A 1,153,433-nucleotide genomic window follows, 5' to 3' on the forward strand; every position below is an offset into this window, starting at 1 on the left:
ATCACTGAACTATTGTTTTTCGACTGCTTTTCCTTTGTTCCTGCATTTCTTTTCCTTTAAGATCATAATTACTGAGACCTGTTCAAGGGCAAGCATGGTGGCCAGGCTTAGCTCACAAAATGGCTTAGGCCAAAAATGGCTTCTCTTATGTCAAGAAAGCCATCTCTGGTTTTCTTTCTCCAGGGAACTCCTATCCTATCTTCTTACAGTGGTTTGGGGGAAAGAGCTTTTAAAGGAAAACTTTGGGGTGAGGGCTGCAGGGTGTGTGGCTTTATTCCAATTGGTTGGTGGTGAGATAACAAGGTGGGGGCTCCAGGAATCCTGTGGTGAGCTGGAAGTTCCCACCTTCCACATGGGTGGGGGCCTCAGTTCCCCAGAACTCCTATATACTCTTTTTTTTTTTTCATTTTTTTTTATTACTCAAATGAATTTATCACTTCTGTAGTTGTATAATGATCATAACAATCTGATTTCACAGGATTTCCATCCCACAGCCCATATACTCTTATGTATATATACATATACAAGCCTATATACTCTTATGTATATTCCTTGAGGAGGAACTAAGACCCTGCCCCCAGACCGCACCATTGTTTCTTGACCCCTCCTCCCTGGTTTCTGCATCGGCTCCCTTCCTTCCTTGATGAGCAACTGTTAGAGCCTGCCCTTTGCTACTCAGGCAAAGCCTAGGAGGCTGAAGCCTTTTTCCTACACACAAGAAAGAGGGGGCGTGGGAATCCTTTTATGCCCAGGGGCCCCACAGGATCCTGCTCGATGATTTCACTCGATTGGATGCTGCCTGATTCAAACTGATTTTTTGCTCAGATAAACTCAAGAAAAATGGAGTTCCCGTCATGGCTCAGTGGTTGGCGAACCCGACTAGCATCCATGAAGATGCAGGTTTGATACCTGGCCTTGCTCAGTGCTTTGCCGTGAGCGGTGGTGTAGGTCGCAGACACGGCTCGGATCTGGCATTGCTGTGGCTGTGGTGTAGGCAAGTGGCTATAGCTCCAATTCGACCCCTAGCCTGGGAACCTGCACATGCCGCGGGTGTGGCCCTAGAAAGACAAAAAGACAAAAAAACCCAAAAACCAAAAAACCCTCTTAAAATGTTTAATATGCCTCAGCTTATCTTTTAACAATTCTTTTATTGATCCTTTCAAACAAACATTTATTGAAGGCTGTCTGAGTGCAGTCTTCATGTTTCAGTGTGGCTGGGAAGAGTTTTCCTGAAGCTTGGATGGTATTCTCTAACTAAATTTCCTCCCGTAGATGACCAACTGTGCATGTTCCACACTGTAATTATCAAACGTGAATCTCTTCAGGCAACATATGATAAAAGGCACAACACTGAAAAAGGCTATTTAATTGCAGCTTGTAAGGCTAGCTGGCCTAAGTTAAAACACTTCCTTTGTTCACCATTTGATAACTATGAAAATGCCTGGCCTTCCTCTCTCTTAACTTGTACAACTTTAGAAAGGGAAACCTTTGGCTCCTTTTTTTCTCATCTGCTTGCTGTGGTGCTGAACTCCCTGAGCTCCTCCTGGCTTTACTGCTCTGTGACTTGGCTTTGATTTAAAGTCCTCAGAGCTTCTTCATTCACAACAGGGCTGCAGCTTTCTGCTCAGCCTCTCGGTCTCCACCAGCTGCCAAGGAAGATTCCTGGGGGTGGGGCGGGGGATGACACAGCATCTTTCCTCCTCTCCTCTCCCTGCACCTATTTCTCCTGCCTCCCCCTCTCCCCTCCCAGTCTCCTCCTCATCTCTCTTCCTCCCTCCCTTCCCCCTTCCCCCTCTCTTTCTTCTTTCTGGTTTATTTCTCCGCTAGGCAGAAGATGAAAAGAAGAGGAAAAAAAAAACAAAAAACCTACACAAGGAGTTTTAGATGGATGGAGTAATTTTCTCATTTCCTCCCACACCTTTTCTCTTCCCCTCTCTAAAGGAATAAGGGACTCTATTCCTTTTCACTTGCCCACCTCAATCTCTTTTCATCCTGATTTCTTGGTTGCATAGAAGCAGTGGCCCTGGATGTGATTTCGCCTTCAGAGAGTACTTTGCTTGGTAGTCCTAGCAAGAGGTTCCCTCCACCAAAATGTATCAACAGCCTCAATAACGAGTTATTCAGAAACAGGTTTTTTTTCTTTTTTTCTTTTGTCTTTTTAGGGCCACACCCGTGGCATATGGAGGTTCCCAGGCTAGGGGTCTAATCAGAGCTATAGCCACCGGCCTACACCACAGCCACAGCAACGCCAGATCCGAGCCTAGTCTATGACCTACACCACAGCCCACGGCAGCGCCGGATCCGTAACCCACTGAACAAGGCCAGGGATCGAACTTGTGTCCTTATGGATACTGGTCGGGTTCGTTAAGCACTGAGCCACGACGGAACTCCTTTTTTTTTTTTTTTTTTTTTTTTTTTTTAATAAACTATCATCCATGTTGCTGAACCAACCTCTGGCTCACCCGTGCAGTAAAGCTAATCTACTGACATTGAGTTATGGTGAAGGAAAATGCAGGTTTATTGTAAGATGCCAATAATATAAGGAGAATGGGTGACTCAGGCTCTAAAACACCAAACTCCCCAATGGTTTGCGGGGGAGAAAGTTTTAAAGGAAAATTTGGGGTGAGCAGTGTGTGTGTGTGGCTTTCTTCTGATTGGTTGGTGGTGAGGTAACAGGGTGGGGCTACAGGAATCCTGCGAGGTGAGCCTGAAGTTCCCACCCATCACGTGGGTGGAGGCCTCAGTTCCTTTAGAATAACTCAGATATATTATTATGTGTATCCCTTGAGGGGGAACCAGGGCCCTGCCCCCAGGCTGCACTGTTGTTTCTTGACTGCTCATTCCTGGTCTCTGCATCCCCTCCCTTCCCTGATGAGCAACTGTTAGAACCTGCACTTTGGAATTTAGGGAAAGTCATGAAGGCTGAATGAAACCTGTTTCCTTCAAACAAGAAACAGGAGACACAGAAAGGACTTATACCCAGGAGACCCCCACAGGGTCCTGCTCCATTTCATTCACACAGGGCAAAACACCTTACTGACTTTTCAACACTATTTTAAAGTGAGATGAGATGTCAACTGTTTTCCTTACACTCATTACCAATGTTAGGATGTTTTCCCGGTAGTATTGCTGAATTTGCGCTGCTCTATCCACACCATACAACTCAGGTGCCCTTGAGACCAAGGCAAGGATACATCCTGACAAGGTGGTGAAAAAGTAAGCTGAGAGGACAGCTTAAAAATTGCTAGTGAGGAGTTTTAACTCAGTCACTAGACCAGCTATCTTGATAGCATTTGTCATTTGCTCATCATGCAAGTATCTGTGAATAATCTGGATTTACAATGCATGGTTGAATAAATTGGTACTTGAAATAAAATAATTCAGGGTTGTAAACAGTGTTTTCACTCTTAGCTAAATTTTCACATACCTGAAACGGAAGTCTTATTTGGTGGTTTAAATCACAGATATATTTTTAAAATGTGAAATTTCCATCATGGGCAAATGTAAAAATCCTTGTAAAGTTTAAAACACGTTTGTAGTTCCCGTCATGGCTCAGGGGAAATGAATCTGACTAGCATCCGCGAGTTCGCAGGTTCAATTCCTGGCCTCGCTCGGTGGCTTAAGGATCTGGTGCTGCTGTGAGCTGTGGCATAGGTCACAGATGCAACCTGGATCTGACGTTGCTGTGGCTGTGGTGTAGGCCAGCAGCTACCGCTCCAATTCGACCCCTAGCCTTGGAACCTCCATATGCCATGGGTGCGGTCTTAAAAAGACCGAAAAAAAAAAAAAAAAAAAAACCCACACAAAAAACCCAAAACAAACAAAACATGTTTTTCCCCTCCTCTTTCTACAGCTGCCCCTCCAACATATGGAAGTTCCTGGGCCAGGGGTTGAATTGGAGCTGCAGCTGGCGGCCTACACCACAGCCACAGCAATGCAGGATCCCAGCCACATCTTCAACCTATGCTGCAAGCTTGTGGCAGTGCTGGATCCTTAACCCAATGATCTAGGCCAGGGATTGAACCTGCATCCTCACGGACACTATGTTGGGTTCTTAACACACTGAGCCACAATGTGAACTCCTAAAACATTGCAATTGAATCTGAATAGTCATCTTAAACTTTTGAGCCATTTGATTTGCCCTGAGAGAATTAAAAATGTGTTTTAATAACTCACAGTGTTATAATTAAAGTACTGTATTCCTTTGGGTCACAATTCTTGACACAGTGTGGGTATTCATTAACATTATTTTCATTAGAAAAAAATCTCAGTGAAATTATTCATCTGTTTTGGGGAAAAATATAGCCAAGACATCTGTAGCTTTTTCTTCAACTTGATAACTATGAAAATAGAGGAGAATGTCTTTCCACACCAGGAGTCCCCAATTCCCCTGAATCTGCAGTATTCTAGCACAAAGGATGGAATACAAAGGGAGAATTTGAAACTGTCAAAATGTAAATGACACATTTAAGGTACATTCATCTGGCACAGTAACACCTAAAAAATTTTTTTTTATCACCCTGCACTTATTCGGTTTCCATCATTATCAAAATGTGACATTTTAATATAGGATTTTATGATTCAGAGTTTTTGCCCATTTATAGACATCTATCTTGATACTGTACAATAAAACTCTCTCATCTTTTCATGGACTAGATTTGAAGCTTAGGTTAAGTTCCTATTAAGATCACCCTTCCCCTGGCTGCAAGGGGCTGATGGCAGGACCAGGATGGAAGAGCAGCCGAGTGTACCGAGGATTCTCCCTCCACTTGCCATCCTGCTGGTGACTTTCCAAAGAAGGCGGCTGTGAGTAGGACTGATCGATCTTCCATCTCCTCCTCAGGACCAAGCCCATGATGTCCTACATCCCCCAGTCACCACCAGTAGCTAGTCTTCCAGTCCCTCTGACAGTCCAGACCTTCACCCCCAGGGCCTTGTTAGTTTCCTACACAGCTCAGCTTCCTGCAGCCTCTTGCCTCCTCAAGCCCTTTCACTCTGCCCCTTGAGGAGGCAAAAATCACACCTGGCTGAGAGAGAACCACTGGGTAACTGATCTCAAGACCCGGCTCTTCCCGCAGCTCTCCTCCCTCACCCATCTTACTTCTGGGCCGGCTGAGATGCTATCTTTTTGCATCCCCTCCACCTCAAACAGTAAGCTCCTTTGAAGCACATGCCACCGAGTACTAGCCTTGCATTCTATTGCTGTCCTTTTGTGGCATCTGCTGACATCCTGGTCGACTCCTGGCTTTTGCTGGGGGTTTTAGCCTATGGCCCTCTCCTCCCCTCCCTGTCCACTACTACTCCAGGGATTAGTCTCCCACAGCTTTGACATTCAGGGAGATCTTCTACTCAAACATCTGGCCTTTAAGTTAATTTGATCCTCCAAACACAGGTTAAACCCAAATCTCTGCCCATTTTACTTCTGAGGAGCTGAATGTTGCAGGAGAAAAAAAACATACAACGCTCCTCCTGCTGGCCTCCCCTGACAATCAGTGACTCTAAATTTAACATTTATTCCCTTCTCCCTTTGCTCTCCCTTTCTCTAAGACAACTATGTCATTCCTTCGCCTCTCCTCAAAACCTTTTTCTACTGCCTGCTGTCACATCGCACTGTTCTTGGAGTTCCCACTGTTTTGCAGTGGATTAAGGATCCTGTGTTGTCTCTGCAGCAGCTCAGGTCACTGCTGAGGTGCGGGTTCCACCCCCAGCCCAGCGCAGTGGATTAATGACCCAGCATTGCTGCAGCTGTGGCGTAGATTGCAGCTGTTTCTGGGATTCAGTTTCTGGCCTGGGAACTTCCATATGCTGTGGGTGCAGCGCAAAAAAAAAAAAAAAACAAAAAAAAACAAACCCAAAACCAAACAACAACAACAATAAAAACTCACTCTTCTTAATGATCTTGTTTCTTAATTCAGCAATCAAATGGAAGCACTGCCTCATCCTACTACCACTAACTGGACTCACTTACTTGCATGTACCTAGGACCCTGTATTTCCGCCCGCCCAGCCCCTGCCCCCCCCCCGCCCCGCTCTCCTGTCACAATTAGTCTGTTACTGCTCAACTTGTCCCCTGTGCAACCCCTCCATCCCTTTTCAACTCCCTGAGGACTTTGGTCCGTCACTTATTTCCCTCTTTCTTGTGCACCATAATTTCTCCCCTCTCTGCCATTGATATACGAACATGCTCATATTTTCCATCTAAACAAACAACCACAGCATGACCTCTAAGTATTGTCATGGCCCAGTCCTCTGCTATCTCCTCTCTTCTCCCCCACTCCCACTTCTCTCTCTCCCCCCTTCCTCTCTTTGCCTTCTCTTTCAGTATTTATTCTCTAAATGGCCTCAACCAGTACCATGACTTTATATGCCACCTCTGTACTCATGATTCTGATTTATACCTCTACCTCTCACTTAGCCTCAGATGAATTCATCCTGCTGCTTATGTATATATTTACTTGCATGTCTCACCTGCATCTCCAACTTACCTTGTCCAAAGATGAACTTCTAGTGATCCTCTAAAGCCTTTACTTTTCCAGTGTTCACCCTTCCTATAAATCTTAAAAGTACTCTGGCGGTATATCCAGAAATCATGTTAATTTCCTTCTCCCCCTGCCCCCAACTTCCTCATCCAGTCTCATCAGCTCTACTTTCAAAATAGATCACAAATCTTGTTACCGAACGCAGGTCCCACTGCTTGCCTCTCAAAAATCAATACAGAGAGAGAGAGAGAGAGAGAGAGAGAGAGAGAGAGAGAGAGAGAGAGAGAGAGAAATGTTGGTACAAAGGAAAGTTGCTTTTGATCAGAATGGTAGCAGTCTGGGGGAACACTGCACTCAGCCCCCCGCCCCCCCCCATGCAAACCTTTTCTAAAAGTTCTGTTTGGCCATGGAAGATTTTAAAGGGAAAAAGGGAAGTCATCTCAGTGAATCATTGAGATGGGGGATCAGAGTCGTCAATGTTTCCCACTGTGTGCAGGCTTGTGTGGAGGCTTGTCGACTTTTTGTGATCTTTCTTTAGAAGCTATCTTGTTCACACTCTTTGTTCGAGAGATTATTGAAGGGGAAGCTGGGGAAGAGAACTGGTCATCTGTTAATTACTTATTCTTCATTTCTACTTTTTTTGATCTATGGAAAGAACCAACAGATTAGGCAAGGGATCGTGTGATCAAAAAATGTGAAAGGCGTGCTAGGGCAGGCGATGAGTAGAGCGGCAGGGTGCCTGGTTTAAAGTTGGTGACAAGTCTAAAGTGTGCCTCCTACAGAGAGTGCTTTCCTGCTGAAAGTGGCTCACAACCTTCCCCTCTCCTTTATTCCACATGATCCCCCACCCAGTCTAAGCCACCATCAACTTCTAGGCTCTCAATCACAGTAAGTCTCCAAGCTAGGGTCTCTGCTTCTACTTTTACTTGCCCAGAGAATCTTCTTCACACATCGGACAGGGTCAACTTATAAATCAGATTTTGACACTTCCCTGTTTGCAATCCTTCAATGGATTTCCACCACATGTGGAATAAAAGTCCATGTCCTACCATGTCCTGAGGAAATCTGGACCCTACTTAATTTATTTCTTATCAGGTTCCTCCTCCCTCACTTTGATCTGGTCACCCTGGCCTCCCTGCTGTTTAGCAAATACACTGGGTTCATGTCCGCTTCTGGGTTGCTGCCCTTGCTGTTTCCTCCTCATCTGAGATCTTTGCATGCTTGTTTTCCTCACTGGGCAGTGTGGCCATATCACAGATGGAAGCGAGCATGGCATTAATTGCTATGCAAGTCAAAAAAATGTGTGTGTTTATTAGACTTGCCTTCCTGACACCCTATGTTAAATCATCAGGGTAACTTGCAAAACAACTGGGAAACTGCTATAGCCATTGCTTGGATTTTATTATTCAGGTGGCTGCCACCTGATCCTGAATCCGAAAGAACCCTAAAGCATCTGATCTTGGACCACTTTGAGAATTTTGCCTGTGCCCATGTGACCTAGATCAAGAAATGATCAGTCCTCAAAGAGACTTGATAGTCCTTTTGGTAACCAGTCACATCGTGCCTTTTAGAATCCTGCCTTATTTGACCAAAACCTCCTCTTTTGACCCTATTCAGCCCTTCTGCTTAGGGAGACTCAGTGAACTCACTTTGGGATGACACCATTTCCCCTTGCCTGGTGAGTAATAAACTCGGCTTTGATCTTTCAGCTCTGCTGGTCTGGTAATTTCAATGTGACAGTCCTTTAATGATTTAATTTTCTTCCCCTGCACTGTTTTAGGCCTTTTTTTCTCTAACATTTCTGAAGCTCTGGTACTTAACATTCGTCTCTTTGTTTTCCAGAACCCCTTGTGGGAACAGAGTGTATTCCTTTCCAGGAGACGAAGGATTCTGCTGCCCTGGATTAGGGACAACCACGTGACTAATTTAGGTCGCTTTTTCTTCTGAGAAATTATTATGCAAAAATCCATTCCTAAAACTCCATTGTATCTGAATCCTTTTCAGGCACAACCCGAACTAACCCCCCCAAAACCAAACCGAACCCCTAAACTTTAATTACTCTAGGTATTTATTTTGGTTCCTCTCTGTGGGTGAGATTTACCTTAATTAGAGTATAATGAAGCCTCCCCTTTCAAACAAATCTATTCCTTTGTTTGCGCTCGTTTGAGTAAACCGAATGCACCATATGTGAGTAGCAAAAGGGAGGCATTGAAAATGGCTTCTACAAACCAGACCCCCAGACCTCACCTTCCCAGCCCTTCCTAAGACGCTTGCAGCTTTACCCACTGGAGATGTGTGAAGGGAGGCCTGTGGGTTTTTTATTTTATTTTTTTGTCTTGTTGTTTTCCTACCTGCAGAAGAAACACATTTTCTCAGAAAACATTTCCCACTCTGCGGCTTTCTGGTTAGTATTCAGGCCACCACCTCTGTTATCAGACGGTGGCAACAAAGCTTTTCCGCCTGAATCTTCTGCGAGGTGGCGGGGGAATGGATTGCACAGTAATGAGCTGTTTTTGCAGGCTTCCTTCGGGAGCCTTTTCTTCTATCCCTTGGCAAGAGGAACTAATTCAAAACAGCAACCCAACCCTTGGGCATCGAAAATTCACTGAAATTCAGCTGACTTGACAGTAAGAGGGTCTCCCTGAAAATCCGTGCTGTAAATCAGAGCTTCGTTCTTCAAGGGGAGGGGTGGCTAGAGGTTTTCTGGAACCGTATAGAAGTCTTTTATCCCTATCGCTGTTTTTGAGCCAACTGAAGATGGTAGGGAGCCTAATGGGAGCGGCTTTTCCTTCCTGATGTTGCTGTTTCATCCTCTAAACAATGTGAACCCAGAGTCTCAGAGCGTTTTTCCCCCAGGGGCCATCCTGGGCTGCTGGGCTCCGAAGGAGCTTGTCCGAGGAGACTTCAGCTTCCCGAGGGCAGGGTCAAGGGACTTCTCTCTTTATACCTTCAGCGGCTAACACAGCGCCTGACACTCCGAGGCCCCTCAGTGTGTGTTCGGTGGCTGCCCAGGGAACAGCGGCCAGGCTCGCAGTGGCTGCCTGCTTCCCCATCCTGAGCCATCGTCACCTGTCTCCTTTCAGCGGGTGTCCTGGGTTCCTGCGGTCCTTATCCTGCATGTGCTTGCATTTCTTCTGACTCCAGCCTCTGAATTTTGTCTCCTGTGTTCAGCTATTAGTTCTCCTTTCCACCCGGTCTCTTTCTCCTCAGAGCACAGTGATTCTGCATCTCTAGAGACTTCTCCTCCTCCACCCTGAGACACTTGCTGAAGACAAGGACACACACAGACACACATAGATACACACATTCACACAGACACACAGAGACACAGACACACAGACACACATAGACATACACAGACACACTGATACACACATTCACACAGACACACAGAGATACACACAGACACAGAGACATGCATAGACAGACACACACAGACATACTCACAGACACACAGAGACACCAATAGGCAGATACACACTTTCACACATAGATATACACAAAAACATAGAGACAAGCACATAGACACACACAGACACCCATAGACACAGATACTCGTAGACAGATATACACTTTCACACAGACACAAAAGAGACACACACAGAGAAACACAGAGAGACACAGTCACAGACGCACCCCCTACGGCTGTCTCCCCAGATGCCCTGTCTTTAGTAGCTTCCCATGTCTCCCTTCACTCTCGAGGGTCTCATTTTTTCAGTGCAGACTGACCCTCAGTAATCCCAGCTTCTGCCCTGACTTCTGAATTTTCTTATCCTCCATTTCTGCTTCTTTGGTGGGTTTCACCCCTTTACCCTCTGGCACTCCCTGTTATTTAATCTTGATTTAATTAACTTCCCCTATATCTTCATTTGCTGCCGGTTGGAATTGGAAAGGAGTGGTCTTTATGTTTCTGCCTGACATTGTTAACAAGTGACACAGCCCAGCAGAGGTAGTTTCAGGGTATTATGGTAGCTGTTATATATATTCCTTGTGAGTGTGTGGGATAATTATGAAGAGGAGAAAGCTGGATAAAGCCATAATGTTTTGTTTCATTTAAAGCAGTGATTCTCCACCAGGGGCAATTTTGTTGCCAAGGGGACATTTGGCAATGTCTGGAGACATTTTTAGTTGTCACAACTGGAGGTGGGGGAGGAAAGGTGCTACTGGCATCTGGTGGGTAGCAGAAAGAGAGGTGACAGATCTGCTTGCCCAGAGTTGTCATTCCTAACACCCTGCCTTGAATGGCACAGAACCCAGTCAAGTCGGGGTGTCCCCTCTACAAGGACAGGAAGGTGCATTGGCCATGCTGTGTGGCTGGTAGGGACCCTTGACAGAGCATTTGAGCCCCGTTGATCTGATTCCTGTCCTAGGTCAGGCAGTTCACGTGTATTTCTTTTTGACCAAAAGCAGTGAGCGAGTGGAAAGAGAAGACCGCAGGGCGGGGGTGGGGGGGGAAACCCCCTGCTTCAGCTCCCAAGGGATCAGCCCCTGAAGAGCTGTGTGACCTTTGCAAAGTCACTTCTCTTCTAGCCTTTTGCTCTGAAGAATCAGAAGGTGGATTAAAAAAAAAAAAATTGGAAGGCCATTCCTGCTCCAACCAAACCAGGATTCCATGAACCAAGGGGTGTTCAGTTGACACCATGGAGATTAAAACCAAGTGTGGGGTACTCTCCAGCCAGTGGGGATACCTAGTGATAAGGGGCCATGGGACACAAGTGACAAGATTAGGTCGTAAGGACCCAGGGTGTCAGGAGACAGGGTAGAGGAGGCCCTGGGAAAGAAGGGAGACGAATGTGTAAGCCAGGCTTTCTCAACCTCGGCACTAGGGATATCTTGGCTCCCACAATCCTTTGCTGTGGGGACTGGGTGCCATGCCATGCAGGGCAGGGCGTTAGGAATGACAGGTTTAGGTAAGCAGATCCATCACCCCTCTTCCTGCTACTCTGTGTAGCCAACGGGTCAAGAAGTGCCTGAATCTGGAGATGGACAAGAGCACAAACACAAACTTTCTGCCACCAGGAGCCCCAATGTGAGACAATTACAAGGCAGTTTGGGCAACTTCCACATCTTACTTCCCTCCCTCCCCTCTCCCCAAACAACCATATTATATCAGTGAGGGAAAGGACTTTGGGGTGGGAGGGAGAACAATGGGCCAATGTTTTTCCAAGTGAGGTTCTTTGACCTACAAGCCTCAGAATGGCTTGGGCGTGGATGTGGGCAGTTGGGGTGGGGTGTAAAAATGCATATTCCTCCACCTACCTTTACCACCTCGGAAGGGTGGGGCCTAACACTGAATTTTTTAACAAGTTCCCAGGGGATCCTTCTGCAGTTGGAAGTTTAAGAACCACTGGCCCAGACATTTGAAAACTTAGGCTCCCCTGCCCCCGCCACCAAACAATCTCAAAAAGTCAGAAACTTATAGGCAATGTACGAATCTCAGAGAGAAAATCTACTACTAAAAAAATGACGATGAAAAACAAATACCTCTCTTCTTGATGACATCTCATGGCCATAAGGCGACTGTGTTTTCTTGGGGCTTTGAAGATGTAAGGGCCACATCTGGGCATGCATACAACCCACCAGGGAGGGATCAGGCTTTGCTCCTGTTCAGAGCTTTGAAATGGCTGGCCCTGACCTGCTTCTGCTCTCCTGGCACCTCTTGGATCCCCTCTTAGGTGGCCTCTTCAAGAGCCCTTTCTTTGAGGGTTACTTTTTACCCAGCTCTCCAAGGGTGCTCAAGGTGCTGGCTCATTGATCCACCTTGAACAATTACCAATACGTTTTAATTAAGAGGATGTACAGGTCATGGACACAGCCCTCATTTTCACAGTGATGCTATTTTTTGGCTCTCGCCCAAGCATGAATGGTTTTCCAGGGGTGGTGATACTTCATCTACACAACTAGCACAGGTACTGGGTTGGTGTCTCTGATTATCATTTGTATTTTTCAGGACCAAGCTTGGATGCAGCTCTCCTTTCTGTCTTCCCCAAACCCTTAGTACTTTGCAGAGCGAAGCTGCTTGCTATCTCACTGCTCTGCTGTCCATGAAGCACAGTGGTTCCCTGAGCGTGGACCCTATTCTGTTTTCCTTCTGAAAGAGTTGAAGGGATCATTCTAAGTGAAGTAAGTCAGAGAAAGACAAATAACCATGTGATCTCACTGATATGTGGAATATAAAATATGACACAAATGAACTTATCTATGAAATAGAAACAGACTCACAGGCATAGAAAACAGACTTTTGCTCGCCAAGGGGGAGGGAGGGTGGCAGTTTGGGATTAGCAGATGCAAACCGTTATATATAGAATGGGTAAAGTGCAATGCCCTACTGTATAGCACGGGGAACTGTATTCCATATCCTGTGATAAAATTATCCATCCTGTAATGGAAAAGAATATACATATACATATATAATGGAATTGTTTTGCTCTACAGCAGAAATGAACACAACATTGTAAATCATCTATACTTCAATAAAACAAAAAAATTTAAAGAGAGGAAGGAAAAACCCAGAAAAAAAGAGAAAAAGAACACATATTCCTCTCTTTTGTGTCAACAAACTGCATAATTATCTGACCTTAGTTGAGTGTCACCTTAGTTTTTTATTTTCAAGTGAGGAGAAAAGGAGGGGTCACAGTACCCAAGTTAGTTTTATGAACTCCCCAGCAGCCCCCAAAACAAATGTCAACATTTTGAGACCCATCAGACCCATTAGATACCCACTTATTCACTGCTTCTCACATACCCCAGGGCCTTTGCATTTGCTGTTCTTTCTACCATATATATGATATTCATCTGGATAACCACCTGGCTAGCCAGGTTCCCTTGCTTCCTTCGGCTCTCTGCCTAAAGTTCTCCTTTTCAAGGAAGCCTTCCCTGACTATCCACTCTAAAATGGATGCTCACTTCCACCCCTCTTCTCTGCTCCCTCTTCTCCTGTTCTTGCTTCAGTTCTTCCCACACCACTCATCTCTCTCTGATGAGTTCTGTACAGAGTAGCTGTTTGGTTTTTGTGCATGCATCTGCCTCCAGCAAAATGTAAACTCCATGAGGGCAGGACCTTGTTTTTTTGGTTCACTGCTGTAGCCTCAGCATGTACAATAGTGCCTGAGATAGCAGGCTCTCAACCAAAACTGGATGTGTGAATGAGTGAATGGATATAGAAATAAGGCCCTAAACACTATCTTCTTTTTATATAAACTTTCTCCAGAATGGACATGCATATAAGGAGAGATGCCACGACTTAAAGTGGTCTGAAAAAAGATGGACCTCTGACCTACGTCTATGTCTGTGAAGGTGGTTTTACTTCATTAGCAACTGCTGTTTCCAGAAACCGTAGGAAATGTTTGCAAAAAAAAAAAAACCAATTAATAATCTCTTCACTTTCATTAGTAGAAACATTTGTATCTAGTATGCATAACAGAAACTCTCTATTTCTGCCTACTGAATTAATATTTGAATCTTGGTATTCACCTTAAAACTCCAGACTTTCACAAAGAATATTGGGCAAGGGATACAACTAAATGCAGGTGTCCCTTGGAGTTTCCACTGTGGCGCAGTGGTAACGAATTCAACTATTATCCATGAGGATGTGGATTCAATCCCTGGCCTTGCTCAGTGGATTAAGGATCCGGCTCAGTGGATTAAGGTCACAGATGCTGCTTAGATCCTGTGTTTCTGTGGCTGTGGTGTAGGCTGGCAGCTGTAGCTCTGATTATACCCCTAGCCTGGGAACCTCCATCTGCTGTGGGTGTGACCCTAAAAAAGCAAAAAAAAAAAAAAAAAAAAAAAAGATTGCATATGTAATATCTATCTATCTATCATCTATCTATCATCTATCTATATCTGTCTGTCTATCTATATCTATCTATCTATCTATCTATCTATCTATCTATCTATCTATCTATCCATCTATCTAATCTCCTCACCATCGCTACCACATGCACACACTAATGTAAGAAAGAGGAGGGGAAAAATTTGTACCATGTTTTTTTTTGTTATGCTCAACCCATTGTCTCTCTTAAGACTTTGGATAACTGAAATGTATGATAATAGTAGTAACTATTCTTGCCAGTACGCTATAATGACCCATTTATAATATTTCCCAGTCTTGCCATCTTCTTGGATTGTCTAAAGCCAGTAGTTCTGAAAGCTATCAGATCATTAGAACTGCCTGAGGAGTTAAGCCTGAGTCTCTCCACCTTGGTACTGATTATAGCTGAGGCCAGATCATTCTCTGTTGGGGAGGCCATCCTGTGTGCTGTAGGATGTTGAGCAGCCTCCCTGGCCTTGAGCCACTAATCCACTAGTTACTAGTAGCACCCTACCATCCCTAGTTATGACAGCCAAAATCGTCTCCAGATGTTGCCACATGTGCCCTGGGGGCAAAATCATTCTCTGCACACACCCCACCCCCCGCCATTGAGAGCCACTGAGTTAAAGCAACAAGACAGATGCCAGGGATTCTGATTCAGCAGGAGCCTGGGTAGGTGTTCTTTGAAGAAGTTACCCCAGGTAAGTCTGCCAGAGTTTCCAAGTTGAGTTTCCAGAGTTGAGAAGTACCACCCAATTTATTCTCCCTGGTGATGACTACTTGTTTCTCATTCTGAGTCCTGGCGAGGATCCAGTGTTCAACTAGCTGAAAGTGGAGTGTCAGAAAAATATATGATATGCTTGGGGAAAAATAGAGGGAAAGACATTATCGCCATTTCTTTTCCTCTTTCTCCTCTCTCTGAGGTGAGAGACATTGACTCTGATGAAAGCCAATTGTCAAAATTGGAAGCAGTCTCAGCCTCACCCAGGAGATGAAGAGAGAAATGGGAAGAACATGCTTTTATCAGTCCATGGGCACCTGGGCACTCTGACCGATGCCAGGGGAAGCCCAGACCTTTTGCAGAGAAGGTGACACCAAGAACAAATGCTCTGGGTCGCAGCGATGGGTTTTCGTGTGGTCTCTGAGGAGGTGGACAGTCCACAGTGAGGACTCAAGGAGAGTGGCAACTCTGAAGATATGGTCTAGCATGAGGCCCTTTAGCCATTCATTTTGATATGGTTCTTTTTAAGCCTCCATCCCTTTCTTGTGAGTCTCTAAATCCTGACCCACCACATAATGGCCACTGGGTTTTCATCTCCGAAACTGGATGATCAGAGCCAGCATCATGGAGATGTAGGGCCCACATACATCCACATCATCCTTAGGTATAAGGCTTGTCATTACTTTCTCTCTCCCTCTCTTTTTTCTTATAAAAATGTGGGATGGTACTTAGTTATGTTGAAGTTGAACTCTATGAAATCTCTATTTTCATACATTAAAGATTTGTAGCGTATTTCCTACAGCTAGTCCCAATTTTTTCTGTAGATCTCCTCCTTCTTCCTACACCCTTCTCTGTCTGTCTCACTGTCTTTGCATGGCTCCCTTCTCTATTTTCTTGCCTTTGCAAGCACATGTGTATTATCCTGAATGCCAGCTGTGAAAGGCCATAGATATTACTGGGAAAAAATTAAGAAAAAGAGGTTTCAAATTTCATTAAGTGTTCATTTGAAAACTCACTGATGCACTTCATATATCTGGAGGAGGGGGAGGGTCCTGTGATCCAGCTGAAGCCATGGCTTGTGAAATTCTTCATCCTGCAGAATGGACCAGTTCTGAGGAGAATGTGAATTTGTTTGGGTTACCTTTCCTGCATGTGAATGGTGTTGCTTTTTTCTTTATTTGGGCTTTTAGATTCAAGGGTACTTTTCTGGATGTGGGGATGTCATTTTAGAGAAATAAGAGTCGTGACCTTAAGAGCAGAAATCTCCACATTTGTACTGACCAATAAAGCAGACCTGGATGGATGATCTTTGTCATTTCGTTCCACTGATGATCCATGTGCTTGGCATCTAGTTTCCCGTCAAAGTTTGCCTTCTGAATGATCACTCTGGCCCTTGCAGCATCTTTGCAAGCTTCTAATAAGGGGATCTTGTTGACTGTCCTTACCCTGCTTGCCAACCTCACTTTTGTTTCCCGGATCGCAAATGGAATCTGTCACCTCCTCATGGATAATACACCCCAAAGTCATAACACCTTTGTTCCTCTGTGCATACCATGCTTTCTTTCTCTTTAATTTTTAAAGATGCAACAGTTTTGAGCATATAAAAAGGCTCTAGGAAAGGAGCCATTTGAAAAGAGAGGTCAAACAGAAGTATGGGAGTTAAGATGGTTCTTAAGACGGTGAAAGGAAATATGGTCCAGTTTTGATACCTTTAGATATGATGTGTGACAAGCACAAAGAAGAGCAGAGATATTACAGTTGCATTTTCTTCTTGTCAGAATCTTTTGGGATTATGAGGATTATAGTCAGAATAGCAGTTTTGAGAAGGCTGCAATGTTTTGGAGTCATCTTTCCTTCTTGAATGTCATACTATGGAATCATGTCAGTCTTTTACTCAAATCTTATTAGGGTCAATACATTCAAACCAGTAGTTATTTATTTAGCACATTCTTCATGTTCAGTATGTAGCAGGTGGTGTGGGGTTTGCTATACTTATATATGGTGAAGTGCTAAAGACAGGTCACCAGTTCCTTGTACAAGACATTTAGAGCTAGAGCTTCAGGTTTCAGACATTTCTCCTCATTCTAGAAAGGTAGTATGGTTTGTAGCCTGTATAATACCAAATGATTCTTATGGGTAGGGCCACAGCACCCAATAACCAAACTATATGTATACTAAAATAGATATAAAATAAGAACAAGATGTAATAAATGAACTGTTATTAGACCAAGTTTGTTGCCAAATGAATTTAAACCAAGCCTAAGGGAAAAGGAAAAGTTCTTTTCTGAAATGTTTGGGTTTCAGAATTGTGGAAACAGACCCTGACCCTCTTTCAAGAGTATTGACTAATACAGGGAAAAGAAATGAATATTTATGGGATAGGTAGAAACTTTCCAAGTTTTTCAGCCATGGAATCAGAGATTCAAACTAAGGAGTAATGTGTTCAAATGCGGACAACTCAGCACTGTCCGCAAACTTGTAAGACATTGATTTCTTGTCCCCTCCCACACCTGCTGAATCAAAAACCTTTGGGTTGGGCCCCAAGTAATCTGTTTTAACAAGCCCTCCAAGTGATTTGGATTCATGTTCAAATTTTCAGAACAACTGACCCAGCAAGTACGTGACAAAGAGCCCGGATTCAAACTCAGGTGTTTCTGATTTCAAACTCCATGGTTCTTTGATGCTGTTATCCTCTCCCTCAAAGTAGAAAAAAACAAGAGATTGATGTGAGCTCAGATGGAAACAGCGACTTCAAAGAAGGTATGTTGAAACAGGCTTCACTTTAATCTAATAGATAAGAGCAAAATAATTTTGTAATGTACATCCCTAGCATATTAGTCTGTTCCTTAATTATGTCAGGAAGAAAAATAAACATTGGTAATCCCTGGTTTCATTTTTGCAATGTTAATATCTTGAAGATGGTACAATTTATTTCATAATTTCTTTAAGATCAAGGTAATAATTTAGCTTAATTATGAAAATTAAGAGTTAGGAGCTTTGTAAGGAAAAGAGGTTCTCAAATATTCCTTAGATGGTTACTGACCTCTTATTTGGTATCTCGGAAAAAAGCATGTTTTACTAAGTCGATACATCTTGCTTTTCTGCTTTCAGCATCATTCTTAATGTGCAAGCTGACAAACAATAAAAAAAATCCAGTTGAATACCATTAAAAGATCCCTTTGCAAGTAAATGAGTGTTATTTGTGTGGTCCCAGCTCTATTTAGAAGGCTCTACTTAAGAAGTTTGAATTTATAGGGTCAGTGTAGGGCACAGAGGAAAGGGAGAAATTGAAGACATGGGTCACATTTCTCCGGATTCACTGACAGATGGGATGACTAATTTCTGAAAGTGAACAGGTAGACGTTAATATGGATGTGCTTAGAATGAGACCTAGCAAAACACCAGTCTAATACGTCCTGAGGCTATGTCTTAATAACGCTGTGTCATATCGATCGCCTTCGGAAAGGGATACCATATTGGAAAAAAAATCATGATAGAAACAAAATGGCAAAAAAAATGCTACCAAACTCACACCACCTAAGAGTTCTCTTTTTACTGTTGTGAGTAAAGCTTTGATTTAAGGGATGAAATGGATATAATCCTGTATCTCCTAATGGCAATTAATCGTATCAATTTAGGATAGCTGTTCCAGTTACCTTTTGCTGCATAACAAATCACCCCAGGCCCGGGTAGCTTAATACAGTAACATCAATAATCACGCTCACAAATGTGCAATTTGGGAGTTCGCCTTGTGGCTCAGTGGTTAACGAATCTGACTAGGAACCATGAGGCTGCATGTTTGATCCCTGGCCTTGCTCAGTGGGTTAAGGATCCGGCGTTGCCGTGAGCTGTGTTGTAGGTTGCAGACGCGGCTCAGATCCTGCATTGCTGTGGCTGTGGTGTAGGCCGGCGGCTACAGCTCCGATTAGACCCCTAGCCTGGGAATCTCCATATGCCATGGGAGCAGCCCAAGAAATGGCAAAAAAAAAGACAAAAAAAAAATGCGCAATTTGGGAAGGGCTCAGTGGGGACAGCATATCTCTGTTCTACTCGGTGACTTGTGAGATAGCTTGAAGGCACTGGGCTAGAATTATCTGAAGGCATACTCACAGGTCATGCTGTTGGCTTAGCCATTAGCTGGGGCTCTCAGCTGAAACGTTTATACATGACTTCTTCATGGTGCCTGGGCTTCCTCACCAAATGGTGACTGAGTGCTCAGGCTGGGTATCTAGAGAGAGAGCCATGAAGAATCCGCACCACCTTTTATAACCCAGATACAGAAGTCATGCATTGTCTATTCTAGACATTGAAGTTGTAATAAAGTCCTGCCCAAGCTGGAGGGGAGGGTAAATGGACTGCACCTCTTTTTTTTTTTTAGCCATGCCCAGGCCAGGGATGAACTCTAGCTATAGCAGTGACAGTGCTGAATTCTTAACTGGTTGGCCACCAGGGAACTCCTGCACTGCACCTATTGATAAGGAAGTGGCTAGGTTCTGGAAGAGTAGGTGGGGCATTGTTGGAAAAGACAGTCACAGGAGCTAGAGAATTACACATCTGATTTTTTTTTTCTATTGTTGTTGTTGTTTTTTTCCCTTTTGGGCCCTCCCACAACATGTGGAAATACACTTGGCCAGGGATGCAATCCTAGCCACTGCAGTGATAATGCTGGATCTTTAACCTCCTGTGCCACAAGAGAACTCCTCTATTGTTTTTTAACTTATTACTGTGAAATAATTTCAGGCTTGCAGACAAATTACAAAAATAGTACAGAGTTCCCATGTACCCTTCACCCAATTTCCCCTCACATTACATCTTACAAAACTATAGAACAATTACGAAAATGAGAAATTAACATTGCTATAATACTATTATCTAAAGGATTTATTTGGGGGACTTCTTTGGTGGCCTAGTGGTTAAGGATCTGGTGGATTTTTTTTTTTTTTTTTTTTTTTTTTTTGCTTTTTAAGGCCGCACCCTTGGCATATGGAGGTTCCTAGACTAGGAGTCAAACTGGAGCTATAGCTGCTGGCCTGCACCACAGCCACAGCAATGCAGAACCCGAGCTGCATCTGCAGCCTACACCATAGGTCATGGCAACACCTGAAGGGATCTGGTGTTACCACTGCTGTGGCGTGGCTTCAATCTCTGGCCTGGGAACTTCCATATGCTGAGGGCATGGCTAACAAAAAAGAATTTATTTGAATTTCACCAATTTTTCCCCCAACAGCCTTTTTCTGTTACAGGATATGACACATAGTTCCACACTGCATTTAGTTGTTTCCTTGGTTGGCTGCAGTGTGACCTTTCCACAGTATTTTCTTGTCTTTTATGCCTTGACACTTTTGAAGAGTACTGGTTGGCCTTTTAAAAAAATTATTTTCTTGAAGTATAGTTGATTTATAATGCTGTATTAACTTTTGCTGTACAGCAAAGTGATTCAGTTATACATATATATTCTTTTTCATATTATTTTCCATTATGGTTTATTACGGGATACTTAATATAGCTTCCTGTGTCCTATATAGTAGGACCTTGTTGTTTATCCATTCTATATGTAATAATTTGCATCTGCTAACCCCAAGCTCACACTACATCCCTCCCACACCTCCTCTCCCCCTTGGTAACCACAAGTCTGTTCTCTATATCTGTGAGTCTGTTTCTGTTTCATAGATAGGTTCACTTGTGCCGTATTTTATATTCTACATATAGGTGATATCATATGACAGTGGTCTTTCTCTGATTTATTTCACTTAGAATGATAATTTCTAGTTGCATCCATGTTGCTACAAATGGCATTATTTCATTCTTTTTGTGGTTGCATAGTATTCTGTTGTATATATGTAGCACATCTTTATCTGTTCATCTGTTGAAAGACATGTAGGTTGTTGTTTCTATGTGTTGGCCGTTGTAAATATTGCTGCTATATGAGCACAGGCGTGCATGTATCTTATTGAATTATAGTTTTCTCTAGATATATGCCCCAGAGTGGGATTGCTAGATCATATGTTAATTCTATTTTTAGTTTTTTAAGGAACCTCTATACTGTTTTCCCATAGTGGCTGCACCAACTTACATTACTACCAACAGCGTAGGAGGGTTCTCTTTTCTCCACACCCTCTTCAGCATGTATTGTTTGTAGACTTTTTAATGATGGCCATTCTGACTGGTGTGAGGTGGTACCTCACTGTGATTTTGATTTGCATTTCTCTAATAATTAGTGATGTTGAGCATCTTTTCACATGCCTGTTGGCCATCTATATGTTTTCTTTGGATAAATGCCTGTTTAGATCTTCTGCTCAGTTTTTGATTGGGTTGGCTTCTTTTAGTTATTGAGTTCTATGAGCTGTTTGTATATTTTGTAAATTAAGCTCTTGCCAGTCACCTTGTTTGCAAATATTTATTCCAGTATAGAGATTGTCTTTTCATGTTATTTATGATTTTCTTTGCTGTGCAGAAGACCATTGTTTTTTAAATTTTATTTGTATTGCTTTGATAGATTAACCAATTTGTAGATTGTCCCTCAGTTTGGGTTTGTTTGATGTTTTCTCATGATTAGATTGAAGTTATGAATTCTTAGGACAGATGACACAAAGGCAATGTGCCCTTTCAGTAAAACATATGGGAGGGTTCCTGATGTTCACACGTATTACTGGTGATACTAATCTTGATCACTTGGCTAATCTGCCAAGTGGTATCTACTAGCATTCTTGATTATAAACTTACTATTGTTCTCTTTGTAACTACTAAATATTTTGGAGAAAATATTTACCAACTAGAAAAAATTTACCAACTAGAGTATAGGGCTTGTGTACTGCTCTTTTAGGACTTTAGTCTTACTGTTTTCCAGTGATTTAGGTCAGCTCTTTTTTCCTCACTACCTTCAGGGTGGTTATGTGATTCACCTGTAATACAGTTTAATTTATCATAGTCTTCCTTACATTTTCTCCCCCACATCTTATTTGAGTTTTTTTTTTTTAATTTACATGCAGTAAAATTCACTCTTTGTAGCATATAGTTCCATTGATTTTTAACAAACCTATACAGTCATGTAACCACAACCAAAGTCCCTTACAAAGCACTTCCGTTACTCCCCAAATCCCGTGTTGCTCACCCTTTAACCCCCCACAACCATGGCTCTGTTTACTATTCCTATAGTTTTTTCCCCCTAGGATATCATATAAATGGAACCATTCCATAAGTAGCCTTTCAGTTCTGGCTGCTATGAATCAGCAAAATGCATTTAAAATTAATACATGTTGTTGTATGGACCAATAATTCATTCCTTTTGATTGTTGAGTGGTATTCCATTTTATGAATGTACCATAGTTTGTTTATATGTTCATCAGTTGAAGGACATCTAGGCTTTCAAATTTTGGTAATTATGCATAAAGCTGCTATAAACATTCATGTATAGGTTTTCGTGTGGACACACATTTTCATTTCTTTCAGGTAGATATCTAGGAGTGTGTTGGCTGGTATATAGCATTGATGCATGTTTAATTTTATCAGAAACTGTCAAACTACCATCCAAACTGGCTCTACAAGTTTGCATTCCTACCAGCAATGTCTGAGAGTTCTGGTTGCTCTGCATCCTTGCCACTGCCTGGTTGGTTGGTGACTCCAACTCTTTGATGAGCTCAGAAAAAAGTCATAAATTTAAAGTTGTTTTGGCTATTTTTTTATTATCAGCATAAGAGCAACATTCCTTTTCACTCCCTACAACTAAGTGGGAGTCAGAAGTAGAAGAGCTTTGATTGTAAAGTTTAAAGAGGTAACATGAGTTTAACTGGGGAATTAACGTCAAAACAATATACTCGTTTTGGAATAAATAGAGCTTCACTGAATAGAAATATGATGTACTGAGAGGTAATGGAGATAAACACATCAATTTCTTGGAGTGGTCTCCTTCATATTTTCATGTCAAGTGACTGACTCCCTATTGGATGTTCCCAGGGAGCTCTCTGCCCTTACCTCTTTTACGCTGGTATCACAGTACTTCGCCTTTATTAAGTAATCACAGGTTGTATATCTGCATCTTATAGGGTCAGAGAGATTATGTAAATAGGCTAATCTTCCTGGATATGATACAGTAGAAAGAGTAGGTCAGGGACTAAACTAGGGAGTGCATACTCTGCTTTAACTTAATTCAAGTGAAAATACACATGTGCTTCTGTGTGTGTGTGCATGTGCGTGTGTGTGTATCTATCTCCCAACAAGTAAAATTGCTCAGAGCACCACTAGGGACAACAGTCAGGAGCTTATGATCCCTGATTCATTCTATATGGTTTGGCTGTTAATTCTTCAAGAAGTGGTCAGCACAGTGCCAGCAGCACTATGTAGTAGGGGTTCAACAGATCCTGAATGAATGACTTGAGTGTCGTAAATCTGGCAGTAAATCTAAAGCATCATTGATTATATTAAAATGGATTTTTCTTTCTAATACTTTGAGAATGTCAATAGCTTTTATAGATCTCATGGAACTTCTTCCCCATCATGGGTTTTGTGAAGATTTCTATGTCCCTGTGTCATAAGGAACTAAAATTAAAATATTGAAAGGAATAGGTTCAATTTCCTATAGCAACACATGGGATATTTCTACTTCAGTTCTAGAATTCAGTGACGACATAGGATGGATTGATTGATTTTTGCCACATAAAAGAGCTAATGTGGTTTATGAATGGCAGCAAGAAATTTCTTTTTTTTTTTTTAATTTTATTTTCCCACTGTACAGCAAGGGGGTTAGGTTATCCTTACATGTATACATTACAATTACAGTTTTTCCCCCACCATTTCTTCTGTTGCAACATGAGTATCTAGACATAGTTCTCAATGCTATTCAGCGGGATCTCCTTGTAAATCTATTCTAGGTTGTGACTGATAAGCCCAAGCTCCCGATCCCTCCCACTCCCTCCCCCTCCCATCAGGCAACCACAAGTCTCTTCTCCAAGTCCATGATTTTCTTTTCTGAGGAGATGTTCATTTGTGCTGGATATTAGATTCCAGTTATAAGTGATATCATATGGTATTTGCCTTTGTCTTTCTGGCTCATTTCACTCAGTATGAGATTCTCTAGTTCCATCCATGTTGCTGCAAATGGCATGATGTCATCCTTTTTTATGGCTGAGTAGTATTCCATCGTGTATATATACCACATCTTCCGAATCCAATCCTCTGTCAATGGACATTTGGATTGTTTCCATGTCCTGGCTATTGTGAATAGTGCTGCAATGAACATGCGGGTGCATGTGTCTCTTTTAAGTAGAGCTTTGTCCGGATAGATGCCCAAGAGTGGGATTGCAGGGTCATATGGAAGGTCTATGTATAGATTTCTAAGGTATCTCCAAACTGTTCTCCATAGTGGCTGTACCAGTTTACATTCCCACCAACAGTGCAGGAGGGTTCCCTTTTCTCCACAGCCCCTCCAGCACTTGTTATTTGTGGATTTATTAATGATGGCCATTCTGACTGGTGTGAGGTGGTATCTCATGGTAGTTTTGATTTGCATTTCTCTTATAATCAACAGTGTTGAGCATTTTTTCATGTGTTTGTTGGCCATCTGTATATCTTCTTTGGAGAAATGTCTATTCAGGTCTTTTGCCCATTTTTCCATTGATTGATTGGTTTTTTTGCTGTTGAGTTGTATAAGTTGCTTATATATTCTAGAGATTAAGCCCTTGTCAGTTGCATCATTTGAAACTATTTTCTCCCATTCTGTAAGTTGTCTTTTTGTTTTCTTTTGGGTTTCCTTTGCTGTGCAAAAGTTTTTCAGTTTGATGAGGTCCCATGGGTTTATTTTTGCTCTAATTTCTATTGCTTTGGGAGACTGACCTGAGAAAATATTCATGATGTTGATGTCAGAGAGTGTTTTGCCTATGTTTTCTTCTAGGAGTTTGATGGTGTCCTGTCATATATTTAAGTCTTTCAGCCATTTGGAGTTTATTTTTGTGCATGGTGTGAGGGTGTGTTCTAGTTTCATTGCTTTGCATGCAGCTGTCCGGGTTTCCCAGCAATGCTTGCTGAATAGACTTTCCTTTTCCCATTTTATGTTCTTGCCTCCCTTGTCAAAGATTAATTGACCATAGATGTCAGGGTTAATTTCCGGATTCTCTATTCTGTTCCATTGGTCTGTCTGTCTGTTTTGATACCAGTACCACACTGTTTTGATGACTGTGGCTTTGTAGTATTTCTTGAAGTCTGGGAGAGTTATGCCTCCTGCTTGGTTTTTGTTTCTCAGGATTGCTTTGGTGATTCTGGGTCTTTTGTTGTTCCATATAAATGTTTGGATTGTTTGTTCTAGTTCTGTGAAAAAGTCAAAAATCATATGATCATCTCAATAGATGCAGAAAAAGCATTTGACAAAGTTCAACATCCATTCATGATCAAGACCCTCGCCAAAGTGGGTATAGAGGGAACATTCCTGAATATAATCAAAGCCATTTATGATAAACCCACAGCAAATATAATCCTCAATGGGGAAAAACTGAAAGCCTTCTCACTCAAATCTGGAACAAGACAGGGATGCCCACTCTCACCACTGCTCTTCAACATTGTTTTGGAAGTCTTAGCCACAGCAATTAGACAAACAAAAGAAATCAAAGGCATCCATATAGGAAGAGAAGAGATCAAACTGTCACTGTATGCAGATGACATGATTCTATACCTAGAAAACCCTAAGGACTCAACCCCAAAACTCCTTGAACTGATTAATAAATTCAGCAAAGTGGCAGGATATAAGATTAACATTCAGAAGTCAGTTGCATTTCTGTATACCAGCAATGAAACATTAGAAAAGGAATACAAAAATACGATACCTTTTAAAATTGTACCACACAAAATCAAATACCTCGGAATACACCTGACCAAAGAGGTAAAGGACCTATATGCCGAGAACTATAAAACCTTAATCAAAGAAATCAAAGAAGATGTAAAGAAATGGAAAGATATTCCATGTTCCTGGATTGGAAAAATCAATATTGTGAAAATGGCTATCCTACCCAAAGCAATCTACAGATTCAATGCAATCCCTATCAAAGAAATTTCTTTAAGATTAAAATTTCCCTAAGCACCACTCGTCTCCACTGGCTATGCAACTATTCAGTGGGATATTTTAGAGACTCAAAAGCAATAGGATGGGTGTTTTAACCTGCCATTCATTCCAAAGGGGGCCATCTGGGATTTTAGATTAAGATCAGTACTTTGAGGAACACATGGAAGTGACAAGGCAGAGTCCAAGAACTGCCTGGGAGTCTAAACTGATTATTTTTAAGAAAAACTGAAGGGACAGTGAGGTTTTTTTTTTGTTTTGTTTTTGTCTTTTTGCTATTTCTTTGGGCCGCTTCCGCGGCGTATGGAGGTTCCCAGGCTAGGGGTCCAATTGAAGCTGTAGCCACCGGCCTACGCCAGAGCCACAGCAACGCAGGATCCGCGCCGCGTCTGCAACCTACACCACAGCTCACGGCAACGCCGGATCGTGAACCCACTGAGCAAGGGCAGGGACCGAACCCGCAACCTCATGGTTCCTAGTCGGATTCGTTAACCACTGCGCCACGACGGGAACTCCTGTTTTTGTTTTTTGACTTTACGTTTGTTATTTTATGTCCGAAGGATTGAGGAACTTTTCTTGAGGTAAAGTGAGAGCAAAATGAAGATTGTAGGTTAGGAGATAAAATGCCTTTTGGGCAGAAGAAAGATCATGGTAATAGAGATGGCAGATCTCAAGGTAAGAAGGATATATTTATACAGAAGAAACAACTCAGCTCTAATATAGAGTTCCCTGGAACAGGTAGGACACAAGAATAAATTAGATACAAAGCACAAGATTCTCTCAAAAATTGTAATGTGAGTGTAACCAGCCATTTTATCTGAGCTAGACATTTCATATCCACTTAGCTCATGGTCACCTACAACCAACATGACATTGGCTAAGTTTACATTAGTCAATCAGAGCCATGTATTTTCTATCTCTGTTGCTGCTACTTAAAAAGATAAAGACATCTTATTCATGCTTATGATTACCCTACTATCTGTACTCTGTCAGGCTCCTTTTTTGACATACAAAAAAACTGGTCTACAGTAAAAATGATCAGAGTCTCTTTGAACCTGCATTTCAAATGCTGCACATCCACACTACCAAAGCATTTTCTATTCATTGATGTAATTAATATATCTTTATGCCAAGTTAATTTGAAATCTTGCTTCAGTTTTCCCTTCATGTGATTAAGTACTTACGAATTAGGTCTCAAAGGCCAATTTACATAAATAATGAAGGACCCGATTCATACTCTTTACGTTGGCCCTTCCTTCTATTGTGGAAGTAAATGTTGTAATATACATGCATCCCGCATTTCAAGTTCTTTTACCTTTTCTATCCCTTAGAAATATCAATACTGAAATGCTAAAGAGTTTTGGCTTTCATGGGTACACTCCTGCCACATTTTATCAGTTCACAGAGAAAGAAATATGAATTTCACATGAAAAGGAAGCATTTGGGAGGATGGTATTTATAAATGACAATGGCTAAAAGGCTAATGTGTTGATCAGACTTCTGTGGCTTTGAAAAATAATGGAGTGCTCCCTCTGCATGGCTGTCACTGTGTAGTCCAGGGCATAAATCCATAGCATTTAAGGTGACAGGACCTTGTATTTACATAGAGACTTTCTCCAAGGAATTCACATCACTCCTTAGGAATGGCTCCATTAATTCTTATAGCTTTGGGAACTAGTGCGGGAAGATATATCTTTATGGCCAATTGTCACAAATGAAGGAACCATGCCCAAAGTAGGTTCGTAACTTTCTCAAGGTCATTCTAGCCAAACTGAATTGCCAGAAGTATGGAAACCCAGAGTAATATAAATTTCCCATGTCGAAGAAGGACTGTATGGGAGACTTGGGGTATGGGAGGAACATGGCTTTCCAGAAACTACCTGTCATCATTTTTACTCCCATATGTAATCTATGACTGAGAGACATTATTTATAATGTTTAGTGTTTCCCAGACCATGGTCCTCCGAACACTAGGCTATGGAAGACATCAATAGGTCTTCATTGAAAAAACAGGAGTTCTGTTGTGGTGCAGTGGTTAATGAATCCAACTAAGAACCATGAGGTTGGGGGTTCGATCTTTGGCCTTGCTCAGTGGGTTAACAATCCGGCATTGCCATGAGCTGTGGTGTAGGTTGCAGACGTGGCTCGGATCCCCCGTTGCTGTGGCTGTGGTGTAGGTTGGCAGCTACAGCTCCGATTGGACCCCTAGCCTGGGAACCTCCATATGCCACTGGAGCGGCCCAAGAAATGGCAAAAAGAAAAAAAAAAAAGAAAACATGTCTTCCATGGCCAAATAAGTTTGAGAACTGCTTCATCTTGCATTTACCTTTTTCTGATTCATAATTCCTGTTAGGGCAGTAAAAGCTCTGAGAAGTTCTTGTAGTGAGAACTATTATTAACTTTGCTTAAGCCACAGTTTCCCAGACTTATTTGAGCATGGAAATGAAATTTATTTTATAACAGCACCTCTCAGTGACTTATAGAACTGTTTTTCAATGGATTGCATTTTGAGGAAATAGATTTCTTAGATATAGGCTCTGGTGAAGAAATACTTTTCTAAAATCTCTTTTTAGTCTCTATTCTTTCCAAGGCCACACTCTATGTGGAGGCCTCATTTACAGATGATTTACAAATGACCTGGGTGCTGTTCGAGCCTTAGAGATGCAGGAGATGTTCATAGAGTTGCTAGATCAGTTTCCATGGAAGGAATGGGATGGTGCTGAAAAATGATCTGGGAAAAATACCTTAGCCTTTGCCCTAAACTGCTTCCAATCCCTTCCTAGTTCTACCTATTCCTCACCCTGATATGGAGCCATTGCCTGGAATGGTGCCACAGTGTCCAGAGGGGATTAACAGTCAGAGATTAAGTAGCAAATATAGCACAGACAAAGACCCAAGGAAGAATCAAGAACCAATTGGACAAGAGCTAGGAGGAGTCTATCGCTGGGGTGCAGAATGGAATATGGCTTCTCAGGGTAGAGACAGTGAAGAGTGGTAACATCAGGAAATGGGAAACATGGAATGTGACATTCTAACAGAGCAGTAAGAGTCTTCAATAGACCAAATCTTGATAGGTAGATAGGTGGCATCCAAGACAAGGTTTCATGGCCAGGTCAGGGTCCAAGATGAGATCCCACCAAGAGTTTTCCCTCAGGGAGCTCCAGCACAATGATTAGGCAAATTGGTATTTGCTTATTTTAGTTCCTCTCCTACAGACTGCGATAAAAATATTGCCTTATGAGTTGCTTCCTCAGAATCATTTGGAAAACAGGTATTTGTCAATATGGGGATTGATAGCCAGGAGAGACTGTTATTTTTGTAAGAGAAAAAACCCCTATGTCAAAATGACCAGCTGCCTTAATTAAAAAGATAAGGTGAAAATGCTTAGATGTTGGGCCATATTTAGATGCTAATTCTCCTTCCCTTATTTTTCTAGCCAACCAGTGTCATTCCTCCTCCCTCCACATATTTTTTGACACTATTGGAATCATAGGGTAGGAGCTCTTGTTCTTCAAATGTCATTTTATATAGTAAGAATGAGGTGCCTGGAGGATAGCATTGGAAAAGGACAGGAGGCCTGGGGACTGGGAAGGTAAATTGGGACCAGTCATAAAGGACTTTGGCTATCATAAAAGAATTATATATCCTGTCAAGGAGTTGTCTGGAAATGAGAATGCAGAATTTTCAAGTGGGGTTGTGACATGATCGAATGTTACCAACCTGCTCAGGTATTTACCAGCCCTTGTATTGTTCTCATGGTCTCATTCCCACCAATTGAAGGACTTTCTCCCATGGGAAACAGTCTACGCCATAGAGACATTAAAGTAAATGAGGTAAGTAATCATATTTAGTGAATCTTAGCTCATGTTTATACATGGTAAGTAAATGGGATTACTCTATGTAACTTCCTTGATTATTACAATAACAACAACCAAGAGATAGGTTTTTTTATTATTGTAATCAGTGATAAATAACAATTATAATAAGCAAATGCAGAGCATTTAATATTAGGCCATCCAGAAAGTTCATCGAGTTTATGTAAGAGTAGGTTTTCTTTCTTTCTTTTCTTTTTCTTTTTTCGGCCTTGACTGGGGCATGCAGAAGTTCCTGGGCCAGGGATCAAACCCACACCACAGTAGCAACCCAAGCTGCTATAGTGACAATGCCGGATCCTTAACCTACAGAGCCACAGGAGAACTCCAAGAATAGGTTTTCTTAAGAGCAGTGAGACCATTCTCTTCTGACCATTCGGCCCAAATGATAGGATGGGCGTATGTTACATGGTGGTCCCAGTCCTCTAAGAATCCGATGTTAAAACAGGATTAAATGTGCAGGGTTTTTATTAAGAGAAATGCATGTGAGAAAAAAATGGAGGAATTACCACTGTGGTGCAGTGAATTAAGAATCTGACTGCTGCAGCTGGGGTGGCTGCAGAGGCACATGCGTTTGATCACCAGCCAGGGGTAGTGGGTTAAAGGATTTGGCGTTGGAGTTCCCATTGTGGTGCAATGGGATCGACGACATCTTGGGAGCACCCCGTCCTGCCAGTGGATCAAGGATCCGGGGTTGCTGCAGATGTGGCATAAGTTCCAGCTGCAGCTCAGAGGCAGTCCCTGGCCTGGGAACTTAGGGTGTGGGCATTAAAAGAAAAGAAAAGAAAAGAAATGGAGAGGGTGCTGGGCAAGGGTAGGGAGACATCAGACCACAACCAAGGGTGACCCGGAGTGAAGCGGGGAGGGAGAAGCTGGATGGAAGCATCCTAGACTGTTGTGTTCTCCAGCCATCAGAGATATCCCCACCTCCTAGGAGTGGGCTTCACTTACTCAGTATCCCTGTGGTGCTCAGTCATTGGTTCAGAGATGTGGCCCCACAAAAATGCACCAATGGCTTTCGGAGCGCACCGGGAGAGCCCCAGGCTCCCAGTAAGTCTGGGAAGTGCATCCTGTCAGCTGCAATATGTACATGAGAGTCTCTTACTTCATTCTGTGGTTCAGAGGGAGCATGTCACAAGGTGACGGTGGTTTTGCAAAGAGAGAGGCACTTGTGTTGTTGGTGAGGGCAGTCCAGAGATGGTCACGACGTTGAGTACCTCTAAACCTGCCCCCTGCCTTTTGAAAAAGCTCAGGCTGATTTGCAGCTAGTTTTTCTCTATACTCAATTCTTCTGAGAATTCCATGGCATCTAATGTCTTCCTGCTTAGAAAGAAAAATGATATTACAGAGGGGGGAAAAGGTAAAATGTTATTTTAAATTTCTGGGTAAAACTGTCAGACTCAGGAAGTTTTTGACACTTCATTATAGGTAGAAGCACTTTGTGTAGTCTCTTTACATTTTACACTCAAGATAACTTTGGGATTGATACAATTGTTCTAAAATAATGCTCCCGTCAGATTAAAGGCAAAAACAATTAGACAGAAGATACCTTTGTTTGAAATCAGTATGACTGCATAAAATGTATTAATAAAACACAGCGAATGATCTTGATCTCCTGATAAATTGCCTGCTCTAGAGAGCATGGGCAGCTCATGTAGCATCTATTGAGAAAACAAAGAAATGCTGTCAAGATGACATCTGCTTCTTCTGTGGAACGTGTTAGGAGTTATGAGGTTTTGAATATGATGCAGTTAGCAGCCTTGTGTACTTAATCAGCTGGCAAGGAGGAGTGTTTGTCTCCTTTCTTGAGCATCCGTGGATTCTAGAACATGGCTCACATTTGGCTTTACCTGAAAATCAGCAGGACACTTAGCTTGGAGAAGCTGACTGCTGTCTTCATCCCAGAATATCTGAGCCTACCACTGGCTCTGTGACAATTAACTGTGGCGAGATGGGGCTGGGATGGTGTTCCAGTTAACTATGACCACAGTAATGGTGCATAACCAACAACTGCAAAATCTTACCAAACAAGTGGGTATTTGGTTCACAGATCTGGGGGTTGACTACAGATTGACTAATCAAGGCTGAGCTTAGCTGGGGCAATTTGTTTTTGCTCTGTGTGTCTCTCATCTTTCTATTGGGATCAGTGAGCCACCTGAAGCACATGGTTCTCATCATGATGGTAAAAAGACAAAAGAGAAAGTGTCAAGGCTTAAGCTTAAAACTGGCACAACTATCACTTCTTCTTTTTTTTTTTTTTTTTTGCTAAAGCAAGTCACATGGCTAAAGTGACAGGAAAGGTACAGAGAAGTATATTCTGCCCATGATGATGCTATGGCAAGGGTGTGCATGCAGAAAGCCATGGTGAAATGGGGCCAAAATAGGCAACCAACCACAGTGAGAAACTAGCCCTATCTTGTATCTGTTTAATCTAGGCTTCCCAGGAAAACTCTCAGGAACTCAGCCCAAACAAGGCACAGGCCTTAACTCTCCTTCTGTTGCAGGGACTGTTATCTATTCACTAAAATCCATTGCTTCTTCATCTTGGGTTGTTTGTCTTTTTGCTGTTGAGGTGTAAAATGTCTATGTATTCTGGAGACTAGACTCTTATCAGATACATAATGTGCAAATATTTTGTACCATTTTGTGGGCTATCTTTTCACTTTCTTTATGGTTTCCTTTGATGCACAAAAATTTCTAATTTTGAAGTCCAACTTACCTACTTTTTCTTTTGTTACTTGTGCTTTCCATGTCAGACCTAAGAATCCTTTGCTGGGTCTATGGTCATGAAGATTTACCCCTAAGTTCTCTTCTAAGAGTTTTATAGTTTTAGTTGTTAGATTGAGGTCTTTGGTCCATTTTGAGTTCGTTGTTATATATGATATGAAATAGGGGCCTAACTTCATTCTTTTGCATGTGGATACCTAGTTTTCCGAGCATCATTTGCTGAAGAGACTATTCTTTGAGAATCACAGGTTCAGATAAGAAATTTTGACAGTGGTTTCTCATTAAGGCAGGCTCAGGTGTAAGGCTTTATGGCTTGCTTGGTACCAGAGTGCCTTCAAGGCAAGGAGGAGAGATTCTGTGAAAATTAGAAGGCAGAAGGTAAGGACAGAATCGGGGTGGGGAGGATGGAACTGAAATTGCCCTGGAGGCTGGCCTCTTGGAGACATTTTATTAGTTTAGCAACAGTTCCAAAGGAATGTTACAATCTCAGTCCAACTTCTAGAAGTTTTGATATCACTGAATTCATGGACATGTATAGACTTAGTGGTTAGAAATTCAGATGGCTGTTGAAAACTTGGCACATGGGTATATATTACCCTATTTATTAGATTTCTATCCAGACATAGTGGAACCTTACTCAGTGGGCTCAGGTTTTGAAAATAGAGCATCCTGGAGAAGAGGCCTCCAAGGGTGAAGCTAGGCAAGGTATGGTAAATTGATGACTAAAATAGCTATGATTCGTCACCCGTCCTTGTATCCAGGTTTTTTACATTGTGACTGTGGCTTATTCCATTGGCAGGTAGAGGAAATTTCCCACACTTTAATCTGGGCTGGCATTATGATGCTTAATGGCTAGCAGAACTTGGCAGACATGACTGAGTGTCATCTCTGAGCTTAGGCATCAGTATGTTTTGTGCACTTCTTCTGTTTGCTCTGTCTGGGAGCCTTACCTACCTTCCTTGAGAACAAGCCCTGATTGGAGGATAAGAGACCTTATAGCGGTGATCTGAGGCAATCCAGTCAACATGCAGTCAACCCTCAGAAGGAGAGTCACCCAGCCCATCCACAGCTGAGGAAGGTTGCATGAAGGAGCCTGGCTGAGACCAGAGGAATTATTCAATTTAGCCCCGCCGAAGTTGCCAATTTCCAGAATCTTGTTATAAATCCATGGTTGTTACTTTAAGCCAGTGAATTGGGGGAATGGTTTGTTATACAAAAACAACTAACAATACACAGGGATCATTGAGGACCAGCTGAATGGTCTGCCAATCAGGATGGGCTTTCTCAGGGCTAGGACTAAAGTAAAGCAAGGGAGGTATCCAGGGTGCAAAATTCAAGGGGGCACTCACTCTTAGATGCAGACCCTGTATTTTTTTCCGGTCTAGGGGGTCTTCTTTTCTTGAGTGGGAGTTATTGAGAGTGAGAGCTAAGGGAGGCAGTTAAAACAGACTGTGTCACCAGGAAAATAAGAGTGATGGCAGGGAAGCCATGGACCATATTACAGGTGTGCTCAGAGATGGTCCTAGGCTTGGGTTGGTGAGGAAGATATAAGGTAGCAGGTATGGTTGGTGGTCATGGAAATCTCAGTTGGAGCACAGAAACTCAGCTATTGTGTCTGAACCTGTAGACCCTAAACCTTATTATGTGTCAGAAACTAGAAGACGCTTTGATCTGGGCTCTTAGCTTAGTTGCTAAGTTCTAGAGGGCAAGGAAGGACAAGGAAAGAGGTCTGGATTGTCATCAGCTGTGTGCACACTCCTTTGACTTGCTAGAACAAAATGGTTAAAATTCAAGAAATAGTGGGGCACTTTTAGTAAAGAGCTGCCTTGCAGAACATGCTTCAGAACAAGTAATTTTCATGATAAGAAGTAAGATTCTTTGCTCCAACTGCAGCTGCCACTATTTACACATTGCATTGAGTAGTGATAAGCAATTTTAGAAGTGACAGGGACAGGCCACAGCCATGTTTGCAAAAACCTGGGTCAGACCAACAATGATAATTCCTAAGCTCCCACATCATCACCATCTCTATGGTAATAAATGACAATGATGATGGCTCTTTAGATTTGGGGAGGGGAGTTGCCCAAATGGTGAAGTTGCAGAGTAATAAGGGTCTGTGTTTCTTGGGCTAAGGTGTGAACAGTTTTGAAGTTAGGGTCTACACTGTAAAACACCTAAGCCTCTAGGATAATAAAGACATATTTGAGACAAGTTTTCAGTTCTTAGCTTGTCAGTCTTTGTGGTATAGTCTCATCTTTCTATAAATTGGGAACCCAGCCTTCTCAGGCTTGAGTAGTTAATGAGAACAGAGGAAGGGTCATTTGGTTGCCTCATGGTTACACCTCTAGAAACTTGGCTTCTTACTCCCCAAACATGCAACCCCTACTTCTCTATTCTCCAGTGTTACTTTTATTCAGGCTGGGACTGTCCTGGCCCTCCATTTTCTTTGCCCCTGATAGTTGACCATATAATAGTTCTTGATCTTTCCTTTTGCCCTTGCTGCTTCATTGTAAATGGATGCCCTTAATATAGATCCACAACCACCCCTTCTCCTCCTACTTGAAACTGCAGCCGTGTGGGCAGTCTTAACTATAACTACTCCTGCAGGACCCAGCGCCTAGATGTAGACTGGCCACTGTCGTTTTACTTTTATTGGGAAACCACTTTCTAGAAGGCTCACACCAGCCAGTTGCCAAGACCCCTTTCTTTGCACTGTCATCTGCAGGCTACTTGGAGAATCACTGAGGACCTGACCCTTGGCTCCTTCTCACTTTCTTCCTCTCTAACCATGTGTGATCTTTATATCTGATGGCTAACAATGACTGGGCATGGCAGAGCCTATTTCAAGGTCGTCTCTTGTAGCTCATGTATCACCACTGATATTTGGGGTCTTTTGCCTAATATATCAAATCCCCACAACTTTTAACTGAATCAAGTGTGAACCATAAAACTTAAAGAAACTTGGGTAGCCATCTTGTGTGTAACTAATTCCCTACCTACTGAAAATGCTTTTCAAACTCCAGAGAGAGGAACTCCACTGCTCCCCTCCATGTATTACTCTTGTGTTTAATTTGGTTGCTTTTGATGGTAGCCTCCTGAATTTAGGGACCATGTCTCATTATTCTCTGTCCTTCATAGTGCTCAGGACACAATAAATGCCCGTTGGTGTATTGGCATAGTCATGTTTAAACTTGGACACAGTGGGAAATGGGCAGGTAGTCAACTTTTCCCTTAAATTTTTTTAAAAATTCTGAATGCCAAAGTTACTGTCATTGGCTTGACCTTCTTTCTCCATGCAGGAATAGGCAAGATTGAAAATAGAGTTGATTTTGTCTTACTCAATTTTGAGTTCAAAAGAATCTGATGACTGGTAAGGAAGAAAACCTACGGGGAACTAATGTATAATTTATTTGGTACCTGGTACCCACAGGAAACATCTGTTGTGATTTTATAAGCCTGTACAAATTCAAAACAAGATAAGTGAAGAAAATGCGCCTATTTAAAAGACAGCAGAGCAGTCTTCTCTAAGAACATTAAGGAGAGTGATGTCTGCAGCTTTATTTGGCAATTGTATATAATCTCACAGGCAACACAGCTATTTTGTTCATTTAATTAAAAATTGAAAATGTATTATAATGAAAAAAGTAAGCTGTGGAAAATGATGAACCACCCTCCCTGAGTTCCTCTTTTTCTTTCTTTTTTTTTTTTTCATTTTGTGTGGTTAAGCTTTCCCGGCAATTAAGATGTTTAAAATAATGGAACGAAAGTATAGAGTTATGGGATGGCTGGCTAATTTCCCCACAAAGTTATTTTTTAAATCCATTACCAATTACTCGATAAGCAAAAAACTTAAATATTGATGTTAATTACTTTCATTAGTGCTGACAATAGTGGTTTGTGCTAATGATCAAGTTTGTTCTCTGCCCCGTTGGCTGAGCTGAGTTGTGAATCATTAATGGGTATGAGGGCTACTTTACCACAGATGGAAATACTTTGTAAGCTCTTTTTTAAAAGGCGTGTCACCAAAATCCTCAATGTTCAGACCCACTTCCTTTAGCACATCCGTAAATTTGTGTAAAAAGAATCTTTTTCTCTCTTCATTTCTCCTAATCATTGGGCTTCTGATCAGTGTAGTTTAGCTTCAGATAGTATGATTCTGCATATCAAGCTTCATCAGGGCTGAGTTCCTGTGTCATTGTGAAACATTGGGCAAGTCAATTTTCTGGATTTCCTTGACCCGTGTATACATTATGAGAGTTGAATTAAGCCCTTCTCCTTGCACCTTGAAATTTGGTTGTGAGGCCAGCTAGGTTCATTTTTTTGTTTGTTTGTTTTAGGGCCAAACATATGGAAGTTCTCAGGCTAGGGGTGGAATCAGAGGTATAGCTGCTGGCCTCCACCACAGCCATGGCAATGTCAGATCTGAGCCTCGTCTGCAACCTATACCACAGCTCACGGCAACTCTGGATCCTTAACCCACTGAGTTAAGCCAGGGATTGACCCTGCATCTTCATGGATACTAGTCGGATTCATTTCCGGGGCACTATAACAGGAACTCCCTAGGTTTGGGTTTTAAATAAAAAGTGCCTTTAGCCCAGCCCAGGAGAATATAAGGTCAACATAACAAGACCCAATTCTGGTTTGATGCTCTAAAGATCATGAAACAGTACTTAGTATTGTCTTTAAGTGACTCACTCTCCCCCACCCCCGCCCCTATCCTGCCCAACCCCAGGCAGTCCCAGAGTGAGGGCCAGAGACATGACTAATTACTACTCTTGGACCAGTTGTAAGAGGAGTTATCAACCATTGAGTCATCAGAGAAGAGGATCACATGCCTGAGAAGCAGTCTGTGTCTGGGAATAATAATAACCAACCCTTATATTTGTACAGTGTTGTGAGCTCTTTCAAGTATTTCACACCTGTTTTCTCATTTTACCCAGAATAGAATGATGATCAAGATGGTTGGAAACACATTTTCAAGGAACACGAGTTAAGGTTTTCAATCTTAGGCAAAATGAAGGATTGCATTTTCCCTCAGGGATGAGGTTACATTTATGTCGTTCTTCCTGAATTTCATTACATTCTCACTCCCAACTTGAAAGAAGACTGTGAAAGGCAATGAAGACATTGAGAATATAGCAGCAAATGCTGAATATAAAGTAGAAAAAAATGGAACTCTTCCCTTTGAATTTCAGGGAAAGAATGGTATTGGCACTCTAATCATTGAGTTTGATATGGAAACAGCCTGCAGATTTTCAAAACTGGGGGAATTGCATGCATCTGGAACTGGAGACCAGATCTGCTTGCAAAGATAGATTGGCCCAAGGATGTGGCCAGGTTGCTGAGACTGCACAAATTTAGCAGGAGTAACTTAATTTTTTTGGTTCCCAATGTTCTTCTGCAACAAAACCTCCAAAACACTAAAAGACTATCAAGGCTTGAAACACATGGGAAAAGCAGATGCACCTTGGGTTTTCCTTCAGACAGAGTTCCCAAATACCCGGGGAGATGGGCGCAGAAGGATATGCCCCTGGAGCATTGTGGATCTGTCCGTCTCAAACTGCAGGGACCTACTAGCCTTGCCAAACAATGGCCACATTAACTGCACTTAAAAAACTTGATTTCATGATTTTTTCATAAATATTATTATGAAAAAGTGAACATATACGTATGTATGTATATATATACACACACATATATGTGTATGCATATTTTGTGTTTTTTTTCTCCTTCTTAAAGAGGTGGTGATGTGGGCTTTGGATTATGAGTTGTTTTGGCTTTGGTGAGCAGCAGCATGATGTGGGATCTCAGTTCTCAGACCAGGGATTGAATCCAGGCCACAGGGGTAAAAGAGCCAAATCCTAACCACTAGGTAGCGGGGAACTTCCTGATTCGAGGATTTTTCAGCCCGTTTCTATCAGTGCTGGTGGAACTTTGGGAAGCTTGCTTGGCATCCTTTGGCTATAAAAATACTGGTTAAAACCCTTAAAATTGAGCTCTAGGCTTAATTGTGTGAAGAAGCACAAACCCTACTTTAAAGTAGATGGAGAAAACTGGAGGGAGGGAACCACTTTTTTTTTTTCTTCCTTTTTTGCTGCCCTGCGGTACCGGATCAGGGAGCCAGATCCAAGCCACAGTTGCAAAGTACGCTGCAGCTGTTGCAACACCGGATCCTTTAACCCCCCTCTGCCAGGCCAGGGATTGAACCTACATCCTAGTGCTGCAGAGACACTGCCAATCCCATTGCACCATGGCAGGAACTCCAAGGAACTACTTTTTTTTTTTTTTTTTTTTTTTTTTTTTTTTTTATCTTTTTGCCATTTCTTGGGCCGCTCTTGTGGCGTATGGAGTTTCCAGGCTAGGGGTCGAATCGGAGCTGTAGCTACCGGCCTACACCAGAGCCACAGCAACGCCGGATTCTTAACCCACTGAGCAAGGCCAGGGATCGAACCCTCAACTTCATGGTTCCTAGTCGGATTGTTAACCACTGCGGCACGACGGGAACACCAAGGAACCACTTCTTAATGATGTGTGTGTGTGTGTTTTGGGGGCGTCCACCTTGCCGTGGAAACCTCACCAACCAGTTTTTAATCCTAAAGCCTCCCTATCTGAGAACCAGATGAGCTACTGTCCACACATTTTGCAGTGTGGTCAGCAGAATCACCTGGAAACTTGGTAGAGATGCAAATTCTAAGCCCTACTGTAGACATCCTGAATCAGAAAGCCAGCAGGGTGCAGCCCAGAAGCCTGGTTGCATCAGCGCTCCAGGGGATTCTGATGCAGTCTCGTTTGGGAATTTCTGGTGTTTGCTAAAACAGTGGGTCTCAATATTGCCCACACAGTGGAATCAGAAGACCTTGAAAAGAAACACCACAGGTCTGGGCCCCACCTCTGGAGATTCTAATTTAATTGGTCTGGGGTATGGTGTGATCATTGGCTGTTACAAAACCTCTCCAGGTGATTCTGATACTCAGATGAGCAGCGGACCCACCCACCCACTCTCTTATAAGGGTCAGTTTTCAAAATAGGAAAGGAGGATGCAGCATTGGCAGAAAAACAAAGCGAGCTGGGAGTTTGAAAAAGACAGATAAAGCATTCATACAGAATGCTTTCTGCTCTCTCTAAAGGCATCTGAGTCCGTCTCCACAACCTTTTCAAGGGATGATTAATTCTCCAGGTAAGAACATTCTTCTCTGTGTGAGAAATAGTCTTGCTTTTGTGGTTGATACAGTTCAAATTTTTGTTAGAAAATAAGATTCCTGTGGTATTCCAATGACAAAAAATATAGGGAAATAGCATACAAGTTTTGAAAAAGTTACTTTGCAACTAAAGAATATTGGTCAAATAGAGAACAGACTTGTGGTTGCCAAGGGGGTGGGGAGTGGGATGGACTGGGAGTTTGGGGTTAGTAGATGCAAACTATTACATTTAGAATGGGTAAGTAATGAGGTCCTATTATATAGCATAGGGAACTATATCCAGTCCCTTGGGCTAGACTATGATGGAAATAATATAAGGAAGGGAATGTGTATATATATATATATATATATATATATATATATATATATCACTGGATCAGTTTGGTCTGTGGCAGAAATTGGTACAGCATTGTAAATCAACTGTACTTTAATAAAAAATAAAAAAAATTGGTCCAAAACTATTTTCATTGCTCTTGTTTTTTAGGATCTTAAATGACTCAACTTACATTTTAAGCCTGTGTTTATTTCCTTGAATCCTACAGTTGGAAGGGACATTAGAGGCCATGGATACTATAGGAACACCCCCTCCTGTTTCTGTGGGTTGGTGGCTTCCAACAGAAATTTGCTGGTGTCGCCTTAAAAAAATCACAACAGGAGAGTTGTGAGCTAAGTTTTATTTGAGGCAAAATGAGGATGATAGTCTGGGAGACAGCTTCTCAAGTAACCCTGAGAAAACTATGGGGAGGTGGGTGGGTGGGGAGCTAGGGTATATTGGAGTTTGGTAACAAAGGGCAGGTAGTAGGGAAAAAAGATTATTGTTAACAACATAAGGCTAGATTTCTCAAATTAAAAAATTTAGCACTTTTTTATGTATGGAAAGATGCAAGGATCAGGGCACAAAGAAGTCATTACTTTGTTACATTCTTCAGCTGTATGGGGCCATTATCCTATGTTTTTCACATCCTGAGGGCTCACCATTGATGGTGGCTGAAATGGATGATAGAAGGCAGGTGTTCGTTGTTTCCCAAGTTTCCTCAAGTCTCACAGGGGTCATAGGTAGCTGCAATCTCTGATGACCATGACATCCTTTGTTTACTGATACGGCAGGCAGGATTTTATTTCTCACTGGAAACTCAACGGAACCAGCCAATTGTTAGGAAGTTCTTTGATACTAACAAGTTCAAATTGAAATATTTCTTTTTACTAAGTTATATCCATTTATCTCGTGCTTGGGAGAACCACTCCTGAGAGGGGGGTTATTGAAAATACTTTGCAGGTCAAGGAAGGATATATCAACATAACTGAAAAGTCTGGTGGGGGTTTTGAAGGTTGGGGTCAGGTGGATAACTTTTCATAACATTTTCCCTTGTTGGTTTTGAGTCAACTGGAAATAGAAGTCAGATATCACTGGGAGGTCCACATGATTGTGGCTAAAATTGTGACTTTGACCTGAAAACATGATTTAGCTTCCACCACTTCCCTGCAAATTTGATTGGCTTTGTTGCAGGGCAGAAAAGCCATCTCTGTAAATATCTCTACCATGTCCTATAGGTACGGTAGAGAACTGCCCACGAATTTCAAAAGAAGAAGCCGGCAAGGTCAGGGGCGACATATGCCTGAGCCTCTTTTTTGTCATGTCCGCTACCGTAGAGGAGTAGTTAGAGGAAAGAAATCTAAAAAATTCCTTCCATACTGGTCCTTCCCAGGAGAAGAGAGAAAACTGGAGATGTGGTTATGAGCTCTGTTGCCAAAACTTGGCCTCTGTCCATCAGTGCCGAACAGAATTGCAGAGACAGTTTTGGGTGAAGGAGAAAAAAATAGCTTTTGTTGGTTTGCCAGGCAAAGGAGGCCATGCAGGCTAATGCCTTAAAAACTGTGCCCTCTTAGGGAGAGACTAGGATGTGGTTTCATAGTTTGGGAATAGAAGATAGGGCCACAGATAAGCATCAAGGCAGATGCAAGCTTGCATTGTTTTTCAAAGCTGGTACTTAGTGGCCCTGGGACTGGTTCTGGTGGTCCTTCTTTCCAGAATGAAGAATGCTTCGTCAGGTAGTTAATATCTTCTACTTGTTGGGGGTTTTAGTTGTGCAGAAGAGCTCAAAGATTGTGTTATATTCTTTGAGGAGGAACCAGGAACCTTCCCCAAGGCTGTACTATTGTTTGACTGCTCTTCCCTGGTCTCTGCATCGCCTTCCTTCACAGATTAGCAGCTGATTGAACCTGCCCTTTGGAACTCAGGGAAGGTCAAGGAAGCTGAATGAAGCCTATTTCCTAAAAAGAAATGGGGCACACAGAAAGGGTCCTGTGCCCAGGAGCCCCACAGGGCCCTGCTCGGTTATAGTTCTTATCCTCCAACATACATCAAGTCTTCTGAACGCTTCTGTACTTTAAATAGTTGAAGGTAGCTAGTTGTTGCCATGTAAAAATTTTCACTTTCTCACTTTTTAAAAAATTAAATAGAGTTTTGTCCAGATAGATGCCCAAGAGTGGGATTGCAGGGTCATATGGAAGTTCTATGTATAGATTTCTAAGGTATCTCCAAACTGTTCTCCATAGTGGCTGTACCAGTTTACATTCCCACCAACAGTGCAGGAGGGTTCCCTTTTCTCCACGGCCCCTCCAGCACTTGTTATTTGTGGATTTATTAATGATGGCCATTCTGACTGGTGTGAGGTGATACCTCATGGTAGTTTTGATTTGCATAACTGGAATCTAATATCCAGCACAAATGAACATCTCAGAAAAGAAAATCATGGACTTGGAGAATAGACTTGTGGCTGCCTGATGGGAGGGGGAGGGAGCGGGAGGGATCGGGAGCTTGGGCTTATCAGACACAACTTAGAATAGATTTACAAGGAGATCCTGCTGAATAGCATTGAGAACTTTGTCTAGATACTCATGTTGCAACAGAAGAAAGGGTGGGGGAAAAATGTAATTGTAATGTATATATGTAAGGATAACCTGACCCCCTTGCTGTACAGTGGGAAAATAAAAAAAAAAATTAAATAGCCCAAGTTAATGCAATCACTCAATATGCAAGATCTCCAGGCCCCTCACCATGCATTATGCTAGTTATCGTCACCTGGACGTGACTCTTCTTGATAATTTTCCTCTTAAGATGTGATCTTCAGAAGTAGGGGGAGGCAGGAGGTAGATGGGCTCCAGAATAGACATTTGGAACTAGCCTCTAATATAACACTTCTTGAAGCAGGAGATAGGTACAACTAGCCTCTTACTTACACTTCCTGAGGCAGGAGATAGGTGGGCTCCAGGACAAACAATTACAACCAGCCACCTATCTATACTTGAGGATAGAAATAACAACAGGCACAAGGCAAGTAACTAACTGGTACTTGTCTTCTGTGAACTTGATAAACATGGGTAATGACAGGATCAAAAGAGGTCCTGAGCCCTGCTTGGATGGAAGGAAGAACAAAGAAGTCACGTACATACTCCCCATGCTCGGGGTCAGGGAGACCCCAACTACACATGCACAGAGAGATGCCTCCGGGTCAGAAAGGGAGGGGTGCCAGGCCATAGTAAGTCTAGATAACCTTTCCCCCATGCTTTGCTTTGGAATCCATCCTGGCCAAAATATGAGCATGTAGATCAGGGGAGGGCCCTGGGTCTGGTCAGGTGTACAAGATAAAACAAGATAATGGGCCAAAGGAAGACAAAGAGCCAGAAGGACTGTCCTATATATGTGGTTTAAGTTAGCTCTCTGGTGTGCTCCTCATTCAGGGGGACGCCCAAACCCACACTTCTTTGGGTGTGTATTAGTGCTCTGCTTCTGCCTTAGATAAATAGACTAGTCTCTGTGTGCTTTCCCACATGTCGTACTGTGTTTCTAACAATAAACTTTGTACCTCTTTTCACAGTCTTTGCCTCCTTGAAACATTCTTGCTTTCAACAGGGGGCAAGAATCAGGGCAGTTCTGCTTTTAGCCTCTAGCCAGTCTAGTGGCTAGGATTCCTGGTTTTCATCCAGGCTGCCCAGGTTCAATTCCTGAGCAGAGAATTAAGATCTTGCTTCAAGTCATCACTCACTGCTGTCTCTCCAGAATTAGTGGTGGTGGTGGTGAGGTTGTTTTGTTTTTAATTTTTATTTTTTAGACAGATTTGAGCGGCTGGTATTTGGTGATGTTGTTTAGTAAATCTTTCCTTAGCCCAGTGACATAAAGATAGTCTCTTATATCTTGGAAATATTTTAAGGTTGTTGCCTTTCACATACAAGTCCTTATCTTATGGAGAGTTTATTTATTTATTTATTAAAGAAGAAATCCAAATTTACTTTCCTCTATATGTGTAACTAATTGTTTCAGCATATTTGTTCAAGAGTCCAACCTTTCCCCCAAATTCTTAGGACCCTTTGGTCAGGTACCAAGTTTCCATATAGGCATGAGTCTGTTTCTAGGTTCTCCATTTTATTACTGGGGTCAGTTTGCCTATTCTTAAGTCAAAACTACAATATTTGGGTTGCTATAATTTCTAAAAATTTTCATGTCTGATGTGAGATCCCACACCCTGTTTTTCTTCAGAAATGTCTAGTCTCTTGTTCTTCAGAATAAATCTTAGAATCAGCTTGTTGAATATGTTAAAAAAATTGTTAGGATGTTTATTAAAATATTGAATCTGTAGATGAGCTTGGTGAGGAGAGAGCCTTATTAAATCATGTTATTCTTATCCATGAATGTATTTCCCCATTTAACTCTTCATTAATGTCTTCTAATAGTTATATTTTATAATTTTCTTAAGGCTCTATCACAGTTTTTGTTTGATTTGTTCTTAAGTGCCTCATATTCTTTTGTTGCTATTTTAAATAGTTACCTTTTGAAAATGTATATTTGCTATTGGTTATTAGTCCCTCACAATGTGGTTGTTCTCTTGCTAAACTCTGTAAGACTAATTCTTTGTAGATAATTTTTTTTTTTTTACATGGACCACCATAGCATCTCTCAGGTATATTTTTTCCTTTTGAGTTCTTAAAACTTTTATTTATTTTTCTTGTCTAATTACCTGACTATAGCATCCAGGACAGCACTTAATGGAAGTGGTGACACAGAGCAGTCTTTTTTCTACTTCCAAAGAGGATTCTTTTAACTTTCCCAGTGTGGTGTTTGCTGTAGGATTTCTTTTACTTTTAGGGCTCTTAGGCTCTCTTTTACTTTTAGGGCTCTTAGGCTCTCTTTTACTTTTAGGGCTCTTAGCACTTGATACCAGCTTCTTGCTGTGGGAATCTCTAGGTGGCCATTTCCATCACAGGTTGCTTTAAGCTTTTCAGGCATGAGACACTCAGAAGTCTTCCATGTCTTCCAATTACATGAAATACACTTAAGTATGCTGCATGGAACCATGGAAACTCGTCAAATTAGACTCAAAGTGGGAAGGTAGCACCCCCTTAATCCCCTCCCACAAGGGAAGTGGAAACCACGTCTTGGTAATAGCTTTCTCAAACGAGAAACCCTCATCATATCTTGTCCCACTTTTGTGTCCCAACTCTCCTTTATATCCCTTTTTCTGGGGGTATAAAGGTCTTGGCACTAGTTCTTAAATATTCCTTTGTGAACTCCATACCTGAGAGCTTCAGTTGCATACTCATCTTGGTGTCTGAGATTACCTTATTGTCTCAATTAGAAGTGAGTCAGGAAGAATCCAGCTGATCATCCAGTGATAACATGTGTATTTAGATTAGTGAGGTCTGAAGCTCAGAGGTAGTTATCCTGCTATTGAGGAATATGAGGACCTCAGAAAGCTTTGACTTGCCTTACCCAATCTTGAGTATCCTTTTATTGTCCACAATTTTAATTACATCTTATTTGTAATATCATGGGTTAGAAAGTAGGTTTGCTTTATATAGCTAGTATCTGTTTACATTTGCCCACAGTTCATCATCATTTTGGCTCACTATTCCTTCTTATATCTCAGACCTGCCTTCTGTGGTCATCTTCCTTCATCATGAAGTTCATCCTTTAGAATTTCTTTATTGAAGGTCTCTTGCTAGTGTTCTCTCTCCTGAGTGTCCTGTTTCCCCTGAACCAAATCACCTGCAACTCAGGATGGCCATTGCTGGGAATGAAGGAGAAGAGTTCATCCGCCAGCTTCTAGCTCCCAATGGGGACAGTTTGACCCACAAAGAGTTAGCTTTCTCTCACGACCAGGCTGTGTCCAGGTGATACGTGCATGGAGCTTCAGGAGGGAAGCAAGAGGTGCAACGTCCAGGTGAAAAATGAGGCACTGTTTGCTTGTTCCTATCTTTGGGAGTGTCGATGGAAAAAATACAAGCTGAAAGTCGAGAGTTAAGATTTAGTTGGGGTGAAATTAGGACTTAAACTCTGGGGACAGCATCTCAGCCCTGAGAAACTGTTCCATGGTGGTGAGGGGGAAGCTAGGGTAAGTGAGTTTTTAGCAACAAAGGGGAGGTAGTAGGAACAAAAGATTTACAGAGAACCAGATTTATAGAAAGTATACAGACAGCGATTTCTAGGGGAAGACATGGGGTTACTGGAATCACTCCTTTGATAGGCTTTTCTGAGTTCCCTCAGGGCTCACTGGCCCACCCTTGGGAGTGGCTGTTCTCAAAGGTGAAGATGACATCTTTTGTTTTGCAGTATTTCAGAGCTATTTTTTTATGTTCTAGGCTTGGATATCATAAGTCTGTTGCATTGTATTTGTTACAAGAGAGCTCCCTGAAATACTGCCCCCAAAAGGAAAGGTAATATCCAGATACAAGTCATAAAGGTGAAGGGGGAGGTGCATGCAGCCTGGCACACTTTTTACAGAAGTTTGCTGCTGGTCTCCTGAAGGTGACTGACTGCTAGTCACACACATGAGTCATCCTTGATGGATTTTAGTGTTTTTTTAGATGTGAGGAGATGCAAGAATTGGGCTCATAAAATCTTGTCCTGAAAATATCTACCTATCTGAAGGCCCATTCTACCAGTTTTCGCAGAGCACAGAGGGCCTCACTCCTGGTCTCCCCCCTGAGCTCCACTCAAGGGGTGCTGCAGGTTGGCAGCTGCAGTGGCTCATGTTCTAATCCATGTAGAGGCTGATGGCAAGTGCCAAACTTCAGTTCACAGGAGCATAGATTGCAGTTGGCTGGAACCTGTGCAGAGTTGGTTGTCACAGTGGCAACTTGCATAAGAGTCAGGTAAAGCCAAGAGGATATGAAGTGGTATCAAATAAGTGGCTTCATTGTGTGTTTTGTGACTGATACTCTTCCTTCCTCTCTTCCTCCTTTGCTCCCGTTCTTTTGTAGTGAGTATTATTTGTAGAAACTGTTAGCTATGAGAATTGTTTGAAACCTGGATTTAATGTGCTTTCTTCCAGAAAGCAATTGTGTTTATTTCTGTGAGATTTCTGGACATCTAGAGTAAATCTCTGATGGTGTTTTTTCAGTTCCTAGAAAGTGGGTGATTTCTAGGTCCAATTTTGCATGATTATTGGCTTATAGTCATAGATTATTATTGCCACTTCCACCACCAAAGAAAGGACTAAGAAAAACAAATGACTTTATTATCTGTCAGCTGGAATTTTCCCCCTTTTCACAGTTAGTACAGCTCTCAAGGGACCAGGCATTACAAAGGAAACTATTCAAGTTTTCTTTTTTGCTTGGGCACAATCATTTTTCCTTTAAAATCCAAACTCTAGGCAGCCAAGGCCCTGCTAATAACCTCAGGGCTGCTGTTGACTTTAGTATTTGGTTCTCTTTGGATTCTTGCTTTTGCTTTTTGGCTGCTATAGACTGTTTTCTTGCTAGTTCACCAACCCATCCAGTGAGTCTAAATATCTAGTTACCCAACTAGCTACCATCTGTGGAGGAGGGGTATGTGTGTATATATGTATAACATATGTTTATATACCAATGTTTTTAGGTATTTGTACCAGGAGTATTTTCTACAATATGATCTGTTATGTTAAACCAAGATCAAATTGCTACTGAATTCTAAGTTAACCATTGAGGAGTTGGTTATCCCTACTTCCTTGGCATTATGTGAAATTTGATAAGCATGTTCTTTGTGTCTTGCTATTGTTAAGGTATTAGCATATCTAGTGTTAAGATATCTTGCAAGCCCTCATTGACTCTATATTCCTTAGAGCTTATTTCTCATTAAGCCTGAAGTTCAGTACTGCCCAGTTTCCTACATTCTGTCCTATTCTTGAAGACATCTACAAAGGCTCTTGTCATTTTAAAAGAAACAGATGAGGGGTATGTCCTGGTTATCTTTTTCTGCAGAACAAATCAACCCCCAAATTATTTTATGTTTTATTATATTTTAGCATTTCACTATGTTTTATTTTGTATAATTTACTCTCTTTCACAATTTGAGAAGTGTTTGAGGAGTTGACCGAGTTTAGCTGGGCAGTTCTCGTTTGGGGCCTGTCACGCACTTACAGTGGATAAAGTTATCATGTCAGAAGGGGATGACTCTTAACTCTATGGGGTTAGAGTTGACTGAAAGGTTTCTTCACTCACAGGCTTTAAGGTTGGGGCTGGCTGTATACTGGGACCTCAGCTGAGCTATAGTTGGAGCACAGGGCTGAAGAAGTGGTGTCTCCATGTAGCCTGGGCTTGCTCACAGCATGGTGGCTGGATCTTGAGGGAAAGAGTAAGTTAGAAGCTGTATTGACTTTTTTTAAAGAGCTCAGCTTTTTATTATTGAATATGTTACAGAAGTTTAGTCAAAAAGACCAAAGTCCGTATCATCATTAGATTCCTCAGATTCTTCTTTCTTTGCTTCTACTTTCTTCTCCTCAGCTGGGGTAGCAGTAGTGGCTGGAGGGAGGGCCTCTTGGTGGTGCAGCACCAGCTGCTGGGGCAGGTCCACAAGCCCCCACATTGCAGATGAGGCTCCCAGTGTTGACCTTGGACAGAGCCTTTGCAAACAGCCTTGCCAGAAAGGGTCAACATTTATACCTGCTGCTTTAATGAGGGCATTGATCTTATCTTCCGTGACTGTCACCTCTTGTTGTGCAGGATGAGGGCATGGTGTGGATGAATGCTAAGAGGGCACTGCTGGGCAAGGTGTTAGTCACCGGATGAAGTGAGGGCCTCACCCCAATGTGGTCTTAGCTCCTTTGGGAGGACCGAGCACCTTAGCAGCAGCTGAGGAAAGGACTGTATTGCCGTTTTTATGTTCTAGGCGTGGATAGAGCATAAGTCTGTTGTATTTTATTTGTTACAAGAGGGTTGCCATGACTGGGCAAATTAATGAGGTGTGAAACTATCCTCTGTCGTTTGGAAAGAGGATCAAAGAACTTGTGGACATATAATGATAACAGATTTAAGTAGACAAACAGAATTTGAAAACATGAAACGTTCCTAACATGTTTTTTTATTGCCATGGTCATGGCTCTTCAATTCTTGATCCTTCTTGGTGGAAAAGCAAATGTGCATTTTCCCTTGATTTTAATTACTCACTAAATTTTCTCCTGAACCTACCTTTGGGTATATTCAAGCCCTGAAGATACATGCAACCTACAATAATTGTTAGGTCTTTCAAGGACTAATCAAACAACTTTGATCTGGTTTCTCTGCCTCCAGTTTTATGCTTCTCTTCTACACTCACATGCTTTTAAGCATCATATCTGATCATGTTTCTCTCATGACTGAAAAATGACTGGTGGGTCTTTATCTCCAGTCCTTCAACATGGTGCAAAAGACTTTGCATGATTGACTCCTTACCTATGCCTCATTTCTTCTTTGTTGGAGTTTCTTACACTCCAGCAAAACTATGCACTGTGTCTTTTCATATCTTTGTGCCATTGAATATGTTGATTTCCCCCTCCCTAGATTGTCCATCTCTGTCTGACTTACCTGGAGTTCTCATTTTGGCTTAGTGGGTTAAGGACCTGACATAGTGTCCATAAGGATGGTGGGTTCCATCCCTGGCCTTGCTCAGTGGGTTAAGGATCTGGCATTGCTGCAAACTGCGATGCAGGTCATAGATGTGGCTCGGATCAGGTGGTGTTGTGGCGTAGGCCTCAGCTTCAGCTCCTATTCAACCTCTAGCCTGGGAAATTCCATATGCTGTGGGTGCATCTGTAAAAAGCAAAAACAAACAAAAAACTCCAAATATATCAGATTCTTGAATTTATAGTATGCAGTTCTTCAGTCTTCTGGCTAGACCTAAATAGCCACTAAGTTCAAATCTGCTCTAATTCTCTCCTGTTCCTTTTTTGGTAGGATGTAATAAATACATGAGAAGCATAACTTGTCAGCCTGGTTAAGAGCTCAGCAATCTATGAGACCCTCTGGTCTTCAAAGGACACTGGTCAGTTTTTTTTTTTTTTTTCAAGTATAGTCTTGCCTCACTTTCCTTTGGGGACAATATCTAGTCATAACCCCATTGTTGTCTCCAACTGTGAGACTATAGCTTTGCAGAATTTTCTTAAATATCAACTAGAACCAAGACTTACTCCCTGTAGAGAGACAATTTAAAAGGAAAAGTAATTCAGCAATAAAAAAGAAATGCAGTGGTACAAAACAGAAATAGCCTTATGGATATAACCTATATAAAAATTTTAAAGCATTAAAGACTAGGGAGAAGAAAATTATTAAAATGACAATGATTGATATACCATCATTTCAACTCCTCTCTTACTGGACATAGCAATATTTATAATTTTCCTAAATAAATAACTTGGAAACAAGCATCTTGATGTCCCCTAAGTTGTTTTCTCTTGATCTGATTCTTTTTGTGTTGACTTCCAGAGATGGAACTACTAAGTGAAATAATATGAGTTCTTTTAAATTTGTTGGCATAAGACCAAATTATTCTCAGCACTGCATAAGAATTCAACTTCATTGCACCCTCCCAAGCTTAGGCATCATTATGATTTTTTAAAAGTTTTGGTAACTTGAAAGTTAAAATCTTGCTTTAGTTTAGAGAAAATGCTCAACTTTATTGAATTCTATTTTTTATGGCTAGCAGATGGATTGGAACTTGAAGCACAAGAGAGATTTAGGTGGGCTTAGAAGAGCCAATTGAACGTTACAGATGAGAAGTACATTTAAAAAATTCTTAAAATGACTCTTAGTATCCAGATTAATTATTTTCTTCCAGATTATTTTCTTCATTAACTATTTTCTCTTCCATGGGTTTTTCAAAGATGGAAGAATTGTTATATGCTGTCTCATTTAGATGTCAAATATACCTTAAACAAGACTTTATTAACAGTTAAATTTTCCTCCTCCTCCCTCAGATTTCTATTAAAATATTTCTGTTCAGTTTTATCCCTTGTGTTCTGGAAAAGGTTGCCCATATTTATGGCCTCTTACAGGTTCTACACAGCTGGATTATGAAAGAGGATGAAATTTAAATGTTGATAAGTTGGTGCCAATTAAACCACATAGATGAATGTTTCTTGCAGCTTCTGTTTTTGACTTTATTTCTTTTATTTTTTTCTAACTAGCTCTATGTCTACTTATGGTAAAGGTGTCACAGGGGTGTGTTGACACAATAAGAATTTGGTTCTTTTGAGACACCTGGGAAATACACTCTTGTTGAAGAAATTAAATGAACACATCAACTGAGCCACTTGTCATATTATCCCCTTGTCCTGAGTCTTGCCAACTCTAATTTTTAAGATCTTTGGGGAAGTGATTCATTTAGTCTGTATCTTAGCCACCAATATCAGCGAGCTGGGTTCCCCCCTGCCCAAGGTGTATTATTCTTCCCTTATTTAAGTTTAATAAGCTTGATTTGAAGTAGAAAACAGATTCTTTGATAGGAGGTATTCATGTCAGGAGATTTTCTAGGACCTACATGTAATACCTTGCTTTACTGTGTTGTAGGAAGATAGATGTTTTTGTTGCTTCTCTTGGTCATTGAACCAATTTACTAAGGAAAGTACTCTGACATTGGAAGGTTTAAAATTTATAGATCAGGGAAATGATTTTACAGTGTGTCCCTCTGTTGTACTGAATGTTCACATCCTTATAAAACATCTTTTTCATTTTTTATTACTCATGAATTTATCACATCTGTAGTTGTATAATGGTCATAAAAATCTGATTTCACAGGATATCCATCCCACAGCCCAAGCACATCCCCCCACCCCCAAAACTGTCTCCTCCGGACACCATAAGTTTTTCAATGTCTGTGAGTCAGCGTCTGTTCTGCAAAGAAGTTCCGTCTGTCCTTTTTTCAGATTCCACATGTCAGTGAAAGCATTTGATGTTGGTGTCTCATTGTATGGCTGACTTCACTTAGCATGATAGTTTCTAGGTCCATCCATGTTGCTAAAAATGCTGGTATTTCGTTCTTTTTGATGGCTGAGTAATATTCCATTGTGTATATGTACCACCTCTTCTTGATCCACTCCTCTGTTGATGGACATTTAGGTTGTTTCCATGTCTTGGCTATTGTAAATAGTGCTGCAATGAACATTGGAGTACATGTGTCTTTGCGAGTCGTTGTTTTCTCTGGATAGATGCCCAGGAGTGGGATTGATGGATCAAATGGTAGTTCTATGTTTAGTTTTCTGAGGCATCTCCATGCTGCTTTCCACAGTGGTTGCACGAATTTACAATCCCACCAACAGTGTGCTAGGGTTCCTTTTTCTCCACCCCCTCTCTGGCACTTATTGTTTGTAGACTTGTGGATGATGGCCATTCTGGCTGGTGTAAGGTGGTACCTCAGAGTGGTTTTGATTTGCATTTCTCTAATAATGAGTGATGTTGAACATCTCTTCATGTGTTTTTTGGCCATCTGTATGTCGTCTTTGGAGAATTGTCTGTTTATATCTTCTGCTATTTTTGGATGGGGTTGTTTGTTTTTTTGGTATGGAGCTGCAGAATTTGTTTATAAATTTTGGAGATTAATCCCTTGTCAGTCAATTCACTTGCAAAGATTTTCTCCCATTCTGTGGGTTGTCTTACTGTGTTGTTGAGGGTTTCCTTTGCTGTGCAGAAACTTTTAAGTTTGAGTAGGTCCCATTTGTTTATTTTTCTTTTTATTGTCAATACTCTGAGAGGTGGATCTGAGAAGATGTTGCTGTCGTTTATGTCAGAGATTGTTTGGCCTATGTTTTCCTCTGAGAGTTTGATAGTGTCTGGTCTTATATCTAGGCCTTTAATCCATTTGGAGTTTATTTTTGTGTATGGTGTTAGGGAGTGTTCTAATTTCCTTCTTTTCCATGTGGCTGTCCAGTTTTCCCAGCACCACTTATTGAACAAGCTGTCCTTTTTCCATTGTATATTCTTGCCTCCTTTGTCATAGATTAGTTGTCTGTAAGTGCATGGGTTTAATTCTGGGCTTTCTATCCTGTTCCACTGATCTATATGTCTGTCTTTGTGCCAGTACCATGCCGTTTTGACGACTGTTGCTTTGTAGTATAGTCTGAAGTTCACGAGCCTGATTCCTCCAGCTCCATTTTTCTTTTTCAGGATGTCTTTGGCTATTCTGGGTCTTCTGTACTTCCAAACAAACTTTAAAATATTTTGTTTCAGTTCTGTGAAAAATGTCCTTGGTAATTTGATAGCGATTGCACTGAATCTGTAGATTGCCTTGGGTAGTATAGTCATTTTGATAATATTAACTCTTCCAATCCACGAGCATGGTATATCTTTCCATCTATTTGTGTCATCTTTGATTTCTTTCATCAGTGGCTTGTTTTCTGAGTACAGGTCCTTTGTTTCTTTAGGTAGGTTTACTCCTAGGTATTTTATTCTTTTGGATGCGATGGTAAACGGGATTGCTTCCCTAATTTCCTTTTCTGCTGTTTCACTGTTAGTATATAGAAACGCTGTTGATTTCTGTGTATTGATTTTGTATCCTGCAACTTTGCCAAATTCGTGGATAAGCCCTAACAGTTTTCTGGTAGAGTCTTTAGGATTCTCTAGGTATAGTATCATGTCATCTGCAAATAGCGATAGTTTTACTTCTTCCTTCCCAATTTGGATTCCTTTTATTTCTTTTACTTCTCTGATTGCTGTGGTAGGACTTCCAGAACTATGTTGAAGAGTAATGGCGAGATCGGACATCCTTGTCTTGTTCCTGATCTCAGCGGGAATTCTTTCAGCTTTTCACCATTGAGAATGATGTTTGCTGTGGGTTTGTCGTATGTGGCCTTTATCGTGTTGAGGTAGGTTCCTGTTATGCCCACTTTCTGAAGGGTTTTTATCAGAAATGGGTGTTGGATTTTGTCAAAGGCTTTTTCCGCATCTATTGAGAGGATCATATGGTTTTTATTCTTCAGTTTGTTAACATCTTTTAAAATACATATGTAGCTAAGCATCCCAGTTTGTTCATTTAGTGTTATTTTCTGTCTATGTACTAATGCATACATTTGGAATTACTATCCTAGCTAAATAGTCCTGTCTTCTTTCCTCCCTTGATACAAAAGAGTCTGTTCTGTTCCAAAGGCCAACGGCATCCACATAATGTTGTGGCTCAGCAGTTAATGAACCCGACTAGTATCCATGAGGCTTTGATGTGAACCATGATACGTCTTGGATACCTGGGGGAAGATACCCAAGTTGGAATATCAGGTTATCAATAGGATGTATTGGGGTGGTGGCTAGAAAGAAGATTTTGATGGGAGATAGAAATTTGGACATTGTCTGCAAGTAGATAGGTAAAATAAATTATAGGCAAATGCTTAGCAGAACCTAGGCCTTAGGAAATTGGTCTTTAGTGCAGGTAGAAAGGAAGGGCTAGCAAAAAAGCTGGAAGAGCAGTGCCCAATGAATGAGGAGGCAAAATCCAGAAAGCAAGACATTATGGAAATAAACAAGAGTATTTGAGAAAGGAAGAGAAGGGGTTAACAGTGTAGAATTCTCTAGAGAGGACTAAATGATAAGGTTCAGTGTAAGCTAGGAGTCTCCATATTAGATTGAATCGTGTGAAATTGCCAGTTTTGTAGTTTAAAAAAATAGTCAAATACTGATGCTTTTGTATGGTTTAACATAATGCAGAGTGGGCTCGAAAGGTATTTATTTCAGGGGAACATCTCTTCCATGAGGTCAGGAACATCTGTAACCACAATTGTTGTACCCACCCCCCCAAATATCCTTTGTCTTTCTGTTTACCTAACTTCTCTCAGAAAATTTCCATTTACCTGGGTTTTATTCTAAAGCTTAGAAAAGCCATTGAAGGATTGGCTTCAATGAAAGATCTGATTAGGTTTAGGTTTTTTGGGTTTTTTTTTTTTTTTTGTAACTGTAAACCAGTATACCCCTGTCTCTTTTCACCCACAGTTCTTTGCCCAGCAAGTAGTTTATAGCAGGAGTTGGATACTTTATGTCCCAGAGAGGTTCTTGCTTGAATATGCAGCACCAATCCCAATCTAAGAGTATTTTCCCTAGTGTCTGACAATATTAGGGGCGTTTATGTCTCACCATACAGATTATATGACCTTTTCACCTTAACCTGTTATTACCTTAGATGCCCAAATGGTGGCATTTGCCATTTCAGTGTAGAGATGTCCTGAGTTACAGAGTCAAGGCTGGTTCACTTTGATGGCAACACAGACCCTGGATGAGGAGTTGGGTATCCTGGCATCTGGTGCAGCATCATGAGCTAGTTTTTAAATTTTTTTCCTCCAATTTTTTAAATAACTAGATTGAACAGAATGATTTCTTTTAGTTTTATTTTAGCTCTAATAGTTTGTTTATATTAATAATTTTATATTCAGACAGATGGAGTTCCCTGGTGGCCCAGTGGTTAAGGATCCTGTGTTGTCACTGCTGTGGCTCGAGTTTGAGCCCTGGCCCAGGAACTTCTGCATGCTGTGGCAGCATCCAAAAAAAAAAATTAAAACAGAATATAAGACTTCTCTTCATTTACTTATGTTTTGTCTCAGGAAGTAAGTGAGTAAGTGTCTCAGTGAGTAAGTAAGTTTCTCACAGGCCAGGACCTGAGGCTGATGCTGATATGCTTGTTTATCCTCCCCACCCCCCTGAATATATGTGTTTTTCTTTCTTGGCTGCACCCATGGCAATGTGAAAGTTCTGGGGCTGGGAATCCAACCCATGCTGCCGCAGAGACAATGCCGGATCCTTAACCCACCGCACCAGAGTGGGAACTACCCCCTCCCCCTGCCAAGTATTATTTAATGTGAGCCAGTTTTTTCAAATGCAAAATCTCACTTAAGAATTTAGATTTCTGGTCTCACTGTTAAAAAAAAAAATCGCAATCTGTGGTTGCATGGGGCTGGCATTCCTACAGGGCAACGATCAGCTGGGTCTGAGCAGCACCTGCCCCCCTATTAGACTGGCACTTTATGTTCTAGTTCATGACCCTCAGCATTCTGTGCTCTTTCTCATACGCTGCACACTTCCTGCATGATTTTCCCATTTCTTGTAGCTATTTGAGTTTGAACGACCCAGCCTGACCCAAGCTGGAAAACATCTCGGTGATGAAACCTGAGTGTGATGTGAACCCTGTACAGGTGTGCAGCTCAGCTTCTCATTACTTTCTGTTGAGATTTCTGAGAGTCCTGTACACTTGGTCAAAGTATTGGCTAAAAATAGATATGTAAATTAAGGGAGCAGGACTTGGCTGTGTTGAGTCATGATTTTAACCAGTGCCCCTGAGCAGTATTGCTCAACCCTGGATACCCATTAGAGCCATCTGGGGAGCATTAAAAAAAATACTTTTAGGTGGAAAGTGAAACAAGGCCTAAAAGGACAAAAAAAAAAAAAAAAAAAAATCAGCATGACCCAGCCGAATCCAGACTTGCAGACTCCTTCTTATCGAACAGGCCCTTGTAATGAATGAGTTCCCAATGACAAAGATAGCCCCAAGGCCACGAACTACATGGCTCAACAAAATGACCCCTGTCTATAAAAGACCAAGCACTCCCTGAGGCAGGGCCTGAGTCTTGCTTGCTCAGAGCTCCCAATCACTCTGTTGGTAAATAAACCCTGCTTGCAATCTCATTGCTCCAGCTTCTGCCTTCTTATTCCCCACAGTTCTAAAACATACCTATGCCTAAATTTCACCCCGGAGCAGTTAGAACAGAATCTCTGGAGGAGAGGCCCAGCTATCAGTATTTTTTAAAAAAATCAATTGTTCTAATATGCATCCAGAGTTGAGAAATACTGCCGTAGGAGCTATGAACACAGCAGCAAATCCTGACATCATCAGCCTTGAGAAATCCTCAGAAGGTCTGGGGAGTTAATTGTGGCTGGTTTACAGTTTCTCTGGAGTCACTAAAAATGATGCCAAATAACCTCCCTCCTCAGAAGTTGGGATGCCCATCTGTCTGAAATTCCCATCCTACCTGGTGGTATTCATGAGATGCACCCCCAGCACGGGTAATCCAGTCATTGATCTCTCCATCTATGCAAGTATGCAGGGTAGGGTGAGGGTGAGAAGAGACCTAAATGGACCGAGGAAAAGAAGCGAGAAATGGGACGTTGGTGTTTTACTGATCTCAGTGGCCATTTGCCTGTTAGGGAAAAATGTGATTTCCATCTTAGCTTTTCAGATGATTGATGAAAGAGCCCAAGCAACCTGGTGGTAAAACAAAGATAGAAACCTCACAAGTTGTTTTCCATTTAATGTTTTTCCTTTCCAATGTCCCCATTCGGGCTACTTTGATCTGGAAAGTCTGGGAGATGAATTCGTTCTGAGTACTGTTGAAGAATTCAGAGACTAGGGAAAAATCCAAAAGTCGTGGCAGTCCCATTGATTGTTGCCCAAGTTTTCGTCGATAAACAATTTTTCTGAACAACCCCGAATGACAGGGTGAGGAGAAGAGCTTGAAACTGTTGAGGAACTCAGTGACATTCTCCTTGTCTGCCTCCCCAGGAACATCAGAACAATAGGCTTTGATTCTGAGTCTAATATGGAATTGAAAAATTGCAGACTTAGGGTTGATGATGACTACAACCCAGCTGGAGCATTCACTGAACAATGGCAGGAAGGTTTGGTGGAGCCACAAGGGAACGATGAGCTTTAAAGGACACAGCCTAATTTCTCTCTGCAGCTGGGTGTCATTGACTAATGAAAATATATTGGCACGCTGCTCATGGGTTATTGTTCCCTGTAACTGCACCTCTTAGCTGGGGATTTGTAAGCAGGCCATGATTGAAAGCAATATGAGTGTGCTCAGTTATTAAAGTATTCCACATACAGCCTGCCCTATTTATTGGAAACAAAGTTTGACAAGATTATGTTGAAACGAAGAGCAGATAATGAAACATCACCGTGCAGAGGCACTGCCAATGTCAACTGGGCAGAATTACAGTCCTTAAATATTTATACAGGAAAATGAAATGCAACTCTTAATACTTCCAGGAAGTGATCCAGTGTGAGAGGAGAAATAGACATGAGGAATAGGACCCAGGGCCACTTGTAACAGGCCAATTTATCATTTTTATAAAATGGCTGCATGTCTCATTTGCAGGAAGTCTTCAAAGAATGGGGAAAAGCATAACTACCTCTAAACCTCTGAAAATGAGACATGTTTAAACAAGTGTCCAATAGCCTGATGACTAAATTTAGGTTTGAGAAGGACTTCATGTTTATGAGGGTTATGTCTTTCAGACTGACTTAAGATCTAGCCTATTTATTTAGTCATTTAAAAAGAACACTTAATGAACTTGGGTAATGTTATTTTGTTTTACTTTGGTATTTTTGGGGAGGAGAAATTGCTAGGAGCCAATGAAAGCAAAAGTTCCAACAGGCATATTCATCTTAAAAAGCTATAAAAAGCAACAGGAAAGGAATTACTAGTCTAGGGATCAAATCTGATTTTAATCCAAGGTTTGCCTCTGGTTGGACTTCAGAGAAGGTTGCTTTCTCATTCTGGTAGTGTATACTTTGTGTGTGTGCATGTGTGTGTAGGAGGGTTTGATAATTTTTGCCCAAGTAAAAATACTTACATGTCTTATAGTCAGCAATTTTTTTTAAGAAGTTTACATTTATTCATGCTCGAGGAACTAGCAAGGAAGGCCATGAAGAGCCTGAACTTTTCTGGATTCTGGGGTCTTAGGATTCAGCCCACCCCAGCCCTCACCCTTCAGTTCTCCCCATCTCTCCTTTTAGCAATTCCCTCACTCTGTCACATAAGCCTCATGTCCTTCAGGCTCTCCACTCCACATCTTTTCTCCACTTGCCCCCTAGTCTACTCATTCTTTGCCCTTTAGTAATCCTCTTCTAGGTGGGCAGCCCAGGAGTGACTTTTGCAGGCTGGAGATCCCCCTCCCTGCTGTTGAGTTGTAGGTTGATGGAGCAAAGTCAATTCGACGTTGCTTAAAATGCTGCTCTGAAAGCAAAATGACAACCACTCAACTGAAATTTAGCAGAAGCCTTCAAAAGGCTGTTAAAAGCATGACATTCAATATAGAATGCCCTGAACTACATAGTCATAAGAAATACATTTTGTATAAATCGATACATTTGATTAATCAGTCATTTGGCAAACTGCTCATTTGCTGAATTTATTTTCAATGGATTGCACTAGAGTGAAAACCGAACTCTTCTTTTGCTTCTCCCTTTCCTTCTTTCCATCCTCCAACAGGCTTTTTTATTTTTAATTGTCCTCAGTCAACACCAAGTCTGTTGATGACTTTTTTGATATTAAACTGAATAAAGTAATTGTCAGGGAAATGTAAAAGATGGAAAAAGAACATAGTTTAATTGCAGCTGTTTCCAAACTATGTTCCAGGAATAGTTTTCCAAAGCCTTTGTTTTTAAGAGTTTAACAGCAAAGTTTGATTCAAAAGCATTGTGAGGTTGCAAGGGGTATTAAAAACTGTTACTCTTGCAATTACTTTTCTGAGTCCAGATTTTCTCACTGCCATGTAATAAAATAAATTTGAATGCTGACACTGATTTGTTGGCATCCATAATCCCCAATTTCAAAAATTTTCAAAAATCTCATTTTTCTCTTTGATGGATGTTAAAGTAAATGCTGCACTTAAGACCTATAAATAATTTTATACTCATAAAATGCAGCCTTTATCAGTTATATATATTGAGTTACATAAAGGTTTGGTTCTGAGGAAAAATGGTTTAAAAATGCTTGAGTTTGCTTTGTGGCTCAGTGGTAACGAACCTGACTAGTATCCATGAGGATGCAGGTTCCATCCCTGGCCTTGCTCAGTGGGTTTAAGAATCTGGTTCTGAGCTGTGATGTAGGCTGGCAGCTGCAGCTCCAATTTGACCACTTAGCCTGGCAACTTCCATATGCCATGGGTATAGCCCTTAAAAAAAAATAAATACATAATGCAAACTATTGCTTTTACAATGGATTAGCAACGAGACATTGCTGTGTAGCATTGCGAACTATGTCTAGTCACTTATGACGGAGCATGGTAATGGGAGAAAAAAGAATGCGTGCATGTATGTGTAAATGGGTCACCATGCTGTACAGTAGAAAAAAAATTGGGGAAATAATAATACAAAAAATTAGGGGGCCTTAAGAGTTCTCATTGTGGATCAGCAGGTTAAGACTAGTATCCATGAGTATGCTGGTTCAATCCTTGGCCTTGCTCAGTGGGTTAAAGGATCTGGCATTGTCACAAGGCATGTGTAGGTTGCTGATGTGGCTCGGATCTGGCGTTGCTGTGGTGTAGGCCAGCGGCTACTTCTCCGATTTGACCCCTAGCCTGGGAAGCTCAACCTGCTGTGGTGTAGCCCTAAAAAAGAAGACAAAAAAATTGGGAGGCTTTAGTTTAAATCTGTGTAATAAGAGAGAACTGAACTAGTACCTTTTGAGGGGATATAATTTGGAAATGAATCCTTTGTTGGTTGCATAATTTTGCAAATATTTTCTCCCAGTCGGTAAGGTTTTTCATATTGTTTATGGTTTTGAATTAGTATCTTTTTTTGAAGAGCAAGAAAACAAAAACCTATGTGAGGATTAAGAATCCCAGGAGATATTTGAATGTTTAAAATGCTTGGTGCCAAGAAATGTCTAGTATGTGATAAATGGGGAGGAATAATCTTTGTCTCAGATTCATGTCATGCAGCTCTACACGGTACTCAACTCCTCTGGACCTTGGCTAATGGCCCTGCTTATTGTATTGCTCTGAAAAATAAAGAGGCCAGTGTGGAAAATTCATGAATACCCAAGGCTGATTGTGTAAGGTACAGTCTGTTTCTATCTGTGAGGACCTTGAAGTTGACGTTCAGTAAATGCTGAACATACTTGGTAAGGTTTTCACACACCCCAGATTGGTGAATACCTCTCATCTTTAACATGTACCTTGGCTTGTAAACTTGAGATGCTTGATGAGAGTGACTGCTTGAACAATTTTGAGCAGAAAATAATGGCCCCATAAGTATTCAGATATTTCTGCAGCCTACTATACTTGGTCATTAAGCATTCTTTTTTTTTTTTTTTTTTAAAAAAAAGGCTGCACTCATGGCATGTGGAAGTTCCTAGTCTAGGGGTCGAAATTGGAATTGCAGCTGTTGACCTATACCATAGGCCCAACCAGGCCAAATCCAAGCTGTGTCTGCGGCCTACCACAGCTCACAGCAACGCCGGATCCTTAACGCACTGGGTGAGGCCAGGGATCAAACCTGCATTCTCATGGATACTAGTCCAGTTCACTACTGCTGAGCCACAATAGGAACTCCAATCATTAAGCATTGTTGATTTAAATTCCTGCTTTATACAAATGACAAGTGACTATATATCTTGGTCCTGTGAAAGCATTCTAGAAGTGTCAAAATCTCAGATATTAAATACTAGACTTCTGAGGGTCTTCTGAATGGGCGAGTACTACTTGATGTTGAAGGCTCAGACTCCAGATTTTGAAAGAATCTGAAGGTCAGCTTTGCTGCTTAACTGCCTGAGTTTCTGTGGGCATGCTAGTGGACTTCAGGTTCATTCATTGTAAGGTAAGAATAATAAATTTCTAGGTCCAAAATAAGATTCTAGCATTTAGATAAAACCAGGAGTCTGAATAGTTGATTTTGTTAGTTAATATTTTTAAGTGACCAATTAGCCTAACTTACCAAAATCATCAATTTACCTAAAACTTAGGTCCTTGTATTAAATGTTTATAAAGCTCATTGCATTTAATATTGAATGGATGGTCCTAATAGCTTTGGGAGATTTCTGTAAAGTTACTTTTTTTAAACTTGACTGGTTTTCATTTCATTTTTGTAGCATTATTTTAAAGAATAGTCAATTGGTTGCAAGCTAGGATTGTCATGGTGGTTTGATAATTGTATAAATAGATGTAATAATCAAAATATTTTTTCATTATACTACATTTCAGACTCTCAAATGGGATTTTTTTTCAGTTTATTTCTAATTTCTTCGGATCCTTTGGTGTGCCATTTCCTATTTTATTCCTCTTCTATCATTTTTAGGTTTTTTTCTCCATCAAATTATCAAGTAGCAAATCAACTTCTTTTTGGACTTGTGAAGTGTAGATATTTGGCCAATTGATTTTCAGCACATTGGGCTGCTTCTGTTAAGTTCAGCAAATATTTCTTGTGCCTATGATATGCCGACCTTGGCTCTGGTTATCCTGTGAGAACAAGACAGACAAGGTCCTGCTCTTGAATTTTCCATTCCAGTGGAGGAGAGCAACAATAAACAAAAGGTGGTAACTGCTATGAAGAAAACACAATAGGTTGTCAAAATAGTGCTCCCACACTGGGGCAGGGGGTTGCTATTTTAAATAAAGGTGGTTGGAGAAGGCTTCTAGAAGGTGAGGATGCTGAGATCAGGAGATTGTTGGGAGGGGCAGTTGTAAACCTTGGGGCAGGAAAAGATTGATGGGGTAGTGAGAGAACAAAAAGCAGTGGCCGAAGACAATATTCACTTGCTTTGCTATTGTGGTTGAGGTGCGTGCGGCCTAAATGCATCTCTCTCTCTCTTTCTTTTTTTTTTTTTTTTTGTGGGATGCTTGGTTTACCAAATGACCATTCATCTAAAGATTGGGTATTTGTGGCTATGTTATTTTTTCCCTCTTCTGCCCTATAAACATTAAATATTGCCTATACTCAGGAACCCAGCAGCACTATGGGAACAAAAGATATGCATATATACAAAACAATCAATCAAGCTGGACAGTTTGGGCAAAAGGTTTCCAGAATACACTTTCATTGATAGAGTTTTAAACTGCTGTAGCAGCGTTTTAGTGCCTGATTAATGGGTTCATTTACTTCAAAGCCTGCTTCAAACCATAACCTCTTTGGGAAAAAAAGAGTATATTAAAAAGAAGTTTCAGGAAAACTCGTCAGCATTATTTCATTTATAAAACTTTCTTGTACTAATCTTCACTCTAACAAAAACTTCACTGGATGCTGATGTGATATAAGGACTTAAGTAGGAAAAAGCCTTTTATTTCAGAGCAATATATGGAGAGCCTACAGAAGAAAATGAAAAATGAGATAGGAAAAACATACTCGAGTCACTTTGAAAATAAAGGTGGGGGATGCCCTGGAATCATGTCTGCTCCTTAGTGTAAAACTTGGCTTCCAAATGAATCACAGTAAGAAGGCTGAAGAGTCACTTGGGAGTTGATCAGATAAAGCATTAAGTCAACATCTCCAGAGAAGGTCAATGAATCTTTGGTGCCATTGGAGATTCTTTGAGGGATTTTAATAGCACCACCTGTCTGAGCGGATTGGAATCCTGCTTGAGTGTCTGTGTCACCTGGGAAGCTTGTTAAAAAGATTTCTGGGCCCTAGCTCAGATCTCTGGGTAACAGTCTCCAGAGAAGGGACAATAGAGACATAAACAAATACTTTCCAGGTGATTCTGAGGCAGTGGGAATACAGCCTTATACTTCGAAGTCATGATTGAGTGTTAAGAGAGAAAACCAAATCCTCACCAGAAAATTCTAGAGAAATAGTTTCCAAACTGTGTTTTCATAGAAAAATAACTGAGCTGGCAGTGGGGGTGGGAGTGGTGAGTGGCCAAACAGCAAGGTTCTGAAATCCATGGCCCTAATTCAACATAACAACTCCATTTTTATACATCTTAAACTGTATTTTTAAAAATATGAAATAATCTGATCTTGAACTTAGTTGTATTAAGGTAATATACCCTCATGCCAGTTGTGTGTAAGATAGATAGTAGCAGTAAAGCTGTGGGATACTTAAAGCAAGGCCTGACAAAGAGCTCTGGCTGGATTTAATTCCAGGCAAACTTAAGTGTTGTGGTCTCTAGTTTTCACATTACCATTTGTCCTCTGGTTGTCCAAAGCCGCACTACCTGCTGGGAAGATCTGGTAATTAAACTAAGCTCCTGGTAGGGCAATTGTCCGAGCTGTGACCTACGCTGCAGCTGCAGTAATGCCAGATCCTTTAACCCACTGCACCTCACTGGGGATCAAACCCATGCCTCTGACATGACCTGAGCTGCTGCAGTCAGATTCTTAACCCACTGTACCACAGTGGGAACTCCCAGGCTGCTGTTAATGGGAGGTCCTTGCTGCTTGCTGATAAGCAGGATAATAATTATAGCCCCTTTGTACAGGGATGAAGTGGGGGATTCCCCTGACCTTGTTGGATAGCTTTGGGGGGCTGCCTTAGCTTCCTTCTGGCTCTAGGGGTCTAGGTGGCTCTTACTTGAGCAGAGGCTATGATAGTTCTCAAGTACTGGCTCACTTCCTTTCTTTGCAATGATTTGAAATCTGGTCATCTTACCTCTTTTCCAATCAACTTAACTCCTGAGTAATGCTTCTCTTTTTCTCTCCTTTGCATGGGCAGCCCTTGTCCTCAGAGTGAATAATCTGGCCTTTTTTCCATTCTCTCTGGATTAAGGCATAAACTTTGTGTCTTGTTTCTTCAAGGTTTGCATTTTGAATTCCAAAATTCCTAGCTCTTGCTTCTCAAACACTTTGAATTTCAAGATGATGCCTCTGTCATGAGTTTCAAAACTAAAAATTTGACCAAATTCTCTGCACTTGACTGTGTCACTTGTCCCTGAAGCCTCAGTGGTTATGGTATCTTTTTACTGGGTTGGGGGTGGGGAATGATAATTAAGTTTTTTTTAAAAAAAGTAATTTCTTAGAATGTTACATTGTTTTTTTTTTTCTTTTTGGTTGACACCCAGGCATGTGGAAGTTCCCAGGCCAAGGATCAAACTTACATATAGCTGTGGCAGTGCTGGATCCCTAATCTGCTGTGCCACAGGAGAACTTGGTTTATTCATTAAAATATTACCCTATTGTGATATGGACCCCATGCTGAAGATGGAAGACATGTTTTGATAATATAGTAAATAACATTTTTAAAGCCAGTAATAAAAAAAAAAACTCCTGAAACAAGTGAGTACCTGGATACTGAGGAGCTTGACATAAGAAGACATTTTATGAATGAAACTTCGAATGGGTTGAAGGATAAGACTAGAGTCATTATACTTCGTGTCTGTGTTAAACTAATGAAGAAAGAAAGCCATGTATAAAAAAAACTAGTTCCAGTTTTATCCAAGCATTAGAAAGAATTAGTACTCACCCATGAACTGAGTGTGCATCTGCAATAATACGTACAATAGGTACATAGCACAGATAGAGACAACATGATGGCTATTGTCAGTCATTGATTTGTGGCTTGAGGAGGAGGAAAGATAAATCTGTTTTATTATCTTGCCTCTTTATGGATAAATTTTCATCCATAGGAAAATTGTCTAATTGGCTTGCTTTGTGGCTTAAGTAAGGCTTTATGCCATGGTCAGAGGTAATAGTCTAAAAAATGCTTTAAGTACTTGCCAGGGAGTATAATTTGAGTTCAGTGCCATGTAATACCTTATAATAGCTTCTCCAAGAGAAGCAGTATCTGTGGAAGGATTATTTGAAAGATAGGGAATTCATTCATTTGTCTTAATAATTCTCAATGAGGCTGCAATTGTCATTTGAGAACATTAGAATTCTGCATTGTGTGTAACTTTTTTATGCGCTGTGGTATGTTAAAATCCCCAGATGTTGTTCACCACATGTCACTGATGTCTACCACTCATCAACATAACAACTAACGATGGCCCTCTCATGGTTCCAAAGCCATACCACCCCTCGCTAGGTACAACTGCTGGCAAGTCTAAAATATACTAAATGACAACCCAGAGAACTGTGTACCTGAATAGATTATATAGGCAGCCCAATAGAATCCTAGCTAGTATAATTAAAAAAAATACATCATAGCTTTGTGATGAGCTCATATACATCATAGCTCCTTTTTTACCACACAGATTTTTTGGTCAGTAGAATTAAACTCTGATTTTTCTGAGATGGTATTGGGAGATACTTTGTTCTCTGGTATCAGCAGTGGTGCTTTTTGTGAATAAAATGGTTTTTTTTTTCTCCCCATACATTCTATGAAACCTGAGATTTCATTAAAAAAGAAAGAAATCGCATCCATAGTCGTATTGGCAGTTGGCAAAGCTTAGAGCCAAAAGTGTTGGTCTACCTCTGACATGAATGCCATTGTGTTCTGACCTCATTAGTGGCTTCCCATTAGTTTCCTGTAATTAGTTACCTTTTGGCTCATATATTTTTTAATTGTTAATGGGATTTTATTTTGCTTTGTTAGAGGAATGTTTATAAATGGCTTGAAATCCCTTTTAGATCAAGGTAAGAGAAAAATGTGTACTTAAATTTATATAATATAGCTTGTGGTGTGTGAAACTTGCGGATGTAAATTTGAGTGTATTTGTGATAGCCAGATAATTTTAGTTTCTAATCACCAGTAACAGTTGGAAATTAAAGTAAAACTTAATAGAACAGCTAAATTATGGAATTTAATTCCTATAACGGCACGATTGTTGAATTTCCTAATTGTCATTTCTTGGTACATAATCTTCATACATTAAAAATAGTGTAACTCCATGCTTCCTAGCAATCTTGTCCATTCTATTGCCTCCTCTAATTTTCTAAATTTGAGCAGAGTCACAAAATTAAAGGATAATTTATACTGACATGTGTTTGTTAATAATGCCAGTTTATGATTTTTGCAAAGTGCTATTTATATTTGAAATGAAGTGTTGGACTAACTATTTTTAGTCCCTTGTACCTCTAGAATTTCAACAGTTGGAAAGATACACTTACTTTCCCTTGGAGGTGTTTGTAAACAGTATCTCTAAGAGTTGGGAATGTTTTGGGGAAGAAGTAACTGATTTGAGATATGTAAAAAATTCTTCCTCATATTAAGTAAGTTTTACTACTTAATCACCTTTGTTTTGGCATGGAAACACAGAACACATGAATAAAGTTGAAAATATAAAGCCTTAAAACACTAATAAAAGATGCTTGTGTGCATAAATGAAATATTCTTGAAGGTAAGCATGCTTTTATTTGCAAAGATTTCTGTATCTTTGGTAGGAGAACGTTCAGTATTGATTTGAGAATGTAATGGTTTGAACTCTATTTAAGGTCACTGAAAAATTAAAACAAAACACCGAAACCTCAAACTTGCTTGACAGCTCAGGAAGCTAGATGCTCAGAAACAGAGGAAAGAGAAAAATAGAACATATTTGAACTAGAATTCAGGCAAGACTCTAACCCGAAAGTGTACATGGGCATGCATGCGTGTGTGCGTGAATATGCCGACACGCCCATGTGCCTGCATGGGTTTTCTCTCATTGTCCCTCTGTCTGACATTGAAATAGTGCCTTTTATTTGGACAGAAAGAACATGCCTGAAAAATACAGCTTTGAAAATCGAAATTACAAGTTATAGGCTGTTATTAGGATGTTAGACTAGACTGTGGCAGAGGGACAAGGCAAACAAGTCACAATGAAATTCAGAAATAAAAAGATATGCTGCCAAAGGAGAACTCACTGAGCTGCTAGCCCTGTTTTTTTTCCCCTAATAAAATGATTTTTGAGAGACTTCTCAGCCAGAAAGGTAAACCATTCTCAAAATTTAAAAGTGCCAGTCATCTATAAAGACGGAAGCCAGAACAGAAGGAAATTTGTGATGAAGGAAATTTGTGATGAAGGACAGAAGGAAATTTGTCACTTAAAAGTCAGAAGATGAGAGACAATAGAGCTTCTGTAGCCAAGTTAATTATTTAGGGGCTTGGACTCAGCTTCAGGATTTTCCCTCTCTTGAAGCTTCTGTTTTCTCTTCCTTGCTTTGGCCTGTCTTTTCACCATTAAACAGCAGTGAAAGGCAAGGAAAGAAGAAAAAAAAAAAACTACTAACCAAGCCTGTGTTGCAGCAATGGTTGGTCCAAAGCAATACAATTCAAGGGTAGAACAAAATAGTCAAGTTTTGCCTTTGACTTTTTAGTTCAACTCTTCATAACCAGATAATGATGACTTAATCATCTGTCAATTTGGTGAGTACAAATGGTGAAGGAATAGGTATGGAGCCTGACTGGGATGTGTACAAGCTGAATTGACTTCTTTTCTTAGAAGTAGAGACAGCTGGTGAAACCGAATCTCTCATTGTGGGGCCGATACACAAATTGCTCAGTTGGATAAATGTATATGCGTACATGGACATTAGAATAAATCATTCTGCCTGTGTTGCTCACACTGAGAAATCCTTTGGCACCCTGTGGTAATTTTAAAACAAAAATGATCATTCTTAAAGGAAACTTTTGATTTTGGAACAGTTTCTGATGTATAGAATTATTGCAAAGATAGAGAGTTCTCATGTACCCCATATCCAGTTTCATCTATTAACATCTTACGTTAATAGCAAACATTTGTCTGTGAATAAACCAGTATTGGTACATGATTATTAACTAAATTCCATACTTTAGTTTTTCTCAGTTTTTCTCTAATATCCATCCTCTGTTTCAAGATTACTTCCGGGATACTACACTCCTGACTCCTTGATCTCCTTTAGGTTGTCATGGTTTTTCAGACTTTCCATATTTGGGGTGACTGCCATTTTTTAGGGTTACCGGTCAGATATCTTGTAGAATGTCTTTCAATTTGGGTTTGTTTGATGTTTTCTTCTCATGATTATGGGGGTAATGTGTTTTTGGAAGCAAGATCACAGAGGTAAAGTGCTGTTGTCATCAAATTATAAGTACATACTGTGAGTATCACTTACATCACTGCTGATGTTGACCTTAATCACCTGGCTGAGGTTGTATTTGTCAGTTATCTCCATTGTAAAGTTACTCTTTTTTCCTCCCTTTTCCATTCTGTGCTCTTGAGAAGAAAGTCACTATGAGTAACACACACTTGAGCAAAGAGTTACGATGCTCCACTTCCTTAAGGCTGTTTATCTACATAAACTATTTGGAATTCTTCTCCTTGGGTAGATTTATTATCCCTTATTTATTTATTCAATCATCAGTATTAATTCCTAGCTATTTGTATTACAACTTGGGTTATAATCTGGTGCTATATATTTTGCTGTTTGGATTGTTGCAGTTCATTGTGACTGTGGGTTTTGTTGTTGTGGTTTTTGTTTTGTTTTGTTTTGTTTTTGAGCATTTTGAAACATTTAGACATTTTGAAATGCTCCAGGCTTATGCAGTGGATTAGAGTGATTTTTCTGAATATTGAACCAACCTTGCACACCTGGAATAACTCCCACTTGAATGTAGTACGTAGTTATTTTTGGATTTGATTGGTTAATACTTTGTTGAGGATTTTTGGATGTATATTAAGGAGAGATAATGGCTCATAGTTTTCCTTTCCTTATAATGTTATCTGGACCCTAGTTTTCCTTTCTTGTAATGTCACCTTGTTTTGTTATTAAAGTAATGCTGGCCTCATAGACTGAGTTAGGAAGTCTTCTCTTCGTCTGGGAAATACTGGTATAATGTCTTCATTACATGTTTGGTAGAATTTACCAGTGAAACCATCTGGATCTGGTGATTTCTTTTTTGGAAGGTTGTTTTACTCACTCACTTGCTTTAATGGCTAATCTAAATAGCCCTATATCTATTTCTTCTTGTGTGAATTTTGGTAGTTATGTGTTTCAAGAAATTGGTCCATTTCATTTAAATCATTAAATTTGTAGAGAGATGTTCAAAGTATTCCTCTATTAATCCTCTTATGTCCATGAATAGTAGCGATGACTCCTCCTTCATGTCTAACATTGGTAACTTGTGAGTTCTCTATTTTTTCTTGGTTAGCTTGGCTAAAGGTTTATCAATTAAAAAACATTTTTTTCCCCTCAAGAACCAGCTTTTGGTTTTGTTGATTTTAATCTATTTTCCTGTTTTTAATTTGACTGATTTCTGCTCTCATTTTTATTACTTGTTTTCTTCTGCTTGCTATAGGCATAAATTGTTTTTATCTCTAGCTTCCTAGGGTATAAGCTTAAGTTATTGATTTTTCATCTTTTTTTCTAATATGTGCATGTAACGGTATAAATTTCCTTTTAAACCCTGTTTTTGCTGCATCCCAGAAATTTTGCTAAGTTGTATTTTCATGTTAATTTAATTGAAAATATTTTAAAGCCTCTCATGAGAGTCTTGTGTGACCCATGTGATGCTTAGAAGTATATTGTTTAATTTCCAAATATTTGAAGATTTTTCCAGCTGTCTTTCTGTTAGTGACTTCTAGTTTAATTTCACTGTCGTTTGAGAATATACTTTCTATGACTTTTAATCTTTTAAATTTGTTAATGTATGTTTTGTGGCCCAGAATGTGGTCTATCATGGTGAATGTTCCTTGCAAGCTTGAGAAGAATGTTTTTTGTCATTGTTAGATAGAGTCTTGTACATAGGTCAATTAGATTATGTTGAATGGCAGTACCTTTCAAGTCAACTGTATCTTTACTGATTTTTTTTGCCTACTTGATCTGGCAGTTACCAATGGAGGTGGCGAGGGCTGAAGTAGTGAATTTTTCCTTTTATTCTTTCATTTCTATTGGGTTTGTGCCTCATGTATCTTGATGTTTTATTGTTAGGTGCACACATGTTTAGGAATGTTAGAGAATTGATTCCTTTATTATTCTGTAGTGGCTGTTTTTAATCTCTGATGTTTCTCTGTTGTGAAATCTGCTTGGTCTGAAATTAATAAAGCTACACCGACCTATTTTCTTTTGATTAGTGGTAGCATGGTACAACTTTCTCTATCCCTTTACTTTTATCCTATCATTCTATGTTTAAAAAGTTGTTTTCTTATATACAATATAATGATTGGGTCTTGTTTTGTATCTAGTATGGCAGTCACTGTTTTTTAATTGTTGAGATCATTCACATTAATTTTTGATATATTTGGGTTAATATGACCCATGTTTGTAACTTTTTTGCTTATTACCAGAGGTTTTATTTTCCTGCCTTTTCTGGTTTTTCAATGAGCATTTTATAGAATTCAATTTAGTGGTTACCTTACAGTTTAACATACACATTTTTAACTAATATAAGTCCACCTTCAGATAACATTACTGCATTTCATGTGTAGTTCAGTTACCTTATAGCATTGTTTTCTCAGTTCCTCCCTTCCATTCCTTGGGACATTGTATTTGCTTATGCTATAATCAAGCAATGCATCGTTGTTATTATTACTTTAAACAGACACTTGTATGTTAGAACAATTCAGAAAAAATATTTCAGCCTCATTTATTCCTTCTATGATTCTCTCCTTTTTGATGTAGAGCTAAGCTTCTGACTTAAAAGATTTTCTTCAGGCAGAAGGAAAATTATTTAGCATTTCTTGCAGGACAGATCTCCTGGTAATGAATTATCTTGCTTGTCTGAGAAAGCCTTTATTTCTTCCTAATTTGTGAAGGATAATTTCACTGGATATATAATATCAGATTGGTGTTTTTTTTTCTTTCATTAAGTTAAACATTTCACTGTATTCTTTTTTTTTCTTTCCCATGGGTTCCAATGAGAAGTCAGATGTAAATTATATTGTTATTTCTGTACAGGTGTTTTTATTTTCTAGTTTTTAGATATTCTCTTTGTCTTTGGTTTTCTGAAGTTTGAATATGATATGCCTGGATGTGTGTGTATATTTTTATTTCTCCTGCTTGGTGTTTTTTTAAGCTTCCTTGGTGTGGTTTTCTATATTTTATTAATTTTGGAAGGTTCTTAGCCATTATTAACTTTAAAATTTTATTCTGGTGTTCTTTTTTGTTTTTTTTTTTGTTTTTTTTTTTTTTGCATCCCTGGCATATGGAAGTTCCTAGACCAGGGATTGAGTCTGAGCCACAGCTGCAGCAACACTGGATCCTTAACCCACTGAGCCAGGAAGGGGGTCAAACTCACCCCCCCAGCAGCAACCAGAGCCCCTGCAGAGACAACACCAGATTCTTAACCTGCTGTGCCACAAGGGAACTCCTCTTCTCCTTTTTGTATTCCAAGTATACATGTTACATCTTTTCAAATCTCCCTCAATTCTTGGATGTTTTGTTATCTTTTTTAAAATTATTTTTTTCTTTTTGCATTTCAGTTTAGGAAGTTCTGTTGACTTACCTTCAAGCTCACTGATTCCTCTGCTGTATTGAGTCTACTAATAAGTCTGTTGACGGCATTACTCATTTCTGTTGGAGTGGTTTTGATTTCCAGCCTTTCCTGTTGATGCTTTCCATATCTTTTTACATTACTCATCTATTGCATGTTGTCCATTCTTTCCATTAGAGTCCTTATCCTACTGGTTACAGTTTTATTTTATTTATTTTTAATGTAATTTTATTTTTTTAAATTTATTTTTTAATTGTTATTTCCCCAAATACAATTTTTTTTCTACTGTTCATCATGGTGACAGTTACAGTTATATTTTAAATTCCACATCAGGTAACTCCATCTATGTCACATCTGAATCTGTTCTTATCCTTTCTTTGTCTCTTCAGACAGGTTTTATCATGGCTTGTAATTTTGTAAATAAAATGTTGAGTATGTTGTATTGGGTAATAGCAACTGAAGTAAAAGGGCCTCTGGTGTGATGATTTATGTTAATCTGGCTAGAAGCTGGGCTTTGTTTTCTCTTTGCTGTGGCTCTAGGTGCCAGAGGCTTCAAATTCCTTTAGCGTTATTGCTTTTGTCTTCTCTGTTGACTTTGGACTTCCCTAAGTACTGCTCAGTACCTCAGAGAAGATCTGTGTCTTTCAGCTCATTTAGCTGCAGTCTACTATTTTATACTGCAGCTTCATTGGTATGGTGATAGGTGTGGAGGAGGTGAAGCATTATATAATGTTCCATTGAAATCTGTCTTTTAGTAAACTTGACTCTGACCTGTGATCATCACAAATGTGTCGTCTTGTATAGCTTTTCCCCTCCCAATGATGTGAGATAGGAATGCCAGAGGGAGTCTAGTGAGAAGATCTGGAACAAGGATTTGGTAAAGTCTTTTCCCTTGAAGGCTAGGCCTTTGTTGCACAGAAGGCTCTGAACATAGTTTATTTAAGATCACTCTATTGCCCACTCTTTCTGAGCCATGAAGGGATCTGTCTTTCTTGGCTCTTCATCTTGAGAACCTCATGGGGATCCTGGAGATACAGCCCATGAAAGTGTGAAGCCCCTCCTAACCGTAGCCCTCAGGAGTTTCTCATTTTCAGGCTCGTCCCCACACTCAGTTTCCAGCAATCCACCGAAATTACTATCTAAGTGTTCCAACCAGTTAATGGCTCCATTGGCTTCTATTTCAGGTAAATAAGTCATGGCTATGACTCCCCTGATTTGCCTGTCTCTCCATATTTCATCGTGATGGTTTAGCTTGGAAACTCAGTTCTCTAACAGGTCCCAGACAAGTCATTAACTTTTAGTTTTTCCAGCTTTTTTTTTTTTGTTGTTGTTGTTAGGATGAAAGTTCTAAGCTCTTCATATGTCAGACCTGAAACTGGGAATCATAATGATTATTTTTCAGAATATTATCTCAAATCTTAATAATATTTTCCTTATTTTAAATAAACAAATGGGGCTTTAATTAGGTTAAGTTTTATGTCCAAGTTCATATGCCTGCAGGTCTAAATTGCTCCAAAATCTATATACCTTAGTTTCTTTGAAAAGAGGTAATAAACTATAATTTTTTATACCTATGCTTATATATTGAAATGTTTCTTGTGCTTAAATTTGTGTCTACATTTTTGGGACCTCAAGTATAGGAGTTTGAGTAATAGTACAGGGAAATTTATTAGTATTGATTCAATTAATTACTTTATCAATATATTCTTTTTTCCTCACTTCATCCTCTCATTCCCTCTCCCTCAGCCCCCATGAGGAGCACTCTTTGAAAAATGGTTAATATGTATCTTTTTATTCAAGTATGCTGTTGTAAATGTGTATTGGATTATGTGTATTTTTTCCTCTTTTAAAAAACTCAAGTTTAGTTGATTATGTGTATTTTAATTTGCACAATTGCTGTTTTCTTAACATATATTCAGTTTATTTCTTTTGTTTTCAGCACTGTATTTTTAAGATATATCTATGTCCATATTGCTCTGGATATACACAGTTGGTTGGTTTGAACTACACTATAGTACTCCAGTTTTCTTATTTTTATAAAAATCTTATGTATTCATTATATGAAAACTTGATACCAAAAAGTGAAAATAAGGGAATAATGATCACAGGAAACTGCATCCTAACGTAACCAAAGTTACCATTTTCGGTTCCTGTAAGATATCTCTGCACATACATAAAAATTCATTCTGTGTATTCAATTTTACTTATTTGGGACCACTCTGCGCATGTTGTTTTATCATTGGCCCCTTTCATTCATCCCATTTTCATAGACCTCATCCCATGTAACAAATAGAGATCCATAGTGTGACTTGTAATGACCACACAGTACACCATTATATGATTGTACCATACACAAACTGTTCCTTCATTTATGAGTATTTTGCTTTCATTTATTTATTATTATAAATAGTGCCTCAGTAAACAGTTTTCTGTAGACATCTTTTCCTCCTTGCACAATAATCTCTTCAAAGTAAATATTTTCTGTCCTTGCCTGGTTTGGGCCAGGTCTCACTCTACCCACAAAATCCGTGCCTTGTCTACTGCTTTATGCTGCCGAAAGACTAGAGAGCTAAAGCGACCTCCGCTGTTTAATTCTGTGAGTTTATGAACATTGGCAGTAGAGGAAGAAGTCACAAAAAAACAAGAGGCCATTTTATCAACTCTGCTCCAATAAGTGGTATTATGGGGAAAGATTTATGTGTGGAAATAAATCTGTGGTCTTTGGTGGCGCCATCTAGTGGTGCCCTTGGTTTCTATTGTTTGTTATCTCCTTGGTAATTAATGGCTGTGCACCAGGGTCTCTGGGGAACTTGCCTGCTTACCTGGCTTTCTACTATTCTGGTGCTGACAAGACAGACATCATCACCCCATCTCTCTCTCTTGCTTTGTGGCAGAAGAAATGCAGATAAATAAGCTGTCAGAAATTAGTAGTTTACATAATTTCATTAAAATTAGAGTTCAGCAGTAACTTTGACTAGAACAGAGTCAGATTCTGTTCTGAATGTTTTTCTTGACACTCGATGGTGCCAAAATTATTTAGAGAAAAATTGCTCTCCTAGTATTTACAACTCAGAAAGATGTATGCCAGGAAAACTCTTTGGTGTATCTGCTTTCTCAAGATCTTTTGGGCCAAGATTTGAAAACGCAGGAAATTTAGACACATGTGTTTGGGCACTTATTCTTAAATAAACCAAATATTTCCTCATTTCAATTTTTAACATGTTTGTTTCTTTATAGTTAATGAGATTCTAATTTGGAGTTCTGACAAATAAAATTTTCTGGGTACCAGTTTGCTATTTTGGGCGAATGGGGAACAAAATTTTTGTTCAGTTGGAAAAGAAAAGCACTTTTTTTCCCCTCATGGTGAAGGTAAGCATGGGATATTAAAATGTTTAAAGATAAACTGATTTTAGCATCGCGAGTCATTTAAAAACCCCTAATTACCTGTCACTGGGATGCTGGTGAAAACATTTTGTTAGAGCAGTTTAACTTATTCCATGGAAATAATTAAGCTTCAATTAAAAAAAATATTGAAAGAAATACTTGAATGTTTTTCTATTTTAGAGTAAACTAACAGTTTGAAGACTGCTGATTTTGCTATTTACTCTAATGGTTTATTTTTCTCCTGGGTCTCTGTGATGAAGTTATGTTTAGATATTATTTTGGGGGATCACACTAGACTAGTTTTAATGAGCTATAACTGAACTATAATATTTTATAAATTTTTAGTGTACAGTGTAATGATTTGATAATGTATAGATTGCAAAATGGTTACAGCTCTAAGTTTAGTTAATATCCATACTAACTAAACTATTTTTTTTTTCCTTGTGATGAGAACTCACAATCTCTTCTAGCAACATCTTTTCCCCACCTCTTTGGTGATTGTTCCATTTTCCTATTGTGATCTGACCCATGTGGGAGTCTGCTGTTCCCACCATGACCTGTACTTCTGTTCAGGTCTTAGATAACCTGAGCCAGTTTGGCCCCAAGTGGAAGGAGATTTTACCTTCTAGTGGGAAGCTTCTTCGCCCAGAGATACATAATCTAACTCCGAAATGACCCTTCTTTTTGGTCACCAACAGAGGCCTTGCTCTTTCAGTTTGGTAATTTTCTTTTATTGAGGGCCTTACACCGATTTCCTCTGGGACTGGGCTGCCATGGGTGTGGGTATGTCAGAATCTTGTCCCACTTTGTCGTCCCTAGAGCAGGCTACATGACCCCTGCCCCCCTATATCAGGGCTAGTCCCTTGCTCCCTGATGGAGAGTTTCTTTGGTCTCCTGGGATTTGTCCAACAGTCCCCCCCAGCCCCCTTTGTGCTATTTGCCATGGGGCTAAAGTTTTTGAGGAACTTGGCAAGTGAATTGGGCAAGCAACTTGGCCACTCTGTGCCTCAGTTTCCCAGTTTCTAAAATAGGGATAATAAGTATTCACATCAAAAGATTACTGTGAAGGTTAAACAAGCTAATATTTATAAAGCACTTGGAGCAGTGCCTTGGCCATAGGAAGGGGCATGTGAAGGACTAGGGATTAGTAATACCATCAGAATTCTGAGAGCTCACAATGATCAAAGCTGGAATTATGCTCTGTGGTTCACAGCCCACTGTGACCCTGATTACTTGAGCAATTATAAATGTTACTCTAAAATAACCTTTCAGGGACAAACATTTGCTCATAAATGAGGGCCTTTCAAATGGTGATTTAAAAGGGACCATGTGTTAAAATTAGGAATATGTGAAATAAGTATTTTCTGTTCTTTTTAAACCTGAGCCATTTGCTTTTTAAAGTAAAATTATTTATAAATTATTGATCGATATGAGTCTTGATGCTCTCATGGGCTAGAGAATGGTTTAATTCATGCCCACACATCCCCTCCACTACACACGTAATTGTTCCTATCTCTTAGAGAATATTTTCTGTAGCACTCCAGGAAGTATTTTGTATTGTCCTATGTTTTACAATCATTAGCACAACAAATAGTCTGATGTAAGAAGCATGCTGAGCCCATAAAATATTCTCAAATTCTCAAGAGATGGTTGTGATAGTCTTATTTAGAAAAGAGAAGCAGAGGGTGAAAACATAAACTTCTTTGCAGATATCATGACTCTAAGCAAATAACTGGGGTGGCAAATTAGCATACTTGAATTAAAGGGTTACCCCACCTCTTCCTGTGTCTGTCTGCAATACACTTGTGCAGGTGAGCTGTCACTGCTATAACCAATGAGCAACAGTCTTTTTTTTAATGATTTTAATTTTTTCCATTATAATTGATTTACAATGAGCAACAATCTTAGTGGCTTACAACAACACAAATTTATTATTTCACAGTTCTGGAGGTCTAAAATGGGTCTGTAGAGCTGTCTTCCTACACAGATGGGGCTCTTAAGGAGAACGTGTTTCTTGCCTTTTTCAGCTTCCAGAGACTGCCTCCATTCCCTGCCTCATGGCTCCTTCCTCCACTTTGAAAGCCAGCAACGTAGCATCTTTAGTCTTCTTCCCTTTGACTCTGACTCTCCTGCCTCCTGTCCTTATGATGACATTGGCCCACCCAGATGATCCAGGACAATCTCCACATCTCAAGATTCTTGACTTAATCCCACCCACAAAGTCCCTCTTGCCATGTAATCATTACACGGTAAAGTCGCAAATTCACAGGTTCTGGGAATTTGCACATGGACATCTTTGGTGGGGGGGACAATGTTGTGCTTTGCACCTACCACAGATGCTCTTCCAAATAAGACCTTCAATGCCATCTGTGCACTTGGCTCTGCCTACCTTACTTAGGAGTTTACACATCAGAACTGTGAGAAATTCCTACCAGTTGTTTTCCTTGCTCTTCTTCCCTTTCCCCACAAGTCATTCCACCCATGGAAACAAGTCGGATAACATTTAGTTTTTTTCTTAAATGATGCAAACACTCTGGAGTTTTGTGGGAAAGAATTAATGAGAAAGACACCCCCACACTCTGCGGCTTGCTTTGACAGACACATGGAAGAAAGTAAAACTCAGAAGATGAAAGTCTGTCAGCAAAGGCTTACATGACACTAGATGATGACGCGGGTCTTTGAAGCCACTTGGGAAGAGAGACAGGATTTGGTCCTTAGGATTCTTCCTGGGAGGGAAGTTAAGACTGTGGGTATCTGAATTAGCACACTAAAAGAGTTGCCACAGGGGTCTCGAGGGCAAAGACAGAGCCTTCCCGGCCTCTGCATTTCCAGCCCTGAGCACAGTGCTTGGCATGTTGGAGGTGGTTATTAAATGATTAGTTGAATAAATGGCTTGTTGCAAGTATCCAAGGAACAGCTTAGACTTTGGGAAGGATCTGGCCTTTGAAATACGACCTGTGGGAAAAAATGATGGGTTTAATATCCTCTGGAAGGAGTGAACCACCACATTCAGTTCTAACTGCTGACTCACATAGCCATTCTTCATTGATGCCTGCTCCCTTGATGCCAAAGAACCTAGCCTTCTAGTATCGCCCTCCTCTGTCCTTCTTTGAAAAAAAAAAAAAAAAAAAGAGCAGAACTGCTTCTTTGTTTATCTTGCTCATATATTACTGTTGTTTTAAGCATGATTTTCAAATTCATTTCTAGCTAAGTGGATTGATTTTTTTAAATACTCATGCTGAGCAGTTGACAGTAAGGATTTATTGCATCTCTGGGATTTCAGTAGCTCTCTATAACCCATGGTTTAATTCACAGGTTCCCTGATGGCTTTAGGGGTTTGCTCCAAGAGCTCTTGTGAAGTGATAGGCAGCTGGAAGCTCTGGCCTTAGTTCTCTTCCCCAAGCCCTGTGACTGCGGTGACTGTAATAGGAGAAAACCCTCAGAAACACAGGAGACTGGCCACCTTCTCCTTTCTTAGGAACCGCTGCTACTGTGGTGCTGTGCTCCAAGCTGAACCTTGGTTGCCTTAAAACAAGGCCTCGCTGGAGCTGAGAGAGAGGAGTAAATGTGTACATCTTAGGGAGATGGTTTACCTTCCAAACTTCCTAACAAAAATAGCAACCTACTGTACCAACCATGTAGCATGTGTTAGTTCAGGCCTTGGCAAACTACAGCCTGTGGGCTAAACTTAGGCTACTACTAGTTGTTGTAAATTAAGTTAAATTAGCATGCATTGATGCCCATTCATTGACCCAATGCTTAGGGCTTCTTTTGACCCTGCAGTGGCCAAGTAGAGTAGTGACACTGAATCAGTATGGCTTATAAAGCCAACATGAGAGGCCCTTTTCACAAAGTGTTTGCCAGTCCTGTCTTAGTCCACTTCATCTTCATGATATGAAGTAGATTTTGGTAATACCAACACCCTTTCACAGCAGAGGACCGGAGGATCTGAGGTGATACGTAATGTGCACAAGGTCTTAGTGCTGGTAAGAGGTGGAGAGGAAGCATTACAATCAGGGAGTCAAGCAGATTGGGCCCTGGGAAGTTAGTCAGAGACTGTGGTAATACATAAGGCTCTCACGTTAAGAAGTTCTACTTTCCATACTCCCAAGGTTTGGCTTGGTGAAATCTTTCCAGGTTATATAATTGTTATGTGTCTAATGGCTTTAGGGAACTTAGATTTTTAACTGACCAAACCATTTGTTGGTGGGAACTATTGGTTCTCACCCTTGGCTACCCAGGAGAGTCACTTTAGGAGCTCTAAAGTAATGATACCAGGTCCCAGAGCTCCTGGGGGGTTCTGACCTAATTGGCCTAGAGAACAGCCTGGGCACAGGGATTTTAGAAGATTCTCCAGGTGATTCTAGTGTGCAACTAAGGTTGAGAGCCACTAGCATAGACACTTGTAAGTCCAGCCCTAAAAGATGTTGGTCATGGTAAAAGGTCTTCCATAATAAGTAAATTTTCAATATAATAGGAAGGAAGAAAAGAAGGACAAGTAATTCATATTGGAATCACCAGCCCAATCTGAAAATGTTGCACCTTGGTGAGACCAAGTACAAGAACTATTCTATACACTGTCTCTTTTGTGAGGATGAAGACAGTGTTACATTCTGGAATTAATTTTATGTATAATTATTCTGAGTGTGTGTGTATACCTTTTTTACTTTTTTGGTCTCGGGGAGAGGAGACACTCATAATTGGGGAGAAATAGTGGGAAAAACTGAACATCTTCCTTTAAAAAAAGTACAGTGGCTTGGGCATTCATTTGTAAGCTGCAGTACATTTCTTCTACAAAACAGGTATTTTGAGTTTCTCCATATTTTAACCTTTCCTGAAGGGCGAATTAAATCAGGGCTGATTTAGCCTCGCGGGGTTTGCTAACTGACGGCTGCCTTGTGGAATTACATCATAATCATTACCAGCAAATACTGAGCAAGCCCTCGTGGGGCCCTCAGTGGTACTGTGGGTGCCTCATCTCCCCGAAAGTGCACCTTCATTGCAGTGCCTTGGAAAACATAATCACGGCTGCAACTCCAAATAAATATCTCCTCAGATTCTTTCCACTGTTTCTATTTGCACTGATGATGGAGCCAATGTTGTTAAAACAGCGTGAGACTGAACATTTACTCATGAGCCGAGTTCCACAAGCTGTCTGCACCGGCTGGTATATCATTCCAGTAAGAATAATGAAATTATTAAACATCAGAAAGGTTTACAAGAGTTTTCTGCCCTATCAGAGGTCACATGTATTTTCTGGGAGGCTGCAAGAAAGAAGTGGGGTATGTACATAAAATAGCAGAGACATCAAGCAGGTTCCTGTCTACGCAGAAATGCCTCTCCTTTTCCTTTCTTAGGCATGACTGTCAAAGGAGCACAAGCATTTCTCTGTGCTCTGGCTGGTGGAAAGGAAATGTATGTATTGGAACACTGGAGACTTATGGGAGGTTACTATGTCAAGTCTTAGTAACCTCTCAAAAAGGCCATTTGTGAAGTCAGACTATTATCAGTCACTTAAACCAAGGCATCTGTCTTCTGAGAAATCCCTCAGAAACATCTTCCAGAAAGATTATAAAAGATGAAAAATCTCAATACAGTAAAAAGGTATTCTATATGTGTGAATTTTTGCTGCTTCTGGCAACTTCTGAGCACTCCCTCAGTTGAGAAATGACAGAATGATACATGCATAGAATCTATGGAAGAAAATATTTAAATTGATTAAAGGCAGCGGTCTAAGGATCAATTATTGGTTTTTTTTTCTTTTTTGTCTTTTTTTGTTGTTGTTGTTGTTGCTATCTCTTGGGCCGCTCCCGCGGCATATGGAGGTTCCCAGGCTAGGGGTCGAATCGGAGCTGTAGCCACCGGCCTACGCCAGAGCCACAGCAACGCAGGATCCGAGCCGAGTCTGCAACCTACACCACAGCTCACGGCAACGCCGGATCGTGAACCCACTGAGCAAGGGCAGGGACCGAACCCGCCACCTCATGGTTCCTAGTCGGATTCGTTAACCACTGCGCCACGACGGGAACTCCCAATTATTGTTTATTTGTGAAACTGACCCATCAAAATGGGGCTGTATTAAGTACATGTGTTAAAACACACATGTCCTACCACAGCACAAAGCAAACTTGGGCTCAGTTAGCTAAAATTAAATAACACTTCCTAGAGGCCCCAAACAAACCAACCTGACTCTAGTAGTGGATAAAAGTAGTTTAATAATGACATCAAAGGCAAGTCTATACAATGTAGAAAGAAGTGGATGGAAAAGGATTTAATCAAATGTTAAGTCTAATGAACTGGTGTTTTGGTTATTGGCACCTTTTGCATGTCAGACATAATCAGTATTCGAAGTTGGGATATGTTTTGTGGTTGTACAGACAAAGTAAATGAAATTGTGATCTCTGCTGTTATGGGCTGCTTTGACTGAATCAAACAACTTAGGACCAATTGCATCAATTTTATAAGTACCAGAGTAAGAATCCAGACAAAGTGGAGAATGAATCCTCTTTTGACCATGTGTTATTCATTGGATTCCCTCAAATTCAACTGAGTTGTCATTTTGAAGGTTCCTAACATTTTCCCATTCAGCCCAACATGGGCCCAAACAATAAATATCTTCATGTCACAGCAAAAGACAATTTATGAAAAGAGAGTCATGCTTAAGAATGGGTTAAAAAGGAGATAAAAATTGGAACAAGTTTCACAATTTTGTGGCCTTTTATCTTTTGGGTCTGTACAGCAGCATGGGGACTAGTCACTATCTGAGCTCTAGTGGATAAAGCCCATTACTTCTCTCTGACTCTTGTACTTAAAGAGTTAGTGCACACAGCATATCATCACATTGTAGAAAAATTTTAGCATACGGATGAACTAAAAGGGCTATAATGGTCATATTTAATTTCCTTTGTCATTCAGTCTACAGAAATGTTTTGAGCACCTAGGTGTCAGTAGGGCTCATTGCTCAATACACAGTGGTGAACAAAGCACTACTCTTCAGGAGCTGATAGTGTAGTGATGAAGACAGCTGTGAAAGGCAGGGTCCCCCATAAAAGATTGTAATGAATATTATATAGGAAAAGAATGGGATCCAATGTGTCAGATCCATAAGAGGCCATCAGTTAAACTTTGAGGTCTGGGAAGATCTCTTTGAGGAAAATGTAATGAGACCTGAAGGGCAATTAAAGAGTCTGTGGTGGGGGGGACGATTTATAGGAACTCTGCTGAGGCTTGCCCACCTCTACCACAGCTCACCCTTGTGTGATGGGCTCTGCTCTTTCCTTGGGTGAGGTCTACCACTGCAACATCAAGTTGTGATGACAGCACATTCTCCTGGTCCCCCTCCTTTTTTTTTTCTTTCACTTATTGGAGCCTCCGTTGGTTGAATCACATGCTGGATGCTAAGATGTTTTCTTGGCTTAGAGCAGTGGCTTTCACATCTGTTAGCAGAAAGATGATATTGTGGTATGTATTTTATATTTATTTTTATTCTAAAAGGTAAGAAACAAATCTTTATTAGGATTTACTTTAAGATTGGCATAGTATGAGTATATAGCATATAAATATCATCTAAAGATATGTGTTAACAATAATTTTACAGATAGGTGTGTGCAATCAAAATGTTAGATCACTTAAAACATCGAATAACCAGGAATCATTGCACAGAGTAAGCAGAGCTCAAACTTTGCAATCCCCCCTTTCACCTTTTTCTTTAGAGGCAGCTATTCCTCACACAGCCTGCTTAAACTCCTCTCTGATAATCAAGAAAGCTTCATTCTCTGATAACTTTGACCCATACTTAAATTGTTCATATCCCTGATAGCTCATAGCATTCCCTGTCTGATTCACTCTTCTGCTGTTTTAGTAATACTGCCCTTTATTGCTTTCTGATGTTTTCATCTGCAAATGTCTTGTCTTTCCAAGTAGACATGGGATGTTCTGCGGCTAGATTGGATCTAGTACATTTTTATCTGACATTGTGCTGGGCAAAGAGAAAGTACTCAGTGGATATTTCTGGACTAAATCCTCTTTGCTATTTAAAGGACCAGCAGCATCAGCATCACCTGGGAGCTTGTTAGAGCACTTATTACAATTTGCACTATACTAGTGCCTTTCTGTGTTTTTCTCATTTCCTCAGTGGTTCTCAGATTTTACTGGGCTGAATTACCTGTGGGAGGATCCTATTAAAATGCCGATTCTGACTCAGTACATCTGGATGAGACTCAAGATTGTGATTGTGATTTTAACAAGTTTCCAAGTTATTCTGGTGCTTCTGGTCTGGGAACCACACAGTTAGATTTAAGGTTCTAGGACTACACTCTCCAGTATGGTAGTCCTAGCCACATGGAGCTAGTGAGCACTGGATACATGGGATTTTGGAGCTTAATAGGGTAGAAAGAATATAAAACACCTCATCGATAATTTAAAAATAGTGATTATAAGTTAGATTGATAATAGTTTGGATATACTGGGTTAAATATAATATCACCTTTAATTTATCTATTTTTGCTGTTTTTTTTTTTTTTTTTTTTTTTTTGCCTTCAGGGCTGCACCCATGGCAAATGGAGTTTCCCAGGGTAGGGGTCGAATCAGAGCTGTAGCTGCAGGCCTCTGCCACAGCAACACAGGATCCAAGCCTCGTCTGTGACCTACACCACAGCTCACAGCAACACTGGATCCTTAACCCAGTGAGTGAGGCCAGGGATTGAACCCACATCCTCTTGGTTACTAGTCAGATTCGTTTCCTCTGAGCCACAATGGGAACTTCTCTTTTTACATTTTTAATGAAGCTACTAGAAAATTTGAAAGTACATAAGCAACTCGTGTTATATTTCTATTGGACAGTACCGCTCTAGAAGATTCCCCCAGTTCTCTTAAACATGTTACCAGTATAACGGTAGCTGAAAGAAAATTTATAATTATGAATTACAAGACCATCTTCATAAAAGTATTCTTCCTTAGAAAAGTATATATCCTAGAAATGCTATTTTTTTCTTACTCAAAATACTGAGATTTTGTCAACATTTAGGATTCTTATGTATGTGTGATTCATAATATAGGCCTCCTTCTGCATGAATGAATATGCATATAAATATTGGATTAATCATTTGTGATTAGCTTCTCGACAAATACAGATGATGGATGAGAATGTTGTTACATGCAAGGTGTAATGTAATTGTCCTCAAGTTCTTGATATTCTCCATTTTTCTCATTTTTTTTCCCTCTGCATTTCAGTTTTGGAAGTTTCTATTGACGTATCTTCAGGCCCACTGATTCTTTCCTCAGCTGTGTCTACCCTACTAATGAATCCATTAAAGGCCTTTTTCATTTCTCTTACAGGGATTTGATTTCTAGCACTGTGGGTTCTTTCTTCAGATTTCCATTTCTGTGCTTATATTGCCTATGTGGTCTTGAATGTTGCCTACTTTTTCTATTAGAGCCCTTAGCATGTTAATCATCATAATTTTAAACTCCTAGTGTGACAGTTTGAATATCCCTCCCATATCTGAATCTGAATCTGACATTTGTTCTTTGTCTTCAAATGATTTTTGTTTTTTTTGCCTTTTATTAGGCTTCAGAATTTTTTTGAAAGCTGGACATGATGTATTGGGTAAAAGAAAGTGGGGCAAACAGACCTTAAATGATGCAGTGGTGAGGTGTAAGGGGAGGGGAAGAAGTCTATAGTCCTATGATTAGGTCTCAGGCTCTTAGTAAGCCTGCCCCCTGGACTGTGGACTTTACTAGCTCATCTCAGTTACCTACTCCCACCCCCTTAGGTGAAATAGGAAGGTCAGAGAGGCCTAGAGTTGGATGTTTCTCTCCCTCCAGGCCAGTTAGACTCTGGTAAAAATGACTTCTGGTGAAACTGTTTCCTTTGAGGGCAAGCCCTAAGAGCAGAGTGATCTGGTGTATTTCACAGTGGCTACTTTCCCCCTTCTTCTTTCTGGAAGCACCAGGAGATGTTTCTCATCCTCACCATGAGAACTGGTAGGGCTCCTCCTCCAAGTAAAACTCACAAAACTGTGAGAACCCCCTAAGACTGGGCTCCTTGGAGTTTTTCACTCTCAAACTTGTCCACACTGAGATTCCAGTAATTCATCGTTTACAGTGGAGGTTTTCCTCCTCCAGACTGGTTCCCTCAGGGGTTCTGCTCTTGAGTTTATGCTCTGATGAGTTGTAATTTTCTGTATTTGCCTGTCTGCCTGTTCAAATTTAGGAGGCAACAGTTTTCCCTCCGGTTGCAGTTCTTTGATGGCTATAGGAAAAATTGTCTTAAGTTAATTAAACTTTTTTTTCTTGTTGTGTGGATGGGAATGATGACTTCCAAATGCCTTACATGCCAGACTGGAAACCAGAAGTTCCGAAAGTATAATGATGTACAGCTAGGAAGGACCCAGCTATAGTTGACAGAAAAAAGCAAAAGTTTGTCATCAAACTGAAATGTCACGTGGGGTGATGATCAAGATGCAATTAGTAACCTTGATTCAGGGCTGATTTTTTTCATTTGTTAGTCATTATTTTAAAATTGATGGGGAGTTCCCATTGTGACTCAGTGGTAACAAGTCCACCTAGGATCCATGAGGACTTGGGTTTCATCCCTGGCCTCACTCAGTGGGTCAAGGATCCAGCATTGCCATGAGCTGTGGTGTAGGTCACAGATGCAGATTGGATCTGCCATTGCTCTGGCTGGCAGCTGAAGCTCCAATTTGACCCTTGGCCTGGGAACTTCCATATGTTGTGGGGGAGGCCCTAAATAAAGACAAAAAAATTCGATGGACACATCATTTTTCATATTCTTTACAGTTAAAATCCATGTTAGAATTATGAACAGCTAGTGTTTTTTTTTTTTTTTTTTTTTTTTGTAACCCATGCTTCTTGATTTTGCTTTTTATGTTTTCTTGAAAATCTTCTGCTCTTTGGGGATCTTGTGTTCATCTTAAGTGGTAGGCTTTAATATGATATTTCAAAGTATTTTGTATATTCTTTTCTAAGGCTTTGTAGTCTTTTTTTGGTGTATCATGTTGATGGGGAGGAATATGGAAGGGTAGTGGATAGCCATAAGTTAGGGGTTCTTTTCAGGTGGCCATACATCTAGAATTTTGGTTGGTTCTAGTGCTGGAAGCCAAATTGATTTTCTGATCTTCAGGGGAGTCAATCTCCTGGTATGATGTTGGGCAAGTCATTCAATCTATTTTTGTCTCTCTTTTTTCATTTATAAAGTGGAATTAATAGCTGCCTGCCTTACAGAGTTGTGAACATTGAATAGGTAAATTTGGGTACAACACTTAGAACTATCTGCAAAGCATTGTTCTATCTGCAAGGTATTATTTTTGTTCTTGTGTTTTGAAAATTCCTAAAGTCCTCTGAAGTATGGAGGGAAGGATCAGGCTTAAGGACACTGAATTTTTGCAGGTTCACTTAGGTCAACTGTCCTTCTGCTATATGCCCTGTCTTAGTGTGCTGTTTGTAGGGCCAGTGCCATGTGGAGATCAATTCATTCCTTCATTCACTCAGTAAATACATATAGAGTAGCCATTCTCTATCATATGGCTACACTAGACTTTGGGAAGATGATAGTAAACAAAATACTATTCAACCCTCAGAGAACACCAGTGTGTTGGGAGAGGCCAACTGATGGACAGATAATTAAGATACAGTGTGATATGTCCTCTATATGGGTAGATGTGCGAATGGTAGTGGTTCCAGAATTTCTATATAAATGGCAATCTTCTTAGAAAGGGAAGGGGGTAGAGACTTGTTTTAAAATTGTACTAGCCTTTGTAAGCCCACTGTTTTTACCTGCGTCAGTAGCTGAGAGTGGCTGATATATGTGTCCTAGAGAAAATAGTGGGTAAAATGAGACATGAAAATGAAAGTAGGGGGTAGCTAGGTGGGGAAGAGGGAAGAGAGTATTTGTCAAGTCCATGTAGTTTGGTTATCTGTGTCATATAACAAACCACCCCCAACACTTAGTGGTGTAAAATAACAATCTATTTTTTTTAATGGTCATGGGTGCTTTGGGTCAGGAACTGGGATAGGGTGTGATGAGAAGGGATTATTTTTGTTCTACAGTTTCTGGTTCCTCATCTGGGAAGACCTAGTTGGATGAAGTGGCTGGAGAACTGGTGGCTGTAATCATCTGGAGACTTCATCACTTACATGGTCTGTGATGACACAATGGCCAGGCTCAGAAGGATTGCTGACCAGAGGACCTACATACACATGGCTTCTCCATGGGGTTTGGCCTTCTTGCAGAATGGTGACTGGGTTCTAAGAGAGCATCCAAAAAAGGGAGTATCCGGAGCATTGAGTGTTCAAAAGCCCGAGGAAGAAACGGCAAGTCTTCTTCTCATCAGCCCTTGGAGGTCACAGAGATATTGCTGGGGACATGTTTGGAAAATTGAGTCCATCATGCCACACTAACAAAGTGTGGTTTATTTGGGATAACAGTCAGTTCTCTCTGTCTGGAGCATAACGTTTGCCTGGAAGACTTTTACTTGTCCTTTTCTAGGAGCTGTATTCTAGGGAAGGACGTTCTTTTGATTTTATAATAGGCCACCTGGTATATCAGAGAATCTAAGGACAATAGAATCAGCAAGACATGGTTCACTTAGTTTCTTTATTTTCTGTATTCATTGCACAGATTCAAGAGAGACATAATTTTATTATAAATACAAGAAATATAAAATTTTATATGTTGGATAGTATTTTTACACTCCCTTTTGTTAATTTTAAAAGCAGAGAACATTTAATCTTTTTCTCATTCTAAAACACCATAAAAATAAAGTAGCTGTTTCCTATGTGAGCTTTGATATATATTATCCATGGCTCACACAGGAACATTCTCTATCATTTGTCTGGTACTTCAGAATGGACGAATGTATGGATAGTTTTTTTCTGGTGCATATAGTCCCCCCCCTGCCTTTTTTTTTTTTTTTAGTTTTCACTTTTATATTTTTCAGTTCTTGAAAAATTGTATTAATATACTATTTTTATGGTGTTTCTTAAAAATACTTTGCCTGAATCTTCCCTTCCAATCCCTATAAACTAAAAAACCTGCCCTTTAGACAGTAAATGAAAGAAATCTTTTCTTTCAGTGGCTCTTGAATTAAATGAGTTCTCCTAGCCCTGGTATAAAACCGCACAGGGCTTGTAGTAAGGCAGTTCTCTCTGACCTGACATCTGGAGGGCTGAGTTAGAAATATTTTGAGTCCTTTTTATGGGCCATATTTTGGAATTTCTTCTTTTCCTAGGTCTTATACATACCATCATCACTTCTATAAAACACTGTCCAAATGTAAACCCCCAAATATCATCATATTCATCTTATTCATTTATATGTAGAATGAATTACTTTTAACCTTATTCTTCACTTTTCTGGGGGGCAGGGGTGCTGTTGTGTGCAGTGGCCTGATGTGGAATCTCAGTTCCCAGAGCAGGGATTGAACCTGCGCCACAGTGGTGAAAGTGCTGAGTCCCAACCACTAGACCACCAGGGAATCCCCAACCATGCACATTTTATAATAACTTATATGATAACTTATACACTTGAGGTAGAAGCCAATATCATTGCTGAATGCTGTCCATGAGCAAGATGCAACGCAGTCATTTACCGTATTTATGAATTCTACCTCCTGAATATGTCTCAAATTACATTTCCTACTGCATACGTGCCCTCCCTCTCTCTCTTGCTCACTCTCTTGCTGCTCTCTCTCACTCCCTCTTGCTCTCTTTATGTCTCCCTCTCCCTCTTTGCATCATGGTGTAGACATGAAAAGAACAAGAGTTCTTTTGGAACTACAGAGTCCCAGGCTTAGTCTCAGCTCTAACATTGTGACCTGGGGTGAGCTTGGCAAACTCTGATTCTCAATTCTGTGTGCATAAATTGTGGATAATTGTGCCCACCTCATAGTGTTTGTGATAATTAAATGAGATAAGACAGAGTATCTGGAACATAGCACACCCTTAATGATAAATATTGGCCCCTCCTCTGAGATCCTCATCCTCTCTTTCCAAAACTGTTTCATTGAATTCCAATCAGGAGTGTTGCTTTGGTAATTTCTTTTGTCTCCAATTAAGTGCAGACCCTTCACGTTTTAGCAGCTGTTTTGCTTCTCTATTGCTGTGTAAAGAACCAACCTGAAACAGTTGCTGAAAACAACCTTTTAATTTTATTTCTCACATTTCTCTGAGTTGGATGGTTCTTCTGCAGGCTTTTGTTGGGATCTCTCAAGTCAGATAGCAACTGGGGCTGGCAGATCCAAAGTGACACAACTCATATATCTGGCACTTTGGCTTGGACAGCTGTGTTCAGCAGGGGCCCCATAAACTTATGGTCTCTGCCTCCTCACTTGACCTTTCTTTTTCACATCTCCACCATGGTGACCAGAGTTCTTATGTGATGGTTCAGGGCTCCATAAATGATAAAACAGAAGCAGTCAGGTGTTCTTAAAGCTGAGACCCAGAACCACACAGGTCACATCTATTGCATTTGATTGGCTACAAAGGAGTCCTAGGGCTAGTCTGGGTTCAGTGTGGGAGAAGACTACACAAAAGCCTGGTTATGGGGAGGCAAGGTGCACTGGGGCACCAGCTAACAAGCAACAAATTTATTTTATACTTTGCTCTTCTGCATTTCTTACCAGAGTACTCTGTACTCCAAGTGTACAATCTCTCAAAGATTTCATTAATGTATGTGTAAGAGGTATCAGGGTACAACTTTGCAGACGGCTACTCTCCTTGTCTGAAATGCCCTCTTTTTACATAGATGTGAAGCTTCTCTGCCTACCTTCTGACAACTAAAATGTTCACCTCATCTGGGAGGCCTTCCTTCCTTTGCATGGAGAGTCATCCCTACCATGCTATCTGGCAACATTTTATATTGTTATAGAGTACTTGTCAGCTTGTTGGAGTCTGTCACTCAAACTGTATTTGAGCCTCTCAAGGGAATGGCTCAGTCTTTTCACTGTCTTATACCCAGTGTTGTAGCCTGGCTTCTTCCAGAAATAGACCTGAGACAAGGCTTTGAATACAAGCCGATTATTTGGGAAGGTGATTCCAAGATGCTCTAAAAGAGAGTGAGGTGTGAAGCAGGGAAGGGAAGGAAGGCAGTGTAGAATGTGTTGATGAGCATATTCCTATTGTGGGCAGCAGGGGTTGATGTCACTGGGGACCTCTGGGAAGCTGTAGAGAACTCCTGTCAGACTTGTCCCATTCAAGGGTGAGGGTATTGGGATGTTTTTTCACTGACTCCCATCCTGCATTCATTGAAGGGTATTAGCTCCTGGCATTTGGACCTGTGCTGTACTTTAGCTTAGCCCAAGAACATCGTGAGCTGGAAAATCAGGGTGGTTGCCGAACAAAGCCAATAGTGTGTCAGGGCATGGTGAGAGCTATGGAGAGGGTGGACAGAGGCATCTGGAACATCTGCAACAGCCAGTCATAGAACATAATATAGAAGCAGTAAACATTGACTGAATGGCATCAATGAATGAGTGAGTAAAGCTTGTAGGGATTTTTTTTTGGGGGGGGTGGTGAAGCCCAAATCAAGAAAATTGAAAAGACCTTTGAAAATATGTATTCAAAGAACATATCTTTGAAAAATCAGAACTTCTGATGTCCACTAATGTATTCACTATTCTTTTATTATTTTCCTCTCTTGAGTACTTTAAGCTTTCCTGGTTAAACTATCCCGTGGGACATTAGCAGAGTACAGGGCAGTACCTGTTTTGCTTTGGAATGTGTTGCATGTGAGATGGGAGGCAGACAGTCTAGAGGAGGGGTCTGAGAGATTTGGACAAGTTACGTTGGATGGGGATCTGTGTAAAGGATTTGGCACAGGCTGCATTAATACATTTACTGATGCATCATTTATTCATGCTAGTTGTAAATTATTCTTACATTTATATATGTAGTTCTGCTGTGGACAGACTTTGGCAAATATTCTACTACATTTTATTCTTACTTTATTTATAATAGTTGTCTTCAGGCCGCTTGCATTCAAGACTGGCAAAATTGCTTTAGGAAAAAAAAAAAAGAAATTAAAAGAACAAAAATTGCCAAAGTTAATTCACATAGAGTGGAACCTCCAGAAAACATAGATGTTGAGAAATGACATATTTATTAGTGTTCAGACAAGCATGTCTCCCTGGACTTTTTAACAGAGTTGGGAGGATGTGACTTGATTTATAAATGAACCTGTGCAGTAATGAGGCATCTTTTAAAGAAGCTAGGCTCTCCAACTTGAGTGAATGTCAGAATTACCTAGGTGCTTGTCACACATAAGGAACCCATCCTTCTGTAATACATATTTAATATGCAAGCCAGATTAGTCTGAAGATCTTGCAGGTTTGAGAATTGCTATCTCAAAGGCATGAGAACGACTTTGCCTGTCTGAATGAAGTTTAGTCTGCTTGGATTACTAATTCCTTGTGGGCTGTGGCCGTGTTTCCTACTGATTTGGCTTCCCTTATAGCACCAGCTCGGGGTTGAGTATATAGTGAACCATTAGTACATATTTATTGATGACAGCTATTTTAAGGCCAGCCTATTTGTACTTGACTTAATCAGTGGTGGAAAGGTATTCCAAGAAATGGCAGATCTTGGGTAATATTGAAAGTTTCTGCTTTCATTGTGCTGGATCTGCAATTTGGCATTTCATTGGAATATGGAAACAATTAGTTACCTTGCTATTGAACACAATTCTTTGAATCATTCACTTAAGGGTATGGGAGGGAGCTACCATGTATTGTGTTCCATTGACAGATGGGTTGTCTCATTCAATTCTCACAATAATCCTGTGAGGAAGGGCTATTATCCTCATGCTATAGATGGGAAAATAGTTGCCAAAGGATAAATAACTTGTGCAAATTCCTTACAGCAAGTAAGTGTCAGAGCAGGGGTTAGAGTCTAAGTTCATCTCTCCCCAGTGTTCATGCTTTTATCAAGACATAGATTCTTTTCAAGGCACCTTCCAAATAAAAGTCCATTGTGAAATAGCACTTGATAGAGAGTGGGGGAAGTGAAGGTGGGGCAAAATTTGGTTCTTTTTTAGCCTGACTGTATTTTGAGTGTCTTCTCACTTAACCTTTTTCTTACCCTGATCTTTTCCTTGGTCTTCATTCATTTTCCCTTCCAGTTCACAGCAAGAAATAGATAGATGGTGGGAGAGTAGCCAATAATGGTGGTAAAAGCCTTTTAGTTTCTTATTTTTATCTTTAAGGTCTTCCCTGGATTATCCAGCATTGCCTCAATTCCCCAGTTAAATTTTACAGTGGAAACCTGGCATAAGTGGGATGAAGCCCTTGACTATAAACTGAGTTACAAGAAGCAACACATGTTGAATTTTCAAAAACTGGTTAAACAAAATGATTAGAATTTACTAAAGTTGAGGATGAGCGAGAGTTTGGGACAGCTATAATAAAGAGAATTCTTATGTTCAAGAGGGATTTAGAAGGATATTAGGAAGCAGTATTGCAAGGGTTGACATAAGAAGAGGTCAGGATATATATGGGGATTTCAGTTTTATTGGTGGTCAAGGTGAGAATATTTTTTGAGTAGCATCAAAGGGAACTTGAAAAGCAGTCTCAGAGATAAGAGAAATGTGAGAATTGCAAGGCACGGATCATTCCAAGATTGCTGGCTTGGGAATCTTTGTGGATAAAGGGAATTAGGACTGGTTACACTTAAACTCTATCCTGCAAATTGTCCTGAAGCAGAGAGGGGTGTCAAAATCAGGTAGGTCATCTGATAAGAGACCAAAGTAGGTGTCAAAGGGTGTGTTTGAGTCATACGTTATCATAGCCAGAGTCACATCCTTAGTTGCTGTTCGTAGTGAGAAATCTAAGTGTAAAGTTAGCAAGGAACCAAAAGAATTCTTGCTCAGAAGGGTGGGCAGAGTGTCCAGAAGATTTACAGAATGTCAAAGGCATTTTTCACTTGATAGTTCTCTTGCTATATATATAAAGCTTATCACTTGGATTTTACTGCATGAGTGGTCCCTGCTTTCCCCTCTCACCTTCTTCCCCCCTCATGATTTTTGTTTTGTTTTCTTTCCCTTATATAACAAAAAAACCCATGTCTAATGGCAAATTTGCCTCAAAAATACTGAAAAGAGGATGTGATCTGAGGGTGATACCAGAGAAGCCAGGTTAGGTGGGTTCCCTTAATTTCTTTTGGTGTTTACTGGCTTGATTGTTCGTCAGACCTCTTTGCTTAACCCCATCCCTTCAATGTATAGAATATTCCATACTTATTCCACTCTCTGCCTAAATATGTTCCCTCTCAATGTGCCTTCTCTTTATTTTGATGCCTGGGTGTTCTTTGGCTCTAGCTGGTGAATTTTACTGTGAAAAGAATGACCTTTACTCTTTCTTTTATAAACACACCGTTGGAACCCTCCTTGACCCGATGCGGGAGCAGTAAGGGCGTGAAGTCCAGAAAATCAGGTAGGACGGATGTATGAGGAGTTAAAAAGAATCAGCCCCTGGAAGGTAGGGGATTTAAGGGACCTGCCAGAGGCAGGACAGTCATTAATTCCCCAATTAAACTGGAAACCACGTGAAGGCAGGATCTGTATCTGTCTTCTTCAGTGGAAAAATTTTCCTCTTTGCAGCAAAATTCCTGGCACATAATAGGTGCTCAATTATTTGGTGAATGAATGAATGAATGAAGACCTTCAGTCTTTACCACCAGACACCATTACAATAATTTAGATTCTCAGGGGTAGCCAATTCTATATTCATCTTATAGCTAGAGCCTAGGTCTCTACGTGTCATTCACTTTCCTGTATTACTGTCATGTACCCCTGTCACCTTGTACATTTTAAACATCATAAAGGGAAGGAACATCGATAGATGTCACTATCCTCAGATCTCAATTCCTAGCATAGTGGGCTTTATGTAGTGGGAAACTAGCACATCTTTTTAAATAAAAAAGAATTAAGTAACTTTCAGCATACTGATATGACTTCTCAGGGAAATTTTCAGACATTTGAAAGTGCTATGCTAAGAAATTTTTGGACCAGACTTTGAGATGATAAAATCTGGCCTCTAATGATTACCTTCTGCTGATATATACTAGTACTCTCCAGTGGAAACTGGAAATTCTAGCCTGATATTGATGATGACTAGTTTATTGGAATCTTACTTGAACAAATGTAGGTTAAATTTTGAAAGGATAAATTCTATTAATAAAGCTGGCAGAAGATAGCTTTTGATGGTCTAAAGCTTCCATGGTTGGTGAAATATTTGCAAGGGTATTGGAAAGATATGACAGTTCATTTTCTTAAGGAAAGGATTTAAATCATAACCCTTCCTGGTGCAGACATGGATTGCCATCTCCAGAGGGGGGATACATTAGGACCTACTAGGTACATGATGTTTTCTGCTTTTTGCTAGCTTCTATAAATACGTCATGTAAGTGATGCCACACGAGGAATGGCACAAGTTGGCTTATGTCAAACAACAGAAGTCAAAACATATGGCAAATGACTATACCACTTTCCTGCCTGATTTTATCAGAGGTCAAAGATTATAAATCGCTAGTAAGGAGGGGCGGGGTTTAGAGATGATTACATTAGGAGGAAGCCAGGTGGTTGTTGAGGGTCTTGATTTTGGAGCCAGTATGGGGTCCAGTCCTGATTCTAGCCCTTCCTACTGATGTGACCTCATTCAAGTTACCTAACCACCATGTGCTTCAGTTTTCTTCTTTAAAAAATGACGATAATAATAATAGTCATCATCTCATGCAGTGTCAGGAGGGTTATGTGAATTAACATCTGTAAAGCCCTCAGAATGGTGCCTGGCACATAGTAAGCCCATATCTGTGTTTTCTATTACCATTAGCTTAAGACCTCAATTGACATAGAAGAAACTGAGGTCCAGAGTTATGAATCCCTGTAGGTAAGGCCACAGAGTCTAGGCCAGAACCTAGCTCTTCTCATCCCCAGTTCAGGGCTCTTTTTACTGTGCCATGATGATGCCTTGCTATGTATGAAATGATATCATTAACCCCCGAGAAATAGGTATCTCTTGACTGCAATGCTTTTTGTTTTTTTAAGGTAACAGCCAGTGATACCTAGGAATAATATCAAGAAGCATCTTTTGGCCTTAGGTGTTGTTGCAAATATGCTGGTGCCCTGTCCATACCTTGTCCACTCACTGGATCAGTGTGTGTTCTTAGCATCCTTCTGTGGGCATCTGTAACTCTCTGCTTGTGGACTTTTTCTTGACCTTTGTATGGAAAGGCCAGAAATATCCAAGAGTTAATAACCCCTTGGGAATAGCCTCCCCCACAATGATGGAAATGATTTGAAGAATAAACACTCCGGCTACTTGCCCTTTGGAGGAGATAATACTGGGCTTATGCTTCACTCTCTCTCTCTCTCAGGAGTCCCCAGCAGGATGAAACCTCCAAAGCACACAGTAGACACCTGCTCAAACACCTGTTCACTGACAGCACATCCTGAATTGGTTGCTTGCTTTTTTCCCATCTCACTTCCCTTCTCTCCTGGTATTTTCTGGGATTACCTTGCAAGTAAACCACTTGCACCCAAGTCCTTGTCTCGTGGTCTGCTTCACCTCAGGCATGATGGTTCTAAAGAAGTGAGAAGTCTAAGAACTCTATGATTTTGAGACAGATAAACTCAAATGACTGTTAGGCATTCTAGAAGATGCTTGGGGAAAAAATGCGGGCTGTGAGGCCCCTCAGAAAAATATGGCCATGTTTTTAGAGTACCTTTTCCCCATACATAATAAGCTGGGCCTACTTAGAAATATAATGTTCTCAGAAACTTTTAAGCCCTGAAGGAAACTGGAAATGTTTGAACAAATAAAAATACTTACATAGCTTATATAATTTTTAACACCCTTCACAGATCTAAAGTCATTTTGTTAAATTAGGAACATAAAAATGCATTATGTATAACTTGGTTGGCTCCTAAAAGTATCATGTTTGATATCTTGAGAGATGTGAAGGCCTAGAAAATTTGAGGAGCAAAAAGACTATTTTGAAAAGGAATCTTGAAATGCCATGGTTAAATAAAATTCCAAGATTATTCTATAAGCTAGTTAGGGATAGGCTGCTGGTACACTTGGGGTCATTTCCTCTGTCCTGGAATTGCCATAAGAGATTGATTTCTAGGGAAATTTAGGAGCTAGAACTGTGGGCATGAGGCCCCAGGAATTGTGGGGTTTGTGGAATGTCTTGATGTTTCAATGTGGAAAACTTGGGAGTAGCTTTGAGTTATTCCATTGTGATACATTACCAAACCCCAAACAGTGGGCCCTAGACAGTTCTTATGCACCTCAGAAGACCTTCAGGCACCCCTATATTTACTTATAAATCCATCTCTAGTTATGAACACTGTAGAGAAAAGACAGCTATGATGAGATGCAGATGCTGCATAGTTTGTATGGCCCAGATACTGGCTGAGAGACCTGGTTCCTCACACCAGCATCACCTTTCCTTGCAAAATCATAGAAGTAAATCAATTATCAAATGATACTCCCCTGCCACAGGGATTGGTTTGAATGTGGCTTCTTTGGCTCAGTGGTCAGGGTTGTTGTCGAATGGTTAAAGGAACCCTCTCCTCTTGGATGTAAATTGCCACTCAAAGTCAGTGTTGGAAATCAGCCTTTAAAAGAGTGTATGCAGGGCAGAGAAAATTGCCTAGAGTTTAGGAGGGAAGTGGAACCAGAGGCATGATCCAACTGTACCTAAAACCACTATCTATGGACTTTGCAGTTACTTTAGCCTCTATCCTCTTGAGCGTTTTAGCCTATTTATATGAGGACTTCTATTTCTCATGCCAGAAGGCGTTCTTATGGACAGACTTAGGCATGATAGGAATGTGACTACTGGAACTTCCTCTTTGAAAATAATACAAATTTTGCTTAAAGTATCATCTATCACAAAAAGCTCTATACGCAAGCCCCATTTTATGGACTTTTCTGCAGTCGATGTTAAACATGGCTGAGAAATCTGAGCACCATTAGGAATTTGGCAGAGGTCAGAGTTCAGGGGTATTCTTGAAGTGGAGTTTTAGTATAAACATGGGGGTGGAAATTTTCTAGCAATCAAAAACAGTTTATTATTTTGCAAGCACATTTTACAAAACTAACTGGCTACATTCCAACTTGAATAAGCAAATTAGAATAAACAATTCCACCTGGCTTAGATACCTATTTTATTTGGGCAATTGGCCGTTCACTTGGCATGTAGTAGTAAGCATTCAACAGCTGGTGCTCTTCCACCCAGGGGGCCTTTCTTTTCAGAAGATAATTACTTCAGAGATTGACAAAGAGCTGGGATCTGAGCTGGGTTCATTCAAGACCAAGGATATACTAAAACCTTAGGAATCACGAATTTAAATAGTAGTCATAAAATGGAAATCTTTTTTCTTTGAGACACATTGTAAGAATTTTCCTCTAAGAGTGAGGAACATATTTTAAAAGGTTTTTCCTTTAGACACCAATTTAAGAAAGTATTTAAACTAATCAAGTGTGACCTTGTGCCGGTGATGGAGAATTTTCTCCTGGTAAGATGCTAGCAGTTTGCAGAATACAAAACAAAATGAAACATGATTGGCCACATGCATTATTTTTAATGTATGTAGTGTTTTTCATTGTATCAAGCTCTCTGTCTAGGAACACTCATCATGCTCCAATACATGCATGGCAAACTTGTACACATCTTCATTTCAGCTTATGGCTCTTCCTTCAGGAAGCCTTGAAATATCAGCAGCAGCACCACCAGTGAAAGATAGGTGTGCAGTGTTCTGTAACTGACCGTCATGACATTTCTCATACTCCGTTGGAAATTCCTCTTGACTTGTCTTTATCCCTAATTGTGGCAAATGGACTTTAAGGTGGCCCCCAATGATCCCAATTTCTTGGTGTTTACACTCTTGTATTATTTCCCCCCTGCCCCTTGATTTTTGGATGTATGATTTGTTTTAGTCAATGGAATATGGCAAACGTGATGGAATGGCATTCCCTTGATTAGCTCACATTATATAAACTCTGCCTTGCTAGCAGCTCATTCTAGAGACTCTCCTTGGTAGCTGTGAAGAAGCCAGGTGCCAGATATCCTAAAGCTGTAAGGAAATGAATTCTGCTAATGATCCAAGTGAGCTTAGAAGTCCTATTGTGGTTTCCCATTTTACAGATAGGAATTGGAGGTTAGATATGCTCAGTTTCTTTCCTTAAGGCACAGCGTGAGTAACGGGTAGAATCAGGATCTTTGGGTCCCCTGCATGCAGTGCAGTGACTAGCATATACTAGGTATCCAAGAGATGCCTCTCACATTAGTGTGTGAGGGCCAGGCTGCGACCGCCTACAGAGAACTTCTCAACCTGAGCACTTCCAAATCACCCATTCTTTCTAAAGCAAGCCCCTTCAGGTGGAGAATTAGAAGAGGAAGCCTAACTGACTATGAAGCTTTAAGACCTTTACTCTGAGGCTTGATGACCAGATTCATCAATAGTTAACTTGTTGAAAACTTGAGAGAGGACAGTCTTAATGTTATCACCATCATCTTAATATTTTAATATTATCACTAATTACAGGAATTAGTTCTGTGTTCTGCCTCTGGTTAAACGTTTTCTTGTTAATGCTCATTTTTCTCTGGGAGATGATCAGCTCCTCTTGGTGGTCACTGTTCTCTGGTTGAGGGACTGCACTGTGCTCTTCATGGTGAGTTTGGCATTGCACATGGAAACATGAGCAGTGGAAAGATGAGTGGGCAACACACTTAGCAGTTAAGCCTCTTGAGCTGTAATAATGATTGTTCATCCTTCATCATCTTTTATGAATGTCTTTTCCTCAAGATCAGAGTGTGATACTTTTTTTTTAAAGTTACTGGGTGCTGTGAATAATTTCATCCTCTGGAAATATCTATTGAGATACTGCTTGAAATCATTTTAAAATATTTTACAGCTTTTTTAATATAATGTTTTTTATTTTTTTCCATTATATTGATGATTGGATTAGGAAGAAGTTTTATATATACACAATGGAATACTACTCAGGCATAAAAAAGAACAAAATGATGCCATTTGTAGCAACATGGATGGAACTAGGGACTCTCATACTGAGTGAAGTAAAGAAAGAGTCCTGAGTCAGAAAGAGAAAGACAAATAACATATGATATCACTTATATCTGGAATCTAATATATGGCACAAATGAACCTTTCCATAGAAAAGAAAATCATAGACTTGCTTGAAATCATTTTTTGACAGATTTTTAAACGGAGTGCTTGGAAATGTTACACTCCTTTCTTTGACTCTTTCCTCTTCCCTCCTCTCCTCCCTTTCTTCCTCTCTCTCTCCCTCTTCCCCCCCCCCCCACTCTCTCTTACTCCCTCCTTTGTTCTCCAAATGTTTATTGTGCATCTAATAGGTGCCAAAGTTAAAAGGTTATACAGGTCTGACAACATCTCCCATCTCCTAGAGTGTGTACATGTGTGTGTGTGTTCACAGAAATAAATAGGCAAATAAAGAATAAACAAAATATCCATAGTAAATACTATGAAGAGAAAATTGGGTGATATGATAGGGATTCAGGGTGAATTCCTTAGATTAGGTGAATAGTAAAGGTCTTTTCATAAGGTTTTAAGCTGGGACAAGAAAGCATAAGATCTGCAAAGATCTGGTGGAAGAGAACTTTAGGCAGAGGGAGTAGTAAATGCAACACTTCTGAGGTGAGAGTGAGTATGGGAAGTTTGAAGAACACCACTATCACAATGACTGTGCTGGGAGAGGGGAAGTGGGGGAGGGGATGAGGTTATAGACACAGGCAAGGACTAGATCAGATAGGGCCTTGTAAACTTTGGTAAAGAGTTGTTAATTCTAAACAAAATGGAGAGCAGTTAGATTGTTTTAGGTAGAGAAATTAAATGATCTGATTGATTATTACAAAATAGGTTTCTGGGAATTCCCGTCGTGGTGCAGTGAAAACGAATCTGACTAGGAACCATGAGGTCGTGGGTCCAATCTCTGGCCTTGCTCAGTGGGTTAAGGATCCAGTGTTGCCATGAGCTGTGGTGTAGGTCACAGACGTGGCTCAAATCTGGCGTTGCTGTGGCCATGGAGTAGGCCGGCAGCAACAGCTCTGATTAGACCCATAGCCTGGGAACCTCCATATGCAGTAGGTATGGCCCTAAAAAGACAAAAAACAAAACAAAACAAAAAACAAACAAAAAAACAAAAACAAAATAGGTTTTTGGGTAATAGGTATAAATGTCTTAATTTTTTATTTTCTGTTTGCATTTCTGAAATATTTCATATTTTTAAGATTATTTTTTATTACTTCACCCAAAGGAGAAGGGAAAGAATGGAGGGGGCAGGAGGCCATTGTATAATTTTAGGTGATAAAGGTAGCTGGGACTAGGGTGGGAGCAGATGTGATGGAGAGAAGCAGATGAACTCAGGCTGTGTTTTGAAAGTTGAGTTGTTAAGACTTGCTGACGACAGATTGAATGTGGATCATGAAAGAAAAAAACAGGAATCAAAGATAGCTTTTGCTTTGAGCACTTGGTTTAGAAGATGGTTCCATTTACTGAGATGAGGAAACTGGGGAAAGCAAAGGTTTTGGTAGAGGTTGGGTGGTTAAAAGTTCTCTTCTGGCCATATTAAGCAGGACATTCCTAGCAGATCTTCAAGTGGAAATGTCAGGGTTGGATACAATAGGCTGTGGATGGAGATCTAGGACCACCACCTTATCTATGATCTTTAAGGCCCCATAAGGGATGAGATCTCTGAGCTAGAGTTCAGATGATAGAAAAAAGAAAGGGACTTGGGAATAAGCTGTAGAACACGCCAGTATAGAAGTCACAGGGAAAAGGAGAAACCAGCAGAGGAGATGGCCAGTGAGATACAGGGACAATCAGAGTGTGATGCTGAGAAAACCACAAGCAGAAAATATTTCAAGTAGAAGGCAACAGTCAACTTTGTCTAAAGCAGCAGATTTTACACATTTTTATGCCATAACATCTTTTGTAAGATGGTGAGGCCTATGGAACACCTCTCAGAAAAGCATTTTTTTTGGTCTTTTTGCCATTTTTTGGGCTGCTCCCGAGGCATGTGGAGATTCCCAGGCTAGGGGTCGAATCAGAGCTGTAGCCGCTGGCCTACACCAGAGCCACAGCAACGTGGGATCCGAGCTGCGTCTGCGACCTACACCACAGCTCACAGCAATGCCAGATCCTTAACCCACTGAGCAAGGCCAGGGATCGAACCCGCAACCTCAAAGTTCCTAGTTGGATTCGTTAACCACTGAGCCACGACAGGAACTCCAGAAAAGCATTTTTGAATGGAGAAAAATAAAATACATGGGCTTACAAAGGAAACCAATTATGTTGAAGTAGAGTTATAAATGTAAAAATTTGATGGCCATATATGTTTTTATTAACATACCCTTTTTTTTTTTTGGTCTTTTTAGGGCCACACCCACAGCACATGGAGGTTCCCAGGCTAGGGGTCAAATCGGAGCACAGCAATGTGAGATCCGAGCTGTGTCTGTAACCTACACCCCAGCTCATGGCAATGCCGGATCCTTAACCCACTGAGTGAGGCCAGGGATCATACCTGCGTCCTCATGGATACCCTAACCCTAAACCTAACCCTCATTAACTTATAACTAGTCAGATTCATTTCTGCTGAGCCACGAAGGGAACTCCTCTTTTTTCATTTTTAAAGTTTTATCAAAGTATAGTTGATTTATATTGTGATAATTGCTGCTGTACAACAAAGCAAGTTAGTCATATGCACATCCATTGTTTTTCAGTCTTTCCCCATATAGATTATTACAGAATGTTGGGTAGAGTTTCCTGTGCTATACAGCAGGTGCCTGTTGGCCACTCATTCTACATACCACAGTGTGCTCTGTAATTAGATCTAGTGGCAAGTTAATAATTATTGTAGTCTCTAAGTAGTGGTGAGTAGAAATGATATTTTTAGATATGCAACATCTTTAACATACTATGTAAGAAGTAATATGAAAATATATTGTGTAGAAGTTGTAATATGAAACTACCTGTGATGCCGTGACAAAGGGACATGTGCTGCTAATACCACTATGGTTTTTTGACTATTTGAAATGCTAAATTTCAGTTAGTGATTAGTGAAAAGAAACACAAAATTTTTTTTTCCCATGTAAGCTCCTAGACTCTCTGATTTCAAAACCACTGGTCTAATGTTAAACAGTAAATTTTCATAAATGGCACTCAGTATTGTGGAGTCTTGTAAGTAGTGACCTATTTTGCTATATTTGTTAAATTTTGAGTGATACCCATAGCTTGTCAGTGTTCTATCTCACTGCTAGAAAATGACATTAAAAGGGCATAGGAGCAATGATAGAGGAAGTGGGTGGAGTAGGGAATGCAGAATATTCTTTTCTCTAGTTTCTTATGTTGAAGATTAATATTCATAAAGACGTCTAATATTAAAATAGATTTTGAATTGAATTCATTAGGGCAGAAAACTTAAATTTGCCTCTACTCCCATTATTTGATATTCAGAATCCTTTACAAGGAAGAAGGATAGACATTTGTATAAAGGTTTCCCTTTGTTCTTTTGTTCTTTCTATTGCCTCCATTAAAGTTCTAGAATATCTATGCTATTCCTCTCTCCATCTAAGTACATACTGATACACAAAATAATAGGTAACTTGGGGTCTTTAAAATACAATGCACAATTTATTAGAGTGCCGAGAATTCTGGAATTTCAATGGTATGTGCTCAAAAGATGTTCCTTTGTTGACTCCTGGATAGAGATTATTTCCTCCCCACCCCTCCGCTATATTTCCTCACTAGTGTAATATTCCGAATGTCTAAACCTGTAGACCTTTATAAATATATCCAACATAGCACGAATTCCATAATGAAAAGTCCTGCATATTCATGCTGCTTGTGCTATACTCTAGTGCAGTGGTTGGCAAACTGGCTTGTGGTTTGTTTTTGTATAGCCAGCAAGCTAAGAACACTTTTTGTGTTGTTTTAACAACTGTTAAAAAATACAAACAAAAACCAAAGAAGAATATGAGACTGGGACCTTATGGAGACTGCAAAACCTAAACTGGTTATAATTTGGCCCTTTACAGAAAATGATTGCTGACCCCTGCATAGTGGCTTACGAGTGTGTGTGTATGCACATGCACATGTGTATGCTCAGGAAACTTTCTCAGCACCCTTCTTTAAATAATAGATTTTGTCCCCTTGGGCACCAGAGCAGACAGGTGATCCTGAGGCAGGAGATAGGTGGGCTCCAGGACAAACAATTACAACCAGCCACCTATCTATACTTGAGGATAGAAATAACAACAGGCACAAGGCAAGTAACTAACTGGTACTTGTCTTCTGTGAACTTGATAAACATGGGTAATGACAGGATCAAAAGAGGTCCTGAGCCCTGCTTGGATGGAAGGAAGAACAAAGAAGTCACGTACATACTCCCCATGCTCGGGGTCAGGGAGACCCCAACTACACATGCACAGAGAGATGCCTCCGGGTCAGAAAGGGAGGGGTGCCAGGCCATAGTAAGTCTAGATAACCTTTCCCCCATGCTTTGCTTTGGAATCCATCCTGGCCAAAATATGAGCATGTAGATCAGGGGAGGGCCCTGGGTCTGGTCAGGTGTACAAGATAAAACAAGATAATGGGCCAAAGGAAGACAAAGAGCCAGAAGGACTGTCCTATATATGTGGTTTAAGTTAGCTCTCTGGTGTGCTCCTCATTCAGGGGGACGCCCAAACCCACACTTCTTTGGGTGTGTATTAGTGCTCTGCTTCTGCCTTAGATAAATAGACTAGTCTCTGTGTGCTTTCCCACATGTCGTACTGTGTTTCTAACAATAAACTTTGTACCTCTTTTCACAGTCTTTGCCTCCTTGAAACATTCTTGCTTTCAACAGGGGGCAAGAATCAGGGCAGTTCTGCTTTTAGCCTCTAGCCAGTCTAGTGGCTAGGATTCCTGGTTTTCATCCAGGCTGCCCAGGTTCAATTCCTGAGCAGAGAATTAAGATCTTGCTTCAAGCCATCACCCGCTGCCATCTTTCCGAAATCAATCAGACTTGGCCATTTCTAATATGTCATCACCCTGTTAACTATGATTGGTCCAAGTAGTGAGCATAGAGTTGATATGCAGATGTTGGAGAAAAGCTCTCTTTTTTTCACTAGGGTTGCTAAGCTAAGAAGGGATAAGCCTGGTCATGGTGGGGGGACACCATGGAAGAGCATCTGTAAGGACAGAATGGAGCTGTTGTGCACAGGGAAGTGGGCCTGATAAATCAAGCGTAGGAGGGCATAGACCACAGCATTTGAGCTCTGACGCTTGAGGCTCTATCCATTCTCTTCTCCATGTATTATCTGAGTCAACAGTTTCCCTTTGTTGTTTAAGCTTATCTGAGTTGCAGTTCTACCACTTGTACACAAAATACCTCTTTACAATTCAGAGACATCACTGCTCTTCTAAATGTACAATAAGAAACCTGAGTTTTTCTTTCTTGCTTAATTGGACAGCTTCAATAATCATGTATACAGCTACCAATTACTGGGCACTCTCAATGTCCTAAGCACAGGGCTGGTTGTTTTACAACAGTGAGGAGTACGTATTATTAGTGCCACAGGGTAGAGGTAGAGGAGGGAGTAAAAACTGAGAGTTTAAGTAATTGGATTTAGATCTCACAGCTAAATAGGTGGCAAAGCTGAGGTACCATCCACATTCTTTGTGACCCCAGAGTTCTTAGAAATTTTATAGTGGTCATGGCACTTGAGGGATAATAAAACCTTATCATGTTCTTCCCTCTGAACAAAGCATAATGACAAGTCAGTATCTATTTCCTCATTGATGTTTCAGAGTTTAAATGGAGTGACATTATTTTCTCATTACATATAAATATAAAAATTTCAAATATATGTTAATAACTTGACTGTGATTGCTTTGGGGACTTGAAACATCATAACGGTATACGAAATGTACTTTGCCCTATTATTTGGCTGAGAAATGCATGCATTTGAAAATGTAGGGATGATTTCTAACCAGCTGTCTTAGCTCACATGCCCTAGAGCCTGTGGCCAGGACTAAGTGCCAATACTTCAAACCCAGGGCAGTGAGAGTGCGAATACAGGCGGTAAAGCAGTGGGGAAGGCAAGCAAGCAACGCAAGGTGATGTGAGGCTCTGTTTTGCAATGAGCCACAAAGAGACAAAGATCATTGGGCAGATGCGTCCACTTAGAATGCCTATGCATTTTGTGCACGAGGTGTGTGGATCAACTGTGACTCCAAATAGTTCATGGAAGTGAGGATAGAGAATGGACATGCCAGGCTCTCTTCCATCTCCTGTTTTCCACTGGTTAGCACTTGCCCAAAGGGACTGAACTCTCCCATACTTCTGGGCTATATCATCCTGATCCTTTGGTATCTAAGATCAGGCTCCATCCATGCCCTGTGGAGTGGCATTCCATATTAATGCAGCGTATGAGGAGTTGGAAACATCAGGCAAGTGACTGGTCATGGGGCTGCATTGACAGAAGCCAAGGCCAAGCATCCACCTTTCCTAAGGCAAGTAACTGATAGATCCCAGATGGCAGAACCACACAGGCCTGAGAGGAGTTGATGGGCCATGGAAGTGGCTGAGATACAGCAAGCAGTTGTGGACCCGGGTGGCTATGGTACTGAGAAGTTCTGAGTATGCACAAAACTGTGGTATCGTATATCTGTTAATAAACACTGTAAATCATATATTTTCAAGTTTTAATATATTAGGTCAAAAGACCATGAGCTCCTTAAGGAAATGAGTGCTAGCTCACTTTGCATATGCAATAAGATAAGCAACTTAAATTTGATCTTGACCAGATATTAAAGAATTTCTCTTCAGTTCCAAGAGAGATGATTTATCTATGTCTGAACATTTACTAAAACTTAATTTCGGTTGATGCACTAAACTGGTATTTTTTCATTTTTAATGTGGTGAAGTGATATTATGAATTAGATCTTTCATCATGGAAACAGTAGCTTCCAGTTCTTGAAGACAGCCAGTGAATGATTATTTAAATAGTGGTTCATCTATCAGCGTAGATTGGATTCAGGGTGTGTGTGTGTGTGTGTGTGTGTGTGTATTTTTCTATCTCTCCAATGCTAACATAGTTGACAAGCATAGAACTTTGTATAGTTTCTATCTCTGGCTTCTCATGGGGACATCCATAAGACATCCACGGTGTCACATTGGTTTGGCTCTTTATATCTGGAAAGTTGAGAAAGTCATTGATTGCTTCAAATAAGAAAAGTATATTATCCCTCATGGTCTCAGAAGTGAAATCTGAAAAGCGAAACATTTACAAAGGCACAATTTGATCTTTCACATGAAGGAGTCTAAAGATGATAATACAGTCGGGAATGTACTCCTATTGTTTTTATTTTCCCCTTCCTGAGCATTCTTCCAGCTCAGCTGTTGTGGGCATCCTTGATGCTCCCTGAGCAGGGATTTTAAATGATTGCACAACAGATTGTTCTCAGGCTGAATTGTGTGCCACAAATCTTGGGCATTTTAGTTCACAGCAAATAAACGATACTCCTTTAGGATCAAGGAAAAAAAATCCCCGTATTCACTTTTTAGAATATGTTCATTTCTCTTATAAATCAAGTTGGACCAAAATGGTTTAGGGTTGTTTTCTGAGAAAATATGTTTTTGCGGATTGTTGCTCTGTAGTCTTAATGATCCCTGCAGAGTCTTGACATTTATAGCAGTATTTTGCCCAGTGAAAAAGCAGCTACTGTTTAGTGCTTTGATGACTGAAAATTTACAGCTATTTGTCCTTAAAGACTATTGGGGTGTGGCAAGGTGGGCAGAAGGCACTGAGATATAGTACATGTCCCTATCTTAAAAATCTCTGTCTCCCTTCAAAAATTTCTTTTTGATTTTTTAAAAGGTTGAACCCTAAAGTAATACTAACAGTCTTCATCACAAAGCAGTGCCATTGGCTTCTCCTACATAAACCCTGACTCAGTGAATGCAAATTCTGGGTATGGCTTTGGCTAAGACTAAGAAACCAATTGACATCAGGGATTTCATTAATAAAACAACTTCCAGGGAATGGTTCTGGGGCAGATCCATTAAGGCTGATTGTTTGCATGCTTTTTAGCCTCTCCATCTCCATCTGAAGTATGGTCAATTTTGCAATGAGGACCTTAGGACACCATACAGCCTTCAGTTGATAATAGTAACTCAGATTTACCAAGGTTTAAAAAAAAAGTTTGAAAAGTTTGGATTGCAGATGGTGAATAAAAGAGGTTTTCAGGTAAATTTTAATTGTTTTCTGCAAACACTCCACTCCCAGAGCATTTTAATCAAAGTCATGTTATTAGTATTAGTAACCATATGCTTTATTTGCAATATTCTATTTGTTATACTCTTTCACTGTGACAGATGAGCTCAACCCTCTGGTGGGCAAAACATTACCACTATTCCTTCATAGAAGAGTGTTGATGTTCAGTCTCCCAGAAGCTCTATTCAATACACTTCACCCTGCTTTTCAGCCTCAAATTAGGGCCATTACTGCCATCAGTGCAGGAATGATGATGTTACTACTTACTTTCTAAAGGGAAAAATATATGGAAAATGGAAAAAGGCAAAGGGCATTGCTTATTTTTTTTTAAACACCAAATAAAGGAAGAATGAATGACCAGATAGTTCTGGCCTCTGCTGTGGCAAAATTGCCCTACCATTTGATATTAACATTCATAAAAAGATACCTGTAATCCTCTAGAGCCCAGAAGCAATATCCCTTTCCATTCAGGTAATCCATCACTCTGAAGGGTGGGCAGATAATAGGAATGTATGTTTCATTTATCGCTCCCTGCCAGCAGAGGAAATGACAGTCATATTGAAACTCTTTCATATCTTGCTTGACGTGCAGGAGTGGGTTATTTGCCCAGGCTCCCATCCTGCCTGGGTTGCAGTCAGCATTCATCCTTTCTTAGACGGAGAGCATAAGAAAGGGGGTGTCCGTTTTAGCTGTCTTGGGTTGGAGCCAAAACAAATCTGTCTAGATCAGGTGATATACGTGCCTGTAGTGGAAGGAGAGTTGAATGGAGACCTAGGCTGTATATAAGTATCTCTGACATGAGAAATGCTGTATATTTAGCAAAATAACCACCACCACTGAAGTTGACAAATATGGATCAAGTTTGAGCAGGTATTGTTATCAGAAAAAATTGTTTTCTCCATTGAAGTTCAAGCAGTAATGAAAAATGAGATATTTGGGAGTGCCTTCCTTCTTCTCCCCCAAACAACTGACATGTTATATGCAGTTGATTGTATTTTCATTCAACTACATGCCCTGAGTCCAGCATTTCTTACGTTGTAGGAGTTTGAAAGACACCCTGAATGATTAGAGTTAGGCATATAATTATAGGGTCCCTGGATTATTGTACTTATCACATAATGAAATGAGAGAAAGTGGTCTCTTTCTACCACTTCTTTTCATTTGCTTCTCTTTTCGTTGCCACTCATTTTTGGATACTCTCTTACTAGAGTGTCATCACTCTGTTGGAAACCAGCCCTAACCATGTGGTGGTGGAAGAAATCCTTGGCTGCTAAGGGAGCGGAGGCTCAATGAGGCTCAGGGGCCTATCCAAGTTGACTCAGTGAATTAGGGTCAGAACTGGGATTCAACCTGAGTTCTGTTTACCTTCTAGGCACCTGGTTTTTCAGCTACCATATCCTGTGGCCAGGGGACATTTAAATGATTTGTATTTAAAATGTAATCATCCTTGAATTAATGAAGGCACCTACTAAACATGTGTAGATCTCTTTGTCTTAGGCTGAGTGCTAAGAATAAGTGAACAAGACATGGTTTTCCCAAGGCCTGGAAAACTACCTTCTAGCTAGGGCATCATCACCGATGGCTAAAACACACATCGTATCATAAAGATTATAGGAGCACTAAGATTAGAGTCTCTATCTCTGCCTGTGGAGTCTGGGAGGCTTCGCAAAGGGGGTGACATTTAAAATTGGGCTTGAAGAAAATAAAGAGGGATTTGTGGCGAAAGGAGTCTTGGCACTTAACTGTCTGGTATGACACTGGCCAAGCCAATTAAAATGTCTCATTCTTAGTACCCTCTCTCTCGGAATTGTTAGGAAGAGGAATAAGATTTGGAAGCACTTTGAAAACTTTCAGATGCTATTCCAAGAAGTATTTTCAAAAATTATGGCTCCCATGGACAAAAGGTGAGGTCTGATCCATGGAAAAAATAGAATGCATATATCATTTCTAGAAAAACACTAGGCTTTTATGTTATTGTTTGGAAAATTCGTAGTCTCCAGTGCAGCTGATATGGGTAATTGTCAATTTCATGTAACATATAGATAGGCCTATAAGCCACACTCAGAAAATTTCTAAGAAAATTGCCTCACAATCAGGAATGGACATTTGTACCAGCACTGAGAGGTTAAGGATGTGCCTTGTGAATGATTTTTGGCATCAGCTATAGGGGAAGGATGTTGCTTTGGCGCCTAATTCATAAAATGTCCATTTTTTAGGATAAACTCAGATCTGCCACTTTTCCATTCTTTTTATCTCCTAGAATAATTGATAGGTAGTAAAAAGGAGCAGAAAAATGTCCTTGGGTCACATGCGTTAAGGGTGTCATGGATGAAAGAATGGTTTAATCATTGTAAAATGCAAAGATGGTAGGAGCTGACGTAGGCTCTTTTGCAATCTCCATAAAACAGAAAGTAATGTAAAAGGTAACTTTTCATAAATCACGGGCAGTGTCCAAACTTAGGCTTTTTATGTTTGATAAATAATAGAGGGAGAGACTATACCAGATTGTGTGTGTGTGTGTGTGTGTGTGTGTGGTTCACTTAGTTATGAGTACAGGAATATGTCTTTGTGTCTTTCTTCCAGGGGACTTCTTTTCTTCACATAAGTTTTGCATAGTGTTAGTTTATTTATGATGAAGAACAAGCCCCGTTATTATTTAGCTATTGTTGTGTAACAAATTACTCCAAACTTAGTGGCTTAGAACAATATCTATTTGTTGCTGCTCATGAATCTACAGGTTGGTGGCAAGATCTTTCTTAACTGAGCTAGGCTCTATGGGACTTACTTATGCTTCTCTGGTCAGCTGTGGGCCAGCTAGGTTATTTTGATGTCTACCATGGCAATTAAAAGAGATATATGTGCCAGGGTTGTTACTTTTTTCATTTTGGGGAGGAGCAAATTTCACTTTATATGAATCAGATGCTACGTGAGTGTGGTTAAGTTTCTTATTAAACATTGATTATGAGAGCAGTCATTTTCTTTGTTGACACACCCCGTCAGGGAAGTCGATTACAGCCTACATGCACCACTTTGAGATGCTTCGTCTTAACAAATGTCCTCATGCGATTGCCACACTGTCTAATCTCCTTTTAGGTTAAGCACTGTGGCGGTTTTGGGTCTGTTTTGTTGCTGCTGCTGCTGCTGTTTGGTCTCCTGTAAAAAGTATGTTTTTGACAGAGCTTCAAAACTTAAGTGACTATCAATCATCAATGCTGTAGGGTGTGAGCACTCTGGGGAACTTGGTGGAGAAATGGGAGGACACTGAAAAGTTGGGCTACAAGAAAGGAAAGTTAAAATGAAATTCAACCAGCTTTCATTATGTTGCCCTAGGTAGACCCTTAATAGACCCAGTCCACCCCTGTCAGCCTTAGACAAGTCTTGTTATAGAATTAAATTTAAGAAGGTAGTTAGGATGTCTCATGAGAAAAACTGGATGAATGTGATGGAGACTGGTGGAGAAAACATCATAGACAGAAGGATCTCGGAAGAAAGTAGAAGCTAGTTAATGCCAAAACTAGAGCACTAAGCTCTGGGAACATTTACAATTCTATTTTCTTTTGAAAGGGAATTGAATGTTTAATCGGATAGGCTTGAGTATTATACAGAAAAAAGGAAATGGCTGCTTCTTATAACCTGCTACCAAACCCCTCTGATTGTAATTTAGTTTCATAATTATATTAAATCAAGTTGTAATCCCTTAAAAACTCAGCACTCTTTACCTACTAATAGTGCAATCAGTCTAAATGCCATTTAGAGTTAGTTTAAGGCAGAAAACAATATTTAAAACCAATTTTCAGTCTCAATTCATGAAAAAAATCCCATCACTCTATCTTATTTATAATAAACTCATTCGAGTAGATCCAGGCACAATATAAACAAGTGATGGAAAATCCCTAGGAGGTTTTGGCTCATACATTCCGAGCAGACATGCTCTGGAAAACACAGACATTCTCAGAAAACTGCAGTCTGCTGAAAATGCCAGGAGATTTCAGGAGCCTGGACTCTTCATTAGGGCTTGGCATCTTTCATTGTTTTTGCATAGGGAATAGGTTAACACTTTCTATCTGATCGGCTGTATGCCCAACTTTTTTTTTTTTTTTTCTGATCCTGTTTGAAATGGACAAGATCTAAGGGCAGAAGAGAAGAAATGTTCTTGGGCCTGAGGAATGTGGATGCTGCAGTGATCCAAATTGTGACCTATGAGAGCTCAGCTCATTCTTGGCGAGTTGAAAATGGGGCCCAGGCAGCATGGGAATGACAGCTCAATGAGACGGAGTAGAGTCGTGGGAAGTGCAGAGGCTATAAAGCTTGATGGACCTGTCTGACTTTTTGCTGTACTATTATAAGTTGTATAACCTTAGGCAAACAGTTTAACCATTCTGAGCTTCAGTTCCCTTATCAGTAAAATGGAAAAAAAGCATAACTATGTGCAAAGGTTGACAGGATGGTTGGCTTAGATTATATTAGTAAACACATGGAACCCAGAATTCTGCCCTTCCTTCCTCCTACCTTTTCTTTCTCTCTTTCTTTCATTCAAGAAGTCCTGACTGAATGCTATGCCAGATGCTGTCAGTGGCCTGTCCTTGTTCCCATGGATCCCTATGTAATTTTGGTGCACATGACTCCTGGTGTGTTTTTACTCCCAAGAGCCAGCATCTGTGTCTCTTTGTTAAAGGGTTGCCCTCAAGCTGCTCAAACCCATTTTGCCTGAAGAACCAAAAGGACTTTGGAATTTACATCCACTTGTGGGCATCAGTCACCAATCATTGAACTGGCAAGAAGGAATAAATATTCATCATTCCCTCCTAACAGAGACAATGCTGAAGTCAGGCTATCTCTAGAGGTCACTTGCCAGACCAAGCCTCTTAGCATCCTTGGGAGTTAATGTTCTATCCTTGCTTGGTCTCTTTCCCTTCTTCATTCCATTTCTCTCGTCCCCAATGAAGTTATTGGGACTACCTCCTGATAATCCATTTTCACATGAATCCTTAGCCAAGGGTTTGCCCTTGGGAAGCCCCATCTAAGTCATGGACCTTTCCTGTACTTCATTAGGTGCTAGGTGCTAGGGAGGCTGCCGGCCATGAAGGAGTCAGACATGGTCTTCCTCTCCTGCAGTATGCACATTTTACTACCTGGAAACACTGTAGTGAGAACACATGTAAAATACAGTAAAAGCTGTATTTTGGATGCTCTGTACAATTCTACACTTCCTCTATGGGGGGAAAGAATATAAGCTTTAGAGTTGGAACTTCTGAATCTGTGTCCTGACTTGTTTATGTAGTAGCTGTAAAACCCTGGGTAACTGCCATTTGATTCACTGAGCCTCATTTTTTCCATTTACAATAAATTTACTAATGGCTGCCCTGTTAAACTCACAGGGTTACCATAGGGTGACGGACCAAAGTAAAGTATAATATGTGAGAGGCTCCATAGCATGTAACCCCACGCTTAGTCATTACCCGGAGATATTACGTGAACAGTTGACAAGCAAGGGCTTTGAAAAATCAAAGTACATCATGCCATTTTATAGAACATGTTACATATTTTATAAGGCACTGCTTTAAAAATTAATTTTAATGTTTTTATCCTTGCTGAATTAAACAAGCATGATTTGATAGGGTCAGTATGTCATAAGCTTGATGTGGTTAAAATGAAGATCAGGCTGATGCATAAAGCAGGTAACACTATAGGTGACAGCAAAATGTAAACACAGCTCTTGGTGGTGTTCTGCTTAGTGTGAAATGTTGACAAAGAACAGAGTAAAATGAAATAAGTCCCATGAAGAAGCACTGCCCCTGATACTTACCTTCCCAAACCCCCTACTTCTGGGGGGGGGGGCATTAATAGGTGCCCAATGTAATTCCATCTTCTGCTGAACAACTGACACTCCTCTTGTCTCCTCTGCTGGTGTAGATAGCATCCCTTTGATGATATAATCCATTTTGGTATTCGAGAACCAGGTTCAACAGTTTTGTAGGAATCTCTGTGCCTTCATGGTATTGCTTCTGGAAGCTAAAGCCCTGAGATGGCTGATTCAGATTGTCCAGAGTTAATTACATCCATGGATGGTTTTGATGGGAGAATTCAAAGTGGGTTAAGTTAAAAGGGGACATTCTCTGGAGGAATACAAGAGTGTGTCTAAGATGCTAAGGGCAAGACATGCATTCACGCCTCACACAGGACCCAGAAAGTCAACATATAATTGAAGGCAGGCCCCCTCCTATCTGTACACATTTCTCTCTTGGAGATCACACAGTCTTTTATATCTGCTAATCTCTGTTACTGGCTTCATACTTCTCTCACTCTTCAGGCTGATTCTTCTGCTATGTTTATATTTGGCACATTTTAGCTGCCCTTAAATGGTGGCCTTCAGTTGAGTTTACATCAGCTTACAAAATGACTGTCTACAGCTAGTTGTCCTGACCTTTCTCTGTCCCAATACCAAATGGTGAAAGGTATTTTTCTTGCCAATCTAGATTCTGAATTGGTTTGCCTGGGTCAAGTGTCCATTCCTGGTCCAATCAGCTGGAGTCAATGAGTAGTGTGAGCATAGCAGTGGCATGGCTTCAGAGTCTCACCTCTGAAGGGGAGGAGTACTGTTACAGAGGTGGAGCTCAGGGTGGGCACACATCCTAAAACATATTTACTACAGTGATTTAGATGGCTTCCCAGGCTTGCTTGCTCTGTTTCTATCACCCACATCTATTTAGCTCTCAGGAAAAAAAAATCGCCACAAACCAAGCAGTCGAAGACAAGTCTGACAGGACCATCTGGACTCATGTAATCTGACATCACTCTGGCTTGTCTTAAACCCATCCTTCTTTTGAAACTTAGTCTTTTGACAGTTTGCTCCCAAGCAAGAAGGACTATATAAAGGAAAGGATACTATTTTACTTTTTCTAATACAGAATCTGTCATTATTCTGATATATTTTTTTCAAAGGGATTAAAATTTTTTTAACTCATTAGCTTCTTGGAAATGGTTATTTTCCCAGGAATTCTAGTGGAGCATTCATTTCAGTGACGAGTAAACAAGCCAACATTGCTGTCAAGTATTTCATCAGCACTAAAATTATACTTGATTAAGGCCAAGATGGGACTTTAATTTCTACAATCTGATTCATGTTTCATGGCCAAAGTAAAATAAGACAAAAAGGAGAAAAGAGGCAGGGAATCTGCTTTTGTGGCTCCAACAGATCTTTCTAGTTGGTGTTCCCTCATAAAGCCCTCTGGGGTGAGATACTCTTTCTTTCAGTCAAGAGGCACTTGCTAGAAGCTACAGGAAGTTATTGTTCTCTACCAGAATGCTTTCTCTTCAAATGATGAATCTGCTCTGAGAAGATACCCAAGTTCTTTTGTCTTCACAGAAGGAAGCCTATAGATCTGAAACCCTGCAGACTTGTCATTGTCAAGAGTTTGGAAACTTTGGGGTGGCCTGAGTTGTGACTGGGCTGTGGGCAAGACCACTGAGTTAGACACCTATGTAGCAGCTCAGTTCTCGAGTGCAGAGACTTCCTTAACGCCAAACATATACCAAGGCTTTAAAGTACAGTAGCTCCCACTTCAGGCCAAGCTCACAGGCCTCAAACTCTGATTTTGCCCTAGGCATGAGGACTCTTGCTTTTACTCTCAAGGAGGTGGAGTTGCAGAGACCAGCGATGAACACAAGATTTTGTGAATCAGGGGTCAGCTCTGAGCTTCTCCTGTTAAGAGGTGCGTGGAAGTTGCCACACTCATCAGTGAGCTATTTGAGTTGTGGGTTGGATCTTTGCCATTTGTCTCTGCAGATTCTTTCTGCTCTTTTCCCAAGCTGTTCTGTCCCAGTAGACTGATTTCTTATAGATCGTCTCTGTGAGCTCCCTTGCCCTTTGGCTTTTAGTTGGTTTTGGCCAATGTGAGTTCACAGTAGGAGCTAGGTGGGTAGGAGGAGAATGAGAATCTGGGCTTTCATTCCCCTTGGCTCCCCCCAACCCCCGCCCAGTCATCATGGGTTGGCTTCCTCTGCCAAAGGCAACAATTTGTCAGGTGGCTAGTGCCCTTGCCTTTTCAGGCTTGAGTAGTAACAGCTCCCTGCTATGCTGTCCTCTGAGTACTAGATGACCCACTGTTGGATTTCCTGAAATGGACCTTTGTAAAACTCAACCCCATTTGAGTGTGCCTTTATCTTTCCTGCCAGAAACCTGATACAAGAAGGATAGCCCTTACATCCTCCCATGGCTTTCTCTCCCTAGATATACTTCTAGTTATCTAACTTGCTTTACGGCTAGAGCAAAACAAACAAAAAAAAAAGTGAACCAATTTTAAAGGATACTGAAAGGATGCTGTGTGAAAAAATAACCTCCATTCCCTATTACTCTAATAATTTCTTTATTAGGAGATGGAATCTTTCATTCTATTTAGAGATAAGGTTTTAATTTAAAAGATGCCTGGAAGAGGCATCACATTCAGTACTTTAAGAATAATTGAGAGGATTAGAGCCAGGGCCTAGACATTGAGAATACAAAGATTACCTCTGCTCTCAGAGTTTATAGTGTGAGCCAATAACTGACAATACATTCCTTCTCCATAGTAGGTTTTGCTAGAGAAATTGGAAGGCTCTGGGCTTTTGGTGACAGAGACAAGCTTAGGGAAAGTGGAAAATGGGAGCAGCTTATATAAGCTCCAAAGACAGATAAACTACCTCTCTTATTCCCTCCTTTATTCTAGCATCTTTGGGTTCTTTTCAGAACTTGAAGGAATCTGAATGATCATTTATACTGTGTCTCTCCTGCACAGATGGGAAAACTGAGCTTCACAGATTATGTGGCTTACCCAAGTCAGGCAACTGAACCCTTGACCCCTCCTAGTTTATTCAGAAGGCCTTGATGACATTTCAAAGCACAACTTTTGAAGGGCTGGTCTGTAGCTGGGCTCAGAGAGGCCTGTTAGGATGCATCAAGAATGTCTGATAATGAAGAAGGGACTGAGTTAGAAAGAAAGGCATGCTTGGGTACTTCTCTGGGTGAGTGGTATAAAGAGAGGCTTTTATGTGAATCTTATGATAAATGATAAGGAGTAAAACGAAGCACTCATACTTAGTGTCTTGAAGAGTATGCACTATGTGTTTCTGGAACTGGAAAAAATTTAACACAGCACTCTAAGAATTCGGTTGGTCCAGTTTTCCAGAGCAGTCTGGGGACAGGTAAGTTACAGAATCGATTTTTCAGATCCTTGCCAGGTAGCCCAGTTATGAAGATGTATACAAACTGAATTCTGGTATCTGGCTCCCTTTGGCCACATTGATATGGGCCTTAGCAATTAAATATCCTTGTAGCAGGCACTCATCTTCAATAATCCCTTCACTGTCTATCTAACCTCAATATTCATGTCAGTGGAGAAGGCTTCAGAGAGATGAGTGAGAAGCCAGCAGCCTTGTGATAGAACTCTCAGTGAAGGCTAAAAGGACTCAAAAGGAGCATTCCTAGAGTGATGAAACCTCACAGTGGGTGGACATGAGGCTGGGAGACAGGCCAGATGAAATCTTTTGAATTAAGGCCAGAGCGATAAGGGAAGGATGAGGAATGACTTCCAGGTAGTGTGTTTATTGCTTTTAATTTTGTTTAGAGAGGATGTATTACCAAGAGAGGTGAATTGAGGGAGAAGCAGCCCCATATTATGTATTTTAGTTGGTATTTTACCATGTTGAGATCACAAAAATCTAATTGATGGATTTATAACCACATGCATGTGTAGACATAAACATAGATAGGTCAATGCTATAGAGTTTAGCCAGACAATTAAAAGATACATAGTTTCTCTGAAATTATTGAGGTTATAGTTGTTACAGGGGATGATAACCACTGTGTGAGCTTTTTCTCTCTCTTTGGGAGGCTGCTCTGCTGATGAAAAGAAGTAAAATCTCACTTTATACTCCGACACCTCAGGAGATGAACTGGGATTGGTGACCATGAAGGATGACCTGCAAAAAGATCAAGCATTTGGGCACTAATTTGACTAGGACATTAGAGGACACTCACCCTGCAACATATCAAGGGTTTAGAATCCTTCGTATTGAACTGTGTACCTAGTGGCAGATAGGACCTCTGGGATTTCCATGATCTATATGAAAAACTACTAATACTTCTAGGCTCTGACCTCACCCAGCACTTAGCCTACTCCACAAAGACTCCAGGGTTGGAGACAGACCTACACATCTTACCCCTACCCTAATCTCCTAACTTAGATTCCAATTTAAGACCAATGACACATAACAATTTTGTACATTACCAGGTGCTGTGACAGCCTTAGAAATGCATGATTTTCAACTTTTATGGCTGTCTCCTTAAGTGGGCTCTTAATCTCCATAGTCTTTGAATTGTGACAAGCTTTCAAAGGAAGAGATCCCCAAACCAATGGCTTGAGCACTTTGACGTTTTGAAAGGAGCGCTTAGTTGGAGCCATTAGTTCCCTGGTGGGAAAATGGCAGGCAGCCATCACACCCAGCCCCACATTCACAGCAAATGTAGGCTGTCAGGGGGGAAACTAGGGAAACACTGTTCTTTGTGGGGCCTGGGATTTCTTTCTGTGGCGAAGCCCGAAAGAACCTATAAAATGGATGATAAGTGGGTCTGAGATTCTGGTTTTAAAATCTTGAGAAACAGATGCTAATGGAGGCATTCTGAGTCAAAATTCACAGTCACTGCCTTAGTTTTCTTCTCTTCCATTATCATTTCATGGTTGTTCTAAGTTCCTACCTTTGGTCAAGTGATTCAGCAGTTCCCTGCAACTTGCTGAAAACAAAACAACAGAACCCTTCCAAATCTGGAGGCAGTGTCCCTTTGCCTTGATTGACTGAAGGCATCTTTTTCATTGGGTTGGATTTTCAAACTTTTCTTTGGCCCCTTGTGTCACCCCATCTCTGTTGACCTTGTCTTCTCAATTAAGCCCTTTGCCCATGTGACTTAGTGTCTTGTCTCTTTTGCTAACTCCTCTCCCTACACAACCTTATCTGTTTGGATTTCCTAGTGTCTCTCATTGCTTAAGGAACAGAGGAAATGACTTCTTATCTCTATCTCATTCACTTCTGCAAGATTATGCTACTAAGGGGGCCTTTTGAGAAGGGGCTTTGGCCTATTCAAAGGCACATAGCATTCACAGACATGTACAAACTTTGCCCCTAATATTTAATCTTTGAAATTATTCTTTGCCTTCAATGCTAGCCAGTGATCTAGAGATTTCTCAGGCCTCTTAAATGAAGCCAGCTCATCCTTGGGATCTGATCTTACCAAATGCTCAGAGTTGCCACTCCTATTCAGTTGATTCAGTTTCTTCCATTGAAGCCTCAGCAGGAGCTTGATGTTGCCTTTCCAAGCCTTCTCATGACTCATTGCCACCTAGGGCAAGTCACTACTGGAACATTCCCAAAGGCTGGAACACTAGAATCTGCAAAGCAGCCACCCACCTTCACACTAAACTTCCATGTTATCAGATCTATTATTTTGTTGTAAGGTCACATAGCAATGTGTAGCCTAACTGTTGTTCTCATCTATACAAAGGAGGGGGAGGCCTGCGGAGGCTTGGATTATATTTTCTACATTACTTCTGAGCAGCTGGGTGAGCTTGAATAAATGGCTTCTCTCTGTCCTCAGTTTCTTCATCTGTAAAATGAAGTGGTTGCATGCATGATAAAATTCTTTATTCTGGAATCACTCTTCCTCATAAATTTCTATGTGGATTTTCTTTAGTTATAAAACAGATCATATTTCTAAACTTTGATCCTCACTTTACTGGCTACTCTTTTTCCTATTGTCTTAATTTTCTTACTTTTTAATGAGGTATCTTCCCAGTAAAATAAAAAATTGCCTGGTATTAATATATTTTTGAATATAACAACATTCAAATTATCTTGAGTATTGATAAAATTTTTTCAAATTTCCTTTTTAGTTTTATGTTAGTAAATTTTTATTGCAGTGTTACATGTAGAAGAGTATTGAGCTAAATGAATTGTCACCAAGTAATCAGAACCCAGATCAAGAAACATAAGCTACTCAGATGTTCCCTTTACTTCCCATTCAATTCACTCCATTTCCTCCTCTACAAGGGTAACCACTGTGCAGATTTCTATCACTATATACTTTTATTACCTGTATTTAAATAAATGGAATCCTACTATATGTACTTTTTGGGATCAGGCTTCTTTCAGTCATTGAGATTGATGGATGTTATGTGGGAAACTATAATAACTGAGAATAAACATTAGCATTGCTGTACAGCAGTTTCACTTTTCAATGATTTTCTTAAACTAGCATAAAAATTTCAGCTCTGTGTTCTTATACCATATAAATGCTGGTGATGTGTCTCTATGGGGAAAAAAGTGTACACACACACACGCATATGCTAGAAATCATAACACTGGAATGGTAGAAGGTTTTCTAACTTTCTTCCACTTATGGCATGGCAATCATTGGTAATGCTGGAGAGCTTGGTGCTTAAAAGGGGCTACCAGACTTTTTTCTAGATATTTCAGAGGATCCTTAGTCTCCTCATATGTTAAGGAAACCTTACCCTAGTTCACTGAACAAAGTACCTGCAACAGATAAACGCTACTGAATACTGTGTTAGCAACACTGTTTTGAAAATTCAGATGGGTAAGCACATAATCAATAGACAATGATCAAGAGATCAAATACTCCGGGGTCGGGACAGGAACTGAAGAAGGAAGCAGCAGTGTAGTAGTTGGCTCCTCTGGAAGGCAAAGCAAAGAGAAAGCCCAGGTTCACTCAAGTTTGGCCATGCCTTTGATAGCTGGTTGATACTTCTTTGAAAAGCTAGTTGGTTGATAGATCCTTCTAGGAAAAGAGATTTCAGTAAAATTAAACACTTCATAATTGTCAGGATTATGTATTCTGGTGAGAGATTCGATGCCAATCTGAGATGGGCATTAAAAATACTCATTTTGGGAATTATTAATGAGAAAATGTGGGAGTCCCAAGTAGGAGTATTATCTCCAACTCTTCCTTCCACAAGCCCAATTTCTCCCATACTTAGGGACAAATAGACACCCTAGAATTTTTTAATGCTTCTTCACCTTTCTGCTAAGGGTGAGTTGTAACCTTCTTCCTTTAGTATTTTCAGCAATCTCTAAAGTGAATCCAAAAGGCAGATGCACTCCATTTAGATGGAAAGTACCTGGATATTTTCTTATTCTTTCCTGCTTATGAACAAAGAGTTCTTTTATTCATTTCCTTCCTACCCGTCAGGATTTATGGCGGAGGCAGCATATTTATCCAATGTGGAATAAGTGGATAACCCAGAATCCTTTTAAAATGTCATATGCTTAAAGAAATGTCAGCAGTTCCATGTCCTTCAGGGTTCATCTAACATTTGAGGGGGACATTTAATGACTCTGTTGAGGTTAATGTGAGTTGGGGCCATCTGTGCCATAGATAAGTGAATGCCACAGGCTTTGAAGGGTTTCAACAAGCTGATCTTAAAATTTGTTTTTAACTAGTGGACATCGAAAACATGATGATGGCTTTGGCATTCTACAGTGGGACATGACCGGGGAGTTATGAAGCAGGATATGGGGATATTAGGATTTTGAAAGTTAGTGTTTAGTTCAGTTTAAGGTCTAGGTTGCAGCAAATCCTGTGTTTGTGACTATTATAGTCATCTATTCCTCCCTTTTCCTGGTTTAACATTCATTTATTCTTTAATCTTATTTACAGTTTTTGAGATTTGTTTTTAGGCAATACGTACTATTTTCTACTACTATTCTTACTAACAAATAATGAATGCTTAGTATACATCAGGCATTGTTTTAAGTACTTTACATATATTATTCTACACTGTACTCAAAATAACCTGATAAGATAGGTATTATTATGCCCAGTTTACAAATGAGGAAACTGAAACTTGGAGATGTTAAATAACTCATCCAATATCACCAGCTAGTAAGTTAGAGAGACAGTATTTGAACCACAGGCAATTTTATGGCAAAACTAATAGTCTTAACTACTATTTTTTTCATGAGTGTGACTTTTGAAGATTGTTTTCAAGTGAATGCATCTTTAATCTTAATCTGTAACCTCAAATTCACCCTCAAATATAATCTTATGGACTTATTTATTCATTGTCTTACATGTCACTGAAAAACTGCTTCCCAGTTTGTCCCTCACCAAACCAAGAATCTAAGAAGTATCATTACGTGTAAAGCATCTTATGAGCTCCAGGTGATATTAAAAAGAAGAAATAGGTTTGTCCTTGGTTGATTCAGGAGTTAACGACACGTACAATAAATAACCTGAAGTCAAATATGTGTTAAGGTCAACAAGATGTAGAAATAAAATTATACAAATTGAGAAAGAAGTAGCGTTTACATTGAACATTAAGAGTGGCTAGGAATTTGACATGAAAAGAAATGGGGCTCACTTCATTATATACAGAGGCACAGTTCATTACAGAAAATGGTGAGGCATATTCATAGAGTTTCAATAAATTCATCTGATTGGAATATGGAGTGAATCAGCAGTGTGCTTGAGCTGGATAAACTCCTATAAGGTAGATAGAGCCAGTTGTTAAATATTCAGGACATTTTTTCAGGCCAATTTTCAATCTTTGGTAGCTTGAAATTGGTCATGGTCTGTGAAAACTGGCAGATACTACAAATCACAAATTTGTTTCTTAAACTCATGAGAGGTAGTTTTCCACATCACCTGAAAGGGTTTGAAGGATGAGATTGAAATGGTTGGAAATTATCGTTGAGAGTAGTGTCTGAATGGCCCTGAATTCCAGCCCAAGGTATATAGGAATTATTCAATAAGTACGGGTAGTTTTGGAAGGTCATTCAGCAAAACATCAAAGTAACTAGTAAGGAGAATAGTGATACTTAGATGTAATTCACTGACACTTAGGATCTCAGGTATGCAAGAGGCCAATGGTACAAATATTCATCTAATGGTAGAATTGTGACTCTCCTTCCATTTTCCCTGGATCTTCCAAGTTCTCCATTAAGGGGGTGACTGGGTTTTCAAAAAGTCAGTATTTGAATGTCTATGCATTTTCTTTGCATCTAGTTATTTTATTTAGGCTAGATGATGAAAACTAAGTTTCAGCACTAATTTTAAACATAAGGTACAGCTGTCTTGCCATTTTTGGTGCCAACCTTCACAATGGATAATTAGATTATGCACATTTTAAAATAATTTGTTACAGGTGTCCCGATGTGATTTAAAATGTGTATTTATTTAAAATGTGTTACTTATAATGTGTGCAGAGGTTGTTGAAACATTATGATGTTTTGAGGTATACATGCACTGGAAACCCAGCACCCTTTTTCTGTTCGATGGTTCCTTGCAATTAATATCGTTTCTAAAATTCACCTACTGTATAACCATAACATCTATTTTTCAGGTCATGATCCAATCAGGCTTTTTTTTTTGTATCTATATTATTAAAATGATTTACTATGTTTAGCACATCTTGCTTCCTGAGTCAAGAGTATAAATATGCTTTAACAATTTTTAACAGGATTTTTTAAAAAGTTGTCTAAATTTTTGGCTAATCATAGTATACTGAAAAGGCTATGGAATTTTCAGTTAGGAGATCTGAAAAATCAATTCCTGATTGTGTACTTAGACAAAAAACTGAGTCTAGGCCTTAGTTTTGTCATCTGTGATACTGGGATACTAGTTAATACTTGGCTTGCCTTTCTGAGTAGTTGTGAGGAACAAATAAATAACAGGAATTATTTTTTAAAATCTTCAAACTGAATTACTATTAACCAGTAAATTAATGGGTAGATCCCATTCCATAATCATTCTGATTAATTGGTATTTGATTCTACACATCTCCCTGTCCCTGCTTTCTGTTACAGTCTTCCTAGGTCATATCTCTGAACAAACCTAACCATTAGTTTTGGAATCATACATAATTTCTTACTCATATAGAATTCATATTTCCATATCCTATATTCTACTCTGCTCCTCTGTTTATGGTTATAGTCAGAGAGTTAGATCTTTTGTGTAGTATCTAGATTTGTATGTGTGGGTGAAGAGAACATAAAGTTATGGAAGCAAAGGACAAAAGGAAAAACCCTTAGTAAGGAAACAATAGTAGCATTCATCTCCTAAGTATTTCTCCATGCAGTGTAATAAATGTATTCAATATACCTGTATATCTCAAGCACTAGATTAGTCACAAATAAAATGAAAGATTCTACGTTTAGCTTGAGAGGCCACTAGTCTGTTCTATGAGATTTCTAAATTTTTTTCTATTTACAGCTTGAGGTTTGAGATGATGCAATCATTTTAAAGGCTGTGTTAAGAGTTGATATATTGAAGCTGCTGATTGAGATTGTCCAACGTTTGTGAGCTGTTAAAACACCAGGTTGGTAAGTCCAATGATGGTTAAAATTCTCTGAGGATTTATTTCAAGTATCACCATAGACTTTGGTCTCAATCTTGGGAAGCACGCTTGCAAGTATGTTTCATTGTTAGGGAAAAGAGACTAAGGTAAGGGCAGAAAAGGCAACAAACAGTGTGCAGCTAACTTGAGGTTTGTGTTGTAACCTAGTTAGGATGTGTCAATAGTCTCAATAGGATGTGAAGGACAGTTCAAAGAGAGAACACAGAAGTGATCGTCAGAAAAGCCAGTTAGTAATGATCCTAGGAGGGGAAACTGACAAACCACTCTGTTGTCTCAAAGTTTTGGTCTACAGGGAAGGCTGAGAGGTTTAAAAGAAACTCAGAACATTTTAGACTTAGAACATCCTCATTTTTTCAAGAGAGGGAACTAAAAAAGTTAAATAATTTACCCACAGCTGATGCCATTGGTGGTACTTTTCCAGTTTCAGGTGACCACTTGCCTATAGAATGTTAGAATTGGTTTCCTTTGTGATTCTCACTCTTACTTTGTGTCAATGCAGTTCTGATTACTACCATTTTGGTGTCTTCAGGCTAACTTCTCAATCCAAGGCAACTAGAGTTTGTATACTTCACAAGTATTTATTGAAGGCCTTCTTCATGCCAGGTCCTCTGCAAGGCACAGGTGACAGAATGGTGAGCAAGACATTGTGATGCAAACAAAGCGCAGTTACAACCAGTCATCACAGAGACTATTTTTCATGTAATTTATTCAATTTGTGTAAATTCAATAGGAAACTAAAATTGGGGATTACAAAGTGATCCAGTGATCTGCAATGTACCATTCCTCCAATTCAAACCATCCAAAGAGAAAAGGCATATTATATTGCTTAGTCGTGGAGAAGGACCATTGTTTACCTTTTAAATTTCTTACTGAGGTTTCCTAAGGGGCCAAAGGCAATACTGTTTTCAATTTCATGCATTTATGTCCTTGAGATTTGGATGCAAAACAAATTCATTTTTTGTAGGCCTTCCCTAGAGACCTGACTGGTTCAAGCTTATGTTCCAAATAGATTTAAGAATCCAAAGCATAATGAGACTGTCCTATTCATAGCTATGCCAGCTGACTCCCCCATTCATACCTGCCTGGGGCAAAAGTAGAACAAAATAATACAAATGCATTTCCTACCCCTAAGTAGCATATTGATGCCCACTGTTGAGTCTGAATATCTAAAGTGAAAACATAATTTGCATATTTAGCCAAGGCCAGCCCTGAAATGCTTTTGAAAGAGTGTTGCAAACCTAAACACAGCTTGAAATTTGAAACCTTTTGAAAATGTAAGGGTGATAGTTTGAAAATTCTGTTATCTTGAAAGAAGTAAAGAAAATGATGAAAATATCTTTAAAAAATCAACTTTCACTTGGTTTTCAACTAGAAAGACTGTTGCTTGAAATATTTTGGAAAGCATTTTCCCCCCAGAATTTGTGATAACATAATTATCAATGGGATATATGGTCTCAGATTTCCAATAAGGGGCTCAGGGCATTAGAGAACATTAAATACACCACTGCTGCATACACCTGGTAATGTGAGGTACAAGGCTACTAAAAAGATGCTCTTCTAACTCAGGGTTAGGATCAAATTTTCCCTAGGAATATAGTGACACTAGAGACTGCTCAGTGAATGGCACTGAAAGATTTTGGAGCAACATTATTTGCCTTTTGCAGTAAGTCAATAGTCATTTTTCAGAGTTCTGTCGTGGCTCAGTGGTTAAGGATCCGTTGTTGCTGTGAGCAGAGGTATAGGTCACAGACGTGGCTCAGATCCCATGTTGCTGTGGTGTAGGCTGGTGGCTACAGCTCTGATTAGACCCCCTAGCCTGGGAACCTCCATATGCTGTAGGTGCGGCCCTAGAAAGGACAAAAAAAGAAATAGTCACTTTTCATTAAAAAAATGATTTTCATATTAATTTGGGTCAGGTGCTTTCAAATGAGTATAGTTGATGGGATCCCATTGGACTGTTCAGTAATGACATTGGCCAGAATATTGAAGTACTGTTGAAGTATTGCTAACCAGTTGGGCAGCCTAAATAGAAATGAACCTCTTTGAACTATTCTTATGTCATAATAACTGCATTTTGTCACAAGGGTCAGAATCAAGGGTCAGATCAAAATGAAATGTTTCACATTCTCATACTGTATAAGAGAAGGAAAGGTGTGGATGCTCATGGTTTAAAAAATAGTTTACTAGGTATTTTCTGATCATACAATAAATTGATATACAATGTAGTAACTGTAAAAAATTAGTACAAAAAAACCAAAAATACCCATAATCCTACCACATGGGTAGGTAGGGAAACATGGTTAACATTTTGTTATAGGTCTACCTATCCTTTTCTCTAAGCTTATTTTTGCCTTAATTGAAATCATCTCCTAGATCTAATTTTGGTGTCTGAATTTTTGCCATTGTTATGCAGAATTAAGTTGCTGCCTGTCTCCAACGATTAGAGATTTAGTCATCTTTCTTTTCTTGGTACAGAGGAGACACCCTTACAAATGAAGATTTTCCCTGTAAATATGTTTCTTTTACACAAGGGTAACTTTTACTTGGTTTTCAGCTTTTCCTATGTTTGCTGTTTCTTCAAAATAGCCCAAAACAATCCTGCTGCCAAAGAAGCATATTTTAGGGTGATCAATTCTATTCTCCTTTAGCCTCATCTTTGAAATGTCCCTAAGAAGTTTCACAGTCCAGAACCTAAGTTGATATATTTGCTCCAGATCTCACTGAACCAATCTCTTAATCTTGAGAAAAAGTCAGTTCAGTTAAACAATGTCTCATTTCAGGAGGTGGTGATGTAGGTGGGCTTCTAAAGTTAGGCCTACATAGTATAAGCAATCAAGTATTTAATAAGGCATTTCTATGAAAACATAAGGAAAAAAAATTAGTGGTTGGAGGAAACTGAAAACCCAGACTGAGTCCTAAGGGCAGCCAGTAGAAAAGAGAAGATATGCAGATGCTGGGGTTGAAGCACCTTTTCCAGTTTGAATATTTCTGATAATGACAGTGGGCATTCAGGTAAGCTTTGAGAGTGGCCCACACAGCATCAGGCACAGATGTTTTTAAAGGAGCTGTTATGGTGATTTCTCTGAAGTTTACATCGAGTTGATCATACTCAGTTCATGGGGTTTGGGGGAAAGGGTAGCTTTTGTTTTTTGTGATGTGGAGCAAATCAAAAGGGTGGGAGAAAATGGGAAATGTTAATTTGTACAGTTGTAGTCAGATACTGGAGGAAACTAGAATAATTTAGGATCCAGTACAGATGTATATAACAAAATCTCAAGTCATAGAACCAGAATCTGATAACCACAAGTCTGTATTAGTTTCTACTGAAACAATTTCTCCTCCTTTCAGTCACCCCCATTTCTATCAGAGATAGATTAATTTGTTTGCAAAATATGTCTTGTCTCCATAAATTTGGCCTTATTATTTACATAATTAGAGCAAGAATAGTGATTGATCATATAGGCTCTGTTAAATCAGCTTTGCTGGACCTGTTCATGAGAAATCTCAGATTGGACTTTTATGTATTTTTTTACTCATTACTTTTTAGGGCCACACCTGTGGTATATGGAAGTTCCCAGGCTAGGGTCAAATTGGAGCTACAGCTGCCAGCCCATGCCACAGCCACAGTGACAACACCACATCCTTAACCCACTGAGTGATGCCAAGGAATGAACCTGAGTCATGAATACTAGTCAGGTTTGTTTCTGCTGAATCACAATGGGAACTCCTCAGATGGGACTTTTAAAAGCAGCTTGAGTCCAGGAAACCAAACCAAGGACTCATCATCAGATTTTGCCTGTGAGACCTATAGATTTGAATGAATTCCTCTTCTTGAGGTCCCTCAAATATCCTGAGGTTTCTGCATCTGCCAGGAGGTTTCCTTCCTTACTCACCTGGTTAGGCTGATAGGAACCCTGTTTGTTTTACAAGGGGCTATACTGGCTCCATAAAGTCAACCTTAGATCCTTAAAGCTGTTGGGTCATACCTGAGTCTATGAATATCATTCACATATATGATATGTCAGTCAAAACCTTGGTAATAAAACCATATTGAACTTATTCAAATAATATTGCCATGAAAATAAGAATATTGACTAATGGTTTCTGAGGTTTGGTGGGATCAAGGTAGGGAGGAAAATGTAATTGTTTCATCTTTGTTCACAAAGGTATACTTTATCAAGTTGCTGTACGTCCTACATGGCTTGAGAAAAGGTTTCCTTAATCTAGAAAAATAAACAGTATTTTAAAGTAAAAGGCATAAAATTTTATAATCTTCCTCATAAGTCTATTCAGTCCGATGTAATTGATTCCTGATTTGTCATTGTCATGAATCTCTCTGAAAATGAAACATGTTTATAAAATCATCAGAGTAAAGCAATAGCTGTTTGTAAATGACAAAAGACTTTAAAATGGCAATGGTTAAAGATATTATGAGAGACTGTTACTGACAAGGAAATTTGGTTAAATCTGTGACATAGAATTCTAGTTATTGTCTTAGAATCTAAGTTATAACATTATATCATGACATATCAGATTTCAGGAATCTCATACAAATTCTGGAACACTTAAAACATATACAGGTGCAACAGGAAGAAAGCTTAATATGAATCACTTCTTATTTGACAATGCTTCCTATCTAATTTAACACCTCAATTAAGCCTAATTAGTTTGGTATCTTTCTTTTATAAGGAGAGAACAGAAATCTTTTGAAATATTCCAAGTGCCCTTTGGAAAATCCCAAAGTTACTTCCAGCTCAAAAAGACTTAATTTAGTATATAATTTTTGAAAGTTCGGCAAACATATCAAATGTTCTGGATACCTGACTAAATAGGATCACAGATCATTATGAAAAATAATAATATATTTAAAATGACAAAATATTTTAAAGGCAAATATAGAGGGTTACATAGTTACGGGCAAAACTTTGCTCATTTAATACTAAGAAGATGGGGTTTTCTTAAGTAATCAAAGATCTGATTAAGACAACATGAAGCACAGGAAATTATTTTGACAAAACAAAATCTTTGTTTTTCTAGGCAGAGGAAATCCTTCACAATCTCTTTATCAAGAGCAGACTAAGCCGGTCTCCTGAAGATGGCGGAAGAGTAGGGGGACACGCTTGCCCTCTCCCACAAACACAACAACAACAACAAAAGCACATCTACAGGTGAATCAACTGGCACAGAACAGCAATAATCGCTGGCAAAAGAACCTAAACTCCAATAACCGCAAGAATCTCGTGACATAACTGGGTAAAACAAGAGAAAAGAGGAGAGTGAGACAAGGGGAATCGGGGCTAGACGGGCTCTCCTGAAAGGGAACTGTGGAGGAGAAAGGGATCCCACACCCTGGAAAGTCACCTATGATGGAAAGATCAACCAAATCAGAGAGATCTCCAGATGCAGAGAAGAGTGCAGCAGTAAGTCTGAGATCTGAAGAGTAGAGTGAGCACCAAACAGATCATCTGAAATACTGGCGCATTCACCAAAAACGGAGACTCTTGGGTGGTGGCTGGGCACCAAGACCTCGGCTCTGGAGGTTAGTCCCTGGAACGGGCTGGGGTGGGCGGTGCAGAAACTGCTTGGGGAACTAGAAACCGGTCAGTTGGGTTTGCAGGGAAGAGACTGCCCTGGGGGGTCTAGGAAGAGATCTGTCGGATTGGCTGGGCAGAGACTGCCTGGGAGTCTAGCAAGTGGAGCCTTGAGGGAGCAATATACTAAGGGCTGGGGAGTGGAAAGCCACATCAGAGGGTACTTGGGAGAAGAGCTGGATCTGCAGGAGAGACAAGGCACCAGTGTTGGGGAGGGTAGAGGAGAAGGGGTGGGCCACTATAGAATACTCCCCACACCACAATGAGCTCACTTGCCCACGAGCTATCAGAAAGCTGTGCTTCCCAGTGCATCTCCCCTCCCCCTACACCATGCTTGCATGCCAGACCTGGGGCTGGCCTCACCATTTGCAGGGAGCTGACCACCGCAGGGGCTTTCCCTGCCCTGGCCTGCCTGCCTCCTGGAGGGGCTACACCCCTGCAGAGCAGCACCCACCACCGCCAGCCCCTGGAAAAGGACTGTAGCCCAGAAAAGCTAGAACAAGCTCGGCCTGGCTGTGCAACATCTGCCTCCATCCCAAGGCGGTCCTCCCAATCCTTGGGTTATCAGTGGCCCAGCTAGCTGCTCCCACACTCAGGGGGTGCTGCACTCCTGTGGAATAGCTACTCAGCACTGCCAGCCCCCTGCAAGAGTCCCCACAGCCCAGAAAAAGTAGAACAAGCTTGGACTGGTCGTGCAACATCTGCCTTAATTCCAAGGCAGTCCTCCAAATTCAGCTGCCCTGGGGAAGAGCCCCTTGGGTTCTCAGCAGCCCAGCTAGCTTCTCCCACCCTCAGGGGCGGGTACTGCATTCCTGTGGAACAGCTGCCCAGCACTGCCTGCCAGCCACCTGGAAGAGCCCCACAGCCCAAAAACACCAGAGCAAGCTCTGTCCGGCTGTGTGAAATCTGCTTCCATCTCGGTGTGGACCTCCCAGTCCTGTCTGCCTCCTTTGCTTCAGAGAGACCCTTTCAGCCCCGCCCACCCTCATAAAAAGCCATGCTGCCTCCAAAGAAGACTGACCAACAATGCCAGCCCTCAGGAAACATTCCATAGCAGTGCCAAAGCAAGCCCTGCCTGGCCACGGGGAGTACAGCTCCACCAAGAAAAACAACAAGCAAGATGAAGAAGCTGAGAAACCACCCCCAGTTAAAACAACAGAAGAACTCACCTAAAGCAATCAACAATGAAACAGACCTCTGCAGTCTGACAGACCTGGAGTTCAAAAGGGAAATAGTGAAAATACTGAAGGAAGGAAGAGAAGATATGAACAGTAATGCAGACGCCCTCAGAAAGGAACTAGAAAACATAGGGAGGAACCAAGAAAAATTAGAAAATTCATTTGCAGAGATACAAGCTAAGGGCACTAACCAGAATGAATAATGCAAAAGAATGAATTAGTGATATGGAAGAAAGAATAATGGAAATCACCCCATCAGGTCAGCAGACAGAAAACCAAATCAAAAAACATGAAAGCAATATAAGAGACCTATGGGATAATATAAAGCAGGCCAATCTACGCATAATAGGAATTCCAGAAGGAGTCGAAAAAGATAAGGGAATGGAAAATATATTTGAAGAAATTATCACTCGAAACTTCCCAAATCTAAAGGATACTGAGTTCAAGATACAGGAAGCACAGAGGGCCCCAAAGAAGTTGAACAACCCCAATAGACCCACACCAAAACACATTATAATAAAAATGGCAAAGGTTAATGATAAAGAGAGGATCCTAAAGGCAGCAAGAGAAAAGCAGAATGTTACCTACAAGGGAACCCCCATAAGCTTATCAGCTGATTTCTCTACAGAAGCTCTACAGGCCAGGAGGGAATGGCAAGAGATATTTAAAGTGCTAAGAGGAAAAAATATGCAACCTAGAATACTCTATCCAGCAAGAATATCATTTAAAATAGAAGGGGAAATAAAAGTTTTTTCCAAGAAACAAAAGCTAAAAGAATACAGCAATACAAAACCCAGGGTAAAAAAAAATATTGAAAGGGCTTCTCTAAACCAAAAAGAAAGGATATTGAGGAACCCACAATCAGCAGTCACTCAAATAAGCCAGCATACAGATTTAATCATGAACATGTTTAAAACAAAATAACATTAAAAAGAAAAAAGAGTCATCAAAATCATTAAATGTGGGAAAGGGAAGTAAGGAAATAGACTCTGTTAAAAATTTTTTTTAATTTCTCTTCTTAATGTTAGTATAGTAATGAAGTGTTTGAACCTATAGGACCATCAGGGTAAAACACACGATTATAGGAAGGGGTTACCATACTTTAAAAACAGGGTACCCACAAACCAAAACCAAACATTGCATTCACAAAAAATGAAAAAAAAAACCACTCAAGCAGAAAATAATCAGAGACCATCCAACCAAAAAAAGAAAGGAAGAATGGAGAACCATAGAATCAACTGGAACACGAGGTTTAAAATGGCAATAAATAATCACCTATCAATTATCACCTTAAATGTCAATGGACTGAATGCTCCAATCAAAAGACACAGAGTGGCTGAGTGGATAAAAAAGCAAAAACCTTCAATCTGCTGCCTACAAGAAACTCACCTTAGGAAAAAGGATACATATAGAATGAAAGTGAAAGGGTGGGGAAAAATATTTCATGTCAATAGACATGACAGGAAAGCAGGAGTTGCAATACTCATATCAGACAAAATAGACTTTAAAACAAAAGCCATAAAGAAAGACAAAGAAGGACACTATTTAATGATTAAGGGATCCATCCAAGGAGAGGATGTTACTATCGTCAACATATATGCCCCAAATACAGGAGCACCCAGATACATACAACAAATATTAACAGACATAAAGGGAGATATTGATGAGAATACAATCATAGTAGGAGACCTTAATACCCCCCTCACATCAATGGACAGATCCTCTAGACAGAAAACAAATAAAGCAACAGAGATCCTAAAGGAAACAGTAGAAAAGTTAGACTTAATTGACATCTTCAGGATACTACATCCAAAAAAATCAGAATACACCTTCTTCTCAAGTGCACATGGAACATTCTCAAGAATCGACCACATATTGGGACATAAAGCTAACCTCAACAAATTTAAAAGTACAGAAATTATTTCAAGTATCTTCTCTGACCACAATGGTATGAAACTAGAAATCAACACAGGAAAAGAACTGAGAAAAAACTAACTACATGGAGACTAAACAACATGCTACTAAAAAATCAGTGGGTCAATGAGGAAATCAGGAAGGAAATTAAAAAATACCTTGAGACAAATGATAATGAAGACACAACCTCTCAAAATCTATGGGAGGCCACAAAAGCAGTGCTCAGAGGGAAATTCATAGTGATACAGGCCTTCCTCAAAAAAGAAGAAAGATCTCAAATTGACAACTTAATCTTCCACCTTAGCGAATTAGAAAAAGAAGAACAAAAAAACCTAAAGTCAGCAGAAGGAAGGAAATTATAAAGATCAAAGAGGAAATCAATAAAATAGAGATTCAAAAAACAATAGAGGGAGTTCCCGTCGTGGCGCAGTGGTTAACGAATCCGACTAGGAACCATGAGGTTGCGGGTTCGGTCCCTGCCCTTGCTCAGTGGGTTAATGATCCGGCGTTGCCGTGAGCTGTGGTGTAGGTTGCAGACATGGCTTGGATCCCGCGTTGCTGTGGCTCTGGCGTAGGCTGGCGGCTACAGGTCCGATTAGACCCCTAGCCTGGGAACCTCCATATGCCGCGGAGGCGGCCCGAGAAATAGCAAAAAAAACCAAAACAACAACAACAACAACAACAAAAAAGAATCTGACTAGTATCCATGAAGACACAGGTTCAATCCCTGGCCTTGCTCAGTGGGCTAAGGATCTGGTGTTGCTGCAAGCTGCAGTGTAGGTTACAGATGTGGCTCAGATCCCGCGATGCTGTGGCTGTGGGGTAGGCCAGCAGCTGTAGCTCCAATTCGACCCCTGGCCTGGGAACTTCCACATGCCACACCTGCGGCCCTAAAAAAAAAGCAAAAAAAAAAAAAAAAAAAAAAAAGAAAATTAATAAAACCAAGAGCTGGTTCTTTGAAAATGTAAACAAAATTGACAAACCCCTGGCTAGACTAAGAAGAGGAGAGAAAGAACCCAAATAACCAAAATTAGAAATGAAAAAGAAGTCACAATGGATACTACAGAAATACGAAAAACCATAAGAGAATACTATGAACAACTATACGCCAACAAATTTGACAATCTGGAAGAAGTGGACAATTTTCTAGAATCTTAACAGCCTGCCAAAACTGAATCAAGAAGAAACAGACCAACTGAAAAGACCAATCACTAGAAATGAAATTGAGTATGTCATAAAAACACTCCCTACAAATAAAAGTCCAGGACCAGATGGCTTCACAGGCAAATTCTACCAAACATATAAAGAGGATCTGGTGCCCATCCTCCATAAACTTTTTCAAAAGGTTGAAGAAGAAGAACACTCCCAAAGACATTCTATGATGCCACCATCACCCTAATTCCAAAACCAGACAAAGATACCACCAAAAAAGAAAACTATCAGCCAATATCTTTGATGATATAGATGCAAAAATTCTCAACAAAATCTTAGCCAACCGAATCCACCAACATATCAAAAAGATCATACACCATGACCAGGTAGGGTTCATCCCAGGTTCACGAGGATGGTTCAACATACACAAATCAATGAACGTCATACACCACCTTAACAAAAGAAAAGTCAAAAACCATATGACCATCTCAATAGATACAGAAAAAGCATTTGACAAAGTCCAACATCCATTCATGATCAAAATTCTCACCAAAGCAGGTATATAGGGAACATTCCTGAACATAATCAAAGCCATTTAGGACAAACCCACAGCAAATAGAATACTCAATGGAGAGAAGCTGAAAGCCTTCCCACTAAAATCTGGAACAAGACAAGGATGTCCACTCTCACCACTGTTATTCAACATAGTACTGGAAGTCCTAGCCACAGCAATCAGACAAACAAAAGAAATAAAAGGGATCCGAATAGGAAGAGAGGAGGTAAAATTGTCACTGTATGCAGATGACATGATACTATACATAGAAAACCCTAGGAACTCAACCCAAAAACTACTTGAACTGATCAGCAAATTCAGCAAAGTAGCAGGATATAAGATGAACATTCATAAATCAGTTGCATTTCTGTATACTAATTAAACTAAATTAAATAATAAATAATAAAACAAGGGAAAAATTATAAAAAAGAGCAGACTAAAAGTGTAAGAAAACTTTTTCCTTTTCATAAATGAAAAAAAAATTTAGTTGTACACAAGTATAGTATTGATATTAAAACTTATTTTTTTTTTGTCTTTTGTCCTTTTAGGGCTGGACCTGAGGCATACGGAGGTTCCCAGGCTAGGGGTCTTATCGGGGCTGTTGCTGCTGGCCTACACTGTAGCAACACCAGATCCAAGCTGCGTCTGAGACCTATACCACAGCTCACGGCAACGCCAGATCCTTCACCCACTGAGCAAGGCCAGGGACCGTACCCGCAACCTTATGGTTCCTAGTTGGATTTGTATTCACTGCGCCATGATGGGAACTCCAACTTTTAAAACCCTTATAGTAACAATTCATTGTGATCCAGCTTGATGACACAAGGTAAAATTATTTCCTTTCAAGTGCCCACATGCATTTGGTTTGTTCTTTATTCTCCTCCTCTTTCCCATTCTGAAACAACTAGCTTGAGGATAAAAATTACTTTCATTTGCCTTAACAAATGCATCTCCATACCTTATACCTTTTCTTAGCCCAAATCAATACTACTTTCCTCGCATACAACATTGTTTCCCTTATTATTTCTAGTAATTTTAATTATGTATTAATTAGAATTCTTAGAAACCTTAATTTCCAGTGAAAAGCAAGAAGAACGCAATTGTGAACTGGTATACCAGCATTCTTTAGATTGGCAAATTTACGAATACATTTCATAATCTTTAGCAACATACTCTTTTTTAATAGTGCAATTTTTCAAGATGGCACAAGAACAGACCAATATCTTTAGTTCCTCTATTAAGAAGCCAAAATAGGTAAACCTATGTTCAGTGATGTTTAGTATTTTATTTTTTTTGGAAATGATGTAGATATTCAATGAGTTTCCACCATTTAACTTAAATCAGCAAAACTCTAAATGTGGAAGTTACCAAAAAGATTTGAGAAACTTTGAAAGTAGCTATACCATATTTATTGCTGAGAATCAAAAATCTCTTATCTCACTTAGATGTATCTAAATCACTTTGTTCCTAAAATGTTTACTCAAAAATTTCATAAGACATTAAATAGCTAGCCATCATCTTAAGTTATTTTTCTTCTGCTGACAGATTTTGTAGCAGAGATAACTTATGACTAGCAAAGTCAGGCGAAAAACTGTATGTCTGCATTATATTTAATGCTGGTAACTCTGAAGACATACCTATAATTAAAACAACAAACTTGAGCCTTGTTTATCAAAAAGCTTATCTCAGATTGCATTAACTTGAAAAAACATTTGGGTTAGTTTCTATATTCTGAGAGTTTAGGAATATTTAATTCAGATAAGCACTTTTTTTCTACTTTAACCAATTAACTAGATCTCTTATAAATTAATTTTTGCAATAGCATCAGAAGGCAGAAAAACATCACACATCTACAACATAAATAAAAACAAATACAGATGCAGAGACTTTACACTTACCATTCTAAAATTTTAGCCATGAGTCATGTACAATAATACGAAACTCACTTATTGTAAAAGAACAGTAGGTCTAAACTGTGTTTCTGGCAGCTGGAATAAGTTTACCCACTGAGATGGCTAAAAAGTTTTACTAATAGATGTGGATAAGACAGTTAAGATTTTTCATTTGCCAAATTTCAAAATACCTCCTCTGCATTTCAATGAATAGCTCTTAGGTCCTAGAGAGGATGGCCTGGAAAATTTATATCTCAAAAGCACAAAGTTGCCAAGTTGTCTCCTAGGAGTTTGGGGTTATATTTGCCCATTATTAGAGGTCTAGGGTAATTGCTATGTAAATATTTCCTTCTTAAGAGCAGGTTTCTTAAGTGGAGCTTCAGGGGTTTAATACATGTCTTTCTAAAATCTGTATAAAGCACTCAGCGAAGGACTTCAAATACTCATCTTTTTTTTTTTTTCTGAATAAACAATTCAACCTAGGACCAATTCAGCTTAGGGGAAAAGTCTCTACTATTTTCTTCTTCTGGACATTGGCCTCCATCTGAGCCATTCCTGATCATTTGTAGGATGGCCTGGGAAAAATTCAGGTTATCTGTTTCCTCTGTTGAGGGAGGGGGAATCTCCAGGGAGCCACCTGGCTTGTCTAGTAACTGTTTAATTATGGGTGGGAAGAACACTCCTTAAGCAGCCAATCAAGGTTCCTGTGAGTAGGGTTGTGAATGTCCACTGATTTTTCTCTTATCTAAATTTGGTAGTACGTTCTGAAAATGAAGGCAAAGAGGCTTTGTAATTTCATCTTGTTAAGGGAATTCCTAATAATGCTAAGTGTTACACTCCCTTGTGTCCTCTTCAATTTGCTCTTTCTGTAGGTACCAATAAGACAAGTGCTTAGGATGAGAACTCTTTAAAAATATTTCAAATAGACATTTTTCCAATTCAAAGGATCTATCATCTGGCCATTGTTGAGCAGGATATTCATCTCAATGGCACCTCAAACCAATAAGCCATTTTTTTTTGGCTGAATTGATGCAAGATGTATCTCAGAAGACAGTGCAAAAGATGCAACTCTCACAACATGCAGAAAGTTCATTCTCAGAGTTAGCCTAAGAAAGCAAAGACCTTTGTTGTCGTGTAAATATTGTCTGGTTTCCCATGAGAATGTGAGATACCTCCACTAATGTATGATAGTAGGCAGATGCCAATGGAATAGGACTTTTCCAGCACTGATGAGATAATGAAGGTTGAGACAACAAAAGGCTGGGACCCCTAATGAGAAATTCTCCTGAGAGCTGGCACAACCAAACAAAGAGAATGCTGCTTCTCCAACCCACAGCCTATTTGTCTGCCAGATGCATGCTGTCACAAGCATCTTTCATCTGGTAGAGACCAGTGAGACTATTTTCACCAGTCACAAAGCCAAGCTTTTAAGACACAGAACAAGACAAAGGAAAAGCTCATCAGACATCTGGTTCCTCATTTGACAAATGACACAAAAAACAGATACAACAGAAAACAATGGCCATCTCAGAGGAAGAGGATCAGAGGAAAACAAGAGTACTCATATCAAGTCTTTGCCAGAGTCACTATACCCAAGGAACAAATGCACACAAATATTTTATCCTGCTAATCTAAACTTGGAAAAGAAAGGACAAGGTGAAATTTTTTACCTTCCTCTATTCACCAGGCACTACAGGGAGATCTGGGAGGGGTGACTTTGGTAAGAAATCTTGCCCTTCTTCAGCTTCTGCCAGCTTTCCAGGATCCCATATGCAAGCTCCAGAGCAAGTGGGCTATCTGAGTTAGTCCCATTATAGGTCGCCAAACTGTGGGGGAGGAAAAATAATTATCCCTCTACCCTTCCAGGTTTTTGGCTGAGACGCTCATGTAATGAAAAAGACAGATTAACAGGAGAAACCAAATGGAGATGGTACATGGGAGACACCCAGGAAAACTGAGTAACTTTTCTGCATTTTCACATAAAATCATAAAAGAATTTCCCTCATTCTTTGTATATTTTATTTTAAATGGCTGCATAATCTTCTGTCTTTCAGGTGTACCACGATTTAAGATATTATTTTTATTATTAGATAAAATATGGTATTTTTGTTTACTCTTTTAAAAGTGAAGCTGTAAGTGAGTGAAGCAGTACACAGTGAAGCAGTACACAGTGAGATGATAGGTTGAGGGCATACCAATATTAAAAAATTAAATTTCTATGGCTATAATCATACTGTCATCCCATTCAATGATGTTATCTCACTGAATTGGTACATAAGACTAATAGCAAAAGCTACAACCAATCATTTGAATGAAACTGGAATACTGGATCAAACATTTGTTGAATTTTCATCTGTCTACTGGATAACTTTACAGCTTTATTTGTCTCCTATCTTTGAAGGTAACTGGCTCAGAGATGGAGAACTGCCAATACTGGTACATTAGTAGTTTGGGATTAACATATACACACTACTATGTATAATACAGATAATCAACAAAAACCTGCAGAGCATAGTGAACTCTACTCAATATTTATGATAACCTATATGGGAAAAGAATCTGCAAAAGAGTATATATATGTATATGTATAACTGAATTTCTTTGCTGTACACCTGAAACTACCACAACATTGTAAATCAACTATACTCCAAAATAAAAAATTAAGAATTTATTGTAGAAAAAATATTTGTATATGCCTTTCCAAAAAACTGGGGAAAAACAGGAAATAAAAAATAACATAGGGAAAATAGTCTGTCAATGAGATTTATTTATTGTAATTATGTCTATGCTCTAATATATGCTTATATTTAAGAATAGGCATTTTTTTTGTTTTACTAGTTAACTAGAAAAATCATTCTGCTATAAAGTACTTAGAAATGTTGGGGAAGGAGGATACTTTTAAATGGATAGTTGAGCTTTTAAAAAATTGGAAGAAGTTTTTAAGGGGAAAAATCGAAAAGAAAACTAAAAATAAGAATCTAAGTAACTGAAATGAGCCTGAAGATGCCCTGGATGTAGATGGAATGAATACTGGTCTTTGTAACTTAGCAAATACTGTTTTTTTTTATGCATTCCCGGGGACAGGAGACAAGGCTATAGGCTTGTATGACAGGACAATTGGAACTGAAATATATATACATACTTAGATACATAATGTTGGACTCTCAAAAGACTATTTCCTTAGTTAAAGAAAGGGGGAAAGGGAGACAAAACTAGTTTGCTGTTCTGGATTCTGATGTATATATAATCTCCCATAATATTTTATAAATTTTATAGTTATTTCCAAATCCCCCTCCATAGTGATCATTCTGTTTTGCATTCCTACCACCAATGTTAAATGTTAAATGTTAAATTTTGTTACTACATCGATTAAGAAACCACTACATTATAAAATCCCACATTTGCAGCAAGAGATAGGGCATAGAGGTAGGTATGCAAAAGACCCAAAATCGTGATTATAGTCAAGATTCTGGATGCCTAAATAAATATTTCATCAGCATCCCTTAAAATGATGGCTTAAAAAGGCTTATTAATTTCATGGAATGGAAGACTTGATATTGTTTATATGGCAATACTCCCCAAATTGGCCTATAGATTCAATACTTATCAAAATTCCAACTGCCATTTTTTTACCAGAAATTGACAAGTTGATCCTGAAATTCATAAGGAAATGTAAGAGATATAGATGAGCTAAAAACAATGTTAAAGAGAAGAACAGTGTTGGGGGACTTAGAATTCCCAATTTCACATCTTACTATAAATCAATAAAGACAATTGTGCTAACATAAAAATAGACATAGATCAATAAACCCAGAAATAAACCTGTACATCTATGGTCAATTGATTTTTACTTTTTGGGCCATGCCTGTGGCATGTGGAAGTTCCCAGTCCTGGGAATCAAACCTGAGCCACACAGTGACAACAGCAAATCCTTATCCACTAGGCCACTGAGGAACTCCTACGGTCAATTGATTTTTGACAATGGAACCAAGGCCATTCTGTGGGGGAAATAATAGACTTGTCATTAAGAATATGTAATTCATGTGGAATATCAAAATCTATAATGTAATAACTGGATATCCACAGGCAAAGAATGAATTTGGATCCTCACTTCACATTACATACAAATGGACTGGGAATTTGAGGTTAGTAGATGCACACTATTGCATTTAGAGTGGATAAGCAATGAGATCCTGCTATATAGCCCAGGAAACTATATCTAGTCACTTGTGATGGAACATGATAGAAGATAATGTGAGAAAAAGAATGTATAAATGTATGTGTGACTGGGTCACTTTTCTCTACAGTGTAAATTGACAGAACAATGTAAATCAACTATAGTAGAAAAAATAAAAACCTAAAAAAAGTAAAAATAAGACTCTTGAAAAATAAAAAAATTAACTCAAATAGATCAAAGACTTAAATATAAGAGCTAAAAGTATGAAAATTTTAAAAGAAAACAATCTTTGTAACCTTAGACCAGGCACCCATTTTTTAAATGTGACATCAAAACCCAAGGAATCAAAGGAAAAATATACAAATTGGACTTCATTAAAATTAAAAGCTTGGAGTTCCCACTGTGGCTTAGTGGTTAATGAATCTGACTAGGAAACATGAGGTTGTGGGTTCAATCCCTGGCCTCGCTCAGTGGGTTAAGGATCTGGCATTGCCATGAGCTGTGGTGTATGTTGCAGACATGGCTTGGATCCTGCATTGCTGTGGCTCTGGTATAGGCCAGCAGCTACAGCTCTGATTTGACCCCTGGCCTGGGAACCTCCATATGCCACGGGTGTGGCCCTAAAAAGACAAAAAAAAAAAAAAAAAAAGAAAAAAGAAAAAAAAAGCTTTTTTGTTTCAAAAGAGCATCAAAGTGAAGATACTGATAGCATCAAAAACAATAAAGTATTTGGGAATAAGCTTAACCAAGGAGCTGAAAGATCTGTACACTGAAAACTATAAGATATTGATAAAAGAAATTGAAGGTGCAAATAAATGGAAAGATAGCCTGTATTCATTGATCAGAAAATTAATATTGTTGACACTTCCATGCTACCCAAAGCCATCTTCAGATTCAATGCAATCCCTATCAAAATTCCAATGGCATATTTTACAGAAATAGAAAAAAAAATCCTTAAACTTTATGTGGAACCACAAAGACCCTGAATTGTCAAAGCAGTCCCTAGAAAGAACAACACAACAAGAAGCATCACATTTCCTGATTTCAAACTATACTACAAATCTATAGTAATCAAAACAGTATGGTACTGACATAAAATGGACACAAAGACAAGTGAAACAGAATTGAGAGCTCAAAAATAAACCCATGCATATATGGTCAACTAATATTTGACAAGGGAGCCAAGAATACTTGATGGAGAAAAGATAGCATCTTCAATAAATGGTATTGGGAATATTGGATATCTACATGCAAAAGAATGAAACTGGACCCCCATCTTGTACTATGCACAAAACTTAACTTGAAGTGGATTAAAGACTTAAATGTAAGGCTGAAACCATACAACTCCTAGAAGAAAACACAAGAGAAAAGCTCCTTCACATGGGTCTTAGCAGCCGTTCTTTGGCTATGATACCTAGAGCTTAGACAACAAAATGGAAAATAAGTAGGTCTACATCAAACTAAAAAGCTTCTGAATATCAAAAGAAACCATCAATAGTATAAAAAGGCAACCTCCAAAGTGGGAAAAAATTTGCAAACCAGCTTTCTAACAAGGAGTTAATATCCAAAATATATAAGAACTCATACAATTCAATGACAAAAATACAAATAATCCAATTAAAAATGGGCAAAGAACATGGATAGACATTTTTCCAAAGAAAATACTACCATATGATCCAGCAATCCCACTCCTGGGAATATATCTGGACAAAATTATAATTCAAAATGATACACACACCCTTATATTCATAGCAGCACTATTCACAATAGCCAAGACTCAGAAACAACCTACATGTCCATCAACAGATGAATGAATTAAGGAGTTGTGGTATGTATATACAATGGAATATTATTCAGCCATAAAAATGAAATAAGGTCATTTTCAGCAACATGGATGCAACTAGAGATTATCATAAGTGAAGTCAGAAAGAGAAAGACAAATACCATGTATCACTTGTATGTAGAATCTAAAATATGGCACAAATGAGCCTATCTACAAAACAGAAACAGACCCACACACATAGAAAGCAGACTTGTGGTTGCTGAGGGGGAGGGAGAGAGAGTAGGATAGACTGGGAATTTGGGGTTAGTAGATGCAAACTATTTTATATATATATATATATATATGCCGAGTCACTTTGCTATAGAGCAGAAATTGGCACAACCCAGTAAATCGACTATAATAAAAAATCACACTGAGCTATTGCCTCACATCTTTTATAATGATTATTATCAAAAAGACAAGAGATAATATATACTGATGAGGATGTGAAGAGAATTCTTGTGCACTACTGGTGGGATTGTAAATTGGTATGGCTACTATGGAAGACAATACATAGATTTCTCAAAAAATTAAAAATATAAGTACCCTATCATCCATCAGTTTTACTTCTAGATGTATATCAAAAGGAAATGAAATCACTATGTTGAAGAGATATGACCCCTATGTTCACTGTAGTATTATTTACCAGCCAAAATGTGAAAACAACCTAAAAGTCCATCAATAGATGGATGGGTAAAGGTGATCAAAGAGTCCAAACTTCCTATTATAAAATGAGTTCTGGGGATCTAATATACAGAATTATAATTATAGTTGACAATACTATATTGTATACTTGAAAGTTGCTAAAATAGTATATCTTAATTTTTACCACACATTCAAAATGGTAACTATGTGAGGTGACAGATAGGTTAACTTTACTGGGTTAATCATTTCACAATACATACATATATCAAATCATCACTCTCTGCACCATAAACTTACACAATGTTCTGTGTCAAATATATCTCAATAAAGTTGGAAAAATAAAGTTGAAAGACAACCCACAGAGTGAAATATTTGCAAATTATTTATCTAAGGGTCTAGTATCCACAATACATAAAGAACTCATAACAATTTAAAAAACCCAATTAAAAATGACAAAGGAGAACTTTTTTTTTTTCGTCTTTTCTAGGGCCGCACCCACCGCATACGGAGGTTCCCAGGTTAGGGGTGTAATTGGAGCTGTAGCCAACAGCCTACACCACAGCCACAGCAACGCGGGATCTTAGCCGTGTCTGTGACCTACACTACAGCTCAGGGCAATGTCCGGATCCTTAACCCACTGAGTGAGGCCAGGGATCAAACCCACAACCTCATGGTTCCTAGTTGGATTCCTTAACTGCTGAGCCACGACGTGATTGGAGAATAGATCTGTGGATTCCCCAGGGGAAGGGGGAGGGGGAGGGTGTGGGATGGATTGGGAGCTTGGAGTTAACGGATGCAAACTATTGCTTTTGGAATAGATTAACGATGAGATCCTGCTGTATAGCACTGAGAACTATGTCTAGATACTTACAACGGAACATGACAATGGGAGAAAAAAGTATGTGTACATGTATGTATAACTGGGTCCCCATGCTGTACAATGGAAAAAAAAATTGTGTTGCGGAAATAACAAAAATTTTTTTTAAATGACAAAGTACTTGAATAGACATTTTTCCAAAGGAGATACACAAATGGGAAGTTATCACATTAAATGATGCTCAACATCATTAATCATTAGGAAAATGAAAATCGAAACTACAGGGGGATAGGATTTCATACCTATGAGGATAGCAATAATAATAATAATAATGGTGATGATGATAGAAAAGAACCTGAAAAAGAATATATATGTATGTGTATGTATAACTGAATCACTTTGCTGTATATCTGAAACTAACACAACATTGTAAATTAACTGTACTTCAATAAAATAATAATAAAACTAAATAATAACAGAAAATACATGTGTTGGTGAGGATGTGTAGAAATTGCAACTCTCATGCATTGCTGGTGGGACCAGGAACAGAGGAACCAGCCATACATAGCTTTATATCTGACCTACAAAACTGTGAAATAATGATCTTGTGTTGTTTAAACCACTAAATTTATGGTAATTTAAAATGGTGGCAATTGAAAGTAAACACATTAATACTACAAGACTACTGAGGCGAGGTTATAAAAAGCAGAAAAGCAGGACAATTTCAACCTGGCATGCTCTTTCTCTGGACTTACCTTTGGAGCACTGAGCAACCATGTAAGAAGCATGGCTAACCTGAATTCACCATGCTGGAGAGACCCCACAGAGATAGAGATGTGCCAGCTGTTCCATTCCTAGGGTGTCTGAGTCTTCCAGTTTAGGTGACAGGCATGTCAGAGGATACTTATTTAATTTTTTAAAAGTATAGTTGATTTACAATGTGTCATTTTCTGCTGTAGAGCTAAGGATTTAGCACTAGCTACCACTTGACTAAGAGACTCCTAATAAGAACCACCTAGTTTAGCCCAATTAACCCCCAGAACTATGAGATGATGATGATAAAAAGCTTTATGAAGCTAAATTTCTAGCAATCATTACAAGGTCATAAAAAAAAAAATCCAAGCATGTCTTCAGCTTTCTGTCCTTCCACAAAGAGAGGAGATTAAAAACTTTCTCTGTATAAGGGAAGGAGGAGCTGACTCATAGAGAACTATACAGAAAATCAGAGAGTAAGGTACTGATATAGGCTTTCAATCCTTGTTTCTCTGGTAGGGCTGAGGGAAAAACATTTCTCTCTTGGTACTTGTGGCTCACTTTTAATCTAAAAAAGCAGTTTGCAAACTTTTACTTACAGGCCAAGGCAGTAAGTATTTCAGGTTTCTTATCTAAAAAGCAAAATCAAGGCTATGGTGTAGCAGCTTACATAACCATTTAAGATATTACCATTTATTTTTATTGGCTAAAAATATGTACTATGCTTAATATTTTGTTCAAAACAATGATGCTTCTTTGCTTCCAAGTATCCTGCTATAGGTAGGCTGCTATTCAATGGAGTCTGTGTTTCTAAGTTCTGAAATGTGAGTGCATTTGACTCTGTAAACGAGGATTGTGTGCTCTGTGATTTTAGCCATCCAGTGGGTGGCCTGCTTGTCTTTGGAGTTGCCTACTCTGACCTGAATGTTGCCAGATACCTTGACTCAATCTGAGCAGAAAAATGGTAAATTGAATTTGAAACAGAAATGGTGGATTTTTCAAGTGTTTTCTCAATACTTTTGCACATGATGTCATTTCTAGTTTAGCAGAAAGAAAATTGGGTTTCAAGTCATGAGATTTGAATATGAGGCACTTTCTAGCTGCAGTGCAATGAGCATGTCAGTTAACATCTCTGAGCCTCAGTTTCTGTAACCTGAGGAGATTAATATTTGTCTGCTTGCTTACTATGAGGTTCAAATGAGATAAAAAAATATGAAGCTGAATTACAGCTTCAAAGTATGACACTTGCTAATTGTCACTAATATACCTATTACAAAGCATTTGGTCTTACTTTCTCTCCATTTCTCCCTCCCTTCTTCTCTCTTATGTTTTTCAATCTTCACTCTTCTTTGTTCAGCACAGCTCTGTTCTACTATTTGCTTAACTGATACATTAATTTTGGTGACTGCTCATTCAATATGCTCTCCTACTTTAATGTCTCCCAGTAGTGATTTTCTGGAAATAAGATGCAAAAAATGATGACCTCCAGTGGTGGAGATTGTGGATATGGGGCACATGATTGTGGAAGGTACACTGTATTAAAAGGATCTTTTGGAGCTTATGTTAGCCTTTTATCCATAAAGTCATTATTTCTCAAATGATTAAGAATGCCTGATCTCTGAGAGGCACTATGCTTGGTTCTGTAGATGAAGTAGTGGATGAGACAGACATGGTTCCTCCCACATCGATCTTATACACTAATGGAGAGTATATTAGTTCCCTATTGCTGATGTAACAAATTACCACAAACTCACTGGCTTAAAACAACACAAGCTTATCTTTCAGTTATACAAGTTAGAAGTCTAAAATACATTCTATAGGGCTCTATTCCTTCTGGAAGGCTCCAGGGAAGCATCTATTTCCTTGCCCTTTGTAGCTTCTAGAGGTTGCCTTCATGCTATGGGTCATGTCCCCTCTCCTCTATCTTCTAAGCCAAGAATGTAGCATCTTCAAATCTCTATCATTCCCTCTCCTTCTATCACAACATCACCTTCTGTCTGATTCTGACCTTGCTGCCTCCCTTATACAGGAACCCCTGTGATTACACTGGGACCACCTAGATAATCTGTCCAACTCAAGATCATTAGATTAATCCCATCTGAAAAGTCTCCTTTTTTCATACAAAGTAACATTTACAAGTTCTGAGAATTAGGATGCACACATACCTGGGGGTCATTATTCAGTCTACCACAGAGGGAGGGAGAAAGTAAAGAAGTGGATAAATACATAAGATAATTTTAGAATGTGATTTGTTCATGAAGGCAATAAAGGGGGTATTATGATAGAGCTGCATTGTTCAATGTGGAGGCCACATGTGACTACTGGATTCTTTAAATGGGACTAGTGTAACTACTTTAAATTCATATAGGTACAAATGACTAGGGTCTACCATATTGTGCAGCACAGCTTGAGGCTTTTGAGAGACCAGAGAAGAAATGTTCTTTTTTTCACCTAGCTAAATTGTGTGAACATCTATGAAAGCAGTCCATCCCCACTGACCTGAATAGATATAATGAGGCTAGTCAGGTGAGCAACTAGATATTTTTTCTTGAGTGAGCAAAAGAGAAGCATTCCCTACTCCTATTGCAATCTTCCAGTTTCAACCAGAGAAAATCCCTTCCATTTTGAGGGTAAGGTAGGGCACTGCTCATGATACTTCATTTTATTCCTTATATATCCCCATATTTGCCCTGGCTTTATGGTAAAATAAGTCTATTTCCTCACCTCATACTCAGGGGACAGGTGACTTGCTTTAGCCAAGAACGTGTTAACAGCTGTGACATAAATAAGTTTATAAACTTACTTGCATGGGTAAGTTTGGCCTCTTGCATTCCTCTGATTGCCAGGAGAACAGCCTATCCTGTGTAGCAACTGGTCCAAGGAGAATGTGGAGATGTGGAAAAATAAGTGAATCCAATCTAGAGGTTGACACCTTGAGCCTGGAGTCCATCCTTGCCCAGCTGAAGTAGTAGCCAATGTGCAGGTCTGTTTTAAGACATAGAATTTTGAGTCAATTTGTTACTCACCATTATTGCAGCATAGCTGACTCATAGAAAGGGAAATATAGGATGGATTTCTCATTTCTTGTAGTCCTTTGTACACTAGCCTTGCAGTTCCTCCAGACTACCTCTAGATTTTATATTTAATGTGGGGGAGACCAACAGGGATTATTTGCTTTCAAGGTAGTTTCTGTTAGTAGTTTTAAGAATAGGGAGACCTTCGAAGTCTAAGGATTTGTCGAACAGAAATTGCACAGCTCAGTGAGCAAGGCAGCTGAGTGGAACCCTTCACTTTAACAGGGTCTATTTCTGGCTTCAGTGATGCAAATTTCTCCTTCCTGAACTCACCATCTTTTAAGCTTTGTTACTAGGAAACCAAGGACAATATCACTTTCTAGCCTTCCTTCCAAACTAAGTGTGATAAAAAACAAAGATGGCCAAGACTTTTAAAAGCCCACAGTACTTTAAGTATGTGGCTTTTCTTTCTGTACCTAGAGTGGCTAAAAGTGAACCTGGAAATGCCTTGCAACTGGGCATTCTTTTCTTAGTGACTGAGGGCAAGCTTAGCCATTTCTCCTGTTGTTTTTCTGTATGGCCAAAGGTGAGTGAATTTTTTTCTTTCTGTGATTTTTGTTGCTTCCCGAGCATTAATAATGCTGAAATAGTATTGTAGTCTGCCCCCAGGTGCATCGATTTTCCTGCTTGAATTGATGTAGTCCCACAAAGAGAACACCTCACTGTTATTATCTTTTTGGATGCTCTATTGGTTGGCTTGGCCATTCCACTCAGCTTAATCAAAAGTAGGCTATGTCTATGGAAGAAAAGACAGCTTTTTAAAAATGGGAAACTTCTTGAGCTTGATGCACGAGAACAGAATTAGAGGAACAGGATTTCAAAAATTTAAAGTAGTAATTGATGAAATTATCAATGGAACAGAAAACTACAGACTGAAAGATTTTTTTTATAATTTCCCCCCACATTTATTGAGGCATAATTGACAGATAAAGTTGTAATATATTTAAAGTGTACAATGTGCAGACTGCAAGATTTTGAACTCTAGTTACATTTGCAAAGAAAAAAAATCACCTCTTGTAGGTTTGAATCTGGCAACAGAAGCCAAAAATCATGATTACTGCCTATATTTTCTCTATTTTGGATGAGGATATTTATTCTTTGAGAATGCTATTAAACTGGGGCAGATAATAAGCAGTATTTGCACAGGGAAGTTTGGCTCATTCCTCTGTGCTCTTATTGTAGTTGTCAACTCAGCTGTATTGTGCCTATTTGTGGTGTATGCCCAGAAACCTCTCCCCAGGCCAGAGGTCAGCCAGGCTATCATAGTCCTTTGGGTCCAGGACTAATGGAGCAATTCTTTCCCCTGAAGCTTCAGCAGGGCTGAAAGCAAGGAGGATGCATAGCTGAGGTGAACAGGAAGTTGACTCTATAAGCCAGAGTGGTTGAATCAAAGCAAATGGCTATAGTCACAAGGGGCAGAAGCAGATAGTAGCAGGGATTTGGTGCCAGGGAGAAGAGAAATTCACTTCAAGAAAGCAGGGAATTATCACATCTTGGCATAGGCACTGTTGTCAGAGCTGGCACCTATGTGCCTGTAGAAGTGTATTAAGAAGAAGCCAGCTACATAGGATAGAGATGGGACTTAGCCTCCAAGTCTGCCTCTCCTACAAGGCTGTGAGCTCCCTTAGAAAGCTATTATTTAATTACTCCTTATTCCAGTAGTGCTTATCATATATGAACTAAATAAATTTTGGCAGTATGAAAAAATATCCAGATTAAGCAGATACACAATATTTTTGTTAGTGTAATTCTTCAAGTAAGTCAAGTTGAGACTACTGGGTTAGGTGAGTAAACTTTCATTTATATAATTAGTTGCAATTTTTGTAATGGAAGAGCAGATAAGACAAAAAGGTGAAATGCACAGTTTTTGAAGGTAAAAATGCTGGTTATAACCTGGGGGTTTCTGGTAGCAAAATAAGTCCATATTTTCAAAAAGGCAAAGAGATTCTCTGGTGTTAGTAAAAACTGTGGTTCCTACTACTGTGAAAAGAAGATGGGACTTAAAATGCACCTTTAGGTTCTTTTTAGAGAAAAGCACTTTGAATGGAGAAAATGCCATATAAGTGCCAAGTCTTATCATTATTATCACTGCAATGAACACCTCCAAGACAACCCCCCCCAAAAAAAAACCCAACCATGTTCATAAAATTAGTCTGCTTTGGAGATGTGCTGGTGGGGAAGTTCATTTGAGATACTCCACTCAAGCTGCTTGCATTTAATGCTATCTCCCTGAAATTCCAAATTACTGCTGTCACCCCTGTGTGCCATAAAAAATTCAGGTAAATAAAAAGCACTGAGGGAAGAAAATTTTAAATATTTATACAGTGGTCTAATGATAATAATCCCAGAGATTATTTACTTTCATGGTAAATCATTGTGTGAAAATAACAATATACATTCCCATTACTGACTGTTGTCACCAATCAACGTGGGACACTGGCTCTTTTTATCTTCCCCTACAACTGTCGAAAGCCTGAAATATATCTTCCACACATGAATGTCCAGTCTATTTGGCCTCCAGCTTTTCAGGAGCTGCTCAAGTTCTCATACCCACGTTTATCTATACACTCCTAATATTTTTACACATACACACATCTAGAGCAGGGATTGGAAAACTACTGCCTGTGGTTCAAATGTAGTCCCAAATGCCCACTGACTGTTTTTGTATGCCTCATGAGCTAAGATTTGTTTTTTCATTTGTAAATGGTTGAAAAAAGTATAAAGAAGACTAACATTTCATGACATAAATTAGATGAAATTCAAATGTTGATGTCCATAAATAAAATTTTATCATAACACAGTCATACTTGGGAGTTATGTGTCATCTATGGCTGCTTTCGCAACTATAACAGAGGGAGTGAGTTGTGACAAAGACTGCATGACACACAAAGCCAAAAATATTTGCTGTCTGGCTCCTTACAGAAGAATGTTGCCAACTTCCGATCTAGAGAATATCTGTTCCTCCTTTTTTTAAAAGTTACTTTATTGTTGGAGTTCCCTGGTGACCTAGTGGTTAAGGATCTGACATTGTCACTGCTGTCGCACAGGTTCCATCTCAGGCTTGGGAACTTCCACAGGCCATAGGGATGACTAAAAAAAAAATTACTTTTGTTGAAGCATAATGTAATACTTCAACTAAGGGTAAAGGGTACAAATTCTATGAACTTTTACATAGGTATTCACCTGTGTGACCACCACTCAGATGAAAATAAAAAAAGATTTCCAGCATCCTAGAAAGGTTCTCTCTCAGTCAACAGTACCTCCTGATGTGATCCATTTTTTTCCCTAAATGCCATTACAGGAATTAATTCAGCGTATTTTTGAAATTTATATAGATAGGGTAATACGTATGTTTTTTTGTCTGGTTAATGTTACTCCACATTGTGTCTGTGAAATTCACTCATGTTGCATGTGGCAGTAGTTTGTTCTGTTGTATGAATATACTATAATTTATTTATATAGTCTATTCTTGTTAGATATTGGGTGGTTTTTAATTTTTTGACTACTGTGAATATAGCTGCTATGAACATTTCTGTACATGCATTGTGGTGAGAGTATACATTCAATTCTCTTGAGTACAGGCCTAGAATGAAACTTCTGGGTGCTGATGGTTTTTTTAAAAGTAGAGCTCCAGTTTGATATAAGCAAGATACATTCAGTAGAATGTTTTAAAAGTATGAAGCAAAAGTACTTTTACTTTTAGAGACGCAAATTGAAGTATTTAGGGGGTATATTCTGCCAAGTCATTTATTTGTTTTTGGTTGGTTGTTTGTTTTTGGCTGCATCTACAGCATGTAAAAGTTCCTGGGCCAGGTTTGAATTTACGCCACAGCAGTGACTCAAGCAGCTGCAGTGACAATGCTGGATCCTTAACCCACTGCATCAAAAGAGAACTCCCAGAAGTTGTTTAAAAGACTACAGCAAAAGAGAAGATAAAGGGGAGTACATTTTTAAAATGACAGAATATTTATGCTGACTGAAACTATGTGATAAATCCATTAGGGTTCATTGTAGTCTCTATTCCTTAGTGCATCTGGAAACTTTTCCAATAAAAATTAGAAAAAAGAAGAAACAGGTTGAAGTAAATAATGAAGCAAGCCAACTATTACCAACTGTAATGTTAGGCACTGAGGAAAGTTTCAACTTCTATAACTGTGATTAGAAGTTACATTTTCCAGTATGGGAAGAAAATAAAAAAAACTTGTCTCATTTATTAATAATTCCAGATATCTAGCATAAGATGTGGGGTAAATATACAACTAAATGTATGAAATTCCATATCCGCAAAATGCTAGGTATACAGTCTTAGGCATTGTCTTTACCTTTGTCTGTAAAGTGGAAATTCTTAAACCCAGAATCACTAGGAAGATTATTAGATAAACAAGCATGAAACTTTTGTTAAGCATCTAGTACTTAGGAAGCACTCAATAAATGTTGTGTAAGCCTATGTCTATTGTGCACAGACTTAGAGGGAGTTCAACTTTTGGCAATGTAAACATGTCTCTGACTGAGAACAATATGAAAATCTGAAAAAAAAACTATTTAAAAACTTATTTGAAGGCACAGGAGAGCTATCAAGGTACAAGGATTAGGTTAGGGGCACTAAGATCCTATAGAGAGGAAAAGCCATACAAATGAGCCTGGAATTTGGCATTGCTTGTTACCTCAAGGTGTTTGACAATTCTAAAAGCAGGTGCTGACAGGCTAATAAGTGGAATAGAGCTTTCAATATACTCAGAAGCATCCTGGGGTGAGAATTCAAGTTAAAAGACCACCAACAGGGAGGAATCCTAACATATATTCCAGGATTACTGTTGGAACTCTAAAGGCATCTAAATATATAAAGCAAATATTAACAGAACTAAGGGGATAAATAGACAGCAACAAAATAATAGTAGGGGATTTTATTATCTCACTCATATCAATAGATAGGTCATTCAAACAGAAAGTCAATAAGGAAGTATCAGCTTTAAATGACATGTTATACCAGATGGTCTTAACAGATATATATACACAGAATATTCCATCCAAAGTGACAGAATATACATTCTTAAATGCATATGGAACATTCTTAAGAATAGATGATATGTTAGGTCACAAAATGAATCATAATAAATTTAAGAAGGCTGAAATCATATCCTGCATCCTTTCCAAACACAATGGTATGAAACTAGAAATCAGGTACAAGAAGAAAATTGGAAAATTCACAAATATTTGGAGATTAAAAAACATGATACTGAGCAATGAAAGGGTAAACAAAGAAATCAAGGGACATCCAAAAAGGCCTAAGACAAATGAAAATGGAAATACAACATAACAAAACTTAAGGGATGCAGCAAAAGCAGTTCTAAGAGAGATATTCATAGCAATAAATGCCTACCTGAAGAAACAAGAAATAGCTCAAATAAACAACCTAACTTTACACAAACTCTTCCAAAAAGTAGAAAAGTAAGGAGTGCTTTAAAATTCATTTTATAAGGCCAGCATTACACTAATACTCAAACCAAAGACACAAGAAAATTGCAGACCAAGATCCCTGATGAACATAGATATAAAATTCTCAATTGGAGTTCCCGTCATGGCGCAGTGGTTAACGAATCCGACTAGGAACCATGAGGTTGCGGGTTCGATCCCTGCCCTTGCTCATTGGGTCAAGGTTCCGGCATTGCCGTGAGCTGTGGTGTAGGTCACAGACGCGGCTCGGATCCTGCGTTGCTGTGGCTCTGGTGTAGGCTGGCAGCTACAGCTCCGATTCGACCCCTAGCCCGGGAACCTCCATATGCCACAGGAGCGGCCCAAGAAATGGCAAAAAGACAAAAAAAAAAAAAAAAAAAAAAAAAAAAAAACTCAATAAAATATTTGCAAGCTGAATTCAATAATATGTAAAACAGATCATATACCATGATCAAGTGAGATTTTTTCCAGTGATACAGGATGGTTCAATGCCTGCTAATCAATCAAAGTGATAAAACACATTAAACAATGAATAAAAATCATATTATCTTGACAGGTGTGAAAACCATTCAACAAAATTCAATATCCACTTATGATAAAAACTCACCATAAAGTATGTATACAGAGAATGTACCTCAACATAATAAAGGCTATATATCTCAAGCCCAGCTAACATCATATTCAATGGTAAAAAGCTGAAAGCTTTTGAAATCGGGAGCAAGAAAATGATGCCCACTCTCACCACTTGTATTTAACATAGTACTGGAAGTCCTAGACACAACAATTAGGCAAAGAAAAGAAATAAAAGGCAGAAGTAAAAATGTTACTATTTGTGGACAACTTGATTTTATATAGAGAAAACTCTAAAGACTCCACCAAAAACTTTTAGAATAAACAAATTCAGTAAAGTTGCAGGATACAAAATCAGTATACGAAAATCCACTATGTTTCTATACACTTATAATTACCTTTCAGAAAGAGAAATTAATAATGCTACTTGCAACTACATCAAAGGGAATGAAATGCCTAGAAATAAATTTATCCAAGTAGGTGAAAGACCTATACCCTGAAAACTTCAAGACACTGATGGAAGAAACTGAAGATGATACAAATAAATGGAGAGATATTCCATGCTCATGGATTGGAAGAATTAATATTGTTAAAATATCTATACCACCCAAATCAATCTACAGATTCAATGCAACCCCTATTAAAATTCTGACTGCATTTTTTTAGAACAAACAATCCTAAAGCATGTATGGAACCACAAAAGACTCTGAATAGCCAAAGCAGTCTTGGAAAATAAGAACAAAGCTAGACACATCATGGTCTCTGATTTCAAACTATCTCAAAGAGCTATAGTAATGAACAGTATGGTATGGGCATAAAAATAGACACAAAGATCATTGGAACAGAATAAACAGCCAATAAATAAACCCATGCACATACGGTCAATTAATTTATGAAAAGGGAGCCAAGAATATACAATGCGGCAACTTTACCAAATTCACTGATATGGTCTAGTAGTTTTCTGGTGGCATCCTTAGGATTTTATGTGTATATTATCATGTCATCTACGAACAGTGACAGTTTTACTTCTTTTCCAAATTGGATTCTTTTTATTTCTTTTTCTTCTCTGATTGTCATATATAAGACTTCTAAAACTATGTTGAATAAAAGTGGTGAGAGTAGACATCCTTGTTTTGTTCCTGACCTTAGCAGAACTGCTTTCAGCTTTTCACACTGAAAATGATGTTAGTTGTGGGTTTATCATATATGGCCTTTATTATGTTGAGGTAGGTTCCCTCTTTGCCCACTTTCTTGGGAATTTTTTATCATAAGCGGGTGTTGAATTTTGTCAAAAGCTTTTTATGCATCTATTGAGGTAACCATGTAGTTTTTAATTCTTTAGTTTGTTGAGGTGATGACACTGACTGATTTGCATATATTGAAAAATCCTTGCATCTCTGGAATAAATCCCACTTAATTAATACACAGAAACCTCTTGCATTCCTATACAGTAACAATGAAAGATCAAAAAGAAATTAAGCAAAAAATCCTGTTTACCATGGCATCAAAGAGAATAAAATACCTAGGAATAAACCTATTGAAAGAGACAAAAGACCTGTACTCTGAAAACTATAGGACAATGATGAAGGAAATTTAAGATGACACAAACAAATAGAAATATATACCATGTTCTTGTATTGGAAGAATCAATAACATAAAAATGAGTATACTACCCAAGGCAATCTACAGATTCAATGCAATCCCTATCAAGTTACCGATAGTATTTTTCACAGAACTAGAACAAAAAAATTTTTAATTTGTATGGAAACACAAAAGACCCTGAATAGCCAAGGCAATCTTGAGAAAGAAAAACAGAGCTGGCTCCTGACTTCAGACTTTACTACAAAGCTATAGTCATCAAAACAGTATAGTACTGGCACAAAAACAGAAATGTAGGTCAATTGCACAGGAAAGAAAGCCCAGAAATAAATCCACACACATATGGTCAATTAATTTATGACAAATGAGGCAAGAATATACAATGGAAAAAAAGACAGCCTCTTCAATGGGTGGTGCTGGGATAACTGGACAGTACATGTAAAAGAATGAAATTAGAACACTCTCTAGCATCATATACAAAAATAAACTCAAAATGGGTTAAAGGCCTAAACATGAGACCAAATACTTTAAAAGTCTTAGAGGACAACATAGGTAGAACACACTCTGACATAAATCACAGCAATATCTTTTTGGAGCCACTTCCTAGAGTAAAGAAAATAACAAAAATAAACAAGTGGGATAGAATTAAGCTTTTGCACAAAAACAAACAAAAAACAAACATAAACAAAATGAAAAGACTACCCATATTATGAGAGAAAAATCTTTGCAAATGAAGTGACTGACAAGGGATTAATCTCCAAAACATACAAACATCTTATACAGCTTTATATATAAAAAAACCCCAAACAACCTAAGTAAAAATGGTCAGAAGATCTAAACAGACATTTCTCCAAAGAAGACAGAAGGCAGAAAAGCACATGAAAAGATGCTCAACACCGCTAATTGTTACAGAAATGCAAATGAAAACTACAATGAAGTATCATCTCACGCCAGTCAGAATGGCCATCATCAAAAAGTCTACAAACAATAGATGCTGGAGAGGGTGTGAAGAAAGGGAACCCTCCTACATCATTGGTGGGAATGTAAGCTGGTGCAACGACTATGGATAATAGTATGGACATTCCTTAAAAAACTAAAAGTGGAACTACCATATGACCCAGTAATCCCACTCCTGGGCATATATCCAGAGAAAACCATAAATCAAAAAGATACACAAACCCCAATGTTCACTGTAGCACTATTTACAATAGCCAACACATGGTAGCAACTTAAATTTCCATCAACAAAGGATTGTATAGGGAAGTAGTACATATACACAATGAAATACTACTCATCCATAAAAAAGAATGAAATAATGCCATCTGCAGCATATGGATAGACATAGAAATTAATCACACTAAGTGAAGTAGTTCAGACAAAGACAACATATGAGATCACTAATATGTGGAATCTAATAAAAATGATACAAAAGAACTTACAAAACAAAGAGATTCAAAGATTTTGAAACCAAACTAATGGTTACCAAAGGGGAAAAGTGGAGGAGGGATAAATTTGGAGGTTGGGTTTGACATACACATAGTACCATATAAAAAATAGATAGGTAACAAGGACCTACCGTATATCTCCTCAGTGTTGTTAATAACCTATATGGGAAACAAATCTGAAAAGGAATGGATATACATATTTGTATAACTGATTTACTTTGCTGTACATCTGAAACTAACACAACTTTGTAAGTCAGCTATGCTCCAATAAAATTAAACAAAAACAAGAAAAATATACAACAGAGAAAGTACAGTTTCTTCAATAAATGGTATTAGGAAAACTGGATAGCCACATGCAAAAGAATAAAACTTGACCACTATCTTATCTTATACACAAAAATGAACTCAAAATGGATTAAAGACTTGAAATAAGTCCTGAAACCATACAACCCTTAGAAGAAAATATAGGCAGGAAGCTGCTTGACATTGGTCTTGTTAATGATTTTTTGGATCCGATGCCAAAAGCAAAAAAAAAAAAAAAAAAAAAAAAAAAAAAAAAAAATTGGTACTCACCAAACTAAAAAGCATCTGCACAGCAAAGGAAATCATCAACAAAATGAAAAGGCCACCTACTAAATAGAAAAAATATTTTCAAATCTCTATTTTTTTCAGTTTTTTTACTTTGAGAAAGACTGATAATTGGTAATAATGAGGGTGATGAATGAAATAAAAATGGATACCTAAAATTTCTGCTAATATATTATTGCTGGTATTCAAGAGGCATGCTTATTTTGCAGAAGAGGAAAGCTGTGATAAGAATGAAATGAAGTAACTGCTCTTCTGGCTAAAGTTTGAAAATCCATATAGACATTAATTTCCATTATTTTAAAGATACAGTTTTGAAAGTGAGGCATCACTTGTGATTTTTTTTCCATTTTTTTATTACTCAAATGAATTTATCACATCTGTAGTTGTATAATAATCATAACAATCTGATTTCACAGGATTTCCATCCCATAGCCCAAGCACATCCCCCTACCCTCCAAACTGTCTCCTCTGGACACCATAAATTTTTCAGTGTCAGTGAGACAGCATCTATTCTGCAAAGAAGTTCTGTCTGTCCTTTTTTCAGATTCCGCATGTCAGTGAAAGCATTTGATGTTGGTGTTTCATTGTATGGCTGACTTCATTTAGCATGGCAGTTTCTAGGTCCATCCATGTTGCTAAAAATGCTGGTATTTCATTCTTTTTGATGGCTGAGTAATATTCCATTGTGTATATGTACCACTTCTTCTCGATCCACTCCTCTGTTGATGGACATTTTGGCTATTGCAAAGAGTGCTGCAATGAACATTGGAGTACATGTGTCTTTGCGAGTCGTGGTTTTCTCTGGATAGATGCCCAGGAGTGGGATTGATGGATCAAATGGTAGTTCTATGTTTAGTTTTCTGAGGCATCTCCATGCTGCTTTCCACAGTGGTTGCACGAATTTACAATCCCACCAACAGTGTGCTAGGGTTCCTTTTTCTCCACCCCCTCTCTGGCACTTATTGTTTGTAGACTTGTGGATGATGGCCATTCTGGCTGGTGTAAGGTGGTACCTCAGAGTGGTTTTGATTTGCATTTCTCTAATAATGAGTGATGTTGAACATCTCTTCATGTGTTTTTTGGCCATCTGTATGTCTTCTTTGGAGAACTGACTGTTTAGATCTTCTGCCCATTTTTTGATAGGCTTGTTTTTTTTTGTTTTTTTTTGTATGGAGCTGCAGAATTTGTTTATAAATTTTGGAGATTAATCCCTTGTCAGTCAATTCACTTGCAAAGATTTTCTCCCATTCTGTGGGTTGTCTTACTGTGTTGTTGAGGGTTTCCTTTGCTGTGCAGAAACTTTTAAGTTTGAGTAGGTCCCATTTGTTTATTTTTCTTTTTATTGTCAATACTCTGAGAGGTGGATCTGAGAAGATGTTGCTGTCGTTTATGTCAGAGAATGGCCTATGTTTTCCTCTAGGAGTTTGATAGTGTCTGGTCTTATATCTACATCTTTAATCCATTTGGAGTTTATTTTTGTGTATGGTGTTAGGGAGTGTTCTAATTTCCTTCTTTTCCATGTGGCTGTCCAGTTTTCCCAGCACCACTTATTGAACAAGCTGTCCTTTCTCCATTGTATATTCTTGCCTCCTTTGTCATAGATTAGTTGGCTGTAGGTGTGTGGGTTTAATTCTGGGCTTTCTATCCTGTTCCACTGATCTATATGTCTGTCTTTGTGCCAGTACCATGCAGTTTTGATGACTGTTGCTTTTCACTTGTGATTTTTGAGGTTAATTTATTTACGAAAGTTTTTTTTCCTCTTTTATTTATTTTTTTTCCGCTGTACTTTTTGCCATTTCTTGGGTTGTTCTCATGGCATATGGAGGTTCCCAGGCTAGGGGTCTAATCGGAGCTGTAGCCGCTGGCCTTCGTCAGAGCCACAGCAATGCGGGATCCAAGCCGCGTCTGTGACCTACACCACAGCTCAGGGCAACACCGGATCCTTAACCCCCTGCAACCTCATGGTTAGTCACATTCGTTAACCACTGTGCCATGACGGGAACTCCTATTTACGAAATTTAAAAAAACCCAAGAAGGTAAACCAATTTAAAAAGCGATCGTGACAGTGACTTAAGGAAGGTATTTAAGTAAAATACAACAATGCCCAGTTACTTTCTTTTGCAGCTATGAACACATTAAAAATTCTAATATTTCTTTATTACTCTCATTATCATTTTTGCTTATTTTAAATTGAAGTATAATTTATAATGTTGTGTTAGGTTCAGATGTACAGCAAAGTGATTCAATTATATATAAAAGTATATACATATACTTTTTCAGATTCTTTTCCATTGTATAGGTTATTATAAAATACTCTGTAGCATTCCCTGTGCTATACAATAGGTTATAGTTGGTTATCTATATTTTATATGGTGGTGTGTATATGTTGTCTTAATTTGTCCTTTTCTTAGCTTCCCCTTTGTTTCCCCTAAGTTTATTTTCTATGTTTGTGAATCTATTTCTGTTTTGTAAATAAATTCATTTATATCAATTTTTAGATTCCACATATATAAGCAATGTAATATGATATTTGTCTTTCTCTGGCTTATTTCACTTAATATGATAATCTCCAGGTCCATCCATGTTGCTGCAAATGGCATTATTTCATTCTGTTTTATGGCTGTGTAGTATTCCATTGTGTATATGTACCACTTCTTTATTCCTTCATTTGTCATTGGACATTTAGGTTGTTTCCATATCTTGGCTATTGTAAATAGTTTAGCAGTGAATACTGAGGTGAATGTATCTTTCCATTATTTTCTCTGGATATATGCCCAGGAGTGAGATCAGTGGATCATATGGTAACTCTATTTTTAGTTTTTTAAAGGAACTTCCATACTATTTTCCATGATGGTTACACCAATTTTCATTCCCACCAATAGTATAGGAGGATTTTCTTTTCTTCATACCTTCCCCAGCATTTGCTATTTGAAGACTTTTTGATGACAGCCACATTCTGACTGGTGTGAGGTGATACCTCATTGTAGTTTTGATTTGCATTTATCTAATAATTAGCAGTGTTGAGCATCTTTTCATGTGCCTGTTGGCCTTCTGTATAACTTCTTTGGAGAAATGTCTATTTTTGATTGGGTTGTTTGTCTTTTGCAAATTTCATTTTTGACAGGAGGTTAATATCCAGAATACATAAAGAATTCACATAACAGCAAAAATGCAAACAATCTGATTAAAAATAACACAAGATGTGAACAGACATTTTTCCAAAGGAGACACATAGATATCCAAAAGACATTCAATATCACTAATCATCAGGGAAATGCAGATCAAAGCCACAATGAGATATCACCTCACACCTGTTAGGATGCTTATTATTCAAAAGACAAGACAATAACAAGTGTCTACTAGAACATGGAGAAAAGGGAACCTTAGTACACTGTTGGTGGGAATATAAATTGGTACAGCCATAACAGAAAATTCTATAGAGGTTCCTCCAAAAATTAAAAATAGAATCACTACATGATCTAGCATTTCCACTTCTGGGTATTTATTCGAAGAAAATGAAAATACTAGTTCAAAAAGATATCTGTATCCCCATGTTTATGTGTTCATGGCAGCAATATTTACCATAGTTAAGATATGGAAACAAGGTATTTGTTTCCATCGAAGTGATAAAGAAAAGTGATACACACACATATATACATACCTATAATGGAACAATATTCAACCATAAAAAAGAATGAAATTTTCCACTTGTGACATGGATGGACCTTGAAGGCATTATGCTATTCAAATATGTTAGACAAAAAGACAAGTACCATATATCTCACTCACATGTGGAATCTGAAAAAATAAAACAACAACAAAAACTGAACTCTAGATCATAAGTATATTTGCCAGAGGAGGTAGATGGGAGAAATGGGTGAATGGTTATTTTTTCAGTTTAAATAAATTGTTTAAATAAAAAGACAAATTAACAGAAAAAAACAAGCAAGAGACTTAAACAGGCATTCCATAAAATGTGATATCCAAATGGTAAACTAAATTTTAAAAGGCACACTAAATATCTAAAGACTTAACAGAATGACTGAAATTTTAAAAAACCCTAAAAATATCTAATGTAGGCAAGAAGAATATGACCAAGGAGAATATGTATATACCACTGGTGGAAAGTTTAACTGATTCAATGACTTTGGAAAACTTTGTCAGTGTTTACCGAAGTTGAAAACATGCACAGCCCATGAGCACGAAATTCTAAAGCAGAACCGATAGAGAAGTACACGTTTGTACCAGACATGTTCAGAAAAGTTTATAGCAGTTTTACTTGAAATGACTAAAAACTGTGGGAAAAAACACCACAAATTTGTATCAAGTATAGAATGGATAAATATGCCAGTCACTAAAGAATAGATACTACTTGATTACATTTTCATAAAATTCAAGAACAAGCAAAACTACTGTATGTACTTGCAATTCAAGATAGTGGTAACAATTTGGGGAATAAATGGGTCTGACAGAGAGGAGGCATGATGGAGGCTTTTTGGTGGGTGATAATTTGCTCTCTTGGTCTGAGTGGTAGTTACTTGGGTCTGTTTACTTTGTGATGAATCACTGAGCTGAATATTAATGATTTTGGATATATGTTATACTTCAATAAAAAGTTAAAAAATAATTATAAAAAAGAAGGCAAGTAATCACGTATATCCTATTACACTTTCTTTTTTTCATAATCTCTGTGATCATGTTTTCTATATTTATGTACCAGTAAACTGAAGTGTCCTATTGACAAAACATCTCAAAACAGGTTGAAATGATTAGATGTAAAAATATTTTTTTACTGTAGCAAAAAAAAAAAGGTAAGATTTACCCTGTTAACAAGTTTTTAAGTGTACAGCAATGTTAAATACAAGCACCATGTTGTATAGGAGATCTATAAAACGTATTCATCTTGCATAACTGAAACTTTATGCCCATTGAAGGGCAACTTTCCATTTCTCTTAGCTCCTGGCAACTACTGTTCTTGTTCTTCTATGAGCTTGACTATTTCAGATCTCATATAAGTGGAATCAAGCAGTATTTATCTTTCTGTGACTGGCTTATTTCATTTAGTATATGTATTCATGGTTTATCCATGTTGTTGCATATGATAGGATTTCCTTAATTTTTAACGCTGAATAATATTGCAGTGTGTGTGTGTGTGTGTGTGTGTACTATCCATTCATCTGTCGATGGACATTTAGGTTGCTTCTACATCTTGGCTATTGGGGGAATAATGCTGCAGTGAACATAGGAGTTCAGATGTTTCTTTGAGATCATGATTTCAAGTCTTTGAATGAGTATCCAAAAGTGGAACCGCTGGATCATATGGTAGTTTTATTTAAGATTTTTGAGGATCCTCCATACTATTTTTCTTATCAGCTTCACAATTTTATACTCCCACCAAAAGTGCATAATTTTGTACTCCCACAAAAAGTGCACAAGGTTTCCAATTTCTCCACATCCTTTCCAACACTTGTTAATTTTTGATAGTGGTAATCCTAACAGGTGTGAGGTTCTATCTAATTATGGTTTTATTTGCATTTCCCTAATGATTAGTGAGGTTGAACACCTTTTTATGTGTCTGCTTGCCATTCGTATGTTTATTCAGTTCCTTTACTCATCTTTAAATTAAACTATTTATTTAATTTTGCCGAGTTGGAGGAGCACCTTATATATTCTGAATAACCTCTTTTCAGATAGGATTTGCAAGTGTTTTTTCTATCCCATACTTTGCCTTTTCACTCTGTTGTTTCCTTAATATTTGTTTAATGTGTAAAAATGACATCACTAAATTAATTTGGATTTACTTTTCTTGGATTTAAACACAGAGCTAATTTTCATCTTATGATTCATAGCTGCTGAAGAGTTCCTTTCACAGAATGGATGTGTAATTTAGTTTTTCTATTTTCTATGGATGTATTTGACTGCTTTATCTTTAGAAGTTCTAGCTCAGATATGTTTGGACACTTCAATGCATTTCTGAGACACAACACAGCCTAATTTTACAAAGCATTCTGTAACTCAGAAAGGGGGAAAAAGGTTATCTATAATATCTACTTTCATCATAAACTCTTGTTTGTGATTTGGGTCAAATCACTGAACATTGTCTGAAATTCTGATTTCCAACTTCTAATTGAGGGTTTTATGATAATCCTTTGACTCTTTTATTTTCTCACTCTTTGTGGTCTATTCTAGGTGAAGCACTTTCTTCTGGTAGGCCTGGCATAGCTTTCCCTTTTTAATGCTTAAGACTTATATTGTTACAGTTTCCCTTTTAACTATAGAATTTAATAATAAATATTAAATATTTTCCATTCTGGGCTCACTAGAACAGTCACATGTTTCTGGGCCTGCCTGGTCAAATTTTTGCTTGAATATTTTATATATATCACTTTTTAGAAAAACAGGAGATATAATTAGTGACACTGTGAAAATGACTGTAATGAAAATAATACAAGAGGAGGAGTTCCTATAGTGGCTCAGTGGAAATGAATCTGGCTAGCATCCATGAGGATGCAGGTTCAATCCCTGGCCTGGCTCAGTGGGTTAAGGATCCGATGTTGCTATGAGCTATGGTGTGGGTCACAGATGCAGCTCAGATCTGGTGTTGCTGTGGCTTTGGTGTAGGCCAGCAGCTACAGCTCCGATTCAACCCCTACCCTGGGAACCTCTACATGCTACAGGTGTGGCCTTAAAAAGACAAAAAAAAGATAGTACATGAGAAAAGGATCCAATTTTGTGGATAGTTGTTTATTCTGCATTTTACCATTCACAACAATTAAGTTGTTATATGCTTATATACCCACAGGCTATGTGTATATATATTATATATAATATATATACACATACATACATACATACATATATGTGGCTTTTTAGGGTCACAGGTGTGGCATATAGATGTTCCCAGGCTAGGGGTCGAATTGGAGCTGCAGCTGTCAGCCTATACCACAGCCACAGCAACATCAGATCCGAGCCAAGTCTGCAACCTACACTACAGCTCACGGCAACACCGATCCTTAACCCACTGAGTGAGGCCAGGGATCGAACCTGCAATCTCATGGATACTAGTTGGATTCGTTTCTGCTGAGCCACAAGGAGAACTCCTACAATATAATTTTAAACTGTGGCAAATTAGTATTTTATATAATAAGCCTATTAGAGAAACAAGCAAAGAACCTAATCTCCCTCCATTAAGTGAGGCAAATGCTGGTCTCAGGAGATGGCTTTCCTTTTCTCTAATAACTAAGAAACTATGGGATAATTTCCCATCCTTATTCTGAGGCCTGTGAGGCTGCTAGGATTGGTAGTTAATGGGCCATACTTTGGCTAAAGTTTCTCTTACTTACTGAACTACCCACTCAATAAGTATAGTTTAAACCATATTGAAATCCTGCTCCAACCTTAGCTTATTCTCCACTCCTATCTGATTACAGGAAATTGCTTTGCCATGGTGGTATGTGTATTTGGGTGTCTGGATAGGCTTGATAGTTCTGCCACTTTTCAATTTAATGAAAATCCACAATGAAATTACATTCTAAATGTCTTTCCAAAAGTTTGGATAATTATTCATTACTCCATTTGAGCAGTTCAGTAGCCTTTAGTTTTCGTCTAATTGGTAATGACCTTCAGCCAGCTTCCTTCTCTCTCAAATTCCCTAATCACATTTCATAGCAGTACCATCAGACAATCCTGGAAAAGCCACATGCTGAGATGCCAAGGAAATCCATGCTGGCTTGAAACTCTTAAAGAGAACTGGAATGGACAAGACAAAGAAAAACCATTGAACCTCTTCAAGTTTTAAAAAATGCAATCTCTGGCAATGCACCTCATTAGATAGCATTAGATGGTCCAAGAGAATTCTTCAAATTATTTTTTGAAGATAACAGAGACTTTATATTTCCAGAAAACCCAAGTTTGACAGTACTTTCCATTGTTTAGTATCACTTCAGAACAGTCACAAAGCTCTGTTTCAATCATTTCTTCATCTTTAAATGAGCCTGGTATTGCTTTCCTTATGATCAATTAACATAGACATGTAACATAGTCAAGGTCTATGCCAGTCATTATGGAAATGTTGGAAAAGTGACTTAAATACAGCATTAGTCCCCAGAAATAAATGCAACATTTTCAGAGAATCAATGGGGTTCCAGGGCATTACTGCTACGAAGCCAAGTCAGCAGACCAAATGCGAAAACAATGTAATCAAGCACCTAAATGATTTATCGGTACACTGCATGCTTGGTTTAATGGAGCTCAAACAACTTGCCTCACCACCTGATTGTTTCATATGTCATGGGTTGTTACAGGATCATGTAGTCACTAACTATATGACTCTAAGATCTATTTTTATTCAATAAGAATCGTGCATAGTATTGCACATGCCTTGAATTTATATAATGCTCTCTATCATAGCATTTTATGAGATGATTTAAAATGTACCATCTGACTTGCAAGTAAAAAGAGCATCTCTAAAATGATACTAGTTGCTGAAAATACAGCAGCAGAGAACTTGTTTCTAGGAAACAAGAAAATTATTACAAAAAGCTCAGGTGAAAGCCCTGTCCTGCAAAAAAGGGCTCAGGTGGTAGAGCTCTGCTCTTCATCTAGCCCTTCCCCTTCCTATCTCCTCCTGGTATTGCCTCACCCAGGGAACAGGTGTTCAGGTGAAGAATGAGAATGTGCTGACATACAAGGAAGCATTTTCTTGGAGCATCTGAATCCATTCTAAGAGTTGGCCTAAGACTGCCTCAAAGAAAGTGAGAGAAAATTATCATTCTAAAAGAAACAAAATAAACAGAGTCTGATCAAAATGGAAACAGACCTACAAATGTCATTTAAAGTGAAAATATAGCAAAAGTGTACAGATGTGAGTGGATGTTTCCATCTTACTGTCTTGTGCTTTATGATTTCAGCATTGGTTCTGGTTTTGTTCATTTCAAAAGAGCTGCATATTTAAGGATTTCCTCAACTCTTGAGACAAGAAAGATTAAGGATAGTTATTAAGGATAGCTAAGAAGAGATAAGCTCTTCAGAGAGTAAAGAACATTCTTTTAAAAGTTTATCTTCTGGATGGATATAATTTTTTTTCTCCTGAAGTCTTTGCAGTTTCAGAGTAGACCAAATAGTGTTGACAACACCTTAAAAATGATTCTAGTAATCATGGGTCTTCCTTCACCTCTTAGCTGGACCATAATAAACAGTTTAAAAATTGGCCTGAGTATGAAATAGCTTAGTATTATTGCCTCTGCACATTTTGACCAGCTGCTAGTTGAGAAACCTTTGGGGCAAAACTTTATAAGTTTATCTATTGGTTTATTAGGGTTACTGGGGGCAGAAAGAAAAAACAGTCTTCAAGTTGCTGCTAATTAAAATGATTGCCAAGACTTCTCCAAGGATCACTCTTTCAGTTATAAAATGCATGTGTAAATGAAGCACCCCAGGCCATCAGCAAACTGACAAAAACAACACAGAATCAGGTTTTCTGTTGAAACTGAGCAAATATACAACAGTTATGGCTGGAAAATTGGTGAGGGGATCTATTTACAAGGGTTCTGTAGATTTTCCAGTATGAGCAGCAGTTTTGAGGAATATTAGAAAATACTGGTCCCCCCCCCCCTTTTTTTTCCCTTAGGGCAGTTATTGGAACTTGGATTTCACATTTCTGATCCAAACTGACCTATTTGAAAATTTCATTTACAGGACTTCAAGTTGGTATTTTGGGGAATAACAGTGCCATCATAGATAGTGTCCCATTCACACACCAAAGGCATCTTACTATAGGCTTCTGCATCCCCCTGCCAGAGAGTAGTCTCCAGCCATAGAAGCTTGCTCAAGCTGTGCATAGGGCAGACCACTCTGGGGACTTTTGCTCCAGGAGCAGCTGTTCATCAATAAATGGCAAGCAGAAGTGTAGACATATACCATGAGCCTCCTTGGCTCTTGGGTGGGTCAGCTCAGAGGAGTCTTCTCTGCTGTCTCCTGGAGGTTCTCAGTGTGATTGTACCTCAGTCGCTTTCAGTGGGAACTTGCTCATTACGCAGCCTGTGCTGGTTTCTTTCCCTTGTCTCCCCTATCTTCTCCTTTTCCTCTCAGTAATTGCTGGAACCACCTCCCAAAATAAACTATCTGTATTTAAATCCTTGCCTCAGAGTTTACTTTTGGGAGGATTCAACATAAGACAAATGCTATTTGCTAAAATAGAGGTACAGAGATAGTCCAATTTGTATTGATCTAAATAAGTCACCTCTGATTTCATTTATTTGCATATCCATTTAACTAATCATATCCTTACCCTCCTCAATCATAACCCCAAAAGGAGTCCCCATAGAATATGAGAATTTTGGCAACTGAACAATGCATAGTATTATGATGTCTCTGATGCCTAAATATTCATACATGTTTGTGAGAGATGTTAAACCAACCTCAATAAAAGAACTCACTTGCAAGCATCTCATCTCACTCGAGATATTCTGATACAGCCATGGGGATTTCTGAAAGTTATATGACATACCTACTAATTGGAAGCATGATTAGTTCATTGAATACTCAACAGAGATCTAGTCAATGTCTCCATGACATCTTGCAGTTGTAAATGTTCAAAAATTGAGCTTTAAACCAGAATATTAGTATTTAACCCTCAACTCTACATATATTTAACTATTGGGGAAAACACCATGTTTGTTTCTGTTTCAACCAGATGTTTGTCCTGGCATTTTTAATATTGGCCTTTGATATAATATTAAACAATGTTTACAAGGCTCTTTTCTTCAACCCTCCTGAGTCTTTTAAACAAAGCAAAGTAGTAAACAGAAACTTTTAAGGTATAAAGGCAACCTACCTCTCTCATTCCCCCAATTTTTTCCTATCTGGATGTCACAGAGAAATGTCATTTTAGCACACACCATTTATTTGTTCAACTTACTTTCAAGTGCCTACACATGCAAACTATGAAATAGACTGAATTCCATCAACACAAGGTTATTTACAAAATATCTGACCCAGTAATCCAGTTATTAAACAGTTGGCAGGTTGTCAGAGAAAAGAATTTATGAAACCTACGCCACAGACACAGACCACCAGTATTTGAATGAGCTTGGTTCCATATGAAAATTGTGGTTTCACACTCAAATTAGCCAAACATCTTACAAATTCATTATTTTGGTCACCCTTAAGAAAAACCTTATACTCCTAAAGCAATTCAGTAGATGCCTCTCAGTTCTTTATGGTCCACAGTTGTAGTTTTGCTCTTTGGCTTATTTGACATCTCCAAAACCTTTGACTCTCATTCCGTTACATGTGGAGTGTTGATCTCAAGACAAAGTGATTAGAGTCACCAGAGGGAAAAATGAGAGTGAGTCTAGGCTTAACTTTTTCTGTAGAGCCTGCAATGCTACATTTAAAGTGATAGCCTTCTTTTCCTCTGAAAGCTTCTGCTTAACACTTAACATCTAAGTGAGGTTTTTTTACTGCAACCACTAAGTGTAAACAATGATCACAAGCCTAAGTATAAACCATATACAGTTGACCCTTGAACAACACAAGTTTGAACTGTGTAGGTCTACATATATGTGCATATTTTTTCAATAAAATATTTTCATTTTACAGATCTTGAAATTAACTAAGTGTGGGGAAATTTTGTGTTGAATTAAAGATCACAATATGTGGAATCAAAAGAACTAGGATTTAAGTCCTAATCTTATCCAAACTGTTTTAACTTCTTGCCCTTGGATGAGTCATTTATCAATTCTTTTGTTTTTAAGGCAGAGATAGCAGTACAAAGATTTTTGGACTGTGTAGGGGGTTGGCACCCCAACCCTTGTATTGTTCAAGGTTAGCTGTATTTTGTATTTTTCACATAAATTGACTAAGATTGAGTTCAAACTGCGCTTTGTGGTGTTTTGATGCTTTTCCTAAGGCATATATGCCTCTAGGAGATGAAGGAATACAGATTCTTTATATGGCTACTCCTGCTACCATCACACCTCTTACCTGTTCATTATCCTTTTCCACTGCTTCTCAGCACCTGGTCCTACCTTTCCAGAAAATCGGAATGCTATGAATTAAATGGAACCAATGCATTGTTAATTGGCAAAAATCCAAATAGAAAGAAAGATATTTTATGAAGAGGCATATGATGGAGTATGTTATCTAAAATAGAAAATATTTTTTGATGTAATAGAGGAAATACAAATGAAATTTGTGGATTAGGAAGCTGAAAGGGATCCCAAATTCTTTAGAAATCAAGATTAAAACAAAATGAGATCTTGATAAATCAGATAAGTCATCCTGGCTTCAAAAAAGACAATGATAAACTACTGATGGATATTTTTTTTTTAATTTTTTTTGTCTTTTTGCTATTTCTTTGGGCCGCTCCCGCGGCATATGGAGGTTCCCAGGCTAGGGGTCTAATCGGACCTGTAGCCACTGGCCTACGCCAGAGCCACAGCAACGCAGGATCCGAGCCGCGTCTGCAACCTACACCACAGCTCACGGCAACGCCGGATCGTTAACCCACTGAGCAAGGGCAGGGACCGAACCCGCAACCTCATGGTTCCTAGTCGGATTCGTTAACCACTGCGCCACGACGGGAACTCCTACTGATGGATATTAATACAAAAAATAAATCCTCACACAGAAGTTGAGGGAGTTATTATCCCCTATAGAAGGAAATTTAAAAGTTCAGATGAAATAGAAAATAAATGTGAAGAAAAATAAATGTCACTCAAATGTAATAAAAATATTAAAGTGAAACTAATACTGTGAACATCTTATTAAAGTAAGTTTGTATTGACAGTAGGAAAACCATTAGCTTTGAAGTCAGAAGAGGGGTTCAAATCTTGGCTTCTCTATTTGCTGGCTGTGTGATTCTAGATAAATTATTCATCTTCCTTTAGCCTTATTTTCTTCAGCTGTGAAATTGTGATAATACCATTTGTTTTACAAGGATTTTGCAACAGTTAAATGAGATCATGTAAGTCACTGGTTCTCAGGGGCAATTTTGCTCCCTAGAAAACATTTGGATACATTTTTGGTTGTTACAACTTGGGGGTGCTACTGGAATCTAGTAGGTAGGGTCCAGGGATGCTGTTCAACATCTTATACTGGACAGTCCCCTACAATAAGGAATTATTCTACCCAAAATGTCAATAGTGCTGAGATTGAGAAACTCTGGTAAAGTACACAGCACATCACCTGATATGTAGTAAACATGGAGGAAATTACAGGTACTATTTTACATATTGCTACCTAAATAAGAGTATAGCACTAACTTAATTTGATGGGAAGGGACAAAGGAAGAAAGCTGTAGGATTAAGTTGGGAAAAGCATGCTAAAAATGATCCTGGTTATAACCACTGAAGGCCCTTGTTGGACAGACTAAAATGCTCATTCCAAACCTTTTATTTTAAACACAAAGAATAAAAGGCAAAAGTTTAAGCGATTTACAAAGTGATGAGATCATTGAAAAATTCCTATTGCTACGGTGATGACAGGCCCTTGGAAAATTTTAACGTACACAAACAAATAAGACTGGATTAAACACATTTCAGAGTGTTAAAGCTATTAAGATTATTAGACTGTGAAATATGCTGCCAAAGAAGTGCCAGATCCACCTCTTGAGACACTTAAAACTCAACTAACAAAACACTAAGAAGTATATTTCTGGGAAAAGGGAACTAGCACAGAAGGGGAACCAAGCTACTAATTCAAGAGGTCTTTTTATTTTCCTTCTGATATTTGTGTTTCAGCAGCTACTTTTAAAATGGTAGGAGGAGAAATGTCAAATTGAAATAAGCTCCATGGGATCAAACCATAAAATCAGTTACTTGATTAGTTTGGCAAAGATTGGAAATTGGCAAAAGCTTATCTATTGTTAAAAAAATTAAGGCTGTTAAAGAAGAGGAAATATCTATCAAATTAGCTTTGGCATCTACAAACTAGCTAGCCAACTTGACTTTGGGCAAAAAAAAAAAAAAATTCTTCAGACATTAACAAAACAACCTGGAAATGGTTACATAGAAGATAATGATAAAATTCACTATAATAATTTTTAAATTGAATGCCTATCCCATCCCAGTCACAGTTTCTTTCCCTCACAAATGAAGAGTTGATAAATCTGAATATTTAAGGATATAATGTTTGAGAACACTTTGTAAACTGTAAATATAGCAAGTACAGGTTATTATGCCTGTATTTAGTAAACTATGCTTCATTCTCTTTAATAGAAAGTCATTTGACAAGCATCATCTCAACTGATTAAAACAAAACAAAATATATGCAAATTGACCATGTATGTAGAACACAGAAAATGCAGTGGAATCGGGCTGAATGACTTGCAAAGTTCACTTGATATGTTTACAAGGGAGATCTGGATTGATAACATTAAATCTTGCCTCTTTGAAAACTGGACTGGTGCCCTGTCTGCTGCTGCTTCAACACCCCCCCCTCCCCTGGCGCAAAGCCTCTACCCCACCACTGTTTATGGCCCCACTTTCAAATGAGTACTCATGGAAGGGCCAAACTTAAGGTATTATAATAGGAATCTAAATGTTATTCTAGATCTTAAGCTTCTAACTCATGATTGTGTCCCTACATAGAGCAGTTGGAAATTTAATATATAAGCTGAATTAATGAATAAACTTTGAGCTTTCACCAAAGAGATTCAATAAATAGACCACTGAGGTTTAGATGAAATGGATATATTTTCTTAAGAATCTCCTTTAGTCAAGATAATTTCTATTACATGTTAAGTTAAGTCTCTTTGAATTAGCAGCTATGAATTGTCAACTCTTCATTGTCTAAATTAAGAAGTATAATGTGGGAAAGTGTTTTGAAGCAGAAGAAATTTATAATGATTTGTTCTATTTTCATCATCATTAGCTGAAAGCCAGAATATGTTAGCTAAAAGAAAATATTTCTAAATACACAATGGAGATGACAAGGGGGAATGCCCTAGTAATTTTCCACTCTTGGAAAAGTAGTTATGTAAAGAGATACTGGGTTTACTCCTTGTGGTCCAAGAGGGCAGAACTAGAGTCAAACTAGCGCTATCCTAGAGTGGGAAGGGCTTCCTTAAAAAGAAATGATCATTTCATTTTGGGAAGTGTTCCAATGGAAGATGGACAATAACTCACTTGGAAAGCTGCACAATGATTCAGACACTGGTTAGAAGGGGGGCTTAAACTAAAAAATTCTTCTTTGAGATTCTATTATAATGATGTTAAATGGATATAAATTCATGAAACTGGTACCCAGATCCTTACCTCAAAAACTAGTATCAGCCAATGAAGCTGTACTTAAAGAAAATTGCAGACTATGTTATCAGTGGGGTCACACTTTATCAGAACAGTGCGGTCAAAATGCACTCATGTTTAGCCAGACTTTTCCTATTTGGGCACATTGTTTCTAATTGAAAGTAAGATAGATGGGGTACTGAAATCTAAACAGCACCAGTAATGGCTTCTAATTATTTTGTTGTAAAAACATAGGCATTCTTTCTCTTTTAATGGCTGTGTTTTCCTGCTGTTTGCAATTGAAATAGCTTCTTTCAGAAACTGTGTGAAATATTTCCTAGGTAATCATTTGGCTAGCCCCAAATGGGCAATTTATGCAAGATATGCTAAATAAAATTACTGAAACACAATGGTACTGCCCAGTCATAGGAAAAGAAAGTGTGGAATACAGTGCAGTTTAACTCTCTGCAGGATCATGGGTGTAATCTCACTGCTGGAGAGACTGTTGACTATGCAAACAGGTTTGCAAATAACCTAAGGAGTGGTAAATTAAATCAGTCAAATGTAAACACAAAGTTGGGGATGCTAGGGAGAATTAGAAATAATACAGTGGGAAAATAAAAAAAATATTAAAAAAAAGAATTTTTACCCAAAAGGCCTTTTTTCAAATAGTATGCAAAATCATCATCAGTGGATTTGTTAAAATGTCCAGTCATGGGTTCTACTCCAAATATTTTGATTCAGTAACTCTGGGATGAAGCACAGAAATCTGTATTTTTAACAAACAATGGGGTGGTGGTGGGGAAATTCCAAACCAAGTGGTTCATAGAGTCTATTTTGAGAAACACTGGTAATCCTGTAAAATGCACCTTAGTTTCTCCCTAGGTTATGAGCTACACACAGTTGTTTTTCATATGTAGGTGTTTTTATTTAGAATTATACTTCTTAGGACACTTAAACAATTCTATAACCCTTATTTTGAGTCAATCATTCTTTTTACACCCATTTGTAAGATGAGAAAACTGAGACTCATAGAATTAATCTCTATCTTCTAAGGGTCCCAAAAGAACAGGAAATTACCTTTGGTTAGCAAGTAAGTTTAACTTTTCAACTGCTAAACTCTAGTGAAGCCCTGTCCAATAAATACTACTTTCTGTGATGATGGAAATATTCTTTGCTATCCAATATGGTAGCCAATACCCACATGTAATTATCAAGCATGTGAAATGTGGCTAGTGAGACAAAAGAACTAATTTTCAATTTTTATTTAATTTAAATTTAAATTTATATAGGCACATTTGTCCAGAAGTTACTGTTTGGGGCATCACAGTTCTAGACAGGATTGCTGAGAAGAGCAATTTCTGGGAGTAAACTCTTACGACTGCTCCTAAGACAATGAAAGAATAGCGAAGGCTTCGGGAAGATATTGGGGGTGAACGTAGTACATCTGGAAAAGATTCTTTTTTTTTGCCCACCAGATATTGGCCATTTGCTCAGTTTTTTGTTGGGCTAAGCTACCACACTCTTAACAACTTTATATAATAAAACAGATGCCTTTAGCCTCTCGGACTAAATTTAGTTTGTTTTCCTGTGTTCTCTTTTTTATTTTTTACAGATGCTGACATTTTTACAGTGGATTACCTTTAATACACACTCATGAAAAGCACACATTCTCACAGCTGCAAAAATTAAAATACATTCCATTACAGTTTCAGTGACATCTCTCTTAGCAGTAGGTCTGTAAGTTCTGTTTCCCAAGTAATACTGCTTTGATCACGTTCTCAATTCTTCAAATGAAATATCCACTGGATAATGAAATGTCTTAGTAAGGCAAGTTTAAAAGAGAAGAAGGAAAACAGATGCTGAACCATGATCTAAGACTATGCTAAAAATGAAAAAATCAAAAAGAGATGGAAAAGATGCTATGGGTTTTTAATTAACCAATAAAAGTGTTACTAATTTTTATCTCATTTTTTTCTTGAAAGACTTTACTTTTTTTTTTTTTTACATCCCACATAAAACTACACTTTAACAACTTCTTCAGGCCTAACTATTAGTAATGCTGGCTGAATATTAAAATCACCTGGGGAGCATTTAAAAGCTACTGACATCCAAACTACACTCCTGGAAGTTCTGATTTTTTTTTGGTCCCACCTATTGGCATGCAGAAGTTACTGGACCAGGGATCAAACATGAACCACAGTAATGACAACAATGAATGCTTAACCTAGGCTAAGTGATCAGGGAACTCCCCAGAAGTTCTGATTTAACTGGTTTACTGGTTTGGGGATGGGCCCTCCCATAGCATCCTGTAACTTTCTATATTTTAGAAATCACAGGATTTTAGAAGAGGAAGGGAATTAGAAATCAATGAAACAAGTCCCCTTATTTTGTAGATGAGGTAAATGAGGTTCAGAGAAGGGCAGTGATTGGCTCAAGCTTATGTAACTTTTTTCTGCTTGGGTTAAGGTCAGCGTCAAGGGTCTGAGTCCCTGTACAATTCTCCTTCTACAATAGCAAACTGCCTCCAATGGTGTGTTTCCAAGGCACGGGTTCAACCTACCTTTATTTTGATGTTTCCTACTAGTCCTACTCTTCATAATGCCCTTCTAGCTTTCTCTATGGTATCTATTTCAAATATTCTTAGGTTATATTGACACAATTGAAGGGACTGTTATAATTACCTTTGGGCAGATTCCTCTATTTAGCATATCACAAATGAGGGGGTATATATTTGTTTAGAACAGTGGTTCTCAAGCTCAGCAGCACATTGGAATCACCTGGGGGATTTTTAAAAATACTGATGCCAACATTCCATCCATGCATTAATTTAGTATCTCTGCAGATTGACCCTTGGCATTTTAAAAAGTTTCCCAGGAGATTCTAATGTGATGCCAAGCTTGAGAACCTCTAGATTAGAGGAAGATGTCAAGGATGGCTTCAGAGATTTATTAAATGCTAGATAGTCAAGGAACGTAAATAGTTATGTTGTTTACATCCCCTTGTCATTTCCTCCAGCTAATTTAATATGAATCTGCCATGTTGGCTTTACCAAGGCCTCACAACTTAGGGAGTTGCCATGGTTACCACAAATGCAAGGTCATGTTTGGGAATACAGAAAAATCAATATTTCCTTCACAGCAAAATGTAAGCTATGCTGAACTTAGAGACCCTGTGACTTTTATTTCAGCAGCTTTGAGAGAACTGCTTTATGTTTAGCTTTGTCTGAGATGTATTGTTCAGACTCAGGGACTAAACCTAGGAAATTATTTTTAGTTCTCTTTTGACAGGTGTCTTTTTAAGAAAAATACTTTAGAGAGTGACATCACCAAGATGGTGACAGGTCGTTCCTGACCACACTGCACCTCCCCAAGGCCAGTGCAGCACCATGTGGAGAGGTCTTCCCTGAGCCTCTGGTTCCTCCAGGACAAAAAGAGCCCAGGGATGATATGCAGGCTCCCAGAATTGTTGGTCACTTCATGGGAGTCCCTACTACAGTTTAGCCCTGCAGGGATCACAGGGGAATCTAAGAGGCTCATCTATTGGGAATCTCATCATGATGGAGAAGAGGGGAGCAATTTATAGAAACCAGCACTTGGACCTTGGTGGACTGAGTGTCTACCTGCAGAGCCCAAGCAGTAGTCCTAATCAGCAGCTCCACTCATCTTTAAATCCAAGTTGGTTTGACCATAGAAATTAGCAGGGTGCAGGTCTGCCTGATTTGGGTCCTCAAAGGAAGAGTTTTGTGAGCCCTGGAGCCTAGTCTGTCCATGCCCAGGCAAAAGAGCTAAATCATAGCCCAACCCACTATGGATCATGGCCCCCAACCCTATCTGACATTAAGGGCTGGTGAGAAGGGCTGGAAGCTGCATAACCCAGCAATGCTCAAGCCAAGAGGCAGGTGGACAAAGCCGATGGTTCTCTGAGCAATCCAGTAGCCCTATTTGACCATGGAACTTGGGGCTTAGGTGAGCTAGAGGCAAGAACACAAACAAAGAATCTTAATGACCTTGGGGCTACTTCTCTAAGCAGGTCCTATCCTGCTGCCTTGCCAGAAAAGGGAAGACAGTTCATAGTCCCATCTTGTGTTAAGTATAATGTCTAGTAAGCCTTATCAGAGAATCCAGGCAACAGTGGACCCCATCCTATAGCCTTTCTTAGGCAGGGAACCAAGCTATCAGTCCTATATAGCTATTCTCAGCCAAAGGCAACTCCTCACTGTACCTCAGAGCTTGAACAAGTGCCTCTCCCCAAAACAGAGCCTAATAGCAAGCTCCATCCTCCCAAAGGCATTACCAGAGGACACTTCCAGAAACTCAAACTGAGCTAACTGGTAAAGAATTGTCTCTGCCAAAATGAAACTGCAAAGCCTGAAAAAGGAGACTATTTAAAGGGGCAGATACCAACATAAGGAATGAGGATCATGAAAAAAAGAGGTAAATATGACACCACCAAAGGAAACTAATAAAGGTCTAATAACTGACCCTAAAGAAATGGAGATCTATGAACTGTCAGAAAAAAAATTAAGAATAATCATCTTAAAGTTTAGTTAACTATAAGAACACACATATAGGCAACTAAATGAAATTAGGAAAACAATATATAAACAAATAAGGAGTTCAACAAAGAAAAGGAAACCATAGCAAAAACCCAGAAATCCTAGGGCTGACAAATATGTAACTAAATAGAAGAATTCAATAGAGAGCTTCACAAATAGACTCAAGCATGCAGAATGAACCAGTGACCCAAAAGATAGAACATTTGAAATTATCTAGTCAGAGAAGCAAAAAGAATGAAAAAAAATGAAGAAAGCCTATGGGATTTATGGGAAACATACACACACAAAAACAGTATTTGCATTATTTTTACATTCCAGAAGGAGAAGAGAAAAAGAAAGCAATAGAAAGTTTATTTAAAGCAATAATGGCTGAAACCCTCCCAAATCTGGGGAGAAAAATAAATTTCCTTTCCAGGAGACCCAAAGAACTTTATATAAGCTGAATCTGAATAGGACTTCATTGAGACACATTATAATTAAACTAAGCAAAAGTGAAAGAAAAAGAATCTAAGAAGCAGCAAGAGAAAAGAGAGAAGTTATATACAAGCCCCTCCTCCCCCAATAGACTATCAATGGATATCTCAACAGAAACTGTTCAGGCCAGAAGAGAATAGGATGACATATTCAAAATATTGAAAGAACAAACTGTCAATCAAGAATACTATACTGGCAAAGCTAACCTTCAGAAATAAAAGGGGGATAAAGATTTTCCTGAACAAACAGAGACTGAGGAAATTCATCACCACTAGACCTGTCTTACTAGAAATGCTAAAGGGAGTTTTTTGAGTGGAAATTAGATAATGCTAATTAAAATCATAAAAACAAAGGAAGACAGTGTTAAACTCACTGATAATGGTAAATTTATAGCCAAAGTTAGATTCTGTAATATGGTAATGGTGGTGCATAATTCACTTATAACTCTAGTTTAAAAGCAAATGTACTAAAAAAAACCATAACTAAAATATTGTATAACTATTGTAACTGTTCATTACATAATATAAAAAGTAAGTAAATTGTAACATCATTAACCAAAAATGTGAGAGGGAGAAGTAAAAGTGTAAAGCTTAGAATTATACTGAAGTCAAGTTCTTATTAATTTAAAATAGAATGTTATAATTTTAAGATATTATGTAAGATTCATGGTAACCACAGGGGAAGATTCTGTAGTAATTACACAGAAAACATGATAAAGAATTCAAAGCATATTTATATCATGAGACATCAAAACACACAGTCAGTGGGATAAGAAATAAGTAACAATGGATCTACAAAACAATCAGAAAACAAGATGGCAAGAGTAAATTGTTACTCATCAATAATTACTTTAAACATAAATGGATCGCCAATCAAAAAACATAGAATGGCTAAATGGATAAAAAACAAGATACAAAGAAATGCTGCCTATAAGAGTCTCACTTTAGCCTTGAAGATGCACACAGACTGAGGGCGAAGAGATGAAAAAGGACTTTCAAGCAATTGGTATCTAAAAAAAAAAATACAGAGGTAGCTATACCTATATCAGACAAAATAAACTTTAAATTAAAAACAGTAAAAAGCGACAAAGAAAGTCATTATATAATGATAAAGGGGTCAATACATCAAGAAGATATATCACTTGTGTAAATATTCATGTGTCTAACACTGGAGTACCTAAATACATAAGCAAAAAGAAAAAAAGCTAAAAGGAGAAATAAACAGCAATACAATAATACTTGGGAACTTTATTTAATACCCGACTGTCAACAATGGATAGGTTATCCAGACAGTGAACCAATAAGGAAAAGGCAAACAACACTATATACATAGTGGCCTAACACACATACACAGAATATTCCAACAACAGGAGAATACACATTTTTCTCCAGTGCACATGAAATATTTTCTAAGATAGCTCATATATTAGGACCCAGAACATGCTTTGGAAAACTCACAAAGACTGAGATCACACCAAGTATCTTCTCCGACCAAAATGGTATAAAATGAGAAAACATTAACAGGAATAAAACTGGAAAGTTCATGAATCCATGGAAATTAAATGATATTTTCCTAAACAAACAATAGATTAAAGATGAAATTAAAGGAGGGCAAAATATATTGAGACAAATGAAAATGGAGACACAACATAACAAAACTTAAGGGATGTAGCAAAAAAAAGTCCTATGAGGAGTTCCCGTCGTGGCGCAGTGGTTAACGAATCCGACTAGGAACCATGAGGTTGCGGGTTCAGTCCCTGGCCTTGCTCAGTGGGTTAACGATCCGGCGTTGCCGTGAGCTGTGGTGTAGGTTGCAGACGCGGCTCGGATCCCGCGTTGCTGTGGCTCTGGCGTAGGCCGGTGGCTACAGCTCCGATTCAACCCCTAGCCTGGGAACCTCCATATGCCTCGGGAGCAGCCCAAGAAATAGCAACAACAACAACAACAACAAAAAGACAAAAAAAGACAAAAGACAAAAAAAAAAAAAAAAAAAAGTCCTATGAGGAAAGTTCAAAGCAATAAATACCTATATTAAGAAGCAAGAAAGAGCTCAAATAAATAATCTAAATGTATATCTTAAAGAACTAGAAGGAAGAACAAACTGAGCCCAAAGTTAGCAAATGGAAGGAAACAATAAGGAGTGTAAAGTAGAGCAAAGAAAAACAACAGAAGCAATTAATCAAACTAAGAGTTGGTTATTTGAAAAGATAAACAAAATTGAGAAAACTTTAGCTAGACTAACCAGAGAAATAAAAGAGAGATTCACATCAATAAAATTTTAAATGAAAAAGGAGACATTACAACTGAAGCCATAGAACTACAAAGGGAGAGGCTACTATAAACTAATATACATTAACAAAGAGGACAACAAGAAGAAATGGAAAAATTCTTAGAAACATACAACTTACTAAGACTGAATCAGGAAGAAATATAACGTCTGTATAGAGCAATTACTACTAAGGAGATTGGGAGATTTTTTGGATTATGATTCAGTGAAGAAAAGTCCAGGACCAGATGGCTTCACAAGTGTATTTTACCAAACATTTAAAGAAGAATTAATACCAATCCTTTTCAAACCCTTGTTAAAAATCACAGAGGAAGGAACACTCCCAAACTTATTTTACAAAGTCAGCATTAGCCTAAAACCAAAGCCAGAAAAAGGTGCTACCAGAAAAAGTTAACTCCACACCATATCCCTGATGAATACAGATGCAAAAGTTCTCAATAACATAATAGCAAATTGAATTCAGTAACATATTAAAAGGATATGATCACCATAATCAAGTGGGATGTTTCCATGGGATGCAAGGATGGTTCAACTTAGGTAAATCAATAAATATGATACATCAGATCAATAGATTGAAAGAAAAAAATGCTATGATTAGCTCAAAAGATGCATAAAAAACATTTGATAAAATTCAACATCCAGTCATGATAAAAACTTTTAACAAATCAGTTATGGAAAAAGTGTACCTCAACATAGTAAAGGCTATATATGAATGCCCACAACCAACATCATATTCAGTGGTAAAAGATTGAGAGCCTTTCTCCTAAGGTCAGGAATAACACAAGGGTTCCCATTCTCACCTATTCAACATAGCTCTGGAAGTCCTTCCCAGAGCAATCAGGCAAGAAAAAAGATATCAGAACTGGAAAGGAGGAAGTAAAACTGTCTTGACTTGCAGATAACATGATTTTGTATATAGAAAATCCTCAACACTACAACAAGAAACTGTTAATCTAGTCAACTGTTTCAGTAAAGTTGCAGAATATGTAATTAACATTCAAAAATCAGTATTATTTTTGGAAGTTCCCTTGCGGCACAGCAGGTCAAGGATCCAGCATGCTGTGGCTGTGGGACAGGCCACAACTGTGGTGTGGGTTCAACCCCTGGCCTGAAAACTTCTACATGCTGTGGGCATGGCCAAAAAATAAATAAATAAAAATAAAAAAGAAAAAAGCAGTAGCATTTTTACATACTAACAACAAATTTTATGAATAAGAAATAAAATAATCTCATTTATTGTGGCATCGAAAATAATAAAATACTTGGGAATAAACTTAGTCAAGGAGGTTAAAGATCTCTACTCTGAAAACTACAATTCATTAATGAAAGAAACTAAGGAAGACACAGATAAGAGGAAAGGTGTCCCATGTTCAAAGAATAGAAGGACTATTATTGTTAAAATGTTTATACTACCAAAAGCTATCTAGAAATTCAATGCAATTCCTGTCAAGATTCCAGTGGCATTTTTTATAGAAGTTGAAAAACAATCTTAAAATGTGGAATTACAAAAGACCTCCAATAGCCAAACTAATCCTGAAAAAGAAGAAATGAGTGGGAGACATCACCATTCCTGATTTAAAACTATACTACAAAGCTAGAGTAATTTAAAAAAAAGTATGGTACTGGTGTAAAACCAGATACATAGATCAGTAGTACAGGATAGAGAGCTCAGAAATAGATGTACACATACATGGTCAACTAATATTTGACAAGGGAGCCAAGAATACTCAATGAAGAAAAGAAAGTTTCTCTAATAAATGGTGCTATGAAAATTAGATATTCATATGTCAAGAATAAAACTAGATCTCTGTCTTCCACCACTCACAAAATTAACTAGAAATGGATTAAAGACTTAAATATAAGACCTGAAACCAAGAAAAGTCCTAGAAGAAATTTTAGGGAAAAAGCTTCTTGACAAGGGTATTGGCAATCATTTTTTAGATATGATACTGAATGCACAAGAAACAAAATAAAAAATAAATAAATGGGAGTACAGCAAACTAAAAACTTTCTGCTCAATAAGAGAAGCAAGAAACAAAATGAAAAGCCAATCTGTATAGTGGGAGAAAATTTGTAAGCTATCTGATAAGGGATTAACACTCAAAATATATGAAGAACTCACACAACCCAAAAGTAAAAAAGCACAGTCCAATTAATAACTGGGTAAATGACCCAAATAGACAGTTTTCCAAAGAAGATATATAAATGACAAACAGGTATGTGAACAGATACTCTATACCACTAGTCACTAGGGAAATGCAAATCATAAACCACAATGAGATGTTACCTCAGCCTGTGAAAATGACTATCATTTAAAAAGACAAGAGATAACAAGTGCTGGTGAGTATGTGGAGAAAAGGCAACTCTTATACACTGTTGGTGGGATTATAATCTGGTATAGCCATTAGGGAAAATATCATGGTGGTTTCTCAAAAAATTAAAAATAGAACTACCCCATGATCCAGAAATAATTCCTCTTTTGGGCACATATCCAAAGGAAATAATAACACTTATTTGAAAAGATATCTGCACTCCCATGTTCATAGCAGCATTATTTACAACAGCCAAGACACAGAAACAAGCTAAGTGTCTACTGACAGATGAATGGATAAAGGGGTTGTGGTGTGTATATGTATATACACAGACACACATACACATACATACAATAGAATATTATTCAGCTAAAATAATCAAGGAAATCTTGCTATTTGCAACAACATGGATGGACCTTAAGGGCATTATGTTAAGTAAAATAATTCAGACAGAGAAACAGAAACATCGTATGATCTTGCTTTTATGTCGAATAACAACAACAAAACCCTCAAAGAAAGAGATCAGATTTCTGGTAATCAGATGTTGAATGTGAGGTGAGGGGTAAATGGAGGAAGGTGGTCAAAAGGTACAAACTTCCAATTATAAAATAAATAAGTACTAGAGATATAATGTACAATGTGATGACTATAGTTAATACTGTTCTATGATATATAGGAAAGTTAAGAGAGTAAATCCTAAGAGTTCTCATTAAAAGGCAAAAAAAAAAGTTTCTTTTTTTCTTTTTGAGAATTGCAGTAATCATTTCACAATATATGTAAGTCAAACCATTATGCATACACCTTAAACTTATATAGTGATATATGTCAATTATATAGAAATAAAACTGGAAAAAAAGAAAAAGAAGAAACATGCAGCCCACAAAACTGAATCAAGAAGTAACAGATAATTTTAACAGACTGATCACTAGAAATGAAATTGAATAAGTAATTAAAAAAAAAAACCACTCTATAGGCAAAAGAACAGGACCAGGTAGCTTCATAGGCACATTCTTCCAAACATACAAAGAAGAACTTATATCCATCCTTCTTAAACTCTTCCAAAAGACTGAAGAAGGAATACTCCCAGAGAAATTCCAGGAAGCCACCATCACCTTAATACTAAAACCAGACAAATATACTACCAAAAAATAAAATTATAGGCCAATATCTTTGATGAATATAGACAGAAATTCTCAAAAAATTTTAGTCAACCGAATCCAACAACATATAAAAAAGATCATACACCATGACAAAGTGGGCTTCATCCCAAGTTCACAAGGATTGTTCAACATATGCAAATCAATCATCATACACCACGTTAACAAAAGAAAAGTCAAAACCCACATGATCATCTCAATAGATGCAGAAAAAGCATTTGACAAAATTCAACATCCATTCATGATAAATCTTACCAAAGTGGGTATAGAGGGAACATATCTCAACATGATAAAAGCTATTTATGACAAACCCACAGCCAATATAATACTTGACAGAGAACAGCTGAAAGTCTTCCTGCTAAAATCTGGAAAAAGACAAGGATGCCCAGTGTGACCACTTTGATTCATCATAGTATTGGAGGTCCTAGCCACAGCAATCAGACAATCAGAAGAAATAAAAGGTATCCAAATATGAAGAGAAGAGGTAGAATTGTCACTATATGCAGATGACATGATTTAGAAAACCCTGAGAACTCCACACTACTTTTTAACTGATATATGAATTTAGCAAAGTAGCAGGATACAAGATTAACATTCAGAAACTGGTTGCATTTCTGTATACTAACAATGAAATATTAGAAAAGGAATATAAAAAATACCTTTTAAAATCATACCAAAAATAAATAAATAAATAAAATACCTATGAATAAACTTGAGCAAGGAGGTGAAAGACTTATACACTGAGAACTATAAAACATAATAAAGGAAATTTAAAAAGGATTCAAATAAATCGAAAGATATCCCATGCTCCTGAATTAGAAGAATTAATAATTGTTAAAATATCCATACTACCAAAAGCAATCTACACAGTTAATGTGATGTCTATCAAATTACCCATGACATTTTTCACAGATCTAGAAAAAATAACCACAAAATTTATATGGAAACATAAAAGACCCAGAATTGCCAAAGCAATCCTGAGGGAAAAAAATGAAGCAGGAGGCATAACTCTCCCAGACTTCATACAATATCACAAAGCTATAGTAATCAAGACAGTGTGGTACTTGTACAAAAACAGATATATGGATCAATGGAACACAATAGAGAGCCCAGAAATAAATGCAGACAGCTATGGTCAATTAATCTTTGACAAAGGAGGCAAGAATATAAAGTGGGAAAAAGATAGTCTCTTCAGAAAATGGTGCCAGGAAAAATGGACAGCTGCATGTAAATCAATGAAACTAGAACACACTCTTACAACATGCACAAAAATAAACTCAAAATGGCTTAAAGTCTTAAACATAAGACATAACACCATAAAACCGGAAGAGGATGTAGGCAAAAACTTATCAATATTTTCTTAGGTCAGTCGCCAAGGCAATAGAAATAAAAGCAAATATAAACCAATGGGACCTAATCGAACTTACGAGCTTATACAGAGCAAAGGAAATCATAACAAAACAAAGAGACAACCTACATATTGGGAGAAAATATTCACAACTGATGCAACTGACAAAGGCTTAATCTCCAAGATATACAAACAACTCATACAACTCAACAACAAAAAATGAACAACCCAATTGAAAAATGGGAAGAAGACCTAAACAGACATTTCTCCAAAGTAGCCATATGGATGGCCAGTAAGCACAGGAAAAGATGTTCAACATCACGAATTATTACAGAAATGCCAATCAAAACTACTATGAGGCACCACCTCACGCCAGTCAGAATGGCCATCATTATAAGTCTACAAATAACGAATGCTGGAGAGGGTGTGGAGAAAAGGGAACCCTCCTACACTGCTGGTGGGAATGTAAATTAGTACATTTGAATACATGGAAAACCATATGGAGGTTCCTCAGAAAACTAAAAATAGAACCGCTATATGATCCAACAATCCCACTCCTGGACACATATCCAGACAAAACTATAACTTGAAAAGATACATGTACCACTATAATCATTGCAGCACTTTTCACAAAAGCTAAGACATGGAAACAACCCAAATGTCCATTGCCAGATGAATGGATTAAGAAGATGTAGTACATATATACACAATGGAATACTACTGAGCCATAAAAAGAACAAAATAATGCCATTTGCAGCAACATGGATGCAACTACAGACTCTCATACTAAGTGAAGTAAATCAGAAAGAGAAAGACAAATAGCATATGAAATCACTTATATGTGAATTCTAAAATATGGCACAAGTCAGTCTATGTACAGAATAGAAACAGACTCACAGACATGGAGAACAGACTTGTGGTTGCTGAGATGGAGGAGGGAAGGAGTGGGACTGACTGGGAGCTTGGGGTTAATAGATGCCAACTATTACATTTAGAACAGACATACAACAAGGTCCTACTTTATAGCACAGGGAACTATACCCAATCACCTGGGATATACCATGATGGAAGATAATATATTATATTATATATAATTATTATATATATTAATTATAATTATATAATAATTATATAAATATAATCAATATATATCATACATCATATATAATATATATGACTGAAAAAAAGAAAAATGCTTTAGTGAGATCTTAAATATATTTTATGTAAAATGAGCTGGTTAAAGAATGAGTATAATAATTGGAAATAAGGAGTTCCCATCATGGCTCAGTGGAAACAAATTTGACTAGTATCCATGAGGATACAGGTTTGATCCCTGGCCTTGCTCAGTGGATTAAGGATCCGGCATTGCCCTGAGCTGTGGTGCAGGTCGCAGATGCAGCTTGGATCCCTGAGTTGCTGTGGCTGTGGCTGTAGTGTAGGCTGGCAGCTACATCTCTGATTTGCCCTCTAGCCTGGGAACCTCCATTTGCCACAGGTACAGCCCTAAAAAGACAAAAAAAAAAAGAATTGGAAATAAATTCTAAAGAAGTTGAATTGAAAAGGGGGGAAAAATAAAGCAGGGAGAAGAAGAAAATGAGAAGGAAAGATGAATAAAGAGAGAAAAAATTATAGATATTAACCTCTGAATTCCTACCATGTGAATATAGTTGTGCTAAAAAACTTTCAAGCATTATCTCGTTTGATCCTTAAACAACTCCTGGAGTTGGGTGTTATTACATTCATCATTGTTTAGTTGGGAAGATTATTCCTCAGATAAATCAACTTGTTCAAAGTTACCTGATTAGTAGGTGGAAAGCATATATTCAATTCTTCTGGCTGCTAGTAAACCCAAGGATTTTTATCAGTTCAGTATCTTTCTTTTCTGATTGAGATCCTCACTCCTGAATCAGGACATAAATTAATACTTTAGGGTTTTTTTCCTGTGTATTACATGCTATGCTCAGAAAATCCAAGAGGTTTGTAGCAGATGTCATTTATTGTCCCAGTTCTTCACTGTCTCTTATTTCTCTATTCATGCTCTTCAGTATGACTTTGTACCTCCTCTCCCTAAAGAGGTGAATCATATCTCCTCACCCTTTAACTTTGGTCAGATGACTTGCTCTGGCCAAAAGACTGAGAAAGAAGTAATGGTCAGCCAATTCCAATCCTAGACCTTGGCCTTTTGTGCCTCTGCCATTGTCATAAAGGGGCCATACCCTGGTTAGTTCAGTGTACAAAGCTGGAAGATGAGAAACATTTGTAGCCAACTCACAGACCCACAGTGTGAAGTTGGACTACCACAGACACCATATTCTTAATCAGTCAAACTCTAGTTGACCTGTTGACCTTTAAACACATGAGAGTGTTCAGTTGAGTTCAGCAAGCTACCCAACCCAACAACAGATACGTGATATGTGAGTAAGACCAGGTGGGGTCAGAATATCAAAAATGAATCAAATCCTAATTGTGTATACACTACTGAGATATTATAATTGTTTCTATGTCCAATAACTCATATTACAGGACAAAATGGAGCTAATACCTCTGTAATATTGAATATATGGAGACATAAAAAAATCCACAAGGGGCAGTCTACATGTTCTGAAGACCAATACTTCTACAAAATGACTACGAGGAGGAAAAAGCACCCCATTACTTATTCCTTCTAGTTGCACCATTCTGAGTAGCATTCGGCTACAGGGATACTTCTTTCCTCCATGGTAACTGATCCATAGTGCAGTACCTATTAGAAAGGTCACTGAGTCATAGAGAGAAGCCAAAGAAACCTTAACAGTCTTTAGGTTGATCTGTGGCATCAGGTGTATGCTCTGAAATATCCTATGGCCTGAAGGTATAGAAATGGTCAATGGGCTTTCTCTTCTTTGTAAAAGTATCATATATTGCTAAGTCTTTGCTCCCATTGAGCAACATCTGTTCATTACCTTTAGAGACTAGAGGTCTAGATTCTCAAGTTTGGATAGGTAGGAAAGAAGATGAGGTGAGAAAGAGCAATACAGAGAGAAAGTTTTTGTAATACACATGCCTACCCTACCAGGATTGCTACTGGGGGAGTGATATGCACATTTTACGAAATAAAATCACCCAATATACTCTGGTATTTCTGAGTTTCCAGTTGAGGGCAATTTCACTAATTTTAAGCTTTTTTTTGGTCTACAATCCATCTTTATTACTTTTTCCTACTTTCTAAAGGAAAAATGATAATGATATAAAAAATGATAACCATGATAATCAAGAAAGGTAGGGAAACAAAACAAATAATCTGTAGCAAAATTATTGTTGACAACATATGAGTCACTTATTAACTTTCAAAAAATGAGTTTTAAACATGTTTTTTATAGTCTGTACATTTTTGAAGTTTAGGAATATAGCTGCTTCAAAAATGAGGGATTAATGAATTTATGCTTAGACTTCAATGCATACACATTTTAAAGATACCTAGTTATTGGAAAATTATGCATCAAAAATATTGTTGATGCAAATATGTATCCCTTACTGTAAGGTGAACAAACAACTATTCCCAGGCTAAATTAATAATGATGAATAAATAGACAGTATTTATAATTAAAATGCAAGGATTAGAGTAATTGAAAACCACAATCAAATGAAGACAACACTGATGACAAAACTCAGTGATTTCAAATTGCCCATTCTGAAATTTGGTGGAATTCCGATTGCATGTATACCTAGCATCATATGTAATAGATTTGTTAGTAGAGTATGAATGAAAATCTTTAGTCAACTCTGGTAATAGGTTAGAGAAAAATAAAGTGTGGTCTGAATTATTTTCTTGTAAGAAAGCAAGGATGCTTTCAAAAATTCTGGGGCAGTTAAAGAGAGCCAATCTAAACAGGTTCCCAGTGGTCAAACTGTGGCATAGAAGCATGAAAAGAAAATAATAATTATAGTCAGTAGTGCTTCTGAGCATGATATATAATCAACAGAGAAATTGATATTAATAAGTATGATCATAAGATTTTCTCCTGCAATGCAGCAGCCATCTACTTGGGACACATTCATAGAGTAGATGATATTTTGTGCATTATCACAAATATTAATGGCTTGTGACAAGGCACTCAATTCATGGCTACAAGAACAGATGCTATTGGGCTATGACTGGATACAATTCAAGTTTCAGCAGAAAGGATATAGCTTCAGTTGTCTGGATTGAACCATACTAAGTCCTTTGAACCACTGACTCAATAACAAAGACTTATACTCTCCATTCCTAAATCTTTGTTTCCCTTTTGAGATACATGCCACAATCACAAGAGCTCCTTACTCTTAGTTTCATTTATGTTCAGCTCTGTATCATGTATCATGATGTATCATGTATCCAACCAATAAATGCAATTTTATTTGTTTTCTACTAGCCCCAAATTTATCATTTAGAATGCCCACCTCATAGATAAAATTATTAAGATCATAAACAGAATTTATCTTGCCTTCCGAAAGCAACCAATCCATAGGACAATCATATTTCCTTGAACATACCCCAAAAATTAAACAAAAGCCCATATCCTATACCAGGTCCTTCTGATACCCTCTTACAGGGATGCCTTGTGGTTTCTGTCTTCTGTCATCATATCCTCATGATATACTATTTTCTTCATCACAGAGCCAATAAGCCCAACTTTGTTCAACTGTAAGTGTGTTCCTGATGGTCTCTGGCTGGAAGAAACTAACATTACAAACAGAATTTCACCTAGACCACCTCCAAACAAAATCTAGGGTTACAGTTTTAAAGTACATATTATAAGATATGAATCTTTTGTTGATATATATATATATATATATATGAAATAATAACCACTGACACAATTAAACCTTAAAACAATCACTCTGATAATTATAACTTTCTATATTGAGTTTCCATTTCAGGTTGTAGGTAAATGTCAAAGAAAATTTCACTAACATCAAAATGATATATCTTTTTCTACTTAGTATACATTATTAAAAAGACTCTAAATATTGGATTGTGCTCTTAATAATCAGGACTCTAAAAGAGAAATTTCTTTAATTGAAAGAAAATTTATGCATACATTTAAAATAATGTATAAGTTATCCATAGTTTGATATCTACAGATACAGTGTAAAGTTAAATTTAAAGAAAAATGGCACTTAAAAGCAATGGGTGTATATTTGTTTGGAAATTCTCCTTTTGAGAAAAAAATATGAAAATGGAAACAGGTCTCTATTTAATATCTCTTTAATGTTGCCTTTGGGATGGATTAGCAATGGAATCCTGCTGTGTAGTACTGGGAACTCCACCTAGTCACTTATGATGGAACATGTAATGTCAGAAAAAGGAATGTATACATATAAGTGTAACTGTGTCACCATGCTGTACAGTAGAAAAAAAATATACACATAAATAAAAGAAAAACAAAGAAAAACAAAACAAAACTACTCACTTTGATCTAAAATGCCAAACATAAATTATTGATATAGGATCTGCAGGTAACTGAGTGTGATGTTAAGAAAGGTGAATTTATAACCTGGTAAACTAAGAAAAAGCTTTGAATAGGTAACTAATCAGGATGAAGCAAATGTATCCAGTAAGATTAGACTGTACTAGAGTCTAACATCTGTTTTAATTGACAAACTTTTTTTTTTGCTTTTTAGGGCAGCTCCCATGGCATATGGAATTCCCCAGGCTAGGGGTTGAATTGGAGCTACAGCTGCCAGCCTACACCACAGCCACAGCCATGCAGGATCCAAGCTGCTTCTGTGAACTACGCCACAGCTCAGGGCAATCCTGGATCCCTGGCTCACTAAGCAAGGCTGGGGATTGAACCCACGTCCTCCCAGATATTAGTCAGATTCGTTTCCACTGTGCCACAGTGGGAACTCCTTAACTGACAAAATTCTTGTTGAACTTTCATTCTTTTGTATGTAAAGAGGTTCTTTTGTTGAACTGTTTGCCAATAAAAGGCAGTATCACCCCTTTGAACTTCAAACATGCAAGATACTGTGGACATCACATTTGGTGAAAAATTTTTTTAATTTATGATTTCACTAGTAAATTCTAACATTTTAAGAATTAATACCAATCCTGCTCAAACTCAAAATACTGAGGAGGAGGGAACACTTCCAAACTCATTCTATGAGGCTAGTATTACCTTCACACCAAAACCAAATAAAGACACTCTAAGAAAATAAAACTATAGACTAACATCCCTGATGAATACAGATGTAAAATTTCTTAACCAAGTATTATTAGACCAAATTCAAGAACACATTTAAGAGTTACATACCATGACAAAGTGAAACTTATCCCTGGGATGCAAGGATGATTCAGTTTATGCAATGCAATAAATGTAATACATCACATTAATAAAATGAAAGATAAAAATAACATGTACAGAGTGCCTGGTGTGGTGCAGTGGGTTAAGAACCCAACTGCAGTAGCTTGGGTCACTCCGGAGTTGTGGGTTCAGTCCCCAACCTGGCACAGTGGGTTAAAGGATCTGGCATTGCTGCAGCTGTTGTAGCTGCAGCTTAGATTCAGTCCCTGGTCTGAGAACTTCCATATGCCATGGATGTGGCCATTAAAAAAAAAATCACATGTTCATCTCAATAAACACAGGAAAAGAATTTGACAAGATCTGAAACCCATTTCTGATAAAAACTCAATAAAATGGTTATAGAAGGAATGTACCTCAACATGGTAAAAGCTTTATATGAAAAACCCACGGCTTGTAATTAATAGACAAAAATTGAAAGCTTTTCCTCTAAGATCAGGAACAAGGCATTGATGCCCACTCCCAGCATACCTATTCAATATAGTGCCAGAAGTCCTAACTATAACAATTGGGCAAGACAATGAAATAAAAGGCATCCAAATTGGAAAAGAAGTAAAATTATCACTATTTGCTGATATGATCCTATATATAGAAAATCTCAAAGAGCCAACCAAAAAACCACTGGAACTAATCAATGATTTCAGTTAAGTTGCAGAATATAAAATCAACATATAGAAATCAGTTGCTTGCTTTCTTTTACACTAATGATGAAACATCTGAAAAAGAAATAAAACTACCCCATGAACAGTAGCATCAAAACAATATAATATTAATGAATAAATTTAATTGAGGTAGTGAAAGATCTGTGCGATGAAAACTACAAGACTTTGATGAAAGAAATAGAACAAGACACAAATTGAAAGACAACCTGTGTTCATGGATTAGAAGAATTAATATTGCAAAAATGTCTATACCACTGAAAGCTATCTACAGATTCAATGCAATCCCTATCAAAATACAAAAAAATACTCTATGCATAAATAGAAAAACAATCCTAAAATTTGTGTGGAATCACAAAGGCCCCAAATAGCCAAAGCAATCTGGAGAAAAAATAACATACTTCCCGATTTCAAAGTATTCTACAAAGCCATAGTAATAAAAAAAAGTATGATACTGGCACAAAAGTAGACCTAAAGACCAATGGAACAGAATAAAGAGCCCAGAATTAAATCCTGGCAAGAGTCAACTAATACTCAACTAGGGAGCCCAGAATATCCAATGGGAAAAGGATAGTCTCTTTAACAAATCATGCTGCAATAGAGAAAAGACTTAAACGTAAGACCTGGAACCATAAAACTTCTAGAAGAAAATGTAGGGAAGAAGCTCCTTGACATTGGTTTTGGCAAGACTTTTTGGTTATCATGCCAAAAGCAAAAAAATCAACAAATAGGACTACATAAAAAGCTTCTGCACAGCAAAAGGGATAGTTAACAAAAGGATAGGAAAATCTACAGAATGGGAGAAGATTTTTCAAACCAGTATCAGATAAGGGGCTAATATCCAAAAAATATATATCTATAAAAATGTATACAACTGAAAAACAACAAAAAACCCAAACAATCCAATTTTTTAAAATGGGTAGAATGACTAAGTAGACATTTTTTCCCACAGGGTACATCAATGTGGTAAACAGGCACATAAAAAGATGCTCAACATTCCCAATCATTAGGGAAATAGAAATAAAAACCACAAAAGGACATCATCACACACTTTATAGAATGAACTAATGGGACAACATCAAGTGTACTGACATTCACATTATAGGGGTCCCAGAAGGAGAAGAGAGTGACAAAAGGGCAGAAAATTTATTTGAGGAAATATTGGCTAAAAACTTCCCTAACCTGGAAAAGTGAAAAGACATCCAGATCCACAAAATTCAAAGAATTCCAAATAAGATGAATTCAAAGAGATCTACATCAAGACATGATATAATTAAAATGTCAAAAGTTAAGGACATAAGGAGAGAAAATTAAAAGCAGCAAGAGAACTGTATCTTGTTATGTACAAGGGAACCCTTATAAGGGTATCAGCAGATTTTTTAGCAGAAACTCTGCAGGCAAGACAGGAGTGGCATCATATGTTTAAAAGGATGAAAGGAAAAAAAAACCTTTCCAACTGAGAATACTCTACATAGCAAAGTTTTCATTTATAATTGAAGAAGAGATAGTTTCCCTACAAACACTAAAGAGTTCATCACCACTAAACTAGCCTTTCAAGAAATGTTAAAGGGATGTCTTTAAGCTGGAAAGAAAGGGTGCTAACTAATAATAAGATAATATATGAAAGTATAAATCTCACTGGTGAAGATAAATATATAATAAAAGTAGTAGATCAAACACTTATAAAGCTAGTATGAAGGTTAAAAGACACAAGTAGTAAAAATAACTGTAACTCCAATAAATAGTTGACATACACAAAATAAAAAGACAACATCAAAAACATAAAACATAAGCAGCAGAGTTCCCACTGTGGCTTAGTGGGCTAAAGCCCTAACTAGTATCACTGAGGATGTGGGTTCAATCCCTGGCCTTGTTCAGTGTGTTAAGGATCCAGTGTTGCTGCAAGCTATGGCATAGGTTGTATATGGCTTGGATCTGGCATTGCTGTGGCTGTGGCTTAGGCAGGCAGCTACAGCTCCAATTCCACCCTGGCCTGAGAACTTTCATATTCTGCAGGTGTGACCCTAATTAGAAAAAAAAAAAACATAAAGGGGGGGAGTAAAATGTAGAACATATGAATACAAATTTAAGTTCTTTTCTTTAAATTTTTTTTGTCTTTTTGTCTTTTCGACAGCCGCATTTGCGGCATATGGAAGTCCCCAGGCTAGGGGTCTAATTGGAGCTGTAGCCACCAGCCTATGCCACAGCCACAGCAATGACAGATCAGAGCCGCATCTGTGACCTACACCACAGCTCACGGCAATGCCAGATCCTTAACCCACTTAGCGAGGCCAGGGATTGAACCTGCAACCTCATGGTTCCTAGTCAGATTCATTTCCACTGCACCATGATGGGAACTCCCAAATTAAGTTCTTATCAACTTAAAATAGACTGTTATAAATATAGGTTGTTATATATAAGTTTCATGGTAACCACAAAAAACAAAAACAAACAAACAAAAAACTGTGATAGATACACAGAAGAGCATGAGAAAGAAATCTAAGCATACCACTAAATGTAGTCATAAATGAAGTAAGGGAAGCAGAAAAGAACTACAAAACAACCAGAAAACAATTTTAAAAATAGTAATAACAACAAACCTATCAATAATTGCTTTAATGTAAATGGACTAAAATCTTTAATAAAAAGACATAGGGTGGCTATATGGATTAAAAAACAAGACCCACCTTTACGCTGCCTACAAAAGACTCACTGCATATATATGATACTATGGACTGAAAGTGAAGGGATGGAAAAAGATATTCCAAACAAATGGAAACCAAAAGAAAGCTCAGGTAGCTTTACTTCTATCAGACAAAATAGACTTTAAAACAAAGACTGTAATATGAGATAAAGAGGGGCACTACATAATGATAAAGATATCTCATGCTCATGGATTGGAAGAACTAATGTTATTAAAAGGTTCATAATATTCAAAGAAATCTATAGGTGAAATGCAATTTTGATCCAAATTCCAATGGCATTTTTCACAAGAGTAGAATAAACAATCCTAAAATTTGTATGGAACTACAAAAGACACTGAATAGCCAAAGCAGTCATGAGAAAGAAGAAAATTGGAGGCATCATGCTCCCTGATTTCAAACTATATTACTAAGCTATAGTTATCAAAACAGTATGGTGCTGGAATAAAAATAGACACGTGGAACAATGGAACAGAACTGAGAGCCCAGAAATAAACACAGGCTAATAAGGTAAAGTAATACATGATAATGAGTGAAGAATACTCAATGGAAGAAATACAGTCTCTTCTATAAATGGCACTGGGAAAATTAGATATTCACATGCAAAAAAAAATAGAAATGAAACTAGGCCCATATATTACACTACTTCCAAGAGTTAACTCAAATTTATTAAAGGCTTAAATGTAAGACCCAAAACCATGAAACTCATATAAGAAAATAATGGGAAAAAACTTCTTAACATGGGTTTTAATAATGATTTTTGGCTGATACCTAAAACTCAAGTAATATGAGTTCCTGTTGTGGCTCAGAGGGTTAAGAACCTGACATAATGTCTGTGAGGATGCAGGTTTGATCCCTGATCTCACTCAGTGGGCTAAAGATCCAGCATTGCCACAAGTTGTGGTGTAGGCTGGCAGATGCAGCTCTGATTCAGCCTCTAGCTTGGGAACTTCCATATGCCACAGGTGCAGCCAAAAAAAAAAAAAAAAAAAAAAAGCAAAAAGAAAGAGGGGGAAAAAAGAAAAAAATAAATAAAGCTCAAGTACTAAAATAAAAAAACAGAGAATTGAGATGCATGAAACTAAGAAGCTTCTTACCAAAATGAAAAGATAATTTCAGGATGGGAAAAACATTTGCAAACTATCTGATAAGGGTTAAATGTTCAAAATATATAAGGAATATATATGATTCAACATCAAAGAAAAACCCCCAAATAATCCAATTAAAAATGGACAAATGACCTGAATAAACTATTTTCCAGGGAAGATATACAAACGGCCAACAGGTATATGAAAATATGTTCAACGTAACTAGTCATTAGAGAAGTGCTATTCAAAACCACAAGGAGATATCACTTCATGCCTGTTAGAATGGCTATTACCAATAAGATGCTAGATAACAAACACTGGTGAAGGTGTGGAAAAAAAGGGAAATCTTGTGCATTTTTGATAGGATTGTTAACAGGTACAGCCACTATAGAAAAGAATATGGAAGATCCCCTCAAATTAAAAATAGAACTAAATAGGACTACCATATGATTTGGCAATTCCTCTTCCGGGAATATATACAAAGGAAATGAAAACACTAACTTGAAAAAACACCTGCACTTCCATGTTCATAGCAGTATCTTTTATAACAGCCAAGATATGGAAACAACAATTGATAGATGAATGGATAAAGAAGTTGTGATATATATATATAGAATATTATTCAGCCATTTAAAAATAAGGAGATCTTGCCATTTGCAACAACATGGATGGACCTTGAGGGCATTAATCTTAGTGAAATCAATCTGATAGAGAAAGACAACTACCATATGATCTAATTTATATGTGGAATCAGAACAAAAAAACGAGCTCATAGATAAAAAGAACAGATTATTGGCTGCTGGAGGTGCAGAGTGGGTATGGGTAAAATGGGTGAAGGTATTGAAAAGATACAAACATCCTGTTATAAAATAAACAAGATGTGAGGATATAATGTACAACATGGTCACAATGGTTAATAATACTGTATATAACACATTTGAAAGTTGCAAGTCTTTATCACAAAAAAGTTTTTTCCTAACTATATATGGTAAAGGATATTAACTAGACTTACTGTGATTAACATTTCACAACATATACAAATATTAAATCACATTGTACAGCTGAAACTTAAATAATGTTTTACATCATTTATACCACAATAAAAATTTCTGAATTCTTATTTTTGAAAGCTTTCAAAAAATAAGCACATGTAAAGCTATAAATACACCTAAGAATTGTTTTATTTGCCTTTCACAACTGTTATCATGAGGAATTTTCATTGTATTTGGTTGTACATTTACAGATTTTTTTCATTCTGATTATCTCTTAATTTAGAGGACCTAAGAGTACATATTTTAATTTCCAATTATGTCAGTGTTCTTTTTTTCACTATTTTTTATTGTTAATTATGTATACATGTATGTGACTGGATCACCTTGCTGTGCAATAGAAGATTGAAAGAACACTGTAAATCAGCTATAATGGAAAAAATAAAAATCATTATAATATAAAAAAATAGTGATTTATGGTCAGGTAATTTCTTGTTGTTTTATATAATTTGGGGTGAAATTCTCAAAACTTCTTTTGGCTTCAAATGTTCAATGTGTTTTGGAAATAATTCGCTTTTTTTTTCTTCAAAAATTTCACTTGAATATATAGTTGACTTATGAAGTTGTGTTTTTATTTTTTGTTTTTATTTATTTACTTATTTTTATTGTTATTTCCCCAATACAATTTTTTTCTACTGTACAGCATAGTGACCCAGTTATACATAAATGTATACATTTTTTTATCCCATTATCATGCTCCATCATAAGTGACCAGACATAGTTCCTAGTACCAAACAGCAGGATCTCTTTGCTAATCCATTCCAAAAGCAATCGTTTGCATCTATTAACCCCAAGCTCCCAATCCATCCCATTCCCTCCCCCTAGGCAACCACAAGGCTATTCTCCAAGTCCATGATTTTCTTTTCTGTGGAAAGGTTCATTTGTGCCTTATGTTAGATTCCAGATATAAGTGGTATCATATGGTATTTGTCTCTTTCTGACTTACTTCACTCAGTATGAGAGTCTCAAGTTCCATCCATGTTGCTGCAAATGGCATTATTTTGTTCTTCTTTATGGCTGAGTAGTATTCTATTGTGCATGTATACCACATCTTCCTAATCCAATGGTCTATTGATGAACATTTGGGTTGTTTCCATGTCTTGGCTATTGTGAATAGTGCTGCAATGAACATGCGGGTGTATCTGTCTTTTTTAAGGAAAGTTTTGTCTGTATATATGCCCAAGAGTGGGATTGCTGGGTCATATGGTAGTTCTATGTATAGTTTTCTAAGGTACCTCCATAGTGTTCTCCATAGTTGTTTTATCAGCTTACATTCCCACCAAGAGTGCAGGAGGGTTCCCTTTTCTCCACACCCCCTCCACCAATTGTTATTTGTGGACTTATTAATGATGGCCATTCTGACTGGGGTGAGGTGGTATCTCGTGGTAGTTTTGATTTGCATTTCTCTTATAACCAGCGATGTTGAGCGTTTTTTCATGTGTTTGTTGGCCATCTGTATATCTTCTTTGGAGAAATGTCTATTCAGGTCTTTTGCCCATTTTTCCACTGGGTGGTTGGCTTTTTTTTGATTTGCATTTTTATTTTATTTTATTTATTTTGCATTATTATTTCTCTAATAATCAGGGATATTGAGCATTTTTTCATGTGGTTGTTGGAAATAACTTGTAATAAAATTTAAAACTTGATCAAAATACTTATCTAGAGTTCATGTAAGGTTCTCAATGTATATTTTAGATCAAGTTTTATATTTTTATTCAGATATTTTATGTTTATTTATTTTTATTATCTTCAGCTAGCAGTTTCTTATAGTTGTGCTAAATATCCTGATATGAAGATAATTTTATTTTGATTCATATTCTTAATAGAATATGTGTTCTTATGGGCAGGGCTGCATTAATGTGTGTTTTTAGTCAGGGACAGGGCTACATTAGCTCAATGCCACGATAGTGAATCTGACCTGCATCATTTATTCTTTCAGGAGTTAACAGAAATGAAAACCTCATTAATTCAACAGAAATCATGAATTCTGTTAGGTAAAAAGATAGAGCTAGTATTTTATCCTGGACTTTAACTGCTACAGTTAGAAAGGATCTTAACAGATGATTAGGTTTATCTGTTATATGTTATGTGTTAACTGCTGTGAGTTGAATTACTGCTCCGTCAACTTTCAAATATGCTATACAGTATTATAGGGGGCTGTTTTACTTTTTTTATGTGGATATTGAGACGTAGAAATATTTTCTTTTGGAACTACAAATTGATGTTTTTATTAATTTAAAAGAATCTTAAAGAAACTTTCAAAATACTTTTTAATAATCCATTAATAGAAACCAGAGGGGAAGGCAAATAAAACAAGTTTATATCAGAGATTTAGTTAAGAGAGGAGAGGGAGGGGGGAAGAAAGGAAGGGTGGGGGGAGAGAGAGAGAGAGATACACCATGCCTAATTGTCCTAGGGTCAAAGTAAAATTTCTACTCAATTAAACCCTCCTTCTATCCCTATCTCTATTCTATTAGAACATGAGAATCGATTTTCTGGATGACCCTAGTGAAAATCCTAAATGATCTATGATTCAATTATATTCCCTATACTCAACTTACTAAGGTAAGAAAATATTTCATTTTATTTCAGAAGACATTTCAAAAATAGGAATTAGAAATAAGGGGGATTATACCTAAATTTTAATTTGTAGAAAAATTAACTAAATCCTCCATTTTTGAAGTACTTTAGTTAACTGAGATTTTACAATAGTAAATAAAATTCAGACTGCATTTTTACTGAGTAGGTGATTTCTCCTACACTCTAATTCAAAGCTATGAATAAATGCTATTTAATTTCCATTTAAATTTTTTGGACATATCTAATAAATAACAGCCATGAAGACTGCCTTTCTATCAAGTGACTTGGCCCAGGAAATTCCATTTATTCAGTGGTCTGCTAGGATATAAATATACACAAATATACATATATATATAGATTTTATCACCACATATATTCAATATTCCTAAACTGTGTCCCCAAGTCAAAACCTAAAAGATGTGGTTGAAGAGCGCATATCTTTACCATTTGTATATGTCACTTAAAAAATATTTTTCAAAAAAGTTTTTTGTTTCTGAAGGGAAAAAAATCAAAGAAATAATGACAAAAGAAACACAAAATAGTTTGTAGACTGACTTTAAAAATTTAAAAATATTCTTGTTTTATCATTTACCTTCAAAAAGTGTTTTACAAGTGTTTCCTTACCAGAGCTACAGATGGTCATTTCTATTTAGCATCCTCATCTCTATTAGAAAAAGCCAATTAATATCATATCCCTATACTTCTAATCAAGGCTGCCCTATTAGTGCTCTGTTGAATGAACTGTTGCTGATTAACTGAAAATTAGTTGGTGAAGCTAATGATTTTCTCTCCAGACCCTGTGGGCCCATAAAATGTTTGTCAGAATTAAGGACAGTTAATTATGGTGTATGATTTGCCAGCAGACTGAACTTACCAAGTCAGGTGAGGAGCCCAGGTTGGGAGTGTTGATTTGATGCAGGCTGGCAGGTCTCTCTTTCAACACTTGCTATTTTCCTCTTAGCTCATGTCTCTTCCAGGCATTTCTAGGAGATGGTGTCTGGCAGCCCTTTCACTCAGTTTACAAGATAATCTCCCCAGTGCATCACTCAAGGAAGAGCGAAGTAAGTCTTTCATCACCGGTAATGTATTCTTCAGCAAGAAGCAGAATTTCTGGGGGGTGACAAAGATCACTATAATTTTAATATGCTTTTAAGTTGCTGAAGTATGCTGCAGTCAAGATGGAGGTGACGTATATAAGTATATGCCATCCAGGTTATGCTGGTTAGGCTGCATCTGTGACAGTATAATGAACAGATGTGAAGTTGCCCTTCTAAACTGTTGCTCCTTGAACTCCCAAATGAAAAAAAAAAAAGAAAAAAAGAAGGCTGGGACAAATTTTTGAGTAAGGAACAAGAAGAAGAATGCCCAGCTTAATAACTTAATAAGACAAAACAGTCAATACACAGTGAAATGTCAAAGACAGAAAACTCAAACATACTGACTATAAGATATAGGAATTCGGGTTGTCTCCTCAGATCTCAAAATACATTTTTATATATGATATTGTTCTGAAGTTATGTCATTTTACTACTTTAGTTATTAAACTCACTGAATAGCATTTAAGTTGGGTGTGCCTTTTAATATAAGAACTAAGGACTGGCTGACAAAATATTTCTATTTAGATTTATCATATTTCAAAATAAAGACTGCCTAGCAGTTTTTCTCACACAGTCTACTAATGTATATGGTTAAACCAGAGGGAAATAGTAATTCATATAAGTCTAAGTAGCCTTTTGTTAAAAGAATCTTACTAGTATTCCATTAATATTTACTGAACCTGCCTTTTCTGGAGATAGATGATCCTAGGGCCCTAGTGAAGTTTTCTATAAGACCATCTCCTTTCATTTTATGTTTAGCATCTTGTACTAAAAGAGACTGTCTACTTATAGATGTAAGGGTGTAACATCAGAATTTTGTTTTGAGCTGAGGAATTAATATTAAATGAAATTTCTCCACATGTAAAAAATATCAGTGGTAAGATAAAAAACACAACCAAAAAAAATTCATTTTTTTCTTTATATTTCTTCAAATGACGAACTTGAAGAATTAGTTGCGGGTGTGAGTGAACCAGAAATTAGGTGAATCAAAAAAATAATTTCAAGACACCCTTAAATGTGATGCTTTATGATATGCTGAGATAAATCACTGAGATAGTGTAATGAACAAGAGGCACTCAGGATTTAAAAAAAAATAAAATTTGCTGAAATATTTCCTTCAGGCTTTGCCAAGGTAAATGTTGTGAGGCATGAATGAATGGATGAATTAATCAGGATTTCAGTCAACTTAGCTCGGTTAAAGCCCTGGCTTTAACCACCAATGTTCTATGTCATGTATCTTTTTGGCTGAGTCATGTATCTTTTTGGCTGAGTCATGTATCTTTTTAGTGTTCAATGAAAGCACTGGCCAAAACCTGTAGGGCTGATGTGGCCAAATATGTTTATCAAAAAGCAGAGTGGCAAAACATTTGGGTACCACTACTGTCTAGTTTACCCTCTTCCAATTTTATACCCCATCCTTGTTTGTCAACTAATTCTAGCATAGATATTAAATGATCAGGTATCATTTGTACCACCAGATCTTCATGCAACTTTCTTTTTTGGCAACCATGATGTACCAGACATTGACCTTTCTACAGCTAAAAAAATTAATTTTGGCTAATAAGCCTTAAAATGACAATTGATAAAGACAGGGAGGATACTTTATTTCATGCTCCTTCCCCTCTCTTGATTTCCTTCATGCAGAAACAGCTGTCTAGGTAGTAGCTTTAAGGTCATTCCATTTCTTCTCATTTTGCAAGAATGACTACAAATTGACTTTGGGTAACACCTATAAAAAACTTGAAATCCTTAAAATATCCTGGTATTTTGAAAGAAAGTCTTCATTATGTTTTAGTTCTCGTCATTGTTCCTGGAAGAAGATGTGAAAAAGATGGAAAAGTTCAAGAGAGTGGCAACTGAAATGATCAAGGGGTTTTCATAGTATATTGGGGTCAAGTAAAATTCTTAAAAAATAATTATCAGATCTATAGATTCCTCCACACTTTGAATTTTTAAAGTGAGACTGTAGCTGAAAATTACCTTAAAGAAGGTTTTCACATATACAATCCTTCAACAGCATTGAGGAACATATCAGGGTAGATATTATCTGCATTATATGGATGAAAAAAATGGAGGTCTGAGAGATAATATGACTTATTCAAACTCTGATGGCCACAGGTAATTCAAAGAACACAGCTTTGGAATCTGACCTCATACTTGTTCCACTTTTCCAAATTGACTAAACTAACATATCCCTCTTTAGTCTTGACAGGAAAGAGCCAGAATTATTTTTTCCAGTCTCTACTCAGTCTCTGAACATATTTTCTCTTTTACCTTCAACTGATGGTATATACTTCAATCTTCTTATGGTCTTGTTTTTAATCATTTCAAATGCAGTAGACATATTAGTATTAATTTACTGTATTTGACTTTGAGATTGGAAGCCCTCAGAGAAAGAGGGCTATTTTTAAGTGTTGTGCTCAACAAAATTGTATTAAAACAAACCAAATATGCTTGACACTTGTTTTTATAAATAAAGTTTTACTGAAATACAGACACAATCAGTCTTTTATGAGTTGTCTATGCTTTTGTATTATGGTAGAGTTGGGTAGTTTTAACAGAGATTCTACGGCCTTCAAAGCCTAAAGTATTTACTATAAGGTCTTTTACAGAAAATATTTGCCAACTCCAGGCTTAAATAATCACATATAGTGTCATTCCCTGAAAAGTTACTAAGGAACAAACAATGAAGAATGAGTTACCCTATGTTTCTTTCTAGGAATTTGATACTTCACAAGCTATTATTATTTCAGAGTATTTTTTGGTACTTATGGTACTAGGAAGTAGAAAGAGGAAATTACAGGAGAATCTGGCAAAATTATAGAGTACTTCAGAAGGGGAATTATACTTAGCAGAGTTAATCTTCCACAGTCAGTCAAGGGAATGAGAGGGAGAAATGCATGAAGTAAAGGTATTAACTAGGGTGGAGCATTGAAAAGTGTTTATGATAAACTGGTTGGTACCCTTTATAATACATAGTAAGTTTACCAGTGCCAATCAAAATACAAACTTGTTTAAGTTTAAACATCATTTAAATTACTAGACTATTTTTCTTCACTTTTAGCAAAGAAAAAACTTAGCAGGTTTCTTTATTACATGAGTAAATCCTGAGTCTTGGGACAGAGATTCAGGTTAAGCAGATGGGACCACAAACTACTGTCTATCAGCTACTATAAAAAACAAACTTTTAATATCCCATCTTTTGAGATTTATGGAGGTGACTTTCCTTTTCTTTGGAAATGATGAATGTGTGCCGACTGGCGCCACTTTTAATTATAGATGGCTAGCTGTGAGGAACGTGAAAATGATCTCAGCCATTTAAACCTCAAGGCAATATCCTGATGTGACCTAAAAGGTGGGCATGTTATTTATGTAGCTATTTTACCTACTCACCCAGGTTTCTACTGCACTCAGAAATTCTCAAGTGAAATATCTACAATTATTCTATAAAGGGTTTGAAATAATATTCACTTCCTTCTCATTCTCATTCCCAGGAATGTTTTGTTTAAAGCTGCATTTGGGAAATAGTGCCTGGGAGGCATGGTGGTATAGGGGAGCCCAGAACAGACTTGAGACTCAGGCATACTTGGAAGGCCCTCTGAAAGGTCACCATGTATTCAGGGAACTTCAAATGGCTCACCATGCCTGGACAGCAGAGTTAATGCTGAGTGTGGACAGCATCATATCTGCAGAGGTGGTTGTGAACCAGATAATGAAGAATGTCTTATTCCGTGCTAAGGAGGAGGGACAGTTCTTAAGGTAATATGGAACCCCTGAAGGGTTTTGAGACAAAAATGTAACAATCAAATGTATAATATTGAAAAATACTCTGGCAACAGGGCAGATGATGGATCAAAATGGAGAGAGTGAGGGTACATAGAAATTTGAAGGGGTGGAGTAGGCATTGAGGTTTTCAAGGAATGATGAAGTCTAAAGTTAGGAGTGTATCTATGAGGGCAGGGGACTGAACTGTTTAGGACATACCTGTGTGGCTTAACACTGTGCGATAGAACTTAATTTTAACAGAGACAAGGGAGAAGGAAGGGTCAGTTTAGGGGCTGAGTTGATTATAATAGGAAAAATAAGGAGGAGAACAAAGATTAATGCCTATCTGACTTACCACTGTATGCCCAGAATCTAGGCCTGCCAAGCAGGATGTTCTTGTGATTTTTCAAACAGTGATTTTTTTTTTAAAGTAAAGAAAACAAAGAAAAATTGGGGTGATAATAACAGATGATGGCAAGAGAGAGAGAGCATATATCAAGATGATGCACACAGTCATAAATAAAGGTGCCAAGTGCCAGCAAGAAAAATTAGACAGCATTATCTCCAAAGGAGCTGGTCTCTCTCGAGGTAACTTTGCCTTTATGAGTTTCCTTGTATAAAAAGAGTATCTGCCTGAATTCCCATAACTAAGACCCACAGACTAAGGTTTTAGCACATATTTAGGAGGTGATTACCAGCAGGGACTAGAGAGGTGAGAAAGAAAAGTTAAAGCAGCCAGTACAGAATGTGTTCATGAGTGATTACCACTGTGGGCAACTGGGTGTCAATACTACTGAGGACATCTGGAAGGCTACAGAACATGTCTCTGCATTGCCCCATTGGAGTGGCAAAGATGGTATTTATCTACCAATTCTAGGGTTTAATCAATGATAACTTCCTGGCCCTTCCAACCAGCCCTGTGCTTCAGCTAAGCATACTACCATGGGCAGAGAAATTTCTGAAACAAAGAGTTCTAGTTGTAGGGACTGTGAATGCAATGTCATATGAGCACGGTTCTGATAGGACCTACTGTGTGTACACACACCCCAACATGGGCAGTAGACCCACTATCCTTGTGCTTTGAGTTTGAAAGGGTAGAATCTTAAAACTAGACAAGTCACTTATTTCAATGAAGGAGTTTCTACCTCTTTTGGAATTTATCTCAGTATATAAATATATTGGGATTTAGAATATTCAAACTTCAAGACTGTCTCCAATGTATATTGATGATTTAAATCATTAGTAAATGGAGAGTTCCCAATGTGAATCAGCAGGTTAAGAACCCGATGTAGGCTCTGTGAGGATGCAGGTTAGATCCATGACCTTGCCCAGTGGGTTAAGGATCCAGCTTTACCACAAGCCACAGTGCAGGCTGCAGATGCTTTGGATCTGGCATTGCTATGGCTGTGGTGTAGGCTTGGGCTGCAGCTCTGGTTCTACTCCTAGCCTGGGAACTTCTATATGCTGCAGGTGTGGCCATAAAAAGTAAATAAATAAATAAATAAATAAATAAATAAATAAATAAATAAAACATTAGTAAATGGTGACCCATGATGATGTAATCTTTGGCATAAATGCTGAAACTGTTGAGATAGGTATGAAAACACAAATGTAACCATAAAAATTGATTCAGATATATCTGGAGAAAGAACACATCTTAGGCTCCAAAATGTTACCATTTCCTAAAATGAAACTACCAATACATATTTTTTTTGTATAATATAAACATTTAATAACTGATTTTGGAAAAAATGAAATAGGCTAATGTGCAAAATATCTAAAACACAGTAAAGCAGCAGCTCCAACTCTGTTATTCTGGAATTTGATATAAGAAATTCAACAAAAATATGAGTTGAAAGAGAACAAAGTTATGAAGTCATATATAAAATAGAACAATTGGATTAATTGCTGAATAATCTAGAAATGAGAAAGAAAACACTGATGTCAATTTCTGATAATGAATGGATCAATATTTCCAGTTTTAATGTTTTCCTTTCTTTACATCTCCTGGTTCCCTCTTTAAATGCAAAGATGCTGGAAACCAGTTAGTAAAGAGGTCATTCATGTTGGAGTTTGATTTCTTGAAGATCTGACTCTGCCTCTCACTGGCTGTGTAACTTTGGACAAGTTACTTAACCTCTTTGTATCTCACTTTCCTCACCTAAAAAAATTGATAATTATAATAGTAACTATCCCAAGAATTGCAAATCAAAACTACAGTAATGTACTGCCTCATACCAGTCAGAATTAAAAAGTCTACAAATAACAAATGCTAGCGAGGGTGTGGAGAAAATAGAACCCTCTTACACAGCTGGTGGCAGTGTAAATTGGTGTAGCCGCTATGGAAAACAGTATGGAGGTTTCTCAAAAAAACTAAAATATGCCATATGATCCAACAATCCCATTCCTGGGCATATACCCAGACAAAACTATAATTTGAAAAGATAAGGCACCCCTATGTTCAGAGCAGCACTATTTACAATAGTCAAGACATGGAAACAACCTAATGTCCATTAACAGACAAAAGGATAGAGAAGATGTGGTATACACACACAGTGGAGTATTACTCAGCCATCAGAAGAATGAAATAATGCCATTTGCAGCAATATGGATAGATCTTGAGGTTATCATACTAAGGAAATTAATTTAGAAAGAGAAAGACAAATATCACTTACATGTGTAATCTAAAATACAGCATAAATCAACAAATCTGTGAAACAGAAACAGATTCATAGATATGGAAAATAGACTTATGGTTGCCAAGTGGTGGTGGGGTAGCAGAGGGAAGGATTGGGAGTTTGGGATTAGCAGTTGCAAACTAGTATATACAGGATGGATTAACAACAAGGTCTTACTGCATAGCAGAGGGAACTATATTCAATATTCTGTAATACACCACAATGGAAAAGAATATGGAAAAGAATATACATGTAAAACTGAGTCACTTTGCTGTATACCAGAAGAAATTAACACAATGTTGAAAATCATCTATATATATCAATAAAAATTTTTAAAAATAGTACCTACCTCATAGGGAGGTTGTGAGGATTAATAAATTAGTATATGTAAGTTAGAGTACCTGACATAATAAGAAATATGTATGTGTTTGTTAGTGTTAATATTAAGCATATATACTTCTCTTCTGGGTAAAGAGCCAATCGTCATAGCTTATGGAATTTGAGTATCGTAAATCTCTCAAGAAGTGTACTAGAGTGTTCTTTTTAATGACTTTTAACCTTCAAAAGAATTGGCTTATAAAAAGGATTCTTTTGCATTCTAGAGGCAAAACTAAAACCAATGGCAAAAGTTTCAGTTCTGACACAAGGAGGAAGTTTTAGTCATTGAGAGTGTCAAACAATGAAGGCCTTGAAATCATGCATTTGCTGACATGGGAGGTATAACAGACAGGATGATTGCTTATTAGTGCTGCTGGAGAGGGAGTTTGTGCAGCAGAGAAAAGGTATAAATAAATGAACTTTCAGATTTTTCTAATTTTGAAAGTCGGTGATTTCAGTTTGCCTCTAAACTCTCCTACCAATCTTCCACTTTCCTATTTCTTCATGCAAATCCTCTGCCCTAGACACACAAGCACACTCACACAGTCAACAAGTTTTATGCTTTTTCACCATTTGTATTTTTGGTCATTCTCTCTACAATGAGTGCCATCTTCTTAACGGAAGAGGGCAAGCATTTTAAAAGCATAAATCTTATTAAAAGTTATAGAGCTTATGGTGTCTTAAAGCTTAATTTCTATGTATGATATAACTAGGACATCCTTTTTGTAATAGCCATGTTACTCTTGGTTCGGAAATATTTAAATGAGTGTATATGGAGGCAGAAGAGACAAATCATCTCCCCAACCCATACATGCTCGTCATTGAAAAAGGAGTAAATAAGCCTTTGTGAGCTAATTTATATCTGAAGTAATAAAAATATCTCTAGTCTTTTAGATTTTAAATTTATTTTGGGGGGATTTTTATAATTATTTTATTTTTTTCCACTATAATTGGTTTACAGTGTTCTGTCAATTTCTACTGTATGGCAAAGTGACTCAGTCACACACATATATATATACATTCTTTTCTTCACATTATCCTCCACCATGTTCCATTACAAATGACTAGATAAAATTACCTGTGCTATACAGCAGGATCTCATTGCTTATCCACTCAAAATCCAATAGTTTACATATATTAACCCCAAGCTCCCAGTCTATCCTACTCCCTCCCCCTCGCCCTTGGCAACCACAAATCTGTTCTCCAAGTCCATGGGTTTATTTTTGGTGGAAAGGTACATTTGTGCCACATATTATATTCCAGATACAAGTGATATCACATGGTATTTGTCTTTTTCTGATTTACTTCACTGAGCATGAGAGTCTCTAGTTCTATTCATGTTGCTGCAAATGGCATTATTTTGTTCTTTCTTGTGGCTGAATAGTTTTCCATTGTGTATATATATATATATATCACATCTTCTTAATCCATTCATCTGTCAGTGGACATTTAGGTTGTTTCCATGTCTTGGCTATTGTGAATAGTGCTGCAATGAACATAGGGGTGCATGTATCTTTTTCAAGGAAAGTTTTGTCTGGATATATGCCCAAGAGTGGGATTGCTAGGTCATATGGTAGTTTTATATTTAGTTTTCTGAGGTACCTCCATACTGTTTTCCATAGTGGTTGTACCAATTTCCATTCCCACCACGCCCTCTCCAGCACTTGTTATTTGTGGACTTGCTAATGATGGCCAGATTTTAAATTTATATTGCAATTTACCTCTGAAAATATTTATACTTCAACACTGAAATTAAATAAAGGTAAGTGAAAGAGTACCTTTATACATTGTTTCATCAAAATTTATTTGTTAGCACTTCCAAGGAAAGATTCTGGGGGAAAGAAAGCAAGAGAATGAGCTGCTAGCCATTAACCAGTCCAACACTCTTACAGAGTGTTGGTTAGAATGCTTTATTTAAACCAAAGTTTACTAGGAAGGATAGTGGGGAAATTTCAAGCTGGTTTAATTGAGGAAGTGGTGGGTAGGAAACTGCTTGGAAGACCAAAAGGGTAATGCGAGTGCTCTTTGATATTGTGCCAATGAAGGGGACAATTCTTCTTGCCCTGAGAATCAGCACCATTTTCCTGGCCCCAAGGTAGCATCAGCTTGCTCTTATAGATATATTCAGAAGGGCACATGTGAAATTTTGTGTGTTTATATGAGCTAAAAAAGCATTTGAAACAGGCTCGGTGGATTAATAATATCATTTCCTGACATGACTTGAGACTCTACATTGGCTTCTCCATGTGGGTTTTAAAACCCCCAAATTATGTCCTGCCATCTTGATTGCCAAGGCAATTATATAAAATTGTTTACTTTTTCCAATTTTTTATTACACAGAACTTTAGGTCTTCCTGGGAAAAGTATTAATGCTACAATATGTGCTTTCCTATTAGAAGTAATAAAATAAACCACAGATATTTCCCTATTTTCCATAAAATTCCAAGAGGAAAAACATTTAGAAAATATAGACTGTAACTGAAGGATTAGACTGAGCATACATGATTAAAACAATCAAAAAATATTTGGGCAGGAATATGTTGTTTAGAGATCACTGTTGGGTTACAATTTTTCTCTGGATTTAAGAGTGAAAAAGATGAGTTGTTATGCTTTCTTTCTCTGCTGAAACTGAGTTTCATTTGGCCACATTAATATTTGTACAGTTATTTTTCCATTACTCATGAAATACCATACTCAGCAATAATCACACCTGCTTTTTTATGAGCATACATTTCCCCTGACAAGTTTTATGAATTCACATATGTTCTCAGAAACTTTTTATGATGCATTAATAATATGTTTGACAAAGCACATGCTTTCAAGTATAATTATTTACCGAAATGATCCTTTTCTACAGCCCCCTCTCAAACTGCCTACCTAAATGATTCATTAAAAACAATTTAGATAAAATTGAAGTGAGAGGCAGAGCAAGATGGTGGAGGAGTAAGAGGTAATGCCCACCTTCTCCCACAAACACATCAAAAAACATATCAACTGAATGCTGGCAGAAGAACTTAAACCTCTAAAAAGGGCAAGAAACTCTTGACATAACTGGGTAGAACATAAGAAAAAAAGAGAGAGAAAAGGAATCAGGATGGGGCTAGCATTCCCAAGAGGGAGCCGTGAAGGAAAAAAGGAACCCACCTCCTGGTAAGCCACCTAACTGGCGAAAGATTGCCTGAGTCCACAGGACCTCAAAGTCACCAAGAAAAACGCAGCAGCTGGACTGAGAACAGCAAAGCAGAGTGAGAGCTGTGCAGACCATCTGAACCACCACCTGGACACCACAACCTGAGATGCTTGGGAGGGGGCTGGCCTCAGAGGTCAGTCCTGGGGAGAGAACTGGGGATGGCATGAGGGGCTAAGGAGCAGTGGACCATGGGCTAAAGAGGGGAACGCCACAGCAGAGGGAACCTGGGAGAAGATCGGGACCTGTAGGAGAGGCATGGCATCATTTTTGGGGAGGGGAGAGGAAGAGGGGCAGGCCGCCATAGGAAACTCCCTGTTCTGGAGCATATGCATGCCCGTGGGCTTAGAGGGCAGGGCAGCTCTGCAGAGACTACGGACAGCCAAGAAGCCTCTTGCTCCTTTAGGGGAGATTAGGCACTTCTTGTGCAGGCTACTGGTGGCCAAGTACCTATTATGTGGCATAAGGGCATAAGGGGGCTAAGTGTGATGTGGTGCCTCTTGTACAATCCACACGTGGCAGGGACAGACTGCGGCAGTCTGTCATAGAGGCCAGAGGGAGGCGTGGCTTGCCACCACTGGGGGCCTGTGAGTGGGCTCCATCAGCGACCCCAGTCACCTCAGGGGTTGGCAGAAAAGAAAAAAAGAGGGCATTGCAACCAAGCACCATATGCTGTTGCTCTCACTCCCCTGGGAACATACCCACCCTGCAGATGCCACTGCCAAATGATCTAGGTGATGCCTAGACACTTGGTTACTGTCCCTTCCCAAGACCCTACAACTAGGAGCAACTGATGTAGCACCTCCTGTGTGGGCTAAGTGGGACAGGGTGCTTCTTGCAGGGTCTGCAGGCAGCAGGGGCAAATTGCCACAGTTATCCCTGATTCGAGAAGTGGGGGTGGCCCACTGCCATTGGAGATACCTGAACAAAATCACTTGCAGCCCCATTCACCTAAAGGGCACCACAAAGAAGGGCATTGTGACTGAACACCACCTCTTGGTACTCTTGCACCCCTGGGAACACACTCGCCCTGCTGCTGCCACTGCCAAACATTCCAGGCAGTACCTACACGCCTGATCTCTGCCACTTCCCAGGATCCTGCAACTAGGAGCACCCTGTACAGCACCTCATATGTGGGCTAAGTGAGACGGGTTGCTTCATGCATGGTCTACAGGTGGCAGGGGCAAACCACTGCAGTTATCACTGACTCTAGAGATGATCATGGCCCACTCCCACTAGGGGTCCCTGAACAGGAACTACCTGTGGTTCCAATCATCTCAGATGAGGGCACTGCAATCCAACACAAGCTGTTGTTGCTCTCACTTCCCTGGGAACTCATGTACCCTGCTGTTGCTACTGCCAAATGCTCTGTTCACCTTGTAGATCTGCCTAGTGCTCATTACCACTTCTCAGCCTCCTCCAACTAGGAGTAGCCTGTGCCACTTTACTGCAGGTCATTGCTGCTATTGAGAGCCCAACAACCAGACACTGACTTCCGGCCCTACCCAATGCCTCTGTCTCCCTGAAAACACACTGAGAACCCTGGGAACAACAGCCTGCTCACACTGAAGAAAGAGACAGCAAAGATTCAAACTCCCACCAAAAATAAATAGTAACCCCCCAAAAAATTACAAAGGGCTATTCTTGCATAGAAATAGACTTACAAGATTATAGTTTGGCTTCCCCAAACTCACAGAAAAAGAAAAACATAAGCAAGATGAAGAAGCACAGAAACCATTCCCCATTAAAGGAACAGAAGAATTCACCTAAAGCAGTCAACAATGAAACAGACCTCTGCAGTCTGACAGACATTGAGTTCAAAAGGGAGGTATTGAAAATACTGAAGGAATTAAGAGAGGATATGAACAGTAATGCAGATTCCTTTAGAAAGGAACTAGAAAATATAAGGAGGAGCCAAGAAGAACTAGAAAATTCATTTGCAGAGATACAAACTGAGCTAAAGGCACTAAAGAGCATAATGAATAATACAGAGGAATGAATTAGTGATGTGGAAGATAAAATAATGGCAATCACCCAATCCAGACAGCAGACAGAAAAACCAAATGAAAAAAAACATGAAAGCAATATAAGAGACCTATGGGAAAATACAAAGCAGGCCAATCTATGCATAATAGGAATTCCAGAAGGAGAAGAAAAAGAAAAGGGGATTGAAAATATATTTGAAGAAATTATGGATGAAAACTTTCCAAATCTAAAGGATACTGATATCAAGATACAGGAAGCACAGAGGGCCCCAAACAAGCTGAACCCAAACAGGCCCACACTAAGATATATTAATAATAAAAATGGCAAATGGCAAAAGTAAAGATAAAGAGAGGATTCTAAAGGCAGCAAGGGAAAAGCAATGCATTAATTATAAGGGAACCCCCATAAGGCTATCAGCTGATTTCTCTACAGAAACACTGCAGGCCAGAAGGGAGTGGTAAGATATATTTAAAGTTCTGAAAGGAAAAAATTTGCAACCTAGAATACTCTATCCAGCAAGAATATCATTTAAAATAGAAGGGGAAATAAAGAATTTCTCCAACAAACAAAAGCTAAAAGAGTACAACAACACTAAACCCATTCCAAAAGAAATACTGAAAGGGCTTCTCTACATTAAAAAAAAAGAGAGAAAAAGAAGAATTAGGATGGAGGAAACCACAATTGGAAAGCAGTCATTTAAATAAGCCAGCATACAGATCTAAACATGAAGATATTTAAAAAAAGACATAAAAATCATAAAATGTGGGGAAGGAAAGTAAGAAAATATTGATTCTTTTTTTTATTTTAATAATGTGTCTGACCCTATATGACTATTAGGCAAAAGCAAGCAGATGTAGGAAGCACTTAACGTGCTTAAAAAACAGGTAAACCACAAATCAAAACCAAAAATTACATTCATAAAACTGAAAAGAAAAGGACTCAAGAATAAAGTAAATGGAAACCATCCAACCAAAAACAGAAAACAAAGAAAAGAGAAACATAGAATTAAATGGAAAACAAGGTTTAAAATGGCAATAAATACATCTTTATCAAGAATCACCTTAAATATTAATGGACTGAATGCTCCAATCAAAAGACACAGAGTGGTAGATTGGATAAAAAAGCAAAAACCTTCAATCTGCTGTCTACAAGAAATGTACCTTGGAGCAAAGGACACATATAGATTGAAAGCAAGGGGATGGGAAAAGGTATTTCATGCCAGGAGACGAGACTGGAAAGCAGGAGTTGCAATACTCATATCAGACAAAATAGACTTTAAAATGATGGCCATAAAAAAACACAAAGAAGGACGCTATTTAATGGTTAAAGGATCCATTCAAGAAGAGGATATTACAATCGTCAATATATATATGCCCCTAATATAGGAGCACCGAGATACTTCCAACAAATACTAACAGACATAAAAGGAGAAATCGATGGGAACACAATAATAGTCAGAGACTTTAACACCCCACTCACATCAATGGACAGATCCTCTAGAAAGAAAATCAATAAGGCAACAGAGATCCTAAAGGACACAATAGAAAAGTTAGACTTGACTGACATTTTCATCCAAAAAAAAAAAAGAAAAGTTAGACTTAACTGACATCACATCCAAAAAAAAAAAAAAAATCAGAATATACATTCTCAAGTGCACATGGAATATTCTCAAGAATTGATCACATAATGGGGCACAAAGCTAACCTTAACAAATTTAAGAGTATAGAAATTATTTCAAGTATCTTCTCTAACCACAGTGGCATGAAATTAGAAATCAACCACAGGAAAAGAAATAAGAAAAAACTTACAACATGAAGACTAAACAACATGCTACTAAAAAACCAATAGGTCAATGAAGAAATCAAGAAGGAAATTAAAATATACCTTGAGACAAATGATAATGAAGATACATCCACTCAAAATCTGGGGTGCCACAAAAGCAGTGCTCAGAGGGACATTCATGGCAATACAGGCCTTCTTCATAAAAGAAGAAAAATCTCAAATCAACAACCCAACACCTAAATGAATTAGAAAAACAAGAACAAACAAAACATAAAGTCAGCAGAAGGAGGGAAATCATAAAGATCAAAGAGGAAATCAATAAAATATAGATTCGAAAAACAACAGAAAAAAACAATAAAACCAAGAGCTGGTTCTTTGAAAAGGTAAACAAAATTGACAAACCTCTGGCTAGACTAAGAAGAGGAGAGAAAAAACCCAAATAAACAAAATTAGAAATGAAAAAGAGAAGTCACAATGGATATTACAGAAATACAAAAAAAAAAAAAAAATGAGAGAATACTATGAACAATTGTATGCCAACAATTTTGACAACCTAGAAGAAATGGACAACTTTCTAGAGACTTACAGCCTGCCAAAACTGAATCAAGAAGAAAGAGATCAACTGAACAGACCAATCACTAGAAATGAAATTGAAGATGTCCTAAAAACACTCCCTACAAATAAAAGTCCAGGGCCAGATGGCTTCACAGGCAAATTCTACCAAACATACATAGAGGAACTGGTGCCCATTCTCCTTAAACTTTTTGCAAAAGGGTGAAGAGGAAGGAACACTCCCAAAGATATTCTATGATGCCACCATCACCCTAATTCCAAAACCAGACAAAGATACCACCAAAAAAGAAAACTATAGGCCAATATCTTTGATGAATATTGACACAAAAATTCTCAACAAAATTTTAGCTAACCGAATCCAACAACATATCAAAAAGATAGTACACCATGACCAGATGGGATTCATCCCAGGTTCACGAGGATGGTTCAACATATGCAAATCAATGAACGTCATACACCACATTAAAAAAACGAAAGTCAAAAACCATATCATCATCTCAATAGATGCAGAGAAAGCATTTGAAAAAGTCCAACATCCATTCATGATCAAAACTCTCACCAAAGTGGGTACAGAGGGAACATTCCTGAACATAATCAAAGCCGTTTATGACAAACCCACAGCAAATAGAATACTCAATGGAGAGAAGCTGAAAGCCTTCCCACTAAAATCTGGAACAAGACAAGGATGTCCACTCTCACCACTGTTATTCAACATAGTACTGGAAGTCCCAGCCACAGCAATCAGACAAACAAAAGAAATAAAAGGGATCCAAATAGGAAGAGAGGAGGTAAAATTGTCACTGTATGCAGATGACATGATACTATACATAGTAAACCCTAGTAAACCCTAGGAACTCAACCAAAAAACTACTTGAACTGATCAATAAATTCAGCAAAGTAGCAGGTTATAAGATTAACATTCAGAAATCAGTTGTATTTCTGTATATTAACAATGAAATGTAAGAAAAGGAATACAAAAATACAATACCTTTTAAAATTGCACCTCAGAAAATCAAATACCTGGGAATACACCTGACCAAGAAGGTAAAGGACTTATATGCTGAGAACTATAAAACATTCATCAAGGAAATTAAAGAAGATGTAAAGAAACAGAAAGATATTCCATGCTCCTGGGTTGGAAAAATTAATATTGTAAAAATGGCCATACTACCCAAAGCAATCTACAGATTCAATGCAATCCCTATCAAATTACCCATGACATTTTTCACAGAACTTGAACAAACAATCCAGAAATTTATATGAAACCATAAAAGACCCAGAATTGCCTAAGCAATTCTGAGGAAGAAAAACCAAGCAGGAGGTATAACTCTCCCAGACTTCAGGCAATATTACAAAGCCACAGTCATCAAGACAGTGTGGTACTGGTACCAAAACAGACATATAGACCAATGGTACAGAATAGAGAATCCAGAAATAAACACTGACAGCTATGGTCAATTAATTTTTGACAAAGGAGGCAAGAACATAAAATGGGAAAAAGACAGTCTTTTCAGCAAGCATTGCTGGGAATCCTGGACAGCTGCATGCAAATCAATGAAACTAGAACACACCTGCATGCCATGCACAAAAATAAGCTCAAAATGGCCCAAAGACTTGAATATAAGACAAGACACCATCAAACTCCTGGAAGAGAACATAGGCAAACATTCTCTGACATCAACCCTATGAATATTTTCTCAGATCAGTCTCCCAAAGCAACAGAAATAAGAGCAAAAATAAACCACTGGGACCTAATCAAACTGACAAGCTTTTGCACAGCAAAGGAAACCAAAAAGAAACCAAAAAGACAACTTACAGAATGGGAGGAAATAGTTTCAAATGATGCACCTGACAAGAACTTAATTTCTAGAATATACAAGTAACTTATACAATGCAACATCGAAAAAGCCAACCACCCAATGGAAAAATGGGCCAAAGACCTGAATAGACATTTCTCCAAGGAAGATATACAGATGGCCAATAAGCACATGAAAAAAATGCTCAACATCACTGATTATTAGAGAAATGCAAATCAAAAGTACCATGAGATACCACCTCACCCAGTCAGAATAGCCATCATTAATAAGTCCACAAATAACAAATGCTGGAGGGGGTGTGGAGAAAAGGGAGCCCTCCTGCACTCTTGGTGGGAATGTAAGCTGGTACAACCACTATTTGGAGGTACCTTAGAAATCTATACACAGAACTACCATATGACCCAGGAATCCCACTCTTGGGCATATATCAGGACAAAACTTTCCTTGAAAAATATACATGCATCCGCATATTCATTGCAGCACTATTCACAATATCCAAGACATAGAAACAGCCCAAATGTCCACTGATAGATGATTGGATTAGGAAGATGTGGTAATATATACACAATAGAATACTACTCAGCCATAAAAAAGAACAAAATAATGCCATTTGCAGCAACATGGATGGAACTAGAGACTCTCATCCTTAGTGAAATAGGTCAGAAAGAGAAAGACAAATACCACATGATACCACTTATATCTGGAATCTAACATAAGGCACAAATGAACCTTTCCACAGAAAAGAAAATCATGGACTTGTAGATTAGATTTGAATTTGCCAAGTGGTGGGGGAGGGAGTATGGTGGTTTGGGAGCTTGGAGTTAGTAGATGCAAACTATTGCCTTTGTTATGGATTATCAATGAGATCCTGCTGTTTAGCATTGGGAACTATGTCTAGTCACTTAAGATGGAGCATGATATCTGTGAAAATAGAATGTGGTACATGTATGTGTAACTGGGTCACCATGCTGTACAATAGGAAAAAAATTGTAGGGGGATATAACTATTTATTTATTTATTTATGTTTATTTATTTATTTTTTGTCTTTTTGCCTTTTCTATGGTCACTTCCCACGGCATATGGAGGTTCCCAGGCTAGGGGTCTAATCAGAGCGGTAGCCACCGGCCTACACAATAGCCACAGCAATGCAGGATCCAAGCCACGTCTGCAACCTACACCACAGCTCACAGCAATGCTGGATCCTTAACCCACTGCGCAAGGCCAAGGATCTAACCCGCAACCTCATGGTTCCTAGTTGGATTCGTTAACCACTGTGCCACGACGGGAACTCTGGGGATATAACAACTAAAAAAAATTAAATTAAAAAAAGATTTAGATATGTAGATGACTATGCATGCATGCGAACTCACAGGAGGCAAGATCCTTCCTTACTCAACCTACCAATGATATATTTAGCCTGGGAACCTACATAACAGAATTCAACAGGAAAAATAATGTTTGGTTCCATATTAGAGAACAAACAAAAACCCCTACTGTTTTATCTAAATAATTAAGAAATTCAGTCCTTTTTTAAAAATTTTGGGAGTTCCCGTCGTGGCGCAGTGGTTAACGAATCCGACTAGGAACCATGAGGTTGCGGGTTCGGTCCCTGCCCTTGCTCAGTGGGTTAACGATCCGGCGTTGCCGTGAGCTGTGGTGTAGGTTGCAGACGCGGCTCGGATCCCGCGTTGCTGTGGCTCTGGTGTAGGCCGGTGGCTACAGCTCCGATTCAACCCCTAGCCTGGGAACCTCCATATGCCGCGGGAGCAGCCCAAGAAATAGCAACAACAACAACAACAACAAAAAAGACAAAAGACAAAAAAAAAAAAATTTGTTATATTTATACAGTAGTCATTTCCTGTCTGAATTAAGAACAAAACTGTTGATTCATTACATGAATTTATATGAATAAGCAAATAAATTACTACCAATACCCAAATTCATTTTAATTCCTGTAGAATATTAACAGAGTTGTAGAGGATGGGAATCAGAATGAAAAAATGTTTTACTCTGTTCTTTTTCCCTCCTCACAACACAATCTGTTTTAATGATGTTACTGAAGAAATAAGATATGCCGAATTTTTTGAGTATCAACTGATGTTTTAAAATACATAAAATATATATGGTAAATAATGCTTATTTTTAATGGATGAGTTTTAAAACACAGTTTAAAAGTATATTTTAAATTTTGCAATATATCCTCAAGTAAAATAATGCATATTGCAAAAATTTTGTCAAAACTCTAAACAATCAGTAATTATATTTTAATGTAACTCATAAATCTTGAGATTTAGATTTCATGATCAACTTAGAAAGAAAGACATTCAAAATAGAAAAGAACATCTACTCAATGCCTATATCTATTCAATATAACTGTGAATTTAAAAAAGGCTAGAAGGGAAACTGGTTCTTAGTCATTATCTCTAGTATGACAAGTTGGGATATTCAGATAATTTTAACAGGGCTCTTCCTTTGGAAACCAGACATTCACACTGTCCCAATGGCTCATAATGGGGTGTACAGTTGAGAAAATATACAAAAAAGTATTATTGTAAAGAATACAGTTCATCAATTCATAATCATACCCTAACCTACATAATCTAGCGCTATAGCCATGACCTCCCTCAGCTTTATCTTTGTCACTGCTGCCCTTAGTACTAATTTGAACAGATTTTATCTCTTTGGGATAGAGTGGTGAGCAGGGAGCACACTGAATCACTGTGATATGTTATATGTTTTCTAAGGAAGGGCCCCAAGGGTCTCCCATGTGAGTGTAACAAATCCTATATGAATGTATCTCACTTTGCATGTTTATGTGCATTGCACACACATGCACACAGCAACAATTTAGCATGAAGCAAATTTTTCAACCTGATATAAACTCCCTTGGTTATTTAGGCTGCCTCTACTGCATGACAAAGATTTTGAAAAGGTTTGAAGACTTTATGCAAAATATTATCTACTTATAAATGTCTTACATTTTAGTCTATATGAAAGGGAAGCAAGAGCAGTTTGTAAAACTCTCTGAATATAGGTTTTAACAATAAATATAAATAAATAGCTTCATTTGGGTAAGAGATACGTTCAAGACATGACCAACTGTGGTATTCTACAAAGTACATCACTGAGTAGTCAGATCAAAATTTACAGCAGGAGAAATCCTAGAATATTTGTGCCACTAGGTTTGCATTGACCTACAAATATAAAACCATGGTGTAGACTTCCACCTTTTTATAGCCCGGTAACTTTGGCTTTTGTCTCCACTGGATGAGAACCAGTACACTGGTAGAGCTCCATAAAGCCTACTACTGGAAATAATTTAAAATGTCTAAGTCAATGTGACTTTATTTCACTTGCCTAATGACTTCCTCTCGTCATACAACCCAAACAGGTATGTATTCACATTACTGAGAGGAAGAAACTATTTATTTACACAAAGGAGTAATTTTTGCCCTTCTAATTAATCAGCATGAGCCAAATGTTTAAAAGGTTTCTTTTGAAACCGTGCTTTTAATTAACATTCACATTTTCTAAATTAATCATTGCTGACCTTTACATTCAGGATGTCTTAAAGACATGTTTCAAATAGAAAAAAAGAATTATCCCATTCAGAAAAATCTATTATCTATGTTTCTTAAGTCTTTGATCACTGCTTTTCTCCTATCAATGCATAAAATGTCCTAGAATTTTGAGCACCAGATAAAAGTCCCTGAACATTATCCTCATATCTCTATAATATCAAAATTAATAGTGACTTACTAATATCATACAGTTTGCAAAATATGTGCCATTCCACATATCATATAACCTGGATTTTCCTTCAGGAAAACAGTAGCATACTCAATTTCAGAATATACTCATGACTTTCTTTTAAAAGATGGAAGCATTATAACTGTTAGGGGAATCTGAATGTGGGTGGTTTACATTGAAAATCAAAGCAGAAATTGGCAGAACATTGTAAATCAACTATAATAAAAAATTAAAAAAAAGAAAATCAAAGTAAGGAGTTACCAATGGGAAATACTTTGCAGTGTACTTCAAGGATTCCATGGAACTAATGTCATCTTTCTTTAAGAAATCATAACTCTGGGGAGACTCAAAGATAGAATATTGCCCAATTTTACAATGAGAAAGAAAAGCTTTTCTAACAGATAAAAAAGAACACTGTCTATGATATGTACAGACAGGGACTTAGAGCATCATTGATGAACTACCAATTTGTGAGGCACATAACTTTTATCATCTTACAAAGCTCTGTTATTCAACATCTTTTTGCCTGCGGTACTGAAGGTAAATGCTCTTCTAGGAGTAAGCCAGTGCTCCAGAATCAGACCAGTGATGTCCAGGCAGGCTGCCAGGGTGGGCCAAGTGTCTCATCTTGAAACTTTGGCCCTGTATGTCTGACTCTGCTTCTTGAACTCCCTTATTCTGAGACTTATACTTCTGTTCTCAATGGTAGAAGCCTAATTATGTTCCTTTTTTTCCTCCCTATGTCAACTTGGATCCTATGCTCCCTATATTTATCTTGCTCTTGATATGTATTTTATCTTAACCTGATCATAGAATTTAAAACATGTTACTGCTTCAGCTTGAAAGAAGCAACACTAAAGTTCTAAAGTTGATCTAGTCCTATCCTTTTTTTTTTTCCAAAAAACAGGGAAAAAACTATAACCCAGAGAATGTGTCTTTCTGAAGGTCATACAGCTAGTTTGAGAAAGAGATGTAATTCCTTACAGCAAAATTTCACATAGTGTCCCAACTCTATATTCAAATGTTTTCTTTTTGTTAATGAATTTTAATTGTCATTCAGATGAATTAACCCTATTACAGCTATTTAAGGGGAAGAGTGAGAACTTTGGTCTACATTCTTCTTACATACATACTCACTATGAACTATATGCTGGAGACTTATAAAGCACATGTCCCTGAAAACTGTAAGTGAGACAAGCTAAATATATGACATCACAGAGAGACATTCCCCCTATGTAACCATCCCTGGGTATGTAATTAAGACTGTATCAAGTGAAAATAAATTTCAGGGAGGACCAAGTTAGAGGGCCAGAGTGGTTGTGAGCAGCAAACAAATTTTAATCTGGGAGGAGTGCAGCTTAGAGGCTGGTTGAAACAATTAGCAAGGTCTTCTAAAGGAGGTGTTCATGAACAGCTTAAAATGTCAGCAAACATATACATAAAAATACCACTGAAAAACTACATAGATACTACTTTTATAATGGAAGAATAAGTTTTATTTTTCTAATATGTTCTGGTTTAGAGAGCTTACTGTATTTCCCCCTGTTTCATTTAAGATGAGAAAACTGTAACTTATCTTCTTGCTGAATGAGCCATGAAAAATTTTATAGACAGTTTATAGATAGGCCCTGAGTCTTAGATTATTACCGTAACTGCCACGAAGGCATCTGCAATTCCTAGATTTCTCAGAACTCCTGCTGTAACCCACATACCACATAGTCTTTGTTACTTCTGCACTGAAAAATCCATAGAGTTGTGAGAGATTAGAGTTATTTCTTCAGTAATTATTCACGCCCTCTTTTCCCTACTTTATAGGAGGAGTACATTCCCATGCCCCATTGATGGTGGACTGGGCCATATGATTTGCTTTAGCTAATGGTATGTTGGCACATCTGACTGTGCTACTTCAAGATTATGGCTTAAGAGACATTGCTGGCTTTGCTCTTTTCTCTGAGAGATTTTTGCCTCGATCACCTTCAGAATATGCACAGGGTGCCCTTTGGTACAAGACTGACACACAAGTGGACGAGGTCTGTATCAAACTCAAGGCCTGGAGCCAATCCCAGCTGAGCTCAGCCTACATGAGCCAAATTCTAGCTGAATAACAGAGAAATCAATTCTTACTGTAAGCCCCTGAGATTGTGTGGTGAGTAGTAGCACTAGCTCACTGATACAATGGTTATTACACGTTACTCTTTGTTGCTCCATAAATCTTTGCTGTTTTTCCATTTGTATATACTTTGCCTTCCCATCAGATTGGAAGACATTTTGTGCAATTTGATACATGCTTTTTCTTTTTTTTGGTATCCCCAAAGTGCACACCACTGTAACTACTCAATATATCCTAGTTTCAGAAGCAAGTGTTTCCCCAGTACTGCATACTGGAGTAAGGTTTTACTGTACCACTGATAGATCTCAACAAAAAATGTTACATTTCAGCAGCAATCTCAGAATGTTTTAGGAGTGCAAAGGCTAAGCAACTCAACAGGGACAGTCAGAAGTATTGAGCAAGTGGAGAATCCTTCAGATGGGGGCATTGCTGGCATTTTAAAGACATTTTTCCATTCATGGTAGACCAAATTTCACACATAAATGAAAAGGCCGTTTTTCTCAAGGCAAAATAGCTGATTTTAGTAGCAAAAGGCCTGAAAAACCCTTTATGGAGAGAGTACTTTTTCCCATTGGATTTCTCTATGAATCTGGTATTTAGAGCTACCTCAAGGCTAAGAGCTGATATATTTACCATTACTGTTCACAAAAGGGCATAGATCAAGCAGGGCAACCACAAGGTGACCTTTACTTGTGCTCAGTCCAGCCTTACCCACACATTTATAGTAAGACACACAGTCCTGGAATTTATTCTGTCTTCCCTGAGGTAGGAAGGTCAAGGATCTATGACAGAGCTAAAGGAAACTAAGAGTGTGATGAGAGGAAGAGAAACAAGGGCACAAGTGGGAAGAGATGGCATTTGCACACATGTGAGCTCTGTAGAATCCAGACAGAGCTAGAGACAGAGCACTGAGTCAATGTTGTGCTGTGCAAGTTCCCTGCCTGAAACAGTGTTCTCATCCCCAAATCGGAAATGAAGTTTCCATTTCCACTTACTTTTCAATGCCTGGGCAAAAAGTCAGAGGAAGACAACTTAAAGTTACTTTGACACGTGATCTAATCTTTGCCATTTCTACTGTCTATCAACCCAAAATGTAAGGCAATAATACATACCAATGTGTACATGTCATATATACCACACACTGTTAGTGTTAGAAAAAATTACCAGCTAGTTATGTGAGGTGAATTTTCTTTATTCATCTGAGAAATGGCTTAACATTTCCAAGTAACACCAATTCTACTATGGGCTGATAGGCTTTTAAAGTATTCAAGATCATTTTAAAAATCTATTAAGGGAGAGGGTAAAGAAATCACAGAAACTCCCAAATTGTATCTATCAGTGGCAGCAGATGTGTGCTTAGCCAGTCTATTTGAAAAGATTTAATTACATCTCTTTCTTACCTTGCATGTCTGAATCAATTTGACAGGCCGCTTAAAGCAATGGCTGTCTAAAGAACAAACTTCCTGAGGCTGGTGAAGTAAGTCCCCCTAACAGTAAGACTTATTAATAGCACATTAATGATTGTCAAACCTACGGCTCAACAATGACAAAACTCTGTGGGAACTTACCATATTATTTCTGTGTCACATTTTTAGCTTTAAATGTTTGCCTGTTCTCTTCCTCGTAACTTTGACATGTAAAATCTTAATATGTCATCTTGGGAGCACTCCTAGTTAAGAGCCCAACCAGCTTAAGGAGGGAATAAAGGCTGAGAAAATCAAATAAGTAATCTGTTTTGTTTTTGGGCTATTGCTAACTTACCCTATGTTAGCATGCTATTTTTCTTTGGAAAAGAGCTAAAATAAACAAACAAAAAAAAATGAGCACAGATTCTCCAGGGCTTGAAACAAAAATAAGAACAAATCCTAAGGAACTTAGATTACAGAGAGGTAAAGTTTTCATTTAAAAAAGAAATTTAAACTTTTGGGATTTGATAATATTTTAGCTCTTGGCTTTTCACAGTCATTTGTCATGCTTGCCTAGAGACACTATTAAGGGTAGGTAGAAATGTTTCAGGATATTGTGTAAGCTATGGAAAATATTTGCTTATTAACAGATTGTTGGAGTTCCCATTGTGGCTTGGTGGTTAACGAATCCGACTGGGAACCATGAGGTTGTGGGTTAGATCCCTGGCCTTGCTTTAGTGGGTTGAGGATCCAGGGTTGCCCTGAGCTGTGGTGTAGGTTGCACACGCAGCTCGGATCCTGCGTTGCTGTGGCTCTGGCGTAGGCTGGTGGCTACAGCTCCGATTCGACCCCTAGCCTGGGAACCTCCATATGCAGAGGGAGCGGCCCTAGAAAAGGCAAAAAGACAAAAAAATAAAATAAAATAAAAAAGAAAACAGATTGTTGCAAAGTTTGTACACGATTCTTTGAGAATATTTATACTTTTTCTAGTATCCTATTAGTTTTGAAACATGAACTGTGTTTCTTGTCATTGCTCCCATGGGTACTTGGAATCAGAATTTGTTGAAAAGAGGCATCACAGCTTCTTTTCTATTCAAGTTTTTCAAGTTCAGGAATGAGGGGAAGTCTGAAGAATGTGGCTAGGCTGGAAATCAATGGAAAACATGTTATGGTTTTACAACAAATCAAGTAGCAGAGATTTGCTTTGTGTTTGGGAGTTCATCTACACTCTCAAAAAATGTTCCAAAATCCAGTTAAAGCAATTGAAATAAAGTCTTTGCTGGAACCCTCTAGAAAGAACACATGGCTATGTCACACGGCTCTCACAAATGAGTAGGCGAGATCATCTTAAACCTTAAACCCTGTATTTTAAAACGCATGCCAATTGCTCTGATTCTTGCCATTAACAACTTCAGAATTAGCTTACAGATGTTAATCTCCAGAAAGCAGTGACTTGGCTTGTGTGTGGAAAACACAGGGAAGAAACGTAGCCTTTTACTTTTTTTTTTTTTTTTTTTTGCAGCTGAACACAAGTGAACTAGGAGCCCCAGCACCATGTAGGAAGTAATACCATATTCATGGAATTCAGAGAAAGGGTTTGAAAGAGGCTGGAAATAAACTTTGAAAGTATAAAAGCTGGAACCTAAAATGCTGAAAATTTCTTTGGCCACTTAAAAAATCATATAAACCAGTACACAGTTTCAAATCAACAACTTGGTGTCCAAATTCTAATATCTCCATTTTTTCTGCCCAATTCCAAATAATAATAGGCCTGGATATAAAACTGGAATAGGCCCCAAATATAAGAAATTGAGATAGAAAAATAGTGTAGCTGTTTATAGTAAAGTTAAGAAGTAGTCCCTAAAATATGAGTCATTTGTTTTATATTATTTAAAAAAATCCTCCAAACCTAGTAGCAAGGACTGCTGTATTTTTGCCTATAGTTTTAAGTGGTATAGTGTTTTACAACATGATGTAATTCTGCCCAGAAATAAGGGAGAAGGGAAGGATCATAAAAAAGGCTAAACTGGCCAGAAAGAAATGCCCTGCCACCCTTCCACAGTAGAAGACAGGTGAGGTAGATAATTCTAATCGTGACTGGTCCCCAAGTCATTTTTATTTGGCTTGGAATTACAAACAATGCAGCCTATTCACAGTTTTATAAAATGATCAAAAAGAAAATATCTGCTGTCATTAACTCCAGTGGCAGATAATCCACATAACAATATTTAGTGGTCAACTTGTTTATACCATATGCTCCTGTATCATTCACTGATCACCTCCTCACATCCCCACCTCCCCAAATGTATAGGAACGTGGCTTTCTAAGACTAATTCTAAGATGGCTTTTCATCATAATGGTTAGGAAGCAGGAACAAAGAACAAATGATGGGTTACATGTTATTTCAGAAAAATCCAGTGCTTTAAGTTATAGTGCTTGAAATTCAGGCACCTTCAGCTTAACATAAGAAATTTTCTTAGAGACAGTCCTTACTTGACTACTTTTGAAATGACATACTTCCATTTCACCCACCTTCTCAAATAATGGGGTGTCTCGGCTTATATTTAAATTCATTTTATTCCTCTTCAGTTCTAAGGCAGCCATACAACTCTTGTGATAACTCCGAAGGGCTCTATTTTCAAAATCTCTAAACCTGAAATCACTGCTCACTAGAGAGTTCTCTTTCTCCACTGCTTTCACTTCCTCACAGAAAGTTCTCTTCAAATATCTCCTCCCACTTCAATTAGATGGCTGACAATGAATATGTCCTTGATTAGAACTTCTCACTAATTTCCCATGACCAATGGGATAAAATATGAACCCCTTAACAAGGAAGGCAAGGCTCTCCATTGATCTAGTCCCATTAACCTCTCTAGTCTCACATCCTGCCTTCTACTGAGTTATATTACATCCAGTTTGTTTTTGTTTTTGTCTTTTTAGACATCCACGGCATATGGAGGTTCCCAGGGTAGGGGTCGAATTGGAACTGAAGTCGCTGGCCTACACCACGGCCACAGCAATGCAGGATCCAAGCCGTGATTGCGAACTACATCACAGCTCATGACAACGGCAGAACCTTAACCCACTAAGTGAGGCCAGGGATCGAACCTGGGTCCTCATGGATGCTAGTCAGATTCGTTTCGCTCAGGCATGACAGGAATTCCTACATTACATCTAGTTTATGGTGCAAGCTATTGCTAATCTTCTAAAAGAATATCTCACCCTTTACAGTAACACGCTAAAAGGCATTGTTTCCTTACTGCGTTGCCAATGGAAACTGACCTCTCAGCCTTGGGATTCCAGGTCCTCCATATCAATTCCAGGATTTCACAGCCCTACAATGGGAATTTTAGTTAATGCTAACTCTGAACTTTGGCATTAAGGGCAAGGATGAGATCAGAGGTAGGGATCATGTGACCCCAGCTACGAGAAGGAAAAGGCAGACTATAGGGTGGGGACCTGTTGGGACTGACACTGCAAATATTTTCACGCATATACCTCATGCATCCTTTGTGACATAGACATTTTTTTTTCATGAGCAAACTAAGACTGAGTAACTCCCCCAGAATTACAAAGCTTATAAATGTCAGAGGCAGGTTCCAATGCTAGGCATCTTTCAATCCAGAGCTCCCTCTTATTTCTGACAAACACAGCTGCCTTCTAGTATTTACTTCCACATTAAATGTTTCTTCCATCACAATCCTACTTACATTTCCAGGTCCAGACAATATTGATAAAGACTTCTTTGAATTGTCCAACAATATATGGTCATTTATTTCTTAGAGAACTATCTACATAAGATGGACATGGTTTGTATCTTTGCTGTCCAGGGTGGTAGCCACTAGCTACAAACAGCTACTAAGAACTTGAAATGTAGCTAGTAAGACTGAGGAACTACTTTTAAATTTAAATGCAATTATAATAACTAGCCACATGCTGCTAGTGGCTCAGTGGCCCTAGGTCTCTGCCATTCAAAAGTAGTAAATCAGCATTGGCATCACCTGATTATCATCTAATTAGCTATGCTAAATCTCAGGCTCCGCCTCAGAACTGCTAAAGGAGAATTTCAAACAAGCTCTCCAGGTGATTCGTCTGCACTTTAAAGTATGATAAACATTGCTCTAGAGCATTTGTTAGCAATCACATAGCTTTTTTAAAAAAATCATATTTCATATCATTTTATAATACAGGCTCCTGGAGGGAAGGAAACACCTTATTCAGATAGCTAAATAACAGTTAGTTGGATAGCACGTACTTTAGAAACAGAATCTATCTGGTCTTTCTTCTGTGGCCAGGCCCTGGGAGCCCTTTAGGTCACGTGCCCGTCTGCAAGCTTGGTTATAGGCTCTGCAAGCCATCAGATGGGAAACCAGAATCCTTTCGGCCACTATATGACCCTTGCAGTGTAGACCCATGGAATCTTTTGCACACATGCCATCTGTCCTTTCAAGGTCCAGGATGTCTTATGGCTGCCATCCTGCCTCAGCTCCAACTATAGGGTCTCATGTGGACTCTTTCTGTAGGCTCACCAGGGAAATGTAGCTTTTTGCGGGCATCAGCCTGATAGCTTGGGAAATCCTGGCTCTCTTCAGCCACTGTCAGCACCTTGCAGTAGTCTTGAGGGTACTTCTGGGTACCTTCTAGGAACCAGCCAACTGTAGCACCTGGATTCCAGATATCTTTGGGCTGCTAGCCTTCTGACTTGCAGGATAACTGAGTGGACATTTGGCTACCTTTACTGAACTGGCACTGGTGCTTGGAGAACCTACCAGTTACCAGACTGACCTCCCCTGGGATCCTGTAAGCCACAAACCTGTACATGTACTAGGGAATGTGGCTCCTTTTGCTTACTGTATTATCTCCCTGGTCCACCTAGAAAAACTACCCAGGCACCAGCCTGAACTTGTGTGCTATGGTCCTGATTGTTCTTCTGGCTTTCATGGGCCTTCCCTTCAGGCCATTTCGCATGCAGAGCACTGTCACACCAGGGACCTATCTGGTCCTTGTCCACCACTACCGTCCACCACTATCTTGTCCACTTTTCTGGGATTTTTCGGCCCACAAATGTGCCTTCTTGCAGGAATCAATGGCTCCTTTTGCTCATCATAGTTTTCTCAAGGTGGTGCACAGAACATACCTTCTGGCGCCAGTTCTGGTGGTCCTCCAAGACTTCACCTTCCCCCTTGCTGGGGAAATGGAGCATTTTTCACCCACTTTCCCTCCAGTACCTAACCACATGATAGGGTTTTGGGGATACTTGAGGCCATCGGCCTGATGGTGTTCTGGGAGAAATGTGGTCTTTTTGTCCACCATGACACCTTGATGATGATATATTTTGCAACTTTCCTGGCATTGGCTAGGCTTAGCACTAGGGTTCTGGTGTACTCAGGCCATCAGCCTCTGGTTTTGCTGGGGAAACTAGAGCACTTTCAGTCTCTTTCCCAGCAGTGTGATGACTCTTGGCAGGGCCTATATGGCCATTAGCCTACTCTCCTGCTGAGGTTTTGGTGACCCTTTTGGCCACAGTTTGGCTTGTGAACTGTAGAACTATGGCTGCTGTAGACTACCATGGTATCTTCTCAGGGGTGTTTTGGAAGAACTATCTGGGTGCCATCTTATCCCTGTGCCAATGTTCCAGTGATTTTTAAGCTCACTTTCCTTCTCCATGCTGTGGCAAAGGGTGAACTTTCAGCCCGCTTCCCTATACCACACTAATTCTCTGAGGACCTCTCTGGTTACTAACCTGCCAGTACCCTTGGATTTCTGAGACCTTTTGGGCTACAAGCCTGCCTGTTTATTAGGGAACTGTGGCTCCCTAAGGTTATACCCTTTACTCACTATGGTGCCCTGGGGCAACTGTCCAGGCACCAGTCTGTCTGCATGTTATGGTTCCTAATGTCCTTCAGGCCATCAGCTTTCCCTGTTGCTGAGGAATCAAGATTGCTTTGGGCTTCCTTCCCAGAAGTGCGTTGATTCTCCATAGAACTGGAGGGAGAGGGGACATCTGGTCATCTGCCTACCTACCACTTGATCCCTATGCTCTCAAGCTTCCCCACGTGCTGGGAAAACCTGAACCTTAGCAGCCACTGTCCTGTCCTCATACTGGTACCTCTGGAGAACAAGTGCTTGCAAGTGTGCTAGGGTTCCTTTTGTTCGCACACTTACCAGCCTTTTCCCTTGGAGAAGTGGGTAAACTTTTTGGTCACCTGCCCTCTGTGTGCAGATGCTTGATGGGGGTGTTTGGGGGGTAGGCTAGTTACTCCAGGGATTCCTTGGGTCATAGGCCTGCTTATGTGCTGCGGAACTATGGCTCCTTTCCTCCAGAGTCTTACGCTCGCCTTGATCTCCCTGGAGAACCTTTCAACCACCAGTCTGCCCCTGTGCTGTTTCCAGTTGTCTTTCTAGACATCAGCCTTCCCAGTCACTGGTAAACTGAGAACACTTTCAGCTGCCTTACCTGCAGCTCACAGTTTTCATGAATGCCTATCTAATCACTGGTCTGCCTGCCCTCTGGGTTTTCTGGGATACTTTTGGTCACAAGCATGCCTGTGCGATAAAAAATACTGTAGTCCATTCTTCCCATAGTTGTATCCTCCTTCTGGTGCCTTTGGGGGAAACTTTCCTGCATCATCCTGTGGACATGCTATGGTTCTGGCCTCCCTTATTGCTGCAGAACCAAGAGCACTTTAGGTCACCCTCCCTGCATAGCACTGATGCCCTGAGATCCCATCTGGTCATTAGCCCACCTGGCCCCTAAGATTCCTGGGATGGTTAGGGACACAAGATGGCCTATATGCTGGGAAATTGTGGCTCCTTTTGTTTACATAATTTCTTCCTGATGGTGCTATGGAGGGACCCTCTGAACACCTACCTACCCAATGCTATGGTTCTGGTGGTCCTCAGGCCACCTGTCTTCCTGCTTACTGGGGAAACAAAGGTACTGTGGGGCCATTTTCCTTTAGGTACAGTGGTATCCTGGTGACCCTTTGGCTTTCTTACCTGTTCTGTGCTAGGTACTGTGGTTCCTGTATTCCTTTTGGCCATCAGAAAATGGAGAAAACATTCAGCCATCTTTCCTGATGCCCTGGGAAAATATAAAATGGTACAGCCACAGCTGAAAATGGTTTGGCAATTCCTCAGAAAGTTAAGCAAAGAGTTACCATATGACTCAGTAATGTCATTCCTAGATATATGCCCAAGAGAACCAAAAACATGTCCAAACAAAAACTTGTACACAAATATTCATAATGACATTATAACTATAACTCATTATAGTGAAAAAATGGAAAAAAAATGAAAACTAATGGCTGGATGAAGAAAATATGGCATGTTCATACAATGAATATTATTCATCCATCAGAAGGAATGAAATATTGATACAGGCTACAGTATAGATAAGCCTTGAAAACAGTAGATGAAGCCAGGCACAAAAGGTCAGGTATTGTATGATTCCATTTACGGTAAAATCCAGAATAGGCAAATCTGTTCAGGAAGAAAGTGAAACAGTGATGAGGGGATGAGGGGAGGGGGCAATTATGAAGAGACATAATTTCTTTTAGAGGTGATGTCAATAGGCTGGAATTGGATAGTGGTGATGGTTGCCAACATTGTACTTATCAAAAAGCCCTACTGAGTTGTACAGTTTTAAATGGTTAAAATGGTGAATTTTATGTCAGGTAGATTTTTATCTTAAAAAACACATATAATGATATACAAACACACACACATATGTATGTTCATTCATTCGTTTATTCCAGGATCCCAGCTCAGAAATGCATTGTTTTAAATAGCTTTCTATGTGATTTTAATGGATATGTTCCATGGATTAGTGTTTAAGCAGCAGAGTGAGAAACCATGGATCCTAGGATAAGTGCTTCAAGCTTACTTTCTGAAAATAAAAGTTGCTGCTTACCAAGGGCAAACAAATCACTTTTTCAAAGATGTGGGTGAAACATAATGGTTTTCACAAGATCATTCTGGAATTTCTTTTTAAGAGGATATTATAGGACTGAAAGCCACACAGTGTCAGGGATCCCTGTGGAACAGTATAATCTACTGCTGCTCCCCCACTGGCCACTTGGAAAAGCAGTGTTAGTTGAGTGCTCTTTGCATATAAAAATAATATCAATCCCACTGTAGTTTCTGGCTTGGTAAGAAACTTAATGAAGCACCAATGGAATAGAGTAGGAGAAAGCCAAAAGAAAAAGAGCAGGGTTAACAAATACCTCTGCAAATCTTCTTCCACAATCCTGGACTTGGCCCGTGAGTAACAACTCTTCTAAAAGTGCTCATTCTGAGAGATTACTTCAAAGTCACAGCTGTAATCAGTTAATGAGATCATGCAACTGAAGTTCCCATGGTTTACGTCAACAAAAGAAACATTATCCGTGCAACTTCAATTGCCAAAAGGACTGTATTTGGATTCTAAAACAAAGCAAAACACTCCTGCATTATCAGTATAAGAAAATGGTCACAAACACTGGCTAAATCTAATATACTTGGTTAACATAATGTTACACCACACACAAGAAAATCTAATATTTTCCCCATTTTATTTCATTTTACAGGACACACAAAAAAATTGTTCTCCAGTTGCTTCATTTGCTGCCATACTGTGTTTCAAGCTCCATTTTGTTAATCTTCAGTAGCCACCTTTTACAGCCGCATTTTTGTCTTAATTTTTTCAAATAGTTATAAAATGCTTAATGTGTCCTCAGCTCTGGGGATATGAAGACAAAAACAAAACAAAACAACCAAAACACCCGATTCCTGTTTCCAATAAACTGCTACCAATTAACAGGAAAGCATAGAAGGCTGTAGTGAATTAAGAGATGAGATTGTTTAGTTTTTCACTTTTAGGGAAATTTCTCAATAAAGTCATTTTTATGAATCTTAGTTTTGAGATAGTAGTTTTAAAATGTATATTCTAAAGTTCAAAACGATTTCTTACTATTGCTTCCCACCCCACCCAGACTGCATGGACAGGCCAATGTTGGGATTGCAGAGGGGAGTCTGTTATGGTCCTAAAAGTGGATTTAATGCTTTTTGATTGTTGTTGTAGGGACAGCAAGAAGAAGGGAAGAAACCTATTTTCAATGATTTTTTACTTGTTTCCTATTTTTAAGCTAAACCTTTTATTTTCCAGCTGTAGTTATGTCAATAACTAAAATTTTAAGAACTCCAACCTCTTAGGTCTGTATAAGAAAAAATGTTGTCCCCAACTCCCTTGTCTTTTGCTGTTTAATAAGGCCACGATGCATTTTTTTTCCTTATGTATTTCCTCCCACTCAAGATTAGTTGTGGAGTAGCAGGATGGTCTCCGCTTCTTGGCCGAGAAGACCTAAAATCAATAATGCATCTTAACTGACACCTTAAAGAAGATACTAAATAGGGACTGTAACAATTTACTACAAGAATAACCCACTACAGTAAATCAGGGCTTATCTCAGGAATGCAGGAATGATAAAATTTAAGGGCATTCATTACTATAATTATGTTGACAATACAATAGCTGCAGGAAGGCATGTGCTAAAATTTAACATTTAAAGGTATTTTTAAATAAGGAATGGAAGGTTTTTCCCTTAATATATATATATAATTAATAGTCCTTATCATAAACCTGTCATCATTATAGTCAATAGAAGATATCTTAGAGAAAGTCCCTGTAAACTCAAGAACAACAGTAACAAATATCTGTGTTCATTGCATTTATATAGTAGCATTTTGGAACTTATTATTACTGTAGTAAGCCATGTCAAAGAAATAAGAATAAAAGTAAGTAATACATACAATTTTTTATTTTGAAGTGATTATACTCCTAAAAATGTAAGGCATTCAGCTAAAAATAACAATCTCTAGTGTTAATGAAAGCTTAATCAAGGTAACATGATATGATACATACTCAGAAGTCAATAGTACACACTGTAACTTTATAAAAAAGAGAAACAAAACATAATTTCAAGAAGGCCCATTGAACAGAAATATAATGCCCTTAAGAGCAGTAGGAACAAACCCAAGAAAAGATGTAGAGGAGCTCCCATTGTGGCACAGTGGAAATGAATATGACTAGTAACTATGAAGTTGTGGGTTCGATTCCTGGCCTCATTCAATGGGTTAAGGATCCAGCATTCCCATGAGCTGTGGTGTAGGTCACAGACATGGCTCAGATCCTGCATTGCTGTGGCTGTGGTGTACACCGATATCTGTAGGTCTGATTCAACCCCCTAGTCCGGGAACCTCCATATGCCACAGGTACTGCTCTAAAAGACAACAAGCCAAAAAAAAAAAAAAAAAAAAAGGAAATACGTAGAGGAGTTGAATAAATAAAACTGCCAAATTTTACTTGTTCATTGAAAAGAGGACTTGAATAAATGGCAAATTATGACATATTACCAGATGTAAAGACTGAGTATTTTTTTATTGTTCTCTCCAAGTTATATTTTAGATAACCTGCAACTCAATCTTTAATCTTAAATGATTTTTTTTCTGGGAGTTGACAATTTTATTCTACAGTTCAACTATGAAAACAAATAGTTAACATTTGTAAATACACATTTGTCAAAAGGGATCCTCACAAAGGGATGAAGAGTTCCAGAAATGTTAACTACATAGGTAAATATAGAGGATTTTAAAATTTAAATATTTTAAAATTTTATTTAGATCTTTTCAAAAGATAATTAACTGTTTTTAATAGAATTGTAATATAATCCAGCAACTCTACTTCTAGATATAAGCCCAAAGGTATTGAAAGCAGGAGCTCAAACACTGATGTTCATAGCAGCATTATTCACAATATCTTAAAGGTAGAAAACAACCCAATTGCCCATTATTAGATGAATGGGTAAACAATATATGAAATACACATAAAATGGAATATTATTCAGCCTTAAAAAGGAAGCCTGCTACATGCTACATGCTACAACATGAACCTTGAAAAGAGTATGGTAAGTGAAATAAATCCAGACACAAAAAGGACAAATATTGTATGATTCCATTTATATGAAGAATCTAGAGTAGCCAAATTTATAGAGACTGAAAACAGAAGAGTGGTTACCAGGAGCTGAGGAGTGGGGAAATAGGAAGTTATTGTTTAATGGGTACTGAGTTTCAGTTTGGGGTGATAAAATTTCTGGACATAGACAGTGGTGACTATCGCAGAGCAATGTGAATGTACTTAGTGCCGCTGAATTGTACACATAAAAATGGTTAAGACAGGAAATCTGATGTTATACATATTTCCTACAATGAAAAGAGTACTATTTTAAAAATAGTAACAATGTATTATGGAAACACACAGATACAAAGGTGAGAAATATAAGTATACTATGGTAAGGTTTGAATTCTTTATGTGAGGTTCTGCAGTTATACATGAGTGGTATACAGTTGAAAGTAAACAGAGTTAAAGATCTATGGTATAAACCCTAAAGTAATCACTAGAATAAGAAAACAGTGTTATAATAATCTAAAAAGGGTGATAAAATAGAATAAAATTATTCAATTAATCCAAAAGAAAGAGAAAATGAGAAAAAAGAGAGTAAGCAATAGTTGAGACAAATATAAAACAAGCAAGATAAAAGCCTTCAACCTAACTAAATCAATAATTATATTAAATATAAAAGTTATAATTGTCCCAATTAAAAGTTTGAGATTATTAGAGTGGATAAAAATTCAAAAGTCTGCAAGAAACATACTGTAAATATAAAGACATAAGTAGGTTACCAGTAAAAGAATGGAAATGTATACCATGCTAATATTACTCAAATAAAACTTGAGTAGCTATATTAATATCAAAGATTTCAGAGGAAATAATATTGCCAAGGAAAAAGATGATTATTTCATAATGAGGACAGGGTCAATTCATCAAAAGAAAATTATTATTCCAAACTTTTATACACAGATGGCAAATAAGCACATGAAAGGATGCTCAACATCATTAATTATTAGGGAAATGCAAATTAAAGCCACAATGAGATACCATTACACGCCCACTAAGAATGGCTAAAATTAAAAATATCGATCATACCACATGTTAGTGAGGGTGTGAAAGAACTGGAACTCTTATACAGTGCTGGTGGGAATATAATATGATACAACTGCTTTGGAAAACAGTTTGACAGTTTCTTAGAAAGTTACACACTTACTGACAATACAATTCAGTCATCTCACTCTTAGGTATTTACCTCAGAGAAATGAAAACATATATCCACACAAAAACTGGCACACAAATGATCATAACAGCTTTATGTGTAATAGCCAACAACATGAAATGAACCAAATGTCCATTGACAGAAGAATGGACAAACAATCTGTGTTATATCTATCTAATGGGATTCTACTCAGCAATAAAATGAATGAACTTGATACACACTACGACATGGATAAATCTAAAAATACTTACGGTAAGTGAAATAAACAGGCCCAAAGGGTTCATTCTGTATGGCATTATTTACACAGGATTCCAAAAAAATGAGATCTAATCCACAGTGTCTAGTGGTTGCCTGGGGTTGGTACGAAGAGGCCATGAAGGGCAGAAGGGGCAAGACAGAGGGAATACAAAAAGGGCAATAGAAAACTTCTAGGGAGTGATGGATATATTCATTATTTTGATTATGGTGGTGCTATATTTTAATTATGTGACATGTATCTAAGTATATCTCAATAAAGCTATTAAAATATATAGAACATACTGTATATACATTTAAAGTCATTTTGTATCTTTAATATAGGAAAAAAGGATAGATAATGATAGACAACATATAAAATTGGGATAGCTCATTAGCAAATGGACAACAGTAAAATGAACATAGACACTACACTAAATAGGAATGAAAAGTTATGTATAAATACACTTCTAATATAAATAAAGGGACAAAATCCAACAAACACAAAAAGGAAAGAAACTGAATTGCAATGATGAAAAACTGCAGAGGATACTGACTTTCTATGTATAGGGGAGAGAGAAATAGTCACAAAGAAAAAGATGGTCAAATAATTTTGTATATTTTATATGAAAAAAAGAGCCATCTGGGAGATCTATCTGCAGCAAAAATACCTGTGGGTGAACATCCTTAAAGGGTCCAAACAAATGGATCAATCCCAAGATCAGCAAATAAACAGGAAAAATATGTGAACAGATAATTCACAAAAGAGAAAATTCAACAAGTAAATGTTCAATAAAAAGGGGTAATATTTTTTACTGACTTAATTTGTAAAGCCTTAAAAATGAATGCTGGTAAATATGTGTTAAATCAGATACTGTTCTCTATTACTGTTACTTTGAACATCAGCCTACATTTTATATAATGTAAGAGTTTTAGATTTTAAGAACTACAAAACTATTCAAATCCTTTGATATAGTAATTTTCCTTCTGGGACTTTAGCCTAAGGAAATAATCCAAAGTCTGGAACAGTCTTATGCATTAAGACATTTTTCAAATAACGATGAAATTTAAGAACAGTCCAGATAGCTAAAATAGGAGACTTGCTAATTAAATTAGGGTATAACTGCTCAATGGAATATTTTATGTGTATTAAACAAAACAAAGACAATTTACAGCAATATGGATAAGGCGTATAGTAAAATGCTAGGTTTAAAAGTATGATATTAAATTTTATGCACTCCATGATTAAAATAATGTAAATTTGAATGTACTAAATGTGAAAGATAAATATAAAACCAATGGCAATATATTGGTGGCTGGTTTCCTCTTTTTTAACTTTAATGTTCTCATATTACTTTTTATATTAAAAAATTAAAAACAGTTTATGATAAACTATTTTACAGTAAGTGAGATATAAATGCCAAGAATCTTTGACAAATGTTTATGGGTTAGTAGCCATATAAACATGAGAGCTTTTGGTGTACAAGTTGAGCACTTGGGGGTTAATTTTCTGGAACTCATTTTTTTTTCTGAGTACACTGATTTCTAAAGGCCCTCTAAATCTCAGACTTTATGATTCTCAGTGCTCCATCAATATTAATCAAGTTAAGCTTGATTTCCACTGATTTTGTCTATTTGTAGACCAAAAAATGCTAAACCAATCAGTTTATACAAACTGATCTAACTGGTCAATTCAATGAAAAAAGTCAAGGTGCTAATTGTGCATCATATTGACTCAAAGAAAGCTATATGGATCTTGGTTCTTTAAGGGATTCTTTCACACTTTGGTTAAACCTTGAATATAGGCACTGATGAGGATTTGGCTATTATTAAATGTTAAAATGAGAATTGTAGAGCTCTTAGGGCCATCCTATATTGAAAATCACACTAATTTCTAATATAATTCTAGATGGTTCAGATGGAAAGAATTATTAGAGCTCTTCTTAGTGTACTTCTTATTAACCCTTAGAATGGATTTCTTTGGCCATCCTTTCCAAAATAGCCAATCCCCTGCTCTAATGCCACATCCCATAATCTTAAATAATTTTTTATCATCTTGTTCCCTTTTTTATTCACTTTAATCACATGATCTTAAATATTTCATTGACTAAAATATCCACTGGGTCTAGAACACTGTATAGTGCACAGAAGGTGTACAATTAATAAATGTTGAATGAATGAGTGATTGAATTTGACACCAGTAATGGTAAGGAATTAGCCATAATGGGAATGAAATCTATCACCCAGGAAAAGATGAAGATTAGGGAAAACTCATCCAAATCCAGAGTTGGAACCAAAAAGTATAGCCCAATGAAGATGAATCCCAATCTCATTGTGGAAAATGGTTGGCACCAGGGTATTCAACAAGATGGTCTTGTGCATGATGGGGAAATCTATACTATTCTGTGATTAAGGAGTAGAGTAAGGAAGTAAGGCAATTTGATCACAATTCTGAGGCTCATTTTCGAAAATCTCAGGAATTAACATCTTAGAGTTAGGTGAGGGTTAGCATGTCACCTCCAACTTGGTAATAAAATAAAGTCTCATACCAAATCTCACTACACACATAGGTATTCAGTAACAAGCAGGTAAGAAGAGCCATATAATTCTCAAACTAAAGGAATTCTAGATCCTGTCCTTTCTGGTGATCCATGAGTAACACACATAAAATGTTCACGTGAGAAAAATATGATATTATTGTAGCAGGGGGTTAACCATCCACTATAAAAGATGATCAGAGATATTCCAGAGCAACAACTGGGTTCTGGGTTTAGGATTAAACATGTTCCAAAACTAACGGTAACTGTAAAGGGCTTGCTAGATTCTCATACATTGTTTACTCAAAGATGGGTGGTGTCTTTAAAGTATTTTAGTCAATAGATACATCTTGAACACCATCAATTGCATCTATGATAGCCAATTTCCAAATTTATTAGCCTAATTAGAAAGCTATAAATTTCACTACTGAAAATCCATTTCTACCTTTGATGATGATAATTAGCAAAACTTCTAGTGTTGATTGAAGATAAAAGTAGTGAAGATATTTGTCATAGCCATCCCTGGAATGGGCTTTTCATTTTTTATTTTTTTAGGATTATTATTTTATATATTTATTTAGTTAGTTAGTTTTGGTCACTAAATTAATTTTATTTTTAATTTTTTAATTGAAGTATACTTGATTTACAATGTTGTGCTAATTTCTGCTAAACAGCATAGTAGTATAAAATATATTTATTTTAAAATATAAAATATATTTATTAAAAAAATTAAGTATAGTTGATTTACAATGTTCTTATTTCTGCTGCAACACAAAGTGACCCAGTCATATATACATACATACATACCCTTTCTTCAATTATCTTCCATCATTGTCTGTCCCAAGAGACTGGATATATTTCCTTGTGCTGTATAGCAGGACCTCATTGCTTATCCTGGAATGGCCTTTTAAATTCATTGTTACCTCACCATTCCTGGGATATGGATTTTTGATTAGGATCACTGATGGCTCCTAAGGGTAGATTAAAATGGACACATTTGAATCAAGAAGCCTGGGCTGAAGTATTTTAAAGAAAATTACAGTATTTCTTCAGCGATCCACTGGTTGTTTAGTAGCATGTTGTTTAGTCTCCACGTGTTTGTGTTTTTTGCAGTTTTTTTCTTGTTGATTTCCAGTCATATAACGTTGTGGTCGGAAAAGATGCTTGATATGATTTCAATTTTCTTAAAGTTACCAAGGCTTGATTTGTAGCCCAGGATGTGATCAATGTTAGAGAATGTTCCATGTGCACTTGAGAAGAATGTGTATTCTTGTTGCTTTTGGATGGAATGTCCTATAAATATCTATTAAGTCCATCTGGTTTGATGCGTCATTCAGGGCCTGTGTTTCCTTATTGATTTTCTGTCTGGTTGATCTGTCCATTGCTGTAAGTGGGGTGTTAAAGTCCCCCACTATGATTGTGTTATTGTCGATTTGTCCTTTCAATGTTGTTAGCAGTTGCCTTATATATTGTGGTGAACCTGTGTTGGGTGTGTAGATATTTAAAATTGCTATATCTTCTTCTTGGATTGATCCTTTGATAATTAGGTAGTTACCTTCCTTGTCTCTTAAAATATTCATTTTAAAGTCTATTTTGTCTGATATGAGTATTGTTATTCCAGCTTTCTTTTGATCCCGTTTGCATGGAATATTTTCTTCCATCCTCTCACTTTCAATTTGTGTGTGTCCATAGAAGTGAAGTGGGTCTCTTGAAGACAGCATATATATGGATCTTGTTTTTGTATCCATTCAGCCAGCCTGTGTCTTTTGGTTGGGGTGTTAAGTCCATGGACACTTAAGGTAATTATTGATATGTATGTTCTTACTGCCATTTTATTAATTGCTTTGGATTTGTTTTTGTTGCTTTTTTTCTTCTCTTCTCTTGTTCTCTCCTCTTCTGGCTTGATGACTATCTTTAGTGTTGTATTTGAGTTGATTTTTCTTTGTGTATCAACTGTAGATTTTTGGTTTGCAGTCATTCTGAAGTTTTGATATAAGAGTCTATATGTATATGAGATTATTTTAAGTTGTTGTTCTCTTAATTACAAGTTCATCTCCAGTGACCTGCATTTGCACCCACCTCTTCTCATGATTTCTGATTTTGGTGGCATAATTGTGCATGGATGATTTTGCATCTTTACTGTATATATACCTTTACTGGTAAGCTTTGTCATTTGTGGTATTTTTGTTTCATGTTGCTGTCTTTTATGCCTAGAGAAGTTTCTTTAGTATTTGTTGTAAGGCTGGTTTAGTTACTGAATTCTCTCAGCTTTTGCTTATCTGTAATGCTTTTGATTTCTCTTTCGAATCTGAATGAGAGCTTTGCTGGGTAAAATAATCTTGGTTGGAGGTTTTTTCCTTTTATCACATTAAGTATATCGTGTCACTCCCTTCTGGCCTGCAGAGTTTCTGCTGAAAAATCTGCCAATAACCTTATCAGGGTTCCCTTGTATGTTATTTGTTTCTTTTCCCTAGCTGCTTTCATGATTTTCTGTCTTAATTTTGGTCAGTTTGATTAATATGTGTCTCAGGGTGTTCCTCCTTGGGTTTATTTTATATGGTACTTCCTGGATTTGAGTGAGTGATTCCTTCCCCATGTTAGGGAAGTTTTCAGCTATTATCTCTTGGAATATTGTTTCTGTCCCCTTCTCTCTCTTTCTCCTTCTTGGAGCCCTATAATACAGATGTTGGTACATTTAACATTACCCCAGAGTTCTCTGAGACTCTCTTCATTTGTTTTCAATCTTTTTTTTCTTTTCTGTTCTGCATCCGTAATTTCTACTCATCTGTCCTCTACCTCGTTTATTCATTCTTCTGCCTCCTGTATTCTGCTGTTGGCTGCTTCTAGTGAGTTTTCAATTTCAGTTATTGTATTTTGCATCTCTTCTTGTTTCAGTTTTACATCTTGTATCTCTTTGCTCAGTGTTTCCTGTAAGTTATCCATCTTTGCCTCCAGTTTATTTCCAATGTCTTGCACCATCTTCTGCATCAACAGTCTAAAGTCTTTTTCCTGGAGGCTAAGAATCTCCTCATTGCTTAGCTTATTGTCTGGGGTTTTTTTCTTTCCCCCTTATTTGAGTTATAGTTTTCTGTCTTTTCATTTTTGTAGGTTTTTGGTGTGGTGACCTTTTTACAGATAATAGAGTTATAGCCTCTCTTACTTCTGGTGTCTGTCCCCCTTGTGGCTGAAGTTGGTATGGGGACTTGATGTAGGCTTCCTGATGGGAGGGGCTGATGCCTGCCCACTGGTAGGTGGAGCAGATTCTAATCCCTCTGGTGGGTGGGACTTTGTCTCTGGATGGGATTAGAGGCAGCTGTGTGCCTGAGGGCTCTTTAGGCAGCCTGTTTACTGAGGGGTGGGGCTGTGATCCCTCCTGGATTGTTGTTTGCCTTGGGGCTTGTCAGCACTGACTGATGGGTGGGGCCAGATTTTCCCAAAATGGCCACCTCCAGAGAAAGGCATGCTGCTGAATATTCCTGAGAGCTTTGCTTTCAATGACCTTCCCTCACAACAAGCCACATTCACTCCTGTTTTCTCAGGATGTCCTCCAAGAACTTTAGCCAGTTTTGACCCAGATTCCTATAGAGACTTTGCTTTGCCCTGGGACCCAGTGCACGTGAAAGTCTGTGTGCACCTTTTAAGAATGGGGTCTCTGTTTCACCTAGTCCCATGGAGCTCCTGCACACAAGCCCCACTGGCCTTCAATGCCAGATGCTCCAGGGGCTCTTTCTCCCAGTGCTGGATTCCCACACATGTGAGTTTGATGTGAGGCTCAGACATTCACGCCTGTAGGTGTTTCTCTGTTAACCAGTTACTTTCCAGTCCTTGGGGCTTCCCATCAGGGAGGTATGGGGTTGCTTATATCATGTAATCACCCCTCCTACCTCTTGATGTGGCCTCCTTTTGTCTTCTGGTGTAGTTTAAGGTTTCTGGTCCATTTGGTTGAAGACTGCTCAGCCTTTAGTTGTGAATTTTGTTGTTTTTAGGAGAGAAGTTGAGCTCCAGTCCTTCTATTCTGCCATCTTAATCCTATTGATTGTTTTCCAATATATTTAATTTTATGAATTTATAAACATTCTGAGATGTGTCCACAGGCTGCTTAAGGATTTCATAGCATAAAAAATGTTAAGAACTCATGAGTCTGTGTGTGTGTGTGTGTGTGTGTGTGTGTGTGTTGGAAGACCTCTGTGAGGACTAAGATGTTGAGTGAAGCTAAGCTGAGTTAAGTCATCAGAAGATTCATCAGCCTGCAACAGGGGGAGTTGGAGAAGATGCTAGGGTATGAGGCAGGAGCCAGCCCCACCATTTCTATCCAAATGAGATCAAGTGAAATTAAACCACAAGGGGAAAAGCTGCCACAAGTGGCTAATATCCTTGGTTGGGGTATATAAAAGCCCTTGGACTATACGGATATGAACCTCATCTAACAAAGCAGCTCATCCTTTTCTTTTAGAGTCCACATCTCAAAATTGTGTCTTAGAAGCCAACTCTCAGGCCTAGATTCAAGGGCAAGTAGTTTATTTAGGATGTGATCTCAGGAGACACAGTAGAGGAGCTGGGGAATGAAGCAAAGAATGGAATCCAGACAGTAAGGTTGTATTATTACTACTGCAGGCAATGGTAGTTAATCTCACTGGGGGATCTTGGGACACAGAGCAGGATAGCCCCTCAGAGATAAACCCACCTGAGGTACAAGGGTGCTGAGAAATTTAGGCATCAGTTTTAGTCAGTCACTGCTCAAAGGCTGTTCTTATAGGAGGCATTTATTTCTTTGCATTTCTGGCCTGATGTTTATTTGGGAGAGGAGAAATGCTGAGGAGTTGAAGTCCAGAGAAAGGCCAAGGGCAAAGAGAGGCAGATGCTAGCAGTTGGCAGGGCACTGAAATGGTGAGGGCTGAGGGGATATGGGTGTGGTGGGAGTGGTGGGGGGAGATCTACCATACTTGATAAATAAGAGTTCAACTAACTCTACCTAATAGATTGTCAGAAGTCAGATTAAGGAGGAATTCAGATTTTGTGCACCTCCCTTCTGGTTTCAGCTTTCTTATCCACTACTGTGGCCCTCCTCTGTGGCAAAGAGAAAGAAGTAGAAAGTCAAAAATTTCTTCTCCAAAATGGTTTTTTATAGTTCCCAGAGTCTGAGCAGTATATCCCTGGCTGAAACCAGAAGTAAACATTGAGGCTATTCCCAAAGACTGCAGTGCTATTTGTCTTCATTACCAGTGGGGGTATAGTGGAGGGGAATTAACTGAAGGTTGAACATAGAAGGTGCTTTCAGAACCACTTCTTACTAGGCAAAGGAGGGAGATTCCTCTGTTCAGCTCAGAGCTCACACTGTTGTCCATCCTCTTGGATGACTCAGGAGAATGGATCTCTTCAAAGGCATTAAAGGGGCCTGTGGAAGGAAAAATGGTTTTAAAAGCATGATGAAATTAAGAGGAAAACAAAACAAAACTCCTGGTGTCTGTGCTCTGAAACATCATCCAACTCCTGAAAGTGCGTCAAGCACAGCCTTTCGCTTGAGAGTGCTTATGGTCCTGGCATTCTTTCCTCCTTGAAAATTGAGAAAGCCATCCCTATACCCAGGTCACTGAATAAGAAAGTTTATTTTGCTACTACTGATATTGATTTTGCCCTGACCACAAAATGCGAGATTTCTTTGAGAATCCACAAAGACTTGAATTTTAGAAGGTGAAAGTTTTTTTTCTTTGAATAATACATCATTATTATTACCCAAACTGCTCTTTTCTGGATAAATGTATGAAGTCTAGAAAACATTTTAAAGCTGTCATCCTAGGGTACTAGTCCTTGCTAAATGGAATATGATAAGGCTCTTGCTGTAGGTGGGCCTCCAAAGTTTTAACGGGGTTAGAAAAGAAGGAATTAACCCTTTATAATCTGAAAATTGGGGTGTGAAGTTGGTTTTTGCCTTTAAAAAATAAAAAACATTATATAAATACATTTTAAAAAATAAAAAATAAAAAAATAAAAAATAAAATAAAAAAGGCAAGTCTTGTTTTCAAAGGCTTTAAATCTAAAACAAGACTTGCCTTTTTTTAAAAGGCAAAAATCGTCCTCAAAACACACTTTTCAGATTATAAAGGGTTAATTAATTCTCTTCTGACCTGATTAAAACTTTGGAGGCCTACCCGCAGCAAAAGGCTTATCATATTCCATTTAGCAAGGACTAGCCCCATAGGATTCCAAACTTATGGTAACCAAAGGGGAAACATTGGCGGAAGGACGAATTAGGAGGTTGGGATTAACATATACACACTACTATATGTAAAATAGACAAGTAACAAGGACCTACTATAGAGCACAGGGAAATATACTCAATATTGTGTAATAACCTATATGGCAAAAGAATCTGAAAAAGAATGGATATAACTGAATGGTATAAATGAATCACTTTGAAACTAACACGACACTGTAAATCAACTACACTTCAGTAAAATAAAATAATAAAAATAAAAGGCAAGTTTTTAAGACTATCCAGAAGTCTTTAGAACATATATGGGCTCAGAAGCAAGGTTTCTTGTGAATGCATGTTTCTAAATGCTTCTATTGACACTTTCCAATCAAGGATCACTAGCGAGAAGAACACATTAACCAGAAGTGGCAGTGAGGATTCACAAATACAAATGGAGAGGTTTTTTTTTTTCTCACTAAGTAATTGAAAATATCTTTATAGTCATCACTGAAACTCTTCTTTTAGTTCTAGAGGTCAGAGTTTACCTGCTATTATTGTCTAGGTATGTACCTAGTATTTTTAGTAGGTTCTTTGGTTTGAAATGATAATAAGAAGACCTGTCATTTTAAAGAAGAAAAGTCACTGATGATTTATTAGGAATTAGGTAGGCTTCATTTATCTGAATGCTGATGCCAAAATGAGGAAAGAATGTAACATATATTTCATCCAAATTGGCCTGTGATAATATTCAACAAAGTATCCACCTGTCTTTATGTCCGTCTAGCTGAGGATTTCACAATTTTTTTATTTTTAAATTTTTGTTGTGGCTTTGATTTAGGTCAGCTTTTAAGGACATGTGCATAAGGATGTGACTCAAGGGAAGTGGTTCAATCTGGCCTTGGAGAAGTCACTGAGAAAAAGGGTCACTTAACTGTAAAATGATGACTTCTCTGAGGTCCTTTCCTCAATTACAGCAAGTGTTCTGTTTATATTATTTACCTTTGTACTTATCTCCTGGTGAATAAGCTAGTCAGAGGGGAAAGGAAGGCTCTGAAAAGGAGGAAGAAAGAAAAATAGAAAGGAAGAATATTTTACCGCTTTCCTCTGGAAGTAGTTTTTTGTTTGTTTGTTTTTAGCTCAATTCTGATTTACAGTAAAAAAGGAGGCAGCTAACCTAGTTCATTATTTATTTTACACCTAAGATGGCTATATGAACACTGTTTCTCAGATTTCCCTCAACAGCTGCAACATTTTCTCTAGGACTTCAGTCTGGAATACAAATGGGAGGTTGAATGGAAGATATATTTGGAACAGGATGACAGCAATTTTACTACAGGACTAGACCTTCAGGAACATGCATCTCCTTTCCCTTATTTTCTCAAAATGTAGAGAGCCGGCATTGAAGACAAATTACCAGTATACTGCATCAGTGTAGTAATGATTCAGCTGACTAGGCCAATATATATTTCTTCTGATAGACTAGGAAGGTACTTTTGGTTTCAGGACTACTGGTTAAATGGTTTTCTTTTTTATTACCTCTAATCCAGAAGGTTCTATGTAACAGCCCTTAAGTTGGTTGCACATAAACTCACATGCCTCTTTAAAGTAGACTCTAACTTATAAGTAAAATTTTGGTGGGTATAAGCCTATAGATTGTTTTGGTCCTTAATGAAGACCAAGTTTTTCAGTATTAAAACTCAACACAGTTAAAAATAGTACCCCATTAAGGTTTTAAACTGTCAGTCTTGATCCTAGTTAATTAAACTTAAATACTTAACTTTAATTGAATTGTTTTTCTTTCAGTATATCATATAAAAATGTTATCATTAACATTCACTCAATCTGAGGTCTTCAGTGTAGCCAGTTGCTAGTGAGCAGCATGTCTGTAGAACCAAAGAGTCTCTGAATTAAGAATACTGTCCATAATCAGTCCTACTAAATTGCAGATAAAATGTCAGCCCATCTCACATGGACTTAGTATTTTCTGGAAAATTCATTAAATTATCTCCAGAAAGAAAGGCAAAAGGGCACATTTCTCTATACTGACGGAAATCAGATTTAAAAGAAGAAAAAAAAGACTCTAAGAGCCAGGGATGGAATGGATGGTATCCCACTTTCTAAATGTCTATACACTGAGGACAGGATTGATAGTCTTATTAGTCTGTTTTTTGTGTACTTAAAACATCCCAAGTCTCTGGTGCTAAAAGATTTATACATCATTTTATATTTATAACTCATTTCTATTCATTATTCTTCAGGGTAGATGCAAGCAGGTTGTTCTGGAACTGGCCCCAGGTTTCAGAGAAGATGACAGCCACTGAGAGATTATGTGATGGGATAGAAGCTTGCATGTGGCAGCAGTATGGTTATAATTAACTGGGTTTTTATTGTCTCAGAATATGTGGTCAGAAGAGAAAGAGAAATTTTAGAGATTCAGAAGATTATGCTCAGATTAGATAAATTCCTCCAAACTTTGGTGGCTAGAACCCTACTCATTATTGCCAGATCCTTAGAAGTCTACACCTCATTAGGAGCCATTAGAAGTCTCCTTGGGTCTATGTATTGTAGCTACTAAATTAGGGCATAGTTAGAGGAGATGGTTGCTGTTTATCAGCCCTGAACCCCCTCTCCATGTCATCACTCCCTGACATCATATATTTAAAGATAGAAAGAAGACACCAATATAACAATATAATAAAGACTTACCTATCAGGAAATGGAATGTAATTGTGATTTTTATACACTTTTAAGAAATAGGAGACAAGTGGGTGCTCTACTACAATGATCATCTTAAAACTTAGTGTGCTGGAAATTGCACAGAAAAGGAAAGTTAACAATCACAATTTCTTCCTGTAAGAATGGCTTTGCTCACATGTTATTGCTTTTGGTAGCAACATCCTATGAAATTGTCTTGCCATTGTTTCTAAAAATACTTTCTTTGAGGATACTGCTCTTTGAGGTTAAAAATTAATTGTGGTAAAATACACATAACTGTATAAAACTTACTATCTGAAGTATTTTTTTGGTGTGACTGGCTTATTTCACTTATAATGTCATCAAGGTTTATTCATGTTATAATACATTTCAGAATTTTCTTCCTTTTTAAGGTTGAGTAATAATCCGCTGTATGTTTATAAAACATTTTGTTTATCCATTCATCAAGAGGTGGATGGTTGGGTTGCTGTTCTACCTTTTGCTACTGTTAATAATACCACTATACATGGGTATACAAAGATCTCTTTGAGACTCTGCTTTCAATTATTTTGGGTATACACTCAGAAGTGAAATTTCTGGACAATATGGTAATTCTATTTTTAATTTTTTGAAAAATTGAACATCTGTTTTCCATAATGGTTGTACCATTTTACATTCCTACCAGTAGTGCACAAAGGTTCCAATTTATCCATGACCTCACCAATGTTTGTTATTTACTGCTTCTTTAGTACTAGCCATCCCAATGGGTGTGAGGTAGTATTTAACTGTGATTTTGATTTGCATTTAACTAATTATCAGTGGTGTTGAACATCTTCTTATGTGCTTGTTGGTTTTCTTTTTTTCTTTTTGTAATCTTCTTTGGAGAAATGTCTATTCTAGCCCTTTGCCTGTTTTTAAATCCAGGCTTTTGTTGTTGTTGAGATATGTGAAATTTTGTGGTAAAAGTTCCCATGGTCAAAGAGTATGGGAAACCCTGTTTTTTTTTTCACCTTCTTAAAGATCTGCAGTGTACCTGCATCATGTTAAAGGCTCTGGGAATTACTACAGTAAATAAAGTTGCTAATTCTGTGTTACACAGTATTTTCCATATATAACTACCGTAGAATCCTTCTACACTGAATGCTTATTCCCATCTTGAGCCGGTAGGTAGCTGCTGAATGCAATTCATGGTAAGCTCTTCTAAGGGTTTAAGAAAATAGTTCATGAAGAAACATTTCTATATGAGAAGGAATAGCTGCTGTAGCAGGCTTCATCACACTGTCTCCCACCCAGATGATCTTTTCTCTTTCATCACTTTGCAGATATTTATTGAGTGCTGACTCAGTATTGGGGCTATGGAAAAAATAAGTTTTAGCCACTTACTTCAAGAATCTCGATGGGGAGGTAAATAATCACTGTAGGTGCTGTGATAATGGCAAGGCCCATTATCTTAGGCTGTTTGGACACAAGTAACAGAAAGAAAATCAAACTAGCTTTAGCGAAAGAGAGGGATATGCTATCAGGATAGAGAGGTGTCTCATGAAACTCAAGGGCAGGAATGCAGCCAGTTTAAGGAAAGACATGGAAAGCAGCCAGGACTTTCTATTTGTCTTTTCTTCTCTCTGAGGATCTGTATAAATCTTCCACTATGCACTTTATATGACTGCCACAAAACTTTTTATTTTACATATTATTATAGTTGTATGCGCTTGCAGAGAATATTTTTTTAAGTACCAAGTTCTGAGTAAAATTTTTTAAAATTACTTTTCTTTCATTTATTCCTTCTTCACATGCTTCCTTTCTTTATTTTGATGGAAGTTTCTAATCTACATCATCTTCCTTCTCCCTGAAGAGCTTCTTTTAATATTTCTTGTAAGGCAAGTCTGCTGATAATGAATTATCTCAATTATTACTTGTATGGAAAAGTATTTTTCTTTCACTTTTGAAGGATAATTTTGCTGGATATAAAATTCTGAGCTGGTGTTTGATTCTTTCAGCCCTTTAAATATTTCATTCTGCTCTCTTCTTGCATAGTTTCTGACAAGATGTATACTATAATTCTTATCCTTGTTCCTCTAGATAAAATTTTCCCCTCTCTGGCTTTTTGCATATTTTCTTTGTTTTTGGATTTCTGCAGTTTGAATATAATATAAATAGGTATGATGTTTTTGATATTCAACTGTTTGATGTTTTCCAAACTTCCTGGATCAGATTGTGGTTATAAAACACACATTAACAAATTTAAAAGAAATGGTATACTCTGAGTTATATTACTCAGACTGCACTGGAATTGAATTAAAAATCATGAAGAAAAAATAGCTGGAAAATCTCCAAATATTACGAAATTAAACAACATACCACAAAGGTCAAAGTCTCAAGGGAAATGAAAACCTATTTAGAACTAAATGAAAATAAAAATATAACATCAAAATTTGTGAGATATGGCAAAAGGAATACGTAGAGGGAAATTTATAGCAGTAAAAGTACATATTGGAAAAGAAGAAAGTGCTAAAACCAATACTCTAAGTAAGCATTTACTTTAGGAAATTGAGAACGCCTAAAGCAAGAAGAAAAAATATAATACAAATTAGACCAGAAATCAATGAAATTAAAATCAGGAAAATAATAGAGATCAATGAAACCAAAGTTTGTTCTTTGAAGAGATATAAAATATTAATAAATCTCTCCAGGCTAACCAAGAAAAAATGAGAAGGCAATAAATTATTAGCATTAGAAATTAAATGGGAAACATTACTAATACCATGGACATTAAAAGTATAATAAAGGATGACAATAAAAATTCAGTGTCTCTCTAAATGCAATAACATAGAGGAAATAAACAAGTTCCTTGAAATCCACAGACTACTAAAATTCACAAGGAGAAATAGATTATCCGAATAGGGATATATATTTTAAAGAAATCGAAATCATAATTAATATCCTCCCTCAAAAAAAAAAAAAAAAAAAGGCCCAGGACCAGATGGTTTCACTTGTGAAATCTATCAAGTATTTAAGGATGAAGGGATACCAATTCTCCATAACCTCTTCCAGAAAATAGATGCAAAAGAAACACTTTCTAACTCATTCTATGAGGCCAGCATTACTCTAATATAAAAACCAGATAAACACATTATGAGAAACGAAAACTACAGATCATTATCTCTTATGAAAGTAGATACAAAATTCCTTAACACAATACTGCACACTGTATAAAAGAATTTTAACACTATGACTAAATGAAATTTATTCTTGCTTTGTAAATGTAATATATTTTAAAAAATCAATTCAATAATACACATCCAGAAGCTAAATAAGAAAAATCATATTATTATATAAATTGATACAGAAAAAATTGTATAAAATCCAATAACCATTCACAATAAAAATTCTCATCAAACTATAAATAGAAGGGAACTTCCTAAACTTGATAATAACAGCTACAAAATATCTACAGCTGATATTATACCTAATGGTGATAAACTGGACAATTCTACCTCTAAGACTGGGAACAAAGCAAGGATGTCCTATCTCATTTATCCTATTCAATATTATAGTGGAAGTTCTAATCAGTGCAAAAAGACAAGAAAATCAAGTAAATATTATATCTACTGGGAAGAAAATATAAAACTACCTTTGTTTGCAAATGACATAATTACCTGTGCAGAAAATTTCAAAGAATAAAAAATAAAAAAAACTCCTGGATCTACCTGCTGAACAGCATTGAGAACTATGTCTAGATACTCATGTTGCAACAGAACAAAGGGTGGGGGAAAAATGTAATTGTAATGTATACATGTAAGGATAACCTGACCCCCTTGCTGTACAGTGGGAAAAAAAAAAAAACTCCTGGATCTAAAAGTAAGTATACATCAAGGTTGTATGATGCAAGTTTAATATACAAAAGTCAATTGCTTTCCTACATGTGGGAAATCAACAATTAGAATTTGAAAATTTAAAAAATACCATTTACAATAGCACTAGGAAAAATGGAATAACTAGGGTTAAGTCTGAAAAAAGTTAAGTTGTATATGCCAAAACTACAAAAATCTAATGAAAGAAACAAAAAATGATCTAAATGGAGAGATATTCTATGTTCGTGGATTGGAAGACTTAGCATTATTAAAATGTCACTTCTGGAGTTCCCATCATGGTGCAGCAGAAATGAATCTGACTAGGAATCATGAGGTTGCGGGTTCCATCCCTGGCCTTGCTCAGTGGGTTGTTGTGAGCTGTGGTGTAGACTGCAAACACGACTCTGATCCTGCATTGCTATGGCTGTGGTGTAGGCTGGCAGATGTAGCTCCAATTTGACCCCTACCTGGGAAACTCCACATGCCATGGGTGCGGCCCTAAAAAGCAAACAATAAAAACAATAAACCAAAATCAAGCAAACAAAAAAGATGTCACTTCTTCTCAAATTGACCTATAGAGTCAATACAATCCCTATCAAAATCCCAAAAAGCCATTTTGTAATTAACAATTTGATTCGAAAGTTTATATAGAAATACAAAACCTAGAACAGTCAGTACAATAGTGAAGAACAAGAACAATGTGGAGGATTCACACTACCCAACTTTCAAGACTTACTATAAAGCTGTAGTAATCAAGAGAGCATAGCACTTGCAAAATAATAAATAGATAAATGGAACAGAATAGAGACCCCAGAATTACCCATACAAATACAGTTCACTGATCTTTGGCAAAAGATTAGAGACAATTCAATGAAGAAAGGATGGTCTTTTAAGCAAATGGTGATGAGATAAATGGGATAATAGGGTATCCATGTGTATAATAATAATATCGTCATTTAGCTATGGGCCCAACAGCTTTCACAAAATTAAATCAAAGTGGTTCATAGACTTGAAAATAAAAGTGAGTTCCTGTTGTATCCAGCAGTAACAAACCCACCTACTATCCATGAGGATGTGGGTTCGATCCCTGGCCTTACTCAGTGGGTTAAGGATCCAGCATTGCCATGAGCTGTGGTGTAGGTGGCAGATGTGGCACAGATCCTGCACTGCTGTGGTTGTGGTGTAGGCCAGCAGCTACAGCTCTGATTCGACCCCTAGCCTGGGAACTTCCATGTGCCATGGGTGAGACCCTAAAAAGACACAAACACACAAAAAAAGTGGATCATAGACTTGAATATAGAATAGACAACTATAAAACCTCTAGAAGGGAATATAGGAAAAAAAATCTAGGTGATCTTTGGTTTGGTGATATATTTTCAGATACAACATAAAAGAGAAAAAATTGGTAAGTTGGACTTAAATTAAAAACTTCTGCTGTACTAAAGATCCAAAGAGAGAGATGGACAAAGAAGATATACAGTTGGTAAATAAGCACATGAAATTATCACTTATCATTAGGGAACTGCAAATTAAAACAAAAATGTGATACCACTATATACTTATTAGAATGGCTAGATGTGGAAATTCTGGTGATCTAATGTATAGCATGGTTAAATTATTTAATACTGCATTGTATATTTGAAAGTTACTAAGGGAGTAGATCTAACTAACTAACTTCATTGTGGCAATCAGTTCACAATATAAATGTAGTCTATCAGATCATCACGATGTACACCTTAAATTTACACAATGTTATATGTTAAATATATCTCAATAAAGCTATAAAAATGGCTAGAATAAAAAAATGACAACACTAACAGTTGGTGAGGATGTGAAGTAACAGAAAGTCTCGGTCATTGCTGAATAATGTTATAGCCACTTGTGAAAACAGTGTCTTACAAAGGTAAGCATAATCTTGATTCAGCCATCATATTCATAGGTATTTACGAAATTAATTTGAAAACTTATGTCTGCAGAAAAATAGGCATGTGAAGGTTTAAAGTAGCTTTATTCATACTTGCCAAAAACTGGAAATAATCAGGAAGTTTTTCAATAAGTCAATGGATAAACAAACCTTGATACATCCATGTAATAAAATATTATCCAATGATAAAAAAATATGAGCTGTGAAACCATGAAAAGACAGAGGTGAATATTAAATGCATACTGGAAACTAAAAAGGAGCCAAGCTTATTCTAATCTTATATAATTCCTAATTGTATCACCTTTTGAAAAAGCAAAACTATAGAGATATTAAACTTTCTGAATGGTCTCTAAAGTTGAATAGATAAAACATAGGGAATTTTTTGTGAAACTATTCTGTATGATACTATAATAGTGGACATGGACACATGAATTTGTCAAATGAAATGAAATTTGCAGCACACATACACAGTGAACCTTAATGTATCCAAATTAAAAACAAAATCATTTAGGAGGTCAAGGAATCCCAGGGGCGATGTATAATATGACAAGATAATCTAACCACATCACAAATGTGTGAAACAACTTCACTAAAAGTGCATGGGAGGGACAGTAGTGACCTGAGTAATTTTGGAAATGAGTAGAAAGAAACTGTACATAACCACTCCATTTTACTATGGAAGTATAGGTTAAGAATTCTGGTACCACTACACATTGATACTGGAATTGAAAAATGAAGTAAATAGCAGATGGTGGAAGCCAGGTTTCTCAATGTTAGAGTCGGAGTTTATAGTTAAACAAGGGGAGGAGGTTAGAATGATTTTGCTGGTAATTGATTAGAGCTCAGGACATCAGTATGAACTTATGTTCAGGTTAATATAGAGACAGATGGTTACACATCAAAAAATTATAGATATGTGTATATGCCCAGAATAGGAATACACATATATTCCCTTACTCTACCAGTTGAGAGGACATAGGAGCAATGATACCTCAGTAGCAATAAGCACACCTAGCACCCAGGTATTGGTTTCTAATACCATGCTCTAATAAAAGGAACCAGGCCTCCTTAGAGAAATGGCTATTTCAGCATTTGGGCAGGCAAAACAGAAGACGAGGCTGGATCATCTTACAGTGCCAAAAACTAAGCAAGTACTCAACAAAGAAAAAAAAGAAATCCAAAAAGATTTGTATATTTGGATATGTCAAAGGAACATAGGAGCCAGAGAGTCCTTTTCAAAAAGACATTTTATATATATATAAATGGAGGAGAAACTAAGTGGAGGAGAAAAGACAATTCTCCCATGAAGAATTCCGAATAATTTATGCAGATATTCTGTGCTCAATTAATGTAGCATCACTCCCCACTCCTTAAGTGTGGAGTGTGCATGGTGACTCCCTTCCAAACATCATAGTACAGAAAATACAAAAGAGGGAAAGAAGAGTAACTTTATTTATTTATTTGGCCACACACATGCCTGTGGCACATGAAAGTTCCAGGGCCAGGAATCAAACCAACAACACAGCAGTGATGCTAGATCCTTAACCTACTGAGGCACTAGGGAACTCCAAGAAAACTAACTTTAGAGTGGAGACAAACACTACCTCAGTTAAATGATCAAGGTCAGCATCAACAGCAATGTCATACTGATAGTATACTGTAGTCATGATACTGTGTGATGAAAATACCGCTTTACTTCTGTGATCTTCCTTCCAAAAACCTGTAACACCAGACTAATCTTTTTTTTTTTTTTTTTTTTTTTTGTCTTTTTAGGGCTGTACCCACGGTATATGGAGGTTCCCAGGCTAGGGGTCTATGTTCCTAGACAGATTCATTCCCGCTGTGCCACAACGGGAACTCCAACACCAGACTAATCTTAAGAAAACATCAGAGAGATTTCAAATGAGGAACAGTAGTTCTCAAAATTCTCAAGGTCACCAAAAACAAGAGCATCTAAGGAACAACTTAGAGAAGCCCAAGGAGATATAATGACTAAATGTAACATGGTCTCCTGGATGGGGTCCTGGAATAGAAAAAGGACATTAGGGACAAGTTAAAGGAATCTGAGTGAAGTTTGGACATTAATAATAGTGTGTCAATACTGGTTCATTAATTGTAAGAAAGGTACAAATGTAATATATTCATAATGGGGGAAATGGGGGTTTAGTGTATATGGGAACTCTATACTCTCTTTATAATTTTTCTGTACATCTAAAATTGTTCTAAAATACAAAGTTAAAAAAACCTTTCCTGACCCTACTTTAAGTGAAAGAAAAAAGGAAGCAATTGGTTTGTGCACTATTTTATGGGAGGATAAAAAAAAAAAAAGTGAACTTGTTAAAGGAAGATAAGATGATTTGAGATTATCTCCAACTATTGAAGAGTCAGGTTTAAACCCTGATTCCCCTCCATGCAAAATTAACTATCTTTCGGCGTGGGAAGATAGCATATTGCTCAGCATAGGAAATTGGAAAGAAATATACAAAATATTGTGATATTCAATGCAAAACAGTTACTTGCAAATATGTGACAGGGATTCATTACATAAATCCTTTACTTTTAAAACTGCAATTTAATTTCCCAATTTTATTATATTTAAAGGAGAGAAGTATTTGTTTATAGAAATGGATTCTTATCAATAAATGGAATTAAATGTGAATAAGGGACCCTTCTGATACCAGGCAAAAATTGGGAAAAATTTATTGCATAAGGTAAATGCAATGGAAAATTCATTACTTTTTTTGAAGTAACCCCACAGAGTTAATTCCTTCACGGTCCTGAAGGCTTTTGCTTTGAAATTCATTTTATTGACCTAAAGCTTAAACTGCAGGGTGACGCAGAGATAATTGACAGGAGGGAAAGAACATCACGCTAGCATTGTCACGTATGTCCTCACTCATTCCCTTGTTAAAAGATGCATTATGTAAATGTATCCACCACAGAATTTTGCTAGCATTTTTAAAATATTTTTAGTCTCTGGTAAAGTATCACCCATGTTTGTCAAAGAGAACGGGTAAAATCCATCCTTTCAAATGGTTCAGTGATTATGTCCCTACACTTTAATTTCTGCCTGAAATTCAAGCCCTCATAAAAGGTTTTAAAACCTAGAGGTAGTTTTACTTTGTACCTGGCTCATGTATATAATGTGGGTTTAGAAAAAATAAAGAATATTTAGAAGCAGGAAATAGATGTAATTAGACTCTGAGACACGTTTCTTTAGAGAAGTGCTTTTCCAAAGTTACCTTGCAGCTGCAATCTCCATCACACCAGCCAAATAAATAATCAATTATCCATCCAGTTATGTATATGTCAATCAAAACATAAAAAACACAGAGAGGGACAGGTGAAGAGTTGAAAGTAGCAACAGCATGTTAGACTATTCATTAATCAGAATCCAGATTACTCTTCAATTAAACACTGTGGAAATTACAGGTGAAGGAGTGGTCATCTACCTCTGATGGAGTGGTTAAAGTATTTCTCAATGAAACAGATTATTCTTGTGAATGGTTCTTACAGAGCATGTAAGAAAGCATCTATGCTGGAAGGAATAAAAAGTATGGTGGGCTTTTATGAAAAATAGATGCAAATGATGAATAAATTAAAAATGACTTCAGTTTACCTTTGAGCTGATGTTATCCATACTTTAATATCAGCCTTTACTAATGGGATCCCCTGAGAATTGATTCTCTGTTTTAAGGCCATAGAGAGAACCCAATTAATACAGAGGACACATAAAAACTAATTTGAAAAAATGCGCTATGTCCTTGGGTTTTGGAGATTTAAAAAACTAGCTTTTGGTTCTTTATTTGTAGTGTTTTCCTAGCATTAAAGGAAAAATAGAATCTTGTTTTATAGTCTTAAAACTCTCTCATATTTGTTCTTTTTAATATTGATATATTCAAAGAGAAAGTAATTTGAACAAAATAAATTATGGACATGATCTCAATTGACTTTTACCTTGTGTTTCCCAGAACCCAGAGCTATTCTGCAAGCCTGTTTTCTTTTAAATCTGCGCATGTACCACATAAAACAGCTCATTATAAATGAATCAGAACTGGATCATTCCAGGATATACACATTTTGGAGAAGGACTTAAAAATTAAAATCCTGGATAAAACTTTGGTCAGTTTCATTTATATTTAAAGTGTAATTTGAAATGCTTTCTTACAGCAAAAGAGTAATTAAAGCTCTTTATTTTTATTTTTTTGTCTTTTTGCTCTTTATTTTTAAAAAGGGAGGGGGGATTGACTCAATGTAGGTACATGTTCAGAGTCAAAACTTAGTCATGCAAGGAGATGAGGGCTTATTAACCAGAGGTAATCAATACAGGCATTAGGTCAAATAGCTGTGGAGTCAAGAGATTGTGCCTTTCTTGAGCACGCTTCTTCCCTCATCAAGCAGCTCATTAGTATGCAGCTGAAAATACCAGCACAGAGCATGCCAAAGCAGACAAAGAAACAACTCAAGGGAGATTTAAACCCCATGACTATACATATTCCCATAAAGTTTAAAGAACATAACTACTCACAGCAGGACAAAACCTCACAGCTTTTTCTCAGTGAAACAATCCACATGACCCCTGTAGCTAGAATGATGAGAAAATGAATTTGAAAATATGTGCAGAACAGTGCTGATATCTTTGGTCAAGAAATGAGAGCGGGAATCCCTTTCATCTTCCCAGATCTATAGCTTGTTCCTGATACAAAGCAGCCTAGTGAGGTTGTGAACTGGAACATCAGACTGGAGAGGCTTGGGTTGTAGGCTTATATCCACATTTCTTAACCACGACTATTTCTCTGTATTGAAAGTAAAGCAGAAGATGGTGGCCATTATCAGAATATTGAAATTTACAGAAGCAATCTTGCTTTATGTGGATATCTTGAGAAAACGTATCATTTTTTTCTTCTTACCATTAACAGTTATCAAGTATTGTGTGCTAATATGCACCAGGCTGTGCACTATGGGCTTTAGGTACATTATTCATCAAATCCTTACAAAAATATAAGAGGAAGACATTATGATAGACATGTTACAGATGAGGAAGCAGAGGCTTACAGGGGTTAACATTCTTTGTCACATATTTTACAGTCAGAAGGGACAGAATCTTACCAAATCCCAGGGGTGTGTGTGCATGAGTGCACATGCAAACGCCCTTACATCCAACATTCTTCATTTTACAGACTTACTCCCCTGCCTCAATTCTTCACATTTTGCCAACTATATGCACACTGCGCAATAGTGGAACATGTGTTTGTTATAACTTGCTCAAATTAAAGCGTCCAGGTCTGAAAAATTAAATTACTGTAGCTTGATGGTGATAGAAACATAATTGATATATGGAAATACTTATTGAAATGATTGGAAATAACCTCTGTAAAGTCAATTAATTGATTTTTGTGACATCATGACCTCACTTTTTTTTTGGCTGCATTCACGAAACACAGAAGTTCCTAGGCCAGGGATCGAATTTGAGAGGGTGAGAGGCAGCTGAGACCTGCACGGCAGCTGTGGCAATGCAGGATCCTTAGCCCACTGTGCCACAGCAGGAACTCAGCCATGATCTCATTTTTGAAGATCATTTTGCATTAATCTTTCACGCACTGACTGCAAGCAGAATGTAGCTTACATTGCTTCGCCTAAAAAAACGAGCCCAACTCTGACTTGTTTTCTCCTATTTCATTTCCTCAGAATAACTCTAGATTTATTTATTTCCCTGGATTATAAAGAGAAAAGGACAAGGCATTTTTCTTGGAGGCCAAGACAATTACATTTTGAATAAGTGAATAATACAAATATGAATCAGTAAGGGCTAAGGGCTTTATTGGAGCAATAAGCAAATAATTCCCAATTCAACACGACAAAACACTTGGCTTTAGTCATCCAAGTTCGTGACTAGGTTATTTTAATCAAATTCACTACATAATGACTTGCTTGTCCTCTATTTTGCTGGCAGCATTATTAGAACAGCTATCAATAGAAATCTTGGGAAAGTTACAAAATTAGCACTGAGATATTAGAGGTTCATGTGGAGAACCTCATTTATTCATTATACAAATGTAACTGAGTGCTTTCTGTGTAGAGACACTGTTTTAGGTGTTGAGGATATACTAGTAAACAAAACAGAATAATCCACATCCTCATGGAGCTTGCATTCTGATGAGGTAATGCATATACATAAAATACTGTATAATATTAATGCTGTGTAAAAAATAAGGCAAACAGAGAGAAAGACAAGGAATATTGAAAGTAAGGGAGTAACTTAGATATAGTAATTTTAGACAGAGTAGTCTGGTTAAAACATGTTGGCAAATTCTTTGACACATTTTCCATGGAGAGAGGAACCATATATACGATCCCCTTGAATATGGGCTAGTCTCTATGACTTGCTTGTAACCAAAAGAGTTCAATGAAATTGAAGTTGCATGATTTTTGAGGTGAGGCCATAAAAAAGCAATGTGCAAAACATTCTCTGACATCAACATCATGAATATTTTCTCAGGTCATTCTCCCAAAGCAACAGAAATAAGAGCAAAAATAAACCAATGAGACCTAATCAAACTGAGAAGCTTTTGCACAGCAAAGGAAACCCAAAAGAAAACAAAAAGACAACTTACAGAATGGGAGGAAATAGTTTCAAATGATGCAATGGACAAGGGCTTCATCTCTAGAATATACAAGCAACTTATACAACTCAACAGCAAAAAAACCAACCAATCAATGGAAAAATGGGCAAAAGACCTGAATAGACATTTCTCCAAGGAAGCTATACAGATGGCCAACAAGCACATGAAAAAATGCTCAACATCCCTGATTATTAGAGAAATGCAAATCAAAACTACCATGAGATACCACCTCACCCCAGTCAGAATGGCCATTACTAATAAGTCCACAAATAACAAGTGCTGGAGGGGCTGTGGAGAAAAGGGAACCCTCCTGCACTCTTGGTGGGAATGTAAGCTGGTACAACCACTATGGAGAATAGTATGGAGGTACCTTAGAAATCTACACACAGAACTACCATATGACCCAGAAATCCCACTCTTGGGCATATATCAGGACAAAACTTTCCTTGAAAAAGACACATGCACCCGCATGTTCATTGCAGCACTATTCACAGTAGCCAAGACATGGAAACAACCCAAAAGTCCACTGATAGATGATTGGATTAGGAAGATGCGGTGTATATATACACAATGGAATACTACTCAGCCATAAAAAAAGAATGACATAATACCATTTGAAGCAACATGGATGGAACTAGACACTCTCATACTGAGTGAAATAAATCAGAAAGAGAAAGACAAATACCATATGATATCGCTTATAACTAGAATCTAATATACAGCACAAAAGAACATTTCCACAGAAAAGAAAATCATGGACTTGGAGAATAGACTTGTGGCTGCCTGGGGGGAGGGGGAGGGAGTGGGAGGGATTGGGAGCTTGGGGTTAACGGATGCAAACTATTGCTCTTGGAATGGATTTACAATGAGATCTTGCTGTGTAGCACTGAGAACTATGTCTAGATACTTACATTGCAACAGAACAATGGGAGAAAAAAGTATGTTTACATGTATATGTAACTTGGTCCCCTTGCTGTACAGTGGGAAAAAAATAAAAAAATTTAAAAAAAGCAATGTGGCTTACAGTAGAGGCACAAGTGTTTTCCCAAATGTACCCTAGGAGGTGCAGGAGCCTACCCCACCTTTGAGAACCACCTGTCAAGTACTTTGATTAGCTTAAGTACACTGTAGGTGATTTCTTCTTGACTTAAGTAAGGATGGTTGGTTTTTATCCACTTAGAGAAAGTATGATAAACATGTTCCTATACATTTTTATGTACCTTGCAATCCTAGTAGAGGAGGATAAGGAAAACTTTAAAGCTGGATGTTAGTTCTTGGGGGAAACTTGTGCTCTATATTCTCTTAATTATACTTTGTTACATATTCAGTGCTTTCTCTACCTGCCCAGTGGTCTTCTCCAATCCCATGGAGTTCAGTCTATGCTCCAGATATAGATGTGCATCTTGAAAGATGCCAAGTCCCAAGGGCACTTTCTTCTTCCTCTTACAACCAGGAAAACAGAAGTTGTTCTATGTATTTCAAGTTTGAAAGGTTTTAATACAGGAAATGAAAAACGTATATAAACTTGGGAAGATCTGAGGGAGCATAATTCAGGGAAGTGGCCAGCTAAAATCTTGGTATGAAGCACCCATATAGGTGGTTCTTCAGAACTAACTTGGAAACTTCTACAAATCAAAGCATCCCTGGAAGATGCCAACAACCACCTTAATCTGCATCAGTGAGGTGAGGAGTCCTCAAATGATCTCCCTTAGAAACTCTATAAACTTTATGTTTGTTCACACAGCTCCCAAATTTCCTCAATTTCCCCCCCTTTTTTTGAAGACTCAACCCTGGAACCCAGTACAAAGAGGGCATTCTAGAAAATGCAGTTTCTATTTTCTCTTATGCAATGTACTAGGAGAAGTTAGAAGGGGGTGATGATGGACAAGTTAACAACAGAAAATCCAGCCCACTTACTTTATAGAGTCTTTGTGGTGATTAAATGAAATGGTGCATATAAAGTGATGGAAGAGCATGTTGTCTATTATTAGTATTAGTATATTATTATTGGCATTTGTATGCCTGAGGAGAAAGATGATATGATCCTGTTATGTTCTGTTATCTTTAATTGGAAGTAGAAATTTTGGCCAAAAACTCAGATTCTTTCTCTCTTAGAATTATACAGATTGAGGTTCCTTTCCCTTTATCCCAGATTGAGGTTCCTTTCCAGAAGAGGATTATGAGGTACATATATACAGGAATTAAATGTAGGTCTCAGAGGAACTTAAAATACCCATCCAAAACTCTAAGCTGATATAGCTTAGGACTTTGCATACTAATTCAAAGATAAGAAAACTTTCAAGAGGCTACATAAAAGAGAAGCAGTTGGAAAATTATAATTGGAAAATTATAATGTCATTTTTACCTGACAGAGAAAATATTTCCTAGCCTCTCTTTCAAACTAACAAACACATACTTGATATAAAGTGTTTAAACTGTTCTAACATATTTAATTTTTAAGTTGGGTAAACAAAGAAACAAATGTTACTTTTCAGTTATAAAGGAGAAGATAATGAATGAGTAGGTCATTTATATGAAACAGGACACTTTTTATGCCTGAGAATATATTTTATATTTCTCCATTCACATGAGGTAAGCATTAACTGTGGATTTTTTTAAATTTTATTTTTTAGGGCCACACCCGCGGCATATGGAGGTTCCCAGGCTAGGGGCTCTAGTCGGAGCTGTAGCTGCCAGTCTACAAGACAGCCACAGCAAGGTGGGATCTGAGCCATGTCTGCGACCTACACCACAGCTCAGGGCAACGCTGGATCCTTAACCCACTGAGTGAGGCCAGGGATCAAACCCGCATCCTCATGGTTCCTAGTCAGATTCGTTAATCACTGAGCCACAACAGGAACTCCAACTGTGGATTTAATTGGAGCTTTCAGAATGCCTCAGTGAACACTTCATATATAATTTAAAAGTATTTACATAATCAAGCTTTGCACCAGAATTGTTCCCTCTTAGTGCTAACAAGAGCATGATCTGATATTTAGTTTGGAGAATATGACCAAAATGGTCAATATAGTTGTTGGTACTTCTGCTCTTTTGAATAACTTTGTTACTTTTTTAAAGTATTCAAAGCAACCATAAAATACAATAAATGAAGACAGTTTGGGAGTTACAGGAAATTCTTCTACTTTGCTAGCTGAAAGAAGAATGATGTTTTTCCTTAAGTCAGTCTCTTGTGGAACGTTCCATGTCTTTAATGGATGGAAAACATGGACTAGATTTCCTCAGTCTTCCAGGATTAATTTCATCAAGACAGTCTTAAAGATTATTCTGTAGGCTGGACAAAGAGTCACTTTGTTGTTACTTTTCAATCTTCATAAAATATCTATATTTGATATGTAAAATAAATGTGATGCAAAATGCTGCATTTATTTTTTAATTTTTTTGTCTTTTGTCTTTTTAGGGCCGCTCTTGCATCATATGGAGGTTCTCAGGCTAGGGGTCGAATCAGAGCTGTTGCTGCTGGCCTATGCCAGAGCCACAGCAACGCCAGATTTGAGTGCGTCTGTCACCTACACCACAGCTCACAGCAACACTGTATCCTTAACCCACTGAGCAAGGCCAGAGGTTCCTAGTCTGATTCGTTTCCACTGTGCTATGATGGGAACTCCTGCATTTAGTTTTAAAACTCTGAAAAATATAAGACTTTAATGTTCTTCATTCAAGTGCAGAAATATTGCTTTAAGGTAACTATATAATAAAACTGCTTATATTTAGTTCAACTGCTTTCGCAAATAATAACATTTTCAAGTTGCTGGTTACTTCTAGAGCTAAAAGAAGAGGATATTGGTGGAAAGGAATAAACATGCAGGGAGCTTTACTCATTTGGTAATATCTGTTTTATTAGGCTGGATCATGGGTGCATGGGTGTTTTTATTATTACATTTTTATTATATATATATGCATGTGATTTTATGTTTGAAATATTTTTTATGATAAAGCTTCTGGGCTATTGGTTGTAGAATCTCTTAATTTAATACTGTTTCCTAAAGCAGTTATACTAATTAATAATAATATTTACATATTAGTGCATATTAGTTTACAAAACTGTATTTATATTTATACTGATTTATACTTCCATGGGTAGTGTATAAATGTTCCATTTGTTTGACACTTTCACCAAAACTGGGCATAATCAAACTTTAATTTTTTTGGTACCAGTTTGGAGAGGGGGAAATTATATCTCCAGATGTCCATGTAAAATGGCACATTGAATAAATGCCTTTATGTCTACTTTCCCCTCAAGTCAATTTAAACAACAGTGTTCCTCCTGTATTGGACTCTGCTTCCTGGATTTGAGTGTTTAAATTTTTAGAGGCAAAAGGCAAAGAAAAAGGAAATTAAAGAGAATACAACAGGAACAAAATCTTGAAATGTGTGAATGATTTCCTACCTTTACTGTATGTTTGCTTTTACCTGTGAAATATTTTATTTCATAATTTTTTTTGTTTCTAGTTGCAGCATTTCCTTTTTCACTTAGAGAAGTTCCTTTAATACTATTTCCTAAAGCAGTTACACTAATAAAAGTTGTAAAGCTGGTTTGGTGGTGCTGAAGTCTTTTAGTTTTGCTTGTCTGTAAAGCTTTTGATTTCTCCATCACATCTGAATGACGACCTTGTTGGGTAGAGTATTCTTGGTTGCAGGTTTTTCCTTTGCAGAACTTTAAATATATCTGTGCCACTACCTTCTGGCTTGCTGATTTTCTGCTGAAAAGTTAGCTTATAGCCTTTTTGGAGGCCCACTGCATGTTATTTTTTACTTTTCCCTTGCTGCTTTTAATAATCTCTCTTTAATTTTTGTCATTTTAATTACTGTGTGTCTTGGAGTGTTCCTCCTGTATTGGACTCTGCTTCCTGGATTTGAGTGTTTTCTTTCCCATGTTAGGGTAGTGTTCAGCTATTATGTCTTCAAATATTTCTCAGGCCCTTCTTCCTCTCTTCTCCTTCTGGGACCTTCATAATGCAAATATTAGCACACTTGATGTTGTCCCAGAGGCCTCTTAAACTGTCCTCATTTTTTTAATTCTTTTTTTTTGTTGTTGTTCACCAGCAGTAACTTCCACTACTCTCTTCCAGGTCACTCTCCATTCCATTCCTCTGTATGATTTAGTTTCCTACTGATTCCTTCTAGTGTATTTTTCATTTTAGTTATTGTATTATTCATTTTTGTTTTGTTGTTCTTTATAATTTTAAGTAAAACCTTCTAGCTCCTTTCATATCACTGGGGAAAGGGGTCTAGTTCCTGACTCAGCTGGATATGGGGTCTAGGGGTCCTGAAGCTTGTGTTCCATCCTAAGCATTATCACCCAAGATTGCACTAATATAATTCTTTGGCTTAAGAATTTTTTTGACAACTAAGGAAATATAAACTAGTGTCCCAAGCACATATTACAGGATATTATCCCCCCATCCAGATATAATGTTCTAATGTTTAGAGATAGGAAAGTTTCTCTGCTTTATCCTTTTGTGAGATACAATTTAAGAATCTCTTTGCTGAGGGTATAACCTTTGAGGTTCTAGATATATTCAAAAACATATGATCTGATTTTACACATTTCACAGACCCTCAGCTTTCACTCCTGCTCCCCATATGGCTGAAGTTCTAGGCAAGCACTGGTTTGAAAGCTTGATGACATCTCTAGAGTCAATATTTTATTTTACTTTTGACCTCTGAACATCTCCCTTACTTTCTTGTTGACTCATTCACACATTTACAAATATCAAAAAGTATTATATCTTGCTTTGTTATTTTATTGCTAGAAATTTTTTTTTTCTGGGTATTTAGTGGCATCTTGCCCTATATTTTAGAAAAATAATTCCCAAGAGAGCATATGATCTGTATCAGTCCTTAAGACAGATTGAATAACATTAGTCCCTTCCTTTAAGCTTATAGTTCCTGTGGGAACAATTTCAGAAATCCACTGAAAATCTCCAAAGTCAGTTTTTCTAGTGACACAAATAAAACCACTCTGCTCTCAATAGATTTCTGCACTAGTACCTAGCCTTAATGAGGGTAGAAACTTCTTTGAGTGAAAAAGAAACCAAAACATGTTGGTACATATTAACTACCCAGCTTTGAACAATAACAACTGTAAAAATGATGTAATATGAGGGATTATGTTGAGTTTAAGACCTTGGACAATGGATTCTACAAACTATTTCTGAATGAAAAAAGTCAACTGTGCATGTAATAAAACAGAACTAGCTTCATTCTTAAATGCCTATTAAGAATATTGGAACACTCTCCAGATCTGAGTGAGAATGCCTGCTTCTCCACACCTTTGCAAATACAGGACTTGTACCCTATTACTGGATAAACTAATGTGCATTTGATGTAAAATAACCATCTATGAAATTTAAAGCTCTGGAAAAAAATCACCCTAGGGTTATATGAAGTTTTCCTTTACTAAGTGAATAATCTCACAAATATCTGGCCTATGTAGAGTGAGGAGACACCTTGTTATCATTGGTATTTGTATGTTCCCTGATGATTTCTGTTTTCTTTTTATTGAAGTAATATTTAGGTACTGTCAATATATGAAACAAAATAAGAGGGTGACTGAGAAGCTGTTTTAAAAACTTGAGTTCTAGAGTCCTCTAACTTGCGTCTGATCCTGAGATTTGTCACTAATATCTATATGAATAGGGGAAAATAACTCAAACTCTCTGAGGCTCAGAGATCTAAAATGCTTATAAATTTCTTATAGCAATTTAAAAATAAAATACAATTTAGGAATAAACCCTAATTTTTTTTAACCTGGTATATTGACATATTACTTTACCTTTGTATTTTTCTTCATACAGAGAAAATAAAATTAGCAGAAATATGGAGAATAATTTTTACCTTTGTTTCTAAAGATTATAAAAAATGCAAGATAGACAAGCATATCTATATTATTTCAAAGGATATTTGTACATTAATGACAAGAATAATAACTTTTTCCTGTTTGTCAAATCCCCCCAATATTTTCTATTTAGATATTTCCCACAAGAGTCATTCATGAGGTATTTGTGTATCTTCTAAAAATGATTCACAGCTCAAGTGGTATGATTTCCAACACCATATGCTTGGGAAAAAATGCTATACAAGTCTAAATAATGGGGTTCCCTTCCCAATGAGACTCTTTCACTAGTCTAACAGCCAGCATTTTCTAAGTTTGCAAACTTTTTCTAACTAAACACAGGTTGTGTGACAGCTTCTATTATTTGCCCAATAACAGTTCTTGTATGCCCCTCCTTCTTAGGAGCAGTGCCAATGTTTGATCACAGCTGTGAGCAATTTGAGTCAAAAAAGAAGATGATTAATTGGGGCAACCAAGTCATGGAGCATTGGGTGCCTGCCAGAGAACTGATGAAGGACTTGGATTAATACCTGTGAATCATAGCTGTATCTAATGCTTATAAAACCAAAAGCATAAAATATGCAAAATATGACATGTTCCATGATTTCAATGATCCCTTCCAGCCAAAAAATGGGTATTAATACCTGTTTAGGTAGGCTACACTCAGCATAGCTGGCTCTTAATGTAGCAGGTGTTATGTCCCTCTGTGAGTTAACGTCAGTGAAAACTGGATTTGGACCATACTTGATGATACATACTAATTAACTATTTTTTCATGAGATAAACTTTAAGAATCTTATTGAGACTACTCTTATCCAATATCAGAATGGAGTGAACATAATTAAAAATTCAGAAAATTGTTGAGTTATTTGGCAGGTGACGTCCTTGTTTTACAACTGTGGAGATTAGGCCAAATTTCATTTTGTTCTCCAATAGCAGTCCCATGTAACATAACCAAGCTAAAAATGGTGTCAGCACTTCTCAATTCCCCCAAATGAATTACACTCTTCACGTACTATATAAATTAACTGTAATCCAAATGCCAGCCTAGCCTAGAGAAGTTTACCTCTCAATTTCATGTCTTATAGAAAGTTCAATGTCATTTTCTAAATTTCTGCATATTCTCAGAGAGGTCATACTCATGATTACTTCTGGCTTTACTCTCTAGTTCATTTTGAATTAGTGCATTGTATAACATATTTTACTAGCCAGTGTATTCTGAAGAGTATCACTTATTCACTTACAATTTACCAGATATTTTTGAGGGTCAATTATTTGTTAGGCCATGTTATATGCCAGGCACTAGGCTGGTTTTAGGGAAAATAATTGGCTGGTGTGGAGAGGAGACATTTGTTAAATAATGATACAAATAACTAAAAAATTATGAATGATAAATACTGCAGTGGAGAAGAGAATGTTTACAAAAACTATTTCATCTAGTCTAGGAGGTTAGAGACAGCTTTCTTGAAAAAAAAAAAAGACAATTAATATGTGATCCAAAGAGCTGTAGGAGCTCACTAAGCTAAAAATTCCATATTTCATTTAATGACTTAATCACTTGAGCCCTAATGTATTCAGTTCCATGAGAGAGTTTTGGATATGATACTGATAAAGGAAAACAGAAAATGTACAATTCATCAGGTGGAAGGATTTACCTTACATAGGAGGAGAGGCAGCCGTCTCTTTTCTCAGACGGAAAAGAGGATATCCCAAAGTTAGAGGTTCCTTGATTTGGTGTGTTAGGTGGGCTGGGAAGGTAAGGAAGTTATCATTTGGTGCAAATGAAGAGTTTCATATTGTAGGAAGGAAATCACAAAGGAAGGTCATTGTGGCTGAAGTACATAAATCCGGAGGAATTGTGGTATGAAATGACATTGGAAAAATAGCAATGTCATGTAAAAAATTGTAGGTCATGTTATAGATGGTGGTCATTGTCCAAACAATAATGAAAAGCCAGTGATATAATGGAGATATGAGCTAAATCAGTTTGCATTTAAAATCAGCAACTTGATTATGACAATTTGGAGTATGAATGAGGGGAGAAGCCAAGAATTAAAGTAGGCTACTGTGGTAGTCCACTTGAATGTTGGAGATAGCTTTCTTGGGCTAGGGTGGTAACAGTAGATGTAGAATGACAAGGGAAACCTGACATATATTTAGGAGATAAGATCGATAGCTTTGTGATTATTTGGACATGAGGGTTAAAGTTTAACGAAGAGTCATGGATTACTCCTAAATTTCTTCCTTATATAAGTAGTTGGATGATGATGCCATTCACTCTTGAATAAGAGGACAAAGTAGGGAGATCATAAATTTTATTTTTGATATGGATTTGGAGCATATCGAAATAAATGTTAAATAGGCATTTGGAATTATGTTCCAAAGCTCCAAGGAGAGCTTCATTTGTAGAAATAAAATTTTGAGTTTCCAGGTTATGGTGCTAATTGAAATCCTGAATGACAGTAAGATCACTAAGAGAACACAGAGTAAGAACAAAAGAGAAGTTTTAGTTTGGAAGAACTTCAACACTGGATGTTCTGGGAACAGAAGAGTATGAAACCGCAAATAAGGCAGTCAGACTGTCAGTGAGAAGTTAGAGCAGAGGGGAAAAAACCCAAAACAAAAAACAAACAAACAAAAATCAACAAAAAAACAAAGGAAGGTAATGACTTCCAAGTCAAAGGATTAAAGTTTTGAAAGAACACAAGAACCAAGCAGTTAACAATGTCTAGAGCTGTGGAAATCTTGAAAAATGTAAGAATTTAAAATTTTCCATTGGATTTATGAGATTACAGTACTGGAAAAAGTCCATATTAGAGGGGTTTTAAAAGTTAGGTGGGGATTAGGGAAATAAGGACAATTGTGCCAACTACTCTTTCAAGAAGCTAAGTGGTAAAACAGAGAAGAGAGGGCAGTAGATATAGTGGAATGTGGAGCAGAAGAAGGTTTTTTTGTTTGTTTGTCTTGTTTTTAATGATCATGATTTAAGCATTGATGTAAAAGATTCATTTCCAGAGTTTTGAGAAAAGAATGATAAGGGATAACAAACAGTGTATAGTTTCATGAGGCAGAAATTTCCACCTTATACAGGAGGAGAGGCACTTCTCCCTCTCTTTTAACAGAAGGGAAGAAACATACTCCAAATTTAGAGGGGGAAGGATAAATTGGGAAGTTGGGATTGGCATATACACACTACTGTATATAAAATCAATAAGTAACAAAGACCTGCCGTATAGTACAGGGAAATCTACTCAATACTCTGTGGTACCCTATATGCCTATATAGGAAAAGAATCTGAAAAAGAATGGATATGTGCATAAATGATCCACTTTGCTGTACACCTGAAGCTAACACGACATTGGAGGTCAGCTATACTCCAATAAAATTAAAAACAAAAACAAAATTAGAGGTTCCTTGGTTAATACGTTAGGTGGTAGGAAGATAAAGGAGTTACCATCTGATGTTTTCTCTTTTCATCTAAAATTCCTGGTTATCATATAAGTGGAGAGGATGAGGTGAAGGCTGGATGCTTTGAATGGATAAGGTTTGAAATAGCTGTTGCAATGAGTCTGTGGGTACTACTGAGACCCCCTCTGAGGTTTGAGATTTTTAAATTTATAACTGGACTAATATGCCCTATTAACCAGACCTTCTCTGGTGTTGTTTAACTATTGGAATAGAGAAAACAGATGGATGAGCTATCAATAGTTGGGTTTAATTACACGCCACACACATAAGAATTGGCCCAGATAAAATTCAACTTCCTGACTTAATTCCTCCTACTCTTCCACAAACATCTTCAAAAGCCCATGCATAAAAGGCCTTTGAATTGTGCATTAGTTTTATTAATTTTTGAGGCCAATAGGGAGTATGCATTGTAGAAATACAGTCAATTAAAGACTAATTAGACATTTTTCATAAAATGCCTTCTTCTACCATGGTATTCTGTCAATTGGCTCTTCCCTCTTTCCCTTCTCTACCTTCCTTCTCTTTTCCTCTAATTATGGTTCCTTTCTAATACAGAGCCACTGAGCCATCCCTTTTACTTCACTGCTTCTTCTAAATTCAGCCCTCAGAACGTCACCTTCTCCCAGAAGTAGCTCGCCAAAAGACAGTCCTTTTCCTAAAATAAATTCAGGTGCCAGCATTTAAATGAATAATTTTTTTCACCCATGACATATTTATTTAACTCTTTCCTATATGCAACAATCAGCTCTAAAGATGTCTTTATTGTTTTCAAAGACAGAAGAAGCATGTTTGTCCTCTCTGCTGTCATCAACCACTGAAACTGTGACCCTGGGAAAGACACTTCATTCTTCTAGATAACGGATAGGCAAACTACAGACTTGAGGACAAATCTTACCTATTTCATGTTTTTGTAAATAAAAGTTTTATTGGAACATACCTGCACTCTTTGTTTGCTTACTATTTATGGTTGGTTTTGTGCTACAATAGTATAGTTGAGTAGTTATGACGCAGATTGTCTAGTGTATAAAATAAAAAGTTTACTATTGGCCTCTTTAAAGAAAAATTTTGCCAATCCCCATTTTAGATCCCAGTTTATCCTTCTGTAAAATGCTCTGTATATCCTTCAGTAATATGCTCTCTCATTATCTTTTCAGTATTAATGTTAGAAGATGTTAAATCTATAACTATTAGGTCTTTGCATAAAACTAACTTCATCTGACAGGATTTATTTAACTACTATTGAAAAGCAGCAATTCCGGGCCTCATAATCCTCTATACTTTTAATCTGTTTTATTTTTATTAATATATTATTCTGGCATGATATGATATATGGTATATACATATTATAAGTTTCATGAAGAAATGTGTTTTGTTCACTAGTGTACCTAAGTGGCATATAATAGATGCTCAATAAATATGTGTTAAATAAGAGAATAAATGAATGACTGCAATACTTCTCATTGGAATTTCTTTCCAGTCTCATACATAGAGACAGAAAACACTTGGAAATAAATGGAAGTGAGTACTTACTATTGAAGCTTTTGTAAATTTTTCAGGGCTTCTAGGAGATTGTTATGGATCAAGTATATCATTCCAAAATTCATATGCTGAAGCTCTAACCTCCAATGTGCCTGTATTTGGAGAGAGGACTCTTGAGGAGGTGATAAAGGCTAAATGAGGACATGAGTGTGGGGCCCTAATCTGAAAGGGTAAGTTATATTATAAGAAGAGAGGGAGACACATACTATCTCTCTCCCTGCTAGAGAGAGGAAACAATGAGAAGGCAACTGTCTACAAGCCACGAAGGGAGATTTCACCAGGAGCCAAATGGATTGGTACCATGAATCTGGACTTCCCAGGCTTCAGAATTGTGAGAAAATTTATTTCTGTTGTTTAGCAACTCAGTCTGTGGTATTTTGTTATGGCACCTTGACCTGGCTAACACAGGGGTGTTTGCAAATAATCCCTGGACATATGCCTTGATTACCTCTTCATACTCTTTTCTTCTGTGAGGACAAAAACATTCAGGCATGTCCTACTGGATTAATAAGCAGTGGGCTGTATGCATTTGAAAATGATTTGTCTTTTGTCTTTTTTGTTGTTGTTGTTGCTATTTCTTGGGCCGCTCCCGTGGCATATGGAGGTTCCCAGGCTAGGGGTTGAATCGGAGCTGTAGCCACCAGCCTACGCCAGAGCCGCAGCAACGCGGGATCCGAGCCGTGTCTGCAACCTACACCACAGCTCACGGCAACGCCGGATCGTTAACCCACTGAGCATAGGGCAGGGATCGAACCCGCAACCTCCTGGTTCCTAGTCGGATTCGTTAACCACTGCGCCACGACGGGAACTCCTGAAAATGATTTGTAAACACTAAAAATATGTCAAGGTTAAGTGAATCAAAAGTAATAATTACCTCTCTATGCTTAGAAATTAAGTACATGGCTCCACATGATGTTAGAGGACATTCCCTCTTCATAAGTGTATTACCCACAGTTCTATATAAAATGGTGGCTAAGTATGTGAACAATGGAGTCAGAATGCTTGGTTTAGCCCCAGTTAACTTCTATTTAACTTGTGGTGTCATCATGGATTAATCACTTACCCTTATTTTTCTCCTTTGTAAATTAAAAAAAATAGTAAAAATAATTACCTATACCAGTTAGAATGGACAAGGCTATGCTAAAGTAACAACCCTCAAAATCTCAGTAGCTTTATACAAAGTTTATCTCTCACTCCCTTTACATTTCCATTGTAAGGCAGCTAGGAACTCTGACCAAGTGGTTATCACTTTAAGATGTAGTCTAAGAGAGTATCACTCTTTGGAACATTATTAATTGTAATGGCAGAGGATAGATCCTGATGAATTGCATATTGGCTTTTAAAGCTTCCACACAGAAATGGCAAGCATCACTTCTGCTTACATTTCATTGACTAAAAGCAAGACATATGATCATCCTAACTCCAAGGAGAGAAGCGCAATCCTACCACAGCCCAGAAGAGTAAGAAATATTTGTGATGGTTCTAATGAATATATTATCTCATAGGGTTTTGTCAAAATCAATTAAGAAAAAGCATTCAAAGCATGAGATGAAGTTCCTGATACAAAAGCAAGAGAAGTGTACTAAATTCTAGCTATTGTTATTATCCAATACTGAATTATGCAGAAAATGCTCTTACTGGGAGAAATGCTTACCATTTTTAGCCTTGCAAGGAAACTTTGACCACAGCAAATATAAGAGATTACCGACAGCGTTAACAGAAAAATCTCCTTTCTTTTTCTAACTACCTTTACAATTCCCCAGAGGAGAACTCAATCACCTGGCTGCAACAAATATTTTCATTGTCCTCCCTTCAAACTGATTTTTTGGAGAACACAATATAAAAGGAATACAATGGAGAGGCATTATTCTATAATTTGATTTTGATAAGATGTCTTACCTTTTTCCCCTTAAGTACATAATTTTGTTTGTTTTTAGCTACATGGTTTACTCCTTCTATGTTGGGCTAATATTAATATGTATATGAAAGACCCTTAATCCCATATCTTCTATACATTAACATTATTTCAAACCTTGGCTTGCTCATAAGTTTTATTCCTGTCAGTTTTCTGAAGCACCAAGTAGCAAGTAAAATAGTGATGTGACCATTATTTTTAAAGAAAAAAAATTAAATTAGTGGACTGCATATTGACACAAGAATTAAGCCAATTTGGTCCCAGCCCTTGATTTACCTAACTAGTTATGCTATTTTGATCAAGTAACTTAATCTCTTATAAACTAAGATTATTTATCTGAAGAATTAAAGGAGTTAATTTAAACTTACTTCCACTGTATCATCTGAGATGACTGGAGATAATCTTTAAACTCTTCTCAAACTTCAAATATTAGTTAATGATGCTAAATTCTTGGCCCATAGTTATAACAGCACACAATATGTAGAAATTAAATCAGATTCCTCAATGTTATTTCAAGCCAATTTTCTAGAAGCTCAGTTGATTGGAATGAATTTAATTGCCCAATTGTTTGACTTTTCTTATTCAAGTGAAACCAAATTTCACAATCCTGTGCAATTCATTCATCAATAATTATTAGCAACATAATTTGAAATATATTCAGCCTGCAATTAAAAAAGAAAATGCTCTGTAACAAAGTCAAAGAATGGGAATGATTCATCCAAACTATTGAAGCTTGATTAATTGTTTGTTTGAGGCATCCTCATTAGAAATCTAATGATTATAGATTCCACTGACATCCATTTAATTTCTCAAATCTCTATTTAGCATATTATTTTTCAAAATTGAAATTTTTGGTCAGGAACTTATGCAGCTGAATTTTAAGTTAAAAAAGAACCAATTCCAATAATTTTCTTAAAATCTCTTTTTAGCATTTAAATTATATTTTATGTTTAATAGGATGACTGACATTTGTAATAAATCACTTTTAATTCATGATAATTTTTCCCTATTAATGAACCCAAGGATTTACATACAGAAAGAATAGTTTATCACAATAAAGCACTTCAAGAAGTTTTCTCCCACAATGCCAGTTTTCATGAATTTATCTGTTGGAGTAACAAAATGGTACATAAGACAAGGATTCACCAAACCCAATTAATTTAGTTTGGGTAGCAGATACTCTTGATTATCTACTCTAATAGCCACCCAAACCCTTCATCCCTTTCTCTTTTCTCACTATAAAGGATAAAAATACCAGAGAACCAGTTCATGAAGCTAGAAGTGACCATACAATCATCAAGAATTGAGTTGCAAGGGATTATATGGCAGTGTCCTTCTAGGGAAATCTCACTTTTCTGGTAAAAGGGACACGTGTGGCAGTATGAGCTATTTTCCATCTTCTTATATTGATCATAGACTTCATGATGGAGCTAAGGAAACTCCATTGACATCATGATGTCAAAGTATGCAGACCAAGGGCCAACACACCCGAGATTATGGAACACAAAAAGAAAGAATCTGTGTCCTTAATGACAATAAGGGGCAGCTGCACCAACAACACCTACCTACCATTATCACCTCTGAAAAACTTGGGTGAAATTTCTGTTTCTTTTTTCAGCCAAAAGCATCTCTTGCCAATACAATTGGCACGTTAGTGTGTTTTGATTTCCATGCTTAAAAAATTATGACCTATGACTCATTAAATGTATCATTCTTCCTATTGTAATTTAGTTTAAAATGTTTGTATAATCATTGGAACAAAAGGTCCTCTGAGACTACTAGATCTTTTTACCCTCACATAGAAGCTAAAAAGTCCCTCAGATATTATTTTTTTTCACTCTAAGTTTAAAAGGAAAAATATTCTACACCTTTATCATTAACCTCTTCCAATGACTTTTGGGAAGATTAAGAATATGGAAGAGGATGTAGAGAATAGCCTGGAAAAACCTCAGTTCGCTTCTGACAGTTGCTCTAAATCATAAGAGAATGTATAAAGTCAGGCAGTGTGAATTTAATAGCATCTCTGGGCATCCTGGGAATCTCCCACAGTGCCTCAATATGGCAAGCAGTTATTTGTTGCTAGTGACCGTTATGCTTCCACTTATTTTAACTCTGGACATACCCTTTATTTTTTTTTTCTCTAAAGTTGTTTCCCTGACTCTGTATGAGATATATTCTATTTTGGGTTATTAGAGCAATAAAATTTGATGTGTGAGATATGAAAAAAATCACAATAAATAAAAGAAGAAAGTAAAAGAGTAACACTCAATGTTATATCAGCCATACTTAACATTCACAGATAATCTAGTCAGATATGCATATATGGGATATGATCAATTGTATGGAGAAGCAGAATCTTCTGCTTCCAAATACATGGATGAAAAAAACCTATAGGAGAAACTTGAATTATCCTGATTTAACTTCTAGGATCTTCTGTAATTTTATCCCCCTTCAGAATCAATAGGTCAATCTGATAATGAAATATGGGACTATATTGAAAAGAGTAATTTGGGTTGTGGATAAGGTGGCAATTCTCAGAAAAGTAGACAGTCAGGTCCCTAGTTACATTTTTTTTGGTCTTTTTAGGGCTGCACCAATGGCATATGTAGGTTCCCAGGCTAGGGACTGAATCAGAGCCTTAGCTGCTGGCCTACACCACAACCACAGCAATGCAGGATCCGAGCCATGTCTGTGACCTACACCACAGCTCATAGCAACACCGGATCATTAACCCACTGAGAGAGGCCAGAGATAGAACCTGCATCCTCATGGATACTAGCCAGGTTTGTTTCCACTGAGCCAAGATGGGGAACTCCCCTAGTTACATTTTGTAAATGTGGAAAAGAATCATATATGTGTTTTCACATTTCACAGATGTAGTAGATTTTAAAAGAGCATAAATTATGGGTTTTTTTTGATAAATTTCTTCCCCAAATTTGTTATTTTGTGGAACAGTCCTACTTAAGCCATCAAGGAAATAATATTTTAATATTTTCCCTCAGAGTCAGCAATAGTGATTTTGTCCTATATTCTTTTTTTACTTTACCAAGACCTGCCACAATGAAGAAAATAGATTTATGTAATCTGAATATTCTATGCAAAGATAAGTTGATACGAAGAGAAAAACACATCAGATATACAGATGGGAGTGGATGAGGCTTAAGATTTCCCCTCCTCCTAGGAGTTCATCAGGTGTCATACTCCTTGAGTAAAGAGTAAAGAAAATAAAGTGGGAGAATTAAATGAAATATGAATTTATTTAGCTGATAAAAGATAAGGTTTTGTTCACCCTAGACAGCAATGTGAAAGAAGGGATGCTGTATGTGAGTTTGAGAAGAAGGTGTATTCTGCTGCCAGTGAGTGAAATTTTCTATAGATGTAAATTAAATACAGTTGATTGACAGTGCTATTATGTTCCACTATGTCCTTACAGATCTTCTGCTTGCCAGATCTGTACATTACTGACGAAGGGGTGTTGAAGCCTCCAGCTCTAATAAAGGATTCATCTATTTCTCCTTGCAGTTCAACCAGTCTTTGCCTTATGTATATTGATGTTATTTTGCTAGGTGAATGCAGATTAAAGGTTGTTATGTCCTCTTGGAGAAATGACTGCATTGTCACCAAGTAATGGCCCTCTTTATCTCTGATAATTTTCCTTGCATTAGAGTTTGAAATTAATAAAGCTACTCAAGCTTTCTTTTGGTTATTGTTAGCATGGTGTATCTTCCTCCATCCTTTTACCTCTAATCTAAATATGTCTTTATATTTAAAGTGGGTTTCCTATAGATAAGATATATAGTTGGGTCTTGTTTTTTGAAAATCCACTTTAAAAATCTCTTTTAATTGGTGTATTTAAACCACTGATGTTTAAAATGATATAGTCGGATTAATAATCTACCGTACTTTTTCCCCTGTTTTCTATTTCTTGTCCTTGTTCTTTGTTCTTATCTTTGTCTTCCACTTTTTTCCTGACTTTTGTGTTTTACTGAGCATTTTATATGATTCCATTTTATCTCCTTTCTTAACATATCCACCAACTTTTTTACTTATTTTGTGGTTACTCTAGAGTTTGCAATATACTTTTACAACTAATCTAAGTACACTTTCAGATTACACTATACCATTTCATGGTGCAACCACATTACAATAACAAAGTATACCTAATTCCTCCCTCCTGTCTCTTTTATCATTGCCACCATTCATTTTAATTATCCATAAAGTATAATCAATGAATATATTGTTGCTGTTATAATTTTGGACAAGCTATTATCTATTAGATCAATGAAGAATAAGGAAAAGAAAAAAATTTAACTTCATTGATTCCTTCTCTAATGCTTTTCCTTTCTTTATGTAAATCCAAGCTAGGGCCTGAATAATTTCTCTTTTCTCTGAAGAAGTTTTTAAAACATTTCCTGCAAGGCAGGTTCACTGGCAACATTTTCTCCAATTTTCGTTTGTCTGAGAAAGTCTTTACTTCTTCACTTTTGAAAAATAATTTCACAGGGTATACAATTCTAGGTTGGTGCGGTTTTTTTTTGTATCAACACAATAAATACTTCAGTCCACTTTTTTCTTTCTTGCATGGTTTCTGAAGATAAGTCGTATGTAATTCTTATCTTCATTCCTCTATAGGTAAATTTTTTTTTTTGTCCTAAATCTGTCTTCTTTCAGAATTTTTTAAATCTTTTTTTGGTATTTGAATATGATATGTCTAGGTGCTGAATTTTTGTGGAACTTCCATTCATGATTGTTTGAAATATTTCTTCTGTTCCTTTTCTCTCCTTCAAGTATTCCCATTATGGGTATATTACACCTTATAATTGTTCTACATTTCTTTAATTATTGTGTTCCATATTTTCAACGTTTTTTTTTTCCTCTTTCTTTTTCAGCTTTGGAAATTTCTATTCACATATCTTCAATCTCACTGATTCTTTTCTTAGCTGTGCTCATGCTACAAATGAGCCCATCAAAGGTATTTCTTCATTTTTGTTAGCATTTTTTATTTATATCATATGCTAAGCACTCTAATGGAAGTAGAGTGGTCCTCCTCTTATCTTTGGGGGATACATTTCAAGACTCCCAGTGGATGCCTGAAACTGCAGAGTGTACCACACTCTATATATACTATGTTTTTTCTGTAATACCTATTATAGAGTTTAATTTATAAATTAGGCAAGGTAAGGGATTAATAGCAATAATAGAATAATTATACTATTATAAAAGTTATGTGAATGTACTCTTTCTCAAAATATTTTATTGTATGCATTTAGTGCCTTTTCCATATTAACTAAGCACTTATCACACATTGTGACTGTAACTTTTGAAGTGTTGAGGTCCAACGGCAAAACTAGCATGAATTTCTTTTTCCTTCTTCACAATTTCATGGATAGGAGATTTGTCCTTACTGTAGATTCTAGCAACCTCAGCATGTGAATTTTTCTTTCCTAATTGAGAACTTCCACCTTTTCACTTACAGGAAGACTTTATGGTTTATCTCTGGTGTATCTGAATTGCCAGAATCATTATTCTTCTTTAGGGCTGTTAAGTAAGTGTCACTTGAACAGAGACACTTAAATGTGCCAACAGTTGATCTGTTAACCTGGATGGCTACTAAATGCCTATAGGTAGGATACACTGGACAAAGGCATGGCTCATGTCTTGATGGGATGGAGTGGGATGGCACAAGACTTCACCATACTGCTCAGAATATCATTCAATTTAAAACTTATGAATTGTTTATTTCTGGATCTTCCCATTTATTATTTTAAGACCATGGTTGACTGTGGGTAATGAAAGTGCATAAAGTAAAACACTGGCTAATGGGGTGGGTATACTATAGTAGGCAACATGCAAGAATAGTTGAGTAATGTATGAAGAGAGATGAAAATTCTAAGAATCAAAAAGTAATGTTAGAAATAGTTTCATATGGTAGCATTTTAAATTCTTTAAAAGCTAATATGTATTCAAAAGAATGTAAGTTAATAGAATTTTTCCAGTATGATAAAAACAATTCTAAATTTTACAGCAATAATTTGGGCTCTAGCATATGATTACTTGAGCTAGAAGATAGAAATCAGAAAATATTCCAAGACATAAAAGACAAATATAATCTTTCCTATATATAGGAAATATAATGACATCTTTGTCCTATTATAGATAACCACATGCTTTACATTTCCTAAATCAAGAGATGTATTTTAGATTCAGTACAAGGCCAAGGAGTATAATTCAAAGCATGTGTGCCATTTGAGTTTACAATATTGGAATGCAAATCAGGTATTCAATAGTCAATGAATTTTTAATGTTGTAGTCCACAGTAATGGTTATGTCACATATTGGTGCCAAGAGTCTACAATATTCAAACTAAAAACTTCCATTTAATTATCTAAACAATTAGTACCACTAGTGTTCAGTGTACTTATTGATGATGATTCTCTGCTTCCCTCACCTTCAACCTCATGATTCATCCTCTGGCCCCAGATATTGCCTTCATTTATCCCTATGTTCATCACATAGAAGTTAGATTTATTATTTTTCAATTATAGGCATACCTCTGATTAACTGTGAGTTCATTTCCAGATCACACATTAAAGCAAGTCACACAAATATTTTGGTTCCCCAGTGCATATGAAGGTACATTTACACTATACTGTAGTTTTTTAGTATGGATGTATCTAAAAAATGAAAAATATCTTAATTTAAAAATGCCAGTCATCCTCTGAGTCCTTAATGAGTTGTAATTTTTGCTGCTGGAAGGTTTAAAATATTGTGAGAATTACCAAATTGTGATATAGAGACACAAAATGAACAACTGCTGTGGAAAAAAATGGTGCCAAAGGGTTGCCACAAACATTTAATTTGTAAAAAAAAAAAAAAAAAAAAAAAAAACAGTATCTACAAAGTACCAAAAAGTAAGTACAATAAAATAAGGGGTATGCCTGTATTTCACTAAATGGGAAACTTTAATATGGTGATACTAAATAGCATTTGTTTTTCAATGACTTTGAAATTTTAAATTTTGTTTTCTTAAGTTACAAGTTATGGCTGACTGAGCTAGGGTTCATTTCTAGGTTTCTACAGATTTATCTTTTATATTTGTGCATTTTATCAATAAAGAAATGTTGGGCCTGGTGAAGATGAGCACTTTGTAGTCCATGGAGTGAATGAAGGTGCTGATGTAGATGTTCTATTTTATTCTAATTGAAATTATTCTTAAAATAAATAGAGGCATTTCAGAACAAAGGACAGATGGACAGAAATATAAGATATTATAGCAAGAAAAAAAATTAAAAAGATTAATCCAGGAAGTTCAATAGTCCAGTAATGAGTTTCAGATATTGATAATTAATGTAATGAATAGAGGAAATAAATGGAGAAATAATAAGAGAAAATTTTCCCTAATCTCAATACATATTCTCTACTCAAAGTATCCTCCAGTTGCAGATAGGAGTAATGCAAATAACTTACACTCAGACTTGTTCTTGTGATATGTTTAAACCATCATGAAAAATAAAACTCTAAATGTTTACGGACACAGAACAAAGAAGAGTCATACAGTGTGTGTGAGAGAGAGAGAGAGGGAGACAAAGACAAGGAGATAGAGTTTATATTCAGATGAGTTATAAAGGAATCAGGTTTTACATATGCATTAGTGCAAGATAGAACATTATGCAATTATGCAACAGGCCTTCAATATTCTGAAAGATAAACTTACAATTTTATATCTAGACCAATTATCCATCAAACAGTCAACTAATAAACTTGTAAGAACTCAGAAATTTTGATAACTCAGCACCCTAAATGGAAAAAGGAACTGTAATTTTTAGGAATAAGGAAGGCTATAACCCCTGACCAATCCCAACACTGTAAACAAACAAAATGCTGACTAAAATAAACAACCCCCCCACAAAACCTTTTAAAATGCATTTATGAGCTGGAAAGAAAAGAAATGCTCCCTAGTTTTTCGGAATTAAATGAAAGATAGAACTTGAAGAGGTAAGTAGGTCATTTGTCCTTGGACTATTTGACAAATCCATGTGATTTGGGGTACAACTTATAGCCTCTTGGTGAACAGGAAAGAGGATGTAAATGGAGAGGCTGTCTCTTAAGAATTAAAAGTTACAAGACATCCCTCACATTGCCTAAACTCATAGTGGTAGGTCAAAAAAAAAAAAAATCTCAAGCTCATATTTATTTTAAAGTGATGTTCTGTAGGTGGGTCTCCTAGTAGAAGCAAATACAATTCACTTCTAGTGTACTGAAACTTCAACACATGCCTCAAAGTTCTAAAGAATACTAACTCAGAGTAGAAGATAAACATAAAAAACCCACAAAGAAGAAACCATGAGCAATGGCTAGAAGAAACAACAAATAGTACAATAAGAATGACACTAACTTCAGATACTGGAATTTTTACACATGAATTATGAAATAATTCTATTTGATATGTTTAGAATAATAAAACAGGAGATTGAAAGTATGAATTAGGGTATAGGAACTATTAAAAATGATGACTAACTTTTCAAAAAGGACCAAAAACAATTTCTAGACATGAAAAAATGAAAATAAAAGCATCATTTTAATGTTAAAATTTGGTTTAATAGTTAATTTTTAAACATGGAGCTAGGCAACAAGATGATGAACCTGAAGAAATGATTCAAGGGGAGGAATGCAAGGACAAAAAGATGGAAAATATGTAAAAAAAAAAAAAAACCCTTGGAAAACAGATGACAAGATTTACTATATTTCTTTTTCTTTCTTTTTTTTTTTTTTTTTGTCTTTTTGCTATTTCTTTGGGCCGCTCCTGTGGCATATGGAGGTTCCCAGGCTAGGGGTCGAATCGGAGCTGTAGCCACTGGCCTATGCCAGAGCCACAGCAACGCGGGATCCGAGCCATGTCTACAACCTACACCACAGCTCACGGCAATGCCGGATCGTTAACCCACTGAGCAAGGCCAGGGACCGAACCTGCAACCTCATGGTTCCTAGTCGGATTCGTTAACCACTGCGCCACGAGGGGACCTCTGATTTACTATATTTCTACTTGGAGTTCCAGAAGGAGAGAAGAGAGAGGTTCATGTGAGAGAACATTTTAAAAGACACTTGATAATAATTTCCCAGAAATTAAAGACAGAGTTCTTAGACCTCAGAAGCCCAGTGAATCCCAAAAAACCGAACTTTATGGTGACAAGCTATGGGGGGTTGGAAGGGAGAGTGGATTTGATATTATGACCAATTTTGATTTATTCAAGGATTTCAAGGTTAATATAATACCAGAATATAAACTTATATAATTATAATATTAAATGAGAAAAACCATATAATTTTAATAGATATGGGAAATTAATAAAAATAAATTCCATGTCACCATAATAACTTCTAGCAAATCAGAATAGAAGAAAATTTCCTTTATCTGACAAGACCATTTATCAAAAACATACAAAAAACATAAGAGGGAGGAGAAGGTGGGCAATATAGTTAAAAGGTAATATAGTTAAAAAATATAAAATTGCTTATATTTTATGAGAAAAAGGGAGAGAAAAAAGGAGAGAGAAAGGGAGGAAAGAAAGAAGGGAAGAAGAGAGGGAGACTAAGACTGAGATTATCTAAAGTGGATAAATTGTGACAGGACTATTACCATAAAGCAATAAAATTCTTAAGAGGTAAAAGCAGGGTTTTTCATAATGGTTTTCTGTGGGGATGAGGGGCTAATAATGGAAAGAGGAGAAGGAGATACATTTCACTCTGCACTCTTTTGCATTATTAGGTATTTTCTTTTCATATACATGTCTTTTTTAAAAAAATAATTATTTTACTGAATGAGCTGGTCCCTATGTGGTTCTATCTCCCACTATCCTTTCAAACCTGCTCCATGAGCTTTCCTTGCCTCAGATGAAATTTCAGGAAGGTCCCAGAAGTTCTTCAGTCTCTCTGTCACTAGAAGACTCTTACCAGTCATTAAAATTTCAGGCCATCTAAAATTGGGGATCACAGGTGTTAGGCACTTTGTAATAGGCAATAAAGTCTACAAAACAAGCAGTTGTTCACCCAAAATGCCTAAAGCACTTCCACTGAGAAAAACAGGTTTAAGCTTAAGGGTGGATTTTGTTGGTTTCTCTGCTCACACCATTTCTTGTAACTGATGCCTTCCCCTTTTTAAATTTTTTTCTTTTTCTTTTTCTTTTTTTTTTTAGTTTTTCTGGACAATACCTTTTAGTCATATTCTTTTTTGGGAAAAGATAACATGGATCTAGTATATTTTCTAAATCCTTTTCATGTTTGAGAATCATTTTTGTGAAGAGAGAGAGAGAAATAAAAAATGTAAAAGGAGAAATAAAAACCTATACCACAGAAATACAAAAAAAAATACAAGAATACTACAAAAAACTATATGCCAACAAATTCAACAATCTAGAAGAAATGGACAAGTGTCTAGAGACATACAGCCCACCAAAACTGAATCAAGAAGAAATAGATAATTTGAACAGATCAATCACTAGAAGTGAAACAGAACCTGTAATAAAAAATATAAAAACTCCCTACAAACAAAAGTCCAGGATCAAATGGTTTCAAAGGTGAACTCTCTCAAATCTTTAAAGTACAACTTATACTGATCCTTTTCAAACTCTTCTAAAAGAGTGAAGAGGAAGGAACACTCCCAAAGATATTTTATGAAGCCACCATCATTCTGATACCAAAACTAGACAAATATACCACCAAAAGAAAACTACAGACCAACATCTTTGATGAATATAGATGCAAAAATTCTCAGAAAAATATTAGCAAACTGAATCCAACAACATATAAAAAAGGTCATACACCATGATGAAGTCAAATTCATCCCAAGTACACAAGAATGGTTCAACATGTGCAAATCACTATGATACACCACATAATCAAAGAACAAAGAAAAAGTCAAAAAACACATCATCATCTCAATAGAAGTAGAAAAAGCATGCATAAATTTCAACATCCATTCACGAGAAAAAAAATTTATCAAAGTAGTTATAGAGGGAACATATCTCAACATAATAAAAGCTACTTATGACAAATCCACAGCCAATATAATACTCAATAGAGAAAAGCTGAGTCTTCCCACTAAAATCTGACACAACATAAAGATGTCCACTCTCACCACTTTTGTTCTACATAGTAATGAAAGTCCTAGCCACAGAAATCAGACAAGAAAAATATATAAAATCTATCCAAATTAGAAGGGAAGAGGTAAAACAATCATTATATGCAGACATGATACTATATAGAGATAACGCTAAGGACTCCACAGAAGATCTACTAGAATTGATAAACAAATTTAGCAAGGTAGTAGGATATGAGATTAACATATAGGAATCAGACGCATTTCAGAAATAAATAAGAAAGAAATGTAAAAAAAAAAAAAAAAAGTTTAAAAATTGCACCAAAATGGAGCTGGAAGAATCAGGCTCCCTGAATTCAGACTATACTACAAATATACAGTAATAAAAATGGCATGGTACTGGCACAAAAACTGAAATACAGATCAGTAGAACAGGATGGAAAGCTCAGAGATAAACCCATGTACCTATGTGCAACTAATTTATGACAAAGGAAGCAAGAATATTCAATGGAGAAAAGACAGTCTCTTCAATAAGTGGTGCTGGGAAAACTGAACAGCTATATGTAAAGGAATGAAATGAGAACATTTTCTTATATCATACACAAAATTAAACTCAAAATGTATTAAAGACCTAAATATAAGGCAAGATACTATAAAACTCTTAGAGGAAAACAGGCAGAACACTCCTTGATATAAACTGCAAAAATATCTTTTTGGATCTACCTCCTAGAGTGAATGAAATTAAAAACAAAAATAAACATGGGACCTAGTTAAACTTTAAAGTTTTACACAACATGGGAAATCACAACAATAAAACCAAAAAGACAACATATGGAATGGGAGAAAATCACTGCAAATGAAGCAAACAACAAGGGATCAATCTCTAAAATACACAAACATCTCAGTTAAAAACAGTCAGAAGATCTAAATAGATATTCCTCCAAAGACAATAGACAGATGGCCAAAAAGCATATGAAGAAGTGCTCAACATCACTAATTGTTAGAGAAATGCAAATTAAAACTACAATGAGGTATGATGTCACACCAGTCAGAATGGCCATCATCAAAAAGTCTACAACAATAAATGCTAGAGAGGGTGTGGAGAAAAGGAAAACCTTCCACACTGTTGACTGGAATGTAAGCTGGTGCAACCAGTTATGGAGAATAGTATGGAGGTTCCTTAAAAAACTAAGTCTAGAACTACCACATGATCCATTAAGTCCAATCCTGGGCATATATCTGGAGAAAACCATAATTCAAAAAGATAACAAACCCACAATGTTCACTGCAGCACTATTTAAAATAGCTAAGACATAGAGGCAACCTAAATGTCCATTGACAGAGGAATGAATAAAGAAGATGTGGTACATACATACAATGGAATAATAGACATAAAAGAACAAAATAATGCCATTTGCAGCAACGTGGATGGACCTAGAGATTATCATACTAAGGGAAGTAAGTCAGACCGAGAAAGATAAATATATGACATCACTTATATGTGAAATCTAATAAAAATGATAAAAGTTAACTTATTTACAAAACAGAAGCAGTCTCACAAATCTGGAAATCAAACTGATGGTTACCAAACGGGAAACGTGGGTGGGAGGGACAAATTAGGAATTTGAGATTAAAATATACACACTAGTATACATAAAATCAACAACCAACATAGACCTACTGTTTAGCACAGGGAATTCTACACAATATTCTGTAATACCCTATATGGAAAGAGTCTGAAAAAGAATATATATAATTGAATCTCTTTGCTATACACTTGAAACCCATACAAAATTATAAATAAGCTATACTGCAATAAAGTTAATAAAATAAAATAAAAATGCACAAAATAAATAAAATACCTATGAGTAAACCTGACCAAGGAGGTGAAAAACTTATAAGCTGAGAACTATGAAACATTCATCAAAAAATTAAAGAAGATAAAAGAAATGGAAAGATACTCTATGCTCTTGAATTGAAAGAATATTGTCAAAATGGCAATACTACCCAAAGCAATCTACATATATAATTTAATCTCTATCAAAGTACCCATGATATTTTTCATAGAACTGGAACAAATAATCCTAAAATTGATATGGAACCATAAAAGACCCAGACTTTCCAAAGCAATCCTGAGGAAAAAGAATAAAGCAAGAGGGACAGCCCTCCCAGACTTCAGACAATACTACAAAGCTATAGTAATCAAAATGGCATGATATTTGTATAGAAACAGACATGTGGGTCAATGGAACAGAAGAGAGAGCCCAGAAATAAACCCACACACCAATGGCCAATTAATCTTCAACAAAGGAGGCAAGAATATTCAATGGGAAAATGTCTCTTTGGCAAGAGGTGTTGGGAAAGTTGGAAAGCTCCATGTAAATCAATTAAGTTAGAACACCATAAACAAAAATAAACTCAAAATGGCTTAAAGGCTTAAACATAGACATAACATCATAAAATTCCCAGAAGATAACATAGGCACAACATTCTCTGACATAAATTTTACCAATGTTTTCTTAGGTCAGTTTTCCAAGGCAAAAGAAATAAAAGCAAAAATAAACAAATGGGACCTGATCAAACTTAAAAGCTTTTGCATAGCAAAGGAAACTGTGAATGAAATGAAAAGGTAACATATACAATGGGAGAAAATATTTGTAAATGATGCAGCCAACAAGGGCTTTATTTCCAAAATATTCTAACAGCTCATACAATGCAACAATAGCAAAAACAACCCAATCAAAAAATGGGTAAATGAACTAAATAAACATTTCTCCAAAGAAGACATAGAGATGGCCAACAGGCACATGAAAAGATGTTCAACATCACTCATTTTTAGAGAAATGCAAATCAAAACTACAATAATGTTTCACACAGGTCAGAACAGCCATCATCAAAAAGTTTACAAATAATAAATGCTGGAGAGGGCATAGAGAAAAAGGAACACTTCCACACTGTTGTTAGGAATGTAAATTGGTGCAGCCACTATGGAAAACAATATGTAACTTCCTTAAAAAAAACCCTAAAAATACAGTTGCCATATGATCCAGCAATCCCACTCCTGGGCATATATTCAGACAAAAATATAATTCAAAAAGATTCACACACCCCTATGTTCATAACAATGCTATTCATAATAGCCAAGGCAAGGAAACAAGCTAAATGTCCATTGACTGATGAATGGATAAAAAAGATATGGTATTTGTATATAATGGAATACTACTCAGCCATAAAAAAGAATGAAATAATGCCATTTGCAGCAACATGAATGGAACTAGAGATTTTCATACTAAATAAGTCAGAAAGAGAAAGACAAATACCATATATCACTTACACATGGAATCTAAAATATGACAGAAATGAACTTTTATGAAACTGAAAGACTCACAGACATAGAGAACAGACTTGTGGTTGCCAAGGGGGAGGGGTATGGAGTGGGAGTTTGGGGTTAGCTGATGCAAACTATTATAATTAAAATGTATAAACAAGGTGCAACTGTATAGCACAGGGAACTATATACAATATACTATGATAAACCATAATGGAAGAAATTTTAAAAATATTTCTGGTATCCTACAGTGTATGGATATTATAGAAATAGGAAACAAGTAAACTCTAGACAGTAAAGTATTAATAACTGAAAAATTATGAGAGGTGAAGTAAAATAATGTTTATAATTTGGTTAAATGTCAAATGTTTTGAGTATCTAGGATAAATGCACAATATTTTATAAATAGCCGACATTTAAAAAAAAAAAAGAATCTCTTTTTTTTCCTCAAGATTAAATGAGTCTAAAATTAAAGGTTCAGAATCCTTTGCCCTTATACTTTTAAGACATTTAATCATTGTCAATTAGCATCCTCTGTTGGGAAAAAATAAAAATCAAAATATCCTTTATTTTATAACTACTTTTTCCTCTCTCTTTTTCTAAGTGGGCAAATATCCCTATCATGTGTCTAAATGTAGTTCCTGTTTTGTTACATCTTTTGTGTTTAGAATCCATATCCTTGAACTTCTATATTGCCATTGAATCAAATCACAGAAACATGAAAATGTCTTGATCTTACTAGTACTATAGAGCATTAGGGAAAGGATTGATCAAGAAACTAGATAGATAAGATTTAAGCATTTGTTTTTCAATTTTCGTTTTAACCAGTGATACCTAGTCTCTTAAGAGTACCAACTTCACTCCTTTAAGAATGGTAATTTCCAAAAGCAATGGACTATTTTTTGCAATTTATTTAATTGCCTGGAGATACAACTGAGTATCTGACAGAACCAGCATGCCTTGGCTCCGTATAGGAATGTGTAAATCTTCTGCAAATTAGTCTACTTGTGCAAAAGAATTAATGGGCATTTGAAGACTTCTGTAATAACACTTTTAATTCAGTTCAGCTATCTTTACCAAAGCAATTTGGAGATAATTTCAGAAATTTTATTCAAATAAATGAAGGTTCAACTGGTTATCATTTGTGTGATAAATCCCATCACCAGAATGCTGCCCATTTCCACTTGCTTCCTAATAAGTACATATCACTTTATTAATATTCATCCATTCATTTGTCATATTCTGGGGAGAATGAAATAAATCTTTTCCTCCTCATTTTATAGAAAATGGGATTGAAACCCAAAGGAAAATAAATAATAATCTGGTTTTCATTAATTTTCTATTCACTCAGACATTTCTTGAGTTTGTACTAAATCCAGGCACTACCACAGGTACTGGTGATACAAAGATGACCAAAGGATTTTCTTTTAGTGTATTTTGTAAGATGGGAATATAAAGAAATCATTACAATATGATGTCTACAGAGTATTTCCAAATTAAACAGAACTTTCTCTTGTATAAAAATCTTTGGCATCCTAGTCTATGAGTCTCTTTCTTTGGGTTCTAGGGTATCCACCTTTCTATATATCACCATGTTCTCCCTTCCTCCCAACCATCTTCCACAGTGACGTGCTAAAGCTCAAGGATAATAGTGTTCTTGACTGACAGAAACATGCAAATTACCCTTTCAACCCCAGGAAGGAGATATGTTTGATCACACACAAGGCCCAATCTCACTATACGTTCAATCATATCCCTTTAATATTGCCACTTCATTCAGTATATAAACCCAACCAAAAACCTACCAATTCCCTCCAACTCCCCAAATGTTAGCTTTCTGTGGCTTTGAATATACTTCTATTTGCCTAGAATTTGCCACCTGTACCTCCTCCAAAGGCTCCTTTTAACTGTTACCTTCACTTAATAAGCCTGATATTATCTATAAGGAAAGAAGGAACAACCTCCTCTTTGTCTTGTGAGTGTATCTTATTTTACCACTGTTATAGGCTTCATTATACCGTATTACATTTATTCCATTACATATGTGTCTCCTATCAAGCTGTGAATTCCTTGAAATCATGGATAAAGCCTTATCTTTTTATACATACTACGTATAAATGTGCTGAGATACGGTAGATGGTTTTAATAAACTGTCAACTGACTGAGTCCTCAACAAGTGTACTATGATATGGGAATATGGTATATTGATGTTCTTTTCTCCTCAGCCTAAGCCAATGGTTTTCTAAGTATAAACATCTGGACCTCTAGTGTAAACATCATCTGGGAATGTTTCAGAAGAGCAAAGTCTCAAGACTTGTCTACCTCTGTCCCAGGACCTATAAAATCAGAAATTCTGGGGGTAGGGCTCAACATCCTGTGCTTTTACCAGTCCTTCATGTGATTCTTATACAGGGTGAAGTTTGAGAACTGTACTAAGGAAATAGTCCTCCTGTGGGCTACGTCTGGTGGCTATTGTCTTTCTCTCCAAACGAAAGAGATAGGCCAGATTAAGATAAGTAAATCCTTCACTTTTTAGGAGATTAATAACAGATAAGCTCTAAGAATTGGCCCAAAGAAGGCAAATTTTCACGAATATCACAGGACAATTGCAACGAAATATGTCAAAAACAGTGATTGTGGCAATCACCAAATGACAGAAATGGAACATACTGTACCATGGAGCTACAACAGTAATGACCAGAAGACAAAGATAAGTCATCAAGATTGAGAAACTCAAGGATAGAAGGGCATGTGAACATGTGCTGGGAGCAAAGGGAGTTGGCAGCAAAGTCCAAATAAATGGAAACCAAATGACTAGAGACTAGGTTACTGATAAAAGAATGTTTAAGTCTTTGCCACATACAGAAGACCTAGAAAATAAAAGAGGGAAAATGGCAACACATAAAGATGAAAGATAACTGAAAGAGAGACCTAAGAATTTCTGCTTAGAAGTAATTTACTAACTTCCTATATGAAGAAGGCAGTCTTCTTCAAAGAGTCAATGGTAGGTACATCTACCACAATATTTACAACATTCTAATTGTGTAATAGAGCTAAGGTGTCAAGGAAATGAAGGGGCTTTAGCCCTCTAATCATGGGTTCCCTGATTATCAGCTGTGTGGTCAGAGCTTCAGTATTTTTATTTAAAAATTAGGAAAAAAATATCTACATCACAATGGATTGCTTTTGAAATAAATGATAGAATGGCAATAAAGCATCATGCATTCTAGTTGACACATGTAAGATATGCAATATGTGATTGTGATTATTATATTCAGTTTAATAATTTGGTTACAAATCTGCATTGATGGCCATACTATATGTATAAAATTTTCTGTAATATTATAAAGTGATTCTTATTTAAACTCCTTTGTGTCATAAGTGCCAATTAGTAACCTTAGTTTAGGGTGGTAATGATAGGTATACAGGCAAACTCTCCAAATCTGAAGTCCCTTCAGTTTTTTCCTACATACTGCTGGCTTTATATTTATCCTTATACACATGATAGAAGAGGTTACTTGATCACTACAGTGAAACAAATGATTACATATCAGAAGCAAAACAATTCTGTGGTATGATGTTATTAATTTGGTCTAAATATATTTCATGCATTATATTGTGGTCTACTCAAAAAGAACACAATTTTTTTTATTAGAACAAAAGAATAAAGGTCCCCAAGTTGCATCTTCCATCTTTTACTAAGAAACTTCAAGCAATAAAGTGGGAATGGATTTCCTTTACTTTGCCATCTGCTCACATTGATTTGATTAAGGCCAGAGAGATTCTAGCAAAAATCTAACTTGTAGGACTTTAATCATGGTATGGTATAAAGAGCACTAGGCAAGACTTGAGTATCAACTGCCAGTTTGATAGCTGTGATATCTTAGGCAAGTCACTTCTCTCTGAACCTCAATATTCCTCACCTGTAAAATGAAGATGAGGTGATACAATCTCTCTCCTTCATAGGATCATTTTGAGATGCAAATGCATGTGAATACACTGTTTAAAATGTGCACACATTAGCTATCCTGTATTCTTAGTTGCTCTATTTAGAAGTATTTCTTCATACTTCACCAAAGGTTTCACATAACCTTTCCTGCATCCTGACTGTTTTAACTTGCTAGAACATAGATGGACATGTATTTTGGTTTTGATCTGCAATCAATTCATGCACAGAATAAACACCATAACCATAACCTTGCTTTGCTATATAATCAGACATTTTAATTCTGCCCTGTTAGAGAAATAAAAATCCCCTATTGTCTCAAATGGTCTACTGCTGAGTGAACTGCATCCCTCCGCCCAAGTTTTATGGTCTTTACAAAAATAAACACATCAAGTATAGTGTTTATTACAAGGCATTAATAACAGCCTGCCAAATAAAGTCTGTCTGCTTTATGTCAAGTGGTTCTAGAGTACTGTGCTTCACAGTTCACAAAATAAAGCTAACCTAAAAAGTAGGTGGTGAATTCTAATTCAAGACAAGATGTTTGTTGTAACAGGTTATTCTTAGAGTTAGGGAAAGTCTTTATCATCTGTCTGAACATAAGGTGCTTTGGTATTTGGGAAATGGGTAAATAAAGAGCTACTATGTAAGTTGTAGAGGGATGGCCAATTACAAAAATAGAATATAGGATGTGAATTAGCATTAAAATTGTATAGAGGCAGCACTGGGTAGAGGAAGATTGGTTTAAAATGTGATCTAGATGGGTTCAATTCCTAGTTTTCTCTTTCTTGTGTAGGATGGAGCAAGTCAATGAAATCCCAAAAATCTATTTTCTTATCTATTAAGTGAGGATCATAATCTCTATCCTGAGAAATGGTTGCAGAGATATAATAAGTTATATGTGAAATGATCTCGGTGCCTGACACAGAAAAGGAACTAAAAAAATTCGTTTTTATGACTTTTCTGTTTTTCCCCCTTCTTTTCCTTTAACTGCTCTCCTTTTTATCATCTCTTATTTTCCTAGGGCCCAAGTCATCCTTTGGGGGGAATTTAAAAGGCATTTTAGGAAGTTACATAGTGAATTCAAGCTAGGTTGCGAATATGGCTGCTTAATAGAGTTTTCTGGACATTAAACTACCTTTATTAATCATACCTATATATACATAAAAATAAGACCTGTTAAATGGCCAAAAGAGAAGTTAAGAACAAGAGCCTACCTCAGAAAAAACGGATGATTCCACAGTTGGGGCAGGGAAAGTATCAGAGTGGACCCAGAATAGTTTGTGATGTCAGAAAGTAACATGTTCAAACAATGATGCACACCTGTTCATAAACACAGAAACAAGCATTGAAGGGATATCTGAGGCTAAATATGGGACAATTAAAGGGGCAAAGAAATTGTGGTAATAACAAATAACTCACTGATAAAATATAAATTCATGATTCCATGTTTTATAAATAATAAAATAAACATAAAAATGAATAGGGGATAAGGGAAAGTTCTTCATTACAGTAGAATGCCAACAAATGAATGTTGAAAAATGATGGAATTAGAAAATTACCATTTGGTATCATAACAGTAATAATTAACTCAGGTAAGGGTCATCATGCTAAAACTAATGGATTAATATTTGCTGAGGAACAAAACATATCTTTCCACAAAAATACTTATTAATTATAAAGGGAGAAATAGTAACTTAGTAACCTGGTGGACATTACCTTCACCAAGTAATCAAAGTTAACATCACTGGTAATAATACAATCTGACATTATGCGCTGAGAAGGAATCAACATTTGTTCTATGTGTTCCAGCCCCAAATGCACAACCTAAATCTGGGAGGTGGGGAGGGAGTGGGATGAACTGTGAGCTTGGGGTTAGTCAGTGCAAAGTATCACATTTAGAATGGATATACAACGTGGTCTTACTGTACAGCACAGGGAACTATATCCAATCTCTTAGGCTAGAACACGATGGAAGATAGTATGAGAAAAAGAATGTGTGTGTGTGTGTGTGTGTGTGTGTGTGTGTGTGTGTGTGTGTGTGACTAGTGCACTTTGCTGTACAGCAGAAATTGGCCCAACACTGTAAATCAACTATATTTTAGTTAAAATAATTAAATAATGGGGAAATAGCAGAAAAACCCAAACTGAAAGTCCTCAAAATAACTGGCCTATGCTTTTCAAAAGGGTCAATCATGAAAGATAAAGAAAAGCTGGGGAACTATTCCATATTAAAGGAAACCAAGGAGACATGACAGGTAAATGAAACACATGATTCTGGACTGACTCTTAGAACAGAAGGAAAAAATATTTTTTAGTTTAAAGCACATTATTGGGACAATTAGAATTTTCACAAGGTCTACTGATCAATGTAGTAGTGTATCAATGTGAGTTTCCTGATTTTAGTGGTTATAATGTGATTATATAGGAGAATGTCCTTGTTAATTTGGAAATAATCCCTAAAGTATTTCAAAATTGTAAATTGAAAAATTATAAATCAATAAATCTATCAAGAGATGGAACAGAATGATAAAGCAAATAATAAGACATTAACAATTAGGGAACCTAGATAAGGATATATAAAAATTATTTGTACTCCTCTTCCAATATTTATTTAATAGTAAAATTATTTCAAAGCAAATTTTAAAAGTTAAAAAAAATTAAGAAAAAAAACAACACCTTGCAATGGAAATATTTTTTGATCCAAAGGCTTGTCTTCACTGATTAGCTGTGTGACAATGAGAACCTTACCTAAATTCACTGTGCTCAAGTTTTCTCATATATAAATGGAGAAAATGATAATATCTATCTCTTGTATCATTAAAAGGGTTAGGTAAAATGAATCAAATTAAGTGCTTAGCATTGTATCTGAAATATAGTAAATACTCTGTAAATTGCACCCACTGTTGTTACTATTAATATTACAGATCTAAAACAAATTTACTACATTTCTCTTTTTAACCTTTCCTTGGAACTCTTCCATATGCTCATAGGGTCGTATATCTAATTTCATTTTACTACTAGTTAATACTTTGTTGTAATTACGTGTCTGCATGTCTGTTTTTCTCACTATACAGATAGCTTTCTGAGGGTGGCAAACCTATTTTCTCATTTTTGTAGCTCTAGGGCCTAGCATAGAACAAGGTGTATGTACTCTGAGGAATGTTACAAAAGACAACACATTACTATAGAGGTGCTCTATGACTATGGTTGACTAAATGATGTTAAAGGTGGGTGCAGAGGGGGCACTGGGAGAGCACAGAAGGAAGTTCTACAAACCAAAATGTAAGAAGTTGATTTATTTGCACCAAGCAAATGTTTCTTTTATACTGTAAGGCTACATACCTCACCTATAATTGGGACTGAATTTGAGACTCTCAGTTCATTAGGATAACCAACCATTGGCGATTAACTTTGGTTTGCAAAGGAAGAAAGAATGGAAGTAAATGAATGGATGCATTTCAAGTATTGTTCTTTGGAATTTGGCAGCCTGGACTTGGAAAATTTTTCACTAAGAATGTCCAAGCCATCATGATCAGTAATAATTCAAGACAAATGAGAACAAAGACTATTTACCTACTGCCCATGAGAAATTCCAATTCCTTAGGTTCTCTTTAACCCAAAATACAAAAATATGTATCAGGTTATAGGGGAGTTTTGGAAAATAGACAGATGGGGTTCATTATAAAATCAGTTATTCAGAATTCTGCCTTAATTCTGCCAAGATAGCCATTTTCACATTAATATTACTGGAATTCTTTAATTTGCATTTCTTTTTTTTTTAAATGTTGTACTTTCTTTTCTCCCAGATCCATTAAAGCACCACAGAGTGATGGAACTGAAAAGGATTTTTTTTCCTGAACAGACTTATGTTAAGAGATTATTTTCTTCCTAGATTATTTGAAAGATTCTCAATATTTGCTCAAGAGTTAAACTGCCCTTTAAGTACCCTTTTTCATTTTGAGACATGTCCTCTGAAAACATTGCCCATGATAATTATTCTGTGGTCTTTGGGAGAAATTTGTCATTCACTTTGAAGGCAGAGTAAAAATGGTCATATGTGTTTACATCCAAATATGGTAAATGCTCCTACAAATAAATATTAGCTTCATTTTTACTTGACATATTTATGAAGCTGTTCACAACTATTTTGCCTCTCTTTTCAAAATGTACAAAGGGCCTTTTAAAAGGGATAATTGTAAAGATAAGATATAATGCTAAATACCAAAGATCTTTGAGTATATTTGTGTTTGTTGTATGTTGCTTACTATAGGTGCAAAATATTGTACACATGTATAAGGATATAGCTAGAAAATAAGGTATAGTACATTTTATTTTAATAAAGTCAGAAGATGAAAATATGTTTGAAGAATATTAAAGAGAAAACTAAAATTCTTTAAAAAACTGGCAAAAGAATGATAGAAATACTTCATAAATCTTTAAGATACAAGAAATCTTGTAGTATTACCTTGGTTGGATATTAAAAAGACATAGACTTAGCCTGTTACTAGTTTGGGATTTTCAACTCAACTAATCAGCATTTCATCTGCAGGGATTAAAATAATCAATATTTTGGCTGTAACCTTGTGGGGTGTCTGAAATATATTCTGAGGAATATTGCAAAAGATAAGCAAATAACATCAAACACAAGTTTGTCTTGGGGCATTTTTAGCTATCATATGTGCCTGCTATCTTTCAAATGAACATTTTGAATAAAAGGCGAAAATAAAAAGCTTTAGTTAATTCCCCTGTTGGGTCTGAGTAACTACCCACATGCCTTCTGAGAAAAACCAGTAAATGGAGTGACCATTAAGAAATAGAGAGTAGAGAAATCAAAGTGTCTGAACAACATGGTTTCATTCACAATTCAGTTGTGTTTCCAAGATCACAGTATGATTTCAAAAGACATCACACTCCCTGAAGTATCTTACACAAAAATAAACTCAAAATGGATTAAAGACCTAAACATAACATTGGATACTATAAAACTCTTAGAGGAAACATAGGCAGAACATTCTTTGACATAAATTCCACCTCCTAGAGTAATGGAAATAAAAACCAACCAACCAACCAACCAATCAACAAACAAAAAAACAAATGGACCTAATTAAGCATTAAAATCTTTTGCACAGCAAAGGAAACCATAAGCAAAGTGAAAAGGTAACCTATGGGATTGGAGAAAATCTTTACAAAGCCACTGACAAGAGATTAATCTCCAAAATATACAAATATCTCATACAACTTTATACCAACAAAAACAAACAGCCTAATTAAAAAATGGTCAAAAGATTTTAACAGACATTTTTCCAAAGAAGACAGACAGATGGCCAAAAATCATATGCAAAGATGTTCAACATCACTAATTATTACACAATTGCAAATCAAAACTACAATGAGGTATCATCTCACACCAGTCAGAATGGCCATCATCAAAAATCTGTAAACAATAAATGCTAGAGAGTAGGTGTGCAGAAAAGGGAACCCTCTTACACTCTTGGTGGAAATGTAAGCTGATGCAACCACTATGGAGAACAGGATGGACATTCCACAGAAAACTGAAAATAAACTACCATATGATCCAACAATCCCACTCCTGGGCATCTATCCAGACAAAACATTCACTGAAAAAGATACATGCACCCTCTACACCTACTCTCCAGCATCTATTGTTTATAGATTTTTGATGATGGCCATTCAGACTGGTGTGAGCCAAGGGGGAGGCGGAGGGAATGTAACGGATTGGGAGCTTGGGGTTAATAGATGCGGACTATTGCCTTTAGAATGGATTAGCAATGAGATCCTGCTGTGTAGCACTGGGAACTATGTCTAGTCACTTATGATGGAGCATGATAATGGGAGAAAAAAGAATGTATACATGTATGTGTAACTGGGTCACCATGCTGTACAGGAGAAAATTGACAGAACACTGTAAACCAGCTATAATGGAAAAAAATAAAAATCATTATATATTAAAAAAAGCTAAATACAGAAACGCCATATAATCCAGCAATCCCACTCCTGGGCATTTATCTGGAGAAAACCATAATTTGAAAAGATACATGCACCCCAATGTTCTCTGCAGCACTATTTACAATAACTAAGACATGGAAGCAATCTAAATAGTCAGCAAGAGAGGGGTGGATAAAGAAGATATGATATATATATATATAATGGAATATTACTCAGCCATAAAAACGAATGAAATAATGCCATTTGCAGCAACACGATGGACCTAGAAATTGTCATACTAAGACAGAAAAAGACAAATATCATATGATATCACCAATATGTGGAATATAATAAAATGATACAAAAAACTTTATGAAGTAGAAACAGACTCAAAGATTTTGAAACCAAATTTATGGCTACCAAATGTGAAAATTTGGGGGAAGGATAAATTGATATATGCAAACTACTATATATAAAATAGATAGGTAACAAGAACCTACTCTATAGTACAGGGTAACATACTCAATATCATGTAATAATCTGTATGGGAAAAGAATCTGAAAAGGAATGGGTATGTGTATATGTATGGCTGATTCACTTTCATGTGCATCTGAAACTAACACAAATTTGTAAGTCAATTATATTCCAATTAAATTTATTAAAACAATTAGACATAAGTTGAAAGCATAGATCCTCCATCAGAGAATGGACTTAAGGGTTTGGCGGAACCTCCAGGTTGCTTTCTACCCCTCGAGTATTTCATCATGTAGTTGGTTAAGATCTGGTGGGGGAAGCAAAACGACATTCTTCTGTAAAGAAATTACTACTATCATATACTTACATTATATGGTCTTTTTAGGTTGGACAGAAATCAAAATTTCTTGCTAGCTGAATGCAGACTTTAGTATATTTGAAAGTTGAAAGGTAATTTGGAGAAGTAACACAGACCATCCTGTAATCCTTGGAAGCCCAAGGATATCCAAGACCATTTTTTTAACACCACTGCTGAGAAATTTATGGGAACTGAAGAAGGACTGCTGTAAAGGGTCAGCTTATTAAGATTAAAAATATATAAATAAACCCAAAGAGCTTCTGAGAATCGAGATATCCTCCCTGTGTGGTCTTTCCTTCATTTTGCATAGTAGGTAATTTTCCTGGGCCATAATGCCTACTAGATTTTCTATTATGTTTCCCCTCCACATGTGAATTTCTTAGTTCAGAATTCAGCTTTACCATCGTATACAAAAATACACACAGGATTAGAATAGAGGAAAGAAAAGCCACTTTAAGGCACTGAGTACAGTTTCTTGATCAGAAAAAAAAAAGACTGTTTCAGTTGAAAGAAGAAATATATTAAAAAAGAAGGTACCAATTGAAGATGTCATTCATTAATTCATTTTCTCTTTAAGCATTACAGAAATTATCTTTGAGCTTCAGAGTATGCTAGTCAGGCACTGGGAATACAAGGAGAAAAATGAGTATGTGAGAAGCCAGCACTATTCAGCCTTTTCCAAATGCTAAACAACAGAGAGTGTCCGGGCAAGCAAATGCTACAGTCTTGCCCATCTGGCAGGTACATTCTTGTGATAGACCATCTGAGACTGATATAGGAAATTTCTGAATCACTTCTTCTCTCCTTGCTCTGATTCCTTACCTACAAAGAAGCCTGATAACAGAAATTTGCTTTCCTATGTAATATGGCGATAAGAAGAAAATGCATTGACCACAGCCAAGTACCTACTGGGAAGTGATATTTCATATTATGGTCTAATCGATTGGTACTTCAGTTTATATACTCCTGCCTTTATGTAGCATCTTTGTGAGCAAGTCTTACCAAATGTTCTACTTTGAGGTCTTTAATATACTTTCTTCATCTTCAAGACTGAGGACCACAACCTAAAAGCTGGCCCCATCTTATTGACATCTTGCTTCATGCCTTACATTTACTTTTCTATGCACCACACTAGCTCTTGTCTAGGTTTCTTGACCACCTTTACTCCTTGGTGAAACATAATGGAAGACCATGGGTTTTCCACCATCTTTTTTTCTGTCTGATATTCTAACTAAACAAGCTTATTTCTGCCTTGGAGTCATAGTATTTATTACTTTTCCCAGAATGTTCTTGGTGCCTTCTCATTCAGAAATGAACACAAGCAGCTAACATTCTATATGCTAAGTATGTAATAGAGTACATCCAATTCCCATAACAGGGCATGAATAAGTTTGTATATGAAAGCTTTGGCAAAGTTTTAAAGAGTAGTAGGAGCTTTCACACAGAAAATGGATGAGGGGAGGGGAGATTTCAAAATCACTGGAACACTGTGGACAGAGCTTGGAGGTATGGAAGAGAGCAGAATGTGCTGAGAAAAGCCTGAGGTTCTACGAAACTGAAACATGGCATGAATTTGTAGGGTTTGGGGAAGGAAGTGTGGCAAAATGCAGAGAAAGAAAGATGGAACTGACAATCAAATTTTGAAGTATATTGTCAAGGAGTTTGGACATTAGCCAACTTCAATGAGAAATATCAGCATATTTCAGAAAGATCATTCTAATTCTGACCCCTCTCATATTTTATTTGAGTGGTAAGAGCAAAAGCTTTATTTGTAATGTCATCGCTACTTGAAATGCAAATCCAGCCCCTTTCCAAAAGTATGTTTCATCATTGTTTTCAGACTCTACTGACCCAAACCAACCCATTTTCCTCCTTTTCTTCCTCTGGAATCCCCTAAAAATGGATGGTTATTCATCAGGAAAGAAAAAAAAAATCTCTAACATTCAAAAACTAGGAGTGTTTCTTTGAACAACTGTTCCATTTAATTTTCAATTGCACCTACATATATATATCTGGGATTTTCACTCCTTTATCCCTATGCCCTCTTAACTTAGCTACCTGTAGACAGGTGTTGAGATTTTGGATTTCTTTAACAATAACTTCAGAAAAGACTCTTTTCTTATTTAACAAGAAATACCCCCTCCTCATCCCCCTATATTTATGCCAAATAATTACTTAAAATTTTTTTCTTAACCTGGTACGTACAATAGATTGAAAATATTATGGGCTTAATGCTTGTTGTTTTGGGGAATGACATGTATATAGACCTGGCAGGCACTCCGTGTCTTTGATTAGATGGCTGCTAATCAGGAAAGGAGGACATTCTAATTGTGCTACCTGGTAGCACTGAGATTTGTGCTCAGAAAGAAGCTTATATTTTTTCCTCTTCTGTCCCTTCCGTGACCACATCCAAGTTATTTTCCAATTCTGGTTGCTGTCTCCTACCTATACCAAATGAATACTAATAGTGTTTATAAAAACCTTTATACCCATCTAAGCTGTTAGCCTCTTAAGATCATTTTCTTTGGAAACATTTTCTTCTTTCAGGCTTATGCCCTCATTATTTTGCCTTTGTCTGTTTTCAAAATGTAGCATCTTTGTAGCATGTTCAAAGGCAATGAAGTCTTTTTATTGGTTAGTTGTAGCCATTGTAGGTATGGATGGATCTGTTGGCATTAAGGTCATCACCAAGGATCCTGAGAAACATCTTAAAAATGAATACTTCACTTTTGGAAAGGGGCTGGATTTGCCTTGGAACAAAAACAAAGCAACACAAAACCCACCAGCTTAAAAGTACTGAGAAAAGGCTAGACTTGTTTTCCATTGAGAAAACTCTTGACTAGTCCCCAAGACATCCAAGATGATTAACTTAAATGATTATCTAGGTAAATTTTTATACTATGTCGGAGCATGACCTGAAATCAACCACCCAATATTCCTCACAAACTCAAACCAAGAATACTTTTTATATACACACTCCTGCAAAAGTACATATCTTACTGAAGGATGCATCCTTGGTAATTATTGACTCTGATGTAGAAGGGGAACTTGTTACTATGCACAGTGTCATCATTGGGATTCAAGCCAAGTACATGCTAGAAATCCTCAACTGTTGATCGATGGCAAGTACATCAGCTTGTTTTAAATACCATGAGGTTCTCTAGGCATTTCATTTCCTAATTGTGAACAATTATTTGCATTTAATTTAGATCTCGTCTTGCTGCCTGGAAGTCAGATGGCAACACCACCAGAGCCAGAGGAAGTAATTACATAATCTCCAATATCTTTCCATCAATTAATTTGTTTGGATGAGTTTAAATGGTAACATAAGGAAGTGCATGATAGTGTTAGCTACAGGCAGGCAAGGGAGGTAGTGATTGTAAAATGAGTCATCTACACTCTCCATCTCAACTATATTATGGTTAGTTCATGCTTATTAAAGCGACACTGCAATCTTGAACTAGCTTTTCAGTAAAGATTAATGGAAGTTCTAGTAGGGTTTGGGAATGTATTAAACACTTTTTTCTGATAATTTACCAATGTTCTTATTCAGTTTATCTAATTATAATCTGAAACTCATGAGTTACGGATAATAATAACCCCTTTGAAAGTTGTTCTAAGTCTAAAATAAAATTACTTATGAAAAAGCACTTCAGTTACCAGCCAATGGGTGTAATTTCTCAGTGCATGAAAGCCATTGTTTTTGCTTTTGTTACTATTAACGTCAATTTATTTCAAGAAAGTACAAGGCAACAACTTTAAGAGATAAAATATCTCAGTAACAAAATCCTTTTACTAGAAATGAGTTAGAAAAGAAGAACGAGTTATTTCCTCTCCTTCTTTCAAATGATAAGAAAAAGAACAGAAGTTCAAATAACTAATCTTGGTTCTGATATGTTCTTGCAAATTTCATAGAATTGTGGTTCTCAAACTTTTGATGTCTGTAGCTTGCTTTGTTGAGACAGAAGACCACACAGACTTCTAGTCAACCTATTCCCAGATGCCAATCCCAAATAATCTAACCTGGAAAAGTGGAGATTAGAAAGATCAGGAGTGAAGAGAAAGAAAGAAAACCAGTACTTCATGTGCCAGAGATGTGCTTGGAGCTGAGCTAGTCATCTGATATAAATCCATGGGCAGAGGAGTGGGATGGATTGGGAGGTTGGGGTTAATAGATGTAAACTATTGCTTTTGGAATGGATTAGCAATGAGATCCATTCCAAAAGCACTGGGAACTATGTCTAGTCACTCATGATGGAGCATGATAATGTGAGAAAAAAGAATGTATACATGTATGTGTAACTGGGCACCATGCTGTACAGTAGAAAAAAATTGTATTGGGAAAATAACAATAAAAAATTTAAAAAATAAAAATAAAAAGCAGAAACAATGCTCAGATTTCAAAACTAATCTTATGGTTACCATAGGTGAAATCACTGGGGGAGGGAAGAACTGGGAAGGTGGGAATAACATATACACACTACTGTATAAAATAGATGATTAACGAGAACCTACTGTATAGCACAGGGAAATCTACTCAATAGGTTGTAATAACATATGGGAAAAAAGAATGGCTATATTTATATATATGATTGATTCACCTTACTGTACACCTGAAACTAATACAATATTGTAAATCAACTATACTCCAATACAATTTTTAAAAGAACCCCCACAAAAAATGGAATTTATCTTAATTGCTATTAAGTGTATCACTCCTTTTTCTCAGTCAGTTATACTACAAATTCTTGAACAAATATAGGTAAGTGAATAGGAGAATGGTGTTGGGAATAAGGACAGAGGTAATAAACTATTAGAGGCTTCCTGCTTCTCCTTCTCCTTTCATCTATGCCTGTAGGTGGCCTTCCTACAGTTATCCTGAGATGATGGAAATAAATGGCTGTGATTATCAGCACCATGTCTGCAGCAGTGCAGTAGCTGTTCAGACCTTCCAGGCCATACCTGTGAGTTTTTAGTCACAAATAATTCAGATTAAAGGGAATTCCTCTCTTATCTCTTCTTTATATTCTCCCTCTGCTGACAGAGAACATCATCCTGATACCATAGGCATATTATCTCATCTGCTTTTCAAAAATAAAACCCCAATAGCTTACTGAGGATTATGAGACAACCATATTAATTCCATCCTCCTTAAGTAGTTTATCTGTATCATTATGGAAAGTGAGTGGGTGGATTCCTTCATGTACATCCATTGGTTTACAGTGAGCAGGAACTGAGAAGGAGCACAAAATGACTCTATCTATGGGGATATGTATAAGAGGCAGTACATCTAAATTCATCCCCCAAATAAAAAAAAATGACTATTAGGATTATCTATTGTTTCAAATTATTTTAAAAATTTTTAATTGGAGCAAAGTTGATTTACAATGTTGTGATGTTTTTAATTATTAATCTTTATCTTTCCCTCTACTAAGAAAAAAATTTACAGATTGACTATTTTTCCTTAAGTCCTACTTAATACAGAAAGTTCTTAAGTCCACTGCTATTTCTTAATAGAAAAGGTAAATACAAGGAGATCCTGCTGAGTAGCATTGAGAACTTTGTCTAGATACTCATGTTGCAACAGAACAAAGGTATACATGTAAGGATAACTTGATCCCCTTGCTGTACAGTGGAAAATAAAAAAAAAGATGTTAAAAAATAAAAATAAAAAAAAGAAATGGTAAATAGTTGAGCATGTTTCTTTAAAAAAAAGTTTTTCCTCCTTTACTCCTTCCTCACATTCTAGATGTATTTTTTCCTTCTTACTCTATTTATGATTTTCTTATCCCTTTCTTATTCCATTTCATCTCTCTTCTTTTATGCTTCTTCTTTTCACTGTATTATATTGTCCATATAGACTATGTAGTCCTATCTTCCTCTAATTCATGAAAAGAAACTTTTGTAAACAAAAATTTCCACACTCAGAAGGCATCATGAAAGTAGTTTGTTTTTAAACTAAAATGGGAAACCCTTAAAATGTTTAGAAGCACAAATGATGAGCTTCGTAATCTTGGGATGCTTATCTGAACCTCTCCATATTTTGAGATCCAGCAACATCTAATAAATATGTGATTTGCAAATTCCATTAAGTGACAATCACACATCAAACCCTACATGTTATTTGGACCTAAACAGCCACAATGCCTTGACTTTTATTTTCAGCCATTTCAAATCCTCACCTGTAAAATGGTAGTAGGCTTTCAAATTCTCATAAACCCAAGCAACTCAACATATCTTTGGGGTGCTAAAACTCATTGATTCCAAGAGCTGTATGTTATGCATCACAGATCCTGTTCTCAGAGCTTTCTCCCTCTTTTCTCTTTGGAGTTTGCTTTTCTAGCAGTGAAAATAATGAAATATCTATAGGCAAATGGCCACAATGAGGGTATTTCCCATCTCACACTGCCTCAGTAAGCCCCCTCCCTGTGGCTGAGTTGGAGTCATAAAAATGTGGAGAATATGACTGGAGGACAAGATGGCGGAGGAGTAGGGGGACACACTCGCCCTCTCCCACAAACACAACAAAAAAAGCACATCTACAGAATAAATGACTCGCACAGAACAACAACCAATCGCTGGCAGAGGAACCTAAACTCCAATAACGGCAAGAAGTTCGTGACATTACTGGGCAGAACGGGAGAAAAGAGGAGAGTGAGAGAAGGTGAATCCGAGCGGGACGGGTGCTCCCGAAAGGGAACTGTGGAGGAGAAAGGGATCCCGCACCCTGGAAAGTCACCTACACGGGGGAAAGATCAAACGAACCAGAGGAATCTCCAGATGCAGAGAAGAGTGTAGCAGTAAGTTGGAGTACGGAAAAGCCGATCAAGAACCCAACAGACCATCTGAACTACGGGCACAGTCACCAAAAATTGAGACGCCTGGGTGGGGGATGGGCACCAAGTCCTCGCCTCCGAAGGTTAGTCCCCGGGAAAGGGCCGGGGGACGCCTGGGTGGGGGCTGGGCACTGAGATCTCGGCTCCAGAGGTTAGACCCTGAGAACGGGCTGGGGGGGCGGGGCAGAGCAGAAACTGCTTGGGAGGTCTAGAAACCTATTGATGGGGCAGCGACTGCCTGGGAGACTAGAAAACAAAGCTGTCACAGAGGAAGGGAACAATACTCTAGGGGCGGGGAAGTGGAAAGCCGCATCAGAGGGAACCGGGGAGAAGAGCCTGGTCTGGGGAGGGGAGGGAAGAAGGGGTGGGTCCCCATAGAATACCTCCCATGCCACAGCAAGCTTACAGGCCTGCTAGCTAGCTGAAAGCTGTGCTTCCCAGTGCATCCCCTCCCCCCACCCCCACCACCCCCTACGCTCTCACCGAACCTGGGGCTGCCTGTCATCCGGGAGGGCTGGCCTCAACAATTGCCTGAAGCCTACCACCGCAGGGGCTGTCCCTGCACAGGCCTGTTCGCCCTTTGGAGGGGCTACACTTCCGCAGAGCAGCACCAAACACCATCAGCCCCGGAGAAAAGGCCTGCAGCCCAGAAAAGCTAGAACAAGCCTAGCCAGGCCGTGAATAGATTGGCCTAATTCTCGGACGGTTTTTCTGAGTCAGGCTGCCCCGGGGAGGAGCCTCTTGGGTTTCCAACGGCCCTGCTACCCGCCCAAGCCCCCAGGGGGTGCCCTAGTGGATCAGCTGCATAGGACTGCCAGCTCCAGGCAGGACCCCCTGCAGCCCAGAAAAGCTGCAACAAGCTTGGCTGAGCCGGGAAAAGATCTCAGACGGTCTTTCTGAGTCGGGCTGCGCTGGGGAGGAGCCTTTTAGGTTTCTAATGGCCCTGCTACCCGCCCAAGCCCCCAGGGGGTGCCCCACTCCCACGGAATAGCTGATCAGCACCACCAGCCCCCTGGAAGAGCCCCTGCAGCCCAGAAAAGCTGCAACAAGCTCGGCCAGACTGTGAAAAGATCCGCCTACACTCTCAGGCCATCCCTCTAGGTTGGGCTGCCCTAGGGAAGAGCCTCTTAGGTTCTCAGTGACCCAGATAGCAGCTCCAGCCCCCAGGGGGTGCTGCACTCCTGAGGAACAGCTGCCCAACACCGTCAACCCCCTGCAAGAACCCCACAGCCTAAAAATACCAGAGCAGGCTCTGCATGACCAAGTGAAATCTGCTACCATCGTGGTGTGGACCTCCCAGTCCTGTCTCCCCTCAGGAAGTCCTCCTTTGCTTCCAAGAAACACTGGTAGCCCCATCAACACTCCAGAAAAGCCACACTGCCTCAAAAAAGATTGACCAACAACGCCAGCCCTCAGGAAATATTCCACGGCAGTGACAAGGCAAACACTGCCCGATCACGAAGAGTACAACTCCCCCAGGAGAAAGAAAACAACGAGCAAGATGAAGAAGCTGAGAAACCACCCCCAGTCAAACCAACAGGAGAACTCACCTAAAACAGTCAGCAATGAAACAGATCTCTGCAGTCTGACAGACCTGGAGTTCAAAAGAGAAATAGTGAAAATACTGAAGGAATTAAGAGAAGATATGAACAGTAATGCAGATACCCTCAGAAAGGAACTAGAAAATATAAGGAGGAGCCAAGAAAAACTAGAACATTCATTTGCAGAGATGCAAACTGAACTAAGGGCAGTAAAAACCAGAATGAATAATGCAGAAGAACGAATCAGTGATATGGAAGATAGAGTAATGGAAATCACTCAATCCGGTCAACAGACAGAAAACTGAATCAAGAAACTGGAAGGCAATATAAGAGACCTATGGGATAATATAAAGCGGGCCAATCTACGCATAATAGGAATTCCAGAAGGAGTAGAAAAAGATAAGGGGATGGAAAATATATTTGAAGAAATTATCGATGGAAACTTCCCAAATCTAAAGGATACTGGGTTCAAGATACAAGAAGCACAGAGGGCCCCAAACAAACTGAACCCAAATAGACCCACACCAAGACACATCATAATAGAAATGGCAAAAGTTAGTGATAAAGAGAGGATCCTAAAGGCAGCAAGAGAAAAACAGAATGTTACCTACAAGAGAACCCCCATAAGAATATCAGCTGATCTCTCTACAGAAACACTACAGGCCAGGAGGGAATGGCAAGAGATATTTAAAGTGCTCAAAGGAAAAAATATGCAACCTAGAATACTCTATCCAGCAAGAATATCATTTAAAATAGAAGGGGAAATAAAAATTTTTTCCAACAAACAAAAACTTAAAGAATACAGCAACACAAAACCCAGGTTAAAGGAAATATTGAAAGGGCTTCTCTAAACCAAAAAGGAAGGAAGGAAAGGGAAGAAAAAAGAAAAGAAAAAAAAAGAAGTAGAAGAGGAAGAACTAGGACTGAGGAAACTGCAATCAGAGAGCAGTCACTCAAATAAGCCAGCATACAGATTTAATCATGAGCATGCTTCAAACAAAATAAAATTAAAAAGAAAAAAACAAAAAAGAGTCATCAAAACCATAAAATGTGGGCAAGGGATGTTAGGAAGTAAATAACCCTTTTTATTTGTTTGTTTGTATGTTTCTCTTCTTAATTTTAATATAGTAATGAAGTGTTTGAACTTACAGGACCATCAGGCTAAAACACACAATTATGGGAAGGGGTTAGCATACTTAAAAAACAGGGCAACCACAAGCCAAAACCAAATATTGCATTTGCAAAAAATGAAAAAAAAATAAACTCAAGCAGATAATAACAGGAGACCATCCAACCAAAAAGAAAAAAAAAAAAAAAAAAAAGAAAGGAAGAATGGAGAACCATAGAATCAACTGGAACACGAGGTTCAAATGGCAATAAATAATCATCTATCAATTATCACCTTAAATGTCAATGGGCTGAATGCCCCAATCAAAAGACACAGAGTGGCTGAGTGGATAAAAAGGCAAAAACCTTCAATATGCTGCCTACAAGAAACTCACCTTAGGACAAAAAATACATATAGATTGAAAGTGAAAGGGTGGGGAAAAATATTTCACTCCAATAGACATGACAGAAAAGCAGGAGTCGCAACGCTCATATCAGACAAAATAGACTTTAAAACAAAAGACATAAAGAAAGACAAAGAAGGACACTATTTAATGATTAAGGGATCCATCCAAGGAGTGGATGTTACTATCGTCAACATATATGCCCCAAATATAGGAGCACCCAGATACATACAACAAATATTAACAGACATAAAGGGAGATATTGATGAGAATACAATCATAGTAGGAGACCTAAATACCCCCCTCACATCAATGGACAGATCCTCTAGACAGAAAACCAATAAAGCAACAGAGATCTAGAAGGAAACAATAGAAAAGTTAGACTTAATTGATATCTTCAGGACACTACATCCAAAAAAATCAGAATACACATTATTCTCAAATGCTCATGGAACATCCTCAAGAATCGACCACATATTGGGACACAAAGCTAATCTCAGTAAATTTAGGAGCATAGAAATTATCTCACGTATCTTCTCTAATCACAATGCCATGAAATTAGAAATCAACCATGGGAAAAGGAAAGAGAAAAAACCTACTCCATGGAGACTAAACAACATGCTACTAAAAAACCAATGGGTCAATGAGGAAATCAAGAAGAAAATTAAAAACTACCTTGAAACAAATGATAATGAAGACACAACCTCTCAAAATCTATGGGATGCTGCGAAAGCAGTGCTCAGAGGGAAATTTATAGCAATACAGGCCTTTCTCAAAAAAGAAGAAAGATCCCAAATTGACAATTTAACCCTCCACCTAAATGAATTAGAAAAAGAAGAACAAAAAAGTCCTAAAGTCAGCAGAAGGAAGGAAATTATAAAGATCAAAGAAGAAATCAATAAAATAGAGACTCAAAAAACAATAGAGAAAATTAATAAAACCAAGAGCTGGTTCTTTGAAAAGGTCAACAAAATGGACAAACCCCTGGCCAGACTCACTAAAAAGAGGAGAGAAAGAACCCAAATAACCAAAATTATAAATGAAAAAGGAGAAATCACAACGGATACAGCAGAAATACAATAAACCATAAGAGAATACTATGAACAACTATATGGCAACAAGTTTGACAATCTGGAAGAAATGGACAATTTTCTAGAATCTTACAGCCTGCCAAAACTGAATCAAGTAGAAACAGACCAACTGAACAGACCAATCACTAGAAATGAAATTGAAGAGGTCATAAAATCACTCCCTACAAATAAAAGTCCAGGACCAGATGGCTTCACAGGTGAATTTTATCAAACATATAAAGAGGAATTGGTGCCCATCCTCCTTAAACTCTTTCAAAAGGTTGAAGAAGAAGGAATACTCCCAAAGACATTCTATGATGCCACCATCACCCTAATTCCAAAACCAGACAGAGATACCACCAAAAAAGAAAACTATCGCCCAATATCATTGATGAATATAGATGCCGAAATTCTTAACAAAATCTTAGCCAACCGAATCCAACAGCATACCAAAAAAATTATACACCATGACCAGGTTGGGTTCATCCTAGGTTCACAAGGATGGTTCAACATACGCAAATCAATCAGCATCATACAACACATTAACAAAAAAAAAAGTCAAAAATCATATGATCATCTCAATAGATGGAGAAAAAGCATTTGACAAAGTCCAACATCCATTCATGATCAAGACCCTCGCCAAAGTGGGTATAGAGGGAACATTCCTGAATATAATCAAAGCCATTTATGATAAACCCACAGCAAATATAATCCTCAATGGGGAAAAACTGAAAGCCTTCTCACTCAAATCTGGAACAAAACAGGGATGCCCACTCTCATCACTGCTATTCAACGTAGTTTTGGAAGTCCTAGTCACAGCAATTAGACAAACAAAAGAAATAAAAGGCATCCATATAGGAAGAGAAGAGATCAAACTGTCACTGTATGCAGATGACATGATTCTATACCTAGAAAACCCTAAGGACTCAACCCCAAAACTACTTGAACTGATTAACAAATTCAGCAAAGTGGCAGGATATAAGATTAACATTCAGAAGTCAGTTGCATTTCTGTATACCAACAATAAAATATTAGAAAAGGAATACAAAAATACGATACCTTTTAAAATTGTACCTCACAAAATCAAATACCTCGGAATACACCTGACCAAGGAGGTAAAGGACTTATATGCCAAGAACTATAAAACTTTAATCAAAGAAATCAAAGAAGATGTAAAGAAATGGAAAGATATTCCATGTTCCTGGATTGGAAAAATCAATATTGTAAAAATGGCCATTCTACCCAAAGCAATCTACAGATTCAATGCAATCCCTATCAAATTACCCATGACATTTTTCACAGAACTACAACAAACAATCCAAACATTTATATGGAACCACAAAACACCCAGAATCTCCAAAGCAATCCTGAGAAACAAAAACCAAGCAGGAGGCATAACTCTCCCAGACTTCAAGAAATACTACAAAGCCACAGTCATCAAGACAGTGTGGTACTGGTATCAAAACAGACAGACAGACCAATGGAACAGAAGAGAGAATGCAAAAATAAACCCTGACACCTATGGTCAATTAATCTTTGACAAGGGAGGCAAGAACATAAAATGGGAAAAAGAAAGTCTATTCAGCAAGCATTGCTGGGAAACCTGGACAGCTGCATGCAAAGCAATGAAGCTAGAACACACCCTCACACCATGCACAAAAATAAACTCCAAAAGGCTAAAAGACTTAAATATAAGATAAGACACCATCAAACTCCTAGAAGAGAACATAGGCAAAACACTCTCTGACATCAACATCATAATATTTTCTCAGGTCAGTCTCCCAAAGCAATAGAAATTAGAGCGAAAATAAACCCATGGGACCTCATCAAACTGAAAAGCTTTTGCACAGCAAAGGAAACCCAAAAGAAAACAAAAGACAACTTACAGAATGGGAGAAAACAGTTTCAAATGATGCAACCGACAAGGGCTTAATCTCTAGAATATATAAACAACTTATACAACCCAACAGCAAAAAAACCAACCAATCAATGGAAAAATGGGCAAAAGACCTGAATAGACATTTCTCCAAAGAAGATATACAGGTGGCCAACAAACACATGAAAAAATGCTCAACATCGCTGATTATAAGAGAAATGCAAATCAAAGCTAGCATGAGATATCACCTCACACCAGTCAGAATGGCCATCATTAATAAGTCCACAAATAACAAGTGCTGGAGGGGGTGTGGATTAAAGGGAACCCTCCTGCACTGTTGGTGGGAATGTAAACTGGTACAGCCACTATGGAGAACAGTTTGGAGATACCTTAGAAATCTATACATAGAACTTCCATATGACCCCGCAATCCCACTCTTGGGCATCTATCCGGACAAAACTCTACTTAAAAGAGACACATGCACCCGCATGTTCATTGCAGCACTATTCACAATAGCCAGGACATGGAAACAACCCAAATGTCCATCGACAGATGATTGGATTCGGAAGAAGTGGTATATATACACAATGGAATACTACTCAGCCATAAAAAAGAATGACATCATGCCATTTGCAGCAACATGGATGGAACTAGAGAATCTCATCCTGAGTGAAATGAGCCAGAAAGACAAAGGCAAATACCATATGATATCCCTTATAACTGGAATCTAATATCCAGCACAAATGAACATCTCCTCAGAAAAGAAAATCATGGACTTGGAGAAGAGACTTGTGGCTGCCTGATGGGAGGGGGAGGGAGTGGGAGGGATCGGGAGCTTGGGCTTATCAGACACAACTTAGAATAGATTTACAAGGAGATCCTGCTGAATAGCATTGAGAACTATGTCTAGATACTCATGTTGCAACAGAAGAAAGGGTGGGGGAAAAACTGTAATTGTAATGTATACATGTAAGGATAACCTGACCCCCTTGCTGTACAGTGGGAAAAGAAAAAAAAAAGAAAAAAAAATGAAAAATAAAAATATATCACCTTTGGGATGTACCTTATCAGAATTCAGAGCCTTTATCTCACAGAGACAATTTTGTGAGATAAAGGCACAGACATCAGAAGATTTTTTAAAAAAGAATAATAATCAATGGGAAAATGCTTTGTAATTGCTCTGTGTTCTCTCTCTCATTTTATCATGGCTAGGTCACCCTTCCCTCCTACAGAGAGTCAAATATTTAAAATTGCAAGTTGAGAATATTATCAGTGACACACACAACAGAAATTTCAGTGTCTCTAACATCAGGCATTTTAAGCCCTATGCGGATATTCTTCTTTTATTAGTAATCCTTCTCTTGCTGGGGTTTTAACCCAGTGTTTCCCATACTGTGTCCCATGGAACATCACTATAGCTAGGTAGCTGACAGAAAATCTTTTCCATGGTAAAAGCAGTTTGAAGTCCCTGAAAATTATACCCCTCCTCTTGGGATTCACAATTCATAGCATTAAAGTTTCTAAGAAGTTCTACAGTCAGAAACTTGTTAAACTGTTCTTGGTCTAATTGAGCATTTCCAGAATTCATTTGACCATGCAAACAGTTTTTTTCCTCTGAACACCACCAATTAACACTTGTAGAATTAGTATTCTGTGAAATGCACTTTGGGGAACACTGCTTTAACCTAAGCCAGAACATGAGTCTTTTCAACATTTATCAAGAAACTTGGAATGATCGAATACAATTAAACCAACCATTTTGAATATAGAAGAAATGAGAAGGAGGTATTTGAACTCTTCTACTAACAGATTGATTAAATGTTTTAAAAAGTTTGTTGCTTCCAAGTATAAGGGCTTATATTAATAAATTTGCCCTGGGCTAATTTTTAATGAACATGTTCATCAAATATAATTTACTGTCCTAAAAAAGGGTACTTATTTGCACCAAGTACTGATGAGGACATAGATTAATGTTACCCACATTATATATTGCCATATGGAAAATGGAGCACAGTTTAAGGCCAACTGCAGGTTCTTCATTTTTCTGAACATTTTAAGATGTGCTAAATACAGGTAGCTTTCTAGTGTTAGTTTAAGATGTATAAATTGAGCAGGATACTGGAAGGTTAAAGAAAAAACCACTATATGGAAGAGCACTAAGAGAGTAGCGTTTTGTTTTGTTTTGTTTATTTTTTTGGTGTTTTGTTTTGTTGCTTTTTACAGCTACACCTGTGGCATATGGAAGTTCTCAGGCTAGGGGTTGAATCAGAGCTGCAGTTGCCAGCCTAGGCCATAGCCATAGCAACACGAGATCTGAGCTACATCTAAGACCTGCACTGCACTCATGGCAATGCCAGAGCCCCAACCCACTGAGCAAGGCCAGGGATAGAACCCAAGTACTCATGGATACTAGTCATGTTCATTACCTCTGAGCCACAATGATAATTCCAAGGGAGTAGCATTTTTAACACACATAGAAAAATCCTAGAAAATTTAATGAGATAGGGTGTGTTAAAATTTTAGATTCCTTAAGAATAGATTTTTTTTCAAAGATAGGAATTGAACAAAATGTTCTTCTATATTTATAAGTACATTTGTGCCAAAACTATGATAGAAAGATCAAATTAACTTCAACCAGTCTTTCTTTAAATACAAAATGATGCTAACAGGGAATTAATGAGAAACCCTATGGAACACTCAGTATCAAAGACGATACATCATAAAATAAATACAAAGTGAATTGTATATTCTACATGATGAAAAAAGTGAATTGTAAGTTCTCATTAAAATACCATATGCTTACCTCACGCATTATGTTTATATTCCATAGAAGTGTATTTACTGCATATAGAGAAATAGAAATGTCTTGAGAAATTTACAATTATATTATTGTAAGACAGACAAAATAATGACACATTTATTAATAACTCAAAGGGGAAATTTTACTACCAAACAAAAAGTACACCACATCAGAGATGATGTAGCTTTTTTGCATTGAATATTTAACATTATCTAGAAATAGCCGAACCCTCATTAGACTTGACCAAAAATTAACATTGGGCAAATGTATTCAAAGTGTATCTGTTCAAGAAACATTCTTGAACTTCTGAAAAGCAGTTCAACATAAGGACTAAGAGTGTTGTCTCTGGGATCAAATTGCCTGGGGTTTTATTCATTTATCTGGTGAATCAATCTTTGTCATGGGCCTAAAATGTCTGAGGCTCTGTTCTGGGTATTGTGCATGTAGTAGTGAACAAAAGAGGCCAGAAAATCTCTTCCCTCATGGAGCTTACATTCCAGGATGGAGACAGATAATAAACACATAAGAAAGTAAACTGCATAACATGTTGATGAACAGTGTCGGCTAAGGAGAAAAAAAAGTGGCAGTAAGGAGTAGGAAAGGTCAGTAGGTAGGGGCTGTTGTAATTTCAGATAAGTGATCTTGGAAGATCTCCTTGAGAAAGGGATGTTTAAGGAAGGGTCTGAAGGGAACTGAAGAGTGAGCCCTGTGTGCATATTGGGAAAGAGCATCCCAGGTAGAGGAAAAATAAATGTAAAGACTTAAAGGCAGGAATATAACTGAAATATCTGGGGAATAAGTTATCTCATGTAACTGGAGGTAAGTAAGAAAAGATAAGGAGGAGATAAAGTCATATGGTTGTGGGATGGGTGAGGCAGAATGTGTAAAGCTTATAGGCTTTGATTTTTACTCTGAGATGGGAAGCCACTGGAGGGTTTTGAGCAGAGGAGTTATTTCATCCATTTATGTTTTAATAGGATGACTCCAGCTTTTAGTTGGAGAGTAGACTGCAGGAAGGCAAGGGAAGACTAAGGGAGTCCAGTTAGGAGGCAGCTGCTTGAGTTACGAAAGGTAGTGGCTCAGACAGGAGGTGATGAGAAGTGATCAGATTCAGCCTATGTTTTCAAAGAACACAGGATGGGATGTGTTGATGGCTCACTTATGGGGTGTAAGCAAAAGTAAATCCACTGCTTTATCTGTGAATCCTTTCTAATATACAGCAAAGTGACTATGACAAGGACTTAGACACGTATATCTTTGACTCTAGCACCATAGTAACATCTTGACTAACTTATAGAATCTCTTTTAGTGCCATTTACTCCTCTTTAGAATGAGCATCACAATATCCACCAGCCAGAGTTGTCATAAGTCCAAAATATAATACTATAAAATAACATTTAAAAATCACTTAGCACAATGCCTGACATGTGATATACAATCAACCTCTCTTGGGGCCAGTTTGTAACCGGCCTTTGCTCTCTCTATTCTCCAAACACATATCTTCCTCCCCAGCCAGACCAATTTACTTCCCTGGGTCCTATGCACTCCGTGCTCATTCTCTACTTTCAGACTTTGCTCATACTCTATCCACTGTTTGGAATTCAGTCCTACTGCCTTTCCTCTCCTCCTACTTTCAGGTTAAAATCTATCTCCTATGGCCTTCATGAAATTCTCCCCTTCTTCCCTTGAACACCAATATTAACTTCTCCCTTCTCTAAAATTTCAAGTTTCTCCCTGTTTGCATTACCCATTTCATACACGTTTGCTACCTTTTCAGGAAGGGGATGGGCTATAGAGGAAATTGGAATGTCAACCATTAGACCAGGCTATGAATATAGACCCTACCTATTTGGGCTGGATTGCATTTCCTTAGTCACGTTATTTCATTTCTTCTCCTGTAAGATGATGAGAGTAACAATTCTGTGACAGATTATCATGAGAACTAGATGGGATAACCCATGCACCTTGGTTTTGCTGAGTGATAAATAAAACAAATAGTTGCTTCCTTTTCCTTCATATACCTTATTTCTAACTAGATTGTAAGAATCTGAAGGGCAGGGATTACTTGTGGTTCATATTTATTTTTATCTTTCTTAGGATCTAGCACAATGGCTTTCAAACTATTTTGATAATCTATAATAAGAAGAATGCATGCATATCATATCTTAGTCTATTCATCCAGCTCATGCATATAAAAAATTTACATATACATCTACCTATAAATGGATATATGCATATAAACATATATTCACATATGTATGAATAGACACACACAAGTAAAACATATTTCATGAAATAATATCCTTACTACATGAGATGTAATCTGCTATATTTTATTTTCTTTTACTGTATTCTATACTTTTTTATTTTTAAGTCATTAAAAATCCAGTTGCTACTCATAAAATTGATTCTAAGATCCACTAATAGGTTTGACTGTGAGTTTTAAACAGTGTGAAACACTGGAATAGTAGGCCCCATACTTTGTTGAATGAGTACTTGTGATGTGGAAATTTTCTTTGTAGTCCCTCTGCCAGTCTCTCTAGCAATCTCCTTGCCAAAAAGGATGAGAGAAATGAGATAGGTGTTTGCCACTTGGTAACTCAGAATCCAGGTCATTCTGTATTTGGGATATGTCCTTTCCAATAAGCTGCACTGAAAAAAATATGCTATGCACCCTGACATCTCACTTACAATTTGACCGGGTATCATTACACACCGGCCTTCTGCTGGCATATGACATTGTGTCTATGCAGCCAACTACATAAAGCCCTTACGGATTCTGGGCCAGTTCTGGGCACTTTGTCCATTGTAATTGCATTTGGCTTTTTTTCCCCTCAGGACCATTACTGACTCCCCGCTTCTCCCTTCATCTGTATTAGAGGTTCTCAATGATATGGAATCAACTTGCTCTTTTCATTTTTAACCCCAACTCAAATTGAGAATCAATATGCCATTTAAAAAAAAAAAAAGAAAAGGAAGCACAGAAGAGAGAAGTGCTTCCACGTGGGGCCTGTACACACTTCAGAACTTCGTCTCAGGAACATGGTACCCTTTTCCAATTCTAATGACTAAACTCCAAGGAAAAGCTGAGCTTTTCTCCAGAGTTCATCCAAAAATCAACCACTTCCTCCCAATGCTTCCGCCTGAGGCTTTTTGCACAGTACAAAGTGAGAAAGAAAGCATTTCAGGCATGCCCACTAATCTCTCCTACACATTTTCAAGAGTTCTACTCTTATAAAATTATAGCCCCTGGCAGGAGGACCCTGGTACTGTACTGAAAAATGATTGGACAAACTGAAATTAAAGCAATATGTGCCTGGAAATTAACTGATTCTTGCTGTGCAGTGAAAATATGTAGAAAATTACTGCCCACCTGGCCTGTACACAATGAGGTATATCAGCAGCTGAAGGAAGCATTGGCAACAAACTGTAAATAAAATTTTCATGTATATTTGAAATAGGTTCATTTTGACATCAGAAATAAATAGTGTTACAAAATGTAGAATCTTAGAACCAAGTATTCATATGCAGCCCTGGCTTGTAGAAAACAAATTAAACAGATTTCATCATTTATGTGTTTCTTGGTGTTTATCACACATGAGTAAAAATGAGATTAAAAGAAAGACTGCTGTTGCTCAACATCCTTAAGTTATAAAAATTTAATCAAACCTGAGTTGACTGAATAGAATATTTGGAAAAGAGATCAACAAGCTTACATATATAACAGTGCCTTCAAGCAGCATTTATTTTCCTACTTTCATTTCTGTATCTGCTTCTGGCTTAGCACATAGTAGGAACTCCAATACTGGCTATCTCGAATGGGTAAATTACTGTCACTTTAAGCCACAAACCCAGGTGTCAGCATTTTGTCAATACTAACTGAGGGTCTTCTATGTGTCAATTCTTTGCTGGGGGGAGAGAATACAAAAATGAAGTGACCAATTTCTCTATAACCCAAGAAACTCTCATTTAGTAAGAGGAGATAATACAATTACAGTAAGGTGTGATAACTGTTCCTACATAGCTATAAAGAAAGGTCTACGGCAACACACAGAAAAAGTGATGACAGAATCAGGGAGTATGTTACAGAAGGAAGGGCATTTAGCTCAAATCTCGCCATACATGACACACCCCCCCCTTCCTGTAGCACCATGCAGAAGTGTGGTGTTTAATAATATGGTCTACTTTGTCATAGTCACTTGATTTTTATCTCAACTCTGCCCCCTACAAGACACTTACAGTCTCTGATGTTCAGTTTTCGCATCTGTAAAAGAGAAACAATATCCACCTCAAAGGACTGTAAGGATTTATTGAGATGATTCTTGTGTAGTAATGTTGTTACCCTTCCTAGATCCTCTCACCCTCCTTTACCCCTTCAGTTTGGGCTGGCCTAACTTTTAACCCACATTTTTCACTGGAGGGCTTTGATTTCTCTGGCCATCAGGGTTTAGGATAGGAGTGCTGAGGAAGTAACACCTCACAGGAGTGCCTACAGTCAATGACTGATGGGAATTGTGCCATAAGTATCCTAGCTCCCTTGATCCCTAGGAGGGATAAATCTGAGGCATGTGTTTTATACAGTTGCTTAGCATGTCTTTGTACAATTAAGCTCCAGGTGCCCACAGTGATGGCTATCTGTATAATGCACGTTTATTGTTTACCTACTGTCCGTGGTACCATGTCCCTATTTATCTACCAACATTCTCTGAGCCTTTCAAAAAAAAATTCCTAGTACTTGAATCCTTGTTTCAGTCTGTGTCTGGGAAAATCCAAGCAATGATCACAGCACCTTGCACACTGAAAGACCAGAAGTGGAGAGGGAATGCTAAGTGCTAGAAGAACCATGTCTTCTCTTCTTCTGGTGAGGTATTTCATACAGTCCTTCAGCTGCCTCCAGGTAGAACAGATGAGAAATCAGGCACTGTACACTGGATACACTCTTTCAGCTCTCTGAACCTCGATACATTGCTTTGAGTCCATTATAAGCATGAGTACAAGAGAGCTTGTGAATGATGCAAACTGATAGCTCTCCAGTCGGTCTGTCCTCATTTCTCATTTTGAAGATTCTATTGTGGATTACGTGCTCCAACACAAAATCTCATCACCATTTTGTGGTTTCCTAGCTAATACTCAGGAAAACAGAAACCAACTGGTATTTTATCATTCACCTTTGTTACCATGTTCATGGGGGTATGTAATAAAAGAATCAATGAATAATAGGATCTTAGAACAGAAAAGAACTTGGAGACCATGTAGTCCTAATCCATCATTTTATAAATAGGAAAATTTTGATTAAGAAAACTCAATGACTGCCCATAACAACAAGAACAGTGAATTTATTCCATAATTCTTTGTCTAGTACTCAGGCAGACAGTGGAGTCAGATGTACCAAGACAGTGTTCCACACTCTTCCATCTCTATCAGTGTCCTGATTATTCCTGTACCTTTTTTTTTCCATTTAAGATGATCAATGTGTGGATGCTTCCCTTTACTCTATTAGATCTGCTTTAAGAAAAGGGCCTAAAATCATCCATAGTGAAAATGACTGGAAACAGCTTCCACTGTGACACATATCAAGGATATTTTTATTTTAGCAAGAATCCAACTGCTAAGCTGAAGGGATGAACCATTTCAGAAATCCAGTAGTGGGCAGGGGAGGTAAGGGAAGTAAACAGTATTCTTTTCTGAAAGCCTGAAATCTCTCCATTTATTACATTCTCTGAGTATGTTGCCCAATATTAGGCATACTATGCTTAAATAGTAATGCTATGAGATAATGCAGATAGGAAAACATTTAACATAATGATCCATGAAGTGCAAAACAAATCTGTCACAGATAACCCATTTCCAGCCTACCTCCCAAGTGGGAAGTGACCTTCCCCACAAAACAGAGTTTCAATGTTCTTATTGCCACAGTCCAGAAAACAGGACTCCTGAAAAAAAAAAACCTCCACCAAAGACAATATAGACACTTATATAATAGAACTGTACATAACAGGAAGAAATTAATGTGGCATAAAATGCACAGCTTCCAGACATGAAAATCTTGAGTTCCTGAATGATGACCTAACATATTTAAGCTTCAGCTTTCTCAACTGGCAATTTTAACTACTTATCTTTGCCTTCTCTACCTCACAGGCATATCACAATTATGACATTGATTAAATGATGAGAATGTAAGGTATACATATTGTCTATATATGAGTAGCCATACAGGGTATATATTTGTCATATTTTTCAAAAATGGGTTTTTAAGGGCTTTTCAAGGTGTATGTGGAATAATGCATTGTTTTTGTTATGGTCAAACTTTGCTATCAAACAACACAGAAACTCAAAACTGGAACTGTATGCTGGGAAAGAATGTAACAGGTGACTTCCCATAAGTACTGATTTCAAGCATTTTCATTGTCAAAGTTTATACAGTTTGGAAAGGTGTTAAGAAAACTACAAATCAGTCAGTAGAACCACTTATAAATTTCAGAATTATCTCTCCAAGCTCAAATGAAAAGCATGGGAAAAATCAAAAGAATATAATTTTTTTGGAAATTCCATTGGAAACTTGGTCAAATTCTTTTTTTTTTTTATTTTCCCACTGTACAGCAAGGGGGTCAGGTTATCCTTACATGTATACATTACAATTACAGTTTTTCCCCCACCCTTTCTTCTGTTGCAACATGAGTGTCTGGACATAGTTCTCAATGCTATTCAGCAGGATCTCCTTGTAAATCTATTCTAAGTTGTGTCTGATAAGCCCAAGCTCCCGATCCCTCCCACTCCCTCCCCCTCCCATCAGGCAGCCACAAGTCTCATCTCCAAGTCTATGATTTTCTTTTCTGAGGAGATGTTCATTTGTGCTGGATATTAGATTCCAGTTATAAGGGATATCATATGGTATTTGTCTTTGTCTTTCTGGCTCATTTATTAATTACTGAATAGTTGGCTGACTTTCCCAAGGCCAAAAACTATGTGTTATTTTGGGTTCTCCCAGAAGGCAAAGATAAAGTAGGGAAATGCGACATGGAAGTGGGGGAATGCAATGCAAGGTACATTATCAAGTCAGCTACCACTGTGGGAGAATGGAGCTTACTTCTGCTGGGGAAACTGTGTGAGTCAGTGTAGACCCTATGTCTCAGAGTTACCCAACTTAGGGTGAAAGAGCTGAAGTTTTTATATTCTCACTGTTTAAGGGTTACTCCCAGGAGGTAATAATACCTCATTCAACATGTCTAGCCTGCTTCTGTGGCAGCAAGGTGAGCTCCAGAAGGTGAGAACATTCTGAAACAAAGAGGTGCGGGTGCTGGTAGACAGAAGGCAGGGCTCAGACATGTATACACCCTATATGGATATTCACACAAAGACAACATGTGTACCTTACATTATCATCCTTGTCATCCCTGAAACATGCCTGTGAGATAGAAAGGGCAAAGCTGAGCATCCCCCAACTGACAGAACAAGGAGACACAAGCAGGGCCCTGAGAATATATGCTACACACCATGAAGTGGCTAAGTCAGAACTTGAACCCAGGTCTTTAGATGCCTAGACCAGGCTCACCCAACTCAAGCATGCTGCCTTCGACTATACCTTATCCTTGCTGCCTACCAACCATGTTAGTTTCTGTATTAAATTCTTAGAAGAAAGCAGGAAATATGTAAACAATTTCACAAAACAGTGAAAATATGGAGTGATAGTTACATATTGAATTAGCATGATGTTGTAAAGCATTTATTTTTGAATGTGACATTAATTGAGTCACACTGTTTGGGAATTTATAACTGAATTGCAATAAACAAGTCTATGGTTGCTCTATTGACTAAAGAATATATTTTTGTTTCTTTACAAGAATATTGTGCTTATATAAAAATAAGCTTTAGAAATTTGGTAAAGCTTCAACTGTATTTCAGGACACGCACAATTTGAAATATATATATATATTTTTGCCAATGCCAGTGTGCTTACTGCTGGGACTAGCAAGCCCCAGGCTGCATCAACAATCTCAACTTCACTGCTGTTTATAAGGGAATTTTTCAACTATATTCTGTAAATAAATAGTATGAATCTGTGGATTTATACTACTTAATTCATCACATAGCTCTAAGTTCCAAGTCATTTTGCTACAGGGAATGTAGATGACATGGCAACCCAAAGCTCACACGGAAATGGGTCATATAGCAACTTAATAGTGGGGCTGAAAAAAATATATATATAAATAAATAATAAAAAAATAGTGGGGCTGAAATAATAACAACAATAAAAGGCTATCATTTGAACTACCATATTATTTCCTCCTTGATGAGCAACATGAGGTTTTTTGGTTGTTTTTTTTTGTTTGTTTTATTTTCAATTATTAGCTGCCTCATTGTTACCCAGGAAGAAAGAATCTTTATGGGTATGAATCCTTTGCCTCTAAGCTGACTCTCTAAGTTAGAACAAACGTCTGGTTTTAAGATATAACTAATGTGGTAAAAGGGCATCTCCTCTGGCTCCTCTCCAAGCCATGCAAACTGTTCCATGGGTTGAAGAAGCCCTGCTCATGAGGGGTGCTTGCTGGTGGCCCAAGCACATCCTGGTTTCACCTCCTTTTTGGTTAAGTCCAAGAAGCTGCCAAGAAACAACTGGTGAGAGCAAAGTGACTGCTTCTCCAACTTTCCCAGAAGTTCAGGCAGATACTTATTTTCTCAGGAGAGCAAGGTATCAATTCTTCCTCCCTTCTCATGGAATGTAGGATATTGAGGGTTACTTGGCCAAGAAAATAATGTCCTTTTGAAGTGCTGAACGATAATGATGAAAAATCCTGAAGTAGACAGTGCAAGGGATGATTACATTATTTTGAATATAAAACTAATCCAATCTCATAAATATTATTGAGAATTATTATGTTCTTTCTAAACATCTTTTTTTTTTAAATTTGAAGTACAGTTGATTCACAGTATTGTGTTAGTTTCTGTTATACAGCATACTGATTTGGTTATTTTTCCAGATTATATTCCATTACAGGTTATTACAAGATATTACATAGAAACCCCTGTGCTGTATAGTAAATCCTTGTTGCTTAGCTATTTTACGTATAAGTAGTTTGTATCTGCTAATCCCATTCTCCTAATCTGTCTCTCCCTCCCTCTCTCCTTTGTAACCATAAATTTATTTTCTATGTTTGTGAGTCTGTTTCTGTTTTATATATGACTTATTTTGGAGTTCCCCTCATGGCTCAGCAGAAACGAATCTAACTAGCATCGAGGACGCAGGTCCGATCCCTGGCTTTGCTCAGTGGGTTAAGGATCCGGCATGGCCGTGAGCTGTGGTGTAGGTTGCAGACGTGGCTCGGATCCCGCATTGCTGTGGCTGTGGTGTAGGCCAGCACCTACAGCTGCAATTTGACCCCTATCCTGATAACCTTCAAATGCTGTGGGTGTGGCCCTAAAAAGACAAAAAAAAAAAAAGATTTATTTGTATCCTTTCTTAATGTTGCTATAAATTTAATTATCACTTACTGACTTTTAAAAAGCAGGTAACATCTCTGTCAATTAGGAACCCTATTTTCCTAAGCTTGCACCTTTTATTTTGAACTGTTGATTCTATTTAGAATGATACTGTGGAATCTCTCTGAAAGATGGGAGAGTTCAAAAAAGAAAGTTCTGTCACACAAGTTCAAGTGACTTTCTCTTTAGTTTTTGACAGCACCACTAGTGAAGAGTGTTCATTCCATAAAAGAAGAGAGAAAGCAATGACCTTAAACCCTGTTGCCCTGGGGAATGCTTTCTGCTAAACAAGATGCTTTGGAATTGGCAATGAGTAAATAACGCATTCTTCAGTTCTGGCTGTTTTAAAGGGGGCAAAGTGAAGGCGTGAAGTGGCATAATTGCATGGATAATTCAGACCAACTGGATAACTTTATCAGAATTAGCTGCTAACTACTGGGCATTAGTTAACTGAATAATTGGATCTATTTCCAGCAAAGCCCTCAAATCTAATGTATCTATAATTTTTCTCCCCAGTTCAGATTTATCAAAATCAGTCATATTAGCATCCTTTCACATTAAAAAAAAACCCAACCTATTCTCTCCTCTTCATATATTCTCCTACCAAGGGCAATTAAGTCTGCCATCAAAAGGTTTATGAGGAGGTTTATCATTTGCTCTCCACTCCCTTGGTTACCCCCACTCCCTGTCGTTCCTCTTACTTTGCCTCATTACTATTGTATTAAAGTCCTAGCTACATGTCTTTTTCAATTCCTACCCCTACATTGTAGTATCCTAAGACCAAATTTCTTAATGTTTTCTTTCCCACTAAAGTCATCCTTTTATCTAAGAACTTATTTCCTACCCCATCAAACCCAAATTTCTTTGTTTAATTTTAAATGTTATTTAAAACATTTCCCCTCTCAAATCAAAACCACAATGTCATATCACCTCACACAGGCCAGAATGGTGGTCATTAAAATGTCTATAAACAACAAATGATGGAGAGGGTGTGGAGAAAAGGGAACCCTCCTACACTGTTGGTGGGAATGTAAGTTGGTGCAGCCACTTTGGAAAACAGTATGGAGGAAATCTTCTCAGAAAACTAAAAATAGAATTACCATATGATCCAGCAATCCCACTCCTGGGCAGAAGAAGTATAATACAAAAAGATATATGGACCCCCACATTCATAATGACACTATTCACAATATCCAAGACATGGAAACAACCTAAATGTCCATTAACAGATGAATGGACTAAGAAGATATCTATCTATATATCGATATATCTATATATCGATATATAGATATAAAATGGAATACTATTCAGCCATAAAAAAGAATGAAACAATGCCATTTGTAGCAATATGGATGCAACTAGAGATTATCATACTAAATGAAGTGGGTCAGAGAAAGACAAATACCATGTAATATCACTTATATGTGGAATATACAATATGACACAAATGAACCTATCTAAGAAACAAAAAGACCCATGGACATAGAGAATAGTGCTGTGGTTGCCAAGGGGGAGGGGTTTGGGGAAGGGGTGGAGTGGGAAATTGGGGATTGCATATATAAGTTATTATGTAGGATGAATTAACAACAAAGTTCTACTGTATAGCACAGGAAAGTATATTCAATATCCAATGATAAATCATAATGGTAAAGAATAATTTTAAAAGAATATATATCTGAATCACTTTGCTTTACATCAGAAATTAACACAACATTTTAAATCAACTATATACCAAAAAAAAATTGTCCCTCTCTGGCAAAACTTGACCTCCTCTACAAAGAACATAGTAACTTTTTTTACTTAGGATTTCCCATTCAAATGTTAATTCAAAACTAAATTATTAGGTTTTAAAGGTAGCTAAGATATAGAAATGAGAGAAATAAGCTGGGGCAAGCTCATATAAAGGTCTTATGAACAATATTAAGACATTTCTTTTTAATTCTAAAAGGAATGAGAAACTATTGAGTTTTTTTTTCTTTTTTATAATTTTTTTTTTCTGCTGTATAGCATGGGTACCAAGTTACACTTACATGTATATATTTTTTTCCCACCCTTTGTTCTGTTGCAATATAAGTATCTAGACATAATTCTCAGTGCTACTCAGCATGATCTCCTTGTAAAAACATTCCAAGTTGTATCCGATAAGCCCAAGCTCCCGATCCCTCCCACTCCCTCCCCCTCCCATCAGGCAGCCACAAGTCTCTTCTCCAAGTCCATTATTTTCGTTTCTGTGGAAATGTTCATTTGTGATGTATATTAGATTCTAGTTATAAGTGATATCATATGGTATTTGTCTTTCTCTTTCTGACCTATTTCACTCAGGATAAGAGTCTCAAGTTCCATCCATGTTGCTACAAATGGTATTATGTCATTCTTTTTTTATGGCTGAGTAGTATTCCATTGTGTATATATACACTGCATCGTCCTAATCCAATCATCTATCAGTGGACATTTGGGTTGTTTCCATGTCTTGGCTATTGTGAATAGTGCTGCAATGAATATGTGGTGCATGTGTCTTTTTCAAGGAAACTTTTGGCCAGGTATATGCCCAAGAGTGGGATTGCGGGGTCATATGGAAGTTCTATGTATAGATATCTAAGGTATCTCCAAACTGTTCTCCAATTTATATTCCCACCAGCAGTGCAGGAGGGTTCCCTTTTCTCCACAGCCCCTCCAGCACTTGTTATTTGTGGATTTATTAATGATGGCCATTCTGACTGGTATGAGGTGGAATCTCATGGAAGTTTTGATTTGTATTTCTCTTATAATCAGCGATGTTGAGCATTTTTTCATGTTCTTGTTGGCCATCTGTATATCTTCTTTGGAGAAATGTCTATACAGGTCTTCTGCCCATTTTTCCATTGGGTGATTGGCTTTTTTGCTGTTGAGTTGTGTAAGTTGCTTATATATTCTAGAGATTAAGCCCTTGTCCATTGCATCATTTGAAACTATTTCCTCCCATTCTGTAAGTTGTCTTTTTGTTTTCTTTTGGGTTTCCTTTGCTGTGCAAAAGCTTTTCAGTTTGATTAGGTCCCATGGGTTTATTTTCGCTCTTATTTCTGTTGCTTTCGGAGACTGACCTGAGAAAATACTCATGAGGTTGATGTCAGAGAGTGTTTTGCCTATGTTCTCTTCTAGGAGTTTGATGGTGTCTTATCTTATATTTAAGTCTTTCAGCCATTTTGAGTTTATTTTTGTGCATGGTGTGAGGGTGTGTTCTAACTTCATTGCTTTGCATGCAGCTGTCCAGGTTTCCCAGCAATGCTTGCTGAATAGACTTTCTTTTTCCCATTTTATGTTCTTGCCTCCCTTGTCAAAGATTAACTGACCATAGGTGTCAGGGTTTATTTTTGCATTCTCTCTTCTGTTCCATTGGTCTGTCTGTCTGTTTTGATACCAGTACCACACTGTCTTGATGACTGTGGCTTTGTAGTATTTCTTGAAGTCTGGGAGAGTTATGTCCCCTGCTTGGTTTTTGTTTCTCAGGATTGCTTTTGCATTTCTGGGTGTTTTGTGGTTCCATATAAATGTTTGGATTGTTTGTTGTAGTTCTGTGAAAAATGTCATGGGTCATTTGATAGGGATTGCATTGAATCTGTAGATTGCTTTGGGTAGGATGGCCATTTTTACAATACTGATTTTTCCAATCCAGGAGCAATGAATATCTTTCCATTTCTTTACATCTTCTTTGATTTCTTTGATTAAAGTTTTATAGTTCTTGGCATATAAGTCCTTTACCTCCTTGGTCGGGTGTATTCAGAGGTATTTGATTTTGTGAGGTGCAATTTTAAAAGGCATTTTCTTTCTGTATCCCTTTTCTAATATTTTATTGTTGGTATACAGAAATGCGACTGATTTCTGAATGTTAATCTTATATCCTGCTACTTTGCTGAATTTATTAATCAGTTCAAGTAGTTTTTGGGTTGAGTCTTTAGGGTTTTCTATGTATAGTATCATGTCATTTGCATACAGTGACAGTTTTATCTCTTCTCTTCCTATTTGGATGCCTTTTATTTCTTTTGTTTGTCTAATTGCTGTGGCTAAGACTTCCAAAACTACGTTGAATAGCAGTGATGAGAGTGGGCATCCCTGTTTTGTTCCAGATTTGAGTGAGAAGGCTTTCAGTTTTTCCCCATTGAGTATTATATTTGCTGTGGCTTTGTCATAAATGGCTTTGTTTATGTTCAGGAATGTTCCTTCTACACCCATTTTGGCGAGGGTCTTGATCATGAATGGATGTTGGGCTTTGTCAAATGCTTTTTCTCCATCTATTGAGATGATCACATGGTTTTTGACTTTTCTTTTGTTAAGGTGGTGTATGACATTGATTTATTTGCATATGTTGAACCATCCTTGTGGACCTGGGATGAACCCTACCTGGTCATGGTGTATGATCTTTTTGATATGTTGTTGGATTCAGTCGGCTAATATTTTGTTGAGAATTTTTGCGTCTATATTCATCAAAGATATTGGCCAATAGTTTTCTTTTTTGGTGCTATCTTTGTCTGGTTTTGGAATTAGGGTGATGGTGGCATCATAGAATGTCTTTGGGAGTGTTCCTTTTTCTTCAACCTTTTGAAAAAGTTTAAGGAGGATGGGTACAGATCCTCTTTTTATGTTTGGTAGAATTCACCTGTGAAGCCATTTGATCCTGGACTTGTATTTGTAGGGAGTGTTTTTATGACATACTCAATTTCATCCATCAGTCTGTTCAGTTGGTCTGTTTCTTCGATTCAGTTTTGGCAGGGTGTAAGATTCTAGAAAATTGTCCATTTCCTCTAGATTGTCAAATTTGTTGGTGTATAGGTGTTCCTAGTATTCTCTTATGGTACTTTGTATTTCTGCAGTATCTGTTGTGATTTTTCCTTTTTCACTTCTAATTTTGTTTATTTGGGTTTTTTCTCTCCTCTTCTTAGTGAGTCTAGCCATTGGTTTGTCAATTTTGTTTACCTTTTCAACGAACCACCTCTTGGTTTTATTAATTTTCTCTATTGTTTTTTGAATCTCTATTGATTTCCTGTTTGATCTTTATAATTTCATCCTTCTTCTGACTTTAGGTCTTTTTTGTTCTTCTTTTTCTAATTCCTTTAGGTGGAGGGTTAAGTTGTCAATTTGGGATCTTTCTTCTTTTTTGAGAAAGGCCTGTATTGCTATGAATTTCCCTCTGAGCACTGCTTTTGTGGCCTCCCATAGATTTTGAGTGGTTGTGTCTTCATTATCATTGTCTCAAGGTATTTTTTAATTTCCTTCTTGATTTCCTCATTGACCCATTGGTTTTTTAGTAGCATGTTGTTTATTGTCCATGTAGTAGGCTTTTTCTCTTTCCTTTTCCCATGGTTGATTTCTTCTTTCATGCCATTGTGGTCAGAGGAGATACTTGAAATAATTTCTATGCTCCTAAATTTGTTGAGGTTAGCTTTGTGTCCCAATATGTGATTGATTCTTGAGAATGTTCCATGTGCACTTGAGAAGATTGTGTAATCTGATTTTTTTGGATGTAGTGTCCTGAAGATGTCAATTACGTCTAACTTTTCTATTGTTTCCTTTAGGATCTCTGTTGCTTTTTTGGTTTTCTGTCTAGAGGATCTGTCCATTGATGTGAGGGGGGTATTAAGGTCTCCTACTATGATTGTATTCTCATCAATATCTCCCTTTATGTCTGTTAGTATTTGTTGTATGTGTCTGGGTGCTGCTGTATTTGGGGCATATATGTTGATGATAGTAATATCCTCTTCTTGGATGGATCCCTTAATCATTAAATAGTGTCCTTCTTTGTCTTTCTTTATGTCTTTTGTTTTAAAGTCTATTTTGTCTGATATGAGTATTGCAACTCCTGCTTTCCTGTCACGTCTATTGGCTTGAAATATTTTTTCCCACCCTTTCACTTTCAATCTATATGTGTCCTGTTTTTTTTTAAGTATGCTAAACCCATCCTATAATAGTATGTTTTAGCCTGATGGTCCTGTAGGTTCAAACACTTCATTACTATACTAAAATTAAGAGAAACAAAAAAAAGAAAAATTTAAAAAAAGAGTATTTATTTCCTTACTTCCCTTGCCCACATTTTATGATTTTGATGCCTCTTTTTTTCTTTTTAATTTTACTTTGTTTTAACATGTTCATGATTAAATCTGTATGCTGGCTTATTTGAGTGACTGCTCTCTGATTGTGGTTTCCTCAATCCTAGTTCTTCCTTTTTTTCTTTTTCTTTTTCTTCCCTTTCTTTCCTTCCTTTCTTTTTGGTTTAGAGAAGCCCTTTCAGTATTTCTTCTATCCTGGGATTTGTATTGCTGTATTCTTTTAGCTTTTGTTTGTGGGAAAAAAATTTTATTTCCCCTTCTATTTTAAATGATATTCTTGCTGGATAGAGTATTTTAGGTTGCATATTTTTTCCTTTTAGCACTTTAAATATCTCTTGCCCTCCCTCCTGGCCTGTAGAGTTTCTGCAGAGAAATCAGCTGATAACCTTTTGTGGGCTCCCTTATAGGTAACATTTTTCTTTTCTCTTGCTACCTTTAGGATCCTCTCTTCTTTTGCCATTTTTATTATAATGTGTCTTGGTGTGGTTCTATTTGGGTTCAACTTGTTTGGGGCCCTCTGAGCTTCTTGTGTCTTGAAATCAGTATCCTTTAGATTTGGGAAGTTTCCAGTGATAATTTTTCTTCAAATATATTTTCCATCCCAATATCTTTTTCTACTCCTTCTGGAATTCCTATTATGCATAGATTGGCCCGCTTTATATTATCCCATAGGTCTCTTATATTGCTTTCATGTTTTTTGATTTGGTTTTCTGTCTGCTGTCCTGTTTGGGTGATTTCCTTTACTCTGTCTTCCACATCACTAATTCATTCCTCTGTATTATTCATTCTGGTTTTACTGCCCTTAGCTCAGTTTGTATCTCTGTAATCAAATTTTCTAGTTTTTCTTGGCTCCTCCTTATATTTTCTAGTTCCTTTCTGAGGGCGTCTGCATTACTGTTCATATCTTCTCTTAATTCCTTCAGTATTTTCACTATTTCCCTTTTGAATTCCAAGTCTGTCAGACTGCAGCGGTCTGTGTCATTGTTGACTGCTTTAGGTGAGTTCTCCTATTGGTTACACTGGGGTGGTTTCTCAGTTTATTCATCTTGCTTGTTGTTTTTTCTTGGTGGAGTTGTACTCCCCGTGGCTGGACAGGGTTTGCCTTGGAACTGCTGTAGAATGTTTCCTGAGGGCTGGCGTTGTTGGTCGGTCTTCTTTGAGGCAGCGTGGCTTTTCCTGAGGGTGGGCAGGGCTGACGGGGTCTCTCTGAAGCAAGGGAGGACAAGACTGGGAAGTCCACACCACGATGGAAGCAGATTTCACATGGCTGTGCAGAGCTTCTTCTGGTGTTTCTGGGCTGAGGGGCTCTTCCAGGGGGCTGGCAGTGCTGGAGAGCTGTTCTATGGGAGTGCTGCACCCCCCGAAAGCTGGAGAAGCTAGCTGGGCTGCAGAGAACCCAAGGGGCTCTTCCCCAGGGCAGCCGGAATCGGCAGGACCACCACACAATGGAGGCAGATTTTGCACGACCAGGTCAAGCTTTATCTAGCTTTTCTCAGCTGTGGGCCTTTTCCAAGGGGCTGGCGGTGCTGGGTGCTGCTCCGTGGGGGTGTAGCCCCTCCAGAGGGTAGCCAGGCCAGGGAAGGGAAAACCCCTGAGGTGGTCAGCTTCCCACAAATGGTGAGGCCAGCCCTCCGGGATGGCAGGCAGCCTCAGGTCTGGCATGCACACACGTGTGGGGTAGTGGTAGGGGGGATGCACTGGGAAGCACAGCTTTCTGATAGCTGGTGGGCAAGTGAGCTCGCTGTGGTGTGGGGATTATTCTATGGCAGCGCACCCCTCTCCCTCTCCCCTCCCCAACACTGGTGCCTTGTCTCTCCTGCAGATCCAGCTCTTCTCCCAAGTACCCTCTGATGTGGCTTTCCACTCCCCAGCCCTTAGCATATTGCTCTTTCCACCCTCAACCCTCCGCTTTCTAGTCTCCCAATCTCTGCCCTGCCAACCCAACAGACCACTTCCTAGTCCCCCGGGGCAGTCCTGCCCTACCAACCCAACTGACCGGTTCCTAGTCCCCCAAGTAGTCTCTGTACCGCCCATCCCAGCCTGCTCCTGGCGACTAACCTCCAGAGCAGAGGTCTTGGTACCCAGCCCCGACCCAAGCATCTTCGTTTTTGGTGACTGTGCCAGTAGTTTGGATGATCTGTTCGGTTCTCGCTCTGCTCTTCAGATCTCAGACTTACTGCTGCGCTCTTGTCTGCATCTGGAGATCCCTCTGATTCAGTTGATATTTCTGTCTGAGTAGGTGACTTTCCAGGGTGTGGGATCACTTTCTCCTCCACAGTTCCCTTTCGGGAGCACCTGTCCAGCCCCAACTCCCCTTCTCTCACTCTCTTCTTTTCTCTTGTTTTACCCAGTTATGTCACGAGATTCTTGCGGTTATTGGAGTTTAGGTTCTTCTGCCAGCTATTAATTGCTGTTTTGTGTGAGTCATTTAACCTGTAGATGTGTTTTTTTGTGTGTGTGTATGTGTGTTTGTGGGAGAGGGCGAGCATGTCCCCCTACTCTCCTGCCATCTTGCCTTCCTCCTGTTTTTTAATTAATTTTTTTCCACTGTACAGCATGGGGGCCAAGTTACACATACATGTATACATACTTTTTCCTCCCATTGTTATGTTGCGATGTAAGTATCTAGACATAGTTCTCAATGCTACACAGCAGGATCTCATTGTAAATCCATTCCAAGAGCAATATTTTGCATCCATTAACCCCAAGTTCCCAATCCCTCCCACTCCCTCCCTCTCCCCTCGGGCAGCCACAAGTCTATTTTCCAAGACTATGATCTTCTTTCCTGTGGAAACGTTCATTTGTGCTGTATATCAGATTCCAGTTATAAGTGCTATCATATGGTATTTGTCTTTCTCTTTCTGACTTATTTCACTGAGGATGAGAGTCTCTAGAATGACATAATGCCATTTGCGGCAACATGGATGGAACTTGAGTTTTAATCAGGAGTGATATGATCACATATTTTAATAGAAGCATCTGACTGCCTTTTAGAGAGCATAATTGAAGCATAAGATGGATTATCTGTTGACAACTCAGTATCACTACAACCTCTTTTTATCTTCTTTTCTCCATTACTGCATTTCCCAGAATACTCTTCTACTTAGTGTTTTACATTACAGTTCGTTAATGAGAGGCAGTTGTGCAAGATTTTGAAAGCAGAAAGGAAGGCAAAGCAATTACTTTCTTAAAGGAGTTACAATAAAACCAAAGAGAAAAAGTGACATTTACAGCATCTTCCTGGTAAGCTTATGTGCTTCATGATAAGTCCTTAGGTATCAGCTTCTCTGATCTTCAATATCAGCTTCTTTATCCTTTGCTTTCCCAGTTCTTCCAGTAGTTATGCAGCACCACTTCCTATATGAAGCACTTTATACTTGGTATAAATAGAGCAAATTCTGTTTCCCTAATCTCCCCCTGACTGATAAAGAGAAGGTCAAAAAACAAGGTTGAGAGTTCTATTAGGAGTTTAGGGCTGTGATCCAGGTGAGATGAAATGGAAGTTTGAATTAGTTTAATGGCAATGGGTGTGTTGGCGGCAGTCAGAGGTGTTTGGGAAGTTTAATGGACTGAGGCAGCTGTTTGGATGGAAGGGTAAGGACAAAATATCAGATGAATTCTAGGTTTCTGACTTAGCCATTAGAGGGACTGTAGTGCCATTCACTGGAAATAGAGAGCCAAGGAAGAAAAAGAGATTCTGAAGAGACCCAATGATAATTTCATTAGACTTATTTCATTGCCTGTGGATCATCCAAGTGCAGATGTCTGGTATGTAGTAGGTGACATAAGTGTGAAAGCAATAAAAAGAATTGGAGCTAAGGAGTTAACAGCATGAAACGATAAAGCTGTGTTTAGGGGAGAAATTTCCCATGGGAAATAAGAAGAGAACAAAAGAAGAGATCTAGGGAGAGCCTTGAAAAGATAAACCATCAGAAATGTACTAAACAAGAGTGATCCATAAAGGAAAATGAGGAAGAGCAGCCATGGAAATAATTTCCCAGAAACCCCACAGGAAAGGATGGTATCAGAACTCTTAACCATGTGGGACACACATCTTCCACTGCAAAGGGAAAGGATGAGGAAAGGACTAGAAGAAATATAGGATTGATGGCCAGAAGGTAAGGTAATTCCTGTCTGCTATGTTTTCTATCAAATAGGGGTTAGATCAGCTACAGAGGGCGATAGGAGCAGGTGATGTGGTTAAAAATCCAAGGAAAGTGGAGAAGGTTTGGAAAAAACCTTCATGGAGAATGCCACAAAGAATTTGTTGGGAAGGAAGAAAGCACACAGATCGCTATTCCAGTTGTGCCAGGAACCATCTGGGAGATATTGCAAGTTCTTTTATTCCCTTCTAAATCTGCCTTCATAGACAGGTAGGTGATGAAGCTGGGCTACACGATCGATTTCCTAAGTCATTTGGGATCCCATGGTGACATTCTTCATTTATTTTCCATCTATCCAAGTGGTAGCCACCTTTCAAAGCCCAGTGAAAGTTCTCTATGCTCTGAGAAGAATTCCCACAAGCCCCAGGTTTGGGGATCATTTGTAACTTAAACTGCTATAGCACATGTTCTGCCACTCTGTGGTCTGCACGTAATTCAGTACAGTGGAAAAATCATTTCTATTTTTAATCAGAGACATATAAAAACATAACTCTAGTGCTGAGGGGCTTATAACAAAAATTCTCTCTTTCCCATCTAATTATTTTGTTCCCTAGATGCAACCATATTCAAAACTCTTAGTAGTTTCTTTTGTTATTTACCTTAATATTTCTACATCACACAGGGCCCCTTAATTCTCTGACCTCAATATTATCTCTCCTGTTTACTCATTCCTCTACAGTGCAGTGGCTTCCTTGCTGTTCCTCAAACACATGAGGCATGGTATTCATCAAACACATCAGGCAGGCTGCATTCCTGAACACACAGGATGTCCCCACCTAAGAACTGTTGCGCTAACTGTTCCCTGTGCCTGGGATGAATACTCTTCTAAGTACTTCATGCAAGACTTACTACCTTACTTCCTTGTCTTCACCTAGAATTCACTATCTCAATGAAGACTTCCTTTTCCACCTAATACTGCAACTTACCGAAGCAATGCTTCTTGTCTTTATTTCCTGCACTTATAACTGCCTAAGATACGCTGTATTTTACTTATTTCTCTTGATTAATATCTTTACTATACCCATGAGTAAGTTTCATGAGGGCAGGAATTTTTGTCTGTGTCATTCACTGGTAGCTCCAGTGCCTGGAATAGTGGCAGGTGCATAATAAGTACTTAATAAATCTTTATTAAATTAATTCATGAAGGCTGAAATTTATCACCGATATATGAAAATTAAACTTCATCTACTGACTTTTTTACATAGTAGATGACGCTTCAACTCTCTTACACCCCTCTTCTTCCCCTAATTTTTCCACTATTCTCTCTTTTTATCTATCTATCTATCTATCTATCTATGATTTATTGCAATTTACCTTATTATGAGTATATAAGTAGTGGTCAAAATCGAGCCAGTGGAGGACATCTTGATTTAGGCTCTGAGAAGATAGAAAAAGGGGCAAAGGGATTTATGGTAGTGGACTGGTTTTCTGGAACTTTCCCTCTCAAAAATATCTCCAACCATCTGACTGTGATGCCAGAATTCCTTGCACTGACTACTTACTGCTTGGTGTCATGCATTACCTTTTCTCCCGATCTTCTTTGGAAAAAATCAATGCACATGGGGAGGGTGACTCATTTATCCAGCAGTTCCTCAGTATGAATTATCCTCCCAGTAAACACAACGCAGTTGTGCCAGAGTGGGAGGACAGTTACTAACATGGAGGAAATGGGTGCAGAATTGAGAAGAGGAAAGGTAAGAAAGTAAATATTTTAATGTTTTTCTCATGTCGGGGGCATTATAAGCACCCCAGAATGAGCACCAATTACTAAATAGGATGCACATGCATGTCACAGGTCTCCAGAACAACAAGCTCTCAGAGGTGGGAGGATTTTATGGAGCATAGGGATCAAGCACCTCCCTTTACAGAAGGGGAAAGTGAGACATAGCCCAACACCACAAAGCTGGTTAATGACAGCCTTGGTTCCAGAACTTGGGTTTTTAGTTTCCTAGTCTGCTCCTGAATATTCCATGCTATCTTATGTGCCCTTTCCTTAATGAAAGCTATTAATTAATTCTTCATGGGAAAATCTTTCCTTCCTTACAGATCCCAGGAAAGCATACCATGGGGGAGAGTCCATACTTCCTTCTAGTTTTCATTCTAAAGATACTAAAAACAGGATGTCAACTTTCAAATGTTACTCTTACCAACTGTCTGAGCACAAACCTCCTCTCCCCTCGCCCCTAACAACTGTAAATATTTAGCTACTTGGAGAGTCACGTATTTTGTAGTTATCCAGCCAGTAGATGAATAAGTGCCAACAAATAGTGGTCTTTTCAGCATCCAGTTCCTCAGCTTGCATCATCTGACAGGGATTTTTGACCATCATTCTTGGTTTTAAACACTGTAATTGCTCTCAAGTCATTTATTTAATGCCATGTAAATGTGTACATGATTGTCATCACATATTAATCTTTTGGGTGGAATGGCATTAAGCTTTTAGGGGAAATAAATGAGGTCCCTTAATTTGCTTTTATCTTGCTTCTTGCATTGTACTTATTAAAATAACACATGCTTATCAAGTTGGGACTTCTTTTTATAAATCAGTAATAATTTGTTAGCCATTATGCATTTCTAATGCTGTATAATCATTTCCCTGAACACTCTTCTACATCTTTTAATGGTTTAAGATGAATCTTATGATATCTAAACTTTCTGAATTTGCTTTTGACCTTTCATTAACGTGATAAATTCTAGTCCTTTCTCATAGTGTATTGTTCTATCATGCACTGTTTGGTGTTGTACTGTGGTCCCAGTTTTACATCCCACACACCACATCTGACGTTCTGGAGGCCAGAAAGAGATCAGGCAGCATAGGGAAGGGCTGCACAGGAAGTAACCAAGACCTTCCTTCCTTCCCTCCCTCCTCCCCTCCCCTCCCCTCCCTCCTTCCTTCCCTCCTTCCTTTCTCCCTTTCTTTCTTCCTTCTTTCCCTCCTTCCTTCCTCTCTCTCTCCTCATGCCTTCCATTTCCTTTCAGTAATTCTATAGCAAAACTTCCCAATGGTACAGCCTCTCTGTGCTAGAAATTCTTTGGATTTTTATGATCTCTCAGTTGCCACGAGATCATTGATGTGAAGGCTTCTAAAAGGACATCTAGATTATTAACAATGGTCATTGCAGCCATGAGCCACTTTTGTATAAGTTATATTTTCTAGAAAGAGTTATTAAGATTTTATTATCTCATTTATACCTCTATTGGCTTAATATCTAGTGAAATAGCTAGATTGTTAGAGGTGAACGAGATTAAGGAGTCTTCAGAGATTTTAGCTTTTTGTGGGTCAAGGGACACTTTCAGAACCTGGTCCTTTATTATCTAAAAATGCAAATTTATAGATATTTACAGATGCTTCAAAATATCTCTGATCTCTGCCTGGGAAAAACATGTCAAATGAAGGTAATGAAGCTGGAAACCACAAAGATGAAATGATTTGAAAACCTTGAACTCCACAGGTGGTGAGCTGCTCCCCTTTTGGTGTCCCATGTTATATGTACATAGCCTTGTCTTTATCCTACCACATGATAATGACCCACTTCCTCACTGGACTGTAAGCATCTTGAGGCCAAAATCCACATGTAAATTATTTTCATAGCTCTAGTACATACAAGTCCTGGCACACAGAAAGTTCAATAAGTGTTTAATAAACAAGTCCAGATTCAATGATCCATAAGTGATGACTCAAAGTGCTGGACTCTGGCCATGGGGATTATCACTTTCTTATGTTGCCACCATCTCTAGGCAGGTTCTGAGGTCACCTCTAGCTCCCTCATTTTCTCAAGAACTTTGCACATGTTACTTATCATTGCGATGTTCAGTCTATTCATCTTAGAAATAGAGATAGTAGCATGTACTTGCACTGTTGCCATGAATACAAAATGAATAATGCATATAAAGCCATATATATATATATATACATATATATATATATATGTATACAAACACACATACGCACATATATACATATATATACACTATCTTTTTATGATCTAGCAAACATTTGGGATGCAGTCTATGCATGAGAGACCATACTTTGTGGTGTGAGAGCTCAAGCCTTCAGTACCTGTCAAAATAGGTAGCACTGAGATTAGAAAGAATGAGAGTATCTGTCTTGTAGATGACTCTTGCAGGTTTCTGAGACAAGCATCAAAACAAGGCTAAGATTAGAATTGTGTCCCAGAAGCTATAGCTCTTATTCCCCCAGCCTTTCTGTTGGCCAAGGTTTGAACCTTTTCAAAAAAAGCTCCTCGAGCTTTTTATCATGACTCTTTCTGTGTTTATCATGCAGCTTATAACCCTCACCTCATTGATATAAGCAGAAAGAAAAAAACAATAAAAACAGTTAGTGCTTACATAGCAATCAAAAGTTTCCTATTCACTGAACTACTTTTTAAAAGGAATCATCTAACAAGCAGTGAGGAAATGAAACAGCAGGAATGGCTATTAGGTTAGGTATGTGGGAGAAGGTAGCTCCCCTCACCCTGTCTCACCACATTAATTGATCCAAATGATAGCTTTTGCTCCTTCTGTACCATTCATCACAGACTTGGTGGCTCTGAATGCTGAAACAGGGTGACAGCCAATCAGATATGTCTGCCTGTGTACTTCAGCATCTGTGACTCATCAGCAACCAATTAGATGCCTTCAGTCATGGAAAACTCTCCTCACCAGGATAGAAACAAGCTCTGCGCACTGCTGACCTTTACATCAGCAACTCTTGTTTCTGATCACGATGGTGAAAGGCCAGTGGGGGCCTGTAAACCCCACCCTGCCACATGAAAAGAATGCCTTTGCTTTGCTTTTAGATAAATGGGCTATGGTATTTTGTGCTGTTTGTACTTAGCTCTCTTTGCCTCAGAAGCAGCTCTGAGCTCTGTCTCAGAAATCCTAATTACTCTTGGCAGGGTAGATTTGTTGGCTGCCTTTTTCCCTGGGGAGTCCACGCCTATGCCACAGTGTTTAAAGCTGGGACTCGTTGTGTCTTTCATAAGAGGTTTCTCTGCTCACCCCATTAGGGACTGTACAACCCCCATCTATTGTATGGCCTTGGGTTGAATGAAGTAACTGAGACTTCTGTATAAAGGATCTGAGCTGAACGCCAACATACTCCGATATACTCACTCTGATATATTTTTCTTTTCTCTGTCGTGTGTGTGTGTGTGTGTGTGTGTGTGTGTGTGTGAATGAGAGAGAGACAGGCACACCAACTCTAAACCATCTGCATTGCTCCTGGTCAGAGAATAAAAACCAGAGCTTTTACTATAAAATTTAATTCCTTCCAGAGTTTTCTTTTTACTATTTCTAGACCTTATGACATTTTTTCAATAGCCATACATTTTGTAGTCCTAGGAAATATAGACTATTCGAAGACAAGTTTGGTTCACAGAATCCTAGTAAGTTTTACTGATGTCATGCAACCTCCCTCACCCGAACTTTTCTGATTCAAAGGTATCAAACTCATATAGCCTATAGGAAAATGCCTTCAGTTGAAGTATTTTACTATGTTTTACAATTTAGACTTTTCTCACCATATAATTAGTGACAGAAAAAGAATGGGACTGTATTATACCTTATGTACCTTTTGATATCATCCAAAGCACAAGTAGGCCCTCAAGCAATGCTTATTTATTACTGATTCATATAATGTATAGTTAATAAACTTTTCTCCACAAGGCAACTGCATTAGGGTTCTTCAGAGAAAGAGAACCAGTAAGATGTATGTGTGTAATTTGAAAAAAGGAATTGGTTCATGTAAATGTGTAAGTTTGGCAAGAACAAAATTTGATGGCAGAAGCTAGGAGGCTGAAGATATACAAGGAGCCAATGTTGCAGTTTAAGACTTAAGGTCGTCTGCTGCAGAATTTTCTTTTGCCTGGGGGAGCTCAGTCTTTTGTTCTATTAAGGCTTTTATCAGATTGGATGAGGCCTACCCACGCAAAGGAGAGCAATTTGCTTTACTCAAAGTCCAATGTTTTAAATGTTAATCTATCAAGACTACCCTCACAGAAACACCCAGAATAAGTTTGACCTCATATCTGGGCACTGTGGCCCAGCCAAGTTGACACATGAAATTAACCAACACAGTCAACAATTCAAAGTTTATCATAAATGAAGGATTAGCATGGTCCATCCCATGTATCTAGATATTCTACACCGTTTCCCTTATTAGGTTTATATCCTTGTGAACTGCAAAAAATAGGGAAAGATGAAATGAACCAAAAAAATGGTATGAAATAGAGGTAAGCATTATTTTTCCATCTGAAAACACCCTAAATTAAAACTTGTGCCATAATTTTATATTTCCCAATGTGTGATAATTCAAGCTAGTGCATAGGCAAACATGTTTAATTGCTGGGTATTTATTTTAAGGGATAGTGGAAAAATATATATAGCATGTCAAAACCATGACAACAGATATTATTTCTTAAAATGAAGCAATATATTAAAAAGTATCCATTAAAGTATATACATACAGGACTAACAAAAACCCCCAATCGTTCTACCAAACATTCAAGGAAGAATGAATAACAGTCCTTCTCAAACTGTTTAAAAAATAGTTGAGGAAGTAATTCTTCTGAACTCATTTTTATGAGGCCAGAATTACTCTTATGACAAAACCAGACAAGGATGCCACAAGAAAAGAAAATTAAGGCCAATATCCTTAATGAATGTAGGTGCAAAAATCCTCAACAAAACATATGCAAACCAAATTCAGCACTGCATTAGAGGATCTCACCCCATGACCAAGTGAGTTACTCCAGGGATGCAAGGATGGTTCAACATCTGCAAATCAACTAATGTGATACACCACATTAACAAAAAAAGTATAAAAATTATATGATCATATGATCATCTCAACAGATGCAGAAAAATCATTAAAAAAATTCAACATCCATTTATTATTAAAACTCCTGACAAAGTGGACATAGAGGGAACGTATCTCAATAAAGGCCAATTATGACAAGCCAACAACTAACATCATATTCAACAGTGAAAAGCTGAAAGAATTTCCTCTAAGATCAGGAGAAAGACAAGGATGCCACTATTCTTCGAACATTTTTATTCAACATAGTAGCAGAAGTCCTAGCCAGAGCAAACTGCCACTTTTATTTAACACAGTAAGGCAAGTCCTCGCCAGAGCAATTAGGCAAGAAAAAGAAATAAAAGGTATTCAAATAGGCAAGGAAGAAGTAAAACTGTTACTATTTGCAGAGGAAATGATACAGTCTATAGAAAACCCTAAAGACTACACCAAAAACTTAGAAGTAATAAATTCAGTTAAGTTGCAGGATACAGAATCAATATGTAGAAATATATTCATTTATTTATACTAATAATGAACCATTGGAAAGAGAAATTAAGAAAACAATACCATTTACAACTGAATCAAAAAGAATAAAATACCTAGGAATAAATTTTAACCAAGTAGGTCAAAGATCTGTACATTGAATACTCTAAGACATTAATGAAAGAAATAGAAGATGATGCAATAAATGGAAATATATCTCATGCTCATGGATTGAAAGAATTAATATTATTAAATTGCCCATAATCCTCACAACAGTCTCTGGATTCAGTGCAATCCTGATAAAAATTCCAACGGCAGTTTTCACAGAACTAGGATAAACAATCCTGATATGTGTATAGAACCACAAAAGACTGAATAACCAAAGAAATCTTGAAAAAGAAGAACAAAGCTGGAAGCATCATGCGCCCTCATTTCAAACTATATCACAAAGCTATAGTAATAAAATGGTATGGTATTGTCATAAAAATAAACACATTGATCCATGGAACAGAATATAGAGGCCACATACATGTTAATTAATTTATGATGAAGGAGCCAAGAATACAGGATAAGCAAAGGATAGTCTCTTCAATAAATGGTACTGAGGAAACTGGACAGCCTTATGAAAAAGAATAAAACTCAACCACTATCTTAATACCATTCACAAAACCAACTTAAAATAGGTTAAAGACTTAAATGCAATATCCAAAACCATAAAACTAGAAGTAAACATAGACAGTAAGCTCCTCATTGGTCTTGGAAATGATTTTTTTTTTTTTTTTGGATCTGACACTAAAAGCAAAGGTGGGGAAAGCAAAAATAAACAGATGGGATTACAAAAAAAAAAAAAAATCCCTAAAAGCTTCTGCACAGCAAAGGAAACCATCAACAAAATGAAAAGGCAACCTTCAGAATGAGAGAAAATATTTGCAAATCCTCTGTGTAGATAAGGTGTTAATACCCAAAATGTATAAATAACTCATACAAATCTGGAAAAGACCAAACAATCCAATTTTAAATGGGTAGAGAATTTTAATAGACATTTTTCCAAAGAAGGCATATAGAATGCCAACAGGTACATGAAAAGGTGCTCAACATCACTAATCATTACGGAAATGCAAATCAAAACCACAGTGAAATATCATCTCACACCTGTTAAAATGGCTATAAAAAAGTCAAGAAATAACAAGTTTTGGTGAGACTGTGGAGAAAAGGAAACACTTAGATGCTTCTGGTTGGAATACAAATTGATGTAAACCAATTTATAGATTCCTAAAAAAACTAAAATTAGAACTACCATATAATCCAGCAATTCTACTTTTGAGTATTTATTTGAAGAATAACACTAATTGGAAAAGCTATATGTACCATATTCGTCAAAGCATTATTTACAGTGGCCAGTACATGGAAACAACCTAAGTGTCCATCAACAAATGAATGGATAAAGAAATTATGGTCTCTCTCTATATATACAGTAGAATATTATTCAGTCATAGACATGATGAAACTTTGCTAAAGTAAACAAATCAGACAAAGAAAGATAAACACCATATGACTTAGATTCCACATATGGAATCTAACAAACATATGAACTCATAGATACAGTAAACAGTTTGATGGTTTCCAGAAGTTGGAGTGGAAGGTGGGTGAAATGGGAAATGGGTGAAGAGAGTCAAAAGGGACAAATTTTGTACCAGAATAACATGAATAATCAATGGAGAAAGAATACACAACATGGTGACTAGTTCATAATACTGTATTTCTTATTTGAAAGTAGCTAGGAGAGCAGATCTTGAAAGTTCTCATCACAAGAAAAAAAATTATAACCATGCATGATGACAGACACTAACTGCAATTATTGTGGTGATCATCTTACAATCTATCTAAATATTAAATCATTAATTGTACACCTGACAAAAACCCCCAAAACTCTTGTTCAAAAGAAAGTCAAGACTCTAGACGCCAAGAGTGAGTCCTATGTGAAAGTTTTCTGGCCTAACAGGGACTCTTATCCAGCACAGGGTTTATGTTCTGGGGAATGAGGTTTGCAGGAGGAAATTTGGGGTAGTTTTTTTTCTTTTAACTGAAAACTTAAAAGTCTCTCTGGTCTACGTTGAGAAAACAAAGTAGTCTCTGATGTTCTCTGATTGGCTGGCATCATCTGGGCTAATCTGATTAGTCACGTGTAACTGGTGAGCTGAGTATTAGTGGGTTTTCCAAGGAGTGGTCTTTGTTGTGGGAACCATTTAAAAGTATGGTGCCCTAGATATTTTCATGATACACTTGTGACTCCTAACATAGGTTTAGGGTGATCTAGAGTCCCTTCAGCACAACCAGGCCTACGCCACTGTCAGCAGGTAAGGCAGCATTACTGGGATTCAATACTACCTTAAGGATATTCCTTTCCAATACACCTCTTTTCAGCTGTGAACACCACTCTTTGCCTGTGTTTATAACTCTTTCTAAATTTATTGGGTGAGGAAGTCTGTACTAAAGATTTCTTCTGGACATGAGATAAACCAAGAACTCCTGGAAAGGATGAGGGAAGAAAAGTAGAGAGTGGTCATGTTCAAGCCAGGATCACCATACTGGGCCATACACATATCAGTTTTCTTTTTCATTTTTTTTAAATTTATTTTTTATTGTTATTTCCCCTAGTTTTATTTTGAATGATGATCCTTCCATTTTTCTCAGGTATAGTTAGCAGGAACAAATTTTTTAGTTATAGACATTAAGTGTGCAAATTGTGACATCCTCATATAATTTAATAAAATTAAAGTTTTTTTTTTATCTTGAACCTCTATTACAGCTAGTGGCAAAAACTATCCAAAGTAACTGAGTCATTTCAACACTTTTAAAGCCAATTTAGATTATTTCCCCTTCTGTCCTCTCTCCCTTAAATGGCAGCTAAGTTCTGGAAACAGAGGGGGGAATGTTTACATGGCTTTTGGGCATTAAGCGGAGTGGGCATTTTGCTGGCAGCCATCTTTTGTCATTGTCTTTTGCTGGTGTAGAAGTCATTTCCTCTGACTTTAGGCAATGGCCTCTAAAACTGCTTCATCTACAGAGATATCTGTTATATTCTTGGGCTCTGATTCTTTTTTTTTCATTAAATTTTTTTTATTCTTATTTTTATGGCTGCACCTGAAGCATATGAAAGTTCCTGGGCTAGGGGTCTAATCGGAGCTGCAGCTGAGGCCTATGCCACTGCCACAGCAACACTGGATCCAAGCTGCATCTTCAACCTATGTTGTGGCTTGCAGTAACACTGGATCCTTAACCCACTGAGTGAGGCCAGACAGCAAACCTGCATCCTCACAGAGACTACAAATGGTTCTTAACCCACTAAGCCACAACATAAACTCCATTTTTTTTTTCTGTTTCTTTTCCTTTCTTTCTGGCTTTCTTGCTTTTTAGGACTATACCTGTGACATGGAAGTTCCCAGCCTAGGAGTCAAATGGGAGCTGTAGCCTACGCCACAGCCACAGCAGTTTGGGATCTGAGCTGTGTCTTTGACCTACACCACAGCTCATGGCAACGCCAGATCCTTAACCCACTGAATGAGGCCAGGGATCAAACCTGAACCCTCATAGATACTACTTGGGTTTGTAACCCGCTGAGCAACAATAAGAACTCCCTCATTTTTTCAAGTTTTATTGAAGTATAGTTGATTTACAGTGTTGTGATAATTTCTGCTGTACAACAAAGTGATTCAGTTATACATATATACACATCCATTCTCTTTCAGATTTTTTCCCAATAGATTATCAAAGAACATATCTAGCCAAGTTCTCTGCACTATACAGCAGATCTCTGTTGGCCAATTATTCCATAGACCTCAGTGTGCATATCCCAATCCCAAACCCCCAGTCCATTCTGAGTATTCCACATCTGATGGTCAGGTCCCATGGCTGGTTCTCTCTCACTCCCTTGCTCTTTCACTTTCCCTCTTGCTTTCTATTACACCATGCCTTTTAGAAGGAAGGACATAGCAAGCATTCACATGTTTTTTTGTTTGTTTGTTTGTTTTTTCCATGTCTGCTGCTCCAGGAAACCAGGAAGAGGAGCTACTCTTTCAGTCTCTTTTCCATCAGACCTGCCCTGGCATCATGTCTACTCTCTGGCTGATAGACTACTTTGGCAGCAGTTCTTCCCCAAACTGCCACTCATTCACCTCCTTGATCTCCATTCAACCAATTAAATACACATCATATACAGGGGCTCCTCTGATTAAACTTGCCCAGGATTTCTTTAATCTATCCCCTTCCCTTGCAGTGATAATAAGTTTAGGGTGGTGAGGACCCTGGGTTTCTACTCAGGGAGGTTATAAAGTTAGGTTCCAGGGAAATATCAGCTGGAAAAGGGGTTATAGGGTTTTTATGCAAGCTCATGGTTCCACAATGCAATATTTTTCCTTCCTGATGCCTTTCTTACCAAAGGGCAGGAAAAATAAATGGAAGTCAAAGAAAGTGCTTCAAAAGCTACTGGGAACAATAAGGAAATGTAATATCTTGTCTGTGATAACTGTAAGCAGGCAGTTCAAGTCAGGAAAACAAACAAACAAAAAAGGACAGGGCAAAAATTCTAAAGCCTCAAACGGTAAGAATTGAAAATCATTGCTGCCTGTATCTTTATAGCAAATAGGCTGCTGGCTCTTCAAATGTTCTTGGGTAACTGAGAAATGTGACTTCTACTTTAACATAGTAAGGGGCTAGAGACTAAATTAAGTAGCAACGAAAGTGGTTAAAAGTTAATGAGAAAAGTTTCTCCTAAAGTTTCATACTGCCTTAATGCTGTTCTATATCTTGTCATGATATTTAAGCCTCCTCTGTTATATTTTGATAGAGTTACACTTTTTAATAGAAAAAAGATTAATGTGTGAATTTAGCACTCCAAAAAAAAAATTTACCTATTTATACTAGGGGCTGGCAAACTAGGGTCAATAGGGCAAATGTGGCCTTTGTAAACAGAGTGTTATTGGAACAGTTGCCTGGATTTGTTCACATATTGTCTATGGCTGCAGTGGCAGAGTTGAGTAGTTGCAACACTGCATGGCTCAAAAAGCCTAAAATATTTACTGTCTGGCCCTATACAAGAATAATTTTTTGCCTCTGCTTTATATGATGAGGCCATAATCCAGATATCATCATCTACTTGATGGCAAATTATACGAATTACTAGCATAACGCTTGTCAGAATTTAAGAAGTCCTGCAGGTCTGGCCTAATAACATTACACTTCAAATTGATAGGAAATAATCTACAGAACAGAGACAAGCTCACAGATACAGAGAACAGACTTGCCGAGGGGGAGGGGAGAAGGAGTGGGATGGACTCAGAATTTGGGGTTAGTAGGTGCAAATTATTACATATAGAATAGATAGGCAATGGGGTCCTGCTGTATAGAAAAAAAAATTGTGTCCAATCTCTTGGGATATAACATGATGGGGGATGATAGGAGAAAAAGAATGTATATATATGTATGACTAGGTCACTTTGCTGTACAGCAGAAATTGGCACAATATTATAAATCACCTATACTGTAACTTCAAAAATGAAAAAACATAAAAATTTATAGGAAATACAATTTGTTAGACAGGAAGCAATTATTCATCTCCCCCCGCGCTTATGAAATATGCTAGACAATAAAAGAATATCTTACTTTCCTTCTCCTTAGTCAACTGGCAATACTGTAGAGATGAATCTTTAAAAGTTATCAAAATGACACCTATGAAAAGTAGTTAAATCCTTGTTTCTCTTAATGAGCATTCACTCTGAGCACCAGCCCTTCTTGTGATGATTACAAGTTCCTCTGAAGTTTTCCATTGCTGTCACTAGTATCACCATTGTAGGGCATGAAGAATTTATATCTAAATTTCAATCTTTTCCTTCTTTGCAAATATTATATTATGCTGTTATTTGATATTGTGCCCATCATACCTAAACCACTGATTTTCAACCCGTGCTGCACATTAACATAATCAGCAGAGTTTTCCAAAAGAGCCAAAGCTCCAGCACCGCCCCAAAGTAATAACGTGAAATTGATCAGTGAGGCGACCAAGACATCAATTGAATGCTCCCCAGGTGATTCTAAGGAATAGCCTGGAATGAGAACCAGAGACCAAAACCTAACTGATCTGTATTCATGAAGTGCATTTCAGGAGTTAGAATATCATCTTTGGTCTTTGCCAGAGAAAGCAAATCACATCAAATCTAGGAACACCCAGAATCATTTTCCCAGTGGCAAACTAGGTAGATATTCAGACACACTAATAGGAAAATATAAGTACTGAAGAAAAGAGTCTACGATATTATCAATTAGAAATGAAAATGAGAAAAAAAAAACATTTCCGTGAATAAATAACTTTCCTGGAAAAGAGAGACAAATGTGGTTGCATGATTTCCTCCCCTATTTCTGAGCATTCAGAAGAAACAAAAAGCCCAACTTTGAGGAGTGGCTCTTTTGGTTTGTTTGTTTGTTCCTACTTGCAGACATGACTTGGGCCCAGCCTAGTCGTAGGTCCTTCTTCTCCAAGTGCTTCTCTCAATCTCCTTGGGCACTTGAGACAGTTTTCAGATAACCCTCCAGCCTGTCTGTAAGCTGTGGTTGTAGAAACAGAGGGACTTATCTGGCCTGATTTAAGAGTTCTTGAAATCACTTGTGCCATGGGTACCTGAAGCTTTCCTTTACAAATTTTCCTTTCCTATTTTTGCACTTCAGTGTTTCTGTTCCACCGCTTCTCAAAGTCTCTCTTTACCCAGGCCTCATTCAAATTCACTTGGAGGTTCATGCTGTCAGCCTCCTGGCTTGCCTGCCTATTTCTCTGGATCCTTTCTCTCCTAATTCACTCTGACATGCTTTGCCTTGTCTCAAAGTGGTAAATAGTTTTCTTCAGACCTTTCAGACAGATGAGAGTTTAGGTTTCATTTTTTTTCCCATTCTCCAACTAGTACTTTTCTATCATCTGTACACTTGATTATAATTTTTAACTTCCCTCTGAGTAAGCCCTATGCTCATCTTCAATTTATTGGAAAATGTCTTGTAATTGATAGAGACATCTGGGCAAGAAACACCTTAATTGCTTTCTATTATTTGCATAAATCTTCCATAAAATACAAAATGGGTTTTTAACCTTACTAATGAATAAACATGTTAGCCCATACAGGAGAAGTGTTAATTATTTTTCTTAGTTAACATTTTTGAATGACAACCCAATACAGGTGAGCTGTCAAATTTGGGCGTGTCTCTGAAATTTGGCATCTTTACCCATTTGATCCCTCATTTTCCAAATGATATAACTTGTCACAACAGCAGCTTTGAAAATTTTCATTCTTAAGGACAGAATATTTTCCCACAGAAATGAGTTAACTTTATTCAATAATTTTAATAAATCAAATATATATCTTTGTTCATTCAACCCAACATAGAAAGACTTTATAGGGCTTGATTAATGGTTGAGAATTGAAAAAAAAGTCATAGCATTACATATCTGTATTTTTTCCAGCAGAAATTATACACACACCCCCATACCATAACCATATCCCATATATAAATTCCAAGTAACTGCTAATTAAATAATTATATAATTTGACTTTGAGGTATTCTTTACTGTGTTTCTTTAAGATGATACAAATCAATGATCTCAGGACCCACATTAAATGAGAGTGGAGGAAAGCAACCCAAAACATAATGAAGGATAAATGAGTTTCTAGAGGATCATCCACAAAGTAGATTAGTTATGTACAGATAATGGAAAGTTGATTATGAGATGGTAAGGTTTCCTGTTTAGAACATGTTAAAAACATGATGCCTGCCATAACTGCTATAATTTTAGACATTTAGCTGAAGATGGGACATTTATGCTTATGTGTTTATCAGCCTGAAATGAATATACTACTCTGGGTGCAATATGCCCACATCTCTCATCTCACATATCTGAGTGGTGATGCTGCATCCCACTCTACCGGAAACAAACCAAAATACATTCAATGTTTCTTCACTTGCACTTCCCCCAAACTAATTTTCTTCTATCCTATTTTTGTGCAGTTGATTATGGTCCCTGGTGCAATCTTCTTCCTAACAAGCATTATTATTGGCCTCTGGGGGGGGGAGATCTTCTCCCCTATGTCATTGCTACTCAACATGTGGTATGGAGAACTACATCATCAGCATCAAACGGACACTCGTTAGAAGTGCAGAACATCTGGTCCCACCCCAGTCAACAGAATCAGGATTTGCATTTTAGTTAAGATCCCCAGTTGACTCATTTTCAGATTAAAGTTGGAGAAACACTGCTGTCTCCATCAACATTTTCCCCCCCCTCAAGAGAAGACAACTTAAGAGCCACTAGTATTGGATTGGCTACTTTGTTAATAAAAATTTTAATGAAAAGAGTAAAATAACTGAAGAGTAATATCTCACATGTTATTACTCTCTTTTTTAGATGAACTTCTTTTAATGGTACAGGAGGTAGGAGAGCTTAGCTATGTGACAATTAGATTCTGTTTCAGTCATACTCCTGCCATATCTTACTGCATAATTTTAGGCAAGGGCACCTTGCTGGGTTACTGTGATACACCAAGAATGGAATGAAGAGATGTAGTTTATGAGGTAAGTTGATGTTGAGATATAGCATAGCACAGTAGTTAAGAGTGTGATCTCTTAAGAAAGACTTCTGAACTCCAATCCTGACTCCATCATTCATTTATTAGCTGGGTGACTTGACTTTCTACACATAATGGTGGTGATATTGATGGTACTTACTTTGAGAGTCTGCTGTAAGAACAAAGGAGTTGATGTATAAAATATACAGAACCAGTGCTTAGGACATGATAATTACTTACATTAAAAAAAACTATTACTATTCATGGGCAATAGGTAATCTCTATTTCCAAGAGGGCAAATGAAAAACTATAAATCCTCTTAAGAAAACCCTATGTTCACCTGGAAGTCAAATGCCCCCAGGAATTGGAATACTGATTGTCAACTATTTTAAAAATTGAGATTTTTAGGGCAATTCCCAAGACTTAAGCGAAGAGATCCTATAGGTGATATCATAAATTAGTTACAATGCCAAGTGATTACAAAAAAGATATCAAATCAAGGGTGTGGAAACTAAGGTTTAAGTCATATCGCAATGCATTAATGTCAACTGCCTGTACCATAGGGCTAAGCTTAAGTTTACAATGTATTTACTTCCATATAGAATGGGTTAGATTTGTTCTGCCCCAAGATCACTAACCATAGCCTAAACCCCAAGCAATCATCTTGAGAGTGTTCACTGAATCTCACAACTGCAACACCAGAGAATATCCACTCCTATTAATGAAAATGCTAACACAGAGTGCATGCCTTAGTGGTTGTGTGTCGATCACATCCATTTCAGTGTTGGTATTTCCATACTCTTCTAAGACCCTGCCAACAATATACAGCTTAAAAAAAAAAGGAAAAAAAAACTACAAAGCAAGGGGTAAAGCATTTGGAAGAGAAAATACATTTGCCCTGCTGCCCCGAGCTCTTCATCATCCAAACTTTAAACCTTGTATTTATCCTCCAGAGGGGTAGCAGCAACACATTATTGAGGAAAGACAACCTGTCCACCAATGTTTCAAGATCTGGACCATTTGCAGTGCTGAGTGTCTCTCTTTTCATAAAGAATTATGACCTGGATTTCCTATTGTGGCTCAGTGGTAATGAACCTGACTAGTAAACATGAGGACACCAGTTCAATCCCTGGCCTCACTCAGGTTGCAAACGCGATTCAGTTCCTCCTGTGTTGCTGTGGCTGTGGTGTAGGCCAGCAGCTACAGCTCCGATTTGACCCTGGCCTGGGAACTTCCATAAGCCACGCGTGCTCCCCCCCCAAAAGACCCAATTTTCTCAATTTACATTTCAGTTTTAACCTGATCAATTCAGTTCTATGAGTTCGATGCTGGGCTATTTTGTGAATTCATCCCCATACTCAAATTGCTTAAAGCCACAAGAAGAAATTAACAGCAACAAAAATCTAAATTTAAACTAGGTAATTAAATTTTTTCAGTGGTTTTCTAGCAAAAAATAGTTCTTTAGTGACATAATTTCCAAAAACCTAAAGGCATAATCCAGATCCTCTCAAAGTCCCTAAAGGAGGTTAACTATTTCCTTTGCTCATAACTGAGCTCAGTGTTGATTTCACCACACTCAGTCATCTATTCCCTGTTCAGATTGCAAGACATTTAATTTAAATGAGTCAAAGACTCTTTAAACTCTTTGTTTCAATAGAAAACCAACAGAATCAAGGTTATGGTGGACACTGTAGCCCCAGCTATTTAAAGTGCTGTCAGAATACGGCCTTCTACTCACAACTTCTTCAGAATTGCCTCGGGTTCAGGGAGATGCCTCACTCCAGACCAAAACCCTTCTTGTAGCAGCAGTGGTTTTGTGGTAAATGTTTAAGAACTGTCTCTCCAAAGAAATAAACAAACTCTGATTTACAAGCTTCACTGATTGAGTTTTTTTTTTTTAATTTTCATGATGTAAATACTCCCTACAGTGTGGATTTTCATCCACTGAATTCTGCTTCCTTCCCCCAGCCCCTTCCTTCCACAAGGATTGGTCTAAAGACACTCCTTAATAAACATCCTGCATCCTAAATTCTGTCTACTTCCTAGAGAACCCGATTTGTGGCAATATTCTTTTTTAATCTGTGTGTGCTGCCATAGATTCCCTTCTGTTCTAGAGAAAAAAAAACTTTGTATGCTTTTATACCTTTTGTAAAACAGAAGAATCCAATTTAAACATTAATGGCAAGGCATTAGATTTGTAAAGAAGATAATTGAAATTACAACTATAATTTTTTATAAGCTCATAAAAACTTTTATAGGACACAGCAACATTCTCTCAAGTCTGAGTGTCTTTTTTGAGACTCCTGAGTCACAAATAACACTTCCAGGATACTTTTATAATGCAAAATGCCTTCTGAATTTCTGCAACTGCAGGGAAGAAGGAACATTTTTTTTTCCTACTTGATGTGATAAAATTTATTTCATAAGCAGTTAAAAGTACAGAGTTAGAAGTGCATTCTATGTCAAGGCAAACAGCCGGAAGTATATGAACTAACATCATGGAGAAAGGTATCAGGCTGGAGTAGCCTAAAACTTTTAATACAAAAAGAACAGGTAGAAAAAGAATTTTAACAAATGTTCTGTGATGCACATAATGATATGCACCTTTGATCCAGTTCACAACACTCTTTTGGACCTAGTGCTGATTGCTGCTATGTCTGTGTTACCTTCAAGGGCACAGATCAATTAATCCCAGGAGATATCTTGAGATTGTTTAAGGTTCTACCTTGTCTTACCCTGTAGCCACTTGTACCTTCATGTCACTTTTGAGCACACCAGTGTCATTCTGGAAACTCGATAGTTGTGGCCTCCTAACACTAAACATACTCCAAATCTCTATACACAACTGACAGTGACTTCTGTTTTGGTTGTTTGCTTCCTTGCTAGGACCCATGAGGCACAAGTCCAGGTTCATGGATTCCCTTAGCTTTGTTCATCATCACACCCACACTCTAGTCCACTCAATAAAAATGCTACAGATGGGGCTGTCTGAGGACATAAAATGTCATGAACATGAGATGGGGCAAAACATGAAAGGTAAAATCGCATAAGAGAAAGTTGGAGGACTAGCTGAGCTCAGATGGTAAAACTTATTCTTTCTTTGCCCTAGTAACCAAAAGTAATTTTAGTTACCCCCTAAAATTTTGTTCTTAATGACAGTTGATATTTGTAGGTGACCTAGTAGGTATCAGAATATCTCCTAGGAGACTGTTCTGCAGGAACTAATGTCCTTAAGGAACATATCAGATATATGGAGATACTGAGGCACACATAGTAATGTTGTTACTCTGCCAGCATATACATGTAAAAGGAATGTTGTACCCAACATTAAGGTTAAAACTATCCGGGGTGAAGACAGCAGGGGACATACATGATGATAAATCAGATTGTTGGACTAAATGCTATACCTTTCCCATCAGCTCCAAGCTTTTTTTTTTTTAAAGGGGCCGCAGGTGTGGCATATGGAAGTTCCCAGACTAGTGGTCGAATTGGAGCTGCAGCTGTCTGCCCACACCACAGCCACAGCAAGGCTGGATCCAAGCCACATCTACAACCTATACAGCTTACAGCAATGCCGGATCCCTAACCCACTGAGTGGGGCCAGGGATTGAACCCACATTCTCATGGATAGTAGTCCAGTTCATTTCCACGGAGCCATGATGAGAACTCTCCCCTCAGCTCCAAGCTGGGTGGCCACCTACTCCATCATTCCCCAGTTAGCAGTTAGCCATTTCCCTTGTGAAAACAAACTCCACTCTTTTTGTACTTCTCTTCAGACAGGCAAGTTCCTATTGTACACAATATTTACAAGAGTACATGGTTTTGCCCTTACTCAATGATAAGTTTTCCAAGGGCAAGATTTACATCTGATTCTGTACGTCTCAGTCCCCTCATGCAGTATATGACCCCTAAATGTAATCAGTGTATATCTCTGAAAAATAAAACAATGGTAGTGGTGATTTGGGTCTCATCGCAATTCAGTTTTGGGGAGGAACAGGGAGAAGAGATCTTGTAACTAGGGTCCATAGCACTTTTCTGCTGAGATTTAAGTATGGGAGCACAATGCCTTAATGTGGAGTTGTCCACTGCAAATGAACCATGCAAATGTTGAAGTTCTGGGTCAGTTTGATGTCTAGAGTTTTGGCATGGATTAATTTATTGGTCTAGTTACCAACGATGGAAAACTAAAAGAAGGCCTTGCACACTATATAAACTGATCAAGGCTGCATTTAATTTCATGACTATCCATTTTAAAAAAGGAAAAGTGAAGGATCATCATCATAATAATGGCAATAGCAACCATATGACTATCTGTTTTAAATGCCTGCAGTATGCTAGATGATTTACATTATTAACTATCCATAAAGAGTTATTACCATTTATCTATTAATATAAACATTATATCATCATAGATGGGTTAGATTTATAAGAGAAATGTTTACAAAGATAAAGGGCATTTGGATTACTAATGAAATACCCTCTTTCTGCCCTCCCTCTAGACAGGTGTTTTTTTTAACAAGTCTGGATCATGGGGAAAATGGACTACATTGAACTTGGGAGCAGCAATGTAATTCCTACAGAAACTTCAGTTCCTGCAAGTTCTACAATTTCACTTCAAGTAAGTCGCATCAGTCAATTCTACACAAAGAAATTGACACAGCATGACTGTGCATGGATAACTGAGAGGGAGACATGACACTTAATACTTATTCTTATACTTTGTTTAGATCAAAACTAATAAATGAATTTGCATTCAGTTTATATGCCTTAGTATACCCATAGTAATATAACTGCTAATAGAATACTTCTAGGTACAATTAATATACCTTGTTAGTAAAGGTTTTATTATCACTTTTCTGGTTATCTTTTATGTTTATTCCATGCATGATTTGCTGCCAGTTTGTTTCTGTTCAGCCTGGGCCCCACTGCTCCTGCTATATTATACTGTGCTGCTTTTTGAAATATTAGCTATTATCATCAATTTCATACATGTCTACTATTTATTTCCTTGATATTAAGGCAGATCTTCAGTTTTTTTTTTTTTACCTTGGCCAATTCTGTTTCCTAGTATCAAAATGATTCTCAAAGTACCCTGATTTTCTGTCTCTTCCTGCAATAGCCACTGGAAGGTGATCATGATGAAATAGAGTTTTAACTAAAGAACAACTCCCTTTGGCTAAGAAGGCAGCTGCAGGCCTTTCCAGCTATGCTCATCACTATGCCACCCTTCTTGTAATAACGTAACAACTATGTGCTCTCTGTCCAAGCCAGCAGCCCTGCTAATCAGGTACCCAGCATTGCTTATCAGTTGCGCTTCTGTAACCTTGCCCGCTCAGTTTCTTAGGGAGGAACACTGTCTGCTTGGGGATGGGGGAGGTCCGGGATGCTTACATGGGAAAATCAAGACCTTGTAGTGTATAAAAGTTACTGAGAACGAAGACCTGGTGCTCAGACTCTGGAGGTGACTCCTCTGAGCCCGCACCGGTGCTAAATAAACCTTGCTTTTCCCTATCTCCGAGTGCTGTTTGTCCCCTTCCGTTGCCACGGTTTTTGCGGTTTCCGCAACAATGACACAAATAATGTGTTGAGTCATTGTGAAGGCTCAGTGAGGTACAGGGCATGTGACTGACACTGAGGCATTTAACAAATGTTAATCTCCCCTCCCACACCCTCATTTTCCCGTTATGTAAGTTATAGTTATTATTACAGTATCTGGCACTGGCGAAGCTCTTTCAGAACAAAATTCTTGAGGTGAATAAATTATTCCTGCTGGATTGGTTATACCAGTCAAACAGAGAAAGACCTAAAACAAACAGGTTTGCATTTACATAATTTCCACAATGCTCAACAGTCCATACCTCATTTTCTTACGCAGTCATTTGCACCTTACCACAACCCTCTGATCCAGGTAACAGTCTAAGGAAAACTGAGGCACAACGACCTTAATGGCTTGTTGAGGTCACTCACTTAATTAGTTGAAGGGTTACAATATACTGTTTTTCTGTTTCTCACTCTTCCGCCCACTAGACTGATGTTTCCTGAGGAAATGCTTGCAAACAACCCCTTGAAAATTAGAAGACACATAATATATACAAAATCTCCTAACTTATCAAGTCTGTGTGGGACTTAGGAATCTTTGTTGTCAGCATGAAAGACTCCATCTTGCAAAAGACCTGCATGGCATTTAGTGTAAACGTAATTAAAAAAAAAAAAACATACATCTAAAAAGTTCTCGATCAGTAACAGGCAAGCAACAGTCCATTTCATCCAAACCCAATTTCAAGAGCCAATTTTTCCCAAACCACAGCAAGGCAGAGTAGAGCAGCCATAATTATTTCTATGAGATAATCCTACCACCTCAGCTCTGCTAAGGTGCAAGTGAATGCACTTAATTGCTCAGCTGTGTATTTGCTTGAATGTAATCAACCACTTACTGGGAGTTGCTGTCTAACTATTAGGATATTGGCACAAGAAAAGCTAAATAAATTAGAGTTCACTCTTTATAAAGCTGCTTTGGAAAGAAAGTGTCTTCCATGTTCAGAGCCAGGGGGAATTGGAAGCGAATGAGGTTGAAAGTCAGGCTACAGTTATAACCAAATGCTTTCTCCTCATGGGCACTGACTTTGCTGTGAACACAGGCGATGGCCCAAAGTTGCTGACCTCTGGAGACTGCTCATCTGTCATGCTGGGGGAATGGCCAGTTGATCCAATGCACCTATTACCCAAGGAGCCAGCACCAGCCTGAAATGAGTTGTGCTTGATGAGCAAGGAGGGCAAAAGGCTAGCTTTTTATAGCAACGTATAGCACAAATAACATCTGTTCCTTCAAGCATGAATTCAACAACAAGGGGAGGAGATGGCTAGACAAGGCAGAAAAACAAACATCATGATGTTTGGCCTCCAGAGTAATTATGTTGCTATCTGGGTATTTATCTTTTGTCCACAGGGCCTCTTGCACTGCAGCTTGACCATGCTCTGCCCAAGGGTTGTAGCTCTGAGAAAAGCTTCTAGCTGATGAGTTGCTGCAGTGAAGGGTCCATGAGCTCCTTTAAAGAATAATAAGAGGATAACTATGCCTTTTCTCCCCCAAAGAGACCTTTCTGAGAAAAGATTGGGAGGAGATCACCTCTGGTAATAGCTGCATTTAAAAGACTAAATGTGAAATGATGGGTTTTCTAAGATTAAAAGGCCCACTGCTGAGGTTTTTTTTTTTTTTTTTTTTTGTCTTTTTGCCATTTCTTGGGCCACTCCCATGGCATATGGAGATCCTCAGGCTAGGGGTCAAATCGGAGCTGTAGCTGCAGGCCTACGCCAGAGACACAGCAACGCACGATCCAAGCTGCGTCTGCAACCTACACTACAGCTCACAGCAACGCCAGATCCTTAACCCACTGAGCAAGGGCAGGGATCGAACCCACCACCTCATGGTTCCTAGTCGGATTCGTTAACCACTGAGCCACGATGGGAACTCCTGAGGTTTTATTCTTAGATATTAAGTGACTCTTTAACTTTTTGAAGACCCTATCAGATGCAACCATCTTTCACCTATTGTCCCAGCCTTCAGTTCCTCTCTATTTTTTATATCTTGTCCACTGCTGCAGAACTTAAGGTGCTGTTTTGTCAGCTCTTTGCTTGCTTATTTGCTTGCATGTACATTTGCATTTGGAATTATATCAGTATTTAAAACTGTATCATTTGTATATACCATGATACATAGTAGGAATTCATCTTTTGTTCAACAAGGTGCTGGTCCCCTTGGCTTTTGTAATAAACTATGTTCTTTCAAGTTTGGCCTTCAAAGATCACGTGCTCACATCCTCTTCTCTTCAATCCAATCATTTGTTGTTTCCTGATCTGTTTTAGCCAAAAAAACTCACCTCTATATTCTTTGCTGTTTTCTACCTTCAAGTAGCACCACCTACAATTTGTGGGGCTAAGACAAAAATGAAAGTGTGGGAGAGCTTGTTTGAAAAGTAGGAAAAAAATGCCATGGTAGGTATTAAAACATAAAGTCTTTCCTTTCTTCTATGGGTTCTTACTCTCTCTCAATTTGGCACAGTGTTTTTAATTTGCTATTCAATGTTATTTGAAGTAGGGAAAATTAAAAATTTTAATCATTAGCATGCACTTTACTGTTCATCATTATATTGTGTAATGCCAGGTTTAAATGCAAATATAGGAGCATTTAACTTGTTTACAGAATCACAGAAATTACATAATTCATTTTCATAGCTTCCACAAGCTTTTAGCAGAAGAGTGGAAATGCTGCACAAAACTAACCAAATTGTTTTTGCTTCACTTTTTTTTTTGTCTTTTTGCCATTTCTTGGGCCACTCCTGCGGCATATGGAGGTTCCCAGGTTAGGGGTCTAATCGGAGCTGTAGCCACCAGCCTATGCCAGAGCCACAGCAACAAGGGATCCGAGCCGCGTCTGCAACCTACACCACCGCTGACAGCAACGCCGGATCCTTAACCCACTGAGCAAGGCCAGGGACCGAACCCGCAACCTCATGGTTCCTAGTCGGATTCGTTAACCACTGAGCCACGACGGGAACTCCTGCTTCACTTTTGATAGGAGCACATTTACCAACATTGTCTATCTTCCGCTTACTGATGAGTAATGAAGGAGGACTAAAAGGAAAAGGGACAGGAACTATGGGTCATCCTATCTTTCCCTTCCCTTCTGTGTTATCATTTTCCATTGTCAGTGGTTGGTTAGTACAGGACAATAAATGAATAAGAAAGGATATGATAAGGTTCTTTGATTTTGCATTTTCCTAGGATACCCTAACCTTCTTTCTGTGTTAGTTCTGTTGGAACAGAAAGCACTCTCTCTCTAGACAGTTAGCCCTTACTCCCCTGCTTATTCAGTCGTAGATTTAACACACTCATCTTAGGTTTATTTTGAGTCTCATGGAACTCCACGCATCATGGGTCCACTGGAATCCTGTGTCCATGGGGCATCTTCAATGCAATATGTGAATAGAGGACCAAGGCATAGCAGAGAAATGTATTGCCCATGTCTCCTTGGAGTTCACTTACTAAACACAAGTGCAAGAACAAAATTATTAAAAATTTCAAAACAGTGACAGCAGGGCATACACCAAGGGTGGGACCCTTCTAAGGGTGGGACTCTGTTTAACCACACAGGTTGCATGCCCATGAAGCCAGCCCTGACCTCAAGTCCAAGATAATATCTTCACATCGAGATACTTAATTTAGGTCATCAAAATATGTACTATCCAGTGAAGGAAAGGCAGTTGAGATCAATGATAGGATAAATTTTATTAGGTCAGGGACCTCAAATCTGACCCAGGTATAGTGCAAACATTCCATAAATGACTGTTGAATAGGTAAAAAGATGAATATAGCTTTATAGGAAAACAATGAAAGAAAGAAAGAAAAGGAAAAGGTACTAGAAAGGAAAAGGTACCAGAGCTACTATAACAAGGAGTAGAAGGATTAAGAGCACTGATTCCAAAGCCCTAACTCCTGGGTTCAAATCTTGGTTCTAACACATACCAGTTGTGTCACCTTGGGTAAATGACATGAGTTTGCTTGGTCTCAATTTACTTATCTGTAAAATGGGGACAGTGATAATAATAATCTGCCTTGTAGGGCTGTTGTATTAAATGAGTCAATGTATATCAAGCGTTTGGAAGAGTGCCTATCACACATTAAGCATTCTGAAAGTGTTAGGTACTATTATTATTTATCAGTGTCAAGTGTCTATATCACAATCTTTCTAGACGTTTCTCCTTTACTCCTCACAACAAGGCTGACAGTTATATATCAATATATTCCTGATACAGCTGAGGAAAAGGAGGCTCAGAAAAATGATACCATTTATCAAGTTTACAGAGGCAGTAAGAGGGATCAATACCATATCCTAATGTAACCTTACTATGTTCCTCTTGTTTACTAAAATGACCCCATTTTTTTTCATAAAATCTATAGTTTCTACAGCATGCCTCAGTTTATTTAACAGCCATGCTTCTGAGAAAAAAATGACAAATTTTGTTCTAACCACTTAAAATAGGAAGTAAACTACTTTTAAGAATCAAATAGTGAAGGATTTTATAGGTTAAATAATCATCTCACTAAAACTTTTAAATTGCAATTATTTACTAGGATTTGTTTAAAAGAGAAATCACCTCTATCAGTATATTGTTGAAGAATGACTGGAGTTCTTCTGTTCATATCAACCTCTGTTTCTCCAAAGAAACATAGTGAGAGAATCCCAGGAGTCCAACACCTCACCAGAAAACAACAACAACGAAAGCCTAATTCTTTCATTGAGGATGAACATGAATTTCAGGATAACAACTTTGCTGTAAGGGCTGCCTTAGATATCTGATCACTGAGCCCACTCCTCAGCCTGATCCAACTATGAGATCCAGCCAGAGTCATAGTTTTCCAAGCATGGGAAATGTTATCCTTAATATGCTAATTGTTTTATGGTGGTAATGTGACAATATTTTAAAAGCATTTCAAAAATTCACTCCCAGTGTTGATGGCCTGAATCCTACTTTTTCCAACAATGTTATTTATCTGGATAATTTCCTTTCATGGGGATGTGGGTGTCAAAGTCTAATTTAACAACAGGGGAGCAACTTATTGACATGTTAAGGCAGAGATTGTTAAAAGAAAAAGGCAAGATACCAAACATGTCCACTGTGATCTGATTATGGTAAAGAGTAGTTATAGCTATACACAGATATGAGTAGAATCTATTCTGCAAAGATAGGCAATAAAAGGTTAATAGTGATAATCTAGGTTATAAAAATAAAATGTCTTTGTTTCCTTATTTTTGCCTATTTCTATTCTCTAATTTTCTATGGTGTACATATACTGCTTTTATAATGATGAATATTATTTTTAAATAATTTTAGAAGGTATGCTATAATGGGAGGAGGATGTAAGAAAGTGTTTAATAATATTTCTTTGTCTGATGGTGTTTTTCTAGATCTCAGTGCATATACCCTGTATCCTTTTCTCTCATTTTCTCTTTCTCTCATTTCTCCTATAGGTCCTCTGCCCTTGCAGATGACCCAGTAGATACTGGGCTCCACTTCTGTTTCTACGTAAATTTCTCTTGTATTTAGCCTGCCTTGTCTCCCAGCCAGCTCTTACAGTTGGTTCTACATGAACTTAGTCCTTCAGCTTAACTGTCCTTGGGGCTTTGGGCTTCTCCTCTGTCGGTGCTGATGCTGCCTGTTCAGGATGGCACTGGCCTTGATAATGTCTCTTTTTGTTCTACAGCAGCTTTAGCTCAAGGCCTGGAGGGAAGTGTCTTTGTAAACATACACACACACACACACACTATTCAATTATCTGTGGCAGGATAGGCAAATGCACAGAGATAGAAAGAACATTAGTGGTTGCCGGCAGCTGAAGAAGCAAGGATGGGAAACAGCTCCTAATAGGGGTAGAGTTTCTTTGGAAGCAATGACAATTTTAAAATTAAATTGTGATGATTGCACAACTCTGAATATATAAAAAAACCCACTTAATTGCATACCTCAAATGGGTGAATTGTATGGTATATGAACTATCAATAAAACTATAAAAAATATCTGTGGCATTATTTTCTTAATGATGAATCAACTTTCCCTGAAATCAATATGCTTCTTGTTCACCTCTGCCTGCTGTTGAGACTTCAAGAATACACACTGAGGTTGTCCTAATGGTCCTTATGAACTCTTCTGTTTCTACAATTCTTAATATTAACCTAAAAGAAAGAATTCCTGGATAGTTCTAAAGTAAATCAGTATTTGTAAGTATATTTGGTGTTTCTAAGTATATCTGTTGTTGTGCTATGGAAAGAAAAAGGACAAGAAGACAGGGGTTCTGAGTTGCTTTACTTACCCTACCTAATCTCCAAATTGTGTGAACTTTAACAAGTTATTTCACCCCTTGGGCCTTGGTATTCCATCTGTAAAATGGATAGATTAGATCACATGAATGCCATGATTGCTTTCAACTTTAAAGTTCTGCAATTCTATATACATGGTCACGAATGTGACTATTTTTTACATTTTAGAAAATCTCTAAGTTCTTTCTAAATAAAACATTTCTGAAAAGTTTAGACCTTATTTTCAAGTCTTATTTCAAGTCTTAACCTCATACACCTCAGTAAATAAAATGCCTAAAACAAGATTAAACACAAATATGGGGAGGCGGGTGGAAAAAGTAAAGTATGTATGTGTTCCTGGTTTTAATTATGAAAGTTCTGGCATCTCTCCAGAAAGCATCCATCTGCATTTTACCAAATGGCAAGGACTTTTAAAACCAAGCTGCATTTTATATGCTTCCCCTCCAAAAAACAGGAAGCAGCAAAACAGCAGAGCTAACCCTGGACATCTAGTCCTATAGTTTGTGATCACGGGCAGCTGAAAGCCAAGGCTGCAGAAGCCGCAGGAGATGTCAGTTCTGACACATGGGCCCCCCTGATGTCCAGAGCTTGTATTGGCTGATGCAAGCCTTGCAGGTGCCCTTGGTTACCAAGGCAGAAGCTGAATTCTTGGAAGCAGCTTGTGTTTTCAAGCCCCCTTCGAGGACCCTGAGATAGTGGGGCTAGGTCAAGGCTGGAGATGAAAATTTTGTAGGGAACAAAGGGTAAGTGAGAGGCCTTTTGTGACATTTTAGCTTGAGGGCTGAATATGTTCAATGGTTTCAACACTTCCAAAATAAGATTCCCATGTTTTCCTTGCCAGAGCTTTTAAGCATTTGAAGCAAAAGTGCATTTGATTATGAGATGGAGCTCATCATGTTCAGAGGATTAAGTAATGTAGTCCTGTCAAAGAATGAAAAGTAATCCCTCAATGAGCCAAACTAAAATTGTAAGATGTTCTATCTCTTTCATAATTCCATCTCCCATCCTTTCCAATTGTGATGGAAGCCATTTCCAAATAAAACAAACAAACAAAAAAAACAGGTCTTGCCTGTTCATGTTGCCCCTGCAAACTGTCTTCAGTACTCTGCCTTGCCTGTGATTTTTCTAACATATTCTAGTAAATGCTTAGTATTACTCCTTTTCACTCCCCTAACAAGCTTTCCCTTTGTGAAAATAATTCCTAATTACAGCAGCTCTGGTAGGATGTTGGCAAGACTGCCGAATTCAATTTCTAGGACTGTGAGAGCAAGGCACAAAATATTCAGTTATATAGAGTTACAGATAAGAAAATCTAAACATTTTATAGTTCTAAAATATAGATTAAATATAATCACTATATTAATGTTCAAAGGTCACCTTAAACAATGGTCTGAATTTATTAAAATTACTTTGCTTGATTCTTTAAAAGGGAGGAAGAATGATTTCAAACTTCATTGAATTATTATCCCACTTTTGGTCAAATGTACCTGAAGACTTTTCACTTTGCATCTTTGTGTCTATTACCAGATACACAGCAACATCATTTGGTTCAGGACAATCTCATAGAGTGATGTTAGTGGGAAAAAAGAATTGGAAGGCAGACTTCTAGGTCAAGTAATGTCTCAAAAGAAAAATCTCCAAATTATTCCTTTACCAATTAGCTGTATTTTTTAACACTCTGGTGGCCAGTGTATGCAGAGAACTATTAAAAGTACTAAAACTACAAGAAAATATATAATAGAGACAAAAACACCATCTGGAATACATTGTATTATTGTTCAAAAATATTCAGAATCCTTACCTGTAGAACAATCAAACATTTCCACCCTGTTGAACTCAGGTATGGGTGTGTGTATCTTTGTCCAGTAAAATATCAGAAGTGACATGTGTCTCTTATGCAAAGAATCTTTAAATGCCAAAACATGGTTCTCCAGTTTGCTCCTCCTGCCATCCCCCACCCCCTGCTGACCTGCAATGGACATGCAATATGAGTGGTAAGTAAATACTGTTCCTTTGAGCTATTGCTATTTGGTGGTTGTTTGTTACTAGACCATAACCTTGTTTGTCATGACTTACACATCATCCCTGCTCTAGAGACTTTTAACTAATGTAGTAGGTAAGACAAATATACATACTTGTGCTTACATAAATAATACATACAGGAGTTCCTGTCGTGGCCCAGTGCTTAACGAATCCGACTAGGAACCATGAGATTGCGGGTTCGATCCCTGGCCTTGCTCAGTGGGTTAAGGACCAAGTGTTGCCGTGAGCTGTGGTGTAGGTTGCAGACATGGCTCGGATCCCATGCTGCTGTGTCTCTGGCGTAGACCAGTGGCTACAGCTCCGATTCGACCCCTAGCCTAGGAACCTCCATATGCCGCAGGAGCAGCCCAAGAAATGGCAAAAAGACAAAAAATAAAAATAAAAAACAAAATTAAAAAAATACATACAAAAATGCTTAAAGATACAAATGCAAATCTTACCATACAGGGGTGCAGATGAAATAATAAAGGATAAAGGATAAAGAAGGGAACATGCACATATGGAAAAAAAATTCTAGATGACCTAGAGCCAGGTGAAGGTGCCTCAGCAAAACCTAGACATGAACCTTGTAAAGTTCTGAAGATGAAGAGATAAGTGATTTATGAGGGAGGCCGCTTCAAGGAGGTGACACATTATAGGAATGACTAATAATTTCAAGAACGTCCTCACCAGGTCGCTGTGTTCCCATTCCTTCTTTTCCTAGACCCTTAGATCTATGGATTATTTCTGTTCTCTCTCACTACTGGCCATGTCAGTTCAAATTACACACCTTCATTAAATTTAATCCAGATTACAGTCCTATTTTTTAAAAAAGTCAATCTTTTGCATACTTAGGGAAATATGTTTATCTGATTAGCAAAACTGTGCCTCCCTTGGCACACCCAAAAGCACAGAGTGGAAAAACTAAAGGTAATTTTCATTAGCAAAGCGGCAACACTGCTCATCTACATTATGGCTTTACTTAGGGGGCTGGCTTTGTACTCTAATGGTAGAAGTTTCTCTCCCCTTGTCGCTCTACCATGTTTCCTCATCTACATTCCAGAAACTTTCATTTCAGTCTATTATTTCCTTCAGCCCTAATTTATTTTCTCACTTTTAAATTCACCATTAAAATGAAAAGCAAAGGCACGCGTATTTGCCAGGCAGTTTCTCTGAGGTTCTCAGAGCCCTAATTATGATATGAAAACATGATTTCCAACTTTGCAGATGATGCTAAATTGAGAGAGAATAAAAACAAATGAGGAATAATTAGGTGGTGCAGCCAGATATAAAAGGATTTACAGCATTTATGTTTCTGGACTAATAGATGGCAAATGCAGGGCTGCACAGATAAATGGAAGATAATTAGCCCCCACAAAGTATCAGAAATGGGGACCTCTGCTAAATAGGAAGGTGGTGACAAAAAGTAGCATGAGTGAGAAGAAACACAGTGGGATGCAAGGGTCAGCGAGGGTGATTACAGCCTGGGGATGATTGCATCATGGAAAAACTCCAGCAATCTGGCACATTCTCCAGCTACCCTTTTAGTCTGTATCCCTCCCTTACCCTGTCACACAGAGGCATTCTGTTGTTAACAATGTGTTTCTTTAGAGCCTTACATAGAGCCTGGCTCTCTGCAGTCTTGACATTGCAGGCAAGCTCTGTAAGAAGGAGGATTACTTCAGAGGAAGAACATTTTCTTTAATGAGGAAATTTTATCTGGCAGCCCATACACAGGACACAGTTTTAGTAGTAGTTTTCAAAGGCTTATTCTGGTGGATTTAAACTGAAATGCCATTCTGAACCCTTTGGAGATGCAAAGAGAACATATACACATTACTTGTTTAATTCTTGTGCCAGGAGTGCCTTTCCTCCAATGGTCGGTCTCTCATGCTCTCTGAGGGTGCCTCACACTTTAGGCTCAAGGTTCTATTCCTAGATCTAGAAGGAAATTCAACTCTTCATCTTATCCCTCTCTACTTCCAAGTACTCTAACTTTGGTCTTCCAATGAAAATTAACCCACACTGCCTGAGATTCTAGAATGCTAACAATAATTGACCAAATAACAGAAACATGAACCTGCACTTCCAAGGTCAAAGCCTGGCCATTCATTGAGAAGTCCTTCTCCTCAACGCTCTTGACCTTTTTGTGGCATAAGACATTATCTACCAACCATCCATGGGGTCACTAATTTTTTGGCTTCCATTATACTATATGATGTCTACTTATTCCACTCCTCTTTCACTCTTCTTTTCTTGCTTTTCTTGTCTCAAGGGACATTCATCAAAATACAGCCCTCTATCCACAGCCTTCTTTTTAGACACTCTCTACTTCATAGAAACTATCCATTCTCTTTGTTCCAGCTATCTCAGGACCACACTATGCTTTGAGATTCCATTTTAATTCTTTGTGATCCATGAATCCTTTCTGTTCTCTCCCCCAAGAAGTGATTTCTTGTTGCTTTAAACTCCTATGATGCTAAGCTATACTTCATAAGCCATTTTTATACTTATATTGTAAAACATATTGCAATAAAATGAAATCTTGGAGATAGGACAGCAGAAAAACTGGTCCTCCTTTCCTTCTGCTGATTTAATGTCTAAATAGGTCCCTATTCTAGGAAGAGAGCTGCTTCCCAGAGCTTAGCTCCCACAGCCCCATCTAAAAGTCCTTCACGGACAAAGAATCAAGCTCTCCTGACCTGTTTCTGCTCTCTTCCCATTGGTTTCTATATGCCACTAAAAAAGAGTGACTCACTTTGAGTGTCCCTGTGCCGATCTAGCCCAAGTCTCTGGTCAGGGTTTGGTTAATTTTTTCTCAGTGTGGTAATTTATTTTCATATTTTGGTACTTCTTCAATAGACCAACTGTCTGGTTTGATTCCTTTTGGACAGGTGTCTACTACAATCAAGTGAAGGGGCCCAACTTCCCCTCATCACTCCACCAATGTCCAGCTAACTATGAAGCTCCTCAAAGGTTTTTACCTTCTCCTGTCCAGTGCCACTGATGGTGTTCTCATCATTGGCACCATGACTGCTTCTGTTCTCTTCCAGAGATTAAAAAACCTCTTGTCTACTCAATTTGTTTTTCAGAATAGCAGAAAACACATGAACACATACACATCTCCTAACCATCAGTTTCACCAGCACCTCGACCCAAACCAACAGCCCTAAGACATACACTGGAGCACTGTCCCCCATCTCTGTGCTCAGCCGTTCAGGCTGTTGATCAAACAACGTATCCCTTATGTTGTAAAAGTTCTGCTGATAGTACCTATGGTGTAAGGGGACTAATATAACACAAGCAGGTCACCTTTCAGCACAGAAATACAAAACAAATGCTTCTCTCAAATTGGCAGCACAGTAGATGTGGGGACTGCATTAGGTCTAATGCAGAGAAGGACAACTATCTGGTAGATTCCTTTTATATACTAAAGTGTGACCTTATTTTTCTACTTACCCAAATTGCCCAGCATTTTAGCAAGAGGAGGAATGCCCTTGCCACCTACAATAATCCATGTCCTATTGTCCTGGGTCCCTAGGCATGCGCTGATAACCAGAGGACTTACATGATATAAATCTCTGGGTTCCTGGCATGGTACCTTGCATTAGAGTTACTTGAGGATGAGTCTTATCTTCCCAAGCCATTGGTAAAGTCCTGGAAGTCAGGATGTTTTATTATACATTTAGCAAGCCTGCTTGCTGTTAGTTCAAGTTCTTAAAGAGTTACTATGAAGAGCGTTAGGCTCAGAATGCAGGGTTGACATTCTACTAATAGGATGTGTCTTCATTTATTTATATTTTACTCACTTTTTCTATTTTTTTATCATAACAATTTCAAAGCATATGTGAAAATACCCATGATCCAGCTTCAATATTTAGAAACAATTTGCCAATCCGATCTCATCTATATACCTTATTTTCCCTTCTACTTGAATATTGTGAGGCAAGCCAAAAACATCAGAAGTACATTTCTCTAACAAACAACCATTTTTAAAATTGGGTTTTTAAAAATTATTTAGCTGTGATTTACATATAGGAAAATTCATCCATTTTAGTAAACATGATTTTTAAACACATTCTCCGAATTACAGCCCAACTAAAATTAACAATAACTTCTAAATGTCATGTGATACTTGATCCACATTCAAATGCCCCTAATTGGCTCCAAACTGTCTTTTTTACAGCTGATTTGCTCAAATGAGGATCTCAACATGGTCCATACATTGTATTTGATTTTTATGTCTCTTAAGGCTCTTTTATTTTATAAGTTTCCCCACTCCTTTTTTTTCTTCCATGAAATGAATTTGTATCAACCTGGTATCATTTAACATGTTCCTCCATCCTTTGTATTTACTGTGAACTAAAAGTTAGATGTACAGGCATGATTAAATTTAATCCCCCTCCCTCCATCTTCTTTTTGGTCAAGGATGTATTCCTTCCCACTGTATCCCTTCAGGCAGCATATGAAGACTGGTTGCCCTGCTTTTAGTCATGCTAAGATGGCTCAGTCAGTTCAGGTGTTTTCAGCATCATCCATTAGTTTTAAATTTCATCATCTACATTTCACTTAATTTTAGCAGCCTTAGATAACTGCTGCCTGGATCTAGCACTGTTATTACGAACGGCATGATTGTGATTTTTCTAATACAATAATTCCTTATCATTCATTAGTTGGAGTTCTAAAAAGAATGTTCCCTTACAAGCTATTCAATTACTCTAAATGACAGTGCAAACACAAACTGCAGGTTAAATATTGCACTCATTTGCTTTATTTACCAATTTTCAGAATAATAAGTTGATCCTTTAATAAACTCCAAATGAGCTAGATTGATTTTAGTACTATTATTTTCTTATGTTCAAATGTCCATTGCATTCATTAGTCCTTTGATGCTTAAGTTATTCCAGCTTTGAAATAATTTCCCTGATGCTGTATTATGTACTCCTTTAAAAGGACCTAAACAGACATTGCTTCCTAGATTTCTGGCACTGGATGGCTCAAAGTTTATCTTGTACATTTCCTACCTCAGACCTGAAATCACCCATTTCTCCAAGGAATTCTGGTTCATTAAATAGGACCTTATATTTAAGGATTACAGTTTAGTTGATGGGGTAATTTTTACTTCTATGTTTCTCTTCAGAGAATTGAGGTAGGAAATTTGTAAATTTTAGAACAAGAAAACGAAATGCTTAGTTCATAGGGATGTTTCAAATTCACATATAAGATTATAGGGATTGTATTTGACTCCTTTGATTATACAGTTTCATCTCGTGTCTTATAATCAAAACCTTGGTTCCTAATTCAGAAATCAGTCACATTTCTGTATACTAACAATGAAATATTAGAAAAGGAATACAAAAATATAATACCCTTTAAAATTGCACCCCCAAAAATCAAATACCTGGGAATACATCTGACCAAGGAGGTAAAGGACTTATATGCTGAGAACTATAAAACATTCATCAAGGAAATTAAAGAAGATGTAAAGAAATGGAAAGATATTCCATGCTCCCAGGTTGGAAAAACTAATATTGCAAAAATGGCCATCCTACCCAAAGCAATCTACAGATTCAATGCAATCCCTATCAAATTACCATTGACATTTTCCACTGAACTAGAACAAACAATCCAAAAATTTTATATGGAACCACAAAAGACCCAGAATTGCCAAAGTGATTCTGAGGAACAAAAACCAAGCAGGAGGCATAACTCTCCCAGATTTTGGGCAATATTACAAAGACACAGTCATCAAGACAGTGTGGGACTGGTACCAAAACTGACATACAGACCAATAGAACAGAATAGAGAACACAGAAATAAACTCAGACACCTACAGTCAATTAATCTTTGACAAAGGAGGCAAGAATATAAAATGGGAAAAAGACAGTCTTTTCAGCAAGTATTGCTGGGAAACCTGGACAGCTGCATGCAAATCAATGAAACTAGAACACACCCTCACACCATGCACAAAAATAAACTCAAAGTGGCTGAACGACTTAAATGTAAGACAAGACACCATCAAACTCCTGGAAGAGAACATAGGCAAAACATTCTCTGACGTCAACCGTATGAATATTTTCTCAGATCAGTCTCCCAAATCAACAGAAATAAGAGCAAAAACAAACCAATGGGACCTAATCAAATGACAAGCTTTTGCACAGCAAAGGAAACTACACTCAGTATGAGAGTCTCTACTTCAATCCACGTTGCTGCAAATGGCCATTATTTTGTTCTTTTTTATGGCTGAGTAGTATTCCATTGTGTATACATACCACATCTTCCTGATCCAATCATCTGTCAGTGGACATTTGGGTTGATTCCATGTCTTGGCTATTGTGAATAGTGCTGCAATGAACATGCGGGTGCATGTGTCTTTTTTAAGGAAAGTTTTGTCTGGATATATACCCAAGAGTGGGATTGCTGGGTCTTATGGTAGTTCTATATATAGATTTCTAAGATACCTCCACACTGTTCTCCATAGTGGTTGTACCAGCTTACATTCCCACCAAGAGTTCAGGAGGATTCCCTTTTTTCCACACCCCCTCCAGGATTTGTTATTTGTGAACTTATTAATGATGGCCATTCTGACTGGGGTGAGGTGGTATCTCATGGTAGTTTTGATTTGCATTTCTCTAATAATCAGGGATGTTGAACATTGTTTCATGTGCTTGTTGGCCATCTGTATATCTTCCTTGGAGCAATGTCTATTCAGGTCTTTGGCCCATTTTCCCATTGGCTTTTTTGCTGTTGAGCTGTATAAGTTGTTTGCACATTTTAGAGATTAATCCCTTGTGAGGTGCATCATTTGATTCTATTTTCTCCCATTCTGTAAGTTGTCTTTTTGGTTTCTTTTTGGTTTCCTTCACTGTGCAAAAGCTTGTCAGTTTGATTAGGTCCCTTTGGTTTACTTTTGCTTTTATTTCTGTTGCTTTGGGAGACTGACCTGAGAATACATTTGTAAGGTTGATGTCAGAGAATGTTTTGCCTATGTTCTCTTCCAGGAGTTTGATGGTGTCTTTTCTTATATTTAAGTTGTTCAGCCACTTTGAGTTTATTTTGGTGCATGGTGTGAAGTTATTTAGAAAGTATCACCAGAAGCAACACCAACTGCCGGCTTCATGCTCAGGAGAGAATGTGAAGCTGACAGTTGGTGTTGCTTCTGGTGATACTTTATAAACACAAGGATAATACAAAACCACATCCTCCTATCTTCTTTTTGTTATCTTGGAGAGTCCACAAACATGGGGTAGTTACCTACCAATTCTATTACCATTTACCAAGCTAAGCCATCTTACAGGTGAATCTTACAGGATTTCCAGAATATTAACTGGGAAGGATGGAAGAAACAGAGAGTACAGCCAGAAGCAGGATCTGTTTTCCCAAAGGCTCCAATCCATTCTTCCTTATGAGGCTCCACAGTTTGAGACAACCTATAGCCTGACTATGTGACTATGCAGAGAAATTAGTATGTGCTGGGAGCTGAGATCTTAGGGATGTATTTGTTTTTACAGTTTCATATAGTTTAGTTTTTTGAATGAAGTAAATCTTTAGTTCCAATGTCATGAATAAATATGCAGTACCAGAAATAGTTGTTTGTCTTAAGAAATTTGGATTCATGAATCTTACGACCCAAGTAATCAATTATTTCCTCTTTGCCTCAATTGCCAAGAAGCTTACACCCAAATTTATGGTCTTCTCTAAGCAACTGTACAGATTGTTTGTATTTGAGATTTGAACTTCCTCTCTTTTATATTCCAACTCTTTATTTTCCTGTTGCTTTGTTTTCTGCTATTGTTTCTTGGAATTCTATTTTCTTACATTCTCTTTGCAATGTTAATATAAGAGAATATATGTAACATATATGCAAATCATAATGATTAATATATTTAATATTTAAGAAATAGATCATTAGCCTTATTGCATCTGTGAGCTTTATCCCACCTCTCTGTAACTGCTATCTTTAATTTACCATTCTCTTGTTTTTGTGCAATAGTTTTATCATATATTTAAATATGCCTAAACAACACATTTCTTAGTTTTTCTTGTTTTGAAGTTTTTTTTTTTCTATCATAGTGTATATATCTACTTGGACTTGATGTTTCTGTTTATCTAATATTATATTTCTAAGATTAACTCCTGTTTCTGCATGTAGCTGTGCTCATTCTTTTTTCATTACTGGGTAATATTCCATTATGGGGAAAACTCATATATATTTGAGATTGTGTACAGTGTGTCTGTATGTCTGTCTTCCTCCATCCTCCAATCTTTAGACATTTGTATTGTTTCTGGTTTGGGGTTGCTACAAACAGTATGCCTATTAAAATTCCTATACAAGTCTCCTGGTGAAAATATCCAAGATTTTTTCTAAATCACATTCCTAGATATTAACGTGTTTGGTCATAATGTATATGACTGTCTTGCTTTGAGAAAGAAAATTTGTTTTCCAAAGTTGCTCTAATTTACACTCCCAGTAGTTGAGCACAACAGTGTTCCTGTTGATAGACCTCCTTTGTCAAGCCTCTTAATATTTTTCAGTCTGGTAGGTGTGTAGCGCTATATTATTTCACTCTTAATTTGCATTTACATTAGTAAAATATTTATGAATCTCTTCACCTGTTTATTGGCTATGGATATTTCATTTTTTTTGTAAAGTGCTTGTTGTCTACATTTATCACAATTTTCTTCTGGGTTGTCTTTCTCTCATTTAGTTGCATTTTTCACATACCCTGGACACTAATCTTTTGTTTGTTATATGCTTTACAAATAGCTTCACCCAGTTAGTAGCTTCATTTTCTCTCTTTCTAGTATGTTTTGATGAGTAATGGTACTTAACTATAAAGCAGTTAAATTTATGCATACCTGATTTTATGCTTAGATCTTATTAGACCTTAAAAAAAATCTCCTACACAGATGTCAGAAAGATTCTCCTATATTTTCTTCTAAAAGTTTTGAAGTTTTGCATTTCACATTTGAGTCCTCAAAGCTTCTGGGAATAAAGAATCTATCCATTTGCTTTAAATTTTCTACATGGAGAATCAATTGTTCCCAGTACCATTTACTTAAGAGTTCTCTTCTATTCCTCAGTGATAACCAAGACTACATCTGTCATATGATCAAAGTTCTATATATGTATACACATTTCTTGGATTTCTAATTTATTGATCAATTTGTTTTAATTTAATCCACTACCACACTGTCCTAATTATAAGTGCTTTCAAAAAGTCTTGATATCTGAAAGAGAAAGCTCACTCCAGAATGACAGATGTTTGATTATTAAATTTAAAAACTGATGTCTTTACTCTCATCTTTGTAATTGATATAATGGAATCATGTAGTACATATTATTTTATATATTTTTTGCTTTTGCTCTTCATTATGTTTGTGAGATTTATTTATTTATTTATTTGTCTTTTTAGGGCTGCACCTGTGGCATATGGAGGTTCCCAAGCTAGAGGTCCAATCAGAGCTGTAGTCTCTGGCCTACACCAGAGCCACAGTGGCATGGGATCCATGCTGCCTCTGAACCTACAACCTCATGGTTCCTAGTTGGATTCCTTTCCCCTACACCACAATGGGAACTCCCCTTTCACTATATTTGATGTTAAAAATCCTTGACTTTATCAAGAAAGGTGTGTTAAAATTTTCTACTAAGTACTTAATGGTGAATGTATTGATTTCCCCATGCAACTGTGTCAACTTTTTGCCTGACCAATTTCAACATACATATCAGCTTCACGCAAGTTTAGAATTATGTTATCTTGCTGGTGAAATGAATTTTTTTCAATTTTATGTAATGAGTTTATTTTAATAGTGTTTTTGGTCTTAAAGTAAAAACTTGGGTCAGATATTAATATAATGATCACAGAATTCTCTTCCTTTTAGTCAATATTTACCTAACCTATTTTTCTTTCATATTTTGATCTTCTACCTTCTGCATCAACATGCTTTTGGTTTGTCTATTATAAAGATTATAGAGCTGGTTGATTTTTCCTATTTTTACCCAATATGATCATCTGTTTTTCACTGGTAAATTTAGTTCATTTACATTTATCTAACATATATTTAGACCTTTACATTATCTTACTTTAAATTTTTTATTTATCATGCTTTCATAAATTCTTTGGATTTTTCTCTTTCAGTTTTGTGTTGAGTTTTTGTCCCCATTTTGCTTTTTATCTTTATAGTTTTTCTAATTATATTTCTATTCCTTTATGTTCATCCTTGAAATTTTATCATGTGTATTTAACTAAACAATGACTAAGTTAAACAATATGTGTTAACCCTGAACGAACAATAAAAAGACCTTGGAATACGTTAACTCTGAATACAACTTTCCAAAATTAAATGCTGTTTTTTTTTCCAGTCTTGTAATTCTATTGTTATTATTATTTTTATTGATTATTCTTGGGTTTTTATTTGTTTTTACCTTCTTATTTTCCCAGGTTGTCCTTCTGTAATAATATTACTTCTTCCCAAAGAACATCCATTAGAAATTCCTTTAGCAAAAGTCATTGGTGGTAAAGGTACTATAGTTTATATTGATCTTCAAATATCTTCATTTCATTTTATAGCTTTTTGAGTTCACATTTGTAGGTTGTGATTTATCTTCTCTAAGTATTATTTCTGGTTGGAATTTTGCTATTTAGCAGTCTCATACCAATCTAATTGTCTTTCCTTTGTGGGCAATCTTTCCCACTTTTAGGAGGATACATTTTAATATATTTTTATCTTTAATATTCTGTAGGGTCTTTATAATGTGCCTTAGCATGAGTCTGTTTTATTTATTGTGCTTGAGGTTCATTGTGTTTTCTCTATCTGTGGATTCACATTTTTCCTCACTCCTGGAAAATTCACAGCCTGGTCAGAATCTCAGAAGAAACAAATAGAATCAAGAAAGGCAAATTGGTGATATAGCTGTAGTTCAATGAATTTTCATAGCTTAATAGAATTCTACTTTATGAATATATTATCACATTTTTATTCTATTAGTTATAATTTTTATTTTTACAAGTTCTAATTTAATTTACAAAAACTTCCAGTCTATTTATAATGGCCTCTTATTGTTAGCAAATGTTTCCTTTTTTAAAAAAAAAATTCAAACATAATGGTTCTATATTAGGTGCTTTGCAATCTGTGTACCAGTAATTTTGGGAGTCAATGTGCAGTGGCTGTTTCTCCTTACTTTTATTCATGGCAGTTTTTCTTCTCTTTTTTTTTTTTTTGGTGCTATTTGATTGTGAAGTCATCACTTGATACTACTACATGATAGCGCTGCCTCAATTAAGAACATTTTTCCCTAAGATGATTTCCTTTTGTTGTTGCTAATGGCCAATGGCCACCACCAAGCTGAACCCACTTTTATACCCTCCCCCCTTTAAAGTTTCAGTTTAGTATGAAATCCTAACCTTTAGTTTCCCTATCTTGCTTCTGGACCAAGGCTCATGGCATCCATACAGAAAGTACTTTGAAAGTCATGCCTACTTAGGACCTCTACCTTTCCCAGCTTTCCTCTATTTCATACTTCCAGCCCACACTTCAAATCTCTTTTTGGGTTAGAGAACTTATTGGGATACTCTCCTACCTTCTTTAAGCCCACTCATATGTGTTCTATCACATATTTGAATAATTTCAGAACACTTAGTATGCTGTAACACCAGAAGCAATGAATATATTCTTTAAATAAAAAGGAGAGATACCCATGGTAAAACATCAAAGAAACAGGAAAGGCACAATGACAATAGTTTCTTACTCCTTACTCTCTATCTTAGTACCATTTCCAAAACAAGTTATTTTAAATATTTTTGCTCATGGAATTTATGATGGTGATTCCTTACCTCAAAATAATATTCATATATTTTATCAATGAAAGATGTGGATTTAGTTTACTAATCTTCCCTTTCTCTTTCCTCCTCCAATTTTTTTTATTGAGCTTAGCTTTCTAATTAATTACATTTGTAACATTAAACAAAATATTCAACTGCTTGTTCTACTAACTTCCACCAGTATCTCTTGATCTTTCCCTTACTTTGAGAATAATAGCATGCTGACCCTTTCTTCCATATAATCCCATGACCCTCCATTCATGTCCTAGCTAATTTTAATTACATACTCATTTTTATAATACTAAGTTCACATTTAAATTATTTGCAACTAATGCCAAAATTTCAGGTACTTTTAAACAGAGTGATTATAAAACTTCAAAATCAATAAAAATAATTTTCAGTTTTAGGACAATGTAAATACCTTTAATACAGGCCAACTTCTATTTTGAAAGAGCATTTCCTTCATCCTGAGCTCAATGTTATGAACCTTAAGCCACATGAAGAGGAATGGTTCAAGTGAAAATAGGTATTGTCTTATATACTTTTTAACTCCTGAGCATAATAGTACAATTAAATTTGTTTCATAGTTAGATCATTCATGACTTTTTATATAGTTTTAAAGGGTTTTATTTTCATTGGACTTTCAAATGGGCTTTCCATAGTTCTTGCATGCTTTAGCTTATCATCCCCTTCTCTTTTCCAAGTACTCAATCATACTTTCTAATTATCAATTTCTTCCACTCCCTATCCTGCTACCTGGAAACTTTCCTCCTAGAGTCTCTATCTATTGGATACAAACTGGATCAGTTGTTCTCCATGCCTGCCAAAATGCTGTCATGTTGAGATGTCGCTTCAGTACTCTCTTGAGTTGGATACATAGTTTCCCATACATTCCCTCTTCTTGGTTTACCCATTAATTTTTTTTTTTTTTTGGCAGAGAACATCCACAAGGTACTTCTTAGAAAAGGTATGAAGGAAATAAAATTTATGAATCTTTGCATGTTTTTATTCTTTCCTCACATTTGATTTAAGGTTTTTTTTCTCAGTGTAGGAACATGGGCTATAATTTTGAAGGAACTGCTCCATCATCATCATCTAATATGCATGCAGTGTTGCTCAAGAATTTCAATACTATTCTGATTATTCATATCTCATCTTAGGTAACCTTTACAAGTGCCCTTTTAAATTCTTGCCCATTGGCTGACCCTTATCAATAATTGTTTAAAATATCTCATTTTTTCATAATCTCCTCTCCCATTTTCCTTCACTCTTATACATTTATTACTTTTAGGTAACTTTTTCCCTATGTTTTTAGAAATAAATCTAGAGGGATGTGAGAAAAATGTTCATTCCATAGTCTACCATCTCAAATCTCTATAACTTATTTTCAATATATTATGTTGTCATACTGTGTTCACTTTGTTAGGTGCCTGGACTTCTTTTTGGAACAAACAAGGATAAAATATTTATGCAGTCATTCAATAAATTTCTAACAGTTGAGGGAAGATGAGATGTTCCCTAATTCAGACTAATACATTTTTAATTCCATAATCTTGGAAAATATTAGAGTATTGATTCCTTGGGCTAGCTAAGAATAGATGCAAACCCATGGGACTCACAATATAATAGCTCAAAATTTGGAGAGATGGATGGGATCAAACAGATGTAAGCAATGAAAAATCTTAAAAGCACAAAGGCAACTGTGATGGAGAGAGTGTTTTTGAAGAGATAACTGACAGAGTAATTTTTGGTAAATATAGTTGTGAATTATTTTGCCCAAGGCTGTTCTTGGACTGGCAGTCAGATTCTGTCTTGCCTGAGGCAAACAGCTAATTAGCAATGGCCAGAGATACTTGGGCAACAAACTGTAGTGGAAGGGAAGGAGGGGAACACCCAAAGGAAATAAAAAGGCCCATTAAAAGTTTCTGGTTTATGAAATACAAGTTACATGGCTTGGCATATCTAATTAGTTCCAATCGTGCTAGACCTCATTACATTCTACATACTGTCTAAGGTCACCATACTAGGCATTCAAAGAACTGTTAAAACTTTAAGGACAGCTTGTTTTACTTCCTTACCTTTGACCCTATGTTAGGTCTCCACAGAGAGCTGCCATTTTACATTCTCACTGGAAGGTGTACTACTGGAATACTTGCAGAGCAGAAGTAAATATCAAGGATGGACTTTCAACATGACCACCAACCACTCCCAATCTGCTTATTTCAGGTGAGGAAGACCTCTTGCCTAGGTGATGGGTAGGTCTGTGGGAATAGAAAGAATGAATAATCTTAGCCTTCTTTCTTTTACCAATTTTTTGAATACCTAGTAAGTTTCAGGCGTTATACAAGGCTTTGGGAATAAAACAGTGCAGACATGGATAGGTCATGAGAACCTGGCCTTTCTATACAAAGAGTGGCTTAGTGTCTCATGCACTCTCTACACCAAGAATGACAATACCTCAATTTAAGAAAACTCATAGCATCCATCTTTCTAAAACCAGATACTTACAAGGCTGGGATAGGCATCCTCTAGCATAATCAACAGAGTTGTCTTTCCGTTTGATTTATCTCTGAGAGATAAAACGTATAACCCTGGTGAAAGATAGGTCCTATTACTCTATAGCCCCACTTGGGAAGAAAGGAAAGGGGAAAGGAGGAGGAAAGGATGGAGGGAAGAAAAAGTTGGATACACCAAAACAGACACAGTAGATTCAAATGATCTAGCTTTCCATTCATTACCTGACTCCATCATCTGTTTCTCTCACCTTTTCTCATTCTAACAGAGTTAAACTGACTCAGTATCCCTTGAAAATGCTAGGCACACCCCTGCCTCTGAGCCTTTGCACTAGTTTTTTCCAGTTATCTAGAATGTTTTACTTCCAATCATGTATATGATCTACATAAACCGATTCCTTTCCTTATGTACATTACTCAAATATCATCTTTTCACTGACAGTTTTCTTGAACACATGGAGCAATTGCACCTCCCTCTCTTCAACACTTATTCTCTTTTTTTCCTCTTAAGCCCTTATCACTGTTTTACAGACTTTGTATTTTACCTATATGTCTTTATAGAAACTTCCTTTCCCTAAACAGAATGCAAGCTCCATGAAGACAGATATTTTTGTTTATTTAGTTAAGTTCTAAATCCTTAGGTCAAAATAGTGCCTGATGCAAAGTGAGATCTCAATAAATATTTGCCAAAGGAATAAATTTATTTGAATCTACTGCATGTGTTTTAGTGTCCAGAGAATGTTATCTGGATTAGTAAGAGATATAAAAATTAATGATGAATGAGCTCAAAAATGGCTGAATTTGGACCCTTGGATAGCCTTTTCAAAGAAGCCACATCATTTTGTACCTCAGATTTAATTTACTCCTTCAGCATATGATGAAGCACATCTTTAATAGGGTGTGACATCTGACAAGAGAATTAAACGGATGCAAATTAAAACTTTAACAATAACATTATATGGAGCTTAAAATCCTTTGCACTTTTGACCCTGAATTTATACCAGCTGCTAAAATTACTAGAATAAAGTGTCCTTACAGAACTACAAGCCAAGGACAATCCATCGTCGTTACAAGAGAAACAATACAGAAATTTTTGGTATCAGTTATAGACAGGGTTGATAAGCTAAGGACAGAAGCTTTATATCTCTTTAATCAAACACTGGATAAAGTTTAAAATTACAATTCATTACTCAGGAGGATAGGAATTCTGATTGAACTGGGAATAAAGCACAAATATGGCTTGTATATTATCTAAAGAGCATATGTAAGTGTGACGTGCCTGTCATCTTATCATTCATGAAGAATTTAGAGTTTAACTCCTTCAAAACAGAACAATAAATTAAACAATAACTTGTATTAGGGGCTGAAATGTTACATGTAAAGCAATGTTTCCTTTTACTTCCTATTTTAGTCCAATAGTAACAACCTTGCCAATTGTCATCCTGTTGCTGTATCTGAATCAATATTGTACATTTAAATTACTTTCTCATTTTGTGATTAACACTAAATTTACCACTGTGACTTTCATCGATCTACAGTAAAATGCAGGGCTAAGACAGAGCTATCAAGATACTAATAGGAGAGCTATTATTTTGGCTGAGTTCCACATTCATACTTTCAACTACTTAATGAACACTGCCATGTAGAACTCTCACAAGTACCTCAACTCAACAGCATATCCAAAAATCCCGTAGTTCCAGCTAATGGGATCACTGATCTCAAACATCAAAATTAGCATCACTCTTCTCACCCTCACAACCAATGAACCATTTATAATGTCAATTCCATCTCAAAAATATCTGTAAAATTTCTGCTGGCTCCATAATGACTCATCAAGACAACGGTAATAGCATATTTTTACTTCCTTGTCCATATTTCAGAACTTACTATTTTTACAACCACGCATTGGATTATGTTACTTTGCCTCTCAGAAACTTTTTGTGTTCAACGCCTTAATAATAGAATCTGTGTCCCTTAATCCTTTACCAAGGATACCCAGACACCCTTATTTCCCCCCAGAATAGTTATTCAATCTTCTTTCTGTTACTTAACCCTATAGCTTTTCTAAAAATTCATTTCAATAAAGGGCCATGGAGTTCCCGTCGTGGCGCAGTGGTTAACGAATCCGACTAGGAACCATGAGGTTGCGGGTTCGGTCCCTGCCCTTGCTCAGTGGGTTAATGATCCGGCGTTGCTGTGAGCTGTGGTGTAGGTTGCAGACGCGGCTCGGATCCTGCGTTGCTGTGGCTCTGGCGTAGGCCAGTGGCTACAGCTCCGATTAGACCCCTAGCCTGGGAACCTCCATATGCCACGGGAGCGGCCCAAAGAAATAGCAAAAAGACAAAAAAAAAAAAAAAAAAAAAAAAAAAAAAGGGCCAGATAGTAAATATTTTAGGCTCTGTGGGCCATGTGGTCTCCTTTTCAATTACTCAGCTCTGCCCTGTGCCATGAAAGCAGCCAAAGATAAACAAACAAATTTGACATAAACAAATTAGCATGGCTGTATCCCAATAAAACTTTAATTACAAAAATGGGTCTAGGCTAGATTAGTCCTATGGGCCCGGGATTTGCTGACCAATGACCTAGATCACAATACAAAGTGACAATTCATTTACCAAGCAAGCATCAAATTATCATTCTATTGCTCACATATCATGGGAAGTCACAAATATCTAGCAATTTGAAAATTTCAAACATTTTGGAATGTGTACGTTTACTTTCATTAAAAACAGAAACAAGAAGACAAGATAAGGAGGAAAGTATATCCAATATTGTTAGTAACTATGCATCTAAAAATTCCGTTTCCCCAAACTGCACAAAAACCTATTTCTCAGAAATATTTAACAAAATATAATGCAGGTTAAAGATTAACTTACCAGTAAACCTAATTCAATTTCATTTGGAATTCATGATAGCAGTTATGGTCCCTGAGGCTCTCTGTTACATTTTAATACATAATACATATTGTATATTTAATACATAATACATATATTCTTTTATTTATAGTTTCCCAAATGTTTTCTCCTATACCCTTTTATTTGGTTTACTGAGTTTAAAAGACTTTTAGTTTTTATACACAAATATATTTGCCAATGTTTGTCTTGCTCTTAATAATCTGTGAATTTCTATATCCTACATATTATTTGAATTTTACAATTTAAAAATGATATGTGGAGAAATTAAGGAATTGGGAAAGCACAAACAACTTTGCAAAAGAGGAAAAAAATTAGGGATGATTTATACAACCTGATTTCATGATTTACTCTAAAGTTACAGCAGTTAAGACTGTGGTATTATTGTAATGCTAGACATATATATCAACGCAAAGTCAAGAAAGAGACCTACACATATACGGCAAATTGATTTTTGACAAAGATACAAGGCGATTCAATGGATAAATGATAGTATTTTCTACAAATGGACAAATGGTGTAGAAACAATTGGATATCCATCACAGAAAGAAACAAAGTGAGGGAGGGAGGAAGAAGAAAGAGAAAAAGGAAACTCAGCCCCTCTCTCATACAATATACAGAAATTAACTTGAAATATATCATAGACCTAGATGTAATACTTCGAAGTATGAAACTTTAACATGAAAACAGAAGACATTTTTCCGCCCTTGAATTAGGCAAAAATTTGTTTTATAAAATATAAAAATCACAAACATAAAATAAGAATTGATCAGCTGAATTTCATAAAATTTTAAATGTCTCTTCTTTGAAAGACACTTCTTCAATCTCTAAAAGAATTAAGAATAAACAGATAGACTGGGAGCAAATATTTGCAAACAGTTATCCAATAAAAGACATCCAGAATATAGAAAGAACTCTCGTAACTCAATAATAAGAAAATAGTTTGATTTAAAACGCCCCAAAATTTGAATAAACATTTCATTGAAGAAGAGATATGGATAAGAAATAAGCACAGCAACATTAGTCATTAGGGAAATGCAAAACACAACCACATTGTGATACCATTACAGTCCTGTTAGGATGGCTAAAATCAAAACAAAACAAAATAAAGCAATACACCAAACAAAACTTTACAATGCCAAGTGCTGATGGAAATATGGAGCAACTAGAATTGTCCAGATATGGACAACTAGGAATTCTCACACTGTGTTAACAGGAATACAAAATGGATCAGCTACATTAGAAAACAGTTTGGCAGTTTCTTATAAACTTAAAGATACATTCTTTATACAACCCAGTGATCTCACTTCTAGGTATTTACTCTGAAAAGCGAAAATATGTGTATACACAAAGATTTGTACGCAAATGTCAATAACAGCTTTACTCATACCTGCAGTTCAAATGTTTATCAAACAGTGAATAGACGCATTCATGCAATGGGATAATAACAATAAAAAGGAAAGAGTTATTGATACACGCAACAACATGGGTGGATGTCAAAAGTATTCTACTAAGTGAAAATAAAAAAGGCGATGTAACTATCATTCCATTTATATGACATTTTGGTAAAGGTAAACCTGTAAGGACAGAAATCAGATCAGTGATTGCCTGGGTTTGTGGGTGGGAGGAGTGACTTGAGTACAAAAGAAGATAAGAGAATTTCTTGGCAGTGATGAAAACATTCCATTCTGGAATATGGTGGTGGTTACACAAGGAACACATTTGTCAAAACTCACTGAACTGTTTATCTAAAAAGGATGAGTATTACTGTATATAAATTATACCTCAATAAACCCAACTTTAAAAAGATGACATTACTCTGAGGAAAACTCTATCCCTAAACATTTATGAATTTCCTCTGAATTTTTGTACATTCATGAGTCTCTTTCTTAAGAACCAAATCTATGCATGGTTTTTTTCTATATCCATGCTTCAGTGATCAGACATAATTTTCCTCCACTAATTTCTCTTTCATGGTAGTATCCTGAATCATTTTTTGAAATTTCTTCCTACAAGTTAACTCAGGAATTTACGTATTTACTCTCTTTGTAAGTTTCACAGTCAGAGTTTGCTGAGAGTTTGCTTTCCCAGTCTAGACCTGAGCATTAAAGTAAATGGCTCATGTCTTAAAACTCCCTAACTCTCATACATCCTGAAGCCTTACTGCAGAATTACATTCTTTAAACTTGCCCCCAGAAAATAAAGTGCTTTTGGCACTTCAGTTATACTAAAATACATGGGTTTGAGGATGATTTAAAATAAACTTGGCTAATATTTTAAAAATTTCACTTTATAAGTCCAATTATATTGGGGCTAATGGAAAATTACAAGCAAACTGGAGGACCCCAAATCTGGCAACTCTTCCTTCACTGAGGAATCCTAAATGACTGTTATAGGCAGAAGGATTTACAATATGTCACATCTTCTTTAGAACAGAGCGCTGTTAACAAGGACATTACTTCAGAAATAAAGGAGACAAACCTTGTTATTGTGCATTGAAAATATTTGCATTCCATTCCTGTTACAGTTCAGGCTTGAAGAACTCTGGCACTGACATTACCCCTTGCAAACCTGAACCTAATTACCAAGCAGCGTGACAAAGAAAGAATAGGATTTGTAGTTCATTTGTTCTGTCAACAGATCTGGGTTTCTATGTAAAGTCTGCAAAATTAAAAGCACAATTAAAGTAGATGTTTAAAGAGTAATGGTGCATACTATATCTCTGAGACGCCACATAAAATCAAGGCCCTTGGGAAAGTTGAGTTGTTAAGTAAGGAGTATTGATTTAAATTACTTAACAATACCAAGAGTACACATACTTTTGACTCTAAGATTTTTCCTTCTTTTTTAAATTAAAAGTCACAGTGATTTGCCAACAGCTATGTTTCTTCTAAATATTTAAATATCAACAATATCAACAGCATCAACATAAATGTAATATATCTTTCAGAAAGAAAATCTTCCCCCAAACCTTGTGACATACACGTTTTGGAATAGTTATGATTTTGTCTGATACATACATACATACATATATATATATATAATTTTTAACTACTTCTGGGATGCCTGAAAAAGATTTACAGTAACTCTAAGACTTGTTTCCCCAAAACTAAATATGAAATAATGAATAATACACTTTTTTTTTCCTTTTTAGGGCTTCACCTAGGGCATATGGAAGTTCCCAGACTAGGGGTTAAATTGGAGCTGTAGCCACTGGTCTAAGGCACAGCCATAGCCAGATCCAAGCTGCATCTGGGAACTACGTCACAACTCAAGGCAACACCAGATCCCCGACACACTGAACAAGGCCAGGGATTGAACCCACATCCTTATGGATACTAGTTGGATTTGCTTCCGCTGCGCCATGTTCCGCTGCGCCACAAACTCTAATAGCACACTTTTGAGGAACTTTTACTCTAGATTAATATTAATCAACAGTATGTCATAATTAGAAAATAAGGAGAAACAAAAAAATGTAATTTAATTATTAGCTATAGCCATTTGTTTTTATTCTACAAATATCCACTGAATGTGTTCTATGTACTGGACAGTGTTTTAAGCACTGTGGGTTCAGTAGTAAACAAAATATACCCAAAATTTCTTGCATTCATGGAGTTTATAGCAATCTTTAGCATTTTGCTGTAAAGCCTTTAAGAATTTAAATAAATGTGTGTGTGTATATATATATATATATATTATACATATACATACATAGAGACAAAAGCATGGTGTTATTCTGTAGGTATTTTATTTGTAACTTTCTTTTTAAGACTACATAATATCAGATGAAATTAAGACAAAAAAAAGAGAAAGGTTAAAAGAAGAGTTACACAACCTCACAAATAAAATGGTGATTTTCAAATCATATTTAAAAATTTTAAATTTAAGAGAAAACACTAGAAATAGAGATATAGTTATATCTAAAAAGGTAACAAATATTTTAAAGGCAAAGAAATGAGAAATTAAGATTTTGGTTCCAAGGCAGTAAAAGATTTTAAGATAAGAGATATTACTACAAAAGGTAGAGTAATAAAATTTAATATATTAAAATACTAAAATAAAAATGAAGATAATTCTGAATAAATATGAGGAGCCCCAGCTGTGGGCTGGCTAGTGATCTGAGCCCTCAGCACGGTGCTCTGGCTGAGCATGGCTACCCTGGCAGTGGGATACCTTCTAGAAGGGAACCTAGTGAGAAGCAGCAAGCTGGAAGGAGATGTTCTTTGAGAAAACCCTTCAAAGGTGAGAATTCTAGAGTCTGTCCTGTTCTTCATAAGCTTCTGGATCCTGCAGGGCAGTCAAGCATTCATTTAGCTCACTTATTTTTGAAACTTTTTTTATCATATAAATTTCCCAAACTGCACAATAGTAGAGAGCAGAGTGTAATTAACTCTCATGCACCCTTTAGCCAGCTTCACAGAAGTGAACATATTAACATATTGTCGGTTTTGTTCAATCAATTCCAACCACATGCTATTGCTACTGCCGCTACTATTTCTCTCATTCTTTTTCCTCTTCATCTGCTTCCTCTCCTTCTCATTTCCTTCTTTTTGTGCATATTAGTGAAAATCTTTGATATTATTGTCTTTTTTCTGTAATACTTCACTATGAATTTTTAATAAATCATTTACGATATAATCATGGCATTACTACCACATCCAACAAAGTTAACAATAGTCTCATGATACCACCTAAAAAGCTAATTTATGCTCAAATTTCCCCAACTGTCTCAAAAATATTTTCTGGTAAATTTGTTCAAATTGAGATTTGAAAGAGGTCCACACATGACATGGTCCATAATTCTTTAATGTTTTTCATCTGTAACGGTTCCCTTCACCATTATTTCCCATATGTCATTTAAGAAACAGCACTATTTGTCCTGTACATTTTCTCAAATTCTGTGTTTTGTTGACTGTATCAGTTTATCATCATTTAACATGTTAATCTACCTCCATATCTCCTGAAAAATGGTAGATGTTTCTGCAGGCTGATTACATTAAGGTTTAACTTTGTGTTTGTGGCGGGGTGAGCATTCATAGGTGGTGTTGTACTGTTACTGAATCACCTTGGAGGCAATTTTAGAGATATTAAGTAAGTGGGTTAAGATTTTACAAGCTGAATTCATCTATTATAAGGTTTCCCATCATTTATCTAATAGTTTTAGCATTACCAGTAATTTTGACCTACATCCATTATTCCAAAGTGGTGCAAAGTGGTGACTTTTAAACTTTATCACTTTGTAAAAAGAATTTATTAGCGATGATTCTTCAGTAAAGGGAAATGTTCATCAGTTACTTTGTTATCTTGAAATAGATGTTTACATAATGAGCAATACAAACAACTTATTTTTTTTTTGTTAGCCATTTTGGAATTTTGAGTTGATGTAGTAACTACCAAAAGTGACCAATGAAGTTTACTTATTTTTAGCATCACCATGAAATTTTGGAATTTTTATATTTGATAATATGTTACAAACTATCACACTAATGATTTGGGTTTTGGTATCCAAATATTCCTATCTTAGTATGTGTTCTCTTGATCCAGCCCCTTAGTCTTCTTAAATTTTTTATTAAAGCATAGTTGATTTACAATGTTCCTTCAATTCCTGTTGTACAGCAAAGTGACCCAGTCATACATATATGTACACTCTTTTTCATACTATCTTCCATCATGTTCTAACTCAAGAGATTGAAAATAGTTCCCTATGTTGTACAGTAGGACCCCATAGCCTTAGTCTTTTTATTTATACTAGTATTTTAAATTTAAATTTAGGGTTGCAAGATTTTTTTATTAATAACTTCTTTGATTTTCTGAATCTTTTATGTTTAAAATCTTGTTTCCTATACAATATTAGCATAATTATTTATATGTTCTATCCCACTGTTTTTATATCTATATATCACAATTTCAAGATAACAATTCAAAAATTATTACTAATAATAAGACTTCTGAACATATTTACTTGTAATTTTTTTTTCCACCAAGAAATAGAGTCAAAATACTGTATTTTAGTCACTTGAAATAATTCTTCTAATGACAGTTATGCCACCAATTAGATGGACATTTGGGCTCATTAGTTTAGTTTTTCCTTTTAGATACTGATTATTTTCCTGACTTGACCTTATTTTATAATTATGAAAACCATTTATATGGTTTCATAGTCAAAATTATACAGTAAGGTACATTCAGAAAGATTCAGCTTCTAATTCTGTCTCCTCTGCCATTTTCCCTCCATCCTTCATACACAGGCATTTAAAAAATGTTTTTGCTTATTCTTCTATTGTTTCTTTAAAAATATAACCAAGTCCAGTCTATATATATGTATGACAGAACCCTGTAAATCAACTATAATTGAAAAATAAAAATCATTAAGTTAAAAAATAAAAAATATATATAACCAAATCCATTTTTTCCTATTACAGTCAGTGCTGCAATCAACTTGAGTATACATTATTCCATATTTTTGCCAGTATATCTTTGGGATAGAGTCCTATCTGGGAAGAAACCCTGGGTCAAAAGCTAAAAGAATAAATAGCGTTCAATATTGCCAACTTCTCTTCCATAGGAGAAGTATCCTTATCAACAACAATGTATGAGAGCCCCTGTTCCCACACAGTCTAGGTAACAGACTATATCGGATTTTGCCAAGTAGGGAGTGAGGAACGGTATTTGTGTAGTTTTCATTACACCTCCATTATTAGGATTGAAGGTGAGAACTTTTTACAAGGTAAGAGTTATTTGTGTTTCTTTTTATGTGAACTACTGTGCATATATGTTGCTCTTTTTAAAAAACTGATATTTTCCCACTCGATTTTGAGAAACTCTTTAAATGTTAGAGGTATCATCTGTGATATTATTTTCACATATTTTTCCAAGTTTGTACTTTGCTTGTGCTATTTTATTTTTGCTATTCAACAACAGCTTTATAAAATATTTATATCTATATCTCTATCTTCCTAATCAAACTTATCAGTCTCTTTCATTACTTCTGTATTTTTAATCATTGGAAATGTCACAGGTTAAGTTCCCCAGGAAGCTGACTCTGAGTTGGAAACTATAGTGCTGGACTTTATTAAGAAATCTGTCTTAGCTCTGGCTGCTAACAGAATGGGTGGCTTAAATAACAAATGCTTGTTTGTCACAGTTCTGGAAGCTGGGAAATCCAAGATCAAGGTGCCAACAGATTTGGTTTTTGGTGAGAGCCTTCTGCCTGGCATGCAGATGGCTGCCATATTTGTCCTCACATGGCCTCTTAGTTTGTGTGCAGAGAGAAAGTTCTGGTCTGTCTTCTTATAATCACATTAATAACATTATGTCATATATCATAAGAGATCACTCTTATGACCTCATCTAAACCTAATTACTTCCCAGAACCTCAATCTCCTAATCCCATAATCTTAAAGGTTAGGGATTCAACATATGAATCACAGAAAGGACACAAACATTCAGTCCATAACAGAATCCTTGGGATTAACAACTGTGGATCAAAAGATTCCCAATGCTAGGGTAATAAGCTCTTTCTTTCTGAAGAGAATCTAGGTGGCGCATCAAAGCATTACCATGGGAAATTCTCTCCACTGCAAGAAATGAAACAAAGGGATAAAACAACACAGATAATAAGGTATCCATCTAGGGCTTCTCACAATAGTTGAAGTTTCATTTAGTATATTAAATGTCTGATCCATTTGAAATGGTGTGAGAAACCAATGTTATATTTTTGTATTTTTCCAGTGGTCCTAATAAGGTATTAAAAAGATTATTTTTCCACTGCTTTGAAAAGTTATCATTATTCTAAGAGTCTAAATTTCCATATATGTTTAGGTCTGTTTCTAGATTTCTTTTTTGTTCTATTAGCATATCTGTTAATCTGCTAATATCACATTGTTTTAATTATTTAGGCTGTAATGTGTTTTAAAAACTTGTAGGGTCTACCTTTCACTATTCATTGCTCTCTTTTATTTTTAGGATTTTCCTAGATATTTTTCCTAGATAAACTTTATGATTAACTTGTCTAACTATAGAAAAATTGTATTTTTATTTGGAGTTTTTTAGATTCATGGATCAACTTAGGAAAAACAGACAAATCAACTTAGGAAAAACAAACATAAATCAACTTTGGAAATGCTGATATCTTTATCATGTTGTGTTCTCCTTTCAATGAATATGGTACATCCTTCTATATGTTCGGATGTAGTCTGTCTTTCAAGAATATTTTATAGTCTATATAGGTTTGTGCCCCTTTTTTGTCATGTTTATACTTAGGATTACAAATTTTTTTAACTTCCTGTTATGAATAGAATCTGCTCTTACACTATTTTCTAATTGGTTGTCATTTAGGTTCTTTGCTTTATTAAGTAATTTATCACTTAAATTTTCTTTATAATTATTTTAAATCTTTTAAAATTGTATACTATAAAAATTTCCAACATACGCAAAATTAAGAGAAGTGAATGATAAATTCCTATGTGCCCATTACCAGATTCAACAATTATCACTTCATTAGTAATCTTATTTCATCTGAAACCCAACCTATTACCTCTCTCCTAGGTTATACTGAAGCAAATCCAAGATATCATATCATTTAATCCCTATGTATTTCAGTACATATTTCCAAAATATAAATACTTTTTACAACATAGCTTCAATGGTATTATTCTAACAAAGAACTCAAACTATAATAATTCTGTATTATCATATTATTATCCAATAATCAGTGATTATACTTCTCCAATAGTCTCATCATTTTTTTAAGTTTGTTTATACCAATTCAATATACAAATAATGTCCATACACTACAATTGACTGATATATCTCTTTTAATCTATATGTTACCTCTCCATCTCCACTTTCTTCTCCTTGTACTTTATTTCTTGAAGAAACTGGATCATCTGTCTGGTATAATTTCCCATAGTTTTTCTGACTGCATCCCTGTAGTGTTGTTTAACATGTTCCTCGCTCCATTGAATTTACTGTAAATTAGTAGTGAGAACAGAGACTTCATCAGACTCAGATTTGATTCTGTTGTTTTTAAGAATACTTCCTCAGTACTCCAGGGAATTTCCATGAGGGGGGACGTAAAGTCTCATTGTGTCTGTTTTAAAATGAATAACTCATGAGGCTTTGCAAATTGATGATATTCTAATACCATTCTTTCGTTTATTTGCTAGAACTCTTCTATAAAGAGAAACTTTTATCATATATTTGATTGCCCTGAAATACAATTCATATAGGAAAGGCAGAAGGTTCTTCTTCTTTAGAGTAGATCTTAAAATCATGTGTTATATTTTTATTATGTCCCAAAGGTGACCTCTAAGCTTTTCTTATTATCACTATGGACTCATGTATTAAACATACGTGATGTATTTAAATCCCTTGTACATTTTCCCATTTTGGGTAGTCAGTGGGAAACTCTTCAAGCTCTTTTTGATATGACCCTAATAGTGATGATAGCTTCCTTGTTTTCTGCTTTGAAAGTAAGTTTCTTAATGTAATTTATATTTCCTGTCTCAATCCAGGGATTGAACACTTCTCCCAGAAGCCCTGGTTCCTTTAATAGGAAGTAGTATTTTGAGATCACAATCTGGATACTTAAAGTGTTCTTTGTCATTGTTTTCTCATTGTCCCTAGAGCTTTCCTTGTTTCAGAGCTGGAAAATATTTTTTGTTGTTAAGATAAAACAGTACTTGCATGCACACAGTTAATTCTCATTCATATTTAGCACTGAAGCCTTTTTATTTAACCTCATCAAACTTAAATGTGCTTCTTTTTAGCCTAACAGATAACTGGGTTCTCAATTACAATTATTAACTTACTTCTTCCCAGAACACATACAGGAGAGTTTCAGAATAATAGTAAAAACATTATCACCAACACCATTATATTTGTTGATGTTTATGTATTACCTTTTAAAACAGTTCTTTATAATCATGCAGAATATTTTATGGTTCCAAAGTCAAATCTACAAAATAAGAGGTCTAGCCAGCTTCTACCATATCTATTTTTTCCTTTTCCTCCTATAAAGATTTAGACACATAATTTGATAGAGAAGATAGAAGAGAATTAAGGGAAAAAACTTGGAATCAGACGTTACAGTTCAATCTTTGCATGAAAGTTGTGGATCAAGAGTTGGAAATACTCATATTAGGAAGTTAGAAGAGTTAGCAGTGAGAAAGAAAATACTGCCTGTCGTATCAGTAAACAAAGGATATCACAGTCATCAGCGATTGACTGCAGCCACCTCCAAGGGTGAGCTGGGAGCCCTGAGGGAACTCAGGAAGAAAACAAAGAATACCTGCCATCTAACAGCCATCAGACTGCAGCCACTCCCTGATGGGTAAGCCCTAAGGAAACTCAGGGATACTGGCCACAGAGAGCTGAGGTGCATATCAAAGGAATTATTTCAATAAGCCCCTACTTCTGCAACTTCCCATACACAGAAAAGCACTAAATTCCTTAACCTGAGCTAGCTAGTCTTCTGTTATTAACAGTAATCTTTTGTTTCTACTACCTGCCCTTTGTTGCAAAACTCCTACATATCCTACCATCCCCACTACCTCCTTGTGTTAGGGGACCATTGACTGAAACTATTCACCTTAGCCAGGCACAATAATAGCTGCTTGCCTCACAACAGGAGGCCCTGGTAAGGAACATAGTGCTGCCTTGAAGACTAACTGGGAGGATCTGGGAGGGGCCTATAGGAGGAAGGAGATGACCAACCTCCCAGGATCCTTGGCACTGGAATCTATCTTGGCTGAGAGGTATGCCCACCACCAGGAAGGACCCTGGGCCAGACCAAGTAGGGGCCAGGCAAGACGAGCGGCCAGAAACAACCCAGAAATTAACTCCATTCCCATAAAACCTGAAACTGCAAGCCACATGGCAGAGAGTTCTCCTGGGTTCAATTAATCTTCTGCTCTCTGCTCAGGCATCCCTTTCCAATAAAGTATTTTGCTTTGTCATTAAGTGTCTCCTCAGACAATTTATTCTTGAGTGTTAGACAAGAGCCCAGACTCAGGGCCTTGAAGGGGTCCCTCTCCCTGCAACACTTGGAGCAGTTTTCTCAGGGTTACCTGAGATGCTGTCTCCCGGGCTTTAAAGTCCTAAAAATGTCCACCAAATAAAACAGAACTCTAAAATTTTAGGTTGTACATTTTTGTCAATAGTGGAATAACTGTAAATATTTCATTGAAGTGAATAAAAGAGAATAATAAAGGAGCATTTTTTAAAAATATAAGTAATACATTGCAAGTGGAAATGGTCAACAATGACAAAGTTGGCAGAAAATCTTGGTAAAAGTTGATAGAAGTAAAGCTATTAGATTTCTCAAAGTAAGGCCTTTTAAAAAAATTTCAGAGAGATAAATTTCTTTGAAGGAGCAAAGAAGAGTTTAAAAGAGTAATAAGGGAATGAATGGAAAGAAAATGGATAAAGGCAGCCAAAACCTTACTTGTGATGCTGGATATTTGAAAGGTAAGAACAAGAAACACACAGGGCTAATGCTAGCTTGAGAAATACAATTAAATGCAGATTCTTTATTTACCCAATAATGAAAATCTTAAAGTCAAAGAAGGAGCTATAAGAAGGAGAAGCTAGAATGAGAACAGGTAAATGCTGGAACAAAGCCTGCAAGAGTAAGGAAGGAATGAATTTAAGGACAGAGAACAGCCAGCAATTGAGCCTCTGTGTACAGAGACCAGGGAGCTAAGTGAGAATTTGGGGACACTCAACTTATTCCAAGGAAGCATGTAATAAATCCATACTTAATCTTTCCATACCAAAGTTGAATTCCTTCACAGAGGCAGATTCTACTTCTTACTCAAATCCCTAGAAATAAAAAAAAAATCCCATGATAGGCTTATTCCCCCCAAGTTAGGACTCCTGTGAAACAAAATTAAGTTCACTACTAGTTTATTCGGAGTGCACAACCCACACTTTCTAGTCTACTCCAAATACACTGTACCCAATTCTTTTGGAAGCTTTGAAAACAGCTCAACTTGACATGTTCATATCTTTGATATCCTTGGTCACTGTCCAAGTTGGATAAGCCTTGGATCATACAAATTCTTTCAAACTCTTACTTCTGTATTGCTCCACATAGGCTTACCTTGACCATACTCCCACATTTCTTCTTCCTCTTAAAACTTCCTACTGTGTCCTATGGCAACTCCTATTTTGTGGTAAACTATCACATATCTCAACTTCTTCATCAGATGTTCCGCCTACTTCCTAACCCTAATCTGTATTCACCATTGCTATTTCTAAACCATTATTCATTTTCTTTTTGACAACTGTTCTTTTTGAGGCATACACTGTCTCACTGAATCTGTCATTCACTAATGTCTCATCTTGTGTCAATTTCTCAGCTTGGTTTGTCATTCACTTGACAGGGTCAAGAAGAAAAAAAAAATGCATGTACAGCAGTTAAACTGCTAAGGAAGAGCATGGAGTGTCTGGAGAGAAGAATTAGACCAGACTCTAGAAAGGCAGATGGGGGGGTAGGCAAAATATGTGAGCCACATAAAATCCTTAAATAATGGATAAGGTATGTGGTATGTTGGAGCTGGCTCATACCAGTTTGCAAGAGCAAGTTGTTAAATTTTCAGAAATTTTGCAAGCTATTACATTGGTAGCTTGAAATGGGACACTGAAAGTATTTATACCATGACAATCTGCAAATGCTACTAATCAGGACTTTTCTCCCCTCTGAGAACAAGTTCTTAAATTTTTACCAGCATATCACTGGGTGATAGGGAGGAAGAGAAAATGAAGTCCTGAGGGGATATAAGGTCAGGGCAGTCAAAGTCAAATTTACCTAATTCAAAAATTATGTCTAGGAACAGCATCACCAAGAAATAAAGAAATAGAAGACCAAGAAATAAAAAATAAGAAAGATTTAAATGGTAGATACAAGTATGGCAAAATTAAAGACAGATTCCAAAGGAAAATAACTGGAACATATCTTTCGTTTAGCTTAATAAATAGGGCTCATCTTTATTAATGAAGCTGAATCACAGCTGTAGGGACATGGCAGTTATACTGGCATGTCCTCCTGCACCACTAGATAACTCTTTTGTTGAACTCAGTACACAACACTTGCTTATTCTGTACTTAACTAGGCTACTGGAAGCTGCAGCGTTCAAAGACTTAAATGGGGCAAGAACCTAGAAATTGACAAGAATAATGAGAACATGGAGAAGGCAAGGCTCTTAGGAGCACCAATACAGTGAAAATAAAAAGTGTGGGGTTTATATCCTGCCTCCCCTTATCCATTGAATGATATTGTACAAGTCATATGACCTCTCTGAACTCATTTCCTAAGTGATGATATGGCAGTGGAGATACTCATTTCCTAGTGTAGCTGTGAAAATTACTCAGTTTATGCAGTTTCAAGTGTTGAGTCTAGTGTCTTGCTCATAGAAGATACTAAAATGTTTAGTTTTCATCTCTTTCCTACACCTTTCTTCTCCATGATGTAAGACTAAATACATATTCTTGAAAAGACAAAAATAAGAAGTTGAACTTAAGTATATGAGAGAGTTTTACAGTAGTCATTTTTTTTCACATCATTGGAAGGCTCTAATCCAGGGATTGGCAGATTTTCTGTAAAAAGCCAGAGAGTAAATATTTCAGGCTTTACAGTCCATAGAGTCTCTGTCCCAACTAGTCAACTCTGCCGATGGAGTGGAAAAACAGCCACAAACATATAAACAAATATGTGCATGTCTGTATTGTAATAACACATTATTGATGAATAATGGAGTTTAAATTTCAAATGATTTGTACATGCTATGAATATATATTGATTTTTTTCATCCAGTTAAAATATAACAATCATTTTTAGCTCACGGAACATACAAAAGCATGTGAAAGGCTGGATTTTGCCTGTAAGCTGTACTTTGCTGACACCCATGCTTATCTCATACTTCAGGAATAAATTAGGATAGGCCAGTGATTTTGAAACATTTTTAAATCTTGGAATCCTTTGTTCAAGGAAAATCTTACATGACAACCACTTGTTACCAGAGATTCTGTGAGGATGGGAATCTAACATTCCTCCCATTCCCTCAAGAACCTACCTTTCCACCAACATACTCATATACACACATACAGACAAACACACACAAATCTCCTGAAGGGATGTTATGGGACACTTACAATGAAACATCAAAAAGAAATACAGACAATTTTGCACTATTTGACACCCTTCAAGACAAATATGACCCAAACACAAAAAAGGCAGGGAAGAGTAATTAACAGAGCTCTCCAAAGGATATTCATCCTTAAAGTTTTTTTCTACAACAGACTTCTCATTTATGCTTTCAGACACCTGTCTCTCAACTGAATCTTTCTCTCATTTGACAAGAATCTGCATAAATTGAACACCGAAGTTTATCTCTCTTGCCTGAATGATGGTTTGATCCTCTCTCTTTTCTTGGCTGTACTAGTCTCTGTATTGGGACTTGGCCTCTGCTTTGGTCCTGAGCACATGGCACATGGAGTTCTCAGTCACCCTGCTATCCCAAATTCCTGATCACAGCAGCCAGATCTTAGTTATGAAAAATGTCCTCTAATCAATTCAGTAAGAAGAAAATCCATCAAAGCAAAATTTCTCTACAGATATCCATGGAGACCTGCCAAACGTCAGATGACATTAATAAAGGACGTAAAGAAGGAAACAAACATTTAGTTAAGTCTGCTTTGTGCCAAGTGCTGTGCTAATCATTCATTCTAAAATTAAAAAAAAGACAAGGATTTTTAAGAATGGTGTAAAGTACAATCCAATCTTGGGAAAGTTAAAATGAGTGGTTTTTCTGAGTCCTCCCCTTTAAGGTAAATTGAGTTCCTTCCTTCATGGAGCTCTGAAAAAACATTTCTAGCAAGGAGAGACACTGGAATGAAAAATAGGTTCAAGAAAAAACTCTTTTGAAAGAACATTAAAGGCTTCCACTGGCATCTGGGAAAATCAGAGTACTTTTGGTATATACACAAATAAAGATATTGAAAAGAAAAACACAAATATGTTAAAAAGCTCATCCTCTCTCACTAATGCTAGGTGATGAAGTCTTTCATATGCACATAATCCAAATGCATGATTGGGACTTACTGTGAAAGGGCAATTCAAGATGCTATCCTTTGGTTTAAAAATAAATCAACAATTTTTTTTTTTTTTTTTTTTTTTTTGCGTTTCTATGGCCGCACCCGTGGCATATGGAGGTTCCCAGGCTAGGGGTCTAATCAGAGCTGTGGCAGCCGGCCTATGCCACAGCCACAGCCATGCCAGATCCAACCTGCATCTGTGACTTATACCACAGCCCATGGTAATGCCAGATCCTAAACCCACTGAGCAAGGCCAGGGATCGAACCTGAAACCTCATGGTTCCTAGTCAGATTTGTTAACCGCTGCGCCACGATGGGAACTCCCAAAAATTTTATCAAAAGCAAACAAAACCTTTGGCTTGACTTTTACTTCTAGAGTGGTCATATTATAACACATAAAAATCTCAGATAATATAAGTCAAGTGAAACAAAACAACCGAGCATTTACATCAAGAGCTGGTTTTAGCTTCTATACAAATTCAAATAATTTTTTTCAAGGCAGTATTTGAAAGTCATTGCTTCTGATATCTTTCATTACCATCTTCAGTCCTGTACTAGGGAAAAAAACATATACCAATTGTGACTTGAGACCAATCAAATGACCTGCATATATTAATTAATCACCATGTGTTTACTTTCCTAGGACTTCTAGATCAACTCTCCACCTTTCCCTACACTGCTTTATGACCTGGAGAAAGACTTTTAGGGACTGCATCAAATGAGATTTCTGGCCCTCTACTTTCATTTGGGGGCAGTCAATGAAAGTACTGCCTGGAGATCAGCAAGGACTATGAGGTGAAGGTTTTTATTTCCCTGGCTTGCTCTTTGTTTGACAAAATAACAGGGGCTCCATTTCTCTCTTGAATGCTAATACTTTTGTGTGCTGGGACCATTTCCTGCCCCTGTATTTTCAGGCCAAGTGGTGGTAATGCCGTCCTTCTGTTTCTAGTCTTGGGGTACTTTATTGTGCCTTGTTAGTTTCCTTTAACCCTGCTCACACATTTGCAGGTAGTCTGCTCCTTAAGCTCTCCTCAGTTCTCTCCTTGGAGCTACCAACTATTAACTCATGCTGACCCAAAGTAACAATGCCCTCATTTTTCCACTTATGACTGAACAAAGAGAGTCATGTTCATTGTTTTCTAGCCAACATTGTATACTGATATCCTTTATTGTGCACCTGTTGCAGCACACACTAGGGAGTGAAAAGGGTCATACAGGGGGCATATAGAGAACTTCAAACGTTGCATTTCTTAAGCATACTGGTTCAGGGTTATTTACATTACCATCTTTGGATATCTTGCATGTGTATGATATCTTTTTTGTATATGAAATAATTCATCAAAATGCAAAAGCAAGATGTAAAATTATTTAAAATAAAGCTTCATTTTCATATGCACACATGCATAGGAAGGGTTCTGAAAGAAATTAGAAGAAAATAATATTAGTTTCATTAGATCATGAGACTAGGTGATTATTTTATTATATTTTTCAAATTTTCTAGATTAAATTAAAAATACAGGTAATAATAAGCAGTAAATACTTGGAAAATGGTAACAGCTGCAAACAAGCTCTAGACTAGTTACTGTACTGAATCATTTCACTGATAATTGGATCCACTCAAAAGAGGAACCCCCAAATAAAAGTTCAGACATGTGATTAAAAGGCAAAAAGAAGAAAATGCCCCATGAACCAGTAAGAGTGCCACCTTTTGCAACATTTGTGTCATGTCATATGAGAAGAATTTCAGAAGACCATTAGAATATTAACTTGTTTATAAAGCTGCCAAAGGTGACCTTAATCATCCAGTCATGTTCTGTTCAGAACCATTATTCAGCTTTCAGTTGCTATGAATAGTAGCTATGTGATATAGTCATGTTTAAAGGGATAGTGGCTGTTCAATTTCATCTACAGTCTATCCTTTAGGCTGTTATTAAGATTTCATGGAGTTTGCAAAATGTTAGTCTCCTGAGACCTTGCAAAATGAGTGGCAAGTACAGAGACTTTTTTTTTTTTTTTTGGTCTTTTTGCTATTTCTTTGGGCCGCTCCCGCAGCATATGGAGGTTCCCAGGCTAGGGGTCTAATCGGAGCTGTAGCTGCCGGCCTACGCCAGAGCCACAGCAACACGGGATCCGAGCCGCGTCTGCAACCTACACCACAGCTCACGGCAATGCCGGATCGTTAACCCACTGAGCAAGGGCAGGAATCGAACCCGCAACCTCATGGTTCCTAGTCGGATTCGTTAACCACTGTCTCACGACGGGAACTCCGAAACTTTTGATGCTCAATGTCAGAGAGGACGATTCACTTGGCTATGCTGCAGTCCAGCAATACCAAGACCTATTATTAAGATGATATTTAGTAACAAACATGCCAGTTTTTGCATTCATAGTAACTGTATAAATGAAGTACAGATATATCAAAAATGGTGTTTGATAACATAAGATTGGTTAAATAAGGTCTCACCAGCATTATTCATTATAACACAGTACCCAATTTTGAAATTTAGTTTTGAGTCAGGTAGCATTATTTTATAACCTATGGTCTTTGTATCTTAACCATTCCCTAGTGTCTCTCAAACAAGAGATTAGGTAGAAGTCCTTAGTTAGCTTGACTCCCTTCCTCTCTCAGCACACATGTCTGATCTTTCTCTAACTCTTTATATCACTTATTGTTTGTACTAAAGATACTAATAAGTAAAAATTCCAGTCATTAGTGTTTTTCTGATAGTTTTATGTTCAACGTATTTTTAAAAATCTGGTCCCTTAATTAAACTAACTTAAACCTTCCCTCTATATATCATGGCATGAGATAATGTGAAGCATGCTAGGATAATTATTTGTGTACTTAATGCAGTTAATTTTTAATAGGGAACCAAGAAGCATTTTATAAGATGCTGTATATATGGCTTCATAACTTCACAGAATATCTGGTTTAAATATGGTCTCAAAAAGCAGCTAGTTCAACCATTCACTCAGTGCTTGAATCCCTTCTAATACATCTCCATCAATTTGTCTCTGTCATCCTTGAAATGCTCCAGGCAAGATCTTTTTCAAGCAACTGATTTGAAACAGGAGTCTATCCCTCAGTTTGTACAAGGAGTTAGTTGGTTCCAGGACCCATGTGGGTACCAAAGTCCATGAGTGCTCAACTTCTTTATATAAAATGATATAGTACAGTCAGCCCTCCATATTCAAAGGTTCGCATCTACTGATATGAAGAGCAAATAGTACATATGTATATAAAAATATTAGTATAATATGTTTACTACTCATTTTAAATTTAGTATGGAATACGTAACTAGGAAAAAGAGAAGAAATAAATTACTCCCTGGTGTTCTTACATGGATTCCTTTTTAAAATAAATTTGAAAAATCCTGGAGGACTCAGAGCTTTCCTCTTCTTTGACCTCAAAAATGAAATCATTAAATAATGGCAAAGACCCTAGTTCCTAGGAGATGTTCAAATATCTAAAACAATACCTCAAATGAAGCATCATTTTCATCTTTTAAACTTCTTTTGACTACCTGTGTTTCATTCATGCAAGTCAACTCAAATAGGCGCAAAGCTTCTTGTCAGATTATGCTTGAAATAAGAGACATACAGAAAAACTCACATAGTCCTAAAAAAGCTGTATTGCATAGGAAAACAAAATAATTACCAGAAAAGTCACTGTCAGCTGTTAAAGAGTTAAAAGGATAATTCTAAGTTTGCTGGGTCCAAGAAAGTTTCAGGAAAAAATAATTTTATCAGTCTATTGACTTTGTCTATAAAATGTGTTTGGCAAATCTTGGGACAAATCTTAACCCTACCTTAAAAATCTGACCTGTTATAATACCTGAAATCCCTTCTTCCCTACCCTGCATTAGAGAAGCATGGCCTTGGGGTTTAAAGTCTTCTTCATTTTCAAGATCCTCTGGCATCATGCCACCAACACAGACTCATAATGTAAAGCCTTAGTGAAGAGGGGACTGGTCTGTAAGCAGATAATGAACAGGCTTTTGGCAGATAGCAAGGATCCCAGAAACTGAAAGATAAAAGAAAGAGAAACAGGGGGGCGAACTAAAGATAAACTTCACTCTCTCTTTGACTTTCTCAGGTCTGGACCTTCCAATATACAATACCTTATTTATTCCTACCTTTGGTTATTTTGAAAGTCTTCTTGTAGAACTACCTAAGGCCAGGGAAAAGGCTGTCAAGAACTTTTATGAAACCAAATTTAAAGAACAAGGAATTTTTTTTTCAGAAATCAAATTTGTGGAGTTCCCGTCGTGGCGCAGTGGTTAACGAATCCGACTAGGAACCATGAGGTTGCGGGTTCGGTCCCTGCCCTTGCTCAGTGGGTTAAGGATCCGGCGTTGCCGTGAGCTGTGGTGTAGGTTGCAGACGCGGCTCGGATCCCTTGTTGCTGTGGCTCTGGCGTAGGCCGGTGGCTACAGCTCCGATTCGACCCCTGGCCTGGGAACCTCCATATGCCGCGGGAGCGGCCCAAGAAATAGCAACAACAAAAGACAAAAAAGACAAAAAAAAAAAAAAATCTTGGGAGTTATCTTTGCAAAATCATGATCAGTCTTAAGGATAAAAGCTCTTTCTTGTTCAGCATTACGCTGGATACATATTAGTTGCATCATAAAAGTACATCACTGAGAATAGCTGAGGAGCATTTCTAATGATAAAGACAATTCTATCATGAATCATTTATCCAGCTACTTCCCAGTTTGAGGAATTAAGTGTCACTAAGCCTTATTTTATATTTTCACGTTCTAAATTGGCAAAAGAATCTCAGATAAAGATTTATTTTATTTTTATTATTTTTTTGCCTTTTCTAGGGCCACTCCCGTGGCATATGGAGGTTTCCAGGCTAGGGGTCTAATTAGAGCTGTCGCTTCTGGCCTGCTGGCCTATACCTACACCAAAGCTCATGGCAACGCCGGATCCTTAACCCACTGAGCAAGGCCAGGGATCAAACCTGCAACCTCATGGTCCCCAGTTGGATTCATTAACCACTGCGCCACGACGGGAACTCCAGATAAAGATTTTAAAATGAGTACATTAAAAGAAACAAATAAGCTGTTTATTTTATACTCAGTTATGACTCAGTAAATAAATTATTCAACTAAAAGTTGCAAGACTTATGTCACTGAAGATCTTGGAATAATCAAAAGTAAACTGGGTTCAATTACTAAAAATGGGAAAGCAGGGAAACGAAACCAGAAAAAAAAAACTTACTCAATGATAAAGCATTGTAAAATTATAATGAACATATGTATGATCTTTGCATAGATAAACAAAATTGATATAACTTTAGCTAGATTCATCGAGAAAAAAAGAACACTAAAGACTACCACTGCCAGAGAAAAGCCCTTCTTATTTTAGCATGTGGAAACTCCCCCTTGCCTACCTAAAAAAAATATGTAGGCTTTTCCAGAGTATAAAATCTTAAGTGAATTCAAACTTGCAAGCACACATAAATAAATATCAAGTAATCTCTTATTTCACTGACCAGAAAGGAAAGCATTAATATTCTATTAAAATGAGTCAGTTTTTGCCTTTCTTATGATCTTATTCTGGGGTTCCTCAATATTAAAGTCTGCAACAAAGACCATCTTGCCTCTGTATGTTAAGTATTGCTATTGGCCCTTGCATTCCAGAATTCTCCTCTTTTCCCTACTGGTATTAGAAAGTCTTATTCCACTGCAGTATACCTTTCTGTCAACCCTGGCCTTCAGAAGATTTCACTGAGCATCTCAAAGACATCACTGCTTATTGCCAGGGCATTTCTTATTGCCTTAATGAAGGGACTGTCCTATGACCCTTCTGAGGAATATGGTCAAGTGGTGGGTTCACTAAATCTCACAAAATCCATTCTAATGATCCACCTGCTTCATGCTCATGCCCAGATATTCCTGTATCACTACCTCATTTATTTCAGGCCATTATTGTGCCACAACTTCAAAGAGCCACCCCAGAGTATATTGGACCAAATTCAGTAATTCAGGCCTCCTTCTAATATTTTGAACCCCTAATCACAGATGAGTGAATGTAGGTCAAATGATTCCCTGTTCCAATATCCTTATTATTCACTCCCACATTAGATCCCCTGGTCCCTGACAATACTAATTACCAAGTCCCGCAATTCCCTCAGGGTATAAGCTATTTGCTTACACACCAGAGATTGTGTTTCTATGCTTGGGCTAGGCTATGACCTGACCTTTGTTCCCGGTCTTGAAGTATGGGCATGGCAGGGACAGTTTTTGAGAAAGACAAATACCCTATTCTGGTTACTTGCCTCAGATAAGGTCTTTCCAGTGTATCTAAGCAACAGAAAGTTCTCTCTTACAGTAAAAAGCAGGGTAATCCTACCATTTGGAAAGGTTTAGTGGAATCTGGGATTTGATATTCTCAGGCTGTTACATCCATATGTGCCCATTCAAGTATCACAATCACACTCATTTCCTCTCTGAGTACTGACTTTTATATAGGAGACCTGTCAAGGCTATGCTTTCAATTTTTGTTGCATCTCTGCCATCTTTAAAATTAGATCTTGGGTCTGATTTCTAGCATGGTTTTCTCAGAAGCTGCAAGAGATTCAGGCTTATTTGCTTCTATAGGGACCCCCTGGCTTTCGGTTTCTTAAGTTGTTATTTGGGTGAAATGACCTTGTCATTTTTTTTTACTTATTTTTGAAATAATAATATTTATTTACCTTCATTGTATCATTATAACTATCGTTTGCTGCCATACTTTTCCCGTTACATTGCTATCACATGCCCAATTTTCACATTCCACTTAAATGTGGTCCCAATCCACCACAGGTTAAAGCCTTAGTAATTGCTTCTAGAAGCAAGCTGGATATTATCACTACTCCACGTTGGCACCAACTCTTTTAGTCTGGTTCCCCTAAAACCAGAATGTGAAAGAAAAACCTTTGTGTAAATAGTTTACTTGGGAATGTAATCTCATGGAACAGTGGTTAAACCACAGGCGACTATGCCTCTCCTGGAAAGGAAGGAAAGCTGATATAGGAATGTATGATCAAGGTGGCCACAAGTAGGGTAACTGGAACTTGATCCCAACAGACCTTATGAAAAATCTTACCCCAGAACTTTTTTTTTTTTTTTTTTTTTTTTGGAGGATGAGAGGATGAGGAAATTATCCTTTGACTCCTGCTTCCCATGGTTTAATGTGGTTTGGTTGGTCAAGGCTTACTAAGTTGTGCATTCATGAAGGCTAAGCAGTTTCCTGTCAATGGTGTGGTGTCAGTGAAGCTCCAGGACATGAAGCGAGCCTGAGGCAAGGCACAGTCAGGTTACATCTATCAACCTGATTAAAGTCTCTGCTGAACTGGTCACTAAAGCAGTAGTATGTGGTACGCTGAGAGGATGTGAGGTAAATATAAGAGGTATCTGATATAATTGTCAGCCATGGTTAGCATTTATTGTGAGATCTCCATTGACATAGCACTGCAATAAGCACTGGGAGATGTAGTATTTTCTATGAACTTGAATGCGATTTACCATCTGGATGGAGGGGGTGTAGGATATATACACACGTGCATATGATAAATATGTATGTAAATGTATGTGTGTGAAGACTATAAATATCATTCCTTTTTTCTGGAGTGGCCAAATATTATTCTTAGATAAAACAGGATCGTTTCGTTGTTAAAAAGCTTGTATTGCATTATTTTAGCACTATGTAAAATTGGTTTTACTGAATATTCTTTTGGCATTATTGCCACAATTCATATTCTTGAAAAAACAATCATATGGTAAGATGCCCTCAAAATTACTGTCAACATGATACTGAGGACAATGTGTTTCCTATAAAAACTTTATTAGAACCCTCAAGAGAAATGTATCTGTTAATACTCACACTAGGAAAAGATGGGCTTTTCCTGGACCTAACTTTTAAAAATATTAACAAACTATAAACCCTGCAAATAATGCTGTCTTCTTTGCTTTAGTCACTGCGAAGCCTGGAGCCAAATCTCTACTATAATTTTAGTGATTTAACAAGATTTTATTTTATTTTCCTTTTGTCTTTTTTGCCTTTTCTAGGGCCGCTCCTGTGGCATATGGAGGTTCCCAGGCTAGGGGTCTAATCAGAGCTGTAGCCACCGGCCTATGCCAGAGCCACAGTGGATCCGAGCCGCGTCTGTGACCTATACCACAGCTCATGGCAACACCGGATCTTTAAGCCACTGAGCAAGGCCAGGGATTGAACCTGCAACCTCATGGTTCCTAGACAGATTCGTTAACCACTGTGCCAAGATGGGAACTCCTAATAAGACTTTATAATAGGCATTTCTGTAAACTAATTGTATCATCTAGTTTTTTTTTTTTGTAAGTCTATATAACCATTTAAAGTTTTAAATCAATACCCCTCTTGTGGTACTTGCATGTGAAGACATATTTATATCAAAGGCTTTAAAGTACAACTAAGCCACCTGACAAGTATTGTCAGAACAACCATTAAGAAATAAAGTTTAGTCAAAGATTATTTTATTCATTAAGCAATAAGCAAAATGATTTAAGTTTAAGTAGCTATAACACTGCTAAATGTAACAGTAATTTATAGATGATGCAAACACAGAAATGAGGATATAGTGAATCCAAGTCACTTAATTTGATACTAAGATCCTAATTCAGTACTAAAAAGTAGTTAAAACTCAGACAAAATGTTATTTATTTTCTTGAATTAATGAGTGAATCACTTATCAAATATTTACTGAGTACAACTATGTGCTAGGTACTATTTTAGGTACCAAGGATGTAGAAATAAATAAGGCAGATAGTTTCCTGGCCTCATGACACTCATATTATAAGAGAGAGGGACAGGAAATAAATGAATAGATAAATAAAATAATTTCCCCTTGTAATAAGTTCTATAAAAGAATATTCAAAATGACAATACTACCCAAGGCAATCCACAAAATCAATGCAATCCCCATTAAACTACAAGTGACATTCTTCACAGAACTACCACAAAGTATTTTTTTAATCACTCAATAAATTTATTACATTTATATTTGTACAATGATCATCACAATCCAGTTTTATAGTATTTCCATTCCACACCCCAAGCACATCTCTCTACCCCCCAAACTGTCTCCTTTGGAAAGTATAAGTTTTTCAAAGTCTGTGAGTCAGTATCTGTTCTGCAAAGAAGCTCATTGTGTCCTTTTTTTCAGATTCCACATGTAAGTGAAAGCATTTGATGTTGGTGTCATTGTGTGACTGATTTCACTTAGCATGATAATTCCTACATCCATCCATGTTGCTAAAAATGCTGGCATTTTGTTCCTTTTAATGGCTGAGTAATATTCCATTGTGTATATGTACCACATCTTCTTTATCCACTCCTCTGTCTATGGACATTCAGGTTGTTTCGATGTCTTGGCTATTGCAAATAGTGCTTCAATGAACATTGGAGTACATGTGTCTTTTTGAGTCATGGTTTTCTCTGGATAGATGCCAAGGAGTGGGATTGCTGGATCAAATGGTAGTTCTGTTTTTAGTTTTCTGAGGAATCTCCATACTGTTTTATTTTATCAGTTCACACTTATGTCACTCCCCCTTGATCTATTTATCAATTTATACTTTGTTTTTATTGATTACAATACAAGCCACTTCAAGTCTTTTTATTTATTGAGATGGGCATAAATTCATCTAATTAGAAAAATTTAAATAGACAGCTATTAAATATACATTTAAATTAATATTTTATATTAGACATTATATATATTATTTTAATGTCCACATTTTACTTTTATTACTTATATTTTATATTTCATGCTTATATTTATTACAAACAATGGTAAATGTAAAATCAAAAAAAGGGAAGTAAAAATTTTTTTGGATGTATTAAATTTTTCTTTTATTTCCCCAATACATTATTTTTTTCCTACTGTACAGCAAAGACAAATACCATATGATATCACTTATATCTGGAATCTAATATATGGCACAAATGAACCTTTCCACAGAAAAGAAAATCATGGATATGTTATATATTTTTAATTAAATGGAAGATAAGCTTATTAAAAGTGAATGATACACTAGAGGTGGTAGAGTATAAACATGTACTTGGAATGGAAACTTTGAAGAGCAGTTTCACACTGATGAAGAATAAGTGGCTCTAAAGTCATTATTAAACAAAGTATATACTTATTATTTAAAAATTATGTAGCTGGAAAAATTAGCACTATGCCATTACATTTGTATTTCTTTATGTTGTTTCAAGTCACAATAAAGTGTTAAAGAAACTAGAAACACTGATTCTACTCCACATGTCTCATTTACTGCCTATTTAAATCAGGGAGTTTAATGTATTTATTAAGAATAGTAGTACTGAGGATACAGCATGAGTTTATTTAATTTGCTAATTGAAACAGTTCAATTTAAAACTGTCAAATGCATAATCCTGCCACATAATAGAATTACTTCTATGTCTCAACAAAATTAAAGTTATAAAAAAACCCTATGAGACATAGAGAACAGACTTGTGGTTGCCAAGGGGGAGGGATGGATTGGGAGTTTGGGGTTAGCAGATGCAAACTATTACAGATGGAATGGATAAACAACAAAATCCTACTGTATAGCACACTATCCTGAGATAAACCATAATGGAAAAGGTATACGTATGTATAACTGAATCACTTTGCTGTACAGCAGAAAGTGATATTTACAGTGAAAATCAACTATACTTCAATTTTAAAAACCTGCAAAACAAATGTATAGCAATATATAATAGGCTACAGTACAAATGTGAAATAGTATTAGAGTGATTTGCTTAAAACAACAAGCTCTATTGAAATACCACCTTGCAACCTGTTAGAATATCTTCATGTTTAAGAAACTATGACTGAGGCAAGGAAGTATGATAAACAAAATCATGAATTAAGCGAATAGAGGATAGAAAATAAGCTGTACATTATTGTCTGAATATTAGATCACTCTCAACATTTAAAATCCTGAATCATCTTACAGGATGATGTAAGAATATTCCAATCTTAGAATGGAGGTATTTGACAAAATCTCACAGTGCTTATTCCACACTAGGGATTAACACCCAGAGGAAATGATCTCAGTGTGAGTGCAGCAATTAATGATTTTGATGAGTATAAAATTACAGTGATATGTCTTTGACCAATGCAGAAAGAGAAAGTGCCTTTGGCAGCTCTCTGGCCAGCCAATGCTATTAAATATTGGGGAAGCCAAATACAAAGCCACACTACAGTCTTGCGGTGAAACTACTTCCTAGTTATTCACAAAAACAGAGACTGGATGAGGCAAAAATACAGTAAAAGCTGAGGCACCGATGTCTATGCAAAGGGTATTAAAAGTAAATTGTCAATGTAGCTGATATGAAGAGCTATAATCAGCAACAAGTTAAGCACTAAATTTAGACCTTTCCTAGATAAATATGACTAATTTAAAAATATTAACCATTTGTACCAGTTTTGAGGAGGAGGAGGAATAAATTTCTAAAAATAAAGAATGCCTTTTCGAATGCATCTTTTATAGCATTCAACTGGTAGTCATGTGAGCAGCTAGTTCATACAAGGATTTTCCAGCCATTCTAGAAAAGTTGGGTTCAAGAAGGAGAGAATTCTGATAACCAAAGAACAATGTATTAAACTCATCTTTTCTTGATGGGTTTAGCTTGCTTATAGTAATCACATCAGAATTTATGAAGCACTTACCATGGACTAAGCCATGCCTTCATGTGTCATCTGTTCATTTAATTACCACAACAACACTGTGAAGTAGGTACAATTATTATTCCTATTTTAAGGGTGAGGAAATAATGGCTTCCACTGGTTAAGTGCATGTCCAATTTATAGGGTCAGTCAGAGAGTGGTGAGGTTGGAATTAAAGCATTGATTCGTCCCCAGAGCCTAAACACTTAACCACTTATATGGTGAATTATGTGGATACTACCTCTGAAAACATTCTTGAATTCCCCTCCAGGGAATCAATTCCTGCTCCTTGAAAAATCCTGGTTATATACTAGCTGTTCTATTTTACAACATAAGCGTCTGCACTCTTCCAAAGGAAAAAGGCATGGTTTATGATTTTGTATGTGGGAGATACCTTTTTACCTACTTCCTAAGATAACATCTATTTCCTGCTTCCCCTATTCTTCCTTGAAACCTTAAACTTGATTTTAGATTAGAAAGAGTCCTGGAGGCTATCTTATCTGGTCTTATTGTTTTGACATGAAAAAACCAGGGCCCAAAGCGGTTAAATGACTGATCGTTTGTTAGTAGGGCTCGCCAGCATCTGGAATCCCCACCCAGAGCTTAGTCTTATTATATTACAGTAACTTCCATCTCTGTCTCATGTTTTTCCAGCCACATGATACAGGAAAGGTATAATGAAATCATTTTTTCAGTCTCGGCAAAGAGAGATTTGCTACTGGTATTTGGACTGCTCTCATGTCATGATAGAAACAATGAAAGAGGCTTTACTGAGCTTCTCGACAGCAACCACAGGCTAATTGTGACACTGGACACAAACGGTCCTGAAAACCAATCTCAATTTTCTATTTGAACTAAAGGGAAAAGAGTAAACACATGAATGTGTCAGACTGGGGATTTAACTTGGAGAAGAAATAAAAATCCAGACAGAAATAGAAAATCAAGAAGGAACAGAGGAAACACAAAGGAAAATACCAGGTGAATAAATGAGATTAACACTAGGCCTCCCTGCTCAATTTTAGGTTTCACATTTCTGATACATCAGACAGTTTTCCTATCTCCATTTCCTATGCCTCCTGACAGCCCTTCTTTTTGGCACAAAATGGAACAATAATCAATAAACTAATTACTCACTGACACAAAGTTAACTAAAAAGCACAGTTATAGAAACACATACACACACATGGACACTACATACAATGTCATCCTAACAATTAAACACATTAGAGGCCTACTGTTGAAATACACTACCTTTCTTGCAGGGGTTTCCAGGGTTTTACTGACATTTTGAGTGAAACGATTATTCCTTTGTTAGACTATCCCACACATTGGATGATTCCTAACACCTCTGCCTCCTCTTGCCACCAAGTCCCAGTAGCTGCACTTAGTCATTGTGATAACCAGAATACACCCTTAAGCATTTCAAAATCCCCCCTTGGGTGGGGCAACACTTCCCTGACTGAGGAATAGTAGAACAAAGAACAAAGCTCCAGGTTCAACTCAGAGAAACTGTTAACGTTAGACGTTCATATATTTCACTCAAGATTTTTTATTGAGTATCGCCACATGCAAGGCCCTGTGCTAGTTCCTGGGAGGTGCTTTCATGAGTCCAAACAGATACAGATTTTGCTGTAATGGAGCATGTAGGATGGTGTGAGAGACAAATACAGAATAAATCTCCACACACACATGTACACACACCCAAATATGTACATTCAGAGCTCTGATAATAGCAACAAAGACACATGGTGTTATTAGAGCCTCTAACAGGAAGATTTGCTGAGATTAGTTAGTGAAGAGTACCCAAGAAAGATTTTAGCTTGAATTGAGATCTGAAATATAAGTAGGAATTTACTTGGTGATGATGAAAAGTTAAAAAAACACTCTTAGGGAGGCAACAGCATGTATAAAGTTGCACTGATGAGACAGAGTATGGCAGCTATGAGGGATGGACACCGGGCTAATGTGGCTAGACTTGAGAAAATAAGAGGGCATGGCCCATAATGCGAGACTGTAGAGATAAATAAGGGTAAATCCATTCACAGTCTTGTAGCCATGTCAGTAAGTATAGTTTTCAGGCATAACTAACTAAGCAAGTGAAATGTGGTAGAAGGCAGAAGAAAATGTATCACATGAGATGTAAATCTACCCATGAGTGTTGTCCCATGAGGCTTATAATCAAATCAACCCCCACCTGAACAGAGATCAAGCTAGCACAGATAAAAATACTTTCAGTGTGTTATACTTGCATGGAATTTACTTAGTCAGTAAATTTGGTGCCATGCAAGGGTCTGTAGAGGTTGTGTTATGTCAGAGTAGATGTCTGTCCAGGAATGTTGGGAGGAATCTGGAGAAACCTAGAGAGAACACGTGTTACAGGGGAATAAGCACTGAAATTGAAGCTCCAGGAATTGGGTCTTACTCCCAGACTTCCTTGCCTCATGGAAAATTTGCCAGTCCTTGATTAGGGCTTTTATCAGTCAAATAAAGATAATACCCCCAGGTTTATTAGTAGGATTGACTGAAATATCCCGAGGAGGAATGTCTAACGGAATATTTGCCACATCCCAAGTGCACAATTCATGCTTTTAATGAAACTAAGTTTCTTCAGTTGTAAAGTCAATAACAAATGCTTTGATATTCCAAGGGTGTCATAAGGGCAAATGAGATAAGTTACCAAAGAAGCAAAGGGTATTATTATCATCAATAAAGGAAAGTGGCATGAATGCCAATCTGAATTCATCATCTTTTTTTTGTTGTTGTTAGTGGGCTATATTCATAAAATAACACTGCTCTGTGGAATACCTCTCTTCCTTTAGTCCTTAGAAAAGTCAGGGATGGGGAAAGAAAAAAATGATAGTATGCAATTTTTTTGTCTTGATGAAATAACAATTATAGTGATAGGATATTTTAAGTGCTATAAACACATGAGCACACATATTTTTTCTTTGAATGTGTTGCAGAAAATATTGTTTATAGTGAATTTTGGACCAGCCCATGGACCAACATTCTGTGAAATGTTGACTGACCATGGTTTTTTTCCTCCAAGTTTACAGCAGTTGGTTCACAGCATAAACCCATGCTTTGCATGCTCTGCCTGCTCTGCCTCTTATCCCCTCTGCCCACCTTTTAATGGACCTGCAAGTTTGATGACCAGTTCCCAGTGCACTGACAATTTTCCACTTTAGCTGCCTGTTCTTACTGCTTCTCCACCCAAGGGCTTTCTTGCTCAGCCTGCTTGATGGGAGTAAGCCTAGGGTCTCTGAGGCTTAACTACCCCAGGGCCTATCCTCAACCAATGATAGTTGAGAGGTGGTGAGTAAATATTTCATCTTATTTTGTCCTTTGATAGATTAATTAAAAAACATATTCCATTGTTTCTCAGGGTGTCTCTCATAATTTGACCCCCAGTTGCCCACCGTGACAACTTTCTCATTCCCATTATGGCTCAGCAGGTTATAAACCCGACTATTATGCATGAGGTCACGGGTTCAATCCCTGGCCTTGCTCAGTGGGTTGGGCATCTAGCGTTGCCCTGAACTGTGGTGGTCTTAGATGTGGCTTGGATCCCAAATTGATATAGATGTGGTGCAGGCTGGCAGCTTCAGCTCCAATTCGACCCCTAGCATGGGAACTTCCATATGCTGCAGGTGCAGCCCTAAGAAGCAAACAAACAAACAACACCCCCCCAAAAAAAACCCTTTTAGTAGATTTTCTCCTTGCCTGTCTCACTTTCTCTAACTTCTTTCATATACTTAGAATCATCTCTTGAAGGAAAAAGACCAAAGTCAAAGATATATTCTCTAGGAAAGAAAGTATGATCTGTTTAGAATATCAATATTTTGCCTTTAAATTCCATTTGAACATCAGGCTACACCAATACCTACTAACTCCTGAGGGTCACTTACTTTAAAAGCAATGAGTTGAAAAGATGAAGTAATTTAACTTGACAGATGACTTTGTGCCTACATGCCCTTTATCATCTTTTGATACCTAGTTGCCTATATTGAAGGTATTAAGTTTAACTTGCTAAGTAAAGCCTAGAAGGAGTTATATTTCACTAGAGTGAGTTACCAGTGCCCTCCCCCCAGCCTCTTGGAGTGCTTCCAACAGATGCTAAACTATGCAAACCATGAAATTAGCTATTTTAGATACTGAATTAGTAAGGAACCTAAGCTCAGTGAAGAAAAATAGCTATACTTGTTTAACCTACATCAGCACCACTAGATTCTAACACAGTGCCTGTACTTAATAAGTGTTCAATAAAATATTCTTGAATGAACACATAAGCAATCTTCATTTAGATGACTTTTACTATACTTATATTATTAAGACAGGAAAAATTTGGTATCTAAATTGTTATAGATCAAAAAAGAAAATACTACTGTACATTTATGATTCACCTTCACTATAAAGTTATAAAGCTTCCTGGCTCTTTTCTGGTCCATTTATATATTCACTTGTGGGAAGTTAGGAGTAAAAGAAAGCTGAAAGAATACAAGATATAAGAGTGGCCCCTAAAATAAATATTTCTCCATATAAATACTTGTCTAAGCTTACTACTGTCTATTATTTTAGTAAAGTTGGTGTGAAGGAATAATGGAACTTCAGATCAGAATCAACTTTGTAGTATATTCTTTATGCTATTTTTGGAAAAAAATAGGGAGCTCAGAAGAATGTCTACTTCACAGCAACTAAGTAACAGCTAATCAAACCACTGTAGATTAACATCTTTTTTAAAGGAGGTGAATATATTAATTGTTCATTTATGAGTGATGTACCCTGGAGCATTTTGGGTTTGACATTAGCCCCAATGTAGGATGAACTAATAAAGGGGAAAGAAGAACTTAACAATGAAGGCACACTTTGCATAATAATTGAATTTCTATAGGACTCTTATTCCTAGAATGTAGGAAATCAGTCCTGACTCAATCTTTTACATCTCCCCTCAGAAAAAAGTCTCATCCCATCAAGCCTCAAAATTTTTTTTAAATTTTTTTTTATAATTTTTTTTATTTTCCCACTGTACAGCAAGGGGGTCAGGTTATCCTTACATGTACAGCCACTATGGAGAACAGTTTGGAGATACCTTAGAAATCTATACATAGAACTTCCATATGACCCCGCAATCCCACTCTTGGGTATCTATCCGGACAAAACTCTACTTAAAAGAGACACGTGCACCCGCATGTTCATTGCAGCACTATTCACAATAGCCAGGACATGGAAACAACCCAAATGTCCATCGACAGATGATTGGCCTCAAAATTTTTGAAATGCTATCTACTAATACCTATGTAGTCATGATTCTGTGTTACAATATACCTCTAGAATTTGTACTTTCGATGTGATGATTGCTTTTACCCAGTTCACAGAAACCTTAAGTGTTACCATCAACATTTAATATATGAACTTCAGAGTGTGTTTGTGAAAAGTCATTCAATGTGTGAGATAATGCAAAGGAGAAATAGGACTTTGACCAGGCAGGTTATAGAGAGCAGAGGAAAACTCCTCCCATAAATGGAATATCCAATGATTTTGGCATTTTACTTGAAGAGTAAATTGGGCCTCATTACACCTTTTCAAAGAGGAAAAGTTGGTAAATTCTAATGTCTTTTGCAACTCTATAGTTTGGTGATTTTTTATGATTATTATAAAGTGAGTAGTTTATAGAAGAACAGAGCCTAAGATACTGCTTCTACTCTATCTTAAGTCAGGTTTCCTAGAAGCAGAGCTTAAGATAAAGATTCTTTAGCAAGTGATTTCCTGAAGAAGTATTCTCAGGAGAAACTTGATAATGTAGTGAGAGAAGTAAGATGGCAGAGGAAAGAGCTATGCAAAGATAGTTTCAGGAGAAGTCTAGTCTCAACCTGATCCTACAGGAAGCTCTGGAGCAAAAATTTTAACTCCAAGTTTTCCCCACCTTGAAGCAAGGATCCTGAGCTTTTACATCTCCCTATCAGTAAGATGTTGGCCAAAAACCACTTTGGGAAATGGAGGCATGGCCTCCTAGGCTTTTTTGGATGGGATGAATCTCTGGAGAAGGGGTATGAACTGTAGCAGCCAATATCACAGCAGCAATAGGACGGGTTGACTGGCACAGTAAAGGGAATCTGATGGGTTCCAACAGCATCTGTTACATGCTATTTCTTCTTTACTCTATCTACCTTATATATTAAAGTGGCATTACTAGGTTAAAAACATTCACATCATTTATCTCACTGAAGCTTGATAATTTTTCACATAATAAGCATTTTATAAATACACATAAAATACTGGTTAGTATGATTTACAAAAAGGAAAAGCTCATATAGCCATAAAATATCTTTATGACTATTTCATTTATATAGTATGAAATGTTTATTTGGTTAAAAAGTACAAAATGGAACTCAACAATTAAAGCTTCTTGGACAAAAAGTAACCCTGAATTTTCAATCAAGTGACCTTGTTCAAGGAATTCATATTACATTTAGAACTGACTGAATACCTGATAAGGATAGTTTATTAGAACTTAATACAACACACAGCACATGTAAGGCTGATAATTTTTGTTTAAAAAAATAAAAGTTTGTTATCTGTGGTAGAGATAATAAATTTTTACCTATAAAATGTTTCCTTCAAATGAATTACTATTTCAAATATGATATAGGGGTTTAATTCTTTAACATTCAGATAACTTGTTAAAAATAGCACAATTAACTTTTTAAGATGTTATTAGTAGCACATGCCTTATAATGAAGCAGGACTAAAGAAAACATTTTTAAAAAGGAAATTTAGCAGAGATCACAAGAGAATTGCAGACTTGAAGAAAACCAAGGTCAGGGCAGATGGATGTAGTAAAGACAAAAGCATTTGATTTCACTAGGTTGTTGAGGAGAGTCTTAAAGGATACTCTGGACTAATGATCCTTAATCTTTTTTCAGGTCATGGACCCCTCTGAGAATTTGATGAAAGTTATGAACTTTCTTCCCGAATGAGAAAAACACAGGAACACAAAATTTTGACATCAATTGGGGGTAATCATAGAATATTGAAACCCTTCCATGAATCACTACTATAAAAAGAAATGGAAATACATTTGAGACTACGAGGAAGAAATGACAATAAGAGGCCAGAAGGAAATTTTGGTTCTGAAAATGTATCTCCTTTTTCTTTCACTTAGAGAAAGGGCATCTAAGATTTAATGATGTTAATGAAGCTTAAATGAATAAGAAATACAGTTAAAAATATCTAATACAATATTCACAAAGATTTTTTGTGAGGAAAAGAAAGAAATTGCAGTTGGAGTTTCATTAGGAAGACCAAGGAACTATTTTATGACCAACTAGGCTGAAGGTAGATTTCTGAACTAACAAGAACTATCACAGTTTTTTCATAGCAAATTTTAACATTTCCTGTTTTGATTTTATAATGTTTATCAAATGAAATTCTGTTTAATTACTTACTTTCTTGACATCATTACAGCTTCTCTGTTAATTCAGGATGCAGTCTGACAAGAAGCCCTTCACAAACCAAATACTTCTCTACCTCTCCCACTTTTGATAAATATGAGAGGTTAATTTGATTTAGATTGATGCTGACTTTTATATATTCCAGCTCCATTTCTTAAAAATATTTTGCGGGGGGACCTCCAAGGTCCATCCCTTGCTTCTTCCTAAAACCTGTCTATTGTTTTGGCTTCAGAGAATCTGGATGTCTTCCATGTGTTTATAATGCACCACCATCTACTTTGTGTGTGGGGTTTTACTGACCTCTGCTCTCCAGCGAGGTCTTTAAACAGGTTTCTAGAAAAAGAATAGGCCATCCTAACAGTTTCAGTTCAAAATTTAAAAAATCATAACCTACTGTTAAAGTGCAATGTCCACATTTAGAGAAAATTTAGTTGCCTCAGATTTTCATTTCTACTTGAATTGCATGTAAGAGGAGCACTTAATCATTATGAGATTCACTTATATGCTCCACAGTGCTCACACACTCCCTGTGCAGATTAGGAGCCAGACTAATTCTTCTTTCCTCACAAATTATTAAAACAGGTAATGCACTTTTATTAATGTTAGAACCAACTGAAATAATTCTGGAAAATTAATGCTCCAAATGAATGCAATTTCAGAGCTCGCTGAGTACATTATAGGCTTATTATTCTTACTCTGTATGAGATGTTAGATTCAGCAGTTTTGATTTCTACAGAAAACTAGGAATAATTTCCCTGTCTCTTCTGAATGATAACCTGATGACCTGGCACTTTTCCTGAAATAAAAGGTATCGTTGTAGCTTGGGGTGCCATAATCTTTTAAGAGCTGTTCAGTTAAAGTATCAGAGGGCAGTGGAAGAGGATTTTGATTATTCAATTTTTTGACATAAGCCTGGAGATATAGCATGCATGTACCCCTTTTTTCTGTCTTTCTCTCACAAGCACACACACAAATGTGATGATATACATAGATGTATATGATAACAAGCACTTCATAAGGTATGAAGCATATCAATGGTAAAAGCAAAATAGACAATATCTGCATCTGCCTTCATGAAGATTATTTGCTAATGGATGAATCAAAGAACACATGCAGAGGGACTGTCATACTATAAGAGGCAAGACTCTCCCTAGGACTTAAAAGGAGCAAAGACAGAAGATATAGTAGCTTCATAATTTGGTAGTGCTAAAAGGCAAGAATGCCAACATGATGCTTATTGTCTTCCTCCATAAAGTGTGAGATGAGATCATATGCTCAGAGTTACGGAGAAGAGATTCAACCAAAGAGATTTAAACAGAGAGGAGAAAAGTTGAACTAGTGATTTTGGAAACTAGGAAACTATAAAGTTACTGGGCAATGCTAAGGATCTATTTTTAGGTTTGTGCTAATGAAGTTAAGGTGAAAACACCATTTTGTGTTTTTTTGGTTTTTTTTTGGGGGGGGGGTTGCAAAATTAAGTGCCTGAGTGCAAGAATGAAAAAGGCAAATGGATGATTTAAACAGAATAGAGGCTTTTCAAGGAAAAATACAGTGAAGTCAGATGAAGCAATGAACTGGAGGGTGTTTTCAAAGGAATACATAAAAAGAAGGACCAATGGGGTGTGGATAATCATGAAGGAAATTGATAAAAAGAGGAAGGGTGGATAAAAAACTATTGATAGAAACAGTGGACTGGAAATAATTGTTCTAGTGTGAGTATTAGAAGAACTTCAAAGGAAAGAAGGCTATCTTGAAGGAGTAGAAAGTAGAATGTTTGCTTTTTTTTTTTTTTTTTGTCTTTTTGTCTTTTCTAGGGCTGCACCCATGGCATACAGAGATTCCCAGGCTGGGGCTAATCAGAGCTGTAGCTGCAGGCCTACACCAGAGCCACAGCAACGCAAGATCTGAGCCATGTCTTTGACCTACACCACAGCTCACGGAAACGCCGCATCCCCAACCCGTTGAGCAAGGCCAGGGATCGAACCCACAAACTCATGGCTTCTAGTCAGATTCATTAACCACTGAGCCATGACAGGAACTCCGAATGTTTGCATTTTTGATGTTGAAGTTAGCATAAGTTTTGAGGACTTAGTTTAGGCTGATATGAAATGGATGAACAGGTCAGTGGTGATGGGGACAAGTCAAAGAATTCAGAGAGTTTCTGACTGCATGGATGTTAAAATTGCCAAGAATAATAATAGCAGTTTGAATGGAGAAAGAATATAAACCAGATGATAAATTCTGCAGTGAATGAGAGTTACCAAGATATCTAAAGTAGTAGCACCAAGATGGCAGAGAAGACCTTACAGTGAGCGTCCCCTCAAAGAAACAACTTTTTTCTAAACAAAAGTGTAGGAGGAACAGAATAATCTGTAATTGCAAATCGAGAGAATGGGGAGATACCTGTCCTTAAATGCTGGAAGAGGGCAATATGGCTTTGTTTTAAAGGAATTTAGTGATCTACATGTCCTGAAGACAGCCAAGTTTCAGTAAAGGCAAATAGGTAACATAGGGAATCAACCTAAGGAGGATGTTTTAGCTGTACTAAAAGTGTGTGTGTGTACACATGTATATAAATATACGTGGCCTTTTCATCATGGCTAAATCCTTTTGGTTTTCAAGAATTTGTTAAATAATAATACTATTTCACTAATGAAAAATTTTACTTCTTGAATACATTAGCATAAGTTTCAATTAAGAATCATCAGGCATATTTAGAGACAGACCATGATTTTTAATCTTTTAGGGTCTGACAATAAAAACCAAAGCAAATAATAACCTAGGTCCCAAAAAAACTTTTTTAAAAATTGTGCTTATTTATCTCCAAAGTGGAATCCTTTGCATCTTCACTGATAGAGACCAGTGGATTTCAAACTGAGCACCAAGCACTTAGGGTCACTCTGGAAGGGTGAGATGAAATATCATACAAGTTGATCTTGGGATCTACTTCCCTATTTCTTTCATATATGAGTTTTAAAGTTTTAAGAATGGTTTACTCTTTAAAAAAAGAAATTTGGAAATCTTAGTTTAGAGTGATGAGTCTCAGAAGATGCTACTAATCTGTATAGAATGTGAAGTCCAGCCTTTATTGTCTTTTACCTGGGGCTGACACACTTCATGTCTCATCTCTGTAATTTCTTTTCTTTTTAATATTTATTTATTCATTTATTTAGGTCACACCCATGGCACATGGAAGTTTCTGGGCCACAGTTGCGGCAATGCTGGATCCTTAACCCAGTGTGCCAGGCTGGAAATTGAACCACCACTCAGCAGTGACCCAAGCTGCTGCAGAGACAATGCTGGATTCTTAACCTGTTGCACCACAGCAGGAAATCCTGTAATTTCTTTTAAAATAAACATAAAAATACAATACTTGCCCAGGGTTACTGAGATGTATAATGAGATAGTACATGGAAAAGTTCTTTGTTTGATATATATGCAATGAAATTTAGTCATAATTACTGTCGAGGAAAAAGGCTTTCATTCACTGATGAATAAGTTGGTGGTCTCTTAGAGATCTGGACATAATGAGGGCCAGGGATGAAGCACAATATTTGGTCCATTCTCTGAGACCTTTTTATTTATTGGATACAGGGTAGAAATAATTCTGAAATAAAATTTCTCCAAAAAAACCATAACTTTATAAAGTGTGATTTAATGCTGTGTCTGGCTTTAGTCAAATATCCATATATGCACAGGGAGCTATATTCAATATATTGTAATAACATATACGGGAAAAGAATCTGAAAAAGAATATATTCTGAATCACTTCACTGTACACCTGAAACTAATACAACACTGTAAATCAACTACACTTGAAAAAATTTTTTAAAAAACCCTCAGAGGAAAAACCCCAACCCCCAGAATCCCAAACATTCACATATGAAACAGTGAAATGAGGACCATGTACACTTTTTCTAGATCCATTACTGGAAATAATATCTATTATGTTGCTCAATATTCCTGGTATAAGAACTTATTATAGTTCTTTCAGTGTTAGGGAAAAATTTTGCTCCTTGCAAAAAAAGGGTATGTATCTTTGGATCAGATTATATATTCTACTGTGTTTTGCTTTTTGCTTTAGCTGCTTGCAAATTTAAAACACAATCTAATGCTCTATCACAATATTTATATTAGCCTAGGGATTTAATACTATAAATCTGTCTTCAACACATGCACATACTTTCAGGCACATGCACATCATAGGCACAAAAACATACAATTTCATTATTGCTTTCAAGGAATACAATAAAAATCTCACTTATTTTCAGTCATCTCCCATTATGTGAAAATAAAATTCATTTATATATTAATTAGACCTATTATACATTTTAATTTTTCTACAAGCAAGGATAACTACGTTAGGTGTGTATGTAATTTATAATTTATCAAGACACAATTTACTGAGCTATTTAATATAATTGTTGCATATTAACTTATTTGTCCATAAAAATATATATTGAATCTCAACTATATGTGTGGATATGCATGTAGATGTGTGTGTGTTAAGATTAAGACTTGGCACGTGAAGCCTCAAGCCTTTTCTTTTTATTGTTAGAAAAAGCCATTTAAGCCATAGTTTACTGACCCTTCTTTTTTTATTTTTTTCTATTTTTATTTATTTAATTTTCCCAATACATTTTTTTCTACTGTACAGCATGGTGGCCCAGTTATACATACATGTATACATTCTTTTTTCTCCTATTATCATGCTCCATCATAAGTGACTAGACATAGTTCCCAGTGCTACACAACAGGATTTCACTGCTAATCCATTCCAAAGGCAATAGTCTGCATCTATTAACCCCAAGCTCCCCATCCATCCCACTCCCTCCCCCTCCCCCTTGGCAACCACAAGTCTACTCTCCAAGTCCATGATTTTCTTTTCTGTGGAAAGGTTCCTTTGTGCCATATATTAGATTCCAGATATAAGTGATATCATATGGTATTTGTCTTTCTCTTTCTGACTTACTTCACTAAGGATGAGAGTCTATTTCCATCCATGTTGCTGCAAATGGCATTATTGTGTTCTTTTTTATGGCTGAGTAGTATTCCATTATGTATATATACCACATCTTCCTAATCCAATCATCTGTCGATGGACACTGACCCTTCTTAAAGAGCACATATGATGGATGTACTCTGATGTAGGCCAGCAGCTACCGTTCCGATTTGACCCGTAGCCTGGGAACCTCCATATGCCATGGGTGTAGCCCTAAAAAGACAAAAGATAAGAAGGAAAGAAAGAGAGAGAAAGAGAGAGGGAAGGAAGGAAGGAAGGAAGGAAGGAAGGAAGAAAGGAAGGAAGGAAGGAAGGAAGGAAGGAAAGAAAGAAAGAAAGAAAGAAAGAAAGAAAGAAAGAAAGAAAGAAAGAAAGGAAGGAAGGAAGGAGGGAAAGAAGGAGGGAAGGAAGGAAGAAAGAAAGAGAAAGAAAGATGGAAGGAAGGAAGGAAGGAAGGAAGGAGGGAAGGAAGGAAGAAAGAAAGAGAAAGAAAGATGGAAGGAAGGAAGGAAAGAAAGAAAGGAAGGATGGAAGGAAGGAAGGAAGGAAGGAAATAGCCAAACTCATTTATTTACATATAACTACTTTTTCAGTACAATAACAGATAGCTGTGACACAGACTTTATGGCCCACAAACCCTAAAATATGTACAATCATATTCTCTACAGAAGAGTTTTGCTAAGCCCTGGTCTATAGGCATTTGTTGGTGTAAATGTATTTTCATTCCTAGGAGCAATGAAAAACAACTCTTTGTACCTTGATTAGGCAATAACTGCTGGGCCTTAGTCTTTATCTCACATGTTCAGGACTGAATAAGTGTTTTTTATTGACCAAATGCCATGTTGGTGGAGTGTGGTCCTGCATCTAGTTTCCCCAGGGTTGCACTGGGAAGGGCACTTACTGAGGGATTAATTACAGAGGCACTGTCTGAAGTATGCAAGAGTGCTTTGATATAGCTGGTAAAAACAACAGCAATGAAAGTAGCTACTAATTTTGAGCACATACCATATGTTAGGTGCTGTTCTAAATGCTACCCAACCCGGATTTATTCAAGGCTCAGAATAGTCAGATGAGGTATCTAATAGTATTTGGAACTACTCAAAATAGTTGGATGGCATATTTAGTAGTATGTCTCATTTAGGAGATGAGACAAGGGAAGCTCAAGGAGATTCTGTACCTTGCCCATAGTTATGCAGCCAGTTTGTGGTAGAAGTAAGATTCAAACTTGAATATTTTTTAACTTCGAAACTCAAGCTCTCACCTACTAAGTTATACTGTGTGTCTGTGTGATCTCAGTGGGACCTCTCCCAGACTCTCTGAATAGTGTCTATCACGTTGTTACAATTATCATCATCATTTACTCCCTATAGCTGTAAATGAAGTACCTAGCACAGTGTTTCTCAACAAAATGGCTCAGAGGGAATGAATAAAGAACATTTTCTAGGGTACATGGGCTGGACCAGACTGAAGGAGGAGTACCTCCCTACCCACATCGCCTTGGAAAGGAAAGAAGGGACTGGTAAGAAAATGTCTACTCATAAATCATGCAGTTGGAAGCTATTCTCTGTATTAATTACCATAATGTTATTTATTCTTATGTCCACAATTCTTCTGCTGATTCAATAGAGTTCCAGAAGATGAAAATAAACTTGTCATAATAATGAATATTTTAGTCAGCTTTATATTGGAATTATAAACTATTCCCAACTGTATTTTATCTCAGAGTAATTTGCATATGCAACCAGAACACAGTAGCCTGATCAATTATATTCTTACACAAAGAAAATTTTCAGTTTAAAAACTTATTTCTAAATGTCATCATTATAAGATTACATACTCAATATGAGTTTCAGTATTTTCTCATGCATTGGTAAAAAATAAGAAACAATTGTACATATATATATTTAAGTAAATTCACAAATTTATATTGAATCATTAAGGAATATATAAGCCAATATGCCAAATCCTTTTAATTTTTTTTGGCTTTTTGTCTTTTAGGGCTGCACCTGTGGCACATGGAAGTTCCCAGGCTAGGGGTCCAATAGGAGCTGTAGCCGCCGACCTAGGCCAGAGCCACAGCAACTCAGGGTCAGAGCCGTGTCTGTGACCTACATCACAGCTCACGGCAACACCAGACCCTTAACCCATTGAGTGAGGCCAGGGATCAAACCTGCGTCCTCATGGATGCTAGTCAGGTTCATTAACCACTGAGCCACGATGGGAACTCCTGCCAAATCCTTTCAAACTCATTCTATAAATGATACACATCTGGTTCAATAAAACCTTATTTTCTATGAAAAGAATTTAAATCATATTTGAGCCATTCATTTTAGAGACAGCATACTTTTTTCATATGATTCCTAGCTATTACAAAATGGTTCTAATATGGTTGGAAAATAACCATCAGTGTCTTTTCTCCAGGAGCTCAGTCTAAGCTGGTAATTAGAAAAAATGTAGCAAATAAGAAATATTATGAAATAAACAGATTATAGTAAAAAAAAAAATAGACCTTGTAGTCATATCTATGGAAAATAGTTTTTTCCCCAAATCTGTCCCCTCCAGATGGATAGAATATGAACAAATACTTCTTGTTTGACTAGTACACACTTATGTCCCCAGAACAAATTCTGCAAACGTAATATATATATAACCTTAAAATGTTTATCATCTGAAGCATATGTTATATAAAAAATAATGTTTCCTACCTTTATTTTAAATGGTAAGGGAATCTCTCTTAATATTCTGAATTGCAAGTAATATTACATTTCCAAATACTAATGTTAATATGCTCTAATAATAGACATTAATCCTATTTTATACAGTAAAATATAAGCACCAATAAGAAAAATTAAGGACACTTACAAGCATTATAAATCCACTGTCTATAATTTTCGGAGTTATTAAGAATACCTTGCAGTTTATTTTTGTTTTAAGCAATATGAAAATTTGTGCAATGTTTCCATTAGCATTTTTGTGCTAGAATCACTGCATCTAATTTTGAGAATAATTTTTTAAAAAAAATACAAGCCAATCCCATACTCTCGTTGGTTTTTACAAATAGCCTTAATAAAAAAAAGTCACCTGAAGAGTGACTCGCCTATGGAAAATCAGCTAAAATACTGCAGAGAAAAAAGCAGCATGTAATGGGCAAAACAAAGCTAAATCGAGGACACTGGCTTCTGATTTCACATAAACAAATGGCTGAAGCTAGATCCAGCTGCACATGTTTTGTTAGGCAAAGCGAACACAAACATGGGGAATATTTTTTTGTCCTTGTGTAATTAATACATTCTAAATAAATTTGAACAAAGTGAAACAAACAAAACATTTTTGAGTCAAGAAGAGATTTTTTTTTTGTGGTGGTATGGAGGACTCAAGGCAGGTGGCTTCATGTCTGCCACAAGCTCTGAAACAAAAAAAAAAAGCACCTAGTGACTGGATACTGAAAAATGGTGGCACGCAGAACTGAGGCATAACGCAGACCACAAATTGACCATGCTCAATAAAATTCTTAGATTCTTTACAGAAACTGTATTCCAATCTGGATTACCATTTACCATCCCTACTCCTTTTCTCAGCCAAAACAATAAAAAGGCCACATCATGCTTATTGATGACCTCACGTTATAATATTTATTATTAGTACCAGCTAGTCCCCCAATTATCTGACCTTAAGACTTGCATCATGTTAGACTTCTCCTTTCCTTCATATCCTTTCAATCATTAAAATGTAACACTTTTCCTTAAAGGGGTTATGGCAGTAGAGATTAGAGTTTAACTGGAGAGTCTTTGGAGGGAGAAGTGTATCATCTGCATCTGGGTTGAATCTCTTAGTAACAGTATGACCTTGCTAGACATCATTAGTAAACATCAACATTCTCATATGTAGAGTTGGGATAGCAATACCTATGGCCCAGGACTGTTGCCAGTGTTAAATAAAATACTGTTTTGTCAATGGTGCAGACACTGGGAAAAAAAAATATGAAGTGATAAACATACTAAAGATATACTTACTCCTTCCCTCCCAATCTGCTCCTAGCTTCTACACCCTCCCCACACACATCTGGATAGCATTTTGTACTGCACTATTACTGTCTACAATGAGTTAAATAGTAAATTCCCCCAGTTCATGTCCACTCAGAACCTACAAATGTGACCTCGCTTGGAAATAGAGTTTTTTCAGATAGAATTAGTTTAAATTATGATGACATCATAATGGATTAGGATGGGTCCAATATGACTGGTGTCCTTATAAAAAGAAATTTTGGACATGGAGACATGGAGTGGAGAATGTCATTTTAAGATGGTGCCAGATGTGGGATGTTGCATCTACAAGCCAAGGAGCATCAGGGATTGCCAGCAACCACCAGATGCTAGGAGAAAAGCATGGGACACATCCTTCAGAAAGAATACTGCCTTACTGAAAAAAAAATTTAAGACTTCTAGCTTCCAGAACTGTGACATAAAATGTGCCACTACTGTGCCACACTACTGTATATTGCCAGACCTACTGTATATTGCCAGACCTACTACAAAGCAACAATCATCAAAACCATATGGTACTGGAACAAAGACAGAAATACAGATCAGTGGAACAGGATAGAAAGCCCAGAATTCAACCCATGCACCTACAGCCAACTAATCTATGACAAAGGAGGCAAGAATATACAATAGAGAAAGGACAGCTTGTTCAATAAGTGGTGCTGGGAAAACTGGACAGCCACAGGGAAAAGAAGGAAATTAGAATACTCCCTAACACCATACACAAAAATAAACTCCAAATGGCTTAAAGACCTAGATAGAAGACCAGACACTATAAAACTCTTAGAGGAAAACATAGGCCGAACACTCTCTGACATAAACGGCAGCAACATCTTCTCAGATCCACCTCTTAGAGTAACGATGGTAAAAGCAAAAATAAACAAATGGGACCTAATCAAACTTAAAAGTTTCTGCGCAGAAAAGGAAACCCTAAACAAAACGAAAAGACAACCCACAGAATGGGAGAAAATCTTTGCAAATGAATCGACTGACAAGGGATTCATCTCCAAAATTTATAAACACCTTCTGCAGCTCCATACCAAAAAAAACAAACAACCCCAACCAAAAATGGGCAGAAGGTCTAAACAGACAGTTCTCCAAAGAAGACATACAAATGGCCAAAAAACACATGAAAAGATGTTCAGCATCACTCATTAGTAGAGAAATGCAAATCAAAACCAATATGAGGTACCATCTTACACCAGCCAGAATGGCCATCATCCAAAAGTCTACAAACAATAAGTGCCAGAGAGGGGATGGAGAAAAAGGAACCCTAGCACACTGTTGGTGGGAGTGTCTATTGGTGCAACCCCTGTGGAAAACAGTATGGAGAGTCCTCAGAAAACTAAAAATAGAACTACCATTTGATCCAGCAATCCCACTCCTGGGCATCTACCCAGAGAAAACCACGACTCACAAAGACACATGTACTCCAGTGTTCATTGCAGCACTCTTTGCAATAGCCAAGACATCAAAACAACCTAAATGTCCATCGACAGAGGAGTGGATCACGAAGAAGTGGTACATATACACAATGGAATATTACTCAGCCATTAAAAGGAATGAAATACCAGCATTTTTAGCAACATGGATGGACCTAGAAATTATCATGCTAGGTGAAGTCAGCCATACAATGAGACACCAACATCAAATGCTTTCACTGACATGTGGCATCTGAAAAAAGGACAGACTGAACTTCTTTGTAGAACAGATACTGACTCACAGACATTGAAAAACATATGGTCTCTGGAGGAGACAGTTTTGGGGGTGGGGGGATGTGCTTGGGTTATGGGATGGAAATCCTGTGAATGATCATTATACAACTGCAGATGTGATAAATTCATTTGAGTAATAAAAATAAATTAAAAAATAAAATAAAATGAAATCACTAGAAGAAATAAAAAATAAAATATACTGTTGAATTTCATTTGCTAACATATGTTGAGGATTTTTAGATCTATGTTTGTCAGAAATGCTGGTCTTTGTTTTGGGTTTTTTTTTTTTTTTTGCTTTTGACTCTTTTTCTGTTATCAATGCAGTACTGGTGTCATAAAGTGAAATGGTAGTATTTCCTCCTCATATTTTCTCAAAGGGATTGTGTCAAAGTGGTATTAATTCTTCTTTAATTATTTGGTAGAATTCCTTGATAAAATAACTGAGGCTTAACATATCTTTTTCAGGAGGTTTTAAATTATGAAGTAATTTTCTTTATTGGTTTCTGGACTACTCAAACTTATTTCATCTGAAGTAAGTTTGGGTTGGGGTATATTTTAAAGTCAGAAATTTTACTACCTTTGTGCTTTCTTTTATAGCTTTGATCTATCACTGCTTCTACTTTTTCTCCTGTCAATTGGGGTAATTTATGCTTTCTTAGAAAATGTATTAATCCAATCCCATTTGTTTTCCATTTTCCAGCTTCCTCCAAATTTTTTTTTTGTCCAGTAGTGATCATTACTTAAACCCCTATAACTTTAAAGGCATGTGTGTATGAATATGAATATATGAAGAGATATACTATGCTCTTGGATTGGAAGATATACATACATATCACTAGTGGCATATGTTTTATATATTTTGTTTCAGTGTAGGATTTTTAATGAGTAAAAAGGTAGCTTAATTAGCCTAGTATGCTATTTGATAAAATACTCTCTATACTTATTGTTTTCTCAGTATGACCTATTCTTCTGAAACTATTTCAAAAATAGAGGAAGAAGGAATACTCCCAGGCTCATTCTATGAGGCCACCGTTACCCTGATACCAAAACTAGACAAGGATATCACAAAAAAAGAAAATTACAGACCAATATCACTGATGAACATAGACGCAAAAATCCTCAACAAAATACTAGCAAACTGAATCCAAATATATATTAAAAGGATCACACACCATGATCAAATGGGATCTATCTCAGGGATGCAAAGATTCTTCAATATTCACAAATTAATCAATGTGGTACACCATATCAACAAACTGAAGAATAAAAACCATATGATCATATCAATAGTTGCAGAAAAGGCTTTTAACAAAATTCAACAGCTGATTCTGATAAAAACTCTCCAGAGAATGAGCATAGAGGGAACCTAACTCAATATAATAAAAACCATGTATGAAAAACCCACAGCTAGCATCATTCTCAATGGTGAAAAATTAAAAACATTTCCACTAAGATCAGGAACCCACAGCTAACATCATCTCAATGGTGAAAAGCTAAAAGCATTTCTGCTAAGATCAGGAACAAGATGAGGATGTCTACTTTCACCACATTATTATATATTTTTATATTATTAATTATTATTAATTATAATTATATTATTCAACATAGTTTTGGAAGTCCTAGACACAGCAATCAGAGAAGAAAAAGAAATAAAAGGAATCCAAATTGGAAAAGAAATAAAACTATCACTGTTTGCAGATGACATGACACTATATCTAGAAAACCCTAAAGCTAGCACCAGTAAACTCCTCAAACTCATTAATGAATTTGGCAAAGTTGCAGGCTACAAAATTATTACACAGAAATCAACTGCATTTCTATATGCTATCAACAAAAGATCAGACAGAGAAATCAGAGGAACCATCCCATTTACAATCACATCTAAAAGAATAAAATACCTAGGAATAAACCTACTTAAAGAGACAAAAGACCTATACTGTAATAGGTTGATGAAAGAAATCAAAGACAACACAAAGAGATGGAAAGATATACCATGCTCTTGGATTGGAAGTATCAGTATTGTCAAAATGACTATACTACCCAAGCAAATCCACAGATTTAATGCAATCCCTATCAAATTACCAAGGACATTCTTCACAAAACCAGAACAGAATATTTTAAAATTGTATGGAAACATAAGAGACCCTGAATAGCCAAGGCAATATTGAAAAAGAAAAACAAAAATGGAGGAATCAAGCTTCCTGACTTTAGACAATACTACAAGTCTACAGTCATCAAGACAATAAGGCACTGGCACAAAAACAGAAATATGGATCAATAGAACAGGATAGAAAGCCCAGAAATTAATCCCAGCATCTATGGTCAACTAATCTATGACAAAGGATGCAAGAACATATAATGGAAGAAAGACAGTCCCTTCAATAAACAGTGCTAGGAAAATTGGAAAACTACATGTAAAAGAATGAAAGTAGAACACTATCTAACACCATACACAAAAATAAACTCAGAATGGATTAAAGACCTAAATATAAGGCCAGATACTATAAAACTCCTAGATGAAAACATAGATAGAATGCTCTTTGACATAAATCACAGCAACATCTTGTTTGATCCACCTGCTATAATGACAACAATAAAGACACAAATTAACCAGTGGGACCTAATTAAACTCAAAAGCTTTTTGCACACCAAGGGAAACCATTAAAAAATGAAAAGACAACCCAAAGTATGGGAGAAAATCTTTGCAAACCATGCAACAGATAAGAGTCTAATCTCCAAAATATACAAACAACTCATGCAACTCAACAACAAAAAAATTAACAACCCAAGTGAAAAATGGGCAGAAGACCTAAACAAACATTTCTCCAAAGAAGACAGACAGATGGCCAACAGGCATATGAAAAAATGCTCAACATCAATAATTATTAGAGAAATGCAAATCAAAACTACAGTGAGGTACCACCCCACACCAGTCAGAATGACCATCATTAACAAGTCAACAAATAACTGCTGAGGGTGTGTGAAGAAAAAGGTACCCTCTTTCAGTGTTGGTGGGCATGTGAATTGGTACAACCACTATGGAAAACAGTATGGAGATACCTCAGAAAACTAAATATAGAACTACCATATGATCCAACAATCCCACTCCTGGGCATCTATCCAGACAAAAGTTTCACTGAAAAAGATATATGCATCTCTATGTTCACTGCAGTCACAATAGCCAAGACACGGAAACAACCTAAACACACATCTACAGATGAATGGAATAAGAAGATGTGGTACATATATACAATGGAATATTACTCAGCCATAAAAAGACAAACTAATGCCATTTGCAGCAACATAGATGGAACTAGAGATTCTCTTTATAAGTAAGCCAGAAAGAAAAAGACAAATAGCATATGATATCACTTATTTGTGGAATCTAAAATATGGAACAGATGATCCTATCAAAAAGAAAAACTGAAACAGATCATGGCAAAGGAGAGCAGACTTGGGGTTCCTGGAGAGAAGGGGGAGGGAGTGGGATGGATGGGCATTTGGGGTTTTTTTTTTTTTTTTGGATGCAAAGTTTTAGGTTTGGAATGGGGGGCAGTGGGGCCCTACTGTACAGCAAAGGGAACTATGTGTGATTGAGTCACTTTGCTGTACAACAGAACTTGAAGAAACATTGTAAATCAACAATAATAAAATTTTTAAATGCTACTCTAGTTTTTTAATAGCATTTATTTATTAATACATTTTTATTATTAGAGAAAATTTCAACAGTCCAAGCAAGTCCTAATTTAAATTATCAAAAAGTATAACTTTGAGAAGTTAAAAAGATAAATATTAAGAAATAAACAGTGAAACACAACTATTAATAATTATAATAGTTTATCTCCACCTTTATCTGTTCTAAACATGTATAAGCTGTAGTAAACAAAGATAATGGAACCAACATCATAGGAATGCTTAGAGTAGCAGGTAAAACCAATACTTCCAATACATTTTAAATTAACAAGGCTCTAATGAAATAAAAACCTGCCTAGACTAAGAACGTGATAGAACAGTTTTTCAGAGCACACACATTAGGCTGCTATTAAAGTCCTTAATTCTTTTAATATTTACAGCTGTTGAAGCATTAAGCATCCCAGTGAATAAAACAGCATTATTTAGCTCCCCAAACAGTCACCTTCAACAAGAAAACAAATCAGTCCAACTTAATAGAAATTAGTAGTTCTGTTTCATAAACGTAACAGGGAAACCTTTTACTGGGTTTGTTCTAATTGACATTTATGATTATAATTCCGCCAGAGAAACTCTTTGGTTATAATATTATGAAATGCTTCAGGGTCTAGAGGTATGGTAGAATTAACAAATGCTCTAAAAACTAATTGGTTTTGAACATTTCTGGTTCAATAATTATTCAGTGGAGACCCATGGCCACATGAGTTGACCTCCCTGAAACTTGGGAAATGGGATTGTAAATGTGAAATGGGATTGTAAAAATACCTGACCTTATTGGATTATGGTGAGCATTTGGTGAGAAAACATTTCATTTGTGGTGAATACATTTCTCATCTAGTGCCTGTCTAACCTTGGTAAGGGGAGAAGGAGAAATAGAGGAGAGAAAAATTGAAATTGAGTCAGGTTGTTTATAGGACTTGTTTATCAGCTTGTTTATAAGACTCTCCCTCCTTCAGATGGTTTCTCTCATACATAGGAAAAAGAAGTGTTCAGATAATAACACACTACTTTGAATCTAAGGTGACAGCAATCATAAAATATTCCCCAGTTTTAGAGAAGCCAAAATGTGATAAAATATTCATCTTAGAATTGATGATTTTTGGTAATACAATAGTCCCTCCATTATCCACGTGGGAAACATTCCAAGTAGATGCCTGTAACCAGGGATAGTTGTAGCTCCATATATGTATGTTTTTTCCTATACATACATACTTATTATAAAGTTTAATTCAAATTTGGCACAGTAGGAGATTAAAAATAATAATAATGAGATTTACTAGCGATATACTATAATGTACTACAGTATAACAGTATAACTTAATACTGTAAGTGTTAGAGAGTGCTATAATAAGTTATGTGAACGTGGTCTCTCTCTGTCTACCTACCTACCTACCTACCTATCTTTTTACGGCCACAATTGCAGCATATGGAAATGCCTGGTTAGGGGTCAAAACGTAGCTGTAGCTGAGGCCTACACCTCGGTCATAGCAATGCTGGATCCAAGCCACACCTGTGACCTACAATGCAGCTTGTGGCAATGCTGGATCTTTAACTCACTGGGCAAGGCCGGGGATAGGACCTGCATCCTCACAAACACTATGTCAGGTTCTTAACGTGCTGAGCCACAATGGGAATTCCCAATAAGTATTTATTGAACAAATGAATACTCTATGCTTCAACTAGTGCTCAAAATGATAAAATATCCAACACATTTTTGTAAATAATGAAAGTTAATTACAACTTGTCTGTATAAGTACATATAAATATCTATAAATCCTTTTACACATTTTCATATATGCATCCTGTGTTATCACCCCTTCAAATGTATTTTAAGTCTTCTGTGCCCTTGCCTGCATCATTTGTTTATCTCTGTCTGGAACTTGCCAAATGCACCCTTCAATCTACTGCACACGTTACCTGTAGCCAGATTCTACTGGGTCCACTTTCACATTTGTCTACACTATTGCTTATCAAGCTTTAATATGTACCTGCAGATTTATTTCAAAACATAGAGCCTGACTGATAGCTCTGGAGTGAAGCCTATGATGTCCACCTTTCTACCAAATTCCCAGGGGGATGTTGGTGTTGCTGGTACATAACTCACTGTGTTAACAGTTGTTTTTCTCGGTTATCTTCACTAGACAAGGAAATCCTCCAATGTTATCTTTTATAGAAGTTATCATAAGCAATAACTTTATTTAGGACATTAATCTGGGGTATTAGAAGGGACACTACACTGGGAGTTAAGAAATCTGGGATCATTTTTGCCTGTTTTTTGGCCACTATGAAAATTTACTTGTGGAACTAAACATGAAATGGACTAATCAAAGTACATGATGTGTAAGTGGTATTGAAAAATACAGTTCAGATTTTATTTTCTTTTCTCTAGTTTCAAATGTATCATAGCTATCAGACATGTAATCATTAGAAAAATATACATATTGCATAATATAAATTCATCTCCTACAATTTCTAATGCAATATTATGATTATTTTATTCTTTTTGCATGTAAATCTTTTGTTTTCTGACAAATTCAGTTCTAGTCTAAGATTCTGTTCACATGTTATTACTTCCACACGCAAATGCTTCAGTGTATTCTTTTTTCTTATTTTTTGAAATGTAGTTGATGTAGGAATTCTCATTGTGGCTCAGTAGTAACAAACCCGACTAGTATCCATGAGGACATGGGTTTGATCCCTTGCTCAGCTCAGTGGGTTAAGGATCTGGCATTGCCATGAGCTGTGGCGTAGGTCACAGATGAGATTTGGATCTGGCTGCTGCTGTGGCAGTGGTATAGGCCGGGAGCTGCAACTCCGATTCAACCCCTAGCCTGGGAACTTCTACATGCTGCACATGCAGCTCTAAAAAGACAAAAAAAAAAAAAAAAGAAATATAGTTGATTTACAATGTTGTGTTAATTTTTACTGTGCAGTAAAGTGATATATATTCTTTTTCATATTTTTTCCCCTATAGTTTATCACAGGATATTGAATATAATTTCCTGCGTTATACAGGACATTTTTGTTTATCCATTTCATATATAATGGTTTGCATCTGCTAATCCCAACTCCCTATCCTCCCCTTCCCCACCCCCTTGGCAACCACAAGTCTGTTCTTTATATGTGTGAGTCTGTTCCTGTTTCATAGATAAAGTTCATTTGGGTTATATAAGATTCCACATATAAATTATATCATATGTTATTTGTCTTTTTCTGACTTCACTTAGTATGATAATCTCCAGGTCCATTCATGTTGCTGCAAATGGCATTATTTCGTACTTTCTTATGGCTGAGTAGTAGTCCACTGTGTATATGTTCCACATCTTCTTATTCATTCATCTGTCAACAGATATTAGGTTGTTTCCATGTCTTGGGTACTGTAAATAGTGCTGCTTTGAACATCAGGGTTCAAGGATCTTTTAAAAATAGAGTTTTAGTCTTTTCTGAATATATGAGGAGTGGGGTTGCTGGATCATATGGTAGCTCTATTTTTAGTTTTTGAAGGAACCTCCATTCTGTTCTCCATAGTAGCTATACCAATTTATGTTCCCATCAATAGTGTCAGAGGGTTCCTTTTTCTACACACCCTCTCCAGCATCTATTACTTCTAGACTTTTTGATGATGGCCATTCCGACTGGTTGGAGATGACACCTCACTGTAGTTTAATTTGCATTTCTCTAATAATTTGTAATGTCAAGCATCTTTTCATGTACCTGTTGGCCAATTTTGTATTTTCTTTCCAGAAATGTCTATTTAGGTCTTCTGCCCATTTTCTGATCGGTCTGTTTATTTTTTGGATATTGAGTTGTATGAAGTGTTTATATATTTCTGATACTAAGTCCCTGTCAGTCATATCATTTGCAAATATTTGCTCCCATTCCATAGGTTGTCTTCTCCTTTTGTTTATGGTTTTCTTTGCTGTGAAAAGTTTGTAAGTTTGATTAGGTCCCATTTGTTTATTTTGCTTTTATTTGCACTTAAACCAATGTTCTTAAACTCCACTGCTTCTTGTGGAAGGTAACAGAAATTGAAATAAAGAAAAATAAAATATGCAATAGATTTATAAAATATATTATTTCTTCCAGTTTATAAATATATTATAATTTTCCTATAATTAAATTATTACAGTATATTCCAAAGTTTTTTTCTAAAACTGTACGGAAAACACCATTTTCATTTATATTTTTAATATCTTGCTTAAAAGATTCTGGCATAGTGGTTTTGTTTATAATGGATTTTATTTTGTCAATATCAGCAGCATCATTAAATGACTGGAAATTTGGCAACAAATAGTAAAGATTATAGCAGGACTGGATACACATCATGTCTAGGGATTAAGTTGCGGAGGTCCTATAATAGAATTTGATGAGAATTAATTAAGGATAATAATAGAGAGAGGCAACAGACAAAACCAGCCAGCAAAATAGAAATTTGAGTACCCATCCTTCCTCACCAAATACACACACACAGAGCCTTTCTAGAAATACAAAAAGATTCTTCTAAAACACCACTGAAACTTTACTATAATTCATACATAGACTTGCTTTTCTGGCTTTGGAAAAAGATGGAGAAATCAGTTGAATTCTCTTTTCAGGATGATGATAACCTAGCATAGCATATGTAAGAAGTACAAAACAAAAAAAAAAGGAAGTAACTTTTAAAATTGGATTTTTAAGCCTTTTTTTTTTTTACTCATTAGTCACCAATTTACATGAGCCCTAACCTAATAGATAAGTCTTTCTAAAATGCTTGTTAATGAAGTTATTTCACACCACTGGGATGCCCCATCCCTCTTACGTTTTTGCAGGTTATGCCAAGTTATTTTGCGTTATCTCACCCAGCATTCCTACTTGCTAATGTTGACCACTTAGTTTGTATTCCTCCCTTGAAGGAGTTTCTAACTAGGACTAAGTCCATGTTAATTTACTAATTCATTTAACAGATATTTCGGGGCACCAAGAATACGTATAGGAGTGTGGTAGGTGCTGGAGATAAAACAGTGAATAAAATAAAGGCCCATTCACCTGAAACTTACATTGTAGTAACATCTGTAATAGGGCTTAAGTAGAGCACAAGTAATTTCACCTCCTTCTTAGGTATGGAAGAAATAGCATAATGATCACAGTTGTACGTGACCTCTCCACTCTAGTCTTGCAAAAAGAAGCCAACAATCATAGGGACTGGAGTTTATGTTTACAAAAATAGCCAAAAAGTTTGCACCAATTTTTTTTCCTGGTAGTAGGTAAAAGGGAGAAAACATGCCTGATTATAGATCCATGGATATTTCTTATACTTCCTTCCAAATTATTCAGTTTCTGCCATTAAAATAATTCTAGCTGCTTAATGTTTTCAATCAACTCAGTGTCATTCTAACATTACATGTCTTTTTTCCATCTCCTGGGTTTATTTGGTCAGAACACCCTCAACCATATAGTCAGTCAACTTCATAAAGTTGAAGTTACAGGAACTTCATGATATTTTAAAAAGAAACTTAATACAGGAGTTCCCGTTGTGGCACAGCAGTTAACGAATCCGACTAGGAACCATGAGGTTGCAGGTTTGATCCCTGGCCTTGCTCAGTGGGACGATGATCCAGTGTTGCCGTGAGCTGTGGTGTAGGTTGCAGATGTGGCTCGGATCCTGCGTTGCTGTGGCTCTGGTGTAGGCTGGAGGCTACAGCTCCAATCAGACCCCTAGCCTGGGAATCTCCATATGTCACGGGAGCGGCCCTAGAAAAGGCAAAAAGACAAAAAAAACAAAAAAAAACAAAAAAAAACAAAAAAAACTTTATACCTCATTTTAAGTCAACTCTACTCCAATGAAATTTTTTATAAAAAGGTTATAAGCAGTTTTTTTAACCTGTACATATTCAATGAAATCATCATAGACAATCCCGTTTTCAATCTGGTTCTGAATTCAGTTGAGAGGGTAAGTCAAAATATGCCATAGAATAATTAATCTACTACTTATAAGGACAGGTGATTCTCATGACTACCTCCTACTGTTTAATATATTTAAATTAATTAGGGTCATTTTAGGGAGTTAAACTATGACCATCCAAGGAGGGACCCATGGGATTCTATATATGTCTCATCATAATTTCTGTGTTTTCTGATCACCCTGATTATGTTCATATTTATATATTTATTGGACATGAAAAAGGCAATTAACCATTCTAAGCTTTAAAATTTCCTTGCCACTCAAATCATAAACTCTCTAGTTTTTTTAACTTGTAAAATACAGAAGATAATCTCATAATTCTGAATCTTATCAGCTGATATGTCTCCCTTTCATTTAACCACGACATGGGCTCTTCTTGGCCCTAATATTTATTTGAAACAACACGCTTACAGATGTTTTTTATTAAGAAATACAATTAAGAATTAGATTTTTTTATAAATTGAATGTTTTTACAAATATGTGAACTTAAGAAAGGCTGGTACCACTCAACCTTCCATAAACAATAAAATACATATTCAATTAATATAGATGGTAACATAAGGTAACATATTATTAAAGATTATTGTACTTAAATTCAGTATAAAAATGCAGACATGTGCCTATTTGTAACAGTTTCTTAAATGTACATTGAAGTTTATAGTAATTATTAATGCTACATTGCCTTTTCAACAATAATTTCATTAAGCTGCCCCACATTATCATATGGCTCCACTTAGTAGCTACACTTAGCTATGACCATTAGTGTATAACTGCAAAACAAATTACAGAAACATTTTTAGGCATAAAAGTCACCTTTCGGGTCTAATTTTGAGAAATGTCACTACCAAGTATGGTATATAATCCAAGACAGGAAGAAAGTTTGTTTCTAAAACATGTACCCCTATCTTTCAGAGGCCTGAAGTTCCAAAATTATGTTCTATTCTCACAGCTAAATCATTTTTTGCCTCCTACTAAATATCAAACATCTTTCAAATAAAATATATTAAACCTGGTTGGTCAATAATAACATTGTGGCTGGCTTTAGATTATTTCCTGTGGGAAGTTTTGACTACTACTAAAAGGCAACATTAAAATCGATCTTTCTTGATCCTTGTACATATTACATGCTTAATAAATATTGGTTCAATAAATTCAGTAAAATCTTATTGCCTGCCAGATTTTCAGTTTTCCCTTCATTCAAAGAGTTGTTACTGAGCACCTCCTATGTACCAGGCACTGTTTTAGTCTCTGGGAACAGAATAGGAAATAAAAAAGACAAAAACTCTCACTATTATGGAGCTCACCTTCATCATGAATTTTCCTTGCATTGCATTACTATTGATATGTTCCCCTCTTTCAATGCGTGTGAATTCCTATTTAAATGAATATAAATTGCAATTCTCCATTTGGGTTGCAAGAAATGAAGTTAAGTCTGGCTAGAGCAAATTACTACTCTACCCATAGACTTCTGCCACATGTTAAACCTGTATCTATAGCACTTTCGAAATAATGACATCCTTCAATGCCTCTCAGTATCATTCTTAACACTTCTTCCTCTAAAACCTACCATACTAAGCCTGATTCTCAAAATATACTGATTAATCTTCCAGCTTAATTGTGTATTTTTACATTATTCATCAATTATGGTAGGGTTCATTGTCTTCAGAGAAATAATTAGGCTTATATAAGCCAAGAATGACACATTCTATAACTTACCTTGATATAAAAAACTATTCCCAATATTTTTTAAAAATTAAAATGTATAAATAATCTAGAAAGTATAAATAAATGCCAAAAGTAACTCAAGAATAAATAGAAAATGTCCAAATACCAGTAACATTTGAAGAAAGTGAACAGTAGGGAGAAAAGTACAATGCCATTCCTATTTCATAAAAGAAAATAGGGCCGGATGATTTTGTAGGCAAATCTTTACTGAATATCCAGGAAACTTACAAGTCCAATGGGAAAGATAATTATATCATTTGATGGGGCTAATACAACCTTAACAGCAAAATTGAACAAGGGCAGTAAGAGAAAAAAATATATTTACTAACATTGTTACAAAGTATATTTATACACTTCTAGAAAAGAGAGTTTGGGCTAGTGTGCTTAACTTCTTGAGGTGGTAAAACATAGTTATTTGAGATTCCTTATGTAAATAGGCAGAATAAGTCTCTCCTCACTGTCTTCTGGGCATAAAAGCAGAGCTTTTTCTACTCTAGTGTTTTATAGAGTGATCAGGCTATTTGAAAATAGCCCCTTAGAAGTAAACTGTCAAATCTAGGAATTGCTACCCTCTTGCAGCTCCACAATTCATTTAACCCCATCCTTCCTTCTCCCCTAATTTTGGACTCACTCATTTTAACAGCTTGAGTCAACCCGTGGAACTCTAATAGCTTATCTTCCTTAATACGAACCCCAATTTCAAATCCTGATTCCCAACTCCTGACCCATACCACATACCTGGTCTCTCAACCTATCATCAATATCATATTTTCACACTGCAGCAACATACAATGTTAAAATGTCCACAATTCTAGGAGGTTTTTTTTATATAAAATGAAACAAAACATAAAGGAGAAAGGAATCCAGAGGCCCCTATTATGGTTTTTTGTTTGTTTGTTTTTTAGGGCTTGGTTTTTAAAAATCCTCTAGGCCAAGACTTAGTTTTCAATTTTTTAATATAACAAATGAACAAACTTATGTGAAAGATGCTTTTTTAATGAAAAAAGCAGGCTATTTTTCCCATTTTTGAAATTTTGAAATGAACCAAATTTTAAAGTAGCCTTTCAAAAGACTTTGATTTGAATGTTAAAACTTCCTGGTTTAAAGAAGAAATACAATGGTCTAAAGTTTTCTCTCCGGGACACCCTGCCAGTTATAGTAGACACTGTTAGTGGTTCCCTACATTAATTCTCATTCTTTTACTTTTTCTGAGTTTTGTTCAACAGTTTACTCTCCTCCACAGGATCAAGTGTTTTGGGAACCAGCCCCTAAAGATGGCTCTTGATTGGACTGATCCCATAGTGGTGGCACCATTTCCTTTGCTTTGGACTTGGATTTGTTGCATAATTCTGGTCAATTAAATGGTGAAGGGAAGTCTTCTGAGTGGCAAAGGAGAATGCAACGTTGGGGGAAGTGTTACACGCTTTTTTCAAGGAGAACAAATAAGGTCAAGGGATTTTTTTTTTTTTCTGGACAGTGTCATATTTGGATATGATGCTTGGAATTGTGGTGGCCATCTTACTATTCCAAGGGCATTAGCCTGAGGACCTCCTTAAAACAGGAAGGATGGCAAAACAGATATTGGAAAAATGCGATACTTAAAGGTGTCGTTGACTCTAAACAAACCAACTCTGGAGCTGTCTTTTTGGTCTTCTTGATCAGTGAAATAAACCGTGTGCTTACTTTTAAAATTTGAGTTTATTTCTGTTCTACCTGTCATCAAAGGCAGACAAACTGATACAGTAGTTTCAGAATGGCAATGTTATTCTGCTTCTTTCTCTTCATCTGTGCTTACAGATTAGTGAGTTAATGATACATGTTTAGTTTTCATGCAAGAATGTTTGATGTAAAATATATGAGTTTTCATTTAGGTGATTTTGTTTTTCTTCAACAATAGGACCAAAAATAAGAACTTGAGGTCCATAAAGAAAGGCATGATTAATAACCCTGCCTGATGTTGGGCTATCTCCACAAAGCAGGCCAGGGAAATTCCCTCTGGATAGTTCAGGTTTTATCTATTTCTTTCTCAGTAACTCACTATCAAAGACAGAATTCTTGATTAAAAAATAAAAATGGATTCTGCTGTTAACAAGATCAGAGGCACTAACTTAAAATGATGCCAGGAACATTCAAAGCAAATGAACACTATTTAGATGTATGGTTCATGAGAAACTTATGAATAAAGAAGAGTTCATGTGTTTATTCCCAACTTTAAAAAGTTATAATGGAAAATAAAACCATTAAAGTAAGATTAAATTTAGAGCCTACAGAACACCATCTTTTTTTCATCTTGGCTTTGAACACTAAATCAAAAATGACAATTACTTTGGTCTGTGCTTATCTCAAAGACAGCCAAGTAACGTGACTGGATGTAAGCTTATTCACCCTCATGAATGTAAATCCAATATTTAGAGATACCGTACTCTCTTGTGCATTTGAATCTTCTTAAGGTGGTCGTCTATTCAATTTAACAAAGTTATACCTATTATCTACTGTATTCAAGTATTTGTACTAAGTTTTTGAGGGACAAGGAGGAAGATAAAAACAAGGCAAAGACAAACAAGGTAAATGATGTGTGAGAAAGTCAGTTCAAAGTTGCCTGCCAAGTTAATCAGAATGTTAGTTTCTGATTCTCTTTAACACTGTATCTAACAAGACATCAAAGGGCAAAGAGACACAAGAGGCTGTCTTCAGCCAGGGAAGGAGGAAAGCACTCCAAGAAAAGATAACACTGGAGCCTGAAACAATATAAGGGTTCCAGTAAGTAAAAACTAGAGTGAAATCTTTTTCTGTTTGAGGAAACAGGTAAAAGATTATATTTGGGAAAAATATTCACTAAAGGGAAACTTGTTAAAATGTAATGCCTAATCTGCATCCCAAACCAGGATCTCTAAGGAGGGACCTAAGCAACAGGATTTTATAAAACCCTAAGGGATTCCAATGTGTGGCCAAGACCACAGTTCTTTTGACTATAAGCACCTCCTGATCTAGCCTCTATTCTCTCAATGGCTATCACCCACCAATCCTATCACTCACTTTGCTCACATACGTGTTCTCTTTTAACTCCAGAGTAAGCTTTTCTTTCCTTTCCTCAGAGCTTTGCATGTGCTTCTCCCTCTGCCTATAATGTTTTCCTTCCCCAACACTCCTACACTGGCTAATTCTACTAGTCTCTGAGACTCAAATATCAATTCCTCTGGAAAAAAAATATATATACCACAATGGAATATTATTCAGCCACAAAAAGAATGAAATAATGCCATTTGCAGCAACATGGATAGGCCTGGAGATTATCATACTATGTAAAGTAAGTCAGACAAAGACAAATATCATATGAGATCACTAATATGTAGAATCAAATAAAAATGATACAAAAGAACTTACAAAACAGAAACAGACTCAAAGATCGAAACCAAATGGTTACCAAAGGGGAAACACAGGGGGTAGGATAAATTAGGAGGTTGGGATTGACATATACACACTACTATATATAAAGTAGATAAGTAACAAGGACCTACTGCATAGCCCAGGGAAATCTACTCAAAACTGTGCAATACCTATCTGGGAAAAGAATCTGAAAAGGAATGGATATATATATATGTATAACTGATTCACTTTTCTATAACCTGAAACTAACACATCTTTGTAAGTCAACTATATACCAATAATTTCTTTAAAGTGATCAAGCAAAAAAAAAAATAAAATAAAAGTATTCATTCTTAACTCCTGAACCAAAATTAGATCCTGCTGCTAAATACCCATAGTTTCCCATTCAGTTCTTTAGTAGCACTTAGCACAATTTATCATTATAAAATTTTTTGTACCTAACTATAAGAAACATGACAGTTGGTAAGTAGGTGAATTTCACTTACTCTTTTGTCACCAATTTCTAAAACTATGTCTAGTAGATAGTAGTTTTGCGGTAAAACTTGTGTGAATACATTAATTAATGCATGAAAGAATGAACTGGATATTTTAGGGCACTTGAGATATGCAAGCTATTAATTGTAGAATATAGGAAGAAGTTTTATCAGAGAGAACCTACTTCTCCTCCTGTAAAAATATTACCTATCTACTCCCTAGTTCTTCACTTTCCTTTACGTTTCTTCACAGCAGATATTACCACTGACATAAATACATATATGTGTGTATATGGCAGGGAAGTAATAAACTTCCAGGTGGAATAAACTACTACCTTAAGAGGAGACAAATGCACAAGACTATTATCTATCTTTTGTCTAACACCTGTCTCTAGAATTTTGAAGCCTACAATAAAAAATTTTATCTTTTTGTATACTGCTGTATTTCCAGTACCTGGAAAAGTGTCTTGTCATATTATATGCTCAGTAAGTTTTCATTAAATAAATTATGTGTGTGTGTGTGGTTTACTTATGAGTCAGAGTGAGCAACCATCCAGATTTGCCTGGAACCGATACCGGACTTCGATTACTAAAACCTAGAAAGTCCAGGCAAACAGGTATAAACTGGTCAGTCTAGATTACGAATATGTTATTAGGGGTTGGAAGATTTAACTTGGGAAAAAAAGGAAGGATTCAGAATAAAGTCAGGCTATGCACAACCACAGAAGATCTTGACTTGCATGTGTATACGTGTTTGGGGGATGTTGATTAGACTTTGGGAATAGTATACAGGTTGGATTTGATTAGAAGAGGAGGGTGTAGGGAAAGGTTCTCTAGAGGAAATTTTTTCAATAGCCCGAGAAATAGTAATAAAGACCCAAGAAAGAAAAAGGAGCTGGAATGCAGAAGGGATGACTGAGATAATAGGTAAGCAATGACTGAAGGCCAAGGCTGAAGGGGAGAAAATAATTTGATGAGTAACTTCTGCCTTCTGTGACTGGTCTGGGAAGGGCAGTGAAATTTGGCAGTGCTGCAGAGCACTGTATGACACTCATAGTTCTGTGAGGCCTGGTGATTTATCTGAACTCTGAAAAATTGGAAGTGTCACACCAGCAATGTTAAAGAGTGACTCAGGTAACTGAGCAAGGCTGGGTAGAGATTTCCTTAGAGGCATTTACTTATCTATCTCTTAGCAATACATAGATTCTGAGAAAGATATGCCTACTGAGTGTGTGGGCTTTTTTTTCCTCTGCATTGCTGATTTATTCAAAGCAATTTTTCCAATGCTATCTTTAAAACAACTGAAATTCATTTAATCTTTTTCTTTGGTAAAAAGAAATGAAATTATGTGTATACCAGATATATTCAAATAAACTACTGAATAATATCTTATTCCAGAAGGTTATTTGGTTACTTGAATATTTTTAAATGTCCTATTCTTATGCACCACAACTTCAAATAAGGGTGTATGTATGTGTGTGAGAGAGACAGAAAGAGAGAAAGAGGGAGAGAGAAGGAGGAAAGAAAAGGGAAAGGAATTCCCTCTTCACAAGAAATGATTCAGTTTGTCTGGATAGTCTGTCTGCTGCTGTCTTCCTTCCTTACCAAATAATTGCATGTTCTAGTTGAGAAAAATGGCATTTTTGTATAAAGTATTGTTTATTTAAAGATATTGTATACATAAGTATATATCTTTATGTATACATATGGATGCACGAACATCTGAAAAGAGAAATGGAGACGATATGTCATATTTGAGTTTACAAGATATGATAGATTACATCAGCAGTGTCAATTCTTCCCTCTTTGATTACAGGCCATCTGCATGTGACTTTCCAGTCCCCCTGTTAAAGTATTTTTCCACACCCCTTTATTTTGCATTGGACCATATGACTTGATTTGACCAATGGGACGATAGCAGAATTTATGTGTGCAAAGTCTAGACAAGCTCTTTTATAACTAGGTTTACTCTCTTGCACTTCTGCTATTATAAGAAAGCCCAGGTTAGTCTGTTGATCTCAGCCTGTTGATGCCCAGGTTAGCCTGTTGATCTCAGGAGCGAGATGAAAGACATGTGGAACAGAGTTGCCCCAGTAAAATCACAACAGTCAGGCTTAGCCTAGATCAGCCAAGCTTTATCTATCCTCAGACATGTGGGAGAAAAAGTATTTATTATCATACGCCACCAAGATATTTGTGTTTGGTTGTTATGTTGCATATTGCTGTAATAGTTGACCACCCAAGAAAACTATAGTGGTTTTAAGAGTGAGTTAATAATTTGTACCAACCAAATAAAAATTACTAACGCTAAATGTTTAAAATACATATAAATGGATAGAATAAGATGCAGTAATCTAGATTTATTTTCACATATCAACTGTGTTTTACAGAATGCAGGTAACTTCCAAAATGTATTTCTTGACAGCTTAGAGCATTACGAGTTCAATTTAGTTGGAGGAAAAAATTTATAGAAAAGGTTTCTGTGAAGGATTTTAATTTTGGAACATGTAATGTCAGAAAAAGGAATGTATACATATAAGTGTAACTTGGTCACCATGCTGTACAGTAGAAAAAAATATACACATAAATAAAAGAGAAAAACAACAACAAAAAAAGCGAATCACATTTGATAGCAAAATGTCTAAGAGCCAGGTCCCTATACATAATTAAATTGCTTACCAGCTATATGTCAACAAAACCCCTATTTCCATGCCATCTAGGAATTTCCTTTTCTTCCTTCCCTTTTCTCAGCTGATCTCACTAGAGTATGGTTACCCCTAGGCCTGCCAATCCACATGTAAATCACCTAAGTCTAGCATGTATCAATAAGACCCTAAAGTGACTAAATTAAAAGCAGCAATTTCTCAAGGAAAAGACCAGGTGGTAAAAATAAAGACAAAACTCCTCTTGATGACCAGTCCTCATTTCCTTACATCAGTGCTCATAAATCTCTGTGCTCATTTCAGTTTTCCAATCCCTATCTTATCTCAATCTTCTCCCCTCAGCCCTGTTTGTTTCTAGATTTGCCCCTTGTTTTTCTACATCTTACTCTTTTAAAATCCGTATTTGAGACATGGAAACCATCCAATGAAGCTTTGAAATGGAAGAAGAGGATTACGCCCATCTATTGCAGCTGATGTTCAAACATTTTTGGAATGGAACTCAAATTTACGTTCTTATAAATAATCATAGGTTAAAGCAATTATCCATATACTATTTCACTATTTGTGCCTTAAGTCAGAAATCTATAATGTATAAAAATAACACATTGACACTCAGATATATTATTTCTGATATGCTATGAAAATGGCACTGAGAATACTGCAAAAACAAAGGTTAAAAAATAGAAAAGTAACAGCTCTCTGTGAAGATCCTACTTATATTCTAAAAATATAAACTGACAAGTATCTACAGGTTTAACGTGTGCCCCAGTTCCAAATGTGCACAACTTCTCTTTGAAAGACAATTACTTGAATGTTGAACAAAATTGAATGTTGAGATTTTACTTTTGTGAGTATGGCATCTTTATCCAAAATCTTAGCAGATACAATATTACAATTAATAGGGTGGTTATGGTTGCAAGCTATATAACATGAACAACAAGAAATATCTTATATTACAGATCCAGAACATATACTGGCTTCTATTTAAATACAAGTGCTACATGAGGATATCAATTCAAATCTAAAAAAGGAAAAAATATTCTTGTTTTATAAATTCTTATTTCCCTATACATTCTATTAGAGATCAGGCAACATACCAAGTCCAAAAAATTAGTCAGTTCTGATTAAATCTGCATTAGTGATATCCACATTTACCAAAGGGAATTTCTACAGCTATTATCATCTACTCTACTACCTCTCCTTACATTAAGACCTCTCCTTACATTAAGCTAATATCAGTATGCAGCTGATATATTCTGTTTTCTGTCAAATGTGCATTTCAATGAAAGTCCTAAAAAATCAGAGGAAAAGACAAAAAAAAAGCCCATTTTGTAGGTCCATGATATGCCTACTTTTTATAGCCCTGTTTTCAGACTCAACTGGGGTCTAAAATATGAATTAGAATTAAAGGTTACCAGGAGTTCCTGGAGTGGCTCAGCGGAAAATAATCTAACTAGTATTCATGAGGACACAGACTTGATCCTTGGCCTCACTCAGTGGGTCAAGGATCTGGCCTTGCCATGAGCTGGGTGCAGGTCACAGATACAGCTCAGTTCCTCCGTTGTTGTGGCTGTGGCATAGGCCAGCAGCTGCAGCTCTAATTCAACCCCTAGCCTGGGAGCCTCCACATGCCTTGGTTGGGGCCCTAAAAAGACAAAAAAAAAAAAAAAGAATTAAAAGTTACCATAATCGGTTAATCCACAAATGGAGTTTATGGAATTCCAATTCTAAATGGCTTTTGTTGTTTTAGTGAAAAGTCATTATTCTTTCTTATTGTGAATTCTACTGATATGCCAATATAAAATTAAATCTCCTTATGCATGAATAGGGGAAGCCTATATAATATGTATATATATGAAGATACATACATACAGAAATACAACAGATTTCTGCATATTAATCTTGTATCCTGCTACCTTTCTGAATTCATTTATTACTTCTAACAGTTTTTGTGTGGAGTCTTTAGAATTCTTTATATAGAGTATCATGTCAACTTAAATCAATCAACTGCTGATGGGAACTTCAGTTGCTTCCACGTCTTAGCTACTGTAAATAGTGTTGTTTTGAACACTGGGGTGCATAGCTCTTTTCAAATTAGAGTTTTCATCTTTTCTGAATATATACTCAGGAGTGGGATTGCTGGGTCATACAGTAGCTCTCTTTTTAGTTTTTGAAGCAACTTCCACACTGTTAATAGTGGTTGCACCAATCCCCATTCCCACCAACAGTGTAGGAGGATTCCCTTTTCTCCACACCCTCTCTCCAGCATTTATTATTTCTAGACTTTTTGATGATGTCCATTCTGACTGATGTGAAGTGATAGCTCACTGTGATTTTAATTTGCATTTCTCTAATAATTAGCAATGTTGAGCATCTTTTCATGGGCCTTTTGGCCAATTGTGTGTCTTCTTTAGAGAAATGTCTATTTGGGACTTCTGCCCATTTTTTGATTGGGTTGTTTGTTTTTTGGATATTGAGTTGTATAGGCTGTCTGTATATTCTGGGTACCAACCCCTTGTCAGTCACATTGTTTGCAAATATTTTCTCTACTCCCTGGGTTGTCTTTTTCTTTTCTTTATGGTTTCCATTGCTGTGCAGAAGCTTTTAAGTTTATGTCTCCTTTGTTTATTTTTTGCCTTGGAGAGGCTGATCTAAGAAAAAGTTGCTACAATTTATGTCTGAGAATGTTTCACCTCCTTTTCATAGAAGAGTTTTATGTATCACGTTTTATATTTAGCATTTTAAACCATTTTAGGTTTGTTTTTGTATATAGTGTGAGGGAATGTTCTAATTTCAATTATTTACATGCAGCTGTTCAGTGTTCCTGGAACCACTTGAAGAGACTGTCTTTTCTCCATTGTACATTCCTGCGTTCTTTGTTGTAGATTGACTGTAGGATTGTGGGTTTATTTCTGGATTTTTTACTCTATTCCATTGATCTGTATGTCTGCTTTTTGCCAATACTATGCTATTATGATTACTGGAGCTTTGTAGTATTATCTGAAGTCTGGGAGGATTAGGCCTCCAACTTTGTTCTTTGTCAATTCTTGGTCTTTGGGGGTTCCATGTAAATTTTAGATCGTTAATTATTGTTCTGTGAAAAATGCCATGGGTATTTGATAGAGATCATACTAAATCTATGGATTGCTTGTGTAATATGGCCATTTTAACAATACTGATTCTTCTAATATGACAGCATGGGGTATCTTTCAATTTACATAGATTGTTCCAATTTCCTTTATCATTGTTTCATAGTTTTCAGCATATAGGTCTTTCCTCTCCTTGGTTAAATTTATTCCTGGGAATTTTAATTTTCACGTTATTTTATTTATTTAATTTTAATTTTATTTTTGCTTTTTAGGACCACACCCACAGCATATGGAGGTTCTCAAGCTAGGGGCGAATTGGAGCTGCATCTGCCTGCCTAGACCACAGCCACAGCAACAAAGGATCTGAGCCATGTCTGTGACCTGCACCCAGCTCACTGCAAAGCCAGATTCTTAACCCACTGAGCAAGGCCGACGATTGAATCCACAACCTCATGGTTCCCAGTCGGATTCATTTCTGCTGTGCCCCAATGGGAACTTCATATTTTTCATGTGATTTTATTTTATTTATTACCCAATGAATTTATTACATTTATAGTCATACAATGATCGTCACAACCCAATTTTATAGGATTTCTATTCCACAACTCCAGCATATCACCCGACTCCCTGAACTCCCTCCTGTGGAAACTATAAGTTTTTCAAAGTCTGTGAGTCAGTATCTGTTCTACAAAGAAGTTCCGTCTGTCCTTTTTTCAGATGCCACATGTCAGTGAAAGCATTTGATGTTGGTGTCTCATTGTATGGCTGACTTCACCTAGCATGATAATTTCTAGGTCCATCCATGTTGCTAAAAATGCTGGTATTTCATTCCTTTTAATGGCTGAGTAATATTCCATTGTGTATATGTACCACTTCTTCGTGATCCACTCCTCTGTCGATGGACATTTAGGTTGTTTTGATGTCTTGGCTATTGCAAAGAGTGCTGCAATGAACACTGGAGTACATGTGTCTTTGTGAGTCGTGGTTTTCTCTGGGTAGATGCCCAGGAGTGGGATTGCTGGATCAAATGGTAGTTCTATTTTTAGTTTTCTGAGGACTCTCCATACTGTTTTCCACAGGGGTTGCACCAATAGACACTCCCACCAACAGTGTGCTAGGGTTCCTTTTTCTCCATCCCCTCTCTGGCACTTATTGTTTGTAGACTTTTGGATGATGGCCATTCTGGCTGGTGTAAGATGGTACCTCATATTGGTTTTGATTTGCATTTCTCTACTAATGAGTGATGCTGAACATCTTTTCATGTGTTTTTTGGCCATTTGTATGTCTTCTTTGGAGAACTGTCTGTTTAGACCTTCTGCCCATTTTTGGTTGGGGTTGTTTGTTTTTTTTGGTATGGAGCTGCAGAAGGTGTTTATAAATTTTGGAGATGAATCCCTTGTCAGTCGATTCATTTGCAAAGATTTTCTCCCATTCTGTGGGTTGTCTTTTCGTTTTGTTTAGGGTTTCCTTTTCTGCGCAGAAACTTTTAAGTTTGATTAGGTCCCATTTGTTTATTTTTGCTTTTACCATCGTTACTCTAAGAGGTGGATCTGAGAAGATGTTGCTGCCGTTTATGTCAGAGAGTGTTCGGCCTATGTTTTCCTCTAAGAGTTTTATAGTGTCTGGTCTTCTATCTAGGTCTTTAAGCCATTTGGAGTTTATTTTTGTGTATGGTGTTAGGGAGTATTCTAATTTCCTTCTTTTCCCTGTGGCTGTCCAGTTTTCCCAGCACCACTTATTGAACAAGCTGTCCTTTCTCTATTGTATATTCTTGCCTCCTTTGTCATAGATTAGTTGGCTGTAGGTGCATGGGTTGAATTCTGGGCTTTCTATCCTGTTCCACTGATCTGTATTTCTGTCTTTGTTCCAGTACCATATGGTTTTGATGACTGTTGCTTTGTAGTATAGTCTAAAGTCCAGGAGCCTGATTCCTCCAACTCCATTTTGCTTTTTCAGGATGCCTTTGGCTCTTCTGGGTCTGTTGTGCTTCCAAACAAACTTTAAAATATTTTGTTTCAGTTCTGTGAAAACTGTCCTTGGTAATTTGATAGGAATTACATTGAATCTGTAGATTGCCTTGGGTAGTATAGTCATTTTGATAATATTAACTCTTCTAATCCAAGATCCTGGTATGTCTTTCCATCTATTTGTTTCATCTTTGATTTCTTTCATGCTTGGCTTAGAGTTTTCAGAGTGTAGGTCTCTTGTCTCTTTAGGTAGGTTTACTCCTAGGTATTTTATTATTTTGGATGTGATGGTGAACAGGATTGCTTCCCTAATTTCTCCTTCTGCTCTTTCATTGTTAGTGTATAGAAATGCTGTTGATTTCTGTGTATCAATTTTGTATCCTGTGACTTTGCCAAATTTGTGGATGAGCTCTGTTTTCTGGTAGAGTCTTTAGGATTCTCTAGGTATAGTATTATGTTATCTGCAAATAGTGATAGTTTTACTTCTTCCTTTCTGATTTGGATTCCTTTTATTTCTTTTACTTCACTGATTGCCGTGGGTAGGACTTCCAAAACTATGTTGCATAGTAGTGGCCAGAGCGGACATCCTTGTCTTGTTCCTGATCTCAGTGGAAATTCTTTCAACTTTTCACCATTGAGAATGATGTTAGCTCTGGGTTTGTCATATATGGCCTTTATCATGTTGAGGTAGGTTCCCTCTATGCCCACCTTCTGAAGGGTTTTCATCAGAAATGGGTGTTGGATTTGGTCAAAGGCTTTGTCCGCATCTATTGAGAGGATCATGGTGTATCATACTGATGGATTTGTGGATATTGAAGAACCCTTGCATCCCTGGGATAAATCCCACTTGATCATGATGCACAATCCATTTAATGTATTGTTGGATTCGGTTTGCTAGGATTTTGTTGAATATTTTTGCATCTATGTTCATCGGTGAAATTGGCCTGTAGTTTTCTTTTTTGGTGGTATCTTTGTCTGGTTTTGGTATCAGGGTGATGGTGGCCTCATCGAATGAGTTTGGGAGTGTGCCTTCCTCTGCAATTTTCTGAATTAGTTTCAGAAGGAGAGGTGTTACTCTTCTCTAAATGTTTGTTAGAATTTGCTTGTGAAGCCATCTAGTCCTGGACTTTTGTTTGTTGGAAATTTGTTAATCACAGTGTCAATTTCAGTTCTTGTGACTGGTCCATTCATCTTTTCTATTTCATCTTGGTTTAGTCTTGGAAGATGGTACTTTTCTAAGCATTTGTCCATTTCTTCTAGGTTTTCTGTTTTATTGGCGTATAGTTGCATATAGTAGTCTCTTATGATCCTTTGTATTTCTGTGATGTCCTTTGTTACTTCTCCTTTTTCATTTCTAATTTTATTGATTTGAGTCCCTCTCTTTTTTGTTTGATAAGTCTGGCTAAGGGTTTATCAATTTTGTTGATCTTTTCAAAGAACCAGCTTTTCGTTTCATTGATCTTTTCTATGGTTTTCTTTGTTTCTATTTCATTGATTTCTCCTCTGATCTTTATGATTTCTTTCCTTCTATTAACTTTAGGTCTTGTCTGTTCTCTCTCAAGCTGCTTTAGATGTAACGTTAACTTGTTTATGTGAGCTTTTTCTTGTTTCCTGAGGTGGGCCTGTATTGCTATAAACTCTCCTCTTAGAAGGGCTTTTGCTGCATCCCATAGGTTCTGGAGTGTTGTATCTTCTTGTCATTTGCTTCCAGGTATTTTTTAATTTCCTCTTTGATTTCTTCAGTGATCCACTGGTTGTTTAGTAGCATGTCGTTGAGTCTCAACTTGTTTGTGTTTTTGCAGATTTTTTCTTGTTGTTGATTTCCAGTCATATAGCGTTGTGTTTGGAAAAGATGCTTGATGTGATTTCAATTTTCTTCATGTTACCGAGGTTGGATTTGTAGCCCAGGATGTGATCAATGTTAGAGAATGTTCCATGTGCACTTGAGAAGAATGTGTATTCTGTTGCTTTTGGATGGAATGTCCTATAAATATCTATTAAGTCCATCTGGTTTGATGCATCATTCAGGGCCTGTGTTACCTTATTGATTTTCTGTCTGATTGATCTGTCCATTGCTGTAAGTGGGGTGTTAAAGTCCCCCACTATGATTGTGTTATTGTTGATTTGTCCTTTGAAGGTTGTTAGCAGTTGCTTTATATATTGTGGTGAACCTATGTTGGGTGCATAGATATTTAAAATTTTTATATCATCTTCTTGGATTGATCCTTTGATCATTAGGTAGTGATTAGACCTACCTTGCCTCTTAAAATATTCTTCATTTTAAAGTCTATTTTGTCTGATATGAGTTTTGCTACTCCAGCTTTCTTTTGATTCCCATTTGCATCGAATATTTTCTTCCATGCTCTCACTTTCAATTTGTATGTGTCCCTAGAAGTGAAGTGAGTCTCTTGATGACAGCATATATATGGATCTTGTTTTTGTATCCATTCAGCCAGTCTATGTCTTTTGGTTGGGGCGTTTAGTTCATTAACATTTAAGGTAATTATTGATATGTATGTTCTTATACAACACCATTTTAATAATTGCGTTGGATTTGTTTTTGTTGCTCTTTTTTCTTCCCTTCTTCTCTTGTTCTCGCATCTTCTGGTTTGATGACTATCTTTAGTGTTGTATTTGAGTTGATTTTTCTTTGTGTATCAATTGCAGATTTTTGATTTGCAGTTTTCTGAAGTTTTCATATATGAGTCTATATATATATATGAGATTCTTTTAAGTTGTTGTTCTCTTAATTGCAAGTGCATCTCCAGTGTCTTGCATTTGTTCCCTCCTCTTCTTGCGATTCCTGGTTTGGGTGGTGTAATTGTGTGTGGATGATTTTGTATCTTTACTGTATATATACCTTTACTGGTGAGCCTTGTCATTTGTGGAATTTTTGTTTCTGGTTGCTGTCTTTTCTTTTCTGCCTAGAGAAGTTCCTTGAGTATTTGTTGTAAGGCTGGTTTAGTGTTGCTGAATTCTCTCAGTTTTTTCTGATCTGTGAAGGTTTTGATTTCTCTTTCAAATCTGAATGAGAGCCTTGCTGGGTAAAGTCATCTTGGTTGGAGGTTTTTTCCTTTCATCACGTTGATTATATCATGCCACTCCCTTCTGACATGCAGTTTCTGCTGAAAAATCTGCTGATAACCATATTGGGGTTCCTTTGTATGTTATTTTTTTCTTTTCCCTAGCTGCTTTCAAGATTTTCTCTTTGTATTTAATTTTGGTCAGTTTGATTAATATGTGTCTCAGGGTGTTCCTCCTTGGGTTTATTTTATATGGTCCTTGTTGTGCTTCCTGGATTTGAGTGAGTGGTTCCTTTCCCATGTTAGGGAAGTTTTTGGCTATTATCTCTGGGAATATTGTTTCTGTCCCCTTCTCTCTCTTGCCCTTCTGGCACCCCTATATTAATACAGATGTTGGTGCATTTAACACTGTCCCAGAGTTCTCTGAGACTCTCTTCATTTGTTTTCAATCTTTTTTCTCTTTTCTGTTCTGCATCTGTAATTTCTACTCATCTGTCCTCCACCTCACTTATTTATTCTTCTGCCTCCTGTATTCTGCTGTTGTTGCTTCTAGTGAATTTTTTGTTTCAGTTATTGTATTTTGCATCTTTTCTTGTTTAAGTCTTATAACTTGTATCTCTTTGCTCAGTGTTTCCTGTAAATTATCCATCTTTGCCTCCAGTTTCTTTCCAATGTCTCGCATCATCTTCTGCATCAACAGTCTAAAGTAAGTCTTTATCCTGGAGGCTGAGAATCTCATCACTTAGCTGATTTTCTGGGGTTTTTCCTTTCTCCCTCATCTGAGTTATCGTTCTCTGTCTTTTCATTTTTATAGGTTTTTGGTGTGATGACCTTTTTCCAGATAAAAGAGTTGTAGACTCTCTTACCTCTGATGTCTGCCCCCCTCGTGGATGAAGCTGGTATGGGGGCTTGCTCTTGGCTTCCTGATGGAGGGACTGACACCTGCTCACTGGTAGGTGGAGCTGATTCTAATCCCTCTGGTGGGTGTGGCTTTGTCTCTGGATGGGATTAGTGGTGGCTGTGTGCCTGGGGGGTCTTTAGGCAGTCTCTTTAGTGATGGGCAGATCTGTGATCCCACCTGGATTGTTGTTTGCCCTCGGGATTCTAGGGCTGATGTGTGGGGCCAGATTTTCACAAAATGGCCACCTCCAGGGAGTCAGGCTGCTGAATATTCCTGAGAGCTTTGCTTCCAGTGTCCTTCCCTCACAACAAGCCACATTCGCCCCTGTTTTCCCAGGAGGTCCTCCAAGTACTGCAGTCAGGTTTGATCCAGATTCCTATGGAGACTTTGCTTTGCTCTGGGACCCAGTGCATGAGAATGCCTGTGTGTGCCTTTTAAGAATGGGGTCTCCATTTCCCCCAGTCCCATGGAGCTCCTGCACACAAGCCCCACTGGCCTTCAATGCCACATGCTCCAGGGGCTCTTTCTCCCAGTGCCAGATCCCCACACGTGGGAGTTTGATATGTGGCTCATAACTCTCACCCCTGTAGGTGAGTCTCTGTGAACCAGTTAGTTTCCAGTCTGTGGGGATTCCCACCCAGGAGGTATGGGGTTGCTTATATCTTGTAATCACCACTCCCACCTCTTGATGTGGCCTCCTTTTTGTCTTCTGGAGTAGGCTATCTTTTTGAAAGTTTCTGTACCATTTAGGTGAAGATTGCTCAGCCTTTAGTTGTGAATTTTGTTGTTTTTAGGAAATAAGTTGAGCTCCAGTCCTTATATTCTGCCATCTTAATCCCATGTCTATGATTCTAAATGTAACAGTTTTCATCTATTAACCCCAACCTCCCAGTCCATCCCTCCCCCTCCCTTTCCCCCTCAGCAACCACACCTATGTTGTCCATGTCTGTGAGTCTATTTCTGTCCTGTAGTTAGTTTCATTGGTGCCATATTTTAGATTCCACATACAAGTGGTATCAATATCTGTCTTTTCTCTTTCTGACTTAGTATGAGAATCTCTAGCTGCATCCATGTTTATGCAAATGGCATTATTTTGTTCTTTTTATGGCTAATTATTATTCCACTGTATATATGTACCACATCTTCTTAATCCATTCATGTAGTGATGGACATTTAGGTTGTTTCCATGTCTTGGCTATTGTGAATAGTTCTGTAGTGAACATAGCAGTGCATGTATCTTTCTGAATGAAAGTTTTGCCCAGGAATGGGATTGCTGGATCACGTGGTAGTTCTATGTTTAGTTTTCTGAGTAACCTCCATACTGTTTCCCATAGTGGTTACACACACACACACATATATATGCACATATACATATATATTCCCACCAACAGTGCGGGAGGGTTCCCTTTTCTTCATACCCTCTCCAGCATTTGTTATTTGTAGACTTTTTGATGATGGCCATTCTGGCTGGTGTGAGGTGCTATCTAATAGTAGTTTTGATTTGCATTTCTCTAATAATTAGTGCTATTGAGCATCTTTTCATGTGCTTTTTGTCTATGTGTATGTCTTCTTTGGAAAAAAGTCTATTTAGGTCTTCTTGCCATTTTTTAATTGAGTTGTTTGGTTTTTTGGTATAAAGCTGTATGAGATGTTTGTATATTTTGAAAATTAATCACTTGTCACCAATTTGTATGCACCTAACAACAGAACTTCAAAATTGTCAGCCAACTTGAATTAAGTGGAATCTCTTAAACTCTCCACCTATTAATAGCAGAATATATATTTGATTTGTGGTGTTGTCAATATGCTATGTATTTAGGTCTTTTTTTTCCTACCAAGAACAGAAGAAATGTCAACCCAATGGCAGACTTTGCCCTGTGTGTTTTATTTGACTAATGAATATTTTATGAAACTAATTTAAGGGTAAAGATTACATGGGATTTCTATGTATTATTTCACACAAGTCCATGCATATCCACAGATATTCCAAAATTAAGATTTCAACTACAAAGTGGCTATAGCATTTCAAATTTCCATCATCAATGTATGAATTTCTCCACATCTTTGCCAGCATTTGGTGTTGTGATTTTTTTTTAATTTTGGCCATTTGATAGTCACATAGTGATATATTATTGTGGACTTAATTTGCTTTTCCCTAATGACTAAAGATATTGAACATCTTCCCACATGCTTATTTGCAATCTACATTACCTTCTTCACTGAAATGTCTCATCATGTCTTTTGGTCATATTCTGACAGGATGGTTTACTTTTTTACTATTGAGTTGTGGGTTTGTTATAGATTCTAGATACTACACCTGTGTCATACATGTGATTTAAAAAAGTTTCTGCCCCTCTGTAGCTTATCTTTTATTCCTATAAACAGGGTCTTTAACCAAGTTTAAGTTTTCAGTTTTGATAAAATACAATTTTTCAAGTTTTCCTTTTATGTATAATGTTCTGCCTAGTCTTACATACTAAAGATTTTCTATGATTTTTTCCCTATATGTTTTATAATTAAGACAATAGATTTTTAGTTAATTATTTAAGGTAATAAAATGTAGATGGAAGTTGTTGTTGTTCTTCTTCTTTATGCAAGGGATGTATATTTGTTGAGAAGCCTATCTTTCCTCCATTAAATTGCCTTCTTACCCTTGCCGAAAATTAATTGATGATTGATTGGGCATATTGGTGTTGGTTTATTTCTGGATTCCATATTATGTTCTATTGATCTATGTAATATAAACTACATAGTCTTGACTTCTCGAATTCTAGACTATATTTTTAAATAAGGTAGACTGATTTCTCTCACAATTCTTTTCTTTCCAAAGAAAACTGTGGGATTGTTATAGGAATTTCATTAAACCTGTTTATCAATTTTGGGAGAACTGACAGATTAGATATTCTCAGCCTATGGACATTGTATCTTTATCCTTTTATTTACATCTTCAATTTCTCTCATAAGCAATGTACAGGTGCAAGCACACACATATTCTATGTGCTTGTTAAATTTTCACTTGAATGTTTCTTTTTTTGAATACTTATAAAAGGACTGTATTCTTAATTTCAATGTTTAATGTTTATTGATACTATATAGAAATGGAATTTTTTAATGTTTATTTTGTATCCCATGACCTTTATGAACTCATTTATTAGTTCTATTAGTGACTTCCTCTATAGTCATGTCATGTGCACATACAGTTTTGTTTCTTCACTTCGTATCTCTATGCCTTTTATTTCCATTTCTTGCCTTGTTGCTTACACTAAAACTTCCATCACTCTGTTAAAAAACAGTGGTGAGAATGGACACATTTTCTCAGTTTTAAGGGGAAACAAATAGTATTTTGTAGTAAGTATGCTACCTGTAGGTTTTTGGTATATATTCTTTGTCAAGCTGACTAAGTTCTCCTTATTCCTAGTTTGCTGAGAGCTTTTCTCCTAAATGGGTATTGAGTTTTGCCAATTTTTTTTCTCCACTGATTTATATAATCATGTGATTTTTCTTTAGACTAAACCATATTGTTTGATTTTTAAATACTGAGCACACCTTGTGTTCCTAGAATAAATTCCACTTGATTTTAGGGTGAAATAATCATTTATTTTGAATTTTATGTGATAATATTTTGTTAAGGATTTTTTTGGTCTATATTTATAATGTATATTGGTCTATATTTTTATTTTTTTTTTGGACTGTGTCTTTTATTGTTTTCATGTAAGGGTATTACTGGTTTCATAAAATTAATTGCAAAGTGTTCCTTCCTCCTCTGTTTATAAAAGAGATTGTACAGAATTGCTGTTAATTGTTCTTTAAATGTTGGGTAGAATTCTCCATTGAAGTCATCTAGTCCTGAGAATTTCTTTGTGGTAAGATGTTTGAGAACTAATTCAGTTTTGTTGTGAGTTACAGAGCTATTCAAACTGCATATATATATATATATGTCATGTCATGTGCAAATTATATATATATACACAAAATATTGGGTGAGGAGTTCCCGTTGTGGCACAGTGGTTAACGAATCCGACTAGGAACCATGAGGTTGCGGGTTCGGTCCCTGCTCTTGCTCAGTGGGTTAAGGATCCGGCGTTGCCGTGAGCTGTGGTGCAGGTTGCAGATGCGGCTCAGATCCCGCGTTGCTGTGGCTCTGGTGTAGGCCAGGGGCTACAGCTCCGATTCGACCCCTAGCCTGGGAACCTCCATATGCCATGGGAGCAGCCCAAAGAAATACCAAAAGACAATAAATAAATAAATAAATAAAATATTGGGTGAGTTGTGGTAGTTTGTGTGTTTTGAGGTAGAGGTCAACTTCACATAATTTGTCAAATTCATGTGTATACTTATTTGTAGTATTCTCTTGTTACCTTTTACATCTATAGAATCTGTAATATATGCCCTGTCATTTCTGATATTGGTAATTTATGCCATCTCACTTTTTTCTTTGTTAATCTTGATAAAAGTCTATCAATTTTACTGATCTTTTCAAAAAACTAGCTTTTTGTTTCATTGATTATTGCTATTGTTTTTATGCATTCACATTCATTTTTTTACTTCTCTTTAATATTTACTTCTTTCTGCTTTTGGGGGGTACATCCTTCTCTTCCTGTATTATAGAAGTTGAAGCATATATTATTGATTTGAGATTTTTTTCTCTTTTCTGATGTATATACATTTAGCGGTATAAGATTCCCTCTCACATTGCTTTAGCTGTGTCCCACACATTTTAATGTACTTTATTTTCATTTTTAGTTAAGGTATTTTGTTACCCTTTACACTTTGACCTATGGATAATTGAAAATGTGTTGCTTAGTTTTAAAATAATTGGAGACTTTCCTGTTACCTTTCTGTCACTCATTTCTAGTTTTATTGTACTGTGGTCAGAGAACCATGTGATTTAAGTTCTTTTAAATTTGTTGATGTTTGTTTTATGGTCTAGGGTATAATCTATAGAGGTGTATACTCAATGGGGACTTGAAAAGAAATATTTTTCTGTTGTTGTGTTCAGTGTTTCATACATGTCAATTAGATACTGTTTCCATCTGATATTACTGAGCTCTTCTATTTCCTTGCTCATTTTCTGTCTAGTCATTCTATAAACTATTGAGAGAAGCATTGAAATCTCCAATTATAACTGTTCTCTATTTATCCTTTCAGTTCCATCATTTTTTTCTTCAAATAGGTATTAATTTCCTATTAAAAATACCCACAAACTTAATGGTTTAAAAACATACAAATTAATTTTCTCATAGTTCTGGATGTCAGAATTCCAAAATATGTCTTACTGGACTATAATCAAAATGTTAGCTATATATGTGTCACTGGGTCACTTTGCTGTACAGTAGAGATTGACAGAACACTATAAACCAACTACAATGGAAAAAAATAAAAATCATTAAAAAATAAAATAAAAGCAGAAGAGAAGAAAGAAGAAAAAAGATGTTAGAAGGATTTAGTTTCTTTGGGAGGCTCCAGAAAAAAAAATCCAGTTCCTTATCTTTTCCAGCTTCTAGAGGCTTCCCAGATCCCTCAGCTTGTGGTCCTCAGACAGCAATCCTAATACTTTAACTTCTGGTTCCATTATATCTCCATCTCTGACCTTAACTTTCCTCTTTCCCTTATACACATCCATTGTGATTACATTGGACCCATCTAGAAAGCCAGAATAATCTCCTCATTAAAAAGTTCTTAATTTAAGGAGTTCCCATCATGGCTCAGTGATTAACAAATCTGACTAGGAACCATGAGGTTGTGGGTTCGGTCCCTGCCCTTGCTCAGTGGGTTAAGGATCTGGCATTGCTGTGAGCTGTGGTGTAGGTTGCAGACGCAGCTCAGATCCCACGTTGCTGTGGCTCTGGCGTAGGCTGGCGGCTACAGCTCCGATTAGACCCCTACCCTGGGAACCTCCATATGCCGCAGGAGCAGCCATAGAAAAGGCAAAAAAAAGTTCTTAATTTAACTATTTCTGCATAGTTCCTTTTGCCATGTAAGGTAAGATGTTAACAGGCTAGAGGCATTAGAACTTGGACCTCTTGGGAGAGGTCAATTACTCTGTCTACATAGTCCACTTTCTAACCACCACACATACATTTCTCTACATACAAAATATATTCACCCTATCCTAGGGTTCCCCAAAGTCTCAATCCATTCAGCATTAACTCAAGTCCAAACTCTTATCTAAGTCTTGTTGGGTTAAAAGTCCAATTTCTTATTATCTTAAACAACTAAATTAGGTATGGATGAGGCAATGGGTATAATCCATCCTATGTTTTTTAAAAATCTGCACTCATTAGTGTTTCTGATTTGCCAGCTTCTATCAGCTCCAACTCTGGGATATATGAAGCAAAAAGAAAACCCCACCACCATACTATTCCTCAAGTTTTGAGATCCCTAGCAGATTTGCCTTTTTCTTTAATTCTTAATGAGTGTTATCATGTTTGTTTATATATAATATCCAGGGGTTTTAGATGAATTCAGTAGGAAAAATAGGAAAAGTGTATCTACTCTATATTCCAGAAATCATTAAGTCTAAAAAGTATGTATGTAAAAGCTATCCAAGGTACTTTACATATGAGTATCTATTAACTGTGATTTTACTGTCAAATTCTATGAGCTGTATTTTTCCCCAACAAGGAATTCCAATTTGTTCTCTTGGTCATCAGTATCTAAGTATACATTAAAATTGTGATCAACAGGATAAAAAACACTTTAATTGTCCTAAGTATACTTGAGAGCATTTTGAAAAGGCTTCTATAGATGGTAAGGAAATCATTTAATTCATCTAGGTCTTCAATTTAAAGCATCTTGGTTAAGAGAAATTAATTTTGAGAAACCTATGCTACCATTTGATATATCTTGGATTTACTCTGTAAATTAATTTTAAAATAATTATGGCCAATACCAACTAACAGCTCCTCTAATCGTTCATCATTAATTGAAAAAAATAAAAGTAGAATTGCTGATAAAGGTTTAAGTGTCCCAATTTAGAGAGAAATATACTTTTCTTTCCCCAAAGTTTGGCATGTTATGCATATAGGCTTGAGGAATAACCCTTATTTGGGCTCACATTCTAAGAATGGAAGCATGAGTCACAAAATTAAGCCAATTAGAGTATATGTGACTTAAGTTATTTTTCTAGTTCTTTAGAGATACTGAATGTGTGCCAATGATTACAGAATGTGTTAAGTCCCAGGCATAGTGCTTGGTTGTGTTTCAAAAAGCATTGAGTAATTTATTTAGAGAATGTAAACATTAAATTACAGATAAATGTTACTGACCATTTTAATTTTTAAGTTTTTATTTTGAAAAAAACTTCAAACAAATAAATATTATAGGAATAATACAGTGAATTCTCAAATACCCTAAAAATGGAATAATTAATAGTTCTCACTGTGTTATATATGCTTCCCTCTTCTATATAACAATTCATATTATAAATAATATAGTATATTTATATTATATTGTTATAGTATAATAGTAATTGTTAGTTTTGCTAAGTTATGGATTTAGTCATCTGTCAGCAACATGACTCTTTACCACTTTAAAATATACAAATACATCCTGTAACTCCGTATCAAAAAAAACAAACAACCCAATTGAAAAATTGGCAGAAGATCTAAATAGACTCCAAAAAAGACATATGAATGGCCATAAAACACATGAAAAGATGTTCAACATCACTAATTTTTAGAGAAACGCAAATCAAAACTATTTTCAGGTGCCACCTTAACACCAGCCAGAATGGCCATCCTCAAAAAGTCTACAAATAATAAATGCTGGAGAAGGTGTGGAGAAAAGGGAACCCTCTTACACTATTGTTAGGAATGTACATTGGTGCAACCACTATGGAAAACACTATGGAGCCTCCTCAAAAAACTAAAAATAGAACCACCATACAATTCAGTAATCCCACTCCTGGGCATCTATGCAGAGAAAACCATATTTCAAAAAGATATATGCACCCCAATGTTCACTGCAGCACTATTTACAAGTCAAGACATCAAAGCAACCTAAATGTCCATCAACAGAGAAATGGATAAATAAGAGATGGTACATATATAGACACAATGGAATATCACTCAGCCATAAAAAAGAATGAAAAAATGCCATTTGCAGCAACATGGATGGAAATAGAAACTATCATACAAAGTGAAGTTAGTCAGACAGTGAAAGAAAAACATCATATGCTATCACCTAAAAGTGGAATAAAAAAAAAGTATACAAATGAACTTATTTGCAGAACAGAAACATACAAACTATGAAATACTTATGGTTACCAAAGAGGACAGGTGGAGGGGTAGGAGGGATTGCCTGGGGTTTTTGGATTTGCATATGCACACTGAGCTATATGGAATGATTGGCCATTGGGGACCTGCTGTATATCACAGAGAACTCTACCCAGTATTCTGTGATAATCTATGTGGGAAGAGAATCTGAGAGAGAATGGATATGTGTATATGTATGAGAGGGTCATATACAGAAGAAATTATCACAACATTGTAAATTAACTAAACTTCAATAAAACTTTAAAAATAACTTTAAGACATAGAGCCTCAAGTCAAAGCACATTCTCTTAACAGTATTACCATCAGATTTGGGACTTTTCTACTATTATTATCTAAGATATTATGCACATGTCCATATTCAAACTTTGCCAATTGTACTAACAGTATTTTTATACTGTTTTGCCTCCATGGTCTAGGACCTGGTCCAGAATCACCACTGAATTTAGGTGTCATGTCTCTTTGGTGTATCTTATATGAAAGAGCTCCCCAGAGTATGGACCAGTTATTTTGTAGAATGACCCTCTCTTTATGTATATGTGATCTTTTCTCATGTATTGATTCAGGTTACACATTTTTGGTAGGGACACTGCATGTAGACTGTCCTATTTCTAGTTCTTCACATCAGGTGCTACATAATGTCTGTTTGTCTCATTACTAGTGATGTTAACTTTCATCACTTGGAAAGGGTTTATCTACCAAGCTTCTCCACAGTAAATTTATTTTGTAATTAATAAGAAATCATTGGGGAAATATTTTTGGACTCTGTAAATATACTATTACTAATCAGAATTTTAGCTAATAGCACTAATATCCACTGATAATTCTTGTCTGAACAAACGATTACAATAAGGATGCAAAATGTCCATTATCTAACTCTGTCCTTTCCTCTGTATTTATCAGTTCATATTCTCATGCAAGGGAGAGATTTCCCCTTTTATTTTTGTGTGTATGTTAGTATCCCTATAGACTCAAATTCCTGTCTTATACAATGGGTTAGTCTTAACTTCTGTCATCATTCATTTTGTTGCTCAGTTTCCCCAGATTTGGGTAGCATGACCCCCTTCTACATCATTTTGAAATATGCTTCTCTTTTTTTAAGTGTTTCCTTAATCCATGGCACAAAAAGATGGTCCATATGAATCTCATATTTTCCTTGCTCCAGCCCTAGAATCAACTATTTCCCTTTTTAATGTGAAATGGTATTTAGAAACCAAGATCTGAGCATTCATTGTTAAAGTGAAATTTCTAACTCAAATTCAATGCCATGAAATTTTTTTGTCTTGACTCTCCTAACTTGTGTTATATTTCTTTCATCTCAAAATGAGGTAATTCTGTCTTGCTAAAAATAGTTTCATTTTTTCATTTCTAAAATACATGTAAAATAGTTTGAGAATTGCTATACCCATGTCACTATAGAAGACAAACATATATTAAGGAGTACAAGATTTCTTTGAAGTTCTTTGTGTTTACACTGAAGACTTAAAGTCAAAGTACTTTATTCAGATTTGTTTATTTTTTTCCTATAGCACAGCCACAGCATATGAAAGTTCCTGTGCCAGGGATCAAATCTGAGCCACAGCTGCAATTTACATCGCAACTTCAGCAATACTGGCTCCTTTAACCCTCTGTGCTGGACCAGGGATAAAACCCATGCCTCCACAGCAACCTGAGCCACTGCAGTTGGATTCTTAACCCACTATGCCACAGCAGGAACAATTTTAACTAATTTTTTATTTTCTTTCTCTGTAAATTATGTTACTTGAAAAACAGTGATGGTTATTCTTGTTTAATTTTTTCAACTTAGCCTTGTTGATTCAACTTTATTTTCTAGCATGTAATACATTAACCAATTTCCAGCTCAGTAGTAAACGTAAACATAAAATACAAGTGGGAAATCATCCACAGACAAATATGGTATCAAATCAGCAATTGTGAGAAGAGACATGGATGAATGCACAACATTGAAAATGCATTTGAAATTAGGAGACTAGCAACTTGAAATAATTTTCCATATATATAGAATGTTATATCAAAACCTCGTGGGGACCACAAACCAAAAAACTATAATAGACACACACATAAAATAGAAAAAGTGAGCAATCAAATACAACACTAAATATAGTCAGCAAATCACAAGAGAGGAGAACAAAAAAGGAAGGGAATAAAAAAGTCCAACATTAACAAATCTAAAACAATTAAGAAAATGGCAGTAAGTACATACATATCAATAATTACCTGGAATGTAAATGAATTAAGTGCTCCAACCAAGACATAGACTGCCTAAATGGATACAAAAACAAGACCCATATATATGCTGTCTACAAGAGACCCACTTAAGATCTAGGCATGCATACAGACAAAGTGAGCGAATAGAAGAAGATATTCTGCGCAAATAGAAATCAAAAGAAATCTGGAGTAGCAATACTCATACCAGAAAAAATAGACTTTAGAGAATGTTACAAGAGACAAAGAAGGATACTACATAATGATCAAGGGATAAATATAAAAAGAAGATACAACATTTGTAAACATATATGCACCCAGCATAGGAGAACCACAACATATAAGGAAACTGCTAACAGCCATAAGAGAAGAAATCAACAGTAACACAATAATAGTTGGTGACTTTAACACCCCACCTAAATAAAAAACATAACATCCAAACAGAAAATCAGTAAAGAAACACAGGCTGTAAATGACACAATAGACCAGACAGACTTATTTATATATAGAACACTCCATCTCAAAACAGCATAATACATATTCCTTTCAAGTGTACATGGAACAGTCTCCAGGATAGATCACATTGTGGGCCACAAATCCAGCCTCAGTAAATTTAAGGAAATTGAAATCATACCAAGCATTTTTTTTCTGGCCCCAATGTTATGAGATGAGAAATCAATCACAAGAAAAAAAAAAACTTGGGAAAAAACACACAAATACATAGCAGTTAAACAACATGTTACCAAGCAACCAATGGATTACTGAATAAATCAAGGAGGAAACTAAAAATTACCTAGAGATAAATGACAATGAAAATATGATGATCCAAAACCTATGGGATGCAGCAAAAGCAGTTCCAAAGAGAGAAGTTTATACTAATATAATCTCATCTCCACAAACAAGAAAAATCCCCAATAAACAACCTAACCTTACACCTAAAACATTGAGAGAAAGAAAAGCAAAACTAAAAAGTTAGTACAATAAAAGAAGTCAAAGATCATAACAAAAATAAATGAGATATAGACAAAGAAAACAATAGAAAAGATCAATGAAACTAAAAGCCAGATTTTGCAAAGATCAATAAAGTTGATAAACCTTTAGCCAGACTCATCAGGAGAAAAAGGGAGAGGGCTCAAATCAATAAAATTAGAAATGACTATATGGAATACTACTCAGCCATAAAAAAGAATGACATCATGCCATTTGCAGCAACATGGATGGAACTAGAGAATCTCATACTGAGTGAAATGAGCCAGAAAGACAAAGACAAATACCATATGATATCACTTATAACTGGAATCTAATATCCAGCACAAATGAACATCTCCTCAGAAAAGAAAATCATGGACTTGGAAAACAGACTTTTGGCTGCCTGATGGGAGAGGGAAGGGGTGGGAGGGATCGGGAGCTTGGGCTTATCAGACACAACTTAGAATAGATTTACAAGGAGATCCTGCTGAGTAGCATTGAGAACTTTGTCTAGATACTCATGTTGCAACAGAACAAAGAGTGGGGAAAAAAAATGTAATTGTAATGTATACATGTAAGGATAACTTGATCCCCTTGCTGTACAGTGGGAAAATAAAATAAAATAAAAAATAAAAAAAAAGAAATGAGAAAGGAGATGTTACAACTAACACCACAGAAATACAAAGGTTAGTAAGAGATTACTATGAGCAACTGTATGCCAATAAAATGGGATAGCTTAGAAGAAATATTCAGATTCTTAAAAAGATACAACCTTCCAATACTAAACCAGGAAGAAATAGAAAATATGGATAGGCCAATCACAAGTACTAAAATTGAAAATGTAATTTAAAACTACTAAAAACAAAATCTGGGATCAGATGGCTTCACAGACAAATTCTGTTAAACATTTAGAGAAGAGTTAATACCCATCCTCCTGAAACTTTTCCAAGAAAATTGCAGAGGAAGGAAAATTCCCAAGCTCATTCTATGAAGCCACCATCCACCTGATATCAAAACCAGACAAAGATACCACAAAAAAGAAAAGAACAGACCAATATCTTGATGAACATAGATGCAAAAATCCTCAATAAAATGTTAGAAAACCAAATCCAACAACACATTGAAAGGATCATACACCATGATCAAGCGGGACTTATCCCAGAGATGTAAGGATTCATCAATATCCACAAACCAGTCAATGTCATACTCCACATTAACAATATGAAGGGAAAAAAAGATCATCTCAATAGATACAGAAAAAGCTTTTGACAAAATCCAATACCCATTTTTTTGATGAATAAAGTATCTCCAGAAAGTGAGCATAGATGGAACATACCTCAACATAATAAAGGCTATATATGACAAACTGACAGTTAACATCATTCTCTAGCAAAAAGCTGAAAGCATTTCCAGTAAGATCAGGAGTAAGACAAGGATGCCCACTCTCACCACTTTTATTCAACAAAGTTTTGGAAGTCTAAGCTACAGCAATCAGAGAAGAAAAAGAAATAAAGGGAATCCAAATTGGAAAAGAAGTAAAACTCACTGTCTTCAGATGACATGATACCATACATTGAAAATCCTAAAGATGCTATCAGAATACTATTAGACCTCACCAATGAATATGATACAGTTGCAGGATACAAAATTTAGACACAGATATCTCTTGCATTCCTATACACTAACAATGAAAAATCAGAAAGAAAAATTAAGGAAACAATTCCATTTACCATCACATCAATGAGAATGAAATACCTAGCAGTAAATCTACCTAAAAAGGCAAAAGTCGTGTACTCTTAAAACTCTAAGACACTGATGAAGGAAACCAAAGATGATACAAATGTATAGAAAGATACACCATGCTCTTGGATTGGAAAAATTAATACTGTCAAAATTATTATACTACCTAAGGCAATCTACAGATTCAGTGCAATCCCTATTAAATTAGTAGTAGCATTTTTCGCAGAACTCAAACAACATATTTTAAAATCTGTATGGAAATATGAAAGACCCTGAATAGCCAAAGAAATCCCAAAAAAAAGAAAAACAGGGCCGGAGGAATTAGGCTCCCTGACTTCAGACTATACTATAAAGCTACAGTCATCAAAATAGTATGGGGCTCGCATAAAAACAGAAATATACATCAGTGGAACAGGATAGAAAGCCCAGAAGTAAATCCACACACTTATGGTCAATTAATCTATGACAAAGGAGGCAAGAATATACACTGGAGAAAAGACAGTTTCTTCAATAAATGGTGCTGGTAAAACTGGACAGCTACATGTAAAGTAATGAAATTAGAATATTCTCTTACACCACACATAAAAATAACCTCAAAATGAATTAAAGACCTAAAAATAAGACCAGATACTGTAAAACTCTCAGAGGAAAACATGGACAGAATACTGTTTTACATAAATCACAAAAATATATTTTTTTGATCAACCACTTAGAGTAATGAAATTAAACCAAAAATAAACAAATGGGACCTAATCAAACTTAAAAGCTTCTTCATAGCAAAGGAAACCATAAAAAACACAAAAACCCCACAGAATGGGAGAAAATCTTTGTAAACAAAGTGATCAACAAGGGATTAATCTCCAAAATATACAAACGTTTCATATACTTTATGTCAAAAAGACAAACAACCCAACTAAAAAATGGTCACAAGATTTAAACAGATATTTTTCCAAAGAAGACAGATGGACAAAGAAAAAGCACATGAAAAGATGTTAAACATCACTACTAGAGAAATGCAATCACTAATTGTTAGAGAAATGCAAATCACAACTACAATGAAGTATCACCTCACTCCAGCTAGAATGGCCATCACCAAAAGTTCTACAAACAATAAATGCTGAAGAGGGGGTGGAAAAAAGGGAACTTTGCTACACTGTTGGTGAGAACATAAATTGGTGTAAGCACTATGGAGAACAGCAGGAGATGCCATTAAAAAAACTAAACATAGAACTACCATATGATCCAGAAATACCCCTCCTGCACATATATTTGGAGAAATCCTTAATTTGAAATGTTACATACAGTCCAATGTTCATGGCAGCACCATTTGGAACAGCCGAGACATGGAAGCAACCTAAATGTCCATCAACCGAAGAATGGATAAAGAAGTGCACATATACAAAGGAACATTACTCAGCCATAAAAAACAAGAATTCCATTTGCAGCAACATGGATGAACCTAGAGATTATCATACTAAGTGAGGTAAATCAGAGAAAGACAAATACCATATATCACTCATATGTGGAATGTGATAAAAAATGATACAAAGAACTTATTCATAAAACAGAAACAAATTCACAGGTTACAAAACCAATCTTAATGGTTACCATAGGGAAAATTGTGGGGGTGGGGCAAGAGGAATTAGGAGGATGGGAACAACATATATCCACTACTATATAAAATAGATAACTAACAAGAACCTACTGTATAGCACAGGAAAAATCTACTCAAAAGTTTGTAATAACCTATATGGGAAAAGAGGATGGTATATATACTCAGTACTCTGTAGGGACCTATATGGGAAAAGAATCAGAAATGGAATGGATATATTATCCATCTGATTCTCTCTGCTTTATACCTGAAACTAACACAACTTTGTAACTCAGCTATACTCCAATAAAATTTAGTAAAAAAATTTCCAAAAGTAAAAACTATACAAAAATATATTCAAAGAGATATCACTCCTCCCATCAGTTCCACCCTATTATCACTACCCTCATATACAACTAATTTCATTGGTTTGTGCTCACTCTTCCTGTGATTCGTCTTGCAAAAATAAGCAACTACATTCTTACCTCTGCTCTCTATTACATGAACTCTCATATAACATATGCTCTTTTGTACTTTTTGCTTTTAACTTAACAACATATTCCTAAAACCATGCCATGTCAATTCATAAAGATAATTTTTATTCTCTTCTATGGCTTCACAATACCCCATTGTGTGTAGGTACTATACACAGTTTATTCAGCCACCTCTTATGGATGAAAATTTTGTAAAAATTTTGCAATTGTAAATAATGCTGGAATAATGATCTTAGTATAGATTTATTTTTCATGTTACTGGAGGCATAAAATATTTTAAAAATCAGTTTAGTAACAAGGTCTGTAACAATTAGAAATAAATTCTGGGTTTCTACTGTTAGAAGTTTAAGACATTCAAATCACATAATAATACTCACCTACTTACAATCCTAAATCAACTAAAAATAGATAAAAAGTTAGGTAAATAGAGACCAAATTATCAGCTTTACTACTGATAAATCTGATACTGGAGAAGGTAATTAAAGCAGAGGATTTTGGTGCCCTAGACCCAATCCCTTTCAGTCTACTTCCAATTTCAGCTGTACCTGTTTCAAGTTCAGTTGAACAACCTGGGTTTGAACTGTGTTGTCAACTTATCCACAGATATTTTTCAATAGCAAATGCCACAATAATATGCTATCCACAGTTGGTTTAATCTGTGGACATATGGAGAACTGTGGAAAGAGAGGAACCATGTATGTGGAGAGCCAACTATAAGTTATATACAGATCTTAGAGTGAGTGTAAGGTTGGTCTCCCTAATCCTTGTGTTGTTTGAGGGGGTTCTTGTAATTTCTATGTCTTAACAACATCATGCCTCAATAAGTTACATTATCTGCAATGGCCCCAAGAGTTTACTCAGCAGTCCAATAGAGTAGCCAGGAAGAATGGGAGTTTCTAGGTGGTAAACCCTTGATCAACTAAGAAATGAAGTGGTGGATAAATGTTGCATCTCAGAGGGATAATTCTAAATATATTCTACATAGGTTTTTAAAGCACCCCCAAAGGGATTGAGCGGCAGTAGCCCAAATCAGCTGTCAATTAAATAACATATTATTTTGGAGTTCCCATTGTGGTTCAGCAGTAATGAATCCAACTAGTATCCACAAGAATTCAGGTTTGATCCTTGGCCTCGCTCAGTGGGTTAAGGATCTGGCATTGCCATGAGCTGTGGTACAGGTCACAAAGGTGGCTCGGATCTGGCATTGCTATGGCCATGGTGTAGACCAGCAGCTGTAGCTCTGATTCCACTCCAAGACCAGGAATTTCCACATGCTGTAGGTGCAGCCCTAAAAAAAAAAAATAATAAAAACACATTACTTTTATTTTTTCTAATTTTAATTTTTAAATTTTTAAAGAAATTTTTTAATTGTTATTTCCCAATACAATTTTTATTTTCTACTGTACAGCATGGTGACCCACTTACACATACATGTATACATTTTTTTTTCTCCCATTATCATGCTCCATCATAAGTGACTATACATAGTTTCCAGTGCTACACAACAGGATGTCAGTGTTAATCCATTCCAAAGGCAATAGTCTGCATCTATTAACCCCAAGCTCCCCATCCATCCCACTCCTTCCCCCTCCCCCTTGGCAACCACAAGTCTATTCTCCAAGTCCATGATTTTCTTTTCTGTGGAAAGTTTCCTTTGTGCCTTATGTTAGATTTCATATGATAAGTGATATCATATGGTATTTGTATTTTTCTTTCTGACTTACTTCACTCAGTATGAGAGTCTCTAGTTCCATCCAAGTTGCTGCAAATGGCATTCATTTGTTCTTTTTGATGGCTGAGTAATATTCCATTGTGTATATATACCACATCTTCCGAATCCAATAATCTGTCGATGGACATTTGGGTTGTTTCCATGTCTTGGCTATTGTGAATAGTGCTGCAATGAACATGCGGGTGCGTGTGTCTTTTTAAGGAAAGTTTTGTCCGGATATGTGCCCAAGAGAGGGATTGCTAGGTCATATGGTAATTCTATGTATAATTTTCTAAAGTACTTCCATACTGTTCTCCACAGTGGTTATACCAGCTTACATTCCCACCAACAGCGCAGGAGGGTTCCCTTTTCTCCACACCGCCTCCAGCATTTGTTATTTGTGGACTTATTAATGATGGCCATTCTGACTGGTGTGAGGTGCTCCTGGGTTGGAAAAATTAATATTGTAAAAATGGCCATACTACTGAAAGCTGTCTATAGATTCAATGCAATCCCTATCAAATTACCCATGACATTTTTCACAGAACTAGAACAAACAATCCAAAAATGTATATGGAACCAAAAAGACCCAGAATTGCCAAAGCAAATCTGAGGAACAAAAACCAAGCAGGAGGCATAACTCTCCCAGACTTCAGGCAATATTACAAAGCCACAGTCATCCAAACAGTGTGGTACTGGTACCAAAACAGACATACAGACCAATGGAACAGAACAGAGGACCCAGAAATAAACCTAGACACCTATTGTCAATTAATCTTTGACAAAGGAGGCAAGAACCTAAAATGAGAAAAAGACAGTCTTTTCAGCAAGAATTGCTGGGAAACCTGGACAGTTGCATGCAAATCAATGAAATTAGAACACACCCTCACACCATGCACGAAAATTAACTCAAAATGGTTGAAAGACCTAATACAAGACAAGACACCATTAATATCCTGGAAGAGAATATAGGCAAAAATGAGATCCTGCTGTGTAGCAGTGGGAACTATCTCTAGTCACATATGATGGAGCATGATAATGGGAGAAAAAAAAATGTATACATATATGTGTAAATGGGTCACCATGGTGTACAGTAGAAAAAAAATTGTACTGTGGAAATAACTATTAAAAAATAATAATAAAAGCTGAGACAATGATAAAAAAGTTAAAAAAAAGAGAACATAGGTAAAACATTTTTGACATCAACCTTACAAATGTTTTTCTCAGGTCAGTCTCCCAAAGCAACAGAAATTAAAGCAAAAATAAACAAATGGAACCTAATCGAACTGACAAGCTTTTGCACATCAAAGGAAACCAAAAAGAAAACAAAAAGCCAGCTTATAGAATGGGAGAATATAATTTGAAATGATGCAACTGACAAGGGCTTAATCTCTAAAATATACAAGCAACTTACACAATTTAACAGCAAAATAGCCAACAACGCAATTGAAAAATGGGCAAAAGAACTGAATAGACATTGCTCCAAGGAAGATATACACATGGCCAGTACATTAAACAATGCTCAATATCCCTGATTATTAGAGAAATTGCAAATAAAAGCTACCACGAGATACAACACATTATTTATTGATTTTTTTTCACTTCCACTGTCCCATTCAACTCATTTCTTCACTGCTGCTTCTTGGAGTTAACTCGCAAATAAACTATCTGCACCAAGTCCTTGTCTCAGACTGTTTTGGGAGATAAACTGAAGTAAAACTCTTGCTTAGATATTCAGCAACTAAATGGAATGCCAATATTAGAATGATTTCTCCACCCAAGCAAGAAGTGCTGAACAAATGAAATTCCAATGATGTGAGTTGCTGTCCCTGTAAAACATTTGGTATGGATGAAAAGAAAACAGTGTGCAGCAAATCAGTCAATTGAAAAGAGAGGATCCTGAATAGCTCCTACACTGTTTCTTTCCCAAACTCTGCAGTGCACGAGTCACCGCACCTCTTTGGGTAAGCCTGAGTGTTGAAGAGGAGGTCAGAAAGTTTCATGAATATCCTCACGATGAAAATTAGCAAACAGTGGAGATTTAACAGCCCACCCCAATAACATAATAAAAATGTTAGGGAGTGAAATATTTGCTATGTCCAAGATATTGATGAATATGACTAATATTACCTTTGAAAAGTATATTAATGATGTATAACTTAAGCTTTTAAAAATAAACTTTCCTACATGTCCAGATGATTTTTTCATAAGGAAAAGTAAACCCACAAAACAACCATCCAAATCAAGATACCGAAACTCAGAAGCACCTGTCATTGCTCTACCTTCCCAAGTACTATCCCTAAAATATACCTACTAATTGACTTTTCTCTCCATAAATTATTATTGCCTGCTTTGGAACTTTGTATGAATGGATTCATACAATATGAAGTATATACTCTTTGGTTTGGCTATTTTGTTTAACATTATGTTTGTGAGATCTATGAAGTTTGTGCTAGTAGCTGTGTTACATTTTTATTGCTGTATTTTGTACCATTGTATGAATATAATGCAATTTATTTTTTCATTCTGTTTATGGACACCTGAACTGTTTCCAAACCTGAATATCATAGCTAAGGCTGCTATGAACTTTTTGTACATATCTTTTAGTTCATGCATATATGCATGTATATTGGGGTTCCTAGGTATAGAACAGTTAGGTAATTATATATATACACACACACACATACATATATATACACGCACATATACATGTTCAACTGTAGTAAATATTCCAAACATTTTTTAAAGTTAATTTACCCTCCTAAAAGCAGTATATAAAGGTTCTAATTAATCCACATTCTTGAACATTCTTAGTATTGCAATATTTTATACTGTTTTTAATTTTAGCCTTTTTGGTGAAAGTATGGTAATACTCTTGGGGTCTTAAAGCATTTCTTTTATGACTCACAATGTTATGTACCTTTCCATCTGCTCTTTGTGCATTAGACACCGTATTTTGTGTAGGAGCTACTCAGATCTTCTGACAAATTTTTAGGTGGTCAATTTTTTTTTTAATTCTGGTGAATTCCATCAGTATATTTGTTTTTCCTTACACCAATAGTATACTTCCTTTATTATTGTAGCTTGATATCTTGATATCTGGGAGCATAAATATTCTGAATTAAGTTATTCAAAACTCAAAAGGCATTTTTTTTCTCAGTTTTCTTTATCCAAACAAGGCTGAGAAATTGTTGAATCGTTTAACTATTTTATTCCCAGGTTCTAAACTCAGAAAATTAACAAAGCTAGAAGGATACAAATATAAATATGAAGCTAGATTGTAATTGGCTTTGACAATCTTTAAAGCTCTGGGTAAAAAGGTTTGTATCAGAAATGGTCTTCAGTGTCACCATGTTGCAGGTTGGGTTCCCTGGAAAGCAGACTCTGAGACAGAGACTAGCATGCAAGAGGTTTATTAGAAAGTGCTTTTGGAAGGGAAGAGAGAGGAAGAAAGTGCCAATGCAGGAAGAGGAGGAAGAAGGAGAGGGAGGGAGGGAGGGAGAGAGGGAGAGAAGGGGAGAGAGAGAGAGAGGCTTAAGTAGAAGACAGTCTCAAGGGAAGACTAAGCTCAACCTACTGAGAATTCTGAAGTTAGAATAACTCTTAACAATTGTTACAAGTTGGGTAAAGGGGCCAGGCCCTTACATCTCCTCCTTAATCAGGCATTGGATATGGGCTAAGGTGGCTATCTTCAGCAAAGATATCCTTGCAGGAGGATGACGGCTGAGGACTTCCTACAGGCAGCACTTTCATTTGCTGAGAGTATTAACCTTTCATTTCTAAATCAGATCTCAGTAGTAAATCATAGTATCCACCACAGACCAGATATACTTGGATCAATGAGGTTTTAAAAATAATTATCATTTATTCCCATTTGCTTTAAATCTTTTTTAAGACTTTAAAGCTTTTTCTACATCTATATTCTAACAAAAACCATATCAATTTAATCTTGTTTCTTTACTTGCCTGTTTTCTCTGAGTCCTTCATCAAGGAAAATAAGTTTCCTTAGTTGTATCTCCCATACCTACCACAGTGCCTGGCTGAAAGACAGCATTCAATTATTACTGGATGAAAGAATTAACTCAATATGTACCTGTTTGAATGGTCTTACAAAATGATTAATGATTTTGTATAACTGTCTGTATGGAGATTTTAGTGTCTAGCTATAGGCTCTGTCTTCATGCCTATCAAAAATAATAATTTTATCAGTGGTAAAGAGGAAGTACAGGTAGCAAGTAAATATGCCATTTGTGAATGGCATGAGACTAAGGACAGTGGCTGCATTGGATGACAGAATCAGGATTCAAAAAGAATGAAAATAGGCTAAAAAATGGTCTAAATTTAATAAGATGAAATTTAAGAGGAAATGGTATGAGGCACTGTCAGCAAATTCAATAAACCACCTGGAGAGGTTTTCAATTGTCTTAGCAGAAGTTTGTAAGAAAGAAATCAGAGTTTTAGATGATTACAAGGCTAACAGAAGCCAACAATATTATGTGGCTATGAGAGAAAGCCAATATCATCTTAGACCTTATCAGTAGAAATATATAATCTAGAAGCTAGGAAGCAATGGGCCTGTTTTAGGTTAGATTGTTATTATCAACCCTATAGTTCTAAGCACTGACATTGGAGTTTAAGGACCAATCTTGAATGCATTTAGAGGAAAGCAAATAAGGTAGTGGAAACATTTGAGATTGGCAAGATAACCAATGGCTCAAGGGAGGTCAGGGGGAAATTTTACTAAATCTTTTAGGCACAAAAACTAGCTTAATAGAAAACTTGACGATTATGGGACTCCCACTGTGGCACAATGGGATCGGCAACAGCTTGGGAGCACTAGGATGTTGTTTTGATCCCCAGGCAGGCACAGTGGGTTAAGGATCCAGCACTGTCACAGCTGCGGCTTTGTTCACAGCTGTGGCTTGGATCTGATCCCTCACCCAGGAGCTCCATATGCCCTGGGATGGGATGGGAAGGAAGGAAGGAAGGAAGGAAGGAAGGAAGGAAGGAAGGAAGGAAGGAAGGAAAGAAAGAAAGAAAGAAAGAAAGAAAGAAAGAAAGAAAGAAAGAAAGAAAGAAAGAAAGAAAGAAAAGAAAAGAAAAGAAAAGAAAGAAAGAAAGAAAGAAAGAAAGAAAGGAAGAAAGGAAGGAAGGAAACAACAAATACGAAAAAAATTAAGAACCTCAATTAATATAGCTGAAGAAATGCTAAAAATGTATATATCATTGGCTTTTTATACTAATGTAATGTGTTTCAGTATTAGGACAACTATGGATCACATCACTAGATCATAGAAAAATTATGATTATTAAAAGGAGACTTAAATGGAAATTGGTGAGATGGAAATTGCATTCATGCTTTGAAAGCTAAAAAATCCAAAACCCATTAAATCAAAAATAGGTGGAAAAGTTATAAACATGATGGTTTATATATTTATCATTTATATTTATGTATTTATTTACATGTATTTATTACACATTATATATGTCCTATGTACTTCTTATGCTAAATTGTAAAGGAACACATGCTTTCCCACTAGAGTAAGGAATATGAGAAATATGATGAATCGCATTATCTTTATTTAATGTTACTCATGGTATAAAACCAGAAAAATAAATAGGCTATAAATACAGAAAATAGAGAAAAAGATTTAACTTCACAGTATTCACTTATGAGTTACAAAAAACACAAAGTTCTCAGTGCTACACAGCAGGATTTCATTGTTAGCCCATCCCAAAAGCAATAGTTTGCTTGCGTTAACCCCAAGCTACCAATCCCTCCCACTCCCTCCCCCACTCTAGATACTCAAAACAGAGCACAACAATGGGAGAAAAAATTATGTATACATGTATGTGTAACTGGGTCCCCATGCTGTATAGTGGGAAAAAAAGTGTGTTGGGGGAAATAACAATAATAAAAAATTATACTCTAATAAAAATTAAAAAAATAAGTTATAAAAAAGTCAGCAGAAATTAAAAACAAAATGGATGCCAAGGAAATATGTGAAAAGTAATGAAGGATGAATAGTTATACACATAATTCTTTTTGAATGAATTTTTATTTTTCCATTATAGTTTATTTACAGTGTTCTGTCAATTTCTACTCTACAGCAAAGTGACCCAGTCATACATATATATATATACATTCTTTTTCTCACATTATCCTCCATCGTGTTTCATCACAAGTGACTGGATATAGTTCACCATACTATACAGCAGGATCTCATTGTTATCCACTCCAAATGCAACAGTTTGCATCTATTAATCCCAGACTCCCAGTCCATTCTACTCCCTCCCCTTGGCAACCACAAGTCTGTTCTCCAAGTCCATGAGTTTCTTTTTTATGGAAAAGTTCATTTGTGCTGTATATTAGATTCCAGATTTAAGTGATATCATATGGTATTTTTCTTTCTATTTCTGACTTCACTTAGTATGGGAGTATCTAGTTCCACCCATGATGGTGAAAATGGCACTGTTTTGGTTTTTTATGGCTGAGTAGTATTCCATTGTATACATATACCACATCTTTTTTTTTTTTTGTCTTTTTGTCTTTTCAGGGCCACACCTGTGGCATATGGAGGTTCCCAGGTCACGTTCCAATCAGAGCTGTAGCCACCAGCCTACACCAGAGCCACTGCAATGCAGGATCCTAGCCACTCTGTGACCCACACCACAGCTCACAGCAACACCGGATCCATAACCCATGGAATAGGGCCAGGAGTCAAAACTGCATCCTCATGGATGCTAGTCAGGTTTGTTAACTGCTCAGCCATGAGGGGAAGTCCTATATACCCCATCTTAATCAACTCATCTGTTGATGGACGTTTAGGTTGTTTCCATGTCTTGGCTATTGTGAATACTGCTGCGATGAACATATGGGTACATGTATCTTTTTCAACGAAAGTTTTGTCTGGATATATGCCCAAGAGTGGGATTGCTGGGTCATATGGTATTTCTATATTTAGTTTTCTGAGGTACCTCCATACAGTTTTCCGTAGTGGTTGTACCAATTTACGTCCCTACCAACAGTGTAGGAGGGTTCCCTTTTCTCTATGCCCTCTCCAGCATTTGTTACACATAAATAATTCTTAAAATATAAAAGGTAAATACCCTTAAACAGAAAAAAAGGGCAAATAACATCAGTTGGTAATCAACAAAAGAAAACCTACAATGGCCAATAAAAAACATAAATTATTTCAATTCACTAACATTGGAATAAATTAAGATATTTTACCTACATTCACTTACTCATCATTCAAAATATATTTATTTATTACAAATCTTACTCCAGGTACTTCTGTGGGTCACTAAGAACAGAGAGATGAATGAGACGAACACACCTGCTCTTATAAAAGAAAAATAGAAAAGATTAACAGCATTGGAATTCCCATTGTGGCACAGTGGAAATGAATCTGACTAGGAATTATGAGGTTGCAGGTTCTATCCCTGGTCTCGCTCAGTGGGTTAAGGATCCGGTGTTGCCATGAGCTCTGGTGTGGGTCACAGCTGTGGCTCAGATCTGGCATTTCTGTGGATGTGGTGTAGGCCAGCAGCTGTAGCTCTAGACCCCTAGCCTGGGAACCTCCATATGCCACAAATGCGGCCCTGAAAAGCAAAAAAAAAAAAAAAAAAAAAAAAAAAAAAAAGAAAAAGAAAAAGAAAGAAAGAAAGAAAGAAAAAAGATTAACGGCATTATTTTAAACAGTGATAAATAGATGAGGAACATAAATGGATAGAGAGCCATTAGGGAACACTGCTAAATTGGGAGAAAATAATACCATCTTCTTAAAGGCTAATTTGGCAATGTGTATTAGTAATTTAGGAATGTAAAACTTTTTACCTTGAAATAATATGACCCACGAGAAATGGCAAATGTAGTAGAGCATTCCTATGATGGATTCACCTGCCTTTCTCCAATGATAACACCTTACATAATCATTGTAAAATACAAAAGCCTGGAAACTGACATTAGTACAATACTGTTAACTAAATAGCAGGCCATATTTCAATTTCTTCAGTTTTTACATGGACTCATCTGTGCTTTCAGTATGTAGTACTGCAAATTTTTTTCACATGTATAGATTTATGTAACTGCCTCCACAATCAGGATACAGAAGTTTTTCCTCACCACCAAAAAACTCTGTCATCATACCCCTTTATAGTTTTATCTCCTCCCACTCTAACCCTTGACAAACACTGATCCGTTTTTCATCACTATAATTTTGTCATTTTTGAGAGTGTTACATAAATGGAATCATAGAGTATGTAATCCTATTGAGATTGGCTTTTTTTTTTTTTCATTCAGCATAATGCCCTGGAGATCCATCCAAGTTTTTGTGGGCATCGATAATTGGTTTCTCTTCATGGCTGAGCAGTATTCCCATTACATGGATGAACAAGTTTCTTTATCCATTCACCCATCAAAGGGCATTCGAGTTGTTCCCAGTTTGGCGCTATTACAAATAAAGCTGCTGTGAACATTTGTGTACAGATATTTTTGAGGATGTATATTTTCAATTCAGTGGGATAAACATCCAAAATTGTGATTGCTGAGTCCTATGGAAAGTATAATGTATCACTTTATAAGAAATCACCAAACTGTTTCCAGTGGTTTATATTACTTTACACTTCCACCAGGAATGTATGACAAATCCAGTTTGTTCATATCCTGACAGTCTTTGCTGCTGTCACTATCTCATATTTTAGTCATTCCTATAGATGCGTACTGCTATCATGGCTTTAATTTGCATTTATCCAATGGCTAATGATGTTGAACAAACTTTTAATGCCCACTTTGTATATCCTCTTTGGTTATATATCTGGTCAAGTTTTTGACCTACTTAATAATGGGGATATCTGACTAATTTTCTGGATACAAGTCATATATTGAATATGTGACTTGTGAATATTTCTTATAGTTAGTAGCTTGTCTTCTCACCCTTTTAATAAATTCTCTCATAGAGCAAAAGTTTAAAACTTTTGAAAAAGACCAATTCATTATTTTTTATCTTATGAATTGTTCTTCTGGTCTCGTGTCTAAGAACTCTGTCTGACCCAAATCATAAAGATTTTCTCCTGTGTTTTCCTATAAGAATTTAATAGTTTTACAGTTTACATTTAGATTTATGATCCATTTTCAGTTAATTTTGATGTAAAGTATACAGTAGATCGTGGTTTATTTTTTGATCTATAGATGTTCAATTATCCCAGCATGATTTAATGAAAAGCTCATCCTTCTTCCATTAAATTTCTTTTTTGTCAATAACAAAAATCAGTTGCATGTACTTTTGTGAGTCAATTTCTGGACTCTGTTCTGTCCCATTAATGTATGTGCCTATTTGCTTTTCTATATGACACTGTCCTGTGGTCATTTTTGTGTGTGTATCTTTTAGGGCGAACCTGTGGCACATGGAGGTTCCCAGGCTAGGGGTCAAATTGGAGCTGCAGCTGCAGCTGCTAGCCTATGCCACAGCCACAGCAAAACCAGATCCAAGCCACATCTGTGACCTATACCATGGCTCATAGCAATGATGGATTCTTAACTCAGTGAGCAAGTCCAGGGATCAAACCTGTGTCCTCATGGATACTAGTCAGATTTGTTTCTGCTGAGCCATGAAAGGAAAGCCTGTGGTCATCTTTTTGACTCAATAATTTTACTTCCAGGAATTTATCCATAAGAAATAAAGAAAAGAACTCTCCCTTAGAGATAAGACATAGGAGGAAAACGCACAAATAAGGATGTTCATTGCAGCATTTTTAATATAAAGAATAACTAAAAACAATCTAATATTTTTGGCAGAAGGAAGGTTAAAGAAATTAAGGTAGATTTCATATTCCAGAAAAATGATTCAATTAGCTAGTGCAGAAACTCTATCCCTATAAAATCTAGTTATGTTAGCTAGGCATAATACCTTTTAATATATATAGTGATTGACTTTCAAAAAATGTGAACTCTCCAGGGACCAGAATTGAAGAAGTTCCTGAGAGCCAGAATTCAATGCTGATTTTGTTGTAGCTCTGGACATGTTACTAGCCCAATGATAGTAGGGTCTTTATTTTAATGAACACACAGGCACAGAAAAATAGAACTTTGCTAACTCAAGATAGGACACTGAAACTGAGAATGGGGAATAAGGATGAGACCTTCAAAAGGCTGTAATCCTAGGGAATAGAAAATAAAATTGTTCCATGCATCAACCTGGTACAATTGACAATGAATAATCAGAGAGAAATTATATCTTATGACAGGGCCCCACATAAGTAGAGTCTACTAGCCCTAAACTTACAGTCTAGGATTTCCTGGTCCAATAAGTTAACATAAACATTTGGACTGGGCTTTTGATATCTTAGAGTGCCTAGAAAGCCTAACAGGAACAAACACAAACTGTCTGGAGAAGCAACACAGGCCACAAGGAATTCCTCCTACGAAAACAAGCTCCACTTTTTAAACAAAAGTTAAAAAATATAGATGGAATCAACAACTACAGTAAGACCATCAGATACTATAAACAAAAGAATTAACACTCCAGTAATTTGGGAAAGAGCCTACAGACTTTTCAGTTATGAGTCCACAATCACATTGTCTATTATAAACGTAATACAAACCACAAGTGTGAATCACCTATATAATTTTAAGTGCAATGAAACTGTCATATTAAAAAGTAAAACAAGTGAAATTAATTTCAATAGTTTAACATTATGAGTTCTTGTTGTGGTTCAGCAGTTAAGAGCCTGACTAGTACCCCTGAGGATGTGGGTTCAATTCCTGGCCTTGCTGAGTGCCTTAAGGATTCAGCATTGCCATAGCTGTTGTGTAGGTCACAGACGTGGCTCAGATCCTGCCTTGCTGTGGCTGTGGTGTAGGCTGGCAGCTACATCTCTGATTTGATCCCTAGCCTGGGAACTTCCATATGCTGCAGGTGCAGCCCTAAAGAGCAAAAAGTTGAATATTACTGTATTTTTATTTTAATTAACTTTAACATTCTTTTTACAAATACTAAGTCTTTGAAATCTAGTGTATATTTTACACTAGAGTACATCTTAATTTGAGTTAGCCACATGTGGTTAGTGACTATCATATAGGATAGTACCTGCAGGTCATGACAGGTCACGAAATAACTATGTATAAAGTGAATGATGTGCCCCATTCATTCAACCATGAATCACTGAGCACCCACTATGTATGAGACACTAAGAAACTACAGATTCCCTGTATTCCAGTGGCTTAAGTAGTAATGTGCGTGGAAGAAAAGGGGGCATGATGGAGAAACAAATAATTAACAAGAAAACCTGTATTATGCTAGATGGTGATACATGCTGGCAGGAAAAAAAATAAATCAGGGAAACATAGATAAGGAGAGCTCCTCTATGATTATGTGGTGTAGGAATATTATTTTTTTTTTGGTCAGGTGATCAATGAAGTTCTCTCTAATAAGGTAATAATTGAGCAGAGACTGTAAACCAAGAACAAAGTGCTGTAGAATATCTGCAAACAAATATAGTCACTGAGATTTTAAAAACCATCAGACTAAGTCAATGCATGGATTAAACAGAGGATTAGACATAGCAGAAGGATTAGAATTCGATTTAGAAAATATTTATTCAGTGTCAAGAAGTAAAGTTCTGTGTGGTTTCATTTACCTGATATTTAGGATTTTTCCCCAATTGAATCCAGATTCTAAATAATTTTTAGAATATACATCTCTAACATGTCTAAATGCTGAAATCTTTACAAATGGACCCAATCTTAGAGAGAAAGCCAGGCTACTGTACTAACTGTGCTAGATTTCCTTGATAGATAAACTTCCATACTTTAAAGAAAGAGGTACCTTGAATCATTTGATCAATTAAAGGAAGAGGGTAAGACTACTTTTGCAGCCCATTACTGTATTTCAATACCCTGATAGGAACAATTACCTCTCTTTTTATTAGGAGTGTAGAAAATCTGATTACAGGTTGAAGAGAAGGAGGAAATAGGAAATCGGAAAGATAAATAGAGATAAGGGAGCCAATGGTCAATGGTTGAAATCTACGGCAGGAACTTAGTAATGAGAATTAGAAGCAGTAAGAGGACATAAATAGGGGCACCTACTTGTATGAGTAAGTAGAGATTCTTCAAGTACATCAAGGTTGAGAAGGATAAAGAAAACCAGCAAAATGACTACAGATTAAAGGAGACTAAAGACACAGGACAGCTAAGTGCTATATAGGATCCTGGACTGGATTCTGTACAGTAGGCAAAAAAATACTGTAAAAGATAGAGTTCCTGTTGTGGCACAGTGGGTTAAGAATATGACTGCAGTGGCTTGAGTTACTGCAGAGGCACAGGCTTGAACTTCGGCCCAGGGCATTGGGTTAAAGGATACAGTGTTGCCACAGTTGCAGTGTAGGTCAGCTTGGATTAAACTCCCGGCCTGGGAACTTCTATAACCCTTGGGTGCGGCCATAAAAAAAAATACTATAAAAGATACGATCGGGACAATTAAAAATTGGAATACTGATAGTAGGTTAGATAAAAGTTTGATGTTAATTTTCCTGAACTTGCTAACTGTATTATGGTTACATAAAATGTGTTCTTCTTACACATTGAAATAGTTAGGCTTAAAGAGGGATAATGCCTCCAACTTGCTTTCAAATAGTTTAGGAAATAAAGAGGGGTAGGTGTAAATAAATAAATAAAATTTTCTCTGTGAAAAAAAAAAGAAAAGAAAATATAGCATAATAAATATTTTGAAAAGTTTTCCAGTTACAAAGGAGCTATATTCTGCATAAATAACCACAAAGAGATTTTTAAATTTATGAGCCTATTGTAAGAAAATGTAGCTAAGCATTGTCTAATCTAAATATAAGAAACACAAATATTGGTATCACTTAACACATGCAATCTAAATAAAATGTAAACTAACAGAAACAGAGTAGAACACTGGTTTCCAGGGGCTGGTGGTGAGGGAAACAGAGAAAGATTGGTAAAAAGATACAAACTTTAAGCTGTTAAGATGAATAAGGCATGAGGATATAAGACCTAATGACTATATTTAATAACAATGTTTTTTAAAAATAAATGTTTCATAATTTTATCTTTTCTAGTAGACATTAAAAATTAAAAATAAACAAATTACTTTAATAAAATGCTTTATTAGTAACTGAATAATATTTTAATTCAATGCATCCAAAATAGTATGTCAATATGTGACATCAGTCACCTTTCACGTGCTTAGTAGCCACAAGTAACTGGCAGCTACTGTATTAGACAGCACAGCCCTAGCTATTGCATGTATTACTGTAGACAGCCTTTTATATGCTTAGCTAAGCTCTGGGTAGATTAAAGCCAAGAAAAAATCCTAGGAAATTTTGCTGTTCTCAGGAACTTCTACTCCTTGGGGTTTTCTAGACATGCAGGGATCAGATACTAAGATCTTGGGAAAATCAAAGAAATGAAATTATCATTTCTATCCTGAAGAGAGACTTCAGAAAGAGAGAGATGTAAAGGGAGACACAGTGAAACACTAACAGCAACAGAGACACAAAGAATGTAAGTGAGTGTGTGTGTGTGTGTGTGTGTGTGTGTGTGTATGCACGCGTGCGCAGGAGGAATAAGGGAGTTGAGATACAGAGAGAAGAGGCTCTTTTCTGAAGTTCAGATTAGAAACTGAACACAGAGCCTTCTTCCTCCTCTTAAAACAGTAGAGTCTTCCATTTCAACTTGTGCTTTCATGAGCATCTCTCCATGGTAGAGGACACCACTGGCTGCAGAGGCCAGGGCTAGGGCTTAAAACCTATGTATCAGAAATCATTCATTGTTCAAATGTGTCTTGGCTTTTTGTTTTGTTTTGTTTTGTTTTGTTTTGTTTTGTTTGTCTTTTTCTAGGGCCCCACCCATGGTATATGGAGGTTCCCAGGCTAGGGTTCTAGTCGGAGCTGTAGCCACCAGCCTACGCCACAGCCACAGAAATGCTAGATCCAAGCTGCGCCTGTGACCTACACCACAGCTCACGGCAATGCTGGATCCTTAACCCACTGAGCGAGGCCATGGATCGAATCTGCAACCTCATGGTTCCTAGTCGGATTCATTAACCACTGAGCCACGACGGGAACTTCACCTCACACCAGTCAGAATGGCCATCATTAATAAGTCCACAAATAACAAATGCTGGAGGGGGTGTGGAGAAAAGGGAACCCTCTTGCGCTGTTGGTGGGAATGTAAGCTGGTATAACCACTGTGGAGAACACTATGGAGGTACCTTAGAAAACTATACATAGAACTACCATATGATCCAGCAATCCCACTCTTGGGCATATATTCAGACAAAACTTGCCTTAATGAGTTCCTGTCATGGTGCAGTGGAAACGAATCTGACCAGAAATGAAAAGGTTGTGGGTTCGATCTCTGGCCTTGCTCAGTGGGTTAAGGATCCTGCATTGCCGTGAGCTGTGGTGTAGGGTGCAGAGGCGGCTTGGATTTAGCATTGCTGTGGCTGTGGCATAGGCCGGTAGCTACAGTTCCAATTAGAACCCTAGCCTGGGAACCTCTATAGGCTGTGGGTGTGGCCCTAAAAAGGCAAAAAAAAACCCTTTCCTTAAAAAGACACATTAACCCACATGTTCATTGCAGCACTATTCACAATAGCCAAGACATGGAAACAACCCAAATGTTCATTGACAAACAATTGGATAAGGAAGATGTGGTATATATACACAATGGAACACTACTCAGCCATCAAAAAGAACAAATGAATGCCATTTGCAGCAACATGGATGGAACTAGAGACTCTCATCCTGAGTGAAGTGAGTCAGAAAGACAAATACCATATGGTATCACTTATATCTGGAATCTAATGTATGGCACAAAGGAAGCTTTCCACAGAAAAGAAAATCCTAGACTTGGAGAATAGACTTGTGGTTGCCAAAGGGGGAGGGGGAGGGAGTGGAATGGATTGGGGTTAATAGGTGCAAACTGTTGCTTTTGGAATGGATTATCAATGAGATCCTGCTGTGTAGCACTGGAAACTATGTCTAGTCACTTATGATGGAGCATGATAATGGGAGAAAAAAAAATGTATACATGTATGTGTAAGTGGGTCACCATGCTGTACAGTAGAAAGTAAAAATTGTATTGGGAAATAATTTAAAAAGTTTTTAAAATGAAATATAAAAAATTAATTAACAGTTACATCCGTGTCAGATGTAACTCAAATATGTATCTTTCTTTGCATTTTTAGTAAACTATCTGTCACCAAAAAAAAACCTCATTCATATCAAACTTCTACCAATGCTCTACCTCTCCAGAGACAGCAGGCTTGAAATCAGCGACTCCAGAGAGTAAACAAAAAGCTGAATTCAGCAGAGATATGGAGATGGTAGCAAAGGTACTCGGTACCAGGCCTTAAAAATCATTGTGATGAACTGTTATGCTTGAGAACTCTTTAAGAAGAAGAGGCAGATATGATATCCTGAGTTTCTCGGCAAGGAAATGTACAGTATTTGTACACTAAAATCATTGTGTAAGCCTGTTTTTAATCTCAGTTATATTTTGACAACTAATGATTGAACCAATAAGTACATATTGTTTTGATATCATTCAAAAGTGTGATGTAGTTCTGTTTGGTATCCTAAAATACAAGAGCTTTGTTTGAAGATACAGTAAGAGTAAGAGCCCACAGACTGTGAATTTGAAGTTTCCTGTGTTTTATTCTACTGTTAAATAGAAACATGACCCTATCAGCCAATTATCTTTACATGTAAAACCTTCCTTGATTTCCCTACATGCAAAATTATTACACTGGATTATAAAGTCACTCTCATTGTACCACCTATTATTTAACTTTTAGAGGAAAAAAAGATGAAATAAAATGTCTTTATTTTATTTACACACAATGAAATGGAATTAGAATTGATTCTATGAACTTTTTAGATCTTTATAGGTCAGTCCATGGCAAAGCAACAAGGTAATTCCACAAGAACTTAATTCTCAAGAAATTAAATGAACTCCAATTCCCTCATTTCAACCTATCAATACCCTATTAGTACAGAAATTATGTGAGACTATGTATGGTCATGTTTAGAGGAGCGTGGTTCTTAAATAATATATCAATATAAAAATTCCTAATAATTTAGTTTTAAAACACCAGAGGTCAGGTAACTTCACAATGAATCTTGAGGAAATTAAAATATCTGTATGCATAGAATTGGGTTTCCTACTCAGTTTCTCAACATCATTCAGAGTAGCCATGCGCCTTCATTTCAAGTGTCACCTTTTCTGAGACCACTTTCTACGAGGTCATGCCTTCCAGATATGGCATTGTCAGCTTTTTCCTTACATCTGACAAATTTTGAACCGAAAATGTCACTAACACATACTGATAGATACTTGATCACAAAGTAGTTTCTTTTGCCACCTTCCTAGAGGACAAAAGCTGGGATACACATTTCATTTACGTAATTTTGTTTTTGCAGCTGCTCAATACCAGATACAATAACATAGACAATTTGGTGGCTTGTTTCAATTTGCAGACTTCATAGAAACCTCTGCCTAAAACCAGTAATCAGCAGGATTAGCACAATACTGACAAAGATTCAACAAAGACAATTCAAACAACCCTGTAATTTAACTTTCATTTTTATCTAATAAATGTTTGTGTACTATTTCAAAGTGAAATGTAATTAGTTTAGAGACTTATCACATAGATCTGGGGTAAGCAACACTGATTTTACAAAGACAGGCAAAGGGCACTTAATATTGTCCACTACAATTAGTTTTCTGACTGACAGTTAAATCTTCCCGTTTACTCAGGTTATTGACACTTCCACATGACAAACTGAAATACTGTTATTCTTTGAAACATGAAATACTGTTATTCTCTGAACCATGAACCACCAAGGTTGTTTGACTCTGCAACCAAATAACCATTTAGAGCAAAACACTTGAATACCACTTACTTTATTCCCAATACTTAACAAACTATTAAGTTTGGTTCAAATGAAATTTCTGATAATGGGTAACAATACTGTAAATATTTCATAACTCTACACTGTTGGAAAGCAGTATGATATCTATGGGTTTTTGCATTAAACAGCTGAAATTTGAGTCTTGGCTCCACGCCTACTCTGCATGAGGCTTCATATAAAGTATATGCTCAATAAATATTACTTTCCTCCCCTTGTTGTTTTTCCCTGAAGTCAACCAGGAGACTAAGTTTGAGATTCATTTCATGGGCAATGAAGAACTACTGAAAATATTGTTTTAAATTGGGAAAATTAATATATTATTTTAGATAATTGATAATGAAGAGGTAGAGGCAAGAAGACTGGATATGAAGCTGTTTCAATAGATAGAAACAGATTGATTAGATAGATACATCCTAATGGATTGGTTAATATCAGAACTATGATGGGATAGGAAGAAGAAATTAGCTACCTACCTACCCATTCATTTATCTATAATCATTTGTTAGTTAAAAAAGAACATTCACATAACAACAATAAGCTTATGAAATAGCTATTATTATTTAATTTCAGAGATGAGAAAAGTGATGCTCAAAGAGGCCATGTATTTTTGCCAGGGATAATATAACTACACCACTGGTTAGGGCTGGACCCAGAGCTTGAAGACAAATGAATTTTCTATGATCATATACTCCATCCCACAGAAACACCAAAAAGCATGAGACTGCTTATTATATAAGGACTAGAGGCTGAAGAAACAATCAAATAATAGTGAAAGTTTAACAATGGTACCATTAAGAGAAAGAGTGAAATCAGACAAGGAATTGATACAGTGTGGAGAATTTGTCAAGGAGATTGATGGAATATGTAGCTTGGGAAGTACTGGTTTTAGAGTGGGACTGGACATCCAAATGAAGCTTCCACTAGGTATTTGGAAATGTGGGGGTGGTGGAGTATCTGGCCTGGCTCTATTGAGGTATAGAGTGAGAAAGAGACAATAAGAATAGGTATAAATTCGGAGAGAGTCATTTTCAAGTAGAAGACCACTAACAGTACCCATGGAACTTCCCTACTTTGGCTATGAGATGGGGTTCATTAATCAACCAGAGGGATAGTGATGAAGCAAGGAGAGCTGTAACAAAACATATGCAGCTCAAAAACCAAGAGAAGAATGAGAAGATTGTCATTTTTGAGCATCAAATGCCAGATAATTTATGTGTTAGCATTCAATCCTAATAAAACTCATTGAATTCAGGTGGTATATTATTTCCATTTTTTTAGATGTAGAAACTAAGATCAAAGAGTAAATCTAACTTGTTCAAGAGCACACAAAAAGGAAATGACAAAATCAGAATTCTAAGTTAGTTCTGTTAGACTTCAAATCCCTGTTCTTTCCACTGTAAGGAAGAGGGAATAGTCACTAGTGATTAAGGACTATTGTATCATCAAGAAGCAATCTTAAAGGACATGAATATATGTATATGTATAACTACTTTACTTTGATATACACCTGAAAATAACAGAACTTTGTAACTCAACTATACTCCAATAATTTTTTTTAATGTTGGGAAACAAGTGTAGCTAGGTTTGAAGTTTACACTTGTGATACATATTTTATACCCAGTCTACATCAAAAGGAAAGTAAAAGGCTACTGACTTTTACCAAAAAAGCAAGAAAGAAATGTCACAGGATTTGGCAATTAGAAGGTATTGAGAGAGCATTTGGGATGGGGCTGAGATTTCAAGTAGAAAGGATAGAGTGGGAAATGAGAAAGTGGAAAATGTGTTCGAGACCACTCTCTGGAGAAGTTAGGCACTGATCACAAAGGGAAAGAAGAGATAGTACATGCAGGAGAAATATAATCTGAAGGTGCCTCCTCTTTACTTTCTATAGTGGGTATTCCAGTTCATTTGTAATTTTATGACTTAATGAAAGTATTGAAGTTGGAACATCCTTGCCAATCATCTGAACTTTTTAGGTAATAGATAAGGAAAAGAGGTCTAGAGAAGTTAAATGGCAGGTCCAGAGAGCCCAGGCCCCTGTAAAACAGTCAACAAATCCTTCTCTTGACTGCTGGTTTAATGGTCTTTTTGGAAGGCACTGACTTTAGCATGATAATTTATCCATTCTTCTTGCTATATCTAACTCATACCTCTGACATGTGCTTTGCTGAAAAGTCCTTTAACCTATACTTCCATCTACCAGTAAACCAGATAGAAACTGGATGATTTCCTAGAAGGAAGTAGCAGGGAAAAATGATTAAAAGTATATACCTTGGAACATCAATATTAATAGAATCCATTGTGTTATTTAGCATAGAACTTCTGTAATTTTTCTATTATCTGCCAATAATTTTACTTGTTTCTTCTTTACAACCTGAACTTCCTTGAAGGTAGATATGTTTTCATGTGTTTGTTTGTTCATTACAAGAGGTAGAATGGTATAGGTGGACAGCGAATACATAGTTGCTGAAAGACAAGTTTGTACCAATAAGCAAAATTTCCAAAGGCATGTTTTTAAGCAGTCATGATTCAATTGTCCCATGGCAAATGCTAGGTGAAATCCAATTACTTTCACATTTGGCTTCTTATTTGATGACTTAAATGGCCAATTCTGAATGGCTGAGACACGGTCAAGGAGGAATTCAGGTCAAATTCTTAGTATATTATCTATTTCTTTAGTTTATCATTTTCTACTAATAAAAGTAAAACATGTTCATTAGAGATAATGTGATCAATCTAAAACTAAAACAAAGAAAATAATCACTAATAGAACCATAATCCATGGATGATTATAGCTGGTATTTTATTTCCTGTTATTCTTCTTTTTATCCATAAACACACACATAATTCTACATAATAGGGGTGAAAATGCATGTGAATATTTTATATTTTGAAATTTAATAATATAGTATTTTATATATAACTAGTATCCTTTAACTTCATTTTAAAGTATGAACAATGTAGTACAAATGACATCATTTAAACAATTTTGCTATTGTTGGTTATTTAAATTGCTATCTAGTTTTCATTGTTACAAACACTTCTGGGAATAAAATTTTTGTGCCTAGGACTGATAAAATATCTGGCCATTTTCTTAGACCAGATTCTGAGAAGTTGAATTACGAGGTCATTGAAACTTAATTCTATTTTCTGTTTGTAGAACTATAAAAAATAGATTTTCATGATCAAACACTTCATACATAGAGGAGGAATCAAACACAATTTTTCTCCAATTGATATGGCAAACCTGATCATTCATTTTGTACCTACAACATAGGTAGTATTTTAAAATTCATTTTAATTATCATGCAATTATGATAATGAATGGCTGATTTATTCTTTTTTTAAGTTATTTTGCTATTAGCAATGGGAAGGGTGTGTTTAAGGTAGGAGCTTTGGATTGATTCACACTTCTCACAAATATATTATAGGACTATGATGTGAGAGAGGTAGGCTGTGGCTAAGAAACTGTCTCTCCATGTTTTGTGCCACATTCTACAACCCTCACCACTTAGCCTTCTCCAAAGTCATTTTTAATAATTTATCACTGTCTACAGTGTTGGCAGTACTAAGAAGATGATGTTACCATAAGAAATCGCATACGCTGCATATAAACAGGTCAATAACTAGCTCATTTTGATATATGTCAGAAGCCTATTTTATCCAGGGACACAGTTTATGTGCCTTCAAAAATCCATTTTCAGGGGAATTCTACAGGATAAATCACAACATCATTCCAGTTAGGCAGAGAAAATAACTTTAGCTGAAATCTGCTTTATTACATTCAAAGCACATTCATGTTGGGAATCAAGTTCCCCAAAGATTATACATATTTTCACTCTGAGAAAAAGAAATGTGGGATGTTTCTGTGTATAATCATATGATTTAGAATCTAACTTGCAATTATACATTGAAAAAAACTATTGAATCTCAGGTTTCAAAGTATCAATATTAAAATAGGTTAATTTTGCTTTAGAATCACACTTAATGATTTTTCTTATTATAAAATAATGTTTATTGCAGAAAATTTAGAAAATCATTAATAAGAGGATTTAAATTACCTCTAAACCTGTAACCAAGTGATAACTACTATTAATTATCTTGTGTAATATTTCATCCATTTTTTTTATTATCTATGCATATGTGTGTGTATATTGTGGTTACTATATTATCTTTTATAACCTATTTTATGCTTATTAATGCACCATGGACATTTTACACATATTACATATAATACACTTGTAATTATTCATAATTATGTTTTATACTGACGGTATACTATTCATTAAGAATATGTGGAATTTATTTAACCAGTACTCTTGTTTTGGAATTGTGTTGTTCTTTACAGTCTACAATTATAAATATTACATTTAGTATTTTGACTGACTCTGTTTCCTAAAAATAAATATCCAGAAACATAATTGTAAAGTTAAAAGAATATACCATATTTAAAGGATTTTGATGCATATTCCTATACTGTCATTTAAATATACACTAAGGTTGGCACTAAACCATGTATAGTAGTCAGCTGTATCATATGGTATTGGTATGCTGTTAATAACCCACTCCCTACACCAGAGACAGTTTTCATGCTCATGTTCTTGCATCTCTCTGCCTAGGACTTGCTCCTACCTCAGAATTCTGCTCAGTCCATTGGTCGGGTACACAGGAAGGGTGTAGAGGGTATCATCCTGAGAATGACTCTCAACCCTTAAGGGGCAGGAGTCTGTACGGAAGCATCCTAGATTTCTTACCTCTCTGTGAGGCAACTCTGAGTTGTGTTTCATATAATCTCTCTTTTTTATCATTTATTTATACATATATTTTTTCTACTGTACAGCACGGTGACCCAGTTACACATACATGTATACATTCTTTTTTCTCACATTATGTGTTCCATCATAACTGACTAGACAGAGTTCCCAGTGCTACACAGCAGGATCTCATTGCTAATCCATCCCAAAGGCAACATTCTGCATCTATTTACCCCAAGCTCCCAGTCCCTCCCATGCCCTCCCCTTCCCCCTTGGCAACCCCAAGTCTATTCTCCAAGTCCATGATTTTCTTTTCTGTGGAAAAGTTCATTTGTGCTGTATATTAGATTCCAGATATAAGTGACATCATATGGTATTTGTCTTTCTCTTTTTGACTTACTTCACTCAGGATGAATCTCTTAATGGTCTGTAGCAGGCTGAGCCCCAGTTGCGCAAAGACAACTACTTATTGCCTTTCCCTATATTGGCTTTATTCCTTTCCCTGTCTCACTTTCTCATACCCTCACAGTCCTTCCTGGAATCACCTCCCAAATAAATTACTTGTATTCAAGTCCCTGTCTCAGAGACTGCTTTTAAGGAAAACCAAACTAGAAAAAAACTTCCATTTTCTCTGTAGTTTCAGGATTATTTTTAGACTGGAGAAAGATTAAGATGGAACTAATAACACCTTTAAAACATATGTAAATACTTAACAGTAAAATTTCAGGGAACTATGTGAGAGTAGGGAAGAGTGAGGGACTTAAGACATTAGATAGAATAATTGCATAATAATTTTAATTAACCTGAACTTAAAATTGCCCTCTGTCAATGTAAAAATTCAATACAGATGTTTATATCATAATTCTCTATTGATTAGAAAATGCAAAAGTCTAACAACTTGAATATCTAGATAATATGATGAAAAATCTCAGCACACTTTCCTTGTTTCCCAGGGGAGGTTAAGAGTGTTAGTTCAAAGAGAAGGGTATATTTCTTATGTTCAGCAAATCTGCTTCTTTATAATGCAAATCCTAGACAACTAATACACTATGAAGGGGAGAAGAGATGCAGGAGAGGAAAGTGGGAAGGACTGAAGATACACCTTGACCAGGTAGATTTATACGACAATCTGGATAGAAATGAGTGGCACTGTTTGTTGCTGAGGAGCAAAGAACACACAGAGCATCAGATTTTCATTATAAGCACTATCCAAGAGCTTTCTGCAGTGATGTATGAAGTAGCTACTTAGTATATTTGGCTATTGAGCACTTGAAATATGGCTATTGTGATTAGTGCAACTAAGTAACTAAATTTTTAGTTTTAATTAAAGATCCATATTTGTCTAGCAGTTACTCTGTTGCATAGTGCAAAACTAGGCTCTATATTGATTGTGTTACACTATAGTATCTTTTCAAGGGTTTAATTTCAGTTGTTAATTACCACCAACTACTGGAAAGAAAATAGTCTACAAAGGGCTATCTTAAATTCTGATATTGTTTGGGGGGAGCTAAAATGGGTAAAGACATAAATAATCTCAAGTATTTAAATGGTGCTAACTATTTATTAGTCACTCTTCTAAGAACTTGATTTATTTTAACTGGTTTAAAACTCATCACAACAAAAATATTTAGGAATAAATATAACCAAGGAGGTAAAAGATATGGACACTGAAAAATGAAAGACATTGATGAATGAAATTGAAGAAGACACAAATAAATAGATATTCTGTGTTCATGTTCACGAATCAGAAGAATTGATAATGTTAATAAGTCCATACCACCCAAAGCCATCTATAGATTTAATTCCTATCAAAATCTATTTTCACAGAAATAGAAAAAAATCTAAAATTTGTATAGAGCTAGAAAAGACCCAGAATAACCAAAGCAATCCTGAGAAAGATGAATAAAGCCAGAGGCATCTCAATTCCCGATTTTGAAACTTATTACAAAAGTATAGTAATCAAAACAGTATGGTTCTAGCATAAAAACAGACACATACACCAATAGAAGAGAATTAAGAGCCCAGAAATAAACTATGCATATGTAGTCAACTAATACTTGACAAGGGAGCCAAGAATACTCAAATAGTATATGTCCTCACTTATTGGTAGAACCTAAAGAAGCGTAACTCACATAAATAGGCAATAGGGTGGTGGTTGCCAGGGGATGAGGGGTAGGTGAGATGGGGAGATGTTGATCAAAGGATACAAACTGCGAGCTATAAGATAAATAAGTTCTGGGGATCTAATAACATTATGTGATTATAATTAACACTACTACTTGAGAAGAGATCTTAAATATTATCACCATACTAAAAATGTCAATTATTTGAGGGGATAGAGGTGTTAACTAACCTTATGTGGTAATAATTTTGCAATATATAAGTGTATCAAGTCATTACATTGTACACCTTAAATTTACATGTGGTGTACATCATTAATAGGTAAATAAAGCTAAAACAAAACAAAATCTTATCACAACCCTATGAAGTATTTACATTATCTCCATTTTACAGTTAAAGAAACTGAGGCATAGAGATGGATTTTCCCACATAGCTAGGAAATTGCAGAGCTGGGAACAAAATCAGTATCTGTACTCTCAAACATTATACTACCATGTCTCTTGGGATTTCAGAGTTATTAGAGTAGACTATTTCTAGTCACACAACATATACTAAAAAAGCAATGCTAAGTCATATGTCTTGACAAAAGAAAAGGGAGTCCTTATACATCTTTTCTGGTGGAAAAAAATGGGAAATACTGGGTACCTTCATGTGCTAATTAGAACAGTTCAGCCTAAAAAATATTCTCTAGCATTAAATGTGAAAGAAGTTTTTCTTTTTGATCCTAAGTGATGTGTTCCTGGATGAATGATATCTATTTTTATTACTCTGGCTAGAAAAAAAAGATAACTTAGACACAAAGTCCTCTCTTTGATCTTTGTTCTGGTCCTCTATCACACACTTTTTTATTCAACTTTGATGGAACAAATGCAGAATTAGCAATGGAAATCCACAAAGAGATTCAGAAAGAAAATGTTATGTGCCTTTTGGGGGATCACAAGAAACAGTGAGGTAGTAAGAAAAGGAAATTCCAACTGAAAAGAAATTACAATGTCAAAGGTGGAATACCATCTGAGAAATTTTTGAATACATTAGTAAAATTTGAATATCTCACTGTTGAGTAAATTATGGATTTTAATATTTGAACTGTGGCAATATTTGGCTAACTCAGGTCAAAAAAAAAATCCTTTGACCTTAGTATAATGGACTACTTGGATATAAATACTCAAGTAATCTTATTAACTCATATTTTCAAGCTATAGGTAAGGTTACACAGTTATTACATATATAATGGTTCTATTTCAAAATATTAATTTTGTTAGAATTCACATTTTCCAAACATTGAAAACGTGCATAGCATGATGTGAAAGGTTTTCAAGCTGTCAATGAGCTTGACACTAGCAGCAGAAGATGGGCTCCATGCTAGATGTCAATCTTTAAACAAGAACGAGGTATCTACTCTTTAGAGTATATTAGACTTGCTTTCAATTGAGCATTTGCTGGCAATTGAAAGAAAAATCATAGAACTACTGAGACCAGAGGTTTTCTCAGATTTTGAGATTATTTACCAATGCATACCAATTTCATTACTGAAAGCAGTTATAGCAAATTTCCAGTTCCTTGATGAAGAACGATGCTTCACAAGATGACAGAGTAAGAGGAAAGGAAATAGCAGAATAATGTGGCTAGAGAGTGTGAGGGGGGTTGTGTTCCTAGAGTTTATACTGGACAGAGGCTATATTATGAAAATCTTTGTGGTCCATATTGAAAGGTTTCATCTTTTAGCCTGAAAATGGAGGAAATATATAAAAGGATTTAAATAGGATATAATTCACTTAGATTTGCAGTTTAGCAGAGTTTTGAGAGTTTGAATTTCTGATTCAGGGAAACAGATAAAGTTCTGTGTACAAGATTTATTTAAGCAGTGTTCAGCTATTATGCCACTAAAATTGAAAACCACTTTCTTAATTGACTATGTTTGGGTCCAGATGATATACTTGAGCATATCTAAATAATCTTTACTATCAACCTAGTTTCTGACATGTAAGAATCACTTCAAAGTCAATTCAATATACAGAATTTTGATCTGATATAATCGGTAAATTAGGTAACAGGTTCTAAACCTGAAAAGTACCCAATATAAGAAATACTTAAATCTAGATTATTTGTGTCTGCTGCACCTACTGTGAAGGCTAAAATGTCTCCCAAGTATATAGGACACTGAGAAAACCCCAGTATTGACAGGACCTTCCATTGTTCCCTCAGCCTCTTCATTTAGGGTTGCATAGACGTTTCCATGCAAATCTGCCATTCACTGTGTACAGGCACTAAGGAAGTGATTTACAGGGGTTAAAAGAAACAAACACTGTACTAGATGAGGATAATAGTAAAAATATTCTAGGAGCAACGTGTAGCTATTCAAAATGGATTCTAAAACAATTTCACAAAAACATCACAATATTCAGAGACAAGTTAATGTATCTCAATGTATGTCAGTTGGAAAGTAGGACAAGAGAAAAAGGACTTTGGTTAGTCACAGGAGGTGGTCTGGCTGGAAAGATTTGGTGCAAAGAGTGAGCAATAAATAGAAGAGGAAGACTTAAAAAACATATTATTAAACTTGCATATTGTTTTTGTCAAATTGAGGGGAGGCCATAACACTTCCCACCTTCTACAGTCCAGATAAGAATATATAAAGCACTGAAGCACAGAGAACAAGTATCAGATAGGAAACAGAGAAAAGGAAGAGCCCTTCCTGGGGTAACAAACAATACATGTTCTGTCAAGGACACAATGGAAGATCTAGCAGTGGACGAAAGATCTGTGGATTAGGAAATTCAGAGCAGCAGTAGCTAGAGCTACAGAAAATCAGTTGAAGACTATGTATTCAAGATCAAGCTTTGAGAAAAGCTGGACTTGGATAGTTAGAACATTTGCAGTTAGTACAGAAACCTAATAAAAGGAAGTGGCTATCTGTTGTAGACCAGTGCAGCCACTGAAATGGCAAAGAAAACCTGTGTAACACTAGATCAGAGACCTTTCCTTTTAACTATTTTAAAGGCATTCACTAAGAGTTCAGTGAGAATGATTTAAAGGGATTATCAGAACCAAAATGTATGCAATCTATATTTGTAATATATTTTAATGTAGTCCTAAAAATATGTTCATTATATATACATTCACACCCCCCATGCACCTACTACTTTATTTGAGTCAAATGTTTAAGTGAACCATCTCATTTTAATTCTATAATGTGGACAGTGTCACTTAAAAACTAATCCTCTCGGTTGTCTTTACCTGGTCCTCTATTTAAAGAATATAACTAAGGGCTGTAAATATTCAAACTAAATGGCTTCAGTGATCATTGCCTTCAAGATTCTGTTGGCCAGAAAAGACATACAAGTTGGGCAACAAATTTTCAATTTCTCCAGTGCCTGGAATAGCGCGTGTCACATGCTAAGTTCCCAAGATAACTTTGAATGAACGAATGAATATGCTAATGAATGGTACTTTAATAAATATTATTCTTGGCCAGTTGTGTCACATAAGCTATTTATGCATGGCACATTACAACCAGAGAGTCACACAGAATATTTTATTGGGGAGAGTCACATCAGAATATTTTATTCTTCCTTTGAATAAAAATTCATTATTTTGTATCTACTTAAAATAAGGGACATGCCAGCATTCAAATCCTAGAAGTCATGTGAACCTGATCTAAATGTCTGATCTGAACTTGTGCCATGATGCCCTTTAACCTGGAAAGTGGATTTTCTTCTACTAATCATGAGCTATCACAAGGGTCAAGACCCTTGAAATATCCTTCAGTATGAATTCCTCATCAGGGCTGTGGATCTTCTAATGATAGTATAATACGACGGTGAGAAATAGCTTCCAAAGGGAATAATGATGCTTTAACTTAATAAACACAGTGTGTTAAAAATAAGAGAGGCATCGTCCTACTGGACAATGTACAAATACTTATTCTACTTCTGAAAACAAACTTTCAGTGGGAAAATGACAAAATGGAATCTGTGGAGAAATTGTGGCCAGGATGCCAAGGAGACTTTAAATCTTTTTATATATGGAAAATTTATAACTCATGATTTGCTCCTGTACCCCAAATACCTCTTTATCAGTTTTCCATATTTCAGTAAATGATACCTTATTTATCAAAATACTAAAAACCTAAAAATAAATTAGGATCTTCTTCCTTTCAACTGAATTAAATATCAGCATTAATACCAATTATAATACTAATGCTAATGCAATTATTGCTGATAAGCTGAGCATCACTGAGTATTTGTGCTTTGTCAGGCACTATGCTAAGGGGTTTACATGTATTCTCTTGCTTAATTTTCATAACAATTATACCTTCCATTTTTCAGATGATGAATTTGAGACTTAGAGCTATTAACACAGTTGCACAGAGTCATAAACTGTAGAGTCAGGATTTAACCTTAAGTCTGTCACTTCCCAACCTGAATCAAGTCCTGTCACATCAATCTCCAAAAATATCTTAGCTCTGTCCACTTCTGCCCTTTTTCACTACCACTAACCTCATCAAAAGCAGCAGCATCTCTTATCTGTACTACACCAGTAGTATCTTAATCAAGGTGTTGTTAAATGTTTGCATATATTATTCAAACGAAAACTGTCTCTAAGCTGAGCATTATATCATCCAAAGGTGAAAAAATTCAAACCAAAGAGGTTAAGATTCCCAAAGTAACACAACTAGTAAACAAGAAAGAACCGAATCTTCCATATAACATTCACTTTAAATTCACTTTGGAGTGGGTCAACTGGATTACCAGAGTGGAATTAAAGTAAATTAATTTCCTTTTCCAATATTTAATAAAATTATAAAATAATAGTAAATATTAGAAAAAATTAGTAATTCTACTCAAAGAAAGAAAGGAACATGACTTAAAGCCTTAAGCTTCAAAAACTGATAATCAAGGGGATAAGGCAGAGTCTCTAAGAGCAGTACTGTAAGTTTCCTGACCAGAGACCTACTCCTGAGCCAGACAGATAAGTTGGCAAAGTCATAAAAACTCACAAATACCTCTGGTCTGAGAGAGCAGCAAACCTAGTAGACATTGTTATCTTCTTCCTTTTCTGAGGATGAATGATGAAATAGAGAAAGTACAAAATAGAATTAAAAACTCTTTTTAGGAGTTCTCATTGTGACTCATCAGGTTAAGAACCTGAAAATAGTGTCTGTGTGTATGTGGGTTCAATCCCTGGCCTGGCTCAGTGAATTAAGGGTCCAGCATTGTTGCAAGCTGTGGTGTAGGTCGGAGATGCAACTCGGTTTTGGTGTTGCTGTGGCAATGGCGTACGTAGGTCACAGCTACAGCTCCGAATCGACCCCTGGCCCAGGAATTTCCGTGTGCCACAGGTGTGGCCATGTAAAAAAGCAAAAAAACAACACCCCCCCCAAAAAAACAAAGAAAACCTCTTTTTAAAGGAAGCAGTTTCCAGGATTTTCACAATTGAGAAGTGATATGAACCTTAACTATATCTCTCCAAGGAAACAGGACACAACCCTGAGTAGAGAGAACTAACCCTGTCTTAAGAAGGTGAAGGAAATTTCAAGAGAGAGAAACCACAAAGGACATATTTTCTAAAAAAAAAAAAAAAAAAAAAAAAAAGATTTCAGACAGTCTCAACTGAATTTTCCTGTCTTTCAACATACCACATACCTTCAATATCTAGTCCTCAAATGGATGCTCAGATATTGTGAAAAGAGGCGAAAAAAAGTGGAAGTCTGAACTGCAGGCATAAACGTGGGCAAGATGAATAAAAAGAAAAAAAATTCCAGATATGTAAACCAAGTAACAAAAAAAAAATATTACTAACTGAAATAAAGCAATCTGAAAAGGTTGCATACTATATGATTGCAACTCTGGGACATTCTGAAAAAGGCAGAACAATGAAGACTAAAAATATCAGTGGTTGTTAGGGGTTGGGGGGAGGGAGAGATAAAAGAGGATTTTTAGGGCAGTTAAACAATCCTGTATACATGTTAATATACATTTCTAAAAACTCATAGAATGTACAACACCAAAAGTGAATTGCAATGTAAACTGAATTTGAGGTGATCATGCTGTGTCAATGTAGACTGACTGATTGTAACAAATGTGTGTGTGTGTGCATGTGTATGTGTGTAGGGAATATAGGAAATCTACTTTCTACTCAGTTTTGCTGTGAACCTAAAACTTCTCTTAAAAATAGTCTATTTAAAAATGAATGCTGTACAGAGGGAAAAAATAAATAATTTTAAAAAATGAATGAAATAAAACTAAACAAATGGAGTGTATATGGTTATTCATTAATATCAGAAACTTTCTCTGAATTATAGAAACAATTAAACCTACATTAAAGGTGCAGGAAACATTCTAGGAATATACAAAAGACCATACCCTGATAAAATGACTGAAATTCAACTATAAATAAAGAACCTCAAATATCCAGCAAAAGTACCTTATATACAGGGAGGAAAACATACTATTTTCATATTTCTCAACAATCTTTAATGCTAGAAGACAACGGGGCATGGACACACATTTTTAGGGAAAAAAATATGTGCCAAGAACATTATAATAATTTAAGAAGTTTTAAAAATATACAGGCATTAGGGAGTTCCCATCGTGGCGCAGTGGTTAACGAATCCGACTAGGAACCATGAGGTTGCGGGTTCGGTCCCTGCCCTTGCTCAGTGGGTTAACGATCCGGCATTGCCGTGAGCTGTGGTGTAGTTTGCAGACGCGGCTCGGATCCCGCGTTGCCGTGGCTCTGGTGTAGGCTGGTGGCTACAGCTCCGATTTGACCCCTAGCCTGGGAACCTCCATATGCCGTGGGAGCGGCCCAAGAAATAGCAACAACAACAACAACAAAAGACAAAAAAAAAAAAAAAAAGTTAAAAAAAATATATACAGGCATTAATTTCACATAGTAAAGATCTAGGAGAGACAGTACTCTAAGCCCTTCTTGAAAAAACTATTTGACAACAAAATCCAGACAATTAATAAATTACTCAGAACAAAGAATTCAGAACTAATCCTGGCAAAAGTCCAGGTGATGAACAGTGCATTCATGTAAGTATAGAATTTTATTAAGCAGACGTCAAAATTATGGTACTGAACAGAGTAAAATTATTATGAACTATAACATATTTTAAAAAAATAAAATGTAACTAAAAATAAATCAGAAAATGGGGATGGGATAGGAGGAAATGTGAGAAAGTAACTTTTTTCATGTTATAAATTTAATGAAAATCTGTCTAAAATTTAATCATATAGTTATACAAAAGACTATAGCTCAAATCTAAGGGGATCATTTAGAAAATGAACTATATTGCAATGAAGAAACATTCATTTAAATTCCTTCAATTTGTTTTTCTTCTATTCAAGAAAAATAAAATTGAACACTATTCTAAAATCACATTTGTAATATACTTCTGTTTTATAGATACTTTAGGCTGGTTTGTATTGTGTCAATATGGCTAAGCTGAACATATATTTCCCAGAATTCCCCACCCTGTATGGTCTGGGTTCTAGTCGTTCAAACACTAAATTTGCACAAGATTTAAAAGACAAAAGTGATACAGAAGCCACTATTCTGTGAAGGTCACTGTGATTAGGTATAGTGATAGAGACAAGTGTGCTGCTTGTCCTAGATCTCCTCTGCTGTGCATCCACTCTTCCTGGTGAACACAGCAACCCTGAATTCACCACCAGACAAATAGTGACAATTCACTGATGTAGAAGTCACACAGAGATACAGATTCCCACTTAATTGGACTGCTTGGCTTTTCAGACTGTTCAGTTATACCTTCACTTCCACAGTTGCTCCCACAGCTGTGCAAGGTCTAATTCCTGCAATAAAACCTTTACTCTGTAACTCATAGAGATTTTGATTCTGATTCTTTTATTGAACCTTGTCTGATACAGATATTCTCTTTTTTATGGGTGTATAAAAATAACCAGAATGATAGTTTCCTATCATAATTTCCTATATATATGAATTATGTTTATTTTTGAATAGTTTAATTTTTCCTATATGAATTATGGTTATTTTTGAATAGCTTAATTTTTGTGACTTTAAAGTATTTTTGTTCCTTTATATACTAGGGGAGCTTTGTTCTCAGCAACAGAACACGACTCAGCCTGGCTCTTTCTGAGAAGAGGGTTACTCAACAGAAAATGTGTGGAATCTTTTCTCTCTACTAAATGTTACTGGCCTCTAGTCTATCATCTCAGGAATTTTTTTTCAGGGATTAGGAAGCTAATTCCTACTAAGCTGTAATAATTATAGAGCCTAACATATTATTCCTGCTAGATACTATGTTTGCAGTTAGTGTAAACTAACTTCCAGCATCCTAATTCCCCCCCCGCCCCCGCCACACCCACACAAATATGAATGGGATTCCAGATAAGATAGTTGGCAGGTATTTTCACTTATGAAAGCCCTTGCTTATGAATTCAAAACAAGGTAAGTTCTCCATAAATTCTGAAGAGGATGCACAGTCATTGATAACCTACCATGGTGTATGTTTAGTTTAGAACTGAACTAAGTGTAATAAAGTAATCAGCTTTCAGAATTTGAGGATTTTAAAATTTTGCTATGATGATTTTGAAAGTCAGAGAAACGACACAGAGACCAGCTTTCTAAAAATGTGTTTGTCATAGTGGCGCTAAATAAGTATTGGTTGATTTCATAGATTAAACTAGTTAGAAGTCAAGCATTCAAAATTTGTTAACTCTGCATACCTCAGAGTTAGCATTCCCTAAACTATAAGCATGAAAGGGGTTCTTTGCTCAAATAAATCAAAGTGTCAAGTTAAAAAAATGTATGAAACATTCAATTAAACACAATTTAACAGGTAGTTTAAAACTGGAGAGATTTTCAGTATTTCCAAATCAGTTTTCTAAATTTGGTGACAACGAGAGATGTTTGTTTTTGCATTTCTTTGTGTTATTTTCATAAGGACCTATAAAATCTTAAAGTAGTTCACAGAGCAAAATTTGGCAGAGGAATTATACACACCTCTGTTTCTCTTTGTAGGTGGCTTTGTTTGTGGATATTTTAGTTGTGATGTAGACACTGCAAGTTGGAGCAACTGTTTTACAAATATTATAGAGTACACATAAATCCTCAGGGATAAAACTAACATTCAATTATTTATTGCTTTGCCCTTTTTCCTATCTTTATTACAAGTTTTAGTCTAAGTTTTAGACGTTAAAATTTTAGATGTTTGTTTAACAAACCTAACAATGGAATACAATACACGGAAGAATGACCAGAGGCATCTAGCTCACCCTTTTATAGAATGAAACTGCATTTTGTATTTTCTTTGTAAACTAACAATAATCGTAGGTATCATTTTTAGCAGAAGCTCAAAGTGTCTTCTGCCTGCACAGGAAGTATGAAAGCAAGAGAGTTATACATTATTCTTAGAAAAACTTAATATTTTAATAAAAACCTTCTCCTTACTCTTAGTTTCCAATAAAGTCTGTGCTGTGAGAGCAAAGATCATTTCACCAGAATACAAGCTGCACTCCTATTTGCTACATTCCTATTTGCTCTTGATACCCAAACAGCTAGGCTTCATTCCTTTCAATGCACAAAATTTATCAAGGAAATGGTAGCATCATTAAATTAAGCTATAAATGGAAAATGAAATGATCTATTTTTACAATCCATTTTATAGAATTATATGAAAGCACTTGTCCAGATCACACCCTTAAACCATTTGCTTCAGAAAATAGCTCTGGTTTTGACAATATTTGTGTCTAAAAATAGAGTTTTTCTCTTTGCATATAATCATTAATATTAGTTATATCACAGAGATATCATGCCCCTTAGGAAAAAATAAAATGGCATTATTCATCACTAACAGGTATAAATTCTGGATTCTTTTTTTATACTTTAAAAGTAAAAATAAAGTTGAAATATTACAAGAGATTTTATTCTGTAATCATTTCAAATGTCTAACTTAATTTTTATAACCTGGTAACAGAGATGGTCTCCAAAAATAAATCAACTGATTACCATATCTACATTCACCAAATTTAATCAAATATCTGTTTATTGACAAGTTTAGAGGTCAAAAAGTCAACTATTACAGTCTGAAAATTCCTGAGATGATGGGGTGATATGAAATTAACTCTTCATATTGTCTTTTACAGAGCGTGAGTTTTAACTTTTCATGAAGTCCAGCTTATCAATTTCATTCTTTAATGTATTATGCCTTCGATGTTGTGTATAAAATGTCATCGGTATACTCAAGATCATCTGTTACCTTCTAGGAGTTTTACAATTTACATGTAGCCTTGTGATCCATTTTGAATTAATTTTTGTAAAGGATAAAAGGTCTGTGTCTAAATATTTTTTTTTTACTTGCAGGTGTCCAGTTATTCTACCATCACTGTTGAAAAGACTATCTTTGCCCCCTTTGTATCGCCTTCACTCCTCTGTCAAACATCAGTTGACTCCATTAATGTGGATCTATTTCTAGGCTGTCTATTCTGTTCCTATTGATTTTTCTGTTATTTCACCAATACCACATCTTCATGATTTCTGTAGGATTATAATAAGCCTTGAATCAAGTAGTGTTAGTCCTTCTACTTTTGTTCACTTCTTTCAATATTGTGTTTGCTATTGTACATCTTTTGCTTTTCCATACAAACTTTAGAATCAGTTTGTCTATACCCACAAAATAACTTCCTGGAATTTTAACTGGAATTACATTAAATCAATCTATAGATAAATTTGGGAAAAACTGACATCTTAACAATATTCAATCTTCCTATACATGAATATGGAGTATCTCTCCAATTATTTAGTTTTATTATATCTTTCATAAGAATTTTGTAGTTTTCCTCATATAGATTTTGTACATATTTTGTTAGATTTATACCTTTCATTTTGGGGTTGCTAATCTAAATGATATTGTTATTTTAACTTCAAGTTCCACTTGTTCATTACTAGTATGCAGAAAATCAATTGACTATTATATATTAATGTTATATCTAGACATCTTACTACAATCACTACTTAGTTCTGCTTTTTGGAAGTTTTTACGTTGATTCTTTCAGATTTTCTACACAAATGATGACATTTGGGGACATTTTGTCCATTTAAAAATTGCATGTTTTATCTTTTTATTGAATGGTTTTAAGAAATGTTTACATTTTATGTTTACTAGACCTTTATTAGTTATAATTTGCAAATATGTTCTCCCATTCTATAGTCTGTCTCTTCACTATTTTGATAGTGTCCTTAAGTTTAATTTATACTTTTTCCTTTTATTGCTTGTGATTTTTTTCATCACATCTAAGAAATCATTGCCCAATTCAAGGTCACAACGTTTTACAGTTTTTTTTCTAAAATATATTTGATGGTTTGTCCATTTTGAGTTTATTTTTGTATATGCTGTGATGTAGGGATAAAATGTCATTTTTTTTTTTTGTCTTTTTAGGGCCGTGCCTACCGCATATGGAGGTTCCCAGGCTAGGGTTAAAATCAGAGCTATAGCTGCTGGCCTATGCCACAGCCACGTCAGATCTGAGCTGTGTCTGAGACCTACACCACAACTCACGGCAACACTGGATCCTTAACCCACTGAGCAAGGCCAGGGATAGAAATTGTGGCCTCATGGATGCTAGTCAGATTCGTTTCCACTGAGCCACGACAGGAATTTCTAAAATGTCATTCTTTTGCATGTCACTAAAGAGTTATACCATTATCATTTGTTGAAAAGATTTGTTCCTCATTGAATTGTTCTAGCACCCTTCAAACACCAATTGAACAGAAATGACATGATCATTTGTGTAGAGAAGTTTATTTAGTCTCAATTTTACTCCTCTGATTTCTATGTTTATACTTATTCTACTACTACACAGTACTGACTTTTATAGATTTGTAGTAAGTTTTGAAATTGGGAACTATGGGTCTTCCAACTACGTTATATTTTTATTTTTTAAAAAAACTTGTTTTTATTTTTTTTCCATTTAGCTGGTGTTCTGAAAATTTTATACTGTACAGCATGGTGACCCAGTTACACATACACGTATACATTCTTTTTTCTCCCATTATCATGCTCCCTCATAAGTGACTATATATACTTCCCAGTGCTACACAGCAGGATCTCATTGCTAATCCATTCCAAAGGCAATAGTCTGCATCTATTAACCCCAAGCTCCCAATCCATCCCACTCCCTCCCCTTCCCCTTGGCAACCACAAGTCTATTCTCCAAGTCCAGGATTTTCTTTTCTGTGGAAAGGTTTATTTGTGCCACATATTAGATTCCAGATATAAGTGATATCATAGGGTAATTATCTTTCTCTTTCTGACTTACTTCACTCAGGATGAGAGTCTCTAGTTCCATCCATGTTGCTGCAAATGGCATTATTTTGCTCTTTTTAATGGCTGAGTAGTATTCCATTGTGTATATATACCACATCTTCCTAATCCAGTCATCTATCAGTGAACATTTAGGTTGACTCCATGTCTTGGCTATTGTAAATAGTGCTGCAGTGAACATGCGGGTGCATGTGTCTTTTTCAAGGAAAGTTTTGTCTGAATATATGCTCAAGAGTGGGATTCCTGGGTCATATGGTAGTTCTGTGTATAGATTTCTAAGGTCCCTCCATACTGTTCTCCATAGTGGTTCTATCAGCTTACATTCCCACCAACAGTGCAGGAGGTTTCCCTTTTCTCCACACCCCCTCCAGCATTTGTTATTTGTGGACTTATTAATGATGGCCATTCTGACTGGTGTGAGTTGATATCTCATGATAGTTTTGATTTGTATTTCTCTAATAATCAGGGATGTTGAACATTTTTTCATGTGCTTGTTGGTCATCTGTGTATCTTCTTTGGAGCAATGTCTATTCAGGTCTTTGGCCCATTTTTCAGTTGGGTTGTTGGCTATTTTGCTATTGAGTTGTATAAGTTGTTTGTATATTATGCCCTTGTCAGTTACATCATTTGAAAATATTTTTTGTCCCATTCTAAGTTGTATTTTTGTTTTCTTTTTGGTTTCCTTTGATGTGCAAAAGCCTGTCAGTTTGATTAGGTCCCCTTGGTTTATTTTTGCTTTTATTTCTTTTGCTTTGGGAGACTGACCTGAGAAAACATTTGTAAGGTTGATGTCAGAGAATGTTTTGCCTATGTTGTCTTCCAGGAGTTTGATGGTGTCTTGTCTTACATTTAAATCTTTAAGGCATTTTAAGTTTATTTTCATGCATGGTGTGAGGGTGTGTCTAGTTTGATTCATTTGCATGCAGTTGTCCAGGTTTCCCAGCAATTCTTGCTGAAAAGACTGTCTTTTTCCCATTTTATGTTCTTGCCTCCTTTGTCAAAGATTAATTGACCCTAGGTGTCTGGGTTTATTTCCAAGTTCTCTATTTTGTCCCATTGGTCTATATATCTGTTTCAGTACCTGTACCATACTGTCTTGATGACTGTGGCTTTGTAATATTGCCTGAAGTCTGAGAGAGTTATTTTTAAAGATTGTTTTTGAGACTATTCTGGATCCCTTGCATTTACATAAGAATTGTAGGACTGGTTTATCAATTCCTGAAAATGCAGATGGTATTTTCGTAGGGATTGTGCTAAATCTGTAAGTAAATTTGTAGAGTATTGCCATTATAAAAAATATTGTATTCCAAAGCATTGAAGACCTTTTCATTTACTTAGGTCTTATTTCATCTTGGCTGGTAGTCCTCAGATGATGAATTTTGTAATTATTTTATTATTCTCCAGTGTTTTATTATTTTTAATACTGTTTAAAATAAAATTTTCATAAATTCATTTTAGATTTTTCACTATAAGTGTACAGAAATATAAATTATTTTTTTAATATTATTTTTTTCCACTGTACAGTATGGGGACTAAGTTACACATACACATATACATACTTTTTCCTCCCATTGTTGTGTTGTGACGTAAGTATCTAGATATAGTTCCAATGCTACACAGCAGGATCTCATTGTAAATCCATTCCAAGAGCAACAGTTTGCATCTGTTAACCCCAAGCTCCTGATCCCTCCCACTCCCTTCCTCTCCCCCCAGGCAGCCACAAGTCTATTCTCCAAAACTATGATTTTCTTTTCTGTGGAAATGTTCATTTGTGCTGTATATTACATTCCAGTTATAAGTGCTATCGTATGGTATTTGTCTTTCTCTTTCTGATTTATTTCACTCAGTATGAGTCTCTAGTTCTATCCATGTTGCTGCAAATAGCATGATTGTGTTCTTTTTTATGGCTGAGTAGTATTCCATTGTGTATATATACCACATCTTCCATGTTCGACCCACACTGAACTCGTTTTTTAACTCTAATAGTTTCTTGATTCTTTAGGATTTTTATATATAAGATAATGTTATCTTCAAATAGAGATTGTTTTAATCCTTTCCAATCTCAACATTTTTATTCATTTTTCTTCTTTAATTGCACTGATTAGAACAAACTTCAGCACAATGCTGAAGATAAGTAGCAAGAGCTAGCATTATTTTTGTTCCTGATCTTAGCTTTCTGTCTTTCGTCATTATGTATGGGTTTTTCATAAATGCCTTGTATGGAGTTCCCTTCTATTTTTACTTTATTGAATACTTTTATCAAGAAAGGGCATTAGATTACAGCAATGCTTTTTCTTCATCTATTGAGCTGATAATGTAGTTTTTTCCTTTATTGTATTACAATAGTTTATTGAATTAATTTTCATAGGTTGAACCAACCTTGCATTCTTGGAATAAATTTCACTTGATTGTGGTGAACTATTTTATATGTGTATATATATATATATATATGTGTGTGTGTGTGTGTGTGTACACATGTATATATATACATATACATGTTGTTGGATTCAGTTTGTTAGTATTTTCTTGTGAATTTTTATGTGTATAATTATAAGGGACATTTTCCCATGGTTTTCTGGTCACGTAATATCTTTGTTTGATTTTGGTATCAAAATAGTATTGGCTCCATAAAATGAGTTGTCAAGTGTTCTTTTTTTGGAAGTTTGCCAAAGGGTGGTGTTAACTCTTTAGATATTTGGTAGAATTCTAGTCCTGGGCATTTCTTTGTGGGATGTTTTTGATTACTAATTCAATCTCTTTGTTGTAGGTTAATTAGGATTTTCTATTTCTTTTTGAATCCAATTCAGAAGTTTGTGTCTTTCTCATAATTTTTCCATTTCTTCTAGGTTATCTAATATTTTTAGCATACAACTGTTCATAGGATCTCTTATTATGCCCTTTATAATTATAAAATCAGTGATAAGGCCTTCCCTTTCGTTCTTGATTTTAGAAATTGAGTTTCTCTTTTTCTTAGTCACTTAGTATAGGTTTGTCAACTTTGTTGATATTCAAAGAATCAGTGTGAGGTTTGCATGTTTTTCTCCACTGCTTTTCTATTCCGTATTTCATTTATTCATACTCTAATCTTTATTTCCTCCCTTATGCTTGCTATGGGTTAAGTTTATCTTTTTCCATTTTCTTAAGGTATAAGGTTAGGATATTGATTTGAAATCTTTACTTGTTTATAATATAGGCATTTCTAACTAGGTATTTCCTCCATTTTCCACCATATCAAAATATTTCCTAATTTCCCTTCTGATTACTTAGAACTGTTTTTAATTTCCACATATTTTTCAATTTCTCTAAAGATTATTCTTGATCACAATAAAACTGGTATTATGTTTGGCCTTATTATTTATGTAGGTGCAACAGGGTAGTAATTAACCATAGGTTTACTTGGACATACAGAATTTAGCAAATTAAGTCCAAAGAATTTCTGTCTAGAAATTTTGGATTGGACTTATACAATTTTTTGTCATTATATTCCAGAGCTAGAAAAGTACTTTCTTCCAAATTTCAAATGCATTGTCTATAAATTTTAGTTAGGTCCTTTCTTGAGGCCCCACTTCCCAAATTTTCTAAGCACTACTGCCTGACAGAAATTGGCCTTCTTCAACACCTAGGTGACCAAGACCCTATATAAGCCAAGTACAAAGCCAGTTTCTTTGGAGGGGACATTCTAATCATTGGCTCTGTATACAAAGTCAATTTTTAGTATTTAATAGTGACATTTACATACTTGATCAGATTAGTGTAATTTTAAAATGGGATGCTCAAGGTATGGTATGGCCTTGGTTGAAAAATTGATATATCCAATTACATCCTGATAAAATGGAGACACTTTCTATTTGAGCCTATTTAAATAATTATATTCCCATGCAAAGTAAGATGTCTGAGTAAAAATTTTTTTTAATTGGGAAAGGTATTCAATAAGATGCAAATACCATCACAGATAAGCTGAATTTATAAAATCATCATCTACTAAATTTATTTTTTTCCTTTTTATAGCTGCACTTGCAGCATATGGAAGTTCCCATGCTAGAGGTCAAATCAGAGCTGCAGCTGAGGCCTACACCAGTCAAAGCAATGCCAGATCTGAGTCACATCTGTGACCTATGATGCAGCATTCAGCAATGCCAGATCCTTAACCCACTGAGCGAGGCCAGTGATCAAGTCCACATCCTCCTGGTCACTATGTCAGATTCTTAACTGGCTGAGCCACATGGGAACTCCCCAATCTACTAAATTAAGAGTTAAGAACAGCTTAAGAAAAAAAGTTCATATATCAAAAAAAAAAAAAGAAAATTCAAAATGATATCAACATCATTCCAAACAAATAACTAGCTACATTTTTACCTCATAAGAATATTTAATTCTGTGTCATTAATTTTTCTTATTCTTATAAGCAATCTGCATTAATGTAATATGTCTGCTTACAAACTAAAAAGATTCCTGTAATTCCTAACAGTCCCTAGCACAGCTTGAAAGTTGTCTAAGCATTATCAGCTTGAAGTCTTACCCAAGAGTGTATCCCCTGAAGTATCAATAGTTCATGGTATATGGTAAAGTCCTTCCCAGAGGCTCCGAGCCTGTTTTGTTTTGCTTTTTTACAAATTTTAGCCTGAAGCATTATAGCAGAGCCTTCATGAAAGCATCATGGGAAGGATAAAACTGTTAGATAATAAGACTGGATGGCTGTGGTTAATTTATCAATGTAACCAATAATTTAAGAATGTGGAAGTGTAAAATACTCTTATTGGGATGCAGTAAGAAACTATTTCATAAAGGTTTGATTGAGGATTCCCTTGAAGGTAAGATTATATTGTGGACTATAAAGGCACTGACAAATCTCCAGGTCTTTGCCATAAAGCTTACAATCTCTAAAATATTTATATTAATAAAACTTTACTAATACAAACTTAACCTTGGGAAGGCTGAATATCACATCATTTGGAAACTCCTCTGATGAAATTTTTACAGTAATATTGAGCTAATTAAGTAATATGGAGCTATCAAATATATCTAATTATTTCTGGCATCTCTTTTTGGTAATGTAAAATAGCAAGTTTTTTCTGCTTTTTCAGGGGCCATCTGGAAAATCTCAAAGTCAGTTTTAGGTGTTAAAGCTATCCTAAAATTTTTATTTATTGTTTTCAGGTAGGTTTTGATCTTGGGAAGGCATATTTGAAAGTGTTTTCAAAGAAGATTTGGTCTCTTTATTAAGATAGAATCACGGGTTTCTCGGAAGTAATGTCTATGAATTAAAGAGGCAAAACATAAACATAGAAAGGATGCAAAATAAAATCAACATAGAAGAAGACAACATAATTGTAAGGAAACAGTTCTTTCACAACTGAGGAATCTTTCTAATTTTGTTCAAAGAAATAATGATCATCTCCATTGTCACAAACCCTACCTCTGAGCCAAGCAACCCACCCTGACTGTTTCTACAATTAACATGGGCAGGCAGAACACTCTTTGACATTAATTGAAGAAATATCTTTTGATCCATCTCCTAGAGTAATGAACATAAAAACAGAAATAAACAAATGGGACCAAATTAAACTTAAAAGCTTCTACATAGCAAAGGAAACCATAAAAAAAGAAAAGAGAGTCCAGAGAATGGGAGAACATACTTGTAAACAAAATAACTGATAACAGATTAATCTCCAAAATATACAAACATCACATTCAGCTTTATATATATAAAGAAAAAAAACCCAATCAAAAAATGGGCAGAAGTTCTAAATGGACATTTCCCCAAAGAAGACAAATAGATGGCTAAAAAGCCCATGAAAAAATGTTCAACATCACTAATTATTAGGGAAATGCAAATCAAAACTACAATGAGGTACCACCTCACACCAGTCAGAATAGCCATCATCAAAAAGTCTACAAACAATAAATGCTAGAAAGGATGTGGAGAAAAGGTGACCCTCCTACACTATTGGTGGAATGTAAATTGGTGCAACCACTATGGAGAAGAGTATGGAGGTGCCTTAAAAAACAAAATATACAACTACTATACAACACAGTAATTTCAATCCTAGTCATATATACAGAGAAAACTATAATTCAAAAAGATACATGCACCCCCAACGTTCATTGCAGCACTATTTATAAAAGCCAACACATGGAAGTAATCTAAATGACCACTGACAGATGAATGGAAAAATATGATGTGGTATAGGGAGCTATCGCCATAGCACAGAGGAAACAAATCTGACTAGGAACCATGAGGTTGCAGGTTTGATCCCTGGCCTCACTCAGTGGTGTGGCCCTAAAAAGCAAAAAAAAAAAAAAAAAAAAAAAAAAATGTGGTATATATATATATATATATACACACACACACATACAATGGAATATTACTCAGCCATAAAAAAGGAATGGAATGGAATAATGCCATTTGCTACAATATGGATGGACCTAGAGATTATCATACTAAGTGAAGGAAGACAGAAAAAGACAAACATCATGAGATATTACTTATACGTGATAGCAAATAAAAATGATACAAAATACCTTATTTATAAAATGAAAACAAACTCATAGATTTTGAATCAAACTTACAGTTACCAAAGGGGAAACTGTAGGGGGGAGGGATAAATTGGGAGGATGGCATTAACACATATACACTACTATATATAAAACAGATAGCTAAAAAGGACCTACTATATAGCACAGGGAGGTCTACTTGGTGTTCTATATGACACCTAAGAATGGATATATGTATATGTATAACTGATTCACTTTGATATACACCTGAAACTAATACAAGTTTGTAACTAAATGATGGACAAAGCCAGGTTTTATCGATGGGGGACAAATACTCTAAATCTGTATTTCCTTCTTCCCTCCCTGTTTTCTTTCTCTTTTTCTTTTCCTTTCTTTTTTTCATAAAAGTAATATTATACAAAGTAATAACAATAAAGAATATAATTAATTCAACAAAAATCAGATACTACTATTCTGGTGAGATTTGGGGATTGTGTTACATGGGCCAATTATAAAGGTAAAAAAAATCTAATAACATTCCTGTTAGGATTTCTAAGAAAAATGTATCACTTAAACAGAGAAAGACAAATTCTAACTTTCCATTAAGATGCTATTTGGAGGAGTTCCTGTCATGGCTCAGTGGTAATGAACCCGACCAGTATCTATGAGGATGTGGGTTCGATCCCTGTCCTTGCTCAGTGGGTTAAGGATCCAGCATCGCTGTTTCTGTGGTGTAGGCCAGCAGCTACAGCTCTGATTCGACCCCTAGTCTGGGAACTTCTATATGCCATGGGTGTGGCCCTAAAAAACAAACAAACAAACAAAGATGCTATTCGGCAGTAAAGGTTTCACAGGGTTTATTTTTTTTTATTTTTTTATTTTTTTGTCTTTTTGTCTTTTGTTGTTGTTGTTGTTGTTGTTGCTATTTCTTGGGCCGCTCCCGCGGCATATGGAGGTTCCCAGGCTAGGGGTTGAATCGGAGCTGTAGCCACCAGCCTACGCCAGAGCCACAGCAACGCGGGATCCGAGCCGCGTCTGCAACCTACACCACAGCTCACGGCAACGCCGGATCGTTAACCCACTGAGCAAGGGCAGGGACCGAACCCGCAACCTCATGGTTCCTAGTCGGATTCGTTAACCACTGCGCCACGACGGGAACTCCAGGGTTTATTTTTCTTATGATTAAGCACACCCAAACCAAGCTGTGTAAAAATTTAAATACATTTTGTTGCTTTTATTCGGATTTAGTATTTGTAGCTATTATAAACAAAGACAAATAAAAATTACCTTTTTGCAAACTTTTTCAACTTTCTATATACATTCTACAACAATTCAGGACATGATAAAACAATTCCCTTTTCCTCTTGCAGAAACCTCATTTAATTTACAACTGCCGAAAAACACTTGCATATCTCTATATCACTTATTATACAGTCTGAATGACATAACAATAACCAAAAAAACTTAACTTGTATTTCTGCAGAAAAATTTAAAATTTGGTAGGTATTTGAGGACTTTCTGTCCTATGTAAACATTTTAGTAGACTATCAAATCTCATAAATACAAATTGCACAACTCTCTACAGCCACTCACATCTTTTTCACATCTAGTTAAAATGGCAAAAAGGAACATCTTAACATGACTCATTATTCATTCACATCAACGTAACTCAAAGATATAGCCATTCTAGAGCAAAGTAAAAGAAAATGTTTCAAAAATGAAAGTATAAAAGCTTTAAATTTTTCAGCATTCGATCATTCTTGAAAATTGTCTTGAGGAATTCCCATTGTGGCTCAGCAGTAATGAACTCAACTAGGATTCATGAGGACATGGGTTTGATTCCCGACCCTGTTCAGTGCGTTAAGGATCTGGCGTTGCCGTGAGCTGTGGTGTTGCTTGCAGTCAGGGCTCAGATCTGGCATTACTGTGGCTGTAGTATAGCTCACAGATGCAGCTCCTATTTGACCCCAAGCCTGGGAACTTCCATATGCTGTGCGTGCAGTCCTAAAAAGACAAAAAAATATTGTCTTGATATTTAGTGATTACCCATAAATTAAATCAATTTAAGATTGTCCAATGTTTTAAATTAACTAAAGATATTTAAAATTATGTTTGAGCTTTCAAACTACAGAATATAATTACTATCAATATAAAAAGTTTTTCATAATAATAAAACAATTTAGTTGAATACAAATTTACATTTTTCATAATTTTAATTATTATGTAATATAATTTTATTTGATTATTAAAGCAATATTAGAAATTTCAAAAGTTCAAATAACTATTCTCTTTATGTAGGAAAACAAGTCAAAATCTTATTAATAATATAAAGCATACACTTGCATTATACCAGATTTTGATAAGCTCAAGGAAAATTTGCATGACGTCTTTTTATTGACAAAATCATTAACTTAGTCAAATGTGTCAAAATATTAATCTTCATTATGTGAATTTGAATTTTTAAAATGTTACAAAACTAGTCATTTCTGAAAATACTGGAAGTTCAATTTATTTCCTGTGTATCTGAGGGATTTCAACTTATATAAGTACTTCTTTCCAAAAGAAGACAGATACACATTTTTCATCCCACTGACATCACCAAATGGTCAGATGATAAACTACTGCTACTGCCAATGAGAATAATGTATTGGCCATACACTGATCAGAACAAGAATAATAATATTAGTAGCAAAAACTAAGGAAAACAAAAGTACATAAAAATAGAGAATAAACAAATATAAAGCTCTATTGCTGCTTGGGATTTATTTTGAGAGCCAAGAAAAGACCTAACAGGACTGAAACTGTATGAGGTATATTTATTTTTCTAGCAGTGCAGTTTACTTCGCTCCATGAGATGAGGTTTACTTGGGCATTTCAGTGGATGACCCACAAAACTGTTCAAGTGTAATTTTCCAAAAGACTAATCAGGACTCCTGTACATATATAAAATAAATATGTGTCAAATATGTCCTGTCACTCATTAATTAATTAGGGAACCAGTAAAATGATAAAACCATCCCAAAGAACATTTAAGAAGCTAGGTATTAATAGGCAATGTTACATTAAGACTGCTGAGTTAGATACAAATCTGACTAATAACCTACATGGCCATTCACAACATATCTGGGGATAGAGTCACCAGGTAAATTATAGAATGCAGAACTAAATGTGAATTTCAGATGAATAATGAATAAATTTTTTCAGTATAAATAATTCCTAAATATAGAATGCACTTTTATTTGCTAAATCTGGCAACCCTATAATGGAATTATCTGTTCCATTAGAAAGAGTAATAATCACATTTATTCTGGATAAAAATTTATAAATGAGTCTCTGCCTTCCCAGACACATAAGATGGCCCAGACAATATAAAGTCAAGCTCAGAATTGCACTAAGAGAATAAGAGTAATCTCTTTTATCAAAATTTAGTAAATTTGAGGTTTTCAAATTTAGAGAATTTTTCCAGTGAGGTACAAGTGAAAAACTTAAACTGGAAAATGCTATTTATCACAAAATAACATTGGGAATTAAGATATAAAATAACATGCAGACTATTTCCTTAAGTCTCTTTATTAAGAGTCTTTTAAGAGACTTTATAAGTCTCAATTTGAGAAAGCTTAATCATCTTTTTTTCCAGAGTACTATTTTATGCAGGAAGTGTTCTGATATTGTCCCAAACACAAGTTGGAAAGGTTATTTTTAGACTTATGGCTTTTTCAACTGCAGAGCAGTATTGAATACCAGAAAAGAAAGCAAAACAAACCTTACAATCAGATAGCAAGATAAAAATTGTTCACAAGTATTACCTGAATAAGGTCAGTGGCTGTAATCCCCTTCTGTGTTCACTTCTCTCTAAAGCAGACTAAACTATGCCATTCTACATTTCTGAAATATGAGTCTATCCCTTAAGGAATTAACCTAATGAACAGGAAACTATATAAGAACTATACAAATTTGATTTCAAAGGAAGAGTTAGTGAATAAATGATTTTAGTTGTAATTCTTCAGCAAAGAGGAAACTTTCCCAATAGATAGGCAGATAATAATATTCACTATATAAAATGATCCCTCCAATGCAATCTGGCTATTGTTATGTGTTCATTCATTTATTAAAGATTTGTTGAGCTCTACATGTGTTAGACTCAGATTATGTCAATACAAACAACAAAGTTGGATCCCTACCTTTGTGAGCTTATGTCTAGTTGGCATTTGTATGAAAAGAGAGAGAAAACCAAAAACTGGTAAACTGAAGCTAAGTAACCAAACTATAATAAGTTCTCTCTACAAAAGGATTTTAGAATTTAAAATTTCATTACATATTTTGAAATACTGACAGTTTAGTGAAAAGCCAATATTAGCTTGACAATGAAGTAATGATTTTTTGGTTTGTGGTTTAAACTTTTGGAATTCAGGAGGTAATGTGAAAAACAATAACATCAGACAAAGGGTTACTTGGGAGAGACAAAGAATAAAAATATGACTTTAAAGGAGAAATTTTAAATGTTAGAAAGGCAACAATGTTTGTATTTATAATTATAAAACTAATGATTAGTACTGAATGATCTTATAAGACAGTAATTCAGCAGTTAAGAATGAGTTTTGTTCAGATTCCATTATTCAAACAATGACGAATTTAAGTCAGGTGAACACTAACCAAGGAGTTGGGAAATTTTTTTCAAAATATATAGAAATACTACATACTTCAAATTCAAGTATCCTTTTGATGGTTTTAACAGCTAGCTAGCTGTACAAAAAAGATTCTCCCCTTATAAGAACAAGGATTTTATTGAGTGCTATGTCCGTTACTGCTTGTCTTACCATGCTTCTGTAGCTATACTTGACTCTGTGACTCAGTATTTTATGAGATAAAAATAGAAATTTGCTGGGTGGGGCATTTAGGAAATCTACAGGATTCCTGAAAAGAGAGATAAATCGAGCTGATATGTGTTTTTCTCTTTACCATTCTCTCTTCTTCTTGCATAACAACTTTTTTATTTTTGTTTTGTTGTTGTTTTTTAATTTTAGGGATAATAACCTTTAAAAGCAGTGCCAATGTCTTTCCATCATGAGGAACAAAGCTTTGCCCTAAGATCAGAGGATGAGGAAGTCTAAAGGAGCCTGAGTCACGAGGACTTCCTTGAGCTGCTGTACATGCCGTGGGGAGGTTATCTCTGGATTTCTTGGTTAGTGAGAAAAAAATAAGTAAACTCCTATTTAGGGAAGTCACATCATTTGGTTTCTCTTATATCCAACTGAATCCAACTCTAAAATAAGGATAGAAATATAGGGAGAAGGGGAACATGAAACATGAATAAGTATATTTTGAAATTACTCCCTGGCAAATTCTAATGTGGACTTTATTCTGCTCTATAAAGAGGGGCTGCTCCCATACGTGTCACTGACACACGTGCATATAAATCAACTGTATTTTAAAGGTTCCTTCTAACCAAGGGTATTTAAGTGAAACATTATAATGGAATTTATCTCATAGAAAGAATTATTCACAGTGTACTAAATAATGTGCATATTCTCTCTCTCCCTTTATCTCTTCTTCTTCTTTCTTGATCTTTATATCTACACACATATTACTAAAGTATAATTTTCAAAATTTAAAGTTATAGCTCTCATGTCAAAAATTTTATTTAAAATTAATTAATGATGGAACCAATAAAATGTTAAGACCGATTCAACAAGATAACAACCCAAGATAACAACATCACTAATTATTAGAGAAATGCATATCAAAACCACTATAAAGTACCACCTTACACAAGCCAGAATGGCCATCATCAAAATGTCTACAAACAATAAGTGCCAGAGAGGGGGTGGAGAAAAGGGAGCCCTATTACACTGTTGGTGGGAATGTAATTTGATGCAACCACGGTGGAAAACAGTATGGAGAGTCCTCAGAAACCTAAAAATAGAATTACCATTTGATCTGGTAATCCCACTCCTGGGCATCTACCCAGAGAAAACCATGACTCAAAAAGACACATGTACTCCAATGCTCACTGCAGCACTATTTGCAATAGCCAAGACATGGAGACAACCTAAATGTCCATTGACAGAGTGGATAAAGACGCTGTGGTAAATATACAAAATGGAATATTACTCAGCCATTAAAAGGAAGGATAATGGCATTTGCAGCAACATGAATGGGCCTAGAAATTATCATAGTACGTGAAGTCAGTCAGACAGTGAGACACCAACATCATATGCTATCACTTACATGGGGAATATAAAAAAAGGACACAATGAACTTCTTTGCAGAACAGATACTGACTCACAGACTTTGAAAAACTTATGGTTTCCAAAAGAGACAGGTTGGGGGTGGGGGGATGTGCTTGGGTTATGGGGGTTTGGGATGGAAATGCTATAAAACTGGGTTGTGATGATTGTTGTACAACTATAAATGTAATAAATTCATTGAGTAATTAAAAAAGTAACTTGGTGCCATGACAAATTTTAAAATTTCAATGAAACAGACAGATCACTTGACTGCAAAAACTACCAGAGATCCCTGAAGAAAAGACAACCTGAATAACCCTATGTTTATTAGAGAAATTAAAATTATAATTAAAATTCTTCCTACAAAGATAATTTAAGGATCAGTTGGATTACAGGATGAATAATCAGTTAAGGAAGTAATAATACCAATTCCATACACACTATTCCAGAAACTGATGAGGGGGGAATACTATCCAACACACTCACTAAGACCAACATTATGCTACTAACAAAACCAGTTAAAATGTTACAAGAAAAGAAAGCTAAGGACCAATATCCCTCATGGACATAACTGCAACTCTAAACAAATGGAGTAAACTACTAATACATGCTATAACATGGATAAATATCAAAGTTAATATTCTGAGTGAAATAAATCAGACCAAAAAGACATACAATGTATGGTTAAATTTATATAAAATTAAAGAAGTAATTGGAATTTCATCTATAGTGACAGAGAGAAGATCAATGTTTTCCAAGGGATCTGGGGTCGGGGAGGTGCAGACAGAATCATGAGGACAATTTAATTTTGGAGGTAATGTATATGTTTATTATTGTGGTGATAATTTATACATATGTCAAAAACATTAAATTATAGGATTTAAATATGTGTTATCTTATGTCAACTACTGCAATATAAAGCTTAAAATTTTTTTTTTGTTAATACTAAAAAGAAAAGGCCTGGTAAAAATGACTTCATTGGTGAATTATTTGATGAAAAAAAATCCCCTAATTTTGCAAGGTCTTTAAGTAGATAGAGGAGAAAGGAACATACTTTCTAATCCATTCTATGAGGCTTATATTAATCTGATACTAAAGCCAGAAAAAGACATCACAAAAAAGAAAAATAAATATCCATCATCAACATAGTCACACAAAAAAATTGCTTGACAAAAATTAATTCAAAATGGATAGTATACCTAAACGTAAAATGCAAAACTATAAAACTCCTAGAACACAGCATAGGTGAAAATCTAGGTGACCTTGGGTTTGACAATGGCTTTTCAAATGCAACACCCACAGCGTGATCTATGAAATAAAAATGGTAAAATGGACTTCATTAAAGTTAAAAACTTCACTTTTAAACTCAATGATAAGGGAATGATTAAGACAAGCCACAAACTGGGAAAGAAATGCTGCAAAATAGCTCATAAAAGACTAGTATCCAAAATCTACAAAGAACTCATAACATATGACAATAAGAAAACAAATTACATTTAATTACAACTGAGTAAAAGAATTGAACAGACACCTCACTAAAGAAGATAATGCAGATGGAAAATATGCGTATGACACATGCTCAACATCAAATGTCATTAGGGGTTTGCACATTACGAGAGCAATAAGATAACACCACACATCTATTAGAATGTCTAAAGTGCAAAGCACCGACAATACCAAAGGCTAGCAAAGATGTGGAGAAAAAAGAATTCTTTCATTGCTGGTGGGAATGAAAAAGGATACATACACTTTGGAAGACATTTTGGCAGTTTCTGACAAAACTAAACATATATTATCATAGGATCCATCAATCACATTCCTTGGTATTTCCCCAGATGAACTAAAAACAAAGATCCTCACAAAGGTCTGCACATAAATGTTTATAACACCTTTATTAATAATTGCCAAAACTTGGAAGCAACTAAGATGTCCTTCAACAGGTGAATGGATATACAAATTGTGGCATATCTATACAATGCAATATTATTCAGTGCTAAATTGAAATGAGATACAAAGCCACAAAAAGTCATGGAGGAAATTTAAATGTACATTACCAAGTGAAGAATTTCATCTAAGAAGTCCATATACTGTATTAATTCAGTTATATGGCATTCTGGAAAAGGCAAAACCATGAACGCAGTAAAAATATCAGTGGTTGCTAGCGGTTTGGGAAGGAAAGAGGTGGAGCATGGGGGAAATTTAGGGCAGCCAAACTATTCTGTATATTACTATAATGGTGGACAAATGCAATTAAATATTTGTCAAAACTTGTAATATGCACAACACAAAAAGTGAACCCTAACACAAACTATGGACTTTTGTTAATAATAATGTATTAATATTGGCTCATCAATTGTAACAAAAGTACCACACTAATGCAAGACACTGGGAAGAGGGAAAACTGTAGGCAGGGGATAAGTGGGTATATGTGAACTGTGTACTTTAAACTCAAGTCTCCTTTAAACCTGAAACTGCTCAAAAATAATTCTAAACACAAATAGACACATGTATCTCTCTTCAAACTACTTATGCAACCTTTGGAAAGTTGAACAGATGTGTTTCCCTACTTAATAACTGGCCAGGACTTTAAAAATCATTATATTAAAAAAAATCAAGTTGGAGAGATTGTCAAAATAAAATAGAGGTGAAGGTTAATGTTCTCTCCATCTTCAGGATCATTCTGCTATAACCACTTATTCACTTTGTTCTACTAAATTACACTGAACCTTTAAGACTTAATTGGTATCATATTTAATACCCTAATGGATCTCATCAGGTTTTTTTGTAATATACTGAGTCCATGCCTTATATTTTAGGCCTTGATCATGTTGTCTTATTTCTTGAAGCGTAACTATCTTCTCAACTAGTACTTGTTATCTTCAGAGAAGATGATGTGTTCTTCAGTGTTCAACAAAGACCTCAGTATTATATAGAATATAAACAATGTTTTAAAATATTGCTTTCCTTTCATACTTGGAACACATTTACTACAGTTTGAAAATTCTGAAGAGCACAAATTTATTACTGATGATTAGCTCAGCATCACTAATCATCAGGGAAATGTAAATCAAAACCACAGTGACATATCACCTCACATCAGTCAGAGGGCTACCAGTGAAAAGAACACAATGAATGTTGGCAAGGATGTGGAGAAAAGGATTCCCTCTTACACTACTGGTGGGAATGTAAAGTGAGGCAGTCACTATGGGAAAAGAATGGAGGTTTCTCAAAAAACAAAAAATAGAATTACCATTATGACCCAGCAATTTCACTCCTGAATATATGTTCTTAAAAAAAATCACTAATTTAAAAAGATGCATGCACCCCAATGTTTACAGCAGCATTATTTACAACTGCCAAGATATGGAAGCAACCTAAGTGTATGTCAACAGAAGAATGGATAAAGAAGATATGGTACAACACAAACACATACACAAGCATGCACACCACACGCAATGGAATACTACTGAGCTATAACGAAGAATGAAATTTTGCCATTCACAGCAACAAAGATGGACTTGGGGGGAGGGATTAAGATGGTGGAATAGAAGGACTTGAGCTCAACTTCTCTCCTAAAAACAACAAAATTCACAACTAAAGGCTGAGCAATCTTCAGTCAAAAGGACCAGAAACCTTAAAAAAGATATCCTACTCCAGAAGAAAAAGAGGAGGCCACATCAAGAGGTAGGAGGGGTGATTTCATAATATAAACAACACCATACCTCCTGGGTGGGAAGCCCGACAGACTAAAAACTAACAGGTTCACAGAGACTCACCTAGAGGAGTGAGAGCTCTGAGCCACATATCAAACTCTCATGTGTGGGAATCTCGCACTGGGAGAAAGAGCCCCTAGAGCATCTGGCATTGAAGTCCAGTGGGGCTTGTGTGCAGGAGCTCCATGGGACTGGGGGAAACGGAGACCCCATTCTTAAAAGGCACACACAGACTTTCACATGCACTGATCCCAGAGCAAAGCAAAGTCTCCATAGGAATCTGGATCAAACCTGACTGCAGTACTTGGAGGACCTCCTGGGAAAACAGGGGTGAATGTGGCTTGTTGTGAGGGAAGGACACTGGAAGCAAAGCTCTCAAGAATACACAGCAGCGAGCCTTTCTCTGGAGGTGGCCATTTTGGGAAAATCTGGCCTCACCAGTCAGTCAGCACTGAGAAGCCCCAGGGCAAACAACAATCCAGGTGGAATTACAGCTCTACCCCTCAGTAAAAAGGCTACCTAAAGATCCCTCAGGCACACAGCTGCCTCTAATCTCATCCAGAGACTAAGCCCCACCCACCAGAGGGATTAGAATCGGCTCCTCCTACCAGTGAGCAGGTATCAGTCCCTCCATCAGGAAGCCTACAGCATGCCCCTATACAAACTTCAGCCACAAAGGGGGCAGCCACCAGAAGTAAGAGAACTACAACTCTTTTATCTGGAAAAAGGTCACCACAAAATGGAGTTGGAGGAATCAGGCTCCCGGACTTTAGACTCTACTACAAAGCAACAGTCATCAAAACCCTATGGTACTAGCACAAAGACAGAAATATACATCAGTGGAACAGGATAGAAAGCCCAGAATTCAACCCATGCACCTACAGCCAACTAATCTATGACAAAGGAGGCAAGAATATACAATAGAGAAAGGACAGCTTGTTCAATAAGTGGTGCTGGGAAAACTGGACAGCCACAGGGAAAAGAAGGAAATTAGAATACTCCCTAACACCATACACAAAAATAAACTCCAAATGGCTTAAAGACCTAGATAGAAGACCAGACACTATAAAACTCTTAGAGGAAAACATAGGCCGAACACTCTCTGACATAAACGGCAGCAACATCTTCTCAGATCCACCTCTTAGAGTAACGATGGTAAAAGCAAAAATAAACAAATGGGACCTAATCAAACTTAAAAGTTTCTGCGCAGAAAAGGAAACCCTAAACAAAACGAAAAGACAACCCACAGAATGGGAGAAAATCTTTGCAAATGAATCGACTGACAAGGGATTCATCTCCAAAATTTATAAACACCTCCTACCACTCAATACCATAAAAAAAATACCCATCCAAAAATGGACAGAAGATCTAAACAGACAGTTCTCCAAAGAAGACATACAAATGGCCAAAAAACACATGAAAAGATGTTCAGCATCACTCATTAGTAGAGAAATGCAAATCAAAACCAATATGAGGTACCATCTTACACCAGCCAGAATGGCCATCATCCAAAAGTCTACAAACAATAAGTGCCAGAGAGGGGATGGAGAAAAAGGAACCCTAGCACATTGTTGGTGGGAGTGTCTATTGGTGCAACCCCTGTGGAAAACAGTATGGAGAGTCCTCAGAAAACTAAAAATAGAACTACCATTTGATCCAGCAATCCCACTCCTGGGCATCTACCCAGAGAAAACCACGACTCACAAAGACACATGTACTCCAGTGTTCATTGCAGCACTCTTTGCAATAGCCAAGACATCAAAACAACCTAAATGTCCATCGACAGAGGAGTGGATCACGAAGAAGTGGTACATATACACAATGGAATATTACTCAGCCATTAAAAGGAATGAAATACCAGCATTTTTAGCAACATGGATGGACCTAGAAATTATCATGCTAGGTGAAGTCAGCCATACAATGAGACACCAACATCAAATGCTTTCACTGACATGTGGCATCTGAAAAAAGGACAGACGGAACTTCTTTGTAGAACAGATGCTGACTCACAGACATTGGACAACTTATGGTCTCTGGAGGAGACAGTTTTGGGAGTGGGGGGATGTGCTTGGGTTATGGGATAGAAATCCTGTGAAATTGGATTGTTATGATCATTATACAACTATAGATGTAATAAATTCATTTGAATAATTAAGGAAATAGAAATAAATAAATAAATAAAGATGTTCTGGTACACAAGCCTTCAAAACAATAGAAAACAAAACAAAAAACCATGGATGGACTTGGGGAGCATTATACTAAATGAAATAAGCCAGAGGAAAACAAATATGGTATGAAATCACTTACATGTAGAATCTAAAAAATACAACCTAGTGAATATTAAAAAAAAATAAGTATACTTACAAATGTAGAGAACAAATTAGTGGTTACCAGTGGGAAGACAGAAGGGGAAGGGACAATATAGAGGTAGAGTATTAAGAGATGCAAACTATTACGTATACAATAAACCACAAGGATATATTATACAGCATGGGGAATAAAGCCAATATTTTATAAAAAGCACACTTAAAACTGTCAAAAAAAATAAAATGTAAACATTTTTTTTTTGCTTTTTAGGGCAGCACCCACATCATATTTAAGTTCCAAGGCTAGGGGTGGAATCAGAGCTGCAGCTGCTGGCCTATTCCACAGCCACAGCAACTTCGGATCCGAGCTGCATCTGCGACCTACACCACAGCTTGCGGCAATGCCAGATCCTTAACCCCACTGAGTGGGTCCTCATGGATATTAGTCAGGTTTGTTACCACTGAGCCACAATTTTAAATGCCTCTTTATAAAAATGTCCCTGGAAAACAGTGAATTGATACTTCATAATTTCCCAAAGTTATAAACCCCAAAGCATATATCATCTCAGGCTGAGGCCATGAAACTAATAATATTCCAACCAAAAGAGACAAAATTAAGACAGTTCTTCTTTCTTCTGCACTCTCTCCTTTATCTTCTAACCTCAAGAAGGTGTGGTAAAGAAATGGGGATGGAGATAAAGAGAAATGACAGAGGATTTCTTGGATTGGGCACATCATGGGACACCTCTGTGTGATGGGCATAAATAAAGGATGAACACTGTTATAGTGGAAGGCCTACAGTGAACGTAAACGAAGGGCCTTTTAAATTTTGATTTTTGTTTTGCTTGTGTAAAAACATATATGTAGTTTTAGGGTCAACTGCATAAACAAGAAATATTATGAAAAGTTTAGCTTCTATCTGTCCCTTTACCTTAGTCCCTATTTCCAACATAGTAAGGATTCTAGTTTAAAATATATAGAATATGCTTAGCAGCCTCTATTGAAACTTCTCTGAACTTAAAATAAATGTAACTTTGATGATACAAAAAAGAAAACTCAAAACAATGAAAAACAAGTCTTACTGTCAATCTGTTTGTAGAAGATGAGAGGAATTTCACCTAAGACAAGGCTGATGGAAAGAGATTGAAAACATCACTGCTGGTACACCATGCTAAGCTTCTGGAAAAGTTAGAGGGAAGACCTTTTCTTCCCCCGAATTCTTCATTCAGAAACAAAGCCTATACCAACTAGAGAGCTTGGCATCCATACTTCTACTAACTGGTTATCTTTCTGCCCCTACCCCTTCCACCAACTAGTATGTATCTTGCTATAATCAGTTGGAAACTAAAATTTCCAGAAGGCCACAGGACCAAAGTGGATAGTAAGCTTTCAGAAGCATATTGAATTCTAAAACATAGAGTATTTATGTATAAAACACCAAAGACAGGATTAAATAAGGATCCAAATGGAGTACACCAAGTGAATTATAGTATTTTTAAAATTATGTGTTAATTTCCCCAGATAGAGGAAAGAAGAATATTCTAAATCATTTCAATAATCCCTGATTAGAAAATAGTATGAGGAGTTCCCAATTTTGTCTCACTGGGTTAAGAACCTGACTAGTATTCCTGGCCTAGCTCAGTGAGTTAAGCAGCCAGCATTGCCACAAGGTGCAGCATAGGACACAGATACACCTCAGATCTGGCATTGCTGCGGCTGTTGCACAGGCTGGCAGCTACAGCTCTGATTCGACCCCTAGCCTGGGAACTTCCATTCACCACAGCTGCAGCTATAAAAAAAAAGGTATGACAATTGCTGAGAACTGGCCTACAGACATCAACCAAAGAGTTTAAACTACTTGATAATGTATAGAATACAGAATGAAGAGCCAATTTAATAATTAAAGTCTTTTTCAGAAAAATGGGAACCAGAAGAGAAACAATAATTAATTTTTTAAATGATTAAGAGAAAAAATGCATGAAACAAATTAAAAAGGTTCACCATAAACCAGGCAAGAGTAATTTAAAGAACTCCAATTTCAGAGACACACTGACAAAAATATTTAACTTTAAAGATATTGGGGGAAAAAAGCTCATAAGTATCTATGTTGTCTAGCATAGAAGAACTACAGAAGAGCAAGGCTGGGCTAATATTTTTTCTGCTGTACCTAAAACAATGTCTGGTACTTAGGCAAAAATCAATAAATATTTACTGAATGAATGAATAAAATGATGAATCAATTTGTGATGACAATAAAAAACAGGATTCAGAATATAAAATATCCATGGTTTTCATTTAAAAAAAACCTGATGACTTAGCTTCCTTTATTATAATTCACATAAACCTATCAGATATTGGGATGCTTTGGTAGAAGAACCCTGGTAGACCCCATTCTGGGACTATGTGATTATAAAAAGGTAACAAGTGCTAAGTATACAGAGGACACTGCAGGAGAGAAAGTTTACTTTGAATACTGTCAGTTTGAATTCCTAGCTATTAGAGAAGAGGGCACTTTAGGAGGGATTGGGTAACATGATTGATTCCAAACTAAAATAGAACTGTACTCAAGAGCAAAATATAAATCATTTGACAAGTTTAGAAAGAAGGGAACCACTAAAACTATATATGTATTTCCAAACTTCTGTCTTAGGCAATTTTTCCCATTCTCTTGGAGATATTAGATATTGAGCATGTTCTGCTAATAAGTATTGTGGGATAGAGTAGAGATTGGTTACAAGAGAGATTTTAGGAACATTTAGAATAGAATGGACTGAAAGACTGCTAAGTTGTTAAATAACTTGTAAGTATGTATACAGTCACTTCACTGACTGCTCACAAGTGGCAAGTAAAGACAGATTCCTTAAAATGTATTGATCACTGTGTTATTCCAGTAAACCTAGGAAGACTTAGTTTGGGGGCAGAGAGAGTACCCAGGAATGATACTATTATGGAATCACAACTACAAGTCTATATCAAGAAACCTGAGGAAAATCTTTGTCTCTACATCCAAACCTAAATAAGTATGGAATATATTATAAGAACTAGTCCCTCAATAATAATGGCATCTTATAACTAAACACTTACACTGATAGGCAGTTTGTATCAGTGATCTATCACCACATTAATGCTGTATAACAAACTATTTCAAAACTGAATGACTGTTTAAAAAAAAAACCCACATGTATTATTTCTCAGGAGTCTATGGGTTGGCTGGGTGGTTATAGTGCTCTGATCCAGACTCAGCTGATCCTGGTGGGTCTTGTCCATGTGTATTTGGTCATCTGGCAAGCTAAATCAGGTCTCACTAGTCTAAGATGGCCTTGGCTGGGATGACATAGCTTTCCTCCATGTATTTCTTCTAATCTTAAGCAGGCTGTCCCAGGCAGGTTCTCATGGTAGAGCGAGGGGAACATGAAATAAAGCCAAAGTGTGTAAATAATTTGTCAAGGCTGCTTGCATCAAGTTTGCTACTGGTTCATTAAACAAATTAAGTCATGTGCCAAGCCCAAAGTCACTATGGGTGGGTACTACCAAAAGGTGAGACTACAAAAATGTGTAAAATGGTGCAACAAAAATCCCACCACACTATAGAAATGGACAGAAGATATTAGTCTAGTAAAGCTATTAGTCTAGAAATGGACAGAAGATATTAGTCTAGTACAGTTTCCCCTAGACATAGCTCATCACCAGTAAGCTAAAAGCAACAAAACTTGACTATAGCCATTCTAATAAATATCCACTATGCTTAGAAATAAGACTAATAGGAAGTACAACAATATGTTATTGTAGTTTTGAGGGGATAACTTTAATTCTTTCAGTATTTTCTTGGTGCTTTCCCATCTTCCTTTCCAAATGCAATATATTTTGCAAACATTAATTTTCTTAAGTTTCTCCATCTTGACATAGAAAATACCACTTTACCTTTTTTTAAATGAAACATATTTTTTCTTCAAAACTTATTACTGTCAAATAGTCCAAGTACACATACATACCACCCATACACACACCCTTACCCACACATATACATGCACTTCCCTTTTACAACTGAGTCCTGAAAACAGCTGTATTTTTGTAAGGGTTAGCATGTACTATGGAGTACTAAGATGGATTCTCAACCTTCCCTGCTTAATTGGAATCACTTGAAAACTTGAAAAAGTACTGATGTTTTGGACCCACTCATCAAATTTGATTTAAGTGGTCTGAGATGCGGCTTGAACATTAGGATTTTATAAGACCTCTAAAAGATTCTAATGTGCAGACAGGTTGGAGAATCACTGACTTAGCATTTTTGTTACTGCTCCTTATTATTGTGCCATTGCTATAATCATCTGTTCTTAATTAGTGATTTGGTCACTTAACAAATCTGGAGACACAGGCTGAGAGACAGAAAGCAGATGACAAATTTTTTTTTCCAAGAGGAGTATGTTTTGATAAGACACATTAAAACAAGAGTAATTCAAACAAAATCTACCATAGGAATGACCCATAACAGAAAAACGATGACAATGGAATCAATGAAGTACATACAAATCTATTCTTGTAAGTTCCTTTCCAAGTAAAACAGAGCAAGCAGTCAGATAAAGAAAACATTCTACAAGAGACACATGAAAGCCCACCAATTAAATCTTATACATTTAAGTAGATCATACTAAGTCATGAAGACACAAAAGGGAAAATAGAGTACCAATATCTTTAAGTCAAGCAATATACTCATGATATAATAGAGGTCAGCAAATTAGTTTAAGCTAAGTAAGATTCAGTGGGATACCAATTGGATCTACGGTAAAGACCTCATCGTATAGCTTTTAAATATTTAGAATTCCATGAGCTCTGGAAGGGTTTTCAAATAACTGAAGGATAACTGTTTTGTCTCAAAGTTCCAAAAGTACTTTTTTTTTGTCTTTTTAGGGCTGCACCTGTGGCATATGGAAGTTCCCAAGCTAGGGGTCCAATTGGAGCTGTAGCAGCCAGCCTATGCCATAGCCACAGCAACACCAGATCTGGGCTGCATCTGGGACCTACACCACAGCTCACAGCTACATCGGATCCTTAACCCACTAAGCGAGGCCAGGAATCGAACCCGCAACCTCATGGTTCCTAGTTGGATTTGTTTCTGCTGTACCACAACGGGAACTCCACAAAATTATTTCAAAATTGAAGATCAGAGTTGACTATTTAGAAGAAATTATTCAGGGTCATTTGATGCTACTGTTATAGGACTCAGACCAGTTGATACGCCATCACTAAAAGTACTATAATAAGGGTAAACTATATGTCTGATTTTTCTAAGACTGTTCCTGTTTATATCCCTGTAGATCAATCAATGCCTGCTACTTATACATAGCTTTTATATATAGTTCTTCCTTTCATTCTCAAAAATGTCCCAGCACAATAAAAAAGAATTCATTTGCAATAATGTTAACATTCCTACAAATGTAATTTAATTTCACACAATTTGCTGGAGGATCTTAAATTTGGTCAATACATTCTTACAGTGCTCCCCACAAGCTAGACTTGAGGTATTATTTTAAGCCGATATATTATATTATAGACACAAGTTTATGTTTGAAATGTCTCTAGCTTTTCAAAGGGCTTTCATATTCAGCATGTAATTTTATCTCTGTTGACTGCACAAGAATTGTATCAGATTATAGAGTAGAAATATGTTTAATTTTCATAAGATTTGTTTTCACAGAACAGGGACATATCTGTAAGTCAAATTTTCTAAAAGTTGGTTATTTCCTTCCAGAAACTAGGAAGCAGAATTTTCTAGGTCAAATGTCAACCCATTCAACCCTAGACCTTATTACTCTGATATAGTTGGTACATCCTTCCTTCTTCTAGAGCCATCTGGAAGGCTACCAGATGGAAGAGTTCCTGTTAAGAGCTATTAAGATATTTTATGGTGTGACTATTTAAAAGGCAGAAGCTTTAAAACACATATGTCTGTCAATCATATTCTATAAAATGTCTTAAGGACTATTATAGAGAGAAAGGAAGCCCAGCAGCTCTATTTCTGAGCCTCCGGCTTGAGCTCCATCCTGAGACTCTGCAATTTTATCTGCTGACAGGTTTAGTTTCTTGTAGGTTTTTATTAAGAGAAATGTGTGAAAACTAGAGATTGTGTTCAAACTACTGATGTCACAGGTAAGAAAACTTAAGTTCAGAATGTTTACATGGCTTTCAAAGAACATTTAAATGTTGCTTTCAGTTTTCAGTCCACAGCCAATTCAGAAACAAGCAATCAACAACAAAAAATCCCTCTTCATTCTAAATGTTAAACATTGCCATTAAAGACCTTAATTTTTTAGCTTAAGCTTTAACTTAATATTTTTCTGGGCAGTACTTTCTCAGACTTTGGTTAGAAAATAATCATCTGTCCAACTGTACTGGGTCAAGTATATTACAAACGAGAGATGCCACTTTCACCTACCCAGATCAGCTAATTATGCAAAACAGCATTTCCTTAAAAGTCTATTTATCTTTGTAGGCAGAACAGAGTTCAACCAAATGCCAGATCATTCTTTTATATCCCTGTTTCTTACTTTCTTTACTTGGGAAAAGTCTCTAAGGAAACATGACTTTGTATACGCTCTTTGACTACTGTATCTTGACTTTCACTAGGGAAAACATGTCAGTTACCGCGACAACCTAATTTTCCCAGAGCTCCCTTCTGCACTTCATTTGCACTAAACACAAACAATCATTATTATTTGGTAAAGGCTCTGACAAAGCTCTTTTCTTTTTAATGGTTTGCTATGCTCCTTGAAGCCCTCCTTTCTATAGCAAAATGGCTAAGGGAAAGTACATTTAGTTTTACTAAGACAATATTACTTTTGCTATCTGTCTATCAAGCGCATAAGCTCAAGTAACTTATCTCTATCTTCTAGGCATTTTCAGGGATTTCCACTATGAGTAGAATTTGATTTAACCAAAATTTCAGATGAGATTTCTGATATTTGTTAACTAACCAGTTCTTTAAATTCTCTCACTACTCTATATGTGTTGAAAGATGACTAGTTCACCACTAATTTTCTATTCAAAAATAATATAAAACTTGTTTTTTTTAGGGCCATACCTGCGGCATATGGAGGTTCCCAGGCTAGGGGTTGCATCAAAGCTACAGCTGTCAGCCTACACCACAGCCACAGCAACTCAGGATCCAAGTCATCTCTTCAATGTACACCATAGCTCACAGCAACGCTGGATCCCTGACCCACTAGGTGAGGCCAGGGATCAAACCCACAACATCATGGTTATTAGTCAGATTCATTTCCACTGCACCACAATGGGAACTCTAAAAAATAATGTAAAATTTTTCAAATGAGCTTACACAATTATAACTTCTAAGCTTCATGGGGCCAATAAGACTAGAGATGGGACACATTTCAGCTGAGGCTTGATCTAGGAAACATTTATTTATTTACCATTTTCTTCTTTGTCTTCCCCAGATACCTGCTTTATTCTAAGGTTACTTCTCCTCATGACACACAAAGTCAGCCTGTGGCTTATACAAACTCCATGTTTCTTGTCTGAGTCTTGCATAAAACAAAAACATCTTATGTAACTTCTAGAAAAAAAAAAATCTACTCATATTTATTGTCCCGAACTGAGTCTTGTGCCTAAAACCTCAATTGAGCACTGTGACCAGAGGGATGGAATATGCTGACTGATTTATCAGAGTCTTTGAATCACCCTTGAAATGTGGGTGGAGGAATAAGTGAGAATATGTGTGTAGGGGGTTTTCCCATGAAGTAGTTGGAGGGCATGGGAGAAGCATAGGTAGCTGAATAAAAGTATCAATGTGAAGGTGCTGGCACTCAGTGTCTCAGAATAGCAAATATCCACTGCAAGCAGAGAGCAAAAGTTTACTTCTGGGCTCTTGGTTCTGTTCCATTAATATATATGCCTATTTTTAGGCCAGTACCACATTGTTTTGATTAATAGAGCTTTGTAGTATGGTTTGAAATCAGGAAGTATGATGCCTCCAGTTCTGTTCTTTCTGTGATGGTTTTGGCTCCTCAGGGTCTTTTGTGATTCCCTATGAATTTTAGGATTTTTTTCTACTATTTATGTGAAAAATGCCATTGGGGTTTTAATAGGTATTACATCGAATCTACAGATGGCTTTGGGTAGTAAGGGCATTTTAACAATATTTATCCCTCTGATCCATGAACATGTAATACCTTTCCATTTGTTTGTCTTCAATTTCTTTCATCAAAGTCTTATAGTTTTCAGTATACAATGCTTTCACTTACTTTGTTATATTTATTTGTAAATGTTTTATTATTTTGATGCTATTGTGAATTTAGTATTTTTTCTTCTTTAGATATTTCATTGTCAGTATGTAGAAATGCAATTGTTCTCTATATGTTGATATTGTATCTTGCAACTTTGCTGAATTCATTGATTAGTTCTAACAGGTTTTGGTTTTGGTTTTGGTCTCTTTGGAGGGGATTATGCTAAGAGAAATAAGTCAGACAGAGAAAGACAAGTATCATGTAATATCACTTACATGTGGAATCTAAAAATATGAAATCCTAGAAATGAAGAGAAATGGTCATGACTAGGGGCTGGGAGTGGGAAAATGGGCAGATGTTGGTCAAGGCATACAAACTTCCAGTTATAAAATGAGTAAGTTCTGGGTATCCAATACTCATAGTAATTATAATTAATAATATTGTATTGTGTATTTGAAAAATTTTTTAATATACAGATTGCAAATATTCTCACCACAAAAAGAGAAATGATAATTATGTAACATGAATGAGGTGTTAGCTCAGGCTATGGTGATAATCACTTTGCAATGTGTTAAGTCTATCAAATCAACATATGCATGTTTTTTTCTTTCAGGTAATTTTTTCATTGAAGTACAATTGATTTACAATGTCGTGTTAGTTTCCACTGTGCAGGAAAGTGAGTCAAATATATATATACACACACACACATATATATATTCTACATATATATATAAATTATTTTTCACACATTTTCGTCTCAAGATATATTTCCTTGTGCTCTATAGCAGAACCTTGTTGTTTATTTTATATATAGTAGTGTATATCTGCTAATCCCAAACTCCAAATGTATCCCTCCCCCCATTTCCCCTTTGGTAACCATAAGTTTGTTTTCTACATCTGTGAGTCTGTTTCTGTTTTGTAAATATGTTCACTTGCATCATTTTGTTAGATTCCACATATGAGGGATATCATGACATTTGTCTTTGTTTGACTTACTTCCCTTAGTATGACAATCTCTAAGCCCATCCATGTTGCTGCAAATGGCATTATTTCATTTCTTTTTAAGGCTGAGTAATATTCCATTGTATATATAGAGATATACCACATCATCTTTTTTTTAATTTTTTATTACTCAAATGAATTTATCACATCTGTAGTTGTATAATGATCATAACAATCTGATTTCACAGGATTTCCATACCACATCATCTTTATCCATTCATCTGTCAATGGACATTTAGGCTGCTTCCATGGCTTGGCTATTGTAAATTGTGCTGCAATGGACACTGAGGTGCATGTATCTTTTTGAATTATGTTTTTCTCCAGATATATACACAGGAGTGAAATTGTAGGATCATATGGCATCTCTGTTTTTAGTTTTTTAAGGAACCTCCATACTGTTCTCTACGGTGGCTGCACCAATTTAAATTCTCACCAACAGTGTAGGAGAGCTCCCTTTTCTCCACACCCTCTACAGCATTTATTATTTGTAGACTTTTTAATAATAGACATTCTGACTGGTATGTATGGCTACTAACTGTAACTTTGATTTGCATTACTTTAATAATTAGAGATATTGAGCATCTTTTCATGTTTCTTTTGGCAATCTGTATTGCTTCTTTGGAGAAATGTCTATTTAGGTTTTATGCCCATTTTTCGATTTTTTTTGTTATTGAGCTGTATGAGCTGTTTTCAACACATGTACTTTAAATTTATAAAATGTTATATGTCAATTTTATCTCAATAAATGTGAAGATGAAAAAATAATAGTTTTTCTCAGAACTAAGAACCAAGTAGGGCTCCACAACCATATTCATTACAAGAGCAAAGATCTAAAAGTATATTGGTCTTAAGTGCCTTCCCACCCTGCCATGACACCACATGCCTGCATGCACACATACATATCACACTTTCACAAAATTATGAACTAAATTGTTGTCTTGAATATTTATATAGTATTAATAAAATAAATCTCCTTCAATAAGTTTTAATAACTTCTTCAGCCATCATTTGGTAGAATGTGCATTATTTTATTCAGTGTTCCGTTTAGGAAGTTTTTTTTTTTTTTATCAGGAGGTGGCAAACTTTTATGTCAAGGGTCAGATATCAAATACTCTAGGCCTTGTAGGCCATGGAAGTCTCTGTACCAGATACTCAACTCTGCTACTGTAGCAAGGAACTGTCCACAGACAATAGGTAATCAAACATTTGTGACTGTATTCCAATAAAACTTATATGAGAAGAGGTGAAGGACTAGGACTCATGGGCTGTAGTTGGCTGACCTGTGCTTTATATGATAAATTATTTGTAAAAAGACATTTTGAAAAATTGGTCTCTTTACCTGAATGTATATACATCTTTTTATCTACCAGAGAAAACTATAACTCATACTGTTTTGCCCTTTTCTCTGCTACCAGGAAGCTCAGAGCTAAATTTAGTGTTCACTTTACCAAGTACTACTTTCCATTTTTGCTGGTATATGAATCTTTCTATGTGGTCTCATATTTCTGCTTTTAGATCATATAACTTTCTTATTCTGTGTGATTTTAATACTATGAACTCTTTAAATCATTTTTGGAAAGAGACAAAGCACAACTTATATTTAAATCTTTCAGCTTTCTTTATCACACAGATACAGACATGTGCATGCACATGCCAAAGTCTCAGTCTCATCCAAACCCATTTTACAAATGAGCAAACCTAGACCATATGACTGTAATTATAAAACAAAGAAGTAGTTCCTTCACTAGCATTTTGGTCTCCTGTGTCTGGACCCAGTTTATTCTAGAAATAGAATAATATAAATAGAAATACAAATGAATAAACGTGTACCAGAATTGTCCAATTACCACAAAGTCAGCTGTTCTTAGTTTTGCCTTGGGAAACACACCACCTCTCTCTTTTTCCTGCTCTCTTTTTCTTCCTTTCTCTTGCACCTGCTGTCTATTTTCCCTTGCCTTTTGGGACAGAGGTAGAGCATGCACTTTTTAAAATTTTTTTAAATTATAGTTGATTTACAATGTTTTACCACTTTCACCTGTACAGCATAGTGACCCAGTCTTACATATATATACACATGCTTTTTTTCATATTATCTTTCATAACAGTCTATCCCAAAAGATTGGATATAGTTCCCTGTGCTATACAGTAGGTCCTCACACCATGCACTCTTAAAGGTTCATCTCTAATATTGATATTGTTCTTTTATTATTATTATAATACTGGTATCATTTTTATTATTGGTATTATTATTGGTCACTTCTATAATTGGTATTATTCTAATATTGGTATTATTCTTATAGGCTCATTTCTTTTTGTTTTCTTCTTTTTAGGGCCCCACCCATGGCATATGGAGGTTCCCAGGCTAGGGGTCAAATCGGACCTGAAGCCACTGGCCTATGCCACAGTCACGGCCACGCCAGGTCCAAGGTGCATCTGTAACCTACACCACAGCTCATGGCAACACTGGATCCTTAACCCACTGAGCAAGGCAGAGAGAAAACAACTAAACAGAAACAGAAGAGTAAATCAAAGAAATGCAGTCATGTTGGTGAGCATTGAGTTTAGTCCATTAGCTTCCTATCACCACCATATCAGCTGCAAACTGTATAAACTTCCCAAAAGAGACAACTGCAAGTCTATAAGACACTAGGCATTAATGTGCAGTGAGAACAAATTTCATAGAGAAGTTCATAATATTCTCCCCTTACTACTCTATGAGCATATTCAAAAATAATAATATAAAAAAGCATTTTAATTTATCTTTGGGGATTATTACTGGAAAGTTCTTCAACTCTATAATCTGTACTTTTTCACTAGAGGTATTTTATTTTGGTTTTAAAAATAGCTGTAGTCAAACATCTCTTTTTAATGCTAAAATTTTCCAAAACACTAAGCCTTTTCGAGCACAAATTTCATTAGAGACCGAAGGAGAAACCGAGCACATATTTCACTGAAATTTTCTCCTTCCCACTGAGACTAAGAGGATAAATTAAGTTAAAGACAAACACTTACAAAATCAAGTATCTTGGAATCTCTGAAGCTTTGGTTAGAGTTGAGGCAGATATCTGTCAATATATGGTTAATTTTATTAAAATTGAGCAATCTTAATGTGGGTACCCACATTCACACAATGCTATGTGCTTACTGCATCAGTAAAGCAAGGCCCTGTGAAGATATTTGTTGAAAAAAAATAAAAGTTATATCTCAAAGGAAAGCCTTAGTTATCATTATCATAAGAAAAACAAGAATTTTCTATCATTTAATATTATTTTTAATTTGAATTATGTATAGGTGTGGCAGCCACACACCTGAGCTAAGTAACACTTAACCACCTTCAGTTTTTTTTTTCCCAACCTTCAGTTTTTGATTCACAAGAATGTTAAAAGAACCACATTTCAAATTCTTCTAGTCCAATTGCAATATAACACAGTTAAAAAATAAACACTGTTCTTTGGGAACACTTCTGTTACATGAGGAAAAAATATTGATATTACAGTTAGCTTTATTAATAACTTTAAGCCTACTGAGTATTTGAGATCACATTTTCAAATTGCTTCATTAGTTTTTCTTAAAACAATAAAGCCATTATATGAGCCAAGTTTATTATTGACTAGTTTAAGAAGAGAGATGGGAATTTCAAAGAGGTGAACAAATTAAAAGTCCCACATATAAGCCCATGTGATTATAAAGCACTTTCTCAGAACCTGAAACATTCAAAAATATTATCAATGCATAAGAATAATGAATCTCTGATATTAGAGGCGGAATCAAAAAAGAAAACCTCCCAAGAGACTGTGCTAAAAGAGTGACACGAAAATCCATGGAGCTTTATGGTATTATCATGACATTAACAACTTTCAGCCCTTAAAGTTTTATCACAAAAGCATAGAGAAACCAGTGCTCCAAGATTAGCTGCTGGCTTACCCAAAATAAGAAATCTGGCAAATTACTAAAAATAATTATGTTTGTACATCAAGATCATGAGTTGCATGTGACAGTTTTCTGTTTCATTACAGGGAAAGAGCTTCTAAATAGCCATCTGATTAAGTATGAAAACATAAAAGAGTGTTGTTTCCTTTTTCAGCTTGATACATGACAACAGAGCCAGAAAACAACATTCAATTTCACTAAGTATTTTAGTAAAATAATGGAGCCAAACTTGGAAAGGTCTTCTTACAAATTCCTGGATCATAGAATTCAGTATCTCATGACCATATGAAAAGTACTAATAATTTGAGATGCACTTGTATTTTTCATATATATACTAAAGCCATAAACAGTAGCTGACATTTTGAGAGAATAATATGAAAAATCTACGGTATATTCAATCCATTTCTTTCCCTCTGACAGCAGTACTAATCATGTTTATTCTTTTAAACATATACCTTAGATATTTACTTGCGAATACTCAAATGTGCCCATTTATTTGTATGCCTTACAATGGAATATAACATTCCTAGGTAACTGTTATATATTCCAAAGCCTGGTCTCCATTATTTTTTTAAAACCTCTTGAAACATTGATTCCTTTCATGAGGTTTAAAATGGAAATAACAGGAGTTTCCGTAGTGGCTGAGTGGTTAACTAATCCAACTAGAAACCATGAGGTTGTGGGTTTGATCCCTGGCCTTGCTCAGCGGGTTCAGGATCTGGCGCTGCTGTGAGCTGTGGTGTAGGTTGCAGAGGAGGCTCGGATCCCGTGTTGCTATAGCTCTGGAGTAGGCTGGCAGCTACAGCTCCGATTAGACCCTTAGCCCAGGAACCTCCATATGCTGCGGGAGCAGCCCAAGAAATGGCAAAAAGACAAAAAAATAAAATAAAAACAAAAGGGGCAGGCAAAAGTTACCTTGCATTTCTCTATTTCCTGACAGATCTGCCTTTTTCTCCATATGAAAAATATTTCCCTTCTTTTTTTCTCTCTCTCCCCAAAATTGCTCTCCCCATACCATCTCCTTGTTAATAGGATGTTCCTGTAATTGAAAAGAGGAATGACTAAGCCTAGTGATCCCCGAGCTGCCAGCTGGTTCTCAAAGGGTACAACTGTCAAGGGAAAGAAAAGAGCACCATCCTTTCTTTTCACATTCTCCTCTACAATTTAAGTGCTTCCTCTTTTTAATTTTCCTGCCCAGATGAGATACCAGATAGTACTTTTTACTCCATTTTTTACTTCTGTTGCTTGGTACTTATACTTCAGCTGAGGTCAAAGAGATGAAAGCCTAGGCTATTAATCTAGTATAGGAAGCAGCAAGTCCCCTCTCTAATGATGATGTATAATAACTATGAGTTAAGAGGAAATCTTCTGCTTTATGCTTTATTAACTACACTTCATTTTTTATACTTACCAAACTTAGTCCTACTAATAAATTTATCAGTATTTCTTTCCTTCCTATTATCTCCTCTTCCTCTTAACAAATAGAGTAACCACTTAAAATAACTAATTGTTGGAAATTGAATTTGAGTATGTCTAGTTGCTCTAAGCTTAGTTTCAGTTCAATTCTATCTTTAAATGCAGGATTCTTCTTAAGGCATAAGATGGTGGGCCTGACTGAAATTAATAGTAAGGAACATTATTCTAGAAATTCACCAGTCTATCAACTACATAAAGAGAGAGACCATCCATGTCATTCATTGTTATAGTCTCAGGGCCTAGTACTGTTCAGGCACTTGATATATTATCTTTTTTTTTTTTGTAATTCTATTTTATTTCATTTTATTTTATTTTTTTATTTTCCCACTGTACAGCAAGGGGGTCAGGTTATCCTTACATGTATACATTACAATTACAGTTTTTCCCCCACCCTTTCTTCTGTTGCAACATGAGTATCTAGTCATAGTTCTCAATGCTATTCAGCAGGATCTCCTTGTAAATCTATTCTAAGTTGTGTCTGATAAGCCCAAGCTCCCGATCCCTCCCACTCCCTCCCCCTCCCATCAGGCAACCACAAGTCTCTTCTCCAAGTCCATGATTTTCTTTTCTGAGGAGATGTTCATTTGTGCTGGATATTAGATTCCAGTTATAAGTGATATCATATGGTATTTGTCTTTGTCTTTCTGGCTCATTTCACTCAGGATGAGATTCTCTAGTTCCATCCATGTTGCTGCAAATGGCATGATGTCATCCTTTTTTATGGCTGAGTAGTATTCCATTGTGTATATATACCACTTCTTCCGAATCCAATCATCTGTCGATGGACATTTGGATTGTTTCCATGTCCTGGCTATTGTGAATAGTGCTGCAATGAACATGCGGGTGCATGTGTCTCTTTTAAGTAGAGCTTTGTCCGGATAGATGCTATATATATATCTTTTGAGTGAATAAATAAATGTCTTTTTTTCCAGCAAGCCATCAAAAGTTATTCAAAATAGTGTTTGTCTTTATAACCTTACTATATAGAACTAAGTAAATAACTGACTTAGATTTCAGTTATATTCAGTAGTAAACTGGAAAGAGTGACACAATCACAAGTGATTCTGTGTGATTATTATTATTATTACAAATGATGTTGCTGTGACAAGAAGGTATTATTCTCTCACCTAAATCATAACCTATATCAGGACAATAGAGCGGAATAATCTCTCAATTGAGCTATTGTTTGCTTATTATTACTGGTGTTCCACAATGAGCAATATCCAACCTCCACTTGGATGATAGAGTGGTGGTAGAGTACTATTAGTACTCTGACTTCAATAATGTTCAGTTCCTGGGAACATATTCCTAAGATGCTTACTAATCAGTCCTTGTAAAGCATAAATTATATCTGTTTACATAAGCATTTACTGACCACCATTTTTGCACATGATAATATACTAGGTCCCATTGAATTTATTCAATGAAATAAGTGAGTCATCAGAGTAAATAAAAAGAAAACCCATCTGTCCACAATAAAAACTCCACCTTCCTTAATACATTTTGAAAGATTTTTATTCAAATTCATTCTTGCAATACTTCAAAAATTTGTATGGAGGGAAAAAACGAAAAGTTTGGAAAAGCTTGCTTTTATTCATTTGGAGTATGCAAGCATGTTTGTGTTAAGGTAGCAGCTACCTGTAATTATAGAAAAGTTTAAAGTATTCATTCTCTTATTTTTTCATTGTCCAGGTTACCATCCTTAGGTCTTCCTAGTTTGAAATCCAGTTATCTATTGGCCATATTTGACTAAACTTCCTTCATACTTTATTGGATTACAGAGTCTAGCATGAAATTAGCTCTATCTCAACTATGTAAAAATTATTAGAGAAATGCAAATCAAAGCCACAATGAGGGAGTTGCTGCTATGGCACAATGAGATCACGGGATCAGCAGCATCTTGGGAGTGCTGGGATGCAGGTTCAATACCCAGCCCGGCACATTGTGTTAAGGATCCTGTGTTGCCTCAGCTGCAGCTTAAGTTGCAACTGCAGGTAAGATCTGATTCCTGTCCCAGGAACTCCATATGCCGTGGGGTGGCCCAAAGAAAAAAAGCACACACAATGAGATAGCACCTCACCTCAGAATGGCGATCATCAAAATGTCTACAAATAACAAATTATGGAGAGGATGTGAAGAAAAGAGAACACTCTTACACTGTTGGTGGGAATGTAAATTAATACAGTCATTGTGGTAAAAAGTACAGAGGTTCTTCAAAAAACTAAAAATAGAACTACCATATAATCCAGTAATTCTACTCCAAGAGATCTATCTGTAAAAAACAAAAACACTAATTTGAAAAGATATATGCACCTCAGTGTTCACAGCAGCTCTATTTACAATATCCAATACATGAAAATAACCCATGTGACCATCCAGAGATGACTGGATTAAGAATACTGCTATATATATATAATGTAATATCACTCAGCCATAGAAATGAAACATTGCCCTTAGCAGCAATGTAGATGGCCCTAGAGAATATTATGTGAAATAAGTCAGAGAAAGACAAATACAGTGTAACATCACTTACATGTGGAATCTAAAAAATAATACAAATGAATGTATATGCAAAACAGAAAATATTCCAAGACATAGAAAACAAACTTGTGGTTACCAAAGGGGAGAGGAAAGTGGGGAGAGACAAGATAGGGTATGGAATTAACAGATAGAAACTACTATATACAAAATGGATAAGTAACAAGGATATAATAACTGTATAGCACAGGGAATTATACCTATTACCTTGTAATAACATATAAGAGCGTATAATATGCAAAAATACTGAATCACCATGCTATACACCTGAAACTAACACAATATTGTAAATTAACTATACTTTGATAAAAAACAAAATGCTGAAGTAAAAATTAGTTTGCTTTCTACACTTCTGCTCTCTAAGGCATGGCTGACTTCATGGGAATGCAATCAATATGAACAGTCATACAGGCCCCCACACTCTGGCCTCTTGCTTTCACCATCTTGAAATTCTTAATTTTATCTTTCAACTTGTGTTTTATAAGTGAAGTTCAATGGGACAATGAAGCATGCATATGAGCAAAGAGAATATGTGTAAGAAGGGAATAAATGTTTATATTTTAGTACATTTATGGCGATTTCTTTGGTCTTTGTGAAAAAGAGGTTTACCACTTTCATTTTGAACTGAGTTCTCCAAATTATGTAGCCTTGCTCCAAGGATAAATATCTGAAAGTGGGATCCAAACTACAATTTCACAAAAAATTAAAAAAAAAAAAACACCAAAACCAAAACCAAACCAAAAAGCATCTCCACAGGACTCGATTTTCACAACTGCTCTTTGAGTACCCTCAAAAAAGTTTTTCTATAGTGAATCTTTATGATAAATACAGTACCTATCTAGTAGAGCAATTTAATTATCACAGGCTGTATTAATTACCATAGTAAACTCCACTCCAATTGGACTCCAGGTAGACAAGTCTTCTAGCTTCAGGCCTCTCCTCATTAAACTGCAATTAGCATGATAAATGGGGAGTGAGATCTTGCTGCAGCCAGTATTAGCCCTACTTACTCATGAGGTGATGGGAAAAGCCATCAGAAACAAGAATTAAATATATTTAAATAAAAAAGAAAATTGTAGGGTTTTCTGTCATATTGCCATTAGGCATACATCTGTATGCAGGTATATTTTACACATTTCAGCTGTAAATGATGAGGACCTCACATACTAATGTCAGTAACAGTTAATGCAATTTGATGACTCAATGCAGTCTGTCCTAGGAAAGCCCTAAGAGTGACAATTCAGGATGACTATAATCTTAAAAAGCATTAACGGGGCACCTTACTAAATAAGATGGTTGCTAAGGATGGCCTCTGAGAAAATGTACACTATTAATCATGCTTGCCAGTGATATAGCTTCAATAGCATTGCATTACAGCATGTATTAACATATATTTAATTTGAAAGTCATACCTTAAGAAGAAGGCTTTCATGCCTATGGTTTTATTAAAACCTAAAGCAAAAACAAATTACAATATCTGAGTTTAAACTGGGATGATATGCTATAACTCAGCAATCAGATTCCAGGAGAATCTCTTTACCCTTGTAGCATACTCACTTTTAACCTAGGATTCTTTAAATGAGTTTCAATTCCCTAACATCAAATATGCCCCAAGATAAGATGTTTTGAAAATTCCCATTTTAATAAATGAATTCTCAGGGGAAGCATACCTTACACAAAATACTGTGTCATGCTCTGCTAGCACTTAAAATTATTTAAAAAGAAGTATCATGTACCATATTTGATTTTACCTGGTCAACTCTACAAAGGATAGTTATTTTATTTTCACTTCTCTGTTTTATGTGCCTACTCAATCACCTTTAACCAAGGAGGAGAAACACCTATACACTGAAAAATCATAAGATACTAAGGAAAGAAAATGAAGACACAAATAAATGGAATATTCCATGTTCATGGACTAGAAAAGTCAATACTTTTAAATGTCCACACCACCCAAAGCCATTTATAGATTTGATACAATTTAATAAAATACCAATGGCAGGAGTTCCCATCACAGAGCAGCAGAAACGAACCTGACTAGGAAATGCGATGTTGCAGGTTCAATCCCTGGCCTTGTTCAGTGGGTCAAGGATTCAGTGTTGCCCTGAGCTGTGGTGTAGGTTGCAGACATGGCTTGGATCCTGCGTTGCTGCAGCTGTGGTATAGGCCGGAAGCTGGAGCTTCAATTAGACCCCTAGCCTGGAAACCTCCACATGCTGTGGGTACAGCTCTAAAAAGCAAAAAAAAAAAAAAAAAACAAACAAACAAACAAAAAAAAAAGAAACCACAAAAAAACAACCTTGAGATAAAAGAAAGCTGGTCATACCACACTATCTTATGTATCATATTACAAACCTTAATGATCAAAACAGTATGGTACTGGCATAAAAACAGACATATACACTAATAGAAGAGAATCAAGAACACAGAAATAAACAATGCACATATAATTAACTAATATTTTACAAAGGAGACAAGAATACTTAATTGAGAGATGATGGTCTCTTCAATAAATGGGGAAACTGGAGACACATATGGAGAAGAACAACATTAAATCACTATCTTAAACCACTCACAAAAATTAACTCAAAATAGATTAAGAAATTAAATATAAGACAAAAAGAAATAGGGATAGAGAGAACATTCCTGAATATAATCAAAGCCATTTATGATAAACCCACAGCAAATATAATCCTCAATGGGGAAAAACTGAAAGCCTTCTCACTCAAATCTGGAACAAGACAGGGATGCCCACTCTCACCACTGCTCTTCAACATCGTTTTGGAAGTCCTAGCCACAGCAATTAGACAAACAAAAGAAATAAAAGGCATCCATATAGGAAGAGAAGAGATCAAATTGTCACTGTATGCAGATGACATGATACTATACATAGAAAACCCTAAGGACTCAACCCCAAAACTCCTTGAACTGATTAATAAATTCAGCAAAGTAGCAGGATATAAGATTAACATTCAGAAGTCAGTTGCATTTCTGTATACCAGCAATGAAACATTAGAAAAGGAATACAAAAATACGATACCTTTTAAAATTGTACCTCACAAAATCAAATACCTCGGAATACACCTGACCAAGGAGGTAAAGGACCTATATGCCGAGAACTATAAAACTTTAATCAAAGAAATCAAAGAAGATGTAAAGAAATGGAAAGATATTCCATGTTCCTGGATTGGGAAAATCAATATTGTAAAAATGGCCATACTACCCAAAGCAATCTACAGATTCAATGCAATCCCTATCAAATTACCCATGGCATTTTTCACAGAACTAGAACAAACAATCCAAACATTTATATGGAACCACAAAAGACCCAGAATCGCCAAAGAAATCCTGAGAAACAGAAACAAAGCAGGAGGCATAACTCTCCCAGACTTCAAGAAATACTACAAAGCCACAGTCATCAAAACAGTGTGGTACTGGTATCAAAACAGACAGACAGACCAATGGAACAGAATAGAGAATCTGGAAATTAACCCTGACACCTATGGTCAATTAATCTTTGACAAGGGAGGCAAGAACATAAAATGGGAAAAAGAAAGTCTATTCAGCAAGCATTGCTGGGAAACCTGGACAGCTGCATGCAAAGCAATGAAGCTAGAACACACCCTCACACCATGCACAAAAATAAACTCAAAATGGCTGAAAGACTTAAATATAAGACAGGACACCATCAAACTCCTAGAAGAAAACATAGGCAAAACACTCTCTGACATCAACATCATGAGTATTTTCTCAGGTCAGTCTCCCAAAGCAATAGAAATTAGAGCAAAAATAAACCCATGGGACCTAATCAAACTGAAAAGCTTTTGCACAGCAAAGGAAACCCAAAAGAAAACAAAAAGACAACTTACAGAATGGGAGAAAATAGTTTCAAATGATGCAACTGACAAGGGCTTAATCTCTAGAATATACAAGCAACTTATACAACTCAACAGCAAAAAAACCAACCAATCAATGGAAAAATGGGCAAAAGACCTGAATAGACATTTCTCCAAAGAAGATATACAGATGGCCAACAAACACATGAAAAAATGCTCAACATCGCTGATTAGAAGAGAAATGCAAATCAAAACTACCATGAGATACCACCTCACACCAGTCAGAATGGCCATCATTCATAAATCCAAAAATAACAAGTGCTGGAGGGGTTGTGGAGAAAAGGGAACCCTCCTGCACTGTTGGTGGGAATGAAAATTGGTACAGCCACTATGGAGAACAGTTTGGAGATACCTTAGAAAACTAAATAGAGAACTACCATATGACCCTGCAATCCCACTCTTGGGCATCTATCCGGACAAAACTCTACTTAAAAGAGACACATGCACCCGCATGTTCATTGCAGCACTATTCACAATAGCCAGGACATGGAAACAACCCAAATGTCCATCGACAGATGATTGGATTCGGAAGAAGTGGTATATATACACAATGGAATACTACTCAGCCATAAAAAAGGATGACATCATGCCATTTGCAGCAACATGGATGGAACTAGAGAATCTCATCCTGAGTGAAATGAGCCAGAAAGACAAAGACAAATACCATATGATATCACTTATAACTGGAATCTAATATCCAGCACAAATGAACATCTCCTCAGAAAAGAAAATCATGGACTTGGAGAAGAGACTTGTGGTTGCCTGATGGGAGGGGGAGGGAGTGGGAGGGATCGGGAGCTTGGGCTTATCAGACACAACTTAGAATAGATTTACAAGGAGATCCTGCTGAATAGCATTGAGAACTATGACTAGATACTCATGTTGCAACAGAAGAAAGGGTGGGGGAAAAACTGTAATTGTAATGTATACATGTAAGGATAACCTGACCCCCTTGCTGTACAGTGGGAAAATAAAAAATAAAAAAAAAAAAAGAAATAGGGAGTTTCCATCATGGCACAATGGAAATGAATTCTACTAGGAACTGTGAGGTTGCAGGTTCGATGCCTGGCCTTGCTCAGTGGGTTAAGGATCCAGTGTTGCAGTGAGGTGTGGTGTAGGTCGCAGATGCAGCTTGGATCTGGCATTGCTATGGCTGTGGCATAGGCCTGCAGCTACAGCTCTGATTAGACCCCTAGCCTGGGAACCTCCATATTCCACAGGTGCAGCCCTAAAAAAGGACGAAAGACACACACACACACAAAAGAACTTAAATATAAGACCTGAAACCATAAAACTCCTAGCAGATAACACAGGGGAAAAGTTACTTGACAGTGATCTTGGTGATGACTTTTTATATACAACATCAAAAGTGCAAATACAAAAGCAAAGATAAAGTGGGACTGCATCAAACTTAAAAGTTTGTGCACCCTGTTGGTGGGAATGTAAGCTGGTACAATCTCTATGGAGAATAGTATGGAGGTACCTTAGAAAACTATACATAGAACTACCATGACCCAGCAATCCCACTCTTGGGCACATATTCAGACAAAACTTTCCTTGAAAAAGACACATGTGCCCGCATGTTCACTGCAGCACTATTCACAACAGCCGAGACATGCAAACAACCCAAATATCCATCGACAGATGACTGGATTAGGAAGATGTGGCATATATACATAATGGAATACTACTCAGCCATAAAAAAGAACATAATAATGCCATTTGCAGCAAAATGGATGAAACTAGAGACTCTCATACTGAGTGAGATAAGTCAGAAAGCGAAAGACAAATACCATATGATATCACTTATATCTGGAATCTAACATATGGCATGAAGGAACCTTTCCACAGAAAAGAAAATCATGGACTTGGAGAATAGACTTGCGGTTGCCAAGGGGGAGGGGGAGGGAGTGGGATGGATAGGGTGCTTGAGGTTAACAGATGCAGACTATTACCTTTGGAATGGGTTAGCAATGAGATCCTGCTCTGTGGCACTGGGAACTATGTCTGGTCACTAATGATGGAGCATGATAATGGGAGAAAAAAGAATGTATTATACATATATGTGTAACTGGGTCACCATGCTGTACAGTAGAAAATTGGCAGAACACTATAAATTAGCTATAATGGAAAAAATAAAAATCATTATTAAAAAAGAAAAAAATTAAATATTTGTGCACAGAAATAGAAACTATCAACAAAATGAAAAGACAACTATAGAATGCGAGAAAATATCTGCAAACCATCTGTCTTATAAGGGGTTAGTATCCAGGATGTGTAAGGAATTTATACCATTCAAGAGCAAAAAAAGCAAACCATCTGATTTTAAAATGGTCAGAAGACTTGAATATACTTTTCCAAGCAAACGGCCAAAGAGTACATGAAAATGTACTCAACATCTCTAATCATTAGGGAAATGTAAATCAAAATTACAATAAGATATAACCTCAAGCTTGTTAGGTTATCTCTTGGTAAAAAGATAAGACATAATAAATACTAGTAAGGATGTGGAGAAAAGAGAACCCTGATGCACCATTGGTGGAAAAGTAAAACACTATGGAAAATGGTATGAAAGTTTCTCAAAAAATTAAAAAAAAATAGAACTGCAATACGATTCTGAAATCCCACTTCTGGATACATATCTGAGAAGATGAAATCACTGTCTCAAAGAGACATTTGAACTCCCAAGTTCATTTCAGTATTATTCACAATAGCCAAGATAGGGAAGCAACCAAGTGATCATCGTTGGATGAATGGACAAAGAAAACATGATACACGAACACACACGAATATTATTCAGCCATAAAAAAAGAAGTCTTGCTGGTTATGACAATACGGATGGACCTTGAGAGCATTATCCTATGTGAAGTAAGCTGGACAGAGACAAGTGCTATATGATATCATTAAAGCTTATTCTAGATGTGATAAAAAGAATAAATATATTATTCATATTTTCATGTCCTTTAAAATAAAACAAAAAAATAGTAGGCCAGGCACTATCATATCTTGCAAATGACCCCCAAGTCTGGATGTCCAGCCCTGACATTTGTTTGAGATCTACACCCAGTTCCAAGCCCTCTATCAGTGTCTCCATTTGTGTATGCTAGAAGAAGCACTCACACAATTCTTTGTTCTCTCAGTTCATTAAAATATCACATGCTGAAATTCATCTTAATTGAAAAATATATTTTATTATAAATATTAAAAAATTTTTCATAAAAAATATATTTTATTATTAAATTTTGTCAATTCTGCCTCTGCAACATCTATCAAATCCCCCTCTTTTCCAACCCCACAGCAATAGTGAGAACTTATCAATAGGTTTTATTTTTATTTATTAATATTTGCCTCCCTCACAAAATTGCAATCCCTAGTATTATTTCTTAACCTTGATATTGCCCCCTACCACCATATCATTACTCTGTGTTTATGGGATTTTAAAATATTTTAATTAAATACAACTTCAAGGTTAATATAGAGATTGTTTAAATGCATTATTACTTGGGTTTTATAAATTAACATTATTACGGTATAAAAACGATTTATGAAATTAGAAAAACTTCTGTACATATTTCTTACTTTCAGCCTCAACTCAACATAAAAACAGCAAAAAATAATAGCACAATGATGAATATGATATCCATTAAGCACAAGGAACACTTGTTCTGTGCCAGGCACTGTGCTGACTTTATGTTATCTTTATAATCTCTATAAAAATTCAGTGAAGTATGTTATCAATCGTGTACACATCTTAACTATTCTTCTTCACATGAAGAGACACTAACTGATGTGAAACATCAGACCACGTTTTGAAAATCTGCCGCTTCTGGTGCCAAACGTCTCTAATCACATGCTTCCTGTAATTATTCTAGCTAGGGTCCTCAATCTTTATATCCTGCTGGCCTTAGTGAAGCGAAGTTCCTGCCAGAGGCGAACTGTCTTTGTAAGTCTTCATTCCATGAGTTCTCACATGCTATTCTTCCTCTGGTACCTGGCAGTGGAGTTTAAAAAAAAAAAAAAAAAAGAGGAGCTCATGGTTCCAAGCACATTATATAGCTCATCCTCTGAGAGCTGTGTTTTGTTAAGTGGACAGCTTGGTGCCATGGAAAATTTGCTACTGCCACTTGTTCCTCTATCTCCATAAGAGTGATGAATCTGCGTAGATGGATCTCTTGCTGTGGCAGGCCCAGAGCATATTTTCCCCCCTCCAATTTGCTTCTTCAATGATTTTTACTCTTTTTCTTTTTCAATATATTAGAAAATGGTTTGAACAGAATAGGTCCAAATATGTTTTACTGATGTTTACTTATGGTCTCAGATCCATCATGCCTACCCACTTAGTACTGACTCGTAAGCACAAATGCATTGGAAAAGCAAATGGGGTGCAAAGGGAAGAAAATACTGACTATGGTTGATTGGCTAGCCTTCCTTCTCAAGCCAAGCTTGAATAGACTTTCCAGGCTCCTGGCAAGAGGTTATACACTGTACTTAATTTTATGTTTATTGTCCCTCACACTTTACCCTCTCAGAACATTGAACTGCTTATAAGTGTTTCTAATATGCCAAGCTACTTTGCATTTTGGTGCATCTGCACATACTTTACTTCCCTTTTCTGAGATTTTTTTCATCCCATTGTCCATCTGACAAAATTAAAGACCCTTCAAAACCTAGTTCAGGTGACTTCCCTGTTACTCTACTTCATCCTGGAACATTAATCAGTTTTTCACTGTTTAATTACTATATATAGTACTCCTGTTACATTTATCACACTGGTTATAACTATCTCTTTTTTTGTATTTACATTTCTACTTCTCCTAGGGAGTAGAATCCATACCTGGCATAATTTCCTAGCAGTTAGCAGTTTCAAAGTTTGTGAAAACTTCGCAGTTGAATGTTAACTTAAAAAGTCTCAACTTGTATCAGTTTTAGATTATAGATGTTTCTTTTCCTGTGCTGGATAATATAACCTTTTTCAATGTAGAGACACTGTTTTCCCTCTCCAAGCTACACCTACTAGAACTAAAGTACATGCAATGTCCAAGAGGACTGGTGATGGGTAATTACTCTTGGCAGGTGCTTTCGACTAGCATCAAAATTGGGCCCTTTATAACACATATTCACATAAATGACAGCTCAAGTCAAACCTATCTATCTCCCTAAATAGATAGAACCATTTCCCACCCTTCAAACATTCTTTTCTCTCCTCTAAGGTTATGTCAAAAATCATCATGATTAATAGTCAACATGTCCACTCCACTCAATGCAACCCCTGAGGAATTTGTTATCTTTCTTTTAGAATTCTCTAGGTAATAAAATCCTTCCAAAGCTACAGCATAGCTCCAAAGAAATCTTAGAGGAAAATATAGCTGTCATTAGCAGATATATAATACTATTATCATCAACATTATCATCATTATCATCACATAATAGTCCTTTGTGATCAATTATATGAATACAAAAATCACTCATTGCATTAAAAAAATCTATCCTGTAAGATCTTTCAATGGGAGCAAAGGGACCTATGTCTCATTTAGGAGTATATATGAGTGAATATTGATATGCTTCATGGTATTTTTCCCCTCATTTTAGATTATTTATATAACAAGAAAAAAGTTAAATAATTTATATCATTTATATTTGCCTCATGCATATATTACATATATTCTAATACATATTATATATCACATATGCCTATTATATGTGTGCCTATGTGTGTCCAGTTAGGAGACAGAAAGCACAATAGCTATTTGAACAGAGTGAATATGAATATTATTTCATATAAAACTGTTAACTAGATATAAAATAGTTAAATAGGTAACTGAAAGGACAGAAAGAAAATTCTAAGGTATCACAGAGGTACAAAGTTCAGGAATTACCACCTATATGGCTGAAGGAACAAAAGGAAGAGACTGAAACTATACAAAGGCAGTTTGTTAGTGGAGGACCCTGACAGAGAACTCAGCCAGTGTTGATGTCTCTAATGGTGGTAGTATGAGGCTGGCTCTCCATGAATATTGGAAAAGCTGTGAACTGGTTTCAGCTGTTCCTACAGGTAGGAACTACTGCTGCTTGGGTAAAGAAGAGTGTTTCACTGATGTTGACAGTAAAAAAAGCAAATGGACAGAAGTCCCTTCTCCCTGATCCAGCTGCTTGAGCTCTCTTTCTCCTGATTGCTCTCTCTCTCTCTCTCTCTCCCCCTCCCTCCCTCTCTCCCTCTAGGGAGATCCTATCAGAGAGCAGCTGGGAACCAAAAATGTGTTTTTGCAGAATCCCAGCCTTGGATAGCAGAACAGAGCAGGGAATGGCTGGTTTGGAGCCCAGAGAGAATAACATGATAATGGGTATGCTTCCTCTTTCTTAGGAAGATGGTGACATACCAAAGATTATTTGGGTAAAACAACCAAAGTCTTTCCATGCTAAAGAATTTCAATAAATTTAATATTAATATAGGCTCTCCTTTTCCATATTTGACTTAGAATGTTCTTGCCCAAAAGGAATTATTATTATTATTTTTTGTCTTTTTTTTTTGGCATTTCTTGGGCCGCTCCCGCGGCATATGGAGGTTCCCAGGCAAGGGATCTAATCGGAGCTGTAGCCACCAGCCTATGCCAGAGGCACAGCAACGCAGGATCCGAGCCGTGTCTGCAACCTAAACCACAGCTCACGGCAACGCCGGATCCTTAACCCACTGAGCAAGGGCAGGGATCGAACCTGCAACCTCATCGTTCCTAGTTGGATTCGTTAACCACTGCGCCACGACGGGAACTCCCAAAAGGAATTATTATCCTTGGAAGATCACACATACATAAGATTTTTAATAGCCCATATTTAAAGTAAAGGATGCGATTTTCCTACATATTTAAATTTCCATTTTCTTCCTTCCTTCTCTTTCCTTCCTTTTGGTGTCTTTTCTCTGATTCATTGCAGGGAGGTCAACTACTTGCTACCCATCCCGAGTATAAACGTTATCTATATCTTAGGTCAGAATTAGGAGAAACTTGCAAAAAAAATGTGAAAATCAAGTTGATTACAGAGACAGGTAAGAAATGGATACCATGTTAAAATTTAGTTCTGGTGGAAAGCAAACCTTTTGACCACAAAATGCATTTTTGGAATTCTGTAAAGTCTGTGTAAGATGTAACAGTCAAGTAAGACTCAAGAACCATATAGAATATTTAGTTAAGTAAAAGGAAAATAAAAGATTTATCTTCAAATAAAGGTAAGACTGACATTTTATCTAATGATTAAAGAGTTCTTCCTATTTTAAGAGCAGGTGTATTCTAAGAGAAATAAATGAAAATTTGCATTCAACCTTTATTTATCATGAACAAACTAATATTTATAAGGAGGGAGAAAGATGTTCCCTCATGTTATCCTAATCAATTTCACACAGGAATGTTTCCACTACACAGAAAAATTTCATTTAAAAAGGCAATTTGAATAAAGTTGAAATCTGCCATGTTGTGGCTGCTGTGATTTCTCAAATCAGTAACCATGCGCAGAAGAGAGTGTTAAATGTGAATCATTCTCTCCTCTCCACCCTCATCTATTTCTCTAATATTTAGACACTGACAGATAGTAAATATCTACACAACAGAGCAACAGCAAATGGTAGATTGACCAGAGATGAGTTTCTCTCATTTGCCAGGAAATATTTAGAAAATTTACTATAATTCTGTGTAATGTTAGAACAGCAAGTGAGTCTAGAAAATAATTTTGTATTATTCCAGACATAATTCTACCCTATACTGACACACTACCTCTCTTCCAAAGATAAACCCCACTGAATTCCTTAAGGAATAATTTTACTTTTCCTCTGACTCTTTTTCTGTCTTGCTAAATTCTATAATGATTTCTCCTCAACATTCCACTTGAAGTATTGCCATCTTCGTAGGTCTACAAATCAACAAGAAAAAGACACACCACCCAATAGCAAATTAGGCAGGTATTTAAACAGGCATGAGAAGGGATATCTAAATACGTGATAAATATATGGAAAGATGTTCCATCTCATTATTCAAAGAAATACAAATTAAAACTGCCATTAAATATCACTATATAACCAAGAGAACTTAGAATTAAGGGAAATGTTTTAATAGAGAGATTTAACTTCTTTGAGCTTTCATGAAAGTTGACTCCTTTGAAAAAAACTTAACATACACCTATGACGTTGGGGTGGACCATGGATTTAGCAAGTCTAAGAACCTGTAAGCCTTGTTGGTCTCTGGAATCACTGTATTTTCAATTGTTTCATGATTGTCTTGGCTATGTTGTACCTATCAAGTTTTAAATGAAGGTCAGATACTGATATATTGGAGCTCTAAACTGATAGGGTTGGCTTTGGGGAAATAAAGCAAAGCATGAAATTGTTTTAAACATGAATTGAGCATGATAGGGGGTATGGTAGTAAAGAAAAACCCCTACTTGTTCAAGTGTCTCATTAGCAGTGGATATGGCTACTAAGAATTAATTACTTTAGTTTGTTTGCATGCCACATTTTGGCAAAAGGTATGGAGTTTGTTGTGGGGCAGGGTGCTTATCCTATGAGGCGGGGGTGTAGGAACTGAGATGATAAAGGCCAGATGGTATTTTGTATAAAATATTAATTTCCAAGCCAAAATGTATAGTGACACACCAGCTCTTATGTGAGTGGGATGGAGACACATAAAGTGATTTAACTTGTTTTTATGAGGGATTCTGAGTAACAATGGTTCCAAAAGAAACACTACTTTGGTGACTTATGACAAAATGTGGAACAGAAGGGGTAATAGTCATTCTGATATCAGTTCACAGAGACCTCTCAGGTACATGAAACCTTGATAACCTGAGGATTCCTCATTGTGAGTCCTAAGTGACAACAGTCTTGGTCCAAATATCAGTGTTCTTGTGAAAGGTACTGAAAACAATGGCAGTGGTGAGATGCCATCTTCAAGTAACTTCACAGACAACCCCTAATTCTAGGAAAGAAGGTAGCTCAGGAGAGATGAAGGGAATAAAAGACATACTCTCAAATCTATAGTTCCTGAGCTTCTGCAGAAATCCTGGGGAGTTATAGCAAATACATAGACAAGAAAATTAGACAGTGAGGCAAAAGTGATGACTTATGACTAAAGGTTCCGTATTATCATTGATAGAAGAAGCCATCAACAATTAATAGAGTAGATTACTGTTCACCTACAGTCACAGACTGGTGTGAATTAAGGGAGCTCAGATCTGAATACAGGGCAATGTTATGCGACGAATCTGGAAGCCAGCTGAAGACAAAGAAATATTTTTGTTGGCTTGCTTTCTTTACTTTGCAATGAAGCCCTATGACCTCAAGTAACAAAAATGAATACTGATTTTCCAAAAGAATTTGGTTACAAATGCCCCATGAAGAAAAAAATATCAAAAGCATTACCAGAGTTCCCGTCGTGGCTCAGTGGTTAATGAATCCAACTAGGAACCATCAGGTTGTGGCTTCATTCCCTGGCCTTGCTCAGTGGGTTAAGGATCCGGCATTGCCATGAGCTGTGGTGTAGGTTACAGATGCGGCTCAGATCCCACATTGCTGTGGCTCTGGCGTAGGCTGGTGGCTGCAGATCTGATTAGACCCCTAGCCTGGGAACCTCCATATGCCGCAAGAGTGGCCCTAGAAAGGCAAAAAGACAAAAAAATTTTTAAAAAAAGCATTACCAAGTGAAAATAAAACAACATTATATATTATCTAACATGAGACAAATTTAACCATATATAACAGCTTGTGAAGTTCAGAGGTATCAAACGCTCCTCAGAAAAGGATTTGAGACAGTAAAAAACAGGAAGAATGAATGGCTGATTAAATATCTCATCATAAATTTGTGATCGTTGGATAATATTTTACTGCTTGAAATTTACATATTGTTTTAATAATAAGCATCATGGCATTTCAGTAAATAAAACAAAAATAGACACCTAATAAATCTGAATTTTAATTAATAAACTTATGTTTTCAGTAAGTAAACCCAAAATAAATTATCTGGTGACACCATAATTCTGAATTTACAATTTGGGTATTTGGGCCCATCTTCATCAATTATTAATCCTTTAACTGTCTCTATTTCTAAGAAATCTATAGTTGTTTTAGATAAATATCCTATGGAATGGATTTCTTGAGCATTTGGAAAATACAGCGATTAAAAAGAATTTCTTTTAGGATTTAGTTTTTCTTGAAATTGAAAGCAGAATAACATAAAACTTCTCCATTTGTGTCTAAGGGTTTTTTCAGCCATGCATTACATTTAAATAGAAAATAAATGTGAAGCCAAGAAAGGAGTTCATTATTGAAAACTAACTTTAACATTGACTCATTTAGAAATTAAGTCAGTTAATTGGCAAAACTATTGAGTCTTGCCAAATTCCAATCTCCCTGTCAATTAAGGACAACTGATCCAAATAAATATCTTGTGGCTATGGCAACGCAATTTTCAAAATAATATATAGATGAATAGAAATGCATTTTTAAAAAGAGAATTTTCTTCATATCATCAGATATACAGTAATAGATATATTATGCTATTATTATTAACATACCTCTTTCACATACACACACACACCATAAAGAACAATGAATTAAACAGTAAAGCTTTATTGTGTGGCATTTTTCTTTATAATTTATTTTTAAAACAAGACTCTAAATAAAAGTTATAATATCCAATGCTTTTTAAAATTAATGTATAGTTGATTTACAATGTTTCTTCAGTTTCTGTTTTATAGCAAAGTGACTCACACCATTTCCTTAAAGAATCAAGCAAGGTCATCTCTCAATATCTGTGGGGAATTAGTTCCAGGACTCCTATGGATACCAAAATCCACAAATGCTCAAGTCTTTCATAGAAAATGGCATAGTACAGTCTTCCCTCACTATCTGCGGGTTCTGCATTTGTGGATGCGGAAGGCCGACCATGCTTACACTTTGCTTTACAGCATCAATCAGGCTTACAGTGAAATAATGATTTGGGTGATAAGGTTTTTTAATGGCCTTTCTTGCCAAATCTAAGATTCCATTAGAGAAGAGATGGTGTTTCTCATTTTTTGGTCATGACACTGTCCCTAGTGACTGGGATATTATAAGTCCTGAATAGGAAATTTGTTGGATGAGTAAGTTCCCATACATTCTATTGAAAACAATTTTGACAATGGTCATAAGTGCTATGTACTCAACTATTTACATTCAAATGTATTATGTCATAAATAAGTATTTAAAAGAATTGGGGCTTTTGGTCTATATTAAAAGTCCACTATAGCAAAGTAGAATAACTGTTTACTATCTACCCTCATTATGCCTCATATTCCATCATCTAAGGATTTGTTTTTTTGCATTCCTTTTCCCAGTGGTCTTATTTTAGAATGTAGATTCTCTAGGGAGGGGATGTTCAGAGTCTAGAATATACTAATGCAAATTAGTTTTGCCATTTCACTTTTCAGTTGAGTTTGCCTGACAAAAACTCTAGACTGAAGTGATCTTCGTGCAATTTTTAGTCTCTTAATTGGTACCATATATGTATGTGTATGTACTCAGGACACAGAGGATACAAGACTCAAACTCAAACTAAAGGGGAAGGTCATCAATGTTTTAGCCATTTTATATTTGATTGATAAATCTCTACCTTAATGGTTTTACTTAGTAACATTTTAAAACATTTAATCTTCTCTTAAACATCCTGGAAGTGACTGAAGTTGTAGCTTAAACTTTCCCATCTATTTTTTGGTAAAAATTTTATCAACATACAGCATAAATAAAGACAAGTGCTCAACTCACAAGTGCACAGCTCACTGAATTTTTGCAGTTAACACAGTCACGTAACCAGCATCCAAAACGCTAGCATCCCACAAAAGCTCCCTTCACGCCCCCATCTTGTCACTGACTTTTCACACCAATTATTAGTTTTCAGAAATGTTTTTAGCTAGCAACTCTTTATAGAATATGTGGGCACTTATAACCCATTTTTCCTGTTTTTGAGATTTGGCCAAAATTCTTAGTAACTAAAAACAAAGCTATTTTAAATCCTCTGACATATCTGTAACATAACAAGGGCAAACCTTTTAGAATAATTTTGATAGCCAATCACGGGAGATACAACTCTAACTAATGCATTTAATGTTTGCTCTCTTTCTTAAAAGTGTATCAAGGAGTCAATTTCATTTGTTCTTATTACATTTGCCTTTAAAACTGGGGAGATTAGCACTGAAATTTTTTCCTAGAAGTAATTATTTTTAGAGGCAGGCTCTTGTTGATTCTTCACTTCCATTGAGTTAAAGAAAAAAGAAATCCAAATTTTCAAAAAACTGCATATTCAGAAGATTCAATCTGTAAAAGATCTTATTGACCATTCCATACAGCCAACACAATTTACAGATGAGACAGTGGAGGTCCAAGAAAGCAAAGTGTTTCATCACTTTATTAGGTAAGAAAGACCTATACTAGGACCTAATTCTTCCATATCCAGTGTACAGCTCTTCCCAAACTATAAGCAGGGATGCTTCTGTTCAGTGAGATGAACAGAATATAAGCTCTGATTTCACCACTGACTAGCTAGGTGAGTTTTAGGCATATTGCTCATGTCTCTAAGCCTTAGTTTACTCATCTTCATAATGAGTTATTATGTGTCCTTGAAAAATAGTCAACAACATGTAGTCACAATAATGATGGCTATTGCTGCTGTTGTGGTTGCTGCTGATAGAGGGAAAGAAACCCAGGTGTGACTCCAGTGCATAAATTCTTATAAATATGGGACATTTGACATTTTCCAAAACTCTTAGGGATATTATATGGGGTATGGAACTCATCATCTGGCAGCCTTCTGTAACATCCTGTAGTCACCCCTAAAACTCATGAATAAGGAGTTTGACTGAAGGAAAGTAAAATGAGACCAGCAAATGTGTTACTGAGTCATTAGTCCTTCCAACAGTTAGATATTTAGCTATGACTGTCAAGATACCTCAGAACAGTACCTTTGGGAGGTACGATAAAAACTGGTTATAAATGGATTGATTGGAGTATTACAATCACTAGAAAGAGAGACAACCTTTCACCCATTGCCTCACATAAAAAGCTACAGGACCCTCTTCTTCCTTGATTTGGACACCAGCATAAGGTAGTCAAAGTAGAACTGACTTTACTGGCAGACACATTCCATCATTAAATCACTTTATTCTGGAAGTCAATAGTTTGCAAAAGTCCCACTGTTAAATCTAGTCTCCTACCTTTCATATTTTTCTTTTGTATTGATCCCACTAAAATTCATCTTAATTCTCATCATTCCAAACTATCAATTATTTTAGATACCGGTTTGACATCAAATGTTTGCCATTCATCCCAGGCCTTTAACATTTGAAAATTCATCATTGTATCTTTTATGCCTCCCTTTGAGTACTTTTGCATTTAGCAGACTAGAAGAGAAGGTAGAAATACTGTAGGATGCCTAAATCTACTCCCATCAAAAAAATAAGGATACAATCCATTACCCAATATGCTCTTCAAAACACCTGCAATCAACTTAAGTATAGAATTATCTGGTTTTTTCATCAAGACAAAGCAATAATTTGGTTTTTACCTTATAGAAATAACAGAAATTAACTCTCCAATTAATTACTCCAAATATATACACAGTTGCTAAAGTATCAACTAATTGATAATAGCCTCAGGTCAGGTTCCTTTTTCTAAAGCTTTTTTTTTCTTTTTTGTAATTTAATGATTTTTTCCCATTATAGTTGGTTTACAGTGTTCTGTCAATTTTCTACTGTACAGCAAGGTGACCCAGCCACACATTCACATTCCTTTTTCTCATATTATCATGTTCCATCATAAGTGACTAGATACAGTTCCCACTGCTATACAACAGGATCTCACTGCTTATCCATTCCAAAGGCAAAAGTTTGCATCTTTTACTCCAGATTCCCAGTTAATCCCATTCCCTCCCTCTTCCCCTCCCAAACCATGATCTGTTCTCCATGCCCATGATTTTCTTTTCTGTGGGAAGGCATGAGGGTGTGTTCCAATTTCATTGATTTACATGTGGCTGTCCAGTTTTCACAGAAACACTTATGGAAGACTTTTTCCCATTTTATACTCTTGCCTCCTTTGCCAGAGATTAATTGACCACAGGTGTCTGGGTTTATTTCTGGGTTCTCTATACTTCTCCATTGGTCTGCATGTCTGTTTTGATGCCATTGCCACACTGTCTTGATTACTATGGCTTTGTAATACTGTCTGAAGTCTGGGAGAGTTATGCCTCCTGCTTGGTTTTTGTTCCTCAGGAATGCTTTGGCAAATGTGGGGTAGGAAAGGAAGAAAATCTAGACTCTTTTTTTTAGAATGTGTTTTTAGGCTAGAGCAGGCAGATATAGGAAGGGGGTTAACATACTTGAAAAACAGGGCAACCACAAATCAAATCCAAACATAATATTCACAAAAACTAAAAGGAAAAGTACACAAGCATAAAATAAATAGAAATCATCCGACCAACAAAAAAAAAAAAAAAAAAAAAGGAAAAAAAAAGAGAAAGGCAAGATCGCAGAAGAGTACGGGGACACACTCACTCCCACAAATACACACACACGCAAAAAAAAAAAAAAAAAAAAAAAAACAAAAACAAAAAAAAAAACATCTACAGGTTAAACGACTCACACAGAACAGCAATTAATTGCTGACAGAAGAACTTAAACTCCAATAACGGCAAGGATCTCATGATATAACTTGGTAAACAAGAGAAAAGAGGAGAGTGAGAGACGGGGAATCAGGGCTGGACAGGTGCTCCCAAAAAGGAACTGTGGAGGAGAAAGGGATCCCAGACCCTGGAAAGTCACGTAATCGATGGAAAGATCAACCAAATTGGAGGGATCTCCAGAGGCTGAGAAGAGTGCAGCACTAAGTCTGAGATCTGAAAAGCAGAGTGAGAACCAAACAGATCATCTGAACTACTGGCACAGTCACCAAAAACCAAGACACTTGGGTGGGGGCTGGGCACCGAGACCTCAGCTCCAGAGGTTAGTCCCTGGGAGCGGGCTAGGGTGGGCAGTGCAAAGACTGCCTGGGGGACTAGGAAGCGGTCTGTCAGGTTGGTGGGGCAGAGACTGCCTGGGAGACTAGGAAGCAAGCGTCAAGGGTGGAGGGAGCAATACGCTAAGGGCTGGGGAGTGGAAAGCAACATCAGAGGGAACCTGGGAGAAGAGCTGGATTCACAGAAGATGCAAGACTCCAGTATTGGGAAGGGGTGAGGAGGAGGGGTGGGCCACCATAGAATACTCCTTGCACCACAGCGAGCTCACTTGTCTGCCAGCTAGCAGAAAGCAGTGCTTCCCAGTGCATCCCCCATCCTCCTACCCCACACGCATGCACCTGACCTGAGGCTGCCTGACATCCGGGAAGGCTGGCCTCACCATTTGAAGGAAGCCGACCACCTCAGGGACTTGCCCTGCCCTGGCCTGCCTGCCCTCTGGAGGGGTTACACCTCCGCAGAATAGCGCCTAGCACTGCCAGCCCCCTGGAAAAGGGCCACAGCCCAGAAATGATAGAGCAAGTTCTGCCAGGCCATGCAAAATCTATTTCCATTGCAGGGTGGTCCTGCCACTTCTGGCTGCCCTGAGGAAGAGCCCCTTGGGTTCTCAGCGGCCCAGCTAGGTGCTCTTGCCCTTGGGGGGTGCTTCACTCTTGCAGAATAGCTGTCCAGCACTGCCAGCCCCCTGGAAGAGCCCCGCAGCCCAGAAACACCAGAGCAAGCTCTGTACAGCTGCGTGAAATCTGCTTCCATCATGATTCAGACCTTCCAGTCCTGTCTGCCCTCAGGAAGTCCTCCTTTGCTTCAGAGAGACCCTTTCAGCCCTGCCCATCCTCAGGAAAAGCCACACTGCCTCAAAGAAGACCGACCAACACCGCCAGCCCTCGGGAAACATTCCACAGTAGTGCCAAGGGAAACCCTGCCTTGCCACAGGGAGTACAACTCCACCAAGAAAAAGAAAACAACAAGAAAGATGAAGAAGCTGAGAAACCACCCCAGTGTAACCAATAGGAGAACTCGTCTAAAGCAGTCAACAATGAAACAGACCTCTGCAGCCTGACAGACTTGGAATTCAAAAGGGAAATAGTGAAAATACTGAAGGAATTAAGAGAAGGTATGAACAGTAATGCAGACACCCTCAGAAAGGAACTAGAAAATATAAGGAGGAGCCAAGAAAACTACAAAATTCATTTGCAGAGATACAAACTAAGCTAAGGGCAGTAAAAACCAGAATGAATAATGCAGAGGAATGAATTAGTGATGTGAAAGACAGAATAATGGAAATCACCCAATCAGGACAGCAGACAGAAAACCAAATCAAAAAACATTAAAGCAATATAAGAGACCTATGGGATAATATAAATCAGGCCAATCTACACATAATAATAGGAATTCCAGAAGGAGAAGAAAAATATAAGGGGATGGAAAATATATTTGAAGAAATTATCACTCGAAACTTCCCAAATCTAAAGGATACTGATATCAAGATACAGGAAGCACAGAGGGCCCCAAACAAGTTGAACCCAAACATGCCCACACCAAGACATAGTATAATAAAAATGGCAAAAGTTAATGATAAAGAGAGGATCCTAAAGGCAGCAAGAGAAAAGCAAAGTGTCACTTATAAGGGAACCCCCATTAGGCTATCAGCTGATTTCTCTACAGAAACTCTACAGGCCAGGAGACAATGGCAAGACACATTTAAAGTGCTGAAAGGAAAAAATATGCAACCTAGAATACTCTATCCAGCAAGAATATTATTTAAAATAGAAGGGGAAATAAAAATTTTTTCCAACAAACAAAAGCTAAAAGAATATAGCAATACAAAACTCTGACTAAAAGAAATATTGAAAGGGCTTCTCTAAACCAAAAAGAAAGGAAGGGAAGAAAAAGAAAAAAAAAGAGGAAGAACCAGGATTGAGGAAACCACAATCAGAGAGCAGTCACTCAAATAACCCAGCATACAGATTTAATCATGAACATGTTTAAAACAAAATAAAATTAGAAATGAAAAAAAGAGAGACATCAAAATCATAAAATGTGAGCAAGGGAAGTAAGGAAATAAATAGACTCTTTTAAATTTTTTTTTCTTTTTTCTTCTCTCTTCTTAATTTTAATATAGTAATGAAGTGTTTGAACTTACAGGACCATCAGGCTAAAACACACAGTTATAGGAAGGGGTTAACATACTTAAAAAATAGGGCAACCACAAATCAAAACCAAACATTGCATTAGCAAAAAATGGAAATAAAAACACTCAAGCAGAAAATAATTGGAAACCATCCAACCAAAAAAAGAAAGGAAGAATGGAGAATCATAGAATCAACTGGAACACGAGGTTTAAAATGGCAATAAATAATCACCTATCAATTATCACCTTAAATGGCAATGGACTGAATACTCCAATCAGAAGTCAGAGAGTGGCTGAGTGGATAAAAAGGCAAAAACTTTCAATCTGCTGCCTACAAGAAACTCACCTTAGGACAAAGGATACATATAGACTGAAGGTTTGGGGGGGGGGATATTCTATGCCAATAGACATGACAGGAAAGCAGGAGTCGCAACGCTCATATCAGACAAAATAGACTTTAAAACAAAAGACATAAAGAAAGACAAAGAAGGACACGATTTAATGATTAAGGGATTCATCCAAGAAGAGGATAATACAATCGTCAACATATGTGTCCCAAGTACAGGAGCACCCAGATACATACATAAAATATTAACAGACATAAAGGGAGATATTGACGAGAATACAATCATAGTAGGAGACTTTAATACCCCCCTCACATCAATGGACAGATCCTCTAGACAGAAAACCAAAAAAGCAACAGAGATCCTAAAGGAAACAATAGAAAAGTTAGACTTAATTGACATCTTCAGGATACTACATCCAAAAAAATCAGAATACACATTCTTCTCAAGTGCACATGGAACATTCTCAAGAATCAATCACGTATTGGGGCACAAAGCTAACCTCAACAAATTTAGGAGCATAGAAATTATTTCAAGTTTCTTCTCTGACCACAATGGTATGAAACTAGAAATCAACACAGGAAAAGAACTGAGAAAAAACTAACTACATGGAGACCAAACAACATGCTACAAAAAAACCTGATGGGTCAATGAGGAAATCAAAAAGGAAATTAAAAAATAACTTGAGACAAACAATAATGAAGACACAACCTCTCAAAATCTATGGGACGATGCAAAAGCAGCACTCAGAGGGAGATTCATAGCGATACAGGCCTTCCTCAAAAAAGAAGAAAGATCTCAAATTTACAACTTAACCCAACACCTAAATAAATTAGAAAAAGAGGAACAAAAAGACCTAAAGTCAGCAGAAGGAAGGAAATTATAAAGATCAAAGAGGAAATCAATAAAATAGAGATTCAAAAAACAATAGAATAAAATTAATAAAACCGAGAGCTGGTTCTTTGAAAAGGTAAACAAAATTGACAAATCTCTGGCTAGTCTCACTAAGAAGAGGAGAGAAAAAAGCCCAAATAAACAAAATCTGAAATGAAAAAGGAGAAATCACAACGGATACTGCAGAAACACAAAAAACCATAAGAGAATACTATGAACAATAACATGCCAACAAATTTGACAATCTAGAAGAAATGGACAACTTTCTAGAGACTTATAGCCTGCCAAAACTAAATCAAGAAGAAACAGATCAACTGAACAGACCAATCAGCAGAAATGAAATTGAATATGTCCTAAAAACACTCCCTACAAATAAAAGTCCAGGGCCAGTTGGCTTCACAGGCAAATTCTACCATACATACAAAGAAGAATTTATACCCATCCTCCTTAAACTTTTTCAAAAGGTTGAAGAAGAAGGAACACTCCCAAAGACATTCTATGATGCCACCATCACCCTAATACTAAAACCAAAGATACTACCATAAAAGAAAACTATAGGCCGATATCTTTGATAAATTTAGATGAAAAAATTCTCAACGAAATTTTGCCAAATGAATCCAACAACATATAAAAAAGATCACACACCAGGACCAAGTGGGATTAATCCCAGGTTCACAAGTATGGTTCAACATACGCAAATCAATCAACATCATACACCACATTAACAAAAATCAAAAACCATATGATCATCTCCATAGATGCAGAAAAAGTATTTGACAAAGTCCAACATCCATTCATGATAAAAACTCTTACCAAAGTGGGTATATAGGGAACATACCTTAATATAATAAAAATAATTTATGACAAACCCAGAGCCAATATAATACTCAATGGAGAAGAGCTGAAAGCCTTCCCACTAAAATCTGGAATAAGACAAGGATGCCCAGTGTGACCGCTTTTATTCAACATAGTACTGGAAGTCCGAGCCACAGCAATCAAACAAAAGAAATAAAAGGGATCCAAATAGGAAGAGAGAAGGTAAAATTGTCACTGTATGCAGATGACATGATACTATATATAGAAAACCCTAAGGACTCAACCCAAAAACTACTTGAACTGATCAACAAATTCAGCAAAGTAGCAGGATATAAGATTAACATTCAGAAATCAGTTGCATTTCTGTATACTAACAATGAAATCTTAGAAATGGAATACAAAAATACAATACCCTCTCAAAGTGCACCCCCACAAATCAAATACCTGGGAATACACCTGACCAAGGAGGTAAAGGACTTATATGCTGAGAACTATAAAACATTAATCAAGTAAATTAAAGAAGATGTAAAGAAATGGAAAGGTATTCCATGCTCCTGTGTTGGAAAAATTAATATTGTAAAAATTGCCATACTACCCAAAGCAATCTACAGATTCAACGCAATCCCTATCAAATTACCCATGACATTTTTCACAGACTACAACAAACCATCCAAAAGTTTATATCGAACCACAAAAGACCCTGAATTGCCAAAGCAATCCAGAGGACCTAAAGCTCAATATTTGTTTTGCCAACTTAGAAAAACAGAAGTTGACTAAACTCTTTCAGGTCTAATTTTTACTAAAATCCAAATACATAATGCCTGGAATAAGCAAATCATTGAAAGTATTACTGGTCAGGTTTGAAGAGTGGAAATAATCTTATACTCCATTCAGTCTAGCTGCCCAAATAAATACTAGATTATTCAATGGAGTAGACATCAGCAAAACAGCATAAGATTCTATTACACACCTCTCAAAGGAAGTATTTGCATGCCTCAAAATCATTTCTGATTCAGTAAATAAATGAGAATTCTAGTAATCTGAGCAATTTCTTGCTCACAGGGATGATTTCTTGTTCAACAGTCTCCCTGGGAGTTTCGAGACACCCATCTGCAACTTTTCTACTTTTTACTGGGCGTTATGAAATACACGCACGCCTCACAAAGAAAAACCAACCTGCTCATTCAGATGCTGAATAATACTGGAACATAATTCATTCAGGAAGGGGAAGATAATGTGACCACTAGAAGTGGATGTGGTTTTATGGGGTTAGTGTCAGGATTATATAACAATCCATTTCCTGTAATTATTAAAAGCCTCCATTCATATAAATAATGAAACTTTGTAAATAAACATAATGATGGATTTGGATGGACTTCAGAAATGTTATCTGAAACCCCAAGGAATTTTTGTGTTTACTGTTATTATTTTCTTTTAGTTAGGTGTACCAGTTATTCATATTTTTACAGCTACAAATATATCCTTTTTTATTCTACAATGCAAGGGATGGAACTCTAAAAATTGTATTTACCAGACTCTCTTGCCAGTTGTCTTCTTGCTAGATTCAACTAAGAGAAGATGGTAGAGAGATTGGAAAGGAGGGGTAAAGACTGGTTTTGTTTCATGCCCAAGCATTGGCAATTCCTTTCAGTTTAATTTCTTTTCAGTTTATTTCACCAGACTCTTTGTGCCTACTCAAATGTATAAGAAGTATCCAGGTGTCCTTACCCCTTCAGAGGTCTGACCTCCAGCTATGTAGACTCCTTTTTCTGAGATCCTAGGTTACCAGATACGGCTAGATGGTAACCTAAGTTTGAGTTCCAATTCAGCCAGTCTCTTCCTTCTAGATACTAGGTTTTAGTTACCATAATTTCTTCTCTTTAATATTCTCAGATACAGAGGTGGTAGATGTCTCTTGCAGTTAATTATCTTTGGGTCACCTGTCTTCTTTTTGATCTTTTTAGCCCTCCAAAACCTGTGTACCCAACTCCTTACATTAAATTCCTTCTGTTGAATACCTAGTGTGTTTTCTATTTAACTGGATCATAATTGATACACTCTAAAATGACTTTTTTACAGAATGTCCTCTAAAAATATTTTAAAAAGCATTTCTTGATATAAAATATCTTAAAGTATTTCTTCTTGTAGCTTCTGTGCACAGTTATTTCTCCAAAAAGAAGGGACATTCAACATTTGCAAGTGACTGGAATGATTATTTGAATCATAAAAAGGAAAACAGACATACTTGTTCAATAACTATATGTATTTGCTTTGGGGAAATGATTTTGTTAAATAAGACTCTAATAAATTATGTTCTTACTGATTATGCAAATATTTTGCCAATGAATAAAATGTGCCAGCCACTCATCATGAGTAGTGAGTCCCAAACTGACAGTCTGGGTCTATATGAACAAGTATAAGATGAGACTGATGGAGACTGATGTTTGTTAATGGCCTATGTGGTAGCTGAGTACTTTCAATATATGTTTCTTTGGTTTATCATCATAGAAATGCATGAGGTATGGAGTTGCTGTAGTGTCGCAGCAGAAATGAATCTGACTAGGAACCATGAGGTTGGAGGTTTGATCCCTGGCCTTGCTCAGTGGTTAGGGATCTGGCATTGCCATGAGCTGTGGTGAGGTCAGAGACACAGCTTGGATCCAGCGTTGCTGTGGCTGCAGTGTAAGTCAGCAGCTGTAGTTCTGATTAGACCCATAGCCTAGGAACCTCCATATGCTATGGGTATGGCCCTAAAAAGACAAAAAAAAAAGAGAAATGCATGAAGTAAATATTATATCCATTTCATAGAAGAGGAATATGGGCTAAAGAGGATAAATTACTGCTAAAGGTCATGTAACTGATATGAAAAAGAGGCATAACTTTAATCCAAAGGTCTATTATCATTTGTATCATACTCCTTTGCTGAACAGAAGCCATGATCTCCAGCTTCAATAACTTTATAGACAAATCACACTAATATAAAAATTACTTAATATTTACCAAATGAAATATATATATATATATATATATATATATATATATATATATATATATGTAGAGAGTAAAGACTCAATCATTTAGCCTGTGGCCATCACATATTACATATTTTAAAATATTATTTTGCTAAGTGAAACCAAAGAGTGAGAGTTAGGTATAAAGAAATAATTTAATACATCCTTCTGATATGATACGTCTTCACCTAATGCTCATGATAAAGTTATGTAAACAAAAAATAAATAATTAGTATGGGAGAAGGAAGATAAAACACTGAACAATTTAATTGAATTCTACTGCAATAATAAATGACAGACTAAACAATAAATAGGGAAATGGTACAGTTATCTGGGCAGAACAGAAATAATAGCTGATCAGGGACATAGACCCTGGGATTCCAAATCCCATTTTGCCACTGACTCACTTGGTAACGTTTGACAAGTTATAAACTGCCTGCGTTTTACTTCTCCCAAAAGAAAACACAGGGAAGATGATATGAGAGTAATGCTCTATATCATAGGATCATTGTGAGAAATAACTATTCAAAGAAATTATCATAAAGCACTTAGACAATATCAAATACTACATAATAATGCAGTTTAATAGACAAAATGATTCAAATTCCCATGTTACTGTAGTGACTAAGCTGTAATGTGATCCTTTGAAAACAGGACAAAATGCTGTATATAAAAATTATGTGAGAAATTTCTTTCTATTTGCATCCAAGTCATTCCAATAGAAAAGACTGGCTTATATGGGTGTAAAGAAATAGGAATTGTGCAGACATTCAGTTGATCTAGTTCTTCAGAGTCAAATGAACTACGTTTTATTAAATCAGATCCCCTGAATGTTAAGGTTTATCCAAGTTAGCTACATTTCTCCAAACAAAGCCAAAAACTACATAGAGACACTAAAAATATAGTATCTACGAAAGCTTCACAGGAGAGCTCCTAGATACTGCAGCAGGCACAGAGCATGCGTGCAGAGGAAAAATCTTAAACTAGAGGGAATAAGTTAGTTGGCATGCAGGGAAATCCTTGACAAAAATAGTAGCCCCAAAGCAATGGGTAATTATAATCCAAACCAGAGCATAAACAAGTCTTAACTGAAATGTAAGTCTAAAGCAAAATGTAATATCCAACACCCAATACAACTTGCTGGATTAAGAATCAGTATACTTTTAGACAGACATTGAAATTGAACAACTTGTACAGCCTGGAAGAATGGGCTAATAGCATGAACTTGGATATAAGAGTAGTGTATCTTGAGAATTAGTGTTGCATTTAGGGAAATTTATCTGAGATAAGAGAGGAAGATGTGGAGCCAAGGGCTCATTCTAAGAAATAAAGGTAGTTTTGTAAAGATGGAAAATCAGGGTTTATGTTTTTAACCAATACATTATTCAGCCTATTCAAGAGATGGCTCAAGACTGACAATTTTAGTTGTAGGGCAAGTTTCTTTAATACCCAACTTCATACTGATTATTCTTGTACCATGGCAAGTTAAAACATATCTACCCAGACAATAATGAAAGTCATGCTTTTGTCAACACTTAAATTTAAATACCAGATGCTTCTGCTTTGTAAACAGAGTGAAGCTCTAGAATAATGTTAATATTTAGGACCACAGCTAGCATTCTAATAACAGGCAAACCTTATTCAAATGTGGCTTTTATGGATTTCACTAATAGAGGCTGTGAAGCAATCTTTTACCTGTCTTATAGTCAAATCCCTTGGAAGAGTAGAACTCAACTCTAGTATCTTAGAAGATCATTTTCAAGATATAAAATTGACTGAAAATAAATCAGTGTCAGTGCTCACAGGTGTTCGGAATTCACATCCCAACTTAACCAGTGACCACATTATTAGCGTCATGTGGGATTTTGTGCCTCATGCTATGAGATTATCAGTGTCCTCAATTTTCAGATGTATAAAGAACCTGAGAATGAGGAACTGACTCATCTGAGGTCATACAAGTGGTTAGAAGCTGAGCTGTAGACTTAAGTCACTTATCTGACCTCTATTCTTTAACTCTTAAGCCTGCTTCCCCACACACATCAGTTTAATGTGGGCAAAAGTGATGTCAAAAGATGGAAGGTAGGAGTTCCCTTTGTGGCTCAGTGGAAACCAATCTGACTAGCATCTGTGAGAACACAGGTTCGATCCCTGGCCTTGCTAAATGGGTTAAGGACCCCGCATTGCTGTGAGCTGTGGTGGTAGGTTGCCGATGCGGCTTGGATCTAGGGTTGCTGTGGCTGTGGTGTAGGCCAGCAGGTATAGCTCCAATTCTAAAGCCCTAGTGTGGGAACTTTCATATGCCACAGGTGTGGCCCTAAAAAGACAAAAAATTAAAAAATAAAAAAGAGGGAATGTAGATAAAGACATCAAAAGAATCTCAGAACAAACTTTAGCACTGAAAGCTAGATGGCAACAGCACTTTTTAGGTCATGATTTAAAGTAAGACTATTTAATACCATCTTTGGCAATACTAGCAATTTATAACTATGTGGTTGCAGTTATTCAGTGTAAATAATTCACTGGTCTAAGATTTACCCTCTAAACTTCAGGAACAACAGGGGGAAAACTGCTGCCATGAAATATTTATAATTTGTGTGTGTTTAAGTCAGGATTCCTAGCAGCAAACACAAATCATTCTAGTTATTTTAAGAAAGAAAAGATTTAAAGTCAGGGACCTAGGTGTTACAAAATCATTGGAAGCCCCAGAGAAGAAGAAATCAGGGGGGCTATCACTTAAATTATTGAGTTTAAATTATCACATCCCCAGAGATGTGATCCTGGGATTAGGAGGTGGCCTCTGGACAACTGACTCTGCATACCCACAAAGTTGGTTATACCATTCTGAAACCCTAATTTTGATTGTTACAGCTTTTTCTAGACACTCTTGGCTCCATAAACTCTTCAGTCCAGGATAAAGAGCATCTGGAGTTCGGCCTCTGCCTGAATTCTACATTCTAAGTCTATTAATGAGTGAAATCTAGCTTAAGGGAACTAATTCATATGTAGAATCCTAGCTGCAAAGGAGTCTGAGAAGTAAAGCCTTTACAGAATTGGATGGTACACAGAAAAAGGTGACAATTAATGGGAATTCCAATCATGTTCAGCACGGTGTCAGTATTTTATAGTTTAATTACAGTAAAAAACACATCTTAAGGTTTTGAAAAACTGAAGTGTTATGTAAGACATTTTTGTTCAACCTTTTCATATGAGAAGAGAGGGTAGAGGAAGTGTGAAGAAGGAAAATATAGTCTGAGTGTTATTTCCTGCATTTCACTGCTGTTTTCCAGCTGTGTAGCAAAGCAAAGAGCCAAGAACTAAAGGATGGTCTTTTTAAATTAGTCGTTTTTTAAAATGTTAACATCCCTGGATGGATTGATGTTTTAAGCACCTATCAGTCAATACCTTTAAAGTTATTAGCAGGGCTGATGGTAGGGTTTGGGGTAGATTTAAAAGACAAATGTCACCCATTTTGTATTTTTGCCCTAAAGAGAATTTAAAACTAATTATTACAGTAATGCAGACCCAGGTTCGAATACTAGCCCCTCTACCTTTGTGATTTTAAGCAGTTGCTTGGACTTTTACCTTCTTAATGATTCTGTATGATAAAGATGAAAACACTGGAGTTCCCATCATGGCGCAGTGGTTAACGAATCCGACTAGGAACCATGAGGTTGCAGGTTCGATTCCTGCCCTTGCTCAGTGGGTTAAGGATCCGGCATTGCCGTCAGCTGTGGTGTAGGTCACAGACGCGGCTCGGATCCTGCGTTGCTGTGGCTCTGGCGTAGGCTGGTGGCTACAGCTCTGATTAGACCCCTAGCCTGGGAACCTCCATAAGCCACGGAGTCAGCCCAAGAAATGGCAAAAAAAAAAAAAAAAAAAAAAAAATGAAAACACCATACTTATAGGGTTTCTTGATGATTAAATTAAATACTTTGGCAATTTCTCCAATATAAATGCTAAATTAAAGGATGAAGACAACAAATACAATAGTAAATCAAAGTTCAAAGAAATTACCAGAAGCTAGAATAAACTGGGGCCATCACAGAGCAACAGGGACAGGGGTTGGTGTTTCCTGGGTAGTAGAATTGGCAGAGAGAGTTTGTAGACAAGAGAAAATTTTATAAATGGTAAATATGAAGGAGATGGTAAAGATCTGGTCTAAAGACAACTCAGGAGAGAAAGGGAAATTTAAAAAGGGACCATCAACATCTCCTTGTAACATGTTAATCTAATCAGAACCACGATGATATTTAGTAGTGGAGAAACAATGCGGTGTTCTTTTCTGTGAGATGTTTATATCAGGATATACCTGGTCTAAGTCTCTCGTAGAAAACAAACTTGGAATTTTTTTATTTATGAGGTATAACATACTGAAAAATGTCAGTGTTAGCTATATACATATCATAGTACATAACATAGATGTTTATGAAAAAAATCATCCTGTGTAACTGAAGCCTCATATGTATTATGTAGACAACATATATGTAAAATCTGATTCAAGACAAACACTAATATAGAAAAGAACTTGGCAGTTGCATTGGAAAATCTCATGCTTCGCCTGTGTCTAGCAATTGCTCCTATCCTTAGAGTTATTAGTAAACTCTGATACAAGGTAACATCTCTGGTTCCAGAGAGTGTAATTTACCAATCTGACCCTTTAAGTTACCCCAGTAGCACACATAATTCATTTAGCGCACAGTGGGTGGAACACAACCATTGAAACAAGAACTTGTATTTGATGTAATGAAAGGCAGTCATTGGAAAAGGGAGTTGTAATTAAAGTTGAGAGTTTTAAATCGTAAGTGTTGGAATTTGGATTTCATGTAATAATAAGGGAGTTATCATGGCAGATTAACTAGAATGATATAAGTATGTAAATCCAGTAAAACAGTATATAGGGGAACAGGAAAGAAACAAAATTTTAGATAAAAGATCTTGTAGATGACTGTGGTAATTCAGGCAAAAGTGGTGAGAAGATTGTAAAGGCTTGAACAGATGCTTGACAAGTTATAATTAAAACAAAGAGTACTTAGAAATTTATTAGTTATAGAAAATAAGGAGTTAAAAGTAATGGATTTTAGGCTGATTGAAATGTGACTTCTGGGACAGAAACAGCTAAGTTTAGAGTTAGTTTGACATAGGATGAATTTTAAGGACTAAAGATTCAAAAGAGCTAGTGGAATACACAGGCACACGCCCACACTGTCTTGTCTCTCTGTCTCTCTCTCTCACACACACACACCCCATATTTCAAGATGTAGAGACATATAGACATACAGTTCACCTCATAACGAAAATCAGCTACCAAGATGATGACCAAGCCCTCTGAGAGTGAACAGGATACACAGTGAATTCATACTTGATTGAAAGGATAACCAAAAAAAAAAAAAAAAAATCACAGAAATGGTCCCAATGATTCCTCTCCTATTCTTCCTCCTTTGGTCACAAAGATTTTATATCTGACCCACTTTTAAACCATGTTTTTTTTTTTTTGTGGCAAGAACTCAGTATATTGGTTGCTTGGCTTGTTTCTAGGGATACATATTTGGGGTTTAAGCTGACACTTAAAACTTCATTTGAAGCAAGATAAACTTTGTAGTAGCTCCAAAACTCTGACTGGGGCACCTTTTTCTTCTTCATTTTGGTGACCATTCCTGTCCATCAAAAGCACATCTGTTTATAAATAGTTCATAATTTCAAAGCTGATTCATCGCAAGTGAGTCTTCTCCACTTGGTATATGAGGACAAGTCAGATGGGCTTTGATATCAGAGGGTTTGGATTCACAACCAAGGATTAGAAAATAGTTTCTTGCAAGCTGATAACTTTGTCGTTGTTGTTGTTTTTAAACAGGCTTAATGAAACCATCTACTTGATGTAATCTGGTAAGTTGAATAACAGTCCCCCAAAGACAGCCACATCCTAATTCCTGGAACCTATGAATATGTTACCTTACATGGACAAGGAAACTTTATAGGTGTGACTAAGTTAAGGATCTTGATATCTGGAGTGTAGCCTAGATTTTCCAGGTAAATCAAATGTAATCAGTAGGGTCCTTAAGACAGGGAGGCAATAAAGTTAGAGATAGAAAAGATTTGATGGCAAAAGCACATATTGGAACATTGCCATTTAGAGGAAGGAGCCATGAGCCAAGGAAAGCATGAAGCCTGTAGAAGCTGCAAAAGGCAAGGAAACAGCCTCCAGAAGGAACCAGCCCTGCTGACAACTTCTATTTAGACCAGTGAGACTGATTTTAGACTTCTGATGTCAAAATATAATAAATTTGTTGTTTTAAGTCAATAAATGTGTGGCAATTTTTATAAGAGTGACAGGAAACTAATACAAGCTTCTAATCACTTTTGGGTCATATCTGTCATCATGGTTAGGAAGACAGCATTTGGTTTACTTACAAAGAAAGAGATAAAACATTTTTATAGACAGATTGTTCTGGTTTATGAAGTTATCTCTGATCTAGGGTGCATTTTACATGCAAAATGCTCACATTTTAAGCCCTGAATAAATGTAATCCTTGCTACTTCCCTCCAGGAGAGGAAAACATAGCATAATTCTATAAGAAAGTTCCCAATCCACAGACTATCCCAAATTTATCTTTTACTCTCTCTCTCTCTCTCTCTCTCTCTCTTTTGTCTTTTTCCCATTTCTAGGGCTGCTCCTGTAGCATATGGAGGTTCCCAGGTTAGGGGGGTCTAATTGGAGCTGTAGCCGCTGGCCTACAACAGAGCCACATCAATGCAGGATCCAAGCCACGTCTGCAACCTACACCACAGCTCATGGCAACGCTGGATTGTTAACCCACTGAGCAAGGCCAGGGATCGAACCCGCAACCTCATGGTTCCTAGTTGGATTCATTAACCACTGAGCCACGACAGGAACTCCCCAAATTTATCCTTTAGAATCACAGTCCCCTAGGTGTTTATCACAAATAGGAACTTTTTAGAAATACCCTCAGGGATAAATCAGAGGTATTGGTATAAAAAAATAGGACCCAAAAAATATTATTAATAAGGCAACTGAAATTTTACTGACAACTTTGAAAAGGAGAGTTCCAGTTAATTTGAGGGTGAAAGATCACCTCGATCAAGGAAAAATGGTTCTCAGCTAGGGACAATCTGTCCCCCATGGGACCCTTAGCAATGCATGGAAACACTTTTGGTTGTCAGAAGTCTGAGAATGCTACCAGCATCTAGTGGCTAGAGGTCAGGCGTGCTACTTAACATCCTACAATGCACAGGACAGTCCCCTCCAGTCTAAAATATCAATTGTGCTGAGGTGGGAAATCCAGGCATAGAGTAAATGAGTAAGCCTATGTGACAGAAAAGGAAACAAGCAAGAACTAACTAGGAGGAAAGAAAAGATTAAATTAATGCCATCTGAGTCCTTATCAGATTACTGTTTGATAATATTCCTTCCCTAAAATACATCACTTTCAATAGAGAAGAATGCATATGTTCTTATCTTTACTGGGTGTATGTAATGTTGAGGCCCCTTCAAAGAGTTCTAATGGAATTTTGTAACTGATGGAAAGATTAAGCCTTTCTAAATAATTCAAATTATCTGATTCCTTAGTTTATACAAACAAATAGCTATTGTTTAAATATAAGCCTACCTTCAAAAGGAAATAATTAGCCTAACTTCAGAAAGAAATCACTTAATCACTTGCAATTTTATTCTGAAGGAAAAAAATTAACTTCTTTGTTCATATGGATTTTGAGATTTTATTCCTATGTGGATCATTTATTTTAATCTTGGATGAATAAATTCAATGTTACACAGTTAATTATATTTGAGGGAAAGCAGAATCACTGTGATATATTGTAGACACTGCTATAAAACTAATATCAGGCATAAGAAAATTTTGTGAGCTAATGATAGCATATGAGCTCATAGAAATGATAAAGACAAAAACAGACAAAATTTATTTTCTTAGTCAGAGTAAAAGAATATCCTTCCATTCATTTAGGAACTATTTATGCATCATCAACTGTATGTCAGGGCCTAAGCTAAATGTTTAGAAATCAAAATGCACACATAGTGCCATCCTAATGAAGTTCACAGTTAAGTGGAGAAAGCAAAGGGGAAAAATAAAAATTAAATTTAATGAGCTTTAAGAGTGGTATTGTAGGATAGTTTCTATGGGATGCTGATTCTTAGAAGCTTAATCATGCAGGGTTTTTATTAGGGAGTGCTCTATGGATCAACACCTATGGAGGAAGGGAAGGAAGAGAGATTTGACATAAGGAAAGGTTGATCCGCCATGTAGTCTCAACAATGTCTTCAGCTGGCCCCACGGGAAGCTCTGAAGATGATACAGCCCTTCAGAGTTGTCCTAAATTGGGACAAGATATCGGGCCTCCATAACCACAGTATAAAACAAATCATTAGATGCAGTTTATTTCCAAAAAGGGGGCAAGAATTTGGGCAGGAATAAATCATTCTGTCCTAAAGAAAAACTGAAGCAAAAAACAGTGCCTTCACAAGTGGTATGGACCAAGAGTGCTATGGGGCTTAGTTGAAGGGAATGAACTAACCTGTGATGTGGGTAGAAAGTATAAGTTGGGTATAAGGTTACTGAACCAGAATTTGAACTTAACCTTGGGCTATGATGAGGATTATTCCAAGTAAAAAGCTAGGGAATCACATTACAAGCAGAAGGAACATGTATGAAGTAATGGGGTCAAAAGAGCAATGCATAATCTGAGGAAGGCCAAAGTTTAACCTAAATGGAGCTTAGAATAAATGTTAGAGAAGGAGAATAAAGAGCTAAAGAGGGAACTTGAGAAATACTTTTAAAATAAATTAGAAGAAGAAACATACAATTTCTCCTATAGAGAAATCTAGATCTAACAAGGGCTGTTACAGAAAGAATAATAGGATTTTATTTAAAGATAAAAAATCCCGGAGTTCCCGCCGTGGTGCAGGGGAAACAAATCTGACTAGGAACCATGAGGTTGTGGGTTTAATCCCTGGCCTTGCTCAGTGGGTTAAGGATCCGGCATTGCCGTGAGCTGTGGTGTTGGCTGCAGGTGCGGCTCAGATCTAGAGTTGCTATGGCTGTGGCATAGGCCAGAGGAAACAGCTTCAATTCGACCTCCATACGCTGCAGGTGCTGCCCTAAAAGGACAAAAGAAAAAAAAAGATATAAATCTGCAAGTATTGAGGATGGGTGATTGAAACAGAGGGCAACAAAGCAGGACAATGCACTTATAATAACTTGAACACTAAATTGTGATAATGAGTCAAAATTGTTTTCTCTTCAGAGAGGAAAAAGTGTCTGAGGTAAATGATAAAGCATAGATTCCATGAAATTTTCAAGAAATCAATTTACATTCTTCTATCTACATACACCTCATTCGTTACTACCCAGGCAGCAGGGGCCCTCCCTAGTTTTAGTACAAACATGAAATAATAACTGTTAGTGTTGAAGAATTCAAGTAGAAGTTTTGAACATAAATATGCTTTCTAATTTAGACCAGAAAAGTAATTGTGAATGGCAACCAGGTGAACATGGAAGGCAACCAGCGATGATCAACCAACCCTATTAAATGGCAACTCATGGCATGAATCCAATGTCTCATTTAGTGATATGTAAAAAGTTAACAAAACCCCACAGCATCAGACATGAGAATATTCTAAATTAGAGCTTAATACTTGCAAAGCAGAAAAATATTTGCTTTTAAGTATGCTGCATAATGAATTATTTTGTGACTATAATAAAATCCAAAAAAGGCTTTAAAACAGATAAAATATGAGTTTGACAAGAAGAGTTTGATGACAGAGAGAAATTTATTGATTGATTCAATAAATATTTATTGAGCAGTCTTAGGTTGGCAGAGGCAGATGCTGAAATGAGGATTCCTAGGCAACTGAGTTTTAAAAGAAGAGCTCCCAGAAAAGACAAATGAGCAAGTGGTGGAAGCCAAAGATGGAAAGGGGAAAAATTTAAGCAAATTCTAAGCTTCTGCCTGAAGCGTTAATTTGCACTTCCATTATTCTCACAGTCTTTGGCTGACATCCATCCAGAGTGGCTATGTAAACTCCCAGGCTGTTCCAGCCTTCTGTGTGCTGCAAAGCAGTTCCAGTAGCCAAAGAGTTCAGACATTATGCAGGTGTTAGAATCAAAGCAAAGAGTAACTAAGGGAATAGGGACACAGAAATAGTAAAAGGGATTCTAGGGGATCTAAGCACTTACTGTGATGGGTACTATGACTACAAGGGCAAACAAGGCAGACAGGATCCCTTACATTCTAAACATGCTAAACATGTTAGAACTTGCATTCTAAACATGAAAACTATAAGCAAAGAAACAAAAACTATAAACAAGATAACGGTGGTTTATATTAAGTATGATAAAGAGAATTAATATGTAAAAGAAAGAATGGGGCAAGGGCATCCGATATTACGGAGTCAATAAAGGCCTCTCAGACATAGGAATATTTGTTCAAATATATTAAGCTTTAGTCTTAAGGAAAAGAAAACAGATAACAAGAAAATATTGCAAAAATAGAAACAAAATCTATATTAAAATCATAAAAAACAGCCATAGAAAACATAGGTTCTAAGTCCACCATAGCAAGATCTCCTAGACAGTGACTTAAAGCTGAGGAGTTTTAATGGCTACATATGTGGGAGCAGGAAATAAACTAAGCTTGGAATCAAAGAAAGATGGGATTCAGATCAAAGATCCCCCATATAAGGTACAGTTCCTTAAGGGGCACACCTTTGGTTGAACTGGTAAAAAAAACAGTAGCAATGCCTGTCTGTCTTAGTCACAACTGTGCATAGAGTAGGAGGGCCGAACAAAATCTCCAAATGCTTAACTACTTGTCTGTATTCAAGTGAATCTGGGGGTCTAAATTCAGACTATGTGTATGGCCCAAAAAGTCTAAGATGAAAAATTAGACTATATAATCCTAGGATGATAATGTCTCTGGATTCTAGCAGAAGCAAATACAAATTCTCATTGGAATAATGTACCATGAAGATGGGCACCAAATTTCAAAAAAACATGAGCTCACAATCAAAAGGAAATATATGAGTATGACAAATAAACCATGAGGAAGAACTAAGAAACAGTGAAGTGCAAAATAAGCAGACCCACTAAGTTTGGAGATATCAGATATAGAATATAATGCAAATTTGCTTATTGTGTTTATAGGACTGAAAGATTAACTTAAAAAAAGAAATATACAATGGAATACTACTCAGCCATAAAAAGATCAAAAGAATGCCATTTGCAGCAACATGGATGGAACTAGAGACTCTCATCTTAAGTAAGTCAGAAAGAGAAAGACAAATACCGTATGGTATCACTTATATCTGGAATCTAATATACAGCAAAAAGGAACCTTTCCACAGAAAAGAAAATTATGGACTTGGACAGTAGATTTGTGGTTGCCAAGGGGGAGAGGGAAGGAGTAGGGTGGATGGGGAACTTGGGGTTAATAGATGCAAACTATTTCCTTTGGAATGGATTAGCAATGAGATCCTGCTGTGTAGCACTGGGAACTGTCTAGTCACTTATGATGGAGCATGATAACGTAAGAAAAAAGAATATATACTTATATGTGTAACTGGGTCACCATTCTGTACAGTAGAAAATTGACCTAACAGTGTAAACCAGCTACAATGAAAAAACAATAAAAGTCAAAGTATTAAAAAAGTCACAAGTATTTCTGATGTTGTCCAGTTTGATAAACAAGGCTTAGTTTCTTCACAAATATATTTTCAATGATTGGGCAAAAACATTGTTGATATACGAGTAAATCCCATATTGTTTGTTGATTTTAGGAAACATTCTAACCCCTCTAACTCTCCTCTGTATGATGGGGGCATAAAGTCTGGAAACTACAGTCTCCAGACTCCACTGCCAACAGAGATTCATCTACACCCTGTCAGTGAAAGGTACCTACAGGAGATTTTGATGGCACAAGACAAGGAGAGTATTATTTTTTCTGGTAACTGTTTCTAGGCACATGGGCATCCAAAGATGGTAGATTTCCTGAAACCTACTCTTCTAACTTTTGTTCCACCAGGATTAAGTGACTCTGGGGGCCCCTAATTCCTAACATTAAACCTTTTCCTCCTGGAAATACCTAGAGTGGCTACTGTTTTCCAGAACAAGGTTTAGCCAGTGATCTATGAGGCATAGTTAAGGACAGGAAGTAAGGATAAATAACAGATTCCACGAGAGCTTTTAAAAGGAGTCCTGGCAACAGTGATTTATAGCCTGAGCTGAATTTTGACAAGTGGATTAAATATGGAGATTCAGAAACATGGGATCAATGATGGAACAGCTGAGCAAACTCTGATGAACATTCTCCTTGATGCCAAGACAAAATAGGGATGAATAGACAAATTCTGCAATATAATTAGTGGAATTTTTCAACTTATAAAAATGTATCATCATAAATATTGTAAAACCTGGACAAGATGTCAGACCCCCATTGAATTCATGTGATCACAAACAAGATGATAAATTAGGGAAATGTCAAGTTTAAGAGACTAAATCACCGCCAAAATAGGCTTATTCCTATAATGAAAGACTCTGACGGTCGTATTAACTGATGACTCCCTTGTGATTACTTCATTTCAAAGATTCAATTATTTGTGTCTTTCAGATTTCAGGAAATGTGGACTATTTTTGGATGCTGCAAATGTTGCTGAACATGGAACCTGAGATCTTAGGAAATATACTCAAATTTTCCTTAATATACTCACTCACGGAAACAAATCAACTCCATAATATTCAGGCCTTTGGATATTAGAGTTTTATTTTTTTCAGAGAAACAGTAAAACACTTTAAGCTTTCAGAGTATTCAGTTAAAAAGGACACAGGAAACCACTTAGAAATAGAGTAATTTTAACATCTAGGTAGGCTCTAACCCATTTTAATTTAGTTTCCATCCAACATGATACCAAATGTACTAAAATGTACTCATATCCCAGAGTCCATATAAATGTTTTTCTATACATTTATAGGATTTCTGTAATTTAGGTTTTGAAATTATTTGTCTTTACATTATTTATAATCAGACATGACATCTCAGCAATCATGCTGCACACTCAAGAACTCAAGCAAAATGAGTTTTTCTTTTTATGTTTTAGAACCAATAATTCTTTTTTTCATATCTCAGTTTCATAAGCCCTTGAGAAACTGTGCTTTGTATTAAACATGAGACCATCAATAAACAATTTGTAGCCTGTGCTCAGAGTATGAATTCACAGGGTCATCTAACTGTGGACAAGTTTTCTTCTCCCCAAAACAAGATACTAGAAAGGCATGAGGAGAAAAACCTTGATTTATCTGTCCACCCCGCTTTGAATTTAGACCCGAGTCTACCTAGATTCTGGTATTAGCAAGGAATAAATACCTCCACTCTGACATCCCCTAAGTCAGAAGTACCCTCTCTCCTACCTGACTACTCAACCTGACAACCAGGAAGCTTATGGATACTTCCTATTAGGCTTTAGAGATTCACTGAGCCCTGTTTGGCTATTAAGGAGTTAGAGTAGGCATCAACAAGGGTCTGGAGTTCACAACATTGTCACTACTCAGATGAAAGTGCCTACTTAAGCTGACAGCCCTCCTGGCTAACACCACTGGCCTTTTCTTCTATTTCAATACTTTTCATAGAGAGAAGGTGTTTTGAAAACTGTCTTCCAAGATGGGACAAACTGGTCTTCTCTACTAGTAATCATGACTGTTACAGGATTAATGCCATGGTGGAGGTGTATTTCAATATGAAATGTTATTCTTCTCCATCAATTTATTCATCTTTCTAGCACAACAGGGGCTAATAGTATTTCTTTTCCTTAACGAGAGAGAACTAACTTTTATCAAAAGTTTCCACCAATTTCACTGACAAACATAGATGCAAAAATCTTCAACAAAATACTAGCAAACCAAATCCAACAATACATTAAAAGGATTGTACATCATGATCTAGTGGGATTTATCCCAGGGATGCAAGCATTCTTCAATATCCACAAATCCATAGAGAATCTCATACTGAGTGAAATGAGCCAGAAAGACAAAGACAAATACCATATGATATCACTTATAACTGGAATCTAATATCCAGCACAAATGAACATCTCCTCAGAAAAGAAAATCATGGACTTGGAGAAGAGACTTGTGGCTGCCTGATGGGAGGGGGAGGGAGTGGGAGGGATCGGGAGCTTGGGCTTATCAGACACAACCTAGAACAGATTTACAAGGAGATCCCGCTGAATAGCATTGAGAACTATGTCTAGATACTCATGTTGCAACAGAAGAAAGGGTGGGGAAAAAACTGTAATTGTAATGTATACATGTAAGGATAACCTGACCCCCTTGCTATACAGTGGGAAAATAAAAAAAAAATCCACAAATCCATCAGTGTGATACACCACATTAACAAACTGAAGAATAAAAACCACATGATCCTCTCAATAGATGCAGAAAAAGCCTTTGACAAAATCCAACACCAATTTTGGATAAAAATCCTTCAGAAAGTGGGCATAGAGGCAACCTACCTCAACATAATAAAAGCTGAATATGACAAACCCAGAGCTAACATCCTTCTCATTGGTGAAAAGCTGAAAGAATTCCCGCTGAGATCAGGAAAAAGACAAGGATGTATGCTCTCACCACTACTATTCAACGTAGTTTTAGAAGTCCTAGGCATGGCAATCAGAAAAGAAAAATAAAATAAAAGGAATATAAATTCGAAAGGAAGAAGTAAAACTATCCCTATTTGTAGGTGACATGATACTATACCTAGAGAATCCTAAAGACACTACCAGAAAACTGTTAGAGCTCATCCACGAATTTGGCAAAGTTGCAGGATACAAAATTAATGCACAGAAATCAACAGCATTTCTATCCACTAACAATGAAAGAGCAGAAGGAAGAAATTAGGGAAGCAATCCCGTTTACCATTGCATCCAAAATAATAAAATATCTAGGAGTAAACCTACCTAAAGAGACAAAAGACCTGTACTCTGAAAACTATAAGACACTACGAAAGAAATCAAAGATGACACAACAAAAGAAATCAAAGATGACACAAATAGATGGAAAGACATACCAGGCTCTTGGATTAGAAGAGTCAACATTATCAAAATGATTATACTACCCAAGGCAATCTACAAATTCAATGTAATCCCTATCAAATTACCAAGGACCGTTTTCACAGAACTAGAACAAAATATTTTAAAGTTTGTTTGGAAGCACAAAAGACCCAGAATTGTCAAAGACATCCTGAGAAAGAAAAATGGAGCTGGAGGAATCAGGCTCCCAGACTTTAGACTATACTACAAAGCAACAGTCATCAAAACCATATGGTACTGGCACAAAGACAGAAATATAGATCAGTGGAACGGAACAGAAAGCCCAGAATTCAACCCATGCCCCTACAGCCAACTAATCTATGACAAAGGAGGCAAGAATATACAATGTAGAAAAGACAGCCCCTTCAATAAGTGGCACTGGTAAAACTGGACAGCCACTTGGAAAAGAATGAAATTAGAACACTTTCTAAATACCAAACACAAAAATAAACTCAAAATGGATCAAAGACCTAAATGTAAGACCAGACACTCTAAAACTCTTAGAGGAAAACATAGGCCAAACACTCTCTTATATAAACCACAGCAGTATCTTCTCAGATCCACCTCCTAGATTAATGACAATAAAAACAAAAATAAACAAAAGTGACTCAATTAAATTTAAAAGTTTCTGCACAGCAAAGGAAATCCTAAACAAAATGAAAAGACAACCCACAGAATGGGAGAAAATATTTGCAAATCAATCGATTGAAAAGAGATTAATCTCCAAAATTTATAAACACCTCCTACAGCTCAATATCAAAAAAAAAAAAAAAATCAAAAATGGGCAGAAGATCTAAACAGACAATGGTCCAAAGAAGATATACAGATGACCAAAAAAACCATGAAAAGATGTTCTATATCACTCATTATTAGAGAAATGAAAATCAAAACCACTATGAGGTACCACCTTACACCAACCAGATGGCCATCACCAAAAAGTCTACAAACAATAAATGCTGGGGAGGGTGTAGAGAAAAGGGAACCCTACTAAACTGTTGGTAGGAATGTAATTTGATGCAACCACTGTGGAAAACAATATGGAGATTCCTGAGAAAACTAAAAATAGAACTACCATTTGATCCAGCAATCCCTCCTGAGCATCTACCCAGAGAAAATCATGACTAGAAAAGATACATGTAGTCCAATGTTCATTGCAGCACTATATAGAATAGTCAAAACTTGGAAACAACCTAAATGTCCATCAACAGAGGAATGGATCATGAAGATGTGGAATATTACTCAGCCATTAAAATGAAAGAAATAACAGCATTTGCAGTAACATGGATGGACCTAGAAATTATCATGCTAAATGAAGTCAGTCAGTGATATGCCAACATCAAATGCTGTCACTTACATGTGGAGTCTAAAAAAAGGACAAAATGAACTTCTTTGCAGAGCACATACTGACTCACGAACTTTGAAAAACTTGTGGTTTCCCAGAGTTCCTGTCATGGCACAGCGGAAATGAATCCGACAAGGAACCATGAGGTTCAGTTTCAATCCCTGGCCTTGCTCAGTGGGTCAGGGATCTGGCATTACCATGAGCTGTGGTAAAGGTTGAAGATGTGGCTTGGATCCTGTATTGCTGTGGCTGTGGTGTAGGCCAGAAGTTGTAGCTCCAATGAGACCCCTAGCCTGGGAACCTCCATGTGCCGTGGGTGGGGCCCTAAAAAAACAACCAAAAAAAGTTTTTCATAACCTCCTAATTCTTGTAATAAAAAATTTTAGAGGTCCACTCTTCCTCTAAGTCTTCAAGAAGACACTGTCTTTCACTCATTTTGGCAGTGTGTTTTCCATAAGTGCTGCATGTTTTATTTATTTTGCCCATTCATTTAGGTACTTGCTATCTGGAGGCTCTGTGGGTTTTTTTTTTTTTTTGTATGAACTGTTTACTTTGGTGTTAGTCAGACTGTTATTTTATGTCTACAGAGGGAACCACAAGTTGGAATATCAATAGTCCATCTTGTGGTTTTCTAGTGCTGTGGTGTTTACTGAAGCAAAATCTCTATTTCTCCCCATTGTTGTCAGTCTCTTGTATCTTTAAGGAGAAAAAATGAAGTGTACTAATACATTAATAATATTTATAAATTATAATTTTAATATATACTGCCACCATGGATCCTCTATTTCAGACCTAGCTTTGCCTATGCAGTCTATATTTCTAAGGATGTGTTAGATTCTGCTATCTCCCCATCTGCTATTCAATGATTTTCTTGAAGTTGTAGAATTACAAAGAAATGTAGGAAGGTATGAATAGCAATGAGGAGCAGTGAAAGACATCAATCATACTAACCTATAAAAGTAGCAGCCTTCCCTCTGTAGAACACCACCCCCATTTCTCATCATATTAGCCTTGAGCTTCTGGGCAGCAAATGAGTAGGAGGGGAGATTCAGATTGTACCAAGAGTCAAGCAGTTTTTCTGTCCCTCTGTACTTGCTGACTTGGACCTTATCTACCTTTCTAACAGCACATTCTACCACCATTCCTGCTCAAATGTCCCATGGCCCAACTACCTGGAATTAAATGTCCTTCCTTGAATATTCTATTTCCTGCTATATAAGCTCCTTCAAAACTTCTGTCTTGTTTACCACTGTATCTCCAGCACCATAATGTGCCTGGTATATAGCAATAGCTCCACAAATATTCATTAAAGAAACAAATGAATGTCCCTATGTCTCTTGTATATTCTTCTTTCAATCCCTGTTTTCTCACTTTTCTATCAGATAGGAGCCTTGTCTTTCTTAATATTAGCTTATGTCATCTCCTGTGAAGAACATACTGAAAGTCCCTAATAACGTTATGTGTTTTCCCATCTATCACAATGCATATCTTAGTATTATAATTTCCCTAGGTGTTTTCTCATCTATTATAATGCCTATCTTAATATTGTAATATCTCATTTGCAAATCTAATTTCCCACTAAGCTATCAACTTCAGGGCAGTAACCATATTCTTTTCATGTTTATAAACCCAAGCATGATGATACCTAGTAAGTGTTTGAAAATTATTGTTGGATAAAAAGTCTTCTAACCCCAAATGTAGTAGTATTATTATTTATAATAATAAAAAATAATAAATGTTTAGTGTAGCATAGTGGTTAAGAGCCAATCAGCCAGACTGAATCTTAGCCCTAACCTTTTAAGTGCTATCCTTAGCTATCTTATTTACTCTCTGTGTTCTTCAGTTTCTCACCTATAACATGGAAGTAATAGCAATACCAGCCTGATAGGTTTAAATTACATAATATATGAGAAGTGATTAGAATAGTGCCAGATATGTATAAAACCTTCAGTATCTGTGAACAATACTGTTATACCCTTACAATGTAACAGACCTAATACAAGGCACTTTATAATTTATTTCTCACTACAATGTTAAGAGGCATTTTTTAAAGATCAGAAAACTGAGGCAAAGAGATATTAATCAATTTGATTAATACCGAGAGTATTTTTATGAAAGTATAACTTATAGTATTATTATTAGTGTCAGATGTACAACACAGAATATTAAGTGTTAAAGTCTGCCTAACTCTTAATTTGATAACACACAAATTTCTATAAGAGTTTGAAGATGTGATAATTGTGTTGGAGCTTATAGACTATGAAAACCTATGCCCTTGTGTCATGTCTATTGTACTTATCACACAGGAAACATATCATCATATTAAAGAGCTGACTGGGGGGTTACAGTCAGACTAACCTGGTTCCAATCCTAGCTTTAACATTTTACTAGCTAGTGATCCTGGAAAATTGCTTAACCTCTCTAAACCTTGGGTTCTCTCTGTATAATGAGCATAATAATATCAACCTCAGAGGGTTATTTATTCTGAGAATGAAATGAGATCAAATATGTGTAAAATGATTAGTAAAATGGCTACCACATTCAAAGCTCAATAAAAGTAAGCTGTCATCCACCAGTGGTTGTCAAGTTTATTTTATTAGTTTCTATTTTGCACTGTAACTTTTTTTTATCTTACTCAGGAATTCTAGGGGTTTACTCTATTTTCCAGACTATTCCTCCAAACATGTTGCCTACAAGAGACTCACCTTAGGGCAAAGGACACATATAAATTGAAAGTGAGAGGATGGAAAAAGGTATTTCACACAAATGAAAAAGATAGGAAAGCAGGAGTTCCAATACTTATATCAGACAAAACAGACTTTAAAATAAATGCCATAAAGACAAAGAAGGACACTGTTTAATGATAAAAGTATCCATTCAAGAAGAGGATATTATAATTGTCAATATATATGCCCCTAATATAGAAGCACACAAATACATACAACAAATACTAACAGGCATAAAAGAGAAATTGATGGGACTACAATAAGAGCAGGAGACTTTAACACCCCACTCACATCAATGGACAGATCCTCTAGATAGAAAATCAGTAAGGCAACAGAGATCCTAAATGACAAAATAGAAAAGTTAGAATTAATATATTCTGGACATCACATCCAAAAAAGTCAGAATATACATTCTTTTCAAGTGCCTATGGAACATCTTCAAGGGTTGACAACATATTGCGGCAAAAAACTAACCTCAACAAACTTAAGATTATAAAATTATTTTGGGAATTCCTGTTGTGGCTCAGTGGATATGAATCTATCATCAGTGAGGATGCAGGTTCAATTCCCAGCCTCGCTCAGTGGGTTAAGGTTCCGGCATTGCCATGAGCTGTGGTGTAGGTCACAGATATGACTTGGATCTGGCATTACTGTGGCTGTGGTGTAGCCAGCAACTACAGCTCCAATTCGACCCCTAGCCTGGGAACCTTCATATACCATGAGGGCAGCCCTAAAAAGCAAAAAAAAAAAAAAAAAAAATCAACCATCTTCTCTGACTATAATGGCATGCAACTGGAAATCAACCACAGGAAAAGAAATGAGAAAAAAACTGACTACTTGGACACTGAACAAAATGCTACTGAAAAAACAATGGGTCAATGAGGAAATCAAAGGAGTAATTAAAAAATACCTCAAGACAAATGATAATGAAAACACAACCATTCAAAATCTATGGGATGTTGCAAAAGCATTTCTTAGAGGGAAATTCATAGTGATACAGGCCTTCCTCAGAAAAAAAGAAAAATCTCAAATCAACAACTTAACCTACCACCTAAAGAATTAGAAAAAGAAGAACAAAACCTCAAGTCAGCAGAAGGAAGGAAATCATAAAGATCAGAGAGGAAAGCAATAAAATAGAGGTTCAAAAAAACAATATAAAAAAATAAAACCAAGAGCTGGTTCTCTGAAAGTAAACAAAATTGACAAACCTCTGGCCAGATTCACCAAGAATAAGAAAGAACCCAAATAAACAAAATAAGAAATGAAAAAGGAGAGGGAGTTCCCATTGTAGTTCACTGGAAATGACTCCAACTAGTATCTATGAGGATGGGGGTACAAACCCTGGCCTTGCTCAGTGGGTCAGGATCCAGCGTTGCCATGAGCTATGATGTAGGTCACATACACAGCTCAGATTACATATTGCTGTGGCTGTGGAATAGGCCAGCAGCTGCAGATCTGATGTGATCCCTAGCCTGGGAAATTCCATACTGGGTGTGGCCCTAAAAAGCCAAAAAAAAAAAAAAAAAGAAAAGAAAAGAAGGAAATCTCAATGGATCTGCAGAAATACCAAAAAAAAAAAAAAAAAAAAAACCCATAGGCGAATACTATGAACAATTATATGCCAACAAATTTGAAACATGGAAGAAATGGACAACTTTCTAGAGACATACAGCCCACTATAACTGAATCAAGAAGAAATAGAGCAATTGAACAAACCAATCACCAGAAATGAAATTGAATATGTAATAAAAACACTCCCTACAAACAAAAGTCCAGGACCATATGGATTTACAGGTGAATTTTACCAAACATACAAAGAAGAACTTACACCCATTCTTCTTAAATATTTCCAAAAGGTTGAAGGAATAATACCAAAGATATTCTATGTAGCCACCATCTTCCTAATACTAAAACCAGATGAAGATACTACCAAAAAAGTAAATTATAGGCCAATATCATTGATGAATTTAGATGCAAAAATTCTCAACAAAATTTTAGCCACCTAAATCCAACAACATATAAAAAAAAATCATACATCATGATCAACTGAGTTTCATCCCAAGTCCACAAGTATGATTCAACATACGTAAATCAATCAATATTATACACCACATTAACAAAGGAAAAGTCAAAAATTATACCATCATCTCAATAGATGCAGAAGAACATTTGACAAAGTCCAACATCCATTCATGATAAAAACTCTTACCAAAGTGGGTATAGAGGAAACATACCTTAACATAATAAAAGCTATTTATGACAAACCCACAGCCAATATAATACTCAATATAATACTCAACAGCTGAAAACCTTCCTGCTAAAATCTGGAACAAGACAAGGATGCCCACTCTCACCAATTTTATTCAACATAATATTGGAAGTACTATCCACAGCAATCAAATAAAAGAAATAAAAGGAATCCAGATTGGAAGAGAAGAGGTAAAATTGTTACTATATGCAGATGACATGATACTATATACAAAAAACCCTGAGGACTCTACAAAAAACTGCTCAAACTGATCAATAAATTCAGCAAAGTAGCAGGATACAAGATTAACATTCAGAAATCAATTGCATTTCATTATACTAACAATGAAATATTATAAACTGAATATAAAAACACAATACCTTTTATTTATTTTATTTATTTTTTTAATTGTTATTTCCCCAATACAATTTTTTTTCTACTGTACAGCATGGTGACCCAGTTACACATATATGTATACATTCTTTTTTCTATTATCATGCTCCATCATAAGTGACTAGACATAGTTCCCAGTGCTACACAACAGGATTTCACTGCTAATCCATTCCAAAGGAAATAGTTTGCATCTATTAACCCCAAGATCCCCATCCACCTCACTCCCTCCCCCTCCCACTTAGCAACCACAAATCTTTTCTCCAAGTCCATAATTTTCTTTTCTGTGGAAAGGTTCCTTTGTGCCGTATATTAGATTCCAGATATAAATGATATCATAGGGTATTTGTCTTTCTCTTTCTGACTCACTTCACTCAGGATGAGAGTCTCTAGTTTCATCCATGTTGCTGCAAATGGCATTACTGTGTTCTTTTTTATGGCTGAGTAGTATACTATAGTAGTATCTTTTGTCCTAAGGTGAGTTTCTTGTAGGCAGCATATTGAAGGTTTTTGCCTTTTTATCCACTCAGCCACTCTGTGTCTTTTGATTGGGGCATTCAGTCCATTGACATTTAAGGTGATAATTGATAGATGATTATTTATTGCCATTTGAACCTCGTGTTCCAGTTGATTCTATGGTTCTCCATTCTTCCTTTCTTTTTTTTTTTTTGGTTGGATGGTCTCCTGTTATTATCTGCTTGAGTGTATTTTTTTTTCATTTTTTGCAAATGCAATATTTGGTTTTGGCTTGTGGTTGCCCTGTTTTTTAAGTATGCTAACCCCTTCCCATAATTGTGTGTTTTAGCCTGATGGTCCTGTAAGTTCAAACACTTCATTACTATATTAAAATTAAGAAGAGAAACATACAAACAAACAAATAAAAAGGGTTATTTACTTCCTAACATCCCTTGCCCACATTTTATGGTTTTGATGACTCTTTTTTATTTTTTTCTTTTTAATTTTATTTTGTTTGAAGCATGCTCATGATTAAATCTGTATGCTGGCTTATTTGAGTGACTGCTCTCTGATTGCGGTTTCCTCAGTCCTAGTTCTTCCTCTTCTACTTCTTTTTTTTTCTTTTCTTTTTTCTTCCCTTTCCTTCCTTTCTTTTTGGTTTAGAGAAGCCCTTTCAATATTTCTTTTAGCCTGCGTTTTGTGTTGCTGTATTCTTTAAGTTTTTGTTTGTTGGAAAAAATTTTTATTTCCCCTTCTATTTTAAATGATATTCTTGCTGGATAGAGTATTCTAGGTTGCATATTTTTTCCTTTGAGCACTTTAAATATCTCTTGCCATTCCCTCCTGGCCTGTAGTGTTTCTGTAGAGAGATCAGCTGATATTCTTATGGGGGTTCTCTTGTAGGTAACATTCTGTTTTTCTCTTGCTGCCTTTAGGATCCTCTCTTTATCACTAACTTTTGCCATTTCTATTATGATGTGTCTTGGTGTGGGTCTATTTGGGTTCAGTTTGTTTGGGGCCCTCTGTGCTTCTTGTATCTTGAACCCAGTATCCTTTAGATTTGGGAAGTTTCCATCGATAATTTCTTCAAATATATTTTCCATCCCCTTATCTTTTTCTACTCCTTCTGGAATTCCTATTACGCATAGATTGGCCTGCTTTATATTATCCCATAGGTCTCTTATATTGCTTTCCAGTTTTTTGATTCGGTTTTCTGTCTGTTGACCGGATTGAGTGATTTCCATTACTCTATCTTCCATATCACTGATTCGTTCTTCTGCATTATTCATTCTGGTTTTTACTGCCCTTAGTTCACTTTGCATCTCTGTAAATGAATGTTCTAGTTTTTCTTGGCTCCTCCTTATATTTTCTAGTTCCTTTCTGAGGGTATCTGCATTACTGTTCATATCTTCTCTTAATTCCTTCAGTATTTTCACTATTTCTCTTTTGAACTCCAGGTCTGTCAGACTGCTGAGATCTGTTTCATTGCTGACTGTTTTAGGTGAGTTCTCCTGTTGGTTTGACTGGGGGTGGTTTCTCAGCTTCTTCATCTTGCTCGTTGTTTTCTTTCTCCTGGGGGAGTTGTACTCTTCGTGATCGGGCAGTGTTTGCCTTGTCACTGCCGTGGAATATTTCCTGAGGGCTGGCGTTGTTGGTCAATCTTTTTTGAGGCAGTGTGGCTTTTCTGGAGTGTTGATGGGGCTACCAGTGTTTCTTTGAAGCAAAGGAGGACTTCCTGAGGGGAGACAGGACTGGGAGGTCCACACCACGATGGTAGCAGATTTCACTTGGTCATGCAGAGCCTGATCTGGTATTTTTAGGCTATGGGGTTCTTGCAGGGGGTTGGCGGTGTTGGGCAGCTGTTCCTCAGGAGTGCAGCACCCCCTGGGGGCTGGAGCAGATATCTGGGTCTCTGAGAACCTAAGAGGCTCTTCCCTAGGGCAGCCCAACTCAGAAGGACGGCCTGCGAATGTAGGCGGATCTTCTCACAGTCTGGCCAAGCTTGTTGCAGCTTTTCTGGGCTGCAGGGGGCCCTCCAGGGGGCTGGTGGTGCTGAGCAGCTATTCCGCGGGAGTGGGGCATCCCCTGGGGGCTTGGGCGGGTAGCAGGACTGTTGGAAACCCAGGAGGCTCCTCCCCGGGGCAGCCTGACTCAGAAAAACCATCCGAGAATTAGGCACATCTATTCACAGCCTGGCTAGGCTTGTTCTAGCTGTTCTGGGCTGCAGGCCTTTTCTTGGGGGCTGGTGGTGTTTGGTGCTGCTCTGTGGAAGTGTAGCCCCTCCAAAGGGCAAGCAGGCCTGTGCAGGGACAGCCCCTGCGGTAGTAGGCTTCAGGCAATTGTTGAGGCCAGCCCTCCTGGATGGCAGGCAGCCCCAGGTTTGGGGAGAGCATAGGGGGTTGTGGGGGTGGGGGGAGGGGATGCACTGGGAAGCACAGCTTTCAGCTAGCTAGCAGGCCTGTAAGCTTGCTGTGGCATGGGGGGTATTCTATGGGGACCCACCCCTTCTTCTCTCCCCTCCCCAGCATGGGCACAGACCAGGCTCTTCTCCCAGGTTCCCTCTGATGCGGCTTTCCACTTCCCTGCCCCTAGAGTATTGTTCCCTTTCTCTGCGACAGCTTTGTTTTCTAGTCTCCCAGGCAGTCTCTGCCCTGTCAAATGGTTTCTAGACCTCCCAAGCAGTTTCCACTTCGCCCCGCCCCCCCACCCCCAGCCCATTCTCGCGGACTAACCTCTGGAGCCGAGGTCTCGGTGCCCAGCCCCCACCCAGGCATCTCAATTTTTGGTGACTGTGCCCGTAGTTTAGATGGTCCGTTGGGTTCTTGATCGGCTTTTCCGTACTCCAACTTACTGCTACACTCTTCTCTGCATCTGGAGATTCCTCCGGTTCGTTTGATCTTTCCCCCATGTAGGTGCCTTTCCAGGGTGCGGGATCCCTTTCTCCTCCACAGTCCCCTTTCGGGAGCGCCCGTCCCGCTCGGATTCACCTTCCCTTACTCTCCTCTTTTCTCCTGTTCTGCCCAGTAATGTCACGAACTTCTTGCCATTATTGGAGTTTAGGTTCCTCTGCCAGTGATTGGTTGCTGTTCTGTGTGAGTCATTTATTCTGTAGATATGCTTTTTTTGTTGTGTTTGTGGGAGAGTGCGAGCGTGTCCCCCTACTCCCCCGCCATCTTGTCGAGTCTCTGCATGTGTCTTTTTTTAAGGAAAGTTTTGTCCAGATATATACCCAAGAGTGTGATTGTTGGAAACCAATGGGACCTAATCAAACTGACAAGCTTTTGCACAGCAAAGGAAACCAAAAAGAAAACAAAAAGACAACTTACAGAATGGGAGAAAATAGTTTCAAATGATGCAACTGACAAGGGCTTAATCTCTAGAATATACAAGCAACTTATACAACTCAACAGCAAAAAAACCAATCAATCAATGGAAAAATGGGCAAAAGACCTGAATAGACATTTCTCCAAAGAAGATATACAGATGGCCAACAAACACATGAAAAAATGCTCAACATCGCTGATTAGAAGAGAAATGCAAATCAAAACTACCATGAGATACCACCTCACACCAGTCAGAATGGCCATCATTAATAAATCCACAAATAACAAGTGCTGGAGGGGTTGTAGAAAAAAGGGAACCCTCCTGCACTGCTGGTGGGAATGTAAACTGGTACAGCCACTATGGAGAACAGTTTGGAGATACCTTAGAAAACTAAATAGAGAACTTCCATATGACCCTGCAATCCCACTCTTGGGCATCTATCCGGACAAAGCTCTACTTAAAGAGACACATGCACCCGCATGTTCATTGCAGCCCTATTCACAATAGCCAGGACATGGAAACAACCCAAATGTCCATCGACAGATGATTGGATTTGGAAGAAGTGGTATATATACACAATGGAATACTACTCAGCCATAAAAAAGGATGACATCATGCCATTTGCAGCAACATGGATGGAACTAGAGAATCTCATCCTGAGTGAAATGAGCCAGAAAGACAAAGACAAATACCATATGATATCACTTATAACTGGAATCTAATATCCAGCACAAATGAACATCTCCTCAGAAAAGAAAATCATGGACTTGGAGAAGAGACTTGTGGCTGCCTGATGGGAGGGGGAGGGAGTGGGAGGGATCGGGAGCTTGGGCTTATCAGACACAACCTAGAATAGATTTATAAGGAGATCCTGCTGAATAGCATTGAGAACTATGTCTAGATACTCATGTTGCAACAGAAGAAAGGGTGGGGGAAAAACTGTAACTGCAATGTATACATCTAAGGATGACCTGACCCCCTTGCTGTACAGCGGGAAAATAATAAAATAAAATAAAAAAATATATATATACATGCACCCCTATGTTCATCACAGCACTATTTACAATAGCCAAGACATGGAAACAATCTAAATGTAAATCAACAAGATGAATGGATTAAGAAGATGTGGTATGTATACAAAATGGAATACTACTAAGCCGTAAAAAAGAGCAAAATAATGCCATTTGCAGTAACATGGATGGAACTAGAGAGTTTCATACTAAGTGAAGTAAGTCATAAAGACAAATGCCATGTGGTATCACTTATATCTGGAATCTAGTATATGGCACAAACGAATCTATCTAAAGAAAAGGAACAAACTCATGGACATGGAGAACAGACTTATGTTTGCCAAAAGGGAGGAGGAGGGAGTAGGACAGACTGGAAGTTGGGGGTTGGTAGATGCAAACTTTTGCATCTGGACTGGATAAGCAATGAGATCCTACCGCATAGCACAGGGAAATATATCAGTCACTTGTTATGGAAAATGATCAGGATAATGTGAGAAAAATAATGTCTGTACATGTGTAACTGGCTCACTTTGCTGTACAGCAGAAACTGACAGAATATTGTAAATCAACAATAATGAAAAAAAAAATTTTAAAGTAAAAGAACCAACAACAAAAAAAAACCAATCTCTTCACAAAATTCTTGATAATATAACATTAGCTCCTAGAAGCATACAAACTGACCCTAGCATACTACTGCCTTTAGAAATATAAATGAAGCATCTTAGGCAGAGGGAGATTGAAACATACCAATGTAGGGGCTCTCTTAAAAAAAAAAAGAATGCTAAAATGGATGCAAAATGAATATTTTAAATTTTAATTTTATTATTAAAATTATAGTTGATTTATAATGCTGTGCCAATTTCTGTTGTACAGCAAAGTGACACAGTCATATATATATGTATATATACATATACAATGTGTATATATTGTATACAATGTGTGTATGTGTGTGTGTATATATATATATATATATTCCCCTTTGTCTGTTATCTTCCATCATGGTCTATCCCAAGAGACTGTATATACTTCCCTGTGCTATACAGTAGAATCTCACTGCTTATCCATTCTAAATTTAACAGTCAAAATGAACATTAGAAAAGAATAATTATTTTGAATGCCCACAGTCACTCCAACACCCCTAATGTAAGGGAATGTGTATGAAAGGAATTCAGAATGGAAAGAGACAGCATTAGTCAAATGCAGTTCAAATAGGTGACTTTTCTAAAGTTTTTCAAAAACATACCATCATGTGAACACACTAATAGAACCCCTCCCAGAGACTTGGGGGTCACAAAAGTGATGAGCCCTAAAGCTTAATCATCGACAGCCCAAGGGTAAGGCTGTCTTGATTTTGAGTGATCAGGACTAAGCTACTTCAATTACCTAGGCATCAGTAAGGCTACTAAATACTCTGATAAATTCAAAACCCCTGGGGAACCTTGCACCCTTAGAAAAGGCAGGTTGCAAAACTGATATACCTACAGAAACCAGCAGGTCATGGTGAACAAATCAGGCATATCTGCCTGCATCCTGTAGTTAATAGAGGGATCCCTGCCCTTCTTAAAGCAGATACCAGCTGCTTAACTCAGTGAATTTTTTTCATGATCTATTAAGGGCACAGTATTATAAGATAGTCTAGTTTTTCATAAGAATCCTGATATCTGGAATATTATGAAAAATCTGATTTTTATATGCTAGCTTCTAATTCAACAGGAAAAAAATGAAGAGCAAACAAAACTAGAGCTGCCATTTTTTAAACTCTGCCTCAGGTAATACAGAGGATATCACTTGAGTGTATTGTTTATATCCTTCACCCTAACTATCCTCACTCATCTCCAGCATCTGGAGAAATAAAGCATATATTAGTAATTATTAGGTAGTACCATAACTGCTTGTTAGTGGATTTGTCTTTCAATTAGATCTTGTATTCTTGGAAGTCACAGTTCATATACTCTCCTCTTTGTTGTCCTGATGTATGGAATACCTAGAAGATAGCATTGGGCATGTTGAGCTGCACATGGCATCTAATATCACATAAGGAGGCAGTGTAGCACAGAGGTAATTAGTATTGGCTCTGGGAGCAAATTGTCTGGGTTACAATTCCAGCTACTATATTTATTAGCTGAGTCTTTAGAAAAGTTACTTTACTTTACAGTTGCTCAGTTTCTTCATGTAAAGTGGAATTAATTGAGACAGTCATCTCCTAGGACTGATGTTTGGATTAAATCAGCTAAGGCAAATAAAGAATTTAGCATAGAGCCGGGCATAGATGAAGTCCAGTAAATATTAGGCTGTTTATGTATTTGTTTCTAAAATGCAAATACTACTTTTACAATGTGGATCAAACATGAAGAGGCTATTTAAGTGTTTCTAAAATACAGATATTACTCAGGATGCTATTATTATTAATATAGAAGGTTCTCAATAAATATTGAGATCCATGCTTTTCACTTTCTACCTGGTATTAGTTATTTATACCTAACTACTTTTGCAAATGGAATTATGTATTCCCCCTATTTTGTTTTATGTGGAAGTGGTAGAAGTAGCTTTATTTGTATTGAACTGTGGCACCTATAAACTTGACCTGAATGAAGGGTTCAATGGCAATATAAAAATATTTCATTGGGCGTATCTATCTCTCCTCAAATCTCCTGCATGCCTGATTAATGTGGGACATGCTCAAAATCTTCCTCCAAAGATGCTAAATCAAAAAGTGGAGCTATTCTTTATCCTGTGAGAGAAGGTTAGGAATTGGAGAAGAAAAACATTATCTTCTTTTTTATAACACAACTTTCTATCCAACTAGGCTAAGTTTTAATAGCAAGTGCTAATTAATATCCCCTTCCTTAACTCTTAGCAAGCATGATATCTGCTACATGGTAGTTCTTATTAAGTTTTTGATATGAAATAAAGAGAAATACCAAATGGTTTCCAGTTCCTACTAAAGATAAAAGAGCCTCTGAAGGAGAAGAGAAAGAGTTAATATTTATTGAGCCCATACTGGGGGTGAGATCACTTGCTAGATATGTTACAAAAAGTCCTTCTAATCCTTACAAAAATCTTGATTTATTATCTGTTTTCCACAAGGGAAAATGAAACATAGAGAGGTCAAAGGAATTACTCAAGCCTTTGCTGTTAACAATTAAGGAGGTAGTATGCCTCCAAATCTATGCACTTTCCAATGAACTTGGCTATTCTTTCATATTAACACAGCACTGAACAATTCTACTTATCAGTGACTGTGTTTAAAAAAATTATTGAGGGTATCATCAAGTTAATTACAAAAATAATGAGAAGCACTAACTTTTTTCAATTTGCATGGATGGTTAGGAGCACATGCGATCTATGACAAAGTGTAAGAAAGTAAAAGTCATCCTTTCATGTTTAAGTCAGATACAAATGATCTTAGATTATGTCAAAAATGTGTGCTGGAGCTCAATAGCTGGAACATAAAACACAAAAGGACAGTTAAAATGTCTTTTTTAAATTTTTACTTCTTTATATATATATATAGTTTTTTTTCTACTGCACAGCATGGTGACCCAGTTACACATACATGTATACATTCTTTTTTCTCACATTACCTGTTCCATCATAATTGACTAGACAGTTTCCAGTGCTACACGGCAGGATTCCATTGCTAATCCAGCCCGAAGGCAACATTCTGAATCTATTCACCCCAAGCAGTCGCATTTCTGTATACTAACAATGAAATATTAGAAAAGGAATACAGAAATACCTTTTAAAATTGCACCTTAAAAAAATCAAATGCTTGGGAATATACCTGGCCAAGGAGATAAAGGATGTATATGCTGAGAAATATAAAACATTAATCAAGGAAAGTAAAGAAGATGTAAAGAAATGGAAAGATACTCCATGCTCCTGGGTTGGAAAAATTAATATTGTAAAAATGGCCATAATACCCAAAGCAATCTACAGATTCAAGGTAATCCCTATGAAATTACCCATGACGTTTTTCACAGAACTACAACAAAGAATCCAAAAATGTATACGGAACCACAAAAGACCCAGAATTGCCAAAGCAATCCTGAGAAACAAAAACCAAGCAGGAGGCATCTCTCTCCCAGACTTCAGGCAGTATTACAAAGCCACAGTAAACAAGACAGTGTGGTACTGGTACCAAAACAGACAGACAGACCAATGGAACAGAATAGAGAACCTAAAATGTTTTTTTTTTTTTAAATACAAATATGATTATGTCATCCCTCCTACCCTCTAGTGGCTTTCACACTCCTTAATGGAAGTTGTAACTTTCCTCAAAGTTCTCACTTTTGGCTCATCTCTGTATTTCATGTTGCACCTCAAAAATCTCACTCAAAATCTTAAAAATCTCACTCAAGATCTAACTGAAATTCCCTTGGAATTCATGTTCTCTCATATTTTGGCATCTTTCCATAGGTTGTCCTTCTGCTCCCCCACTTCAACTGGTTAACCCAACATATTCCATCAAGTCATCTTGGATCAAATATCATTAGCAAGCAAGACTTCTGGAAGTCCAAAAGACAGGATTGGGCACTCAGATATGTGCTCCCATAAGGATCCCCAGTCTCAGCATAGCCTTTATCTCACTTTGTGATTATTGCTTAATTATCCATTGTCCTTTATTCCTTGTTAATTATCTGTAGGCTTTAGGAAGGTGAGAACCATGTTGACATTGCTCACCAGTAACTCTGCAGCATCTCCTAAAATGCCTGGCCCATGGTATGTATATACTATGTATATGCTGAAATAGTTTTAGGGATGGCTGGATGAAGTAACTAATATGCTGGCTTCACAAGTAAGGAAACTATCATATATATGTGTAATATTAATATACAATTACAGATGCTGATAGTTTTTTTCATCTAGTAAGATGTAAGCTGAAATCTTAATTAAAGATCCTCAGGCCTGGAAAAGGCCTTATAAATCACCAACTTTAACTTTGTTATCCTCCAGAAAAGGAAACCAGGGTTAAAGAATAAAATAACTGAGCCTGGTTACATAGTTCCTTAGACCATCAATAAGTATGAATTCACAGGCTACTTAATAGTTACACAGTAAACATTCCACTGGGCTATGATAGATGAGGAGAGAGTATTCAAGACAAGAACAAAGTCCCTGCCCTTATGGAGAATACAGTCTGGTCGAAGAAGGAAGACTTTTATTCATCAAACAATTAGAGGAAAATGAGAAACTTTGTTATTAACTGCTAAATTAGGCAGAACATACAATAAATGCTATTAGCCACTCAAAGTGAAGGGAGAGATAAACTACCAAATGAGCTCAGATTGATCACTTATTCTTCCTTGTGTTTATGAATGACTGTCCCCCAGGTCATGGCCAGCTCCTTTAGGAAAGGGACATTTTTGTTGCCTCAATACTTCCTCTGCCATGGCTCAGTAATTATCTGTTGACAAAAACTAACTTATACCATCATTTGTAGTTGCTACAGGAACACTTTAGAAATCACAATACCCTTTCCCATTCAATGATGTTAAGAACTTACCAAAATAAATGAATACAGTATAGCATTAATATTGATACAAGTTTTCTTAATCTTCTTTCAAACCACCACCATAGAGATGATTTTATTCTGATTCCCTATGCACAGACACACACACAGATACATAAACTCCTCTTGCAAGTCTATGCATCTTTTAATAGAACACAGTGAATGGCTGCTATTGTCTATTTAACTAATAGCCGTCACCTCAAGTTCTGCAGATTTCTTCTACCCGATCTTTCCATAGGAATACCTCACTATCCTCAGTAAGCTTTAGATAATATCCCTGATCATCTTCCTAATTTCCCAGGGGTCCTTCAGGTGCTCCTATCACTTCCAGAAGCTAGGGCAGGTACCTCACTATCCTCAGTAAGCTTTAGATAATATCCCTGATCATCTTCCTAATTTCCCAGGGGTCCTTCAGGTGCTCCTATCACTTCCAGAAGCTAGGGCAGGTGAGGAGGGACCAGGAAGATAACACTGTATCTTTTTTCTGCATACGTGATTCCTCCATATCCTACAATGTCTCAAAGCCAAAGAAGAAAATGGCTTGATAATCCACTCTCTCTTAAATCCTGTTCTTGCTCATTTCAACCTTTCCTAAACTCCCCAGGTAGAATGAGTCATTTCCTGTGCTGTACATCTACAGCTCTCTATGGAAAAATCTAAAGACATTTCATATAGAACTGAAATGTAATGATTTGTCGAGTTTTTCCTTCACTGATCTATATAACTTCTTGAAAGAGGATCTCTTGAGTTTAAATTTTACTCCACATAGTAGTCCCTGACACATAGTAGTCCCCAAACATGTTTTGCCTGAAAGCAACTCAGGTCAATGGAACTTAATTCTCATTAAATGTGTTTATCTATTTTTTAAGCAAATATCTTAATAGTGGTCCAAGCCAATTGCTTTTCTGACATAGGCAATCTACTTGTGAATGGATCACACTCCTTTTCAGAAAAGTATTTTTAAAAGGGACTATAACATGGGTATTTAAACAAAGATAAAATGAGAGCTCTAAAATTATGAGCCCTAGGCCACCAGTAAATATGGTACAAGTTTATAGAGTGAACCAGATTTTATCAAAACTTTCCCTTGAAAAATATTGGCTTTCTTCCCTGCTGGAAACTCTGTTCAGTGTCCTGGTACCTTGAACGCTGGCTTGACCTGTTTTGAGTTGTTAGTCTGACCCTGAAGTATAACCTATAAAATATTCATAACCTTCTGTAAGGTACATAGATTTTTATTAGTTTTATATAGTATATATACAGCACGTAAGAAAAAATACAATGGCATGATTCAGATGGATTGGTACCTCATGGTGACTGGACCAATAAACCAAGAATGCAATTTAAGGCAGATAAATGTAAAATAATGAGTCTAGAGACAATGAACCAAAACAGAGAATCCATATTAAGTGGTAGCAATACAACGCAATGATCAGGAAAATGATTTAGGGATTCTTGAGTAATAATGCTAGAAGCTAGAAGCTCAGTACTGTTTGCTAGCTGAGCAAAAGGCTTATGTGATGCACAGAATACAAATCAAATTATATGGCTGAATATTGTGAAAATAATAGTGGTCACATAACGAAACCTCTGTGTGTGACTCTATCTCCATTTCACCAGAGGGAAATAAACACAACCAATTTCAAGATGGTTAGTTACAGAGAGCTGTGGCAAATGAATACATTTAAGTCAGATATTAGGAAGAATTTCTTGCCCCTATGGGCCATAAAACATCACAATTATTTAGAACAAAACAAATCTCTCACTTTTATGTGGCATATTCTCACAGTGTTTCATACTAAGCAACCTCATTTGCTCTTCAACATAAAGATATGGGGTGCATTAGAGAGACAGTATTTCCATTTTACAGAAAGTAAAACAGAGATTCAGGCACCAAAGATAGTGGTAAGGATATGATATAACCGCAGAGTTTATGAATATCAATCTAGTGCACTTTCTTTACTGTAAAATCTCTTCAAGGTATCATCAAGGAAAAATTTGGAGCCTAGCTTTCAACAGATTTTTAAAGAATCATATAGGAAGCTATGTTGCCTCTATAAAAGAGATGACTGATTTCTTTCTTAAAAACATCCTCTCACAAGAGATTTTTAATTCAGCATACTCACACACTTTGAGAAGAGTTGAAATTTCCTAACTATAGAGAGAAAGTATAGCAGTCTTATAGCAGTCTATAGATTCCAAAGATGGCCACGACAATATCTCCCATCCCATGTGCCTTTTTGCAGAAGCCATATGGGAAATCTGACCTCCACTTAATTTTGCTGTAAATTTAAAATTGCCCTAAAAGAATAAAGTCCAAATTTTTAAAAAGTGGGTCAATACCTAATCAGTCAACTTTAAACATCTCATACCACAAAAATAGGTGGTGTGATAGTGGTGTTCCCAATAGCCAAAGTGTGAGAGGCACTGAATTCAAAGGACATACTGGAATTTATAACAAATTATTTATCTGTATAATTGTTTTTGTTTTTTTATGATTTTTATTGTTTTCCATTATAGCTGATTTAAAGTTTTCAGTCAATTTTATACTCTACAGTCTGGTGACCCAATTACACATATATGTATACATTTTTTTTTCTCACATTATCATTGGATTAGGAAGACATGGTATACATACACAATGGAATACTACTCAGCCAAAAAAAAGAACAAAATAATGCCATTTGCAGCAACATGGGTGGAACTAGAGACTCTCATACTGAGTGAAGTAAGTCAGAAAGAGAGGAGCTCCTGTCCTTGTGCAGTGGTTAATGAATCTGACTAGGAACCATGAGGTTGTGGGTTCAATCCCTGGCCTTGATCAGTGGGTTAAGGATCCAGCACTGCCGTGAGCTTTGGTGTAGGTTGCAGACGCGGCTCGGATCCTGTGTTGCTGTGACTCTGGTGTAGGCCAGCGGCTACAGCTCTGATTCGACCCCTAGCCTGGGAACCTCCATATGCCGTGGGAGTGGGCCTGGAAAAGGCAAAAAGACAAAAAAAAAGTCAGAAAGAGAAAGACAAACACCATATGTATAATTGTGAAGACTAATTTAAAAATAAAATGTTCTTGTTCATTAAAAAATCGTAATCTATGTCAAAAAATTAATGCATTTTAAAAGTGATTGCTTCTTGGTAGTCAGTCTCTGAGTCATTTGTTTTCTTCCTTCTAGTTTTCTAGCATCATCCAAATGGTCTATAATGAGTACATATTAATATTACAGTGAAAAACTACTATATTAATTTATTCCCATTTAAAAAACATGGTGTTTATGTAGTTCTGTACAGCTATTAATTAATATTAATCCCACAAAAAAAGAATAGTGACTAAAACAGAATATCAAAGTCTTTGAGTGGTGGGCATTTGAACTTTATGGTCTTAAGCATTCCCTCTTCTTTCCTAATAACTTCTAATTTCCTTAAAAATTAACTATAACCTCTTCCCCAGCCAAGGGGAATACTCTTCTCTAGAATCTTACTCTTAAAACAGAGTAACAATGGTGGAAGTCCATTATCCTATTTCTCTAGCCTGAAAATGGTAGAATTTATTCAATGAGCAGAAGAGGCATCCTAATCAGATGCTGTCAGACATGAGGTACTTCCTTCTGTTTCCTGGGCCTTTGAAGTTGTCTTATGTCCTGCTCTATTCCGGGTCTGGCTCTTTCATTAATCCTAACAGTTCTGTAAGTTCCCTTTATCATTTCCCTGAATCCTTTAATTTAATATACACCAAATCACTTTCTGTGATTTACACCAATGAGCCAGGACTGATATATTCATTCTTAGCACAGCGGAAATGAATCCAACTAGGAGCCATGAGGTTGCAGGTACGATCCCTGGCTTTGCTCAGTGGGTTAAGGATCTGGCATTGCCATGATCTATGGTGCCATGAGCTATGGTCAAAGACTCAGCTCAGATCTGATGTTGCTGTGGCTTTGGCATAGGCTGGCAGCTGTAGGTCCAACTGGACCCCTAGCCTTGGAACCTCCATATGCCATGGGTGAAGCCCTAAAAAAAAAAGCAAAAAAAAAAAAAATAATATACACCAAATCACTGTAATTTACAACCAATGAGCCATGACTGATATATTCAGTCTCATCCAAGGAAGACTATTCTTTACAGCTTTTGCTAACTGTAAATGACATACAATAAACTGCACATATTTAAGGTGTACAACTGGACAAATTTTGGTGTATGCATGTATTTATGAAATTTTCACTACAAGGGAAGATATTAAACACATCCATCAACCTCAGGTTTCCTCCTATCTCCTTGTAATTCTTCCATCTTGCCCCTCTACAACCACTAACTCCTAGCACCACTATGTTTTTTCATTAGAGATTTATTTGCACTTTCTAGAATTTTATATAAATAAAATCACACAGTATGTACTTTCTCCTCTGGCTTCTTTCACTCACATAAATATTATGAAACTCATACAAATTGTTGTGTGTATGGCATTATATGAATATACCATAGTGGTATACATTGGATGCTTATATATCCCCCAAATTCTTATGGTGAGTACCTAATGCTCAAGGTGATGGCAAGAGAAGATAGGAACTGTGGGAGGTGATTAGGTCATGAGGGCAGAGCCTTCGTGAATGAGATTAATGCTCTTACAAAAGAGGCCTGAGAGAGCTCTCTAACCCCCTTTACCATGTGAAGAAATACAGCAAGTCTGTGACCCAGAAGAAGGCCCTCACCCGACCATGCCAGCACCCTTCCTGACTCCAAAAAATGGATGCAACTTAAGCTTAAACTACAACTTGGGTTATATATATATACATAAAACAACACATAGAAAAAGACCAAAAGAAAATATGCAAAAAAAAAAATAATAAATGATTACCTGTGGGTGCTAGGATTATAGGCAAGGGCTTTTTTTTTTCCTGCTTCTTTCGATTTTTCTGATTTTCCTGAATGTTTAGAGTGAGTGTGTATTGTTGAGCTCTTCAGAGAATCAAAGGAGGGGGGCAAATGTAGCTGTACTCTTTGGATATACAAATGTTCCAAGAGTGAGCATGTTCTTGTTGTTCCTCTTCTACCATGAGAAAACCAAGTAGAGAATGACCATGTGTTAGCCAGTGCTTACTTATTTCCATAGCTAGCCACCTGTAAAAAGTGCAACAATGGGCAGAACACACTTTTCTCCCAGATAGTTGGATCGTGGGTGTGGGGTTCAGTTTTTCCAGCACATAGCTCAACTTAGATGAAGTTCCAATGAGAGGCAGTAATTCTCATCAAATTTAAAAATTATAGAAGCAAGGAAATTTTCTGAAACCTCAAAGATGTGCATATCATATGTATGCTGCATGCGTATCTCAATAGAGAGGCAACATTCTTCTCTGTAAGTATTCAAAACAGTCGCCTAAGATCAGACTTCAGAAGATGGTGCTCTTAAAGATTATTTATGTTTCACACATGTTTAGCTAAATATTGAACAGAGTAACTCCCTAACGGATCTCAAATAATTTCAACCCAAAGTTTCATGTGGCTAGACAGACATTTGACTTTCTTGGTTTTGCAAGCACAACTTTCCACCTCCCTGGAGAGTGTATGATTTGACTGCCATCCCCCAAAGGGGAGATGGATCGCTGAAATTCAGATTGTTGCTAATGAGGCTAACGTATTCCAAAATGAATATAAAATTTTCTAAGAAAAAATTGTGACCTACCTTTCTGTTGGATGTCACTTGAATTATGAAGGGTAAAATAGTTGTCTGAGTCAAATCAAAATGCATTTTCATTCATTTAGAATCAATATACACAGAATTAGATTCATTGTAACACTTCCACCCTTCCTTCATGTTAAACTCACATGATTGGCCAGTTTATATTTAGTTTATCAGAATTTCAGCTATTTCCAACTATTTAATGAGCATGAAAATCCACAACCCACTTCCAAATAATTTTTTTCACATGAATTATAAATATACAAATGTGATAATATCCCAAGTATTATAGTAAAATGAGGACCACAACTGGTGAGTCAAGAACAGAAAATGGTGTTGAAGAATGGGCATTAAGTCAATCTCAGGGATTAGAACTTACTATATACATGAAGAAAACAGAAAGTAAATATAGTCTAAGAAAATGGGCATAGCTAGATCCATAAGCGGGTAGTTAACAAAAACCATATCAGCATACGGCTTATACTGGAAGCTCCTTCAGACCCTAGTAGTGGGGATATTTGGAGATAAGAAATAAGCATATGAGTATGAACCTAGAGATCTGTTGCTTTGGAGACCAAGTCTGAAACAAACACCACCATAGCCTATGCAGGGACCTAGATCACCAGATATATTACCCCATGGGAAACAATACTCACAGAATGTCACAGGACAATGTTTCATACAAAACTTTTTATATAAATGCAAAAAGTGGTAGCAAGAGTAGAGATACAATTTTTCCGTGCTTCTAACATGTAAGAAAGGACTGAATCCGTGCCTCTAAAAACTAGGTAAGCCCCCTTAGTTTTAGGATAATTCATAGATAAAGGGGAATAATTAAGAAGGAGGTATACTGATAGTGCTAATACTTGTGGACTCTTAGTACCTAGCTGGAAAAATTAATTAGGTATGAATTGATGGATGCTTTGAGTAGGTGTAAAAACCATAGCATTGTGGCAAACATAGGGAGAAATATCAGCACAATGTAATTCAGTACAGCTGCCTCAGCAGAGCCCTAAGGCTCCCAATAAAAATAGTACTATCTCCTTTCTGAGAAAAGGGACCAGCTCTCCTAGCACCTGGTCAAGCCATAATTGGCCAGTCTGCAGTCCCCATGTCACTGACCTCCAAGTTATTCTCAAGTATCACATTTCTCTACAACAAGTTCAACCATGAGCCATGTGGATAAAGCAGGATAATTGTAGAACTGGGTTTAGAGGAAGCCATCTAGCCATGTTGTGCATCCGTGTGCGTTATTGAATAGTGTTGACTAGCAGTGTCAAATGCAGTATCCAAAAGAGCTGTGTTGATGATCATAGGTAACATCGTATCCAGTTAGACTGAACTGACTCTGGTGGTTGGTTAAACCATAAGACAGAAAAAGAATGACATTTCTTTTTTTTTTTTTTTGTCTTTTTGTCTCTTTATATCTTTAGGGCTGCACCAGTGACATATGGAGGTTCCCAGGCTAGGGATCCAATCAGAGCTGTAGCCACCAGCCTATGCCAGAGCCACAGCAATGTGGGATCCGAGGTGCATCTGCCACCTATACCACAGCTCACAACAATGCCAGATCCTTAACCCCCTGAGCAAGGCCAGGGATCAAACCTGCATCCTCATGGATGTTAGTTGGTTTCGTTAACCATTGAACCACAATGGGAACTCCAAGAATGGCATTTCAAACAAAGCTTAAAGATGAATTTAATTTTACTTGCTGAGCACACACAGTGAGATTAGGAAGCAGTGGGAACAGGGACAAGGGAACATACTGGCAGGCATACAGTGCCCAGAGCCCACACCAGGCACATGTGGCACTGAGTTCATGTCAGCAATAATTCCAGACATAAATATATGGTAGGTGTGATGTTAATATAAGCTGTTTGCCTTGGTCAAGACTGAATAGGAAAATAAATAAAGGCTAAATTTGTCAGATGAAGGTATCAGCAACTTCTGCTGAAAAGGACAAGGGAAAGCAGATGTTGGCATCCTCTAATAAAAGTATATCATTTATGTATTCTACTTTTTGTTATTTAAATAGAAATTCTAATATCTGCAAAGTAAAGCTCTGGGTAGATATAGAAATGAATGAGGCATGGTTATTGCACTCAAGAGCTTTAAATTCAGTAGTTTCTCATGTAGCTGAGTCACTAAAAATAAAATGAAATTAGTGTTTTATGAGAGTAGCATGACAAACAGAGCATCAAAGCTGTGAAGAAGCAAAGTGCCCTTATATTCAGAGGTGGGAAAATCAGTAAAGATTCGAGGACGAAAACATTTGAACTAAGTCTTGAAGGATGAATCAAAAGAGAGCGGGGAGAGGAGTTCCCATTGTGGCTGAGTGGAAACTAATCTGACTAGTACCCATGAGTTTTCAGGTTTGATCCCTGGCCTCACTCAGTGGGCTAAGTATCTGGTGTTGCCATGAGCTGTGGTTTAAGTCTCAGACATGACTTGGATCCTACTGTGACTGAGGTGTGGGGGTGTAGGCCAGCAGCTATAGCTCAGATTCAACCCCTAGTAGCCTGAGAACTTCCATATACCATAAGTGCATCCCTAAAAATAAAAAAAAAATTAAAAAAAGAGAGACAGAGAGAGGAAGAGTTGACACGCATATAAAGATCAAGTCATGAGGAGGCTGGGAAGAGAACAAAGTCCTTAAAATTTAATGTGCCTATGAATCAACTAAAGAATATTATTAAAAGGCAGACTTGGATTCAGGTGGGCGCATGGGTGGAGCCTGAAATCATGCATCCTTAACAATCTCCCAGGGAATCCCAATGCTACAGATGTATGGTGGGCTACCTTTTTTTTTGTGTGTGTGGCAATGTAGTAGAGAAAATGTATAGTAACATGGCTATACTCTAGTGTACAGGGATTTCAAATGTGTGATAAGACTGGCAACAGAGGTTAAGACTGGATTACGAGTAACCTAGAGTACCATGCTAAAGAATGCAAAGGTTGTTACTATGAGTACTTGGAAAGTACTTAAATATTGAGTAGTTTTCCCTTACTTCATCAGTATCTCTTTCATGCTGTTTCCAGAAGTATTTTTGTATAATACAGATTTGAGTCAGCCATTTCTCTTCAAGAAATCCTTTGGATTTAAAGAGCGCTAGGTAAGAAAGAATCAAATGACTAAGGTAACTAGCTTTAGTGAATGGGAAAATAAAGTAATATAGGTGTCTGAGATGAGAGGAGGGGAAGCAGAGGGAGGAAGGAAAAGAATTAACCCATATCCTCAAGGTTCTGTGGTTCCTAAGCTTGGCTGTACACTGGAATCCACATGGGGGGGCAGTTGTTAAAAAGTGTTATTTCCCAGGTATCACCTACAGGGTTGCTGCTGTATTTAGTATAGCAGAGGGACTGCACATCAAGATGTCTTAAGGTTCTTCAGGTGAAGAATCCAAGGTTGATAAACACTCTAATAGCTATGTAGCATCCCCTAAGTATCATAATTTTGAAAATTATTTTCTCATTTTATTTTCATAATAACCTGGTACAGGAACCAATCTCAAAATGGCTCCCATCAACCAAAAAGAAGACATTTTGAGTCTGAGAATGATATTAAAATGAATTTAAACATATCAAATACATTCCAAAAATTCCATGTATTCATAAGGTTTCTTTTTGAGATGATGGAAATTAGATTGTAGTGCTGGTGGCACAACTTTGTAAATACACTAAAAACCACTGAATTGTACATTTAGAAAGAGTTAATTATAGGTATGTAAATTAAATTTCAATCAAGTTGTTAAAACAATTCAGGCACTCATATGATACTCAAAAAAATACGATGGTATTATCTTTGGAAGTATTAGTGAATCTACTCATTCTGAAAGTGGCAACTAAAGGGACAGAATCAATCATTTTTCTAGCCTTTCTTTCACCAAACTATATATCAAAGTAACCAAATTATTGACGAGGAAAAGTTCTCATTTATAAAAACATTCTAGCTAATAAATTAAAAGGAATGATAAAATGATAATTATTTTGTAATGTCTAATGAAATAATAAATCTACACAAAGATGATTAATAGCCCTAGGTGAAAACCTGATTATAAACTTGAAAACAGATGGATCTGACTGATAACACCTGAACCCACTAATCAACTCTTGCTGGAGTATTGGACCTTAATCTGCTCAGGCCTTCTGGTCTGTGTATTAGTTTACAAGAAATATAGGGGAAAGAGGAACATGATAAAATAACAATGGGGGATGCACTCAGCAAAATCTAGAATATGAGAAACACTGTAAGAAATATCACCTGGTTTCTTCAACAAATATATTTAAAGAAAAAATAGGAGGAGGAAGAAAACAGAGGAAAGAGCTTAGCAAATGTTTTCTGTAAAGGAAAAAAATAGTAAATATTTTAACTTTGTAGGCCCTATAGCCCACAACAAAACCATTCAACTCCACTGTTGTATTTGAAAAGCAGCCATAAACAATTGTAAATGAATGAGTATGGATGTATCCCAATAAAACTTTATTTACAAAAACAGACTATGGATCACAGTTTGCTGACCCCCTACAATGGAAGTAAAAAAGAATTTGGAGGCATATCAGTCAAACACAATGTGTAAAGCTTATTTGGACTGAATGACCAACTGTAAAAGTATTTATGAAACAATCAGGCAAATTTGAGCACTAACAAGGTATTTCATGATATTAGAATAAATAATATTTTGATGAGAAAATTACATTTTAAATATATTTTAAAAGTCCTCATATTTAGCGTATTTAAAGATAAAATAACTTACTTTTAAAATAATAATGTAGAAGTGAGAGAGTTAATGTAAAGGAAGATAATAGGTCAGTGGTCCTCAAAGTGTTTCCCCAGACCAGCAATAGCACCTGGGACTTTGTTACAGATGGAAATTCTCTGGACACCAATCCAAATTTACTCAATCAGAAACTCTAAGGTAAAATCCAGAAGTTATGTGGTCAACAAAGCTTCCAAGGGATACGGAAGCATGCTAGTATTTGAAACCACCCATACAGATAAAACAAGAATGAGCAAGATATAAGTGTTGAAGTTTGTGCTGAGTGGGTGGGGATTCACCATATTACTATGTATATTTTTATATGTTTGAAAATTTCCAAATCACCTACAGTGATTTTATTCCAAAGAATACAGTACTAAGGAAAAAGAGTAACTTTATAGTGGAGAAACCTGGCAAGCACTGCCTTAGCCAGGTAATTAAGGTCAACATCACCAGTAGTAACTCTTGTTGATAGCATGCATCCTTGACAGGATGTGATGAGAATGGCACTTGTCCCAGAGACCCATAACCACAATCTAATCATGAGAAAGACCCCAACTGAAGGACGTTCTACAAAAATTTTGGCCAGAACTCTTCAAAACTGTCAATGTCATCAAAAATGAGTAAAGTCTGAGAAATCATCACAGCTAAGAGGGGACCTAAGGAAATATGATGACTAAATGTAACAATATCCTGGAAGAGAAAAATGACTTTGAGGAAATCTGAAAAAGTCAAGACTTTGGTGAATAATAATGTACAAATATTCTTTCATTAATTGTGACAAATATGCCACACAAATATAAGGTGTTAATAGTGCAATTGGGGTATGAGGTATACAGAAATTATGTACTATGTCACATGTTTTGGCAAATCTAAAACCATTCTAAAATACTATGTGTATTTATGTGTAACTGGGTCACCTTGCTGTATAGCAGAAAATTGACAGAACACTGTAAACCAGCTATAATGGAAAAAATAAAAACTATAAATAAAGAAAAAAGAGTTAAATTTCAAAAAAATAAAAAAGAAATATGCCTGGATAGAATTAACTTGCATGTCCAAGGATCAAAACCATTTAGGTACTTGGAGCTTGAAAAAAGAGAAATGTTGAAGGTCAGAACAGACAAGACTGGACAATGAAGAAGACTGTGAATGTCAAGGAAAGCCATAGATAGGCCCAATATTCAGATAACCAAGCACCCACAGAAAACAGGTCCCACAAGAGAACTAAAACAGGAACCAGCACCAAAAATTGTAAAGAGGTGAAATGACCTGGTTTCTCCCCCCTACCCACCCTTGCACTCCTCTTTAACACCCACAGTGTTCCAGCCACACAACTAAGACAAATTAGCCACTTCCTTAAGGTCTTTGGATAAATCGGGATCTTAATAAAGGTTCAATCAAACAGCCCATATTTGGCACTGCAGCCTCAGGGAGAAACTGACTTAACTACCTCATCTCTATTGGAAAACTAATTGACAGTGTTTCCTCAAGGACCTCCCTCCATCAATTATCACCTCTCTCTGATTGTCTGTTTCCCTCTAGCCCAGTGATATTAACCCTGGTTGGGTATTAGAGGTGCCTTGGAAAACTTTTAAGTTACCGATGCCCAAAACACATCTAAATACATCACTCGTAACTTCTCGGGGTGAGGTGAGTATTTTTTTTTTTTTTGGTGATTTTATTTTATTTTTTTTAACTTCCTTCTTCCTAAATGTTTCCCTTTTTTGTCACAATACTCCTCTTCCTTGTTTTTAATCTTGCCTCTCATTGCCCTCTCTTCCTTATCAAATCTGTAAATATTCTTTTCTATAAGCCCTGTCCCAAAGATCCCTTATCATCTCATTGTATGCATTTACTTTGGTTCATCTCATCTTCTCCCTTGGCTTAAATACCAGCACACAGAAGATTCACAAATACATTATTTTCACCCCAAATCCATCTCTACGCTTCACACTCATGGGGCCAAATGCCTGGTAAACCTCTCCAGCCACATATCCTGTAGACACTCCATTTCACTCTGTCAAAAATTAAAATCATCTCCTTCTATTAAATCTGCTGGTGTGTCAGTATGAGCATGGACTCTGTGTCAGGTTGCCTGAATTTGAAATCCTGGTGCAGCCACATAATGAGACTGGGTAAATGAATTAACCTCTCTACATTTCCTCTCTACATTTCCTCATCTGTAAAAGAGGTATAATAATGATAACCTCAAGATTATTAGTCTGAAGACTAAAAAAATTATGTGTAAAGGGCTTAGGTAGTTCCTGGCACATGGGAAGCATTCTATTTGCTACTACTAGTACTACTATCATCAATATTTTCATTGTCATTATTCTAAATTCCCTATCTTGGTGAAGGATGCTATCACCTAATTAGATACAGAAGGCAAAAATATGAGTGTCATTCTTTTTGCCTCATTACATCCTATCCCCTCTAGTGGTTATTAGTCTACTCAATTTTTCTTCAGATACTTTCTTTATTCTTCATCTCACCACCACTGCTTCAGGTCCAGCCCATAGTATGGTGGGGTGAGAGCTGATTCAGTATTCAGTGACATCACATTAGTAGCTTAAAACTGGCTATTTTGGGAGTACTTAAACCATGGGAATCAACAAACTCTACAAATGAGGACTCTCTTTTTTGGAAGAGTCAGGCCCTCATGATTTCTCCTCCAAGTTTGAGCAAAACATCCTAAATGTCTATCCCTACCAGTGTTGTGCCATTCTTATTAGTGACACCTGAAAAAAAATTGTCTAAAATGCAAATCTCATTATATAACCAACCCTCAGATTAAAATAATTGAGTAGTTTCCCATTTTCCTAAGGCTAAAATCCTAAACCCTTAGCATGGCATACATGGCCAACTGTAGATGCAGACATGTCCCATTCTTAACCCCTTGAAATGCACCTTTCTTGTACATGCCCACAGTTTGTTACCACAAGCACCAGTAAGACTCTTCCTGAGGGCTTTCCTCACTCTCAGGGAAAAGCCCAAAGATCCAGGGAGGTAACACTCCTGGGAGCATCCGTCACCCAATAACAGATGAGAGATTCCTGGATATACACCCCAGCTCCCAGCCCTCAGATAAGACAACTCAGAGAGGGACAGTCACTCCAGAGATCCCCAGTGGATTCAGCCCTAATTGCCCATAGCAGTAGCCTGCTCTCATTTCCCTCTCCTCCACCAGTGCTTCCTGGGATCACCTCCTAAATTAACCACTGGCCCTCAAGTCCTTACTCATATCTGTTTCTCAGGGGAACCCAACCTAATGCATGGCTGTTCATGATCCACCTTTTCTCCACTTCAGCCTGGCCATTTCTCCCTTTAAGCTGGAGCTATATCAAACGATTTTACATAGAGTTCTCCAAAGGTAACATGGTGTCTCACATTTTGTTCCCTTGCAGATGCTGCTCACTTTATGGGGAACATTCCATATTAATTCCACCTTTCTTCACCTGGAAAACTCTAACCTGTTCTTCCAAATGCAACTCAGTATCCATCTTTTCCTTGATCACTGCCATTCCCCTCCCCCAAAGTAAGGGTCTCTCATGTGTTCTTATGTCATATAGTACTTAACAAAGCTGCTTGCTAATTGATTGTGGGTGGTCGTTCTACACCCATATATCCATCCCCCATCCTATCAACACCCCTGGAACAACATATTCTAGCAAGTTAATAAAGGTGTGTTGAATGGATATAGTTTCCATGACCTGTTATCCCTTATGTTCTCATCCCTGGGGAAAATGTTCAACAAGGAATTTACCATGTAGGTTGAGAGACAAAACTGTTTTCTTGTATTTCCCAATAATTATTGTATAATTACAAGTGTTATCAGAAATTAAGCTATTTGCATAAATATAGCCAAATACCAATTTTGGTTTATGCCCGGTTGATGTATTTCACCAAGATCTTTAGCTTTTGAGCCCTGATATTTTCTTACTATCTCTGCATTTCAGTGTTATCGTCTAGGCTCTGCAATTAAGCAGATTCTTAGGATTTTAAGTAAATAAGCTTGCACCGTTTTTAAACTGCCAAAACACCCAGGGGCACTACTTAATCCTCTGAGTCTGCCTTCCTTCGAAGGGGTTCCTCTCCTGCAACTGAAAGCTTTGTGACTGCAGAGCTTCCTGGCCCGGTGGGGCTGGGCTTTCTCTTAAACACACCACAGTACTCTGTGTCCTCTGCAGAATATATTTGCAGCTTTCAGCAAGGAGACCCTGGGAGGATGAGTCATCGCCCTTAGCCAGAGAGTTGCCCTTGAGGCCACAGTGAAAAAACTTTCTCCTTCTTAATGTATGGAACAGGCTCTGATCAGAAAGCAAGTGTTCTGTTTATAGAAAAATTTCCCACCTAGGCAGGAAATGACATGTCAGAAATGCGGAAAAATAAATGCAGGGGGGATATAATGTAATTCCTTGGATCCAAATGCATTGCAAGGGAGTAAATTCCATTAAAAATGCACTCACTATGTGTATGAATCTACAGTAAGTACAAGGGAAGCTAGAGCATACCAGACAAGATCCCTGCACTCAGCCTTCACCCCTGGGAAAAATATTAGTTTAGTACTTTAAGGATATTTTAGGATTTGCAGAGAGAAAGAGTTTACATCAAATGATGAGATGTAAAACCACAGCACTATCATGCCTGCTTGCAAATGGACAAATGTGTGAACACTTGAATGTATCTCTGTAGTCTATACTCCTATGACACAGGTTAGTGTTCTGGTCAGAATCTCTTTGGAGGCACTATTCTAAGAAGCTCACTGTTACCAGTCTTTCTTGATATCACTATCAGTATCTAGAACACTGAGAAAATAAATGAATTATACAGGGGAAGCAGAAGTCAGACACCAAAAGCCAAGATGAGGGTGAGGTAAGCTAATATGGGTTAGTTGCAAGAAGTGGGAGCAGGACAGGCCTGGGGCTTGACCCTGGATTTCAAGAGACTGGAGCATCAGAGAAATGAGCGCAGCACACAGGTATCAACGATATGAGGCGCAGAAAATCCAAGAAGTTATGCTAATCCAAGTAAGCAATAAAGCTTGGAGCAGCCAAATGTGCCAGAATCTAGTCAGCATGAGAAGCTAAGAGTAAGGGATATAGTCAGTAACGGAGCTTGTGGAGAAACTACAGCAGTATGGGGGCCTGGGTGTAAGCCAAAACTCTGGAGCCAGACCACCTGGTTTCAAAATTTTATGCTACCAACTAGTAGTTGTGAGTGATTTAATCTCTCTCTGCCTCAGATTTCTCATCCTATAAATGGCAACAAAACAATATATCATTTACTCAATTCTAACATCCCCTTGATTGTAAGATGCACTATCTTACATTTTATCTATTCTTTAAAATATTCTAAAACAGAATTTTTCAAGGATATATAAGCTCTTCCAAATGATAGAAAAAAAATAGAGAGCTACCCAACTCATTTTGTAAAGTTAACTCTCATACTTAAACCTGAAAAAGGCAACACAAAAGAAAATTTTTTCACAAGTCCAATCCTACTTGTGAAAACTATCATAAATATTCTACATTAACTACAAGCAAAAACTTTAATAACAACTTCAAACCTTATACAATATGACAAGTTGAGTTAGCACTAGAATGCACTATGACTTAAGACAAATATTAAATATATATCACATCAAGGAGTCAAAGAAAAAACACTCTACATGTCAAGAGACATTTAATAAAATTTAATATCTATTTCTGAGATATTTCCTATTAAATAAAAATGAGAAGAATGTGACCTCACTTTAGTTAAAAGGAAAAACATTAGGAAGTTCCCATCATGGCTCAGCAGTGACAAACCCAACTAGTATCCATGAAGAGGTGGGTTTGATTCCTGGCCTCGCTCAGTGGCTTAAGGATCTGATGTTGCTGTGAGCTGTGGTGTAGGTCACAGACACGGCTCAGATCCCAGGTTGCTGTGGCTGTGGTGTAGGCCAGCGGCTGCAGCTCCAATTCGACCCCTAGCCTAGGGACTTCCATATGCCACAGGTGCAGCCCAAAAAATACACACAAAAAAAAACAAGAAAAACATTAAACAACTTAACAATGAACACAAAGATAATCCCTTTAATTCCTAAATAAAAATATCTTTGAAAATCATATTCTTACTTCTGTCGGTGATCTGAAAGTGCTAGGCAGTGCAGTAAGACAGGAATAACTAATTATAATTATTTAGGGAAAAAGACAAAATTTTCCTTTTAAAACTCAGAATAATCCATTGAAAAGTTCTTTAAAATCAATCAGAATTTAGTAAAGTCACAAAATGCAGAAAAGTTATAGAAATCAAAAATGTTTTATTTATTAAAAATAATATCTATGTGGAGTTCCTGTCATGGCTCAGTGGTTAACAAATCCGACTAGGGACCATGAGGGTACAGGTTCGATCCCTGGCCTCACTCAGTGGGTTAAGGATCCAGGGTTGCAGTGAGTTGTGTTATAGGTCACAGACATGGCTCAGATCCCACATTGCTGTGGCTGTAGTGTAGACTGGTGGCTACAGCTCCAATTGGACCCCTAGCCTGGGAACCTCCATATGCCATTGGTGCAGCCCTAGAAAAGGCAAAATAATAATAATAATAATATCTATGTGATAATAGCAACAAAATACATATATACCTCAGATAATCTTGAGTATATATTGTCTAAACAGCCATATCTACCTATAATGGGTAAATCATCAAAATAAATCAATTGGCTGAAGTTAATTTATAAATTTGGGAAATCACAACATAGATTTTATTATTAACAAAATGAAACACAAATGTAAGAATATACTATTAAGTAACAGTGTGTGTAGCTCATAATATGCATTCTATAAATTTTTTAAAAATAAATAGAATATGAATCAATGTATGGATAAATATAAAGGAAGAATTTATTTAAAAGTGAATTTAAAATATATGAGAACTTTTTTAATAAAAAAACTTAAGCAGTGAGAAAGGGATATGTGCTGGGAAGATAGAAATAGATCAATATATATCTACACATATATAGTGGATATATAAAGCAAATACTAACAACTGAAAGGAGAAATAAACAGCAATATGATAATAGTTGGAGATTTTAAAACCTGACTCTCAACAATGGATAGATCATCCAGACTGTGAATCAGTAAGGAAACGGTGGAAATGAATGACACGATAGATGAAATAAATCTAAGAAACATATACAGAATATTCCATACAACAGCAGTAGTATACACATTCATCTCAAGTGCACATGAAATATTCTCATGGATCAATCATATGATAAAGCAAAAACAATGTCACAACAAATTGAAAAAGAAATTATATCAACTATCTTTTCCAACCATGAAGGTATGAAACTAAAAATCAGTAATAGACAGAAAACTGGAAAATTCATAAATAATTGTAAATTAAATAGCTTAACCTAAACAACAAGTGGCACAAAGGAGAAATCAAAAGGGAAATCAAAAAATACCCTGAGACAAACAAAAATGGAAATACAATATATCAAAACTTATGGGATACAGCACAAGCAATATAATTTATAGTTATAAATGTATACAATAAGAAAAGACAAAGATCTCAAATAAAGATATAAAGGAATTTTTACAAATAACCTAGAAGTTTGCAGAAAGAAGGAAATTATAAAGTTTAGAGCAGAAATAAATGAAATAGAGACTAGGACAACAATTTAACAAATTAACAAATCAAAGAACTGGTTCTTTGAAAAGATAAACAAAAATTGATAAATCTTTGGGTAGACTAATCAAGAAAAAAGAGAAAGGTCTCAAGTAAATAAAACCATAAATGAAAGAGGAGGTATTACAACTGATACCTCAAAAATACAAAGGATCCTAAGAGACTACTATGAATAGTTTTACAACAACAAATGGAACCACCTGGAAGTATAAATTCCTAAAAACAAACAACCTCCATGTTGCTAAAAATGCTGGTATTTCGTTCTTTTTGATGGCTGAGTAATAGTCCATTGTGTATATGCACCACATCTTCTTGATCCACTCCTCTGTCGATGGACATTTAGGTTGTTTCCATGTCTTCGCTATTGTAAATAGAGCTGCAATGAACATTGGAATACATGTGTCTTTGCAAGTCGTGGTTTTCTCTGGATAGATGCCCAGGAGTGGGATTGCTGGATCAAATGGTAGTTCTATGTTTAGTTTTCTGAGGCATCTCCATACTGCTTTCCACAGTGGTTGCACCAATTTACAATCCCACCAAGAGTGTACTAGGGTTCCTTTTTCTCCACACCCTCTCCAGCACTTATTGTTTGTAGACTTTTGGATGATGGCCATTCTGGCTGGTGTAAGGTGGTACCTCATTGTGGTTTTGAAACTATCATGCTAAGTGAAATCAGCCATACAATGAGACACCAACATCAAATGCTTTCACTGACATGTGGAATCTGAAAAAAGGACAGACGGAACTTCTTTGCAGAATAGATGCTGACTCACAGACATTGAAAAACTTATGGTCTCCGGAGGAGACAGTTTGGGGGGTGGGGGGATGTGCTCGGGCTGTGGGATGGAAATCCTGTGAAATCAGATTGTTATGATCATTATACAACTACAGATGTGATAAATTTATTTGAGTAATAAAAAAATGAAATGAAATAAAATAAAATAAAATAATAAAAACAACCTGTGAAAACTGAATCATGAGATATGGATAATTTGAACAGATCATTAATGAATAAGGAGATTGCATCTGTGATCAAAGACCTCCCAACAAAGAAAAGCACAAAGCCAAATGGTTTCACAGGTGAATTCTACCAAATACTGAAAGAAGAATTAACACCAATACGTCTTGAACACTTCCAAAAAAAACTGAACTGTACTTCAGAACTCATTTTACAAGGCCAGCATTACCCTGATACAAAGATAGATAAAGACACTAAAAGTGAAGAAAACTACAGGCCAATATCCCTGATAAACAGAGACACAAAAATTCCCTACAGAATATTAGTAAACCAAAAATGACAGTGCATTAAAAGGATGATACACCATGATCAAGGGGGATTCATCCCTGGGTCACAAGAATGATTCAACACATGCAAATCAATAAATGAGATAAACTACATTAATAGAATGGAAGATAAAAATCATACAATCATCGCAATATAGATAGAAAAAGCATATGACAAGATCTATTTATGATAACAATTCAACAAAACAGTTTAGAAGAAATGTGACTCAATAAAGGCAACATATGACAAGCTCACAGTTAACATCAGAACCAATGGTCAAAGTTTAAAAAAAATTTCTCTAAGTTTAGAAACAAGACAAGGGTGCCCACTCTCACTATTCCAATTCAGCATAGTACTTGAAGTCCTAGCCAGGGCAATCAGGCAAGAAAAATAAATTAAAAGTACCTAAACCACAATAAGGTACCACCTCACACCAGCTGAAGTGGCCATCATTAACAAGTCAACAAACAAATAATGCTGGGGAGGTTGTGGAGGAAAGGGAACCCTCCTTCACTGTTGGTGGGAATGTAAATTGGTACAATCACAATAGAAAACAGTATGGAGATACCTCAGAAAAATAAATATAGAACTACCATATGATCCAGGAGTCCTACTCCTAAACATATATCTAGACAAGACTTTCTTTTAAAAATCTACAAGCACCCCATATTCATTGCAGCACTATTCACAATGGCCAAGACATGGAAACAATCCAAACGTCCATTAATAAGATGAATGGACTGAGAAGATGTGGTACATACACACAATGGAATATTGTTCAGCCATAAAAAAAGAACAAAATGCTATCTGCAGCAACACGGATGTAACTAGAGATTCTCATACTAAGTGAAGTAAGTCAGAAAGAGAAAGACGAACACCATATGATATCACATTTATGTGGTGTCTAAAACATGGTACAAAGGAGTTCTTATCAGTGCTCAGCAGAAACGAATCTGACTAGTATCAATGAGGACGCAAGTTCAATCCCCAGCCTCACTCAGTGGGTTAAGGTCTGGCATTGCTGTGAGGTGTGGTGTAGGTCACAGACATAGCTCGGATCCTGCATTCTTGTGGCTCTGGTGTAGGCCAGCAGCTATAGCTCTGATTTGACCCCCTAACCTGGGTACCTCCATATGCCGTGAGTGTGGACCTAAAAAGACAAAAAAATATATATATATATATACATGGCACAAATGATCTATCTACAAGACAGAAACAGATCGTGGACATGGAGGGCAGACTTGTGTTTGCAAGGTGGGAAAGAAGGGGACAGACAGGGAGTTTGGGGTAGGTAGATGCAAACTGTTAAATTTAGAATGGATGGGTTAAGGGGACCTCCTGTACAGTACAGGGACAGGAAACTGTGCCCAGTCTCTTGGGTTAGAACATGATGTAAAATGAAAAAAAAAAAAAGAACATGTATATGGGTGGCTGGGTCGCTTTGCTGTACAGCAGAAACTGAAGGAACATTGTAAATCAACTATACTTCAATAAAAAAAATTAAGTATATAAACCAGAAAGGAGGAATTTACATTGTCTCTGTTTGCAGATGACATATTTTATACAAAGATAACCCTAAAGACTTGACAAGAAAAACTAACAGAAGCAAAAAATGAAATCAGTAAAACTGCAGGATAAAAAAATCAACATAAAAATGAATTGCATTTTTATACACTAAGAAGAAACTTCCTAAAAATGAAATAAAGAAACAATCCCATTTAAGATAACATCAAAAGTAATCAGGAATACTTTAACCAAGGTGAAATATCTGTACACTGAAACCATAAGACATTGATGAAAAAAATGAAGACACAAATAAATAGAAAAATAACCCATGTTCACACATCAGGAGAGTTAATATTATTAAAATGTCCATATTACCCAAGGTCATCTGTTGCTTCAGTGCAATCTCTATCAAGATTCCAAAAGCAGTTTTTACAGAAGTAGGAAAAAAATCCTATAATTCATATGAATTTACAAAAGATCCCAAATTGCCTAAGTTATGCTGGAAATGAACAAATTTGGAGGCAACACACTTCCTACTTCCTGGTTTTGAATTATACTACAAAGCTTAGTAATCAAAACAGTATGCACTGCCATAAAAACATACACAAAGACAAATGGAACAGACTTGACAGTCTCCTAATAAAGCCATACATATATGGTCAACTAGTATCTGACAAGAAAATAAAGAAGAGTTAATGGGGAAAGATATTCTCGTCAACAAATTTCATTGTGAGAGCTGGATAGTCACATGCCAAAGAAGGAAACTGGAAACCTATCTTACATCATTTGCAAAATTTTAACTTAAAATGGACTAAAGAATTAAATATAAGATAGAAAACTATAAAACTCCTTGAAAAAAATTAGGGAAAAAGCTCCTTTACATTTGTCTTGGTAATGACTTTTTGGATATGACAGCCAAATTACATGTATCAAAAACAAAAATCAACAGGTATGGCAACATCAAACTAAATTTTCTGCACAGCAAAATGTGTGATCAACAAAATGAAAATGTAATTAACAAAAACCTGCCTGAATAGGTATTTTCTCCAAAGTAAGATACACAAATGGCCAACAGGCACAGGAAAACATGCTCAATTTCACCAATCATCAGGGAAATGCAAACAAAACCATTATGAGATATCTCCTCACACCTGTTAGAATGGCTGTGATCAAAGACAAGAGATAAAAAGCGCTGGTGAGGATGTAGAGAAAAGGGAATCCTTGTGCACTGTCAGTGGGAATTTAAATTGGTACAGCTACTATGGAAAATAGTATGGCAGTTCCTCCAAAAAAATAAAAATAGAACTACCATATGATCCAGCAATACATTTCTGGGTATACATCCAATGAAAATGAAATCACTATCTCAAAGAGATATCTGCATCCCACATTCACTGCAGCATTATTTACAAAAGCCAAAGCATGCAAACAAACTAAATGTCTTAGAAAGATGAATAAAGAAAATGTGTGCATAAAAATACATGCATGTGTGCATGCACACACACACAAAGGAATAGTACATTTGCTGGTGAGAACACTGTGGAATGGGAGATATTAATTACCCAAGGTCACAGTTATTAAGTAACAAAAACATTGTAATTCCATTAGATTGGACTCCAAAGTTTATAGTTTTTTTGTATTCAGACTATAGAGAGAGAGATATTGAAGAGAGGGTAGATGCAATTAAATGTCAAGACTGGAAACCTTAGCAATAATTTTACTGGTTATTTTCTCCTTTATTCTTTTGTGAATGTCAAAAAATGTTTATTTGATGACCATTTACTTTGAGAATTAAATGATAAAAGACAACTCAAGTGTTACCACCATGTACTACATCAATTCATGTTACAGTTTGAAATTTGACTTGTTTATAACTCTGCATTTATGCAGAATTTATTATGCATTATCTAAAGAAATGTTAGCTGTACTATGATTGCCCATGGGAAAGGGGAAAATATATTCTCACTTCATTGTTAAGTTATGCTTCTAATATTTTCATCAAAAATGCCTGACAGATAATAACTGTGGCTACTCAGAGATATAGGCATTTACTGTACTAATATCCAGTGTCCTCAATGTACGACATTTGTTGTTTAAGATGAATGACAAGTTAATGAGTTTTTCTTTTGAGAAGCTGGCATCAGGTCCAATAAACATATTTTTTCTTTTGCAAAATGCAGAACACATAGTAGGCATGTGATGCCTAAATGCTGAATTAAAGAAATAAAGCCATATAAATTTCAACGTGGGATTTCTGCTATGCTGCATAATTTTAAAATTGCAAAAATATTTCATTTCGCTAACATTTTTGAGCATAGGCTCTGCATTAGGGTTAGAAAACCAAGAGTGAAACCAATACATGATCTCTGTCTTCACGTGGCTTGTCAGCAATTCCAAAACTAAAGTAGAAATTAGCAAGCCACAGCATTGAGAACTATGTCTAGATACTCATATTGCAACAGAACAAAGGGTTGGGGGGGAAATGTATACATGTAAGGATAACTTGATCCCTTTGCTGTACAGTGGGAAAAAAATAAATAAAAAGCTAAAAAAAAAGAAAAAGAAATTAGCAAGCTACGACAGGCAGGGCAAATCTAGCACACTGTTTTTGTATATCCCATGAACAAAAATGATTCCTACATGGTTAAATCACTGAAAAACATTAACAGACAAATAATCAATGAATCTTGAGGAATATATGGAATTTGAATTGTGCCCATAAACAAAATTTTATTGGAACACAGCCACACCTATTTGTTTACATATTATTGACCATAGCTTGTTTCACTCTACAAAGCTGAGTAGCTGTGGCACAGACCATGTGGCCCAGAAAGTCTCAAGTATTTGGGATCTGACCCTTCATAGAAAAGGTTTGATTGACTCTTGCATCTATTTTAGCTGAAGACCTAGGATGACTAAGTCTTGTTTCTGATTTTTACCAAAGCGAAAAAAAAAAGTAGTAAGTAGAATGCCAACCCCACTTTTCAGGCTTTGTTAAGTACATGAATCCCCTGAGGGTGTTGTCAAAATGCAGATTCAGGTGCAGATCTGGCTAGAACACAGATTCTGTATTTCTAACCAGTTCTGACGTAGGGATTTCCAGGTAGGTCTAGAGATTAGAGCCTTTAAATCTCTTCAAGAAGTTGAGTCAAAAATAAAAAGTTGTCATAGCAGAAAAATAAAAGTAGCTTCAGAACTTAGCTTAATGCAATTGGTGATTTCCTCTCACAGGTTTATCGGGGCAAAGATAGACAACAGAGATATTAACATTATTTCTCAGTTGTCTTTGGTCATTGTGCTTTTTTAGCAAAGCTTAGGTGAACCATTTTCCAAAGAATAAAGAGGGATAACAGCTGGTTATTTGTTATTATTAGCTATTTGTGAATATTCGGGAAAACTACTATTTGAGCCTGAACTCTGTTCAGAGGAAGGAAAAAAGATAAGCTCATATACATACTATTAATTTTTTAAATAACTCTTTTGCATCTTTAATAATAATGGAACACTAATAAAGTATCTAGTTTTATGTCCTTTGATTAAACATTACTAACAAAAGATTATTTAGAGGGGGACAGAGCAAGATGGCAGAGGAGTAAGAGGTCGGGCTCACCTTCTCCCACAAACACATCAAAAAAACACACGTACATGTAAAATGACTCACACAGAACATCAACTGAGTACTGGCAGAAGAACTTAAACCTCCAAAAAAGGCAAGAAACTCTTGACATAACTGGGTAGAACAAAAGAAAAAAAAAGAGAGAAAAGGAATCAGGGCAAGGCTAGCATTCCCAAGAGAGAGCTGTGAAGGAGAAAAGGAACCCACATCGTGGGAAGCCACCTAACTGAAAGAAAGATCAGCTGAGTCGGAGGGACCTCAAGGTCCCCAAGAAAAGTGCCACAGCTGGAGTGAGAATGGAGAAGCAGAGTGAGAGATGCACAGGATCATCTGAATCACCAGCTCAGACACCACAGCCTGAGATGCTCTGGCGAGGGCTGGGCACTAAGACTTAGGCTCCAGAGGTGAGTCCCTGGGAGAGGACTTGGGTTGGCTGTGTGGAGAAAGCCTAAGGGGCTAAGGAGCAGTGTGCCACTGGCAGGGGGATGTGTTCATTACAATGAAATATACACAGCAATGAGAATGAAAATAAAAATAGAACTGGGCTCAAAAATATGGATGAATCGCATGAATACTGGGTAAAACAATCCAAACACAAAAGAACAAATTCTATCAAGCTTGAGAAAGATAAAATCTAACTATGCTATGAAAAGTCAGATAGTGGTTAGCTTGGTAGAGGAATTAGTGTCTGGAAGTGGGAGTGATGGAGGTTTATGGGGTGCTGATAACACTGTTTATGAACTTGTCTGAGAAGACATCTGCTACATTAGAAAAAAATGTTATCAAGCCAGTAATTTTTCTTTATTTTTTTTAATTTCCCCAATACATTATTTTTTGTTCTACTATATAGCATGGTGACCCAGTTAGACATACATTTATATATTCTTTTATCTCACATTAACATGCTCTATCATAAGTGACTAAGCATAGTTCCCAGTGCTACACAGCAGGATCTCACTGCTAATCCATTCCAAAGGCAATAGTCTGCATCTATTAACCCCAAGATCCCCATCTATTCCTCTCCTTCCCCCTCCCCCTTGGCAACCACAAGTCTATTCTCCAAGTCCATGATTTTCTTTTCTGTGGAAAGGTTCCTTTGTGCCGTATGTTAGATTCCAGATATAAGTGATATCATACGGTATTTGTCTTTCTCTTTCTGACTTACTTCACTCAGGAAGAGAGTCTCTAGTTCCATCCATGCTGCTGCAAATGGCATTATTGTGTTCTTTTTTATGGCTGAGTAGTATTCTATTGTGTATATATACTGCATCTTCCTAATCCAGTCATCTGTGGATGGACATTTAGGTTGTTTCCATGTCTTGGCTATTGTGAATAGTGCTACAATGAACAAGCGAGTGCGTGTGTCTTTTTAAGGAAAGTTTTGTCTGGATATGTGCCCAAGAGTGCGAATGCTGGGTCATATGGTAGTTCTATGTATAGTTTTCTAAAGTCCCTCCATACTGTTCTCCATAGTGGCTGTACCAGGTTACATACCTACCAACAGTGCAGGAGGGTTCCCTTTTCTCCACACCCGCTCTAGCACTTGTTATTTGTGGACTTAATAATGATGGCCATTCTGACTGGTGTTAGGCGGTATCTCATGTTAGTTTTGATTTGAATTTCTCTAATAATCAGGGATGTTGAGCATTTTTTCATGTGCTTGTTGGCCGTTTGTATATCTTCCTTGGAGAAATGTCTATTCAGGTCTTTTGCCCATTTTCCAATTGGGTTGTTGGCTTTTTTGCTGTTGAGTTATATAAGTTTATTGTATGTTTTAGAGATAAAGCCATTTATAAAAAACCTACAGCAAATAAAATATCAATGGAGAAAAGCTGAATGCCTTCCCATTAAAATCTGGAACAAGACAAGGATGTCCACTCTCACCACTGTTATTCAACATAGTACTGGAAGCCCAGGCCACAGAAATAAGACAAACAAAAGAAATAAAAGGCATCCAAATAGGAAGAGAAGAGATAAAACTGTCACTGTAGGAGTTCCTGTTGCGGCTCAGTGGTTAATGAATCTGACTGGGAACCATGGGGTTGCAGGTTCAATCCCCGGCCTTGCTCAGTGGGTTAAGGATCCAGCACTGCCGTGAGCTTTGGTGTAGGTCGCAGACGCAGCATGGATCCTGAGTTGCTGTGGCTCTGGCATAGGCCAGCAGTAACAGCTCTGATTCGACTCCTAGCCTGGAAACCTCCATATGCCGCAGGAGCGGCTCAAGAAATGGCAAAAGGACAAAAAAAAACTGTCACTGTATGCAGACGACATGATACTATACATAGAAAACCCTAAGGACTCAACCCCAAAACTCCTTGAACTGATCAATGAATTCAGCAAAGTAGCAGGTTATAAGACTAACATTCAGAAATCAGTCGCATTTCTGTATACTCACAGTGAAACATTAAAAACGGAATACAAAAATAACAATACATTTTAAAATTGCACCCCAAAAAATCAAACACCTGGGAATACACCTGCCCGAGGAGGTAAAGGACTTATATGCTGAGAACTACAAAATATTAATCAAGGAAATTAAAGAAGATGTAAAGAAATGGAAAGATATTCCATGTTCCTGATTGGGAAAATTAATATTGTAAAAATGGCCATACAACGCAAAGCAATCTACAGATTCAATGCAATCCCTATCAAATTACCATTGACATTTTCCACTGGACTAGAACAAACAATCCAAAAATTTATATGGAAGCACAAAAGACCCGGAATTGCCAAAGAAATCCTGAGAAACAAAAACCAAGCAGGAGGCATAAGTCTTCCAGACTTCAAGCAATATTACAAAGCCACAGTCATCAAAACAGTGTGGTACTGGTATCAAAACAGACAGACAGACCAATGGAACAGAAGAGAGAACCCGGAAAGAAACCCTGACACCTATGGTCAATTAATCTTTGACAAGGGAGGCAAGAACATAAAATGGGAAAAAGTTTATTCAGCAAGAATTGCTGGGAAACCTGGACAGCTGCATGCAAAGCAATGAAACTAGAACACACCCTCACACCATGCATGAAAATAAACTCAAAATGGCTGAAAGACTTAAATATAAGACAAGACACCATCAAACTCCTGGAATAGAACATAGGCAAAACATTCTATGACATCAACCTTATGAATATTTTCTCAGGTCAGTCTCACAAGGCAACAGAAATAAAAGCAAAAATAAACCAGTGGTACCTAATCAAACTGACAAGCTTTTGCACAGCAAAAGAAACCAAAAAGAAAACAAAAAGACAACTTACAGAATGGGAGAAAATACTTTCAAATAATGCAACTGACAAGGGCTTAATCTCAAGCCAATAAATTTTAATAAATTTATTTATACAAGCAAGGAGATGTGAAGGGCATAGGTAAGGACTCCCTGTCCCAAATCCACATGCCACCTTATGACTTGAGGAAGAAGGCTTGTGCCAAAAGGGTGCTTGATTTTAAACAATAATCTTGGGAAGTAGGGGTGGTATTTCCATCACAGTTTTAAGACTAGTTTATAGAGGACCTCAGTTATTCCTCTATGCTGGTTCTTTCCAGGCTGTTGTTGCCATCAGAAGTTAGCATGACCTATCTTTGGGTTATTCTAGTTTACAGAGGAGTTAGAGGATTGGCCAAGACAAAAATGGGAATATCTGAATATCCCTTTATACTCCCTAGTATTTATATAAAGAAATAGAGATCACAAAAAATGCTTACTTCAAGCATGAAGCCATGGTCACTGAGTCATCATTGGGAATAACCTCTTAATTCCAATAATATTTATGACATTTAGTCCTAATGACATCATTATCAAGAAAGCTGGAAGTGGCTCTGCCCTGTTTACATCTCTAACCTTGGCGTCCAGCAAAGTGCCAGACACACAAGAGAAGTTGGTTGAGTGAAATTAAATTTTTTCATTAAAAAAGTTGTTTTTTAAAACTAATGATTTAAGTAAATGCTCACAACATAAAATTAACTGAAATCAGGGTACATATATAATACATACATGTATATATATATATATATTTTTTTTCTTTTTATGACCACACCTGCACCATATGGAACTTTCCAGGCCAGAGTTGAATCAGAGTTAAACCTGAGGCCTATACCAGAGTCTATGGCAACACCAGATCTGAGCCACATCTGTGACCTACACCGCAGCTTGTAGCAATGTCAAATCCTTAACCCACTGAACGAGGCCAATGAATGAACCCACATCCTCATGAAGATAATGTTGGGTCCTTAACCCACTGCACCACAATGGGAACTCCTATATGTATGTATTTTATGACACGACTGTTATAAAACAGCCCAAAAGCATATGTAAATATCTAAGGGGGGAAGACAGGAACTAACTATCTTTAAAAAACAGAATTATTTGTGATAAGGGCACTTGTTCTTGCTTATTCATATTTACCAATTTTTTTTTTTTTTGTCTTTTGTCTCTTTTTGTCTGTTGTTGTTGTTGTTGCTGTTGTTGCTATTTCTTGGGCCGCTCCCGCGGCATATGGAGGTTCCCAGGCCAGGGGTTGAATCGGAGCTGTAGCCACCGGCCTACACCAGAGCCACAGCAACTCGGGATCCGAGCCACGTCTGCAACCTACACCACAGCTCACGGCAACGCCGGATCGTTAACCCACTGAGCAAGGGCAGGGACCGAACCCGCAACCTCATGGTTCCTAGTTGGATTCGTTAACCACTGCGCCACGACGGGAACTCCCATATTTACCAAATTTTTAATAATTAAAATATATTACTTTACAAATACTTTTGGGAGTTCCCTTGTCATGCAGCCAGTTAAGGATCTGGCATTGTCACTGCTGTAGTTTGGGTCACTGCTGTGGTGCAGCTTTGATCCCTGGCCCAGGAACTTTCACATGTCACAGGTGTGACCAAAATAAGTTCTAGTTTTTTGAGATTTTTTTTTAATGCTCTTTAGGGTCTCACCTGCAGTATATGGAAGTTCCTAGGCTAGGATCCAAATCCGAGCTACAGCTGCCAGCCTACACCACAGCCACAGCAACATGGGATCCAAGCTGTGTCTACAACCTATGTCACAGCTCATGACAATGGAAATGACAGATCCCCCACCCACTGAGTGAGGCCAGAGACCAAACCCAAGATCATAGATGCTAGTCAGATTTGTTTCTGCTACATCACAATGGGAACTGCAAAAAAAAAAAAAAAAAATAGTTTTAAAAAAGTTTGAAGGACTCATAGAAATACCAACAATAGAAAATAAAAGGTTAAAGGCTTCAGGTATCTGACACATTCACTGACTCAAAGCTGACCTTTGAGCCACCATCCTGTAGCCCTCGCTAATGATATTGACAAGGGCTTTCCTTTTTCTCCCCTCTTTGGGAGGCCAGGTGTCTATCTAGATATCCCTTTCTCTTCCATTCTAGGAGAGCAAGCAGGTCACGACTTGCATTTTCCTCCTGCCATGTTGGAGGCAATGCTTCAGCTCTCTAGTAGATTCCCAAGGCACTGTCTTACCTATTCACTTACAAGTCTATAGATCTATTTCTTTTGTCTCTTTGCTTTAGATTTCTGAAGGTCAATTTACTATGTGAGGAAAAGTGGTCAAGTTTCAGAACACCTGAGTTTGGGGCCTTTCCTGAATCCGCAGTCTGCCTCCTTCTTATCTTCCAGAGCAAAAGGTTTCTGCTCATATTCCCCCTGCCTTAAGTTTACTTTTCGTCTGGAACCAACTTCTGAGTGCCAACTATCCCTGGTCCCCATGTACCACCTAGCTTTTAAACAACTCTGCCTCTATCATCTATTATACCATTTGAAAATGCCACAATTATTCCACAGTAAATAAATACCCCTTCCCCTCAATATCACAGATTAAAAAATGTTTGAGATGCTTCGTGCCTTCAGAATGGACATAATTATTAGAAAAATTGCTGAACTGGGTTTGGGCAAGCAGGCATTGGAAAAGCATAAAGATGTAAAAAGTATAGATGAAAGGCCACCAAAGAGAAAATTTGAAGTCCAAGAGGCCTTGAAGCTAGAGAAGTCAAAGGTTGTCAGCCCTAAGACATTTTTGAGGTTAGTGTTATCCCTGCTTTACTCAAAAGTGTTTAATGGATTTTCTCAAAAATATGTAGCCAGCAAACATAGAAATATCTATACACTCTCTATGTCCTTGGATTTTCCATGACAAGTGTGCTCTAAGACTTTTGGATTTTTACAGACAAGTTCAATTTTTAAAAAGGAAAATTGCTGGGTATATTACATAGTTGCCAACCTATCATTTGTTGAGTAATTTTATTTTGAAAAGGGAAAAAGAAAAAATAACATCTACTGTGATTATCATTTTACAAAAAAAAATAAACTCAAAGGAAGCTACATTCATTTAAATTTTAGAAATGTGGATTAATATTGGGGACCCAGTGGCCTTGAGTATCCTGCCCCAGTTTATCAGCCGACTGCTATGCAAATGGGCTATAAGACCTGGGAACACTGGTACTACCTCCATGGGCACATCTTACTATCCAGTAGGAAATTATATAGATTGTCCATTTCTGTTTCTAGTCAGTATCTCAGTTTGACTTCCCCAGAAGTGTACCCTGAGCCAAGGATTTGAAGATAATTTATTAGGGAGGTGAGCCCAGGCAGCACAAGGAGATAAATAGGGAAATAAGGCAGGAAAGGGAAAGAAGCAATCACAACATCCACTGTGGGCAACTGGGCACAAAAAAGAACTGCTGTGGACTTCTAGGCACACCATGAATATGTATCAACTCACTTCCTACCCACCATTTGTGGAGGACCACCCCCAGGAGCATTACCTCCTGTTACTATTGGCCCTCTCTTATCACTGGTCAAGTCTGCTCCTGAAACCAGAGAAAGTCCTCAAGCACAAAGATACGACCACTGCTGTGAGTCACCTGGCATATAGAGAGCTTGGGGAAAACATGGTCCTGGCACCAATAGCATCTGGCACCAATAAAACTTTATTAAGTGTTCTCAAGAATGCTGGTTAATTAATTTCACAATGAGAACATTTCTTTATTTAATGCTCATGTTAAATAAAGATATGAAAAGAATTGGTAGGTTTCAAAATAAGAATTTCCTGTTTTCCCTGGAGTTTCCAAAAGGCATTTTGGATCTTTTGTGATCTCTTTTTCAGTAAGGACTTGACACATCCAAGAGAAAACAAGAGTAAGAGCTAAGGAAGCATCTAGAGCATAGATGTTGATAGGACTGACTTATGTCAGCTTTTGCCTCCTCAGGTCTCCTCAGGCATTATCATTTGATAATGGGTTTTAAAAAATCAATACATGAAGGATTTAGGAACTGTCAGAAAAAGTTTGTAAAAAAAACTAATAATAAGCTAAAATTAGTCACCACTGAGTAAATCACAAAGGATACTGGAAACTCTTCTCAGAAGCTTGCCAAGATATAATGCATAAGGCCTTGTTACTTGTGTTTTATTTTAACTTTGGATTCCTATTTGTTTGTACTATACTTTTGCTCATGCTCTCTCTTCAAATAGTCATCTATAATTATACAGACAGCCATATAAAGACAAAAGGAGTAAGAGAGTCAAGATTTGTTGGGCCAGATCCTGGGAAAAGATTTAGTTATTACTTCACCCCAAAGATATTTGCTGAACCTCTGTGATATCTGGCAAAGAGTCGAGGCTCAACATTCAAAGGTCAGGAAGAGTTTTCATGTCATCAAGGAGTTCACAGTGTAACACTCATAAAATACAGATATAACATGGAAAGTGAAGAATGAGAACACCCAATGTTGTAAAATCAAACCAAGGGTTTGGGAACCAGAAATCCAACTCAGGCATAGGAAAAGGCTGACAAGTCTACTGTCCAAGGAAAGAACTGGGGTAAAGTTAGGTAACATAAACATCAATGAGAGTATAGCACTAAGCCTACAAGTTGGCCAGAAATTAGCCTTATCTTCACCAGTCTTCATTAATGTTTTTCTCCTGGACACCAGCATCCCAACCAGTTCTCAAACAGACTCCAACTGTGGTAGGAACACCAGCCCCGCCATTTGGAATTGAAGTCAGTCCTGTTGTAGATCCCATAGTAGGTTTGCACGATATAAGTCCTGGGTACCCAATATCTTACCCTTACTCTTGCTATGTTTGTTCATCTTGTAGGTCTGGGTTTTTACCTTGGTGCCATATTGGTATGGAGCACTTCTCTAAGCCTCAGCCCACTGGACAAGAACCCTAATTATTTTCCAGACATCTAAATACATCCTTCTTCCTGACACAAACAGATCATCTTGCCACATGTCTCCCTCTATACTTTTGCAAGTTTCCTGGATCCTATCCTAATTAATCATCTTGCACTACACTTGGATGAATCTAAGCACCAAACATTGCCTGTGTACCCTGCTCCTGTGTCCCATCTAACAAACCGGACATAATGGGATATCAGCATCAGCAAGGAGAAGAAAGGTATTCAACAGACATTTATTCATACCAAGGTACTACATTATACACTATTTCATTTAACCCTCACCCTGTGAGGAAATACTCTTATTAATCCCTCTTTACAGAAGAGGAAATAAGGCTTAAAATACTTAAGGTAACAGCTCATAAGGTAAGTTTGGGGTTCATTTCTGCCGAAGCCTCCTGTCATGCTCTAAGCTTCTAACCCACACTATGCTGAGCCTTTTTCAGCACTACAGAGAATAATGATGTTAACTTCCTTGGAGAGATGCCCTCTAGGAACCATCAGTTTCTCAGGCCCAAGCAGGACCACAAGGCCCCTATTTTCTCTCTCTTTCCACAAGACCACATACTACTAAAGACACAAGAAGACTCACAGAAGAGCTCTGTTAAGATATGATACTGGGGTTAATTTCTAGGTTATTTCTTCCCAACTAGATAGGAAGTACTCTCAGGATATTAAAATAGAGGGGCCTACTAGTGAGACATCAATGCACCTGACTACAGGATGGGTAGAACAGGTCACTACTGCAGATGTGTCTCTATAAAGAGATTAATCCTTTGATGACAGAGAAAGTATTTTCTCATGAATTTAACTAGAAGGCTTTCACATATTGAAAGTGATAATAACCACTGAGGTGCTGAGTTTTCCATTTTCTGAGAGTTGTTCTACTATTAGTAATTTTAACCAAACATCCAATATTGACACTGGATATGCTTTGAAGTTGGTCCACAAGAGGTGTATGAGCAGCATCGCCCATTAGCAAGAACAAGTGTAAAGCTCACAATTCACACTGGATTCATGTCTGCCACTTCCTCTTCAGTCACATTCTAGTTTACTAGAAAGAGATTAGATGGAATCTATAAAGTTTAGACAGCTGCTGGCAGACAAATGTTATTATTTTGAAATTTCAGCTGCTGATCCACAGCACTAATAAATCCAGGACAGGCCTCTCTGGACCAGCTGGCTGCATGGCCTTAAGGTCTACTGATGAGGCCTTGGAAGAATTTGCTGCTCCTAGTATTTTTCCACTGCTACACCATCTCCCTCCATCCCATTTACCTCATCTAGTTTCCTATCTTGAAATTTCACCATCCAATCAGATTTGGCACCATCATCTATTAAAAAGAATGATGTATAATCAGAAATTCCATGTAAGGTTGAGTGAAGGGCTCGGGTACTTCCCAGGACCATGATCTGAATCATTAGATAATAATTTATTCTAGGCTTCTCTTCCATTAATCTTTGCTATTTTTCTTAAATTGTAACCATTTAAAAAATGAGTGGACATTGACAACAATTCTGATATTGATACTTACATAAAATGCAACAAACTGTCAAAAAGACAAATCCATGTAATTACCATCAATCATACAGTTTGGGGTGCTGACATTTTAGTGTATGCAATAAACTGCAGGATCATTTTCTGCTAATATTTCTCTAATCCATGTCTTCCAATTCTCAGAGTTGCCTCTAAGGACTTGAGAGCAATGCATTCATCCCTAGACCCAAGGGGAAATAGCAAGACATGAAGTCAAGCATCATTAGATTTGGGGCTGAGGAGAGTAGCAGGGAATGAAACAAGCATTTGAACATGAGAGCAAGGTGACCTCGTTTTATGGTCCTTACATACCCTCCCCATCCCACCCTACCCCCAACCCCTGGCATATAGGCATACTCCACAAACAACTCAGCAGACCTGAGGCCATAATCCTACTTCCCTACAGGAAAGCACAGAATACAAAGCAATTTTCTTTGTCTTTACCTAGCTGCACTGACAACACTTAGAGACATTACAGGAAAAACCTCAACCTTGTTGCTATAGAGGCTTCAACTTATGATTTAATAAAACAAATAAGGTCTCTTGCTATCGTGCTTTCTTTCTTACTAGTAGTCGTCCATAGCACTAAGCAAGTTAAAAGAATTAAAAGTAGTCAAATCAGAGTTCCCGTTGTGGCTCAGCAGTAATGAACTGTACTAGTATTCATGAGGATGCGGGTTTGATCCCTGGCCTTGCTCAGTGGGTTAAGGATACAGCATTGCCATGAGCCGTGGTGTAGGTTGCAGATGCAGCTCGGATCTGGTGTTGCTGTGGTGTAGGCTGGCAGCTGCAGCTCCAATTCAACCCCTAGCCTGGAAACTTCCATATGCCATGGGTATGACCACCCCCCCCCAAAAAAAGACCAAAAAAAAGTAGTCGAATCACCCTTCCACTCTTGAAACTATTAACAGCAACAATGAATGTAATACATAATTTAAAACTTTCAAATCCTTTAAAAATAGGATTTTACATCATTTCCCCCTCACCATATTATTGGCACATGACCCATGCAAACACATATACACACCCAGAAACATGTATTCACCCATTTTCATCCCCTTGAACACACACACATAAGGTCACAAAAGCACCTTCCACCCACGTGCTTGGAAGCAATAACAGAAAGTGTCAGAGAAACAGCAATTTATCTGAAAGAATCTGTCTAGTCTTTCAGAGATTTGGGCTCCTAGGAGTATCAGAAAGAAAATGTGATATAACAGTAAGTAAATACTTAGGACTGAGGAGACATTACTATAAAAATGAGACAGAAATGTGCATATGTTTTAGCTTGGGCTCCTCCAGATGCAGAACCTGAGATAAGGATTTGAGGGCAGATAGTTTATTTGGGAAGGACAGAAATGAGTGGGAAAGGAAGGTAGCCAAAAAAAACTACACAAATGAGTTTGTAAGACACTGGAGCTTGAGCCCTCTGGAAAAATCAGGGACAGGCAATTCAGAATTATCACCCCTAACCCAGCAGTGAAGGAGGTGGAAGATTTATACAACTCCCTTCAGTCACTGGGTGAGGGTTAGTGGTGGAGATTGAATAATTCCATGACATTTTTTTTGGCTTATTACATGTGAGCCAATAAGACCCTGGAGGCCAGAGAGAACCTTCAGACCAGTAAATATGGTTGCTATCAAGTTGTATGAAATGGTGAGGAAACCAATGACAAGCTACCTAAAAAATGTTAGCTTCTGGAGTTCCCGTCGTGGCGCAGTGGTTAACGAATCCGACTAGGAACCATGAGGTTGCGGGTTCGGTCCCTGCCCTTGCTCAGTGGGTTAACGATCCGGCCTTGCCATGAGCTGTGGTGTAGGTTGCAGACGCGGCTCGGATCCCGCGTTGCTGTGGCTCTGGCGTAGGCCGGAGACTATAGCTCCGATTTGACCCCTAGCCTGGGAACCTCCATATGCCGTGGGAGCGGCCCAAGAAATAGCAAAAAGACCAAAAAAAAAATGTTAGCTTCTGTATGTATTACAGCATGTTCTAGTGTGTGTGTTTTAGTAGGCAGGTATGTGGATAAAAATGCTATTAATGTGGAACTAGACACTGTGTACCACAGAAAAAAAAAGAGTAGGCCAACAGTGCAATAAAAAAGACTCTTCAAATTGCAAGGGAAAAGCCTATTGAAAAGAAAAACAGAGTGACTAAACTGTACAGCATGTACACCAGATGTTGGCTTTAAAATGCCACAATGATAAAATGTTTCTTCAGTAGATAGAAACAGCATTAGTTCATTATGCCCATGAAAATTATGAAGAAAAATATAAGCCAGAGTCACCTAGGAGTGACAGCTATCTGAATTTAAAATATCTAACATGTTTTAAGATTACAAAAAAGGCAAGGTCAAACAATACCAGAGCAATTGGTGATGTCCAGAAGTTTTATGGAGAGATATGACCTTCTAGAGAATAGTATAAAAAGTACATACCAGATATATTCAGATGAGAAGATAGCTCACTGGCTGCTCTACAGATAGGCATGTGGCTCAGTAAGAGCCCAACAACACAGACAAGGAAGAACAAAGATCTGTGGTAGATAGCAAAAATGGCCACAAATCTTCCCCTCCCTGTCACTACATGCTTGCAATAAAGATGACTTTATAACTGTCATGAGGTGGAATCCAGTTCTCCATCCCTAGATTCAGGGCTGGTTCTCAGCATCTTGACCACAGGGACAGAAACCTAACTAAAAGCAGAAGCCTGTAGGATGAAGAGCAACATGGAACCCAGTTCTCTTCCCACCAGACCCCATCTCTAAACAGTCAGTGGCACACGTAGGATGAAGGCCCAAGAGAGACGCTGAGCCTGACCCAGATCAGATGAACTGCTTGGAAGATAGATGGTAGTTGTTCTGAGTCATTAAGATCTGGGATGTGTTTGTCATACAGCAAAAGTTTACCATTCTCAAAACTCTGATAGAACTTCAGGATCAACATAGATTTTATGCTCTACAAATAATTAATTGCTTACCATGGCTTGCCACTCTTTTGGATTTAGGGAATACAAAAATAATAAAAAGAGTAAGTGTCCACTCTCATGGAGCTTACATTCAGATGTGAAAAAACAGTTAAGCAAATAATAAATATAGAATATGTCATATAGTGTTTAAGCGCCAAGGAGGAAAGTGTAAGAAAGCGTATATATATGTATGTATATATGTGTATATATATGTATGTATATATGTGTATATATATGTGTGTGTGTGTGTGTGTGTCACTTTTCTGTACAGAACTGTCACAACATTGTAAATAAACTATACTTTAAAAATTTTTTAAATAATGATTAACAAAAAAACAAAGTAAAAGGGGTAGGAAAGTTAGTGAGTGGCAGAGGTTGGGGATACCATTTAGATAAGGGTTAGGAAGGCCTCTCTGTGAATATGACTCTTTCTCTGGCTTCCAGCTAGCCTCTAGAGATGTTCCTACTCCACCTCCTACCTCTCTCCCTGTAGCTCACTTCAACCCAATCACACTGGCCTCATCTTGTAACCAGCCAGGTACACTATTGCCTCAGGGCCTCTGCATACACTATTGCTTCTACTTCATTCAAGGAGGTATCTTCAAGAGACTTGAATGGAGGCAACAGTGAGTGGAGTTGCACTTCCCTGAGATGGAGAAACAGGGCAGGACTGATTAAAATGGTTTCCACTGTCCTCTTCTCCAATGTCTACGCTAAAATGATCTGGCAAGTAGAGAAAATCCCACAAAGAGCCTTAACTCTCTACAAAGAAGATGAAGCATCATCCGTATGACCACATGGGTAATAAAGATGGCATGACTGAATTCATGATGAAACGACTGCATTTCCTAATGTGAATACTGGATTCTTTCAGTATACCTATCTTCCTAAAATAAGGCAATCTTGAACCAGGAATAGATTCTCCTGATCAAAAATCTAATATACAACATATATTACAGATTTAGGCTCTATTTGAACACTGAGCATTGTATTTTTTCCTTCACAAGGCTACCAAGACTGTTGTTTACAATATTTACTCATTATACAGTTTGGGAAGGGGGATGAGGTTTCTCTCCTCTGTATGCCCCAGAAGGTAGTACTATTATTCCTTTTCCCAAATAAGAAAACCTAAGCTCAGAATGTTTACATAGTACATTATCTATGTGAGATTCCAAGTCATGTTTACTTCATTCCAACTATACTATGAGTGTTAAATTCCCTTCTCTGGAGCCCCAACCAGTTCTTCTTTGGCTCAACAGCTCAAATTAAACCCACTTCCTCTTCTTTTACAATTATAGGACAGCTCCGATGTCTCACATTCTTTTTCTTTTCTTTTACGGGATGAATGTCTCCAATTCGTTTAACACTTCCTCAGTGACATGGTGTCCTTATCTTTTAATCTCACTCAGTGATGCTTTTCTTACAGCAAGGGGTCTGGTCTTACTCACACATAGAGCTTGAACAATACTAAGTGTAAAACCTCACTTGATCTGGACAATGGTTTTTTCATTTTGGGAATCTGAGATGGGAATCATTTCCTCTTCCACATCACACTTGATTCATATTAAGTTTACAGTAAAATAAAATTCCCAGGTCTTTCACCCTACATTGTATCCCCCAATCTCCCTCTCAGTCTTATGAAATGTGTGTTCTTATTGATATGTCTTTTGTTTTGGTTACTCTAGAAGCAGACTTCATGAAAGAGATGCACATACAAGTGATATTATAGGAGGTGATCCCAGGAAATCTTGTGCTAGAATAAAGAAATTAGACAGGGAAGAGAAAGTATGAAATTACATTTCCTCTATGGGCAATCCAAGAAACATACCTCTGGGAAGTTCCCTGCAGAATACACCTTAGAGGTACAGCAGCTGAGCACTGAGGAACTGGATTGTTTGTTTACCAAAAACTCTCAACGTGATAAACATACCATCATACTTTCACCCCAGCCCCTGACAAAAAAGTCCACAATGGTATTCGTGAAGCACTGAGTTATTCCATCCAGGCCACGTCAGTCATGTGTCTTCAAATGCTATTTAGTAAATTAAAGTTATTAATTAAGCAGAGCTCCAATCATGGCTACTTTATGAATAGATATAGCACCTAAAAATGACAAAACTGCCTTTTTAAAATGCCATTTTCTCCAGAATAATTTACTGTTAAAAATTACACAGACTACTACTGTACTTTCTTCCAATAAGTTAGAATTAGTACATGCTGGCCATCATCTAATCCGCTTCACCAGGAAAATGTCCCTGAGTTCAAACAAACATTGCCTCTGGGGCCTGTTTCCTTCTGTTGAAGATTTCAGCTAGTAATCTTTACTGTTTCATTTCCAGAAGCCTTCTGCCTTTACACACATTTACCAACACCTCAATATCAGAGTCACTTCTTGGTAAATAAAAGCTGAGAGGAACAATAGGGTTTACTGTGCCAAATTTTGCTCTCACTAGGGTTTTTAAAGAAAAAGACTTTTTAACTTCCTATTTTCTATGCTGGATGATTTTCTGATAAACAACAGACATGTTAGAAAGACAAACATAAACAGGATCCATGTCTTTCCTTCAACAAGAAAAGACAAGGCTGGATGGTGGTTTAATTTCATCAGACATGCATTCCAATTAAGTAAAGAAGCTCCATGAAGAGCAATCATTGCTGAGGTGAGCCTAGGAAGAAAAATTTCTGGCATCCCTTTTGCTGGATGCTCCTTCACATTTTCATAAATGTATTAATTACATTATACAGGATCAGAATATTAGACAATATTTTTTCAGTGAACTACAGGTCTCAATGAAAACTAAGCTTTGAAAACAGCAAATCTCCATGAAGCATCTGTGGTTTGAGTTCTGTCATATACAAATTTTTCCTAGAGCAACACATTTCTTGGTTTTCTTAAAATATTTTGCCATTAAGTTTTTTTGTTTGTTTGTTTGTTTTGTTTTCTTAATGACCATACCCACAGCATATCAAAGTTCCAGGGCCAGGAATTGAATCTGAGCTGTGACCTACCCATTGCACCAGGCCAAGGATCACACCTGAGCCTCCACAGTGACCCAAGTCATTGCAGTCGGATTCATAACCCACTGTGCTACAGTGGGAACTCCTGGTTGTTAACTTTGCTTATCTCCTTTGCAACAAACTTAAAAATTATTGGGCCATTATAGCACTAAGAAGGATTGTTCAATGAACAGCATACCAATTTTTATGTTCAAAATATTGATGGCTCCTTCATGCCCCATAATATTCGGAGAACAAAGCAGTAAGGTATTTGGAAGAAGACATACCAAGTTAATCTAGTATAACCCTTCAGTAACCAGGCTCTTATCACCTGTCCAATTAGATGATTTCTTTGACATGGAGAGGGCAAAGACATGGTGTCCATGTGCTGCCTCCCCTCACCAACATGTGACAGAAACCACAAATCAATCAGAGCCCTAATAATTGTTTTTTCTCAATTAGTCCCTGTAGGGAGCCACAATTAACTGACCAATGTGGGTAGCATAATTAAATCAGCAGATCCCTGGTTTCGGTAGTGTGATCCAATATCTAGATATATTTCCCTCTCGGCCATGTGTATTCCCTTCCAAGCCAAATGTGCTTAGTCCATAAAATCACAGTGATGGTCACATATGATTCTCAAATGTTTCATCCAGTTAGGAGAATAGGAACTAAGAATTGCAAGGGTCTTAAGCAACGTACTCAGCTTCACAGGTGAATACATCAACTACAAAATGTAAAATAAAATTATAGCCCCACAATTTATAGGGGAAAAATTCTTCTCAGACAGAGAGCATGGCCTTCTCTAGCGCACAACTAAGCACAGTTTTTAGTCAATGAGTCAATGAAATTTGAAAGGCAAGGCATGCTGCCTCTCCATAAAACAAATAAGTGACACTTAACCTCATCCTACCTGGGCTATACCATGTAGCTAAAAATGGGAAAATGTCCATCATTTTACCTGTGTCTCTCCATAAAGAAAAGAAAATCTAATTTGGCCCCTAATCTTTAAATGCTATGCACTTCTATTTCTAACATGGATTCACATCATCTCATAATCATTAGCAGTCTTGACCTCAAGCCTTCAAGTGGCCTGTCATGATGCTTTATAAAGGAGCTCTTTGTGCACCCAACATACTTTGCAAATCTACTCTGCCTTAGTTCCCATTGCTACCTGTCAGCGAACATTGTCAAGAAACAGGCCAATATGTGGAGAAAATTATATTCTTTTAGATGCTCTACTCCCCTTACTTCTGTTCAAAAGTTTTACTTTGCAACACCATGTCATCAAATAACAAATGTTTACTGTCTCCACTCTGGCTACCCTTTTCTAGTTTTCTTTTTTCTGTCACAGACATGATCTAAACCGGTAATTCCTAACCTTTTCAGGAAATCCTAGCAGTCTGGCCAATCAATTGATAGTGCATAACCTTTGTTTTTCATTTCAGGAATGACACTCCGCAGTGCAAACCAAACTCACAATTATTACACTGGCCTATGTTTTGCTAATTTCCTTGGAAATTACATTTTGCATTTATGACATCATTTGTACTCTTAAAAATTTTTAGGGAGAGTCTTTTTGTGGAGCTCTTAAAAAAATGCTTCCAAGCTCTAACAGAACAAAGGGACACAAAGTAAACAGGAATTCCCTAATAGCTAAGGAATTAAAGGTTTTTGTTTCTCCCCCAATTTTGTCTGCAACCACACATATTGCTGATGCAATGCAGTGTGTTATGTGGCAGATCAATACTGAATAGACATGATTTAGATATTGTTCTCTAGCAGGCAACAATTGTTTGGTTTAATTATTCAGGGCATTAGAACTTAACTGCAACTGTCATGGGTGACAGAACAAGGCATGGAGCTACTCTTCCTTAACCTTATTTTGAGATTGCCGAAGGATGATTTAAGAAAGGTCTGATGCCACTTCTCTGACCTCAGTTGGGGCAGGAATCCACTTCAACAGTCCTTCCCCAACTTAGCTCTTGCCACAGGTCAGAGGGTAGTCAAGGGGGGGGCTACTGTCTGAAAAGGGTCAGTTAGGTAATAAAGCCAGGAAATATTATCAATAACGAGTGACTAAAAAAACCATGATGCAGAGCCAACTAAAATTGGAAAAGTCAGTGTATATTAAGAGGAACAGTAATTATAACACAGGAAGAGAAAAAATGTTTCTGAGTTTATTCCACACTGAGTAACTGGGATAGAAAGTCATTTTTCTGAACTTGTAGGATCACTTTTCAAAGGAAGAACTAGATGTGCTGAAAGGCGAAGGATGAGGTCAAGAACAGCGAACTACGCGATTAATAATGTATAATTTATAAAATAATTAATTGACGTAACCAGATACACACTAATAATAAAAATACACTTGGTAAATCTGGTATCAACTTTAATTGTCCCTCAAAAAGAAACGGTGAAAACTTTAGCCAGAACGACCTTAGTCCTCTTCTTCTCTGAGTGCTCAGTTCTGTAATTAATTACTCTACTTCTATGTCCTTTCCTTATTTACATAGCTATTTAGAACGGTCTCATCTTTGTAACAGAGATAATTACAAAACTCTCAGTCCATCATAAATAGACTTAAAGTCTTTAGTTCTTAACATTTCCAATTGGCTTCAAGTCAGTTCTGTGCCCTAAACAGATTTTCTCTCTTCATTGTATTACCTGCAAATATGGGCTGCTAATAGCCTCACAGTTATCTCAAAACGGATCCTCCATCTGCACTGAAGGAAATAGAGCTCTCACTCTGACTGCCTGGAATTTCTCAAAGAGGTAGAACACGTCCTAGCATGTGTGTTATTCTAAAGAACCCTCAACCCCAGCAGAAATCATTGCCCCAGATTGTCTTGTCACATAATCAAACCTTTCCTCTGGCTATGCTCCAGTTTGCCAGGTAGTCATTTCCTACCACATCATCTGTGGGCTAAAGCAGCATGAATTTGACTTTTTTGGAGAAAAAGATAAAGGTAGAGAATTCTGTCCCTGCACTTATCCCCCTCACCAGGAACAGAGAATTCTAGAGCCCTCATTTCATTTTGTCAGTCACTCAATCACAGCTTCCAGAGGCCCGCCCTGGGATTCTCTGTGGATCTCTGTAGAGGTGCTGAGGAGGGCGTAGGACAGAGAGCCTGGGAAGGTTCTCCTGAGTCATTTCTCATCTCAGTGGACAGACAGGCCCAGCAAACCCACCAAGCTTGTCCCAGAGAGGCAGACAAGCACTGTGGGTTATTAATTTATCTTCCCTCAGTTCTTAACCTCCCCCCTCTTCCCTGGGCTGCTTGGTGATGTGGGGGCTCGGCGTCTGAAGTCCATACTTCTGCTCTGCTGGCTGGAGCCCTGTTAGGCTCTAGAGGGGAGTGCAGGGCCTGAGGAAGGAGGAGGGACTTGCTCCTTCCTGTCTGCTTCCTGGGAGGATTTCTCCACTAACATTTCTTCTCCACTGCAGTGGCAGTGCCATCCCGTGACGGCAGCTGCATGCAGTCTGCAGATTTTCCAACCCTGCTAGAACTAGCTTTATCACTTCCTCTGCCCTCAGAAACTCTGGCATCAGGCAAGCCTCCTCCTTAGAGATCTGCGGGTCAAGTCCATTAGGTGCCTCTTTCAAGCATCTAAGGGTAAATAATATCAACCTCTTTTCTTTGTCCAGCACTAGCTGTGGTGGCCACTTGTGTACTTGCTACTTCCACAATACTTTTGTGTTCTCTGTCTTTTCAGTTGTTTAGCTAACATCAGAATGCCTAATTAACAATCTTTTGTACCAGGGCACTGAAAAAAAAAAAAAAAAAGAGCAGCTCCTGCCAGCAGAGAGCTAGCCTGGTCATATCAGTTATGCCTCTGTGGTGCTACAGGCCAGCCTAGCACTCGCAGCTGTGCTGTGGTGGTCTACTGAACAATTCAAAGGACATCAACATGAGACAAGGCATGTTGACAGAACAGACAAAGACAAAATCACTCCACAGCCATGTCTAAATAGAGACAAAACAAACATTAGCCAAGCCACAAAATACTAAATACTTCTCAGCCAGTATGAGTGACCACTGTTTAGTTACTAGTAAGACTGTGATACCCATATAAAGAATTGTCCCTTATGTTTTGTTTTTTGGCCACCCCACAGCATATAGAGTTCCTGGGCCAGGGATCAGATCCATGCCTCAGTTGCAACAACACCAGATCCTTAACCCACTGTGCCAGGCCAGGGATCAAACCTGTGTCCCAGTGCTCACAAGATGCCACTGATCCCATCACATCACAACAGGAACTCCTTGTCCCCTATTTCTTAAAGCACCAAATACTAAGCACACTCTGTGTAGACTCTCCCCCACATCACCTAACCAAAGGCTCAGTTCTAAAATCAGTCTTTCTTATTTCCCCATGGTCTCCATTTCCCTTCCCTGCAAAGAGAAGTAAACCCAACATTCAACTACAGGTGTGTTCCTGGTGGTATGTGTCTAGAAGACAGTGACAGAAGTGAAGATTCACCATCTAGTTTCAGCTGAAGAAGTAATTGCCTTGGATTGGAACATTTCACTCAGTAGTTAGATGTACATCTCATACCCCTTGTGGCTCTTTTTATTCAAGGTGCCACCTGAGCTGGGCTGGAAGGTAAGTTCAAACTGAACTGTTCTCTGATATTTCACTGAAGCCCTTCAACATTTTGCTGGTTAATTTTGCTGGTCTGAGAAGGTCTGTTTTTTTTCTTCTATGATCAGATCCCTATTGCTCTTTGGTGAACTTGTTTCTTAGCTTTCTAACACCTGTTTCCTATGATCTTTCTGTTTGTCTGGTTTGTTTTTGTTTGTTTTTGTCTTTTTAGGGCTGCACCCGTGACATGTGAGCTTCCCAGGGGTCGAATCGGAGCTACACTCCTGGCTTACACCACGGCCACAGCAATGCCAGATCGGAGCCACATCTGTGATCTACACCACAGCTCAGGGAAACGCTGGATCCCCAACCCACTGAGCGAGGCCAGGGATTGAACCTACATCCTCTTGGATACAGGTCGGTTTCTTTACCACTGAGATATGACCAGTACTCCTGTTTGTCTGGTTTCTTAAGTGTTGTTTGTCTAAAAGACAAAAATTATATATAGAGGAAATGGACATAGGTCCAAAAGTTCACCCTTGAGCTAGCTGTGGTGGTTTTAGAAGCTCTCCTCAGAGCAGTGTCCTTTGAACAAATTTTGTCCTGAATCACCTTTTCAAAACCTTATGAAGACTTCTTTCCTCAGTCTTATCTTTATGTTACCAAGAACTATTTTGTTTACTTTCTTCTGTCCATAATTAAAAGGTTTTATCCAACCCTTCATTGGTGACAACTGGCCTTTGGCCAAGTTCTGGGGATAAAGAAGTCACCCAAGATCTTAGGGACTGTTTCGGTTTTCACAGAGTATTCTCAATATAACTCCACACCTCTTTCAGGCTAAATACTAGCTTCCTTCACATTTTTCTCACCACAAAACTTTTACACTTATCTAACTGGTGCAATTTTACCACAGACAATTAGGAACTGCAGTGGTCACTTTCTGGAGCTTTTGATATAAACAAGATTATTCATTTGAGAGTAACCTTAAAACAAAAATTAAAGAAACCCATGAGGAGATGGTCTAATTGGTCTAACAAAGAGATCTATTTGCTTAATGTAGGAAACATATTTACTTCCATACTCAGGGGATTAATAAGTGCTGGCATTTTATCATATGGCTTTATAAAAGTTCTACCTTATGATGTCAAAACCAGCTATATGTCAACCTCCTTTTTGTGTATATTTCAAAAACTGTTCTTCCACATTTAAAATTTCTTCCCTTTCTTGTGGAAAGAATATAATTAGATTTTACATAATCATTATGTATTTGTCAAAGACAACTCCCATTCATTTTTTTTCTCTGTTTCATTCTCTTTTTCCCTCTCTTGGGAAACATTTAAGAGTCACTTATCATAAAAAAAATCACTGAGTTATTATAAGTATACTCTAGGAATAGCTAGTCCAGATACACTGTCAAAGATGTCTAAAAGAAAAGATTATTAAACTGTTTCTTTTTGTGGACTTAAAAGTATATATCCATAAAAGCTCATATTAATATAACCACAAGATAAGAAGGAAAAGTTTTTGTTTCAAGATAAAAGAATTTTGATATGATTTCAAGACTTTAAAATTAGTTTACTAAATGAAAATAAAGTTAGCATAACCATTTGGTTTGTTTGAGAAAAAAGTTCTCTTTTTCTTTACTCAAAACTTCTAAATTTTTTCTACATTAGTTTTATGGGTTAAATAAGTTACCACTGTTTTGACAAATTGCTTAAAGTTTTAAATCACATGTATAGAATTTCATCAAATTAAAACTGTTATTCTTGAGAGTTCCTGCAGTGGTGCAGTGGTAACAAACCCATCTAGTATCCATGAGGATGTGGGTTCAATCCCTGGCCTTGCTCTATAAGATAAGGATCCAGCGTTGCCATGACCCATGGTGTATGTAGGTCACAGACATGGTTCAGATCCTGCATTGCTGTAGCTGTGGCATAGGCTGGCAGCTACAGCTCTGATTTGAACCCTAGCCTGGGAAATTCCATATGCCATAGGCATGGCCCTGAAAAAAAAAGAAAAAAAAAGAATAAAACAGCTATTCTTAAAAGGTTTAATTTTACTAATTCTTATAATGCTATTAAAATTTGTTAAAAACAATAAAATAGAGATTCAAAAAACAATAGAGAAAATTAATAAAACTAAGAACTGGTTCTTTGAAAAGCTAAACAAAATTGACAAACCCCTGGCCAGAGGCGCTAAAAAGAGGAGAGAAAGAACTCAAATAACCAAAATTATAAATGAAAAAGGAGAAATCACAATGGATACCACAGAAATACAAAAAAACGTAAGAGAATACTATGAACAACTATATGCCAACAAATTTGACAATCTGGAAGAAATGGACAATTTTCTAGAATCTTACAGCCTGCCAAAACTGAATCAAGAAGAAACAGACCAACTGAACAGACCAATCACTAGAAATGAAATTGAAGAAGTCATAAAAACACTCCCTACAAATAAAAGTCCAGGACCAGATGGCTTCACAGGCAAATTCTATTAAACATATAAAGAGGATCTGGTGCCCATCCTCCTTAAACTATTTCAAAAGGTTGAAGAAGAAGGAATACTCCCAAAGACATTCTATGATGCCATCAACACCCTAATTCCAAAACCAGACAAAATAACACCAAAAAAGAAAACTATAGGCCAATAACTTCGATGAATATAGATGCAAAAAATTCTCAACAAAATCTTAGTCAACTGAATCCACCAACATATGAAAAAAATTACACACCATGACCAGGTAGGGTTCATCCCAGGTTCACAAGGATGGTTCAACATACGCAAATCAATCAATGTCATACACCATATTAACAAAAGAAAAGTCAAAAATCATGAGATTATCTCAATAGATGCAGAAAAAGCATTTAACAAAGTCCAACATCCATTCATTATCAAGACCCTTGCCAAAGTGGGGATAGAGGGAATATTCCTGAATATAATCAAAGCAATTCATGATAAACCCACAGCAAATATAATACTCAATGGGGAAAAACTGAAAGCTGTCCCACTAAAATCTGGAACAAGACAAGGATGCCCACTCTCAACACTGCTTTTCAACATAGTTTTGGAAGTCCTAGCCACAGCAATCAGACAAACAAAAGAAATAAAAGGGATCCAAACAGGAAGAGAAAAGATAAAACTGTCACTGTATGCAGATGACATGATACTATACATAGAAAACCCTAAGGACTCAACCCAAAAACTACTTGAACTGATTAATAAATTCAGCAAAGTAGCAAGATATAAGATTAACATTCAGAAGTCAGTTGCATTTCTGTATACCAACAATAAAATATTAGAAAAGGAATACAAAAATACAATACCTTTTAAAATTGCACCTCAAAAAATCAAATACCTCGGAATACACCTGACCAAGGAGGTAAAGGACCTATATGCCGAGAACTATAAAACTTTAATCTAAGAAAATGTAAAGAAATGGAAAGATATTCCATGTTCCTGGATTGGAAAAATCAATATTGTAAAAATGGCCATACTACCCAAAGCAATCTACAGATTCAATGCAATCCCTATCAAATTACCATTGACATTTTTCACAGAACTAGAACAAACAATGCAAAAGTTTATATGGAACCACAAAAGACCCAGAATCGCCAAAGCAATCCTGAGAAACAAAAACCAAGCAGGAGGCATAACTCTCCCAGACTTCAAGAAATACTACAAAGCCACAGTCATCAAAACAGTGTGGTACTGGTATCAAAACAGACAGACAGACCAATGGAACAGAAGAGAGAACCCGGAAAGAAACCCTGACACCTATGGTCAATTAATCTTTGACAAGGGAGGCAAGAACATAAAATGGGAAAAAGAAAGTCTATTCAGCAAGCATTGCTGGGAAACCTGGACAGCTGCATGCAAAGCAATGAAACTAGAACACACCCTCACACCATGCACAAAAATAAACTCAAAATGGCTGAAAGACTTAAATATAAGACAGGACACCATCAAACTCCTAGAAGAGAACATAGGCAAAACACTCTCTGACATCAACATCATGAGTATTTTCTCAGGTCAGTCTCCCAAAGCAATAGAAATTAGAGCAAAAATAAACCCATGGGACCTCATCAAACTGAAAAGCTTTTGCACAGCAAAGGAAACCCAAAAGAAAACAAAAAGACCACTTAGAGAATGGGAGAAAATAGTTTCAAATGATGCAACAGACAAGGGCTTAATCTCTAGAATATATAAGCAACTTATACAACTCAACAGCAAAAAAACCAACCAATCAATGGAAAAATGGGCAAAAGACCTGAATAGACATTTCTCCAAAGAAGATATACAGATGGCCAACAAACACATGAAAAAATGCTCAACATCGCTTATTATAAGAGAAATGTAAATCAAAACTACCATGAGATACCACCTCACACCAGTCAGAATGGCCATCATTAATAAATCCACAAATAACAAGTGCTGGAGGGGGTGTGGATTAAAGGGAACCCTCCTGCACTGTTGGTGGGAATGAAAATTGGTACAGCCACTATGGAGAACAGTTTGGAGATACCTTAGAAAACTAAATAGAGAACTACCATATGACCCTGCAATCCCACTCTTGAGCATATATCTGGACAAATCTCTACTTAAAAGAGACACATGCACCCACATGTTCATTGCAGCTCTAGTCACAATAGCCAGGACATGGAAACAACCCAAATGTCCATCAACGGCCGATTGGATTAGGAAGATGTTACGGTATATATACACAATGGAATACTACTCAGCTACAATAAAGAACGACATAATGCCATTTGCAGCAACATGGATGGAACTAGAGACTCTCATACTGAGTGAAATGAGTCAGAAAGACAAAGACAAATACCATATGATTTGCTTATAACTGAAATCTAATATCCAGCACAAATGAACATCTCCACAGAAAAGAAAATCATGGACTTGGAGAAGAGACTCATGGCTGCCCGGCGGGAGAGGGAGGGAGTGGGAGGGATCAGGAGCTTGAGGTTATCAGATACAACTTAGAATAGATTTACAAGGAGATCCTGCTAAGTAGCACTGAGAACTATGTCTAGATACTCATATTGCAACAGAACAAAGGGTGGGGGAAAATGTATACATGTAAGAATAACTTGATCCCCATGCTGTACAGTGGGAAAAATTAAAAATAAAAATATTGCATTCATCTACCCACAGCAGAAAACCCAAATAAATTCAAATGAGTTAAATATAAAAAAAGGTTTTGCATTGTTTAATCTCTTTTCATTATAAAATAAAATTTGATAATTAAAAAAAATTTTTAAATATAATATAGTAGCTGAATTCTAATATTTTGTAGTTCCTCAACTAATTCTACCTTGGACTTAAGTTAATTAATAAGTTATCTTTGTTTTGTTTTTTTTTTTATTATTTTCCCACTGTACAGCAAGGGGGTCAGGTCATCCTTAGATGTATACATTGCAGTTACAGTTTTTTCCCCCACCCTTTCTTCTGTTAATAAGTTATCTTTGAATGCCTATACAGTTTCTTAAAAACATAAAAGAAAATACTAACATAGGTTCCTTAATATTAATTGAGGATTAGTCTCTAAAATGTCAATAAATTAACAAACTATGCAAATACCTTTTGAAAATATTACAAATATGCTAACTTTTTTTCTTTTTAAGGCCACACCTACAGCATATGGATGTTCCTGGGCTAGGGGTTAAATCAGAGCTGCAGCTGCCAAACTATACCACAGCCACACCAACAGTGGATCGAACCACTTCTGTGACCTACACACACTTGAAGCAATGCTGGATCCTTAACTCACTGAGAAAGGACAGGGACGGAACCTGCATCCTCAGGGACACTAAGTTTGGTTCTTAACCTGCTGAGCCACAATGGGAACTCCCAAATTTGTTGATTTTTAACTTTAAAAAATAAGTACTTATGAAAACAATAACTAATTTTTTTTGTTTTCCACCCTTTTGTTTTCCCTTATGTCTAGAGAAAAGTTGGTAGTTTGATTAAAGATAATAAGCACTATCAAATCTTAACTATCTGAGGTATACTAATTTCAGAGAAATAAAAATGTGCACAAGATAATGAATGTGATTTGGGATTTATTTTAAACTGTTATAGTTTATTAGTTCATAAATAGAGTTTTATTTAATATACTGATGTTAATTATTTTCAGGTAGTTATTTAAAAGTTAATTACCTTATGCTAATTTATCTGTTTTAAGTCATTTACTATCTATACATTTATATAATGATGAAGGTATAAATGCATTCATACATACGTGTAGGAATAAATATCCCCTATAAATGTTACATAAGTAATACACCAAAGTAGTAAAAAAATCAGGGGGCCTGTTATATAAAACAACATGTATTTTATACCCACATTTATGGAGGTTCCTATGACACATAACCAAATTATTATTTTAATTCTCAGTGCTTTTAGACACAAGTTCAAATTATATTTTAAAAGATTCACCTTTTAACATTTCCTAATAGTCATTTATTTAGTTTTGACTGGAAATAATTCTTGCTTCAGATTTATGACTGATATCGTGTCTTCTCTAAAAACTATTCTTGATTTGCATTTCCCAAATTCAAGTTACAAATTCTAAATAATAAAATAATTAATATGACTTTTATGCCTAAATCCACTTCATGTTTCCTACATTGTCCACTAGGTAACAAAAAATTTTCTTTTATATTTTAAGAAACACACAAACAAAAGGACAATAAAAATACATGTTTGTCTAAAATTCTCTAAATATTAAGTTAAAACTGTCATGCAAGTGTTTGTCTAACAAATAATTCCTTAAAGGAAAAAGAAAAGAAAGTTCACCTACCTATTTAATTGTATCTAAAGAACTTAACATAATGTTCTCGTAATAACTCAGAATGTAGCCCTGGAGATATTCAAAGAGCTCATTGTTAACTACAAAGAAAAGCTCCTGATTCTGATAAAAAGTAATGAAAAGAATTAAGATGTTTACTACATAAATATAATATTTGGTGATCTTAGAATAGCTAATTAGTAGCATCTAATTATTTAAAATACAATTTTTAACAATGTTCCATGATATTAGCCACATTAAGAGATAAATAGTCAGCTACATTAAAGTAAAATCAGTACAGGGATTTTAGAGTAATTGCCTAGGATGTTTTCAGCAAGTGTTCTCCCTACCAAAGGCAGAGTCCTGATGAAATGGTAAAGGTGAGACCGAGAGAATGACCAAATCTCCAGGGCCCTTTTATCACCTCTAGCGGACTGTTGACAAGTGCATCCTACAACAGGCTGTGAAAATATTCTGATTATTCTTTGTTTATTCTCAGGGTGTAGGGGTTTTTCCTGCTGGAGACCAATGGCTCCTAATGTCTGTCTATCTGTCTGTCTCTCTCTCTCTGTCTGTCTCTCTGTCTCACATACACAGAGATGCACACACTCTTCAATTTTGTTTGTCAAACTTAAAGAATTCCAATTTGACTCAAGTGATATTTAACATTGCTATTAAAGAATTATGTCCAGTTCTACCTTTTACCAAGAAACTGTATTGTCCTCATCCACAGTCCTCAGGAAAAGGAAACCAGGCTAGTTAAAAATACATATAATTTTTAAAAAACAGTTAATATTATTATTTGTTGCCTTTTCAGGCCTGCACCCATGGCATATGGATGTTCCCAGGCTAGGGGTCGAATCAGAGCTACAGCTGCTGGCCTCACCACAGCCACAGCAACACCAGATCTGACCCACATCTGTGACCTACACCACAGCTCACAGCAATGCCAGATCCTTAACCCACTGAGCAAGGCCAATGATTAAACCCACATCCTAATGGATACCAGTCAAGTTAATAACCATTGAGCCACAATAGGAACTCCAAAAAATCAGTTATTATTTTCTAATACTTCCAAATATGTATTAAAAAATCAATGGGTCAATGAGGAAATCAAGAAGGAAATTAAAAAATATGTTGAGACAAATGACAATGAAGATACAACCATTCAAAATCTACAGAATGCTGCAAAAGTGGTGCTTAGAGGGAAATTCATAGTGATACAGGTCTTCCTCAAAAAAGAAGAAAAATCTCCAATCAACAACTTAATCCACCACCTAAATGAATTAGAAAAAGAAGAACAAACAAAACCTAAAGTCAGCAGAAAGAAGGAAATCATAAATATCAGAGAGGAAAGCAATAAAATAGAGATTCAAAAAACAATAGAAAAAAATCATTAAGACCAAGAGCTGGTTCTTTGAAAAGGTAAACAATATTGAAAAACCTCTGGCCAGACTCACCAAGAAGAGGAGAGGAAAAAAAACCCAAATTAAAAAAAATCAGAAATGAAAAAGGAGAAATCTCAATGGATACTGCAGAAATACAAAAAGCCATAAGAGAATAACATGAGCAATTATATGTCAACAAATTTGACAACCTAGAAGAAATGGACAACTTTCTAGAGTCTTACAGCCGGCCAAAACTGAATCAAGAAGACATAGATCAACTGAACAGACCAATAACTAGTAATTAAATTGAATATGTCATAAAAACACTCCATATAAACAAAAGTCCAGCACCAGATGGCTTCACAGGCAAATTCTACCAAACATACAAAGAGAAACTTACACCCATCCTCCTTAAACCTTTTCAAAAGGTTGAAGAGGAAGGAACACTTCCAAAGACATTCTATGAAGCTAATACCAAAACCAGACAAGGATACTACCAAAAAAGAAAATTATAGGCCAATACTTTGATGAATATAGACACAAAATACTCAACAAAATTGTAGCAAACTGAATCTAACAACATATAAAAAAGTTCATACACCACAACCAAGTGGGATTCATTCCAGGTTCACAAGGATGGTTCAACATATGCAAATAAATCCACATCATACACCACATTAACGAAAGAAAAGTCAAAAACCACATGATCAGAGTTCTGTTGTGACTCAGTGGAAATGAATCAGACTAGTATCCATGAGGATGCAGGTTTGATCCTGGTCTTGCTCAGTGGGTTAAGGATCTGGTGTTGCCGTGAGCTGTGGTGTAGGTTGCATACACAGCTCTATCTGGCATTGCTGTGGCTGTGGTGTAGGCCAACAGCTGTAGCTCCGATTAGTCCCCTAGCCAGGGAAGTTCCATATGCCATGGAGTGGCCCTAAAAAAGGCAAACAAACAAACAAAAAAACTACATGATCATCTTGATAGATGCAGAAAAAGCATTTTACAAAGTCCAACATCCATTCATGATAAAAACTCTTACCAATCTGGGTATAGAGGGAACATACCTTAACATAATAAAGGCCATTCATGACAAACCCAGAGCCAATACAATACTCAGTGTAGAAAAGCCGAAAGCCATCCCATTAAAATCTGGAACAAGACAAGGATGTCCGCTCTCACCATTGTTGTTCTAGGTAGTATTAGAAGTCCTAGCCACAGCAATCAGACAAACAAAAGAAATAAAAGGGATCCAAATTTGAAGAGAAGAGCTAAAACTGTAACTGTATACAGATGACATGATACTATATATAGAAAACCCTAATGACTCCATACAAAAGCTACTCGAACTGATCAATGAATTCAGCAAAGTAGAAGGATATAAATTTAACATTCAGAAATCAGTCGTATTTCTGTATACTAACAATCAAACGTTAGAAAAGGAATACAAAAAATACAATAAATTTTAAAATCACACTCAAAAAAATTAAATAACTGGGAATACACCTGACCAAGGAGGTGAAAGTCTTATATGCTGAGAACTATAAAACGTTTATCAAGGAAATTAAAGAGGGTTGAAAGAAATGGAAAGAAATTCCATGCTCCTGGGTTGGAAAAATCAATATTGTAAAAATGGCCATACTACCCAAAGCAATCTACAGATTCAATGCAATTCCTATCAAATTACCATTGACATTTTTCACAGAACTAGAACAAACAATCCAAAAATTTATATGGAACCACAAAAGACCCAGAATTGCCAAAGAAATCCTGAGAGACAAAAACCAAGCAGGAGGCAATATTACAAAGCCACAGTCATCAAGACAAGTTGGTACTGGTACCAAAACAGACAGACAGACCAGTGGAAGAGAATGGAGAATGCAGAAATAAACCCTGACACCTATGGTCAATTAATCTTTGACAAAGGAGGCAAGAATATAAAATGGCAAAAGACAGTCTTTTCAGTAAGTGGTGCTGGGAAACCTGGACAGCTGCATGCAAATCAATGAAACTAGAACACACCCTCACACCACGCATGAAAATAAACTCAAAATGGCTGAAAGACTTAAATATAAGACAAGACACCATCAAACTCCTGGAAGAGAACAGAGGCAAAACATTCTATGACATCAACCTTACAAATATTTTCTCAGGTCAGTCTCACAAGGCAACAGAAATAAAAGCAAAAATAAACTAATGGGACTTAATCAAATTGACGAGATTCTGCACAGCAAAAGAAACCATGAAGACAGCTTACAGAATTGGAGAATAGTTTCACATGATGCACCTGACAAGGGATTAATCTCTAAAATATACAAACAACTTCTACAATCAACAGCAAAAAAAGCCAACAACCCAATTGAAAAAATTAAAAATGGGCAAAAGACCTGAATAGAGATTTCTCTAAAAAAGATATACAGACGGCCAACAAGCACATGAAAAAATGTTCAACATCCCTGATTATTAGAGAAATTCAAATAAAAATTACTATGAGGTACCACCTCACACCAGTCAGAATGGTCATTATTAATAAATCCATAAATAACAAATGCTGGAGAGAGTGTGGAGAAAAGAGACTATGCCCTGCACTCTTGGTGGGACTGTTAATTGGTACAACCATATGGAAAACAGTATGGAGGTAACTTAGAAAAATATACATAAAACTACCATATGACCCAGCAATCTACTCTTGGGAATATATCCAGACAAAACTTTCCTTGAAAAAGGCAAATGCACCCGCTTGTTCATTGCAGCACTATTCACAATAGCCAACACATGGAAACAACCTAAATGTCCATCCACAGATGATTGGATTAAGAAGATGTGGTATACATACACAATGGAACACTACTCAGCCATAAAAAAGAACACAGTAATGCCATTTGCAGCAACATGGATGGAACTGGAGACTCTCATCCTGAGTGAAGTAAGTCAGAAAGAGAAAGACAAATACCATATGATATCACTTATATCTGGAATCTAATATGTGGCACAAATGAACCTTTCCACAGAAAAGAAAATCATGGACTTGGAGAATAGACTTGTGGTTGCCAAGGGGGAGGGGAGAATTGGATGGACTGGAATCTGGGGTTAATAAATATAAACTATAGCCTTTGGAATGTATAAACAATGAGATCTTGCTGTATAGCAGTGGGAACTATATATAGTCACTTATGATGGAAGATAATGTGAGAAAAACAATGTATATATGTACACGTGCCTGGGTCACTTTGCTGTACAGTAGGAAAGTGATAGAACATTGTAAACCAGCTACAATGGAAAAATATAAATCATTCAAAAAATATGATGTACCCACCATTTTGCCTGTATTATATTATTTATACGCAATACAGGAAAACACATAACATGCATTCACCCTTCCCCAGCACCTTATATCCATACATACTATTAACCTTTCCCAAACTCCTATACATACACACAGAATACACATACACAAATGCCAAATGCACTTCATTCACCACCACCACCCCTGACACAGATGTGCTCACATGTACATACACTCATTCCTCTCCTAACTGCATAGACACACAGGCAGAAGCACTTTATCTCTTCCTACCACAAGCCCAACACACAGAGACTGATACATACAGCTATTCTTCCCCACTGTACACCCTGAAAACAAATGTATGTTCTCAAACACACTAATAATTCCTCATTAAACATTCACACACAAAGACATTTTCTCATCCACATTCCTTGTCATAACCACCCACCCCACAGAGCCACATATATAAATGCTTACAAACACATACATACTTCTTTCCCTGCCACCACCCATATCCACCCACACACACTTACTAATCTATGTACATACCATTGCCCCTCCACACTCTGACCCTTATGAAACTAATACTCTGTCACACACAGATACTTATCCCTACAAAACACAACCATGACACACATCCATACATGCTCGCATCCGTACACACCTTCATCCCTCCTCACTGCAGCCCAGCATACACAGATACAGGCAATCACCACTCCATACCACCTCCAAATACATACGCATGCTCATACACATATTCATGTACCTATTCCTACCACCACTACCTTTACACATGTATACACACATACACTTAGCCCTCTACAGGCCTCCACCACAAACACACCAGAGGTGCATGGATAGAAACAGTATCTACATGGGCCGCTAATAACCTCACAGTTATCTCAGAACGGATCCTCCATCTGAGCAGCACTGAAGGAAATAGAGCTCTCACTCTGACTGCCTGGAATTTCTCAAAGAGGTAGAACACGTCCTAGCATGTGTGTTATTCTAAAGAACCCTCAACCCCAGCAGAAATCATTGCCCCAGATTGTCTTGTCACATAATCAAACCTTTCCTCTGGCTATGCTCCAGTTTGCCAGGTAGTCATTTCCTACCACATCATCTGTGGGCTAAAGCAGCATGAATTTGACTTTTTTGGAGAAAAAGATAAAGGTAGAGAATTCTGTCCCTGCACTCATCCCCCTCACCAGGAACAGAGAATTCTAGAGCCCTCATTTCATTTTGTCAGTCACTCAATCACAGCTTCCAGAGGCCCACCCTGGGATTCTCTGTGGATCTCTGTAGAGGTGCTGAGGAGGGCGTAGGACAGAGAGCCTGGGAAGGTTCTCCTGAGTCATTTCTCATCTCAGTGGACAGACAGGCCCAGCAAACCCACCAAGCTTGTCCCAGAGAGGCAGACAAGCACTGTGGGTTATTAATTTATCTTCCCTCAGTTCTTAACCTCCCCCCTCTTCCCTGGGCTGCTTGGTGATGTGGGGGCTCGGCGTCTGAAGTCCATACTTCTGCTCTGCTGGCTGGAGCCCTGTTAGGCTCTAGAGGGGAGTGCAGGGCCTGAGGAAGGAGGAGGGACTTGCTCCTTCCTGTCTGCTTCCTGGGAGGATTTCTCCACTAACATTTCTTCTCCACTGCAGTGGCAGTGCCATCCCGTGACGGCAGCTGCATGCAGTCTGCAGATTTTCCAACCCTGCTAGAACTAGCTTTATCACTTCCTCTGCCCCCAGAAACTTCAGAACTAGCACCTTCAGAGATCTTACTTTAACTCCATGGGGACCCTCCTCTGAGCTGCTAAAATTTAAGAGTAAGTTTCAAGAATTCCAACCTCTTCTTTTTGTTTCCCTAGCTCCAGAGTTGGATGCTGTTTCCCTGTAGTTTCTCCTTCCCTGATTCCTTAGTGATCTCTTTTTTCCCTGTTTAGTGTCTTAGTTAACAATGTTATATATACATTTTAAACAATTCTTTAAACCTCGACACAGATTTTCCCTGTTAAATGATGAGGTTTCTGCCTCCTCACTGGACCCTGGCTGATATACAGTTCCAAGAGTACCCAGCCTTTACAATGTAACAAGGTTTTGGAAACTCTCTGAACAGACTGCTGGGAAAGCCCATTGATAACTCACACCAGTGAATTTCCCTTTTTCTTTCCAAAGGCAACATCCTCAGCTGTCTTTGAATGAGTAGGCCAAGTCATGAGACTTAAAATATGTATGGTAACTTGTAGCATCTGGTAATATATAAAAACTCAAAATTATGTATACAAACCTGGGACTTTGTGCCAGCCAGTCCCTACTAGATACTCCCATGCCCCACAGCGGACATAGAAGCTTCACACCTGTCTCCAACGAGAACAGGCTTGATGGTGGTAGTAAGAGCCTCCTGGAGCTGCAGCTGATCTCCACCCCCCAGTGGCATACCGACCATTCCCTATTCCTGGGCTTGGGCTCCAGCACTGGGTTTATTTCACCTTGGTTTGAGGCCCAAAATCCCTTGCCAGCTTACTTTCCTGAAGAGCTGGAAACTGGTCTTTCCACTTGCTCAGAATCTACCTCAATCTCAATCACCTCTCCTGAAAATAAAATCACATCCACAGATTCCTGTTGCCAAGACCCTAACAACTCCCTGAACCCTCTGGATACAATGTCAGTCCAACTCTTGACATAAATTTATGAAAGCCTAAGACCTTGAGTCTACAGCTGGGTCAGTTCTTTTAGGACCCTCAAGTCTATGCTTAGCTTTGAGCCGAAAGCACAGAGGTATAGAGGCCCAGCAGGCCTGCCAACTAGAAGCAAACAGTTTATGACAACGCACTCCCTTGCTCATTTCCCCTTTAAAGCAAAGACTCCTATTAGGACCCACTGAGATCTTCCATGTGTGGCCATGGCAAAATCATCTGCGTATGATCCATGTTGTTTAAAGATTGTTCCCAGGGAATATGTGATGTGACTCTCTGGCAAGTTTTAGCAGAGTAGCCTGGGGCCAGGAAGGCTCCAGGCATGAGCAAACACTGAATGAGGAGGCAAGACAACCTTGGTGGTAAATGAGAAGCAATACACATCTCATGCCAAAGATGTATCCTCCTCACCCCACACTTCTCAGCTTAAAGAGATAGCCAATGCTCTGATTAGCTCTGCTTCCTTCCAAGGGCCCCAAAGACCTTGAGGGAAAAGCTTAAAATGAACTTCAAGAGCTGCCTCATATTTCCCTTTTGTTTCCTTATAATCTGATCCACCATGCCACCTGCTTGTACATTATTTTCTCAGAACAAAGCCATGACTATTCATTTACATAATGTCTGTCACTGCTTTATCAGTAAAAGGGCAGAGTTGAGTTGTCCCAACAGAGACCACGTGGCCCACAAAACAAAAAATAGTCACTATCTGGCTCTTATACAAAAAGTTTGGCAACTCCTATTTATAATCACTTTGGAATATCTATTAACTATGTGAAGCCATGGCAGTGTTAACTAACTTGACTGTGGTAATTATTTCACCATATATCAAATCATCACTTTGTATACCTTAAGTATATACAATTTTCTTTTTCTTTTTTCTTTTTCATTTGTCTTTTTACCATTTCTTGGGCCGCTCCCACGGCATATGGAGGTTCCCAGGCTAGAGGTCGAATCAGAGCTGTAGCCGCCGGCCTGTGCCAGAGCCAATTGCAACACAGGATCCAAGCCGCGTCTGCGACCTACACCACAGCTCATGGCAATGCCGGATCCTTAACCCACTGAGCAAGGCCAGTGATCAAACCCACAACCTCATGGTTCCTAGTCGGATTAACCACTGAGCCACGACGGGAACTCCAATACAGTTTTATTTTTCAATTATACTTCAATAAAGCTTGGAAAAATAGGCACTGATTTATTTAGTTCACTAAAGCTCTATTGCTATCTGTTTTAGGATCGCTGTGGGGGACACATAAAGCCAAAGGCTTAGCAACAACTGACCACATCTGAAGCCCTGAAAATTACTTGTCATTATTATTTCCTATAAATAATACTACTGCTTGTACCTTGTTAGAGTACTGTTAAGTATTCTAATTTATTATTTCATATACTCTTCATGATCATAATATATATTATTCCATTTTTTTAGATGAGGAATTAAAGTAACTTGAACAACTTTATACAGCCAGTAATTGGTGAAAACAGGTTACAAAATCTTACAACATAACCCATTGTACAGGTCTTTCCCAGTTTTACTGAGACATAATTGAGCTCCAGCACTATATAAGTTTAAGGTATACAGTGTCATGATTTGACTTACATTCATCATGAAATGATAACCACAGTAAGGACAGTGAACATCCATCATCTCATACAATTACAAAATGTTTAAAATAGATTTCTTATAACAACTTTCTTATATAACAAGTAGGAGTATTATTTATATTTATCATGCTATACATTATATCCCTAGTACTTATTTATCTTATACCTAGAATTTTATACTTTTTGATTGCCTTCATTCAAATCCTCCTCCACCCGTGCCCACCTTTGGTAACCACAAATCTGATTTCTTTTTCTATGAGTCTGTTTGTTTGCTTTTGAAGTATAATTGACCTAAAACACTATACTAGTTCCTAATACACAACATGGTGATTAAATATTTCTATACATTTCAAAATGATCATGATAGACTTGTCACTGCACAAAGATATCACATAATTATTGACTATATTCCTGTCACTGTACATTTCATATCTGTAACTGATTAATTTTATAACTAGAAGTTTGTACCTCTTAATCTCCCTCACCTCTTTCTCTCCTCATCCCACCCCTCCCCTCCGGCAACCACCTGCTTTTACTCTGTAGCTATTACTGTTTCTGTTTAGCTATGTTCATTTGTTTTTTTTTAACATTCATATATAACTGAAATCATACAGTATGTCTTTCTCTGTCTGACTTAAGTCCCTTAGCCTAATACCCTTGAGGTTCATCCATGTTGTGTCAAATGACACTTCATCTTATTTATGGCTAATATTTGATTTCCTCTCCCTCCCTCCCTCTGTTTCTCTGTGTGTACACACACACACACACACACACACACACACATATATATATATATAACCACATTTTCTCTATCCACTTATCTATAATGGACACTTAGGTTGCTTACATATACCGTTTATTGTAAATAATGATGCAAGTAACATAAGGGTGCACATATCTTTCCAAATTAGTTTTCATTTTCTTTGGATAAATAAATATCCAAGAGTAATTTTAATTTTTTGAGGAATCCCTATACTAGAGATTTATATTCCCACCAATAGTGCATGAGGGTTCCTTTTCCTCCACAGCCTCACCAACACAGTAATTTGTTGTATTTTTGACAAAAGCCATTTTTGACAGGTCTAAGGGGATAGGTCACTGTGGTTTTGACTTTCCTTTCCCTGATGATTAGTCATGGTGAGCATCATTTTCATGCACCTGTTGGCTATCTTTATGCCTTCTTTGGAAAAATATCTACTCAGAGCCTCTGCCCATTTTAAAAACATATTATTTGTTTTCTGATGTTGAGTTGTATGAGTGAGTTCTTTGTACATTTTAGATATTAACTCTTATTAGATAAATCGTTTGCAAATCTTTTCCCATTGGGTAGGTGGACTTTTTTTTTTATTTTGTTGCTGGTTTCATTCACTGTACAAGAGCTTTTTTAGTTTGATATAGTCCCATTTGTTTATTTTTGATTTTGCTCCTCTTGCCTGAGAAGACATATCCAAAATACTACTACTAAAACCTATGTCAAAGAGCATACTGTCTATTTTGAACTTACTTTTGTGCACGGTGTGAGAAAGTAATTCAGTTTTATTATTTTGCCTATAGCTCTCTAGTTTTCCCAGCACCATTTACTGAAGAGGTTGTATTTTTCCCACTGCATATTCTAGCCTCTTTTGTCACAGACCTTCTCAAATCTTAATGTACATAGGAATTATCTGGTGGACTTTATTAAAATGCAGATTCTGATTCGTGACGACTGGGATTGAACCTGAGATTCTGCCTTTTTAACAAGTTCTCAGGTGATGCCATTGGTTTGCCAACAATACTGAGTAGCAAGGAATTATATCATATTGCACCATGTTAAGATGATGTAATTGAAAATATTTCATCTATTTAGTTAGATCAAAGTCTTAGTGACAAAATTAATAACCAGAATTGGAAGGACTAATCTAATAACAGCAGCAGTAAGAATAGCTAACATTTCTTGACATGCTATTATGTGCACCTGATGTGAACTGTTTCATTTTTCCCTAACAACCACTCTAGGAGATAAATATTTTAACCCCATTTTACAACAGAGGAAACTGAGGCACAGAGCAGTTAAGTAATTTACCCAATGTCATACAAATAGTAAGTAGAAGAGGTGAAACTCAAATTTCAATCTATATCATGTAGCTTCTACTCATGATCACTACCCTCTATCAGGTCTTATTGCATGTGTCTGGTTACATAACAGTGATGATTGCTGGCCCCATCTGTAAGTGGGTATCAGTCCCTGTCTTTCCCAAAAACTCCTACCTGAACTCACCAAAAGCTTGCTCCTCCACAAGGCCTGATGATAGCATGAATTTTACCAGCAACTTTGGCCCACCTCCTTATACAGGGGCTGGAATTGGTCTTGCTGTCACCGAGAAAGTATCAAATGTACCACATGGGCTCTGCCTCAGTTAAGCCCTATCCCATGTTTCAAGAGTCTACTCAATAAACTTTCACCCTGTTTCCTTCTGCCCCAAACTTCCACTTTCCATTGGCAACAAAATCCCACCCTGAGCCACTGTCTGTTTGGGTGGGGTCCTGATGCTTCACCAATTACTTGTTACTGAGAGCTGGATAATCTCAAAGGCTTTCTGAGTGGCAAGTTGCATGAACCACATTAGCTTCTCACACCAGATATCTTCTACTATCAGCTCAATGAATTACAGCTATGAGATTAGAACACCTTTATCCACCATGTAATTGGACCTGGTCTAAGGTAAGCATGCTTTCTGGACTAGCCAAGCGAGTTACTTCACCTCCATTCTCCTTTTCTCAACTGCTTCCCCTTCCCACTGGCCCATCTGTGAGGACCCCAGTCTGTCAGAGCTAAGTTATGCAAGCCTCAAAATTGTCCAAGTTTTAACTCACAGCTGCTGCCATCTACAGAATTTGTGTCACTTCAAGTAGAGAATATTCAGATCAAAGTCAGACTGGCTAGAAAATACCACTTGATGTTCTCCCTGAATGATCTTTAAATAGCCATACACATCAATTAATTTTCTGCCATACCTCACAGAGGTTGCAATCTTTTTCAGCAAATTGAGACAGAGACTCCATAATGAGAACAAAACTGTATCAAATACCATTTCAGCAAAAATTGAAAAATCAAAAGTGATAATATTTTTGAAGTAATGGCTGGGTTGAAAAGAGTAAATGCCATCAAATGCATCTATTTTCCTGTCAAGTGCTATAATGAGACTGACAGAAAAACAAGATGCAAAATTAATTCACCCTTAAAGGCTGTTGCCTTTTCTTCCATCAATTTCCTACACCTATCATTTAGGAATATCAATAAACTCCCAAAGAGAAGCTTTGGCAGTTGTTAACATTGTCATTTTGTGTTTCTCTTCCCATACAATGATTCTTACTAAAGACTTAAGTCACCTGCTATATGCCTCAATGGTAATGCACACTGCAAAGAATTGAGCATAAACTCTTGCTCAAATCCTTAGTTTGAATAGTTTTATCAACTACAGCAGTTCTGAAGCCCCTGAGGAAGGCAATAAAAATTTCTGTCACACTGGATTGCCTTTTTTTATCCCAGATTATCACAAGTGAATATGTTTATTGGAAATAGCTTCCTTTTCTTGCCTTCCCCATGTTTCCCCTGCCTATTGTTAATCACCCTTGTGTGTAGCCAGGAAATCTGTTTGAGTTCACTTCCTGGAGCTCAGGAGTTAGCTGTGTGACTTAAGGAAAATAACAAGTTCTTTGTGCCTCAGTCTTCTCATCTGAAAACTGCCTTGCTTTTGGGGGGGGGGGGGGGAATCAGATGATATAATTAAGTAACATAAAAGCAGGGAAACAAAGTGCTTAAAAATCTGAAAGTCACAAAATTCCATATATTGATTAATAATTCGTTGAGATACAAGTTTATACCATGCAATTTGTACATGTAAAGTGAACAATTCAATGGTTTTTTAGTATATATACAGAGTTTCAAAACAGTCACTACAATTTAATTTTAGAATAACTCACCACCCAAAAAGAAACTGTAGCAGGGAGGCAGAGCAAGATGGCAGAGAAGTAAGAGGTCATGCTCACCTTCTCCCAAAAACACATCAAAAAACCATATCTATATGTAAGACAGCTTGCACAGAACCTCAACTGAATGCTGGCAGAACTTAAACCTCCAAAAAGGGCAAGAAACTCTTGACGTAACTGGGTAGAACAAAAGAAAAAGAGAGAGAAAAAAAAGCAATCAGGATGGGACTAGCATTCCTGAGAGGAAGCTTGAAAGAGAAAAGGAACCCACATGGTGGGAAGCCACCTAACTGAAGAAAAGATCAGCTGAGTCAGTGGGACCTCAAAGTCACTGAGAAAAGTGTAGCAGCTGGACTGAGAACAGCAAAGCAGAGAGCAGCTCAGATCATCTGAACCACCAGCAGACACCACAGCCTGAGATGCTTGGGGGCTGGATGCTGATAATCAGTCTCTGGAGGTCAGTGCAGAGAGAACTGGGAGAGAACTGGGGCTGGCTGTGTAGGGACAGCCTGAAGGGCTAAGGAGCAGTGTGCTGCAGGCAGGGGAACGGTACACCATGGGGTGAGGAAGGGAACGCCATGGCAGAGGAAACCCTGGAGAAGGTCCTGACCCACAGGAGAGGCAAGGTGCCACTGTTGGGGAGGGTGAGAGGAGGAGGGACGGATACCATTGCAAACTCCTTGCACCAGAGCACGTGCATGCCTGCAGAATCTCAGAGGGCAGGGTGGCTCTGGCACAGGCTAAGGGTGGCAAGAAGCCTCTTGCTCACTTAGGGCAGACTGGGTGCTTCTTGTGCAGGCTACAGGTGGCCAGGCACTTCTTGTGTAGGCTAAAGGCATCAGGGGGCTAAACGCAACGTGGTGCCTCTTGCATGAGCTACAGGTGGCAGGGATAGACTGTGACAGTCATCTCAGAGGCCAGAGGGAAGTGTGGCTTGCCACCACTGGTGGTCTGTGAGTGGGCTCCAACTGTGACCCCAATCACCTCAGGGGTTGGCAGAAAAGTAAAAAAGAAGGCACTGAAACCAAGCACCATATGCTTTTGCTCTCACTCCCTCCCCTGTGAACACACCCACCCTGCAGCTGCCACTGCCAAATGCTCTGGGTGATACCCAGGCATTTGGTCATTGTCCCTTCCCAAGACCCTACAATTAGGAGCAGCTAGTGCAGCACTTCATGTATAGGCAAAGGGCAACAGGGTGCCTCTTGTGTCATCTGCAGGCAGCGGGGGCAAACCGCCAGTTATCCCTGATTCCAGAGGTGGGCATGGCCCACTGCCACTGGGGATTATCTGAACAAAAATCACTTGCAATCCCAACCACCTCAGAGGGCACCACAGAGGAGGGCATTGTGAACGAACACCACATATTGGTGCTCTCACACCCCTGGGAACACACACGCCCTCCTGCTGCCACTGCCAAATGTTCCAGGCAATACCCACATGCCTGATCTCTGTCACTTCCCAGGATACTGCAACTAGGATCAGACTAGCCCACAGCACTTCCTATGTGGGCTAAGTGAGATGGGTTGCTTCACGCATGGTCTACAGGTGATGGGGGCAAATCACTGCAGTTATCACTGACTCTAGAGATGGTCATGGCCTGCTCCCAATAGGGGTCCCTGAACAGGTGCCACCTGTGATTCCAATCACCTCAGAGGAGGGCACTGCAATACAACACAAGCTGTTGTTGCTCTCACTCCCCTGGGAACTCACACACCCTGCTGCTGCTACTACCAAATGCTCTGGTCACCTTGAAGATCTGCCTAGACCCTGTTACCACTTCCCAGGGCCCTGCAACTATGAGTAGCCTATGCCACCTTCCTGCAGGTCCTTGCTGCTATTGAGAGCCCAACAACCAGACACTGACTGCTGGCCCTACCCATTGCCTCTGTCTCCCTGAAAACACACTGAGCATCCTGGGAACAACAGCCTGCCCACACCAAAGAAAGAGACAGCAAATATTCACACTTCTGACCCTCAAAATAAATAATAACCCCACACAAAATACAAAGGGGTGCTCTTGCATAGAAGTAGCTCTCCAAGACTACAGGGTGGCTTCCCTAAACTCACAGAAAAAGAAACACATAAGCAAGTTGAAGCTGCTCAGAAACCATTCCCAGTTAAAGGAACAGGAGTCACATGAAGCAGCAAACAATGAAACATACCTCTGCAGTCTGACAGACATTGAGTTCAAAAGGGACATAGTGAAAATACTGAAGGAATTAAGAGAAGGTATGAACAGTAATGCAAACTCCTTTAGAAAGGAACTAGAAAATATAAGGAGGAGCCAAGAAAAACTAGAAAATTCATTTGCAGAGATACAAACTGAGCTAAAGGCAATAAAGAGCAGAATGAATAATGCAGGAGAATGAATTAGTGATATGGAAGATAAAATAGTGGAAATCATTCAAACAGGACAGCAGACGGAAAACCAAATGAAAAAAAAAAAAACATGAAAGCAATATAAGAGACCTATGGGATCATATAAAGTGGGCCAATCTACACATAATAGGAATTCCAGAAGGAGAAGAAAAAGGAAAGGGGATGGAAAATATATCTGAAGAAATTATGGATGAAAACTTTCCAAATCTAAAGGATAGTGACATCAAGATACAGGAAGCACAGAGGGCCCCAAACAAGTTGAACCCAAACAGGCCCACACTAAGACATAGTATAATAAAAATGGCAAAAGTTAATGATAAAGAGAGGATCCTAAAGGCAGCAAGAGAAAAGCAAAGCATTAATTATATGGGAACCCCCATAAGGCTATCAGCTGATTTCTCTACAGAAACACTACAGGCCAGAAGGGAGTGGCAAGATATATTTAAAGTTCTGAAAGGAAAAAATTTGCAACCTAGAATATTCTATTCAGCAAGAATATCATTTAAAATAGAAGGGGAAATAAAGAATTTCTCCAACAAACAAAAGCTAAAAGAGTACAGCAATACTAAATCCATTCTAAAAGAAATACTGAAATACTGAAAGGGCTTCTCTAAATTAAAAGAAAAAAAAAGAAGAATTAGGATGGAAGAAACCACAATTGGAAAGCAGTCACTTAAATAAGCCAGCATAGAGATCTAAACATGAAGATGTTAAAAAAAAATAAGACATAAAAATCATACAATGTGGGAAAGGAAAGTAAGAAAATATAGATTCTTTTTTTTACTTTAATGATGTGTCTGAGCCTATATGACTATCAGGCAAAAGCAAGCAGATATAGGAAGGGGTTAATATACTTAAGAAAACAAGGTAACCACAAATCAAAACCAAAAATTATATTCACAAAAACTGAAAAGAAAAGTACTCAAGCATAGAAGATGGCAAAATAGAAGGACTGGAGCTCAACTTCTCTCCTAAAAACAACAAAATTCACAACTAAAAGCTGAGCGATCTCCACCCAAATGGACTGGAAACCTTAAAAAAGATACCATACTCCAGAAGAAAAAGACTCCTCATCAAGAGGTAGGAGGGGCGATTTCACAATATAAACAACCCCATACCTCCTGGGTGGGAAGCTCCACAGACTGAAAACTAACTGGTTCACAGAGACTCACCTACAGGAGTGAGAGATCTGAGCCACATATCAAACCCTCACTGGGAGAAAGAGCCCCTGGAGCATCTGGCATTGAAGGCCAGTGGGGCTTGTGCGCAGGAGCTCCACAGGACTGGGGGAAACAGAGACCCCATTCTTAAAAGACCCACAAGGACTTTCACGTGCACTGGGTTCCAGGGCAGAGTGAAGTCTCCATAGGAATCTGGGTCAAACCTGACTGCAGTTCTTGGAGGACATCCTGAGAAAACAGGGGTGAATGTGGCTTGTTGTGAGGGAAGGACACTGAAGGCAAAGCTCTCGGGAATATTCAGCAGCATGCCTTTCTCTGGAGGTGGCCATTTTGGGAAAATCTGGCCCCACCCGTCAGTCAGCCTGAGAAGCCCCAGGGCAAACAACAATCCAGGTGGGATCCCAGCCTCATCCCTCAGTAAACAGGCTATCTAAAGACCCCTCAGGCACACAGCTGCCTCTAATCTCATCCAGAGACAAAGCCCCACCCACCATAGGGATAAGAATCAGCTCCACCTACCAGTGGGCAGGCATCAGCCCCTCCCATCAGGAAGCCTACAGCATGCCCCCATACAAACTTCAGCCACAAAGGGGGAAGACACCAGAAGTAAGAGAGGCTACAACTCTTTTATCTGAAAAAGGTCACCACACCAAAAACCTATAAAAATGAAAAGACAGAGAACTATAACTCAGATGAGGGAGAAAGGAAAAAACCCAGAAAAACAGCTAAATGATCAGGAGATTCTCAGCCTCCAGGAAAAAGACTTTAGATTGTTGATGCAGAAGATGATGCAAGACATTGGAAAGAAACTGGATGCAAAGATGGATAACTTACAGGAAACACTGAGGAAAGAGATACAAGATGTAAAACTGAAACAAGAAGAGATGCAAAATACAATAACTGAAATTAAAAACTCACTAGAAGCAGCTAACTGCAGAATACAGGAGGCAGAAGAACAAATAAGCGAGATGGAGGACAGATTAGTGGAAAATATGGATGCGGAACAGACAAGAGAAAAAAGATTGAAAACAAATGAAGAGAGTCTCAGGGAACTCTGGGACAACGTAAATGCACAAACATCCATATTATAGGGGTGCCAGAAGGAGAAGAGAGAGAGACGGGGACAGAAAAAATATTCCAAGAGATAATAGCCGAAAACTTCCCTAATATGGGAAAGGAACCACTCACTCAAATCCAGGAAGCACAAAGAGTACCATATAAAATAAACCCAAGGAGGAATACACCGAGACACATATTAATCAAACTGACCAAAATTAAAGACAAAGAGAAAATCTTGAAAGTAGCTAGGGAAAAGAAACAAGTAACATACAAGGGTACCCCAATAAGGTTATTAGAAGATTTTTCAGCAGAAACTCTGCAAGCCAGAAGGGAGTGGCATGATATACTTAATGTGATGAAAGGAAAAAACCTCCAACCAAGATTACTTTACCCAGCAAGGCTCTCATTCAGATTTGAAGGAGAAATCAAAAGCTTCACAGAGAAGCAAAAGTTGAGAGAATTCAGCAACACTAAACCAGCCTTACAACAAATACTCAAGGAATTTCTCTAGGCAGAAAAGAAAAGACAGCAACAGGAAACAAAAATTCCACAAATGACAGGGCTCACCAGTAAAGGTATATATACAGTAAAGATAAAAAATCATCCACGTGCAATTATACCACCAAAATCAGAAATCATGAGAAGAGGTGGGTACAAATGCAGGACACTGGAGATGAACTTGCAATTAAGAGAACAACAACTTAAAACAATCTCATATACATATAGACTCTTATATCAAAACCTCAGAATAACTGCAAACCAAAAATAAAATTGATACACAAACAAGGGCTCTCTGGAGAAGAAATATATCTCATAGTAAATAAGTGCATAATCCACCATGAAGGGGGTCATCTGACATTATTCTTGGAATGCTGAAGTCTTCTTACATCTGATTCTGATTTCCTCTCCATCAAAGAATTTATGTTAATTTTAATTAAATAATGCAACTGTACAATTAACTAATACAGTTCTACAATTGTATTATTAATAACCATTTCTCTTCATGGTACAATGTAAGGTCTATAATGTCTTGTTTATCACATCACCTAGAATGGTGTAATGCCTATATTGAAGCATCAATAAGATGTAACAAATTGTGAGGACATATTTATATAGTCACACTGTTTTTTAACCAATTTATGCATTTTATATTTTACTTATTTTCAGAGGGTATATTATTTGTGTTATTCTTACCAGTTAAGTTGTTCTTTTTATTATACCATATAAAATATTTAATGGTCTATAAGGCTTTCTTTATAAATTTCAGTTGCATAATATAACAATTTTAATATAATGCTAATTTTTCAAGAAAACTTGAAATGTAATAGATAATACTAAATAGTAAGAATGAAAGCCATACAAAATGGGATAAAGTACAGAATAAATTTCCTATTTGTCTCATTATATTTTCCATTCCACTTCTCCAGAGGGAGTCACTTAATCTGTTTCTTAAGATCCATGATATAATAATATGTGTGAATGTAATTTTGTTTAAATGTATGTATTTTATTCTGTAAAAAACAAAAATAAAATTTCAGAATAAAAAAAAAAGAAAAGTACTCAAGCATAAAATAAATGGAAACCATCCAACAACAGCAACAACAACAAAAACAAAAGAGAAACACAGAATTAACTGGAAAACAAAGTTTGAAATGGCAATATATACACCTCTATCAAGAATCACCCTAAATGTCAATGGACTGAATGCTCCAATCAAAAGACACAGAGTGTTAGATTGGATAGAAAAAGCAAAAATCTTCAATCTGTTGTCTATAAGAAATGTACCTTAGGGCAAAGGACACGTATATATTGTAGGTGAGGGGATGCCAATGAACAAGAGAGGAAAGCAGGAGTTGCACTACTCCTATCAGACAAAATAGACTTTAAAATGACGGCCGTAAAGAAACACAAAGAAGGACACTATTTAATGGTTAAAGGATCCATTCAAGAAGAGGATATTACAATCGTCAATATATATGCACCTAATATAGGAGCACCGAGATACCTCCAACAAATACTAACAGACATAAAAGGAGGAATCGATGGGAACAAAATAATAGTAAGAGACTTTAACACCCACTCACATCAATGGACAGATCCTCTAGAAAAGAAATCAATAAGGCAACAGAGATCCTGAAGGAAACAATAGAAAAGTTATATCTAATTGACATTTTCAAGACATTACATACAAAATGTAGAAAATAAGAATATACATTCTTCTCAAGTGTACATGGAATATTCTCAAGAATCTACCACATACTGGGGCACAAAGCTAACCTCGACAAATTTAAGAGTATAGAAATTATTTCAAGTATCTTCTCTGACCACAATGGCATGAAATTTGAAAACAACCACAGGAAAAGAAATGAGAAAAAAACCTACCACATGGAGACTAAACAACATGCTACTAAAAAAACCCATGGGTCAATGAGGAAATCAAGAAGGAAATTAAAAAATACCTCGGGACAAATGACAATGTAGACACAACCACTCAAAATCTATGGGATGCCACAAAAGCAGTGCTCAAAGAGACATCCATAACAATACAGGCCTTCCTCAAAAAAGAAGAAAAATCTCAAATCAACAGCTTAACCCACCATTTAAGTGAATTAGAAAAAGAAGAACAAACAAAACCTAAAGTCAGCAGAAAGAAGGAAAACATAAACATCAGAGAGGAAATCAATAAAATAGAGATTCAAAAAACAATAAAAAAATCAATAAAACCAAGAGCTGGTTCTTTGAAAAGCTAAACAAAATGGACAAACCTCTGGCCAGACTCACCAAGAAGAGGAGAGAAAAACCCCAAATAAACAAAATCGGAAATGAAAAAGTAGAAGTCACAATGGATACTACAGAAATACAAAAAACCATAAGAGAATACTATGAACAACTATATGCCAACAAATTTGACAATCTGGAAGAAGTGGACAACTTTCTAGAGACTTACAGCCTGCCAAAACTGAATCAAGAAGAAACAGACCAACTGAACAGACCGATCACCAGCAATGAAATTGAATGTGTCCTAAAAACACTCCCTACAAATCAAAGTCCAGGGCCAGATGGCTTCACAGGTGAATTCTACCAAACATATAAAGAGGATCTGGTGCCCATCCTCCTCAAACTTTTTCAGAAGTTTGAAGAAGGAACACTCCCAAAGACATTCTATGATGCCACCATCACCCTAATTCCAAAACCAAACAAAGATACCACCAAAAAAGAAAACTATAGGCCAATATCTTTGATGAATATAGACACAAAAATTCTCAACAAAATTTTAACCAACCGAATCCAACAACATATAAAAAAGATTGTATACCACAATCAAGTGGGATGCAACCCAGGTCCACAATGGTGGTTCAACATATGCAAATCAATGAATGTCATACACATTAACAAAACAAAAGTCAAAAACCACAGGATCATCTCAATAGATGCAGAGAAAGCATTTGGAAAAGTCCAACATCCAGTCATGATAAAAACTCTTACCAAAGTTTGGATACAGGGAACATACCTTAACATAATAAAAGCCATTTACGACAAATCCACAGAAAATATAATACTCAATGGAGAAAAGCTGAAAGCCTTCCCACTAAAATCTGGATCAAAAAGGATGTCCACTCTCACCACTTTTATTCAACATAGTATTGGAAGTCCGAGCCACAGCAATCAGACAAACAAAAGAAATAAAAGGCATCCAAATAGGAAGATAAGAGTTTAAATTGTCACTGTATGCAGATGACAAGATACTAAATATAGAAAACCCTAAGGACTCAACCCAAAAACTACTTGAACTGATCAACAAATTCAGCAAAGTAGCAGGATATAAGATGAACATTCAGAAATCAGTCGCATTTCTGAGTACTCACAATGAAACATTAGAAAAGGAATACAAAAATATAATATCTTTTAAAATTGCACCCCAAAAAATCAAACACCTGGGAATACACCTGCCCGAGGAGGTAAAGGACTTATATGCTGAGAACTACAAAACATTAATCAAGGAAATGAAAGAAGATGTAAAGAAATGGAAAGATATTCCATGCTCCTGGGTTGGAAAAATTAATACTGTAAAAGTGGCCATACTACCCAAAGCAATCTACAGATTCAATGCAATCCCTATCAAATTACCATTGACATTTTTCACAGAGCTAGAACAAACAATGCAAAAGTTTATATGGAACCACAAAAGACCCAAAGAATTGCCAAAGCAATTCTGAAGAACAAAACCCAAGCAGGAGGCATAACTCTCCCAGACTTCAAGCAATATTACAAAGCCACAGTCATCAAGACAGAGTGAGACTGGTACCAAAACAGACAGACAGACCAATGGAACAGAATAGAGAATGCAAAAATAAACCCTGACACCTATGGTCAATTAATCTTTGACAAGGGAGGCAAGAACATAAAATGGGAAAAAGTTTATTCAGCAAGAATTGCTGGGAAACCTGGACAGCTGCATGCAAAGCAATGAAGCTAGAACACACCCTCACACCATGCACGAAAATAAACTCAAAATGCCTGAAAGACTTAAATGTAAGACAACACACCATCAAACTCCTGGAATAGAACATAGGCAAAACATTCTCTGACATCAACCTTATGAATATTTTCTCAGGTCAGTCTCACAAGGCAACAGAAATAAAAGCAAAAATAAACCAGTGGTACCTAATCAAACTGACAAGCTTTTGCACAGCAAAAGAAAACAAAAAGACAACTTACAGAATGGGAGAAAATACTTTCAAATAATGCAACGGACAAGGGCTTCATCTCTAGAATATATAAGCAACTTACACAACTCAACAGCAAAAAAGCCAACAACCCAATGGAAAAATGGGCAAAAGACCTGAATAGACATTTCTCCAAGGAAGATATACAAATGGTCAACAAGCACATGGAACAATGCTCAACATCCCTGATTATTAGAAAAATGCAAATCAAACCTACCATGAGATACCACCTCACTCTAGTCAGAATGGCCCTCATTCTGAAGACCACAAATAACAACTGCTGGATCGGGTGTGGAGAAAAGGGAGCACTCCTGCTCTGTTGGTGGGAATGTAAGCTGGTACAGCCACTATGGAGAACAGTATGGAGGTACCTTAGAAAACTACACATAGATCTACCATATGACCCAGAAATCCCACTCTTGGGCATATATTCAGACAAAACTTTCCTTGAAAAAGACACATGAACCTGCATGTTCACTGTAGCACTATTCACAATAGCCAAGACATGGAAACAACCCAAATGTCCATCAACAGACGATTGGATTAGGATGATGTGGTATATATACACAATGGAATACTACTCAGCCATCAAAAAGAACAAAAGAATGGCATTTGCAGCAACATGGGTGGATCTAGAGACTCTCATCCTTAGTGAAATGAGCCAGAAAGACAAAGACAAATACCCTATGATACCACTTATAACTGGAATCTAATATCCAGCACAAATGAACCTTTCTACATAAAAAAAAAAATCCTGGACTTGGAGAATAGACTTCTGGTTGCCAAGTAGGATGGGGAGGGAGTGGGATGGATTGGGAGCTTGTGGTCAATAGATGCAAACTATTTCCTTTGGAATGGATTGCCAATGAGATCCTGCTGTGTAGCACTGGGAACGATGTCTAGGTACTTATTATGGAGCATGATAATGTGAGATAAAAAAATGTATACATATATGTGTACTGGGTCACCATGCTGTACAGTAGAAAAAAAATTGTATTGGGGAAATAACAAATTTTTAAAAAGAAAAGAAATTAAAGTCTGTCTGATTAAAAAAAAAGAAACTGTAGCAGTCACTACCTGTCATACCCCCATCTGACTTCCAAATCCACCCTACTTGCTGCTTCCTCAGCCCTACGAAACCACTTATCTATTTTCTCTATATGTATTTGCCTGCTGTGGACATTTTATGTAAATGTAATTATAAAATAAGTGGTTTTTGAAACTGGCTTCTTTCACGTCACATATGTTTTCAAAGATCATCTACATTATAGCATTTATCAGTACTTCATTCTTTTTTATTTCTGAGTAGTATTCCATCATGAATATATAACACATTTTGTTTATCCATTCATCGGCTGATGAACATTTGAGTTTTCACTTTATGAATACTATGAATAATGTTGCTATCTACATTTATACATAGGGCACATGTCAACATGGTTTCATTTCTATGGGTAAACACCTAAAAATAGAATTGCTAGGTCCTAGGTAAATTATTTACTTTTAAGGTAACTTTATATTAAACAATTTGTAAAACTGTCTTCCATAGCTACTGCACTATTTTACATTCCTATTAACAATATATGAGGATTCAGATTTCTCCTTCACACCCTCATCATCACTTCTTGTGTATCTTTTTTATTATAGTCATCCTAGTTCGTGTGTATCTCATTGAGATACCAATGAGAAGTGGTATCTCATTGTGGACTTGATTTATATTACCCTTATGACTAATAATTTTGAGCCTTTTTTGAGGTATGTATTTCCTGTGGTTAGTTGAAATTGCTTTCTGAATTCCATTTTAATTTATCTGTAGTATTTTTCTTTAAATTGATTGAGATAAGGTTGCTTTGTAACATTACTTAAATTTCATGTGTACAACATGATATTTGGTCTTCTGTATACTCTTGCCTGTAGTGCTTTTGAGTGTATATATTTGTATGGCTATTTACCGGTTGTTGAAGTTACTGTTTTAATCATAACTTATATTAACAGGTATCATTATTTTAGTTTGATGAAGTATAGAAACCTTACCTCTTTGTATATCCCTTTACCTTCTCCAATTATAATTGTTTAAACTATTTTCTCTACACATATTTAAAGCCATTTTAGACATTGTTATAATTGTAGCTCAATTGTCAAAGATAGTTTAGAAAACTCAAGAGATAGATATGCTATTGTATTTACTCATAGATATTTTTTCTTTCCTCCTTCCTGATATTCCAAAGTATCTTCTTTTCTCATTCCCTTTCCATTTAGAAAACATGCTTTACCCATTATTTTAGGTTAAGTCTGTTAACAACACATTTTCTTAAGTTTTCTTTCATTTGAGAATATGTTGATCTTCACTTCTGAAAGTATTTTCTCTGGATATGGCATTCTGGGTTGATCATTATTTTCTTTCAGAATTTGAAAAATATTATGCTTCTTCCTTCTGGCCTCCAGAGTTTCTCGTGTAAAATCTGATATAATCTGAATTGGTGTTCTCCCTATAGGTCATTTCTCTGATTTTAAAAGTTTTTCATTGACTTTAGATTATAGAAGTTTGATTATTATTATTATTTTTTGTCTCTTTCTAGGGCTGCATCTGTGGCATATGGAGGTTCCCAGCCTAGGGATAGAATTAGAGCTGTAGCTGCCAACCTATGCCAGAGCCACAGCAACGTGGGATCCGAGCCACATCTGCAACCTACACCACAGCCCATGGCAACGCCAGGTCCTTAACCCACTGAGTGAGGCCAGGGATCGAACCCACAACCTCATGGTTCCTAGTCAGATTCGTTAACCACTGAGCCACGATGGGAACTCCATAAGTTTGATTATGACATGCCATGGCCTAGATTTCTTTGGGTGTTTGGAGTTTACTAATTTTCTTGAATATTTAAGATTTATACCTTTCATGAAGCTGGGAACATTTCAGTCTTTGTTCTGTTAAATATTTGTTCATACCCATATTCTGTCTCCTCTTCTAGAACTCCAATGACATTAATATTAGAGCTTTTGTTATTGTCCACAGGCCCCTGAGGCTCTGTTAACTTTCTTCAGAGTATTTTCTCTAGGTTATAAAGATTGGGTAATTTATAATGTTATATCTTCAAGTTCACTCTTCATTACTCTCTCTTATCTATTATTTTGTTGAATCCATGCAGGAATTTTATTTTGATTACTGTATTTTTCAGTTCTAAAATTTCTACTTGGTTCTTCTTTGTATCTTCTACTTATTAATTTTTTTATTAAAGCATAGTTTATTTACAAGGTTTCGTCAATTTCTGTTGTACAGCAAAGTAGAGAAGACATATATCTTCTACTTCCTGCTAAGGCTTTTCCTCCTATTTGTTTCGAATATGTTCATAGTTGCTCTCTGAAGCTTTTTTTTAAAATAATGGCTGCCTTTACAGTCTTTTCAGCTAATTCCAATGTCTCTTTCTTCTCAGTGTTAGCATCTGTTAGTGATTTTTTTCTCATTCAAGCTGAGATTTTTCTGGTTCTTGATATGATTACTGATATTCGATTCTTAGACATTTTGTATATTATGAGACAGGATATTATTTAAATATTTTATTTTAGGGAGTTCCTGTCGTGGCGCAGTGGTTAACGAATCCGACTAGGAACCATGAGATTGCGGGTTCGATCCCTGCCCTTGCTCAGTGGGTTAACGATCTGGCGTTGCCATTAGCTGTGGTGTAGGTTGCAGATGCGGCTCGGATCCTGCATTGCTGTGGCTCTGGCATAGGCCGGTGGCTACAGCTCCGATTCGACCCCTAGCCTGGGAACCTCCATATGCCACAGGAGTGGCCCAAGAAATAGCAAAAAGACCAAAAAAAAAATTTTATTTTAGTAGGCCTCCACTGCCACCATGCTGGTGTGGGAAGTTGAGCCCTGCCTTACTACGGCCAGGCAGATGTTGAAGTTGTCTTCCCATTCAGACTTCACATACACTGTGGAGAAAGTGAGGTGTGCCTCATTGCTGCTAGATCAGGACGCAAGTGCAGGAGCCCCATGTGTTTCATAGGTTTCTAGTGCCATGAACGGGGTGGGGATGGAGAAGGCAACTCATTACCTTGGGGCAGTGTTTAAAACAAACTTGGAGACTTGGTCTCTTTGGACAACATCCCAGTGGAGAAAGGTAGTGTATCTCATTACCAACAGATGAGAAGAGAAATCTAGGCTTCACACTTGGCCTTTGTTGATGGGGCCAGGCAAGGTATATTGTTTTTTCATATTTTTTTCTGTGATGTGAGAGCAGGGCCATTATTATAAGAAAAAAAAATTCTTTCTTGGCAGGCTGTTCCTTTCTTGGTCCTTTGGCTTAAAAAACATCAAATAGATTTTTCTTGGAACTTTTTTTTTGCTTGGCCTCTGGGTGTTTCCATATTGCAGGCTTCTCCAGAACCCAATCCAGGATATAAGGGAGAAAAAAATAAAACCCGGGGAATACACCATTTTTCCATTTATCTAGTCACCTTAATTGGTCTGCCTTCTCTCTAGATTTCAGAGACTTATTGGTTGTTTTATATATAAAATACATAAGGAGGAAGAATAGGGAGAAATGTGCCTACACTACCCTGTCCGTAATCAGAAGTCTCCCCTTTTTTACTTTTTTTAAAAATAATGTGGCCACTAGAAAATTGTATCTGTGACTCACATCATGTTTCCATTAGATAGAGCTGCTGTAGGTCATAGCTTTCTCACTTACAAATGACAAGGTTATGAGACACTTTCCAAAGTCAGTCCTTTCCACATCTAAAACCACATGTTCTAAATAAGCATTGTTATTTGGCCTCTGTATACAATGTAAATGATGTAGATAATACTGTTGTTCTTTCCATTTACCTACACTATAGCTATTAGAAACCAAATAGTCCTGGAAAGCCCTTCAAACGCCTCAAAAGAGAGCCAAGGGATAAGTGAAGGTTAGTACTATTTTTAAGTAAATGCCAATATATTTAAATTTTCATAGGAAATAGTAAGCAAGAATTTATCCAAAGGCACTTATTGCAGGTGCTAATCAGCTTACAGTATACATATTTTTTTTTTACTGTTTGTGCTTAAAGAAGAATTAATTACCTAAATAGCCTCACTTCTTCATATACCTAAATAATGCACCCCCCTACTCTGTGGAGAATAAACTAAATTTGATAGAGAAAGGTTTAATGGGTGGCTAAAAATAGCACTGCAATCTCCTTGAAAGAATTCCCAGTACTCTCTCCTTTTAGAAAGAGTTTCCTTTTCTGAAACAGCTAATGAATGGTTCTTGTTTGCTTGTGATTCTCTCCCTCAGCCTATCCTCCCACATATTTTCAACTACTAAAGTTCACTTTCTTCCAATAGCCATGATAAGCAATCTTCTTGAAATCCACTGGATCATTCACAGAACAATCCCAGTAACTTGCCCATGAAATCTTGGTTTCCCGGAGGCCTTATTTAAAAATCAAGACAGTGCCTTTCACCTTCAGTGCAAGATGTAAAGTTCTCTTCTCAACATTGCAAAGTTGCCCTGTGGTCCAGCTGTTTCTCATCCCAACTGCTTCCCTTGCAATGTGTTTCTCCATCATTCTCCAAAAAGGGCCTTCTTGAAAGTATTGATAATTTCCTTCTCTCAAATTCAATAGTCCATTTACCTCCTGTCCTTTATGAAGTATATGACAATATTTACCAGGTCTTATCAACATGTTCTCTGCCTTATTTCTTATTATAATGTGTTCTTCTGATTCTCTTGAATTTTTCTTATTTCTTCACTTAGCTTCCTGTTCTCCTAGTCTCATTATCTAATCATATGAATTCTCTGACTCCTAAAGAAATTTGTAAGCCTGTCTTTCATTACTCTCTATTTCTTGGGAAGAATACTCATTCTCTCAGTTTCAACTATAACATCTATGCTGATTATTTGCTTATCTTTCCTCCTGTCTTCTCATCTAAACTATAGCTCCAAATCTCCAGTCCTACTTGGCATTTCCACTTGTATAGCCTGACACCACTGTACACTGGATATGTCTGAAACCAAACTCCTCTTCTTCCTCTACAAATGACTTCCCCTTCAACTTTTCTGTCAAAAGGCCCCAATAGTCTTTGATGAGTCTCCAACCTGTAAGCTTGAGTCATCTTTGATTTAACACACTTTTCATCCCATTTCTAGAATCAGACACCAAATCAAGCACAAAGGGCCTTGAAGCTAATCTTGCCTGTATTTAAATTTAGCTAAGTTATTTACCATACCTTTCATGGACTTGGACTTACTATGTAGCATCTACCAATTTCAGTGTTTTCATATGAAAGAGGAGTAAAATGCCCACTATGAAGTTGCTGTGATGATTAAATGAGATAATACCTTTAAAATGTTGACACAGAGTAGGACAAAGAAAATACTGGTAGCTTCTTGGATCCCTTTTGTTTTAGCTATTCCTTTTTATGAAGGACTACTGCCGAAGTCTATTTAAATCTCTCAGTCCAAGGTACTGAAAATACCGCAAACACAGCCCCATCCTTCATTTTATTTAACTGCATCCTGCTTTCTCATATGGACCTGCTGCCCTAATTAATACTGACACTGTCATATGACTCCTTCACTCTGGGTTCTCTCTCTTTTTAACCATATTTATTTGAAACTCATTTGACTGTCACTGTGGTCCCTGAAGGTTTCTTTCCTTTTCCCTTCCCTGACCTAAACTACCTTTCTCCACTTCCTCTTTCTCTCTAATCTGAGTCTTTAGTCCTAGTCCTTCAGCCTTCCCTCACCTCTTTCCCAAGGTCATGTTAGTTTCTTCCCTTGAAACTTGAACATCTTTCAGTCTCAAATTCCACATCTCCTAGTGGAGGATCAGACCTACATCTCCTATAGGACCTTGTCTCAACTCTCCAGCTTCCTAGCCCCTCTTGCCTGCCATCATGATCAATACCTAATAACATCCTGAATTGTGTTTATTTTCTATTGTACTAAATAGGTGCTTCTAATTTGGGGGGGGGAGGGGTTAATACACCAACGACATTTGAAAACCAAGTCTAGCTACTGGCACTAGTTTAACATTTTTTGCCCTGGTAAAGACCATTAAAAATCATTTATGATCCTGATTTCTGTTTTAAAGGATATTTTAAAATGTTTTTAATTCTAACATTATACCCCAAAATAGAAGGGTATAATGTTAGAATAAAAAACATTTAAATTGAATAAATTTAGATTTATGAAAAATTGTATTGCCCTTATTCATTTTTATCTGCACCAGAGAAAACTATCAGGAAAATTCTTGAACAGGTATTTGAGAACCTTCATAATTGTCTCTTATACACCTTCTATTTCCTTAACATGGGTAGTTAACATTTGCATAGACCATTTCCATAACATGGGTAGTTAACATTTGCATAGTTTCCATTCTGAACCAAGTAATGTAACTATGTGTATGTCTCTGTTTATATGAGATAATTATCAGTATGTCATCCTACTGATAGCAAAACCAAGGTATAGGAAGTTTGGAACTTGCTCAAGGACTCATGTCTAATAAGCAGTAGAATTTAGAGCTGAACTCAGTTTTAGGGCCACACCTGTGGCATATGGAAGTTTCCAGGCTATGGGTCAAATTGGAGCTGCAGCTGCCGGCCTATGCCACAGCCACAGCCACAGCCAAGCAGGATCCCAGCCATGTCTACGATCTAACCCCATAGCTCACAATGCCAGATCCTTAACCCACTGAGTGAGGCCAGGGATCCAACCTGCATTCTCTTGGATACTAGATGGGTTCGTAACTCACTGAACCACCATGGGAACTCCTGAACTCAGTTATTTAGACTCCAATGTTCTTGACCACTAAGCCAAACTGCTAACAACTCTTTAGATTTTACAATATTGAGTATGGTTCTCTGTGCAAAATAAACACACCAATAGCTATGTGCAATGATGATGGCAGCTTTTACCATAATATATTGCATCTGAAGAACAGAATAATTGCTATATATACATCTGTGTGTGTGTGTGTGTGTATATATATATATATAATCTGTATGTATATCATATATATATATATATATATATATATATATATATATATAATGTATATTTTCCAAGTAGACCATTTCTACAGGTATTTACAAATGGTACTACCAAGAAGATTACTAGGTGTACAATATGTTACAACAACTGCAGTTAAACAGGGCCTTTGAAGGTCAGCTGGATTTGGTCACTCACTTCCAAAGAAGAGCGTGCAGAAAGGGACAAATATTACAGTGGGAAAAAACTGGCTAACACCACTTGACCAAGTGACCAAGGTTAACATTACCAGTGATAGCTCATGTTCCATCAGGTACCCTCCCCTTCATGCCATATGACTGATAATAAGGACACTTCACTTCTGTGATTTTTTTTCCAAAAATCCATAACCCAAGTCCAATCATGAGAAATTATATAAGGCATACCCAATTTGAAGGGTATTTTGTATTCCTCCAAATATCTCACCATTATTCCTCAAAACTGACAAGGTTATAAAAAATAAGGCAAGACAGAGACTATCACAAATCATACATAACAACAAAATTCAGTGTGGTGTCCTGGACTGGATCCTGGAGTAGAAAAAATATATTATTGTAAAGCAGGTGGTATAAAATCTGGAGTTTAGTTAATATGAACACAGCAGTGTTGATTTCTTATATTTGAAATGTGTACCATAGTAGCATGAGATAAGATTAGAGGAAACTGAAACTGGTTGAGGAGTATATGGGAACTCCTTGTACTATCCATGTAACTTTTCTCTAATTCTAACATCATTCCATATAAAAAGTTTAATGAAAACATTAACAAGAGATTCCACTGGCAAATTCCTTTGGAAACTTTGGATTAAATAATACCCATCTGAGTTTCTCAATTCCTATAATTATAGAGCTTCTGAGATACCTAATACACATTGTGAATCTGAGAGCATATAGGGCACTGTATTTTCCCAACACATTTGGCCAGCAACCCTTTTCTTCCTTCAAAAAGCATCTTTGCAGGATAAATATACTGACATAGAGAAGGCTTTTCTCAATGTGTCACTGACTTCTACCCAATATACAGCCATATTCAAATTTCAATCTCAACTTTGACTGAGGAGAGAACAATGCCATGAACATTTAAATGGCAAAAGACTTAAAACTTGAGGCTAATAGGATGGATGAGAGAATCAGCATTAAAATTAAATTTAATATGCTGCTTCAATTGACCAAACTTAAGAGGATAAATATTTAGTATACTTTCAGTTAAACAAAGAAAAAAAAATTCAACCGTATAATTACAGGATGAGGAATAACAGACTTAAAAGTCCATTATGTACCTATGAGCGAGTTTATGTCTTGAGTTTGTAGGTAGAATTAGTACAACTCTCATAGTCAGTGAAAAGGACCTAATGGGAAAGATAAGTCCATTTCTTCAGACTTTTAGTTTTATGTGCCACATTGTGAAATATCCACAATGAATCATTTCCAAAGGATAAGAAGCAAGATGGTATGCATCTTGGAAACTATGTCATACCTAGAAATATTGATAAAACTATAAATCTTACCCCAGTAAACAGAAAAATTAAGGTGATTTGATCATGGCTATTAAGTATATAAGGATAAAGTAAGAATCGAATTGATTCAGTTTAACTTTAGAAGTCAGAAGAAGGACCTAAGGAAGCAAAAATAGAGCAAGTTAGTTCAAAACCATCTTTGTAACCATTAAACTGCCTCATAATGGGATGGAGATCCTTGAAGCAAAGTGACCTCCTTGCCTCTAACACTGTACTAACAGAAGCTGGATGTCCACCTGCCCTATTTGCTGCCAGACTGTACAACGTACCTAATAAATTACTTTTATTTAGCTTTCTAGTGCTAAGATATCTGAATCTATGAAACCTCATGGAAGGAAAAAAATTGAGGCACTGCGACAAGTGACAAGTTATTGAAACACCTCTGAAGTTAATGTAGACCCCACCCTATCTTTCTTCTAACCAGTATACCTGAAATACTAACTGGAAACTGACTGAACAAATGCTGGAGTTTAGGCCAAGAATCAGAGGCAAAATGTCATGCTAAGTGTGTACCTAAGAGATTTCTGATGGTATAATTTAAGAGGATAGGGAACTGAGGAATTAATCTAGACCCAGTATTGTTACTCAAAAGGAATTTAGCAAAATAAACAAATACAAAAATAAGTTGATTTTTAAAAATTCACTATTTTTTCCTCCATGGAAATATCTGGCTTATAACAAAAGGTTATGTGGATAAGTTAAAGGCATGCTTCAAATTGCTCCCACACTGAGCTACAGCCTTCAATGGAGACATCTGGGACACAAATGAGGAGCAAAGGGTCTCAGAGTCCTTTAAATGCCTATTGGGTCAGCTCCTGAGAGTGAGTGTCCCTTTAAATTTTGTGTGGGTGGTGCCTGCTTACGTCACCCTAGTCTCAACTCTGTGATTGGTCAGCACATCAAAGCGGCTCCCTGACCCTGAGTCAAAGAATAGTTCCCTAGGTAACGCTCCCCGTAACTACCTACCAGAGCAGAGCACTGTGGGCGGCCTGTCTGTTGGTGAAGACCTGGACCTGATGAGAAAGAGGCCTGAGACCACGTCTTTTTCCACCTCTAGGTAGGCGAGAGGACAGCACCAACTTTATCTTTATCCAGAAATGGCCTGGGCCCCAGAGCGGAAAAGGGCAGAGCCTAATTCAAGAGATCCCAGAGCCAGCCAACATGGCCGGGATGGTAGAGGCAGGGGCAGGGGCTGGAGCAGCACTTCTAGCCATGTAGAGACTAGGGCTTCTGGCTCCCGAGAACCACCACTCTGCTTTAAAATAAACAACAGTATGGCTGGTGTGGTGATTGGTCGTGGTGGATCAAAAATAAAAGACATCCAAGGTATGACGAACACCAAAATAAAGATCATAAAGGGTGATTCTGAAGCAGAGGTAAAAATTTTTGGCAGCAGGGACATGAAAGCCAAGGCCAAAGCAGCTATAGAAGCTCTTATTAAGAATAAACAAGGAGGTTACAATTCAAGATCCAGTGTTGGTAATGCTGCCTCCCAACCCTCTGTTGGAAGAGGCTTAAGCAGAGATAACAGTGTTAGAGAAGCTCAGCCACTGATAGACTGGGATCAAATAAAGGCCGAAGTGGTAGAGTGGGAAAAAAGAAAATGGGCAGATTTACCGCCAATTCATAAAAACTTTTATGTAGAAACCAAAGCAACCAGCTCAATGTCTCAAGTGCAAGTAGACATTTGGAGAAAGGAAAATTTCAACGTAATGTGTAATGACTTGAAAGATGGTGAAAAACGTCCCATCCCCAATCCAATTTGTAAATTTGAGGATGCTTTTGGACCTTATCCTGAACTTATGAAAAGCATTAAAAAAGCTGGTTTTCAAAAGCCAACACCAATTCAATCCCAGGCATGGCCAATTGTTCTACAAGGAATAGATCTTATAGGAATTGCCCAAACTGGAACAGGCAAAACATTGTCCTATTTAATGCCTGGGTTTATTCATCTCAATTCTCAACCAGTGTCTAGGGGAAAAAGGAATGGACCTGGCATGCTAGTCCTTACACCGACAAGAGAATTAGCTCTTCAGGTGGGAGCTGAATGTTCCAAATATTCTTATAAAGGTCTTAAAAGTGTTTGTATATATGGTGGTGGAAATAGAAAAGGACAAATACAAGACATTATGAAAGGTGTAGACATCATTATTGCAACTCCTGGGAGACTGAATGATCTGCAAATGAATAACTTTGTCAACCTAAGAAGCATAACATACTTAGTCTTAGATGAGGCAGATAAAATGCTGGATCTGGGGTTTGAACACCAAATAATGAAGATTTTATTAGATGTGCGCCCAGACCGGCAGACCATTATGACAAGTGCGACTTGGCCAGATACCATTCGTCAACTTGCACATTCTTATTTAAAAGAGCCTATGCTTGTTTATGTTGGTACCCTGGATCTAGTAGCTGTAGACACAGTGAAGCAAAATATAATTATTACCACAGAAGAAGAAAAACGATCCCTTTTCCAAGAATTCCTACAGAGCCTGTCACCCAAAGACAAAGTCATTGTGTTTGTCAGTAGAAAGCTTATTGCTGATGACTTATCAAGTGATTTAAGTATCCAGGGCATACCTGTACAATCCCTGCATGGTGACAGAGAACAGAGTGATCGTGAGCGAGCATTAGATGACTTTAAAACTGGAAAAGTGAAAATACTGATTGCTACTGATTTAGCATCCCGAGGCCTCGATGTTAGTGATGTCACACATGTATTTAATTACAATTTTCCACGGAATATTGAAGAATATGTACACAGAGTAGGGCGTACCGGAAGAGCAGGGAAGATGGGCGAATCAGTCACACTTATGACCCAAGATGATTGGAAGGTTGCCGGTGAATTGATTGAAATTCTGCAAAGAGCAAATCAGAGTATCCCAGAAGATCTTCTATCAATGGCCGAACAATACAAATTACATAAACAAGAAAAGGAAACAGGAAAAAAGCCAAGAACACCTCAGGAAAAATTCAGAGAGTTTTACTGATGTCTACATTGAAGTTGTACCAGACTACTAGAAGGTTCAAGATATGTTCAAGTTATGTAGTATTCAAGTTACGCAAAGAAGTATCAGAAACATACTGGTGATTAGAAGACATTGAACTAATTCTTAACTAACATCAATAAACTTTCAATGTATGTTACTTAATAAAATCAAAAGTGTTTTGAAAATGAAAGAGTGAGAGACTATGTGGGAAAAAATTAAATGTGATGTGTTTGTTAAAGTATACGTTCTTTTATAGCCTTCCATGTCCACTTGTGTCTTCGCCAAAAGGCTTGGTAGAAGACAACAATGGTGCTTTTCTTGCTTTAAAATAGTTGTTCTGGGGAGTTCCCACCATGAAGCAGCAGAAATGAATCCAACTAGGAACCATGAGGTTGTGGGTTCGATCCCTGGCCTCGCTCAGTGGGTTAAGGATCCGGTGCTGCTGTGAGCTGCAGTGTAGATTGCAGATGCAGTTTAGATCTGGCATTGCTGTGGCTGTGGTGTAGGACAGCAGCTATAGCTCTGATTAGACCCCTAGCCTGGGAACCTCCATATGCTGTGGGTGTGGCCCTAAAAAGACCAAAAAAAAAAAAAGAGTTGCTCTGAATTGAAGCATACTTTTCATCAAGCTTATCCCAGTTAAACCTATTTTATTTCCCCCCAGTGGTTGGTGACACAACAATCGCTAAAAATATCTCCACTATTATTTCCTATTTTTTAAAATGATTTTAACTGTGTTTTAAAAAAATTATTGGAGTATAGTTAATCATTTCTGATTTTTTAAAAAAATAATTAGAAAATACATACTAAATCTTCTAGGAGATTCCATACTTCTCTTTTTTTCAGATAGATGTGACTAATAGAGCAGTGCGTCTGATTCACTGGGAATCAGATCCTTGTATGAACTCTCATGAAACATTGGTTAAAAACTCTGGGGCAATTACTTGCCTTCTGTAGGCCTCACTTTTTTCACTAATAAATTGGGATGGTTATTAAATAATTTGGGGGTCTCCTTCACTAAATTCCATATTATAATCAAATTGGTACCCCAGCCCTATGTTAATAATTTATTTTCTAATCTAGGGGAAAAGCACAACCTTGTGCAACAAATTGAACAATGCAACACTTTTTATGACCAGAATAGTACATTCTGCATCTTTATTGATTTTTGAAATGTGACTCACAGGTTGTCTTTATTTTCTTTTCATCTTATTTTTCAATTTGTCTTGAAAAGGTCAAAACCAGATACACACATTAGAGGAAAAGTTAATGTGAAAGAAAAATCTCTCTTCTATACTGGGGAAAACATTTTAAAATGATATTTTTGCCATAGAAACTAATTTTAGTAAAATTCCTAAATCTATAATTCTCTCTCTTGCATTATATTTAAAAGCAATATGCATCTTCTCACATTGAAAGAGGATATCTCACAATGATGCTGAATTGTATAATTCAGTGTTTATGAGAACATTAGAATGAGTCAAGCCTTAAAATTTCTGGCAAATAAAAAATAGTAATAATCCAGCAATGTGTTTTTTCTAGCATGTCCCAGCTGTAACTACAGTAAGAAGTCAGAAATGAAGGGAAATAAAGAGGTAGATATTCTGGGTAGAGGTGATTGAGGTTAAAAGTCTGGCTTTAAAGACTTTTTATAAAGGCCTAGAAAGCTCTTGATAACATTAAGAACGTTAACATTTTTGAGCATCTGAAATACATCTGGTGCTTTGTTTTGTAATCTGTAATTTTTATTTAAAACCCCCTAAGAAGGTAATCTTGCCCCTGTTTTACAGAAGATGAAGCAATGTCAGAGGAAGTAACTTGTCCAGGTTACCAAATCTAGTTAAACAAATTTTGTGGTATGTCATCTCAGATGTGACTGATTCCAATATTTACATTATTTTCTTGTCAATACAGTTAACTACATGAAAGGCAATATGCTTGTCTTAAGACTGGCCACAAGTTCACATTTAATGAAATGGAGAAGTACGTGCCAATTTACTCTAATGCAAAAGCAGTCCACAGCGGAATGTGTGAGAGAAGCACAAATCACTCGAATGAGTAATGATGAATGTTTAGCAAGTTGGAGTATATGTTATTTGCCAGAATTCCTCTTAGGGGCAATGCTGTATTTGTTAGAGAAAAGTGTAACAATTAAACTACTTGAGATAGAAAGTGAGGTTCCTCAATCATGTTCAAGTAACAACAAAAATCATCACTCAATGAGTAAGAAGAGGAGAGAAACATACATTTGTTCTTAGAGAAGAGTCTGAAAAGAAGAGCTATGGGGAAAAGTAAGTAGAAATAGAACAGTGGTTCTCAACCAAGGGTATCTCGCCCCTTCCCTTCAGGACACATGTAATCATATGTGAAGACAATACTGGTTGTTTCAGTTCTTGGGGTCTGGGGTGGTGGTGGCAATGTACTGCCAGCCCCTAGTAGAAGCCAGGGATGCTGCTAAACACCCTACAACCTACAGGACAGACCCCTACAACAAAGAATTATTTGGCCCAAAACATTAGTAGTGCTGAGATGGAGAACCCCTGAGAGCATAAGCCAAACAAAACAAAACCAATATCACTGTCACCAAAAAAGAACTGCAAAGGAAACAAATAGAGGATTTTTAAGTTACATCATATAGGCAGTGCAGAATATAACCCTACAACTTCCCTGTCCCTAGTATAGTCTGCATCAGTGGTTCTCCACCAAGGCCAATTTTGCAAGTATCTGGAGGCAGATTTCGTTGTCACAACTCCAGGAGAGGGGCACTGGCATCTCCTGAATAGAGTCCAGTGGTGCTGCTAAACACCCCATAATGCACGGACAACCCTAAAAACAAAGAATTATGGAGCCAAAATTTCAGTAGTGCTATAGTTAAACATTGCAATAGATTAAGCAAAACACCACCCCTACCCCCGGACCACCCAAGGCAACTGCAGAGAAACCAAGAACGGAATTCAGTGAGGAAAACAGAAAGAACATATTTCTTATACACTCTTCAATATAAAACTATCAACTTTCATTATCTTTGGTATAATCTATACTTATGACTGCCCATCAGAGTTGATTTTTGCCCCCTGGGCGATATTTGATGATGTCTGGAGATGTTTTTGGCTGTCCCACCTATGCAGCAAGATTTCTAATGTCATCTAATAGGTAGAGGTCAGCAACTAACATCCTATAATGCACAGAACAACACCCTACAACAGTGGATGTTTCAGCCTGGAAAGTCTATCATATTCGGGACAACAAACTGTGGTTTACATTGACTGACAAAGTTTTTGTGAATGAATGGATTTTTAGAAATTCAAATAAATACTGAGTTCTGTGGCCAAACTGGAACAGAGTGAAAGCAGGACACTGAGCATGCACTGACATCAGAGTTATTCCTATAAAATGCATAGCATGGTAATTTACTTTTAGTAGGTGCTCAACAAATATTAGACCCCTTCCACCCTGCCTATCTCATTACCTATTATATAATGCTTGTTTGCAATTTTGGGTACCATTACTCACTGTTTCCCCCATCTGGAATGCCCTTTCTCCTCCCTCCCGGCAGATTCATCATTCTGGGTCCAGCCAAAGTACCACATCTTCTCCAAGATCCTATCTGCTCTCCTCCATTTCAAAACTTGTAGCCCTCTCTACCTACCAGTAAAATGTTGATGTGTGTACCATACCAGTTTGCATTCCTAGAGAGAAAATTTTGAAAAATTCAAATTAAGAGGAATTTCACTATCAAATATTTAAATACATTATAAAAAGTATAACAGTTTGAATAGTTTTATCCTATAGGATTGACAAATCATGAGAGAACTGGCCAGAGCTAAATCTGCAGAAGAAGCTAGTATACAATAAATGTGGAGTTTTGAAATCACTGAAGAAAGAAAAGCCTATGCCAAAACAAGTTTTCAAAAATTAAAAAATATATAATGCACACCAGAACAATTTATCAATCATAAAATCCCTATTAAAAAGAATCCCCACTAGATTCTTGCTTTTTATAAAAAAATGAAAGAACCTGAAGCTCAAATAGGAATATAATAATTTTTTATATCAAAGTGGAAAAAATTTTAAAACATACAAGCAACAACAGAAAATTCAAGGTAAATATTAATAGCTTTAGCAATATAAACATGAAATGTGAAAAAGACTATGAAAGGCAAAGGAAACAGCAGAAAAATAATGTAAAATATGTAACACCCCCATAGTTATTTATATTTAATATACAGATATTTTTACAAACAAAAAATAAAGGATGAATCCCAAAATATATTTGTGGGCAGAAATATAAAGGACAATTTATCAGACAAACAAAGGAACAATAAATATGTACAAAAGTGCTTCACTTTTATAATCAAATGAATGAAAGTTAAACCAATGACAAAACTTTTTTCTCGAGAAAAATGGGCTGTAATTAGGAAAAAACCTGTGACTACCTATTACTAGTAATGATGTAGGGGAAAACATTAATAAATTATCATTTGATAAAATTATATTCCTTGGTGGGATAGTTGAGTCTGCATAAAATTTGCATATGTTTAATAGACTTAGACCCAATATTATCAAATCTAGATATTTACCCTAAGGAAATTATTATATATACACACCAAGATACAAGGTTATTTACCATAGGATTGCTTAAAATAATTAATTTTTGAAAAAAATCTTCAAAGTCCTAAGATAGAGTTTTAGCTAAAAAAAAAAAAAAAAAACTGTAGTGTATCTATTCATGATTTAGGATAGTAGAAATCATGTTCTTAAAGAATAAAAGTATGAGGAAGTTAATTTATAAAATCATCTCTACTTTTTAGAAAACTATACTGGTCTGTATATCAATATAGTAAAAAAACAGATAAGCTGGACACATACAGACATACATCAATGATAGTTATAATTTTCTACATTATGTAGTTATAGGTGATTTTAATTCTTATTTTATTTTTTTAAATTTCTACAAAATAACATAACTTTTATCTTAATAAAAATGACATTGATATACCTGGAGAAAACTCTAATTTGAAAAGATAACATACACTCCAATATCCACAGCAACACTATTTACAATAGCTAAGATATGAAAGCAACCAAAACGTCCATCAACAGAGGAATGGATAAAGAAGATAAACACACACACAACATAAAGTTAGAGAATCAAATAAAGACAAATACCATATGACACCATATTTATGTGGAATCTAATAAAAATGATACATAAGAACCTATTCACAAAACAGAAACAGATTCACAGACATAGAAAATAAACTTACGGTTACTAAAGGGAGTGGGGAAGGGATAAATTAGGAGTTTGGGATTAGCAGGTACAAACTGCTATACATAAAAGAGATAAACTAGATCCTATCGTATATTTACTATCCTGGGGAGTTCCCACTGTGGCAACGAATCTGACTGGTATCCATGAGGATGAGAGTTTAATCCATGGCCTAGCTCAGTGGGTTAAGGATCCAGCGTCGCTGTGAACTGTGGTGTAGTTCACAGATGCAGCTCAGATCTGGCATTGCTGTGGCTATAGTTCTGGTTCAGGCTGGCAGCTGCAGCTCCAATTCGACTCCTAGCCTGGGAACTGCCATATGCCTCAGGTGCAGTCCTAAAAAGCAAATAAATAAATAAATATATTTACTATCCTGTAATAAACCATAATGGAAAAGAATATGAAAAATATACGTATAACTGATTTATTTTGCTATACACCAGAAGCTAACACAACATTGTAAATCAACTACATGGCAATAAAATTTTTAAATAATGTTGATCATAATTTTTGAATAACTGAAGAAATTAATTCAAGAGGCACTGTAGTTGAAGGGATTCAAAGTACAAGCATCTTCTGTTTCACCCATTAAAATGTAGAAATCATTAAGGGGAAACTTGGCTCTTTTAAACCACTGCAACTTAAGGTGCCAAAAACAATGCCTGTGAAAAATAGTAGGAGCACAGTAAATATATCAATGAATTAACAAAGGACAAATGGAAAGAAAGAAGGAAGGGAGGGAAATAAGTCCATTATTTAATTTTCATTTATTAAGGGTAAGCCTTTTTTTTTTTCTTTTTTCTTTTTTCTTTTCCCACTGTACAGCAAGGGGGTCAGGTTATCCTTACATGTATACATTACAATTACATTTTTCCCCCACCCTTTCTTCTGTTGCAACATGAGTATCTAAGCCTTTCTATTTCTGTTTCTCATTTTGCCTGGTAACATCTACTGGCCTCCTTCACCTTCTGTTCAATAATAATAATAATGTTAACTGTTCTTAACTACAAAAAAAGAGAAAAAACAAAGGGATACAGGAAGTTGTAGGAAGTGCTAGATGTGTCTATTCCCTTGTTTGCAGTGAGAGTGTAACAGGTGTTTGCAAATGTCCAAATTCATAAAATTGTACAAATTATATATGCACAATTCTTGGTATATAATAATAACTCAATAAAACTATTAATAAAAAAGGAAGAAAAGAATAGGGCATGGCTTCCAACTTAGAGATCCTTTCTTATGTTGTCCTTTTACATGCAACCAATGGGAACTCCAGTTCTGTTCCCTTGTTTTTTGTTTTTTTTTTTTTTTGCTTTTATAATTGCATGGATTTTGCCATCAAGGTTTTCTAACTCATATCGAAATAAAAAGTCAAAAATGATCAGATAATATTGCTAAAAGGAACAAATGATACTGCAATACTTTTGAAGAATATGATTCAATTTTATTTAAAACCACTAACTATAACTATTTGTAAATATCTCATCATGTCTGTCAGTAGTCAGAGACAAATTTGCCAGGATACGCCAAAACATTAATAATGACCATCTCTGGGGAGCAAAGTTGGGGAAAGCAATTAATTATGAACCTCTCTTACTTTTGTAATTAAAAGTAGTTCATGTATGAATACCAGAGACAGTATATATAATTAAGATTAAGTCTAAGACTTGAAATTTCAGCCTCTTTTTCAAGAAAACAATCCAGAGAATCTCAAAGAAATCTACATTTGTGCAAACATAAAATTTGTGGGCTGGAGTTCCCGTCGTGGCGCAGTGGTTAACGAATCCGACTAGGAACCATGAGGTTGCGGGTTCGGTCCCTGCCCTTGCTCAGTGGGTTAAGGATCCGGCGTTGCCGTGAGCTGTGGTGTAGGTTGCAGACACGGCTTGGATCCTGCGTTGCTGTGGCTCTGGTGTAGGCTGGTGGCTACGGTTCCGATTCGACCCCTAGCCTGGGAACCTCCATATGCCGCGGGAGCGGACCAAGAAATAGCAAAAAGACCAAAAAAAAAAAAAAAAAAAAAAAATTTGTGGGCTCTTTTTGGTTTTACTTGCAAAATTTGGAATTGTTTTAAGGAAAAAGCAAGTAGCTGCATTAAAAAGTAAAAAGTATTACTTATACAGATATTATGATTTCTATCCATGTAATGACCTATCTTTCTAATGGCATCAATAAATGAATAAGAAGAGGAAGAGGAGATGATGATTTGTTGTTTGTGCATAGCACCCACAGGAAGGGTTATTTTTATCTCATTTTACACATCAGGAGACAAATGCTCAGAGAGGTCACATAGCTTCTAGCTCTGTGCTGAAAATTAGAGATTCGACAAAGAAGCAGGGTAAAGTACACAGAAACATAGGACAGATGACAGAGACATTATTGGGGAAACCATATGGGTATCTCATTTTGTACCAGAAAGTACCCTGTGAATGTACTTTCACACTAAGCCAAGTTTTTCTTATTCTTCTTCCCTGGCCTCAAGTGTGTCTGTAGCTTTTCTAATGCTGGAGAAACCTGAATGGTGTTCTCAAAGTTTAAATGGACAGAACTACAATCACAGACTAATGCAATCGAACTTTTCAAAAGTCATTTTAAAAGATGTCTCAACAGGATGTTTGGCATCTGTTCACCTAATCATTTAATAAACTATGAACCACAACAGCAATACAAGAAAAGTAAGGATGATATTAAGAAAAACTGCAATATGGAGTTCCCATCGTGGCACAGCAGAAACGAATCCAAATAGGAACCATAAGGTTGCAGGTTCAATCCCTGGCCTTGCTCAGTGGGTTAAGGATCCAGCATTGTCGTGAGCTGTGGTGTAGGTCACAGACGCGGCTCAGATCCCACGTTGCTGTGGCTCTGGTGCAGGACAGCAGTAACAGCTCTGAATCGACCCCTAGCCTGGGAAACTCCATGTGCTGCAGATGCGGCCCTAAAAAAAAAAGACAAAAGCAAAAAAAAAGAAAAAGAAAAAAGAAAGACTGCAATAAAGTTTTCATATTCCTGTCTGAGGGGAAGGGACGGGAGTGTAAGATAAGCAAGAGAAGTTGCCAGGATAATAAATCATAAATTCAGTAATCAATTTATAACATCTGAATCCCTGGCAATGAAATTATGAACTGCCACCTTAGCAATATTTACAGTGGCAGACACTGGTGGTTTACCTGCAAACAGTTACCCAAACCACATCCTTCCTATGGCCCCTTCTATTTGCTGGCATGATCCACTTCCCATTTAGTTGAAAAGGTCAGGAACTCATTTTCCTAATCTTCCCTGTAGCTAAAGCATAGGCATGTGACTCAGACTTGGCCTATGAGATTGACAAGTTTGGCTACTTTAAAGAAAGATCCTCCTCCCTTAAGAAGAGTCATGTAAGGATGAGCTCTCCTTCCTGTTTTTGCACAAAGTTTTGTGAAGACATGAGGTAGCAAAGATAATTTTTAGACAATGAGGAAATAAACATGAAGAATACCAAGATGCTAAGCATGACCAGATGCAAATTTGGAAAGCACCTGGATCCTGGATGACATAACTGCTGCTGAATTAAGCCCCATGTGGCAACTATGGAGGTGTTCTGCTCAGATCTCTGTTTAAGAAAGAGCTTGCTGGAAGTCGTGAGAAGTGCAGTTAGCTGATAGTCTCCAGCTTAGAACAATCCATGACAGCATCTGAGCTGAGGTCAAGCTCCTCCAGAAGTCCTAGCCAGTAACTGGGCACAGTGGGTCACTAGGGCCCAGGCATTTCTGCCCAACATGAAGACTCCTCTAGGGGCCATCATTAGCCAGCTGTGTGTTTCTCAAAGCCTCACTATAGTCTTAGGCTCTTCCCTACCCAGTCTTTCTTCCTTTTCCCTCTTCTTTCACAGATGTCAGACACGACCTGTGGTCAAGGATTTCTCTGACTATTCCTGATCCTTTTCCTCTTCATCTTTCATCAATGTTACATCCAGTAAATACTGGACTCAAAAAGAACATCCAGGAATCTCCTACATTTGAACTTTGCATATTATGAAATAGTAAATGTTTAAGTCATTATTCATTGAGCATTGTATTACCCGAAGAATCTTCACTGAAAAAATGGGGAAAATAGCCATAGATTACCTCCTGTTGTGGCAGTGAATTTTCCATTATTGAGAAGAAGCCCCAATAAGGTGTACTTTACTAGGATGAGGGTTAACTATAATAAGCAAATTCTTCCCTTAGATATTTATTTAATGGGGACACTAAAAACACAGGATTCTATAGGGAATTGCTGTAATTTTATTTTTAAAAATTGGAAGCATATCATAAAAAAAAGCCCAGCTTTTGGACAGTCAGCATCAATTAGAGGAAGAAGTGAGAAACCAGCAGAATAAAAACTTGAGCAGCAGTCATAAAGAGACCCAATATCAAGGTCATATGAACCAATAGTTCTAACAGCATTCACACTTGGATGCACCTGGAGTACATCACTGGCTTTGACAGATTTGAAATGTAGCCAACCAAAGAATTTCTTGCCAATCAACATTGAAGGGCTCAGAGTGAATAATTCTACCTAATTGAGATACATAGCCAAAAGCAATGGGAATCTTCCCTTGAACACACACACACACACACACACACACACACACAAAACCTTTGCACACAGAAGCAAATAAGCAGAGAGGAACTGATGGCCCATTTTGGCTTTTCCACCTGAGCTTGAAAATCCAATTTAAAAAAAAAGGAAAGAGCAAGTATTTTCTAAGCGAATACTAAGCAAGTCAGCAAAACACTTCTCTCCCTCTCTTCTCCCTTCCTGTAACCCAAGCACCTTTCCCTTAATAAAAAAAATGGTAATTTGGGATTTATTGGTATATTGATGGGATGAAAATCTATAATTAAGTGGAAAGATAGAAGAACTGGTCCCCTCTATGCTGACTCCTCCATTTTACTTCCCAAATACCACCGAAGCTGGTCAGTGCCATTCAAGTTCAGACAACTGTAATCTTTGACCTCTCCTCCTCAACTCTCCTTTCACCATAGTAAAAGCCTGTTACTGCTTACTGCTTACACTCCCTGTAAATGTTACCTTTCGGGCCCCTTCTACTGCAACTTCTGTTTTCTTCTAGCCCTTCCAACAGGGTAAAATGTCTGCAATGATGTCTACCCACGTTAAACAAAGTCCATGCTATCATCCAAACCTTAGAATTTGTGGTAAACTTTCAACAATGAAAACGGTGATATGTTTGCGGGTCCTAATGAAAGTTTCAATTGGAACACATTTCTCAGAGTCATCAAAATCCCTTTGAAGCCTGAACTAATTGCTTTTAGGCTTGGGTCTTCTGAAAATCCATACGGTATTTACATATGTTTTAATTGTCTCTGGAATCAATAAACATGGCCTTGTCACATCCCTTCCCAGGCATTTATTTTTGTTATGTTTGTAGGCATTTCCTATAACACACACAGTCTTTCACAATGGCTTCCCATGAAGCACCATTATGATGTTCCATTTTAATTTTCCTCTCTCATGGATAAGACAGTGTAAAATGATCTTAACTAAAGGAAATAAACATTTTATACTTCTGGGAAAGACTCTCCTCCTTACTTCCACCTTCTATAGTAGGCACACTCTTTGTGTGTATGTGTGTGTGTCCAGTTTTCTGAGAACACACAGCCTGTTTGACCACTACCTCCTCCAGACCTCACTCTGTCAATCAGAACTCAGAACATCACGCATAATATGTAGAGTAAGCTGAACTTACTGCTTCTGTAGATGAGGGACAAATATCTTTCCTCCTTTATAGAAGATAATTGTTGCTGCCTCCAGATTCAAACATGGCGTAATGGTTAAGGGTGAAGTCTTAGGAGTCTGAAACAACTGATATAAGTCTCAGTCTGCCACTCACAATGAGTTACATGAATTTGGGTAAGTTCTATACAAACCCTAATTCTTGGTTCCATCAGCTGTAAAAGATGAATGGTAATTTTAATTCCTACTTCATGAAGATTAGATGACATATATATATGTATATATATAGCACCCATGATAAAAGACTATTTACGTTATACTCAATGGTTTTTTAAAACAAGAGAAGTTGGCATGGGGAGATGATGGTCACACCCAGGCCACTTCAACCTGTCACTCCTTCAAATAGATGTTAACGTATTACAAAAGAATTTCTAAAATATGGTAGTTTTGTTTTAGGAAGTGCTTCCATGGAGGGAACACTTGTTGGGTCTGCCTGTAGAACATATCTATTCTTGAGCTTTCTTTCTCTCTGCATGTCTGCTCCATTCTTCTCCTTTCACAGGCTGCCTTTCACTGTTTTTTTCCCATGTACATGGTGGAAGCTGGTTGATTCCACAACTCTCTGGTTTAAGTTACATCTGTTCACAATATCAATGTAGATTGAGCTAGACTGTCTTAGCTCCAGCTTATTTCTATAAGAGAGGATTTGATAGGTCCAATTTGGATCAGATGTCCCCTTACAGTCCAAACAAATGTTGCAGGTGGGAAGGCTAGTGGTAATAGGGCCTTCTACCAAAAACATAGCTGCAAAGGGTGGGAAAAAAATGTAATTGTAATGTATACATGTAAGGATAACCTGACCCCCTTGCTGTACAGTGGGAAAAAAAAAAAAAACATAGCTGCTAGGACCCCTGTTTTTGAATGAAGGTAAACTTTTGAGAAAAGGGATTTTAAAAGCTACAGTATTAAATAATCAAAGTATTAAATAACGAGAAAGCTCATATATTTATGTTACAGATCCAGTTAGTAGTTCTAGTTGTCATACACAGACTATCAAAGTTCTTTTTAGGCATTTCTTTGAAATATTAACATTTTGTACCATCTAGAGAATCAACTCATTGGCATATCTTATAATTTATTTGATAACATATATTATTCATCCCATTTCTGGAAACTTTCATAAGATCACATGACAAGCAATATTTACTTCTAATCAATTTTAATAACCATTTGCCAAGGACAGGACTCACAATAACTTTTATGTCATATTTCCCAAGCCTATTCTTTGTAATATCTGAAACTGTTTGATTAATAAACATTCCTGTCTAAAGTAAGAGAACCCTTATCACTTAAATTTATCTGCCCCCAAAACACTTTTACATAAAATTTAATTTCATTATCAGATCATATCATCATACTTTGATATTTATATATTAGCGCTAAAAATATACGTTGAGCTTTATTTACAATGGTCATTTAGCTAAGACAAAGTTGTTTCTTGGCACTATCTACTTTTTATATCATACTAAACCACAAATAAATTGATTTAGGATGACTCAAATACATCAGAGTTTTTTTTCTTATTTACTACAGGTCTAATTCATTATCATACCCCATTCATTTATTATTGATGTGTTAGCTCAATATATCAGTTTGCTATGCTGAGATTTAAGTAGTCCATGTAGGAAACTAAATAAATATTAATCACATTTGCTGCTTCAGAAAATATCTTAAAGTACAACATCTAATGTGCCAGAAAATATAAATCTTAAGATTGTACAAAGTATCACTTGAAGTCAAAGAATCTTGAAAAGAAGGAAAATAAACTATGCAGTTAAATGTGGATTAAACCATTGAAGGAAAGATGTTGCAAAGGCAAAATTGGTTGGTTCAGAGGAGTGGTTTCATGGAATTTTTCAAGTCAAATATTTTATTTGCTATCATATAAATACCCTCTATATACTTTTTTGATATTATGGAAGGGGTAGGAATTGAAGGGCTTTTTCCCCAGCTTACCTGAGGTATAACTGGCATACAGCATTGTGTAAGTTTAAGGTACACAACATATTGATTTGACACACTTACATACTGCAAAATAATTACACATAATTACCCTTTCTTTTTTTGTGGCTAGAACATTTAAGATCCACTCCCTGCACAACTTTCAAGCATATAGTATATTATTAACTCTAATCACCATATTGTACATTAGAACTTCTTCATCTTATCATTGGAAGTTGATATTCTTTGACCCTAAAGATTTTATATACATCTTGGCAATTCTAGTTCCAAACAAAGGTTCCAAATTCAAGCATAATTTGGGGTAGAGAGAAGAAAAATGACCCAGATCACCAGTTTTACATGCTTACATGCTTAGATTGCTAGGACAAATGATCTCCATCACTGGTGGCAAGGCCCAGTGTTTATTTAGAAACCTAACTCTGGGGGTTTCATGGCAAACCACGGTGCCTCCTGAGCCCTCAGCCATGAGCCAGTGCAGAAATATCAGACCTAAATTAAATGCCAGTGCTCCTGTGCAAAATCTACCAGAAGCAAGGACAAAAATCTATCTGGACTTCACGAGACAGCCATAAGTCCTCCATCCTACTGCCTTACCTACCAGTATAAAATGAGGAAATGCATATGCGCAGACAAAGCACCATGCTTACAGAGATGACAAAACTTCTGAAATATCATCTCTGGCAAGTATACATCTCCCAGTGTAGGACCTGTGCCCTAATTCATCTGACTCTGGAACATTCAAAGAAAGCTTTCATTATTTTGTAAGCAATTCCACCATATGACCACCTGAACTCCTCTTAGCTATCAGATCATATGGCCCAGGAATAGATCAGGGACCTCTAGAGAGATTGTCACTAAAACATTACCATTGTGACACTGGTATCTCACCATGTCCCTGACAATACTGATAAGAGACAGCTGGATTTGGGAGGTCAGGCTAGGGTCCAGATTGGGTACAAGCTCTACCATATTATTTACATTCCTTTTTTTAAAAAAATGAAACACACATAAAATTATAAAAACAACAGATATCTACAGCTAAATTTAGCAAATGCTAATATTCTGTCATATTTATTTTGTTAAGAAATGCAAGACTACAGAGTGCTGAAATTCTTCTACCTTATCCTATTTCTCTTCCTCGTATTCCAGGGGTAACCACAAGTTGGTATGCAATCTTCCCATGTATATTTCAGATGTTTACTACTTACATGTGTGCTCACTAACAATATACAGTATTGTTTCATGCTTTAAATTTTACATAAATTGAGTCACACCATATGACTTCTTTTCAATTTTTTTTATTGTATAGTAAAATTCAGCAAAGCTGACATGTACATTTGGTTCATTCATTTAAATTGTTTAACAGCATGCCAGTTGATGACAATGTGACAATTTATTCATCACTTTAGGGACAGATATATAGGTTATTTGCAGGTTTGGGAGGTATTACAAAAAATGCTGCATTGAATATTCTTATACATGTCTCTCTGTAGAAGTTTAAATCTCTAAGACATATACAAGATTGTTATTCAAATGAAATACATCAATATGACCATGCCAGTCATATGTTTATTCTGATTGGTTGGTGCCTCTTATAACAGTTATCAAGTATTGTGAATATGACCGAGAAGAGTAATCTCTGGGTCATAAAGTATGTCCAACTTCACCTTCACTATATATTACCAATAGCTCTTCAAAGTTAAACCAACTTACACTCCCACTAGCAGTTTAGTATGTGCATTCTTGTTTTTCAACAGTTGATAGGCTTCCTAACTTTCTGATGAGAATGAAGTGTTGTCTTATTTTAATCTGCAGTTTTGTGATTACTAATCAGGTGAAACAGCATCTGTTTATCAGCCATTCAGAACTCTTTTTTTGTAAATTGCCTGATAATAGCCTTTATCCACCTTCTATGGAGTTGTCTATCTTTCTGTAGTTGACTTTTAAGTGTTCTGTACTGATTCTGCATATTAATCATTTGTCAATTATAAGGGTGCTTGTATCTTATTGCCATCTGTCCCTTAAGTTTCACTTTCTTTACAGTGACACCCTACGGAATACCACTGGGGGGGCTCTATACATTTGGGTAAATCATGAAAAACTCTCAAAGTCTACATTTACTCATTTATAAAAGCAGGATAACAATGCTTTCTTCACAATGTTGTTGTGAATAAAAATAATGAGGTAATAAATGTATAAGATGATACTCAATGAAAAGTTTTCTTTCTGCAGCCCTATCCTCAGATAGAAGAAACAAGAGCCCACTACTATGCAAGTATCTTCAGTGAGCTATGATGTGTCAAAAAAGAAATTGTGTGGATACTTAAACATAATGACGAGTTGACTGGATTATATAACTCACTCAATAAATATTTATTAAACTGTTTCTATGTGCCAAGAATAGAATTAGAAGGGGATGCAAAACAGACCAAGGTTTATCTAGACAGAGAAAGAGATACAACAAGCAAATTTACTACCATGTCAGGATGAATAAAACAAAGTTCAAGAGGATTACAAAAATAGAAGGGTACAGCTTCTCGTTGGGTGGCCAGAGAAATCCCATCATGGAGGTGACTAGAGCAAAAAACCAGAAGAATTGAGGAAGGGAGCCATGTGAAGGAAATATGTGCAAAACCCTGAGGCTCCAGCATATTTGTCAATCAAGGAGAATGAGATCAGTGTGAGGGAAGGAATTATCAAGAGTGACAGAAGTAACCAGGGACCCAATGACCTTGGAGGTCAGATCAAAATTCTAATTTTAAGTGTGATGGAATGGTTCTGAAGGGATTTTAACAGAGGAATGGCAAATTACAACTTATTTATTAAAAGGATCCCTCCAACTACTGGATAAAGAGAGGGTTGTACCAGTAGGGGAGAAGTAAGGAGAACATAGGAAGGTGTCTTTGTTACACTGAAGCTTTATAAAGCTATTCTGATCATTACCAGGACTCAAAAAATAAGGTACTCTGAACAGAAATCTCGGATGCAACAAATGCTGCTATTTCTGTTTACTGTTATTGGACAAGCCACATTTAATCCCAAACCCAGCAAAACATAATAGTGGAAAAAAACAAGTGATGGAAAAACAATGGTAAACTTGTTTACCTCTCATTTGCACTGGCCAGTTTGTGCATTTTTCTTTGGCTCAAATAAATCAAGGCCTATTTAGGACAGTTACTATCTGTGGATAAAATGGTATCAAATGGCTTAGGTAAAAGCAGTAGTTTCCCCATGATTATTTTTTGAGCATTACTCCTTGGTGATATGGAGAGGTCATAACTAACTTTCCCTCTCAAGATACGCTGGCCATCTGATAATGAATTTTCCCAATACTGTCTCACTCTCCAAGGTGTTCTAACTGATTTTTCTCCCTGTTGTTTAAAAATCTAAGACTATTTAATCAATGGGTTTCTTTTACACAAATAGAAAAACTCAGCATGACCAAAGTCAGAAGTGGTCAACAGCTCAGTGCTTCCCTGCCTCCCAGCTGTAACACCTTATTAGGTCTGATAACCCCAGCCTGGCTGCCAATCCACAGTTGCATCACAATGTGTTCTTTGAACATTTGAATTTCTGCTTCTGTACTGAAATCACTGGTTGCATCACAATGTGTTCTTTGAACATTTGAATTTCTGCTTCTGTACTGAAATCACTGGTTCCATGTGTTATGAAATTATTCCTGGAGCTGATCTTCCCAAACTGTGTTGAGAAAACAAATAAGCTAGAGATCTTGGTAAAAGCAGATTTGAAATGAGTTGATCTCTGGCAGAGCCCAGGATTGCACATTTACCAGGTGATGCTGATGCTGGTGATCTAGAGCCATACTTCAGTAGCAAGGTCCTACGCTGAAGGCAACCACAGCTTTAAACATAATTAAAATATATTTTTCTTATACGTAAAATACACATATACATATATAATATAGGTGATATATATGTAAATATACATATATATGTAGAGAGAATATTTAGAAAAGTTACTACTTGTAGATAAAGAAGTGTCAAATGGCTAGGATGGTACTAAGCAATATGATTTCTTTTTTAGAACATCTTTGTGAGGTGTCAGAGGGAGTTTCATCGATCAAGTTGAGATTTTGCAAACATATCTGACTATGGTATGCATAATAACGATATATCACCTTGCATTAAGAAGCTAAATAGCTATACTCCCTAGGAAATAAGATCTTTTTAGGAAAGTGGGAATGTATATCCATCTTTGATAGAATTTCTTCAAGGTCAATAGTTCACAATGCTGATTGTGTAAAGCCCTCAGCCCTGGCTATCAAAATACACCCCCAAGACCAGCATCACCGGAACCACCCAGAAACTTGTTAAAGTTCCAAATTTGAGGCCTCACCCAAAATTTTACTGAATCAGGAATGCTGTCCATAGGGCCCAGATCTCTTTATTTGAACAAACCCTCTAAGTGATTCTCGATTTTAAGAACTACAATTCTAGAGGCCTGGTTGTTTTATTTCCATATCTAGATGTGTAACATGCATATTATTTGCTTAAATACATAGGACTGGTAAAAAGAAAATACAACCCCCATAAACTTCAGCTTAATAGTGCTTTGCACATATAAATGAATTAAAAATATAGACCTGGGAGTTCCCGTGGTGGCTCAGTGGTTAACGAATCCGACTAAGAACCATGAGGTTGCAGGTTCGATCCCTGGCCTTGCTCAGTGGGTTAAGGATCCAGCATTGCCGTGAGCTGTGGTGTAGGTTGCAGACGCAGCTCGGATCCCGCGTTGCTGCGGCTCTGGTGTAGGTCGGAGGCTACAGCTCCAATTGGACCCCTAGCCTGGGAACCTCCATATGCCATGGAAGCGGCCCAAGAAATGGCAAAAAGACAAATATGTATATATATATATATATATATATATATATATATATATACACACACACACACACACACACACACACACACACACATACCTGGCAAAAAAAAGATTAATGAAAATTTTCCCACAATTTACAATATACCTTCCTATATTTTAGAGTTTAAGCTCTTGTCAGTTGCATTATTTGAAACTATTTTCTCCCATTCCATAAGTTGTCGTTTGTTTTATTTATGGTTTCCATTGCTGTGCAAAAGCTTGTCAGTTTGATTAGGTCCCAATGGTTTATTTTCGCATTTATTTCTGTTGCCTTGGGAGAATGACCTAAGAAAATATTTGTATGGTCAATGTCAGAGAATGTTCTACCTATGTTCTCTTCTAGGAGTTTGATGGTGTCTTGTCTTATGTTTAAGTCTTTAAGCCATTTTGAGTTTATTTTTGTGCATGGTATGAGGGCGTGCTCCAGTTTCATTGATTTACATATGGCTGTCCATTTTCCCGGAACCACTTGCTAAAAAGACTTTTTCCCATTTTATATTCTTGCCTTCGTTGAACTAACATATGAGCCAGCAATCCCACTCTTAGGCATATATCTGGACAAAACTTTCCTTGAAAAAGATACATGCCACCCTCATGTTCATTGCAGCACTATTCACAATAGCCAAGACATGGAAACAACATAAATGTTCATCAACAAATGATTGGATTAAGAAGATGGGGTATATATACACAATGGACTACTACTCAGCCATAAGAAAGAACAAAATAATGCCATTTGCAGCAACATGGATAGAACAAGAGACTCTCATACTGAGTGAAGTCAGTCAGAAAGAGAAAGACAAATACCACACAATATCACTTATATCTGGAATCTAATATGCAGCACAAATGAAACTTTCCACAGGGAAAAAAACTCATGGACTTGGAGAACAGACTTTTGGTTGCCAAGGGTGGGGGTGAGTGAAATGGACTGGGAGCTTGGGGTTAATAGATGCAAACTATTGCATTTGGAGTAGATAAGCAATGAGATCCTACTGTATAGCATAGGGAACTGTATCTAGTCACTAGTGATGGAACATGATGGAGGATAATGTGAGAAAAAGAATATATATATATGTATGACTGGGTCACTTTGCTATACAGTAGAAATTGACAGAACATTGTAAATCAACTACAAAGGAAAAAATAAAAATCTTAAATAAAAAAAGAAAACAAAATACCTTCCTTCTTTACTAATGTGACCATTAGCTATTCATTGCATGAAGGTGGAAACCCAAAATGTGACACAGACATTAACATTTTAAATTTTAGGCAATTTATAGCAAGCAGTAGGCTCTTGGGAGGCCAGCTTGATATTGCTTTGAGGGCCACTTCTCAATTTCTTATACAAAGGGTATCTAGTCATTGTTCTTTCCTCATCTCAAAGTTTATTCCTCCTGGGGAGAATCCATTTGAACCATGCTCTGTATATAATTGACTATTTATATGCAGCTATTACTGGCAAACTTTACCCTCCTGAGGGCCACTAACCATGCTGGGGCCTGATTCTGGGATACTTTTATGATGAAATGTCACCAGGAGATGAGAATCTAACTGTGGAACAAATTCAGGCTGGTTTTCTAAAGCCTTCTGCGGAAAAAAAATGTCATTAGGGGCCATACATGGGTCCACTTCAGTCCTGGTCCTACAAAAAAAACACTCCTCAGAAGTCACTGGTAAATTCTAATACATTTCTAAGTGAGAGATTTCCCCTGAGTTTCCATCATCACATCTAGTGCTGGCTAGTGGCCCTGGAAATAGCTAGAAATAATTTCACATCATCATTCAGGATTAGAATCTGTAATATATCAACATGAAATACATTTCATAAATCACAAATATCTCTGCATTGAATTTTAATCTGGACTTTTTTTAAAAGTTATATTCCACCTCTCAACTTTTGCTCACCTTTTACATGGTATGTTTTCAATATTTTTTAACCAATATATAACTACTTAAAAAAATCTGTAATCTGAGAATTGACATGAAAGGACCTAACAAGAGGAATAAATTAAGCTAACAGCTTGTGTAAGAATATAAATAATACTAATGAAAAATTTAAGCAAAATTATTTTTAAAAAAACTTCTGATGGCTATTTGGATGTATCAACTTGGGTAGGCTACAGTGCCCCGATATTTGGTCAAACATTACTCTGGAAGTTTCTGTGAAAGTGATTTTTGGATAAGATTGACATTTAAATAGATGGTCTATGAAGAAAATAGATTATCCTCCATAATGTAAATGGACTCGTTCAATAAGTTGAATGGATTTAAAAGTTAAAAAAAAAAAAAAAAGACTGAATGTACCTCAAGCAAGAAGAAATTCTGCCAGCACACTTCCTTTGCACCAAACTACAAATCTTCCTCGGGTCTTGAGACTGCTGGCCTACCCCATCAGATTTTAGATTTGCTTTGATCTCTCTCTCCCTCCCTCTGGTGGGCGATGTATGTATGTATGTATTTATGTTTGTATATAAAACTCAATGCTAGATACAATGTATATTCTATGTGTGTGTGTGTGTGTGTACATAAATAACATTAGCAGGAAATTGTATGTAAAATTTATCTTTTCTTTTAGCATTTAATGAATACCAATTTGAAAAGTATATCTGATAGAATTCCCAAAGAGAAAATGTCCCCTCTAAAGCAGCCACCATGGTATGATTCTTTTCTGATCCAGGGGCAATGCACTGTCCCCCCCAGAGAAATTCTTCCTGAGAGAAGAAATAGGCCTTAAAAATAAGACAGACTCTTATCTGTCTGGCATATACCCAGCATAGGACAGTCTGAAGAGAGGGAGACGAATTAGTAAATGGATCTGTAAGGATTTTGCATCCCCAACAGTGTGGCAATAGGGCATTTCTTGGGTTAGAACCTATCACTGCCAAGAATTAGGTCCCTGTCTTCCTTGGCAATAAAAGACATACCCAATGGTTCATTCAGACTGCTCTAGCTCTGGGAGACAGGAAAGTAGAACTTTATCTTCTTGACATATGTTGTTTTAGCACTTAGTGAAATAAATGGTTTTCCATATTTCACATCATTATTCATATACTAAAACTGTTTTTTTCAAACATCTGAAAAAGATTTTCAACTTGGAGCATCTCTTACCATTTGATTTTTCTTCAGCTATGTTTAGGGAGTCCTATGTATTAAAAAATCATAAATATTCAGCATTAAATCTGCAAGAAGACTAGAGGAAAAAAACTAATATTCTGTCCCTGACAAATTCAAATCAAAGAACCAGTGCATTGGGTTCAACTCACATGGCACTTTCAAGAGCTGAGTATCAATTTAAAAAATTAACTATCCGTAAAACTAATAAACTGTCCCTTTTCTCACAAAAGATCAGGATTTTTTAGTAACTAAAAACACATGGGCTTTAATTTTGTGTTCTACAAACTTGCAACAGAATATACTGATCATTACATACAACCTCAGGTAGGATTTCTAATAAAATTTCAAGTCCTGTTCAAGAGGGTGCAACAGAGAGGCAGCTGGGGAATCACCAAAGGGTCCATAAATGAGAATGGTAACAATAGAAACTAGGTTGCAAAATAAGTTCTCGGAAGAAAAAAAAATTGAAAAACTAAGAGAAAGAAAATTGAAAAACTAAGGAACAATTTAATAACTAACTTCAATTGCACAAGATGATGATGAGCAACTGATGAGTAGGGACACCATTTGAAATGTAGACCAAGCTAAAGTAACAGTATGAAATTGCAGACAACAGGATCAGGTAAGACACAAAAATAACTTTCAGAAATAAGGGTAAAAAACATTAACGTATTATAGAAAAAAAAGATGATGCAAGGTTTTCGTTAAGTTCACAGGCACATTCTTCTAGCAAATCTGCTGCTTCCCTTTTTACTCATCTCCCAGCCACCCTATAACTTCCTCTGCTGCTGTCATACTAGCCTCTTTACTCTGCATTAAATTTCCAGACATATTGCTATTCAGACCTCTGTACTTGCTGTTTCCTCCACCTAAAGATCTCTTCCTGAAGGGACACTTTTGCTCTCTTCCTTCAGGCATTTCCTCTAATGCCACCCTCTCAATGAAGTCTTCCCTGGCCATACTCCTTTTCAACAGCTTCTGTCACCACCCTTCCCTGATTTATTTATTCTCTTTAGCAATCTGTGTCTTGCTCTCGCCTTCTTACTAGCTCTGAGGAAACAAGTTGCCATGTCAGAAAAGGCCATGTGGTAAAGAAAAAAGGATAGCCTCCAGGCAAAAACCACAAAGATGTTGAGGCCCCTTAGTCTAACAGCCCAACAACAACAGCAAAAAATCCTGATAACAACCACATAAACTCAGAAGCGAGTCCTTCTCCATTCAAGATGACAATAGCCCAGCCTGTATCTGGATTGCAGCCCCCACCAAGAGTCTCGTACAAAAGGAGCCAGATAACCCGTCCGGATTCCTGATTTACACAAATTGTGAGACGACAAATGCACATTGCTTTAAATCACTACATTTTGGGTACACAGCAATAGATAGCCAATATATATACAAAATGTTCCTGCTGGGATTTTGATTGAAGTTATGTTAAATGTATAGATCAACATAGGGAAAATGGAAATCTTTGCTATATTGAGTCTTTCAATCTATGAATATAGTATGTTTTCCAGTTATTTGGGTCTTCATTGATTTTGTTAACTAGCATTTTATAGTTTTCAGCATATATATCCTTTATACAATTTGTTATGTTTATACATACACATTTATTTTTTGGATAGATTAAAATTATTATTTTTTAAATTTCAATTTCCATTATTCACTGATAGTACTTGGAAATATAACTGATTTTTGTGTTTTTACCAAGCATGCTATGACTTCTTTCAACTCATTTATTAGTTCTACGAAGTTTTTGTAAGTAGTGAGATATTCTCCATAAATAATCATGTTGTTTGGGAATAGAGACAATTATACTTCTTTGCTTTCAATTTCAATACTTTCTATTTCTTTTTCATTCTTTATTCTACTATCCAGGTCTTCTAGTATAATATTGAATAGTAGTGGTGAGACTGGATATCTTTGCTTTGTTCTTGATCTTAGAGGGGTGTGTTCAATCTTTGATGAATAAGTAATGTCAGCTCTGGGAGTTTTTGTAGCTGCCCTTTATCAGGACATTCCCTTCTACTTCTGGTTGCTCAGAGTTTTCTCATAATGGATGTTGAATTTTGTCAAAAGTTTTTTCTAAGTCAATAGATATAATCATGTTGGCTTTTTATTTAGATCATCAATATGGTATAATTCATCAATTGATTTTCAAATATCAAAATATCCTTGCATTCTTAAAACACACCCCACTTGACTGTGGTGTATTATTCTTTTTATATGTTAGTGGGTTTTTTTGTTGTTGTTAATATGTTGTCAAGGATCTCTAGGTCTCTGGTCATTAGGGATATTGGCCTATAGTTTTATATTCTGTACTGTTTTGTATGGTTTTGATGTCATGGTTGGTAGTATCCTTAGTTTGGGAGTGTTCCTTCCTCTTCGATATTATGGAAAACATTGTATAGAGTTGGTATTATTTCTTCCTTAAATGTTTGGTAGAGTTTGCCAGTGAAAGGATCGTGGCCTTTAGGTTTCCTTTTTCAAAGAATTTAATTATGACTTCAATCTCTTTAATAGTTATGCAGTTATTCAAGTTATCTATTTCATCTTCAGAAAATGTTGAGAGTTTGTGAGTTTTGAAGAATTCTCCATTTCACTGAATTTGTTGAAATTACATTTGGAAAATTGTTCATGGTATTCTTTTATTACTATTTTTGTTTTTTTTTCAGTTTTATTGAGGTATAATTGCCAAATAAAAATTTAAGATATTTAAAGTGTACAGCATGATTTGATAAATGATATATATCACGAAGTGATTCCCATAATCAAGTTAACATATCCATCACCTGACATATTTTCCTTTTGGTATATATCTTTTTGTGACTTTACAAAACAGTGTTATCAACTATAGTCATCATGTTATACATATACATTAGGTCCTCCAAATTTATCCGTCCTATAACTGACAGATTGTATCCTTTTAACAACCTTTCCTTATTTCCCCCAGCCCCCAGCAAGCACTTTCTACTCTCTGTTTCAATGAGTTCAACTTTTTAGAGAGTCAACACTTAAGTGATATTATATAGTATTTGCCTCTGTTTTATCTCACTTAGCATAATGATTTCATTTCCTTCAGACATATATGCAGAAGTGAGATTGATGGAATCAGTAGAACTACATAGTAGTTCTATTTTTAATTTCTTGTGGGATCCCCCCATGCTGTTTTCCATAGTGGCTGCCACCAATTCACATTCCCACCAACAGTGTAGCAACTTCCCTTTTCTCCACATCTCACCAGCATTTATCTCTTATTTTTTGATAATGGACATCCTAACAGATGAAGGCGTTGTCTAATTGTGGTTTTGATTTGCTTTCCCTGGATGATTAGTGATTTTTAGCACATTTCAATGAGCCTGTTGGCTATTTATATGTCTTCTTTGGAAAAATGTCTATTCAGGTCCTGTGTCCATTTCAAAAATTCTTTTTTTTTTTTTTGCTATTGAGTTGCATGAATTCAATTTATATTTCTAATATTAACTCCTTATTAGATGTGTGATTTGCAGATATTTTCTACAATTCCATAAGTCATCTTTGCATTTTGTTGATGGCTTCCTCTGCTGTGCTGAAGGGTTTTAGTTTGATACAGTCCCACATGTTTATTTATGCATTTGCTGCTTTGGGCTTTTGATGCCAAATCCAAAAACATTAACAAGATCAATATCAAGACATTTATCCCAAATGTTTTCTACTAAAAGTTTTGTTTTATGGTTTCAGGTCCTAATGTTCAAGTCTTTAATCCATTTTGGCTTGATGTTTATGCAGAGTGTAAAAAAGGGGTACAGTTTCATTGTTCTGTATGTAGATATCCAGTTTTCCCAATACCATTTATTGGCTCCTTTGTTGTAAATTAACTGATCATATATGCCCGGGTTTATATCTTGTCTCTCAATTTTGTTCCACTGATATTTGTCTATTTTATGTCAATGCTGCACTGTTTTTATCTCTATATAGCTTGGCCTTACAGTCTGAAATTTGGAAATATGATGCTTTCAGGTTTGTTCTTTTTTGTCAGGATTGCGTTCAACTATTTGACATCTTTTGTGATTCCATACAAATTTTTTTTGTCTTTTTTGCCTTTTCTAGGGTCGCTCCCATCGCATATGGAGGTTCCCAGGCTAGGGGTCTAGTCAGAGCTGTAGGCACCGGCCTACACCAGAACCACAGCAACATGGCATCCGAGCCGCGTCTGCGACCTACACCACAGCTCATACAAATTTTAAGATTATTTTTCTATTCAGGTGAAAAATGTCATTAGACTTTTGATAGGGATTGCTTTGCATCTGTGATTGCTTTGGGTAGTATGGACATTTTAACAATATTAATTCTTCCAATCTATGCACATAGAATATCCTTTCATTTATTTGTCTGTTTTTTTCTGATTTCTTCCATCAATGTCTTATAGTTTCCATATACAAATCTATTACATCCTTGGTTAAATTTATTGCTAAGTTTTTTTGTTATTTTTGATGCTACTGTAAAAGGGATTGTTTTCTAAATTTCTCCTTTTGATAGTTCATTATTGATGTGTAGAAACGCAACTGATTTTTTGTACTGATTTGTATATTCCAACTTTACTGAATTTATTAGCTCTAAGGGTTTTTTGTGGCCTCTTTAGGATGTTTTACATGTAATAGTTCATTTGCAAATAGAGATCATTTTATTTCTTCCTTTCCAATTCCAGTATCTTTTTATTTCATTTCTTGACTAGTTGCTCTGGCTAGGCCTTCCAGTACTAAGTTGAAACTAAGATGCAAGAGTGAACATCCTTGTCTAGTTCCTGATAGAGGAAAAACTTTCAACTTTTCACTCTTGAGGATGATGTTAGCTGTGGGCTTGTCATATATGGCCTTTATTATGGTGAAGTATGTTCATTTTATATCCAGTTTGTTGAGAGTTTTTATCATGAAAGGATGTTGAATTTTGTGAAATGCTTTTTCTGCATCTATGGAGATGATCATATTATTTTTATCCTTCATTTTGTTAATGTGTTTTATCGCACTTATTGATTTGCAAATGTTGAACCATTCTTGCATATCCAGAGTAAATCCCAATAAACCATGGTGTATGTTAACCTTTTTAAGGTATGTGAGGTTTCTAGTTAGACCTCCCTTTCCATTCCTGGAATTGGTAATGTGTGTCCCTTTCTCTTACTAAGTCTTACTGCAATTTTATCAATTTTATTAATGTTTTTACAATCTCACTTATTTAATTTTTCCATTGTTTTTAATTTTATTGATGCTTCTGCTTAACTTTATTTTCTCTTTCTGGTTACTTTGAGTTCACTTTGCGCTTCTTTATTTCATAAGGTGGAAGCAGAGATTACTGATTTTAGATCTTTCCTCTTTTAAAATATAAGCACTTCATGCAGTCAGTTTCCCTCTAGGCATTACTTTAGTTAAATCCCATAAATTATACAGGTTGTATTTTCATTTACAGTTCAAAATATCTTTTAACTTCTCTCAAGACTTCCTCCTTGACCCATGGATTACTTAGGAGTATGTTGTTTAAATTTCCAGTGATCAGAGATATTCCTTTTATCTGTTATTTATTCCTAACTTGATTCCTTTATTATTATAGAACAAAGTAGCATACTTTCATGATTTCAGGCCTTTTAAATTTTATTTTATGCTCCATGAAATAGCCTATTTTAATGAATGTCCCATGTGCATTTGAAAAAAATGTGTATTCTTCTGTTGATTAGTGGACAAGTCTATAAATGTCAATTATACTCAGTTAACTGATGATGTTGCACATTCTTCAACATCTTTGTTGACTTTCTGTGAGTTTTTATCAATTACTGAGAGAAAAATACTGAGATCCCCAACTATAAATGTGCTTTGTTTTCAGTTTTTCCATCTATTTTTTATTCCTCTGTTCTCTCTTTTCTGCTTTATTTTAGGCTATTTTAACATTTCCAGTGCTTCACTTTAATTTTTCTATTTTCTTTTTAAACTACATCTCCTTGTGTAGTTTTATTTGAGTGGCTTTGGAAATGTAATGTACATACTGAACTTTTTTGTCTACAGAGAATATTTTGCTACCTCATGTAGAATGAAAAATTAATCATCTACTTTTCTTTACCTTTTCCCTTTATGTTTTAACTGTCTTATGTTTAACACTGACACTGAAAACCCATAAGAAAAATTACAATTTCTGCTTTCAACCATGAAACATTTAAACAAATAAGTGGGAGAAGACTAATTCATTATATAGACACAGCTATTTAGATTTGTCTTCATTCCTGATGTTCCAAGTTTCCTCTGGAGTTATGTCTCTCCTTTCTGAATATTTTCCTTTAGCAATTCTTTCATAGCAGCTCTTCTGGCAACAAATTTTCTTAGTTTTCATTCATCTGAGAGTGTCTATTTCACCTTCATTGCTGTAGAATTATTTTTGCTCAACATAGAATTATGGGTTGAACAATTCCCTTATCACTTTAAAAATATTCTAATACTTCTGTCATCCATGATTTCTGATGAGAAATAGCTCTCAAATGAGTAATTGTTTTCCAGTAAACAATGTTGGGTTTTTCTCTGGTTGCTTTCAAGATTCTTTCTTTGACTAGTTTTTCAGCAGTTTGATTTTGATGTGTTTGGGTTTGGATTTCTTTGGCGTTATCTTGTTTTGAGTTTACTATACTTTGTGAAACTGGGAAGTTTCTGACCATTATTTCCTCAAAAGCTTTTCTGCCACACCACTTTCTGGGCTTCCAATGACACAAATACGTTTTTGCTATTATCACAGATGTCCCTGATACTCTGTTCACTTTTTTCATTTTTTATTACTCAACTGCTCAAATTATAAAAGTTTTGGAGAACCACCTGCAATTTCAGATTCTTTCCTATTTTCATTCTATTAAATTCTTGCATTTATTTTCCATTTCAATTCTAAAATTTCCATCTCTTTCTCAATTCTATTTCTTTGCTGTCATTTTCTTATCTTTCCTATTTTTTCCCCCAAGATTGGCCATCCCTAGGTTAGTGAACCACTTTTATAATAGCTGCTTTCAAGTCTTTATCAGAGAATTCTAACAACTGTGTAATCTCAGTGTTGGTGTCTGTTGATTTCATTTTCCCATGAAGGAAAGATTTTCCTGGTTCTTTGAATACTGCATAATTTTGGATTATATACTAGACATTTTGAATATCATGTTATAGAACTTGGGATTATGGTTAAATCATATGGAAAGTTTTTGTTATTGTTTTAATAGGGAATTGACCCAGTTGGGTTCGGGCCATGAGTTCTGGACAAGCCTTCTGTAGATTGCAGTTTCAATGTCTCTTTCCAATTTCTAAGCCTTTTCAATGCTGTTTGGATCTGTCCCTCATGTGCACCACCCAGTGGCCAGTCTGGGACTTCCACAGTGGGCAGTCCTCAAAGTCTGCGGTATAGGTTAGATCCATGCATACACAGTCATGGATGAGTTGGGGAGCTCATAATGAACGTTAAGAGGCTGCTTTACCAAATTCCTCTCTCTATGATCTCCTCTGGACTTTCTGCCCTGGCACTTTTTTTGTGGTACTCTAGCCAGCAAGGCAGCGGGTTTATTTATCTTACTTTGCCACACATTTCCTGCTACCTGTGTTGCATTTAGGGCCAAGTGACAGAAGTTCAGAGAAAGAAAAATTTCAAAAGGAGTTTGCTCCCACCCCCTTGGGATTCAGCTCTTTCCATCAGAGAGAAAGATTCCTCTCTCTTAATATTTTAGCATGCTCTCATTGTTACTCTCACATCTGCTGCTATGGGGTTATTTGGGCTGAGGTATGAGAACAGAGAAAATGGTGGTGGAGGGGGGAGACTGCCCAACTCTGAGCATTAATAAACCTTTTTCCTGCTTCTAGAGCCAAAAATAGAGGTCTTCTCCCAACAACACTCCCTCTTTATCTCAAGTCTGCTTCTGAGTTTTAGGCTTCATTATCTTCATGCATCTATATTCTTTAAGGATATAGGTGAAATACCCTATTAACAGTCATATTTAATTCAGATGTATAATTGTAGCTACTGGTGGAAAAATATTTTACATTTCTTACAGAATTATTCAACTATATAAATTTCATCTGCCCCAGTTCCTACTGAAGTACTAATTTAAACTACAAAATAATTTGTATATTAAAGTGTAGTAACTACCAACATTTTAGCTAAGCATAAGAAAGATCCAGTAAACCTTATAAAAACTATTGGAAGAGATAAAAATTCATTCATCCCTTAGAGACAAATGTTTTTCTTTCTTCATATTTAGGAACATGTGAATATCACAAACTGAGACACATACCTTGGCAGGAATATGCCTGTCTTTTGGGTTAAAAAGACATTCTGATTAGTTAGTAGTTAGATTTGGTCTCCCTACCATGTGACTTGTGTATGACAGTCATTTTGCATAACTCAAAGCTTCTTGAGTCCTCAGCTTTAACGAAGAAAGAGGAAACCAAGTACAATATTTTTTAAAATGCTGCTGCCATCAGCAAAGAAATTTAATAGATCTATAGGCTATTACAAAGCTCAAAAAAATGCAAAGGCAATACCTAAAACACAATTCATGGTTGGTTAGTAAGAATTAGCACTATTATTTTCTTCATTTCATATCAAAAATCTTACAACTGAAACTTAATAGCAACTTACAAATAACCAGGATGATCTAATATCAGTGGGTAAATGGAGTATGTGGGGTAGTATAGAAATACCTATAACTACAATTTCGGGCTGCCCCATGGTATCATGTTCTCATGTTCTCTAAGGTGACTAATATTGGATCATTACATAAACAGAGCCTAGAAGAACTAATATAAATACTACTTTGTTCACATGATGACTTTTTTTCCATTAAATTTAAAGGCTTTTATTTCCGTATTTTCACTATTCATTATTCTGAGTGCTTTAGAAGGTTGACCATGGGCATTCTGCTAGGTCAAAATCTACTGTCCATGTCCTTGACATTTAATTACAGATAACTTTCTGGTAACTACTCTTACCCAGAAATAATTATGAACATAGAGTGTCCAGGTAGGCACCAACTTTCCAGAAAAACATCAGGTTTCACTGCATAGTTGACTGTAATGCTTATAACAACTTTCCTGAAAGGAAAAGTCATTTCCTGAGGGCAAAGGTAATCAGTTCTGAACTCAGATACAGAATAAAGAAAAATTTTATGGTACTTCACAAACATTAAAGTGTGGTGGTCTACACTCGTGGCCACAAATCAGTAGTTGATTTCCAGTGTAAATTCTGCTACTGACTAGCTGACCCCAAAGATATCATATACTTTCCCTGGACCATTTTTTTCCATCTTGAAATTGAAAGTAGCTAAGCCAGCCATTTTATTTTGATGAAGAAATCTCTACTTGATGAATAATAGTGGCAATTTCAAGTATATAACTCAGGTTTTTCAGTTCCCACGACTTCAGTTTTCCTTTTAGCTATATAAATAAAAACCTAAGGTTCACAAACACTGATTTAAGAACATATACTTTGTAATGTCCAAAGTTATGAAAATTATGAGGTTTAAGAGTGATGGTTTATAACTCATACAACTCAACAACAACAAAAGACTCCATCAAATAATGAGCAGAAGACCTAAATAAACATTTCTCCAAAGACCTATGGATGGCCAGTAGGCACATTAAAATATGCTCAACATCAGTAATTATTAGAGAAACGCAAATCACAACTACAAAGGGGTACCACCTCACAGCATTCAGAATGGCCATCATTAATAAGTCTATAAGTAACAAATGCTGGAGAGGGTGTGGGGAAAAAAAGGGAACCCTCCTACACTGTTGGTGGGGATGTTAATTGGTACAACCACTATGGAAAACAGTATGGTGATAACCTCGTAAAACTAAACGCAGAACTACCATGTGATCCAACAGTCTCAATCTTGGGCATATATCCATACAAAAGTATAATTCAAAAAGATGCATGCACCCGTATGTTTACTATAGCAATATTCACAATAGCCAAGACATGGAAACAACCTAAATGTCCACTGACAGATGAATGGTTTAAGAAGATGTGGTATGTATACACAATGGAATACTACTAAGCCATAAAAAAGAATGAAATAATGCCATTTGCAGTAACATGGATGGAACTAGAGACTCTCATAGTAGGTGAAATAGGTAAGAAAGAGAAAGACAAATACCATATGATATCACTTATATGTGGAGTCTAACATATAGCACAAATGAACCTATCTACAGAACAAAAACATACTCACAAACAGAAAACAGACTTGTGGTTGCCAAGGGAGAGGGGCAGAAGGAGGGAGTGGGATGGACTGGGAGTTTAGGGTTAGTAGATGCAAACTACTACATTTAGAAAAGTAGACAACAAGGTCCCACTGCATAGCACAGGGAACTATATTCAATCTCTTGGGATAGACCATGATGGAAGACAATAGAAGAAAAGAAATGTACACATATGTTTGACTGGGTCACTTTGCTGTACAGCAGAAATTGGCACAACATTGTGAATCAACTGTAGTTTAAAAAAATTAAAAAGTATTTCATAAAGAGTGATGATTTATAATTGCCAATGGATTCGTTACAATATTATCCATTATTATACTACGCACAAAAGTGTATGTACCTCATTGTACATATATGTATTAATGCATGTGTTCATATATAAATAAGAAAAAATAAAATTCATTTGTAAAATAAGTGTTTTAATATAAATGTTTTCAGAAAAATATGCTCCAGAAATTCTATGGGGCATCTCTGATGTGCACAGGGTTCAATGAGTATCAGGGCTGAATGCTTTATTGCACTATTTGTAGGATTCTGGACACCAATGGTCTGTACATGCGTTATAAAGCATGCAATGTAAAGAAGCAGAAAACTGGTTATGCACGGTTTCCCAACACATAGATGCATCACCCCCAAGCCCATCCTTCCTCTCCTGGTTAGTCCTCTCTTTGTCCCCCTTTTAACAATTATAATCTAGGTATTGAAATGTTTTAGCCCACCTTCTCTTCCTTGGGATTATGATGTCACTGTTCTTCCTGAGGAGCTATTCTCAGGGCCTGTTCTATTATATGATATTGTCATACAATTTTTTGGTCCAAAACAAATTATCAACATTTATTCCTATAAATTCATCTCAGCTAATGTCCATTCTCATCATATAGTCTTGAGCAAAGAAGGTTAGGAGAGAATTTAGAGTAACTTTTTTTTTCCCCACTGTACAGCAAGGGGATCAAGTTATCCTTACATGTATACATTACAATTACATTTTTTTCCCCATCCTTTGTTCTGTTGCAACATTAGAGTAACTTTTTAATACTGGGAGTCAAGGGTACCTGGAGAGTCTGGATATCTATGACAGTAACTTCAAATTGAGATCAAAAATATTTTTAGAGTATTTCTTATTATAAACAATAATTTAAATATTATTATAATAAAGTTTAAGATATAGAAAATAGAAATGTTTTAAATAATGAATAAAAGCCACCTATCACCTGGAGATACACAACTTGATTGTATAGTGGCAGTCTCTTTCTATACCTTTATAAAACTTTATGTAAACTTTATATAGGAAAAATAAAGCAGGAACATTTAAAAACCTACTTTTTTCATTTAACATAACATTAATGCCTTTCCATGTAATAAATATTTGTCTGCAAACTTTTTATCAATAGATGACTATAATTTGTTGAATAGGCTATATTATAATTTATTAAGCTGATTTACTACTAATAGGGCATTCGGGCTGTTTTGAAAGTTTAGGTATGAATATCCTTTTTTTTTTTTTTTCTTTTTTGCTTCTTATGGCCGCAACTGAGGCATATGGAAGTTCCCTGGCCTAGTGGTCTAAGTGGAGCTGTAGCCACAGGCCTATGTCACAACCATAGCAACACAGGATCCGAGCTGCATCTGCAACCTACACCACAGCTCAAGGCAATGCTGGATCATTAACCCACTGAGCGAGGCCAGGGATCAAACCTCCATCCCCATGGGTATTAGTTGGGTTCATTACCACTGAGCCAGGATGGGAACTCCTATTAAAATCTTCTACCACATTTTTTCAGTTATTCTATGCAACCAAATTGCACCAAGTAGGTGTATTAAAAACTATGTATATTTTAAGGTTTTATGACATGGCCTTGTTATAAATAAATGAATTATAAAATGAAGTGTATATTAGAGTGATAGTTTTATTTTTAAGCGAAACACATATTTTACTAATGCTTAAAAATCAAGCAATACTTTAAAAAGCAACTAAGCTACCATCAACCAGCTATGTAGTCACAGACAGATAGTAAAAATTGCTTATAGATGCATATTTACAACAAGCAACTTTTTTGAAATACTAAATTTAATTCCCCTAAAATATAACACAAGTGAAACTCAAGGAAACCCTGACTTTAATCATTCCTTTGTCACAAAAATATTTGTTGGAGTTCCCGTCGTGGCACAGTGGTTAACGAATCCGACTAGGAACCATGAGGTTGCAGGTTCGGTCCCTGCCCTTGCTCAGTGGGTTGACGATCTGGCGTTGCCGTGAGCTGTGGTGTAGGTTGCAGATGCGGCTCGGATCCCGCGCTGCTGTGGCTCTGGCGTAGACTGGTGGCTATGGCTCCGATTAGACCCCTAGCCCGGGAATCTCCATATGCCGTGGAAGCGGACCAAGAAATAGCAAAAAAAAAAAAAAAAAATTGTTTATAAAGACCCATCTAACGCAATGATTCTCAAATAGGAAAAATTTTGTCCCTAAGGAACATTTGGCAGTGTCTGCAATGTTTTTGGACATCACAACTGGGTGCTACTGTCATCTAGTTGACAGAAGACAAGGAGGCTGCTAAACATCCTACAGTTCAAGAGAGAGCCCCCCACAATGGAGTCATCCAGTCCAAAATGTCAATAGTGTCAAACTTGAAAATATTAAGGAAAAAATTCAGAAAATGTTCAAAGTTTGAAGTCATTATTTTTTAAATGTACCTGCTTCAATTTTTTATGACCAGACAGTTTGGAATGAAAGGTGGTTATCACGCTTTCTTCCCACTGCCCATAAGCTATCCATCTGCAGCCCTAAGATGTTCAATCTAATTTTTGAATATTATATTTGAGCACTTTTGTTTTGATGTCTAAGAACTTCCCAAGTTCTTTCCACTCTGAGAGTGTCTGCTGTGGCTTTTAAAAAATAGTTACTTGGCTATGTGTAATATTCTTGGGTTCCACTTTATTTTCTGTTGGGACTTGTAGAAATCTCACCGTTGTCTTATGGCATTAAATGTTACTATGAAGAATTATGAGTCAGCCTTGATTTTTTTTCTACCTGTGAATTAATTTTTCTGCCTGAATATATGAAGAATTTTGATTCTTTAAGAATTGCATGTTTATTCTTAAGTACAATGGGTTCATTAGAATATGTCTCAGTATCACTGATTCCAAATAATTTTCCCTGCTATGAGTTATACTCCTTTAAGTTTTAGTTTTTATCTTTATTTATGGGAAATTTTCCTGTACTATATCTCTAAATATTTTTTATTCTCCATATTTTATGCTCAAAATTCATTTTAAGCTGTTTATTTCTCATTTATTTATAAGCTAGAAACATGCTATCTTAGTTCTCAATTTGCTTACTGTTTAAGCTCCTTTTGCATTTTATTCTTATTATTCATGTGATTTTTTTCAAAATTTTTTATTGGAGTATAGTTGACCATCTCATTCTTTTTGTCTGACCCTTCTGTTCTGTTTGTACTTGAGTAACATTCTTTGTAAATTCGTCAACAACATGAATAATTTTGGAATACTATCAACAGTATCTTAGTTTTCACTTTTTTTCAAGACTGGGTTCTTTTGGTTTTGCTTTTACTATTTTCAGTCATTTTTTCCCTTTTTAAATCTATTCTTCCTATTTTTCTTCCACTATATTATCACAGCTGCTATTTTACTTCATTTCATCCATCTTATACATAATGTATTTCACTTACTCTGTCCAAAGGTATGTTTGAGTCAGTTTCCCTTGACAACATTCATACTTTGAGATTCTTTTTCCTGCTCCTCTAAGCTTCAGTTTGAGTGCTTCACTTCTTGCCTGAGTTTATGGGGAATAGCGGAGTCAACATTTGGCTTCAATTTTATCAAATACTTAATGAGAAATTTAAGCTCCTCTTTCTCATCTGAAATCCTGTACCAAAGCCCAGTCCACTCAGATTGCTTTCTCAACATTGCAGTGCTCCTTAGAAAAGACCTGCAGTCTTCTTGCCCCAGGATGTGAGAACATATTCTCCCAAAGTTGTTTTTTTCTTGATTTTACCCAGTATTGTTTATTTATACCCTTATTATATTTCCTCCAAAATTGATTAGTATTAAGGGTAATTCTTAGGATTTTATTGAATCCTCTTTTGCTAAGTGTTATTTTCTGATGCACTGGAACACAATTTTTCAACTAGAACACTACCTTTCAAGGTGATGTCATAAACTTTTCTTAGTTTGTCTAGTTTCTGTTTATTTATTTTGACTCTTGTTGGGACATATAAACTACTTTTTCTGCTCAGTTAGGCTTCAGGAAAGGAATTTTCTTTAATCCTGTCCCCTTCAGCCATTGTTTCACTGTCTTCTATGTGTCATTTTTTAACTTACAGTCTGTTACTCCAAACTTTCATTTGTTTTGGATAGTAAAATTTTAGATATTACAATCAAATGCACAGCCAAATTTATAATCTTTTTTTTGTCTTTTTGCCTTTTTTTAGGGCCACACCCAAGGCATATGGAGGTTCCCAGGCTAGGGGTCTAATCAGAGTTGTAGCCACTAGCCTGTGCCAGAGCCAAAGCAACATGGAATCCAAGCCACGTCTGTGACCTTCACCACAGCTCATGGCAAAGCCAGATCCTTAACCCACTCAGTGAGGCCAGGGATCGAACCCACAACCTCATGGTTCCTAGTTGCATTCGTTAACCACTGAGTGATGACAGGAACTCCCAAATTTATAATCTTTTTAGAGTGTTTTGGGATGTATGTATGGAGATAATCATATCTAGTAAGACTGGGTCACTATATTGCACAGAAAAAATTGATACAACACTGTAAATCAATTATAATAAAAATTAAATTTTAAAAAAGAACTATCAAGGGCTCATTGAGGAGCAACATGGAGGGCATTTACTAACTATAAATTTCTCAAATGTAACAGTGAAAACATAAATATATGGAAATTTTCCTATTTTTTAAAATTAAAAATGTGGCTGCAAAGTTTAATGTGTTCAGGTATGTCTTATTATGATGCCAGACTTCACACACTCTGGGTAGGGAAAGAAAGTGGCTTCACAGGATAGAAGTGGGATTTTCACATTTATGACCACGTTTCTGAATTGACAGACCATGGTCTCTTCCTATGCTCCAACTGCTAGATACTGCTTGATCACTCTCTAGCTCCACCCTGAACCAATACCCTTAGAGCTAAGGAAATGATCTGTGCCAAAATTCAAGTAAGTTTCATCACATACCAATCAAGTCATTCTTGTTCACTTTAATATCCTCAAATTCAAAAGCCAAAGGAAGTCACCTCCACTCTCTGAGGAAAGCACTTTTTTTTTTTACAAGAATATAAACTTGGCCATAGAAAACACCTAAAATAGGGATTAATATACAAAATATTTAAGCACCTCCTGCAGCTCATATCAAAAAAAAAACAACCACATTGAAAAAATAGGCAGAATATCTAAACAGACATTTTCCAAAGAAGACATACAGATGGCCAAAAAACACATGAAAAGAATGCTCAACATAGCTAATTATTAGAAAAATGCAAATCAGAACTACTATGGGTACCACCTTACACCAGCCAGAATGGCCATCATCAAAAACTCTACAAACAATAAATCCTGGAGAAAAGAGAACCCTCTTACTCTGTTGGTGGGAATATAAATTGGTGTAACCACTATGGAAAACAGTATGGAAGTTCTTCAAAAAACTAAAAATAGAACTACCATATGATTCATCAACTCCACTCCTGGGCATCTATCCAGAGAAAACCATGACTCAAAAAGATGCATGTGCCTCAAATGCTTATTACAGCACTATATACAATAGACAAGACATGGAAGCAACCTAAATGTCTATCAACAGAGGAATGGATAAAGAAGACGTAGTACATATATACAATTTAATATTACTCAGCCATAAAAAATAATGAAATAATGTCATTTGCGGCAACATAGATGGATCTAGAAATTGTCATACTAAGTGAAGTTAGACAGTGAGAGACAGATATCATATGATATCACTTATATGTGGAATATAAAAAAAGGATACAGATGAACTTATTTGCAGAACAGAAACAGACTCACAGAATTTGAAAAACTTATGGTTACCAAAGGGGACAGGTTGAGGGGGAAGGGTGGACAGGGTTTGGGGATGGAAATGTTCTAAAATTAGGTCGTGATGATGGCTGTACAACTATAAATATAATAAAATATATCGGATTAATTTTAAAATATTTAAAAATTTTAAATTCTCCATACAAGACTATAATTTATACTGGGAAAGATATAATATATGGTGGTAATATATTGGTAAATCTTTAACAGTTGGTTCCCTTGGAATAGAGTGAAGAAAAGTTCTGATTCTTTAAACTTTTGCAGTGTAAGTACTCTCACCATAGCTCATTTTATGCTGCCAATATGATGTTAATGGATATACCATTGAGAATAGGTTTGCCATAGTCAGCTCTCTCAAGACGGTGGGAACCAGCTCCAGCACACACTGGTAGATAACTTAAGATATAATACTGCAATAACTTCAAGAAGAGTTTAAATTTATGCAAGATTACCCCTACCCTACCAACACTGCCATGCAATTCTTTCCTGTTCTAAAGGAGGCAACCTTGTTGGGAGCTAAAGTAAACAAAGATTAAAACCTTTTCTATCCCCAAATGATTTTGGACTAATTCCTTCTATCCAAAGCCCACAAATATTTAAAACCCAAATAAGAGAATTCTTTTTTTTTTTTTACAAAGTACTTCAGGTACCAGTGTGAATGGTGTTATCAAAATGTAAAAACTCTTATTATAACTTTTAACTTCTGGAATTACAGTTATTAATGAGGATTATCCAAATACCTTATATAACTTAAGGCAAAGCCCACATACAGTTAAACCCAAACCTCAGTAAGAATAAATAACAGTTACTACTCCAAGGTTATTTCATACACTGTTCAATGACAACTGCAGCTGTGCCACTGTTTAAAGTGTAGCTGTGAAATTAATATAATGTATTATGAAAAATGCTATGTGCAGCTCACGGAGATGAAGAAATCTGAGTGGGTGGTAGAACAAAAAGAAAGCAACAGCAGAACAGTCTAAATGAGAACTTCAGCTATTTTTATTTATTTGTAAAGTCTCATTAACTTGACATTTCTCCACATTCAGTATAAACTCCTGTATTTTTTTTTATTCCCCAAACAAAACTTAACTGTTATGGCTCAGTCCCTCAGAATTCTTTCTTCCTTTCAGTTTCCAACTCTAACTGATAACTACGTCAGCCTTGAGGTGGTAATATCCAATAGCAAAAATTAACTATACCTCCTAGGAATAACGTGGCCTCTTAGGAGGATTCCTGGAAACACAGTGCCTTTATTAAACCTTTAAATGGAATAGATCATATAGAAAATATAATTTTTTGCATAGCATCCGGGATAAGTGGTCAAGGTATTTAGAAAGTCTGGATGATACCTGGGATTCCATTTGCTCTAGGTCAGGCCCAGTCAGGCTGAATGCCCAGAGAATGATTGGCCAATGGGGACCTACTGTATAGCACAGAGAAGTCTACCCAATATTCTGGGATAACCTATATTTCAGGAAAAGAATCTGAAAGAGAACAGATGTGTGTACATACATAACCTCTTTGTTGTACAGCAGAAATTATCACAAGCTTGCATTTACAACTATACTTCAATAAAATTTTTAAAAATGAAAAAAAAGTCTCAATACAACTTAACATCCTTTATTACATACCAGGGTCCTGCATTACAGTGGTTGAAGAAATGGCTTACCTAAAAGAACCTATCTTGCTGCAACTGTGGTTCCCTAGTAATGACATCCTGAGATAAAGTTTTGGTGCATGAAGGGTGTTTGTTTAAGGAGTCCTTGGTAGCAACACTTATGGGAGAGAGGTGAGGAAGCAGGAGCAGAAAGAGAGAGGTCAAGCTACAATTCAAGCCAATTGGCAACCTCAGTCGAACACACCATGAACTCTGGAGCTCCAATAGTCCCACAAAGCAGTCCTGAGGTAGCCAAAATGCCCATGCCTTTGTATTTCCACATCAGTCAGTCAATGGATGTAAGTCACCTCAGGAAAGGGTGTGACTTTACATAAGACTGTCCTCCACAACTATAGCAATTCCTAAAGGAGCTGAAAGTTGAAGGTCATTTGCTGGCAGCCCTCAGAGTAACTGACAAAGCAAACCTTTCAGTGATGTAAAGTCTGGGAAGTGCATCACGGGGTCTGCAGATTTCCAAACTAGGTATCTTAAACACATATCTGCCTCAGCACCATTCACTTGCAGCACATTCTTGTTCAGAACACGTCTCAGTAGATCCAGTGGGGATAGGGACACACTTCTGCAGGCATGGCTGCCTCTTACACCAACATGACATCCATTAAGGTCCATTTCCTAGGGAAGACTCCATTCAATCGCACTCTCATCTCCTTAAAAACATACTGCATTACATCACCATTGCGGCCTAACCACTGCCCCCCACTTTAAATAAAGGTGTCTAGCCTACCTGCCTTATTTCATAGCTAGGGTTGATTTTCACAAATGTGCAATACTTTAAGAAGTATTGAATTATCATCTAAAACAGGGCCTGTCATGATTTTTCTTCCTGGCCTGACTCTGAAAATGCCAGTACTTCCTGAGTGGTACTCTGTTTATGGCCAGTTGTCATTTGGGTTCAGTGACATTTATTTATCAAGTTTTTTTGAAGGAGTGGGAGAACCCAGGTATGGCACAATATAAAGCTACTATATAAAAAAATAACCATATGGAGTTGGGGAAGGCGCAAGACAGGCATGGCACAGACTGGGCCAAAGAAAAACTCTTACAAAAGACTTCCACTTTCCAAATTTTGTGTACATTTGGCCCTTTGTGTATTGCTTTCTTAGCCATCCTGTGAGTGTCGCCATTGAATATTTTCACCCAATACTTGATGTAAAATAGAAAATGTGTTTCTAAATTTTTAAAAAACAACTCATGGACTTGGAGAACAGACTTGTGGTTGCCAAGGGGAAGGAGGAAGGAGTGGGATGGACTGGTGAGAGTCTGGGGTTAACAGATGCAAACTATTGCATTTGGAGTGGATGGGCAATGAGATACTGCTGTATATAGCACAGGAAACTATATCCAGTCACTTATGATGGAACTTGATGGAGGATAATGTGAGAAAAAGAATGTATGTACATATGTATGACTGGGTCACTTTGCTGTACACTGTAAATCAACTATAATGGAAAAGATAAAAATCATAAAACAAAAAAGATAACCACATAATAAAATCTTAACATTACTTTGCAGATATGGAAATGCATACAAAGATTAAAAAAATAAAATGAAGCTCAATATTATCATAATTGAGTTTTAAAGAAGGTCAAATCGATGGTAAAAAAAAATCAATTGTGAAGATAGCCACCTATTTGCATATGCTCTTGCCTTCACCTGAAACACTCCCTTTGCTCCCATACTTTCGAAGCATCCCTACCTCTTCGAGTCTAATTTTACATCATATTTCATCCATGTCTCCCGCAATCACCTCAATCCCTTTTCCCACCCAACTGCATAATGCCCAGTATCTCTCTAAAATATTTGACCTTCATCATTATTTTTGTTGTATTATACTGAATACCTACTATGTGCCAACTACAGTATTTATAAACTTCACATACTATTTTATCAGATTGAATCCTTGCATGTACCCTCTTAGCCAGCTTTGAGTATCCTCATTTGACATATATGAGAACAGAAGCCCAGAGAGGAAAATTAGCACTGTAGGTAAAATGGGAGACAGTGTTAAAAATCCAATGTAGATACGCTACAATGTGTGTTCCTACTAGTATGCTGCCTATGCTGTGTGCCCTCAAGCAGAATATACACTTCTTGAGAGAAGGAACTGTGTATAATACCCCATTTTTGTACTTGTCTGTACCCACCCCACATTATCTTGAATAACAAAGAGCAGATAACATCATACTTATGTTTGAAAATATTATATGAGATAGGGAAATCAATGAGTAGATTCCTACAAGTATTCCAGATTATTCCCGATGAATTAAAAACAGAAGCATAGTTTGTTAAAAAGTTATGAAAAATTTTGCATCATCTCTCCTCTATTTCCATGGGCTGGTACCAATTTGTGACTTAGTTAAGACTTTCACTTTCTCACACAATAATACAGAAGCAAGTGATTGGGAAAACTGATTAAGAGTAGGGGTTATCAAAGGCATGAAGAAGATTAACACAGATACATGCCTGCTTGCCTTTTATTAAAATAAATTGAAATGATTTATCTTCAAATGATAACCATACAAATGGAAACACTTGGCAGTTCCCTTGAATATATAATGAAGGATTACCCTCACACCCACATTTATATCCTGTAGTTTGCATAGCACTGAGAGAAGGCCAGGGAAGTGACAACTCCTTAATTAGTTAGTGCTTGGTGACAAATTGGGGAAACTTGTTCTGGAATCTGTAGGGAGGGAGGAGATGGTAGATTGGTTTAAAAGTCTCTCTTCTCTACTATATGTTTCACAAAGCATGCATTTTTATTTCATTGTTAAAGATGTACAAACGCAAAGGAGTAAGATCACTAAATGCTAAATTTGGTTTTCACCATGCTAAAAACCAAATGAAGGGTTTTGCTTCATTTAGTACCTCAATCAACACTACTTTCCCTATCAAGACAGACCTGAAACCTCCTTTTACCAATTTTTCTTGTGATAGGAGAAAAGCAATTAGGACTACTACCAAATTTTATTTATCAGTACCTGTAATGGGTAAGCTGTATAGAAAAAAAGATCTTATGTAATTTTCTTTAAAATGTCACCCTATAAGCAGCTGTACCTCCTTCTAAAGCTACGACTCAAATTATTTATTGGATTACATCAAAATGCCATGCAACATTTAGTAATGATAGCTGTACACAATAATTACATGCTACATTGCCTCCATTGGAAACCATGGTAACCAACTAGTTACTTTTCAGTCTGCCGCCATAGCTAAGAGCAGCACAGAGGAAAAATAAGGTATTCTAGCCATCATCACATACATTCAATCTTGAGATTACTGAAGGGCCATTTATTTGTGATTAAGCTAATATAGTTTTAATTACAGCCACGATTTTTCCTGGGATGGATTTATGATTGCAATTATAAAAGGGGGTAAGGGATGGGAGAGAGAGTAACACTAGTAATAAAGACAGTTTAAAATAGCAATTTTGTTCTCTTTTATAGCACGGACTATAGTGACAAGGTCAACAATATTTCTTTACAGACCTATAAAATGATAGTCAACCATGGCCTGAATTTTAGGATGGTCAGGATGTGGAGAATATCCTATCCAATCTCTTATTTTTTCTTTTTCAGCCATACCTGCAGCATATGCAAGTTCCCAGGCTAGGGGTCGAATTGGAGCTACAGCTGCTGGCCTACACCACAGCTCACGGCAGCACCAGATCCTTAAGCCACTGAGCAAGGCCAGGGATCAAACCCTTATCCTCATGGATCCTAGTCAGGTTCGTTAACCGCTGAGCCATGAAGGGAACTGCCAAATCTTTTATTTGTAAATACTTCTCTGCATCTTCCTTGATGACTCATCTTCAGTAGAACATATATGTGACAAAGGGGCTCACTATCCATTCCATTGCTGTATGTTGCCATTAGTACGAAGGTCCTCCAAAACCCATGAATCAAAATCTACCTCTGGCCTTTTCATCCTCATGTTGCCACATTTGGGACTGTCCTACCCCATGCAAGGCTTGCCCCATCCTCAGAGCCTTTGCATGGACCTGTGATGCTTGTCCACTAGTTCTTCACAAGGCTGTCTCCATCTTATCACTTAGCCTTTAACTCAAATGTTATCACAAAGGACTTCCCTGACCACTTCACCCCTTTCAAACTTAACTAGCTTTCTCTAAGTCTAACACCTATAGATCCCTTAGAAATTTCTGAAATAAAATTTCATATATTTATTTACATGCATATGATCTATACACATAGTGAACTGTATACCACGCAATCAATGGGTCATTATCTCCTTTAGAACAGCTTGTCTTTCTTACTCACAGTAATAATCTTAATGCCTAGCTCCTTATCAAGCCCCATGTATAGTCTTTCCCCTCAAAATAAATAAGAGGTAGAATATATCTGTCCTTGGCCTTATCCTATTTAGTATCTTAATGATATGCATATTTCAATGACAGGTACACAGTAGGTGCTCAATTAATACTGGAAATGTGAGATGAAAAGAGTGGAAAAGATGAATCAATGAAGTGTTAACAGTCCTTTTCCTTAATGACATCACTCCAAAATACTTGGGGAAAAAAAGTATCCTACCTTACTTAAGATTCCTCTCAAAGGTACATTCATCATTTCATTTTTTTTAGGATCTGTTTCTAACACGTCTCATCACTTAATTACATCTCTTGGACCTGCCAGTTTATTAGTACTCAATCTTAAAATCTGGCATACAGAAATGAGTAAGAATGCTCAGGTATTGTCTAACCAGTGCAGACATGGTTACTGACAAATATGATAAAAAAGAATAATAATGTCATCCCATGAGGTCTGCTCAAGCCACTGGTCAACCAGCCAGCCTCCCCAAATAATGGTGCTTTCTTGTCTTTACAATGGTAACCTGAGGCAGGTGTGACACAATGTAGTGCTTCTCAAATTTTACTGTGCAGACATGTCCCCTCAGGATCTAGTTAAAATGCAAATTATGATTATGATTCAATAGGTCTGGGGTGAAGCCTGAGGTCCTACATTTATAACAAGCTGCTGATCTACAGGCAGTACGTTGAGTAGCAAAGCCATGCTGGAATGACCCTGACAATATGACAGCTAAATTTGAATTGCAGTTCTAACATTTAATAGCAGCATACAGATGAACAAATTCATTTGTTTTCTTATCTGTAAAGTGAGGATAAATAGAACTATATTGGAGAGATACTCTAAGAGTTATATGATATAACGAACAATAATATTTTGTACATAAGTGGGGATATAACAATTTCTTCAATGAAAAGGCTTCTATCAATGGAAGTTGGAGGTTCATACTGAGTTTATAGACAGAAAAATAACTGGATTTTTTTTCATAAAAATGACTTCTAAGCCAAATTTCCTTCTCATCCAGCATTTGCACAGTTGATTTTTTTTAACCTAAATACAGGACTTAACATTTATAACTATTAAATTTCATCTCATTAGCTTTGGCCAGAGTTCCAGCCTGTCAAGATTGTTTTGAATTAAGATTCAGTTACTCAGAGTATTAGCTATTGCTCCAAGCTTTATGTCATCCGCAAATTTGATAAGTATGCCTTCTATGTCATTATACATATCATTAAAATGTTGAGTAGGACAAGACCAAGGGCAGAAATATTATACATTTTATTTGTTTTGAAATAAGGAGTATGCATGGGTTGGGGAAGGAGGTAAAATTGTTTGATAAACCATAAATGCATTTAACTGAGTACCACTAGCCTACATTTCTTCTTTTTTCTCCATACATAGATTTCATTAAATGTTTTTATAAAATATATCAATTAAGTCAAAATACATTATATCTATGGAGTTTTTTTCCTCATCTTTACACCTACAACTCAAACTAAAATGTGCAATAAGTTTGGCATGACGTCTTAGTGAACCTATACAATCTCCTAGTAATAGTGGTTTTCTTTACTAAGTGCTCAATAGTAATCTATTAACAATCTATTTTGTAATTTCCACAAGCAAGAATTACATTTGATAGTCATTGGTAGCACATGAATTCAGTGACTGGAGATTGTTAGACAAATTTTTCCCAAAATTCTCAAAAAATGTTTTCTATTTTTACCATATACCATAACACCTGTTTCTCTATCCTTGTAGCTAATTCAACTAATTCTGAAGAGATTCATTTAAAGCAGCTAGTCATGCCTTATGCCTTAGATATCTTTTCCTTTACTTTCCTTTTAGTCATTTTCATTCTACTTGCTATGCTTTTAGCATTATTATCCTTAAAATAAAAATAACTAACATAGGAATTGAGTAATTATGGTTCTTGTTTCTTCTGTAATCCATCTTTCTTTTGGAAATAATTGTTCAAAATCTAGACTGATGAGAGCTCTCCCTTCATAGTCACAATAGTTTTTGTAGATGGCTGCCTCTCCGGCAGCACATTGTACATCCTTATCCCTTCTCAATTGTATTTCAACTCTGTTCTAAAATCACTGGGAATGAGATAAAATCTCTCTTTTCCTTTTTAAAAGTACTCTTGGAATAAATAATGATCTTTTTATTTCAAAAAGGTTTCTTCTATTTTAACATTGTAAAACACCACACCTTCCCCACTTATATTCATATGTAATTCATATATAACAGATCAGTTAAAACAAATATCTTAATTTGAACTGCCCTGATATGCCATCAAATCAAAACTGACACAACCGTCTCTCATACATATGTGCACAAGTACACTCACATACACACAGGCACACACATGCGCACACATCCTGGTTCTATCAGATTCCTCAGTTTTCCGCTGGTTTTCTCACTATTCGGTCATAGGGCCCCTTTTAATATCCTATATGATAAACATAAATGCTCAAGATGACACTGGTCTCTCCTGAAACCAGTGATGGAGATAAGGGGACAGTGGTCACCAAGTACTTATGAGTTGCAGGTTTTCTAAAGACAGTTTATTTCAGCCTCAACAGAGAACCAAGAAAACTGACAGAGTAAGACATTTGTATGTTTACGTGTCTGTGTGCATGTGTGGACATATGTGTGAGGTGACAGAGTTAGCTTTGTTTGGGCATAGGAGGGCAACTCAAAAAAAATTAAGAGTCCTATGTAGATTACTGTAGCTTTGTAATATTTCCTGACATCTGGAAGAGTTATGCCTCCTGCTTGGTTTATGTTCCTCAGGATTGCTTTGGCAATTCTGGGTCTTTTATGGTTCCATATAAATTTTTGGATTGTTTGTTCCACTTCTGTGAAAAATGTCAATGGTAATTTGATAGAGATTGCATTGAACCTGTAGATTGCTTTGGGTAATATGGCCATTTTTATGACATTAATTTTTCCAATCCAGGAGCATGGGATATCTTTCCATTTCTTTGAACCCTCTTTAATTTCCTTGATGAACGTTTTATAGTTCTCAGCATATAAGCCTTTCACCTCCTTGGTCAGGTTTATTCCTAGGTATTTAATTATTGGAGGTATAATTTTAAAAGTTATATTTTTGTATTCCTTTTCTAATATTTCATCGTGAGTATACAGAAATGCAACCGATTTCTGAATGTTATTCCTGTATCCTGCTACTTTTCTGAATTCAGTGATCAGTCCAAGCAGTTTTTGGGTGGAGTCCTTAGGGTCTTCTATATATAGTATCATATCATCTGCATACAGTGACAATTTGGCCTCTTATCTTCCAGTTTAGATACCTTTTACTTCTTTTGTTTGTCTGATTGCTGTGGCTAGGACTTCTAACATTGCACTGAATAAAAGTGGTGAGAGTGGGCATCCTTGTCTTGTTTCAGACTTTAGCAGGAAGGCTTTCAGCTTTTCTCCATTGAGTATTATATTTGCTGTGGGTTTGTGGTGAATGGCTGTTATTGTTAAGGTATGTTCCCTCTATAACAAGTTTGGTAAGAGTTTTTATCATGAATGGATGTTGGACTTTGTCAAATGCTTTTTCTGCATCTGTTGAGATGATCATGTGGTTTTTGACTTCTCCTTTGTTAATGTGGTATATGATGTTGATTGATTTGCATGTGTTGAACCATCCTTGTGAAACTGGGATGAATCCCACTTGGTCATGTTGTATGATCTTTTTTATATGTTGTTGGATTCGGTTGACTACAATTTTGTTGAGACTTTTTGCATCACTATTCATCAAAGATATTGGCCTATAATTTTCTTTTTTGGTAGTATCTTTGGTTTTGAAATTAGGGTGATGGTGGCTTCATAGAATGTCTTTAAGAGTGTTCCTTCTTCTCCAACCTTTTGGAAAAGTTTAAGGAGGATGGGTACAAGTTCCTCTTGTGTATGTTTCATAGAATTCACCTGTGAAGCCATCTGCTCCTGGACATTTGTTTGTAGGGAGTGTTTTTTATTACATATTCAATTCCATTTCTAGTAATCGGTCTGTTCAGTTTATCTATGTTTTCTGGATTCAGTTTTGACAGACTGCACATTTGGAGAAAGTTGTCCATTTCTTCTAGGTTGTCAAATTTGCTGGCATATAATTGTTCATGGTATTCTCTTATGTTTTTAGTATTTCTGCAGTATCCACTGAGATTTCTCCCTTTTCATTTCTTACTTTATTTGGGTTTTTTCTCTCCTCTTCTTGGTGAGTCTAGCCAGAGGTTTGTCAATTTCTTTTACCTTTTCAAAGAACCACCTCTTGGTTTATGGATTTTTTTCTATTTTTTTTTTATTTTCCCACTGTACAGCAAGGGGGTCAGGTTATCCTTACATGTATACATTACAATTACATTTTTCCCCCACCCTTTCTTCTGTTGCAACATGAGTATCTAGACATAGTTCTCAATGCTATTCAGCAGGATCTCCTTGTAAATCTATTCTAAGTTGTGTCTGATAAGCCCAAGCTCCCGATCCCTCCCACTCCCTTCCCCTCCCATCAGGCAGCCACAAGTCTCTTCTCCAAGTCCATGATTTTCTCTTCTGAGGAGATGTTCATTTGTGCTGGATATTAGATTCCAGTTATAAGTGATATCACATGGTATTTGTCTTTGTCTTTCTGGCTCATTTCACTCAGGATGAGATTCTCTAGTTCCATCCATGTTGCTGCAAATGGCATTATGTCATTCTTTTTTATGGCTGAGTAGTATTCCATTGTGTATATATACCACATCTTCCGAATCCAATCATCTGTTGATGGACATTTGGATTGTTTCCATGTCCTGGCTATTGTGAATAGTGCTGCAATGAACATGCGGGTGCATGTGTCTCTTTTAAGTAGAGTTTTGTCCGGATAGATGCCCAAGAGTGGGATTGCGGGGTCATATGGAAGTTCTATGTATAGATTTCTAAGGTATCTCCAAACTGTTCTCCATAGTGGCTGTACCAGTTTACATTCCCAACAACAGTGCAGGAGGGTTCCCTTTTTTTTGAGTCTCTATTTTATTGATTTTCTCTCTGATCTTTACAATTTCCTTCTGCTGACTTTAGGTTTTGTTTGTTCTTCTTTCTCTGATTCTTTTAGGTGGTGGGTTAAGTGTTGATTTTAGATTTTTCTTATTTTTTGAGGAAGGCCTATATTGCTATGAGTTTCCCTCAAAGCTGCAGTAATCAAGACAGTGTGGTACTGGTACCAATACAGACATACAGACCAATGGAACAGAATAGAGAATCCAGAAATAAACCCAGACTCCTACAGTCCATTAATCTTTGACAAAATAGGAAAGAACCTAAAATGGGGGAAAAAAGTCTTTTCAGTAAGTGGTGCTGAGAAAAGTGGACACTCACATGTAAATTAATGAAACTGGATCACGCCCTCACACCATACACAAAAATAAACTCAAAATGGCTGAAAGACTTAAACCTAAGACAAGACACCATCAAAATCCTAGGAGAGAACATAGCCAAAATATTCTCTGACATCAACCTTACGAACGTTTTCTTAGGTCAGTCTCCCAAAGCAACAGAAATAAAAGTAAAAATAAACCAATGGGACCTAATCAAACTGACAAGCTTTTGCACAGCAAAGGAAACCAAAAAGAAAACAAAATGACAGCTAATGGAATGGGAGAAAATAGTTTCAAATGATGCAACTGACAAGGGCATAATCTCTAAAATATAGAAACCACTTATACAATTCAACAGCAAAAAACCCAACAACCCAATAGAAAAATGGGCAAAAGACCTGAATAGACATTTCTCCAAAGAAGATATACAGATGGCCAATAAGCATATGAAAAAATGCTCAACATCACTAATTATTAGAGAAAGGCAAATCAAAATTACTATGAGGAACCACCTCCCACCAGTCAGAATGGCCAGCATTAATAAGTCAACAAATAACAAATGCCAGAGAGGGTATGGAGAAAAGGGGACCCTCCTACACTGTTGGTGGGAATGTTAATTTGTCCAAACGCTATGGAAAACAGTATGGAGGTACCTCAGAAAGCTAAATATAGGGCTTAATCTCTAAAATATACAAACAACTTATACAACTCAACAGCAAAAAAGCCAACAACCCAATGGAAAAATGGGCAGAAGACCTCAATAGACATTGCTCCAAGAAAGATATACAAACGGCCAATAAGCACATGAAAAAATGCTCAACATCCCTGATTATTAGAGAATTGCAAATCAAAACTACCATGAGATACCACCTCACCCCAGTCAGAATGGCCATCATTCAGAAGTCCACAAATAACAAATGCTGGAGGGAGTGTGGAGAAAAGGGAACCCTCCTGCACTGTTGGTGGGAATGTAAGCTGGTACAACCACTATGGAGAACAGTATGAAGGTACCTTAGAAAACTATACATAGATCTACCATATTACCCAGAAATCCCACTCTTGGGCATATATCTGGACAAAACTACTTTAAAAAGACACATGGACCTGCATGTTCATTGTAGCACTATTCACAATAGCCAAGACATGGAAACAACCTAAATGTCCATCAACAGATGATTGGATTAGGAAGATGTGGTATATATACACAATGGAATACTACTCAGCCATAAAAAAGAATGAAATAATGCCATTTGCAACAACATGGATAGAACTAGAGACTCTCGTACTGAGTGAAATAAGTCAGAAAGAGCAAGAGAAATACCATATGATATCACTTATATTTGGAAGCTAATATATGGCACAAATGAACCTTTCCACAGAGAAGAAAATAATGGACTTGGAGAATAGACTTGTGGTTGCCAAGTGGAAGGGAGATGGAGTGGGATGGACTGGGAGCTTGGGGGTTAATAGATGCAAACTATTGCATTTAAATCAACTATAATGGAAAAAATAAAAATCATTAAAAAAAGAGTCCTATCTAATGGCCATAATCTTAAAAGGAGTCCTATCTATTTTAACTGATTCATTTAATAGAAACATGATGGTACACAGACATGACAAGGGAAGATGCAGTTTTCCAATGTGGGCTGAGAGAAGGATGGTAATTAGTGAAAGGTCACAGAGCTAGTAAGTGGCAGAGCCAGGTCAAGACTCCACCTCAGCTTAACGAACTCCTAATATTATCATATTCATATTTCTAATATCCCTTTCCTTCTTAGCAAGTTGTCCTTGGTGCTTAACAAACTCTGCTAGAAGCAGATTGGAGTGGTGTTTAATAGGCAGGTCTGTTGTACAATACATAGATGAGAACTACTTTTCTAGATCCCATTATCCTTTTTAAGAAACTCAATTAACATCTAATGCAAACTCATGGGATTGCTCCTGCATGCACTCTCCAAGGAGAGACTTGATCAAAATTGGTGTCATCTCAAGGTGTTTGTTCTCTTCTAATAATGTTACAGAGCAAATGAATGTTCAGTGTATACATCATCAGTCTTCTGTTTTTCCTACAGTTTGTTTCAACAGCAATTAAGGGTTTGATATTCTTTGGCTGTGTTGTTCATGTTTATAAAAATTCTGGTGGTGTTGAAAGAACAGATGAACAGACTCTCTAAGTGTGCAGGAAAAGCAAAGACAAAACTTTCAGTTCCATAAAGCATCACACAAGCTCTCCTTTATTGCCAGCACAAGCTGCCACTGGCTTTAAAAACAATAACTACATCTTTTCATTTCTCCTTCTTAAAAAATTATTTGCCCCTGTTCTCAAGGAGACAAATTTTCATTTTTTCCTATGCTTTCAAGAATTTATTAATCTCAGAAGTCAATTAATGGAAGAAAAAGGATAGCACTGAAAGAAAACATGAAGTATAGATCTGGGAGCTAAATGAGCAGAGGCAACCTCAAGGGTATTTTAAAAGTTATTACTGATTCCTTCTCCAGCATGGAAACCAAAGGTTTATAATTCCTAAATTAAGGCCTTGAGGTAACATTAAAACATTGTAATTTTATCTATCCAACCAAAGAAGCCATGTGTGGCTGAATTCTAAAATTACCGCAATAAAGGAGGTTTGTGCCTTAGGTGTTCCTATGTGGGCCCTAAGATATCTGTCTTGGTGAATGGCATCGTCCTAAAAGCTAATTTTTAAAATGAAAGATTTGGGAATTGAGGACTAAATTTAGGGCTAAAATGCCTTTACTGTATGTGCATCTATCCATATGTCCCCAGAGACACTGGGTACCTCTTGGTATAAAGCACTTGTTTGCCCTTTGAAAATCATGGAGCTGACCATTCCTCATAGAAGAACATGTTGACCAACCCACTGCCCGTTGCTTAAAAGATCTTGTACCATTAACACTTATAAGATTCAAGCACCATATAAGAGGCTATATATATACATACATACATATATATATATACATATATATATATATATGTTTGCACATTAGGCATGTCATTTTTTTCCACAAATTACCTCTCCATTGTATTAGATTCTTTATAAATTCCATACTGCATCTTTTTCTATCAATTTAATTTGAACAAATTACTATTTGAGAAAGACATATTGACCAGATCAGATTTTCACTTAAGTGTATATCAAAATCACCTGAAGGGCTTGTTAAAGCTCAGACTGACAAGCTCAACCCCTAGAGTCTCTGATTCAGTAGCTCTAAGGTGGAGCTCAAGAATCTGCATTTCCAACAAATACTCAGTTATGCTGTTGGTGCTGTGGTTGCTAATCTGAGGATCTCCCTTTAAGAACCACTACCCCATTGATGCTAGTTTTAGATCAGTGGTTCCTAAGTCTGGTTTCACATTAGAATTATCTGGGGGCATTTCAAAAACTCAAATTCTGGGGTCCAATCTCAAAGAAATTAAATTATAATATTGGGGAAGAACCTGCCAATATGCCCTATTTGTAGTTTTTAATGCTTTTCTGGTAATTCAAAGATGAGGCCAGCACTGAAAACACAGGTTTAGATAAATGCTAATGAATTTCAGCTAAAGTAGTTAGTTTCTTTAAAAAGCAAATATATTTGACCTAGATTCAGTCATTCCTATGGCATGTGCCCTTACATTTGCAAATGATGATATACAGTCAATTTGTGAAAACCGCTAATATATGCCTAAAGGAAAGAATGGAAAATAAATAAAACAGGGTTCTCATCACACAGGTATGGATTTTGCAGATCAGGGTTAAAGTTTCTAGTAGCAGCACTACATGAAGTGAAATATTTTGAACAATATAAAAGATACGATGATATCTTCCGTAAAACTATGTTAGAGAACCAAAAGGATTAACTTCAGTGATCATGAAAACAGTGATACTGAAGGTGTAGGAGTGGAGTTTGAATAAAATTGTTTTAAAAAATGTTAGACTAGCACAAAGCAGTATTTGTAAAATAATCAATATTGTGTATAATGTGAGTTTAAATATGTGTAACTCAAATAATATATCTGATAGAATCAGTCGACATTTGACTACTCTACATCCCCAGTTCACATCTTCAAGTTAGCCAATACTTTTTTATTCTGCTAATTAATTGGTATATTATCTCATATTTAGACATATACAGAATTTTGGTCTGAGATAATGAGTGACGTCTTTCTCAGGGAGGTGTCTTTTGAGCTAGCCTTCACACAATAACTAGGTATTCTCTAATTCAAGAGTAAAAAATTGCCTTTCAAGCAGAGGAAACCAAACCAGTGAAGAAATGCCAGTAAGAAAGCAAAAGGTGAGTAGTGAGGATATCAAGGTGAAAAAGTAATACACTGCTAAATTATGGAGATTTTAACATCAGGATAAGCAAAATTTACTTCTCTTCAGACCATTTCCTAAATGATGTCTCCTCCAGTGTTGGAAAGCTGCTTTCTTGTTTCTCCCCACCCCTCTTTATCCTTTATTTCTATTCAAAGAGATTTTGAAACCTTCAGAGATGAGTCCAAATGGTAGCTTAATACCTAGATTGCTAGTCTTCATCTGAAATTGCAAAACTCTGTAGTAAGATATTACCATGGGCAGTTAGAGATCCTAAAGAAGTAAATTATTTGTCACATGGACTTAGTATTCCAATTAGCAACTGGTGCATAGCAAGCATCCCAACATTTAGTGGCTTATGACAATTTATTATCTTCCATGATTCTGTGAATTGACCAGGCATTTCTTTTGCTTCCCATGATGTTGGCTGAGACACAGGGATATATGAGTTAAAAATGGCTACTTTCACATAGCTGGATGCCAGATGGTTGCTGAGCTAGGACTGTCAGCTGGAGGATTTACTTCTCCTCCAGCCGGATTCTCCACAGAGCTACTTGGACTTTTTCACAGCATGGCATATGGGTTCTAAGAAGCAACATTCCAAAAGGTTAATGAGGAAGCTATAGATCTCTTAAGGTTCATCCTTGGATGTTACACGGTGTTACTTTAGCTGTGTTCCATTCCAAACAAGTCACAAGGGTAGACCAGACTCAAACATAGAGAAAACAGACTTTATCTGCTGATGGGGGAGTGGTAAGATCACACTGCAAAAGAGTATATGAGATAGGGAGATATAGTTGAGGCCACCTTTGAAAACATAATCTACCACACTGTCACAAGTCTATGCACTAACCTACACATAGAGACACTTCAAGGCTCAACAGTAAATATGATGAAAAATTTACACAAAATGATATAACATTTATATATTGTCTAAAAGACTAATGAGAGATTAAAAATTAGTTCAGACTGAGAAAGTAAAGATATACCCTGCTGCTCATCAGGATGGGATAAATACGCAGATAAAACCAGCTGCAAAGCTATCAGCTAAACACTAGGTCCTGGACCATAATAAATTCAGAGTAGCAATGTAGATTTGAGTTTTAATTAATAACTGTGGTTTATATACGTTTAAGGAGCACCTTTTCCCTTCAACTTGATTATGGTAGTGATGGTGGCAGCAGAACAAGCAGCAGTAGAGTCATTGTAAAAACAAACAAACAAAAAAACTATTTATGGAACTCTTCTATACTGAGCAATGGAAGCCATTGCTGAATTCTCATTCAACACTTAATTCTCACAACCATCCTATGAGAAAAGTACTATTATCTCAATTTTACAGAATACAAAAGGGAGGCTTGAAGAAATTATACATTTTACCCAAAGGACACATCAAGTTGGAAAGACAAGGTTCTAACTCAGGATTCAAAAACTGGTTTTTTTTTTTTTTTTTTCTATAAAAGGCCAGATGGTAAATATTTTTGGCTCTGTGGCTCATATGGTCTCTGTTGCAATTATTCATCCCTGCAGTTGTTATCACCAAAGCAGCCATAAACACTATGTAAAACAATGAGCATAGATGTTTTTCAATAAAATTTTATTTACAAAAATAGAGTGTGAGCCAGATTTGGCCTGCAGGCAATAGTTTTCTGACCCGTTACTCCCAAAGACTGATCTAAACTTAGTGACTCAGATCTTATGAAAATGTGTCTTCTACATCTATGTCCTGATGCAACACCCAGCACAGACTCATGTATTCATATGCACTCAATAAATATTTGTTCACATAATGACCAAAAATTCAACTTATGTTTATTGAGTGTCTACTATTTCCCAGGCACTGTTATAAGCACTCATCATTTATCATTGAACAAAACAGAGAAATTCAAGCCTACAAGAGGTTTAAATCTATAAATCCCCAAATCGTACAGTGAGTCTGTACTAGTTTTCTATTGCTGCCAAAACCAATTACCATAAACACAGTGGTCTACAACAACACAAATTATTTTACCATTCTGTAGGTCAGAAATCCAACACGAGTCTCATCAGACTAAAATGAAAGGCACTGGCAGGGCTGTGTTAACTTTCTACAGGTTCTGTTTCCTAGATGATTGTGTTTCTTGGAATAATTCAGTTCCTTCAACACAGGAATTATGTGTTCAACACATTATCCTATCTCATAATCAGCAATGGGTCGTCGAGTCATTCTCCTGTTGCCATCTTCCTCTCTAGCTATAACCAGAGGGGTGAAAGTGTTCTCAGAGTTTAAGGACTCATGTGATCAGATTGGGCCCACCTAGATAATCCAGATCACGTCCTTGTTCCAAGGTGCTTAAACTTGATTACATCTTCAAAGTCCCTTTTGCCATGTAAGGTAACATATTCACAGGTTCTGGAGATTAGGACCTGGACATCTTTGAGGAACCATTATTCTGGCTACTACAAATACTAACGCAGAATTTTATACTAAATCTGATTAATTTGATTTTTGCCACTGGACTATGTTTATAGTGAGCTGAAGCATGATATAAATTATATTTAACATATATGATAATACATTTATATCAGATAGAACAAATAACACCTTCCCTAGTCTTGCCCAAACCTGTATACTTAGGCCTAGTGAGTCTTTTTTTCTTTTTGGGGGGCCATACCCACAGCATATGGAAGTTCCCAGGCTAGGAGTCGAATGAGAGCTATAGCTGCCAGTCTATGCTACAGCCACAGTAGGCCTAATGATTCCTGAGTCAGTCCTAAATGATGCAAGAGTGTTTCAAAAAACCTAACATTAAAAATATTAAATGTTATTTTATCATAAACCTGACCTATCTGGGGAAAACCTTCTATTTTGAACACATACTTTATTTGCCCTGGGTCCTGCCTAAAAAAAAAAAAAAAAAATAGGATTCTTACATATCAGTTTTGTCCCTGAACTTGGCATGCTGGCCCAGACCATTTGACTGGGCATTTGTCTTGGCTTTCTGATTTACCTTTAAATCCCCCTCGTTGATCAGAGTGTTATCTGAAAAGTTGACATCTTCCCTCACCCTTGCCAATCTAATGGTGCTTATGCTTCAGGCACTGGTCAGATTCTCCTCCATCTGAGAAAGACAACACCCAACCATAACTCCTGACTCTCAGTTCCAGCAAAGCCACTTACTCAAGGTCCCTGGTGTTATGCCCAACCATTCAACCATTCATTGATGACCAACACTACCTAAACTGGCTCATATTCCCAAATTTCACACTATTATGGCTTGGTCTGCTCCCCAGGCCCAATGCTCTATGTAGTTTTCATCTCTCTTAAAGGTTCTAATATTCACCCATACTCAAGTTAAAAACTTTGCAGTAATTTTAAATCACATTCTGCCTTTATCTCCCCTTTTTATCACCATATTGTGCTGGTTATCCTGAGACAAAGGATATAGAAAGAGGACAGGGTTTGGGGGAAGAAAAACAGTTTCTGTTTTTGAGGAAAAGCCCAACTTTCAATGCCATCCTTTCAGAAACCCTTGTCAGTGAAGTTCCCCCAGGTCAGGGGAGAAGTTTCTTTGTAGTATCTGGAATGAAGAGAGATTTCTATTGAGGTTTAAAAGTTCTAGTTCTACAAGAAAGAATATTAATCTTGGAGTTTTAAAGACCTGGTTTCATATCAAGTCTTTGCTACTCACTTTGACAATTTTATTCAACTAGGAAATGCAGATAATACCTACTTAGTGAGGTTGTTGTGAAAATTAAATGAGATAATAAGTATGAGGGCACTTTGTAAACTGCAGATGTCAGCTGTTATCATCATGATTATCCCACTAATGCCCTGCTATCTCCACTCCAACAAATATTACAACTGCTCAGGGCACAGGGTGAATATTTTAATGCTAATCATTCAGATTCATGCAGGAAACAATTTACTTTTGTTTTACTATGCTAGCAGAGGTCATTTCATTCTCTTCCTAACCATCAAGTTACATTTTGGACAGAGTTCACTTTAATTGAACCTGCCAATATCAGGCTTGGCTCTACTTAAAGATTCACTCAACCACCTTCTCTGAAAGCACAAGCCAACATTTGTGCATATTTATGTCATAAATCACACATTTACAAGATGCCAAAAGCAGTCACCTCTTTTAGAATCAGTCTCTGATTCCCAAGACTGAATTATCTCCTTCCCTACTTTCCATCATGTGTTGCCAATCCTATTACAGCATTCATAATATGACATTTTAATGGTGTTCTTCACCTTCTTACCCATGAGACTGTGAGCAATTCTAGGGTGGCCATTTGGCCTACATATTCTCATTCATGGTACAGAGATAACCAACACAAGTCTACTGAAGCAAAGGAGGGAATACAGGATGCCCAGGCTATAGGCACCTTTGCTCCTTATAGATACACTGTTCTAGCTAATTTTAGGTGATTAGGGATTTCAAATAAGGAAAGCATAGTAACAAAAAAATACCCTATCCTTTTCAAAAGCTCCAAATAATCTTTCTATAGCCTGTTTAAAAGGTGTTATCAGTTGTTTGCAAGTGCAATGTAAATTAGATTAATTATTGCAAACACCTCACATTTGAGATTTGTGAAAGGGAAAACAGTTTATTTGAACCTCTCAGCCCCTAAATGTGATGCCCTGTGCCTTCTGGAGAAATGGAGACCTTGGGCTTTACGTAGAGAAGGAATTCAGTATTACAAATAAAACATAGACGTATTGATCTGAGGGAATATCAGAGAGGGAGGAATTTTTCTCATTTAGAAAGTTGTTCGTATAATAATTTTAATTGTACAGTTTCAAGGTTATAACATCATCTACCATGATATCACAGAATCCCTTCTTACTGCATTTTTGTAATGTTCTAGTTTAAAATTAGCCATGTAACCCTTCGATTAAATGCAAAAACATATTCTGCACTGTGGAATGCCATTTCAGAAAGCACTGCTACCATGAGAAAGTATTGTCTGTTAGAGCTAGTGGAGAATGTATCCGCAGAGTTTCAATGACTATGACACTTTGCTTTAGTCTCATGCTTCTCAAATTTTAACATGCACACAAAACCCCTGAGGGTCTTGTTCAAACTACAGACCGGTCTACAGACCACATCTTGGGTGACAAGGTTTTAGTAGACATTGTGAATAAGGAAATTCACCATCAATGAAATTTCTACTGCCACTGTATTTCTCCTATGCTAGTAGTTACGGAGATTTTTCCTATTAACACCTTTTACTTAAGAGAATAATTGCTTTAATAAACAGCTTTTAAACAGACTGAACCTTTTAGTTAGTTCAAATTTAATCACCATACAAAATGTGGCTCAGGCAGTGAATAAGAAACAATAATGTCTTTGGCAGACAGAGAAATTATGTTTAAGCTACACTTTCTCCTTTTAAAATTCCTTTTTCTATGACTCAACTGACATGTAGCTTCCAAAAAATGTTACCAAAGACATAGTCTGTTAGTAATATACTATGGAGTCCAATGGCCTCACCCAAAGCAAAGCTGAAATGTTCATAATGCATAGGAGTAAAACAGATTCTTATCTCATGGGAGCATTTCCCAGTAATGAGATAGCTCTTGGGATAATTTAACCAGGAGAGCCAATCCAGACAGCCCTTAATCAGTAATGACAAATTGAAAAGCCTTAAAAGTAAAAGAAGCTGCGTTTTTTCCAGGGCTTGCCATATTAGATTTTAGCCATGCCCTAGAGTTATAAAACTGCATTCTCATCAATCCATTCTCATGCAGCTAAAATCACTTATTTGGGCTAAGGATTCGAGTATAATTTCTAAACCAAAATGATAGTACAAGTCATTAGACAGCATAAATTCTTGCACAGCAGTATTCAAAAATCTGTCAGCCCTCACAGAAAATTTGAAAATTCTCCCTTGAATTTTCCTTCTGTCACTAATCTTCTTTGTTCTGTTTCCTCTCTGCCTTAATCAGTTGATATATTGTAGAAAGTTGTGCCTAAACTAAATCTTAATGAGAAAAATCTTATTTTAAATGCACTTAAAATAAGTTAGTGTTTTCTGCGATAAATTCTATGTAAAGAAATAAATCCATATTTATGAATAATCATCCCCAAACACCTCCTAACCTATTTTTGCAAGTTCTATATTCATATATCTCTATTTTAATATAGAGTATATATGTATTTTCACTTCACTCATGACTGTATGTATCTGTGTTACATTTAATTCAACAAAGGGAAACTAATATCCATGGTATGGGGAAGCACCTGGGTTAGCAAGAGCAGGAGGTAGATACCATCAGCAGGGCTGAGACAGCAAGGGGAGTGATCCATTATCTAGAACCCATGAGGACCAATGGTTGTACAGAAGGGTCACCCAGTTCCCTTTAATGCAGAAATACAGTCACTTGCTTCCTACTGGCAAAACCTCATCCTTGACTGATGATATCCATAGAGGTCAGAACCCTAAAGCACAGAGCAGGGTAGAGAAGCATGGAGATGGAAATTGTGGGACCACAAAAAGAATACCAGGCACAATTGAAGGTACAGGTAGTATACAAAAAAACAGGGGAATAACATAAAAATTCACTTACTGAATGTTGAGACCACTAATCTTCCCACCATCAACTCCAGTATGTCAGCAGCCAGAGTTTGATGCTCCAGTCAGGAGGCTGGATAGTTCATCTCTGCGAAATGAAAATGAAATGAAAAGCTAGATTAAAAATTTTGAAGATAAAATTTATAAAATTTTCCTAAATGTAAAGCAAAAGGTGAAAATGGAAAAAAAAAGATAAGAAAAGTAGATCAAGTCAAGAGTTCCAATATCCAACGTGACTAACAATAATAGAGTTCCAGAAAAAAAGAGGGGAGAAAACATAGGAGATAAAATTGCCCCAAAATAAATTTAAAACTCTCCAGACTGAAAGGACTCACCCATTACCTAGCACAACAGATTAAATCAGGACCTCACCAAAGGAACATTACAATGAAATTTAAGAACACTGGGAAAAAATGAATATACTACTAGTTCTGGGGCTGGGGGTAAATAACCATAGCACATACAAAGGATCAGAAATCAAACTATTTCAGACTTTTTGACATCAACACAGAAGCTAGAAGTTATTTGAGCAGTACCTCCAAATCTTCTGAAAAACATCGTATCCAACTTACAGTTATATACTTAGCCCAACTATCAAATAAAAACTTTAAGGTATGCAAGATTTTGAAAATTTATCACTTAGCAACTCTCTCTCTTTAGCTATCGAAGTATGTGCTTTACCAAAATGGAGAGTGTAAACTACAAGAGAGGAGGAAATAGAATGCAGGAATTATAGAACCCAGAGACAAAGTTGTTCCAGAATGATTCATATGCACCAAGCATGCCAAGTAACCAGCTCAATTTCAAATTTAATAAATACCTGATGAATATGAATACATCAGAGGTGATTCAGTAATTTGGCAAAAGGAGGTGAATTGGTGACAAACACATGAAAAATAAGTAACCATAACACAAGAAAATCATTAGCTTCAGGGAAGAATATTTTACATGAAACAAAAAAAGACGCACAATGTACTACAACACACTATGTAATTTGTTGTAGTGTGTGGATAATGTTTATATATTTAAACTAATGTAAACATTAAAGATTGCACTAAGAGAGTAACAGGAAGTCTGAATGTGTATGAATGGAGAAAAAAGAAAACTAAATATTTTCCTTTCTGAGCCGTCAATCAATATGTTCACATCTTGGAAATGAAGAAATAAAAGTCATAAATGTTAAGGTAAATGGAGATAAATATCTAAAGATATAGCTAAAAGATTACTATTTTATGGAATAATTTGTACGGAATTATTACAATATGTACAGTGTGGAAATATATTATTAATTCTAAATTTTAATTAAAGTTTTTTTAAAATTTTTTTATTTATTTAATTTTTGGCTACAGCCATGGCATGTGGAAGTTCCTGGGCCAGGGATCAAACACATGCCATAGAAGCTACTCAAGCCACTTTAATGACAATGCCAGATCTTTCATTTCTTTTTATTTTTTGCTTTCTAGGTCTGCATCTGCAGAATATAGAAGTTCCCAGGCCAGTGCAGCTGCCAGCCTATGCCACAGCCACAGCAATGCAGAATCAGAGCCATGTTTGTGATCTAAACCACAGCTCACAGCAACATAGGATACTTAATCCACTGAGGAAGGCCAGAGATCAAACCCACATCCTCATGGGTACTAGTCGGGTTCATTACTGCTAAGCCACAACAGGAACTCCCACAATGCCAGATCTTTAACCCTTGTGCCATAAGAAAGCTCCTAATGCAAGTTTTTTTAAAAATTAAAAACATAAAAGTAATTTACTTTTTTTTAATTGAAGTACAGTTAATGTATAAGATTATGTTAGTTTCAGGTATATAGCAAAGTTATTCAGTTATATGTATATATATTCTTTTTCAGATTCTTTTCCAGTATAGGTTATTACAAGATATTGAGTATAGTTACCTGTGCTATACAGTAGGTCTTTGTTATTTTATAAAAAGTAGTGTGTATATGTTAATCCTAAACTATCAATTTATATTCTCCCCTGTCCCTACCACTATCTCCACTAGTAATTATAAGATTGTTTTCTGTGAGTCTATTTCTGTTTTGTAAATAAATTCATTTGTATCATTTTTTTAGATTCGACATATAAGTCATACCATATGTCTTTCTCTGACTTTACTTAATATGATAATCTTCAAGTCCAATGAAATGACATTATTTCATCCTTTAATTATTTTTATGGCTGAGTAATATTCCATTGTGTGTGTGTGTGTGTGTGTGTGTGTGTGCATATGTGTATGTGTGTGTATTAAGTAAACATCACGTCTTTTCATCCATTCATCTGTTGATGGTCTTGGCTATTGTGCTGCTATGAACACTGGGGTACTTGTATCTCTTCAAGTTAGAGAATATCTAATAAATGTCCAGGATTGGGACTGGAGGATCATATGGTAACTCTATTTTTAGTTTTTTAAGGAACCTCCATACTGCTCTCCATAGTGGCTGAACCAATTTACACTCCCATCCACAGTGTAGCAGTAGTGTTTTTTCTCCACATCCGCTCAAGGATTTTTTTGTAGACTTTTCAAGGATGGCCATTCTGACTGGTGTGAGGTGGTACCTCATTGCAGTTTTGATTTGCATTCCTCTAATAATTAGCAATATTTGATGTGCCTTTTGGCCATTTCTATACATTCTTTGGAGAAACGTCTATATAGGTCTTCTTCCCAGTTTTGGATTGGGTTGTTCGTTTTTTGATATTAAGCAGTATAAGCTATTTGTGTATTCTGGAAATTAATCCCTTGTCCATAGCATAATTTGCAAATATTTTCTCCCAGACAATAGGTTGTCTGTTTTGTTTATGGTTTCCTTTGCTGTGCAAAAGCTTTTAAGTCCTATTTGTTTATTTTTGTTTTTTTTTTTTGTCATTATTCTAGGAGACAGATTCAAAACAAGGAAAAATCAATATAAAAAGGTCCAAAATCAATAAAATAAGAAAAGAAAAAGAAATTACAAATGATGCACAGAAATACGAAGGATCATAAGAGACCCTACTACAAGCAACCATATGCCAATAAAATTGGACAACCTAGAGGAAATGGACAATTTCTTAGAAAGGTACAATCACCCAAGACTAAACCAGGAAGAAATAGAAAATATGAACAGACAAACTACCAGTTATGAAATTGAATCAGTAATTTAAAAACTTCCAAAAAGCAAAAGTCCAGGACCAGATGGCTTCAAAGGTCAATTCTACCATACATTTAGATAAGAAGTAACACCTATCCTTCTGAAACTAGTCCCAAAAATTGCAGAGGAAGGAACACTTCCAAACCCATTTTATGAGGTCACACTCACCTTGATATCAAAAACCAAAGATATCACAAAAAAGCAAATAACAAGCCAATATCACTGCTGAATATATATGCTAAAACCCTCAACAAAATACTAGCTAATTGACTCCAACAATATAGCAAAAGGATTATACATCATGATCAAGTGGGATTTACGCCAGGGAGGCAAGGATTTGTCAACATCTACAAAATCAATATGATACATCACATTAACAAAATGAAGCATAAAAACCCTATGATCACTTCAATAGATGCAGACAAAGATTTTGACAAAATTCAACATCAACTTATGATAAAAACTCTGCAGAAAGTGGGCCTGGAGGGAACCTACGTCAACATAATAAAGGCCATATATAACAAACCCACATCTAACATCATTCTCAATAGTGAAAAGTTCAAAGAATTTCTGCTAAGCTCAGAAAAAAGACAAGGACGTCCACTCTCACCACTTTTATTCAACATGGTTTTCAAAGTCATAGCCATGGAAATCGGAAAAGAAAAAGAAATAAAAGAAATTGAAATTGGAAAAGAAATAGTAAAATCATCACTGTTGGCAGAGGACAAGATGCTATAGATAAAAATCCTAAAGATGCTACCAGAAAACTGTTAGAGCTCATCAACGAATTTGGTGAAGTTGCAGGATACAAAACTAATACATAGAAATCTCTTTCATTCCTATACACTAGCAATGAAAGATCAGAAAGAGAAATTATTGAAACAATCACATTTACCAGAACACCAAAAAGAATAAAATATCTATAAATAAACATACCTAAAGAGGCAAAAGAACTGCACTCTGAAAATGGTAAGAGGCTGATGAAAGAAATCAAAGATGACACAGATGGAAAGATATACCATCCTCTTGGATTGGAAGAATTGATGTTGTTAAAATGACTATACTTCCAAGGCAATCTACAGATTTAGCGCAGTCCTTATCAAATTACCAAATGCATTTTTCACAGAACTAGAACAAAGAATTTCTAAATTTATAATGTAAACACAGAAGACCCAGGGTAGCCACAACCTTGAGAAAGAAAAATGGGAATTGGAAGAACCATGCTCCCTGACTTCAGACTATACTACAAAGCTACAGTCAGCAAGCAGTATGGTTCTGGCACAGAGAGATTTATAGGTCAATAGAACAGAAGAGCGAGCCCAGAAATAAACCCACACACTTCTGGTCAGTTCGTCTATGACAAAGGAGGCAAAATATACAATGGAAAAAAGACAGTCCCTTCAATAAGTGGTGCTAGGCAACCTGGACAACTACATGCAAAAGAATGAAATTATTATCAAACAATTCAACAAACAAGATATATAAACAACTCATACAACCCAACATCAACAAAAAGCCCAATTCAAAAATGGGCAAAAGACATAAATAGACATTTCTTCAAAGAAGACATATGGATGGCCAGTAGGCACATGCAAAAATGCTCAACATCACAAAGTATTAGAAAAATGTAAATCAAAACTGTAAAGAGGTACCACCTCACACTGGTCAGAATGGCCATCATTAACAAGTCTACAAATGACTAATTCTGCAGAGGGTGTGGAAAAAAGGAAACCCTCCTTCACTGCTGGTGGGAATGTAAACTGGTAAAACTACTATGGAAAACAGTATGAAGGTACATCAGAAAACTAAATATAGAGCTACCGTATGCTCTACCAATTCCACTCCTGGACATATATCCAGACAAAACTTTCATTCAAAAAGCTATATGCACCCCTATGTTCATTGTAGCACTATTCAGAATAGCCAAGATCTGGAAACAACCTAAATGTCCATCAACAGATGAATGGATTAAGAAGTGGTACATACACACAATGGAATAGTACTCAGTCATAAAAAAGAATGAAATGATGCCATTCGCAGCAACATGGATGCAAGTAGAGATTTTCACACTAAGTGAAGTGAGTCAGAAAGACAAATGCCATATGGTATCACTTATATGTGGAATATAAAATATGGCACAAATGAACCATATATACAAAACACAAACAGACTCACAGACATAGAGATCAGACACGTGGTTGCCAAGAGGGATGGGGGAGGAAGTGGTATGTGCAGGGAGTCTGGGATTGGTAGATGCCAACTATTACATTTAGAATGGATAAGCAATGAGGAACTACTGTACAGCACAGTGAACTATATTCAATCTCTTGGGATTTAACATGATGGAAGATCTATGAGCAAAAGAATATATACAACATATATATGTATGACTGGGTCACTCTGCTGTACAGCAGAAATAAACTATACTCTAATAAAAATTAAACACAAAAAAACATAATTTAAATGTTAAATAATATTAAGAATGTTACTGTCATTTTTGAGGTCTGACATCTCAAATATTAAAGCATGTGATTCTTACATTTCTTTTCATTAGTTTTTAATATACTTACCTGCAAAGGGAAAATTTTATTACTCTTACTGTTTAGTAAAACAAGACTAAATGGTTCTTCCTGTTATTTTGTTTCATAAAACACGAATACAAAACCTAGATGCATCTTGGAGAATTTCTACAATTTTTATCATACTGATTAGTCTCTATATCTTTCTTATATTGCCATGATTGAAACTCCTTTTGAAAATAGATATCATCCCTATTGAAATACAGGAATTCTGAAATAACTGAAACTCCTTTCTACATAATAGATAAAATGTATAAATCTTATTTTCTAAGACTAACATTTTTATCATGATTCTAACGACCAAGTTCTAATAATGGCATTTTCCTAGGACAATTTGAAGATTGTACTTTAGAACACTGAAGTTATGTTGCTTCAATATGTCAACACTATAGCACATAAAGAACGTGATTTTTCTCATCCACTTTGTATAATGTCTTTTAAAATCTATGATAGAAAAAAAGTTACCTTACCCATTTCAATATTCTCCTAATTAGAAAAAAAAGAAGCAGATGATGGCTGCATATTTAGCTTAGTGAGAGGATATAAAATGAAAAGTATGCTAATAAAATACAAAGATTTACCTATACTTCATTTGCATAGTAATTTGAAAAGACTCTATATCCTGTAGCTGCTTACATTATGCAAAATGAATATGAAAACCAATGTGGTAAAATATCATTATAAATTCCTAATTTTTCCAGGGAACTTAGTGAAATTTTTCCTAATTTTTTAGTGAATACTAAAAATAATAGTTATCAGGCTCTTTGTTGCACATTTACTCCTGAAAACAAGCTTGCAAAATCAGCACTATTACTGTAACACCTATTTTACAGATAATGAAACTGAGACATGGCAAAGTAAAGATACTTGCCCCACTAAGAAATTGTGTATCTGTAAGGTGAATTCCAAGTATCTTTGAGCAGAGTCCAGCCTTTAAATCACACTTCTCAAACATCTCATATTTAACTTTTATTTAATGATTATATTCAAAGTGACTATATTGTATTTGCATTGAAAATATAAGATCAGTTTATCTTGCATTTCATTTATTTTCAATTTCAGTGTATTATTTCTTATTTTTTTGATTCAACCCTGACCTGATTTTCTTTTTAAAAAAAATAAAAGAATCAAGAGATGGAATCAGTAACAAATTTACCAACAAAGAAATGTCTAGGTCTAGATGGCTTTGCTGGTGATTTCTACCCAGTATCTAAAGAAGAATTAATAGCAATCCTTCTTGCTATTAATCTTACTCTTTAAAAACTTGAACGGAGAATCCTTCCAAACTCATTTTATGAGGCCCCTCATTACCCTGAGTATCAAACTTAGTCAAGGGCACTACAAGAAAAGAAAATTACAGGCCAATATCCCTAATGAACACAGGGGCAAAAATCCTCAACAAAATACTAGCAAACCAAATTCAACAGTGTGTTAAAGGATCATAAACCATGATCAAGTGAGATTTATCTATAGGATGCAATGATGATTCAACATATGCAAATCAATCAATATAATACACATTAACAAAATCAAGGATAAAAACCATATGATCATCTCAATAGGTATCAAAAAAGCATTTGACAAAAGTCAACATTCATTCATGAGAAAAGCCCTCAACAAATTAGGTATAGAAGAAATGTACCTAGACATAATAAAGGTCATCAATGAAAGCCCACAATTAATATCACACTTAACAGTGAAAAGCTGGAAAAGTTTACTCTATTATCAGGAACAATACAAGGATGCCCACTGTTACTACTTCTAATCAACATATTACTGCAAGTCCTAGCCAGAGCAATTAGGCAAGAAAAAAGTAAGAGACAGCCAAATCAGAGTGGCAAGAGTAAATTTTTTTTCCAGATGACATGATCTTCTATATAGAAAATTCCAAAAGTCCATCAAAAACTATTATAACTTAACAAACAAAGTTAGTTGTAAGATACAATATTAACAGCAGAAACCAACTGTGTTTCTATACACTAACAATGCACTATCCAAAAAAGACATGAAGAAAACAACACCAATTATAATAGAATAAAAACAGTACAATGCTTAGGAATAAACTTAACCAAGGAGATGAAAGATCTGTATAAGATCTGTACTGCAAATGGCAAATTTTTACCCTTTTTATGACTGAGTAGTATTCCAGTGTGTGTATGTATGGTGTTTATACATATACACACACCACATCTTAATCTGTTGATGGACACTTGAGTTGCTTCTGTATATTGGCTGCTGTAAGCAATGCTGCTATGAACATTAAGGTGCATCTTTTTGCATTATTATTTTAGTTGGTGGGAAATATATACCCAAGAGTGAAAATGCTGGGTTAGATGATAGTTTTATTTTTAGTTTTTTTTGGGAAACCTCCACACTGTTTTCCATGGTGGCTGCGCAAATTTACATTCCAATAGTTTAAGAAGTTTCCCTTTTCTTCACAATCTTACCAATGTGTGTTCTTTTTGATGATAGCCATTCAGATAGGAGTGAGCTAATATATCATCGTGGCTTCAATTTGCATTTCCCTAAGATAAACTATTTTTTTCCTTGTAAAGAGATATTATAAAGGAGACAGAGACTCTAAACATCTTAGAACTATATTACATATAATGCATGTATTACATGTGCATTATATATGGCATATAGTTAAGTTCATGGTGATCTGTAATTGGTTTTTTAAAGTGTTATTGAGTCTATTTGTAATTTTTTTCTCATTATGATATAATCTTGCTCTAAGAAATAAATTTCTACTCAAAATTCTTACTCTATATAAATCAGTAGTTGTTCTTTATAAAACTCATTGATAATATTACCTAAATGACAGACAGAATTGTCCAATGAGCATTTTTGTTTCTAATTCATTTTAGTTCTGTATTTGAAAAATAGAGGTAGAAATATAGACTGAGAACTGTTCAAAAGACATTGTTTCCTTCCTTTATATAATTTACAACCTTTTCATTATATACTCAACGTTTTTGCACTCATGTGCTATGCTCCAAGCATTTTGGTAAGAGGCACTTCATGAATAAAATGTAGCAGTGTCTATAAAATTTTAAGAAGTATACCTCAGGCATACTTGAAATAGAGCACATTTGTGACACTTCACACTGGTAATAATTCATACTCCAGGGGCCTTTTTTTCAATCTTATATATAAAAAAGCTAGAAAACCTCTACAGACAGGGTGAGTAAATTTCCCCCATGACTGTGTACCATGTTTCCAAAAGAAGTGAATTAGAGCTGTTCCCTCTCCACAGACGACATCTTCAAAAATTCAAATCAACTAATGGCCCCTAAGGCAAACACTTTCTCTTGTTTAGTGATGCTGTGACATGGCCTCAGATTTCTCACACTCGGTGCATATAAACAAACACCACTCTGTCACATTACAAGCAGTACCAAAGGGAGAAGAAATGCCTGGCTTAAGTCATTCCTAGTTTTTGATAATCTGCTATAGGATAATAATACAGGTTTTCAAAATAAACTATTACTGTAAGAAATGTATTTTTAATGTGAAAAAAAAGTTAAATGTTATCATATAAGAATAAAGAAAATAGGATAACTGCATTTAATACCCACGTGAGATGTAGAAGCTTTAGTTTCAGTGGGTTTTAGGGGTTTTTTGGATACAAGCAGTAATTGAGAGGAAGAAGTTAAGGAAGACCTTGGGTTGTTTCACTGAAACCTTCATGTTCAGGTTGCCCAAAAGGTGGCTGGATTATATAAACATGTAGCCCAAGAAAAAGAAAGAAATGGGTTGCAAAGTAGGACTGATTTAGTTTCCATTCTACCTCTCTGGCTGTTGCTTTTCTGAACTTATTTTATTTGCCATACAGCTATACATCATATTTCCCATGCCTCCATCTCAGACATTATTCCCCGTTACTCTACATTCTCCTAGTGATTTCATGTATGCACTCAGTTTAACTACCATGTCTTTGGATTCCCCAAAGTAATTTGTTTGGGAAGTAAACCTGGGAAACTTTAAGAGAGTAGCAAAGTGAGATAAGCGAAGGAAAATAGTCAAAAAAGGGTGAATTTTCAAGGAAGTTACGAGTGGGGGTAACTGGATCTAAAGCCCAATGGGGAACTGAGAAACTGTGCAGAAGACCTGCCTCAGAGATATCCAACTTGGTTAAGGGCTGCTGGTTTTGGCTCTTCTAGCTTGATAGGAACATAGATACATGAGTAGAGCATGCACTGGACCCTAAGAAAAATCCTTAGTGATAAAAATACAACTGGACATCTATACTGCAAGGTTAAGGGCCATGGATACCTGGGAAGATGCCTATAGAATCTTCTCCAACATATGTGAAGTGATTCCCAAATTTATTTATTTATTTAGCTTTTTAGGGCCGCATCACAGCATATGGAGGTTCCCAAGCTAGGGGTCAAATCGGAGCTACAGCTGCCAGCCTAGCCACAGCCACAGCAACGTAGGATCTGAGCCATGTCTGTGACCTACACCACAGCTCATGGCAATGCCAAATCCTTAACCCACTGAGCGAGATCAGAAAAGGAACCCACAACCTCCTGGTTCCTAGTGGGATTCGTTTCCAATGTACCACAACAGGAACTCCCTGATTTCCAAACTTATAATCTTAACAGAGGACAATATTGAAAAGTTAAGCTGCAGTTCGAGGCCATCAATTGTCATTTAAAAGAACTATTCATCAAGGAACCCAGAAAAGAGAACTGAGAGATAAGATATGGTGCCAAATACATACAAGAGAATCAGAGAAGGTGAAAACAAAGACTAAACATGTAGAACTCAGTAGATGGCTACAGCCTTGTCACTCAAAAGGAGTTCTGAGGACCAGTAGCATTACCATCCCTTGAGAAAATGTTAGAAATACAGACAAACTGAGTTAAAATCCACAATATCAAGACCTCCAGTTATTACATATTCATATTTAAAATTGAGAAGCACTTTTTCTTCTTTAGAGCTTGAATCACCATAACGAAGGCTTTTTAAAATGTGCTCATAGCTTATATTGAGGAAAGCACCCATATTCATTGTTTGCATGCCTTCAGCTTTTTAATTAGCACCTAAATCTTCTAAATTGTGCAAGTCAAAGTCTGCTCTCTATTATCCCCCCCAGTGACTATCTTTATAACTCTCTGTCGATGGCATAGGTCAATTGAGATTAATGTAATACACTTTTCACAGGTCCTACTAATTTCTGGATCTTCCCACTCCAATTTGCCCTTCAAAATGACACAGAACAGTTTTTAAAGTACAAATTACCATACCATTTCCTCAAACAATACACCAGTTGCCCATCAACTTCAGGAAAATCACAACTGCTTCATTGATCATCATGAGATAGGCCATGATCTGGAAGCCACTTACCTTCTTGCAAATAGAATGGCCTAATATAGTTACTGTTATCTGAACGTTAAATTTAGTGAACTTCCTGCCAGTCAAGGCATGACAGACATTAGTGTTTACACAATCATTATCTTTAAAAGTATGGTGCTTTGGCATTCCCATTAGGGCTCAGCGGTAACGAACCTGATTAGTTTCCATAAGGATGCGGGTTTAATCTCTGGCCTCACTCAGTGGGTTAAGGATCCAGTGTTGCCATGAGCTGTGGTGTAGGTCACAGACAGGGCTCAGAACCCGCATTGCTGTGGTGTAGGCCAGCAGCTACAGCTCTGATTCAACCTCTAGCCCAGGAACTTCCATATGCCACAGGTGTGGCACAAAAATCAAAATAAAAAATATTAAAAAACAAAAGTTTGGTGCTTTAAAATTTCCTTTTCTGTGACAGATTTAAGATCAGGTATTCCATAAAAGGCCTCTTCCCTGCAATTATGACACCTCATGGATTATTTCCAGGTTCTAGCCCATAAATTATTTTGAGCATTGTACTCTATTGAAAACCTGAAGTGGTATGTTTAAGACTTTTCCTGGATTTCCAGATATCCTTCACCTGAGATATAGACAATAGCTGTCCTTAGTTTTTAACAATGAGGTCGTAAATTTGTCCTGTCACTTACCACACCTAACCCCAGCTAGGAAAACTTCAACCTAGGAAGGAGTCATGAGAATCCTTCCCAAACATAAGGGCAAATCAAGCAACTATCAAACATATTAGTGGTATTCAATGTGAATGATTTTATTAACAGGGCCATAATGTAAAGGGAATCAAACTACATTATGAACCATGTTTTTAAGAGTATATGCAATAATAAAAAATATGTTCCTATTTTAATTTTATGAATAACCTGTCAATGTTAAGGATGAGATAAACTTCAGCCTCAAGCAAAAAACCTGGAATTGGAATCAGAAGGCTCAGTTTGCATTCTAGATTGCAATTTATTGCAAGCAGGAACCAAAGTCAGTCATCAGTTTCCTCACATATATATGTGGTTATATAATATACTTATTAAATTATTAAATAATAATACTTAAAGTGTTGGTATGAGAATTCAATTAGCCTTCAGATATGAAAGCATCTAGAACAGTGCCAAACAAAAAATAAATATAAATATTATTGTCCTCTTTATATTTCTCTAATATAAAATATCCATCATTTAGGCTATTTTTTCAGGTGCAGAAGTTAATTTCCATGCTAAACTTGCCATTAAGCAAAATAAGGACACAAAGCACAGGACTCTGCAATTTCTAGAACTAGCATTATGGCTGATGTGATACTGTTCTTGCAATAACACCTAGCTATATTCATAAAATACAAAAAAATTTCTACACTAACAACAAAACTTCTGGAAAAAAATAAAGAAAAAAATCCTATTCACAATGGCATTTTAAAAATTAGGAGCAAGTTTAACTAAATAGGTGAAATTTCTGTACACTGAAAATTATAGGGATCTGATGAAAGAAATTGAAGATACAAAACAAATGGAAAGATATCCTGCATGCCTGGATTCTAAGAATGAATATTGTTGAAATATCCATACTACCCAAAGCCAGCTAGAATGTTAATGCAATGTCAATGAAAACTCCAGTAATATTTTTAAGAGAAATAGAAAAAAAGACCTAAAATTGACATGGAACCACAAATGAACCCAAATAGCCAAAACAATCTTGAGAAAGAAGACAGGTAGGGACATCATAACATCTGATTTCACACTATGCTACAAAGATAGACTAATCAAAACAGTGTGGTATTGCCATAAAAACAGACACACAGGAGTTCCCTTCATGGCTCAGCGGTTAATGAATTTGACTAGCATCCATGAGGACACAGATTCGATCCCTGACCTCACTCAGTGGGTTAAGGATCCGGCATTGCCATGAGCTGTGGTGTAGGGTGTACGTTGCAGTTGTGGCTCAGATCCTGCATTGCTGTGGCTGTGGTGTAGGCTGGCAGCTACCTCCAATTTGATGCCTAGCCTGGGACCCTCCATATGCTGAGGGTGTGGGCCTAAAAAGTTAAAAAAAAATACACACACACACACACACACACACACACAGACCAAGGGGACAGAATCAAGAGCCCAGAAATAAACTTTTCACAAAAACAGTCAATATTTGACAAAAGAACAAGAATAAAAATGGGCAAATGATAGTCTCTTAAATAAATTGTTATGGGAAAACTGGATAACCTATGCAGAAGAATGAAATTGGACCCTTATCTCACACCACTCACAAAAATTAACTCAAAATGGATTAAAGACTTAAACCTAAGACCTGGAATGATAAAACTCCCCTAAGAAAACATAGGAAAAACTCCTTCTCAATGGTCTTGGCAATTAAGCAGAAGCAACAAAAGCAAAAAAATCAGTAAGTGGGAATGTGAAAAATTTCTACACACCAAAACAAACAATCAACAAAATGAAAAGGTCATCTACGTAGTAAGAGAAAAATATTTGCAAAGTATGTATCTGATGAGGGGTTAAAATCCAACATAAGTAACTCGTAAAAATCAATAGCAAAAAAAATTCCTATTTAAAAGTGTGTGGAATTTGATGGTGTCTTGCCTTATATTTAGGTCTTTCAGCCATTTTGAGTTTATTTTTGTGCATGGTATGAGGGTTTGTCTAGTTTGATTGATTTGCATGCAGCTGTCCAGATTTCCCAGCAATGCTTGCTGAAAAGACTGTCTTTTTCTCATTTTAGGTTCTTGCCTCCTTTGTCAAAGATTAACTGACCATAGGTGTCTGGGTTTATTTCCGCATTCTCTGTTCTGTTGCATTGGTCTGTACGTCTGTTTTGGTACCAGTACCACACTGTCTTGATGACTGTGGCTTTGTAATATTGCTTGAGGTCTTGGAGAGTTATGCCTCCTGCTTGGTTTTTGCTTCTCAGAATTGCTTTGGCAATTCTGGGTTTTCTGTGGTTCCATATAAATTTTTGGATTGTTTGGTCTAGTTCTGTGAAAAACGTCATAGGTAATGTGAAGGGATTGCATTTAATCTGTAGATTGCTGTGGGTAGTATGGCCATTTTTACAATATTAATTTTTCCAATCCAGGAGCATGGACTATCTTTCCATTTCTTTATATCTTCTTTAATTTCCTTCATTAATGTTTTAGTTTTCAGCATATAGCTCCTTTGCATCCTTGGTCAGGTGTATTCCCAGGTATTTCATTTTTTGAGGTGCAATTTTGAAAGGTATTGTGTTTTTGTTTTCCTTTTCTAATACTTCATTGTTAGTATACAGAAATGCGACTGATATCTGAATGTTAACCTAAATGTAAGACAAGACACTCTCAAACTCCTGGAAGAGAAGATAGGCAAAACAATCTCTGACATCAACCTTACAAATGTTTTCTCAGGTCAGTCTCCCAAAGCAACAGAAATAAAAGCAAAAATAAACCAATGGGACCTAATCAAACTGACAAGTTTTGCACAGCAAAAGAAACCATTCAAACAAAACGACAATGTACAAAATGGGAGAAAATAGTTTCATATGATTAAACCAGCAAGGGCTTAATCTCTAAAATATACAACTTATACAACTCAACAGCAAAAAAAGCCAACAACCCAATGGAAAAATGGGCAGAAGACCTCAATAGACATTGCTCCAAGAAAGATGTACAGAAGGCTAACAAGCACATGAAAAAATGTTCAACATCCCTGATTATTAGAGAAATACAAATCAAAAATACCATGAGTTACCACCTCATACCAGTCAGAATGGCCATCATTCAGAAGTCCACAAATAACAAATGCTGGAGGGGTTGTGGAGAAAAGGGAACCCTCCTGCTCTGTTGCGGGGAATGTAAGCTGGTATAACCACTATGGAGAATAGTATGAAGGTACCTTAGAAAATTACACATAGAATTAACATGTGATCCAGCAATCCCACTCTTGGGCATATATCCAAACAAAACTTTTCTTAAAAAAAAGACACATGCACCTGCATGTTCACTGCAGCTCTAGTCACAATAGCCAAATGTCCATCAATAGATGATTGGATTTGGAAGATGTGGTATATATACACAATGGAATACTACTCAGCCATAAAAAGAACAAAATAATGCCATTTGCAGCAACATGGATGGAACTAGAGACTCTCATCCTGAGTGAGATAAATCAGAAAGAGAAAGACAAATACCATATGATATTACTTATATCTGGCATCTAATATATGGCACAATGAACCTTTCCACAGAAAAGAAAATCATGGGCTTGGAGAATAGACTTGTGGTTGCCAAGGGGAATGGGGAGGGAGTGGGATGGATTGGGAGCTTGGGGTTAACAGATGCAAACTACTGCCTTTGGAATGGATTAACAAAGAGATCCTGCTGTGTAGCACCGAGAACTATGTCTAGGTACTTATGACAGAGCATGATAATGGGAGAAAAAAAGTATGTATACATGTATGTGTAACTGGGTCCCCATGCTGTATAGTGGGAAAAAAAATGTGTTGAGGAAATAACAATAAAAAAAAAGTGTGTGGAAGAACTAAACATTTTCCCAAAGAAGACATACAACTGATAAACAGATATGTAAAAATATTGTCAACATCACTAATCATCGGGTAAATGTAAATCAATACCACAATGAGATAGCACTCCACACCTGTGAGGATGGCTTTCATCAAAAATACAAGAGATAAGAAGCATTGGTAAAAATCGGGAGAAAGGAGAACCTTTATGCACAATTGGTAAAACTGTACACATACATTGGTAAAACTCTACACAGCCTGTATGAAAAACAGTATGGGGGCTCTTTAAAAAATTTTAAATTGAGCTATCATATGATCCAGAAATACCACTTCTGGGTATATATCCAGAGGAAATGAAAACAGGATTTCAAGATACACCTGCACTCCCACATCCATTACAGCATTATTCACAATAACCAAGACATGGAAATAACCTAAGTATTCAATGACAGAGGAATAGTTACATAAAATGTGGTACATACAGTGGGCTATTATGCAGCCATAAAAAAGATGGAAATCCTATCATTTGCAACAATATAAACAGACTTTGAAGGTGTTTATACTAAATAAGTCAGATGGAGAAAGACAACTACTGTATGATATTACTTGTATAGGGAAAATAAAGAAGCCAAACTTATAGAAACAGAGAATAACAGTGGTTACCAGGGGTTGGGGGTTGGGGGTTGGGGGAAATGGGGAGATGTTGATCAAAGGCTATAAACTTCCAGTTTTAAGATGAATAAATTCTGGGGATCTGACGTACAGAAAGGTGATTACAGTTAACAATACTGTACTATATACTTGAACGTGGAAAGGAGGAGTTCCTGTTGTGGCTCAGTGGGTTAAGAACCCAACCAGTAGCCCAAAAAGATCCAAGTTCGATCCCTGGACTTCCTCAGTAGGTGAAAGATCTGGTGTTGCTGTGAGCTGTGGTGTAGGTCACAAATGTGGCTTGGATCCTACATTGCTGTGTCTGTGACATAGGCCAGCAGCTGCAGTTTTGATTAGACCCCTAGCCTGGGAATTTCCACAGGCCGACTTTGAGAGCTGAAAAGAAAAAAAGTAGGTAGGAGAGTAAATCTTAAATATTCTCACCACAACACACACACACACACACACACACACACACACACACACAAAGATAACTATGTGAAATGTGAGGTGAAAGAGCTGTTAACTATTTAGTGGTCATCAATGTAATACATAAGTGTATCAAATCAATTCATTGTACACCATAAATGTACACAATGCTTATGTCAATTATATATCAATAAAGTTGAAAAATAAAATTACATAGCACATAAGAAAAACAGAAAATTTTTCTATGTCAGAAATGTGGAAGAATTTGAAATTTAAAGCAGTACATTAGCTGATATGGTAGCTACTTCAGGGGTTTATACTGGGAAAAAGGTAGATGTCTTTCTTTTATGTTTTTAGTAACATATGAAGTATAATTTATGCATGCTAAAAAAGCATGTATTTTGATGTGCAAGCCAATGCATTTTGGTAAATGTGCATGCCATGTAGCCACCGTCACATTCAAGATACAGAACATTTGCAACTCCCCAAAATGTGCTCCTACCCAAGCAACTCCTCGTCCCTTATCCAGCCCAGACTACCATCGAATCAGCTTTATTAACAATGTAGCTTTGCCTTTTCTAGAATTACAGAAATGGAGTCATATAGCATGTATTCTTTCGTGTTTAACTTCTTCCACTTAGCATGTGTTTTAGATTCATTAATCAAGAATGCATCAGTGGAGTTCCTGTCATAGAACAGTGGTTAATGAATCTGACTAGGAACCATGAGGTTGCAGGTTCATTCCCTGACCTTGCTCAGTGGGTTAAGGATCCAGTGTTGCCGTGAGCTGTGGTGTAGGTTGCAGACGCGGCTTGGATCCTGCGTTGCTATGGCTCTAGCGTAGGCCAGTGGCTACAGCTCTGATTCAAACCCTAGTCTGGGAACCTCCATATGCCATGGGAGCAGCTCAAGAAAAGGCAAAAAGACAAAAAAAAATGCATCAGTAGTTGATTATTTTATTGCTGAATAATATTCTAGTGCATAATAACACAATACTTTGTTAATCCATTTACCAATTTATGGACATAGGGGTGTTTCTAGTTTTTGGCTACTATGTGAAAAGATGCCATAAACACTCAGAGTTTTTGTGGAGATACATGTTTTCATCTTTCTTAGGAAAATAATGAGGAATGGGATTACTAGGTTATCTAAGTATATATTGACCTTTTTAAGAAACTGCTAGATTGTTTTCTAAAGGTGCTATACCATTTCACCTTTTATCAGCTATGGCTGAGACTTACAGTTGTTCTGCATACTTATCAACACTTAGTATTGTCAGCCTTTTGAATTATAGCCTTTTAGTAGGTGTGGTTTTAATTTGCACTTCCCTGATGAGTAATGATTTGAGCATATTTTCATAGGCCATTTGTATAGCTCCTTTTGCAAAGTGTCTGTTCAAATTCTTTTGCTTAGTTTCTTTTTACATTTGGTTGTTTAGCTCTTATTGTTGATTTTTAAGATGTCTTTATATATTCTTCACATGGAATCATGGAATTTTTCTTTTAATCCATGAAAAAGATAATAAATAAAGGCTTAGATGGGTACAAGGCAAGAATTTGGTGGTGAGACATTTTTCCATGAAACCAGAACCTTTAAAAGAAGGGCTGCATGTGCAGTGAAAGACCTACACCACCATTCCCCCCCCCGCCCCCGCCCACGCAAATGGCAGTAAAACCTGCCTTAGCCTTTTGTCTCTAAATTGAAAACAGATCTCATGAGAAAGTGAAATTTCAAGATAGGGTCACAAATGAACTTAGAGTCCAAATGTGCCCTCCCTAGGGATGATAAATTTTCTAAGGTGAGATATAAACACAAAAATTAGTCCTGAGTTGCTAATACCTATGGGGTAACTAACATAAGCAATCAGAAAAATACTCTGCCTATGTTCCAAAAACTCAAGCACATTAAAATTTCCATTCAAAAAAACTCTGCTTAAAATGTTGTGACAATTTTTTAAAGACATGATCCATCCTGAAAAAGCTCCTCTGACAAAAAAGGAAGAAATATGATATGAAAAAGCAGGAATAGATAACAAAAATTTGCAGTTAATAGAAAAAAATATTCTTAAAGGACACTACAAGTAAAGATGAAAAAAACTGTCAGATGTAAACAAACTGAATGACTTTTATAACAAGAAATATAGATTTGAGACCTATGATCTACCTGACTAGGAAGAGAGTTTAGATGGTCTTTAAATTCCCATTTACTGCTGTCATTCTTTGGTTCTACAATCAAAGTGACTGCCATTTTCAGATTCTGCCACTCATACTAGGATGATGGAGGAGGTCTGTTAATGCTCTGTCCTTCACTGTTGTCCCAGAATGTTGCAGACATGCAACAACAGAGTTTTGACCAGCAATACTAAGTTGAGCCTTTTAAAATACCGTCATTTACTATCACATGAGACAGGTGAATGAGAAACACGTAATGATGAAGTTAAGACTCAGCAACACTCAGTGTGATGACAATCTTCTAATCCTACTTTTGAACCAACGCTTGAATTCCTTCACTGTAGCCTGGCAAGTAGTCATTTAGCCTCTGCTGGCCTGGCTCAGAGACAGAAACTTCACCACCTCCAGAAGCTTTTGACTCCATTTTGGAACAACTTTATTAGGATACTGTCATACTGAGACAAAATCAGTTTCCTTATTATTTTTCCAAACTTTTTCCAGTTCTGCTATTTGACGTTATTCAGATGAACCTCAACCTTGCTGCAAAACGGCGTATCAAAAAGCTATGCCCCTTTAACATACAAATGAAATGTCCTCCTTTCCTTTTACTAGTCATCAAGTGACATGACTTCAGTTCCTTGACCATTCTCATCACTTTTTTTAAAGCTATGATCCATTTTATGACTATTTTCCTTGAAAGTGACAACCAGAACTAAATACAATTTTCTATTTGTAGTCAGCCAATGGAAAAGCAGGATTTAATATTTTTTTGTCTTTTTGTTTTTCCTAGGGCAACACCTGCAGCATATGGAGGTTCCCAGGCTAGGGGTCTAATCAGAGCTATAGCCTCTGGCCTATGTCAGAGCCACAGCAAAATGAGATCTGAGCCATGTCTGTGACCTACACCACAGCTCACAGCAAAGCCAGATCCTTAACCAATTGAGCAAGGCCAGGGATTGAACCCACAACCTCATGGTTCCTAGTCAGATTCGTTAACCACTGAGCCACGATGGGAACTCCTAGGACTGAATATTTTAAGATACAAGAGACACATGCACCCGCATGTTCATTGCAGCACTATTCACAATAGCCAGGACATGGAAACAACCCAAATGTCCATCGACAGAGGATTGGATTCGGAAGATGTGGTATATATACACAATGGAATACTACTCAGCCATAAAAAAGAATGACATAATGCCATTTGCAGCAACATGGATGGAACTAGAGAATCTCATCCTGAGTGAAATGAGCCAGAAAGACAAAGACAAATACCATGTGATATCACTTATAACTGGAATCTAATACCCAGCACAAATGAACATCTCCTCAGAAAAGAAAATCATGGACTTGGAGAAGAGACTTGTGGCTGCCTGATGGGAGGGGGAGGGAGTGGGAGGGATCGGGAGCTTGGACTTATCAGATACAACTTAGAATAGATATACAAGGAGATCCTGCTGAATAGCATTGAGAACTTTGTCTAGATACTCATGTTGCAACAGAACAAAGGGTGGGGGGAAAAATGTAATTGTAATGTATACATGTAAGGATAACCTGACCCCCTTGCTGTACAGTGGGAAAATAAAAAAATTAAAAATAAAATAAAATAAAATAAAATAATTATATCTCAAAAAAAAAGACACAGGAAAATTTTAAGATACAGAAAAGGAAGATTTTTAAAATAAAATACTGTCATAATGAAGAATTCAGTATATCTCTAAGAAATCAGCAACTCGAATAAGTAAAACAAAAAATAATAGCAGCAACTACAAATACTATAAATGATATCAGCTTAAAGCATTAGTGTCAAAAATTTTATATCCTACAAATAAGGAATAAAAATGCTTTCTTATTTTCAAAATGTATGAAATATTTACCAAAAAAAAAAAAAAAAGATCAGATGGGACCTTAAAATATCTGCTATAGAACTTTTATCAAACTGGACATTAATTACAAAGAATAAAGAATTATAGTGACTTGGATATTAAATATTCTATTTGGAATAAATGCAATTAAACTGAAATCCAATCTTCATGTGTAAAATGTTTACAAATTAATGACACTAAGAATCCTATACATAAAATATTTGAAATTTAGGCAAAGCCTGTTCAGATAACTATAGAATTAAAAGACTTTTAAGGGTATATAAAAATATGAAAATAAACGAATGTGCTAAGAAATCAACTCAAGAATTTAGAAAAAATAATGTATTGGGAAATAAAAAAATAAAATAAAAATAAAGTATGACAGACTCAACAAAAAATTTTTTTAAATGAATGAAAAGAATTTAGAAAAATCACAGCAAGACAAACTAAAATAAAAAGGAAAAATTTTAACTAGAAAGCAAGATTAAATAAGGACTAGAAATGATAAAACTAAAGAGCTAGTGCTTTTAAAAAACTGATAAGGGTGTCAGCCTCTTAGAAATGTGACAGAGAAAAGAAACTGCTAATATGCAACACAAAAAGTCAGAAACAAGATTTAACCAACCACAAGAGTGGAGATTTTAAATAGAATATGAATGCATTCATTCTAATTAATTTGAAAATCTTCATGAAACAGACTTTTCAGGTAAAATTATAAATTGGAAATAATGACCAGGGAAAGCTGAAAATTTTAAATAAAACAGTACCCGTGGAAGAAAATAGTTTGGGATCCAGATGTTCTATGAGAGAATGGGAAATCTAGTATTAAATCTATCTAACATTAAAGGAAAAATAATTCCTGTGTAATTTAGACTACTCAAAACACCATAAAAGTGAGTCATCCAGCTTATTTAATGAAATTTGTAACACTGTAATACTCAACCTTAAAAATATAGTAGAATAAACTGAAGCCAAAACAAATACAAGCAGGGAAGCAAAAACCTAAAATAAACCAATAGCAGAGTCAACACATGAGAAGATTTTAAAGTAATTCACTGTGAGCAAAATTGGTTTACTTCAGAAATGCAAATTGGCTTAACTTTTTGATGTCTATTAATGTATGATCAGCCTAATAGAATTTGACAGGGCATCTGATAAAATTCAACAAGCATTCATGGTTTTAAAATAATAAGCTCTCCTTGGATATTAGAAATGGAGGATACTTGCTTAACATTAAAAATGTATCTGTCAAAACCAACAGCCACCCACATCATTAATATTTAATGCTAAAATATGAGAAGCACCACCATCATCATTAGAAGCAAAATAGACTAGACAATTAGCACTATGAGGTGGGGCCATGTTGGAGTGTGCCTACCACAGTTATCCCTAGTACCTGGCACAGGGCTCTATATTCCTAGTTGTTCATCTCTCTCACTAGCTTTCCCTATTCTCCCCAGTTCTAAACATTTCCTTTGGACACTTCTTTATGCTCTTTATATACACTCCCTAGGTGATTTCATACAGTCCCATGGCTTTAAAGATCTTCTGTATGTTGATGGTTCATAACCTTCTTGTGATGATTCAACCTCTCATTTTGCTATTTAACACTTAGAACAGTGGTATTGACATTTGCCCTTAATATCCACTCCTCCTCACGCTTTCCCCTTTTCAGTAAGTGCCACTGTAAAACAAGCTATTTAGACCAGAGATCTATGTACCTGCTATATTTGCACTCCAACTTGCTACCTATTAACTTACTAGCCATTTATTGGCATGTTTCATTGGTGTTAAATACCAAACTGTATGCTGAGTCTGGCCATCTTTCACATTAGCATGGCTTACAACCTGGCACAAGCCACCAACTCTTCTCACTGGGATAATTACAAAAACTTCAAGTTAGTCTTCCTGTTTCCACTCTCGATCCTCTATTGTCCATCTGCAGTGAAGCCAGAGTATTCTTAAAGCTCAATTTATATCTTTCCCTTGCTTCAAAGTGGCTTCCCTTTGTAGTTAAAAGGGCACTGAGCACATACTCTCTACCTCTTTGACCCCAAAGTCTATCTTTTTCACACCCACCAACCACATCTAGCCACAGGAACCTTCTTGTTCCATCAAGATGACATGCTTATTGTATCGCAGAGTCCCTGCACTTACTGCTCACATACCAGTGACACTCGTCCACCAGATTTTCATGATTTCCTTCTGCTCTTACAAATCTCATCTCAAATGTTACCTCCTCTGAAAAGGCTTTTCCAATTATAAAACAGCCCTTATAAGTATACAGTCCCTCTCTACTGCATTACTCAATTATATTTTCTTCATAACTTTAATATTAATATGTAAATGTGTGTTTACTGCTTACTTATTTGTTGACTGCCTCCCTTTGCTAGGACTTAAGTTCCTTTTAAGGTAATACATGCATGAATGCAAAGATTGACTGTGTTTTCATCAGTGAAGTTCCCTCATGACCTTATGCATTTATTCTTTGAAATGACCTTTCAAGTCATTTGGTCAATATGAAACATATTGTTGGAATTTTTATTGAAATTTCATTAACCTTATAGGCCAGAATAGAGCAGGCACTTAATGAATTTTCTGAGTAAGTGAATGAGAGAATTTATCAAGAATACAGGACTAAGAATTATTATTCTTATTCAATATTTTCTGAGAAGTTCTAGAAAATGCTATTTAAGTAAAAGCAGTAAGAGATTTAAATATTCCAGAGACAAAAGAGTAATTAGTAGCATATGATATGACTATCTTTCTGGATACCCCAAAAGAGTTATCTGAAAACAATTAAAATTTTAAGAGATTCAATAGTGTGGCAAGTTACAAATTACTTTATAAACCTCTCCCATATACCAGAAATCACCATTATAAAATACCATGAATATAAAATTAGATTCTTCCTGGAAATAAAATATATACAATATTTAGGAAGAGATTTAACAAAAACATGTAAAATGCATATAAAAGGGATTCCAATACTTTACTCAGGAATACAAACTAATATTGAATAAACAGAAACTTATACCATTTTCCTCTATAGGACTATTCATAGCTTCAAAATTCTAATTTTTCCCAAACAAATCTGTAAGTTTAATAATTATAATAAAAATTCTAGTAGAAATTTTTATATTAACTAAATGACTTTAAGGACCAGTTCCAATATATGCACACTAAAAGTCTAGGATCTCTTGACTGGGAAGAATAAGAATGTACTTTGTCCTGTCAAATATTATGCCATGAAAACACATGAGTTAAAAATCCAGGAGTTCCCGTCATGGCGCAGTGGTTAACAAATCCGACTAGGAACCATGAGGTTGCGGGTTCGGTCCCTGCCCTTGCTCGGTGGGTTAACGATCCGGCTTTGCTGTGAGCTGTGGTGTGGGTCGCAGACGCGGCTCAGATCGCATGTTGCTGTGGCCCTGGTGTAGGACAGTGGCTACAGCTCCGATTCGACCCCTAGCCTGGGAACCTCCATATGCCTCCGGAGCGGCCCAAAGAAATAGCAAAAAGACAAAAAAGTAAATAAATAAATAAATAAAGAAAAAGAAAAAGAAAAATAGTTTAAAAAAAAAATCCATACTGGGGCACAAAGCAAACCTCAACAAATTTAAGAGTATAGAAATTACTTCAAGGATCTTCTCTGACCACAATGGCATGAAACTAGAAATCAACCACAAGAAAAAGAAATGAGAAAAAAGTTATGACATGGACACTAAACAAAAATGATACTAAAAAACCAATGTGTCAATGAGGAAATCAAGGAGGAAATTAAAAAATACCTTGAGACAAATGATAATGAAGACACAACCACTCAAAATCTATGGGATGCCACAAAAGCAGTACTCAGAGGGAAATTCAGAGCAATACAGGCTTTCCTCAAAAAAAAAGAAAAATCTCAAATTGACAAATTACCCAACACATAAATAAATAAATTAGAAAAAGAACAGGCATTTCCCTCGTGGTGCAGTGGTTAACAAACCCAACTAAGAAACATGACATTGTGGGTTTGATCCCTGGGCTCACACAGTGGGTTAAGGATCCAGTATTGCCATAAGCTATGGTGTAGGTTGCAGATGCAGCTCAGATCCTGCATTGCTGTGGCTCTGGTGTAGGCCAGCAATTACAGTTCTGATTAGACTGCTAGCCTGGGAACCTCCATATGCCATGGGCACAGCCCTAAAAAAGACAAAAAAATAAAAGGAAAAGGAGAACAAATAAAACCTAAAGTCAACAGAAGGAAAGACCAGAGAGGAAATCAATAAAATAGAGATTCAAAAAACAACAGAAAAAAAAAATCAATAAAACCAAGAGCCAGTTCTTTGAAAAGCTAAACAAAATTGACAAACCTCTGGCTAGACTCACCAAGAAGAGGAGAGAAAAACCTCAAATAAACAAAATCAGAAATGAAAAAGGAGAAGTCACAACGGATATTACAGAAATATAGAAAACCATAAGAGAATACTGTGAACAACTATACGCCAACAAATTTGACAATCTGGAAGAAATGGACAACTTTCTAGAGACTTACAGCCTGCCAAAACTGAATCAAGAAGAAACAGACCAACCGAACAGACCAATCACTAGCAATGAAATTGAATATGTCCTAAAAACTCCCTACAAATAAAAGTCCAGGACCAGATGGCTTCACAGGCAAATTCTACCAAAGATACAAAGAGAATCTGGTTCCCATCCTCCTGAACCTTTTTCAAAAGGTTGAAGAAGGAACACTCCCAAAGACATTCTATGATGCCACCATCACCCTAATTCCAAAATCAGACAAAGATACCACCAAAAAAGAAAACCATTGGCCAATATCCTTGATGAATATAAACGCAAAAATTCTCAACAAAATTTTAGCCAACTGAATCCAACAACATATCAAAAAGATCGTGCACCATGACCAAGTGGGATTCATCCGAGGTGCACAAGGATGATTCAACGTATGCAAATCAAGCAACATCATACACCACATTAACAAAAGAAAAGTCAAAAACCACAGGATCATCTCAACAGATGCAGAAAAAGCATTTGACAAAGTCCAACATCCATTCATGATCAAAACTCTCACCAAAGTGGGTATAGAGGGAACATTCCTTAACATAATCAAAGCCATTTACGATAAACCCACAGCAAATATAATACTGGGGAGAAACTGAAAGCCTTCTCATTCAAATCTGGAACAAGACAGGGATGCCCCCTCTCACCACTCCTATTCAACATAGTATTGGAAGTCCTAGCCACAGCTGTCAGACAAACAAAAGAAATAAAATGGATCCAAATAGGAAGTAAAGAGGTAAAACTTTCACTGTAAGCAGATGACATGATACTATACATAGAAAACCCTAAGGACTCAACCCAAAAACTACTTGAACTGATCAATGAATTCAGCAAAGTAGAAGGATGTAAGACTAACATTCAGAAATCAGTTGCATTTCTGTATACTAACAATGAAGTATTAGAAAAGGAATACAGGAGTTCCCGTCGTGGCGCAGTGGTTAACGAATCCGACTAGGAACCATGAGGTTGCGGGTTCGGTCCCTGCCCTTGCTCAGTGGGTTAACGATCCGGCGTTGCCGTGAGCTGTGGTGTAGGTTGCAGACGCGGCTCGGATCCCGCGTTGCTGTGGCTCTGGCGTAGGCCGGCGGCTACAGCTCCGATTCGACCCCTAGCCTGGGAACCTCCATATGCCGCGGGAGCGGCCCAAGAAATAGCAACAACAACAACAAAAGATAAAAGATAAAAAAGACAAAAAAAAAAAAAAAAAAAGAAAAGGAATACAAAAATACAATACCTTTCAAAAATGCACCCCAAAAAATCAAATACCTGGGAATACACCTGACCAAGGAGGTAAAGGACTTATATGCCAAGAACTATAAAACGTTCATCAAGGAAGTTAAAGAAGATGTAAAGAAATGGAAAGATATTCCATGCTCCTGGGTTAGAAAAACTAATATTGTAAAAGTGGCCATATGACGCAAAGCAATCTACAGATTCAATGCAATCCCTACCAAATTACCACTGACATTTTTCACAGAACTAGAACAAACCATCCAAAACTTTATATGGAACCACAAAAGACCCAGAATTGCCAAAGCAATTCTAAGGAACAAAAACCAAGCAGGAGGCATAACTCTCCCAGACTTCAGGCAATATTACAAAGCCACTGTCATCAAGACAGTGTGGGACTGGTACCAAAACAGACAGACAGACCAATGCAACAGAACAGAGAATGCGGAAATAAACCCAGACACCTATGGTCAATTAATCTTTGACAAGGGAGGCAAGAACATAAAATGGGAAAAAGACAGTCTTTTCAGCAAGCATTGCTGGGGAACCTGGACGGCTGCATGCAAATCAATCAAACTAGACAAACCCTCACACCATGCACAAAAATAAACTCAAAATGCCTGAAAGACTTAAATGTAAGACAAGACACCATCAAACGCCTGGAAGACAACATAGGCAAAACATTCTCTGACATCAACTTTACAAATGTTTTCTCAGGTCAGTCTCCCAAAGCAACAGAAATAAAAGCAAAAATAAAACAATGGGACCTAATCAAACTGACAAGCTTTTCAGCGAAAAAAGGAACCCAAATGGAAACAAAAAGACAACTTACAGAATGGGAGAAAATAGTTTCAAATGATGCAACTGACAAGGGCTTAATCTCTGCAATAGACGAAGAATTTATACAACTCAACAGCAAAAAAGCCAACAACCCAATGGAAAAATGGGCAGAAGACCTCAATAGACATTGCTCCAAAGAAGATACACAGATGGCCAACAAGCACATGAAAAAATGTTCAACATCCCTGATTATTAGAGAAATACAAATCAAAACTACCATGAGTTACCACCTCACACCAGTCAGAATTGCTATCATTCAGAAGTCCACAAATAACAAATGCTGGAGAGGGTGTGGAGAAAAGGGTACCCTCCTGCTCTGTTGCTGGGAATGTAAGCTGGTACAACCACTACAGACAACAGTATAGCGATGCTTTAGAAAACTATACATAGAGCTTCCATATGACCTAGCAATACCACACTGGGCCATATTTCTGGACAGTACTTGGCTTGAAAAATGCATATGCACCTGCATGTTCACTGCAGCTCTATTCACAAGAGCCAAGACATGGAAACAACCTAAATGTCCATCAACAGATGACTGGATTAGGAAGATGTGGTATATAGACACAATGGAACACTACTCAGCCATAAAAAAGAACAAAATAATGCCATTTGCAGCAATATGGATGGAACTAGACACTCTCATCCTGAGTGAAGTAAGTCAGAAAGAGCAAGACAAATACCATATGGTATCACTTATATCTGGAATCTAATACATGGTACAAGTGAACCTTTACACAGAAAAGAAAATTGTGGACTTGGAGAATAGACTTGTGGTTGCCAAGAAGGCGGGGTAGGGAGTGGGATGGATTGGGAACTTAGGGTTATTATATGCAGACTATTGCCTTTGGAATGTATAGGCAATGAGATCCTGCTCTATAGCACTGGTAACTATGTCTAGTCACTTATGATGGAGACGACAATGTGAGAAAAAAGATTGTATATTGTGTGTGTAACTGGGTCACCATACAGCACAGTATAAAACTGACAGTACACTGTAAACCAGCTATAATGAAAAAAATAAAAATAAAAATAAATAAATTCATTGGTAGATTATACACATGGATCAAGGAAACAGCACAGAGAGCTCAGGGACACCAAAAGATATAATATTTTATAGATGTTAGGGCATTTTAACATCTTCATGGAAGAGTAAATTCTATAATAAATGATGTTAGGAAAACTGAATAATGATTATTTTTTGAAAACACAATCCATCTTTTCACTTCTTCCACCAAATCAAATTTTAAGGCATTTTAAAATGTAATATAAATGGCATATCGATAAGATAAATTTAATTGTATAATGTTAACTTCTATTTTATATATATAAATGACTTTTCTGACTCCAATTATATCTATGCTAGATGTTTTCACCATGTCCTTATACGCCTCTTACATTTTCATCTTCCTATGTCATCTTTTTCCTCTCTGTGCTTTAGTCCTCATATTTTCTCCTTAACCATCCAACAGTTCAATAACACTATTTTTACTTGTAATTTGCTTTTTATTTTTCATTTGTAATAACTTTGGAAAATAAGCATCTAGCAAAAAGAAGAATGAGGAGGACCTAGGGGAGGAGACAAGAGACTTTTAGAGGATCAAGTTCTCAATAAACTAGCCAGGGAATAGGAGCTTGCTCCATGATACCAAGAGGTCCAATACATTTTGCTGTCTTTGGTGACAGCTGTTTTATTAAGATGGTGAAATATGGCCTATCATCAGAGACTTTATCAAAGGTTCTGCTGAAATCCAGATGTACTGCATTCATAGCATTACTGATATTAGTCTAGTTTTTACATGAATGCTTCATTCATTTTGAGTATATGTTTAGAAATACTTATTTAATATAGAATTTTACACTCATCTCTGAGCAGTAAGGAAGATTTCTAGAAAGAAAAGAATATCAGCAATTAGTTTTTCTTTAAGCCAGAACTAATGAAAACTGTGCCATTTAAGAAAAGGACAAAGGAGGGATATTTAAAAGTTCACTAATTAAAGGGCAAACAGCTTATCCTCCCCTCTTTAAATTCACAGAACTTGAGTTTTCAAGTCACTGGCACTTAGATATTATGTTGATAGAAGGCTAGGAAATTAGAAACGGCAGACTCAAAAGAAGAAAATATGTATCCTATATAAATCCAGAGACACGACAATGTTTTGAACACATGGGAAAATGCCTAAAGGCAGATCAGGTGGAAGTAAATTATTGAGAAAAAGACTTCAATACAGGTTGCAAAGAGGAGGCCATTTACTGCCAAAGGGTCAGATGAAAGTAATATGCAATGTTTCCACATTTTAATGATTCAGTAGTCAAGGTAAGGCCAAGTGCCGTTCTAAAAAAATTGCTCCTGGGAATGTTACATATTTAATTTAATCCAGCTGAAAAAGGTTACAGGATGTAGTCCTCAATTTGAATGACTACACATACTCTTAAAATTCTGTTTTTGCTCAATGCGAGGAAGAGTTTTGATTGCAAATTTTTCAGTTAAAACACTTTCCTCTTTGAAAGCCAACCTATCAAGCCTTTGGAATCTGAAGCAGCTGACTGGGGGAAGGGCAGGCTGCTGCACTTTACTGCAATACTGTCAGACAAACAGCAGGGCTTACTGAAAGCAGGTCTGAAAAACTTCACACAGCCCTGGGAAGGGGGGAGTCTTGACAGCAGCCCAGTGATTTGGGAAGTAGCATGTATATGTGTATTCTTCTATAGATACACATAAAGAGTCGCAGCCCTATTTTCTGGCTGAAAGACCACCATAAAAACTGTGATCAATAGCTACTGTGTAGGTTAATGTGCATTTAGTTACATGTACATTAGGTGGGAAATTTAATCTGTGTAAATGATTACCCAGAACACTCCTATCTAAATTATATTAATAAAATATAATGCCATGTATGGAAGACACTGCTATGGTTAAGGTTGAAAAGCCAATTGCCTGCTAAATGCCTTCTGTTTATTGCAGCTCAAATTTATGTTTTCTACCCCCATGAAGCTGTTCTGAAACAATGATAAAAGCAAAGAAAAATTTACTTTAAGCAGAATGTTCCCTAAGTTAAAAAAATTGAAGTTTTAAAAGAAAATAAACTAGCATCTAGATATTTTTTAAAAATTTATTGAATGTGTATGAATTCTCTTTTAAAGTGTAACATATTTTAATGAGGTAAAAGTCCAGTTGTGTAAAATTTTACAGAAACTACATTATTCTAAAGGGAACTTACTGCAAACAAGAATCACAGTGACCTCTAGTTCTTTTTATTTACAATTACCTAAATTTTTATTTTTATCTTCATTTTCTAATTTGTCTAGTTGATTCTTATTAAGAACTTCAAATTTGCTTTAAAAGATGATAGCTATTACGACGTCAGTCTATAAAAGTCAGTTATGAAATTTTCAAACTATCATAAGTCAGTGACTTAAACTGGGCTAAATAAATCCTGTTTATAGGCTTGAAAAAGCTAAATAATTCTGAACCCCTTCCCTGAAAGGCAAGCCTTAAATACTTCAAAAGCATGCTTCTTTACTCCTAGACATCAATGGTTTGATTTAGTAAAAAAAAAAAGAAATGGATCTGCAGCCTTAATAAAGAATTGCTAATTGGTTGCTAGCTCTTGGTTTGTAATTGTTCTTTAGTAGGGCATAAATCAGCTCACCGTGAGAGAGATTGCTCACTTGTGCTTGCTTTTACATTCCCAATAAGGAAAGAGTAGAAAATACTCACATTGGTTTTTTTTATCCACCAACCAATCAACTAGCATCCAACATAAAATCATAGAGGAGCAAACTCTAGCTATTATTCAGGCAACCATTTTTTCTGTTTTTGGTGTTGTTGTTGTTTGCTTTTTAGGGCCCCACCCAAGGCCTATGGATGTTCCCAGGCTACGGGTCAAATCGGAGCTACAGCTGTCAGCCTACAGCACAGCCACAGCAACACTGGATCCAAGCCGTGTCTGTGACCTGTACCACAGCTCACAGCAACACCAGATCACTGACCCACTGAGCAAGGCCAAGGCCAAGGATGGAACCCGCATCCTCAGGGACACTAGTCAGATTTGTTTCTGCCGTGCCACAATGGCAACTCCTATGTTTTTTGTTTTTTGTTTTTTGTTTTTTTTTTGCTATTTCTTGGTCCGCTCCCGCGGCATATGGAGGTTCCCAGGCTAGGGGTCCAATCGGAGCTGTAGTCACCGGCCTACACCAGAGCCACAGCAACGCGGGATCCGAGCCGCGTCTGCAACCTACACCACAGCTCACGGCAACGCCGGATCGTTAACCCACTGAGCAAGGCCAGGGATCGAACCTGCAACCTCATGGTTCCTAGTCGGATTCGTTAACCACTGCGCCACGACGGGAACTCCCCTATGATTTTTTAAATGATGGAATAAAAGATGTTGCTCTAATCCAGATTAGTGGGATTCTCAGTGGAACTATTCCCCCACCCCAAATTATTTCCCATTTAGAATCAAAGTAAATAGCTTCCATTAGGACTGATGATAATTTAGAGATATCAGCTGACTTATTGCAGAGATCTATAAGCAAAGCCCATGAATAAATAGCAAGATCTAAAATAACTACAATCATAGGCCATTTGGATTCAGATGTTGCAAACACAGTCTTAAAAGTCATCATACCACGGATCCACTAAATAAGTGATTCCCAGCCATTGGGGATACTCTTTGTCCATCCCCTGCCCCCCAATACATACACACACACAGGCGTTTTACATATTCTTTCTGGTTTCTAGAATCTTGTCAAATCCACACACACTAATGAAACACAGGTATCTATGTCCATACTTGTTACATTGTGATTTACTTAATACAGCATTGTTTGGTTAACCGCAACCAATTCAAGACAGCTTTTTGGTATTATTCAAAATAATAACCATAGCCATACAAAGCCTGCTTATTGATCTAATACATACTCATCTGAGAGGTAAGTAGAAAGGAGAATATAAATTTAATTTTAAAAGTTTATATATTGGCAGCAATCCAGGCATCATTTAATCTAGGACTCAACACTGGCTCACACTACATTATTTTATCATGGTTGCTTTCCTAGACACATAAATACATTATAAATAATGGACTGTGATACACCTGTGTGTTTCATCTCAGAGCTATTTACAATAAAGTCAAATTTTAAAATTTTTAAAAATGATTTCATAAAGTCATAAATTTTACAAATAAATGCCATTTTAATTGGATATAAACTTTTTTTCTGCAGGTAATCCTACACTTGGGATAACTGCAATGTAATATTTAATGGTGCATGTTTTTAGCTTTAGGTGACTTAAAACTGTGTTTATAAACATAATAATAGTATAAATATATATACTCAAAAAAGATGTGTTAAAAAACATAACTGAAAAGAGCTGTTTAGATGGAATATAGTCCCATATTTTCACCATTAAAATATAGATGATTTAGTTCTAAAATAACATACAATGTTGGACTAGAAAAACACTTTAAAATAACATATATACAATATTTAGTAAGAATAAAATGCTATAGGATGTGAGTTTTTAGTAGCAGTAGTACTATTAGATGCATAGATTATATCTGAAAAATAAAAAGACCCCAAACAAAAATTTCACCTGTATTATTAAAATTTTATAACTATTTTTTAATCAGTTTGGCATTCAAAATCCTAAAATATTTATTTGCAGTAGTATGTCAAAGTTGGCCTGCATTACCTAGATAGACACATTCATGTATACAGTTCTCTTTTTTTAGGATTGTATTTACATTAACTTCAAATAATTCAAACTATGTAATTTTCTCATCACTTAAAACAATTCTACCTTTTAGAGCTTTAGAATATCTGAATTTATCAAGAAAATAAACCACTTTCCTGCTTAGTGAACTATGATCATAGCAAGTATTATATTTAGCATATCTGTGTGGTACTCAAATTCTAGATATAAAATTAAAGATATTAAGACACCCCTTTCCCAGAAAAAAAAATGCACTACAGGGATAATCCTATGTTTAGTGAATGTGAAACTAACATTTAACATATGGCTAAGAGATCCAAGAGAGACATTTTCCCCAAAATATCTTCATTTACCTTCTATGCTGCCCTGTACTAACCATAATTCACTCATCACCTGAAAAATATTGTGTACCTAAAATGGAAGCAAATGGAAGTAGTGGTGATTGTGAGCCCCATAATAAAGGAAACTGGATTTTAATGCCCATGTTTCTAAAAGGAGGAAAGACCCTAATCTCTATAAAGAGCAAGATAGAACTGAGATTCAAAGAAATCCACCAATTTAGAAGGACTACACCTTGAGTGAAGGGACCTGCAAGAAAAACTGCCCACCAGTAAAGAAGGATAAAGAGCTTGAATTCTGCATCTCAAGAAGGTTTAAGTTCACATTTTCACAACCTACACAGACTCAACACCCTCAAACTGGGAAAATAACAATAATTGTTGGTCCTAGGATGGTGATATCCCAGGACTCCTGGGAAAGCAAAGACAAAATGACTGGATGAATGCTTTCATTACCCAGGCATCATAGGATTCTCACAGAGGAGAAAAAAAAAGACCAAGTCCCACTAAATATAAGATTACAATCCCAAGTATCAAAACACAGTTGGAAACAATCACCATTAGTGAGAATTAACAGTAACAACAGAAAAATTAAAACCCAATAACTTGGTAAGTCAGAGCAAGACATAGCATATGAGATCACTAATATGTAGAATGAAAGATAAATGATACAATAGAATTTACAAAATAAAAACAGACTCAAAGATTTTAAAACCAAACTTATGTTTGCCAAAGAGAAAAAGTGGTGAGGGGTAGGGATAAATTAGGGGGTTGGGAATTGATAAATCCATACTACTATATATAGAATAGACAAGTAAATGGGACCCTACTGCATAGCACAGGGAAATTTATTCAATATTATGTGGTAACCTAAATAGGCAAAGAATCTGAAAAGGAATGGATATATGTATATGTATAACTCATTTACTTTGCTGTATGCCTGAAATTAACACAACTTTGTAAGTCATCTATATTCCAATAAATTTTTTTAAAAACCCAACAACTTGAGAAAAGACTAGCAATCAGAAAAAAAATTAAAGAGCATATGTTTAAAATAGTGAATTCACAAAAATTTTTAGGCCATAGCAAATAAATGTTATGACAAAAAAGGCACATTTGAAAAAGAACAAATTAGAACTTCCAGAAATAAAAAATAGTTATTGAAATTAATCAAGAGGGCTAAATAGCAGTTTTAAAAAATAAAGATAGAAAATAGAAAACTAAGACAAATATATTTACAAACATATGCATATATATACATAGAGAGAGAGAGAGATAGACACTATTAGAGATTAAAATACTGAGAGAGTATAATTAAAAGATCCAACATGTATTCAATAATGCCATAAGGAAAGATTCCAAGGGAAAGACAGTTAATTCACTGTCATCCACCCACCCTTCCTGTGCCTGCCACCACTGCTTCCTCTCCACCAGGCTCAAGGATTCTCCTATAAACACTTTGAGGAAGCAGTGCTGTAGTCCTATGGGTTGTCAAGGGAGAAGTGGAGTTCCCCCAAAGATCCTGAGAATTGCAGTTATTTTCATCTATTCCTCATCCTCCAGCAGTGCTATGATGCTGCCGTAATACTTCCATACAAAGGCCACACCTTACAAATCACTGCTGATTCTTAGTTCGGGGAGGTGGAATAAACAAAAGTCTTCTCCAGGCAAGGTGGGAAAAGCAAGAAGTGAGATTAAAAGCTGTCCCCTGCAAGTCATCTTTCCACCAGTACATCTGCTGGCCCTAGTTCCAACCTACCATCACTGAACTAACAGCCTACAGCCTCCAGATTTTAAGTTAGTCACTCTAATCCATGCTTGCTTACCCTCCTGTGGTTTGTATTGGTCTGAGCTCGTGGGAGAGAACTACCCACCTGTGTTACTTCATTAAGTTTGAGAACTTAAAGTTGCTTTTATTTCGTATCACTTTATCTTCCGTTTGTTGCAGTGTATTTAGATGCAGTTGTCACCCTGTTAAATAGCCTTATTTATTTCAAAAGTGTTTCAGTAGGTTTTTTTTCTATTCTATCTATGAAGAATATCACATCAACTGAGAATGGTAACTGTGCTTTTTCAATTACAATCTATCTTCTTTTGCCTTAGCTGTCTCAAATGGATGGCCTAGGAGCCCCCATTACAATGTTGAATGAGAATGGGCAGTCTTGTCTAGACAACACATCCTGACTCATCAAGCTCTTGCTATTTAGTACTACCCTTTAGTGGGCTAGGAAATGCCCTTTGATATCTATTTTGCTATGAGGCTTTTTTTTTTATCATGAATTGTTGAGTTTTATTAAATCTATTTTCTGCATCTACTTAGATGATTGTTTTCTCATCTTTTATGTGCTAATGTAGTGAATTACATTATTAGGTATCTCTGATGTTGAAGCAACCTCGAATTCCTAAAATAACCCAACTTAGTCTTGACATATTATGAATATTGGGCATTGTTAGTTTCGGTGCTAGTAACTTGTTTGCAGTTTTCACATCCATATTCATGAGTGAGGTTGCCCTGTAATTTTCCTTTCTTATGCAGTCTTTATTTAGTATAGGTAGCCAGGTTATACCTGCCACATAAAAGGAACTGAAGAATTTTGGGAGAATTTGTTAAAGATTAATCAGTTCCTTAAGTGTTTGATGATAGATGGTAGATGATCTGGGCCTTGTGTTTTCAGCAAGATTTTTTGCATTTAATGATTCAACTTTTTTAAAATGGTTATAGGACCGTTGGTATGTTTGTCAATTTTGGTTATATTTTTCAAGCAATTTGTCCATTTCACATAAATATTCAAACTTCCTGGCATTTGTACTTATTTGTAGTCTCCAATTTATTAGTTATTTTTATTTTCCCTTTCTTCATCAGTCTTGCGAGAGGGTTGTAAATTTTGTTATTCTTCTCAAAAACAAAATATATGGCTTTTGGCTACTATATATTTTTTTCTCATTTAACTCTGTTTTTTGTATTTTCTTCCTGCATCATTTGAGCTTAGTATGTTCTTTTACTAATATCTTAAGAGGTTTAAATCATTTCTTTTTCTCAGTTATTGCACATATTTAAGGTTATCAATGTTTAATAATTACTTTAGCATGACACAAGGTTTGATATATATAGCATTATAATTATGATTTGGTTTTATTTTACATCTATTATGATTTATTCTTTGATGCACAATCTAAAGGTGTTGTTAAATGTAAAATTACAGTTTTTTTTGAAACTTAATTGCACTGTGGTATGACAATGTGCTCTATGAGAAATTAATCAATATTTGGGGATACATTTTAATGGTCTAATATGAGAAAAATTCACATATTTTTTCTTTTTTTAATTACTCAATGAATTTATTACATTTATAGATATACAATGATCATCACAATCCAATTTTATAGCATTTCCATCCCACAACCCTAGCACATCCCCCCACCCCCCAAACTGTCTCCTTTGGAGACCATAAGTTTTTCAAAGTCTCTGAGTCAGTATCTATTCTGCAAAGAAACTCATTGTGTTCTTTTTTCAGATTCCACATGTCTGTGAAAGCATTTGATGTTGGTGTCTCCTTGTCTGACTGACTTCACTCAGCATGATAATTTCTAGGTCTATCCATGTTGCTAAAAATGCTGGTACTTCATTCCTTTTAATGGCTGAATAATATTCCATTGCATATATATACCAGGTCTTCTTAATCCACTCCTCTGTTGATGGACATTTAGGTTGTTTCCATGTCTTGGCTATTGAAAAGAGTGTTTTCCCACTGAGATCAGGAACAAGACAAGGATGTCCCTCTCGCCACTACCATGCAACATAGCGTTGGAAGTCCTAGCCACGGCAACCAGAGAGGAAGAAGAGATAAAAGGAATCCAAATTGGAAAGGAAGAAGTAAAACTATCCCTATTTGCAGATGACATGATCCTATACCTAGAGAATCCTAAAGACTCTACCAGAAAACTGTTAGAGCTCATCACTGAATTTGGCAAAGTCGCAGGATACAAAACTAATACACAGAAATTGACAGCATTTCTATATACTAACACTAAAGAGCAGAAAGAAATTAGGGAAGCAATCCCATTTACCATCGCATCCAAAAGAATAAAATACCTAGGAGTAAACCTACCTAAAGAGACAAAAGACCTGTACTCTGAAAACTCTAAGACATTGATGAAAGAAATCAAAGATGACACAAATAGATGGAAAGACATACCAGGCTCTTGGACTGGAAGAGTCAGTATTATCAAAATGACTATACTACCCAAGGCAATCTACAGATTCAATGCAATCCCTATCAAATTACCAAGGGCAGTTTTCACAGAACTCCAACAAAGTCTTTTAAAGTTTGTTTGGAAGCACAACAGACCCAGAAGAGCCAAAGGCATCCTGAAAAAGCAAAATGGAGCTGGAGGAATCAGGCTCCCAGACTTCAGACTCTACTACAAAGCAACAGTCATCAAAACCGCATGGTACTGGCACAAAGACAGACATATAGGTCAGTGGAACAGGATAGAAAGCCCAGAATTCAACCCACATACCTACAGCCAACTCATCTATGACAGAGGCGGCAAGAACATACATGGAGAAAGGACAGCCTGTTCAATAAGTGGTGCCAGGAAAACTGGACAGCCACAGGGAAAAGAAGGAAATCAGAACACTCCCGAACACCATACACAAAAATAAACTCCAAATGGATTAAAGGCCTAGATATAAGACCAGACACTATAGAACTCTTAGAGGAAAACATAGGCCAAACACTCTCTGACCTAAACGACAGCAACATCTTCTCAGATCCACCTCTTAGAGTACTGACAATAAAAACAAAAATAAACACATGGGACTTAATTAAACTTACAAGTTTCTGCACAGCAAAGGAAACCCTAAACAAAACAAAAAGACAACCCACAGCGTGGGAGGAAATCTTTGCAAACGAATCGACTGACAAGGAATTAATCTCCAAAATTTATAAACACCTCCTACTACCGCTCCATACCAAAAAAACAAACAACCCCATCCACAAATGGGCAGAAGATCTAAACAGACAATTCTCCAAAGAAGACATACGGATGGCCAAAAAACACATGAAAAGATATTCAACATCGCTCACTAGTAGAGAAATGCAAATCAAAACCTCTATGAGGTACCACCTTACACCAGCCAGAATGGCCATCATCAAAATGTCTACAAACAATAAGTGCCAGAGAGGGGGTGGAGAAAAAGGAACCCTAGTACACTGTTGGTGGGATTGTAAATTGGTGCAACCACTGTGGAAAACAGTATGGAGAGTCCTCAGAAAACTAAAAATAGAACTACCATGTGATCCAGCAATCCCACTCCTGGGCATCTATCCAGGGAAAACCATGACTCAAAAAGACACATGTACTCTGATTCATATATATTTTCTAAGAAAGCATTAAACATTGGACAATGTAGTACACATTCTTCAGTTGGCCGTATAACTTTTCTTCTTAATTGATAAACTATTAAAAGAATGTTACTTGTTGACATAGTGCTCAGCAGCATACAAGTAAAAAATAAGCTGTATTTTCCTGCTAAATTCACCCTTATATTAATATGTAGTGAATTTATTCATATCTAGTAATACTTTTTAAAAACCTTAAATTCTATGTTGCCCAATATTCAGAGGACTGTATCAGTTTTCCTATGGTTGGTATTTGCATGGTATATGTTTTTCCACCCTTTTACTTTAAAGATTCTGTATTTTTGAGTTAGATATGACTCTCATTATATAATTTACTTGATTTTTTTTTAAATTGGGTCTTACTCTTTCAATTGAAAAGATTTAGAAATATAAATTTTGATACACATATATAGGTACATTTGGATGTCACACTTTGATGTTGTCCTCACTTTTTGTTCCTATTTTTTAATTCTGATTTACCCCTTTTGCTCTTTCTTCTTAAAAACTGACTATGGTGGGTTTTTTTCCTTTGATCTTTTTCTATTTTTTGGAAAAAACAGAGTCTCTGTCTATTCATTTAGTGGTCATTCTGGACGATTCAACAAACATACTACATTGTCCAATGTTTAAAGTTAACTAATCTCCTTTCAAATTTTTTTCCAGTTTTACTGAGTTATCATTGACAAAAATTATGCATTTTTAAGGTGTGCAATGTGATGATTTGATATATTTACACATGATGAAATGATTACTACAATACCCTTCCTCCTCCCAGACAATGCCAAGATTCTATAATGTTCCAGCTGCAAATATATTTCCCCAAATTTTTCAAATATTTTCATTATCATTCTACTTGGATTTTAATCCCACAAATGAAACACTATTATTATGGTTTTATACTATATTGTTCTATACCCACATATTTACCATAGCTTGCTATTTAGTCTGAATGAATGGGAAGCCCATACACAGTTATGAAAAGGGGCCTGAAGCTCAAAGAATATGGTTCTAGCTGCCATCAGCTCACATCTGGATTACTACAACAGTCTCCTAACAAGACTCTCTGCTTCTACCCTGTCCCCTATAGTCTATTCTCAATGGAGCAGCCAACAAAACCTTCTTAAATATGTAAGATCATTCACACTCTTGCTCAAAACTGGTAATGACTTTCCATTTCACTTAGAGTAAGCGAAAAAATGCTTACAATACCCTGAAAACCCTACCTGATGGGCCCTTCCTCCAATATTCCCACTACTCCTTACCCTGTTCTAATTTTAATTCTTTCCATAGCCCTTACCATCTCCTCCTATAGTTTATAATTTACTAATTTATTATTACTTATTGTTTATCTCTCCTACTAGAATGCCGAATCCATAAAGATGGGGATCTCTGTTTTGTTCTCTGATATCTCAAGTGCTCAGAGTGCCTGGTATGCAATAGGCATTCAATAAATATGTGTTAAATAAATAAATGATTTCATGACAATAGACTATGAGCAGGAATGTGATGTGTACAACATCCTGATAATTCTATTATATACAAAATGATGTGCCTTGGTTTCTCTTTATTGTTCTCCAAGGCTAAAACAAGGACCTAAAACTAGTGAGACGATTGTATATGTGCAAGTAAGAGGAGCACTCCAGGAAATGGCAACACAATATGATGAGTGGAACCTGAACTTGTCTGCAAAATTGATTAGTGTTTGGATTCCATGAAGGTCATTTTCAGGAAGAGAGGGTGCTGGCTCTTTTCCATTCGCCCCTCTAAATCCATTCTCTCTCCTTCTTCATACTACTTCATCTCCCAGGATGCTGACCTTTATGGATTATCAACCAGGCCTCCTTGCCCTCTGACTTCCAGGTAAGTTTAGAAGCACAACAGGAGATCAAAGAACACAAGAGAGAGTTTGGAGTTTTTATTCCCCTGCTTCCTCTCTGCTTGACCTGGTTCAATAGAGGCTGGATTCACCTACCTATGACCATGACCCTGTCAGGGAGGCCCCACAGGCATTATCACAGTTCTCACTGGGTTGCAGTAACAACTTCCTCCCCTTTCCCTTTCAGGCCTGGGGGTGGCAATGGCTTGTTACTGTTCTTAACAGTAAGTACTTGACCATCCCATGTTGTTTCCTTTAATCCTGGCTACCCCTCTGTAAATATTTACTTGTGGTGTTTTGTTTTGTTTTGTTTTGTTTTGTTTTTAAAGATACTAAAACTCCAGTTACTCCCTGGGACATTTCACCTGTTTCTTGCTGAGATCCTGATCAATACAAAGGGAAACAGCTCCAGAGATCCTCTTTCAAACACTTTCTAACCATAGAAGTTTTCAGTCATCTGTCCTATTTCCCTCTACCACCACGCAAACATTCCTTTGAAAGTAACTGTAAATGCTTTGTATTTTCTACTGTACCAAAGGACATCTTGACTTTGAGTCAAGGTTGCAGGGACTGGACACTTTTTCAGGAGTCTAGTAGTCATTATCTTTTAGTTATCTTTCCCAACTGAATAGAGATCATGGCTCTAATTGGAGCCTCGAGAGTATATTTTTGAGTCCCTTTTTTTTTTCCATCTTTCATTTTTATGCCAAGGAGACGAGATTGTAAATCAAGTCTTGGACCTCCTCCACTTCCTTGTAAAGAATTTTAACAATAGTTAATCTAAACTTTTCTCTGCTGAAATACTGCATGCACCTGAGGCTGTCAGAATGCCACACAGAGAAAATATTGGTTAAGCATTCTATTCCCAGCAGTAGGAAAAATGTGGCATTTTCTAAGTAGGCTATTAGGATTATTCTACTTAACAGCTTATGTTATCATCTGCATGAAACCTACAATCCCCTAGAATGATAGAATTTTAGACTTAGAAAGGCAACTGGTTCAGGTTGTATTTTTCCTAATGAAGAATTTTTCCTCTAAGATCTTGGAAAAATAACCAGGTAGTCACAGATTAAGCATTTCTATCCTATCAAGGAATCTAAAATCAATTTTTAAATATTCTATTAGCAGTACATTTATTATTAAAAGTTTGTTTCCTTATTTTATATCAAAATATTCACAACATCCACAAGTTACACTTGTAGGAGGAAAAGACAATATTTTCCTTCTTCCTGTGTTTATTCATTTCCAGGACTGAGCACAGTACTTGGCACCAAGTTATAGGAGAATTTAAAAGAGTAAAATATACAAGACATCTATCAAGATTCCCCCCAGATCTTTAGGACAATCATGACAAATTCTCTTTATCTTCAATCGACAGTTTCTAAACACATATAATTTATTGTATTCATTTGGATAAATTCATTTTGTACATGAACACCTGAAAATGTGAAAATCAGGATTAAACAAATTGCTCCAGAAACAGATTGGTAAGACAATGGCCAATGAGTCCATTAATTTTTCCCTTTATTTAAGGGAATGTATTTCTATTAATGGAATCTAAGTATGTGTTAGCATGTCTGATAACCCCACTGTGGCTTACATAGAGCTTGTACTTAATTAAAGCAGCCAGATTTCCTTTTTCTTCTCTGGCTCCTCTGTGGAAAGGAGAGCAGGAATAGAAGGAATATTTAATAGAAGACTTCAGTAACAGACCAATGAGAAAGGATGAGCATGAGGATTAGAGCGTTAATTCAAAAACAGAGGTTTTGTATTAATCTCTATTAGTTTTTTTATTTTTAGAATGCTTATAGATATAAAGAAAGTTACAAAGCTAGTACAGAGAGATCCCATATGCTCCGTACCTAGTTCCCTCTATTAATATCTTACAGTAGTATGGTTCTTTTTCACAACAAATGAAAGATATTGATACATAGATAATAATTTAGATTCTTTTTTTTTTTTTTTTAGTTTTTCCCTAATATCCTTTTTATCCTGTTCTAGGATCCTATACATGAAAACATATTACATTTAGTCATCATCTCTCCTTTGGCTCCTTTAAACTTTGACAGTTTCTCAGAATTTTCCCATTTTTATTCATTTTGATAGCTTTGAGCAGTGCTATTCAGGTCCTTTGTAGGATTCCCTCAGCTGGGAATCTGATGTTTTACTCATGATTCAACTTGAGTAATGGATTTTGGAGGGGAGAACCACACAGGTAGAGTGCTATTCTCATCCTAGCATATCAAGGATACATATTTTCAATATGACTTATCACTGGTGATGTTAATCTTGGTTACCTGGCTGAGATACTGTTTGTCAGGTTTCTCCACTCTAAATTTACTCTTTTTCCCACTTTATGTACAGTCCTCTTTGGAAGGAAGTCACATGTGCAATCCATACTTAAGTGGTGGAGATTTAAACTCTACCTCCTTGACACTGAAGTGTCTTAATTCAAATTTAGAGTTATGAACAATGTATTTGTCTCTTCTTCTTCACGTATTCATTCAATCATTTATTTATATCATTTTGGACTCATGGATATTTTACATTTGGGCTTAAAATCCAATATTATGGTGTTTATTTTGTTGATCACATTGTTTCAGCTTTGGTCACTGTGAGCTCTTTAAATTGGCTCCTATGTCACTTTGACATAACCCCCCATTGTTGCTTTCACCTGTTGGCTTTTTGAGGGTTTTTTTTAAGTACTTCCTTATTTTCTGGCACTATAAGATACTCTAGGCTCACCTTGTGTATTCCCTGTTCATTCCTAAAATAAACCACTTCTTCAAGGAGCCATGGCTCCTTTTATTGGAAAATGATACTTGAAACCAAGAGCTTGGCACTGGATTTGCTCATTTCCATCAGGATATTATAGCTTCTGGGATTGCTCAGCTAAAATAAAAAGGAAGTATAATGTGTATGTAGTAACTTTTATATGTACATTTATCTACAGATATTTCAAAAGAATCAAACTGTATCTATATTAAGCTAAATATGAGTTCACAGAGATGTCTCCAAATCGAATCCATTACCACATAGATCATTCTAGCTTTCAACACTTGCTTGCCTGTAACCTTTGTTATTTTGACCTATCATTCCATCTCATCAAAATAGATGTGTGTCTCTATTTTTTCAGCTAGCATCTTTCTATGCCAGAATAAACAATTTATTAAGTATATTCTCCAACAAACATTTAACAAGCATATTGAACAGTTCAGTATTGTGGACAGAGCCTTGAAGCAGTGCTCTAGAAATTTCCTCCAGGAAGGTGTTGATTCAAGAATTGAGACTTTCATTTGGCTTTTCTTCTGTTTTCCGTAATTCTTCAAAATAAACAGTCATAATATACATACATATACAGATTATGATAGTTTATCAGAGGTCATTCATTTGGACAAAAACTGAATTCATTTGAAATTGAAAAATACTCTGCAATTATCTCCTCTTATGTAAGAGATTTCAATTTGCCGTAAATGGAGCTTTTGTTACTCTTTCCAACTTGCAAACGTATATAACTCTCTCTTCTCATCATAGGTTATCATTATATCCCCTTAAGTCTTTTGTTCATGTTGCATGGAAGACAACTAAACACATTTTGTAGACAAATAACTCAATGGAACAGAATAGAGAGCCTGTAAATAGACCCACATAATCAAGTGATCTTTGACATACAATACAAAGGAGCAAAGACAATCTCTTCAATAAATGGTGATGGAAAACCACCCATATGCAAAAAGATAAATCTAGACCACAGACCTTATACCCTCAACAAAAATTAACTCAAAATGGATCACAGACTTATATATCAAGTGCAAGCTATAAAACTCGTAGAAGGTAACACAGAAAAAAACACAAATTACACTGGGTATTGCTAAGACATTTTAGATATAACACCAAAGGCACAAACCATTAAAGAAGTAATTAATAAGTATGGACTTCATTAAAATTATAAACTTCTGCTCTGTGAAAGATCGTGTTGAAAAAAGATGACAAGTCGTAAAATTGGGAGAAAGTATTTGAAAAGGACATATCTAATAAAGAACTATTATGCAAGATATAGACTGAACTCTTAAAACTCAACAACTAGAAAACAACCTGATAAAAACATGCGGAAAAGGCAAGTTCCCATGTGGCACAGCAGGTTAAGGATCCAGCACTGCCACAGCTATGGCACAGCTTGCAACTGTGGTACAGGTTCAATCCCTGGCTCAGAAACTTCCACATGCCACAGGTGCCAAAAAAAACAAAAAACAAAAACAAAACAAAAAAACCCCACCAACCTTATTGGGCATCTCACCAAAGAAGATATATAGATGGAAACTAAACACATGAAAAGATGCTCCACATTTTGTGTTAGCCGCAAATTAAAACTCTGAGATACCACCGCACACCTATTAAAACGGCCAAAATCTGGCACAGTGACAAGCACCAAGTATGTATAAGAAAGTGGATCAAAAGGAATGCTCATATATTGCTGTAGGAATGCAAAATACAGCCACTGAGAAAAACACTTATTACAAAACTAAACATACTCTTAACATAATCCAGCAATAGTGCTCTTTGGTATTTACCCAAGAGTTGAAACCTTAGATCCACACAAGGACCTGCATCCAGATGTTTAAAACTGCCAAAACTTGGAAGCAACCCAGATATTTTTCAGCAGACAAATGGATAAATAACCTGTGGTACATTCAGACAATGGAATATTATTCAGTGCTAAAAAGAAATGAGCTATCAAGTCATGAAAAGGCATGGAGGAAACATAAATGCATATTACTAAGTGAAAGGAGGCAATATGAGGTGGCTATATGCAATATGACTCTAACTATATGACATTCTAGAAAAGCCAAAACTATGAAGACTAAAAAAAAATCAACAGTTTCCAAGGGTGTTGGGAAGAGATTAATAGGCATAACAGATTTTCAGGGCAGTGAAAATATGCTGTGATTTTAAAATGATGGATATATGTTATTTAACATTTGTCCAAATCCATTTAATGGACACCACCAAGAGTGAACTATTAGGTAAACTATGGACTCAAGGTGATTATGATGTGTCAATGTAGGTTCATCCTTGGTTTAAAAGAGTCATTCTGGTGAGTTGCGAGTTAATAATGGTACAGTGTGTGCATATGTGGGAACAGGGAGTATACTGAGTATAATGGAGGTCTCTGTACTTTACTGTCAATTTTTTGTTAACTTGCAACTACTCTAAAAAATAAAGTCTTTCCAAAAAATCATTTTGGTACTTTTATTTCTGGGGTTTATCTTCAATGACTTTATTATCCCTTCGGGATTATGTCACTCATGAATTCATCTTTGGTCATATACTCTTTGTTTTACCTTTTAGAAAATGTCTTTAAATCTGAGCTCAGCAGTCTAAAGAAAAACTTATGACAGTTAAACACACTGCATGATTCTAGACTGGATACTTTTGCTGTAAAGATAGTGGGACAGTTGGTGAAACCTAAGTGGGGTCTGAGGATTAGATGGTAGTAACATGTCAGTGATAATTAATAGTATTAATTTCATCATTTTGATGGTTCAAATGGTTCTACATAGTAGATATGTAGAAGAATGTCTTTGTCTTTAGGAAATACATATTATTCAGTAAGGGTGGGACATCATGTCAATTCTCAAAGGATTCTAGGAAAAAGGGTTCATCATATAGAACCTGGAACTTTTCTCCAAGTTTGAGATTGTTTTATGGTAAAAATATATTGATCAACACAATATTTTAATGTGCATTCATCAGAAAAAATTTAAGGGTATCCACATTAGCTTTTTCAAATATCCCTTTCACCTTTTCTTCTCTGAAGGAAATATAAGCATGAAATTGGAGACTGATTTTTCAGAGTTTCCCAATGCTTCTGATCCATATTTCCATTTCAAGTTTCTGGATGAGTTATATGTTATTTCCTTGCTTTTTGGAAATTATCTCTCCTTGTTTCACCATGCTGATGCATTTTCAGATACTATGTTCAAGATTGTTGCTTCAAATGCCCCTTTTCCCAAATATCAGCAACCATCTCTTGACCACTGGTTAAATGAAACTCCAGAATAGCAGCTGCCCTATGCCTCTTCACCTACTGGGAAAAGAAATTATCAGGAGAGATAGTAAAATACTTTTGGATATTCTGTGCTTTTTGTTTTTCCTTCTATCCTCACTCCTTACTCTGTTTTCCTCCCTCCTGATTGGGGTTTTCCATATAGACATGTTTCTTTCTAATTGAAAAGAATCTAGTCAACACAGTATCAAAATTCCTACAAATCACATGATTGAGGTAGTCTAAATTCAGAGGTTAACCTGAGTCAATGAAAGTGTCATGAATTAGCCTACTTAAGCTACACTATCTTCTAATCAAAAGGCTTAAGATATTTTTGAGCAAGAGATTTTCTGAAACTTTTAACTTAACTCTGAATATTTATTCTCAGTAAGGAAAATGGCTATAGTGTCACAGTATGTCCTATTTCTTGGCTCCAATTCCTGAAGAAATAGCTACTTCTTTTCAGAACTTAGGAAAGAAGAACTGAAGCCATGACTAGTCTTAGGTGTTTTCTGCCTCCTTGCCTCTCTCTCTCTCTATATATATATACACGTGCATTTTTTTCTCTATGTATACATACTACTTCTTGCTATTTATATTTTCCTCATAATTTAGGAACCTAAGTAGGGACCTTATAATTAGCCAATCTAAGAATTTATTTTCTGTCATGTTCAATGAAAAAAAAATACTGCAACTTGATGTAGCTTCTACTTTGACTTTATGCCATAGAAGAATCATTTTGATGTGTGTACTGAGAAGGCAAATAAGTTGCAAATGTTCAAAGCAAAAATGCACAAAAAAGTTTGACAACAAGCATTACACAACAATCCAAGTTTCATAAAACTTTCTGTCGAACATGGGAATTACATGGTTATTTTAGAAAGTGAATTGCCATTATATCAGGTCTATATGTAATGACTGTTTCACAATAATAATGTGAGGTATTAATCAAATTGGAAAGCCCTGGCCAATGGCCTATAAAGCCATTTCCCCCTCATTTAGCATCATCAAACTTTAAAATGCATTTGTCTTTACTTTAGGGCCTTTTAAAAAAACCTACTGGCGGTTTCTTTCATCCCTAAAGTATGCTGTGTTGATATTTTTCCATATATATACATAAAGTACAGAACTCAGCAAGAGTTCTGTATGGGCTTTAACACAGTAAAGAAGAACAATTTAATAATAGTCCATTAAAAAAAAAACTTAACCACAATATGTTAAATTTTAAAAAGGTCTCAGAAGGCAATGAGATAACCCAAAGATAGTGAGACAATAAGCTAAAAGCAACCACTGTACAAAAGAGGCACTGACTGAATATTGATTAACAGAGGACTACTCTTTTGATTCAAGCTGTGGAGAATTGCCTCTCAGAAACTCTGTTATGAGATAGGGAAATCCTATCACATCTTTCAACCTATCTCTATTTCCTAGAAGCCTGACTTTCAAAATAGATCTGATTGCCTCTCATGCTACTTACCAGCAAGTGACAACCTTTAGCCCTTGCCATTTGATCACATAGTTTTTGAGTATGATAGAATGATTTGTTTGAGCCAGAACGCCAGATCTAAATTTAGGTTGTTTTTGCAAAGGCTCAAGTGTTTATGTTTTACCCTGGGCTTGAGTTGGAAAGCCCTTTGTCCAAAAGAAATTGCTAGTTGACCATTTAATTCTTCTTCCTAGATAACCAACTAGACCGTACTTCCTACTTGCCCTTACAAGTGGGTGCAGCCCTCAATTAATTTTTATCCGATAAAGTGTGAGCAAAGGAAACACATGCCATTTCTAAGCTTGGCCCATAAAAGCCATCCCACACATAACCCTTCATGCCCTATCCCATTTCCTTGTGTGGCCCTGGAAGCTAAGAACAGAAGATGATAAAACCATAACATGGAAGGAGTCCAGGTACCCAAATCATTACAAAGAGTTAAAATGCCCACTAATAAGCAGCACTGTGAATGAGAAATAGATTTTTATTGTGTTGAGAGACTGAGAGTTGGAGGTTTCTCTTTCAGCAGCTGGCATTACCTTAACTAATACACTACAGCTGTCATCGTTATTTGCAGGAGATCAAAGGCAGAAGCATCTCTCATTACAGAGTTGTCAGAGTCACAATCTTCCCAAGTTTCAAACTGCCTGAGATTCACATTGTTAGGTGATGCCTGCACAAGGAGTAAGTGGGATTCTGTACCAAGGAAACAGACTTAGTGTGGGTCATCTGTCTTTTTCCACATCAGACACTCCATCAGGTCCATGCTCCCAGGAGAAAATAATGTGTACAACTAAGATAACAGCTTTACTGGAACACACACACACACACTTCACAATCTTTTCATTACTTCCTTTCACATGGTATAAAACTTTCACTCACTCACTCTACAAAATATTCATTAAGCAATTAGGAACTGGAAAATATTTCATCAGAAATGACATGCAAACCATTGCCTCCAGCTGTTGAATCAATTTACTAAGAAAAGATGAGAGCTACAAAATTCTTGGGAATGAACCCTAGGCAAAACTAAATTTTATAAAGCAGACCTAATTCTGATATCCCAACTAAATGACAGACTCTGTCAAATACTATTTCTATGTTCTTGAAAGAGAAAGTATACTAATTGTATTCATGATCCAAATACAATCCATACAATATGGAAAGTTCCTCAATTCTGGTAGAAATGGACATCTGGGCCCAATATGGCTTAAGTAATCAATAAATATTATTCGTCAGGTAAGTATTCAATGTAGGAAATGCCAACACAAATCTAGGAAAGTTCCTACCCTATCTCACCAGAACACCCAAACAGTATTTAGAATGAGCTTCAGGCATAGAGGGAGTTTCAAGAGAAGATATAATCCAGCCCTGAATTTGAACTACACATATAGACAAAGCAAAGCAAGGACAATTATTTCGAGGACAATAAACTTCCATGATAGCAAATTGGTGGAAGAATCAGGAAAGTAGATCTCTATAGAAATAGTGTTGTTCTGGAATTCCCTTGTGGTACAGTGGGTTAAGGATCCAGCACTGTCACTGCTGTGGCACAGGTTTGATACCTGGCCCAGGAACTTCCATACACCATGGGTACGAACAAAAAAGAAAGAAAATAGTGTTCTGGGTTTGTGCAAGGGGATGCTGTTAGAGGCAGTCCATCTTTGCTCCCTCCTTTATGTATCCTTTATACTTGCTTCTTGCCTCCCTTACACTTCCCTGTGAACTACATCGACATCATCTTTTTCCCCCTCCCACTTGACAGTGAGCTCCTCAGTGGCAGGGACCATCACTTGTTCATATTTATATTTGTGCCCAGAATTTAGCTCAGTGCCTAGAAAGAGCACAGGCCCAGTAAATGCTATTGAAAGGGATGGACGGAAGAATGGATGACAAATACCAGCAGCTCCCAATTCATTCCCTGCCCCCTCTAATCTGAGCAGCACAAGGCACCAAGTAAACACAAAAATGCCCTTTATTGTGATCTAACACTGACTCTAAAATGGCTAGGCTGTTAGCACATTCTTAAATTCAAAAAGGACCTATTCCATTAGCTAGCCAAACTTAACATGTCTTTTAACCTGTACTAAGTACCCCAGGTTCTCCCTCTGAGGAGTCCAAATACATATGTCTTAGAAAGCAAATGAGCCCTGCTGACTAAAACATAATGTCATCCATTAGGGTTCTTGCATCCTAACCACACTGTTACTTTAAAATCTAACTTCTGAGAACTATGTACCTAATATGGGTAAATAATTCATCTTATTATGAACTATTTGTAGATAATAGGCCCGGTTCAATAAATAGGCTTCTAAAGAAATTATACTATTTTAGTAATCATTGTGTTTGTTATGAGAACTTGTGAGTTGCCCCAGACAAATTATTTTTGACACATGGTATTTCAGACATGAAAATGATCGCCAGGGATGATTCTGGAGAATCCATCAGGGCTTTAAAATAGTTATTATGGTACCAAAACCATCAAAAATGGTAAATTCGGCCATTTGCCTCACATCAAAAACAGAGTTTAGACACATTTTAAACAGGTTTTTTAGCCCTAGCTACATTGAAAATTAAAAAAAAAAATGCTCAACTTTATTTAATCAAAGCAATTTTCAGATTTCTCCCAAATCTTAAGCAAAGGAAAATATAGACTTTAGTTTTATCATTGGAATGTAGCATTTTGCAACATGTTTAAAGTTTTGAGATTTGTTTCTGTATTAGAGTTTCTAAACTGAATAGTTGGCCTCTAGAGAAATATAGAAAAATTTAAGTACTGTCTCTTTCCAGATTAAGAAAAAAATTTAAATAGCTTCATGGATATATTAAAAGAAATAGCCTTGCTTCCCTAGAGCTATCTGGTAAAAATGCATTTTTATGAACTCAATTGACTTAAAAGAAAAAAGGTCTTATGAACATTAATTTCATTTCTGAAATTTCAGCTACTTCTCATTATATAAATTCCTTTTCCTAGGTTTAAGTGATGCTTATATAATTTTTGATTTATTTTAGTTTGAATGATTAGTAAACATATTTCCATGGATCAACATTATCCATATGTTTGTCATTTTAATGTTTGTGCATTATTCTTTGTATTAATGCACAGATTTTGTCATTCCAAACTAGCAGGTGTTTTTATCAAACTAGTACATAATTTAATTCCTTTTTAATTCAAGTTTTTTCACCTGTGTCTGTTCCCCAAAGTATATATACCAAGTCAAAGTGTCACAATTCTTGTGATTGATTGCCAGGCTGTTCCCCACAAGGTAAAAATCAATGTAAAGTGCAGGTACCAATGCCCACTGTATTTAATCAAATCTAAGACACCATCAGTTTTAGGGCACACAATTGTTTTCTATACCACTTCAAAAGTAAAAAATAAATAAATAAATAAAAATAAAAAACTGCCAATTTAATTCAGTGGTGACTCAGTGTTACAATGCCATTTATCAGAAGAAACACCCTGATCCCAGGAAATTAAAATGTTAAGAAATGTACATCTTAGTATCATTTAAATGCAGAATTTTTCAATGCTCCACTAATACTGGTTATATCAACATTTTTCTTTAGATAGTTTAAATTTAATGTGTATGATGTTCCTGAAATGTTTAATTTGCATCCAAACTACTACTAAAGCTGAGCATCCCCCTCATGGGATGATTTCCTCATATGCAAATTGGCTTTTCATAACCATTTATTAGCAGGGGACGATTTTATGAATGTTTATATACATTAGAGTATTAAGAGAATTTAGCAGATATCTTGCTGTATTACATTCTGAAGAGTGAATGCTATTTAGTTTTAGGCATTTAAGTCTTTCTTTAACGAAAATCTCCATTTCTTGAATCATCAGAAATGCATCTAATTTACAATTAACATAAAATATGATGTGGCATTTTCTACCTTTATATATGTTATTTTATATTAATGCTTCATTCCAAATCAAAAATACTGTCGTGTAGATTTTGAGATTTGGCTTGTGTTTACAGTAATCAGTCCCCATACTGCTTTCCACTATTCCCAATCAGATATGTTAAATTTGTGTTCCTTTTCCCATAATTCAGCTGTTTCTGGCTTTTCCTATATATATTTCCTACAAGTTATAGAGGTATATAAATTATATGGTTTACATATGGTTTATTACACCTGTCACAATCTCGTACATTATTAATAGCTTTTTGTGATGGATAAGGCAGAGACACCTCATTGCACAAATGAAAAACTTAAATAATTCAGAAATATGAAATAAAATGCCCAAAGTTACTCCATCAATGCATGGCAGAGCCATGACAAGAATCATGGTTTTTGTCCTGTCATAATCTTTCCATTACCCCACCCTGATAAAACAGAGTAATTTGAGTCTTCTCCAGGAAGCTCTGTAACACTCTGTCATTGAATGGTTTTACAGCTACCTCAGTACCAGTCGGTTCTCGTATCTGTCTACTTAGAATACATTTTGAGGTTTGAACAAATTTGTTAAATCTGATGGGGACTACTTACCATCAGTATATTTTTAAAAGTTTGTTTTTCCTATTAGTGATGTATCTTTCCGGACGAAAATCCCTACTATTTCCTTCAAGTTGCATTAGTTGTCCTACAAAGGTATTAGATTATATTGTCTATGAAATAGCTTAGAAAAATTGCTATCTTCATTCTAGTTAAGATGTATCACATTTGTACCTTTTTCTTAATTCTATAGTTTTATTATATTCTGTAATAAATTCCATGTGCCCTGAATGATATTAATACTAAGTTATTTCAAAGTTATTGTGAATAGATTCTGTACTCACTGCATCTTTAGGCTGTCTTTCGTTAATATAATAGTGTGGAATAAATATATATGAATTCACATTAAAGCCTGAAACTTTCCTACACCAGCTTACTCCCTCATTATTTCTTTGGTTAATACCCTAATACAGTCTTAGTAGACAGTTGGCCCCTTTCAAAAAATAAGGAAAATGTTTTTAACCCTTTTCTAGATGTACCTTTATTCCTTTTATAGACGTACCTTTAATTTTTCTTATGTTTACATAGAACTGTTACAGGCTGCATTTCTAATATTATATCTAATGAGGGTTGTTTCAAGGAGCAATCTCAATTTTCTTTTTAAAGCACCAACTCCATTGTTTGTTTTCTGTGTTATTCTTTAGTTTTAAATAAAATCTGTTGATAACTTTTAGTCTAAATTAATAATAGGTATTTTCTTACATGACTTCTTGGAATCTACTGAAATAATGTGGGTTTTTTTTTTACCTTCCAGTGCATCATAAACTATAAAGATAAACCATCAAGAATGCCTGGGTTCATTCGTATTTTTTTCAACAAACAATGGTTAAGATCTGTTATCAGCACTGGTAGAGATACACTGTGAACAAAGCAGATCAAGTCCTTGCTCTCATCAAGCTTAATTTTCACTAGAATGGTAACTACTAAATTCAAATGGAAAATGATTCTAAGCCTCAAATAATTCTATGACGTACTCTGTTAAAATTGTACTAAAGAATTCTGGATCCATTATTAGGGAACGGAAGGGTTAACAATGGGTCTGTAATTTGACCTCTTCCCCTTTGATGGACACCTAAATCCATTTTGATCTCTATAAGACCACTTTACAAATACAGTGATGCAAATGACTAGTAAACTAAACTCTTCCAGTACTTATCTAAAGAGTCTTTTTCCCAGGGTATACATGAACTGTTTGGATTGGTTATTGTAAACCCTGCAGTTTATGGATAAAAAAGCTAACTGGAGAATGGATGTCAGTTACCTAGCCATCTTGGCTACATGGCTAGCAAGGTCTAAAAATGAAAGAACCCGGAGTTCCCATCATGGCTCAGTGGTTAACAAATCTGACTAGGAACCATGATGTTGTGGGTTTGATCCCTGGCCTTGCTCAGTGGGTTAAGGATCTGGCATTGCCATGAGCAGTGGTGTAGATTGCAGACGCAGCTCGGATCCCGCGTTGCTGTGGCTCTGGCGTAGGCTGGCGGCTGCAGTTCCAATTAGACCCCTAGCCTGGGAACCTCCGTGTTGCACAGGTGCAGCCCTAAAAAAAGAAAAAAAAAAAAAAGAAAAAAATAAATAAATAAATAAAAATGAAAGAACCCCAAACTAAGTGGATTTCCTAGGCTTTTATCACTCATGGTTATTCCTCATTATTCCCACCACAAATATTCTGACATGGAAACAGAATTAGGAAGTGGAAGCTTGTGGATGTGGGCATCCCAGATATTAATTTGGTATTTGCCAAGGCTCTTTACACGTATCCTTACTACTCATTGGCAATTCATAGTTCTTGTTAAGATTTCTATCTTGCATGAATCTGATTGATAATTTAGCCCTTTATGTAGTCTTAAGTAAAAACTTGTCACTCTGGGTTTTCCCAACCCCATCTGGTTCCTAACAAAGATGATGGTAATCAATTCGACAGAAACCTATTGTCTGGATATATGTCAGGCACTGATTTGGCACTAAAAATACAAAGGCAGATTCATTCTGTTTCTGACCTTCATCCAGTTACTCTACTGAGTCAGAAGACTCAGGCCCTTGAAAGCTGGAGTATGAAATGTGTCTTTGTGACATGAGTCCAGTGTGAGGTGTGCCTAAGATGAATGCTTGGGGCTCACCAACTCAATAAACTGCACCTTTCTTTGAAACTCAATCCTACCACCATCAATGTCTCTACCATTCATATAACAAAGATTCTGGCATGATTTGTGTCTCTGGAATCTCTTCCTTAATGAAACAGGAGCATTAACCAGGACTTTTTACAGACCTTGCCAGAAGTTGCCAGTGCCCAACACATAGGCCCAGAGCCTACCTTGGGGATCTTCTACAGTGAGTTCTTACACAAACTGCTGCCTGTGTCTCTGCCTGGAGGCATTCTCTGGCTGTAGGGGTAGGCTGTGCCTGCCCCTGGGGCAGCCCCAAAAGTGGAGCATTACAACATATACCTCAACCAATGAGGGATGAGGTTGTTGGATAAATACCCAAGCTTTCTCACCCCTCAGTAGGACCATCAATTCTGAAGCATGTTCCCTCTCATCTCAGAGCTTGCAGTCACACCAGAGTCTGAGCCCAGCTGAACACAGGCTTTCCGTTTTATTGAGTATCTTCCTTCCCCTCATTTCCTCAGGTTTCATCATACTTCTTAAGATCACCTCCCAAATAAACTATTTGCACATGTAGTCTTGTTTAAGGGTCTATTTTGGAAGAATCCAAAGACAAGAGAAACTTTTTACAATCTTCTTAGCTGGGATATTAATTCCTCTCCAAGGTTAGACCCCATCCCACATCCTTTGGCCAACAGGCAAAGATGTATAAAAAGCAGGACAGATAGGCTGTTCTGTCCTCTGTTCTCCTCAATGGATTATTTTTGGGCATTTAGATCAGACTCTCTACCACAGCTTCTTTATGTACATATATTAGACTCATGTTTAAGAGATGTTAAGATAATTTCTAAAGCCAGATCAATTAGCCCGAATATCACCTGGCAAGGTTCCCTCACTACTCACTACAATAAGCTGCAGACCTGTATTTTTAGCATTTTTAGCAGTACATTGTTTTTATCTGTCAATTCTTTGTCTCCTTTATTTACATAATAACCTTGAGGGTGCAGACCATTTTGTACTTAGTGCCTGAGGCATTCAAATATAGTTGAATGAATAGCCAGTACCTCACTAGATAGAGCCAAACACAAGGTCCATTCATCTTTTCAAGCTCAGAATATTACAAACTGAATTCATCATTTCCCACTTCCCAAATTTCTGCTCTTTGTTTTTCTTCATATCTCAGGTACTATCATTGTTTTTATTTTATTATGTTGAAATATTTTGTATAAAACAAGATTATTCCTTAATGATTTGGTATAACTTGTATGCAAACTATATAGCTCTGGTGGTTGTTTTAGTGGTAAACCTTTGACAAATTCTTCAAATATTTTCTATAGTATTATACTAGTATTACACTATTTTTACATTTGTGGTTTTATTAATTAATTCAGCCAATGATGTAAATACATTTTGTCAATTTTGATCTTAAAGTATCTACTGGTAATCCTTTCATAGTTTTGTCTTTTATTTACGTAAGTGTAATTTTTCCATTTTTATTCATTTTTTATTTTTATGTTTTAGTCTAAACTTGGGAGGGAGTTTTAATATGCATATTGAAAGAGAAAGCAATTTAACTGTACTTATTACTGTTTTGGCTGAAACACATTAATTTCCATGTTACATTTTCTTTTCTTTTTTTTGTCTTTTTGGGGCCACACCTGCATCATATGAAATTCCCAGGCTAGGGGTTGAATTGGAGCTGCAGCCTCCTGACTATGCCAGAGCCACAGTGATGCAGCATCCAAGCTGTGCCTATGACCTACACCACAGCTCACCACAACACTGGATCCTTAACCCACTAAGTGAGGCCAGGGATTGAACCCGTGTGTTCATGGATACTAGTCAGGTTCATTAACTGCTGAGCCATGACAGGATCTCCCTACATTTTTCATCTTTCAATTGCTAGTATTGTACTAGATTTCCTTCACGATCCAGTTTTATTTAGAGAATAATATATTTCTACGTGGGTGCTCTACTTTTCTTTTTTTTTTTTTTTTCTTTTTTTTGTGGCCAAACTCATGGAATGTGGAAGTTGCCAGGCCAGGGACTGAACCCATGCCACAGTAGCAACCTGAGCCACTGCAGTGACAATGCCGGATCCTTAACCTGCTGTGTGTGCCACAGGGAACTCCTGAAATTTTTACTTTATCTAAAAATGTTGTCGATTATCTCATCTTTGTGTCCACACATGTAATTATTTTCTGTAAGAAAAGTTATATAGACTTTAAAAAGTACATTTTCTATTCAGTAAGTTTTATTCTTTTTCTTTTTTGCATTGTTGAATATCATAATTTCTAGTTTGAGTCTTTTTCTAAGTTTGTCCTATTTTGGTAATAAACAGAAACCAATTGTGGGTAAGGGTTTCTGGGGTCCAGAATTAGAAAGAAGCAGAAATACCACACGGAGAACAATGGTTGGAAAAAATACAAAAGTCAAAAAGGAAAGTGAAATGTAAGCAGGATAGAACTCTGATGACAATCAGGACTGTGGCCCTATAGGAGCCTAGTTTTTTACTTTGTTTTGTTCTTTAGATGCTTGTGGTACCATAGTTGCTATACATGAATTGAGTAATTGGGATTGGGTTGCTTAATTTATCTTTGACCATGGTAATCAATTTAGTTCTAAAATTCACCTTCTCTGCAAATAACAACTCGTCTCATATTCTGCATTAATAAAATGGACCTCAGATGATCCAATTATTTGTCTATAAATGCATATTAGTTGTATATGCTTTTTTTGATTCAATATCTTAATATAGCTGTTGACCTTTCTTGTTCACATTTAATGTTATGATTGATTTTTATATTATTCTCTATCACTCTGTTCATTTTTTATGTTTTTATTGACTTTCTCTTTAAATTAATCTCACTTCAAAATCCTTAGGCTGAGCCAGAGGGTAATTGGATCTAGTTTCCTAACATTGTTATATTCACTAACATTTGTCTGAAGCTTTACATTTCATAAAATATTTTTAGAGACCATTATTTTTATGCATGTTAATTCAATTATTTCCAGTATTTCCTAATAGAAATACCAGTTGCCATTCTCAATACTTTCCCTGTCTTAATTTTGCATCTGAGTAATCAGGAAATATCACTAATGTGGGTGGGCCCCATCCAATCAACTAAAAATCTGAATAGAACAAAAAGGCTGCCTGCATAAGAGAAAACTCCTCCTTCCTGACTGCTCAGAGGCAGAACACTGATTTTTTCCCACCTTTGCACTAGAACTGAAACAGCTCTTTCTTGGTCTCAACTCTGTCAGCTTTCAGACTGAACTATATCAACTTTTCTTGCCAACTGCACATCTTGGGACTTGTCACATTTCATAATCCTGTAATCCAATTCCTTCCCTATAATCAATCTCTCTATATACATTTTTTATTCTCTAATACAACAGTCAAAAACTGAAAGTTACCTTTTCTCAGGCAGTACTGAATTAATTGGGTTATTGTTGAGTGTGATGTCTACCACATTGTTTAAACATCACAAGACACTCAAATGCTGTCCCTTCTGCTAGCAATAATAGCGGAGAATTCCTTCCAAGATCTTAAATGAGTATTTCTTGCTGTTTCTCCCTCAGTAGAAAACAAAGCCCATGTTCTATGAAGATTCTGTTATATTCTTAAAGACCAGTAATAAATCGTCAGGTGCTGTTGCCTTTCCTCTGAAAAACTGCACTTTCTTCACCCTCTCCTCATAGGTCTTAACTTTGCTTTAATATGAACCCTATCAAGGTTCTCCTCATCATATATGCTGTTTAAATAAAGAACTGCATAGCACTCAACCAAATACACTTTAATCAAAGAGTATCTCCCAATATTGTGGTCAGTTTGTTACTTATTACAACCCAGATATTATTTCCAGATTTCCTTGTTTCTAGAGGGAATTTCCCTGCATGCTCTCTCTTTCTGGGACAAATTTATTCCTTCCCTGGTCATCCTTTCCTCTAACTTCATTGTATCAGCTTCACTTTATTTTTTTCCTTTTCTTTTCAGGGTCTCATCTGTGGCATACAGAGGTTCCCAGCCTAGGGGTCGAATAGGAGCAGCAGCTACTAGCCTTCACCACAGCCATGACAACACAGGATCTGAGCTGCATTGGTGACCTATGCTGCAGTTTGCAGCAATGCCAGTTCCTTAACCCATTGAGTGAGGCCAGGGATCAAACCCACATCCTCATGGATACTGGTCTGGTTAAGATGTTGAGCCGCAAAAGGAACTCCTGAATCAGTTTAACTTTAAATTCTAGTATTTGGGTCCATATGTGTAACTGAACCCTTATTACACTCATCCATTTAATATGTAAATAATCCAATGGAGTCAAACTGGTCAGAACTAGTCAGGACAGAACTGGCCAATATATAGACATTACCTAGAGACTTTGTCAAAGTTGTCTGTTCACTCTGACCTTCCATTCAGCTCATTTATCATTTCCCTTTTAAGAAACATCTTCTATTCCATCACAAGTCATAGATAAGGATATTAAACAACTTATCCTCAAACTTACAATTAAAGGATATTACTTAACAATCCTTCTAGGGGATAGTGGTGCATTACTAAGACCTGATCTGAATTACATTCTTCAGACAACGAGTTCCAGTTCATAGTCATCTGGCATACACTGTTTCACCTGCATTTCTATAAGCTTTCCTTCAACCAACTGAAATTACTCTTTTGCCTCCCTTTCATTTACCAAGCCCTCTCTCTGTCACAGAATGAAATTAGATTTGTGAGTACCTACTTGTTCTGAAGCCACACTAGTTACTGACCAATATACTCCCTATTTCAGGATATATACCATTTGATCCTATGGTTAAGAATTCCCTTATTTAGGCATAAAAATCATAAAAGGAAACCAAAAATCAATAAATTAAGTACTGGTACTATTAGAATATTTTTCATCTGTATTTGTATACTTTATGAGTGCTCAAAGTTATACTAAGCCTTCTGCCCACTTATTATAGGAAGAAAACAATCTTAATCTGACTCTGGGTTTCCTATATTGCTAAGCAGATAGGCTAAAAAGAACTGGGGAAAGGCTATTGTTGATGATATAAACAAAGTTTTGCACTGTAGTACAGTGTATTTTTCTGAAACAGGCAGCTATTTCAGTCAATATTTCCTCGATGGAAGATTCATAATAAAAATTGTGTGTTCATCATGCATGTTATCTTAAAGCTGCAGTGCCTTTTTCAGTGGCAAAGAGTCTGGGATTTTGTTTATTCCTTTTTGATTTAGAAAAACAGTATGTATGCTTGGTAAAAAATCATCTGAAGGATTTATTATGAAAAACAACAATCCCTCCTACCTTCTGCCACACACTCATAAACCCCACCATCGAGAAGCAAACTACTTGTAACAGATTTAATTTTCATTTTTTATCCTCCTAAACCTATATAAAATTTATTTTACTCTATCCTCCTTCCCATTTGGGGTAGTTATTAATTTTATTCATCTTGGTAACATATACCATTCTAGGTTTTAAGCGGTTTTCTCTGATTCTTCCATCCAATGTCTCTTATCTTCTCGACTGCTAAAGAGAAATCTGATGAAAATCTGATTCTATTTTTGTTTTGAAGGTAAACTCCCACTCCTCCCTCCAAAGCTTCTACTATGTTTTATCAGCTATGTCCTGTCATTTTATAACATGTCTATCTTTATCTTTTTCTATTCCTTTACTTGATAATTCATTGGATTCCTTCAGTATAATAAACATTTCTTTTTTCAGCTTTAGGAAATGTACTTCTAAAAGGTCTTTGATTTTTCTTTCTTTTTGTTTTCCATTATCTTTCTACAATTCCTATTAGGAAGATATTAGTCCTCCCAGATGCATCCTTTGTGTTATTTATCTTTTCTCTCACATTTTCTACAAATTTTCTCTCTATTCTCAGAGTTCTCCTCGACTTCATGTTCTATAACTTCTATTTAAAATTATATTTTGGCAATCACACGTTCAATTCCCAAGAGCTCACTCTTTAATTTTTTCTTTTCCATATTTTTCTGCTCTTGTGTTATACTCAGTATTTTCCTAGCACTCTGAAGATAACAACTAGGTATTTTGCTGTGTTGTTCTGTTTCCAAAACTATTGCTTTCTTCTAAGATTAACTGGCCTTTTATCTCATATCTGTTGCTGTATTTGTTACAGTGCCTGGTAATATTTGGCTAATTTTCATAATTAAAATCAGCTGCTGGTCTACATGTAGACCTTATCTTGCTAGATTTCTCCTTGGATACACAATTCTTTATACATACTTGGGGCTTATTAACTGGTAGACTTCATTTTAGAAACTTCCAATTTCAACAATGAGGATACTAGTGTCTACCACAGTAGTCCTATTTCTTTCCAGGCAATTTATTCATTTTCCATAAGTAAAAGGTCTTCATGTCTTTGTGGTTTGTTCATTTGTTTTTGTTTGGTTTGTTTCCACTTTTGTCTGAAGCTGAAAAGCTGGGTGAACTACTCTCTCCCTACTGAGCATTCTGTGGGTAGGGTTTTGGATTGTGAGCAGCCAACCATTCTGTACATAATGTTTCATGTAATCACCTCCTGCACACTCCTGCCCCGTTTTAAATTACCATTGCACTGTCCATTGTTGCTGCAACTTTACACCCAGAGCTCTCCCAAGACATGTGAGAAAATGATGGAAACCACTTCTTTATTTCCTACCCTGATATTTCCCATTTTGTTTTATCCATTAACAAATATAAATCCTCTTTGTCGGACAGTATACATTTTTTTCTTCTAGAAATTTGAGGATCTCCTCTGTTTTGGGGGCTTTTAAAAAATATCATTTTAATGCCTTCTCAAGGAGGAGGAAAGAGAACCATAGGGCCCAATCTGACGTCATGAACCAGAAGCCAGAAAAGATTATTCTATTGTTCTTTCAAAGATAAAATAGCGGTAATCTATTCCCATGATTGTCAAAGCATGGTCCCTAGAACATGGACATCAGCATCACCTGGATACCCATTAAAATGCAGATTCTCTGGCACTAGAACTACTGAACCAGAAGCTCTAGGGATGGGGACCAGAATTTTGTGTTTTAACAAGACCTCCAGATGATCTGTTGCATGATCATATTTGAGGATCTCTGCGCTACACACATGTTCATCCATTTCCCTATGGCTGAGGACATCTATTTGCAGTTCCAATGGCGAGGACCACTGAGATCCAGCATGATTCCCAATAGTTGCATCCCCCCTCCACCTTCAGCTAAGGGCCAATGATTCTTATGAGGGCTAAGACATTTCCCAAGTCCTAGGTTGAAAAAAAAGCATTATAGCAGACATGTCCATCTGTGATCTTGGAATCAAGTTTGGAGCCCTTTGATTCACCTTGTCTCCATCCCCAAATGAATATGCCATGTCCATTAACTAAGCATTTGCCTTCATCCTTGTTTGGATGATCATTATAATATCCCAGGACCTCCAAGAGGCTGTCCTCCTAAGTCCTACCCCCACTGACTTTCGCAATTTCTGGCATAAAATTCAGCCATCTTGCTGGAAATTTGTACCCTGCTTGCTCTCTTTCTGGATTCTTTATTACAGAGCTCTGCCCCCTTGTCAGTACACTTTAGATACTGTGTTTTCCTGCAATACTGTAGTGTATGTTCTAGCGGCACTTGTCCTTGGGTCTGACAACTCGGGCCTGATGGTAAACCAATATGTAACCACAAAGGAGAAATCAACCAATAGCCCAGTAACCTCAGTTGCATTTACTCTGTACCCTAATCAAAGAAGCTGACTGGTCACCCACAAAATCGATTGGCAGCTGACACAGACAATTATGCGTGGCATGCCATTTTCAGATTGTCACTTTTGAGTACATTTAGACTGGATCTAAAGAGGAAAAGTGCATTTGCCAGGGGACCTGCAGAGCAGCCTGCTGGGAAAGACTAAATAAAAGGAGTACTGACCATTTGGTTCCAGGAAATGACACCTTGGCTTCCCCAAGGGAGTTTCTCTGATTTGCTTTGATAAAGGCCATCCTTCTCCATCTGTAGTGATCTCAGCAGGGATCCTCACAGTGTAAAGCAAACAGCAATGAGCAATCATCTCACTCTAGCAAGACAATGGGAAAGAGCTTGGGATGAGAGGAAAGTTAACCTATTAGGATAAGTTGCAGGCTTCTTGGAATCTACCAAAACCATGACCAGCATGTTTCTTCTACTCGACCTTCCCCTCCTGCCTTGGATTCAAAAACTGCAGAGGTGGCTTCATGTTCAATTCTTATTTTGTTCTTGGTTGTATTTACAGAACAAACAAATAAAATGAATTCCTAATTCTACGGCATGCAATCTAAAGAACAAAGGGGTTGTTCATGCATTAAGAAAAACATTTTGATGGAATCATTAAGAGATAAAAATAATAGTCAATGTCCTCATTTATTTTTCCTTTTTTTTCTTTTTGGTTTTTAGGGCCGAACCCACAGCATACAGAGGTTCCCAAGCTAGGGATCAAATAGAAGCTACAGCTGCTGACCTACGCACAGCCATAGCAACACTGGATCTAAGCCATGTCTGTGACCCACACCACAGCTCATGGCAACACCTGATCCTTAACCCACTGAGTGAGGCCAGGGATCAAACCCAAAACCTCATGGTTACTAGTTGGATTCGTTTCCACTCTGCCACAACAGGAACTCTAACGTCCTCATTTCTAAATCATTTAATAGTATATGAACATTATGGATTAAAATCATTAATTCAGATTTTGTATAACTTATTCACTAAGTGATTAATGGAAAACTGAAAGAATGTTTTTGCAAACAAAATTTCTACATGGAGGGAGTTCCCACTGTGGCTCAGCATGTTAAGGACCCAACATTGTTTCTGGGAGGATGCGGATGCGATGCCTGACCTCGCTCAGTAGGTTAAGGATACAGCACTGCTGCAAGCTGCAGCTCAGATCCTGCACTGCTGTGGCATAGGCCAGCAGTGGCAGCTCTAATTCGACCCCTAGCCTGGGTACTTCCATATGCTGCAGGTGGAGCCATATAGAAAAGAAAAAACTATTTCCAAATGGATTTATAGGGTTTTTTTCAAGAAATCACATAATCAAGCTATGCTAAAACACCCAATATCAGCAACGTATTAAGGTGCCAGAAAAAAAAAATAATGAGAGAGAGGGATAATGCACTATTCAGCTTGACAAATTCTTGGCAATGTGACAATGGCCTAGAGAAATCTAGTATGTGGAATAAATCTGGTAAGTGATAATGCTTAAATAAAAATATGAACAATAATTTATTGAGTAGGCATTGTGCTAGGCATTGAGTAGGCATTGTGCTAGGTACTGGGGAGTTATGGAAGTGAATATATTTTTATCTTGAATGAGATCACTGAACTATTTCTGATGGAGAATATATATATACGAACACATTGAAGAGAATCCATAGAAAATATCTGGTGGCTTCTGTGTTTTATACAACTCCTTTTGCCCACATGCATAACTTTCTCAATACTCATTAATTCAAAGAGAGACAAGTGAATATGGTGTTGAGTACTTTCCAGTGCAGCAGCTAATATTTAAATGTCTTGCATTTTTAGTTCTTTTTTTAATCTCTTTATTCTATTTTAAATTCTTGTCTGCAGTGACATTAGAAAAAATTTAGAAGACTGCAACATAGTACATATCTCCTTTTTTTTCAATTCTTTGTAAAAAATTTAAGGAAAATAAAAAATAAAATCATAATTCTGTACTCTAATTTTTGGTGCAACATCTCTTAAGAGAAAGCATAGCTAATCACTGCAACTAGAGCAACGTGTAATTCGCAAAAGTTATTGAGCATCTCACAGGACTTCTATAATATTAAGTATACAGGCTCAGTTCATATTGTTGTATAAGTTTTGCACTACACAAATCTAGGGCACAGCACTCACATAATCCAGGATGTGAATGGGAAGCCTCTGAAATCATGCATTTCTGCACTCTTGAAAGTTGCTTAATTCCAAAGAGCTAATTTGGATTCAAATGTGAATATGTGATCTTAACAGAATGTCTTATCACTATATTATTTTCATTCATATGCCTGAAAAAGCATCATCGAATGGCATTATTTTCATTCTATCAAATACCATCATCATAACTTGCTGCTGACAAAAGGCAATCCCATGAATCCAAAACTTTAGTCTATCATCCTCCTGCTATCTTATCATGCAAGGCAGGCTGAAAAGAGCCATGTGACTCAAATGTTATGCCTGGCTTAACTCTAGCATAATTAGAAACACTGGATCACTATTTCATCAAAACAGACAATCATATTTATGGCCATTCTCTACTTGATGCCTCAAAGGAAGATAACACAATTTGAAGTATGATGAAGAGGAAAATGTCCTACATAAACACCATCTCATGTTCTAGGCAAACATAAAAGTATACTCCAAAAATTTCTAGGAAATGGATGCAAAATATGTCATACATATACTGAAGATGAGTTTGGGGAAGATGATTTTTTAAATTTGTTTTCCATGACTAGTGTTGGTGTTTTATCATCTCCAAGTTCCCGTGCTATTTTGACAGTAAACTTCTGATTGATAATGAAGGGAGCATTAGCACAAATGCAAAACATTGTTCAATCCATATGTTTTTTCCCGATTTCTGAAATGGTATTTAAAGCCATTATTTTAATCACAAGCAACAGTCGGGGAGCTGGAAGACAGTTCCAAGTAGGCTTGTGAAGATTGATTTTATTTCTACCCTTTGGTAAGATATCAATCCAATATTTTTTTTGTTTTTCTCACCAAGAAACATAATCCACTAACCTAGTGAAAACCTTTGCAATATGGTCTTCTCCATGGAACATGCCAAGGGAAATGACAAGGGTCACAAGTCCATCCAGCAATTTCCCTGGCCAAGCCTAATTTCAGGCATTTGGCACAAGTATGATTTTGATCCATGCCTTCTTATTTGATCCTACCTCCTCGGAACTATCAAAATACATAAATAGCTGGGGGATCAAGGTTCTTAAGGGAATATCAACTCTCCAAGTCTATCTCCAAAATTCATGTTGAGGGTTAGCTGACCACATTCTTCACTTAAGTCACAAAAATGAAATGGTCTAGGATACAACAATGCAGACTATTGCGAAGTTGAGGAAATTCAGCAATAAATAGTTACCACTAAGGAGGCTCAAAGAAAGCAGTTGGGACAAGACACCTGGAAACCCTGTCAAAGATGAAATAACCTGATATCTTGGAAAGAGGGGTGGTCTTAAAGATGGAATAATTTGTTTCAAATCCCAGGTCTGCTACTTATTACCTGGATGCCCTTGAGCAGACCACTGAAACTCTGAGACTCAGTTTCCTCGGCTGTAAAACTGGGATGATAATTTTTGTCCTGCTAGCTTCAGGATAGCGGAGTTGAAAGAAAAGTTAGATGATAAATGGTAATATATTTTGCGAACAACCAAGAACTATGGAAAACTAAAGCATTCATTTTCTGGTAGACATGGGTCAGAAGACAGGAAACAAAATCCCTAAAGTAGAGTAATAATAAAAAAAGATAATAAGAAAAAAATGCAAGACAAATCAGTTATGAAACATTCTCACACCAAGATCATTCCTGCACTAAGATGTACAATAAGCACATACATATCTTCAGTTGCAATGGAGTCAATATAAAGACTAGAAAAGTCATTTTCTCTTGTCATTTGTAAGCTTCCTTATGAACCAATACTTAACAGAAGCTTCAATTTATTACATAAAAGTCTTTATCTGCAGCAGAAACTGTCCGTTCATTCTCCTACCTCACAACAAATCTTGTGTAGATTGTAGCAACACAGGAACGAAGGAAGAGAGTACAGTATGGAGAGATGGAGTGAAAGGAAAAGGAAGGAGGAAGACTACAATCCTCAGCCTATTATAGTGACAGCCAATGAGATGAAAGCAAACATCTTTAGGTAGAGTTTCTAGGAACACTTTAAAGGGGACCAAGTCAAGTAGTAGCACATAGCTTTCCTTCTGCCAGCTGTCTGGAACACTGATACAGCCATCTTTTGAAGATGGAAGCAAAGAACTAAGGTGGCAAGGTGATACCAGCATACCTGCCCTGAATGCAATCTCCAAGTTTCTATTTTCACTGTTACTGTAGTGATAATATACTACAACACTCTATTAAATAAAACAAGTTTAAAATTCATGAATTAGGTCCTACTTTATAAAACTAAACTTGAGTACAATAAGATATCGTTACTTCCAAGACTATTTCACATCAAGCTCCCTGCTCCATTATCTTAATTAACATCCATAAGTGTAGTTTTATTTTTCTACTTTTTAAAAATAATCCAGGCAAAGCCAGAACACATTCTATTGGCTTCTACAAGAATTAACGTTGCCAAGACAGCTGGATAAGACTATGAAAGCTTGTTGAACCTTGCAGTCAAGCTTTGTGTGTACTTAGGGAAAACAGCTGAGAACTCTGAGTCCTGATTTACATAATAAGGACAAACTTGCATTACAAAGCCACACTTAGTTCAAGCACCCAGTCTTCATACAGTGATAACAATATCTAGTAACAACTAGTCCAATTTCTTCTCTAAATATTTATGCCAGATTTCAATGGGAAGCTACTCATTAAACTGGACTAGAATTAGTTCAAATGCACCAATGAACTGGGAACCACAGTCCCACTCATTTTCAGACATAAGAGCATCTTACTGTCATGAGCTGGCATCTGTGCAAATAGAGTACAAATTATTTCACTTTGGTCTCTGTCCAAAGGGATATCATTACATACATAGGATTTCTAATTTATATTACTTAATAATTGAGTACATTGAGTCCCTTGCATAATACCTCACTATTCTGCCTTTGGTTGAGGTTATCCGAATGTCACTTTTTTCTCTTCAAACTTACAAGATCAATATAGACAGAGCATCTGAATCACTTTTATCTCAAAACATCTAGCATGCTGCCTCGTATATATGTTTGGTAAAAGTTGGTTCAGTTGAATTCACTCACTTGTTCAGCATATTTATGTGGGTACTCTTATTTGAGAGATAGTCATGGTTGAAGGATATAGAAAACCTCAGTTCTGCCACTCACTAACATGTGAGCTGGAGTGTATCAATCTCTCTAAGCTTTGGTTTCTCATTAATAAAATCTCAACAACACTTTTTGTCCAGCCCATCTCTTGGTGTCACTGGGTGGGTCAAATGAAGTAAATCTATAAAATACCTTTTATAAGTTACTATTATTCTTTATTATCTGTGTCTCTGCAGTGAAATATATCCAAGATACTTTTTGTTTTGAAGTTCTTTGTGACAATATTAGTTTTTACCTTTATTTATCCCCAGTGAAGCAAAGATTCACTGGGGATAAATAACGGGATAAATAAAGCACCAACAAAGTGCTACCCTGCAGCATTGTCGCTGTGTCAATTCCACCCACGCTAAATTGCAGTCACTTGTCCAGTGGTGCCCTTCTAGCAAAAGAAAGGAATTTAGGCTTCCTCCTTACATAACTATCTCTTCTTTCAGATATAAAGTAAACTCAAAGATAGAGACATTCCATAGATTTTTTGCAGAGACCCTTAGCATCAGTAATTCAAGATCATCAGCTCAAAGGGGGAGAAATGAGACAGTGAACCTAGGTGAGTTCCCAGACTCCCATATATGATTGTTTTGTAAATGAATATAAAATTACTCTGTAAACTAGTATCTAGAGCAACTGGAGATTTCTTCTTGGGCTACATTTAACCAGCGTGTCTTTAACAAATGGAAGATCTGGGAACTCTGGCATACACATATGTAAAGAGGAATACAAACAACAAATCCAAAAAGCAAACAAATTTGTATTCAGATTAGAAACCATTTGGAATTATCAACAACATAAAAAACATGGGAACTGTACTTACCCACAGTCTAAATTAAAGGCCTTACTTCAGAATTTTGGCTATAATAGACCATAATATGATTGAGAAAATCACAGAAATGAATCCCTTAATACCACAACTGGTCTTTCTGAATAATTTGAAATATGCTAACCAGTTCAAGGTCAAACTCGAGCATATTCATAATACAACAAATGTATGTTCCAGGACGGTATGGCTACCCACCAAAGAATAACATACTCTGCCCTCAAATACAGTCCTATGGGCTTCTAGTAACTTAATTAAAATAAAATTAGAAAAGGCATAAAGACAGTTCCTCCTCCTTCATTTTTCCATAGGGAAAAGCCAAAAATTAAAATTGTATATTATCTTAATAATAGTTTTATTTAATATTTATCCAACATAAGTTAATACAAAGGATGAGATTACCAAATCAGACCAAATAGTCAAAACTATTACGTAGGAACATGCTTTATTAACCATTTCAAGAATACAAGCACTCAGAGGCAGAGGTGAGGCAGAGACATCAAGTACAGACTTCCTTGGCCCTTTCTTCCCACATTAGAGATGCACTGAGACCACTGTTCAAAAATGAGTTCTCCAAGTTGGGTGTGCAGCCACTTCGTTCAGCAGGGAGAATGTTAGGTTATGAAACATCTCCATTTACAGACAGATGGTTACATAACCCACATGACATTTTACAGAGAGAGACATGGCCCATAAATTCACGGACCCTCGATGTGTTTACCATAAGCAATCCTCAACCACAGACACCCTGCCAAAAGCAGTCCATAGACATGACTTTTCTTCCTTGCAAATGCCATTGGGCTATTTACCAGATCATTTGTTAGCATGTTTATAGGGAGATTAGGCCAGGTCATCTGCCCTGTTGCTTTCCCATGAATGCTCCTTCAGTAACAAGAGAGAAATTAACTGCAGACTAGTTTGCTGAACCCCTTCCTTCCCAGAACATTCATCATGTTCCAGGTACAATTCCCAAATTCTTTACATGTGTTACCTACTATAATCCATCCAACTCTATAAGTATTATCATTCCATTCTCCAAAATGAAGACATTCAGGCATCAAAAGTTTATGTGACTTGCTGAAAGGCCCATAGCTAGAATGTGGCAGAACCAGGATTTAAGACCTAATACTCTGGCTTCAAATTCTGTTTCCTAAGGCAAGATATGAATCATTTCTATAATTAGAAATCTTCTGTGATCTGTCTTTTGAGAATTACACTACAGCTTAGGATCAAAAAGGACAAAGATTCTAATAGTGAGTTTTTATATCTTCAACTGTGGTGGATTAAAGGTGGATGAAAATTGTTTTACATTTCTCCCACTCAGAGATGGGATCTATTTCCACCACCCTTGAATCTAGGCAGACCTTTGCCTGTTTTAATATAAAACAAAAATGGGGAAGTGACTCTATGCTAGTTCGTGGCCTAGCCCTTAAGGCCTGGTAGCTTCTACCTCTGTTTCTTGGTGCCCTGAGCCACCATGGAGTAAGTCTGACTACTGTGTTGGTGAGACCATGTAGACATGCACTGAGAATGGAAAATGATTCAGCTGAGCCTATGTTTCCAAATATCCCTGCCAAGTTACCAGGCATGAGTAAGGTTTTCTTGAACCCTCCAGATAAGATTAGCTACCAACAACATGCAGAGCAGAATAATCCAGAATAATGCCTGAATTACTGACCCATAAAATCAGGAACAAAAAAGACACTGCCTCCCATTCCCCACAATGCACCTGGGTCATGGAAAGGGAATACCTAGAATAGTATAAAATGATATGTTCCAAGAAAAAATAAAGAGAGAGTTTGCCTTTTTGAAACCATATAAGTTTTTTTAAAATAACAGGAGAGTAAAAAGTTGATTTTAAGAAATAAAATATTCCTGTCGTAAAAATGTTAAGGGTGGAGTTCCCATCGTGGCTCAGTGGTTAACGAATCCGACTAAGAACCATGAGGTTGTGGGTTTGATCCCTGGCGTTGCTCCGTGGGTTAAGGATCCGGTGTTGCCGGGAGCTGTGGTGTGGGTTGCACACGCGGCTCGGATCCCACATTGCTGTGGCTGTGGCGTAGGCCGGCAGCTACAACTCTGATTGGACCCCTAGCCTGGGAACCTCCATGTGCCATGGGAAGTGGCCCTAGAAAAGGCACAAAAAAAAAAATGTTAAGGGTACTCAAAGTTTCAAGAGTTCAGGAAAATTACTTCATAGGTTGCAAAATAAGTTTGTAACAGTCCAAAGCACAAGCAATGAGCGTGGGTGAGAATTTTTACAGGGTCACATGTTTGTGTTTTCAAAGGAAAACTGTGTGGGTGGTTTAAATTACACTAAAGTACATCTAAATTGGTGAAGCTATGTTAATATTAACCACATCTACACTGTGTTACATTTCTCAAAATGAAAATACATCCATCTCTCTCTAGGTAGGAGTTACTGGTATATGCCTCCAGGATAATGAACTTATTTGCCTCTCTCATGCCTAAATGCCATGACCTTCTTTAGTTATGGAGAAAGGATATGACAGAAGTCCTAACTTTGCACATCCTCACAGCACAAATCTCACCCCTATATTACCGCTAAGATTTTCTTCTTTCCTCTGCCTGATCTCATTCTCTTTTTTATAGCACATACACCATGTGTACACAAATATTCATACACCCATACCCCCATACACACACTCATGTAGTCATGGTAAGCAATAACAGTGATAGCAAAAGCAATAGGATCATTCTTTCAGGACTGCTTCTACTGTTAAGGTCATCATTCTATCAAAATCTTTTCACTACACATTCAGAACTGTTACTAATGGCCAAATCTCTTAAAATCTTCAGCTCTAAGATGTCAGAGAGGTTAAGGATAAATCCAGCCCACTGAAATATGAAAATCAAGCACATTGTGAACACAAACACAACAAACCATAAACATTTCATAAATGCTACTTACTGGATAAATTGTTCAGTCATTTATCCATCTGACATTTACTGAGCATATATTTTCATGTTACCAGATCTAGGCACTGTCATTCTGGCTGATATACTACTCAAAATAGCCCAGTGAATTAATATCATTTCATCCATTTGCCAGATGAGGAAACAGAATTTCCAAGAGGGTAAATGACTTATACAAGATTACAGAGATCTTCTCAAGTAGTAACCAAGAGCATGGTCATATCTTATACTCACTGTCTTTTTATCATTTATTTATGTATATATTTTTTCTACTGTACAGCATGGTTACCCAATTACACATACATATATACATTCTTTTTTCTCACATTACGTGTTCCATCATAAGTGACTAGACAGAGTTCACTGTCTTTTTAATATGCCCAACACCAGCCAAGTTCTAGCTAGAAATTTATTACTAATAATTGCAAAAGATTCCTCTCACTCACAAAAACAGGAAAAAACAGTTTTTAACAAGTTTATATAATTGTATGACTATAAAGAATCCCCACTACAAACCAGAATGAAGCCCTCTGACAACTATGGTGTTACCAGACCATATTCCTGTTAACTATTAAATAATACCTGGAAAAAAACATCAGTAGGAAAGGCCAAAATTGGTTTAGTATCAATTATAAGGTATATGTCACAAAATAAATCCTATCATGAGATGCTATGTTATAGGGGACTAGGAAGTGTTTCAGAATTCACCTACAGATTTGTGGATAGCTCCTGCATGTGTCAATAGTTCTTACAGCCAGCAGCTGTGTCACTCAATCCAAGGAATTTTTCTGGCTACAGGAATGTACTCAACACTCAGCAAGGCAGACTTGAAGAGCTGAGGAGTTAACAGGAGCTGGTGGATAAATATCTGACCTTCCTACCCATTAATGAGGCAATTTCTGTGTGTGTTCCACACAGACTTTAAAAGGTTCCAGGTTGGATGGAACCCCAGTCACTCACAGTGGTAACCTGCTCACTGAAATACCCTTTAGTGGCTTTTCTCACTTCCCATCTTACTTCCCCGCACCTGGCAGGAAATCCTGGGACCAACTCCCAAATAAACTACATGCACCCTATAGCAGAGAATGTTTTCCAATGATAGCTGTGTTGATACAACCCACCCCACATGCTTCTTCTTACAATGTCACTGATGCTTTTCCATCAAGAGGTGAAATGTATGTCCCTTTCCTTTGAATCTGAGAGGGCCTGTAATTATGGCAGAAGATATGCAATGCGGCTGCTGGGCTAGGTCTTAATAGGCAATACAGCTTATACCTGGCCCTTTTGAAAGGCTCATTCTTAGAAACCAAGCTGCTGAGGAAGCCGAGACATGACACCTGAAGACCATGTGTATGTAAGTGCTCCTGTCAACAGCCGTGTAGTTCCCAGCTGGCATCCATATCAGACATACGAGTGAGTCTTCAAATTATTCTAGGACCCAGGAAGAAGCCAAGTAGAGCAGAGAGGAGATATTCCCTTTGAATCACACCTAAATTAAAGTTTTGTGAGCAAAATAAATGCTGTCACTGTTTTCAGACACTAGGTTTTAGAATGGCTTGTTACCTAACAACAGGTAACTAGAACATATGCAAACTCTTGTCTCAGGGTCTGCTTTGGGAGAATTCCAAACTGAGACAGTGTCCAAGGTCACTGAACCAGTAAATGGCAGTAAGTAAATGTGAACTCAAACCACCTATTCAAAGCCCATGCCATGTCCACTACACTCTACTCATTCAGTCAAGTGACTATGGTTTCTTAAAGACTGAGGTCCCAATGTCTTTAAAAAGAGGGGACAAAAAGGCATCATGTTCCTTACAATTCTCATTATGTAATGGATACTAAATATGAATATACGATAATCCTGAATGATTGTGCCTCAATTATTTTCACTGTTCTTATCCCCACATTCCAAGTTTTACCCATTTTCTGGGTACTTTTGCCAGTTTCAAACCAGGAGAAAACTTAAAGGACATTACTGCAAAGGAGGAGAAAAATATAAATAGCTAATTATAGACTTTAATGTTTTGCTTTTCATCAGAGTATTCTCAGCTGAGCAGTAAAAACTAGGCACATTTTTAACAAATTACAGATTAAAAAAAAAAGTGAATAGTGATTCACCTAGATTTCTGTCCAATGTAGAGTTTGGAGTGAATGTTGCTATCAAAAGGGTATAGATGTGGAAACAAACTGTATTTTCTTAAGAAATTTTCACTCAATATCTTTATCTTAAGAAAAGTAGATTGCTAAAAATTAATCTGTAATGATAATATTCAGAATCTGATCCAAAACTCTCATTACTGAAATAAAAAGGCAATTTTAAAATTGTTATGCCATTAAAAAACTACCCATACATTAAATCCACTGCAGCACATTCAAATAAAGAACTGCTAAAGGAATTAGCATACGAAAAGAATAAATCTCTACTTCCTTTAAATTCTGTTTAGCATTATGAACAGAACACTATTGTTACTTACAAGAGGAGGTTAACTATAAGAACATCAGTTTCAGGAGTTCCCATTGTGACTCAGTAGGTTAAGATCCCAACTAGTATCCATGAGGATGCAAGTTCAATCCCTGGCCTTGCTCAATGCATTAAGGATCCGGGGTTACTGTGAGCTGTGGTGTAGGTCACAGACACGGCTCGGATACCGTGTTGTGGCTGTGGATTTGACCCCTAACCTGGGAATTGCCATATGCTGTGGATGTGGCCCTGAAGAGGCGGGGGGGAGAAGAAATCTGTTTCAAAGGCACAAAAGACCAACTCTATTAAACCCTTCAATCTGTCATTGTGACTTTCTTTGTAAAATATGCTTCTGCAACTATTTTGGTGGGTATATCTAACCCCTAAGTGGATTTCTTTTGATAAAACTTATTTTCTGAAGTAAGATCTCTGTTTTAATTCCATCACTCAACCATTGCTATTTGTCTACTTCATCCATGATTAATTTAAGATTCAGCTGACATTTTTCTTAAATATATGTTTGCTTAATAAAATATAACTTAAAACTGGCTTCTGGCTCTTCCATTTTGAAACAAAACAATAATAAGATATATCTTTTGAAAACAGTAATGGATTTCAAGCAAATCTAGTTAAAGTTTGAGAGAAGAGATTTCACTAAGTCAAGGCTGGTCCACTTATCTGCTTAATAGCAGTGATACAAACGGTTCTACATAAACAGTTAATTTCAATAATCATTTATTGAGATCTGATTCTCTTAGAAGTTATGAGATATATGAAATGAATCCTTTGTCAACATAGGAACTTGCTCTCTACTGAGTCTTGGCTATTGTTGGGAGTGTTGCTGCAGACAGAATCAAAAGTACTAAAATTTCTTTCAGATGCATGCGACAAGAACTGTTCCTAAGATATTTAAAGTGCGAGGAATTTACCCAAGGAGAAGGCTTATTTTATACCTAAAAGGCATAGAAGCTTTTTAGGCCATTACTAATTTTTTTCTGGCTTCCTCTAGAATTTTAACATAAAGAATTATTATGAGACTTAGCATATTTACTTACATTTCTTATCTGGGCCCTTGTAGCAGAGTAATAGGAAATAGCATCTGGGAGTTACAGGCTTACTGATAGTAGTTATGATCTTATGACCTATAGTTAATGAGCACACAGTAGGACTACCTTTCCTCAACTGTAAAAGGGGGCCATCATGTTCTTCTCCTAGGTTTCCTATGAGAATAAAGCCTAAGTAAGAGTTCTGTGTAAGCAATGAAGTGCTACACTACCCTAGTACAGTATATAATAAGTTGGTTGCCTATCCCCTTAGAAAACTGGAATTCGCTGTATCATTACACCCTAAACTTCGAGGAACCTTTGGGTCTTGTAGCCCTATCTCCTACTCAGTGGCAGAATCTCCCTTCTACATCAGTTCCAACGAGAAGGAAATTCCTGTTGTAAAAAGCCTGTGATTTCTGTACATGCAAGTTCCCAGGGCATTAATAAGCAGCCACTATAGCTGAGAAGAGGTTTACGCTCAAAATTAGTCTTAATTATAAATCTCAGAAATAATAGATTTTCTATCATTTAGCACAAGCCCTGGAATACAACAGGTGTTCAACATATTTCAAATATTGAATAGGTAAAGTGAAGGTCTTTGCATTCCTCCAAACATCCCTTCATACTCTAAGATCTGGAATCCCTTTAATAGCCAATAGGCTAAAATATAAACATAATGAGAACTAGGTGTTCAAAATGAACATGAGACTCCAAGAGCTGATTCTTTAGGATAATTCATTTCTTTCAAAATGTAAACAATATATATCAGACACTTTTTCCTACTGAATAATGGGGAAAGGTTTGGAGCACCAAAAAAAGGAACTAGTCTAAGAGATTTGTTTTCTTTGTAATTTTTAGTTAATTACAATGCAGTTCAGAATAATTTCAAATACGGTTGGGTTTTTGTTGGTCCTGTGAGAAGGTGAAGAGATAAGAGAAATGAGGCGGCTAGAACTACAAAAAGGAAAAATGATAGTACCATAGGAACTGGTCTGCAAGAAAGTATCACAAATAATGTGCTAGATTCCTGGGAACCTATGTTCAGGAGAGTTAGAGAAGATTAAGGCATGGATAGTAAATGGAACTCACAAGGGAGCACTAAGCATTATCTCTAGAAACCCAAAGAGGTCAGTTTAATCTCTAAGGACTAGAAGCAGCTCTCAGCTGAGACCTCAAAAGGTAACATGGCAAGAAGAATCCCTTTCCCCCTCTCTCCATTCTCCTTCCTTCCCTACTCACATTTCCTTTCTCCCTTGCCTCCCTCATCACTGAATAAGAAATGTACGTATTTCCCTTTACTCATGTCCATAATATTTGTAACAAAAGGTAGGAAAGAATCATACCCTACCAGAAATAAAACTGTCGTATATAGTCATAAACACAACTGGAGATGATAGCACAGTACAGTTACAACTTTTCCAAATGACTCAGCCATCAGGACACAGAGAGAGCATCTTAAAGGAGGTAGCCTATAGTCCTTCCTCTTTAATCTCCTCGACCCTCAACTCCCTGTATAAAAGGTGTCATGAAATATTATTAACACTCTGGTTTCTGGCTGTCAGTTGCTTAGTTCAGTCTGGTTTTTCCCTACATGGAGCTGGAGAAGGGAAATTTTTAGAATAGAGTGAATAAAGCCACAAAGTGAATACTGGGTGCATCCATAAACCAGACATGCAATAATATGAAAGAAGTTTATAAACATCATATTGAACAAAATAAGCCAGATACAAAATAGCACCTCCTATATGATTCTATTTTATATAAATTTCAAAAATAGGCAAAATAAAGCATACTTTTTTGAGGCTAGGATGAGGGGTAACCTTGGGGTGGAGGGAAGTAGTGACTAGAAGGGGATGTCAGGAATCCAGGTAATATTCCATTTCTAGTTCCAGTTGCTGCTTAAGAAAGTGTGTTCCCTTTGTGAAAAGGTGCCTATTTATTGTTTATACATACATGTTATACCTTAGTACAAAAGTAAAATTAAACAAATGGAAATCCAGAAACATTTGTGATATATAGAAAGTAATCTTAAAAACAGCTACAGTGAAACAAAACAGATTAAATGCTAGCTAGGTTCTTTGCCATGCTAAAGGTTCCAAGTTTGAAGCTTGCTATCATTTTGCTAAATATGAACCTATCAAGGAGAAGCTGTAAAGACTCACTAGCATCATACAAAGACTGTCTCCTTAAGGTAATTAGATGGATTCAAAGAAAACAGTAAAGAAGCTGCCTCGCCATGTAATTCAATATTATTTCATACCTTGTCCAAAGCCTACCTAAAGTCACGTTTTTTTCCTCTCTTGGGTTCAGTGTCAGGGATTCACACTTTTTTGAAACTCAGTAAGCAACTTAATGCCCTCCTGAAGGCAAGAGTTTCCCAAATTAATGGATGCTCCATTTCTTTCTATCTTACCCCTCAAATTACAGTGCTAGTTCTGGTCAAACAAGATAGACTCCCTTGAATCTATCCCCAGTACTCCAGCACTCTCTAGAAGTCAGTTTTTCCATGCCAATTATCATGTGAGATCCTGCTCCACTTCAATCTCAGCTCACTTCCTCCCCTCTTCTCAACATTAAAGTGCTAAAGACATGCGTACTCCACGGAAGCATGCAGAAACATTAAAGTTTTTAAATTTTACTTCACAATCTATCAAGACAAGCCTAATCTTTATATAAAGAAAAACTGTAAATAAGCACTTCCAAAGATGTGGAGAGTTGTTACAATAAAATAGTAGCCAGCGTTCCCTGACAAATCTTTAAATAGGATTGTGACAACTGTCTGCTTAGATTTAAGCTTAGTATACTTAGGGGCAAGGAGGGTTTGACAACTTCTCAAGTTCATTGGTCATTTATGCATCTAAATAAAGCTGATTTAATATTTAAAAGTGGGAAACATGAGCATGTCAGAATCAAACACACAAAACTCAAAGGTACTGACTATAGCTGACAGTCTTCCAAGTGTATGAAAACATGTTTTCTCTGCATTTTCAATGAAAAAAAGAAAAGTTTCCAGTTTAAATAGTTTCTTTCCATCCTCACTTCATTCACACATCTTTTTCATCCTAACAAATAGTTCTGAAACAACAACTCGATATTTTCCCATCAATTTATTCGTTATACCCTCATAAAGAACTGGGTAATAGAAAGGGTTATTTTTACTTTAATATTGATGCTTCCTTTTATATCTGTGTGTCTTAAGGTATTTTGTTCCTTTTGTTCCAGGGTTAAGGTTGCAGAAGTTCTCTAAGTTCTTGTTTTCTTAAATGAAAATATAATTTTTTCCTCATGAACACTTTACACTTGTTGAACAAATGTTCAGAAAATAAAAGTTAAAAAATAAGTTTAAAAATGTAGGTAATAGGAGTTCCCAATAATAAACCCAACTAGTATCCATGAGGATGCAAGTTCAATCCCTAGCCTCGCTCAGTGGGTCAGGGATCCAGTGTTGCTGTGAGCTGTGGTGTAATTCTCAGATGCAGCTCAGATCTGGTATTGTGGCTGTGGCGGAGACCGGCAGCTACAGCTCAGATTCAACCCCTTGCCTGGGAACCTCCATATGCTGCAGGTGCAGCCCTCAAAAAAAAATGTAGGTAATATATGTGAGAAAGTAAAAATAGCCCCCATTTGGTGTTTTCCAAAGCTAACTTACAAGAGAAGTAATTGATTCAACTGTCCTCATGGGGGTAGGTCTCAGGCCTCTTTCCTCTTTGGCCAGTAGGTTTGAAGACAAATTATTCCAATACACACTGTTCAATCCATAGGGGCTTTTCTCTGTTGAGGTTCAGGCAGAGGTTAAGAATGTTAGTGATTTTCACCTTCCTTTCCAGGACATTAAAAAATGGGGCAAAAAATAAGTTTTTGAATCTAATTTCCACTCACATTGTATATCTCAATCTTCCAGCTATGATATCAAACATTCTGCAAAATATCAAGATCAGATACCTAAAGTACATGAGAAAACTTTAATTCTACTGCAAGATGAATGGGGAGGGATTACGTATTTTATCATGGTGACTCCAATATCTGACTATTGACTTGAGCATCCTACAATTTGGTATATTCGAATTGGTAGTTTATACTACAATTTTGAGTATAATGATAGCAATAATGCTGTTTCTTTTTACAAGTCTCTCAAAAAAAATAGAATAGGAATAGCTACAACAATATCAAGAAAAAAAGAAAGAAAAAGAGTATCTATCATATGCCACCAATACTGAATTTTAAACAAGGAAAATAAAATTACATTGTAATTACAAGTTTGGCTCAATCCAAAGGAGAAAAATCCTAACAACCAGAGCTGCCAATGGTAGAATGGGCTTTCTTATGAATTAATGAGTTCTCCATCACAAGAAACTCAAACTAAGACTGTAGAGCCATTTTCAATAGATGTGGTCTGGATGTTCCCACTGAGTGAAAGAGAAGACTAAATGAAAGCTCTTGAACTCTCAAATCCAAGGTTCTACAATAGTCACTAGAGCTCCCCATGAAGACCTTAGCTCCTCTAAAATGCCACATGATACTTCTGTAGAGTGGTAAAACTCATGGTATCAAGTAGTACGCGTGCTAAGGATACAGGATCATTTAATATAGATTTCTATTTAAATTGGTCATAGGAGTTCCCGTTGTGGCTCAGTGGTTAACAAATCCGACTAGGAACCATGAGGTTGTGGGTTTGATCCATGGCCTTGCTCAATGGGTTAAGGATCCGGTGTTGCCACGAGCTGTGGTGTAGGTCGCAGATGCGGCTCGGATCCCACGTTGCTGTGGCTGTAGTGTAGGCCAGCAGCTAGAGCTCCGATTTGACCCTAGCCTGGGAACCTCCATATGCCGAGAGTGCGGCCCTAGAAAAAGACAAAAAGACTAAAAAAAATAAATTAAATTAAAAAATAAATTGGTCATAGTTTTACCATCACATGTGCCTCTTCAGAAGCTTGACAAGTCACTTTCCCACCATTCATCCCCTACTTCTTCAAAGAAAAGTACTTCAGGCAAGTAGAACACAATCTCCTTAGAAATATAGGGAATTCAGAAGTGTTCTTCTATAAGGTAATCAGCAAAAGGACAGAAACACTAGTTTAGATCTTGCCTCTTCGCATTCATACCAAACTCAAACATCAACAGGCAAAAAAATCTCACAAGTTAGCCCTAAATTGTAGAAGCCACTGGATCTAAGTTCTTAAACTATAGCCTCCAATCATCTTTGCTCATGCATGAAATGTATTTACTCATTAGAGAGATATTTATTGAGCACCTGCTATGTGTTAGGCATGCTTCTAGACTAGGGGTAAGCAAACTTTTCCTGTAATGGACAACATGATAAATGGCCAGCTTTTCAGGATATAAGGTCCCTTTCATACCTACTCAACTCGCCCATTATAATGCAAAAGAAGCCACAGACATTATGCAAATGAATGTGTCTGTGTTCAAATAAAATATTCTTTACAAAAACTGTGGGCAGTTTGGATTTGGCCCGTGGGAAATAATTTGCCAACTCTTGGTCTTGACCCCTGAGATACGTTAACAAAACAAAAAAAAAAAAAATCCCTTTACTCATAGAGCTTATAATCTTATAAAATCAGTAAAAAAAAATTTAGCATGTACTCTGCATACATATGCATGTATTTATTTCTAAGTTACAGGTGTATAACAGCATATAAACACGTTGTGTACATTATAAAATATATGCATTATATATTATGATAAATATAAATACTGTAATATAAATTTTATAATTTTTGATACTTTTATGTATTCACTTTTCATTAAAATTATAACTACCATTAAATTTTAGTGAGAGTATTATTTTTAAAAATCTTGATTCAACATTTTGTAATACAATTTTAAGACAGTTGTTTTAGATATTCTGTTTTAATCACTGCCATAATGGGAAAGTTGTCTCAAAAAGATAAGTAACTCCAAAGGGAAGAACTGTATTATTAGCTGTGCTTATTAAACCATCATTACTATTTTAAAATCTCATCCTTCAAATATACAAAAAAAATCCATTAAATTTTTGGCTTACACATTTATATCTTCTTCAGTGTAAATGAGTTGTTATTGCCAACTAATTGGAAGGTAAAAGACATTTGCTGACTGAATGAATAAATTAATAAAAATTCACTGAAAGCATTTGAAAGATTTGTAAAGATGTTTCCAAGTTGATATGAAGTATGTTGATGAGCATTTTATATGTAACATACAGGGTTTTAAGAAATAACCTATCATGACTAAATTTAAGGCACATAAGTGTAATACCTAACAGGACACGGGGTAAGGAAGAAGTGAGGAGGTCACTGCCAAGCTCTCCAGGCAGTGGAACGTCCATACGACCCCTAAGGAAACACATGTGTAAGTGATGTAATATTATCATTCAGTAGCCAAACAAGTGAAAGCTTCAAGGTCAATCATTATATTTAATGCCAGTAAAGTTTTCTTTTTTTTTATTTTAAAATTTTACAGGGTTGAAGAGACTCAATGGATCATCTGCTGCACCTTGTGGCATGCACTTTGAAGACAACTATTCTACAAAGATATTTTTTTTTCCCATTTGTATCTAGAGGGTAACTTTTCCAATACCATTGTCTATATGTATAGGATTTCAATCTATACTGTTGGATTTAACTGATAGAGTCCACCAATCTAGTTCACTTCTCTGTGGGTATATTCTTGAGAGTAACACCTTACCATCATGGCACATTTGGTATAGTAATGTAGAGAAAATACAACATTAAGTGATTCTTTCACTCACTCACACCTAACTCAGTCACAATCATTTGGTTGGCTATTTTTAGTTTCTAACTTTTTTATCTGCTCCAGCCTGGAAGTCAATAATCAGCAAACTATCTGAGTTATTTGGCAGAATCTTCAAAACTTCAGATGAACTTTAGCCAAGTTTCTCCAACTCTAATGAGAGGTTATTAATCAATAGTATGTTTGTAGTCATGAAAGGGCTGTTTGGAATTTTAATAAATGTCATCTAGAAAATTAACAAAAAAGTAATTAAGAAGATTTATTACCTGAGTCCCTATCACCTTCATGGTCAAACCAAAAGAAAATGTGATTAAAAAATGAGGATTACTAAAACCTGAACATTGTGTAAACATGCCCTCAAAACTCTCTTCAAACAGAAAGTTTGGCACCCTTCCCCAGTCAGGTAATACCTTATAGTGTCTTTCACAATGTAAGGAATGTGTGTGTGTGTTTCTCCAACTCCTCCCCCTACTCTGGAAACAACTTTAGAGCAGAGAACTTTATATTTTTGTGTGTGTTGTCCTCTAAAATATCATAGTATTTAATTAGCATCTGCTAAAGTTAAATAAAATGTGGTAGAAGTCCCAAAGCACACTTTCAATATCTATAGTACATAACTGAAGAATATCTCCTAATAGCGAACATTATCCTGTGTTCCTTAAAAACAGATGGGAAATATTTTCCTTCTTCATCTAATAGTTTTTATTCAGAAAAACTCTTGTTTGAGTACCATTAAGTCCTGTAGCACCTGTAGTACTGAGCATTCTTCTTGAAATATATTTCAAATATATGGAGTTTTAAAATATCAAATTAATTTGGCCCATCTTTTTACAAAGAAAATGACATAAAATGTCATTATTCGCTAGTGATATGACCAACATCATAAAAAAAGTAACCAAATCACTGACAAACTCAGAATAAGAGAGTTCAGTAAGGTGACTGAATTCTCAGTATCATTCATTGAGTACCAACAGAGTTTTTCTATATCAACCACAACCAACTAGAAAACAAAATACCATTAATAAGATCTATAAAAATGCTAAAAATTAACCTCACAAAAATAGAGGACTGCTATAGAAAAAAAATTTTAACTCAATGAAAGAATATAAAAGAAAATCTGAGGAAATGAATATTCCATGCTTCTGAAGTGATGATTTAACATTATAAAGATGTCAATTACCTCCAAATTGATATTGAAATCAACTCCAATAAAAATTCTAGCTGGACTTTGATGAACTTGATAAACCTCTTCAAAATTTGCATAGAAACCTAAAGGTTTATCAACAGCTAAGTTGACAAAAATATGACCAAAGAATAATGAATTGCTTTGCCAGGCATTAAGACAAACTAAAATGCATAATAAAAATCCCAAAATGGTTTTGGTGCAAGAATCAACAAAAACAGCAAAGTAAAAAAAGAGTCAGGGAGTTCCTGTCGTGGCTCAGCAGTTAACGAACATGAACCCACCAGCATCCATAAGGATGTGGGTTCGATCCCTGGGTCAAGGGATCTTTCAGTGGGTCAAGGATCCAGCATTGCTGTGACCTGTGGTATAGGTCACAGACGTGGCTCGGATCTGGCATTGCTGTGGCTGTGGCATAGGCCACTGGCTACAGCTCAAATTGGACCCCTAACCTGGGAACATCCATATGCCACAGGTGCAGCCCTGAAAAGACCAAAAAAAAAAAAAAAAAGGGGGAAGATAGAGAGTCATAAGAAACCCAAGTCCCTAAAATACAATAAAGATGGTACTATACACAAATCAAAGAAGAAAGGATAAACCAGTTAGTGTAGAGTTTTGTGAAAAACATTTGGAATAAAATTAAATTGAATTTCTATATAACTCCTCATAAAAGTTGGGTGCTAAGAGTATTAAAGACCTAAATCTAAAAAGTAAACTACAAAATAAAAAAGATAACATGGGAAAATAGCCCGATAACCTGCAATGGGCAAGGATTTAAACAAAACCCCAAAGTCACAATCTATAAGGTTAAATACTTGTAAATGTTATATCAAAATGAAGGATTCTGGGAGCTCAAGATGCTGGAGTAGGAGGGTACTGATCTCACCTCCCCCAACAAACATATCAATAATACACTATTGGTATGTATTACCAATACATACCATATGTGGAGGAGTTCTCATTGAAAACAAACTGGAAATTGGCAGAAAGACTCTTACACAACCAAGGCTGTAAGGAAAGATCCACATGGAGCCAGATAGAAAGGGAAAAGAAGCTATCAGGTCGGGACCTACGCCCTTGAGAGGAGGTGCAGCAGGGAGGGGGGATACCATGGCTGAGTGAGCAGTTGAAACTATATTTTGGGCATGCCATCCCTGGAGCCCAGCACTAGGAAGATGAGTCCTCTTGGCTGGTTTGAAGAGCAGAGGGGCTAGCAGAGGAGGCTGTGAGAAACATAGACTCCACTCAAAAAGAGTATACACATACTTGCCTGCCAAAAACAAGGCAGAGGAAGCAGATTCAAACTGCCTGGGACTCTGGCCGATTTCCTGCAACCACTGCTAGATGCACCTATGGCCATGCTGAACATCCACTTCAACCCCTCTTGCTCTGGTGCAGCTTTTCTACTAGGGTCAAGTTTGACACTACTAAAGAGAGTGCACAGTTGTGCCAGGCAGAGCTGGCTCTGACCCAGCACAGCATTTGCATGGCGAGAAGGCAGCCATTGCTGGCACTAGCAAGGGTGAAGGAATTGTAGCTGTTTACAACTTTGACTGGTGCTGGGACCAACACAGCATATACCATAGCCCACACAGGGAGACTGGGTCACTTAGCTATATAGTAGAAAATTGACAGAACACTGTAAATTAAGTATAATAGAAAAATAAAAATCATTTTAAAAAAAGACAAATCCATAGCTAACATCATGCTCAAAGGTGAAATACTCAAAGATTTTTCTCTAAAAATCCAGTACAAGACAAGCATGTCCACTCTCACCATTTCTATTGGCATAGTATTTGGAAGTCCCAGCCACAGCAGTCAAACAAGAAAAAGAAATAAAGGTATCCAAGCTGAAAGGGAAGAAGTAAAACCATCACTATTTGCAGATGACATGATACTATGTACGTCTCCATCAAAAACTACTATAACTAATAAATGAATCCCATAATGTAGCAGGATACAAGATTAATATACACAAATATGTTGCTTTTCTATACCCTAATAATGAACTATCATTAAGAGAAAGCACGAAAACAATCCTGTTCAAAAATCACATCAAGAAGAATTAAAATACCTAGGAATAAACTTAACCAAAGGGGTGAAAGGGCTATAATCTGAAAACTGTAAAATACTGATGAAAGAAACTGAAGATGACACAAAGAAATGGAAAGATATTCCATATTCATGGATTGGAAGAATTAATAATGTTAAAATTTCCAAAATACCCAAAGCAATCTACAGATTTAATGAAATCTCTATCAAAATACCCCTAACATTTTTCACATAACTGAAACAAATAATCCTAATATTTATATGGAACCACAAAAGACTCCCAGTAGCCAAAGCAATATGTAGAAAAAAGAAATAAGCTGGATGTATCATGCTTTTTAACTTCAGACAATACTACAAAGCAAAGTAATCAAAAAACAGACTCAAAGATCAATGGAACCGAGTAGAGAGGTCAGAAATTAAGCCATGCACTATGGTCAATTAATCTATGACCAAGGAGGCAAGAATATACAACGTGGAAAAGACAGTGCCTTCAATAAGTGGTGCTAGAAAACTGGACAGCTACATGTAAAAAATAATCCGAACGTTTTCTCATATTGTATACAAAAATAAACTCAAATTTATTAAAGATCTAAATTTAAGACTAGAACACATATAACTCATAAAAGAAAATATAGGTCAACAATCTTTGACATAAATAGTTGCAATATTTTTTTGGTTCTGTCTCCTAAGGCAAAGGAAACAAACAAAAAAATTAAACAAATGAGACCTAATTAAACTTAGAAGCTTTTTTACAGAAAAAATTAACAAAAGGAAAAATCAATCTTCTGAATGGAAAAAATATTTGTAAATGATATAACTTATAATGGGTTAATATCCTAAATATATAAACAGATCATACAACTCAGTATCAAAATACCCCAAACAACCCAATTAAAAATGGGCAGAAGAACTGAATAGACATGTTTCCAAAGATGATATACAAATGGGCAACAGCACAAGAAAAGATTCTCAATACTGCTAATCAAAAAAAATTTAAATCAAAGTCAGTGATAAATTACCTTACATCTGTCAGAATGGGAATCATGAAAATGACCACAAATAACAAATGTTGGCAAGGATGTGGGGAAAAAAAGGGAACCTACTCTATTGGTGGTAATGTAAATTAGTGAAGCCACAATGAAAAATAGTATACAGTTTCCTCAAAAAAACTCAAAATATGATCCAGCATTTCCATTTCTGGATATATATCCAAAGTAAATGAAATACTAATTCAAAGAAATACATGCACCCCAACGTTCATAGCAGTACTATTTACAAAGCCAATATATGGAAGCAACATAAGTGCCTACCAACAGATGAAAGGATAAAGAAGATGCATGTGTGTATATATGTATATTAGCCACAAAATGCAGTATTAGCCACAAAAAAGAATAAAATTCTGCCATGCAACATGGATGGAACTAGAGGGTATTATGCTTAGCAAAATAAGTCAAACAAATAAAAATTCTGTATGTTATCACTTATATGTGTAATTTAAAAAATAAAACAGGAGTTCTCGTCGTGGCTCAGCAGAAATGAATCTGACTAGGAACCATGAGGTTGTGGGTTCAATCCCTGGCCTCGCTCAGTGGGTTAAGGATCTGGCATTGCCATGAGCTGTAGCGTATGTCTCAGACATGGCTTGGATCTGGTGTTGCTGCGGCAGTGGTACAGGCCAGCAGCTGCAGCTCCAATTCGACTCCTAGCCTAGAACCTCCATATACCATAAGCGCAGCCCTAAAAATTAAAAAAAAAATTTAAATCAAATATAACAAAAAATAAAAAATAAAACAAAACATAAACAGACTCACAGATACAGAGAAAAAACTAGTAGTTACCAGTAAGGAGAGGAAGAGGGGAGGGGCGAGATAAGGGTTGGGAATTAAGAAGTACAAACTACCAAGTAAAAACAATCCAAAAGGACTATATTATACAAAACAGGGAATAGATCCAACATTTTATAATAACTTTAAATGCAGTATAATCCATAAAAATATTGAGTCACAATGGGAGTTCTCAGGTGGCCTAAGGATTCAGCATTGTCATTGCTGTGGCTTGGGTTTGAGCCCTGACCTGGGAACTTCTGCATGCTGTGGGCACAGCCAAATAATTTTTTTTAAATGATGAATTGCTCAGTTGTATGCCTGAAACTAATACTGTAAATTAAGAATACTTAAATAACAACATCATTAAGGATTCTGTTCAATGATAGAGTTAACAATAGACGACAAAAGAGGAGAAATAATATATAATCTCCAAAATGTTTAAATAATATATAATCTCTAAAATCTCTAAATGTCTAGGGACTAACATCTAGAACATAAAAGGAACATCATCTAAACAAGGACCCCAAAGAAAATGGCCAAAGATAATGAACAGGCAATTAATTTGAGAAAGCAATTAACTCAAGCACAATATGAGATGCTCAAGCTTACTAGTAATTAGAGAAATTTATCACTTTATTTACATCAGGTTGGCAAAAATTAGAAAACTGGTATTCCTGTTACTATTGATGTTTAACAAATTACCACAAAACTTACTTGCTCAAAACAACAATCATTTTATTATTTCTCATGGTCTCTGTAGAACAGGATTCAGAAAACATTTGTCTGAGAGGTATTGGCCCAGGGTCAAAAGGTATCTGGAGAAAACAGAGGATGACAAAACATCTCTCTCTCCTCATATAGCTTTCTCCTTGAGGTTTATAACATAGGCTAGTTTGTGATTCCTCACAGCATGGTCTTTGGGAAATCAGATCTCATATATGGTAAGTCCATGGATTCATGACAAATCTTCTAGTAACAAAGAGAGAAGTTCAATCACCTTTAATAATTTGACCTCAAAAGTCACACAGAGTTATTTTTTTCCATATTCCTTTTGGCCAAAACATTCACAAAAGCCTACATACTACATTCAAGAGAAGGGGAATTGGACCTGACTTCTTGATGCTAAGTGGCAAGTTTCTAGAGAAGCACATGGGATGGGATATATTGTTACAGACATCTTTGGAAAATGCAATATGCCACAGCTGGATAGTTCCAAGTATTAAGACACATGGGGTAATAGAGTGTATAGATAAGTATGAATATTCTAGAAAGCAGTCTGGCAGTGCTGAGAAAAATTAAGTATATCTATACCATTTGATTCAGAATTCTGCCTCATGGCCAAATATTCCTGAGAAATTTTCATACAATCAATTAAGACATGTGTAAGGATGTTTACTGCAACACTGGGGTACCAAGGAGCTAGAGATTATGTATGTTTCATCATCAGGAGAATGAGTAAGTAAACTATGACGAATGCTTACAATGGATTTTTCAGCAGTTTGAAGCCACAAAGTAGATGCATACAGAAAAACATGAAGAGAATACAAAAATCATGGTGCTGAAAAATAAAAAGAATAAGATGCATAGCACAAAGTTATTAATATTTTTGTTTATTAAAAATTCATGCATACAAAACAATGTAAGTTTTCTAGAGCACATAGAAATGAAGGGTAGACCTTCCCTATTAAATGTTTACTTGTGTTCAGGAGAGAAGATTGGGGCTATGAACTGGGTGGAAAAAAGGAATATAAAGAGACTGAGAAAACAAGAGAAGGACATTACATTGACCAACTGTGTGCCTTGAACTGAAGAGTATAATTAGCTCTACGCTTTACATCTGATTTGATAATAATCTCCAAAAGTATGGCAAGAATGGTTGTACTAAGTAGGAGTTTAGTCAATAAACTTTTAGAATCTTAGAATGACACATTGACCACATTACAAATGCTTCTGTAATTCAGCTTATTAATCTTTTAAAATACCTTTTGAAATAAAGTCAATGATTAGAGATCAATCAGAGATGTATTTACAGGCAAAAAAAGGCTTTTCAGAAATCTTCAAATAACAGATCACATAGATGTCACTTTAAATAGAATATGAGTATTTGGAAAAAAGATTTTAAGGACATGAAGGTTTCAAAATATAAGGTGCTTAGGGAAAAGTGAAACAAATTAGATTTTAAAGTAACCTTTAAAGTAAACTAAAATAGACCTAGGCAAAATAGCAATACACACATTGCAATAAAAACATTAAAATGGCTGCCTATGTGGTAATCAGAGAGGAGTATGAGAAAAAATAGTTCATTAACAAGTAAGTAGTCATACCTACATTTGAATTTTAGAAAATGCAAATAAATATTTTACTAAAATAATTTCTAAGAGAAAAAATATTTAAACATCCAATTATTCATATTGATAAAAATATTTTCATTTCTATGTCATCTCAGGAGTTGAATCTGATTTAACACAACAGAAAAACAACCACAGGCCCAAGGGCAGAAAACTGTGAAATATTCAAAGACATTGTTTCACTTCCTTCATATAACTTTGAAATCCGAGTTCAGTGTCAGTTTGACTGGGGTGTGCCTCTTTGCTTGGCATTCTCATTTAATAATATAGTCACATCTGTAAAACTTGGGATATTGTCAAAAGAGACACAGAGAGCTAAAGCTGAACTAAAATGTTGTGAGAATATTAGCCCTTTGGGGTGAAAGAAATATTAAAAAGTCAACCATGGACCTAGGTTTCCACACCAGAATCCCTTAACAGGTTTAACAAAAGGCTACTTTAATTTGCACCCCGCCCCAGAAGACACCCTTAATGAGACTGGAAAAGAAAAACTTCCCTGCATTCCTTATTCTCTCCCATTTGGAACCAGAGAAAAAATAAGTAATTTCCATTTAACCTCTTTCTCAAGATCACTGACAATAGCATTTGTTTAGTATATTTGTTTCTTTCTAGGATTCTAAAGGGGAGGAAGAGGAGAAATAGAACATAAATCTGAATTAGCCATATTATTTATTTATTTATTTATTTATTTATTTATTTTTCTGCTGCACAGCATGGGGACCAAGTTATACTTACATGTATACATACTTTTTCCTCCCATTGTTATGTTCCGATGTAAGTATCTAGACATACTTCTCAATGCTACACAGCAGGATCTCATTGTTAATCCATTCCAAGAGCCATAGTTTGCATCCGTTAATCCCAAGATCCCGATTCCTCTCACTCCCACCCTCTCCCCAGGGGCAGCCATAAGTCTGTTCTCTATGATTTTCTTTTCTGTGGAAATGTTCAATTGTGCTGTATATTAGATTCCAGTTATAAGTGCTATCATATGGTATTTGTCTTTCTCTTCCTGACTTATTACACTCAGGATGAGAGTCTCTAGTTCCATCCATGTTGCTGCAAATGGCATTATGTCGTTCGTTTTCATGGCTGAGTAATATTCCATTGCGTAGATATCACATCTTCCTAATCCAATCATCTGTTGATGGGCATGTGGATTGTTTCTATCTCTTGGCTATTGAGAATAGTGCTGCAATGAACATGTGGGTGCATGTATCTTTTTTTTTTTTGCTATTTCTTTGGGCCGCTCCCGCGGCATATGGAGGTTCCCAGGCTAGGGGTCGAATCGGAGCTGTAGCCACTGGCCTACGCCAGAGCCACAGCAATGCGGGATCCGAGCCGCGTCTGCGACCTACACCACAGCTCACGGTAATGCCGGATCCTCAACCCACTGAGCAAGGGCAGGGACCGAACCCGCAACCTCATGGTTCCTAGTCGGATTCGTTAACCACTGCGCCACGATGGGAACTCCCCATGTATCTTTTTTTAAGGAGAGTTTTGACCAGATATATGCCCAAGAGTGGGACTGCTGGGTCATATGGTAGTTTTATGTACAGATTTCTAAAGTATCTCCATACTGTTCTCCATAGTGCTTGTACCAGCTTACATTCCCAGCAACAGTGCAGGACGGTTCCCTTTTCACCACACCCCCTCCAGCATTTGTTATTTGTGGACTTCTGAATGATGGCCATTCTGACTGGTGTGAGGTGGTATCTCATGGTTGTTTTGATTTGCATTTCTCTTATAATCAGCGATGTTGAACATTTTTTCATGTGCTTATTGGCCATCTGTATATCTTCTTTGGAGAATGGTCTACTCCAGTCTTTTTCCCATTTCTCCATTGGGTGGTTGGCTTTTTTACTGTTGAGTTATGAAAGTTGCTTATATATTCTAGAGATTAAGCCCTTGTTGGTTGCATCATTTGAAACTATTTTCTCCCATTCTGTAAGTTGTGTTTTTGGTTTCTTTTTGGTTTCCTTTGCTGTGCAAAACTTTTCAGTTTGATTAGGTCCCATTGGTTTATTTTTGCTTTTATTTCTGTTGCTTTGGGAGTCTGACCTGAGAAAATATTCATGATGTTGATGTCAGAGAATGTTTTGTCTATGTTCTCTTCCAGGAGTTTTATGGTGTCTTGTCTTACATTTAAGTCTTTCAGCCATTTTGAGATTATTTTCATGCATGGCATGAGGCTGTGTTCTAGTTTCATTGATTTGCATGCAGCTGTCCCGGTTTCCCAGCAATACTTGCTGAATAGACTTTCTTTTTCCCATTTTAGGTTCTTGCCTCCTTTGTCAAAGATTAATTGACCATAGGTGTCTGTGTTCTCTATTCTGTTCCATTGGCCTGTCTGTCTGTTTTGATCAGTACCACACTGTTTTGATGACTGTGGCTTTGTAACACTGCTTGAGGTCTGGGAGAGTTATACCTCCTGCTTGGTTTTTGTTTCTCAGGATTGCTTTGGCAATTCCAGGTCTTTTGTGATTCCATATAAACTTTTGGATGGTTTTTTCTAGTTCAGTGGAAAATGTCATGGGTAATTTGAATCTTTGGATTGTTTAGGGTAGTAGGGCCATTTTTACAATATTAATTTTTTGAATCCAGGAACATGGACTATCTTTCCATTTCTTTACATCTTCTCTAATTTCCTTGATTAAGGTTTTATAGTTCTCAGCATGTAAGTCCTTTACCTTCTTGGCCAGGTGTATTCCAGGTATTTGATTTTTGGGGGTGCAATTTTAAAAGGTATTGTATTTTTGTATTCCTTTTCTAACATTTCATTGTTAGTATACAGAAATGCAACTGATTTATGAATGTTAATCTTATATTCTGCTACTTTGGTGAATTTATTAATCAGTTCAAGTAGTTTTGGGGTTGAGTCCTTAGGGTTTTCTATGTATAGTATCATGTCATCTGCTTACAGTGACGGTTTTATCTCTTCTCTTCCTATTTGGATCCCTTTTATTTCTTTTGTTTGTCTGGTTGCTGTGGCTAGGACTTCCAACACTATATTGAATAACAGTGGTGAGAGTGGGTATCCCTGTCTTATTCCAGATTTCATTGGGAAGGCTTTCAATTTTTCTCCATTGAGTATTACATTTGCTGAGGGTTTGTCATAAATGGCTTTGATTATGTTCAGGAATGTTCCCTCTATACCCACTTTGGAGAGAGTTTTTATCATAAATGGATGATGCTTTCTCTGCATCTATTGAGATGATCATATGGTTTTTGACTTTTCTTTTGCTATTGTGGCATATGACATTGATTGATTTAGGTATGTTGAACCAACCTTGTGAACCTGCGATGAACTCCACCTGGTCATTTTGTATAATCTTTTTGATATGTTGTTGGATTTGGTTGGCTAAAATTATGTTGAGAATTTTTGCATCTATATTCATCAAGGATATTGGCCTATAGTTTTCTTTTTTGGTGGTATCTTTGTCTGGTTTTGGAATTAGGGTGATGGTGGCATCATAGAATGTCTTTGGGAGTATTCCTTCTTCTTCAACCTTTTGAAAAAGTTTGAGGATAATGGACACCAGATCCTCTTTATATGTTTGGTAGAATTCACCTGTGAAGCCATCTGGCCCTGGACTTTGATTTGTAGGGAGTGTTTTTAGGACATATTCAATTTCATTGCTAGTGATCGGTCTGTTCAGTTGGTCTCTTTCTTCTTGATTCAGTTTTGGCAGGCTATAAGATTCTAGAAAGTTGTCCATTTCTTCCAGATTGTCAAATTTGTTGGCATATAGTTGTTCATAGTATTCTCTTATGTTTTTTTGTATTTCTGTTATGACTTCTCCTTTTTCATTTCTGATTTTGATTATTTGGGTTCTTTCTCTCCTCTTCTTGGTCTAGCCAAGGGTTTGTCAATTTTGTTTACCTTTTCAAAGAACCAGCTCTTGGTTTTATTAATTTTCTTATTTTTTGAATCTCTATTTTATTGATTTCCTGTTTGATCTTATGATTTCCTTCCTTCTGCTTTTAGATCTTTTTTGTTCTTCTTTTTCTAATTCATTTAGGTGGTGGGTTAAGTTGTCAATTTGAGATCTTTCTTCTTTTTTGAGGAAGGCCTGTATCACTATGAATCTCCCTCTGAGTGCTGCTTTTGTGGTGTCCCATAGATTTTGAGCGGTTGTGCCTTCATTATCATTTGTCTCAAGGTATTTTTTAATTTCCTTCTTGATTTCCTCAATGACCCATGGGTTTTTCTAGTAGCATGTTGTTTAGTCTCCATGTAGTAGGTTTTTTTCTCATTTCTTTTCCTGTGGTTGATTTCTAGTTTCATGCCATTGTGGTCAGAGAAGAGACTTGAAATAATTTCTATGCTTCTAAATTTGTTGAGGTTAGCTTTGTGCCCCAATACATGATCAATTCTTGAGAATGTTCCATGTGCACTTGAGAAGAATGTGTATTCTGATTTTTTTGGATGTAGTGTCCTGAAGATGTCAACTACGTCTAACTTTTCTATTGTTTCCTTTAGGATCTCTGTTGCCTTATTGATTTTCTTTGTAGAGGATCTGTCCATTGATGTGAGTGGGATGTTAAAGTCTCCTACTATGATTATATTCCCATCATCTCCCTTTATGTGTGTTAATATTTGTTGTATGTATTTGGGTGCTCCTATATTTGGATCATATATGTTGATGATAGTGATATCCTCTTCTTGAATGGATCCTTTAACCATTAAATAGTGTCCTTCTTTGTCTTTCTTTATGGATTTTGCTTTAAAGTCTATTTTGTCTGATATGAGTATTGCAACTCCTGCTTTCCTGTCACGTCCATTGGCATGAAATATTTTTTCCCACCCTTCACTTTCAATCTATATGTATCCTTTGTCCTAAGGTGAGTTTCTTATAGGCAGCAGATTGAAGGTTTTTGCTTTTTTATCCAATCTGCTACTCTGTGTCTTCTGATTGGAGCATTCAGTCCCTTGACATTTAAGGTGATAATTTATAGATGATTATTTATTGCCATTTTAAACCTCATTTTTCAGTTGATTCTATGATTCTCCATTCTTTTCTTTTTTTGGTTGGATGGTCTCCAATTATTTTCTGCGTGAGTGTTTTTCTATTCATTTTTTCTGAATGTAATGTTTGGTTTCGATTTGTGCTGGCCCTGTTTTTTAAGTATGCTACCCCCTTCCTATAATTGTGTGTTTTAGCCTGATATTCCCATAGGTTCAAACACTTCATTACCATACTAAAATTATAAAGAAAAGTTTAAAAAGAAAATATTTCCTTACTTCCCATGCCAACATTTTATGATTTTGATGTCTCCTTTTTTATTTTTGTTTTAAACATGTTCATGATTAGATCTGTATGCTGAATGGGTTCTGTATTGCTGTATTCTTTAGCTTTAGTTTATTGGAAAAAAAATTATTTCCCGTTCTATTTTAAATCATATTCTTGCTGGATAAAGTATTCTAGGTTGCATATTTTTTCCTTTCAGAACCTTAAATATCTCTTGCCATTCCCTCTTGGCCTGTAGAATTTCTGTAGAGAAAGCAGCTGATAGCCTAATGGGGGGTTCCCTTATAAGTGACACTTTGCTTTTCTCTTGCTGCCTTTAGGATCCCCTATTTATCATTAACCTTTGCCATTTTTATTATAATGTGTTTTGGTGTGGGTCTATTTGGGTTCAATTTGTTTGGGGCCCTCTGTGCTTCCTGAATCTTGAAATCAGTATCCTTTAGATTTGGGGAGATTCCATGATAATTTCTTCAAATATATTTTCCATCCCCTTATATTTTTCTTCTCCTTCTGGAATTCCTATTATGCATAGATTGGCCCACTTTACATTATCCCATAGGTCTCTTGCACTACTTTCATGTTTTTTCATTTGGTTTTCTGTCTGCTGTCCTGTTTGGGTGATTTCCATTATTCTATCTTCCACATCACTAATTCGTTCTTCTGCATTATTCATTCTGATTTTTACTACCCTTAGCTCAGTTTGTATCTCTGCAAATGAATTTTCTAGTTTTTCTTGGCTCCTCCTTATATTTTCTAGTTCCTTTCTGAGGGTGTCTGCATTACTGTTCGTATCTTCTCTTAATTCCTTCAGTATTTTCACTATCTCCCTTTTGGACTCCACGTCTGTCAGACTGCAGAGGTCTGTTTCACTGTTGACTGCTTTAGATGAGTTCTCCTGTTGGTTTAACTGGGAATGGTTTCTGAGCTTCTTCATCTTGCTTGTTATTTTCTTTTTCTTGGTGAAGGTGTACTCCCCGTGGCTGGGCAGGGTTTGCCCTGGCACTTCTGTGGAATGTTTCCTGAGGGCTGGCAGTGTTGGTTGGTCTTCTCTGAGGCAGCAGGGTGTTTTCCAAGGGTGGGCAGGGCTAGCAGGGTCACTCTGAAGCAGAGGACCTCCCCAGGGCAGGTGGGACTGGCAGGTCTGCACCGCAACGGAGGCAGACTTTCCGTGGCTGGGCAGAGCTTGCTCTGGTGTTTGTGGGCTGCAGAGGTCTTCCAGGGGGCTGGTGGTGCTAGGCACTGCTCTGCAGGAGTGCAGCACCTCCGAGGGCAGGAGCGGTTAGTTGGGCCACTGGGAGACGAAGGGTCACTTCCCCAGGGCAGCCAGAACTGACAGGACCACCCCGTGATGGAGGTAGACTTCCCATGGCCGGGCAGAGCCTGCTCTGGCATTTCTGGGCTGCGGAGCTCTTCCATGGGCCTGGCAGTGCTGGGTGCTGCTCCGCAGGAGTGTAGCCCCTCCAGAGGGCAGGCAGGCCAGGGTGGGGAAAGTCCCTGAGGTAGTCAGCTTCCTGTGAGTGGTGAAGCCAGCCCTCCAGGATGGCAGGTGGCCTCAGGTCAGGTAGGCATGGGGTAGGGGACAGGGGATGCACTGGGTAGCACTGCTCTCTGCTAGCTGGTGGGCAAGTGCACTCGCTGGGTGCAAGGAGTATTCTATGGCAGCCCGCCCCTCCTCCTCTCTCCTTCCCAACACTGATGGCTTGTCTCTCAGGGGGTCCAGATCTTCTCCAAGGTTCCCCCTGTTGTGGCTTTCCACTCCCCAGCCCTTAGCATATTGCTCCCTCCATGCGCGATGCACCACTTCCTAATCCCTCAGGCTGTCTCTGCACTGCCAACCTGACCAACCACTTCCTAGTCCCCCAGGCTGTCTCCATACTGCCAATCCAACCAACCACTTCCTAGTCCCCCAGGCTGTCTTCACGCCACCAACCCAATGGACCCAACCAACTGCTTCCTAGTCCCCCAAGCTGTCTCTGCACCACAACCCCTAACCCGGTCCCAGGGACTAACCTCTGAAGCCACAGTCTCTGTGCCAGACCCCACCCAAGCATCTCAGTTTTTGGTTTTTGGTGACTGTGCCAGTAGTTCAGATGATCTGTTTGGCTCTCACTCTGCTTTTCATATCTCAGACCTACTGCTGTGCTCTTCTCAGCATCTGGAGATCCCTCTGACTCAGCTGATCTTTCTGTCAATTAGTTGACTTTCCAGGGTGTGGGTTCCCTTTCTCCTTCAGAGTTCCCTTTCGGGAGCACCCGTCCAGTCCAGATAACCCTTCTCTCACTATCCTCTTTTGTCTCGTTTTACCCAGTTATGTCACAAGATCCTTGCCATTATTGGAGGTTTAAGTTCTTCTGCCAGCGTTTAGTTGCTGTTCTGTGCGAGTCATTTAACCTGTAGATGTGGGGTTTTTTTGTTGTATTTGTGGGACAGGGCGAGGATGTCCCCCTACTCTTCTGCCATCTTGCCTTCCTCTCCCTGAATTAGCCACATTAATAAAATTATTTTAAAAATGTCATGACAAAAAAAAAAAAAAATGTCATGACAGGAGTTCCCATCATGTCTCAGTGGTTAACGCATCTGACTAGGAACCGTGACGTGGGCTCAATCCCTGGTCTTGCCCAGTGGGTTAAGGATCCGGCATTGCCATGAGCTGTGGTGTAGGTCACAGACACAGCTCTGATCCCACATTGCTGTGGATCTGGCATAGGTCAGTGGCTATAGCTCCGATTAGATCCCTAGCCTGGGAACCTCCATATGCTGCTGGTACAGCCCTAAAAAAGACAAAAAAAGAAAAAAGAAAAGGAAAGGAAAGAAAGAAAATGCAAGGGTCATCACTAAAAGGAAAAAAAAGAATGAAATAATAATCCAAAACAGTTAAGGGAAAAGGTTTGGAGGAGGGGCAGCAAAAGAAAAAAGCAAAGAAATAACAATAATGATGATGATGATGATGATGATGTCATGGCAGCCCAGTGCATCTAAGTGCTCATATTTGAACACTTGTGATGGCCTCAACTGAACACAAGCAGACAGCATCAAAGAGATCCAACTTCTATTCCCCATTAAAACTTTTTCTTTTGACAGAACTTATACTTTGGGTTGTCTCCTTTAAAGAGATGTTAATATTTAACAGTTTCTTCAAAATAGCAAAATAATTTGAGTTGATATAATGCATCAAGGATAAATATATTTTTTAAATCTCTCCAAATAAAAACATAGTTTCCACAAATCTGTTTTTCCAATATCAATCATCCTACCTACATTCTTTAGCCTTAACTTGAATTTAAAAAATTTTTAATGTATACATTAGGGTTTCCACAAGGAAAGATGCATCAAGAGGTAGGCAAAGTCAAGTTTATTTTTATTCTGGTTAGTAGCTGCAATTAGAGGGGGAATTCCAGTGATAGTAATACAAACAAATAAATATCTTTTAATTTTGGTAATTACTTAACTATGTGCTAGAACTCTTAACTATTTTAATGTACTAACTCATTTAACTTCTACAACAACAAATGTTACCCCCTTTTTATAAAACCTTATGAACTGAAAGATGAAGTAACTTTGTTCTATGTCAAAGAGTTAGTAAATGGTAGAAGTAGGATGCAACTTGAGGCAGTCCAGCTCCTGTACTCTTAATCACAATTCAATAACACTCCATTAAAAATATATTACCAGAAGAACACCTATTGTTCTGAAACTCTTCCAAAAAACTGCAGAGAAAGGAACACTCCCACGTTCATTCTATATAGCCACCATCGCCCTCATGCCAAAATCAAAGACACACACACAAAAAAAAAAAACGCAAATGACAGACCAATATGACTGATAAACAGAGATGCAAAAATCTTCAACATGATATTAGCAAACCAAATCCAACAATACATTAAAAAAATCATATGTCATAATTAAGTGGGATTTATCTCAGGAATGAAAGAATTCTTCAGTATATGCATATCAATCAATTTGATAAACCACAGTAACAAACCAAAGAATAAAAACCATATGATTATTGCAATAGATGCAGAAAAGGCTTCTGATAAAATTCAATGCCCATTTTTTTTAAATGCTGCATTTTATTTATTTATTTTGTCTTTTTGCCATTTCTTGGGCCGCTCCCCCAGCATATGGAGGTTCCCAGGCTAGGGGTCATCAGAGCTGTAGCCACCGGCGCCTATGCCAGAGCCACAGCAACGCGGGATCCGAGCCGCGTCTGCCACCTACACCACAGCTCACGGCAACGCCAGATCGTTAACCCACTGAGCAAGGCCAGGGATCGAATCTGCAACCTCATGGTTCCTAGTCGGATTCATTAACCACTGAGCCACAACAGGAACTCCTCAATGCCCATTTTTGATTTAAAAAAAAAAAAAAGAACGTCTAGAAAGTGGGCAAAGAGGGAACCCACAGCTAACATAATTGTCAATGGTGAAAAGCTGAGAGCATTCCCACTAAGATTAGGAACAAGACAAGGATGTCCACTCTCACCACTGTTACTCAATATAGTTTTGGAAATCCTAGCCACAGAAATAAGCGAGGAAAATTAAATAAAAGGAATCCAAGCTGGAAAAGAAGTAAAACTGTCAAGGTTTGCAAAAGACATGATACTATACATAGAAAACCCCAATGATACTACCAGAAACTACTAGAACTCATCAATGAATTCAGAAAACTTACAGGATACAAACTTAATACACAGAAGTATCTTGCATTCCTATACACTAAGTATGAAAGATTGGAAAGAGAAATGAAGAAAACAATCACATTTACCATTGCATCAAAGAGAAAAAATACTTAGGAATGAACCTCCCTAAAGAGACAAAATACCTGTAGTCTGACAGCTCTAAGGCACTGATGAAGGAAATAAAAGATGACACAAACAGATGGAAAGAAATACCATGCTCCTGAATCAGCAGGATCAACGTTGTGGAAAATAACTATACTACCCAAGGCAGTCTACACATTCAGTTCAATCTTTATTAAAATTATAATGGCATTTTTCACAGAACTAGAACAAAAATTTTTTTAATTGGTATGGAAACAGGAAAGATCTCAAATAGTTAAAGCACTCCTGAGAAAGAAAAATGGAACTGGAGGAACGAGCCTCCCCTACTTCAGATTTTACTAAAAATTTACAGTCATCCAAACAGTATGATACTGGCACAAAAACAGAAATATACATCAGTGGATCAGAACATAAAGCCCAGAAATAAACCCACACACCTATAGTCAACTAATCTATGACAAAGGAGGCAAGACCATACAGTGGAGAAAAGACAGTTTCTTCAATAAATAGTGTAAGAAAACTGTACAGACACATGTAAAAGATTAAAATTAGAACATTCACTTACTCTGTGCACAAAAATAAACTCAAAATGGATTAAGGACCTAAATGCAAGGTCAGATACTATCAAACTCCCAGAGTAATGAAAATAAAAACAAAAATAAATAAATGGGACCTAATTAAACTTAAAAACCTTTGTACCAAAAAAGGAAACCATTAGTAAAACGAACAACAACCCACAGAATGAGAGAATATTTTTGCAAACAAAGCAACTGACAAGGTATTAACCTTCAAAACATACAAACATCTCATGGAGCTTCATATCAAAACACAAAAATCCAATCTAAAAATGAGCAGAAGACCTAAATAGACATTTCTCCAAAGAAGATAGACAGATGGCCAAAAAACAACAAACAAACCAAAAAAAAAAATTAGAAGATGCTTAACATCGTTCATTATTAAAGAAATGCAAATGAAAACTACAATGGGTATCATCTCACTGAGGTCATAATGGCAATCATCAAGAAGTCTACAAACAAATGCTGGAGAGAGTGTGGAGAGAAAAAGGAACTCTCCTACACTGCTGATAGGAATGTAAGCTGGTGTGGCCACTATGGAGAACAGTATGGAGGTACTTTAAAAAACCAAATAGAGAACTACCATATGATCTAGAAATCCCACTCCCAGGAATCTATCCAGAGAAAACTGTAATTCAAAAAGATACATGCACCCCAATGACTATTTACAATAGCCAAGTCATGGAAGCAACCTAAATGTCCATCAACAAAGCAATGGATAAAGAGGTGATATATGCAATGGAGTATTAATTGGTCATAAGAAAAAATGAAATAATGCCATTTTCAGCAATATGGATGAACCTAGAGATTATCACACTAAGTGAAGTAAGTCAGAGAAAGACAAATATCATATGAGATCAGCAAGGTGTGGAGCCTAATAGAGAATGATACAGGGATACTTGTTAACAAAACAGAAACAGACTCAAAGATTTCAAAACCACACTTACGGTTACCAAAGGGAAAACACTGGGGGGAGGTGTAGATTGGGAGGTTAGGACTGACATATACACATTACTATATACAAAATCAATCGATGATAAGGACCTACCATATATCCCGGGTACATCCACTCAATATTCTGTAATAGCCCATATGGGGAAAAAATCTGAAAAAGAACGGATATATATGTGTATGTATGGCTGTACACCTAAAACTGACACAACACTGTTAAGTCACCTATACTCCAATAAATTTTACTTTAAAAAATAATAAAGAATTTTTTTTGTCTTTGAGGGCCGCACTGGCAGCATATGGAGGTTCCCAGGCTAGAGGTCGAATCAGAGCTGTAGCCTCCAGCCTAGCCCAGAACCAGAGCAATGCAGGATCTGAACCACCTCTGTGACCTACACCACAGCTCACAGCAATGCCAGATCGTTAACCCACTGAGCAAGGGCAGGGATTGAACCCACATCCTCATGGATGCTAGTCAGGATCATTAACCACTGAGCAACGACAGGAACTCCAAGAATTATTTTTTTTAATGTATATTACCTGAAGAGTCTGAGGCAATTGGCTAAATTAGGTTATTTTTATGGTAATTTTTTATTGGTCTGCAACATTCTTTTTTTACAAAATTTTATTTGAGTATAGTTGACTTACAATGTTTTATTAGTTTCAGGTGTATAGCAAAATTAATTGTTTATACTTATATCCATTCTTTTTTCCCATATATGTTATTACAGAATATTGAGTAGAGTTCCCTGTGCTATACAGTTATCTATTTTATATATAATAGTGCGCATATATGTTAATCCTAGCCTAATTCGAACAACATTCTTAATTTTTCCTTATCTTCTCTAACCACTGTCTGAATTATGTATTCCTTTTCCAAGAAGCTAAAAGAATTCCTATCCAGTAAGTTACTTAAAAATCCCAAGTTTTAGTTCTTTTTATCTATAAAATAAAGGTATCACAGATGCACAATCCCTAGTTCACAATTTCAAAATCTTAAAAATACTCTAGAAACCAAAGTATTTTTTCATTCGCCTAATTCATCAGACCTGAACTCCTCTGACAGTCTCCTCTCCTTTCCTCGCTTGTCCTCCCGTCCAATCTTATTTTGTGAAGCTTCCTCTAAAGCCTTCTGCTCCCCTCAAGGCTGTCAAATGTTCCTCCCCTGTGTTCTCCAATAACATTTAAGATTAGATTTTGACTATGTGGGAGTATGTTTTAGTCAACAGTCTTCTTCACCTACCTACTCTCTTCTTTTCCTCATCCTTTTAGTCAGAAATCATCCACAATGCTCTTCTCAGAGATAAAAGTTACTCAAATTCAGAGGTTAAGTTACCCAAAGTATAAAAATTCTTAGGATATAAGTAAGGCAAAACATGGTCTTAGGGAACCCTAATCAAGCGTCCCTGGATACAAGGGCATGTAGGGAAAATCATCACTTCTCTCTCTGAGATTAGCACTAATTAGTTCCAACATTTAATAAGGTCAGAAGCCAAGGCATGAAATTCATGCAGGCACATTTTTGTAACTTATACCAGATTTGGGGGCACTGATGTAAAGAAGGACTATAATAGTCAGAATTTATTACAGAAAAATTCCATACTGAATATTCAAGTACTTCAGGTAGGTGACAGCTATTCTATTGAAAAATATTGTTTTAATTTTTTCCTAGAAAAAGTAAATTACTTATAATTGATAAAAGAACAATACAAAAACATCACAGGCTGCTATAGTTTCATTTGTGGATGATAACACTTAAAATTTGTTTTTTGTTTTTTTTCTTGATTTTAAAATGGCAATGTGTTTTTTGGTCTCTGTTTAGGTAAACACTTCTTAAATTTTAAAAAAAGGAAAAAATTCACACAAGATATTCAACTTGTCTGCTTTGAAGAACTATATTAAAGAAGATGCAAGGATAAAAAAAAAATCAAACCCTAAATAATGATAAAAATAGAGGTATCCTCAGTTAATATATGGTAGCTCTCAGCATGATCAGCATGAAGAGAATAAACTATCAGGTTTTGAAACTGAGTTTACTATGGTTCTCAATGTCCTTTTATTTATATTTTCTAATTTTAAAACAGAGATACAAGCTAGTTTGCTTTTTTAAAAGTACCACATTGGCTCAAAAGTGATGCCTGTTCATAAACAAATTCCATGCAACACTAATAGCATAAGCCATAAAGAATGAAAAGGGCTTTTGTAGGTTTGAATGCTGAAATTTTCTGCAAGGTAAAAAATGACTCAAGTAGTTAGGTTTACCTTAGGGAACAGTCATTCAAAACTGGAATCATGGAGTTCCCGTCATGACGCAGTGGTTAACGAATCCGACTAGGAACCATGAGATTGTGGGTTCGATCCCTGCCCTTGCTCAGTGGGTTAACGATCTGTTATTGCCGTGAGCTGTGGTGTAGATCGCAGATGTGGCTCGGATCCCACGTTGCTGTGGCTCTGGCGTAGGCTGGCAGCTACAGCTCCAGTTAGACCCCTAGCCTGGGAACCTCCATATGCCACGGGAGCAGCCCAAGAAATGGCAAAAAGACAAAAAGACAAAAAAAAAAAAAAAAAAAAAAAAAAAACGGAATCATAGGAGATTAAAATCCATAAAATATGGTGGTATATGAAATCAGTCCTTTTAATGCTGTTTCATTAATTACAAGATGCCATCCAAGAGTTCATCGTATTTTGAAATTTGGTTTGCTCAGCTATGAGAAACAAATGGAAATAAACCAGAAAAATCTCCTTAATGAATTTAGTGGTCCTATCTAATTCAGAGATTTTCCTCCTTTGTTATGATAAAATTACTTTGATGCTACATTTTCCTAAGTTAGAGAGCCAGTATCTAACCAATAGAATGGTTCTACTCATGAATAGGCTTACCTGTCGTGAATAAGTAAGCTTATCGTCTTTTCTCCATCTCCTGACTTCTACTCACTTCTCCCACAGTGGGGGAAAAAGTCTTTGCAGTAGAATGGCAATTTGCAAATGCCTTGTTTATATCTTTACACATATCATTTGTTTTTCATATTTCTCCCACTACCATTTTCTCATTTCTGCCATGGAGTATTCTCACTTTTCTGTTACACTTCAGTGTGTCATATGGGTGATGTGAAGCTGAAGTGGCTTAGTTTATAGGCCATAAAATTTTGATGATGGTTAAGTTAATTTTGCATAAAGATGAAGGAGCCAAAGCTGCCAAAGTCATTCATAAAAAACAACCTTGCAAGTGGTGGGTTACTGTTTAGTTTAACTGGGCCCAGCTCTTTGCCTGAGATTATTTAAAACTGCATTATTCACAGTGAACCTCCTGTTTGTGACAGTGTTTGCCTTTCTAACATGTTTACAGTTTTAAAATGACAGCTTCTGTCACTGACTCATTTGTTCAGCCACTGACAATGTAATACACTGTTCTAAAATAAAGTCTCAATCTAACTAGATAGTTAAGCAAGTGAAAAGCTGCTGGTTTCTTTTCACAATTATTAAATTTTATTTTCCAAACACTCATGGGCTCATGACTTTTCAAAAGACTCTACATAAGTCTAAGACCCAATTAGTAATTCCAGCATAGTGGCCTTAAGATACAATCAAATGACAGTGATTCAGGCATTCACTGATTTATTCACAAAAACTGTTCATAGAAAATAGCAAATGGATCACAAGCAATGACCTCAGGGAAGAAGCACCTTAATGGGGAAAAGATTTTTTTATCCATCACATAAATAAAATATTTTATTGGATAATCATTGATGTATAACAAACTACTTCAAAATGCACTGACTTAAAAGTAAACATTTATTATCTCACATTTTCTTTGGGTGAAGAATTCAGAGATAACCTAGCTAGATGGTTTTGACTCAGAATCTCTCATGAAGTTGAGGTCAAGATGTTATCCAGGGCTGCAGTAATTTGTTAGGTCGACTGCAGATTCCGATTTACCTGAAACAATCCTGGTTATGCCCCCTTTCCTGGCATAATTGTAATTAGCATTACATTTCATTTTCAAAGGTGTCCTAGATTGTATAATACATTCATCACTGAACTAATTTGTGAAGCTATATCCAGAGCAGACTACTTCTAATATGAAAAAAGTCTGCTGTTTCAATTTCTTATCCCCTCACCTCCTCTTCCCACCAAACACACACAGAGTAGCTTTCCTTACTTTCTGATTTCAAGTTATCTCACCTTTCCATCAATTCTGAGAGCATCCAGTATTCTTTTAATAAATTTCCACTTGTTTAAATTAACCCAAGTCAAGTTCGGTTGCTTGCAACTAAAGAATCCTAAACTGAAAAGACAATGCTGTGGTGGTTCTGCTTTTATGCTAAGGGTAATGTACATTTATGAAAAGGTATTATATAGATTGAGATGAGGGGAAGAATTATATGTACATTTTAAAACAGTTGCTTATTGGCTATAGCACAGAGAAGATTTAGAAGGATAAGGCCAGAAATAAGAAAGCTAGTTAGGAGCTAATGCAGTAGTCTGCATGATACCAGATGATGCTGTAGACTAGGATATGGGCAATGAAGACAGCGAGATATAATGGATTCAAGAGATTTAATAAGTGAAAACTGAAAGGACTTGATGGTGGAATGGATACAGAAAGAAAAGGAGACATAGATACTAAGAATGATTCCTATGATTTTAGCCTATAAAGGGGAAGTGTGATGCATCTATTGAGTATAACAGAAGACAAAGGAAGAGAATCAGATATGTGACTTTAAGGTTCCTTTGAGACATTCTAGAAGGGAAACTGAGTAGGCAGTTGAACACACATAAGGGAGATCACTGAGAAGTGATCTAGGCTAGATAAATATTTGCATGCCATCTTCCTACTCATAGTATAAGAAAAAAAAAAAAAGACATAAGTGCAGTGAGATCACCTAGATCAGTTCTTTACCCTGGGTAAACACCCTGGTTAAACACTAGAATCACCTGAGGAATTTTTTTTAAGCTCATTGGTAATTTGATAGAGATTGTACTGAATGTGTAGATTGCCTTGGGTACTACGTACTTTTGACAATATTGATTCTTCCCATCCAAGAGCATAGTATATCTTTCCATCTGTTTATGTCATCACTGATTCCTTTCATCAGTGTCTTACAGCGATCAAGTACAGGTCTTTTGTCTTTTTAGGTAGGTTCATTCATAAGTATTTAATTCACAATGTGATGGTAAATGAGATTGTTTTCCTAATTTCTCTTTCTGATCTTTCATTGTTAGTATATGGAAAAAAAATAAAAATCATAAGATCATCCCAATACATACAGGAAAAGCTTTTGACAAAATTCAAATGCTTTATCATTTATTCATGATAAAAATATTCAACAAATTAGGTATAATGAATGTAACTTAACATACTAAAGACCATATATGATATGGCCATATACCATTCATTCATGATAAAAACACTCAACAAATTAGGTATATAGTGAATGCACCTTAACATAATAAAGGCCATATATGATAAACCCACAATTAACATCATACTCGGTGGTAAAAGGTTTAAAGCACTTTGTCTAAGTTCAGCAACAGGAAAGGATGCCAACATTCACAACTATGATAACATAGTAGTAGAAAAGTCCTAGCCAGAGTAATTAGGCAAGAAAAAGAAATAAAGTCATCAGAATAGGAAAGGCAGTTGTAAAGTTCTTTCTGTCTGCAAACAACATTATTTTATACATAGACAATCTTAAAGACTTTATTCAAAAATTGTTAGATCTAATCAACAAATGGTAAAGTTTCTGGATATAAAATCAACATGCAAAAATTAATATAACTTCTAAACATTAACTATGAGTTAACTGAAACATAATTAAAGAATCCCATTTACCACAGAATCAAAAATAGTGAAATACTTATGAATATATTTAACCAAGGAAGTAAAATATCTGTACACTCAAAACTATAAAATAGTGATAAAAGGAACTGAAGAAGACAGAAATAAACAGAAAGATATCCTATGTTCACGGATTTGAATATTGTTTAAACGTCCAGACACACCAAGCCATCTATATATTTAATCCAATTCCTATCAAGGGGTCCAATGGCATCTTTTAAAGAAACAGGAAAAACAGTCCTAAAATCTGTACGGAACCTCAAAAGACTCCCAAAAGCAAACCTAAGAAAGAAGAAAGCTGGAGGCATCATACTTTCTGATTTCAAGCTCTATTACAAAGCTTTAGTAATAAAATCAATATGGTATTGGCATAAAAATCAGATCAATAGACAATAGAGCAGATAAATAAATGCATTCATATATGGTCAAATACTTTTGACAAGGCAGCCAAGAATACTCAATGGAGAAAAGATAGTCTCTCCAATAAATAGTACAGGGAAAATTGGATATTTATTTACATGACAAAGAATGAAATGAGATCTCTTGCACCACTCACAAAAATTACATGGAAATAGATTAAATACTTAAATGCAGGCCTGAAACCAAGTAAAGCCTGAAAGAAAACACAAGGGAAAATCTTCTTGACTTAGGTCCTGTTAATGATTTTCTAGATTTAACACTTAAAGTATAAACAATAAAATCAAAAACAAACAAATGGAACTTCATCAAACTAAAAAGCCTCTACACAGCAAAAGAAACACTCAATAAATTGAAAAGACAATGGAGAAAAATATTTGCAAACAACACATCTGATTAGGGTTCATGTCCAAAATATGTAAAGACACTCATAAAACTCAAGAGGAAAATAAATAATCCAAATTTAAAATGAGCAAAATACATTAATACACATTTTCCCAAGAAAATATTCAAATGGCCAACCATTACATGAAATGGCATGCAACATCACTATTTATTAGAGAAAGGCAAATCAAAACCACAATGAGATATACATTCATATCTGTTAGGTGGCTATCATTAAAAAGAAAATAGATAACAAACGCCAGCAACGCTGTGAAAAAAAAAAGCAAACCTTTGTGCTGTATTGGTGGGAATGTAAATTGATACAGCCAGTAGAGAAAACAGTAGGTAAATTTCTCAAAAAATCAAAAATGAAAGTACCCTATGATCAAACAATTCCACTTCAGGGTATGCATACAAGGGGGAAAAAACCCACTATCACAGAGAGTTATCTTCATTCCCAGGTTCACTTCAGTATTTACAATATTCAAAACAGATGTATGAAGAAAATGTGGTTATACACATGCATGCACACACACAGAGAGGTACATATATACAGCTCAGCCTTTAAAAAGAAGGAAATTCTATAGTGGTGTCAATGTGGATGGACCTTGAAGGTGTTAGACTAAGTGAAATTAATCAGACAAGTACTTTATGACCTCAGTTTTATATAGAATTTAGAGAAATCAAATTCATAGAAACAGAGGTCATACCTGTGGTTGCCAGAAGTGGCAGGTATGGGTTGGGTGAAGGAGGTCAAAAGATACAAACTTCCAGTTTTAAGATAAATAAATTCCAGGGATGTAATGTACAACTTGATGACTATAGCTAACAGTGTATTGACATGTTCACTAAAGCTATTGTGGGAATCATTTCACAATACATACATATATCAAATAATCGTATTATAACCTTAAATTCATACAATATTATGTCAATTATTTCTAAATAAAACTGGAAAAAAATCTCTGTGATTTTATTAAGCATCCAGGGTTGAGAACTACTATATAGTAAGTATATGGAATAAGAAAAGAAGGGCTAAGTTAAGATGAGCTGGCAAGTGATAAAGAGTGGAAGCAACCAGAGAGATAAGGGAAAAAACAAACAAACAGGCGGTGTCAACATGAATACTAGAAAGCCAAAGCATGGATATTTAAACAGGAAGAAAATGGTCAATTTTGGAAAATAACTGCTGAGGTGTAAGCTCAATGATAACTAAGAAATGTCTGTCATAAATAGTGATACTCAATGCAATCCCTATCAAATCACCCATGACATTTTTCACAGAACTAGAATAAACCATCCAAAAATGTATATGGAACCACAAACGACCTGGAATTGCCAAAGCAATACTGAAGAACAAAAACCAAGCAGGAGGCATAACTCTCCCAGACTTCAGGCAATATTACAAAGCCACCGTCATCAAGACAGTGTGGGACTGGTACCAAAACAGACAGACAGACCAATGCAACAGAACAGAGAATGCGGAAATAAACCCAGACACCTATGGTCAATTAATCTTTGACAAAGGAGGCAAGAACCTAAAATGGGAAAAAGACAGTCTTTTCAGCAAGAATTGCTTGGAAACCTGGACAGCTGCATGCAAATCAATCAAACTAGACAAACCCTCACACCATGCATGAAAATAAACTCAAAATGGCTGAAAGACTTAAATGTAAGACAAGACACTGTCAAACTCCTGGAAGACAATATAGGCAAAACATTCTCTGACATCAACCTTACAAATGTTTTCTCAGGTCAGTCTCCGAAAGCAAGAGAATAAAAGCAAAAATAAACCAAGGGGACCTTATGAAACTGACAAGCTTTTGCACAGCAAAGGAACCCAAATGGAAACAAAAAGACAACTTACAGAATGGGAGAAAATAGTTTCAAATGATGCAACTGACAAGGGCTTAATCTCTAAAATATACAAACAATTTAGAGAACTCAAAAAAACAAAAACAGCCAACAACCCAATGAAAAAATGGACAAAAGTTATGAACAGACATTTCTTCAGAGAAAATATACAGATGACCAACAAGCACATGAAAAAATGCTCAACATCCCTGATTATCGGAGAAATGCAAATCAAAACTTCCATGAGATTCCACCTCACACCAGTCAGAATAGCCAACATTCAGAAGTCCACAAATAACAAATGCTGGAGAGGGTGTGGAGAAAAGGGAACCCTCCTGCTCTGTTGCTGGGAATGTAAGTTGGTACAACCACTATGGAGAACACTATGGAGATACCTTAGAAATCTATACATAGATCTACCATATGACCCAGCAATCCCACTCCTGGGCATATATCTGGACAAAATTTTCCTTGAAAAAGACACACGCACCCGCACGTTCATTGCAGCACTATTCACACTAGCCAAGACATGGAAACAACCCAAATGCCCATTGACGGATGACTAGATTAGCAAGATGTGGTATATATACACAATGGAATACTACTCAGTCATACAAAAGAACAAAATAATGCCATTTGCAGCAACATGGATGGAACTAAGTTAAGTCAGAAAGAGCAAGAGAAATACCACATGGTATCACATATCTGGAATCTAATATACGGCACAAATGAACCTTTCCACAGAAAAGAAAATCATGGACTTGCAGAATAGACCTGTGGTTGCCAAGGGGAATGGGGAGAGAGTGGGATGGATTAGTACCTTGGCGTTAATAGATGCAGACTATTGCCTTCAGAATGGATAAACAATGAGATTCTGCTGTGTAGCACTGGGAACTATGTGTAGTCACTTACAATGGAGCATGCTAATGTGAGAAAAAAGAATGTATACATGTATGTGTAACATGGTCACTGTGCTGTACAGTGGAGAATTGGCAGAACACTGTAAACTAGCTATAATGAAAAAAATAAAAATCATTATATAAAAAAAGAGCATAGTCCCAAAAACAAAAAAAAAATAAAAATAAAAATAGTGATAATCTGTTGGACAGAAATTTTCATTTACTGATAACAGTGAAAGCCCAAATAAAGTGGACTGGGATAAGATGGGGGTGAAAAATAGACAATGAGGGTAGAGACAATTCTTACTTGGGGAGAGAGCTCATTGTGGATGAGTAGTCCATAAAGGTGTTTTGCTTTCTTACATATGATGGATATGAATTAATTTAAAAGTCAATGGAATGTATTCAACCGGCATCAAAGAAAACAAACATGCAAGAAAGAGGCAAATAGAATAGAGCATAAATATCCTGAAAATATGGGATCCTTGGAATAAGTGGAGGGCTTAACTGTAAATAAAGACAACATCTCCTCCATGAATACAGGAGGGAAAAAAGCCTGTAACAGCAAGTATCAGTGAATATATTCTGCAGTGGAAAGATGAAGTTCCAATCTGGTAACATATTTTTTCTCTAGAGTAGAAGACAAAATATGGATTGATAATAGGGTGGGAGGGACATTGTGGTGGGCAAAAGTTTGTGGAGTGTGGCAAACTATTCAAATGGTTTATATGAAGAGTGAGGAGTTGAGCTGATCAGAGAAATGGAGTAGAAGGGTCAAGCAGTGTGAAGACACATTTAAGAAAAGTTATTACTAATGTACAGAGGAACAAGTACAAGAATCAAGTTCATCAAGAGATGTTTTTTTTTCACACAGGGGCAAAAAAAAAAAAGGAAGGCGGGGGTGGGGGAAGAGTATTCCATATTGGAATGGAAGAGAGTTATGAAAATGGTGTGCAATGGAAACCAAAGTTGGATATGGGGAGAAAGAAAAAAAAAAAGACAACTGATGGGAGCACTTCTATGGCTCAGTGGGTTGAAGATCCGGTGTTGTCACTGCAGCAACTTGGGTGGGTACTGTGGTGCAGGTTCAGTCCCTGGCCTGGGAAATTCCCCATGCTGCAGGTACGGAAATAAATAAATACATAACTGATGGATTGGGAAAAACAGAAGCCCTGAAAGGGTCTAAGGATAGACGAGGTCCATATGGTTGTTCTGGATAACTTTTTTTTTTCCCCCGCTGTACAGCATGGGGATCAAGTTACTCTTAAATGTATACATTTTTTCCCCACCCTTTGTTCTGTTGCAATATGAGTATCTAGACATAGTTCTCAATGCTACTCAGCAGGATCTCCTTAGAATAGATTTACATGGATAACTTTTTAATTATAAATCTCAGTGGTAGTTTTTCAAAAATACTAATATTTAATTGACAGAAAAGTATTTCTGTTCTATTTTGACTATGGCAGTGTGAGGAAAGAACCGAGCAAAGACTCTTCATTACCTTTCACCTCAAACTAGTGGAGCTTTAAATTCTTTGATCAAGAAAAATAAAGGAAGAAAGGAAAGAAATAGGAAGCTAAGAAGGAAATTGCCATCCTATAATCTTAACTGAACAATTAAACCAAATGTAGAATAAATAATAGCAGAATATTATGATGCTCTAAGCAGCCAAATTGCTCATCAGTTAATCACTAAATATGTGTGATGCTCCTATGTATTTCCTACTTATAGACTTTGATGTACGAGCTAGGTACAGAACATTCTATCCTGACAGGGACACGGCTTGAGTTCTGTCCAGGAACCCAAATGTCAGAAGGCATCACAAGTCCTGCCACAACTAAAAAATAACTTGGGGAAACCCTAATGGGAACCTGTAAGATCCAAAATAGCTTTGAAGTTTCTTAGCTGTTTTCTCTGAATAGTTAGATATAAGAACTTGAAGTGAACTTTGAGAAAGGCAGATCAGTCATTAGTGGATAAATATTTTCAGAAATTTTTCCATGTTCCAATATTAATATTAGGTGCTAGCAATACTGTAGTTTACAAAATAGAAATGGTTACTTTTTTCATGGAGTCTAACAAATATACAGGAAGACAAATATTATATAGTCACTAATATTAAAGTAAAGTAATTATGCTCCCTTAAGATCTAGAGTGAAAGAAGATGTACATTCAATAGATACTTAGGAATGCCAGGTATTTATTAGTCCTTGAAGAGGTGGAAGATACAAAATAATTAAACAAGGATCAGGCAACCTGGTGGTGTGGATGGAGTTACCAACCTAATGAATCTGAAAGAGGAGCCACTTAGAAAAATGAAGGTGCTGAATTCCGTTTTGAACATGCTACTCTTAAGGTGCTTTTGAAACAACCTAGTGTAGATATTTAGTCAACAGCTGGATAAAAGAATCTAGAGCTTAGCATAATGATATGGGGCTGGGAAGACAGATTTTTCTCCTAGTTGCCACTTTGTTCAAAGGAGCCCCAGATCTAACTACTGCTGCCATCAGTGTCCAATTGTTGAAGGCCACATGGGGAAAAGAAGGCAAAGATCTACTTTCAGAATTCCTTATACCATGTAACAGTCCAGTTCAGTAATAAAAGTTGTCTCTCTCAATCTCTCTATGTATGTATGCATCTGTCTATTTCTCTCTTCCATGTATTTTGAATTTTCTCCTCATCGGATAGACACATGGACTACATAGATTACCATATAACATCGATAGCCCAGGATTTCCCTTGTAACAATTCAATCACCTTTCAACAATATTCTCATTTAGGCCACTATTTTCTTCACCTCCCAGTAACACCATCCTTTATCAGTGTTGACTAATTCAACACACCCTGGCCCTCCCATTCTCTATCCCTAAACTCCTCCTGCTGACCACAGACACACCATGAGCTCTACTTCCTGGCATCCGTGATTGGATGGATCAGTGGAATCTGTACCGCTTTGTAGAGACTCAGCTTACCAAACCTTGAACAAAAGCCAAAGGCAAAGTGAAGAAATGACTTCGACCTGCTTTTAAAGTTGTTGAAACTCCATTAGGAAATTTATTTGTCTCTTGCTTGCTTAGGAATCCCTGAAACATCAAATAAATTAGATATATGAAAATCTAACAAAGACAATGTCATTCATGTACATTGAGGATCTACATGTCATCACATGGGCTTCTGGGAAATTTAATAAAATTTCTATTTCTATGAATTGACATTATGTACCTTTGAAGGTGCTTGAAAATAAAACTGCTACAGAGCTGAACTTAGAGAATTTGCTTATAGACAAGAACTCTTATTCCAAATCTAGTTACGTGAGCAACTTAAGAATTGGCAGTGATAGGAAAACTGTAAACATAGGTCATTTTTAGGATGGGAGAAAGACAATTTTCAACATCAAAATGTGGCCTTTTTTAGTAAGCTAGGTGTAGAGTTAGAAAAGGATAAATCTAGATAAGGAGTTGGGTTAAAGCCACTGACAAGTCTCTCTATGAAACTCAAAATTTCATTTCTATGAGGCTCTCTGGTGCTCAATATGGCCAATAAACCTTTATTTAAAAATATCTAATGTAGATTAATTAGTTAAACAAATGCTATTGTGGCTGATGTCACAGAATTAAACCCTTGCTATAAGGATAGATTTCATTATTTCAAAGCTGTGCCCAGAAAGTGGGCATAGCGGGAACCTACCTCAACATAATAAAGGCCATATATGACAAACCCACAGCTAGCAACATTCTCATTGGTGAAAAGCTAAAAGAATTCCCACTGAGATTAGGAACAAGACAAGGATGTCCCTCTCGCCACTACCATGCAACATAAGTGTTGGAAGTCCTAGCCACGGCAACCAGAGAGGTAAAAGAGATAAAAGGAATCCAAACTGGAAAGGAAGAAGTAAAACTATCCCTATTTGCAGATGACATGATCCTATACCTAGAGAATCCTAAAGACTCTACCAGAAAACTGTTAGAGCTCATCACTGAATTTGGCAAAGTCGCAGGATACAAAACTAACACACAGAAATTGACAGCATTTCTATATACTAACAATAAAGAGCAGAAAGAAATTAGGGAAGCAATCCCACTTATCATCGTATCCAAAAGAATAAAATACCTAGGAGTAAACCTACCTAAAGAGACAAAAGACCTGTACTCTGAAAACTCTAAGACATTGATGAAAGAAATCAAAGATGACACAAATAGATGGAAAGACATACCAGGCTCTTGGACTGGAAGAGTCAGTATTATCAAAATGACTATACTACCCAAGGCAATCTACAGATTCAATGCAATCCCTATCAAATTACCAAGGGCAGTTTTCACAGAACTCCAACAAAGTCTTTTAAAGTTTGTTTGGAAGCACAACAGACCCAGAAGAGCCAAAGGCATCCTGAAAAAGCAAAATGGAGCTGGAGGAATCAGGCTCCCAGACTTCAGACTCTACTACAAAGCAACAGTCATCAAAACCGCATGGTACTGGCACAAAGACAGACATACAGGTCAGTGGAACAGGATAGAAAGCCCAGAATTCAACCCACGCACCTACAGCCAACTCATCTATGACAGAGGCGGCAAGAACATACATGGAGAAAGGACAGCCTGTTCAATAAGTGGTGCCGGGAAAACTGGACAGCCACAGGGAAAAGAAGGAAATCAGAACACTCCCTAACACCATACACAAAAATAAACTCCAAATGGATTAAAGGCCTAGATATAAGACCAGACACTATAGAACTCTTAGAGGAAAACATAGGCCAAACACTCTCTGACCTAAACGACAGCAACATCTTCTCAGATCCACCTCTTAGAGTACTGACAATAAAAACAAAAATAAACACATGGGACTTAATTAAACTTACAAGTTTCTGCACAGCAAAGGAAACCCTAAACAAAACAAAAAGACAACCCACAGCGTGGGAGGAAATCTTTGCAAACGAATCGACTGACAAGGAATTAATCTCCAAAATTTATAAACACCTCCTACTACCGCTCCATACCAAAAAAACAAACAACCCCATCCACAAATGGGCAGAAGATCTAAACAGACAATTCTCCAAAGAAGACATACGGATGGCCAAAAAACACATGAAAAGATATTCAACATCGCTCACTAGTAGAGAAATGCAAATCAAAACCTCTATGAGGTACCACCTTACACCAGCCAGAATGGCCATCATCAAAATGTCTACAAACAATAAGTGCCAGAGAGGGGGTGGAGAAAAAGGAACCCTAGTACACTGTTGGTGGGATTGTAAATTGGTGCAACCACTGTGGAAAACAGTATGGAGAGTCCTCAGAAAACTAAAAATAGAACTACCATGTGATCCAGCAATCCCACTCCTGGGCATCTACCCAGAGAAAACCATGACTTGCAAAGACACAGGTACTCTGGTGTTCATTGTAGCACTCTTTGCAATACCCAAGACATGAAAACAACCTAAATGTCCATCGACAGAGGAGTGGATTAAGAAGACGTGGTACCTATACACAATGGAATATTACTCAGCCATTAAAAGGAACAAAACACTGGCATTTTTAGCAACATGGATGGACCTAGAAATTATCATGCTAAGTGAAGTCAGTCAGACAATGAGACACCAACATCAAATGTTACCACTTATATGTGGCATCTGAAAAAACGGACACAATGAGCTTCTTTGCAGAACAGATATTGACTCGCAGACACTGAAAAACTTATGGTCTTCAAAGGAGAGAGGTTGGGGGGTGGGGGGTGCACTGGGGGTTTGTGATGATCAGTGTACAACTATAAATGTAATAAATTCATTGACTAATATAAAAAAAGAGCTGTACCCTGCATTGAGTCAGCCATCTTGAAATTACGTATCTGTGATCATACAAAACTGGATAGGACATTTTGAATGATCTAAATCCAAATCATTCTGGCTGAGCTGGGAAAATGGTCAAAAGTACCCACCCCTCAATACAGTGCTTTTAAAAAAAAAAATTAAAAACTGATCTTCTACACACTAAGTAGTCATTTTAAATAAGCAATAAATACCCAACACAGAAAAATGCTTATGGTACAAAGTAACAGCAACAACAAAAATTGAACATACACTATGGTTATAGTTATTTTAAGGTATTTATATATTCAGATAAATCCTGAAAGGGCATTTACAAATACGAAAATGTAAGCTTCTGTATTAAAGAGGGCAACATTAGTGCAATTAACATCTATTTTCTAAAACGTTTACAATACTGTTACCTTGCCTATATAGAAATAACTAAAGGCATGTCAAACTGACAGGGCTTCAGAGCTACTATCTTTATATACCATAGAAATCTCTTTATTATTGCCAAGGGAAGCAGTGCTGCCATTCTATTTCCTTCTCCACTTTATTCTAATTTAAACGAGAGAGTGATCCTGCAACAGTCCAGGACCAAATAAATGTCAGCTCAGCATTTGTGGAAAATGCTAAGACTAGAAGACAACAATGAATTAGCCTAAGTCAGAGCCTAATAATATTATAGAATGAACTGTCATCTTGGGGTTTACATATAATGTGTCTCAGAGATGCAAATGTGGATGGACATAGTGTAGGATTTCTACCTCCACTACAAAAACGGTTAAGGTGTTGTTGATGGTTTATAATCAGAGACTCAAATTTTATTAACTTTAGCTATCACAAATCACTAGGGAATACTAGTAGGAAATCCTTTAAATTGATGGATGAAAGACTAACAGCACTAAAAAATGAGGATTCTAGGTTTTTGTGGAAAGACAAAAAACATTGGAAAAATGAGCACAAAATTACAATTTTTATAGTCTAAATATACTTAATATAATAGAATGACCACTTCTATAGCTGTGGTAAATCAATAATAATAATTGTGTCACTTTTCAAGTTTAATATTTTATTCTTGAAAAGCATTTAAAATCCTAGCTTACTCCCCACAAAACTTACATTTTATAATGGAACTGATAAGTGCATTTTGTAGAACACTTTATAATGTTTAAATATAGTCACTCATTTTATACCATATGACCATTGCAGCAAAGCTTTGAGGACATAAGGCAAGCACTGTTACTTACATTTTACAGAGGAAAGAAAAAATAATTTAGCTTACCGGCTGCCCCTCAGCTGCGAAGTGGCAGTCAAAAGTTAATTCCAAGGCATCTGCCTTCCTCAAGTAACATTAATGCAAATCAGAGAAGAAAGTTAATTTCCAGCAAAACTCATCTTTAAGAAACAGCTTTGACTCTTCTCTCAGCTCTCTTCCTACCCAGAATTCCTGTATGCTAGTGAGGCTCCACCTTTTCTGAGCAAAGAAAATCCATTCTCACAATTGGGTTAGAAAGACACTATGCCTCTAAGTTGGCCTTTGCACTGGGAATACTAAGTGAGAGCATTCTTTAAAAGAATGAAATGAACTAATGGTAGAATTTCTACAACTGGTAAAAACGCAGAAAAATACTTTGAGTGCCACCAAATCATACAACTGCATGATCATTTGTTTTACTTATGAAGCTGATCCTATGCAGCATTCTCATCAATTTGGGATGCCAGCTGTGGTAAAGTTCAAGGAAGAAAATAAAGTTTAGCCCCACCACATACAAGTTGTGTGACCAAGAATAAACAAAATCAAATTATTCCAAGCCTCAATTTACTCATCTGAAAAATGGAAGTTTTTATTTATAGTGTTGGAGGGAAGATGAAATGTGATAAAGCTTCAATTCAGGAAAGGGGTGATCATTATTCTTACTATTTTCAGCTGGTTGTTTTTAAAGGCATTTATCCTCTAAAATCAAGTTACTTCCTGTACCAATGTTATTATTCTAGAAGCAGCCTCATAAATTTTACAGTTTACTGTGAGCATTACAAAGGAAAAAAAAACAACTCATCCAATATAATGAATGTACTATAAAATCCATTTTTACAATGCTGAGAATTATCTAGGAAGCTTGGGAATTTGCATGCCATCAAAGTATTCAAAACATGGGATTTTTGTTTTTGTATTTTTTTGCCTTTCCTTACCACAAAGAAGGCACCTAGTATATTTAGATTAACATATGGTTTTAGTGATTCAGACAAATACATGTAGATATTATGTGTATGTATCATACACAATCCAACTTCTAAAGTATAAATCCTTCAAGTTTATTACCTCCATACCATTCACCTCAGTAATTATGTTTCAGTGACCCTTAGGGCACACACTTGGCAATGTGTATTACAATGTTAATGTTCTTCAATTTTGATGGTATGTATTCATTTGCCTGTGTGCTGTAGATTTGAGGGCCCCCAGGAGGTTTGTCCCACCCTATAATTTCTTCTGGCTCCTGGCCAGCATTTAAACATACCTTAAGTGGGTTAAACATACCTTAAGTGTCTAACTACCATCTACATCTATATAAAACTACAAATATTCCTTCAATATACTATCATTTCTATCATATCTTATCCTTAACTCACATTTTTTTTTCAGCTCATAACAAAAAGAGATGTCCTATGAAGATGGGACACAGGGAGGTATCTTTGAAATTTGCGAGATTCGTGAGTTAGGTCTAGAATGTCAGACATGTACAAGAGTGGGTACATTAGGGTGTCTCAGAGGGCAGCAAAAGATAGAGTATCATTATAAATTTTAATATACACTGTTGTTTTCCTACTCGTCATATATTCCCTATTCCACCCTTCAAAGAGGACCCCAATTTGGTCCCTTCCCATTATACAGTCCACTGTGCCCAAGGGAGAGCCAGCTCCACCACCAACTCCGGAAATAAGACCTAAGTGGACCAAAGGCAATTGAGATTTCCTCCTTGCAAGTGATTGGTTCAGAAATAGGCACATGATGTATTGAGAGCCAATGGGATTTCCAATGAGAGGCCTTTTGTTTGGGGGGATCCCCAAGACAATTATTCTTCATTTTTCTGGGAGAACTTTCATAGGAACTTTTCCTTCTTTTCATTCTGCAAGATTTCATACACAAATGTTTTTAAGTCCAGGAAGAGGCCAACACTTAGAATGAAGCAGAGTGAAGAGAATCACAGGGAAATGGCACCAAGGACACTGCTGAAATATCCCTGATGCCCACCTCTCCTTTGCATTTCTCTGTGCACGACTCAGTCTATTTTTTCACTGTACATGCCTGGTGGTGTTGGATTTTCTGTGACTTGCTGACCATGAGGCCCAAATGATATGGAGCACAAAACAAAATGCTGTATTGTATGGGATTCGCACCCACCATGAGCAGACAAGTTTTTTAAAAATCACAGGCATGTATACCATTTGTCACTGGTAAAGCTAGACAGGGAAAAGATAGATGACTGTCCACCGGATTGCTGTGCAACTGACAAAAATCGAGGTAGAAATATTCCTATGTCTCCTATCCTGACACCTTCTGGCCTTTAGACTGCATCTATTCCAACATTAATATCATCTATAAATTGGAGGTATAGTCTATAAAAAATGTCACCTGTATTTTGCAAAAATTTGAATATATAATTATTCGTTTAAGAAAAAATCGATTTTAGAAAACTATTGAGTATATAAAAAATTTCTTTCTTACAATCCATAGTATGAATTGGCTGGATCATAATTAAAGCTTTCTAGCGTGATGCTTATAAATGTGTCTCTCAAATCAGAGCTGACAGCCTACTTGCCCAACTTGGCCCTTGTGGGCTTAAGATCTTAAAAAAATAGAAACAAACTTGAACGTTGCTCCAAATACAAATAAAATTAAATACAGCATTACTATTTGATACCTAATATTCTTATTTACGTGATATTGCTAATGTCATCACAGGAAAAAAATATTTTAAGTTGTGTTTCCTGAGATGAGATTAAGATGGCAGAATAGAAGGACTGGAGCTCAACTTCTCTCCTAAAAACAACAAAATTCACAACTAAATGTTGAACGACCTTCAACCAAATGGACCAGAAACCTTCAAGAAGATATCCTACTCCAGAAGACAAAGAGGAGGCCACATCAAGAGGTAGGAGGGGGCGACTATGCAATATAAGCAACCCCCTACCTCTTGGGTGGGAAGCCCCACAGACTGGAAACTAACTGGTTCACAGAGACTCACCTACAGGAGTCAGAGTTCTGAGCCCCACATCAAACCCTCACGTGTGGCGATCTGGCACTGGGAGAAAGAGCCCTGGGAGCATCTGGCATTGAAGGCCAGTGGGGCTTGTGTGCAGGAGCTCCAGAGGACTGGGGGAAATGGAGACCCCATTCTTAAAAGGTGCACACAGACTTTCACCTGCACTGGGTCCCAGGGCAAAGCAGTCTCCATAGGAATCTGGGTCAAACCTAACTGAAGTTCCTGGAGGGCCTCCTGGGAAAACAGGGGTGTATGTGGCTTGTTGTGAGGGAAGGACATTGGAAGCAAAGCTCTCGGGAATATTCAGCAGCATGCCTTTCTCTGGAGGTGGCCATTTTGGGAAAATCTGGCCCCACCCATCATACCTAAGAAGCCCCAGGGCAAACAACAATCCAGGAGGGATCACAGCCCCACCCCTCAGTAAACAGGCTGCCTAAAGGCCCCCCAGGCACACAGCCACCTCTAATCCCATCCAGAGACAAAGCCCCACCCACCATAGGGATAAGAATCAGCTCCACCTACCAGTGGGCAGGCATCAGCCCCTCCCATCAGGAAGCCTACCGCACACCTCCATACAAACTTCAGCCACAAGTGGGGCAGACACCAGAAATAAGAGAGGCTATAACTCTATTATCTGGGAAAAGGTCACCACGCCAAAAACCTATAATAATGAAAAGACAGAGAACTATAACTCAGATGAGGGAGAAAGGAAAAACCCCAGAAAATCAGCTAAGTGATGAGGAGATGCTCAGCCTCCAGGAAAAAGACTTTAGACTGTTGATGCTGAAGATGATGCAAGACATTGGAAATAAACTGGAGGCAAAGATGGATAACTTACAGGAAACACTGAGCAAAGAGAAATAAGAAATAAAACTTGAACAGGAAGAAATGCAAAATACAATAACTGAAACAAAAAATTCACTAGAAGCAGCTAACAGCAGAATACAGGAGGCAGAAGAACGAATAAACAAGGTAGAGGACAGATAGGTGGAAATTACAGATGCAGAGCAGAAAAGAGAAAAAAAGACTGAAAAGAAATGAAGAGAGTCTCAGAGAACTCTGGGACAATGTTGAACGCACCAACATGCATATTATAGGGGTGCCAGAAGGAGAAGAGAGAGAGAAGGGGACATAAAAAATATTCCAAGAGATGATAGCCAAAAACTTCCCTAACATGGGAAAGGAACCACTCACTCAAGTCCAGGAAGCACAACGAGTACCATATAAAATAAACCCAAGGAGGAACACCCTGAGACACATATTAATCAAACTGACCAAAATTAAAGACAAAGAGAAAATCTTGAAAGCAGCTAGGGAAAAGAAACAAATAACATACAAGGGAACCCCAATAAGGTTATCGGCAGATTTTTCAGCAGAAACTCTGCAAGCCAGAAGGGAGTGGCATGATATACTTGACGTGATGAAAGGAAAATACCTCCAACCAAGATTACTCTACCCAGCAAGGCTCTCATTCAGATTGGAAGGAGAAATCAAAACCTTCACAGATAAGAAAAAGCTGAGAGAATTCAGCAACACTAAACCAGCCTTACAGCAAATACTAAAGGTATTTCTCTAGGCAGAAAAGAAAAGACCGCAACAGGAAACAAAAATACCACAAATGACGAGGCCCACCAGTAAAGGTATATATATCTTCTTATATCAAAACGTCAGAATAACTGCAAACCAAAAATCTACAATTGATACACAAACAAATAAGAAAAATCAACTCAAATACAACACTAAAGATAGTCGTCAAACCAGAAGAGGCGAGAACAAGAGAAGAAGGGAAGAAAAAAGAGCAACAAAAACAAATACAAAGCAATTAATAAAATGGCAATAAGAGCATACATGTCAATAATTACCTTAAATGTTAATGGACTAAACACCCAAACCAAAAGGCAGAGACTGGCTGAATGGATACAAAAAACAAGATCCATATATATGCTGTCTTCAAGAGACCCACTTCACTTCTAGGGACACATACAAATTGAAAGTGAGAGGATGGAAGAAAATATTTCATGCAAACGTGGATCAAAAGAAAGCTGGAGTAGCAATACTCATACCAGACAAAATAGACTTTAAAATAAAGAATATTTTAAGGGACAAGCATGGTCACTACCTGATGACCAAAGGATCAACCCAAGAAGAAGATGTAACAATTTTAAATATCTACGCACCCAACATAGGTTCACCACAATATATAAGGCAACAGCTAACAACCTTCAAAGGACAAATCAACAATAACACAATCATAGTGAGGGACTTTAACACCCCACTTACAGCAATGGACAGATCAACCAGACAGAAAATCAGTAAGGAAACACAGGCCCTGAATGAAGCATTAGACCAGATGGACTCAATAGATATCTACAGGACATTCCATCCCAAAGCAACAGAATACACATCCTTCTCAAGTACACATGGAACATTCTCTAAGATTCATCACATCCTGGGCTACAAATCCAACCTTGGTCACTTTAAGAAAATTGAAATCATATCAAGCATCTTTTCCGACCACAACGCTATATGGCTGGAAATCAACAACAAGAAAAAAACTGCAAAAAACACAAACACGTGAAGACCAAACAACATGCTCCTAAACAACCAAGAGATCACTGAAGAAATCAAAGAGGAAATTTAAAAATACCTAGAAGCAAATGACAACAAAAATACAACGCTCCAAAACCTATGGGATGCAGCAAAAGCCGTTCTAAGAGGACAGTTCATAGCAATACAAGCCCACCTCAGGAAACAAGAAAAAGCTCACATAAACAAGCTAACTTTACATCTAAAGTGGCTCGAGAGAGAACAGGCAAGACATAAAGTTAGTAGAAGGAAAGAAATCATAAAGATCAGGGCAGAAATCAATGAAATAGAAAGGAAGAAAACCATAGAAAAGATCAATGAAATGAAAAGCTGGTTCTTTGAAAAGATCAACAGAATTGACAAACCCTTAGCCAGACTTATCAAGAAAAAAAAAAAGGAAGACTCAAATCAATATAATTAGAAATGAAAAAGGAGAAGTAACAACAGACATCACAGAAATACAAAGGATCATAAGAGACTACTATATGCAACTATACACCAATAAAACGGAAAACCTAGAAGAAATGGACAAATTCTTAGAAAGGTACAATCGTTCAAGACCAAACCAAGATGAAATAGAAAAGATGACTGGACCCATCACAAGAACTGAAATTGAAACTGTGATTAAAAAACTTCCAGAAAACAAAAGTCCAGGAGTAGATGGCATCACAGGCGAATTCCATCAGACATTTAGAGAAGAGCTAACACCTCTCCCTCTGAAACTATTTCAAAAAATTGCAGAGGAAGGCACACTCCCAAACTCATTCTATGAGGCCACCATCACCCTGATACCAAAACCAGACAAAGATACCACAAAAAAAGAAAACTACAGGCCGATTTCACTGGTAAACATCGATGCCAAAAATCCTCAACAAAATACTAGCAAACCGCATCCAACAATACATTAAACGGATTGTACATCACGATCTAGTGGGATTTATCTCAGGGATGCAAGGGTTCTTCAATACCCGCAAATCCATCAGTGTGATACACCACATTAACAAACTGAAGAATAAAAACCATATGATCCTCTCAATAGATGCAGACAAAGCCTTCGACAAAATCCAACACCCATTTCTGATAAAAAAAAAAAAAAAAAACCCTTCAGAAAGTGGACATAGCGGGAACCTACCTCAACATAATAAAGGCCATATATGACAAACCCACAGCTAGCAACATTCTCATTGGTGAAAAGCTAAAAGAATTCCCACTGAGATTAGGAACAAGACAAGGATGTCCCTCTCGCCACTACCATGCAACATAAGTGTTGGAAGTCCTAGCCACGGCAACCAGAGAGGTAAAAGAGATAAAAGGAATCCAAACTGGAAAGGAAGAAGTAAAACTATCCCTATTTGCAGATGACATGATCCTATACCTAGAGAATCCTAAAGACTCTACCAGAAAACTGTTAGAGCTCATCACTGAATTTGGCAAAGTCGCAGGATACAAAACTAACACACAGAAATTGACAGCATTTCTATATACTAACAATAAAGAGCAGAAAGAAATTAGGGAAGCAATCCCACTTATCATCGTATCCAAAAGAATAAAATACCTAGGAGTAAACCTACCTAAAGAGACAAAAGACCTGTACTCTGAAAACTCTAAGACATTGATGAAAGAAATCAAAGATGACACAAATAGATGGAAAGACATACCAGGCTCTTGGACTGGAAGAGTCAGTATTATCAAAATGACTATACTACCCAAGGCAATCTACAGATTCAATGCAATCCCTATCAAATTACCAAGGGCAGTTTTCACAGAACTCCAACAAAGTCTTTTAAAGTTTGTTTGGAAGCACAACAGACCCAGAAGAGCCAAAGGCATCCTGAAAAAGCAAAATGGAGCTGGAGGAATCAGGCTCCCAGACTTCAGACTCTACTACAAAGCAACAGTCATCAAAACCGCATGGTACTGGCACAAAGACAGACATACAGGTCAGTGGAACAGGATAGAAAGCCCAGAATTCAACCCACGCACCTACAGCCAACTCATCTATGACAGAGGCGGCAAGAACATACATGGAGAAAGGACAGCCTGTTCAATAAGTGGTGCCGGGAAAACTGGACAGCCACAGGGAAAAGAAGGAAATCAGAACACTCCCTAACACCATACACAAAAATAAACTCCAAATGGATTAAAGGCCTAGATATAAGACCAGACACTATAGAACTCTTAGAGGAAAACATAGGCCAAACACTCTCTGACCTAAACGACAGCAACATCTTCTCAGATCCACCTCTTAGAGTACTGACAATAAAAACAAAAATAAACACATGGGACTTAATTAAACTTACAAGTTTCTGCACAGCAAAGGAAACCCTAAACAAAACAAAAAGACAACCCACAGCGTGGGAGGAAATCTTTGCAAACGAATCGACTGACAAGGAATTAATCTCCAAAATTTATAAACACCTCCTACTACCGCTCCATACCAAAAAAACAAACAACCCCATCCACAAATGGGCAGAAGATCTAAACAGACAATTCTCCAAAGAAGACATACGGATGGCCAAAAAACACATGAAAAGATATTCAACATCGCTCACTAGTAGAGAAATGCAAATCAAAACCTCTATGAGGTACCACCTTACACCAGCCAGAATGGCCATCATCAAAATGTCTACAAACAATAAGTGCCAGAGAGGGGGTGGAGAAAAAGGAACCCTAGTACACTGTTGGTGGGATTGTAAATTGGTGCAACCACTGTGGAAAACAGTATGGAGAGTCCTCAGAAAACTAAAAATAGAACTACCATGTGATCCAGCAATCCCACTCCTGGGCATCTACCCAGAGAAAACCATGACTTGCAAAGACACAGGTACTCTGGTGTTCATTGTAGCACTCTTTGCAATACCCAAGACATGAAAACAACCTAAATGTCCATCGACAGAGGAGTGGATTAAGAAGACGTGGTACCTATACACAATGGAATATTACTCAGCCATTAAAAGGAACAAAACACTGGCATTTTTAGCAACATGGATGGACCTAGAAATTATCATGCTAAGTGAAGTCAGTCAGACAATGAGACACCAACATCAAATGTTACCACTTATATGTGGCATCTGAAAAAACGGACACAATGAGCTTCTTTGCAGAACAGATATTGACTCGCAGACACTGAAAAACTTATGGTCTTCAAAGGAGAGAGGTTGGGGGGTGGGGGGGTGCACTGGGGGTTTGGGATGGAAATCCTGTTAAATTGGATTGTTATGATCATTATACAACTATAGATGTAATAAATTCATTTGAGTAGTAATGTATAAGTGAATAAATAAATAAATAAAATGTGTCAAAACACAAATAAAAGTAATAATGGGGAAATACTTGGCATTCCATAACACCCCAAAACTAAATTTTTTACCCAGCTTCACAATGATGCATTATTTATTATCATTCCTGATATAATTCTTATACTATACTGCTTATCTGCTTTATACTTATACTCAGGTTATTCTCTGTGCTGCTCTATTGTACTTTTGCATGTGATCCTAGGTCTTTCAGTACACTTCACAGCCTCTATATGTAGTTCTTGTGCTTCTTGCAACTAAAATAAAGAAAACAAAATTGTGTTTTACCCACCAAAAAAAAGTTTTTTTTCCCCACAAAGCAATACATTAGTCCCTTACTAAAGGAACAGTCAGATCCTGAATGGAGGTTACCTTAATACAACTGTGTTTTGCAATCTCTGTTTTTTATTCTATTATATATGCATGGTTTTATTTTTATAGTAAAAGAACATTTATAATGGCTATGTGAACTAACATTTTATAGCCAAAATATAGAGTACAATAAATTACTAAGAGTACAATTAGTATATAGAATTCTATCTTGGGCCACATCCAGTGGCCTTTATTTATTAAGCTATTTAAATTCATTTTAAGAAAGAATTTCTGAGTAGCTGACACTCTCTAGTCAGTGTTAACTATGTGGGGAAAGGCAAACAATGTCTCAATGTACATCTCTAATTCATAAATTTTTTAAACTTTGTACAAATGCTTGCTACTAAAATATTATACTTCATTTCCAACACCTCTAGAGAAGAACCTACATTTGGAGCCTCTATGTTCAGAGACTTCTGGAGGCAATTCCATATATGATAGTTTCCAGGCCTATAGTGAACTCTTTAGCTAACATCTGTCATGTGAGTTTATGTCAAGGTTCTGGTGACCCAATCTGCTACCTGGCCTAATAAGGATTTCTGTTCCCCTATTACTACAGGTATTTGTCTGGTTGCCTGCTTCACTAAGGATATTAATTTCCATCAGGTTAAGAGACAGATGCTGGTGCTCCCAAAGGTCAACAGGTAAGTGTGAACTCATAAAGACACCCCCAAGCAAGGCCTCTCTATTTTAACATACAGGGACTCGGTAACAATCAGGCTAATTCATAAGGCCAGGTATTAATGCCATCCTTAGGCCAACAAAAAGGCCATACTTGTCTTAAGCCATGCCTATCGTAGAAGAAATAGAGAAGCAGTGATCCTTAAATTAAGATTTCTCAGGTTTGTTTGCAGTTTTCACTCACTGCTTGCATTATTTTGTAGACATGGTCAGATAGACACAGTGATTCAACCATGGGAGTGAGTCAGCGAATGAGGTTGCCTGATAAAATTGCAAAAGAAAACTTCAGATTTAATGTATTTGCTTTCCACATCTGAAAGTCCTAAATAAGTGTCCAGGGGCAAGGACCCGACTCCTCATTATTTCAGAGGTTAAGCCAAATAATCATGGAGGAAAACCTCAGTTATATAAAATTTACCTTTTAAACATACAAAGGTTTATCCTCCAGAAACACAAAACATTAATTGGTACAGTTCAGGTGGTTTTTCTGTTCTCTAACAATCACCATCAAAGTGGCTTTGAAAAAAATATTATAGTAAGGGAATCTAATTAATCTAAAACCAGAGTAATTGTGAGGTAGGTGCAAGAGAGAATCTGCTGACTTCTGATTTTTAAATACTAAAGATATTTCAAATGAAGAGCTTAAAAGATAAAGACAAAATTACCTACACTCCAAGAGTTGGGTAAACTACTTATATAAGAGATAATAAGTGAAATAGGATTCAAGAAGGATCTTGAGACACTGCTTATCAAAACAAACAACTTTTTATATTTCTATGAAACCTCCCGAGGATGCTACTTGGTATCATATAGAGCACTATAAGCACCATAAAATAAGATTAGGGGAATTGGCAAAGAAAATGGTACCTACTCTTTAAGATGTAAGGGGAGTGTCAAAAAGATTTAGATAATTTTATGCATACCTAACATTTGTCTTTGTATTAAAATCTCTAACTTGACATAATCCATTAGCATTAATGCAGGAACCAAAAAGAAAGTATTTTCAGAGTCATGTAAAATCAAATTACATTCTTTGGACAAATAAAGTTTAGAACAAAGAGTCTAGTGATAAATGCCAGGAGGTATGAAAAGAAACCTTATTTTCATTTAAAATACAAACAGAAAACATTCTTTAAAGACAAATGTTGGAATCCTGCCACCTTTTCAATAGAGATGAATTCCCAAGAAACTGTCCAGGTGTTTTATTTTTAAAGCAATCCAATGGTACAATAATCTGGCCAAACATTGGATTCCATACCATATGCCCATTCTCCTAATACAGTATAGTGGATGTTCTTTCCACTTGCCTCAAGTCTTAACTGAAATTAGATCATGGATAAAGAAGCAAAGGAGGGGTTATAAATCACTACTCTGTCAAGTCCAAGTCAAAAGGTAAGCATGTAAATCACTCTGAGTCTACAAAATGATTCCTCCCTAAGGAAGAAGAAGAATGTTTGCTTACACCTTTATAAATAAAGTTCTGTCAAGCTGCGAGGAAAATATACTCATATCCATAAGGGTAGCCGAGGAAGCAGCCCTGTGATTCTCCAATGCAATGTATTTCCCCACAAAGGACATTCTCACCAGCTTCCTCCTGGGACAGTAAATAATTGCTAATCATCCCAGATGGTGTGAATCTAAACTTATCAGTGACAGATAATAAATCAGAGCATTCTGATGTGTGCCATGCTATTACAGTTCCAGTGATTTCACACCGATGGGACATTCAAACTGCTAAGTAGCTTAATTAGTTCCAGATAATTCCAAGACATTAATCATGCTTGGGATAAATCCTTGGAACAAACACTGAAAATATTCTTTATCATATGTACAACTAAATGCCTAAAAGGGACTAATTTGGTACTGGGCTTATAACCATGCAGGCATTTAACATGAATAGCACTCTTTAATACCCGGAATTGATATTCCACTGTACATTTTATAAAATGAAATACCCTTCCACAACCACCTTTTTAATTTTTCAAGTTTTGCTCACACAAGAGAATTTGAATTTTATTCATCTCAACTATTTCTTTAAAAAAAAAAAAAAAAAGGAACTGCTCTTGCATCAAGAAATGCAATACCCACCTCAGGAATAATTGTGAACCAAGTAAGTTTTGTTTTGGGATTTTTTAGCTTACTTTCATGAAACATTTTAGCTTACTTTCATGAAAAATGTCCTGTAAAGCTTTCCAGATCCTTCGGCCTAATAAATGACCCATGTAGGCCAACTTCCTCTAGAATAGACCTCTGATCATTTCTTTTCTTCAGTCTGCCTTAAATATTAACTGCTCCTATGTAAATTCTATTCTCTCAGAATCTAGATCTTCACTAGCTCCCCTTAATAACCAAGCCATAGGGTATTAACAACTGAGAACAATTTAATTTAAAGCTCTCCTTTCAGAAGTCTTATGGTCGCCAAAGGGGAGAAGGAGAGGGAGTGGGATGGATTGGGAGTTGGGGTTAGTAGATGCAGACTATTACATTTAGAATGAAAAAGCAATGAGGTCCTGCTGTACAGCATGGAGAGCTATGTCCAATCACTTGTAAAAGAACATGATAGATGATAATACGAGAAAAAGAATGTATATATATGTATGACTGGGTCACTTTGCTATACAGAAGAAATTGACACAACATTGTAAATCAACTGTAATTTTTAAAAAGTTTAAATAAAGCTCTCCTTTCAATAATATAGCTGCATTTTCAACTGTTAGGCTTGAAAATGAGAAGTTTGGGATGTGTCATATTGGTCTATGGCAATCCCACAGATCATGATACAGAAGCAGCTGGCTTATGTCTAGAATTTGTCATGAAGTTCTCGAAGAACCCATGGTATGTGAGCTGCTAACATGAGTTGTTACAAACATTCAAAAGCATTATATGCTGAGAATGCCATCGAGCACTCAGATGTGTTTCCTCTAGATATTCCATACACTCTCTACCATTCTCAATCCTAAATCCATCCTTCCAGGTTATGTATCCTTTCACATAATTTATGGTGATTCCCTAATCCAGAACATTTTAACCTTTATGAAGTTAAATCTATTAATTTGTTCATGCTTGTTCTTTAAACTTTGGTGTTTTTTTTTTCTTTTTCTTTTTAGGGATGCACCTGTAGCATATGGAAGCTCCCAGGTTAGGGGTCCATTCGGAGCTGCACCTGCCGGCCTACACCACAGCCACGTGGGATCTGAGCCCCATCTATGACCTACACCACAGCTCACAGAAATGCTGGATCATTAACCGACTGAGCAAGGCCAGGGATCAAACCTGCATCCTCATAGACACTAGTTGAGTTCTTAACCCACTGAGCCACAGTGTTAACTCCACTTTGGTGTTGTAGGTAACTGTTGTAAATGTCTCCCATACATTAATGGAAATAGCCCATTGTGTCATTTGCTAGTACTTTTACTTTCGTAATTAATATTTAAATGTCAATATATCTGGAATGTATTGTGGAGGTGACCTGAGCCAAGCATGTAACTTTATATTTTTCCCAATTTGTAGCATACTGCCTTAACATCATCAATTTAAAAAAGCAACCCTTTATTCCTAATTCCCATCAATAGGATATAGAATAAGTGCATTAAAACATCTCTGCATGATGAAGCTCTGCATGATACAGCTCTTTAAAACAATGAAGTTGCTCTCTAATAATGCCAATAATGTACAGATTGAACAGGTATAATAAGGAAAACAAATTGAAGAAAAGTATTATGATATAACCCTATTAAAAGAGTATCATCTCTCTAGATATATATAAAACTATATACATTTGTATAAATTTTAACAAAAAATTCTAAAGGCATACAAACTCTTAGTGGTTTTATCTGAGGAACAAGATTGGGGATGGAGGAGTCTTCTTTTTCTAACTATTTAAACTTACATGATTTTTTAAAATGCATTTGTATAAGCATATACATCTTTTGCATTTTAATGCAAAGCTTGCAAACCAGAACAATTATTTAAAGTTAACCAATAGAATAGTCAAAATACATATACATTCCAAATCTCTAAATGCATAAAAAATCTGTTAAGAACTTCGTCTCTCTCTCTTCCTTTGCTGGACTATGACTTGAACAAGAAATTCACCCCTATTGAGTTTAGCCTGAGAGGTTTTGGAGTTGTTATTCACTTGGCTTATGGTAACTACTTAAACACTGCTTAAGAAAATAAGGCATGCATCTGAAAAGTAGAGATCAAAGCTGCATAAGTGTACAACACTTCTGATAGTAAGGACTGTAGGAACGAGATTAGCAAGAAATCCTCAGAAGAGTTTCCTAAAAAGGATGAGATGAAGCTAGTCAGGTTTTGGGAACATGAAGAACTGTGGATAAAGTGTGTCACTGAAGTTGAGAAACAGGAAAGTAAACATATTAAATTGATGAGTCTCATTGGAGTTTTTTTATTAAGAAGCAGTGGAATTAATTCTGAAAATATAGGTTAGAACTTAATTACAGACAACCCTCAAATGTCATCACAAGGGTGTTAACCTTTGTCATGCAGAACCAGTATGACAAATAGGTATTATTTCCCATGCAAATGCAAATTTATGGAAATTGTAGGGGGTCTGACTTTCAACTAGGCTGAGAAATAGTCTCAAATTATAACTTAGTATCAGGAAAAATATCTGCCTGATCCATTAGCAATGTCTGCTAAGGGCTAATGAAGGAGGCACTATTCTGTGCTGGATATGTTGTCTTAGAGACAAGGTTTTTGAGATATGGAGAAATAGATGTGAGAGTGCTTTTGCAAAATAAACAGAACCTATGTTGATAACAAGGGATATGGGACAATAGGACTCTATGAGGTGTGAGGAATCAAAGACAAGCCTAAGACTTTGAGTTTTCAAAAATATGTAATTTAGAAAAGAGTTCTTTTTCAGGGAGAAGGTAACTGAAATCGTGGTTTTGGAGCTGGTGGCCCTGTGAAAACGTCTTGCAACAAATTTGGGGTAGGATATTGAAAATGCAGAATCAAGAAAAAGAGAAGCTCTTTTTTCCTTTCCTCTTCAGGAAGGCAGATTGCTAGAAGAAAAAAAAAATTCATGACCTACTTACAAAACATCCCAATTTCGAGTTCCAAGAAGTGGGATGGCTTAGCAATCCACTGGGTAGAATACAATAAAAGACTGTATTTTTCTCTTTCAAAAAAAAAGTTTTAAAGAATCAGTTTTGCAATGCAATGATAGTTCTTTTTAAATTTCACTACAAAAATTACCAATAAGCTATTTTTACAATTTTCAAAGTTCACATTAAATTTAGCTTGACTTCCTTTTAATCAAACTGAAGCTTCATCTCCATTTTAAGTCTATATTTACAAGACAAATTTGCCTGGAAAACCCACCTGTAATTAGGCCATATATGTACATGGTACAAAGTCCTTCCACAATTGCATGTGTGAGCTTCACAACTCTCCAGTGAGGGAGCAGGAGAGTTATAACCTTCACTATGCATATGGTTTCAAGTGGTACCTTGAAAAGTGATATGGTTTACCTCGAGTCTAAAAAATTAATTAGTGATGGAATCATAGTAAGAATTGAGGTCTCCTAACTGCAAATACAGCATTGTTTTTATAACATCACAGACTTTGTTCCATATTGAAATGTTTAGTTTCATATTGGCCTTTCAAAATGTTACATTTTTATTTTTCAGAATAAGTCTGATAGTGGGTTCCTTCTCTAATTTTTCTATTAAGTTATGCTTACTTGACCCTATAGAACAAAATCATGCCCCTTATGAAGGCTGAGGCATAGTCTATAATGCTCTCAAGAAAGATTGATGATCTCACACAATATTTTACTGGTGTCATTACAAACAACTGTTGAGATAAAATGGTTCCAGTTACACAATGAAAAGGGTGCCCTATTTCAATGGCATTTTGAATTCAAAATGCTTGGAATAATTGAGTTAGAGTTTTCTGTTTCAAAGTATCTAACACAATGAGAATGAATGAATTTTTTTGTTTCTCCTATTGTTTATAGTCAACACATTGCAAATACTAGAAAAATAATTCACTACCAAAGCATTTTTATTTCTTTTTGCCATTATACCATTGTTCTATGGTGAAATGGTACATGTAGGAACCTCCAAGGCTGTTTTTCTAGAGGTTTTTAAGTGGTGTGTTTTTCTCATATCATAAGGTTTATTTAGAATCTCTTGTACTTTACCTGACAGGATATGACCTAGGGTCAAGGCTAAAAAGCTGACTGAAATTATACACCTCTGAGACCTCCAGAAGACTGACACCTATTTTCAGATTTGTTTACACTTGGCTCTGAGAAATAAAATGCTTTCATTTTACATTGGGGTTAAAAATGTCATCAATAAGGGCAAAGACGTGTGCCTTTGGGGATTATTTTTAGTTCCTAAAACAATCCTAAACATATAGTGACTATTCAATAAATGCTTATTTAATTGATTTCTATAAAAACAATATATAAGTATCTTCAGGGTAGTAGCATACTCTACTGGGCATGAGTGGAGCTGTTCAGGAGAGGTAGACCGCCAGTAGAAACGACCTTAAACTGAAGCTCCTCCAATCCAGAGGTGTTGTCTATTTCCATATCCTTTGGGTCTGAGCTGCCCCTGTGACTGGATTTGGCAGAGAATGTAGCAGACGTGACACTGTGCCAGTTCTGATCCTGGACCTTGCTCTCTTGAAAGCAGTTACCACTTGAGCAAGCCTGAGTATCCTGACAGAGAATGACAAATTTCATGGAGTGGAGACAAGCTGTCACAGCTAATGTCATCTCAGACCAGCCAGCCATCACCCAGCTAACCCAACAGATAACCACAGACACATGAGAAAACTTAGCTGACACGAGCCCAAACTGCTGACCCACAAACCATGAATTTAATAAATGGTTATTGTTTTAAGTTCCTAAGTTTGGAGGAGGTTTGTTACACAGCAAAAGCTAACTAATACATAGGATAAAGACTGGCATAGAGAGAATCCAATATTCCTGTTCAGCAAAGAGCTTCTGCCAAGTATGTCAAAATTTTGCAAAGTCCTTATAAAAGAAACTACCACCATCCTTTTTATTTTTTATTCATTCCTCCCCAACAGGCACAGCTAGCCTGATTGGTAAAAGCTTGACATTCACTGGGCTACATTTTCTGGTAACAGAAATAAGAAAGGTAAAGGTGGCTGGTCTGTGCTGTTACTCTCACCAACTTTCTCTCAAGTGAAACAAGTCCTCCTCTCTTTCTGTGTTTGTGGGTAAGGGAAGGGGTCCACCATTGCCACTCCCTGTCCTGTTGCTTATGGTGTATGAAGCAGGCCTGGGGTCCTTTGCGATGGCCTCTAAAACTTCCCTAGAGATCCAGCTCTTTACAGGCAAGTCCAGATTCAGGGTGGAAGTAGGAGTAACCATTAAACTTCAGGTTCAAACTTCATTTGCCAATACATATCAGCAGCTGAATGCCATTATGTCCAGGCTGACCAACAAAACCCCAAGAAGGGAAGGGTTTAGGGCTTCTTCCTCAACATCCAATAGCTGTGAATATCCACCTGAAATTATATTTTTTGGGGCTACACATGCAGCATATCAAAGTTCCCAGGCTAGGGGTCAAGTCAGAGCTGCAGCTGCAGCCCGAGACACAGACACAGAAACACAGGATCTGAGCTGTGTCAGCAGCCCGTACTACAGCTCACAGCAACACTGGATCCTTAACCCACTGAGCAAGGCCAAGGATCAAACCCTGCACCCTCACGGGTATTAGTCGGGCACATAACCCACTAAGCCACAATGGGAACTCCCTGAAAATTTGAAATGTATCAAGAAACGGAATTTATCTCTTGGATTTTCTAGGTTACAATTCCACTGTTTTTCATTTTAGGTTTTTACGGGATTATTTTTGTTAGAATATATCCTTAATTCTTTTACATTTCATTTTTTTAATAAAATGTCTAGGTAAGAACCATGCCAACTTCAAATCACTCTATTTTAGTCCTTTTATATGTAGAAATGAGAAGTTACTTTGATCAAACAACAGCAGGCCTTCCTTTCCAATTGTCAGATTTTCTACTCTATTTTAAAACTCAGCACTTGGTAGTGTAATTGCTTTTTTCCCCAGAAAGAGAATAGCACTTAAAATTAGATAATGGATAGCAACTCAGTTTAGCATGTTAAAAATGTTTGTTTCATACAGAAGCACACATGCATGTGTGCGTGCGCATGCATGCGCATGCACACACACAACACACCCATACTGAGTTCTTTTGGCAAGTTTTTTAATGAACAATACAAAAATTAACTTTTAACGTACTTTTGTTTTACCTTCCGAAAAGTTTAAGGATATGATGTAAGGAAACGTGACCAAAATTATGTGGAATAGTTGAGGCCAATATCAGGAGAAAAATAGTCTAGATTTCCATTTCATATTCAATTCAAAACTGGACATTTTCTACATCCCAAGAGATACTACTTTTGGTCTTTATAACCTTTGGGCACATGGAATTAAAAAAAAAAGAGCCATCTAAACTTCCTTTTAAGAAAGTATTTGAATTTCCAAAGCCAGCCTAAGCATGTCCATTTCAATCTACTCTTTAAATTTCTTTAATACTGATAAATCCATTCAGGTTTCTATTTATCTCTGTTTCAGAAAATTTTATTGATAAAACTGTTCAAGTAAATTTTATTTAATCTCAGTATTATCAGTAATTATGTCTCCTTTTTCTTTCCTAATATGATGGATATAGGTTTTTCTCTTGTTTATTATCTTTGTCAATCTTGGTTGAATTTTAAGTGTCTATTAATCTTTTCAAGGAACTATCTTCAGATTTTTGTTCATCCCTAAGATATTGCTGTTTTTCATTAAATTATGCAATTATCCATATACTACTTCCTTCATTCTACTTTCTATAAGATTATTCTCTTTTTAAAAATCTATTGTCTTTAGATACTTAGCTTAGTGATCCTCAGCCTTTCTTTTTCTGATATAAGCATTTTAGGCTTCCCATTTCCTTTTTATTATCTATTCAACTGCATCCCACATGTTTTGATGTACTCAATTTTTGTTACATTTTACTTCTAAGTATTTATGAATTTTACTTATAATTATTTTTATCCCATTAATTTAGAAAGCTATTTAAATTTTTGAAATATAAGTTTTTAAATTATCTTTGTATTAATCCTTAACATATTGGCATTGCAACCAGACTTGCATTATGAATTAGTAAATAGTTCTATTTTGTTTAAATTATATTCTTCAGTACTATATTCATCAATTGTTGAGTGTAGGATTTTATATCCACCTATTAGGACAAGACTGTTCATTGTGATGTTAAAAATCCTCTATTGTTAACAATGTGTTTGACCTATCAATTACTGAGAGTTGTACTTGTCAATCTGTGCAATTTTCATTGCATCTCTATCCATCTTTGCTATATTGAGGTCATGCTGTTTATTGCATATAGAGTCTTGTTATATATTCCAGATGAATAGAACATTTTATGTTTATGTAGTGGTCTTCTTCATTTAAGGATTTTTGTTTCAAATTCTGTCTGTTATTAATATATGTACTGTAGAATTATTTTAGTTTATATTTGTTTATGTCAGGTAGTAATACATGCTATGGAAATAAAACAAGCTAATAGAATAGAGAGTTAGGGAGGTGTGCTTTGGGAAGCCTCCCTCCTAAGGTGAGTTTTGAACAAAAAATCTGAATGGTGTGAGGATAAAAGCCATGCAAATATTTGGGAATAAAGAATTTCAGGCAAAGAGCACAGCATAGGCAACTGCTACAACACCTTTGGTGGGTTTGCAAACCACCAAGGAGCGTAGTATGAATGTATGGGAATCAACAATGTAAAGATGACATCAGAAAGGAAAGTGGGCTACATCAGGTAGGACCTGTAGGCTACAGGAGGATGCAAGAATTTTTTCTAAGAGAGCAAGCTATTAGTGTGTTCTGAGCAAAGAACAGACATGACCTGACTTACAGTTTAATATTATCTATATGACTGCCACATTTAGAAAAGATTATGGGGCTGGGGTAGGACATGGGTCAAGAACAGCAGCAGATGAACTGGGTGGGAGGCTTTTAAAATAATTCAAATGTGAGATAATTGTAGTTTACATCAGTGCCACAACAGAGAAGAAAAATAGTCTAATTTGGGAGGTGTATTTTGAAAGTTAGGACTGGTTGGACTTGCTGATGGAGTATGAAAGACAGAGAAATCAATCCTATATGATTGATATGAATGAACACCAGATAGGATTGACATTTACTAAAATGTGGATGACTATAATAGGAGCTGCTTTGCATAAAGAAAATCAAGACTTTATTTTATAACCTGCTAAGTCTGAGATGCTTATTAGTCATCCAAGTAGCGAAGTCTGGTTGGCACTGGGGTTCAGTCTAGAGATACAGTCTAAAGATATAATTCAGGAGTCATCACATATAGGAACAGTCTTTAAAACTGTGAAATGTATTAAGAGCACCTAGGGAGTGAGGAAAGATGGAGAAAAGAAAAGATCTAACAATGGAGCCCTAGGGCACGCCAATGTTTAAAAGTAGGAAGATGAAAAGAACACAAAGGCCAGTGAGAGAGAGCCTTGTCCTGAAGGCCAAGGGGAGAAAGTGATTTAAGAAAGAGAAACTCCACTGCATCTGAACAGAGAGGATAGGTCAAGTAAGATGAGAACTGAAAATGTTTAACTCCTGGGCTGGCAATGTGAAACTCACTCAGGGAACTTGAACCAAGTCGTTCCAGAGGAGTGATTATGAATGAATACCACATTGAAATGTGTTCAAATGAGAGTGAAAAGAGAAAGGAAAGATAGAGGGTAGAGAAAACTGAAGTGTTTGTTTTTAGTTTTGGTAAAGGAGAATAGAAAAATGGATGGGGGAGAAATCAAAATTGTTTGGGTTTTTTTTTGCTATATTTTAAGACAGTACATACTATAGGATGTTATTGCTAATGATAGGAAAATTGATTACTACACAGAAAGAAAGATTCTTATAGGAGAGTAGCCATTTTATTTCTAAGGTCAAGCTTTTTTTTCTGTAAAGGGATAAACAGTAAATATTTTGGACTGTATATGCCATACTACTTAACTATCTTGTAACCCAAAAAAGCAGCTATAGACAATAGGTAAACAAAGAAACATGGCTGTGTTCCAATCCAATTTAATTTTCAAAAATAGAACACCAGTTTGAATTTGCAGTAATTTTCCATACCATATTTCAATCAATAAATATGTTCTGGATTGAAAAAAAATACTTTGATTAAAATGGAAAACTGTTTCCATACAAATTTTAAATTTTTTTTGTTCTAGTTCTGTCATTGGTAATTTGATAGGGATTGCATTGAATCTGTAGATTGCCTTAGGGAGTATAGTGCTTTTGACAATATTCATTCTTCCAATCCAAGAGCATGGTATATCTTTCCATCTGTTTGTGTCATCTTTGATTTCTTTCATCAGCATCTTATCGTTTTCAGAATACAGGTCTTTTGTCTCTTTAGGTAGGTTTATTCCTAGGTATTTTGTTCTTTTTGATGCAATGGTAAATTGAATTGTTTCCCTAATTTCTCTTTCTGATCTTTCATTGTTAATATATGGAAATACTATAGATTTCTGTTAATTAATTTTGTATCCTGCAACTTTACCCAGTTACCAATGAAATGTTTCATAGAACTAAAAAAAATTTTTTTAATAGGTATGGAAACACAAAAGACCCTTAATAGCCAAAGCAATCATGAGAAATAAAAACAGATCTTCAGGAATAAGGGTCCCTGACTTCAGACTATACTACAAAGCTACAGTCATGAAAGACTTAAATATAAGACAGGACACCATCAAACTCCTAGAAGAGAACATAGGCAAAACACTCTCGGACATCAACATCATGAATATTTTCTCAGGTCAGTCTCCCAAAGCAATAGAAACAAGAGCAAAAATAAACCACTGGGACCTAATCAAATGACAAGCTTTTGCACAGCAAAGGAAACCAAAAAGAAAACAAAAAGACACCTTCCAGAATGGGAGAAAATAGCTTCAAATGATGCAACCGACAAGGGCTTAATCTCTAGAATATATAAACAACTTATACAACTCAACAGCAAAAAAGCCAATCAAGCAATGGAAAAATGGGCAAAAGCCCTGAATAGACTGTTCTCCAAGGAAGATATACAGATGGCCAACAAACACATGAAAAAATGCTCAACATCGCTGATTATAAGAGAACTGCAAATCAAAACTACCATGAGATACCACCTCACACCAGTCAGAATGGCCATCATTAATAAATCCACAAATAACAAGTGCTGGAGGGTGTGTAGAGAAAAAGGAACCCTCCTGCTCTGTTGGTGGGAATGTAAACTGGTACAGCCACTATGGAGAACAGTTTGGAGATACCTTAGAAATCTATACATAGAACTTCCATATGACCCCGCAATCCCACTCTTGGGCATCTATCCGGACAAAACTCTACTTAAAAGAGACACATGCACCCGCATGTTCATTGCAGCACTATTCACAATAGCCAGGACATGGAAACAACCCAAATGTCCATCAACAGATGATTGGATTCAGAAGATGTGGTATATATACACAATGGAATACTACTCAGCCATAAAAAAGAATGACATCATGCCATTTGCAGCAACATGGATGGAACTAGAGACTCTCATCCTGAGTGAAATGAGTCAGAAAGACAAAGACAAATACCATATGATATCCCTTATAACTGGAATCTAATATCCAGCACAAATGAACATCTCCTCAGAAAAGAAAATCATAGACTTGGAGAATAGACTTGTGGCTGCCCAACAGAAGAGGGAGGGAGTGGGAGGGATCAGGAGCTTGGGCTTATCAGATACAACTTAGAATAGATTTACAAGGAGATCCTGCTGAGTAGCATTGAGAACTATGTCTAGATACTCATATTGCAACAGAACAAAGGGTGGGGAGAAAAATGTATACATGTAAGGATAACTTGATCCCCGTGCTGTACAGCAGGAAAAAATAATTTTTAAAAAAAAGCTACAGTCATCAAAACCATGGTACTGGCACAAAAATACAAACATAGAACCATGGAATAGGATAGACAGCCCAGAAATAAACCCATACACCTATGGTCAACTCACCTACAAGAAAGGAGCCACAAATATACAATTGAGTCAAGACAGTCTCTTCACTAAGTTGTGCTGGTGAAAACTCGCCAGGTACATGTAAAAGAATGACATTATAATACTCTAATGCCATACACAAAAATAATCTTTAAATGGATAAAAGATGTTAATATAAGTCCAGATACTATAAAAACACTTAGAGGAAAACAGGCAGAACACAATGACATAAATTGCAGCACTGTCTTCACAGATCCACCTCCTACGGTAATGAAAATAAAAACCCAAATAAACAAACAAGACCTAATTGAACTCAAGTTTTTGTCAAGCAAAGCAAACCATATACAAAATGAAAAGACAACTCACAGAATGGGAGAAAATATTTGCAAAGGAAGTGACTAACAAGGCACTAATCTCCAAAATAACTCAAACGGCTCAATATCAAAAAAAAAAAAACCCAATCAAAAAATGGGCAGAAGCTCTAAATGCACATTTCCCCAAAGAAGACATACAGATGGCCAAAAAACACATGAAAAGACACTCAACATGACTCATTATTAGCGAAAAGCACATCAAAACTACTTACACTGTCATCATCAAGAAGCCTACAAACAATAAATGCTGCAGATGGTGCAGAGAAAAGGGAACCCTCTTAAAATGTTGGTAGGAATACAAATTGGTACAACCACTATGGAAAGAAGTATAGAGGATCCTCAAAAAATTAAATATATAAACCATCTGACCCAGCCATCCCACTCCTGGACCTCTATCCAAAGAAAACCATAGTTCGAAAAGATACATGCATTCCACTGTTCATTGTAGCACTATTTATAAGACATAGAAGCAATCTAAATATCCATCGATAGAGGAATGGATAAAGAAGTGTGGTATATATATGTATAATGAAATATTACTCAACCATAAAGAAGAAGAAAATTATGCCATTTGCAGCAATGTGGATGGACCTAGAGAATATCATACTAAGTAAAGTTAGTCAGACAGTGAAAGACAAATATCATATGATTTCAGTTATATGTGGAATCTAAAAAAAGGATAAAAATGAACTTATTTGCAGAACAGAAACAAATTCACAGACTTTGAAAACAAACTTATAGTTACCAAAGAGGATATGTGGGGGTAGGGGGGGTAGGGATGGACCAGGGGGGTTTGGGATTGGCATATGTACACTGTTATATAGACTCACTGGCTAACAGGGACCAGCTTTACAGCACAGGGAGCTCTACCCAATATTCTGTTATAATCCATATGGTAAAATAATCTGAAAAAATGGTTGCGTATATATGTATAATAGCCACTTTATTGTGCAGCAGAAATTATCACAACATTGTAAATTGACTGTACTTCAATAAAACTTTAAAAATTAAAATAAAATGTTTTTAATTAATTAAAAATAAAATGGAAAACTGTATACTATCTAATAATAGATGAAACTGAATCTCTGTTTTATAATAAAATTCTAGATTAATGAGTTGTTGTCAACCTATAGGAAGATTCCTAGATCTGGACCACATTACCCTTAGCCCTATTCTGTTTAATTCTCATCAGTATCTACTGTAACAATAAAGAAAATGCTTAAGATTACATACAGTGCAGGAGAAATTTTTTGACAGAGACATAAAAAGTCAATTAAGCAGAATACTAGGGTTTATCCAAAATTATACGATAAAACTTAGAAAAAAATAAATCACAGAGTTCCCTTGCGGTGCGGCAGGCTAAGGATCTGACATTGTCACTGCAATAGCTCAAGTCACTGTTGTGGCTCAGGTTTGATTCCTGCCCCAAGAACCTGCACACACAACAGCATTGCCAGAAATTTTAGAAGTCACACAATTTTAGCAGAATTAACATAGAAACCCATATACAAAGCATATAAAGGTCTCAGTGGACTGGAATTTAAGCTCCATATTACTCATAAGAGTGACCTAATTTCCAAAACAGCTAACATTCAAAATTAGGCTACACTGAAAAATATCTAGCATCCAAGACAAAAAAGAGAATCATCTCAACGTGGAGATTTACACAATATTACAGGAAGTGCATTTTAAGAAGGGAATATGGTCAGTTAGAGCTCATTCAGAGGTGAATGGGCCAGGATGATTAGAGATAAGTGCACAATAAATGTATCACTCATATTTTAAAAACAGGAACAACATGTATCGTACCTCTCAGAGAATTTGCTAGTTTATCTGCAGAGGCTCTTTGGATTTTTTAAAAAGAACTCCAGAAAGGTTAAGATAGATTTAGGTAGCCCCTAGGAAATAAGTGAACCATGGAAAATAAAACATTCATTTTTTTTGTCATTAAACAAGCTCTTCCATCATGATTCTGTTATGCCCATTTTTTAGATCTTTCTGGAATACTCCACTGGCTAGGGCTCTGCCTGGGCTATTAGCAGCAGGGTTCAGCAATGCAACCCCCATGCCTTCAGTTTTCCAACTCATTAGATCATATTATTAGAGCCTTCACTGCCATGGCCTTTAAGGTGAGGGCATAAATATCTAAGCTTAAGTTTTGGGAATTTAGAGCTTATCCTTCGTTTCCTCAGTTTTTATTTTACAACAAAGTCAGGGAGAATATTCTCTCAAGGCTTAGATTCTGAGTCTTTTGCCTTGTTTTTGCATAACCAGACTATTTCTGGGAGAGGCACAAGCAGCATCTTCTTGGTGCACCCTCTTTTCTGCCCTTACAGAAAAGGGCAGGTCATGCATTGCTGGTAGCCTAAGGTTGCTCTGAAATCATCTCTCAAGCACAGAGAATGCCAGGCTTTGACTCTTTTAACATCACAGAAAATCACAGCTTCAGTATGCTCTGTTTGGCACTTTCTTGTTCCAGATGCTTTTCTGACCATTTTATTTTACGGTGAATTTCCTAACAAGAAGCAATTGGAAGGGCTTACCATTTCTTGAGGGGGCTTGCTTAGATGTACACTTCTCACCATTATTTGCTTTGCCCCTGGAGTCATACAGAGTAAAAATCTACTTATATTTGTTGACATTCCTCTGACCACTTCTTTTTCAGGTATACAACTACAAAACTCTAGTGACAGCACAAACATAACTAGCAATTGTATGGAATTTTATCAGGAGCTTATTCAATGTTATCACCAAAAAAAAAATTAGAAGCCCCCAAAACAAATAATTTAGAGCATTTTAAGTACAAGCTAGTAAGATGGGATCTGTACTACTCAACATAGCAATTCACATGAAACAACATATAAAAGGCAAATGTGACTAGACAGATTCTGAATCAATGGAAGTTTTTATTTTATGTGTGTCACACATATGTCCGAGCTATGTTAGTTTTGTAGGGCTTCCATAACAAAATACCACAAAATGGGTAACTGAAACAAAAGTCAAGGAGAATATTCTCTCAAGGCTTAGATTATAAGTCTCATAGTTCTGTAATACTTAAGTCTGAAAACAAGATGTTGGTAATATAGGTTCCTTCTGGATGTTCTGAGGAACTGTCTGGTTCATGCCTCTCTCTTAGCTACTGGCAGTCATCAACCATCCTTAGCACTTCGTGGCTTACAAATTAGCCATTCTTATCTGTGGCACTGTATTCACAAGGCACTCTCTCCATGTCTGTTTATATTTCTTATTAAGATTGATATATGTACCACATCTTCTTTATCCATTCCACTGTCTATGGACATTCCATTGTTGCTTACATGTCTTGGATACTGACACTAAATAGTGCTGCAATGAACATGAGGGTGCATGCATCTTTTCAAACTATAGATAGATGCCCAGGAGTGGGACTGCTGGACCAGATGTTAGTTCTATATTTAGTTTTTAATATAGGAACCTCCATACTGTTCTCCACAGTGGTTGCATCAGCTTACGTTCCCACCAACAGCGTAGGAGGGTTCTTTTCTTCACACCCCCTCCAGCATTTACTATTTGTAGATTTTCGATGATGGACAGTCTGACTGGTATGAGGTGATACCTCATTGTAGTTTTGATTTACATTTCTCTAATAATTTTTGATTTCCAGCATCTTTTCATGTGCTTTTTGGCTATCTGCCTTCTTTGGAAAAATATTTTGTCAGATTTTCCGACCATTGTATTTGTTTTTGTTGGTACAAAGTTTCATATTTATATATTTTGGAGATTAATCCTGTGTCTGTTGCTTTATTTGCAAAGTTTTTCCCATTATGTGGGCTGTCTGTTTTGTTAATGGTTTCCTTTGCTGTACAAAAGCTCTTAAGTTTAATTAGGTCCTGTTTATTTTCATTTTCATTACTCTAGAGGTGGATCAAAAAATCTATTGATGTGATTTATGTCAAAGAGTGGTCTGCTTATGTTTTCCTGAAGGAGTTTTATAGTAACCAGTCTTATATTTAGGTCTTTAATCCATTTTAAGTTTATTTTTGTGTATGGTGTTAGAGAATGTTCTAATTTCATTCTTTGGCATGTAACTATCCTGTTTTCCCAGCACCACTTACTGAAGAAACTGTCTTTCCTCCACTGTATATTCTTGCCTCCTTTCTCATGATTAGTTGACCATAGGCGCATGGGTTTATTTCTGGGCTTTCTATCCTATTCCATTGATCTAAATTTCTGTTTTTGTCCTAGTACCATACTTTCTTGATTACTGTAGCTTTGTAGTATAGTCTGAAGTCAGGGAGCTTGATTCCTCTAGCTCAGTTTTTCTTTCTTAAGATTGCTTTGGCTATTCAGGGTCTTTGGTGTTTCCATACAAATTTTAAAATTTTTTGGAGAATGACCTAATTGTAACTTACTTAAATCCTTAAAGACTTTCTTTCTTAATAATGACCCATTCACAAGTACGTAACAAGTACATACAACATGTCTTTTGAGGGGACACAATTCAAACCACAGTACCAATCTTACCAGTGACAACAAAGTTCCCTCTATCTCTTACTTGCCACAGACTTACTTCTTGTGACTTTGCCCCCATTACCTGAAATCTTTGTGTTGTGGAACAGTTTATGCTACAAAGATCCCTCCCTTTACTTTTGCTCTGGCCTTCCCATCCTGTTGACATGTGGCCACCTTGGTTTCTGATGATCTTTGTGAGAACACCATTCTACCCCACACAGCTACATATGCTGAGGATTTCTACCCATCTCCATTCTAGAATCAGGTTTGAGAACACTGTTGACAGGACTGGAGCTCAGATGTATCCGCTTGAAGCTGGAGGCTCCAAATTTTCTGCCTTGCCAAATCCTTGTAGGCATTATTGCTGCTACTTCTACCTTTGCCTTCAGTGACAAATGGAGACAGAAGGTTGACCCACCTGGGTCTACCTCCACTTGTTCAAGGGAAATTGATTTACAGCAGTAAAATGGCACCTGCCCTCTTTATACCTTAGAGTCTTGGGATTAAACCTGTTTTCAGGTAGACAGACACTGTGAATATCAAATTCCCTTTGAAGAAGCCACCACTTCCCATTAGGATGTGATCTCCCATGGTCTCAACAATCATAAATGAATCTGCTAAGTTGTGATTGAGACAGCAAGTTGGCTATACATTGTACTTTCTTCCCCTTTTCTTGGAACAGAAATTATTTTCTTGAGTGTGGAAATGGGTCCAATAAAAAAATATTTGTCCTAGCTTCTATTGCAGATAAAGATGCCCAATGAGGTGTGGACACAAATCTTTCAGAAGGAATGTTGGGCAATCTGTTTACCAGGGCCTGACTCGGCTCCTTTTTCGCACATGGAACCTATCACTGGAGCTGCAGTAGCCATCTTCCCTATGAGGTGACCTTGAGGATGAGAGAACCACATTAAAGATGTCATGGTTAAAAAATAAAACACAACTGGTTATCTGCGACATTGTAGAGCCACCAAAGCAGCACTGGACTTCATTTACATTGCCCCACAGGGCACATTTAGCCATGTCTGTTAACATTTAACAATGTTTTAATTGCCACAACTGGGAAAAGGGGCAAGTGTTCCTGGCATCTAGTCAGTAGAGGTCAAGGATGAGTCTAAACATTATATAATACACAGGACAACCCATACGGCAAAGACTCATCCAGGCCAAATTGTCAATGATGCTGAGATTGAGAAGGCTTGCATTTAGAGATTTAAAAACCTCTGTTACTTCAGGCCTATGTTGTTAGCTAACAAATCTAATTCCTGGTACACACTGGAACAATTCTAAAAATCAAAGTTGTTTGATCTTTCTGACCATTATGCTGTCACGTATATAAGAACTAGAGTGAATGTTGTACAAAATGTTTGCATTGTGTGGCTCAGGCTTCCTTTATTTAAATTTACTATTTCTACTGGCAGGAGAGGACAATAATTATGAACACTTTAGGGTGCTGCCAGGCAAGACTTCATTAATAAAGTTATTGTATTGCTGTTCTGAGTTAAAAGCAATAGGCCTGATTCTTCAAAAAGTTAAACACGGAATTACCATACAACCCAGCAATTCCACTCCTAAGTTTGTACCCCAAAGAATTAAAAACAGGTACTACAAACAAATACTTGTATAAGAATGTTCATCCAGGAAGTTCCCGTCATGGCTCAGTGGTTAACGAATCCGACTAGGAACCATGAGGTTGTGGGTTCGATCCCTGGCCTTGCTCAGTGGGCTAAGGATCTGGCATTGCTGTGAGCTGTGGTGTAGGTTGCAGATGCAGCTCGGATTCTGCATTGCTGTGGCTTTGGTGTAGGCTGGCGGCTATAGCTCTGATTAGACCCCTAGCCTGGGAACCTCCATATGCCACAAGCGCAGCCCTAGAAAGGGCAAAAAGACCAAAAAAAAAAATGTTCAACCACAATAGCTAAAAGGTACAAACAACCCAAATGTCCATCAATGGATGAATGGGTAAATAAAATTTGATATATACATACAGTGGGATATTATTCAGCAATGAAAAGGGATGAAATATTGACACATGCAATGACATGGATGAATCTCAAAAACACTATTTTAAGTGACAGAGCATGTCCCATATTGCACACTGCCATTTGTATGAAAAGTACAAAATATCTAAATCCAGAGACACAGAAAGCAGATGAGTTTTGCTAAAGGCTAAGATGAAGGGGAATGGAGAGTGACTGGTTAATAGGTATGGCGTACCCTTTTGCAGTGATGGAAAAGTATTGGTAGAGGTGATGCTTGTAAGTAGTACAAGAGGTAGTACATTGTGAATGTACTAAATGCCACTGAATTGTATACTTTAAAAAAGTTAAGATGCTCATATTCATGTTATTTTACCACAGCTTTTAAAAAGCAGTAGGCTGGAGTTCCTGTCATGGCTCAGTGGTTAGCAAATCCGACTAGAAACCATGAGGTTGTGGGTTCGATCCCTGGCCTTGCTCAGTGGGTTAAGGATCTGGCGTTGCTGTGACCTGTGGTGTAGGTCACAGACGCGGCTCGGATCCCACGTTGCTGTGGCTCTGGCGTAGGCCGGTGGCTACAGCTCAGAATCATCCCCAGCCTGGGATCCTCCATATGCTGCGGGAACAGCCCAAGAAATGGCAAAAAGACAAAAAAAATAAAAATAAATAAATAAAAAGCAGTAGGCTAATACTGGTTGTCTCTGGTTCTCAGAAACAGTAATTTGGGACTCACCAAATTTCCTGAGGGACCAGAGTCTTTTCTAGAAATTAGACTGAGAAAAAAAAAATTAGAGGCATAGCATTTCAACTAGAAAAAATTAAAAGGTCTATAATGCAAGCAATTTGTAAAGTTTGGGAATTGGTCATATCTAATTCCCAAACCTTATCACAATAACTGTTTCTTCATTGAAGGGCTGATAGGGAGAAAATGGTAGAGTGGAAAATTCAAACCTGAAATATTAGCAGCAGCATCTCTGCTGGGGGAGACTGGGTGAAGGTCTTAGGCCAGGTTTCTAGCAACTTTTTCTACAAGAGTCTCCAAATAAGAGTACAATCACACTGTAACTTGGTGGTATTAAGGTCATCTCAGTCTAAATTATGCTTTGTATCACTCTGGTAAAATTCCTTCATATTTTAAGAGCTCTATTTAAAGGTGTTGTTGAGCACATTTCAGAAATCTATGAATAAGCTGGGTTTGCATGTCAATCTATTTGAAACTAGAATTAAATTCACTTTTCAAAGAGATTTTTTCCAACTAGGTTGTTGGCATAACTCTTAATTTGAACTGAAGTAGGAAAATGCTTAAACTTTCTAACATCTTTTAAGTTATTTATGGGTAAGGAATCATGGGAGGAATGTTCATCTCCTCCAATTCTACACAAGAAAAAAATACCCATACTTTGGCATCAGGATTTAATGACTAATTTATGTTTGTCTTCCTTCAGAAAGTGATTTCAAACAATAACACCTTGCTTTTTGACTTTTCTTTCTGCCTTCTTGCAGTGACTGGTTATAGCTACATTCACACAGGAACAATCAAAAAGAGTAATGATCATGTGAATGTATAAAAGAAAATTCTATTTTTCAAACTAGCCCACACAAATCACACAATTCACCAAGTATTGCTATTACCTATGATTCTTAGCAAGAATTTAAGTGTTAATTGGTCATACCAAAAATTATATGTATAGAAGTTAATACAACATTGTAAATCGACTATACTTTAATAAAAACATATGTATTTCTAACTTAAGACAGTTTTAGCTTTACCAAACTACACTTTGAGCTAGAGCTAAATGAGTCAGTGATTAGTTACTTTAACAAAGTTTTTTAAAAAATCAACAAGCATTAAAACTAAATCTGAGAGTTTTTTCTACCCAATCCTTTGAAAATTACTTTTAACTCATAATTCAATCTTTCAGCACTCACCCACTCAATCCCAATTAATTTGCACCCATACTCATTTAAGCTATATAAAGCATGTGAACTCAGATCTAAACTTTAAATTTTGTTATACAATTGGTCACTTTCACTTTAAAACCAAGCTTTTATGGCTCTAGATTATTTAAGCATAGAATATATACGTGTTTCTTTACTATTTAATATTTAAGGTTTGGTCCATGAATGCTGGTAGTTTTTAAAAGAAAGCTGTAAAAAACAATGGTGTGCCAACAACTTGGAAAAAAAAAATGCTGTACTAGGTGTTGTCAGTGTCCCACCCGTATCCCTCACCCTGACCAGTTCCAACTGCCAACACATACATTTCTTTACCTGAAGGCCTTTTCTGGCCTCCAAAGCTCACTCTTTTCATGTGCAGAAAAGTCAGAAGTGCCAAGAAATTAGTGTTCCACAGGCAAAGCCCTCAAATTATGACTGTCAGGAGTTTGTGTATAAATACCTCCACTCTCTTGCCTCTCAAACGGCAAAACTTGGAGTCACATTCTATACCACTGGTTACACACATACACAAATATGACTGCTACAATAGCGTCCACACTTCCCAACTCCCCTTGTAATTAAGTGTGGCTATGTTTCACAAGTTCTTTATCTTGCTTCCTTCCTGCAAATATCAGCATGGATGTTCCAGAATTGAGCCAACCATGCAGGTGAGGACAATGAAGAGGAATGCCATGGAAGGTCCCTGAATGATAATATAGAACAAGAAGGTCCTGCAACTGTATTTGTTTTCTTTGTTATAGACACTTTTCTTTTACCTTAATAGAGTATTCAAATAAGAGCAGAAGAAATCTTTATCTCTAAGATAGCATGGCAGGATATGACATCACTATAAGGTGAACCTCTAAACAAATGCCACATCTGCACAATGATGCCACCAGCTCTGAGACCCTAATCTCTCACTCTCATCACATCTTGACTCTTCAATAGTCTCTTAACTTCCATATCCAATTCTCATGAGCTTTGACATACTGAGGGAAGCACAAGGCCCTCTGCAGGAAATTTAGTCACTCAGTATAGATCTCTGGCTTGCTTACAATACCCTGAGGAGTTAAGCACAAGAAAGAAGACAATATGGAAAAGTACTTCAACTTGTTAAACCTACCTAATGTGCTCATAACATCATTTTAACCAAATTAGGCACATGCTAACACTGACATCATCTGAAATGATGTCATTCTCTGCACTAAAAGCCTGCATCTGAGTAAAAAGCTATACTCATCAAGACTGATGAGCCAAGGAGGCAAGAAGAGATAATTCATAAACAAAACTTTTCTCTAAAATAGACCAGAGGACTTTTGGTTACCCAAAAGAGCAAAGTGCCAAAAAGCCATAAGGAAGGATATGTGAAATATGCCAAGGTACTTGTCTGTAAAGTAAGGGTACAGTTCATGGTTGTTCTGTGTATGGATAATAGCGTTAAAATTGATAAATTGTGTAATGATCTCTCTTCAAACAGAGTAAAATAACCAAACCAGTTTGATGAAGTATAAATGATGTTAATAACGATCTTCAACTAAGAAAAATCTTCTAAGTTACAATTTATCCCAAAGATTCAACAGTGTCACTCATTACTCTCTGGACCTAACTTATCCCTTTCTATAGTTACTGTATATAATTAAGTTACCAAAATAGAGAACTAGTTTGCTACCACCAATACCAAACAGCCCAACACTGTATGGACACCCAAACTTGGGCCCTGTGCCACCATAGTATGGCTCACTATATGCTAATATTTTAAGAGATTTTTGGAAGATTATTTACACGGCAACAGTTCTCAGCTTAACTGTATGTTAAAATCATCTGGAGAACATTTAAATTTTCACTCCCCAGGTCATACCCTGTTCTAATTAAACAAAAATTCCTATAGGTGGGTAGTAGCCAGGTACCAGTGTTTTTGCTCTTTCAATCTTTCCAAAAGTTTCCAATGTACAGCAAAGGCTGAGGAAGCCTTGAGGAGATGAATGATGTTCTATATTTAGTGAACAATACCTACTGGGCTTCCTAACATTTCTAAATGAGGGCTTTAGACTAGATCTCCAAGCACTGAGAAACAATTTAGCAGTCAATAAATATTCATCAGGTTCCAACCAGCTATGAGGCTCTGTGCTTAGCCCTGGAAATACAAAAATTAAAAAGATATCTCTGCAAGATAGAAAGGAGCTTCTCAAACTTGAATGTATGCATGAACTTGGGGGACTTGTTAAAAGGTAGATTCCGATGAGATTAACATGGCAGAATAGAAGGACTGGAGCTCAACTTCTCTCCTAAAAACAACAAAATTCACAACTAAATGTTGAACGACCTTCAACCAAATGGACCAGAAACCTTCAAGAAGATATCCTACTCCAGAAGACAAAGAGGAGGCCACATCAAGAGGTAGGAGGGGGCGACTATGCAATATAAGCAACCCCCTACCTCTTGGGTGGGAAGCCCCACAGACTGGAAACTAACTGGTTCACAGAGACTCACCTACAGGAGTCAGAGTTCTGAGCCCCACATCAAACCCTCACGTGTGGCGATCTGGCACTGGGAGAAAGAGCCCTGGGAGCATCTGGCATTGAAGGCCAGTGGGGCTTGTGTGCAGGAGCTCCAGAGGACTGGGGGAAATGGAGACCCCATTCTTAAAAGGTGCACACAGACTTTCACCTGCACTGGGTCCCAGGGCAAAGCAGTCTCCATAGGAATCTGGGTCAAACCTAACTGAAGTTCCTGGAGGGCCTCCTGGGAAAACAGGGGTGTATGTGGCTTGTTGTGAGGGAAGGACATTGGAAGCAAAGCTCTCGGGAATATTCAGCAGCATGCCTTTCTCTGGAGGTGGCCATTTTGGGAAAATCTGGCCCCACCCATCATACCTAAGAAGCCCCAGGGCAAACAACAATCCAGGAGGGATCACAGCCCCACCCCTCAGTAAACAGGCTGCCTAAAGGCCCCCCAGGCACACAGCCACCTCTAATCCCATCCAGAGACAAAGCCCCACCCACCATAGGGATAAGAATCAGCTCCACCTACCAGTGGGCAGGCATCAGCCCCTCCCATCAGGAAGCCTACCGCACACCTCCATACAAACTTCAGCCACAAGTGGGGCAGACACCAGAAATAAGAGAGGCTATAACTCTATTATCTGGGAAAAGGTCACCACGCCAAAAACCTATAATAATGAAAAGACAGAGAACTATAACTCAGATGAGGGAGAAAGGAAAAACCCCAGAAAATCAGCTAAGTGATGAGGAGATGCTCAGCCTCCAGGAAAAAGACTTTAGACTGTTGATGCTGAAGATGATGCAAGACATTGGAAATAAACTGGAGGCAAAGATGGATAACTTACAGGAAACACTGAGCAAAGAGAAATAAGAAATAAAACTTGAACAGGAAGAAATGCAAAATACAATAACTGAAACAAAAAATTCACTAGAAGCAGCTAACAGCAGAATACAGGAGGCAGAAGAACGAATAAACAAGGTAGAGGACAGATAGGTGGAAATTACAGATGCAGAGCAGAAAAGAGAAAAAAAGACTGAAAAGAAATGAAGAGAGTCTCAGAGAACTCTGGGACAATGTTGAACGCACCAACATGCATATTATAGGGGTGCCAGAAGGAGAAGAGAGAGAGAAGGGGACATAAAAAATATTCCAAGAGATGATAGCCAAAAACTTCCCTAACATGGGAAAGGAACCACTCACTCAAGTCCAGGAAGCACAACGAGTACCATATAAAATAAACCCAAGGAGGAACACCCTGAGACACATATTAATCAAACTGACCAAAATTAAAGACAAAGAGAAAATCTTGAAAGCAGCTAGGGAAAAGAAACAAATAACATACAAGGGAACCCCAATAAGGTTATCGGCAGATTTTTCAGCAGAAACTCTGCAAGCCAGAAGGGAGTGGCATGATATACTTGACGTGATGAAAGGAAAATACCTCCAACCAAGATTACTCTACCCAGCAAGGCTCTCATTCAGATTGGAAGGAGAAATCAAAACCTTCACAGATAAGAAAAAGCTGAGAGAATTCAGCAACACTAAACCAGCCTTACAGCAAATACTAAAGGTATTTCTCTAGGCAGAAAAGAAAAGACCGCAACAGGAAACAAAAATACCACAAATGACGAGGCCCACCAGTAAAGGTATATATATCTTCTTATATCAAAACGTCAGAATAACTGCAAACCAAAAATCTACAATTGATACACAAACAAATAAGAAAAATCAACTCAAATACAACACTAAAGATAGTCGTCAAACCAGAAGAGGCGAGAACAAGAGAAGAAGGGAAGAAAAAAGAGCAACAAAAACAAATACAAAGCAATTAATAAAATGGCAATAAGAGCATACATGTCAATAATTACCTTAAATGTTAATGGACTAAACACCCAAACCAAAAGGCAGAGACTGGCTGAATGGATACAAAAAACAAGATCCATATATATGCTGTCTTCAAGAGACCCACTTCACTTCTAGGGACACATACAAATTGAAAGTGAGAGGATGGAAGAAAATATTTCATGCAAACGTGGATCAAAAGAAAGCTGGAGTAGCAATACTCATACCAGACAAAATAGACTTTAAAATAAAGAATATTTTAAGGGACAAGCATGGTCACTACCTGATGACCAAAGGATCAACCCAAGAAGAAGATGTAACAATTTTAAATATCTACGCACCCAACATAGGTTCACCACAATATATAAGGCAACAGCTAACAACCTTCAAAGGACAAATCAACAATAACACAATCATAGTGAGGGACTTTAACACCCCACTTACAGCAATGGACAGATCAACCAGACAGAAAATCAGTAAGGAAACACAGGCCCTGAATGAAGCATTAGACCAGATGGACTCAATAGATATCTACAGGACATTCCATCCCAAAGCAACAGAATACACATCCTTCTCAAGTACACATGGAACATTCTCTAAGATTCATCACATCCTGGGCTACAAATCCAACCTCGGTCACTTTAAGAAAATTGAAATCATATCAAGCATCTTTTCTGACCACAACGCTATATGGCTGGAAATCAACAACAAGAAAAAAACTGCAAAAAACACAAACACGTGAAGACCAAACAACATGCTCCTAAACAACCAAGAGATCACTGAAGAAATCAAAGAGGAAATTTAAAAATACCTAGAAGCAAATGACAACAAAAATACAACGCTCCAAAACCTATGGGATGCAGCAAAAGCCGTTCTAAGAGGACAGTTCATAGCAATACAAGCCCACCTCAGGAAACAAGAAAAAGCTCACATAAACAAGCTAACTTTACATCTAAAGTGGCTCGAGAGAGAACAGGCAAGACATAAAGTTAGTAGAAGGAAAGAAATCATAAAGATCAGGGCAGAAATCAATGAAATAGAAAGGAAGAAAACCATAGAAAAGATCAATGAAATGAAAAGCTGGTTCTTTGAAAAGATCAACAGAATTGACAAACCCTTAGCCAGACTTATCAAGAAAAAAAAAAGGAAGACTCAAATCAATATAATTAGAAATGAAAAAGGAGAAGTAACAACAGACATCACAGAAATACAAAGGATCATAAGAGACTACTATATGCAACTATACACCAATAAAACGGAAAACCTAGAAGAAATGGACAAATTCTTAGAAAGGTACAATCGTTCAAGACCAAACCAAGATGAAATAGAAAAGATGACTGGACCCATCACAAGAACTGAAATTGAAACTGTGATTAAAAAACTTCCGGAAAACAAAAGTCCAGGAGTAGATGGCATCACAGGCGAATTCCATCAGACATTTAGAGAAGAGCTAACACCTCTCCCTCTGAAACTATTTCAAAAAATTGCAGAGGAAGGCACACTCCCAAACTCATTCTATGAGGCCACCATCACCCTGATACCAAAACCAGACAAAGATACCACAAAAAAAGAAAACTACAGGCCGATTTCACTGGTAAACATCGATGCCAAAAATCCTCAACAAAATACTAGCAAACCGCATCCAACAATACATTAAACGGATTGTACATCACGATCTAGTGGGATTTATCTCAGGGATGCAAGGGTTCTTCAATACCCGCAAATCCATCAGTGTGATACACCACATTAACAAACTGAAGAATAAAAACCATATGATCCTCTCAATAGATGCAGACAAAGCCTTCGACAAAATCCAACACCCATTTCTGATAAAAAAAAAAAAAAAAAAACCCTTCAGAAAGTGGACATAGCGGGAACCTACCTCAACATAATAAAGGCCATATATGACAAACCCACAGCTAGCAACATTCTCATTGGTGAAAAGCTAAAAGAATTCCCACTGAGATTAGGAACAAGACAAGGATGTCCCTCTCGCCACTACCATGCAACATAAGTGTTGGAAGTCCTAGCCACGGCAACCAGAGAGGTAAAAGAGATAAAAGGAATCCAAACTGGAAAGGAAGAAGTAAAACTATCCCTATTTGCAGATGACATGATCCTATACCTAGAGAATCCTAAAGACTCTACCAGAAAACTGTTAGAGCTCATCACTGAATTTGGCAAAGTCGCAGGATACAAAACTAACACACAGAAATTGACAGCATTTCTATATACTAACAATAAAGAGCAGAAAGAAATTAGGGAAGCAATCCCACTTATCATCGTATCCAAAAGAATAAAATACCTAGGAGTAAACCTACCTAAAGAGACAAAAGACCTGTACTCTGAAAACTCTAAGACATTGATGAAAGAAATCAAAGATGACACAAATAGATGGAAAGACATACCAGGCTCTTGGACTGGAAGAGTCAGTATTATCAAAATGACTATACTACCCAAGGCAATCTACAGATTCAATGCAATCCCTATCAAATTACCAAGGGCAGTTTTCACAGAACTCCAACAAAGTCTTTTAAAGTTTGTTTGGAAGCACAACAGACCCAGAAGAGCCAAAGGCATCCTGAAAAAGCAAAATGGAGCTGGAGGAATCAGGCTCCCAGACTTCAGACTCTACTACAAAGCAACAGTCATCAAAACCGCATGGTACTGGCACAAAGACAGACATACAGGTCAGTGGAACAGGATAGAAAGCCCAGAATTCAACCCACGCACCTACAGCCAACTCATCTATGACAGAGGCGGCAAGAACATACATGGAGAAAGGACAGCCTGTTCAATAAGTGGTGCCGGGAAAACTGGACAGCCACAGGGAAAAGAAGGAAATCAGAACACTCCCTAACACCATACACAAAAATAAACTCCAAATGGATTAAAGGCCTAGATATAAGACCAGACACTATAGAACTCTTAGAGGAAAACATAGGCCAAACACTCTCTGACCTAAACGACAGCAACATCTTCTCAGATCCACCTCTTAGAGTACTGACAATAAAAACAAAAATAAACACATGGGACTTAATTAAACTTACAAGTTTCTGCACAGCAAAGGAAACCCTAAACAAAACAAAAAGACAACCCACAGCGTGGGAGGAAATCTTTGCAAACGAATCGACTGACAAGGAATTAATCTCCAAAATTTATAAACACCTCCTACTACCGCTCCATACCAAAAAAACAAACAACCCCATCCACAAATGGGCAGAAGATCTAAACAGACAATTCTCCAAAGAAGACATACGGATGGCCAAAAAACACATGAAAAGATATTCAACATCGCTCACTAGTAGAGAAATGCAAATCAAAACCTCTATGAGGTACCACCTTACACCAGCCAGAATGGCCATCATCAAAATGTCTACAAACAATAAGTGCCAGAGAGGGGGTGGAGAAAAAGGAACCCTAGTACACTGTTGGTGGGATTGTAAATTGGTGCAACCACTGTGGAAAACAGTATGGAGAGTCCTCAGAAAACTAAAAATAGAACTACCATGTGATCCAGCAATCCCACTCCTGGGCATCTACCCAGAGAAAACCATGACTTGCAAAGACACAGGTACTCTGGTGTTCATTGTAGCACTCTTTGCAATACCCAAGACATGAAAACAACCTAAATGTCCATCGACAGAGGAGTGGATTAAGAAGACGTGGTACCTATACACAATGGAATATTACTCAGCCATTAAAAGGAACAAAACACTGGCATTTTTAGCAACATGGATGGACCTAGAAATTATCATGCTAAGTGAAGTCAGTCAGACAATGAGACACCAACATCAAATGTTACCACTTATATGTGGCATCTGAAAAAACGGACACAATGAGCTTCTTTGCAGAACAGATATTGACTCGCAGACACTGAAAAACTTATGGTCTTCAAAGGAGAGAGGTTGGGGGGTGGGGGGGTGCACTGGGGGTTTGGGATGGAAATCCTATAAAATCAGTTTGTGATGATCAGTGTACAACTATAAATGTAAGAAATTCATTGACTAATAAAATAAATAAATAAATAAAATAAAATGTAGGTTCCAACTAGTAGGTCTTGAGTGAATCCTACACACTAGACTATTTCTAACAAGCTCCCAGGTGACATGCCAGTGCTGCTGGTTTACGCACCCCACTTTGAGTAACATGAAGAATTACAAGGTGAAATAATGAGCAGTATAAAAAGCACAGAGTGCTCTAGTATGCCTAAGAATGAACACAATATACCATTCTGTGAAATGCTAGCTTCCTGCAATTGTCATCATCTTTACCTTATCAAATTTTCAAATTTAAAAAAAATAATAATAATTTGTACACTCTTCCAGGTCACCTTTACAGAAGGTTCTAAGAATTTTGTGAGTTGTTTAATAATAAGCTCACATTAATTTCCACAAGGAATATTTTAGGAAGCATTGTAAGATGATAAGATTTGCCAAAGCTAACATTTGTCAAATTCAAAAGGGAGGGCAAGCAGGCAAGATTTTGAACGAGGAAATGAGGAAATGTGTGTCAGAGAAACACCCAATCTGGAAGGCAGCTGCAAAGTCAACCTGCCCATTTCCTTCTCCAGTTAAGTCCATAACTCATACTTTCCCCTTTGTCTAAGGGAAAAGAAAGGTCATTTGCACTTGAAAGCAGCCTTCCAAATTCCCACCAGCTAGATTTTTGCAATAGCTTTAAAATGATTCAAATTGTTTTCAAGAGCTCAAACTGTAATATTTCAATTAAAGTGAGAGTTTTAATAAAGATCCACCATTTTTTCTATCAGTTCTTCAACATAATTTGAGGAAAAATAAAAAGGCTTTCTTTCTTTGGAACCTCTCTCCCTTCTTAATGGTAAATAAAAGGTACAATCAATTCTTCCGGTGTTTCAACAGTCATTTGACACTGACACATTCTACTGTGACCAAATAACAAAGTCACTTCTATTTTCTTCCAGGATCATTGGAAGATGGACATGTTAGTATAAGTGGCACTAGGATTCCCTGCAAAGTAATTAAGTGATTAATAAAACTAGATCCTAATTAGCAAAACACAAAGCCAGATCAAAGAGCAAAAAGAGGAGGCGCAGGGACTATGTAGAGTCCAAGAAGATGAAGACCTCTATAGGTATGAAGAACTCTTCAAGGAAAAAGATTCTCACAGTGTTTACAGTTGGAGAGTTCTCTTTTGACACACTTACTTTCAAGTAACTATTAATTTCTTCTAACTTACCATTACTGAACAGAAATTCCCTCCCTGACTTGTACTTATTATACTCTAGATTGAGTTCTAGTGTCATGGGCAGTGTGTTGTGGCAGAAAGTGAGTGGTTCCTTGTTCTAATTCTAGCTCTGTGACTTGGTAGAAATGTGTGGTTTACACTCGGGCCAGTTATTTGAATTAATTCCCTGAGCTTCCATTTCCTTCTCTATAAACATGGCTGGATTGTTGTAAGAACTAACAAGTCTACATTTCAAGGGTCTGACACAAAATTTATATTAGTATTACTACTTTCTAGTAGGGATCATAAGCATGTTTGTTTTGTCATTGTTAGGCCCTTTGCTTTGGATGAATGTAAGGAATTAAAGATGCTGATGACCCAAGCATTTGTCAAAGTATTATCTCTCTACTCACTCACATGAAATATTTAGGCATCAAGGCAAGCAAACAAGAGGCTTGTGGGCCCAGTGTAGTAAATAAATAAGCTTTTGTTTGCACAGTGCTCATTCAAAATATTTAGTTGTCAGCATTTAAAAATCAGAAGATTTATTATACATGTCTAGATTTCTAGCTTTTGAAAAATCAGAAAATCTGCTAACATTTCCCCAGTCAACATGCTCAGCGGCCATTAGCTGGAGCTGAAAGCCAACTACTGACCCCTTGAGATGGCACATTGTCTCTCCAGTTTTCTCCTCTCTCCACCTGATTAATTTTATTCATGTTAAGGAAGAGGCCTATATAGTCATTTGGGTTTGAGACCCTTAGTCCATAGGAAAAAGACCTATGGTCAGAGAAACTATAAGGTAATTTGACAACAAAAGTGCTTCTCTGAAACTATAGCCTAGTTTTAACTTGAGTTTGGAAACTTGGGAGAATTTTGGAGTACATTTTAAGAATAGCTAAGGAGTTCCAAAACAATAGCAAAAGAGACTTGAGTATTATCTATCAATTCAAACTATCCTCCCTGGCCCTCCAGCCCTATACTCACATCCCACCTTAGAGCAAAGATTGTTTATAAAAAGAGGGGAATACTAAAAGACCTGCAGGGTAGGCTGTCAGCTGTTTTGATGCCATTAATCTCAGCAGCACCAGGGGCTAATGCCCTTAGTACAGATGACAGCATCTCAACAACTGTCATGACCACCCTTAAGGTAGACACATGCCCAAAACAGAAGGGTGCGACCTCTTTGTGGGCACCAGAAGCTGCAGAGCCTTCAGTGAGTCCTGTCGGCAATAGCTTCTGACATTTCCAGCAGTTACCATGAACGAGAGTGGAGGAATAAAATGGCAGATGGGACAGAAAAGTCAATAGGTTTGTATGCGGTGCACATATTAGACATGCTGAACCTTTTCAGAATTATTTATGCTGAATCTAAGAGCTAGATTCCATTTGCCTGTGGAAGGGACGGGAACCAAAGAAATGCTGCTCAGTGATTACAATCCAGGTTCTAGTCTTGTCCACAGGATAGGGTACAAAATTAAGAGGCAGTACAGCAAATTTTATCAGCTCTTTTGCTAACTTGTCAGGTGATAATTACCAATATATTTTTAAATGTATTTAATGAGGAGTGACTTAGGTATTAAGCAGAAAATTCTGTGATTTTCAATGCCTAATGGTGCACCTTAAATCATCAACACATTGAAGGCTTTACCTTATTCTTCATTGACAAAACACACCCTTTGGATCTTGGTCAAGTTCAAGGAAACACAGCTGCCTTTTCTTCAGTTCTTTCCTCAGTTTGTTGGAAGGAAAAGAGGAAAGGGTTCAAGTTCCATCGCTTTCTAGGAAACTCGCTTGGTGGAAATCTTCAGAGTTTCCTTCTACAAAAGTCTCTGACATGAGTAAGCCTAATTTACTGTATCAGCATTCACGGAAAGTCTAGGAATAGGGTTAACTAAAGGGTAAAAACTAATTCACAAAGTGGGTGAATAGCATATAGGAACCTACTGCACTATTTTCTCTAAGTTTATAACTCTTCCATAAATCAAAATATTCTCACTAAAAAACTAAAAGGTTTTTTGAAAAACTTTATATGTTGCACAGAAGAAACTGACACAACACTGTTAATCAACTGTACTCTAAAGAAATATTGCAAAAAAACTTCATTTACATCCTGTTTATATTAGCAAGGTTAAGATTTATAGCAATGGAAAAAGAAGTTGGCCAGAAATTTTTTCCCAAATCAAGATTGAAATGATGTGTTTTCATTGTCTTACAACAAAAACATCTCTGTGATTATCACTCAGTATTATGTTTTAAATTATACTACAAATCAATCTTTGAAATGCCATCATAAAGCAAACTCCCTGTGGTTGATGAGTTTAGCAATAATTCAAGCCTCACCTGGAGGAACTGTGGATGTATAGGGGAAAATTTTAAGTTACACAGGGATTTTTGACTGTATATGGAGCACTGGCGCCCCAATTCCCCATGTTGTTCAAGAGTCAACTGTAGTATTTAGAAAAGCCTTATGCAGACTTTTTTTTCCTTTTGAATTCTTGTCAGGTACCACCACATTTTGAAAGTAAACACTAGAGGGGTTTACATTTTTCTAACACAGTAGCCAAAGTTGCAATTTCTAATCTATCAAGGCACAGGGTGAAGATTGAAAGGGCCGAGAATTAAGATTCAAAAAAGACCTAAACTATGGCAACAAACTGCTCAATACAACAATTTCATTTTAAAGGATATCTCTAAGAATATGCTGAATTTTCTATTTAGCTTTCCCTCAATCTGATGAGAGACATAATTGAGCCCTTAAGTATTAAGGGACAGGCATTGTGCTAATGGTGTTGACTACATTATTTAATTCTTGAGACAAACTTTGAAGTAGGTCAAATGTATTGTTTCTATTTTATCTAGTAAGAGATTAAGTCAGTGAGATTTTTGTTTCATTGACACCTATGTGCAAGAATGCCACACTCCTTAATTTTTTTTTTTTTTTTTTTTTTGCTTTTTAGGGCCATGCCCTTGGCATATGGAGGTTCCCAGGCTAGGGTCGAATTGGAGCTGTAGCCGCTGACCTACACCACAGCCACAGCAACTCGGGATCCGAGCCACATCTGCGACCTATACCACAGCTCACAGCAATGCCAGATCCTTAACCCACTGAGCAAAGCCAGAGATCGAACCCTCAACCTCATAGTTTCTAGTTGGATTCGTTTCCGCTGAGCCACAACAGGACGCCACTCCTTGATTTTTTTTAATCAAATTGTATCTGGTTCCGAATGGCCACCCATATGATCAACATTTGAGTCCACTGAGACTTAAGTGGAGCCAAGAAAGAAAAGGAAGTCCCAAAAACTGCATTCACTCTGGTAGTATCTATGGCTGTCACTGCTTTTTCTGCTTCGGTAGGGCTCTGCATAGGGTCCGTAGCCAGCTGCTGGCTACTGCAGGCGCAAAGCAATTCTCTTTTGTTGACCACAGATTCCTAAAGAGCTCTTAGCATAGGGGTGGCAGGTTAAAGAAAAATACAGGATACCTGGTTAAATTTGAATTTCGGATAAACAATAAATAGTTTCTAGCATAGGTATGCCCCCATGTAATACTTGGAACAACTACTTGTTGTTTATCCAAAATTTAAATTTAACTGAGCACCCTGTATTTTAGGAAACAACCCTATCTGTGATCAGCCATCACTGCCAGATCACTTAGTTCCCAGCCTCATATCCTTGTTCATCTCTTAGCCATTTCCCATGGGGGGGGGGGGGGGCTGAGAGAAAGATGCAGGAAAGGCCACATGATTCTGAAAACACCCTGGTTGTATCTAGTGTTCTGTTCCCCAGTAACACAGTCAGGAGGAGATCAAAGGCCTAATGAATACTGACTAGCCAGCTGAGTGCAGGAAAAAAACAAAGTAGCAATGGAAGGAAAATCCTTCCAGTTCAAGCACAACTTCAAGAGGTTAACTCTGTGTGTTTACAGAGGCCACATGGCTGAGAACTCAGGTGGACCTGCCTGAACCAGATTCAAGTCCAGTCCCCTAAGGCCTCTCTGCTGGTGGCTCTCAGATGTGTCACCTCCCCAATATCTCACCTGGAACTGCAAATGTACTTGCTTAAGACCCCAGCTGGCCACTTAAAGGAATAACAACTCAAAAAACATTTTTACTGCTACACAAGTTGAGATGTGTAGATGTTTTTAGTATTTGATTTTCATCATGTTATTCTTTTATCCCAGGGTGTGTTCTTTCAGCATTCCTTTAAAAAGATTTTGCCTTTCATATTTAAAATCATTCAATAGAAAGTACTTATATAAATGACTCATCAAAGGATCTTCATCAGCGCAAGCTGAACAATTACTTTTCCTCATATTGTTCTTGTTCTTGCTCCAGGACCTTGATGATTCCATCCCTAGATAAATACATGGACACTAAGACTAACCTACAGGGAAAGGCCAACAGGATCAAAGTAAGAATCACCTTCACTTCCTACTCTATAAAGGGAAGTACCCAATTTCAAACTAAATCATGGTAACAATGCTTTAATAAAATTTGGCTGATTTCATAAACATTAATAAATATACTGACAATATAGCTTTAGCTACAGGACAAATATTGTAGCCAGTCCCCCCTTAAACACAAGCTAGATCATAATATAAGACTATTAATCTAGTTATCTCAATTTTCTTAACGAAAATTGAAAACTTTGCAATCATCTGGTCAACTGTTCAAATAAATAGTATACTACAAAAAAAGTTATCCAAACAACTGTAATTTACTGTCTTGAGGGAATACATCTCTAAGTACTTGATTCAATCTGTTTCTTAATCATATTCTTTAACAATTTATGGGGGAAAAAATCAGCCAATAGTCATGAAATCTTTCCTTTGTAACAGGAAACAATAATCCATCTTCTGTTTTGTCTCTTTAATCTTACTATTTTTGGCCTTTTCAGTTGGAGAACAATGGCAGATAAGAGGCGGCACTTTGGCAACTCGAGCATACAATGAATATATTGTGCATTTATAGGCTCCTTTAACATGTGTGCTCTGGTTTTGAATCAGGAGTGGTGACCATTCATGTAAAACTGATAGGACACTTGTGCTAGGTTTTCCTACCAGAGCTGATCATTTCAGACATTATCCACCTTTGCTATTCTGTCCTAGATTCCAAATGGTATCTCCAAACAAAATTATTTTTGGTTTTATTTATTTATTTATTTAGTCTTTTCTGGGGCCGCACCTGCAGCATATGGAGGTTCCCAGGCTAGGGGTCTAATCAGAGCTGTAGCCACCAACCTACGGCACAGCCACAGTAACAGCAACACCCAGATCCAAGCTGCATCTGCGACCTACAACAGAGCTCATGGCAATGCCAGATCCTTAACCCACAGAGTGAGGCCAGGATCGAACCCGCAACTTCGTGGTTCCTAGTCGGATTCGTTAACCACTGAGCCACAATGGGAATTCCCTATTTATTTACTTTTAAATGATTTTTATTTTTTCAATTATAGCTGGAGAAGGTGTGGTGAAAAAGGTACCCTCCTACACTATTGGTGGGAATGTAAATTGGTACAACCACTATAGAAAGTAGTAGGGAGGTGCCTCAGAAAACTAAATATAGAATGACCCTGGAGTTTGCGGCGTGGCTCAGTGGTTAACGAATCTGACTAGGAACCATGAGGTTGCGGATTTGATCCCTGGCTTTGCTCAGTGGGTTAAGGATCCGGCATTGCCGTGAGCTGTGGTGTAGGTTGCAGACATGGCTCAGATCCCGCATTGCTGTGGCTCTGGCATGGACCAGTGGCTACAGCTCCAATTTGACCCCTAACCTGGGAACCTCCATATGCTGCGGGAGCAGCCCAAGAAATGGCAAAAAGACAAAAAAAAAGAAAGAAAAAAGAAAAAGAACGACCCTATGACCCAGGAGTCACACTCTTTGCCATATAGCCAGTCAAAACTTTCCTTGAAAAACATACATGCACCGGTATGTTCATTGCAGCACTATTCACGAACAAAATGTTTAATAGTAAATTACAAGGTAGCAGAAGGAAAAGCTGAGAAATTCACCTATTAAAGAGTTCGCTACTTTTTTTTTGTCCTTTGTCCCCTTCTCAGCCACAGTGGAATTTGAATAAAGTCCATTATTTACTGACCATTGCAAGACCTTTGTTAAAATTACTAATTAGGTAAGGAAAAAGAAAGATAGGGGGGAAGATGGAAGGAATTAGAAAGATACTTGGACAGTTTACACACCATAAATCTTTCCAATTTTATCTCTTAGCAGAAATCCTCTGCAAGCTTTCTGAACCAAATTTCTAACTGATCATCCTCATGCTTCATGATAATCTAACAAAATCTAGAAGGGCATCTCAGTTAATCATTTCCATGTACAGTTTTATAATTCATTGATTTGATAATTTTACCATAATCACTCATGTCATAATCATTTAGTATAATAGAGGAATCAAAACCTGAACTATTAGTCTCTGTAATTATATTTATTGACTTAAAATCTGTGATAGGAAAAAAACCCTGGGCATTATACTAAACATTTACCACTTGATAGTTAATCAAGATTAGTGTTACTATCTTCAATACAACTAAGATCAAGATGATTTGTTTTTTTCGTTAACAGCTGTGTTTCCAATGAATGGTGGCCTGAGAAAATAAATTTGGCCTCTGTAATAGCTTGCCAAATTCCTGCAAGAGTCTGCCAAATTCAAAATTCCTGGGGGTAAAGTAGTTCTAAAAAACTGTAAAGCCCTTAAACACTTGCATTAAAAAAAAAAAAAAGTACACAGGAGATCAAAACCGAAAATTAGTAAAGCCAGCTTCTGTGATCGAGATGGGGAAACAGAGCAGGTGCTAGAAGCATCCAACGCTATCTCCTCGGCTCCCCTACAGGTCCTCCAGAAGGTCCCCACACACTCTTGATGGCTTCTTGCAGCTCTCTAGTGATCAGCATTGTCCACCCTCAGCAACAGAAGGGAGGGATAGGAGGTGCTGGGCAAATCCCATCTTCCTCACTGCTCAGGAGGACAATTCTGAGGTATGTTACCTAGAGTTACCCAGAGGCCTCCCAGAGAAATTGTGCCCAAGTATTCCATAGCAGTATCTTGCTCGTTGATATACGTTTTATTGAACTCCTCCTGGCCCCATCTTATCTCTCACAGGATCACCTTACAAACAAATATGCAAGCAGACGAAGCCAGACCCATCCTACTACCACCCCCTAGGAAATCTTTGCACTTGGAAAATCAGGGCTGCTCTAGGTCACGCTCTCCATCTTGTGAGCAGAATCAGGCCTGCTCCCCCCAGCACCTGCCACATTCACAGCACAGGACAAGCATAATATGCAACACCGCTGTCTGTTGGCCAGGTACACCCTCTCAATCCAATCATTTCTCTGGAGTTAAAGAGTACCCCACATACCTCAGCTTCCTCCACTAACACGGTAGGACAGTCCAAGCAATCACATGGAACATTTGTGACCTTAAAGGGATACACTACCTCTGCACAACAACAATCTAGTCCTGAGTTTCCAAATATCCATTTCAGGGCTTTCTCATTATTTTAAATGAGAAAATAGGTCATGTGTTATATTTCAACCTAAAACCCCTACCAATTTCTTAAAGCATACATGAAACATAGAAAATAGCATGTACACACACACACACACACAATAGGATGTATAATGCTTACACCCTTGTTTTACAATCAATTTACATAGTTGTTAACACATAGCTTTTTCAAGGTTTCACTGATAATTCTCTCAGTGCAGGCAAACCAAAGCAAGCATATCTCATTTAACATTTTTGTGCATGTTTCTCAACTTCTTCATGTGATTCTGACATTATACCACATTTTTGGTACTCAACTTTGGCTACCTGTTAGGATAATCTGCAGAGCTCTTAAAAATCCCAGTGCCTGGGACACATCCCAAAACAACTGATTCCGAATCCCTAGGTGGGGTCCCACGCATCCATATTAAATGATGCCAATGTTCAGCCGAGGTCAAACACCACCATGCCAGATGAATTTGGAACACAACTCAAGATTTTTCTGCCTTATTTTGTTAATAATGTATTGGGTTTGGAGGACAAGATAGACATTTTGCCATAGGAAACACTGCTGAAAAGATATTGGCTTGAGAGACACAGGTGTTCTGTGAAAAGATGTAATAAAAAGCAGGAAGTGTTCTACGAGGCAAACAGCAATAGTCTACCAGGACACATTCTGTGGGGTATGCCTGTAATTGTTATGTGGAGGCTTTAATTGTATATGCATAATTGGAGCAAGGGATTTTGACTGATTTTTATAAATTACTTATAAATCAATTTTATTTTTTTCCTCCAAACTCCTGGTGTTTGGCTTATGTCTTTTAATTTTTTTTTTCTCTTTTCAGGGCCACACCTGCATCGCATGGAAGTTCTCAGGCTAGGGGTCGAATCAGAGCGGTAGCCGCCAGCCTACACCACAGCCACAGTAACACAGGATCCAAGCCACATCTGCGACCTACATCACAGCTCACAGCAACACCAGATCCTTAACCCACTGAGCAAGGCCAGGGATCAAACCTGCATCCTCGTGCATACTACTCGATGTCATTACCACTGAGCCACAAAAAACTCTTGTTGTTTGTTTGTTTGTTTGTTTAAGTGTTGGCTGTATCCGCAGCATGTGAAAGTCCCAGGGCTAGGGATTGAAGCTGTACCACAGCTGCAACCCTAGCCACAGCAGTGATGCTGAACCCATAACCTGCTGTGCCACCAGGGAATTTCATATCTTCTGTTTTATTTATAGTCTCCTTTTAAAAGTAAGTTTCGGAGTTCCTGTCGTGGTGCAGTGGTTAACGAATCCGACTAGGAACCATGAGGTTGCGGGTTCGGTCCCTGCCCTTGCTCAGTGGGTTAACGATCTGGCGTTGCCGTGAGCTGTGGTGTAGGTTGCAGACGCGGCTCGGATCCCGCGTTGCTGTGGCTGTGGCGTAGGCCGGTGGCTATAGCTCCGATTGGACCCCTAGCCTGGGAACCTCCATATGCCGCGGAAGCGGCCCAAGAAATAGCAACAACAACAACAACAACAGAAGAGAAAAAAAAAAGTAAGTTTCATCTGAAAAACAATCATCTAGTATTATACTTAAAAGCTTCCAAATGGGCCATGTTCTCTCTCATTTCCAGGCCTTTCCCTTGCTTCAGTATCTCCTTGGAATAACTTTCCCCTTTCCTATTTTTACCTCCTTTTCCTAGACCACACCTGCTCATCCTTCGAGACACTGCCTAAAACGTACCTCTAAGGGAAAACTTCCCCCTGAACTGAATGTTAAATTCCCCTCCTATGGGTTCCCATGGCAGCCTGCACTCACCTCACTATATAATAACAGCTTTATTAACTTTAAGAACCATGTCATTAGGGCCTCCTAATGGCCTGGCCCACAGCAGGTGTCATATTTATTAAATATATAATTGAATCAAGGGTTATTCATCTCCAGCACCACCACCACCACCAAACCCCAATCCCACCAACATCTTTATCACATATCCCTTGAGTCACATGTCCTAGCTACTGTTCAATCATGTATTGTAACATCTGAACCCTTAATTACTGGCCTGAGTAGCGTGGCTTTTGCTGGGGCATGTGTCAGCAGGCAATTATTTGAAACTATACTGCTACCTATCACTAAAGAATTTCTTCCACTCCCCAGTTTGTGCAAGTCTTTTCCATTAGACTCTCCACAACCAATGTCCAATTGCTACTTTTGGCTCAATTGTGCCAGCCCTGGGTAAGGTGGACAGAATGGGAATTTCAGGGATGCTAAGCAGGAGGCATATTCCCAGCACAGTCTACTTAGTACAGCCCCTCAACTCTGTCCATTCCCGACATGCTTGCATGGCAGATAAAACACAAATACTAACTCACTGTGTGCTTGATACCATCAAACCCCACCTGCCTTTCTTAGGATAAATGAGTTTTCATCTTTAAATTCTTGATGTCCTGGTGATTACAGTATTGTAGGCAAGGCACCATCAGGCCACTCGCAGCTCTGAGCTGTACCTGACCTCCAAATTCTTTTTTTTTTTTTTTTTTTTTTGTCTTTTTGCTATTTCTTGGGCCGCTCCCGCAGCATATGGAGGTTCCCAGGCTAGGGGTCCAATCGGAGCTGAGCTGTAGCCACCGGCCTACGCCAGAGCCACAGCAACGCAGGATCCGAGCCGCGTCTGCAACCTACACCACAGCTCACGGCAACGCCGGATCGTTAACCCACTGAGCAAGGGCAGGGACCGAACCCGCAACCTCATGGTTCCTAGTCGGATTCGTTAACCACTGCGCCACGACGGGAACTCCCAAATTCTTAATAGTATAATGGTGAAGAAAAAAAATGAGGGAAAGAGCACAAAGAAGACCTGAATGAGCAAGGAGTAAAAGAACACATTTTCCCAAGTTGAGAATGAGTTGGAACTCTGTAATGTTTAAGTTCATGATTCAAATAAAGTATACGGTGCTTAATTTTATTTCTTGCTGACAAATTCTGCCTCTTTGAACTAGGAATAAAAGCTGAAAAAGCTTTTCCCAAGTCAATTGCCTATACAAAAAAATTTTGATGAGTAGTAATGCATATATTAATTAGAAACATATGGGGATTAATTTCCCTCAAAATAAATGTAGTTATGAAACTTGAGAGTAAAGGAGAATCATTTAGCGAAACACTCTTGAGTTATGCTGAATATATAAGATTAAGAGAGATACATTTATTCAGATTTAAAGTATTTTTTTAAATCTAGTCAATTGGCCAACTTGGCAACAAAGCTTTCATCAGTAAGAGTATCATTTATACTCTTATTTGACTCATTATGTGAGTCAAATGTATTCCTTTTTTCAATTAACATATTCAGGAAAAGATCAAGGGGAAGGGCTGGGGGAGAAGGGTTTAGCTGTATCTGTAATGTTTTGTTTCTTTAAAAAAGAGACTTGAAACAGGAATGGCAAAAAAAATATCATCCATCAAATTTGGCTGGTGGGTGTGTGTCTCATTACTTTATGTTTGAAGTTTTTGATAAAAGTATGCAAGCAATGTGCTATGGTAAAAAGAACATGGCATTTGGGTTAATATATCTGCTTCTGCTATTTACTAGTTCCACAACCTTGGCAATCTAAGTTTCAGTTTCCCAATCTACAAAATAAGGAAAATATGATTTGTCTCCATGCTGAAGGGTGAGAAATTACCTATTAGAGAAAAGACATGTGTGTATACGTCTTAGGCTATGTTCCCCTGAAAACAGACTTCAGACAGATTTGTATGAGACTCAATGGGCAGTGCTCTCAGAAACACCACCAGTGGGAGTGTCAAAGACATAAGGGAGAGAAGTTGAGCTATGATGCTATTGGAACAGAATTCAACCAATCCCATGGGGCACAGTATACACCTTTGTACCTCTATGTCAACCTCTAATTCATTGGATGAAGGCCACCTGTACTCAAAGCACATAACCTTGGGTGAAGACAAGCCCACCAGCCAAGAACAATGTCTAGAGAGAAAGTAAGATGACAAGAGTCAGCAACCACCAGCTAAGGAATGAGGGCCTCATCCTGAAGGGAGGACCTGTGTTAAGCACCACAACATCCACTACAATCAACGACTGGGATTCATCCTCAGTAATGGAAAGAACATGGCACTCAAGGAGAAGAACCAAGAGCCAAGGGATTAAAGGGGCCGGCAGTTAGGTCCCTAGGTGGGATGGGATAGGGTCTGAAAGCCTTCAAGAGAAGGTGGCCTATGACAGGATCAGAGCCTTCTCTAAGTCAGACACTTCATGCTCCTTGTATCTGTGGTATGTCTCTGCTGTTCTCTAGTATAAAATGTATGTAAGCCAACAACCCAACTGAAAAATGGGCCAAAGACCTGAATAGACTGTTCTCCAAGGAAGATATACACATGGCCAACAAGCACATGAAAAAATGCTCAACATCCCTGATGATTAGAGAAATGCAAATCAAATCTACCATGAGATACCACCTCACCCCAGTCAGAATGGCCATCATTCAGAAGTCCACAAATAACAAATGCTGGAGGGGGTGTGGAGAAAAGGGAACCCTCCTGCACTCTTGGTGGGAATGTAAGCTGGTACAACCACTATGGAGAACACTATGGAGGTACCTGAGAAAGCTATACATAGATCTACCATATGACCCAGCAATCCCACTCCTGGGCATGTATCTGGACAAAACGTTCCTTTAAAAAGACACATGCACCTGCATATTCATTGCAGCTCTATTCACAATAGCCAAGACATGGAAACAACCCAAATGTCCATCGACAGATGACTAGATTAGCAAGATGTGGTATATATACACAATGGAATACTACTCGGCCATAAAAAAGAACACAATAATGCCATTTGCAGCAACATAGAGGGAACTAAACACTCTCATACTGAGTGAAGTAAGTCAGATACCATATGATATCACTTATATCTGGAATCTAATACATGGCATAAATGAACTTTTCCACAGAAAAGAAAATCATGGACTTGGAGAATACACTTGTGGTTGCCAAGGGGAAGGGGAGAGAGTGGGATGGATTAGGAGCTTGGGGTTAATAGATGCAAACGAATGCCTTTGGAATGGATTAGCAATGAGATCCTGCTGTGTAGCACTGAGAACTATGTCTAGTCACTTATGATGGAGCACGATAATGGGAGAAAAAAGAATGTATACATGATATGTATAACTGGGTCACCATGCTGTACAGTAGAAAAAAAATTGTATTGGGGAAATAACAATAAAAAATAAAATAAAATAAAATAAAATGTATGTGCAAATTCCAGCCCATGGCTGCTTGGGCCACAGACTTGAAGAAAGAAACACAATGCACACCTAATATCAGTGTGATAGTGTCAACAGGAAACCAAGCCAAAGAACCCAACAGAAAGGTGACGTTTAGGTGACCAAATCAGGCCTCTAAGTTAGCCATCTCCCTCTCCGACCGCAGCCATCTCAAGGAGAGACATTTTCCAGAGCTAAACCTTGGAGTTCTGCATTCTGTGTTCAACAAAGAGGGGGCTATATATAGCCCTACAGGAATGGCTTAAAAAAATGGATCACTGATTGTAGCTGCATTGTAATTTATTTCCATATTTCTTATTAGCAATGACATAAATAGACAGAAGGGTGCCATGGAATAAAGATTTTCTGAACCACTGGACCAGTGTGCAATGTTTCCAGGGGCTTTTAACTAATGATGCAATCCACTCAGTCCACACTACTGATGGAGCAGACTTCACTCTAGTATTTCATTACTGATAATGCTGTTGTGAGCCTGTCATCCAGCATGGGTGACTTCATTGCCTGTACAATTCAAAGCTAAATCCATTGTGCGCCCATTCCTATAATTCATTCATATAAATCAGAGGAATCAAATATAAGCCATCATAAATTTATCTTACTCAAGACTGCCCATCTTCTCCCCCTCCCACCTCTACCACCACTGGGAGAAGCTAGACAAATCCACAGCAAAACTTGTGTCATAGAGAACTATGTTCACCAGCTCTGCTGAAATTAAACTACACATGTACACACAAGGCTAAAAACACACACTGGAAAATTCCTCCGTCTCCTTTAGCTTTGCAAAAGCTATTGTTCTTATATTCAATGATGTTTCTCTTTGTGTTAAGACAAAGCAAAGACAGGTATCAAGTACATGAGGGTAGGTTGTTTCTACTCATCTCTACAACAGTAAGTGTCTGACCTGACGTATTCATACACAATCAGATATAGTGACCATAAAATTCAGCTGACACACTATCCCTTTCTCCCAGGAGCTACAGTCATGTAGGACCACTGATTAAAGAAAGCCATCATCAAGAAAATAGTATTCTTGGAATTCCCGTCATGGCTCAGTGGTTAAGGAATCCAACTAGGAACCATGAGGTTGCAGGTTCGATCCCTGGCTTTGCTCAGTGGGTTAAGGATCCGGTGTTGCCATGAGCTGTGGTGTAGGTTGCAGATGTGGCTCAGATCCTGCATTGCTGTGGCTCTAGCGTAGGCCAGCGGCTACAGCTCCAATTCGACCCCTAGCCTGGGAACCTCCACATGCCACAGAAGCGGCCCAAGAAATGGCAAAAATACAAAAAAAGAGAAAGAAAAAATAGTATTCTTGGGTTTTGGGGTTTTTTTTAACCATTTAGAATTGTTAAAACCTTAGTTTGTGAGCTATCCAAAAACAGGTGGGTAGTAGGCCAAATTTGGCCCACAGGCCATAATTTGCCAATCCCTGATCTAGACCAGTGGATATCCAAATTGTCTGCCCATGGAATCACTCAAGGAACATTTTAAAACTAACACTCAGGTCACACCTCAAACCACTTAAATCACAATCTCTGTGGGATACAAGCATCAGTAATTCTTTTTTTTTTTTTTTTTTTTGGCCATACCCACATGTTGAAGTTTCCAGTCTGAGGATTAAACCCGCACCACAGCAGTGACCCCGGCCACAGCAATGACAATGCCAGATCCTTAACCTCTTGAGCCACAAGGGAACTCCCATCAGTAATTCTTGAAGCTCCTCAGGTGATTCCAGCGAACAAACAAGTTTGAGACTCACTGATGACTAAATGATCCCTTCAGGTGTGAACCATATAGACTCCTTTGCTTTGGCTTCCTTTGTCACTCCTAATCTAACAAAAGATCCTGTGTTAGTGGAAGGGTAGGTTTCACAATCAAAATGTCATAGTTACAAAGTAAATTCAGTCATGTTTGAAATTATTGTAGGCGGAGAGGCTAGTATTATTTGTCTTAGTCTAGCTGCCCCACCCCAGTGCCCCCAGAAAGTAGAATCTGAGACAAGGAAGTTTATTTGGGGGCATGTTACCAGGCAACAGGAGAGGGAGACTAAGAAGAGTAAGACAGGGATGGAACACAAAAGACAATACAAGGGTGAGTTTTCCAGATGTTCACTCAGTGGACAACTGAGCTTAATCCCACTGAGATCCACTGAGAAGCTGTGTGGAACACATTTCAGAATTTTCTGTCTGGGAAAGGGAAGAGAGGAGCCTTGACCCAACTGATTCACATTTCCTACTTGTCAAGGACTGCCCCAGGGATTAACTCCTTTGTACTCCCTAGTTGTATAAATTTGAGAGCAGGGTAGCCAAGTGCCAAGCAGCAACTTCCAGGCAGCCAAGACCACTTGCTCTAGGGTTGCAAGTGCCAAAAGCAATGGCTGGAGAAAAAGTGGGCTAAGAAGGTAAGAGAGGTTCAGAAGAGGAGTGCAAGGTATCATTCAAAAGTCATCAGAAGCCAATGTTTTAGAAACTTTGCAGTACTTCTACAGGGGACTCAAAATAGGCTGAGTACAATGCCATTTTAGATAAATTCTCTTTCTTTAAAACAATGCTGGCGTTCTCTTGTGGTACAGCGTCTTAAGGATCTCGAATTGTCACTGCAGTGGCTCAGGCCACTGCTGTGTGCTGTGGTGCAGGTTTGACCCCTGGCTCAGGAATTTCCACATGCCACAGTCACCGTCAAAAAAAAAAAAAAAAAAAAAAAAAGATAAAGAAAAAAGAAAAAAAAAAGTGTCAACAATGATACATCTCCAATTTTAACAGGAAAAAAAAATGTTAAAATCAGACACAATTAATCTAAGTTGAATTTAAGCTCTTCCTTAAATCCCCATCTTTGGTCATTATTCCACTTAACAGTCTTATCAAACCAAAGTCCCATTAATCAGATCAGAAAGTAAAAAGAATATAAAATACACATTCAAAATCCTTCCACATAAAAAATAACTACTGTTAACATTTGGGCCTCTTTTCATCCAGGCTTTGTCTAGATTTGTTTACAAGGCTTAGATAATTGTACTCCTATACTTTTTTGTTGATTTCCATTTCAAGACATAATTAAAGTTCTTATCTTTCATTCTTGACAGACACACCACTTCTCTCTGTGCTTCCTAACCATTCCCCGTTCCCGGATCTGGGCTGTGTTGAATGTTCCCTCCTCCACCCCAAATTTACACTTTTTAGACTCCTAACCTCCCTTTCAAGACCCAGATCAACCGTAACTTCTTATTCATCTTTTCTTTCTGCTCCCTCCCTCTTTGGTTATTTCTCACTCCTTTTACTTCCTACCATATTTTAAACTTTCTGGGTCTTATATCTCTATTCCAAGCCTAGAACATATAAGAGTGTATGTATTATACTGTTTGTGGACTGAATCCTCTTCCCAGGCCCAGTCCCCTATCTTCGCCTTATTTATTGCATTTCTGCATTTCTGTGAGGGTAGGACTTGTATCATCCATCTCTCCCTCCCACCCCCGCACCAGTGCTCAGTGCAGTTTTTTGCCCATAGAAGGATCTCCATAAATCTTTGCTGAATTAATGAATGAACATTAAAATTGTCTCAGCTGTAAGCCATGCATTGCCAGTCTTGATTCTTGTTAACTATACCCAGGCAAATATTAACACCCTGAGGGATAGTATCTGTGTGCCATTGTAGATATGAAAAACCACGGGGTTTCCAAATGCATTTCACTTAGAAGTGTTACTGTGGTAATATCACAGTATGTCATAGACGCCTTTAGGAAAAAAGCATTCAGAGCAATACTGCCTGCACCTCTCATAAACGAACTATTTCCCCAAGCTTAAGACTTAGATGTACAAGTGCACTCTTGCAGATTTCAAAGCAGCAAGTGAGCTAGGCCAGACCACTTTCTTCTCCCACTTTCCAATCTCCTGTGGGGGCCTCACTTTGGCAGAAGCCAACCAGCAAGGCAGTCTGGGTGGTCTAGTCCAAAACAGTCAGATCCCTGGGACACAGAGCAGGACAGATAGAAGTACAGAGACTATTGCTGCACAGAGGGAATGCAGAGAGAATTAGAGCATAGTTTATGCTGGGATATATAGCTTCTATAGTTGCCAGTGAGCTGGAGCTTCTCATCGGGACAAAACAACTACTGTGGTTAGATTCTAATGCAATGTGGTTAACACAGAACCCATGTGCCTTACCTGCCAATCCTGCCTCTCTCGAGTCAGTATATGGTCACACTGATGCTTTACATTGGGTCCTGACTATTGGCATGGAGAATAGATTCCAGTCTATACCTATTCAGTTTTCAGTATTAGAATTATGTGATCCTGGGAGTTCCCGTCGTGGCGCAGTGGTTAACGAATCCGACTAGGAACCATGAGGTTGCGGGTTCGGTCCCTGCCCTTGCTCAGTGGGTTAACGATCCGGCATTGCCGTGAGCTGTGGTGTAGGTTGCAGACGCGGCTCGGATCCCGCGTTGCTGTGGCTGTGGCGTAGGCTGGTGGCTACAGCTCTGATTCAAACCCTAGCCTGGGAACCTTCATATGCTGCGGGAGCGGCCGAAGAAGTAGCAACAACAACAACAAAAAAAAGACAAAAAGACAAAAAAAAAAAAAAAAAAAAAAAAAGAATTATGTGATCCTGAACCCAGACCCACATTATAAGACATTCTCTCTATCCCGATTGTTCTTGAGCTGTCAGACAAGGAAGAACACACGAATATTTCTGTGAACCAGTAACAGCCTTAGCTTAGATGGCAGTAACTTGCTGTATTCTAAGTTCAGCGTGCAAGTTAGCTATCAACAGTTTTGACACGGCTCCAACAGGAGCTTCTAACAATTCATCCCTGGGTTCTCCAAGTTCCCGTCATTCTATCAAACCCATTGCAACACCAAGATACGTGGTATTATGATTTACTCTTAACTGGCTTCTTCACAAACAGGATTTTAATAGTTCTCTGTCCACTAACCTGGCTTTCCTGTCCTCCTCCTACCTGTTGGAGGGCATCAAATTATTGAGTAGCCACATGCACTCAGAAGATACCTTGCGGCTCATCAGTAAACCACTCTTGCTCTTGCTGTTCCAGAGCCAATGTTATTTGGGAGGAGGGGGCTAAAGAGGAGACGTGGGAGGCTCTAGTGCTCTTTCATTTACATGTTATCCAGCACTTTTCTGGAAGGCAAAAACCTATGTGAGGACAGACTTTGCTAATTCCTGGGATACAATTTCTTCTTGTCATGGAAGTCATTTGGGCCTGGTCAACCATGAGTAATACTAGTCCCACACTCCCCAACCCAGAATGGAAACATACAACTGAAAGGTTATGGCATACTGTTCGTATTCCTTCCCTTAGAGAGGCCCATGGCCAACAACATACTAAGAGCTTTTTCACAATCTGAACCTCCAGGATGCATTATATTCAGAACTCTGGGGGTTACTGGTTTTGGTCTCCTTACTAGATTTGCCAAAGAGTCAAGAGGACTGATTGATATCCACTTAGACCTGTGAAGTCATGGAATACATGTATGTATACTGTGCTTTAATTTTTCTAGAGCAGTGACCTGTTGTACTATCCACCAAAATTGATCTATTTTCAATAAAAGCTCAGTGATGGCAGCCAGGAGTCCCCCAAATGGGGTTTATGTGTTCTCCAGAACTCAGAATCACATGTGTTTTAAGTTGGGTACTGTTAAAGCTATCAATTTATTCCAGTTGGTAAAAGTTTGCTTTTCCTATCCACTGAATTTCAAAGACTGGAACAAGGCTTGAATTTATTTCATTTTTCATTCTTTGCACTGTATATGGTCCACCACTATGCTTAGGCTGTGTTGACACCATTATCTCCACCTCTCCATTAATTACAAGTTCTTTGGTGTGGCAGCAGACTTATCTAATGGAGAGCAGTTGGTGTCCTCTAAGTCTGAGATAATGTTCTGCCACTAGGAGGCAAGTTTTCATAACCCTGTGTCATAACGATAAAAGCTATAATTTTACACTTTCCCATTTAAAGGCAAAGTGAGGCTGTCTGGCCTATCACTGGGATAGAGAAAACACTTGCCAAATCAATTACTTCAGGCTGTGTACCCAGGCCCAAGTGACCTGGTTCTCAACTACGATCATGTTGTTTCTGCAATTAACAACATTCCAGAGTAGAAGATGAGAACAGCAGTGTGTCCTTTCTTTCCAACTTGTACATCTGTTTGCTCAACAGCTAGTTTATCTTTCTTAAATTTAGACTAATGAATTTGAAGCCAGTTACTCCTGGGCAGAGAGAAGAATGAATATTTTCAAAGTTTCCTGTGAATACTGGAATCCTCATTATATGAACTGCATGAAATTGCTGGCTTTATAAGTTAAAGTGTTGGAATATTGGCAATTACATGTGGTTCAACTATGCTCTCACCACCAGAGACTGACTATTCCACCCAACATGCAGGGAAGTATCACAAGAATGAATTAGTTCCTGAGGAAAAGTAAGGATTAAGATGGGTCCTAGAGTTACCAGTGTGGCTCAGCGGGTTAAGAACACAACGTAGTATCTGTGAGGATGTGAGTTCGATCCCTGGCCTCTCTCAGTGGGTTAAGGATCCAGCATTGCCATGAGCTGTGGTGTAGGTCACAGATGTGGCTCAGATTTGGCATTGCTGTGGCTGTGGCATAGGCTGGTGGCTGCACCTCTGATTTGACTCCTAGCCTGGGAACTTCCATATGCTGCAGGTGAGGTCATAAAAAAGGATGATGAGTATTATAGGTCTTGTTCCAGGCCCCATGTTTTAAATACATTAAAGGTTAGGGATTTTTTTCAAGTAAGCGTTGGGGAAAAGCGATGCTTTTAAAATAGGGAAATACAGGTGGTCACCCAAAACTACACATTGATTTATATAAAAGCATAGACAATCCCTAACTAGAAGTTTTTCTTCTACAGTAATTTGGTCTTTAGTCATTCTAATGATAGTTTGAGTTATTGCATCTTTTTTTCCCTTTTTTTTTTTTCTTTTTAGGCACACAATTGCAGCATATGGAAGTTCCTGGGCTAGGAGTAGATCAGAGCTGCAGCTGCTGGCCTACATCATAGCCACAGCCATGCCGGATCCTTAACCCACATCCTCACAGAGAAGACGTTGGGTGCTCAAGCTGCAGAGCCACAGCAGGAACTCCTAAATTATTATATCTTACCGAATACATATTTTGCCCTTAGAAAATGGATGAAAATCACATTGTACTACATTGCATATAAGCGTACCAGCTCAGTTCGGCCCATATACACATTTTCTCCTCACTGGAACAGTGATTTTCATAATTTTGACTTTATACACTTTTAGATGGGCCATCTACTTTCCCCTTATCCATAGTTCTTACCACTCCCTATTGCCTTGTATGTAGCCAGTTTACGTTCTTGTTAAATGCATAACCCCTGAAAGCATCTCAATTTGAAATTTTTGCTATTTGTAATGATGTGCAAATTATGTAGGATCTATTCACTTAATTAAAGTGCTGATGCCATTTACTCAGCTAAGGAAAATATGAAGAGCTTTTCTTTCAACACCAAGAGCCTCCACTGATTTACGAAATGATTCAGCTTGAAAATGATTTGTTTTACACTGAACTTTCTAGAAATACAACTACTGCATGAAGTGCAATACTTGGGAAATTTAATCAAGAAAAGAAATAAATTTGAAAGTCAGAACTGATATGCTATCAAAAAAATGATTGAAAGACAAAAGCATTTAGGAAATAAAATTTTACTTGCCATAAAATACAAGCAAGTCAAACTTCAGAAAGAATGGCTTCAAGATTTGTGTGTGACATAACAAGAAGATTGTCATTAGTCTGTTTATGGTAGAAAAATAGCAACTTTCTCATGTGATTATCAAATCCACAAAGGTTGCACTGCTTATTTAGACACCAGCATTACTAAAGTCAGGGCTCATGTTTTGCCCAGATGAGTCCAGTCTTACAGCGAACACGGAGTAGGTGATTCACCAGGAGATCGGAACTTGACAGGTAAATTTATTTTTAGTTTATTGCAAGGAACAAAGTAGTTTTCCCCCCTAAATACAAAATATGTTGCACATGCTTGTTTATAAGGGAGTCAGGGCAAAATGTCAGTTTTGGCTTCACAATGAAGAGGGTTTTTGAATTAGGTAACTGTGACTTTGAGTCCCAACTTGGCTGTTCACAAGCTGCTAGTACTTAATATCCTTGCTCTCCTCTTCTTCCTGAGTCCCTCATCTAAGACTGCATTCCTCAGCCTCCATGGCCCTATGACCAAGTTCTGGAGTAGAAGTAATGATGTGTCCCATTCCAGGCCCGGCCCAGCAAAACCTCCCAAGATACACAGGAAGGTGAAGACACAATAGCAAGAGGAGTCTGAATAGCTGCATGGAACAGTACTCTATTTCCCTCATTCCTCCCATCCCCACTAGCCTGAATGGGACTGGATATGAGCAAGAAATAAACTTTAAGACCACAGACTAATTGTGGTTGTTTGTTACAACTTTTGGCCTATACTGACAAAAATACTGTGTGAAAGTAGAGTTACTAAACTTCTCTAAACTTAGCATCATCATCAGTAAACTAAGAACAATGTATCTAATTTAGGGAGTATGGTATGAAGATTTAGTAAGAATTTGTGTAGTACTGAGCACAATGCTTGGCATATTGAATAACCAATTAACATTACAATCTAGAATGGTTCTACATATGTGTTTGCTATTATAATGTTAGATGAATTGCAAAAAAAGGAAAATGACATTTCTGCTGCTTGGTAATAACGCTCTGCACTTGGTCACATGCAGAACCTAGTCTTTAGATTTAGCCAATTCTAACAATACACATATACATACATATATGGATTAAAAATTAAATACTCCTTTGAAGATGTGGGGTCCCACAGGGCTAGGATTAATTCAAACTGGGTAAGTCACCATTACAACAGCTGCTTGAACCACCAGAGTGTTCACATCACTCTCCAAATTGCAAACTCTGAGAGATCACCGTTAGGCAGTATATCTTCAAGCACAAACACTCCTGCAAGTTTCAGGCCATCATGGAGTCAATAGAATACCAAGCTACCCTGAGATAGCACCAACTGGACAGATACTGCCTCTACTGTCATCAATTACAGTGTATTAAGGTCCCACAGTACTTAATTAATGGCCCTGCTTAATAGATGTTAACTAATTACACCTAGGCAAGTGATAAAATGTGCCAAGTGGGGAAGGCTGGATTCCTTATTTAGAGCCTTGGAATGCCTCTGTGTGTCCTTGAGGTGGAGAATGGAAGCAAAGGGAGAGCTTTCCCTCTTTGAAGGCTGCCCTAATCTAATCCTTAAGTCAGGCACCTGCATGCCTTGACTCTAATACTTCTTCATCACCAGGCTCTAAAACCAGTTTTTAGAGAATGGAAATCAGGTTAAATTCCTAAAAGAGGTAGGAAAGAGGTCAGACCCCAACTTGAGTTGGTTTGCAGCTTAATTTCATCTGAGCTCTCAGGTAAATGGGTTGCTCACTGTGGCGAGAGCACACAGCACAAAAGAATAAATGTTACTTGGGCACAGGGGTCTGCTTTTCATAGTTTAGAATATAGGCAATTCTGTTAGCTTCTAGTGGGTAACAGGATGATATTTTTTGAGCATTTGATGAAAGTGAGGTGTCTTCTTTCCAGAAAAAATTCAAGGAGTTTATAGAGCATCCCATTTTCATTTGTAACTCTGCAACAGAGGTTCTCACACTTGAGCAGGACTGTGAATGAAAATCCCTAGAGGACTTCTTACAACACAGGGCTGGGATTCCTCCCCAGAGTTCATCATTCCCTGAATGTGTGGGGCCTGGTAATTTGCATCTCTAACAAGTTCTCCCTGCTGCTGCATCTGCCCTGGAAACCACTGCTGAGAACCGTCCCTGGAGGACTCTGCAGTCCAGGTCGAAAACAACTGCTCTTAGGAGCCCTCTTGAGAGCTTTTCCATTGTTGGGAGCAGAGACCCATCAATAAGTCAGTAATAGAGCACAAGAAAAAGATGCCAACTCTCAGCAACACTGAGTTCTCATCTGTGACCTCATGGGGACATTCCCCTTGGTGAAAGGTGAAATCTGTTTCTTTTCCTCTGATTCTTCTGTTTTTCTCCTCCTCCTTGCCCTCCACCTGACTTTCCCCCCTCTTTCTGTTTCAGGGCCTGGGTATTTATGGCTCTTTCTCCTCTCCCACCTGTCCCAATGTGTGCATGTACGTGGGTATACAGATGACTGAGTTTGCTTCTGTCCCTCTTACTGTCCCTGATTTCTCTCCCTCTGTGCACAATCATAATAGGAAATGATTTTCAGATTTTACAATTTGTTGTAGCCCTTCAATAAAATTTTATGACTCACATTCTTAATTTTGAAGCAAGTAAATGGAATATTTTATACGTCTAAGGACATAAAATTCTAAAGGCTCTTGACATTTTTCCTAGGTTAACTCACATCTTGCTTAACAGGAAAAAGTATTCCCCCTCTCTATATACAAGAGCTATCCAACAGAACTTTCTGTGATGACACCAATGTTTTCATTCTGCATTATTTAACCCAGTAGCCATTGGTCACATGCAGCTACTAAGTACTTGAAATACGACTAGTGTCACTGAGGAGGTTTTAATTTAAACGATGTTAAGTAAGCTACATGTTTCTAGTGGCTACCATATCGAACAATGCAGCTCTGTATTATGTACCTTGAACATTATAAAAAGGAGATATACAGGGTATAGAAGCCTTTTAAACTCTCAAGCTATGCTAGATAACCTTGACATCAAAACAGAAATTACAAGTCATCTTTTTCTCTAACACTTTCATGAATCTAATCCATAATTGCACAAGGAGTTATTTTTTTTTAACATAAGGCTAGTAGTAGTAATAGTAGTGGTAGTAGTAAGTAGTATAAGTAGTAATAATTAACTGTAAATAAAGCAATGTCAAACAGTGAAGAAATTTTTGTACCAAACACATAAGAACTGAAATCCTTTTCTCTGGGGATTAATATAACCATCTGTGTGCATCAGTTGGACCAGTTCTGATAGTTCCACTTGAACAGGGCCTGGGAAGTGGTGACACAAACAGCCCAGTCATCCATTAGCACACAGCCAATCACACCAAACCCCCTGGTCACTAAGCAGTGAGTCTTGTAGCCTCTAAATAAATGACCTCAGTTTGTGTTTTGGTGATGCCTTGGGTTTTCAAGTGATGTCAAAAATTCTAAGAACCTCTCAAAACAAGAGAGCTCACTTTAATCTCAAGGTAAACAAATGTATGCCAGGCAGCCCCTTTTCAAAGCTAATGTGAGAAATTAAGTGAACTGAAAAGATGTTATTTCAAAAGAATAGTGGAAACAGTCCCTCATTTAAAAACCCCTCAACAAGTCATCCAAATCAGAAAGAAAGAAAGAAAATAAAACTACTACTGTTTGCAGATGACATATTACATATAGAAAAGCCTAGATATTCCACAAAAAAACTGTTAGAACTATTAAATGGACTGTAAAATTGTAGGATACAATATCAATATACAAAAATCTGCCATATTTCTATACTTTAAAAATGAACTGCTAGATGAAAAATTAAGAAAACAATCCCATTTGCAATAATATCAAAATTTAAAAAAAAATCTAGGAATAAATTTAACCAAGGAGGTAAAAGAGCTATACACTGACAACTCTAACGCAATGATGAAAAAAATAAAGAAGCACAAGTGGAACAATATTGCATGTTCATGGATTGGAAGACTTAATATTGTTAAAATGTTCATACTACCCAGAGCCGTCTACAGATTCAATGCAACATCAAAATTCCAATGGCGGAGTTCCTGTCATGGCTCAGTGGTTAACAATCCAACTAGGAACCATGAGGTTTTAGGTCCAATCCCTGGCCTCGCTCAGTGGGTTAAGGATCTAGTGTTGCCATGAGCTGTGCTGTAGGTTGCAGATGCGGCTCAGATCCCACAATGCCAATGCTATGGCTCTGGCGTAGGCCGGCAGCTACAGCTCTGACTAGACCCCTAGCCTGGGAACCTCCATATGTCGTGGGGGTACAGCCCTAGAAAAGACAAAAAGACAGAAAAAAAAATCCAATGGCATTTTTTCACAGAATAAACAATCCTAAAATTTGAATAGCACTACAAATGACCCCAAATAGCCAAAGAAATCTTGAGAAAGAAAAATAAAGGTGGAGACATCATGCCTCCTGATTTAAAAATATATCACAAAGCTATAGTGATCAAAACATCACAGTTTTGGCATAAAAACAGATGCATAGATAAATGGAAGAGAATCAAGACCCAGAAATAAACCCACACATACATGGTCAATTAATTTAAGACCAAGGAAAAATTACAATGGGGGGTGGGGGGAAGACAGTCTCTTTAGCGAATGGTGTTGGGAACACTGGACAGCCATATGCAGAAGAATGAAATGAGACCTCTATCTTACACCATAAACAAAAATTAACTCAAAATGGATTATTAAAGGTTTACATTTAAGACCTAAAACCACAAAACCCCTAAAAGTAAACATAGGCAGCAAACCCATTCACAATGGTCTATATCAAACTAAAAAGCTTCTGCACAGCAAAGGAAACCATCAACAAAATGAAATGGCAGCCTACCAAATGGGAGAAAATATTTGCAAACCTATTATCTGATGAGGGGTTAATATCCTATATATATTAAGAACCCACACAACTCTAGCACAAAAAAAAAAAAAAAGATTAAAAATGGGCAGAGGATTCAAATAGTTACTTTTCTAAAGACAACATACAGATAACCAACAGGTACAGGAAAAGTGCTTAACATCACTAATCATGGGGCAAAGGCATATCAAAATTGCAATGATCCCCTCAGACCTATTAGAACAGCTACCATCAAAAAGCCAAGTGTTGGCAAGATACAGAGCAAAGGCAATCCTGCTGCGTTGTTGACAAGAATGTAAAATGATGCAGCTACTACGGAAAACAATATGGAGATTTCTTTTTAAAAATGAAAAAATAACTACTGTATGATCCAGAAATACCACTCTTCAGTATTTATTCAATGGAAACATAAACCCAAACTCAAAGAAATATATGTACTCTCACATTCACTGCAGCATTATTTACAATAGCCAAGACATGCAAGCAACCTAAGTGTCCATCAATGGACAGATGGATAAAGAAATTCTGTGGTATGTATTTATGTATATGCCATAAAAAAGATGGAAGTCTTGACATTTGCAACAATATGGATCAACTTTGAGAGCATTTTGCTAAGTCAAATACATTAGACAGAGAAGAACAAGTACGTGAAATTGTAAACAAAAAAAAACCCAACAGTGACAACCTCATAGATACAGAGAACAGACTAGCGGTTGCCTGAAGCAAGGGGTAGAGCATGGGAAAAATCAGTGGAGGGAAACCCAAGGTACAAACTTCCAGTTACAAAATAAATCCTGGGCATGTAATGTCCAGCATGGAGACTATAATTAATACTGTATTGTGTATCTGAAAGCTGCTAGGAGAATAGATCTGAAAAGTTCTAATCACAAGATGAAACTTTTTAAGCATGTATATGACAGCCATTAACTTGAATTTTTGTGGTGATCATTTTATACTTTTTGTGGTAATCAATGTATACAATATCAAATCATTATGTTGTATATCTGAAACTATTAATGTTGTATGTCAATTATACATGAATGAAAAGACTAATTAAAAAAGGAATGATCTCTCAGATGGTACAGCTTCAGACTGAGCTAGTTTAGAAAATGCGAAAATTAAATCTTGTTAGATACTACACCTACCTGTGAAGGGCTTGAAATCCATGCCATGAAAATGGAAAACAAATCAGATCACATTCCTATCTTTAATTGTTGTCCAAGAGTTATGCCCTCACCCAGGATTCACACCATTGATCAAAGTTCCTTGGGGGAAATCTACATTTTGCCAATGCTTATCAAGATATTTGTGTTTATGATTAGACCTTATATTTGATCACTTTCACCTCTGCTGTCCTTCAATTCTCACAACACTGGGAGGTGGGTACTATAACCTCACTTAACACAAAGTAAATTTAGGATCAATAGGTCTAATTGATAGGGAAATGATCCAGTGAGACAGACTGGTAGGTAGAAAAGAAATCTAGTTATCATTTTTTACAGAAAACTAAGCTTGGGTTAGAGAGCTGAGGAATCATATCAAACTCCTCACCGTCTTAAACATAATATGTTTTGAGAAGTGAAATTGCCATTTCACATTGACTTAACCACATGGAAACCAGCCCAGGCTATCCCAAGGCAGATTAATGGAAGCAGAATTTGATAAACTGTCTTTGAGCCTTCTTGAAGTACATGTTAGTGTATGTGAAGCTTTTACAGATTTTTTTCTTTTAGGTTTTTTTTTTCCCTGAATCAAGGATTGGCACATTGTATGAGCTTTATATAAAAGCAGGGCTTTTTTCCCTGAGACAAGTCAGAAGCCTGAAACTTCATTAACTATTTACTGTAATAAATCACCTTAATATTATCTGTTTACTAAGTTACTATCAATTAGTATAATGTAATCCAAGTCTGTGGAAGGAGCTAGCTGAACTCAGTTTAAACCTATTAAGAAAATTTACTGACCCCTGAATTGACCTGTTTCAAATACTGAGCCATATTTTCAGGGGCAGACTAAGAAACAGATTCCAGCCTGAATATAGCAGACTCTTTTTTCCTTTAAATTAAATCTATGTGAGAAGCATAGAACTTTTACAGTCTTTATTTGAAGTTGCAACATGAAGTGATATTCTGTTGAACACTTTTCGGGTAGCTATGGCAACAATAATTATCACCACATACTACCAACCAAAATACCACCTGCATCTACGTCTATTCTAAACCCTTAATTAAAAAGAAAAGCCCAGTTCAAATTTCCAGTTGGTAAATTTGGGAGAAAACTTGAGAAAAAAAATGTTGGGAAATCTATTTAGGTTTTGACTCTGTGTTTGGTTCATGGAGGGGTTTTTTTTGTTGTTGTTGTTGTTGTTTTTTTTTTTCTCCTCTCTCCCTTTCAGGACAACTTAAGTCTGACTATCTCTTCCTGCCCACACCAGAACCACCCACACTGTTAAGTTTCTAGAGAAATAGAGGTTTCAGCATTTCCTTTTCTAAGGAGTTAATCAGTAATGAGAGCTCCAGGGACCAAAAGAAAATGACTTTCAAACAATTATCTGTGTGCAAAAGAATTTTAGGTTTGTTTTTTAGTGTCTCTGTAGCAAGGAAGGAAAGAAGGTAGGTATACGAAAAACAGGGAAAGGAGGTGAAGACTGAAGACAAAGGAAGCTAGGAAAAGGAAAACAGAGAGAAGGAAATTGGATGAAAGAAACAAGGAAAATGAACCCATGATCAAAAAAGGGAGCAAGCAGTTTAAATCTGCAAGTGCAAGGAAAGGGGGAAAGCATGCAAGATCCAATGGAAAGTAGAAAAAGGCTTCAGACAGGCTGAGAATGCAATTTTCTATGAGACTGATTGCAGGAACTGGATCCAGTTCTTCATTCCACCCTATTTCCATGCCTCTTGCCCTGCCAGTTTGCAGTATCCACCCACTCCTACTCACTTTGACTTGCTTTGGCCAAGAAGATATTAGCAAACATTACGCAAATAGAAGCTTGCCAAGTATTTGTGCAAGTAGGCTTACTTGCTCCTGTCCTTTGCGATGGCCTAACCTGCTGGAGAATGAAAGACACATGGAACAGAGCTCAAGTGCTCCTCTATTCCCAGAGAAGACCATGTGAGATCAGCTAATAACCAGCATAACCAAGAGATCTCTGGGCAAGCCCAGCTAGTATCAAGAAATTTCCTTGGTTAAATGTCAGCTGACTAGAGATACAGAAGCATGCCCTGCCTGGATCAGCTAAGTAAATGCATGTTGTTGTATGTCACCAAAAACTTTATAAAATGCCACATTACTGTGGCAAAAGGTAACTGATATAGATAGGTACATACCCTGTAATCAAGGATTTTCATTCTGTCCCCAGTACACTAAGCTTTCTAACACATCATCCTGTAAGTGTCAAAACTCCATTGAGAGAAAAAAATGATACAATGATCAAAAAAAAAAACAATAAAATGCAAATTTTGATAGGTGTTATTAGCCACCAACATAAAACCCAGGACATTCTCCAAGGTAAGGCCATTTGGATTCTAAAACTACATAAAACTTGGAAAGAATCCAGCCAATCCTATTGGAGGATAAATTGAATTTAAGTAATTAAAAGGACACAAGCAACCTCTATTCACAGTCACTAATGCTGCACCAACTAATGGACTGAAGAGTTTGCAAATTCTCGGGTGCCCTCTTAATTGCAGCTGAATAGCTTTAACAATGAGAGCAGTTTCCTCCAACTGCGGGCTTGAGGGTAAACAGGGTAGGTGATCCCTGGTGAATCTGTGCTGCCAACTGCAAGAACAGAGGGTAACAGCTGTGATCAACACCACACTCCCTAGCTTACCATAAAAATAACAAATGAATCGTCATCGGAACAAAAAATAATTCCTTGAAAATGTGAAAGAGCACTCGCATTCACCTTCTGGAAACTGTACTGTACAAAGTAAAACAACAGAAAAGTGGATAATATAAGCAAGTGGGATGAAAATGTTTCTTTTCCTATGAAGCCTTTCTTTCAAGTGAGAACTGCTTCGGGGGAGGGGTGGATTCCAAGGTCACAGGCAAAGTGGAGATCCGTACACAAAGTACATAAGACAATGTTCTCTGAATCCCAGACCATGTGTTTAATCAAAGACCCTGTTAGGTATGCAGCTAAATAAACCAAGCACCATCATATTGAAATAACATAAAATTGTATTTGATTTACTGTAGTAATCAGGTAACAGTGGCACTAATGATTCCTGTACCATTTTATTGTGACCTTGGAATGCACTTTTTTGATTGACAATAACTTGAAAGAAAAACACCTTGGAAGAATCTGAAGGATTTCTAATTTTGTATTCTGACCCTTGTCCAACTGATATGTGGTTCTCATGGCATGGCAGAGATCACCAGTATCTCCCCTCAGCCGTTAGAACCCTTCTCTGTCTTACACCTTCCTTGGGTAGGTGGTAGAGGAAGAGGAAGGTAACTGCTGGGTTTACAAGGCCTTTTCTAATGTTGTGACAGCTGGAAAGATGGCTGACTCTAACTCCTTGAAACTTTTCCTTCTTACCCAGATTTTAATGGTTTCCAGATGCCAGCAAGACAGTTCGGCTACTGTTAAGAACTTAGAAGAATTCACTGAAAAGCAATGAAGCTTCAAACCCCTTGAGATTTGTTCCTTCTTCCATCCATTCATTTAACAAACTCAATTCAAACACTGAATGCCTACTCTGTGCCTAAAATGTGTTAAGTGCCATGGAAACATTGATTAACAAAGCTTGTGACCTTTCTGGAGGAGCTACTAGGTGTGTGTTGTGGGGTGGGGGAAACTAAGTATTTAGAATACAACACTGGGTTACCACAGTGGAGAGGGTACATGTGCTATGGGGGCATTAAGGAAGGAGTGACCATATCCACCTGAGGAGTGGGGTTGGGGAGTATTCAAGTTGGAAAAGAGGGCAGTCCCTTTCTTAGAGAGTATGCAACACAGTCAGGCAGACAATGGAAAGTTGACTTAAATGATACTTTATGTAGGTCTGGTCTCAGAAGTTGAACCAACTAACCTGTATTTCCTTAGACCTCCATCAATTGACTTCAAAATCTCAAAGTTTATAACTTAGAACTGTGCATGTATGTGAATTACTACAAAAGTCTTAGTATGAACAACTGTTATGATTACATGGTCCTGATATATTTGTTGAGGATCTGTGAGAATCCAGAAACGGTGTTTGGCATGCTGCTTTATTTTAAAGTGGAGTAGGTGCTTTACTGTTATTTCCTTCAATTCATATGAAGCTGAGATTTATAACAATAGAGTTAGCAGCCTTTTCAAAACTATTTAAACAATGAAATACTTTGCATTTAAGTTTTGCTCTCTAAAAATAATTGCTTTTTTTTTTTTTTGGTATGTTAGTAACGATAACTAAATGAGTGATTTCCTTGCCACTGAAAATACTTCAAGGATGTTATGTTATACTGCTAATCAGGTAGACTTTTTACCCAAAGTATTTGTTTTTTCTCAGGTAAGAAATTTTGATATTTTCCTTCTTAGTAAAAGCCAAGGAAACTTGCCACTGGCTAAGGAGAGAGGACTCAGACTCTGCATTTTCTTCAATGAGTTCCCTGGATTTATGGATTAACTGCATTAAAGGGACAGGTGAGTGCTTTTTATCTTTACCACCTGTCTTTTCTGCTTCTTTACTCTGTGGAGAATGAATTCAAAGCTGACTAGTGCAAAGAAGCCAACTACAATATTTTCAAGAACATTTGAAAAACATACCATGAACAATAAACAAATTTAAGGCAAGGAAAAATTTAATCCAAGGCCATATTTTACATAATTTTAGTCTCTAGCATAATGTTCGTGGGATTTCTCTGATGTTGAAAATAAAGAGTAGTTAACTTGTGGATCTCATTTAATTCTTCGAATAACTCATTGAATTAGGTATTACCACTATTTTACAAGTGAAGAACTGAGGAGAAAGCTGTAAGTAGTCACTACTTCAAAAAACATTCTTTTCTATGATTAGTCCATTTTCTATTTGATTTGATAAGTAAAATACTAGATTCTGTTGATGCTGTTGAACACATATGACAGCTAAATCTGGAGACTGATAACACTAATGAAACAGATTGAATAAACAATCTCACTAGTCTTTACTGAAGCAGGAAATAAAAATTCCCATCATGGAAAGGAAAAAGAATGGAGCAAACTTTGTCAGTTCAGAGGGTGTTTCTTTTTGTTTTTTGGATTTTAATTAAAGTGTAGCTGATTTACAATGTTGTGGTAGGCTTAATTGTACAGCAAAGTGATTCACTATTAAGTAAAAGGCCAGGGAAGGGTAAATTATCAAACCAAACTGGGAAAACAAGATAAAAAGAACAGTTTTTGTATATGCAGAAAAAAACATACCCCCAGATACATACAGCCATTAAGACAAGGCACTAGTTAAATCTTTTTTTCTTTCTCCCAGAAATGTTTGAATCAGAAATAGAGCACCTTTATAATTTTTAAGCATTTTATAGTATGCTTTCACATACATTACTGCATTGGATCTTCATAACTAATCAAGTAGACTTTATTACTGTCCCCATTTGATAGATGGGGACACCAAGTTCAGAGCACATAAGCAACTTGTTTAAGCACATAAACTGTGATCAATACAGCATTCAGTGCCAAGCCTTCAAATCTCAAGTCTTTCCTTGGGAAAACACATTGCTTCTCCCTCTTGCTTTGAGCCAAAGAAAAACAACTTCAAAAGTAGCTGGGGAAAAAAATGAAAATCATGTAACTCTTAAGATGAATTATTCAAAAGCTAAGGTCAACTCATGCCCAGATGCATTTGGCATCAAATTAGATTTCTAAAAGGTAAATCTCTGATCAGCCTATGAACAAAAATCACAGTTGAAAATAAAAATATTCAGGGGTTAATAATTAAATGAGAAAAAATCCTTCATTGTATCTCAGAATATGTTTAATAATTTTCTCACAAACCCATTTTATGCTTCCACAATGCCTGATATTAGATTCAACAAAGTATTAAACACATAGGAGATACTTAATGTGTCCATTTAGAAATCTTAGTATTCTTAGTATACAAAGGCCTGCATAAGAATTTTATTATTTTATTTAGGCAAGCTTGGATCTACCATGTATATTAATAGGCAAAATTCCTAGAATTGTGTAACATCATGACCAAACCTCTATTTCAGTAGCTTACAGTAGCAAAATTTATTTTTCTTGCCAATAGATTTGTGAGTGGGCTGCAGCTTTTTTTTTTTTAATAATTCAATGAATTGTGTTATATTTATAGTTGTGCAGCCATCATCACAACCCAATTTTAGAACATTTCCATCTTGGCTGAGCCAGGTTAGACTCCAGGCTTCATGTAAAGTTCATGTGTGTAACATATGTCTTTAATATTCTGGGTCCAGAAGCTGCTTGTGAAAAGTTCTTCTCATGGTGGACAGCAGAATTGCAAGAGAACAAACCAAACTGAGTACAATGAAACCTTTTGCTCATCTATCAGCTGATATACCACTGTCCAAAGCAAGACATGTGGCCTGACAATAAATTTTTGTTTCCTCTATTGGGAGGTACCACAAAATAAATGCAGTGATTTCTAATTCTATTACAGGAAAAGAGTAAGAGTTGGAATACATGATTCTATCTACAAAATGGGAAATTTTTATGTCCATTTTGTATTAACGAAAGTTATTGATCAACTTCATTTCCAAAAAAAAAAAAAAGAAAGAAAAGAAAAAAGAAAAAAACAGTGCTTCAAAATTTGTTTTTAGAGTGTTGGTGTGAGGTGAGACTAGTACCTAGAAATGAGGTTAGAAAAATCACAGATTGTGAAAGATCTCGTGAACCATGCCAAAAAATTGAGACTTCCTCCAAGAAGAGGAAGAGGATCTTTTGTACTCAGAGATCCCCAAGACCACCACCACCCATCTCTCGTAACAGTGTAACTCTAGATATACACCCCAACCAAGTTTGTTTCATCCTGCTTGCCCATATCTGGACCTGGTGGGGCTTTTATCACACTGAGAAAATAGTAGTTACACAGCAGATGTTTTGCTGGTTTTGCTGGTTTGTTTTAATTATAAGTGGTGAAACTAAAAAAGGAATTATTTAGTCCTTAATGTTTATCTGAACATTTATTTTAGTTAGGAGTTATTTTAATGATTGTAAATGTAATACCTCTCCCTACCCCTACCCCTGGCAAACATGAGTCTGTCATACATGTCCTTGATATGTTTTGTAGATAGATCATTTGTGCCATATTTTAGACTCCACATATAAGTGATATCATACAGTGTCTTTCTCTTCAACTTACTTCACTCAGTATGAGTATCTAGCTCCATCCATATTGCTGCAAATGGCATTATTTTGTCCTTTTTTATGGCTGAGTAGTATGCCATTGTATATATGTACCACATCTTAATTCATTCATCTGTTGATTGACATTTAGGTTGTTTCTATGTCTTGACTATTGTGAATAGCGCTGCAATGAACATAGGGGTACATGTATCTTTTTGAGTGAATGTTTTGTCCAGATATATGCCCAGGAGTAGGATTGCTAGATCATATGGTAGTTTTCTATTTAGTTTTCTGAGGTATTTCCATACTGTTTTCCATAGTGGTTGTACCCATTTATGTTCCCACCAACAGTGAAGGAGGGTTCGCTTTTCTCCACACTCTCTCTACTATTTATTTGTTGACTTGTTAATGATGACCATTATGACCAGTGTAAGGTGGTACCTCATTGTAGTTTTGATTTGCATTTCTCTAATAATTAGTGATGTTGAGCATTTCTTCATGTGCCTGCTGGCCATCTGTATTTCTTTGGTGCAATGTCTATTTAGGTCTTCAGCCATTTTTTCAATTGGGTTGTTTGTTTTTCTGTTGTTGAGTTGTATGAGTTGTTTATATATGTTGGAGATTAAACCTGTGTCAGTTGAGTAATATGCAAAAATTTTCTCCCATTCCATGAATTGTCTTTTCACTTTTTTTAATGGTTTCCTTTGTTGTGCAGAAGCTTTTGACTTTAATTAGGTCCCATTGGTTTATTTGTGTCTTTATTGTCTTTATTCTAGGAGGTGGATCAGACACGATGCTGCTGCGATTTATGTCAAAGAGCATTCTGCCTATGTTTTCCTCTAAGAGTTTTACAGTATCTAGCCTTACATTTAAGTCTTTAATCTATTTTGAGTTTGTTTTTATATATGGTATTAGACAGTGTTCTAATTTCATTCTCTTACAGAAAGTTATCCCAGCACCATTTATTTAAGAGACTATCTTTCCTCCACTGTATGTTCTTGCCTTCCTTGTCAAGGATTAATTTATCATAGGTATTTGGGGTTATTTCTGGGATTTCTATTCTGTTCCATTGAGCTGTATTTCTGTTTTTGTGCCAGTACCATACTGCTTTGATGAGTATAGCTTTGTAGTGGAGTCTGAAGTCAGAGAGCCTGATTCCTACAGTTCTATTTTTTCTTTCCAATATTGCTTTAGCTATTCGAGGTCTTTTGTGTTTATATACATATTTTAAAATATTTTGTTCTTGTTCTGTAAAGAATGTAATTGGTAATTTGATGGGGATTGCATTGAATCTGTAAATTGCCTTAGGTAGTATTATCATTTTGACTATTTTGATTCTTCCAAGAGCCTTGGGTATTTTTCCATCTATTTGTGTCATATTTGATTTCTTTCATCAGTTTCTTACAGTTTTCAGAATACAGGTCTTTTGTCTCTTTAGGTGCATTTATTCCTAGATATTTTATTCTTTTTGATTCAATGGTAAATGGGAATATTTCCCTAATTTCTCTTTCTGATCTTTCGTTGTTAGTATATAGACATGCAATCGATTTCTGTGTATTAATTTTGTATCCTGTGACTTTACCAAATTCACTGATGAGCTCTAATAATTTTCTGGTAGCATCTTTAGGATTTTCTAGGTATAGAAACATGTCATCTGCAAACAGTGATAGCTTTACTTCTTCTTTCCAATTTAGATTCCTTTTCTTTCTTTTTCTTCTCTGATTGCCATGGCTAGGACTTCTGAGTCTATGTTGATGCACTATCTTAGCACATCTCCATCTCCCCCTCTACTACATGCTCTAACACCAGCTTTTTACTGCCATCCTAAACTGTAACTCGGACTTCATCTCTGTCCTCAACGATCCATATTGCCAAAGGGATCTATATCCCTTACCCCACAGGGCCTTTTTTTATTCATACAGTGATCTTGGTTACATTAGGAAAAAAAGAATCTTAACTGCTGACTCACAACAGCTATGAATCACTGAGAGCCCCCTATGGGACTCATGCACTCCTGCATCTCTTGTTCACAGAAAAGAATCTTTCAATTCCAAAGAATTTCACTCCAGATGCAAATTGAGAAAGTTTAGACAATGTGGGAGAAGTCACCAGCAAGCAGGCAAAATACCTCATCTCTGAACCAGAGCTAAGTCAAGCATCTACCATATCCTCTACTCCTGAACCTAAAATACCCTTTTAAAAAGTTTTCTTTAGGCATAGTTGACATAGAATAACCTGCCCATATTTAAAGTGTACAATTTGATAAAACAATGTATTAATACTCATGAAATCAAGACTATGAACGTTTCCATCACTTTAAAATTTTCCTGTCTCCTTGTAATCTACTGATCTGCTCTCTGCCACTGTAAGTTAGTTTGCATTTCTCTGAGTCAAACAGTATAAATGGATGATGATAGATTTTTTTACTTCTTTCCTTCAGCATTATCATTTTGGTATCCATTCACCATGTTTGTAGATGTATCAATAGTTCATTCTTATATATTTCTGAGTACTATTATATGGACATTTCATATTTTTCTCATCCATTCACCTGTTGATGGATGTTTGGGTTTTTTACTAGCAGCAAATAAAGTTGCTATGAATACTCATGTACAAGTCTTTGTGTGGATATATACTTTCATTTTTCTTAAATATCTAGGAGTGAAGTGGCTGAGTCATATGGGAACTTAAAATATATTTCAAAATTAAGCATTTTCTCAGTCATTTCTAACAGGTCCTGTTAAGCAGTTCAGAGTTGAGAGTCATTTCATCATCATATATTTCTAACTAGGAAATTGCTTACAGTTGGGAAACATTTCTCCATGATTATCTCCCATTCTGGCATGTCCTCTGAGCAAAGGCACTGATGGCTTGTGTTCCACACCATCTTTTCAGGGATGTTTGTATATCACAGAGCCAGGGTTCCAAGTTGAAAGACACTCACTCTCAGGGTTGAGCAAGTGCAGGGTCAGCACTTGAGCGGGTTACCTCACTTGCTTCACCCTAGCCCCAGACCTGTTTAGCAGACAGCTTTAGAAGCTAAGACATAGCATCTCCCCCCAGAGCAGAGGGCAGATGTGTTGGCTTTCCAGGATAGTAAAGGTATTTTGTCCCTTTGGAGCAGCAAAGGCTGGCTAAGTTTGCTCTGCATGTTCATAGCTCCTAACCTGGGACATAAGCCCACTGTGTGTACAACAGCCACCCTGGCCCACTTCTGTGTCACCTCCATGGGACTTGGGGGAACTGGTGTAAACAAGAAGCTCATACTGAAAACTGTACCATGAGTAATGGAATCCTTCATCTCTGGCTAAGAAGCTCAGTATTTCTTTGGGCATCCATAAAACTATGGCAGGCTCACTTGTTAGCTTTGAAGTAGGGAAAAATCTAAGACCCTTGAGTTTTTAACACCTATTCCTAGGCGTGACACCAAAGCCATTATCTTGATCCTTAGCCAAGAGACAACTTTTGGTGAGTATGAGCACTTTTAGGGGATATGAGCATAGGCTGCATGCTCTTGGGAAAAAAGCTTGACAATTTTTATCATAACTCCTCTGTGTACTCCATGACTGCACTCCATTTATTCTTTCAGCAAGCATTTAGTAAACTCTATATGGCACTAGAAAATGAGTATGGCTCCTGCCATCCTGGATTCACAGCCTAGTGGAGGTGTCAGACAAGCAAACAAAAAACTGTAATTTTGAGTTCATTGCTGTAACCAAGATAAGTAGTCAGGGAAGGGGTCAGAGAAGATGGTGTTTGAGGTGAGTCTTAAAAAAAAAACCATAGGCACTCACTGGAATTTAAGATGGGATATGGGTGGAGAGAATAGACATGTGCAAAGTCACACAAAAGAGAAAGTTAAGTTTATGGAAAGATGAGAGGAATACTGTGTTGAAAGAAGAGCTTCCATGTTGAGAGGGAGGCAAAAGACAAGGAGGGGCCATGGAAGAAAGGAGGTGTTGGGAAAGAAAACTCTGAACAGGTAAATGAGCATGGTCTGGAATGCAAAACAGAGGATTTGGGGCTTTAATTAAAGTGGTCACCCCAAAGTTGCCTTTCACTTACTTGTTTCACTTTTAAGTGGGGAAGACATGGGATTTCTGTTTACCACACTGAATTATGACCATTTGCATGGATAAAAATTTCCCCTGCTCAGTTTGAGTTCCTGAGGGACTCTATATTGTTCACATTTGCCTCCAATTCCACTCTAGGAACAGAGTTGCCACTCAAAAAAGTTACTTGAACCAAGTAATATATTTTAACAAATGAGTTACTCAGCAAAAATTAACTCAGATAATCCATATTTATTATATACCTCGAAATGTCCGTTTGTAAATAATTAAGATATATCATTTGTTCAAAAACATTTCACTGCTTCCTTTATCATTCCAGGTTAGAGCTAACAATTTTTCTCTCACTATATGTTACTTTATTCATGATATGGCATGTTTTTAATTACTTCATGCAGGATACTAATGCAGTGTTTACCTCTAAAATTTTCTATCCTTTCATTCTTTTTTCAAACTTAAAAGATGACAATGGCAAGTATTCCTCGTGCCACTGATTAAATATTTTTTCTGTGTTTGATAAGTGGTCATTTAAATTGAGAGCTTGGGGTTAATACATGCAGACTATTGCCTTTGGAATGGATTAGTAATGAGATACTGCTGTGTAGAACTGGGAACTATGTCTAGTCACTTATGATGGAGCATGATAATGTAAGAAAAAAGAATGTATACGTGTGTGTGTAGCTGGGTCACATGCTGTACAGTAGAAAATTGACAGAATACTGTAAACCAGCTATAATGGAAAAAAATAAAAATTAAAAAATACCAAAAAAAAGTAACGTGTATTTAACTGAACTCATACTTGGTGAGTTACTCTCTCATTACAACCATTTTCTGGCCATATGTCTCTGTCAATTGTTATAGATGAAAAATCTTTCATTAAGACACTTATAATAACAAGCTCATATACCAGTATTTATTTTCTCTTAAAATATGTTCCTAGGTATAAAAATTGATGTTAGTAGATTAAGGAAAACTCTAGAGGGATATTTCCCTTATTCATCAAACAAGTAAGATTATATGTAGGTATATGGTCCAGTGAAACATTACCAGACTCTAGATTCACTTTATTCTGCCCTTTGTCTTTCAGTTCAAAGGTATTTGTTCAAACAATCCGCAATTACAGAGAACTTTTCCCTATTCAAAATTATTCTTCTTTTAAATGCATCATAACTTCAAAAAATTCTGTCATATGTACCGTTTTTCCTATAAGGACTTACACTTTAATAAATGCAAAATCTTTCTAGAGGTATTTCATTTATGGAAAAAAAACTCACATACACTTCCTACTGAGGGTGATCAGGCTCCAATGTAAGAAATGCATTACTTAAGTGTTGAGCATGGTAACCAACTACCCAGCTTCTCTTCCTAAGCTGCTTTTTGACATCTAGAAAGAGAAGCTCAGCTTTTCTCCTCTTTCCCTGTTTCTCCCTAAAGCAATTTTGATTGCTTCTTAAAAATAAGACTGCTATTATATTGTGCCAACTCTCACCAATTTTAGTTATTACCACCACACTTCTTCCTGTTATTTTTGAAATCTGGCAGACTAAGGTATCACGATAAAACAAGTATGTTTCCTTTATCGATCACTGTTTCTTATCAACCACTGTTTGTTACAAACCATCTTGTCTTCTAGAACTGGCTGGTTAGGAAAAAAAGGTGCTGGAACTTCAATCTCTCTATCAGCTGCTCAACTGGTTTCCCATCTGTAAGCACAGCCACACCCAGGTAGATACCCAAGTGTCATGGAAACCAGGTGACAGTACAGTTTTGAAACCCAACTCTGCAACTGGGGACAATGACTCAACTTCCAGGAAATGATCCTAAGAGAAGGGTGGGAACCTGGAATCTTCAGAGCTACTGCCTCCCAGTGATGTTATGTTGCACCGTAAGCTTCCATTTGCTCATCTAGAAGATAGAAATAATTAATGCCTATTTCTTTGTTTTTCTCTTGGGTATTTTCTCTTCTAGTATTGCTATTTAATGTATACAGCATTATGATTTAACTTATATACATCATGAAAATGATTATCCTATTGGGTTTAGTGAACATCCATCTTCCCATATAGATACAACATTACAGAAATGTTTCCCTTGTTAAGAAAACTTATAGGATTTGATCTTTAAACTTTCATATATTAACATATAGAAGTGTTAATTATATTTATGCTGTCCACTGCATCCCTAGTACTCATTTGTATTCTAACTGAGAGTTTATAATTTTTCACTACCTTTATCCAATTCCCACTCCCCACCCCCACCACCACCCTCCCTGCCTCTGGTAATGACAAATCTGATCTCTTTTTCTATGAGTGAGTTTCTTTCAAGTTTAATTGGCCTACAACTTAGTTCCTGGAACACAACACAGTGATTCTGTATTTCTGTACATGTGAAAGTGATCACCATGATAATTCGAGTAACCAACTGTCACCATACTTGTACAACATAAGTAATGACTATGTTCACCACACTGTACATTTCATATACATGACTCATTTATTTTGTGTTTATGATTTTTTTCCCTGATAGCTGGTTTACAATGTTCTGTCGATTTTCAACTGTATAGCATGGTGACCCAGTTATACATACATGTGTACATTCTTTCCTCACATTGTCATGCTTCATCATAAGTGACTAGACATAGTTCCCAGTGCTACACAGCAGGGTCTCATTACTAATCCATCCCAAAGGCAATAGTCTGCATCTATTTACCTCAGGCACCCCATCCATCGCACTCGCTACCCCTTGGCAATAACAAGTCTATTCTCCAAGTCCAGGATTTTTTCTGTAGAAAGGTTCATTTGTGCCATATATTAGATTCCAGATATAAGTGATATCATATGGTATTTGTCTTTCTGTTTCTGACTTACTTCACTCAGGATGAGAGTCTCTAGTTCCATGCATGTTGCTCCAAATGGCATTAGTTTGTTCTTTTTTATGGCCGAGTAGTATTCCATTGTGTATATATACCACATCTTGCTAATCTAGTCATCTGTCGATGGACATTTGGGTTGTTTCCATGTCTTGGCTATTGTGAATAGAGCTGCAATGAATATGCAGGTGCATGTGTCTTTTTAAAGGAACGTTTTGTCCAGATACATGCCCAGGAGTGGGATTGCTGGGTCATATGGTAGATCTATGTATAGCTTTCTCAGGTACCTCCATAGTGTTCTCCATAGTGGTTGTACCAGCTTACATTCCCACCAAGAGTGCAGGAAGGTTCCCTTTTCTCCACACCCCCTCCAGCATTTGTTATTTGTGGACTTCTGAATGATGGCCATTCTGACTGGGGTGAGGTGGTATCTCATGGTAGTTTTGATTTGCATTTCTCTAATAATCAGGGATCTTGAGCATTGTTTCAAGTGCTTGTTGGCCATCTGTATATATTCTTTGGAGAAATGTCTATTCAGGTCTTTTGCCCATTTTTCCATTGGTTCATTCGCTTTTTTGCTGTTGAGTTGTATAAGTTGTTTGTATATTCCAGAGATTAAGCCCTTGTCCGTTGCACCATTTGAAAGTATTTTCTCCCATTCTCTAATTTGTCTTTTTGTTTTCTTTTTGGTTTACTTTGCTGTACAAAAACTTTTATTTCTGTTGCTTTGGGAGACTGACCTGAGAAAACGTTTGTAAGGTTGATGTCAGAGAATGTTTTGCCTATGTTCTCTTCCAGGAGTTTGATGGTGTCTTGTCTTCTATTTAGGTCTTTCAGCCATTTTGAGTTCATTTTTGTGCATGGTGTGAGGGTGTGTTCTAGTTTCATTGCTTTGCATGCAGCTGTCCAGGTTTCCCAGCAATACTTGCTGAAAAGACTGTCTTTTTCCCCATTTTATGTTCTTGTCTCCTTTGTCAAAGATTAATTGACCCTAGGTGTCTGGGTTTATTTCTGGGTTCTCTCTTCTGTTCCATTGGTCTGTCTGTCTGTTTTGGTACCAGTACCACACTGTCTTGATGACGGTGGCTTTGTAATATTGCCTGAAGTCTGGGAGAGTTATGCCTCCTGCTTGGTTTTTGTTCCTTAGAATCACTTTGGCAATTCTGGGTCTTTTGCGGTTCCATATAAACTTTTGGATGGTTTGTTCTAGTTCTGTGAAAAATGTCAGTGGTAATTTGATAGGGATTGCATTGAATCTGTAGATTGCTTTGGGTCATATGGCCACTTTTACAATATTAGTTTTTCTAACCCAGGAGCATGGAATATCTTTCCATTTCTTTACATCTTCTTTAATTTCCTTGATTAACATTTCATAGTTCTCAGCATATAAGTCTTTTACCTCCTTGGTCAGGTGTATTCCCAGGTATTTGATTTTTTGAGGTGCAATTTTAAAAGATATTTTTGTATTCCTTTTCAAGTATTTCATTGTTGGTATACAGAAATGTGACTGATTTCTGAATTTTCTAACTCAAAGTTTGTACCTTATTCTCCATCATCTGTTTCTCTCCTCCTCCAACCCCATTCCTATCCAGAGTACCACCTGTTGGTTCTCTGTATTTATGACTTGGTTTTTTATGTGTGTTCATTTATTTTGTTTTTTAGATTCCACACATAAGTGAAATCATACAGTATTTATCTTTCTGGCTTATTTCACTTAGCATAATACTGTCTAGGTCCATCCTTATTGTTGCACATGGAAAGATTTTTTTCTCCTTTGATTTTTAATGTCACATCCCTCGTAGGACAATTTTCAAGTTCTAAGTTTTATAATCTATTTGTCTCTTCCAGCACCAACAGCATGTTATGCTGAATACTAAAGCTGCATAAACATGTCCTAATATTTGCTAAGTTTCTTTAACAAAGGTCTTTTGTGTTCATTTACTTTCAGAATCTGTTTGGTGAGTTCAATTGAAAAGCTCAGTGCTATTTTTTGGTATCTAACTATAATGAGTGTTCCAATTTAGTAATTTTGCTTACATCTGCATTTATTTAGATTTTTCTCTCTTCCAATAAAGTTTTTTCCATCTTACCTCAGGAAACAAGAGAAGTCTCAAACAACCTAACCTTATACCTAAAGCATCTAGAGAAAGAATAAAAAACAAAACCCAAAGTTAGTAGAGGTAAAGAAAGAACATCAGAGCATAAATGAATGAAATAGAGATGAAGAAAACAATAAAGATCAGTGAAACCAAAAGTTTGTTCTTTGCAAAGATCAACAAAATTAATAAACCTTTAGCTAGACTCATAGACAAAAAAAAAAATGGTATACTCTCAAATCAGTAAAAATAGAAGTGAAAAAGGAAAAGTTGTAATTGGCAGCAGAGAAATACAAAGGATAAGAGACTGTTACAAACAACTATATGCCAATAAAATGGACAACCTATAAGAAATGGACAAATTCTTACAAAGGTACAAACTTCCAAGGCTGAACCAAGAAGAAATAGAAAATATGATCAAACCCAATCACGAGTAATGAAATTGAAATTATTATTTAAAAATTTCCAAAAACCCCTAAGTCCAGGACTGAAGTCACAAGTGACTTCTATCAAATATTTAGATAATAATTAACACCTATTCTAATCAACCTCTTCCACAAAATTGCAAAGGAGATAATACTCCCAAGCTCATTCAAGGAGGCCACCATCACCCACATACCAAAACCAAAGATAGCACAAAAAAATTAGGGAGTTCCTGCTATGGCACAAGGGGATCAGCAGTGTCTCTGCAGTGCCAGGCCACAGGTTCAATCCCTGGTCTGGCACAGTTGGCTTAAGAATCCAGCACTGCCACAGTTGTGACTCAGGTCACAATTGAAGCTTGGATCTGATTGCTGATCCAGGAACTCCATATGCCATGGTGAAGCCAAAAGTGAGGTAAGAAATACAGATAGAAACATGGACACACACACAAAAATAACTTAATAAAATATGAGCAACCAAATCCAACAATACATTGAAAGGATCATACACCATAATCAAGTGGGATTTATCCCAGGGATACAAGGATTCTTCAATACCTGCAAATCAATCAGTGTGATACAGCACATTAACAAACTGGAGAATAAAAATCTATGATGATCTCAATAGAAGCAAAAAAAAAAAAAAAGCTTTTGACAAAATTCAACACACATTTTTGATAAAAACCCTCCCGAAAGTGGGCATAGAGGGAACCTACCTCAACATAATAAAGGCCACATATGACAAATCCACAGCTAACATCATTCTCAAAGGTGAAAAGCTAAAAGAATTTCCACAAAGATCAGAAACAAGACAAGGATGCCCTCTTGCCACTTTTATTTAACACAGTTTTGGAAGTCCTAGCCAAGCAATGAAAGAAAAAGAAAAGGAATCCAAATTGGAAAAGTAGTAGTGAAACTGTCACTATTTGCAGGTGACATGATACTATATATGTAGAAAATCCTAAAGATGCTTATAGGAAACTATTAGAGCTTATCAAGGAATATGGCAAAGCTGCAAGATACAAAATTAATACACAGAAATCTCTTGCACTCCTATACATTAACAAAAGACCAGAAATAGAAATTAAGGAAATAATCCCATTTACCATCACATCAAAGACAATCAAATACTGAGGAATAAATCTACCTAAGGAGGCAAAAGACCTGTACTCTGAAAACTCTAAGGTACTGATAAAGGTAATCAAAGATGATATAAACAGATGGAAAAGTACCATGCTCTTAGACTGCAAGAACCAATTTTGTCAGAATGACTATACTACCTGAGGCAATCTACAGATTCAACTCAATCCTATCAAATTTTCAATGGCATTTTTCAAAGAACTGCAACAAAAATTTTCTTGGAAATACGAAAAGACCTCCAATAGCCAAAGTGATCTTGAAAAAGAAAATTGGAACTGGAGTAATCAGGCCTTTAGACTTCAGACTATACTACAAAGCTACACACATAGAAATGGACATATAGATCAGTGGAACAGGATAGAAAGCCCAGAGATAAACCCACACACTTATGGTCAACTAATCTATGACAAAAAAGACAAGAATATATGATGGAGGAAAGATAGTCTGTTCAATAAGTGGTACTGGAAAAACCAGACTGCTACATGTGAAAAATGAGATTAGAACATGCTCTAACACCATACACAAAAATAAACTCAAAATGGATTAAAGACCTAAACATAAAGCCAGATACTTAAAACTCCTATAGGAAAACGTAGGCATATACTCCAACATAAATGACAGCAATATATTTGTGATCCACCTCCTAAAGTAATGAAAATTTTAAAAACGAACAAATGGGACCTGATTAAACTTAAAAGCTTCTGGAAAGAAAAGGAAAACCATAAAAAAAGGTAACTCACAAAATGTGAGAAAATCTTTGCAAACAAAGCAACTGACAAGGGATTAACCTCCAAAATATGCAAACATCTCATGCAGCTTTGTATTGAAAACAAACAACCCAACAAAACATGGGCAATGAAAACAAACAACCCAACAAAACATGGGCAAAAGAACAGACGTTTCTCCAAAGACAGACAGATGGCAAATAGGCACATGAGAAGATATTCAACATCACTCATTATTAAACAAATGCAAATCAAAACTACAATAAGGTATCAAAAAAAAAAAACCAATAAGGTATCACCTCACATCAGTCAAAATGGCCATCATCAAAAAGCTTACAAATAGTAAATGCTAGAGAAGATGTGGAGAAAAGGGAACCCTCCTACACTGATAGTGGGAATGTAAATTGGTACAACCACTATGGAGAACAGTATGCAAGTTCCTTAGAAAGCAAAATATAGAACTATCATATGATCTAGCTATCCCATTCTTGGGTATCTATCCTGAGAAAAACATAGTTTAAAAAGATATATGCACCTCAGTGTTCATTGAAGCACTATTTATAAGATCCAAGACATGGAAACAATTTAAATGTCCATAAACAGAGGAATGGATAAAGAAGTGGGACATACATACAATGGAATATTACTCAGCCGTTAAAAAGGACAAAATATTGCCATTTGCAGCAACATAGATGGACCTAAACATATATTAAGTGAAGTCAGAAAAAGACAAATATCAGATAATACCATTTATATGTGGAATCTAATTTAAAATTATACAAAAGAACTTATTTATAGAACAGAAAAAAATTCACTATTTTCACAAATTTCACAATTTTGAAAGCAAACTTGAGGTTACCAAGGAAAAAACCATGGAGGGCGGTAGGGATAAACAGGCAGGATGGAATTGTCACATACAGACTACTATATATGTAAGAGATGTCTAACAAGGCCCTACTGTATAGCACAGGGAGGTCTTCTCAATGTTCTTTAATAACTTATATAGGAAAAAAGTAGATATATGTATATGAATAACTAATTTACTTTGCTGTAAAACTGAAGCTAATATACCGTTATAAATCAACCATACTCCAATAAAAATTTTTTAAAGTTTTCCTTAAAGATCTTCTATATATTTATTACATGTGTAGTTTTCCATGTTATATTCTTGTTATTAAACTGAAAAGGGTATCTTTTTAATTGGTTATGCTGGTATACCAGCACACTCAGGTTTTTTACTTCTTGTCTCAAGAGCCCTTTATTATTAGTTTTATAGTAGGGGTTTATGCTCTTGGGTTTTCTATTAACAGTCTGCAAATACAGACAGTCCTTGACTTAAAATGGTTCGATTTTTTTTTTCTTTTTTAGGGCTGCACCTGCAGCATGTGGAAGTTCCCAGGCTAGGAGTAGAATCACAGCTGTACCTGCCAGCCCACACCACAGCCACAGCCATTCAGGATCTGAGCAGCATCCATAACTCACACCACAACTCACAGCAATACTGGATCCCCAACCCACTGAGTGAGGCCAGTGATCGAATCCCCCACTGCCACGAATACCAGTCCGGCTACCGCTGAGCCACAACAGGAACCCCCTGAACTTTTTTTTTTTTTTAATCTTATGATGGTGCTAAAGCAAACAAACTCAGTAAAAACCTTCAAGTTTTGAGTTTTGATCTTGTCCTAGGCTAGCAAAATATCATGTGATACTATCCCATGATGCTGGGAAACATCAAGTGGGTAAACATGCCATCATGAGGATAAATGACAGATTCAATATTTAATAAACTACATGAGACATTAAACTACTATAAAATAGTCTTTATGTTAGATGATTTTTCCCAATTGTAGGCTAAAGTTCTTGGCACATTTAAGGTAGGCTATAGGTTAGATATATTCAATGTATTTTCAACTTAGTATTTTCAACCAAAGATGTAACCCCATCATAAACCAAGGAAGATTTGTAATGGAAATCTGGGCTTCTCTGAACTTTTAACTCCTTATACTCCTTTCCCCCCTGTTTTATCAAATTGTAAAACCTCCACTACAATATTAAGTGGGGAAAATGGAGATATTGTCATATTCTAAGCTCAACCTCAATGCGGTATTTCTTAAATGTCAGCATGAATTATGATGTTTGCTTACTTTGTTTCTATTTACCATGAGATTGAGTCACTGAGTTGAAATATTTTTACCCTTTTTTGCCATTGATTAGGACAGATATACACACCTGTTTTCTTTCAATTTGCTAATGTAGTCAATTCAACTGATAGTTGCTTTATCATTTGAACATTCTTGTATTCCTGGTACAAATTCCCATTTGATTTTACAACTTTGCTACCTATCCAACTGTCAGTTGTTTGTTTGTTTGTTTGTTTTCAATTGATGTTTCTAAGTGAGACTGGCTTACGGTTTTTGCTTGACCTATTGGCTTTAGTTACAGGCACAAAATGAGTTTCATAAATTTTCCTTTAAATACATTCTACAGCAAATCTTGAAGAAAAGGGTTGTCTGTTCTTTTAAAATTTTTGTTAAAACTTCTAACTCTCTAGTCTTTGAATTTTGAGGGACATAACTATTTTAAATCTGTTTTAATATTCTATTGCCTTTTTACTGAAGCTTGCTACTTCCTGGGTCAACATTATTGTGTGTATATGTACATACATGTATATAGAATTATTTCTAGAAAATCCCTATCGTCCAATGTTCACTGACAAATTTCTATTCTAAATAATTTAGATTTCTGTTGTTGCTGTGGTTATGCCACCTTTTTCATTCCAAGTATTGTTCTAATTTTCTAGAGCTTGCTTGCCTGAGATTTGCTTCTATCATTGTTTCTAAAGGTTTAGTTTTTGGTAGTATAGACCTACAATGATTTTATAATTCATTTTTCATCTTTATTTCCCTCTTTGGTTTTACTTTTCTTTTACCACTTTCTAGAAGGTTTTTTTGTGTGTGTGTTTGTTTTTAGGGCCGCCATATGGAAGTTCCCATGCTAGAGGTGGAATCGGAGCTGCAGCTGCTGGCCTACACCACAACCCCACCAGATCTGAGACACATCTGCAACCCACACCACAGCTTGTGGCAATGCCAGATCCCTAACCCACTGACTGAGGCCAGAATTCAAACACTCATCCTCTTGGATACCAGTCTGGTTCTTAACCCACTGAGCCAAAACAGGAACTAGGAACTCCCAGTTTCTAGAGTTTTATCTTAAAATTTATTTAATTTCATTATTTAAAACCAGCCATTAACTTCCCTCTTAAAATTTCTTTGGTTGTTTTCCACAAGTTACGAAATTTATGGCTTTTATTACCCTTCCGAATACTTGTATTTCACTTTAGCAGAGTAGTGCTTACTGGAGTTAGACGCAAGGATGGTTTTGCCTCCCGATGTACAAAGTTAAACTATTTCTTTGCTATTTTATCTATTTTGATCTGAAAAATGACCTGTAAGATACTAGTTTTAGGAATTTGTTCAGACTAAGATTTTAGCCTTGTCTGTTTCTTAGAGTATCCTGTGTACACTCTGAAGAATTTATACTCTTTCTTAGGTACAAAATTGTGTTATTCAGACATTTAAAATGTTCTGATTAGTCAATTTCTTTGAAAGATGCACTGTGCTGAACTTTTCCAACAGGATTTCTGCTTACTTGCTGTAATTTGGCAGATACTGTGTCATATATTTGGAGGCTTTGTTGTAAGGTCTACTTAAGTTTATGACTGCTGCATTTCCTAAGTTAGTCTTATCATTTCTAAATGTCCTGCCTTTGTGCACTTTAATGTTTTTATTCCTGTAGTTTTACTTTGTCTGATTCATCTCACTAAGGCAGTTTTATTAGGGTTTATTTTTTCTGGTCTATCTTAACCCCTGTATTTTTCAAGCTTACACTTAATTTTATATCTTCTCTTATAAACTTATGAGATTTTATATTCTAGTCTGAGACTCTTAACTCTTTGTCCACTTGCATTTTTGTAATTACTATATTTTAACTCGATTCCATCACCTAATTTTTTTAATTTACTATGCTTTCCCTTTATTTCTGTTTTCCTGCCTTCACTTGAATCAATAGCAGTTTTTCTTCATGTTTTTCTCCCCATTAGTAGCTAATAGCCACAGTGTATTTCTTTAATTTTTGTGCTGACCCTTCAAACTTTAATAATATACTTGAATTTACTTTTCTACCAAACATTAAGTTAAACATTACCTATTTCTTTCAGTACCACAAGGCAAGAAGTTGAACCATACTTTATCTCCAAATTCAACTGAAATTCAAATATTTACTGTTGTTTATTGTCAATTATTTCTTTGTAAATAATGTCTTCCCCCTACATGCCCTGATAGCTTTTGTGCTTTTTATTTATTTATAATACATGCCAAGAGCTTAAGGGAGTACCTAGCACACCACATGTGCTCCATAAGCATAAGCAGTTGTTATTTTTTGTCTTTTCTTTGCTATTTCTTGGGCCACTCCCGCCGCATATGGAGGTTCCCAGGCTAGGGGTCTCATTGGAGTTGTAGTTGCCGGCCTACACCAGAGCCACAGCAATGTGGGATCCGAGCCACGTCTGCGACCTACACCACAGCTCACAGCAACGCCGGATCGTTAACCCACTGAGCAAGGGCAGGGATCGAACCAGCAACATTATGGTTCCTAGTCGGATTCGTTAACCACTGAGCCCTGATGGGAACTCCTTTTGTGCTTTTTAAATCTGAGATGTTCTGAGGTTTTATTCCAGTGGGTGTAGATATTCTTTAAAGTTCCTTCAGTTCTTTCTTCAACAAGTACTCCCTATACCAGTTCTGCTTGGGGGAGGTTATATTTTTCCATCTCTTTATAACTATTTTGTATAACCTGTTGGGGGAGGTTATATTTTTCCATCTCTTTATAACTATTTTGTAGCTAATTGTATTTTGTCTATGATTACCTCCACATGAATTATGCAAGTCATAACAAGATAGAGTTCTTACAGTGGCTTCCTGTGGGTGACTCAGTTTGGAGTTTGTATGTGGCCCACCAGGTTTTGTGGCCCATATATAAAATTAGTTTCAAAATTGAAAATATTTTTGTAAATACCTGAGGATTTTCATGGTAAGGGAAGGCATGATTTATTCAACTAGCATAAACTAAGCAGCAGTCTTAGGTGCAAGCAGTGAACAAAGCACTCAATTTTAATTTATCAAAAATTACAGGAGTTCCCCTCATGGCACAGTGGTTAACGAATCCAACTAGGAACCATGAGGTTGCGGGTTCGGTCCCTGCCCTTGCTCAGTGGGTTAACGATCCAGCGTTGCTGTGAGCTGTGGTGTAGGTTGCAGACGCGGCTTGGATCCCGCATTGCTGTGGCTCTGGCATAGGCTGGTGTCTACAGCTCCGATTCAACTCCTAGCCTGGGAACCTCCATATGCCACGGGAGTGGCCCAAGAAATGGCAAAAAGACAAAAAAAAAAAAATTACAGGAGTTCCTTGTGGCTCAGTGGTAACAAACCTGACTAGAATCACTGAGGATGCAGGTTCAATCCCTGGCCCCACTCAGTGGGTTAAGGATCTGGCATTACCCTGTGCTGCAGTGAAGGTCACAGATGCAGCTCAGATCCCATGTTGCTGTGGTGTAGGCTATCAGCTGCAGTTCTGATTAGACCCTTAGCCTGGGAACTTCCATGTGCCACAACTGCACCCCTAAAAAGCAAAATATAAAAAAAAAAACAAAAAAGTTATAATCTCTCTCTACATCTGTCAGTCAGTCGTAGTAAAAAGTTATATATAAATGCTTCAAGACAGAAAAGTCATTACTTTAATACGAATTATTGCTATGAAAACAACATTTTGCAAACCTTCATCCACTGCTTTTGGACTAATATCCTTTCCATCTGTCACCATGCATATCTGTATATTAAAGGCAATTTCCTTGAACATGAGAATTAACACTTGCCACGTCAATGAAATCATGTCCTGAAAATACCCATCTCAGAAAACACAGTTTTAAATGTTTTACTGTGTGTTATGTGTCTGTCACACTTCTTTTAAGAGAGAAACAAGACACAATCACAGTCACTTGAATATAGCAAAAGCTTGAAATCCAGTGACTTGCTTTCCTGAGCGAAACAAAGTTGAGTCTTAGAGGGATTCAATTTACCACGTGAGAGCTCTAGCTGTTAGAACAGAGCATAGTTTTATTCAAATTTAGATTTTAATTTAAAATAGAAAGTTCTAAGCACTGCTGGATTAAGATAACACACTCCTGGCCATATTGAGATGGCTTACTCCGAAGTTTACAGTTTGCAGTATAATTTCATGTATATCAAAATCTTCAGTCTTCACAAAAATCTTCTATTGTTTTACTGAGACTGAGGTTAAGTGACCTGTGAACCTATACCGACAGTTAACGGCTAAACCAAGACTGCCATTTATGCCATCCGGCCCTGGGTATTTGCTGCCTCTCTTAGCTTAGTTGGGGAGGGAATCACCATAGCAAACAAGACTTGCAAAATTCACTTAATGGCCCCTTAGTTTACAGTTTGCTTCAAGATTTCACTATCACAAGAAAACTAGATGTATTTTATTATAATCAGATCTAACCTGTATTCAAACAGACAAGCTTTAGTCCATGATTTAAGAAATATTCCACTCAAGGGAGCTAACTTTGTTGAGATTTTCAGCAACAATCACAACTCAGTTACAGAAATCTTCTTCCCTTTAATAAAATCCCTCTGGTCCATTTCCATTTATTCCCTTCATTTCCCCCACCTGCACCCCTAGGCAACTACTCTTCTTTCTGTCCAGAATTTACCTTTTCTGGTTATTTCATGTAATAACAATGATGTAATATGTGGCCTTTTGTGCCCAGTTTCTTAGAATAATGTTTGAGGTTTATCCATGTTTTAGCATGTGTCAGTAGTTTGTTCCTTTTTACTTCTGAATAATAGGCTATTTAATCAATATTCCTCATTTAACTATTTAATAGCTGATGAAAATTTGGGTTGCTTCCACTTTCCCAACCCATTTTTACTCCAGTTTTCTATCTTATGGTCCGTGTTCTCTGTCTTCTTCTCTAGAACTCCAACTTCCTAAATGGCTGAGTGTACCTGTAGAACATCAGATCTAATACCTCACCCCCACCCCCAAATCCAAAGGGTTACAACAAAACTGGCTTCTAAGTACCTAAGGCATTATGACTATCATCTTGGTTTTTCATTTAAAAAAAAAAAAAAACTATTAACAGGGTCATTTAAGGCATTCAACTAGCCTCTAAGACTGGTTATGACCACACAACTCAATTTTACTAAAACTCATTGAATTGTGCACTTAAAATGGGTAATTTTTAATGGTATGCTGGTTTTCTCAATAAATTTACAGATGAAGGTTATAGAAGGCAGATGACAAAGCTAGGGTAGAGAAATCTAAATAAGGTTCAAGCCGTCAACCTGAACAGACACCCTGACCAAGGCCCACAGACAGGAGTTCATTAGATGCAGGGTAATCTTGCTGGCATAAACTCAGTAACTGCTCTGAGCTCTGGACAGTCGCATGCTAAGCCTTAGCCTATCCCACATTGATCATATCCACACAACTGTAATAAAAGGGCAACAGCATACGAGATTCAGAGAACAAGTTTTTCGGGTTTTGTGTTTTTTTTGTTTTTTGGTTTTTTTTTGTCTTTTTGCCTTTTCTAGGGCCGCACCCACAGCATATGGAGATTGCCAGGCTAGGGGTCCAATTGGAGCTGCAGCCACTGGCCAACACCAGAGCCACAGCAATGCGGGATCCGAACCGCGTCTGCAACCTACACCATGGCTCAGGCAATGCCGGATCCTTAACCCACTGAGCAAGGCCAGGGATCGAACCCACAACCTCATGGTTCTTAGTCAGATTTGTTAACCACTGAGCCACAACGGGAACTCCCAACAAGTTTCAAGCTCTATCAGACCTACTCTCAAGTTTTGCATTTGCTACTTAAGCCAAATAAATTACCCAAGATTTATGGTAGATTTAACTAATGAAAATCTAGGATAACCAGTGAAATTTGAATTTCAGATAAATAATAATGTTCATATATAAAAATATAAATAATATTCAAATATAAAAATAATTTGCACATATGGCTGTCCCATACAGTATTTGAGGCTTACTTGTACTGGAACATACTTGGTACATTCTTTTTGAAAATTTATTCAAGTTTTTTGTTGTTTATCTGAAAAGCAAATATAATCATGTGTCCTATATTTACAACACTATGAAATTTATGTATCACCTTAGTAATATGAGATTATTAATAAACCAAACAGTTCTAGAATAAGAACCCTGTCCACTGGTGATGCCGCCTCATATTTGTACTCCCACTGTTCTGTAATGATGTACCTTCATGGTGACACCAGGCTAAGTTAAATCCATATATGATGGGTTTTAGACACTGTACCTGAACCACCACTCTCTGGCCATGGAGCAGCAATAAGGCAAGGCTATATTCATTCACCTGTCCTATCAGGAACATTGTCAGTCAAGGAATCAGATCACTCAGTAACTTTCATAACCTTCTGATTCTAATAACAATAAACCAGAACTGTAGTAAACATATAGATGACAAGACAGAGAACCCCGATCCTATTACCCAGTAACAACCTATGATAAAACGACAAAAAAGATGCTACATACATTTTTATAAAGCTAAGATCACACTTTTATTTTTCTGCAATAACATGATTATTTTCCTCAAATATTTTCAAAATATGATTCTTAATGAGTACACAGTACTCCATACAATACTACAGAGTAACTATTCTATTTGTTGCTATTTTCTTATTATCTATACTAATAAAAACAGTCCTGTACAGGTATTTTTATTGGCATTAATATAATTTCCCTTATGACAAATTCCTAGAAAGGCAGTAACCAGATAGGATGACTGCCAGATTTCTTTATAGATATGTTATACTAATTTATATTCCCACTAGTACTCAGAATCCCTAGGAGGCCTGTTTTTCCTAAGTCCTTCATCTCCCTGCCAAAGACTTCTTCAAATTTTTTTTTTTTTTTTTTTTTTTTTTCTTTGTCTTTTTGTTGTTATTGTTGTTGTTGTTGCTATTTCTTGGGCCGCTCCCGCGGCATATGGAGGTTCCCAGGCTAGGGGTCGAATCGGAGCTGTAGCCACTGGCCTACGCCAGAGCCACAGCAACGCGGGATCCGAGCCGCGTCTGCAACCTACACCACAGCTCACGGCAACGCCGGATCGCTAACCCACTGAGCAAGGGCAGGGACCGAACCCGCAACCTCATGGTTCCTAGTCGGATTCGTTAACCACTGCGCCACAACGGGAACTCCGACTTCTTCAAATTTTAAGGGGAAAAAATAGATTATGGTTATTTTGAAAACATAAGGTAACTGACTACTCTTTAACCCTGCCCCCAGGATAATCTTGATCTTCTCACACTAGCTGAAAGGAAGGGCCACTAGGAATTTAAAAGTGTAAGGCAAATTCTGCTCTCCATCATCTGATAGCCCACAGAGTTCCATGTATGTTAAATATAACTTATGCAACACATTATTAGACTTAATCTCTGGAATTAAAAGTAGACATTTAATCAAGAATGTGAGAGTATCGCCACAAGATAGTGAGAGGAAAACAGCTGGGTAGTCATGCTATGTGCTCAGACACTGGAGCTCCAAGAATCACCCAATGGCCCATTCATACATGGGCTTTGTCCATTGGAGGATGAGCTATAGCTAAACATGAGCAGTATGGAGCTCAGAGAGGTTAAAGCCTAATAGCTTTATTGAATGACAGTAGTCAGGTCCATAGTTTGGTCATAGAACCAATTAGTTTTGGTTGCGGGGGGGGGGGCTTTAGTTTTGAGTAGCAAAGCAGCAGGCACATTTTATTCTCCAACTAATTCACTGTATATAACCAGCCAGCTACAAGGAGAGAGATGTAGATGTTTGAAGGACAAAGAACCTTCTAGAATGATAAGGATCAGACAATTTTATTAAGTGAAGATCTGTTTAAAAAGTCCTTAGAACCAAAGTAATTTTAAGATGTGAATCATGGGCCCTAACAATTACAGGAGTCCTTGGTAAAGGATAAAGTAAACCTTAGCAAAGTATAAACTACTACTTAGATAAGGTCTGACCTTTCAAAATAACGGAAATTCAATACCAAAACACAGGGATGCATTAGCTGCATTAGCTCAGTAGTCTAAGGAAGATGGTAAATGCTAAAAAAAAAAAGCCTTCTGGTTGATGCCTTTGTTAAGGTTATAGCTATCTAATATAGTGATTCTCTAAGAAGGCAAGCTCAAGGTGACCAGCAATCTTTCAAGATCAGAGAGGCAATCCTGTAGACCGCATAACACCCAGTTACACGGCATCAAGACAGAACACATAGATCCTGGTGGCTCTAGTCAGGCAGTGGTTTTGCCTGATGATGAAGAGTTTTGAATACACACTTTCAAAACTTATAGTCCTAGCCTGTCCCAGTCTAAAGTATTCAGTCCATCTTTTTTAAATAGGCAATGTATCTTAAAATTTTCTCTACTCTTTGTAAATTGAGTGTACTCATGCCCACAAAAAAAATACAGACCTTAAGAATATATTCTGATCAATAAAAATATTTGCAGTTGTTCAAAGTACTATCAGTTGGCCCTTTAAGAAATGTATGATATGACCCACTTATGTTGACATTTGTAGATTATGGTGTTAGGGTCCTTAAAGATAATTAAGGAAGTGTTCAGATCTTGAGCTATTAACTTATTAAGAGCTATTTGGCTTTAACATGTGTCTGCTACGTATTCTGGAGATTACCATATTACTTAAGTATTTTCCATTTATGTATATATGCTATTCATCTTCTTCCTTTTTCAGGCTACAGAGCCCCGAATCAGCACAGATAATGGAACAGAAGTAAAGAGGGCAACATTTGATTTTTAAGGTATCTCTCATCCATTCAAGTTTTTATTTTGCTTTCTCCTTACCTCTGTTTGAGAAGAATGATTCAACATCATCTCTGGAGAAAAGGAGCAGCAGCTCAAAGTTAGACTCACAGCAGTTCACTAGATTTACTCATTGTTGTTCAAGCAGTGATATTCACTCTTCACTTTCCTATGCTTAGATTAGTGTCCTAAATTTGTATTAATATCATATGCCATTAGTATAGCTGAGTTAGATTATTTCATTTTAATGTGATTGTTAGCAGGAAAAAAAAAAACACATGAGAAAGAGAATCGAATAATAGAATATACCTATCTAGATCCATCTCTGAACCAAGCTTGGAGCAGAATGCTGAGTTCTATTTGAACATTAAAGTAACTTTTTGAATCATCGTCTGTTGCTTGAGGCCTAAGGAGAACCAAGCTGAGGAACAGGATCAAAGTCTCTGAAACAAGACAGATCCGTAGTGAAAATGGTTTTCAAGAGCAAATAAACAACTTGAAATTCCTTGCTCAATTTGCCATAGTCTAAAAATGACAATAGGGTCTTTACAGGCCCAATTCAACCTAAAGAGGTACTTAAAACTTTTGACAACTTTTCTAAATACTTGTTATGTCATACTAGAGGGTTGGGGAGGAATCTCCTTGAGTTCTGGCTTCAGAAATGAGACTATCTGGCAGCTCTAGGCTATGTTCTTACATGTCACCAGTCAGCTGTCCACTCTAGACAGAGCACATGTTCTCCCACTGACCAGAGTCCTCACCCTTTCCCACCACCACTCCTAGCCCACTGCCCTTGTTTATCTATCACTTGCTTGCCACAGTAGGTATTTAAACTAATTCTTCACTGTCCAGGGCACACAGGGCCTCGGACTTGCTGCTTCACCCACACAAGAGTGGCCTTAGCCTCTTCACAGCCCCTGACCAAGACAAAGCGGCTAAATGGCACCATAAGCCTGATATTTACAAACAACCAGTAAGCAGATCACCCTGCACCCCATCTCCTCCCTGTCTGGCTAAGACATGAAGTCTAACTCCCAGGCTTAGGATTAGACCCAGAACGTACAGAGAAAAATTAGAAGGGGCCAGAAAGGTGAGGAAACCAGCCCAAGGTCACACAGCCATTCAAAAAGCTGTGTTGGTCTAGGACCCAGACTTTTTGCCTTGGGAATATACTCAGAGGACCAAGAGGCAGTAAGGAATCTTCCCAAAATATATGACTATGGCTGCTCTGAGGATCCATGGCCTTGCCTTCGAGAGATCACTTGCCCCATCATGGAGGATGCTCACAAGTGAACTCTCACTGTGCTACAACAGGTTATACAGCAAGGTGAAGAAGCCAGCCAGGAGAAGAAAAGTCTCCAAGACTGAAGTACGGTATCTGTCCCTTTTGTTTTTATTTTCTTCTTCAGATTCCAGCAAAGGGATTCAGGACATGATCAACAAATCAAGCAATTATCTGGTGGCTGGGCTGTCTAGCGATGGTTTCACCCAGCCTCCAAAATGTTAAAAGGAGACACTCCAGAGCTCCCATTATGGCTCAGTGGTAACAAACCCAACTAGGATCCATGAGGATGTGAGTTTGATCCCTGGCCCCGCTTAGTGGGTTAAGGATCTGGCATTGCCATGAGCTGTAGTGTGGGTTGCAGATGTGGTTTGGATCCTGCATTGCTGTGGCATAGGCCAGCAGCTGCAGCTCCAATTAGACCCCTAGCCTGGGAATTTCCATATGCCACAGGCGCAGCCCTAACAAGCCAAAAAATAAATAAATAAATAAGAGAGAGGGAGACAGAGAGACTCCTAAGTTTTGGCATAGAGAAAACCTCTTTATTTCCCATGATCAAAACTGCCTTATCCAGAAAGGCATCCAAGCCAAAAGGCCTTCAGAGTGATGGATAAATCCAGCCCAAGCTGACAGGAGGGTCACCTTGGCCATTTCTTTACCTTAGCAGGAGGGCAGGTAAAAGGGAAAAAAAGGTAACCAATTTTTGACTGGCAAACAGAGTACCAGTACCATGAAATATTGGAGAACTATCACACTACTGAAAAGGATGTAGTAGAAGCAGCCTACTCCTGTGTTACTCAAACTGGGGCCACAGACCGACATTAGCACCACATGGTGGCTTGCTACAACTGCAGATTTTCAGACCCTAGCCAATCCACAAAATCTGAGGATAGGGTCTTGGAGTTAAGTTTAACAAGCCCTTCAGATGATATTTATGCACAGCTTGAAGAATGAGAAGCACCCACCAAACTTCTCTATATAAGCCACAGTAAAACATATAGGATTCCAGAAGACCTGAAAGACCCTCACCTGGTCCTAGGGTAACAACTGGTATTCTTCCATTGGCACAGGGTTCTGGTACTCACATAAACAAGTCAGGTTACTCTAGCAAGGTAGATTCCTGTATAGCCAAGAGCCTGCTCATGCAAAAGGACTTAATACATCTAAAAATTGTTTAAAACAAAAAACAAACACACACACACAAAAAAAAAAAAACGGAGTTCCCTTCGTGGTGCAGCAGAAACAAATCCAACTAGTGTCGATAAGGATGAGGGTTCAATCCCTGTCCTTGCTCACTGAGTCGGGGATCCGGTGTTGCTGTGAGTTGTGTGTAGGTCACAGACGTTGCTTGGATCCTGAATTGCTGTGGCTGTGGTGTAGGCCAGCAGCTGTAGCTCCAATTCGGTGACCCCTAGCCTGGGAACCTCCATATGCAGTGGGTGCAACCCTTAAAAAAAAAAAAAAAAAAAAAAAGGCAAGAAAAAAAAAAAAAACACCCTTAAACCTTCTCTTGCAAGATCTCTATTCAAAAGAGGTACTAATAGCCCCTTTCAGTCCAGTTGCTACTGAAATCTTAAAATTCTTTAGCAGGTTCCTCCAAAGTTTAAGAGGAGGGATGAGACTCAACTTTGACTTTTAGCCTTAGTCCATCTCCCCCATCACCATAGCAGGCCACACATGGATTTTTATATAAGTCTTTAAGTAGCCATACTTACCAAGGCTACATGCAATCATGAAAACAACATTGATTCATTTGACAACACACAGCATTCCCACTAAATTCCATGTTATATTAAGAACATCTGAAGACTTGGAACTGCCATTATCTACAGGGTCCCCTATGCTTTAAGCAGGCATGCTCTATTCTTCCCAGTTCTTGGTCAACTAGGAAGCACACGAGAAAGCGAACTCTCCAACCAGTAAGGTTAGAATTAGCCTTGTTGCTGTAACTTGAACAGCCCTGAGGTCCATGTGCTCACATAATACAATTGCCTTTAGTTATAATAAGTATAAAAGCAACTACCATTTTAATTGAGCATCTAATACTTGAAGGCCTCTATAAAACCCTTTACATGCAGTCTCATTTGACCAGGAACCATCTGAGTTTAGTTAATATAGCTTACACAACTAGGACAAGGCAGGCCTGTGATCTCAACGCAGGTTGGATTCTAGAACCCACGTTCTTTCTATTGCACTGCTTATCCATAAGGGCCTTTCCACATGGGTCTCCAAGTTGATGTACAAGTTTCCTCCCAGTGGGGCTATACCCCTAATCTTGAACACAGGCAGTCTTGACTGAGGCCCTGACACCATGTGTGTTCTAACAGCTCTCTCCCTGCAATGGCTGGACCTGACTTCTGGACTTTGGCTCACTGGCTGGAGTTCTGATCCTGGAGGGATGGGCATCTGGCAGTAATACCATCCACTTGTCACTGCTCAGACTAAAACTGCTGCGTAGAGTTAGTTCACCCAGCCTGATTCACTTTCACCATGGGTTCTAGAATCAGCTTTTGCATGGTGGACGTTCACTAAACTTATTGTCGCAAATATTTCATGATAGATGTGAGTCAAATAAGTATGCTGTACACCTTAAACTTTTACAGTTCACTATGTTAATTACATCTCAGCAAAACTGGAAAAACCATGCTCAAGAAGAATTTCTTTAGGAGGCTGACGTATTTGAAAAGGCTTTGCCAAAAAGCCCAAGAAACAAATCTCAAACGTGTGTTTCTGGGCTCCCGCACAATCACAGGTTGTTCATCACAGTTCATATCTCAGAAGCAAACAACCAACATTGGTTTGTTGTAATTACATCAGTAGTGATAAGGAAGCTGGAAAAATCAGTGATACGCTAAGATTGTGAGTCATTTAGTCAGGTGGTAATAGTTTATCCTTTAGGAGCTATGCTATAGATCAGTTTTTTCCTACGTGCATAGGAATCACCTGGGGCTCTTGTTAAAATGTGGGTACTAGTTTTTAGCAGCATTATTTACAATAACCAAGATATGGAAAACAATCCCAAAGCCCATCAACAGACAAGTGATGTAAGATGTGGGGTGGGTGTGTGGGGGGGTCATGTATGTATGAATATTACTCAGCCATAAGAAAGAATCAATTAGTTCCATTTGCAGCAACATGGATGCAACTAGAGATTCTCGTACTGAGACAAAGAAAACAAATACTACATGATATCACTCATGTGAGATCTTAAAAAATACCAATGAATCTATAAACAAAACAGGCTCATAAACATAGAAAACAAATTTATGGTTACCCAAGGGAAAGAGTAGGAGCAAATAATTTAAGAGTATGGGATTAACAGATACACACTACTATATATAAAAATATCTAAGTAACAAGGATTTACTGTGTAGCACATGGAACTACATTCAATATCTTGTAATAACCTATAATAGAAAATAACCTGGAAAAGGATATCTATTTTTTATGATATATGTGTATAACTGAGTCACTTTGCTGTACACTTGAAACTAACACAATATTGTAAGTCAACTATACTTTAATAAAAAATATGGTTCTAATTCAGTAAATCCAAGGTGGGGCCTGAGGCTATGCATTTCTAACAAGTTTCTCTAACGAGCTGACACTGATCCTCAGACTACATTGAGTAGCAAAGCCCACAGACCTAATTGACACAGGTTTAAAAGGAAAAGAATGTATTTTACTTTCTTTGATCTAAGTTATATATGTAGATGGCAATAGAAACTTACAGCCAAGCTGCACAATCTTACCACAAAATAATCATTTATATAATGGGAAAAAAAGCCAGTGTGGAGTTTCAGGGTGTGAGGGACAAGGGGGTTGAGAGGTCTGGAAACACATAGAAATCAAAAAGGGGAAAGTATAAGCAAGTCATTTGCCACCAAGTTATTTATTTAAATAAACAGTATTTGAAAAAGGAGAAAATAAGGTACCTTCTGAAGTCAGGTCCAACTAACACCAAGAAAGTCTAGGTAAGAACCAACCAGGCCCAGAACACCAGCTCACCAGCACAGAGCAGGCAAACACCAAAGTCTTAACAAACAATGGGAAGAAATCAGCACAGGCAAACCAGCAACACAGGGTAAGCACAGGGTCACAAATATAAGCTAAGCAAGCCAACAGATGACCAAATATGGAAAAACAACTTACCTTCTGACCTTCAGCTTCCACCAGCTTTTCAGTTGAAAAGCCGGAGAGCACCAATACTGAGCAAAAGCCCACGTCTGAGACCCACATTGAATCAGTCGTGAAAACCCGTGATAGAGAACCCACTAAGGGCCTTATATACCTTCCTGGGTGGGGCCGCATCAACAGGTGTGTGTTAAGTGGCTACAGCTGTGAAAATTCTCAACTCGTGCTAGGCATGTTAGTAGAGCAGTGAGTCTCAAAGTGTGGGTCCTGAACCAGTAGTATCAGCATCGCCTGGAAACATGTTAAGACAGGTACATTCTCAGCCCTACTCCAAACCTACTGAATAAGAAGCTCTGTGGGTAAAGCCCAGCAGCCTGTGGTTTAACAAGTCCTTCAGGTGATTTCTGAGGCACGCTCAAGTTTGGGAAGCATTATAGTAGCATCTATTGAAAGCATAAGTGGGAAGACAAGGCCAGGTGTGACAAAGAAAAGTCATTATAAGCAGCCCTAATAATGGCGTTTTTACAGATCTAAGATTAAAGCCAAGTGGGAGGAAAAAACCCAGCACAGAGAATGTGACAGCATAATTAACAAAACCTGCTCATGGATCAACAAGGTTGGGCAATGAAATTCAATGGTAGAGTTTTACTACTGTTGAAGAATCATCCAACCATGTGTATAATACTCCTATTTTGATTCTGATAACAAGAGAAATCATGAGTGTCAAGAGGGGTCAACTCAACTCATAATATGTGTTTGAAAGTTTTCTCTTGTTGTATTTTCAAGAGGTTCACCTAAAAGAAGTGTTATTTGGTGTCAATGCTTGTGAAGATATCTTCTGTGAGGAGGAAAAACAGACTTAAAAAACAAACATGGAGGTAATGTGATCTATTTGACAAAAATACTAAGAATTTTATTTTAAATCGGAACACAGTGGTAAGACAAAAAACCAAAAACATGTGGAGGCTTTTAATTATACTGATTGACTCAGCAAATTTGTGTTGAATATTCTATTCAGACACTAAGGATGCAAGGCTGAATAAAACACAATCTCTTTCAAAATACTTGTGGTATGGTGATAAGGGTGGGGTGGAGGAGATAACAATAAATTAACAGTTTGATAAGCCCAAGCTCCCGATCCGTCCCACTCCCTCCCCCTCCCATCAGGCAGCCACAAGTCTCTTCTCCAAGTCCATGATTTTCTTTTCTGTGGAGATGTTCATTTGTGCTGGATATTAGATTCCAGTTATAAGTGATATCATATGGTATTTGTCTTTGTCTTTCTGGCTCAAAATAAAAAAAATTATAAAAAAAAAGTTGTATATTTTTCCAAAAAATTAAATAAATTAACAGTTGATGCAGCTGTACTAGAAGTTCACCCAAGGTGCTATGGGAGCTTAAAGTTTCTCCAGAAAGCATAAAAGAACTATGTGCAAAAGGGAGTACTGCTTAGTTTGACTCTGAAGAACAAGAGACTGAAAGATCATCCCAGCAGCAGGAATGATATGTGGGAAGATATGGAGGGAATAAATGCCTTCTGGGAAATGCTGGAGGCTTAGGATGGCTGGGGGAGAGGATGTGAAGCTAGAGAACTAACCCTGGATTCCATCCTGGTAATACTGGCAACCCATGGAAGACCAGGAATGGACATGTCCTTCAGAAAGACCACTCTCTCTCACTCATATGGTGGATGGATTAAAAAGCCAGAAAGGAGGCTGGCAAGATCAGTAAGGAAAAGATAGCCGCAATTCAAGTGATGGACTAGGACACTAGAGTTCAGGAATCCAGGAATGATCCAGTTCTAAGGGATGGCATGGCCTAGGATATGACAAAGCTGAGACACACTGACGTGCCAGGATCAACTGAGGGATGGGCCCTAGCAATTTGTAACCAATATTACCAATAAGTTGGCAATTGATTTTATTATTTTTAAAAATTAGAGATGATTCAAGGCTATCTCTGCAATAATAGCAGGTTAACATTTCAATATGCTTTCTGGCGAGGGGGAAGGACTTAAGTGAGCCCACAATAACTGCTGAACACCTCTGAGGAACACATTTGACCTCACAGCAGTGACAGGATGGGAACGCGTGCCCTCCCTCCTGAAGCTCACCAGATTCTGGCGACAGAGAGGGTATATACCTCACAGGCCAGGAATGGACTTCACATCTCCTGCAGGCCATCATACCCGTGCTCTAGCACATGGCTGAGAGGAAAAAAAGGCAGAAAGGCCACAGCCCTCTTCTCTTCCCCCTAACCTCAATGGGAAGAGCCCTGGAAGACATTGAGGAAAGTCACCTTTAAGATCCAATAGACTAGTGTTCTGGCAGCAGAGCCTTCCATAAAAGGAAAAACACAGGTAACCTTTTTCTTTCTCCTGCTGCTGGATCCCTTCCCCTTGGTGGGCTTAGTATCAAGAGATGGAAACTAAAGGTGACTTCAGCTTGGGAACAGGGTACCCTCACCTTGGAAGGCCAAGCAGGCTCAGGGAGGAGTTCTCAGGAAAGGATGTCAGCTTGCGACTCAGCCCAAGTCTCAGGGAAAAGTAAAGGGGTGGGGGATATAAAGTGATTTATTGAGATTTCTGCACATTCCTGATCAGCTCATCAGTTAGGATAAAAGAAGGGCATTTGCTAAGCACAGAAGTCCGGACTATAAAAATGGAGTGAACATATGGCTCAAGTTCCTTTGGTCACACCTCAGAACCTCAAGCACAGGATGCAGATGCTCCAACTTTTCTCCCAGGGATGTGACTAACACCAAGTAAGGTCTAGAGAATACACACCTTACTACTGAGGAATAGAAAGTTCAATGATCTAAAGGCCCTGGAGGATTTACAATAAAATATTAAATAACTGTTTTTCCTGTGTGGCAGGATTTCAGGTGATTTTAAATTTTTTGTTCTCTTTGGTCTTCTATAATGAGTATGATTTCCATTAGTAATAAATGAAATTAAAATTATTTAAAATATTATTATTGTGTTGGACAAAGAACCCAATGTTAAAAAATTGATATAATCCCACAAATATAGGATATGCATATGACTCTGTAAGGGGAAAAAAAGTAGATGTAAAGTAATAAATCTACAATAGGAAACAAAGATTTTCAAATAACTGGTAATAATTGAAAATGTCATCCATCCTGTGGTTCAAAGATATGTAAAATCTACCTAAATGATACTGAAAATATTACTATCCACAGCTGAAAATATACTAGAATGTAATTTCTCATATGCTAGAATTCCATTTCAATGCACTGAATTATATTGGCTTCCTTAGGTGTAAGAGGTATAATAGAAAATCAGCATTTCAAAGGCTGACAAAGTTAAGATAAAAATGGGAGAGAATATTAAACTCTGGCCCATCCACACAATGGAATATTACTCCACCAAAAAAAAAAAAAAAAGGTACAAACTGAAGTTCCCTTATGGTGCAGTGGGTTAAGGATCTGGCATTGTCACTGCTGTAGCATGGGTCATTGCTATGGCTTGGGTTTGATCTCTGGCCTGGGAACTTCTATATTACACAGACATAGCAAAAAAAAAAAAAAAAAAGAAAGAAAAATAAAAGTTACAAAGTATCCACACATGCATTACCCTACATGAATTTAAAGGGCATTATGTAGTTCCCATCAGTGGCTCAGCAGTTAGCGAAACTGACTAGCATCCATGAGGACACAGGTTCAATCCCTGGCCTCACTCAGATTAAGGATCAGGCATTGCTGTAAGCTGTGGTGTAGGTCACAGACACAGCTTGGATCCAGCGTTGCTGTGATTGTGGCGTAGGCTGGCAGCTATAGCTCTGATTGGACCCCTAGCCTGGGAACCTCCATATGCCATGGGTGTGACCCTAAAAAAAAGCATAAATAAATAGCATTATGCTTAATGAAAAGAATCAGTCTCAAAAGGCTACATATGATTTCATTTACATAATCTTCTCAACTTGATAAAACTATAGCAATACAGAGCAGATTGGCAGTTGCCAGGCATGCAAATATAAAGGGGTAGCATAAGGGAATTACTCTGTGATGCTGGAACAGTTCTGCATCATTTTTTTTTCTTTTTTTTTTCTTTTTTTTTTTTTGATGGCCACAGCCATGGCATATGGAAGTTCCCTGGGCCAGGGATTAGACCTACACCACAGCTGAGGCAACGCTCTATCCTTCAACCCACTGCATCAGGCCAGGGATCAAACCCACACCTCTGCAGCAACCCAAGCTGCTGCAGTTGGATTTTTAACCCACTGTGCCACAGCAAGAACTCCCAATTCTGCATCTTGATTGTGATGGAAGCTATACATGGAATAAAATTGAATAGAACTATGCGTGAATGCATACACACACACACACACACACACACACACACACACACACGTGTGTATAAAAACAGCAAAAACTGAAGATCTATAGTTAACAGTGTTGTACCAATGTCAATTTCCTGGTTTGATATGATAATTCAGCTGTGTAATATGTCACCAATGGGAAAGCTGAAGGAAAGATACATGGGACTCTGTACTATTTTTGCAACTTTCTGTGAGTCTATAATTATTTCAAGACAAAAAAAACTAAAACATGTCTAAATTGGTACATGAATACCATGGACATATATTATCTTTCTTCTTTAGCAAATGGGAAATTTCTCATAAAATATTTAATATTAAACTAATATCATCTATCATAGTACCTACCATACTAAATGTAGTACTCTAGCATAAGAAATGGTCCTTTAAAAACTGGTATGTGAGAAGGAACAAATTTTTTTTATTCCTTTAATTCTGTATCTATGTGAGATGATGGACATTCGCTAAACTTATTTTGGTAATCATTTCACGAGGAATGTAAGTCAAATCATTATGCCATACATCTTAAACTTACACAGTGCTATATGTTAATTATGTCTCAATAAAACTGGAAGAGGAAAAAAAGGAATTGGTATGTGAAAACATAGTTGAAAAATAGGAACCTGAAACAAAATGCACTCACCGAAGAAATGGCCAAACACAAATAAAACTAAGTAAATTTTTTTAATTATATAGTACACCAATCCTTCCTATTCTTCACATTGTCCATACGCATAAAATCCTTATAGTCGTGGCTTTATTTCTGTGTCCAGAAACAAAGTATATATATATATATATATATATCACTCTTCCTAGGAAAGGGGGGGTAACAATGAAAAGATATTTTTTAAAGAGGAAACTTAAGGTTGTAAAGAGAACAAAGAATTGAAGTGCAGAGTTCCCATTGTGGCTCAGTGGGTTAAGAACTCAATATAGTGTCCGTGAAGATCAGGGTTTGATCCCCAGCCTCGCTCAGTGGATTAAGGATGCAGCGTTGCCATGAGCTGCGGTGTAAGTTGCAGATACAGGTCAGATCCCACCTTGCTGTGGCTATGGTGTAGGTCGGCAGCTGCAGCTCTGATTCAACCCCTAGTCCAGGAACTTCCATATGTCCCAGGTGTGGCTGTAAAAAGGAAAGGAAAAAAAAAAAAGAATTAAAGTGGACAGCAAAGCAGGAGTAGAGGGCTTCATTGTGAAGCTGAGGACACAGAAGCTGAAGGAAGAAAGACTTGGACCCTCTGGCAGCACCTGGGAAGGAGTGATCAGAGAGGAGCTTAGAGGCCTGCTTGAGAACAGATGCTCAGGGCTGTATCTGTGGGACCACAATGGGACTCTGGGACTCTGAAGGAGTTAGACAGACAACAATCATTTGGGTGAAGAATTTGCATATTAGCCTACAATAAGCAAATTGTCTTACTGAAATTCAACTTCTACCTCAGAATCAGTCCCCTACCCCAACTCTATGCAGTCTCCAGATGGTTCTCGCCTAGGCCCGTTTGGCAGGGAAGAGGAATAGAGGTGGGTTGCTGGTCTCCTCTGAGGAGGCTCAGAAGAATCAGTACAGGTGATCTGGCCCACTATTCTGATGCATAGATTCACAACGCCCTTGGTTGACAACAGGTTCTATTCCTAAACTTTAATCCCCAGTTTCTAAACATTATATGTTTATAAGAAGTATTGGCGGAGTTCCCGTGGTGGCATAGTGGTTAACCAATCCGACTAGGAACCATGAGGTTGCGGGTTCGGTCCCTGCCCTTGTTCAGTGGGTTGGCGATCTGGCGGCATTGCCTTGAGCTGTGGTGTAGGTTGCAGACGTGGCTCGGATCCCGCGTTGCTGTGGCTCTGGCGTAGGCTGGTGGCTGCAGCTCCGATTCGACCCCTAGCACGGGAACCTCCCATATGCCGCGGGAGCGGCCCAAGAAATAGCTAAAAAGACCAAAAAAAAAAAAGAAAAGTATTGGCAGTAACTATGAGGCTAGTTTAATTTCATTTTAGTTCTTTATGAGGCCCCAATTGTTTCTTTAATTAATCTAGACAGAACCCATTGGTCTTTATCCTGAACATAATCCAGAAAGGAAACAACAGACACACAAACAGGAATGAGATATTTTAAAGGTACGATGGAAAAAATAATAGCAAGAACACTTATTTTGCAATTACTACATTTCAGTCCTAAGTATTTTCATATGTTAAACTGAGATAATCATCATAACAACCCTGTGAGGTAGGTACAATTATTATCATCATTGCTGTTTACAGATGAGGGAAGTAGAAACACAAAAAGGTTAAGCAACTTCCCCTAACGCACACAATCATGAATGGGAAGCTTTAATTTAAACTCTGTCTCAAGGAAATAGAAAAGCAACAAAGAAACAGGAAATAGGGATTCTCCCCCAAAGAGATATCATCTTTAATCAAGTATTTGTCTCTGTTTTAATGCTGGTGTTTCCTGCTTAATCCCACATTTTGAATCCATGAGAGCACTTTTCAATAAAATGTTTTCTGCTCAGAAAACAGCTTCAAAGAAAATGATTGTAATAAGCCAAAAATATAGGTCAGGGGCAAGGTAAGCAACATGAAAGGAGATATAAAATTGTATTTTCCCACTTTGAGTCACTCAGCTTAAAACAAGCCGAAGTCTCTTGAAATCAGATATCCTATAGAAGGTCCTATTCCACACTCCAGAAAGAAAACATAAAATTATTTTTTCTTTTATGAATTATAAGTAATTCTTTTTTTATTTTTTTTACTTTTCTAAGAGCATATTTTTTAATGAAGATGAACTTTCCCCAATACATTTTTTCCTACTGTACAGCATGGTAACCCAGTTACACATACATGTATACATTCTTTTTTCTCACATTATCATGCTCCATCATAAGTGACTAGGCATAGTTCCCAGTGCTACACAGCAGGATCTCATTATTAATCCATTCCAAAGGCAATGGAATACTACTCAGCCCTTAAAAAGAACAAAATAATGCCATTTGCAGCAACATGGATGGAACCAGAGACTCTCATCCTGAGTGAAGTAAGTCAGAAAGAGAAAGACAAATACCATATGATATCACTTATCTGGAATCTAATATATAGCACAAATGAACCTTTCCACAGAAAAGAAAATCTTGGACAGAAAATAATTTAACTACTACACACGTCATAGAGTTGGCCCTCTGCATCCACAAGTTCCACATGCAGATCCAGAGGGCTCTGTACTATGCAATTTTTTTTTTGTCTTTTTGTCTTTTTATGGCCACACCCACGGCATATGGAGGTTCCCAGGCTAGGAGTCTAATCAGAGCTGTAGCTTCTGGCCTACACCAGAGCCACAGCAATGCCACATCTGAGCTGCATCTGCAAACTACGGCACAGCTCATGGCAACGCCAGATCCTTAACCCACTGAGCAAGGCCAGGGATCAAACCTGCAACCTCATGGTTCCTAGTCAGATTCGTTTCTGCTGTGCCATGATGGGAACCCCATTATGCCATTTTATATAACAGACTTAAGCATCTCCGCATTTTAGTTCCATACCCAGTGAAACAGTGTTGTGTTGGTCCACAACAGTTATTCTCAAACATAGGCTTGTGTCAGAAACACACAGAGGCCCATTCTCATTAAAGTGAGGCAGAACCTGGGCCTTGGTATTTGACTAAGTTCCCAGGTGATGCTTACATCCACCAAAGTTTGAGAACCACTGGTCTACAGGGTTCTGGGTGCTGGTAACTGGTAGAAAAAAGTCTGGGAGAGTAAAACTGCTCTTTCAACAGATTTAAGCATCTTGCCTCATATCAACATGCCACCTCTTCAGTGTATATGGTCATCATGGCCCTCATCAGCCCCACATGATCGCAGTTTACTTGTCTTCACCTCCCAATGTAAGTTCTGTCCTGCCCAGGGTTGTATCTCCAGAATGGAACCCAATGTGTACCCATAATAATTACAAGAAAAATAGTCGTTGAATGAATCAATTGATGGAAATCTACCACTATTAAAATTATAGAATGGGAGCAGTGAGGATAGTACTGGATTGTCTATAAACCTAACTCCAAAGAGCACAGAGTTCAATTATTTGAACAGTTTTATAATACATGCAGCCACTCCAGTGGTTACTTCCTTTCAGTCCCAAGGAGCAGGTTGGATAACTAGTGAGTGATGCTGAATTCAAAGCCTGCATTATCTCTTTCAGTGGGGAACCTGGATACATATTAACCTCCTAGGATCTCCTTAACTTCCCCCTAAAACATAGATTATTCTATTACTCGGCTACCACATAAGGAGTATTTGAACTAATTAATGACCTGGTCATCTTGTAAAAATTCCAAGTGCTTTCCAAATGTATATTATATGGTTGTGGGTCTAATAATACTGCTCCAAAAATTTCTTTCATTGAATTATATGTTGTTTAAAAGAATGACCTTATTAATAATGAAACAAATTATCGTCAATTGAAGAGTGATTTTTTTTCACAAATTGAAATAAACCAGTCTATATATCTTACGTTTACCAGAGGGAAAACCCTGCAGGGGGGAGGGAGGAATTATGAGGATTGGAATAAAATATACATTCTACTGTATAAAATAGATGATTAACAAGAACCTACTGTATAGCACAGAGAAATCTACTCAATAGTTTGTCATACTTATATGGGAAAAAGAATGGATGTGTGTATGTGTATGTGTGTGTGTGTGTGTGTGTGTGTGTATAATTGATTCACTTAGCTGTACACCTGTAGCTCATACACTGTAAGTCAACTATACTCCAATAAAATTAAAAAAAAAAACTACAAGGAGTGCACTAAAAATTGGTACCACACTCACTCTGAACATGGTTTCTACTGAAAAACAGAGAAGTTACCACCTCTCATGCCACATTGGTATTGTTATCCACCAATGGTGAGGCTGTGTAAGGGGTAGTTTAAAGGCATGAGATTAGAAACAATGAGATCCGAGCTTGCTGCAAGCTTGGAAAGTCACTGACCTCAATGAAGCTTCAATTTCTTCATCTCTAAAATGGGGGAAGTAATTGTATCTTCTTTAATGGGTTATCACAAAAGATTACACATGAAAAGTATTGAGCTTAATGCCTTGTACAAAATAAGTGTCCAATAAATGTTGTGCTGTTGTCACCATTATTCTTTCCACGTCAATTGGTATGTAGGGCTTAGATAATAATCCGTCTATCCCTTTGCCTATTAGTTCCTTCCTATCCTGGCACAACCCTATGTAAGCCAGCATCTACTGGCCCAGACACTTTGGGAAAGCTTTCTGTAAATTATAAGATGAACTGTATCTTAAAAGTTGACCAAGATAGACTAAAGGACCCCACCTTTCTCTCTCATCTATGGTCTAGTCAACTGTGGTCAAGCAGAACTGGGTACACATGGAGCAGAACATGGCCACCTAGGCGACTTTGCTTTGAGTGAGAACACTGTCTCTCAAGGGATATCTTAGTTATAACCATGACCTCTCCAGAATGCCCTGCTGAGGCACCCAGACATTCTTACCAGTCTTCAAGCTAAATTAGCTTTCCACACGCCCTTTGCACATTTGTGTGTCTGTGTGTGCAATGAACTGATAGAAAATTCTGGTAGCCAATCCCTTCATGTTTTACAGACTTAAAGATTTTCCTTCAATCTTTGGCAGCAGGAAACATTTCCATTTTCAGTGTGGGCCTGCCATCTGTCCAAAGACTAGCTTCTAGAGCACCACCTTCTCTCTACCCTACCACACAGGTATATATTCTCAAGAGTAACTCTCCCAGCACCACAGGCAATAAAAACTGTACTTGCTAGGTGCCTACTGTGAGCCAGGCACTTTACATATGATCCCTTGAGGTATGTATAATTATCCCATTTTACAGATGAAGAAATCAAAGGCTCTGAGGGGTTAGGTAATTTGCAAGATCATAGGGCCTGGGAAAGCTGAGCCGGGGTTTGAACTGAGATCTGTTGGACGCTGTAGCAAGGTCCTTTTCTCTCCCCAGTGCTTGCGGTGGGGTGGTGAAAGGCGATTTGCTTTGAGGTATGTTTAAAGTACTTTTTTCAGCTGGCGTGTTGTGCTCACATCACGTGGTTTCACCATAGCCACATAAGCAGAAATTGCTGTCCCTGGGCTGGGCTTATATCCAGCTCTGAGCTGCATGGGGGAAGCAGTGCTTCTATTAAATTAATGTGCTCCAACACGAGTGCATCATTCCAGTCACCTGAGAATAGGAAAAGCCTTATCAAAAACTTGCTATTAATTTTAAGCCACTTTAATCCCCTCTGGTTTGATGCAAATTCATTTCATTAATAATTAACGGTACTTGGCAACGGTTTCTCTCAGTCTCAGTTCTCCGTCGGCCTTCCACTTTGCTGAACCTGAGAGAAATCAGGGTCGAATCAAGCGAGAAAAGAAAATGAGAGTGCCAGTATCTAGCATTAACCCACCCACCCAGACTCCCTGAGAAAACGGCAAGCTAACTATTGAAGCAATAGATATTGGCATTATCTGTGAGGCGGTTTGGATGATCCCTGCAGTTCTTCTTCTTAATATTACATCTTTAATGAGCTCATCCATGCTTTGATAGTGTGGCTTTAAACCTTCCTTTTGGGTAGATATTATAGATCAGTGGTTCTCAGCCTTGGCCAGGAATCAGAATCACCTCTAAAGCTTAAAAAATGAACATAAAATCTACTAAAGCTGAACATTCACATACCTTATGACCCAACAATCCCACTCTTAGGCATATGCCCAACAAAAATACACACATATGTGCACTAAAATATGTATCAGGATGCTCACAGCAGCACATAGTAGCCCCAAACTGGAAGCCACCCAAATGCCCATCAACAATAGAAGGGGCAATACCTTTTCCCACAATAAAATAATATACAGCATGTGAATGAATGATGCACAACTACACACAACAATATGGAGGAATCTCACATACCTAAAATTGAGCATAACAGCCAGATACAAAGAAGTATATACTCTATGACGTTACCTGAATAAACAATAAGAACATGCAAAACTAGGAGTTCCTGTCGTGGTTTGGTGGTTAATGAATCCAACTAGGAACCATGAGGTTTTGGGTTCAATCCCTGGCCTTGCTCAGTGGGTTAAGAATCTGGTGTTGCTGTGAGCTGTGCTGTAGGTTGCAGACAAGGCTCAGATGCCGCATTGCTGTGACTGTGGCGTAGGCCAGCAGCTACAGCTCCAATTAGACCCCTAGCCTGGGAACCTCCATATGCCATGGGTGCGGCCCAAGAAAAGACAAAAAAAAAAAAAGAACATGCAAAACTAATCTATGGTGTTACAAGTCAAGATAGCAATTAGAGTTGGGGGATTAGTGACTGCAAAGGGCTTCTGGGCTGCTGGTTATGTTCTATTTGTTGATCTGGGTGTTGATTACTTGGAGGTGTTCAGTCATGAAAATTCAATCTGATGTGTATGTGACTTTCTGTGTGTACATTATCCTCCAGTACAAAGTTGAAGATATATACACAGAAACCTATTTCCCCCAGCCCAATAGCCTCCACACTGCCAAACACACATATACACCTACTCATTGCCCCTGGGGAAGCTATTTCAGCAGCCCTGGGGCCCTTTTCTTAAAGCTTCCCAAATAATAAGATACCATCAGTGTCACCTCGGTACCCTTCGTTTTCCTTGACTTTCCAGCATTTGCAATAAATTTTCGTGGGAAAATGATATAATTCCACCACCATTTGCACGATATTAAGATGTGGGGACTGAAGAAAACCAAATCAATTTTTTTGAGAAAAAGGATAAACTGAGAACATGGTAAAGCTCATTTTCAACTAAAAAAAAAAAAGGAGTTGAGGTTCCCACTGGGTTAAGCATCGGACTGCAGCAGCTCGGGTATTTGTGGAGGCATGGGTTCAATATGTGGCCGAGCACAATAAGTTAAAAGATCTGACATTGCCACAGCTGCGGCTTGGATTCAATCCCTGGCCCAGGAACTTCCATATGCTGTGGGTGCAGCCTTAAAAAAAAATCATAAAAAAAAAGGAGCCATGGAGGAATTTGAACATTCTTGCTCTGTGAGCCTAATGAATATGACATAGCCTGCCCTTTTTCCTAATAACAGACATATAGTAATAGCTAACAGTTATGCAAGGCATTGCTGTAAATGATTTACATAAATTGACTTATTTATAACTCATCACATTATTTGAGGCAGGAATCATTATCCCCATTTTACAAATAAGGCAACTGAGGCACAGAGAGGTTAAATAACTTTTAAGTGGCCATGCAGCTAGTAAGCCCCAGAACCATAATTTAAATCCTAATAGTTTGGCTTCAGAATCCATGCTTTTAACCATTTCACTACATTTCTGTATATTTTATTTGTTTAGTACATTGTTCCTTTTTTAAATGGACTTTATTTAATACATTTAAAGGTGCAGGAGTTCCCGTCGTGGCGCAGTGGTTAACGAATCCGACTAGGAACCATGAGGTTGCGGGTTCGGTCCCTGCCCTTGCTCAGTGGGTTAACGATCCGGCGTTGCCGTGAGCTGTGGTGTAGGTCGCAGACGCGGCTGGGATCCCGCGTTGCTGTGGCTCTGGCGTAGGCCGGTGGCTACAGCTCCGATTCAACCCCTAGCCTGGGAACCTCCATATGCCGAGGGAGCGGCCCAAGAAATAGCAACAACAACAAAAGACAAAAAAAAAAAAAAAAAAAAAAAAGTGCAAACTATGCCCACTTGGGTATTGGCATCTCTGCTGAAAATTGAATGTGAGATCACTGCAATCCATAATACAGGATTCACATCAATTCTTTTTTTGGAGCTTTATTGAGATGTTATATACATATAACATGTAGTTTAAGGTACATTGTATGATGATTTGTGAAATGTTTACTTCACATACATTGTGAAATGTTTACTACATTAGTTAGCACTCCATCACCTCATACAATTACTATTTTATTGTGGTGCTAACATTTAAGATCTATTCTAACTTTCAAGAATATAAACAATACAGTATTATTAATTATAATCATTATATACTGTACATTAGACCCCTCCATACTTATTCAACTTAGAGTTGCAATTTGTACCCTTTAACCAATATTTCCCCAACCCCCAAGTCCTTGGAAATCACCACTCTCTCTTTTTATTAATTTGACTTTTTTAGATTTCACACATAAGTGAGGACATACAGTCTTTGTCTTTGTTTTTTCTGACATTTCATTTAGCATAATGCTCTCAAGGTCTATCTATATTGTCCCAAAAGGCAAGATTTCCTTCCTTTTCATGGCTGAATAATATCTCACTATAAGTATGAACCACATTTTCTTTATCCATTTATCCATTGATGGGCAGGTTGTTTCCATGTCTTGATTATTGTGATTGATGCTACAATGAACTTGGGGGTGCAGATAAATCTTCAAAATACTGATTTAATTTCCTTCAAGTATACACCCATAAATGGGATTGATGGATTATACAGTAGTTCTATTTTTAATTTTTCAAGGACAATCCAAATTGTTTCCATAGTGTCTGCATCAATTTGTCAACTCACCAACAGCACACAAGGGTTTGCTCTTCTCCACAGCCTTGCCAACACTTGTTGTCTCTTATCTTTTTTGATAACAGTCATTCTATCAAATGTCAGGTGACATTTCACTGTGATTTTGATTGGCATTTCCCTGATAATTAATGATGTTGAGCATATTTTCACGTACTTGTTGGCCACTGTATGTCTTCTTTGGAAAAATTGTCTAAATAATCAGATGGATTTTTTTTCGCTATTAAGTTGTATGAGTTCCTTATATAATTTGGATATTAACCCCTTATCAGACAGATGGTTTGCAAACATTTTTTTCACATTACGCAGATTGACTTTTTGTTTTTCTCATTGTTCTTTTTGCTGTGCAGAAGCCTTTTAATTTTATGTAGTATCACTTTTTTTTCTTTTTTTTGCTTTTTAGGGCCGCACCTGCAGCATATGCAAGTTCCCAGGCTAGTGGTCGAAACAGAGCTTCAGCTGCCGGCCCCAGCCATAACCACAGCAATGTGGGATCCGCGCTGCCTCTGCAACCTATACTACAGCCCACAGCATCGCCACTGACCCACTGAGCAAAGCCAGGGATGGAACCCACATCCTCACAGATACTAGTCAAATTTGTTTCTGCTGAGCCACACTGGGAACTCCTTATGTAGTTTCACTTTATTTTCACATTTATTCCTTGCACTTCTCTTGTCATATTCAAAAAATCATTGCCAAGAACAAAGTCAAGGAGTGTTTCCCCTATGTTGTCTTCTAGTAGTTTAACAAATATGGGTCTTACATTAAGTCTTTAATCCATTTATAGTTAATTTTTGTGAGTGGCATAAAAATAGGGGTCCAATTTCACCATTTGGCATGTGAATATCCAGTTTTCCCAATACCACTTATTAAAGAAATATCCTTTCCCATTGTGTTCTTGACACCCCTGTCAAAAAACTGTTGACTGTATATATGCCTCACTATTCTGTTCTACAGATCTATGTGCCCGTTTTTATGCAAGTAGCATACAGCTTTGATTACCATAGCTTTATAATAGAGATTGAAAATAGGAATTGTAATGCCTCCAGGTTTGTTCTTTCTCAAGATTTCTTTGGCTATTTAGGATCTTTTGTGGTTCCATACAAATTTTAGGGTTGTTTTCTCTATTTCTGTGAGAAATTCCACTGGAATTCTGATAGGGATTGTTGGAATCTATAGATGGTTTGGGGTAGAATGCACATATTAACATCAATTCTTTTAATCCATGAACATGGAATATCATTGCATTTATTTGTGTCTTCTTCTATTTCTTTCATCAATTTCTTGAAATTGATCTGAAATTTTTACAGATCTTTGGATCACATTCTTGGTTAAATTCATCCCTCAGTGTTTTGTTATTTTTGATGCTGTTGTAAATGGAATTTTTTAATTTCTTTTTAGATAGTTATTGTTAGTGAATAGAAACACAACTGAATTTATGTTAATTTTGTTTCCAATAGCTTTACTGAATTCTTTAATTAATTCTACAAGTTTTTGGTGGAGCCTTTAGGGTTTTCTATACACAAGATCATATTATCTCCAATCAGAGACAATTTTACTTCTTCCTTTCTAATTTGGATGTTTTTATTTCTCTTTCTTGCCTGGTTGTTCTGACTAGGACTTTCAGTACTACGTTGAAAAGGAGTGGTAAGAGCAAGCACCTGTGTCTTGTTCCCGATCTTAGAGGAAAAAGCTTCCAACCTTCCTTTCACTGCTTGGTATGATGTTAGTTTTGGGCTTGTCACATATGGCCTTTATTATGTTGCAGTATAATCCTTCTAAACCCAATTTGTTTGGAGATCATATCATGAAAGAATGTTGACCTTTGCCAAATTCTTTTTCTGCATCTATTGAGATGATCATAAGATTTTTATCTTTCATTCTATTAATGTAATGTATAGTTACCCCAGCTTTACCTTGTTGTCTATTAGCATATCCTTTTCCATCCCTTCACTTTGAGCCTATGTGTGTCTTTAAAGGTGAAGTGAGTCTCTTGAGGGTAGTGTACAGTTGGGACTTGTTTTTTTTTTTTTTAATATATTTAGCCACTCTATATCTTTTGATTGGAAAATTCTATCTATTTAAATGTAAAATAATTATGAATAGGTAAAGACATACTAGTGCCATCTATTAATTGTTTTCCGGCTCTTTTATAGTTCCTTTGTTCCTTTCTTCTCATTTGCTGTATTCTTTATGAGCTGATGATTCTCCATACTGGTATGCTTTGATTCCCTTCTCTTTATCTTTTGTGTATCTACTGTGGGGTTTTGTTTTGTGGTTTCCACAAGGTGTACTAAAAAATATCCTATAGATTTAACAGTCTATTTTAAACTGATATAAACTTAACTTTGATTGCATAAAAAAACTCTACCTATGTACTTCTCTTCCCATATTTTATGCTTTTGTCGTAATTTTCCTCTTTTTATATTATATGTTCATTAACAAATTATTATAGCTGTAATTATCTTGAATACTTTTATCCTTTAACTATTTATGCTAAAGTTAAGTGATTAACATACCACCATATTACACTATTAGAGTATTTTGAATATCCCTATATACTTACTTTTACCAGAATGTTTTATTTTTTTAATTTTTATTTTTATTTTTTTGTCCTTTTGCCTTTTCTAGGGCCGCTCCCACGGCATATGGAGGTTCCCAGGCTAGGGGTGGAATCGGAGCTGTAGCCACCGGCCCACGCCACAGCCACAGCAACGTGGGATCCGAGCCACGTCTGCAACCCACACCATAGCTCATGGCAACACTGGATCCTTTAACCCACTGAGCAAGGCCAGGGACCGAACCCGCAACCTCATGGTTCCTAGTCGGATTCGTTAACCACTGCGCCACGACGGGAACTCCTTTTTTTTTTTTTTTTTTTTTCGTGTTTTATTTTTATTTTTTCCATCATACTGGTTTAAAGTCTTCTGTCAATTTTCTACTGTACAGTGAGGTGACCCAGTCACACATACATATATATACATTCTTTTTCTCACATTATCATGGTCCATCATAAGTGACTAGATATAATACCAGCATGTATAGTTTCACATAATTTTCATATTACTAATTAGTGCCCTTTCATTTCAGCTTGAAGAATTCCTTTCAGCATTATTTGTAAGGCAGTTCTAGTGGTGGTAAACTCCCTTAACTTTTGCTTGATTGGGGAAGTCTTTATCGCTCCTCCATTCTTGAAAGACAGCTTTGCAGGTGAACTGTTCTTGGTTGGTAGCTTTTCTCTTCAGCACTTTGAATTTACCATCCCATTCTCTCCTAGCCTGCAAGGTTCTGCTGAGAAATCCATTGACAACGTTATAGGGATTCCCTTATGTGTGAGATTTTTTTTTTTTGTCTCTTGCTTGTTTTAAAATTCTCTATTTGCCTGAGTTTAGATAGTTTTATTATATGTGTCTTGGAAAGGATCATTTTGGGTTGAATTTTCGGGGTCATCTATTAGCTTTATGAAATTGAATGTCCAAATCGCTCCTCATATTTGAGAAGTTCTTAGCCATTATTTGTTAAATAAGCTTTCTGCCACTTTCTCTACTCCTTCTGGGACTACAATAATGCATAGATTGTTTCTTTTAATAGTGTCCCTTAATTCACATAGGCTACCTTCACTATTTTTCATTCTTTTTCTCCTTTTTGCTTATCTGCTGGATGATTTGAAATGATCTGTCTTCAAGCTGACTAATTCTTCTGCTTGGTCAAGTCTGCTCATGAATCTCTCCACTGAATTCTACAGTTCAGTCACTATTTTCTTCAACTCTAGAATTTCAGTTTGGTTATTTTTAATCATTTCTATTTCTTGTTCAACTTCTCATTTTGTTCATGCATTGTTTTCCTAAAATCATTTGGCTGTCTATCTTTGTCTTCTTACAGTTCACTGAATTTCTTTAAGAGAATAATTCTGAATTATTTGTCAGACAGTCGACATATTTCCATTTCTTTGGGATCAGTCATTAGAGTTTTACTAGTTTCCTTTGGTCATGTCATGGTTCCTAGGTTATTCATGATCCTTGTGGCTCTGCACTGGTGTCTATAAATTTGAGAAAGTAAATAACTCTTCCAATCTTTACAGACTGGCTTGGCAGGGAAAGCCCTTCACCAGTCATCCTGTCTAGGGATTGATTCTGGGTGGGCCATCAGGTGGTTTAGGTGGGTATGCTTGCTGCTGAAGTCCTTGAGCAGGCAGGTTTATTGCCTGGGTCCAGAGGGACCAGCCTGATGACTTGGTCCATGGAATAGACTTGGTGCTAGGCCTGCCCAGGAGCCTAGATCCTGGGTTTACTGTAGCTGAATGAGAACCTGGGGAACTGCACAGGCCACAGGAGTTGGCTAGTGCAGGGACATGCCAAGAGCCTGGTGGCATGGAAGCTGCCTGAGGCTATGGCAACCAGCCAGTGCTAGAAACAAGCTGGGAGACTGGGTTCTCAGAAATCCACTGGGAGCATGGTGCTGCAGGGTTTATGCAGAAGCTTGAATTTTCAAAAGCCCATCAGGAACCCAGGGCTATAAGAGCTGCCTAGGACCACTGGAGTCTGCAGGTGCCAGGGTGAGCTAGGTGCCTGGGTTCACAGGAACCCATCAGAAGCCTAGTTCCAAGGATGCTACCTGGGACCACAGGAGCCACCCAGGGCTGCAGTAGCTGCCAGAGGCTGCCAAAACCACTATGCACCAAGGTGAGATGGGGGCCTGGTTTCCTAGGAGCCTGCTGTAAGCTTACATCAATTCTTCAGCTGTTGGGTAAAATAGACAAGACAACCAAGAAGTGAAAATTCCCTGACCTCAAGTACATTCATGTAAGTGTAGTTATTTATTCATTAGCAAACACTGAGTGAGTGTCTCTGTGGCAGGCACATTATCAGTGCAGTGGACCCAATGGTGAGTATAGTCAAGGGCAGCATCCAAGCCTCCAGCGTCTTCCCCAACCAGCAGGCAGACAGTGGTCAAATAGCAGATGAGTTAGTGTAAGTGATCACAGTGCCACAAAAAAACACATAAAATAGAGAAGATTCCTATGTAGAAAGATCAGGGAATCCTTCCCTGAAAAGGTGATAACATGAAATCTGAAGGATGAGTAGGAGGTGAAAGGGAAGGAGAGTGGGGCTATAGAAAGAGCTTAATGTGCGCGTGTAAATAACTGCAATGCCAATTAGAATGAACAAGTACTGTAATAGACATACAAAAAAGTACAATAGAACCTTAAGATCTTTTTACTTTTTTATTATAAATCACATGAAATTATCATATTTCAAGCATGAACCCAGAAACCCTTGTATTAAAATTTGCAGTTGGTTTCAAAAGCCTGGAACACAGTAAGACAAAAACCCTGCAGGATAGGAATTTGAAATAGTACTTTCAAATCAGCATACGTTGAAGGATTCAAGACATCTAAGTAAAAAAGAAAAATAATGGTATTTACCTTTTCTATCAAAAACTAGCAACAAAGAAGGAAAAAGAAGATGCTAAAATCATCAATCACATATGGTATTACTGCAACACCGTAGACCAGAACCTCCTCACTCCCTCACCCACCATTGCTGTGGTTAGCTCTGTCAGAAGAGTAAAGGCATCCCATTAGGCTAAAAGACTTCATGCAATACATGAAAAATATGGTTAAGTGCAAGTCCTGAGACTGCCTAATAGCCTCAGAATAAATCCAGGTGCAAAAAATAAATGGAAACCAGCTCTATACCACCTCCTGATATGACCACCTTCCAAACTGTTCCCTACTCACCACAATCAACCAATGTGATCTTTTGAAAATGTAATTCTGTCATGAGTTGCCACGCCCACCAAGAACCCTTCAATGGCATCCATTGCTCACAAGGTGAAAATATAACTCCTTAAACTAGCCTGCAGTTACTGCTTGGTCTAACTTCTGCCAACCTCTCCAACCCTATCTTGCACTCAACCCACTTTTTCTCTGTGTGTTTCCCCAATGACAGCCTTCTTTCAGTCCCTCCTTCTCACCATGCTCCATGTTAACTCAGAGACTTGGCACATGCTGCTCCCTCTAACTAGAATGCTCTCTTCATCTTATCTTTCACCTAGTCAATTCCTACTTATCCTCTAGCTCTTGATCCCTATTCTAGACAAACCATTCCTGGCCTCCCTGACTGCATCAACTCTCCCTATTATAAGCCTCATCCATGGCACCAGCTATAGAGGAAATTGCATATACAATGTCTTAAATATTTGATTAATATCTGTCAGCTCCTTAAACATAAGTGCTGGAATTTTGTGGTTTGTTGACTGTATGCACAGTTCCAAGCATACTTATTGACTCATTTTTTTTAGAGTCTTGACAAATATCCATGCTATGAATAAAGAGGTTTCATGGAGGTCAAGAGTTCCTATGAATCTTTGGTGACCATATCGCTATGCTTCTAGGTCACTCTCATAAGAATCATGTATGAAGAAATATATTTTTAAAATAACAGTATATTATACTTCTGCAAGAAGCATGAAGGAAGACGAACAAAAGTTGAGGAAGGTTTGCTACACTAGTCGAATAGCATAATCTAATTATCCTTGGTTATTCAGAAGTACAGTCCAAAGTCTTACAGTGGGAATAAAAGATGGCAAAAAATAATCAGCTGTTTTAACCTAATGTCACTCAAATAATATTCTATATATAACTGGATATGGCAGGGGTTTTTTTTTCCCATTTAATCCTAACATGTTTGAGGAATGTCTTTTTCCTGACATGAGAAAACACTAAGTTCTTGCTATAAAGGACAAAGAAAGCAAAGGAAGTCAACAGTGGGATTCCAGAAGGGCCTCACTGCTAATAATTTACATTTTAGACTAGTGTTTGTTTTCCTCTTTTATAAAATTAAACATAATTATCTGTATTCCTCACTTGTCCCATTGGGAGTTCGGAGGAATTAATGAGATGATGTTTGTGGAGTGCTCAGAGCCCCTTAGATACACTATTATTAGAACTGTTAAGTAAAACATTGCTTCTAGTAACCCATGGGGTGACTTCCAGACAAGCAAGGCTGACACTAGGAAAAAACAGTAAAGTGAAACATTAAAGACAAAATCGCTATTTGGTGATTTTTCAATAATGAAAATCATCCTTTTTTCTGAACTTCTAACAGTACTCCCTAATCCAAGAGCCATTAGTCACATATGGCCATTTAACTTAATCCAAGGAACAAATTTTAAATTTAATTTTAATTTAATATATTAACTGTAAATAGCATCATGTACAGTGGCTTCCTCATTGGACAGTGCGGATTTAGAACATTTCCATCATCAAGGAAAATTCTGTTGGACAGAGCCATGAATCTAGGAGGGTCTTTTCCTTTCAACTCCTTGCATGTGACTCCTGTTATCTGACACTTTTAAACTCTCACCCAAAGGAGTGATTTGGAACTTAATCAACCTGAAGAGAAATTACTCATAGAGCTGAAAAGAAATTGTTCTTGAATGGCAAATGGTTTCCTTTCAGACTCATTGGTTTTGCCTCTTATGTGCTGCCTTCACCTGGCTAGTGCTAAGACCATGAGCAGTGTAAAACGAGTTAAGTATTTCTCATATTCCCCTGTCTCATATTTCTCAGTGTCCTATCGACATGTCAGTGCTGAAGTCTGGGCAGAGAGTAAACAATCTGAATGACCATCAAAACAGTTTCATAGCTAGAAACTGCTATGTCTGGTTGTCCGTAAGATAAAACATAGGTCATTAATATATCCTCATAGGGAACAAATCCCCTCTTGCATGAAATGCTGCTGCATCTCATTTTTTCTCTGTATACTATTTTAATCTTGTTGGATTGGGGGGTGGGGTGGGGAACAGAAATGAGCCCAATGCATTCTAACTTTGTGTGGGTGTCTCTCTGGCTTGGTTACCAAAGAAACCATTATGTTCCATACTATTCAAATAATGGCTCTACTGGTGCTCTAAATACTTTCTTCTTTTCTAACCTGACGGCACTGCAGATTTAGAGCCACCATCTGTTGGCCAGCAAAAGAGAAGGGTTTCTGGAAATGCTATGCCCCTTTCCACATTGTTTTAAGCCTGGGTCTCAAGATTCCAACCTAAGAAGTCTGCTTCCAAGGCCAGTATTTCCCAGGCTAACCCAGGATGCTGCCTTCATGCACTACTGCACTGCCAAACTGCATAAATGAAAGGTATTTGCAGACATTCCGTGAGGCTGCCAAGCCTCCTGCCACCCGTGCTGTCAGGCTCCTCTCCTGCTGCAGTTGTGAGGGCACTGCAGCTCCAGCCCAGAAGAGTGGTGGGGGAATCTAGCTGTGATAAGTGTTTGCCTGTCACTCTGGGCACTGGAATCAATCATGTAACCCTCCCATGGATGCCCACCACTGATTTCCAGAGCAATAAATCCAGCAGCTGGGACCACCTCTTTCCATAGCTACCAGTTTGGGCTGTGTCTTCCAGAGCCTTCCACCCCACAAAAGAACCCAGGAGCCCAGGATGCTAATGCTCCCATGAGGGATTTCCTGGGAAAGTACTTGGTTCTCACCTTCTATTGATATTTGCCCTTCTCCACCCACTTTCCCCCCAAGTTTATTGAGATATAATTGACATGTAGCATTCTATGAGTTTAAAGTGTGCAGTATGATGATCTGATATATGTACATATTGTGAAGCTGATTACCACAAAAGGGTTAGTTGACACCTCCATCACCTCACATAGTTAAACTTTTGGGGGAGGTGAGGGCATGAAAACATATAATACTTAATTCCTTAGCAACTTTCAAGTATATAATACAGTATTGTTAACTATAATCACCATGCTATACATTAGATCCCCAGAACTTATTCATCTTATGCCTAGAAATTTGTATCCTTTGACCAACTCTTTGTGTACAGAGGCACAGTACACGTGACAAATATCCTGTGAATCCAAAGCAACCAGTAACTAAGGAATGAGGTCTTCTTGTAAACCTCCAGGTCTTTGCAACAAAGGGTTCTGAGTTACTCTCCCAAGCAGCATTACTGCTTTTTTGGATGTTTTACAGAGATATCAAAGAGCTTCCAAATGACTCTCCTTTGGGCATCTAAGCATAAATCTGGTGACATTTTTCAATTTGTCCAACCACAAAAGTGTTAACTGATTTCAATTTTTAAATATGCCATTTTTCTTAAGGCTTAGTAGTTGCTTCTACTAAGACAAACTCACACCACCATCACCCCCTCTAAGAAAGTACTTTAAGACAGGGGTCTTTAAACTATTCAGATCAAGCATACAAAAAATTCTGCACACCCCCAAGTATGTGTACCTTTATTTATAAAGTACAGCACCAGTACTAGTACAGCATCACATTGCAAAACATGCTCCCAAAATTGAAATCTTAAAAGCATTAAAAATGAAAACAATTTTATTTTAAAATTATACTGAATTTTATTTCATTTATTAAAATTACAAAAGTCACGGAGTTCCCTGTCATGGCTCAGTGGCTAACGAATCCAACTAGGAACCATGAGGTTGCGGGTTCTATCCCAAGCCTTGCTCAGTGGTTGCCATGAGCTGTGGTGTAGGTCCGAGACACAGCTCGGATCCCGCGTTGCTGTGGCTGTGGCAAAGGCCAGTGGCTACAGCTCCAATTAGACCCCTAGCCTGGGAACCTCCACATGCCGCGTATGCAGCCCTAGAAAAGGCAAAAAGATTAAAAAAAAAAAAGTACAAAAAGTCACTTTTGCTGTTAGCGGAAAAATATGAAAATTTTGAGAGCAATATCATCAAGCATGCTTTTTAATTTTTTTTAATTTAGCTTAGTATAAAAGTCTTGTGCTAAGTTCAGTTTATCTTGATACTTGGATTTTAAAGCTATGACAGATAATAAAAAAGAGAAAAATCCCAAAGAGATACATAGATCCAAATGGAAGAAGTAAGGGTAATTTTAAAACTTGATAATATATGCTGTAAAAAATCTAATAGCTTTCGGAGTTCCTGTCTTGGCTCAGTGGTTAACGAATCTGACTAGGAACCATGGGGTTGCCGGTTTGATCCCTGGCCTTGTTCAGTGGGTTAACAATCCGGCATTGCCATGAGCCACGGTGTAGTTCACAGATGCGGCTCAGATCCCGCATTGCTGTGGCTCTGGTGTCGGCCGGCGACTACAGCTCGGATTAGACCCCTAGCCTGGGAACCTCCATATGCCGTGGATGTGGACCTAGAAAAGGCAAAAAGACAAAAAAAAAAAAATCTAATAGCTTTAAAACTAAATATCGGTAATAATAACATGTTTGGAAAACAGATAATATCTATAAGCCCCTTAATCAGGTACAAATAAATCTAAGTAGCAACTTCCTAAAAAGTGAGGAGGCGAGGGTACAGTGACATTATCCAGGAATGGTGCATTTGATAATAAAAAACATAGATACATAGACCTGAGCAAGTAGGAATTATAGCTGGGTACCAGAAAGAATCTTCATGTGTATTGATGTGACAATAAACAAATACGTATATACTACATCTCTATCCGCTATCCTCAATTTTCATTTATAAACTGCTGAACTTAACATGGGTCCATGAATTTTCATAATGTTTTCCACTGAATTGCTTACATAGATAGAGAGACCCACACAAAATATCTGTCAGGGCCCCATACATTCTAGGGGTGGCCCTAGTGCCAAGTAGTCCCAAAGTAAGTTCTCCTGTGCTGCTCCACTATGTAATTTGGAAATGGCACATAGCCCCAGAACATTCTCATGGGCAAGGTCATGTCCATATTATAAGGGGTAACACTTACTGAGTGTCAGCTCTGTGTCTGGCACTGGACTCAGGGTTATGTATACACTAACTCATTTTATATGCATATCAAATTATGAGAAAGAATAAGTTGCTTTCTTTCAAGCCACTACCTCTCAGAACAATGTTAAGCAAGCAATATATCATGGAAATAGGTTAATTTGAGTTTTTTGTTTGATTCATTCCCCCAAACTGCTGTGGAGCAGGCAGATCTCAGACCTTTTCATCTCCCTTTTACGATTGCACAAATTGAGTCCTAAGAAAGAAGAGGAGGAAGACTGGCAAGGACAAGCCAATGGATTTCCCCTGAGAAGGTATGAAGACTGCAGAAGCAGAACGAAGGCCTCGGCAACCCAGACTAGATCCAGGCCCTGCTGCCCAGTCCTCCTGCCTCACTAATAAACAGGGGCAGTTCTGAAAGGACCTGACTGCACAGGGCTCTGCAACCCCTCGAGCATGCTGTGCCCAGACCAGGAACGCATGTCTTCCTTTCCCTGGAGCCAGAGATGTCGTGCCCTGGCTGGGGTCCTTTGTGATCTCTGTAATGCCCCCTGTCTTCATTCTTGTCATTTAATTCATGCCATTCAGAGGCAAGAGAGCAGCAGAGAGTGAGTGTGGGCAGTGAAAATGCACCAAGATCAGCTAACATGGCACTGGGGGCAGATGGCATGAACAAAAAGATCCTTGTGAGTTTCCTCAATCATTTCAGCCCCAAATCTCAGCACTACTTGCTGCCAGCTCCCAGAGGACCAGGCAGAGCCTATGTCCCCTCATTATTTGACCTCTTCCAAGACAATCCACCAGGTCACCACTAGTACCTAGTGCAGGAACATGGGGACCACTTCCCAACAAGCTCACATCACACAGGAAGTTCCAGCAGGACAAGAGACAGGGAATATCAGGAACTTTGTCCTTTCTCCTCTTTGCCAATTTTTTTTTTTTTTTTTTTTGGCTATGCCCACAGCATGCAGAAATTCCTGGGCCAGGGATAGAACCCACACCACAGCAGTAACCAGACAATGCAGGAACCTTAATCCACTGAGCCACTAAGGAACTACTGCCAATCAGTTTTTGAACTTTATTACTAAGATACATTTTAACCCAATAAGACAGGCGCCAAAGACAATGGAAGCCAGCCGATAACAATGTACATGTGTGATATGGGTGTGTTCGTGTGTATGTGTGTGTCAATAAGAGAGAGAATATAGGCTAAAAGAGAAGTGTCACCATCACTGTCTGTCTCCCTGTTCATTTCTCTACAAACTGAATAGTTGGGGGAAATCAAAAGCTCAAAGGATACAGCAGCAAATGAAACAGACAAAAGTCCTCATAGAGCTTGTAAATTATGGGGAGAGGTGCAAGAAACAGGCAATAAATAAAATATATAAATCATATGGCACATGAGATAATAAGTCATATGGAGAAAAATGAAGCTGGAAGTGTGGATGAGGAGTAGAGTTTGAGGGGGTTGCATTTTTTTTTTTAACAGTCACACCTACGGCATATGGAAGTTACTGGCCGAAGAATGAATCTGAGCCAGAGCTGCAATGTGAGATCCTTTAACCCTCTGGGCTAGGGACCAAACCCGAGCCTCTGCAGAGACCCAAGATACTGCAGTCAGATTCTTAAACCACTGCCCCATTATGGCAACTCCAAAGGGGTTGCATTTTTAAGTACGGTGGGTAAGGCAGGTCTGAGTGGGGTTATAGCAAGCAGCATTTACTGAACACACTCTCCCAAGGAAACCGTCATAGTGCAGCTCAAAGCTGTCGTGGTGCCCTGGTTTGGGGAACTTCCACATGCTGCATGCCATGGAAGTGGCCAAAAAAAGAAAAAGAAGTAGTTTCAGCTGGGGAGGGGGAGTATATCAACTAGGAATTGTATTTGGCTGCTAATAATTAAAATATAAGTGGTCTAAACAAGATAGATGTTTCTTTTTCACTTGCATAAAGGAAGTATGGGAAGAGGCCGTTCAGAAGTATAGGCTGCCTCCATACTGTCAGGGGGGACATGGACTCCTTTGACCTTTTGGTTCTACTTTCCTGAGTCCCTGAGTTCCTGGCTTCCATCTTCAAGCATGCTTCAGGCCAAAACAGTTGCCTTATCTCCAGCCATCACACCTGTGTTCCAAGCAGGACTCTCCCTCTTACAGGGTCTTCTCATAGGTCCCACCCAACATGTTTTGCTTACATGCCATTGGTCACCCCCAACTATAAGAAAATCTAGGAATGTATTTTAGCCAGAATGGGACTTCTCATAATAAGATTTCACTTTTTTTCAAACCCAGGAAAAAGAATGGGAATTAGCCATATGGCTCCGGACAGAAGGAAGGTGAGGTGGAAAGAGTGTTCCAGAATACAAAACAGCCACTTTCTATTTTAATGCAACAGATAGTGCAGCTTCCATGGATCATGGCTCAGTACTGCAGCTGCAGAGCTCATCATCCCTATGGGAGCCTATGGTTAAAACTTTATAGGAGAGCAAGGTCACAAGGTCTCCATGACTTGGGTCAATGCCCCACCCAGCTCCTGTCTTGTCTTTCATCAAGTCACTGGCCCTTAAGTTTTAAGGAACCCTAAAGTTCATCTGGATCACCCCCATCCAAGAGCTGACTCCTCCTTCGGCCTCCCCAAAAGATTTTCACCTCGTAGGTCAAGTTAACAACCTAGAAGTAATCTGGACTTCTCTTTCTATAACTATACCCAACCTCCAAAAAAGAACCATTGACTTATTTTGCCCTCTTACTACTACCAGTTTCTAAAGCTCCTTTCAGCTGGTGGTTAGCAGCCCATAAATGTTCTCTCTGGTTCCACTCTCCCATCCCTATATTCCCATCATCACACAGCAGCCAGAAGGCCATTTTAATTATGTGAACCCAGCCAAAGCACTTTCCCACTTAAAACACTCTGGTGGATTCTCACAACCCTGAAAGTAAAATCCAAACACCATCATCTGGCCACTCCTCATCTCTTTGCTTCTTTTCTACTTCCCCCCTCAATGCTTCAGTCACATTGGCTTTTTTGTTACTTGAACACACCAAAGTCTCTTCCACTTTAGGGCTTTTATCTGGAATGCTCTTCCCCACATGGCTGGATTCCTCTTATCATTGAGATCTCCAGAAGAATATCCCACCTCCTCAGAAAGACCTTCCCTGACTTACCCAATCTAATGAAGTCCTATCCCTGCTTGACATTCCTTAGCACATCACTCTATTTTCTTCAGGCATTTTGAACTAGTTACATGTAACATGCTCATACATTCACTTCCTTGTCCATTATCACTATCATTAAGTTCCATGAAGGCAGAAACACTGCTTCTGTTGTTTCCCCTGTATCTCCAGCACCACAGTGAATAGGATATTGTAGGCCTTCAATACTGTTGAATGAATGATGTGATTTGAAATGCCCTCACTCTCCTAGTCACTCTTCTCTGAACATCTATGAGTTTGCTATAAGTCCTCTTAAACTCCAAGAAATACAACTCAATTCTTAGAACTATATCATTAGCAAAGAACAGTAGGGCACTCTTGGGCATTATATAATGTCCCTAATTTAGAAAATGAGTTTTTACATACAGGTTCATGGATCCATTTTCACAATTTTCAGGGATGTGGGCCTCAGTTCAGAAATTACTGACTCCCATCAAGCCATGTGTTTATGTATGATGGTCAGTAAAGGCCCCCAGAGCCCCACAACTGACAGGGTCTCCAAAAAACCAACTTGAGATGCAAAGATGTATATTGGGGACACCTCAAAGCCAAAATGTTTACCACATAACCATTCTTCTGATTTTAATGGTAACTCTCTTTTAAGAAAAATCTAGAAGAATTTAGACTTTCAATTGTACATTATTCTACTTTTTAAAGGTGACACAGAGACTTCTATGCATTCACAAAATATAATTTCTTCTCCTCCTGGGCATATAGCTCTGGTAGGAGCAGCCAGATCATTGAGTTCTGGCTAATGAAATGTGAGTGGAAGTTATCTACACCACATAATAGAAGAGAACTAGATCTCCGAATGACTGAGTGGAGCAGAGTCACATACACACCCTACCTGAGCTGGAATGTGACATAAGTGAGGAATAAAATTCTCATTGTAGTAAGGGACTGAGATTTTTTTGAATGGTTTGTTATGACACTTATCCTACCCTGGCTTATACAGAGGAATAAAATAAAGACCTTGTGATAATAATTACATTAAATTTTCAAAGACAGACAATTCAACTTTTACAATCTCAGCCATTTTGGGCTGTTACAAATTATGTAGTTTTAACATCAGTGGGTGACGAGCAAAAAGCTAGCAACTTCTTAGATGACATAAACATACTGTATTTGCTTTTCAAGTGCTAGAAATGTTTCTAACTAAAACATGAAAGAAATATCTTAACAGGCTGACTTGGGGAAAAATGCTCAACATGAAGAGACCAAAATGTTTTCCAAAAAGGGAAACGACACAATACGGTCCCAAAGCCCTATCTGGGCTTTAATAGAGGGGCATCCAAAGTTAAGTAATATTGCTAAAATATAAGGATAATTTGCTCATGAGGTTAGGATGCTATTAATTAGCTAAATTAAATATTTAATATTTATTTTTCTAAAGTGATTATTTTAAATTAAGGAAAGTGTCCAAAGTCTTTATCCTGACCTCCTAGGGATTCATAGGCTCAAAATGAATCACTCTTCTACATGATCACCCTTCAAATATTTCTTGCTAACACTGTAAATTCAGGCCATTAACTCTTCCTAAGAATCAGGAGACACTTTTCTGTGTAATATCAGATTTTCTTACCTTGACTTCCTCTCTATATATTTAGTTATAATAATAATAATAATTAACAGTAGTAATAATGGCATCTGCAGTGCACATTATAATTGACAAAAAGCTTTCATGTCCATTATCAAGTTATAATACTTGAGAATACTCTAAATAATAAATCTCTTTCAATATTCCATATGTAGCATTTATAAAATTGTCATTTCCCAACTTCCTAATGTTTCCTGGACCACCACAGCCCTACTCATTAATTATACACAGTAGATGCATTATAATGTATTTTATTTGTAAAATATGGATTATTTCACCAGAAGAGCAAAAGTATCAATTATCCCTAACAAAATTTAACTTGCAATATTTTTTAAATACATTCACCACATTTCTATAGATTCATTCTTTAAATCTTTTGTTTCTCTTACATTTTCATTATGCCCCATTTTCTCATCCAATAGTATCAGGTTTCTAGGTTTCCAACTTTTGGTTTGAAATCTATGGCTTGTAAATATTTTCACTTAAGCACAATTATAGAAAAAATATTAAATGAATACAAATGAGAAGGTTATCTTTGGGTGGTATGATGACTTTAGGATGTATGTTCACTTGGGTTTTCCAAGATTTTTGTATTGAGCCTATCATTCATTTTGTAATTAGAGAAAAATAAAAATAAATAATTAAACATAAAGAACTTCTTTTGGAGTTCCCGTCGTGGTTCTGCAGAAACGAGTCTGACTAGCATCCATGAGGATGCAGGTTCAATCCCTGGCCTCATTCAGTGGGTTAAGGATCCAGCGTTGCCATGAGCTGTGGTATAGGTCACAGACGCGACTTGGATCCCACCTTGCTGTGGCTCTGGTATACACCGGCAGCTGTAGCTCCAATTCAACCTCTAGTCTGGGAACCTCCTTATGCCGCAGGTGTAGCCCTAAAAAGACCAAAAAAAAAAAAAGAACTTATTTTAGTACTTTTGGAACATAATGACAAATAAGGATTGGTTTGGGATCATATTGGTCTCAGTCGTCTCTTGCCCTCAACTTCATAGTGAAAAGGAGTAATACAGCAAAACGCACTGAATCATGCAGAATTCTTCCTCCTCCAAAGAGGACTATTTAGAAATGAACATCTTTGAAGCACCTGTTTCCTTTCAACAGGGATGACAGATAAAGTTTGATTGAGAGAAATGCCAATCGTGTCATCAGGCAGATGGATTAACTTTCTAATGTTTCTTTCCTGACAGTAAATCTCAAGTTTTACTCCCATGCTTAGCAAAATATTTTTAGAAATATTGTTTGTTCAATAGAGATGATGCATTTTACTACTTCTTAGAGCAAATCATTGATCCCTATCACCGCGGCATTAGGTAGGCCTCACAAATCATCCAGCCATCTGCCCTCAGCCTCAAATAAATCACTGACAATACAGTAAAGAAAAGGGAAATGCCAATTGGAACTAGCGAGTCAAGAGAAAAAGATTTCATGGTATCTCTATTTATGACATTTCCTTTCTCTTAAAGACTTTGGTTATTCTAATTTCTTTTGCAATTTCCTCTTGAGAACTCCTCTCATGAAATATACTTTAGCATAATACAAATTTTCCCAGCAGGTATTTTTGAGTTCTTGAAAAATTAATTCTGTGTAGACTCATGTTGAGTATCATCCAAAGTGAAATGTAAATTAATAGGTCAAGCAATGATAAACAAAACGTATGAACTTTACATACATGTGTGTACACACATATACATGTATACACATACACACATCAGTATTTACTGAATCAATTTTAAAGTTCCTATTCTAAGATGTTACCTGTTCTCCAACCCCAAAATTCTCATCTACTTTATTTACATTCATTTTATTATCAGGGAGGGAAGAGCCAACTGAAGTTGGCCTCTTTATCACCCCTCCCCGTGGTGTCTTGCTGATGGGACTTCCTCACTGAGCTGGCAGTGCACATGGAGGATACCAAAAGGAGAGGTCATGTAATAGCCACCTTCCCTGGTATCCACTCAGGCACAGGAAAGTCCTATAGTCTTGTCATGCCAAAGGATGGGAATACTGGCTGCATCTGGCACTGTGCCTCTCAGTTCTGATCTCTGAGCCCCAGAAATATCAACCCAGAGCATCAGGCACTCTGCTGGCTTGGTGGCTCACCCATATTAGTACAAGAGATAATCCCACTGTAAGATTTGGGGTGAGAAGTTTGTGGCAGTTCTGCCATCTTCAATCTTGTAGATGGAGTAGATAAGTTAAGTGCCCCATAGGAAGAGGAGAGGGGAAGGGACGGCTGTCACCCTATGAACCTCTAATCCGCCCCCCAAAGGTGGCTTCATGACCTATAGCCACATATTCCTTGACGGAGGGGGAAGCAAGCAAATAGAGGAAGAATGTTCGTGCCTGTTCTGCTGAAATGGTGCCTCGCAGCAGGCAGACTCTGGAGGAAAGTGACTACTGTTCCTAAGGATTGGCGATTCTCTGAACTTAAAACACAAGGGACTTGGTGCCTTTTGTTCTCAGATGTGAGGTCTAGTCAAAATTTCTTGGAAAGCCTACTTTGCACTTCACACCATGACTCTAAAATGATTTCTTTGTCAACTGAAGCTTTGACATTTTGAAGCATTTAACTTGATTTCTGGCTGCCTGATCTGTAGGGGATCTCCAAGGGAAAGATAGCAGTCCCTTATCAAAAACTCAACTAGGAGTTCCTGTCATGGCTCAGCAGTAATGAACCGGACTAGCATCCATGAGGATTCGAGGTCAATCCCTGGCCTCGCTCAGTGGGTTAAGGATCCGGCATTGCTGTGAGCTGTGGTATAGGTTGCAGATGTGGCTCAGATCCTGTGTTGCTGTGGCTGTGGTGTAGGCCAGCAGCTGTAGCTCCAATTTGACCCCTAGCCTGGGAACTTCTATATGCCACAGGTTCAGCCCTAAAAAGACAAAAACAAACAAACAAACAAACAAACAAAAAAAAACTATTCTGGACAGATAATTTCTACCATCCCATCCAGGAAAATGATTGACCTTTGGACATACAAACCTGCAAAAAGCAAAAATTTAGAGCATTTTTACTCTTGATGTTTTATCTAGGATAAACATAGAAAAGGCTATGCGTATTTCATGTAGCACGTGTTCAGAAAATACCATTGAATTGATCCAAATTATTTGGAAGAAATGAGGCTTTTAATTGCTCCATATAATTTTACTATGAACCCTCTTCCCAGTCCAATAGGGAAGATGCTTGCTTTAAAACTGCATTAATACTTTGTTCCAAAATCAGGTCTGGTAAACCCCAAGTGAGGTCCAAACTCTGAGATTCTAATCAGAATTTCTTTGGGAAATGCCCATTTTATAGAGTAACATGGAGTGGGATAGGTAAGCACACCCTTTCCCCACACATACAAGCAATCTATATATGTCTATATGTTAGCAATATTTCTCAAAATGGTTGAATTCTGGGGATTTTGCTGTTGTTTTTTTGGCTGTAGTGTGCAGGACTTGATGTGGGATCTCAGTTCCCAGACCAGGGATCAAATGTGGGCTGCAGTAGTGAAAGCACTGAGTCCTAACAAGTAGACCACAAGAGAACTCCCAGAATTCTGTTACTTTTAATTTTTCTTGGTGCTGTTGCATATCTTACAAATTTCTATAATTTATATGTAATTACTAAGATGAATGCTGATAGCATTTATTAAACTCTTATATCAGCATGATCATTGTTATATCACTGTGGTAACATTGTGATACACTTCCTTAGGCATACTTCGTTTAAACCTCAAAATGGGACAAAAAGTAGGAACTGTGATGAACCTCAATTTATTGATGGGAAAACTACAACTTAGAGCTTTTTCACTGTACGCCTGGAAAGACGAAAGAGCTAACAGGTGGCAAAGTCAATACATGAGGCCATGTCTATCTGAATCTGCATTTGTATTCTTTGTACCACACCATGTAATATAACTAATGAGGGAGAACCTTCACTGGACCACACATCAGAAGTGCCTGGCTATGACCACCACATCCACATTTATTTTCATGAGGTGGGACATCAAATGCTACTCTATCTGAAAGAAGAATAGGAGATAGGCAGAAGGGATGCAAACTCAGTGTCTGAAAAATTGGGTCTGTTTCCCCTACAAAGCATATAAAGCAATGTGGAATGAAGGAAGAGAGGTAAACTGGGCACACACCCAAGACCGTATTAATGCATAGCTATGGATGGGAGGCCAACAATTCAAGAAAACCTCACCTACCCAGAGGTCCAACTTGCAGCAGGCTCAGCTAGTTGTAACTCAGGGGACCCCAAAATTAGTTTAAGGGACTTTTGTGCATCATAAATGCCTCAAAGAGCTACGAAGTTAATAATATTAGAAATATGTAGATACCACTGGTCTCCTCCAGATAACCATATGTGTGGAAAAACAGTAATGGATTAGCTACATAACACATTGAGAGCTAAAGAAATTCTACCAGTGGCAAGGAATAAGAGATCAACAGACTCGGCAGAAGAAGTAGAAGCGTTCAAGCAGATCAGCTGGGTGAAATGGACCATCCGAGTCCTCCATGCTTCAGCAGCCAGTAAAGATATTGCCGCATGGCAGCACAATAAAGAAACAATATTAGAACAAGAAAGAGCACTGAAGGTTACTGGAGGTCACCTGAGACTCCTCCTTATTTTATAACAGAGTTGATGAAGTAACAAAACTATTGCTGCTCAAAATTATAATCCTGAGTCATTAAGAAGTAAAGATCATGTCAAAATACTTTAAGAAGCCTACAGAAAGGAAAAATAAACATAATGGCATTTACCCACGTAAACTTACATTTTCTGAAAAATATTCTTTTGTGAAATATCTCATTCTCTGACAAGGTCAGATATATTGGTCATTATGATAAGTCCTAGTAATTAGATTAGAAGACAACATTCTGTTTTTCGAACCCTACCACCTCTTTTTCTCTTCATACCCTCCCTATGAAATTGTAAAGATAGATATTTGGTATAATTATCCTCACTCTATAGATCTGTCTCAGTGAAGCCACTTAAGCTTGGCAGAGCCACAAGTAAAACCTGGATCTCCTAACTCATAGTTCTGGGAACTTTCTTCCATGTTTCTTTGACTGAAAGCATCTTCTGAGGAGTGATGCTAGAAAAAGAAATAAGTACCTAAGAATAGGCAATACCATTTATACATTTATTCCTTCAACAAATCAGTTAAGCCATTGACACAAAAATACTACCAAAAAAATGCTCCAAGCTAAGTGGCCTTAAACAATAGTCATTGTATTCTCACAAATCTATGTGTTGCTTGAAGGGTAGGATGGGCTTTGCTGGGCAATTCTGCTGGTCTCAGCCTTGGCCTGGCTGATCTGGCCAGCGCTTGGCTGTGGTGGTAGTGCTTTTCTTTATATGTCTCTCCCGTCTATCCTGGGGCTGGAGAGCCAGCCTAGGCACAGCTCATGGCAACAGCAGAGGTACAGGAAAATAAGCCTCATTTTCAAGCTTTTGGTCTGCCCTCCAAGCCTTTAACCCAATAATATTCCATCGGCCAAAACAAGTCACATAGCCAAACTCAAAGCCAAGAAGCAGGAAAAGATTGTTCATCTTGAATGGGACAAACTGCAGAGCCAGATGGCAAAGGATGTGGGCACAGGGGAGTGAAGAACTGGGCCCATGAATGTAGTCTACGACAGTACCTACCATATCCCAGGCACTGTGCTAGGCACTGAAGAAACAGTGCTGATCATAATAGAATCTGGCCTTTTGGAGCTTACAGTCAAAAATTGATGATTAAACATCCACCCACACAAACTCCACTGCAGTGTGCTACAATTGTAATCCAAATTTAACAATGTTATCGTCATACCTTGCATTTCTACAGGGAATAAATGCTTTGAGGGATTATCCATTATTTTAATATCCTTTCACCATTGCTCCTCCTCTGTTGGCAGGCATATATCATATGGTCTCATATTATATATTCATTCAAGTAAATCATTGAATTTATGTAGAGAACCAATGGAATAGCCTTTTTTGGCTCTATTGGCTATGGGTCCCTGTGAGAATCCGTGGGTAAGAGAAAAACTCTCACCTTAAGAAGCTGAGGACCTGCACTCCAGGGATCCACCCCTTACAAGTATCCTGTTTGCATCACAGGTTGTTAATTAATTCAAAAACATTTACCTACAGCCATCTATGTACCAGGCTCAGTGATCAGAGTTCTTCCATCTAATGACTCAGCTAACCCTCATGATACTGTTGTGAGTAAAACTAGTAGAAGATGCTCCCCATACTCAACAAATGGTTATTAAAGCACTAATTATATGCCAGGCACCAGGCCTGCCACATGAAAAATACATATATTTCTGGCCTTCCAGAAGCTCACTTTCTATTAAGAGAGACAGACTTGTAAACAATACAATTAAAATATAATGAGGTAAGAGCCTTTATAGGAGACAACGCACTTTAAAACATTATGCAAATATAAGTTATTATAATTAAGCATATCTGCAGGTCTCAAAGACCTCATCCTGTTTTCAGAAGTGCCTAATTTATATACAAAGAAATCTGTGGTACTGAGACAACTTGAAGTGAATGGAGGAATTCCTTGACCCCAAACCTTATGCCACCACTGTTTCCATCACTCTGAGAAAACCCACTCAAAAAGAAAAAGAAAAAAGCATGATGCTTGGCCAGCCTAGCAGAAAAGTGACAGTCTTCGCAGATTCAAGAGAATACTGAAGAAATATATGTGTTTGGGACAGGGGATAAGAAAAGAGGAGCAAACATTCCAAAAAGCCTATCAAATGAGGGAACTCAGGACACAAACCTAAAAAATTAGAGCGTGGAGTGATCTTATTTAGGCATTGGTTCCAATTTCCTTGATATGAAATCAATGCCTGGGAGTTCAAGACACAAAACAAGAGTTTGTTTATCAGCTCCAGCACTTCGCAAATAACTGTTTAAACAGATAATCAACCCAAATATTTATACTTCTCCCTATCAACTTTTTCTCTAGTTTTTTCCTTCCTTATCCCACTATTTCCTGAAGTAAAGCATGCTAATTACTGGAAGGTACATGGTGACATCAGCCACTGAGTCAGCTTATCTTATCAAAAACTTCCACTGACAAATAAAAAATGTTTTTAATAAAGCACATACCTTAGACATAAAGGGAACTATTTGTCACAAATTTAAAACCCCCATAAAGCCCAATCACTGATGACTGGAGATGTTACTTAGAATATCAGTGCCACAATCTCAGTAGTGCTTTCATTAAATGACTTTGCCCAAGTTATGAAACCTTCATAATTCCATGAAAAATGGGTGTCTCTAACAATACCATGTATAATTAAGCATATATTGCCATGCAGTTGGAAAATTCCACTGTCACCTGCATCAGCCTCAAAGATCAATTTGCATACACAGATCAAAGGGAACCTTACAGCTTGCTGGTTCATTTAAAAGGGAACCAGGACAATTTTAAGACCTTATTAAATCCTTCCAATTAATCAGAATAAGAATGTTTTGACTTGTAAACACCAAAGTACTTTACAAGGGATTCTGAAGGAGATGCATTCATCTATTGCTTGAGTTGAAATTTCTGATGTGTTCGTCTTCATTGCCTGTCTCTCTCAAGCCTCAACTTCTTGAATCTTGTTCAAATTAATGGCATGTTTTAAAGTCAAAGCAAATTTGTATTATCTCATTCAATTAAAAATCCAAAGCTTCAGCAGGTTCTTCAGAAGGACAGGAGTGGAGAAAATAGTGCTGACATAAAGTCAAAACCAAAGCCCCTTGCATCTTCATTTTGTGCAACACCCTTCAGGAGTGCCAAGCAAGGAATAAGCCAGGTGGGGGAGTTCTTTATGGCCAGGATAGAGAGAAGGAATAGAAAGCAGAGACCAGGGTCAAGGACAAAGGCCCACTCTTGTTAGTAATAAAGGGTCACTGTGACTGTCCTTTACATATTATCTCTCAGCTCTAAGATCACCTTTCTGTGAACCTGGAGCTGGAGCTCTGCAAGCCACATCTTCCCAGCTCCCTTGCTAGCTGGCTTCCGGTCCAGTTCTGCCTGTGGGAGACCGAACATGGAAGATCTTCCAGAGAAAACCAATGTGGGAAGAGAAGAAAGGGGACTTCCTACTTCTTTCCCAGTCTCGGTCAGCACCCTTCCAACAGCAGGATCACCCTGCACCCTCGGAGGTGCCAATAGCAGCTGGAGGATCAGTCACCTGTGCTCCCTCACTCTTTGGGCCACGATACCTAGTCTATCGAGCACCCACTGGATCATCCCCTCATTGGCCCCAACACCAGCAGCAAGGCACCTGCTCCACAGAGGTCCAGGCACCAGTCCCAGTATGCACCTATTGCAAGTTCCCGGGTCCTAAGACACCCTTTCTCCCTCCTGTCCTACCAGCGCAGGGCAGGAACTGCTTCTTGCAGCCATTCATCTCTGACCTCTCTAGGCTTCCCCTTGTGCTCGCCAGCCTTCTGACACCTGTGCAACCAATTCTTGCATTAAATCCCTTCTGTTTAAATTCCTGGCGTAGTTTCTCTTTTCTTAACTAGATCCTAATTGATATTCTCACTGAGGCAGCAACTGTCAACGAAGGAAGAAAGTGGATTTTTCCATCACTGGTAAGGGATTGGGGAAAGGATCAATACATTATTTTTAGAAGCTGTAGAGGTGATTCGGATAAAATTGCCATTCCCCACCACAATTCTTTCGGCCTTTCTTCCTCCTTCAACTGTGATGTGGCTTCTGGGCCCCCTTCCAAGGGCATGCTGCATACATCGAAAGGCAGCACTGATGGAAGCGATCTCTGGGAGTCCTCAAGGAGTTCCTTTAGCCATTAACCCCACAGGTAAATCCTTTTGCATAAATGTCAACGGTGGTGATTTGTAATGATGCTAGACCACGTGCGACCACATCTTTGTTGCTGATCTTTTCAAAGGCTGCCCTTACCAGCCAGTCATACAAGCTACCAAGCCTCACGAGAATTAGAGGCCACACATGTAACCATGCCTAGACTCTGGCAAGAGAACACAGTCAACCCCACAGAGGAGCAAAAAGGAGAACCTTAGCTCAGAGCTTAAGAAAAGGTTCCCAACCCTTGACATCTTACAGCCTCAGCGCTAACTGCACTTTCAACACCAGACTGCATATTTTCCGCCCAGCATAGATCATAGCCAGGAAACAAATTCAAGCTTGGAAAATCATTTAGAAAACTGCCAACACTTTGATATTGGTTTTTACACATGGATGCCATAATTATGTTGTTATATCTGTAGGGTATCTTTATTTCTCTAGTGCTTTGGTTGTGTTGTATTTTGATGAAATATTAAGCAACAAATATTTCAAGAAGTGCAGGAAGATGATTCCCTAAGTAAATAACTTTGGTTTTAAAAAGATCACTTCTAGAAATTATTAACACAATGATTAGAGGTGAGGACTTTAACACAGAGCTCAGACAGATGTTGACTGCAGCATTTAGCTTCCTTTTCTGAGCATTACTGAGCCGCTCATGCCCAGAGCTAATATGACCTCAAGAAAATGAAACCAGTCTTTGGCTCAGTGATTTAGAGGCAGTGGGGGGAGTTGGGAATAAATGCTAATGGTTTTCAGTCAAACCCAAAGCGAAATACAAGCCAAAGTAAATATTTTTTTTTTCGTAACGCTTCCAGATGACATTTGTGTGGCAGGATAAGGCCTTACCCTGAGAAATAATTTCTTTCAGTTAACAGACCCTGCTTCAGTTTATCTTTCAGTGGAGGGAAAACACAGGAAATCATATAAAGGAAACAGAGGATAAGACAAATGTTTCACAACAGTTCTATTGCATTTACCAGTCTCTGAGGCAAGCTGCTGACTCATCCTAAATTCTAATCTTTTCCCCACCTAGCCTCCACCACACATGGCACACATCTCCTTCACCCATCTCGACCTCTGCACATCAATATTTTCTCCATCATGGACCACTATTCTTTTCACCTCTTCTTCATGATATGCCGTTCAAGTAGGGCTGGTCTCATAAACCCTAATTTTATAGGACAACTTACATTCAGCGTGGAAGCTCAAATTTGTATCAAATAGGCAGAAAAAAAAACTATTTTTTTAATAAATTTATCGGTTTAAATCCACTCACTCTTATCTTCCCTGTTAACTGCTGGAAAGGTATATGTAAAGAGGCACATTTTTCTGACAATTGTTTTGTAATGTCTTTGGTATTTCTTAAATCTACTCCCCCCACACCTCTGCCCCCCAATCCTGCCAGCTTATCTAGAGAATGGGAAGAGGGGTAGTGCTGACTGGTAAAACATACCACTTTGCATTCAAGAGGCATTCCTTCTTTATTTATCTATTTGTATTTGCTGAAGCTATGCATATGTCCTAAACATTTGCTCTATAATATATGTCCTGTATATCTGCCTAAATTATCATCAGTTTTGAACCTATCGGCCTCCAGCAAAATAGTGAACTCTTACTCCTGCCACCATTAGCAATGTGGCACTCACAGAGATCCTCGGTGTAGCAGAAATGGCAGAAGCTGTTGGCACCCTGCCCACATCCTCTTGCCATCCATTATTCTCTTATATGCCTGTGTCTTTCAAGGCAAGTCCCTGAGGCCCCCTGCCTGCAAGGCCTCTCTAGCCACAGGAGCACACTCTGTTCACACACACCCCCACAGTGGCTGTCAACCATGAAGGATGGCAGTGAGTGGACACACACTCCAGCTTCCTCAGCCCTTGGGTGAGACAAGTCTGAGGCATGTCGTACACAATCTTGCAGAGGCCCATGGCAGAACGGATGGTCAGTCGCCCACAACCGTAAGGCTCCCATGAACACATCTCTGCATCGGCTGCCTTCCCTTTCCTGTCTCACTTTGCCCCTTTGCTACCAGTGCTTTCTGGGATCCCTCCCAGATCAACTACTTGCATCCATATCTTGTCTCCAGGTCTGCTTATGAGGGACCCCAGGCTAAAACCATTCAGCAAGTGTTTTCGATGGTATGTATGGGTCTTTCTGCCCCTCAAATTTGAAACATTAAAAGTTTCATATTTGGGAATGGGGGACTAAAAATAACTTGGGGAGTTTCCTTCATGGCTCAGTGGAAATGAATCTGACTAGAATCCATGAAGACGCAGGTTCGATCCCTGGTCTCACTCAGTGGGTTAAGGATCCAGCATTGCCGTGAGCTGTGCTGTATGGGACACAAATGCGGCTCAGGTCTGCTGTGGCTATGGCTATGGCTTAGGCCAGTGGCTACAGCTCTGATTCAACCCCTAGCCTGGGAATCTCCATATGCCACGGGTGTGGCCCTAGAAAAGGCAGAAAGACAAAAAAAATCACATGGGAGATTTGTTTTTGTTTTTTTGGGGTTTTTTTGTTTGTTTGTTTTTGTGTTTTTTTTTTTTTTTTTTTTGGTCTTTTCTAGGGCCGCACCCGCAGTATATGGAGGTTCCGAGGCTAGGGGTCTAATCAGAGCTGTTACTGCCAGCCTATGCCACAGCCACAGCAACGCCAGATCTCCGAGCCGGGTGTGCAACCTACACCACAGCTCACGGCAATGCCGGATCCTTAACCTACTGAGCGAGGTCAGGGATTGAACCCACAACCTCAAGGTTCCTAGTCGGATTCATTAAACCAAGCCACAACGGGAACTTGTGGGAGATTTGTTTTCTAAATACACCACTCATCCCCCTAAAGGAGGTACAGGCAGGCACCAAAATCATACTGTATACTACTAGTAGTAAAATCTCACTTTTGACCCATAGGCCACTGAAGCATTTTGATAATGAAACACCTTGACCAAATCAGGGCCTGGGCCAGTGGAAGTGAGTCAAGCCCTCTGGCACATAATACTGCTGGATAAATGGTCCCTGCCCCTCAGCTCATGGATCAATTCCCAGCCAGGAACTAGCACAGAGGCAAAAAAGTCTCTCAGACAGAAGAGTGTAAGATTTCAACCCTTTCTGTGTGGGGCTTAACATTATTTAAAGTCACTTCATGGCCCTGACTGCAGCCAGATAACAGCAAAGTGCATTGAGGCCATGTGGGTGGCTGAGAGTGACCACCTGACAGGATTCAGCACCAAAGACTCACATTAGAAGAGAACAGTCACTGGGAGTCCTCTGGGAGGCTGGCACTGGAATCTGTCTCCACCCATGGTCCACTCCTGATTGAGTCCAACCCTGAGGAAAGACATATTCGCCATGTCACTTATTCAACAAGGACTCTCGTGCTGGGCTAGGCACTGAGAATTCAACAGTGAGCTGCCTTGGTGGGAGCTTACAGTAGGGTGTGGAAGACAGATATTAGACAAGCAGGAAAACAGGCAGATCACTACAAAAGGAATATTTAAACAGTATCAGAAGTCAGAATTTCAGGGCAAAGGGGCTGTAAAGGGAGCAGGCTGGAGGAAATAGCACGTGTGACGGCCCTGAGAAGGGGAGGGAGGGTGGAATATTTTAAGGAACTGAAAAAAGGCCAATACAGCTAAGGTGAGAGAGAGAGAGACCTCATTAAAATTTTGCTCGTCAGGCTAAGTGCTATAGAAAGCCCCTGAAGAGATCTTAAGTAGGAATTCCACATAGAGGAATTCAGGGCCTAAGAAGGGGTCCTCACCAATGTCAGCCACAGTATTGAAGCAGGCAGATGAGAGAAAGGGAAAGAGAGATGAGACAGACAGAGAGGAGGAAGAGAGAGAGGTGGGAGGGGTAGAAAGGGAATTTAAAACACTATCTCTGTTGCATAGTTAATATACGATAAATATTAGCTACTTACTGAAGGACTCTTTTCTTTAAATAAAAAAGCCCTCAGTTCCTCAAGTAAAAACTCCAACGTGGGCTAAAACTTTACAACTATCAACATTTTTCTAGAGAGGCTAGTGCTTACTTGATGGTCATTAACTAAATTAAAATTGTCCAGTAATTTAACAGGGGATCTCAAACCTAGCTGCTCATTATAAATGCCTGGGGGGCTTTTAAAAATAATGATTCTTTGACATTGTCCAACCAATCAAATCAAAACCCCTAGGAGGTGAGGTGTAGGCCTGAGTAATTTTTAAAGTTCCCCAGTTGCTTTTATGTGTGGTCAGCTTTAAGAACCAGAGCAACAATTCAACATGATTTAATTCATTACTGAATAGCTAGCCAGTCTGTCCCCAGCCCAAATGGGTTACAAGAGAGGTAAATTGAACTTGAAGTTGGGAAGAGTTTGCTGAGAGTCTGCTTGGGGCTGGGCATTTTTCATCCACCTTGTCATTCAGTATCCAAAAAATTCGATAAGACGACTCTTTTTATCCCATTTCGTAGATGAAAAACAAATGATACTCAAAGAAGCAAGTTGCTCAGGTCACCACAAGTGGGGGCAGGTGTCAGGATTCAAGCCCTAGTCCCTTTGTATTCTAAACCCTACTGTCTTCCTACTACCCCCATACTGCTGTCTAAGAAAGAGGTGTATGGTTACAACCCTTGAGAAGCCACAAAGGAAATCAGAGTCTGAAAACGTGGTGGCGCTGAGAAAGGGCCCTGAGGGAAGTGTCAGAGGACACAAGATAAATTTTACATAATTCACCGTTTTCCCCACAGACAGTGCTGCCAATCATGGCAGATTTCTAGGAGGTCTCCTCTCACGCAGCAACCCCTCCCCCAGGTCATTTACCTCATTTCCTGATCTCATGCATCAGTGAACTCCCATTATCTATGCTTGTAACGTGGATCCAGCCATTCCTCATTATCCTCCCAGCTACAGAGCTCGTGCAAGCGGGCAGGATTCCCTCCCAGGAGACAATGTCTGCGGCCCTCACACGGCAGCCCGAGCTACAGGGGGAAAGAAATGGGAGCATGCTGATCAGGCAGGCCACTCTACTTAAAATCCTCCAGGGGCTCCCCATGTCCGCCAGACCACAGTCCCAACTTCTTACTGTGACCTTGGGGCCCTCCAAGCTCTGGGCCCACCTACTTTTCTGGCTCCATCTCCGGCACCGTTTCCCCTCACTCAACGCTGGCCTTCCACCTGGCCCAATGGGGACTCTGACCCAGACCTTTGCACGGCTGCCTGCTTCTCCTCGTTCAGCTCTCAACTCCACTGTCACCTCTTCAGAGAGGCCTCACCTGGCCATCGGAGCTAAAGAGGCCCCCATCCCCACCTTGGTGGTCACATGTTAGGCATTCTATAACGACCTGCTTCCTGGTGGCCATGCTTCTAAAAGTGAAACTAACTGTGTCCATGGCCAGAAGGACGGTGATTCTTTGGTTGGCAATTCTATTCATCACACTCTGTTAGACATGCTCTTCAGTCTTGACTGCCTCACCAGTCCTCGTCCTCTGCTTGCAAAATGAGAATAAGGATGAACCTGAGTCTTGAGGACTGAGTCAGTCCTCTGACTGAGGACTCAACATGTGCTAGCAATGAGAGTCCCAGGGCCATTTCAGAAAGAGGGAAGACCCAAAGCCAAATCTTCCGCTTGCACCTTTCCCTTTGTAACCGATGCTGGCTTTTCATTTGCATCTAGCACATTCGGGAAGGAGGCAAATAAACATTACACTGGCTGACACTGTGTGAACACTCATCGGATTCTGTCAGGCCAGGAATGCTGGGAGCAAACCATCACCAGAAACCCTCACAGGCTTGGACCAGACTCTAAATCCATTAATCTCCTGCAAGATAACCAAGTCCACTGCCAATAAAAAATTAACAGCACCATTTCCTGGACTTGGCGTTATCTAAGAGTCCAAACAGACCCAGAAAATGGAGTGCGGCTTCTACTCCAGGCCCCTCTGGAAAAGAGGGACAATGCCTGAGACAAATGACAGCACTGTCCCCATGATCAGTGTCTGGACTTCCGCCTGCCCTCCTTAATGGAAACATCACCCTGCTGCTAGGTCGTCCCCTCTTCTCTTCTGGTTGTGGTCAGAAGTTCTAAACCTGTGGACCCCCCATGAGGTCTCCGGGTGGATTTCAGGAGGTCTTTGACTTGAATGGGAAATTTTTTACCTTTTTGTTTTCAGTCTCTACCTGAAATGTAACACTTCCTTCATCTCAACCTAGGCAGGAAACCTCAGCAGTACTAGCAGTGTCTGTCACCAATCAAATTCAAGTTTGTTGTCATATCACATTTCGGTGGTTACAGAGCTCAAGATACTGTTAACACTCACCACTACTTCAAAATTACAGCACTCGGTAGACCTTTCACTAGATCTTACTATTTCCCATGTTAATAAAACACACACACGCACACACATATTACTCCAGCACAAATCTGGGGCGGGTTAGTATGTTGATAGCAGTTATTTCAATATAATTGGTTTCCTTTGTTATCCTCTGTATTTTATTTAATTTTTTTTTTTGTCTTTTTGTCTTTTTAGGGCCTCATCTGCAGCATATGGAAGCTCTCAGGCTAGGGTCAAACCAGAGCTGCAGCTGCCAGCCTATACCACAGCCACAGCAATGCCAGATCCGAGCCGCATCTGTGACCTACACCACAGCTGATGGCAACACCAGATCCTTAACCCACTGACACACTGAGCGGGGCCAGGGGTTGAACCCATGTCCTCATGGATACTAGTCAGGTTCGTTACCAATAAGCCACAACAGGAACTCCTAAAAATATTTTCTGAGAGGGCGTTCACAAGCTTCACCAGACTTCCAAAACCTAGTTCCTAACTTCAGCCATGCATTACAGTGGCCACATCCTCTCAGTGACATTTCAAAAGAAGTTTTTGCCTTAGGCGACTTGGCAGACTTAAATAAGTTTGTCTTACTTGTCTCCACACCACACCCCACTCTGTCCTGTGTCACCATCCCTAGCAGTGTTTCTCAGCTTTTGTGGGCCATGCCACCTTTTAATAAACATTCATGCCCACCTTTAATGCTCTATGAAATGCAAACTAAATTAAACACTGTGATTAAAATCCACTCAATGGGGCAAAGGGCTGCTTTGGTTCAAATCATCACATGTCAGCTTCACCAGAGATCCTGATATCCAGATCTCACCAACAACATTGCTTGGGAATCACTTCTAAAACTAAGGCCCTTGTGAGAGAACACACACTGAGAAATCACCTTGGTCTCTGGCTACCCTCTCCAGGGTATTTATCTCACTAGCCACCCTATCCCTACCAGAATCACAGATTAGAAATAGGTTGCTTCCTCCCATTTCTGGCCCAGGATGAAAGAGATAAGGTCTCATCGGTGTGATGTGGGCAATTCCTCTTTTTGTTCTGAGATGACAAGGGTGGAGTTTCTGGAAAAGTTTATCAAGTTTAAAGGGAAAGGCAGAAACCATGGTGAAAATTCAGAAGTACAGAATCAGATTTGTCCTCAGAGAACAGATTTCTTATCTCAGGGTGACTGCAGTCTGGCTTCACACTGACTGGCCTGGCTTCGATCATTGGGCACTCAAGCCCCTGTTGTTTTTCTCCTCTCTGTCTGGCTGGGATGTGAGACTTGGCAACTTCAAACCCTACCCAAAGGGACCTCATGGTTGGCACAGCTTCTAGGCCTGGCAGGAGTCAGGCCCTGCCAATGTCAGCTTCCTGAGTTCTCTCCAGGTTTGGGCAGAGTAAGAAAAGAAGGGGGCCAGTGACAGAATCAAAGAGAAAGCCAACGTCCGAGGGGCAGGGCAAGAATCTGGACTCTGATGAGCAGTATAGAAGCAACAACGGTGGAAACGAGCAACCCCAGAGAGACGTGAAATGAGCACTATGTGGGGCCCAGCCGAGTGTCCTTCTCTTTGGTTCCCCCTTGGGGCCACTACTGGTATTGCACCTAGTCATGCACCTCAGCCCGGGGCCAGGTAGCCCTGCTTAGGCCTGCGCAGGCGCCCAAATACATGCAACCTAGTTCCTGCTATATCCTCCCAACACTCATTCCTTATCCCCTTCTCCCTTTTCGGACAGGCTTAAAACCCCAATCTCTTTTCCAACCTCTCTTGACTTTAGGAACAGCCATGTGCTAAATAAAGGTCTGGCCATTCAGACATAAAGGAAATCTGCTGGGGTGCGTCTGGAGAAAAATATTACTTTCCTTATCAAAGAAACAGATATGAATTTGCCCCCTTTTCCTGCCTGAAATGTATATCTGATATCTAGAATTGTGATAGTCATATTTCAACCATAAGGCAACAAACAAAAAGGGAAGGCCAGGAGAAGGGCAGAGATGCCATCTCTGATGTTCTTGAGCCACCAAAACCAAAGACAAGTGGCTACCTCTAGATGTTGGATTACGCAGGAAAAACCAGTCCTTTTTTGTTAAAGCCACTCTTACTTGGGTTTCTTGTAGATAAAAGCATTCTTAATTCACACACCAGAAGAGCCTCCTCATTTCAGTATCTATCCATCAACTCAAAATAACAACTCTCCTCCATTCCCAAACGCATCTACGGCCCACCCCTCCCTAGCAACCCCCTAGCCTACCCAAACACTGATGCCTAGGTGAAATCCCTTGGATAGCACTATTAACTGGGTTCAGACTCAATGTCAACTGCTTCTCTTCTGGTTAATTTTTTGTTTGTTTCTTTGTTTCTAATTTTTTTTAATTTTAATTTTTTGCCTTTTTTGCCACGGCATATGGAGATTCCCAGGTTAGGGGTCTAATCGGAGCTGCAGCTGCTGGCCTACACCACAGCCACAGCAACGCAGGATCCGAGCCACATCTGCAAACTACACCACAGCTCACAGCAACGCCAGATCCTTAACCCACCGAGGGAGGCCAGGGATCAAACCTGTGTCCTCATGGATACTAGTGAGATTCATTTCCGCTGAGCCACAACAGGAACTCCCTTTTTTATTTTTCATTTTTCCCTTTTTTTGGTCATTTTTGTTCTCTTCTGGTTAATTATATCTAGCTCCAACATATCCTGGATCCTGGTCTTGTCTTATTACTCAACACTCTACAGAGAGTTTCCAGTGCATATTTGCAGAGAGACCAGGTATGCGCAGTTTTTGACATCAACTTTCACTCAAACCTTAATGAAGTTCTCCCTCATCACCCCAGGATGAAGTGACTTCCCCATCTTTGAATGTCACTTACACTTGTAACATTCAGTTAGTGCTAAACACTTACAACACTGTTATGCATTGGTCATAGTTATCTTCCATGTCCAGGAAGCCTCCCTAATCCTCTCAGTCTGAGTTAGACACCCCTAATTCCAACCCTTGCAATGCCCTCTACATTCCTCTATCAAAGCTTTCACCAGGCTTTTTGTCACCTTCTGTCATCTCCTCTACATCTTCCAGTAAACTATGAGCTTTTTTACACAGGGGTGATAGCTTACAGCATTTATCAGTTCTCGAATTGGACATGGCACATATTAGGTGCCCAATAAATTTAGGTTGAATGAAGGAAGAATCTCATCTCCCCACCAAGATATAAAGCTCATTGAGAACAAGAATCTGCACTTTTGCCTCCTTCGATCTGGCCCCACCAAGTGATACACACAGTGGGCTTATAATAAATATTTTGTCACTGATTTGTACAGAGAGACAATCATGTTTTACTTCAATAACTTCTACTTGACAACTAAGGAACATAATTTTGTTTGTATATGCACATAAATAAACATGTAATCATGAAATATGTATGTACAAATTACACAACACATAGCCAAGAGGTGCCTTGCTTGGCCTGGCAACTTTTTTCCACCAAAGTGCCTAGTGGTTAGACTCAACTTCCAGTTGTTCTTCTATCATGTGGACATAGCTTCTATTATTTTCTTACTAAAATCTTCTCAAGAAAATACATCAACAATTAAAAGGAGCCACTTCTGAAGTTCTCAAATGAAGCAGAGCAAGATAAGAGGCCTTATCACAAGTAAGGGCAAGGTGCCTTGTAAGGCCAGTTTCACACTGATACAAATATTCTGTGACATTACTCAGAAAAAGTCTACCAGGGCATTGCTAGTGACGTTCTCAGGAAAGAGATAACCTTGCAAAGCACAACACATCATTCACATCAAGGGCTGACCACTGAGACATGATGGTTCCAACTAAGGCATTTAAGATATTTAAAAGGGTGACCTCCACTGCCTTTCTTCCAGGTGGGAAATGGTAGCCAAGGGATTCACCCCAATTCAAATTAAAAGCCACAAAAGGGTGAGGATGGGGTAGAGATGGCCATGCTGTTGCCTGAGAAAGGGGATGGTGGCAGGTAAACTGGATAACTCAGGCAAATGTTTTCAAATAAAATGGAAGGAAAGACTCTGAAAGCACATTCGTTAGATTAAAAATATGAAAACTTAGAGAGAGAGTACCTCCTGTGGGAGAGAGTAATTTTACTGAAAATTTAAAAAATACCTATGAGTCTTCTGGGTATTCAACTAGCCTGGAAAATGTACAAAATACACAAAGTAGGAGCTTTCTTGCACTATGATCTTTAAGCCAAGGGGAAATCTAAAGCACCCTCAAAAAAATATGGGAGATTCACCAAAGTTCAAGATTCTCTTGGGCCCCAAATCCTAAGGCAACTTTTAGTCCCAGTCCTCTTAAATGTGGAGAGGAAGCATCAAAAGGGCATTAAATGAAAAAATAGTATTTTAGGTTCCTAGTGTCGAGTTGACAGCAGATTTCTACTTTGCCCTTATCTTCACCCCAAAGCATCCATCAAAGACAACTCTTGCCAGAGCTCAGAGAGACTTCTGGGCCTCTGTGGAGGTAGTATTAATCTCTATAACAGAACAGTAATCTATACCAGATGATAGGCTGAATTGTGTCCCCCCATTCATATATTAAAGTCCTAAGCCTCAGTACCTTATTTGAAAATAGAGTTATTGCAGATGTAGTTAGTTACGATAAGGTCAAACGCAGGAGAATGGACCCCGAATTCAACATAACTGATGTCCTCCTAAAAGGGGGGAGTTTGGAGGCACACATGCACAGGGAGAAAATCATGTGAATGCTCCTTGACTAAACTAAGGAACACCAAAGATGGCCAGCACACTACCAGAAAGTAGGAAAGGAGCAGGGAACAGATCCTCCCGCACAGCTCTCAGAAGGAACCAACCCTGCCAACACCTTGACCTCAGACTTCCAGCCTCCAGAGCTGAGACAATGAACTTCTGCTTTTTAAGCAGCCCCATTTTCAGTGTTTTGCTATGGCAGCCCTAGCACTCTAACACAGCAGATTAATAATCACAGCCTCCAATGTTTGAGTTCCCAAGTGCCATCTCCCCAACACATTATCTTACCACCACCAATGAACTACCACCGCCACCGTTTTCCAAGTCATCTTTAAGTTGCCTTCTGCCTCTGGCCCCTTCTTATGTATTTACTTCCTTTCCACAGTTAGAAAAATCTGTGTTTACTAATTTCTAAGATGGGATTGATGCAAAGCCATCTGTTAAATGAGAAAAATTCCTGTATATATGAGATAATCAACAAATATGGTTCCAATTAATGATTTTTAAATTACTGTTTAAATATTGACTTGGATTGTGCCCAGATGATGTCAAAATAACTGATTTGCATGTGAATATTTCAGTCAAACAATTAGCTGTTTTGTCTATATAACACCAAATAATGTGGTTGGTTATTGTTCTATTATTGTATTGACTAGATTGACCGGAGGGGTTTGGCATCATAAAGCACAGCCCAGATTCCTTTATGAGTACCAGGAGAGCAAGCCAGACAAATAAAAAGGTATTTCTTTTCTTTAAACTCCCAAGGACTATTAAAAATGAAATATCACATCGGAGGGAATTTTCACGAAGAAAGTATCTCTTAATAACATTAGTTAATAGTCCTTCCTGTGGGATTTTGTCACCACCTTATTTCACCTTTATTGTTCTATAGGGGAGTTCATTACCATGGCTAAGATGATACCAGTGCTTTATGTAGACCAAAGTGTTATCGCTTCAGGTGAGGCAAATTAAACAGATTGCTTACCAGACTGATAATAAATAGGGAGGTGCCAAAGTGGTGGAAGGGCCACGAACTCATATGTTCTTATTGTTCTCTTTTTCCCATCCTTTAATTTACCTCACCACCCATTGACCAGAGTTACGGGGACTGGACAGATAAATGTTGGATGGAACGGTAAGGAATAAACTGGGGAGAGCAGTCTGAAATGGGAGAAAGGGGAAGATGGGAATTTGACAAACTTCCAAGTGGGTCCAAACCAGACCCTCTATTATACCTCAGGCACTACCCTCCTCTGGCTGCCCTCAGAGCCATAAACAATAGTTGGCACATTATGACTGTGTCCTTCTCACAACTCTCTAAGTCTTTCATCTCCTTTTGGCCTCCCCTTTCTTTCTTTCCTCTTCTGAGTATAAAATGAAAGCGCATCACAGTGGTCCCCAACTGCCATCATTGTTGTCCCATGGCTAAAAGAATCCTCTGAAATTGGAGGGAGGGTTGGGGCATCCATTGTAAGATGTGGACATCACAATCTGAAATCCAAAACTCCCAAGCAATGAGCTTCCACATTCATCTAAGTAATACACTAATCCAATCTAGTATATTTTCTTTCTTATTTTTTTTCTTTTTATGGCCATACCTGCAGCATATGGAAGTTGCCTAGCTAGGGGTTGAATCAGAGCTGCAGATAAAGCCTGTGCTGTATCCTTAACCCACTGAGTGATGCCAGGGGCTGAACTTGCATCCTCACAGAGAAAATGTCGGGTCCTTACCCTGCTGAGTCACAGTGAAATTTCCCAATCTAGTATATTTTCCAGACAACCTCATTATCTGAATTTTTATTAGGGTATTATAGGGATTTTCAATTAACATTTTGAGATATAAAAAAACAAGTCTTTCACCAAATGGGAGAATTTAAAGGACGGGAAAATCCAGAAAGAACTTTTAGAGAGAACTTCTAGATCAGGCCAAGAGGGTAAAGATGGAGCACCACACAGCACCTGTACACCTACCATTCATAGCCTTTCCAAACCCTACTTCTGCTTTTCAGACTCGGTTAGGGGAACCTTCTCACTGATCCCATAGCACCAATGTCTCTGCTACACTGCACAATTTTGTTGTTTCACTTTTTGGCCTCATTCCATTGCACTGTGGACACCTCAAAGGCAAGTTCTTTACACATCTTCGTGCTCCACATTTAGCAAGATGCCTTGGACTTTGCAAGCCCAATAATGGGTATGGGGTTTTTTTTCAAAGTATTTTACATTCATTATCATGCTTTACACCTAAAAATCTCTTTACCCAGGAGACATCATCATCATATTTATTATTCTGATTTTTATGGACAGAAATCTGAAATATAGTGATGAGACAGAGCTAGACGGAGGACCATATTTGCTGATGGCTAGGCCAGTAGCCAAACTACTTTAGTTTCTGCTGCTAGGCAGACCACAGGAGGTAATAGCATTCACCTGAGGCTAAACCTTACAATGCAAGGTAGAACAGACTTTTCCACATCTAGAATAATCCCCTTTACAATATTTAGAAGATGCCTGAAGGTGGAAGCAAAGCAGCCCTAGAAATGCCAAGTCTTGTGCTTTGTCTGAAAAAAAGAACCTTTGATTTTTTTTCTTCTCTCACTTAGTCTCTCCTAGGAGCTGCCTCCTGATGTAACTTTTCTACAATTCTAATATTTGTGAATATGTAAACGGACTTTACTATTAATTAATTCACCAACATAATGCTGTTCACTAGAAGGAAATGATCAGCCGTGGGGAACAGAATGCCTTGTAGCTCTGTCATTTTTAAAAGTCAAAGCAAGTAGTACACAGTTCTAATAACAGAAGGGATGAAGTGCTTTGTTCTTAGGTTATGCTCTGGAGTACAATTTTAAAGGGATTAAATATATAAACATCAAAGAAAGACTGCCCTGAAGCAAAGAGTTGTATCAGGAAACCCCCTGCTTTCTTATGTCCCTATGTACATACATAAGACAATGGATCTGGTGATTATAATGGTCTCTATTCACTCTACACAGTAAAGTAAAAGAAGAGAATAATCTTTCCTTTTGCAGTATAATGACTACTAGTGAACCACTAAAAAATGGAAGAATTTCAACAGGCATAAGGTCAGAGTCTATTTGGTTGCTTTTTCTGCTATGTATTTTGGAACCACTTGACAGTTTTCCATTTTAACATTTTGAAGGATTTTTCTCTGTAGAATCCAGACAAGGACTGCAGAAGTTTTGCCATCTGCAAAAAGAGTGGGTTGGATTAGATCAGCAAACACTTTGGGTTCCATAACAATATTTTTGTTGGTCCACAGAATTCCTCTAGGGAATACCAACATCAGAAATGAATCCAAACAATGAAAAACTGATTAATGGATAGGCCATGATATTGCCACTTTATAACACTATTAAGTGAATAGCAAATACAGAAATAGCATTAAATTGTTTATAATATTCATGGCATATTATATCATCTGATTAAGATGCTTTTGACACTTTATAATATCTAGTCAACACATTTTAGGAAAAGAATCAAATAATGTTCTGCTTAAAAGAATAAATGAACAGAAAAACATGGATTTTGATATTAGATAGGCCTGGATTCTATTAATATTTCCATGACAGTGTGACCTTGTATAAAACAGTTAATCTCCTTAATTCCCAATTTCCTCTCTTTAAAATGGGTTTGACAGTACTTATAGCCCATAGAGTGACTTTGCAAATTACATAAGCCAAGATATGGGAAAGAGCCTAGACCTAAACTTAGCACATAAAATACATTAAAATATTATTTTCCCTATTTTCTATCCTTCCTGTTAGTTTTCAGCCCAATAACTCCTAAAATTCAAGAAATTTTATTTTATAATTAGTTATAAGGTTTTCCTTTAAATATTCTTCCCCCTTCCACACAAAGTCATCACAAAGGCATAAAATTATTGGGCACAATTTTAAATGTGATGGTCATATGGATTTAGTGGTCCACCAGCTTAAATTTATTGCCATTTTAATTGGCCTGGCTTAGAAAAAATTATCAACTTCATGATTATATCAGTTTAAGAAACTCTTTAGAATGTCCCTAGAACCAATTTAAAAGTGATGGGAGCTGGAAAGGGGAGCATTAGGTAGCTTGAGTGGATCTGTCCCTGGTGCTGAAAGAAAATAAAGTACTAGACTCTCCTCATTAGATGCTATGGAAGGAAAGCCAGTTTAACTTAACAAAAAACCTTAGTTGCACTTAGTTTGATTTCAAGTGGCATTACACAGGAATTCCCAGAATAAGGAGTGATCATTTTCTTTGACCAAGCTCAAAACTTTAGGACCAACACAAGGCAAGAGAGAAAGGGATCTCTGTCAGCCCAGGTCGGTGATCAAAAGCCTATAAAAAAAGCTGATATATAATATTTACATATCATTAATACAAAGACAACAGCAGATAACAAAGAAGCTCAAAACAGCAAGATGCTAATGCTATGCTAAATGTATTCTAAGATTAGAGACCAACACATATCATTTATGCCTTTTTTGAGCCCCCATTAAATTGTTGTTACCTCTCCTGTGAACATCTCCCTTCTCTGGTTCATACTCAGTATATATATTTAAACCTATTTGACTAAAAATTTCTTGAGAGCAGAGAATCCCTTGGTCAATTTCTCCTAATTGCTGACCACAATAGAAACTTGCTCACTGAAATAATCCAAATAAAATTGTTCAATCGAGTTCAATTAATCAATGTTGGTTTGGCAGTCAGAGAAAGCTTATTAGATATACGAGCTAGAATTTTAAGAGGATCTTGAAGGATGGAAGGATTTTGAAAGATGGAGAAAAGGTCAGGTCACACATTCTGCTTTTTAGGAGAAAAAGAGCAAAGAAAAGATTTGGACCTGGCCACCTCAACCTACTGGTGGCATGTTTAGCCTAGATATCAAGTAACTTGTTCCAAAATGTTTCTCCCTGAATTGATGTATGAAACACCCCTCTCTTAGCCCTGAGTCCTGTGTTTATTCAAGAAAATGTTTTTGTATGATTTTTTTCCTTACTTCATGATTGATCATTTTTACGAAAGACTCATGATGATATTGAGAGCCTATTGAATTGGTGGAATATCCTGAAAGCCTCAGATATTCAATCAGCACACTTTTGAGAGGAGATCATCTATACACAGCAGTATGCCTCTTTATCTTAAGCAGCCTATTAGGACTTGCCACACACATGAGTTCTCTCTTCAAATGCAAGTTTAAACTATCTTAGAAGTCTCCCTTTGGGTAAATTTTCTGTGAATATGGTGCTGCTCTGCATAAAACAGCTTGTTGGTCAAAACAAGGCTGAGTCCTAGTAGATATTTTATGGTGGCATCCCCACAAAAAACACTGGTGTTTATCAGGGGACCTTCCCCACTCTGAAAGGTAAATGCTTGTTATACTTTTTTCCTTCCCTGCATGTGTTTCCATTCTCCAAAAAAATCTTACCTAGATGGCATCTTTTGGGATGGCAGAAGCACCCTCCACTGAGAAATACATCAGGGTTACTGAGATAAGGATAGTATCAACTGATGATAAACATACTATGCTAAGTACCACTCCAAAACTGCAGCCACCCAAATATCTTTTGTAGTATCCTGCTATGCACAGTTCATGACTGACATAGAAAAGTCTAGATTTAAGAGATATGCACGAAAATATGTTGTTTCTCAGGCAGAAATGGTGATGTGATTATTGAAAGCTAAAGCTTGACATACTTGCTAGACCAGAGAAGACCTTTGTTTCTAGCCTTTTCAAACCAAATAAGCTTTTCTTTGGGGTCCACACTCTTTCCACACCATGATCAATCCCTTGGGCATCTCTGAGCAATGCTGAGCTAAGAGACTGATTCCAAGTGTAACAGATGATAGAAATTCCCCCCAGGTGGGAATATTTCATTTATTTGACCAAGAAATTTAATCTCTGCAAAGGAATGCCCTTGTCCCTTCCAATTTAACAATAACTAGAAAGGCATCTCTTAGGAGCTATCCACTTAAAATGTAGTGATGGATATTTGACCCTAAGAAAATAGAGGTGCAGTCTGAGATTTACCTACAGGATGTTCATCTCAGTGCTATTTACAAAAGCAAACGTTTTAGAAACCTAAATGTCCAGCAATGTGGTATAAGGTAAAGTTTCAGCCATATGATGAATCCTATGCAGCCATTAAAATGTTTTATAGCAATAGTGACGTGAGAAAATGCTCATAATCTATTTGATGGAAAAAATGGTTATCAAACAATGTTTATTATGACTTTCATATTTTAGAAAATAAGAGTGTATAAACATTGTATATGCATTGCCAAAGCCCTCTTGCCAAAGATCACCAGGAATGTGCCAGTAATTGGACAAGCTGGCTTTATTTTTCATTGCAGCAAGGGAGAAGATGCACTATGGAGAAGTGAGGGGTGTCTCAATAAGAAGGTGCTGGAAAAGATTTGTAGGATTTGGGCTTGTGTTAATGATTTAGGGCAGTGGGGCTTGTTCTGGTTTGGGTTCTGACAGGAAGCAGGTGTAGTTTCAGGACTGGGTGTCTTACTAAAATTTTTATTTCGAGAGAGAAAAGACTAGAACAAGGCTAAAGCTGCAATTTGGTTTTTTTGATTTGGTTTTGTTTTTTGCTTTTTTGTTGTTGCTTTTTGCTTTTTAGGGCCCTAAGTGTGGCATATGGAAGTTCCCAGGCTAGGGGTTGAATCAGAGCTGCAGCTGCCGGTATACCACAGCCACAGCAATGCAGGATCCAAGCTGCATCTGATCCTATACCACAGCTCAGGGCAATGCCAGATCCTCAACCCACTGAGCAAAGCCAAGGATCGAACCCACATCCTCATAGATACTAGTTGGGTTTGGTACCACTGAGCCGCAGTGGGAACTCCCTGCAATTTGTTTTTAACACACCACAACAGCCACTCATATTACCCAAGGTAGGAACATATTTGATCATTTTTGTGATTTGGACGGGGTTCCTGTTTTATCTTTGTTCGGACATGATTTTGGAGTGTTCCTAATTTTGACTGGATCCATCACAGTTACACAAAAATGACCTTATCCACCATGTATTTGGGGGAATGATTTTTTGCTCAACAGAACACCAAAGCTTAGCTGTGAGTACCAGGGCAGGTCCTAGCAATGCCAAGTCCCAGCTGATTATACCAGGAAAGCTTCTGGATGGCAGAGACTACCTAGTTCACATACATATATTCATCCAGAGCAGACCAGAATTGTAACAAATATCATTCACTATGTGTTTGTGATATCCCAGGCACTGTTTTAAGTGCCTTATATTTTCAATTTAAGGAACTCTGTGGAGTAAACACAATTAATATGCCCATTTTCCAGAATAGAAAAGTGTGGCATAAAGAGATTAAGTTACTCACCAAACATAAGTAACAGACAACTTAATTCAACTTAGTGGCTATAGACCAATAGTCTTAACCTCTCTGTTATATTATCTGTGTGTACAATAAATTATCAACAGAGGTTATCTTTGAAAGGTGGTGAAAGTACAGGGATATAGGCATCTTCGGGTTTCCTTTTCCTTGTACTTATTTTCTAGATTTTCTACAATTAATATGTATTAATTTTTAATCAGAAAAAGGAATAATTTACGAATGTACTAATGGAAGCTCTGTGCCCAAGGTCACTGTCCTAAATGCCGCTCTTTGTTAGCCTCAATGCTCCCCTGAACATCTGAATCTAAAGAGAAGAAAAATCAAATGGGAAGAAGCAATGCCCTCTCTGTGTGCCTTCCTGCTCTAGCTCTCGCTCTCGCTCTCGCTCTCTCTCTCTCAATCTCTCCCTCTCTCCAACTCAATTTAGACGATACTAACTGGATTTCCCGCATTTAAAAGTGGCATGAAGACCCACTCTCAGGTAATACAGTCTCTGAATTAAAGCCAGTAGGATGGAAGTCTCTCCCCCCTCCCCAGTATACATAAGAACTGGGAACAGAGATGGGAGGGCTAGAAGCAAATGCCTAGTCTCAAAGGAAAGGCCTTTTCCTTGTGGGAGAAAAACACTCCCACCGGCCAGCTGAGCACTGCAGGGTTTGTCCCGCTCTAGGACTCAGCTCAGGCACCGAGCGAGAGAGGGGACGCCTTGCTCTTCAGCCTGCATGAGGACTTACATTAAAAGGCCGAAAATTCTAGGGGCAAGAGCGAACCAAGATTAGGAGGGAACCATTTAGAGGGACAAAGACCTCAGGATGAAAAGAGCTTTGCCAAAATGTTAAAGCCTCCCCAGCCGACCTGCCGGCTAGTTTCCTTTTACTTCTGTCGCTGCTCTGGCATCTGGGCACAGGAAACATCTGTTTGCTCCCCGCCCAGAGACGGACTTTAGACCTCCTGAGAGGTGCCCACCCACCAGCTGCCGCCGGCTCGGCCGCGAAGAACTGGGCTCGCAGTAATTCCCACTGCCACCGCACCCCCCGCCCCCTTTCCTCCCCCGGCCCTTTCCCTCTTTCTATCTGCCCCGGCCGAGAGCCACGCAAGGGATCCACCCTGCCATTTAGCACCTCGACTGCACAGTGGTGGGTGGTTTCCCAAAGCGTGTGCCCTCGCAAGCCGCTCGCGCTCCCGTCGCCGCTTGCAGGGGCACAAGTCAATGAGGCTTTTCCCTCCTCGATCATCGTGAATCAGCAAAGCGCTGCAGAGCAGCGGCGTCTCGGAGAGCAGAAATTAAGATGATGGGGGAAGGGCAGGAGTGGAGTGTTGCGGGGGAACTCCTAGTCCCTCCCAAGGTGTTCCTCCCGAGAAAGGCAATTCGGGGAGGGGGGCGGGGGGGGCGATGTTGACTGGAAGCAGCTGGTGAACCAGAGGGAGCCTTTGGAAACAGAGTGGCGTGGGAATAGCGAGAGTGAGCTGAGAAAGTAGACGAGAGTACGGCTGGGTCGAAGGATCTAGGGAGCGCAGACAGAGCAGAGCGGGTGCGCCCCCGGGGTGGGCAGCGCCGCAGTTGCAGGTATTGCTGAGGGAATACAGGGTGGAGGGTCTGGTGGGGGGGAAGGGAAGAGAGGAACCAAAAAAAGGAGGATTTCCCGTCCCACGACTTCCTGTTTCGAATGTGCAAGTTCCCAAGTTCAGTTTGAGAAGTGGAGGGCTTGGCATTAGGGAATCTGTGACGGAAACATTAGGGAACTACCTCCCTTAGCCGCGTTCTCCCACCCATTTCCCTCTCCCTCTCCTTCTCCTTCCCTCTCTTCATCCTCTCTCTCCTCCTGCTTTTCTTCTTCCTCCTCCTCCTCTCCCTACCCTGTCTACCTTCAGATTTGATTAATATGCATGTCCATGCTCAGTAGTGCGGGCCACACTCCAAGAGCCGCGCCTCCTGTCACCGCCGCCTCTCGCTTGACCCTTGGCATTAAGAGGCCAAGCAAGAGCGACCCGAGGCATGGGATGGGAAGGCCAAGCGCTCGGAGCGCGAAACCTAGGGACCCCTCTCCGCGCCCCATTCCCCGCCACCCTGGCCGGACAAGAGCGCCTCAGTGGCCCAGACTCCGAGATCCCGCTCGGTCGGTGTTGCAATGGATAAACCCCGGGGCTTGGAGCGCGCAACGAACCGCGCCAAATTGTACCTGTGCGTGGCCGTTCCCGCCGCCGCAGGTCTATCCCGGGCCCAAAGCCGGCGCCCGCCTTCTCGGGGAATTCTCTGGAGGGGGTGTGCGAGGGGAACCACGGTGGCTGCCAGCTAGCTCACGGCTGGCGCGCACAAGCACACGCCCAACTTTGCCGAGCCGTCGGCGCCCCCCGGGTTCCCCCGTACCCCCTGCGGCTCGACACTCTCGGAGACCATATCTCTCTCCAGGTCTGAGATAATGTGTCCCCCACTCCCACACTCGAGCATTTGAGGAGGAGAGGGCGGGGTGGAGGAGAGAAGGAGAGTAACGCTACTGTCTCCCTGACCAGCTGTTCGCAAACACTCTACGCCCGCAGGGGCGCCCGCTCCAGCCCCGCCGCACCAGGTCCCCCAGACCCGCCAGTGACGACAGAGAGAGGAGGAGGAGAAGGAGGAGGAGGCAGTGCGGAGAGGCGGGAGTCCGGGAGCACCAGAGCCCTGGCGAACAGCGGCTCTACCGACTAAGCATCATTATCAGCACTTTTATTACCGGGGGACCGAGTGGGGAGGTTGAGGGGCGCACATCAGAACTGTCCAACCCAGTTCGGAGCGACCCCAAATGAGAGCGAGAAGAAAGATTCTCCACAGGCGCCTTCGGAGTGGACGTGCCCCAGACGCACACCCGGACTCTGTGGTCCCGAGGAAGCTGCAGTGTTGGGGATATTTTAAATGGCTCTTACTTGAGAGGAGGCGTGATTTCCACGTTCGAGCGTCTTCGCTCCCCACCCCCTCTCCGCACCAGCCAGTGCGCGCCACCACCTGAGCCTGGCGAGAGCCGGGGCGCACGCAGTCCTCGGCCTCCTCCTTTCCGCCTCTGGGGGGACTCGGCTCTGAGTGGGTCCGCCCGACGCCCCCCGGGAAAACTCTTTACTTTTTGTTTGGAAAATCGGGGCCGTTTCTTTATTCATCTCTGGGTCTCCCCGGAGGAGGACAGGGGAGGGAAGGGGAGGGCGTGCGTGGCGGGCCGGGCCGGGGGAGGGGAGTGCGGGGAGGGGAGGGGACTGGGTGTAGCCTGGAATTCTCCCTCCTCGTGTTCCTAGGCTGGCGCGCAGAGTCTCCCCGCGATAGCGCCGCCGCCGCTCCCCGCGCCACCCCGTCGTTGGCCTCGGGGGTCGGGTGAGTGGGGTCATGACGCGCCGCGGGGGCTGCCCCGGGCCCCTCCCGCGCTGAGCCGGGACACTGCCCCGCCGCGCGGAGCCCCTCGGGCGGGGAGGCGGCGGGGGGTGGGGAGGGCGCACGGGGTAGGGCGGGGTGGGGGCGGCGCGGAGGCCGCCAAGCTGGGGGGCTCTCCGGGCCGGCGCGGCCGCGGGCAGGAGGGCGTGTCTCCGGCCCGAGGGGACCCTCCCGAGGCGCGGCGCGGGACTCCCCGATGGTGGTGCCGCGGCTCCGGGAGAGCACCGGGTCTCGCCTCCGCCGCCGCCGCCGCCGCCGCCGTCGCCGCCGCGGGCGCCACCACCGCCGCCGCCGCCGCCGCCGCCGCCCGAGCCCGCGCCGAGCGTGCGCCTCGCCCTCCTCCCGCGCCCGCTCTGCTCTAGGATGCTGCGGCAGGTTCTGCACAGGGGCTTGAGGACGTGTTTCTCCCGGCTCGGCCACTTCATTGCCAGTCACCCTGTCTTCTTCGCCTCGGCGCCGGTGCTCATCTCCATCCTGCTCGGCGCCAGCTTCAGCCGCTACCAGGTCGAGGAGAGCGTGGAGCACCTGCTGGCGCCCCAGCACAGCCTCGCCAAGATCGAGCGCAACCTCGTCAACAGCCTCTTCCCGGTCAACCGCTCCAAACACCGGCTCTACTCAGACCTGCAGACCCCTGGGCGCTACGGCCGGGTCATCGTCACCTCCTTCCAGAAAGCCAACATGCTGGACCAGCATCACACCGACCTGATCTTAAAGGTGAGAGGGGGGCGGGCGCGGCAGCCTCTGCGGGCGCCGCTGCCGCGGTTGGGCGGGCTGTGCGCGGGGGTCCGGGTTGAGAGCGCCGCCTCTCCCATCCCAGGCAACTGCCGCAGGGGCTCCGCTGCACTGCGCGCCCCTCGAAGGCCACCCGGAGCCGCCCAACCTCCTGGGCGGGGAGCGTCCGAGTCGGGGCCCGGCCCTGCCCTGGCCGCCGTCTCCGCCACCCCGGCAGCCGCTGCAACAGTTGGGGCGGCGGCGGCCACCGTGCCGTGGTCGGTGCGCTTGTTTTGGTTGCAGTGGTCTGGGGGGCGGGGAGGCTTTGGGGTAACTGGGCCAGAAGGAGCCGAACTACAGAAGACATTCTAGAAAGTCCTACTACTTGGAAACAAAATACTATGTTGGAGGGATCCCGAGCCCCCTCTCCCCTGTCCTCCTTTTTTCTCACTTCCTCTGGCCCCGGAGTGTTTGGAGAAAGGCTGCTCAAGGGGGCTGCGAGGGGGCAGAGGACTGTGAAGTGGGCTGGTGAAGAAAATGCCTCCCACCCCCAGAAAGCAGTGCGGTCCTGGCGAGGACAGGGGCTGCCCTGATGCCCTCGTCCCCGGGGCGAGGTAGCCATCTCTGTCTCCTAGGGTGGGAAATGATGTCTGTCATTTGCAGTAGTTTCATCTTCCACAGCACCTCCTCCCCTCCGAAATGCAAAAACTTGTTTGGGAAATGGGGGATTCGACTGATCCACTTTTGCATCTGGGCGAGAGGGTGCATCTGGGCGAGAGGGTGAGGGGCAGAGCCAGAAGGGTGAGGACAGAAGCTAGGCTGTGTGGCCCTGAGGAGAGCAGCTGCTTGGAGGGTGACACTCGGACAAACAGGTTGTGCCATCAGCCTGAGGTGGCAGTTTGATGTAAGCAGTGAGGTTAATGGTGATAACTTTCAGGAAGTTCCTAAGAAAAGCAGAGGAGTGAGGACTAGAGATGGAAAAGTGGGGACCTTGGGAGAGAAAAGCAAAAAATAGGTGAGAATGTTCCATCCAAGTCCTGGTGGGGATTATGGGTCTTGTTTACTTAAGATTCTCCTCTGGGGAGGGCGGATGGGAACCAGTCCCAGCTGGAGCCCTAGGGCAGAGGGATGGAAGGTGCTGGTTTTGTGTGGGTCTCTGGGCCAGTTCTGGCATTGGAGGCTGGTGAGATTTCTCATCTGTTTACCCAACAAGCAGCCAGTGAACCTGAGGGATGCCTTCCTTCTCTTTTTGTCTACAGGTAACCCTTTATCCTTAGAGACAAGCTAATTTCCCTCTATTATTTTCCTCTCTCTATTTGTGGACATGTTGTCAATCAGCAATTAGTACTGAGGGGAATCTGACTAGGGACTCAGTAGAATTAGGACCTCCCCCATTGGGTGGCCCGTGATATTTTTGATGGCACACACATCATCACACACACTCATCACAGATCCTTAGTAACATTAATCCCGAGTTGCTTGCTTTTCTCAGGACTATACTTCCAACATCGAAGTGGTTTTTTCCCCCCAGTATGTTAGTTAATGTCTTTTGACACACAGATAAATACTGCTCCAAAGGCTTTCCTAAAAAAACAAGTAGTAGTTTCATCACAGGCTTAAGGAAACTGTAATTTAGCCAGTCCTGACAGTTAGAAAGCTGCCCCATCTTTTGATAGATGGTCTACTAAATGATGTTTCTCTCTGTATTTTCTGAAGTGATGTTTCCACTGGCTTTTTTTCTCCTAACAAACTGTCACGCCACTGTGACGGGCAGTCACCAGTTACATTCACTCTCAAGGTTAATGAGACATCAACAGGCACATCAGATCTCTTTTCAACTGGATTGTTTATCTCCTATTTGATTTTGATCTGTTCAGGACAGAAAACCATATTAGAAGAGAAAGTTGGGGCTGGAGAGAGAGGGAGGCTTGGCTTTGCCTCCATACCTAAAGGGCAACTTTAAAGGACGGCGGTCTTGTGAGTGAATTGTTTTAAGGGACGGGATGTGTTTTCATGTTCCAGGTGTCTGGGGGAAATCAAAATCAAGTGTAATAGTGGTCAGAACTCATTGCTAGCTGATGGCTCTCTGGTGAGATGAATTCATAGAGCTTATGAAAAGCCAGACTCATGAAACCGAGGGAATTGCCTTCACTTGTATATATCCATTTTTCCTTCTTATATCCAACCCCTATTTTGGGGAGGTATGAAGCTGGGGAACAGAAAAATGGGTCCTCGGTCGTCATGGTAATATTAAGTGTGGGAACAAGCACTTACTGTTTTTTCTCTCTCTTTTTTTTTTTTTTTTTCCTATTGGAGACATGAAAGATTTGTCCTCTACAAAAGGTACTAGGAGTGAGAGTGTCACTGTTTCTGCCCTTACTACATTATTCTGATACTTTGTTGCTGGCATCAAGGAAAGACAGCACTGACAGTTAACACTGTCCATAACACCAACCAGCCCTTGCCTGTTTTATAGCATTGCATTGGAAGTAAAGTGGAGGAAGCATAACCAGGGTTTGGGGCTTTCTCCGGCCACACTATAAAACTAAAGGAAGTAACTGGCAGTACTTACTCCTCATGGTGCTCTGAGGTGGAACCTGTTCAGGGAAAGAGATCCCTCCTGGGATATTAGTCTAGCTACTTTCTGATCAAAAATAGACTGGGAAGGGATTATGACAACAAATGAAAATTCAGGTTGTTTTTTTAAAATATAAGTGAGCGTATCACAGAAAAAAAAAATGATCCATGTTTGAAAATCCAGCTGATCTGCTTTGGAGGTGCTTTCTCAAATTAATGCCAGTGACATGATTGCCACTCTGACCTCTGCAGCCTAGGATTTGACCACAATCTGCGAGAGGGGTGACTCTCCCTAACAGTGGTTTCCTCTGAGGGCTGCGGGGCAAAGATGTAATTTGGGGTGAAAGTAGGTGGGGCCTGATGGTGCTGGTAATGGATCAGCCATTAATTTCTGAACACCTTTAAATACACGTTGATCTTCAAAAGTTTTCATTTCTCCAGAAGATTCAATTTAAGTCATTGTTATATTTTAACAAAAAATCCATGATGCAAATTTCAGAATAGTGCCCTCACAAGCTTTTATGGACATATTTCTTCTTGATCACCTACAATGAAGTGTAAGCAGGTCTTCGTTGCTAACTGATCTGCCTGTGATGGAGACAATACTTGCTTTATTCCAGAATTATCTCTGTAAAGAACAAGTTTAGCTCACTTCTTATAATTATGATATCATCTTTATAACAGCTTCTAAGCTATAAACATGTAGTATGTTTAAATACAGTAAACACCTCAGGGTAGGCAGGAAAAGTGGTGTTAATTCCATTTTATAGCTGTGAAAGCTGCTCCTTAGAAATTAACTGACTTGTCCACAGAAAGAAAGACAAAGACAGAACCAGGACTATGACCCAGGGTTTTGACTCCCAGCCCAGTACTCTTTTCACTATCATTTACTGCCTCCCAAATGAAAAACTACTTGAATTATTTAAAATGTGCATTTCTTCTATCCAAATAAAGTCTATTTGACTGACACCCCCATCCCATACCATTGTTTAACGGTGACTATTGGATCTTAAGGACAATCTCTTGACTGATACTGCTTGGTGTCAATGGAAATCCACATATAGAAACTCTACACGCCCAACGTAAAGACACTTGTAATTAGCAATATACAGAAATAGAAAGAATATTTTCCGGGAAAAAAAAAATCTCTGCATGATTGAATGCAGCGATTTCCTGTCTGAGTGCTGTTCATTGGCCGGGTCCAGGTGGATTTGACTCCATTGCCTCACACCATCCGTGGCGCATAGTAGACCTTCGGAAACTATCTGCCTAGCCACCCAGCCCTAGTTTGCTCAGATGTTTACCACTTTAAAGGCAGGTCGTAGGCTTCTTTTTCCCAAGACGCCATTCTTCCTTCCTTGATCACCTCTGTCGTCACATCAAGACACATTTCCGTTTTCAAATTGGGTAGGAGCATCTCCTTTGCACAGCGTCCTCTTCTCCAGAGGAACATCATAGGACACTTTATGCCAAACCAAGGAAAGGACACATCCTCACTATGCAGATCGTCTTCCTCTTACTTACAGGGGTATCCCATTTTGTGCAGATATTGAGTTTCTATTTTATTTCATCTTTTGGTGTTTAAACATATTAAGGAGAATTAAGCTGCAAATGAGATTGAGAGAATTTAACTCGGAGTTGTTTAATTCAAGCTTTCCACGAAGGGCAGCATAGCTGCTAGCTCAGGGTCACAAAGACCTGGTAGCTGGCTCCAGATCCCAGTTTTTCAAATACTGTCTCAGCACTTTCAGTCCTTACAGGAATTGCCATCATTTCTTTCTCTATAGTCTAAGGATTGGCAAATTCCAGCCTAGTTTTGAGCTTAGGAGTTTCTACATTTTTAGAAGGGTGTAACAAAACAAAATAAAAACAAAGAATATGAGATAAGAGATGACTTCTGAAAGGCTAAAATATTTACTCTTCGTCTTTTAGTGAAGAAGTTCCTATATGCCAAATTCCCTTCCTGTATTCCAAAAGTCCCTTCCTGGAGCAATTTCCAGAGGTTAATGCTGTTAAATAACCTCTAAGGCAGTGGTTCTCAATCAGGGGGTGACTGTGCCCTGAAGGAGACATTTAGCAGTGGCTGAGGGATGAGTTGCCCCTGGCCTCTAGTGGGTGGAGGGTATAGATGCCGTTAAATATCCTCAGTGTGCAGGACAGCCCTCAGCAGCAAAGAATTATCTGGCCCCAAATCCTGCTTGAAAGGCTTCATTTGTGAATTTCTTCTGTTGTGTGAGGATTGCTTTTTATCTGCATTGGTTATGTCAAATGAAAAAAAATGCCAAAGGGAAGTTCACATCCAAAAACCTTTGAGAACTTTGAGGATAAGTACTGTGACCTCTGAGGAGATGCTCATTTGGGCATTCGAGCAAAGACCAGATTTTCAAGTGTCACCTTTCCTAAGAGGCAGGAATCTTGCCCTCCCTTAGCTCTGTCCCAGGGTAGAGGAACCCAGGACACTGGGGAAGGTCTGACTGCTTGAATGGCGAAGCTGCTGAATTGGCTCTGGCCTCGAGGCTTGTCGGACTACCCATTACTGGCAGGCTGACCCTCAATCTGAAGCAGTCACCCACTAAGCCAGGCTTCTCCTAACAGCACATGACAGCCCGCTGTGAGCAGTGACCCGCCGAGGAGGCAGGAGGCAGCACTTTGTTGCCTAGTCCAGCTGCTCTGCCTTTCTGAACAGAAAATGATAAAAGAAGAGCTTGCATCCAAAGAACAGGAGCTCAAAGACCCTTGGGTTTGGAAGGCACCTTAAAGGTCATCTCCGCAAACACTGAAATCTGCTCTTCGCCTCTCAGGGCACTTTGTCTGGTGACAGGTGCTATGATGCCTTGGGCAGTCCGGTCCCGTGGATGACTCATGAAAGTGGCAGGTACTTTTAGAAAAGACTGGAGTTCCCGTCGTGGCGCAGTGGTTAACGAATCCGACTAGGAACCATGAGGTTGCGGGTTCGGTCCCTGCCCTCGCTCAGTGGGTTAACGATCCGGCGTTGCCGTGAGCTGTGGTGTGGGTTGCAGACACAGCTCAGATCCCGTGTTGCTGTGGCTCTGGTGTAGGCCAGTGGCTACAGCTCCGATTCAACCCCTAGCCTGGGAACCTCCATATGCCGTGGGAGCGGCCCAAGAAATAGCAACAACAACAACAACAACAAAAAGACAAAAGACCAAAAAAAAAAAAAATAGAAAAGACTGAATCCAGGCCAGAAAGGGCAGCCATTGTGCATCTGCTGGACCAACCATTTCTTTGCACTTAATTTTTGCACTAGGAGCAAAGTAAGGAGTGACATTGTGTTCCACTGTTCCTGCCTTTCAGAAGAGGTACATCCAAAGGTGCATCCAAGTATCCAACCCTAGTATCATTCTAGGGTTGTCTGATTTCTAAGCACCTTTCATTTGTATGACTAGTACCCCCAAATGCCCACTGTTTTTCTCATTTAGACTGGGGGAGCCATCTTTTACTTCCCCTTGTAGATAAGCATTTGGGCCAAACTTTGGGTAAACTGCTCATTTAAACTGAAATTTCAACAGAAAGCTGAGGTGTAAGATGAAGCCCACCTTTTTAATGACTCCAAGAATCTTGAGAGATGCCAAATTAGAGTTAGAGAAGGATGATTATTTTTTAAACAAACCAAAAGACCGAACATCTCAGGATTCACCAGACTTGTAAGCCTCATATAATAGCTGAGCTTTTAACTAGTAACTTCTTGTGTAAACTAAAGAGAAGGAGAAGCAAGCTGAAAGGATCTCTTTGTTTCCTGCCTGAGAGGTTGCAATATTCCTTGGCCCGGGAGCGAGGGGATCTGAACAACTCTGACTTTGTGGTATATGCCATCTGGTACCTGACTTTGGGGCTCAGTGTGAGCCCCAAGTGATCCCTGAGATAGGCTTGAAGCAGACCTTTGAAGTCACCTGCTTGGTAGCACATCACAGCAAGCAGGCCTGTCTGCAGCACTGCCTGTGCTGCCGCCACACGCCCGGAAGGCCACAGAACTTCCGAGGAATCCTGCCAGACTGATTTAATGACCAGCAGGGGAGGTGAGTAATCTCTAACCTTTAAAAGACAAAAAAAAAAAAAGGGAAATCAACACTAGTTGTTACTTCATATGGGAAGCCCTGAATAATATGTTGTGCCTTCAACATCAGAATTCATATTTTGACCAAAAGAAGGCAATGAAGGAAGAGGGAAGCTATTTTTATCTTCTCGCTCTCTAAGAAATGCTCTTGAGAATACTGTTCCTGGTATTATGAAAGCTCCCCATTGTCAGGTCTTCCACTTTAGGTTTAATGTGTGGCCTTGAAGTACGGTCGAGATGCGGATTTGAGGTCAAGCAGTTACCTTGGGAGGTGATATCTGAAAACATCGGTAGGGAAGTGAGGATGTGAAACAGGGAGTAGCAGGAGGCCAGTTAGGGGAGTATTCTCAAGCAAGCATCCAGGGTGGCACCCGAGGCTCAGTCTCACTGGGGACCTCTGGGAGACACCGGAGAACATGTGTCCAGGTTATCCCAACTGTGGGGGACAGAGCAGATTTTCATTCCCCTACTCTCCAGCCATCATTCATTGATTCATCTGCATCCTGGGACATTATGCAAATTCTCTAGCAAATCTAGATGCCGTGTGTGTCTCTATAATCAGAACTGGTTTTTGTCATTGCTGTTGTTTTATAAAAGCCACAGGCAGAGAGGTGTAGGTGTTCGCAGTGAGTGGCCTTGACATGTCAAGCTGAGTGTGAGCTGAGAGAATATGGGTGGGACCCTGAGAGCATCTGCACTAAGGGTCTTACAGCGTCTGGAGAAAGACATCTAGGAGTTCTTTCTCAGGGGGCACATAGCTCAGAGATGGTCATCCCTTCATTCAACAAGATGGCTATGACCCAGGTAAGAATGATCCAGCGTAGCTGTTAAGTTATTCTTGAATTTGATAAGTAACTGCTGTTTTCAGTTTTGCCACTGGATAGTGAGAAAGATGATTCCAAACTGGGCCTGGTCTGCACCCGGATTTGTGGTTTGATAGGCCAGAGCCCCACGTCTTAGTGGCCTGCTTCCAGCCCGACTTCCCTTTATGAAGACAAGAGGGGTCTGCAGGCCCTCATTTCACAGCCCCCATCTTCACACATCTTCTTGTGTTGCTCTCCTCTCCAGAAATGCACCCACCCCTTACAATGAAACGCATAAGCTCATAGGTCTCCTAATTTATAAGGCCTTCCCAAATTCATGGCCCCCTCCCTCCTTTAAATCTATCTAGTTTGCAGTTGCATCCACAGTCTTTAATGCTTAACTAGATACTGTTATATAATTTGCTGTATTGTGACATAAGTTTCTCTTAAGCAAGACCATAATCTCTTCAAGGGCAAGAACAATGTTTTATACTCCCACATCTTTCGTAGAAACTAGTATAACGTGGACTGTGCAGCAGGTGCTTAATAAATTGTTGCTAGTTGATGGCTTGTAGAAAGCAAATCGTGCCCTCCCTTCCCTATTGATTTATTTCAGTCAAACATAATTTTGCCAGGTAGGATGACCATGGGATTTCTTTAGATGAGTCTTCATTTCTCATCCTTGACAAATTTTGGTTTCAAACTTGGTAACAAGCAAGAAGCACCCATTCTTCCTCAGGATCTGCTGGCACTTACTTTATATGAGGAGAAAATCTTAGAAAACCAAACACCTGATCTCCTTTTTGGTTCAAGTACAGTTTGGAAAGGTATAAACTTGACCTCAGTCTCCAGTGGTCCATTCCCATTTGGGAGGGCAGAGCACTCTGCAGTTCCTAGCAAGTACCTTCAAAGTCAGCTCTCTACTACACATGTCCTTATTTATATGAAGTAAGGTCTCAAAACATTGACCAAACCGATACTCAAATGTAAACATGAAAAACATTTTTTTAAAAAAAGGACAAGTGATTTTCCCATCCGTAGCATCAGTGTCCAAGAGATCATCAACCTGATGTTACTCAGCCTTGCATTTCATTTCTTTCTTTTTTTTTTTTTTTTTTGTCTTTTTGCCATTTCTAGGGCCGCTCCCACAGCATATGGAGGTTCCCAGGCTAGGGGTCCAATCGGAGCTGCAGCCGTGGCCTACACCAGAGCCACAGCAACGCGGGATCCGAGCTGCATCTGCAACCTACACCACAGCTCACGGCAATGCCGGATCCTTTAACCCACTGAGCAAGGCCAGGGATCGAACCCGCAACCTCATGGTTCCTAGTCGGATTCGTTAACCACTGCACCACGACGGGAACTCCAGCCTTGCATTTCTTAAGAGGGAGCCCAGGATAACGGAAAGACTTGTTCTAAGAGGTAAAATTTTAAAACGATGCCAGTACTAAATCACTGTACCTCTGGTGAGTTTCACGGAAACACTAGAACAGTTAATTTCTCAGCAGTAAAGGTGAGATTCCTTTGCCTGTTTGTCCTTGTGCTCCATGAATTTGTCAAATATTATGGCTTTTTCAGTTCCTTCTAATTGTCTCAATAAAAACTGCATCTCTGCTATAGAACTATCATAAGTGCTCAAAAAAATATCTTTGTGATATGCAATACCTGAATTTTGTGAGTTTTGCATTGCTGCCTTTTTTTATTCTGGCTTTGGTATAGCGTATAAGCAAGTGGTCACAGTGAGTAAAGATTGCCTGCTCTTAGACTCTTTATGCCCATACATCACCTGGGCATCTCATCAAAATACAGCTTCTGGTTCAGCTTGGGGTGAGACCTGCAATTCTGAATTCCTGACAAGCTCTCAGATGATGATGATAGTGCTGGTCAGTGAAGCACACTTTGAGTAGCAAGGCTCAAATTTGGCTCTTGTGAACAGAACACTGGATCTGGAGCCAGGAAAGCCAAGCTCAGATCCCAATTCTCCAAAGTATGTGACTTTGCGTAAGTCACCTAACCTCCCTGAGAAGCAGGTTCCTACCTGCACTGAGTTTAACAGCATCCCCCACGCCCACTCATGGTAAGGGTGCAGTGAAAGAAGGTGTGTGAAGGCTTGGCGTAACCATACCCTTCTGTAAGGTGTGTTATCGTTATTGCTATTTGCTTTGGAAAATGACTGTTATCTCCTCATATGTGCCAGCTCTTGGAGAGCCATTATTGCTTGTTGAGTAAATACTCATAGGCATTTTTTTTGCCTCTGATCCAAGAGGCAATAATGGGTGCTCAATCTACATTCTCAGTACTCAGATTGGCAATTTGTTGGTCTTTAATGACCCCATCTGAGTCATTACAGACAATTGGATTCATCGTATGCTGAGCATACAGCTCTTAAGTTCTGAGGTAGGCAGAGCTGTCCGTATAGACAGGCAGACTGCATTCCAGCTCATCAAGGTGGTTTCTTGGGGCTCAGAAGCACATCTTCATGCTTGACAGGGCTCTGCACACAAAGGAAGCATTCACTTCCTGTCCAGAAGTGTCTTTGGAAGGAAAAGCTCTGGGAGGCTGTGGGTTCCTGTTTCAAGGTTCTCTTCATGGCTCCTCACAGCCTGACAAGCCAGAAAGGGATTCTCTCACAATTTAGGTGAGACGGTTGATAACTCTCCTCTCTCACTTAATTTACATGACTGCGGCATTTCCCTGGGAAATCTTGCCAACATAAGTAGATCTGCAAGCACTTCAAAGGGAAGAGTGTGTCGGAATTGCCAGTGATCAGGAGAACCAGGCAGAGTGATAATTGTAAAGCCCTTTGAAACTATGAAGTATACAATTTTGCTGACTGGGGGGGTTTAATCATGTAGGTCAGTGCATTTCCCCACCTTTCCTTTTCTCAAATTTCTTTTTTTCATGGGGTTATGAAAGAACTCTGTAATTATTCAAGATCAAAATCAAATCCACCAAAGAAAATGCCTCTGCCTCTCTGGCTCTCTATGTCTAAACTCTTCAGACAAAACTAACTTCGGTTTAAGCGAAGATTAGCACGTCTTCTCAAATGCAAGTACTTCCAAATTTCCCTACGAATTCTTATTAACGTTCATATTCTGATTCGATAGGTCTGGGACAGCAGGCCTGAGCTTCTCCAATTCTAACAAGCTCCCAGGGCGGCTGCTGCTGCTGCTGCTGCTGCTGGTCAGAGAACCACACTGACTACATCAGTGGACTGGTAGACCTAAGAAACCTTTGTATTTCCTGGCTACTTAGGGCCATTTAACTGCCCCCATACTCTAAAGCAGTGGTTCTCCACCTTGAGTGGATGCCGCAGCCTGGAGGGCTTGTCCAAACACGGATGACGGATTGCATCCCAGACTTTCCAGTTCTGAAGGTCTGAGGCAGGGCCTGAGAGTGTGCATTTCAAACAGGTTCCCAAGGGGATACTCTTTCCACTGGTCCAGGGACCACAGATTGAGAGCTACAACTATAAAGCCTCCTAGTAATTAGCTGCCAGAACTAATTCTAAAAATGTGGGTTTTCCTCCTCTTTGTAGAAACCTGGCCACCAGATGCAGCAGGGTGAAAAAGTTGTTAGTTTAGCCATTAATTTTGAATGATGCTGTCATGGCTACTGTGCTAAGGGTACCCCATAAGCCAGAACCTCTAAGTTGGCAGTTCAAGGCAAGCATATCGGACAGACAGCCCTGCCCCTGCTGCCCGTCTCCAGGCGCTAGAGTGTATGAGAAAGGGGCTTACTAGAGAAAAGGACACTCCTAGGTGAGGGGGACAGAGAGAGCCCCACCCCACATGCATACATGGTGGTGGTCCTGCTACCATCACCATGTGATTGCCAGCATGTCCTTTCTTCCCAAGACTTCCCACACAGGCTTACCTGCCACTGGCCTTTGCAGAAGCATTCTTTACATCAGACCAGAAGGCACAGCAGGTACAAATAGGAGCTACACGTTGTGTTGCTGAGATGAGGACCCAGCTCTGTGGTTGACAGAGGTGAGGTGTCCGTGAGCACAGGGCCCTAATGTTCAGTTTTAGCCACTGACTATGTCAGTGCTAAACACAGCGAGATGAAGGAAACTGGAGTGGAGTTCAGCGAGCACTGGTTTTGTGGAATTAGCATTGTTGCAGAGCCCCAAAGTTCCGTGTTTGAGACTGTGAACCATGAATGTGTCCGTGATCAGGTCATTTAACTCTGGGGTCTTCATTTCGTCACCCATAAAATGGGATCAGCGATATCATCATCACGGTATTGGAAGACAGGAGAGAACATGTGTAAACGAACCTTATCAAGCACAGTGTGCCAGAAGCCCCGCAACTCTCACAATATCTGCACTGAATGCACACGTGGTTGTCTGGACAAAAGAACAAACCCCTGGGGATTTCCAGGGGAGCAGACTAAATATTTCAGTCACTCAGTTGATACATTTTGCATCACCATCTCCTTTTATAAAAAGTGCCTATATAGTCAGTGACTACCTTTTACTAACCAGATGCTGTGCTACATGGCCTCTTGCTCCCAGATGATGTAATATTACGTCAGTCTGTATTTTTACTTTGAATCACCCAAGGAGAATTTCAAAATAGCATATCTGATCATCCATCATCTACACTTGTAAAGCCTTGACCTGCACTGTCCAATTCAGATGCCACTAGCCACTTGTGGCTATTTGAGTTAAATTTAAATGAATTAAAATAAGAAATCAATTTCCTTACTTGCACCAACCACTTTTCAAGTGCTCAAAAGCCACATGTGCCTGTGATAGAATAGATTACATTTTCATCATCACAAAAGTTCTATTCAGTCGTGCTGCTTTTCACAAATAAATAACTGAAACATCATACAGCTTAACCAATATGCAGAAGAAGGACGGTTCAAACACTGATCTGGCTTCTCAAGCATCATTTAAAAAATAACGACACCACATTGCCCCCATGAAATACAAAAATAGATGAGTAAGGCATGGCCCCTGGTGTCTGATGGCCTTGAAGGAGTATTTCAGTCAGTAACAGGATAGGGAGAAGAAGCTTTCAGTCTCAGTGTTGACATGTAAAGAGCTTGGAAGTTGTCACTCCCATCCCTACAACAGGAAAAACCTAGACAAACTGAAAATCAATGACTTTCCTTGGACACAGCATATAACTGAGGCCAGAAGCTAAACTGCCATCCCCAAATCCATAGAGGTGCGCACATCCGTTGAAACATGGACACAATCTGCTTACCTGGAGAAGCAGCCACTGGTAGAAACACCTAAATGGTAATTCTGACAAATTTCTGGAAGCTCAGTGTGGAGTAACAGGAATGTGAGAGACTCCCGGGGGCTGCAGTCACTGTCTTTGCGATGAGGGATGATGCAGCTCATACTTTCTTAAGCTTTCCCTCCAGAAATCCCATCAGAAACCCAAGGTAAAGACCTGGCAGGGAGTAGAAAAAGGGTAATCCTCCTGAAATTCACCCATTCTTCTCCATAACAAAGCACTACTCTCAGAGAAGAGGACTTGGCCAGAGCACCGTTCTGAAACTTTATCCTAGGTCTTCCTTCCCACTGAAGGCCCCGTTAGCGTTTCTGACTCACATAAGTTGGAGAAGGAGTCCACAGGCATCAGGGCTTCGAGGAAATAGATTAGAAGTGCCATAGCCAAGGAAGGGAGTAGGAGACAGGGGAAGAAAACTATAACCACTGGAGAAATATTATGAGGGTCATAGCCCCAAGGCACAGGCCCACTTAAAGACAGATTTCTGGAGTTCCTGTCATAGCTCAGCGGTAATGAACCCAACTAGTATCCATGAGGACATGGGTTCGATCCCTGGCCTGGCTCAGTGGATTAAGGATCCCATGTTGCCATAAGCTGTGGATGTGCCTTGGATCCTGCATTGCTGTGGCTGCGGTGTAGGCCAGCAGCGACCACTGTGATTTGACCCCTAGCCTGGGAATTGTCATATGCTGCAGGTGTGGCCCTAAAAAGACAAAACAAAAAAAAAAAAAGACTGATATTTCTTCAGAAGATTATATAGCATTTCCTCTCCTTATACCTTACCACCACCCCAACAGGGATCCAGCATAATAATAGTGGATTACAATTGAAGAGCTGCAAGACAGACTCTCTCTATGGATGATGATTTAGGGAAGTGAAAGTTATTAGGAGAGACAAAAACAGTGACAACAGAGATTTTTGATGCTTCTGGTACCTATAGCCACAGCAAATATTAAATATATCCAAACTCCTGGATTAACATAAGTCCTTACTACCATAAAATTCTATTTATCTCCGTTCCTACTGACACACATGTCCAGCTTTGGGGAAAAAATTACAAGGCATGCAAAAAAGAAAAAAAAATGGCCTGAAAAGACAAAGAAAGCATCAGAACAATGCTCAGATATGACATAGATGTTAGCATTATCAGACATGAAGTTTAAAGTAACTATGATTCATATGTTATGGGCTTTAATGTAAAAAAGTAGACAACATTAAGAACAGATAATATAAGTATTGCAATGAAAATTCTCAGCATAAATCAAAATGAAATGTTAGAAATCAACACTGGAGCAGAAATGAAGAACAGCTTTGATGGACCATCATTAGTCAACAGAGCCCAGGAAAGAATCAGTGAGCTTAAATACAGGATAAAAGAAACCTCACAAATTGAAACACAAAGAAAGAGAACATCCAAGAATTGTGGGACAATATCAACATAACATACAAAATAATTAAAATGTCAGAAGAAGAGAGAAAAGAACAGAAGAAATACCTGAAATAATAATGGCCAGGAATTTTCTAAGAGTAATGACAGACCCCAAACTACAGATTCAGGTACATCAAGGAGGATGAATACCCATAAAATTACACTTAGATATATCATAGTCAAACTACAGAAAACTAAAGACAAAGAGGAAATCTTGAAAGACGCCAAGAGATTGAGGTGGGGGGACACCTTACATATAGAAACAGGGGTAAGAATTACATCAGACTTCTCATCAAAAACCACACAGGCAGGAATAGCAGAATGAAATGTTTAAAGAGTTGAGGAGAAAACCTACCATCCTAAAATTCTATATCCAGTAAAATTAGGCTTCAAAGGGAAGGAAATATAAAAACATCCTCAGACAAACAAAAACTGAGACACTTCATAGACCTGTTCTGCCAGAAATTCTCTTCAGCAGAAGGAAAATTACAAAGATCAAAAACTCAGATCCATGTAAGAAGAGTGTTAGAGAAAGAATACAGGTAAAATAAAATCTATTTTATTTTCTTATTTTTGATCTAAAAGATAGCTGTTTGTTTACAGAAATAATAGTAACACTATACTGATTGATTATAACAGATGGATAAGTAGAATGAACGTCAGTTATGTCACCAGGGGAAGGAGTGAGGAATTGGGACTACTCTGTTATAACTGTACTACAAATGAAGCATTACAGTATTATCTGAAGGTGAACTTTAGATTAGTTATAAATATATATTGTAGATGCTAGGGCAACCTCTAAAGTTTTTTTGGAAAGATGTGTTATACCAAGAGAGGCTATAAAAGGGAGTAATATAAATTTTCAATTAAAACCAGACAAGACAAAAAATGAATGGAAAAAATAAAGAACAAATGCAACAAATGGAGAATAGTTACAACCATGGTAGACATTAATCCAGCCATGTCAATAAATACTTTAAACATGAATGGCATAAATATACCAATAAGGCAGTAACTATCAGAGTGGATCAAGAGTAAGCAAGATTCAACTCTGTGTTGTCTGTCAGAAACTCACTTTAGGAGTTCCCTGGTAGCCTAGTGGTTAAGTATGTGGCATTATCACTGCTGTGTTGCAGGTTCAGTCCCTGGCCCAGGAACCTCTGCATGCCATAGGCAAAGCCAAAAAAGAAAAAAAGAAAGAAACTCACTCTAAATATAAAGACACAGGTTGAAAATGAAGGGAAAGGGGAAAATATACTATGCTAATACTAATCAAAAGAAAGCTTAAGTAGCTGTATTAGTTTCAGATATGGCTGACTTCAGAACAAGGGAAATTATCAAGAATAAAGAGAGGCATTACATAATGATAAAGGGAATAATTCTCCAAGAAGACATAACAATCCTAAATATATATACACCTAAGAGAGTATTAAAATACATGAGGCAAAACTGATACAACAAACTTAAAGGAATAATAGACAAACCTGCTATTATAGCTGGAGACTTCAACATTCCTGTTAATAATTGATAGAGCAAGCAGGCAGAAAATCAGTAAGGACTTGGGTGACTTGGACAAGAGTAATAAGGGCCAGGATGTCTAAAACTCCAGGAGGAGTCATGACCCAAAATTTCTAAGGATAGTTCTTATAGAGTATAGAGGTTACGTTGGAGAAGCAAGATACTGGAGAGGAGAGATCCCCTCTTCCGCCTAGGAAACTGATAGGAGTTTGTAAGCAAGAGGCTTTGAGTAGGATAGCTGCAGAAGTATAAAAAATGGGGCTAGATTACATCACCATTTTCCAAAATGTGTTTTAGTAAAATTTCCTCTGATACTGCAAAGGAAATTGGTTCTGTGACCAAATAACTTCGGAAAATAATATATGTGGTATTCTCATATCAGAGCCCCATATTTAATGCATATTAGCATATCAAAGCCTTTTTAAAGTCCCTCTGTAAAGAAATCTAATTCTGTCCAGTTCTGCATTTCTCAAATTTATTTGATCATGGATACGTTTTACCTTTTTGGTAACCCCTATTAACATCCCAAGGAACTAAAGGTGCTTTAGAACATACATTAAAAATACAACCTCAAAATTAGGGAGTTGGAACCAACAGGACTTGAGGTTCACTGGATCTGTGAGTAAATAAAGAGAAAAGGATGATTCTGGCTTAGAAGCTTCCCACCTGGGTAAGCAGAAAGAGAAGGAGGATGTTAACCATAACAGGAAACAGGTGGAAGAACAAATTTGGAGGAAAAGATTCAGCTGTTGGATATACACCAGTTGAAATATTGCCATAATTGATATTTGCAAACTTTCAGGAGGCAGATGGGAGTTCAGATTTGGAGTTTGGAAGGGAGGTGAGGTATTGATGTGAACGGGGGATTGGTTAGCATTAAGATGATGAGCCAGACAATGAAGGTGGAACTCAGGGCTCAAGAAGAGTTTATGTCTGTGACAAGATCAGAAGTGCCAGACGGAATCTTGAGTAATATCAAATTTACAAGGTAGGTAAAGGTAGAGCAGTCAGTGAGATACATATTGGAAAGCCCCGTCGAGAGGCAGGAGGAGAGGAGAAAGTTGTGTCGCAGAATTCACCATGGGAAACAGGGAGGGTTTAAGTCACGCTACACAAATTGAGCATCTTTGTTTATGAGGCGCATAGTTAGGGATGCAGCAGTAAAGAAGCCATGCCCATGCCTTAACCGAGGCTACTGCATTCCCATGAAAATCTCAAAATGCTTAACAATCATAGATATTTTTAAAGTACTATTTTGACCCTGCATTACTGATCTAATTGTGTATCTCTGCTGGGAGTTTAGGAATATGAGGGCTGAAAAGTAGTCATTGGATTTACCTGCTTAGAAGTCATTGTAGAGTTTTGGTTGAGTGCTGGGATGAAGTCCAGAATGGAGTGGTTTGAGAAGCGAGTGGGAGGTGAGGAAATGAAGTTAGCGAGAATGAATCACTCTTTGAAGTGTACTTGGAGAAAGCAAATGTAAAGAGTTCCTTAAAGAAGGGGAGGTGTGGCAGAAGTTGGAAGGAAAGTAGGGTCAATGAGGCCTTTTTTAATCGGGGAAAGACAGCATATTTCAAAGCTCATGAGAAGGAACTAGTAGAAAATCGTTGAGGACATGGGAGAAGAGGGAATAAACAACACCAGGAAGGAGGGAAAGAAAGCCAGAACCCAATGGAAGGAGTGATCTTAGAGAGAAGGCAGGGTCATGACCTTGATTTTTCAAAGGAAGGGAGTATAGAAATGGATGGATGTGGGTCTTTTTATAGGTAGGGTGGCAGCAAGTTGAGGGCAATTTCCATCTGATCGCTTGGGGTTTTCTCCTGTAAGAGAAAACAGGGTCAGTAGCTGAAAGTCTTGTTAAGTGCTGAAAAAAGTAAGCATTTGTCATTATAGTATATATGGGCTTAGAGGCCAGTTGACAAGAGCAATCTCTCAGCATCTGGGTGTGAAAGCCAAGAGCCAGTCTCTTCCTCTCTTTTGTCTCAAGATGAGCAAAAGTACAGAGAAGCAATTAAAGTGGAAGTGAGAAAGTGAGAAGGAAGTTGAAAGAGCTCACATGCTGGATATGTTTACATTTCAGAAGAATATGGACTATATATAAGCAAAGATTTCTTTCTTGTTTTGTTTTGTTTTGTTTTGCCTTTTAGAGCCACACCCGTGGCATATGGAAGTTTCCAAGCTAGGGGTCAAATCACAGCTGTTGCTGCCAGCCTACACCACAGCCACAGCAACGAGGGATCTAAGCCATGTCTGCGAGCAACATCACAGCTCACGGCAACACCGGATCCTTAACCCACTGAGCAAGGCCAGGGATCAAACCTGCATCCTCATGAATACTAGTCAGGTTTGTTACTGCTGAACCACAAAGGGAACTCCAAGGATTTCTTAACTCCAAGAGTTATTTAGCATTTGAATGGCTCATCAGAGGAGGCTGAAATGACCTAGAATGGTTCAAACAGAGGTTGAGATGGTGTGATCTCCACGGGTGACACAGTCTTGGAATTCCATCCTGCATCTCAGTGGTTCTCAACCCTGGCTACATGGTAGACTCCGTGGAGGAATTCCAACATACCATGCCAAGTCTCATACCCATCGATACTCATTCCATTGGTCTAAAAACAGGGTTGTCTACTCCAAATCTTGTCCTCATGCTGGCAGCAGCAGCCCCTGGAACCTTGTTAGGACTGCAGGCTTCCCCCAGGCCTACCAGATCTGAATCTGCATTTTTACAAGATTCCCAATTGATCTGTGTACAAATTAAAGTCTGAGAAACACTGGATTAAAGATGGTCTAGAGCAGATCCAGTCATGGGTACTTTTTAAAATCTCCCCCAATAAATTCTAAGTCTTGAGAACCACTGCTACAAAGAAAATAAGATCCTTTTGAAATTGTATTAATTAAGCTCATGTGATAAAATGTTGTAGCATTACACACACACATACACACACACACACACACACACACACACACACACAAAGAGTATATGTAAAAACGGGTGAACGCCAAACAAGGCCTGTAGTTGAGTTAATAGTATTGTACCAATCAGCTTCGTGGTTTTTATCATGAATTATGGTTATGTAAGATGTTATTACGTTAGGGGGAAGCTGAGTTGACAAATACACGGGAACTCTGAACTGTATCTACAACTTCTTGTGAGTCCCAAATTACTTTAAAAAGTTAAAAAGAGGAGTTCCCCTCGTGGTGCAGTGGAAACAAATCTAAGAACCATGAGCTTACAGTCTCGCTCAGTGGGTTAAGGATCCAGCATTGCTGTGAGCTGTGGTGTAGGTCACAGACGTGGCTCGGATCCCGCGTTGCTGCGGCTGTGCTGTAGGCCGGCAGCTGTCGCTCTGATTCGACCCCTGGCCTGGGAACCTCCATCTGCCATGTTTTAGGCCAAGAGAATGCCTGCCCAGGATGAGGAGCAGCTGTTCTCCATCCTCATCTAAGAAATAAACAGGCTCCATCATTCATTCGGAGCAGAGCCATTGGACGATTTAAAGCAGAGGGATGACAGGTTTGGATTTGTGTTCTAGAAAAATAAATCTGGTGGCAGTTTGGAGGATTGACTAAAAGCAAAAAAGATGAGTTAGGAACCTGTTTCTGTCATCCAGATAGATTATAAGGCCAGAACCAAATCAGGAGCAATGGAAACGGAGCACGAGAGGATGGATTTGAGAAACTTTGGAGGCAAAATCAACAGGATTTGATGAATGATTCCAGGATTGTCAACCTTGGCTCTGTGCATGGGCCCCTGGGAAGCTTTTTCAAATACAGATACCTGAGTGCTTGCCAAGGGATCCTGATTTAAAAGTGTGGGGGTGAGCCCAGGCATCTGAGTTCCCAGAGTTCCACAGGTGGTTCAAATGGGCAGGGCCAAGAGCAGCTGGCTCCAACTGAGGGGGTGGGACGCTCAGGGTAAACCTCACAGGTTTTCAATCCGGTCTCGCAGAACCAACAGAGGAGGAGGAGGAGGCAGCAGAGAGAAAGCCAGGATAAATTAAGGAGGTAGCCCTTCCTCTTCCGTTTGTTTTATGTGGAGCAGAACTGTAAGGCGCTGAGTTAAAATGTGTAAAGCCATTATCCTTGCCACCTAGCTACCTTCCCATGGATTATTTAAACATGTATTTTTAAATGAAAATAAAACCTTAGTTTAGTTGTTTGTGCCACCCAAACATAACTTCAGCTTATTTCAAAACAACAACAGCAACTTCGTTAACCTCAAATTTTGAAGGATTTGTACAAACCAGTGTTCAGGCAGCTAGGCTAAATGCTTTGAGAGCAAGGTGAAATGCTTTGTTTTTACTGCTGTTTAGTCCCACTGCACATTCTGGAAAGCCCCTCCCAACTTTTCTCCTAAATCCACTCAGACAGCCCTCCCGTTTTCCTCTAAGCAAGGCTTTCATTTTGGCTGGGTGAGGCTGTTCTGTGGAATCCATTCAGATGCTCGCTCCAGTCCCCACTCTCTTGGTTCAGCAGGGCTGCAGACGCAGTGAAGCCTTTGCAGTCAGCACCCATTGCTAATAAATCCCCAGATGCCACGGAAGGGGTTCGGGGGCCGTGAACCATACCCTCAGAGCTTCAGGTGAGAGGCAGCCGGTAGCTAATGGCTTGCCTTTTTTAGGGTGACCCGCCAAAGTCACCAGTCTCCCCCTCCTGAAAACAGTCTTGGGTTTCCCCACTGAGAGCTCTCCTTTAGCCTTTCAATTTTCCTCCATGAATGACATTTTGCCCCCCATTTTTAACTTAAAAAGAGAAGTTACAAAGCCTAGTAGTATCCATGATAATAATGCAGAAGCACCTCTGAACATATAATAAGCACACTGCAGTTGAACAATTATTTAAATGGTTCATGTGATAGAAAATACTAAGGTGGCATTTACAGGGATACTTCTGTGTTTATGTCTCAGCTTTCTACCAGCTCTGTTCTTCACAAGGTAGCAGAGTAACGCCTAAGCCCATTCTGTTCTTAAACGAACCCAAACTTAGTTTGAGATCTGAAGGCTGTTTTATATTGATTCTGATAAAGCTACTTTGGCTTGGAAAAGGAAAGAGGAAATGACAGACTGAGAATTTAAAAGTCTCTTTTTTCCTAATTCCAATGTCCTCTTCTTTGTAGAACCGCATATATTAATATCTGCCTGTATATTCTCTTGAGAGCTGGGCTAGGAAGACATTCTAGTGCTGTTTCGTTTTGTTTTGAGTTTAAATTGTCACAGCATCTTAGCTTTTAGACATAAAAGTACATATATTCATTGTAACAATCATCTTTCCCCACATGTTCTGGTTCCTCTTGCTTCTTTGGTTTTTTGTTTGTTTTGCTTTTTTCCCCCGAGTCTTTGAGAACCAGCTAGCTCTTTCATTTGATCACTTCTCAATATTTAGCTAGGTTTCAGGCCATACAAGTGCAAGTTTTTTAATGCGTGCTGGTGATGCCAAGGCGACAGGGCAAGAGCGTGTTCGCTTGCCCAGAACGTTTCTGTCTCAAGTCTTGTGTGTGTGCCTGCACTGGGTTGGGGGTGGGGATATAACAAAGGGTAAGACTCAAAGAGCTGAAAGAAGATGTCCGTACAATATGACAAGTGATGAGACAGATGTGTCCACACACAGGGGACCAGAGAGGACCTTATCTGCATGGCAGGCTTCCTGGAGGAGGTGATGCCTGAGCTGAGCCCATCCCCACTCACGAGTCCAAACTCCTAGAAGGGAGGGTGAGGGCCGAAACTGGGCTGCTCCCTTTGCAGCCCTTTCTGAAGCAGCCCTACTTTATTATTCCTGATCTGCAAAAGCTTCTCCCCCTAAACAGGGAACAGGGCTTTAAAAAGGCCTTGCAGATGCCCCCGCCTCACATCAAATAAGGGACTCCAGAATGGCACGTTTAATAAACCCTGCCATCGTGCCTCCCACAGAAAGAGAATGCTGCTTCTCACAAGGAAGAAAACCCTCCCATCATGAGACAGGCGGTAGCTCCATGATGAGAACAGCACTAGAGAGCCAGCAAGAAGCTGGGACTTCCAGGCGTTAAATTAAAACCATTGAGTGCCTCATGAATAGAAACTCATAGGTGAAGACGCCAGCTACACTTGCTGACTGAGATGGGGAGAGGTTCCAACACTGACCAAGAACCTGGGACGTGTTCCTCTGCCAGGCACTCTACACTGTCTCATTCAGAAATCACCAGTTCTCTAGACAGTAATCCAATTTTGATGCCGTGGAAACCGAGGCTCGAAGGGAATCTGCTCTAGGAGTTCCCATTGTGGCTCAGCAGAAAGGAACCCAGCTAGGATCCATGAGGATGTGGGTTCAATCTCTGGCCTCGCTCAGTGGGTTAAGGATCTGGCGCTGTCGTGAGCCATGGTGTAGGTCACAGACACGACTTGGATCCTGCGTTGCTGTGGCTGTGGTATAGACCGGCAGCTGCAGCTCTGACTGGACCCCTAGCCTGGGAACTTCCATATGCTGAATGTGCAGCCCTAAAAAGCAAAAAAGCAAACAAAAAAAAAGAAAGGGATCTGCTCAACATCATCGAGTGGTCACTAATTTGGCTGGCTATGAACACAAGTCTGTGCGACCTAGTGTCAGGCTCTTTTCAGCCTCCAGAGCTCTTTTTTTTTTTTTTTTTTTTGGCATTCTCTACAACCAGCCCCACTTGTCTTAAACTTAGATATTCCCTTACAAATCAATAAAGAAAGGACACAACAACTCAATAACCAAAGGGAGGAACTGCTTTGACAGACACCAGGAAAAGAGAATAACCACATGGCCAGTGAGCCTGTGCAACGGTGCTAAGCTGCAGGCATCATGAAAATGCACATTAAACCAAAATGAGATACCAGGACACACCCACCAGAATGGTAAATATTTAAAAGACTGATGACACCAAGTGCTGCTGAGGATATGGGGCAACTGGAACTCACACACTGCTGGTGGGAATGTAAAAATGGACAATCACTTTGGAAAGCTCAAATTAAATCTGTGCCAACTCTCTGATTCTGAAATGCCATTCCTAGGTCTCTATCTCCAGTGGTCTGCTGAGGCTGGCTCGGCTCCCACAGGCTCCTGAAAGCTAACTGGGCACAGCGCCTCCTACCTCACATCCCCTTGGTAGCTTGAAATGGCCATGGTTGGAGTATTTACAAACTCTTACAAGTCAGAGCTATTTTTGTTAGAGAGCATACTATTAAGGATTTACCCACACACCACTATATATTCCTGAGAGAAATGAGTGCAGATGTTCACAAAAGGATTTGTACAAGAATGCCCACTGCAGTTTTCTGGATAAAAATTCCAAACTGAAACACACCAAAAGATCCACCAACAAAAGAATGAAAAAAAAATACCCCATGGTATCTTCATGCAATGAAATACTGTGCAGCAAAAATAAAAATAACAAGCTACGGATAACACAGCATGGATGAATCTCACAAATCGTGGGTTGATTCAAAGAGGCAGACATAAGAGAGTACAGTTGAACTTTAAATAATATGGTCATTAGGGCTGCTGACCCTCTGCATGATGGAAAATCCATATATAGCTTTACAATTTGGCCCCCCAAATCCAAGGTTCTACATCGATAGATTCAACCAACTGCGGATCATGTAGGTCTGTAGAATGTATTTACTGGGAAAAGCCCAAATATAAGTAGAGCCATGCAGTTCAAATCTGTGTTGTTCAAGGGTCAGCTGTATATATGGCATGATTCCACTTATTGGAAACTCAAGAATAAGCAAAATTAATCAACGTTGATAGGAGTGAGAATAATTTTCTCCTGGGGGTGGTGGGGGTACTGACTGGAAGGGACACGAGGGGGCCTTCTGGGTGCCATAGATGTTCTATGTCTAGCTCCAAGCAGTGCTTATATAGGTATATACCTACAAATTCGCTGAGCTGTACACTTAGGATTTGTGCACTTTAATGTATATATATTATTCCTCGATGATGACTACTGTACACACCTATACATTTCTATTCCATAACCCACTTAATAAGGCGACAGAGACTACTATCCCAGCAGGGCAGTGCATCCAGCTGCAGTGAATACTGACATGAAGAAAAGCAGTCTGCATCTTGGCAGACAAATCAGCTCAGTTTTACTGACATCCGACACACCGCCATCATGGAGAGTGTCAACACCTGGACTGGCAGCACTGCCGATGCATGAAGAATTTGCCTCCACCAGCACATACTCCCCAGGCACATCACTGCCTGGGAAGGGATCCAGTGAACACATCAGCTGTCTCTCCCACACACCTACCACCGTAACAGCAGAAATCCAGAAATGTAAAGATAGGGACTCCCATCCAAATTGGGCAGGATTCCAGCACTTGCTGTCAACAGAGAACACTGAAGCCCAAGACCTTACCTGCTGAGATGTTCCAGAAGGATGCAAAGAGGCTGCTAACTCTGTGAGCATTTTTTCCTTTCAAATAAAGAAAAGCCAAAGAAATGCCTGTTTCCTGTATCATCAGCAGAAAGACAAATGAGACATCATATCATCTCACAGTTTCCCATTCCTGGCAGGATGCAGGCTTCATTCTTTCTGGAGGAGCTATAGTGCACTCTTCTCATCAATATACCCTGAGCCCAAAATGTGATTCGTTTTAAACCTTAAAGAAAAGACTGGACTGTGCCCCAAATGGAGGAGAAATGCCATTGATAGCATCTGGACATTTACATTCATGAGCATATCAGAGCCACATAAAAAATATTTGCTGCAAACATACTGCATGCAAGTTGGCAACATCAAAGAAACGTGTCCACCATCAAAAAACTAAATATAAAGAGACACTCGAAAGATCATAACTTTACTCCCAAAGGGGTGAGCTTTGACATTACCATTATCTGGACATGCAAGAAAGTGGGGGATTGGTTTTAGAATGACTTAGTGTTTTGAGGATACCAGGAAACTCTAATTCCAGGGGCTTTGAGCATTATTAGACATCTTAGTTTGGGTTCCCCCAGAAGCAGACCTTAAAGTAAGAAATCAAGAAAAAGTAGTTTATGTGGGCAGTGAGATAAAGAGGAAGGAGCCTCAAAGGGTATGTCATCAAGCAAGCCATGGCTGTGGGCAACTAGAGCCAAACCATGCGGAAGCACTGAGAACCAGTTTAAAACACACTCATCTATGAGTAATACCACCCATGGGGAGAGAGCTGGGTATTTCTATGCCAGCTCCCATCTGCCCTTGGTTGAGGTCTGTTCCTAGGGGGTATTCATTCCTCAGTACTTCTGGCCTGCCAAGCAGATGGCAAAGTGGGCTCTCTGACAAAAGGGGGTGGGTGCTGGCATTCAAAGTTAGGCAGGTGTATTCTCAAGAGGTAAGGGCTGGAGAATATGAACAAGGTGCCAAGCACATCTGCTACTGAGGAACCTGAAGCACTTGGCCAAGAACGTCTTACCTGTATGGTCTATGACTGCACATTAGAATCATACATTCAAAAAAATGAAAGCCCACACCTAGATCAGTATCTCTATAAATCTGTAATTGACAGATGACACATTAAGACCAAACCTGACAAATGCAGTTCAAATTTTTAATCAGTATTACAGATTTAAAAGTGGTCATCAACTTCTACCATCTGGCTTACTCCCTGGGTTAAGCTGTCCAGATCTGTAAAAAGGTAGATATGCCAACCCTCTGCCTCCTTTATGCCAGTATGACCACTCACCATAGTTCAGATCTTCATTTCACCAATGGGCTAGTTATGGCATTAATGTTTTAGTCCATTTCCCTGCCTCCACACTCCAGCCTTCCCATTCCAGCTACCACATTGCAGACACAGCGATCCTTCCAAGAAACAGTTCTGGTCATCTCATCTGCTGTGTGAAACTCTTCACTGGCCCCCAGTTTCCCACAGGACAAAGTCTGTCTTCCAGGTTTAGCAGACAAGGATTCCTGTGGCTTGGACCTTGCTTGCCTCTTCAGCTTTCCTCTTAGTGCCCTGACCAGCTTGAATCACTCCCTTTCCCCCTGACATCCCATTCTGTGCCTCGACATTGCCTATGCTGTAGCCTCCACCTGATATACAATCCCAAGCAGCTTCATTCCCCTCTGCCTGGGGTTAATTTCTTCTCATTCTTCACGTGCTAATTTAGAAGTCACTTCCTCAAGAAGTCTTCTCTGGTGCCAGTGAGACTGGTGTAGGTGCCCTTCCCTTAATATCCAGTAATTCTCCCATCCTAGAACTCCATGCAGATTCTGTAATTGCCTCACTTCCTATTTGTCCCCCCCCCCCCAGTTTGAATGCTCTGTGAAGGCAGAGCCATATCTATCTTGTTCACATAGTTTGTCACAAGATTTACTGGTAGTTGCTAATATACATTCAGTGAATGGTTGAATGTGAAGATTCTCCCTCATCTGGCCCCCATCCCCTCTTCAACTTGGTATTTAATTGTGCTCCCCCCACTGCTAAAGACACACATATGCCCCAACATACTAGACCCCATGTACCCTCATTACATCCTTTAGCTACTCATATCATAGAACCGTAACCCTTGACTTCACTTTGTGGTTCGCCTGTGCTAACCAATTCTGAGAATCTGGCTAAAGTCCCCCACTAGACTCTCTTAAGTTTATTGAGGACAAGACCACATCATAATATTCTGTATATACCCAGAGCTTATATTAGTGTCCAACATAGTGTAGACACTTAGTTCATAGTGAATAGATGGTTCGTTGCTATAACTGGTGAGGAAATGTCTAAGACTTTCTCTAAGTCATAGCAAAGCAAAAACGCTCTGGCCTCCCACCTGCCACCATTTGAGACCCATCACGACATCATATCTGAGACCTTGAAAAATGTTATTGGCCAAGTCTGTGAGCCACTATGGACATCAAAGCAAGATAGAATCACCCAGGGTGACATCCTCAGCCATAAAAGCAATCTCTGCTCCTAACTGGACAAAATCACATGTCAGTGAGAGAGCCAAATTGAAGGTTTCTGTCAGTTGCAGCAAGGCCAGTGTTCCCAGTGCAGGTAGATGCAGTGTTCTGAGGGTGCTATGGATGCCCTCCACTGGGCTATATAAGAGCTGAATCCTGCAAAACCGCAGAGCCTTGGCATAGAAGGAAATTGTGATGGTGGGAGGGTAGGTGTGCTTGGAATAGTTGGGGATGGAAGGAGTTTCTCCAGATTCCTTTCCCAGAGGCCTGACTGATGAGAGGAAAGTATCACCTGCAATAGTCTAGGTGCCATCAGCAGTGAAGGGTCTGCAAACCAAGGGACTGCCATCTCATGTCCATTGTGAGGCCCAAATGGATGAAGTCACATCAGTGCTCACATCCTCTGATCATAGAGTGGGAGAACTTCCTGCTTTGCTCGCAATGGTCCCACTTAATGCCTGGTGTTCCTGTGAAATTACTAGTGCCCTCTTGCACTCTCACAAGTGTTCCAGTCTGGTTGATAAATTACACGGTCACCTTACACACTGACAGCATTAACAGCAGGGGCAGAATCTTCCAATAGACCTGACGTTGGACACAGGTACATGGGGGATTTTATATTAAACTTTTATGTATTTTAAAGAAACTTTTCCCCTCCAAAAAAAGAAATCCAACAAACAAATATACTAGAAAAAATTCCAACTACTCTATAATTAAGCATAACACATTATTATTTCAGTACCCAATCTCCTACCTAAATTGTTTCTCTGCTCTTATATTTTTTTAGATTACAGTGTAACCATAGCCATTTGTCTAATGAGGTCAGCCATTTGTCTGCAGTGTGTAAGCGACAGGACTAAATTCAATGTCATCTGTTTATTTAAGATGGAAATGATATGCATGTAGCACAGTAGCCTTTGGGTACAAATGAAGTATCATTCAATGTCACCAGAGAAAATATAAATCAGCAAGAAGGAACAAACACTGAAGGTTCAGTCAGCACAGCTGGGTTGGGCTTCCACTATGTGCCAGAGGTACAGGACGGGGTGAAACAGTTCCCGCCCTCATGGAGCACATATATTCTGATGTTAAATTGCCTTTGGACAGGACTCATACCCAAGACCTATAGCACCCCCAACTTCAATCTGATGTTTTGCAAAAAATCCCCAAATTGACAGCCATTTTCACAGATATATTCTATAAAGTATTTTTTTTTTTCTTCTCTTTCTGTGGACGTGGGGTCAAGGGAGAGTCACATAGAAAACATACAAGATGCAAAGGATGCTCTTTGGACTGATGAAAGTCTGGTCTCTTCACACATCTGTTTTCCTCATCTCCAGTTGGTGGAATAGAATTGTAGCTTCACTCTGAGGTCTCTGCCATAGGTATCTGACATTTTGCATTTTGCAGGGCCGAACTGTTCAGGCCAGGTCAGAGTCTTGCTGCTTCCGCTAGGCTGCTCTGTCATGTGTGACTCCCTACAGCATCACCACTTTTAGTTCATAACTGCTGCCTAACCATGTCCTTCGGTGGCTTGACCCAATACCTCAAAACAAGTTTCTCTATATCCAAATGGCCCAAGCAGAGAGAGTAGGGGGTAAAGTCTTTACTTTGCCAAAGGAACTCTTATTAGGGGACAAGCTTAGGAACCTAGGGTTTAAATCTGGGATGATCCACTTACTGAATGTGTTGACTATGGGCAAGTTATTGAAGTTCCTTGAGGTTCAGTTTCCTCACCTGTAAATGCAATATAACATCTACCTCTCTGAACTGCTGTGAGGATTGAATGAGATGAGATGGCAGCATGCTTTGCACAAAGCCCAATACTTTGTAGGCAATTAACACCTTTCGATTTCCTTCGTTCATCCCCACCATAGTTTCCTTCCTGTCAGTCAGATGTGCAGGTAATCTAACTGGGAAGCTAACCTGAAAAGGTGGAATAGTTTCAGGCTGGTCCATTATTTTGGAATTAGGGAGTGTCAACTTGTAAACATACACCATCCAGGAGTTCCCTTGTGGCCCAGCACGTTAAGGATTCAGCATTGTCACTGCAAAGACTTGGGATGCTACTGTGGCTCAGATTCAGTCTCTGCTCCAGGAACTTCCATACCATGCAGGTGCAGCTAGAAAACAAACAAACAAACAAACAAAACCAAATAAACAAAACCCACATACCTTCCAGCTCTTCTCTTCAAATATTTGTATTGATGCATGCTATATTAACCCTGTTTACACTTTAGTCTCTCAGTAAAGATGTGAGCAAAAATCTGCCCCCTTTACATGTCATTGGATATATCTTTCAAGAACAATCGAGGAAGTTCAAGAACAAGGCAAAGGGAGTCATGGCCATAGAATCCGCAAGTCTTACTTTTTGCTTCTGGAAAAGGAACTAAGTGGATACGTGAGATCTTTCCTAACTCCAGACTGCTGTCTTTTCCCAAAAAGCCTGTCCTGGTACCACCAAACTGGCCCTTGGCGAGCAAATCAAATTGTCTGTTACCCTCCTCCACGCGCTGAGGGGAGCTCTGGTTCTGACAGGACTCTTATGAGGAGGAGGAGCTACGAGAGGAAAGAGCTGAAGTCATCTAGGTGACCCATCAAACCCACCAATACTGAACCACTTTTTAACCTAGAGAAACGGCAATTTCATATGGTTTAACCCAATGTTAAATGCCAAACCAGATATATGTTATCACACTTCACCTTCATAATGACCCTATGAGGTCAGGCTTATCCACATTTTACAGATGATGAAACAGAATTAAATGCCTAAAGTCAATGTCTTAGTTTGCACTCCCCCCTCAGTTGACTCGGAGTCAAGAAATTGAAGCGACTGGTATAACTGGAAGACAGGCCCGGGAAGCACTAGTGAGAGAATGGCAACACAAGAGGGGGAAGGGAAGACGTGAGTTACAGGGACACTGTCAAGCCTGTTATCTGTAAGCAACTGGAGCCTAACCCCACAGGGGAACTCTGGGAGACAGCAACACGTGCGCGGAGGCAGCCCACCTTGGGACAAGGGAGCTGGGCTATTTATACACACATTGTTTTTAGTCATCGGTCCAGGTTGCTTGGGATTGAGATAGTATGTTAATGCCTCACTGTTTCCACATCAGGCTGGAAATAGGGCTGGCGTGAGCTCAAGTGGGAAGGAGCCGGGGCAGCTCGCTGTGTCTGCGACACAGCCAGCTGCACCTGCCACAGTCCCACAGTGGGAATGAAGAGGCAGCACATGAACTGGTGGCATTTTGACCTCGTAACCCATGTATTTCCCACTAAAGCAGAAGACGTTATCAAATCCTGGGAAAGATCGGGAGAATCTCCAGGAGAATTGGGAATCAATTCTGCAGTTGTGTCTGGACAGCTGTAAGGCACTAACTGAAGAAGATACCACTCCATGCTTCCCTGCTGAGTAAGAACTGTGTTTGGGGAGCCCTCTGGAGTTTATGATGCACTGCATGTCCATCAGTTCATTGGCACTCATCATGCCCATGAGGCATGCTAAATTCTGTTCACTTACAAGATTACTGTATTCATGTGTTCACACCATAACTACTGAGAACACATTCTAGGAACTCTTCTAGGTAATGAAGATGTAGAAGTAGACCAAACAGACAAACACTCCAGTGTGGTAAAACACATATTCAGGTGGAGGCAGCAAAACAAAGAGACCAAAGAGACGCAGAATGTAATGCCATTATCATAATTGGTGCCATGAAGAACTTAAAACAAGCAAAGATGACGGTGATGCTCCGGGTGCTGTTTTTTAATTGGGAGTGGGGTTAGGGGAAATGATTACCTTTGATCAGGGGAGTGAAGCAAGTGGGGCTATGTGAAGGAAAGGTGGTCCAGGCAGAATCAAGAGAAAGACGGGCAGTGCAACTAGGGCACCGTAAGATCTGAATCCAGAGGGGTCTGCAAGGGCAGTATGCCATCTTATTGGCTACAGTCAGGAGTTGGATTTCTGCTCTCAGCACAATGAGGAACCATTGGAGAACTTAAAGCAGGGAAGTAGCATGATATATGTTTTCAGTTCATTTTTATATATATATATCTCTAAATCACGTGGCCAGCAAGATCCAGAACCAGGACTCAAATTGAAGTCTTTTGACTTGTGACCCAGTGTTTTTGTCACTCAGGTCCACCGTTGTTCTGTGGACCTTGATGTCTGCTCCTTGGGACTTCTCTTCGCCTCTTAGCCAATCAGCTTTAACATTCTCCCATTTCTGAGAGCATCCTGTTCTCTTAGAGTTACCCCACAAAACTCATGACCCACAAACTTGCTCAAGCAGAGTTTAAAATTGACCGTGAAAGTCAAGTGAGGGCAGCAGTATTCAAAAATAACCATTCTAACCAAAAAGTTTAACTTTACAGATTTCCAGGGGTCTTCATATCAAGGAATTATTTTTGTAAAAAGAACAAGGCAAATTTTCTCCCAGACCCTGGAAGGAAAAAAGACAGTATTGGACCTGTGGTTCACTACCTTCTTTCTCATCTAGACCAACATGGAATCAGGCAAAAGTTGCAATGAGATTTTGCAATTTTGCCTTTGCCTTCGTCATTCCTATTTTTTGTTTCAAAATCTCAGATTTATTTGCTTCATATCCAAAGCTGCAGTGTCTTTTCAGTCAAAGCCACAAAGACAAACAACCTGTTTGGGGAATTATAATGTGGGGTTTTCAGGGTCAACTACCCACAATATAGTGTTTATCCTCTGGTAAAGCAAGGAGAAAAACAGAACCATTCCACTCTCCCATCCCTGCGCTGGCACTACAGTCCTGACAAAGGCGACCATTTGTCTTTTGTCACTGGAGCCGGTCAGCATGACAACAGGCCCACGTGTGTAGAGGGAGCGTGTGTAGAGATAGTTACTTGTTTAGTCCACAGCTTAAATGTGGTGCCCTCTGAACATGTTATGTTTCAAAGGCAGAATGATATTTCTGTTCACTTATTAAGGGATGACTAACTTGCTTTTGGCTGCACTACAAATGAATCACGGTAACAATCCCCAACTTGCGACTGATGTTCTGATGTAATGCATTTCTATTAAAAGAAGAGGAAAGAGAGTGGGTGAGAGTGAGATCATGCAGAGACAGAACATAACGCCGAGGGAGCTAGCGTAATTGATGAACTGCAGAGACCACATCCATCCCCATCAAGGTATTTTCTTGTGTCCTGGGTGAGGATACCTTGCCAGACGGTTCCTACCCACTTACAGTGGCAGAACACCGACCCTAGTCAAGGCCTGGAATTTGGAAGGATTCAGTGAAGAGAAGATTTCATTTGGGAGTGAAAACCAGATATTCCTTGAAAGCATTTTTTTTTAAGCCATTTTGATTTAGTGTCACTTTGAAGGTAATACTCGGGGGCAGATGATCTGGATTAGAAAGGCAAACCAACAACCTCCTTTTTTCAGTTGTTTTCGTGTGTGCAGTTTATTTGGCGGCAGAAGGAGGGGGCGGGAAGGAGAGACCAGAAAGGAAGGCAGCCTGTTAAGGTGGTGTCAACAGAGTGGTCCCCCCTGGGGAACCAGGAACCCTGCCCCCTCCTCTGAGCCTCCCCTCCCAGCTGAGCTTGCTGGGGGCAGCTTGAGGTGTTAATTGCCCTGCCTGGTAGAATGGCCTTTCCGCCTTCTCTCCCCCGCTTTGCAACAAGAAACAAATATAGAAAGAGCTGGAAGGTACTGGAAAAGATCTTCTTCGGAACCCACAGGTATTATTCCCATGTTAATTACCACTCCGGAGCAGACACTTCCTCCCCCCGCCCCAATCCCTTCTGTACTCTCCTCTACAAGGTGCCCTGCTGTCTTCTGAGGAAGATCTGAGTGTGCCAAGGAGAGGCAGAGAGGAAATTAGACTCTGGCCTGTCGTGACCGGCAGCCCACACTGGCTTTGTCCCAGGCTCTGGCAGAAGGGGATTATAAGAGCCAGTGCCTCCCCAGAAGGGGAAATCACCCAGAGAAGGGACTCTTTTTTTTCTTTTTTCTAGTAAACCTATTTTCCTACCCTATGGCTTTCTTTTGGGGTTTCATCTACTATCGGATCTGTCATTGACCTAAAAAGAACTTCGATGTGATGGAAAGCATACTTCAAGCAGCTGCAAGGAATCTCCAATTGCTGTTTATGAAGTTAACTTTCTCTCCCCGAGGATCTGATTGTATATTTTGTGAATGTCACTCATCTCAGAATTTTGCCATGTTAGGACCAAGTGGTCTGTCTGTAAAGATTAGCTAGACCAACCTCCTTTTCTACCGTAAAATCTGAGACCTGAAGAAGTCGAGTGACATTCCAAGGGTCTTTGGCACTTCTACTTCAGCAGCAAAAGCCAGACTTGAAGTCCGGACTTATTACTGGATTCCATTACACCCCACGGCCTTTTTCCTTAGTAAGCCTGTTTCACAAGTTTTATTTGGCAACTAAAGAACCTGGACGTAGGATAAGAAAAGTCAGTAAGTTCAAAGCCTACCCCTCGTTAGCTGTGAACATTACCATGTACTACTGCTGTCTAAAGATGAAGTTCGGCTACTTGGATTCTTTCTGGTCTCTCTTAATGGACCTCAGATCCCCAAGTGTGGCCATCCCATAGCTCAGTCACATCAAGACCAGTCATTTTAACCAGGTGAGCTGACAGTTCTCCATTCTTCCCCATGTCCTCTTCTTCTTCACTAAAGTTCTAAAATTGTCCTAGTCTAGATTCTCTAGGCCTCAATTGCTTCAGCTATAAAATGGGAATAATGTTTTCACCATTTTCAGAGAGCCTTGTATTGAATAAAGTTTTAGGAAAACAGTACAGACAGTATCAGCAGACTAGTTACTGTTACTATCATCATTCTTAATCTGAAGGGTGATGAGAGTAAAGAATCTAGCAATATAAACACAGTATGTTCAAAGCCTTAGGATGAATCACAATTTAACATTGTGACTGAAATTGACATTGGGTTAGGCCCTGCTAGAGCACTCAGCATTGTCTACTGCTAGGATCTCTCCCTTGTTTTGGATGTCAGATGTCTTGTGTGATTTTCCATGTCTAAGTGTGAGCACACTAAATTCAGGGAAATTATCCTATCCTTGAGAACACATTAGATTGGATGAGCACTTACTGAATGTGTGTTCAGTGAATAATCCAAAATCTACATATAATTAGAGAACTGTGGATGATACGTTGATTCACGTGATTCATTCTGACTATATTAAGGGTCAAGTGTCATTTCCCTCTCCTTTCCTTTTCTGAGGGTCTCTGACTAATAATCAGCCTGTGTGTGGATGGAGACTATCCATTCTGTGGACTGAGGTGTTCTGGTCACCATTTCACGGTCATGCTTTAATGTTTTCCCATCTTTCTGTGCCCCTTCTGTCCCCAAGAGCAAAGATTAATTTAAAGGCAAAGATGAAGTCACTGTAAACTCACATTGTTTTTACCTTCCTCTTCTTTTTCAGTGCAGAAATTAAAAGTAAGTAAAAAGGGCAAAAAAAAAAAGAAAAAGGCACATAGCTTCCATCTCCTGCTTCTGCTTTCCCCTGTGAATATAGTCTATGAACACTTCCTAATGTCTCTACTGTCCTGAGTCGGGATCCTTCAGGAGAGTAAGTCAAGGCATCCAAAAACCCTATCCAGGTAGATGTGCAAGTGGCATGTGCAGCGTGTCTGCCTGTGGCTCTGTGGACAGCCAAGAGTAAACTGTGTGTGCACTTGATGTGGAGGCGTGAGAACCAAGTACTGGCAGCAGTCACGAAAGCGAGTCTTGATTTTCCTTTCCCCTGCCTCTTATTCCCATGCCTCTTATTCCCCACAGTAGAAGCCCACACACTCCCACTGCTAGGTGGGTAGCTTCAACCAACACCCCTTCTCTGGCTGCTTTGTCACTCAGCATTTCCCTGCCACTGAGAAGCAAGAGTGACACATGTTCTACCCACCTCTCCTTCGGAAATTCAAAACAGGTGAATCTCACAGCAGCTTCCATGCTCACAGTTCAGAAATCTTCCCTCTTAAACTTCAGCAAGGTTCTCATTTTCTAAGCCTCCCTCCTATGATCTGGGGGTACAGGGGTTAACATAGTGTCTGCTTTCTTTGGTCTGCGGTCCCAGGGGTCACGGCAGTAGATCTGCAGAGTTGGCAGATCACTACATAGTTTACAACTCCCCACGCAGCATGGCATGGTCGCCTTAGAGAATGGATGGAAAATATCCCCTTGCTATAATTGGGTTCAGCCCTGTGGCTTAACACCATCTTATTTGGCAATCTTTTTCTCTTGACATATTTAGTAATCACTCTAAGGGAGATTTATTAGACTGTTCATGGGAACAAACAATGCACTAAATATTACACATATGCATGCTTTCAATACCACTCCTTTTCTAGCCTATTCTCAATCTTTCCCACAAAGTCTTTCTTTTAACTCTTATCACAACTCTCTCTTGTCTTTCAATTCCTCTTGGTTCTTCTCTCCTCCAAAGGAACCTTTCAATTTTGGAATTTTTTAATAGTTCTTTTAATCAAAATTCTCTGGGCCAAGCTTAGAGAAGAATAGATGAAAACACACTCCAAGAGTTCAAAACCATTGAAGACATTTTGCTCATCATCAATCCCTATGCATCAAAACAAAAATTTAGCATATGGTTAGAGTTTTGTGAAAAATGGTCTCCTAGGCGTCTCTGGGAGATCAGCTCTGTGTGTGTGTGTGTGTGTGTGTGTGTGTGTGTAGGAAAGAACTCAAAATATTTCAGCCAAATGTAGTTCAATGAAGTGCATCCTGAACCTCAGGGGTGGTGCCCATGAGGAGATGGGAGGGAGGAGGCACTGAGAATTAGGATTAACAACTCACACTCTGTGCTCACTAAAGAACTTGGACAGCTGGTGCCCCTCAGACATTTTCAAAATAACGTAATAAATATCCCACTCACCTGGGCACGTGCATGCACAGCAAAATGTCTTAGTGAAGAGTCCGTGTACAGCAGATTTAAGAGAAAATCTTATCAGGGTCATGGAACCGCTGAGAAGGTTATAGGTGCATTGGCACAGACCGTATGGCAACTGTGGATGGGAGGCTTTTATTCCCTTCACATAGGAGATCTCTTTTTCGTTCATCAGGTGTGTGGTAACGGGAGAGCCCACTCGGTGTCAGGCACAGTCCTAGACGTTCATTTAACACTCAATTACATGTCCACCACTGGCCGAGTTTCACAGAGAGGAGGCCTTCTTTTCTCACTGGATTACACGTGCTCCTACATATCTGAACTTGAGCACCTGTCATTTTCTAGGGGTGGGGCAGTGAAAGCACAAATTCAGGATTGAATTGCTAGCAAGAACCTTTATTCAGCTGCTGGCACTGCCAACCTAGAGGTGTATGGTGAGAGGCTAGGAGCACAGGCTCTGGAGCCAGACTGCCTGGAATAGCCCAGCTCTCTCTCTTACTAAGTGGGTGACCTTAGGCAAAGTCACTTTGCTTTTCTCTATCTCGGTTTCCTCATTACACTGTCTTCATTTCTGTAAAATGAGGCTAGTACTTGGACCTCCTTCAGAGGCTCTTATAAGGATGAAATGACTTAGTCCGTATAAAGGGCCTAGAACTATGCCTGGCATGTAGTGGGGATAATAAATAGGCATCTCTATTCCCATGTGCATTTCAATCACAGGCATACAGAACCTGGGCACAGCAACTTTGGTTTAGGGCAAGGTGTGCAGAACAAATGCTACTGTGCTCCTTTGGCATGATGGCAGCCCAGCTTTGCACTTACAGCTCCTTTACCGCATAGGCAGAGAACACGAGGGCCCTCAACGTGAACGTCTTATCTTCTGTGTCACAGAGCAATTGAATAGAATTGAATGGTGGTGCAATTCCAAGTGCAGAGGTCCCCTGCAGGCACGTGGAATTGCACTTGAGTTCACTTTTTGCATTACATTTTCAAGGCAGAGACTGAACGGTGGACCTCTGTAAGATTTTTCAGACAGACCAACTGAATTACAAGAACACATGTGGAAATAATGCTGGTGCTTCTCAAACTTCAGCTCTATCAGAATCCCCTAGAGGGCTTGTGAAAACCCAGAATCCTAGTCCCCATCCCAGAGACTGTGACTTACCAGGTCTGAGGTGGGTGTGAGAATTTTCACTTCTGACAAGTTCCCAGGTTGTGCTGCTACTGCTGGTCCAGGGGCCACACCATGGGGACCCCTAGTCCAGGGTGTGCTTTACATCCTTACTACCTATTTCTGATGTAAGGTTATATAACATTTAATTTGAATTCTTTAGTTTAGGGATGGTCTGACTCCCTTTCCCCTCCCCCTCCCCCCAAAACAGAGATATTTGAATTCCCAGAGCAAATGTCACTTATTAATGTCTTGTTTTTGGTAATCAACACTGACTTTCATTTTTTTTTTTTCCCCATAGTTGCATGCTGCTGTGACCAGGATCCAGGTTCCAAGGCCTGGATTTAATTACACATTTGCTCACATATGTATCCTGAATAACGATAAGACTTGCATCGTGGATGACATAGTGCATGTTCTGGAGGAGCTAAAGAACGCTCGGGCCACCAACCGGACCAATTTTGCTATCACGTATCCGATCACTCACTTAAAGGACGGGAGGGCAGTTTACAACGGGCACCAGCTCGGAGGCGTCACCGTGCACAGCAAGGACCGAGTAAAATCCGCAGAGGCCGTCCAGCTCACCTACTACCTGCAGTCAATCAACAGTCTCAACGACATGGTGGCAGAGAGGTGGGAGTCCAGCTTCTGCGACACCGTCCGAATGTTCCAGAAGTCTAACAGCAAAGTCAAAATGTACCCTTACACGTCCTCCTCACTGAGGGAAGATTTCCAGAAGACCAGCCGCGTATCGGAACGTTACCTGGTCACCAGCCTGATCCTGGTGGTCACCATGGCCATCCTCTGCTGCTCTATGCAGGACTGTGTCCGCAGCAAACCCTGGCTGGGCCTGCTCGGGTTGGTGACCATAAGCCTGGCCACCCTCACCGCGGCCGGGATCATCAATCTTACTGGTGGGAAATACAATTCCACCTTCCTGGGAGTCCCTTTCGTCATGCTAGGTAATTACTGCCCTGTTTTTCTGTTTCCTCCTTCTAGTGGTGGTGACTGGGTCCTAACATGCAAAAAGTAACTAACAACTGTTTCATTTATAGCATCTTCATTTTGCACAGAAGCCCCGGGACTGATTCTGTAAGGTGGGGGTGGTTCACAAGAAGTAACCTGATTTGGTAAATGTGCTGGAAGTCTCAAAGTCCTGGGTTCTAGCCCTGGTTCTCCATTAAGTAACTGCGTGGTATTTAGCAGGTATTAATCTTCTCTGTGCCCCAGTGTCTTAGGCTGCGCTTCCCCAGAAACAGACCCTGAGAAAAGGCTGTAGACACGAGTAGTTTATTTGGGAGGTGAGGACACGAGATGGGGAAGGAAGGCCATTCAAGGCACATTAATAAGCAGGTTACCTCAGTGGGCACCTGTGGCTCAGTCCCACTGGGGACCTTTGAGAGACGTCAGGTCTCCTGGCACGGTGAGGAAGCTGCGAGCTGTGTGGTGAATCCAGGAACCCTGTATGTGATTCGGTGAGGGCTCTCCCCAGGGTCCTTAACTCCTGGGGAAGAGGGAGCACATTCCTGCAGGTGACCAATGTTGAAGCCTTCAGTAAGCGCAAGGATGGTGAATGGGTGGGCACACAGGCCGGGCAATGACGCATCCGCTACCCTCGGTTTCCCTCCCTGGTGGACAGAGTAGACGTGCACATTCACTCTGACAGAAGGGTCTGGTCAATGCACCAGAACTGTGAAGGCATAGTGAGACAGAAATAGGAAGGGGACTTTTTCCTGTCCTTGCTATGAGCTCAGGAGAATGTTTTGAAATGACGGTGTGAGAATCCCACCAGATTCTCTCTGGGGGGCTGCAGAGATTTCCCAGTACCGATAATGGTCAAAAAATTAAGCCCTAGTGGTCATAATGTAACCCCAGTTGCCCTATCCTTCTGGTTCTGAAAATGGCATGCCCGGCAAGCCTGAGGGCAGGGTTCTCACGGGCCAAGGACTCACACCATTAGCTTTCCCCCTTTTCTTTGGCAACTTCTCATCAATTCCTTTAGCAAAATTAAAATGTCATTTGGAATCAGATAGTGACATGACAAATGAAGTGGCATTTCTCATTGGCTGAGAAATAACTACAGTTGAGTTCATTAGTATGCCTCATGCCCTCTTTGGGGGCAGCAGAAAAGAAAAGAATTTCCTCTGGAAATCTCAGCTGTGGGGCTGACGGGGGGTGGGGGGGGACATGGGTGGCAAAGAGGGAGCCGGGGTGCCAAGTGCTGCCTTCCCTCCTGGCCTGCAGGCTACGGGCATTGAGACTCAGGCAATAAACACACATTCGCAGCTTTTGTGGAAAAGTGGGGCACTGTGCAGAGATTGAGCATGCTGCGAATTTACCAGCTCCGTTTACTCATCACTGCTGAACACAACAGAGAAGGAGGCTGCCTCCTGAATTCAGTGTTTTAAGATGGCAGCAGAACCTGCCTCTTTAAAATACCCGCAAGGCGATGTGGGTCTGGGATACAGGGCGGCTCCTTGAAGAGTGAGTAAGGACTGGGTGTGAGTAGCTTCCACGGAGGCTTGAGTCAAGATTTAAATTAAGATGTTTTGCTCAGGATTAGTCACATACTTGGGTTTTTCTTTTCTTTTCTTTTCTTTTAAGCTTTTCATTTCAAAAATACAGTGTTTTTTGTTGTAATGGTTTTTTTGGGAGGAAGATAAACATGGATAAGTGTTTATGGGAAACTGAAGGGAGACAGTTAAGATGCTTAAGGTAAGAAAAAAAAAAAAAGATGTCGGGGCTAGAAAAAGGACTACCACTCCTGGTTTTATGACACTATTCAGTACTGCCCAGTGAGCTCCAAGAATGATAACAATGTTGAAAACTTTCTAAAAACTAATTTCTTTCAGTAAAATCCAATTATAATATTTAGAGCTTAAAATTAATTTCTATGTAAAACATTAATATTCAAGACCTCTTAAAATTAATTTCCTAAAAAAATCTATTTCACTATAAGTAAAATGAAAGTAAATACTCCAAACTTCTTAAATTTTATTAAATATAATAAGCCACAGTATTTGAAATTTCTTAAAACTGCTTCGGATACTTTTTACAGAAACTTTAAAATATTGTAAGTAAAAGTCAACCCGTCAACCCCAAAAGGAACACACCAGTACTATCTGGGGTGGGGAGGGATGTAAGCCATGAAAACATGCTGTTAGCAAGGAAGCGTCTTTAAAAGACAAATCCAGAAAGACTAGCACCACAACTCTACAGAGACCCAGCCTCACTGAACTTGAATTTTTCTGAATTCAATTCAGAAAAAGCTGGCACGTGCAGCAAAAAAGATCAAGCGCTGCAGTGCCCAATACACCCTTGTTTGTAATTTGTGAGGAATGTTACATGCATTGATTTGATGGCAGTTTTCCCTGCTGACAGTCAGTAGGCAACCTTTTTGTACGTTTTCAGCTCAAAGAGATCTCAAATTACTTAGTCACAACATGAAAGGAAGCTACGCATTTTAGTAGTGAAGGCCCTTTTGCAATAAATACTTTGCACCATGTAATGGGTGCTTAATAAGCTCGTACAGCCAACAGTGTCTGGATTTAGGATGGTTGCCCTTCTGTATTTCTCAGATAAACTCTTCATTCTCGGAGTGTGATTATAAAATGAAGTATAAGCAAGAGTATGTTCATAAATGTTGCATTTAGGGCCAGTGTTTAATTCTGGTTTTTTGATGACCAATCCTAAAATGCCAATAAATATTTCAAAGGACCAAGAAGAAATGCGGTGCTAAGGGTTTTGCCCTATGAGTTAGTAAACTGTTTGTCCACTTTCTAAATGTGCCTGTCTATAAGATAAAATGGCTGGGCTTAAACTAAGCAGATTTAAGCAAAACTTCTTGATTTTCTATGATATTAATATACTATTGAATTAAACCTTAAAAATAAATGGTCTCCTTTAGAAGAAAAAGAATCTTAGAAAAAGTCTCTTTTTCCTTTCCAGACATTTCTTTGGCCAACGATAGGTCTATAATGTGATAAACATTATAGACTTAAAATTCAACCAACTAAACATTCTCAGTGTGATGCCGGTCGCATAAGGCCAGATCCAGCCAAATGCCAAAATGACAGAAGATTTAGAATGGAAAATTTTAATACCATGTGTGTCAGGCAGTATTAACCTGACAAAATTCCAGAATAGGAAAGAATTTGGATAAACTCTGAGAGTTCACCATAATGGGATGTGACTGGGTGTTTCTAGCAAAGACGATACATGACATCTCTGGCTTAATAAGAATATATCCTACACAGATGAATCATTTTGGCAATGATGTAAGCATAGATACATCAGGATTTAGAGTGTTTTTAATCAGTGTCACGCATATTAGACAACTACACTTCTGCCAAAACCCCTGTCCATATGAGTCACATCAGCTTATTTAGAGCTGAAATTCTTAAAGGTCTACAGTATCATAAATGCTCATTGACATTTTTTAGTTATTATAATTTCAAGAGGAGTTTATTTCATCTGTACCCCTTATGTGGAAAGTAGTAGCCTTTCCTTCCAAACTACATTAATACCAGGTATTGAGGTCCTTGAACTGCCATTTGTAAACATTTGACAGTCATCGTGTTAATCCGTTATGGAATTTCCTTTAAAGGATGAGGATTTACAACGTCGTCCTGCAGTTGGGTATGACTTAAGAAACTGGCATAAGTTTTGTACATGCAGGCTCTCCTTACAGGCTTAATATTGCCATGGCTTTGCTGACCAGACACAAATCGGAAAAGGAATGGAATCTTGGAGAATACAAAAGGGAACAGAAGGAAGGGTTTTTTTCCTTCTTCATATGACAGGTTTGGCGCTTCATGTACATTCTGTATAGCTAAAAGGGGAGAAGTGAAGTTGTAGTGAAAGATATGTGGGATATTAGTTTACATGTGGTTATCTAATTTATAAGGGTTTCTTTGCACTTATCAAGATACAAAGGCTTCAGAGATTTGAGTGAGACAAAAAATACTCCTCAAGAAAAATATTCTTCAAGCCCTTTCAAGTGTTTGAGATGTTGAGGTCAATGTCAGATTTAGGTTCCCTCTTCCTTCGAAATTATCTAGCCAGGCCACTCAAATTCAAGAATGAGAAGGGAAGAATGGATGTGATTAAGTGCCAGGAGGAGACTAAGAACAGGTATGTTTGGCTTCATTCAGGTGTATATTCTAAGATTACGTGTAGTTGGCAGAAACCAGAAGACCAGGTTCAGTTCTCTGAGAAATTGTTCTCATTTGCTGCCACCTGGAATCTGATGCGGTGTGTGGAGCTCAGGCTCATAAAGAGGTAAAAAGTTCTTGCATAAGAAATTTAGTCCTAAATGACAAATTGGAACTCTTATTTATCTTTGCTCTGAACTTAAGCAAACCTGGAAAGTTTTGCTTTCCTAATGAGTATTCTGGTATATTTCTAGTCATGAGAAATGGGGAGGGGGCATCAGCCAGATGATAATAAAGTTCAAACCATACAAAATCGTCAACATCCAACCATTTTTGACCTACAAAATTGGTACAAATATCTGACCCTTTTTAAACTACAAAAGTGGTAATTTCTTATAGTTCAACCTACTACATTATTGTAGAAGTCCATTATTTGCAACAATATGACAATCTACGTGATGGAGTAGAAGTGTTAGAATGCTGTGGAAATATTCTGCTTAGATATCACTTACTAAAAGGTTCAGTAGTTTCTAGAAAAAAAATGATTTATAGGGGTTTTGTTCTTCTCATTTTTGTTTACATCTGATTTGAAATAAGATCGTAGTAATTCCATATACTATTTTCAAAGTTTTCTTCCTGAATATCCTTTTTGCAATGGCCTATGGTCATTGTGGGGCTAATATGCAAATATACTGTGTAATCAAGTTTTGTGGATAGTTGTTACCTTTTCATTCTTATGCTCCATCAGTCATATTACAGTAAGGCGGGGGGGGGGGTTGGCAAGAAATAGGTTTGAGGGGATGGATCAAACATGTTTCATTGTTTTATTCTTAACCCCAAGGGAAGACAAGAGTGGAACTAGGGGCACAGGTACAGGAAGGCAGAGCTCAATTAGACAGAAGAATATCAGGGTGCTCGGCCTTTGACCCAGGTCTCCTGGGTATCCCCTGGGTGGTATAGCCAACTAGTCTAGGGAATAGGGGAGTGGCAGATTCCATGAAGGTTGGGCAGCAGGAAGCAACCTCAGGACACTGAGCTAGTTTAAAAAAAAAAAAAAAAAGACCATAAGGAGAAACACCTAGTTCGTTGTTGCATTTGAATTAGTATCTCAGAAAGTCACTGCTAGGCCAGGTAGCGCTGACCAGATGGGTCTATAGGAGCTCCCGAGGCAAGCAGATTCATAGTTATTGTCAAGGAGACCCTGCATTTCACCTAGGCTACTTCACCAGCCAAGAAGCAAAATGTAGATGGAACCTAAGGGATGGGTTCTAGCAGCTTCTTTGCACTAATTGGTGTAGCGGCACTAACATTTCTCTTTCTCATCAGTAAAATAAATTTCACATCAACCTCCTATTCATTGTGTGTGTGTGTGTGTTTGTGTGTACAAACTGAGTGAATAATATATATCATATTACCTACATTATATATCATAATATATTACATAATATGTATTACATAATTTCATATTATATTTTGTTTATAACATATTATGTACTGATATTGCTTGAATATAAATACTATACATTTCTCTCTATATTATATAGTATATATTCACGCATTTTATATGAAAATATATAAAATCTGTTTGAATAAGATACACCATAGATACACATATTTATGTATTGCATATGCCTTCTATATAAAAAGATACCACACAATCACACAATAACCACAGCATATATTATGGGACACAGGTGTACACACTGATTTTACATAGTGCACCCACACACAGTATCTGAATACCTTATCTTTAAACAAGAAAGAGCTTTTAGCAAAATCATTTCTTAGACTCTTATTTGTAGTTCTTTAGTGAAGGAAAATCGTTTCTCAGATTAAAACCCAACGCTGTGGAGTTCCCGTCATGGCACAGTGGTTAACGAATCCGACTAGGAACCATGAGGTTGCAGGTTCGGTCCCTGCCCTTGCTCAGTGGGTTAAGGATCCAGCGTTGCCGTGAGCTGTGGTGTAGGTTGCAGACGCAGCTCGGATCCTGTGTTGCTGTGGCTCTGGCGTAGGCTGGGGGCTGCAGCTCCGATTAGACCCCTAGCCTGGGAACCTCCATATGCCGTGGGAGCGGCCCAAAGAAATGGCAAAAAGACAAAAAAAAAAAAAAAAAAAAAAAAAAACCAACGCTGTGATTAGAGTTAGCAAAATGTGACAAGCCTCTGGTGGAAAGACTAAGGCGTGTGTATTCGCCCTGATGTACGAATCCATCTTAAGTTAAGCAGAGTACACCTTTCCTCTCACTCTTAACTGTGAGACAAAACAGGCCATGATAAACCAAACAATTCGGCACAGAAAGTAAATGTTTATAACTGGCAAAGTATAAATGTAACCCAATTAATGAACTTCTCCCTGAAAACAGATGTTACTCAACCCAGACATATATACACTTTCAATTTCTTCTCAAAAAAACAAAAATCATGAATTTATGTCAATGTCATCGAAAGAAAAGCTTTTTATAAACACAAGCTACTTAGTGCAGCTCGTCTAAGAATAAAATGTTTTAAGCAGATTTTGCTCATGCGTTCATTACACTCGATGGATTTTCTAGAAGAATGTAGTAACTTTATTCCCATATATGAAATTTGGCATTACCCAGGCATGCTCTAGATGGCTGCGTTGTCTCCTGATAGGAAAGATTTTTGCATTGAAACTGAAAGATCATGCATCCGCAAGCCATCCCACTTCACCTCCTCATCTTCTCAGTTATTCCTTACTTTTAGGAACTCAGGATGAGGAAATCCTGCTAGGATTAAAGGATTAAAATGTGAGGAGCGCCCGAAGGCATTAGCCTCTGTGCTGGGGCCCTGTATGCCGGGGAAGGCAGTCTTACAACATCCAAACGTACAGAGTAGATCAGTGTGCCTGTGATACTCATTGACAAAAAGATAAACAAACCACCCAGCCTGCCTCTGATAGCAAAACCATTCCATACATTGAAAAATATAATCGACTTTATGAACAACTTTCCAGAAGTGCATCTACTAGGTAAAGTTAGGTTAACTCAAAACTATTCATCTATGGATTCCTACATTAGTGCAGTGTAAACAACCCTGAAGGCTTTGGTCAGGTCCCAGGAAACAGTCTGGGTGAGAGTGAGATTTAATCTGTGAGTGTTCCTGAGACTCAGCCTAAGTGACTGGAGGATTAGCCAGTTGAGGGAGGTTTTTCCACCATTAGTGTTATTTATCGTCTGGGCTGCCTTTTCTCTTCATTGGCTCCAAAGTCTGAAAGTTAAGTGAACATAAAGATATAAAATTCTTTGGAAAAGAAGAAAAATTATTAGCCTGAATCCTTTCATATTTGATTTTTTTAGCTGACGAGCCCAAAGTCTACTGCCAATAAAATTTAAATTGCATTCCTGGTACAAACTGTGTCTGAACATTGGTGAGGAGCTCTACTGTCCTTACCCCAGGGCCTGGCTAAAAGCTCGTGCTGCAGTCACTCATGAATAATGAGAACTTGGACTTGTGTGTGTGTGTGTTGACACATACTGGGATGCGTGTGTTCTTATGCATGTAACTCTACGGCTCTGCAATGAGCCCAAACAGAAACAAACATCTTGGATGTGCTTTTAAAAGACACGTGAATACTCTAAAAGCTTCTTTTTCTTCAGAATCTGATTGAATCCATGTATGTTGTTTAACAGTTCCCTCTGGCAACTCTTCAGCTTTACATACGGGGACTGTAAGAGAGGGACCGCCCTGGGAGGTCACTTGGTTCCCGGCACGCTCACTATGACGCAGTCTTTTACTTTCAGGCATCGGGCTGCCCCAGGTCTTGGCCCTGCCCCTCCGATGATGAGCCCTATTACCTGCAGGGCCCTGGCCACGGAGGGCCAAGTCTGGTGATGCTAAAGAAAGGAGGCAGCTGATGAGAGAGAAAAGTAGAGAGGAGCTGAACCTACCAAAATCTCTCTTCTCTGCCTTGCCTTGGTTTTCATTGGCCCAGTTTCTGCAATGGATATAAAAAGCAAGACCAGGGCTGGCTGGAGGAAAAACTGTGAAGGAGTGAGTCTCTGGGAACTCCTCCTACCTAGGATTTCCTCTGCCCTCCCTCCCCGTCCCCATGCCCTGTCCATTCCCCAGACCTAAAGGAGCTGCTTCAGTAGACAGACTCTTCCTGAGGGGGCTGCAGTGAAAAGAATACTCTTGAAGGCCAAACCAAAGGGAATTCAGCTGTGATTGTGGGCAGAGCAGACATTCTTTGGGGGGGGGGGGAGGACAGGGCTTTCCTCATGTCCTAGAGATCTTAGAACATGTCTCCCCTCGGGTCCAGGCCAGGACCCAGGGGCCTCATGGATCAACTGTCCTTGAAGGTAACAGACCAACCTCTTCAACATAAATACCCAGCTGTGAATCAGGTCTGGTGCCAGGCAGGCACTCCAGGCTGCACACCCCGGGAAGGCAGGTGCAGCTATGGAGGCGCTCATCCCTCCCTTGACTGACAGCAGTAAGCAGGCCCAGGTACGGTGTCGGCAGTCGTCCTTGAAACCCAGAGAGCCCCTGGAAGGCAGTGCACAACTGCAATGTGGAGTTTATGGTGGAGGCAGCTGATAGGGAGGTGTGGCTTGAGAAACAAGAAGCTGGCCTTTCAGGAATAACGGCGGGGGCCATTGCAGGCAAGGCCTACAGTGACTAGCAACAAACACTGAGTGACCAGGTAAAACAGAGTCTTTCTCAAAGCCTCTTCTTCTGGCCTCTGTGTGTGTCTGCCTGCACTCCCGTGGCAAGAAGAATGAAGGAGAAGCAGAGTTTCCAAAAGCCCCTGTGAATAAAATTAGAAAACTTTGTGGAACTGCATCCAGGGTCAAGAACAGGTGATGTGCAAAAAGAGTCAGGACTCAATAAAAATCATCAAATTCCAGAAGACAAGCCATTTAAAGTGTGGCAACAGAACTCAAGAGACAAGCTAACAGCCTACTCCCACCTTTCCTTGAGTTTGATCATTTTCATTCTGGACCCTCAAGCTTGACCCTTTCTACCTAAGAGCTCTGGTAATTCAAATCCCTCTTCTCAATTAGTTTCTAAGATTATGCAACAGCAGGGTAAGAAATGGCTTCTTACTGTATTTTCCAACAAGAGTCAGGGGCAGAGCCTGTCATTATAAAATATCATATCAATTTTGTCAAAGGACTACAAAGCAGACTTAATTTAAATCCTACTATATGACTGATTCTAACCCTGCTCTATGTATCTTTATTTTCTTACCATATTCAATGACTAAGTACTAAAGCCCTGTTTTAAAAGTTTTGTGTTTCCATTGCTGTGACTGTGGCATAGGCCGGCAGCTGTAGCTCCAATTAGACCCCTACCCTGGGAACCTCCATATGCTGTGGGTGTGGCCCTCAAAAGCAAATAAAATAGAAGTTTCGTGTTTCTATCAAGAAAACACTATTATACAATTCCATTGCTCTTTTCAGTGAAATTCTGAAGTACGTCTTGCCCACCAAAACTTATTCTACATGGCCACAGATGAAATGGTCAGTATTGTTTCTGTAAGGTCCAGATGCCTCAGAGGGACATTTTTGCCCTCATTTCAAGGAATCAATCACTTTTAATCAAAGGTCGGTTGGTCCTTCCTAAGAACACAGTGGAAACAGACTTAATAAATAGTTTTCCCTCATAAGAGTAGATGTTAACTTTCTAAAACCTAATTAACAACAGTCTGCCAGTCAACAAGTGTGCTTTTTACTTCATGTCTGGGGAGTTTAGGTGCCTCCAATTTAATAGGGGCCATGGTACTAGTTATCAAATTGACAGTCTTGACCTCTAGAAGTAGCTGTAAAACGATGCCTACTAAATTGAGATGAATGCCAAATCCCTCTGAGGAAACAGGCCTATATCATGACTATGAAATGGGCATTCGGGTTGGAGGCCAAGACTTCACAATAAGTATATAAATACCAGCCCGTGCATGAGGGAAGACAAGCGCTCAGTTATTGTACACACAAGGTAACAGTGACTCACTTCACTCAGCATTGTGCTTGGCTGGATATTTTAAATTCCTTTCTAAAAACAAGACTATCGTACCACAGGGTAAAGATTTTATTATCCTCAATAATGGGGTTGAATATATCAAGGTGTAGAAGCAGAAAATGAGATCTGCTGATTGCAGTGCCAAGACAGGGGTGACTGAAAGCCACAACAGATCACTTTGGGGTGGGGGTGGGGAGCAGATTTCAATGTTGCAGTGGCCTGGAGACCCAGGGAGGCCCGTCTAGGAAGTGTCTGGCTCCAACCAGGAGAGGTGGGAGAAGTTAAACTAGATGTGGTCTCAGACAGTAAAATAAAGTCAAAACAGGGCACTTACTGTACCTCTGCCATTCCAGGGTTACAGAAATACTAACCAAGCAGGCAAAGGCACTAAGTAGTTCAAGAGAGAGATTGCTGATCTGGCCCTGTCCCTCAGAGGCCACTGCCAAACAGTGCAAAGATGCCAGCAGAGTCACTGCCTTCTTGATACGTCATCTATGAACAAGCAAAACTGGTCAAAACATATCCCTGGAGACAAAAGACATAAATCCTGAACCTGAATTTTAGTTGTTATCCATTGCAGGGAAAATTCATGTGAATCCTGTTCCTTCTTCCACCCTTCCCGTTCACTCGAACTTGTCCCTACTTATTTTGCTTCCTTCTGTTTCTCAGATTTATTGCTTCCTGCGTTGATACTTGGGGAAGAGGGAAAAAAGAGGGTGTGATTTAGGTTTCCGTCAAGGCTCAAATGAAATACAGTGCTTCATTTTCCCTAAAGCCTTCCACTTGGCCAAACTTAACGAAGTGATGGCACGTTAACTGGGAACCCTCTGCCCATGCCTTGCTCTGTGCTGACCCCCAACCAGACTTGTGGGGATGACAGGCAAAATGATGAGTGGCCAGGCATCTTCTCTGGAGTGTTCCACAAACCAAGGCAAACCAATACTCTGCAAACTGCACCAACAACCCTAAGCTATCAATGCGTATAATCCTCAGGAGACAGAGGCACATGTCTTCTCAGATTCCTATGGGCAAAAGGCTGCCCCGCTTCCTTAAGCCAGAAGGAAGCATGAAGAGCTTAACGCCTCTATCTGCCCTCTATCCATTAACATTTATGATTCACCCAAACAGGAGTCTCTCTCTCCGCAGGAGAAGTCATTGACATTTACCTGTCACCTGTCACCACTGGGACGGGTTATGTTTCCTTGGACCCAGGAGTTCCCCGGGACCAAGGTGGTTCTCCCCGCTACAGAGAGGAGTCTTTTAAACTTTTGATCTGGTCTTTTTCTGCCCCCTCAGGTCATGGATTATATGGGACTTTTGAAATGTTGTCGTCCTGGAGGAAAACTAGAGAAGACCAACACGTTAAAGAGAGAACTGCAGCGGTCTATGCAGACTCCATGCTCTCCTTTTCTCTCACCACTGCCATGTACCTGGTCACCTTCGGCATCGGGGCCAGCCCTTTCACGAACATTGAGGCAGCCAGGATTTTCTGCTGCAATTCCTGTATCGCAATCTTCTTCAACTACCTCTATGTACTCTCGTTTTATGGTTCCAGCCTGGTGTTCACTGGCTACATAGAAAACAATTACCAGCATAGCATCTTCTGTAGGAAAGTCCCAAAGCCTGAGGCACTGCAGGAGAAGCCGGCATGGTACAGGTTTCTCCTGACAGCCAGGTTCAGCGAGGACACGACCGACGGTGAGGAAGCGAACACTTACGAGAGTCACCTATTGGTATGTTTCCTCAAACGCTATTACTGTGACTGGATAACCAACACCTATGTCAAGCCTTTTGTAGTTCTCTTTTACCTTATTTATATTTCCTTTGCCTTAATGGGCTATCTGCAGGTCAGTGAAGGGTCAGACCTTAGTAACATCGTAGCGACGGCGACGCAAACCATTGAGTACACTACTGCCCAGCAAAAGTACTTTAGCAATTACAGTCCAGTGATTGGGTTTTACATATACGAGTCTATAGAATACTGGAACACCAGTGTCCAAGAAGATGTGCTAGAATATACCAAGGGGTTTGTGCGAATATCCTGGTTTGAGAGCTATTTAAATTATCTTCGGAAACTCAATGTGTCCACTGGCTTGTCTAAGAAAAATTTCACAGACATGTTGAGAAATTCCTTCCTGAAAGCCCCCCAATTTTCACATTTTCAAGAGGACATCATCTTCTCTAAAAAGTACAATGATGAGGTTGATGTAGTGGCCTCCAGAATGTTTTTGGTGGCCAAGACCATGGAAACGAACAGAGAAGAACTCTATGATCTCCTGGAGACCCTGAGGAGACTTTCTGTCACCTCCAAGGTGAAGTTCATTGTCTTTAACCCGTCCTTCGTGTACATGGATCGATATGCCTCCTCTCTGGGAGCCCCCCTGCACAACTCCTGCATCAGTGCTTTGTTCCTGCTCTTTTTCTCGGCATTCCTGGTGGCAGATGCTCTGATTAATGTCTGGCTCACTCTAACGGTTGTGTCCGTGGAGTTTGGAGTTATAGGTTTCATGACATTATGGAAAGTAGAACTCGACTGCATTTCTGTGCTATGCTTAATTTATGGAATTAACTATACAATTGACAACTGTGCTCCACTCTTATCCACCTTCGTCCTGGGCAAGGATTTCACAAGAACTAAGTGGGTAAAAAATGCCCTGGAAGTGCATGGGGTAGCTATTTTACAGAGTTACCTCTGCTATCTTGTTGGTCTGATTCCTCTTGCAGCTGTGCCTTCAAATCTGACCTGTACACTGTTCAGGTGCTTGTTTTTAATAGCATTTGTCACCTTCTTTCACTGCTTTGCCATTTTACCTGTGATACTGACTTTCCTGCCACCCTCTAAGAAAAAAAGGAAAGAGAAGAAAAATCCTGAAAATCGGGAGGAAATTGAGTGTGTAGAAATGGTGGATATTGATAGTACCCGAGTGGTTGACCAAATTACAACAGTGTGATAGTGTCTGCTTGTTATACTTTCACCCTAGGTCTTATCAAGAGCAAAGAGATGATGTTAACGGAAACACCTTTAAAGTTATTCTTGGGTTTGTAAGGATAAGAAATAGGCAATGCCAAAAAAAGTAAAGGACAAGGCAGGGAAATGGGCACTGCGTATTTTCAATCTTTAAAATAAAAGGCTGTCATCAGAGAAAATCTAAAGACACATGAGACACACACAGACACAGATACATACACAGACACACACATGAGGAGACTCATAGTCTCTCAAACTAAGATCAAGTAAGAGGAAGCTTATTAGCAAGCAGAATCCTCTTATTCACACTGCAGATGTTGCTGGTTTGGTGACAAAAACCTCTGATTGAAAGGTCAGTTGCCAAGGCAGAAATAGCTTTGTGCATTATTCAAACAATAAGGCTTCCAGAACTTCTGCAGAGCAGTAGCTCCAAGGAGGGTCTGTGGTTTAAGGTCTTAGCCATCTCATCCAGCACCCCAGGGAGATGCTTGTGAAGTTCTGGCCAGCAAAAGCAAGCCAGCATCTCAGAAGCAGGCACATAGTTGGAGTAGCCATCACCTGGACTGAAACTGAGTCACCTCTGAACTCATCCACATAAAGCAGTTTTGTTGTCTGGAATGAACTTAGCACATCCACCACCACCCCCATCAACACATTTTTAACATTTGAATAGTTTGGTTAATGTACCTTTAAACCAATGACAGCTCCAGTGCTGCAGAGTTAAGGCGATTCTTTTTTGGACTTTCTGGTTGCTTGTCACCAAATGAATCTGCTTTATTAGTTAACAGCTCTTGGCAGGAGGTTCTGAGTACCCCAAACCACAGAGCCAAACCCAAATACCTGGCATGATGGAAGAAAAGCAGGTGTCTACTTGAACCCAGAGACAGTATTTCCATTTTAACACGGAAAAAAATGGCCAGTTGGTACAGCTGTTTGTGGTTTGGCCCTACGTGCACTTTTTGTGTGGATGCCCAGAAACAACATCTGCCCACGCATAGCCGAGGAAGGAGAAATAAACACTGACATGGTTATTTGCCCAGCTTCCCACTTGTAGTGCCAGTCTGCCTCCGCTTAGGAGACATGCTTACCCAGACACACAGAGGAGAAAAGAAAGTCCTTTCTGAGTCCTGAAACTGAGAACTTCAGGCAGGCAGATAAAGGGCTGAAAGTGAGATAATTGGAAATGAGAGGAAGATATAATCACCAATATAAATCTATCAATGATGACAGTCAAGCTTTCCTGCTCAACTGGCTGCACTTCCATCTTCCTGGTCCCCCACACCGTCGTTGGCGCCCCTCTACTTCGCTGCACGGCCCTTCTGCACATTATCGAGCCTAGATGTTTATACTGTTGACTTGCAGTATCTACAGGATCTAAACAGAAGTGGTTTGATATGAAGAGGCTGTGTATGTTGCCCCAGACCCCTGCATTCCTTTATAAAGATGAAGCTAAAACCTGGTCACACTTGAGGCAAATGTCTACAGTATTTTTCCCTTTTAGAGGCGTAGCTTATTTAGACAGCTATAGTGGTAAGCATTTCCCCAAAGGACCCTACCTTTGCAAACCTTAGCGGACGTACTGTGCAACTTCCCCATCCCCTGCAGAGGAGGAAACTGAGACCTAGGAGAACAAAGCGACTCACCCAAGGTCACACCACTGGAGGGTTTCCATCATTTTAGCATGCCTAAGACAGGGCAGGCCAATTTTAGATTTTCTCATAAGAGGGCTATTACTCCCTTCAAAGTTCATTTCCAAGGAAGAAACATAAGGACTTATTGGCCACAAGGCAGACTTTTTTTTTAACGTCTGGGTAATGTTTGGGATTTAGGTTTACCACTGTCTTTCCAAACAGCAAAAATGCCCAAATGATTCAGATGTAACCACACCAAGTGCAAACCTGTGCTTTCTATTTCATGTACTGTTGTTCACAGAGTTCTAAATATATGTGCAGGAGATCATAGCTAGTGCATTACACACTTGTTCAGTCTCTCCTGCAAACACACTAAGTGATCATACCAACGTGTTACGCACTCAACTAGAAGATAATGAGCTTTAATCTAAGGACAAATGCAATCCTCGAAAAAGGGCAAGTTCACATAATAGATCTGCGATCAATTCTCTCTCCAAGGGGCCTGCAACTAGGCTATTATTTATAAAACAGCTGAAGAGGGGATTGGTTTTATTCTTAAATCATATGTTGCTAAGTCATTTTCTGAAGAGTGTGTTCTAAATCAGCCATTGATTTAGTGCCACGTGGAGCACCTCGGGTTACAATGACTCCACAAAACTGATACAACACGCACACCAATTAAGTGGATTTTGTTGAGAATTTAACCGTTCAGTTTGGTCAACCAGAATGACTTACTGTGGAACTTTGTTTTATGACAGATAGTAGTTTTCCAACTTGACTGAGTCTCTGTATACCTTGAGATATTGTATTTTTAAATGAAGGGCGTTTTCAAACTTGTCAACTTCTCTTTTCAGCACTTGAAATCAAAGCTTATGGAATTCTGACTGTGGAATGAATGAATTTTTTTACCGGGGAACTCTGCATGCCAAGATTTACTACTTATTATTTATTGTTAGTTCAGTGTTATTTATTTGTTAATATTGATATTAATAATTGCTCTGATAGCAATGGTTTAGCCCCACCATGGAGAAGACATTTTAGAAATAATTCAGACTCACACTCCCAGAAAATTTAAGTCTTTACTTCATGAAGTTTTACTTTTCCAATTGCTATAAAGAGGGAAAGAACAATCCTAGCAAACACTTGCAAAAGTTTTATTTTTCATTTAATTCCAACCAAGGCATTAATGTTCACTTTACCAAAGAAGCTTATTTGGTTGGTTTTGAGTTGGTGTTTGTTGTTTGTTTACCAAAGAAAATATTCCATTCATCAGAAATATTCCTCCTGGTCAACTAAAATAACTAAACTGTGATACTTGGGCTTTCTTGGCCATTAATAAGAAAAAAAGAAAAGTCAGGGTAATATTCTCTCATTGAGCAAAACTCAGCAGAAGGTGTGAATTCACAAGAAACTTGGGGTATGAAAGAAAGAAAATGATACTTGAAATAGGGCATTATTGTTAAGTCCTATAGCAATGGTCCAAGAAATAGCATGAGGGCTCCTCAGGCTAAAAGGAGTACATTTGTTCCACAGAAAAATATACGATAAACACTGACAAAACTCCTTCTCCATTGTTCCAGCTGATAAGTTTCATTTGGGGTGAGAGGGTTATGTTTTAGGGTTTTGTTTTGCTTTAGTTTGATTTGTGATGTTTGTGTTTGTTTTGCTCCCACCTTGCCTACAATTTTTAGCCCCTCAATTTTCCAGCAAAAGTAAGACAACCAAATGCCATCGTCCATGGCTACAGTTATTTGCACAATATGCTGCTCTGAATAAGGCCCTTGATAACCCTTTTATTTTCACTAACCACCAGGCAATTGTTCTAAGTGGCGTTCTGGGACCATGACATCACTGTCCTCCAGCCCCAGCAATGGAGCTTGGCTGTGTCTATCTCAAGAACAGGTGGGCTGGGTAGCCGCCTTGGGGGTGTGGCATGAGGCAGAGCCTCTTGGACACAAATGATATCCTCCTCATGATGGCTTTTTATTCCTTCGGATCCTATTAAAGTAGCCCTGCAGCTTATAGTAGTGTTTGATCTCTGTGAATCTCTGTTTTCTCATCTGTAAAATGGGGATACTAACAGTAACAATCTTTAAATTCAGCAAATACTTTACTGAGTGCCTAATATCGCCCGGATACTGTTCTGGAAACTGGGGATGGCAGTGAACAAAGCAGAAAAAAAAAAATCTGCCCTCGGAGAGCCTATATGCAAGTCATGCTGCAGATTTACTCTAAGAATTGAATGAGAAGATGTTCAGAAAGCACTTGTGGTGAAGCCTGGAGTAGAGAAGGAACTCAAGACATTATTATTTGTAATCTGTCCATCCCACACAGTAGCCCTAGAGCTCAGGATGTATGCTGCAAAGAAGTGCTTTTCTGCAGATTTGGGCCCAGAATTAGGGCTATATAAAGATGCAATGAATTGTCCTGGTCATTTCAGGACATTCAGAATTTGGCTGGATCACCACTTAGTAGGCTGAGTGTAAAGGGGGACACAAGTGCTAGATGGTGGAGTTGGACTGTAATCCTCAAGAGAAAGGGCTACAGGCACTTGGCGATGGGGCGGGGAGGGGAGGGCGCTTATTTAAGTACTTATGGCTGCCTTGTCTGAAGTCATCTGAACATCCCTCCTGGGTCATTTGCTTTTAAGTTTGTGCTACACAAAAAGTGGCAGGTATCTGAAGACCAAGTTCCTGTTTTTTAAAGCATGGGAAAACTGCAACATGAAGGAAAATATTACATTCGTACTACCGGATTCTCTGGCAAAGAAATGAGAATGGCTTCAGCCAACACATTGCAGAGTTCCTCCCCGTGGTGGTTACAACTGTTTATTTCTGTTTCATGCCAGTCCAGGAGAAAGCAAAGAGGAAAGTGAATGAGCTACGATCCATTCACCTGAATAGGCAGTGTCAGGATGTCCTCCCCAGCCCGCCTCTCACCTGCCCCCCTTCTGCCCAGGTGATCTGTTTGAAGTCCCCTTTGATATCTGTGAGGGTGCCATGCAAGGAAGAGGAAGTGAGGTGAGCACAGAGCTATGGCCTCTGTATAGATTTTCACGTTCGCTTAAAATAAGCACGGCAAAGGTTTGGAGGAGCCTACCTGGGGAAAGAAGGCTTCTTTTCAAAGTACAAAGAAAGTGATGTGCACCGAGGAGGCAGCCCCCAGAGGGACACTGGTGGAAGGAATGGTGTTCCTGCGGAAAGGGCCAGCCTCTTGTCCCTCCCAAATGGTGACACCAGATGAATCTAGATAGAATTACGCTTACCCTCTTCTTTTTCACTTAAGAAAACTGAAACCTAGAGAAGTAAAATTACATGCACAGGGCTAGCCAGAAGCAGACATAGGACTACGAAGTCTCCTAGTTCCTAGCTCCAATCCTTTCTCCATTCTGACACTTGACTGCCAAATTTTATGTATCTAAATTACGGGGTCCTAACCTGGGGACCATGAATGAGTTGGTGGGAGGGCAGGACTCTGAACTCCCTAAAATTAAATTATATGCTAAAACGTGTGTATGTGTTCAACATGTGCATTTTCCTAAGGAGAGTTCATAGTTGTCATCAGATGCCAAAAGAGGTCCGTGACCCAAAAAGGGTGAAGAACCACTATCCTAAGTTAATAAAGACTTCATTGGGAGTGTGACCCTGGTGTCCTCATTTTGGCTAATGGGCAATCAAGAATGTCTCAACTGTCTTTTCTCCAAGGAGCCAAAAATGCTTCCTAAGTATTGGTCTCTTCATGCCCAGCCAAGTGCCTACCTGCATTCCTTTATTCCTCATTCATGCATTTGTTTATTTAATATGCGAACATGTTTTCATTGTCCAATTTATGTTCTAGCACCAGTTAAACACACTCTCCAGGGCAAAACTGGGAAAAGGACCCCTCTGCATCATACTCTTACTGGCAGAAAGAAAACCAGAATGCTACCACATCCTCACTGTTGCAGCAAAGTACACAGAGCCTCAAAATTACAGCAACCACTCCCCACACACATACACACGCAGAGGGGGCAGCCAGCAAAGGTGACATGTGGATGGGGGCCTGTTAAAGAATATAGATACAGGCTGGTGGCAGCAGCATACCACATCCTTGGAAGGGGTGCTTTCAGGTGATCCCCATTCAAGAGAGAGAGAATGTGTCTCATTCATCTTGGTAATATTTGTAGTGGGCAAACAGGAAATCATGGCCATGGAAATAATGGTTACATTTAAGGAGAGGTGTGTCTTAGACACAGGTATGCAAATTGAAGCCCCATTCTCTTGACTCCTAGCCACAAGCAAGAATGTACATGGATGGAGAAGCTGGGGAATAGATGACTTTCTTTGTACCTGTTGGTTGTGCTGCTTCCGGCATAACTTTGGGCATCAGGAACTGCACCTGGGCAGTCCTGTGGACAAGGTTGGGGAAATCACTGCTTACTCCTCCCTCAAATACAAAGGAGGCACTGCTAACAGTACCATTTACATAGTCCTCTGCCCAGCCATGACAGAGGAAGCCTTCTGTTGAGATGGAGGATTATTAGCCCCACTTTGTAGCATCTGACAACAAAGTTTTAAGATTTTGTTCACTGAGATCTATAAAGTGCATTGTTTTATTCCTAGAAAATGGCAAAGACTCGGCCCATTTCCATTACTCATTACAGGTTCATACTGAGGAAAACCCACATGATTCTCTTTGGCAAAACGATGGACTTATTTTCCAGGGTGAACCTTCAACAAGTCTGGCTCAGACTTGTAGATCTTTATTCTTTAAATAACATTCTGCCAAAACTGCCTTTGCCCCCTGTCCAGAATCACCAAGACAAATTTCATGATGCCTCCCAGTGCCATGAGTGACTGGCCAAACTTGGTAAGGACCATTAGCTCTGCTTCACACACACACACACACACACACACACACACATAGTGCACATACACTCAACACATCTGTAATACACATGCACACATAAACATATACATACAAGCACACACACACACATGCACACTGCCTTTTACAACATACCTGACACAGCTGAAGCACATTAAAATGCCTTAGCAGGCCCAGCCCTGTGGCTTTGTGGAGTTTGGCAAATCAAAGGCTTCAGCTATCTGTAGGGAACCATAAAAAGTATTATCTACCCCTTTTATATGTCCCCTGTGCATGAGCACATCTGAGGCTAGCCAAATAGTATATTTTAAGAAAAAGAAACCCAAGGAAGTGAATATTTCTTGGAATTTATGAAGTGCTAACTAAGTTTTATAGTCAGAAACTGTATTTGATGGAATTTTTCTAAGTCATAGGTGAGAACAGCAGAAACCCAAAACCAGAGATCTCTCCAAAAGTCTAAAATTGTGGAAATTTATCTGGAATTTTTGCTCTGTGATTCAGACAAGAAAAAAGAAGTGGAGAGGAAGGAAGAAGAATCTATGGGGTGGTCACTTCATTTTGCCAACTCTCAGTCTTAGGAAGCAGTGGGCCTTTTCCATTAATCCCTAGCACTAGTTTGATGGGAAATCCAGTACCTTCCACCCTCAAGGAAAGAAGGTACCAAGCAGGAAAACCTGGTGATAAGGAACACCAGTTTGGGAGAAAAGTCACACAAGTAACTGAAAGAACTATCCAAGACCAGAGACTTACAATGCACACACATGCATGCACACACACACACAAATACACACACAGGGAGTGGACACTCAGAGAAGCTGGAGAGAGGAGCCCTAGTTCAGTTCCTAAGATTTAGACAGATTATGGCAGAAAAAAAAGTAATTATTGAGAAGGTGAAATGGATCAAATTTCTGTGGAATGAATAAAAATATGAGCTGAGAACAATACAGTTGTTCAGGAATCTCTATAAGATAAAAATACAGGCCTGAATCTATACTTTTCTCAAAGTACAAAGACCCCCACATTTTCTTTTGAATTCTCAACCCTTACTCCTCCTCAGTAACTTGGTGAGAACACACTCAGGTTCTATTTCTGTTGTCTATGACTCCATAATTTAACCACCCATGGTTGAGTACTCACACTCCAGCTTAGAAGCTATGAGCAGAACTGTTGAACACCAGGCCCAAACAAGGAAAGTTTCAGCTTGGGTTTAATAATTTCTTGGCCAAATTTCTCTCATTCCTCTAAATGTGCAAATGTTTCAAAGCTATAAAAAGTGTATCTAGATAGCCAATGCACTTCTTTTTTTTTTTAACATCAAAGGGTAACCCCTGCCAACAATTATTAACAAAGAAACAGTCATGACAGCAAAAATGTTCCCTTAGCAGTTCAATTTCAGGGGGCGACAAAAGGGGAAGAGGGTCTATCAAACATTTAGTGATGTTGGAAAAGACCCTCACCCTAGACATTAAAAGGTTTACATACCAAAATGTGGTCCCTCTATTACTGTCATCGCTAATGAAAGAAGTTCCTGAAATCACATAATATTCTTTAAAGTTTGGGACTAAATCACAGTATTTTTTTTTTTTTTTGCTTTTTGCTTTTTAGGGCCACACCTGTGGCATATGGAAGTTCCCAGGCTAGGGATCAAACTAGAGCTACAGCTGCCAGCCTACAGCACAGCCACAGCAACTCAGGATCCAAGCCAAGTCTGTGACCTACACCACAGCTCAGGGCAAGGCTGGATCCCTAACCCACTGAGCGAGGCAAGGGATCAAACCCACATCCTCATGGATACTGGTTGGGTTCATAACCCACTGAGCCACAACAGGAATTCCCCCACAATGAATTTTTAAGTTGTATCCATGGCAATTGATCAGAAGATTACATCTTGTTAATCAGATTAACAACTAAATGCAGCATTCAGAAGTCTTATCTTTTTCTCTAACAGAGACCCCAGTGTTACGTTGAGTTTCCCACTAACTTACTTTGGTTTCTTCACAATAGGAAAGAAGGCAATTCTGGGAGCAATCATTTTTAAACCAAAAAGGAATATTCAAATCCTAGAGCATATAATTAGTCCAACTTGGTCAGATTTGAGATAGATAAGCATCAAACCCTTACTGGGAAAAATACCACAGTTGCACTCCAAGCTGGATAAAGTGTGAGTCACACCACTTTGATGCATGGCGGGCAACACCTGCTCAGGTGGAATTAATTGAAAACTTGCCCAGAAAAATTTCCCATGAAGGGTTAAAACACTTGCCTCTCAAGGAGCATTAATAAACTATACTTTTTTTTAACCTAAAGTCAAGACAGTTTAAAGATACTTAAAATCAGTAATAAATGACCACCTCCTTCAGGAAAAAATGATGTCCTATATTTTGTACCACTTGAGTCTTTCTGACACCTAAAATATGTATTTACGTCATCCCACACCTACACAAAAACAAAATCAGCAGGGAAAACCATCCCACTGATGATTGGCAATCCCACAGTTCCTCTCCATCTGACCAGCCTTCACCAGAGGGCAACGTTTCAGGCTTACACAGGGAATTTAGAGGCTGGAGCAGCCCCCAAGTCACTTAGCACGCTAAACCTGGGAAGTGCCTCAGGCCAAATACATGAAGCCCTTGCTTGACTATCCTTTCATATTAAAACCCATCTTCCAATAAAGCATCCTGTTTTCGATCTTGATATCAAACCCCAAGGATAAAGATTTCAAACTTACTGCTTTCACTTTTTCATGGGGTTTTCTAATCCTCTGATAGACATACACCAAAGAGTGAAATGGCAGTGGGTCAGGGAAGTATCTTTTTTTCTTTCCCTTTCTTTTGTACATTCAGATATTTCACTGCTCCTTAAGGGCAATTAGTATGTGTTCTTTTTGTTTTGTTTTGTTTTTTTCCGGATGAGCAATCAAAAAGGTTTATATGACAATGTCTTACAGAGAGAGGTCTGGAGTTTTTGTTTGTTTAGCAGCAGATGTCTTTTTTTATAAAACCTTGCACATGGCGCCTTCTTTGGCTTTAATGGTCACAATGTTACATCTTTGTCTCTGGAGAATTAAAAGGAAAACCCATTTCCTGGCCTCAGTTTAATACATGATCACTTGTAGCAGAAAGAATCTTATATACCTATATGCCTGCGTTTAAGGGAAGTCAACAAAGACCTAAGAAAAATATAAGTTAGGCCTCTCCTTTGTGTAGAATTCTGATCTTCCACAGATATTCAGAGTGGAGGAGGAAATGCTAGGTGTGTTAGTTAGAGGTCAATGCCTGTATGGAGAAGGAGGAAAAAAGCCTGAGAGGGGAGTATAACAAAGCAATACACATGCATGTGGCAAAGCAATTGTCGGGGGATCGGTCGTGAGGTTTCCTTTTAGCTTATTTCACAGGGCTAACTGAACCGACGCCTGATTTCACTGTCACAAAGAAAGTCTGAATCCAAAATTATGTATCACAGATACCAAATTACAATATTGATCTCATAATGTAAAGGACTGGGATGATTTCGGATTTTCTCTCAATAGTTCTAAGCTGGGAATAGCAAAGTTGCACTCATACTCCTGTCTGTTAAAGTCCTTATTTAGTCCATTTCCATGGAAACTAAAATCAGATCTCTCCCTCTCCTTCTCTGTCTCTGTCTCTCCATCACACACACACACACACACACACACACACACACACACACACACACACTCACAGAGAGAGAGAGAGAGAGAGAGAGAGAGGCTGCTTAGAGTTGGGGGGGTATGTAAACATCCACAGGATAATTACTGTGTAGACACTTTCATCAGTAATAACTCTCCAGTAAACAAAAGAAAGGTCAGAATGGCTTCCTTTTTCAGAAACCAACCTGTAATGCAGATAAAGAACCCAGGTCAGAAAAGTAAGTATATCACATCAAGCCTTCACTAGCAAACCCTGAACAATTTCATTTTAAACTGCATGTCCAATTAATTTAGTTAACTAACCTGGAAATATTTTATAGTAGGAAGGCATACATAAGAACTAAATTTAATCCCTTGGATTTTTGCCCACTTTGCTTTACCTTCAAGCATCGACATTTCCCTAAATAGCCTGGAAAATAAGGACCAAGGAAAACGAGAAAATGGATGAGCTCATTTTAATATTTCAACATATACTTAGTTACGTTTCCATCCTAACGGCAAAATAATATGTGCACATTCCAGACTTATGGAGATATTTAGTAAATGATTCCGTCTCAGTCCAAATCTCCCTTGAAGATAGGCCAACACTCAAGCTGCTGCCTATAAAAGGGCACTGCTAAAACCTACAGAAATAAGGTTGGAAGAAGATGAATACTGCCTTTCCCCATAGTTCTGCAACGATGTCATCAGGCAGCCTGAATGCCTTCTACACGTGGACAGTCTCTGATAGAGCAGAATATTCCACTTTCTATTTCTGTCATTTTTCTGGTAAGAAAAAATAAAAATGGGATTTCTTTGAAAAGAATTTCACTTAAACATGGATTGTAGAGGATAATTTTAGATCTCAAATTAGATTCTCCTACCATATTCCTCAATAAAGGTGGTGAGTTTTGCTCTTGTTGGAATCCAAAACAGAGTGAAAAGCTATATGTTTTAGCTGGCAAAGATCAACAGGGCATCAGGACAAAGCTCATGTTACACCTTAAACATGAGATTTTTTTGTTTCCAAACTCACTGCGGCATATCCTCATTTGTGCTTTATGCTTTAATGGGTAGTCTTATATAGGAATGAGGGTGCTGACAGTCTGGAATCAAAACCTGCAGTGGGGGCAGGGATGGACAATGATTTTACTTGACAAAATGGAAAAGTCATTTCCTAGGATTAAAAAAATAATCAGGAGTGAGGGGTGCAAAAATTAAAATCTCTCATCACCAAGGCTCAAGATTCCAGGCTCTTCCTCTTGGGGGCAATGGTATCTTCCCCAGGGTATGAAATGTCATCTTAATGGAAAACCTTCATCTCTTCAGGGAAAAGCAGTGATTCATAGGAATATAAAAACAAAAATCCCCTTAAGTCATAGCACTAGGTCACCAAAGTGAAAAGCATCCATTGAGAAGGAGTCCTAAAAGAATGTGTAATAAATACTTATCAAACAGCTCGAAGAGGAATACAGATGTTGGAACTGTAAAAACACTGAGTCCCATGAACTGGAGGTCATCAAATAAAAGATCCTAGGCTGTTATATTTGTTGACATTTATATGAATTAAGAAATGTGCGGTTGTTGGCAAAGGAGCCCACTTAATCTTTCACTTCAGTTGACCTCGTACTGTAGAAAAATGACCAAAAAAAGACAAAGAAAAAAACCTTGGAAGTCAAACTGAATGTTGTTAACAGGCCTTGGCAACTGACCTTCCATGGTTAAAACACGAATTTTATAAAGAATCAGTACTACTGAATAAGTTTAATAAATATACATACTGAAGCCAATGCTTAAACTTGAAATAACTATTCAAGTTATTCTGAGATATGTACCCCTGCATGCTTCTCATGGGTGCAAAAAGAAAATCCTCTCCATCCCTTACTCTTTTACTGCTTTAGATGTTTCTAAAAATATCCGTAGACTTCAGCCAGTGTGGCTTCCAAACAAACTTTTGCAAGTGTAGGCACTAGAGCTTCCAGGCCGACTGTATCCTAAAAGTTACAGAATTATGCACCAATGGCAGCTAAAGGATGTGATTACAAGCTGAAATATTGTGACACACTGTGTAATGCCATACAATCAAATGTGATGTTCAGTAAACATACATCTTTTTGTCATCTTCTATTTATTTATATTAAAAATAAAGCACAGGACTAAAAACAATTATGTGTGTATCCCTTTTACCTTACACAGCAAAGGGAAAAACAAGCACCACTGTAAAATGTTTGGCCATCACAGAGCATTAAATATAAGGAGATGCCAATTTAAACATATATATATATTATCTTTTTTCCCTTTCTTGGGCCGCTCCCGTGGCATATGGAGGTTTCCAGGCTAGGGGTCAAATCAGAGCCACAGCCACCAGCCTACCCCAGAGCCACAGCAACACGGGATCTGAGCTGTGTCTGCAACCCACACCACAGCTCACGGCAACGCCGGATCCTCAACCCACCGAGCAAGGCCAGGGATCAAACCCACAGCCCCATCATTCCTAGTCGGATTCGTCAACCACTGAGCCATGACAGGAACTCCGAACATATATTAATATATGACCTGCCAATCAAGAATCTTCTTACTCAGGTACTATAACTCAAGCATTTTTCATAATGTGATTCATAAATGCCTTCCATTCTGTTGTTGGCATAAAAAAATGAGGGAGATGAGTGTCTAAGGTTGGTTCTTCCCTGGAATCAGGCCCAGAGACAAGGATGTATGTGCATTACCTCATTTAGGAAGTGATCCCAGGAGCAGTGGCAGGGGAGAGGGAAGGGGATACAGGGGAGGATGGTCATGGGGGATACATTCATGAAGCAGTTACCCTATGGGCAACTGGGGCTCAAGCCCCCTGGAGACTGCTGGGAGATGGTTGTGGAAAATGTGCCTGAGTCGTTCCACCTGAGGAATGAGGAAGCTGAGGTGTTTAACATACAACTGCCATCAGACACTGGCATTAACTTGCCAGCACCTCCAACTAGCCTCATCCATGAGCTGAACAAGAGCCCTTGCAGGAAGAACTGCAGGTGTTCTGTAGCCTCTGTTGGCATACACTAAAATGGTGAGCGCCAAAGGCTATGGACAGAGCACCAGCAGTGTCTGCTACAATGAGAAATATTCTCCAAGATATACACAGGGAATGAATAGAATCTTGTAATTCTCTGAGACATCATGGGTGTTGGGGCTTGAGGGTCATAATCCAGGACCCAAGGCAGCCAATCTGAGGCCTAGTTAAGTTCTCCAGAAGAGTAACACCACCAGGGGAAAATTAAAAACTGGTTAATGTTATAGAAGGACTAAAGCTATAGGCATGGGCAATGCAGATAAAGATCATGGCCCATCACATGTTATGGAAGCCAGGTTATCCTGAAGTATGAACAAAATTAAGAAACCGAGTGACTCCAGAAAAACCAGGTCTTTGGTGTCAGGACCAAGAAGAGCTCCAATTCCAGGTTTATCTTTGAATATATAAGAAGCTTCATATCCATTGGTGTGCTGAGAAACTTTAACCACAGGCTTTCTGGGGAAGGGGCTGTGGCACTTAGCCAATTTCAAGCTATCCACAGTTTAATAACTAGCTCACAAATTCCTAAAATTTTAATAATTGTCTTACAAGCTGGCATGAGCCAAATTCAGCACACCACTGCCTGCAGGTCTCCACCCAACATCCAGCCACTGCTTCAGGTTTCAAAGGCTAAGGGTTAACCATTAAAACATATCTGGATGCTAATGTTAGAGGTTGTGTCTAACTACCTCAGTGTCTGTGTGGGTAGATGACCCTACTGATTTGGATCTTGAGGTTATTTACTCAGTGGAGACTAACTTCTTGGCACTCTCTGATTTGCCTTCACTGTTATCTTCCTTGGAGTCTTTGAAGCGCTTTGTGTCTGGAATCAAGATGCTTGCAGAAGTGCCTCTGGGTCAGATTGTGGCAGTCCTTAACTCCCACCTGCACACTGCAATCTATAATGTGTCTATTCCATTCCATATATATTCCAATAGCTTACCCCTTAACATTTGCACCATGTAATTATAAGTAAAACCAAACTATACTCATACCCAAAAGCAGAAGAACCTGGGAATATCATGAGTACTTAGGTACCAATGCTTACTGCCAAGCCCTGTGCATTGCCCTCTTCTGGATATTGCAGTTAACGCAGATTTTGTTTGCCTCTAACTATGAACAATATGCAATTCAACAGAGAGACATGTTCAGTTCACAGAACATCTAGCTTCTACCTCAAACCAAGAGGTCAAAGATCCCTGTCTCTCCCCATCAGAGTCACTGTCAACTTAAAAGCTTTGACACAGCAAAGGAAACCATAAACAAAATGAAAAGACAACCCACATAATATGAGAAAATATTTGCAAATGACTCTACCAATAAGGGATTAATTCCCAAAATATACAAATAGCTCATATACCTAAATATGAAAAACTCAATCAAAAATGCACAAAAGGGAGTACCTATTGTGGTTCAGTGGGTTAAGAACCTGACATAGTATCCATGAGGATGCAGGTTCAATCCCTGGACTCACTCAGTGGGTTAAGGATTTGGTGTTGCCTCAAGCTGAGGCATAGGTCACAAATGCAGCTTGGATCTGGTGTTGCTGTGGCTGTGGCATGAGCTGGCAGCTGCAACTCTGATTCAACCCCCAGCCCAGGAACTTCCATATGCCACAGCAGTGGCCTTAAAAAGGAAAAAGAAAAAAAAAATGGGCATAAGACCTAAATAGACATTTCTCCAAAGAAGGCATACAAATGGCCAATAGGTACATGAAACAATGCTCAATGACATCAATTATTAGAGAAATGCAAATCAAAACTACAATGAGGTTTCACTTCACACCAGTCAGAATGGCCATCATCAAAAGGACTACAAACAATAAATGCTGGAGAGGGTGTGGAGAAACAGGAACCCTCCCACAATGCTGGTGGGAATGTAAATTGGTACAACCACTATGGAGAACAGTATGGAGGTTCTGTAAAAAGTAAAATATAGCACTACCTACCATATGATCCAGCAATCCCACTCCTGGGCATATATCTAGAGAAAACTTTAATTTGAAAAGATACATGCACCCCAATGTTCACAGCAGCACTATTTACAATAGCCAAGACATGGAAACAACCTATGAACAATAGATGAATGGATAAAGAATATGTGGTAATTATATACAACAGAATATTACTCAGCCATAAAAAAGAAGGAAATAATGCCATTTGCAGCAACATGGATGAACCTAGATATTATCATATTAAGTAAATCAAAGACAAATATCATATATCACTTACATATGGAATCTAAAAAATGATAGAAATGAACTTATTTACAAAACAGAAATAGATTCAAACATAGAAAACAATTTATAGTTACCAAAAGGGATAGTGGTGGGGAGGGGAAGGGACAGGAAAAGATAAATTATGATCTGGGGAATTACATATAAACAATACAATATATAAAACAGATAACAAGGACCTACTATAAAGCACAGGGAACAATATTCAATATCTCATAATAATCTATAATGGAAAAGAATCTGGAAAAGAATATATATATATGTCTATATGTATATAACTGAATTACTATGCTATATATCTGAAATGAACACAATATTATAAATTAACTATACATCAATTTAAAAAATGGTTTTAAAAAAAGAAGCAGCATCTAGGAGTTCCCAGTGGCTCAGCAGTAATGAACCCAGCTAGTATCCATGAGGACAAAGGTTCAATCCTTGGCCTCACTGAGTGGATTAAGGATCCAGCATTGCGGTGAGCTGTGGTGCAGGTCCCACATTGTTGTGGCTGTGGCGTAGGCTGGCAGCTGCAGCTCCAATTTAACCCCTAGCCTGGGGACTTCCATATAACTTTTCAAGCAATAGCTGAAACAGCTACATGCCATTAACGGGCATTCACTATAACCTTCACATTTTAAAATAATTATTGCCTTCCAAATGATTTATATCACCAAAAACCTGTGTTTCTTCAACTATTAAGTTCTACATTTTTCCAAACTCCCTGAGAGCCACACCAGCTATGCTGTAGATTCATGGTGAACTGTGTTCCAATTTCTTGGTTGGTTCTGTATTGAGAAAGAAAGATCTGGCAATTCCAATCGTGGCTCAGTGGTTAATGAACCTGACTAGCAACCATGAGGACTCAGGTTCGATCCCTGGCCTCGCTAAGTGGGTTAAGGATCCAGTGTTGCCATGAGCTGTGATGTAAGTCACAGACATGGCTTGGATCCCATGTTGCTGTGGCTGTGGTGTTGGCCATCAGCTATAGCTCCGATTCAACCTCTAGCCTGGGAACTCCATATGCCAAAGGTGTGGCCCTAAAAAGACAAAAGACAAAAAAAAAAGAAAGAAAGAGAAAAGAAAGAAATATCAGTTTTCAAAGTAAACTATTCCCCTTTCCCTGGTCTTACATAAGTTTAAAGTTACTAAAAGACCTCTCACATACTCTTCAGATTCATTTGTACCTTAGTAAATTCTCCTCACACCTCTCCTCTGCAAGGTGGCAAAATGGAGTTGAATTCTTCTGTTCTCATGTTTTATGATAAAGAACTTTTTTTTTTTTTTGGTCTTTTTTTGTCTTCTTGGGGCCGCACCTGCTGCACATGGAGGTTCCCAGGCTAGGGGTCTAATCAGAGCTGTAGCCACCAGCCTACGCCAGAGCCACAGCAACTCGGGATCCGAGCCGTGTCTTCGACCTACAACCACAACTCACAGCAACACCAGATCCTTAACCCACTGAGCGAGGCCAGGGATCAAACCCACAACCTCCTGGTTCCTACTTGGATTCGTTTCTGCTGCACCACAACAGGAACACCACAACAAAGAACTTTTAAATTATGTGTCTTGGAGTACTATATGATGAAAGAATACAAAGTTTCAATTATTTGTATATGGCTCCTTAGGAGGTTCTAGCATTCAGAAGGCATCTCAAGAAAGGCCTGGAAAGGGAGGAACCATCCAGTTCACAATTCTTTATCATTCTAGGGCTTCTTTTTATACTAGCTGCTCCTGGGTTCTGTTCAAGGCTATAATTTTTAAACTCCTTTATATAATTTTCTGTTCTCATCTGAAACCTAGTAGCAGAAAAGAGCAATGTCAATAACAAGAACATTTTTTTTTTTTTTTTTTTTTTTTTGCTTTTTAAGGCTGCACCTATGGCATATGGAGATTCCCAGGATAGGAATCGAATCAGAGCTATAGCTTCTGGCCTCTGCCACAGGCAAAGCAACTCGGGATCTGAGCTGCATCTGCAACGTACACCATACATAGCTCATGGCAACGCCAGATCCTTAACCCACTGAGCAAGGCCAGGGGTCAAATCTGGGTCCTCATGGATGCTACTCAGATTTGTTAACCACTGAGCCATGACAGGAACTCCAATAACAAGAACTTTTTTTATATAATGATTTTTATTTTTTCCATTATAGCTGGTTTACAGTGTTCTGTCAATTTTCTAATATACAGCATGATGACCCAGTTACACATACATGTATACATTCTTTTTTCTCACATTATCATGTTCCATCATAAGTGACTAGACATAGTTCCCAGGACTATACAGCAGGATCTCATTGCTTATGCATTCCAAAGGCAACAGTTTGCATCTATTAACCCCAAATTTCCAATCCATCCCACTCCCTCCCCCTCCCCCTTGGCAACCACAAGTCTGTTCTCCATGTCCATGATTTTCTTTTCTGTGGAGAAAAGGGAACCCTCCTGCACTGTTGGTGGGAATGTAAATTGGTACAACCACTATGGAGAACAGCATGGAGGTACCTTAGAAAACTACACATAGAACTACCATATGACCCAGCAATCCCACTCATGGGTCTATGTCAGGACAAAACTTTCCTTGAAAAAGATACATGCACCCGCATGTTCATTGCAGCACTATTCACAATAGCCAAGACATGGAAATAACCTAAATGTCCATCAGCAGATGACTGGATTAAAAAGATGTGGTATATATACACACAATGGAATACTACTCAGCCATAAAAAAGAAGAAGGACTTTTCAATTAAGTTCCAACATTTCCTCAAGATATATTCAAAGAAAATCACTACTACTCCCTGGCAGATTTTTACTACTCCCTGGCAGATTTTTACTACTCCCTGGCAGATTTTCCTTTGGAAAAATTGTGACTTGCAAAAATAGTTCATTTTCTACTACATCTCTCACATCCTTTCTTCCATAGCAGGCAGAGTACTTATTACAAGAAGAAATAATCAGACAAGAACAACTGCCCTTTGAACAATGAGAAATACTGCCTGATGTATTTTTCCTAGTACTCACTCTTGGTTCCAGGTAGCAAGAATGTGTCAATTTTAACATTCCCCTGCACCTTAGGTCCCAAGGCAACATTCTGAAACCCTCAGCTTCTTCTCAAAATGAACTGAACTTCAGGGACAGTGACAAGACTCAAGACATCAGGCTGTCACTTAGGAATTACCATGGGATTAGAGTACCTGAACAAGCAAGAAGGAGATGAGACAGGGGGCGGGGGTGGAAAGAGGAAGAGTGGAGCACTAATCTGTATTTAAATAAACTTCCTTAACATGTTATTTTTTTACAGTATTTTGTCTCATCAAGTGTTTGGCTATTTGGAGCTGTCATTTCTAGCTATCCTAGAACTTGTCATTGGTAGAAAAAAAAACCTTTTTAAAAAAACACATATTACTGAAAGATATCTCCTATTTTTTTTAGGTGAAGGGGATTAAGAGGTACAAACTACTAGATATAAAATAAATAAGTTACAAATATATAATGTATTAAATATAGTCAATATTTTATGGTAACTTTGCATGGAATATAATCTACAAAAATACTGATTACTATGTTGTATACCTAATGTTAATATAATATTGTAAGCCTATATCAATTAAAAAACATACCTAAATGGATTTTTTTCTGTTGAAACCCTAATGATTTCTATTATACTTCCAGAAAGCTTTTTCTTAATTTCAAAATTAATTTTCAATTAAGTTTCTCTTGGGTTTAAATTGTTTTGCCCACCAGTCTTTTGACTAATGACTGCCAAACACATTCCTTAATGAACTAGGGAGCCTGCTATTTCAAAGACTCCCTTGCTTAAATGGAATCGCAACATATACCACTATAAAAGAGAGATTCTACAGAGCAAGGTTATTTTCCTCAAGTGACAGGAAGATTAAACAAAAAGACTTTGTTGATGTGATTACAAGTTTTACATCTTAATTGGTCCATGTAAAAAACAGCATCTCTAGTAAAGTGGTCCTCTGTAACGAATGAACTTTATTACTAGCTACTGAACATAAATCATAATTTTCTGCTACTATTAACAATTCCTCTTTAACTCCTTGCATCCACTTGCCATCAAACCTTCCAACCTCCTACACAAAAGTCACCTAAATTTCCCTCAAACCATCCACCAAAGAAAACACAGAGGATACTCAGAATCTAGGAGACATGTGGGGAAATGCAGTGGGAAATTGGGTGGGACTTAAATATTTCTCCTACTCATATTAGCTTCTAATTCACTACTAAGATAATAAGTTGCTTCAGATGATGAAAAATAAGTAACAATTCTCTAAAATCAAAGAAAATTTTCATATCTCAAGGAAAAGGGTATTTGTAAATTTTGCCACCACTAGGAAGCTCTATATTTAGCTGAGTTAATTGCAGTAATGTTAGCTTTTACATCAGTCATCATTTTTGATACTTTTCTATATAGCTATGAATATAACATGAGGTCAAAATAAATGTTATAACATGAATCATTAACAATTTTATTTAAATCTTGTATAAAAGCACTACCTGTTACATTTTATAAACTGTTTATCTTATATAGAAGTACATTTATGAAAAATTCAAACCATACAAGAATTTTTTGGGATACTTCATATATTGAGAGTCTTAAAATTGTTGCTTGACTCTAACCTGATGATTCCATAAAATAGATTACATTCATTGCAGGATTAACTTGGATGCCTACTAAACCATTTGTTTTGGAAACATACACTAAGTAGATTATTTTTAAAGGCAAGTCTACTCAGATCAACTGTTGGCCCCACGTTGTGGTGGGTATGAGTTATGAGGGGACCCATGGTGAGGACAAGAGGGTGAAAAGGGTAACATGGGACCCCCTCACCCAAGAGAAACACATCTTAGTCATCTTACTGGCACCAAGCACGTACTATCAGCATCTTATAGGAGTGAACAGAGTGTTATTTATTCTTGACCAATTTTACAGAAAATGGAAGTTCTTCAATACACATTCATTCAGGAATAATAAGTATACACTACAATGACGCTGAAAGATACAGGAGTCAATACAGCTTAGAAAAGAATTAAAAAGGACAAGGAGGTGACAAAACATTGTGGAGGCAACTATAGCCAGAATGAAGGCTTAATTTGTGCTGCCTGCCCTTCTTCTGCTCTGTGACACTATCTGTTTTCAATGTCTTGCAAAGGGTCATCACCCATCATCCCAAAGATCTTCTCTTCACTAAAAAGCCCAAATGACTCAGAATCTGATGGACTGTGAAAATATGACCTCTACTAAATAAACCAAGAAGTGAAGGGAGGAGGTGTATGTGCTTTCCCAGTGGCACAGAGTTGGTTTCATTTCATTAGATGTGATAGTCACTGAGTATCTGCTCAATAACAGGCAGCTATGGGAGAAATTCAGTCTACAGGGGAACCTATACCTAGACAGAAAAGGAAGATGCACACATCAATGATATCGTCCAAGAGCTTCATTCATGTCTGCAATGCTTTCCACCAGCCCCCCTATCTTGACCCAAGACCTCTCCTCTGCTAATTTGGAAGCACAGTGGAAATTTGTCTTAATTTAACCACATTCCTCAAATTCCATATCCACCTAATGTATTATTAGGATGAATTAGACCACAAGTAACCAAAAAGCCAAAGCAAAATAGCTTAAACAATACAAGGCTTGTGTAATTGGAAAGTCCAGAGTTGACGCACTCAAGTTTCAGAGTAGGTCTGATTCAGCAGTTCAACAGTAAAATTGAAGTCCTAGGTTCTTTCCTCCATGTGCCAACTTTGTCCTCAGACTCTTTCCCCTTTTTGGTCTCAAGACAGCTCTAGTGACCCCCAGAGCTATAACCCCTTCAAGATTGGGAGAGTGGCAATCTAGCTCTAAAGAGCCTGGAAGCTTCCTACCCAGGAATATTCTAGTACCTTGTCACAATTCCATCCTTGAACCAATATCTATGACCTAGAAATGGGATTACTCTGAGCAGTTCAGGCCTAAGTGACAGACCTCACCCCTGGTTCCAAGGGTAGAATCAGTTTCCCCAAAAGCATTTGTGGCAACGGAACCAAAACTCTCAAGATTGAGGAAAAGCTATGCAAAAATAACTGTGGTTACTAGGCTGAAGAAGGAAGACCAAAAAGGAGCAATTTTTCCCTACAAGGAGGAGCTACCATCCACACTCTGTCCTTCCTCATTGCTCTCCTTATACCAAAAGCATCAAGGGAGCCCACACTGGGTGTTTTGTGTTTGGAAAAATAAGAAATAGGTGAGGGCATGGCATTTACAGGCCTAAGCTCAGAAATACTCCTTTCGGAGTTCCTGCTGTGGCTCAGTGGAAATGAATGTGACTAGCATCCATGAGGATGCAGGTTCAATCCCTGGCTTCACTCAGTGGATTAAGGATCTGGCATTGCCATTAGCTGTGGTGTAGGTCACAGACATGGTTCATACCCTGTGTTGCTGCGGCTGTGGCATAGGGCAGCAGCTGCAGTTCCAATTCAACCCCTATCCTGGGAACCTCCATATACCTTGTGTGACTCTCAAAAGACAAAAAAAAAGAAAAAAAAAAAGAAAGAAAGAAATATTCCTTTCCTATTTAACAAAATAAGCCACTTTTTAAGGCTAGATGATTTGCGTCAATAGTGGCTCATAGGCTAGACAGTGTCAGAAGGTGCTATGGCTACTACGAGATTATGAGTGACACATTTAGCACACCAAGCAATTCTACACACGAGTGATTTGGGGAACATGAGCACACAGGAAGGAGCTTCCCAGCAGAATGGCTGTCAAAGGACTTAAGAACATGGGACGGTTCTATATCACAGCCAAGGATGGAGGCGAGCAGCCTTGAAGAGTAATTCCCCAATCGCACCGCTTGTCTTGGAACCTGCCACTTTCATCTACGGCCATCGTCTATGCTCCACTTCCTTGCCATCCTCACCCTTCTCGCTCCTAAGGCTTCACAACTCTCTGCAGCGAGGACAAGAGCACTTTGTGTCAATAGAGGGGGTATCACACTATCAGACATGGCCTCACATTGGATATTTTAATCCTTGTACTTATTTTTCAAGCAAAAATTGGAAGACCTACAAGTGCCCCATTTCATCAATGGATGAAGTCATTGAGCAGCAGGAAGATATATAACCAGTCATAGGAATATCTCACTGGCAAAAAGAGGGAAGCCAGCCCCTCTTGTGGTTTCTGCCCCTGACTGACATTTCTCCAGTGTCCAAAATGCATACCAGGCCTTGCTTCCAAAATACTTCCCTCTGAAAGGAGCTAAGCCAGCTGGTAGTGAATGTCCAAGCCATAATTTTACCTATTCCCTACTGCTGGAAAAACTACTCAAATGACCTATCCTGCTAGGTAACAGAATCACCAACAGGAACTCTATATGGAGGCCACATGTTACAAGGCCATAAGAAATTACTTCCTTTAGGGTATTTTCTCTACGTTCTCTTGTCTGTGTCCCTCCAGATCCTTATTTGCTTTTCAAGCTTGATAAATGGAGGGGTTCGTGGTCATAATATTTATTTTCTGTTATGAAAAATTTAATAGCATTCAGTTAATTTATAGGAAACAGTAGTCTTCATCAAATGCTGAAGTCTGCCTGAATCGTTAACCTCTGCAACAGCTGATAGGTTGTTTTTGGTTTGGGCTGCATCACAGCAGGTTACCCTGATATTACACATTGCACCAGAGGACTGAAAGCTAATTCAAGAGGGATCTGTCCCGTGAAAGTGCAGCATGCTGTGTATTTATGCAGTCCTACTCTGACTTACTTATCATGTCTGGTTTGTAAGGAAACATATTTACATTAAGAATTATAATTCTAGGAGTTCCCATCGTGGTTCAGTGGTTAACAAATCCAACTAAGAACCATGAGGTTGCGGGTTCAATCCCTGGCCTCGCTCAGTGGGTTAAGGATCCAGCATTGCTGTTAGCTGTAGTGTAGGTCACAAATGCGGCTCGGATCTGGTGTTGCTATGGCTCTGGCATAGGCTGGTGGCTACAGTTCCGATTAAACTCCTAGCTTGGGAACCTCCATATGCTGCGGGTGCAGCCCTAGAAAAGGCAAAAAGACAAAAAAAAAAAAAAAGAATTATAATTCTACAGACTACAATTAAGCACGGGTTTAAAGTGAAAACAAAAGGACCAGTCAGGTTTATATGTACAATTAGTGACACAATTATAAAATACACCTGGCCGATACTGAGGACAGTGATTTTCAAACTTGGAAAGTTGCGCCATCCTTTTGTAAGTTTAGTTTCCAATGGTTCCATATTCTACCCCAGAGTGGCTTATTCAATGATATTAAAATTAACTTTGTTTTGAGGTTTAATTTTTTTTTTTTTTTTTTAGAATTCCATAACAATCTTCAAGGTCACTGAAAGCTCCAGGATTGTAATAAAATCTGAAGTGAAGACAGAGTGATTCAGTTTCAAGAATTAAACAAATTTAAATTAAGCCAACATTCTTTAGGTTTTCATGGCTAAAAATAGAGTTGGGGTCTTTCTCAAAGCATTTTGTTACAAATCACCCAAATTTGGCGAAATCTTAGATTGTCAGCCTTCTCAAACTTTGGCACAAGAATCACCTCGCGGGAATGTTACAACACAGAGACTCCTTAGTAGGTCTGGGGTGCACTGCAAGAATTTGCATATCTAATCAGCTCCCAGTAGATGCTGATGCTGCCAGCCCATGGATCACAGACTCTAAAGGATTCTTTACAAAACTGAGGTATACGCTGAATGTTAAGATGAAGCCCCAAACGCCAATATTTACTCTCATTGTCATTGTCATGAGAGTATAGGGATACATCTAGAGATGATGACCATATCCACTGAGGATGCGGAAACAATGGCAAAACTAAAAGCAGGTTCCAGAAGCAGCCATTCAGGTTAATGCCATAACCCCAACAAACAGCTGACCATTTGGTTCAGGTCAATTTTGACTACTGACTTTCCTTCCTCCACTTCACAAACTCCCATTCTTTAATTTAGGGCAGGAAATTCTGTGGGCATAAGAATATTACCTGGAAATGCAAATGTTCCCTATGAAGAAGTAAACAAACCTAGACAATAATTCAAGCAATGCGAATCCAGCCAGTTGCACAGTAAAAAATTCAAGCAGCTGTGTGTTCTCTCTCTGGGATGCTGAATAGGTTGATTAATTTTATCTTTACCAAAATTCCACTAAATTAACTAATTACCAGGGGTAGGGAGGTGATGAGGAAATAACATATTAGCTTCATTAAAATAAGCAATAGTTGTGTTTTCGTTTTTGTTGTTAGGAAGAAAGAAAACAGACATTTGTTAGCACCTCTAAGTACCAGCCTTGCACTCATTCCATAAGCAATTCAGCCCACAAGTTGGTATATTTATTACTTTCCCCATTAACTACAAGGAAATTAAGACTCAGAAAGCTTAAGTAACATGCCCGAGGTCATTATGCTACTAAGTTGCAGATCTGGGTTTCACAAAATCATGCCTTTTCCTCTTTACATACTAGTCCTGCTGATGCAGCTTATTTTACTATTAATAACTAACATTTACTGAGTGCTTTCTGAGCCCTTGATATATATTATCTTCCAATACTCACAACAACGCTGTAAGATAGGCACTAATATGAATTCATTTTACACACAAGAAAACAGATAATGAGAAGCTAAGTAACTTGCCCAAAGTCGTCTGGGGAATGAATGGTATGGCTGGGATTTAGGAGATAGGTCCATGGTCTCAACTACTCCTATACTGTTACAATGTAAAACTGTTACAACGGAAACGTTATAGGACATTTTGAAGAGGTATGTTTTTGGCCAGACTGTGAGACAAGTGAAGGATGTGGTGGGTTGAGTCAAGGTCCAAAGGCAGAGGAGAGAGTGATTCACATTTGGAGGAACATTGAAAAAGTAAGAATCATGATTATAAATGGAAGACAATTCTGGGAAATATCTTGGCTTCATTAGAAGGGTATAAAGTGAACTAGAACTGCAGCATCTGAGGAGGAAATATTTTAAGACTACAAACTCTTTTGAGAAACAAAGCAATCTGCACCCATTCCACTTAGGTGTAGCCATTTTTTATACTGCAAAGCTACTTTTCAATACATACAATAGCTTACTGGGAAAGACACCACTCAACTTGTGTTTCTAGAGACTCTTTTTATCCTCTTTTCCTAAGCGGCCGTTGAGACGAGTCTGTGTGTGCTAAGAATACTTTATGCCCTGTGCCATGATTCGAAAGAAGTAGACCCACACTACTGTAAGTTCAAAGCTGCAAAACAATTTGCCAGAAAGAGCATTAAGTGGCACTGTCTGTCTTTGGGACCTGTGCTTTGACTGTTGAGGAGCTTTGATTTCTAATTTCACTGTCATTTTACTCCATTGTTTTCCATGAGTTCCCAATTTATACCCCACAAATGCAGTTTCTAATTTCATGTGAGACCTCCTGGGGCAATTATACTTTTCCCTTCATCTGCAGTATTTGCAATCCTCTCACCCAGAACATCCAGCTTTGGGAAGCTGGAGATGTGATTACCATAGTCCCAAGTGGTTGGAACAGAAAATCAATACTCAATATGGCAGAAGAAAGCATGAAAACATTATGCAATACATACCCATGGAATAAAGACAGGATGGGTGTGGCAGGTCACACACCTAGGGGAGGTTACCTTGTTTAACTACAAACCATTAACGCCAGAATCAGGCCCCATCACCAATCTCACTCTGAATTCTTCCTGCATGCTAAATAACTTGCCTTGTTTTCTCCTAAGAACCTAATTTGGCTTGCTCTGAAACAAGTCTTTGCTCTCAAGAAAGCATGTATAGATTTTTGCCTGGGACAAAATTTGCCTTTTTCCAGGATCTCCTTACTATAGTCTGATCTCCTGTCTTGACATCTTGCCTCCATCTTTGGATCCTATCTGTTCCCTACCCCTGTCTGCTATCCTAAGTCATTTAAAACATTGTCTTTACTCTTTTTTAAGAACCGTTCCTTAAAGTCCTGTATTTCAATTATTTTGCCTTCTTATTCATAAGTTTTTTGTTCTCTTTTCAAACACCTCTTATGTGATTACCGATCTATTAACAATTTTCTTCTTCTTAACTTTTTTTCTGGTCATGCTTGCTTGCAGCTTGTGGAAGTTCCTGGACCAAGGATCAAACTTTAGCCACAGGAGTTACCCAAGCTACTGCAGTGACAACGTTGGATCCTTAACTCACTACATCACAAGAGAAATCCCTCTTTAACTTTTAATTATATTTTTCTATCCCAATTTTGATCATATTACATGGGTAATTTTGTTTTTTTCATTTTTTTTATTTTACATGAGTGATTTTGAATTTGACTTTTTCCACTAAGAATGAGAATGTATGCATTTTGCCATTGTGGTGATTTAAAAATACGTCCACTAATTCTTTCATACTCTCCCATCCAAAGACTAAGGCCTAATTACCCCCTCCCTCTAGAGTGTAGTAGGCTGTATTTAGTGACTTGCTTCCAAGGAATATAATATGGTAACGCAAGGTATAGACTAGGTAAATAAAAGGCACCGTAGCTTTCTCTTTGCTCATTCTTCTACATCACTCTTCCTGGAGTACGTGAGCTGCCATGTCACAAGGACACTCAAGCAGCCCAATGGAGAAATCTCCTGACAATACCAGCACTAACCTGCCATGCATGCAAATGAACAACCTTGGAAGTTCATCCTCCGGCTCCTCTCAAGGCTTCAGATGACTGTCGACCAGATCAACACCTTTACTTCAACCTGAAAGAGAGACCCTATGTCAGAACCACACAGGTAAGCTGCTGCCAGATTTCTGACCCACAGAAATTGAGTCCAATAATGTGCACTGTTTTAAGCCACTAAGTTTAAAGACCCTGTGTGATATAACAGTAGATAATGAACACAGCTATGTTATAAATTTTTCAGAAACATTATTTTAATAACTATGCTTTATATATGTTTTATATGTGCATTTAAGTATACAAATCTACTTGGACAGGAAGTTATCTATGTTGACAAGTATAATGTCAACAACATGAGGAAGTAATAGAAAGTGTTGTTTTTTTCCTAATACCTTTTGTTTCCTCTCTAAATCAAAATACTGAAAGGGTACTTTCCAGTTATTATAAAATGCTAGTTTAAATCTTCAAAAGTCTCTTTCTTCCCATGCTGCACTTAAAAATACAAAGAAAATTGTAGTCTTCATATCTGCAAGGAGAAAATTTTAAAACAAAATGAAAAAATAATTTGTCTTAAAATATTTTATGTTATGATCAGAGAAGTAACCTACTCTTTCTATTATCTTTCAAGAGCTGAGGACATATATGGCTTTTTTGATAATTACATTGTAATTCTGACTCATTCAACTTGTCCTAAAGAAGAAAAAGTATGAACCATGTACATACACCACTTCTGGAATTGCTGTAGAAACATATCTGCCACACGAACTACTGGGATAAAACATTATTCATCCACACATCATCTTTGAACACTTAGTTATATGGTAAGCATGGGGTACAGTTGTGAATATGGCAGCCATGTTACTGCCATCACAAATCTTATAGCCCAGCATGATATGCAAAGAAGTAAACAGGTTACTAAAATAAAGACCACTGAATATTCTAACATGGATGGAGTAGGATGCTATGAGAACACACTGATGATGCACCTTATCTAGGCACCAGAAATAAGGGAACACTCTCTAGGGGAAGCGACCTTTAAACCAAGGTAAATGCAGTGAGGTCTTCATAAAATGGCTTTCTAGGAAAAAAAGCAAAAGCCCTGATTTGCTACAAATGGTATTATTTTGTTCTTTTTATGGCTGAGTAGTATTCCATTGTGTATAAATACCACATCTTCCTAATCCAATCATCTGTCGGACATTTTGGTTGTTTCCATGTCTTGGCTATTGTGAATAGTGTTGCAATGAACATGTGGGTGCATGTATCTTTTTCAAGGAAAGTTTTGTCTGGATACATGCCCAAGAGTGGGATTGCTGGGTTATCTGGTAGTTCTATGTATAGTTTTCTAAGGTACCTCCATACTGTTCTCATGGATGGAACTAGAGACGCTCATACTGAGTGAAGTAAGACAGAAAGAGAAAGACAAATACTATATGATATCACATATCTGGAAACTAATATATGGCACAAATGAACCTTTCCATAGAAAAGAAAATCATGGACTTGGAGAATAGACTTGTGGTTGCCAAGAGGGAGAGGAGGGAGTGGGATGGATTGGGAGCTTGGGGTTAATAGATGTAGACTATTGCCTTTGGAATGGATTAGCAATGAGATCCCGCTGTGTAGCACTGGGAACTATGTCTAGTCACTTACGATGGAGCATGATAATGGGAGAAAAAAGAATGTATACATTTATGTGTAACTGGGTCACCATGCTGTACAGTAGAAAACTGGCAGAACACTGTAAACCAGCTATAATGGAAAAAAATAAAAATCATTATATAAAGAAATAAATAGTGAAATTTAAAACAAAAGGCCCTGATTTGTGGTGTTTGCCAATTTCCATAGTGTAAATACTGTCACCACGGCCAATCTTAAGCCACAATGTGAAGTCACTGATCATGGAGTTGGGAAAAGAGGTACAGAATCAGCTATCACAAACTAGTACAAGCCAATTCCTGCAAACCACTGGAAATGCGTCATGAATTATTTTATCCTCTCTTCACCCTTCACCACAGCCTGTGTTTAGGCCTGTATCATACCTAAGCTAGATTATTACAATAAACCCTAACTGACCAACCATGGCAGACTCCTGGCTCTTTTCCTAACCTCCTCCCAGCTGTACTGTTATCATGCCTCTTCTGTGCATAAAACTTTGAGTGACTCACTGTCTTAATCCGTGTGCATTCTGTAACAGAACACCATAGACTAGGTGGCTTATAAACACTAGAAATTTCTCACAGTTCTAGAAGCTGGGAGTCCAAGAGCAGAGCACCAGCATATCAGGTTTTGGTGAAGGCCCTGTTCCGGTTTGTAGACTGCTGACTTCTTACTGTGTCCTCAAGTGGTGGAAGGGGGCAAGGGATCTCTATGGGGTCTCTTTCATAAAGAAACTAATCTCATTCATGAGGGCTCTGTCATCATGACCTAGTTGCCTCCCATCAGCTCCACTTCCTAATACCACCACCTTGGTTTTCAACATATGAGTTTTGGAGGGACAAACATTCAGATCATAGTACTAACCACTATATATAAAATCAAAACTTCTTAGCATAGCATATAATATTCTTCATGGTCTGGCCTTGCCTGCCTATTAAATCTCAACTCTCACCAACTCCTCCCATGCCTTCTAGGCACTAGCCAGTGATGACTAGGCCTGTTAGTCCTAGACCACACCATCTGTTCTCCCCATTCCTTCAAGGATCCTAACATAAGCTAATATTCACTGAGGACTCACTGAGATGCCAGGGGAGGCATTAAACACCAGAAACACAAATATAAGTAAGACACAATCCCTGAACTCAGCAATAGTGGGATGGGCAGAAACATATGGAAATTCCTTATTATAATGGTTTGAGATGAAGACTACCTATGGGTGGATGCAAGAAAGAATTAGGAACAGTAAATACTAAATGAACCTGTAACAGAGCCTGCAATGTATTAGGTGCTAAATAAATATGTGTTAAACATGAATGAGTGATATAATCCAGATCAGGGAATCATTTGAGTAGTGCAGTACATACAAGAACTGCTACAAACATTCAGAGAAAGGAGAGAGCTCGCTGCTAATTGTAGAGAAGACCAAAAAACAAAATTTTATATTATTTGTAAATAAATTAGTCTTGAAAGACATCTTTAGGAGCCTAATGGGCCTCCAGCTCTTCAAAACTTGGCAGGCTTATGAAATAAGTTATAGTTTCCAATAGTTTCCAGTGCCATCTGACCATGAGACTCACCTAAGGAATGTTTAAAATGCAATAGATTCCAGAAATCTGGCCAAATCTCTTAGAGTTACTTCCCAGGTATCTTTATATCTAAAAAATATTTCCAAAGTTCTAATACACATCCTTGATTTAAAACCACTGCAGAGACCTTACACCTCCAAGTAAAAAGCAGCATTCTGATTATTTATTGAGAGAAGAAATGAAGGGACATGGAGGGACTTGGCAAGGCCAAGCTTTGGATGGGTGACCTCCTTTCTCTAATGGCAGCTATTCACAGATGTTCCATGTAGCAAAGGATAACCTGCTGAAGGCCTCCGCCAACCAATATTTCAGGTGAAGCTTGCTGTCATTACAGCTGCCTTAAATTGAAGTTGGTGTGGGTTATTTATTCATTTGGGTTCTCTGAGCATGCAAAACAAGATATTGTCCAGAGGGCCTTGAGAAGATAGACTCAAGTGCCTGATCTTGTTACAATGCTACTGTTCAACAAGATAGGCAAAAAGAAGTGGAAAAACAAGGGAGTAGGAGGGAGTAGCAAAGAAAGAATTCAGCTACACGCCCACCCCAAAAGACCCCCTGTCAAGGAGTGTGTACAAAAATACAATCTGATCTGGACAAAGTTATGAGTGTCTTTCAAAAGGGATAAAATCAGATAATTTTGGGTCCTTCCCCATTTTTCTTTCTGTGAAAGCCCGTTAGGCCAAGGATTTCACGTTTAATTATTTAAAGTGATTGAAACAAGGCCCAAGGTACCCAAGATAATTATATAAAATACAGGTACTTTAAGGAAAATGGTTACTTTTAATTTTCAGTTTTACTCAAAATGCAAACTTTCAGTGTCTTTTCATAGTTCAAAGTATTATGAATTCACTGTAAAAAAAAAAAAAACTCAAAAAATGAAAAAAATGAGAGTGAAGCCCAGTTCACTGCCAAGAGAAATTTCTCTGCTGTGTTAGTCTTCCTATCTTTTATATGCATGTAAATTAAATGTGCCCTTTCCATACACACTATTATACAGTCTTTTTTGGCCACGCCCACAGCATGAGAATGTTCCCCAGGCCAGGGATCAGACTTGAGCCACTCCAGTGACAACAGCAGATCATTAACCTACTGAGTCACCAGGGAACTCTTCTGCAGTCTTTTTTAAAGGTACAAAGTAGATTGTGGTATTACTCCCATGTCAAATGATACATATATCAAATATCAAATGTATATATATATATATATACCAAAATGATTACTACAATCAAGCCAATTAACATATTATCTCCTCACACAGTTACCTTTTATGAGTGCTGTAAGAGCATCTGAAACCTTCTCTCTTAACAAATCTCCACTCTACCATACAGTGTTATTAACTATAGTCATCAGGTTGTGCATTAGCTCTCTAGGTTTATTCGCCCGTCATAACTGCAACTTTGTACCCTTTGACCAACATCTCCCAATTTCTCCCACTTCCTCACCCCTAGTAACAACCATTCAATTCTATCCTTGTTTGTATTTGACTTTTTTTAGATTCCACTTATCAGTGAGATCATGAAACATTTTTCTATCTGTACCTGGCTCATTTCACTGAGCATAATGTCCTGTAGGTTCATCCACGTTGTTGCAAGAGTCAGGATCTCCTTTCTTAATGCCAGAATAATATTCCATTGCATATAAATACCACAATCTCTTTATCCATTCATCCATCAATGGACACTTAGACAGTATTTTAAAGTGAACACTTATTTTTCTATTGGATGGATGGAGATTTGGGTTCATACCAATTTTGCTATTATATACAACACTAAAATAAAACAGCTTTGGGATACTTATATGATTATCTCTTTAGAATAATTACCTAGAAGTGAGTCAAAAATAACAATGAAATATTAGAAAAGGAATACAGAAATACAATACCTTTTAAAATAACACCCCAAAAAATCAAATACCTGGGAATAAACCTGACCAAGGAGGTGAAAGACTTATTTGCAGAGAACTAGAAAACATTAACCAAGAAAATTTTAAAATGGTAAATACACTTTAATGCAACCTTGCCTTCCAGGTTAGCCAATTTAGAACGCCTTCACAGTGCAAGAGATTGCCTGCTTCCTCACACCTTCATCCACAGGCTATTAGCAATCTTTTTCATCTTTGAAAAGATGGTAGCTGAAAAAACACCACCATATTGTCATTTCGATTTGTACCTCTCTAATTATTGTGAAATTAATCATATTCTCTTGTTTATTGGCCTCTATATGAATTTTTATTTTGAAAATTGCCTATTTCAATCTCTTGCCCATTGTTCTATTTAAGTGTTTATCTATTTTATTAATTTTTAAAATATCTTTACATAAAAAGAATATGTTCTTAACCCATGACATCTTTGTTTGTTATGGGTTTTTAAAATTTGTTTTAGTCTTGTCATGTAAATGACTTTACTATTATTACTAATACTACTACCATTACTACTACTACTATATGGTTACTACTATATAGTAAAACTGATCCAGTTTTTCTTTGATGTGGTAAAACCTTGGGGCCAAACTAAGAAAATCCTTTCCCTTCCCCTCTCCCAAATTGAAAATGATTTCTTAATTTTTCCTCTAATAATTATATGGTGTTACTTTTCATATTTAAATATGTGATCCTCCTGGAATTTATTATTGTTAGTTGTATGAGGAAGAAAACAACTTTTTCTTTCCAATGAATAGTCAAATGTCCCAACACAATTTTATTTTTCTTTTTTTATTTAATTGTATGGTTGCATTATTTAATTATAATTATCATAAATTCTTTGATGGAGAGGAAATCAGAATCAGGTGTAAGAAGACTTCAGCATTCCAAGAATGATGTCAAATGACCCCCTTCATGGTGGATTATGCACTTATTTACTATGAGATATATTTCTTCTCCAGAGAGCCCTTGTTTGTGTATCAATTTTATTTTTGGTTTGCAGTTATTCTGAGGTTTTGATATAAGAGTCTATATGTATATGAGATTGTTTTAAGTTGTTGTTCTCTTAATTGCAAGTTCATCTCCAGTGTCCTGCATTTGTACCTACCTCTTCTCATGATTTCTGATTTTGGTGGTATAATTTTGCATGGATGATTTTGTATCTTTACTGTGTGTATATATATATATATATATATATATATATATATATATATATACCTTTACTGGTGAGCTTTGTCATTTGTGGAATTTCTGTTTCCTGTTGCTGTCTTTTCTTTTCTGCCTAGAGAAGTTCCTTTAGTATTTGTTGTAAGGCTGGTTTAGTGTTGCTGAATTCTCTTGGCTTTTGCTTCTCTGTGAAGCTTTTGATTTCTCCTTCAAATCTGAATGAGAGCCTTGCTGGGTAAAGTAATCTTGGTTGGAGGTTTTTCCCTTTCGTCACGTGAAGTATATCATGCCACTCCCTTCTGGCCTGCAGAGTTTCTGCTGAAAAATCTGCCAATAGCCTCATCAGGGTTCCCTTGTATGTTACTTGTTTCTTTTCCCTAGCTGCTTTCAAGATTTTCTCTTTGTCTTTAATTTTGGTTAGTTTGATTATTATGTGTCTCGGTGTATTCCTCCTTGGGTTTATTTTATATGGTACTCGTTGTATTTCCTGGACTTGAGTGAGTGGTTCCTTTCCCATGTTAGGGAAGTTTTCGGCTATTATCTCTTGAAATATTTTTTCTGTCCCCTTCTCTCTCTCTTCTCCTTCTGGAACCCCTATAATATGGATGTTGGTATGTTTAACGTTGTCCCAGAGTTCTCTATGACTCTCTTCATTTGTTTTCAATCTTTTTTCTCTTGTCTGTTCCGCATCCGTATTTTCCACTAATCTGTCCTCCACCTCGCTTATTCGTTCTTCTGCCTCCTGTATTCTGCTGTTAGCTGCTTCTAGTGAGTTTTTTATTTCAGTTATTGTATTTTGCATCTCTTCTTGTTTAGGTTTTATATCTTGTATCTCTTTGCTCAGTGTTTCCTGTAAGTTATCCATCTTTGCCTCCAGTTTATTTCCAATGTCTTGCATCATCTTCAGCATCAACAATCTAAAGTCTCTTTCCTGGAGGCTAAGAATCTCCTCATCACTTAGCTGATTTTCTGGGGTTTTTCCTTTCTCCCTCATCTGAGTTATAGTTCTCTGTCTTTTCATTTTTATAGGTTTTTGGTGTGGTGACCTTTTTACAGATAATAGGGTTATAGCCTCTCTTACTTCTGGTATCTGCCCCCCTTGTGGCTAAAGTCTTTATGGGGGTTTGCTCCCAACACAATTTTATGAGCTACCCTCCTTCTATTTTCAGATAGGTTCATATGTTTAGCTACATTCATTTTATAGGAGAAGTTTCAACATCAGTAGATTTAGTCTCAGATATTACTTTTTTTTCCAGTTTTAAGCATTATACCCTGTGGGTTATAAGGCCAGGAATAAATTTAGTAGATCTATCTATCACACACTGAATTCCACAGAGGTAAATGGTCTTATTATATAATCCATTTGTATCAGGTAATGCTCACTAGAAAGAACACTTACATAGTCTACTCAATTGCTTTTCAAACTGCTCTGAAAAGATACCAGACACATAATACCAAGTAATGTAAAAGAAATTACACTGATACTTGATGCAACTGTAACACTGAACTAGCTTAAAATTGGACATTTTATCTTTAAGAAAAAAACCCTAGTATCTTTTTTCCTTAACTTACTTTTCTAGATAAGGCTTCCCATCTTACAGTATGAGACATTTAAAAGCAAGATTTGATCAACATAAATGTCAAAGGTCAAATGATATTATGAGAATTTATAAGTATCTATAATATATTCAGTAGTCAAGCTGGGTATTCAGAAAATAATTCCTGGAAATACATAACTATGAAAATAATCGAGTACTAACTTCTGAACATCATGAAATATAAGTAAATGTGATATATATATATATATATATATATATATATATATATATATATTTACCCATTGCCTAGATACCAAACTTTTTGCAGTCAATATGTGAACTCTGGCCTGCAGACAAAATCTTTCAATAATAAATCATCACTGGGCTTCAAAGAACTGGTTCCACTAACTCCTTAATCACAGCCAATTTTTTTACATTTATTAAGATAAGAAGAATTACTTTGGTCTCTAACACCAATGGGCCATAGATTTTTGGGGTTCTGAAGAATAGGTATGAAGCTTTACACATTTAAACATATTCACATGTCTCATAGATTTTTTTCAAATATATATAGGTACTGTTTGGTTAACAAAACAAATTTATATTAAAACAATTTTAAAATTGTAGTAGCTTTGGGGATTGAGTTTTTTTTCCTTCTTAGGGCCTCACCTGCAGCATATGGAAGTTCCCAGGCTAGGGGCTGAATCAGAGCTGCAGCTTCCAGCCTACATAACAGCCACAGCAATGAGGGATTTGACCTGCAACTGCAACCTATGCCACAGCTCACAACAATACCAGATCCTTAATCAACTGAGAGAGGCCAGGAGTCAAACACACATCCTCAAGGATACTAATCGGGTTCTTAACCTACTGAGCCACAACAGGAACTCCAAGTATTTTTTAATTAGCAGGTTAAGATGATTTTTAATGTTAAAATAGTTAACAAAATTCACTTTAAAATGAGTTTCATGCTTTATAAGTCTGGGACATGTTATTTCAATCCACTACTTTGGTTATCGTTGCTGTATAACAAATTGCCCTGAAATTTAGCAATCTAAAACATGAGACTGTAAAACTCCTAGAAAAAAATGAAGGTTAAAAGCTACCTAACATTGGTCTTGATGATGATTTCTTGGATAAAGCACTAGAACTAAAGGCAACCAATGCTAAAATAAACAAGCGGGAGTACATCAAACTAAAGAACTTCTGCACAGAAAAGTAAAAAATCTATAAATTGAAAAAGCCACCTATCAAATGGAATATATGCAAACCATATATCTGATAAAAGGCTAATATCCAAAATATATAAAGATATCATACAACACAATGGCAAAAAAGCAAATAATCCAACCTTTAAAGGAATGAAGAACCCAAATAGTAATTTTTCAAAGAAGACATACAAATGGCCAATAAGTACATGAAAAGGAACTTACATCACTAATCATCAGACAAATGCAGATCAAAATCATAACAAGATATCACCTCACACCTGTCAGAATGGCTATTACCCCAAAGATAAAAGATAAAAAATGTTGGCTAAAATGTGGAGAAAAGGGAACCATTATAACCTGTTGTGGGATTGTTAACAGGCACAGAAATTATGGAAAATAGTACGGAGGATCTTCAAAAAATTAAAAATAGAACTACCTTATGATTTATCAATCTCACTCTTGAGTATATACATAAAGCAAATGAAATCAGTGCCTCAAAGAGATATCTTCATCCCCAGGTTCACTGCAGCACTATTCACAATAGCCAAGATATAGAAACAACCTAAATGTCCTTCAACAGATGAATGGATAAAGAAAATGTGGCATATAATGATACAATGGAATATTATTCAACCAGTATAAAAGAAGAAAAGTCTGCAATTTGTGACACCATGGATGCACCTGGAGGACATTATACTATGTGAAACAGGTGAGACAGAGAAAGGCAAATACTGTTTGGTATCACTTATATTAGAATCATTTTTCAAAAAGTGAATTTTGGGGAGTTCCCATTGTGGCTGAGCAGTAATGAACCTGACTAGTATCCATAAGGATGCGGGTTTGATCCCTGGCCTCGCTCAGTGGGTTAAGGATCCAGTGTTGCCATGAGCTGTGATTGTGATGCACATCACAGACATGGCTCAGATCTGGCATTGTTGTGGCTGTGGCGTAGGCCAGCAGCAACAGCTCCAATTTGACCCCTGGCCTGGGAACTTCCATGTGATGTGGGTACAGACCTAAAAAGACAAAAAAAAAATGAATTTCAGAGTTCCCTGGTGGCCTAGTGTTTAAGAGTTCAGCATTGTTCACTGATGTGTCTTGAGACTCTGGCCCAGAAATTTCTGCATGCCACAAGAGCAGCAAAAGCAAAAAAAAAAAAAAAAAAGCAAATTTCATAGGTTGTAGCCAAGATGGCAGAGTAGGGAAACCCTGAGCTTACTTCCTCCCGTAGGCACACCAAAATTAAACAGGGCGAACGTTGATGAGAAATACCTGAAGTCTAGCAGAAAAGATTTAAGAAGAAACCACAGTGAAATCAAGAGGGGCAGAGATGAGGTATGGTCAAGACTCATAATACCAGGTGGGCAACCTACAAACAGGAGGATAATTACAATTGCAGAGGTTCTCCCTAAGGAGTGAGTGGTCAAAGCCCAACATCTGGCTTCCCAGCCCAGGGGACCTGTGCTGGGAAGACATGCTCCCAGGACATTTGGCTTTGAGGTCCAGAGAGGCTGTAGAGCCAGAGGGCTGTGGAAAATAGAGACTCCACTCTTAAAAGGGCTCACACAAAGTCTCACATGCTCCAAGACCCAGGGCAGAAGCAGTAATCTGAAAGGAACCTATGTCAGACCCATCTACTGATCTTAGAAAGGCAGGAGGCAATCGGAGCTCACCTTGGGGATACAGATGCCGGCTAAAAGCATTTTTGGAAGGACACTGGTGCTGGAATACATTTTGGAATTCTCCCTCTAGCTTATTACCACCAGACCTGGGCACATCTACTAGCCTGTTGGCACTGATTCTAGGATGCCTCACACCAAGTAGTTAGCCAGGCAGAGACACTGCCTCACCTACCAGCAGGCCAGCTGCCTTAGGACTCCCTGAGCCTTCAGCTTCTCCAGGACCTGGCTGAACTGAAAAGTAGACCAATACCAACTCTAGGACACAGACAGCTGTGTAATCAGAAACCTCAAGACCTAGTTCCACCCATCAGAGGCTGGCACTATATCAAGGATGCTCTAGACCTAGGCTGTGACCACTATTGAGCTGACACCAGCTCCAGGGCACCTAGGCCTTGGAGCCAGAGATCCTAGGACGTGGTTCTGGATACCACTGGTCCAGCATGAGCCCCAGAACCCATCCTCACCCACCAGTGGGTGGACATCAGTCCAAAGACCACTGTGGCCCCATAATTTACCATGTTAGTATACAGCCCACATAACAGCAGCCCAGCACCAGCCCTGGGACTCCCAGAGACCTGGCTCCACCCATGAGCAAACCTATACCAGCTCTGGGACAACTCAGGACCCTCAGTCAATGGCCCCACCACCAGTGAACCAAAACCAGCTGTCAAATATTCCAAACCCAAAGCAAGCAGTGTTAGAAACAAGCCTTGCCCACCAGCCAGCCGACACAAGTTCCAGGGCATCCAGAGCCCTGCAGACTGTGGTCCTAGGACAAAGCTCCACCTACCAATGGGTGGGCAGCATCCCTAGGATCCCTATCAGCAGGCTAATATCGGTCCAAGGATCACTACAGCCTTGCAGCCTACCATGTCAGGACATAGCCCAACCACCAACTGGCTAGTACCAGCCCTAGGACTCCCCAGAACCCAGTCCAATCCATCAGCAGGCCAGGAGCAGCCCCAAGACCATACCACGTCCTGGTCTCACTCACCAGCAGACCAACACCATCTCCAAGACACCTTGAGACCTTTGGCTAGCTGCCCCACCATCAGGCCCAACACACCAGCAGGCTGGCTCCAGGTTTGGGATACCACAGACCCTGCAGCTAGCCATGTTAAGAACTGGCCCTACCCACCAGCAGGCCAACACCAGATGAGAAACCAATGGCCCTGAAATCACACATCTCAAAGCCTGGCTCCACACACCAGTGAGCAAGGACTAGCCCCAGGACCCATGCTGGGGTCCAGCTGCCTTGTGACCTGGCCCTGTGCATCAGTAAATGCCAGCCTCCACACAAAGCAAGGCCTAGCAACCTATTGGACCAAGGTCCATCTATGGCTACCAGACAGTCCACTTATGTCATCCTGGTACACCAGAAGGGTGCATGCAACCCACATAGAAGGCCTCCTAGATGATATATCTCTGGTGACCAAAGGGGAGTGAGCTGCTGGGATGCATAGCACATTGCTTTAAAAAGTCTACTTATACAAGATCAGGAAATATAACTGACTTATCAAATACACAGAGGGGAAAACAGCAAATCAGGCAAAATGAAATGAAATAGAAATATATTCCAAATAATGTAACAAGATAAGACCCCAGAGGACAAACTGAGTGAAATGGAGATGAAAATAATCTACCTGATAAGGGATTCAAACTAATGATCATAAAGTTGCTCAAAGAACTTGAGAAAAGAATGGATGAACAGAGTGAGAAGTTAGAAGTTTTTAACTAAGAGAAAATAAATTTAAAAAAAAACAGCGGAAGAATACAATAATTTGAAACAAAAACACTCTAGAAGGAATCAGTAGTAGACAAGATGATAGGAATCAATCAGCAAACTGGCATAGGAGAAATCACTCAGTTGAACAGAAAAAAGAAAAGAGTTTTTTAAAATGAGGATAGTTTAAGAAACCTCAAAGACAACATGAAGTGTACTAACATTTGAATTACAAAGGTCTTAGAAGGACAAGAGAGAGAAAATGGGGCAGAGAGCGTATCTGAAGATATAATACCTAAAAACTTCCTTAACCTGGGAAAGGAAACAGACATCCAAGTCCAGGAAGCACAGAAAATCCTAAACAGGATTAACCCAAAGAGGACTACACCAAGACACACAGTAATTAAAATGGCAAAAATTAAAGATAAAGGAGAATTTTTAAAGCAGCAAGAGAAAAGCAACAAGTTACATACAAAAGAACTCTCATCAGTTGACGGGTGGTTTTCAGGGGCTGAGCAGAGGAAGAAATGGGTAAGATGTAGGTCAAAGGGTATAAACTTTCAATTATGAGAAGAACGAATTCTGAGGATCTAATGTAAAGCATGGTGACTGTAGTAAATAATACAGTACTGTATACTTGAAAGTTTCTGAAAACAGGAGTTCCCGTCATGGCACAGCAGAAATGAATCCAACTAGGAACCATGAGGTTCCGGGTTCAATTCCTGGCTTCGCTCAATGGGTTAAGGATCTGGTGTTGCCATGAGCTGTGGTGTAGGTTGCAAACGCGGCTCGGATCTGGCACTGCTGTGGCTCTGGTGCAGGCCAGCAGAAATAGCTCTGATTAGACCCCTAGCCTGGGAACCTCCATATGGCACCAGTGTGGACAAAAGACAAAAAAGAAGAAGTTGCTGAGAACAGATCTTAAAAGAGTAATTATGTGATAGATGTGTTAATTATCTTGATAATGGTAATCATTCCAGAATATATATCAAATAATTATATTGTATACTTTATTTTTTTATTTTTTATTTTCCCAGTACATTATTTTTTCTACTGTACAGCATGGTGACCCAGTTACACATACATGTATACATTCTTTTTTCTCATATAATTATGTTTTTCATTTTTTTCTCAATAAGTTGGAAAAACTATGTAGCAATATTTAGTTATTTTTATATAACTAAGTGAAAAAATATGAACCATAAATAGCATAGTTTGGATAATCCCATTTAAAAATTTTAATAGGTTGGTAGATAGGTAGAAAGACAAAGCATAGACAAATGAGAAAAAGATAAAGAGAGTAAGAGGGGCTTTCTCTTGGTAGTGCATAGTGTACCTTCACCCACTCTTTTTATAAGCTTTTTCCATACACGTAAGCAACATACAAGTTTCCTCTTCTTTACAAAATATCCTCATCTGAATTCATGACCATCCCCAAACAAGTGATTATTTTGTCTTTCTCTTTTTTTCTAAAAAATCATGAGATTCTAAAAGGAGTAATATACAATCACTTTCAGCACCTCAGCACCTCTCATTCATTTTTGGCGATATAGTTTCCACACCTACCATCCCAGAGAAACAGCTCTTGTTCCAATTAACCCCTCTAAGCCTCTGACACTGGTGATTCTGCTTATCTGACTATGGTCTTCCCTGGTTTTCTTTTCTTCCTCTTTAGTCACCCCATTTTACTTGCCTTTCAAAGTGTGCTCTTTACATGTTTATAGTTTTAAACACTTGTTTTTCCTAGGGCATTAATTTTGACCACTGAAGGAACAGCTGTCACTCTTTATGTTTGGTCTTTCTCCTCTATCATTCGAACACAGCCTGATTCCCAGTATACATTCTGAAAATGTCAGTGGCTTGCTTCCTTCCCCAAGTTCCCTAGAAATTAAGCCATGGTCAAATAATCTAGGCTCTGCCAACCACAATCTGAACTGGAAATTGCGCTGGGTATTCCCATTTACCCCTTTGGATTCATTTTCCACCCTGCTCTGTGCTCAGGAAGCAGACCTCCAGAAACTACATCTCCCAGGTCTTCCCTTGCCAGTATTTTTCCATTGTGTTTGGCCAATGAAACACACTGGCAAGAGATAAGCGGGCAAGAGGAGAGTGAGACTGAGGTGTCTATTCCCTCTGCTTCTTCCTTGCTGAGATGCAATTTAGCAATAGCTGTATTCCTCTAGGTAAAGCCATAGCCTTTCTCCTACAGTACTAGATCTTGCTGGCTTCCTGTAATTGCTCCCTTCTTTCCCCCTTCAGACCTAAGAGTGGTAAAGCCTTCTTTCTGTGGCTAGCTCCTGAGTGCTTCATTGTCCCTTCCTGTTCCTTTGCAAATACATAGTCCCTTCTTCAAATTCTCTTTTGTGACCCTTTTGAGCATGCCATCTACCTCCTGTCAGAACCCTTCCTGGTATAAAAACTAATAACAGAAATCAGCACAACACTGTAAATCAACTATACTTACATACATACATACATACATACATACATACATACATACGCTAAAAACAAAATAAAGTGGGACCCTTTATTGCTAAACCCATGCTGGTAAAAAGTGAACCAGAGTTGGTAAAATCTATGAGACAAGCAGCAACAGGATCTGCAGCCTAACAGTCACTTGGCATGATTTGGAGCAGTTATTTTGGTTGTGAAACCTCTATGCTTGGTTCTCCTGACCTCCTGGTGATTCTTGTTAAAACAACTAGGGCTCAATCTCAATTCTTATTACTTGGAACTAAAACCCTGACTGATTTAGGATTCCTATTTTCTCAGATCATATTTTTTATTTCTTTCTACCTCCATCTGTCTCTCCCTTATGCCTTCTCAATCTCTCATTTTCTCTCCCTCTCTCCATTGAATTTAATTGAAATCTATACACTGGTAGTTGTCAACTTCCTTTCTCTACTACAAGTTTACTGAGCTCTAAACCTAGTTAACTTGGTTACCTATTAGACATAACCACATCACCATTTAAGTGTCAAATAAGCTCCTTAAATCTAATATTTTAAAACCTGTTACTCCATCTCTCACCCTAGCCTTAGTCTTCAGCCCTTTAACCTGGTACTCTGCTTCACCTGAGTAGAAGATACTACTATCTATTCACACAGATGAGAAACCTGCCAATTCTCCTAGACTTTTCTATCTTCCTCCTTCCCTTTGGCCCCACCACCACATGCAAGAAGTCGGTTCCTACTATTTCTACTTTTCCTACAACAATGACATCTAACTGCCAATTGCTAAGGTCATAGTCCTCATCATTTCTCACCAAAAGTGCCCTCTCTCCACTTACACTCATTGCTTTACTCTTCCCCCTCAAATTAATATTCTAAAACTCAAATCTGAAGACCAAGTGCCTCCATCAATGTCTTAAACAAGACTCTCCATGACTTGGCCTTACTCACCTCTCCAGTATCATTTTCTAGAATCATCATCATAGACTCCAGCCAGCTCACAAAAGCCTCAAATGATCTTCCTAACCTTCACACTACATATCATATGGAGATACCTGGTATTTCCTCAGTCTCAAATATCTACTGCTGAGTTAAATGACACCCCTGCATCCTTCAAGATTCATGTGTCAATTCCTGACCACCTTCATCCTATAGATAGGACATGTCTGTGCACACCAGGAGTGCCTCTATCATAGCATTTATCACAGCACACTTTAACTCTTTAATGTACGCTGCCTGTGTTAGAGAATGGGAAAAAAGCCAACACACAACTGCTGCCTCTAATGAGGGGTACAGAAAAAGGAGCAGAAGCAAGACAGAACTACTGACCAATGAATCAAACATGGAAGTAGTTCTCATGGGGAAATGTGGAGCCCTGAAACACTACAGTAAAGATCATTTTGGAGCAGAAAGAGCTTCTTGGAGTTACCTGAAGCAACCTCATTTACACAGTCCCTTGTGTGAGGTTAGCCCTGCCCTATGGACAAATTTGATTCAGTACCAAAAAGCTCATTTGTCTAAGACTACTCCTTCTTAGCCAAACAGGAGAAAAGGAGAGCAGCATCTATGTTGTCTCAGAACAGAAAGGACAGTGATGTATTCTCACTGCTGGGTGTTTCACTAACTTAGAGCCCTTGTGAGAAGTGTGGCATGCCTGTATTTTTGCTGGTGTCAAATGGATGATTTCCAGTGACTAATGATGATGCCAACTGGCTCACAAAGATTTCATATTTTATGAAAATAATTCAGAGGCATAAGGTCCTAAAGACACCATAAGGATATTTCACCAAAAATAGATTTTCCCAAGACACTGAGCAATTTTAAATAGAGTAGGATTTTTTTTCAAGCGTCCCAACAGGATTCAAGTCAAAAATTATTTATTCATTTATCTACCCCCCAGCTGTCAACAAACAACTATTAAACAGTTCTTATGTGCCTTGATGGTACAGTATAAACTATAGAAATAAACACATAAAATGTATTCCCTGCTTTTAATGAATTAATAGGTCAGAAGGACAAGACAAATAAACAATAATACTATGTAAAAAATACAACCATGACATAGTCAAAGTGATGCGGGGAATTGTTGAGTTGATTATATTAATATTCTGTATACCAGCTGCTCATTTCAGGTCCAAGATGGCAGCATAGGAAGATCATGAACTCATATCCTCTCATAGACACACTGAATCTACAACTACATATGGAACAATTCACCCTGAAAAAAGACCTGAAAGCTAATTGAACAGCTCCTTCTCAATGAATGATAAAGGGTCGATGTTGAGAATGGGTAAGAAGAGGCAGAGACACAGTCTCACCAAGAACCTCACCCCCAGCATGGTGACCCACAATAGAGAGAGACCTCACAAATCTGAAGTATCTCTCTGAGGAGTGAGGAGTCTGCACTCTTCATCAGGTAACCCGACCCTTGGGACCCACACTGGAGAGACAAGCCCCCAAAGTGTCTGGCTTTGAAAACTAATAGGGTTTATATCTAGGAGATCCAAAGGACTATAAAGACCTGGGATACTGCTCTTAAAGGGTCCATATACACACTCATTTGCTCCAAGGCCCAGCACAAAAGCAGCTGTTTGAACAGTGCATAAACTATTTGAGAAGATTCGTTTTCTATTCTTGGAATATCTGCCAGAGGGGTAGGGGCTCTTTGGGAATCTCGCTGAGGACGAAGGTACTAACAGGTGCCATTTTTGCACTCTCCCACTACCTTGCTAGTGCCAGCAGGCTTGTACAGTACTTGGATTCTCCCACTGCCCTGATAAAGCCAGCAGGTGCAGCCTGCTCCACCCCTGTGCTCTACTACTGCCTCACTAAAATCAGAGGGTGGGCTTAAACCCTGCAATCTCTCACTGCCTCGCTAAAAACAGCAGGTGGGCCCCAATCCTATGTTCTCCCTCTGCCTTGCTAAAGCTGGCAGGCACATGCAGTGCACACAGGAGACACCTCTTCTTGCCTGGCTCTGGTAGCCAGGGAGGTCTGCATTCCTGGGTCTCACAGGACTATGACAATCAAAGAGACAGTTCTAGGCAGGGTATCCTCCTCAGGGCACAGCAAAGACAGCAAACTGAAACACACTCACAGTTTCTTTGTGAAAAAGGTCTGTTTACTTGTCCTGGAGCTTCAGCCTGAGGGACACACTTCAGTTTTGCCACACATCTAGAAGTTACAGTGGTGCTCTCAGGGAATTTAAGCCAGGGGATGCCATCTTTTCATACCCTCAGCTTCACTATAGCTTACCGGCATCTCACAGAAAGGAGCTTATACACTTATCAGGAGCCTCAACTTTTGCAACTGTCACCCAAGGGACACCTCCAGATCTCCTGGTATAGAAGCCAACAGAGTTTACAACTGTGCTCCCATAGGATTGTGTATATTTGCATACTCTGAAAGTTACTGCATGAGGATCTGGCTTCCAATCAGCCTGAAACCACATGCTGAATGAGATCTCTCCCTTTGGAATACTGACAGAAATATATAGAACACTCCACCAAAAAGTAGCAGAATACATATTCTTCTCAAGTGCATTCTCCAGAATAGGCCACAACAAAAGCGTCAATAAACTTAAGAAGATTAAAATCTTTATACAAAGCATCTTGTCTGACCACAATGGTATGAAACTAGAAATCAAGTATAATAAGACTGGAAAAATCACAATTAATGTGGAAATTAAACAACATGATACTAAACAATCATTGGATCAGTGAATATATCAAAGAACTTAAAAAATACCTTAAGATAAGTGAAAAGGAAATACAATGTACCAAAATCTATGGGATGTAACAAAAGCAGTTCTAAAAGTGACGTTCATAGCAATAGAGGCCTACTTGTTAGAAGGCCTGTATGAGAAAAATCTCAAATATATAATATAACTTTATACCCAAAGGAACTGGAAAAGAAAAGCAAATGCAGGCCAAAGTAAATAGAATGAAGGAAATAATACAGATCAGACCGGAAATAAGTGAAATAGAGACAAAAAAGACAACAGAAAAGATTAGTGAATTAAGAGTTGGTTCTTTGGGAGTTCCCATTGTGGCTCAGTGGGTGAAAAACCTGACTAGTTTCCATGAGGATGTAGGTTTGATCCTTGGCCTCGCTCAGTGGGTTAAGGATCCAGTATTATTGTGAGCTGTGGTGTAGGTCACAGGCACGGTTCGGAACTCATGTTGTTATGGCTGTGGTGTAGGCCAAGAGCTGCAGCTCTGATTCGACCCCTAGCCTGGGAACTTCCATATGCCACAGGCATGGCCCTAAAAAATTTTTTTAAAAAGAGTTGGTTCTTTGAAAAGATAAACAAAATTTATAAAACTTTAGCTAGACTCACCAAGAAAAAGAGAGAGGGGGCTCAAATAAATAAAATCAGAAATGGAAGAGAAGTTACAACTAATACAAAAGAAATACAAAGGATCATTAAGAGACTACTATGAAAAGTTATATGCTAACAGACTAGACAATGAAGAAGAAATGGATAAATTTCTATAAACATACAATATGTCAAGAATGAATCATAAAAATAGAAAATCTGAATATACTGATCACTAGTAAGATTAAATCAGTAATCAAAAACCTCCCAACAAGTAAAAGTCTAAGACCAGACAGCTTCACTCATGAAATCCACCAAACGTTCAAAAATTTAATACCTATCGTTCTCACACTCTTCCAAAAAATTGAAGAGGAACACTTTCAAATGCATTTTATGAGGCCAGTATTACCCTGATACCAAAACCAGACAAGAATACAACAAAAAAAGAAAAATTACAGGGCAATATCTCTGATGAACAGAGACACAAACATTCTCAACAAAATATTAGTAAACCAAATTCCACAAAACAGTAAAAGGATTACATACCACAATCCAGTAGGGCTTATTCAAGGAATGCTAGGATGGTTCAATATCTGTAAATCAATGAACAGGATTCACCACATTAATAAAATGAAAGATAAAAATCATGACCATCTCAATAGAGGTGTAAAAAGCATTTGACAAAATTCGATATCCATTTATGATTTAAAAAAATTCAACGAAGTGAATATAGAGGGAACATACCTCAGTATAATAAAAGTTATATATATGATAAACCCACCACTAACATCATACTTAATGGTGAAAAGATGAAAGCTTTTCCCCTAAGATCAAGAACAAGACAAGGACGTCCACTCTCACCATTTTTATTCAACATAGTACTGAAAGCCTCAGTCACATTGATTAGTCAAGAAAAAGAAATAAAAGGCATCCATATTGGAAAAGAAGAAGCAAAACTGTCACTATCTGCAGAAGACATAATTTTATATATAGAAAACCTTAAAAACACCACCAAAAAACTTTTAGAACTAATAAACAAATTCAGTAAAGTTGCAGGGTACAAAATCAATATACAAAAATCTGTTGCTTTTCTATATATGAACCTTAAACTATTAGAAACAGAAATTAAGAAAACAATCCCATTTATGATTGCATCCAAAAGAATAAAATACCTAGGAATAAATTTAACCAAGGATATAAAAGACCTGTACACTGAAAACTATGAGACACTGATGAAAGAACTTGTAAACACAAATAAATGGAAAGATATCTCATGTTCATGGAATAGAAGAATTAATATTGTAAAAAATGATCATATTACCCAAAGCAATCTATAGATTTAATGAAATTCCTAAATTCCAATGTATTTTTCACAGAAATAGACTAATCCTAAAATTTGTATGGAGCCACAAAAGATCCTAAATAACCAAAGTAACCTTGGGAAAGAAGAACAAAGCTGACAGCATCACACTACCTGGTTTTGAACTACATTACAAAGCTATACTAATCAAAACAATATGGTATTGGCTTAAAAACAGAGGATAGATCAATGGGACAGAATAGAGATCCCAGAAATAAACCCATGAATATACATGCATATCTCAGGCAAATTGTGGATTACGTTCCCAGATGAATAAAAGAAAGCAACTATCAGAATAAAGAGAGTCACACAAATTCTGTCGTTTCTCAGTGCATATAAAAGTTATATATGTGCTATACTGTCATCTATCAACTGTGCAATATCATTGTGTCTAAAAAATATATATACCTTAGTTACAAAATATTTTTTTGCTAAAAAATGCTACCATCAACTAAGCCTTCAGCAAATCATAGTAGTAACATCAAAGATCACTGATCACAGATCACTTTACCAAATATAGTAAAACAAAAAGTGAGCAAAAGTTGTTGGAAAAAAGGTGCTGATAGACTCGATTGATGCAAGGTTGCCAAAATTCATCAATTTGTAAAAAAAAAAAAATCAGTGTCTGAAAAAATGTCTTTAATCAAAATCAATTGCAATAAAATGAGGTATGCTGGTTTGGTCAATTCATTTATGATAAAAGAGGAAAGAATATACAATGGGGAAAGTACAGTCTCTTCAATAAATGGTGCTGGGGAAACTGGACAGCCACATACAAAAGAATGAAACTAGAGCACTATCTTACACCATACACAAAATTTAACATGAAATGCATTAGATTAGAGACTTGTAAGGCCTGAAACAGTAAAATTCCTATAAGAAAACATAGTGTAAAATCTCCTTGACATCTGTCTTAGTGATTATTTTTTAGATCTGACTCCAAAAGCAAAGGCAACAAAAGCAAAAATAAACAGGTGGAAGTACATAAAATTAAAAAGCTCCTGCGCAGCAAAGAAAAACATCAACCAAATGAAAAGGCCACCTATGGAATGGGAGAAAATATCTGCAAATCATGTATCCAACAAAGGGTTAACATTCAAATATATAAAGAATTCATGAAACTCAATAGCAAAAAAACAAGAAATCTGATTGAAAAAAAAAAGTCAGGAAGGAATCTGAATAGACATTTTTCCAAAGAAGACATACAGACGGCAGATGGGCATATAAAAAGATGTCCAACATGATTAATAATCCAGGAAATGCAAATGAAAACCATAATGAGATAATACATCACACCATTAGAATAGCTATCATCAAAAAGACAAGAAATGACAAGGGTTAGCAAAGAAGTGGAAAAAGAGAACCCTTGTGTACTGTTAGTGGAAATGTAAATTGATGCAGCCACTATGGGAAAAAGTATGGAGGTTCTTCAAAAAAATTAAAAATAGAGCTACCATATAATTCAGCAATTCTACTTCTGGGCATTTATCCAAAGAAGCTATTTAATTAGCTTAAAACATTAATTAGGTATAATTAGATATATGTACCACTAAGTTCTGCAGTATCATAATGGCCAAGATATGGAAAAAACCTAGTGGTGTGTGTATGTATGTGTGTGTAATTGTTGACTGTAGGTACAGAAGATCTCTAGAGCTAACTCATCTTGTCTTTATATAACTTTATGCTCTTTGTCTTTATATAACTTTTTGCTCTTTCTTTATATATAAATGAACTATTACTCAGCCATAAAAAAGAATCAGATCTTGCCATTTGTAAAAATATGGATGGACCTTGAGAATATTATGCTAAACTATATAAGTCAGGCAGAGAAAGACAAATACTGAATGATTTCAATTATATGTGGAATCTAAAACAAATGAACAAACATAGCAGGACAAAAGAAAACTTACAGAGAAAAGAGTGGTGGTTGCCAGAAAGGAAGGGTGCTGTAGGTGGGCAAAATGGGTAAAAGGGACCATGAAGTACAACCTTCCAGTTATAAAATAAATAAGTAATGGGGATGTAATGTATAGCATGGTGATTATTTACGACAATATTATTGTGCATATTTGAAAGTTGCCAAGAGAGTAAATCTTTAAAAGTCCTAATCACAAGAAAAAAAAAGGTTGTAATTCTGTATGGTGACAGATGGTAACAAGACTTACTGTGGTGATCATTTCACAGTGCATACAGATACTGAATCATTATGCTGTGCACCTGAAACTAGTACAATATTATATGTCAATTATACCTCAATTAAAAAATATATATCAGCTGCTCCTCTTGGGGTGTATATTATACTTCCTCATTCCAATGACTAATGACATAGGATTTCCTGTGGCCAATGAAATATGAGCAGAATTGACATTCTCCATTTCTGAGCTAAGACCCAGTGCTTTTCCCCATGCCGACTGACAGCTATATTCCAGACAAAGGCTGCTCTGCCACTCTGAGCCCCAGAGCAAAGATGATTCAGAGGAGAGACACAGCTGACTTGAGATGGACATGTAACATAAATGAGAACTTAAATCACTGATATTTAGAAGTCATTTGCTACTGTAGTATAACCTGGCCTATCTTGACTGAAACAACTGTTAAAAAAAATTAATTTGGGGATGGGGTATAAGTCTAATATATGAAAGAAGTGACATCTTTATTTGGACTCTGAAGGCTGTAGAAGTAGGTTAGGGAAAGTGTCTTCGTGGCAGAGTTACTGATATGAGCAAAGACCTGGTGGTGTAGAAGCACATATCCCGTGCAGGCAAGTTAACCCACCATCCTGGATCAGAGAAAGTAGGCCGGAGTCACATAATAAAGATCCAATGGCCAGGCTAAGAAGTATAAATTTTACCCTGCTGCTGTTTAGAACCATAAAAAGTTTTTAAAGATTCTAAGTATAAAGCTTGGTTATCTTTTGATGCTTTTATCTGTAATGCTCTAGGCAAGGACTAGCATGAACAGAGATAACTTCTGGGTCGTGGGACAAGAGAGAAAGCAAAAGAGTAGGCCAACACTGATAATGCTCGCATGATTTCATTTGAGGCCAAAATCAAGTTGAAATCAACTGAAAGTCGACAAAGAAAACATTTGAAGGGTTTTTTGTTCCCTCAAGGTTGGAACCCCTTAAAGTGAAAAGATGCTAAGTAATATAACCATAGAGCAACAGAGGTGGAAATGGAGCCCAAATAGACTTGTAGGACACTTGACTCAGCTCAGACAACAATAGTAGAGGGGAACAATATTAAGTGGCCAGTCTATACCATTTCCAGAGAAAAGAGCTTCAGGGCACAGGGTGAGCTTTCAAAACACTCCAGACTTGGCTCTGAATGCAGAACAGGGGAAGAAAATAAAAACAGGGAAGCAGAAGCAAAGAAAACAAAGTGCTGACAAGCACAATTAAAAGGAGCTCATGCTGCAATACAGGCCTTAGCCTTGGCAACAGTTCTTTCTTCCCTTGTCCTACTTTATTTCTTAATAAAAACTCAGTCTAAGAGTCCTTAAAATTGTTTGCTGCTCAAGTTTTGCCCAGTGAATTGAGACAGCTTGCTGGTTTTTCTTAGCTTGTTAGATAGAGATTATGTATGAAAATCTGAGATTTTTTTTAAAATGTCTATCCATTCTATTTAGGACCCGATGTCTCAGTGAGATAAAGATACTACAAGCCACCTTAGAAGTCACATTACCTAATTTCCCAAGTAATAGCAAGACAGGCATTCAACATCACTGCCCAGAGTCAACCTAGATTATCATGAAGTTCAGCCACAGGCTAGTTACCATTTTTTTCCTACAGAAGTATTTCCTCTTTGTCATCAGTCTCTTCACATTCTTTTATGTACATCACTGGTTGGGTTCTGGCCTACCCCAAATAATTATGTGTCCTCCTGTGAGTTCCCAACATTACCAATTGACACTTGAGAAAGGATTTTACAAGGATCTCAATAAAGTTCTGGAGGCTTAACACTGAGATGAGGAGACAGTACACATAGGGTCCTCAGATTCAGGGCATTCTCTTAAAAAAAAAAAAAAACATAAAAAACCAGAACACAAGATCCTAAAAGACAGAAAAATGCTACCCTCTCTTCATTTTCTATCTAATTCCTACCGTTTAAGACCACTCTAACCCACCTTGAGAAGCTGTTTGGCATAAACAACTTATTATTATCGTTCTCTTCCAGGAGTATTTGTTTATCCTTTTTTTCTGGTACTTACATCTTCTCTTGATTCAATGTAGAATCATAACTCTATAATGATATAGCTAACTTAGATGTGAAAGTATTGTTTCACAAATGTATTAACAACAATTTTGTGCTCTTTTATAACTCTCTTTCTCAAAAGAGGTATGATATATATGTAACACCTCTCCATATATAAAGAGGCACAAGAGACAAACATGAAGGTTACCGAATATGTTTAAAGCATTCAAGAAACTTGAGTAACTTGATAACTTGACTTTCAAGTTCAACTTCAAACTTGATAACTTTGTTATCTTGTTTAGTGACTTTAAAAGGATCAGCCTTTAGTCTGAAAATGAAGTATTCCTTTGTCTCATTACACTGATTTAGTTTAAATCACATTTTAATTTTCTTAGAAATTTCAAATAACATTAATGGAGGGCATAAGATTTTTATGCTTATTAGAAAAAGAAATGACTTGGAAAAATGATTAAGAAACACTACTCCACGTTATTTACCTAAATTTGTATATCTAGTAATAAAACAAGAGGGAAAATGCCCCATGTGTCCCTTCAGCTTGATTTAAACACAGGCCCCTGAGGTGCCTGCTGATGGACTCGAAAGGCATTTATCCCATTGAGAATATACCACCTGCCATGTGCCACTTTTCAATCAGCAGCACTTCCACAAGAATCAATCGCGTGCTCAAATCTCCCCAAGGGATTTTCCATTTTTTTGACTCAGCATGTAAGCAGGCAGACTGGCTCTGGTGTCTCACCCATTTTAGAAGCTTCTTATATCAGCAATAGCAGGGGCATTTTGTAGGCAGTATAACTACTCACTCTCAGTATGACACAGCTGCTCTGAGTACATTTCCCTCTTGTACTCAAAAAACAAACACAGAACAATTGTCTGACTTGGTGCCCATTTTGCCTTCTGTCTCTATTATCCATGAGAAGGCAGCTGTCATCCTTCTTAAGTGCTACTACATGAATCCTTTGAGTAAATACAGTTGTAACTCTTCTTGGAGAAGCTCACCTGAGTCATAGCTACCATCTTTTCATATAGAGCCTTTCCACTGTGGTATACTACTGCAAGTAAAAGAGGAATTTACATGGCCCAAAGATAAATTTAAATTTCCACTGTGCTTTGAATTTGCCAAACAAAAACCAAAGAGGGAAACTGCTTATCTGTTAAGGATGAATGAATCCAGTCATATCTGGTATTTGGAACTATTTTTCACATGAGTTGGTTTCATTGGACACATTTGCTCTGATGTTTTCCTTTTCATTATTAATGTTGGTGGCCTTGTAAGAGAAATATATGCCATGTTAGGAAGGAGACTCAAACACATTGCATAAATGTCTGAGTAGTTATGGAAGCCTTTGAGAATGGTGCCAGCTTCCAAATGAGTTCTACAAGTCGTGAGAAACAGGAATTCATACAAGGAACTTTGATAAGTGGGGTGTGTTATACACAAGCACTGGAAATGGAAAGACAATGAGAGCCAAGGGAAATCTGGGGATTGGCTGTTACGTCTTCTCTCACCAACCACATGATCTCTTATTTATGGCTTCTCTGTAGCTCTTAATATCTGTTTCCTAAATATCTACTTTCTCAAAACTTGCCATGAGGCCCCCTGGCTGCTGTTTCTAAATCATGAGACCTCCCAAAATACACAGTATTTTGTACAAAATAGTACAAAATAGCCTCAGTTCTTGATGTTATTTGCTTTGTTTTCTCAGTTCAGATTCCCAAGAGAGGTGATCTGTTTTACTAACAAAATATTTTCAAGCCAAGTTGTGAACCAGGTACACATTCCTTGGTCCTAACAACTATGGTCAAAAAGGTGGAGTCACCTGATTTGTGTAAGAATAGGGGTGATGGGCGGGATGTTTCTCTTAAAAGGAACTTTATGATAAAAGCTTACAGAAAAATTGTGGAGTAGGCAGCTCCAAGCTTTCATTCTCCCACAGAAACTTCATTTTTGAGCAGAAACTATAAAAAAACAATTGTCTCAGAACTTTGGAAAACAGTCAAAGGTTTACAGCAAACAATGAATTATGAAAAAAGGAACCTCAAAATAGTAGGAAAGCTTTGTGAAGTTTTTACTTGCTTTATCCCAAGCCCTCTCTGGTGTGGCAGGTGTTGTAGCCCATGTTCAGTATAGGACTGCAGTTCCTGGTGCAAGAGAAAACAAGGCATTTATAAGTTATTTATGGATGTCAGTTCTAATTACGTATGTATGTATGTCTGGGAGTTATCTGAAGGACTGATAAATATGAACTATTTATCTCCCTTTCATTTAATTCAGACTAAGGCCAGAAAAGCAAAGTGCGTTGTTCAAAAACAATGGAAGCCCAACTAACAACCCACTGGTACTTGGGGCAAAAGATTAATGGTGAAATATACAACAGACTGCCTAAGTCCCAGGAGCAAAAGTTGGGGAGAATTTCTTTGGCAAATTAGGACATTCAGTAGCACCTGTGTATATGGGTAATTGAAAAGCTTTGCACATGCCCAGGGCAAGATACATGCTTAGAAAATAACTGAGAAGACTCTAATCTTTCACCTTGGGACAATTCCTAGCCTCAATGTAAGTCAAGTTAAGAGTGGAAGGAGAGGGCTGGGAAGAAGATGGCAGAGTAGTACGATGTAGGACTCACTTATTCCTACAAGTATGTTGAAAATCCATCAACATGTGGAACTATTCACACAGGAAATTTGTTCTGCGAAATAAAAGACCTCAGGATTCTGACAGAGCAAGAGAAACTTCACAACACTGGGTAGGACAAAAGAAAAAAGAAAGAATAAAAAGAAAATGAGAAAGAAAGCAGGACGGGACCTGCACTCCTAGGAGGGAGCTGTAAAGAGGAAAAGCTGCTGCATGCAGGGAAGTTTCCTCAGCAGTGAAATCAGCCAGGACAGAGAAGGAACTTTAAAGTATTGGAGGAGAACACAACAATCGGTATGAAGCAGTTAAAACAGAAAGAGTACTCCACAAATGGTCAGTGCTACCACCGGCACTTCCCAATCGTTTTATGCTGGTGCAGGCAGGGGTTGGGAACTGAAACTCTGGCTTTAGAGATCAGACTCAAAGAGAGAGGGGGAGCTGGCTATGTGAGAAAATATTGAGGCCATGTGGAAACAGCCTGGAGGGACTAGAATCTGCAGTGACCACATTTGAGGGTGTAAGCTAAGGAAACCCAGTTGAGCTTGGAGGCTAGGCGCCATTGTTTAGGGGTGCTAGAGGGAATGGGTGGGATCCACCACTACAGCCTTGATCCCTATGTGTGCTCTCAGGCTGCACAACAACAACTGCCATGACTCTGGGAGCCACCCAGCAGGAGCTGCTGCCTAGCAACATCAGGGGAGAAGCCTCACCCTTAGAACTACAGAGAAGCTGCAACAGGCAGAGTAACCACCCAGGGGAATAGCACAAGCTCCATGGCTCCTGCCAGCACCCTTGCAGGGGCCCACATGAGCAGCACACATTCCACGGCTGACCAAAATAGCCAAAAGATGCCAAATAGCCAAATCAATATTGAAAAAGAAAAACAACTGGAAGAATCAGGCCCTCTGACTTCAGACTATACTACAAAGCTAGAGGCATCAAAACAATATGGTACTGGTACAAAAACAGAAATATAGACCAATGGAATAGGATAGAAAGCCCAAAATAAACCCAAGCACCTGTGGTCAACTAATCTATGAAAAATGAGGCAAGAACATACAGTGGAGGAAAGACAGTCTCTTCAATAAGTGGTGCTGGGAAAACAGGATAGCTACGTGTACAAGAATGAAATTAGAACATTCTCTAACACCACACACAAAAATAAACTCAAAATGGATTAAAGACCTAAATGTAAGGCCAGATACTATAAAACTCCTAGAGGAAAACATAGGCAGAATGCTCTTTGACATAAATCACAGCAACATCTTATTTGATCCACCTCCTAGAGTAATGACAATAAAAACAAAAGTAAAACAATGGGACCTAATTAAACTCAAAAGCTTTTGCACAGCAAAGGAAACTGGTTAAAAATACGAAAAGACAGAATGGGAAAAAATCTTTGCAAATGATGCAACTGACAAGGGACTAATCTCCAAATTATACAAACAACTCATACAACTCAACAGCAAAAAAGTCAAACAATCCAATCGAAAAATGGGCAGAAGACCTAAATAGATATTTCTCCAAAGAAGACATACAGATGGCCTGTAGGCACAAGAGAAAATACTCAATATCACTAATTATTAGAGAAATGCAAATCAAAACTACAATGAGGTAACACCTTACATTGGTCAGAATGGCCAACATTATTGATGTCAACAAATAACAAATGCTAGAGAGGGTGTGGAGAAAAGGGAACCCTCTTTCACTGTTAATGGGAATATAAATTGGTATAATCACTATGGAGAACAGTATGGAAGTTTCTCAGAAAACTGAATATAGAACTACCATATGATCCAGCAATCCCACTCCTGGGCATATATCTGGACAAAACTTTCATTTAAAAAAATATATGCAGGGAGTTCCCGTTGTGGCGCAGTGGTTAACGAATCCGACTAGGAACCATGAGGTTGCGGGTTTGTTCCCTGCCCTTGCTCAGTGGGTTAAGGATCCGGCATTGCCGTGAGCTATGGTGTAGGTTGCAGACGCGGCTCGGATACCGCGTTGCTGTGGCTCTGGCGTAGGCCAGTGACTACAGCTCCGATTTGACCCCTAGCCTGGGAACCTCCATATGCCGTGGGAGCGGCCCAAAGAAATAGCAAAAAGACCAAAAAAAAAAAAAAAGATATATGCAGCCCTATGTTCATTGCAGCACTAGTCACAATAGCCAAGACATGGAAACAACCTAAATGTCCATCGACAGATGAGTGGATTAAGAAGATGTGGTGCATATACACAATGGAATACTATTCAGCCATAAAAAAGAATGAAATAATGCCATTTGCAGCAAAATGGATGAGATTCTCATACTAAGTGAAGTAAGTCAGAAAGAAAAAGACAAACACCATATGATATCACCTACATGTAGAATCTAAAATATGGCACAAATGAACCTATCTACAGAACAGAAATAGACTCAGAGACATAGAGAATAGACTTGTAGTTGCAAAGAGGGAAGGGGGACGATAAACAAAAGCTGAGAGAGTTCATCACAACTAGACCTGTTCAATAAGAAATTTCAACTGGTGACAGAGGCTCCAGGGTATATTCTTTGGCGTGAACTCTCCCAGGTGGCCATTTTGGCACTGAGAGCTGGCCCCACCTAACAGCTTGCAGGCTCCAGTGCTGGGATACCTCAGGCCAAACAACCAACAGGGTAGAGCCCCACCTATCAGTAGACAGGCTACCTAAGGTCGTCCTAAGCCCACAGCCGCCTCTAAACACATCCCTGTCAATAAGAGGGACAAGATCCAGCTTCTGGGCAGGCACGAGTCCATCCCACCACAAAGCCTGCATGAGCCCCTGGATCAACCTCACCCACCAGGGTGCAGACACCAGAAGCAAGAGGAACTACAGTCCTGCAGCCTGTAGAATGGAGACCATGAACACAGAAATTCAGATAAAATGAAATGCAAGAGAAATATGTTCTAGACAAAGGAATAAGATAAAACCCCAGAAGAATGACTAAGTGAAGTGAAGATAGGCAGTCTACCTGAACAAGAATTCAGAGTAATGACCGTAAAGATGACCCAAGATCTCAGAAAAAGGATGGAGGCATAGACTGAGAAGATACAAGAAATGTTTAACAAAGAAATATAAGATTTAAAGGACAAACATAGATGAACAATACAATAACTGAGATAAACACAAAACTAACAAAAGGAATGAAATAATAAAAATTACAGCAGGGACAAATAAAAAAGAGAATTTTTAAAGCAGTTCAATGAAACCAAGTTTGTTCTTTTAAGAGAGCAAAAGAAATGACAAACCATTAGTTACACTGAAAAAGAAAAAGAAAGAAGACACAAAAAACAAAAATTAAAAAATGAAAGTGGAGATATTACTACGACTTTACAAAATAAAAGGGTTATAAGAGAATACTATGAACAACTGTATGCCAAAAAGCTAAACAATCTAGATGAAATAGACAAATTCCTAGATGCATAAAATGTATCAAAACTGAACAAAAATCCAGAAAATCCAAACAAACTTATAAATGAAGGAAATTGAATAAGTAATCAAAAATCTCCCAACAAAGAGCTAAGCCTAATGGCTTCATGGTGAATTATATCAAACCTTTAAGAACTAACACCTTTGAGAGGTAGTCACATCATGAGAGTGGAACCCTCATGAATGGGATTAGCACCTTTATAAGAAGAGACATGAGAGCTTGCTCCTGCTCTCTGCCATATGATGATACAGCAAGAAGGTGGTCATCTTAAACCAGGAAGAGAGCTCTTGCCAAACACTGAATAAGGTGACAGCTTCATCTTGGACTGCTCAGTCTCCAGAACTGCGAAAAATAAATGTTTGTTAAGTTTAAAAAGAAGAACTAACACTAATCCTTCTCGAACTCTTCAAAAAAGCTGAAGACAAGGGAATACTTAATAACTGATTCTATGAGGCCAGCACTGTCCTGATACTAAGCCAAAGACACTACAAGAAAGTAAAACTACAGACCAATATCCCCTATGAATATTGATGCAAAAATCCTCAAGAATATACTAGCAAACTGAATTTAGCAACATATTAAAAAGATTATACACCATGACTGAGTGAGATTTATTCTTGGAAGGCAAAGATGATTCAACAAATAAAAATCAATCAATGTAATACACCACATTAACAGCATGAAGGAAAAAGAATACATGATCATCTCAACTGATGCAGAAAAAGCTCAGCCCAGCAAAAATTGATGATCCACAGAAGGAACATTTTAAAATAAACCTAAAAATAGATGATGTCAAGTGAGAAAGACATATTGCCAAAGAATAGGTATAATGTTCAAGTATTATTAAAAGCATACAAACACCATATATTTATTGTTTACATTATATTACTTACATGTAATAACATTATTTAAAATATTCTCAGAAGTGAAACACACCAAATACAGATAGCAAAAGAGGTGTACAATAATGTTTTAGCACTTTAAAAACTACATCTGTCTGATGGTTGAAGCTGGGTGATGGAATACTGGGTACATTATACTATTTCTTTCCACTTTGGATTATATTTGAAAATTGTGATAATAAAAACTTGCTATAGCAAACAACAGTTAAAAAAATCTGAGGAGGTCCCATTGTGGCTCAGCGGTAACAAACCTGACTAGTATCCATGAGGATTCAGGTTAGATCCCTGGCCTCACTCAGTGGGTTAAGAATCCAACGGCTATTGTAAATAGTGCTGCAATGAACATGGGGGTGCATGTATCTTTTTCAGTGAAAGTTTTGTTGGGCTGTGTGTGTGTGTACACATATATGTATATATGTATAACTGGGTCGCTTTGCTATAGAGCAGAAATTGACAGAACATTGTAAATCAATTTAAAAAAGAATCAGTGTTGCTGTGAGATGCAATGTAGGTCACAGACTTGGCTCAGATCTGGCATTGTTGCAGTTGTGGCATAGGCCAGCAGCTATAGCTCTGATTCAACCCCTAGCCTGGGAACTTCCACATGCTGCACTTGCAGCCCTACAAAAAAAAAAAAAAAAAAAAAAAAAAAAAAAAAAAAAAAAAAAAAGAGAGAGAGAGAGAATTGGGGAAATTTGATTATGGGCTGGGAATTAGGCAATTTTAAGAAATTTCCACTATTTCTGTTAATTATAATAATGGCATGGTGGCCCTGTGAAACAAACAAACCTCAGTGATGCATACCAAAATATTTACAACTAAAACTACTTGAAGTCTAGGATTTTTTTTTATTTTCCCACTGTACAGCAAGGGGATCAAGTTATCCTTACATGTATACATTACATTTTTTTCCCCACCCTTTGTTCCGTTGCAACATGAGTATCTAGACATAGTTCTCAATGCTACTCAGCAAGATCTCCTTGTAAATCTATTCTAAGTTGTATCTGATAAGCCCAAGCTCCCGATCCCTCCCACTCCCTCCCTCTCCTGTTGGGCAGCCACAAGTCTATTCTCCAAGTCCATGATTTTCTTTTCTGTGGAGATGTTCATTTGTGCTGGATATTAGATTCCAGTTATAAGTGATATCATATGGTATTTGTCTTTGTCTTTCTGGCTCATTTCACTCAGGATGAGATTCTCTAGTTCCATCCATGTTGCTGCAAATGGCATGATGTCATCCTTTTTTATGGCTGAGTAGTATTCCATTGTGTATATATACCACTTCTTCCAAATCCAATCATCTGTCGATGGACATTTGGGTTGTTTCCATGTCCTGGCTATTGTGAATAGTGCTGCAATGAACATGCGGGTGCATGTGTCTCTTTTAAGTAGAGTTTTGTCCGGATAGATGCCCAAGAGTGGGATTGTGGGGTCATATGGAAGTTCTATGTATAGATTTCTAAGGTACCTCCAAACTGTTCTCCATAGTGGCTGTACCAGTTGACATTCCCACCAACAGTGCAAGAGGATTCCCTTTTCTCCACAAGCCCTCCAGCACTTGTTATTTGTGGACTTATGAATGATGGCCATTCTGACTGGTGTGAGGTGGTATCTCATGGTAGTTTTGATTTGCATTTCTCTTATAATCAGCGATGTTGAGCATTTTTTCATGTGTTTGTTGGCCATCTGTATATCTTCCTTGGAGAACAGTCTATTCAGGTCTTTTGCCCATTTTTCCATTGATTGATTGGCTTTTTTGCTGTTGGATTGTATAAGTTGCTTATATAGTCTAGAGATTAAGCCCTTGTCCGTTGCATCATTTGAAACTATTTTCTCCCATTCTGGAAGGTGTCTTTTTGTTTTCTTTTTGGTTTCCTTTGCTGTGCAAAAGCTTGTCATTTGATTAGGTCCCAGTGGTTTATTTTTGCTCTTATTTCTATTGCTTTGGGAGACTGACCTGAGAAAATATTCATGATGTTGATGTCCGAGAGTGTTTTGCCAATGTTTTCTTCCAGGAGTTTGATGGTGTCCTATCTTATATTTAAGTCTTTCAGCCATTTTGAGTTTATTTTTATGCATGGTGTGAAGGTGTGTCTAATTTCATTGCTTTGCATGCAGCTGTCCAGTAGGATATTTTTTTAAAATATTCTAGCAATACAGAAAACAGAGGTGGAGGATAGATGAAAATAGTTGGGAAGTTCCACCCATGCTGCTGCAAACTTGCGAACTATTTTCATCTATCCTCCACCTCTGTTTCTTGTATTGCTAGAATATTTTAAAATATCCTGAGTGAAGTGAGTCAGAAAGAGAAAGACAAATACCATATGATATCACTTATATCTGGAATCTAACATATGGCACAAAGGACCCTTTCCACAGAAAAGAGAATCATGGACTTGGAGAATAGACTTGTGCTTGCCAAAGGGGAAGGGGAGGGAGTGGGAGGGACTGGGAGCTTGGGGTAAATAGATGCAGAATGTTGCCTTCGGGATGGATTGGCAATGGGATCCTGCTGTGTAGCACTGGGAACTCTGTCTAGTCAGTTATGATGGAACACGTAATGTGAGAAAAAAGAACGTATACATGTATGTGTAACTGGGTCACCATGCTGTGCAGTAGAAAAAATATATATATATAAAGAAATAAAAAATAAAAAATAAATTTTAAAAAAATAGTTGGCAAAATGATAATTACTAAAGCTGGATAAGAGGCTACATGAGTAGTTGGTATATTACATATTTAATGGAGTTTTTGGCAATACCCATGGCATGTCCAAGTTCCAGGGCCAGGGACTGAACCTGTACCACAGCAGCAACCTGAACCTCTGTAGTGACAATGCTAGATTATTAACCTCCTGTACCACAGAAGAACCCCAATTTGCTTTGGAGTATTTTTGAAATTTTTTTCTAGTAAAAAAAATTTAATATACCAGATTATATTATATTGTAATTACAGTATATTATTAAGATTTATAAAAGCCAGAGGCAGGTACACAGTTATTCATTATATTCTCCTCTACTCTTTTCTGTATATTTGAAATATTGTTTAATTTTAGAAAGGAAATTCTACATCTTTCGCATGAAACCTTTACCAGTTTCACAAACATCTCTGTAATACCACTCTTTAAAAACTCATCAGAAACCTACAAGTCCTGCAAAGTAGTTTTTTGAAAGATTTCTATCTTAGAAATAAGTCATATGTTCCAGAAAAACCCCCAAGAACTCAGAATTCATTTCCAAACCAAAAGGTACAAGATTCAGGAGGCTTCTAAAATTGTTTTCTATTTGTATTTCCAAAGAACTGTCGTGCCCTTTTAATACAATGCCTTCTTTATCAAACAAAGAAATCCTGCTGCTTAACATCTCTGTGGAACTCCCATGGTGCTATGAAGTAGGGTAAATAAAGTATGCTCCCCTTGGAGGATAAGTGCTTGTCCATAAGAAGTAATTTACCTCTTGGAGCCAAAACACACCATTTCGCTGCCAGAAAACTGTTTGCTTTGTCAAGTCAAAAGGAAGGACTGTGAATGAGGATGGAGGGAGGGAAAGAGGGAAACAGAATTTGCCAAGGTAATGAAGGAGGAAGGATGGTATAAGAGGAAAATACAAGCCTAGAGCCAGCCACCCCATATATAGCTGTATAGACTTGGGGAATCTGGTTTAATATCTCTACATTTCAGAAAATTACAGTTGGTTTACATTAGCACGACCCTGGCTGCACATCTGAATTCCTGGAGAACGCCCAGGCCCTTCCCCAGTTAAACACCTCTGAGATCAATCTTGAGCAAGGACCATGCTTAACACTCCTCGGGTGATCCTAATGTGCGGCCAGGTTTGAGACCCACTGGTTTAGTTCTCTTAAGGTCTCTTCCAGCTTTTCCTTCTACCTGGGCATATCTATAGGAAACTATGGTAGCTATAGTATTTGCCTTTCTAGAAGCTTACTCGATACCTTCTTCCAATAATAACCACCTCTGTTAAAGAACATGTTCCAAGTGGTTCTGTGGGGCTGATGCCTTGCTCATCTTACAGTGAGTATTTTCTGGTTATTGTTATATTAAATTCAATATGTATCATTCAAGAGAATCAGCTAATGGTTAGGGCTGTATTCAAAAGACACCTCCAAAGTCTGAAGGGCCCACAGGATGAAGGATCCAAATAAAACATCTTGGAATCAAGTTTTTTGTTTGATTTTTAGAGAATTCAGCAAGAGATCTATTTGGTGATCACATGTCTATGGTTCTATAAAGCTTTATTAATGACAATGGCCTTTTCTACTACACCCCTAAAGTTTCTTCTGTTAAATATTATTTATAGAAGTTCCTGCTGTGGCAAAAGAGGATTGGTGGCATCTCTGGAGAGCTGGGACTCAGATTTGCTACCCATCCTGGCACAGTGGTCTAAGGGATCCCACTGTGGGTTAAGTTGCAGTGTAGGTTGCAACTGAGGCTGGGATCTGACCCCTGGCCCAGGAACTCCATAGGCCACAGGACAGCCAAAAGAGAAGAAAGAAAAGAAAGGAAAGGAAAGGAAAGGAAAGGAAAGGAAAGGAAAGGAAAGGAAAGGAAAGGAAAGGAAAGGAAGGGAAAGGAAGGAAGGAAGGAAATGAAAAGGAAGGAAGGAAGGAAGGAAGGAAATGAAAAGAAAGAAAGATGAAGAAAGAAAGGAAGGAAGAGAAAGATCATTTCTAAAGTGGGCTTTGATCCCAGAAAATTTGAATCCACAGTCTACAACTCAACTACAAAGCAATGTCATCCCAAAATAAGTAGCAGGGTATTCTGTTTATTTATTTGCCTTGGGGTTAGTAAATGGGTGGGGTGGTGGGGTAATAACCCTTTCAGAACTGTCACTAGTTACGCAAGTAATGTTAGCTATTTGCCTGAATTTAACATATTACAAATTATTGTTTTAAAAAATCTATGTTGCCATTTGGACACTCATTTAATGTTTTTATTGAAGTATAGTTGATATACAATGTTGTGTTAGTTTCAGGTATATAGCAAAGTGATTCAACTATATCTATGTAAAACTGAATACATATATATAACTGAGTAAAGTGATTCAATTTCATACATATACGTGTGCATGTGTATGTGTGTGTGCGTATATATATATATATATATATGCATTCTTTTTCAGATTCTTTTACATTACAGGATATTATAAGATACTGAATACAGTTCTCTGTGCTATATAGTAGATCCTTATTGTTTATCTATTTTATACATAGCAGTGTGTATCTGTTAATCTCCAACACCTAATTTACCCCCCACCTGATTTCCCCTTTGGTAACCAAAAATTTGTTTCGTAAATAAGTCCATTTGTATCATTTTTTAAGATTCAACATACAGGTGATTTCATATAATATTTGATTTAGTTTACTTAGTAAGATAATCTCTTGATCCATCCATGTTGCTGCAAATGGCATTATTTCATTCCTTTTTATGACCAACTAATATTCCATTGTATATATACACCACATTGTCTCTGAATACTCCTTTAATTTAACAAGTAAGTTCATGTTTAAGGGGCATAAGTCTATTGTTTCCAGGCAACTTCCATCCAAAAGGCTTCATCTATTTACTACTAACTTATCTTCCAAGTCTAAACAATTTATTGAGCACATTTTGACTCAGTTTCTCTCTTTCCCTCTGATCACTTGGGTAGACACTTGAGACAAGGAGATAGGAGCTACACTAGATGCCGTATTTAGTTTCAGCATTACAATGCACCTAAGATGCTTTAAAAAAAAAAAAAAAAAAAACGACCAGCACTGTTTAAGAGTTATATGAAAGGTCCATAAAACTATGCATAACTAGATGTGTTTTTATTGACTACTCACATCACAGGAGACCTGAGGGAACTGTTCCTTCAGAATTGCTCTATAGTTAAGTGATGCTCTAGACACCTTCCCATACATCTTCCCTTCAATTTCAATGCCATCTAATTCTTTCTCTCTGCAAATTAAAACTTGAGATGAAGAAAGAAAATAGAGAAATATAGTAAAAGAGATCAGAATGCCACTCCGAAAGATGCCACTTTGGCATGAGGATTATTTTGAGAGGAAGACTACTAAGAAACAGCAGACACAAGAGGAACTCTCTGTCCTCCTCCTTTCTGCCTACAAGCAGGACATAATTTTCCATTCATAAAGGCATTCCCATCTCCTGTACAACAAACTTTAATAAACAACCTTTATCTGCCATACATTTCCTAGCTGCCTTGCCACAATTTACCACTCCTAGAAGCTCAAATTACCCTTTCCTTTGTCTAGTCACTTCTCCACAATTTATCACCCTTTGTTAAGGTGGCATATAAGCCCCAAAGTATAACCATCCCTTTAAGTTACTTATCATTGAGTTCCCCCACATATATGCATGTTGCATGTGTAAATAAATTCTGTGGGGGTTTTGCCCTGTTAAAACGCCTTTTGTCAATTTAATTTGTAGACTCCATTTACCAATCACAAGAATATAAATGAAATTTTTTCCTCTCCTACACTGTATACAGACACTCACATTGAACTTAAGGCAAAAATGTCCCAAAATAACCAGGAGAAGGGTAGGAGGAAAAAGAAGGAAAAAAGAAGCCATGTACTTGGTCCCAATGTTGAGGAAAGAAAATAGTCCTAGCTTTAATTCCTCTCTCCTTCCTAGCCCCCACTTAACTCATTCTACCTAAAACTCTCCCATAACATTCTAGCCAAGTTCAATGTGCCTAAATAGTTTTCATTTCCTGCCTACTGCTATGAAAAGATGTTCTCTTGGGTAAAAACATGAACAAATCTCCTAATCTCTTCTTCCATAATCACTAAAAACAATACGTAAGGTTTTCCCAGGTTGGAAAGTATCCTCACAAAACAAACCCTTCTACTTTCTTTTTTCTTTTTTCATTTTTTGACCAACCCATGGCAAATGGAGCTCCTGGGCCAGGGATCAGATCCAAGCTGCAGCTGCGACCTACACCATGCTGCAGCAACACCAGATCCTTTAACCCATTACACTGGGGAGGGGATCGAACCTGCATCCTGGCACCGCAGACTCCTCCAATCCAGTTGTGCCACTGTAGGAACTCCAAAAAACCCTTCTTTTTTAATCTTGTAAAAAAGTGTAAGATCAGGGACAAAAATAAGCAATAGCTTCAACTCTGAAACACAGACAATGGCATAAGTTAAACCAAACTTTAAATTTAAAAATCAAATTTATTTTTAAAATTTTCCCCCATGGAGTTCCCATCGTGGCACAGTGGTTAACGAATCCGACTAGGAACCATGAGGTTGCGGGTTCGGTCCCTGCCCTTGCTCAGTGGGTTAACGATCCGGCGTTGCCGTGAGCTGTGGTGTAGGTTGCAAACTCGGCTTGGATCCCGCATTGCTGCGGCTCTGGCGTAGGCTGGCAGCTGCAGCTCCGATTAGACCCCTAGCCTGGGAACCTCCATATGCCGCGGGAGCAGCCCAAGAAATGGCAAAAAGACAAAAAAAAATTTCCCCCAGGTTTATAGAGATAAAATTGACATTTAATATTGTATAAGTTTAAGGTATACAATATGATGATGTATATATTGCAAAATGTTTGCCACAAGGTTAATTAACATATGCTTTACCTCACATAATTATCATTTTGTTGTTACTGTTATGATGAGAACATTACTCATAGCAACTTTCAAATATAAATTATAGTATTGTTAACAGTCACCATGCTGTACATTAGATTCCTAACACTTATTCATCTTCTAACTAAAAATTTGAGCCCTTTAACCAATATATTCCCATTTTCCCCAGCTCTACCCCCACATAACCATCAAACTACTCTTCTTATGAATGTGACATTTCTATACTCCACATATGAGTAAGATCATACTGTATTTGTCTTTCCCTGTCTTGCTTATTTGACTTAGCATAAAGCCCTTTAGTTTCACCCATGTTGTCACTATTGCAGCATTTCCTTCTTATTTATGGCTGAATAATATTCATTCATATATATATATATATATATATATATATATATATATCACAGTTTCTAAATCCATTCATTCCTTGAAAGGCATTTAAGTCATTTCCATGTCTTGACTATTGTGAATAATGCTGCAATAAACATAGAGGTGTGGATATCTTTTTGAGTTAGTGTTTTCATTTTCTTCAGATAAATACCCCAAAGTGGAATTGCTGGATCAGACGGTGGTACTATTTTTAATGTTTTGAGAAATCTCCACACTGTTTCCATAGTGGCTATACCAATTGACATTTCTACCAACAATACATGAGTTCCCTTTTCTCTACATCCTTGCTAACACTTGCTTCTTCTTGTCTTTTTGGCAATAGCCATTTTAATAGGTATGAGGTGAGGTGATATCTCACTGACATTTTGATTTGCATTTCCCTAATGGTTAATGGTACTGATCATCTTTCTCTGTACCTGTTGGCCATCTGTATGTCTTCTTTTAAAAATGTCTATTTAGATCTTCTGACCATTATTTTTTATGCATCTACAGCATATGGAAGTTCCCAGGATAGCAGTTGCATCAGCTGTAGCTGCTGGCCTACACCACAGCCACAGAAACACTGGATCTGAGCCATGTCTGCGACCTACAGCACAGCTCAAGGTAACGTCAGATCCTTAACCGACTGAGTGAGGCCAGAGATTGAACCCACGTCATGGTTACCAGTCAGATTCTTCACTGCTGAGTCACATGGAAACTCCTTCTGACCATTTTTTTTGCACTATAAAGCACTCTATCCATATTTTTATTTATTTTTTTCTCAGTGCAGTGTTTTCAACTTATTATTTTTATTGTTATTTCCCCAATACAATTTTTAATCAGACTTTTTTTACTATTGAGTTGTATGAGTTGTTTATATATTTTGGATATTGACCTTTTATCAGATATATGGTTCGCAAATATTTTCTTCCATCCCATAGGCTGCCTTTTCATTTTGTTTATTGTTCAGTTTGCTGTATAGTTACAAGTCTTACTTTAAAATCCTTAATCCTTAATTTCAGATTAATTTTATGGGCGATGTAAGATAAGTGTGCAATTTCATTCTTTTGCATGTGAATTTCCAGATTTCCCAACACCATTTATTGAAGTGACTATTCTTTCTACAATGAGTATTGTTAGCGCTCTCGTCAAATAGTAGCTGCCTTATATGTAAAGGTTTATTTCTGGGCTCTCAACTCTGTTCATTAGTCTGTCTGTTTTTAATGCCAGGACCATACTGTTGATTATGACAGTTCTGTGATATACTCTGAAACCAGGAAGTATGATGCCTCCAGCTTTGTTCTTTCTCAAGCTTGCTTTGGCAATGTGGAGTTTTGTTGTTCTATACAACAAAGTTGATGATTAGTTTTTCTATTTCTGTGAAAAATTCCATTGGAATTTTGATAAAGAGTACAATGAAGCTGTAGATGGTTTTGGGTACTATGGACTTGTTTAACAACACTAACTCTTCCTATCTACAAATATTGGATATCTGTGCATTTATCAGTGGCTCCTTCAGTTTCTTTCATCAAAGTCTTATGCTACTGGTGTATAGATCTTTAATGACCTTGGTTAAATTTATTCCTAAGTATTTCATAGTTTTTGTTGCTATTGTAAATGGGATTGTTTTATTTCTTTTTCAGATTGTTAGTGTATAGAAAAAGAACTGATTTTTGCATGTTGATTTTGTATCCTGCAATTTTACTGAATTTTATATTAATTCTAACAATTTTTGTGTGCAATTTCTAGGATTTTCTACATACAGCATCATGTCATCAGCAAATAGAGACAAATTTACTTCTTCCTCTCTGATTTGGATGCCTTTTATTTCCTTTTCTTGTCTAACTGCTTTGGCTAGGATTTCCAGTACTATGTTGAACAGGATTGGTTAGAGTGGGCGCCCTTATGCGATACACTACAGAACATGTCTCAGAGTTATCCTACCAAAGGGTGAGCAAGTGTCAGAATTTATACACCACCGTCTCATCTATCATTTGCTGAAGGCTGCTTCTGGGGCATTCACTTGCCCTAAACATGAGCTGGGCATAATTCTACCAGCAAAAAACCATAGGCAGGAAGCAGAAAGTAGCAAGTGTTCCTAATAAGAAGCCAACATTTGTGTTTACATGAATCAACAGTGTGTGTTGAGGACCTATATGATAGAGATGTTGACAGTGTCTGCCAAAAGGGGCATATGATAGATGCCAAAAAGCAGCTCAGACAGAAAGATAAGCTCAGCTGCAAGAAAAGTAGAATTAATCCTTAAAGGAGGAGCAGGATGTGACCATAAATCACAATCCCAATGAAATGAGGCTCCTGGGATATGTGAATTCATCAGCATCACACTTAGCCCTTGATGGGCACACCAAAAAAAGTTAGTTTTGACCCTCTCCCCTGGCAAGAATATGGAGAGCTTTGAAACTGCTATTCTGTGAGTGTCCTAACACTCAAAATGGCAGAACGGAGAAGGCATGGCATGAGTCAAGTCCTACAGTTGGGCATGTGAAAGGAGTACTCAACAGATGAGAAGAAAACAAGGTTAGTTGGATCAAGTCTCTTCATGGCACCATTATTATCAATTTCAGTGAAACAGGGGAGAGGAAGAAACTATGGCAAGCAGGAAGAATGGCAATTTGGGGGCTCATTTGGGGCCTCAAATCAAACACCATAAGGAATATTTACAGAGAATTGTGTTAAACTATCTTGTATGAATTGTGATCCATTGACATGTGAAGAAAAAAATGGCCCTTTCCTAGCAAGGACAGATTACAAAGATGAGATAGAAGTAGTAGTGGTGGGAGATGACAACACAATGCTTAGTCTTTCCTGCTGAGAAGCTTATAAAGCATCCTCTGCCATCACTCACTCACATTTGAACTAGCAGTCAGAAGGGGCTTGGCAGCCAGAATAGAGCCATCTTCTCTAAAGCTTTGACAACTCAGCAACCAATGTGAGGATCGGCTCTGCAAGGAGACCCAAACCATGGTCACTTCACAGTCATCAGATCCTCACCGCCTTCACAGAAATCCCAGGGTTTGTGTTGGGCGGGGAGAGACAGGATGTAGGGTGCAGTGAGTCAGAATTCTAGGGGAAAATTGAGTGAAGAAATTGTGACAGCCTGTTAATAACTAGCTTCCTGAGCTGGAACTGGAAGTCAGAGCCCTCTGTTTATGGATGCTGGATTTCACATACCCCTGAGAACAGCTGTTTTATGCACTTTTTTCTGAGTGGGTGTGTGCGTGTGTGTGTGTGTGTGTGTGCGCGCGCGCGCGCGCACGCAAGCGTGCACGCGCACACAGACTCACATACACTCAGACACCAATGCAAAAGTTTCACGGACTTAGAAGAGTATATTGTTTTCTCCCTAATTCTAATCCTTGGTTACTCTTGATCATTTTCACTTGAGATATAGTGAAAAGAACCCTGAACATATCATCAGCTCAAACCCTGTTTCAGCTGTGCTACTCCAGTCTAGCTGTACCACTCCAGGCAAGTTAAGAAATTCTTCTCTGTTAAACACTGTTATCACAAGGCTTAATGATAAATATAATCTGGTCCCCACCATTGCTCTAGTTGCTCATTTCAGATTCACCACAACCTTGTTAGGTAGGTGCTAATATTATATCCTTTATACCCTTTATCCATATGAAGAAATGAGGCACAGTGAGAGCATGCAACTTGCCCAGGATCACACAGCTGTTAAGTAGTAAGTGTGAGGCTTGAGCCCACACAACCTGGCTCCAGGGCTTTCCCTTTTAACCACCATGCTCTACTACCTCCAAGAAGGTGAAAGTGCCTGGTCAACAAGGAGGTAAGAGTCAATACTTTACATTTCATGTTTTAAAATGTAACATGGTACAATAAGAGAACTTGGGCTTTGGAGTCAGATTAAGCTGAATCCCATTAAACTGCTATATGATCTTGAGCCAATACATCATCTCTTTGAGCCTCAGTTTCCAAAATGGGAAATTGGAATTATAATCCCTACATCAGAGGGCTGTGGAGATATGTGAATTTACCTGCACCACACCTGGCATCTGATGGGTGCTCAGATAAATATTAGTTATTATCCTCTCCCTAATCAGGTATATGTAGAGCCTTGAAATTGCTCCTTAAGAGTATACTAACACTCTAAGCCTTTCCTCCCTCTAATAACCCAAAGGGACAAACAGGAAAAATAAAAGTCATCGGGCATAGTATCTCAGGCTCTCTCTGAAAACTTCCTGGAATCTTTTCTGATGGGAGTAAAATGAGAAACAGGAAAGATGTATATGGAGGTTCCCAACCCCAAATGTCATAAATGACACCAAGTAAGACAGACTGGCAGCCAGGGTGATAGGCATCTTGTTAATATGATCAGCTGGTATTCTGCCAAATTCCCCTTTCTCTTACTAAACTTACTGCACAGTATATTTAACCTCTGAAAAACTATGAAATGCTGCATTATGATAGAGCATTTTTTTAAAATTTTTATCTCAAATACCAAATGTTTTAAGACAAATCCACTTCCTTCTTTCATCTTAGGGTAATAAAATTGTTATTCAAACCCCATTTTTCCTCTCCTTGCCCCCTGACTCTCCACAAAGACAATTTTACCAACTAATATATACTGTAAAGAGTGGGCCTATTGTAGCACTGCATCCAAAAAAGCTTTTCACTAAACTATTTTCTTGCAAGCACTGCATCTTGCCATAAAGGAAATAACTCCCAAGATCTTTTTTCATAACCTCTATTAGAATGTAAATCATAAGACCAACTCTGCACTGACACAAACACCCTATAGGTTAAGTTGCTTACATCTTGCTAGAAATTGTTATAAAATCCAGATCAAAGTTTTCAGTTTGGGGTAAGATTCTAAGACTTAAGAGAAATTCACAGGCAATATTTTCAATGTATCCCTGGAACTCACAAAGCTGTATTTGCTACAACTATTAAAAAAAAATCCATGGAATTAATTTCACCCTCAAAATCAAAGCAGTTGCATTAATAAACATAATAAATTTCAAAGCCATCTCAATTGTGCCTACAAATCCAGCACAAATTGAGATGAAACCTGAGACACAGTTCGATTTTCCAAACTACGAAAACCAAATGCTGATGGAGAGTGAAAGTGTTGACCTATATATACCTATCAGATGAATATCATTATCACAACCATCATCACCATCACCATCATCATCCTGTCCTTTGCATGAGAAGCTGACACCTACTGACCTACTTTTAGTAGGTTGTGCTCTTGAAATGTTTTGTTTGTTTAAGTACTGAACTTGCTTTACACATATTCACTCAATTCCAATTCTGATCAACATTTTCAAGGACACTACCTAGGGTTAAGTGAGTGGTCTATAGCCAAGAAACAGCCAACTGTTTGACCAGAGAATCAAATCCATGACTATGACCCCATAAGTATCTAAGCAGTCATAATGAATCATGCATAAATCAGCAGCATAACTACTATAGAGCTCCTCAAGTACAACCTCAGGACACTGAAGAAAGCTAAATGAAAGACATACTACTTTATCATTAACTTTTCATAGTTGAGGTTGGAGCCACGTACATAACCACAGGCTATTCAAAAATCACAGGACACTAGATGACCCCTGAGTTTATGGAGGGATTTAAATTCGTGGCTCAACAGAATGAAAAACCACTCAATTCCCTTAGGAAATAAAGTGTTTATCCATCTCAAGAAGAGCATACAGTATCCAACTCTGATGGGACCATATTTCAGTGAAGCTCACTATGCTATGTATTAGTTTCTTACAGCTGCTGTAACAAATTACCACAAAGTTGGTGGCTTAAAAAAAGAAATTTATTCTCTCGTAGTTTTGAAGCCCAGGAGCCTAAAATCAAGGTGTCATGCTCCCTATGTAGGCTCTAGAGAAAAAGTGTTCCTTGCCTCTTCCTAGCCCCTAGTGGCTCTTAGCAATCCTTGGAGTTCCTTGGATTGCAGGTATAGCACTCCAACCTCTGCCTCCATTTTCACATGGCCTTCTTCCCGTGTGTGGGTATGATTACTCCTCATCTTATAAGGACACCAGTCATTGGATTTAGGACCCACCCAAACTCAATGTGACCCCATCTTAATGAGTTACATCTGCAAAAGCCATATTTCCAAATAAGATCACATTCTAAAGTTATAGGTGGATATGAATTCTTTTTTTTTTTTTTTTTTTTTTTTTTTTGTCTTTTTGTCTTTTTTGGGCCGCTCCTGCGGCATATGGAGGTTCCCAGGCTAGGGGTCGAATCGGAGCTGTAGCCACCGGCCTACGCCAGAGCCACAGCAACGCAGGATCCGAGCCGCGTCTGCAACCTACACCACAGCTCACGGCAACGCCGGATCGTTAACCCACTGAGCAAGGGCAGGGACCGAACCCGCAACCTCATGGTTCCTAGTCGGATTCGTTAACCACTGCGCCACGACGGGAACTCCGGATATGAATTCTTGAAGGACACTATTCAACCCACTACAATGGCCATTCTCAGTTTGCCAAAAAGTGCACTGCTTTTACCAAACTGATCTCCTATAAGTCGTCTTGGTTCTATTTATGGGTAAGAGACTATAAACTATTTTCCTTTGAGGTCTCCAAACTCCAGTATAATTTGATAGTCTACAAACAATATCTGGATCAAAATAATGTATTAAACATATATGCAGTTTTTACCTTCTTTTATTTGCCAAGACATCTACATCTAGATACAGGTTAAAGCTGACATATAAATCAGCAAAAAAAAAGAAAGTGGCAACATAAAACTATGATTCTTTTTAAAAATTTTGACCAAACATTAAGTTCACAATAGCCAAAGACAAAGATGATTCTAATGTTTAGCCAAATTGAGAACAACTCTAAGGTAGTGCTTTTCCAAGTGTGATCCCCAGACCATCAGCATGGGCATCAGCTGGGAGTTCCATAGAAATAGGTAAGTTCAGTCCCCAACCCAGACCCACTGAATCAGAATTTTCATTCTAGTATTATTCTCCAGATGATTCATATGCTCTGTTCTAAAACTCTGATGCCAAAAGTAAAAAAGAAGTCTAACCCTCCCATACAATTCCATACTTTGTGGCAGGAATGGGTATTTGTTTTGCTGAGGGTTGATAGAGAAATGTTAAGCATGTGCGCGCGCGCACACACACACACACACACACACACTGGTCCTTTGCCTTCCCACAGAGTGTCAGCAGCTTTCCAAATGAACAAGCTGTTTCCATGACATCAAACCCTTAATTCGAAGCAGATATACCAACCATCCAGGAGTGTAATAGCACAATGCACCATTTCATATATATTTAATCCATGTTCTTGATCTCAAACATCTCTTCCTTGAAAAAAAAAATCCTTGTGAAAAAGAAAAACCTAATATTTAGAGCAACACTCTTATTGACAAATGCATCACCCTTTTCTCTCCTATAAGTAGGGCACTCTGAAGTATTCTGTGTTAAATCTCTTGTCATGGTTAATCAATCTGGGATAATAATATGAATGACTAGTAAATTAATTATACTACTATGAATATATGTTCTCCCCCTCTAGTGAATGTTTTCCTTTTCCCCAACACACTTTCAGGCCATTTTATTCTTAATACAGTTTGGAATTCAGTTTCTTTGCTGTGAACATGCTTTTTTCCTCTTATTCCTCTGAACAGATGATGGGAAAATCCTCCCTTTTGCAGCATCTGTGCTTAATATCCTGACGTGAGAGAGAAAGGCCTGGGAATGTGACTACAAGAAATTCATTTGCATTAACAGCAGCCTGAAAAGATAGTGAATCAAGACCTAGCCTCTCCCTAAAAATCCCCTCTTAAATGTTTATCTCCACAGCTTTTCGCAATTAATTTACCCAATCAGCAAATTTAAAGGAGAAACCACATCGTGTTTAATGCCAACCATTTAAAAATAGTCAAGTTGGTGCTGCAGGGAAGAGATCAAATTCAAAAGTGTGGAAAGGAACCAAGAATAATGAGGGCGATTAAATAAGCACATACTCCATAAAGCTCGAAGCCCCAGAACTATAGGCTCAGATGCAAACTGGCTTCACTGTGGAAGGTTCAGGCTGGAGCTGTTAGGAATTCTTCACAGCATTTTTCTAGCCCGTGACACCTACCAGGCTCTCGCCCACCTGCTCACACAACAAGTAAAATGCAAGAAAAAGAGAGCGTTGCTTGAATGCATAATTCCCAAATGCTTAAGGCAACTAGATGTCTGAATTTGAGGGATTCAGCCCATCCTTCGCTCCTATGCTCCCAGGATTCAGTCATTCAATCCCAGGGCTGCAGGGTATGAATCATTGCCGTAAATCATCTTCGATTTCCAAATACGTAAGGAGAGTTTAGGGGAAAAAAACAAGGTGACATTCTCTCCACAACCTTCATGAACTGGCTGCGTGACAAAAGCCAGCGCCAGGGGAACATAGCCATCGGAAGGAAGAGACAGCCCAGAAAATCCCTTGGAGACAGACGGAGGGATAACAGGAAACAAGGGAAAGAAGCTGGGAGTGAAGCAGGGACTGACAAAGCAGAGTTGAGCTTACAGCTCAACCAGCTGCCTCTCTAGCATGTAAGTTTCTCAAGGAGACAAATGGGCTGCTTTTTCTATACAGGTGTTTTAGCCGCCCTACCATCCTACCTGTCGGGGAGGGGAGATGTGGCCTGTGTCTATTTTAACCCCTTTAGCACTGGGCACAATGATGGACTCATGGTATGTTTGTTGATAGAATAAACCAATCCAATAACTGATGAATGAGACA

General features: G+C 37.7%; 3 protein-coding genes and 1 long non-coding RNA gene across 8 annotated transcripts; 3 read left to right on the forward strand and 1 right to left on the reverse strand.

Annotated features, from left to right (window-relative positions):
* The first annotated feature begins 4,725 nt into the window (after positions 1-4,725).
* LOC106506923 (uncharacterized) lies at positions 4,726-139,223 on the forward strand. 2 transcript variants are annotated; one of them, XR_014835822.1, is made up of 10 exons: positions 4,726-4,806; positions 8,096-8,156; positions 8,321-8,408; positions 8,836-8,882; positions 8,998-9,105; positions 12,429-12,601; positions 17,612-17,772; positions 124,052-124,161; positions 129,234-129,735; positions 138,343-139,223. It is a non-coding gene; the product is annotated as an uncharacterized LOC106506923 (long non-coding RNA). The 2 variants fall into 2 exon arrangements; XR_014835823.1 differs by lacking the exons at positions 4,726-4,806; positions 8,096-8,156; positions 8,321-8,408; ... (2 more) ...; positions 12,429-12,601; positions 17,612-17,772 and adding exons at positions 39,688-39,832; positions 87,547-87,810 and having other exon boundaries at positions 124,052-124,157.
* Positions 135,867-966,450, reverse strand: LOC110257826 (uncharacterized). 3 transcript variants are annotated; one of them, XR_014835821.1, is made up of 8 exons: positions 293,279-293,384; positions 243,921-244,024; positions 231,938-232,136; positions 230,712-230,796; positions 226,995-227,047; positions 200,058-200,293; positions 147,494-147,675; positions 135,867-138,302 (listed from the first exon to the last, which is right to left on the reverse strand). XR_014835821.1 is itself a non-coding variant. In XM_085008757.1 (4 exons), exons 1-4 carry the CDS (start codon positions 966,426-966,428, stop codon positions 746,405-746,407), a joined length of 312 nt encoding a protein of 103 aa, XP_084864883.1. In that variant the 5' UTR covers positions 966,429-966,450; the 3' UTR covers positions 741,357-746,404. The 3 variants fall into 3 exon arrangements, 1 of the variants encoding a protein (XP_084864883.1); XR_014835820.1 differs by lacking the exons at positions 135,867-138,302; positions 147,494-147,675; positions 200,058-200,293; ... (3 more) ...; positions 243,921-244,024; positions 293,279-293,384 and adding exons at positions 741,357-743,338; positions 746,335-746,427; positions 809,062-809,206; positions 847,261-847,317; positions 966,342-966,450; XM_085008757.1 differs by lacking the exons at positions 135,867-138,302; positions 147,494-147,675; positions 200,058-200,293; ... (3 more) ...; positions 243,921-244,024; positions 293,279-293,384 and adding exons at positions 741,357-746,427; positions 809,062-809,206; positions 847,261-847,317; positions 966,342-966,450.
* Positions 684,718-686,961, forward strand: DDX53 (DEAD-box helicase 53). The gene has a single exon (XM_021080573.2). The coding sequence runs from the start codon at positions 684,884-684,886 to the stop codon at positions 686,774-686,776; it is 1,893 nt and encodes a 630-aa protein (XP_020936232.1). The 5' UTR covers positions 684,718-684,883; the 3' UTR covers positions 686,777-686,961.
* A 59,751-nt stretch (positions 966,451-1,026,201) lies between the features above and the next one.
* Positions 1,026,202-1,081,444, forward strand: PTCHD1 (patched domain containing 1). Of its 2 annotated transcripts, XM_085008753.1 has the most exons (4): positions 1,026,202-1,026,302; positions 1,026,722-1,027,073; positions 1,063,991-1,064,651; positions 1,076,120-1,081,444. In XM_085008753.1, exons 2-4 carry the CDS (start codon positions 1,026,723-1,026,725, stop codon positions 1,077,772-1,077,774), a joined length of 2,667 nt encoding a protein of 888 aa, XP_084864879.1. In that variant the 5' UTR covers positions 1,026,202-1,026,302; position 1,026,722; the 3' UTR covers positions 1,077,775-1,081,444. The 2 variants fall into 2 exon arrangements, with proteins under 2 accessions (XP_084864879.1, XP_020936233.1); XM_021080574.2 differs by lacking the exon at positions 1,026,202-1,026,302 and having other exon boundaries at positions 1,026,470-1,027,073.
* Positions 1,081,445-1,153,433: the final 71,989 nt, after the last annotated feature.

The sequence above is a fragment of the Sus scrofa genome, chromosome X (assembly GCF_054392235.1).
Source record: "Sus scrofa isolate SSC_HxYL_T2T_F1_AM1 chromosome X, Sscrofa_HxYL_maternal_Yorkshire_Landrace_v2.0, whole genome shotgun sequence".
In the NCBI taxonomy this organism is placed as follows: domain Eukaryota; kingdom Metazoa; phylum Chordata; class Mammalia; order Artiodactyla; family Suidae; genus Sus; species Sus scrofa.

Excerpts from the sequence above, each read along its gene's own strand:
- DDX53 (XM_021080573.2), top strand. The coding sequence starts at position 684,884 with ATGGCCTGGGCCCCAGAGCGGAAAAGGGCAGAGCCTAATTCAAGAGAT.
- LOC110257826 (XM_085008757.1), bottom strand. The coding sequence starts at position 966,428 with ATGTGGGTCTCAGACGTGGGCTTTTGCTCAGTATTGGTGCTCTCCGGC. Across the intron at positions 847,318-966,341 it reads TGGAAGCTGAAGGTCAGAAG|ATTTTTTCCCCATATGGGCT; the intron begins GTAAGTTGTTTT and ends GTTCTTTTTCAG. Across the intron at positions 746,428-809,061 it reads TCATTTCCTGGAACCAAATG|AGATGAACTATCCAGCCTCC; the intron begins GTCAGTACTCCT and ends TTCATTTCGCAG.
- PTCHD1 (XM_085008753.1), top strand. The coding sequence starts at position 1,026,723 with ATGCTGCGGCAGGTTCTGCACAGGGGCTTGAGGACGTGTTTCTCCCGG. Across the intron at positions 1,027,074-1,063,990 it reads ACACCGACCTGATCTTAAAG|TTGCATGCTGCTGTGACCAG; the intron begins GTGAGAGGGGGG and ends TTTTCCCCATAG. Across the intron at positions 1,064,652-1,076,119 it reads AGTCCCTTTCGTCATGCTAG|GTCATGGATTATATGGGACT; the intron begins GTAATTACTGCC and ends CTGCCCCCTCAG.